General features: G+C 43.4%; 5 protein-coding genes across 17 annotated transcripts; 3 read left to right on the plus strand and 2 right to left on the minus strand.

The window, feature by feature from the left end:
* Nucleotides 1-268,643: 268,643 nt before the first annotated feature.
* Nucleotides 268,644-453,967, minus strand: LOC140196997 (RNA-binding protein 12-like). 11 transcript variants are annotated; one of them, XM_072256943.1, is made up of 4 exons: nucleotides 453,782-453,967; nucleotides 452,376-452,445; nucleotides 451,639-451,694; nucleotides 444,165-450,630 (listed from the first exon to the last, which is right to left on the minus strand). In XM_072256943.1, exon 4 carries the CDS (start codon nucleotides 450,600-450,602, stop codon nucleotides 448,392-448,394), a length of 2,211 nt encoding a protein of 736 aa, XP_072113044.1. In that variant the 5' UTR covers nucleotides 450,603-450,630; nucleotides 451,639-451,694; nucleotides 452,376-452,445; nucleotides 453,782-453,967; the 3' UTR covers nucleotides 444,165-448,391. The 11 variants fall into 11 exon arrangements, 6 of the variants coding, with proteins under 6 accessions (XP_072113044.1, XP_072113053.1, XP_072113057.1 ...); XM_072256952.1 differs by having other exon boundaries at nucleotides 452,376-452,475; XM_072256956.1 differs by lacking the exon at nucleotides 453,782-453,967 and adding an exon at nucleotides 453,545-453,775.
* On the plus strand, nucleotides 357,322-413,014 carry cibar1 (CBY1 interacting BAR domain containing 1). Of its 3 annotated transcripts, XM_072256923.1 has the most exons (8): nucleotides 357,324-357,522; nucleotides 364,801-365,035; nucleotides 378,419-378,487; nucleotides 382,151-382,252; nucleotides 402,373-402,477; nucleotides 403,892-404,005; nucleotides 406,780-406,899; nucleotides 411,256-413,014. In XM_072256923.1, the coding sequence occupies exons 1-8, from the start codon at nucleotides 357,488-357,490 to the stop codon at nucleotides 411,370-411,372; spliced, it is 897 nt and encodes a 298-aa protein (XP_072113024.1). In that variant the 5' UTR covers nucleotides 357,324-357,487; the 3' UTR covers nucleotides 411,373-413,014. The 3 variants fall into 3 exon arrangements, with proteins under 3 accessions (XP_072113017.1, XP_072113011.1, XP_072113024.1); XM_072256910.1 differs by lacking the exon at nucleotides 382,151-382,252 and having other exon boundaries at nucleotides 357,323-357,522; XM_072256916.1 differs by lacking the exons at nucleotides 382,151-382,252; nucleotides 406,780-406,899 and having other exon boundaries at nucleotides 357,322-357,522.
* Nucleotides 453,968-454,078: 111 nt separating the features above from the next.
* Nucleotides 454,079-627,368, plus strand: tmem67 (transmembrane protein 67). Its single transcript, XM_072245077.1, has 28 exons — nucleotides 454,079-454,260; nucleotides 468,012-468,103; nucleotides 469,922-470,018; nucleotides 474,254-474,353; nucleotides 476,971-477,037; nucleotides 477,420-477,494; nucleotides 486,325-486,387; nucleotides 493,772-493,932; nucleotides 495,777-495,882; nucleotides 501,441-501,527; nucleotides 509,190-509,255; nucleotides 513,477-513,633; nucleotides 515,567-515,690; nucleotides 529,708-529,813; nucleotides 530,751-530,807; nucleotides 532,362-532,460; nucleotides 533,939-534,037; nucleotides 538,912-538,998; nucleotides 588,516-588,615; nucleotides 595,656-595,795; nucleotides 612,619-612,759; nucleotides 613,323-613,403; nucleotides 613,795-613,911; nucleotides 616,984-617,100; nucleotides 617,203-617,307; nucleotides 618,585-618,687; nucleotides 626,057-626,199; nucleotides 627,288-627,368. The coding sequence occupies exons 1-28, from the start codon at nucleotides 454,080-454,082 to the stop codon at nucleotides 627,366-627,368; spliced, it is 2,952 nt and encodes a 983-aa protein (XP_072101178.1). The 5' UTR covers nucleotide 454,079.
* A 1,773-nt stretch (nucleotides 627,369-629,141) lies between these two features.
* LOC140197049 (pyruvate dehydrogenase [acetyl-transferring]-phosphatase 1, mitochondrial-like) lies at nucleotides 629,142-641,433 on the plus strand. The gene is made up of 2 exons (XM_072256978.1): nucleotides 629,142-629,249; nucleotides 638,337-641,433. Exon 2 carries the CDS (start codon nucleotides 638,385-638,387, stop codon nucleotides 640,008-640,010), a length of 1,626 nt encoding a protein of 541 aa, XP_072113079.1. The 5' UTR covers nucleotides 629,142-629,249; nucleotides 638,337-638,384; the 3' UTR covers nucleotides 640,011-641,433.
* Nucleotides 641,434-663,464: 22,031 nt separating this feature from the next.
* Nucleotides 663,465-974,785, minus strand: sspo (SCO-spondin). The gene is given in 104 exon segments (XM_072245202.1): nucleotides 663,465-663,667; nucleotides 669,277-669,463; nucleotides 671,349-671,479; nucleotides 679,523-679,583; nucleotides 680,873-680,968; nucleotides 688,512-688,720; nucleotides 689,095-689,141; nucleotides 699,480-699,616; nucleotides 706,629-706,756; nucleotides 708,833-709,026; nucleotides 710,160-710,298; nucleotides 719,430-719,543; nucleotides 724,186-724,347; nucleotides 729,210-729,482; nucleotides 730,619-730,725; nucleotides 733,317-733,456; nucleotides 734,708-734,841; nucleotides 736,244-736,402; nucleotides 744,954-745,088; nucleotides 755,050-755,220; nucleotides 761,899-761,945; nucleotides 763,732-763,884; nucleotides 766,905-767,145; nucleotides 769,577-769,711; nucleotides 770,728-770,895; nucleotides 778,104-778,310; nucleotides 780,359-780,520; nucleotides 783,172-783,210; nucleotides 788,371-788,591; nucleotides 792,120-792,274; nucleotides 794,968-795,134; nucleotides 796,228-796,377; nucleotides 796,467-796,613; nucleotides 802,741-802,961; nucleotides 803,450-803,546; nucleotides 803,853-804,047; nucleotides 812,110-812,280; nucleotides 812,562-812,762; nucleotides 823,422-823,468; nucleotides 828,779-828,948; nucleotides 829,451-829,530; nucleotides 833,621-833,815; nucleotides 834,142-834,312; nucleotides 834,925-834,955; nucleotides 836,710-836,855; nucleotides 846,319-846,414; nucleotides 846,731-846,777; nucleotides 854,268-854,520; nucleotides 855,422-855,592; nucleotides 857,782-857,973; nucleotides 858,670-858,761; nucleotides 859,636-859,761; nucleotides 866,297-866,339; nucleotides 867,877-868,056; nucleotides 869,780-869,944; nucleotides 873,860-874,039; nucleotides 874,689-874,838; nucleotides 876,058-876,222; nucleotides 877,285-877,554; nucleotides 879,331-879,472; nucleotides 882,873-883,086; nucleotides 883,370-883,490; nucleotides 884,104-884,173; nucleotides 884,419-884,689; nucleotides 884,967-885,120; nucleotides 886,070-886,288; nucleotides 888,104-888,158; nucleotides 892,288-892,447; nucleotides 892,988-893,138; nucleotides 894,359-894,541; nucleotides 894,886-895,026; nucleotides 896,404-896,553; nucleotides 911,134-911,371; nucleotides 912,110-912,210; nucleotides 912,473-912,595; nucleotides 917,083-917,325; nucleotides 920,184-920,420; nucleotides 921,976-922,361; nucleotides 925,464-925,560; nucleotides 925,834-925,977; nucleotides 929,755-929,864; nucleotides 934,615-934,742; nucleotides 937,611-937,813; nucleotides 938,782-938,916; nucleotides 940,215-940,471; nucleotides 943,767-943,861; nucleotides 945,246-945,426; nucleotides 948,573-948,816; nucleotides 949,538-949,703; nucleotides 949,916-950,137; nucleotides 952,241-952,413; nucleotides 956,964-957,087; nucleotides 957,551-957,689; nucleotides 964,367-964,607; nucleotides 965,044-965,206; nucleotides 966,347-966,469; nucleotides 967,199-967,284; nucleotides 969,550-969,708; nucleotides 970,601-970,703; nucleotides 971,004-971,078; nucleotides 971,080-971,127; nucleotides 971,129-971,241; nucleotides 974,277-974,447; nucleotides 974,767-974,785. Coding segments are annotated over 104 exon segments (15,672 nt in total). The 3' UTR covers nucleotides 663,465-663,644.
* Nucleotides 974,786-975,313: the final 528 nt, after the last annotated feature.

The raw sequence follows: 975,313 nt of genomic DNA on the forward strand, positions 1-975,313 counted from the left end.
AATCTGGTCATCAGATCTGATACCTGAGAAAATTATATCCTCAAATTTTGTAAAGAATGTCGAAGTATCTCAAAGGAGTGCAATATCTACAAGGATTTGCACAATCTTGCACTGTAATTCCAGTGGAGAAACAGAAACTCGCAGGAATGCCCCACACAGATGCTAATATCAGTTCACAGATTTCCAACACCCTTCTCAATGCTCTCAAGGGAGATCGGGAGAATCCTCAGGGAAATTTTACCCCTTAATTCTAACGTATGTTTTCTTTCAGACACCTGCTATGTATTTTTAACATGCGTAATGAACACGAGGAACGCTATCATGGCTTGCAGAGAGATCTGCTTCAGTTGGAAAAATAGGCTGAAAAATGGCAGATGGAATTTAATGCAGACAAGTGCGAGGTTTTGCACTTCGGTAGGACCAACTAGGTCTTACAGTGAACGGTAGGGCACTGAGGAGTATAGTAGAACAAGGGGATCTGGGAATGCAGGTCCATAATTCGTTGTAAGTGGTGTCACAGGTAGATAGTGTCGTAAAGAAAGTTTTTGGCACTTTGGCCCTCAAAACTCAATGTTTTGAGTACAGGATGTTACGCTGAAGTTGCATAAGACGTTACTGTGGCCTAATTTGGAGTATTGTGAGCAGTTTTGGCCACTTACCTACGAGAAAGATGTAAACAAGGTTGAAAGAGTACAGGGAAAATTTAGAAGGACTTTGCTGGGTCTGGAGGACCTGAGTTATATGGAAAGATTAAATAGGTTAGGACTTGATTTCTTGGAATATAGAAGGCTGAGGAAATTTGATAGAGGTATACAAAATTATGAGAGATATAGACACAGTAAATGCAAGCAGGCTTTTTCCACTGAGGTACGGTGGGACTACAACCAGAGATTAGGGGTTAAGGGTGAAAGGTGAAAAGTTTAAGAAGAATATGAGGGGAAACTTCATTCAGAGGGTTGTGAGAGTGTAGAATAAGCTGCCAATGTGAGTGAGGTTGATTTCAACGTTTAAGAGATGTCTGGATAGGTACATAGATGGTAGGGGTATGGGGAGGTGGGGTATGGTCCCGGTGCAGGCTGATAGGAGTAGACAGTTTAAATGGACTAGATGGGCTGTTTCTGTGCTGTACTTTTCTATGACTCTATTTTCTATTTCTAGTTGAAGCACTGTAACTTAAGCTTCCAATAGTAAAGGAGTGTGTTAGTTGCAGATCAGTGGTTTCCAGTTCGATCAATGAGTTGAAAACTAGCTCTTTTATCTTTGAGAATAAAGTTCAAAGTTCAGTATAGGATGAAACATAAACCACATTGATGACATGTTTGTCATCAATTATTTTGTTATTTTTAAGAATTCCAAGTTAGATGCCTTAAAGCAATTTCACTCTCAACTTTTCACCCAATATCTCACTTCGCAAGACAGAACCACCTCCTAATCTACCTGTTTATAACCTTGAACCTTATTGTCTACCTGCACTGCACTTTTGCTGTAACACTTTATTCCGCATTTTGTTATTGTTTTACCTATTCTACCTCAATCCACTGTTATAATGATTTCAGCTGTATGAATGCAAGTCAAGTTTTTCACTGCACCTTGTAAAATGTGACAGTTACCCAATATGAATACCTTGAAATTTGGAATTGCATTTAAAGGAGTAAATAATCATGGAATCATACAGAATGAAAACAGGTCCTTCTGCCAACTGAGTTTGTGCTGATGATCAAGCTGCCATTTTCCACCAATCTTTATTATGTTCTCTCAGAGTCCACAAGTCACCTATACTTGAATGAAACATACAGTCACAGGGAGAATGTACAAACTTGACACAGACAGTACCAGAGGTTAGGATTGAACCTGTATAGCTAATATTTTGAGGCAGTGTCTCACTGTTCCATTCTGTGTTAAACGGAAATCACCTATACCAGGCACAGTGAAAGATACTCACCGAGGAGCAGCAGTAAGAAATTGTTAGCATTACAATTTAAGTAATTCTTGCATTTTGATTATTTTATCTTCATTTAACTTTTCTGCTGAAGATCCACAATTTTGAAGTCTTGGCAAATATTAAAGATAATACACGTGCACCATTGGCGCACGGAGAAAATTGCCTTCATGTCCTTTTTGAATAAGGGTAGACAGAGGAGATGATTATTGACTCACGCCACTCACAGCCCTATTTACATGGGCGACACACAAGTGGAATCTGCACATCACACACAAAACTCTTATGGTCCCAGAACACATCCTGCACAGTCAAGGAAGCTCACCAACACATCTACTTTGTGAGAAGGCTGAAGAGAGCTGGACTTTGCACATCCGTAACTCATGCCATCCTACAGATGTGCAGTAGAGAGCATCCTAACGATCTGCGTCTCTGCTTGGCATGAAAACTGCACTGCGGTGGTCAGGAAGGCTCTATAACGGTAGCCAAACCTGCCCAATTCATTATCAGCACCAGGCTACTCATCATCAAGGATATACTGTATATTCAGAAAGGTGCTGGAGAAGGGTCAGTAACATCACAAAGAATCCCACCCACCCTGGTCTTTCTTGGGCTGCATTGAATCTGGAGTAACAATTATCTTGTTCTCCTTTACACTTATTTATAGGAAATGACTTTAAATAATATTGCATCTTGAATCCTGAATCTTGAATCTTATGCTAATTCATAATAGTTCGCATAGTGCTGAACAAACACCTTTGAAGTGAAGCAAAGCCCAGTTCATTTCTAGTTTATTGCTCTGATTGGCATTGCCTCTGTTATACAGGACCATGCCAGATATGACTGAGAAGGTCTTGACACTATTGATGAATATCAAGCAGAAAACATTTGAATGCTCCAGTATTACTATGGTTCACTTTGATGGATACAGACACAGAAAGAATCCCTTAAGACATTAAGCACCACTTTAAGGTTTCTATAACAACTTAACAACTTAGATTTCAAGAAAGATCACCATAGATCAGTCATCTATTCAGTGATTTGTAGTCTACCTTGCAGCCACAGCTGTATGCAGCATTACAGTTTATAGTACATGCAATAGATGACGGTCACTGAGAGTGAAAAGTAATATAGTAATAGCTTCTGTTTGCAATAAATCTATAAATGCAGTTTGACACTACAAAAGAAAATCAGTACATGGCAGTCACTGAAACTCAAGCTTCTCATTTTCAATCATCTGTTTGTCAATTTCAAGTTGATTTCATAAGTACAAGATTGACCAATTAGCAAATGCTACTTGCCAGAGTTGTTCACTGAGAGTGAAGTCTGCATTAAAAAAGATCATTTATTGTAAAGAACCTTTTAAATAATTTATGAGAGGTTTGTGACAATATATATCAATCTTCATTATATCATAGGCATTTAAGGATAGCCAAGAAATTGAAGATACTTGAATTTGAAAAAAATGCATCAACATTCTACAATGCAACAAAAAGCAGAAAGAGGCAGAGGTACAGTGTATTCATTTCCATTTATCATGTTGGAAATTTCTGAGGGTGAAGTTTCCCAGTTTGGCTTTCTAATTTATGGTGAAGTTTGGAGGAATCCAACATTATATATAGTGTCTACCCTGAAATCACTGCAATTTATATGTATTGAAAATTTGATAGCCTAATGGATTCACCATAATGTAGAGGAATGGACTTCAGTTCTGTTGCCTACCTTTCTTCGTTTTAGGCAGTGCTTAGGGCTCCTTCTTCATGGAGCAGTGGACATACTGCTTTTCTTCACGGAGACTTTGAGTACATCCTTTAAGAAACGTAATAAGTTTTCCCATGACAGACCTCGGAAAAGAGTATCTGTCGGGTTTAGTTCCGGAATGAGGATGGTGCCGCCAGCACTGAGGTCTAAGTGTAACATATGCAGAGGTTGTTGGCCTACCAAAGACCATGATACACTTACCCTTTTGGTGAACTTCGAGAATTTTGTTAAGGCATAAGTGGAGATATTTTTCCAGTGCATGAAGTGCTTGTGCAGGTAGATATCTCTTTGATGCATACAGAAAGGCAGGGATCGCTGCTAACTGATAGGCACGAGTTTTGTGTCAGATTTAAGGTCTTGATCTTCAAACACCCCTTTCTTTAGTAAACCAAAGGCTGTGCTGCACCTTCCAAAATGGCATTAAAATAGTGATGATTAGATATGGAGGAATTTATAAAATGGTTGCAGCAGCTGCATCTCCTGAAGTGCTTGACAATTAGCACTTCTAGAACATTGCTTTTTAATAATTAACTAGTTGGCCACTTGCAGTAGGTACAGAGCTGCTTTCATGGAGGGAGGTTTCGAAAGCAATCAACGCGGCTTCCATCATTTCAATGCTTACATACAGAATCAGAAATGACTCAATAACCTTACGAAAATAAAGAATGCTAGTTTAAATACATTCTCTACCAAATGTAATAATCATTATATGACATGATGTCCTGTTTTTTGTGTGATAGAGAGGATGGTAGAAGAGGTGGAGGGGCTGCACTACTGATAAAGGATAATGATACAGCAATACTGAGAGAGGACCTCTATCTTGCTGAGTGCTGACGGCAACTATCAGACATCTCCTCTTACTTATCCCTTAGACAGGACCCCACTAAGGAGCATCAGGCCATTGTCTCCCACACTATCACCAACCACATCAGCTCTGGAGATCTCCCATACACCGCTACCAGCCTCATAGTTCCCATACCCTGCACTAGTCATTTCTACCTCCTGCCCAAGATCCACAAACCTGATTGTCCCAGTGGGCCGACTGTTTCTGCCCGCTCCTGCCCAAATGAACTCAAATCTACACACCTCAACTCCACTGTGTCCTTCTTGGTTCAATCCTATTCTCCCTACATCAATCACAATTCACACTCACAATTACTTCAATCACTTCAAGTTCTGTGGCCTTGATCATTTCATTTTCACTATGGTCATCCAGTCCTTATACACTTTTATCCCCTATCAGGAAGGCCTTAAGGTTCTCCGCTTCTTTCTGGACAACAAATCAAATCAGTTCCACCCCACCACCACTCTCCTCTGTATGGCAGAACTGGTTCTCACCCTCAACAATTTCTCTACTGGCTCCTGCCACTTTCTCCAAACCCAAGGTGCAGCCTTGGACATCTGCATCTGCATGGGCCTCAGCTAACCCTGTCTTTTCTTTAGCTACCTGGAACAGTCCATGTTCCAAGCCTATGCTGGTGATGCTCCTCAACTCTTACTCCACTACATCGCCAACTGCATGGGTGCTGCTTCCTGAACCCATGCTGACCACGTGAATTCCATCAACTTTTCTTCCAACTTCCACCTTGCTTTCAAATTTACTTGTTCCACCTCTGACATCCCTCTTCCTTCTTTCATTCATTCTGTCTCCATCTCTGGAGACATTCTGTCAACTGATAAACGGTATGAACCGACTGACTCTCACAGTTAATTTGAATAAACCTCTTTCCGTCTGGTCACCTGTAAAGCTGCTGTTCCTTTTTCTCAGTTCCTCCATCTCTGTTCTCAGAATGAGCTCTTCCATTCTAGAACACCTGAGATGTCCCAGTTTTTTAAAGAGCAGTTTCTCTTCCACCACACCCACATCTCCTCAATTTCCCATACATCTGAGCTTACCCCATCCTACTATCACTATAACAGGGATAGCGTTCTCCTTCTTCATAACTTCCACCATTTACAGGATCTTATCACTAAGCACATCTTCTCCTCCCCCCGCTCTCTACTTTCTTAGGGATTGTTATCTATGTGACTCCCTTGCTCACTCATCCCTCTCCACCAATCTCCCTCTTGGCATTTACCTCTGCAAGTGGGAAAAGAACCACACCTGTGCCTACACCTCCTCCCTCACTACCATTCAGGGTCCCCAACAGTCCATCCAGGTGAGGCAACACTTCACCTGTGAACCTGCCTGGGTCATCTGCTGTGTCTGATGTCCTCAGTGTGGTCTCCTCCACATTAGTGAAACTCAGCGTAGATTAGGGGATTGCTTCATCAAAAGGCAGAATTTCCCAATGGCCCCCCACTTCATTTTGATTTTCCATTCCCATTCTGACATTTTGTTCCATGTCATTATGAGGCCACGCTCAAGATGGAGGAGCAAAACCTCATATTCTTTCTGGGTACCCTCTAATGAAATGGCATGAACATTGATTTCTCCAACTTCTGGTAATTTTTCCCAGCCTACCCCTTCTCTATTTTCCCATTTTCCACTCTGTTCCCCTCTCACCTCTTCTCTTCTCCTCACTTGTCCATCACCTCCCTCTGGTTCCCCTCCTTCTCCCCTTTCTTCCACGATCCACTGTCATTTCCTATCAGATTCCTTTTTTAGCCCTTTAATTTTTCTACCCATCACTTCCCAACTTCTTACTTCAATTCCTCAACACCCACTCACATTCCCCCTCACAGAAGACAGGGGTTCCCATCCTAGGATCCATGGACCCCTCAGTTAATGGTAAGGGTCCATGGCATAACAAGGTGAGCCGTAAGCTCAGAGGGGCAATGGCACATTATAGAATATTGATTAGGTTACATTTAAAGTAGTGTATGCAGTTCTGGTCGTCACATTATAAGAAGAAACTGAGAAATTCACCGGGATGTTGTCTGGCATAGAATGTTTTAGCTTAGGCTGGGCTTGTTTATTTTGGTGTGAAGGAGGCTGTGGTGTCAGGAACAGGGGGTGTGGAAAGGGGGAGGGAACATGACAGAGGTATACAAAATTATAAAAGAAATACTCCTTTTTCACCAATAGCTGATGTATCTAAAGATGTCACAGATATTTTTTCTTCCAATTGTATGCTTTTTTTGTCAAAATTGTGTATGTTTTTCTTGTGGATGAATTATATGATGCTATGTGCCTGTGATGGGCTGCAAGTAAATATTCCATTGCCCTTGTGCAAATGTGTACTTGTGTATATGACAATAAACTCGACTTTGACTTTAGGGTAAGGGGTAAGTGATTTAGAGGGGATCCAATGAAGAACATGTTCATCCAGGAGGTGGTTAGAATATGGAGCAGGTGAGCTCATGGTAGAAGAAGGTACTCACACAACATTTATCTGAATGGTCAGCTGAATTGTCAAGCACAGAAGGTCATGGACCAAGTGTTACCAAATGGAAGTGGGACATAATGGGCCAAAGGCCTGTTTCTGTGTTCGATAAAATAAAATCTTAACTTTCGATGTACATTGAAACCCAAGCTGACTTTTAGGCCAAGAAAAATAAAAGGTAGGGTATCTCAACATGGACAAAAGCTGGAAGAGGTCTTAGAACATAGAACAGTATAGTGCACGAACAGGCTATTCAGCCCAGAATGTTGTGCGGAACCTGCTAAAAAGCAAATCGTAAACACCCAAACATGAATCCCTCCTCCCTACACAATGTCCATGTCCCTCCATTTTCCTTTTATCCATGTGCCTATCCAAACATTTCGTTAAAGCCTCTAATGTATTTACCTCTACCACCATACCAGGCATCCATGACTCTGAATAAAAAACTTACCCCTCACAACACCCCTACCCCTCAATGCACAACCTATGGTATTAGAAATTTCCAACCTGGAAAGCAAATGCTCCTTGTCTGCTTTATCTATGCCTCTCATGATCTTGTAAACCTCCATCAGATCTCCCGTCAGCCTCCAGCACTCCAGAGAAAACAGACCACGTTTGTCCCACCTCTCATGATAGTACATACATTCTAAACAAGGTAGCTTCCAGGTAAACCTTTTCTGTACCCTCTCCAAAGCCTCAACCTCCTTCCTATAGTGGGATGACCGGAACTCTATGCAATAACCCAGATGTGGCCTAACCAGAGTTTTATACAGTTTCAACATTTGACTTTTGAACCTCTTGACTTTTGAATTCAGTATCCCCACTAATAAAAGCAAGCATTCCATAAGCCTTCTTAACCATCATTCAACCTGTGCAGTCACTTTCAAGAAGTTATGAACTTGGATCTGAAGATCTCTCTACTCAGCAACACTGTCAAGGATCTTTCCCTTAACAATGTACCGTCTCCTTGCATTTGCCCTACCGAGGTGCAACTCCTCACATTAACCAAAGTTAAACTCCATCTGCCATTTGTCTTATTACGCAATTGGTCTGATATGAAATCATCTGTGTATGTTTTAGTTGTTTCTTTCCTGTACAAATACAAAGACAACATTTATTTAAAAATAAAACCTCACCTCGCTAGAGCTTTTCTGAAAGTTATCCTTGAGGTTTCTCAAAATCATTTTATCATTGCTGACCACATGGTCCTGATTCCTCTAGGGAGCTATGCATACTGCACACACTCACCATATTAAAGCTCCCCTCAGCTTACAAATTTATAATGTTTGGCAAAATAATAAATTATATGCAAAAAAACTGTTACATTGGAATTATTTTGTAGTTTCTGTTGTTAATTTTTCCGTCATGTTATAAAAGTATCAGGACAGAGTTAGGTCATCTCTCCCTTTGGGAATATTCAACCATTCAGTCAAATCCTGATTGATATCAACCTCAACCCCATTTACCCACCTTTGATTCATATCCCTTGACAGCCTTACCTAACAAAAATCTATTGGCCTCAATACAGGAAGTTTAAGTTCACACAGCATCAATTCGGAGTCCTACTACACTTAGAAAAAGAAGTGCCTAATATTACTCCTGAATTGTTTTAATTTAAAATGTTTGTTACATTTCTATAGGCACGCATAAGAGAATGAGAATATATTGTTTTACCTTGAACCAATCAACAAAGAATGAATCAGGATTTTGCCTGGATTAGAGGACATGAAAGGTTGAACAAAGTTTGGTTGCTTCTGTGGAGCGGTGGAGGCTGAGGAGAGATCTGATAGAGTAGACAGACAATATCTTTTTTTCAAGGGTTGAAGTGTGTCAGAGGTTTAAGGTAACTTAAGCTGAGAGGGGTTAATTTCAAAGGACGAGTGAGGGGCCTTTTTGCCTGTGCAGTTTCTTAGCTCCACCGCCAAGGATTCTACATCTTCTGATCCTATGTCATCTCTTTCAGAATCAGAATCAGGTTTATTATCACCGGCATGTGACGCGAAATTTGTTAACTTAGCAGCAGCAGTTCAATGCAATAAATAATCTAGCAGAGAGAGAAAAAATAAATAAATAAAATAAAACATAATAATAAATAACAAGCAAATCAATTACATATATTGAATAGATTTAAAACAATGTGCAAAAACAGAAATACAGTATATTAAAAAAAGTGAGGTAGTGCCCAAAGCTTCGATATCCACTTAGGAATCGGATGGCAGAGGGGAAGAAGCTGTTCCTGAATCGCTGAGTGTGTGCCTTCAGGTTTCTGTACCTCTTCCCTGAGCATAACAGTGAGAAAAGGGCATGCCCTAGATGCAGGAGGTCCTTAATAATGGATGCTGCCTTTCTCAGACACCGCTCCCTAAAGATGTCCTGGATACTTTGTAGGCTAGTGCCCAAGATGGAGCTGACTAGATTTACAACCTTCTGCTGCTTGTTTTGGTCCTGCGCAGTAGCCCCTCCATACCAGACAGTGATGCAGCCTGTCAGAATCCTCTCCATGGTACAACTATAGAAGTTTTTGAGTGCACTTGTTGACATGCCAAATCTCTTCAAACTCCTAATATAGCCGCTGTCTTGCCTTCTTTATAACTACATCGATACGTTGGGACCAGGTTAGATCCTCAGAGATCTTGACACCCAGGAACCTGAAACTGCACACTCTCTCCACTTCTGATACCTCTATGAGGATTGGTATGCATTCCTTTGTCTTACCCTTCCTGACATCCACAATCAGCACTTTCATCTTATTGATGTTGAGTGCCAGGTTGTTACTGTCACTAGTTGGCATATCTCACTCCTGTACACCCTCTCGTCACCGCCTGAGATTCTACCAACAATGGTTGTATTGTCAGCAAATTTGTAGATGGTATTTGAGCTATGCCTAGTCACACAGTCATGTGTATATAGAGAGTAGAGCAGTGGGCTAAGCACACACCCTGAGATGCGCCGGTGTTGATTGTCAGCGAGGAGGAGATGTTATCACCAATCTGCACAGACTGTTATCTTCCAGTTAGGAAGTTGAGGATCCAATTGCAGAGGGAGGTACAGAGGCCCAGGTTCTGCAACTTCTCAATCAGGATTGTGGGAATGATGGTATTAAATGCTGAGCTATAGTCGATGAACAGCGTCCTGACGTAGTTGTTGTGTTGTCTAGGTGGTCTAAAGCCGTGTGGAGAGCCATTGAGATTGTGTCTGCCATTGACCTATTGTGGTGATGGGCAAATTGCAATGGGTTCAGGTCCTTGCTGAGGCAGGAGTTCAGTCTAGTCATGACCAACCTCTCAAAGCATTTCATCACTGTCAAGGTGAATGCTACCGGGCGCTAGTCATTAAGGCAGCCCACGTTATTCTTCTTAGGCACTGGATTTGATTTCATTTTTTACCAACAGAAACATGCCACCCCTCTGCCTACCTGCCTGTCCTTTTGATACAATATGTATCCTTGGATGTTAAGCTCCCAACTATAACCTTCTTTCAGCCACAACTCAGTGATGCCCACGATGTCATACCTGCCATTCTCTAATTGTGCTACAAGACCATCTACCTTATTCCATGTACTGCACGCAAGAAAATATAACACCTTTGTTCCTCTATCATCGCTCTTTTCGATTTTGTCCGCATTACTCTGCAATTCATCCCACAGACTGCAATTTTACCCCATCACTAGCGTCTTGTGTTGATCCCACTTCTGTGCTACACTCCCATCATCGAGACTGTTTGTAAATTGCTCCCAATGTTTATCACGCTGCAGCTTGACCGGATCACGAGTTAGTGGATTACTTTTGGTGTCTTTCGGCGCATTTGGACAATGTACTGTGGGAAGATTAATCTAATGAGGTGATGATCCACCCAGCACTCAGATCCCTGCATGTCTCCAGTGGTCCTCATATCGCTAGAGTCCTACCTGCGATGAATAATGTAATCGATCAAGAGCCACTGCTTGGATGGGGGTACATTCATGTTGTTTAGTATTTCTCGGCTTGTCTAAAGAGGGTGTTAGTGATAGCCAAGCCTTTTCAGCACAGCGACTGAGCAGCAGTAAATCATTGACATTGAGTTTACCAACACCGTGATGTCCCAGTACCCTTTCCAGCTGCCTACCTGGCACTGAAGTCACTCGTCAGGATCAGCTTATCACTTGAAGGAGTTGCTCTCATGATTTAATGTCAGTATGGAAACTCCCTTTAATTTCATAAAAGTAACTGGTCAGCATGCCACAACTGGTGGTTTTACCCTGTCGAATACTCACGAAAATGATTTTTGGATCTTGGAACATCCGAACTCTGTTGGACAATGGTAATAGTGATAGGCCTGAACAAAGGACGGCCCTTGTAGCATGAGAGCTGGCACATTTCAACAACATTTCCACACTAAGTGAGTACAAGCTTGTAGGCAAATGTTCTATTTCTGAGCCTAAGAGCAGTTACACGTTCTGGAAAGGCAAACCAGAAAACAAGGATCAAATACATGGAGTAGCCATGAAGACTTTGCTCCGGCTTCAGCTACCAGCACTACCAATCTGTGTCAATGAACGACTAGTCACACTTTGCTTTCCGCTCAACTACTCTTACCACGTCATGGTTATCAGTGCTCACGTACCCACTATGACATTCAGTGATAAAACCAAAGGCTCTTGTTCCAGTAAGTATCTTAAAACAAGTTAAAAGTGCTGCCATTGAATTTAGAGCTTCCTAAAGTTCCCCTTGGAGATTATTCTTTCTTAAGAAGAAAGAATCTGTCAGTTGTTTTGAAAATATAGCCAACTCTAAAAATACTGGTGTGAACATATTAATGAAGGCAGTTCTAGAATTTACCAATTCACAAGGTGAGAAAGTTATTGTCGTTTTGCTTCAGAAACGATGCTTAAGGATACAATGATTAAGGTTTAATGTAAAACAATAGATTTCCTTTAGTAAACAGCTTCAAACACACTGTTTCTAATTTTGTCACTTTTTCTGCTGCACACCGAGAGCAGAGTTATTCTCTTTTCCTCAGCACTTGTCAATTATGTACAATCCATTTTATTGGACTATCCTGGCGGTCCCCTGGTCTGCTCGAATAGCAAATAAATAAAGCACAGTCAATAAGATGACAATGAATATCTCATGGGGATACAGAGGATTTGTGGGGCACTTTCTACAGAAAATTGGTCCCTGGGGCACAATTATTCATTCTGAGGCAGAAGAGAAATGATTTATGTCAGTGGCAGCAGTTCGTTCTGTGAATAGTAACCCTTGCTGCAGCCCACTGCAGTACACTCCACCTGTAACAGTGATTCTCTGGGTAAAGATGTGTCTTTCTCACATTTTTATCTTTCCTTACAGTCTGTATCCTCTGCTGTCTACCACACTTGAAAAGAACAGTGGTATAATAATATGGCACAATCGTTTCCCATAAAGACACATCATCCATTTTTCACTCCCTGTCATCGTCAGGCTAGGCTTGAACTTCAGATTCACCCAAGCAGTGATGTCTGTGTACTTGACAGATGGGCTCTGAGCATAGTTACTGCAGTTTTTAAATTATTTTTGCCACCACAGTTTTTTTCTGAAGACATAGCTTTTTGCTCCAGAAAAGTTATAGATGCACTGTTGCTCTCTGACAAATTGTCCATTCTCTGTGTGTGATCTTAGACAATAAGAGCTGGCAAGACATTTTTCCTAATGACCACAGTTCCACCTTGAGCAGAAATATTCAGGTTCCATCTTGCACAACTCTCGCTCAGTGGTGCTGAGGCTGATTACTACTTCCACCATAAAACATAAAACTGGGCACCGTCTGTGCGACATAGTACAGTACCTCATTTTCTAATGTACAAGGAAGTAAGCCAGAATCGCAGAAAGCAATTACAATAAGCAACCAATAGCTTTTATTCTTCCATGGAGCGTTATCAGGATCGCCTGTGTCAAATGCCATCTCTAACTGTCTATGATAAACAGAAATCCTTCACTATCATATCCTTGGAAATGATTATATAATATCTTCTTAGGTAGAACAGATTATGTTAGGAGAGCTGGTAAGCTCTAACTACAATACTAGCATGGGAGCTGCTAAGTACGTGTTCTTTATTCAAGCTTAACATGGAGGCATCACGACAGATAGAGTGCTGTCATCATATCTAAAGAAAACAATGTCATATATCATATATGAATGCATCTTTCTGCTTTTCCCCTTGGAAAATGAGAATGGGAATGATCTTCATTTGTAGATTACAGATTCAATTTGTTGACTGGCTTCCTTTTTTATTTGAGTCTCCACAACAGTGCCATTGGCACTTTTCCCAGACATTTACAGTATTAGTTCCTTGATCTGTACAACAGATACCCTTTTGCCTTAACTGGCTACTGATATTTCACAAATGGTTGATTCCCCATTCACATTATGAATGGTTTCAAAAGCATTGCTCCCTCTAAGGTGCGAGGGTGTGCACCTGTGCAGTAACTGAAATGCTCCTGTGCGCATAAGCCTTTGTTGGTGCGCAGCTGCAATTGGATGCAGCTTATGAAACATGAAAGGTTTTCTTTATTGTACTGTATTTCATTATAACCCTCAATTAATAAATAAAATCAAGAGTATGTGATTTTTAAATTTTTTTATTCTAAATATCCATAGTATGCATATTTAAAAAAAGATTTCAAGTGCTGTGCAATTTTCAGGCCGTATGAAAATCTCCTTCTCAGAGCAATGGTTGGTCCATGCAGCTGTAAAAAAAATATTAGAGGGGATGTTGTTCAAAAGTCAGAAAACTGCAGCTGCTAAAAATTTTGTCAACCTGAAATGTGGACTCTTCTGCTTCTGTTTCCTCTGATGTGGCCTGGCTCCCTGGTTTTCTGTTTTTAATTTCATGAATGGATTCTTTATCACTTGAGAATGACGTCACAGGCTCAGGGAGTGGTACAACACTGAAAATGGCCTTTCAGCTCATCACGTCCATGGTCACTATGCCCATTTACACTGACCTCAAATTAGGTATGTATATTGTTTTGTGACTTGCACACTTCAGGGCATTCCTAAATGTCCCAAATGTAGTGACTAGGCAATAAATTCCAGATATCAGCTACTCTATGTAAAAAACTATCCCCAACTCCTCTTTAAAACTCCTTACCCTCACCTTAAACTTAGTTTCTTATGTTTTGATAATCGTACCATGGGAAAATCTATCTAACCTCTTATAATTTTATAAACCTCTTTACATATCACCCTTGTGGTAAACCATATATGTATGTTGTAACCGGGTTACCTGTCTGGACATACCTGGACACACCCCTCTGCTGACTGCTCCCGTGTCTCCTCCCACAGACCCCTGAATAAAGGCGATTGTGCCACTGCTCCTCCTCTCAGTCCAGGGCAAATACTCAGCATGGACATTGGACCATTTACTGTTAATAAAAACCTTTCAGTATTTACTCTACTTCCAGTCTTTTGAAGTAATTGATAGTGCATCAACCCTTTAGCCTCGTTTTCCCCAGGGAAGGCAAGCCCACCCTACCCAATGTCTCTCTATAACAAATAGCTTTCAATCCCATCAACATCCTGGTGAAGTAACACAATGATGATGAAACGACTCATCTCCAACAATGATAAGACAGTGGTGGGGTTCACCTCCAACAATGATAAGAAAGCCTACAGTAAGGAAGTGGAAGCGCTCAAGGCCCGGTGCCAGGCAAATAACATCTTCCTCAATGTCAACAAGACAATGGAGGTGGTTATTGACTTCAGGAGAACTCACTACTCACAGCCCTCTTTACATCAATGGTACACAGTGGAATCTGCAAGCATTTTCAAACTCCTGGAAGTGCACATCTTACATAACCCCTCATGGTCCCAGAACACATTCTACACAACCAAGAAAGCTCCCCTACACATCTACTTCCTGAGGAGGCTGAAGAGAGCTGGATTATGCACACTAGTATTCACGGCCTCCTCAAGATGTGCAGTAGAGAGCACCCTAACACGCTGCATCACTGCATGGTACAGAAGCTGCACTGCAGCGGACAGGAAGCTCTACCATGGAGAGTCAAAACTCCCTGATGCATCACCAGCACAAACCTACCCACCGTCAAGAACATAAACATTCAGAAAGGCACTGAAAAAAGGCCAGTAACATCATGAAGGATATCATCCACCCTGATCATGGACTGTCTGTCCCACTCCCATCAGGGAGAAGGTTATGTAGCATCCACACTAAGACTACCAGACTGAAAAACAGTTACTTTCACCAAGCAGTCAGGTTGGTCAACATCACCCACTAACTCTTACTTCTTAGTCATGTCCCGCTCCAAACTTTCCATGATTCCCATCATAAATTCACGCTCTCTCATCATCTCTTTCACGGTGAGTAAGATGATAGATACTTATTTCGGATCCCACCTGCATAAAACCTAGAACAGTAAAGCACTGGACAGGGCAGTCAGCTCGCAGTGTTGTGCTGAATGTGATGCCAATTTATACTAAATGTTCACTCAAAAACCCCCCACCAGTACTGCTTATTCATTTCCTTTCAGTATCACCTTTGTACAGTCACTCCTGTGCCTAACATCATTTTATAATCATACTATCATGATATCAAATATATTTATATTTATTGTGTTTTTTTTGTGCTGCATCAGATCCAGAGTAACAATTATTTTATTCTCCTTTACATTTATATACTGGAAATGACATTAAACAATTTGAATCTTCAGTCTTCAATCTTCAATCTTGAATTTCCTCTGCATTCTTTCAGTACCATCATATCCTTCCTCTAATTTGATGACCAGGAATTATTTAAATCCATTTAGACAATGTTTATTGCCCCTGACTTCATCAATCTTACCTCTGCAATACTTCACTCCTCAAAAAACTCAATCAAATTGATGAGGATTTTCCCGCACACAGCACCAGCCTGGCTATCCCTGATTGGCCTTGTCTTTCCAAATTAAGTTTCCTTTAATAATTCCTCCACCACTTAAGTAGGTCCTATAGTTACCAAGCTTATTTCTGCTGCCTTCCAAAATAAAGGATCAATATTGATGAGTCTCCATCCTTCTGGCACCATACCTGAGGCTAACAAAGATGCAAAAAAATTCCTTCAGACCCACAGCTATCTCCTCCCTTGTTTCTCGGAGCAGCGTAGGTGATCTCATTCAATCAGTGGGATTTATCAACTCTTATGCATTCCAATGTATCTAACGCTTACTTCTTTGTAATGACCCACTCTAAACTATCCATGTTTCCCTCCATGAACTCATTACCTCTCATCATCTCTTCCATGATGAGTAAGGTGTCACATTTTCATTCAGGATCAATATAGCACTGGACAGTGCATTTGGCCCACAATGTTGTGCTGAACCTGATGCCTATTTATACAAAAATCCTCTTCTGTGTATCAGGTAAAGGGCTGGAGAAGAAGGAATTTGTTAGGACAGGAGGGTGGACCATGTGAGGAACAACAGGGGGAAATGGTAGGCAGATGAGGAGAAGAAGTAAGAGGCCAGAGTGGGGAATAGAAGAGGGAAGTGGGAGGGGAAAAGAAAAAAAAATGAGAAAAAAATTACCAGAAGGAGAAATCAAAGAACATGTTCTCAGGTTGGAGGCTACCCAGATGGAATATAAGGTGCTGCTACTCCATCATGGCAGAAGCGGAGGTCATGGACCAATATGTCGGAGCGGGAATGGGGATAGGAATAAAGATAGTTGACCACCGGGAAATTCTTGTTTTAGCGGATGGATTAGAGATGATCTACTAAGCAGTCCCCCAGTTTACGTCGGGTCTCACCAGTGTAGAGGAGGCCACATTGGGAGCACTAGATACAATAAATAACTGCAACAGATTCACAGGTAAAGTGATGCCTCACCTGGAAGGACTGTTTGGGACCCTGAATAGAGGTGAGGGAAGAAGTGAATTGGCAGGTGTAGATTTCTCTCGCTTGTAGGGATATGTGCCAGGAGGTGAGATTAGTGGAGCGTAATGAATGGACAAGCAACTCATGGAGGAAGTGATCCCTGTGGAACGCAGAGACGGGTGGGGGGAGGGGATAAGTAAAGATGTGTTTGATAATAAGATCCTGTTTAAGATGGACAAGTTGCGGACGATGATGCATTGGATGTGGAGTCTCAGAGGGTGGTAGGTGAGGACAGGAGGAACTGTATCACTGTTAAAGTGGGAAGAAGATGTGAGCCTGAATGTCTGAGAAATGGAGGAGATGTGGGTGAGGGCAACGTCAATGGTGGAAGAAGGAAAACTGCATTCTTTGAAGAAGAAAGACATCTCTGATATCCTGGAAAGAAAAGCCCCATCCTAGAAACAGATGTGGTGGAGACAGAGGGACTATAAAAAAGGGAATAGTATTTGTACAGGAGACATGGTGGAAAGAAGTATAGTCAAGGTAGCCATGGAAATCAATAAGTTTATAAAAGACGCCTGTAGACAGTTTATCTCCAGAAATGGAGACAGAAATAACGAGACAGTAGAGAAAGGTTTCAAAAGGTATATTTAATGTCAGAGAAATGTATACAATATATCTTGAAATTCTTTTTCTTCGCAAACATCCACAAAAACAGAGGAGTGCCCCAAAGAATGAATGACAGTTAAACATTAGAACTCCAAAGCCCCCTCCAGCTCCCCACCCCCCACGTACAAGCAGCAGCAAGGAAACGACTCCACCCCCACCCCATCAGAACCCTCCACTGAGCACTCAAACGTGCAGCAAAGCATCAATAAAGACACAGACTTGCAGTACTCCAAAAACCACTCATTCATTTGACATACTGCGGTCGCTCTCTCTCTCTCTCCCTAATAAGGGAAAAAGAAGTGTCTCCATTTCACAGTGAAAGGGGAGACATAACAAACAACTTGCTGATTTACGATATTAAAAGTCTTGCTTCGCTTTTTCCGAGCTCTGCATCCAGAGAGGTGAATCCCTCCGGACACACGATCCACGGCAGCTAACCCGCTGCTCCCGACGTTCCGTGTTCTCCCACGACGTTTCAGTCAGGAGCACCGGTCTAGAATCAGCATGTCCCCAGAGCCACAAAATCCTGGAACCCAGAAGGCGCGCTCATCTTCCAGGCTGCATCCATGGGATATCAAAAGGCAGCCGATCATGAGACCCTGAGAGTGGGTCTCATTCCCGCAAAGAACCAAAGTCAGAGTGTAACTCCAGGTCAGGGTCTTCAAAGGAACCTGAAAAGGAAAAAAAGAGATGGAAATAGAGCTGCTTCTGAAGATGCAAGCGAAGGAGTTGCCATTTAGCGCCACCTTGACAGCGATGGACCAGGTGAATTTAAGGGCAGGATGGAATTTGGAGACGAAGTTGATGAAATTCATGAGCTCGGAATGGGTTCATGAAGCAGCACCAATGCAGTCATCAATGTAGGTCAGAAAGAGTTGTGGAGAATTACCAGGGAGGGCTTGGAACATGATTGTATCACATAGCCAATGAAAAGGCAGGGGCCCATGTGAGTGACCATGGCTACCCCTTGAGTTTGGAGAAAATGGGAGAAACCCAAGTTTGCCAAGACTTTCCTTACACCTATTACCCCCTAATCCAGGAAAACTCTTGATAAAGCACTTCTGACCACCTCCACAGTCTGAATATCCTTCCTTCAACGGGCTACCAAAGCTGCACATTATACTCCACGTGCATTCTGACTAAACTTTTATATAATTGCAATATGACTTCCTTACTCTTATACTCAACACCCTTACTAATGAAGGAAAACATGCAATATGTCTTTACCATCTTATCCACTTCATAGCCAATTTCAGTGATCTATAGACATGGACCCCAAGATCCCTTTGTACCTCAGTGTTATTCAAGGTCTCACACTAACTGTCTGCTTTCTCTTTACAAAGTGCAACATCTCACACTTGCCCAGTGTAAACTTCATCTACCTCTTCTCTGCTCATATGTGTAACTGATCTATATTCTGCTGCTTTCTATGATAGTCACTTACATTGTCTACAACTCTACTAATATAGGTGTCATCTGCAAACTTGCTAATCTAACCATCAATATTTTTATCTCAGTCACAAACAACATCTGTAATTGTGGAACACCACAGGTCACAGACCTCCAGCCGGAATAACAGCCCTCCTGTTACCAGGTTCGGATATGGCCCAAGTGCGGAGTGAGAGACGCTGAAGAAGGTCAATAGTTCACAAACTTTAATGGAACAGTGTTCAAGGTGTGAGGGGATCCAGGAGTGCCCCTGTTAACTGTTTGGAGAGAGACATTTATCATTGATGGTTTGTTTGGAAAGGAGAGAGAGACAGAGTTATTTACCACCGATATGTTGCTTTTGGAAAAGAGACGGAGAGAAGAAGATTAACAGTTGGACTGTCACTTTAAGGCATTGGAAGTAACTTTGGATTTTTACTGAGTTGGGAGTTGGAGACAGCACCGAGCAGCTCGAAGGTTGCTGTGGTGACCGAAGGCAGTGGACACTTGATGTTATGATTTTCAGCTGGTTATTGATGTTCCTTCCAAGGACTTGTTGCCTGCTTGTACTCCTTTACAGACAAAGGAAGGAGGGACTCTTTGAATGACAGGTGATGCTCAGCCTGGTGAAATAAATGGGAGGTCAGATGATACAGACCTCAGGACACATGATCTGGACACTGAATGAGCATTGATGTGCCCGCAGAGAAAATGGGTTTTGGAGGATCGATCAGGCGGATTGATCCAAGTTGCTATTCCAGTTTGAGGAGAAGGGGTTGACTGGTGGGGAGTTGTCTATGTGTCCACCCTCGCCTCGGTGATGGCTCCACCACAGAAGACCGGTCCCCCTGGTTGAAGTCACAGTCGGTGACTTGTAAAGGATTTCGGAGGACGACGAGAAGATCGACGGCATCAGCTCACCTGAAGACTCAACTCACTCTCTCTCTCTCTCTCTCTCTCTCTCTCTCTCTCTCTCTCTCTCCATCACTACTCAACTAAATACCACGAACTGAACTGAACTGAACTTTACTCAACATCGTAAGACTGTATCTTTTTACCCCTAGACTTAAAGAAGCTTGGTTTTTTCATACATATATATTCCACACTTACTTTTATATATAATCATTGCTAACCTGTTTGATTTATTTACATTAATATTACTGTATTGCATAGTTACTAATAAATAGCATTAGTTTATAGCAATACGAGACTCCAAAGTGTTTTCCATCTCTGCTGTTCTTTAACCCCGTCACGGGGTCTGTGACAAAGGGAAAATAAACAATAAACGCTAGACCAAATAGGCCCATTAACTAAAACTCTCCAAAGGAAAACGAAGCCCACACTGTGGCTGTAAAGAAAATCTAAACATTAAACAAAAACCGCTAGTCTTCAGAATCAGTTGACTCAAAAGTCCAATTTCTCAGGGAAGGCCGAAAGCAAAGACAGCGAAGTGTTGCTGTGCTCTGTCCGAGTCTTGACAAGCACAACGACGACAAGTATGGAGTTAAATACTGTCACGATTAAATAGTGATTAGCTGACATGTGCAAATTCACAAGCGCAATTGTCATATCTACTGCACTGCCGAATCCATGGTTGTGACACCTCCACCCTTTTTTATGTCATCTATGGGCAAGCCAGATCTGAATCCAATTTGCAAGTTACATTGAATCCCATGCATCCTTAACTTCTGAATCAACCTGCCTTAATGGACCTTATCAAATGCCTTACTGAAGTCCATGTAGATAACGTTTACTGCTTCTCCTCATAAAGCACCTTTGTCACCGCCTCAGTCAATTTTGTAATGCATGACCTGGCCCGTACAAAGCCCTACTGACTATCCCTGAGCAAGTCATGCCTTTCCAAATGCACACAAACCCTATCTCTCGGTATCATTTCCAATTACTTCTGTACCACTGACATGAGGCTCACTGCCTATAATTAACTAGTTTTCCCTAGAAATAATCCCTATTTCCTTTTTTGAACTAAGGCGCAACATTTACTACCCTCCAGTCCTCTGGGACCTTGCCTGTTGCTGGTGAGGACATAAAGATTCTTATCAAAGCATGTGCAGTCAGACTCTGGGGATGTATCCAGCTTAATGCTTTTCAGAATACCCAGCTCTATCTCCTCAATTTCAAAGTGCCCCAGCTCATTAGCATGGCCCACTCTAATTTCACTGTCCTCCAATTTATTTGAAGTAGTAAATGAGTACTTTATAAATACCAATAGAAAATTATATTTAAATACCTAAGCTCTGACTTCAAACACAAATTCTACCCTTTATTCTTGAGTTGACCTCTTTCGTTATCGTATATTTCTCAATATAGGTATAAAATTCCTTGCTGTTGTCCTTGATCCTACTCACCAAGGACATTTCATGTTTTCTTAAGGCCTTCTTAATCACCTACTTGAGTACTTTCCCGTCATCTTTATATTCCCCAAGGGCCCAGTCTGATTTTAGCTTTCTAAAACTTACATGTGCTTTTTCTTCCTGACTAAATTTAGAAACTCTCAGGTCATCCAAGGTCCCCTTAACTTACCAGGCAAGAGAAACTGCAGATACTGGAAACGTGAAGCAACACTCAAAATGCTGGAAGAACTTATTGGGTCAGGCAGCATCTTTGGAATGAAATGGAGAGTCATCATTTCGAGTCAAAATCCTTCAATAGTATTCAATGAACCCACATATCAGATGCGGACTTGTCCAATATCACCTGCTTCCATTTAATGCCCATCAGCTCCTGACTTATCCTGTTGGAATCTTCCCTTCCCCACATTTGTGCCTTTCTGCAAGATCCCACTTAACCCTTATAAATCTTAAACCATAATGAGCTATCATTGCTATCCCCCAAAATACCCACCCATGATAAGTCTGGCTCATTTTCCAAAACTAGGTCCAGAATGTTTTCTCCTTCAGTTGGACCCTCCACAAATTATTGCAAGAACCCCTCTGGATTCCTATGTATCTTGTATTAAGGAAGTTCCAATCAATACTGGGAAAGTTAAAGTTTCCACTACGATAAATCTGTTGTTTTTGCATCTTTCCACATTTTATCTACAGATCCTCCACTTCTCTATGGCTATTGGGAGAACCTATAGTATAATCTTATCAGTGGTATTTTTGAGCTCCACCCAATTTGCCTCTGTGGATGAGCCCTTCAGTGTGTTTCCCGCACCTCTTTTGACCCCCTCTGTATCACATCTAAAACACTGAATCCCAGGAATGCTGAGCTGCCAGTCCTGTTGCTCATGCAACCTAGTCTCTGTAATGGCAACAGCGTCATAATTTCATATATTGCTTCAGGTTCTAATTTCATTCTCCTGACCGGGAAGGGAAGAATTAAATATATTTCAGCCCAGCAGCCCCACCATGTTTATTAGCCTGTCCCTTGCAGTCCTTCCTTTCAATCTTATTTGTCATACCACCTTTTTTGTCTCAATCCTACTATCTTTTGCCCTGCTATTGTGGCTCCCATCTCCTGCCACTCTAGTTTAAATCGACCTGAGAAGAATTATCAAACCTGATGGAGATATTAGTTCCCTTCCTGTTCAGACGCAATCACCAATTACTGTGGTCACACCATTGGTTACACAAGTGTGCTGAGAAAATTCAAGCATTGGTCGATGTCCCATGGCCAAAGGATGTGTGACAATTGTGGAGTTTTTTAGGATTTATCAATTCCCATAACAGGTTCTTGCCAAACCTGGCTACCGTGTCCACCCCTTGAACTCATTACTACATATCGGGAAGAAATAACAATGGACAAAGCAGTGTTGGATGGCTTTCCAAAAGACAAAGAAAATGGTGATGACAGACATTGTACTCTTTATCATTCACATTGTCCAGTGAAGCTCGCCGTGTAGGTACAGTCATGTCATAAGTTATGAGAAAAACTATGCACAGGTTGACAGAGAGGCCTTGAGTCTGGTTTGCGGTGTAAAATATTTTAACTAGTACTTGTATGGGAGAGAGCTTACCCTCATTACTGATCATCAAACACTAGTGTCCATTTTCAATCCACAGAAGTGTGTTCCACTAACAGCAGCAGCAGAGATGGGCCCTGTTTCTTGGAGGACACAACTAAAAGATCAAATTCAAGATAACAACTAATAAGTAATCATGAAAATGTTGATGGATTGTCCTGTTTAAGTTTGATAAAGGAAATACCTGATTTTTTTTTAAAAAAAAGATGATGCTGCTCTTGACATTCTCCTTAATGCAAATCGAAAGTCTATGTATTATGGCAGAAATGATCCAAAGGGAAACTAAAACAGATCCAACATGCTCTCAAATCTATATGCCAACCTAAATGGCTGTAAAATGCAGTAGAATTCCAGCTTCCCCCATTTTTACTAGTGCTGGGATGAACTTGCCCTTGACAGGGGAAGGAGGAGGTGGCATGTTGCCTTACATGGGGATTGAGTGTTGTAACATCCAAGCTGTGAGCTAAAGTGTTGCAGGAGCTACATGCTGGTCATCGAGGTGTGGTTAAAATTAAAGTGTTGGCTCAAAACTTTATCTGTTGGCCTGGGATAGATCAGCAGATCCAGCAGCTTGCCACGCACTGTTCGGGATACCAAAACACTCAGAAGATGCCAAGAGCAGCTTCTCTCTATCCCTGAGAATGGCCTGCAATGCCCCTGCAGAATCAATGGTTAGAGAACAAAAGGTGTCCAAAGCTGTCAGAACCACATCCTGCAGTCCCAGAGTCAACTCCTACAACCAGGATGGAGGAAGCTCCAGAAGCTGAGATTGTTCACAGTCACAAGTGTCACCTGCCAAGCAGAATGACTTCCTTTGTCAGGAAAGATGTTATCCCACAAGAGTAAAGAAATCCTCCACAGCAATTAAAACTTCATGCCTGAATGGGACAATCTAAAATTTACTATGCCGTCGATATCTGCAGCATATAGTAGTTGTATTATATAGCATGCTGTGTGTGTGTATATATATAAAACCAGAGAGCAATATGTTATATATTAAAGTTGAGATGCATTCTATATCAAGCTAGAGTTTATAGTAAGCAGGGAGGGAGTGCTTTTTATTTCATATTTCAATAATATTTAAGTAATATTGTAAATATATTGTTTGATTAAGCATTCTTTGTTTACGTAACTCATTACAGGTTATATGCAAAATTATGTGAATGTCCTACATCATTACGCCACCACATCATATGAGCACGCCTTGCAAAAAATAAAAGAGAAGTCGACACTCATTTATCCCTGGGCTCATGTGTTTTTCTTTGGATTATTTTCTGAAGTTACTAAACATAAGAGTGGATTATTATCTAAATGTACGGATATTGCAAAGGTGAGAAGTTTCAAGAGATCAAAGAGCTCTGAGCGGGTTCATAGACTGAGACAAAAGAGAAGTGAGGTCATAGACTTTATCCAGATGTAGAAGTGAAGGTGCTTGCTGTCTTGAGGCAAATTAGATAGATAAATCTCCAGTCCTGACAAGGAGTCACCTCTGACCTTTCAGGTGGCTAGTATAGAAATTACAGGGGCCTTGGGTGAGATATTTAAAACATCTTTAGACACAGGTGAATTGCCTGAGGACTGGAGGATAGCAAATGTTGTTCTGTTGTTCAGGAAAGGTTCTAAGAATAATCACAGCCCAGTGAGTCTGTTGTCAATTATGTAAATTATTGGAAAGTATTTTAAGGGACAGAATATATAAGTGATTGCATACAAAGGGCCTGATTAGACCACAAGACCATAAGACAGAGTACTGTGCAAAAGATTAGGCACATATATGTAGCTAAGATGCTGAAGAACTTTGCACAATACTGTATTTGGAAAAAAACTTTTGGTACCCTTTTTTATATTTTTGGCTAGCTTACAATAATATTTCATCTTTTCTCTCATTACGGCTTTTTCAGTTGCTTTCTGTTGGTTTTTAAAAGCCTCTCATTTCTCTATCCTCCCACTAACTTTTGCTTTATCACATATCCTCTCTTCCTTTTCTGTTGTTTTTGACTTTCCTTGTCAGCCATGTTGATTATACCAACAATTGTCAATGCCCTTCAACATTTTGTTCATTATGGTTTGGAAGATCTGTGTTTGGAATTTGGTTCTATATGGTTATTTAGTACTGGAGTAAGTGCACGTGAATCAGGCACTTCTGACTGTTGTCATCATGTACTGTTTTTAAAAAAAACTCGAGTCTCTCCAGCTCTGTCTATAAATCCCTAGAAACTGGTAAGGGTATTGTTCCTGACTGGCTTTCTGAACAACTGTTCCTTTGTTGTGATGTACAGCCTTACAATTTTATCTGCCTTAGGCACAACCACTACTGCAGCCACTCAATTACTATGAGAAACTTTGAAGCAAATTCCATTTCTATACAGTTTGTCAAGTTCTTCTATTACTTGGCTCATCAAGAAAAAAGGAAATAGCCGTAGTGTGCAATAATATGGCTTGATATCAGGTTTAATCTCCAGATTATGTCATTGGATGTAGGCCACTATATGCAATGATACAGTAATTGACAGCATTTTCAATCATTCACAACAGAATCTCCAAACTTCATTTTGGTGGACCTCTAATTGAATTTATGTTTCTATTGCATTTGAATTTTCTTGCTGATAAGCAGGAAATAGCTTGACTGTATCTTGGACTACATTTAGTGTTTGGTTAGCAGTATTACTCTGCAGGACACTAGAGCTTTGAAGCGAGGGTGGTACTTTACTGCAAGTCATACCAGTACCTGTTTTACATCATATTTACATATGATAACAGCATTACATTCTAGATTGACATTATTTAATTACATATTATACATAAATACACCAAATAATTTCCTTCATCAACTTTCTTTTCCATTTCAAAGATCTTGAACCTGCTACAGTCTACCAAACCTTGCCCATCTTCACGAAACTCCTTGTTTCAATATCTCCATTGTAATATCAAATGGGCTATTTTCAATGTCAATCATAATATTTTGCAATTATGGCAAAATTAATCAATACTTTCTCATCCTTTTGATGTATCTTCAGCCTTTGACACTGTTGATTCCACCATCTTTGTCTGATGGGACACAGTTGAGCTTTCCCAGTCCTATTCATATATCTCCTCAACAAATCCAACAAATCCATTCCATCAAGACAGTCTATTTTCTCCATCACCAACCTGCTTTACCCTTGTTGCTCAACTGTCAAAACTCTGAAGTATTCCTTTAGTATGTCCAGTCTTGACTAATCCAAGCACTCTTAGCCAGCCTCCCAGTCTACCCCCTACAGAGTCATCCAAAATCCTGCTGCTCAGGTACTATTTTCACAACCAATTCCTTTCACCAGACACCACTGTAATTCACAGACCACATCTGATTCAATGCCTTGATCTTAAATTGCTGTTAAATCCCTCCATGGCCTCACCCCTTCTTACCTCCATAATTTCCTCTAAATCTGACAACTTGATTATCTCCAAATGTAGGTGTTCCTTCGCTATTACATAGTACAGCACTGGACAGGCCACTTGGTCAATGATGTTATGCCAGTTTTGATGCTAGTATTATGCTAAATGTCCTCCTACTGTTTATTTCGTATACCGCCATCCATTCATATTCATGTATCCTGTTAAACTCCACCAAACTGTTTGACTCCAGTATTGCCCCTGATAACCCATTTAAAGCATCTAGCACTCAGTGCAATGAAATAAACTTGTTTCTCTCCACACAGTTAAACTTCTCCCTCTAACTTTAAAAGCATGTCCTCTGTATTTGACAAGAGAACAAACTCAAGTTCGTCCAACCTCACCTTATGGTTCTAACTTTCAAATCCAGGCAGCATCTTGGTAAACTTCTTCTGCACCCTATCAACTTTCTCCACATTCTTCCTATAATGGGGCAACCAAAAATGCACCAAACATTCCATTTGCAGTCTGACTGAAGTTTTACATAGCTGTAGCGTGACTTCTTTACTATTACACTCAACACCCCTACCAGCAAAGGAAATCATGTCATACAGCTTCATTACCACCAGCATAGACAACTTCGGTGAACTATGGACAGAACCTTAAAAGAGATAACTGCAGAGAAAGTGAACACATGGTTTGTAATTTCCCAAAAATTCTTTGATTCACATTCTTTCTTATGACATAAGAAAAGGTCATTTGATTCAATGAGCCTCTGCTGGCTCCCAACATTCCCATTTCTCACTTATTTCTCTATATCCTATTTTCCCATCAGCTCACCCCTGATTCTCCTGTCATCCATTCAGACCAGAGGCAGCTTATATTAGCCAGTTAACTTGACAGTGGCATCTTAGGATATGGGAGGAAATCAGATCTCTCAGCAGAAATCCCCGTGGCCACAGGAAGAACATACACCCTCCATACAAAACTCCATTCAAAGGCAGAATCGCTGGAGCCATTTGGAAGTAGACTAACTGCTGACCCAATGTGCTGCCCTGATACACTGCAGAAATGCCGAAGATTAGAAATCTGATTCTGTGATATCTTTATTCAATAAGACTGGGAAATAAAAAAACCAGACTGATTAGTTTGACGCCCTTAATGGAACAGTTTTACAATGAATTACTGATTTGGAATTATTGATTATTTTTTGGAATGTCAGAATCTGATCAGTTAAACATAAGAACATAATAAAAACATCAGAAATAGGAGCAGGAGTAGGCCATCCGGCCCATCTAGCCTGCTCCACCATTCAATAAGATCATGGCTGATCTGTCCGTAAACTCAGCTCCATCTGCCTGCCTTTTCCCCATAACCCTTAATTCCCCTACTATGTAAAAACCTAGCTAACTGTTTCTTAAATATACTTAGTGAGGAAGCCTCAACTGCTTCCCTGGGCAGAGAATTTCACAGATTTTCCACTCTCTGGGAAAAACAGTTTCTCCTCATCTCCATCCTAAATCTTCTCCCCTGAATCTTGAGGCAATGTCCCCTAGTTCTAGTCTCACTTACCAATGGAAACAACTTTCCTACTTCTATCTTATCTACCCCTTTCAAAATTTTGTATGTTTAAATAAAATCCCCTCTCATTCTTCTGAATTCCAGAGAGTATAGTCCCAGGTGACTCAATTTCTCCTTGTACGTTAACCCATTCATCTGTGGAATCAACCTGGTGAACCTCCTCTGCACTGCCTCCAAAGCCAGTATATCCTTCCTGAAGTATGTAGACCAGAACTGCACACAATACTCCAGGTGCAGCCTCGCCAGTACCCTGTATAGTTGCAGCATGACCTCCCTGCTCTTGAATTCAATCTCTCTAGCAATGAAGGCCAACATTCCAAAGTCATAGTCATACTTTATTGATCCCGGGGGAAATTGGTTTTCGTTACAGTTGCACCATAAATAATAAATAGTAATAAAACCATAAATAGTTAAATAGTAATATGCAAATTATGCCAGGAAATAAGTCCAGGACCAGCCTATTGGCTCAGGGTGTCTGACCCTCCAAGGGAGGAGTTGTAAAGTTTGATGGCCACAGGCAGGAATGACTTCCTATGACGTTCTGTGTTGCATTTCGGTGGAATGAGTCTCTGGCTGAATGTACTCCTGTGCCCAACCAGTACATTATATAGTGGATGGGAGACATTATCCAAGATGGCATGCAACTTAGACAGCATCCTCTATTCGGACACCACCGTCAGAGAGTCCAGTTCCATCCCCAGAACATCACTGGCCTTACGAATGAGTTTGTTGATTCTGTTGGTGTCTGCTACCCTCAGCCTGCTGCCCCAGCACACAACAGCAAACATGATCGCACTGGCCACCACAGACTCGTAGAACATCCTCAGCATCGTCCGGCAGATGTTAAAGGACCTCAGTCTCCTCAGGAAACAGAGACGGCTCTGACCCTTCTTGTAGACAGCCTCAGTGTTGTTTAACCAGTCCAGTTTATTGTCGATTCGTATCCCCAGGTATTTGTAATCCTCCACCATGTCCACACTGATCCCCTGGATGGAAACAGGGGTCACGGGTACCTTAGCTCTCCTCAGGTCTACCACCAGCTCCTTAGTCTTTTTCACATTAAGCTGCAGATAATTCTGCTCACACTATGTGACAAAGTTTCCTACCGTAGTCCTGTACTCAGCCTCATCTCCCTTGCTGATGCATCCAACTATGGCAGAGTCATCAGAAAACTTCTGAAGATGACAAGACTCTGTGCAGTAGTTGAAGTCTGAGGTGTAAATGGTGAAGAGAAAGGGAGACAAGACAGTCCCCTATGGAGCCCCAGTGCTGCTGATCACTCTGTCGGACACACAGTGTTGCAAGCACACGTACTGTGGTCTGCCAGTCAGGTAATCAAGAATCCATGACACCAGGGAAGCATCCACCTGCATCGCTGTCAGCTTCTCCCCCAGCAGAGCAGGGCGGATGCTGTTGAACGCACTGGAGAAATCAAAAAGCATGACCCTCACAGTGCTCGCTGGCTTGTCCAGGTGGGCGTAGACACGGTTCCGCAGGTTGACGATGGCATCCTCAACTCCTAGTCGGGGCTGGTAGGCGAACTGGAGGGGATTCCGTTTGCCTTCCTAATAACCTGTTGTACCTGCAAGCCAACTTTTTGCGATTCATGAACAAGCACTCCCAAGTCCCTCTGCACAACAGCATGCTGCAATCTTTCACCATTTAAATAATAATCTGCTCTTCTATTATTCCTTCCAAAGTGGATAATCTCGCATTTACCAATGTTGTATTCCATCTGCCAGACCTTGGCCCACTCACTTAACCTATCTAGAACCCTCTGCAGACTCTCCACATCCTCTATACAATTTGCTACACTACACTCAGTCCCCTCTTCCAAATCATCAACGTAAGTGGTAAACAGCTGCGGGCCCAGCACCAACCCCTGCAGCACCCCACTCACCGCAGACTGCCAACTGGAGAAACACCCATCTATACCAACTCTCTGCCTTCTATTGGTTAACCAATCCACTATCCATGCCAATACACTTCCTCCGACTCCATGCATCCGTATCTTATTTATAAGTCTCTTGTGCGGCACCTTATCGAATGCCTTCTGGAAATCCAAGTATACGACATCCACCTGTTCCCCTCTATCCACTGCACTGATTATGTCCTCAAAGTACTCTAGTAAGTTTGTCAAACAGGACTTGCCCTTTCTGAATCCATGCTGTGTCTGTCTAATGGAACCACTCATTTCTAAACGTTTCGCTATTTCTTCCTTAATAACAGCTTCTAGCATTTTCCTGACTACAGATGTTAAGCTAACTGGCCTATGGTTACCCGTCTTTTGTCTACATCCTTTTTTAAAAAATGGCATGACATTTGCTGTCTTCCAATCCGCCGGGACCCGCCCAGAGCCTAGAGAGTTTTGATAAATGATTACCAACGCGTCTACTATAACCTCGGCCAATTCCCTCAGCACCCTGGGATGCATCCCATCAGGACCAGCAGACTTATCTATCTTCAGGCCCTCTAGTTTACTCATCACTACCTCTTTAGTGACAGTGATTTTATCGAGGTCCTCATCTCCCATTTCGTCCATAACATCCTTCTTTGGCATATTAGACTTCTTCTCCACCGTGAAGACAGACGCAAAATAGTCATTCAATGTCTCAGCCATTTCCTTATCACCCAATATCAATTTCCCCTTATTGTCTTCCAAGGGACCTACATTGACTCTAGCCACCCTCTTCCACTTTATATATTTATAAAAACTTTTGCTATCTGTTTTTATATTTTGTGCTAATCTACTTTCATACTCTATCTTCCCTTTCCTTATTTCTTGTTTAGTTGTCCTTTGTTGCTTTTTAAAGTTTTCCCAGTCCTCCAGTCTCCCACTACTCTTTGCGACTTTGTACACATGAGCTTTTAATTTGATACTATCTTTTATTTTATTTCCTTAGTTATCCAAGGCTGGCTCTCCCCACACTTACTGTCCTTACTTTTGATTGGAATATACTTTTGTTGAGCACTGTGAAAAATTTGTTTGAAAGTATTCCACTGTTCCTCAACTGTCCTACCAAATAGCCTGTGCTCCCAATCCACATTAGCCAACTCCCCCCTCATCTCATTGTAGTCTCCCTTGTTCAAGCATAATACACTAGCACAGCTTCAAGAGGGGAAGTCCTATCTGACAAATTAATCTGAGCTCTTTGTGGAGGAATCAGCTAAAAGCAGAGACGGAATCTATTGATGCAATTTTTTTTTGGCTTTTGCATTCTATGTGATATATTAGCAGCAGCCAGCACAAATGTGGGTCACTTCTGGCTTGGCGATCTGCAACCACAGGAAAACTCTGGTTAGGCCACACTTGGAGTATTGTGTCCAGTTCTGGTCACCTCACTATAGGAAGGATGTGGAAGCATTGGAAAGGGTACAGAGGAGACTTACCAGGATGCTGCCTGGTTTAGAAAGTATGGATTATGATCAGAGATTAAGGGAGCTAGGGCTTTACTCTTTGGAGAGAAGGAGGATGAGAGGAGACATGATAGAGGTGTACAAGATAATAAGAGGAATAGATAGAGTGGATAGCCAGCGCCTCTCCCCCAGGGCACCACTGCTCAATACAAGAGGACATGGCTTTAAGGTAAGGGGTGGGAAGTTCAAGGGGGATATTCGAGGAAGGTTTTTTACTCAGAGAGTGGTTGGTGTGTGGAATGCACTGCCTGAGTCAGTGGTGGAGGCAGATACACTAGTGAAGTTTAAGAGACTACTAGACAGGTATATGGAGGAATCTAAGGTGGGGGTTTATATGGGAGGCAGGGTTTGAGGGTCGGCACAACATTGTGGGCCGAAGGGCCTGTACTGTGCTGTACTATTCTATGTACTATGTACCAGGACACAAATGTTTATAAGATGTATTATTGTCATAGGGAAACTAAAATTTGAAGGTAATACAAAGATGAGCAGAAGAACAACCTGTGCAGAGAATACAAACAAGTTTGTTCTTTAAGATTGTTATAGCTGGGGCTGGTAGTGGGGTAAGTTCCCACTACCTATCAAATGCTCTCAATGTCGTGCCTCTAACAACCAAGTCCAGCTCCTGGCCTTCACGTGGGGCTTAGCTACTAAGCTCAGCAGAACTGTTTCTACTGATAGGACAAGAGGAAAAGGTGGGTTACTAGTGCCTTAAAACCAGTTGCTTTGGGCAGATGGGGCACATTAGCCGTAGTTGACAGCTCATCTAGGAGAAGGAAAACACTGATCTCAAACTTCTGCTGCTTTGCAACTATACCAACTCATAAGGAAGGCTTCAGGAGTAAACCCTGAGGAAAACTCTGGAGCCAGAGTCCCTTAGGCAGTCCTATGTTAAATTCAATGCTGACCAGCAACTCCTGTAATGCCACTGGTGCCAAACTGTATCAATACCTGGCACACCTTTGAATTCAAAGGTCAAAGTTCAAGGTAAATTTTATTATCAAAGTATAGATGTGTCACCCCATACAGTCCTAAGATTCATTTTCTAAAAGCATACTCAACAAATCTATAGAATAGTAACTGTATCAGAATCAATGAAAAGCTGTCCTACTGTATTATTCAACTAGAGTGCAGAAGACAACAAGCTGTGGAAATGCAAAAGAAAAAAAATAATATAAATAAATAAGCAATTAATATCAAGAACATGAGATAAAGAGTCCTTTAAAGCAAGTCCATTGGTTGTGAGAACATTTCAATGATGGGACAAATGAAGTTGAGTGAAATTGTCCCATTTGGTTCAAGACCCTGATGGTTTGGGGTAGTTACTGTTCCTGAACCTGGTGGTGCGGGTCCTAAGACTCATGCACCTTCTTCCTTATGGCAGCAGTGAGAAAGGAGCATGGCCTGGGTGGTGGGGGTCCCTGATGATGGTTGACACCTTCTTGCAAGAGCATTTCATGTAGGTGTGCTCAGTGGCTATACTGTGATACACTGGGCCGTATCCACAACTTTTGTAGAATTCTCCATTCAAGCACATTGGTGTTTCCATACCAGGCTGTGATGCAGCCAGTCAATATACTCTCAGCTTCACATCTATAGCAGTTTGTCAAAGTTTTAGATGTCATGCCAAATCACTGCAAACTCCTAAGGATGTAGAGGCACTGCTGTGGTTTCTTCATTAATGTACTTACATGCTGGGCCCAGGACAGGTCCTCCCAAATAACAACATCTAGGGATTTAAAGTTGCTAACACTCTCCACTTCTGATCCTCTGATGAGGACTGACTCACGGCCTCTGGTTTTCTCCTCCTGAAGTCAATAATCAGCTCCTTGGTCTTGCTGACATTGCGTGAGAGGTTATGACACCACTCAGGCGGACTTTCAATCTCCCTTCTATATACTGATCCATCACCACCTTTCATTCAGCCAACAACAGTGATGTCGTTAGCAGACTTGAATATAGCACTGGAACTCTGCTTACCAACACAGTCTAAAGTGTAAGGCAAGTGGAGCTGGAGACTAAGAACACAGCCTTGTGGTGCACCAGTGCTGATGGAGATCGTGGAGGAAACGTTATTGCAAATCCAAACCGACTGGGGTCTGCAAGTGAGGAAATCGAGGATCCAATTGCACAAGGAGGTACAGAGGCCAAGGTCTTACAGCATTTTGAGTAGTTTTGTGGGGATGATAGTATTGAATGCTGAAATTCATCATCTGCGTGGAGAGGGTGATCTTCCTATATTGGCAACAGCTTTCTCTCCATATCAAATTGCCCCGGGTTGCATTTCATGTAGACAGCTGGGACACAACATCCATAGTCTACACCAACCAGTGGAAGGAAGTTAAAAGAAGCTGGAAACTCTTTACTTTGGAGGTAAAAGGAAAAAATCTGATTTGTATTCCAATGAAGACAGACTGCAGAAAGCTGGTGTAAGAAAGAGCGATACAAACAAAATGCAGAGGAACTCAGCTAGCCAAGCAGCATCTGTTGATGGAAGTGAATAGCTGTCGTTTGGAGCTGAGACTCGTCACCAGTCCCGATGATTTGCTTCTATCTGTTTGCCTGACTGCTGAGTTCCTCCAGTGTTTTGTGTATGTCGCTCTAGGTTTCCAGTACTTGCAGTCTCTCTTATCTCTCTGAAGTAAAAAAGGATTTGATGAGTCCTCAAACCTGAAACACAGAAAGCAGCATACAGGTGCTGCATACATCCTTATGGTAATTGGAAATATGAGAAGTGGTATTTTCCAACAGTATAACAATTTCAGTGGCTTAACACAAAATATATGTTCTATGAATGTAAAATAAAATAGTATTCTCACACATATCTGAAACTTTAAAATGATTTAGAAATGTTCCACAATTCAATGAACGCACCACAGTTTAATTGCTTATGAACTGCTTCCTGAAGTGTACAACATGCTTTAGCTACCTGCAAAATTCTCAACTGAGAAAATAGTTAGAAAGTAATAACCTAATCAGCACTATACAGCCTGGAGCAGTTTCAATCTGGTTAAATCATGTCTAGATTGTCAGGAATTGTTACAACGTCGACTGAAATTATGGTAGTTAAAACTACTTCAAAAATATCTATTAGAGTTCCCTGAATATGTAACCACCAGAGTGGTTGAATCCAATAGATATATTGCTTTGATTGTCCAAAGCCGTTCAAGAGGAGACAGCATAAAAGGATAGAACAAGCATTCATGAGTTCTGTAGAAAGGTCATTAATCTGAAACATTAACTTGCTTTGTTCACAGATGCTGCATGACCTGCTGGGTATTTGTGCTACAGATGTTCCAACATCAGCAATTATTATTATTTTGCATTTTGGTATCATATATATAAATGGATAGATAATTGGCCAGCGAACAGGAAACTGAGAATCAGGATAATTACTTCATTTTCAGGTTGGGAGAGTACAAGTGGTGAGGTACCACAGGGATCAGTACTGGGACTTTGATAATTTACTATCTATTTTAATGAATGTGATGAAAAAGAGATTAATTGCAGCAAAATTTACTGGTGATACAGAAATTATAAAATGTAAGTGGGCAAAAATTTGCACATGGTTCATAATGTGCAGAAACATGAGAAAACATTTGCAACTATTCAAAACTGAGTGGATCCTTTGAAAGATAAACCTTATCAGTCTGATCTAACTACAACATGCAAAACTTTAACTTATGGAAAACATTCTTCATGGTAAAATATCCCAGAGCACTTCAGGAGAGTAAAATCAGGCAGAAATTGATACAAATCAAAATAGGAAGCTTTAGAACAAGTGACCAAATGATTATTCAAAAGGTAAGGTTTAATGATTAATTTTAAGTGGAAAGAGAAACGGAATGTGATTTGGGAATGAAGTTTATTGTTCATGGTCAATGTGGCTGAAAGCATCATTTGCCAATAATATGTCAGACATGTTCTTCAGAAAATCTTGGACATATGAGAAGGAGGAAGAACACGAGAAAGGGATTAGGAATTAAGTCAAAGTTTAAATAATGGGTGTCAAAACAAATCAGCAAGCAAAAGTTTGGTGAGTAAAGGGAACTTTGAAGTTCAGATGCAGATAACTGATTGTTGAATGTATCAGACAAGACTACCAGACAGACGAAACAATTCAAACCCTTAAAGAAGTGTAACATCTTCACTGGCTTCTGGGAGCATGTAGCTCATTGCTGCTCAAATGGATATGGAACATTCAAACTGGTATTGAGAACCTCAAGGCCATGCATTAGGAGCACTAGAAAACTACCCACGCACACACCAGCCCACCAGCTCCACCAGTAGGAAACTATGGTTCTCACATAGGCCTCATCTCATTAGATATTTCAAATTGTCTTTGATCCTGAGGGACTGCCCAAGAAGAAGCTGAATAAATTCTGCATTATAAAGAATAATTCTGTGTTATGAGTGGACATTACCTCACTATTTTTTTGCATTACTTATTTAATTTAACATATAGTGGTGGCATCCGTTAGTCTCACGAGACCATGGATCTGCGCCTGGAAAGTCTTACCTCAGTCTGTGTTAGAGCAGCATCTGTTGTGGCTGTAGAGTCCCACACGGGAGTGACAGTCTCGGCTGCAGTGACTGCACTTGAAGGCGCTCTCCTCCAGTGTTGTCTTGGTGCTGTTTTTCCTATGAGTGCGCTTTTCTTCAGCAGTAAGCCTCAGCTTCTCTTCTCTTTTTAGATCTCTGCGTAGTTCCAGTCTCCAGTGAGAGCGATCGCTTGCGATGTCCTCCCACCTCTCGACGTTCATTTTCAGTGACTTTATGTCTCTCTTGCAAACGCCTTTGAAACGAAGATGGGGCCACCCTTGTGCTCTCTTGCCGGAGGACAGTTCCCCGTACAGCCGGTCTTTCAGGATCCTCCCGTCTGACATGCGGTGTACGTGGCCCAGCCAGTGGTGGCGTTATTGGAGCAGGGTGAAGAGGCTGGGTATCTGGGCGCGGGCCAGGACCTCATTATTGGTGACTCGGTCAGTCCACGTGATGTCCAGGATGTGTCTCCGGCTGCGAAGGTGGAAGGCGTTGAGACGCCGCTCTTGTCTGTAGTAGAGGCTCCAGGTCTCGCTGCCGTAAAGCAGTGTGCTGAGGACGCAGGCCCTTTAGACTGCAACTTTGGTGTGCATTGTCAGCTTTCTGTTCGCCCAGACTCTCTTTGTCAGCCTGGCGAATGTTGAGGCTGCTCATCCAATCCATCTATTGATTTCAGGGTCTAGGAAGAGGCTGTCCGTGATGGTGGAGCCAAGGTATGTAAACTCATGAACTACCTCCAGCTCGTAGTTGTTGATGGTAATGGCAGGGGGGTGCTCAGTGCCTTGGCCCAACACGTTGGTTTTCTTCAGGCTGATGGTCAAGCTGAAGCCCTGGCAGGCTCTCGAGAAGCTGTCCATGAGGCGTTGCAGTTGCTCTTCAGAGTGTGTTGCCAGTGCCGCATCGTCTGCAAACAACAAGTCCCTGATGAGTACTTCACGAACCTTGGTTTTTGCCCTCAGCCGGGACAGACTGAACAGCCTCCCGTCCGATCTGGTGTGGAGGTAGACACCATCAGTTGATGTTCCAAAGGCGTGCTTCAGCATGACTGCGAAGAAGATGCCAGACAAGGTGGGGGCAAGCACACAGCCCTGCTTCACACCGAAGATCATCAACACGAACTTCTCCCTTCGACAGCTACAAGAGAAATGCAGGGAGCAAAGACAACCACTCTACGTCGCTTTCATTGACCTTACGAAGGCCTTCGACCTTGTGAGCAGAGATAGCCTGTTCAAAATCCTGGCCAGGATTGGTTGTCCCCGAGGCTCCTCAGGATAGTTCAGTCATTCCACACAGACATGAAGGGCGTCGTTCAGTCCGACGGCTCTTCTTCAGAGGCCTTCAACATCTGCAGAGGTGTGAAGCGGGATGTGTGCTTGCCCTCACCCTGTTTGGCATCTTCTTCACAGTCATTTAACATATATATACACACACACTTCTTACTGTCATTCAGTCTTTAATATTATGTATTGCAACATACTGCTGTGCATAGCAACAAATTTCACAATTTCATGACATATACTGGTGATATTAAACTTGATTCTGATTCTGAAGCAAAAGAAAATGATATCTAGTTGACATACGTGGCATTAGATTTATTGAACTGGGAGACGACAGAAGCTTTGATGATAGTTTCAACAACTAGTCAACTGCACATGGACAATACTACAAAAGAGGAAGTAGGCACAGGAGAGGATGACACATTGTAGGTTTAGATCAGAATCAAATAGAGCGCACAGATATTGCAAACATTATTGAGGTAGCCATTTTGAAATAGGGACTCTTGTTGTAACTGCATGAAAATTCCCCATTATTTATTGATGAAGGGCCTCAGACTGAAATATTGATTGTTTAGTCCTCTCCATAGATGCTACCTGCCCTATTGAGTTCCTCCAGCATTTTGTGGGTGCTGCTCTGGATTTTCAGCATTACTTATATTTGTGATTTCCCATTATTTTATCAGCAGGAGCCATGCTGGAATACTGCCTTACATAGTCAATCAACCAATAAGAGACAGTATCATCAGGGTCCCAGACAGTCCTTCCAGGTGAGATGACTCTTCACCTGTGAGTCTGTAGGGGTTATATAATGTGCCCGGTGCTCCCAGTGTGCCCTGCTGTATATCGGTGACACCTGACACAGATTGGGAGACCGCTTTGCCGAGCACCAACGCTCCATCAGCCAGAAGAAGTGGGATCTCCAAGAGGCCAGCTATTTTAATTCCACTTCCCATTCCCATTCCGACATGTCAGCCCACGGCCTCCTCTACCGTCTCAATGAGGCCACATTCAGGTTGAAGGAGCAACACCTTATATTCCATCTGAGTAGCCTCCAACCTGATGGCATTATTATCGATTTCTTGAACGTCCGTTAATGCCCACCCTTTGCTTCACCATTCCCCATTCTCATTTCCCTCTCACTTTATCTGCTTACCAGCCTATCACCTCCCTCCTTCTGGTGCTCCTCCCCCTTTTCTTTCTTCCAAGACCTTCTGTCTTCTCCTATCAGATTCTCCCTTCTCCAGCCCCGTATTTTTTTCAACAATCAACTTCCCAGCTCTTTATTTCACCCCTTCCTTCCAAGCCACCACCCCCCCCAAGGTTTTACCTATCACCTTGTGGTTCTTCCTCCCCTCCTCCCACCTTCTTACTGTGACTCCTCATCTTCTTTCCCAGACCAGCCGGAGGGTCTCAGCCTGAAACATCGACTATTTACTCGCTTCCATAGATGCAGCCTGGCGTGCCGAGTTCCTCCAGCACTTTGTGTGTGTTGTTCGGATTTCTAGCATCTGCTGGTTTCTCTTGTTTGTGATTGGTGTGTGAGAAGTGGGTTTGAATTTGTGGGACATTGGCACCAGTATTGTAGAAGGAGGGAGCTGTTCCAATGGGACAGGCTCCACCTGAACCGTGCTGGGACCAGAAACCTGATGAATTGCATAACTAGGGCTGTGGATAGAGCTTTAAATTAAATAGTAGAGAGAGGGTATTGGGTTCAACAAGTTAGAAAAGTATGGTAAAGAGAGTGCAGAAAAGTTTACTAATGTCTCCAGAATTTAATAAAAAACAGAAAGTTTAAAAATCAATTTCAAATTCAAGTTTAATTATCATTCAACCATACATAAATACCCATGAATACAGCCAAACAAATACAAGACTGAAGGTGCTATACCTCAATGCAAGATGAGATTAGAGCGCAGTTAGAAATTGGCAGGTACATTGCAGGCATCCCAGAGTCATGACTGAAGAAAGACCACAGCTGGGATCTAAATATTTAAAGATACATATTCTATTGAAAAGATAAACAGGTGGGTAGAGGGAGTGAGGTGAAGGATCAGAAATGCAGAATACCTGTGGGTAGAGTAAAACCTGCAAGGGTAAAAATACTCTAATGGGAATTATATACAGGCCTCTGAATAGCAGCCAGCATGTGTGGTGCAAGTTACAAGAGGAGACAGAAAAGGCAATGTTATGGTGGTCATGGAGCAATTCAACATGTAGATAGACTGGGAAAATGAGATTAGCACTGGATTCCAGAAGAAGGAATTTGTAGAATGCCTATGAGATGGCTTTTTAAAGCTGTATGGTTAAGCCCATCAGGAAAAGATAATTCTGGATTTGGTGTTGTACAATGAGCCAGACTTTTAAGGAGCTTAAGGAAAAGGAACCCTTAAGAGGCTGTGATCATAAAATGAAAGAATTCCCTGCAATTTGAAAGGAAGAAGCAAAAATTGGATGAATCAGTACTATACAGAAGTAAAGATAACTACAGAAGCATGAGAGAGGAGCTGATTGGAAAGGTATCCTAATAGGATTGATGGTAGAGCAACAGAAGCTTCTAGGAGTAATTCAGAAGATGCAGGATCAGGTTATCCAAAGAAAAGGAAACATCCCGAAGGGAAGATGAGGCAACGGTGGCTAACAAGGAATTCAAAGACAACGATAAAGCAAAAGAGAAGGTATAGAGTATTGTGAAAACTAGTGGGAAGCTAAAGGATTGGGAGACTTTCAAAACACCAACAAAAGGAAACTAATAAAACAATAAGGGGAGAAAAATGTAAGCTAGCAAATAATACGAAGTATATGAAGAGTTTTTTTTCCAGATATATAAAGAGTGTAAGAGAGGCAGGAGTAGGCATTGGAAAATAATGCTGGGTACAAAGGAATGGTGGATGAACTGAATAACTATTTTGCATGGAAGGCAATTGTAATGTTAGCATTCATTTCAAGTGGATTAGAATATAAGAGTAAGCATGTAATGCTAAGGCTTTATAAGATATTGATCAGACCACATTTGGAGTTTTGTGAGTAGATCTGGGCCCTGTATCTAAGGGATTGGAGGGGGTCCAAAAGAGGTTACGAGAATGATCCTGGGGATGAAACAATTAATGTATGAGGAGTGTTTAGAAAGATGAGGGGGGGATCTCATTGAAACCTACTAAATACTGAAAGCCTGGATAGAGTGGAGAGGCTATTTCCATTAGTAGGAGAATCTAGGATCACAGGGCACAGACTCAGAATAAAAGAGCATCTCTTTAGGACAGAGATAAGGAGGAATTTCTTTAACCAGTAGATGGGGAATCTGTGGAGGCCAAGTCACTGGGTGTAGTTAAACCATAGGTTGTAGGGTTATTGATTAATAAGGGTGTCAAAGTTAATGGTAGAAGGCAAACTAATGAGGTTGAGAGAGAGCAATAAATCAGCCATGATTGGTAGAGAATTTGATGGGCAGAATGACCTAATTCTGCTCCTCTATTTTGTGGTCTTATTGTGGAGTTCATTCAACTTTGGTGCAGCACAAAATTGGTGGCATTCAAAAATATCTTCATGTTGTCACATGGCATCATTTTACATTCTATTGAAGTAATTACATTTTGCTTTAAATGTACAACTGAATTTGAATTGTACTTTCTGCATTGCAATCCCTGTCTACCCAAGCACTTTCAATTTTTTAAATTTATTGACACTTTTTTTTGTTCTCATCCTGATTTTTTGTTTCCTGTTTTGTTCCTATGTTTATTCAGCCCTGACTGTGGCACTTTAAAAGGTCAATTCAATTAGTTAAATCCTCTTGTCCTTCTCCATATCCCTAATTTTATTTTTTGCTTTTTCAAGTATATAGTCAATTCTCTTTAAAAGTTATAACTGAATCTCTTCTACCATATTAACAAAAAGAGCAATCTACATTATCACAGCGCTCCGTGTTGAAACAGACCAACATTTATCCTTTTTATTCAATAGATAGCTTCAGGTGAATTCTTTGCTAACTTCAATTATTAATCCTTTTGTTTCAACCCAAATTTCGACTTAGTTAATGTTTGGAAAATGAACTCAAAAATTCCAGGGAAATTTATTAATAATTAAAATAAATTGCAGAACATTAATTATTTAATAAGGAATTACTTCTCTTTCTGAATCAATATCAAGTGGACATGGCACCAATAAAATGCTCATACAAACCCTGAGTAATGAAACAGGACAGATTGGCTGCATGGTTCATCATGTTTTGACATCCCTATATATTTAACCTGCAGCAGTGCAAGACTGATTCTTAAATAGAGCAGCTATAAAATACTGAATGAAAATATATGACTCTTTGAAAAACTTTGCTAAGAATCTGGAAACATATGAACCACAGGTGAAGTGAACAGTGAAATGTTTTCCATCTAAATATATCTATCAAAGCAGATGATTTTAATTATCTAGTGATTTCACATTGAAAGACTTAAACTTTTTTTAAAAACCGTGAATCAGAACCATATATTACACTTACTCTGTATTGGAAATAAACTACTAGTGTCTCATCTGGCCTCTCATTCAATATATCATGACAGGGAGGCAGAGGGGGAGGTGTGGCTCTGTTGGTAAAAATTGAAATCAAATCATTAGAAAGAGGTGACATAGGATCAGAAAGTGTAGAATCATTGTGGCTAGAACTAAGACACTACAAGGGCAAAAATACTCTGATGTGAGTTGTATACAGACCTTCACACAGCAGAAAAAATGTGCCTTATGTATTACAACAAGAGATATAAAATGCAATTTATGATAGTCATGGGGGATTTCAATATGCAGGTATTTTGGGAAATTAGGCTGCTGCTAGATCCCAAGGGGGGAATTTGTAGAATGCTTACAAGATGGCTTTTTAGAACATCTTGTGGTTGAGCCCACTATGGGATCCGTTATTCTGCACTGGGTGTTTTGCAATGAACCGGAACTGATAAGAAATCTTAAGGTAAAGGAACCCCTAGTGGTCATTTTATGATAGTATTCACCCTGTAATTTGAGAAGGAGAAGATAAAGTTAGATGTATCAATATTACAGTGAAGTAAAAGGAATTATAGAGGCATGAGAGAGGAGCTGGCCAAAGTTGATTGGAAGGGAATACTAGCAGGGATGATGGCAGAGTAGCAATGGCTGGAGTTTATGGGAGCAATTTGGAAGGCATAGGGTAGATACATCTCAGAGAAGAAGAAGTATTCTAAAGGCAGGAGTACGCAACTGTGACTGACAAAAGAAGTCTAAGCCAACATAAGAGCCAAAGAGAAGGCATATGATAGGGCAAAATTTAGTGGGATGTTGGAGGATTGGGAAGCTTTTAAAAACCAATAGAAAGCACCTAAAAAGTCATAAAGAAGGAAAAGATGAAATATGAAGGCAAGCTAGTCAATAATATTAAAGAGGGTGCCAAAAATTTCTTCAGACATATAAAGTGCAAAAGAGAAGTGAGAGTGGGTGATGGACCACTGGAAAATGATGCTGAAGAGGTAGTAATGGGGGTTAGGAAATGGTGGATGAACTGAATAAGTATTTCGCATCTGTCTTCACCGTGAAAGACATTAGCAATATACTGGAAGTTTGAGAGTGTCAGGGGGCAGAAGTGAATGAAGTAGCCATTATTTGGAAGAAAGTGATGGGGAAACTGAAAGGTCTGAAGATAAATAAGCCACCTCGATCAGATGTCCAGTAGACTGGAAAATAGCAAATGTCACTCCACTTTTCCAGAAGTGAGAGAGGCAGAATAAAGGAAATTATAGGCCAGATCATCTGACTTCTGTGGTTGGGAAGATGCTGGAGTAGTTTGTAAAGGCTGTTGTTTCAGGGTACTTGGAGGCACATGATAAAATAGGCTGAAGTCAGCATGGTTTCCTTCAGAGAAAATCTGCCTGACAAATTTGTTGGAATACTTTGAAGAAATAACAAGCAGGATAGACAAAGGAGACTCAGTTAATATTGTGTATTTGAATATTCAGAAGACCTTTGAAAGGCTCCACACATGAGGTTCCTTAATAAGCTAAGAGCCCATGGTATTATAGGAAAGATACTAGCACGTATAGAGCACTGGCTGATTGGCAGGAGGCAGAGAGTGGGAATACAGGGAGAATTTTCTGGTTGGCTGTCAGTGGCTAGTGGTGTTCCACAGGTGTTTGTTGTGGGATCACTTCTTTCTACATCATATGTCAATGATTTGGATGATGGAATTGATGGCTTTGTAGCCAAGTTTGCAGACAATATGAAGATAGGTGCAAGGGCAGGTAGTGTTGAGGAAGCAGAGAGACTAAAGAAGGACTTACATGGATTATGCCCGATGCTGGCCCCCAAGGTCTGAGTCGACGTAGTAGTAGTACTCAGATTAGGAGAATAGGCAAAGGAGTGGCAGATGGAATACAGTGTTAGGAAGTGTATAGTCATGCAGTTTGGTAAAGGAAATGGAGAGAAAATCCAAAAATCTGAGGTGCAAAGGGACTTGTCCTCGTGCAAGGTTTTGTAAAGGTTAATTTGCAGTTTGAGTCGGTGGCGAGGAAGGTAAATGCAATGTTACCATTAATTAATAGAGGACGAGAATATAAAAGCAGGAACGCAATGCTGAGGCTTTATAAAGCACTGGTGATGCCTCACTTGGAGTACTGTGAGCAGTTTTGGCCCCTCATCTAGGAAAGCATGTGCTGACATTGTAGAAGTTTCAAATGAGGTCATAAACATGACTCCACGATTAAAAGCCTTATCATATGAGGGACATTTGATGGCTGTAGACCTATATTCACTGTAATTCAGAAGAATCAAGGGGGTATCTCATTGAAACCCACTGAATGTTGAAAAGCCTCTATAGAGTGGATGTGGGGAGGATATTTCCTACGATGGGGCAGTCTAAGACCAGAATCAGAATCAGAATCAGGTTTATTATCACGGCATGTGACGTGAAATTTGTTAACTTAGCAGCAGCAGTTCAATGCAATACATAATCCAGCAGAGAGAGAAAAAAAATAAATAATAATTATAATAAGAAACAAGTAAATCAATTACAGAATACGTATATTTAATAAATTTTTTAAAATATGCAAAAAAACAGAAATACAGTATATTAAAAGAAGTGAGGTAGTGTCCAAAGATTCAATGTCCGTTTAGGAATCCGATGGCAGAGGGGAAGAAACAGTTTCTGAATCACTGAGTGTGTGTCTTCAGGCTTCTGTACCTACCTGATGGTAACAGTAAGAAAAGGGCTTGCCCTGGCTGCTAGAGGTCCTTAGTAATGAGCACTGCTTTCTGAGACACCGCTCCCTGAAAATATCCTGGATACTTTGTAGGCTAGTACTCAAGATGGAGCCGACTAGATTTACAATCCTCTGCAGCCTCTTTTGGTCCTGTGCAGTAGCCCCTTCCCCACCCTCCCCCATACCAAACAGTGATGCAGCCTGTCAGAATGCTCTCCACAGTACACAGCCTCAGAATAGGGGGACGTCCATTTCAAATGGAAATTAGGTAGAATTTTTTTAGCCAGAGGGTGGTGAATCTGTGGAATTCATCGCCACAGGCAGCTGTGGAGGCCAAGTCACAGGGTATATTTAAGGCAGAGGCTGATAGATTCTTGATTAGTCAGGGCATAAAAGGATAAAAGGAGAAGGCAGGAGATTGGGGCTGAAAGGGAAATGGATCAGCTGTGACGAATGGCAGAGCAGACTTGATGGCCAAATGACCTAATTCTACTCCTATTTCTGATGGTCTTATGGTCTTATCATTCCAAGTAAAAAGCTGCAGCTTTTTATCTGTATCACAACTCCAACAAATGAAATCTTATCCAAAGTTGATGAATTATCCCCAAATCACTCTTGGAAGTGTCATTTCATTTCAGGTCAGTTCAGTTAATTCATAAGTATTTTCATTAGTATTAAACTCAATCTTAATTTCAATCCTGACTTTGGATCTTGTCTGTGTTATCCCTATGATCTGCTAGTTGTCCCGGTTATATCCCACAGCTAAATGACTGCTGTAAATTGTTCCCAGTGTGCAGTTGAATAGTAGAATCTACGGGAGATGAGAACATTCTCAGGTAGAATGAACTGGGTGAGATCTTATAAATATAAGTGCTTGGTGATTTGTGGGTTGATGGGCCTGTGTCTATTTGGCTCCATCTATGACTCTATGACTTAGTTTTTCCATGCAGTTTGGAACCACATTCAAATGAATATGCCTGCTGTGGAAAGGAAGTGTATTTATCATCTCAGTTCAAACACGGGCTCTGAGGTCAGATGCACCTGACCTGCACTGCACAGCTACGGAACTGAAGAATGCCTTGACACATGCAGAAGAGCAACTTCATAGCACTTTCCAATGTGACATAAAATTTGATAAATCATTTTCTCATTCACCTTTTTAAATTCCTATGTTAGCATTTCAGATCTTATCTTGATCTTATTATAGTAACAATCATTGAGACTCTTAAAAACATCCATGTATTTTCTGACTATTCATGGTCTTGGCTGATACCTTTTATTATTGCGAGTTAGAAACAATTCACGAGCTAAAGCTCTATAGTTACACTGTGGGAAATTCAGATATTCCGAAACAATGTAACAAAGATAGTTTATCCCACCTTCAAAAATCATTCTCTTTTACATAGTCTGAAAGTTAACTTTGTCAAATCTGTTCCCCTCCATCTTATTTCTTGGTATGCAAGCATATCTCTGCTATGCTGGAAACCACTGGAAATTAACAAGAACATATATTTCTGTAGCAATGTTCATTCCCTGATACACCTCACAAAATCTCACAGAAGTTTTTGACAGTATAAATTTAACACTGAGGTATTTAAGAAGGTAATGAGAATGAACTTACTGAAAAACTCCAGCAGGTCTGCAAATGAAATGCACAGGATTTATTGACTGAGCAGTCCTTGTCGGGTGGGCACCTATTTCCACTTCATGTATATGCTCTAGCTGCAAGGACATTGATCCTACTCCCACATTATTACTCTGGTGCCCTGCATGGATGTCTGCTTAGTCAATGATGCTCCTTTCATCATTGTGGATATCAAAGGTAATGATGTACTGGTAGGAAACAGAAGAACATGGACAATTGGCAGTGGAGAGAAGATGAAGGAAAATGATATTTCACTCTTGTCAATGGTTTGAGAGTATGTAGAGAAGGCCTCTGTCATAAGTTTTATTAGAAAATGCCATTTATACTAATGGGAACCATTCCCATCAAGGAGGACGCTAAGTAGCATTCATGCCAGGACCACTAGACTCAAGAACAATTACTTTCCCCAAGTATCAAGTTTGATTAACACCTCCACCCAATTAACCCACAGCCTACCCCTCCACAACCCCCCCCCCCCACCATCACTACTTTATCATTTCCTGTCAGATTCACTTCATGTACAGACATTCCAGTGTCTAGTGTTGTTTTATGGACAGAATCAATCTATGTATACAAACTATCTTATGCATTAACACCTATTCTGTTCTTTATATACAGTTGTTTGTGTGCTGCGTCAGATCTGGAGTAACTGTAGTGTTCTTGTGCAGTGTGTTGAAACTCTGACTAAACACCAAATTAAACTGGAGCCGATAAAGGCAGAGTCTTAGTAAGGTTAACCATTTACTGTTCACTCTTCCACATTAACATCGTATGGTGAAAACTGTTGATAAAAAAAATACAAACATATACAGCGTCTGTTTCATTCTGGAGACCATGCACGCTCCCTTCTTTTAGCGAGCGTCTCCAGCCGCCCAGGGGAGGGAGGGGGTCACGTCAAACTGCCGCCGGGCTCGAGCCGACCCCGCGTTTGAAATTGAAAATCTGCCATGTACACCGCTCCAACTGTTGCTTCCCTTAACAGAATCCACGTTAATATTGTTACTTCAACATGCCTACCGTCATATGAGCTTACGGCGTTGCTTCTATAATGTTTCTTTGTGGGTAGACACGGAGCTGCACGCGCAGGACCCCACCTTTTCTCTTTCTCCGAACCAGGATTTACCCACAAGATGCGGCGAAACCTGAGATGATCTCATCTCAGGCCGCGATATACCATAGACGATGAATTTGTTTATTCCAGGGACCAGCTGATTGAGCTTATGCCAGATGGTTTAGCGAGCAGAGCGGCCGACACCCCTGCTGAAATCTGGAGGAAAACACACAGAGGATGCAGAGGGGGATCACAAAGGTGAGGAAAGAGGACCGGGTCAAGACAACAGAGACTTACGGAGAAGAGGAGTTCGGTGGGTAATAAAATGGACGAGTTCACGGTGCTGGCCAGGCGGCAGAAAACATTTTGGGAGTGCAGTGTTATGTGTTTTACCGGAACGGGGCTGCACGAGGACATACCTGATCAAATCTTTTCCATGGACGGCTTCCAGACCGTTCAGGCTGACCGGAAGTGCACTGAGAGCGGTAAGCGTAAAGGAGTTGGGTGCTTACTGTTCTGGTTAACAACGGATGGTGCCATCCGGGTCATATTACGATCGAGGAACGTGTTAGTAGACCGGATATTGAACTTTTTGCTGTTGGACCTTGGCCATATTCCACTGAGATACAACACTGGGCGTCACGGGAGGTTGTTCCTGCCTGTGGCCATCGAACTTTGCAGCTCCTCCCGTGGAGGGTCAGACACCCTGAGCCAATAGGCTGGTCCTGGACTTATTTCCATCTGGCATAGTTTGCATTCTGTTGTTTGATTGTTTGTGGTTTTTATATTGCTATATTTGTGCTCTATTATTGGTTGGTGCGGCTGTAACGAAACCCAATTTCCCTCGGGATCAATAAAGTGTATCTATCTATCTAGCTATCTATCTATCTAAACTGTAACATAGTTATCAACTTTTAACTTTAACTAGAAAATAGTTACAAACAAATTATTTAAAGCAGAAATTTAATAAAGTTAAATCAATGCCTTAATGGCAAAACACTCCCCACCTGACCTTTGTGAGGTCACTATGAACATGGTATAGAACTTTAGTCTCTAGATTAGATTTAGGTGGAAGTAGAACGACCTCTGCAACTGGTTTCGGTCTGGAATAGAACATGACAATAGCTTGACATTGTTTAGGTCAATTAATGTCTTAGAAAACAAACATAGTACTGAAATTTTGTTGTCATCTTCAGAAGTTTAAAAAAAATAACTGTGTGCACTCAACAAATTAAATCCTGAAAACTGCAGTTTACTGTACTTGGTTAGAATCACACCAAAACAAATTGGCAATTTGTCAGCAATATCTCAATTCCACTTATTACTGATACTACACATGTGGCTGGGTTCAGTTTTAATGTTTTGGCATCACCCTTTTTACACTTATCTCTGAAAACATAAATATACCCGTTGCAGCTGGCAATCTTCCACAGGGAGGGCACATGACTCCAAACCTCTGGGAAACGCAGTCTGGTGAAGCTGTCAAGCAGTGGATTATAACATACCAGAGAATCTCCCTCACCTATAAAAATCAGGTCCTTGTGAATAGTAGCATGCCTACGGCCTGCAAAAAGGGAGAAGATATGACTTAACTGGCATGTCCTGGAACGCGTGTCAAAACACTGCATGAGACAAGATGGTTTGGTAAAGAAGTCCAGGTCATTCTCTTCCCCACCCAGTAGATAAATAGTTCCATTAAGGTTAGCACCAGCAGCACAAGACACTGCAGTCTCCAGCTGATTAGTTTCAGCCCACACATTCTCACAGACCACATAATAATGACAGCACTGGAAGGTGTGTCCCGAAGGGTTTTCCCACCTAATGAATAAATGGCATCTTCACTTGGGTCGGATACAAGTGTGTGCTGAAGACAATCTCTTGGCAGTGATGTGCATTGTTCCCGGTCCATTGTCTCCATGTTGCACTTCCACATCCGTCATGGGATGGGGCCACCTACCACATACAGGTCACTTCCATGCTTGCATGCAGCAGTAATCTGCTAGCGCAATCGATTTTGCCCACTGACACTGATAGCATCATCATCACGGTGCAAAGAAACTGCTAGTGAGTGTGTCCAAGTGTCTTCTTTTCCAATCAGGTAAATATGGACAATTTCACCAATTTCCTTTAAACTGGATAGCAGGTTCTCAAAGTATTGTGCTCGTTCTTCCTTGTCATGACCAATCCAGGTTTCTATTGCTTTGGCTGGTTTCTGAGAGTGGGGAACACCATGTGGGAAATGAGGCTGTCTTAGGTCTTGAAGTGAATCTCTCCAAGCTTCCCATCTGCTTAGCTTGTCCTCTGGTAGCGGAGTGTCCTAGTCAGAGAGCTCGGAGGTAAGTTCTCTGAGGAGGGCTCTTCCCTGGATCTTAACAGCACCAGTAGACCCAGGGGATCGAAAACTCCACAGCCGGTGAATGGTTTGTTGGTGGTCGGCATGGAGAACGTGAATGTGTCGGTCATGATCTCCCAAAGGTGACCCAAACTCCCTTGTGTGGGTATAGTTTCTCCACCTAGATCTAGGTCCTTGATGACTGAAGCCTAGTCATCGGGTGGGAAGGCCTCCATGACTGCCTGCTCTTTGTTGTTTGGCAAGCACTAGTGTGGTTCTCTGAACAGTAGTGGGGCGACCCATTTGTTTGCTTTGTCTCTTAAGACCTTTGTGTCCATTATTTTTAAGAAGATGGTATCTTCCACTGATGGAACAACACACATCAAAGTTGCTGGTGAACGCAGCAGGCCAGGCAGCATCTGTAGGAAGAGGTGCAGTCGACGTTTCAGGCCGAGACCCTTCGTCAGGACTAACTGAAGGAAGAGTGAGTAAGGGATTTGAAAATTGGAGGGGGAGGGGGAGATCCAAAATGATAGGAGAAGACAGGAGGGGGTTGGATAGAGCCAAAAGGTGATAGGCAAAAGGGGATACGAGAGGATCATGGGACAGGAGGTCCGGGAAGAAAGATGGGGGCAGGGGGGACCCAGAGGATGGACAAGAGGTATATTCAGAGGGACAGAGGGAGAAAAAGGAGAGTGAGAGAAAGAATGTGTGTATAAAAATAAGTAACAGATGAGGTACGAGGGGGAGGTGGGGCCTTAGCGGAAGTAAGAGAAGTCGATGTTCATGCCATCAGGTTGGAGGCTACCCAGACGGAATATAAGGTGTTGTTCCTCCAACCTGAGTGTGGCTTCATCTTTACAGTAGAGGAGGCCGTGGATAGACATGTCAGAATGGGAATGGGATGTGGAATTAAAATGTGTGGCCACTGGGAGATCCTGCTTTCTCTGGCGGACAGAGCGTAGATGTTCAGCAAAGCGGTCTCCCAGTCTGCGTCGGGTCTCGCCAATATATAAAAGGCCACATCGGGAGCACCGGACGCAGTACATCACCCCAGTCGACTCACAGGTGAAGTGTTGCCTCACCTGGAAGGACTGTTTGGGGCCCTGAATGGTGGTAAGGGAGGAAGTGTAAGGGCATGTGTAGCACTTGTTCCGCTTACACGGATAAGTGCCAGGAGGGAGATCAGTGGGGAGGGATGGGGGGGACGAATGGACAAGAGAGTTGTGTAGGGAGCGATCCCTGCGGAATGCAGAGAGAGGGGGGGAGGGAAAGATGTGCTTAGTGGTGGGATCCCGTTGGAGGTGGCGGAAGTTACGGAGAATAATATGTTGGACCTGGAGGCTGGTAGGGTGGTAGGTGAGGACCAGGGGAACCCTATTCCTGGTGGGATGGCGGGAGGATGGAGTGAGAGCAGATGTACATGAAATGGTGGAGATGCGTTTAAGAGCAGAGTTGATAGTGGAGGAAGGGAAGACCCTGTCTTTAAAAAAGGAAGACATCTCCCTCGTCCTAGAGTGAAAAGCCTCATCCTGAGAGCAGATGCGGCGGAGATGGAGGAATTGCGAGAAGGGGATGGCGTTTTTGCAAGAGACAGGGTGAGAAGAGGAATAGTCCAGATAGCTGTGAGAGTCAGTAGGCTTATAGTAGACATCAGTGGATAAGCTGTCTCCAGAGACAGAGACAGAAAGATCTAGAAAGGGGAAGGAGGTGTCGGAAATGGACCAGGTAAACTTGAGGGCAGGGTGAAAGTTGGAGGCAAAGTTAATAAAGTCAACGAGCTCAGCATGCGTGCAGGAAGCAGCGCCAATGCAGTCGTCGATGTAATGAAGGAAAAGTGGGGGACAGATACCAGAATAGGCACGGAACATAGATTGTTCCACAAAGCCAACAAAAAGGCAGGCATAGCTAGGACCCATACGGGTGCCCATAGCTACACCTTTAGTTTGGAGGAAGTGGGAGGAGCCAAAGGAGAAATTATTAAGAGTAAGGACTAATTCCGCTAGACGGAGCAGAGTGGTGGTAGAGGGGAACTGATTAGGTCTGGAATCCAAAAAGAAGCGTAGAGCTTTGAGACCATCCTGATGGGAGATGGAAGTATATAAGGACTGGACATCCATGGTGAAAATATGATGGAGCAAGTTTATTTTTGTGCTCAGTTTGGGCGAAGACTGACAGTCTCAGCATCTTCTCAGTTACTCCACCATACTTGTGATTTTGTTGTGCTTCTTTGATACACATAACGCTTGTGGAGGGCTGAAAATTTGAATGGCGGCCACTCTCTAGCACGTTAGTCTTGAGCGTGTTAACTGTCGGTTTGTGTACATTGCCAAGGCACACCTCCCCTATCACCACCCAGCCCAGATCCAGACGTTGGGCAAAGGGGGCGTTGTGTGCTTCATTGGTCTTCTGCCTGACTTTGTCCACCCTAAGAATGTCTCTTCCGAGTAGCAGGTGTATTTCTGCTTCCGGATCCAGTTCTGGGATGTGCTTGGCAATGTTGTGGAGATAGGGCTGGTGTAGCATTGTGCTTGGTGTCGGAATCTCGGATCGGTTATTTAAGATTTCATTGCACTCTAAGAGTGGAGAGAGACTGATGACGACCTTACCATCCAGCGACTCGAGCTGGAAGCCTTCTGCCTTCCTGCCATATGTTTCTGCAATGCCAGAGCAAGTTCTGAGGTAGTATGGGAATGGATTACCCTTTACGCTGAACAACTCAAAGAACTCTGGTCTCACTAGTGAGCGGTTGCTCTGGTCGTCCAGAATTACATAAGCCTTGATGACCTTGTCTTTGGCTTCCTTAGGGTATACCTTAGTGAAGCAGATCTTTGAGCACGAGCAGCTCGACTGACCTGGACTGCAAACTTCTGTGCAGCTCGAGCTGAAAATAATTGTATCAGAGTGATCCTCTCCCTCCCCATCATCCTCTTGAGGGAGTGGAGGAGCCTTGGCAGTTTGCGGTGACAGGCCAGGATGTATGGCTCCATCGTGATTAGTGCTGTTACATTCTGAGCACTTTATGGGGGATGTACACTCTTTAGCGAAGTGGGAGGTAGAGGAACAGCACTTAAAACATATTCTTTTTTCCTTGAGAAGGGCCTTTCTTTCGTCAAAGGGTTTCTTTCTAAACATTCTGCATTTTTTGAGGGGGTGGGGTTTGTTGTGCAATGGACAATTCTTGCTAGGATCATCGTTGGTTACGGAGACTTCGGTTTTATGCACTGAGACGGGTTTATTGATGTTAAAATTGTTCAAAATGGATTTGACTGGCTTGGTGTGAGTTGTGGTGCTACCTTGATTCATGAAGCTAGGATCATTTTGCTTCTTTGCCTCATTGCACACAAACCTACTAAAATACTCAAAGGGAGGGAATCGATCACCGTTCTCTTCCTTGTACCCTGAGCCAATAGACACCCATCTTTCCTGCAGCCCAAATAGAAGCTTGTCCACAATTGGTCCAACTCTGCGTGAAGTATCCAGATATGACAGACCAGTTAGATAGCCGTCTTCTTTAGCACCTTGAATCTCCATGAATAAATCTCCAAGTTCTCATAATTTAGTGTGGTCCTTGGCTGACACCCTAGGAAAATTGTCCAGCCATTGAAATAGCACCCTCTCAATAATTTCAGGGGCCGCACAGCAGTCCCGAAGTCTCTCCCATGCTTTGTGTAAGGCTAGCTTGGGGTTGTTGACGTACACTGAGCATATGCCTTTCACCTGTTCACTTGATTCCTTTCCCAGCCATTTAGTCATAAGGTCCAAATCTTGGGTGGCTGTGAGCTGGACTCCGATGGCTGCACTGGTGAATGAGGAATACCATGCATAGTAATTTTCAGGCTTATCATCAAACTGGTACAGTCCTGAATTGACGAGGTCTCATCGCGCTAAATACTGTGCCAAGGGTTCTGCTGCAGGTGGCGGGCTAGCTGGGGAAATATGTTGGGGGACATATGACTGAGCGTGTACGTTCATGATGGGATTTGATGTTCTGACTTCAGCCTTTCTCTCTGATCTAGCCGGATCTGGTAAGTTTGGTGTTGGGAAGTATTTGTAATCAGCCCTTTCATACTTGAGTTTGCTGCCAGGTTGCAACTGTGAGTTGTCTTCCCCAGGTGGACGCGATGCAATGAAGCCTCCCTGCAATTTCACATGAGAAGGGACGCCAAAAGGCAAGTATGGAGAGGGAGAATGAATCGGCAGGTCAATTTGAGATTGGATATATTCGCTGGTGCATTCCAATTTGGCCCTTTCTGATCTAGATTTTCATGTTTCGTCTAGAACGTGGATTTCTTCAGCATTTTCCAACGCTTGGGTATCCACTGCGGCTACATCAGCTTCTCGTTGTAGCATCAGCACTTCTAACTCTGTATCTATCCTTGCTTTTTCCAACTGGTTTTGTGCATCTCTTTCTCTGGCAGCCTTTTCCATTTTCAGTTTTGTCTCTTGGTTAGCGTATGACGTTCGCACCTTGGCGGCTTCTGCTTTAGCTCTTGCAAGTGCAGCCACACTTGTCGACGTCCTCTTGGTGCTGGATGCAAACAACTTGGTGCTTGATCGCGAAGCCATCGTACCACTTGTCGAAACAGCTAATGATTCCGCCTTTTCACTGTTGTGTTCTTGTGCAGTGTGTTGAAACTTTGACTAAACACCAAGTTAAACCGAAGCCAATGAAGACAGAGTCGTAGTAAGGTTAACCATTTACTGTTCACTCTTCCACATTAACATCATATGGTGAAAACTGTTGATTAAAAAAATACAAACATATACAATGTCTGTTTCATTCTTGAGACTACGCACGCATTTTTCCTTTTAGCGAGTGTCTTCAGCCACCCAGGGGAGGGACGGGGACTCGCGCCGACCCCGCGTTTGAAATTGAAAAGCGGCCACGTATGCCGCTCCACCCGCCGCTTCCTTTAACAGAATCCACGTTAATATTTTTACTTCAACATGCCTACTGTCATATGAGCTTACGGCGTTGCTTCTATAATGTTTCTTTGTGGGTAGAAACGGAGCTCTTCACGTTCACGCTGCACGCGCAGGACCCCACCTTTTCTCTTTCTCCGAACCGGGATTTACCCACAAGACGCGGTGAAACCTGAAGTGACATCATCACATGCCACGATATACCATAGACAATGAATTTACCTTTGTTAAACTGTAACACAGTTATTAACTTTTAACTTTAACTAGAAAATAGTTACAAACAAATTATTTAAAGTGGAAATTTAATAAAGTTAAATTAATGCCTTAAGGGCAACACAGTAACACTTATTTCTTTCTCCTTTACACTTGTATACTGGAAATGACATTAAACAATCTTGAATCGGGAAGGAAGACCATGGGATTTTGTTTCAGCGGTATCTCTGCTATTTGATGTTAGAAATGAAAATAATCCTCCAATTTCTTTCTCTTTATTTTTCTTTCTGAGTGACAAACTGCATTTCAATGAAAATGAAGCTGATTCTTATTCCGAATTCTGAGGAAGCAAAGGCAAAGTCATTTCCCTTTACCTCCACAAATGTTGCTTGACATGCTGAGTTCCTTCAGCAGCGTGTTTTTTTTCTCTCACTTTGCTCTTATCCAAAGTCCACACATGTTCCAAAAAACCCACTTGTTACAGGTTGGTTACAATAGCTCTGGTTCATTTTCCCACTCCCCTCCGTGTTAAGGATCTGTACCCATATATATGCATAATTGATTATTGACATTGGTGGTGAGAAGTATCTAATTATTGACACAAGGTTAACTCATGGAGTCAACTCTGATATTTTCCAGGCCATGATGAATAAAATCTTGTATAGAGTGGATTATTCTCTGTATAACTGGTGTGGACAAAAGGTTGGGTCCAAATTGTGAATATGTTTGACTGTATATGGTATATGGTGTATTAACCATGCACAATTCTTGTGAAATGGATGTTGTTCATTATTTGCTGCTTGATTGAATGTGACCTTGCTGCCTCCACACTATTGCACTTTTTTTTCTGCCTTTGGTAAAACTACTATTGATTTTGTCCATTCATTTGACTGGTCATCAGCTTGGCTTTCAGAACATAAAGGACTTGCGATAGAAAATTTGGTCTAATATGAACATTTGTGCCCTGCTGTGCCAGTTTAGGTATTTTCAAACATATTTTCATAAATTTGCATCAATGTGTGAAGATCTGATTTGGAGACATCAATGCTGAAAACATTCTTCTAATCTAGTTTAAGTTAAGAACATAACTAATAGGAGTAGGAGTAATTTGAGCAGCAGTAATAGGAGCCGGGGTAATAGAAGCAGGAGTAATAGGAGCAGGAGTAATTCGAGCAGCAGTAATAGGAGCAGGGGTAATAGTAGCAGGAGTAATAGGAGCAGGAGTAATTCGAGCAGGAGTAATAGGAGCAGGAGTAATTCGAGCAGGAGTAATAGGAGCAGGAGTAGGCCATCTGGCCTTTCGAAGTTGCTCTGCAATTTAATAACCTTATAGCTCATCTGGCCATGACTCAAATCCCCACCTACCTGCCTTTTCACCATAACTCTTAATTCCTCTGCTATGCAAAAATCTATTGAACAGTGTATTAAGCATATTTAATGAGGTGGTCTCTCTTAGTCCTGCTTTCATAATTTGCTATAATACCATGTGGCTGTATACAATGAGTCACACAACAGATAGTTGAAAAAATACTAGCTGTTTTCAGATTAGAATAGTCACATATTTCAGTAACTAAAAGAATAGTTGCATTTTAATGGTCTGGAGATTCAGAGTGAAGATAACAAAAGCTATTCAAGTAAATTTGAACAATAAACAAGAATAGTTAATATTTAGAACTTCATTCAGGTATCTAAGTTCTGATGAAGGGTCTTAGACCTAAAATATTAAGTCTTTTTCTCTTTCCACAAATGCTGCCTGATTTGGTGAGTACTTCTAATATTTCCTGCTTTTATCTTAGATTCCAGCTCCTCACTTTGCACAGTAGCTACTTTAGAAACAGTAATGGGGTAAACAGACAGACTTCTGATTAAAGGTCGGAATAATGACCAGTGCATTGATATGTGATTCTGCTGTAGATTATTCAATAATGAAGCAAGTATCATTGACAGAAACACTGTCACACTGAAAACTGCCCAGATGACGTTTTACAGAAATTAGAGCAAAAAGACTATGGGATATGATAGCAATTGCAACAAAAGCAACTGATTATTCTGGTTGCACCAGCGCCTTTGGACATCTGTTCATTGTCTTGAGCATTACTACAGCTCCCTGATAGTAGACTGCATCTACCCTGATAACAGATGGCAACATTCTTTTGCATTCTTGAATGCCATTTCCGTCGACACAGCAACTTGACATGAAAATTCAAAGCTCAGGTTTTATGTTTATTGAAATTTTTATATAGTAGTCCACATATAAACCAATTGAATAAGCACTACAATTGCATTTCATGAATAAAGTGATGAATTTATTATTTTTTGCATGCCATTTCTGGCTTTGTATCCTAAACTTCCAGCTTTCTTTATTTTTCAATAGTTTTGGATTATAGTAATTTTCTGATTTCTGCATAACTTCTCCAAACAAGATATCTTTATCGTTCGGTATCATGAGGAGATTTGTCAGCATGCCATCTGTTTCTGACTGCATCTCCATCAAGTAAATAGTTCTCTCTCTCTCTCTCTCTCTCTCTCTCTCTCTCTCCCTCTCTGTCTCTCTCTCTATTTATCCTCTATCTATCTATCTACCTCTATCTCTCTCTGTATATGAACATAAATATTTATTTGATGTGTGAGATTAGTCATACAAGATCAATCAACAGATAATATACAAATACATTAGTTCCTGTGAAGAGAGAATCCAGCACAAAAGGGCACAATCTTAAATATTTCATAAGTGTATTTCATGAAAATATTTCTTCTTTGAAAATATGGATTTCATTTTCATCATACGTTGCTTCCATTCTGCACGTTATGAACATTGATCCATCCAACACAGTGACTATAACAGGTATTCACCCTCACCTCCCCAAAAGTTTTCATGTTTTATTGTTTTAAAACATTGAATCACAGTGGGTTTAATTTGACTTTTTTGACACTGATCAACAGAAAAATACTTTATCGTGTCAAAGTACAAATATAAACACAAAATAATTAATTGCCTAAGTATTCACCCCTTTTAACATGACACACCAAATCATCACTGGTGCAGCCAATTGATTTTCGAAGTCACATAACTAGTGAAATGGAGATCACCTGTGTGCACTCAAGGTGTTTCAATTGATTGTAACAAAAGTACACCTGTATCTGGAAGGTCCAACTGCAGGTGAGTCAGTATCCTGGCAAAATCTACACCATGAAGACAAAAGAACATCCATGCAACTCCGCAAAAAGGTTACTAAAAAGCACAAGTCAGGAGATGGATCCAAGAACATTTTCAAGTCACTTAATATCCCTTGAAGTATAGTTAAGTCCATAAGACCATAAGACAAATGAGCAGAGGTCGGCCATTCGGCCCATCGAGTCTGCTCCGCCATTTTGTCATGAGCTGATCCATTCTCCCATTTAGTCCCACTCCCCTGCCTTCTCACCATAACCTTTGATGCCCTGGCTACTCAGATACCTATCAATCTCTGCCTTAAATACACCCAATGACTTGGCCTCCACTGTCATCCATGGAAGCAAATTCCACAGATTCACCACCCTCTGGCTAAAAAAATTTCTTCGCATTTCTGTTCTGAAAGGGCGCCCTTTAATCCTTAAGTCATGCCCTCTCGTACTAGACACCCCCATCATGGGAAACAACTTTGCCACATCCACTCTGTCCATGCCTTTTAACATTCAAAATGTTTCTATGAGGTCCCCCTTCATTCTCCTAAACTCCAAGGAGTACAGTCCAAGAGCGGTCAAACGTTCCTCAAATGTTAACCCTCTTATTCCCAGAATCATTCTAGTGAATCTTCTCTGAACCCTCTCCAATGTCAGCACATCCTTTCTTAAATAAAGAGCCCAAAACTGCACACAGTACTCCAAGTGAGGTCTTACCAGTGCCTTATAGAGCCTCAACATCACATCCCTGCTCCTATACTCTGTTCCTCTGGAAATGAATGCCATTTACCTTCTTCACCACTAGCTCAACCTGGAGGTTAACCTTAAGGGTATCCTGCACGAGGACTCCCAAGTCCCGTTGCATCTCAGAGCTTTGAGTTCTCTCCCCCTTTAAATAATAGCCTGCCTGTTTATTTCTTCTACCAAAGTGCATAACCATACACTTTCCAACATTGTATTTCATTTGCCACTTCTTTGCCCATTCTCCCAATCTATCCAAGTATCTCTGCAGACTCTCTGTTTCCTCAGCACTACTGGCCCCTCTACCTATCTTTGTATCATCAGTAAACTTAGCCACAAAGCCATCTATTCCATAATCCAAATCATTGATGTACAACGTTAAAAGAAGTGGCCCCAACACGGACCCCTGTGGAAAACCACTGGTAACCGGCAGCCAACCAGAATAGGATCCCTTTATTCCCACTCTCTGTTTCCTGCCAATCAGTCAACACTCTATCCACGTATGTAACTTTCCCGTAATTCCATGGGCTCTTATCTTGTTAAGTAGCCTCATGTGTGACACCTTGTCAAAGGCCTTCTGAAAATCCAAATACACAACATCCACTGCATCTCCCTTGTCTAGCCTACTTGTAATTTCCTCAAAAAATTGCAATAGGTTTGTCAGGTAGGATTTTCCTTTAAGGAAATCATGCTAAGTTCTGCCTATCTTGTCATATGCCTCCAGGTCCTTGGTAACCTCATCCTTGACAATCGACTCCAACAACTTCCCAACCACCGATGTCAAGCTAACAGGTCTATAATTTCCTTTTTGCTTCCTTGCCCCCTTCTTAAATAGCGGAGTGACATTTCCAATCTTCCAGTCCTCTGAAACCATGCCAGAATCTATTGACTTTTGAAAGATCATTGCTAATGCCTCCGCAATCTCCACAGCTACTTCCTTCAGTACACGAGGGTGCATTCCATCTGGTCCGGGAGATTCATCTACCCTTAGACTATTCAGCTTCCTGAGTACTTTCTCTGTCGTAATTGTGACTGCGCACACTTCTCTTTCTTGACACCCTTGTGTGTCCGGTATACTTCTGATGTCTTCCTCAGTGAAGACTGATGCAAAATACTCGTTCAGTTCCTCCACCATCTCCTTATCTCACATTACAATTTCTCCAGCATCATTTTCTATCGGTCCTATATCTACTCTCACCTGTCTTTTACTCTTTATATACTTGAAAAAGCTTTTAGTGTCCTCTTTGATATTATTTGCTAGCTTCCTTTCATAGTTCATCTTTTCCCTCTTAATGACCATTTTAGTTTCCTTTTGTAAGCTTTTAAAAGCTTCCCAATCCTCTGCCTTCCCACTAATTTTTGCTTCCTTGTATGTCCTCTCCTTTGCTTTAACTTTGGCTTTGACTTCTCTAGTCAGCCACGGTTGCATCCTTTTTCCATTCGAAAATTTCTTCTTTTTTGGAATATACCCGTCTTGCACCTTCCTCTCTTCTCACATAAACTCCAGCCACTGCTGCTCTGCCATCCCTCCTGCTAGTGTCTCTTTCCAGTCAACTTTGGCCAGTTCCTCTCTCACGCCACTGTAATTTCCTTTATTCCTCTGAAATACTGACACACCAGATTTCAGCTTCTCTTTCTCAAATTGCACAGTGAGCTCAATCATGTTCTGATCACTGTCTCCTAATGGTTCCTTCACCTCAATCTCTCTAATCACCTCTGGTTCATTACACAATACCCAATCCAGTACAGCCAATCCCCTCGTGGACTTAACAACAAGCTGTTCTAAAAAGCCATCTCATTGACATTCTACAAGTTCTCTCTCTTGAGGTCCAGTGCTGACCTAATTTTCCCAATCCACTCGCATGTTAAAATCCCCCACAATTATCATAACACTTCCTTTCTGACAAGCCTTTTCTATTTCCTGTTGTAATTTGTAGTCCACATCACTGCAGCTGTTAGGAGGCCTGTATATACAGGCGTCCCCCGCTTTTCGAACGTTCGCTTTACGGAACCTCGCTGTTACGAATTACCTACCTTAGTTACCTGTCTTTGCAAACAGGAGGTGTTTTCACTGTTATGAAAAAAGGCAGCACACGCCCCGAGCTGCCAAGCTCCTCCCCCAGAACCGCATTCTAGCCGGCATTGTTTAAACACGTGCCTGTGAGCATCTGTGCTTTATGTCAACTTATTTTGAGCATCAGTTTGCAAGATGAGTTCTAAGGTATCGGAAAAGCCTAAAAAAGCTCGTAAGGGTGTTACACTTAGCGTAAAATTAGACATAACTAAGCATTTGAATCATGGTGAACGAAGTAAGGACAAAGTGAGTTTGGCTTGTGGAAGTTGACAAAGATGATGTTGAAGAGGTTTTGGCATCTCATGACCAAGAACTGATAGATGAAGAGCTGATGCAATTAGAAGAGGAAAGGATAACAATTGAAACTGAATGCAGTAGCGAACGGACCGAAAGTGAAGTCGCCAGGAACTGAATGTGAACCAAATGCATGAGATTTTCGCTGCAATGATTGCAGAAAAGTACGACTTTAATTTTGAAAGGGTACGTAGGTTTAGGGCATATTTGCAGGATGGTTTGATTGCTTTCAAAGAACTGTATGATAAAAAAATGCACAAGGCAAAGCAGTCAAGCATACTATTGTTCTTCAAGCCTTCCACATCAGCCACAATAGACACTGAACCTCGACCTTCGACATCGAGGCAGGCAGCCATAGAAGAAGATGACCTGCCTGTCTTGATGGAAACAGACGACGACGAGATGTCACCCCAGTGTCCCACCACCCCAGTGGTCCCTAACCTCTGATACATTGCCGCGAAGAATGCAGGGGTACAGTGGTAGCCGGGACACACCTGGCACACCTTTAAGAAAAAAGCCAAAATAAACAAGCTAATTAATTAGGTGCCACCCGGTACGTAAATGTCGGCCCAGATCGGAGGCGATTGCCAATTGCGTCACCTCTGATCTGGGCCGACATTTACGTGCCGGGCGGCACCTAATTAATTAGTTTGTTTATTTCAGTTTTTTTCTTAAAGATGTGCTGGGTGCGTCCCAGCTACCGCTGCACCACTGCATGCTTCGCGGATCGGTATCGGTTGGCTGCCCGGAGGTTAGGGACCACTGCTCCACCCCAACCTCCGACGACTCAGCCTAACACACCATTATCAGTGTGCTCGGCGCTGTCTTCCGGATTCCGGTAAGTGATACTACACTGTACATACATTATTTCTACTTTATATAGGCTGTGTATTTTTATGTGTTATTTGGTAGGATTTGGCAGCTTCAGAGCTTAAAGGTTACTGGAATGAGTGTTTCTGCCAAGAGCGCTTGCGTGAAATTTTCGCCACGGTGGACAGTGCGGCAATGATTGTAGGAAAGTATTTCTACTTTATATAGGCTGTGTATTTATCGTATCATTCCTGCTTTTACTATATGTTACTGTTATTTTAGGTGTTTATGTGTTATTTGGCATGATTTTGTAGATTTTTTGGGGGTCTGCGAATACTCACAAATTTTTCCCATATAAATAAATGGTAATTGCTTCTTCACTTTACGACATTCTGGCTTATGAACCATTTCATAGGAACGCTCTACCTTCGGATGGTGGGGGAAACCTGTAATTGCCATCAGGGTCTTTTTACCCCTGCGATTTCTTAGCTCAACCCATAAAGATTCGTCACCTTCCAATCCTATGTCACCTCTTTCTAATGATTTAAATCATTTCTTACCAATAAAGCCATGCCACCCCCTCTGCCTACCTGCCTATCCCTCCGAAACACCATGTATCCTTGGAAGTTCAGCTCCCTGAGACATGCATCCTTTAGCCAGGTCTCAGTGATGGCCACAATATCATACCTGCCAATCTGTAGCTGTACAACAAGATCATCCACTTATGCTGCGTGCATTTAAGTATAACACCTTAAGTCCAGTATTTGGTACTTTTTTGCTTTGATTGCACTGCAACTCATCCCAATGGCTACAAATTTGCCCCATCACCTGCCTGTCCTTCCTGACATCTTTACTGCTCACTATCTTAGATTTATTTCTGTTCCCCCCCCCCCCCGCCCCACTCTGTCATTCCGGTTCCCATCCCCCTGCCAAATTAGTTTAAACCCTCCCTAACAGCTCTATTAAACCTTCCTGCCAGGATATTGGTCCCCTTCGGGTTCAGGTGTAACCTGTCCTTTTTGAACAGGTCATACTTCCCCCAGAAGAGATCCCAATGATCCAAGAATCTGAAGCCCTGTCCCCTACACCAGTCTCTCAGCCACGCATTCATCTGCCTGATCCGACTACTCTTGCCCTCGCTAGCATGTGGCACAGGTAGCAATCCCGAGATTACTACCCTGGAGGTCCTGCTTCTCAGCTTCCTTCCTAACTCCCGGAAATCTCTCTTCAGGACCTCCTCCTTTGTCCTATCTATGTCACTGGTACCAACATGTACCAAGACAGCTGGCTGCTCGCTCTCTCCCCTCAGAATATTCTGGACCCAATCTGAGACATCCCATACCCTGGCACCTGGGAGGCAACCCACCATGCGGGTATCTCTATCAGGCTCACAGAATCTCCTGTCTGTTCCCATGACTATGGAATCCCCTATGACTATACAAAGAAATGGAAAGAATATGGCACAGCTGTAAATCTGCCTAGAGCAGGCCGTCCTCAAACACTGAGTGACTGTACGAGAAGGCCACTGGTGAATGAGGCCACCGAGAGACCTATGACAACTCTGGAGGAGTTACAAGCTTCACTGGCTGAGTCGGGAGAGATTGTACATACAACAACTGTTGCCCTGGTGCTTCATCAATCACAACTTTATGTGAAAGTGACAAAGAGAAAACCACTTGTAAAAACCTCACATGAAATCTCAGCTAGAGTTTACCAGAAGGCATGTGGAAGACTCTGAAGTCAGCTGGAAGAGGGTTCTATGGTCTGATGAAACCAAAATTGAGCTTTTTGGCCATCAGACTAAATGCTATATTTGGTTTAAGTCAAACATTGCACATCATCAAAAACACACCATCCCTACTGTGAAACATGGTGGTGGCAATGCTTCACAGCAGCAGGCCGTGGAAGGCTTATGAAGATGGAGGGTAAAATGAATTCAGCAAAATACAGGGAAATCTTGGAGGAAAACCTAATGCAGTCTGCAAGAGAACTGTGACTTGGGAGAAGATTTGTTTTCCAGCAAGACAATGACCCCAAGCATAAAGCCAAAGCTGTGCAGAAATGGCTTAAAATCAACAAAGTTAATGTCCTGGAGTGGCCAAGTCAGAGTCCAGATCTCAATCCAATTGAGAATTTGTGACTGGACTTGAAAAGTGCTGTTCACTCATGATCCCCATGCAATCTGACAGAGCCTGAGCAGATTTGTAAAGAGGAATAGGGTACTTTGCAGTGTCCAGAAGAGCAAGGCTGATAGCAACTCAAGGCTGTAATTGACTTTTAGTGCATCTCTAATTGCTAACTTGAAGGGAGTGAATACTTCTGCAATCAATTATTTTGTGTTTTATATTTGTAATTAATTTAGATCACTTCGTAGAGATTTGTTTTCACTTTGACACGAAAGTCTTTTTCTGTTGATCAGTGTCAAAAAGAACCAAATTAAATCTACTGTGATTCAGTGTTGTAAAACGATAAAACATGCAAACTTCTTGGGGGTGGGGATGGTGGGGAAATACTCTTTATAGAACTGTATATTGAGTAGGATGTGTGGGCACGTGGCCAAGTGGTTAAGGCATTGGACTAGCGATCTGAAGGTCATGAGTTCGAGCCCCAGCCGAGGTAGCGTGTGGTGTCCTTGAGCAAGGAATTTAACCACACAGTGCTCTGCGACGACACTAGTGCCAAGCTGTATCGGCCCTTGCCCTTCCCTTGGACAACATCGGTGTCGTGGAGAGGGGAGACTTGCAGCATGGGTAACTGCCGGTCTTCCATAAAACCTTGCCCAGGCCTGCACCCTGAGGAGTGAAGACTTTCCAGGCACAGATCCATGGTCTTGCAAGACTAACGGATGCCTTTACTATATTGAGTAGGTTATTCAGATTCTGACTGAGTGTCCGTGCAGGAGATTAACATGTTGGACAAAAAGGGAAAAAAACTGCAGATTTTGGAAAGTATGAAATAATAACACAAAATGTGAAAAGTACCCAGCCAGCCAGTGTCTGTGGAAGATAATCATTTTCCAACATCACAACTTGACTCTCTCCAGCATTTATTACTTACCTATCATTCGCTGTCTAATGTTTGTTATTCATTTGTGTGCTGGGGCAGCAGGCTGAGGATGGCAGACACCAACAGAATCAACAAACTCAATCGGAAGGCCAGTGATGTTGTGGGGATGGAACTGGACTCTCTGACTGTGGTGTCTGAAAAGAGGATGCTGTCTAAGTTGCATGTCATCTTGGTCAATGTCTCCCATCCACTACATAATGTACTGGGTGGGCACAGGAGTACATTCAGCCAGAGACTCATTCCACCGAGATGCAGCACAGAGCGTCATAGGAAGTCATTCCTGCCTGTGGTCATCAAACTTTACAACTCCTCCCCTGGAGGGTCAGACACCCTGAGCCAATAGGCTGGTCCTGGACTTATTTTGTGGCATAATTTACATATTACTATTAAATTATTTATGGTTTTATTACTATTTAATTATTTATGGTGCAACTATAATGAAAACCAATTTCCCCCCGGATCAATAAAGTATGACTATGACTATGACTATGACTATTTGTTAAGTGGCCAAGAATCAAATATCAATCAATATTGTTGAAAATATACATCAAGCCCGCCTTTCTGGATACAGACCCATTTCACTTGTCATTACTTTGAATATGTGACACAGAAGATATTCAGGTAAATAAATCATTGGAATAAGCAGTCCTAATATTGCAATATGGGTTGCAGAGTGTAATAGCACCGCAGCTCAGTCACATGACATCGTCCTGAGTATTTGCCGGTGGGGAACCAGCTGCTGACATTGCAAGTAAGCATCAGCGTGAAGAATAAATTTATATTGATAATCTGCAATTCATAACGCAAAAAATTATGTTAACCATTACACCAAAAATGCTTAGAAACAACAAGTAATATGTAATCAGTTTTTAATCAATATATTTTCACTTTCTGAGGGATGCCAATTTATTGATACGGTTCCAATAATTGTACCAGATTTGGGACAGTGTTAAATGTTACTCATATCCAAACATCAGATTCAAAGTCCTAATTAGAGATCAGTAATGTTCAAGTGCGCTCCCAGGACGTGTCCTATAATTAAAACATGATAGGAACTGCAGCAGTATCTGTGCTAAATCATAACAGAATAATCATAATCTTTTTCAAAATCTAGCATATTTGCAAAGCCTTCAGATTATTACAGTATTATTTATACTTTTATCCAGGAATTGAAATCCTAAAGTCTGACCCAAAATTGTTATTGTTTGAATTTTTTTAATGAAACATCATTGAATGTTTTGAACAGATACTTGGGAAAATAGAAAACAGCACAAGATTTTAAATGTTTATCTCAAATTTTAAAGTCCCTTTTGGCCTAATTTCTAATCTGGCACCACCAGACCAACATCCAATTTGGCCAGGAATCTTAGATAGCTTCATCTAAATAGCAATTTAACAAATCCAGGTCTATTTTTCCCATTTACCAAGGCTTTTCACCCAACTCATAACATTTCCTATACTGTCTCCTTGAATCTATATCAATCAATATTGTTGAAATTATACATTAAGCCCCCCTTACTTGATACAGACCTCCTTCAGTACTTCTCCTTGAACACTGTTCTCGAATCACCAAATAATCATTCTTTAGCAGTGGTGTAAGAAGCAGTATGAGTGAGACTTAAATGTGGAAAATAGGAAAATAGCCTTATTGGGACATGATGGGTTTTAGTCATGTGCTTCTGCACACCACATTATGGTGAAATCTAGAAATAAATAGTTATTGTTATTTTGATGCAATTTTCTACCTCAATTTAATATCATGAGAAAATTTTGATGCTCAGCTGCAAGTATTTGAGAATGTCATAGAGTCATGGAGAAGTACAGCACAGAAACAGGCTCTTCAGCCCATCTAGTCAATGCCAAAACCATTTAAGCTGCCTACTCCCTTCAACCTGCACCAGAACCATAGCCTCCATAGCTCTCCCATCCATGCACCTATCCAAACTTATCTTAAAAGGTGAAATCAAGCCCCCATGCACCATTTGTGTTGGCAGCTCATTCCACACTCCCATGACCCTCTGAATGAAGATACTTCCCCTCATGTTCCTCTTAAACTTTTCACCTACCACACTTTACCCGTGACCTTTTATTGTAGTCCCACCCAACCTCAGAGGAAAAAGCTTGCTTGCATTAACCCTATCTATACTCCTCATAATTTTGTATACCTCTATCAAATGGCCTCTCAATTTTCTACGTTCGAAGGAATACAGTATAAACCTATTCAATTTTTCCTAATAACTCAGGTCCTTCAGACCCAGCAACATCCTTATAAATTTTCTTTGCACTCTTTCATCCTTTCATCTTTACATAGGTAGATGACCAAACCTTCAATTTAACATCCCATCCTTTGTATTCAATTCATTGATTTATGAAGCCCATGTGCCAAACGCTTTCATTGCAAATCTATCTACCTGTGACGCCACTTTCAACAAATTATGGACCTGTATTCCCAGATCCCTTTCTTCTACCACATTCCTCAATGCCCTGCCATCCACTGTGTAAGGCCTACCCTGGTTGTTCCCACTTGTCTGCATTAAATTCCATCTGTCCTTTTTCCAGCTGATGCTGATCACTCTACAAGCCAACAAGCCATGATAGCTTTCCTCACTGTCCTCCACACACTCAGTCTTGGTGTCATCCACAAATTTGCATGTCCATGGAATGTTATGATCATGTGTTTCAAAACAAAGAAACTTTCTTCACTCAGAGTGTAGTGAGTCTTTGGAATTCTCTGTGAAGGGTGGTGGTGGAAATCAGTCAATGTGTTCATTCAAAACAGATCAATAGATTTATGCTGTGAGGATAATCCTGGAAATTGGTGCTGTGGAACAAGATCACCTTGATCTTGATGAATGGTAGAGCAGGCTCAAATACACTAAAACAGTATTCCTGCTCTTTTTCACATTTTTATGTATAAAATACATTGTGATACTATAAAAGATAAATAATCATATATTTTGTTTGATTGAAAATGCACAATTGTATAGAGTATACAGAATTTAAATTTTTATTTAGACAGAAGCTGACAATGCTAAAGTTGATTTAAAAAAGGGTATTTACCACTGTGTAACAAATGTTGTTCAGTTGGACAAGTTCTACAAAACTTCAAATGACCTAACAGGATATTAGAATTTACATTCCTCAGGGATTCAGTAGAGTAATACAGCCAGAGAACTGGGCTAACATCCCAGAATCTTAAGTGATAAAAATAAACTTTAACTTAATTATTCCTAAATTAACCAATGATCATCTTCTCATTAATATTGTCCAGCATTAATTTTTAAGGAAACAATTTGACCATGTGAGTTTTGAAGATCCAAATTGATCCTGCTGAACATAAAAAAGCGGAAGCTTCCCTTTATTTAATTAAAAAACGTAACACTTCTGGTTATTGTAAAATCAATTATCATCTGCATTGTCTCTCAGCAATGGACTGTCCACTTCAGCATTTTAGGTCCATGAATGCTTGGACCATCATAGAGCTCCGCCTAGTGGATATATAATCGCAGATTTTGGAACTGCTCACCAGACCCACATTTGCTTTTCAGAATAAAAAGGCAAGTGTTCTATTGTTTCCCACCAATTGCAATTCACGGCCTTAAATTCATAATGTGCAATTCTATTATCAGTAACAAAGATTATATTTCCTCAATACAGCCTGCACCTGAGATAGCAAAGGGCCACTAAACCAGTGCAAGAGTTAATTTAGCCAAGATTTACAATTTAGGATGTCTACAACTGATTGGCAAATGAGAAAAGGAAGCTTAATCACCATGCCATTTATGTGCTGATGTGGTAGCACTGATGTAACTTTACATCAGTAGCGAGAGCATTTGGAGTAGAGCAGTGACACTGTCAGAAGAAGGAAAGAGCTTGCTTTATTGGGGTAAAACAGACCTGGTATATTAGGCATTTCTTTAGCAACTATAAAGCGGATTTGTTGTTCTGAGGTAAACTTGGTGGGGGGCAGTTCTTTGCAGATACATGCAGAATACAAGGTGTATGTTGGCCTCCTAAAGGAACAGAGATTTTAATGAAAGATTAGCAGAAGTAGCACAATTTATAGAAAAACAGAGATAATGTAATGTTATTATGGAGTAGTAGCATAGAGTATACTATATACTGAGACTATGTTTATGACATGGGTTTTTCTCAGTGTGAGGGCAGAACAAAAATATTAAGTGAAGTCAATACATCACATCATGTTGACCTTGATTATGAAGTCTTTTATCTTCATATCTGTAAATCTAACATCACGAATCATGATTTCCTTCATGGTTTACATATCAACAGCTCACTCTGCACTCTGCTTGAAAGCAACACATGAACATAAACTTCACAAGTTCTTTAACAATTCCAGATGAGATTTGGGCACACGCTGCTCCCAGAAAACTGTGTACTTTTGATTCCAAACTATAAATGTTTTGGAGGTAAAAGGAAAACACTGACTGAGCTTTCCAGTTTGTTACAACATCCTCATTCTGTTTTATGCTCAATGAAGAAGCCAATCGTCAGAACCGTGCCACCCTTGCATTGGTGGTATGGTTTATCTCAGGACAACAAATCCACTTCACAGTTGCTGAAGAAATGCCTGAGCTACTGAGTCCGCTTTTCCCCAACAAAGCAATCTTTTCCTTTCCTCTGACAGTGTCACTGCTCCACTCCAAATCAAAAATGGCTGTGGTGACTGCATTTACTTGCTTTTCTCCAGGGTTTGCAAGTTTATAGTAGAACTTAGATGTTCAGATTAAATGAAAATAAAGCACAAAAATTAGTTCATTACACACTGACTATGATGCTGCTCCATCCCAGCCAGAACAACGCATCAGAAACAGATTTGTTTGCAGTGTAGTATCTGAATAAATGTTAAGCACAACCAATAAAATGTTTTTATTTTCTAGAAAATAAATCAACTGAAACAAAACACAGAAATATGAAAGCAGGTTGACTCTCTGAGTCTGCTCTGTCACCAAATGCAATATGTTCAGTCCTCAATTTCAGTATCACATTACTGTCTTCTCCTGATATCCATTGGGGAAAAACTTGCTTCTTAAACACATTATTTTATAAAACAATACTCCTATTTGCTTTTAAGCCTTGCTTGCACCTTTAATAGTCTTAGCAACACATTCTACATCCTAGTAGTTAAATTATGAGCAGTGGCTCTGTGTAATGCACAACCAATGCACATTCACACTACTTCTGATCAAAGATGCAATAATTTGTCTTGATACAGAAAAAAATTTGGGATCGACTTACTATTATACTGTAAATCATGAGTCGGTGCAAGAAAATTAAATTCTTTCTGGCCAATCTTAACCAACCACACAACCCCACAATCTCTCCCACCAAGACAAGAAATGGCAGTGGGCAACACTATCTGCAAGATCATCTTGCATATTATCGCAATTTGGTAATTAATCCCTTGCAATGCTGTTGTGTCTGAATCTGGATTCGCACTGGATTCATGATACAAGAGCGCTGTGAGAATGTTGTAGTTGCAAGGAATACATGCAAAGAAATTAGCTAGAGACGCAAGAAACTGCAGTTGCTGGAATCAGGGGAAAATCACAAAGCACTGGAGTTTGTGAGTTCATCGACTAGGGTGTCACTGGGATTTCTGACTTCAATGATGCAAAGTGGCTCACCACTTCAAGGACAATGAGTGATAAGCGATAAATCGTGAATTTCAAGGCAATGTCAACATTCTGTGAATGATGATTCCAGTGGGTTATCTCTAAAAGTAATATACCCACATCTGTATGGAACTGCCTTCTTTTGGAAGTTTTTAAGTGTTTCAGTCTGTTGAATGACTTTGAAGAAAATTAAGCATTCCAATAAGTTAAACATGGAAAATCCATAATCAATTAATATATTATTTATTTTATTATAGAGTGCTTATTTGTGCCCAAATTTTAGGTACCACTCCTTGTTTTTGAAGCCAATAGATTTTACAGATGTTTCAGCAATTGGTCATTTTTAGTTTTCTAGGAGCCATATCTACCCTTCAGACTTAAAGCTCAGTAAAGACAGACTTGTAAGATGTTATGTTTTGTAACTTCAAAACATAAAAACTAATTGAAATGAAAACAAAGTAGCTGGGAATATGATTCTAACTTTGTTTTTACTTTAAGCAAGGCATGTTTCAGGCCTAAAGATTTAATTGCTGTGGAGGATTTCTTACTCTTGTGGGATAATGTCCTTCCTGACAAGGGGAATCACTCTGCTTGGCAACTGAGACTTGTGGCTGTGAAACAATCTCTGATTCTGACACCTCCTCTATGGTGGTTGTAGGAGTTGACGCTGAGACTGCAGAAAGTTGTTCTGACAGCTCTGGACATCTTTCTTCTCCTTTTCTTTCTGGATCTACTTTGATCCTTTTAATCTTCTTGTCTTTCTTTTTCTTGTCTTTCTTTTCTTCTTGTAGTTTTTTGTGAGTATCTCTGAACTTGGTAATTTCTCAAGAAATTAGGTCTCGTTTATCCTCTTCCATTTCCATAGCATGGATGTCATTCACCTCTTTCTTTTCCTTTTTTTTCTAGAATGTGCATCTAGATCTTTGGAAGGTGCATTTTATTCACAGGAGTATTCTCTTATTAATCTTTCTATTGCTCCCTTTATGAACTGATGTCTTCTCTTTATTTTCTCATCTACAACATCATCTGACAAATACTCTGTTTTCATATCTCCATTGACTCCTTTCTTTTTGACCTTCCCTTCATCCAGCTGGGCTTTGGTCTTTGCATCTATTTTAACAAGCAGTTTGTGGCAACAACCAGTACCTTTCTTAATTAGCTTTCAGTTGACTCTGAGGATGTGGCATACAAATAATGGATGGATCTAAAACCAAGTTTTAGGTGTCTCAGCTGCTCATATCCCTACGATGCTGGACAACCAGTTTTTTCCACATACAAGCCCAATGTGACTTGTTTGGTGTTGTATTTCACTGTTATGATCATCATTCCCTCAGGAGTTATCCTTTCTCCTATATAAGTTCTGAATTGGAATTCTGCAGGCTTCTGTTCAATGGTTCAGAAGTTCAATGCTTCAATTTAATTTCACAGAATGTGTACAGTATACACCCTGAAATTCTTGCCCTTCGCAGACAGTCGCAAAACAGAAAAAACCTAAAAGAATGAATGACAGAAAACATTACAACCTTAAACCCTCCCTCCCGCTTCCCACACACAAGCTGTAGCAAAAGTATCAACCCTCCCCCCATTTGCTGCAACAAAAGCATCAAGACCCCCGCCACCTACCATGCAAACAATAGCAAAGCCCTCAAAGAAACCGTGATTCAGAGTCCATCAAAAACTACTGTCCATCCCAACACTCTCTCTCTCACTCGTCAGGGAGAGAGAGATATCATTCCTGCAACAATGAGGAGAGACTAGTAGCTTGCTGTTTCGTTGATACAATCTGCCACGTTGCTTGTCCAAGTTCCCCAACTTAAGGACCAATAGAATCTCACTCACAACCAAGAGAGAGAGACGGAGACAGATTACTCAAGTGTAGGGGTCTTCCAACAGCAGTGCACACAGCCTGTTGTCTGGATGTTTCAGTCTCCCACCATGCTGCAGTCAGCAACACCGGAGAGGAATTTGGTCATCCATGGGACTGCATCACAAAGGCACCTGTCTTCCAAGCAGCGCCTGAAGATATCGAAACTGCAGGCCGCTCGGCGAGTCCGAGAGAGAGAACTCACTGCCCGTGAAGAACCGTTGTTTGAGCTGCAGCTGTAGTTCACAGACTTTGACAAGATCCCAGCCACCTTGAAAAGAGAAAAAACAGACATGAGAAGAGAAGAATAAGCTGCTTCAGTATCTTTGAAATGCTGTTCAAACTCATTTTGTGGAATGTCTGAAACAGCCGAGCCAGTGTCCAATTCCATTTTAATTAATTTACTGTTTACTTCTGGTGTAAACTATATTGTTTGCCAATTGTCAGATTTCACACTGTAAATCTCAAGGCTACCAAGTCATATGTAACTTTTCTCATTATTACAATTTTCATCAACAGCTTGCAGATTTGTGCTCTTTTTGAAACTGCAATTTGACTTTTTATCTTTTTCTTTTCCCTGTGCAATTCATTTATTTTTGTCTACCCAACATGTTGTTTGTATGTGTCCTACTTTGTTGCATTTTTTTAAAGTTTCACCTTTAAATCTGTATTGGTCTGGTGATTATGAGCTCGTGCCACAATGGTAGCATAATTGGTTTGGCTAGATCATACTTCTGTTTAAATGATGCACTTTTGTTCACCCTCACTTTCATTTCTGTCTGCAACTCAATTGCTTCTCTGCCTGCTGCTTCTATTGATACAGCTCTTCCAACTGTTCTTTTAAATGTAAGTCGTGCTTCAGTTAGAAGCCATTTTTGAATGCTTTCTTGGAAGATTCCACAAATTAAATGATCTCTCAGTGCATTATTACGCCCATTACCAAATTGACAATTCTCAGACAACTTCTTCAATTTAGCCGCGTGCATTGAAATGGACTCTCCTTCCTTTATATTCCACTTATGAAACCTAAAGCATTCTGCAATCAACAGGGGTTTCAGTTCTAAATATTCCTGCATTACTTCATGATATCAGCAAAGCTCATTTTGGCAGGTGTGGTTGGAGCGGTTAACTCCAAAGCAAACTGCATGCCTTTAAATCCAGTGAACTCCACAAAACTGGCACTTCTTTCTCATTGGCTATTCCATTTGCTTTAAAATATTACTCAATTTGCTCAGTATAAAATATCCAGTTATGTGTTGAGTAATTGAATACATCAATTTTTCCAATGTGCCTGCCATTTCTGCTCTTTTTTATGATCATTATCACCTGATACTCACTGTTTATGAACCTGTGAATGCTTCAGTTTTCTGCCTTACTTCCTGCTTGATCATCTCTCCTTTAGTGAAGAAAATGTGCCGCACAATTTTTAACTTGAGCAACTTACTGCACTACAACAGGTATGTAATCGTCTAGAGTTTGTTTCAATACTATCTCACCACCTCTGTTATGTTTTTAATAAACAAAGGAGCCAAGAATGTGAATCTAACTTTGTCTTTACTTTAACTATGGTACATGTATGATATGGTAGCATCATGCCATATGCGATTCTCATATTTTGTACAGATAACCATAATGAATTACTTGAACAACAAAGAATGCTTAATCAAACTATCAAACAATTATTACTCAAATATTACTGATATATTAAATACACAATACAGGACATTCTGGTGCATCCTCCAGCTTTATTCACATCCTTTGCTGCTTTCATACGCTTGAATATATACACTTGAGCATTATCTACAAAACCAGAAAAACTGTAGAAGGAAAAGAAACAAATCAGCTGGATGGTCAAAATCAGGACATCTGGTAAAATGAAGCTGAAGGCTATTGAAAGAAAAGCAATACAAGATACTTGCTTCAGAATATTTATCTGTATATTGTGCTCAACAAAGGTTATAACATTCTTAATTTGTACAACCAAATTATGAGCTGCAGTGTTCAAGTGTGCAACTTCACTGTGTCATACAGTTGTGTTATGGTGTTTTAATTATTCATCTAAAGCATGAAATAACCTTGTCCTTGAGTAACCCTGAATTCAGGTTGTTTCTGAAAGTTTTAGGCTTTTATTGCTTAAGATTTGATGTGGCTTAAAGTTAGAAGCTGGGAGTATGGAGCAAGGTAGATTTTAATTTCATTTGATGTGATTGTACAGAGTGATGCTAACCAGCTGTTAATTCCATTTCACCAATTTAAATGATCACACAATTCATTGCAGGAAATGCTCAGCCAAGTCAAATAGAATATATGGAAAGGGAAATAAATTTGCTTTAACTTTCCATAGATAACCTGCTTTGAGCATTTTCTATTTATATTATGGAGTTCCAACCTGAATGATATTCTATCCTGTCATGGAGTCACACACAAAATGCTGGAGGAACTCAGCAGGTCAGGCAGCATCTATGGAAATGAATAAACTGTTGATGTTTTGGGCTATGACTCTTCATCATAAAAATTGTTTGCACAGGACAGAAACAAGCCTGATCAATCCAACATGTCCATGCCCATTTTAGCCCACCTACATTAATACCATTTTCCAGCATTAGGATATGTTCATCTATTCTTGCCTGTTTACCTCTTAACATAGTAATCATATTTGATTCCACCACCTCCCCTGGTAACAGGTCCCAGATATACCACTGAGATAAAATTACCCTGCTAAGGGCCTAAGCAAATTTCAATAAACTCTTGTGGTCTGTTTCCAAATAACTTAACTAAGCAGGTTCTAGCCAGATGAGTCCAGCACTTGGTACTGTATTCAGGTAGGTTCATTTTAAATAATATACTTACCTGTAAAACATGTTTGCCTATTGAATCCTTAACTCCAACAAAGTCAATGCAAAGTTAACAGATTAATATACACGAGATGCAAGGAACACAGTATTACCTTTCCTTGTTGCAATTTAAGCACTTATATAGTAGTTTGCAACCTATGTTTATACACAAGAGAGATACAAGGGCTTGCAAACACTGGAACCTGCAACAAGAAATAATCTGCTGGAGGAATTCAAGGTGTCGGGCAGCACTTGTGGAGGAAAAGGAATTGTCAAAGTTTCAGGTTGAACCCCTAAATCTGGACTTGTGTGCCACTTGTTTTAAGCACGCACATTCACATGGTGTCTTGGAGTATCATCCATCACCAACTCAAAAATATTGTCTCATCTTGACTCTCATCAAAAATATTGTATGCTGATTCTTTTCAAAAATTTGTAGGAATCACTTCAGGAATACCCCTGTTCCTATAACATTCCGTACTGTTCTGCTAGATAATCAAAACCAGGAGAAAGTGGAATCCACAGACAGTTCAGACTTTCTAATTTCTCTTAGTCTGTGTATAGAACAATAGTTCCCTAATGAGTTCTCAGACACTGGTGAAATACACTAATTCAATCATGTATACTGAACCTCTTTTCCCCGGCATCTGTTTCACGATGTTTATTTAGTTTCCGCTGTTTGTTCTCCCTTTCTTCTTCCAAATTGAGTTGCAAACAATTCAACCACATGCTGAGTCTTCAGTCCAGTAGTATTTCTGCTGGAGTGTATCCTGCTGTGGAGAGTGGCATTGTTCTGTAACTCAGAAAGAGAGCCACAAGTCAATGTCTCATTGTGATGGTCAATTGACCCTCCATGACCTATTTCCTCAATACCCCATTTATTCTACAAACTGACCTTTCCACTTCCCCATTTAAGGTTGGCTAATAAGAAGTGAAACAGTGTTTTAATCCATTGTTCTCCAAAATCTTCTAATGCTACTCCTTCATTATTAGTACCAAGTGTCCCACCTTATTCAGTCCTGGTTCGTGAACCATTCATAGTGTCTGCAATGAAACAGCTTTATGTCTTCATTCAGACATGTGTGAATGATTCCATTTCGTTAGGGTATGTTCCTGAACTTGCCTGAAAATCAGAACTTTCTTGTTCAGCTATTTCCACTGAAACCTAGATATCGACAGTGCAATGGTGGGGAAATAATCTTTATCATCTATAGACTGCAAATATTGTTTCAATGATTGCTGTGGTATCTTTATTAAGTGGTCTCAATAGGGTGTTTATCATAAAGTTTTGCTTGGATGCTTTGCCCTCAATGTCATGGTCGTACTGAGAGAGTGATAATCCTTGATAACGCTATTGTATAATATCAGAGGTCATTGGCAAACTAGACAAGAAAATCTTGTGGCTATATGAGGTAGATTGGTTATTGTTGTCACCAGTCTGCCTATTCAACAGTAATCTGCTTCTTGCCTATGAGATTTTTCTGAAATTCTAATCATCTGTATCCCTTCTCTCGGTGAAGCAATTTTTAGTCATGTCAATATTCATATTGATGTCTTAATTGTTAATTTAGTTTTGAAATTGCCAATAATTTTATCACCACTTGTGGCTAATCTGCAAGTTAATATATATTCCTTGTATTGCTCATCATCCTTGATTTTATGTAAGCTATTATGTAGGCTATTTTCTAAACAAGGAGAAAATTTAAAAATCAGAGATGCATAGGGGCTTGGGAGTCCTTATGCAGGATTCTCTAAAGATTAATCTGCAGGCTGAGTCAGTGGTGAGGAAGGCAAGTGCAATGTTAGCATTCATTTCATAAGGACTAGAATATAAAAGCAAGGATGTAATGTTGAGGCTTTAGAAGGCATAATATTGAGAGCAGTTTTGGGCCCCTTATCTGAGAAAAGATGTGCCAGCGTTGGAGATGGTCCAGAGGAGGTTCATGAGAATGACTCTGGGAATGAATGGTTTGTCATATAAGGAGCATTTGATGGCTCTGGTCCTGTACTCACTTGAGTTTAGGAGAATGAAGAATAAGTTTAAGACCAGAGGGCACAGACTCAGAATAGAGGGACATCCATTTAGAACAGGGGTGAGGAAGACTTCTTTAGCCTGACTGTGGTGAATCTGTGGAATTCATTGCCACAGACCGCTCTGGAGATCGAGTCATTGAGTATATTTAAAGCAAAGGTTGATCGATCTTGATTAGTCAGGGCATCAAAGGTTATGGTGAGAAGGCAGGTGAATGGGATTGTGAGGGATAATAAACCAGCTATGATGGGATGGTGTTGCAAACTTGATAGGATGAGTGGCATAATTCTGCTCCTACGTCTAATGCTCTTATGGTCCTAAAGCTCATTTCTGCAGTTTTCTTTTAGAGTTGTTGTTACTCTGTTAAGTACTGCTTATAGCGTCTATTGAATTTAAGAAGTCCTTATACTCTTTGTGCAATAGAACTTCACGGTAGCAGACCCTTGAATGAGTCATTGGCTTATTGTCCTCTACACATTTAGCATGTCGTCCAGGTTCCGTAAAGAGCTCAGTTGTATATAATGCTGCAGGGAGTGAGGGTATGTTCACTACTTGAACTGTTCTCTATTGTAACCACAAAGTTTTAAACTGGTATGGTGCCATTTTTTTAAATAGATGTAGAAGTAAGCCTAATGAATATGGATTAGAATATAAAAAACAGGGCTGTAATGCTGAGGTTTTATAAAGCATCGGAGAGACCTCACTTGCAGTACTGAGAGCAGTTCTGGGTCCCTTATCTAAAAAAGAATGTGCTGATATTGGAATGGATTCTAAGGAGGTTCACAGAAATGATTCCAGGATTGAAAGGCTTGTCATATGTGGAGCAATTGCTGGTTATGGGCCTGTACTCACTGGAATTAGAAAAATAAGGAGGGACTCTCATTGAAACCTATCAAATGTTGAAAGGCCCAGATAGAGTGGACGTACAGAGGATATTTCCCACAGTGGGGGAGTCTAGGACCGGAGGGCATCACCTCAGAAAAGAGGGATTTCTATTTAGAATGGAGAAGAGGAGGAACCTCTTTAGCCAGAGGGTGGTGATTTTGTGGAATTTGTTGCCTCTGGTGATCGTGGAGCCTAGGTCAATGGGTATATTTAAGGCTGAGAGTGATAGCTTTTTCGATAAGTCAGGGTGCAAAAGATTACAGGGAGAAGGCAAGAGGATGGGGTTGAGAGGGAAATGGATCAGCCATGATTAAGTGGCGAAGCAGATTCGCTGAACCAAATGGCCTAATCGTGCTCCAGTGTCTTATGGTTAAAGATCTTATAAGGCTTATTTTGCTTGTTACTCTAATCAATGAATCATAGCTGGTCTTTGTTCTCTGCACCTCTTACTACAGCAATGCCATATTCCTTAATTCCATTAATATCTGAAAACCTATCCACCTCTGTCTTTGATGGACTGATTAACTGAATCTCCACAGCCAGTTAAGATAGAGAATTCCAGCTTCCCCAGCTCCTGGATGAAGAAATTTCTCATCACCTGAATGACCAATCACTTACTTTTGGTCTGTGGCCTGTGGTTCTAGAGACTGCATCTCTCCTCTCAAGCTCCATGAGAATTTTATGTATTTCCATGAGATAACCCTCTGTTTTCTAAACTCAAATGTGGATAGGATACGTAAGAGCTTTTCATATTCTGCTCTGGAAATTCCGACTGGTACATTATTAGAAATCCAAGATTAAATCTGTAAAGTACTGTTCATTGAGTTTACTTAGTGATTGCTGGCTGAAGTATTATCATCATTTATTCCCTGAATTAGCTTGTCCCAGAGAAATGTTGTAAAGGGGGCCAGAAGAGTGGTGAACCCATCAGTAAGGAAGAATTGGAAGCTTTCCTCAGCTGTGACTCTGTCACTGATGTGAGCCCCCTTGATTCCATCACACAGCCCGTCTATGCACTCCTGTCTTGCTGTCACTCCTAAACCACAAGGAGCTGAGAAGGCCATGCCTTAACTCAAAAATAACAAGACCTTTGGAGCACATGGCATCACAAATCCACAGATTCATCACCCATATCTGTGAAGGCAGAGCTACACTAGGAGACATTAATCATGATTACAGTGTGGTCTCCATGTTGCCTTCCCCAGGGAATTCACTGCCAGGGTCCTCCTCAGCCACCTCAACTTGGATTTCCAAAGATTTTCTCACCATATGAGAATGTGAATTCTGTCCTTCCAGAGGCAGCACACGTGATACACAACCTTTCCAAACTTGTTTTCAAACACCATTCACTCTGTCCATCAGGAGGGATTATGAGATCTCCCCCTCAGATTCAGTTATCCACTGATGTAGCTCTCATTCTTATCTTTTTTCACCACTACCTCACAGCTTCAGAGACCCAGGTCCATACCTGATCCCAGTGCTGCCTGTGTAAAGTTTGCACATTCTTCTTGTCATTACTTCAGTTTCTTCCTGGTGCTTGGGTTTCCACCCACACACTGATTGGCAGGTGAGTCACAGGAGAGTTGTGAGATTGGTGTAGATGAGTGCTATTTTTTGACATAATCAAACAGCATGGAAGCATGCCCTTTCTTTCACCATGTCTATGACTAGCCAAGGAATCTGCAACAGAACCTGAGAGAAGGTAGTGGCGTACAAGGCTACAGAATTCCTCCTACAGTTTTCTCTATCTTTATTCCACACAGTACTGCACCTCATCTTCAATAAACTTCTTATCATGGGGGGTGGTAGCGCTGATCAATGGGAAACTTTCATTTACAGCAGCTTTACAGCACTCTTTACCACACTCTTTACAGCACTCTTTACCACACTCTTTACAGCAACTTTACAGCACTCTTTACCACTCTCTTTACAGCAACTTTACAGCACTCTTTAGCACACCCTTTACAGCAACTTTACAGCACTCTTTACCACACTCTTTACAGCAACTTTACAGCACTCTTTACCACTCTCTTTACAGCAACTTTACAGCACTCTTGACCACACTCTTTACAGCAACTTTACAGCACTCTTGACCACACTCTTTACAGCACTCCTTACAGGGCTCAGAGCTTAGAGCAAGAGTGGGAGAGTTTAAAGGAGCAATGTCTCAGGGCTTGCTTGTGTGTTTAACTTTGTGGTAATTTTAAAGAGACAAGTCTATAAAACGTTAGTTAACAGGAAAATCCTACAAAAGGTAGTAGATTCGGCCTAGTATATAAGTACATCACAGGTAAAACCCTCCCAACCATTGAGCACATCTACATGAAACGTTGTTGCAGGAAAACAACTTCCATCATCAAAGATCCTCACCACAGAAGACATGCTCTTTTCTTGCTGCTTCCATCAAGTAGAAGTTACAAGAGCCTCAGGACTCACGCCACCAAGTTCAAGAATAGTCACTGATCCTCAACCATCGGGCTCTTTAACAAAAGTGGATAGCTACACTCATCTATTGAGGTATTCACACAGTCAATGATCTCACTTTAAGGGTCTTTATTTTGTTATTTCATGTTCTTGTTACATATTGCAACTTATTTATATTTGCATTTGCACAGTTTGTTGTCTTCTATGCTCTACCTGCTCTGTCATTGATCCTGTTATAGGTACTATTCTATAGGTTTGCTGAATATACCTAATGGAAAAAGAATCTTAGGGTTGTATGTGGTGACATATATGTACTCTGTTAATAGAATTTACTTTGAACTTTGAAACTTTGATTGGTTAATTAGCTAATTAACAGCAGCCAGTAAAAACATGGTCGTCTTGAGTAGACTGTCCTAATGGTAGGGCTCAGATGGACATGGGAATTGGGATGAGATGAGATGGGATGAGTGGACACCAGGGCCTTGTTGGGCTGAAAGGCCTGCATCCATGCTGGATAACTATGACTCAAACTGCACTCCATTACCAAGATTATCCGAACTACAGCAATCAAGCTGCATTCTGTGGTTGTGTGCAGTCAGAGGCCATGTACCAGTATAATATTCATGAGAAAATCTGCAGATGCTGGGGGAACTCAGCAGGCCAGGCAGTACCTAGGAAAAAAAGTACAGTCAACGTTTCAGGTCGAGACCCTTTGGCAGGGACTGGAGGAAAAAAAGATGAGGAGTAGATGTAAAAGGTGGGGGAGGGGAGAGAGAAACACAAGGTCACAGGTGAAAGTGGGAGGCAGAGGGTTGAAGTAAAGAGCTGGGAAGTTGATTGGTGAAAGAGATACAAGGTTAGGGAAGGGGAGTCTGATAGGAGACGATAGAAGAGCATGGAAGAAAGAAAAAAAGGGAGGAGCACCAGAGGGAGCACTGTCTGGGTAGCCTCCAACCTGATGGCATGAACGTCAATTCCTTGAACTTCTGATAATGCCCCGCTTCACCATTCCCCACCCCTTTTCCCTCTCTCTCCTTATCTCCTTATCTCCTTGCCTGCCCATCACCTCCCTCAGGTGCTTCTCCCACCTTTTCTTTCTTCCATGGCCTTCTGTCTTCTCCTGTCAGACTCACCCTCTCCAGCCCTGTATCTCTTTCACCAATCAACCTCCCATCTCTTTACTTCATCCCTTCCCCTCCCAGTTTCACCTTGTGTTTCTCTCTCCCCTCCACGCTGTTTAAATCTACTCCTCATCTTTTTTTTCTCCAGTCCTGTTGAAGGGTCATGCCAAAACATTAACTGCACTTTTTTTCCATAGATGCTACCTGGCCTGCTGAGTTCCTCCAGCATTCTGTGTGTGTTACCAATATAACATTGACTTGATCGCAAAGCCGTATGACAGGATGAGTCTTGTGATCTCTAGACATCTGCAGGACAAAAGGCTTTTACTAAGCAGCCACCACTGTACCTCACTCCTCTGACAATAAAGGTTCATGTGAAATCCTGGAAAACACAGATAATTTCCCATATCTCCGGATCCAGCTTCCAGGGAAGGTTAATATTGATGAAGTTAACCACCTCCTTCAATATGCCAATAAAGCCTTCTGTTGCTTACATTCAAAAGATAATCAAAACTTGACAGAAATTCATGATCTACCAAGCAACAGTTATCACTGTCTTGCTATTTTCTTCTGAGACTTGGATAAGTGCAACTTCACTTTATGATATTAGAAGCACACCATCAGATATTAGAAGCACACCACCTCCTTCAGGTTCATTGGAAGAATAAGCAAACCAAGATCTCCATCAAACATCTAGTTCCCTCTCTGTGGAAGAGTCTTCAGTTCCCACATCAGTCAGTTCAGAACACATAAGACAGGAGTGGAAGCAAATATTGTTAATTCTTAAAACTAAGCAAAAGAGCAGCTGGCATCTGTCCCAAGACTAAGGAAAGACAACCACTAACATTCCTAACCCCAACCACCCTTCATTTATCCTGCTGGAAATACGTTCATGAAGAAGACAATTAAAGGTAGGATCATTTCCCCCCTATGGCCCACTTCCCAGCTACCCTGCCACCCTTTAATACCTCCTGGGTACTATTTAATAAAAATAATGGCTTTCCACCTGAGGAGCCAAAGGGTAATATACAATCTTTGAACCAACCTTCAGTGGGGAATCAGAAATTCAGAAGAGAATAAAGTGAATACCAATGTGAAAGAAAAAGGTACAAAGTGATGGAAATGCTCTAATGGAAAGATTGATCAACATTTCAAACAAATCTTTAGTTCTGCTACATATTTCCACTGTATTTAACTTTCTTTTTAACATGTGGTAGACAAATCTTTGCTGACTGAAATGAAAGATCTGAAATGATGTGTCAGCAAGGCAAGAGGCTGCAATTTCTAAAATCAATCTAGTGCTCAGATGAATGCCATTGCTGGATAATTAATACAGACAGAATTATAAAATGATTTACTAATATTAGATGTTCCACAAGGACCCCAGAAAACAAGCCTATCTCTGGCTCCCTCCTGAGCACTTCAATTGCTGTTCATTCACTGATGCATTGTGCTGTAAGTGGGAGATCTATTCTCTCTGGTTTGATTGAGTAGAAAGCCATGCTGGTATCTTATTACATTTCATCTGTAATCCAACTTTCTTCACAAACAAGGATTTTTTAAAACATTCTTCTGTTGCCAATTCAAGGGTTTCTAACATTGTAAATTCTACAGCTCATAGTGATAATCAGTGACCAGCTTAAACTTCTTTCACTAGTTTCCCTTTGGATGATCTCCGCCGTAAGGAGGGAGACTTTCAATTTGCATCGAGGATTGTCCTATTTTGCAAAATTTTTCAGGTATTTCTTTTTCTAAAGGTAAACAGGAAAATACATCAACATTTCCAAATTGTTTATCCTTGAATCCAATCTCATAATTGTGTCCTCCAAGAAACAGATTCCACCTCTGTATTTGTGTTGCAGCTGTTAGTAGAAGACCCTTCTGAGGATTGAAAATGGACAGTGTGGTTGATGATCAGTAATGAGGGTAAACTCTCTCCCATACAAGTACTGGTTGAAACACTTTACACCCCAAATCAGACTGGCGGCCTCTCTGTCACTCTGTGTGTAATTTTTCTCTGTAACAGTAAGGGGATATGATGCAAAGGCTATGGGGTGTTCACTTCCATCAATCTTAGCATGTGACATGTCTGCACTTATACCATAAAAAAGGTGTCAAAAGCAAGTTTCACTGGACTATCTGGATCATGATGTATGAATACAGTGTCTGACATCACCATTTCTTTACCTTTCGGAAAGCCATCTCACTCTGCTTTGTCCATTGTCATTCCTTCCCCATCTGTAGTAATGAGTTCAAGTACAGTAGCCAAGTTTGGCAGGAACCTGGTATAGTAATTGACAAACCCTAAAAAGGATAACAAATGTGACACATCCTTTGGCCTTGGGGTATCTACCATTGTTTAAATTTTTTCAGCACACTTGTGTAATGCTTGTGCATCAATGGTATGACTACTGTAATTGATGCTTAGTTTAAAGAATTCACACTTTTTGCTTCATGTTGTGAGTCTATAATCTCTAATCTTTTTAACATAGCTTTGAGATTTTGGAGTTGACTTTGTCATCCTTACCGGTAATAACAATGTCATCCAGTTAAGATGGAGTGCCTGGGCAGCCTTGCAGCACCTGGTTCATAGTTTTCTGTCAGAGTGTAAGTACAGATCTTACTCCAAAAAATAAGCCTATTATAGTAATAAAGTCCTTTCTGAGTGTTTATGGTGAGAAAAACTTTGGACTCTACCTCCATCTCCATCTGTAGTTAGGCCTCAGCTAAGTCCACTTTGCTAAAGTGTTTTCCTTCAGAAAGATTTGCAAGGATATCTTCTATCCTGGGCAGAAGTTATTGATCTACTTTCAATACTGGGTTGATGATGACCTTAAAATCACCACAAATTGTAACATTCCTATCCTTCTTGGCTATTGGGACCAATGGTGTCATCCATAGGCTCCACTCAACCTCAACCTCCATGCGATCTGGCTCACTGGCTACTTTATAACGGATGTTATAACGAACTAGACAGAGTGTAGCTTAGGCTTTGTAAAACTTGGGTGTAACATCTTCATTTAACACTATTCTACCCTTGATATGCCATCCTTGAACGCAGCTATAGCATCATCCAATGCCTTTCTTAATTCACTTTCAATTGAATCTATTGCAGGGAATGCGGCATGAAAATTGTGGGTGGTCCCCAAACAAATTGTAGTTGTCTCAGCCAATCATGATCTCACAATGCCGGCCCTCCTGTTTTTACCACATACAAGCCCAAAGTGGATTGTTGATTGTTGTATTTCGCTGTTACAAATGTCATTCTCACAGGAGTTATCTTTTCTCCAGTACAAGTTCTTAGCTGGATATCTGCTGGATATTTTGTGGAATGACTGAAACAGCCAAGCCAGTGTCCAATTCGAATTTAGTTAATTTAATGTACATTTCTGCCGTAAGCCATATTGCTTGTCTCTTGTTAGTTTTGGCACTGTGAATCTCAAGGCTACTCAGTCCTGCGTCATTCTCAACATTATCAGATTTTTCACCAACAGTCTGCAGATTAGTGCTCTGTTTGAAACTGCAACTTGAATTGTATCTTTTTCTCTTCCCTGATGTTCAGTCCATTTATTTTTGTCTGCACAACATGTCCTTTGTATGTGTCCTACTTTGTTGCATTTCCTACAAGTTTTGCCCTTAAACCTGTATTGGTCTGTTAACCCTTACCACAACAATAACACAATTTGTTTGGCCAGACAAGTTTCTGTTTGGACATTGCAATTTTATTCATGCTTCCTTTCATTCCTGACTGTAACTCAACTGCGTCTCTGCCTGCTGTTTCCTTTGATATAGCTATTTCAACTGCTCTTTGAGATATGAGTTGTGCTTCAGTTGGGAGCCGTTTATGAATGTTTTCTTGAAAGATTCCATAAACTGAATGATCTCTTAGTGCACTAAGCCCATTGCTGAACTGATATTGCTCAGATAATTGCTTTAATTCGGCCACATACATTGAAATGGACTCCCATTCTTTTTGATTCCACTTATAAAACCTAATGTGTTCTGCAATCAACAATGGTTTTGGTTCTAAATGTTCTTGCCTTATTTTCTAGATATAGCAAAGCTCATTTCAGCTAGTTTGGTTGAAGCAGTCAAGACTTCTAAGCAAATTGTATACCTTTCCATCCAATGCACTCAAGAAGACTGGCTCTCTTTTCTCATTGGCTATTCCATTTCTTTAAAATACTGCTCAATTTGCTCAGTATACAATATTCAGCTACCTCTTGTGCAATTGGATGTGACTATCTTTCTGATGTAGCCAGCCATTTCTGCGTATTTATTTATTTATTATTATCATCTCCCAAGTACTCACTGTTTACGAACTGATGAATTTCATCCATTTTCTGTCTTTTGTTAAACTCGAACATCTTGCTGTGCTACAAAAGGTAGGTGGTTGTCATGGGTTCATTTTAAAACTTACTCATTACTGCTGTTACGTTTTGTAACTCCAGACCTAATCAAAGGTAAAACTTGGGGTGCCAGGGGATAAAAGTGTACTTCATTTTTACTTCAGTGAGGAATGCACTAATGATGTGGTGATGTAATGACATATGCCATTCATGTACTTTTACATATAACCTGTAATGAATTATTTAAACAAACTAAGAATGCTTAATTAAACTATATAGTTACAATATTACTCAAATATTATTGAGATATTAAATACACAACACTCAGGATCCAATCAGTAGCTTGGAGAATACAGTTCATTATTCCTTTTCTGAATTTTCTAAACAATACTAGAAAAACAGTAGAAAATTTACAGGCAAAAATTAAGTGGATATGTAGAGAAGTAGGATGTAGAGGGATTTAGATGATAAGTTAGATAAATATAGGCATTGGAAAGCCAACACAAACAGACAAATAGATACAACTATCATTAGATTGATGTGCTTGAATATAGATTCAATTCATCTGTTGTTTTGATTCACTAGCTACCAGTTGCCAAGGCTACCAATTCAGAGGAAGATACACATGAGGAAAAGTTTCTACAGTGAGTAGTTTGGGTATGAAATATACTGCCAGGGGTAGTAGTAGAGGCATATTTGGATATAGTTCTCAAAAGAGATCTGGAGAAGTACTTAAAAGGAAATAGTTTGCCAGACTATCAGAATAGAACAAGGGAGTGAGACTAACTGGATTGCCCTTGTATTGATCTGATACAGACCCCATTTGGCCACATTCCATTGTGATTCTGTGAAAATGTACAGATGAATAGATCAAGAAACTGGCTGATTTGCTGAGTTCCTTCAGCATTTTCTGTGTGTGTGTTGCTCAAGAAACTGGCTGGTGTTTTGATAGCTGTGTGAAACAAAAGACAGGTGATGGAGATAGCTGTATGATATATTTGTAGTTTAATAGATATATAATGGACTGAAAGATGTATGTTGATGAATACTGGGTACACTTTGATGGATAGTTGATAGATGTGCAATAGACCGCAAGATGCTACATACATAAATGATGTGATGTCAGATAGTTATATCACAAACGATTGGCTTGTATCGAAACTGCTTCTTCCCTGTATTAACTTTTTTATTCTTCCTGATCTGAATCATTATTTCCATTTTACGTTACTAGGGGTGAATGTGGAGAGTGTAAAGGGGACAATACATTCATTGGTGTTCACTTTACAGAATATAAGCTGGGCAGAAGTATCTGCCACCTCTAAGTGAGTCAAAAACGTAAAGAGAGAGCCATAAGGTAAAATTCTAGTTAACTGAAGTGACTGGCATCTTCAGCCCTTGTCACAACAACGTCAGTGATGTGAAATGTATAACTTTTATATTCCTAGCCCTAATGAATGCAAATTAGAACATAAAAAAAAGACAGAACAAACAAAAACCCTAGTTTTTGATTTGGTGATAACTTCAATGGGACAATAAGAATGCAATAACCACAAATCCATAAAAGGTTACAGTATTCATAGAGCCGGTGACCACTACTTCTGAAACAGCAACTGAAAGTTTAGCATTATTAAAATTATTGTAAAACATAAGGTCATTATGCCAGATGAATGGGCAATATTTTGAATTGTATCTAATTTCATACTGGATGTAATAAAAAAATGTTTTATTTTTTTTCTAACAATAGTTGTCCCTTAAAATATATATATTTAAACTTTCCAGACTCCAGAATATTATGATACACAAAACTATCAAAGCAGGTTTAAAATGTTAGCTTTGAATTATTGTACAATTTTATTGTAAGGACACTATGCATCGATTCTTAATCAATGCTCTTCATTGTCTTTTGGCTTTGTCTTTGAAATCAAAGAAATCAATGTCAGGGCTCCTGCACTGCATTTATCCACAAAAATATTCAAGAAATCAAGCCAATGAAAAGATATTTCTGTCCATGAGTTGCACTCCTTATCTACACTTCTAATTCTGGAACAGCATTGGCAATAGACATGAAACCACAGAGCGAGAGAAAAAATATAATAAACTTAGGGGCAGGCAGTGATAGAACTCCACCTCATTCACTAATATAAACACAGGTATGACAGTTTAGAAAAAGAGCTAATTATAAATGATGATTTTGCCATAAAAAGTGAAATGATATTTTAAACATACAACAGGTCTATATACATCAAGAAAGAGGGGAAAAATTACAAAATTTCCAATAGCCAGCCTTTCTCAAGACTGTTGTTTCTTCCTTCAGTTCAGATTTTCAATTTGACTGGAGATTTCCTTTATCATTTTATAAAATTATTTCCACACACACTTACCCGGATGTCCTAATTAATCTACAATGTCATGACTTTCTCTTTTTATCAGAATCGCCTTCAGTATGAAAGACGCTCCAGTTGCCTAATGCTGAATTGCTAATCATGTTCTTATTTGTCAGGATAGTGACAGAGAGTCTGTGATGCCGCAGTCAGGCATGCTGGATCCGAGGGAACCTTCATGTTCATCTGCCAGAGAATAGGCCTGATGGGGTCCTATATGCCCTAATCAAGTTTGCATTGCCCAAAGAACAACTTCTGATGTTGTGTCTTATCAGTGCAAGTGTCAGTCAGTGGGCAGCGTGTTGCCCTCAGCCTCTGTCCTCATTTCTTCATGGCAGGATGCATGTTTTTCCTTCATCACAATTTCCTTTCACCTGCATTATGAGCTTGCTTAGCTATGACAGTTTTGCCCTGGTTTTGGCATTCACCATATGGCCAAGCCTAACTCCACCCTGTCTTTCTATAACTCCAGCTCACTGACCCTGCATTTCACATTATTGTTGCTGATGGCAACCTATATTTTAGCCCCGAACTACCACCTTTGATCTTTACATCCTAGCTTGCTCGGGAAAGCTGTTTCCCAGTGCAGTGCAGTAATGATGTCTCTGTGGTATTCTGGAGAATTCATGAATGATATAAAGCAGAGTTTTAAACATAACATTTGAATACAACAAAACAGTAAGACCCTATTTAAAGCTGTTGCATGTCACTCACAGTTACTTCTAAAGATTATTGTAATAAACTAATTGCACTTTTTTCTTACAAATATTATTCTGATTTTATTTCATGGTTTTACAGCATCAACACCAATGACTTAACAGTGATTTTAATTGCTTAAGGACACATACTTCCTTTCTATTCCAGTCACCATTTCTTACACCACAAACAAGATATCAGAATCAGGTTTATTAGACCTGACATAAGTTGTTAAATTTGTTGTTTTATAGCAGCTGTACAGTACAATAGATAAACAGCACTATAAATTGCAATATAGAAATAACTAAATATTTCAGAAAGAGAGAACATATAGTGAGCTGTCCGGAAATATGATGGTGGAGGGGAAGAAGCTGTTCCTAAAACATCTACAGTGCATCATCAGGCTCCTAAACTTCCTCACTGATGGTAGTAATGAGAAGAGGGCATATCCCGGATACTAGATTCCTTCATGATGGATGCTACCTTTTGAATGTGTCCTCGATGGCAGGGAGGCTAGTGCTCATGACGGAGTTGGCTGAATTTACAATCCTCTGCAGCTCCTTCTCGTCCTGTGCATTGGAGCCTCAATACCAGACACCGATGCAACCAGTCAGAATGCTCCCCACGGTGAATCTGTAGAAACTTGCAAGAGTCTTTTGTGATGTACAAATGAAATGTTGCCGTTGACGTGCCTTATTTGTAATGTGAAAGATATTCACATCCCTGGGCCTGAGAGGATTCAAGTTCAAGATCAAGTTTAATTGTCATTCAGCCATGCATAGATACAGCCAAACAAAACAGTGTTCTACTGCGGCCAAGGCGCAAAACACAGCACCAGTAGTCCCACACAGCACACAGCACGTATAGCACATGATAGCAGGAGAATATACAGTAAAAATACTAATACAAAAACTAGCCCAAGTCCCTGGGTATAATGACCAATAGATTAATGGTGTATGGGCTGCTGTCCTGGAGCCACTGTTCTACAAGAACAAGCCTGCAGCAATTTTCATCTTGCACAAGTGCAGCCGTAGACAAACGCAAACCAGCTTGTCCTCCACTGAGCGAAAACTGGAGAGCAACAGTGATTGGGGGGGGGGGGGCGGGGTCAGCTCCAAACCCAGTACAGAATCCAGCAGCCCACAGACAGCTCCAGCATCTTCTTTTCTAGTGGCCACAAGAGGTGACCCTGGGGTATGAGGGCCTTGTCTGCACAGCAACAGAGGCAATGCAACTCTCCCACCATTGGTCTCGCCAATGAACTAGTGAATCAGACTCACAGTATTCTACATTACCAATGTCCGACAGGGTCTTGCAATCACAACAAAAGTTATCTAAAACAATCACCCGCACTGTCCTTTGGCATTCTGCTAACTTCAGCTTTCCGAAAGATCAGAGTTGTCTGTGACAAAGTTAAATTTCTAACAAGTATTCCTTGCTCAGTTTCTTATTATGAATAAGAATTAGTCTTCAGTTCTTAATGTAAATTGCACCAGCAATCAGTTTGAGGTTAAAAGCACAGCATTGTTTACAGAGCACAGGTTGCCAGACCATGGGAGGGGCTGGCTGCTCAACAGATATGGTTTGCAAAGTGAAGTGACCATGAGACCTCTTGCCTGTATTAGTCAAATGCAAAAAAATAGTGTAATGTCACTTAGCAGATCAAACATGGTCACAGGCATAGCTAATCTATCAATAGTTGGGAGATTTGTGTACTCAGAGAGCCAGCCCTCGCAGCATTAATTTTAGGTGCCTGGGATTTCTGTCCCCAGAAGCTTTGAGGCAATCTCTGTATATTACTTTGTTCTAGCAAAGGCATCTGAGAAACATCACATGCAAATGGTGTTGACTAGTAGTACAACAGTATAAATGCTAGAAAGTACTGGGGATTGATAGGAATGACAAGGAAAATGACAGAAAGATGGGGTGACAAAAATAAGAACTAAAATTCATTCCTCAGCCTTCATTTTCTGCGACTGACAACTTGTCTGTTTGCAACTCGTTGGTATGTTCTTTTAGTTCTGAGCATTGTTCCTGTGTTTGGAAATCTTTTGTAGTTTATAAATCTTCTGGATTACAGAAATCCTCTGTAAATCAAAAATCCTCTGTGACTTTTAAATGTGCGTTTAGAGCTTTTTGTCTAAATTTTAAATGTCAATCATCTTTGAACTACTTTGTTAGCTGGAAGTATCTCCACCTTGGCAGGGAAGGGGTATCCAGCATTCAAGCAGCAGGTATTGGCAGCCAGACCTCACCACAGAGAATAGACAGGTAAGCGTAGTGGATACAGTATAATCTCCCTTGAGGGAAAATACCTGTAGAAAACTAAATCAGACAGAGATTTAAATATTGGATAGGGCTTAAAAACTTTTATTGTCTTTAGGGATTTGTGGACAGTGAATCAAATAACATCGCAGTAATTGCATCAATATGTTGGGCCCAGGATAGATCTACAAGATGTGCACACCCTGGAACTTGGCGATGCTCATACATTCAACTGCTGAATCCGTGAAGGGAAGTGTTAGAAGTTCTCCTGGTTTCTTCTCCCAGAAGTCCACAATCAACTACTTGGTCTTACTGACACTGAGTGTAAGATTGTTGTTGTGACACCACGCAACCAGCTGATCTCACTCCTGTACACTTCCTCGTCACCATCTGAGAAAATAAATCGTCCCCAACATCCACATTAAAAAGTTAATGTAGGTTTAATATTACATCCAATGCAATAATACCGCCTGAAGTGATTTTTTTTTAAAGTTTCACATTAACATTGACATATTTATTTATCAAATTCATCCAATTTATTTGATTTTAATTAAATAAGTTGTTTATGATAAAACAAAATTACAAGGTATCCATTTTCACTAGAAAAGAAGTACAGTAAATTGAAAGGCAGGAAAGGGAAGTTGTTTTAATAGGTGTCTTGGTGACACGTGAATATAAATATTATACTTCTTAATCAGGGATTAAATACTCTTTAAAGCCTTTTTTCTATGAGATGATTAGACCATACTTGACAATTAGATAAGAGTGGTGTTCCCTTAAAGTACATTGATATAAGTCAATTATATTTTTGTAACAGAATCGATTTTGCACTAAATGCCATGGTAGTTAGGACTGTACTTAACAAAAACAGAAGCAATGATAATAAAACAAAATCCATAAACACCTTTGTGGAGATTTTGTAGATGTGAAATACTATTAATGATCTGATTAATTAAGGGATTGAAGAGAGTATGTTCTCCCTGTTGTTATTGTGTAGCAATATATGCATATATAAAAGATTCTTTACCCATTAAAAGGTGTAGTTTCCACAGTTTATTGATCAATCCTAGCTGGAAGACCCACAAGCCCAGGACATCAATCACTGGGAAGACAATATACTGCACATATATTCTTTGTTGTGTGTGCTAAACGTATCAAGCCCTGCTGGTGTACCTGGCAAGATACTGAAAATCTGTCCTAATCAATTGGCTGGAGAGCTCAAGGACATCTTCCACTTCTCACTGATGTATTCTGAATTTCCCACCAGCTACAAAAGGGCATCAAACATACCACTGCCCAAGAACAACAAGTTGATCTGCCTCAAGACCACCGTCCAGTAGCACTCAATCTACTGTGATGAAAAGTTTGGAGAGGTTGGTCATGGCTAGAATTAATTTTTCCCTGAGCAAGGCCCTGGACTTACTGCAATTTGCCACAACAGGTGTACAGCAGAAGCAATCTTCATAGCTCTCCACGCAAATACGAGGAAATCTGCAGATGCTGGAATTTCAAGCAACACACATCAAAGTTGCTGGTGAACGCAGCAGGCCAGGCAGCATCTCTAGGAAGAGGTACAGTCGACGTTTCGGGCCGAGACCCTTCGTCAGGACAAACTGAAAGAGCTAGTAAGAGGTTTGAAAGTGGGAGGGGGAGGGGGAAATCCAAAATGATAGGAGAAGACAGGAGGGGGAGGGATGGAGCCAAGAGCTGGACAGGTGATTGGCAAAAGGGATTTGAGAGGATCATGGGACAGGAGGCCTAGGGAGAAAGAAAAGGGGGAGGGGGGGAGCCCAAAGGATGGGCAAGGGGTATAGTGAGAGGGACAGAGGGAGAAAAAGGACAGAGAGAAAAAGAATGTGAGTATATAAATAAATAACGGATGGGGTACGAGGGGGAGGTGGGGCATTAGCAGAAGTTTGAGAAGTCAATGTTCATGCCATCAGGTTGGAGGCTACCCAGACGGAATATGTGTTGTTCCTCCAACCTGAGTGTGGCTTCATCTTGACAGTAGAGGAGGCCATGGATAGACATGTCAGAATGGGAATGGGATGTGGAATTAAAATGTGTGGCCACTGGGAGGTCCTGCTTTCTCTGGCGGACAGAGCATAGGTGTTCAGCGAAATGATCTCCCAGTCTGCGTTGGGTCTCGCCAATATATAGAAGGCCACATCGGGAGCACCGGACGCAGTATATCACCCCAGCCGACCCACAGGTGAAACGTCATAGCTCTCCACTTGGCTTTGCAGCACCTAGACTACAAAATATGTATGTCAGGCTGCTGTTTATCAATAACAGCTCAGCATACAACACCATCACCACATCACTGCTAACAATCAACCTTCAAGACCTGGGCTTCTGCACCTCCTTCTGTAAATGAATCCACGACTTCCTTGTTGGGAGACCACAGTCAGTGCGGATCAGTAAAAACATCTCCTCCTTACTGACAAGCAACACGGGTGCACCTTAGGAAGCATGCTTAGCCACCGCTCTACTCTCTTCACACTCATGACTGTGTAGCGAGACACAGTTCAAGTGCTATTTATTAATTCACCAATGGCACTACTGTTTTTGGCAGAATCTCAGATGGCAACAGTAGGCATATAAAGATCAGATAGATCTGCTGGTTGAGTGATGTCATAACAACAACTTCAGAACCAATGTCAGCAAACCAAGGAATTAATTGGGGAATTGTTCTCCTTGCGTGGGGGTATCTTGGGGTCCATGTCAATAGGACACTCAAAGCTGTTGCACAGGTTGACAATATTGTTAAGAAGGTGTATGAGGTGTCGGCCTTCATCAACCATGAGATTGAGTTCAGCTATATATAACCTTGGTCAGACACCACTTGGAGATTTGCTCACCTCGCTACAGGAAGGATGTGGATACTACAGACAGAGTGCAGAGGATGTTTACGAAGGTAAGAGAATAGATAGTGAATTGACCTTTTCTCCTTGGAGCAAAGAAGGATGAGAGGTGACCTGACAGAGGTGTATAAGATGATGAGAGGCATTGATCGTGTGGATAGCCAGAGGCTTATTCCCAGGGCTGAAATAGCTAACACAAGGGGGCACAGTTTTAATGTGCTTGGAAGTAGGTACAAGGGGGATGTCAGAGGTAAGTTTTTCACACAGAGAGTGTTGGGTGTGTGGAATGCACTGCCAGCAATGGTGGTAGAGGCAGATACAATAGGGTCGTTTAAGAGACTCTTGGATAGGTACAAGGAGCTTAGAAAAATAGAGGGCCATGATCAGCACAACACTGCGGGCTGAAGAGACTGTAATGTGCTGTAGATTTCTATGTTCCATGTTCTATGTTCCATGTTTAGGAAACATAGGAAAGAGTGAACACAGTCCAGCCTTCATTGGAAAGGATGAGCAGCTTAAATTTCCTGGGTATCGGCATCTCAGAGGATCAATCCTGGGCCCAACTTATTGACACAATCTCAAAGAAGGCATGCCAGCGGAATTGCCAGGGTCTCAATTTCATTTGGAGGTTCGTATCTCACTGAAGACCTAATTTATTATGATTATTGTTCTACTTTTAGTTTTTCTCAGCTCAAGCTGATAAAACCTGAGGTACATGCATAACCAAGCACTCCTATTTCACAATTGCTCGGACCTTTTGGACTAGTCTAGTGATGTTTAGTATTGTGGATTTCTATAAATGATTTACATAAATATTGCTTTGTAGGTCTGATTGTTTATTGCTATTGTGTAGTGCCCTTGGGATGACACCAGTTGTAGATATTACCATCGGGACAATGTATACCCTATTCATGTTCCAAAGCCTTTCAATTTTCTCTTTTAATTCAGCATGTTTCTGCTGTTTTTCATGTATTGATTCCTGTAAGTTTTGTGTGTTTGGAATGGCTATATCTATTAAGTTGTTCTTGCTTGTTTGTCCTGTGATATTATATCCGAACAGTTATTCTGGATTGTCCTATCTGTAATAACAGATTGGTCATAATATAATTGGTGGTATTCTGACTCTAAAACTGGACATGTTTATAGTAAGGTGTGATTTCATCGGTCTCCATGCTGCAGGACTGTTTCGATGATGTCGACTGGAATGCCTTCCATGATAAGGATGTCTCCGAGTTCACGGATGAAATCACGTGCTTCATCCAGAAGTGCTTCGACGATGTTGCCCCCCCAGAAGTCAGTCAAGCTCTTCCCGAGCCAGAAACCCTGGATCAATAGTTCCATGTGAGTAGCACTTACCACATGACATACGAGGGGTGATTGATAAGTTCGTGGCCTAAGGTAGAAGGAGTCAATTTTAGAAAACCTAGCACATTTATTTTTCAACATAGTCCCCTCCTACATTTACACAATTAGTCCAGTGGTCGTGGAGCATACGGCTCCTTTCTTTGTAAAAGTCGGCATCTTGGACCTCCAGAAAGTGGTCCACAGCAGGGGTGATTGATAAGTTTGTGGCCTAAGGTAGAAGGAGATGAGGTATACAGCTCTCATTACATGCACATGCAGTTCAACTCTGAGTGAAAGTGCAGAAAGTTTGAAGTTAATAACTCATCTCCTACCTTAGGCCGTGAACTTATCAATCATAGAACCATAGAAACTACAGCACAGAAACAGGCCTTTTGGCCCTTCTTGGCTGTGCCAAACTATTTTCTGCCTAGTCCCACTGACCTGCACATGGACCATATCCCTCCATACACCTCCCATCCATGTATCTGTCCAATTCATTCATAAGTGTTAAAAAAGAACCCGCATTTACCACCTCATCTGGCAGCTCATTCCATACTCCCACCACTCTCTGTGTGAAAAAGCCCCCGCTAATGTTCCCTTTAAACTTTTCCCTCCTCACCCTTAACCCATGTCCTTTGGTTTTTTTCTCCCCTTGCCTCAGTGGAAAAAACCTGCTTGCATTCACTCTATCTATACCCATCGTAATTTTATATACCTCTATCAAATCTCCCCTCATTCTCCTACGCTCCAGGGAATAAAGTCCTAACCTATTCAACCTTTCTCTGTAACTGAGTTTCTCAAGTCCCGGCAACATCCTTGTAAACCTTCTCTGCACTCTTTCAACCTTATTTATATCCTTCCTGTAATTTGGTGACCAAAACTGAACACAATACTCCAGATTCAGCCTTACCAATGCCTTATACAACCTCATCATAACATTCCAGCTCTTATACTCAATACTTTGATTAATAAAGGCCAATGTACCAAAAGCTCTCTCTATGACCCTATCTACCTGTGATGCCACTTTTAGGGAATTTTGTATCTGTATTCCCAAATCCCTCTGTTCTACTGCACTCCTCAGTGCCTTACCATTAACCCTGTATGTTCTACCTTGGTTTGTCCTTCCAACGTGCAATACCTCACACTTGTCTGTATTAAACTCCATCTGCCATTTTTCAGCCCATTTTTCCAGCTGGTCCAAGTCCCTCTGCAGGCTCTGAAAACCTTCCTCACTGTCTACTACACCTCCAATCTTTGTATCATCAGCAAATTTGCTGATCCAATTTACCACATTATCATCCAGATTATTGATATAGATGACAAATAACAATGGACCCAGCACTGATCCCTGTGGCACACCACTAGTCACAGGCCTCCACTCAGAGAAGCAACTCTCTACCACCACTCTCTGGCTTCTTCCATTGAGCCAATGTCTAATCCAATTTACCACCTCTCCATGTATACCTAGCGACTGAATTTTCCTAACTAACCTCCCATGCGGGACCTTGTCAAAGGCCTTACTGAAATCCATGTAGACAACATCCACTGTCTTCCCTTCATCCACTTTCCTGATCACCCCTGATGAGTTATTAACTTCAAGAGATGGTCCACAATAAGCTCAACATTTTCTTTGCTGCTTTGAAAGGGAAAATATGCCTCTATGAATCCCCACGGCATCTGGTGACCTTCTGACCCTAGGCAGGGGAGCAGGGAGGAGGGAGGATGGAACGTCGACTTAGACCATGAGAGGCCTGCATCGGGCACTTTCATGCCTTACAAGGTGCAGATTGGAAGTCTGTGTGGGGCGCCACTGCTTGCACAGACACTAGAGCAATGTGTGGTTAAGTGCCTTGCTCAAGGACACAAACACGCTGCCACAGCTGAGGCTTGAACTAGTGACCTTCAGATCACTAGACGAACGCCTTAACCACTTGGCCATGTGCCCAACACGTGGCAGCTTACCTCAGAACATCCATCAAGAGGGTGAACCCTCACAAGCAGTCAGGTCCCGGGAATGCACCTGGCTGGGTGTGGAAAGCCTGCACCAACTAACTGGCCGAAGTGATCAAGGACATCTGCAGCCTCTTACGGCTGCATTCAGAGCTTCCCAGCTGCTTCAAAATGTATCCAAGAAGAGTAGGGTGAACTGCCTCAAGTTTATCACCCAATAGCTCTTAAATCTGCATCAATAGATCCCCGATATTTCTTTTGGTCAATTTTCAGTAGTTTTATGTGTTTTTAGCTAAATGCATTGCCATTTTTCTTAGTTATTTAAGTCAATTTCAGCTGTTTTTCAACTTAGCTATCAAAGACCATCAGGGTGGAGCTTGTGGAAGACGCAATGCTTCAAGACCATCACTACTTGTGGCCCACCATAGACACCAGATGCCCAATCAACAGGTGTGGCAAATTTGTGGGTAATGTATTAGCATGGATAGAGGATGGGTTAACTAATAGAGAGCAGAGAGTTAGGATATATGGGTGTTACTCTGGTTGGAAATCAGTGGTGAGCAGTGTGCCACAGGGGTCAGTACTGGGCTCACAACTGTTCACGATATACATTAATGATCTGGAAGAGGGGACCAAGTGTAGTGTATCTAAGTTTGCTGATGACACTAAATTGAGTGGAAAAACAAAATTGCACAGAAGATACGGAGAGTCTGCAGAGAGATATAGATAGGTTAAGTGAATGGGCAAAGGTCTGGCAGATGGAGTACAATGTTGGTAAATGTGAGGTCATCCACTTTGGAAGGAAAAATGAAAGAACAGATTATTATTTAAGTGGTGAAAAAAATTGCAGCACGCTGCTGTGCAGAGGGATTTGGGAGTGCTTGTGCATGAATCACAAAATGTTGGTTTGCAGATGCAGCAGGTTATCAAGAAGGCAAATGGAATATTGGCCTTCATTGTTTGAGGGAATTGAATTTAAGAGCAGGGAGGTTATGCTGCAACTGTACAGGGTACTGGTGAGCCCATACCTGGAATACTGCGTGCAGTTCTGATCTCCTTACTTGAGGAAGGCTTTGGAGGCAGTACAGAGGAGGCTCACCAGGTTGATTCCAGAGATGAGGGGGCTAGACTATGAGGAGAGATTGAGTTGCCTGGGACTGTACTCACTGGAATTCAGACAAATGAGATGAGATCTTATAGAAACATATAAAATTATGAAAGGGACAGATAAGATAGAGGCAGGAAAGTTATTTTCAAAGATTCAAAGATTCAAAAAACTTTATTGTCATTCTAACCGTACATCAGCTCTGCAGGGCAGAATGAGACAGCGTTTCTTAGGGGCAGTGCAATCATAACATAACAAACGCAACACTAAATAATAAACATAACAATAAATAGTAAAACACAACAGCCAAATGTCAGTTAAAATCAAGTTATAAGTGTCCAGTGCAAGTTAAAAGTGTCCAAAGCAGAGTCAGGTAGAGCAGCTATTTAGCAGTCTGACTGCCTGTGGGAGGAAGCCGTTTAGTAGCCTTGTGGTTTTAGTTTTGATGCTCCTGTAACATTTGCCTGATGGCAGAAGAACAAACAGTTCATGGAGAGGGTGTGAGGGGTCTTTAATGATGTACCGTGTCTTCTGGAGGCATCGACTCTGAACGAGGTCTGGGACAGAAGGTAGGGAGACCCCAATAACCTTCTCTGCTCCCCTAACCACCCTCTGCAAGGCTTTTTTGTCGCCAGCACTGCAGCTGGAGTACCAGGTTGTGATGCAAAAGGTCAGCACACTCTCAACCACACCTCTGTAGAATGTAGTTAAGATGTTAGTGGGGAGTGATGCTTGTTTAAGATTCCTCAGAAAGTGCAATCTCTGCTGGGCCCATTTCACAATCCCAGTGGTGTTCCTGGACCAGGTGAGATTGTGTGAGATCTGCACCCCAAGGAACTTGATGTTTTCCACTCTCTCCACTGTGGAGCTGCTGATGCTGAGGGGTGTGTGCTCAGGCTGAGACCGTCTGAAATCGACGATCATCTCCTTGGTTTTGGTGACATTAAGCATCAAGTTGTTATCCCTACACCAGCTCTCTAGGTGTTTGACCTCCTCCCTGTACATTGTTTCATCATTTTTTCTGATGAGCCCCACCACTATGGTATCATCTGCAAATTTAATGATCAGGTTCTCCTTGAATCTGGCTGCACAGTCATGTGTTAGCAGTGTAAACAGCAATGGGCTAAGCACACAGCCTTGTGGGGATCCAGTGCTCAGTGTGATGGAGTCAGAGATGTTCCTGCCAACACGGACTGACTGTGGTCTCCTTGTCAAGAAATCCAGAATCCAGCAACACATGGCAGTGCTAAGGCTAAGCAGCGACAGTTTCTCCACTAGTCTCTGCGAGATGACGGTATTGAATGCTGAACTGAAATCGATGTACAGGATTCTGGCATGAGTGTCTTTGTTGTCCAAGTGAGAGAGAACTGTGTGCAGTGTGGTGGATATTGCGTCCTCCGTAGAGCGATTTGGAGGATAAGCAAACTGTAGAGGTTCCAGAGATGAGGGGAGGCTGGCTGTGATATGAGGCTTGACAAGCCGTTCAAAGCATTTCATCACTATGGGGGTCAGGGCAACGGAACGGTAATCAGTCAGTCAGGCAACAACTGATTTTTTTGCTACAGGGATGATTGCGGAGGTTTTGAAGCATCTGGGGACAATAGCTTGAGTAAGGGAGATGTTGAAAATGTCTGTCAGGACATCTGCTAATACATCAGCACATTCCTTGAGCACACGTCCAGGGATGTTGTCGGGACCTCCTGCTTTTCATGGGTTGACCCTGGCAAGGGTCCTCCGTGTTTGCTCTGGATCAATGATTGGAGCTGGCTGGTCAGGTGGTTAAAAGGGACTGGCTCTCCCCCTTGCTGTAGTGTTTGATGCTTCGAAGCGGGCAAAGAAATTGTTAAGCCTGTCTGGTAGAGAAGTGTCGCTGTCGTCAGTTTTCTGCCTGATCTTGTAGTCTGTCAGAGCTTTAATTCCCTGCCACATCCGTCTGGTGTCACCTGTGTCACAGAAGTGTCCATGTATTTTGCCCGCGTAGGCCCTTTTCGCTTTCCTGATCCCTAGTGAAAGTACAGACCTGGCTGAGCGAAGCACACTCCTGTCCCCTGATCTGTAGGCTGTGTCACGGGCCTTCAGTAGTGAATGCACCTCTGTTGTCATCCATGGCTTTTTATAACCACGTGCGGTGAAGGTTTTTATCACAGTGACATCCTCCGTGCATTTGGCTATGTAGCTGGTTACTGCTTCCGCATACTCTTCAATGTCTGTATGGTCATCATAGAAGGCTGCTGTTTCGAATATGTCCCAGTCTGTGTGAAAAAAACAGTCTTGTAGTGCTGAGGCTGCTCCTTTTGGCCAGACCCTTATCTCTCTTTTCTCTGCTCTCACACGTTTAGGCAGTGGTTTATATGCTGGTGTTAACATGACAGATATGTGTTCAGAGTGGCCAAGATGGGGGCGGGGAGCTGCTTTGTATGCCTGTGGTGTGTTGGTATAAACCAAGTCCGGTGTGTTGTCTCCCCTGGTTTTGAAATCCACATATTGCAGGAATTTGGGGAACACAGTCTTTAAGCTGGTGTGGTTAAAGTCCCCAGCAATCACCACAGAGCTGTCAGGATGTGTAGTCAGTAGCTCACTGATGGCTTCATGTAGGCCTCCCAGTGCTTCGTTAGCATTAGCCTTAGCATTGGCACTGGGAGCTACGTAGACAGCTGCCACAAACATGATGGTGAATTCCCTCAGCAGATAGGACGGCCGGCGTTTCACAATGAGAAATTCAGTCAGTGGTGAGCAGTGTTTAGCAGCTACTGTAGCATTCACACACCGGTCTTTGTTTATATAAACGCACAGATCTCCTCCTTGTAGGAGGAGGTCTTTCCACTGGTAGGTGAGAATAGAACTAGGGGAAATTCACATTAGGCAGAAAATAATGTTGGGTAGACTGATAGGACTGAAGGCTGATAAATCCCCAGGGCCTGATGGTCTGTACCCCAGGGTACTTAAGGAGGTGGCTCTAGAAATCGTGGATGCATTGGTAATAATTTTCCAATGTTCTATAGATTCATGATCAGTTCCTACGGATTGGAGGGTAGCTAATGTTATCCCACTTTTTAAGAAAGGAGGGAGAGAGAAAACAGGCAATTGAAGACCAGATAGTCTGACATCAGTGGTGGGGAAGACGCTGGAACCAATTATAAAAGATGAAATAGCGGCATATTTGGATAGCAGTGGCAGCATAAGTCTGAGTCAGCATGAATTTACAAAGGGGAAATCATGCTTGACGAATCTTCTGGAATTTTTTGAGAATGTAACTATGAAAATGGACATGGGAAAGCCAGTGGATGTAGTGTACCTGGACTTTCAGAAAGCCTTTGATAAGGTACAACATAGGAGGTTAGTGGGCAAAATTAGAGCAAATGCTATTGGGGGTAGGGTACTGACATGGATAGAAAATTGGTTGGCAGACAGGAAACAAAGAGTAGGGATTAATGCAAACACGAGGAATTCTGCAGATGCTGGAAAGTCAAGCAACACACATCAAAGTTGCTGGGGAACGCAGCAGGCCAGGCAGCATCTCTAGGAAGAGGTACAGTCGACGTTTCAGGCCGAGACCCTTCGTCAGGACTAACTGAAGAAAGAGCTAGTAAGAGATTTAAAAGTGGGAGGGGGAGATCCGAAATGATAGGAGAAGACAGGAGGGGGAGGGATGGAGCCAAGAGCTGGACAGGTGATTGGCAAAAGGAGTATGAGAGGATCATGGGACAGGAGGCCCAGGGAGAAGGAAAAGGGGGAGCGGGGGGAAAAGCCCAGAGGATGGGCAAGGGGTATAGTCAGAGGGACAGAGGGAGAAAAAGGAGAGAGAGAGAAAGAGAGAAAGAGAGAGAAAGAGAGAATGAATGTGTGTATATAAATAACGGATGGGGTACGAGGGGGAGGTGGGGCATTAGCGGAAGTTAGAGAAGTCCATGTTCATGCCATCAGGTTGGAGGCTACCCAGACGGAATATAAGGTGTTGTTCCTCCAACCTGAGTGTGGCTTCATCTTTACAGTAGAGGAGGCCGTGGATAGACATGTCAGAATGGGAATGGGATGTGGAATTAAAATGTGTGGCCACTGGGAGATCCTGCTTTCTCTGGCGGACAGAGCGTAGATGTTCAGCAAAATGATCTCCCAGTCCGCATCGGGTCTCACCAATATATAGAAGGCCACGTCGGGAGCACCGGACGCAGTATATCACCCCAGCCGACTCACAGGTGAAGTGTCGCCTCACCTGGAAGGACTGTCTGGGGCCCTGAATGGTGGTAAGGGAGGAAGTGTAGGGGCATGTGTAGAACTTGTTCCGCTTACAAGGATAAGTGCCAGGAGGGAGATCAGTGGGGAGGGATGGGGGGGACGAATGGACAAGGGAGTCGCGTAGGGAGTGATCCTTGTGGAAAGCAGGGGGGAGGAGGGAAAGATGTGCTTAGTGGTGGGATCCCGTTGGAGGTGGCGGAAGTTACGGAGAATAATATATTGGACCGAGAGGCTGGTGGGGTGGTAGGTGAGGACCAGGGGAACCCTATTCCTAGTGGAGTGGCGGGAGGATGGAGTGAGGTCAGATGTGCGTGAAATGGGGGAGATTCATTTGAGAGCAGAGTTGATGGTGGAGGAAGGGAAGCCCCTTTCTTTAAAAAAGGAGGACATCTCCCTCGTCCTGGAATGAAAAGCCTCATCCTGAGAGCAGATGCGGCGGAGACGGAGGAATTGCGAGAAGGGGATGGCATTTTTGCAAGAGACAGGGTGAGAAGAGGAATAGTCCAGATAGCTGTGAGAGTCAGTAGGCTCATAGTAGACATCAGTAGATATGCTGTCTCCAGAGATAGAGACAGAAAGATCTAGAAAGGGGAGGGAGGTGTCAGAAATGGACCAGGTAAACTTGAGGGCAGGGTGAAAGTTGGAAGCAAAGTTAATAAAGTCAACGAGCTCAGCATGCGTGCAGGAAGCAGCGCCAATGCAGTTGTCGATATAGCGAAGGAAAAGTGGGGGACAGATACCAGAATAGGTTCGGAACATAGATTGTTCCACAAAGCCAACAAAAAGGCAGGCATAGCTAGGACCCATACACGTGCCCATAGCTACACCTTTAGTTTGGAGGAACTGGGAGGAGCTAAAGGAGAAATTATTAAGAGTAAGGACTAATTCCGCTAGACGGAGGAGAGTGGTGGTAGAGGGGAACTGGTTAGGTCTGGAATCCAAAAAGAAGCGGAGAGCTTTGAGACCTTCCTGATGGGGGATGGAAGTATATAGGGACTGGACATCCATGGTGAAAATAAAGCGGTGGGGGCCAGGGAACTTAAAATCATCGAAAAGTTTAAGAGCGTGAGAAGTGTCACAAACATAGGTCGGAAGGGATTGAACAAGGGGGGATAAAACCGTGTCGAGGTATGCAGAAATGAGTTCGGTGGGGCAGGAGCAAGCTGAGACAGTAGGTCGACCAGGACAGGCAGGTTTGTGGATCTTGGGTAGGAGGTAGAAACGGGAAGTGTGAGGTGTGGGAACTATGAGGTTGGTAGCAGTGGATGGGAGATCCCCTGAGCGGATAAAGTCGGTGATGGTGTGGGAGACAATGGCCTAGTGCTAGGGCCAAGTGCTAGGGATTAATGAGTCCTTTTCAGAATGGCAGGAAGTGACTAGTGGGGTACCACAAGGCTCGGTGCTGGGACCGCAGCTATTTACAATATACATTAATGATTTAGGTGAAGGGATTAAAAGTAGCTGGGCGGCAGTGTGAAATGTGAGTAGGATGTTATGAGAATGCAGAGTGACTTGGACAGGCTGGGTGAGTGGGCAGATGCATGGCAGATGCAGTTTAATGTGGATAACTGTGAGGTTATCCACTTTGGTGGCAAGAACCGGAAGGCAGATTACTATCTGAATGGTATCAAGTTAGGAAAAGGGTAAGTACAACGAGATCTAGGTGTCCTTGTTCATCAGTCACTGAAAGTAAGCATGCAGGTACCGCAGGCAGTGAAGAAAGCTAATGGCATGTTGACTTTCATAACAAGGGGAGTTGAGTATAGGGGCAAAGAGATCCTTCTGCAGCTGTACAGGGCCCTGGTGAGACCACATCTGGAATATTGTGTACAGTTTTGGTCTCCAAATTTGAGGAAGGACATTCTAGCTATTGAGGGAGTGCAGCGTAGGTTCACAAAGTTAATTCCCGGGATGGCGGGACTGTCACATGTTGAAAGATTGGAGCGACTGAGGTTGTATACACTGGAATTTAGAAGGATGAGAGGGGACCTGATTGAAACATATAAGATTATTAAGGCATTGGACACGCTAGAGGCAGGAAACATGTTCCTGATGTTGGGGGAGTCCAGAACCAGAGGCCACAGTTTAAGAATAAGGGGTAAATAATTTAGAACGGAGTTGAGGAAAAACTTTTTCACACAGAGGGTTGTGGTTCTGTGGAATGCTCTGCCTCAGAAGGCAGTGGAGGCCAATTCTCTGGATTCTTTCAAGAAAATGTTAGATAGAGCTCTTAAAGATAGCGGAGTGAAGGGATATGGGGAGAAGGCAGGAAAAGGGTACTGATTGTGGCTGACCAGCCATGATCACAGTGAATGGTGGTGCTGGCTCGAAGGGTTGAATGGCCTACTCCTGCACCTATTGCCTTTTGTCTATGGACATAGTCTCAAGATTCAGGGGAGTAAATTTAGGACAGAAATGAGGAGGAACTGCTTTTCCCAGACCTCAGTAAGTATATTTAAGACAAGGTTGGTCATATTTTTGCATAGTAGGGGAATTAAGGGTTAAGGGGAAAATGCAGGTAGGAGGAGATGAATCCATGGCCAAATCAGCCATGATCTTATTGAATGATGGAGCAGGCTTGACAGGCCAGATGGGCTACTCCTGCTCCTATTTCTTGTGTTCTTATGCAGAAGGATAGTTTAGCAGGTAGCATGTTAGATCAAGTACAATGCAGTCCATTAATGTATTGTGCATTTAACATTTAAAAGAGAGATCAATTTTCTACTTAATCAATTTTCATAAAATTTCCGAAGACTGGATTTTCTATATATATTCACGATGTCATAATATCCAATGATTATTGGGAGAGCGGTAATAATTGCTAGTGGGAGGAGGAATATTGGGTAAAGCAATATGTGGAATTCAGTTTTGAAATGTCAGCAATTAACTCAATAAAAGTCCTTTACTCAGTGTACTTCTGAGATAAAAGTATTAAATTCTCTTTGCCTTGAGAAAACCAATGTAATTTTGATCAGTGTTTATTCAGAAGGTTTTTTTTCCATGATTTTTATTCACCAATAATGGAGGTGAATAAAACTGAACACAATGTCTTAAAATGGACATAACTACTTCATTACTTTAGGTTTGGGCAATTGAGAAATCAAGCAATTCAGCAACTCATTAAATATTTATATTTTCTGTCTTTTATGTATGGTGATTTTTATGTAGAGGAAATTAAAATAAGAAAGATGTATCGTTGGCAGTTGAATTAATGGTGACCATTTGATATTTTGTATTTGTCAGAAGGTACAAAAACTGGAAAGCATGTATCACTAGGCTTAAGGAAAGCTTCTATCCTGCTGTTATGCAGCTATTAAACAGTCCCTTAATGCAATGAGAAAGGACTTTGACCTTACAATCTGCATTATTATAGCCTTGCACTAAATTGTCTGCCTGCACTGCACTTTCTCCGTAACTATAGCACTTAATCTGCATTCTGTTATTGTTTTCCTTTGTACCTCAGTGCACTGTTTTAATGAAACAATGGCATGCAAAAGCAATGTTTTTCACTGTACCTTTGAATGTGGTAGAAGGAATAAAGGTGTGGACTATTTCCTAAATGAAAAGAAAATTCAGAAATCAGAGATGCAAAGGATTCTTTATGTAGGATTCCCTGAAGGCTAATTTGCAGGCTGAATCAGTAGTAAGGAAGGCAAATGCAATGTTAGCATTTATTTTGAGAGGACTAGAATATAAGAGCAAGGATCTAATGCTGAGGCTTTATAAGGCATTGGCCAGACCGCACTTGAAGTATTGCGAACAGTTTCGGGCTCTATATCTAAGAGTATGCTGCCATTGGAAAGGGTTCAGGTGTAGATTACAAGAATGATACCCAGAATGAAAGGATTAATTTATGAGGAGCTTTTAATGGTTCTGGCCCTGTACTCACGGGAGTTTATAAGAATGGGAACTGGGAGTTTCTCATTGAAACTTAACAAATATTAAAAGGCTTAGATAGAGTGGAAGTGGAGAGGATGATTCCTATAGCGGGGGAGTCTATCACCAGAGGGGACAGACTTAGAATTGGAAGTATGTTCCTTTAGAAGAGAGATGAAGAGGAATTTCTTCAGCCAGTAAGTGGTGAATCTGTGGAATTCATTGCCACAGGTGGCTGTGGAGGCCAAGTCATTGGGTTTACTTAAAGCGGAGCTTAATAGGTTCTTGATTAGTAAGGTCATCAAAGGTTATGAGGAGAAGGCAGGAGAATGGGGTTTGAAGGGTTAATAAATCAGCCACGATGGAATGGTGAAGCAGACTTGATAAGGCAAATGACCTAATTCTGCTCACATCTCTTATGGTCTTATGATATAGAAACATAGACATCTACGGCCTATTACAGGCCCTTTGGCCCACAATGTTGTGCCAATAATGTAACCTGCTCTAGAAACTGCCTAGATTTCCCTACCACATAACCCTCTATTTTTCTAAGAGTCTCTTAAAAGACCCTATTGTATCCACCTCTATTACCTTCGCTGGCAGTGCATTCCACGCACCCACCACTCTCTGTGTGGAAAAACTTACCTCTGACATCTCCCTTGTACCTACTTCCAAGCACCAAAAAGCTCCTGTTAGCCATTTCTGCCCTGGGAAGAAGCCTCTGGCTATCCGCACAATTGATGTCTCTCATCATCTTATACATCTCTATCAGGTCACCTCTCATCCTCCGTTGGACAATAATAAACCAATTTTCCAATTTAATTTACCAAGATTAGCATCCAGTCAAAATAATTCCCAGTTAATCTCACTATTTATTATAAAAAGCTAAGTGACAATAAAATGCGAATTGCAGAACAATTTTGCTTTAAAAAGTTCTCAGTATTGAAGTATCACTCATAAGCCACAATTGCTGCATATTTCTCAAGCCAGACTATTTTAGAGATAGTAATGAATCAACTATATTAATGCTGAACATATACAAGACTAGGAATGTCCAAAAAGCAGTCAGATCTTTATTAACAATTGAATGGCTTTACCTTCATTTTAACTGAAAACCAGGTTTTTTTAAATTTCTGAGCAACACTCTCAAAATGCAGAAGGACCTCAGCAGGGCAAGCAGCATCACCTGGGAAGGAGTAAAGAGTCGATGTTTCAGTCCAAGACCCTTCATCAGGACTGGAGAAAAGAAGATGAGAAGTCAGAGTAAGAAAGTGAGGGAGGGGAGGAAGAAATACAAGGTAGTAGGTGACAGGTGAAACTGGGGGAGGTGGGAGGGGGAGGGTTGAATTAAACAGCTGGGAAGTTGCTCACCATCCAGGCCACACTCTTTACTTGCTGCTGCCATCAGGAAAAAGATACAGGAACCTTAGGTACCACTTAACAAGGTTAAGAAACAGATATTACCCTTCAACCATCAGACTTCTGACCAGCATGGATAATTTCACTCATCTCAACTCTGAACTGATTCCACAACCTATGGTTGAGAAAACCTACAGATTCTGGAAATCCAAGCAACACACACAAAATGCTGGAGGACCCGATGAAGGATCTGGGCCTGAACATTGACTGTTTACTCTTTTCCATAGATGCTGCCTGGCCTGCTGAGTTCCTCCAGCATTTTGTGTTGTCCACAATCTATGGACCCACTTTCAAGTACACTACAACTCATGGTCTCAGTATTTTTAATTTATTTTTTATTCACACAGTTGCTAGTGGTCCCTGTAGCCAAGAAGAATAGGTCTGTCAGGATCTGTGGTGATTTTAAGCTCACCATCAGTACTGAAAGTAGATTAATACCTTCTGCACAGAATAGAGGATATCTTTGCAAACCTTTCTGGAGGAAAACACTTCAGCAAAGTAGACTTAGCTGTCGCCTACCTACAAATGGAAGTGGAAGAACAGTCCAAACTGCTTTTTTACTATAAACACTCACAAAGTGCTTTATCACTATAATAGGCTTATTTCTGGAGCAGCATCTGCACCTGCACTCTGGCAGAAATCTGCAGACCAGGTGCTGCGAGGCTGCCAGGCACTCAGTGTTACTTTGATGACATCATTGTTACCAATAAGAATGACAAGCAACATCTCCAGAACCTCAAGACAGGGTTAAAAAGATCAGAAGGTTATTGGATCAGAGCTCAACTCAATAAGTGTGAATTCTTTAAACCAAGGTTCACTTACTGTGGTCACACCATTGACACACAAGCATTATTCAAGTGTGCTGAGAAATTACAAACAGTGTTGGATGCCCCAAGGCCAAAGGACATGTCACAACTGTGGTCGCGTTCAGGGTTTGTCAATTACTGTAACAGGTTCCTGCCAAATCTGGCTACTGTGCTCCTCTCCTTGAATGTGTTACCACAGATTGGCAAGAAATGGCAATGGACAGAGCAGTGTGAGGTGGCTTTCCAAGGGGTAAAGAAAATGGTGACATCAGACACTGTACTCACACATTAGGATCCACATCATCCAGTAAAGCTTGCCTTGCACTATTCAGGATGCCAACACACTCAGAAGAAAACTGTTCAGAGTCAACTGCAAAGCTCTCAGAACCACATCCTGCAGTCCCAGAAACCATTCCTGCAACCACCATGGAGGAGGCCTTAAACCTGAGATTGTAAGTATATGGGTTATACAAGCAAGTACATGAATGGCATATGTCATTATGCCACCACGTCATACGTGTGCCCCTCACTTAAGGTAAAATTCAATGTACACAAGTTATTCCTGGCTCCTTTCTTCTCACTGCTGCCATCAGGAAGAAGGTTTAGGAGCCTCAGAACCTACACCACCAGGCTTAGGAACAAGTATTACCCCCTCAACCATCAGACTGTTGAACAAAAGGGGATAAATTCACACTACTTCACTCACCCTGTCACTGAACAGTTCCCACAACCTATGGACTCGCTTTCAAAGAACTCTTCATCTCATGTTTGCGATACTTATTGCTTATTTACTAACTATCATAGCCGGCCGGTAGTGTAGTGGCATCAGCACCAGACTTTGAGGTGAGTGGCTCCGGGTTCGAATCACACTTTCCACTCGTGCTGGGTTGAGCGGCGAGCTAGCAACTCAGTCTCGTAAAAAACAGACAAAATGCTAAAGAAACGGCAAGGTTTTGCTGCTTGATGTGCCACGAGGCACGGAGAGGAACAACAATTAATTATTACTATTTATTGTTTTCTTTCTTTCTGTTTTGTATTTGCACATTTTGTTATTTATTGCACATTGGTTGCTTGTCCATCCTGTCGGGTGTGGTCTTTCATTGATTCTACTGCGTTTCTTGTATTTACTGTGATTGCCATAAGAAAATGAATCTCAGGGTTGTATACGGTGACTTATGTATGTACTTTGATAATAAATTTACTTTGAACTTTGCACGCACACCGGCTATGTTGATATGCCAGTGGATTCCCCACCTTGGTGCATTTTCCATCAGAAAATGCTTGTCCATAAGGTACGTCTCATAAGCTGTATAATTTACACAATGCTAACACATAGAGCCATCATCAGCCATAGGCCTTAGGCAAGATGAGGGAGGCAATGTTAATGCCATTGAGGTTTCTGAGGGAGTAGGAGTCCTCCAAGACCTGCTTGAAGCTAGACTCTTCACTGCTAGCACATGACAGTGCATTTAACAGGACACTCTGCTCCTTTATATTAAAGATCATCTCCAATATTTATCTCAGTCCTTTAATTCTGCAATAAAATACTTTCATTAAAAGGCTAATATTAGTATTCATATCATCTGATATTGCAAGGTTACCAGTATATTGCTGAAATACGACACATCATTTTACATATCGCACATATGACTACAATCAAAACATAAGCTCAGAGAAGGTTATTCCAAAGAATCAAAGGTTCATTTTATTATCAAAGTATGCATATACTGTACAACTCTGATATTTGTCTTCTCCAGATAGCCATGGAATACAGGAAGACCACGGAAATTGTTGAAGGAAAAGACATCAACTCTCCCCACCAGCACAAAAAAGAAAAAGAAACAAAACTTGCAAATCCCAAATCCCCCACCCATCCCTACAGGAAAAAGACAGTGACAATAACAACAAATCCCCAAACCCTCCCCCACATGAAAAAACAGCAACGATAACGATCCCTGACCCTATCCCCCACAGTAAAATACAGTGACAAATACAATCTCCGACACCCTCACTCACAATAAAGACAACGACAGTAGCACCAAAAGCCAAACCCCTCTCACACACAAAACTAACAGATCACCCACCCACCAATCAGCCACAAGGAAGAAAATCCTGAAAAGCTGAAGGAGACCAATGTAAGATACAGTCCAACAATCACATAAGTCTCAGAATTTCAAAAGCATCTTTCCATCAGCATACGAGGAGATTGGCTGCACGAACTCAGTCCTTCCGTGAATAGTGACCGCCAACCTGGGTCCAAACACCAAACTGGCTGCTGACCATCGTTGCCCCAGTATCCCCCATTGGGAGCAATCGCTGACCGGGTCCGAAAAACCACTGATCCAGCTGCTGACCATTGTCATCATCCCAGTGGCCTCCATTGGGAGCGATCGCTGACCGGGTCTGAACACCGCTGATCCAGCTGCTGACCATTGCCACCCCCAGTATCCTCCATTGGGAGCGATCACTGACCGGGTCCGAACACCACTGATCCAGCTGCTGACCATTGTCATCATCCCAGTGGCCTCCATTGGGAGCGATCACTGACCGGGTCCGAACGCCACTGATCCAGCTGCTGACCGTCGTCACCCCCAGTATCCCCCATTGGGAGCGATCGCTGACCGGGTCTGAACACCGCTGATCCAGCTGCTGACCATTGTCATCATCCCAGTGGCCTCCATTGGGAGCGATCGCTGACCGGGTCTGAACACCACTGATCCAGCTGCTGACCATTGTCATGATCCCAGTATCCCCCATTGGGAGCGATCACTGACCGGGTCCGAACGCCACTGATCCAGCTGCTGACCATTGTCACCCCCAGTACCCTCCATTGGGAGCGATCACTGACTGGGTCTGAACACCGCTGATCCAGCTGCTGACCGTCGTCACCCCCAGTATCCCCCATTGGGAGCGATCACTGACCGGGTCCGAATGCCACTGATCCAGCTGCTGACCGTCGTTCACCCCCAGTATCCCCCATTGGGAGCGATCGCTGACCGGGTCTGAACACCGCTGATCCAGCTGCTGACCATTGTCACCCCCAGTATCCTCCATTGGGAGCGATCACTGACCGGGTCCGAGCACCACTGATCCAGCTGCTGACCATTGTCATCATCCCAGTATGCCCCATTGGGAGCGATCGCTGATCGGGTCTGAACACCGCTGATCCAGCTGCTGACCATTGTCATCATCCCGGTGGCTTCCATTGGGAGCAATCACTGACCAGGTCTGAATGCCACTGATCCAGCTGCTGACTGTTGTCACCCCCAGTATCCCCCATTGGGAGCGATCGCTGATCGGCTCTGAACACCACTGATCCAGCTGCTGACCGTTGTCACCCCCAGTATCCCCCATTGGGAGCGATCGCTGACCGGGTCCGAATGCCACTGATCCAGCTGCTGACCATTGTCACCCCCAGTACCCTCCATTGGGAGCAATCGCTGTTCCCCTCCTCATTCACCTCGATGCTTCAGTATTCCTTGCCGCTTCGAGAAAGAGTCGTTCATGTCCTGCCTCTGGTCTTTTCCGCAAGTCAGCTCGTGTTCTCTGTCCATTTCAGCCCCGTCACTGATGTCCATGAGGCAGCTCTCTGGACACAGCACAGCTCTGGATCCTTCGATCGAGTTCCAGACTGCATGTCTCGGGCTCTGATATTTCCTTCACACAAACATGACAAAGGAAAAGGCAGAAGGTGTAGAAAAAGTGAAATAATTGAAGAGATTAGCTATCTCAAAGATGTCGCCTGAGGAATTGTTGTTTACTAGCGCCATGAGTAATGAGGATATTGCTAGAATCCATCATCAATGAAATAGTAATGGAACACTTAGAAAACAATGATGTGACTGGGCAGATTTTACATGGATTTATGAAAGTATGTTTTGTTAAATCCAATAGATTTGTTTTTAGTTTGTAATGAAGAGAATAATTAGGACTAGTGTATGAAGTGAATTTGAATTTCCTGAAGGAAATTGGTACACAGACTTTATTAAACAACATGGTATGGGAGTAATAGACCAGTACAGATTGAGAGCTGGTTAATGACAGAAAACAGGGTAGGAATAAGCAGATTATTGATGGGTTGGGAAGCTGTAATAACTGACGTGCTAGGGAGAGGTGCTGGGACTGCAGCTGTTCACAATCGACATCAATGATTTGGATGAGGGGGTCAGGTGTAATTGATCCGTGATGCAGATGATACAAAACTGAGCTTCACCGAGAAGGTGAGAAGGTTACAGAGTGGTGTTAAAGAGTTACAGAGTTAAAGGCATATAGGCTAAGTGAATTAGAGGATCTGTCAGATACAATATAAAGTAGTAAATGTGAGTTCATCCATTTTGGTAAAAATATAGAAAAGTGGAAAGTATAAAAATACAGGAAAGGGGCAGGTAGTGTTGAGGTAACAGTAAGTCTGCAGAAGGATTTGGACAGATTAGGAGAATGGACAAAGTGGTAAATGGATTACAATGTATGGAAGTTTATGATCAGGCACTTTGCTAGAAGGAATAAAGACTTTGACTATCTACTAAACAGGGAGAAAATTCATGAATTAGAGGTGCAAAGAGACTTGGGAGTCCTTATGCAAGATTCTGTAAAGGTTATTTTGCAGGTTGAGTTGATGTTAAAGAAGGCAAATGCAATGTTAGCATTCAACTTGAGACAACTATGTTCTGAAAGCAAGGATGTAATGCTGAAGCTTTATAAGCATTGATCAGACTGCACTTGGAGTATTGTGAGTGGTTTGGAGCCCCTTATCTAAGAAAGGATGTACTGGCATTGGAGAAGGTCCAGACCAGGTTCATAAGAATGATCCCAGGAAAGAAAGGGATAATATATGAGGGGTGTTTGATGGCAAGGATATTGATCCCCCTTGGGTTCAGGTGTAACCCGTCCCTTCTGTACAGGTCTTACCTTCCCCAGAAGTGGTCCCAATGATCCAGAAACCTGAACCCCTGCCCCTGCACCAGTTCCTCAGTCACACACTCTCCTGCCAAACCATCCTGTTCTTACCCTCACTGGTACATGATACAGCAGCAATCCAGAGATTACTACCCTAGAAACTCTGGCTTTCTGCTTTCTTCCTAGCTCCCTAAGTTCTCTGATCAGGACCTACTACCTATGTCTCTGATCAGGATCTCCTACCTATGTCTCTGATCAGGACCTCCTACCCATGTGTCTGATCAGGACCTCCCACCTATGTCTCTGATCAGGACCTCCCACCTATGTCTCTGATCAGGACCTCCTACCCTTGTCTCTGATCAGGACCTCCCACCTATGTCCCTGATCAGGACCTCCTACCTTTGTCTCTGATCAGGACCTCCTACCTTTGTCTCTGATCAGGACCTCCCACCTATGTCTCTGATCAGGACCTCCTACCTTTGTCTCTGATCAGGACCTCCTACCTATGTCCCTGATCAGGACCTCCTACCTATGTCTCAGGTGTCAATAGGTACCAAGTCCTGGCACCTGGGAGGCAACATGGCACCTGGTTCTATCCGCCCATCATCCCTCCCTTATGGTTCCACATATCACCTTGCCTACTTCTCTGATTTCATAATCTGCACTTATCCCTTTTCAGCCCCCTGAATTTGCTCGTCATTCCCCCTACCTGGATCCACCTGCAATACAGCCTCACCTCTGCCTCTCACCTCCTTATCCCCTCTATACTCACTCTTATTGTAGAATTGCAAACTACCCATTTGCCTCTACAAATGCTGCCTGATTCGCCGATTTCCTCCAGCAGTATGGTTTTTGCTCCAGGTTACTACAGTCTCTTGTGTCTTTAAATTTAAAGCAGAATGTAACTTCTTTTTTTAAAAAATCAATACCAAATCTCAGTGCAGGGTTAAGTTTAACCAAAGATAAAAATAAAAGAGGCAAATAGAGAGTGGGTTAGTCAGGAATCAATTCTCAGGGAGAGGGCAAAAATCACCTCTGCTCTTTCCTTGCTGTCGCCAGTAAGTGAATTCATGCAGTGATAGACAGAGAATTTATTTTTATGTGATTTGTTGCCATAGGCTTACAAAAACCATTCATGCATTTATATTAATAATTGATTTCTATATAATGCATGCCTTCATATTTCATTTTTATGGCTACTGTGTAAGAATACAAATGTTCCATGCTGGACTAATGGACAGATAGGATTGATACAGAGTTTAATTACCTTGAGGTCCTTTAATCCAACATAGAGCAGATGCATTCCCATACTGCAGAATATAATTGATCTTTCAGACTTCCATGCTTTGTAGTCCCATTTAAAAACACAGCGATTTTGATATTAAAATTGTCAATGCACAGAAATCTGTTAGGAATTAATGTCCAGTTAATTCAGCCAACTGTATCAGTCTGTTTTAATTAATTCTTGTCTTTAATAATACATTCTGTAAATGCAAATCTTTTGTGCTCAACTTACAAAATGGTTTGGTCCAACATTTTGCATCAACCTTTCTTTAAGTTTGTTTAATTCCAATCATTTCTATGTTTGTTTTACCAGATAGCCTCAACTATACAATTACTGATCAGTGAACGGAAAACACTCTGCCTTGTTTTCCTTCTATCTTGGCGCTGACATTTTTCAAGTGTGTCAGGCAATATTGGCCAAATTTCAAATATTTCAGAATCAGTTAACCGCAATCTCCTCAATTTTTCAGATTAATCAAGAAAAAAGTTATTTGGCAGTACTTTCTAACTCCAATGTGCAAATCAGTAGATTTCTGGAGAATTTTCTGTTTGCCTCAGTTCCCCATAGTATCCTGAGTCGCCAGTAGTCTGCTAAGATTAATTCATCTACCAGTCAGATTTTCAGCCAAGGCTAATGATATAAGTGAGCAAGTGAAAAACAATCTTGTCCTATTTCCTTGAGGTAATATTTTTCACTATTTGCCAACAACAGTACTTTTTAATAGGTTTAAATTATTTCAAAAATAAATTTGTAACCTAGCATTCTATGACAACACATAGTTGTTTTATTGCATTTCATTACCAATAAGTAAAATATTTCCAAAACAGATTGGCTCATCCAGGATGTGATAGCAGGTTACCATCTTGACAACATGGAAGCAATTATGTGATCAAGAAAAGTGAAGGGAGATGCAGATTTGGAAGTGAGCTGATTCCATCTCTTTGCATTATGTAGATTAGAAATTATAGAAGAGAGTAACTGCCTTTGAGAATAATTCCTTGAAGGGACCCTGACAACCTGAGAGAAAGGAAATAAAGTAATTGATGGGAAATATCATTGGAGTCTGATTGCACATTCTGGTGAGTAAAATACAAGAGAAAGTTTGAGGAGCATGAGGAGGTTTAAGGCATCTCTATCACTTTAACAGAAAATGCTATTCTTGGATTCCTGCGGCCATGGTCCTTTCACTGTCATTAGAAAAATAGAAACCACTTTGAATTTGATAGTAGTTGCAAAAGAACTAGAAATAAAGCCAGAGGAAGCTGAGTGAAAAAGAAAGTTGCAGGAGGTGAAGCACATCTTTCCCTCCCCCGCCCCCGCTTTCTGCAGGGATCGCTCCCTATGCAACTCCCTTGTCCATTCGTCCCCCCCATCCCTCCCCACTGATCTCCCTCCTGGCACTTATCCTTGTAAACAGAACAAGTGCTACACATGCCCTTACACTTCCTCCCTTACCACCATTCAGGGCCCCAGACAGTCCTTCCAGGTGAGGCGACACTTCACCTGTGAGTCGGCTGGGATGATATACTGCGTCCAGTGCTCCCGATGTGGCCTTCTATATATTGGCGAGCTCCGACGCAGACTGAGAGATCGTTTTGCTGAACACCTACGCTCTGTCTGCCAGAGAAAGCAGGATCTCCCAGTGGCCACACATTTTAATTCCACGTCCCATTCCCATTCTGATATGTCTATCCACTGCCTCCTCTACTGTAAAGATGAAGCCACACTCAGGTTGGAGGAACAACACCTTATATTCCGTCTGGGTAGCCTCCAACCTGATGGCATGAACATTGACTTCTCAAACTTCTGCTAATGCCCCACCTCCCCCTCGTACCCCATCCGTTATTTATTTATATACACATTCTTTCTCTCTCTCTCTCCTTTTTCTCCCTCTGTCCCTCTGACTATACCCTTTGCCCATCCTCTGGGTTTTCCCCACCTCCCCCTTTTCCTTCTCCCTGGGCCTCCTGTCCCATGATCCTCTCATATCCCTTTTGCCAATCAACTGTCCAGCTCATGGCTCCATCCCTTCCCCTCCTGTCTTCTCCTATCATTTTGGATCTCTCCCCCCCACTTTCAAATCTCTTACTCACTCTTCCTTCAGTTAGTCCTGATGAAGGGTCTCGGCCCGAAACGTCGACAGTACCTATTCCTAGAGATGCTGCCTGGCCTGTTGCGTTCACCAGCAAATTTGATGTGTGTTGCTTGAATTTCCAGCATATGCAGAATTCCTCGTGTTTGCAGGAGGTGAGATTGGATTTGGAGGAGTGCAGAAGTATCAAGGGAATTTGACTGCATTAGTAAAGGTGGCCATGCAAAAGGCAGCCAGCAAGTAAATGAATTGGTAGAAGCTGTATCATGCATGGTGATGTTAAGTCAGGAGTTCCAGGACTTTGATCTAACAAAAACAAAGCAAAACCAATATACATGTACTGCAATACACACCAAATACTGGCAGAACTCAGCAGCAGCGATGAAAAAAAAAAGTAAACAGTTGATGTTTTGGGCTGAGACCCTTCATTAGGACACTCGCTTCTTAAAGTCGACAGCTTACACTTTTCCATAGATGCTGCATGGCCTGCTGAGTTTCCCCAGCATTTTGTCTGCATTGCTTTGATTTCCAGCATCAGCAGATCTTATCTTGTTTGTGATACAGGTACTATAGATCAAGGTTATATTTAATTTGGAGGGGAATCTTCAGTGATAGCTCTTCTTTGTATTTGCTGGCCTTCTGTTTGTGCTGCAGAAGGTCACAATTCTTGGTAGGAAACTTGAGGCTGTCCGTTTGACAACTTTGTAGGTAAGCACCATTTTAAATGGCCAGTCCCTAAGGAGTGAGACAGCAAGCTGAGTATCCAATTCTGTTTTCAAATTTCCTTGTGTTGTTAATGGCTGGAGCAGGAATTCTCCCTACATACTTCAGACAGTAAAATGCTGGGTCCATAGTTGGTAACTGCCCATTGAAGCACACCTTCACTCTGGATTTCATCGTATTCAATCCTGTGCTACATGAACTCACAGCGTAATGCAGTCCTGAGCGAATTTTGAAGAAAGCACTGGTGAATTTGTAGCCATAGAAGAAAGGTTAGTGCCTTAAATTCTCTGGCACGACAATCTATTTCCCAGTAGCTCTTCTGAAATAAAGTACGGTGACTATGATGGATCATGTTATCTGTTTTGCTGGCCACTGTGCATGCAAGGTTAAAAATCTCGGTTCATTTACAGAGTCTGCATACCTCACTCAATACACTTCAGGACCTTGACAGGTTATCAATGGGACATGCATAAACGACTAAACATTCTGTGGCAGATTCCAACCCTCCTCATGCTGTTCTAAAGTACTTCTGTAACTAGGTAACAATAACATTGTCACATTAGTGATCAGGTGACTAGGATGGTTTGATCTTAGATATTCAATTCCCCAAATCCTTAAATTATAGATCTTTTCATATTTATTTTTGACTGAAAGCTGCATTTGTCATAATTTTGAATCCTCAGATGTCTCACAAATAATGTAGTTATAAAAGATATTTTTATCCTGCTTTGGGTGTTCTACTGTGATAAGTTTTCAAGTAAATGAAGGCTGATGTTATGTAACTTGAGGAAATTTGCACACATTCAGCATACGGTCAACTTTCTAATATGCTGCTCATTCTGAAGCTATCAAAGATAGGTGTAGAAGAGAAAATACAACATCCAGCTGTTGCACAAAACTAAGCAGATTTGTATTACATACTAGTGCTGAGAGTTTTAAGTGTATAATCACAGTAAAATGGTTATTTGTCCTTGGAACTGTTCATTTATTTGTTTACTGCTTAAATAATCTGTCTAATTAATTATTGGCTAAAGGTAAAAAGACCCTGATGGGAGTTACATGCAGACGTTCAAACGGTAGCAAAGAAGTGGGCTACAAATTACAACAGGAGATTAAAAAATGCATGTCGAAAGGGCAATGTTATCCAAGTTGAGAGGGTTTTCAATATGCAGGTAGATTGGGAAAATAATGGTGGTGCTGGATCCCAAAAGGGGGAAATTGTAATATGCCTACAAGATGGCTTTTTAGAGCAGCTCATGGTTGAGCACACTTGGGGATCAGGTATTCTGGATTGGGTATTGTGCAATCAAGTGGAATTGACTACAGCTCAAGGTAGAGGAGCCCTTAGGAGGCAGTGATCATAATATGGTATAATTCACCCTGAAATCTTAGAGGGAGAAGCTAAATCAGATTATCAGTATTACAGTGAACTAAAGACAATTACAAATGCATGAGATAAGAGTTGGCTAAAGTTAGTTGGCAGGAGACGCTAAAAGGGATGACGGCAAAGCAACAGTGGCTGGAGATTTTGGAAGCAATTTGAAAGGCACGGGATAGTCATATTACGGAGAAGAAAAAGTATTCTAAAGGCACCATGATGCAACTTTGACTGGCAAGACAAGTCAAAGCCAACATAAAAGCTAAAGTGAGGACATATAATAGAGCAAAATTAGTGGGAAGTTCAAGGATTAGGAAACTTTAAAAACCCAACAGAGGGCAACTGAAAAGGTCAAAGAGGGTAAAGATGCAACACAAAGGTAAGCTAGCCAATAATATTAAAAAGGATACCAGAAGTTTCTTGAGACACATAAGGAATAAAAGAGGTGACACTAGATATTGGACCACTCGAAAACTATGCTGGAGAGGTAGTAATGAGGGGCAAGGAGATGGTGAATGAACTGATTAAGTATTTTCAATCAGTCTTCACTCTGGAAGACATTAGCTGTATGCCAGAGGTTCGAGAGTTGGGGGGAGAGGAGAGTGAATTTACTAGGGAGAAGGTGCTTGGGAAATTGAAAGGTCTGAAGATAGATAAATCACCTGGACCAGATGGTGTACACCCCAGGGTTCTGAAAGAGGTAGCTGAAGAGATTGTGGAGGAATTAGTAATGATCTTTCAAGAATCAATAGATTCTTGCATAGTTCCAGAGGACTGGAAGATTACAAATGTCACTCCACTCTTCAATAAGGGAAAGAGACAGAAGAAAGGAAATTGTAGGCCAGTTCATCTGACCACAGAGGTTGGGAAGATGTTAGAGTCGATTATTAAGGATGATGTTTTGGGGTACTTAGAGGCACATGATAAAATAGGCCAAAGTCTGAATGGTCTCCTAAAGGGAAAATCTTGTTTGATAAATCTATTGGAATTCTTTGAGGAAACAACAACAAGCAGGATAGACAAAGGAGATTCAGTTGATGTTGTGTACTTGGATTTTCAGAATGCCTTTTCATGGGGTGCCACACATGAGGCTGCTTAACAATTTAAGAATCCATGGTATCACAGGAAAGCTACCACCATGGCTAGAGCATTAGCTGATTGGCAGAACGCAGAGTGGGAATAAAGGGAACCATTTCTGGTAGGCTGCCAGTGATTAGAGGTGTTCTGCCAGGGGTCTGTGTTGGGACTGATTCTTTTTACAATATATGCCAATGATTTGGATGATAGAATTGATGGCTTTGTGGCCAGGTTTGCAGATAGGTAGAGTGGCAGGTAGCTTTGAGGAAGTAGAGAGGCTACAGAAGGACTTAGACAGATTAGGAAGAATGGGAAAAGTAGTGGTAAATGGAATACAGTGTCAGGAAGTTTACAGTTATGCACTTTAGCAGAGGGAATGAAAGTGTATACTATTTTCTAAATGGAGAGAAAATTTAAAAACCTGAGACGCAAAGACCTCAGGCAGGATTCTGTAAAGGTTAATTTGCAAATTGAGTCTGTGGAGAGGAAGGTAAATGCAATGTTAGCATTCATTTTGAGAGGACTAGAATATAAACGCAAGGATGTAATGTTGAGGCTTTATAAGGCACTAGTGGGGCCTCACGAACTATTGTGAGTATTTTTGGTCCCCTTATTTAAGAAAGGGTCTGCTGACATTGGAGAGGGTTTAAAGAAGGTTTATAAAAATGATTCCAGGTTTGAAATACTTATCATATGAGGAACATTCGATAGCTCTGGGTCTGTACTCACTAGAATTCAAATGAATGTGGGTTGGAGGAGGGATCTCATTGAAATCTGTCAAATGTTGAAAGGCCTTGTGGAGAGGATTTTTCCTATGGTAGGGGAGTCTAAGACCAGAGAGCACAGCCTTAGAATAGATAAAGTCCATTTGGAATGGAGATGAGGAGGAATTCTTTTAGCCAGAGAGTGGAGAATCTGTGGAATTCATTGCCACAGGTGGCAGTGGAGGCTGAGGTTGATAGATTCTTGATTAGTCAGGGCATGAAGGGTTACGGGGAGATGGCAGAAGACTGGGGATGAGAGGTAAATGGATCAGCCATGAAGGAATGACAGAGCAGACTCAATGGGCCAGATGGCCTAATTCTGCTCCTATATCTTATGATCTTATGATTTATATACTAAATGCTGCACTTTGACAGAGTGTTTATCTCTGTACCGAGTAAAGGTGAGAAAAATCCCATGGCGGTTCATGAAATATCCAGTCAAGATTGCTTAATGTCATTTCCAGCACACGATTGTAAAGGGGAAGACGTTTTTGCAGCGCAAAATATGCAACAAAATAAAGAACACAATAATGAAGTAAGCAGTATATAGAGATCCAAATGACAGCTTATATATATCTGGATTGATTGTAATTTCATAAGGTAATGCTAGGCACTGGAGTACCCGTACATAAATGACACAGTGCATAAAGGTGTTGATAAGCCTTCCTGCTTGGGGTAGGTAACTGTGTTTGAGGCTGGTGGTTCTGGAGTGAATGCAATGTAGCCTCCTTGCTGATGGGAGGGAGACAAAGAGTCCATGAGCAGGGTGGGTGGGATCCTTTATGATGTTCCTGGCCCTTCTCTGGTACCTTTATACATACATATATCCTTGATGGCAGGTAGGCTGGTGCCAGTGATGCATTGGGCAGTTTTGTAGGCCCCTCCTGTCTGCTGCAGTGCAGTTTCTGTGTCATGCGGTGATGCAGCGTGAGAATGCTCTCTACTGCACAGCTGGAGATTAACATGAGCATAGATATGCAAAGTCCAGCTCTCTACAGCCTCCTCAGAAAGCAGACGTGCTGGTGAGCTTTCCTGATTGTGTATAATGTATTCTAGGACAATAAGGGGTTGTGCAAGATGTGCACTCCCAGGAGTTTGAAACTGCTCACAGTTTACACTGCTGCGCTAATGTAAAGAAGGGTGTGAATGGTGTGAGTTCTGCTGAAGTTGATAACCATCATGGACCTTATACCATTACAGAGGAGGAGGTGTTTGCTGTCTTGAGATAAATTAGGGCAGATAACTCCCTAGGGCCTGATTAGGTGTTTTGTTAGGCCCTGTAAGAGGCTAGTGCACAAAATTGCAGGAGCCCTAATGGAGATATTTAAAACATCCTGAACCACAGGGAAGTTACCAGAGGATTAGAGAATAGCTAATGTTATCCCATTGTTTAAGAAAGGCTATAAAATTAAGCTCGGAAATTACAGACCAGTGAGCCTGACATCAGTAGTGGGAAAGTTATTGGAAGGTATTCTAAGGGACAGGATATATAAGTATTTGGATAGATAGGGACTGATTAGGGATAGTCAACATAGCTTTGTGCATGGTAAGTCACATCTGAGCAATACTATAGAGTTTTTTAAGGAAGTTTCCAGGAGAGATGGTGAAGGCAAGGCTGTGGATGTTGGACTTTAGTAAGGTATTTGACAAGGTTCCACATGGGAGGTTATTCAAGAAGTTTCAATCACATGACATTCAAGATGAAATAGTGAGTGGATTTGACATTGGCTTTACGGATGAAGCCAGAGATAGGTTGTAGATGGTTGCCTCTCTAACTGGAGGTCGGCGACTAGTGATGTGCCACAGGGATCGGTGCTGGTTCTATTGATTGTCATCTATTTCAATGATTTGGATGATAATGTGGTAAACTGGATCAGTAGCTTTGTGAAAGATACCAAGTTCAGAGGTGTAGTAGATAGTAAAGAAGACTACCAAAGCCTGTTGCAGAATCTGGACTGGCTAGGAAGATGAGATGAAAAATGGGAGATGGTATTCCATGTTGACAAGTGTGAGGTATTGCACTTTGGGAGAACGAACCAGGTTAGCTTAGGTCTTACACAGTGACTGGTAGCACATTGTGGAGTGTGATAGAGCTGAGGGATCTGGGAATACACATCCATAATCCATAATTCCTTGAAAGTGGGATCAAAAGTAGATAGGGTTATAAAGGAAGTTTTTGATACATTGGCATTCATAAATAAATGTACTGAGTACAGGAATTGGGATGTTATGTTGAAATTGTATCAGACTTTGGTGCAGCCTAATTCTGAGTATTGCGTGAAGTTTCGATCACCGGCCTACAGGAAAGATGAAAATAAGGTTGAAAGGGTGCAGAGAAAATTTACAAGGATGATGCCAGGACTTGAGTTATAGGGAAAGGGTGAATAAGTTAGGACATTATTCCCTGGAATTTAGAAGATCGAGGGAAGATTTGACAGAGGTATACAAGATTATGAGGGATAAATGCATAAAAGGCTTTGTCCACTGAGGTTCAGTGAGTCTACAATTAAGGTCATGGGTTAAAGGTGAAAGGTGAAATGTTAAAAGGGAACATGAGGAGGAACTTATTCACTCAGAGGGTGTGAAAGTGTGGAACGAGCTGTTAGCTCAAGTGTTAGATGCAGAGTCAATTTCAATATTTAAAAGAAAAATTGAATAGGTTCATGAATGAGAGGGGTATGGAAGCATTTGGTCCAGGCGTGGGTTGATGGGACTAGACAGATTAATGGTTCAGCACAAACTAGGTGGGCTGAATAGCCTGTTTCTGTGCAGTAGTGTTCTATGACTCTATGCAGGGCATCTCTGTTGTCGTGATGAGCCCCGGCACCGTCATGTCATCAGCAGACTTGACAATGTGATTAGTCAGGTGTTTGGACGAATACGTAAATTCATGGGTCACCTCCTGGACAACGTGATTAGTCGAGTGTTTGGACGAATACATAAGTTCATGGGTCACCTCCTGGGCTTGCTGCCTTCACCTGGGCACCAAGGAGCTAAAATACTGGTGAAGAACTGCCACTTTGTGGCCTCACATGCAGTTGTAGTTGCAGCACTTTTTGCACCCAACCTGTGTAAAATATCACATATAAACAGTAATTTCACCTTCTAAATCTCCTCAACCTTCTGCCAGTACAACATTTACCATTTGAGAGGGAAGTGTTTACATATGGAAAGGAAGAAAACAAAGCTTTAGATTACCTTAACATGAGAGATCCTGTAGATTTTGAAAATCCAGAATAACACACTCAAAATGCAGGAGGAACTCAGCAGATCAGCTGCATCTAAGACAATGAATAAAGAGTGAACTTTTCGGGCCGAGTGATGAAGTGTGTCGGCCCAAAACATTGACTCTTTATTCCTCCCCACCGATGCTGCCTGACCTGCTGAAATCCTCCAGCATTTTGTGTGTGTTATTGTAGATTACATTCTATCAATGCACCAGATACTCATTACTGGTAATGTTTGCATTACAACAGGTTAGAGTACTTTTTTTCCTGGGCAGCTCACAAACACCAGATATGGTTTTACTTGTTCCCTCAGTTCTGTGACTAAGTCAAATAGTGAATCCCTGCTTTGAATTTGAAATTGGTGCCAAAAGACTCATGAAGTAATTATTATAAACCTGTAAACTGGCTCTATACATGAACGTTCCTCACCAAACATTAAAAACATACTTCTCTAACACTGAAGAGGGATGCCGTCACTGTGTATGTTAACTAACTTCCCCAAAGTCTACCTATATTCAACCTTGCCAACTGGGCCTGAATGGTGAAAGGATTAAAACAATTTGTTCATCATTATCTTTTAGAAAGCAGCATTAAACAACACTGTTAAATTATCATAAATTGTTTAACAGCTAGAAAAAAAATCCAATAAAATAAACATAAATGGCCGCACAGTAAGATGGGTCAATGATGGTAATGTAACCGAATGCAGTAAGTACAGCTGAGAGCTATTCACCTGGGTCCTGCACAACAGTGAATGTGATAAATCATCTGTCACCCTACTGCTGCAGCACAGTTAAGATTAATGATGGTCAACTCTAAACCTGCCAGCTAGGAAGATTTCAGTGACAGTGGGGGATGTGTGATAAAATGTGTAGTGGAAATATTATAAACTCTTGGATGGAGACCAAGAACTCATCTCTAATACAACAATATTAGGGAGTGCTGTCTGTGATGACATTTCGGCATTTCACTCAATGCACTGGCAGCTACAGAAATTATTTCCCTAAAAGCAAATGTCACAGGTGATGTTGATCTGCCACATTCCATCAAAGGTAATTACCACACAGACCTGCTCTAGTAAGGATATAGGCAAAGAAAAGTATATTAAAGTGCAAACTAGCTGCTGTTATGCTTTATACTCCCAATCCTATCTGTAGTTACATTACTTTTTGAAAGAAAAGATGAGAAGGATTTTGATAGTGAATCATAGGCAAAGACATTTATCATTCTTGCACAGACCTTTATTGCATTGCTTGATACAAATTGAATCCTGTTCTATCAAAACCCTGAAGTGACAGGACTATGAAACTACAGGAGACTGTGTGCTCTGTTAATTGACACAACTAAGTGAATGGTCACATCAGAACATAAAAGGAAATTTGAAGTTAGTGTCACAATGGAAAACTGTATTGATGTTCATGATCCCAGGCCTGCTGTTTGCATGTCCTGTCACTATAGTATAAACATGATGGGCTCACATTATTATGACAGGATAAAATTGGAAATGATGGAAAATTTAACAATGCTCTCTTCAGCTGACTTTCATTGAACTGTAAATTATCAAATAATTGCTGTAGTGAAAAATAATACGGTATTACTTTTTGCAACATTATTTTACTCTGGCATCTCAAACTAATGAATATCGTGGTATAATCTTCATCAGTTTGAGATGGCAATGTGCTAGCTTTGCATGCGAGAGGCAGCAGAATCGACGCTCGCATTCTCTAGTCTGCTTTTCTGTGTTTTATAAAATAGAGGGTTATGCAGGATGGAAGGGTTAGATCGATCTCAGAGTAGGGTAAAAGGTCGGCACAACATTGTGGCTGAAGGTCTTGTACTGGGTTGTAACATTCTATGTTCTATGTTTTATTAAAACAAAATTATACAGACCAAGATCGGGAGTAAAAGTTTTGTTTTGAAGAAGCCAATAGACAGGATCATGTTTACCACCTGACACAATCCCTGCAGTCACACTTTCTTATTGCAGATCTGTGGGATGCATTGTATTTAATATCTTCATTCCATAACTCTTCCAAATGGCAGAGTGAGCTACACGTGGCAACTGGGCTTCAAGCAGAGGACCCTGTTGCTCCACTTATTGAGTCACTCTGCCGTCAAAGGCTTTTAAATATACTTGATAAAGTGAAATAAAAGAAAAAAGATCCTTTATCTGAATGTACTTTTTTAGTGAAGGTGAGTGAACCATTCAAATGGAGATGTTGCCTCTACCCTTGCCATCAAAGTTCATATGACCCATGGGCTCAGTATGACCCAGACCCACCAGTGAACTCCATAGTGGAGTGCATTGATATCTGGCCTCTGGCTTCTTCCCATCTTCCATGCTGCCATCAAACTCAGGAAGGCATAGAACCTTAGTGGGAAGGTGGGCATCATTACCCGCAGGAATGCCAGCCACTTCAGAGTTCAGCCTGCTTGTCAGATTGAAAAGCTCATGGCAACCCAGGACTGGGCTTGTCCTCATGCACATTATTTTGGTGGTTTGCTGGTACCCATCATGGCTCAACAGGCAGCGTTTAACTTTATCTAGATGAATTGTACACCACATCGTTTAACTTTATCTAGATGAATTGTACACCACATTATTCTCTTAAGCAATAGTCTCTATGTCTATTTTAAATGGAGACACAGTTATACAGATTTTGTAGCTTCTCCTATCTTAATAAATCAGTTTATCAGGTCAACTAAATGTCCTTGAATTGCAGACAAGTACAATTATTTCACTGCTGTCTATGCTAGCTTGTATACTATTTTAAGACCATACTATTTTAAAGAGAGATTGGGGCCTGTCGGAACTTGTCTGCTGAGTAGGAGATTACGAAGTGAGTTGGAGACAGTTCCTTATGGACATTACGCGCCAATTTTTAAAAGAGTGCGGGGCCTGTCAGGACTTATTTGTGCGCCAGGAGATTGTTTGGGTTAGTAGTAACTTGGCAAGAGCCAACAAAAAGGTTTGAGTGGACCGCCATTATTGGAACGGTCAGGCTCTGGCTCGACAGACTTGGGCAGGAACAGGTGCAGGTTAGAATTTAAGTTTGGTGAGATAGAGGTAAAACAAGTGTAGGCAGGATGGCAGTTCAGGCAGTGGAATGATCCTCCCATGAGGTGGGATTTCAGGGTACTTAACGATCTCCCTGGTGGCTATATCTGGCAATAAGGAGAGAAAAGGTAAGCTAGCCAATAATAATAATAAAGATAATGCCAAAAATGTTTTTCAGATATATAAAGAGTAAAAGAGAGGTGAGAATGGAAAATAATGCTGGGAAGAGAGAAATGGGGGGCAAAAGTATGGTGGATGAACTTAATAAGTATTTTATTTTATTTTATTTATTGAGATACAGCAAAGAATAAGCCTTTCCGGCCCTTCAAGCAATGCTGCCCAGCAGCGCCCAATTTAATCCTAGCCTAAACACAGGACAATTTACAATGACCAATTAACCTACCAACTGGTATGTCTTTGGAATGTGGGAGGAAACCAACATGGTCACGGGGAGAACATACAAACTCCTTACAAGCAACAGCAGGACTCATAGTAACAGCGACAGTTGGTTTTGTTGATCTCCCCTCTTGCTGTTGAAAAGGCTGATATTTTTCTGTCCCTTGTTAGTGAGAAAGAGAGCCTGTGCCATGTCGAATTGTCAGATGAACAACAGTTCATCTGCATTCATCTGCAGATCATGGTCTCTCTTTTGAGGGCTTTACTATTACTTGCTTGGTGGGCGGAGGGCACTGACACTTCCTGCTAAAATAAGTGGGGGAGAGGGAGGGAGGATATCAGTTCAATCTGACAAGCAGGAGGGGCTGCTTTGTGATTCTAATGTTTTTCTGTCAGTCATTCTTTGGGGTTCTCTTCTGTTTTTGAGGATGTCTGCGAAGAGTTAGAATTTCAGGTTGTATACTGTATGCATTCTTTGATATGAAATGGAACCATTGAACCCAGGTTGCCTGTAATGTAAAGCATTGTGCTAACCACTATGCTACAGTGATGCTCCTTTGCTGTGGAATATAACAACGGTATGCTGGAAAGTCAAGAGTGTCAGGGGAAAGAAGTGAGTGTCATTGTTATTACTAATGAGAAAGTGCTTGGGAAGCTGAAAGGTCTGAAGTAGGTAAGTCACCTGGACCAGATGGACTACACCCCAGGGTACTGAAAAACGATTGCTGAAGAGATTGTAGAGGCAGTAGTTGTAATGATTTCTTTCAAAAATCATTAGATTAGGGAATGGCTCCTAAGGACTGGAAAATTACAATTGTCACTCTACTCTTTAAGAAGAGAGGGAGGCAAAAGAATGGAAATTATAGGCCTGACCTCAGTGGTTGGGTACATGTTGGAGTTCATTAATAACCATGAGGCTTCAGGGTATTTAGAGGCACGTGATAAAGTAGGCCAAAGTCAGCATGGTTTCCTTAAGGGAACTCTTGCCTGACAAATCTTTTGGAATTCTTTGAGGAAATAATAGGCAGAATAGACAAAGAATAGTCAGTGGATGTTGTTTACTTAGATTTTCAGAAGGTCTTTGGCACACATGATGTTATCTTAACAAGATAAGAGCCCAAGGTATTACAGGAAACATATTAGCATGGATTTTGAAGACTGGCTGACTGGAAGAATGCAAAAAATTGAAATATAAAGGACCTATTTTGATTGGTTGCCAGTAACTAATTATGTTCCACAGGAGTTGGTGTTGGGACTGCTTCTCTCCATGTGATACGTCAATGATTTGAATGACAGAATTGATGGCTTTGTGGCCAAGTTTACACACAATACAAAGGTAGGTGGAGGGGCAGGTAGTGTTGAGGAAGCAAAGAGTCTGAAGAAAATCTTGGACAATGGGCAAAGAAATGGCAGGTGAGACTTGGGAGTCTTTGGGCAGGGTTTCCTAAAGTTTAACTTGCAGGTTGGGTCACTGATAAGGAAGCCAAATGCAACTTTAGTATTCATGTCGAGATCAATAGATAATGAGAGAAAGAATATGATGCTATGGCTTTATGAGGCATTGGTCAGATCACATTTGGTCTATTGTGTTTTGAACTGCTTATCTAAGAAAAGATATGCAGCCATTGGAAAGGGTCCATAGGAATTTCACAAGAATGATTTGGGAATGAATGGGTTAACATATGAGGAATGCTTGATAGCTCTGGGCCTATATTTACTGGAGTTTAGAAGAAAGAGTGTGGAGCACATTGAAACTTACCAAAAATTGGAAAACCCTGGTAAAGTGGATGTGGAGATGTTTCATATAGTGGATGAGTCCAGGACTAGAGGGCACAGCTTCAGAATAGAGGGATGTCCATTTAGAACAGAGATGAGAAGGAATTTTTGAGCCAGTGGGTAGTGAGTCTGTGGAATTCATTGCCTCAGATGGCTGTTTTAGTGTATTTTATATTTCAGTAACATTTGAGTAATATTTTAAATGTATTGTTTGATTAAGCATTCTTTGTTGTTTACCCAATTCATTCTGTGTTATATGTAGGAAGTACATGAATGGCATATGTCAGTATGACACCTAGTCATATGTGAGCACCTCTCTAAAGAAGAAACTAAGTACACATGCATTCCAGGCTTCTGTGTTTTTCCTGTGATAGTTTCTAGAGTTACAAAACATAACAGCTGTGACAAAGAAGTTTGAAACTGAACCCGAGATGATCACCTACATGTTGAAGTGCAGCACGTATTTTTCTTTGAAAGGGGAGAGAGACGCTAGAGTTTTAAAGATGTGCACCATGTTTATTCAGAAGGGGACAAAGATGGGAGAGTTTTAAAAAATGCAGAAAACTGATGAAAGCCATTGGTTCATAAACAATGAATACATGGTGATAATAATCATAAATTTAAATGAAGAAGAAATAGCTGGCTACATCGGTAAGACAGAAGTGATCGATTGCACAATAAATAACAGGATAATGCATACTGAATGAATTGAGCAGTATTTTGAAGCAAATGAGATTGCCAATGAAAATTGAGTGCCAGTGTTACTGAGTGCAACAGGTGGAAAAGTATACAGTTTGCTTAGAAGTTTAACTGCTTTAACCAAACCAGCTAAAATGATCTGTGCTGATACCGTGAATGCAATGCTGATATTGTGAACATTTAGAACCTAAACCATTGTCGATTGCAGAAAGCTTTAGGTTTCATAAGTGGAATCAAAAGGAAAGGGAGTCAATTTCAGCATATGTGGCTGAATTGGATAGATACTTTACTGATCCCAAGGGAAATTACAGTGCTACAGTAGCATTTCAAATTCACAGATATACAATATTAGAAGAGAAATAAGAAGAATAAATAAAAAATAAGTTACCCTAAACAGTCTAACAGGAGGGAGGGTGCCGTCACTTCTCCAGCTATAGGTTGACTCATTATACAGCCTAATGGCTGAGGATAAGATTTACCTCATATAGCACTCTTTTGAGCACCACAGTCTAGTTCTGAGCGTGCTCCCCTGTCCAGCAAAGGTGGCATGCCAAGGGTGAGAAACATTGTCCAGAATTACCAGGATTTTCCATAGGGTTCTTTGTTCTACCAAAGCCTCCAGTGTGTCCAGTTTGACTCTTATAATGGAACCAGCTTTTCTAATCAGTTTATGGAGCCTGTTGGCATCATTCATGTTGATGCCATTGCCCCAGCTCACCACCACATAGAAGATTGTACTGGCGACAACAGACTGGTAGTACATGTAAAGGAGAGCCCTGCATACTCCAAAGGACTTCAGTCTCCTCAGTAAGTAGAAGTGACTCTGGCCCTTCTCGTACACAGTTTCTGTGTTGGTTCTCCACTTGTCTGTCACCTGGGTGCACTCCCAGTTACTTGTAGGTTCTCACCACAAGATGTACTGAGAGATTGTTTAGTTTTTGGAATCTTACAAGAAAGCATTCAAATCCAGCTCCTAACTGAAGCACATCTTACATTTAAAGAGCAATTGAAATTGTATCAATGGAAACAGCAGCTAAAGACACAAATAAGTTGCAGTCAGGAATGAAAGTGAGTGTGAACAAAATTACAACATCTAAACAGAAACCTGCCTAGCTGAGTAAATGGTATTACCTTTGTGACAGGGCTCACTTACACCAGACCAATGTAAATTTAAAGGCAAAACTTGCAGAGAGTATAACAAAGTAGGACACAAACAAAGAACACGTTGGGCAGACAAAAATAAATGGACCGCACAGGGAAAAGATAAAGATAAAAAGTCGAGTTGCAGTTTCAAAAAAAAGCACTAATCCACATGCTGTTTATAAAAAATCTGATGATGATGGGAGTGATGTTGGACTGAGTAGCCTTGATTTCCAGTGTGAAAGCTAACAGGAGACATGCAACATGATTTATGCCAGAAGTGAATGGCAAGTTAATTAAAATGGAATTGGAGTCTGGCTTGGCTATTTCAGTCATTCCACAAATTAAGTCTAAATTGCACTTCAGGGATACTGAACTGAAGCCAGCAGGTATCCAACTAAGAACTTATACTGGAGAAAAGATCATTCCTGTGAGAATGACATTTGTAGAGCAAAATTAAACAACCAACAAGCCACTTTAGGCTTGCTTGTGGTAAAAACAGAAGGGCCAGCATTCGGGGGCTGTGATTGGCTGAGAAAACTGCAACTTGATTGGATATCCATTCACCATTTGTAATAGAGTTAACTGAAAGTGAATTAAAAAGGTACTGGATGATGCTACAGCAGTGTTCAAGGATAGCATTAGAAAACTCAAACATATCAAAGGTAAAAATAGTGTTAAATGTAAATACCATACTCAAGTTTTAAAAAGCCCATCTGGTTCCTTCTACCATCCGTGATAAAATAGCTAGTGAGGTAAATCACATGGAGGTTGAAGGAATTCTTTCCCTGACTGAGTGGAGCCCATGGGCAATGCCAGTGGTCCCGGTGGCTAAGAAGGATTTGTCAATTACGATAACAGGTTCTTGCCAAACCTGGCTACTGTGCTCCATCCTTGAACTCATTGCTACAGATTGGCAAGAAATGGCAAAGGACTAAACAGTGTGAGGTGACTTTCCAAAAGGCAAGGGAATGGTGATGTCAGACACCGTACTCACACATTATGATCCACACCATCCAGTAAAGCTTGCTTGTGACACTTCATCTTATAGTACAGATGCAGTCATGTCCCACGTTCTGAGTGATGGAGCTGAATGCCCACATCCTTTACATCTCATTCCTTTACCACTGTGGAGAAAAAGTACAAACAGATTGATAGACAGGCCTTGAGTCTGGTTTGGTGTGTAAGATATTCCAACCAATATGGGAGAGAGTTACTGATCATCAACAAGCAGTGTCCATTGTCTATCCACAGACGGGTGTTCCACTGACAGCAGCAGCACAAGTACAGAGATGGGCTCTGTTTCTTGGAGAACACGATTACAAAATCGAATTCAAGAGGACAAGTAATCATGGAAATGTTGATGGATTGATGGATTGTCCTGTTTATCCTTGGAGAAGGAAATATCTGAAAAAGATTACAAAAGAGGACACTCCTTTTGATACATTCTCTCTAATGCAAATCAAAAGTAGAAAAACGGCAGAGATTATCCAAAGAGAAACCAGAAGCTTGCATGTGACGCTTCACCTTGCATCTCAGATCTACATACAACTCAAAATAAAATGCCTGGTATGAGCAGCAGAAATTCCAGTCACCCCATGTTTACCAGCATGGATATGAACTTGCCCCTAACAGGGGCTGCCTTATGTGGATTGAAAGTTCTTATACAATCGAAGCTGAGAGCTAAAGTGTTGGAGGAGCTGAATGCCGGTCATCTAGGTGTGGTGAAAATGAAAGTGCTGGCCCATAGCTTTGTCTGGTGGCCTGGGATAGATTAGCAGATCCAGCAGATTGCCTTACACTGTTTGGTATTCCAACCCTTCTAAAAGAGAAGTATCGAGAGTCTGCTCCAGAGCTGTCAGAACCACCTCCTGCAGTCCGAAAGTTATCCCCTACAACTAACACAGAGGAAGCTGCAGAACCTGAGATTGATTCACAGCCACAAGTCTCACCTGCCACGCTGAGTGAGCACCCACCCAAAACAACCCCCTCCACCCCATCAGGAAAGATGCTGTCCTGCAAAAGTAAGAAATCCTCCACAGCGATTAAATCTTTGGGCCTAAATGAGACCATTTAGAATTTACAATGCTGCGTATGTCTGTATAGTAGTTGTACTATATAGTATACTGTGTGTATATGGAAGCAATTTGTTGTTTACATACTTCATTACGGGTTATGTTTAAGAAACACAGTACGTGGATGGTATACACCATTACACCACCACATCATATGTGAACGTCTCACTAAAGAAGAAATTAAGTACACACACTTCCCGGGCTCTTGGGTTTTTCTTTCAATTAGTTTCTGGAGTTATATAACACAGCAGCTGTGGAGGCCAAGTCATTGAGTATATTTAAAGCAGAAGCTGATATGTTCTTGGTTAGTCATGGTGTCAAAGGTTAGGGGGAAAAGACAGGAGAATGGTGTTGAGAGGGATAATAGATCAGCCACGATGGAATGGTGGAACAGACTGGATGGGCCGAGTGGCACAAATCTGCTCTGTATCTGATGGTGTTATTAGTGTGATTTCACCAGGAACTGATTCTGTTTGCTCCATTCTGCTACTTCTTCAGTGATTGTCTAATCCTCCTCCCCCACCCCCCACCCCAAGCCATTATACATCATTCACTACTGATCTGGCTAGTCCAACAAATATAAAGGGCAAAGAATCACTTAGCATTTCATAAGAAAGTTCTGCGAGAACAAAAGGCAATACACTTTAAGCTAAACAGAATTATTGCTTTGAGGCAGGAGGATATTTTTTATACTGCATATTTCCATCCCAAGAGGCTTATATCATAAACGTCTGTGCTGGCATTATATATGTTCTGAGCTTCTCTTCTGTCAGTACTTGATGAAGGCTTCTAAATCAAACATTACTATAATTGTTCTAATTGTATAATCACCATATGACCTGAGCACCAAATTTGAAATTTACGGAAATGTGGCAAACTAAATTGGTAACATTGAAAAATGAAATGTCATTTTACATACACCTTAACAAGTCAATGCAGCTGGATTTAATTTGTTGCATTAGTTATTGGGTTGCATTATGCATTGTCCAGCTATCACCCAGCCTTGGCTCCCATGCTAATCCTGTAGCCATGTGTATGTGCTGCAGCACCTGCAGGATGGGCCGTGCCTGGGTGGTGGGGTGGGTGGTGGGGGAACTCACTCCACAGGCCTTTTCAGGGGCAGAGTAACCAAAAATGTCAACTAGGTTTCGGACCCTGATGTGCTCTCCCCATCACCATCTTAACAGCTTCAGGCTACTTCCTCTTGCCAAATTATTACCAAAGTATGTATGTTTTACCATACACTATCTTGAGATTCTTGTTCTTGCAGACACTCACAGGAAAATAAAAACATTCAATAGAATTTTTGATAAACTATGCAGCAAGTAATGTGCAAAATAATGTGCAAAAAATATATAAGCAATAGTGAGAATGTGAATTGTAGAGTCCTTGAAAGGGAATTGGTCAGTTGTGGAATCAGATCAGAGTTGAGGTGAGTGAAGTAATCCTTGCTGGTTCATTGTTCAGAAGTCTGATGGTTGTAGCGTAACAACTGTTCCTGAACCAAGTGGCATAGGACCAAAGGCTCCTTAAAAGCACTTTCACTTTTTCTAATCCAGAGAGATTTAACACAATTAAAACAGAGTCATAGAGTCACTGGGAAGTACAACACAGAAACTGGCCCTTCAGCCCATCTAGTCCATGCCAAAACCATTTAAACCGCCTACTCCCATCGACCTGCACCTGGACCATAGCCCTCCATAACCCAACCACTAATGTACCTATCCAAACCTCTCTTAAACATAGAAATCGAAGTCACATACACCACTTGTGGTAGCAGCTCATTCCACATAACCTTCTGAGTGAAGAAGATCTTTTCAAGTTCCCCTTAAACTTTTCACCTTTCACCCTTAATCCATGTCTTCTGGTTGTAGTTGCACCCAACCTCAGAGGAAAAAGTCTACTTGCATTAACCCTATCGATACCCCTCATAATTTTGTATACCTCTATCAAATCTCCTCTAAGGAATACAGTCCTAACCTATTCAATCTTTCCTTATAACTCAGATCCTCTAGACCTGGCAACAGTTTGATACATGAAAGCCATGTGCCAAAGGCTTTCTTAATGACCCTATCTACCTGTGACACCACTGTCAATGAATAATGGACCTGTATTCCGTGATTACTTTGTTCTACCACACTCCTCAGTGCCCTACCATTCACTGTAAGTCCTACCCTAATTAGTCTGTCTTACTGATGTGCAAAATTTTGCACTTGTCTGCATTAAATTGCATCTGCCATTTTTCAGCCCATTTCTCCAATTGATACAAATCCATTCCTTGCTGTCCACTACACCCCGAATCTTGTTGTCTTCTGCTAATTTGCTGATCCTGTGAACCACATTATTATTCGGGTCATTGATATAGATGACAAACAACAACAGAACCAGCATCGATACCTCGGCACATCACTAGTCACAGGCCTTCAGTGAGAAGGGAACCCTCTACTACCATTCTCTGGCTCCTCCCACAAAGCCAATGTCTAATCCAGTTTACTACCTTATCCTGGGTGCTGAGTTACTGAGCATTTTTGACCAACCTCAAACATAATGATTAGAAAACAATTAATACATTTTGTTATAACTGCATTACACTGTTTTTAAATACAGTAACTAAATACCATATGTAAATACATAACTATCACAGGTCTAAAGTGCTGGATGTGAAGTGCCTCCAGCTCTGTAGCTCAATGGATCTGGAAGTGCCATGGGGCTTCCCACGGGAGTGAATGGTGGCAAAGCAAATCATTCCCTGCTCTACATAGTACTGTGCAGATGCAGAAGTAATGACCAGCCAAATAGTGGAAGGGAAATCAAACATACATCATGACACAAATCTGGTCCATTGAGACTGTACACAACTTGAACTTAAGTAGAACTCATTATTAATATGGTTCAGTCATGGACAAAAGATTTCAATCCCAAAAAATAAGATCCAGAAGCTTATTGCTCAACATCGAAGCACCAATTGATTGTTTTCCAAAACATTTTAAATTCTAAGGATCGGTGAGACTGATTGTACTAACTCAGCTCAAAAACTGATTCTTATTGTATTACAGTAGAAAATACTGGATGTAAAGAATTAGGCCATTCAATCTTTTGGGCCTGCTTTGCCAATTAATATGATCATAGTTGATCCACAATCCCAGCTTCTCCCCGTGTCCTTTCCCAATGTATTTTCATCCTTTTCTCATTAAGAAGTACATCTTCCCACTTTCTGAATATATTTAAAGTTTTAGCCTGTACAGCCCTCTGCGGTAGAGAATTCATTCTCAGTTCACAATGGCACACTCCATGTTCTGTGGCTATGAACATTGGTTTTGGACTCTGCAGTCTTCAAAAATATTTGCTTTGCTTCTCGTCTATCTGTTCCTGTAAGAGTTTATCGGAATGAAAAGCAAGGCTAACAGGTCTGGGAAACTTGATTTTCAAGAGATATTGAGACCCTGGTAAAGAAGGAGGTGCATAACATGTGCAGGCAGCAAGAAACAAATGAGGTACTTGAGAAGTATAAGAAATGCCAGAGAAGACTTAAGGAAATCAGTAGGGATCAAAGGAGGCATGAGGTTGCTCTAACAGACAAGATGAAGGAGAATCCCAAGGGTTTATATCGATGTATTAGATTAGATTAGATTATGGGGACACTCAGTCCTGTTTATTATCATTTAGAAATGCATGCATGCATTAAGAAATGATACAATGTTCCTCCAGAGTGATATCACAAAAAAAGGACAAACCAAAGACTAACACTGACAAGACCACATAATTATAACATATAGTGCAAAGCAATACCATAATTTGATAAAGAGTAGAATATGGGAACAGTAAAAAAAAGTCTCAAAGTTCCGATCAACTCCTGATAGTCCCCGATAGCAGGCGGCAGAAGGGAGAAACTCTGTCTGCCATAAACCTCCAGGTGCCGACAACTGTTGATGCATTGGAAGCACCCGACCACAGCTGGCTCTGAGTCCATCCGAAAACTTCGAGCCTCCGACCAGCCCTTTGACAACGAGCACCGAGCACCATCTCTGCCGAGCACTTCGACCCCGTGCCGGCCGCCGAGCAACAAGCAAAGCCAAGGACTCGAGGCCTTTTCCTCCGGAGTTTCTGGATCATACAGTAACAGCGGCAGCGAATAAGGCATTTCAGAAGTTTCTCCAGATGTTCCTCCATTCTCTCACGTCTGTCTCCATCAAATCAGGACTGTGCACGGCACCCTACTTGATAGATTACAGAAATCATTCACTGGAGTGGCCACGCAAGCTGCGTCACACCGCCGTCTTCTCCTCCTCCAAAACTGAGTTTAGAGCAAAGAGGTAGTAAGGGACAAAATCGGTCCTCTTGAAGATCAGAGTGGTTATCTATACATGGAACCAAAAGAGATGGGAGAGAACTTAAATAGATGTTTTGCATCTGTATTTATTGATGAGATAGAGACACAGAAGTGAAATAGCAGTGAGAAAGCAATGGTCCTGAGATCATTGACTATATATGGAAAACAACGGAGGAGGTGCTTGCACTCGAGGCAAATTAGGGTGCATAAATTCTCAGGGCCTGACAAGGTGTTCCCTCCAAGGTGGGAGAAATTGCCCTAACCAAGGTTTGAGGTACTGGAGGGCTGGAGGGTATCTAATGTGTTCTGTTGTTTAAGGAAGACTCGGAATTATAGGCTGCTGAGCCTGAGATCTGCAAGTAGGTCAGTTATAGGAAAGCATTCTAAGAGACCGAACGTAGAACTATTGGATAGACAAGGACCAATTAAAGTTCAAAGTAAATTTATTATCAAAGTACGTATATGTCATCATATACTACCTGATATTCATTTTCTTGTGAGCAATTACAGTAGATACAAAGAAATACAACAGAATCAATGAAAAATAGCACACGGCAAAGACGGACAGACAACAAATGTGCAAACGCGAACAAACTATGCAAATACAAAAACAGAAAAAGAATTAATAACAAATAAATAAGCAATAACTATTGAGTTGTAGAGTCCTTAAGAGTGAATCCGCAGATTGTGGAATCAGTTCAGTGCTGGCGTAACTGAAGTTATCCCCTCTAGTTCAAGAGGGAGTCAGCATGGCTTTGTGCATGGTAGGTCATGTCCCACCAATCTTACAGGGTTTATTGAGGCAGTTACAGGAAAGCTAATGAAGAAGAGGCAGTCACTGTTGTCTACATGGACTTTAACAAGGATTTTGACAAGGTACCACATGGGAGGTTGGTCAAGAAGGTTAAGTTTCTTGGCATTAAGGATGAGGTAGTAAATTGGATTAGACATTGGCTTCACAGAAGAAACCAGGGAGTGGTGGCAGATAGTTGCCTCTCTGACTGGAGGTCTGTGACCAGTGGTGTGTTGCAGCGAATGGTGCTGGGTCCATTGTTGTTTGTCATCTGTATCAATGCCCTGGATGATAATGTGGTAAACAGGATCAGCAAATTTGTGGATGACACTAAGATTGGGGGTATATGGACAGCATGGAACACTATCAAAACCTGCAGTGGAATATGGACCAACTGGAAAAATGGGCAGAAGAATATCAGGTGGAATGTGAGGTGGTGCACCTTAGGAGGACAAACCGTGGTAGAACTTGATTTGGTATTGGGAAAAGAACCTGGTCAGGTGTCAGATCTCTCACTGGGAGAGCATTTTAAAGATAGTGATCATAATTCTATCTCCTTCACAATGGCATTGGAGAGAGATAGGAACAGACAAGTTAGAAAAGCGTTTAATTGGAGTAGGGGGACTTATGAGGCTATCAGGCAGGAACTTGGAAGCTTAAATTGGGAACAGATGTTCTCAGGGAAAGGTATGGAAGAAACGTGGCAAATGTTCAGGGGATATTTGTGTGGAGTTCTGCATAGGTACGTCCCAATGAGACAGGGAAGTTATGGTAGGGTACAGGAACCGTGGTGTACAAAGGTTGTAGTAAATCTAGTCAAGAAGAAAAGAAAAGCTTATGAAAGGTTCAGAGAGCTAGGTAATGTTAGAGATCTTGAAGATTATAAACCTAACAGGAAGGTGCTTAAGAAGGAAATTAGGAGAGCCAGAAGGGGCCATGAGAAGGCCTTGGCAGGCAGGATTAGGGAAAACCCCAAGGCATTCTACAAGTATGTGAAGAGCAAGAGGATAAGATGTGAAAGAATAGGACCAATCAAGTATGACAGTGTAAAAGTGTGTATGGAACCGGAAGAAGTAGCAGAGGTACTTAATGAATACTTTACTTCAGTATTCACTATGGAAAAGGATCTTGGTGATTACAGTGATGACTTGCAGCGGACTGAAAAGCTTGAGCATGTAGATATTAAGAAAGAGGATGAGCTGGAGCTTTTGGAAAGCATCAAGTTGGATAAGTCGCCGGGACCAGATGAGATGTACCCCAGGCTACTGTGGGAGGTGAGGGAGGAGATTACTGAGCCTCTGGCAATGATCCTTGCATTATCAATGGGGATGGGAGAGGTTCCGGAGGACTGGAGGGTTGTGGATGTTGTTCCCTTATTCAAGAAAGGGAATATAAAAAGTCACACTCAGGTCTTTTTCCCCATGCTCTCTTAAGACCCAACAGAAATTTGTCCCTGGAGATTTGCGTTAAAGCTGAATAATAAGTTGAGGCTTCGTGTCCTTTACCATATGCAGCCAGTACAGTAGACAGTATTGTAGCAACTTGTGGGGGTTTCTGCCATGTTTGTTTTTTATTTTATGGATAATTTTATGTTTTGTAAGCTATGATTTACATAATTTCAACATTGACTCAAGGTTTCAGGGAAAAATTTATAAAAGAATTCAATAAAATTTAAATCATAAAAAAAGAGAGTAGAGATAGCTCAATATATAATTATAGGCCAGAGAGTCTTACTTCAGTGGTTGGTAAGTTGATGGAGAAGATCCTGAGAGGCAGGAATTATGAACATTTGGAGAGATATAATATGATTAGGAATAGTCAGCATGGCTTACAAGCCTGATTGAATTTTTTGAGGATGTGACTAAACACATTGATGAAGGAAAAGCAGTAGATGTAGCGTATATGGATTTCAGCAAGGCATTTGATAAGATATCTCATGCAAGGCTTATTGAGAAAGTAAGGAGGCATGGGATCCAAGGGGAATTGCTTTGTGGATCCAGAACTGGCTTGCCCACAGAAGGCAAAGAGTGGTTGTAGATGGGTCATATTCTGTATGGAGGTTGGTGACCTGTGGTGTGCCTCAGGGTTCTGTTCTGGGACCCCTACTCTTTGTGATTTTTATAAATGACCTGGATGAGGAAGTGGAGGGATGGGTTAGTAAGTTTGCTGATGACACAAAGGTTGGGGGTGTTGTGGATAGTGTGGAGAGCTGTCAGAGGTGTTACATACCCCGTAACTGGGTTGCCAAACCAGCAGAAATGGATCACTCAGTTGGAGTCTGCATTACTAGAACTAAGAAAGTTTTATTAAAGAAACAAGCAACACAGTACTCTAATCAAAAGGATAATAAATGTAACAGTTCAGCAATGATAAACACACATGTACACAGAATTAAGATAACAGGATCAATCAAGCTCTATCGTTGTCTAGGGGTAAATGACCAGTTTCAAAGTGACACAAAGTTCAGTTCAATTTAGTTCAGTTCAGTTCACAGTAATCGCTGCCGTGGGAGATGGACAGTGTGGGGAGAAGGAGAGAGAGAGCAAAACGAATGAATATTCAAACGGCTTCCACACAGACCTTCACAGTCAGCTTTCGGGTGAGTCCTTTGTGATGTCATCTGAGGTCACCGACCGTGACCCCTCCGTTTCCAGATACGATCGTTTCTCTGCGGTGAACCTGGCACCCAGGCAAGGGTGGACACACACCAGGTTCCCGCCGATTGTGCCTTTCCACCCTATGCGTCTATGGCTTGTCCCGCGACCAGCCGTCCAAAACTTCCCACCGACTTGTGAGAGACGCACCGCTTCCAGGGTTTCGTTACCTCAGGGTGTCGTGTGTGTCTTGCCTTAGCGAACCTATCCCTTTTTATCTACCTGCTGGGGTATCGTCTGTCCATCACTTCAAACAGTTCAGGGTTCAAAGGGGGAGCCGATCTTGACAGCTCTCTTTCTGTTACTCTCTCCCGTCCCTTCATTAACATCTCCAAATGCTGCTCCATTGTTTTCCTTATCTCTCTCTCATGAAGGCAGGTGGCAGACCAACTGCTGATCCCACTGGTGCCAGCACAGGACAGCTAACATCTTAATCTATTTGTATTCTTGTCACAGAGGTTACAGCGGGACATTGATAAGATGCAAAACTGGGCTGAGAAGTGGCAGATGGAGTTCAACCCAGGTAAGTGCGAAGTGGTTCATTTTGGTAGGTCAAATACGATGGCAGAATATAATATTAATGATAAGACTCTTGGCGGTACAGAGGATCAGAGGGATCTTGGGGTCCGAGTCCATAGGACGCTCAAAGCAGATGCACAGGTTGACTCTGTGGTTAAGAAGGCATACAGTTTATTGGCCTTTATCAGTCATGGAATTGAATTTAGGAGCCGAGAGGTAATGTTGCTGCTATATAGGACCCTGGTCAGACCCCACTTGGAGTACTGTGCTCAGTACTGAGCGCCTCACTACAGGAAGGATGTAGAAACCATAGAAAGGGTGCAGAGGAGATTTACAAGGATGTTGCCTGGATTGGGGAGTATGTCTTACGAAAACAGGTTGAGTGAACTCGGCCTTTTCTCCTTGGAGTGATGGAGGGTGAGAGGTGACCTGATAGAGGTGTATAAGATGATGAGAGGCATTGATCATGTGGATAGTCAGAGGCTTCTTCCCAGAGCTGAAATGGCTGCCACAAGAGGGTACAGGTTTAAGATGCTTGTGAGTAGGTACAGAGGAGATGTCAGCGGTAAGTTTTTTTATGCAGAGAGTGGTGAGTGTTTGGAATGGGTTGCCAGCAACGGTGGTGGAAGAGGATACAATAGGGTCTTTTAAGAGACTTTCAGATACATGGAGCTTAGAAAAATAGAGGGCTATGGGTAACCCTAGTAATTTCTAAAGTAGGGACATGTTCGGCACAACTTTGTGGGGCGAAGGGCCTGTATTGTGCTGTAGGTTTTCTATGTTTCTATATTTAACTTACACCATGAGCAGTAGGGCACAGTGGAGTGTGGTGGAACAGAGGGTTCAGGGAATACTGATCCATAATTCCTTGGAAGTGGCATCACAGGTAGATGGGATCATAAAGGAAGCTTTTGGTACTTTGGTTTCCATAAATCAAAGTCCTGAATACAGGAGATGTGATGTTATGTTGACATTCTATAAGACATTTATAAGGCCTATTTTGAAGTATTATGTGCAGTTCTAAGTACTTACCTACAGCAAAGGTAATAACAAGATTGAGAGAGTACAGAGAAAGTTTACAAGGTTGTTGCTCGGACTTGAGGACCTGAGGTATCGAGAAATATTGAATAGGTTATTATTTTTTTCTCTAGTGTGTCGAAGATTTGACAGAGGTATACATAATTATGAGAGGTATAGATAGGGTAAATGCAAGCAGATCTTTTCCACTGAGGTTGGGCAGGAGAGAGGTTATGGGTTAAAGGTGAAAGGTTGAAATGGTTAAGGGGAATATGGGAGGGGAACTTCATCATGCAGAGGGTCATGAGAGTGTGGAATGAGCTGCCAGCAGAAGTGATGGATTCAAGTTTGATTTGAACAATTAAGAGAAATTCAGATAGGTATATGAATGGGAAGAGTATGGGGGACAATGATCTGGGAGCAGGTCAATGGGTCGAGGCAGAATAATAATTTTGCATGGACTAGATGGGCCGACGGGCCTATTTCTGCGCTGTAATGTTTTATGACAATGACTTTAACTTATAGGTTGCAATGAAATCCCCTCTCATTCTTCAGGCTCCTCTAAATATACACTTTATCTATCTAAACTCTCCTCACATGGCAGCTGTGTCATCCCAGCAATCAGCCAAATAAACCTCTGTTGCACTATCAAGGCCAGAATAACCTTCCTGAGGAAAGAGAGAACAAAACTGGGGGCTCACCCAGGCCCTGTACAACCTCAGCCAACCATTTTTGCTCCCATACTTATATCACCTTGTATTGAAGGCCAACGTATCACTTGCCTTCCGCACAATATGCATGAACTGAATGCTTGCCTCCAGTGACTAGTGTAAAAGGTCAATCAGTTCTCACTGCCCAACCATTTTCAAATCCCAGCCAGGTAATAAAACTATTCTTCTATTTGCGAGATAAATTGGCTAACTTCACATCTACCCACATGGACCGGCATCTACCACACACCTGCTGAAGCCTCCAATTGTTCTGAAGCATCTTTGTATCCACCTCATTGCTCACATTTCCCCCTCACTTTGTGGAAATTTGGAAATGTTGTATTTAATTCCCATATCTAAAACATTGATATATATTTTGAATAGAAGGGGACCAACCACTAATCCTCGAGCTGTCCCTGGTCACTGAATACAAACCGGAGAAAGGCTCATTAACAGTGCCCAGAAAAAGTATTCATGCCTCCCCCCACTGCCCTCACTGGAAGTTTTCATGTTTTATTGTTTTACAACATTGAATCACAGTGGATTTAATTTGGCTTTTTTGGACTCTGATCAACAGAAAACGACTCTTTCGTGTCAAAATGAAAACACATCTTTACAAAGTGATCTAAATTAGTTACAAATATAAAACACAAAATAATTGTTTCTGTAAGTACTCACCCCCTTCAACTCAGTATTTAGTGGATACACCTCTGGCAGCAATTACAGCCTTGAGTCTGTGTGGATAGGTCTCCATCAGCTTTGCACATCTGGATACTGTAATTTTCCCCATTCTTCTTTACAAAACTGCTCAAGCTCTGTCAATTTGCATGGGAATTGTGAGTGAATAGCCCTTTTCAAGTCCAGCCACAAATTCTCAATTGGATTGAGGTCTGGACTCTGACTTGGTCACTGCAGGACATTAATTTTGTTGTTTTTTAGCCATTCCTGTGTAGCTTTGGCTTTCTGTTTGGGTTTATTGTCTTGCTGGAATACAAATCTCCCAAGTCACAGTTCTCTTGCAGACTGCATTAGGTTTTCCTCCAGGATTTCCCTGTATTTTGCTGCATTCATTTTTCCCTCTACCTTCACAAGCCTTCCAGAGCCTGCTGCAGTGAAGCATCCCCATAGCATGATGCAGTCACCACCATGCTTCACGATAGGGATGGTGTGTTTTTGATGACATGTGGTGTTTGTCTTATGCCAAATTTTGGTGAGTAACAACCAGGTCTTTATTTTGTATTCATTAATTTAATAAGGCTGTAGCGTGATTGTGTAGTCTGAAGGCTAAAAAACTCAATTTCGGTTTCATCAGACCATAGAACCTTCTTCCAGCTGACTTCAGAGTCTCCCACATACCACCTGGCAAACTCTAGCCAAGATTTCATATGAGTTTTTTTTCAACAGTGGCTTTCTCCTTGCCACTCTCCCATAAAGCTGTGACTGGTGAAGCACCCGGACAACAGTTGTTGTATGTGCAGTCTCTCCCATCTCAGCCACTGAAATTTCTAACTCCTCATAGATGTCATAGGTCTCTTGGTAGTCTCCCTCACTAGTCCCCTTCTTGCACGGTCACACAAATTTTCAGGACAACCTACTCTAGGCAGATTTGCAGCTGTGTCATATTCTTTCCATTTGTTGATGATTGACTTAACTGTACTCCAGGGGATATTCCGTGACTTGGCAATTTTCTTGTATCCATCTCCTGACTTTTAATAATCTTTTAATAACCTTTAATGGTTATTAATAACCATTAAACAACAACTTAATAATAACCTTTTTTAATAACCTTTTTGTAAGGTTGCTTAGAGTGTCCTTTTGTCTTCATGGTGTAGTTTTTGGCAGAATACTGACTCACCAGCAGTTGGACCTTCCAGATACAGGTGTATTTTTACTGCAATCAATTGAAACACCTTGACTGGACAAAGTTGATCTCCATTTAACTAATTATGTGACTTCTAAAACTAATTGGCTGCACCAGTGATGATTTGGTGTGTCATGTTAAAGAGGGTGAATACTTATGCAATCAATTATTTTGTGTTTTATATTTGTAATTAATTTAGATCACATTGTAGAGATCTGTTTTCACTTTGACACTGTTACATACCCCGTGGATATCTTGTGAGCATGATGTAATGGTCTTGTGGAGGTCACATGATGTAATTTTCCCACCAGTGTGAGGTCACATGATGACCTGTTCTCAACAGATATATAAAGGGAAACCCTGGTGACACAATTAGTTTCAGTTGAGTTGTTGTTTGCTTCGTTAGTTACTCTGTTATGCTGCGTATTTGTCATGACGCAGTTTCGTTTTAAAACAGAGTCTTCCTGTCTATTTTAAGGTGCAAAGATTAGTGCTGGCAGTTTTGTCAATTGCTGCCAGGTTTGTGTATTGCATCTATAATTTTTCCTTTTCAGTAGTATTGGAGAGTGAAGACTATTAAAGGATGGGAGCCTGAAAGATCGAATAAAGTTGGAGTCATTTGATGGTTTTATAAAGGATCGACCTTATTGAGGATTTGTTTCAGAAATGGTGACCTGTATCTGAGATAACTTCTGCAAGAGCAGGAAAGTTTGAGCAGTGTCAACTCGCCAGCAAAAGGTTAGTTCCTTTAAGCTGTTTTAGTTCCTTCGTCGTGAATCCTTTGGAGAATCAGCAGTAACATCACATCTTCGAAGAAATTCGTTTCCAGAGAAGTCTCTCCTTATTGACTGTGTGAATCACTTGGACTTTCAAATTTACCACTTTAAGAACTGTTTTCGCATTTACCCTTTTAAGAACTGTCCCAGAGGTGCCATAGAGCAGTTAACTTCCAGTTAAGTTAGTCACTTGAATACTTTTCGCTGTTTGTTGGGTAGAGTTAAATAAATGTTTGTTTGTTTTTATGAAACCTGCCTCAGTTAATAATTCATTGTTGCCGATCATGTGACAACACAAGAGTCTTCTTCTGTTGATCGGTGTCCAAAAAAAAGCCAAATTAAATCTGCTGTGATTGAAGTAACACACACAAAATGCTGTAGGAATTCATCTCCACTGTGATTCAATGTTGTAAACCAAAATAACATGAGAACTTCCAAAGAGGGTGAATACTTTTTATAGGCACAGTATCTCTATATGTCCTACTTTCAACCAATTCTCAGTCTGAGCTAATATTTACACCTAAGGCCATTCACTTTAGTTTGACAGAGCAATTATCTTACGTAGAACCTTCTACAAACTTTTTGTTTGATTTGGCTTATAACGAGTTGATTAACTAAAGAAAAATAATGATTATCAGAAAAGTTTGTATTGTGATAATGACATTCTGAAACTCCAGATATAACACAGCAGCTGATTGTCTCTTATCCAGAAACAAACACATAGAAAGCCAGAACATGGAAACAGGCCCTTCACTGTCCCTCCTTCAATTGCTGATGAATGCAGATCACATAAGTTATTTGCAGCAAGGCCTACACAAGATATAGGCAAGTATCAATCACACCATGTAATTTTTAACAAGAAATATTCTAACCAGATGAAGGGCCTTGACATGAAAGATCCACTTTCCATCACAGATGCTGTCTGGCCTGCTGAGATGGATGGCATGGTACCTATTGGTTAGCACAAGGCTTTACGGTGCCGTTGACCCAGGTTCAATTGTCGCTGCTGCCTGTACTTTCTCCCCATGATTGCGTGGATTTCCTCCAGGTGCTCTGGTTTGCTCCCATTTGGCAAATATGTGCAGGTTAGAGTGACTAAATTGTGATTGATGTTAGCGTCAAAACCATGCAACACTTGCGGTTGCCCCCAGAACATCCTCACATTGTGTTGGCTATTGACGCAAAACAATGCACTTCTCTGTATGATTCAGTGTTTCAGTGAACATGTGTAGATAAAGCTAATATAATCTAATTTTATCTAATTTAATATAATCTGAGATTCTTGATCAGTTAGGCTTTGTCCCAGATTCCAGCATTTGCAGTCTGTCGCGTCAATCTCTTTTTTACCAATCATTGGTATCTCAAATGCAACAACTCAAATTTACACAGCACTGTTAGCAATACTTTTCCAAGACATTTTACTGAGCCACAGCTTTAGCGAAGGTGGTCAGATCTTTGTTAGTGACAGGGTTTAAGAGGAAGGAGAAAAGAGAGGTTCAGAATTTAGGGAAGACGTTCAAAAGCCAAGCCAAATGTCGTGTAATTAGTTGAATGATCAAGAGGCTGAATTCATGGAGTATCCAACTGCCTGAAAAATCTGTTTAAATTCCTTCAGAAAGATAACAGGCATGGCTCACAGATAGACAAAAGAGAGTCAGTGCATGTTGATGATCACATTATTAAACGGTCGAGCAGACTTGATGGGCCAAATGGCGTAACTCTATTCCTGTGTTTTACAGCCTTATGGTCTGATAAAAATTGATATCAAATTAACACAGTGGCTGCAGTTCACATTATTTATGCTCAAACCCCACACTAGCTTTACAAAAGGGAAGATATTAAATATGCAAGAGATAAAGGTGCTGGCAGATATCTGCCACTCCACCACTGTCTTTGCAAGAAGGAGCTCAGAGTCTGGCTTACTTTTCAAAGACTTTGTCTACTATTCAAGCATAAGCAATTTACACAAAGTTTATCATAGTAAGTTAAGCATTTCAAAAGACAAGATTTGTGCTAATTATTGTTTTTTTTAGCATAATTTGTTTCCATAGCATTGAGAAGCAATTATTAAAATTTCAGAAGTGTGGAGTCTGCTTTCTTCAGAATTTAATTGATGATAAAGATTTAAATCAAAAAGGTACCTTAGAGTTTTCTTACTTTATCTCCCTTTTCTCTTTCTTAATCCATTCTTTCCCTCCTCCCTTTCTTAAACTACTTTGACGTTAAATTTGTTTCCTCTAATTTATAATCCCTTTTACATTTCAGTCATTCAATCTGATAGTTAAGGTGATAGAGTTCGTTGACACGATTAATCAGATCCAAGAATAAGATATACTCTTCTATTCTGCACTTCCAGAAATTTGCCGGGTAAAATAGAAGCATAGAAAACCTACAGCACAATACAGGCCCTTTGGCCCACAAAGTTGTGCCAAACCTAGAAACTACTAGGCTTACCCATAGCCCTCTATTTTTCTAGGCTCCATGTACCTATCCAAAAGTCTCTTAAAAAACCCTATCGTATCCGCCTCCACCACCGTGGCCAGCAGCCCATTCCACGCACTCACCACTCTCTACATAAAAAAAAATTACCCCTGACATCTCCTCTGTACCTACTCCCCTGCACCTTAAACCTGTGTCCTCTTGTGGCAACCTTTTCAACCCTGGGAAAAAGCCTCTGACTATCCACACGTTCAATGCCTCTCATCATCATATACACCTCTATCAGGTCACCTCTCATCCTTCGACACTCCAAGGAGAAAAGGCCCAGTTCACTCTACCTATTCTCATAAGACATGCTCCCCAATCCAGGCAACATCCTTGTAAATCTCCTCTGCACCCTTTCTATGGTTTCCACATCCTTCCTGTAGTGAGGTGACCAGAACTGACCACAGTACTCCAAGTGGGGTCTGATCAGGGTCCTATATAGCTGCAACATTACCTCTCGGCTCCTAAATTCAATTCCACAATTAATGAAGGCCAATACACCGTACACCTTTTTAACCACAACCTATGCAGCTGCTTTGAGCGTCCTATGGACTCGGACCCCAAGATCCCTCTGATCCTCCACACTGCCAAGAGTCTTGTCATTAATACTATATTCTGCCATCATATTTGACCTACCAAAATGAACCACTTCACACCTATCTGGGTTGAACTCCATCTGCCACTTCTCAGCCCAGTTTTGCATCCTATCGATGTCCCGCTGTAACCTCTGACAGCCCTCCACACTATCCACAACACACCCAAACTTTGTGTCATCAGCAAACTTACTAACCCATCCCTCCACTTCCTCATCCAGGTCATTTATAAAAATCATGAAGAGTAAGGGTCCCAGAACAGATCCCCTGAGGCACACCACTGGTCACCGACCTCCATGCAGAATATGACCCGTCTACAACCACCCTTTGCCTTCTGTGGGCAAGCCAGTTCTGGATCCACGAAGCAATGTCTCCTTGGATCCCATGCCTCCTTACTTTCTCAACACACAGGCAAAGCCATAATTAACTGATGATTATCATTTTTGGATTATTTATTTCCTAAACATAACCAACCATGAGAAATTAAGGCAGTCGATGTGATGAAGACACAGTCAAAGTGTTATAAAGTACAGTTTCAAGATCTTGGCCCAATATAAGGCAGGTGCTATACAATAGCTGCTTAATTGGCTTTCTTTTTAAAACTTGGCCTTTGTTAAAATTATCCAAGACCAGCAAGTAACCACACCACAACTTAGAGAGGAGATGACTACTTTTAGGTTTTTATTTCTATGCTGTTCATTGGAGGTTAAGGAAGGAAGCAAATAAAGTTGAGATCAAACTGCCTATGGAAATTAATAAGCAGCAGAGTATAAACCATCCCAGTCTGAAAGATTCCTTGTGGTTTAAAATCAACCTCGACTATTGAGGATTAAACTACAAGGATAATATATTAAAACAACTCTGACTGTTAAACAGTTTAGAATTGACTGCTGGTCACAATTCACAATGTTGTTTTGTTAAGTTTGCTTCAACTCATTAGCCCCAGTTGTCTTTTAATAGTAATAATACATAATGTTATAACGGGCACAGCTTTTCCAAGACTAAACAATCCCGGCAATGAGAATGAATATTATTTATTATGCTTTTTGTGAAATTATACACATCTGAGAGTATATCTGAAATAAAAGCTGTAAACCCACTACAGCTGTACCAGATAAGTTTTTGTAAGGAGACCTTTCAAAAGAATCTGAAGAAGGTTTCAAGCCAAAATGCTGGAGGAACACGCACAAAATGCTGGTAGAACACAGCAGGCCAGACAGCATCTACAGGAAGAGGTACAGTCGACATTTCGGGCCGAGACCCTTCACCCTTCGTCCTGTGTGTATTGCTCTGGATTTCCAGCATCTGCAGAATCTTGTGTTTGATAAATTGTCTATTTCTGAAACAAAGTACTATCTTTTAATGATTTTATATTTGAATGTTTTTTTTTCAGTTTCCATTTCAATGTAATTGCAAAATTTTCATTATTAAACATTAACATTTCTAAATAAAGTAAAAACATTGCTACTTAGTCAAAAATTGAATTAAGTGTGATAATCAGAGAAGGGCAGAAAGAATCATTAATTTAATCAAAGGAAGAAACATACTATACATAATGATTAAAGCACAGCAGTAGAAGGGTTAAGTCAAACTAAACTAAACAATATCTGCTTTATTCTTGTTTTCTTTCCCCCTTCCCCCTTTATGTCTTAATGGATTGTTAATTGACTTTTTTGTTTCTATTGCTGAACATGAAAAACATTAGTGCCTACATTTATTGGTTTCTACAGGGAACATTTACACTATTCCATTTAATCAGTAGATATAGAAGTAAGTGTCTCATTGCCTAGCAACGGGCCCACACAGCTGTTTCAAAAAGGTTGCAAATTGCTGGAGTCAAACTCTGGATCTAAGGGAGATGTGGATTTGACCTTTATGCAAGGTTAAAACAACATAAATGCAGCCCTTCTAAAAAAAATGATTTCATAAGGGTTTGATTATTCCCAGAATGTGAAAGTAAAAGCAAGCAACTATGTGTATTGACTGAACTATTATCAGTTTATAGTCAGATTAATTTACTTATCATATGTACATCGTAATGTGCAGTCAAATGTGTCATTTGCATTAACCAACACAACCTAAGGGTATGCTGGGGGCAGCCTGCAAGTGTAGCCACACATTCGCTGCAATATAACGCCACGGTCTTCAGCAGAACACAACAATAACAGCAGTTGAAACAGAACTAAACGGCAACAGCAAAATGAGCCCCTTTCCCACCCACAAACTCACGTTCACAGATGGGCCACTGGGATCGAGTCTGCCAATATCTGTGAATCTGCTGGGGTAGTCAAAGCCCAGTGTCTGCAGGCCTGAGTCCAAGTCAAAAGGCTTGAGGCTGGAGACAAAATGCCTGTCCTGGGGTATAAAGGACTATGCATGCGTGCATGTGGAAGAGACAAACGGGGCTTGTTTTGCTGTTGTTTTGTTGCTTGTTGTGTTTCGTATTGGTCTACCAGGTATTGTGGGCTTGCTAGCTTGGTGCCGGAAGGTGTGTGACACTTGTGGGCTGTCCCAGACACACACTCAGATGTAGAAACATAGAACTGTCGAAAACCTACAGCACAACACAGGCCCTTCGGCCCACAAAGCTGTGCCGAACATGTCCCTACCTAGAAATTACCTAGGGTTACCCATAGCCCTCTATTTTTCTAAGCTCCATGTACCTATCCAGGAGTCTCTTAAAAGACCCTATTGTATCCGCCTCCACCACCATCGTCGGCAGCCCATTCCATGCACTCACCACTTTCTGCATAAAAAAAACTTACCCCGACATCTCCTCTGTACCATGTGTTGGTTATTAATGCAAACAAGGCATTTCACTGTATGTTTTGGTGTACACATGATAAATAAACTTGAATCTTGAATTCACTTACACTTCACACTCCTCAGATCAAATGATTACTTACTTGTGCTATATATAATATGTAATATTACATCTATAAATTACCCTGATAGGTTGTGTTTTCCACATAACTCACTATAGTGAACTACAACTTCCTTGTGGGGGAAACATCATCAGGAACAAATGAAATGAAATCACGGGGCACATCATTGAAGCCCTGGACTCTATGTACACTTCTTGCTTTTTACTAAGACGGTGCCAGAAAGTGGTGACTCCTTCCATGCAGTTCCGAAGGGAATCATCAAATGTTCCCATTTAAAACTACGACAGCCGAAATCCACAGTCACAACCACCAGTACTTCAGTAAGCAACATCATGTTGGCACATTTAGAAAATCTATCAGTCCTCGAAATCGGCGGACGCTGGACTGCAGACTCAGGTTGCAAGTGCAGTTTTCCTTTAAAAAAGAAGTATGGAGAGCATGCTGGCCTGCAAGTGAAATTGAAACACAGTCTTTAGATCCCCACTCCTGACTATCCTGCTGGCGCATATCATTCTCTGGAAAATAAAACTGAGGACTTCAGAGCAAGGTTGCAGTATCAGGGGTCAGCAGGGTCTGCTCTATACTTTGCTTCATGGAAAAATGGCTCAACCGGACCATTTCAGACGTGGCGTGCAGCCCAAGGGCTTCACCATCGTCTCTCAAAGTAGAGGAGGCAAATTATGCTTCATAATTAACTCATTGTGGTGCACAGACCTGTCTCAGTCCTGCTCACCCGACCTGGAACATCTAGTGGCCAAGTGCCATCCACTTCATCCGCTGTGGTAGTTTTCCTCCATCAACCTGGCAGGGGTGTTTACTTTGCCTTTGGAGCACCGTGATCCACAGTCACAAAACAGTGCATCCCGATGTCTTCCCTATCAGAATCAGGTTTATTATCACTGGCATGTGACAGGAAATTTGTTAACTTAGCAGCAGCAATACACAATCTAGCAGAGAAAGAAATAAAATAATAAATAAAAATAATAATAAATAAACAAGTAAATCAGTTACAGTATATGTATATTGAATAGATTAAAAAATATGCAAAAATGGAAATACTATATATTAAAAAAAAGTGAGGTAGTGTCCAAAGATTCAACGTGCATTTAGGAATTGGATGGCAGAGGGGAAGAAGCTGTTCCTGAATCACTGAGTGTGTGTCTTCAGGCTTATGTACCTCCTACCTGATGGTAACAGTGAGAAAAGGGCATGTCCTGGGTGCTGGAGGTCCCCAGTAATGGGTGCCACCTTTCCAAGACACTGCTCCCCAAAGATGTCCTGGGCACTTTGTAGGTTAGTACCCAAGATGGAGCCAACTAGATTTACAACCTTCTGCAGCTTCTTTCAGTCCTGTGCAGTAGCCCCTCCATACCAGACAGTGATGCAGCCTGTCAGAATGTTCTCTACAGCACAACTACATAAGTTTTTGAATATATTTGTTGACATGCCAAATCTCTTCAAACTCCTAATGAAGTATAGCTGCTGTCTTGCCTTCTCTATAACTACATCGATATCTTGGGACCAGGTTAGATCCCCAGAGGTCCCGACACCCAGGAATTTGAAACTGCTCACTCTCTCCACTTCCAATCCCTCTATGAGGATTGGTATGTGTCCCTTTGTCTTACCTTTCCTGAAGTCCATAATCAGCTCTTTCATCTTACTAATGTTGAGTACCAGGTTATTGCTGCGGCACCAATCCACCAGTTGGCATATCTCACTCCTGCATACCCCCCGTCACCATCTGTGATTTCAACCAGACCAGCTTGAAGTCGTCCCTGACCAACTACCACTAATATATCGCTTGTGGAGCCAACACATTTGGCCACTGTTACACCACCATCAAGAGTGCTTACTGTGCCGTCCCGATCACTTGGCTGTAATTCTACTCCCGGCATATAGGCAGAGACTAAAGACCATAGTACTAGTGCTGAGGACCAAGAAGTAATGGTCAAGTGAGCTTACAGGACTAATTTTAATCAGTGGATTGGGCAATATTCAGGGAATTATCTTTGAATCTGAGTCAATGTGCCACAGTTATCACCAGCTTGATCAAGATCTGTGCAGACAATTGTATTCGAGTTCAAGTTTAAATGCCACCTAACTAATCACAGGAATACAACCAAATGATACAGCGTTCCTCTGCAGCCAAGAGGCCGACAGTCACACACAGCACATAAAATTATGATAGCAAACGAACATGCAGTTACAAAAAATATAATTAATAAGATTAAAAGATATATAAAACAAGTGTAATGGCTTATAGATTGATGGTGCCTGGATGTTGTCCTGGAGCCTCATTTCTACAAGAACAGCAGTTTCTCATTTCATGCGTGTGTAGCCGCAGATGAACGTAACCCAGCACGTCGCCACTGAGCAAACACTGGACGGCAGTCCTGATGGGGGGGGGCCAGCCTCCCAGCCAGCATGGAATCCAGCGGCATACAGCTGTCAGTGTGCGCCTTCGACAACATACCAGACGTACACAAAGCAAAAGCTGTGGATGAACCAAGAGCTTCATAGTCTGCTGAAGGCTAGGTCTGTGGCATTAAACACCAGTAATCTAGAACTTTACAAGAAGTCCAACTGTGACCTACAGAAGGCTACTGTACAAGCGATAAAATAATTCCAATTGAAGTTGGAGGCAGAATCGGATGCTTGTCAACTCTGGCAAGGTTTACAGGCCATTACTTCCTACCAGGTGAAACTTAGCATTCTGATCGGCTGTGATGCTTCACTCCCAGATGAGCTCAATGCCTTTTACGCACACTTTGAAAGGGAGAATAAAACTACACCTGTGCGAATCCCTGCAGCAACTGGTGACCCTCTGATCTCTGTCTTGGAGGCCGGTGTCAAAACATCTTTCAGTGCCCTACCAGGTACACCATCAGGGCACTGAAACCTGTGCCAACCAACTGTTGAGAGTGTTCAAGGAATCTTCAGTCTCTCACTGCCGCAGTCAGCAGCTCCCACCTGCTTCAAACGGTTGACAATCATACCTGTGCCCAAAAACAGCAGTTTGAACTGCCTCAACAATTATCGCCCAGTGGCACTCACATCTACTGCAATTAAATTCTTTGAGAGGTTGGTCATGACCAGAATCAACTCCTGCCTAAGTAAGGACCTGAACCCACTGAAATTTACCTTTAGATCTACAGTGGTGCCACCTCACTGGCTCTCAACTTGGCCTTGATCACCTGGACAACAGCAATACCTACGTCAGGCTGCTGCTTATTGATTACAGCTCAACATTCAACACAATCATATCCTCAGTTCCTATCAACAAGGTCCAAAACCTGGGCCTCTGTAACTCCCTCTGAAACTGGATCTTTGATTTGCTCATCGAGAGACCACAGTCAGTATGATCAAACATAACATTACCTCCACACTGACAGTCAACACTGGCGCACCCCAAGATGTGTGCTTAGCCCACTACTCGATTCCCTCTACACCCATGACTGTGTGGCTAGGCACAACTCAAGTGCCATCCATAAATGTTCTGATGTTGCGACTATTGTTGGCAGAATTTCAGGTGATGATGAGGAGGTGTACAGAAGTGAGATAGATCAGCTGTTTAAGTGGTGTCGCAGAACCACCTTGCACTCAACAGCAGTAAGACCAAGGAATTGATTGTGGACTTCAGGAACGGCAAGTCAAGAGAACACACACCATTCCTCATTGAGGGATCAGCAGTGGAAAGGGTGAGCAGTTTCATGTTCCTGGATGTCAACATCTCTGAAGATATATCCTGGGCCCAACGTATACCTGCAATTACAAAGAAAGCACGACAGTGGCCATATTCCATTCAGAATTTGAGGAGACTTGGTACGTCACCAAAGACACTTGCAAATTTCTACAAATGTACAGTGGAGAGCATTCTATCTGGTTGCATCGCCGTCTGGAATGGAGGGACCACCGCACAGGATCAAAAAAAGCTGCAGAAAATTGCGAACTCAGCCAGATCCATCATGGGCACTGGCAAGGAGAAGGTACAGGGGCCCAAAGACACACGCTCAATGCTTCAGGAACAGCTTTTTCCCCACTGCCATCAGATCTCTGAATGGACAATGAAACCATGAACATTACATCTATATTTTTCTTTGCTTTCTTTTTAGGCACTACTTATATAACTTAATTTGTTTATATATACAGTACTGTGCAAGTCTTAGGCACATATACAGTATATAGCTAGGGTGCCTATGACTTCTGCACTGTACTGCAGTAATTTTATGTATTGAACTATACTGCTGCTGCAAAAAAATCAAATGTCATGACACTTGTGAATGATGATAAACCTGATACTGATATGGGTCTCTATTGTGAACTGAGAGTGGGAAGGGGGCAGGGACAGGGGATTTATGGTTGGGAAAAGGGGAAGGGAGAGGGGAGGGAGTGAGCAGCACCAGTGAGATATTCTGTAAAGATCAACAAACCAGTTATTTGGAATCAAATGATCTTGCCTGGTGTCTCGGAGCTGGGTACGTCTGCACCCGCACCACCACCGGCCCAGCACTCCTTCTCTGCAACCTGTCCCAAACCCCTCCCACAGTGCTCCACCCTCGCCATTCCCAACATCCTTTGTTCCCGCTCGATTTACAAACTCAGTCTCCACTCCACATTGACATAAGCAGTGCTGTGCAGAAGTCTCAGGTACCCTAGCTACAGTACACACTGTATATGAGTGCCTAAGACATTGGCTCAGCTCTGTAGTTTTTTTTCACTCTGTATTGCAATGCGCTGCTGCTGCAAATGGACACATTTCATGATGTACGCCAGTGATATTGAACCTGATTCTGATTCTGCCTCTGTAAAGCAGCCAATATAATCAAAGCCCCCACCCACCCAAAACATTCTCCCCTGTCCCATCAGGCAGAAGATACAAAGGTCTGGAAACATATACCACCAGGCTTAAGGACAGCTTCCTCCCCACAGACATAAGACTATTTAATGGTTCCCTGGTGCAATGCACAACCATTCAATAGTTTTGTAATTATGAAAGTCCTGACGAAGGATCTTGGCCCAAAACATCGAACATTCATTTCCCTCCATAAATTCTGCTGTTTTCCTCCAGTACTTTCGTGTGTTGCTTCAGATTTCCAATATCTGCAAACTTTCTTGTGTCCAGATGGTTCAATTTAATATCAGAGAATGTATACAGTATGCAACCTGAAATTCTCATTCTTCACAGACATCCATAAAAAAATGAACAAATGACAGAAAATGTTAGAACCACAAAGCCTCCCTCCCTCTCCCATGCACAAGCAGCAGCAAGAGCATCAACTTCCCTCCTCCCCCCACCTGCTCCAGCAAAAGCATTAACCCCCACCACCAACCAATAGCAAACCCATGATCTAGAGTCCATTAAAAACTTCTATCTAACTCAACACTTTGACATCTCATTAGTGAGGGAGAGAGAAATATCACCTCTGCAACAATGAGAAGGGAGTCCAACAGGTCACTATTTCAATGCTACTATCTTCCTTTTCGCTTCTCCAAGACCCCAACTCAAAGACCAGCAGACTCCCACTCACCATCGAGAGAGAGAGAGAGAGATTGTTCGAGCGCAAGGACCGTCCAACTGCAGCGCACACCACCTACTGTTTCGATGTTCCAATCTCCCACGGTACTTCTGTCAGTGAGGTCGGCGAGGAACCGAGTCGTCCATGGGGCCACATCCCGAAGGTGCATGTCTTCTTGGCTGTGGCTGGAGATATTGAAACATCAGGCTGCACAGCGAGTCAGAGAACAAGAACCCACTGCCCATGGAGAACGGTAGTTTGAGCTGCAGTTGTAGATCACAGACTCCAACAAGGCCCCAGCCACCTTGAAAAGAAAAGAAATACATGTGGGAAGGAGAAGAAACTGTTTCGCAGATGAACTGGGAAGAAGTTGTCTGGGTTTGCAAAAACCTCTGGCTCCATATGTCAGCATGGCTTTGTGAAGGGCAGATCGTGTCTAACAAGCCTGATAGAGTTCTTTGAGGAGGTGACCAGGCATATAGATGAGAGTAGTGCAGTGGATGTGATCTATATAGATTTCAGTAAGGCATTTGACAAGGTTCCACATGGTAGGCTTATTCAGAAAGTCAGAAGGCATGGGATCCAGGGACATTTGGCCAGGTGGATTCAGAATTATCTTGCCTGCAGAAGGCAGAGGGTTGTGATGGAAGGAGTACATTCAGATTGGAGGATTATGACTAGTGGTGCCCCACAAGGATCTGTTCTGGGACCTCTACTTTTCGTGATTTTTATTAACGACCTGGATGTCGGGGTAGAAGGGTGGGTTGGCAAGTCTGCAGATGACACAAAGGTTGGTGGTGTTGTAGATAGTGTATTATCAAAGATCGCAGAGAGACATTGATAGGATGCAGAAGTGGGCTGAGAAGTGGCAGATGGAGTTCAACCTGGAGAAGTGTGAGGTGGTACACTTTGGAAGGACAAACTCCAAGGCAGAGTACAAAGTAAATGGCAGGATACTTGGTAGTGTGGAGGAGCAGAGGGATCTGGGGGTACATGTCCACAGATACCTGGAAGTTGCCTCACAGGTGGATAGGGTAGTTAAGAAAGCTTATGGGGTGTTAGCTTTCATAAGTCGGGGGATAGAGTTTAAGAGTCGCGATGTAATGATGCAGCTCTATAAAACTCTGGTTAGGCCACACTTGGAGTACTGTGTCCAGTTCTGGTCGCCTCACTACAAGAAGGGTGTGGAAGCATTGGAAAGGGTGCAGAGGAGATTTACCAGGATGCTGCCTGGTTTAGAGAGTATGCATTATGATCAGAGATTAAGGGAGCTAGGACTTTACTCTTTGGAGAGAAGGAGAATGAGAGGAGACATGATAGAGGTGTACAATATAATAAGAGGAATAGATTGAATGGATAGCCAGCGCCTCTTCTCCAGGGCACCACGGCTCAATACAAGAGGACATGGCTTTAAGGTAAGGGGTGGGAAGTTCAAGGGGGATATTAGAGGAAGGTTTTTACTCAAAGAGTGGTTGGTGCATGGAATGCACTGCCTGAGTCAGTGGAGAAGGCAGATACACTAGTGAAGTTTAAGAGACTACTAGACAGATATATGGAGGAATTTAAGGTGGGGGATTATATGGGAGGCAGGGTTTGAGGGTCGGCACAATATTGTGGGCTGAAGGGCCTGTACTGTGCTGTACTATTCTATGTTCTATTTGAGTAATCTTGTATGTATAAAAGTTGATTAAGCTTTCTTGTTTGATTAAATAATTCATTATGAGTTATATGTATAAATACATGAATTGCATGCATAATCACCCTACCACATGATATGTGCACACCTTGCTCAAAGTAAACACGAAGTTGGACCCAATTTCCCAGACTCTCATGTCTTCCTTTGAATTAGTTTAATATTCTGAAGTTACAAAACATAACAGTGGCAACAAGGTATGTTTGAAATGAACCTGAAACGGCTACCAACCTGATAAAGCTCAGCAAGATGTTTGAACTGAAAAAGCCAAGCAGTGAGGAACAATGAGTAAAGAAACAGCGTAGAGCAGCTTGTGTAGAGCCCGTCAAGTCTTTCCCTAAGTCAGAAAGTAGAAGAATTCACAGATTCAGAAAGACTGAATACCAGGCGGTGATAATAATAATCATTTTAAAAAAATCCAGAAATGACTGGCTGCATTGGAAAGATCTCACATTTGATTACACAACTGACAACAGGAGTTTATATACTGAGCAAATTAAACAGTATTTTGAAGTAAATGAAATAGCCAATAAGAAACAAGTACCAATTATGCTAAGTGCATTGTGTTTAAAGGCATACCGTTTGCTTCGAAGTTTGACTGTTCCAGCCAAGTCAGCAGGAATGAGCTTTGCTGATATTATAAAAGTAATGCAAGAACATTCACAACCAAAACCATTGTTGATTGCAGAATGCTTTAGGTTTTATAAGCAGAATCAAAATGGAGGGGAGTCCATTTCAGTATATGTGTCTGAAATGAAGAGATTGTCTGAGCATTGTCAGTTAAGTAATGATCTCACTGAAAAGATTGTTTAGTTTGTGGAACCTTACAACAAAGCACTCAAAAATGACCCCCTAACTGAAGCATAGCTTACGATTAAAAGAGCAGTAGAAAGCGCTCTTTCAATGGAAACCGGAGACAGAGGGTCAACTGCAGTCAGGAATGAAAATGTGCGTGAACAAAATTGAAACATCTAAAAAGAAAGCAGCCTGGCCAAACAAATTGTGTTAACATTGTGTCAGGGACTCACATACACCAGACCAATGCAGGTTTAAAGGCAAAACTTGCAGAAAATGCCACAAAGTAGGAGACATACAAGAGCATGACGGGCAGACAAATATAAGTGGACTGCACAAAGAAGAGAAAAAGATAAAATGTCAAGTTGCAGTTTCAAATGGAGCACTAATCTGTGCTCTATTGATGAAAAAACTGATAATGATGAACGTGACAAGGGAATGTGTAGCCTTAAGATTTACAGTGTGAAAATTAACAATACACAAACGAAATGGCTTATGCCAGCAGTGAATGACAAATTAATTAAAATGGAATTATACACTGGTTCAGCTGTTCGAGTCATTGCACAAAATGAGTTTGAACAATATTTCAAAGATTCCAAACTGAAGCCTGCAGATACCAACTTACACTGGAGAAAAGAAAACTCCTATGGGAAAGACATTTGTAACAGTGAAATATAACAACCAACAAGCCACAATGATCTTGTATGTGATAAAAACAGGAGGACCATCATTTTGGGGATATGATTGGTTGAGACAACTACAACTTAATTGGAGATTCATCCACAATTTACATGCTACATTCCCTGTATTAAAGCCATCAGAAAATGAATTAAGAAAGGTAGTGGATGATGCTACAGCAATTTCCAAGGATCACATTGAAAAATTCAAACATATCAAGGGTAAAATAGTGCTAAATGAAAATACCACACTCAAGTTTTACAAAGCTCATCCAGTTCCATATACAATCCATGATAAAGTAGCCAGTGAGCTAGATCACATGGAGACTGAAGAAATCCTTTCCAAGGTGGGGTGGAGCTCATGGGAAGTGCCATTGGTCCTAGTAGCCAAGAAGAATAGATCTGTCAGACACTATAGTGAATTTAAGGTCACCATCAACCCAGTACTGAAAGTAGATCAATACCCTCTGCCTAGGACAGAGAACATATTTGCAAATTTTCTGGAGAGGAATACTTCAACAAATTGGAGTTAGTTGAGGATCTCCTACGGATGGGGGTGGAAGAAGAATCCAAAGTGTTTCTCAACATAAACACCCAAAGGGCTTTATCATTATAAATGGCTTATTTTTGGAGTAGCATCTGCACCTGCACTTTGGCAGAAATCTATGGACCAGGTGCTGCAAGATTGCCCAGACACTTAGTGTCACCTGAAAGACATCATTGTCCCCAGTAAAGAGGACAATGAACATGTCCAAAATCTAAAGGCATTGAAAAAAAAATTAAAATATTATGCGGTCAGGGCATGATGTAAGAAATGTGCATTCTTTAAACTATGCTCGCACTATTGACGCAGAAGGATTATGCAAGTTTTCTGAGAAAAATCAAGCTGTATTGGATGCTCCAAGGCCAAGGGGCATGTCACAGTTGTGGTCCTTCTTAGGATTTATCTACTACTATAACAGGTTCCTGTCAAACCTGGCTACGCATTGCTGCAGATCGACAAGAATTGGCAATGGACAAAGCAGTGTGAGGTGGCTTTAGAAAAGGTAAAGGAATAGTGACATCAGATACTGTACTCACACATTGTGATCCACATCATCCAGTGAAACTTGCCTGTGACGCCTCACCTGATGTTATGGGTGCAGTCATGTCACATGATATGATTGATGGAAGTGAAAGCCCCATAGTCTTTGCATCATGTTTCTTTACCACTCCAGAGAAAAAACTACTCACAGGTTGAAAAAGAGGCCTTGAGTCTGCTTTGGGGTGTAAAGCTTTTTAACCCATACTTGTAGGGGAGAAAGTTTACCCTTATTACTGATCATCAATCACGTGCCCATTTTCTTTGAGGACACAATTGCAACATCAAATTTAAGAGGATGACGAATTATGGAAGTGCTGATGGATTGTCCCATTTGCCTTTGGAAAAGGAAATACTGGGAACATTTATAAAAATCAGATACTCCTCTTGACATATTCTCCCTAATGTAAAGCGGAAGTCTCCTTATTATGGCAGGGATGATCCAAAGGGAAACCAGAAAAAATATCTGCACTGTCTCAGATCTACATGGCAACCCTAAATGGTTGGAAGGTGCAGCAGAGACTCCAGTCCCCCCCATTTCTACCAGTGCCAAAATTAACCTGCCCTGGAAAGAGGTTGCCTTATGTGGGAATTGAAAGTTGTTGTACACCAGAGCTGAGAGCTAAAGTGTTGTAGGAGCTGCATGCAGGTCATCTAGGTGTGGTTAAAATGAAAGCATTGGCTCAAAGCTTTGTTGGTGCCCTGGAATAGATCAGCAGATCAAGTAACTTGCTGTGCACTGTACAGATTGCCCTCAAGAGGATTCATGTGGATTTTGCCAGACCACTAATGGCACAGATTTCTTGGTAGTAGTGGATGGAGCTACAAAGTGGCCAGAAGTGCTCCCAATAGCCTGTACTACAGTCTCGCACACATTGTTGATGTATTGTGAAGCCACTTAATAAGAATTTGTGCTCTCCAGAACACTTAGTCAGTGACAATGGACCACAGTTTGTGAGGAACAGTTTCAGTCATTTCTAAAAATGACTGGAATAAGACATATTACATCTGCACTGTGCCACCCAGCTACAGACAGCTAGGCAGAAAGGTTTATCCAAAGTATAAAGAACACACTGCGGGTAATGTCTGAAGAACACACGATACTAACATTGAACCAGGAGCTCGCCGATTTCCTCCTTGAATATCATAATGCATCACACTCCACAACAAACAACTCACCAGCTGTTACTGAGTTGTTCCTTACATTCATGCTGCAGCTCCTCAAACCCAAACTCAGATGGAGTATGCAGGAAAAACTGCTGACACAAATCGAGAGTTCCTCAAACAAGGAGGTTTAATGTTACACTCCTGGTCAAGCAGGGAGGTGTGTTGTGTATTTAATATTTAAGCAATAATTGAGTACTTTTGTATATATAAATATAGGTTGATTAAGCATTCTAGTTCTTTTAAATAATTCATAACAAGTTATATGCATAAATATGTGAATTCCATATGTCATCAACGCTACCACATGATACGCACCTCGCTTAAAGTAAACACAAAGTTAGATTTGCAGTCCCAGAATCTCATGTCTTTCTTTGAATTAGTTTAATGTTTTGAAGTTAAAAAACATGACATACTCACATATTCCATATTTATGCCCTCATAATCCACAGCAGAGTGATCAGCTTTCTGAATCAGTGACGTTAGTCACTCTCATCTACCACCCCCCCCCCTTTTGCTGCCTCACTTCCCCTTAAAGTAGTGTTATTGCCCCTCTTTACTGGCATTCCCACAAGCTGCCCATGTAGCACCCTGCACCCCCTGGACCATACAGTCCCACATATTCCTCAGGCTTTTAGTTTTCACCAACATGTGGATATGTTTTGGGTGCATCTGGAGAATTTCAATCATTTCTTTGAGCTCACTCCAGAATTCTACATTCCCATAAGCGACGTTAATTGTGGGTAGCTCAGACCAAGTTCTCTGCTTCTCCCAGGGGTGAAGGGTTTATGGATTTTAGGTAATCAGCGCTGAGGTTGCCAGGATTCTCGACCAGTCATTGTCTGACCTAAACAGATACCATTCTGACAGATAGATATAACTTCTCCCTCAACACTAATTCCCATATTAAGCAAAAGGACAAGGGAGGATAAAAAGAAAACAGTACATACTTAAAATCTAAGAGTGTGTATGTACTCTATGATCTCCCACTTCTTTGCTAATTAACTCATGATGTCTTTGTATTCCCTTTCATTTAAAAATCTATTACCCCAAAGTTTGAAACTTATTCACAACACATAAAAAACGGCTTCTCCCCCTCCCTGTGAAAGCATACTTTTTTGTTCCAGGGTTTAAGGGTGGTGCCATGAATATACAACAGAGAAATAGAGAAATGCAGCAGTGAAACATGCCCTCAGCCTATCGAGTCTGCTGTGACCAACAACCATCAAACCAGAACATGAAGTGACAAAACAGATCTGTCCTGAACTGTGCTTTAAGTGGCAGCGATGTACTATTAACAATGCCTTAACATTCATCTGACTTTCCATGCGTGGTTTCAATGGGACAGAAAATATCCTACATTCACTGAGTGGTTTCATAAGCCAAGTATCGGTTGGAAGTTAGATTTTTTACAGGGTTTCCTTTCTGAAGAATGTTTCTCATTTTAGTTCTCCCTAATTATACCATCCATAGCATCATAACTCCACAATGATTGCTGGCAGTTCTGTCTGGAGCGGTGGAGGCTGAGGGGAGATCTGATAGAGGTTTCTATGATTATAAGAGGCATGAGAAATATATATTCGGGTAGATGGGGCTCGTCAGCCACGGTCGGCAACTCATCCAGGAGAAGGAAAACTCAGATCTCAAACCCCTGCTGCCTTGTGGTTATACCCACTCATGGGGACGGCCTCAGGAGTTCCTGATGAAAAATCTGGAGCTGGAGTCCCTAAGGAAGTATTACGTTGAGTACAATGCTGACTGGCAACTCCTGTGACGCCGCTGGAGCCAAACCGTTTCGGTCTCTGCCGTTCCTTTGGATTCACCGGCTGCATGGAGGTGGGGAGCCTGCTGCTTGCTCTCTGTGTCATTCTGCCCTGGTTTGCATACTGCTTGTGTAGCATGTAGATAGCTGGGACACAACATCCATGGTCAATTCCAACCGTCGGCGGGCCTCGGCTATGCATATAGATAGTCAGTATCTGTGGGGTTGAAAGGTGTAAGACCAGAGGGCATGCATTTACGGTGGGGGTGGATGTAGGGAGATATATAGGACAAAGTTTTCACACGAGTGATGGGTGCGTGGAATGTACTGCCAGGCGTGGTGGTGGAGGCAAATACAATCAATAGAGGCATTCAAGAGGCTTATGAATGTTCAAGAAATGGAAGAATATGGACATTTTGTACACAGAAGGGATTAGTTTTGTTAAGTATTTGATTATTAATTTCATTAGTTTGGCACAATGTTGTGGGCCAGATGGCCTGTTTTTGTGTTGTACTCTTCTATGTTCTATATACTTCCTATACTGACACAGGTATGGTGTACAGCTGCAGTTTAAACATTGATTCAGGTATTATAAAATAGGAAAATTCACATTGTGAATACTTAAAATATTTGCTAAAGGAGTAAGTACAGGAGCCTGAAGGCACACACTCAATGTTTCAGGAAAAACTTCTTCCCCTCCACCATCAGATTTCTGAATTGACAATGAGCCATGTACACCAGGGGTCCCCAACCATTTTTTTTTTTTTTTTGCACTGCAGACCGGCCAACCGGTGGGGGGGGGGGGGGGGGGGTAGTATTAATCACGACCAGAATATAGGTGGTAAGTCAACTAAGTCACTTATAAGTGGCTAATACACTCAATATTGTTTCTAAAAGGGTTTATCTAACGAATTTAATATTAAACACTGCACATATTTTCCCCATATGAATATATAAAATCATTGCAACACACCAATATCACTGAATCAGTGGGAGCCCTGGACTTGTTTCCCTGCAACAAGAGGTCCCCTCAAGGGACGATGGGAGACAGCGATACTTGAAGGGGGTTCCTTGCGTTCAATCTATTCCACAATTTAGTTTTTGTTGTATTCATTGCAGAAGAGATATAATGTTGGAAATGGAAGCAACGTTTTCAATGCTTTCATGGCTATCTCAGGATATTCAGCCTTGACTTTGATCCAGAATGCTGGCAGAGATGTTATGTCAAATACCTTTCAGCCCACCTTCATTTGCAAACTCGAGGAGTTGATCTTCTTCCCACGCTGACATGGATGACACGTGGGTAATGATCTCACGTGCGTTCAAGTTCCAACAGTGAGCATGACAGGGAATGAGGAAAGGTGCAGCTAACTCATATCATTTCATATCTCCAAATCATATCTTTCCTCGCGGCCCAGTAGCATATGCTTTGCGACTCGGTACCGGTCCGTGGCCCGGTGGTTGGGGACCGCTGATGTACACTCCCTCACTATTTTTTGCCCTCTATTTGCAGTACTTATTCATTTTTCAAATATATTTCTTATTATGAAGCACAGAATCAAATATCACTGTGATGATTGTACATTCTAGTATTATTGTTTGGCAACAAAGTATAAGGTATTATAATTTATAGTTTTTTTTTAAGAAAATGACATAATGCAATGCAACTGCTGCCGTAAAACATCAAATTTCACATGTGCCAGTAATATTAAACCTGATTCTGTGTGCTCTTACTGTCAGGAAAGGAGAAGCCTGCCCTAAAGACATGGCAATGCCTTTGCAGGCTACAAGTATTCTCACTTCACACCTGACCATAAAATCCAGGCCACTGGCTTCAACCGCACCAGTGCTTTACTGATGTAAACTTTGCTTAACAAGAGCTGAATTACCAGTTTTATTCAGAGACACAATAGACTGCAGATGGTAAAATCTGGATCAAAAAATAAACTGCCGTAGTTACTCAGTGGGTAGGGTGGTGCAGGCAGATGGACAGCTTACAATTGGATAGAGATCCTTCATCTGCACTGGAGAAACATGGACTGTCTATATTCCTCCACAGAATTTGCCTGAACAGCTAAGTTCCTCCAGCAGTTTGTTTCTCACTCTATTTTATTCCTTTATTGGATACATGTTACTTTATGTTGCCCATTTCAACTTGGCCTGAGCTGAAGACAATGAGCCACTTTTTGGATCCACTAATTCTGTACATTTCAGCTATGACTGAAAATTTTAGAGACAGTAGAAAAGCAAAAACATTATAAACAGAGTTTGTCAGCTTCTATAAATTGCTACAACATTTTACTTAACAGTACATTTTATTTTAGCAGCATGTTACTGCCATGGAAAACTGCACTTTTCCTACTGGGAAAACAGTTTCTGTGTCTATGCTTTATCAACAGCAGACCATAAAATGGTAATTCCTGACTGCTTGCTGGGGCACACCTAAATTTCTGGGATATTCTCTTTGTAACTGAAACTTTCCAATGGAAATTATTTCTTATAAGTCCAAAGCAGAGTTTTTATTATTTCCAAAAATCCACACATATTCAAGTAGCACTCATTTTGATAAACGCAAGATCTTGCAGATGCTGTAAATCCTGAGTAGCACACAAAGTACTGGAGGAACTCAGCAAGTCGGGCTCCATCTATGGAAAGGAATAAAGAGATGCTTCGAGCCGAAAACCTTAATCAGGACTGATGAAATACTCAATTTGATAAATGTGTTAGTGCAAATGTAACATTATAAAAATTAAGGCTTGAAATTTAATGTACATTCAGTGGTCACTTTAGTGGAAGTCTGTCTGGGCTTCTGCAGCTGCAGCCATCCACTTCACAATTTAACATTTTGTGCATTCAGAGATGCTCTTCTGCACACCACTATTGTAACATGTGGTTATTTGAGTTACTGTTACCTTCCTGGCAGCTTGAGCCAGTCTAGACATTCACCTCTAACCTCCCTCATTACAAGGTATTTTTGCCCACTGAACTTCCACTCACTGCATGTTTTCTGTTTCTCTGTAAACCCTAGATACTGTTACATATGACAATCCCAGGAGATCAGCTATTTCTCAAACCACCTCTCATTCCAAGGTCAAAGTCACTTCGATCACATTTCTTCTCCATTTTGATGTTTTGTCTGAACAATAACTGAACCTCTTGACCATGTCTGCATACTTTTATGCATTTAATTGTTGCCACATCATTAGCTGATAAGATATTTGCTTTAATAAGCAGGGATACAGGTGAACCAAACAAAGTGGCCACTCAGTGTATATCAATAATATATGTATATATTATAAATAAGGCTAACTATATATAATGAGTTCACGTCAATGAATTGGGCAAAATGACCCAAATTCCTGATCAAAATCTTGCTTATGCCATTGCACATTATCACAGCTATAGTGGTTTTTTTAAATCATTGTTCAGGTTCAAATTTATCATTACCTGACTGTACATACATATATACAACCAAACAAAACAATGTTCCTCCAGACTATGATGCACCCAAAGATATATCTCACACAGCACATAAAACTAAATATTACCAGGAACAAGTTAATTAAATATATGTCATAATGCATGTAAAGTGTGCAGCACAGATAAACAGTAAACAACTCACTGCCCTGGTAATGAGACCCTGGTGGCAGGGTATTCATTAATCTCAGATTGGGGCTAGAAGCTGTTACCCAGTCTGGCAGTCTTAGTCCTTTGTTCCTTCCTGACAATAGTAGGTCAAAGAGATTGTGGTTCAGCTTCATATACTCCACTCCCGATAAATGTCACAAATGGGAGGGAGCCCCTAATAATCCTCTAGGTGTTTTTTTTTTTTTTTTAAAAAAATAGCTATCCTCTTTAGAGTTTTGCAGTCTGATGTCTGGCAGCTTCCATACCACACAATGATGCAGCCAGACAGGGCACTCATGATGGTGATACTGTAGAAAGTTGTAAGAGTAGGAGCAGGGAGTCTTGCACGCCTGTCTCCTTAGAAAGTGTAGATGCTGTCTTGGCTTCTTGAGTAATGAGGACATGTTGTGGGTCCAGGTTAGATCATCTGTTATGTGCACAAAGGAATTTCACTCTCCCCCCAGAAGAGCCATTGATGTACAAAGGGGAACAGTTGTCCACAAACATCTCTTTTGGCTTGTTCATGTTGCAACTCAAGTTGTTCTCACACTATTTGACAAGCCTCTCTAACTCCTCTCTGTATACCGGCTCATCTTTGTCGTCAACAAAGCCAACCACTGTTGCATCAGTGAACTTGGTGTTTTGAATTGTATCTGACAGTACAGTCATGAGTCAGCAGTGGACTTCACTGAGCTTTTATATGTTCTAAATCATTGACAATTGCTTGAGAAAACCAAGCCAGAAATGAGGCAACAGCTTTGGGAACTAAAACCCTTTCATCAAAGGAAAGCTTTTCCAGAATCACAGATGCATTTACCTTTGTTGTGCCTATACAAAATGAATACTTGTTCAATTATATACAACACAAATACCCCACTTCTCATTGAGTTTACCTTAACAAGATGGGATATATTCAGAATAGAACAGACAGCTCAATAGTTGACATCTATGGAGTGCTATGGATCAGCAGTACCACAATCTGTAACTTCATAGTGTCTCATCTCATTACTGTTATAATCAAGTCAGGTGATCATTGTTTCAATAAGGAATGCATATACCAAGCCAAAGTCAACTTCAGCTATAGATTCTGTAATGCAAGACCACGTGCACACTAAACAGTAGTGGACAGAGCTTAGTGATCCTATTAAGATCATCAGACACAGGAGCAGAATTACCCATTTGGCCCAGAGTCTGCTCTGTCATTCAATCATGGCTGATCCTTTCTTCCCCCTTCGCAACTCCATACCCCAGCCTTCTCCCCATAACCTTTGATGCAGTGTCCAGTCAAGAACCTATCAATCTCTGCCTTAGATCCCTGCCTTGAAAGGTTCAAAAAAAAACTAGGTAATAGAGGTCTAGAAGATTATAAGGCTAGCAGGAAGGAGCTTAAGGATGAAATTAGGAGAGCTGGAAGGGACCATGAGAAGGCCTTGATGAGGATTTAGGAAAACCCCCAAGGCATTCTACAAGCATGTGAAGAGCAAGAGGATAAGATGTGAGAGAAAAGGACCAATCAAGTGTGACAGTGGAAAAGTGTAGAAGGAATAAAGATTATAGGCTATTTTCTAAATGGGGACAATTCAAAAATCAGATGTGTAAGGGACTTGGAAGTCCTTATGCAGGATTCCCTGAAGATAAACTTGAAGGTCAAGTCAGTGGTGAGGAAGGCAAATGAAGTATTAGCACTCATTGAGGACTAGAATATAAAAACAAGTGATGTAACATTAGGGCTTTATGATGCATTAGCCAAATTACATTTACTCTATTTTGAGCAACTTTGGGCCCCTTATCTAAAAGGTGTAGGCATTGGACACAGTCCAGAGGAAGTTAGTGAGAATGATTGAGGGAATGAAAGGGTTAACATATGAGGAGCATTTCATGACTCAGAGTTTAGAAGAATGAGGAGGGATCTCATTGGAGGATCTGTGGTAGAGAGGGCCATCAAATTTAAAGAGGTTGGTGTCATTATGTCAAACAATCTGCTCTGGGTGCAGTACGTAAGTGCTGTTACAAAGGAGCATGGCAGCATCTGTTTTCGTAGAAGTTTGTGAAGATTCAGCATCTCATCTCAAACTTTGCCAAACTTCTATAGATGTGTGGTGTGGTGGGGAGTATATTTACTGATTGCATCATGGCCTGGCATGGAAACATCAATGCCCTTGAATGGAAAAACCTACAAAGAGTAGTGAATAGGGCCCAGACCCTCACGGTTAAAGCCCTCTCCACCAGTGAGCATATCTACACAGAGCGTGTCACTGGAAAACAGCATCCATCATCAAGAACTCCACCACCCACGTCATGCTGTCTTCTTTCTGCTGGCATCAGGAAGGTACAGGAGCTTCAGGACTCACTAACAGGTTCAGGAACAGTTATTACCTCTCAACCATCAGGCTGTCAAACCAGAGGGATAACTTCACATACCCCATCACTGAACTGTTCCCACTTTCTATAGACTCACTTTTAAGGACTCTTCATCACATGCTGTTGATAGTTATTTCTTAATATTTATTGCTAGTATCTTTTTCTCTTTCTTTGTATTGGCACAGGTTTTTTTTGTCTTTTGCACATTCAATGCAGTGTATTGTATTTCTTGTGAATGCCTGCAAAAATGGATCTCAGATTTGTATATAGTGACATATACTGTATGTACTTTGATACTAAACCTACTTTGAAGCCTATCAAAGTTGTGGATGTGGAGGGAATGCTTTCTACAGTGGGGATTTAGAACAGATGAGGAGGAATTTATTTTGCCAGAGGGCAGTGAATCTGTGTCACAGACAGCTGTGGAGGCCAAGTCATTGAGTATATTTAAAGTGGAGGCTAATGAAAGGTTACAGGAAGAAGGCAGGAGAGTGGAGTTAAGGGGGATATGATGGAATGGTGGAACAGAATTGATGGGCTGAATGGCCAAATTCTGCTCCTATGTCTTATGGTCTTTGGAGTACTGGTGCCTGGAACTGTGAAACAACATCCTCAGAAAGGGTGAGGGAATTAAATATGAAATAAGTTCCACTGAAATTGTTCAATGGTTATTAGGCATAATTTGACTTTGATAGGATTCTATGTTTCTATGTTAAATACACCCAATGACCTGGCCTCCACAGCTGCCTTTGGTAACCAATTCCACAAATTCACCACTCTGGCTGACTAAAGAAATTTCTCTGCATCTCTGCTTTAAATGGATGTCCCTCTATCCTGAGGTTGTGCTCTCTTGTCCTAGATTCCCCCCTGTCCTACTTTCCAGAGGCTGTGCCCTTTTCAGCTAGATTCCCTCACTGTCCCTCTATCCTGAGGCTGTGCCATGTTCTACCAGACTTCCCCACCAAAGCTCATCCCGAGGCTACACCCTCCTGTCCTAGACTTCCCCACCAACCCTCTATCCTGAGGCTCTGCTCTTCTAGACTTACCCACCATCCCTCTATCCCAAGGCTGTGCCCTCTTCTACTAGATATCCCCACCAAAGCTCTATCCTGAGGCTACGCCCTCCTGTCCTAAACTCCCTCACTGTCCCTCTATCCTGAGGCTGTACCCTCTTCTACTAGACTCCCCCACTGAATCTCCATCCCAAGGCTACGCCCTCCTGTCCTAGACTTCCCCACCATCCCTCTATCCTGAGGCTCTGTTCTTCTACTAGACTTCCCCACTGTCCCTCTATCCCAAGGCTCTGCTCTTCTAGACTTACCCACCATCCCTCTATCCCAAGGCTACGCCCTCCTGTCCTAGACTTCCCCACCATCCCTCTATCTTGAGGCTGTGCCCTCTTCTACTAGACTTACCCACCATCCCTCTATCCCAAGGCTGTGCCCTCTTCTACTAGACTCCCCCACCATCCCTCTATCCCAAGGCTATGCCCTCTTGTCCTGGACTCCCCCTGAATGTAGCTCTTCAGTCCTGCCAGAAATAACAGGACAATGGTGTGGTTAGTGTAAGGAATAGCATCAAAGAACACCCATAATCAATGTGAATAATTAAAACCATGTGAATGTTAAAACCAAGGCTGAAAACTCTCTCCAATACATAATTTCAGTAATGCTTTTTTTAGAATCAGCCACTCTGGGTCTCTCCAATTCCACCCCCAAATTTTACCTGGTTAACTAATCAATGTCTCAATGGTGTTAATTAGACCTTACAAATCACCTGCCACATTTTATTTTGAAACTGTGACTATACTTGAAAAGTACTTAATTCAAGTTAGTGTGTTGGACATGCAAATCTTCCTTTCACAAATTTTCAGAAACTTCAGTAAAAAAAATCACTTCCATTAATGTCTCACTTTCCCCCCCCCCTTACCTTTCCATCATAATTCCAGTAACTAAGTACAAGTCACTTCTTGCACAGTAGGAAATGCCAGCACTGCAGATAATTACTGTTCAGGATTCCCACATAGATATGGAAGTTCCAAACCTGTAGGTAATACTTCACTGGTGATTCTTCAGCTTATACTGAAGTTGCAGCAAATCTGTTGCTCACTGGGGATCTATCAGCTGAACCCAAGGCAGACCAGAGCTGATGGAGAGAAAATCCATTTATTTGACTGGAAATATGCAGCTATGAAGGTAATTAGTATTTTTTGAGTAACTGATTTTAGTTAACCATCAGGTTCTGTTGGGTTTCAGCAGGACTCAAGTGCAGACCAATGAATACTATTTCACCAGGATTATTAGGGAGCACAAAGGCAACAGTCTTTCAAAAACAGAAGGCAGGCACGAATCCAAATGGCAGGAAGAGGTCTTACCAGGAAAGGCAGTCAGGCAAGGGCAGACAATCCAGCACACAGGCAAAAATCAGGTCTAAGAGCAGGCAGAGTCCAAAACAGAGAATCAGGCAAAATCGTTTGGCAGAAGTCACAATGACAAGCTGGAGGACACAGGTCAGAACTAGGACAAACTGGCAGAGGATGCCTGTCTGTATCTTGTTTTACAGCAGTTGACATCCAGCTTAATGGTACAGTACTGCCACCCTCTGCTCCAGAATGTGCACTAGACGTACATTCTAAATCCCTTCACCCAAATGTATATACTTATTCATCATATTCTATAAAAAAACCCTGTACCCCTTAAAAACACTAAAAATACCTGGACATGCTCTCACCCATGCCCAGCAACCCTTTTAATGTGAATTTCTGCATCCCCAACTCCCTTAATTTATTTCTCATCATCTCTGTATCCCATACTTCCTGCAACTCAGAACTACATGTTCTACTGACTCCTCTTCCTGTCTGGTGTTTCCCTATCATTTTCGATGTTTCGTTTAATGCACAATGCCCCAGCCTTAACCTAGTCCACACAATTTCCTCTCTTCTGTTTCCATTACCTACCCTAGTAACTGCAACACTTTTGTATTTGATATAAATGCCTCCCTTTCCCCTCCCTGCCCCATCTTTCTTGCCACATTCAGTTGACTTTTTCCCCAGATTACACACTTAACCTCTGCTTTACTGATAATAATGTGCATTTCCACATTTTCTTTCTTTAACACCCTCTTTGCCAACTCATCCACCCTCTCATTCCCCTTCACCCCTACATGTGCTGGAACCCATAGAAATTTTACCTGACCTCCCTGATTTGCAATTCTTGTAACTAACTGAAGAACTTCATAAAGTACATCTTGCCAACTGTTTGTGTGAAAAGACCTTAAACTTGCTAGAACTGAGGATGAATCTGAACATATCAATGCTTTGGCTTGTCTGGCTTTCTGCACCCATTGCAATGCAATCAACAGTGCCAGCATCTCCACTGTAAACACCCCTAACTTTAGATGTTCTTCTGCTGATTCCAATTTCTTTTGCTGGTATTACACCCCAAACTGTCACTCCTGTTTCAGGTTCCTTCGCACCATCCGCATAAATGTGAGTATAATCACTAGACTTTTCCATCACATGACAGTTAAATGTATTTACCAAATCTGTTTTATATCTTTCTTTCCTTTTTACCACTAACAAATGCCAGTCTATGTCAGGCCATACAAGCTTCCATGGAGCTACAACTGGATAAACTACTGAAGGACTTATCCTCAGATCAAATACTTCACATTCTTTCGCAATATCATTCCCTACCCAACTAAAGGTATCCCTCTGAAACCTCCCATTTTCCCAGCACTCCTGCAACACTCCTTTAGGGTGAGAATCATTGTGCCCCTGCAAGTTAGCCCAGTAGTTTGCCATCAGTTGCATCCTTCTTAGTTCCAAAGGCATTATTTCCATTCCTACCTGTAGTGCTGGCACTGGTGACGTTTTAAAAGCCCCACTGCACACTCTCAAGGCCTGAGCCTGAATCACATCCAGTTTCCTTATAAGAGACTTAGCTGCTAATCCATATACTATATTTCCATAATCCAATACAGATCTTACTAAAGCCACATATATTCTCTTCAAAGCTGAACAACTTGCTCCCCATTCCCTACCAGTCAAACATCTCATCACATTTATTACTTTTTTACATTTCTCCTCAACTTTCCTGATATGGTCTGCCGATGTTAATCATGAATCAAATATAACTCCCAGAAATTTAAATGATGCAACCCTTTCTAATTCAACCCCATACATCCTTAACTTCTTCCCTACCTCAACCCTTTTCCTGGTTAAAAAAAAGTTTGAGTTTTATCTACTGAAAATCTACATCCCCAATCATAACCCCACTCCACCACTTCAGGAAACTACAAGAAGCAATTGATGATTATATGGTCCATGTTCCTGCCTCTTTTCCACAAGGCCCCATCATCCACAAACAGTGACCTAACTATATCCACTGGTACCTTTGTGAAGACATCATTGATCATAATGATGAAAAGTAACAGGCTAATCACACTACCTTGAGGTGTGCCATTTTCCACTACGTACTGTTTTGATAATTCTGATCCAATCCGAACTTGAATTTTTCTACCAAACAAAAAATCTTTAATCCAATTAAAAACTCCCACCAACCCCCATCTTGTGCAGTTTAATTAATAATCCTTCCTTCCACATCATATCATAGGCTTTTTCAATATCAAAGAACACTGCCACTACTGACTCTCTATTTGCCTGGGCCTTCCTTATTTCAGTCTCTAACATAATCACTGAGTCCATGGAATTCTTTCCCTTTCTAAAACCACTCTGACAACTTGCCAGCATTCCCCTTTTCTCAAGCTTATATGATAACCTTTTATCATCCTTTCCATTATCTTACATATACTTGATGTTAATGCAATTGGTCTGTAGCTAGTGGGTTTTGACAGATCCTTGCCAGGCTTCCTTATTGGAATTACTACGGCTTCTTTCCATGCACTTGGTAATCTTCCCTCCTCTCGGTGTTATAAAAAAATGCAGCAACTTCAAGAGTGCTCCTTCTCCTAGATTTTTTAGCATCACAGAGCACATCAGATCTTTCCCTGGGGAGGGTGGTCTCAATCTTATTGCTCTCACCATTTCTGCTAATGTAAATGGATCATCAATTATATCATCTGTTCCTTCCCTCCTGCTTAACACACCTGGGTGTTGGCTCATTATTCTTTCCCTTCTTCAGACAAACTTTCTGAACTGTGTATCAGTACAAATGACTTGGCCATGACCTCAGCCTTATCCCTACTGGAGACTGCAGTTTCCTCCTCAAATGTCATTACTGGATATTCCCATTCCCTTCTATCTCCTCCCATCCTCTTAATCATTCCCCACTTCTCTCCCACAGTTGTTCTTCCTACCTTGTCACAAAAACTCCTCCAACTTGCCTTTTTAGCTTGAGGTATAGCTCTTCTCACCACTGCCTGTGCTTTCTTATATTGAACCAAATGCTGCATATTATGGGTTCTTAACTAGCCTGAATGCTCCATTTCTGTTTTTTTTCATATATAAAAAAAAACAGCCTGACGACATTCCTCTGTCCACCACGGTACCAGTTTTCTATTCATCCTATTTTTACTCCTAGGTATAGATCCTTCTGCTGCCATGATAATTCTGAAGTCACCTGACTGTTTAATTCATCTACATTTCCAGAAATATCAATCTTTGTCAACCCTTCACTCAACTTCTGGAACTTACCCCAATCAGCTTTTTCAAACACCCACTTTGGGGTTCTGCCACCTGGTCTTACTTCAACTCTTTCACCCACTGAACACAAAACTGGGTAGTGATCACTGCCTACTGTTGAAGCAGTCCAAACTCCCCAGTTACTAATGCCAGCCAAGGTATTAGACACTAAAGTAATATCTAACACTGACTCAGTTCCTGTTGTTATATCTATCCTTGTGCCACTACCATCATTCATACACACCAAATCCCTTTCTTCCATCAAATCTTCAATTACCTTTCCATTTGGATCTGTAATCTGATCCCCCCCCCCCCATATTGTGCTACGAGCATTGAAATCTGCACACCACACTACTTTATGTCTGTTTTGTCCTTGTATCTTTAATAGGCTGCCCAAATCCAACCTTTTACAGGGATTGTAGTAGTTAATTATAACCACTCCCTCCCCTCTCTCCCACACTTCCACCACTATGTATTCCTGATCATCTCCTTTTTCCAGTACCCTATATGGTATACCTTGCTTGACTAACATAGCACAACCCCCTCCTCCCCCTAGATTTCTATCTTTCCTTATCATTGTATACCCATGTACCACAAAGTCTAGAGTTGGTTTCAACCAAGTTTCCTGAATACACACTACATCTGGTTTTACAACCATTTCTTTAATAAAGTGCTTGAATTCCTGGCTATTGGCCAGTAAGCTCCTTGCATCCCATTGTAAAAGAATCACCATAATTAGTATTAACCAACACATGACACTTCCTCACTTGACTGATTACTGAGGTTCTCCCTCACTTCCTCCCATGTCAATCCTACTAACCCTAAATGGTTTACTGCTGCTTTTACCACCAGCTGAATTTTGTCACTTTTTGACTTTACCTCAGCCGTACTATTAATCACTCCTGCAATGAATGTTACTAGAGCCTTTTTGCCTGCATAAATCCTGTCATTTGTTCTTTGTTGCATCTCTCATATCCCTATTGCTCCCTGTTCATTAGGAGCATTATTCTGTTCTCTTGACATTCTTACAGCTTCTGCATAAGTGATCTTTCTTTTCACTCTTATTTCTTGAAATTTAGTCTCCCGTCTCACACCCACTATATGCAACATTATGAGCTCCTCCACAATTGCAGCATTTTGGTTGAACTCCTGTTCTGCACTTTCCATATTCATGATCACCCCCACATCTAGCACATCTCCTCTGCCTTTTACAGTTTTTAGCCACGTGTCCAAACCTTTGACAATTATAGCACCTCAGTGGCTTTGGCACATACACCCTTACTGGGTAACTCATGAAACCCAGGAACACCTTCCTTGGCACTCTTCTTCAAATTCAATCAATATAGATTCACTTTCCTTTTTCACTCCCTCCTTTGTTGTTTTCAGTCTTTGAACATTCCTTACTTTCCCTCCTTTGATATTCCTGTTTATCTCCTCCATATTTATACTCATTGGTATCCCTGTGATCACTCCTTTACAACCACTGTTTTGTGCTCCCACCCTCCCAGTGTATTCCACCTTGCATTTTCCTATCTCTTTTAGCTTGAGTGTTTTCTCAAGTTGTTCCTCATTCACACATCTTACCAATAAGTTGCCATCATTAAGGACTTTTGCAAATACTATTTCCCCTATCTTATGTCAGAGTTGTTGTTAGCACAAACAGGTTAATTTTCTTCATGTCTCTAAACCTTCTCATTAAACCTAATTATGACAACACCTCTGAGCTTGTTCATCTTCCTCACTTTCAGAGCTTTCTCCACTATCATTTCTTATTCCCTTTGTCACTACCTCCTCATTCCCTTTATTTCTCCCTTCACAATAATCCACCTCTCCCCAGCTACCTACCTCTGGTCCCAAGTCTCTCTCCCTCTCCACTTTCTTTCCCTCAACCCCACCTCTTATCTTGTCCACCATTACCAGACCCACACAACCCCCTCCCAGCAATTTCCATTCCTTCCCCACTCTTTCCCTCAACAGGTTCCAAACCACATTCACACATCAAGCAAAACACAGCCAGCTTCCAGTCAAGCCAACTCAGCAGCTGGACCTTCCACCCAAGAGCAACTCCCCAGCAGTTCCTCAGCCAGCCTACGCCCTGGCAGAGGATGCTATTCAAAGCAGGGTTTAAATGGACAGGGTAATGAGTGAAAATTAGAAACAGCTGGGTGCAAATGAGGAGACAAACAGGTAATTGGAGGTAGTCCAATAAAAGGGTGTGGGCCAGAACCTACATGGCCAAGTGAAAGAAAACAGAAATTAAAGACTGTTATGATTCAGAGCTACCAGCAGAGGCCCTTCGACCCAGTGTTCAGGCCAGATTCTTAACAGTACTGCCCCCCTCATGGGTGTCTCCAGTCACCCTTCTTTCTGGTACGGGATGGCTCCTATGAAAGTCCTTAATGAGAGAGGGATCCAGGATATCTCAAGTGGGAACCCAACACCTCTGAGGCCATAGCCCTCCCAATCAACAAGGTATTGCAGTCCACGACCTCTGCGTCGAATGTCCAGTAATCAGCGCACAGTGAAGGTCTCAGCCATCGATGAGATGGGGAGGGGGAGGAGGCTTGGGGATGGGACAGAGGGGGCTGCAGACAAAGGGCTTAATCGTTGAAACATGGAATGTAGGATGGATTCTGTGAAGGGTAGGGGGTAGTTTTAGACATACTGCCAAAGGGCTGATCACCTTGGTGATGGGGAAAGGTCCAATGTAGCGTGGCACCAGCTTGCGGGAGTCCACCTTCAAGGGGATGTCATGCAGAGATAACCACACCTTCTGACCCTGGCAGTAATGGGGGGCCTCGATGTGGTGACAGTCTGCTGGCTGCTTCATTCTGGCTGTAGGTTGAAGCAGCGCCTTTCGGGCTCGTCGCCAGTTCCGTGAACACCTCTGGACAAACGCTTCGGCTGAGGGAATGCCCACTTCCTCCTCCTGAGACGCGAATAAGGGGGGTTGATAGCCAAGACAGCACTGGAATGGTGATAAACCTGATGAAGCAGAAAGCAAAGAATTAATGGCGTACTCGACCCAGGGAAGTTGCTGACTCCAAGAGGAAGATTCCTGAGACATCACACAACGGAGCATCACCTCCATCTGCTGATTAGCCCACTCGGTCTGGCCATTACTCTGTGGATGAAACCCAGATGAGAGGTTAACCCTGATCCCGAGTAGTTTGCAAAAGGCCCTCCAAAAGTGGGAGGTAAATTGCAAACCTCTATCAGATACCACTGCAACAGGGAGACCATGAATACAGAAAACATGCTGAATCACCAGGTTGGCAGTCTCCTTGGCAGAGGGCAGCTTGGGAAGGGGAACTAAGTGGACCGATTTGGAAAAACGATCCACTATGGTAAGAACAGTAGTGTTACCGTCGGACGGAGGGAGTCCAGTGACAAAGTCCAGTGCAATGTGCGACCATGGCCTTCTAGGAACAGGCAGGGGTTACAGGAGACCAGTTGGTGGCTGGCCGGAGGTCTTATTCTGTGCACAGACTGGACAGGCAGAATGAAGCTCTCAACATTCTTCCTCAGGGATGGCCACCAAAATCTTCGACTGATGAAAGCCATCGTGCATCTGATACCGGGGTGACATGCCAGTCTGGAGGTGTGTCCCCACTGGAGAATCTGGGAGCAGACAGACTGGGGAACATACAATAAATTAGCAGGGCAGGCACTAGGAACAGACTCACCCTGCTGGGCAGACTGGACCACAGATTCAATCTCCCACTGTGTTGTGGTGACCAGACATTGTTTGGGGAGAATGGTTGTAACCTCAGGCACCTCGTCAGTTGTTGGAAACTGCCTGGAGAACACGTCAGGCTTGCCATTCTTAGAGCCAGGACGGTAGGCCAGGGTGAATCTAAAATGGGCAAGAACAGGGACCACCAAGCCTGGCGGGAGTTGAGGTGTTTGGCTGAATGGAATATATTCCAGGTTCTTGTGGTCTGTCCAGACTAGAAAAGAAGTAGTCGTTCCCTCAAGCCAATGCTGCCATTCCTCAAGAGCAAGTTTAACAGCCAATAACTCTCGATTCCCAGTGTCATAGTTGCGATCTGCGGGTGAAAATCTGTGGGATAAAAAGGCGCACAGGTGTAGCTTGTCCTCCTCTGCTGAATATTGTGACACTGAACTCTACTCCTACATCAGAGGTGTCAGTCTCTACAATAAACTGCCTTGTAGGATCGGGCTGGAGGACCATTAGAAGGTCAGAAAGGAATTACCAGATATTCGTAGTGCCCAGATGGCGTATTGAACGCGGTCTTCCGCTCATCCCCCTCTCTTATGCGGACAGGTGGTAAACGTTGCAGAGGTCGAGCTTGGAGAAGATAGAAGCACCCTGGAGCAATTCAAATGCAGATGACATAAGAGGAAGAGGATAATGGTTCTTAATGGTGACCTCATTGAGACCTCTATAGTCTGTGCAAGGACACAGGGACCTGTCCTTCCTGGCTACAAAGAAGGTCCAGCTGAGGTCCAGAGGACAGATCGGGAAACTCTTCTGTAAGCTGAGGAACCAAACTTTGAGTAGCATGAGCAACATGCAGACAATGATTTAGGCAGAAAGGACTCCAGCTTAACACTTATTAGACCAACCAATGTGTGGACCGTGCTGAGCTAACCATGGATGGCCTAACACAACTTCAGCTTTGGGGGAATCTATTACATGGAAAGCAATGCTCTCCTAGTGATTGCCAGAAATGAGGAGACTCACTGGAGCTGTAGAGTGGATAACCATGGCAAGTTCCACTCCAGTTAAGCCACTGGCCTCCAGGGGTTGCTTCAGATGGGAGAGTGGCATCCCGAGATTGGCCGCAAAGCTGGAACTGATAAAATTTCCCTCAGCGCCAGAGTCGATAAAAACTGAAATGGCATATCTCCTCCCTTCAGCCAGTATAAAAGCAGGTAGCAGGGTTTGAGTGACGGGGAACCGGGGGAGGGAAGTACTGCTCGCCCGTAGTCCCCTATTTACAAGTGAGCGTTGGCTTTTACAGGGACAGGTAGATACATAGTGACCAGCCGGACCACAATACAGACAGGAGTTGGTACTGACTCTCCTCCTTTCCGAAGGAGACAGACAGGTACGATCAATCTGCGTGAGCTCCGTTGGGTTGGATGGGGGTGACTGAGGACTTAGGGAAGGGGATCTGGGTGCTGGCTGGGAAGAAGTCAGACACCACCGGTGGTTCTTCGTGACCCCCAGACGTCACGCTCCTGCTGATGCTGTTTTATGCAGCTGACAATCTTAATGGCCAAATCGACCAGCTCTTGGAAGTCAGCAGGCAGGTCGCAGGTGGCTAGTTCATCCTTAACCTCTTCGCTTAGCCCATAGAGGAACACGTCAGTTTGGGCCGCTGAATTCCAGTTGGTAGTGGCGGCTAGTGTGCGGAACTGAATGGCGTAGTCCGAAACAGAACGGTTACCCTGACGAACTCGCAACATCTCCCTTGCTGCCTCTTGCCCCTGCTAGGAACAGTCGAAGACTCTTCTCATCTCACAAAAGTCCTTAAACATGTGGCAAAAAGGGGCTCTACTGTCCCACACAGCCATACCCCACTCTCTTGCTCTTCTTGACAGCAGTGTGATAACATAAACAATACGGGATCGATCAGTGGGAAAGGTAGTGAGCTGCAGCTCAAAAATCAGCGAGCATCGAGACAGGAAGGATCTGCAGGTGTCTGGTTCACCATTGTAAAGTTCAGGTGGAGGTAAACAGGGCTCTCAAGCTGGTTGGGCTGGCGTCTGTGGGGCTGATGGCACAGCAAGAGAAGGCGGGTTAGAGCTCAGCGTCAGTTGAATCTGGAGTAGCTGGGAGGCTATGCTGGTCAGAGTGGCAGAAAAGGCTTCTATCAACTGGTTGATAGAGGCAAATTGCATTACATGTCTTCCTAACAAGACACCCTGTTGGGAGAGGGCCTCACACACCTAGTGGGAGTCCACTGAGTCCATCTTAGCCAGTCTGTTCTGTTGGGTTCCATCAGGTTTTACTGGGACTTAAATGCAGACCAATGAACACTATTTCACCAGGATTATTAGGGAGCACAAAGGCAACAGTCTTTCAAAAAAAAAAAGCCAGGCACAAATCCAAATGGCAGGAAGAGGTCTTACCAGGAAAGGCAGTCAGGCGAGGGCAGACAATCTAGCAGACACAGGCAAAAACCAGGTCCAAGAGCAGGCAGAGTCCAAAACACAGAATCAGGCAAAATCAGTTGGCAGAAGTCACAATGACAGGCTGGAAGGACATAGGTCAGAACTGGGAAAAGCAGGGTTTAAATGGACAGGGTAATGAGTGAAAATTAGGAACAGGTGGGTGCAAATGAGGAGACAAGCAGGTAATTGGAGGAAGTCCAAAAAAGGAAAGGGGCTGGGCCAGAGCCCACATGGCCAGGTGAAGGAAAACAGAAATTAAAGACTGTCGTGATCAGAGCTACCAGCAGAGGCCCTTCGACCCAGTGTTCAGGCCAGATCCTTAATATTAACGAAACTTAAATAATCAAAACTATTGAAAGTTTTTTCAAGTATATTATTTATTTATTTATTAATATTTTTTAATATTTTTATTTTTTAATATTTTTCATTGAATATCTGAAACATCCAGAAACATCCAAAGGTTTGGATGTTTAACAGTCAGCTGAGCCAGAAAAAAAAATCTGTTTTCGGCAGTTTTACTGCCAGAACTCACTATGTCTTCTACTTCCCTTTACATGCGGCCATCAAGAGGTACCAATATAACTTTCATCTGCATTAACCCCACTATTTGAAAAAAAATGCACAAAGCTCTTTCTGCCTCACAGAATATCTACGTAATGAACAAGGCCAGTATTTTGTAGGAAGCTAACACAAGAGTTTGTACAAAACCTCACTTCAGGTTTTCTTCCTGGGTCAGCAGTGACTATGGGGGGCCTGCAGCTGACAGGAAATTCCTGCTTACAAAACTTACTAAATATGCACAGTGCATGCTATTGTGATTTATAGTATAGAATGGATTTTTCAAATAATGCTGTCTTCTTGGATGCATATTAAATGTTAATTTACTATACATGTGCTTTGTTATGAGACACCTTTAATGCTATGCAATTTATATATGTGATTTAATTGAGTTCTGCTGTAAAGCAAGGTGATAAATAATGTAATAAAATCCATAAATCTTGCAGATTGCTATTGGGATTGCTAAGGGAAGAAAAAGAGTTGATATTTTTAAATATGAGGTATATTCATTTGTACAATGCCTGTCTCATACTGATTGTTCCAGGAGGAGGTCAATAATCTTCACAAAGTCTGCAAAGAAATTTAGTGTAAGCCCCAAGCAAAGCAGCGCATCACTGAAATTAAGGTGTCATTATACAATAAGGTGCTGTGGCTAAGCAGCTTAATGAACAAGGGCCTTCTGACCAAGAAAGAACAGAAGCTGCACATCAACACTGGCTTATTGAAATATATTTTCACAATGCAGGTAACGTTCATAAACATGTTGTACCTTTAAAATAAAACCACAGAACCACATAGTGACCTCCAGTCCTGCCGAAGGGACTCGGCCCCAAACATGGGCTGTACACTTTCCCATAGATGCTGCCTGGCCTGCTGAGTTCCTCCAGCATTTTGTGTGTGTGTGTGTTGCTTGGATTTCCAGCACCTGCACATTTTCTCTTGTTTCACATAGTAACCATATCATTTTGAGTATCTTTTGAATGCTGGACAGCTGGGAAGCCAATTTTAATTCACTTGGATCTCTATACTTCTGAAAGGAATGGTTACCAATCATTAATCCAAGAAACTCTCAAAAGGTCCAACAATCAAATTGTTGAAGTGTACTAAAGTGCCAATGAGGACTTGCCTCTGCAAAATAATCTATAAGACCATAAGGCATAGGAGTAGAATTAGGCCATTCAGCCTATCAAGTCTGTTCTGCCATTTCATCATGGCTGATCCTGGATCCCACTCAACCCCACACACCTGCCCTGTCACCATTTCCCTTGACACCCGACCATTAAGGAATCTATCGACTTCTGCTTTAAACATGCTCACGGAATTGGCCTTTTTTACCACAGACTCATCCTATGAATTAACCGTCTGGGAGTTTTGCACGAGGACTCCAAAGTCCCTCTCCACCTCTGATGTCTGTATTTTCTCCCCATTTAGATAATAGTCCACAGTGATATTCTTTTTACCAAAATGCATTATCATACTTTCCCCAACACTGTATTCCATCTGCCTCTATTTTGCCCATTTTTTCCAATCTGTCTAAATCCTTGCTGCAATTGCATCTCTTCCTCAGCACTACCTACCCCTCCACCTATCTTCATATCGTCCACAAACTTTGCCTAAAAGCCATCAATTCCATTATCCAAATTATTGACAAATGATGTGAAAATTAGTGATCCCAATAATGACCCCTGAGGAACACTACTAGTCATTGACAGCCAACCGGAAAAGCATCCCTTTTATTTCCACTCACTGCCTCCTGCCTGTCAGCCCTTCCTCTATCCATGCCAGTATTTTTCCTGTAACACTATAGGATTTTATCTCCTTAAGCAGCCTCATGTGAGGCACCTTATCGAATGCCTTCTGAAAATCCAAGTAAATGACATCCACTGCCTCTCCGTTGTCCACCCTGCTTGTTACTTCTTCAAAGAATTCCAACAAATTTGTCAGGCAAGCCTTCCTTTTGCAGAAACCACACAGACTTTATTTTATCATTAGACTCTATGTACCCTGAAACTTCATCCTTAATAATAGGCTCTAACACTTTCCCAACCATTGGAGTTAGGCTATAATTTCCTCTGTTTTGTCTTCCTCCCTTCTTAAGAACTGGAGTGACATTTGCATTTTTTGAGTCCTCCGAGACTATGCCAGAATCAAGTGATTCTTGAAAGATCGTGACCAATGCATCGTTCTCTCCTCAGCAACCTCTTTCAGGAATCTGGGATGTAGTCTATCTGGTCCCGGTAACTTAGTCACCTTAAGATCTTTTAGTTTGCCTAGCACCTTTTCCTTTATAATAGCAAAGGAACAAATGAATCATCAACATGTTCAGTCAAATATCCATAATAATGAAGCTGCTTGATTGGCAACTTGCCAACACTTTAAACATCTACTACGCCACCCCCACCAACACCTCATCTGCATTGTGGCTCCAAAGTACAATGTACTCACATTAGTACTCACATCACTCCAAAGTACTCACTCTTCATTATCATTTGCATCTGAGTAGTAATTCTTCAGTGGTTACCCTCTGACTGGTGGAAGGCTGATGATTGCAAATAGACTGCAGATGGCTTTGAAGGATGATCTTGAGCGGTTCTGGCCATAAAAGGTCTGGCTTAATAGTGCTTGATCCCTCTATCTGGGATGTCGGGCTGCTGAACAGCACAAGGAAAACCAATGATGTGATGAAATACAAAACAGAGATTCAGTTGTATTCTTCGGTCAGTGCCTGGGAAATTGAAGTAGGTCATTGAAAGACACCTGGCTTGAAACCCTCACCCCATTTTGAACAATGCTTTCCAGAGCCATCATAGTAATCTAAGTTTCATTATCAATATCCAGCCATGATTGGTTTCCACTTGTGTTGCAGTTAGGGGTAAGACATCAGTCTTTAAGTGCTGCATGGTAGCTAGTGATGAAATGGATCATTCTTATGCTGAAAAGGACAAGTCTTCGAGTTATACAGCATTGATACTGGCCCTTTGATACAACTTATCCATCCCACTCTATGCACCTTCCTCAGCTAGTCCCATTTGGTACAACCTATCCATCCCACTCTATGCACCTTCCTCAGCTAGTCCCATTTGCCCATGTTTGGCTCCTATCCCTTTGAAAGTTTTTTATCCAGGAACTTGTCCGGCTATTTTTCAAACATTACAATTGTACTTCCACCATTTCCTCTGGCAGCTTGTTATATATTTCTACCACTCTGCTCAGGAATGGTAAAACCTACGAAAGGTGGTGGGCAGTGCCCAGTCCATCACAGGCAAAGCCTTGCCATCACTGAGCACACATATAGGGGCATTACCACAAGAAGGCTGCATCCATCATCAAGGGCCCCTATAATCCAGACCAACGAGTCTGCTCTACCATTCAATCATGGGCTGATCTAATCCTCTCTTCTCCCTACTACCACTGGACAGGAGGTACAGAAGCCTTAGGACTCACAATCAAGTTGAAGACAGTTATTACCCTACAGCCATCAGGCAGCTGAATCAGCATGGATAATTTCACTCACTTCTGCACTGAATTGACTCCACAGCCTATATACTCACTTTCAAGGACTCTACAATGCATCTGCTCAATATTATTTATTTGTTATTTTATTTATTATTTGCGTGATTTGTCGTCTTTATACCCTGCCATCACCAAGGTCTCAACACCAGAACTGCGAGCCATTTATGTATCATCTGTGCTGCACCTTACTACCGGTATTTTGAATTATATTTTATTAGCTTATTTATAGCATAATATTTAGTTTATGTGCTTTCTGTGATATATGTTCTGTGGGTGCACTGTAGTCTGGAGGTACGTAGTTTTGTTTGCTTGTACAGCCAGATGACAATAAACGTGAACTTGAACTTTTGCACATTGGTCGTTTGTCAGTCTTTGTTAAGTATAGTTTTTTCCCCATAAATTCCACTGTAATTATTTTCCTGTAAATGTCTGCAAGGAAATAACTCAAGGTAGTATATAGCGACATATGCAAACTTTGATTTTAAAAATACTTAGAACTTTAGAACTTTGAACTTGAACTCGTGGGGAAAAAAATTGCTCACCAGGCCCCTTTTAATTGTTCCATTTTCATCTCCTCTGCCTTCTAATGATTATGACAATCTATTCTGTCTATGCTTGTCATGATTTTTTATACCTCTGCCACATCACCACTTAGCCCCCTTCACTCCAAGGTAATCAGCTCTAGCCTATACAGCCACTCCTTACGCCTCAAACCCTCCTCAATACTTCACAGAAGCTTTTGCAATGTGTTGGGTTGATAGTTGCACCCTCATTGAAAAGCAGGCTCTATGTGAAAGCTATGAGATTGAATAAGACAGTGATTTTGAGGGTGTAGTGGGGCATTTCAATATCCTGATTGATAGATATTTTTGGTAAATGGATGACAGAAGTGTATTTCATAGAGCAGTGTGTTACGTTGATGGTATAGCTGGACACAGATGGGTTTTGATCAGGTTCCAAAGTAGTTTGACTCCCCATGTGAAGTCATTAAAATGTTTTCAGCACTCTACATGTACATGGAGTTCGACCACTCACAATAGACTTACTTGCTATCTTCATTGTTGGCAGACCAACTGCCTGAGGACATCCTAGAACTCTGATGGGAAGATGAGTTACTTTCAGAATGGGCTGTAGCCACAAGATCCCTGGACAGATGCAGGTATGGATTTAATAACCACTAGCTAGCATAAATCCAAGCACCGCAGTTGCATAGTCAGAAAGCAAAATAAAAACTGCTGGAAACATTCAGCAGATGATGCACTTTACAAGAAAGTTTATTAGAACTCATTTGAATGTGATGCTAGGTGTATATGAAATCAGACACAGAATATAAGGCTTCATTGGAATTGAGTACAGTCATGTTAATAGGGTTGCTTAAAGCATGTCTCTTGCCAAATTGTCCATAAGAGAACATCACATCTCGGGATCTTTTCAAACAGATGTAAACATTGTCTGCATGGTTTGTGTGTTATCTGCGTGGCTTGCTTCAGATTCTCCAGTGTCGCGTACTTCCCAACAATGCTCAGGATTATAGGCTAATTGGCCACTGTGTAGGTAAAGGAATATGGGAGGAATGAAATAGATGCTCTTTGGTTGGTTAGGTCTCAGGGCCTTGAAGGGTCTGTATGACTTAATCTCTCTATAGAGAAGGAGCAGAGGATAGAATGTGACGATAAATTGACCTTAAACATTTAAAAACAGTCATATGAAAGTGAGGAAAATTGAAATGAAAGGCAGCATCCAACATCTCACCATTTGAGACATGCCCTCTTCTCGTTACTACCACCAGGAAGGAGGTACAGCAACTTGAAGACCTGACTCAATTATTCAGAAATAGTTTCTTCCATGAACCCATGATACTACCTTGATTTTTTTTTCACCTTACTTATTTCAGAATCAGAATCTTTCTTATCACTAACAGATCATTAGACTGTAAGACATAAGGCATTTGGCCCAAGTCTGCTCCATCATTTCATCATGGCTGATCCAATCTTACTCTCAACCCCAATCTTCTGCCTTCTCACTGTATCCCTTCATGCCCTGACTAATCAAGAATCTATTAACCTTTGTCTCCGACTTGACCTCCACAGCTGCCTGTGGCAAAGAATTCCACAGATTCACCACTCACTGGCTAAAGAAATTCCTCATCTCTATTCTAAAAGGATGCCCCTCTATTCTGAGGCTGTGTCCTCTGGTCTTAGACTTTCCCACCATGGGAAGCATCCTCCCCACATCCACTCCATCGATACCTTTCACCACTCAATAGGTTTCAATTAAGTTACACCTCATTCTTCTGAATTCTAGTGAATACAGGCCCAGAGCCATCAAGCACTCTTCACATGACAAGTCATTCAATCCTGGAATCATTTTCATGAGCTTCCTTTGAACCCACTCCAGTTTCAGTACATCTTTTCTAAGATAAGGGCCCCAAACATGCTCACAATATTCCAAGTGACGCCTCACCAATGCTTTATAAACTTTCAACATTATATCCTTGCTTTTATATTCTAGCCCCCTTGAATTGAATGCTAACATTGCATTTTCTATCCTCTCCTGCGAATTAACCTTTCGGGAATCCTGCACAAGGACTCTCAAGTCCCCTTGCATCTCAGTTTTTTGTATTTTTTCTCCATTTAGAAAATAGACAACCTTTTTATTTTTCTACCAACGTGCATGGTCATACACCTCCTGACACTGTATTCCATCTGCCATTTCTTTGCCCATTCTCTTTATCTGTCTAAGTCCCTCTGTAACCTTTCTACTTCCTCAAAACTACCTGCCCCTCCAGCTATCTTCGTATTGTCTGCAAACTTTGCAATAAAGCCTTCAATTCCATCATCCAAATCATTGATGTATAACGTAAAAAGAATCAATCCCAACACAGACCCCTGTAGACCACCACTAGTCACTGGCAGCCAGACAGAAAAGGCTCCCTTTATTCCCACTCACTGCCAGCCAGCCACTGCTTTATCCATGCTAGAATCTTTGCTGTAATACCACGGCCTCATAGCTTGTTAAGCAGCCTCATGTGTGGCATCTTGTCAAAGGTCTTCTAAAAATCTAAGTACACAACATCAACCAATTCTCCTTTGTCTATCCTTCTTCAAAGAATTCCAACAGATTTGTCAGGCAAGGTTTTCCCTTGAAGAAATTATGCTGAATATGACCTATTTTATCATGTTCCTCCAAGTACCCTGAGACCCCATTCTTACTAATCGAATCCAACATCTTCTCAACCACTGAGGTCAGACTAACTGGCCTATAATTTCCTTCCTTTTGCCTCTCTCCCTTCTTGAAGAGTGGAGTGACATTTGCAATTTTCCAGTTTTCTGGGAAGATCATTACTAATTCCTCCACAGTCTCTTCAGCCACCTCTTTCAGAATCCTGGGGTGTATACCATCTGGTCCAGGTGACGTATCTATCTTCAGACCTTTCAATTTCCTACCTTCTCTCTAGTTATGGTAACTTCACAAACTTCATGCTTCCTGTCACCTGGAAACCTCCACATACTGCTAGTGAAGACTGATGCAGAATACTTTTTCAGTTCATCTGCTATTTTGTTGTCCCTCATTACTACCTCTCCAGCATCGTTTTCTAATAAGCCAATATCCACTCTCACCTCTCTTTTACACTTTATGTATCTGAAGAAAGTTTTGTTATCTACTTTAAATTATTGGCTAGCTTACTTTTGTATTATCTCTACCTACTTAATGAATTTTTTAGTTGCCTTCTGTTAGCTTTAAAAAAGCTTCTCAATCCTTCAACTTCCCACTAATCTTTGCTCTATTATATGTCTTCTCTTTGGCTTTTATGTTGGCTGTGACTCCTCTTGTTAGCCATGGTTGTGTCATCATTCCTTTAGAATACTTCCTCCTCTTTGGGATGTATATACCTATGCCTTCCAAATCCCTTCCAGAAATTCCAGCCATTGTAGTTCAGCTGTCATCCCTGCCAATGTTCTTTTCCATTCAATTATGGCCAGCTCCTCTCTCATGCCTCTGTAATTCCCTTTACTTCACCATAGTACCAACACATCAGATTTTAGCTTCTCCTTCTCAAATTTCAGGGTGAATTTAGACATATTATGATCATTTACCCCTAAGGGTTCTTTTACCTTAAGCTCTCTAATCAATTCTGATTTGTTGCACAATGCCCAATCCAGAATAGCTGATCCTCTAGTAGGCTCAACCACAAACTGCTCTAAAAAGCCATCTCATAGGCACTCCAGAAATTTCCCTCCTGTAATCCAGCACCAACCTAATTTTCCCAGTCTATCTGCATATTGAAATCCCCCATGAACTATTGTAACATTGTCCTTTTGGCATGCATTTTCTAACTCCTGTTGTAATTTGTGACATTTGTCGTATTGTGAAAGCTGTACTGTGTAAGACATAAAAATTACTCTAAGTTACACTAAAAAATAAATTAAATAAACTTGCCAAAGAGGTGTAGTGAGATAGTGTTCATGGGTTTGTGGACTGTTCAGAAACCCTAAAGCATGGAGAGTGTATCTTCAGGCTCCTGTACCCACTTCCTGATGACCATACTGAGAAGAGGCATGTCCTGGATAGCGAGAGCCCTTAATGATGGGTGATGTTTTCCTGAGGCACTGCTTCTTGAAGATGTCCTTGCTGGTGCGGTGGCTTGTACTGGTGATGGAGCTGGTTGAGTCTACAACCCTTAGCAGCCTCTTTTGATCCGTACATCAATATGTTGGGCCCAGGACATGTTGACAAGGATCAATCTTATTCACCAAATACATTTATATGTATTAGGAATTTGCTGTGGTGTGTTGGCGGGACATGCAACAATAAATAACATTCAACAATTATATAAAAACATAACAATTATATAAAAATGAATTTAGAAGAGTGGCTATAGGGAATAAAAACTGCATATATACCATCACCTATTTATAATGTAAACAGTAATATAAAAAGCAGTTTAAAGTACTTATTTTGCAGATATTGAGGTAATAGAAAGCGGGATGGGAGGGGTCTAAATAGATGACCTACCTAGAAGAAGAAACTTTTAAAATAGTGTAAGGTGTTTGTTTAAGTGGCCTATAGCCCTTTCCTGAAGAGAGCTTTTGGAAAATGCAGTTTGCTGGCTGGCAGTGTCCACAATAACTTTTCCTGCCCACTTTTTTCTCTTGGACACATATAAATTCTGCATAGATGATAGACGGAAGCCAAAAGCATTTTCTGCTGTCCTGAAAATTTACTGTAGTTTTTGTGTATTGTAAAAGGCTGCTGCACCAAACCGGACACTAATGGCTGATGTGAGGATGCTCTCTGTGATGGCAGTGTAGAATTGCACCAGTCTGTTCTGGGGAAGATGACATTTTACCAACTGCCACAAGTAGTACATTTTCTGCTGAGCTTTTTTGTTAATGAAGCAGATATGGTTCTCCCACATGAGGTCCTGTGAGATAATGATGCCCAGGAACCTGAATGTTGAAACTGCAAACTGTAGAGTTGTTGATGATGAGTGAGTGGAGAGGAGATACATTTCTCCTGAAGTCAATATGCTCCTCCATGGGTTTGAGACCAGGAATTTGAAGCTGCTGTCTCATTCCACTGATGACCTCCTAATGAGGATTGGTGTGTCTTCTCCCAACTTCCCCTTCCTGAAGTCCACAATCAATTCCTTGGTCTTGCTCACGATGATTGCAAGGTTGTTTTCGTGACACCACTCAACCAGCCAATCTATCTCACTTCTGTATGCATCCTCATTACCATATGAGGTTCTGCTAACAAAATTGATGTCATTGGCTAGTTCATAGATGGCATCTGAGCTGTGCCTAGCTACATAGACATGAATGTATTAAGTAACTTGTGGTAGTTTCGTAGTTTTGCACTGTACTGCTGCTGCTAAACATCACACAAGGCAGTGAAAATTAACCTGATTCTGTTTCTGAGATGTCAGAGAACAACACACGGCACTGCTGGGACAGCATTACTTGTGCCACCTACATGCAGTGTACTGCATGTTAGCATTGATGTCAGAGCCCTCAGCTACAACATAGAACATAGAAATTTACAGCTCATTACAGGCCCTTCCGCCCACAATGTTGTGCCGACCGTGTAACCTACTCTAGAAACTGTCTAGAATTTACCTACCGAATAGCCCTCTGTTTTTCTAAGCTCCATGTACCCTATTGTATCCGCCTCCACCACCATCACCGGTAGTATATTCCACGCACCTACCACTCTCCGTGTGAAAAACTTGCCTCTGACATCCCTCTTGTACCTAATTCCAAGCACCTTAAAACAATGCCTCCACCATCAACTCTGCTCTCAAACACATCTCCCCCATTTCACGCACATCTGCTCTCACTCCATCCTCCCGCCACCCCACTAGGAATAGGGTTCCCCTGGTCCTCACCTACCACCCCACCAGCCTCCGGGTCCAACATATAATTCTCCGTAACTTCCGCCACCTCCAACGGGATCCCACCACTAAGCACATCTTTCTCTACCCCCCCCCCCCCGCTTTCTGCAGGGATCGCTCCCTACGCAACTCCCTTGTCCATTCGTCTCCCCCCCATCCCTCCCCACCGACCTCCCTCCTGGCACTTATCCTTGTAAGCGGAACAAGTGCTACATATGCCCTTACACTTCCTCCCTTACCACCATTCAGGGCCCCAAACAGTCCTTCCAGGTGAGGCGACACTTCACCTGTGAGTCGGCTGGGGTGATATACTGCGTCCGGTGCTCCCAATGTGGCCTTCTATATATTAGCGAGACCCGATGCAGACTGGGAGACCGCTTTGCTGAACATCTACGCTCTGTCCGCCAGAGAAAGCAGGATCTCCCAGTGGCCTCATATTTTAATTCCACATCCCATTCCCATTCTGATATGTCTATCCACAGCCTCCTCTACTGTAAAGATGAAACCACACTCAAGTTGGAGGAACCACACCTTATATTCCGTCTGGGTAGCCTCCAACCTGATGGCATGAACATTGACTTCTCAAACTTCCGCTAATGCCCCACCTCCCCCTCGTACCCCATCCGTTATTTATTTATATACACACATTCTCTCTCTCTCTCTCTCTCTCCTTTCTCTCCCTCTGTCCCTCTCACTATACCCCTTGCCCATCCTCTGGGTTTTTCCCCCCCTCCCCCTTTTCTTTCTCCCTAGGCCTCCTGTCCCATGATCTTCTCATATCCCTTTTGCCAATCAACTGTCCAGCTCTTGGCTCCATCCCTCCCCCTCCTGTCTTCTCCTATCATTTTGGATCTCCCCCTTCCCCCTTTCACTTTCAAATCTCTTACTAGTTCTTCTTTCAGTTAGTCCTGACGAAGGGTCTCAGCCCGAAACATCAAATGTACCTCTTCGTAGAGATGCTGCCTGGCCTGCTGCGTTCACCAGCAACTTTTATGTGTTTTGCTCCCCCTCATATTAGCCACTTCAGCCCTGGAAAAAAGCCTCTAGTTATCCACATGATCAATGCCTCTCATCATCTTATACACCCCTATCAGGTCACCTCTCATCCCTTGTCGCTCCAAGGAGTAAAGGCCAAATTCACTCAACCTGTTCTCATAATGCATGCTCCCCAATCCAGGCAACATTCTTGTAAATCTCCTCTGCACCTTTTCTATAGTTCCCACATCCTTCCTGTAACGAGGTAACCAAAACTGAGCACAGTACTCCAAGTGGGATCTGACCAGTGTCCTATATAGCTTTATCATTACCTCTTGGTTCTTAAATTCATTCCCACAGTTGATGAAGGCCAATGCACCGTATGCCTTCTTAACCACAGAGTCAACCTGCGCAGCAGCTTTGAGTGTCCTATGGATTCGGATCTCAAGATCCCTCTGATCCACACTTACCATCAATGCTATATTCTGCCATAATATTTGACCTACCAAAAGGAATCACCTCACACTTATCTGGGTTGAACTCCATCTGCCACTTCTCAGCCTAGTTTTGCATCCTATCAATGTCCTGTTGTAACCTCTGACAGCTCTCCACACTATCCACAACACCCTGAACCCTTGTGTCATCAGCAAGTTTACTAAACCATCCCTTCACTTCCTCATCCAGGTCATTTATAAAAATCACAAAGAGAAGGGGTCCCAGAACAGATCCCTGAGGCACACCACTTGTCACTGACATCCATCCAGAATATGACCCATCTACAACCACTCTTTGCCTTCTGTGGGCAAGTCAATTCTGGATGCACAAAGCAAGGTCCCTTGGATCCCATGCCTCCTTACTTTCTCAATAAGCCTTGCATGGGGTACCTTATCAAATGCCTTGCTGAAATCCATATACACTACATCTACTGCTCTTCCTTCATCAATGTGTTTAGTCACATCCTCAAAAAATTCACTCAGGCTCGTAAGGCAAAACCTGCCTTTGACAAAGCCATCATGACTATTCCTGATCATAATTAATGAAGTAAGAATCACTGACCTATAATTCCTGGGTTATCTCTACTCCCTTTCTTGAAACTTCCAATCCTCTGGTACTTCTCCCATGCCTATTGACAATGCAAAGATCATTGCCAGAGGCTCAGCAATCTCTTCCCTCGCTTCTCACAGTAGCCTGGGGTACATCTCATTCAGTTCTAGCAACCTATCTAGCCTAAGACCTTTCAAATGCTCCAGCAATCCTCTTTCTTAATGTCTATATGCTCAAGCATTTTGGTCCGCTGTAAGTCATCCCCACAATTGCCAAGGTCCTTTTCACTGGTGAATACTGAAGCAAAGTATTCATTAAGTATCTCCGTTGCCACCTCTGGCTCCAAGCACATGTTTCCTCTCTTACTCCTGATTGGTTCTATTCTCACATGGCTCATCCTCCTGCTCTTCACATACTTGTAGAATGCCTTGGGGTTTTCCTTAATCCTGCTCACCAAGGCCTTCTCATGGCCCCTTCTGGCTCTCCTAATTTCATTCTTGAGCTCCTTCCTGGCACCCATGTAAACTTCTAGAGTTCTAACAGTGCCTAGTTTCTTGAACTGTTCATAAGCTTTACTTTTTTTCTTAACTAGATTTTCTACATCCTTTCTATACCATGGTTCTTTTACCCTACCATCCTTTCCCTGCCTCAATGGAACATACCTATGCAGAATGCCATGCAAATGTTCCCTAAATATTTGCCACATTTCTGTTGTGCATTTCCCTGAGAACATCTGCTCCCAATTTATGGTCCTATGTTTCTACCTAATAGCATCATATTTCCACCTATTCCAATTAAATGTTTTCCAAAATTGTCTGCTCCTTTCCCTCTCCATCGTTATGGTAAAGGAGATCACTACCTCCAAAGTACTCTCCCACCAAGAGATCTGACACCTGACCAGGTTCATTTCCCAATACCAGATCAAGTACCACCTCTGTTCCTGAACACACCTAACAAACCCACCCTATCTAAACCCCTTGCTCTAAGGAGATGCCATTCAATATTAGGAAAGTTAAAATCACCCATCACAATCATCCTGTTATTATTGTACTGTTCCAGAATCTACTCCCTATCTGCTCACCGATGTCTCTGTTACCATCTGGGGGTCAATAAAAAGCACTGAGTAGAGTCATTGCCCCCTTTCCTGTTTCTGACTTCCACCTACAATGACTCAGTGGACAATCCCTCCATGACTTCCTCCTTTTCTGCAGCTGTGGTACCATCCTTGATCAGCAGTGCCACTCCCCACCTCGTTTGCCTCCCTCCCTGTCCTTTGTGAAACATCTAAGGCCTGGCAGACTCAGCAGCCATTCTTGGCCCTGAGTCATCCAAGGCTCTGTAACAGCCACCACATCATAGTTCCAAGTATTGATCCACGGTCTAAGTTCACCTGCCTTGCTCATGATACTCCTTGCATTAATATAGACACATCTCAAACCATGCGGCTGAGTGCTTCTTTGCTCTATCATCTGCCCGTCCTTCCTCGTAAACTCCCCACAAGTTATCACTATTTGTGCGCCAACCACCCTATTCTCGACTCTTCACTTCGGTTCCCATCCCCCTGCAAATCTAGTTTAAACCCTCCCCAACAGCATTAGCAAACCCTCTCAGGATATTGGTTCCCCTCCAGTTCAGGTGCAACCTGTCCCAATTGTACAGGTCACCCCTTCCCCGGAAAAGGTTCTAATGATCCATGAACTTGAAACCCTGCTCCCTGCACCATCTCCTCAGCCACTCATCCATCTGTGCTGACCTTCATTAGCTCGTGGCACTGGGAGTAATCTGGACATTACCACCTTGGCGGTCCTGCTCTTCAGCCTCCTTCCTAACTCCCTAAACTTACTGTGCAGGACCTCTACCCCTCTCCTGCCTATGTCATGGGTACCAACATGTACCATGACTTCCAGCTGCTCATTCTCCCCTTCAAGAATATTCTACAATCGCTCAGAGACATCCTGGACCCTAGCACCCGGGAGGCAACACACCATACTGATGAATCTTTTGCTGCCACAGAATCTCCTATCTGTCCCCCTAACTATCGAGTCCCCTATGACTATTGCTTCTCTTGTCTTCACCCTTCCCTTCTGAGGCTCAGAGCCAACTGCAGTGCTATTGACCTGGCTGCTATTGCCTTGCCCAGATAGGTCATCCCCCACAGCAATATCCAAAGCAAACCTGTTGCTGAGGGGAATGGCTACATGGGGTCTCTGCACTGAATTCCTTCTCCCTTTAACTCTCTCAGCGTTCAACCATGAATTCTGCACTCTGGGTGGAACCACCTGCTCAAAACTCATATCTACCAATTGCTCTGCCTCCTGGATGATCCTAAGATCATCCAGCTCCAGCTCCAGTTCCAGTTCCTTAATGTGGTCTTTCAGGAGCTGAAGTTGGCTGCACTTCCCGCAGGTGTAGTCATCCGGAAGACTATCAGGTTCTGTGAATTCCCACATCCTACAGGAGGAGCATTCCCCTGCTGTATCTTCCATCCTGCCTGCACTGTACAATGAGCAACCAAGACCAAATCTTCTCACCTGTTTCTTTGGCCTCAGCCTCCTCTCATCAAAGCCTCTTGAGTCAAAGCCTGGTGCTCCCACTGCCACTGCTGGCCTACTCCCAACAATGGCCGCCCCAATATTAGCCACCCCGCTTCCCCTTCCTGTGTTTTTATTTAATTCATTATGCATTCTTGATACAGTATCACTGCTGAAGTGAAGCAAAGACCAATACAGTATCACTGCTGAAGTGAAGCAAAGACCATAAATATTCCATAGAATCTATTAAAATGTACAATAATTGTATTTTGAAATGATTACAAACACAGAATTAACATGTTATTAATGGGATTGATAAATCTACGGCATCTCTTGAATTAAACTTTATATTAAATGGGATAAATTAATTTTATTTTTACGTATGATTCTAGCATTCTAATTAAGAAGCCAAAATAGAACACAGTGTATATCTCACTGTAAGCTGATTTTAGGCTACAGGTTATCTACATAAATGTCTCTGAGTTGTCAACAGGATTTGATTATTCCTTCAGACTCCTTGAATTATGATTTTCAATGCAAAATAAATAATGGAAACATGTTAGACCATTTCAACTCTTGTTCTACCATTCAATCAGATGAAGGTTGATGCGAGACAGCACACCTTACTTTTCTTCATATTTCTAAATACCATATAATCAGGATAACAATAATCTCAGATGTAATCTAACAATTGACGTAATCACGATCACCATTTGTAGAAGAAATTTGAGTATTTCTTCTTTTATTTTCATGCAAGATTGTGTCCTAAACTCACCTCTATAAACTTCTAGCCAAAATTATAAATTGTGCTCTCCCCACCCTGCAGAATCAGTAGTCAAATTTTCCTTAACCTGTTAATCTCCTGGTTTGTGTAGTTTCTTTTTGAATATCCACCATTAATAAAATATATATTTTTTAAATCCATTACATGTTGAAACATTTTCCTGTGGAAATTACAAATCAAGCACATGAAAAATTGGAAATGGAGTATTTCCTGAGCAGCAAATCATAAACACAAGTGATTCTGCTGATGCTGGAAATCTTGAGGAACACACACATAATGCTGGAGGAACTCAGTAAGTTAGGCGCATCTATGGAAGGGAATAAACAGTCAATGTCTCAGACTGAGACCCTTCGGCAGAACCCTGATGAAGGGTCTCAGCCCGAAACATCAACTGTTTATTCCCTTCCATAGATGTGCCTGACTTACTGTGTTCCTCCAGCATTGCCTGAGCAGTATTTGTGGCATTAATAAAGTAGAACATGTGAGTAATCATCAACAGGGCAGATAGCATTATTGTTTTGGGTTGATGATGTTTCAAAATTGGGAAATGTTAGAGGTAACATATGATTTAGTTTTCTGAGAGATGTAAAAAGCTCTGCAATAGGACAGAAAACAAAGAGGGTTAAATAACACAGGCAATGGTAGTACCAGCTGATACAAGGTGATAGAGTTTAACAAAAAGTATAATTTATAGAGGTGTAAGTAGGAGGAAACTAAATCTGAAATCACCTGAAATTAGAAATTGCAAATTATCAGACTAGTTAATTATTTGAAATTGTTGCATTCAATGCTTAGTCCAGTTCCTTCAGCCTTCCCACACTTTTCCAAAAAAGTTCGAACTCTCCTGATGTCTCACCTTTCCAGCTGTCAGAATATCTCACTAAGTGACCACTTCTCCTTGATTACAGCAGAGGTAACTCAAAAGTAGTGCAGAATACAGAAGAAAAGTGAAACTGACAGCAGCTTTGTGATTTCTGTATTAAACTCTCATACCTGAGAAACAAGCTTTAATCATGTAATAATGGTGTAGCTGACAATATTGGCTTACGTTATAGCTTTCACCATAAATACGATCCCTTGATCTGAATCAGCCTCCTCGGTCTACGATAGATTTTTGAATAGGCATCATGAGTCTCAGGTCAGTCTTCAATACCGTGATAAAGTCACAAGAACAAATAGATTGTCTAATACGTTATTGGCCTTCTTCAAAGAAAGAACGTTACTTAAACATTTGTAGGTTATTCTTTATGAAACATAAATCCTAAAGTAGTTAATCTTATAGTGGCTGTCTGCCAGAAGTCTATCTCATTAATACAGTATCTTGACTCTGTGAAATACAACACTTTCGCCTGCTGCTGTAAGCTGCTGGAAATCACCAAAGTGATAGAAACATTTATTACCAGCCCATAAGAACGAACAGAAATTCCGATTGTGAGGACAAAAGTGTCCTCCTTTGCCAAACAGATGATTTATATTCTCAAGTAGCAGAGTGCCTTATTGTGCAGGTAATTGCAGAAGAGCTTGACCTGGCAATGAGGTATTGTATCTAATCACCTGAGTCAAGGGAAGCAATAGAAAGGAAAGTGGGAGCCCCATCTGTCAGACTGTAATGATTGTGCTATTTGAAGGCAAAAAGGTTTGTCTGTAGCAGCTGGTATCTCTCCGAGTGACCTTTTACCATTTCTCTTCTTGCAATCTGACAGATGTGTCAACTCGATAATTTCAAAGGGCCTTGAATAAATAACCAATTTTGAGCAAGGATGACCCAAAGCAATGACAAAATGGGTGCATGCAGTGCATTATGGTGAAGAGCTCAAAACATTATATAATAAAGAGTCTTTTGCTCTTTATTTTTGGCTAAATGACTTTCGTGCCTACAGATGCATTTTTTTAGGAGGAAGGTATTTGATGTGAATTGAAGGGTGTTGTGATGTGTTTGCCCTTGAAGCAGTGCTATTAGCTGGTCACAGGACTCAGGTGGTGTGTCTGAACAAGAATGGATTCTTGTTCGACACACAGCCACAGCTGAAAAAGAAGGTTTACCTAAACTAATTGGCTCTGAGTTATTGAAGAGTTGCAGGAAGGTGACTGCAATCAGGCCATGTATTATAGGGCTTAAATCTTCTAAATTGTTTGAGGAAAAACTGACGTGAATGCCATTGCAAGAACACCTGCTGCAGAATTTACAGAACGAGGAAAGCAATAAAGACTCTCGAAGCCTACCTGCCTGCCCATTGTTGACAAATCAAGGTGGTCGCTTGCAGGTGTAAGTCCTCCAGTTTATGAACGAAACCAAGGATGAGATGATGCAGTGACGTCATACACTAGAGATAACTGACTAGATGGCAGTGCTAAATAAGTGATATTTCAGTCACTCATTTCTTTTCAATCAGGAATGTGCTGAAGAGGGCCAAGAAGATGAAGAAGCAGAAGTCCCACACCAATAACCAGCCAAGACAAATGTGCCACATTCTGGATATATATTGTACACACTTGTTCACCTTGCCTCGTTAAGTATATGGTGTGTATGCCCGCCAAAATAGGGCAATCATCAATCCCTGCCTCTACTTTGCCCTCCCATTATTTTTTGATTGCCTTCAAATCATAGAATTGGTACCTCTTGTCTTATACTATTAAACAAAATTGATGCTTCCCCACTGAAGATGCAGTGACATGCCGGAATTAAAAATGAATCTCTTCTCGACTGACATACTGAAGGTTAGGGATTTAGAGTTATGGAATTATATGAATATAGCAGATATTAATTCAAATGAGAACCAGTCTTCGGTTCTTGATGAAAATTGCAAGCAGTAATCAAATTTATGTTAAAAAAACAATGTTGCAAACCAGCAGTACTGTCTACAGAACGGAGACAGCTCCCTCATAGCAAGGGGTTAACTGCACAAATGATGGTTTGGAAAGTGAAGTGACCATGAGACATTCTGATATGCATTAGCCAAATGTAACACACTGCGGTTTTGTTAATTGTCCTGCATCAAACCGGTGGGCAGCACTGTGACTGAATTCAAGAAAGCTTGCAAACCAGACTGATATAATCACTTCAAAGTTCAAAGTAAAATTATTTTCAAAGTACACATATATTACCATATATTACTTTGAGATTCATTTTCTTGCGGGCATATAAAAGAAATGCAATAGAATTTATGAAAAAATATACACAAACAGACAAAAACTGTCAAACGATCAATGTGCAAATGAAGACAAACTGTGCAAATACAAAAATGCCAAGAACCTGAGTTGTAAAGAGTCTTTGAAAATGAGTCTGTAGGTCATAGAACCAGTTCAGAGTTGTGCCGATTGAAGTGATCCACGATGGTTCAGAAGCCTGATGGTGTTGGGGTAATAACTGTTCTTGAACCTGGAGACATGGGACCTAAGGCTTCTGTACCTCCTACCCGAAGGTACTGACGACAGGGCACATTCTGGATGGTGAGAGTTCATGGTCATTGATGCAGCTTTCTTGTGGCAGTGCTCCACATAAATGTACTTAGTAGTAGGGAGGGCTTAGTTTGTGATGGGTTGCCTGTATCAACCACTTCCTGTAGTGTTTTCCATTCCTGGGCATTGGTGTTTCTATACCAGACCATGATGCAACCAGTTAGGAAACTCTCCGGGTGTGTCTATATAAGCTATTTAATTTTAGTTTACATGTCGAATCTGCTTATAGAAGCACAGACACACTTTCTTTGTGGTGACACTTACTGCATGTGCTGGTCCCAGAAAAGATTTGCGGATATGTTAACTCTAGAGAATTTATAGCTGCTGACCCTCTCCACCTCTGTTCTTCATGGGCCTCCGGCATCTTCCTCCTGTAGCAATTTAAACATGGTCACAGGTATATTTTCTCGACCAATCACTGTGATATTTGTGTACTCAGATTTGTGCCTTCACAACATTAACTCTGAGTGCCTGGGGTCTCTGTCCTCAGTGGTTAGACTAGCCTTGTGAATTACTTTGACCCAGCAAAGGTGACTCCCATTATTGATATGTAACTCAATGGAAGCATTGTGAGACTCATAGCATTAAATATTATTGTAACTATTGAAATCCTATTGATCACTTGAATCTCTGATCTTACGGGACAAATGACTTGTACCTGGGGATTGGGAGACTTTATGGAGAGGTTCTCCAGGAGAATGTCTGCTTGCCATGATGAATAAAAACCTTTATATAACCAACTTCAATGTCTCTCCAGTGACCCAAATCACATTCATAACACTAAACGCAGAATTTAAAATATGCACGTTTGTTCATTTTATAGATTTTTTGGTGGCACATAATATTCTTGCGTCTTTGTGCTGTGACACCCCCATCCCTGACCCTACCCATGTCACTGCAGGCAGAGTGAACTGTGCTGGGCAAATTTAAACTTATTCTGGCCTGGGCTTGATGTTGGAAACACCCCAAATTCAATATGATGCAGTTTTATGATTCACTTAACAATTTACTTGCCTTAATAAACTAATTATTAACTTCCATTTCTTCGTTGCACATGTAAGTACACTATGATAAGCATACAGAAGTAATGTCATAAAATTTCACCAGATAACAATATAAAACGAGTTAAAAAACAAAGCATCTATAGGAACATTCAGAAGTAATGGGTATATTCCTAGTTATCATTTGCAGCCACTAAAGCATTAGGACTTCATCAATACGTTTGAGCATCAAAGTACCACTTCTTATGAAAAAGCATTTTAGATTTAGTTGTGTAATTTATACACTATAAAATTCACAACAATGTATTTTTATATGCTCTGGATGTAGTTTTATAGATTCGTAAAGATTGGACCTTAGTGCTGTACTGAAGCATGACTGCACAAAATGATGTTATATGATACAAGAAATATATAGTGAAAGCTAAAATGATCACTGAGCTTTTTGATTTTAATGGTCCTGGAATCTATTCCAGAAGGATTCTGAAGCAACTTGTTTCTTATTTCAGCTTTATTTATGGTGCCCTCAGTTGAAAGCTACAGAAATAATTCCAAATACATAACGGAAGAAGATCTCGACCAGGTAAGTGCCAGTGGGTATGACTGGGACCACAGGCATCTTTTGTCTTAAGTGGGAGAAAGTCAAGGAAAGTTGCACTTGTTCTGTAAGGCATACAAGTTCTGAACTTTACTAAAACATTTTAAATGTTGAATATGCCAGCTTTCTCCACCAGCAAACTTCTCATCTACTTTGAAGAGAGGTCTTTCAAGTTTTATGCCAAGTTATACTTAATACAAGATCCAACCTACCAGATGACTGCCAGGTCTGTCGTTTAGGTGCCAAGGTGAATGGAAAACTACCTCATTGTAAATTGTTCTTGCATTAGTTTGTTGTTTTTATAATATTTCTTAGAAGCTGTTTTTATTTTTTATATTAAGTTAATTTTTATAAGTTATATTTTTCAAATCGTATTATTTCAAAATATCTCTGAAAGAAACAAATAAAAAGTCTGTATAGCTTTGAGAAGAATAAAGCTGGAAGCAGTCTGTCAGAGATTTCAAGGGCTTTCAGAGGCAGGAATTTCTTTCCTCTGACAGTCATTAGAGTTCAGAATGCTTTCTCCCAGCGTGACAGGCTCTCTGCATAAATAGCATATTTGAAAATGTTATATTTTTGTTATCTCCATAGTGAGTCACTGTTTAAAGTACTGTAACTCTAACTTTGCATGGAATTACAGAAAATTTAAAACACAGAAGAAATCATCTTTGGCATTTCATGTTCCTAGAAGAACTGCCCAACTTAATCACACCTTCCAGTAGAAGATCCATGAAACTGCAGGTCATGGACACATCCAAGTATGGTTTAAACATCACTAGGATTTCTGCTTCTATCTCCCTTTCATCCGTACTCTACTGTCAGTGAAAAAGTTTTCTCATCAACCTTCTAATCCTTCTGCCAATTACAATGATTGCTGTTTTTGCTGTCCCCTATCCACACTCCCACCCTGTCTGCTGAAGAAAAGCGTCCTTCCTACTTATCCTCTTGAGCCGAAATCTCAATTCCCATTTTTATACTCTCACATTGGCCACTTCAAAATGTCCGCTCCACTTAATCTCACCTTCTGTTTAGAATCAGAATCAGACTTATTATCACTGACTTATATCGTGAGATTTGTTGTTTTATGGCAGAAGTACAATGCATAGCATAAAAATTATTTTAAGTTACAAAAAATAGATAATGCAAAAGAAGAATACAGAGGTACTGTTCAAAACTCTGCTATCAGAGGGGAATAAGTTCCTCCTATCTAAAATACTGAGTGCTGATCTTCAGTCTTCAATGGTAGTAATGAGAAAGGGCATATCCCGGCAGTTTGTACAAGGAAGCCCACCAACATCCCAGAGTTCAAGCTGTTTTGTAAGGAGGAATGGCCTAAAATTCCTCCAAGCCACTGTGCAGGACTGATCAACAGTTATCAGAATTGCTTTGTTGAAGTTATTGCTGTACAAAGGGGTCACAACAATTATTGAAAGCAAAAGTTTACATACATTTTCCAACAAATACATGTAATATTGTATCATTTTTCTCAATAAATAAATGAACAAGTATATGCTTTTGTGTTATTTATTTAATTGGGTTCTCTTTATCTAGTTGTAGAAATGTGAAAATCTGATCAGATTTTAGTTCAAACTTATGCAGAAATAGAGAAAATTCTACAGGGTTCATAAACTTTCTTGCACCATTGAATGTACTTTGATAATAAAAATTACTTTGAACTTTGAACTTTGGACTTCACCATCGAGAGTCCAGAGACTTTTAGCCAACCTCAGCTACGTTAGCACCACAGAAGAAACTATGTCCAGTTCAAGATGTTCATAGTTAATGTTCTGTAAATAGTAGTACTATTACTCATTGACTTCAGGAACAATACTGTCCTGTCTCATGAAGCCAATTGCTAACTTAATTGAGACTTTCAACTTAATCATAAGAAACAAGATTGTCTACATTAACCCGAGGCTCCTACCATCTGACCTGACCCATGCAGTTATGAAAATATCACATGTAGATGTGGTCATCACTAGATAACTAGTTAAAGAAATATAAACATTAGAAGAAAGAGAGGGTGGGTAGATTTACGGAGATCAAGGTATAGAGTCCACTCCATAGTCCAGACCAAGAAGGATCTCTTCTTTTTACATTAAATGATTAGTTTGCCTGTAACTCATTTGTATGTCTTTTTAGCCTGTAAGAATTGTACTTGTGTTTGAAAATCCATTGTAAAATTATTAACTGTTAAGAATTTACTTCTCAAATAAATGTGTCCTATTTAAATAAAATATCTGTGTTTAATCTATTTCATTAGCTAGAAACGCCTCCTCCGTTGTTGGGAGGGGGGACTTACTATTCAAAATAGTGATATTGACAGCTTCAGAAAAGAGACTGAAGTAAATTAGTCTTTGAACTGTAGGTTGATACAGCATAATCTTCCGCAAGTTAGGGTACTATTAGACTCCTGTAACTAAATCCTTTGTCTTGTCTTAAGTTTAGGACTCTAGAGCTGGTACCCTCGAAGTCATCACAACAATACTGTGGGAATGCCTTCCCTGGAAGATCTCTGGCAGTTTAAACTCATTACCACATTCTCAAGGTTGGAAAATGATGGGCAACAAATGCCAGCCTTGTCAGTGATAGCATGATCTCAGACAACACATAAATAAATAATCAGCATTGTGGTGAGGCTTGAAACCATATTCTTAGTTATTCAAATAAAGTGCGGAGATAGGCAGGCATGAATGGATATGAATTCAAGAGATAATCACATTCTGAAGGAAGTTGGGTAGGAATGGGAGGTGGAGGAAGAGTGAATAATTTGCAAGAATATTATGATGGATAATGATAAACTTCTTGAGAGTTATTGAAGCTACATGAAACAGGGGTATTCCGTTATACTCCTGACTTGGAATAGAGATAGTCTGGGGTGTCAGAAGGTGGATTATTCACAACTGGATACCCAACCTTTGACCGAGCCTTATAGACATGGAATTTTTGCATTTCTGGTGTTGGTGAAATCACACGTTGTACTTTTTGTGACAGTGGTTGTGAAAAACCTGAACCGCTACAATCTTTTCAACAGACCTAAAGCTTTCAACGCTGTACAACGTTCTATGCTCTTCCGATTCCTCTCCCCCAATGTCCAGCCAGGTCACATATTTCTTGATTTGATCATTTTTATTTATTGAAGCACTGTCTGAGAATCATCTTACTGCTACAATGCCCAGTAGTTTATGTCTGAGCTCTTTATTTTCTCAATCAAACCTTCAATATCCTTTGTCTTCCAATTTTGCCACCTTTGAATGCCACCCTTACCAAATCATGCTGGTCCTGAAGTCTTACTAATTCTCTTATTAATCCTGCAAATTGTCAGCTATCATTTTACCCGCACGGTTATAAATCGTCAATTATCAACTCTGGTTGTATGAGCAGATATCACTAGAGCGGTGATTGCCAATATCAGTAATAGTGGTCGTTCAAGGTCCTTGGACTAATTCTGATTGATTGCCTACTTACTGCCAGTTTTGACATTTTAGCTGCTTGACATACAACATTTCACAGATACTCCATATTTTACAAACATTCTATTTATGAGTGATTGTTATAATACTATTGACTCTTTGGAGTTCATGCCTAATTTATTAATCTAGCTTTTCTGCTCACTGCTCATGGAAATATATTGTACCAAAATACCCATAGCAGATTTTGTCCAGATTTTTCAATTTACAAAACTATTTTTATCGTATCGTTTTCTGGGATTACATCCCTTTCATAAACTGAGGAATGTCTGTAGCTTCATTCCTAGGAAATGGAACTTCTCCCTTAAAAATTGTTAATTTTTCATGATATTTTTGATGGTCTTTATATGCAATATTTATGCCGCATTCCATAAGTGACAGCTGGGTGAGAATGCAATTGTCTTAGAGCGCAAGGTCTGAGGTAGCTGCAATCATAAGTTCACCACAAGCTTTGTGCAGATGTTGTTTGTGGTGCATGTGAGATATCACAGGGAGGTGTATATCTATGATGTGGTTTCATTTTATGACTGAATGCTGTGCTATAAAGAGGCATAGAGCAACATCTAGTAGGTTTGATTTCATTCAGTGTTGACCCTGTAGGGAATTGTTCACTCTTATATAACTGATATCCTGCACTCCAACATGTTCTTCATAACTAAAAGGGCTGGTTCAGATTTTACACGTGTGATCCCTGCAACCTGAAAAGTTATTGCTGTTTTGAAAGAGTATTACAGTCACGGGAAATTTCAAAGAATATCATGTTTACACCCTTGCATTTCAATGTCATTTACAAAGAAAATATCTCCAGAACTGAGTTAGTGATGAAAAGATTTGACACTTATCACATTGACAGAATGTGCATCGAATAATAAGTTGATTCTTGAGTTACAAATGTTCGCTTTTACCTATTTTGCACTGCTCTAGTGAGTATAGGAAACAACAACTGCTTACTGAGGATCATCAGAGTTGTACCTAACCTCTGCATTTACAACATAGAACATAGAACAGTATAACACAGTGCGGGGCCTTCAATGTAAAGTCCAAAGTTAATTTATTATCGAAGTATGTACACAATATATCACCATATACGTTCAGTAGCCACTTTATTAGGTATCTCCTGCACTTAATAAAGTGGCCACTGAGTGTATGCCCATGGTCTTCTGCTGCTGTAACCCATCCACTTCAAGGTTCGACGTGTTATACGTTCAGAGATGCTCTTCTGCACACCACTGTTGTAACACCTGACTAATTACATTATTGTCACCTTCCTGTCAGCTTGAAGCAGTCTGGCCACTGGTTCAAGCTGACAGGAAGGCAACAATAATGTAATTAATCAAGTGTTTCACCTGGCACCTACCAGCCTTCTTCCCACCTCCCCCACCTTCTTTATAGGGCCTCTGCCCCTTCTCTCTTCAGTCCTGATGAAGAGTTCCGGCCCGAAACGTTGACTGATCGTTTCCATGGATGTTGTCTGACCTGCTGAGTTCCTCCAGCGTGTTGTGAGTGTGGCCATTCTCCTATAGCCTCTCTCATTAACAAGGTGTTTTCATCCACAGAACTGCTGCTCCCCGGATGCTTTTTGTTTTTCACACTATTCTCAGTAAACTGTGTGTGTGAAAATTCCAGGAGAACAACAGTTTCTAAGTAACTGAAGCCACCCTGTCTGGCACCAACAATCATTCCATGGTCTAAGTCACTGTGATCATATTTCTTCCCTATTCTGATGTTTGAACAACAACTGAATCTCTTGACCATGTCTGCATGCTCTTATGCATTGAGTTTCTTTCATGTGTTTGGCTGATTAGCTATTTGCATAACAAGCAGGTGTACAGGTGTACGTAATAAAGTGGCTATTGAGTGTACTGCATTAATTATCTTTCCTGATTAAGAGTCTCGGCCCAAAACCTGGACAGTGTACTCCTTCCCATAGATGCTGCCTGACCTGCTAATTTCCTCCAGCATTTTGTGTGTGTTTTCTGGATTTCCAGCATCTGCAGAATTTCTTGTGTTCTTGATAAGGGAGCATGTCCTGGATGGAGGGAGTCCTTAATGATGGACAGTGTTTCCTTGTGGAAGTGCTCCTTGCAGATGTGCTGAATCATGGGGACAGCATTTCCTGTGATGGACTGGGCCACATTCACTACTTTTTGTAGGCTTTTCTGATCAAGGACATTGGCGTTCCCACATCAGGTCATGGTGCAGCCAGTAAGGATACTAACCACTGTGCATCTATAGAAGTTTGTCAATTTTAGATGACATTGTGAATATGCACAAACTTCTAAGAAATTAGAGGTGCTGATAAGCCCTCTTTATGATGGTACTTACATGCTGGTCCAGGACAGATCCTTTGAAATGATAATGCCAAGAAATTTAAAGTTAAAAAAAAGAAGGAATTTAAAGTTACTGACCTGCTTCACCTTCTAGCCTCTACTGAGGACTGGCTCATGGACCTTCTGTTTCCTCCTCCTGTAGTCAATAATGGGCTCTTTAGTTTTCCTGACATAGAGTGAGAGGTTGTTGTTGTGGCACCACACAACCTCCCTCCCACACCTATGTCAGTACCTTTCATTCAGCAACAATAATTGTGTCATCAGCAAACTTAAATGTGGCATTGGAACTGTACTTAGCCTCATAGTCATAAGTATCACGTGAGTAGGGCAGGGGCTAAGCACAAATCCTTGTGGTGCACCTGTGTTGATGGGGATTGTGGAGGAGATTGTTGCCAATTTGAACTGACTGGGTTTTGCAAGTGAGGAAATTGAGGATCCAGTTGCATAAGGAGATATCATGGTCTAGGTGTTCAATCCAAACGTCTCTCCTACATAACCTTTTCTTTCCATTTTTCTTTCATCCCTGTGCTTATCTACGAGTCTCATAAATGTGCCCACCTCTACCACCACTCCCAGTGGCGCACTCCACACACCAACTTCTTTCTATGTAAAAACTCTTGCTCTGACACCTCCCCTAAACTTTCCTTCACTCACCTTAAAAGAATGTCCTTTGGTATTAGCCATTACTGCCCTAGGAAAAAAGTCATTGGCTGTCCACTCTATCAATGCCTCTTATCACCTCATACACTTTTATCAAGTTGACTCTCAAACTCCAGAGAAAAGCCCTGGCTCATCCAAACTTTAAACAATGTTCTCTAATCCAAGCAGCATCCTGTTAATCTTCTCTGCACCGACTCTAAACCTTCCACCACATCCTTCGTATAATGAAGCATCCAGAACTGAACTCAATACTCTTAGTGTAGTTTAACCAGAGTTTTATAGTACTGCAATATTACCATGTGGATCTTGAACTCAATCTCCCAACACTGAAGACCAACACAACACACACTTTCGTAACCACCCTATCTATTTGTGCATTAACTTTGATGGACTTGGACCCCAAGATCCCTCTGTTCCTCCACACTACTAAGAATCCTGCCATTAACTCTGTACTCTTCCTTCAAGTTTAACCTTCCAAAGTGAATCACTTCACACTGTTCCAGATTGAACTCCATCTGCCACTTCTCAGCCCAGATCTGCATTTTGTCTCTGTCCATTATAATCTACAACAACCTTCTACACCAACCACAACACTACCAACCATTGTGTCACCTGCAAACTTACTAACCCATCCTTCCATCCTGAATTACATAGCACAGAAACAGTCCCTTTGACCCATATTGTCCATGCTGGCAAAACGCCTGCCTGAACTAGTCACATCTGTCTATGTATGGCCTATATCCTCAAATCCTTTCTTATCATTGCACCTGTCCAAAAGATTTATTAAACAAATAAATGCTTGTGATTGTACCACCTCCTGTGACAGCTTACATACACAGAGAATGGTCTCCGTGAGAAATTTTACCCCTCAGATTCTTTTTAAAATATTCCCCTCCCTCCTTATGCCCTTTAGTTTTAGATTTCCCAATCCTGAAAAAAAGAACTACCTACCTTATCATTTCTGCAGGGAAAACAGATCTAGTCTATCCAATCTCTCCTTATAATGCAAGGCCTCATGTCCAGACAATGTCTGTGAATTTTTGCTGTCCCTCTTTAACTTACCATAATTAAACATTTCCCATTGTGTGGTAACACTCCCAAGTGTGAGCTAACCAGCATTTTATACAACAGTAACACGATGTTCTAATTCTTATACTCAATGCCACACCTAATAAAGCATTTTCTTCATGACACTGTCTTCCCGTATTGGCAGTCTCAGGGATTCAGGAGTTATGGAATAATGTGAACATGGCAGATACCAACTCAAATGAGAACCTGTCTTCAGCTCGTTCCTACCATCCATATGCCTGTCTAAGATTCTCTTAAGTGTCCCTAATGTATCTGCCACTATCATTACCTCTGGCTTTCAGGACAGTCCTGTCTCTGGAGTCCTTTTTTCCCTGATGTTATCCACGACCCTCATTGCCATTCAAAACTGGACAGGTTTGGGATAGAGGATGGCTTCCTTTGTACTTTGAATGGCATGAGATTAGGCTCAACCATTCCCATTTTAACAGTATGCAAATACAGTGTTGGTTCAGTGCAGGTGAGCATTGCTGCTTTTTTTAAATAACTGTTTTTGGTGTTGGTTCATTTGCATGAATTTGAGATAATTAGACCTGATGCAAGAATTTCTTATTTCCTTGGCCACTACAGTCTTAAAAGGCAGGCTAATTCAGTAACAAAGAAAGCCGCAAGAAATCCTACATACTTGATTTAAAAAATTAACAAGCAATGCTCCTTTGTGTGAGTACCCACACACACAAGACATTCAAACTGTCAGCAACCATACTCTGAGATTCTTCATCTTAACTGAAAGTGAAAATTGCCATCTGCATTGAACTATAGAGACTCACTGATAAGAACAGTGTTAAACAATAACTGGTTTCCTTATTTCCACAGCTAAGATGCAGTGTATCCTCAGAACAGTACATAATCTTCAAGAAGAAAAATATCCAACCTACCTAAAGATAAATTATACTCACATATATACTAAAATACATCATAATTTACAGTACAATGCAGAAACCACAATGTACAATTAATGAACAACAAAGCTGCTTGCACACAAAATTCTAGCTCTGAATTCATGTCCATTGGTTCACTGAGCAAGCATGGCAAATTTCTCTATTCACTTTATTATTTGAACAAGATGGATCTATATTTTGGCTGGCACCATTTCAAGCTGAGGAGCACTGCATAAATTTAGCCTGTAACATGGTGATTTGAATGGACAACAGATGCCATTCTACAGGTACTAGCACCTGCTGGTGGACGTGTGTGCACCCAAACAGCACTGGGTGTCCTGCAGAGCAGGTGAAGAGGAGAAAAGAATTCCCCTTCGCACTTGAAAGTCAGTCAACATCATGCAACTTACAGGATAACAGAAAAGTGGGATTTTGACATGTGACAGGCAGCCAGTGCAGAAGGACTACAGCGTGTAGTTGCCCATAGACACAAGGGGTACCGCAGATGCCGGAAATCTACAGCAATACGCACAATGTGCTGGGCGAGCTCACCAGGTCAAGCGGCATCTATGGTTGGGAATTCACAGTTGACATTTCAGGCCGAGACCTTTATCAGGACTGGAAAGGAAAGGGGGAAAAGTCAGATTAAGAAGGTGAGGGGAGGGGGGGAAGAAGTACAAAGAGGCAGGTGATAGGCGAATCTGGGAGAGAGGGAGGGATTGAAGTAAAGAGATGGGAAATTAATTAATAGAAGAGATAAAGGGCTGTAGAAGGGGGAAGCGGATAGGAGAGAACAGAAGACCGTGGAAGGAAGGGAAGAGGGAGGTGATGGGCAGGCAAGGAGAAAAGCTGAGAGAGGGAAACTAGAATGGGGAATGATGAAAGAGAGGAATTACCAAAAGTTTGAGAAATCAGTGCCTACTAGGGTAGATTCCAATCCCATCAGTTTGGAGTCTACCATAGTGTATTTGCCAACTTGCTGGCACATTAGCTTTGCTGCAGGGAACCAAATGAAAGCTGAGGTGGGGCTTACAACAACAAGAGGCTGGTAGACATGTACAATAACATTCTCAGTGCAAAGGGAGGCCTGCCAACATTAAGCTCCTTCAACAAGCTTGATGATGAAGGAGCATGAGGAAGAGCCTCCCACACATCTGGCCAAGGACTTCGTGCAAAACTTGAAGTCGGTTCTTTCTAATGTGGAAGTGTTGATCGATCCTATTCATGCTCTTCTGGATGCATTCATGCTGAGCTCCCTGATATTATCCACGGCCTCCCAGTGTCAGAGTGATTCAGTGAAAGATCAGGCTGCTGTCATATACAGTCAACCTGTTGCCATGTAGCCAGATTTTTGGATTATAATGTTATTGTAATGATTTTAAAGATAATTAATGGAAATGTTGGTGAATTGGGAAATGAGGAATTAGGATTGTGATTATTTGCTACTCATTTGGATGAATTCTTCAAGGATGAATTTCTCATCATTCCTTCCTTTATCTCCCTCCACTTCATCTCATGTTGTCATTGAGTGTCTTCTTGTACGGTTCGGAGAAAGGGGCTCCCCTTATGACAATCAGGTTATGTTGCAGGCCACAAACATCAGATAACCTGACAGCTGTTCCAGAGGATACCTCTGGGAAAGAGCATGATCATTACTTCAGCACATCATGGGACCTGAAACATCAGGATTTAAGCAGCAGCTTGAGATTCAATTGATTCACTCTGATTTTGTACAATGTTGTCAAAGGCCAGCTGATCAGAAGGTGGTCCTCATGGACCAGCAATCCTCCATACTTGCCATCATAGCACAAGTGCCTGTATAACACGCGGTAATGTTTCACTGCTAATGTAGTGGTTTCTCTATAGCAGCGATGTTTGAGTTATGACTAGAGATAACAGAGCTTTAGAATGTGGGGCTATCCAACATGAGAAGTGTTGTTTTTTCTTGTAAGTCTGGTAGAGAGATTTTCGCAATCTTTTGTCGACAAGAGGAGAAGAAGGAAGACGCATGTGGAGAGATCTAGGAGACTACCGGATGGAGTGGACCGGGAGCGAGGGTCTGAAGTTCGGCGACACTTGGAGGAGGTCGATGGTTGATGAATGGCCATAGCAGTGAGCTCCAAAGTGCACTTTTGACTTTTTCCTTAAAATGGGCCCTTTTTCTTTTTTATTTTCTTTACTAACCCTATATTCAGATTAAGATTTATAAAGTTCAATCAGTTAACTGCATATGGTGTACTGTCGGCTAGTTCCCGGTGTGGATTTGTAACTGGCAACACATCATGCAGCATCCACACAAATGAGATTTCTCAGTTTGGCAGGGCTAGAAGTTGTCTTCCCCTAGATGAACACATGTTGGCCAGGCCTAAGGCTTACACAAGACTCACAAAATGATGCATTATAGCTACAGCAAAGAAGCCAAAGATGACTTGAATCATTTGCTGTCAAAGTCACAGACACCAGATGGACATTAAAAAGAAGCCACATCTGAACAGGGCCGACATGTGCCGTGACCAAAGCTGCTTTCACAAAACCACTGGCAGCCAGTACCATGGGGGAGCAACAACTCCAGAAAATCACAAACAAAAGAAAATCTGCAGATGCTGGAAATCCCAGCAACACACACAAGATGCTGGAGGAACTCAGCAGGCCAGGCAGCATCTATGGAAAAAAGTGCTGTTGAGGTTTTGGGCCAAAACTCTTCGGAAGGACTGGAGAAAAAAAGTTGAGAGGTAGATGTGAAAGGTGGGGTAAGGGAGAGAGAAATGCCAGGCGATCGAAACTTGGAGGGGGAGGGATGAAGCAAAGAACTAGGAAGTTGATTGGTGAAAGAGCAGAAGGCGATGGAGGAAAAAAAATTGGTGGGGTGGAGCAGTAGAGGGAGGCGATGAGTGGGCTAGGAGATATGAGAGAGGGAAAAGGGGATGGGAAATGGTGAGGGGATGGGGGGGAGGCATTACTGGAAGTTTGAGAAATTGATGTTCATGCCACCAGGTTGGAGGCTAACCAAGTGGAATATAAGGTGTTGTTCCTCCAACCTAAGTGTGGCCTTATCCCGACAGTGGAGGAAGCCATGATGGGGTTATTGGAATGTGAATGGGAAATGGAATTAAAATGGATGGTCACTGGGAGATCCCGCTTGTTCTGGCAGACACAGATGCTCAGCGAAGAGGACTCCCAACCTACATCGGGTCTCACTGATGTATAAGAGGACACACCAAGAGCACCAAACATAGTATATGATCCCAACAGACTCACAGGTAAAGTGTCGCCTCACCTGGAAGGATTGTTTGGGGTCCTGAATGGCAGTGAGGGAGGAGGTGTAGGGGCAGGTGTAGCACTTGTTTCGCTTGCAAGGATAAGTGCCAGGAGGGGGATCGGTGGGGAGGGACGAATGGACAAGGGAGTCGCATAGGGAATGATCACTGCAGAAAGTGGAAAATGGGGGGAAAGGAAAGATGTGTTTGGTGGTGGGATCCTGTTGGAGAAGGCAGAAGTTTTGGAAAATTATGTGCTGGATGCAGAGGCTGGTGGGGTGGTAGGTGAGGACAAGAAGAATCCTATCCCTGGTAGCGTGGCGGGAGGATGGGGTAAGAGCAGACATGCATGAAATGGAAGAGATGCAGTTGAGGGCAGCATTGATGCTGAAGGAAGGAAAGCCCTTTTCTTTGAAAGAGAAGGACATCTCTTTCATTCTAGAATGAAAAGCCTCATTGTGAAAGCAGATGCGGCAGAGACGGAGGAATTGAGAGAAGGGGATGGTGTTTTTACAAGTAGCAGAGTGGAACGAGGTATAGTCCTGGTAACTGTGAGAGTCCATTGGTTTACTATAGACATCGGTGGATAAGCTGTCTCCGGAGATTGAGACAGCGAATTCGAGACAGGGAAGGAGGTGTCAGAAATCGACCAGGTGAATTTGAGGGCAGGGTAGAAGTTGGAGGCAAAGTGGATGAAATCGACGAGTTCACCGCAGGTGCAGAAAGCAGCACCAATGCAGTCGTCAATGTAGCGCAGGAAAAGTGCAGGCCAGTCACCGGTGTAGGCTTGGAACGTAAACTGTTCCACGTAGCCGACAAACAGGCAGGCATAGATGGGACCCATGCAAGTTGCCTTGGCTACAAAAAATATTCATATACAAAATAAACTCCAGAAAATATTCATACTTTCTCCGCTTACTGGTCTCTGGAAAGCAAGAATTCAAACCAGTAGGGTCACTTGAAGCAGTTTCAGAGAGGTCAGTTACAAACAGTGAATGAGGTGTACATGGAAGGAGCCATGCACTTGAACATTCTTTATCACCTTGATGACCCTTGTCAATGCTGCCTTTGCCTGCTCTGAGATTGGAGTTGAAGTTGTAATAAGTGGAAGATATCAATGATAACCTACTGAAGTACAGACATTGTTCTTCATTGGGCCAAGAAGGAGAATTGTTCACTGAACACCTGGGTAGGTGGAGTATCCACTGAGAACACCATCTTCTACATTTCAGCAGCTTGTCCTTGTCCGTGCCTGCCACTCGTTCTCTCAGTCATGCCGCTTTCCAAGAATGATGACTGCTACAGCAACCGTTCTAGAAACAAATGGTTTCGCAGGACCTTGAGTCATCCAAGAGACCCTATAGCAACATTTGTACCACACCCTGTGCACTTTCACAGTTTAAAACAACTCACAAAAGTACACACCAACTATAGAATCACAGCAATGGCCAGGACAAGCAGAAACTCACCCTTAGCCATGGCTGATCTTTAAATAGCAGTGTGTGTTGATCCTTCTTGCTGAATGTGTTCAACTATCAGAGATTAAAGGACGATGTTAACTGGAATATTGAGCTCCATTGTGTTAGAATTGAAATGATAAAAGAGATGACAGGTGATCTGAAACAAATAATGTTCAGGGGTGAATTCACCAGGTGGATATTGAAAAGATGTGTACCAAGTGGGAGACATATAGAACTAAATGGCAGAATTTCAGAAGAAGAGGTTATATGATTTAAGACAAAAACAAGTAGGAATTTATTCTCTAAGGAGCCATTGAAATTCTTTACCAGAAGCAGAGGCGTGAAGTTTATTCAAGACAGGGACTACCACACTTTTAAACTACAAGAGAATCAAGTGATATTGAGAGAGAAGAAGGAAGAGGTGCTCAGGCCAAAATGAGATCAACATGATCTAACCCAAAAGTGAAGAAGGCCTGAGGGGCTTTCTCCAGCTTTTGTTTCCTATGTTCTAAAGATGACCTAATGAAGGACTAGCCTCAAGCAAATAAATACATTTGAAAGCATTTAGTCAAAAATTAATGATGTAGGGTACAAGTCTAATGGATAAGCTGGCATTTTTCTAAGATTTCATTACATTACCATCAATGCACTTTGTATCTCATTTCTAGAATATTAAATAGATAGAATGGGTAATGGGGAAGATTATGTGTCATTTCTGGAGGGAAGCACAATGGATTACTTTATTCCATTTTTGCTAATACTCATAACCCATATCAAAATATCACACTTTTGCAGGACCACGTCATGTTATACTTTATAAAGCATGTTATACTTTAAAATAAATTACAATGCTTGTGCTTAAAGTGCTGTAGTCTCCAAATGTACTGTATGTAATTATGTCAATAATCTGCTTTACCTTGACACAATTACCGAGCCAGAAGAGTACTATGACCCCAGTTACTTTTTAATTTTGAATTGGGGATATGAGATGTCAGGGTGGGGGAACATGTCGCATCCTTTTCAAGGGAGTTAGTCCACCTTTGGTCCCCACCTGGCACTCAGCTCTCACCTGTGGCTCCTTGTAGCTGTTTGCATGCGACAGCGGCCACACCCCGGGCAACGGCTTCGACAAGCTGGCTAAACCAGGTGAGGGTAGCCGATGGGTCTCAAACCCTCAGTGAAATAGGGAACACACATCAAAGTTGCTGACAAACACAGCAGGCCAGGCAGCATCTCTAGGAAGAGGTACAGTCGATGCTTCAGGCCGAGACCCTTCGTCAGGATAGGGAGTTGTCTATCCCAGTATGTGAAGACAGACTCCGGCGGACTGAGCAGACGAGACCAATGGAAGGTCCAGCGGTCAAGAAGGTGGTCTCTGCAAATGTTGTGGAACATACAGAGCAGGACAAGACACAGAAAATGCCCTGGTCATCCACTGCGCCTAGTCCCATATCCAGCCGTTTCAACTCTTGTCTTGCCGCTGGATCCAGATGGAAATTGGGAAGAGAGAGTGAGGCTGACGCTGTGCAACTCTCCCTCACTTAAATCCAAATCACGCGCTAGTCTTGACATCATCATAATGGGGTCGAGATACTCATCGATGACGACAATGGACGGACGACAATTTTGAATTCCACTGGGAAAGTAAGATAATATTGTTCTTACTAGGCAAAGGCATTTTCTTCCCGTTTAAGTACTTTCATTGATAATTTTATTTCTTTTTAATTTAAAAACCCATTTGAAAGACCAGACTTAGTTTGCAATTTACCACAAGTTTGAAAAGACTGGAATAGATCATTAAGTAAACCAAGAGAACTGATTCAAACATGGTTTAAAAAAAGCTACCTTTTTAAAAGAAGTTTAGATTGATGGCTTTAAGAACATTTTAAGTCCTTAGAAAGAGTAAGTTTGAGTAGAAAGCTTTGTATTGTGGCTTGCATTCAATGCAATGAAGACCCTGGAATTTTTTTTTGTCAATATAGGCTTCAATCTTCAATATTCATTATTTGCAAGTGCTTACCCTGCGATTGCAATAGCAACACCTAAAATTATTTTAACAATGTGAATGCTAGGTCAGAGGCATGAATGAAAATAGCACAGCAATCAAATAATGTAACAATTCACAGACAAAATAGGTAAGGGATCAATAAGCATCTGATTGATATCAAGTAAAACTCCATGAGGAATATTATAATACCATAAAACCATAAAGACAAAGGAGCAGAATTACACCATTCAACCCATCAAGCCTGCTCTGCCATTCCAACATGGCTGATCGATTTACTATCCCTCTCAACTCCGCTCACCTGCCTTCTCACCATAACCTTTGACCTAATCAAGAACCTATCAACCTCTGTTTTAAATATACTCAATGATTTGGCCTCCAAAGCCATCTGTGGCATTTATATTTAATTATCATACAAGGAGACCAATCACAAGTGGAACACAATATCTTAAGAATTATTTTCAGCAGAGTTTATCACTTATATATTCTCTTTCTCATACTTGGAACATAATGTTCCTCCTTTAAGTAAAATTCTCTGGTCGCATGAGCTGAAGCTCTGCTCATGATTGAGCTTGTATATGCCACAGAATTCAGATATGCATATAATGGTAATTAATATTACTAACTATTGAACCACCAGGGAGCCTCACCGTGTAGATGGTCCCCAGGAAAGAGTCTAACTTAGTCCCAGCACTGAATTAGCACCACCGTAGCAATGTTGAGATCTGTGTATCCCATGGTGCGTCGAGCAATGCAAAGGCACAGTTGCAGAACGGGATAATGATGGTGTGGCTCCAAAAGTAGACATCTTAATTTAATTTGCTCCATGTGCAAAATAGGAGGTGACTTTCTTAGCACTTCATAATCTTTCATCTTGTATATGCTACATCCATAGAAGGAGAAAAATCGACATGAGCATTCACATAACACGAAATGCAGAATCTCCATTCTTCAAAGGAACCAAGAGAAAAGAAACAAAAATATGAATATGCTTGAAAAGGAGGTTTACTTCCCTAAACATCTCAGCCCTAAAAGTCCTGCTTTCTGGACAAGATTGAGGGTTAATTATTTCTTTATTTCATCCATGGAAGATAAGAAATTACACAAAATAAGTTGAAAAATCATAATTCTCAAGTGGCTCATTAACAGCTGGTTACTTGATGGATGAACTTAGCCCCTCTATTCAAATACAAACATATCAAATACCTGATTGGATAATTTAATTGGAAACTTCATGAATTTTGCCGAATTTTGCATGAGTTCAATCATATTTATCACTTTCTCCTTTTCAGATTAATAGGACAGACATTCAAATACACTTACTAATGTCACAACCACGGATTCGGCAGCACAATAGATATGGCAATCACGTTTGCGAATTTGCATGTGTCAGCTAATTATTATTTAATCGTGATAGTATCTAACTCCATACTTGTTGTTGTAGTGCTTGTCGAGATTCGGACAGAGCACTGCAACACTTCGCTGCCTGTTTGCTTTCGGCCTTCCCTGAGAAACTGGACTTTTGAGTCTACTGATTCTGAAGTCTAGTGGTATTCCTTTAATGTTTAGATTTTCTTTGCAGCTGCAGTGTAGGCTTCGTTTCCCATTTGAGAGTTTTAGTTAACGGCCCTATTTCGCCTTGTGTTTATTGTTTATTTTCCCTTTAACACTGTTCACATTAAAGTTTGTGAACTATCAACCTGCTTCAGTGTCTCTCACTCCACACTTGGGCCATATCCGAACCTGGTGACAACTAATGCTAAATACATAACACAGCACTGACTCCACATCAAAGGTTCTAAGGTTTCAAAGGTACATTTAATGTCAGAGAAATGTATACAATAGACATCCTGAAAATCTCTTTCTTCACAAACATCTACAAAAACAGAGGAGTGCCCCAAAGAATGAATGACAGTTAAATGGTATAACCCCAAGTACCCTCCAGCTCCCCCCCACCCACGCATAAGCAGCAGCAGAGCAATGACACCCACAAGCAAAAAAAAGCATCAGCAACACCCCCATTGAGCATTCAAGCATGCAGCAAAGCATCAATAAAGACACAGACCTGCAGTACCCCAAAGTCTATTCGTTCACCCGATAATTCTCTCTCTCCCTTATAAGGGAAAGGGAGGTATGGGATCCAAGGGGGACATTGCCTTGTGGATCCAGAACTGGCTTGCCTGCAGAAGGCAAAGAGTAGTTGCAGATGGGTCATATTCTGCATGAGGGTCAGTGACCAGTGGAGTGCCTCAGGAATCTGTTCTGGGACCTCTACTCTTCATGATTTTTATAAATGACCTGGATAAGGAAGTGGAGGGATGGGTTAGTAAGTTTGCTGATGACACAAAGTTTGGGTGTGTTGTGGATAGTGTGGAGGGCTTTCAGAGGTTACAGTGGGACATTGATAGGATGCAAAACTGGGCTGAAAAATGGCAGATGGAGTTCAACCCAGATAAGTGTAAGGTGGTTCATTTTGGTAGGTCAAATATGATGACAGAATATAGTATTAATGGTAAGACTCTTGGCAGTGTGGAGGATCAGAGGGATCTTGGGGTCCGAGTCCATAGGACACTCAAAGCTGCTGAACAGATTGACCCTATGGTTAAGAAAGCATACGATGCATTGGCCTTCATCAATTGTGCGATTGTGTTTAAGAGCCGAGAGGTAATGTTGCAGCTTTATAGGACCCTGGTCAGACCCCACTTGGAGTACTGTGCTCAGTTCTGGTCACCTCACTACAGGAAGAATGTGGAAAACATAGAAAGGGTGCAGAAGTGATTTACAAGGATGTTGCCTGGATTGGGGAGCATGCCTTACGAGAATAGGTTGAGTGAGCTCAGGTTTTTTCTCCTTGGAGCGACGGAGGATGAGAGGTGACCTGATAGAGGTGTATAAGATGATGCATTGATCATGTGGATAGTCAGAGGCTTTTTCCCAGGGTTGAAATGGCTAGCAGGAGACGGCACAGTTTTAAGGTGCTTAGAAGTAGGTACAAAGGAGATGTCAGGGTAAGTTTTTTTACGCAGAGAGTGGTAAGTGCGTGGAGGCGGATACTATAGGGTCTTTTAAGAGGCTCCTGGACAGATACATGGAGCTTAGATAAATAGAGGGCTATGGGTAACCCTAGGCAATTTCTAAGGTAAGGACATGTTCGGCACAGCTTTTTGGGCCAAAGGGCCTGTATTATGCTGTAGGATTTCTATGTTTCTATGCTTCTGTGTAAAAAGAGATGACTCTATTTCACAGCGAGAGGGGAGATATAACAAACAACTTGCTGATTTACGATGTTAAAAGTCTGTTGCATCTTTTTCTTCCGAGCTCTGGGCCCAAAGAACTCAGGTCTCTGGGCGAACAGCCAGCAGCCAGCTTTCTGCTTTCGATCTTCCATCTCCCACAGCACACCAATTCCCTGCGGAGGCACCGACCTCAAGTCCCCCCGCCTCCAGAGCCACGAATTCCCAGAACCCAGAAGGCGCACTAGTCTTCTAGGCTGCATCCGTGGTATATCGAATAGCGGCCAGACATGAGACCCTGAGAGCAGGTCTCACTCCCAAAAAGAGATTAGATTAGATTAGATTATGAGGACACTCAGTCCTCGTTTATTGTCATTTAGAAATGCATGCATTAAAAAATGATACAATGTTCCTCCAGTGATATCACAAAAAAAACAGGACGAACCAAAGACTAACACTGACAAAACCACATAATTGTAACATATAGTTACAGCAGCGCAAAGCAATACCATAATTTGATGAAGAGCAGACCATGGGCACAAGGAGCTGAAGTTGATGTGTAACTCCAGGCCAGGGTCTTCAAAAGAACCTTGAAAGGGAAAAATAGAGACATTGAAGATAGAAATAGAGCTGTTTCCAAAGATGCAAAGGAGTGGGTTTTGCACCATTGTTCTCCTTATTTCAAACTCACTTTGATAGATTTCAAAACTAACTACCAAAGCCCCCAGTCTGACAATTTGGGCTCACACCTATAGATCTCCAGACCAAGCGGTTCCAACCTAATTCAACGGAATAAGGAGTCTGATCCAGGTTCGCACTGTAAAATGTTGATTATCCCTTTGCTCCCACAGAATGCCATCTGATCGCCTGAGCTCTTCCAGCACTTTAGAGTCAGAGAGTCACAGAGAAGCACAGCACAGAAACAAGATCTTCAGCTCATCTAGTCCATGCCAAAACCATTCAAACTGCACCAGGACCATATCCCTCCATACCCTTATCATGTATCTATCCAAACTTATCTTAGGCGTTGAAATTGAACTCACACACATCACTTTATGCTGGCAGCTCATTGCACACCTTCACGACCTTCTGAGTTAAGAAGTTTCCCCTCATGTTTCTGATAAACTCATGTTTCCGTTAAACTTTTCTCCTTTCACCCTTAACCCTAGTTGTAGTCCCACTCAACCTCTGCGGCAAAAGCTTGCTTGCGCTTACCTTATCTATACCCCTTATAGTTTTGTATACCTCTATCAAATCTCCTCTCAATCCTCTACGTTCTAAAGAATATGACCCTAACCTAGGTCCTCCAGGCCTGGTAATCCTTGTAAATTTTCACTGTACTCTTTCAACTTTGTTTACATCTTTTCTGTAGGTGGGTGACCAAAACTGCACACAATACTCCAAATTAGATCTCACCAACGTCTTATACAACTTCAGCATAACATCCCATCTCCTGTACTCAATACATTGCATTTTGAGGGCCAAAGTGCCAAAAGCTTTCTTTACGTTACTATCTACCTGTGACACCACTTACAATGAATTATGGACCTGTGTTGCCAGATCCCCTTATTCTACTATACTCCTCAGTGCCCTACAGCTGACTGTTCACTATAAGACCTACCCTGGCTGATCCAACCAAAGTGAAATTCCTGGTACTTGTCTGCATTAAATTCCATCTGCCATCTTTCAGCCCATTTTTCCAGCTGATGCAGATCCCTCTGCAAACCCTGAAGGCCTTCCTCACTGACCCTAATCTTTGTCATCTGCAAATTTGCTGATCCAGTTAACCACATTATCATCCAGATCATTGATATAGATGACAAACAACAATGGACCCAGCACTGATCCCTGCGGCACACCACTAGTCACAGGCCTCCAGTGAGAGGGGCAACCCTCTACTACCACTCTCTGGCTTCTCCCACAGAGCCAATGTCTAATCCAATTTACTACTTCATCTTGAATACCAAGCAACTTCTTGATAAAGCTTCCCATGTGGGACCATGTCAAATGCCTTTCTAAAGTCCATGTGGATAACATACAACAGCTTGCCTTCATCCACTTTCATGGTAACTTCCTCAAAAATCTCTATAAGATTGGTTAGACATGACCTATCATGCATGAAGCAATGCTGACTATCGTTAATCAGTCCATGTCTATCCAAATACTTACATATATGGTCTGTTAGAATACCTTCCAATAACTTTCCCACAACTGATGTCAGACACACTGGCCTATAATTTCCTGGTTTATGTTTAGAACCTTTTTTAAACAGTGGAACAACATTGGCTGTCCTCCAATCCTTTGTTTCCCCTCCTGTCACTAAGAATGATTTAAATATCTTTACTAGGGCGCCACAATTTCTGCACTTGCCTCCCATGGGGTCCGAGAGAACACCTTGTCATGCCCTGGGGAATTATCCACCTTCCTCAGGATAGCAAACATCTCCTCTTCTGTAATCTGTACAGGGTCCATGAAGTTGATGCCACTTTGCCTCACCTCTATAGACTCTCCTGAGTAAATACAGATACAAATATTTTATTTAAGACCTCTCCCATCTGTTTTGGCTCCAGGCATGGATTACCATTCATATCTTTCGTCCCTTGTAATCCTTTTGCTTTAAAAATATACCTGTAGAATCTCTTAGGATTCTCTTCCACCTTGTTGCTAGAGCAAATTCATGCCTTTTTTTAGTCCTCCTGATTTCTTTCTTAAGTGTTCTCTTGCATTTCGTATACTCCATAAGCACCTCATTTGTTCCTACCTACCCATACATGCTATGCACCCCTTTTTTCCCCTTAACCAGGGCCTCAATATCTCTTGAAAACCAAGGTTCCCTATACTTGTAACCTTTACCTTTCACTCTGACAGGCACATGCAAGCTTTGTTTTCTCAAAATTTCATCCTTGAAGGCCTCCCACTTACCAAGTACACCTTTGCCAGAAAACAACCTGTCGCAATCCACACTTGCTGGATCATTTCTGATACCATCTGATGCTTATGTTTTTATTTGCTCCAAATTACAGCTATGTCTCTAGCAGCAGTAAATCCATTTTCGCTTTGGCTCCAGCTTCTTTTGAAGCCTGACCACCACTTAGAGAGGATGTCTCGCTAAGTGCAGCTCTAACATTCTCCCTGATCGGTAGTGCAACTCCCCCACCTCTTTTACATCTCTTTTATAGTACTATGCTTTTTTTCTACCGCTAACATCTAGTTGGCCTTCAAGACGTCTATTAAGTTCTTTAAATGGTACAATCCAAGAATCAAGAAGAGCTGACGGAGACACAGAATAAAATGCGCAAATGATGTAACTTAGGGAAAAAGAATCTCTGCCTGGTGGCCTGGAATGAAGCTCACTTGAAAGACTGGGCAAAGGAAACACAGAAGGTGGGGACTGTCTGAATTGCAGAGTATCTGGTATGAAAGGGCTAAAAGAAACATCAAATCAGAGGAGATAAAGACATAACAACATTGAATTTAACAATTAAATATGCTGCAAATGAAAATGCAGCTAAAAGGTGAACAATCAAAAACCCAGCCTTCAGAACCCTAATAATTGAATGCTAATAACAATAATTATCCAACTTTTACATTTCTGAAAAAGAAGAATATTTTGAGCTTTCAGAAAAGTATAGCTCAGTTCATGATCTGATCACCATGATCCGTTTGATGGCAGGGCAGGTGTAATTGGTTAGTAGGATCATATCTGTTTTAGTCTCACATGGTCTAACATTCATTACATATTTTTCCATGAGTGAGCTGAATACAGAGCATGTCTACCATAAAAAAAAGCTGGAAATAAGATTTGTAATTCCATTGCCATCATCTTAGATATGATAATAAAGTCCATGGAAGGGCTGTAATTCAGACAGGAATGTGACAATAAGATTCTCTGCATAATTTCCTGGCCATCGCTTGCTGGATCCACCAGCTGTAAAATATACCCTGTGAATGCAAACATGCAAATTGTCGGAGCACTCGTGCATTCCATGCAGAAGAAAATGTTATCTTAGCTACTCACAAGTCTTGGCTCCACCACTCATTATTTCTCCTATGCATGGAGGTAGCAGATAATTCACTGTCCTGCCCCATTCTTAAATTATGCATCTTGTTTTCAGATTCAGAATACTATCTCCATTGTGTTAAGAAGGTTAGACAAAATTATTCTGGATACAAGTGCTCGAATAAGTCTCCCTCCTGCCAGTGCTTTGTGCTGTTCTACAATAATAGAAAAAGAAGCCGTGTTTGTAGGCAGAAGTGTGAAATAATCCTGACCACGAGGGTTGGAGGTGAATGACGGAAGGGCAGTTGAGATTGTTCAGAAACAGTAGCAAGGCTCAGGTTGTTTACTGTTCTGCGCTAAGTTACATCTTTTTGTTGAGCATCTTTCTGAGCTCCCATGAAGCAATGTAACTTGTCCATGTACTCTTTTCCCCTGATAAGGCAGCCAACTTCACAAACTGGGGTGAAAGGGTCCTACTTTGATCACGAGCTACTGCAATCCATATCAAGTTCACCTGCCTACTTAACAATTACTGGGCCTGTTTTCATCTCAGAAGCTGACCTTCGTAAATGCATCTCCAGTTCGAATCATAAATTAAATCTTATAATGCAGAAATACAAATCAGCTATGTGTTCCTATTTCTCCCAGCCACGTAGATACTCCGACTTGAACACCAAACCCAAGATATTACCTTTCTTAATGCTCATTTTCAAATGCAGTAACATTAAGTTTAAATTGAAGTTTATTGTCATCTGACTGTACTACAACCAAACAAAACAACGTTTCTCTGGACTACAGTGTACCCACACAATATATATCACACACAGCACGTAAACCAAAATATTATACTATGAATAAGTTGGTAAAATGTAATTGAAAATGGATGTAGTAAAGTGCAGTGCAGGTAAACAGTGAACAGCTCACTGTCCTAGTGACAAGACCTCAGTGGCAGCTGGGTATTCATTAGTCTCACAGCCTGAGGGGAAAAGCTGTCACTCAGTCTGGTGGTCCTAGTGCTGGTGTTCCTGCACCTCCTTCCTGACAGTAGAGGATCAAAGAGATTGTGGGATGGGTGGTAGGGAACCTCAACAATGTTTCAGGCCCTTCGGGTGCAATACTCCCATTAGATGTCACAAATAGGGGGGAGGGAGACCCCAGTGATCCCCTCAGAGTTTTTCTCGGTGCTCTGTAGGGTCTTACGGTCTAACGCCAGTTTGCGTTCCACACAATGATGCAGCCAGACAGGACAGTCTCCATGGTGCTCCTGTAGAATGGGGGCAGGAAGCCTTGCGTGTCTCAATCTCCTCAGAAAGTGTAGATGATGCTGTACCTTCTTGACTAGTGAGGTGATGTTTTGGGTCCAGGTTAGATTGTCCGTTAGGTGCACAGCGAGAAACCTTGTGCTCCTCACTCTCTCCACGGCAGAGCCATTGACGTGCAATGGAGAGTGGTTGACCTGTCCCTTCCTGAAGTCCGCAATCATCTCTTTGGCCTTGACAACATTGAGATGCAGATTGCTGTTCATGCACCATTTGACAAGCCCCTCTACGTCCCTTCTGTATGCCAACTCATCATTGTTGCTGATGAGGCCATCCACTGTGGTTTAGGATGAACCTGGCAGTGCAGTCTTGAGTCAGCAGAGTGAACAGCTGCTGACTGAGCACACTACCCTGTGGGACACCAGTGATCACGCTGACAGAGCTTGAGGTGTTGCTGTCAACTTGGATTGACTGGGGTCTTCCCATCAAGAAGTCCAAGATCCAGTGACAGAGAGGGGTGTTGAGTCCCAACAAGGACAGTTTATCCACCACTTTCTGAAAGATGATCATGTTCAATGCTGAGCTGAAGTTGATGAATAACACCCTGGTATACAAGGCATGGTTTTCTAGGTGGAACAGTATGGAGTGGAGGGCTGAGGCTATGGCATCATTACTGGGTCAGTTTGGGCGGTAGGTGAACTGGAAAGAATCTAATGAAGCTGGAAGGTGGGACTTTATACGACCTATTGCCAGCCAGTCAAAGCACTTCATGATTGTCAGGTTGCCAGTGCCACTGGGCAGCAATCATTGAGGCCAGTTACTGTTGCTCTCTTGGGCACCAAAATGATGGTGGCTGCCTTGAGGCCTGCAGGGACAGTGAACTGTTTCAGAGATGTCCATTAAGGCTGCTGTCAGCTGAGGCACACCTGGTACGTTAATCGGCTTTGAAGCTTTGTGTGGGTTTACCCTGACTAGGGTCCTCCTCACCGCAGCTGTGGCCAGACAGGGTGCCTGTTCCTCAGGCTGAGAGGGGGCTTTCTTCGATGTCTCATCATTCGATTGGTCATTCAGCCTATCAGGAAGGGAGGTGTTGCTGTCGTTGACACGCAAGGTGGACGTTATTGGCTAGGTTTGTACACATTGCCACATATGCTGCATTTCACTGGTGTCTCAAAGATATCTGTGGATTTTCTGTGTATACTCATGCTTTGCCTTCCTGATGGCATGGGAGAGTGCAACTTTTGACGACCTGGGAGTCCTCCTGGACCCAATCTGAAGACAGCGTCCTGATCTCCAAGCAGCGCAAGAACCTCTGCAATCAGCCATGGTTTCTGATTTGCTCTGGCAGTGTAGAGTTTAATGACAGCAATGTCCTCAATGCGCTTTCCTAAGTAGCAATTCGCCAATCCCGCATTCCCATCAATGTTGACATGATGATTGTAGGTAGTTGCCTCCCTGAATCCGTGCTCCTGTCTCCGTGCTTTCGAAGCAGTCCTGCAGCACTGAAGTGGCACCTTCTGGCCAGGCCCCGATCTCCCTGTGAACTGATTTGCCTTGTTTAACCAGTGGTCTGTGTGCAAAAATTAGCAAAATGGAAATGTGGTCAGAGCATCTGAGGTGAGCATGGGGCATAGCCTCGTAGGCTCCACCAGTGTTGGTATAGAAAAAAGATTAACATCTTTTTCTGGATGTTACTTTCTTTTCTTTTAGTATTCTCAACTTTGGTCTCTGAATTATATTTTCTTTAGGTTATGGTTATGAGTGCCCAGCCACTACTTCTCTCCTTTAGTGCTCAATTTCTTTTCCACTTGTACGCAGTTCCAGATGAGTTCATGTTCAGCTTTTCCCAGTAATGCAGCTCTTTCCAGTCTTTGTGCTTAGTCACCATCCTTTAAACTAAAGCCCATCCTTCCTACATCATTTACTTTCTGGATTTATTTGGCTCTGGTCCATTTATTATGTACTTTGGCTGCCGAAACTAAGGAACTGATAATTGAGCTCAGGAAGGGGACAGGAGGGTGAACATGCGACAGTCTACGTTGGTGAATTGACGGTGACAGCTCTAAGTTCATCGGGTCAGCACATCGATGCAATCATAAGGAAGGCTTGCCAGCGTCTTTACTTTCTGAAGTTAAGGTGGTTTGGCATATCAGCGAATACCCGAACAAACTTCTGCAGGTGTCCTGTTGAATATATCATGACTGGCTGCGGGCTGTATCATGGTCTGCTTTGGCAACTCGAATGTGCAAGAACGTGAGAAGCAGCAGAGAGCAGTGGTATCAGCCCAGTAAATCACTGGTACATCTCTGCTTGCTGTCTACACGAGAAACTATCTCAAAACTTAACATCTATCAAAACAGGTCCAGGCCACGGTATCTTCTTGTAGGCATGAAGCTTGCCCACAACGCTAGGTTCAAGAACAATCACTTCTCTTCACCCACTCAGTTAGAAATAAAACAGTACAATACAGGCCCTTCACCCCACGATGTTGTGCCAACCTTCTAGTCTACTCTAAGATCCTTCCCTTCCCTCCCACATTGCCTTTCATTTTTTTCTCTCTTATCCACATGCCTAAGAGTCTCTTAAGTATCCCTAACACCACTCCTGGCAGCGCGTTCCACACGCCTACCACTCTCTGTAAAAAACCTATCCTGTATTCTTTCCTCCAATCACTTTAAAATGATGCCGCTTGTATTAACCATTATACAGTTCTTGAACCAGCCTGCACAACCTTAATCACTACCTCATTACAGCAACACTACAACCACTTTTCACTACAATGAACTTTGTTATCTTGCTCTAGTTGTGTTCTTTCTGGTATAATTTATGTTTTTCTTCTGACTAATGTGTCTTCAATGAGTTAAATAGCTCTTGTTGCATGCACATACAGTTCAACTCTTTGAGTGATAATGCAAAAAGTTTGAAGTTAATAACTCATCTCCTTCTACCTTAGGCCACGAACTTATCAATCACCCCTGCTGTGGACCACTTCTGGAGGTCCAAGACGCCGACTTCTACAAAGAAGGGATCCGTATGCTCCACGACCGCTGGACTAAGTGTGTAAATGTAGGAAAAATAAATGTGCTAGGTTTTCTAAAATTGACTCCTTCTACCTTAGGCCACGAATTTATCAATCACCCCTCGTATGTAACTGTGAAGATGACAATTTTATCTATTCATTTAACTGTATTAGGTGATTTTTGAGGACATAGAGCCGTCCTCACTACTATACCCTGATACTAAAAATCCATACTTGAATTTAGGGTTCCTCCAGCATCTTGTTTGTTACTCAATATTTTCAGCGTCTGCAGAATCTCTTGTGTCTGTATTTTTCCCTCCACTGACACCGTTTGATCCGCTGAATGTTACTATCATTTCAGGCGTCCTTGTATATCTTTTACCTTAGTATAACTTCACAGGGCTCTTGAATCCATTCATATTAGCCTTTGAGGATTACACTTTACCTAATCTGGCGACACAATTTGTTTTATTTACAACTGCAGTCTGATATACAATCTACAAAGCACACCAATGTCTCTTTTAGTTTCATTGTTGAAGAAATTGGCATGCCTGGATTTCATACATTCCTCATTTTGCTCCCGTATGCAGTTTGCATTAAAAGTGTTTAATCTTATCCGAACTTCATTTCCTATTGATCATGCATACTTGCTTAAGCTTATCCACCTTGGCCTAGGTACAAATTTAACCATCTATATAGAAGTAATCACTGCAGACTATTTAAGCATAAGAATGTTCCTTAACCAGAATCATAACCGAGGTTGATTCCTTCTAGCATTTCTTGCTTAAAAGGAATCACTTTCTAAAATGCATGGTATCAACAGCATTTTAGAAAGCAGGAAATAATTTATCAAAGAATTTTCCTCAACAAGTGAAGGCATCACATTCATAAGAAACCGAGACACCCGATTAGGCAAGACGTAGATTTTATTGTTGATTTTGCCTAATAATAGATGACATTTGCATTGCCTTATTTCCGAGTTGAATAGTTTTAAAATAATTTATCAAATTATTCAGTCAAACTTAGTTATCAGAACTAGGTTTACAGTTTCCTATTATAGTGTTTCATATTTCCTTACACCACAGATGTATTCAGCCCGACTAGTCTACACTGGTTTAAGCACCAATCCATTCAATCCATTTTCCCCGCTTGTTTCATTATAACCTGTTCTATAACAAATGAGGTGATTTACAGGTCTATTAACCTATCAGGCATGAGATCTTTCAGGTGCTTCAGGAAACAAGAGCACCTGGAGGAAACCCATGCATCACAAAGATACTGAGCAAATTCCATATTGCATCCAAAGTCAGCAATGAACCAAGATTGTGAGAGCTGTGCTAACCCAATCTGAACCTTTGTTATGTTCACTGACTTTCAAATTTATATTTTTATGTAAAAACGTAAGTCTGTAAAACTAAGGCAAGTGTTAAGCTTTACTTGGTAATGATAAGTAGAAGGAAATAGAAGCTTTGTTTATAAACTTCAAAGAAAAAGACAGATCAAAAGGGCCAAAAGGAAGAGGATGTAATGAAGTACACTGCTAAGTTAATTTTTCATATTTTACTTAAGACTCTGTTAGTTCTGAGATTTACTAATACAACAATAAACCATTTCTGATGCTTCAACAGCTTTATTGCTATAGCATTAGCAATAATTTTTTTTCATTTTTTGCAGTGTATGAACTAAAATGATTGACTCAAAAATTGCCAGCAGTTGGTAGACATAAACATTGGCAATAGCCAACATATTTGGATGCCATAATTTAAACTCTTAGTTTTGATTCTAAACAAAAGAGTAAATTTGAAGTATGTTGAATAGGTCAGATATACCATCAGTAGCTGCATCTCTCCTTCTCCTTACCAAAGAGGTTGAACTTGGTTTTAGAATTTATTATACAAATAAACCTCACCATACTTAATTTTCAAATAAAACTATAAACCTATGAGTGCAATAGAATATGCTGCAGAGTTGAACTATTTGGCATGTTGTTTTAAATTATCTTTCATAAATCATCCCCAGTAGCTGTGAATTATAAATTGTTCAACTTAAGTCTTCACCATGTCTAAAAACATACTTTTAATTAAAATTATTTCAAAACTATTTACTATTAAGTTGACAATAACAATAAAATAATCCAGAAAATGTTTATTTCTGTGACAAAAATGTGTTGTTTTTGCTCTAAGCTACAAAAGACCTTCAAATTCAAGACATTAAACAATGTTACTTTTCCTCTGGGGAATAAAATTATGCCAGTCTGCCATCTCCTGAATTTTCATCTCATCAATGCATTATGGAGGGATGGCTTTGGTTCTCCTTCTGCAAGAAGCTCACAAGATAACAGATGAAGTTTGTCTTCTCGGCGTCTGCCTTTGATTTAAGTGAAGCAATAAACAGAAATGAAAGCATGAAGGTACTTAGTTAATTGACCTTTATTGTGCCTTCTGGTTCATTTGGGAATGGAAATTAAATTAACATGATAATTCAGTCCTACTGTGTTAAGGCTGCCATAAACCTTTTGATTTTATGGCTCCTGATTTAATACTTCCTTTCCTAACTGCTTTTAATTTTCAGTACGACAATGCATTTCTCGGGTTCATGTTGTGACTTTACATTATACACTTTAAAAAGAATGAGCTTCAAAACAAAGATATGTGCTTTTGTCTGCATGTGGCTGAGTCTTAGAATCCTAAAGTGCCCCATCATTTATTTATTATTTTTAATTACTATTATTTTATACTTTCTAATTTTCCAGTGGACTTTCTTTAATAAGTGAATTTTACAGTCAGGGCATGTAAGGCAAATGCATATTAATATGTGTTTACATCTGTTTCATATTAATATTCATGCTGGAATCCACATCACCATGCACAAAGCCAATTTTCTGACCATCTGTGTGATGGCTGGTGGTTGCAATGAATAAATTTTATTTGTGAGGGAAGGAATAAATCTTTTATATGCATTTCAATGCCCAAATTTTCCTTTCATAAAGGCTGGATTTTTGTTGTTGTTGTGATACAAATTACACAGACAATAAAATCCACTGAATTTATTTGGCAACTTTATTCAGACATCAAAGCATGATCCAGGGCTGATTTATTGTAATAATTTGTATTTGTGCATGAATATTTTAGGGCTGTTCATACTGTTGTTAAAGAGAACGTGCTGAATAGACTTACCTCATGAGGTTTAAATTATATTTATTTTATGGAAGCCTATTGTTTAACATTTAATTCATCTAAATGAGAAATGTATATTTGAGACAATTGTTTTCAGAGACTTAACCCGTCAAGTGCTGAAGTGTCTTTATAGCATTTGTCATAATGGGCTAGATATTCTATTTCAAATTGTATGTTCCTTATGTGATATGTGATTGAAGCATAAAATTCAACACTAAATGATCAGCGGTTCCTAATGCACAATGTATATAACAGGAATTTGAATCATATGAGTTCCTCTGCTCCCAATACTCTCACACTGTAGTAATGCCAATAACCATGCAGTACAGCCCTATCAAAATCTTTTTTTTGGGTGGTCTGGCATGGAAGACAATGATGGATTATTCCTGATACACCAGTCAAGTATCTTTGTTAATGTGTGATACCCGAGAAGTAGTTTCCACTAAGAAGGCACATTTTAAGAAGCTCCAATCTTGATTGGATGTATCACAGGTAGGTCTGTAATTCAGTGTGACTGTGGTACCCCTTATGTATGTAGCTGTGCGAAGGTCCCAGGAACATCATTGCTTCTTTGCATTCTGTTTTTAACACGTGTGTTGAAAAGAAAATTACTTTTTAGTGATTTGGATGAAACAAATGGAAGGCCACATGCAGGACTATTTTGGAATGTGGTCCATGCTTCGTAGATGAAAATCTGGGGTAACATTCTATGTTTTCCTCACAAACATGTGTAATCCATGATATCGTGATATAAGAATTAGAAAGATGAAAGGGTTTCAAGCCTTTCCCCGAACACTGCTTGACTTATGAATCTGGCACCAAATTAAACCAGTCTTTTTTTCAGAGACATTTGGGGGGAAACTTGAAGAAACTGAGCCCAGGCTGCTGCACTCCTTTTCAAATCAAATTCAAATTTAATTATTATTCAACCAGACATGAAGCAGCTAAATGAAACAATGTTCCTCTGAGGCCAAGGTGCAAAACATGTTCGTCCATCGTTGTCGTCGATGAAGACCTCGACACCATTGATGGTGTCGAGACTAGCGCTTGATTTGGATTTAAGTGAGGGAGAGTTGCGCACCGTCAGCCTCACTCTCTCTTCCCAATTCCCATCTGGATCCAGTGGCAAGACAAGAGTTGAAACAGCTGGAGATGGGACATGGCGCAGTGGATGACCAGGACGTCTTCTGTGTGTTGTCCTGCTCTACATGTTCCATGACGTTTGCAGAGACCACCTTCTTGACCATTGGACCTTCCATTGGTCTCATCTGCTCAATCCGCCGGAGTCTGTCTTCGCGTGCTGGGATAGACAACTCCCTATCTCACTGAGGGTTTGAGACCTGTCGGCTACCCTCACCTGGTTTAGCCAGCTTGTCAACGTCATTGCCTGGGGTGTGGCTGCTGTCGCATGCAAACAGCTACGGGGAGCCACAGGTGAGAACTGAGTGCAGGTGGGGACCAAAGGTGGACTAACCACCTTGAAAAGGACGCGACATGTTCCCCCACCAGAGGTGCTACCCCTCCCTGACAACCCATACAGCCCGGTGCAAAGCATACACAACACATGAATCAAAATAGTGAGCAAAAAAAAACATAAGTCACGGGAAAAAAACATATATATAGTCCAAATCCCTGAGCGATATGTCCCACAGATTAATGGTGCAGTTCTCGGCAGTGTGCAGTCACTGCAATCTAGCCTATCATTTCACCAATCAGACACTAGAGGGCAGCACTGACGGAATAGGCCAGCCTCCCCCCCCCCCCACCCCCCCCAACCAAGCATGGACGCCACACTACACCACCTCTGGTGTCACTTCACCTGGACTGAAACAGTAAGCAAGCCTGCGACTCACTGCAACCGAGGACATGCAGCTTCCCCACCATCTGTCATGTTGCCGAACAAGGGTAACATGCCAGTGGCATCTTATATTATTACTGTCCAACAGGGTGTTGCAATTGCAAGAAAAACGTCCAAGACAATCACCCATGGTTATACTGCACGCCACCTTTGCACACCAACTCCGATGCCTTCAATATCCTTCCTCTAGCAGACAATAACATGGTCTACACCCAGTCCAGCTCCTCCAGACCCCATCCAGCTTCTCTGACACCCCACTCTCCTTCTCCAACACTCCATGCAGCTCCACCGATTGATGGGGTAGACCTGCGGTACCTGAAGTCCTTGGGGTCCAGAATTGTCTTGCAATTGTTCAAAAGACGTTTAACGAAGAAAAAAACACCATTGGTTGGCCTCCAAGAGACTGCTGCATCTGAACATGCCATCATACCACCGGAAGTTTTGCAATACTCAATTTTCTCAAGATCCAATATCTAGCTCACAAGCTAGTTCTCAGAGAGTTACCAATGGGTAACAAGCGCAAGCTTTGCCAATGGCACTCACATCCAAACAAGCCTCAGATGTAATGGCTGATATCCACAAAAGAGTGTGCTGATTTGTGTTAACTCAGGCGTAACGTTCATGAGCTCAAAAATAGATCAGCTTGCATTCATTTTTTAGATGCTACTGTAACTACACAAAACCCCTTTCTATCTGGGATAGATTGCAGCAGCAATCATTCCCAGGTGAAATTGCATTAAGTGCAAAAGCAGACCAGGCACATGCACATTCTGTGCTTATCCTTCTCCCAGAAGTGTTGTTAACTTCAGGGATCCCAATAAAAGTCTGGGTCCAATAATGTAGTTTCAGAGACTGCATTATGACGTGTTCATGCTGTACAATTTTGCAAACCAAAGACAGCAACTGATGCACAATGAAACACATCGGGAGCCAGATGGAGTCCGAAAGTGCAAGAGGAGCAAAAAACATAGAAAGAAGTTATCAGCTACCATGTTTTATAAATGATAGGGAGACATACCTCCAGCGAAGCCTGAAAAGTCTCCATCCAGTGCAGGCCTAGTGACAATGTCTTTATTGCCAACCTTTACAACCCTCAACAGAATACCACTCATCAGGAGATGCATAATAATTATGCACACTCAGATCCATATGCACAGGTTATATGTTTGAATGAATTCTTGCTCAAATTACCTAAAGAATGTGGAATACATAACATACACAAAATGCTGGAGGAACTCAGCAGGCCAAGCAGCATCTATGGAAAAGAGTACAGTCAACGTTTCAGGCCATGACCCTTCAGCAGGACTGGAGAAAAAAAAGATGAGGAGTTAGAGTTAGAAGGGAGGGGAGGAAGAAACACAAGATGATACATGAAACTAGAAGTGGGTGAGGGGTGAGGTAAAGAGCTGAGAAGTTTATTGGTGAAAGAGATACAAGGCTGGAGAAAGGGCACCAGAAGGAGGCAATGGACAGGCAAGGAGATAAGATGAAAGAAGGAAAAGGGAATGGGGAATAGAGAGGTCAGGCATTACCAGAAGTTTAAGAAATTGATGTTCATGCCATCAGGTTGGAGGCTACCCAGATGGAATATAAGATGTTGCTCCTCCAATCTGAGCGTGCCTCGTTGCGACAGTAGAGGAGGCCATGGATGGACATGTCCAAATGGGAATGGGAAGTGGAATTAAAATGGGTGGCCACTTGGAGATCATGCTTTTTCTGGCGGATGGAGTGTAGGTGCTCAGTGAAGCAGTCTCCCAATCTACGTTGAGCCTCACCGATATGCAAGAGGACACATCGGGAACACCAGATACAATAGATGACCCCAACAGGTGAAGTGTCGCCTCACCTGGAAGGACTGTTTAGAGCCCTGGATGGTGCTGAGGGAGGAGATGTAGGGGCAGGTGTAGCACTTGTTCCACTTGCAAGGATAATTGCCAGGAGGGAGATCAGTGTGGAGGGAAGACTAGACAAGGGAGTCGTGTAGGAAGTGATCCCTGCAGAAAGCAGAAAGTGGGGAAAGGGAAAGATGTGCTTGGTGGTGGGATCTTGATGGAGATGGTGGATGTTATGGAGATTTAAGTACTGGACACAGAGGCTGGTGGGGTGGTAGTTGAGGACAAGAGGAACCCTGTTTCTAGTGGGGTTGTGGGAGGATGGGGTGAGGGCAGACGTGTGTGAAATGGAAGAGATGATCTCCCAGTGGTCACTCATTTTTAATTCCACTTCCCATTCTCATTCCAATATGTCCACCCATGGCCTCCTCCACCGTCGCGATGAGACCACACTATCTCCTTGCCATTCCCATTGCCTCCCTCTGATGCTCCTCCCCCTTTTTCCTTTGTCCATTGTCTTCTGTCTTCTTCTATTTGATTCCCCCTTCTCCAGCCCTGTATCTCTTTCACCAATCAACTTTCCAGCTCTTTACTCCACCCTTCCCCTCTCCTTGTTTCACCTATCACTTTGTGCTTCTTCCTCCTCTCCCTTCTAACTCTGTCTCCTCATCTTTTTTCTCCAGTCCTGCTGAAGGGTCTCAGCTTAAAATGTGGACTGTACTATTTTCCATAGATGCTGTCTGGCCTGCTGAGTTCCTCCAGCATTTTGTGTGCATTACTTAGATTTCCAGCATCTGCAGATTTTCTCTTGGTGTGACTGTATGTTTAATACGTCTGTGTTTCCTGATGAAAAGCACCTCATTTAAAGAACTTGAAATTTTGCTTGAAATACAGTTTACCATGAGGATCTCATTCTGCCAATGTAAGCAGTGATCTGTGTATCCTGACACATTTGCTAAAGACATTGAATTTCTTTCTGTTTTATTTCATTGTGCGATAATTCTCAGCCCTGGAAGACTCCTGCAGAACCTTTCGCAGGTACTCCTAGTGGGTTTCTGTTCAGGAAGTGACTTTGCTGCTCCTCTCCCCCAATCTACCTGCCCGAGAGCCCTATGACCCCTGTCTCCTTCACTTGCAGCCATTGTAAGTACTGTTGCTGTGTGACTGTCATGAGGAATTTGCCTTTGAGGGCTGACACCCTTTTCTGACTGCTGTACAATGAAGTGTTTGGACCTGTACTAAATTGAATGAGGTTCTGCTAGAAATCCATGCAAGTCCTACTTCAATTGTCCTTTCTGGGCATTGTCCACTCGACAATTTCACACTGGATTTTAGCCTTTTCTATGATTTTTACAGTGTACTAATGCGTGCATCAATTTCTCAGCAGAGGCTTTTTGACATTACTAGGAGGAAATGCAACATAAATGGAGCAACAAGTCAGGAAGTATGACAGAGCAAAGGAATCCAGCTCTTTGTAGGGTAATATTGCTCATACTTGAGTCGCTGATAAGCACTGTGAAATATGGATTGTCACTTAATAACTAGATTGTACAGCTGCGTCATCGCCTGGTATGGAAACTGCACTGCCTTTAATTGCAGGGCACTGTAGAGAGTGGTGTGGACAGCCCAGGGCATCTGTGGATGTGAACTTTCTTCTATTCAGGACTCGTTCAGCAGGAGGTGTGTAAAAAGGGCCCAGAGGATCATTAGGGACTCCAGCCACCCCAACCGCAAACTGTTTCAGCTGCTTCCGTCTGGCAAATGCTACCTCAGCATTAAAGCCAGAACCAACAGGCTATGGGACAGCTTCTTTCACCAGGCTATCATATTTATCAATACACATCGATCTGATTGCATATCTACTGTACATATATATCTACAAAACAATTATGCATACAATCTTAATATTTTGGCAATATCCTCCCATATTCCCTCCCCCTTTATTGCTTGTACGTTGTGACAGAGATGTAACATAAAGATTTTTACTCCCTTGGACGTAAGAAATAAATAAACAAACAAACACACGAGCGAACAAATAATACCACTCGCTTTAAGACATTCTAAACTGTCTGTTGAGTAGAGATATCAGAAATAAGTAATTTTAGAATGTAAAATTTATGGTAGTTTGAAATAATTCAGAAATTATAATTCAGAGACATAAAATTAATCAAGAGTCTCTGGAAGTTCAAAGTGCAATTACTATGGCTAAGATGTCAGTAGAAGCTCACTTGACGTAACATAACATGAATGTTTCAGGGTATTTCACAGCTGGGCTATTCCCTACATGCCTGAAATTCATGTCATTTCAAATCGTTCTGCTTAATTGGATTGTGGAAGACAGCAAATAGCACATTCTGCCGAGGCATACCAAATTATTGACAGCAGCTTCAGAATATCTGTGTAAGTTTACAGATACACTGAATCTTATTGTTGCTGTCAGGTTCATAAAGTAATTACATCAATGGACAAAGTTATGTGATCATTCTAATTGAAGTATTCATACCCAAGTTTTAATTGTATTAGGAATATAATGAAAAACATCATGTGTGCTTTAGTCAATCTTATTTCCATCACAGTTTTCTTACTTATTTAGCTGAATAAAATGGTTTGTTGCTTTGTTATACAATTCTTAACAATTCCAAATTGCATGAATTTTAAAATGTTAACATCTCCTATGGAGGCACATGGAGTGAGGTCACGTCATTCATGATCTCATTGGATGGTGTGAGTGTTGAGGGGGACTAAACAGACCCTCAGTATGATAAGTAGTTTCCATGGGGCAGAAAGTTTACAAAGAACCAATCTCCACAACTGAATTTTTCACTGAAAATAACTGTTGATTTATATAACTTGTAAATTTCTTTGAGATCCAGGAATAGGTGCTAAACAGCTATGTGAAGGGTAGTGTATCTGTAGATTCATCGTATTCAGCCAAATTTCTTAAAAGGCAAACAGATTGTTTCTCAAAAATGTAGCACTGGTGGCAATAATGTTATTCTCTTTAATAAGAAATTGGGCAACTTTTGAGTGAACACATATGCACTCATATCAAGGTAAGTGGGAGAGTACAGTAACAAGGTATTTTGAAGGCTGCTTAGAATATTTACCTTTACTACTTCAGATGTTTCCTTTCAGTGTCCAAAGTAAAATGTAATTTTCTGTTTTATGTTTAACACCAAACTAATTCCCAAATCACTCAGCCAGCTTCGACTGATGGTTTTCATTAATACTTAAAAAGAAACAAAACAAGCCAATTCTTCTCAGAATATTACAGACTGGATTTCTAGAAAGATCCTAGCTGCCAACAATTTTCAAAGTACAAACGTGCTTACAGCCACAACACTCATCATTCCTTCAACCCTCACTTTTCTAGCCAAGATGCCAACAGATTTTAGCAGTCAGCTAGCCTGGCAAATCCAGTGTGGTGCAGACATCATCAGCACACACTGGAGAACAAATGACTGGTCTTTGTGTGTGCTGATGACATTGGCCTTAAAGAGACATCACCCACTATGACAGATGAATATAACATGTCAATCCCCATTCGTTGGGTTTATTTGTCATGATAATCTAAAAACGGGTGGCGGGGTGGAGATAAGTCTCTACCAAAGTGCTCCTTTCCTCCATTAGCCAGCAGCTTACCCTTGGGCAAAGTGTACCACCTGCTTAGCCCCCCAATCAGGGTCACATCAAGTCATGGGAGCAGGTGGTGCATATCACATGACCTCTGATAACAGGCAGACAATCTCTGAAGAGTATTGACAATGGCTGGGGTCACCCATCTTGTAAAGACACTGACCCAAAGAAGGCAATGGCAAACCGCTTCTGTAGAAAAGATTGCCAAGTACGATCATATTCATAAGACCATGATCATCCACATCATATGACACATATAAGTGCTCTTGATGATGATGATGATGATCAATCTGAAAATAAACTATGCCTCTGACTGGATAAACTTTAGAGGTTAGCAGAACATGAAAGTTCATGGCAGGCTAGATTCACCATTTTCTTACAAACGCCATCAAGTTCTAGCAGGATCATACCTTAACCACATCTTGTCTCAGTGGGCTCAGATCTCAGCAGCACCACTCTTCTGCACAATCAAACCATGTAAAGCCACACTTTCACCAAGCCAATCTCCAAACTGGTGTGTGTCCTTTACACCATTATCCTTTGAACCAGCCTTCCAAGTGAGGCCTTGTCAAAAAGATCTACAGAAAAAGGATGTAGTGCTTTCCTGGCATACACAACAAATAAACTCTTCTCAGGCATCCAGCCGGGTACAGATTTAGATTTTAGTCAATGTTCTGATGACAGACTCAGCAACCTTCATCAGGGATGATGCCTTGGCATGTCTAGTCCGGTGTTATTTATACTTCCATTGTCTGTCTCTCCTGATTGGTTAGTCCTCATCCAATCAGGTTCCCGCTGTCCCATTTTGTTTACAATCAAATTCCAGTTCACACTTAGGACATGACCTTGGCCTTTGTTAAAATTCTGTTCTTCTAGTGTTATTTCAACGGCTTCCTTTATCAGGTGGTCCCAAAAACCATTTGTATAGCACAGTAGTTTCCTGCTGTCAGAGCCAATCCTATGGCCATTGTGAATGCAAAGTTCTGCTACTGCCAATTTCTCCAGGTGACCCAAATGGATACTCCTCCTGTGCTCCTGATGTGGGTTTCCACCATGCATCCCTTCTGGCTGATATACTCTGCTCCATATTCACAGGGAATCCTGTAAACGCCAGCTGTCCTGAGTCCCAGGTCACCTTTGCCTCACATAAGCTGTGATTTGAGCTTCCTTACAGGTTTGTGGATGGTATTAATTTGGTATTTCTTCAGAATCCTGGTGATCCTTCCAGAAACGGTGGAAGTGTAGGCACAAAACCTCTGTGTCATGCCAATGACTTTTGGGACGGCCTAGTAAAGGAAGCCATTGAAATAAAACTAGAGGAAAAGTATTTTAAAAAAGACTACGCTCTTGCTTGGAGTAAGAACTGGAATTCAATTGTAAACAAGATGGAACAGTGGAAAACTGATTGGATGAGGACTAACCAATCAGGAGGGACAGACGATTGGGGTATAAATACCATCAGATTAGACATGCCTGGGCATCATTCCTGATGAAGATGGCAGAGTTTGTCATCGAAACATCAGTTAAAATCTGAAAGCCCAAGAAGAGTTTATTCATTAGCTCCACAGAAGTCCATGTAAGTAAGCTATATCAAGCAACTTAGCGTGATCAACGCACTTCGTCAACCCTGAAAAAAATTCGATCAATTCAGTTAGACAGGACCTCCAAGTACACATTAATCCTGTCTCTCACAATGTTTCCAATAATTTCCCTCGTGCTGATTTTAGGATGATAGGCCTGAAATCTACTGACTTATCCCTGCTGTCCTTCTTCAGTAAAGAGAGCAGATTTGATGTCCTCCACTCTATGAACAAAGAACATCTGAAAAGTTCTGTCAGAGCATTGGCAATCTTATCCTTTCAGCTTCTCCCCCCCCCCCACCCCCACCCCCACCCCCACCCCCAATAGCAGCTTGGAATACATTTCATTAAGCCCTGGTATTTATCCAAGATAAACCTTACTAAGAGCTCAACTTCAATGGGAAGTTATTCTCAAATTCCACCAATCCCCTCTACGAATTTTCCAACATCACACTCCTCTCCATTGTGAATGTATGAGAAATATTCACTTAAGATCTCTCCCATGTGCTGTGGCCTATGGATAGATTGCCACTTTGGTTCTTCTCCCTGCTTACTTTCATGGCCTTCATCTGAGATGACACATACTTCCTGATTACATAGCTTCTCAAACATAAAGAACAGCATTCTTAATGGCACTTAATTGCACTTAATTGCATTCTTAATGGGAAAGTTAATTGCAGTTGTGGCTTCTGTGTCTGGATGCAAGGAGTGGGAAGTTCCACTGGGACAGAGCTCAGCACCCTTGTCAAGGACCAGGAGGGTCAATAACTGGTATTTCTCCAGAAACATTCAACTCAGCTCAGCCACCAATCTTTCAACTTGAAAGATCAGGAAGCACAAGCAGGTCAGACAATCTCCATTTTGTTAACCATACTGGACATGATTTCTTAATATCCCAATTACAAAAATCCCTGTGGGCAGAAATAAAATCTGATTGGCACTCATTTAAAAAATCTGCTTGCTGTAAGGAAAATACTGAACCCTGAAGATGTATTCAGGTCATCCATGCGGTTTTCTAGTGATATCAGAACATTAGTGAGAGTTGTCGATCTGTCTGATAACTGAAATCATTTAAACATGGAGGAAGAGCACTGAAAAGCTGAAAACTAAAGTAAAAGTTTATAATTAGCTTTTGATCATCTCAGGTGCTTGATATCCATCTGATTCACGTAAAAGATTTGTTGAAAGTTTTTCCATGTGCCATTATTTTCATTGTGATGCAATTCACAGTGCAATTTAGCAATCTAGAATGTTGCTTTCAACCTAAATGAATGATGTCTTAAATTGCTATTTATTTTTAAAAGCTGCTAACAAACTTAATAAAAGTTATCATTTTGCAAAAATGTAATGTCATTTTAAAATCCTCAACATTATTTTGCAATATTATTGTTTTTTTATGCAAGTCTCCAAAATAGTAATTTTCCCTTGGTACAAATAAAAGATCATTGCAAATAGAACGAGGGAAACAACCCTTTCCTCTGCAAGCCCAAGTAGCCTCTTTTAGTGGTGTGGTGAATAAACATTCCATTTCACCTCCTGCTGCTCAAGGAGATCTCAAATTTGACTTCCAACCTGTGCATGTTACAGTTGATCTCAACACCCCAAAAATTGGAAACAAGAAACCAGCCAGGTTTTTCCGTTAATATTATCCCACTCCTTTTGAAGCCAAGAATAGGGCTAAACAGGGAAATCATCTCACAATCTAGGACCAGAGACTGGCCTGCCTAGACTCAGTTCAGTTCAGTTTTTGTTTATTGTCATTTAGAAATGCATGCATTAAAAAATGATACAACGTTCCTCCAGAATGATATCACAAGAAAACACAGGACAAACCAAAACCAAAACTGACAAAACCACGTAATTAAAACATATAGTTACAACAGTGCAAAGCAATACCATAATTTGATAAAGAGCAGACCATGGGCACAGTTTAAAAAATGTCTCAAAGTCCCGATAGACTCGTCACCCCACGCAGGCGGCAGAAGGGAGGAACTCTCCCCGCCATGAGCCTCCAAGCGCCGCCAACTTGCCGATGCAGCATCATTGGAAGCACCCGACCATAGCGGGCTCTGAGTCCGTCTGAAAACTTCGAGCCTCCAACCAGCCCGTCCGACACAGTCTCTTCGAGCACCATCCTCTGCTGAGCGCTTCAATCCCGCCCCGGCCGCTGAGCAACAAGCAAAGCCGAGGACTCGGGGCCTTCCCCTCTGGAGATTCTGGATCACACAGTAGCAGCAACAGCGAAGCAAGTATTTCAGAAGTCATTTCATAGACCTTATTTGGGAAGTGACCAAGAGGCACATGTTAAAGTAAGATCTTCATGTACATTGGAAACTTTAAGTGTTAAAAATGAATTATTTAAGTATTTAACTTCACAACTGGTTGGAATTGAGAGAACATTTTAAGGATAGCCAGGGAGATCTCTTACTCAGAAGCCCCAGATAGTTTCTTATGATTCCATGGAAATTCCCACTCTTTCCACAAGCTTTAAGGTCTCAGTGTGATTCTATATTAGCTTTATAAAAGGCAACCAACTCTCTTGCACATAATTTTACTTTCATTATTGGCATGTTTATGCTCTTGCTGTAAATACTTGTATCTCATTCACACCTTTTGACCAGACAAGACATGGTGAAACTTATCTGTGGTCACCCAGATTCTGCTGTGATGCGCGTCTGCCACAGGCACAGAGTATGCTCCATTTGCGGCTGACACTGACAGCAGCAAATTAGCCAACCATTAGACAGTGTATCTAGCACCTCTTCAAAACCATAACTACTACAAATAACAGGTTCTGTCATGTTAGAACCAGTGGCATTGCGTTAGATTGGCAGCAGGCTGTCTTCAGTTTTGCAGAACATGCAATCACGATGGTGATCTGGCAGACATTAACTTCTTTTCATGGAAAGAGTATAATATTTTTATACTGCAATCCCTTCGTCTAGATAAATCTAACAACAAATTCAGGTGAACCTCTTCTTTTAAATTCGATTTCACTTGCATGGAAAGTAGTTGAAGTGCTGAGCACTGCTGCATTATGTAAGTACATAAGAGGGAGAAAGCAGTGGAATTATCTGTGATATGGTTAAATGAAATACAGTGAGAGGAGACTGTTGTTGTGCATAAACATTAACAGAGAACATTTGGGTAGAAAGGTCTATTTCTGTCCCATAAATTCTATATAATTAAAACCAAGGGGTGGAAAAAATGGAATACATTAATATAGATAAGCAGAGGACTATGTCAGTAAAGTGGTTTTTCCACAAATAGAACTTAATTGAGCTCAACAAAAGGAAAACCGCTAAAATGTTGCATTAATTTGAAACTAGTGATCCTGTTGCATTTCTGCTGCTGTCAGATTTTAGTATTTCTGCAGGTTCAACACAAAAAGGAGTGGAGTAGAGATAGAACATAGCACAGGAATAAGCCATTCGACCCACAATGTTGTGCCAAAACAGCTAAAAAGTAAATTAAAAGCACCCAAACGCTAATCCCTCTTACCTATACAATGTCCATATCCGTCCATCTTCCTTACATCCATGTGTCTATCTAAACGTCTCTTAAAAGCCTCTAATGTATTTGCCTCTACACCATACCAGACAGCGCATTTCAGGCATCCACCGCTCTCTGAGTAAAAAACTTATCCTTCACATCCACTTTAAACCTACCCGTTTCACCTTTAATGGAATGCATATTAGACATTTCTATCCTGGGAAACAGATACCCCCTGTCTACTCTATCCATGTCTCTCATAATCTTATAAACCTCCATCAGATCTGCCCCCAGCCTCTGCCACTCCAAAGAAAACAACCCAAGTTTATCCAGCCTCTCATGATAACACATTCCCTCTAAACCAGACAGCATCCTGGCAAACCTCTTCTGCACCCTTTTCAGAGGCTCAACATCCTTCCTATAGTGAGGTGACCAGAACCGTATGCAATACTCCAGATGTAGCCTACCAGTTTTATAAAGTTGTAACATAACCTCCTGACTTTTGAACTCAATGCCTTGAATAATAAAAAGCAACCATTCCATAGCCTTCTTAAACACCTTATCAACCTGTGCAGCCACTTTCAAGGAACTATGAACTTGGATCCCAAGGTCTCTCTGCTCAGCAACACTGTTAAGGGTCTTGCCCTTAACAATGCACTGTCTCTTGCATTTGCCCTACCAAGGTGCAACAGTTCACAGTTGTCTGAGTTAAACTCCATCTGCCATTTCTCTGCCCATATCTACAACCGACTTATATCTTGCTGTATTCTTTGCCAGTCATCTGCACTATCCACAATTCCACCAATCTTGGTATCATCTGCAAGCTTACTAATCCAGCCACCTACATTTTCGTCCAGGTCATTTATATATATTACAAACAGCAGAGGTCCCAGCACAGATCCCAGTGGAACACCACTAATTACAGACCTCCAGCTTGACAATCCCTTCAACTGCTACCCTCTGAATACTTGCTCAATAATAGCAGCTGCAATGTAACCAAATATTGTGCATAAGGAAGAAAACATTTTATTCAGGAATACCTGAGTTAAGCAGATTTTTTAGTTCTCATGACTGACAATGTTTCAATCAGTCTAATTCTTTGACCAACAGCTAGCTTCCAGCTTTCACAAGCACTTTGGTGGTAACAGAGATAGTATTAACAGAATCAAAATTATGAGGCATTCCTGGTTCTAACAAAAAAATCCAGGATGCAAAGTTAGGCATTATGCATCTGGAGCTGCAAAATGGTATCTGCACCATAGCCATGTACTTGAGGGGTGAATCTCTGAAGAAGACATAGAAAACTTTCTGAGGTTTCTGGAACAGACTGAATCAGAATCAGAATAGCAGATTCAAGGGTTCAGTGAAAATGAGGAAATGAAGGAATTAAATATTAGTCAAAATACACTACATAATTTGGTGAGTCAGAAGGCTGATAAATACCAAAGACCTCCTGATCAAGATCCCAAAAGATGTGAAAAGGTTTTCAGAGATGTGGCTTTTGAGATAGTTGATGTTCTCTCCCTAGTTCTGTAGATCCTGAGAATTGCTGGATAACACATGCTGTCTCTCACTATCTAAGGAATGAGGGAGAGAGAAAACAGCAAGCAATCAACTTGTTCATCTAATTTCAATGATAGGGGAGAAAGATACTGCATCTGTAATTATATAATAAAATAACACCTCGAAATGAATTAAGTATTAAGTCCAGCAGTGTTGATTTACAAAGAGAAATTATATTTGGCTGGGTAATATTTGTTGGATGTGAGTAGTAGAATAGAGAAGAGAGAACCAGTGGATGGATTTTCAGGAAGCTTTCAGTAAGTGTTCTCACAGGTTGGTTGATATGGAATTGGCAATAAGACTCTCCCACGGATTGAGAACTGTTTATTGTACAGAAAGGACAGGATTTTTTTTCTCTTTCTTCACAGTCTTCTATAATTTCATGTATATTCTGTGTGTAGTCTGTTTCTACATGCCTGTGATTCTACTACAAGCAACATTTTCATTACACCTGTACCTCGCCATATATGTGCATGTGACAACAAATTTGAATTGATTGGGTGTAAATAAATGGATTGGCAGGTTAAGGGGTAATCACTGGAATCAGTGTTTGTGCCCCAGATATTCACAATCTATATCAACTGGTTGGCCGAGCGTACAAAATGACACATTTTCAAGTTTGCTGATGATAGTAATCAATATGGGAGTGAGGAGACAGAGGTGGATAGAACGAGGCTTGAAGGGGATATAGATAGGCAGTGTGACTGGGTTCACAAAACTGATCACAATACTCCAAGTGAAGCCTCACCAGTGCATTATAAAGTCTCAACATTACACCTTTGCTTTTAAGTTCTAGTCCTTTTCAAATGAATGCCACCATTACATGTGCTTTCCTCACCACTGGCTCAACCTGCAAATTAACCTTTAGGGAATCCTGCACAAGCACATCCAAGTCCTTTTGCACCTCAGTCTTTGGTATTCTCTCTCCATTTAAAGAATAGTCAACCCTTTCATTTCTTCTACCAAAGTACATGACCATACACTTCCCAACATTGCATGTCACTTCTTTGTCCATTCTCCTCATTTGGTTAAGTCCTTCTGTAGCCTTTCTACTTCCTCAAAACTACATGCCCCTCACTATCTTTGTATCATCTGCAAACTTTTCAGTAAAACCATCAACTCCGTCATCAAAGTCATTGACACACAATGCAAGTTCATTCAGAAGGTGATGCAAATATGGAATGAGCTGCCAGAGGAAGTGGTGGATGTGGGTTCAGTTGCAACATTTAAGAGAAGCTTAAATAAGTACATGGATGGGAGAGGTACAGAGGGATTTGGTCCATGTATGGGCCAATAGGACTAGACCAAATAACAGTTCGGCACAGACAAGATCGATCAATCAGCCTGTTTCTGTGCTGTAATGTTCTATAACTAGGACTACAACTCTAAGAAATGTGTTAGATTCTGATATTTTAATTCAAGTTTCTTTCAGAAGTCAGGAACGAGGCACAACACTTGTTGTTTCACGATCATTTTACTAAGCATTGGTAGAGCAAAGGAAACAGAAGCAGAAGGCTTAAGGACAAACAGACTAAGATTTAAGATGGTGCGGACCTCGTGGTGCTGCTATTTGATACCCATAGATGAGGAAAATTCCATTCAAAATTATAGGTAAGAGTCAACCACTAGGATGGCTCTTATTCAAAATAATGCAGTACCAAGAGAAGCTTCCATAATCATACCTTGTTTAATCAATAGGGGAACACTGAAGTTGCATAGACAAACTATTACCACTAGGAAACATACAAGACAGTCATTTTTATATAAGTAATTTTATAAAATACAAGCATAAACTTAATTGTTAAACTGCAAAGAAAATATCAATTAAACAGACTAATCTAAGAATTAAACAGTTGCATCCAACAATCCCAGTTTGATTCTAGATCACACATTTAGAATCATTACACCTGAAAATTCAGAGGCTGAAAAATTTGAGGTATCTATAAAATAATAAAAAACTACCTAAATTATGAAATACTGAAGGGTATATATTCTCCAAAATATTCATAGGATAATGTTATGTTTAGGCAGATTAGTAGGTACACTTAAGTGAATTTGAACTATTCTATTAATGATCACCTTTAAACAAGTAAAAAAGATGTAAACTATAATAAGGCATACTAGTATGAATAATATGATTCATAATATTGAGTAACCTTGACTTCTGAGACTTAAGTGAATCCAGTCAAAGAAATCCCATCCATCAAGTTGATGTACTTTAGCTGCTTCTTTACGGATACGATCAGCCAAATCACTTATGTCTTCACACTCATCAGGTAGGTATGTAGGTACAACACTTCTTGCCTATAACTGCACACATTCCCCCCTTAGCTACTAAGATCTAGTGCCATAGGATTTTGAAGAACCATCTTACGCCCGGCAGCTAGCTCTGTGTTACTTTTCCCAAGGCATCAACAATGTTACTACAGCAACATTTTTAATCTCTTTTATACTCCTTGCAGCACCATAAAATGGGAATAGAATTTATATAAAACAATCTCCTTCTGAAATGTCTTGTTTACTTCTAGACTTGGGAGGTAAAGGTAAGGTGTGTATATTTCTCATGCAGGGAAAGCATACACTAAATAACAAGATCCTAACCAATTACATGGAAGAGAGGTGAAGGCTCTGTTTCCACACATGAAGTATGTATTGCTCCATAAACTTAGACCATTTCTTATTACTGAACAGGAGCTTGTTGAATTGTAATATTTTCCCTTTGGATACTGTCAATGAAAATTCCAATGTCATTACCCCGTTTTGGATCACGTAAAGTGTAACTGTATGAACTATACCCTACTGCAACTATACCCTTCTGAATTCAACCAAAAGGAAGCTTTTATAGTGAACACATGAAAAGATTTAATAGTTTTGTCATAGACATTAGATGCAGATATGCAGGTATCCCAGGATAAGACATGAATAGAGTCAGATATCATATTTTCTAAATCATGCCAATTATATTTACATAAATGATTCAGTCTAAGACAATGTGTGTGGGGGGGGGGCATGATTATTGTATATTTATGTCTCCCTTGAGAATAATGAATCATAGGCATAAAGTCAACATTGCTGTTCCTGGTATGTTTAATAACGAGGGCATATATTTGTCCTGGATCTGCAGGGATGCATAGTATTGGTGAATAGTTTGAAGTGAGCAGTATATATTGACATGCCCAACAGCTAAAGGCATTAATAGCATCAGCAAATTTATGTGATATTCACAAGCATACATGATGAGACTTCTCACTCAACTGGCACATTGTGAGTCGGGAAAATCAGCAAAACAACAAACAAAATTCGAATAAACTTCATAATGTCCAGTAGTTGTCAACTCCGCTTGAAGACTTCTGGCTGGTTAGTGATTTGTTCACTGTTACCCAGCAGTGTAGGCACAGGGTCAAGAAGTTACTACCATGTTAACCAGAACACTTGCAGTGTTCTTGCAGTGACTGGCATGTATCCACTTACGTTTACCTTCTCCTTTCCCCGGTGAGTTGGTAATGAACAGCATTTGATAGGGACCTTCCCATTGGGTTCCCAATGGTTCCTTCTGTGGTTTCTTAGTCACGGCCCACTCTTCGGAAATCAGTGTCTCCTCCTTCTATTGGATCACTTCAAATGTCAGAAACCTGGTGAAAATCAGACTGGACAGCTTGGGTCAATTTCACACAATAGTTAATAAACTGTCTATCATAATGTGTATATCAGTGTCTCTGAGATGAAGGGCTCCTGGCAGGGATATAGGACACCATGTTACCACCTTGAATGTCAGTCAACATAATTCCTGACAAACACTCCCAGTGAAATGTGTTCCTTGGTCAGAGTTGATGCAACATGGCAATCCCCATCTAGGAATATAGTCCTTGATCAGAGTCTTTGCTCTGTGTGTGCCAGTGGCTCTCCTTGATAAGATAGCTTCCACCCATCTTGAAAACTTGACAACTATTATCTATACATCTGAGTATCCTTCACGCTTTGGCAAAGTAAGATAGTCCACTTGTAAATGTAAAAATGAACCAGGTGGGGCAGGAGCATTTAACTGTGGTAGTTCTTCCACTGCTCCAGGATTCATTTTCTGGCATGTCATGTATCTTTCAAACTTTTGTTGGGCTTTTGCCCTGAAGGTTGGATTCCACTACCATTGGGAAAATCTATCAATCACTTTTTGCATCCAATGTATCTTTGGGAGTGTACTTGCTGTGCCAGATAATCTTGTATATTCATCTGTGATACAGAGTGCAACTTAATTTACTTGAGCGGTTTGATCGGGGCACGACTGCACAAGCACATGGACATCAGACAGTGAGAACAGCGAGAAGAGTTTAAAAACGAAAAGAGTTTAAAGGGAGACGGTTATTTCTTGAGCGGTTTGATCGGGGCACGACTGTGCAAGTGCGTGGACATCAGCCAGTGAGAACAGCGAGAAGAGTTTAAAAGGGTACACCCTATAGAGTAGGTGACAGAGTAGAGGGAGACAGAGTAGAAAGGGCTTTGCTCAACTGGGCTTTGGCAATAACAGGTCAAGGCAAGGTAGATTGCCTGTGGTGTAGAATACAGACAGGAAGAATGTGTGCGAGGCCGATGTTCTGTGCTAGGTGTCAGATGTGGGAAGTCCAGGAGACTCCACGCCTCCCGGATGGCCACATCTGCACCAGGTGCGTCCATCTGCAGCTCCTTGGGGACCGATTTGGGAACTGGAGGTGCAGCTCGATGACCTTCGTCTAGTCAGGGAGAGTGAGGAGGTGATGGACAGGAGTTATAGGCAGGTAGTCACACCAGGGCCTGGGGAGACAGATAAGTGGGTAACGATCAGTAGAGGGAAGGGCAGGAGTCAGGTGCTAGAGAGCACTTCTGTGGCTGTACCCCTTGACAATATGTACTCCTGTTTGAGTACTGTTGGGGGGGGGGGAATGGCCAACCTGGGGGAAGCAACAGTGGCTGTGCCTCTGGCACAGAGTCTGGCCCTGTGGCTCAGAAGGGTAGGGAAAGGAAGAGGATGGCAGCAGTGATAGGGGACTCTATGGTTAGGGGATCAGACAGGCGATTCCGTGGACACAGGAAGGAAGCATGGATGGTAGTTTGCCTCCAGATGCCAGGGTCTGGGATGTCTATGATCGCATCCAAGATATCCTGAAGTGGGAAGGAAAACAGTCAGAGGTCGTGGTACATATTGGTACCAAGGACATAGGCAGGAAAAGGGAGGAGGTCCTGGAAGCAGACTGCAGGAAGTTAGGAAGTAAGTTGAGAAGCAGGACCACAAAGGTAGTAATCTCCGGATTACCGCCTGTGCCACGTGACAGTGAGTATAGGAATAGAATCAGGTGAAGGATGAATGCATGGCTGAGGGATTGGAGCAGGGGGCAGGGATCCATATTTCTGGATCATTGGGACCTCTCTTGGGGCAGGAGTGACCTGTACAAAAAGAACAAGAGGCATTTGAATCCCAGGGGACCAATATCCTGGGGGGGGGGGGAGGTTTGCTGAGGCTGTTGGGGAGAGTTTAAACTAGGATTGCTATGGGTGGGAACCAAACTGAAGAGACAGAGGAAGAGGCAGTTGGCTCCCAAATAGAGAAAGCTTGAAGAAAGTGCGAGAGGGAGGATAGGCAGATGATAGAGAAGGAACATGCTCAGACCGATGGTTTGAGATGTGTCTATTTTAATGCAAGGAGTATTATGAACAAAATGGATGAGCTTAGAGCGTGGATCAGTACTTAGAGCTATGATGTTGTGGCCATTGCAGAGACATGGATGGCTCAGGGACAGGAGTGGATACTTCGAGTGCCAGTCTTTAGATATTTTTGAAAGGACAGGGAGGGAGTCAAAAGTGGTAGGGACGTGGCACTGTTGATCAGAGATAGTGTCACAGCAGCAGAAAAGGAGGAACACATGGAGGGATTGTTTACTGAGTCTCTGTGGGTGGAAGTTAGGTACAGGAAGGGGTCAATAACTCTACTGGGTGTTTTTGTAGACCCCCCCAATAGTAACAGGGACATCGAGGAGCAGATAGGGAGACAGGTTCTGGAAAGGTGTAAAAATAACAGGGTTGTCCTGGTGGGAGATTGTAACCAAATATCGATTGGCATCTCTCTAGAGCAATGGGATTAGATGGGGTGGAGTCTGTTAGATGTGTTCAAGAAGGTTTCTTGACACAATATGTAGATAAGCCTACAAGAGGAGAGGCTGTACTTGATCCGGTATTGGGAAATGAAGCTGGTCAGGTGACAGGTCTCTCAGTGGGAGAGCACTTTGGAGATAGTGATCACAATTCTACCTCCTTTACCATAGCATTGGAGAGGGATAGGAACAGACAAGTTAGGAAAGCATTTAATTGGAGTAAGGGGAAATATGAGGCTATCAAGCAAGAACTTGGAAGCATAAATTGGGATCAAATGCTCTCAGGGAAATGTATGGAAGAAATGTGGCAAATGTTCAGGGGATATTTGTGTGGAGTTCTGCATAGGTACGTTCCAATGAGACAGGGAAAGGATGGTAAGATACAGGAAACGTGGTGTACAAAGGCTGTTGTAAATCTAGTCAAGAAGAAAAGAAGAGCTTGCGAAAGGTTCAAAAAGCTAAATGAAGATAGAGACCTAGAAAATTATAAGGCTAGCAGGAAGGAGCTTAAGAAAGAAATTAGGAGAGCCAGAAGGGGCCATGAGAAGGCCTTGGCGGACAGGATTAAGGAAAACCCCAAGGCTTTCTACAAGTATGTGAAGTGAAAGAGGATAAGACGTGAGAGAATAGGACCAATCAAGTGTGACAGTGGAAAAGTGTGTATGGAACCGGAGGAGATAGCAGAGGTACTTAATGAGTACTTTGCTTCAGTATTCACTATGGAATAGGATCTTGGCGATTGCGGGGATGACTTACAACGGTCTGAAAATCTTGAGCATGTAGATATTAAGAAAGAGGATGTGCTGGAGCTTTTGGAAAACATCAAGTTGGATAAGTCACCGGGACCCGACGAGATATACCCCAGGATACTGTGGGAGGCGAGGGAGGAGATTGCTGAGCCTCTGGTGATGATCTTTGCATCATCAATGGGGACGGGAGAGGATCCAGAAGTTTTAGCCCGTAGACTTGAGAATATTATACCTTCTATAATATCTGATGATCAGACAGGATTTATTAAAAATCGATATTCTCATTTTAATATATGGCATTTGTTAAATGTTATGCATTCTCCATCCAAGGAAATATCGGAATGTGAGATTTCTCTGGATGCGGAGAAGGCTTTTAACTGAGTTGAATGGAATTACCTATTTAAAACCTTAGAAAATTTTAATTTTGGGCCCGATTTTATTTTTTGGATTAAATTACTTTACTTAACTCCCTCCGCTTGGGTCCTTACTAACTTTCAGAATTCTAAACCAATTAAACTCCAGCATTGAACCAGACAAGGATGTCCACTGAGCCCTTTGCTTTTTGATTTGGTATTAGAACTTTTAGCAATTGCCTTTCGAGAGTCTAAAGATATCACCGGTATCTTAAGGAAAGGTACTATTCATAAAGTTTCGCAGTATGCTGATAACCTATTGCTTTTTATATCTAATGTTACAACTTCTTTACCCTCTGTTTCTTTTACTGACTAATTTTAGTCAGTTTTCAGGATATAAATTGAATTTACATAAGAGTGAATTGTTTCCTTTAAATAATTTGATACCATCCGATATTAACCTTCCTTTTAAAATTGTAAGAATACAATTTACATATTTGGGTGTAACAATCACCAAGAATTATAAAGATCTATTTAAAGAAAATTTTCTAACCTTAATGAATTATGTGAAAAAGACACTTTCTAATTTGTTGCTTCTTTCTTTATCATTGATTGGTCGAATTAATTCTATTAAAATGAATATTTGACCTAAATTTATATACCTTTTTAAAGTTGTACATGTTTTTTATTCCTAAGTCTTTTTTTGATTCTTTAGATTCAATTCTTTCTTCCTATACATCGAAGAACAGAAAACCCCGATTAAATAAAGCCTACCTTCAAAAAACTAAAAAGAATGGAGGCCTTGCTCTACCCAATTTTAGATTATATTATTGGGCAATTAACATACGAAATCTCACATTCTGGTTATATTATATTAATTGTGATGATTGTCCAACATGGGTCTTTTTGGAAGCCAACTCTGTTATGAAAGTTTCTATTATTTCTCTTCTCGGATCCTCTCTTCTTTTATCTTTAAATAAATTAACTGACAGTTTGGTGGTTAAACACACTTTGAGGATCTGGCTACAGTTTAGAAAACACTTTGGTTTATTGAGATTTTCTCTTTCTAGTTCTATTTTTTTCCTTTTTTTTTAAACCATCTATGACCGATCTGGTTTTTAGAGAATGGGATAGATTAGGCATTAAACAATTTCAGGATCTGTTTGTTGGACGAATTCTTTCTTCTTTTGAGCAGCTCTCAGTGAAATATAACTTATCAAATACCCACTTTTTTCGATATCTACAGATTAGAGATTTTTTAAGATCTAAACTACATACCTTTCCTACCAGCCCAGAAAAGAACATAATAGATGTAATTTTTAACTTGAAACCTTTTGATAATGGCTCAATATCTTATATTTATGGTCTGTTGTTGGGACTGAGAATGGCTCCTTTAGACAAAATTAAAAAAGATTGGGAAAAGGATTTACAGACTTCATTATCTGATGAGACCTGGAGGGCTATTTTCAAAATGGTTAATTCTTCATCATTATGTGCTTGTCATTTCCTCCTGCAATTTAGAGTGGTACATAGGGCTCATATGTCTAAAGACAAGTTCTCTCGTTTTATTGCAGATATATCTCCTAATTGTGACAGATGTAATAATGGAGAAACTTCATTAATTCGTATGTTTTGGTCATGTTCGAGCCTTGAAAAATATTGGAAAGATGTATTCTAAACTTCTTCTGCACTTTTTAAAGTTAATTTTAAGCCCAATCCTTTTACTGCCTTATTTGGTATTGTTGAGGAAAGAGCCTTAATTTTGGAGCCTTCTCATTTGTGGGTACTGGCTTTTATTTCTCTTATGGCTAGGAGGGCAATCTTGCTTAAATGGAAGGAGGTTGCCCCCCCCCCACACATGCTCAATAGTTATGTGATGTTATGTCATGTTTAAATTTAGAGAAGATTCATTGTTCGATTTCTGATTCTAATCAAGATTTTCAAATGTTATGAGGTCCCTTTCTGAAGTATTTTGAAAATCTTTGAATTATTATTGTTATTAAAATATAGATCTGGGCTATTATTATAAAACACTATATGGTATAGTACTTTTTATTTTGTTTTTTTTCACCAACCAGCTTTGTCTTGGTAGTGGGTGTAGATTTTTTTAATAATATAATTAACCATATTATTGTATTTCATAATTCAATTTACTTTATTAGATTGATCATAAATATGGGATACCATGATTGTATCAGTGTGATTTATATATAGCGCATTACATGCTACCTTATTTTGATTCACAATAAGTATTCTTATGAATTCTGTATTTATGTATATGAAATTTAATAAATTTAATAATAATATTGGAAAAAGAAAGAAAGAAGATTGGAGGGTTGCAGGTGTTCTTTCATTATTCAAGAAAGGGAGTAGAGATAGCCCAGGAAATTATAGACCAGGGAGTCTTACATCAGTGGTTGGTAAGTTGATGGAGAAGATCCTGAGAGGCAGGATTTATGAACACTTGCAGAGGCATAATATGATTAGGAATAGTCAGCATTGCTTTGTCAAAGGCAGGTCATGCCTTACGAGCCTGATTGAATTTTTTTAAGGATGTGACTAAACACATTGATGAAGGTAGAGCAGTAGATGTAGTGTATATGGATTTCAGCAAGGCATTTGATAAGGTACCCCATGCAAGGCTTATTGAGAAAGTAAGGAGGCATGGGATCCAAGGGGACATTGCTTTGTGGATCCAGAACTGGCTTGCCCACAGAAAGCAAAGAGTCGTTGTAGACAGGTCATATTCTGCATGGAGGTCAGTGACCAGTGGTGTGCCTCAGGGATCTGTTCTGGGACCCCTACACTTTGTGATTTTTATAAATGACCTGGATGAGGAAGTGGAGGGATGGGTTAGTAAGTTTGCTGATGACACAAAGGTTGGGGGTGTGGATAGTGTGGAGGGCTGTCAGAGGTTACAGCGGGACATTGATAGGAGGTGAAATTTGGCTGAGAAGTGGCAGGATGGAGTTCAACCCAAGTAAGTGTGAGGTGGTTCACTTTGGTAGGTCAAATATGATGGCAGAATATAGTATTAATGGTAAGACTCTTGGCAGTGTGGAGGGTCAGAGGAATCTTGGGGTCCGAGTCCATAGGGCACTCAAAGCTGCTGCGCAGTTTGACTCCGTGGTTAAGAAAACATTGGCTTTCATCAATCGTGGGATTGAGTTTAGGAGCTGAGAAGTAATGTTGCAACTATATAGGACCCTGGTCAGACCCCACTTGGAGTACTGTGCTCAGTTCTAGTCGTCTCACTATAAGAAGGATGTGGAAACCATAGAAAGGGTGCAGAGGAGACTTACAGGGATGTTGCCTGGATTGGGGAGCATGCCTTATGAGAATAGGTTGAGTGAACTTGGCCCTTTTTCCTTGGAGCGATGGAGGATGAGAGGTGACCTGACTGAGGTGTATAAGATGATGAGAGGCATTGATCGTGTGGATAGTCAGAGGCTTTTACCCAGGGCTGAAATGGCTAGCACGAGAGGGCACAGTTTTAAGGTGCTTAGAAGTAGGTACAGAGGAGATGTCAGGAGTAAGTTTTTTACACAGAGAGCGGTGAGGCAATGGAATGGGCTGCCGGCAATGGTGGTGGAGGCGGATATGACAGGGTCTTTTAAGAGTCTCCTGGACAGTTATATGGAGCTCAGAGAAATAGAGAGCTATGGGTAACCCTAGGTAATTTCTAAGGTAGGGACATGTTCGGCACAGCTTTGTGGGCTGAAAGGCCTGTATTGTGCTGTAGGTTTTCTATGTTTCTATGTTTCCATAATTCCAGTCATTGGGTTCACTTCACGTGTTCTTGATACTTCTACTTCCTTTACTCCTTCCCATGCTATTCTTATTGCAATTTCATCCATGAATGCATTTCCGATGTAGTCATTTTGGAATCATTTTCGCATTTTAATACAGCAACTTCTAACAGCAGTTGTATGATACCCGTAAATTCTTGTACTTGTTGGCCATTCTTCATTGGGGTTCCTACAATCGTAAGAAGTCCCCTTTGCCTCCATAAGTTTCCAAAATTATTAACTCCAAAAGCATATCGAGAATCAGTGCAGATATTAGCTGATCTTCTTTCTGCCAATTTACAGACCTCCGAGAATTCAGTTCTGCCTATTGCACATAGAGTTGCAATAAAAGTTTATGAACCCTTTGCAATTACCTGATTTTCTGCATTATTGCAGGCGCAGTACTCAATGTCACCTTTCAAGTTTGAAAAGTTTTGAGTTGTTCTTCATTAAGAGTCACAGTGCTATTTGAGCACTTACTTCCTTTCAGCAGATTCTTGACTGGTTGAGCAATGGTTGATGGATCTGCCCCTAGCTTGTCATTACTTTGATCAATGATAGTTTCATTCTCAGTCCTACAAGTCTTCACTTTCTTGGTCTTTATTGGAGAAAGCTGTGATATATCCAACAAGCTTATTGTTTCATCACAGAAATCCTCACTTGAGTCGCTAGGGGCCAATACAGAGTCCATGTCACATCTATCTGTAGTTCCTCAGAGTTCAGATGACAGCACTCTATCGGGAGACTGTCCAACACAGGCTATAATTCTCCAGAGGTTGGTGTCACTGTCTCCGGGGACTGTCCAATGTGGGTGGAGTTCTCCAGGACAGAGCTTCAGAAGTAGGCATTTCCCAGAGTGGAGCGCCAGCAGTAGCCTCACTGGCAGGATTGCTCAGTTTTGTCTCAGTCCGCTTTGAAACTCCGTACACTGCACTTTGATTGAATTACCATGTTGTTCTTTCACTCATTCAGTTGATGCAGTGTTTCCCAACCTGTTTTAGCCCAAGGCCCCCTTTCATATTTGCCAACACACCTCTAAAGCACCTTCATACTTGCCAATGCCCCTCTTAGGCACAGTATACTTTCTGGTGCCCCCATAATATAAAAGCATGTCCACCATATGCTAACATGAGAAAAATTATTCTGCTTTAATTTTTTATTTGTCTTTAAATCTAGCTTACACAGTACCTGTGCGCTGTACAGCAGCTTCAATATCAATGTGGTCCTTGAGCTTGATGGTTTTTAGCAAGAGTTGAAATATCTGGTTCAAGTTGTGACAGCAAAAGCCTTGTCCCCATGCATAACCATGTCCAAGCCATTTCTGTTTTTTGTGAGTATGTGGTTCACTGCACTGAAGTCTCTTCCAACAAGGTAGGAGGGTGGAAATGCAATGAAGAACAGTTTTGCTGTTCTCAAAAGACCAGGAAACTTTGTGTGACAGTGTAGCCACATACCAAAAAAGCCAACATTTTTGAAAAACATTTTTGCTTCTTCATCATTCTGAATTTCAATAATTTCTTCTTGCAAGCTCTCTTTCTGTTCTGTCGGATCATTCAATCCTTGATTTGACTCTGAAAATCCTTCTTCAGTCACTGCAGGCAGAAGCAGTACTCTTGAAAATCACTGTATGTGAAAGAGAGTGCCATGCTTTCCATGCCAGGAAATTGTGAGAACATTCTTCTCTCAATGTTTTGCTTATATATTTCCAATTTTCTGATAAAAGTGGACACTGCACTTCTTGCCTGGATTAAATTGAAATTCTCACCCTGCAGTTTCATATTTAGAATGTTCTTCTTGCTGTACAGATCAGCTATTCCACATCTCCACGTAGCAGTTCGATCTTGTTTCTTAGCAGGATTAGAATTTAAGGCTTCATCACTTTCAGACTCAGAGATCGCATCATATATATTTCTCCATCAGAATGGGGCTAAGTTAAAATAAGGAAATTAATACAAATGGGGTATGCCTATCAGATGTTGATGATGGCAGTGAATTCACAGGGTCAGTCAGGTCTCATGCTTCAAGTTAGGGTGCCGCTTACCTCCCCCCCATCCCCCCCCACCCAAAAAATCTTGAATGTCCCCCAAAAATTTCTATTTCCCCAAATGCCCCCTTAGGACACGTGACCACCTCTGTTAGGAATCACTGGGTTAATGCAAAGATTTATTTTTTATTATCTCTATCATGCAGTTTATCACAGGTGACACATTTCTTTTGATTAGTAAAAGTCTTCACTCACATGTTAACTCTTTCATTCATTCACACATTCGACCAAACCAGCCATGCGGTCTTATCTCTAAATTAGTAGCTATTTGCTTTCCCCCAGTGATTCTCTGGAAAAGATCCAAAGAATTATCTCAAAAAACTTAACATCGGTGGTATAATTTGCCCAGCGTTTTTCATTGATTTTATCAAACAGAGATGTTTTATTCAGGTGAGTTTTACGACTTTGGTTATTGTTTTGATTCAACATTAATTTTTACATGCTTTTATTATTTTGACCATGATCTCAAAATATTAATAGATTGCAACCAATAGGTCATCCTGCAACCAACAGTTTGTCCTGTAACTGTTGGGTCTTCCCAACAACTGAATTAATGGATTGCGCAATCGGTATTTTACTATGCACCGCTTGTTTTCTGTGCAACCAAAATAGTTTATCCTCAGGGGCGGCATTAAGGTGGTGCTAGCTGGTGCTATAGCCCCAGCAAAAATTGCAATAGCATCAGCGTAGCACCACCAAGAAATTAACTGAAATTTCACATACAAATTGCAGCTGCTTTGCTTTCTCTGTATAGTTTTGAATACAGCTTGTTTCTCCAGTTGATCTAGTGAAACAGCGCCCCCAATTACCACAGCACCCACGCAGCAATAAAGTTATAAACGCTGTCAGATCCACTCTACACTTCTGCTTATTCGTTCGTTGTCAATGTCTTGCCGTTGCTGTCCTCATATCAGTTAAGCTGATCTAAGATCACTTAAGGTGGTGATGTCAGTCACTCTCACTCACGCGAGAGATTGATAGTATACTTCCAGGCGCAGATCCATGGTCTTGCGAGAATAACGGATGCCCCCCACACACACACACACACACACACACACATTGTGCTTTTACAAGCTAGCGTGGGCCTGGTATGTGTATTATTTTGGCCGGCGTGAAAAATGGATCGATTTTTAGTGAGCAAACGACCTCATCCAGAGGAATCAGTGGTGTCTCAGCCTGAGAATGTCTTAATTGAAAGTGACATGCAGAAAGAAGTAAGTAAGCAGCTCATCGAAGGAATGTGAGGACGAAGTAGAGGAACAAGAAATGGAACGGGATTCAGAAGAGAACGTGGATGAAGCTGCTCTTAGTGCTAGTGGGAATACTGTTGGCAATGTTAGCCAGCAGCCTGAGGAAGGACCCCGTCAGCCAGCATTGAAAAAGTACCCTTCACTGCTCGCAACAAGTTTGGCAATCAGCAAAGGAGTTTTATCCATGGCTGGTTTGACTGACTGGAATATTCGATCATGAAAGATACTACGTTCTGCTTCACATGCAGGCATTTCCTGTGTGGAGGACATGGGTTCCATTCTGAGTCTACCTTCACTGTCACCGGTCACTGCAACTGGCGGAAAGCTACAACAGCTTTCAAAACCCACCATGTAAGTGCAGCTCATAAGTTTGCTATGGAGGCATGGGCCAAATTCAGATTGAGAAAACAAGACAGTTCAAGATTGGGAAATATGCTTGACAAAGGACATGCAAAGATTGTCCAAGAAAATCGTGAGTATATGAGAGCTGTGGTTGAGTCTCTAGCAAGGACAGACAGTGACACAGTGGAATTTCTAGCTCCAATGAGACCCTACCGTGATGCATTTATAGATTTATACAAACTAATCTGCATATCACTGACTCTACCTGTGACATCTGCCTCATGCAAACGTAGTTTCTCTTGCCTCAGACGCCTCAAAAACTACCTAAGGAATAGCAGCGGTGATGCTCGGAACAGCAACTTGGCCCTGTTGGCCATAAACAGCCGGAGGACCAAAGCACTTGACATCCAGAAAATCATTGATGCTTTCACCACCAATCACAACAACAGACGGCTTGTGCTTCTCTGAAAACATCAATGGTGAGTGCAGTTGATATTTTTTTTTAAATTTGGGCCAAGACTAATGCTGATTATTATTATTATTTTGTGGTGGATACCCCATACTCCCTATGTTTCCTGCAAATCCTGAAATATTACATTTACTGCTATTAAGCCTACTGGTTTTGCTTAGACTTCCAAGCGGTGATTCTGTTGATTTTTGTTTTAAATTCAGTAGCTGAATTAATTGAGGTATTGCATGGTCAGAGTACGATTTGTCCAACTCCTGGTAAAGCCTTGCATCTGTTGTTTGCCTTATTTGACTTTAATAACTGTGTATCTTTTGGCATTGTCTGTCTATGTAATGTGAATAGCAGTGGACATTGTGGGTTAGTGTTGTGTTTCTCAGTTGAAAAGCACGCATTTGACACTGATTGCGGGATTGGTGCGTGATTCACATTGCGCGCTGTGGATCAGATGCTCTGTTGGTTTGTTTGTTTATGCTCTGTGTAGCCCGGGTTGTCTCCGATGCTGTTGACACTGTCACAGTTCACTTCTATATTATATCTATCAATTGCTGCTGCTTGTGAATCAACAGCGGCATTGATAGTAGGCACATAATGCTTGAAACTGACTTTTGAACGCCACGCGTCTGGCCTTGTGAATATATATTACCATAGGGTATATCCCTCAGCACCATCACTGAATCATTCAGCCCCACTGTAGCACCAGCAAGAAAAAATCTCTGGTGCCGCCACTGTTTATCCTCCAACTGAAATAGGTTACCCTCCAACCAAAATGGATTGCAGCCAATACTTTTAAAGTTGTTTTTTTTTTAATAGCAACGCAGTAGTCTTCTATCCTAATTACCATTGGATATATTGAAGCCAGAATAAAGTTTTCTCTCAGACAAATTGAAACAGAGTAAGCTTTTACCTTCTTTTGTTTAGTTGCCAAAAAAATTCCACTCAGTCTGTGATTGCTCCAAGTCATAAACTTCACAATATCCTTTGGTGACTACCAATTGTTGGATTTTGATGCTTTAATACAAGGTTCATTCGGAAGTCAAGAAATAGGAACAAAACTTGTTGCTTCACAATCGTTTTATTAAGTGTTGATAGAACAAAGGAAACAGGAGCAGAAGCTAGTAACAAAAGATTTAAAGATAACGATACTAGAAACTAGAATTTAAGATGACACTGACTTATTCATACAGCTATTTTATAATCATAGAGGAAGAAAATTCTGCTGAATTTTGTAGATAAGAGACAACCAATGAGATAGCTCTTATTGAAATAATGCAGTACCAAAGAGAAGCTTCCAAATTCATATATTATTTAACCGATAAGGAAAAACTGCATTTGCATAGACATACTATAACCACCAGGAAGCAGACAAGGCTGTTACTTTTATACAAGTAATTATATTAAAGTATAAGCAGACAATTACTTGTTAAACTGTCAATTAAACAGATGGATCCAACAAATGCACTGATACAAAACGTTGGAGGAATTCAGCAGGTCATCTATGAAAATTTCACGAGAATGATTCCAGGAATGAGAGGGTTAACATATGAGGAACGTTTGTCCGCTCTTGGACTGTATTCCTTGGAGTTTAGAAGAATGAGGGGAGACCTCATAGAAACATTTCGAATGTTAAAAGGCATGGATAGAGTGGATGTGGCAAAGTTGTTTCCCATGATGGGGGAGTCTAGTACGAGAGGGCATGACTTCAGGATTGAAGGGCGCCCTTTCAGAACAGAAATGCGAAGAAATTTTTTTAGTCAGAGGGTGGTGAATCTATGGAATTTGTTGCCACGGGCGGCAGTGGAGGCCAAGTCATTGTGTGTATTTAAGGCAGAGATTGATAGGTATCTGAGTAGCCAGGGCATCAAAGGTTATGATGAGAAGGCGGGGCAGTGGGACTAAATAGGATAAAATGGATCAGCTCATGATAAAATGGCAGAGCAGACTCGATGGGCCGAATGGCCTACTTCTGCTCCTTTGTCTTATGGTCTTATGGTCTTATGGTCAATGTTTTGGGCTGAAACCCTTCTTCAGGATTCCTTAGGCTAGAAGTCAGCAACTATGAAATCTATTTGTATTATCATATATACTCTGGATGTATGATGATGAAACTATCTATGCTCCCTATCATCACATCTCAAAAATGACTGGTATTTCAAGATTTCTAATGCAGAGATGTTTTAGGACCCCTCTATAGTCTAACTTCTTTTATACAGATTTCAAGAGCATAATAAAGGAAAGTCAGTGACCTGATGAGAAATCCATGGATGTAGAAATTACTCCTGTTGTAATTAAGGTTATGTGTAGGTTTTAATTCATGCAGAAAAATAGACGAAATACAATGCCTATAAAAATAATGTTCACCCCTTGGAAGTCTTCATGTTTTATTGTTTTACAACATTGAATCACAGTAGATTTAATTTGCCTTTTTTTGACACTGATCCACAGAAAAAGACTCTTTCATGTTGAAGTGAAAACACCTCTACAAAGGGGAAAATGTGCCTGATGAATCTGTTGGAATTCTTTGAGTAAATAACAGGCAGGATATAGTCAAAGGACATTGTTTACTTGGATTTTCAGAAGGCTTTTGACAAGGTGCCGCACATGAGGCTGAATAACTAGATAAGAGTCATAGTGTTACAGGAAAAATACCAGCATGTGTAGAAGATTAGCAGTCTGGCAGGAGGCAAAGAGTGGGAATAAAGGGGCCTGTTCTGGTTGGCTGCCAGTGACTAGTGGGATTTCACAGGGGTCTGTGTAGGGACCATTTCGTTTTATAATATATATCAAAGACTTTGATGATGGAATTGATGGCAAAGACAGGTGGAGGGGCAGGTAGTTTTCAGGAAGTAGAGAGGCTACAGAAGGACTTAGATTAGGAAAATGGGCAAAGAAGTGGCAGATGGAATATCATGTAGGAAAGTGTGTGGTCATGCACTTTGGTAGAAGAAATAAAGGTAGGCTATTTTCTAAACGGGAAGAAAATTCAAAAATCTGAGGTGTAAAGGGACTTTGGAAGTCCTTGTGCAGGATTCCCTAAAGGTTAATTTGCAGATGGAGTCAGTGGTAAGGAAGGCAAATGCAATATTAGCATTCATTTTGAGAGAACTAGAATAGAAAAGTAATGCTGAGGGTTTACAAGGCATTGCTTGGACAGCACATGCAGTATTGTAGACAGTCTTAGGCCCCTTATCTAAGAAAAGATTTTCTGGGACTGGAGAGGGTCCTGAGGGGGTTCACAAGAATGATTCCAGGAAAGAAAGGGTTAACGTATGATGTTTCTGGGCATGTACTAGCTAAAGTTTAGAATAATTCAGGGGGTGGGAGGTCTATTTGCAATCTATCGAATTTTGAAAGGCCAAGATAAAGTGGATGTGCAGAAGGTGAGTCTGGGACTAGAGGGCACAGCTCAGAACAGAGGGAGGTCCATTTAGAACAGCGATGAGAAGGAATTTCTTCAGCCAATGGGTGGTGAATCTTTGGAATTCATGGACACAGATGGCTGTGGAGGTCAAGTTATTGAATATATTTGAAGCATAGGCTCTTGATTAGTAATGGTGTCAAAGGCAGGAGAATGGAGTTGAGAGGAATAATAAATCAGCCATAATGGAACAGTACAGTATACTCAATGGGCCAAATAGCTTAATTCTGCTCCTATGTCTTATAGTCCTAAGTGTGCCAATTAATTTTCACACGTGGGGGAAAAATGGTGGGAGTGGGATTGGATTGCACTATTAATCAAGAACAATATCACAGCTGCACTCAGAGGGATCATAACAGAGGGCTTGTCCATTCAGTCTGTTTGGGTAGATGTCAAAAATATGAAGGATGTAATCACCCCAATGGCATTATTCCACGGATCTCCCAATACCATCTGGGACATTGAGGAACAGATGTGCTGGCAGATTAGGTAAAGTTTAAAAAACCAAAGGGATTGTCATAGTGAGTGACTTCAACTTCCCTCAAAAAGACTGGGAACTCCTTAGTGCATGATTTTTAGATGGGTAGAATTTGTTAAGTATATCCTGCAGGGTTTCGCAGATCAAGATGTGGATAGTCCAGCAAGAGGTGGGCTATACTGGGCCTGCCTGTGTGACTGAATCTTCAGCAAATGAACAATTAGGGAACAGTGACTGCAGCTCCTTATGTTCTAAACTATAGGTAAGGATTACTGTGGACCTTGTGGCATTCTATACATACATCAAGAGCAAGAGGATAACAATGGAATGGGTAGGACCAATTATCAATAAAGGAGAGAATATATGTTTGGAGGATGAGGATATAGGTGAGAGTTAAATGAATGCTTTGAGTCAGTAATTACCAAGGAGAAGGAGATCAGCATAGATCATACTAATATATTAGGGTGTTTCAAGATAAAGAAGGAACTCGTGCTGGATGTCTTAAAGAACATTACGATGGATAAGCCCCCAAACTCTGATAGGATATATGCCTGGTATTTGAGAGAGGCAAGGGATTAGATTGCAAGGGAACACCCACAAAATACTGGAGGAACTCAGCAGGCCAGGCAGCATCTATAAAAACCTGCCGAAGGATTTTGGCCTGAAACATCGACTGTACTTTTTTCTATAGATGCTACTTAGCCTGCTAAGTTCCTCTAGCGTTTTGTGTGTGTTTCTTGGATTTCCAGCATCTACAGATTTTCTCTTGTTTGTGATTAGATTGCATGGGTCTTGTTAGGGATCAGTATTAGGAATGTGAACAGTGTTTGGATAGCATAATTATGGATTAACTAAAATGAGAACAAGTCTTCAGGAAATAAAACCTGTAAGCAATTTAACTTCCAACCGATACTTTGTGGCTAGTAAAATCATTCATTCTGATTCTATCCCATTGAAAGTATAAAAGAGTTTGAGAGTGCAGAGCTTGTATGTTCCTGTCAGGATTAAAGGCAAAGTGAATAGGAATAAGGAACCTTGGTTCTCAAGGGATATTGCAACTCTGATAAAGAAGAAGAGAGAGTTGTATGACATGTATAGGAAACAGGGAGTAAATCAGGTGCTTGAGGAGTATAAGTGCAAAAAAATACTTAAGAAAGAAATCAGGAAGACATGAGGTTGCCTTGGCAGTCAAAGTGAAGGATAATCCAAAGAGCTTTTACAGGTATATTAAGAGTAAAAGGATCATAAGGGATAAAATTGGTCCTCCTGAAGATCAGAGTGGTCGGCTATGTGTGGAACCAAAAGAAATGGGGGAGATCTTAAATGGGTTTTTTGCGTCTGTATTTACTAAGGAAACTGGTATGAAGTCTATGGAATTAAGGGAAACAAGTAGTGAGATCATGGAAACTGCACAGATTGAAAAGGAGGAGGTGCTTGCTATCTTGAGACAAATTAAAGTAGATAAATCCCCGGGACCTGACAGGGTATTCCCTTGGACCTTGAAGGAGACTAGTGTTGAAATTGCAGGGGCCCTGGCAGATATATTTAAAATGCTGGTGTCTACGGGTGAGGTGCCGGAGGATTGGAGAGTGGCTCATGTTGTTCCATTGTTTAAAAAAGGATTGAAAAGTAATCCGGGAAATTATAGGCCGATAAATTTGACGTCGGTAGTGGGTAAGTTATTGGAGAGAGTACTAAGAGACAGAGTCTACAAGCATTTGGATAGACAGGGACTTATTAGGGAGAGTCAACATGGCTTTGTGCGTGGTAGGTCATGTTTAACCAATGTATTGGAGTTTTTCGAGGAGGTTACCAGGAAAGTGGATGAAGGGAAGACAGTGGATGTTGTCTACATGGACTTCAGTAAGGTCTTTGACAAGGTCCCGCATGGGAGGTTAGTTAGGAAAATTCAGTCACTAGGTATACATGGAGAGGTGGTAAATTGGATTAGACATTGGCTCAATGGAAGAAGCTAAAGAGTGGTAGTAGAGGATTGCTCCTCAGAGTGGAGGCCTGTGACTAGTGGTGTGCCACAGGGATCAGTGCTGGGTCCATCGTTATTTGTCATCTACAAACATATATTAATGATCTGGATGATAATGTGGTCAATTGGATCAGCAAATTATGATTATGAAGACACATAGTCCCCTTTTATTGTCATTTAGTAATGCATGCATTAAGAAATTATACATTATTTCCTCGGGTGTGATATCACAAAACACAGGACAAACCAAGACTTAAAAAACTGACAAAACCACATAATTATACATATAGTTACAACAGTGCACAATACCATAACTTGATGAAGAAAGTCCATGAGCACAGTAAAGTTCAAAGTTTCTCAAATGTCCCACATCTCACGCAGTCGGGTGAGGGAAGAAAAACTCTCCCTGTCATGCCGACCACAATTCCACTCTGAGTCATCCGAAAACTTCGAGCTCTGATCAGCTCTCCGACACTGAGTACTGAGCGCCATCTCTGTCCGAGTGATTCGACCTCTTTCTAGGTTGCCAAAAGCAGGCAAGGCCGGGGATTTTGAGGCTTACCCTCCGAAAGATTCCCAACCACACAGTAACGACAGCAGCGGACGGGTGTTTCAGAAATTTCTCCAGATGGTCCTCTGTGATTTCATGCCATTCTCCATCAAATCAGAATTGTCCACGGCCCCTATTTAACAGATACGACATCATTTTTCACCGGAGAGCTGCGCACACGCGGCACACTGCCATCTTCTCCTCCAAGACGCTGATGATACGAAGATTGGAGGTGTAGTGGACAGTGAGGAAGGTTTTCAAAGTTTGCAGAGGGATGTGGACCAGCTGGAAAAATGGGCTGAAAAATGGCAAGTGGATTTTAATACAGACAAGTTTGAGGTATTGCACATTGGAAGGACAAACCAAGGTAGAACATACAGGGTTAATGGTAAGGCACTGAGGAGTGCAGTAGAACAGAGGGATATGGGAATACAGATACAAAATTCCCTAAAAGTGGCATCATAGGTAGATAGGGTCGTAAAGAGAGCTTTTGGTACATTGGCCTTTATTAATCAAAGTATTGAGTATAAGAGCTGGAATGTTATGATGAGGTTGTATAAGGCATTGGTGAGGCCCAATCTGGAGTATTGTGTTCAGTTTTGGTCACCAAATTACAGGAAGGATATTAATAAGGTTGAAAGAGTGCAGAGGTTTACAAGGATGCTGCCAGGACTTGAGAAACTCAGTTACAGAGAAAGGTTGAATAGGTGAGGACTTTATTCCCTGGAGCGTAGAAGAATGTGGGGAGATTTGATAGAGGTATATAAAATTATGATGGGTATAGATAGAGTGAATGCAAGCAGGCTTTTTCCACTGAGGCAAAGGGAGAAAAAAACCAGAGGACATGGTTTAAGGGTGAAGGGGGAAAAGTTTAAAGGGAATATTAGGGGGGGTTTCTTCACACAGAGAGTGGTGGGAGTATGGAATGAGCTGCCAGACGAGGTGGTAAATGCGGGTTCTTGTTTAACGCTTAAGAATAAATTGGAAGATACATGGATGGGAGGTGTATGGAGGGATATGGTCCGTGTGCAGGTCAGTGGGACTAGGCAGAAAATAGTTCGGCACAGCCAAGAAGGGCCAAAAGGCCTGTTTCTGTGCTGTAGTTTTTCTATGGTTTTCTAGATAAATGTCCATGCTATTAGCACATTGTTAATGGCATATCCCTGCCACTTAATGCACAGTTCAAGAAAGATCTGTTTGTCATTAACCTTCTGGTTAGTTGTATATTCACGGTATCACACACACCAGTATTGAATATCCAAAAAGATTCCTTCAGTTGGGATGTGATGCCATTGTAAATATATAGTATAGTTCTGTAAATTTCAAAGCTCAAAGTAAATTTATTTTCAAAGTGCATATGTCACCATATCTGACCCAGAGATTCTTTTGCAGACATACTCAGTAAATCCAAGAAAGACAACAGAATCAATGAATGACTGCACACAACGAGATGGACAGATAACTAATGTGCAATAGACAATAAACTGCAAATACAAAACAAAAGAAATAATAATATTAAATAAGTAAGCAATAAGTATTGAGAACATGAGATGAAAAGTCCTTAAAAGTGAGTCCATAGATTATAGGAACAGTTCAGTGATGGGGTGAGTGAAGTTATCCGCTCTGGTTCAAAATCCTGATGGTTGAGGGGTACTAACTGTTCCTGAATCTGATGGTGTGAGGCCTGAGGCTCTTGTACCTTCTTCCTGATGGTAGCAGTGAAAAGGGAATATGACCTGGATGGTGGGGCTCCATACCGATAGATGTTGCTTTCCGTGTAGTGTGCTCAGTGGAGGGTTTTACCCACGATGGATTGGGCCATATACATTACTTTTTGTAGGCTTTTCCATTCAAGGACATTGGTGTTTCCATACTAGGCCATAATGCAACTAGTCAATATACTCTCCACCACTTCTATAGAAGTCTGTCAAAGTTTTAGATGTCATGCCAAATCTTTGCAAACCTCTAAGGAAGTAGAGGTGCTGCTGTGCTTTCTTCATAATGACACCTGGACAGATCCTTTGAAGCAGAGTATAAAACTGCTTATACTCTCCACCTCTGATACCATAATGAGGACTGCCTCGCGAAGCTCCAGATTCTTCCTCCTGAATTCGATAATCATCTCCATGGTTTTGCTGATACTGAGTCAGAGGTTGTTGTGGCACCACTCAGCCAGATTTCCAATCTCCCTCCTGTATGCTGAATCATCAACACCTTTGATTTGGCCAGCAACAGCAAACTTGGATGTAGTATTGGAGCTGTGCTTAGCTACGCAGTCATAAATGTAAAGTGAGTAGAGCAAGGGACTAAGCACACAGCCTTGTGGTGTACCTGTACTGATGGAGATTGTGGAGGAGATGTTGCCAATCCAAACTGAATGGGGTCTGCAAGTGAGGAAATCAAAGATCCAATTGCACAAGGAGTTATTGAGGCCAAAGTCTTGAAATTTATTGATTAGTTTTGAGGGGGTGATAATATTGAACGTTGAGCTGTAGTTAATACCTTTGCTGTCCAGGTGTTTCAGGATTGAGTGAAGAGCCAGTGAGATGGCATCCACTGTAGACGTGTTCCTCTGGCAGGCAGTTTCGAGTGGATCCAATTCATTACACAGGCGGGAGTTGATATGTTTCATCACCAGACTCTCAAAGCACTTCATCATAGTGGATGTAAGTGCTACTGGATTATAGTCATTAAGATAGGTTATCATCTTCTTCTTAGACACTGGTATAACTGGATCCTGCTTGGAGCAGGAGAGTACCTCAGACTACCAAAGTGAGAGGTTTAAGATATCGGAGAACATTTCAGCACAGGTCTTTACTGCACATCTGGGCTGGATGCTTTCTGTGGGTTCATTGTCTCATGTTAGCCTCAAAGACAGAAATTACAGGGTCGTCAGGGACCGTGAGAGTTCTTGAAAGTTCCTCCAAGTTTTGATGGTGGAAGCAAACATATAAGGCATTGAGCTCATCTGGGAACAAAACCTTGTTGTCACCTATTTCGTTTGGTTTCTCTTTGTAAGAGGTGATAGCATTTAAGCCCTGTCACAGTTGTCAAGCATCCTTCAGTGGTTCGAGTTTGCTCCAGAACTGCCAATATGCAAGAGTTGGCTTTTGTACCTGGAGAGATCGTACCTGGACCTCTTGTATCTTACTTGGTTACCAGACCTCAGTGCCACTGACCTGGCCCTCAGCAAATTGCAGATCTCATGGTTCATCCAGGACTTCTGGTTGAGGAAGACTCTGAATGAGTTTGTAGGGAGGCACTTGACTATTTTAATAAAGTTCGTGACAACCGTGGAATATTCACTCAGGTCCTCCGGTATGCCCTTGAGTAAGGCTGAATCCGCTGACTGAGAGAAATCTTGTAGCCATACCTCTGCCTCCCGAGACCAACTCTTTATTCTCCTTATGCCTGGAGTCTTGCACTTTAGCCTCTGCTAGAAGGCAGGTCAGAGAAGGATGGCAAAGTGATCAGATTTCTCGGAATGCAGTTTAGGGATGGAAATGTAGGCATTCCTAATCACAGTAAGGCAGTGGTCCTGCAGGATAACTGGGCAGAGATTTCTTTAAACAAGCTTGATTGAAGTCTCCAAATGTGATTTTAAATGTGTCAGGTTGGGCTTTTTTTTTTGGTGATTTAATATCACAAGTGCCTGATTAACGTCAGCTACTGGGGGTATATAAACTGTGGTCAAGTTCATGGAGGAGAACTCTCATGGTAATTAGAATGGCCAGCATGTAATTATTAAATACCCCAGACCAGAGGAACAAGAGTGCAACAAAACCACTACGTCCAAGCATCACAAAGAGTTATCATTAAATACTGACCCCTGCCTTTTGCCATCTCCGAATCAGCAGCCAAGCCCAACCTGTGTATCAAGAAACCTTTGGGTCATACTGACGTATCCAGGATGTCCAGAGTCAGCCACGTCTCTTTAAATGCAGAGTGCAGCAATTCCTCATTTCCCTCTAATATAGTAATCTTGTCCTTAGGTCTTCAATCTCGTTCTCCAGTGACCATACATTTGCAAACAAGATGCTGAGTAGAGGAACTTTCATCTCTTGGCATTTCAGTCTGGCTTGGAGTTCTCCCCTCTTCCCAGCCATGGCAAAGTATCTTCATCCGCTTAAAGGTGCCTGACCTTCACTATTTATTTACCAAACTATATTCCAAATGTTAAAGTTAAGTAGGAGATTATAGTAATTGAAACTGCATTAATTGTTGTTATTTTGGTGTTGAACAATTACAAAACATCATGTCAGGAGAGTGAGACTCTGGAATTGTCCTGGACCCTCTCTCTCTCCTGGAGGTTCACTGTGTGAATAAACATTTCTATATTTCCCTGTTACACCTTCCATGTGACTCCACTTTAGTCATTCATAACAGGTCTTATCCAAATCTTTGTCCTCTTTAGCCACAGGTGAGGTCCCAAAGGATTAGCTAACGTTGTTCATTTTTCAAGAAGGATAATAGGGATAATCCTGGAACATAAGAACATAGGAAATAGGAGCAGGAGTAGGCCATCCAGCCCATCGAGCCTGCCCCGCCATTCAATAAGATCATGGCTGATCTGTCCATAAACCCAGCTCCATCCACCTGCCTTTTCCCCATAACCCTTAATTCCCCCACTCTGTAAAAATCTATCTAACTGTATCTTAAATATGTTTAGTGAAGAAGCCTCAATTGTTTCCCTGGGCAGAGAATTCCACAGGTTCACCACTCTCTGGGAAAAATAGTTTCTCCTCATCTCTGCCCTAAATCTTCTCCCCTGAATCTTGAGGCAATGTCTCCTAGTTCTAGTCTCAAATCATAGACCGGTGAGTCTCAAGTCAGTGAGGAAAGTTATTGGATAGGATTCTTAGGGAAAGTATTTATGAAGAATTAGCCTAATTAGGGACAATCAGTATGACCTTGTATGAGGCAAGTCGTATCTTACTAACTTGGTAGAGTTTTTCAAAATTACAGAGGTGATTACTGAAGTAGAACTCTGGATGTTGTCTACATGAATTTTAGTAAGTCATTTGACAAGATCCCTCATGGGAGGATCATCCTGAAGATTAAGATGCACTGGACCTACAATGAATTTGTTATTTGGATTTAAAATTGGCTTGCGTATAGGAGACAGAGGGTAGTCATTAAACTGGCTGTGGGTCTGTGACTAGTGCTGGTCCACGGGGATCCGTAAATTCTGCTGTTTATGAAATATATAAAAGATCTTTGTGTAACATAGATTTGCAGTTTAGTAAGTTTACAGGCAATACAAAGATTGGTAGAATATTCAGAAATCTGTCAAAGAATATCACAAGATATAGATCTGTTGCACATATGGACAGAGAGATGGCAGATGGAATTTAACCTGGCCACATGTGAAGGGCTGCACTTTGGTAGATCAAGTGTAAAGGCTCAAAACACTGTTAATGTGCAAACAGGTCGAGGAACCAAGTCCCTAACTCCATGAAAGTGCTACACACATTAACAGGCTGGTAAAGAAGGCACACAGCATGCTTATCTTTATGAGTTGAGGAAATGAGTTCAAGAGTCTGTAAGTTTTGTTGTAACTTTATAAATCTGGAGTACTGCATTGTCTGGTCACTTCATTGTAGGAAGGGTGTTGAGGCTTTGGAGAGGGTAAAGTTCGAAGGAAGTGTGTGCGGCAAGTTTTTTTTTCACACAGAGAGCGGTGGGTGCCTGGAATTCATTGCCAAGGTAGCTGGTGAAGGCAAATATGATAGAGGCATTTAAGAGGCTCCTAGGCACATGAATGTGCAGGAAATGGATAGATATGGACATGATGTAGGCAGAAGAGATTAGTTTACTTCAGCATTTGGTTACATTTTTAATGAGTTTGGCATAACACTGTGGGCCAAAGGGCGTGTTCCTGTTTCTGTGCTCTCCTGTTCTCATTTCTATGGGTAATTTATAATATAAAGTCTAGAATATATATTGGATCTGCAACACGTGGAATCTGAAATAATGATTGTGAAACACTTTGTAAACTACTGTTCCCTGTCTGCTCTGATATGTTCAGTTCACCAGCTCTCAGAGCTCTGTTGTGGGAGGACACACAGATGAAATGGAGACACAAGATGCTGGAATCTGGAGCAACACACAATCCGGTGGAATAGCGCAGCAGTTCGGAAGCAGCTGTTGGGGAAGAGGAGCAGATAGGTTGATATTTTGGGACAACTTTCCATTGCACATCAATGGCTCTGCTGTGGAGAGAGTGAAGAGCACAGGCAGCGTCCACACTTTGAGGAGATTGAGCCGTGCAAGGCTCCCTGCCCCCATTCTAACAAGTTTCTACAGGAGCACTATCGAGAGTCTCCTGTCTGGCTGCATCATTGTGTGGAATGGAAGCTGCCAGGCCTCAGACACAAGATCTTACAGAGGACAGTAAAAACTACCCAGACGATCATTAGGGTCACCCTCCCCCCATTTGTAAAATTACCAGGAGCGTGGTATGCGAAGGGCTCAAAGCATTGTTGAGAATCCGTACCACCCATTCCACAATGCCTATGACCCACTGCCATCAGGAAGGAGGTACAGGAGCATCAGGACTAGGACTACTAGACTGGGTAAATGCTTCTTCCCTCAGGCAGTGAGCTAAAGAGTACATAGAACATAGAATAGTACAGCACACTACAGGCCCTTCGTCCCACAATGTTCTGTCGACCCTCAAACCCTGCCTCCCATATAACCCCCCACCTTAAATTCCTTCATATACCTGTCCAGTAGTCTCTTAAATTTCACTAATGTATCTGCCTCCACCACTAATTCAGGCAGTGCATTCCACGCACCAACCACTCTCTGAGTAAAAAACTTTCCTCTAATATCTCCCTTGAACTTCCCACTCCCTACCTTAAAGCCATATTGAGCAGTGGTGCCCTGGGGAAGAGGCACTGGCTATCCACTCTATCTATTCCTCTCAATATCTTGTATACCTCTATCATGTCTCCTCTCATCCTCCTTCTCTCCAAAGAGTAAATCCCTAGCTCCCTTAATCTCCGATCATAATCCATAATCTCTAAACCAGGCAGCATTCTGGTAAATCTCCTCTGTACTCTTTCCAATGCTTCCACATCCTTCCTATAGTGAGGCGACCAGAACTGGACACAGTACACCAAGTGTGGCCTAACCAGAGTTTTATAGAGCTGCATCATTACCTCGCAACTCTAAAACTCTATCCCTCGACTTATGAAAGCTAACACACCATAAACTTTCTTAACTACCCTATCTACTTGTGAGGCAACTTTCAGGGATCTGTGGACATGTACCCCCAGATCCATCTGCTCCTCCACACTACCAAGTATCCTGCCATTTACTTTGTACTCTGCCTTGGAGTTTGTCCTTCCAAAGTGTACCACCTCACACTTCTCCGGGTTGAACGCCATCTGCCACTTCTGAGCCCACTTCTGTATCCTATCAATGTCTCTCTGCAATCTTTGACAATCCTCTACGCTATCTACAACACCACCAACCTTTGTGTTGACTGCAGACTTGCCAAACCACCGTTCTACCCCAACATCTAGGTCGTTAATAAAAATCACGAAAAGTAGAGGTCCCAGAACAGATCCTTGTGGGACACCACTAGTCACACCCTCCAATCTGAATGTACTCCCTCCACCACCACCCTCTGACCTGGATCTGGGCCATACCCTCCAAATATCTGGACCTGCCTCTCGGTTTTTTTGCACCACCTTACTTTCCATTTTTCTATTTTCTATTTATGATTTATGATTTATAATTTAAATTTTTAGTATTTACTAATTTTACTATTTTTACTATTTTTAATACTTAATATTTGTAATCCAGGGAGCGGGAAGCACAGAATCAAATATCACTGTGATGATTGTACATTCTAGTATCAATTGTTTGGCGACAATAAAGTACAAAGTATAAATGCCCATAGATCCTATCTCTAAGAATCTTTTCCAACAGCTTTCCCACCACAGACGTAAGGCTCACTGGTCTATAATTACCCGGACTATCCTTACTACCTTTTTTGAACGAGGGGACAACATTCGCCTCCCTCCAATCCTCCGGTACCATTCCTGTGGACAAAAAGGACATAAAGATCCCAGCCAGAGGCTCAGCAATCTCCTCCCTCGCATCGTGGAGCAGCCTGGGGAATATTCCATCAGGCCCTGGGACTTACCTGTCCTAATGTATTTTAACAACTCCAACACCTCCTCTCCCTTAATATCAACATGCTCCAGAACATCAACCTCACTCATATTGTCCTCACCATCATCAAGTTCCCTCTCATTGGTGAATACCAAAGAGAAGTATTTATTCAGGACCTCGCTCCCTTCCACAGCCTCCAGGCGCATCTTCCCACCTTTATCTCTAATCGGTCCTACCTTCATCCTTTTGTTCTTCACATTATTGAAGAATACCCTACCACTATCAAGGTTTTGTCAGTAGGACATCGATCTGTTCACTGCTCCTGTACTGTTTACCTGTGCTGTGCACTCACACATCTCTTTTGAACTGTATTTTATTAATTTATTTGCGGTAATATTTTGTTTAGTGTGCTGTGTGTGATGTATGTATCGTGGGAGCACGGTGATTTAGAGGAACGTTGTTTCATTTGGTTGTATACTGTATATGTATGGTCAGATGTCAATAAATTTGAACTTGAAAACTGAAAACAATGCACTAGGTTGCACGTTTCTCCACCAGATAAAAATGATGTCTTGGCTCTTTATGCAGACTATTATTAACAAGGTACTTCATTAAGTTAGTGGCTATTCTCCAGTATCTCAAAGAGAGATTGAGCAAAATATTAAGATAGGGTGTCAGAAATGCTGGTTCATGCAACAAATTTGGATGCATACCTGAATTGACAAGCCAGATGCCAGGCATCATCAATCCAAATTGAGGTAACACATGGACCATGCACTGAGAGACAACAAACAGAGTTAGTGCATAACAGTTTGAATAAAGACAACCATGCCATTTGATTTAGAAACCAATCGAAATAATGGACACAGTGTAAAGGACATTTTATAGTATGTAACAACTTCAGCTAAAGCAGAGCAGATGAGAGTACAGTTATTCCACAAAGCTTTTAAAAGAAGCCAAACATTGTGAGTTGCTTGGTTTTGCCAATGAACAGTAGAATATGTGGTATGGGGTGGGTAGGGGTACCCAGTGATGCAACCAGAAAAACTCCTGCCTCAGGGCTCCAGCATCATGGGTTCAATTTTCGTCTTAGATGCTGTCTGTTTGGGTTTCTCCCTCTAACTGTGTGGGTTTCCTCCCAGTGTTTTAATTTCATCCCACATGCCAAAGAGAGTGGGTTGGTTAGTTGATAAGTCACTATAAATTGCCCCAAGTGTATGGTGAGTGGGAAAATCATGGGGGAGTCTGGGGTGCAAGGCGACTGGATGCAGAGAGAATAAATGGGATTAATGTAGAATTAGTGCGAGTGAGTGCTAGATAATTGGCACTGATTCAGTGAGCACAAGGGTCTGCTTCTGTGCCCTGCGAATCCAGGACTCGATGGTTACAAGCTTATTGCAAGCCACCTCCAAATGAAGCACAAACAACAGGAATTCTGCAGATGCTGGAAATTCAAGCAACACACATCAAAGTTGCTAGTGAACGCAGCAGGCCAGGCAGCATCTCTCAGAAGAGGTACAGTCGACGTTTCGGGCCGAGACTCTTCGAAAGGTCTCGGCCCAAAACGTCGACTGTACGCCTTCCTAGAGATGCTGCCTGGCCTGCTGCATTTACCAGCAACTTTTATGTGTGTTGCTTGAAATTCCAGCATCTGCAGATTTCCTCGTGTTTGCGTTTTTAAATGAAAAAGGTATGACCACGTTAATAGAATTATATTATCGTCCACTCAACAGTTCGCAAGATTTAGGGGAGCAAATTTGTAGAGAGATCCCTGACTGTTGCAAGAAACATAATATGCTGATGGTAGGTGATTTTAACTTTCCATATATTGACTGGGACTCCGATGATGTAAAAGGGCAGGATGGAAAAGAGTTTGTTAAATGTGTTCAGTACACAGAAATTCTAACCACAGAGTGTGGTACTAGATCTCCTATTAGGGAATGAGGCAGGACAGGTGACAAAGGTTTATGTAGAGGAACACTTTGCGCCTAGTGATCATAATGCCATAAGCTTCAAGGTAACTATGGAAAAGGATAGGTCCAGTCCTTGGGTTGTTTTTGATGGTATAGAGTCATAGAACACAACAATACAGAAACAGGCCATTTGGCTCATCTGGTCTGTGCAGAATTATTAATCTGCCTACTTCCTTCGACCTGCACTTGGACCATAACCCTCCATACCCTTCTCATCCAGCCGCTTATCCAAATTTCTCTTAAATGCTGAAATTAAACCTGAATCCTTCACTTCGGCTAGCAGCTCATTCCCCACTCTCACCAACCTCTGAATGAAGATCTCCCTCATGCTCCCCTTAAACATTTCACCTTTCACCCTTAACCTATGACCTCTAGTTCTAGTTTCACCCAACCTCAGTGAAAAGATATGCTAGCATTTACTCTATCAATACCCCTAATAATTTTGTATACTCTATCATATCTCCCTCAGTCTTCTGCATTTTAGGAAACAAAATCCTAACCTATTCAATCTTTTTTTGTAGCTCAGGTCCTCAACCCCGAGCATCATCCTTGTAAACTTTCTCTGCAATCTTTCAATCTTACTTACATCTTTCCTGTAGGTAGGCGACCAAAACTGGACACAATACTCCAAATTAGGCCTCACCAATGTCTTGTGCAATTTCAACATCCCATCTCCTGTACTCAATGCATTGATTTATGAAGGCCAGTATGTCGAAGCTTTCCTTACGACTTTATCTGCATACTTGTGATGCCACCGTCAAGAAATTATGGACCTGTATTCCCAGATCCCTCCGTTCTACCACACTCATCAGTTCCCTACCAGTCACCATGTAAGACCTACCCTAGTTGCTCCTCCTAAAGTGCAACACCTCACACTTGTCTGTATTAAAATCCATTTACATTTTCCAGCCCGTTTTTCCACTTGGTCCAGATTCTGCTGCAAACTTTGATAAGTCTTCCTCACTGTCTATTACTCCCCCAAACTTGGTGTCATCTGCAAATTTGCTGGTTCAGTTTACCGCATTATCATCTAGCTCTTGGCCTTCACATGTTAGCTACTAAACCCAGCAGAACCGTTTCTACTGACAGAAGAAGGGGCAAAGCTGGTTACTGTTGCCTTAAAACCAGTCGCTTTGTGCAGATGAGATTCATCAGCCTTGATTGACAGCTCATCCAGGAGAAAGAAAACTCTGATCTCAAACCTCTGCCACCTTACAGCTAAGCCCACTCATGGGGAAGGCTTTGGCAGTATACGTTGAGTGAAAATTCCACTGCTGGAGTCCCTAAGGCAGCCTATATTGAGTTCAATGCTGACTGGCAGCTCCTGCGATGCTGCTGGTACCAAAATGTATCCGCCTCTTCTGTTCCTTTGGGTTCATCAGATGCATGGAGAGGGAGAGCTTGCTACATGGGCAACAGCTTGATCTCCATATTGTACTGCCCAGGCTGGGGTATCTGGACAGCTCGGACACAGCATCCATGGTCAACCCTGACCATCAGGGGACTCACTCACTCACATTCAGGTCATTGATATAGATGACAAACAGCAATGGACCCAGCACTGATCCCTGTGACACACCAAAAGTCCTCTATTCTCTAAATTTCCCACTAATTTTTGCTGTATTATGACCTCTCTTTTCTTTTTATGCTGTCCCTTATCAGCCATGGTTGCCTCATCCTCCCTTTCAAAGGTCAAATTTAATGTTAGAGAAATGGATACAATATACATCCTGAAATGCTTTTCCTTCGCAAACATCCACAAAAACAGAGGAGTGCTCCAAAGAATGAATGACACTTAAATGTAAAAACGCCAAAGTCCCCCTCCAGCAACCTCCGCCCGCGCGTAAGCAGCAGCGAGTAATGATCCCCCCTCCCCGACCAACCAAAAAAAAAATGCATCGGTACCATCACCGAGCCCAAGCATGTGCTAAGCAATAGCAAAGACACAAACCATAGTTACCCTTAAAGCTTCACAAACCACAGGTTCTCTCTCTCCCTGGCAAGGGAGAGGGAGGTGTCCACCATTTTCACAGTGAGCAGGAGACATAACAACAACCCGCTAGTTTACAATCTTAAAAGTCTGTTCCGTCATTTTATTTTTTTAGCTCTGTGTGTGAAGATCGCAAAGACATCAGGTCCTTGGGCCACAGCGAAAGATTTTCCAGCGTCGCTGATGACACGAGTTTCCTGCTGTGACACCAACTCTCAATTCGCCCGTCCCCAGAGCCCCGAGATCTTAGGCTTCCGAACATGATCGAGATTCTCAGGCCAATACTTCCGGATCTTTATAATGGATTTATCCTACCCTTCTGAATTTCCCCTAAAAACTCCAGCCATGGCTGTTCTGCTGTCATCCATGCTAGCACCCCCTTCCAATAAACTTTGGCCAGATTCTCCCTCATGTGTCTGTAATTATCATTTTAATACTGATATATCTGACTTTATCTTCTCCCTCTCAAACTGCAGCATGAATTCTATCGTTTATGGTCACTGCCTCCTAAGGGTTCCTTTATATTAAGTTCTCGAATCAAATCTTGTTCATTACACAACACTCAATCCAGAATTGCCTTTTCCCTGGTGGGTTCAACCACAGGCTGCTCTGAAAAGCCATCTCTTAGGCACTCTACAAATTCCATTTCTTAGGATCTAGCACCAACCTGATTTTCCCAGTCTATCTGCACATTGAAATCCCCAATCACTTTCGTAACGTTGCACTTTTTACATGTTTTCTCTTCTCGTGCTGTAATTTGTAGCCCACATCCTGGCTACTGTCCAGAGGTCTGTATATAATACCCATCAGGCTCTTTTTACACTTGCAGTTTCTTAACTCTACCCAGAAGGATCTTACATCTTCCAATGCAATGTTACCTCTTTCTAAGGATTTGATTTCATGTTTTACCAATAGAGCCATGCCACTCCCTCTGCCTACCTGCCAGACTGTCTGTCCGTTTGATATAATGTGTATCCTTGGATGTTAAGCTCCCATCTGTAATCTTCTTTCAGCCACATCTCAGTGATGCCCACAAAGTCATACTGCCAACCTCTAACTGCACTGCAGGATTGTCTTGCAGGATGTCTACCATTCTCCATATACTGACCATGCATTCAAATATAACACCTTCAGTCCTGTGTTCATCACTCTTTTCAATGTTGTCCAGTGTTACACTTCAACTCACCTCACTGACTGTAATATTGAAGAGAAGATGGTGACGCGATGCAGCGTGCAGTGGCCACTCCAGAATGAATATCGGTTATCTGTCAAGTAGGATGCCGTGCACAATCCTGATTTGATGGGGACAGATGTGAGAAGCACGGAGGAACATCTGGTGAAACTTCTGAAATGCCTGTTTCACTGCCGCTGCTACTGTGCGATCCAGAATCTCTGGGAGGTGGGGAAGGCCCCGAATCCTCAGCTTTGCCTGTTGCTTGGCGGCCGGAGCCGGGATTGAAGCGCTCGGCAGAGATGGTGCTTGGTGCTCGGTGTCGGAGGGCTGGTCAGAGGCTCGAAGTTTTCGGACAGACTCAGAGTCGGCTGTGGTCGGGTGCTGCATTGGCAAGTTTGCGGCGCTGGAGGTTCAGGGCAGGAAGAGTTTTTCTTCCTTCTACCATCGGCATGAGATGATGGGGCTATCGGGACTTAGAGACTTTTTTTTACGGTGCCTATGGTCTGTTCTTCATCAAATTACGGTATTGCTTTGCACTGTTGTAACTATATGTTATAATTATGTGGTTTTTGTCAGTTTTAGTCTTGGTCTGTCTTGTGTTTCTGTGATATCATACTGGAGGAACATTGTATCATTTCTTAATGCATGCATTACTAAATGACAATAAACGAGGACTGAGTGTCCTCATAATCTAATCTAATCTCTCTGTAATTTTCTTTCTTCACAGTCTCTGGTTGCTTTTTTTAACCTGGCATGTAAAGTCCACAAGGAACTGTCTGCAATTCACTTTGTGAGGCTGCATCTACTTGTATACCTACTGCCCCATCCTCAGCCCCAATCACTCCAGTCCCCATCTCTTCGCCAAATTAGTTTAAACCCTCTTCAACAGCCCTAGCACACCTGCCTGCAAAGATATTGGTCCCCCTCGGGTTAAAGTGTGACCTGCCCTTTTTGTAGAGGTCACACCTTCCCCAGAAGAGATCTCAATGATCCAGAAACCTGAAACCCTTTCCCCTGTATCAATTCCTCAGCCACGCATTCATCTGCCAAACCAATCTGGCAAGTAAAGTCCACAAGGACTCCCTCTCACTCTCTCTGCAATCTCCCACTCAGTAGAAAGTCCTGGAGCGCCCCAGTTGCTTTTTAAACCTGCCCTGTAAAGTCCACAAGGAACTGTCTCCAACTCACACCCACTTGGCATTATCTGTGTGGATGACATACAAATTTTTTTTTTAAACTGTACCTTAGTTCATGCGACAATAATAAATGAATTTATCAATGACAAGTTGGGTTTAGGGAGAAGGATTCAGGCTGTGTTGTTCTTAATGCCCCTGCTACTTGCTGATTGAGAGGTTTAGAAGCTGCACCCTAGTAAGTGCATTGCATTTTGTAGCTGGTACACATTGCAGTTTTAGTGTGTCTGTGATGGATGGAAACAAATGTTTAGGATACTGGATTGGGATGCGAATTATGCGGACCATATGCAAACTCCTAGCACTATTTCACAGATGGAATGTTCTTTTACCACTGTGTTGGCCAACATTGATGGTACAACCCACATCACTAAGTCATGTTGGATTCTGATGTTTTTGATCCAAGGTTCTTTTAGAAGTCAAGAAAGGGGCATAAAACTAGTTGCTTCATGATTGTTTTATTAAATGCTAATAGAAGAAAGAGTATTGGAAACGTAGAGCTGCAGAAGTCTAGCTACTAAGTACAAAGAACAGAAACTAAAGATAGTAGGGCAATGGGTTCAGCTCTTCTTATTCTCCATAGCAAAGAGGCATTCCATTCAAATTTGTATGGACCGAACGAGAACCAGAAGTAAACAACAGGAATTCTGCAGATGCTAGAAATTCAAGCAACACACATCAAAGTTGCTGGTAAACGCAGCAGGCCAGGCAGCATCTGTAGGAAGAGGTGCAGTCGATGTTTCAGGCCGAGACCCTTCATCAGAACCAGAAGTCATAAGTTAAGGGTAAAAGGTGAAATATGGGAACCTGAGGGAGAAACTTCTTCGCTCAGAGGGTGGCACAAGTGTGGAACAAGCTGACAGCAGAAGTGGTGGATGCAGGCTTGATTGCAACATTTAAAAGGAGGTTGTATAATTACATGGATAGGAGGGATATGGAATTAGATAGAATAACAGTTCAGCACAGGCTAGGTGAGCCAATAGAACAAAGAGAAAGTTTCTGTGCTCTGACTCTATGAATGAACAGAGGTCCTCTGCAAAACGACCACTGAATCTTCATTTGTTGATACAGAAGAGCACTGAAGCAATACAATAAATTGAAATACAAGAGAATTGCTAATCCACATCAAAGTTGCTGGTGAACGCAGTAGGCCAGGCAGCATCTCTAGGAAGAGGTGCAGTCGACATTTCAGGCCGAGACCCTTCATCAGGACTAACTGAAGGAAGAGTAAGTAAGAGATTTGAAAGTTGGAGGGGGAGGGGAAGATCCAAAATGATAGGAGAAGACAGGAGGGGGAGGGATGGAGCCAAGAGCTGGACAGGTGATTGGCAAAAGGGATACGAGAGGATCATGGGACAGGAGATCTGGGAAGTGCACTTTCCAGCATCTGCAGAATTCCTGTTGAATTGCTAATCCACCTGGATGGAAGCTTTGGTCCCTGGAAGGTGGGAGGAGAAGAGGTAAAAGGGCAGGTGTTTTATCTCTGTAACTGTATGGGAAATTGCCATCAGGAGAATGAGTATTGGTGGAGATGCAAGAGTAAGGTAGGTAGTCATTGAAACAACAGGCACATTGGAAAGTTGAAATGGAAGGCAAGGGGAAGATGTACCTGGTGATGACAAATGTTTATAGTGGTAGAAATCACAGTGGATTAGGCAGGTGCGCAAGGACAGGTAGAATCCCATCTGTGTTCCTGATGGAGATGAGGTGAGAGCGGAAGTGCAGTTAAAATTGCAGCAAAGGTGTCAAAACCTGCAAGCTCGGTACAATAGCAATGTACAAACCACAGATTTTATTTTGGAAATTGAGAGAAGATGATGATGTGGGGTTGGCCAGGAGAATAAACTTGAGACACAAGAAAACCAATGATCCTATTAATTGGTGGAACAAATAGCTTACATCTGCACTTACTGCATCCTTACTGTATTGAGACCTGTAATCCACACACCATTTTATTTTAGTCAGAAGCAGACCTATAAGAAGCATATTGAATGGAACAACTATAAAGGCATCCTGCTCTTTAATATTAGGGAAGAACATTTCCAGGACGAGGGCATATGGCCCCTCGAGCCTGCACCATCATTCAACAAATTCATGATAAGATGTCAAACCTCAAACACTATTTTCCTGCCCTGTATCCAGTCCCTCAGTCTATCTGGCACTGCACATCACACACAAACTCCCATGGTCCCAGAGCACATCCTACACAATCAGGAAAGCTCACCTATGCCTTTACTTTCTGACAAGGCTGAAGAGAGCTGGACTTTGCACATCCACACTCATGCCAATCTACAGATGCTCAGTAGGGAGCATCCTAGCAAGCTGCATTACTGCACTGCAGCGGACAGCAAGGCATTACAATGGGTTGTCTAAGCTGCTCTACGCATCACTGGCACCAGCCTACCCTCCAGAGACATATATACAGAAAGGTGCCAAGAAAGGGCCAGTAGTAACCTCATGAAGGATCCCACACATCCTATTCGTGGACTGTTTGCCCCATTCACATTGGAGAGGAGGCTACATCCATGCCAGGACATTCAATCAATTATAGAAGTTTTGTTATGTATATATATTGTGTTTTTATTATTATTTTCTTTATATTTGGTGGGTTTCTGTGCTGCATTGGATCCAGAGTAACCATTGTTTCATTCTCCTTACACTTGTGTACAGGAAATGACATTAAACAATCTTGAATCTTGATCTCTGTTTTGAATTAATCAATGACTGGGCCTTCACACCGCTCCACGTTAAAGAATTCCAAAACAAAAAAGAATGCTGGAAGAACTCAGCCAGTCACACAGCTTCTACGGAAGGTTAAACTTGTTTAATGTTTTCCCAGAGTAATTCTGAGGAATGGTTCCTAACCTGAAATATTAACTAGTTTCCCTTTATGCAAATACAATGGCTTGCTTAGTTCATCCAGCTTTTCATATTCCAGCATTTGTGGTTTTATTTAGAACATAAAGCTTAGAACATTACAGTACAGTACAGGCCCTTCGGCCCACAATGACGTGCCAATCTCATAAATTCAATCTAATCCTCTCTCCTACATAGCTCTCCATTTTTCTATCATCAACATTTGTTTGTTATCAATATCTTTAAATTATTGAAAACTCTCTCCACCATCTGAATGAAGAAATTTCTCTTCATTTCTGACTTAGTTCTTATTTTGTAACTGTAATCCATTGGTTATAAACAGTAGTATCATCCTCCTGACATCTATTATCCTAAGCCTTTTAAGAATTACTCTCATTCTTCTACGCTCAAATGAATAGGTATTTAGTTACTGCTCATATGACAAACAAACCATCCCAGAAATTAGTCAGGTGAATCTTTGTTGTATCATACACATTTATCCAAGCAAGTTCTGGGTAGGTCCCTCAGAAATTCCAGAAAGACATTTTTGTCATGTAGAAATAAAGACCAACATGCTATTTCCCCTTTCTAAATGCCTGTTGCATAGCACGTTAGCTCTCAATGATTTATATACAAAGATATCTAGGTTTCTCTGAACATCGATATTTCCCATACTCTCATGATTTAAAAAAATAGCCATCATTATTGTGTTTTTCTACCAATGTGGATGATCATTTATTTCCTGTATTCCTGCCCATCTGCCACAATTCTGTTAATAAAGTGCCAACATCTCTGTCCTTTAGCAGAATGACAGGCAGAATGGCTTTCATATTCTGTAATTAACTACTTCATCTCAGTAACATATTTCACTTTCCTTTTGAATAGTGGCTTCTCAAGCTGATATATCTGACGAGCAAAGAGCAAGAAGCTGACATTTCAAACAGGCAATTCTGATACATCAAAATTGTTTATGTTCCAAGTTTAGATGACACACCTGTGGGACACGTTGATTGAAAGGTTTAGAGGAGAGCATGTCATGATAGATAAGGAAGTGAAAGTGATGTAATCAAACAAAAAGATTTTGTAGAGAAGCTGGTCCCAAGTTTCCTTCTGCTGCAGAGCCTGAAGATTTTTACCTTTAGACGTTTATATGTAAAGAGGAAATTATTACTGAGCTGGGAATTTCTCATACTCCTTTAAAAATGTTCAAGACCCCCCGCTTTGTAGTTGAGAAGAAGCTGTCATGCAGAAAATACATGGAAAATTATGCATCTCCATACTTGCAAGTGTGAGGGATCAATGTACAACTTCCGCAGTTTTCTCAGTGGCATTAGAGTGCATTCACTGTGCAGAATGCCAGCTGAAGAGAAAACCTTACTTCTAACACGGAGATGTTTGACAGAATCCTTAAGAATGGACTTCATTTTTCGGGTGGGCCCCTAAACTCAGAATCAGAATCGGGGTTAATATTTTTGACGTATATTATGAAATATTTTGTTTTGTGGCAGCGATACATTGCAATGTATAATATATTTTTAAAATCCATAAATTACAATAAGAAAAATACAGTGGATTCCAGTTAATAGGGACAATTGGGACCAGTATATTTTGGTCCAACTAAACTCCGATTAGCCAAAGTTTTATGGAAATAGTTAAAATCGCCTCTGATCTGGGTCGACGTTTACATGCCGGGTGGTACCTAATTAACTAGCTTGTTTATTTTGGCTTTTTTTCTTAAAGATGTGCTGGGTGCCTCCCAGCTACCGCTGCATTCTCCGCGGATCAGTATCTGTCCGCGGCCCGGGGGTTGGGGTAGTGGGAGACTCGGGTGTCATCTCATCGTCGATCAGGGCAGGCAGGTCATCTTCTTCTATGTTCTATGTCTGCCTGCCTCGATGTCAAAGGTCGAGGTTCTTTGTCTGCTGAGGCTGATGTGGAAAGCTTGCTTGACTGCTTAGCCTTGCGCATTTTTAGATCATACGGTTCTTTGTAAGCACCCAATCCATCCTGCAAATATGCCCTTAACCTACGTACCCTTTCAAAATTAAAGTCGTACTTTTCTGCAATTATTGCAGCGAAAATCTCATGCAGTTGCTTCACGTTCAGTTCCTGGACGACTTCACTTTCGGTCCGTTTGCTACTGCATTTGGTTTTGATTGTTATCCTTTCCTCTTCCAATTGCATCAGCTCTTCTTCTATCAGTTCTTGGTCATGGGATGCCAAAACCTCTTCAACATCATCTTCGTCAACTTCCACAAGCCAAACTCACTTTGTCCTTGTTTCGTTCACCATGATCGAAATGCTTAATTATGTCTAGTTTTACGTTAAGTGTAACACCCTTAGTAGCTCTTTTAGGCCTTTCCGATACCTTAGAACTCATCTTGCAAACGGATGCTCACAGGCACGTGTTTAAGCAATGCCGGCGAGAATGCAGTTCCGAATCCAGGGGAGGAGTGGCTGCTCGAGGTGCGCGCTGCTTTTCTTGCGCGCTGCCTTTTTTCATAACAGTGAAAACACCTTCTGTTAGCGAAAACAGGGTACTAATGTAGGTCTTTCGTAACAGTGAGGTTTCATAAAGCGAACGTTCGAAAAGCGGGGGACACCCGTAGTGAAATCGTTTCATTTTCACTCCTGGCTATTTCTGGCATCTCCAAGCCTGGATGCTTGAAACCATAGTGAGCAAAACAGTTCTGAATTGTCTTACTGTTTATCTCATGTCAACTATCAGTGACAAAAATCACTGCTTTTTGAACACAAACACACGCAATCGACACTGTCTAAAAATTGTTTGCTCTTAGCATGGTGTAGTGTCTAGTGGCCACACACAAGTGCATGCCATTGACATTAGTTAAAATCTGTGCAGCAACAGTCTCCTGTCCCAATTAAGCAGTATAGTGTCCCTAATAAACAAAGGGAATCCCAGCTATTTTCTTGATTAGTTTTCGTTCTTTAAGATTTGTCTCAAATAAGCAGCTGCCTTGATGAATCGATGGTCCATTTAACTAGAATCCACTGCAAATATAAAAAATTAAATTAACTAAGTAGCACAAAAAGATCAAAAAAAATTAAAAAAAGCAATGTGAGGTAGTAGTATACTGCAATACATAATTTTAAAAACTACAAATTACAATAAAAATTATACTTTAAAAATAAATTATTAAGTAGTGCAAAATCAGAGCAAAACAATATTGGGGTAGTATACATGGGTTCATTGTCCATTCAGAAATCTGATGGCAGAGGGGAAGAAGCTGTTCCTAAACCACTGAGTGTGTGGCTTCAGGCTCCTGTAACTCCTCCATGATGGTAGCAATGAGAAGAGGGCATGTCCTGGGTGAGGGGGGTCCTTAATAATGGATGTTACCTTTTGAAAATGTCCTCAATACTGGGGAGGCTAGTGTCCATGATGGAGCCGACTGAGTTTTTAACTTTCTGCAGCTTTCTCCAATCCTGTGCTGTGGTCCCTCCATATGCATCCAGATGAATGCCCTCCATAATACATGTGTAGAAACATGTTAGGGTCTTTGATGACATACCAAGTCTTCTCAAATTCCTAATGAAATATAGCTGCTGTTGTGCCTCCTTTGTAACTGTATCAATTGTATTAATATGTACCATGAAGAGTGTTCTAACTGGCTGCATCGCCATCTCGTATGGATGGGTTGCTACTGTACAGGATCAAAGTAAGCTGCAGAGAGTTGTAAAATTAGTCAGCTCCATCATGGACACTAGCCTCCATAATATCCAGGTCATCTTCCAGGAGTGGTGCCTCAGAAAAATGGCGTCTATCATTAAGGACCCCAAACACTCAGGGCATGCTCTCTTCTCATTGCTACCACCAAGAAGGAGGTACAGAAGCCTGAAGGCACACATTCACAATGCAGGAACAGCTTCTTCCCCTTTGCCATCCGGTTTTTGAATGGACATTGAACCCATGAACACCACCTCACAACCTCTTATTTCCTTTCTATTTTGCACTGCGTATTTAGCTAGTGTATATAATTACTGTAATGCACAGTTTTTTCCTCTCTATTATCATGTATTGCATTGTATGCTGCCACAAAGTTAACAAATTTCACAGCATACGCTGGTGACATTAAACCTGATTTTGATTGTGGTGTTGGTCCTAGGACAGATTTTCAGAGTACTTTGTACTTATATGAATGCTGGCATGGAGTTACAGTCCACAGCATAAAATGAAGGTAGCTCTCACGGTGACGTCACCATGCATACAACTGCCAAAAAATCCCTTGTATCTCAACCCCATACACTTATATATCACCTGTTGTGTGCACTTAGCACCTTAATAGATAATTGCACAAAAGTACATTTATTACAGTTCTTCTTTTAAGAAACAGCCTCCAGATATTGGATAAACTTTTTTTTCCTGAGTTCCAAAATCAGCTGCAGCATAAAACTAAACTGGCTGGAGCAGTAATTTGTGGGCTCTGTAGCATTGATGTGATTGTCCACATGCCCACAAGATAACTTTTAGTGCAGCTAGTATTACTGATCTGAAATTCATATCCCCATAGATGGAGTGCAGCTGTTATGTGGTCTTCATGTACATGTCCCAGATGGGCACTCTATTCCTTATTTATCAGAGCTGTAGTGAAGGTTTATTTAACGAAGACATGTGGTATAAACCAAAATATCTAACAATTTTTTTTGTGTGTGCCATACTCTGCCAGAGCCTCAGCGTCCACTTTTTTCAAGTGGTTGCCCTGGAGGAAAGATTCTGTGAGTGGTCCCCCACATCCTTCTCACAGCGCAGTCTTTTTTGTTTACGAGGCCGAGCTGCGAGCTCGACACTCAACCCAACACAGATGGAAAGCGTGCCCAGGAGTGGCCCGACTGGGTTCGAACTCAGGAACCTTCGCTCCAGAGTCTGGCGCTGAGGTCACTGCGCCACCAGCCGGCCTATCTAACAAATACAATATTTTTAAAACACCTTACGTTCATAAATCAGTTTAACAATGAGATAAGATACAACAGAAATACTTATTGCCAATCATAGCGGTTAGCCATTAAAACTTTGTCCTGTATTTTCTGAACAGTGGTGGGTTGCCATTTTATCTTCACCTTCAAGACATGCTTGCAAAGATCAAGCAGAAAAGTTCAACTCTTCTGTTGTCATTTGCAATCAGTTATCATCTGTAGAAGTTATGTGATGCCATTATGTGACTCTTGGCCCAAAATGTTGACTGTTCAATCCCTCCAATAGACATAGCCTACCGGCTGAGACCTCCTAGCATTTTGCATGTTACTCAAGATCTCCATCATCTGCAGAATTGCTTATGTCTCTATTTTTCAACAGTAATTTGCTTTAATCTGACTTTAGAAGCTCAGTTGTATATCATTTAACAAAGCTGAACATGAGCAATGGTTTTACAGTGAAAATATTTTTTAAATATTTGAGTCACGGCAGATCACAGATTCAAATTACTCTGTCTGTATCGACTGCAACAGTGCGCCATGTGGAGGAGTAGGGTTCCACTGATAGCAACTTCTGGTTTTCTAAGTTAAATTATTCATGTGCAAATGCCAGAAGTTGCTGTCAGTTTTACAGGGTGTTAATAGTGAATGCTGACAGCTGTGTTATTGTTACAACCGCAGATTCCAGGCCTTAAGTGTTTTCTTTGGCATAGTATGCAAAAAGATGCACTATTTATATGTTTCTATGGAGAAAGAAAAATAATCACGTACCAGGATGCATCTCAACATCACTTTGCTACATGACAAACCTATATAATTGGCAAAGTGAACCTTTTAAAATTCTTCCCACAAGCAATGGGGGGCCCTTGCCCAAATTCCAAGAATTGTCTACAGACAGGTCAAGCAACAATCTGATCTAGCATTGAAGTCTCACAACATCACATCACAGTTGGATAAGAAAACTGTCTACCTAATGTCCTCCCCCAGCTCACAAATCAATACTTTTCTACGCTGAGGTGCATTTGGAAGAAAGGGGACACAGAATACGCACTCTATAAGGAACTCTACCTTACTGAGTGGCCCAGTTTAATGAGAACTATAAAAGGGCATGCTGTCAGCAGCATGTGAGATGCCTAGAAATCAGAGCCTCCCAGCCTGGCAAATCTGTACACAGCAACACATGTAAAAGTGCATGTAGCAGATAGAACTAAACACATCAGGTTAATGAACTGCAATGCTGCTTTATGTGATGATGGACTCATATCACCAGTGTATAAAATGATGCAATATGATCATTTTATATAATGAATTCAGCAGCTGACAGAAAAGGAAGGCTTCAAGTGAATCTCCATTCTCAAAGATTGCAGGCTTGAGATCAAGTTTAAAGTTGGAACCCAGACTGTGAATGCCAAAGACAAGGCTTAATATTTTACAATTTTAACCAGAAGTAGCAAGTGGATATCCCTTTCAGCCTCTGCTTGAGATCTAGGTTATCAAGTAGCCAGATTTTAACCAACTTGATTTATCCAGGAAATGGTTGAGAGTAATGGATACAGCAAAACTTATAGGATTAGACAATATTCTAAATGAAGCAATGCTCAAGAACTATCCACATCATTAGCCAGCCTGTTTCTGTAGTTAAATGCTTTTGTTTACCTGAAAAAATGTTCAGGTATGCCCCGTTCACAAACAGTTGGAGAAATCTAACCCAATTAATTATCACTCCATAATCCTAATCATCAGTAGAGGCAGAAGATGTAATTGACAGTGCTGTCTTTGGTATTTAATAAAAACCTGCTCACTGGTACTCAATTTGTATTTCATCAGAAGCTCTAGGAACCCTCATTTTGGCCAGACCTTGACAAAAATACATTGTGGAAATCCAAAAATAAGCTGACAGTACACCATCTGGGCCAGATACTTTCTGAGGATTTACCTTCCCGAAGGATGCTCGCACATTAGCCTCATATACTGAAACACATTGAGCTCATCTGGGAGTAAAAACTTGTCATATACGTTGCTTGGTTTTACTTTTGTTACATACCCCATAACTGCGTTGCCAAACCAGCAGAAATGGACCACTTAGTTGGATTCTGGATTACTGGAACTAAGAAAGTTTTATTAAAGAAATAAGCAACACAGTACTCTAATCAAAAGGATAATAAATGCAACAGTTCAGCAATGATAAACACACATGTACACAGAACTAGGATAATAGGATCAATCAAGCTCTATCGCCGTCTAGGGGTAAATGACCAGTTTCAAGTGACGCAAAGTTCAGTTCAATTGAGTTCAGTTCAGTTCACAGTAATCACTGTTGTGCCATTGGGGGCGGGGGGTGAGAGAGAGAACGAATGAATATTCAAATCGGATTCCAAACAGACCTTCGATATTCCTCGCAGTCAGCTTCCGTGCGAGCCCTTTGTAATGTCTTCTGAGGTCACTGACTGTGACCCCTCCATTCCAGATATGATTGTTCTTCCGTGGTGAACCCAGCACCCAGGCACGGGTGGACACACACACCAGGTTCCCGCCGATCCGTACCTTTCTACCCTGTGCGTCTATGGCTGGTCCCGCGATCAGACCTCCAACAACTCCCACCAACTAGTGGGGGGGCACACCGCTTTCAGGGTCTCGTTACCTCGTGGAGTCGTGTGTTCCTTGCCTTAGCGAACCTGTCCCTTTTTATCCCCCTGCTGGGGTATCACCTGTCCATCAAACTTCAAACAGTTCAGGGTTCAAAGCCCCGGTCTCTGACAATACTCGGAACTGTGTCTCCTTTCCGTTAATCCCTCTCGTCTCTCATTGACATCTCTGAAGGTTCCCCCATTGTCCTCTTATCGGCATCAATCTTCTGATAACTGGTTTCGTCACACTTTGTAGGAGGCATAGAAGGCATTGAACTCATCTGGGGATGAAGCCTTGTCACCTATTGCATTTGGTTTCATTTTGTAAGAAGTATTCACTTTCAATCCCTGCCACAGCTGCCGAGCATCCTTCTGTGATTCAAGTTTGGTCCGGAATTGCACCAGAATTATAAGTACATAAAAAGTATTCAAACCGCCCCCCCACCCAAAGTTTTCCTGTTTTATTGTTTTACAACATTGAATCACAGAAGTTAATTTGGCTTGTTTGACACTGATCAACAGAAAAAGACTCTTTCATGTCAAAGTGAGAACAAATTTCTACAAAGTGATCTAAAGTCATCACAAATATAAAACAAAATAATTGATTGCATAAGTATTCACCCCCTTTAACATGACACACCAAATGATCACTGGTGCAGCCAATTGGTTTTAGAAGTCACATAATTAGTGAAATGGAGATCACCTGTGTGCAGTTGAGGTGTTTCAATTGACTGTAGTAAAAATACACCTGTAGCTGGAAGGTCCAACTGCTGGTGAGTCAGTATCCTGGCAAAATCTACACCACGAAGACAAAAGAACATCCATGCAACTCTGTGAAAGAGTTATTAAAAAGCAGAAGTCAGGAGGTGGATACAAGAAAATTTCCAATTCACTGAATATCCCTTGGAACATAGCTAAGTCAATCATCAAGAAATGGAAAGAATATGTAAATCTGCCTAGAGCTTGCTGCCGTAAAGAAACTGAGTGACTGTGCAAGAAGGGGACTAGTGAGGGAGGGACTTAGGCTACGTCCACACTATGCCAGATAATTTTGAAAACGAAGCTTCTCCTCTTCGTTTTGACCCTCCATCCACACTAAAATGGCGCTTTCATCCCCCGAAAATGGAGATTTTCAGAAACGGTCTCCAGAGTGAATAAATCTGAAAGCACCTAATATCCGTTGCAGTGTGGACGGGGTAACCGGAGATTTTTAAAACCGCTGTCATGACGTGCCGGAGCAGATGGCAGCAGCCCGGCATTTCATTGTTTTCTTCTTATTATTATTATTATTATTACTTTATTGTTGCCAAACAATTGATACGAGAGCGTACAATCATCATAGCGATATTTGATTCTGTGCTTTACAGAACCTAACAATTTCAGAACAAACGGCAATGAGACTGAAGCCAGAAGAGTTAGAAGTGTACTCACCAAATACTTTGACCCATTGCTTACTGAATAAATAAGTATATTCACTTTGCCCTGTTTTCTGTCCTTGCTTGTATGAAGGTGGTTTACCTATTTATGCAAGTACTTCTCTGACAATAGATGCATAACAGCCTAATGTAACATTATATGGAAATGCAAGATAACACTGATGCAGACATGTTTTATACATTTAACAAGGTGCTTTATTAATGCAACAGAGTTAGTCAGTTTTTCAATGTTCGTCGTCAGCGGGGTCATACTGTCTGTGAATTCCCTGTCGGTTGCCTCCATACGCTCCAGTATTTGTTTTTTTTTTCAGTTTTAAGTCCTCTTGCGCGAGAGCCAAGAGCAATTCCTTTTCAGTTTTTCTACTCTGTAACTGGACAAACGCGCACCAAGTATACCGTTTCCTCTTCGCTTTTTTTCTGTGTGTCCTGTGCATGCCCAGTAGGAGGAGATTCGCCCAAATATCCGTTCTAATGTGGACAGAGATATTTTGAAAAGTGCTTGGTGTGGATACCTGTTGTTTTTACTCGAAACCGACGTTTTCAAAATTATCTGGCGTAGTGTGGACGTAGCCTAAGAGATGAATGACAACTCTGGAGGAGTTACAAGATTCAGTGGCTGAGATGGGAGAGACTGTGCAAACAACAACTTTCACCAGTTTTATGGGACAGTGGCAAAGAGAAAGCCACTGTTGGGAAAAAACACTCACATTAAATCTTAGCTAGAGTTTGCCAGAAGGGATGTGGAAGACTCTGAAGTCAGCTGAAGAAGGTCCTAAGGCCTGATGAAACCAAAACTGAGCCATCAGACTAAATACTATGCTTGGCGTAAGCCAAACATCGCACATCATCAAAAACACACCATCCCTAACGATAAGCATGATGGTGGTTGCTTCACAGCAGCAGGCCCTGGAAGGTTTGTGAAGATAGACAGTAAAATGAATACAACAAAATACAGGGAAATTCTGGAGGAAAACCTGATACAGTCTGTAAGAGAACTGTGTCTTGGGAGAAGATTTGTTTTCCAGCAAGACAATGACCCCAAGCATAAAGCCAAAGCTACACAAGAATGGCTTAAAAACAACAAAGTTAATGTCCTGGTGTAGCCAAGTCATAGTCCAGACTTCAATCCAATTGAGAATTTGTGGCTGGACTTGAAAAGAGCTGTTCATTCATGATCCCCATGCAATCTGACAGAGCTTGAGCAGTTTTGTAAAGGAGAATGGGGAAAAATTACAGTGTCCAGATGTACAAAGCTGATAGAGACCTATCTACACAGACTCAAAGCTGTACTTGCTGCCAAAGGTGCATGTACTAAATACTGGCTTGAATGGGGTGATTAATTATGCAATCACTTATTTTGTGTTTAATAATTGTAATAAATTTAGATCAAATTGTAGAAATTGAGGACAGGTCCTCTAAAATAATTACACCAAGGAATTTAAAGTTGCTGTCCCTCACCAGCTCTGATTCTCTGATGAGGACTGATTCCTGGATCTCTGGTTTCTTCTTCCTGAGGTTAATAATCAGTTCTTGGTCTTGCTGACATTGAGTGAGATGTTGTTATTATGGCACCACTCAGCCAGATTCTCAATCTCCTATGTATTGATTTGTAACCACCTTTGATTCAGCCTACTTTGGTGCCATCAGCAAACTTGAATGTGGTACTGAAACTGTGCTTGGCCACACAGTCATAAGTGTAAAGTGAGTAAAGCAGAGGACTAAGCACATAGTCTTGTGGTGCACCTGTGCTGATGGAGATTGTGGAGGAGATGCTTTGACAATCCGAACTTACTGGGGTCTACAAGTGAGGAAAGCGAGCCTTCAGTTGCACAAGGAGGTAATGATGCCAAGTCTTGAAACTACACAAGAGGTCATATCTGGACCTCTTGTACTTTGCTTGGTTGCCAGACTTGAATGCCTCTGATCTAACCCTCTGCAGATTGCAGATCTCCCAGATCATGTGGGGCTTCTGGCTGGAGAAGGCTCTGAGTGATTTTGTGGGGATACACTCAACTACAAGTGTGTTTTTTAAGTCCATGATAAGACGTTTTATTGCTGGTCTAGCCACAGACCATGGCATAGCATGGCATGGAGAGGATGACAATGGACTGTTGCCATCGAAGAGGCACCTGCTGAACAAGTATGTTAGGAGAGGTCCTCGCTCTGAACTACAGCACAAACTGTGACGGAGTGTTTGAGTAAACAGTAGTGAGCCTGAATCTTCCCAGACAGAATTCCTTTGTGTCAGTAAACTGTTTCTTTAAACAAAGACTTTTTATAAGCCAGAAATTGGTGCATTATTGTCCCAGTTAGACATTGTTCAATGAAGGTAGTAGGTTACACTTTTGACTATTACTTTATCTTGGTAAGAGTAGGATGGTTGCTGCAGAGATAATGACATTACTGTATAGGGTACATTAACATAAACAGATCAGGAAAGTATTCACTCCAATTTTGGGATGACGATTATTCTGGGCTGAATATATTCTTGCATTATATTTTCCTTCTTTCCCAGTTTTCAAAGACTCAAAGTACATTTATTATTAAAGTATGTAAAAATCATACAACTTTGAGATTTGCCTGCTTACAGACAACCACAAAGCAAGAAATCTGAAAGAACCCAATTTTAAAAAAGAGAGACCAACACCAAATGTGCAGAGAAAGAGGAAAAACACAAATCATGCAAACTTAGAAGGAAGAGGAGCATTCTGAACCAAAATCAGTCCTTGGATCCGAATCGCCAGAGCAACAGGAATAGGCCCAAAGCCTCGGCTTCAGTTCAACATATTAGTGGGGCAAATTGCCTCAAAGCTTGCAGACACAAAGCACAGCAGCCGGAGCAGTCTCACAACCTCAGCGCAGCGGAGAGGAGTTAACATTGCGAGAGAGTGAGCAAAATTGGCCTAAACCTCACCTCTGGTCCCAACACCCTGCCGTTCCGGTCTATCTGGGCCGGCATCTAAATTGTCCTAATATTGAATCATGCCTTGCATTAGGACCTCACTGCCCAGCGATACACTCCATGCCTAGACCTCGCCGCCCAGCTCAAAGCTGTTCTTGGCCTCTCGGAATTGGCTCAGCACTTGGAGCAATGCAACTTCACACTTGGGTCAGATGGATGGGCATGAAACTCCGTTGCCTCAACTCCTCCTTGAATCGCTCGCTCCATCTCCACCTGCAACCCCATTTTGAACACGTTACACTTTGCAACACACCAGCAACAGCAAAGGGTTTCACACCTGAAATATTAATTCACTTTCTCTTTCCGCAGATGTGGCCTCAGCTGTATGAAACTTTGGCCTGACCATATTTGGATTATTGTGCGTTGTTCTGGTTGCCACGTTACAGGAAGGAGGTGGACATTTTGAAGGGGGAACAAAAAAGCTTCACCAGTTCTTTGCCCGGATTAGAGAGAACCAGCTGTACGGAGCGGTCAGATAGTTTTCTCATTGAGTGTGGGAGGCTAAGAAGTAACCTGGTCAAAGTATAGAAATTTATCAGAGACTTCGCCAGGATGGATGGTCAGAGTCATTTTGCCCCAGGCTGATAATGTTAAATAATAAAGAGCATAACTTTAAGGTGAGAGGGGGGAAGTTTTAAAGAAAACTTATGTAGCAAGTTTTTCTTAAACACAGAGAGTCTTAGGAATCAGAAATGGCATGGCGGGTTTTGGAAGGCGGTACAAAAGCAATGTTGAAACAGCATTGAAACAGGTACATGGACAGCCAGGAAATACAGTACAGAGGGATATAGACAGCATGCAGGCAGATATGCAGTTTTAATTGCCCTCATACTCGGCAAAGACATACTGGGCCAAGGGGCTTGTTCCTATGTTGCACTTTTCTATATTCCATATTCCATGCCCCTCTCTCTCTCTCTCTCTCTCTCTCTCTCTCTCTCTCTCTCTCTCTCTGAGCATTGATTGCGCATTTAAAATATCTTCTAGTATCTCGCACCTTCTCTATGGTCACTCAAAAAGTACCTGTTTACCAATGACAACAGAGTATAGCATTTGCGTTCAGCTGAACTGTGCCAAGAATATCCTATCTCCTCTCACCTAGATGTTTCATTATTCTCCATGGTGATGTGACGTAAATGTCACCAGGTGGAAACCCTGTGAAAGCTAGGGACTAATAGTGTGTGAGGTCTGCATGTGCACCCTAATGGGACAGAGCTCTGGTGAGTGGCCAGCTTAATCACTCCCTATAGAATGTGTTAAATTCTGTGGGGAAAACAAGGACACAGATAAATAATAACCAAGGATGTAAGAAATAGAACACAGCCTTTGAACAATTTCTGCTTTTGCTTTCTGAGTGCTCAACCAATATCCTCTTAAGTGTGTTTTACCCAGATGCTCTATACTTTTGAGGTAAACAGAAGTACACATTCAATCTCATTGCTAAACTGTCAGACACGTTTGGTATTGAACACAGGCATCTTGCTGGGCTCCTGATGTCCAGTGTTCTCTGGCCTTCACAAAGGTTGATCTCTAGCCTCAAATGGTGCTGGTGCCATCTTCACACCTTGGTTAGAGACTTCAAAGCTGGACTTCATTGGTTGTTGTCAGGATAGTGCCTTTGGACCTGTGGAGTGGCATCAAGTTTGGCAGGTGTCTTGTCAACGATAATGTTCTCATTGCACCTCTGTACCTGTAGAATCAGAATCAGGTTATTTATCATCAGCATGCGTCATGAAATTTGTTAACTTAGCAGCAGCAGCTCAATGCAATACATAATATAGAAGAGAAAATAAATAAATAAATTACAGTATATATATATATATATATATATATTGAATAGATTAAAAATCATGCAAAAACAGAAATTACATATATTAAAAAAGTGGGGTAGTGTCCAAGAGTTCAATGTCCATTTAGGAATTGGATGGCAGAGGGGAAGATGCTGTTCCTGAATCGCTGAGTGTGTGCCTTCAGGCTTCTGTACTTCCTACCTGATGGTAACAGTGAGAAAAGGGCATGCCCTGGGTGCAGGAGGTCCTTAATAATGGACGCTGCCTTTCTGAGACACTGCTCCTTGCAGATGTCCTGGGTGCTTTGTAGGCTAGTACCCAAGATGGAGTCAATGAAAGTTACAACCCTCTGCAGCTTCTTTCAGTCCCGTGCAGTAGCGCTCCCAGAGTGGCATTTGGTTTGGTAGGTATCTTGTCTAAGACAACATTCTCAGTTTCCGGTGTCATGTTGCTGTCAGTGCCATCCTGAGAGGAAAGTCCGGTGACTGTAATGTGTCCATCTTGTTGGATACAGTCCACTCAAGTGTGTTCTTTGGTTCAGCATCCAGTATCTGGTCTCCATGTCTGATCTCTAATATCCACTGTGTACATCAGTGATCCAGTTCTTGGAGCTATCCAACCATATGTCCACTTGTCTTCTCTGTAATCATGCGCTAGGACTTCCTGTTCAATATCAAAGCTCCTTGCTGCTTCACTTGGCAACTGGCTGAACTGTTCAATCTGCACTTCCCTCCGGAGGTCTGGTTTCAGGAGGTCTATGTGAGATCTGAGATTCCAGCTCATGAACAGCATTGCAGGGGTTTGATTTATCCTCGAATGAACAAAGTTCCAATACACAAAATATAAGTTGTCTACCTTGTGCTGTAGAGAAATGTCTTCTTTGTCCATTGCTCTAATGAACTTCTTGAAGGTTTGGATAAACCTTTCAGCTAATCTATTCATTGCTGGATGGGAAGGAACTGACTTGAAATGTTTGATGCCATTTTTCATCATGAGCAGTCAGAATTCTTTTGACATGTATTGTGGTCCATTGTCACTCACAATTTGTTCTGGTAAGCCACTTCTGGTGAAGATAGTCCTCAGAGCGGAGACAGTCTTTGCTGATGTGGTTGACTGCCTTGGTATAACCTCCAGCCACTTCGAATGAGCATCCACAGCAATCAGAAACATGGAATCCATGAACGGCCCAGCAAAGTCAATATGTACTCTTCGGTATGGTGATGACGGCCACTCCCACGGGTGTAACGCTGCCTGTGGGGTCGCACCTTGGCATCCCAAACAACTTTTGGCCAAGTTTTCCATCTATTTATCTATTCCCAGCCACCACATGTAGCTCCATGTGAGACTCTTCATCCTGACTGTACCCAGGTGTCCTTCATGCAGATTTTCTGATACCCTGGTGCTCAGTTTAGAGGGAACCACACCACAAGATCCACACATCAGCATTCTATGACATACTGACGGTTGGTCTTGTGTCGCTGAGAACCCTGGAAACATAGAGTTACCATGAGCTTGCCCTCCTTGCATGGTGACTTCATAGACTTTTGACAATGTCGGGTCATTTCTTGTTTCTCTTTGTACTTCAGAACTCGTTACCCGCAACTGGTCCACCAATGCAGTGTGGAACACTTCTGCTGGGTCACAGTGTGAAGACTTCTCTTCAGATGCCATTAGTGAAAGATGTAACAAGCTATCAGCTTTGCTGTGTTGTTTGGTATTCTTGAACACTAGGTCATGTGAGTGGGCTCCTAGGAATAGTACCCAACGTTATAACTGGGTAGCAGACATCTCTGGAATTCCCTTCCTGGGATTGAACATAGACATAAGGGGGTTGGTGATCTGTCACGAGTGTAAACTTTTGTCTGTAGAGGTAGTGGTGGAACTTCTTTATTCCCTATACGAGACTAAGGGCCTCTTGGTCAATCTGTGCATGGTTGCATTCTGTGCTCATCAGTGATCTTGAAACAAACACAGTTAGGCATTCAGATCCATCTTTCAAAACTGCTCTAGTGCCATAAGGGGACATATTGCACACTAGTCTGATGGGCGGAGTGGATTATAATAGGTGAGCAGTTCATCGCATGTTATTATCTTCATTTCCTTGAATGCTTTTTCACATCTTTCTGACCATTCCCACTTTGCTCCTGTCTGTAACAGTGTGTTCAATGGGTGCAGCACTGTAGCAATATTTGGGAGAAACTGGTAATGATAGTTTATAAGGCCCAAGTATGACCTGAGTTGTGACACATTTTCTGATTTGGGTGACCGTAGTACTGCTTCAGTCTCCTCTTGTGACTTATGTAAACCATGCTTGTCAATGACATGTCCACAATATGAGATTTCATTTTTGAAAAACTCATATTTCTCTCTCTTTGCCCACAAACCATACTCACTCAGCCTGGTAAGCACTTTACCAAGGTTCTGGAGGTGCTCGTCATCATTTCTGCCAGTCACGATGATGTCATCAAGGTACGTTGTGTTCCTGGGATATCTTGGAGCACTTGATCCATTGCCCTTTGCCAAGTTGCTGGAGCTGATGCGATTGCAAAGATAAGATGATTATCCTGGAATAGTCCCTTGTGAGTGTTGAGTGTGAGGAACTTCCTGCTTGACTCCTCATTCTCCATTTGCGGATAGGCTTGTGACAAGTCAATCTTTGAAAACCACTCCCCACCTGCCAAAGATGCAAAAATGTCTTCTATTCATGGCAGGGGATACTGCACAGTCTGCAGCATCAGGTTGATTCTCACCTTGAAATCCCCACATGTGCAAATGGCTATGGCCTTCCCTTTCTTGATCACCAGGACAATGGGCAGAGCCCAATCACTCCACTCAACCTTGGAGAGAATTCCATATGCCTCTAGGCTCTGCAGTTCAGCATCCACTTTAGGACATGGTGCATAAGGCACTGGACGCTTCATGGAATCAAGGTGTTGCTGATTCATCCAGTTCAATTCTGGCCTCCCTGTCTTTGGGTTTACCAATCCCCTTCTCAAACACCTCATTAGCATTAAGCAGCTGTGCCAGTCTCTGGTGAGTGTTAACATTTGGACTGCCATTGCCTGTTGATGTCACACTGAAAGCTTTGAGTGCCAGTCTAGTTGGATTTTTCTCAATCATTCACATCCAAAAAGCGCTGGTCCTCCACTTTTCAAAACATAAAGCTCTAACTGTTGTGTTTGCCTTTGGGAGACTCCCCCCCACCACCCCCCGTATAGATATTTAGCATTACTGAGGTCTTCTCTAATAGTATTTTAGAAAACAGTCTATTGTTGTCAGCCTCTGGAATTATGGACAAAGCCGACCTGTATCAAGCTTCATTTTCAGTTTTACACCGGACACATCTAAAGTGATTCATATTATATTGTGATCTGCTTCAGTTATACTTTGCAGTTCTAGGCATGAAAGCTCACCTTTGTCAGACTCTCTGTTGTCTGATTCTGTTTTTATATTTGGTAACTTTATGCATTTGCTTAGTTTTGTGCTTGAGAGTTTTCCCTTGGTTATACTCTTCGTCTGCCATTCTCTCTATTGACCTTGTCTGTGACACTCCCCGCAGACTTTTTTTTGAACCTACAGTCATTTGCATCATGGCAGGATTACTACATCAATAACATTTTTGGCTTTTTGCATTTCACATTCTAACCTCCTTTTCTGTAGTTCTGTTGCATCCTTTGCTGCAATCTATAATGACATTGCAACGGTTAACGGTTAGGTCTCTTTCAGATAGTGGCCTCTTTTGCAATACACACAAAACACTGAAGGAATTCAGCAGGGTAGGCAGCATCTATGGAAAAGAAGACTACACTGGACTGCTGAGTTCCTCCAGCATTTTTGTGTATGTTGCTCGGACCTCCAGTATCTGCAGATTTTCTCTTGTTTGTAGCCTCTTTTGAGTCATTGACTATGCATACCACATACGAGCCTGTCCCTTAATGCATCAGAAAATCTGTCACAGTACTGGGAACGTTTGTGCAGTTCTGCAGTGTATTCAGAAGTCATTCTTAATTGTAGACTCTTCTAATATCCCAATATATACATAATGCAAGCTGATCTATGGTTCCCTATTTCCCCTCTCATCTTTCTCAACAGTAACGTGACATGAGTTTTCCTGTCCTGAGACTGAGCCAAGACTTGGGAAGATTATACAAACGGCATTAACTGTGCTCTCGCCCATTTCCTTTAAAACCAGAATAGAAACCATCTAGTCCTTGAGATCACAATGAGCCAAAGCGAAATTTAAAAGGGAAATGGAAAGTTATTAAAAAGAACAAAGCAAAATTAACAGGATTGGGACAGAGAGGAAGGTGGCTGGTTTATCTCCCGTTGCAGAGTTGTTATTGGCACTAATGTGACAGGATGGGAGAGCTCTTGTGTCATATTATTTCAATGATTTTATCATGCCATGAATAAGAGAACCAGTTAAGTGAAAAAACAGCATCAGGGACAGAAGAGGAGTCTGGAAACTCTTCAGACTAAAGATTGTTGGCAGAAAAATTATATTGTACCAGTAAAATAACTTTGGTAAGAGGTAATTTATTACTGAGCATTCTGAAAGGTCACACAAGCAAACTATTCCAAAGATATCAGAAATCTATACAATGGCAGATCACTTGCCAAACTATTCATCAGAAAAAATCCAGAGGTAACATAACAACTATGACCAAATTAGGTATAGTCAGAATGGTTTTGCTTTAGGCAAATAATGTCCTACTAAATTGACTGAGCTTTTTGAAAAGATAATGAAGATAAAGCTGTGGATGTTGTCTATATGGATTTTGGTAACATGCAATCTTAATCCAGAAGATTGCTTCATGGGAACATGGGTGTATTTGGCCATTTGGATTCAGAATTGACTTGCCCATGGAAGTCAGAAGGCAGTGGCTAGTGGGACATATTCTAGTTAGATGTGAAGAGTCAGACCAACATATGGCTTGTACAATGAATGTTACAGACCTAGACAGTATAATGGAACAGGGTGACCAAGGAGTGTATGAATGTTAGAGACCGAGACAGCGTAATGGAACAGAGTCACAGGAGTATATGAATGTTGGAGACCTAGAATCATTGAGGAATATATGAATATTACAGACCTGGAACAGAGTCACTGAGTGGTACGCATGAAAGTGGTATCACTGGTAGACTGGGAGGTGAAAAAGGCATTTAACATGCTGGCCTTCGGTCAGGACACTGATCATAGGAGTTGGGATATGATGTAGCAATTGAATAAGTTATTGCCATATCTAGTGCAACCTTGGTCACTTGGGAAATGTAGGAAATGTGCGTATTCTGGAAAGGGTGCAGAGAAGATTTCCAAGAATATTGCCAGGACCAGGTGGCCTGAGTTATAAGGAGAGGTTGGCTAGATTAGGTCTTTATTTGGAATGTAAGAGAATGATGGATGACCTTATTTAACTGCATAAAATTATGAGAGCCATAGATGGTAACAGTCCTTTCCCCATGGTAGGGAAGTCCAAAATGATTACAGCTGAGAGGGAAAAGATTTTAAAAGGACATCAGGGTCAACTTTTTCTTGCAGTGAGTAATGACTATATGGGATTAGCTGGCAGAGGAAGATGTTGAAGCAGGTATAATTTAAGAAGCACTTGAATAGGTACATGGAGTAATATAGGCCAAATGCAGGAAATCAAACCTAGCTAAGTGGACATGGACTCATTGGGCCAAAGGGCCTGTACTTGTGCTGTATTGCTCTCGGATTCAGCAAAGGATTAAACGAAATTTTAAACACAAAACAGTGAATTGCGATCAAGACCGCCACCTTTTAACGTACACTGCAATCACTTTGTTCAAATCTACAATACGCAATATCTAATAAGAAAAATTATGTGTTCAGTTATTAGGATGTGAATGTCACTGGCAAGGCCAGCATTTAATGTCCATCACTAATTGCCCTTTAGAAGATGCTGCTGAGCTGCCTTTCTGAACTGCTATGGCCCTTCTGGTGAAGGTAATCAATGATGTTTCATATTCGGTCTAGTAGTTTAAACTATCAATAATGAAGGGACAGCAATATACGATTTTCCCAGTCAAGACTGTGTGCAACTTGGGGCAAATAATTAGTTTTTTTTTTAACTTCAAGATTATTACCATCGGAGATAATTATCAGCAACAAGAATTACCAAGCTAAAAACAGTGTTTGATCATAAAAATTATAGAAGACAAATAATAGGCAAAAACAGAATTTGCTAAATACAAAGGGGTTACATGAAACTATTTTTTGTATTTTTCTCAGTGAATGAAGCAACCAGCTTTATGAATGCCTGTGTTTGTGCAAAAAGTTACTGAACATTGCAAAGTTAATGATGGCTTAATGCTGTTAGCATCTACTATGTAAAACTATTTTGTACAAATGAAATTACAAAGAATTCTCCAGGCAACAAGGAAATAACCACCAGTAGCAATAAAGGATGATTACTCCACACCCTTGAAGCAAAATTAAGTATTTTAACCTTATAAAATGTCCCCTTTACAAAACAGATACATTACTTATTCAGGAACTATATAACATAACAACTGCATTCATTTCACACTAATGAAGAAAATTGCCTGGGCTTACAACAACAGTCTGTTATTAACTGGAGAAAAAAACCACTCTCCATAACATGGAACATTAAACATAATTAAATTTTTTGCCTAAAATTGAAATACAATGAAGCACAGACATGGCAGCTGTTGACTGTCATGCCTTAGGTTCTCGAAGATAGTGCAATAGGAAATTATCTTCTACATTATAAAATAAATGACCTGTTTCCCTCAGCATTAGTCAGCCGCTGACATATGTTCAGAGTTATGGTAGGTATTAGATAAAAGCAGTGATTGATGATACAATTTCTGATATCTCAATAACTAGCATCACTTTAAATAAATTTTAAATATTTCATTGCTTCCTAGGAAGATGTAATATTATTTAAGATATTTGCTACCATTTCTACTAAGTACATTTGCTGAGAAATTGATAAGATCATCCTGTATTGACCCAAAACACACATTTTTTTCATGGCTATGATTAACTTCACACATCTAGTCAATCATCACTACATCTTATACATAACTTACTCTTTGTAACCGGATATGGTCTGATCAAATCAAAGACAGCTGCTTGCAAAACTTGCAGTTTACTGGAAAAATATTTAAATCGTTCAGTCCATTCATCAAATTTTACAAAGTTTTATTATTACATTTTTTATTAAATGTGATATTTTACAATTAGATTTGAACATGTGAAACAAAACGAGGCTATATGATCCTTTCAAACAATTGAACATTATGATATTATGTCATAGTAGACTGTCCAGTATCTTCTAATCCCTGGCCTGTTTAGATCATAAGGCATAGGAGCAGAATTAGGACACTTGGCCCATTGAGTCTGCTCCACCATTTTATCATGGCCAATCCGTTTCCCTCTCAGCCCCAATCTCCTGCCTTCTCTAGTAACCCTTCAAGTCCTGACTAATCAAGAATCTATCAACCTCTGCCAAATATAACCAATGGCTTGACTTCCGGAGACACTGCAGCAAGAAATTCCACAGGTTCACCACCTTCTGACTAATGAAATTCCTCCTCATCTCTTTTCTAAATGGATGTCTGTCTATTCTGAGGCTGTGTCATCTGATCTTAGATTCCCCTACTACAGGAGCATCCTCTCCCCATCCACTCTATTGAGGCCTTTCAATATTTGATACATTTCAATGAGATACACCCGCCCCAATTCTGCTAAAATCCAGTGAGTGCAGGTCCAGAGCCTTCGAACACTCCACATATAATAAACCCATCAATCCCGAATCATTAATGTGAACCTCCTTTCAACCCTCTCAAATGTCAGCACATCCTTTCTTACATAAGAGGCTCAAAAAACTCATAACACTCCTTGTTTTTATATTCTAGTCCTCCAGAAATTAATGCTAACATTGCATTTGCCTCCCTCACCATCAATTCAACCTGTAAATTAACCTTTAGGGAATCCTGCACGAAGACTCCCAAGTGCCTTTGCACCTCTGATTTTTGAATTTTCTCTCCATTTAAAAAATAGTCTACGCTTTTATTTCTTCTACCTATGTGCATTACCATACACTTCCAGACACTGCACTCCATCAACCACTTCTTTGCCCATTCTCCTAATCTGTCCCTTCTGTAGCCTCGGTACTTTCTCACAACTACCTGCCCCTCTACCTATCTTCAAACTGTCCACAAACTTGGCCACAAAGACATCAATTCCATCATCCAAGCTATTGATATATAACATAAGAAGCAGTCCTAACACAGACCCTTGTGGGACAACACTGGTCACTGGTAACCAACCTGTAAAGTCACCTTTTTCCCCGCTCTTTGCCTCCTGCAAATCAACCAATGCCCTATCCATGCTAGTATCTTTCCTATAATACCATGCGCTTTTAACTTGTTAAGCAGCCTCACGTGTGGCACCTTGTCAAAGGCCTTCTGAGAATCCAAGTACACAACATGCATTGATTTTCCATTGTCTATCCTGCTTGTTATTTCTTCAAAGAGTTCCAACAGATTTGTTAGGCAAGATTTTCCCTTGAGGAAACCATGGTGACTTCAACCTGTTTTATCATGTGCCTCCAAGTACGCTGAAACCACCTCCTTAACAATTGACTCCAACATCTTCCCAACCACTGAGGTCAGACTAACTGGCCTATAATTTCCTTTCTCCTGCCTCTCTCCCTTCCTGAAGAGTGGAGTGACATTTGCAATTTTCCATTTCTCTGGAACTATGCCAGGTTGTATTGATTCCTGAAAAATAATTTTTAGTGCCTCCACAATCTCTTCAGCCACCACTTTCAAAGCCCTGGGGTGAAAACCATCTGGTCCCTGTGACCTATCTACCTTCAGACCTTTCAGTTTCCCAAGCACCACCTTCCTATAATGGCAACTTCTGCCCCCGACACTCTTGAATTTCTGGCATACTGCTAGTGTCTTTCACAGTGAAGACCAAAGCAAAGTACTTACTCAGTTCATGCGCCATTTCATTTCTCCCCTATTACCTCTCCAGCATTGTTTTCCAGTGGTCCAATATTCACTCTTGCCTCTCTTTTACACTCTATATAATCTGAAGAAACTTTTGGTATCCTTTTTAATATTATTGGCTAGTTTACCTTCGTATTCCATCATTTCTTTCTTTGACTTTTTTACTTGCCTTCCATTGGTTTTGAAAAGCTTCCCAATGCTCTAGCTTCCCACAAATTTTTTCTCTATTATATGCCCTCTCTTTGGCTTTTAGAAGCAAATAATCTCAGCCAGGATAGGTGGATTTAGCTACAGATGGTCTTGGTATCCATAGTAAAAAGGTAGTGACATGGAAGTTCAATGCCAGTAATTGCATATCAGTGGGGTGGGATGTGGTAAACCAGTAAACGCTTTGTTTGAGGATACTACAAAATCCAGTAGTGCATCGGGCCCAAGGCATCCAGCTGATTTCTACAGATCTACCATGGTTGTACCATTCTAACTGGTTGCATCACTCTCTGGTATGATGGTCAGAAAAACCTGCAGGAAATTGTAAATTCAGCCACCTCCATCATAGACACTAGCCTCCCCAGCATCGAGGACATCTACAAAAAGAAACATTTCAAAAAAGCTGTATCCATCATTAAGGACCTCCATTACCCAAGTCATGCCCTCTTCTCATTGCTACCAACAACGAGGAGGTACAGGAGTCTGAAGACACACACTCAGCATGTTACAAAAAGTTTGTTGCCCCCGCCATCAAATTTCTGAATGTAAAATAAACCTATGGACACTACCTCAAATATTTTTGCTCTCTTTTTGCACTACTTATTTAATTTAAATATATATACACATTTCTTATTGTAATTCATAGTTTATTATGTATTGCACATTTACTGTAGCCACAAAACAATAAATTTCATAACATATGCCAGTGATATTAAACCTGATTCTGACATACTACTGTGTAGACCTTTCCTTTCCACACTTTTATTGTGGAGCCCATGAGGAAAATCAAGTAAGTATTTATCTGGGACATGGTGGTGGGTGAATGAGGAAAGTCCAGTGGCTTGGGGAGAAATGACATGGGACATGGTACAGGGAAATATTTGTTGTCAAAATTGCTGAGGCTCAACGGCTGGGGTTTAATAACTGGTGGAGCAAGGATATTGGGAAGGTGATCAGCAGGATAGTTGAAGATCCTGAATTGGTATTTGGAGGGTGAATTATGCACTAGAGGAAGAAAAGACCAATTCAACAGCCAAAATACTGGGATCAATATTGAGTGAGATCTTTGGCTAAGGATTATAAATCCTAGTATCTGTATTTCTTGAGCAAGTTTGAATGCAGAATGCTACAAAATAAAATCATTATCTTCCAATAGGATCAGGACACAAGTTATTTTATAAGCTGCCAAAGCACAGCACAAGTCTGCACCACTCCTACCCATGACGCTCGTTATACATCCCACTTTCAGATGGAATGGAATAGAAATGGATATGAAACAGAGAAATGTCAGGTAGCAAATGGATACTCAGAACTTTAAGATGGGTACGAGCTGAAGGTTTTGGAGATTGGCTTTCATTTTCCATCTCATGGTAGGGGTAAGGGCAGCATGGGATGAAGGAAACTTTAGATGTTTCTATTTCTCCTGGATTAGGTTCTGGAATTCTGAAACCAATACTCAAACTTTTCAGTGCTATCCCAGCTAAGATCAGCAAATTTTTGAAGTATCATACCAACCTATATCATTATTAAAGGGCATCTTTCAGGCAACTATTCATGAAAACCAGTGGCATTTAATAATTTTCAGATAAGGTTAACAAGAAAGAGTCTGTGATTTAAGCAATTTAAAAAAGGTTGGGCAGGGGAGGCACTGTCTTGAGCACCTGTGCTCTTTCATTTGGTAATGAATAGGGTTAAGTCCCATTTATAGACCTATAGTTCTCAATTTTTTATATATATTTCAGCTTTTGAGTCACTCCTTCCTTACTGGGAGATTGACTAGCTTTTGACTTCTTTTCTCGTCATTCATGGCACTCCACAATTTAAATGGTTCATGTTACTTTGCACTACACAATTTTTTCATGATGAAGGATATTTTTTTCAAATCTAACTGTTTCATTAATTGGAGAAGTTCTGTACATGTTTCTTTTCTCTCTCACAAGTTAAGCACATTCTTTGATCATAATGTTATAGTAAGTTTACTCATCCTACCACTGTTGCCCACACAGGCTACAAGAACTGCACACCAATTGGCTGAGGTCCTCCAAAAATAACAAAGTTGGCCAAAAAATCTTTGAAACTCCATTTCAGTGGATGAGTTACAAAAACATGCACCAAAATGGGACCCTGAATGGACCACACCCAGTTTAGGATAGCTTTTAACAACTTGCTGTACACCGATAATGATGATATCAGCCCTTAAATACATGCTCCCACGACAATCAGACAGCAGCAATGTATATTATGCTTGTCATGAAGAAAATGCCTTTAAAAGCTAACTTGAAACACATTCCTTCCACCTGGTTCTGGTTTAGTTGACCAATGATTACATCCCCTGGAAAATCATAGACTCAGAGGATAAGGAAATTGATAGATATACCTTTAAGTGGGAATGGAGGTATTGTATCCTTTTAATGTCTTATCCTAACTTTATTCCCTTTTTTAGAAGTATCCCTTGATATCAAAAGATTTGGAACTCACACAGGGCAGTGGCACAAAATTAGAAGACCAGCCATGATCATTGTGAATGGTAGAATAAGCTTAAGGAGGTCTTTTTCTCATGTGCAGACAATTGAATTACAGACAGTTGAATATTGGTGCATCTTTTATCTACTGTCCCTCACTGAAACTTCTACAAACGTTTGTATTTTAAAAGCATAGGTAAAATTTTTGGAATGTGAAATAAACATGTATTCCTGAATGAGTGACCATTATATTATAATAATTAGGGGTTTTCCAGTTAACTGTTTAAACATTAGAGAGTAGTCTTGAATACAATAGATTATACAAATGCTGGAAATCTTGAGCAAGACAAACAAAATGCTGGAGGAACTCGGCAAGTCAGGCAGCACCTATGGAGGGGAATAAACAGTTGACGTTTTGGGCTGAGACCCTTCACCAGAACTGGAAAGGATGGGGGCAGAAACTAGAATAAGATGGTCAGGGGAGGGAGGAGAAGGTGTACAAGTTGACAAGTGATAGGTCAGACCAGGTGAGTGGGAAGGTAAGTGGATGGAGTTGAGGAATGAATAAAGAATGAAGCTTGGATGGAAATAGATGGAAGGAATAAAGAGATGAAGAAGGAGGAATTGATAGGACAGGAAAGTTAACCATAGAAGAAAGGGAAGAAGGAGGGGACCTGAGTTGAGGAGAGCATAAGGGTTGAGAGGGGAACCAGAATGGGGAAGGGATAAAGAGAGAGAAGAAAGGAAGCGGGGAAATTTCCATAAGTTCGGGAAATTGATGTTTATACCATCAGGTTGTAGGCTATCCGGATGGAATATGAGGTGTTGCTCGTCCAGTCTAAGTTTGGCTTCATCATGCCAGTAGAAGAGCTCATGGGCTGATCTGTCAAAATGGGAATGGGAAATCCATTTGAAATGGGTGGACACTGGAGGATCCTGCCTTTGGCAGCAGACAGACTGAGAATGCTCAATAAAGTGGTTTCCCAATCAGTATTGGGTCTCAGTGATGTAGAGCAGTCTTGTCTGCATGCAATGTATATTTTCTTAGAAGATATACCTAAATTCAGATGGATTGGTCACAATACTTATTAGGACAAGAAAGAATAACATAAAATAACTAGGTACTAGCTCATCTGAGACAGTATTGAAAATGACTATTTAAATCAAATACTGATCCATGTAATTTAGTTTATTTTTTAATTTTATTTAAATTATGGTAAAGTATGGTAACAGGCCCTTCCAGCCCAATGAGCCTCTGCAGCCCAATTACACCCATGTGACCAATTATCCTACTAACCTGTATGCCTTTGGAATGTGGGAGCAAACGGGAGTACACAAAGAAAACCCATGCTGTCTTGAGGCAAACATACAAATTTCTTACAGACAGTGGTGGAATTGAACCGACAGGCAGTCGCAGGCCCTGTAATAGCATTACACTGACCGTATGCTACGATGTACCCATTTTCTTTTTGTAGATTATCTTTATTGAACTTTTGAGCAGACATCTATACCTACACATAGTCACAGGCAAATATCTTCCTTTTGTAACTGGCATTTAGAAAGCATTTTTAGGTTAACTTGCAGGCACTTTCTATGAAGCAAGTTTTGAAAAAAGAATATCCTAACAGGATAGGGGATAAGTATAGAGATGAGAATGTGTGAAGGAAGTCTGATTGGGAATCCAGTTTTTTTTATATTTTACTTTTTTTTTTATAAATTCCAGATAAAACCAGCCTCTGCAGGGAGAACACAGCAGCTGATGACAGGTAAGTTTCCATTTCTCAGGACATAGTTTGTGAGGACGACAGGGGGTTGATTCATCATAGTTTCAACTGTCAGAGAGTGAGTCGAGGAAAGACAGTTCAAGGAGATTAGATTGTTTGGTGTTCACTGTTGAGTGTGGTTTAGTGATTGTGGAGAATATCATTGAAAGGTTCATTTGTGAAACTCCAATTGTCTGGGAAGAGGAACAATTGTTCTAAGTGTAGGAGGGAAGTAAGTTAACTTGGAGAACTGAGAAAAAAATATTCCTGCACCCTGCAACTCCTGACTAGCCAACAATGGTAGAAAGCACAACTTCCAACTATCAGTCTTCATATCCATCTAGCCAGCATTAAGACTGAAAGGAATAAAAACTATCAAGTCTTAACAATGTTTAAAATAGTAATCAAGATGTTTTAAGTGAGTAATCACCCATGCCCTTTGCACCCCAACTCCATTAAAACCAGAGGAAGCTGGCAGCAAGGTGAGCCACCTTCAAGTTTAAGTTTTTCTAAACAATTAGGATCCAACTCAACCTCAGAAATTGGGTGTGTATAGCTTATAATTACTTTCAAAGTACCTAATTGTTAGAGTGTATTCAGCATATCAACCTAGGACTACCTATGCTGGTTTAGACTTGGGACAGGAATGGAAGGAGAGGCCCCATCAGTGGCACCTGCATCAACAACAAGCTATTATTCACAGATCTTAGCTGGAGTAAGGAAGATTGTACACAACACAGTGGGACTATGGAGATAGCTTCTATTTTCTCAATATAACTGAACAACAGGGCCGCAAGAATCCAGTTTTGCAACAGTTGGTGAAAAGCATTGGTTAATTTGCTGGAACTTGTGTTATTGTCAAGTTGACCTGCCTGACAGTCAGGTTTTACCAATGGGCTGTACAAGTCAACACTTGAACTTTATGCTTCTGGGTTCTCCCACACTTCCATAAAAGATGCGTACTGCATCTTCCAACCCATAGCAAACAAATGTAGCTGAGACATGACTGATGGCTTATTTGCTGGGGCTGTCAATGATCTCAATTTTCCCTGTAATGAACCAGTCAGAATGAATGAGTGTAAAGGTTTAGAGTGAGTGCTCAGGTTTGCAATGCCTGCCACCTTCAGAAACTCGTAAAGAGCTCTATTTCATATTTTTAGCATATTCTTGCAAAGTGCCTATTTTTGGACAGGTTAGATAATGCCTCTTATCTGTAACTTCATTGGTATTGTTAACAGCGCATCTCTGATTTTAATAAGGCTTGCAGTGTGGGCTTCATGAACAGAGAAACATGAAAAGCACCCATCACATGCCAATGTGAGGCTCAACCCTGCAAACCTTATTACCATGCAGTGGGAAAGATCTGTTATCAAATCCATTGGGACCAGAGTTTAGTGCATCAAGGGCTCTTTCTGTGGATCCCTGCAGTGAAAGATGATGTGCTGGTGTATTATAAGAACATACAAATTAGGAATAATAATAGATCACAAGGACCCTTAGGCCTGTTCCAACATTCAATAAGGTAATGGCCCATTTGATTGCAACATTGCATTGATTGCATTGCCAACTATTTAGAGTAAACTTTCACCCTCTCGCATAGCAAGTTTCTAACTCTGTTAAAAAGATTCAAAGGTGCTGCTTCCATTGTCCTTTGAGGAACAGAGTCCGAAAGACATGAGAATTAGAATCAGATTCAGATTTATCACTGTCTTATTTAATGTGAAATTTGTTGTTTTTTGGGAGCAATAAAATTACTACAAATTACAAAACAAGTAAATAGTTCCAAAAAAAAGGAATAACAAGGCAGTGTTCACAGGTTCTTGGATAATTCAGAAATTTGACGGTGAAAGAGAAATGTCTCCTGAATTGTTGAGTATGGTCCTCAGGTTTCTGTGCCTCCTCCCTTATGGCAGTAACAAGAAGAGGGCATGCCCTGGATGGTGAGGGTCCCTTGGATGAGTGTCGCCTTCTTGAGGCACCACCTCTTGAGGATATCCTTGACAGTGGAGATGTTTGTGCCCATAATGGAGTTGGCTCAGTCTACAACCCCTTGTCTTGCAATCCTGTGCATTCCATTCAGAATGCCCTCCACCACACAGCTGTAGAAATTTGCAAGGGTTTTTGACGACATACTAAATCTCCTCAGATTCCCAACAAAGTAGAACTGCTGGTGCACTTTCTTTATGATCCCAACAATATGTTGGGTCCAGGATAGATCTTCTCAGGAACTTTAAGCTGCTCATCCTTTCCACCACTAACCCCAACTTCCCCTTTCTGAAGTCCACAATCAATTCCTTGGTCTTGCTGACATTGAGTGTGAGGTTGTTATTGCACACCACTCAACCGTGACTACCTGAGAGAAAAATAATCACTTAAATGGGCAACTCCTTATTTTTAAATTATAACCTCTAAGATGCATAATATTTCACCAGGATGTTGCCTGGATTTCATTGCATGTAATAAAAGGTCCATAGAAAAAGCATCAAAAGATTCTGCAACTGCTTAAAATCTTGAGAAGCACACATGAAATTAAAGTTATTACAGCTGGGGGTGGTAATGGAGCCAAGCTCCCACTACCTATTAAGTACTCCCAATGGCGTGTACCTCAAATAGCTTCTGACAACCAAGTCTAGTTCCTGGCCTTCATGTGTGGTTTATCTACTAAGCCCATCAGAACCATTTCTACAGACAGGAGAAGAGGCAAAGGCAGGTTACTAGCACCTTAAAACCAGTTGCTTCGGGCAGATGGGGCTTGTCAGCCGTGGTTGGCAGCTCATCTAGGAGAAGGAAAAACCTGATCTTAAACCTCCACTGCCTTGCGACTATACCCACCCACAGGGAAAGCTTCAGGAGTAAACCCCAAGGGAAAAATCCAAAGCTGGTGTCTCTAAGGCAGTCCTACATTGAGCTCAATGCTGACTGGCAACTCCTGCAATGCTGCTGGTACTAAACTGCATTGGTCTCTGCCATTCCTTTGGGTTTATCAGTTGCACAGAGAGGAGGAGCTTGCTACATGGCCAACAGCTAGCTCTCTACATGGTATTGCCCAGGCTTGCACATCTAGACTTCTAGGACGCAATATCCATGGCAACTTTGACTGACGGAGGCCCTCGCCTTACACATAAAATTTCCGTGCTTCTCCCCCTCCCCTACCTTTTTATTCTGACTTTTGTCTTGTTCCAGTCCTGATGAAGGTTCTAGGCCCAAAAGTTCAACTGTTCATTTCCTTCGTAGATGTTGCCTAATCAAAAATTCCTCCGGCATTTTATTATGTTTCTGTTTATTTTACCGAGTTACAGTGAGAGGGGAAAAGTATAAAAACTGTGTGAAGAAAGTTGTTTTTTTACACAATGGTAAGTGTCTGTACTGGAGAGGTGGTATAAGAAAATCTGATGGCAACATTTAAAATGTCTTTAGACAAGCAGATCAACAGGTAGGGAAGAGAAGGGTGCAGCTCATATGCTGGCTGGTGCAGACAATTTAGGCTGAAGGGACTGCTCCTATTTTATGTTCTATATACCTCAACCATATGAAACCTCTGTCCACATCCACCAGTCAAAACTGCTCAGTATTTTTATTTTTCAATTCCACTCACTCTTCTGAATTCCAGCCTCCCTTTCCATCAAATAACTTGTCCAGTCCAGATATTAAACCAGTAATTACTTTCTCAATTTCTTGCAGTACCAGCATACATACCTTTTGCTAATCATGCACCAAGACACCCAGATCAGTCCACCTCTCAGATCTCATTAATCTTTGTATGTTCAGAAACATTCACAGTTTTTGGCAGGATTGTTATCTGGCTAAGACAGGGTGCTTCTTCCGGCTCTCACCCCATGTGATGGCATTTACATGTGTGAGGTCCTGCTCCTGTACCAGGACTCACTGTTGAAAATCAGGCTAGCAATTACCCGCAAGTGGACACAATGGTTTGCACAGAAGACGATTTTGATGTGCCAGATAGGCATGTGACTAGTATGGGTGGTTCATTGCTGTCAGAGCCTTATGCACCAATATGTGTAAAATGCTTTTTGACGTAACTCCAACTTACAGACCATTGTATTAAAAATAAGGGTTCTAATTATGATTTTAAATATGAGCAATTTTCACTTTCAGTCTTTTCTTCCACTACTCTCTGATTTAGCTGTACAGAGAGGCACCAGTGCATGGCAGCAGTCAGTACACATTAAAGTCAGATTTCCCCTTCCCTAGAAGTCATCCCATAAATCACTGCGACTCCCCAGAGAGCAGAAAATTTGATTATAATGCACACTGAATGTCCCATGCTCTATCAACACTGTGCAGTAATGCAATCGGGGAGTAGGAGACCAGCGCCAAGATTAAATTATTTTAATTAGTCTCCTGAACAGAGACGAGAGCAGCATACTGTGAGCTGTAAAGACAGAGAGCAGCACAGCATGACAGGGAAAAGTAGGGTCTACATATACCACACTATAACCTGGTCAACGAAACGAAAGAGTGTGGAATTAAACCAGGCAAGAAGAATCCGAAATGTTTCTGAAACCTCCTAGTGGAAATTAAGTAAGGCACAACAAACACCTGGGTGCACAAGGCATCAAGCATTAAATGTCACTTGTAAAATTTAAAGATGGATGTCAAAAGCATTGCACCAACCAATTCATCCCCAGTACTGCAGGGAAATTCCAAAAAGGGTGCAACCAGGTTACCGAGGCAGGTAAGTTACGTACTTCTGCTTTTTATTGCTTGGTCAACTTGGACACTGGTATATCTACTTGTCCTTTTAAAACAACACTTGTATTACTTATCCACAAAATATTTGTATACAAATTTTCATTTAGGAATTTCTTTCGGTACTGTGCTGTAAGGAGAAACTGCCAATTTTGTACAAAGCCTTTGCTGAGCATTGTTTTAATGTACACACATCATGAACATAATATTCACGAATGTTGGACAATTATGCACAGAACCCATGTGTTGATTATAAATTTTCTAAAGAACACTGAACTTTATAATCTCCCTTCATGATAGGTCCTTCTAATACTGGGCCTGCCATGCAGTAAAGTTGCCCTTGACTGGTTAATTGGTCCTGTGACCAAATAGCTCCCATCATAATGAATGAAAGAACATTATTACGTCAGAAATGGCAAGCAAAGAAGATCATCAGGGATCTCTTCAAGAATACAAAGGACTTAGCTTTAAAAAGGAAGATTCTAAACCACAATTCATTGTCAGACCTGTTAGTGCTCTTTGCAGAGGCACATCTTTAACTCATGTCAGAGCTGGTGTCACCTCCTGGTTAATGTCACTAAAGATCAGCGACCAAAAATAAAATGTGTAAACTAGATCAGACCATCTTAGATGCTGATTGTGATCGAACACATTAAGGGATCTCCAAATATGTCAGGCTCTGTCTCATACAGATTAAAACTGATGATTCTGAAAAGTCACCAATTTCTACATGGGTGATTTCTAATAGAATTAAAATAGCCATAGACACCAGTGAAACTCACTTATGTGTCCTTACATCTAAACTTCAATATTTGATCTCGTGAGGGTCAGAACATAATCAGGGATAATTATTCAACTTAACACTAAATTGATTAAGAGCACTGAGTTGTATTTCACAAAACATAATATTACTTAACAACAGATAACAATGAAATAGATTATAAGCCATGTTAACTTTTCCAGTATTGACCGAGAACGTACATGGGAATTAGAATCAGGGTGTCCAAAGGCATTCTGGCCAAATTGAGCTGACCTTCGCTTTTTCCTGTGAGTCCAAAGAGAGCTGAGTCTTTTCCCTGATGGATCTCTCTCAGATACCAGATGGCAAAATTACACTTAATAACTTATTACTAACATATTTGTAGTAAAATTTTGTCCTGAAGTAGCTAAAATGCTTTCTCCATGTTTAAGTTTATTCTCAAGAGGTATCAATGTGCGATGATGGCTTTTAACAATAACTTAATTCTCTCTAGTGAAGTTATTTGAGGTTCTCAGAGCTGCCCAATTGAAAATTTGATTGCCAAAAATCTGGCCTTTACTTATCAGCCTTTCACCCAACATTTCATGAGCTGTTTTCATTTTATGGTTACAAGATTTTGTCTTATATATATTCTTCCAAACTGAAGAGCTTTCCCTGATCTCACACCACAATTGGACTCTAGCAGAACTTTTACCATTTTCCTTCATATTATAGCTCCTGATCAAATCTTGAATCCATTAGTTCAAACATTGGAAATTGTTCCACTATCTTCACTGAGGATGAGAAACACTCATCCACTCCTTAATAAACTGCTTTTTTCAGAAGCCATAAATTATCGGGTGCATTTTTTCAAATCCAAGCTATTTAGAGGTGAAAGTGAGTGAGAAGTGAATAAGATCCATCTTGCAAAAGAAAGAAGCATAAGGCACATCGTCACATAACGTCTTATCATTCATCATTGTCCATTCCCTCGTCTCCCTCCATCTGTTTTGTACCTTAGCCTTTACCTCTGTCTTACAGACTGATCTGCAAAAGATAAGGAAATGAACTAACTATGTGTGCACTATCCAGATCCAGAGAAGCGACAGGGACATTTCTGAGGTCTTCAGCCGGGTAAGATTTTTAAACTTCAGTCACCTGCTGGCTCTACCTGACTCTGTGTGGCACAGAATACTCACCTTGCTATCTCCCTGAATCATGAAGGGGAGCCAGAAACCAGTGATTGAATACCATCATCTCCCTTATGTCCATAATCAGCTATTGTGAATGATTTTTAACTCTAATTAATATGCAATACAAAAATTAAAGGCAGCTATTAATAATATTTCTCCTGTGGCTGATGTAGTAGAGGAATGGGAGTGCTCAAAGAACTATGGCTGACAAGATGTAATTGTAAAGGGTTGCAGGTAAGTAAGCAGTGGTGGAAGAAGGGTGGTCGTGGTGGTAGGGGAAGTTTATAGGACTAACAGGGTAATAGTTAGGTCACTGTAAGAGTCCACAAATAAGATTAAAAACAAAAAGCTCAGCAGGAGTTGCTGTGTTAAGCTCATACAATATTGACTGAGCGTTGCACAGGCAATAATGATGGAAGCATTAAGAAGATGTGTTCTTTGTTTCTGTAAGACCCTTGTTGTTCACAGATGGTTGAATGTTCTAAAACAAGTGCAGACTGAGTTGGATCTGTTATAGGTGATTTCACTGCAATGTGAAGACAGCTCAAAAGCTCTGAAGATCTTGTGAGGATGGAACAGTGGTGTAGATTTACTAATATCAACCAAAGTCTTTCAGCATAGCCAGAGAGCAGCTTCCACAAGTTCTTCTGCAATCACCACTTTCTGCTTAGCATCTGGCTGCCATTTTGATGCATCATTCCAGGGAGAAATAGACATGCGCCCTCCATTACAGGCAAACACCCGAAGAGTAAACTGTGCAAATGCATGAAAAATACCATCTTTTGTCATTCAAGGTATACTTTTGTTGTTATTACCCACTTTCTATACAAACCCACCTACCCATACACTGCCATGCAGTTTCACCACAGTACTTGTCTTTATGCATATGACCATTTCTTAATCTTCTTAATAAGCAATACTTGTATTCTGTGACCAAACTGCTCCTTAATTCTCCAAGGAAATGTATCTGTTTAGATCTCTTTTCAGCTCATTCGTCACAGCCTTTGTCAATCATGCTGTTGTTAAATTGACTTATAATGGTTCAGGTGCGTCGTTACCAGACCCCAATTTTCCTCGTGGATGTTTACTGCATTCTTTTTCTGAGTTATATATCTCTCAGTCGTTCATGTTGATGCTTTGTAGCCATTGAACCATAATTTTCCTCAGTAATTTCTTTGGAGCTACAGCCTGTAAATTTAGTTTGACAATGCGTGAGCGGTAATTATTAAGCCTGACTGTAGGCCCCGTAGTCTCTCTGAGTTGGGCTGTGTCTCTGACTCTCCTTGCTGCTCAGTACTATGATACTTTCAGAGTTACAGTTCCTCAAACAAAGTGGCACAGGCTACTCTGTTCCCATCATCATTCATACATACCAATCAATCTTAATTTTGAAAATCAAAAAAACTGCAGATGCTGGAAATCTAAAACCAGAGAATTTTTGGAAAACTCAAGGACTGAAGCTCTTCAGCATTAAGTTTAGAGTTTCAATAGTATACTGTCTGCTCCTAAAGTGTGATAAGTTTTTAATTGAGATATGGCCTTTTCAGCCTTTTGTTTGTCAGAAGTGTCTATGCAAACAATATGCTTACGTCTACATCCACTACACAGCTGTTGTTCAGCATAGATATAGCAATTAGTTACTTTGCCTGCATTTTATTGTTCAGGATTTTGTATGGAACTAAAATTATTTTAGTTAATGGTGAACTGGCTATTGGCTTAGAAATAGCTGATATTCTTACCTATAGCTACTGTTGTGAAATACACCTGGAAAATGTATGGAAATGTATGCAATTGTACAGAGCTTCTGAATTATATTCCATCGTGTTTCCTCCACTTTCTTACTCGCACCTCAAAGCACTCAAACCACATTTTCCAAAGAATCATATTCTGTAGGCTGCAATATATTAAATCTATATGATGCTTCTTTAAAGTCCAGCAAGGGTGCTAATAAACAGCACTACAGTTTTTAAGGCTTAAAATCAATATAAAATAACACAGCTATTAGTTATCCATTTACCAATTTTGATTTTCATCAGTTTTTTTAACATTTAAGAACTACTTCAAAGGCAAGCCAACTCAAATCTACATCCTTGTCTCAACTGATATTTGTAAGGTAGCTTTTCCAATTTGATAAGGAATCCTATATGATAAAATAGGCCAAAGTCAGCATGGTTTTCTAAAGGGGAAATCTTGTCTGATAAATCTGTTGGAATCCATTGAGGAAATAACAGTCAAGATAGACAAAGGAGAGTCTGTGAATGTTGTTTACTTGGATTTTCAGAAGGACTTTGACAATGTGTCGCACATGATGCTGCTTAACATTATAAGAACCCATGGTATTACAGGAAAGGTACTAGCATGGATAGAAGATTGGCTGACTGCACTGGCAGAAGGCAAGCAGTGGGAATAAAGTGAGCCTTATCTGGTTGGCTGGCTGTGACAAGTGGCGTGTTGTAGGCATCGGTTTTGGGTCCGTTTCTTTTCACGTTGTATGCCAATGATTCGAATGAAGGAATTGAAGACTTTGTAACCAACTTTGTGGATGATACGAAGACAGGTGGAGGGGCAGGTAGTGCTTAGGAAGCAGGGTGTCTGCAGAAGGACTTAGACAGATTGGAGGAATGGGCAAAGAAGCGGCAGGTAGAGTATAGTTCAGAGAAGCACATGGTCATGCACATTGGCAGAAGGAGAAAGGTATGGACTATTTTCTAAATAGAGAAAAATTCAAAGCTCACAGGTGAAAATGGAATTGGGAGCCCTCACGCAGGATAATAAAGGTTAATTCGCAGGTCAAGTCGGTGGTACTTTATACTTTATGGTCACCAAACAATTGGTACTAGAACGTACAATCATCACAGCGATATTTGATTCTGCACTTCACGCTCCCTGGATTACAAATATTAAATATTAAATATATTAAAAATAGTTAAAATTAGTGAATATTAAAAATTTAAATTATAAATCATAAATAGAAAATAGGAAAATGGGAAGTAAGGTAGTGCAAAAATACCGAGAGGCAGGTCCGGATATTTGGAAGGTACAGCCCAGATCTGGGTCAGGATCTGTTCAGCAGTCTTATCACAGTTGGAAAGAAGCTGTTCCCAAAACTGGCCGTACCAGTCTTCAAGCTCCTGAGCCTTCTCCCGGAGGGAAGAGGGACGAGAAGTGTGTTGGCTGGGTGGGTCGTGTCCTTGATTATCCTGGCAGCACTGCTCCAACAGCGTGCGGTGTAAAGTGAGTCCACGGACAGAAGATTGGTTTGTGTAATGTGCTGCGCCGTGTTCACGATCTTCTGCAGCTTCTTTCAGCCTTGGACAGGACAACTTCCATACCAGGTTGTGATGCACCCTAGAAGAATGTTTTCTACGGTGCATCTATGAAAATTAGAGTGGTAAGCAAGGCAATTGCAAAGTTAGCATTCATTTTTGAAAGGACAAGAATACAAAAGCAAAGATGTAATGCTGAGGCTTTACTGGGGATTGTTCAGGCAGCACTTGTAGTATTGTGGGCAATTCCGTGCACTTTATCTGAGAAAAGATGTGCTGGCATTGGAGAGGGTTCAGAGGAGGTTCACAAGAATGATCCCAGGAATGAAAGGGTTAACATATAAGGAGTACTCACTGGCTCTGAGCCTGTACTCACTGGAGTTTAGAAGAATAAGGGGGGATGGAATTGAAAACTATCAAATATTGAAAGGAAAAGATAGAGTGGATGTGGAGAGGATGTCTCCTATAGTGGGGTAGTCTAGGACCAGCCTCTGAACTGAGGGATATCCATTTAGAACAGAGATGAGGAAAAATTTCTTTAGCCAGAGAGTGGTGAATCTGTGGAATTTATTGCCACAGATGACTGAGCAGGCCAAGTCATTGGGTATATTTAAGGTGGAGGTTGATCAGTTCTTGATTAATCAGGGTATCAAGGGATACAGGGAGAAGGCAGGAGGATAGAGTTGAGAGGGATAATAAATGATCCATAATGGAATGTTGGAGCAGATTTAATGGGCCAAATAGCAAAATTCTGCTGCTGAATTTGTGAATCACCCGTCAGAACAGCATCAGGGATGGCTGGTCAACAGCAAGCAGGTTGTCTTAGTGGAAAACTGGAGACTAATGATGAACAATGGGTTTAAAAACTAGAGAAAAGTGGGTATGGATTCATCCATCAGCACCTATGTCATTTTTGATATATACTAATGAGCTGGGTTTTGATATACGTGACACAATTTTAAAGATCTCAAAATTGGATATGTTGTAAATAATGAGGGGAGTGGTAATGTGCTTCATGGCCAAGTGAACTGGTGAAATGGACAGATATGCTGCTGATGGAAATTATGTGACAGGAAACATTTTATTGGGATGATGAAGGAGATGAAACATAGCACTATTTTAAAAAGGTACATAACAAAGATAACCATAAAGCCATAAGACATGGGAGCAGAATTAAGCCATTTGACCCAATGAGTCTGCTTCACCATTTAATCATGGTTGATTTATTTTCCCTATATACCCCATTCCCCTGCCTTCTCCCCATAACCTTTCATGCCCTGATAATCAAGAAACTATCAACCTTAGCTTTAAATATATCCAATGACTTGGCCTACACAGCCACCTGTGGCAAAGAATTCCACAGATTCACCACCCTCTGACTAAAAAAATTCCTTCTCACCTCTGTTTTAAAGGGAAATTATTCTGTTCTGAGGCTGTGCTCATTGCTCCTGGGCTCTTTACCCCTATTGAAAACATCTTCTTCACATCCACTTTATCCAGGCCTTTCAATATTTGGTAAGTTTCAATGAGTTTCCCCCTCATTCTTCTAAACTCCACAGAATATAGGCCCAGAGCCATCAAACACTCCCCATAAGCTAACTCTTTCATTTCCAGGATCATTCTTGTAAACCTCCTATGGACAATCTCCAATGCCAGCACAAACTTTCTTACCTATGATGCCCAAAACTGCTCAGAATAATCAAAATGTGGTCTGAACAATGCCTTACAAATCCTCAGCAGACCTCTTGAAATAAATGCAATCAATATATTTGTCTTCCTTACTCCCTACTCAACCTTTAGGGAATCCTGTACTAGGACACCCAGGTTGCTTTGCACCACTGATCCCTGTGGAACACCACCAGTCATCAGCAGCAAACCAGAAAAGGCCCCCTTCATTCCCATTCCTTGACTTCTGCCGGTCAGCCAATCTTCTGTCCATTCTAGTATCCTTCCTGTAATATCATGGACTCTTATTTTGTTTAGCAGCCTCATGTGCAGCACCTTGTCAAAAGCCTTCTGACAATTCAAGTAAGCAATGTCCACTGACTCTCCTTCGTCTATTCTGCCTTTTATTCCCTCAAAGAATTCCAACAGTTTTGTCAGGCAAGACTTCCCCTTCAGAAAACCATGCTAACTTCGGCTAGTTTATCATGTGCATCTGAGTACCCCGAAAGCTCAATTTTAATAATGGAATCCAACATGGTGCCAACCACTGAAGTCAGACTAACTGGCTTATAATTTCCTGTCTTTTGTCTCCTTCCCTTCCTAAACAGTGGAGTGACATTTGCAGTTTTCCAGTTCACCAGAACCATGCCAGAATCTACTGATTCTTGAATAATCACTACTAATGCCTCCATAATCTCTTCAACTACCTCTTTCAGAACCATGGGCAGCATCTGGTCCAAGTGACTTATCCACCTTCAGACCTTTCAGCTTCCTAAGCACCTTCTCCTTAGTAATAGCAACTACACTCACTTCCGCACCCTGACTCTCTAACTTCTGGCATACTGCTAGTATCTCTCACAGGAAGACTGACACAATTTATTTATCAGTTCATGCGCCATTTCTTTGTCCCCCATTACTACCCCTCCAGTGTCATTTTCCAGCATTCCAATTTCTACTCTTGTCTCTCTTTTATTCTTTATATATCTGAAAAGAAAACATTTGGTATCCTCTTTTATACTATTGGCTAGCTAGCATTCATATCTCATCTTTTCCCTGCTTACTACTTTTATAGTTGTATTCTGTTGGTTTTTAAATACTTTCCAATCCTCTACTTTTGCTGTACCATATGCCTACTCTTTTGCTTTTATGCTCTTTTTGACTTCCCTTGTCAGCCACAGTTGCTTCATCCTCCCTTTAAAAAAACTTTTTTTGCATGAACCAATACTACATCTTCCAAATGACTCCCAGAAACTCCAGTCATTGCTGTCATACTGTTGTCCCCACTAGTGTCCCCTTCCAATCAACTTTGGCCAGCTTCTCTCTGTAGTTACCTTTACTCAACTGTAACACAGATCCATCAAAATTTAGCTTCTCCCTCTCAAACTGCAGGGTGAATTCTATCATATTATGATCTCTGTCTCGTAAGGGTTCCTTTACTTTTAGTTCCCTAGTCAAATCTGGTTCATCACATAACACCCAATCCACAATTGCCTTTCTCCTAGTGGGCTTGAATCACAAGCTGCACTAAAAAGCCAACTTGTGTAATCATTCTGCAGATTCCTTCTCACCTTCTCTTGAGATCCAGCTGCAGCCTGGTTTTCCCATTCTACCTACTGTACATGTTGCAATCCTCTATGACCAATGTAACATTGACTTTTTTATATGTATTTGTTAATCACCCATTGTAATTTGTATCACACATCTTGGCTACCATTCAGAAGCCTGTATATAACTCCTATCAGAGTCTTTTTACCCTTGCAGTCTCTTAACAAGATTCAATACCCAACTTTCCCAATCTACTTGCATATTGAAAACCTCATGACCATTGTAACATTGTGATCTTCTTTCAACTGTAACTCTGTGATGCCACATCAACATATCTGCCAATTTCTAACTGCACGACAAGATTATCTACTGATTGAACATACAAGAAGTAGGAATATAAATCAATGTTGAGAAGACAGCAAATAAACTATTTAGCTTTATAAAATAACAGATAATCTATCAATTAAAAAATGATATACCAAAACTTATTAAAACACTGTTTGTCCCCAGTTAAAGGATAGAGTTCAATTATGGACGCCAGATTTTACAACAAATGTCAAGGACTTTGATAGAGTATATAAATGACTTAAAAGTAGCAGTAATTAAGTAATTCCTCATTTACTAGAAAATGTTGTAAAAAGTGGGCTTTTTCTCCTTTGTACAGGGAAGGGCAAAAAGAATTGTTCAAAATAATGAAAGGTTCTGATAGATTAAGGAGAAACAACTAACAGTGGCACAAGGAACTAAGACATGGTATGATTGGCAAAACCCACAGATGACATGAGAATTATTGGGATTAGTATTGGTTTATTATTGTCACAGTGAAAAGCTTGTCTTGCATACTTCTCATTACACAGTGCATTGAACTAGAATAAGGAAAACACTGACATTGCAGAATAAAGTGTAAAAGCTACTGAAAAAGTGCAGTGCAGGTAAATGATAAAATGTGAGATCATAATGAGGTAGATTGTGAGGCCAAGAATCCATCTTATCGTACAAGAGGTCTGTTCAAGATTCTGATAACAGTGAAATAGAAGCTGTCCTCAGGGCTGGTGGTACGTGCTTTCACACTTTTATATCAGCTGCCCGATGGGCGAAAGGAGCAGAGAGAATGTCCATGGTGGTTGGGGACTTTGATTATGCTGGCTTCTTTGCCAAGGCAGTGAGAAGTGTGAACAAAGGGGAGACTAGTTCCTTTGATGTGCTGAGCTGTGTCCACAGCTCTCTGTAGTTTCCTGGGGCCACATGCAGAACAGTTGTCATACAGACAGAATGCTCTCTATGGTGCATTGATAAAATTGGTAAGAGTTATGGGGACATGCTGAATTCCTTTAGCCTTCAGAGGAAGTAGAGGCATTAGTGAGCTTCCTTGGCCATGACATCAACATGGCTGAACCAGGACGGGTTACTAAGAACTAGAAACTCTCAACCCTCTCAACCTCAACACCACTGATGTAGGTAGGCGCATATGCACCACGTTTCTTTCTGAAGTTAATGACCAGCTCTTGTTTTGTTAGCATTGAGGGAAAGGTTGTTGTCATGACACCATGTTGCTAAGCTTTCTGCCTCCTTCCTGCACTCAGACTCATCAGTAGCCCTCTACAGTCGTATTATCTGTAAACTTGTAGATGGAATTAGAACAGAATCTAGCCACACATCTTGAGTGTACATGGAATAGAGTAGGGGGCTGAGGATGCAACCTTGTGGAGCAGCAGTGTTTAGAATAACTTTGGTGGAGGTGTTACTGCCTATCCTTACTGATTACAGTCTGTTGGTCAGAAAGTCAAGGATCTTTTTGCAGAGGGAGAGATTAATTCCAAGTCCAGAGTTTGATTATGAGCTTGCTTGGAATAATAGTATTGAATGCAGAACAAATAAACAGTAGTCTGATGTAGATACCATACAGATGCTCCAGAGGTAAGTGTAGGGTCAAGGAGATGGCATCTGCAGTAGGCCTATTTCGGCAGTAGACGAACTACAGTGGATTTAGATTGTCTGGAAAGCTGGAGCTGATGTGTGTCTCTCAAAGTACTTCATGATGGTAGATGTTGGAGTCCCTGGGTGATGTTATCTTGTTGTTTCTTGGGGACTAGGACAATAGGGATCTTTTTAAAGCAGGAGAGAACCACAGCCTAAAGCAGGGAGAGGTTATAAAAAAGAATTCAAATTATTTAATGAGTTATTATGGCGTGAAAGCACTTCTTGATTACATATTCAACAGGATATAGCATTATTATGCTGGTATTCAACAATAAGATTCAAAAGGGAATTTAATAAGTTCTTCTATGGAGCAGCCCCGCAGCAGTGATGAGACTTCAGATTGTGGGTCCTAGATTGCTTTGACTTAAAAATGAATTATTTCAAAAGTTTAAAAAACAAATTTGTTTAGATATAAACTAAATAAAATTTTAATTAAAGTAATGAAAAAGAATACCTTTACCACCCATGTCAGTGACCATAATCAAATGGATATAGCATTGCTACATATGCTAGCATAAATCCAGTGGGAAACTTATAGAGTTCAAACGTGAAGAGTAAGCTCAGTGCTGAAATCCAGCAGAGAAATGGGAGTTCAAATGCACCATTATCTGACCACCAGCACATTCCTTACATGCATGCCACAGTACACAGGCACAAACAACAAGAACGCATGAAGACCATCTTGCCTGTGATTTTCAAGCTTCAGCCCAATGAATGAACCTTATTTCCTTAGATAAATTTTTACTTGTTCTCCTTTATAAATCTACCATTACTTTGGAGTCAGTCTTTCTGCAAATAAAATTCACTGTCTGGCTACCCAAATATGCTAGATAAATGCAAGTTGTCGTTGTATTGAGATTATAAACAAAGAACTGTAAATGAGTATATGTTCCAAACATCCTGAGTGAAAGACTTGTTACAATAGATTCAATGTTGGATTACATTCTCAACAAATTATAATGTTCCCTCCTACTATTCTGCTGAGTGTTTTAAACAATTAAATCTTTATAGACCACACAAGGCTACCTGTTAGACTTTTATCCCTTAGCTAATGACATAACAACTGGCATCAACTATTTCACCAATCCACCTCTAACAACAGCAACCCATGAAAGCATTCTCCTAATTTCCAGGGTCTTGTCTTTTAAAAATTTAGATTTCTCTTAAATTTAAGAATGTTAAACAAATTAAACCACTAAAAAGAAATCAAATAATTTTGTGGAATCCCAGTTAGTTAATTCTTATACTTATACCTTACAGCCTTTCCCTTCTGCGGAAAAGAATGGAGAAGAAATTCTTGTAGCAGATGCAGTGTGCCATGTCTCCTCATTGCTGCATAAGTTTAAGGCAAAATGACCCACACTGGAAGCATCAGGGTAATGAGACAATGTCTGCAATCGGTTAGACACAACTTTTATTCTTCTGCAGTAATGAAGAAACCAAAAAGGAAAATCTGAAGTTACACAAAGAACCTCTGACATAACTTAGGAAAATCAAGTAAATATTGTAACAAAGGATGTCTGCTAAGTGTTCCTATTAGAAAATACAATAGCACCATCTCTTGGTCATGCTATTGATTTCAGCACTTGTAGTTTATGAAAGAAAGCTTACATTAGTGTTTCACTCACAACGAATTACTATAAAGATCATTGAATGATATGTTGTGAAAAACAAATGAAATTTTGCACAGATCAACGTGCATAGTAGCAACACATGGTAGCTATAGTAATGCCAGCAAATCTACAAGCATTCAGTTTTATTACTGTAGAACTAACTGACAGCAATTGCTAGTTGTTCCTATACAGAGTTTAATGGAGTATTCCAAAGTTCCTGTCAGTGATTCTCCTCCTTGCACAAAACTGTGCTGCCTGCAGCCTTCTCCACCATGATCAAGGGAAATTAGGGACTCTGCAGAATGCTTGAAAAAATATAGAAGGTGCTGGAGTAAATTAAATGTGAAATTAGGAATGTATGAAAGGCCGTAAAAAAAACTGACTAGTGGGGTCAAAAAAATTCCAAAGAATTGGGAAACTGGAAGTTTGGGAAAACTTTAAAAAGCAACAAAGAACCATGAAGCGAGCAATAAAGAAAGGGAAGACATGAAAATAAACTCACACAAAATATAAAAACAGATAGTAAAAGGTTTTATAATTATATGAAGCAGAAAAGGGTGACCAAAGTGAATGTGGGTATCTGGAGGACAAGACGGGGGTATTGATATTGGGTTATGAAGAACTGGCCGAGGCTTTGAGTGACTATCTTGTGTCAGTTTTCATGATGGAGGACACGTCTAACATGCTAAAGAGAAATTAGATGGATGCGATGGGAGATGAGGACCTCAATACAATAGCAGTCACTAAAGAAGTAGTGCTGAGCAAACTTGTAGGCCTAAAGATAGACAAATCCCCTCATCCTGATGGAATGCATCCCAGGGTATTGAAAGAAATGGCAGAGGTTACGGTTGAGGCTTTAGTGATAATTTACCAAAGTTCTCTGGATTCTGAGCAGGTCCCAGTGGATTGGAAGAAGGCAGATGTCATGCCTATGTTCAAAGAAGGATGTAGGCAAAGGCAGGTAACTATAGGCTAGTTAGTTTAACATCTGTAGTTAGGAAAATGCTTGAAGCTTTCATTAAAGAAGAAATAGCAAGGCATCTGGAAAAAAAATGGATCCATCAGGCAGACACTGCATGGAATCAGCAACGGCAGGTCCTATTTGACAAACTTACTGAAGTTCTTTGAGGATATAACAAGCGCAGTGGGTAGAGGGGAACAGAATGGAATTTATTTACTTGGATTTCCAGAAGGCGTTCGATAAGGTGCCACATAAAAGACTTATCCATAAGGATGCATAGAGTTGGGGTGATGTATTATCATGGATAGGGAATTGGTTAACCAATAGAAAGCAGAGGGTTGGGTTATATGGGTGTTACTCTGGATGGCAATCTGTGGTGTGCTGCAGGGGTCAGTGCTGGGCCCACAACTGTTCACGATATACATTAACGATCTGGAAGAGGAGACCGAGTGTCATGTATCTAAAATTGATGACAACACTAAATTGAGTGGAAAAGCAAATTGTGCAGAGGATACGGAAAGTCTGCAGAGAGATATTGGTTGGCTAAGTGAGTGGACAAGGGTCTGGCAGATGGAATACAATGTTGGCAAATGTGAGGTCATCTACTTTGGAAGGAAAGATGGAAGATCAGATTATTATTTAAATGGTAAAAAATTGCAGCATGTTGCTGTGCAGAGGGACTTGGGAGTGCTTGTGCATGAAGCACAAAAGGTTGGTTTGCAGGCAAATGGAATATTGGCCTTCATTGCTAGAGAGACTGAATTTAAGAGCAGGGAGATTATGCTGCAACTGTACAGGGTACTGGTGAGACCATATCTTGAGTACTGTGTGCAGTTCTGGTCTCCTTACTTGAGGAAGGATTTACTGGCTTTGGAGGCAGTGCAGAGGAGTTCACTAGATTGATTCTAGAGATGAGGAGGTTAGACTATGATGAGAGATTGAGTCGCCTGGGACTATACTCACTGGAATTCAGAAGGATGAGAGGGGATCTTATAGAAACATATAAAATTATGAAAGGGATAGATAAGACAGAGGCAGGGAAGTTGTTTCCACTGGAGGTGATACTAGAACTAGGGGACATAGCCTCAAGATTCGGTGGAGTACATTTAGGATGGAAGGGAGGAGGAACTGCTTTTCCCAAAGAGTGGTGAATCTGTGGAATTCTCTGCCCAAATGAAGCAGTGGAGGTTACCTCAGTAAATATATTAAAGGCAAGGTTGGATATATTTTTGCAAAGTAGGGGAATTAAGGGTTATGGGGAAAAGGCAGGTAGGTGGAGATGAGTCCATGGTCAGATCAGCCATGATTTTATTGAATGGCGGGGTAGGCTCGATGGGCCAGATGGCCTACTCCTGCTCCTATTCCTTATGTTCTTGTGTTGTTCCGAGAAGACAAAACCTAAGGAAAGAGAGGTCCAAACAGTAACCTGCATGTGGAAGCAAAGGAGGAGGAACATAAAATGTTGGATGAAAACAAGGGAATTAAGCATTATTGAAAGTGGAGGCAGCATCCAGCCAAGATGAAATATATCCTAGATCATCAGAAAAAAGCAAAGAAGAAAATTTCAGAAGCTCTGACCATCATTTTGCAATCCTCCCTGGGTAGAATTTATGCCCTTGATTAAAAATGAAGCATTATACTGAATATTTACAGGCCAGTAAGTTTAATTTTAGTGATGGCCAATTATTGGAATCAAGGGACAAATTCTCAGAGATATGCCTGTCCCCTTGACTTCACTGAGTATAACAACAGGGAAGACAACGTACAGTTGTATGAAATATTTGGTATTGTGTGCAGTTCTGGTCACATTGTAGGAAGGGAGTGGAGACATGGGAGAAGATGCAGAAGAAGATTAGCAGTGTGTTTCTTGGATTGGAGTGTATTATTAATAAGAACTTGCACAAAATTGGTCTATTTCTGTTGAAGTGTCAAAGGCTAAGGGGCAATCTGATGGTACTTAAAATTATGAAATGTATAGATAGAACCTTGTTCCCAGGGTGAAAAAGTTAAGCACTAGAGGACATAAATGTAAGATAAGATAGGGAAATTTAAAGGTGATGCGTGAGGAAAGTTTATTTTTCCACACAGTGGATAGGTAATGCCCGAAATGCACTTCAGATGAGGTTGTAGAAGTCAATACAATAACAACAATTAAAAGTAATTCAGACAAATGAACCAGTAGGGCATAGAACCATTGAAAAGTACAACACAGAAACAGGCCCTTTGGCCCATCTAATCAGTGTCGAACCATTTAAACTGACTACTCCCATCAACCTGCACCAGGACCATAGCCCTCCATACCCCTACCATCCACGTACCTATCCAGACTTCTCTTAGATGTTGAAATCGAGCTTACATGCACCACTTGTGCTGGCAGCTTGTTCCACACTCTCATGACCCTCTGACTGAAGGTTTTCCCTCATGTTGCCCTGAAACGTTTTGCCTTTCACCCTTAACCAATGGCCTCTACTTGTAGTCCCACCCAACCTCAGTGAAAAAAGCCTACTTACATTTACCCTATCTATCTATGTCCCTCATAAGCTTGTACCTGGCATCATCCTTGTAAATTTTCTCTGTACTCTTTCAACTTAGTTTATATCTTTCCTGTAGGTGGGTGACCAAAACTGCAGACGATATTGCAGATTATTGCAGGACATCTGCAGATTTCCTCGTGTTTACACAATATTCCAAATTAGATCTCACCAATGCCTTATACAACTTGAACATAAAATCCAATCTCCTGCCTCAATATATGAATATCGATGTGCCAAAAGCTTTCTTTATGACCCCATCTACCTGTGATGCTGCTGAAAACAAATTATGTACCTGTATTCCCAGAACCTTTTGTTCTACCACAGTCCTCAGTGGCCTACTGTACACTGTGTAAGGTCTACCTTGTTGGTCCTACCAAAGTGCAACATCTTGCCTGCACTTATCTGCATTAAATTTCATCTGCCATTTTTCAGCCCATTTTTTCAGCCGGTCCAGATCCCACTGCAAGCCGTGATGGCCTTCCTCGCTGTCCACTACACCCCCAATCTTGGTGTCAGATGCAAATTTGCTGATCCAGTGAACCACGCTCTCATCCAGATTGTTGATATAGATGACAAACAACAACAGACCCAGCACCGATCCCTGCAGCATTCCTCTAGTCACAGGCCTCCAGTGGGAGAGGCAACCATCTACTTCCACTCTCTGGCTTCTTCAACAAAGCCAATGTCTAATCCAATTTACTACCTCATTTTGAATGCCAAGCAACTGAAATTTCTTGACAAATCTCCCAGGTGGGACCTTGTCAGATGCCAAAATCCATGTACACAAAATCCACTTCCTTGCCTTCATCAACTTCCCTGCTAAATTCCTCACAAACTCTATTAGTTTGGCTAGACCTGACCTACCATGCACAAAGCCATGCTGACTATCATTAATCAGTCCACATCTATCCAAATACTCATATATCCAGTCCCTCAGAATACCTTCCAGTAACTTTCCCACTACTGATGTCAGGATCACTGGCCTATAATTTCCTGGTTTATTTTTAGAGCCTTTCTTACACAGTGGAACAACATTGACCAACCTCTAATTCTCTGATATCTTACCTGTCGCTAAGGATGATTTAAATATCTCTGCTAGGGGTCCGGCAATTTCTGCGCTTGCCTCCTGTAGGATCCGAGGGAACACCTTGTCAGGCCCTGGGGATTTATCCATCCGGATTTGCCTCTGGCCAGCAAACACCTTTTCCTTTATAATCGGTATAGGGGCCATGAAGTTGATGCCACTTTGCCTCACTTATATATACTCTGTGTCCATCTCCTGAGTAACTACAGATGCAAAATTCACTTAAGATCTCCCGCATCTCTCTTGGCCTCACATATGGATTATCATTCTGATCTTCCAGAGAAATAATTTCACTGGACAACAATTTTTTTCGGAAGTGTTGCTTTGTTAGAATTTTTTTTTGTTTATCATGGGCTACTTGAAGCTGAACATAAATATAATTTCAGACTACTTGTATCATGTAGGAATATGGAGAAACAAGAAACAAACATTTATTGAATATAATATGCTTAATTGCATAACAGTGCTGATGCTTTGCAATAGTTCAACTAAACTAAAAATATTTTGTTGATGATTTTCTTTTGTGCTCAGTGTCTGAGTCTCCCTGCTTAAGTGTCCAACAATAATCAGCCAGTATTGATGGATTCCAGTTGCCCTAATACTGTTTCTCCAAGACCAGAACGTTTTGGTGAAACCTTTCACCATGCTCGTCAATGACAGCACCAAGTTTTGCAGAGAAGAAATCACTAGATGCAAAGTTTCTCCTACAAAAACTTCTGTCAGCTGCTCTGTATCAGCCCCTAAAGGTAGATCAAGATTTGTACACTCTTTCATTGGGACTTCTACATACTGATTAAGAAAACTTTCCTGAACATACTTGACAACTCTATCCCATCTAGTCCTTTTACAGTATGGGAGCCCCTGTCAATATGTTAAAATCACCTACTTTCACAACCTTATGTTTCTTGCAACAGTCTGCAATCTCTCAACAACTTTGTTCCTCTAAGTCCCTCAGAGTGTTGGGTGGTCTGTAATATAGTTCCATTAATGTGGTCATACATTTTTTATTACTCAGTTCCACCCGTAATGGCTCACTAGATAAGTTCTCCAATCTGTCCTGACTGAGCGATGCCGTGACATTTTCCCTGAGTAGTGATACCACCCCTCCTCCTTTAATCCCTCCTGTTCTAATAGAGGGATGGATCATGTGCACACAGACAGAATTAGTTTAGATTAGCATCATAATCAGCACAGATATGGTGAGCTAAATATCTTGTTTCTCCACTCTACTATTATAAGTTCTATGTTCTAACCTTCATTTACCATGGCACAGTCAGTATGTTAAAGTACTAGAACAAGTTTTAGAAAAGGCAACAAGGAGGTCAACAAGAGCTGCATGTTTGATGTAACCTTTATAGACTTTAGAAAGGCTTTTGACAAGCTTCCTTATGGCAAGTTTGTGAAAAAATCTAATGTTGTAGGATTAATTGGAAATGCTAAATTGGATTCAAAACTCACTTACCTGTATGAAAGGAATAGTAGAATATAAGAGTTGGTTTCTAGCACTTGACTAATAAAGGGTAGAACTTGTAAGCCTTTTAACATTCTTGCCTAACTGTTCTGACATCTTTAAGGATCAATGGGCAACTAATCCAAGTTTATGATTATTGTCCTGTTTATTGTGTACTCCCCTGGCACGATGCAACCCCCAAGTGCTAGAACTGTACAAACATTAGTTAGACCTCAGCTGAAGGACTATATCCATTCTATTTGGAATACCGGAACTTTAGAACTAGAAATTTTTACTTAACAGGAAAGATATAAAGACAAGGGCTGTTTTCTTTGCATCAGAGGAGACTGAGTAGAAACAAATTAAAAGACTGTGACATTTTCAAGAGTCTATTTAGAATAAGTAGGAAAGATATATTTCAATGAGTGGAGGAAACAGAAAATCAAAATAAAACTGATAATCCACTGTCCAACTATTCTGAAATCCTGAGCGTTTGCCACCTGGCAACTCCCTTTAAGTCACTGGGACCTGGCTCCTGCAATTCCTTCAGCTCACTGGAGCCCCAGTTTCAGTGTCCTCCTTCAGGCCAATAGAGCTCTAGTTCACCCACCTTAAAGTGAGTAGAGACCAGATTCCTATGTTGTGGTTTTAATAAGAATAACATCCAATAGACTGGAAAATCCATTAGCCCAGCACCACTAAAGACTTCAGTGTAGATTATTGTATAGTTTAAAGTAATCAGTAGAATAATTAGAGGAAAGTTGATGATTCTTTTCTCCCCTAGTTGGTGTAGGTTATGTAAAAATCACTGCCTGAGAGTGTGGGAGAGGCAGAAAAAAGAACTTGAAAAGCTGTGATTTGCAATAACTCTGACAATGCCAGAAAATAGCCTTAGATAGGATAGCTCTTTTTTATCTAGTAGGGCAGAGTGGATTGAATGTCGGCATCTGTGTCCAAGATAGAGTACCTGCTTTAATGTGAATTTCAGGGGGGTATTTACAAAGTATGGTAAAACTCAGATAATCATCTATTCTATTCAGAAATGTTGACGCTTCAGAGGCTGACGTTGCCACGCTCCTGTTAAACTCACCAGAACCCCATTTCCAGCACTCCTGGCAAGATGCAATGGCTGCAAGGTCAGCAGTAAGTGCCTTTGCTTCACTGGTGTCCACAACACTCTAGAAAGTGCTTCAGAGACTGTCATACAATCTGTTTGAGTGATGTTATCGTTAGGGTTGAATAGTTCGGAAACTTAGCCTAATTTTAAGATGTGGTTTGAGATCAGCTACAATACTAAGTGCATGCTTGGTGTTTTACAAAAGGAAGCACCATAACAATCCAGCACGCTAGATCCCATGTCAGTATGCAAGGTGTTGCTTGATCATATTACTTCAGATTAAGCAGCCAGGGTGATACCACAGCCCAAGATTGATGACAGATATCCCAGCTCCTGTTTGAATGATGATCACAATACTCAAACTAATCCATCAGAAAAGTGGGAACATTGTATGTAGCTTGCAAAAAAAATACAGAAGTTCATTGCTAACAACCATGCAATAAATCAATGCCGGCTCTGCTCAGTAAGAAATAAGTGGGCAACTATGATTTCGACAAAATCCTGTGCAAATCTCAAATGGGCAATTAAACTATAGAAAGTTAATATAAGGGACATGCCCATTCATATTACACTTACAATAAAAAAAACATTCACTCCAGATGATGCCAAGAAATGCAGCAGACACTATGAGACTAGACAACACCCCTCTCCAGCTCTAGCTGTACCTCTAGCTAAGCTGTTTCAGTACATTTATAAAATTAGCATCTACTGAGCAACGTGGTAAATTGCCCAGTAATGTCCTATTCCTAAAATAAGCAGAACAAATCCAATTTGATTAATTACCACCCAATCAAATGACTATGAACCAGCAAAATGATGAAGCCATCACCAACAGTGCTATTAAGAGGTACATATTCACCAATGACCCCTGTACTGATATCCAGTTTACGTTTTGTCAAGGCTATTCAGCTACACACTTCAATCAATCGATCTCCAGGATTTTATTGTAGGAGTTCCTTAGGGTAACATTCTAGGCCCAGCTACCTTCAGCTGCTTCATCAGCATCCTTCCTTTTTCTATCAGGTCAGAAGTGGAGATGGTTACTGATGATTGCACAATGTTCGGTTCCACCTCAGCGAACGCAACTATCCATGCCTGCCTGAAGCAAGACCTAGACAACAATCAGCCATGGCAACATTCAGCCACGACAACAGTCAGCCATGGCAACATTCAGCTACAACATCAGTCAGCCATGGCAACAATCAACCACGGCAACAATCAACCACAGCAACAATCAGCCACGGCAACAGTCAGCTACGGCAACAGTCAGCTACGGCAACAGTCAGCCTTGGCAACAGTTAGTCAAGGCAACATTCACCCTAGACAACAGTCAGCTATGGCAACAGTGGCACAGAGTTAGGAAGCAGAGGATGATGGTTGAGGTTGTTTCTTGGAATGGAAGCTGGTGGCTAATGGTATGCCACGGGGATCAGTTTTGGCACCCTACTTACCGTTATTTATATCAATGATTTGGATGCAAAATGCACAAGGCTTGATCAGTAATGTTTGCAGATGACATGAAATTTTAGGAGGTGTTGATAGTGAATTAAGTTATCATAGATTGAAGGGGATATTGATGAGTTAGGGAAATAGGCCGAGCAGTGGCAAATAGGTTTCAATACAGATAAGTGCAGACATCCCACCTCTCCCAGAAGTTCCGGGAGTCTCCCAAATATTAATAGCAGCTCCCTGATGCCCACAAATTATATACAATATCCCGGAAATGAGAGGGAGCGGGAGGGAGATGGAGAACAGGAGTGACATCGAGAGCGGGAGCAAGAGTGAGCATCCTGATTGGTCTCTATTTGTGCTAAGTAGATCTAACAGTTTTCTCTGTGGGCGGGCTTTACAGTCGACCTCTGTCTCTCCATCAGTTCAGTTTCATGTCCTGCACTGCCATGGCAAAGTGTTTCAAAAAAAGAAAATATAAAACACACTTCACCCCAGACTACACTAAAGTGTACCCCTGCCTAATAGGGGTCAAAAATAATGACAGTGTTGCTCGCTGCACTGATGCAACAGCGACTTTTCGATTGCCCATGGTGGGTTAGGACTGTAAAAGACATGTTGAGGTGAGTTTAACAGGTGTCATTCGTTCATTAGCATAACTAACGTTATTTAAACTAGCTGGCTAGCTGCTAAGGACCTACTCTATTGATGTCCTACGTGATGAGGCCAAACTCCCTGTAGATGTGCTTAAAGTTGTAACAGAATTAAAAAATGACTCCATGATAATATATAAGTACATACTGTATTTTAATGTCACATTTTCTACATATACCCAGTTTACAGATTACAGATTGGTTTACAGATTAGACAAAATTACTAAACAAAGTATCACATAAGACAATATAATAAGGATACACCTTATGCTTTTATTTCTTTTAGGGACCACAACATATTAGGGAGGCTAATCGCAGGGAAGGCTGCTCAAGTATTTCACAGTTCTTTTCAGCAGAGCCACATCACAGTACAAGGAAAGTTTGGAAAAAAAATAGAAAAGCTATTTGCATTAGCATTGAGATTGCCAACAAAATACTCAACAAGGAATATATATATATATGTGTGTGTGTGTGTGTGTGTGTGTGTGTATAGTTTCAATATGTGTCAAATAAATTGTTGTGTTCTTTCATAATCAAATGTCCCGTATACATGCGCCCTTGGAGGTCAACTGGGGGAGGGGGGATATGGGGTTGCGGGGGGTGGGGGTGCTACCTCCCTGAAATGGTGGTGCTAGCTCCCTGAAATGAGTTTTTGCGGGGTGGGATGTCTGTAAGTGTGAGGTGATACACTTTGCAAATAATAACATGGTAATATTAATTTATTTATAGAACACATTTTATACAAACAATGCAGGTCAAAGTGCTTTACAATGGGATAAAATGCAAACATTAAAATAAAAATAGGAAGGTGTTAGTTAAAAGCAAAGTTAAATAAATAGGTTTTGAATTTGCACTCAAAAGTGTCAACTGAGTCTGCATCCCTTGTAGTTTTAGGTTATCGAGTTTCACAGCTTAGGTGTGTAGTTCATAAAAGATGACCTGTCAATTATCTTTTGAGGGAGACTGAGAGAGGCCAGCAAAAGAAGGCCTGAGAGCTCAAGCAGGGTTACAAAACAAAAGTGATTCTGTGATGTATTCCGGATCATTGGTAGCTTTACAAACAAGTAAGAGAACTTTAAAATCAATTTGAAAAGACACAGGAAGCCTGTGTAGAATATATAGGTTGGAAATGATATGTTGCTCATCCTGATTTTAGTTAAAAGTCTGGTAGCATTGTTTTGAATGAGTTGAAGTTTGAAGGAAAAAGTGCACACCAATGATCTACTCTATTCGATATAAAGGCGTGAATTACTTTTTCAGCATCATTACGTGACAGAAACCCTTTGTAATATTTCTTTATTTTGCATGTGCCTGCATGCGTGCAAGTCTGTGCATGTGCGTGCGTCAGTCCGTGATGGTGTCTTTTTCCTGGCTTTTACAAGACGCGGAGCGAGAGAGAGAGAGAGAGACTGTGTGGCACACCACTCCTCACACAGACATTTTTGCAGTATTTTTCCCTTTTTATTTTATGAGGTCAAGTTGCGATCCGGACACTCAACCTGGCACGGAGGGAAAGCGTACTCGGGAGTGGACCCGACTGGATTCGAACCCGGGAACCTCCACTCCCAGGTCCGGCGCCGATGCCTTTGCACCACCAGCTGGCCCCTTTTGCAATATTTCTTAAGTATAGAATTGCTACACTGGTCATTTACTTTATGTGGGATTTAAAATTCAACTCTAAATCAAGGGTAACACCCAGGCTCGTTACTTCTGATTTTATAAGAGGAGCCAAGTTCCCAGATTTATCAGGAATTTTTTTTTTTACTTTGAGACCAACTGGAAGTATTTCAGTTGTATCTTCATTTAGTTTTAGGAAATTATTTCTCATTCATTTGTTTATTGTAACCATATCAGAAAATAGTAAAGGTGGGGAGTTATCATCATCAGGCTCTTCTGAGATAGAAACATAGAACTGTCGAAAACCTACAGCACAATACAGGCCCTTTGGCCCACAAAGTTGTGCCGAACATGCTCCTACCTTAGAAATTACTAGACTTTCCCATAGCCCTCTATTTTTCTAAACTCCATGTACCTATCCAAAAGTCTCTTAAAAGACCCTATCGTATCCGCCTCCACCACCGTTGCCGGCAGCCCATTCCATGCACTCACCACTCTCTGCGTAAAAAACTTACCCTTGACATCTCCTCTGTAACTACTCCCCAGCACCTAAAACCTGTGTCCTCTTGTGGCAACCACTTCAGCCCTGGGAAAAAGCCTCTGACTATCCACACGATCAATGCCCCTCGTAATCTTATACACATCTATCAGGTCACCTCTCATCCTCCGTCGCTCTAAGGAGAAAAGGCTGAGTTCACTCAACCTGTTTTCATAAGGCATGCTCCCCAATCCAGGCAACAACCTTGTAAATCTCCTCTGCACCCTTTCTATGGCTTCCACATCCTTCCTGTAGTGAGGCGACCAGAACTGAGCACAGCACTCTAAGTAGGGTCTAACCAGGGTCCTATATAGCTACAACATTACCTCTCGGCTCCTAAATTCAATTCTACAATTAATGAAGGCCAATACACCGTATGCCTTCTTAACCACAGCGTCAACCTGCGCAGCTGCTTTGAGCATCCTATGGACTTGGACCCCAAGATCCCTCTGATACTCCACACTGCCAAGAGTCTTAACATTAATACTATATTCTGCCATCATATTTGATGTACCAAAATGAACTACTTCACACTTATCTGGGTTGAACTCCATCTGCCACTTCTCAGCCCAGTTTTGCATCCTATCAATGTCGCGCTGTAACCTCTGACAGCCCTCCACACTATCCACAACACCTCCAACCTCTGTGTCATCATCAAACTTACTAACCCATCCCTCCACTTCCTCATCCAGGTCATTTATAAAAATCACGAAGAGTAAGGGTCCCAGGACAGATTCCTGAGGTACACCACAGGTCACTGACTTCCATGCAGAATATGACCCATCTACAACCACTCTTTCCTTTCTGTGGGCAAGCCAGTTCTGGATCCACAAAGCAACTTCCCCTCGGATCCCATGCCTCCTTACTTTCTCAATAAGACTTGCATGGGGTACCTTATCAAATGCCTTGCTGAAATCCACATACACTACATCTACTGTTCTTCCTTCATCAATGTGTTTAGTCACATCCTCAAAAAATTCAATCAGGCACGACCTGCCCTTGACAAAGCCATGCTAACTATTCCTAATCATATTATACCTCTCCAAATATTCATAAATCCTGCCTCTCAGGATCTTCTCCATCAACATACCAACCACTGAAGTCTGACTCACTGGTCTATAATTTCCTGGGCTATCTCTACTCACTTTCTTGAATAAAGGAACAACATTCACAACCCTCCAATCCTCTGAAACCTCTCCCATCCCCATTGATGATTCAAAGATCATCACCAGAGGCTCAGCAATCTCCTCTCTTGCCTCCCACAGTAGCCTGGGGTACATCTCATTTGGTCCAAGCGACTTATCCAACTTGATGCTTTCCAAAAGTTCCAGCACATCCTCTTTCTTAATATCTACATGCTCAAGCTTTTCAGTCTGCTGCAAGTCATCACTACAATCACCAAGATCCTTTTCCATACTGAATACTGAAGTAAAGTATTCATTAAGTATCCCTGCTATTTCCCACTGTCACACTAGATAGGTTCTATTCTTTCACGTATTATCCTCTTGCTCTTCACATACTTGTAGAATGCCTTGGGGATTTCCTTAATCCTGTCTGCCAGGGCCTTCTCATGGCCCCTTCTGGCTCTCCTAATTTCCTTTTTAAGCTTCTTCCTGTTAGCCTTATAACCTTCTAGATCCCTAACGTTACCTAACTCTCTGAACCTTTCGTAAGCTTTTCTTTTCTTCTTGACTAGATTTATTTCAGCCTTTGTACACCACGGTTCCTGTACCCTACCATAACTCCCCTGTCTCATTGGAACATACCTATGCAGAACGCCACACAAATATCCCCTAAACATTTGCAATATTTCTTCCATTCTTTTCCCTGAGAACATCTGTTGCCAATTTAAGCTTCCAATTTCCTGCCTGATAGCCTCATAATTCCTCTTACTCCAATTAAACGCTTTTCAATCTTGTCTGTCCCTATCTCTCTCTAATGCTATTGTAAAGGAGAAAGAATTATGATCACTATCTCCAAAATGCTCTCCCACTGTGAGATCTAACACCTGACCAGTATACTATTGTTTCAGACTTGTACTATGAATGAATGATAGGGCACTGGATAGTGTAATGGAACAGAGTCACAGAAGAGAACAAGCTCATAGCCCATTGAAAGCAGTGCCACAGGTAGACAAGGTGGTGAAAAAGGCTCTTAACCAGCTGGCTTCATCAGTTTGGGCACAGTATAAGAGTTGGGACGTTATGTTTCATTTATACAGGTCATTGGTGAGGCTGCACTTGTCATTCTGTGTTCAGTTTTTGGCACCCTGTTATAGGAAAGATGTGGAAAGACTTGGAAAAGTGCAGAGAAGATTTCTGAGGATGTTGCAAAACTAGAGGCCAGAGTTATAGGGAGATGTTTGGCAGGCTTGGTTTTTATTCATTGAAACTTGGGACAATGAGGGCCAACCTTCGTTAACTGTTTAAAATTATGAGAGTGGATGGTAACAGTCTTTAGGCCAGGGTAGTGGAGTATAAAAACTAGGGGGACAGAGATAGGGTGAGAGGGCTAATATTTAAAAGCAAACTGAGGGGCAATGCTTTAATGGAGATGGTGGTGAGTATACGGAACAAGCTGCCAGAGAAGTGGTTAAGGCAGGTACAATAGTATTACAGGTTTCCCCCGCCATCCAAAGGTAGAGCGTTCCTATGAAATGGTTCATAAGCTGGAATGTCGTAAAGTGAAGAAGCAATTACCATTTATTAAAATGGGAAAATTTTGTGAGCGTTCGCAGACCCAAAAATAACCTACCAAATCATGCCAAATAACACATAAAACCTAAAATAACAGTAACATATAGTAAAAGCAGGAATGATATGATAAATACACAGCTTATATAAAGTAGAAATACTTTTCCACAATCATTGCCTGAACTGTTCTCCGTAGCGAAAATCTCACGCAAGCGCTCTCGGCAAAAACACGGCGCAAGCGCTCTCCAGTAACCTTCAAGCTATGAAGCTGCCAAATCACACCAAATAACATGTAAAAATACACAGCCAATATAAAGTAGAAATAATGTATGTACAGTGTAGTATCACTTACCGGAATTGGGAAAGCACGGAGCACGCTGATGATGGTGTGTTAGACTGAGTCGTCGGAGTTTGGGTGGTGCAGTGGCGCCTACCCTACAGGCAGCGAACCAATACCGATCTGCGAAGTATGCAGGGGTCCAGCGGTAGCTGGGATGCATCCAGCACATCTTTAAGAAAAAAAGCCGAAATAAACAAGCTAATTAATTAGGTGCCGCCCGGCACGTAAATGTCGGCCCAGATCAGAGACGATTGCCGATTGCATCGCCTCTGATCTGGGCCGACAATTACGTGCTGGGCGGCACCTAACTAATTAGCATGTTTATTTTGTTTTTTTTCTTAAAGATGTGCTGTGTGTCTCCTGGCTACCACTGCATTCTCCGCGAATCGGTATCTGTCTCGGCCTGGGTGTTGGGGTGGTGGGACACTGGGGTATCATCTCGTCGTCTGTTTCCATTAGAGCAGGCAGCTCATCTTCTTCTGTCTCTGCCCGCCTCGATGTCAAAGGTCGAGGTTTGTCGTCTGCTGTGGCTGATGTGGAAGGCTTGCTTGACTGCTGAGCCTCGCGCATTTTTCTATCATACAGTTCTTTGTAAGCACTCAAACCATCCTGCAAATATCCCCTAAACCGACGTACCCTTTCAAAATTAAAGACGTACTTTATCATTACTCATTCGGTTTCGATTGTTATCCTTTCCTCTTCCAATTGCATCAGCTCTTCACCTATCAGTTCTTGGTCATGGGATGCCAAAACCTCTTCAACATCATCTTCGTCAGCTTCCACAAGCCAAACTCACGTTGTCCTTACTCCATTCACCACAATCAGAATGCTTAATTATGTCTAGTTTTACGCTAAGTGTAACACCCTTACGAGCTCTTTTAGGCTTTTCCGATACCTTAGAACTCATCTTGCTAACGGCTGCTCACAGGCACGTGCTTAAGCAATGCCGTTCCGAATCCGGGGGAGAGCGGCTGCTCGGGTCGCGCGCTGCCTTTTATCGCGCGCTGCTTTTTTCGTAACAGTGAAAACACCTTCTGTTAGCAAGAACAGGGTACTAATGTAGGTCTTTCATAACAGTGAAGTTTCGTAAAGCGAACGTTTGAAAAGCGGGGGACGCCTGTATTTAAGAATTACATGGAATGAGTATATGGAGGGACAGGGCTTAGAAGGATATGGGCCAAACACAGAAATTTGTGACTATTGGGGTGAGTAGTATGATCAGCATAGACCCATTAGGCCAGGGTTACCATCAAGTCATTGAGCATTACATCATGATACCATGCCCTTTGGCCCATCTAGTCCATGCTGACCTGGTCTTCTGCTAGTTCCATCTACTTGCACTTGTACCTATCCAAATTTATCTTAAATGTTACAATCCATCGCTTCCACTGGTAGCTCATTCTACACCCACTCTACCCTCTGAAGGAAAAAGTTCCCCCTCAGGTTCCACATAAATACTTTATCTTTCACCCTACACCTATAATCTCCGGTTCTAGTCTCACCCAACCTAAGGAGAGAAAATTTGCATGGATTCACCCTATCCCTTATGGCTTTGTATACGTACAGTACATAAGACCTCCCCTTCAGGGAATAAAGACCAAACATATCCAACCTTTCCTTATAATTCAGGTCCTCAAGTCCCAGCAACATCCTTTGTACTCTTTCAAATCTATTGATATCTTTCCGGTAGGTAGGTGACCAGAACCGCACACAATACTCCAAATTTGACTGCTATCTCTTTGACTTCCTACCATCAGGCAGGAGGTACCATAGCATTAAGGCAAGGACTGTTCGGATGGACAACAGCTTCTTCCTCCATGGCTGTGTGAGTACTGAACTCCCTGCCACCACCCTAGTTTTATTTAGTTATGAAGCAGTAGTGTTACACCGTTTACTTTTTAATTTGCGCCGTAAGTGCACCCTGTGCTAAATGTCAATCTTCCAGAAAATATTTTATTATTTGTTAATTTAATTGTGGTAATATTACTTTCTGTGTTCCGTGTGAGATATACGTACTATGTTGTGCACCTTATTCTGCAGTAAGGTTGTTTCATTTGGTGGTACACATGTATATGGCTGAATGACAATAAACTGAGCTTGAACTTGACCTCATCAACACCTTGTAGAACTTCAACATAACACCCCAACTCCTGTACTCAATGCCTTGACTTATGAAAGCTAATGTGTTAAAAACTCTCTTTATGACACTATCTAAGGAAGGAGGGAGGAGAAGATGGCAGCACACGCGGCAGTTCCGAATGAATATCGTATGTGTAACTAGGGGGCCGTGCACAATCCTGATTTGATAGAGACAGCCAGAACACCTGGAGTAACTTCTGAAATGCCTGCTTTGCTGCCGCTGCTACTGTGCAATCGAGGATCTCCAGAGACGAAGGCCCCAAATCCTCGGCTTTGCCTATTGCCTGTTGCCGGGGCCAGGGTCAAAACGCTCGGCAGAGATGGTGCTCAGTGCTCGGTGTCGGGGAGCTGGTCAGAGGCTCGGAGTTTTCGGACGGACTCGGAGTTGGACTGTGGTCGGATGTTTCTGGGATACTGCATCGGCAAGTTGGCGGCGCTGGAGGTTTACCGTCTGCGTGAGATGATGGGACTTTCGAGAGACTTTGAGACTTTTACCGGGTCATGGTCTGTTCTTATCAAATTATGGTATTGCTTTGCACTGTTGTAACTATACGTTATAATTATGTGGGTTTTGTTAGTTTTTAAGTTGGTTTGTCATGTGTTTTCGTGATATCATTCTGGAAAAACATTGTATCATTTCTTAATGCATGCATTACTAAATGACAATAAAAGAGGACTGCGTGTTCTCATAATCTAATCTAATCTACCTAATGTGCCACTTTCAAAGAATAAAGGATCTGTATTCCCTGGTCCCTTTGTTCTACTGCACACCTCAGTTCACTGTGTAAGATTTACCCTGCAACTCACACTTGTTTGCATTACATTCCTTTTGTCATGTTTCAGCCCATTTTCCCAGCTGATTGAGAACACACAGTATGTTTCAGTCGTGCTGTCCACTATGCCCCCAATCTTGTTCTCTATGGGATGTATGTGTTGTCAGGGAGGGGTAGCACCTCTGGTGGGGGAAAATGTCGCATCCTTTTCAAGGCGGTTAGTCCATCTTTGGTCCCCACCTGGCACTCAGCTCTCATCTGTGGTTCCCCGTAGCTGTTTGCATGCGACAGCGGCCACACCCCAGACAACGGCTTTGACAAGCCGGCTAAATCAGGTGAGGGTAGCCGACGGGTCTCAAACCCTCGGTGAGACAGGGAGTTGTCTATCTCAGCATGTGAAGACAGACTCTGGCGGATTGAGCGGACGAGACCAGCGGAAGGTCCAACGGTCAAGAAGGCGGTCTCTGCAAGCGTCGTGGAACGTGTAGAGCAGGACAAGACACAGAAGACGTCCTGGTCATCCACTGCGCCTAGTCCCATCTCCAGCCGTCTAGACTCTGTCTTGCCACTGGATCCAGATGGGAAGTGGGAAGAGAGAGTGAGGCTGACGCTGCGCAACTCTCCCTCACTTAAATCCAAATCAAGCACTAGTCTCGACACCATCATAATGGTATCGAGGTCCTCATTGATGTCGATGATGGACGAACACAATCTTGTTCTCTGTAAATTTGCTGATCCACTTTACCATATTATCATCTAACCATTAATATAGATGATAAACAACAATGAACACAGCACCATGCCCTGTGGCACATCACTATCACAGGCCTCCAGTTAGAAGGACAACCATTCGCTAGCTTCTCCTGCTAAGCAAATGTTGAATACCAGTGACTATTTCACCCTGAATGCCAAGCAACTTAATCTTCTGCCTCCCATGTAGACTTCGACAAAGGCCTTGCTAAAGTCCATGTAGACGATTGTGCATCGTCATTTCTTCATCTATCTTCTTGGTAACCTCCTTAAAAAAAACTCTAAGGCTGGTTAGACATGACTATCTCTAATCAGGCCCTCAAGTCCTGGCCCTTAGAGTACCATCCAATAATTTACCCAAGGCTGACATTAGGCTCACTGGCCTGTAATTTACCGGCTTATTCTTAGACCCATTCTAAGCTACCTTCTAGTCCTCTGGCACTCCACCTTACTATGGTTGCAGAAGATGGTCAGAGGATCTGTATCCTATAGGAAATGATCCACACCCCGACACCCCAAAACATATCTAATAAATTTAGTAATATATTCAGCAAGTAATTCAGAAGACACGAGGTTCTGCAGATGCTAAAAATCTTAAGCAACACTCTCAAAATGCTGAAGGAACTCAGCAGGTTAGACAGCGTCCTCCCTCACCATCATTCAGGGCCTCACCTGTAAGCCGTTCAGGGTCATTTATTGTATATGGTGCTCCCGGAGTGGCTTACTCTACATCGGTGAGACCTGATGCAGCTTGGGGGACCATTTAATAGAGCATGTTCGCTCTGTCCATTGCAAAAGGCAGGATTTCCCAATGGCAATCCACTTCAATTTGGCTTTCTATTCCAACACTGCTGCAGTGATAAGAAATTCCATAGTTAGCAGAATAGAGACGCCCAGATGGTATGTTGAAACCCAGGTGCCAGGGTCAGGGATGTCTCAGATTCTAAAGGGGGAGGGTGATCAGCCAGAAGTCTTGGTACATATTGGCACCATTGACATGGATAGGAAAGGCAAGGAGGTCCTAAAGAAAAGTTTTAGGGAACTAGGTAGAAAGCTGAAATGCAGGACCTCTAGGATAGTAATCTCTGTATTGCTGCCTGTACCATGTGCCAGGACAGTAAGAATAAGAGCATTTGGCAGATAAATGTGTGGCTGAGGAACTGCAGCAGGAAGCAGGGGTTCAGGTTTCTGGATCATTGGGAGCACTTCTGGGGATGGTACAACCTGTACAAATGGGTCAGGTTACACCTGAACCCAAGGGGGACCAATATCCTTGCAGGCAGGCTTGCTTGAGCTGATGGGGAGGGTTTAAACTAATTTGGTAAGGGAAATGGGAACTGTAGTGCTGAGGATGCAGCGGTTGGTTTACAAAACAGAGGCAGTACATAGTGAGACGGCTGGCAAGGATTGGCTGATTAAAGGGCAAAATTGTAGTAACAAGATGAATTGCAATGTAAAAGGGGGATAAAATCAAAAAGGGTGATGGAACCAGGGCTGAAGGTGTTATACTTGAATGCATACAAAATATGGAATAAGGTAGATGAACTTGCAGAAATTAGCAGGTATGACATTGTAGGCATCACTGAATTGTGGCTGAAAGATTATATCTAGGAGCTTAAAGTTCAAGTATACACATTGTATCGAAAGGACAGGAAGGTAGGAAGAGGGTGTTGGGTGCCCCGCTGGTAAAAACTGAAATCAAATCCTGAGAAAGAGGTGACATAGGATCGGAAGGTGTGGAATCATTGTGGGTAGAACCAAGAAGCTGCAAAGGTAAAAAGATCCTGATGGGAGTTATATACAGACCTCCAAACAGTACTGAAGATGAGGGTTACAAATTACAGCAGGAGATAGAAAAGGAATATCCAAAGGGCAATGTTACAATAGTCAAGGAGAATTTCAATGTGCAGGTAGATTGGGAAAAACAGGTTGGTTCGGCATCACACGAGGGCCTACAAGGTGGCTTTGCAGAGCAGCTCATGGTTGAGCCCACTAGGGATCAGCTTTTCTGGACTTAGTGGTGTGCAGTGAACTGGAATTGATTAGAAAGCTTAAGATAAAGGAACACTTAGGAGACAATGAGCATAATATGATATAATTCAGCCTGTAATTTGAGAGGTAGAAGGTCAAATATATCAGTATGACAGTGGAGTAAACGGAATTACAGAGGCATGAGAGAGGAGCTGGCCAAAGTTGACTCGAAGGGGACATTAGCAGGGACAGTGGTGGTGCAGCAATGGCTGGAGTTTCTGGGGGGAATTCGGAAGGTGTGGGATAGATACATCCCAAAGATGAAGAAGTATTCTAAAAGACGAAAGATGCAATCGTGACTAACAGACGAAGTCAAAAGTAATATAAAAGCAAAATACAGGGCATATGATACAGCAAAAATTAGTGGGAAGTTAGAGGATTGGGAAGCTTTTAAAAACCAACAGAAGGCAACTATAAAAGTCATAAAGAGAGAAAAGATGGAATACAAAGGTAAGCTAGCCAATAATATTTAACAGGAAACCAAGGGTTTCTTCAGATATATACAGAGTAAAAAAGAGGTTAGAATACAGATCAGACCTATGGAAAATGTTGCTGGTTAGGTAGTAATGGGAGACAAGGAAATAGCAAATGAACTGAATAAGTATTTTGCATCAGTCTTCATTGTGGAAGACACTAGCAGTAAGCCAGGAGTCAGATGCTAGAAAGTACCCCCCCCTTAACAGTAAGTACTCCTGTTTGAGTACTGTTTGGGGGGGGATGGCCTACCTGGGGGGAGCAACAGTGGCCGTGCTTCTGGTACAGAGTCTGGCCCTGTGGCTCAGACGGGTAGGGAAAGGAAGAGGATGACAGCAGTGACAGGGAACTCCATAGTTAGGAGGTCAGATAAGCGATTCTGTAGACACAGGAAAGAAATGCAAATGGTAGTTTGCCTCCCAGGTGCCAGGGTCCGGGATGTTTCTGATCACATCCACAATATCCTGAAGTGGGAAGGAGAACAGCCAGGGGTCATGGTGCATATTGGTACCAACGACATAGGTAGGAAAAGGGAAGAGGTCCTGAAAATAAATGACAGGGAGTTAGGAAGGAAGTTGAGAAGTAGGACCACAAAGGTAGTAATCTCAGGATTACTGCCTGTGTCACGTAACAGTGCGTATAGGAATAGAGTGAGGTGGAGGATAAATGTGTGGCTGAGGGATTGGAGCATGGGGTAGGGATTCAGATTTCTGGATCATTGGGACCTATTTTGGGCCTGGTGTGACCTGCACAAAAAGGACGGGTTGCATTTGAATCCTGGTGGACCAATATCCTGGCGGGGAGTTTGCTAAAGCTATCGGGGAGAGTTTAAACTAGAATTGCTGGGGTGGTGGGAACCGAACTGAAGAGGTGGTTGGCTCGCAAAGAGAGAAAGCTTGGAGACAGTGTGAAATGGAGGATAGGCAGGTGATAGAGAAGGGACGCACTCAGAGTGATGGTTTGAGATGTGTTTATTTTAATGCAAGGAGTATTATGAACAAAGCGGATGAGCTTCGAGCATGGATCAGTACTTGGAGCTATGATGTTGTGGCCATTACAGAGACTTGGATGGCTCAGGGGCAGGAATGGTTACTTTGAGTGCCAGGCTTTAGATGTTTCAGAAAGGACAGGAAGGGAGGGAAAAGAGGTGGGGGCGTGGCAGAAAAAGAGGAAGTCATGGAGGGATTGTCTACGGAGTCTCTGTGGGTGGAAGTTAGGAACAGGAAGTGGTCAATAACTCTACTGGGTGTTTACTATAGACCACCCAATAGTAACAGGGACATCAAGGAGCAGAGAGGGAGACAGATTCTAGAAAGGTGTAATAATAACAGGGTTGTTGTGATGGGAAATTTTAATTTCCCAAATACTGATGGGCATCTCCCTAGAGCAAGGGGTTTAGATAGGGTGCAGCTTGTTAGGTGTGTTCAGGAAGGTTTCTTGACACAATATGTAGATAAACCAACAAGAGGAGAGGCTGTATTTGATCTGGTATTGGGAAATGAACGTGGTCAGGTGTCACATCTCTCAGTGGGAGAGCATTTTGGAGATAGTGATCACAATTCCATCTCCTTTACCATAGCATTGGAGAGGGATAGGAACAGACAAGTTAGGGAAATGTTTAATTGGAGTAAGGGGAAATATGAGGCTATCAGACAGGAACTTGGAAGTATAAATTGGGAACAGATGTTCTCAGGGAAACATACAGAAGAAATGTGGCAAATGTTCAGGGGATATTTGCGTGGGGTTCTGAGTAGGTATGTTCCAATGAAACAGGGGAAGGACGGTAGGGTACAAGATCCGTGGTGCACAAAGACTATTGTTTTTTTTGACGTGTGCCTGCGTGTGTGCGAGTCTGTGCGTGTGCGTCTGTGTGTGTGCGTCTGTGCGTGTGTGTCTGCGTGTCCTTGCGTGCGTCCATGATGATGACAAAGACTGTTGTAAATCTAGTCAAGAAGAAAAGTTTACGAAAGATTCAAAAAACTAGGTAATGATAGAGATCTAGAAGATAATAAGGCTAGCAGGAAGGAGCTTAAGAATGAAATTAGGAGAGCCAGAAGGAGCCATGAGAAGGCCTTGGCGGACAGGATTAAGGAAAACCCCAAGGCATTCTACAAGTATGTGAAGAGCAAGAGGATAAGACATGAGAGAATGAACCAATCAAGTGTGACTGTGGAAAAGTGTGTATGGAACCGGAGGAGATAGCAGCGGTACTTAATGAATACTTTGCTTCAGTATTCGCTACGGAAAGGATCTTGGTGATTGTAGGGATGGCTTACAGAGGACTAAAAAGCTTGAGCATGTCGGTATTAAGAAAGAGGATGTGCTGGAGATTCTGGAAAGCATCAAGTTGGATAAGTCACCGGGACTGGATGAGATGTACCCCAGGCTACTGTGGGAGGTGAGGGAGGAGATTGCTGAGCCTCTGGCAAAGATCTTTGCATCATCAATGGGGACGGGAGAGATTCCGGAGGATTGGAGGGTTGTGGATGTTGTTCCCCTATTCAAGAAAGGGAGTATAGATAGCCCAGGAAATTATAGACCAGTGAGTCTTACTTCAGTGGTTGGTAAGTTGATGGAGAAGATCCTGAGAGGCAGGAGTTATGAACATCGAGCCTGATAAAATTTTTTGAGGATGATGAAGATAGTAGATGTAGTGTATATGGATTTTGATAAGGTACCCCATGCAAGGCTTATTGAGAAAGTAAGGAGGCATGGGATCTAAGGGTCATTGCTCTGTGGCTTGCCCACAGAAGGCAGAGTGGTTGTAGACGGGTCATATTCTGCATGGAGGTTGGTGACTAGTGGTGTGCCTCAGGGATCTGTTCTGGGACCCCTACTCTTCATGATTTTTATAAATGACCTGATGAGGAAGTGGAGGGATGGGTTAGTAAATTTTCTGATGACACTAAGGTTGGGGGTGTTGTGGATAGTGTGGAGGGCTGTCAGGGGTTACAGTGGGACATCGATAGGATGCAAAATTGGGCTGAGAAGTGGCAGGATGGAGTTCAACCCAGGTAAGTGTGAAGTGGTTCATTTTGGTAGGTCAAATATGATGGCAGAATATAGTACTAATACTAAGACTCTTGGCAGTGTGGCGGATCAGAGGGATCTTGGGGTCTGAGTCCATAGGACACTAAAAGCTGCTGCGCAGGTTGACTCTGTGGTTAAAAAGGCATTTGGTGCATTGGCTTTCATCAATTGTGGGATTCAGTTTAGGAGCTGAGAGGTAATGTTGCAGCTATACAGGACCCTGGAGTACTGTGCTCAGTTCTGGTCTCCTCACTACAGGAAGGACATGGAAACCATAGATAGGGTGCAGAAGAGATTTACAAAGATGTTGACTGGATTGGGGAGCATGCCTTATGAGAATAGGTTGGGTGAACTCAGCCTTTTCTCCTTGGAGCGATAGAGGTTGAGAAGTGACCTGATAGAGGTGTATAAGATGATGAGAGGCATTGATCATGTGGATAGTCAGAGGCTTATTCCCAGGCCTGAAATGGCTAGCACGAGAAGGCACAGTTTTAAGTTGCTTGGAAGTAGGTACAGAGGAGATGTCAGGGGTAATTTTTTTATGTAGAGAGTGGTGAGTGCGTGGAATGGGCTGCTGGCAACAGTGGTGGAGGTGCATATGATAGCGTCTTTTACGAGACTCCTGGACAGGTACACAGAGCTTAGAAAAATAGAGGGCTATGGGTAACCCTAGGTAATTTCTAAGGACATGTTTGGCACAGCTTTGTGGGCCGAAGGGCCTGTATTGTACTGTAGGTTTTCTATGTTTCTATGAGTTTGAGTGTCGGGGGCAGAAGTTGCCATTACTAGGGAGAAGGTGCTTGAGAAACTGAAAGATCAGTAGGTAGATAAATCACCTGGACAGATGGTCTACAACCCAGTGTTCTTAAACAGGTGGCTGACAAGATTGTGAAGGCATTAGTAATGGTCTTTCAAGAATCTGGACAGTTCAGGAGCACTGAAAAATTGTAAATGTCACTCCACTCTTCAAGAAGAGAGGGAGGCAGAAGTAACAAAATTATAGACCAGTTAGCCTGACCTCAGTGGTTGGGAAAATGTTGGTGTTGATTGGTAAAGATGTGGATTTGGTGTACTTGGAGGCACATGATAAAATAGGCCAAAGTCAGCATGGTTTCCTTAAGGGAAAAGTTTGCCTGACAAATCTGCTGGAACTCTTTGAAGAAATAAGAAGAAACAAGCAGGATAGACAAAAGAGAATTGATGGATGCTGTGTAGTTGGATTTCCAGGCCTTTGACAAGGTGCCACACATGAAACTGCTTAACAAGGTAAGAGCCCATGGTATTACAAGAAAGATACCAGCATGGATAGGGCATTGGCTGATCGGCAAGAGGCAAAAAGTGGGAATAAAGAAAGCCTTATCTGACTGGTTGCCAGAGACATGAGGTGTACTGCAGGGTTAAGTACATAGGTAGTATGTCAATGATTTTAATGATGGAATTGATGGCTTTGTGGCCAGGTTTACGGACAATACAAAAGTAAGTGGTGGGCAGGCAGTGTTCAGGAAGCAGGGAGGCTGCAGAAGGACTTAGATAGATTAGAAGAATGGGCAAAGAAGTGGCAGATGGAATATAGTATCAGGAATTATATGGTAAAAGAAATGAAGGCTTAGACCATTTACTAAACGGGGAGATAATCCAAAAATTATAGGTGCAAAGGGACTTGGGAGTGCTCGTGTAGGATTCCCTAAAGGTTAATTTGCAGGTTGAGTCAGTGGTGAGAAAGGCAGATGCAATGTTGGCATTCATTTCAAGAGGACTAGAATATAAAAGCAATGATATAATGCTGAGGGTTTATAAGGCCTCGCTTGGAGTATTGTGAACAGTTATGGATCCCTTATTTCAGAAAGGATGTGCTGACGTTGAAGAGGGTTCAGAGGAGGTTCACGAGAATGATTCTGGAATAGGAACTCATATTGTATGAGGAGCGATTGATGGCTCTGGGCTTGTACTCATTGGAATTTTGAAGAATGAGGGGAAAACTCTTTGAAACCCATCAAATGTTGAAAGGCCCAGATAGAGTGGATGTGGAAAGGATATTTTCTAAGTGAGAGAATCTAGGATCAGAGGCCACAGCCTCAGAATAGAGGGATACCCATTTAGTATGGAAATGAGGGGGAATTTCTTTAGCCAGAAGGTACTGAAACTGTAGAATTTGTTGCCACACGCAGCTGTGGAGACCAGATCATTGGGTGTATTTAAGCCGAAGGATGAGAGATTCTTCATTAGTCAGGGAGTGAAAGATTACAAGTAGAAGGCAGGACAATGGTAGCGAGAGGGAAATGGATCAGCCATGATGAAATGGTAGAGTAAACTTGATGGGCCAAATGGCCTAATTCTGCTCCTCTGTCTAATGGAGGGACTGAATGTAAAGGAGGAGGTGAATGGGCAGGTGTAGCACTATCTCCACTACAGGGACAATATGCATTAATGTTGTTAGGCAACAAACTTGTTTTGTTCTGAAAAATTGGGTGGAGGGTGGGTACAGCAATTTGGATATGTACAGCCTTATTAGCTCTGTGTAATGTAGGTAGTGTTCAGCCTCAGCCTGCTTGCATAGTATCAAGATTGCTGCATGCAGTGTTCCACCTTTCATCAACGCTATTATCACTTCAGCAGGGTACTTGATATTGTGAGTGGTCAGCAATGTGTAAAGCTAATCTAATAAAATAAACTATGCATTGTGCATAATTGCTGTTGGGAGTCACTGTGCAAGTGAATTTGCTCTGTGAGAGAAAACAATGACTGATAATCTGATATGGTAGCTTTAAAAACTATTTCATAATCACCATTTGATGTCTTGATTCGGGAGCGGAATATGAGAGAGATGGATGCCCTCCGGGTTCTTGTTCAAAATGGAGAAGTGAGAAACAGAAACCGCTGAAATCAATGCAGGGAAGGGTTTAATAATCTAACACAAGGTATCATAGTCAGTGATTGCATCTTTAAACACAGTATCTTACCGATGCCATTATTAGCCTAGGTGCAATGCTTAATACATTCACATTAATCAGCTACCAATAATCATTATTTAGAACTCAGCTTATATGTTTGTGCCTAAAAAAAACACCTGGTAGGTTGTATGATAGTCACTGATACACTTCCTAACTTCTTACAACAAAAAATGATGATACCAACAGCTAATACTATAAGCACAAGAGATTCTGCAGATGCTGGAAATGTTAAGAATACTGAAGGAATGCAGCAATTAAGACTGGGGAATAAAGTGCTGACATTTCGGACTGAGCCCCTTCATCAGGAAAGGTAGTGCCGTAAAGGTGCGCAGTGGATTTAAGGTACAGAAGGAAGAGAGTTATCAATTGTATCAAAGTCAGCAGACGAGTTAGGAAAGTTGGGGGGAATAGTTTTCCTTATCTGATGTAAAACAAAATTATTTTGATTCTTATCACGTTCCTACAATTACAAAAAGCTCGAGAGTTATGAGATGACCTTATGATTTGGGACCTTGCATATTACAAAATAAAGGTGAGTTTAGTAGAATCACAGCTCCAGAGTCCCGACTGGATTCCGACTTGACCTCGAGTTCTGTCCGTACAGTTGGCGCATTCTCCCGGTGGCCGCATGGGATTCCTCTGGCTGCTCCGGAATTTTAATACAATACAAATATCCCCTACTTTATTGATATGTGGTGAAATATCCAAAGTTGATAGGAATGCGGGGAGAATTAGTGGGAATAATGGTCGGGAGCTACTGGATGTGTCAGACAGTGTTCCTGTGTTGCGTTTCTTTAGGACATTAATTCGCTCAATACTCGTGAAAATTACGAGACCTGTCAAAAAACACTTTTTTTAAAAAATTGAGAGCAGTATGTCGTCACTGCAGTAGTTAATAAGGAGTTGTTGGCAGTTCGCTCCGCCTAGGCTCGTTCAGTCATCAGCACGGGTCTGCGTCCCGGGTGGCCCGCAAGGCTGTCGGCGCCGGCGGCTGCTATGGTAACGGTGGGACTCGGCCCCGCTTTGAGTAGTGCAGCCTCACTCGCGTTGGCGCTGGTCGGTCAAGGCCCGGCCTCCTCTCCTCAGCTCCTCAAGGGGGAGCCGTCATGTTCCAGGCCCGTGACCAGGACACGCGAGCAAGGTAAGACCTCCCTCATCCTGGGAAGTAACGATTCCATTTTTATCCGTAGGAAAATGCGAGGCTTCGTTACGGGCCTGGTCTCTCCGCTGCCGGAGCGTAGGTCAGGCGGGGGTGGTCTGGCAGCTACAACCATTAATGCTATTCACGAAGGAATAGCATTTTCTCCTGGTGCGCCGGTTTCCTCCCACGTACCGATTAATATTTGTAAACTGTCCCGGGATTAGGCTAGGGTTAAATCGCGGGTTGCTGGGCGGCGCGTCTCGAAGAGCCTATTCCGCGCGTTATCTCAAATAATAAACGCAGTAGTTTTTATTCCAAATGAAGTGGCCAATATGGCTGAAATCTCTGCCTTTGGATTTGAAATAAATTCCAGAATACAGCGCCTAGAATTTTCTACCTGTTTATCTTAATGACAAGGAATCTTGGAGCACTGCACTCCAAAATTCCGGGAGGATCCCCATTTGCCGTTAGATTTAATGGACGTGGTTTCATTTGAGAGATCAACCTTCCTTCCCTGAACCGGAGTTCTCTGCACTTATCGCAAACTTCAGGTAGTGGTTATCTCTCCTGCTCTTAATCAGGCTGAACCATTTATCAGACCCGCATAATGACATCAATAGGGTACCAGTTATTCGTGCGATATAGATTCTTCACTCAACAGGCTTAACGAGCTGTAATATTTTAAAGGCATTTAAAAATAAACCGACTCGTACGATCTCAGTAGTTTTTAAACCCAATTTCTTGTAGACAACACTTCTACAAAGAAAGCTCAAAGAAACAATTAAGATTTATACGTTGGAGCCAGAGAAAAGTACAGCACAGACACGGCCCTTCGGCCCATCTAGCGCACGTCAAACCATTTAAACTGCCAACTCCCATCTACCTGCACTTGGATCATAGCTCTCCATACCTCTGCCAACCATGTAACTTTCCAAACTTATACACGGAAATTGAATTCGCATGCACCACTTACAGTGGTAGCTTATTCCACACTCTCATGAACCTCTGAAGTTTCCCCTCATGTTCCCCTTAAACTTTTCAGCTTTCTCCCTTAACCCATGACTTCTAGTTGTCCCACCCAACCCCAGTGGAAAAAACGTGTCTGTATTTACACTATCTATATCCCTCATAATTTTGTATACCTCTATCAAATCTCCTCCCAGTCTTCTATATTCCAAGGAGTAACCTATTCAATCTTTCCTTATAGTTGAGGTCCTCTAGTCCCAGCATCATCCTTGTAAAATTTCTCTATACTCTTTCAAACTCATTTACATCTTTCCTGTAGGTTGGTGACCAAAACTGCACACAATACTTAAGATTAGCCTGCACCAGCATCCTATAACCATATAACAATTACAGCACGGAAACAGGCCATCTCGGCCCTTCTAGTCCGTGCCGAACTCCTACTCTCACCTAGTCCCACCGACCTGCACTCGGTCCATAACCCTCCATTCCCTTCCTGTCCTATCCAATTTAACTTTAAATGACAACATTGAACCTGCCTCAACCACTTCTGCTGGAAGCTCGTTCCACACAGCTACCACTTTCTGAGTAAAGAAGTTCCCCCTCATGTTACTGTTAAACTTTTGCCCTTTAACTCTCAACTCATGTCCTCTTGTTTGAATCTCCCCTACCCTCAATGGAAAAAGCCTATCCACGTCAACTCTTATAAATCCCCCTCATAATTTTAAACACCTCTATCAAGTCCCCTCTCAACCTTCTACGCTCCAAAGAATAAAGACCTAACTTGTCAACCTTTCTCTGTAACTTAGGAGATGAAACCCAGGCATTTTAGTAAACCTCCTCTGTACTCTCTCAATTTTATTGTCATCTTTCCTATAATTCGGTGACCAGAACTGTACACAGTACTCCAAATTTGACCTTACCAATGCCTTATACAATTTCAACATTACATCCCAACTCAATGATCTGATTAATAAAGGCCAGCATACCAAAAGCTTTCTTCACCACCCTATCCACATGAGATTTCACCTTCAGGGAACTATGCACCATTATTCCTAGATCCCTCTGTTCTACTGCATTCTTCAATGCCCTACCATTTACCATGTATGTCCTATTTTGATTAGTTCTACCAAAATGTAGCACCTCATATTTTTCAGCATAAACTCCATCTGCCATCTTTCAGCCCACTCTTCTAACTGGCCTAAATCTCTCTGCAAGCTTTGAAAACCTACTTCATTATCCACAACGCCACCTATCTTAGTATCATCTGCATACTTACTAATCCAATTTACCACCCCATCATCCAGATCATTAATATATATGACAAATAACATTGGACCCGGTACAGGTCCCTGAGGCACACCGCTACACACCGTCCTCCAATCTGACGCACAGTTATCCACCACTACTCTCTGGCGTCTCCCATCCAGCCACTGCTGAATCCATTTTACTACTTAAATATTAATGCCTAACGATTGAACCTTCCATGTGGAACCTTGTCAAAGGCCTTACTGAAGTCCAAATAGACAACATCCACTGCTTTACCCTCGTCAACTTTCCTAGTAACCTCATCAAGAGATTCAATAAGATTTGTCAAACATGACCTTCCATGCACAAATCCATGTTGACTGTTCCTAATCAGACCCTGTCTATCCAGATAATTATATATACCATATCTAAGAATACTTTCCATCAATTTACCCACCACTGGCGTCAAACTCACAGGCCGATAATTGCTACGTTTACTCTTAGAACCCTTTTTAAACAATGGAACCACATGAGCAATATACCAATCCTCTGGCACCATCCCTGTTTCTAATGACATTTGAAATATTTCTGTCAGAGCCCCTGCTATGTCCACACTAACTTCCCTTGAGGTCCTAGGGAATATCTTGTCCATACCTGGAGACTTACCCACTTTTATATTCCTTAAAAGCGCCAGTACTTCCTCTTCTTTAATCGTCATACTTTCCATAACTACCCTTCTTGTTCCTTTACCTTACACAATTCAATATCCTTCTCCTTAGTGAATACCGAAGAAACCTTGTGTAACTTCGACATAACATCCTATCTCCTGCATTCTCTTATAAAGATCCAGCCCTTAGTAATAATGATCAGAGAGACATGGAGAGAATCTCTATTTGTCGACAAGTAACCTTTATTGTCTCAACGAAAATGCCTGTGAGTTCACAAACTAACTGTGTGCTCACCCACTCTGGTTCCCTGACCTTCCATGAACAGTCACTGAAGAGAAAATGTATTACCCGGGAGAGAAGTCTACACTGGCCAAGCATTCCTCATGGACCCGATCTCTACTTCTGCGATGATTGATCTCTGGGAGTTATTGCCGCTTTGTATTTGAAGCTCTTAACTCTTATAATGTTCCTCATCACTTGCGCTAGTGGATCTCCGTCACGTTGGTGCAAGGTCACCTGACCTTTCTGGGTCACCATACTGGTTCTGGTCAAGGGCTACAACCAACCTTGTTCGATGGTCTCTGCCCTCCGCCTTGTGTCTCTGTTCCTTCCACCTCTGGTTCAAGCCAGTTAAAATTAGGTGACCAAGACACTGAGTCTAATGAGATTACAGATTGCTTCTCCAGCAAGCCTGTCACTTTACCTAATAAATAGTTACTTGTATGAGAATGATCTCAGGTTTAGCAAGTCATTAGCTGAGATAACTTGTGTCCACATTCGATTTCTCTGATAGGATTATCCCAGAGCAAGAATCAATTCAGTTCACAAAGGACTGTAAGGAGAGTCTCACAAATTGACTGTTTCCATCTCCTTCAAGCACATGGCAAGAACAAAAACAATCGGCTTGTCTACCTTCATTGTCCTTGATTCATTGGAATCCACTGATTTGTAGACTAGTTCTTTTTTGGCCAACAATTCAATACTTTGGTTTATGAAGGCCAATGTGCCAAAAGCTTTCTTTACGACCTTATCTGCCTGTGCCTCCACTTTCAATGAATTATAGAACTGTATTCCCAGATTCCTTCGTTCTATCACGGTCCCGATTGCCCTACCATTCACTATGTAAGGCCTGCCCTGGTTGGTCCGACCAAAATGCAACACCTCACACTTGTCTGCAATAAATTTCATCTATTATTTTTCAGCCCATTTTTCCAGCTAGTCCAGATCCCACTGCAAGCTCTGATGGTCTTTGTCGCTGCCTGCTACACCACCAATATTGGTGCCATCTGCAAATTTGCCATCCTGATCTGGTTAACTGTGTTATCATTTAAATCACTGGTATGGATGATGAACAATAATGGACCCAGCACCAATCCCTGCAGCACTCTACTAATCACAGGCCTCCAGTGAGAGAGGCAATCATCTACAACCACTTTCTGGTTTCTCCCACAAAGCCAATGTCTAATCAATTTACTACCTCATCTTGAATTCCAAGCGACTGAACCTTCTTGACCAACCTCACAAGCGAGACCTTGTCAAATGCCTTGCTAAAGTCCATTTAGACAACATACACTGCTTTGTTGTCATCAATTTTCTTCCTCAAAAAAAACTAAGATTAGTTTGGCATGATCTACCACGAACAAAACCATGCTGGCTATCCCTAATCAGTCCATGTCTATCCAAATACTCATATATCTGTACCCTTCCAATAACTTTCCCACTACTGATGTCAGGTCCACCAGTGTATGATTTCCTGGTTTATTTTTAGAGCCTTTCTTAAACAGCGGAACAACATTGGCTATCCTCCAATCTTCCAGTACCTCACCTATTGCTAAGGATGATTTAAATATTTCTGCTAGAGCCCTTGCATTTTCTGCGCTTGCCTCCCACAGGGTCCAAGGGAAACAGCTTGTCAGGCCTTGGGGATTTGTGCACCCTAATTTTCCTCAAGACAGCAAGCATCCTCTCTGTAATCAAGACAGGGTCCATGACCTCGCTACTGCTTTACCTCTGCTATAGACTGTCTGTCTCCTGAATAGATACAGATGCAAAATATACATTCTAGATTTCCCCCAACTCTTTTGGCTCCATGCATAGATTACCATTCTGATCTTCCAGATGATCAATTCTGTTTCTTGCAATCCTATTACTCTTAACATATCTGTAGAATCCCTTAGGATTCTGCTTCATCTTGTCTGCTAGGGCAACCTCATTCCTTCCTTTAGCCCTTTTGATTTCTTTCTTAGGTGTTCTCTTGCATTTCTTGTACTTCATAAGCTATGTTTCCTCTAAGCTGTGCGCGTGTGTGCGCACGCGCAGAGGTTTTTCAACCAGTGCACAAAGGAAATTAATGTGTGCACAAAAGGTTAGATACCTAAAATAATGTAGTAATTAATAATTATTGAAAATAATCTTTTAGCTAAATGTTTCTGTTAACTAGTTAGTCGGTTTTTCAAATACCACAATGCACGTCACTAGCTTACGTCACCTCACCTTTCCTGTTCCGGTTTGTACAGCTGCATCACGGCAGCAGCCATCTTTGGCGGACAGTGTTCATATTGTAAAGTTTACAAAGATCTGTTTCAAATCCTGTAGATAGCTTACTAAGTTTTTATTGAAAAAAATATTGATTCACTATGTCAAATTCAAAAGAAGCGAACGGCGTGAAGTGCAAAAGAACTTTACGGGTTTTAAGTGCTGTCTTTGTTGAACTGGCTGCACTGTGCAAGATTCTGCAAAAGAGTGGCCTGACACCGATTGATTCACTTCATCCTGCGCGAGGCAAAGTTAACAAGATAAGAAAGCAGTACCTGGGAGACAATGTTTCATGGAGTGACAAAGTTAAAGTTTTGTTAAGCCAACAATGTGAAGAAAATGTCACAGTAGATACAAGTTTGCTGTTGACTTTTATAAATAGCCTTTGTGCTCATTTAGAAGAAAGGTTTCCTGAAGATGAGGTACAAGAATGGTCAGCTTTTGATTTCTCCGCAATTGCAGATTGTGACTTCACATTTGGCAATGAACGTTAATGCCTTATGTCTAAAATATCATGGTTTTCTAGCTGAAAACACTGTAATAGTTAGACTGTTTAATGATTTCAAATTTTCCATCCAAGAAAAAATTAAATCCAAACTGATTTCAAACTTTACTCAAATGGTGACAGTTTTGCGACCTTGCACAATTGATGGACGTTGGGGGAAATTTTTTGTGTCAAGTGCAGACTGTGAGCGAGGTTTTAGCCTAATGAACCAGCTCAAAAACAAGCTGAGAAACCATTCAGGTGAATGTCATTTGGATATGTTAATGAGAATCAAAAGCTATCAATTGGATGGAAGTTCTATTAGTCTAGATAATGGGTAAATGCCAAAGACAGGAGGGAGAAAAAATAACTGAGTGACTTAAATATGTATGTTATTTTGTTGTTATTCTGTGCAGTTTTATGTCAAATATTTTGTAAACCTACATAAACTGTGCCAAGTGCGCATTCAATGCGCACATACTTTTGTCACAGGAAAAAAATTTGCACAAGATAAGATTTTTGTGTACACTGACTACTAAAAATTAGAGGGAACATTGTTCGTAAGCACCTATACCCACTATGCACCTCCTTTTTTTTCTTAATCAGGCCTCACTATCTCTTGAGAACCAAGGCTCCCTAAATCTGTAATCTTTAACTGTTATTCTTACAGGCACACATAAGCTTTGTACTCTCAAAATTTCACTTTTAAAGACCTCCCACTTACCAAGTACACTTTTGCTAGAAAGTAGCCTGGCCCAATTCACACTTGCCAGATTTTTGATGATACCACCAAAACTGGCCTTTCTCCAGTTTAAAATCTCAACTTGCAGACTAGACCTATCTTTTTCCATATTTACTTTGAAACTAACGGCATTATGATCATTAGACGCAAAGTGTTCCCTTACACAAACTTCTGTCACCTGCCTTGTATTATTCCTGAATAGTGGATCAAGTATTGCACTCTCTCTCATTGGGACTTCTATGTACTTCTCTGTAACTAAACCACAAGAACATTGATGTATTCCACACCTACCACCACCCATTTCCTTGGTGATTTATTGCAAACACTGTAGTCTCTGGCCTTGGATGGAATTTAGTAAAAGGCGGGAGGATCACAAAAAGCCTGGATTTGCCTTGTTCCAAATTTCCATCCGAAGTCCCACCACTAATTTATAAGACTGAATTTAACTACAATAAGCTTGAAAGATCAACCTTGATACATAGAAGTGTATATTACACCACAACACACTGCTCATTTGTCATAAAAGATTCTTTATGATAATTCAAATTAAATATCTGAATACTTCATTTTTTTATTTTCAAAGTAAAACCAATTTTTGCTTTAAATGACATTAACCAATCTTGAATTTTTTTTTCCAGGGACAGTCAAACCAAGTATATTCAGAGCACTGTTGCAAATGTGGAAAAACACTTTGGTGACTTGTGCAGCTTATTTGCAGCCTATACACGAAAAACTGCAAGACTACGTGATAAATCTGATCTCTTAGTTAAAGAACTCCGAGAGTATGCTGATACAGAAACACCTCATCTAAAATATGGCCTGAGTAGTTTTGCAGATCATTTTGCTTTAATTCAGGATTATCGACATGCAGAGGTGAGCAGATGAAAGTGTTATTTTTCATAGTTGTTTATGACATTTGTTTAACGTATCTATTCAGCCCATCAAATTCGGTTCTCACATCAATCTACTCCCCTATTTAGTTGTAAGTTATTCTTTTTCATGGGTCCACATGCTCCACCTCTGATAACTACTGCCACTCACTGACAGATGCTGTAAGTTAACTATATTTGGGATTTGAAATTGGGAGTAGCCGGGGAGAACTCGTAAACTTTGCACAAGGCACTGAAGGATGGAGTCAAGCCTGGATCAGTAGAGTTGCGAGGCTTCAGTACTATGGCACCACATTAGTAGATGCAATCTTAACATTTCTAAATTCAATAGTACATTATATCAGGGCACCATAATTAGATCCTGCTCTGCCATTCAGTGCAATTAGTAATGGCTGATTCTCCATTACAATACCATATTCCAGATCTCTCCCCGCTTCCCGTCATGCCTTTTGTATCTGAAATTCCATCTGCTTTCATAATGCATGTATTTGGCCACTTGGCCTCTACTGTTCTCTGTAGTATGTCATAGGCTTAACACTGTCTGAGTGTAGAAATTTCTCTTCAGTCCTAAATGGTTAAGTCCTTACCGTGTGACTGTAACTTCTTACTCTAGATAACCCCAGTCAGGGAGAGCATCTAGGATGCATAGTTTCCAGAATTTTATCTGTTTCAAACAAGATTCCCTCATTCTTTTACACTCTTAGTGAAAGAATGCCTGGTTAACCCAATCTGTTCATTTGACAGTCTTGCCATCATATAGGTACAAGCCTTTTGAACCTTTGCTTCACTGCCTTGTTAGCAAGTATAACTTGTCTTCTGCCTGGAGCTTGTGTTATTTAAGGATTGTTCTGAGACCTCTTGTTTGTGATATACAGTATATCAGTGATTTGGATGAAAATGAGATGAGTGGCTTAGCAGATTTGTAGGTGGCAAGTTTAGTGGAGTTGTTAACAGTGTAAAAGACTATCAAAGAATGCAGTGTGATATACAGTATATCACATAAGACCATAAGATATAGGAGCAGAAGTAGGCCATTCGGGTTACTCAGGCCATTCACTCAAGTCTGCTCTGCCATTCAATCATGTGCTGATTGAATTCTTCCAGTCATCCCCACTCCCCTGCCTTCACCCCATACCCTTTGATGCCCTGGCTAATCAAGAACCTATCTATCTCTGCCTTAAATATGACTTGGCCTCCACAGCTGCTCATGACAACAAATTCCACAGATTTACCACTCTCTGATTAAAGTAATTTCTCCGCATTTCAATTCTAAATGGACGTCCTTCAATCCTGAAGTCGTGCCCTCTTGTCCTAGAATCCTGTACCATGGGAAATAAGTTTGCCATGTCTAATCTGTTCAGGCCTTTTAACATTTGGAATATTTCCATAAGATCCTCCCCATTCTCCTGAACTCCAAGGAATACAGCCCAAGAGCTGCCAGACTTTCCTCATACAGTAACCTTTTCATTCCTGGAATCATTCTCATGAATCTTCTCTGAACCCTCAGTATATCCTTTCTAAAATAAGGAGCCCAAAACTGTACACAATAACTCCGTGTGGTCTCACAGGTGCCTTAGAGCCTCACCATCACATCCCTGCTCTTGTATTCTATACCTCTAGAAATGAATGTCAACATTGCATTCGCCTTCTTCACAACTGACTCAGCCTGGAGGTTAACCTTTAGGGTATCTTGCACAAGGATTCCCAAGTCCCTTTGCATCTCTGCATTTTAAATTCTCTCCACATCTAAATAATAGTCTGCCTGTTTATTTCTTCCACCAAAATGCATGACCATACACTTTCCAATATTGTATTTCATTTGCCACTTCTTTGCCCATTACCCTAAACTATCTAAGTCTCTCTGCAGGCTCTCCGTTTCCTCAACGTTACCCACTGCAACAATCTTTGTATCATTGGCAAAGTTAGCCACAAGTCCATTATTTGTATTCCAAATCATTGACATACATTGTAAGAAGCAGCGGTCCCAACACCGGCCCCGGTGGAACTCCACTAATAACCGGCAGCCATCCAGAATAGGATCCCTTTATTCCCACTCCCTGTTTTCAGCCAACCAGCCAATTCTTCACCCATGCTAGTAACTTCCCTGTAGTTCTATGGGCTCTTATCTTGCTAAGCAGCCTCATGTGCGGCACCTTGTCAAAGGCCTTCTGAAAATCCAAGAACACCATGTCTACTGCATCTTCTTTGTCTACCCTGTTGTAATTTCCTCAAAGAATTGCAATAGGTTTGTCAGGCAGGATTTTCCTTTCAGGAAACCATGCTGGCTTTGACCTATCTTCTCACATGCCTCCAGGTACTCTGTAATCTCATCCCTAACAATGGATTCCAACAACTTCCCAACCACTGATGTCAGGCTAACAGGTCTATAGTTTCCTTTCTGCTGGCTTCCATCCTTCTTAAATAGCAGAGTAACATTTGCAATTTTCCAGTCGTCCGGTACAATGCCAGAGTCTATTGATTCTTGAAAGATCATCATTAATGCCTCCGCAACCTCTCCAGCTACTTCCTTCAGAACCCGAGGGTGCATTCCATCAGGTCCAGGAGACTTATCCACCCTCAGATCGTTAAGCTTCCTGAGCACCTTCTCAGTCGTAATTTTCACTGCACATAGTCTTCCACTATGAAGACTGATGCAAAATACGAATTCAGTTCCTCTGCCATCTCTACGTCTCTCATTACAATATCTCCAGCGTCATTTTCTATTGGTCCTATATTTACCCTCAACTCTCTTTTACCCTTTATATACTGAAAGCATTTTTAAGTATCTTCATTGATATTAGTCACCAGCTTCCTTTCATAATTCATCTTTTCCTTCCTAATGACCTTCTTAGTTTCCTTCTGCAAGTTTTTAAAAGCTTTCCAATCATCTATCTTCCCACTAGCTCTGACTTCCTTATATGACCCTCTTTCCCTTTTACTTTGGCTCTGACTTCACTTGTCAGGCATGGTAGTATCCTTCTTCCCTTTGTAAATTTCTTCTTATTTGGAATATATCTGTCTTGCACTTCCCTCATTTTTCACAGAAATTCCAACCATTGCTGCTCTGCTGTCCTCCCTGCAAATGTCCCTTTCAAGTCAACTTCGGCCAGTACCCCTCTCATGCCATTGTAATTTTCTTTATTCCATTGAAATACCGACACATTGGATTTTATGTTTTCCCTTTCAAATTTCAATGTGAACTCGATCATATTGTGATCACTGTTCCCTAAGGGTTCCTTAACCTTAAGCTCTCTTATCATCTCTGGATCATTGCACAGATTAGTTACAGATCAGTTGCGAAATGCAGATGAAGTTTAATCTTTGCAAGTGTGTGGTATTGCACTTTGCAAAGTCAAATTAAAGGAGAAGGTATACAGTTAATGGTAGACCCCCTTCGTAGTGTTAAGGTACAGAGCGATATTGAGGTCCAGGTCCATGGTTCAGTTCACTGAATGTGGCAATGCAACTAGATAACAAGGTGGTAAAGAAGGTGAATGACATGCTTGCCTTCATTGGTAGGGGTGTTGAGAATAAGAGCAAAGAACTCATGTTGCAGCTGTGTAAAACTTTCGGAGTATTGCTTGCAGTTCTGGTCACCTCATTGTACAAAGGATCTGGAGACTGTGGAGAGGTGCAGAAGTGGTTGCTGGCTGGATTATAAGCAAAGAGCTATAAGGAAAGATTGGACAAATTCTGTTTGTTTTTCCCTAGAGGAGACCTAACAGAGGTTTTAAAACTATAATTAGTAGACAATCAAAATATTTTCCCCAAAGTAAACTGACAAACGGAGGAGGATATTTCTTTTAAGCTTAGTGGAGAGAAGTTGAAAGGCAATATGAGAGGTAATTTTTTTTAATACGTGAGTGGTAGTTGCCAGTGTGGTAATGGAATCAGGCAGTTTGTTGGAGTTTAAGAAGCTTTTAGATGGACACATGAATATGAAAGGAATGATGGGATATCAATGATACATGGGTGAGGGGCATTTAGTATAAATTGGACTCGAGGTTGGCAAAACATCATGAGCTGAATGTCCCATTCTGTAAATCTCTGAAACCTGCCATATCTGGAATCAGGTCAATGAATCTTTGCTTCACTTCCTCTATGGCAAGTAATGATTTCTTGGGTAAATAATCCAAAATTGTACAAGTACTTCAGGTGGTGTTTCATCAAGGCCTTATATAATCACAGAAACCTTCCTTACTTCTGATCAATACCTCTTTTAATGAAGGTAAATATATCATTTGCCCTCTCAACTGCTTGCAGCACCTATATATTAGCCTTTGTTGATTTGTATACACTCACAGGAGGAGTCTCCTTGAACCTATCAAGGAGAATACTAAGATTAAGTACTATCAACTTAACCACTTTCTCACTGTATTAGAAATGCTCTGCATTTCTATTACATTCATCAAAATGGATGAGCTCATTTTATTCTATCTACCGTTTTATCACCTTCTCACGGTTTCTCTTTATCCCATTGAAGTCTCTAGACGCATAATCCAACCTAAATTACTATTGCCAGCAAAAAAGGAAAGGTCACTTTGTCCCCTTCACCAAATCATTGATCTAATTTGTGAATGGCTAGGGTCCATCCCCACCTTGCTGTGCCCTGCCCCGTTAATTAAAGCCAGTACACCTGACAAGGATATGTTTACTCGTACTTTTTACTTCCTGTCCAATAACCAGTTTTTATTCCACGTCAGTATATTGCCACTAAGTCTGTGTTCTGAGCTTGTTCTGCATTTTCAATGCAGAATCTTATCAAAAGTTTTTCAGAAAAATTCAAATATACCACATCTGTTATTTCCCCATTATCCATTCTACTAATTACATTCTAAAAGAATTTCAGATGAGTCAAACATGATTTTCCCTTCATAAATCAGAGTTATCTGCTCAATCCTATTATTCTGAAGGCTTTAATATTAACAGCCTGGCAGCCTGTTGATACCCCAATATATCCATTCCAAATTCTAACTTGGAAAATTATTTCCAGTTCAAATAAAGATTCTTTCATCCAAAATTGAAACAACAGGTATGATGGGTCAGATAGTTCGATATGTGTGCTAAGAGTATTATGATAGAGGTGATGAATTAATCAGTTACAATATCACAGCTGCACTTGGGAGACATAATGGAGAGTTCAAACACGGAGTCCATTTGGGTAGCACTCAGGAATAGGAAGGGTGCAATCGCACTGATGAGATCGTGCTACAGATCCCCTGATAGCCACTGGAGCTTTGAGGAACAGATATGTAAACAGATAAGGAACTATTTGAAAATAATAAGGGGATTTCAACTTCCAGAATTTAAACTGAGATCTTAGTGTAAAGGGTTTAGATGGCGAAGAATTTGTTAAGTGTATCCAGTAGGTTTTCTTAAATCGATATGTAAATGGTTTTACAAGAGGAGGGGCTGTACTGGACCTGGTATTGGGTAATGAGCCTGGGCAGGTGACTGACCTTTCAGTCGGTGAGCAGTTAGGGAACAGAGACCACAACACCCTAACTTTCAGAAGAGCTATAGATAAGGATGGTTGTGAATTTGAAATTGGAGTAGGACAAGTTACGAGGGCATTAGGCAGGAACTAAGAAGCATTAATTGGGAGTATCTTTTTTAATGGCAAGTACACATCAGGCACGTGGAGGATGTTTAAAGAACAATTGCACAGATAACAGAAAAGTTATGTTCATGTTAGAAGGAAGGACAGCGATCGAAAGATAAGAGAACCTTGGATGTCCAGAGAGGTGATGAATTTAGTCAAGAAGAAAAAGGAAATGTATGTAAAGCTTATGAAGTCAGGATCAAAAAAAGCATATGAGGTTTATAAAGAAGCCAGAAAAGAACTCAAGAAGGGAATTAGGAAAGCCAGGAATAGCCACAAAAAGTCCTTGGCAAGTAGGATTAAGTGAATCCCAAGGCATTCTATACTTGCGTCAAGAGCAAAAGGATAACTAGGGAGAAGGTAGGATAAAAAGGGGAACATTTGCTTGGATGTGGAGTATATGAGTGAGGTACTTGACGAGTATTTTGCTTCAGTATTTATCAAGGAAAGGGACATAGAGAACCAGGAGATCATTGCTGAATGTATCAGTATGCTAAGGCAAAGAGGAGGAAGTGTGCATCTCCTAATGAGTATTAAGGTGGATAAGTCCCCAGGGCCTGATGGGATTTACTTCAGGTTATTGAGGGAGACAAGAGATGAGATTGCTGGGGTTTTGACCAGTATCACATGTCCTCTCTAGGCACAGCCAAGGTCTAATGTATCTTTATTTAGGAAGGGAAAATCCTGGGATCTATAGATCGATGAGTCTCACATCAGTTGCAGGGAAATTGCTGGAGACTGTTCTTGGGGATAATACATAGGAGCATTTGGAAACCCATGGCCTAATTAGGGAGAGCCAGAATGGCTTTGTGTGGGGTGAGCCATGTCTTGCCAACTTGAGTGAGTTTTTTGACAAGGTGAAGAGAGAGATTAATGAAAATGGAGCAGTGGATGTTGTCTACATGAATTTTAGTGAGGTGTTTGACAAAGACCCTCATGGGTGGCTAATCCAGAAGATATGGGTGCATGGGGTCCACGGCGAATTGGTTGTCTTAATTCAGAACTGGCTTGCACATGGAAGACAGGGTAGTGGTTGAAGGGACTTATTCGAGCGGTGGTCTATAAATAGTGGTGTTCTGCAGGGGCCTGTGGTATGGTCTCTGCTGTCTGTGATGTACATAAATGACTTGGATGAAAATGTAGATGGATGGTTAGTAAGTTTGCGGATGATACCAAGATTGGTAGAGTTGTGGATGGTGTAAAAAAAATTGGCAAAGAATACAGCACAATATAAATCAGTTGTAGATATGGGCAGGGAAATGACAGATGGAGTTTAATTCAGATAAATGTGAGTTGTTGCATCTCGGTAGGGCAAATGCAAGAGACAGTACATTGTTAAGGACAAGATCCTTAACACGTTGCTGAGCAGGTCTAAGTTCTTATCTCCTTGAAAGTGGCTACACAGGACAATAGGGTGGTTAAGAAGGCTTATGGAATGGTCTTATTAGTCCAGGCATTGAATTCAAAAGTTAAGGAGTTATCTTGCAACTTTATAAAACCTGGTTTGGGCTACATTTGGAGTATTGCATAGTTCTGGTCACCCTACTATAGGATGGATGTTGAGGCTTTGGAGAGGGTGCAGAAGAGGTTTACCAGGATGCTGCCCGGTTTAGAGGGCATGTGCTATGATGAGGGGCTGGACAAACTTGGGTTGTTTTCTCTGAAGTGCCAGAGGCTGAGGGGAGATCAGATAGAGGTTTATATAATTATGAAAGACATAAATAGAGTAGACTGGGAGTATCTTTTCCCAGGATAGAAATGTCTAATACCAGAGGGCATGCACTGAAGATGAAATGGGGTAGGTTCAAAGGGGATGTGAGGGGTAAGTTTCTTTTTAAGCTCAGTAGTGGATGCCTGGAATGTACTGCCTGGTATGGCGGTAGAAGCAAATACATTAGAGACTATTAGTATTTAGATAGGCACATGAATGGGAGGAAGATAGTGGGATGTGGACATTGTGTAGGTAGTAGGGATTATTTCTGAGATTTTTAAAACTTACTTTTTAGCTGATTCGGCATTGTGGACTGAAGGACCTGTTCTGGTGTTGTACTGTTCTATGTTCTATGTAAAATATTGACTGTTTCTCTCCTGATGGATGTTGCTTGATCTCTGAGAGCTTCTAGCGTTACCTCTTTTATTTTTGTTTGGATTTCCTGCATCTGTAGTCTTAGTCTACTCGAATTTTTAATAACATTACAGGGATCTCTGACAATCTGTTGTATTACTTAAGTCTGAAACTTTGAGCCCTCCATCCCAGTCGTACCCATCCCCATGGTCGCCAATCATTCAATGTGCTGCTGATCACATAATGTTAAGTTCTGTGCCTTACAACAGACTTTTATCAGAGTGATGTGCAAAATCAGCAATAACTAGATTGTTTCATATTATTCTGTAAAGTTGACTAGTGACTTTCGTGGTTTAAAATGTGAAATAATTTTGTTTTCAATGACAACAACCCATTAGAGTTTTTTGGGAAAAATATTACAGATTGTGCCAGGAATACTTCACCCCAGTAAGGTACTGACCCCTGTCACTTATCTGTCCTATTGCTCTCTGACTTGTAAACTGGATAATTATATGTGTTTGCAATCATTATAAAGACCATTTTGCAGTTTGGTGTAAACTATGATAATGTGTTAGGTCAGCTTGATATATTTAGCAACAGGTTAGAGATCAGGTAGATCAACAAAAATGTAGCTTTTTCTCTGCTAGTTTGAGCCATTCATTTTTATTTGGGATATTTTGGCATTCACATATGTGCATTTGCTATTGGCTTACATGCTTGTTTCTCAAAATTTTAAATTCATCAATTGATGGTATATGCAACTTCTGGGATAACAAAGCTAACAGGACTGAGTTCATGCCCATTCCCATACATTTTTAACTTTATGATTTAATAATTAATATAACCTAAATTTAAATGCTTGCATTTATATGTAATTTTATTTACATTATAATTATAATTAGTGTTTGAAAGCAATTGAAACCCCCTTTTACAAGGTGTCTCTAGAAGCATGGCTGGTTAGCTCCTCACTAACAAGCCAATGGACTCAGAGGTAAGAAAATCACCTTCCTTGAACTCTGTACGTCTAGGAACGATATGACTTGGGTCCCACCAGACCAGGAAAGTCGGAATGTTTCGTTCACCCGCACCCCAATTGGAATGAATACTGTGTTAATATTGCCCGTCGGCAAGAAATAATATCGCACCCTGCATACAATTATAAAGCAAGTATATTTACAAATTTCACCTTTATCGAACAGTTAGTAGGAAAAAGAAAACAAAAAATAAAAAGAGCCCATTATAGTTAACCCTGTTCAAATGTGCACACAAGTTGGAGCTCATCTTGAATTTGTCTTTAGCTCATGCTCTGAACCCATGGTCTGTGTGAAAGCACACACCACCTTCTAAGTGTCACTCGAAATCCATCTCGAACAAATGAGTTCCACCAAAGGAGTATTGGTCCTTATTCCTTGAAGCCATTCATCTGCACAAAGCACCTTGTGCAACAGGGACGGCATTCTCAGCCATCTCCCCTCCTATCCTAGCTCCTGCCAAAAAGACCTCGACCCACTCCAGAGTCTGTCACCAAAACATCTCCACCCAGCGTTCTCTAGAATCTTCTCCCAATTCCACCAACCTGATTGGATGTCACTACATTCCTAGGTGTGAACATCACAACACCTTATCTTTAACGGTAGTGCAAACACTACCAGCAGAACACATTGCTTTTACTGAAAACCATTAACTGAAATACCCTACAATATTAGCAGTAAAATCTTAACCAGGGTGTTATACCCCACCCCCCCCAATCATAAATAGTCATGTCCTCATGACTTTGAAATTTACCAACCCATCATTAACAACAGAATTTTCACAGGAATCTTGTGACAACATGACCTGCAATGGTAGTGACATACCTCACTAGGAGGATAGACACAACACTCTGTTCCCCTGGTGCACCATGGTCTCTCTGTGGGTTTCCTAACTCCTTGAGACTTCCTTATCTCATCTTTGGCTCCTCCACCACCCCTTGTAACCCTTCTTGTCTACTAGAGGGTGCCTCCCCCTGTCTATCACTCGTATGTTCTGGTGGCTCAGGCTTACCCCCCCCCCCCGCCCCCCGGCTGCATGATTGAACTTAACTCCCTTCAGTTTAATTGGTGCTGCCAAACATCTTCAACCTCTGCTGGTGCTAACTGGCAAGACCTCTCTCAGAAAGGGGTGTCCTCTAGTAGTCTGGCAAGTACTCTTGAAGTAACCTACATCAGACTTGTCAATGGAAGACGCATCTTCACGTCCCAACAACTTCTTAGTTAATCTCCTTTTCCATTCCTTGGACAGTTGGGGAAATTTGGGGATTCTTGTCATTCTAGCTACTCCTGTAAGACGTAATGTGACAGGTCTAGACTGGATGTACCACACAGTTCCTTGTTTCTGCTCATCATCCTGCTTAGGAGGAACTCGCACCTTCTCAAAAGCGGTTCTGAATACAGAATAAATGGACAAGGTTTTCAAAAAATTCTCTCCTTGCATGCTCCCATGAGCCTTCTCACAACAGCAGTTTTTATTCCCACAAGAATGGAAGCTCCACCCTTTATAACTGGGTCCGGGCAGACCAACGCTGCTGTGTCAACGGTCTCAGTTACTTCAACATCTGCTTCTGAAAACTCCAGCGTCAACGACAAGTAACCATCGTATGGATACTCGACAGCCCCCGAATCTCAAAGGCACTGAGTGGGCATTGATGGCAAATGTGTTGTAAAAGGATCTATAAACCAAAGTAATTTGAGAACCTGTGACAAGTATGGCTCTAGAATAAACATTTTCAATTCATATGGATACGTCAGAGTTTGGTCCCACTAAGCATCTGCAGATTTCCTCGTGTTTGCATTTTTAAATTCACTACTGCGAAGCCTCTTCCGGTGATGCCTACACTGAAGAAGTTTAAATCTTCTCTTCGACGGAGTTCAGTGAAACCATCTCTCACTGCTCCCCATCTGTAATTTCTTCGGCTCTTCAACTTATCAACCACATTTTGACTCAGACTCGCTATCACAGCCTCTCATATCCCTTTTGCCAATCAACTGTCCAGCTCTTGGCTCCATCCCTCCCCCTCCTATCTTCTCCTATCATTTTGGATCTCCCCCTCCACCTTTCAAATCTCTTACTAGCTCTTCTTCCAGTTAGCCCTGACAAAGGGTCTCGGCCCGAAACATCGACTGTACCTCTTCCTAGAGATGCTGCCTGGCCTGCTGCATTCACCAGCAACTTTTATGTGTGTTGCTTAAACGTTCAGGAATAGTGTTTTGTACTTATTTCCCTTGATACACTGATATGTATCCTCTTCAAAATGCCAACTGTTCCTTTACTGAGTCCCTCTGTTGTTTTTACCTCTTTTCTTTGTTGTTTGATTAACCACTGATTTACTTTCTGAAGGTTTTCCTGTCCTTCACACTCCTGCTTAAAACATCCATCTTCTCCACAGTTGTAACAGAAAATACCGGTCACTTCCCTAGTCAAGGGACTCTGCTCAGTAGCAGTCATCAACTTGGTACATCCCACCAGTGGATCCATCTTCCTATTGTCCTTGTCATGCTTGATGGCAGCACCAATGGATATCATCCAAAATACCTGGGTCCTTGGATCTTTCACGGTATCCTGTAAAACCCTGCTTGCGTGGCATCAGGGGTTGACTTTGCCCTGCTGATGGAGGCTGCCCTCTCCTCCATTGCATTTTCCTCCTCCCTAACTTCTCTGAGTAACTTGGTAAAAGCTGAAGGAGGGCGCATCTTGTGGGTCATCCGAATACGTAGAACAATCATGTCATGTGACAGCACACCCTTCACAACTTGCTCCATCCTCAAGCAATTTCTCTCAGACAGTTGAATGCTCCCTTTGTGGCACAAACAGTGCAGCAGCTTCTTCAGCCTTAAAATATCGACAGACAACCAAGCCTCATGTTCTTCTTGCCATCGGGTGTGGGCTTGACCACAGAGAACACTCCCAGCCTAAAATAACTTTGGCATATATCAACCAGTGATATAATAGCCAAAGCGAGCTCAGAATTTAAATCATCCACTGAGGGACTCATTAGACCTTTCACATCAGACAATGCCTTCCCCTCACTCAGCAGAAACAAGAGCAACTTGTCTTTAAAGTCTCCATCCTCAGCTCTGGGAAACTCAACTTCTAATTCAGCACCTTCGCCTATACTCTCCTCTTCTCTAAAAGTACGGACAGCCCAGTGCCCTGTCTCGCCAGGTGCTCCAGTCGCACTAGGCAGATCCACTCCCATCACATCCTTGCTAGTCTAGACTAACACAACATCCTTACCAACCAGTTGATCAAAACGCCGTTCAGCAAGAGTAACTTTGATACTTTAACGGTTCTTAAAACCCTAATCAAGAATTCATCTGGGCTGCGGATATCTATCCCACTCAGAACACAAGCATTTGTTGTGGGTAATCTCTTTGAATCGCATCTATGCTTAATCTCTACAGTGTACATAATAACACGCCTTAATCACTTTCCCAGACAATAGTTTAAAACAAGCTGAAACACACAAACAATTTAATCAATCCTTAAAGCAATTATACGGAATTTAGCAAATCAAATTGCAGACGATAGTCCCCACAATGAAATCCCTTTTTACTGGGCGACTCTAGAAACACGGCTGGTTACCCCCTCGCTAACAGCTGTGAGAAAATCGAACTCCATATATCTAGGGTCGATGTGACTCAGTCCCACCAGACCCAAAGAGTGGGGATGTTTCAACCACCCACACCCCATTCTGAGTGAATACTGTGTAAATACTGCCCACTTACAATTGCCCATCAGCAAGAAATAACAGTTCGTACACTGCATACAATTATAAAGAAATTTCAGCTTTATCAAACAGTTAGTAGGAAAGAAAAGAAAAAATAAAAAGGGCCCATTACAGTTAACCCAGTTCAGATATGCACATATGTTGGACCTCATCTTGAAGTTGTCTTTAACTCGTGTGCTAAACCCACAGTCTGCGTGAAAGCAGACACCACCTTCCAAATGTTGCTTGAAATCCATCTCGAACATACAGGCTTCTTCCTTGAAGCCATTCATCTGCACAAAGCACCTTGTGCAACGGAAACAGCATCCTCAGCTATCTTCCCTCCTGTCTTCTCCCAGCTCCCGCCAAAAAGACCTTGACCCCCCCCCCCCCCCCCCCCCCCAGTGTCTGTCACATAAATCTTCCTGCCAGAGTTCTCTGGATTGGATGATGCTGCATTCCTAAGCATCACAACCCCTCATCTTTAACAATAACCCAAACACTACCAGCAGAGCACATTGCTTCTACAGAAAGACATTATATGACAACATTAGCATTAAAATCTTAAGCAGAGCATTACACAACCATGCTGCTTTCTTCACAAGCTGACTAGAAAATTGTTCAATGTATTTTCTGTGAACTGCATTATTTTTAACTCATCGTAGTTTTTTTTGGTTTAAGCAGACTTAGATTTGTTAACCAGCGGATAAAGGCAACCCAATAAAAGAATCTATGGGAGGTACAGCAAAAAGTGCTGCATGATTATGTTGTTGAATAATTTAAAGTGTCTCACCAGAAGTTTTACAATTAAAGGACTATAACTACCAAGCTGAGTTAGCAACATCCTATGAGTTACTTTGATCACTGATCTCGTATATGTGAAACTGCCTCAAAAATTTCCTTCTATTAACTGACTATTTTTTAGCAGTTTTCAATTTACTGTCTGATTGTATAGGTTGAAAGGCTAGAAGCTAAAGTCGTGGAGCCCTTGAAGAAATATGGTTCTATTACGAAGTTGAAAAGGGTAAGTCTTGCAAAAGCACTTTTTTAATGCTGACTTTTTGGAGCTTTAATGAAAGAGTGGTTATGTTAAATTAACAAGCGGTATATACTTTTAGTTGGAAAAGTTTCAAGAAATATCTTTTCATTACAATATTGTCACTTGCAGAAACATGAAAAAGAAACTTGTAACATTTTCTTTACACTAACTACTGTAGTTCATATACAGAAAATGTTCTGGTTCCTTTTCCTACATCATATCTGATGCACAACCCTTTAATTGAGTTAAAAGATTGTAAAATCTGGCACAAACTTCATGATTTTTTCTCATAATTACCATAAAAGTAGATGGATCTGGTATCTGATGGATGCTTTTGTGATAGTAATGCAGTTACCAGTAGTATTTCTGAAGGCTCTCAGTCTGAAATGTCAACTGTACTCTTCTCCACAGATGCCGCCTGGCCTGCTGAGTTCCTCCAGCATTTTGTGTGTGTGTTGCTTGTATTTTGTAGGACAATGTCATATAGGACTAGGAGGGGGAAAACTCTGATTTTAAACCTCTGCTACCTTGCGGCCATACCCACCCATGGGAAAGGTTTCAGGAGTAAATCCTGGGAAAGAAATCTGGAGCTGGTGTCCCTAAGGCAGTTTGATGTTGTTTACAACATCACTCTGGCAACCTCTGATGACACTGGTGCCAAGCTATATCGGCGCTTGCCCTTCCCTTGGATTACATCGGTGTCATGGAGAGGGAGAATCAGCTGCATGGGTAACAGCCGGTACTTCAAATCTTCCCGCCCAGGCTTGTGCCCTGGAGAGGACACAGTCCACCAGAGGCGCAAGCCCATGATTCTCTGAGATTGATGGCTGCCTACTATGTCATAATCGTACTGCTGGAAAATTGGCTCTTCAGCCCACCAAGCCCACACCAACCATCAACCATGAATTTTTGTACTAATCCAACTCTAGTCCATTTTATTCTCCCAACATTCCCATCCATTTCTTTTGCAATTCTGCCACTCATTTACACATTAGGGGCAATTTACAGCAGTTGATAACATATCAACCTGTGCATGTTAGCATTGTGGAAGGAAACTACAGCACCCAGAAAAACGCACAATCACGGGGAGAACATACAAACCACACAGACATCACTTAAAGTCAGGATCAAGACTGGAACTGTGAAACAACAGCTCTACCAGCTGATCCACTCTGGAGCCCCTTGTGATATTTATGATTTTGTGATATAAATAATTTAATCCTGACTATAGGAGGCATAATGAAAAAAATTGCAGATAAAATTGTCACATGGTTGACAGAGAGGAGGAATGTTCTCATCTGTTTGAATTATAAATGGCTTGACCAGTCAGGCAATATAAAGGCAGATGGAATTTAATCCAAGAAATACGAGAACAATGAAGTTGAGAAGGGACATAAAGGCAAGAGAACGTGGTGTATCATGAGGAGTAAGGTGGAAGAAAAGGACCTTGGATTGTATGTCCACAAATCATTAAAGATGTAGATCAATAAGTTGGTTAAAAAAGCACTCGATTTGCTGCACTTTTTTTAGCAGACAATCATAAGAACAGGAAAGCTAGGACTATGGCCAACACCAGGTGGGCCTTAGCTTAAGTTTAGCTTAGTGTTCTAAGCACTAGATTACAAAAAAGATGGAAGATGAGCTGCCTTTCCATAGAAATTCTAATTAGCATATTACAGTAGAACCTATTTTCCAAATTTGCTAAACCAGTCATTCTTGTGTTTCCTGTTTTTTAAACTCACCAGAGAACAACCTTGACATGTTAATGCGCTGAAAGTGCCTTATAAAGTCAGATTGTTGATAACTGGAAGAAAACCTCGACATGTCAATCTGTTGCTTTGAATGCTGATCTCAGAGAGCTGCATTTGATTTGAAAGTTTATCAATTTCTGCCGGAGTATTATCTTTTCAACTTTAGGTCTGTCTGCTTTTGAAGAAATATAATATTATAAATCAATTTGGCTTGGATCAGCATTGCTGGACTACAGCGAAGTAGTTCTTTCTAGTCAAGTTAAATGAACTTGCATAATCATGTAAAACGCTTTGCACTACTTAATTCTGACACCAGATGGCTCCTTGCTATTACATAATTGACTCTTCCCACTCTCCAATATAGTGCTTTAGATTTGAGAAAATTTGTTCTTGTGTAATCAGCAGGCTTGACCAGACCTACTATAGAGTAAGTTTTTGAGAGAATCATCCACCCCTTAGTTACACATGTCAATGATAAAATGTTGCATGTACTGAAAACCTGAAATACAGCAGAAAATACAGGAAATAGTCTGATGATCTGATAGCAACAGGATAAACCTTTGGTTGAATTAATGAATATTTTAAGAATTTCTTATGCAACTGTTAAAGCTGCATATCTTAGGAATGTTAATAATCCAAATTAGGGAATTACTTTGCAAAGCTTCATTACAGTCATTTAAACATAGATTGAAAAGCATGTATACTTTGTGTTCTTATCTCTACATTGTCGTAAATATTTCTGTAAGCATGCATTTTAAATGATGATTGATAAATGCTGCTAAATACAGAGATCCTGGATAAAAAACCTGCTAGCCTCTGTGAGAAAGCTTAAACTGGGGAGGAACTAGACAGGACAATAACCCAAAGCAGAGCAACCATGGGGTGGCTTCAAATGAAGAAAATTGATGTCTTTGAGTGGCCTATTCAGAGCTCTAACCTTAACCCGATTGAACATCTCTGGCAAGACCTCAAGATTGTTGTCCACCGCTGCTTCCCAATGAACCTGGCACAAGTTGTGCAATTTTGCAAGGAGGAATGGGCAAATCTTGCTCCAAAATGTGTGCAAAGCTAATAGAGACTTATCAAAAAAGACTACTGGCTCTAATAGCTGTGAGAAATGATTCAACTAAGTACTGAGCAAGGGGGGGATGAATACTTTTGAACTGCTGACATTTCAGCTTTTCTGCTTTACAATTTTCCCTGTTTTTGGGGGTTCTAATGTGAAAAAAGAAGCATGTGATTCACAAATAACATTTCTCAGGTAGAGTGAACAAGATCTCCAGAGATAATAATCATTTATGTGAACAAAGGGTTAGGGGCTGAATACTTTTACAAGGTACTGTATACTCTATTGTTCTAATTTCACTCCTATCAGATCATTAGTAGCAAAATACACAAAATGCTGGAGGAAATGTCGACTGTACCCTTTTCCATAGATGCTGCCTGGCCTGCTGAGTTTCTCCGGCATTTTGTGTGTGTTGCAGATTTTCTCTTGTTTTAGATCATTAGTCGTGGGATTAAACAATTTAGTTTTAAGTTCAAAGAGGGTGGAGAATAGATGGATAGGATAGGGGAAATATCACCAATTGCTTTAAGCCAGCATTGTTGTGATAAACGGTTGAAAATTTCCTGCATTTTCATTTTGGAGGCAAATGTCTAACTTTAGGTGCTTGTCTTTTGCAGGTACGTTTAGTTGTAGAGATAACTGTTTATAATCTGGATTTGGTGAGAGATTGAATGTTTTGTTTTAAATTTGTTTATTTTAGGAACTGATTACAGATGTGCACTAATTTGGAAAATGATGTATGGAGTATTCTATTGTAAACATTACTTGAATTTCAAATATTATCCATTTTCCCCAAATTGTCAGTGTTTAATATTTTTAATTTTCTAACAGGAAGACCTCAAGATTGCTACAGGTGCTATAAAACGTGAATCAAAGCAAATAGCTCACGTTGAGAAGATGCGTCTGAGGAATCCCTCTGATCGTCAGATTGTTGTATCCTTAATATACCATAGTCTTATTTATTTATTTACAGGACGGTGTCTAGCATTTTCATACTCTCCTCTGAAAGCCTCAAAAAAAAAATTGTGGTGAACTGGTGTAATCCTTATGATGAAATGTACTCCTGCAGTGTTGTATGCGATTCCACAATTTAGAGCTGGCAATGCTGAAGGAGCAATGACATAGTTCCAAGTCAAAATAGTATGTAGTTTGGAGTGAAAACTGTAGGTGATGCTAGTGTTGTATCGTAGATAACTGTAGTACATTTTGTAGATGGTACCAAGAACAGCAATGGTTAGCCTGTGGAGGTGCTGTACTTATCAACTGGACTGCTTAACTTGAGATATGTTAAACCTCTCAAGTGTCATACGATATTCGTGAGATACTTCAAAACTTGTTCCTTGTAAATAGTGCATAGCTCTAGAATATCAAATTGAGTCACTTGCCACGGGATTTCTAACCTCCACCTGTTCATGGAGAGACACTAATCATATGACTTGTGCATTTTTTTTTATTGGTTTTCAAGTCTACATCATGAGCAAAGTCAGTTTTTATCATCTCCATTTGCTCTTGGGAAGATGGTAGTCTTTCTTAAACTATTGCAGTCCTTCTTGTGCCTGCTGTATTGTTGGGCATGGAGTTCATGGATTTAGACCCATTGATAATGAAGGATTGGTAATAAATTTCCAAGTCAGGATGGTATGCCACTTGGAGGGAAACCAGCTACTGGTGGTTTTCCCATAAAGTTCCTTATGAATTCTACCATAAAAGAATACATGTTGGGAAGGTCCAATCAGACCAAACCAGGAAAGTGATTGCAGTGCATTGTGCAGATGGTACTCACTTACAACTGCTGTATGTTGGTTAAATCAAGCTAGCAACTTTGTCCTATGTGGTGTTGGTCTTCTTGAGAATTGTAGTCCTGCCCATCAGAACAAATAAAAGATATTCTGTCATTGTCCTGACTTGTACTCTCTAGATAGACAAAAAATCTTGATGTCAGGGACAAGTCACTCACCATAGCATAACTAGCCTTTGCCCTTTTTGTCAACAAAAGTGATCATTCTCACCTAACACCTGGAATTCAGTTCTTTGACTGCCATTTGCTTTGATATCTGGGACCAAGTGGCGTGAGTAAACACAAATTAATAAACAGAAGTTAATGTTGACAAGCACCTTGTTGCAGCTACTGCCATCAGCCATTTATTTACATCATATGGAGTGAACTGAATTGGATGAAGATTGACTTCTGCAATACTGCAATCTACGAAAAAGCTAAGGTGCATCATTTCCATATGCAATGTTGCTGAATGGAGCTGGGAATACTTTAGCTTGAATTTGTTACTCAATTGTTCAGCTCCCTCAGGATTAAGGATGATCTTTGTTCACGGAGCTTCCTTCTCATTTTAGCTGTTTAATTAACTACCAACATTCATGACTGGATGTGGCTGAGAAAATTGTGGTTAGGTATGAGGTATGAATATCTTGAGTGCAACTATACCTTGCTATTGCTTGATGAGTTTGTGAATCAGCTCTCCTAACATAAACACCCTGATGTCTGAGAAATTTTTGTCTGTTATTTCTTAATGTTTTGAGGTGGCAGTTTTGGTCCAATTGAATGTCATGTCAGACCATTTGAAGACAATTCAATGTCTTCAGTCCCATCGTAATATGCTCAATTCTTAATCACTTGACAAAAGTTCAAGAAAAGTCCATTTAAAAATATTCACAAATTCAATCAAAATATGGAGTATTTTGTGTAGCACATTAGCTATATCAATGAGTCAGGTTACCAAGTAAGAAACATCAGATCTCCACATGATTATATTGTGCCTTGAAAAAGTATTCAGCCCCGACAACTATTTTTACATTTTACTGTCTCATTTTCTAAATTTCTACTTCAATATAGTTTAAATCTTTTATAGTTTTTTTAGCTAATCTACAAAACATTATGCATCATGACAAATTAAAAGAAAAATTCTGAAACCTGTCAACAATTTGCTAAAAATTAAAAACCAAAATTGTGAGGCTGTAAAAGTATTCATCCCCTTTGTAATTACTACGCTAACTTTCCTTGGGTGCAATTACCTTCCACCTTACTGAATTTGTTGATGTAGGAAATTGGAGGGTCACCTGTTTTCAATGAATTGATAAGAGTAAATACCCCTCTCTGTAAGGTCCAACAGTATTTTCAACAGACCAAACCAAAATGAAGGAAAAGAGTATTCAAGACAAGTCAGGGAAATGATAATAAAAAAGCACAAATCTGGGGAAGAGACCATCTCAAAGGCGCTGAACGTATCTTGGAGCTCCGTGCAGTCCGTCGTGAAAAAATGGACTGCTAAGGTCAGGCTGCCTCTCTAAAGTAAGTCACTGGAGAAGAATGGCACTTGTAAGAAAGGCACTTGTAACTTGATGCTAACAATCTCTCTGAGTGAGCTGCAATAGTCAGTGGCTGCACCTGGAGATTAAGTTCATGGCTCCACAAAAAGTCCTTGCACAAAAAGAATATTTATGGAAGAGTGGCAAAGAAGAAGCCGTTTTTAAAAAAACACATATCCTTGCCCAAAAAAATTTTGCAAAGTGTCTCTTTTAAGATACTGTAAACCGTTTTTAAAAAAACACATATCCTTGCCCAAAAAAATTTTGCAAAGTGTCTCTTTTAAGATACTGTAAAGATGTGGAAGAAGGTGTTGTGGTTGGATGAGACTGAAATGGAACTTTTTGGCCTCAACACTAAGTGGTATGTGAGGCATAAATCTAAAACTGCGCATCAGCCAAGTAATAACATCCCTGTGAAGACTGTGAAGAATGTCGGAGATAGCATCATGCTATAGGAAGGCTTTTCAACGGCAGGGACTGGAAATCTAGTCAGGATTGATGGGCAGATGAATGTTGCTAAATACAGAGAGATCCTGGATAAAAACCTGCAAGCCTCTGCCAGAAACCTTAAACTGGGGAGTAAGTTTGGCTTTCAGCATGACAACGACCCAAAGCGCACTGCCAAAGCAACCAGGATGCCCCCACAAAACAGGTATGACACACAGCACGTAAACCAATATATTACCATAAAGAAATAATATGCATGTCGTGCACAGTACAGGTAAACATTACAGTAAAAGCTTGCTGTTCTAATGACAAGACTGCAGTGGTGGCAGGATATTCATTAGTCTCACAGCTTGAGGGCAGAAGCTATTACCCAATCTAGCACTTAGAGTCCTAATGTTTCTGTACCCAATTCAAGTGAGAGTATCCCATTGGCTCTTCACTTAACCCTGAACATCTGGACAGCAAAGCTCTTCGGGATGCCCTTTATCAATTACAGCTCGGAATTTAATACTATCATCTGCTCAACACTAATCAATAAGCATCAAGACCTTGGCCTCAATACTTCCTTGTTCAATTGGATTCTTGATTTCCTCACTTGTGGACTCCAGTCAGTTCAGATTAGCGACAACATCTCCACAATATCGATCAGCACAGGTGCACCACAAGGTTCTGCTCTTACCCCCCTGCTCTACTTGCTTTACACTTCAGACTGTGTGGCTAAGCAGAGCTCCAACGCCTTTTCAAGTTTGATGACACCAGTGTCCTAGGCGGAATCAAAGGTGGTGATGAATCAGCACATAGGAGAGAGATTGAAAAACTGGCTGAGTAGTGCAACAACAACTTCTCACTCAATGTCAGCAAGGCCAAGGAGCTAATTGTAGACTTGAGGAGGAGGAAACCAGAGATTCATGAGCCAGTCCTCATTGGAGTATCAGAGGTGGAGAGGATCAGCAACTTTGAATCCCTCAGTGTTATCACTTCAGACGACCTGGCCTGGGCCTAGCATGCAAGTGGCTGTACCTCCTTTGGAGTTCTCGAAGATTTGGCATGATACCTAAAACTTTGACAGACTTGTATAGATATATGGTGGAAAGTATAATGACTGGCTACATTACAACCTGGTATGGAAACACCAATGATTGTGAATGGAAAATCCTACAAAAATTACAGGATACTGGCCAGTCCATCACGGATAAAGCCCTCCCCACCACTGAACACATCTACATGGAGCATTATCGCAGGAAAGCAGCAGCTATCATCAGGGACCCCCACCACTCAGATAATGCTCTCTGCTGCCACCAGGAAAAAGGTACAGAAGCCTCAGGACTCAGACCACCAAATTCAGGAACAGTTGTTACCCCTCAGCCATCAAGCTCTGGAACCAAATGGAATAACTTTACTTGCCCCATCACTGAAATATTCCTACAACCTATAGACACACTTTCAAGGGCTCTTCATCCCATGTTCTTTATACTTATGTTTTATTTATTTTTTTATTATTATTTCTTTTTATACTTGCACAGTTTGTTGTCTTTTCCTCACTGGTTGAATGCTCATTTGGTGCGATATTTCATTGATTCTGTTATAGTTATTATTCTATTATGGGTTTATTGAGTACGTCTGCAAGAAAAAGAATCTCAGGGTTGTATATGGTGACATACAGTGGTACTAGAAAGTTGTGCACCCTGTAGAAGTTTCTCTATTTCTGTGTAAATACAGCCTAAAATGTGATCAGATCTTCATGCAAGTCCTAAGACTAGATAAAGAGAACACAATTAAATAAATAACACAATCATTATACCTGTTCATTTATTTATCGAGAAAAATGATCCAATATTACCAAATGTTTCTGGCCATTGTTGATCAGTCCTGCAGATTGGCTTGGAGGAATTTTAGGCCATTCCTTCTTACAAAACTGCTTCAACTCTGGGAGGTTGGTGGGCTTTGTTGTATGAACTGCTTGCTTCAGGTCCTTCCACAACATTTCTATAGGATTAAGGTCAAGACTTTGACTCGGCCATTCCAAAACACGAACTTTCTTCCTTTTAAACCATTCTGTTGATTTACTCTTGTTTTTTAGATCATTGTTTTGTTGCAATATCCAGCTTCTATTAAGCTTCATGTGACAGACTGCTACCCTGACATTCTCCTGTAAAATGGCTTGATACAATTTTGAATTCATTGTTTGCTCAACAATTACAAGCTGTTCAGGCCCTGGGGCAGCAAAGCAGCCCCAAACTATGATGCTCCTTCCACCATGCTTCACAGTTGAGATGAGGTTTTGGTGCTGATGTGCAGTGCCCTTTTTCCTCCAAACATAGCAATGTGCATTTCCGCCAAAAAGTTCAACTTTTGTCTTATCTGTCTATAGAACATTGTCCTAGAGGTGTTGTAGAACATCCAGGTGGTCTTTTGCAAACTTGAGACGTGTAGCAATTTTTTTTTTTGAGATCAGTGGTTTCCTTTGTGATGTCCTTCCATGAAAACCATTCTTGTTCAGTGTTTTTCTCATAGTGGACACATGAACTGAGACTTTAGCAAGTACTAAAGATTTTTCAGGTCTTTTGCTGTTACTGTTGGTTTTTTTTTCACTTCCTTCAGCATTGCACATCGTGCTCTTGGTGTGATCTTTGTAGGATGCCCACTCCATGGGAGAGTAGCAACAGTACTTAATTTCCTCCACTTGTAGACAGTTTCTCTTACTGTGGACTGATGAACACTCAGATCTTTAGAAATGCTTTTGTATCCTTTTCCAACTTCATGCATCTCTACCATTTTTCTGCTAAGGTTTTCTGAAAGTTGTTATGATCGAGACATGGTGCACATAAACAGATCTTTCTTGAGAAGGGCAGGCTGTATCAGTAACCTGCCTTTTTTTCTAATATAGGGCAGGGGACCTCTACAACCCACACCTCCAATCTCATCTGATAGATTGGAACACTTGACTCCAAATAGCTTTTGCACAAGGCATTACCCCCAGAGGTTCACACACTTTTTCTAACATATACGTGTAATATTGGATCATTTTTATCAATAAATAAATGAAAAAGTGTAATGGGTTTTTTTGTGTGTTGTTTATTTAATTGGATTCTCGTTATCTAGTTAGACCAGAAGACATAGGAGCAGAATTAGGCCATTCAGCCAATATTACACCCACTCACAGTATCTCTGAACTGATTATCCTCCTTATGTCTTGCCTTTTATATTATCCACAAAAACTGATTACATTACATTTGCTTTATTCCTCTGAGATATTAATATACACTCAGGGCCACTTTATTAGTTGCCTCCTGTGCCTTATAAAAGGGCCACTCAGTGTATGTTGGTGGTCTCCTGTTGTTGTAGCCCATCCACTTCAAGGTTCAATGTATTCTGCATTCAGCTCATTTTCTGCTCACTACTGTTGTAACAGGCAATTATTTGAGTTACTGTATCCTTCCTGTCAGCTTGAACCAGTCTGGCCATTCTCCTGTGACCTCTCTCATTACCAAGGTGTTTTTTGCCCACAGAACTGTCGCTCACTGGATTTTTTTTTTGTTTTTCGCACCATTCTCTGTAAACTCTGGAGATCGTTGTGCATGAAAATCACAGGAGATCAGCAGTTCCTGAGATACTCAAACAACCCCATCTGGCACCAATATTATTTCAACATTCAAAGTCACTTAGATCATATTTCCTCCTCATTTGGTTTGAACAACAACTGAACCACTTGACTGCATGCTTTTTTGCGTCGAGTTGCTGCCATATGATTGTGGCCATTGAGTGTATATTGCAAACAGTGATATCTTAGGATTGATTTCTATAGTATCCCACTGGTCACAGGTTGCCAACGTATAAATGGTCCCACCCCTGTACCTGTATACTGCTTTCTGTTTGTTAACCACGTTTTTGTCCATGTTTAGTATCAATGTAGTGAATGTCATGAATAAGCTGACAGAGGAAGTAGTGTAGTCGGATAAAATTGCAATACTTAAAAGGCATTTGGACAGTTTAATAGGAAAGGCATAGGCAAATGGAATTAGCAAAGATAGGCATCATAGTTGGCATGGTTGAGGTGGGTTGAAAGACCCTCTTTATGTTGTATACAGTACCGTACAAAAATCTTAAGCACAAAAAATACTGTAAAATGAAGATGCTTTCAAAAATTAAATGAACAGTTTCTCATTATCAAAAATACTATAAAGAGTAGTAAACTAAATTGAATCAATATTTGGTATAACCACCCTTTACCTTTAAACTGCATCAATTTTCTTAGGTACAGCATCGTGCAGTTTTATAAGAAAATCAGCTGGTAGGTTTTAAGCATCTTGGAGAATTTGCCACAGTTCTGCAGACTTTGGCCATCTCGCTTGCTTTTGTCTCTTCCAGACAGCTTCAGTGGTGTTAAGATTGGGACTCTGGAGGCCATACCATCTCCTTGAAGATAGTACTTCTGAGTTTGGCCACGTGTTTGGGGTCATTGTCCTACTGCAGAATGAAGCTGGGAGCAATCAAACATCTCCCTGATAGTATTGTGTGATAGATGAAAACCTGCTTGTATTTCTCAGCACTGAGGATTCTGTTAGTTCTGACCATAACACCAAATCCATTTACAGAAATGCAGCCCCAAACCTGCAGGAAAACAACCATGTAGCGCTCTGTAGCTCTTCTACGGCCACACTGCCTCCTGTTTGAGCCAAAAATTTCAAATTTTGACTTGTCAGTCCAGGCACATATAACCATTGTTCAGCCTCCCAGTTTTTGTGTGTGGGTGATTCTGTAAAAGGGAAAATGCTCAAAATTCTTCTATCATACAGTATCAGTGGAAAGGGACAAAGTTAACATTTCATTTAAAGATCTTTCTTCAGAATTTTGTGAAAGAGTGGAAAAGTGTATTTTTTTTAAATTGTAAGAGGATGAGGGAGGGATGAATAGGACAAATGCAATCTGACGGGACAAGGTCAGAGTTGTTCGGGATAAACTGTTTTGATACAGACCAAGCAAGTTACTTTAGGGCTGCAAAGTATCCAGCCAGAATATCAACTATCATGAAAAGTGGGAATAATTTAAAGATAACCCAGTTTTAAAAGTTAGGGAAAGGGTAGGAGAGAACATGAGAAGAGCAAGAGTGAAGTGAGTGCTAATGCTAGTTAGTGAAACTTTAGAGGAGATGAAGATGGGGAAGAATTAACTGAAAATATCAGTTTTAGCATGCCAGTATGTTTCTGATTAATCTTCCATCTTTCATTCATCTTTGAGGTGCACTCAGTCAAAACACTGCTGCTGATTTCCTAACTTGCATTAGGTTCCACATATCCAGCATCCCTATAAGGCTCCCAGGTGAGCAACACTTCCAGCAGAATTTTCATCTTGCTTGCAGTACCTCCATGGATTTCCTTCTCACATTTTTAACATATGCACTTCAGCTATACAACATTCAGATTATTGTTTTCTAGTATAGATTTTAATAACCATGCTATTGGTTTCACACCTTCCCTATTTATGCCCCCAAAACACTGAAACTTTCTGCTTGAATCCCTCTGCCCTTTGACCTCTCTTTATGTTTCCTTTTTGGACCTTCCTCAGGTTTTTTATTGTCATGTCCATCAATGTTAGCAATGGCGGCATTCCAGTCAAATTAACAGACTAGTATTGAAAATTCTGGACTAAAGATCTTAAAATCTGAGTTTTGCTATCACAGATTAGCTGGTGAATTTAAAAGTTACTTCATATAATCCACATTCAAAATAGCTGGTGATAACCATGAAATCTTCAAATTGTCATAAAAATTTATATGATTCTTTGGTATATTCAAGGAAACAAAATAATCTGACATAATCACAGAATCATACCCCAGACACATCCAGTTATCTGTTTCATGTAATAGAATAGTGTGTGATAGGGATAAAAACATACAAGTACTGCTCGTCATTATTTTCTTGGCATCACATAATCAGTATCTACTAGCCATCCGGAGTACCCTGACCACAAGAATTATAGCAGATCAAGAAGGGTGCCTACAACTACTTTCAATGTACCACTTAGAGATGGGCATCCAAAAGTAAAGATAATATTTTCTAATTAAGGATCAAAATCAAATTATGTTGGTTAATCATTTTGCGAAGAGAGTTTAAATGTGTGTTATAAAGGCACAATATCAGTGCAAGTTTATATTTTAACCGTGGGGACTCACTGGCAGTACAACAGGACATGGTACTTGCCTTTTCTACCTTCATGCAACTAGTGCGATCTTTTGAAGATCTTGGTTGAGGCTAAGGCTTGTTGTAGGAATCTTGTAGCAATCTTTATGCCCCTTAAAGGTTTATGCTACTGCAGTGACATCACAGCTGTAGCCAATCAGAATTTCTTGCACTCATTATTGGACTTCCTTTTGTTAACAAGAATCCCATATTAACACAATGCACAAAAACTATTGAGCTAAGAAAATGTATTGTGGTTTCAGATTAAAGAGAATGAGCAGCAATTCACAGGTGATAGAGTAGAGGGATAGGTAAATATGGGTATAGACTAAGAACAATGATTATGAGTACCTTATGATACTGTTGCTGGGCAAGTCAGAAAGAAACCCTACCTAGCAACAGGTGACGTATTAGACATTGTCCTCCATCTGGGCGTACAGAAGGGACATCTCAAGGTATAACTAAATATGGGAAGGATAGCGTAGGAGATAGAATGTTCGAGAGAAAGGGAAAGGTGTCAGGATAAGGAACTAATGTTGTATCCAGGCTAGCTTTGGCAGAAAATAATTATAACTAACCAATGATGATTTTACATCTAATAGTATATTAACATGTGATCGGAATTGTTCTAAAACTGTCTTAGTTCATGTAATTGTAAGATTACCTGTGGATGTAATGATCAATATTATAAATTGTGAAGAATTGTGGTTCAGGGGTGGGTAGTGTCCAGACTGGCTCTTTGGGAGATTGGTCTGTAACTTCCCCCATAGCATGCTATGAATAAAGAGTAAACTTTGAGAAAGTATTGCTTGTGTTATTGTGTTTGTGGTATCTGCGTTCTTGCATCGGGTCGATCTGCCTTTGCACGGGAACCGTTTTATACTTAATACTGATGTATTTAAAAGCAGTTATTAATGCATTTGGATCCTTGACAATGAAACAGACACAGGTTCGTAATTGAATTTCAACTGCAGTTCCTGGGAATTTTATTTGTAAGGCTGAGTAATTATAACCACCTGAAAATCTCTGAACAATATTATGTAGATAGCAGCAAATCCAACCAGAAATCTTTATTTGAAGAAGAAATTTACTCTATGAAGCTAAGAAGAGATAAACAGCACAATGAACTATAATATTATACTTTTACTTGCAAGTCCAAGATATCATTCCAGGTCATACTGAAGATGTGAGGTGTATCTTCTGAAGTTACATAAGGTCATATGTAATGACCAGAGCAACCTGCAGATGTGGACTTTTCTTGTTGGAAAATAGACCAAAGAGCCTATTGTCTGTTTTTTGAAGTCATCATAAGACTATAGGAGTAGAATTAGGCCATTTGGCTCATTGAGTCTTCTGCCATTTGATCATTCAACCCCATTATCCTGCCCCATAACCTTTTAATATCCTTCCTAACCAAAAGCCTATCAACCTTTGTTTTAAATATACCCAGTGACTTGGCCTCCACAGCCATCTGGCCTTCTATTCTGAGGCTGTGCTCTCTGGTCCTAGACTCTCCTGCAATTGGAAATATCCTCTACACATCCGCTTTATCTAGGCTTTTCAATATTTGGTAGGTTTCAATGAGATTTCCCCCTCCCCATTCTTCTAAACTCCAGAGAGTGCAGACCCAGAGCAATCAAATGCTCCTCATACATTTAACCCTTTCATTCCAGGGACCATTCTCAGCAATGTCCTCTGGACCCTCTTAATGCCAGTAAATCCTTTCTTAGATAAAGGTCCCAAACTGTTTACAACACTTTACATGTAGTCTGACTAATGCAATATAAGCCTCAGCATTACATCCTTGCTTTTATTTTCTCAAAATGAATGCTAACATTGCATTTGCCTTCCTTACTACTGACTCAATCTGCATGATAACCTTTAGGGAATCCTGCACGAGGACTCCCAAGTCCTTTTGCACTTCCAATTTCTGAATTCACTCCCTGTTTAGAAAATAGCTTACGCCTTTATTCCTTCTACCAAAGTGCATGACCATACACTTCCTTATACTCTATTCCATCTGCCAATTCTTCGCTCCTAATCTATCCAAGTCCTTTTGCAGATTCCCTGCTTCCACAACACTACTTGCTGCATCAAATATCTTTGTATGACCTGCAAACTTGGCCACAAAGCCTTCAATTCCATCAACCAGATCATTAACAAATAATATGAAAAGTAGCAGTCCCAACACAGACCCCTGCAGAACACCACTGGCAGCCAACCAGAATAAGCCCCATTTATTCCACTGTTTGCCTTCTGCCAGTCAGCCAATTTTCTGTCCATTCTAGATTTTTCCTGTGATACCATAGGTTCTTTTTTAGTAGCCTCATGTGTGGTACTTTGTGAAAGGCTTTTTGAAAATGCGGGTAAACAACACCCACTGACTCTCCTTTGTCTACCCTGCCTGTTATTCCCTCAGAGAACTCCAACAGATTTGTCAGGGAAGATTTCCCTCAAAAAGAAACCATGTTGACCTCAGCCTAGTTCATCATGTGTCTCCAAATACTCAAAACCTCATCTTTAATAATAGACTCGTAATATTTTCCCAACCACTGAAGTCAAGCGAACTGGCCTATAATATCCTGTTTTTTGCTTCATTCCTTTCTTAAAAAGTAGAGTGACATTTGCAATTTTCCAGTCCTCCAGGATCATTCCTGAACTTACTGATTTTTGAAAGATCACTACCAATGCCTCCACAATCTCTTCAGATACCTCTTTGAGAACACTAGGGTGTAGTCCATCTGTTCCAAATGACTTATCTACTTTCAGTTCTTTTAACTTCCCAATCACCACCTCCTTTGCAACTACACTCACTTCTGCCCCCTAATTCTCTTTAATTTCTGACATTCTGCTGGTGTCTTCCATAGTGAAGACTGATGTAAAATACTTATTTGGTGTGACCATCATTTCTTTGTTCCCCCATTACTACCTCTCCAGCAGCATTTTCCAGTGGTCTGATGTCCACTCTTGACTGTTTTACTCTTTATAAATCTCAAGTCAACTCAAGTCAAGCTTATTGTCATTTAGCTGTATACATGTACACCATCAAATAAGACAACGTTTCTCCAGACCAGGGTGTAAAGCAGAGTAATACACAATAACTTAGGAAAGCAAGAATTGTATCTACTAATGATTTATGCATACAGTAGATAAACAAGTAAAGTGCATTAATTAAATATTGTAGGTGACAGCACAAATTAACTGCTGACACTTCAAATGTGATGTGGCAGGGAGTTTATAAGCCTAATAGTCTGAAGGAAGAGGTGTTTCCCATCTTGACCTTTCTTGTCTTTATGCATTGAAGTCTCCTGGCTGATGGTAGAATATCAAAGAGGATACTGGATGAATGGGTGAGACCTTTGATAATACTTAGGGCCCCGTAAGTGCAATGCACTTGATAAATGTCCGGAATGGATGGTAGGAAAACCCCCATGATCCTCTCGGCCATTCTTACAGTCCTTTATCTGATGCACTGCTGTTCCCATACCAGACGGGGATGCAGTTTGTCAAGACACTCTCAGTCGTGCTTCTGTAAGATACAGTTAAGATTGGGGGGAGGGCTCACTTGCCTCAGTCTCCTTAGGAAGTGGAGGTGCTGCTGTGCCTTCTTATTCAGGGAGGTGATACTGAGGAACCAGGTGAGATCATCCATGATGTGAACTCCCAGGAACTTGGTGCACTTAACTCTCGCTACAGAGAATCCATGTATACACAGAGGGGGATGGTTCATCTGCACCTTGCTAAAGTCCACAATCATTTCCTTGATCTTGTTCACATTCAAACTTAAGTAGTTGTGCTCTGAAAAAACTTCTGATATCCTCTTTTATATTATTGGCTAGCTTACCTTCATGTTTAATCTTTTTTAGTTGCCTTCTGTTGGCTTTTAAAAGCTTCCCACTAATTTTTGCTATATTGTATACCATCTCTTTTGCTTTTATGCTCTCACTTCCCTTGTCAGTCATGATAGCTTCATCCTCCCTTTAAAATGCTTCTTCCTCTGAGATAAACTGATCCTGCATCTTCCAAATTAGTCCTGGAAGCTCTAGCCATTCCTGCTAGTTTTCCTTTCTGATCACTTTGGCCAGCTCCTCTCTCATACCTCTGAGGTTCCCTTTCCTCCACTGTAATACTGATGCATCCAATTTTAGCTTCTTTCTCACAAACTGCAGGGTGAATTCTATCATATTACGATCACTGCCTCCTAATGATTCCTTTACCTTGAGCTCAATAGTGATATCTGATTCATTTGGCAACACCCAATCTAGAAATATCTTTTCCTATGTGGGCCTGGCCACAAGCTGTTCTAAAATGCTATCTCATCAGCATTTTACAAATTCCTTCTCTTCAGATCTAGTTCCAACCCAACTTTCCCAATCTACTTGCATATTGAAAACCTCATGACTGTTATAACATTGCCTTTTTTTACATGCTTTTCCAATTCCTTGTTGCAATTTGTATCCCACATCCTGGCCTACATATAACACCCATCAAGGTCTTTATACCTTTGAAGTTTCTTAACTACCCACAAGCATTCTACACCTTCTGATCCGATGTCACTTCTTTGTAAGTATTTGATTTCATTTTTTTTAACCAACAAAGCCTGTCCTTTCAATACCATGTGTATCCTTGGATGTTAAGCTCCCAGGTGTAATCTTTCAACCAGGACTCTATGATATCGACAATTTCCAAACGCACTCACTATAAGAGCATCTACCTTATTACATATACTGTATGTATTCAGATACAAAACCTTCAACGCCCTTTTCAATTTTGTTTCTTTATTCTGGAGACTTGAATAATCTCTCCTGCTTTCTCCTTCCCTTTTATCCATACTTTTCAAAACTGTTGAACTAGTTTCTTCCCTCCCCCCCCCCCCAGCTATTATTTAGTTTAAAGTCCTATGCACAGCCCTAGTTGTGCGATTTGCCTAGTCCCAGCATGGTTCAGGTGGACCTCTCCCATTGGAACAGTTCCCTCATTCCCCTGTACTGGTGTCAGTGTCCCACAAATTCATACGCATTCTCCCACACCATCTTTGAGCCATGCATTTAGCTCTCTAATCTTATTAACCCTGTGCTATTCTGCATGTAGCTCAGGTAATAATTAAGAGATTATTTCCTTTTGGTTTTGCATTCTAATTTAGTCCCTAGCTGCTCAAATTCCCTCAACAGAACCTCTTTCCTTGCTCTTCCTGTGTCATTGATACCCACATGGACCACAACTGCAGCTTTCCCCTCCCATTTCAAATTTCTCTGCAGGTCAGATGAGACGTCCCAAACCCAGACACCTGGCAGACAACACAGCCATCAAGACTCTCCTTGTAGCAGAGAATTGTGTCCATTTCCCTGACTATACTATCCCAAATTATTGCCTCACTCACTGTCACACTATATTGTCCCTGGCCACAGACTAGAATTTGATGTAGTAAATCTAATGGGTATTACTGCCTCCTGAAACAGTGTAGTGGTAACTACTCTCCTCCCTAATGCATTACGGTGTTTGAAGCATAGATTCCAGGTCATTAACTTTGAGCCTAACTTCCTCAAGCAACCAGTTGCTACAAATGAGCTCACCAGAGACCACAACGGGGTCCACCAGCTCCCACATCATGCAGCTACAACACAACATCTTATCCTGCATCCCTATTTTAGACTATAAAATACAGGAGTGGAATTTAGCTACTTGGCCCATCAAGTTTGCTCCACCATTTTGTCATGGCTATTCCATTTTTCCTCTCAGCCCCAATCTCCTGCCTTCTACCCATATCCCTTTATGCCCTGACTAATCAAGAACTTATCAACGTCTGCCTTAAATATACCCAGTGACTTGGCCTCCAGAGCTACCTGTGGCAACAAATTCCATAGATTAACCACTTTCTAACTAAAGAAATTCCTCCTCATCTCCGTTCTAAAAGGAAACCTCTCTATTCTGAGGCTGTGCCCTCTGGTTTTAAGACTCCCCCCACCATAGGAAACATTCTCTCCACATCCACTCTATCGAGGCCTTTCAACTTCCAATAGGTTTCAATGAGGCCACCCCTCATTCTAATGAATCCCAGTAAGTACAGGCCTAGAGCCATCAAATGCTCCTCATGTAAGCCTTTCAATCCCAAAATCAATTTTGTGAACCTCCTTTCAACCCCCTGCAATGTCAGCACATGCTTTCTTAGATAAGGTGCCCAAAACTGTTCAGAAAGTAAGGCTTCAGTAGTGCTTTATAAAGCTTCAACATTGCATCTATGGGTTCATATTCTCGTCCTCTTAAAATTAATGCTAATACATTTGCTTTCCTCACCACTGACTCAACCTGAAAACTAACCTTTAGGGAACCCTGCACAAGGACTCCTAAGTCCCTTATTTCTCTACCAAAGTGCATGACCTTACACTTCCCGACATTGTATTCCACCTGCCACTTCTTTGCCCATTCTCTTAATCTGTCTGTCCTTCTGTAGACTCTCTCTCAAAATTACCTGTCCCTCTACCTATCTTCGTAACATCTGCAAACTTCGCCACAAAGCCATCCAAGTCAGTGACATATAACATAAAAAACAGTCCCAAGACAATCCCTTGCGAACACCACTCACTGGCAGCCAACCAGAAAAGGCACCTTTTATTCCCACTCTTTGCCTCCTGCCAATCAGCCACTGCTTTATCCATGCTAGAGTCTTTCCTGTATTTCCATGGGTTTTTAACTTGTTAAACACCTGTATGTGTGGTACCTTGTCAAAGGCCTTCTGAAAATCCATGTACACAACATCCACCAATTCTCCTTTCTCTATCCTGCTTGTTATTTCTTCAAATATTTTATTCATTTTGATGTAATTTGGTATCTTTTTAGTTAACTACTATATAAAAAAACCCTATCTGTTCTTCCCTGATACTCATCTGTGCCTCCTTGCCGAAGCCTCTCATGCCAAACCCGCAGATTTTAGACCCCACTGGCCCACACACAGTGGCTGATCTTTGCGCTTTCCAATGGTTCCCATTCTCACTAATCCAAAGTGAAACTCACGTTCACTGAGACTTACGCTTTTGAATGGTTCCACTCTTGCACAGAACTCGCTCTCATTATTCCAAACTGGGTATATTCAAAGCGGAAGTTGATAGATTCCTGATTGGTAGGGGCATCAAGGGATATGGTCAAAGAGCTAGGTGTATGGCGTTGAATGGGATCCGGGATCAGCCTTGATGAAATTGTGAAGTGGATTTGATGGGCTGAATGGCCTAATTCTGCCCTTATGTCTTATGGTCTAATGTTCCTAAGGAGCATTTCCATATTGCTAGCTGCTACTTTCCATTAGTTTAAATATTTACTGAATGCTGGTAATAAACTAAGGACATTAATTTTTAACCAATGCCAAAAGAATACAGAGGATTTATAATAGAATAGGTTGAATATTCACTTAATTAGCTTAGAACATGGAACAGCTCCTTCAGCTCCCAATATTGTTCCAACCAATACACATTAACCTACTCCACTAGCAATCTCACCCTTTGCTCCCAGACAGCCCATAACCCGCCATTGTTATTAAATCCATGTGCCAATCTAAATTGCCCCTATTGTATCAGCCTCTACCACCACCCCAGCAGTGTGTTCTGGGCACCCACTACTCTCTGTGACATCTCCCCTAACTTTCCCACTGACTTTTACTAGATGTTATCTGGTATTGAGTAAAATTGAACCATTCGATGGTTCTCCTCTCTAGTTATGCCTCTCATAATCTAATAGACCTCTCACCTTTCATCCTCTGTCACTCCAAAGAAATAAGCTCAACCTTTCCTCTTGGAATATGTTCTCTAATCCGGACAGCATCCTGGTAAAAGTCCTCTGCGCCCTCTCTAAAGCTTCCACATCCTCCTATAATGTGGCAACTGGAACCGAACACAAAACTGAACACAATACTCCAGGTTTGGTCTAATCAGTTTTATAAAGCTGGAACATTACCTCGAGGTTCTTGAACTCAATTCCCTTGCCACATTTTACACTATCTTAACCACCCTATCTTTAGTGACAGTTTTGAGGGATCTATGGAATTTTACCCCAAGATCCCTCTGGAATCCTCCACACTGCTAATAATTCTGCTATCAACCTTGTACTTTGTGTTCATGTTTGATCTTCCTAAGTGTATTTACGTCACATTTTTCCAAATGAAACTTCATCTGCTACTTCTCCATCCGGCTCTGTATCTGTTTATATCCTGTTATAACCTATGCCAACTTTCCACATATCCACAGCAACTCTAACCTTCTTGTCATCTGCAAATTGCTCTCCATTTGTTTGCCCACCACTGGCAGAAGGCTCACTGGTCTAATTCCCAAGATTGTTCCTGTTGCCTTTCTTGAACATTGGAACAACATTAGCTACCTTCTGATTCTCTGGTGCTACTCCTATGACCAGTGAGGACACAAAGATCATTGCCAACAGCACAGCAATTTCTTGTCGTAACCTGGGTATATCCTGCCTCACCCCAAGGACTAATCTATCTCAATGTGTTATAGAAGATCCAGCACTACTACTTTCTTAATCTCAACTGCTCCAGCACAATAGACCTCAGATTCCATCAAGGTCACTCTCCCTGATGAACAATGAAGCAAAGTACTCATTAAGGACCTCCCCTACATCCTCCACCTTCAGAAACATGTTTCCTCCTTTATCCCTGAGCAGTCCTACCTGAATCTAGTCATCTTCCTGTTCTTCACATACATGGGGTTTTCCATTATCTACTCGCCAAGGCATGTCCCCTTCTAGCAGTTCTAAATACCTTAAGCTCCTTCCTGGTGATCTTACAATTCTCAAAATCCCTGATTGATTTTTGCTTCAAAAATTATAAGTACTTTATGCTACCATCTGTACTCTGGCTCGGTGGGACAAACCTATCTAGAACCCTATGCAAGTGATTGTTCCTTAACAACCTCTACATTTCCGTTGTACATTTTGCTGAGAGTATCTGTTCCAAATTTACGCACCCAAGTTCTCACTTAAAATTCTTTCCCCAGTTAAATATCCATATCAACTTTTCTTATCCTTGTCCATGGTCATTAACTCCAAAATGGTCGGCTAGCAAGAAGTCTATCACCTAACCAGGTTCATTGCCTAGTACTAGATTCTGTATGGCATTTCTTGTCGGCTTGTTCACATACTGTTTCTGGAATTCTTCCTGGAAACACCTACAAATTCTACCCTAAGGAGGTACAAATCAATATTAGGGAAGTTGAAGTAAATCATGAAAACAACCCTATTACTTCTGCACCTTTCTAAAATATATCTACTTATCTGCTCCTCAGTGATTATTAGAGGTCTGTAAGAATACTTCCAATAGAATGATTGCTCCCTTCCTGTTTCTGATGTCTATCCACACCGATTCAGCAGATGATACTCCCTTTCTACAGCAGTGGTACTTTGGCTGATTAACAATGCTGCCCCTCTCCCTTTTGCCTCCCTCCCTATTCTTTATGAAACATCTAAAACAGGATCATCCTGCTCTTAGGTTACTTGAACTACGATTTCTTAATTCTGCCCTGTTTGATGCTATCAGTTATTATTTACTAATTTAGTTATTTGTATAAATATATTACCCACCTAAGCAATTTAGACCGTTGATGCCAAGAACCCATTTGATGGTCCATAGATCAAAGCCGTAGGTTATTACAATTCAAAGGCAGAGCTAGCCACTTAATGGTTGGAAAAAGACTGCACTGCAGTGCACAGGATCTTGTCACATACCCAGGAGCTAGCCCCTCCATGGAAAAGTGGGCCTTAACAGATCATGCTAGAAAAAAAGCAACAGATTCTGAAGGCAGGCAACCAACAAGTTCAGGCAGCATATCTGCCATTAAGTATTGACCTGTGATTGATCATTACTTCACAAAACGTAATACCAGAATCCTTTTTCAGGAACCTGTGTATCTTGATATTGGATAAAAAATAACCAAATTTGTGCATTACTTAATATTAGCTGTAAAGATCAGAAAGTGTGTATTAATCTTCTGTTAAAATGGTGGTGCATTCAGTCACAGTGACCTCTCTGGATCTAAACAGAGGTGTGATTATTCATCCTTTACATCTTTTTTATGATCACAACACGCTGCTGGATAGTAACAACATCAAGTATTGCAGGTCTACCTCATCAGCGAGTTGCTCAATAGCAGTGGAACTGGACTTGTTGTGTACCATGTTGCCTGCTACAACCATCCAAGGAGGAAGGCATCAGAGATGGTGTGCAGTCCAAGAAATGGAGCAAATGATTATCTTAGACATATTTTCTTGTAATTGCAAGACCCTGTTGGATATTGATAATGTAGAATACTGCAAGTCTGGTTCACTGGCAAGACCGACAGCAGGGAGCTGCGTTGCCTCAGTTGTTGCGTGGACCAAGCCCTCATGCCGTAGGGTTGCCTGTTGCACAAGGGAGAAGACACCAGAGGAGAAGTAGCATAGCCAGGTTGGGGGCTGGCCCCACCTATTGGTGCTGCCCTCCAGTGTTCATATGGAAGATACGCTGGATTGCATTTGTCTGCGGCTGTATTTGCGTGTGATGAAGAACTGCTGCATGCTTGGTCTTTCAGAAACATTGCTCCAGGACAACATGCCATGCACCAACAACCTACAGGCCATGCCACTCAGGGACTTGGGCTATTATTATTATTTATTTTTTTCTGACTGTATGTTTTACTGCTATCATGATTATATGTGCCTTGTGCTGTGTGTAACTGTTGGTACTTTTTTATACCTTGGCCCTGGAAGAACACTGTTTCATTTGTCTATATTCATGGATATGATTAAATGACAATAAACTTGAATTTGAAACATCATTTAGTTTCACACAACCAGGTGTTCTATTAGCCAGATGAAATGAATAGAATCAGGCATCCTGTGGACTGGACCAAAGATATAGAAATGGTGTATAATGTTATTTAAAGAAATAAGATCTAAGATTAGTTTTATGCAATGGCAATGTACTTTCCAAAACTACTATTTTCTCATACAGCAATGCCTACTGTTAGTGTTCCGAACCATTGTTGGTAAAGGATACAGTATTCTACAACCTAATGAAATTAAATATTTGTGCAAAATTTACCAAAATTATGAATTGTTTTTCTACGTCAGGCTGAAAATGAATTACAGAGGGTCACGATGGATGCCACTCGCATTTCACGACAGCTAGAAGAAACTATTGATGATTTTCAAGAAGAGAAAATTAAAGATATTAAGGTAGAATATAGAAATGATTCTTGCACGTTTGTTCATCTTGCGCAAACAATAGGTTAGATAATTATCAGGAAAATCTTACAGAATATTTCTACAGCAATTATTTCTTGATTTATAATTGTTCATCTCTTTGACGACATAAGACCCTTCTGTAGGTAGGTTTGTTACAGCAATTACAGCAAAACTTGGATGCTCTCTTATCCAACTATTTGAAAATCCCAGTGGTTTGACTCACTGGGTGCTTTACACACAGGTCCCTATTTCTGAACCACCTTAAAACCAGGTGAGTTTAAAGGAAGCATGGGAACCATGCAGCTTTAGTTGCTCTTACTCCCTGTTTCTGTTTCTCATGTTCCCTTGAAAGTTGTCAGCTTTACTGCAAGATTTATGTAAAATATTAAAAAGTGAATGTAAAAAGTGAGTATTAATAGAATAACTTCCAGTAGTCCAGAAATATCCATGTCTAGCAGCACCAGTCCCAAACATGTGTGATGAATGGAGTTCACAGTACCAGTCAGTGTCCAAATGACTGCAATAAATGTTGACCACATTAATCTGTAGAACACCACAAACCCTTTGTAAAAATTCCGAATCTTATAGTATCGTTATTCTTACATTTGCTTACAATTTAATAATCTATTTGGCCCATCAGACCTATGTCCCATCCTAGAGCACTCCCATCAGTTCTATTCCCTAAACTATGCCTGTTGATCACTCTTCCATGTTGAGCTCCTGCCACCCACCTTTGAGAGTAAGTTATACCCAGCAGATCTTGGAATTGGGGAGAAGCAGGAGCACCAGGGGAAATTCCATGTGGTCACTACGAGAGCATGCAGACTCCATACAGACAGTACCAGAGATCAGGATTGAATCCAGCTCCCGGACACTGTAGCAGCAGGCAAGGTGAAGTAGGAGGCTATTTGGTCAAAATTAAATATAACATAAAAAATTACATGATTGCAAAAAATCTATGAAACTCATCATAATGAAGTGATATTTAACTAACGGCCATTTATTATTTATCTATTTGGAGATACAGGGTAGTAACAGGCCCTTCCCGCATAAAGAACCTATGCTGACCAATTCTGCTCACGTGACCAATTAACCTACTAATCCTGCATGTCTCTGAAACGTAGGAAGAAACCAGAACACTCAGGAGAAACCCATGCAGTCATGGAGAGAACATACAAACTCCTTACAGACATGCACACAGCGGTGGAATTGAACCTGGGTTGCTGGCATTGTGAATGCATTACGCCAACTGTGCAACCACTTTATGTGAAATGTTTGAGATATGACAAAATTAAGTTTTGCAAACAAAAGTTTTGTAACATGTATTACAAATGGCAAAATTCAATTGTTTTATCATGAGGTTCTCTATGTTCAAAGTAAGCTTCTTTTGTTCTACTTAAAATAGAAGATTTTTGGAGATTTAATTACAATTGAAATGGCTTTCCATGCAAAAGCTTTGGAAGTTTACAGCAATGCATATCAGCATGTACAGAATATTGATGAAGAGGCAGATATGGAGGTAAGATGTATTTTTGAAGTTTTTTTAATGGAAGTACCCTGAAGGCAATGTCCACTAATAATTTTCATTTTCAAAACAAAATATGTCAAGCCAATTGTAAAATTTTCAGCAAATTCTATAGTAACCAATTTATTATGATTAGGTAGAATGATATTTTAAATTCTGTGGATGTGAATTAAATCACATATTTCCCTTCCATTTTGCATTAAGCAGGTTGGTCACACTGGAAGTCCTAATCCACCTGAGGAAATCTCAGATTCTATAATTCAGTTTATTATTGAACATATAATTTATTAAACCTTGGCAATTAAAATGTATTTTATGGCCCGTTATGTGAAAACTTGACTAACAATTCATCACTTTTAACTAGACATATTAACCACATAATTAAAGACAAACAAATGAAATAAAAAAAACAAAGGTTCTGTTGTTTTCTCGTTCTAGTGGGTTAGTAGGGAGAAAGCGGGAGGAGGGGAGGGAGAGAGCGAGAGAGAGAAAATGTATGTCAGTCTTCCCAATAACCCACAATAACAAAAAAAGAAATCACAGAACATTTGTTTTATTTCATTTGTTTGTCCCTTTTTTCCAAGATGTTGCTGATCTGTGGTCTCCATCGAGAGCGTGACTTATCTCAGTTTTTTTTTAAGTTTGCACGGATGGTTTTGGGGATGGAAGGATGTTAGAAGTCAGGTTAGGGTTTAGGAACAGTAAAGTGAGGAAGTTAGAGGTCATATTACGGCTTAGGGACAAGAATGTGGAGGAGTTGGAAGTCGGGTCTCCACTCTGCAATGTGGATGGTAACGAAGGACATGCATAGTCCAGGCCTCTGCTCCACATTCAAAGTCCAGCGATGTGTACGGGTGACAAAGGACTTTCGCAGTTCAGGCCTCCACTCAGCATTCAGAGGCCACTGACATGGTTGGGTGATGAAGAACATCCACAATCCAGGCATCTGCTCCACACTCGAAGGCCAGTGACCAGGAGTGTGAGTAGAAGGCATGAGGGCTGGTCAATCGGCACACCTGGAATTTGAGCTTGGACTTCTCGGTCCCATCATTATCTAGTCCAAGGGTTGATAAGATTGGAGCCCAGAGGTCAACTGGTAGTTTGGAAGTTGAAACCCAGTGGCTGGAAGTCTGTCCTGGAGCTGGAGAACTGTCCATGCTCATGGGTCGGTGGAAGGGAGGCAAGGGGCTGGAGCTGGAGAACTGTCTGTATTCATGGGTCGGTAGAAGGGAGGCAAGGGGCCGGGGCTGGAGTTGGAGAACTGTCTGTACTCATGGGTCGGTAGAAGGGAGGCAAGGGGCTGGAGCTGGAGAACTGTCTGTATTCATGGGTCGGTAGAAGGGAGGCAAGGGGCCGGGGCTGGAGCTGGAGAACTGTCCGTACTCGTGGGTCGGTGGAAGGGAGGTCTGTCCTGGAGCTGGAGAACTGTCCGTACTCCTGGGTCGGTGGAAGGGAGGTCTGTCCTGGAGCTGGAGAACTGTCTGTACTCGTGGGTCGGTGGGAGGGAGGCAAGGAGCTTGTTTGCTATTGTTGCTTGTTGTGTTCTGTGTTCTGTGTTCTGCCAAGCATTATGGGCATGCTATGTGTGGGCAGCTTCAACTTATCTCTGGGATTTGTTTGTTGTTCACACAAACAACACATATCACTGTATGTTTTGATGCACATGTGATAAATAAATCTGAATCTTTAAATTTGGAGTTAGTGGCCAGGAATTGTCAGTTATGCTTTTACATAACAGGGTATAAGATCTAGTTAGAATCTTGTACGCATTTATCAAATCTCCTTTCAATCTTCTTCATAGAAAAATCCCCATTTTTACCAGTATAATATTATAGCCAAAATCACTCATCCTGGAGCCATTTAAGTACATCTTTAGTACACTACACTTTCCCTAAAATTAGAACACCAGATTAATTGCAACACTTCAGTTGAGGCTAACCTTTTTTTCCAGCTGAGGCTTAACATTATTTTTTCAAGTCTCCTTGGAAATCGGTAATCTCAGATTTCACTCATCTCTTTTTCACCTCCTTCTATTTATAGCTTTCCCTGATACAGCCCATTATTTATTAGCCTTTTCTGCCATCAATATCTGTCATTCAATCTCTCTTGATCTCCATCTCATCATAGATTGTTCTCTTATACATTTTTCACCATTTCCTCTGCAATCTTAAACCTGGTTAGTCCTAAATTTGGAATTTATATTCTGTTTCCTCCTTAGCAGATGATGTCTGATTTGTGTACTTTTAGCATTTCCCACTTCATTTCAACATAACTTTCCCAATTTTATAGTCTATGCCAATAGAAACATTGCTATTTTTTCAGTGACCACAACTAAAACAAGCTATTGGAGTTGAGTATTCAGCTTCATATCACAACCTATTTAAATGCAAGTTGCTATAAAGTATTTTGTGCCTATATAACTGGATAAGCAGGGAAATATGTTTTGAAAGAGAATAGAAGAGAGGAATGGTGGTAGAGAAGATGGGATGATCACGATGAGTTGTAATAAATGGAGAAAGGAATAAAAAGGTAGACTGAGAGATGCAGCAAAGTTCAGCCTCAATCAGGAATTGAATCCAGATCAAACAGGTGTAAATGGATTGGAATCAGCAAATGTGAAATGTTTGATTATAAAATATTTTGGGATCTTTGGTTAGTTTCTGATTGTGAGCATACTTCAAACAGACAATTTTTAACACTGGAAAATAACAAGAATGTGCAGATTCTATATGCATTTACCACAGACTATTAATGGACTGCTTTGGTAGATTTTCAGAAACACGCTTCATTTACACAACAATCAAGCACGCCTAAGCATTGTGTCTGCCAATTCTGCAAACACTATGAATGGAACAAATTCAGCACTAGCTATGTCAGGAACCTCTAAGGTAGGAGAGAGACAGCTATTTTACATTTACATTCAAAGTTAACAGACAATACTTCAATTTTTTTTTAAATCACATAATTTGGGCTTTCTATTTTCTCTGCACATAGATAAGACATCACATACTTTATTAGTTAAAATATTGGATGTACTAGAGTATTAACAATTTCTGTTGTTATAATTACTTAGTCAATTAGAGAGTGAACTGACTGTATAGAAGTTTCCTGTATAGGAATTTAAGTGAGATGTCAGAGATGCAAATGCAGATGCACAATTTTATTGTTAACTATGGTATATGTGGAAAAAGGAATATACAATGAAAAAAATGAAGAGAACTGTAGATATTTTGGTATCTAATAAATATTTGGATTTGTCACTGTATCATGGCCCTAAAATTTTTAGATATCCTTTCTCCAGCCCGATGAACATAATTATAAATACGAAAATTGGCAAAGATAACGAGGAAGATTGTCAAACGTTTATAGCTAGTTATCAGCTGGAGATCTGGGCAGAGAATTGATGGATGATGTTTTTTCCTGACAAGTAATAGGTGATTCATTCTGGAGGGTCAAATGCAAGAGGAAAATATATAATAAATGGTTAGACCCTCAGGAACATTGGTGTACAAAGGGGTCTTGGGGTAGAAGTCCACAACTTCTTGAAAGTGGCAACACAAAGATTGTTTTCAATAATCAGTACCTTGAGTGTAAAAGTTGGGAAGCTTTGTAAACAGAGACACCGAGGAGTTGCAGGTACACAGTTCCTAGAAATTAGTGACACAGGTAAACAAGGTAGTTGAGGTGCTTGCCTTCATCAAGTACAGAGTGTTATATTACAGCTGTACAAGATGTTGGTAAGGCTACATTTGAAGTACTGTTTACATTTCAGACCCTTCAGTCCTGATGAAGAGCCTTGGCACAAAATGTGGACTGTTTACTCTTTTGTACAGATGCTGCCTGGCCTGCTGAGTTCTTCCAGCATTTTGTGTGTGTGCTTGGATTTCCAGTATCCGCAGATTTTCTCTTGCTACTGCTTAGAGGGCAGTATGGCCCATGACAACTCCCAGCTGAGCAATCTCATCAGTCTTATTCCCCCTCTCCTTATATCCCAGTCCTCTGTAAATTATTTTATTTTATATGCCCATCACCCACCCCCTTTAATTCTTTTGGCATTTATCTTCGTTCAGAATAATTTACAGCATACTAATATTCATCGTATGCATATTACAAAAACAAAGGAGCCGCACAGTTTTCATCATCATTTTTTCATTTCCTCTTCAGAGCAATGGTTGGTCTGTGCAGCTGTAAAAAAAAATTGAGGGAACACTTTGTAACTGAAGGATCTTGTAGTTCATTCTACACCCAGTATTAGAATGCCTTATTCTCTCTCCAAAAAGATATAATTCTTCTTATGGTAATCAGTTTATCACATTAAACACAAATGAAAGTTGTTACTTCTGCAGGATCAAGTATCTGTGGTTTCTTGTGCCTCCTTAAAGCCAGGAATGTCACTGACAAGTAATTTAAAAAGGTTAAACTAAATTGAAATAATTAGAATAATCTGCAAGCTATCAGCCCCCATTGCAATCAGTGTAGTCTCTGATTCTAAGGTAGACCTGACCTAAGCATTTGTATATCCAGCAATGGAATCTTAAGTTTGCCTGAAAATCAGACCAATAAAATATACCTCTCAGCATAAAAGATGAATAATACTTCAATAAACCAGTAAGTAGTAATAAGTAGGTGAAAGTAGAGATAAAAACAATGGTAGCATTAGACTAAGAATAAACTAATGAAAGGAAGTATGTGAAAATGAAGATAAAAACACAGGTAGAGTAAAGGTTAAGTAAATAAAGGTAACATAAATAGTTCTAGAAATGAAATATTTGTATGAAGCAATAAAGCTTCAGCACCCAAACTATTAAAACAAGTTGTAGCCAAACACAGACAAGATGGAAACAATTAGCAAATGAATTAGAATATTTTCTTCAGGGGAAAGCTATCATCATTGCAGAAACCTGACTCTAATCTGACCATGATTTGGAACAAAATATTCCTGGCAATAGTCTACTAAAACATCAGAAAATGGAGCAGTTAACAATAATAGTAAAGGTGCTATTATCTTTGCATCAAATTACACAGAAGGCCTGAATGAGTGGTGGATATTTATCCAAGAGATTTATGGGATTCATTTTTAAAACAGATTTCCTAGCTGCAGTAATACAGTAGGTAAAATATTGCATATCGACAAGCAGAAATGATGCATTGTAATAGACCTGAAGACACCACATAGCTCCTGCTTAAAGCCAGTTGATCCACTTAACAGTATCAGGAAGTATATGGTCATGCACTTCGTTAGAAGAAATGAAAGGGTTGACTATTCTCTAAATGGGGAGAAAATACAAAAAACTGAGGTGTAAAGGGACTTGGACGACCTTGTGCAGGATTCCCTAAAGGTTAATTTGGAGATTGAGTCTGGTAAGGAAAGCAAATGCAATGTTAATATTCATTTTGGGAGTATAAAAGCAAGAACGTAATGCTGAGACTTTATAAAGTACTGGTGAGGTGTCACTTGGAGTATTGTGAGCAGTTTTGGACCCCTTATCTTAGAACACAAGAACATAAGAAATAGGAGCAGGACTAGGCCATCTGGCCCGTAGAGCTGCTCTGTCATTCAATAAGATCTTGGCTGATCTGGCCATGGACTCATCTCCACCTACCTGCCTTTCCCCCATAACCCTTAATTTCCCTACTATGCAAAAATCTATCCAACCTTGTCTTAAATATATTTACTGAGGTAGCCACCACTGCTTCATTGGGCAGAGAATTCCACAGATTCACCACTCTTTGAGAAAAGCAGTTCCTCATCTCCGTCCTAAACCTACTCTCCGAACCTTGAGGCTCTGTCCCCAGTTCTAGTTTAAGTTAACAGTGGAAACAACCTTCCTGCCTCTATCTTATCTATCCCTTCCATAACTTTATATGTTTCTATGAAGATCTCTCATTCTTCTGAATTCCAGCAAGTACAGTCCCAGGTGACTCAATCTCTCCTCATAGTCTAACCCCCTCATCTCCAGAATCAACCTGGTGAACCTCCTCTGCACAGCCTCCAAAGCCAGTATATCCTTCCTCAAGTAACGAGACCAGAACAGCAAGCAGTACCCCAGGTGCGGCCTCACCAGTACCCTGTACAGTTGCAGCATAACCTCCCTGCTCTTAAATTCAATCCCTCTAGCAATGAAGGCCAACATTCCATTTGTCCTCTTTACAGCCTGCTGCATCTACAAACCAACCTTATGTGATTCATGTACAAGCACTCCTAAGTCCCTCTGTGCAGTAGCATGCTGCAATTTTTTACCATTTAAATAATAATCTGCTCTTTCATCTTTCCTTCCAAAGTGGATGACCTCGCATTTACCAACATTGTACTCCATCTGCCAGACCCTTGCCTACTCATTTAACCTATCTATATTGCTTTGCAGACTCAACATATCCGCTGCACAATTTGCTTTTCCGCTCAATTTGGTGTCATCAGCAAACTTAGATACACTACACTCGGTCCCCTCTTCCAGATCATTAATGTATGTCGTGAATAGTTGTGGGCCCAGCACCAACCCCTGGGGCACACCGCTCATCACTGATAGAAAGGATGTACTGAAACTGCAGAGAATTCAAAGGAGGTTCACGAAAATGATTCCAAGATTGAATGGCTTGTCATATGAAAAGTGTTTGATGGCTCTGGGCCTGTATTCACAGGAATTCAGAAGAATGAGGGATGACCTCATTGAAACCTATCAAATGGTGAAAGGCCTTGGTAGAGTGGATGTGGAAAGGATGTTTCCTATGATGGGAGAGTCTAAGACCAGAAGACGCAGCCTCGAAATAGTGGGACATCCTTTTAAAACAGAGATGAGGAGGAATTTCTTTAGCCAGAGAATGGTGATTCTGTGAATTCTTTGCCACAGGCAGCTGTGGAGGCCAAGTCTTTACGTACCTGTATATTTAAGAAAGAAGTTGATAGATTCTTGATGGTCAGGGCATGAAGGGATATGAAGAAAAGGCAGAAGATTGGGGCTGAGAGGAAAATTGGATCAGCCATGATGAGATAGCAGAGCAGACTCAATGGCCCAAATGGCCCCTATATCTTATGGTCTTAACAAAAAGGAAAAATGTGGGAAGTTAATATTCTAACGTTTTAAGAAGTAATATTTTTGGAATTCAATTTGTTTGATTACCTTTGATGGTACAATGGGAATGTTTTGGAGGAGGAATGCTAAACATTTAATACTGTACTGCTGAATTATAAAATATTGACATATTGTCAGTAAATGTTTTGATCTTAAATCTTTTTTTGGATATAGCAACAAGTATGTAGGATTAAAAAGGCTGAAGATGATGACAGCGATGATGAGGAGGAAGAGGATGATGATGAAGACGAGGAGGATGAGGAAGATGAAGAAAATTACAGAAGAAGCTAATTCTGATTTTTTTGATTTATGCATGTAGTATATTTGGTGTATTTCATTGATTGAAAATTGTCCAGACTTACAAATTTAAGAACTCTACAAAATAACACTGCCAAACACATCTTTCATTTTACTATGCCAAAAACATTACATGTAAACAGGTTAATTAAAACTCATTAAATAGTAATTTTATATACAACAGGTGTGTTAAAGTTAATCAAAGTTCAACAATATATTGCACAAATTTTTACATTCTAAAATTTGTATTTTTCTTATACAGCAAAGATGCTGCTGATTTTCTTCACATCAAAACATAATTTGATTATACATGCAGTTAACAAACTTGTTTCCCCCACCCTCCCCATATCAAGAGATCTACATCGATGATGTAAGTGCAATATTCGAGTTATTTTTTGTATGCCTTAATAGGGGCCAGATGATCATTAACCTGAACATAAGCAACATAGAAAGAGCCTAGCATTTATTAGCCCTCTATAATTCACTCAAGATGGGGTTTCTTAGAGGTAGCTACACTCAGCCAATGGATTTACTTCAGAGGGCAATTAACAATGGCATCAGTGTGGTGTATTGTTTGGTGTGTTTACCAGTCTGGGTAAGGATAGCAGATTTCCTTCCAGAAGATAAATAATAATCCATTTGTGTTTTATAACTATCCAGCAATTTCATAAGATTTTTCCTCACCTACTGATATTTAATGACTTTTATTTTAAAAGTAATGCAAAATTCAGATTCTCAGAATGTGAACTGGTATTTAGAAACATAGAAAACCTACAGCACAATACAGGCCCTTTGGCCCACAAAGCTGTGCCGAACATGTCCTTACCTTAGAAATTGCCTAGGGTTACCCATAGCCCTCTATTTTTCTGACCTCCATGTATCTGTCCAGGAGTCTCTTAAAAGACCCTATCGTACCCGCCTCCACCACTGTCGCCGGCAGCCCATTCCATGCACTTACCACTCTCTACGTAAAAAAACTTACCCCTGACATCTCCTCTGTACCTACTTCCAAGCACCTTAAAACTGTGCCATCTTGTGCTAACCATTTCAGCCCTGGGAAAAATCTTCTGACTATCCACACGATCAATGCTTCAGCATTTTAGTGCAGCTTTATTATACCATACATTATTCTTTGAAGTTACTGTGTAAACTTGTGAATTATTTGACAATTAAGTTCCGAATTCTAACATGAAACTTCTGAAACTTGGAAGCTGACAAACTCTTGCACAGTTATGTATTCAGGATCACCACCTGCTATTTTTTGAACCAAAATTAGTGCATTTTGCTTGTATCACTCGTTCTCATTCCAGTGTAGTCCATTGCAAATGCTTGGAGTTCTTAATTGCAATATGAAATGTGTGAAAGAAAATAAGCAGTCCATTAAACTCAATTTTTTTCAATTAAAATCAATGGTTAAAAAAAATCAGAGTGCAGATGGAGGCCATACTGTTGAAATTGTGAATATATTATTTGCTGAACCCATTTATGATACTAGCACTTCCCTGCTACTAAGTGAAGTTTCCAGTACCTACACCAGTCATACTTACTTTGTGAATGGTAAAGTAACAGAATTCACAGTTTTTGTGAGATATTTTGTTATCAAACTCTTCAAAGTAATAAAATTCATATTCTTCAATTACTTCTTTTGCAATTTTTTTCTGACAGCATAGAGCTAATCAGAATAACTAAGTTGCAATATTTTTGATGGCACCTTCTTTCCATCACCCACACAGCCAGAATCATCCATGGCCACTCATTTCAATTCCACTTCCCATTTCCACACTGACATGTGGGTTCTCGGCCACCTCTACTGCCACATTAAAGCCGGGCACAGGTTGGTGGAGTAAGACATCATATTCCATCTTTGTAGTCTCCAACCTGATACCATCAATATCAATTTCTGTAACTTCCACTCCCCTCTATTTTTCTTTCCCCACCTCTACTTTGTTTTCCTTCATTCCTTTGGCCCCTCACAATCTGCCCATCCTCTCCCTCTGGTTCACCACCTGCTTCCCTTTATTTCAGGATCAACAGTCCTCTCCGGACAGTTTCCACCTTCTTCAATCTTTTGCCTCTTCCACCATCTCCTCCTAATGAAGAAAATTCAGAGGAATCTAGAGGTACAAGTCCACAGCTGCCTTAAAATGGCTGCATCTATTGGTATAGAAGGCATATTGCTTTTATTAGTTGAAGAACTGAATTCAAGAGTCAAGAAGTTATATTGCAGCTGTATACAACAATAGTTAGGCCACAGCTGAAACATAGCATTCAATTCTGGTTGCCCCATTTTAGGAAGGATGTCAAGCCTTTGGAGAGAGTGAAGATGAGATTTACAGGATGTTTTCTCTGAACTGGTCTAGACTGAGAGGAGATCTGAGAGGTTTATAAGATTATGAGTAGCATAGAGTAACACAGCACGTAAACAGGCCCTTTGTGCCAAACGATCCAAACTGACAACAGCATCCTCCCTGTTAGCCCTACCCTGATTCTTATGTCCAAAATGCCTCACCACATGCTTATCCAAGTTGAAATCCATTTGCTATTTCTCAGCCTGACTTAACCTACTTCACTATCAACAACACCCAGTAATTTAATATGAACAGCAAACTCACTGATCATGCCATGTGCATTAACACCCAAATCATTTGCATAAATAATGAATAACAGAAGTTCCAACACTGACCCCTGGGACACCTCCACCAGTCACAGGCCTCCATTCTGAATTCTCCTCACCGGCTCCCCTGAATTCCATGCAACCTAATCTTACAATCATTCTGCCATGTGGGACCCTGTCAAAGGCCTAACTAAAGTACACACAGATAAGATCCACTGCCTTGCCTTCATTTATCCCCTTCGGTACCTCTTCCAAAAACTCCAAAAGGAATCACCAGACAAGGCTCCCATGCACAAAGCCATGCTAACTATTACTGATCAGGCTTTGACTATTTAAGTGAAGATTGATCTTGCCCATCAGAAATCCCCCCAGTAGCTTCCCTACAAGTCAAGTTCCCTGGCTTGTACTACAAGGCTTGCAGTTCCCTGGGTTGTCCTCACTACCCTTCTTGAAACAATGGAACAACATTTCTCACCCTTCAGTCTTCTGGAACTTCACCAGTGGCTAATACCTCTACAAGGGCCTTCACAATTTTCCCTGGCCTCCTGCAAGTTCTGGGGTGCACTTGTTCAGACCCTGGGGATTTGCCCATCTTGGACAACACGGTAGCGTATGGGTTAAGGTGATATTACAGCTCAGGGTGTTCTGGAGTTCAATTCCAGCACAGTCTGTAAGGATTGATATGCCTTAATACCAGAAGGCATGATTTTAACAGGAATGGGGGTACAGTATGTTCAAAAGGGATATGCAGGGATATTTTTTTTTAAAACAGAAAAGTGATGAATGCCTGGAATGATGGTACAAATACAACTAAAGTGTTCAAGAGGCTGTTAGGCACATGGGTGGGCAAGTAATGGAAGGTAAGTACATTGCGTAGGCAGAAGGTATAAGTTAGTTGAGCATTTGATTAGTAATTTAATTAGATGGGGCACAACATTATGTGTTTGTCATTGCTGATTGATCTGTAAGAGTTTCAAAGGATGAAGAATGAGAACAGAGAATGTTTAGGGTTATTTCTTCTCTCAGTGCCTACTATGAAATCATTAAACTGTCAGACCCAGATAAAATATAGTCAAGGTGTTGTTAATGGAGGACCAGGAGTGTATGGAATGCAGATTTTAAAAGGGATCATTTGAAAAAATGTGGGGTGGTAATCAACTTAAAAAGCATAAATTAAGACCATAAGACAAAGGAGCAGAAGCAGGCCATTCGGCCGATCGAGTCTGCTCTGCCATTTTATCATGAGCTGATCCATTTTATCCTATTTAGTCCCACTGCCCTGCCTTCTCACCATAACCTTTGATGCCCTGGCTACTCAGATACCTATCAATCTCTGCCTTAAAGACACCCAATGACTTGGCCTCCACTGCTGCCTGTGGCAACAAATTCCATAGATTCACCACCCTCTGACTAAAAAAATGTTTTCGCATTTCTGTTCTGAAAGGGCGCCCTTCAATCCTGAAGTCATGCCCTCTCGTACTAGACTCCCCCATCATGGGAAACAACCTTGCCACATCCACTCTGTCCATGCCTTTTAACATTCGAAATGTTTCTATGAAGTCTCCCCTCATTCTTCTAAACTCCAAGGAATACAGTCCAAGAGCGGACAAACGTTCCTCATATGTTAACCCTCTCATTCCCGGAATCATTCTAGTGAATCTTCTCTGTACCATCTCCAACGTCAGCACATCCTTTCTTAAATAAGGAGACCAAAACTGCCCACAGTACTCCAAGTGAGGTCTCACCAGCACCTTATAGAGCCTCAACATCACATCCCTGCTCCTATACTCTACTCCTCTAGAAATGAATGCCAACGTTGCATTCACCTTCTTCACTATCGACTCAACCTGGAGGTTAACTTTAAGGGAATCCTGTACGAGGACTCCCAAGTCCCATTGCATCTCAGAACTTTGAATTCTTTCCCCATTTAAATAATAGTCTGCCCGTTTATTTTTTCTGCCAAAGTGCATAACCAGACACTTTCCAACATTGTACTTCATTTGCCACTTCTCTGCCCATTCTTCCAATCTATCCAAGTCTCTCTGCAGACTCTCCATTTCCTCAGCACTACCGGCCCCTCCACCTATCTTCGTATCGTCAGCAAACTTAGCCACAAAGCCCTCTATTCCATAATCCAAATCGTTGATGTACAATGTAAAAAGAAGCGGTCCCAACACTGATCCCTGTGGAACACAACTGGTAACAGGCAGCCAACCAGAATAGGATCCCTTTATTCCCATTCTCTGTTTCCTGCCAATCAGCCAACACTCTATCCACGTATGTAACTTTCCTGTAATTCCATGGGCTCTTATCTTGTTAAGCAGCCTCATGTGTGGCACCTTGTCAAAGGCCTTCTGAAAATCCAAATATACAACATCCACTGCATCTCCCTTGTCTAGCCTACTGGTAATTTCCTCAAAAAATTGTAATAGGTTTGTCAGGCAGGATTTTCCTTTAAGGAATCCATGCTGAGTTCTGCCTATCTTGTCATATGCCTCCAGGTACTCTGTAACCTCATCCTTGACAATCGACTCCAACAACTTCCCAACCACCAACGTCAAGCTAACAGGTCTATAATTTCCTTTTTGCTTCCTTGCCCCCTTCTTAAATAGCGGAGTGACATTTGCAATCTTCCAGTCCTCCGGAACCATGCCAGAATCTATCGACATTTGAAAGATCATCGCTAATGCCTCCACAATCTCCACAGCTACTTCCTTCAGACCACGAGAGTGCATTCCATCTGGTCCAGGAGATTTATCGACCTTTAGCCTATTCAGCTTCCTGAGTACTTTCTCTGTCGTAATTGTGACTGCGCACACTTGGCTTCCCTGCCGCCCTTGAGTGTCCGGTATCCTGCTGTCTTCCTCAGTGAAGACTGATGCAAAATACTTGTTCAGTTCCTCTGCCATCTCCTCATCTCCCATTACAATTTCTCCAGTATCATTTTCTATCGGTCCTATATCTACTCTCATCTGTCTTTTACTCTTTATATACTTGAAAAAGCTTTTAGTATCCTCTTCGATATTATTTGCTAGTTTCCTTTCATAGTTGATCTTTTCTCTCTTAATGACCTTCTTGGTTTCCTTTTGTAAGGTTTTAAAGACTTCCCAATCCTCTGTCTTCCCACTAATTTTTGCTTCCTTGTATGCCCTCTCCTTTGCTTTAACTTTGGCTTTGACTTCTCTTGTCAACCACGGTTGCATCCTTTTTCCACTCGAAAATTTCTTCTTTTTTGGAATATACCTGTCTTGCACATTCCTCATTTCTCGCATAAACTCCAGCCACTGCTGCTCTGCCGTCTTTCCCGCCAGTGTCTCTTTCCAGTCAACTTTGGCCAGTTCCTCTCTCATGCCACGGTAGTTTCCTTTACTCCACTGAAACACCAACACATCAGATTTCGGCTTCTCTTTTTCAAATTTCACAGTGAACTCAATCATGTTATGATCACTGCCTCCTAAGGGTTCCTTCACCTCAATCTCTCCAATCACCTCCGGTTCATTACACAATACCCAATCCAGTACAGCCGATCCCCAGTGGGCTCAACAACAAGCTGTTCTAAAAAGCCATCTCGCAGACATTCTACAAATTCTCCCTCTTGAGACCCAGTGCTGACCTGATTTTTCCAATCTACTCGCATGTTAAAATCCCCCACAATTATCATAACACTGCCCTTCTGACAAGCGTTTTCTATTTCCAGTTGTAATTTGTAGTCCACATCCCTGCAGCTGTTTGGAGGCCTACAAATAACTGCCATCAGGGTCCTTTTACCCCTGCTATTCCTTAGCTCAACCCATAAAGATTCTGCACCTTCCGATCCTATATCACCTCTTTCTAATGATTTAATATCATTTCTTACCAATAAAGCCACGCCTCCCCCTCTGCTTACCTTCCTATCCTTCTGATACACCATGTATCCTTGGACGTTCAGCTCCCAGAGACATGCATCCTTTAGCCAGGTCTCAGTGATGGCCACAATATCATACCTGCCAATCTGTAGCTGTACGACAAGATCATCCACCTTATTTCTTATGCTGCGTGCATTTAAGTACAACACCTTAAGACCAGTATTTGATACTTTTTGCTTTGATTTCACTGCAACTTTATTGCACTGCAACTCATCCCAATGGCTACACATTTGCCCCATCACCTGCCTGTCTTTCCTGACATCTTTACTGCTCACTATCTTAGATTTATTTCTGTTTTCCCCTTCCTCCGCTCTATCCTTCAGGTTCCCATCCCCCTGCCAAATTAGTTTAAACCCTCCCTAACAGCTCTATTAAACTTTCCCGCCAGGATATTGGTCCCCTTCGGGTTCATGTATAACCTGTCCTTTTTGAACAGGTCATACTTCCCCCAGAAGAGATCCCAATTATCCAAGAATCTGAAGCCCTGTCCCCTACACCAGTCTCTCAGCCACGCATTCATCTGCCTGATCCAACTACTCTTGCCCTCGCTAGCATGTGGCACAGGTAGCAATCCCGAGATTACTACCCTGGAGGTCCTGCTTCTCAGCTTCCTTCCTAACTCCTGGAAATCTCTCTTCAGGACCTCCTCCTTTGTCCTATCTATGTCATTGGTACCACATGTACCAAGACAACTGGCTGCTCACCCTCCCCCTTCAGAATATTCAGGACCCGATCCGAGACATCCCGTACCCTGGCACCTGGGAGGCAACACGCCATGCGGGTATCTCTATCAGGCTCACAGAATCTCCTGTCCATTCCTCTGACTATGGAATCCCCTACGACTACCGCATTTCTCTTCTCCCTCCTTCTCTCCTGCACAACAGCGCCAGGCTCAGTGCCAGAGACCCGGTCACCGTGGGCGTCCCCCATCAGGTCATCCCCCTCAACAGCATCCAGAACAAGATATTTGTTGCTGAGGGGGACAGCCACAGGGGTGCTCTCCACTATCCGGGCATTTCCCTTCCCTCTCTTGACAGTGACCCAGTGTTCTGACTCCTGTAGCCTAGGGATGACTATCTCCCTGTAGCTCCTGTCTATCACCTCTTCACTTTCCCTGATAAGCACTAGGTCATCAAGCTGCAGCTGCAGATCCCTAACACGGTCTCTGAGGAGCTGCAACTCGGTGCACCTGGCGCAGATGTGGCCATCAGGGAGGCTGGAAGTCTCCCAGGATTCCCACATCTGACACCCTGAACAAAGCACTAACCCTGCAGGCATGCTATCTAATTCTACACGAATGAAACAGGAAAAATGTGTCTACTCACCCACTTACCTTGCCAAACAGACAAACTTTTTAAACCGTTAGCTGTGACAGCCCTGCTGTTCCTGTCTGTCCGGGCCAATTCAAGAAAGGTGGGGGAGGGAAAAAAAGAGTTGGCACTTCGCTCTCGCCTCTTCCCGTTTATCGCTGAAGCCCGTTGAAGCCAAAGCCCTACACTCTGCTACCGCTCACTCCGCTGCCCGCTCCGACAGCTGCCCGCTGTATAGGGTGGTCGCCTTTTTAAAATCTCCGCGCAGTCCTGCCAACGTCACGCGCCTGCGCAGTCTCGCCCTTCTTGCACTTGGAAAGTTTCAAAAAAAAAAAAAAAAAAAAACTGCCTTCCTTCACAATTCAGCTCCCACAACGCTCAGGATAGATTTGTTAAAGTTGTGACTAAAGTGACTGCATGTTTTGGGAAGTTCATGAGCTGATACAAAACCTACAGTGGATTGATAGATGGAAATAACAAATAAATGCCTATGACAGGGTGGGATCCAGAGTACTTAGGCAGTGTTGAAGGTAGCTGAAAGTAGGTGAAGGCCAGCAACTCATGGCTGATCTGAAGCAAATAAAGACAGAGGAAAGATTAAAACAATCTGGAAATATGTGATGAACAACACTGCCACAGCCAATAGTGTAGTGGCTAGCACAACATTTTACAGGATCAGTTACCTGTGTTCATTTCCGTCCACTGTCTATAAGGAGTCCCTATGTTCTCCACGTGACAGCAAAAAAAGTGAAAAACACAAAATTTAAAACACCAAACCACCAAAGTCCTCAAAAAAAGTCCAGATCAGTTCAATCCAACCCAGCACCGTGTTGTACATTATCTTCAGGTCACAGAGCCCGTGAGTTCAATACCAAGTCCTAACAGCTATAACATGCCTAGATAGAATCTGGGACACTTTCTCTTCCGATCTCAAAAAATCCCACAGCCAGAGGCCTTGGTTTCATTTCCCTACTTCCCCATCTTAATGAATTCCAAACCCAACATGAGATTGAGCCCTTCCTCTGCTACTTGTGTGCCCCCTTTGTTTCTTCATCCTAGATTTCTTCCTGTCTTCAGGAGTTTTGTCCCCACCTGGAAGCCTCGGTCTGATATCTTACTCTCTCTAAATCTTACTAACTACCGACAATGACGGTAATCATTTCAATTTTTCAATTGCTTGTATTCTCATGTCCAATCACAATGCTATCAAACATACTGTCAAAAGAGGTGCTACTGTTTTTTGGTTTAAAAAAAAAGAGGCAAGACCACTCTTGACAGCTGGTGAAGGCCAACTAATGTTTTCTGAACTTTTAACACTGACACTGAATATCTGTACATCTCTACTTGAGATCTTTCACTCAACTGCCTCCAGCTTCAGAGTCCACTAACCATTTTCATGTTCTGCTCAAGATTCTCAAGCAGAAGATAAAAATCCATTGTTTCAACCTGTTCTTCTCCCACGGGATTGACTTCTTTCCACCTTCACTCTATTTCAAATTTCAAAGTTCAAAGTAAATTTATTATCAAGGTACATAGATGACAGCTTTTCTTTTCAAGCAATCGCAGCACATACAAGACACACAACAGAATCAATGAAAGACCACACCCAATAGGATGGACAACAACAAATGTGCAAAAAAACTGCAAATATTAAAAGAGGAAAAGATAAATAATCATAAATAAACAATAAATATCAAGAACATGAGATGAAGAGTGCTTAAAAGTGAGTCCACTTCAGTGGGAATATTTCAGTGATGGGGTGAGTGAAGTTGACTGAAGTTATGGCTGATAGTTAACCATTCAAAAGTCTGAATGGTTCAAGGGTAATATCTGGTCCTGAACCTGGTGGTGTGCATCCTGAGGCTCCCGTATCTTCTTCCTGATGACAGCAGCAAGAAGAGAAAATGACCTGAATAATGAGGGTCCTTGATAATGGATGCTGCTTTCCTGCAACAGCGCTCCATGCATATATGCTTAATGGTGGGGAGAGTTTTACCTGTGATGGACTGCATCGTATCCACTACTTTATGTAGTCTTTTCCATACAGGACATTGGTGTTTCCATACCAGGCTACAATACAACCAGACAATATTCTTTCCACCACACATCTATAGAATTTTGTCGAAGTTTTAGATGACATTCTGAATCTATGCAAACTTCTAAGAAACTAGAGACACTGCTGTGCTTTCTTCATAATGGCACATACGTGCAGGACCCAGTACAGATCTGCTGAAAAGCTAACACTGAGGAATTTAAACTTGATGACCCTCTCCACCTCTGATCTCCCTATAAGGACTGACTCATAGACCTAGAATAGTCATATAGTCATTGAACAGTACAGCACTGAAACAGGGCTCTTTGGTTCATCTAGTCTGTACCAAACCATTTAAACTGCCCACTCCCATCAACCTTTATCTGTTTGTGTATAGGACACGTCAACAAGCGTTTCAGGAAGCGTCTTTCATGCAAGGTATGCAGTGGCAAGCATCCCAGCATTCATGCTAACGAACCGGGTGCAGAATTAAAACAAGGCGTGAAAGAATCAGACACAGCAATGAGTGTGCCCTGGAATCTAACGGCCTTACAGAGGCTGGTGATCATTATTATAAATTTCCCATAATTCCAGTACAAGTGAAGTCTAAAAAGGGTAACAAGACAGTGGTGACTTATGCTTTCATAGATCATGGAAGTACAGCAGTGTTCTGCACAGTGGACCTCATGAACAAGATCAACCCCACAGGAAAAAGGACAGACATTCTCTTACGCACCATTGGCCAAGAGAAGATCACAAGTAGCTATATTGTTTCAAGATTGGAAGTGACCGGCTTACATGGTGAAAACTATTATTGTGAACTACCTAACATCTATACGCAGAAAAGTATGCCTGTCCACAAAGGGATGGTCTCACTGAGACATGTCCATTTGCCAGATATTGATTCAGAAATTGAGCCACTGATGGGATGAATGTGCTAAAGCATTGGAACTGCTGCAAGTGATTCACAGTGTCAATAGCGGACCTTATGCAATCAGAACAATGGTGGGTTGGACTGTAAGAGAAGCACTGAAAGGAGACAATGGTGATGGGAGAGACTGTGCACAGCCTGAGCTGATAGTTAACAGGATCTGTGTTGAACTTGCATGAGCTTTGGCAGCGGCAACTTGAGGCAGACTTCCCTGAATGCAATCAGAATGAAAAACCCGGATTGTCAAGAGAAGATAACAAGTTCATGGACAACACACACAAAATGCTGGAGGAACTCAGCAGTCTTTTGCAGAGTAAACAGTCAACATTTCAGGCCGAGACAAGGAGGACTTTGGCTCGAAACATTGTTTACTCTTTTCCACAGATGCTGCCTGGCCTGCTGAGTTCCTCCAGTATTTTGTGTATGTTGCTTTGAATCTCCAACACCTGCAGATTTTCTTGTGTTTACAAGTTCATGGAGCTGGTTATGAATTCTGGAAAATTAGTAGATGGCCATTACCAGATTAGTTGGTAAAAAAGGTTAACATGCCAAATATCTGGAAGACTGCTGAACATGTTCTAAATCTAAGGAAGAGTTTAAGAAGGATTTGTCATTTCACATTGACTACACAGGTTTCATGAAAGATGTCATCTCCAAAGGATATGCCAGAAGAGTGCCAGCAGAGGATCTGGAATGCAGTGATGGGAATGTCTGGTATATTTCACATCTCAGTGTTTATCGCCCAGAAAAGGGAAACTTTGGGTTGTGTTTGACTTCTCAGGGCATATCACTTAATGCTCAGCCTTTACAGGGACCAGATCTTACTAGCTCACTGATTGGAGTCATAAGCAGATTCAGAAATGAACCAGTGATGGTTATGACAGATATTGATTCAATGTTTCATCAGGTTAAAGTACCAGCAGAAGATGCAGGTCTGCTGAGGTTTCGCAGGTGGACTGATGGTAACCTCAGCCAAGATATGGTGGACTTTAGAATGTTGATACATCTCTTTGGAGCAACTCCATCACCAAGCTGTGCCAATTTCATTTGAGGAAATGTGCAAAAGTCAACAAAGAATAGCTCAGCTGCAAGATGGAGCATGAGGTTTTGCATTACTTCTATGTTGATGACTGCCCTGTGTCAGCGTCCTCTGAGGAAGAAGCTGTGCTAAAGGGAGCTTCTGACTCACAAAGTAGATAAGCAACAGATATACTTTACTAGCTGTGATACCAGAAGAACAATAATAAAAGACATGAAGGATTTGGATTTGAATCAAGATATACCTTCAGTGGAGAGAGTACTGGGTGTGTAATTGTGCATTCAGTTCCATACTTTCAAGTTTAAGATCACAGTCCAAGTTAGACCACTCACCAGAAGGGGGATCCTCTCCAGTGAGTTCCATCTATGATCCTTTAGGAAACTTGAGTCCAGTGGTGCTATCTGCTATGAAGATCCTACAAGATCTTTGTAAGAAAGGGGTTGGCTGGGATGACACTATACTAACATCAGTTGCTCATGACAAGCTGGCTGGAAGAACTCAGGGTTGTTAGGTGTTTGAAATTCCTGTATTTTGGAAAAGTTTCTGCTGCAGTTACACCACTTTACAGACACAAGTGAAGATGGCTACGGAGCAGCGACCTGCCTGTTGTTGCACACCAGGTGCTCTCAAGTGCACAGTGCTTTCAGCATGGGAAAACCCACAGTAGCTCCATTGTAGTCAGTTTCCCTGCTTCATATGGAACTCATCGCTGCCATGAGTGCAAGTCATAACGACACAACGTGGAGGAGGGAATTGCGCATGTAACTTCATGACTCAGCTTTTTTGGACTGATAATACTTCTGTGCTGAAATACATCAAGAATTAAACTTTCAGGATAAGAACCTTCCTTGCAGACAAAGTCTTAAGGTCCACAAGCATCTCAATGGACGAATGTAAGCAGTTCAAGTAACCTGCCAGATGTGTCCTCTGGAGGGTCGAAGGTGAAAGTATTCCTAAAGAATAAGACAGGGTGTCAGGGCCTCAGTATCTTCTTCAGCCTGTAAGGGAATGGCCTGTGAATCACAATTGTTCTGGAAACTTCTGCTCAATGAACCAGAAGTCAAGTGGATTGTTACAATGAATGCCATGCAGATTGGAGGAGGTAGGCACGGTAACCATGTATAATTCACCACTTCTCATTTTAGACCCATTTGAGGAAGACAATGGCCTGGATTTTTAAGGTTAAATAACCTTCTCTTGTTTTTTTTTTGTCAGAAGAGTATGTAATTGAAATTGCTGTTGCTCAGTCTGACCTGAATGAAGAACACAAGGGTATTCTTGAAGAGAAAGATGTTTCCAGATGAACCTCCATTTACATTGGAGGACTACATTCAACCTTTTGAGATAAGGAGCAGGATTACAGTGAAGAGGTATGGGATCATATATACCTGTCTAGCTATACAAGCTGTTCACATTGAAGTGGCATCTTTAGACAGTTTCCTTTGTTAATGCACTTTGATGCCTTATAGCAAAACAAGGACAGGTTCATGAACTGTGCTCTGATAATGAGATTAACTTTGTTGGAGCTCAGTGTGAATTGCAAGAAGCCATTGAGAAATGGAATCATTCATGGATCACCGATGTCCTTCTTCAGAAAGGAATTAAGTGGATTTTTAAAACCCAAGCTGATTCACATCATGGTAGAACATGGGAAGAGATTGATCAGGCCTGTGTGAAAGGTTTTCAATTCCACCATGCAGGTACAGAACCTTGACAAAGAGGGTTTCAACACAGTCCTTTGTGAAGTAGAGGCTAACATCAATCATTATCCAATTACTAAAGTATCCTGGGATCTCAAGTGATTTGGAAGCGCTAACACCCAACCATCTGATGCTTCTCACTATCTTCACCACCAGGAGAGTTCCAAAAAGAAGACATTTAAGCTTGTCATAGATGGAGGCAGGCCCAATGCATGTTAAACTTGTTTTGGAAGTGGTGGGTCATGGAGTACTTACACAGTTACAGGAACATCAGAAATGGTCAGGTATAAAACACCATTTTCTCCCAGGAGACATTATGCTTATAGTTGACGACACAGCATCTCAAAACTCATGGATCATGGGGAGATTCATTCAAGTCTTTCCAGACAGAAGAGAATTTGTGCAGTAGGTGCATATCAAGACCAAGACCAGCTGTCCGTACAGGCTGTAACCAAGATCTGTCTTCTACAGGAGGCAGAGGTTTGAGGAGCAACAGTCTAGAAGCTTCATCACTGACTTGACAGAGGATGGTGGTAAAGATCACTTTGTACAGGGTTAAGTCCATAAGACCATAAAACATAGGAGCAGAATTAGGACACTGGGCCCATCAAATCTGCTCCATGACTTCATCATGGCTAAACCATTCTCCCTTTCAGCCCCAATCTCATGCCTTCTTCCGTGTCCCTTCATGTCCTAACTAATGAAGAATCTATCAACCTCTGCCTTAAAGTTACACAAAGACTTGGCCTGCACAGCCACATCTGCTAACGAATTCCACATATTCACCACTCTTTGGTAAAGCTATGTTTCCTCATCTCCATTCTAAAAGGATACTGCTCTATTCTGAGGCTATGTCCTCTGGTCCTAGACTCCCCCACCATAAGAAACATCCTCTCCACATCCACTGTATTGAGACCTTTCAACATTTTGATTGGTTTCAATGGAATCACCCCTCATTCCTCTGAATTTCAGTGAGTAAAGGCCCAGAAACATCAAATGCTCTTCATATGACAAGCCTTTCAATCCAGGAATCATTTTTGTGAACTTGCAAATTATCAATTAGGGATTCCTGCACAAGGACTCCCAAGACCCTTTGCACCTCAGATTTTTGAAATGTCTCTCCATTTAGAAAACTGTCTACCCTTTTCTTTCTTTTACCAAGCTGCATGAACATGCACATCCAGACACTGTATTCCATCTGCAACTTCTTTGCTCGTTCTCAAAATCTGTAAGTCATTCTATACTCTCTCTACATCCTCAAAACTGCCTGCTGCTCTACCTTTCTTTGCATCATCCACAAATTTTGCCACAAAGTAATCAATTTCATCATCCAAGTCATTGACATATAACATAAAAAGAAGCATCCCAACACAGACTCCTGTAGAACACCACTAGTCCTCGACAGCCAACCAGAAAAGACTCCCTTTATTTCTACATTTTACCTCCTGCCAATCAGCCACTGCTTTATCCATGCTAGTATCTTTCCTGTAATAGCATGAGTTCTTAACTTGTTAAGCAGCCTGCATGGCACCTTATCAAAATCTTAAATTTCTTAAATTCCTAGTACACAACATCCACCAATTCTCTTTTGTCTATCTTGCTTGTTATTTCTTCAAAGAATTCCAACAGATTTGTCAGGCAAGGTTTTCTCTTGAGGAAACCATGCCAACTATGGTCCAACTATGGTCTATCTTATCATGTGCCTCCAAGTACCTCAAAACCACATCCCTAACAATTGATATCCACTCTCACCTCTCTGACAGTTTATGTATCTGAAGAAACTTTTGGTATCCTCTTTAATATTATTAGCTAGCTTACTTTTGTATTCCATCTTCCCCTTAATGACTTTTTAGTTGCCTTTTGCTGTTTTTTAAAAAGCTTTCCAAACCTCTAACATCCCATGATTTTTTGTTAATAAGTTACTATGAGGCTACTAATAAGTCCTAGTAGCCTTTGGCCCAGATGACTATTACATGACTTGACTGGAAGAAAGAAGAGAGAAGACTTTGCATAAATGTTAAGATGTTTATCCTTAAAAATTCCATGTCTCCTATTTTTAGTAGTATGTAGCTGTAATTATTATAGTGTAGTAATTAAGGGCTGAGATCTAGAAGCCATGTATTTATTTTCTGCCAATATTGTATTTTGTGTTGCTGGTTTCATGATCAAGGATCAAACATTCCTCCTTTCATTTGGTACTTCATTATTAAAGTGTTATACAGTGTCAATCCCCATTTTGTTGTTAAGTAACCGCTACAGTAGTATTAAGTGGAGAGCTGTATTCACTGAAGAGCATCCTAATATATGTATTTTTGTTGTCCAAATTTTCCAGGATTGTGTGAACAGCCAATTATATAGCATCTGCTGTTGACCTGTTGTGACTTCACAGGCAGGAGTTAATATGCATAATCACCAATTCCCAAAGCACTTCATCACAATGGTTGTACTACAAGTGCTACTGGACGATAGTTGAGGCAGGTTACAACATATCTCTCAGGCACTGGTATAACTGAAGCCTGCTTGAAGCAGGTGGGTATCTCACATTGCCAAAGCAAGAGGTTAAAGGCATTGGTGAACACTCCAGCCAGTTGATCAGCATAGGTCTTTACTACTCATCTGCATTGGATGCTTTCTGTGGATTCATCCCCCTGAAGGATGTTCTCACACTGGCCTCAGATACTGAAATCACAGGGTCATTCTGGGATGAAGGTGCTTCCAAATTTTGATTTGATTCATGCTCCAAAGCGAGCATAAAAGGCAGTGAGCTCACCTGGGAGTGAAGCCTTGTTGTCACATACTTTCTCTTTGTAGGAACTGATAGCATTTAAGCCCTGCTGCAGCTTCCAAGCATCCCCTCAGTGATTCAAGTTTGCTCCAGAATTGCCAATTTGCATGTGAGTTGGCTTTCCAGAGGTAGTACCCGGGCCTCTTGTATTTAACTTAATTACATAGAACATAGAATACTACAGCACAGTACAGGCCCTTCAGCCCACATTGTTGTGCCGACCCTCAAACCCTGCCTCCCATATAACCCTCCACCTTAAATTCCTCCATATACCTGTCTAGTAGTCTCTTAAATTTCACTAGTGTATCTGCTTCTACCACTGGCTCAGGCAGTGTATTCCATGTAACAACCACTCTCTGAGTAAAAATAACTTCCTCTAATATCCCCCTTGAACTTCCCACCCCTTACTTCAAAGCCACATCCCCTTGTATTGAGCAGTGGTGCCCTGGGGAAGATGCGCTGGCTGTCCACTCTATCTATTCCTCTTAATATCTTGTATACCTCTATCATGTCTCCTCTCATCCTCCTTCGCTTCAAAGAGTAAAGCCCTAGCTCCCTTAATCTCTGATCATAATCCATACTCTCTAAACCAGGCAGCATCCTGGTAAATCTCCTCTGTACCCTTTCCAATGCTTCCACATCCTTCATAAAGTGAGGCGACCAGAACTGGACACAGTACTCCAAGTGTGGCCTTACCAGAGTTTTATAGAGCTGCATCATTACCATGCGACTCGTAAACTCTATCCCTCGACTTATGAAAGCTAACACCCCATAAGCTTTCTTAACTACCCGATCTACCTGTGAGGCAACTTTCAGGGATCTGTGGATCTGTACCCCGAGATCCCTCTGCTCCTCCACATTACCAATTTGCTTTGTACTCTGCCTTGGAGTTTGTCCTTCCAAAGTGTACCACCTCACACTTCTCCGGGTTGAACTCCATCTGCCACTTCTCAGCCCACTTCTGCATCCTATCAATGTCTCTCTGCAATCTTCGACAACTCTCTACACTATCTACACCACCACCAACCTTCGTGTCGTCTGCAAACTTGCCAACCATCCCTTCTACCCCCACATCCAGGTCGTTAATAAAAATCACAAGAAGTAGAGATCCCAGAACCAATCCTTGTGGGACACCACTAGTCACAACCCTCCAATCTGAATGTACTCTCTCCACAACCCTCTGCCTTCTGCAGGCAAGCCAATTCTGAACCCACCTGGCCAAACTTTCCTGGATCCCATGCCTTCTGACTTTCTGAATAAGCCTGTGTGGAACCTTGTCAAATCCCTTACTAAAATCCATATAGTTCACATCCACTGCACTACCCTCATCTATATGCCTGGTCACCTCCTCGAGGAACTCTATCAGACTTGTTAGACACTATCTGCCCTTCACAAAGCCATGCTGACTGTCCCTGATCAGACCATGATTCTCTAAATGCCCATAAATACTATCTCTAAGAATCTTTTCCAACAGCTTTCCCACCTCAGATGTAAAGCTCATTGGTCTATAATTACCCAGACTAACCCTACCACCATTTTTCAACAAAGGGACAACATTCACCTCCCTCCAATCCTCCGGTACCATTCCCGTAGACGAAGACATAAAGATCCTAGCCAGGGGCTCAGCAATCTCTCCCCTCACCTCATGGAGCAGCCTGAGGAATATTCCATCAGGCCCCGGGGACTTTTCTGTCCGAATGTATTTTAGTAACTCCAACACCTCCTCTGCCTTAATATCAACATGCTCCAGAACATCAACCTCACTCATAATTGTCCTCACTGTCATCAAGTTCCCTCTCATTGGTGAATACCGAAGAGAAGTATTCATCGAGGACCTCGCTCACTTCCACAGCCTCCAGGCACATCTTCCCACCTTTATCTCTAATTGGTCCTACCTTCACTCCTGTCATCCTTTTGTTCTTCACATAATTGAAGAATGCCTTGGGGTTTTCCTTTACCTTACTTGCCAAGGCCTTCTCATGCCCCCTTCTTGTTCTTCTCAGCCCCTTCTTTAGCTCCTTTCTTGCTACTCTGTATTCCTCAATAGACCCATCTGATCCTTGCTTCCTAAATCTCATGTATGCTGCCTTCTTCCACCTGACTAGATTTTCCACCTCACTTGTCACCCATGGTTTCTTCACCCTACCATTCTTTATCTTCCTCACCGGGACAAATTTATCCCTAACATCCTGCAAGAGATCCCTAAACATCGACCACATGTCCATAGTACATTTCCCGGCAAAAACATCAACCCAATTCACACCCGCAAGTTCTAGCCTTATAGCCTCATAATTTGCCCTTCCCCAATTAAAAATGTTCCTGATCTCTCTGTTTCTATCCTTTTCTATGATAATGCTGAAGGCCAGGGAGCGGTGGTCACTGAACCCCAGATACTCACCCACTGAGAGATCTGTGACCTGACCCAGTTTGTTACCTAATACTAGATCTAGTATGGCATTCCCCCAGTCAGCCAGTCAACATACTGTGACAGGAATCCATCCTGGACACACTTAACAAACTCTGCCCCATCCAAACCCTTGGAACGAATCAGATGCCAATCAATATTAGGGAAGTTAAAGTCACCCATGATAACAACCCTGTTATTTTCACACCTTCCTGAAATCTGCCTCCCAATCTGCTCCTCGGTATCTCTGCTGCTACCAGGGGGCCTATAGAGTACTCCCAATAGAGTAACTGCTCCTTTCCTGTTCCTGACTCTAAAGAGGATCCTGCTACATTACCCACGCTTTCTGTAGCTGTAATGCCGCCCCTCCACCCCGCGCCCCCCCATCCCTTTTAAAGCACTGAAATCCAGGAATATTGAGAATCCATTCCTGCCCTGGTGCCAGCCAAGTCTCTGTAATGGCCACTACATCATAATTCCATGTATGTATCCAAGCTCTCAGTTCATCACCTTTGTTCCTGATGCTTTTTGCATTTAAGTACATGCACTTTAGCCCTTCTACCTTCCTACCTTTACACCATTTATTCTGCTTCTCTTTCCTCAAAGCCTCTCTATATGTTAGATCTGGTTTTACTCCATGCACTTTTTTCACTGATCTATCGCTCCAGATCCCATCCCCCTTGTAAATTAGTTTAAACCTTCCCGAACCATGCTAGCAAACCTACCTGCAAGGATATTGCTCCCCCTCCAGTTCAGGTCCCACCTTCCCCAGAAGAGATCCCAATGATCCAGAAATCTAAAACCCTGCCCCCTGCACCAACACCTCAGCCACACATTCAACTACCATCTCCTCCAATTCTTACCATCATACCAAAGAATTCTTACCAAAGAATAAATCAAGGAAGGTAGTGCACCCGTGGCTGACAAGAGAAATTAGGGATAGTATCAATTCCAAAGAAGAAGCATACAAATTAGCCAGAAAAAGTGGCTCACCTGAGGACTGGGAGAAATTCAGAGTTCAGCAGAGGAGGGCGAAGAGCTTAAATAGGAAGGGGAAAAAAGATTATGAGAGAAAACTGGCGGGGAACATAAAAACTGACTGTAAAAGCTTTTATAGATATGTAAAAAGGAAAAGACTGGTAAAGACAAATGTAGGTCCCCTACAGACAGAAACAGGTGAATTGATTATGGGGAGCACGGACATGGCAGACCAATTGAATAATTACTTTGGTTCTGTCTTCACTAAGGACATAAATAATCTTCCAGAAATAGTAGGGGACAGAGGGTCCACTGAGATGGAGGAACTGAGCGAAATACATGTTAGTAGGGAAGTGGTGTTAGGTAAATTGAAGAGATTAAAGGCAGATAAATCCCCAGGGCCAGATGGCTTGCATCCCAGAGTGCTTAAGGAAGTAGCCCAAGAAATAGTGGATGCATTAGTGATAATTTTTCAAAACTCGTTAGATTCTGGACTAGTTCCTGAGGATTGGAGGGTGGCTAATGTAACCACACTTTTTAAAAAAGGAGGGAGAGAGAAACCGGGGAATTACAGACCAGTTAGCCTAACGTCGGTGGTGGGGAAACTGCTGGAGTCAGTTATCAAAGATGTGATAACAGCACATTTGGAAAGCGGTGAAATCATCGGACAAAGTCAGCATGGATTTGTGAAAGGAAAATCATGTCTGACGAATCTCATAGAATTTTTTGAGGATGTAACTAGTAGAGTGGATAGGGGAGAACCAGTGGATGTGGTATATTTGGATTTTCAAAAGGCTTTTGACAAGGTCCCACACAGGAGATTAGTGTGCAAACTTAAAGCACACGGTATTGGGGGTAAGGTATTGATGTGGATAGAGAATTGGTTAGCAGACAGGAAGCAAAGAGTGGGAGTAAACGGGACCTTTTCAGAATGGCAGGCAGTGACTAGTGGGGTACCGCAAGGCTCAGTGCTGGGACCCCAGTTGTTTACAATATATATTAATGACTTGGATGAGGGAATTAAATGCAGCATCTCCAAGTTTGCGGATGACACGAAGCTGGGCGGCAGTGTTAGCTGTGAGGAGGTTGCTAAGAGGATGCAGGGTGACTTGGATAGGTTGGGTGAGTGGGCAAATTCATGGCAGATGCAATTTAATGTGGATAAATGTGAAGTTATCCACTTTGGTGGCAAAAATAGGAAAACAGATTATTATTTGAATGGTGGCCGATTAGGAAAAGGGGAGGTGCAACGAGACCTGGGTGTCATTATACACCAGTCATTGAAAGTGGGCATGCAGGTACAGCAGGCGGTGAAAAAGGCAAATGGTATGCTGTCATTTATAGCAAGAGGATTCGAGTACAGGAGCAGGGAGGTACTACTGCAGTTGTACAAGGCCTTGGTGAGACCACACCTGGAGTATTGTGTGCAGTTTTGGTCCCCTAATCTGAGGAAAGACATCCTTGCCATAGAGAGAGTACAAAGAAGGTTCACCAGATTGATTCCTGGGATGGCAGGACTTTCATATGAAGAAAGACTGGATGAACTGGGCTTGCACTCGTTGGAATTTAGAAGATTGAGGGGGGATCTGATTGAAACGTATAAAATCCTAAAGGGATTGGACAGGCTAGATGCAGGAAGATTGTTCCCGATGTTGGGGAAGTCCAGAACGAGGGGTCACAGTTTGAGGATAAAGGGGAAGCCTTTTGGGACCAAGATTAGGAAAAACTTCTTCACACAGAGAGTGGTGAATCTGTGGAATTCTCTGCCACAGGAAACAGTTGAGGCCAGTTCATTGGCTATATTTAAGAGGGAGTTAGATATGGCCCTTGTGGCTACGGGGATCAGGGGGTATGGAGGGAAGGCTGGTGCAGGGTTCTGAGTTGGATGATCAGCCATGATCATAATAAATGGCGGTGCAGGCTCGAAGGGCTGAATGGCCTACTCCTGCACCTATTTTCTATGTTTCTATGACTATCAGTAATTGCCAGACCTGAATGCCACTGATCTGGCCTCAGCAGATTGTAAATTTCATGGTTCATCCAGGGCTTCCAGTTAGGGAAAATTTACAGCCTCCCAACCAACCACTACAGTCCCTTTGTAGCAAGCCCATGATCCTCTATTCATCTAACAGTTTGTAATACCCTGCTTGCAACAGGTTCACTTTCACCATTGATGTCCAAACGCCCTGCATCTCCATCCTGCACCATAATGGCCTGAGGGCCCTTTGCTTCTTCCTTGAACATAGGTTCAACCAGCCTGTTCTCCACCCGTTAGAACTCATATGCATGTTAAGCAACTTCTCTCTTAACTCCACACATATTCTCACAAAGGTTGAAGCTGTGCATCCTTCTGGGCTACATGGAACAATCTTTATTTTAAATTATACCCTATGTCATACTTTAACTTTTTCTTCCTACTCTTGTATAGAACTCCTTTACTTCCCTGCTTTCCACCTTAATTTCAGTTCCACATTGTCTAACCAATTCCATCCCTTTCCCATCTTGTTCATTGCATATCAGGTCATGTTATGAACCAGTATCAACTACAAACCCATATACTCCTATTGCTATCTTGTTTACTATGTATCCCACTCCCTTTCCAGTAAAGACTCCATTCCACTCCATCCCTCCAGTTGCTCCAACTCAATTACACTCCATCAGGTATTCCCTTGTTCTCTTCACCATCCCCATTCTCTATAGCATAAAATGTGCTTAGCTTCTTACTTCTCGTGCTCATAAAGACCATGAACTTGAATTAAAAACTATGACTCTTTTTACAAATATTTGCTGATGCAAAGTACAAGAACTGTTACTTACATTTTGTTTTAATTTCAGATTGCCCATAGTGTTACAATTATGAAATAACAATTCAATTTTTCCAAGAATCAGTGTATAAAAACTTATTCAATTCTTCTTTGATACATTCCTTGGGCAATGATATTGACAGCTGAAAAGTATTTGTGATAAAAGTAGCAATGTATGTTTTTAAATGAAGGCGAAAAATATCAAATTACTGGCTTCATTTGTGAATTGTAGTCGATTTATGTACTTAATGCCCTTGCACTTCAAAAAAATTAAGAGAAATTCCTACCTCTTAAGAATTCTTTCCAATGGTTTCTCCACAACTGATGTAAGACTCACTGGTATATAATTCCAAAAATTATTCCTACTAGTTTCCTTGAACAAAGGAATAATACGCTGGTCTAATGGTTAGGATTTTGTGCTCTCACCACTGTGGCTTAGGTTTGATTCCTGTTTCAGAGAACATTAATTTTAGCAGATAAAGGAAGCAAGGAACAATTAAGGTACTAGAGGACTATAAGAAATGCAAAAGAGCATTTAAGGAGAAAACCAGGAGAGCTAAAAAGGCATGAATGTGCTCTAGCAGATGAATTGAAGGAGAAAACCAAGGGCTTCTACAGATATATTAAGAGCAAAACGACAGCATGGGGAAAAATTGGTCCTCCTGAAGATCAGTATAGTTATCTATGTATTGATGTGGTAAACTGGATCAGGAAATTTGCAGTTGACACCAAGACTGGGAGCATAGTGGACAGCCAGGAAGGCTATCAAAGCTTGATCTGGACCAACTGGAAAAATGGCAGATGGAATCCAACGCAGACAAGTGCGAGGTGTTGCACTTTGGGAGGACAAACCAGGGTAGGGCTTGCATGGTGAGTGGAAGGAAACTGAGAAATCTGGGAATATAGATGTATAATTCCTTAAAAGTGCATCACAGGTAGATAGGGCGGTAAAGAGAAGTTAGCCTTCATAACTAGGTATAGCAGCTGAGTGAGATTTTACGTTCAAGTTGTATAAGACACTGCTAAGACCCAGTTGGTGAATTGTGTGCAGTTCTGGTCACCTACCTACAGGAAACATATAGTAAGGTCTAAAGAGTGCAGAGAAATTTTACAAGGATGCTGCCGGGACTTTATTTATAGGGAAAGGTTGAATAGGTTAGGACTTTATTCCAAGGAGTGCAAGAGAAAGAGTTGAGATTTGATAGAGGTTAAGTAAAATGATGAGGGGTATAGATAGGGTAAATGCAAGTATACTTTTTCCACTGAGGTTGGGTGAGTCTACAACCTGAGGTCATAGGTTAAGGATGAAAGTTTAAATATTTAATAGGAACGTGAGGGAGAACATTTTCACTCAAGAGTAGTGGCAGATGCAGGTTCAAATTCAATTTCAATTCTTCAAAAAAATTTGAAAGAGTAGATGGATGGGAGGAGTATGGAGAGCTATGGCACAGGTGCAAGTCAATGGGACTGGGCAGAATCAGACTTTGGCACCGGCTAGGTAGGCTGAAAGGCCTGTTTCTGTGCCGTAGTGTTCAATGACTCTATTTGCCACCCTCCAATCTTCTGGTCTTCTCCTATAGTCAGGGAGGATGCAAAGATCATCACCAACAGCAATCTCTTCACTTGCCTGATGTAGTAACCTGGGCTACATCCCATCTGGTCCTGGAGACTTATCCATCCTAATGTTTTTCAAAAACTTCAGCACATCCTCTTTCTTAACATTGACATGTTCCAGCATATCAGCTTTACACTGCCTTTTACGCTTCTAAGTTCCTGACTAATTTCTTAATTCTCCCTCCCCAAATAATTTCTCACACCATCTGATTAAGGTGAGGGAATTGTGGTCAATAAAATTTGCAGTCTACAGAAATCTTTCAAAGATTTGGTTTCTATCAGTATTTTTACCCGTGGCAATTATGATGCCTTCTCAATCAGCATTTTCACCAGTTCAATCATTAATTTTACTAAGTTCAAAACCTGACTCTAACTCTCTCTCTAATGTACTTATATAAATAGCTGGCAAAGTTATGAACACAGCTACCGTGAAAGAATTGAAGCAATTTTATTCACTGTTGTTTATCATTTATCAATCATATAATGGAAAACAAATGTAGATGTTTAATTTCAAACATTTCTGAATTTCTTTATTAATATTGTTTGATGACCTGTAATGTGTCTGGAGATCTAGTGCAGCCATTTTAAACAATGAATAAGCCAGCAAAACATTCTGTGGATACCATCAGATATAGCACCGGTTTTCTATATTGGAAACCTCCAGAGTATATGGTATCAATCACATAGAAATTGTATGCCTACAAAATGGAAATTCATTTCAGTATTCCATGTTCACAGCCTCAGATCAGAATGTCTTTCAGGATAATGGTTATTAAAGTGACAATGAGTTTATCAAAAAATTGTAGGAACTGCAAACATTTTGGGGGAGAAATAAGTCTTCACACTCTTGATTTCAATATATTAAAACAATAGATTACTGTAATAATTCCAACTATTCATTTTAATCTAAAATTAAAACTCAAAACTACTGTGTGGCTTTAAGCAGTAAGAAGGTACATGTAACAATGCATTTTTGAATTGTTGCCTGTGATGTTTGAGCAAAAGTTCATATTCAACAGGTGTAACCATGATGAGCAGTTTGAGGTTCAACTCCCCAGATATCTGAAAGATAATGACAGTCAACTAACATTTTATTGAATTCTGTTACTCAACGTGGAGCTTGCAACAGATTCTGGTAACCAATACCTAAAATAATGCTAGTGAATGGGAATAGTTACAAATACAGTATAAAGAGGATCACTTCCTAATTTACCAAGTTCTGATCTCACATACAGCAATTAAAATCAAGATAGTCTTTTAAATACAATGTCAGTGTTCTACTTCAAAGCTGAGCAGGTTAAGGCTTGTCCCATTAACTGATGTCAACCTTGGGAGATGTAAACCATGCTATAGGAGACTGTCCAGCCTCTATATCTGTGCCAACATTTCAACTATAATAATCTTAAACTAATAAGCAATACACGCTTCCTCAAGACTTGAATAAACCAACTCTTAAAAAATTACACTTTAGTCATGTAATCCATTCCATCTATAAAGCCACATAGTTGTTAATCAGCTTCTTTTGCTGCTTCTTTTACCCCAAGTCCCTCCCCAAGAGTCAAATTTTGTTCCCAAATGTCAACTACATTAATTAAATTGTCAGCCCAACTGGCTACCCTACACGAGCCTTTCTGTTCTTATAAAATTTTCCATTTCGGAAACTTGTCTCTTTCACATTCAATGCAGAGACCCCATGGTTACAACTGCATCACCACACAATACGTCTAAATTTCATATAGATACAATTTTCCCAGTGCCTTTTACTATCAATCAGCTCATAGACTTCCCCTCTTATGGTTCATAAATGTCTTTATAGCCCTAACAGAATGGAAACCTTCAACTACATCAAGGGACAGCGATAAAACGCACATATTGTAGAGGTACAAAGTCCATTTTAAACTCCAGGGAACTAGATTTTGGAATGGTTGTGGAGGATTGAAAACTGCAAATGTCACTCCACAAGGAGGGAGGGATAGAGGGAAAAAAAAAGGAAATTATAGGCCAACAACAGGAATTCTGCAGATGCTGGAAATTCAAGCAACACACATCAAAGTTGCTGATGAACGCAGCAGGCCAGGCAGCATCTGTAGGAAGAGGTGCAGTCAACGTTTCAGGCCGAGACCCTTCGTCAGGACTAACTGAAGGAAGAGTGAGTAAAGGATTTGAAAGTTGGAGAGGGAGGGTGAGATCCAAAATGATAGAAGACCGGAGGGGGAGGGATAGAGCCAAGAGCTGGACAGGTGATAGGCAAAAGGGGATACGAGAGGATCATGGGACAGGAGGTCCGGGAACAAAGACAACGGGGGGGGGGACCCAGAGGATGGGCAAGAGGTATATTCAGAGGGACAGAGGGAGAAAAAGGAGAGTGAGAGAAAGAATGTGTGCATAAAAATGAGTAGCAGATGAGGTACGAGGGGGAGGTGGGGCCTTAGCGGAAGTTAGAGAAGTCGATGTTCATGCCATCAGGTTGCAGGCTACCCAGACGGAATATAAGGTGTTGTTCCTCCAACCTGAGTATGGCTTCATCTTTACAGTAGAGGAGGCCGTGGATGGACATGTCAGAATGGGAATGGGATGTGGAATTAAAATGTGTGGCCACTGGGAGATCCTGCTTTCTCTGGCGGACAGAGCGTAGATGTTCAGCAAAGCGGTCTCCCAGTCTGCGTCGGGTCTCGCCAATATATAAAAGGCCACATCGGGAGCACCGGACGCAGTATATCACCCCAGTCGACTCACAGGTGAAGTGTTGCCTCACCTCGAAGGACTGTTTGGGGCCCTGAATGGTGGTAAGGGAGGAAGTGTAAGGGCATGTGTAGCACTTGTTCCACTTACACGGATAAGTGCCAGGAGGGAGATCAGTGGGGAGGGATGGGGGGGGACGAATGGACAAGGGAGTTGTGTAGGGAGCGATCCCTGCGGAATGCAGGGGGGGGGAGGGAAAGATGTGCTTAGTGGTGGGATCCCGTTGGAGGTGGCGGAAGTTACGGAGAATAATATGTTGGACCCGGAGGCTGGTGGGGTGGTAGGTGAGGACCAGGGGAACCCTATTCCTAGTGGGGTGGCGAGAGGATGGAGTGAGAGCAGATGTACATGAAATGGGGGAGATGCGTTTAAAAGCAGAGTTGATAGTGGAGGAAGGGAAGCTCCTTTCTTTAAAAAAGGAAGACATCTCCCTCGTCCTAGAATGAAAAGCCTCATCCTGAGAGCAGATGCGGCGGAGACAGAGGAATTGCGAGAAGGGGATGGCGTTTTTGCAAGAGACAGGGTGAGAAGAGGAATAGTCCAGATAGCTGTGAGAGTCAGTAGGCTTATAGTAGACATCAGTGGATAAGTTGTCTCCAGAGACAGAGACAGAAAGATCTAGAAAGGGGAGGGAGGTGTTGGAAATGGACCAGGTAAACTTGAGGGCAGGGTGGAAGTTGGAGGCAAAGTTAATAAAGTCAACGAGTTCTGCATGCGTGCAGGAAGCAGCGCCAATGCAGTCATCGATGTAGCGAAGGAAAAGTGGGGGACAGATACCAGAATAGGCACGGAACATAGATTGTTCCACAAACCCAACAAAAAGGCAGGCATAGCTAGGACCCATGTGGGTGCCCATAGCTACACCTTTAGTTTGGAGGAAGTGGGAGGAGCCAAAGGAGAAATTATTAAGAGTAAGGACTAATTCCGCTAGACAGAGCAGAGTGGTGGTAGAGGGGAACTGATTAGGTCTGGAATCCAAAAAGAAGCGTAGAGCTTTAAGACCTTCCTGATGGGGGATGGAAGTATATAAGGACTGGACATCCAATATTATAAATTATAGGTCAGTTAGCCTGACTTCAGTGGTTGGTAAGACGCTGGAGTCCATTATTAAGGATGAGGTTTCAGGGTACTTGGAAGCACTTGACAAAATAGGCCAAAATCAATATGGTTTCATTAAAGGGAAATCTTGCCTGACAAATCTTTTGGAATTCAGGAAATAACAGGCAAGATAGACAAAGGAGAGTTAGTGAATGTTGTTTACTTGGATTCTCAGAAGACAAGGCACCACAATCAGGCTGTGTAATAAGACCCCATGGTATTACAGGAAACATACTGCATGGACGGAAGATTGGCAGACTGACATATGGCAGAGTGGGAGTGAAGCAGGCCTTCTCTAGTTGGCTGCCAGTGACTAATGGTGCTCTGCAGAGGTTTCACATTATATGTCAATGATTTGGATGGCAGAATTGAAACCTAGTTTTGTGGCCAATTTTGCAGATGATTCAAAGATAGGTGGAGGGACAGACAGTGTTGAAGGATCTAGTCAGATTGGAAGAATAGGCAAAGTAGCAATATCGTGGTCATGCGCCTTGGTAGAAGGAATAAAGTTGTGGACTATTTTTTATAAAAATCAGAGATATGAAGGACTTGGGAGTCTTCATGTAGGATTCCCTAAAAGCTTGAGTCAGTGGTAAGGAAAGAAAATGCAATGTTGACATTCATTTCAAGAGAACTAGAATATAAAAACAAAGATGTTATGGGAAGTTTTAGAAGGCATTTCTCAGATTGCACTTGGGAGTATTGAGAGCAGTTTTGGGCCCCTTATTTAAGAAAAGATGTGCTGGCATCAGAGAGCATCCAGAAGAGGTTTATGTTTAGGATTCCAGGAATGAAAACATTAACATGAAGAGTGTTTGATGGTTCTGGGCCTACTCGCTGGAGGCCAGAAGAATGAGGATAGAATCATAGAGAAGTACAGCATGGAGACAACCTTTCGGCACATCTAGTCCATGCCAGAACCATTTAAAGTGCCTAGACCCAACGGCCTCCACTAGGACTACAGCCCTCCATATCCCTGCAATTTACCTATCCAAACTTCCTTTAAACATTGAAATCAAGCCCGCATGGACCACTTGTGCTGGCAGCTGATTTCACTCTCACAGCCTTCTGAGTAAAATTGTTCCCTTTAAACTTCTCACTTTTCACCCTTAAACCACATCCTCTACTTGTAATCCCACCCAACCTCATTGGAAAAAACTTGATTCCATTTACCCTACCTATACCCCTCATAATTCTGAATACCTCTTTCAAATCTCCTCTCAATCTTCTATGTTCTGACGAACACAGTCCCAACCTATTCCATCTTTCCTAATAGGTTGGTCCTACGGAAGTGCAAAACTTTGCACTTGTCTGCATTACATCCCATCTGCCATTTTTAGCCCATCTTTCTGGTTGATGCAGATCCCTCTGCAAGTCATGATAGCCTTCCTCACTGTCCATTACACCCTCAAAACTTGGTGTCATCTGCAAATTTGCTGATCCAGTTAACCACTTTATCATCCAGGTCATTGATATAGATGACAAACAACAAGGGACCCAGCACCCATCCCAGCAGCACACCACCAGTCAGAGACGCAACCTTCTACCACCATTCTCTGGCTTCTCCCACAAAGCCAATTTACTACCTCATCCTGAAAGCCAAGTGACTGAACTTTCTTCAGTCTCCCAGGCTGAAACTTGTCAAATGCCTTACCCAAGTCCATGAAGGCAAGGCAGTGGATGTTGTCTTCATCTACTTTCCTGGCAACTTCCTCAAAAAACTCCAAAATTGGTTAGACATGACCTACCACACATGAAGCCATGCTGACTACCCTTCATCAGTCCATGCCTATCCAAATACATATATCCAGTCCCACAGAATACCTTCCAATAACTTACCCACCACTAATGTCAGACTCATTCTCATGTCAGATCTCATTGAAACCTATCGAATATTGAAAAGCCGAGATAAGAGTGGACGTTTCCTATAGAGGGAGAGTCTACAACCAGAGGCCATAGTTTCAGGATAGAGGGATGTCCATTTAAAACAGAGTTTAGGATATATTTCTTTAGCTAAAGGATGGTGAATCTGTGGAATTTCAGAATTGTATACTTTGATAATAAATGAACCTATTATTTCACTGCCACGGATGGCTGTGAAGACCAAGTCATTGAATAAATTCAAAGCGGAGGTCAATAAGCTTTTGGTTAGTCAGGGTGTCAAAGGTTATGGGAAGAAGGTAGGATAATGTGGTTGAGTGATAATAAATTAGCCATGATGGAATAGCAGAGCACTTGATGGACTGAACGGCCAAATTCTGTTCCTCTGTCTTCTAAAACATATGGCTTATAATTAAGTTCGTATCACATTATGCCCATCTGTGATGTGCGCACATTCAACGGTGAGCAAGTGTAAAATTTAAATATTAAATTACAGTTAAAAAAAACTTGCTTAATGGGTGTTTCTGTTCAGCCATACTCAGCGATATCCACAGAATTATCTGAGGAGATTTTTCACCTTTTTTTTCCACACTTAAGTAAACTTCTGCATTTTTAAAAGAATGGTCAATGAAGTTATTCCAAGTTTCACTGGTATAAACAGTTCCAATTTTTTTTAAAGGATGGACAATATTCAATCTTAGATCATCAACTAAATAATGGAATACCCTGCCGGTTTGTCAAGACATTAACAAGATAAATCAAATCTTCTGTTCTTATGATCCCCAGCCACCCATTGGGAAGAGTAAACCATCCATCCAGAAATATCCAGAAGAGATGCCTGTAACAGAACAATGACCAATTGTGAACAAAAAGTAAAGCAACTTCTCCTTTTTAGTTTCATAAAATGGGTCCAAAAACATAAATTCTAAGAATATTTCTTACTGGAATGCAGAACCACTTCTAATTTCACCAAGTGAAACAACCATATTTTAAGAGATGTGGTCTTCACCCAAATTTATTCTGAGAACTTTGATTTTATTACAAATCAGCTTCAGAGTTACAAGTCCTTTTCCACCCACAAGCCAGGGACAGCACCACACACAAATTTTGCACAAAATGTTCAGATGTGAAGTAAGCTAATTTTCAAGTCAGCACTATTTATCTCACATTTGAGTGGAAGGGAAAATTTTTCTTCTACAAATTATTTTAGTTCTGCAAAAACATGCTTAATATTCAAGAAATTTGTCAATATATTTGTTATTTACTAGATCAGAAACTGACATGCCATTTATCCAGTCTACATATCCTTTGACAGATGTGCACACAAGGCACCTTTTTATTACTTTTAATCCGCATTGATTTGCATCAAGAAAGTGGTAACAAACAAACGCAAACTGAGTGTTGGTACTGGATAACAGACACGATTTGATGCAGACATGATCAAAGTTGATTTTTATATGCTATGTTATAAGTCATACTACTAGCCCATATTATTCACTTGAACTAGGTCACTGACAGTAACTATCCTGTGAAATTCTAAGCATTCTGTAAAATTCTAAACAAAATTTTGAAATAAATTGTCTGTTAAGTCCATCTGCCTACAAAATACATGAAGGAAAATAATTATATTTGTGCACTTTATTAGGGTGTATAAAGTCCACTATCCAAAGACCCAAAAAGTCCTGCCAGTAGTGATTGATTCACTTGTTCTTCTTCCAATCAAGTATACTACTCTCAGTATTGACAATGTGGTCTTCTCTACATTGAAGAAACCAAAACACGAATCAGGTGATCACTTTCTGCAAAGTAGCCAAGTTCAGGCGATAAGGATGACAATAACATTTCCTGCTGCCTTCTATTTTAATTCTCAACCCCAATCCCACTCTAATCTCTAAATGGCCTCTTGCTATCTCAAGACCTGATACAAGCTTTTGGAACAGCACCTCAATCTCCCTACAGTAAATGTTAAATTTTCCAAGTTCCAGAACACATTTTCATTCTTTATATCAGAACAAGCCATTTCTACTGGAAGTCAAAAATGTGATTTTGACTCAATTTTACCCTCTTTCTTTCTAGAGCAAATATATAACACAGCCGATATCTGCAACACCTTAGATTGTTGCATTAGCACCCTCCAAATGCACATTTGTCCCAACTAATAGAACTCCTCCACCTATCCCAAAGCCTACCAATGCATCACCCTCTGACAGATAACCCTTTTGTCCCACCTCTTCTCTACAATTTAAAACTGACTTGTTTTTCTCTCTCTGTGCCAACATGTCTGTTTTCCCACAGACAGTGCCAGACCTGAGTTTTTCCAATCTATGGTCTCTTGTCAGATTTTATTTCAGTGTAAACCTGTTCACTCATTTATATGAAATAATTACTCATTGCAGAATAAATTGTTTTACCTTATTTATTTAGCCACCAGGGAATGATGTTACTACATTTTATATACTTGCACTATCCAATTTACCTGTGATTATACTGCCCTTTGTATTGATGATAGCTAATGGATGATGAATGCTATTGCACAAATTATTACACACCAACAGGTGGATTCACAAAGAGCACATTGTGGGTCAGGTGATGACTAATCCCATAGAATGCAAGACCCATGAAAGTGACCTTCACAATTGATGTAAATATAATCACAAGCTTAATGTTTTTAAAGATAAATGTTGGCTGTAAACTTTCAGTATAAAAGAATCACAATTATTCACCAGTGGAGTACTTCCCAATTTATGAATTATCAAAACAGTGATAAAAGCATCTTTTTTCATCTGGATATTGGAACAAAGTATGCTCCAAGTCTGACAAAATTTACCATCAGAGATCAAACTAAAAGGTTGTTCTAACTGAACTCTATTCATCAATGTGAATTTTATCAAAACCACCAAGGTTTAAGTACAGTATTTTTACATGCTGTACAAATCTCATTAAACCACATAAAAATGTTAAGTGGATTTTGACTATTTTTATGACTATTTTTAAGTCATTGAACATTATTTACGAAGTTACTTTACAATTTAAAGAGGCTTGAGTGTTCAAAAAAGTAACTGTTTTGAAAAATGTCTTTATTAAAAAAAGTGAGTAACTGTACAAGTCCCTTTAAAAATACATTAAATGTAACGGCACAATGTTGCAAAAAAATGGCATGAGGTTTGGGAATTCCCTCAAAATACTGACCAACCTTTATCAGCATTTTTCCATATAACAATTACAGCACGGAAACAGGCCATCTCCAGATATACTTCGTAAATGTCTCCTCATGGACTTTACTGGCAGACTATTAAATTTTGCAGCTCTCTAGCACTTACACTAAGCAATCTACCTGCAGATGCTGTGCCAGTTTAGATCTCCATGGATATGAAATAAAGTTTTTGTTTTGTTTAAAGTGCAATTCAGATCTTATCAAAAACTTGTGCACCTCATTTTTAATTTTGACTTCTGAATATCTGAACATGGCATTTGTGCTGGCACTGGAGAGGGTCCAGAGGAGGTTCCCAAGACTGATCCCGGGAATGAAAGGATTACCATATGAAGAGCGTTTGATGGCTCTGGGTGGGTACTCACCAGAGTTTAGAAGAAAGAATGTGGATCTTATTGCAACCCATCGAATACTGAAAGGCTGAGGCAGAGTGGATGTGGAGAGGATTCTAGGATAGTGGGGGATTCTAGGACCAAAGATAACATCCTCGGAACAGAAGGATATCCCTTTAGAACAGAGATAAGGAGGAATTTCTTTACCCAGAGGACAGTGAATCTGTGGAATTCATTGGTTAAGTCTTTGGGTATATTTGAAGTGGAAGTTGATAGGTTCTTGATTAGTCAGGACATCAAAAGTTATCAGGAGAAGGAAGAATAGGGTTGAGAGGCTAATAAATCTTTCATGATGGAATAACAGAACAGACTCGATGGGTCAAATGGCCTAACTGTATTCCTATATCTTGTCATTATTATCTTACGATCAACATTTTTCTAAGTCTGTCTGATGCCAAGCCAAAGTCGTCATTAAAGAAAAATGTCCATCAAGTAGAATTTGGCCGTACTCTCTTGAATAGGTGGAAGAGTGGGAAAAAGAGGGGCTGGGACAATTCAGTACACTGTCAAGTTTCTTCTCCAATTTAATAAATGCAATTAAATACAAGCAAGTAAATGCCAAAGATGTGTAAAGACTTGAATCCAAAATGAATGAAATGACAATGGTGTGTCTTATAAAGAATAACTGTGGTGCTGCAAAACGAAGACTAAAAAGGACCTCTGAAAATTAATAAAACTCATTTACTGCACACAGAATTAAATCCTTAAAAAAATTTTCTATAAAAAATCTCTGATTTTCTATTTTACACCTTTTCTATCAAACCAGCAACTATATGGACCTAGATATTTATAATTTTCATTGCCTTGCATAGCAAAACAGGTAGATCCATTTCACTTAAGAATATAGATGACTACACAAAAAGCAACATTTTATTTTCAGTTTTGCCTAAAGGGAGGTTACAGGACTACCCACATGCAGGCTTTAAAAAACGTGTCATTTTCTGAACCAGGTAATCTCTAGATTGGGTCAAAGCTCTGAAACTCTGCTACATTTAGGACGAACCTAGTGTTGAACACATGCACAAAATAATGAAATGAAGAGGCTAGAGATCATCTATGACTAACATGCAAAGTCGAAACATAACTGGTATTTGCAACACCACCTACAAGAAATCAAGTAGATAGTAACTCTCATAGAATCCAGGTAACCACCAACATTATCAACCAGAAATTACAACTGCATGATCATTCTCTGCTTCTATCATTACAGCAGCCAAAGCCCTGACAACATTCCAGCTAGAGTATCGCAGACATTAACTTCAGAACAAGCTAAACTCCCGACTTAACTGTTTCATAAAGCAGTAACACCATTGTTCACCAACAATTTATAAAAATCTAGGTCCATGTGAGCATTCCTCAAGCCTTGCCACAAAAGCTGGTTGCATTTAACGTAGCCAATCACATCAGTTTACTCCCATTTTCTGAGGGTTGGAAATAGTGCAAGGCCATAACAACCTAATAGCCTGCTCACCAATCATAATTTGGGTTCTGTAAGATAACTAAGTTTAAAACCATATTAGAACCTCAGTCAAAATACAAATGCAAGAACAAAATTTCTGAAGCAGGCTTGTGATTATTCACTTGATTCTGGTTCTTTGATGTTACAGTTGGCCTCGAAGAGAATACGACTCGGGGAAAACTTCTAGAGGCTAGTGTCATACCTTATATAAATAAAAGTAGCTGTTTTAAAGTGAGTATCAGGACCAGGATATTGCTACATGAGGCAGTCAAGGCAAATATTCTCAATAGGAAATATGAGGTCAGTAATAAATGCCAGCCTTCCCAGGAAGGGCAATTCCAAGATTACTGAACACAAAACCAAGTTTATTTCAAAACAACTTATGAAAGAAAGGCTATTTGTATCTCAAAAGTGGTCACTTGCCATTCACTCACACTCTCTGAAGCAAACAGATACTCTGAGAAAACACAGTGCTTACAATTTATAAGGTACAAATAAATATCACCTATTATTTTTACATGACATAACAGGAAGATGACAAATATAATTCACCTAAATTATTTGAATTTATTTTGCTGTATTTGCATCAATGCTGATCGTCTGTAAAATACTATTTTCAGAGTTGTAAAGTCAGTAATTTTCCAGCTAGTTTTTACTGCTGGCATCACATTAAAAAAAACACCTAAGTAACTAGCATGATCCTGTGCTTCATAACTTGAATATTCTAGCCTAGCAAGAAATGTTTGTTTGCTCACTTCACATCTAACAAAAAGCTGCTTCAAAAGAACCTATTTCATTCAAATAAACCTACCAGAAAATGCATACCACATATTAGCTGATCCATCTAGTATCCAATGAAATTAGATAGGGAAAAATGTATAGAATAAGTGCAAATAGAAAATACAACTTTTGCAGGATCTTTGAAACATGAAATATGGTTAAGTGTGTTCTTAAAATATAAAAACCACAAGAAACTTACTATGAAATTCGCTACCTTAACCCGACACAACACAAGATGTTTGAGTAAACACAAATCCAGTAAGATATTCAAGATTTTTAATTAAAACTTAAACAAGCCTACAAATGCAAAAATTAAATTCCTGCTGTCTTTCTTGACAAGAATCACACTGTACAAATTCATATAATTAGAGGGAGTAACTTTGAAACATGTATTAATTCGTTTTTTTAGGTATGGAACTGCACTACCTTACTCCACAACCTTAAACAAACACTTGTAAGTAACTTCCTATGCTGCTAAACAAATAATGTTTAGGGACCAGTTTTCATATTTTTTCACTAACAAGACACCCTTATTTGGCAAGAGACTGAATAAAATACACACTTATATGCTTGACCAATAAGCTATATCTTATTCAAAAAGCAAGTCATTTATATATTCCTTCAATATACAAGGGGAAAATAGAATCTTTTTTTTGTAGTGGTTTCAAATAAACTAATTCTTAGTGATCTAATTGATCTTTTTTATACCAGCTGACCTGGTCTCCATTTTGTTGATTGACACAATGCACATATGCTTCTAAGTCAATTAATGAAATTACGCATTAATATTAAGGGCATGGTTAGAATAAAATTTGGTCAGTACATGTCCACCTCAGAACCACTTACCCTCCTTAAATAAAACCAGGGTAAGCAGAAAACAAAATCGAAGGTTTAAAAAAGTTACACAGTATTGTTCAGGATGGAGTTTAAAAGATTTCACTCAATCATCCTTTTACAGTGAAAAATAAAACTGATGCAGAATTTCTGCATGCTAAACTACTCACGTTTACTTCCAAACCATCTATATGACAACAGCATTTAACTTTCAAACCCCATCAAATCAAAGGAACTGAACATTAGAATATAATCTTGTAAACTATAGCAATCAAGACAAAATATAATATACCCCAAAGTAGTTAAACCAGAACCAACTATTTTCTGGTAACTCCTGAAACAAAGACCAACTTCAACACGACTCATATTTGCCTGAAAGTTACAAATGATAGCAACTCATTAAGTTATTCATTCAGTGGAACCAACGGCCAGACAGCATCTGCATTTTACTTCAGAGAATCTAAAATCTGTTCATTAAAAAACGTCAGGTTCCACTAAACTTATAGCAAGGTTAGTTTGACATTCCTTTGTCCAATTGGCTTTTCATTCAGTTCTCGAACAGCAGCCACCGCTTCATCAACTGTTTCAAATGCAATAACAGCATCACCAGCAGGTAAACCCTTCTCATTGTACCGTACGGTGACAGAATCAGGAATAACACGATAGCCATAGAAGAAATCCAGTATTTCATTAACCGAGATTTTGAAAGGGAGGTTAAAAGCCTTCACAAGAGCATTGCCACTGGACATTCTCATATTACTTTGACAGCCTGAATCAAATCCAGATCCAAATCCACCTCCAGTGTAGCCTCCAGAAGTGTCATTTCTCATGTCAAATCCTCTGTAAAATTCTTCTTCTTGGCTATATCTTGGTCTTTGCATGGAGGGCACAGAACCCAAACCACTGGAAGGTTCGAAAGGCTCAGATGATTCATGCATATCAAGAGACAAAGAATGATCACCACCACTACTATAAGAACCAAAATAGTCCCACTCCTTCTGGCTTTTGGTTCTTTCATGCACAGAACCAACACCAAGTTCAAATATCTCTTGTGAAGAAATTGGCTTTAGCAAAACTTCTCTTCCTCCAAGCTTTTTACCATATAAGCACTCAGCCCTTAGTACTTCATCCTCAGACTTGAACTTGACCACAGCCTCCCCTAATCCAATGCCATTACTATCAACAAGTATATGGATTCCATAATCAGCCACACCAAAACCTTCAAAAAATTTACGAATCTCAGATTTGGAGACATCAAAAGGAAGGTTACGGGCATAAATGTACAATCTTGATGAGGAATAAGCCTCTTCTCTTGACAGGGACCTTTCATCTTCAATGTTAAAAGCTGACCTTTCTCTTGATCTTTGCTTCTTGACATGGTCCATAAAGTCCAACATGCCTTTCTTAGAGATGGGATAAACATAAACTGCACGGTTTCTGATGCATTCTTTATGATACCTTAGAGCTTTCCGATGCTCAACAGCACTTTTAAACTTCACAAAGCCTTCCTTGGTACTTTTACGATCAAGATCATATAGAAGATAAATTTGATCATCTGCAATGTTCAAATCCTCAAAGAAATTTTGCACATCTCTTTTGGAGATACCATAGGGCATATTTTTTAGTTGCACATAAAAATTTTGATCGTAAGGAGAACGAGATCGTGATCTGCGCCTTCGTGGTGATCTTGATCGTCTTCGGGAATGATATTTTTCTTCGCGAGGAGGGGACTGACCTCTATTTCCTTGGTTTATATCAGAATGAGTATCTTCTACAAATAAATCATTTCCTTCAGAAAGCCATTCTGCTTCTGTAGCTCGAAAGACCTGAACAAATCTTTGCCCCATGTATTGTTTGTGACGTTTTAATCCTTCTGTTGCATCCCAAGCACTGGCGAATCGAACTAAACCCTCTCCGTTACTTAGGCCCCAATAATCCTTCATTAGACGAACTGATTCAATTTGTAAGTCATGGAAGAATTCTCTTACTTGCTGCTCCCTTACAGAATAGGGCATACTTTTCAGACGTAAATAAAGATGATCAGAATTAAAAGGTGCTCTTGGTTCTCTTAATTGACTGTAAATTGAATCAGCAGAGGGATCCACTGAAGTAGAGCCATTAAATTTATCAGAACTACCTCCCAATCCTCTGGAAGTCATGCCAAATAATGTAGACATAGAGTGAGCTGGACCAACTGCAAGATTCTGTGAAGATAATGCCATGGTGGACACAGTACCACTCATCATGGGATCCATACGAGAGCCATAGTTGTCCATATCAGAATTTCCAATATCACTGGGATGAAATGAACCTCTATTGACTCCTTGATGCATAGCCGAAACCAAGTTCACAGCTAGTGTAGAAGATATGTTACCTAACCCACTTGTGCCAGTATTGTTCAATCCCAACCTTCCAGAATTGGTCACATCACCGGTGCGTGTATATTGCTTACGACTCATTTCAATTATATTCTGCATTTCAATTCTGCTACTTAGTGTTAGCTTTACTCTGTTCCCTTTGAGAATTTCACCCGACCGCATCAGGGCAAGCCGAGCATCTTCATCCGTGGCAAACACAATGAATGCCTCTCCCAGTTCACCACCAATAATATGCACCCCTCCATCAGGAATGGTTAATCTAGAGAAGAAGTGACGAATATCCAAGGTTCCTGCAGAAACTGGGAGCCCCTGCAAGCGGATAACCACAGCCATGCTGAGCTTGATCAATAGAAAAAGTCACCTGCAAGCAAGAAAGGCACACAGGATGACGTCAAATTATTTCAAAAGTTTCTGGGTACTTCATTAAATAATAAGTGAGAAATGCTCAAACAAAATGAAGCAAATTCTTCTTACTCTGCACAATAATTTTTAACATATCAAGTTTAAAAAAAGGCAAATTTCAAGAACCCTCAACTCATTAACCAAGACCAAATGGAGTTACATTCGAAAATTCGGAAGATAACTACTCTGCCACATCAATGCAACACTAGGCCTGAAGAACAGCTGAAATTCTATTTAACATGAGAAAAGCTAAACTGTAGTTTACTGGTATCAAGTGGAATGCAATTCATGGTGAATAGCAAATGTGTAACTACCCAGTCACATCCAGTTTACTTCTACTCTACTCTTCTTTCCCCAATGAGTAAAAGACCCATTTCTTAAAAAACAAATAAAATTCTACAAAAATGACCATAATTTATCAACTTCTTCCTTAGGCTTCTGTTAAGAATGTACAGAATATCAAATCTTTTCTTCATCTCTTACCAATTAATATTCTGCTAACACTAGGTGCAATATTACTTTTCTCAAACAGTAACCTGGTTTGCTTACTCTAGGTGATCAAATAAAAATTAGATGTAAAATACCATGAAAGAGCAAGCAGTTCCACAACCATGCCAATTTCAAACTCACTTTAATAATTACAGGCAATGAAAAAATTCAGAAAGTAGGTAGCAATCCAGCAAATATCTTGAGAAATAATTTATTAGACTGTGATGATGATCCTCACATTTTTCACAATAGTGAAAACATCAGGTACCACGGATTGCACTTTACATCAATTCGGAGGCAAGTTCAGACGACAACACGCATACCAAATTCCCACTTAAAGAATGCAACATTTTATAAAACTTAAATCCCATTTCTTAAATTAAGTTTATGATTTTCAGAAGATTATTTTTGTCCATAATACTCTGAATGAAAAGGTCTTAACTATTTATTCAAGCTCTGAATTGTTATTTTTATTAACCTGCAATAAAAAGATCCAATACCGACTCAAATGGTACGTTTTCTAACATCAGAGAACTGCAAAAGAAAAACAGCATCACTGGGATTAAGGATCATTAGAATACACTTCTAAATTGAAGTTAAAATAACTGAAATAGGCTGGAAAAGTTTATAAATTGTAATACCAATTTCAATATTACTTTATATTTTTGTACAATTGAAAAAAACAGTAACGCAGAATATACTTAGAATCCTAGACTATATTGATATAACCAGAAATAGTACTTCAACTAAATACTTGCATTAAAACAAGAATAAGTTCAACACTTATCAAAGTTGCTGGTGAACGCAGCAGGCCAGGCAGCACCTCTTCCCACAGATGCTGCCTGGCCTGCTGCGTTCACCAGCAACTTTGATGTGTGTTGCTTGAATTTCCAGCATCTGCAGAATTCCTGTTGTTTAAATTCAACACTTGCTGACAGACATTTATTATCATTTTTCTAGTCAACAAGAACTGACCATCCGCTGAATAAGTACTCAAGGCAAAAAAGGAAACAAGAGCTCTGTAACAGAAGCTCCAGTTTCAAAATAACAAATTCATAAGGAAAGTAAATTTTTTGTTCCAGATTTCCTTACTGTATAAATAGAAAGTGTTCATTGAAAAATTCTCTGAAGAATTTATGTAACAATAACAAATGCAATGTATTAAACCAGTCAGGATGGTACTTTAAAATCAACCCCCTTCTCCAAAACACTTACCACCAAAGAGAAGTTGCCTTTGAGAAACAGAAGACACCAAGACAAGCGTCTTAAAGCGAACTTTTATAGACTGCAAGAAAATAATTGACAAATGTCAAACCTGTAACAATAAGAATAGGAACCAGGCTAACTTTGGGATTCTCAAATACCAAGACCACCTAACAATTTTCATCAATTAGCAACATTTTTATAAACTTATTTTTATGCACATTAAAACATCAAAAACAATTTAAAAATTGAAATGTACCTAGACTGACAGAACCAATAAAAAGTCTGTCATGTTACTCTCAAAAGAAAGATGCATTTCCAGATTCTTATTTCTTAGCCAATGTGGTATATTTATTACTTTGTTAAGAAGTATACTTTCCTTCCACACAAAACAGCTTAAGAAAATTAAAGAACACACATCTCTCTCCTCTGTTGTGGCCAACACTTAACATCATCTCTCTTCAGAAGAGTTACAACATCAAACTTGGAAGTACACTTGGCCCAGCTCATTTGAAAACCAATATCCAAGGGAAAATCAGATAGAAAGTTGGAGTAATTTACATTGATATTGCAACCTTTAAGACTTGCTGCCACAAATCATTTACAGAAGCTTCCTGAAACAAATTTGATAACAAACTATCCCAGGAGCGGTTGGACAATTGACCAAAAGCCTGGAACGTACCTTTGCTGACAATTCAAAATTCATACAGTGAATTTAGTTCCAAATGATTTAATCCCGTTCTATTTTCAGTTCTGTTCTGTTACTGGAAATCAAACTGCCAGGTGTCGAATATAAGTTAGGAATTTCTCTTCCTTTAAATGCACGCTACTTTAATTTGGTTAAAAAACCGCAAGAGAACCCACACGAATAACTATTTTAATTGCGGTAAGTAACAAGTGATTTATCTAAATGGTCATCGTTCTTCATCTAAAACATCAATTACTTCTTTTATTTTTCCCACTCAAACTCATTACAATTTCTTGTCATGAAAAAAAACTGAGCCTCATACACTTGTAGTAAATACAACGATCAATAGAAGCGAAGGGTCAGACAGACATCGGGGTTGGGGGGGGGGGTATGGACATTTTAACAATAAAACATCCTGAACTCGTGCATCGTAAAACTCCGCGGTGATCGTCACTGAACCAGATGGAAATGAGGAGGTGGAAGAATGAACAACCAAGAGAGCCGATGGCGGTGGCGGTCGCTGCAGTTCCAACCCACAGTCCGGCCTGCGCCGTCATGCGACTTGGACGGCTCCTACCGAGGCCTCCACCTCCACCCCCCACCCCCTCCTCACCACCTCGGCACCGACGTTACTCCCACATCTCCCGCGGCCTGAATACCGCCTCTGTGAGGAGGAACGGGACGGGACGGGCAACGGAGAAGTGTGTGGGCAAACCTAATCCATACCCACCCGCCCGCCTGGTTGTTGCAGATACGACCTGCGACACGATGGCGCTCCGTAACACAGGAAGAGCTCTGCGGGTCCTACAGCTTTGCACTTCCAATAAATTATTTATTTTAAAGGTTAACTGAATTCTAAAATTTTGCAACGGATTTTTAACATCTACAGTAAAATATGATTGAAAATCTCCGGAAATGCCGTGTAAAATTAGTTCGTTAGATTTAGTGAAAGGTTGCAGAATCCGCGCTTTCTAGGACTTTCCGGTGCACGGGGATTGTGGGATAGCGGGCGGTTGGTGGGCCGGAGCATGGAGGCTGCTGCCCGGGCTTTACTGTTGGCTGCTGTGGCGCTTTTCCAGTCACCCATGGGCTTCGATAGCGTTTCGCTGCCTTTTCAAACAGTTGAGAATTGCACAAAGAAGCAGTGGTATGACATTTCCCAGATGGCCTGTACACAATGTGGTCCCTATCAACAGACAAGTAGTGATGGTGGGTGAAAACGTCTGTTAGTGCAGTTTCTGGTCGGGACAGAGATTCGATCCCGTGCGACTGGTCTAATGAGAGAGTCCATTAAAAAAAATTTGCTGGAGATTCCGATGCTCTGGCTCTGATGAAGACTAATGGACCTGACACGTACACATTCACAGCTGCTACCTGACCTATTGCGTATTTACAGTTTTTATTTCAGATTTTGGGTACTGTACCTACATAGAAAACCTACAGCACAATACAGGCCCTTCGGCGCACAATGCTGTGCCAAACATGTACTTACTTTAGAAATTACCAAGGATTATCCAGAGCCCTCTATTTTTCTAAGCTCCATGTACCTATCCAAGTCCCTTAAAAGGCCCTATTGCATCCACCTCCACCACCGTCGCTGGCAGCCCATTCCACAAACTCACCGCTGTGCATAAAAATATAACCCCTGACATCTCCTCTGTACCTACTTTCAAGCACCTTAAAATTGCGCCCTCTTGTGCTAGTCATTCCAGCCCTGGGAAAAAGCCTCTGACTATCCACACGATCAATGCCTCTCATTATCTTGTACACCTCTATCAAGTCACCTCTCATCCTCTGTCGCTCCAAGGAGAATAGGCTGAGTTCACTCAACCTATTCTCATAAGGCATGCTGCCCAATCCAGGCAACATCCTTGTAAATCTCCTCTATACCCTTTCTATGGTTTCCACATCCTTCCTGTAGTGATGTGACCAGAACTGAGCACAGTGCTCCAAGTGGTGGGATATCTTGTTTTGAAATACAGGTGATGTAAAGTATTTATTAGGAAGATTCCACACTACCAATAAACATGAACTCATTCCCAGTACCCCGTCAGAGAAAACATTTTTTAAATTAAATTTTCTTAATGAAGAAATAGGAGTATACTGTAAAAACTTTGCTTAAAGACCTTGGTATTGGGAAGAATTTTAAAAGGGGAAAAAGTAAGTTTTGTTGGGTCACAAACTTTACCACAAGGGTTTAAGGAGCTGGCTGCAAAAGTAGGGTGAAAAGACATTGATAAAATGTTAAGTTTTCAGTAATGGAAGAGATGTTATGCTTTGTAACTTCAGAAACTAATTGAGAGCCTTGATATTTGTCTACTTAGTTATTCTTTTATTTTTTTGAGGTGACATGCTGGCGTAACATGACGTATGCCATTCATGTACTTCTTACATGTAGTTCATAATGAATTATGTAAACAGAATGCCTGAACACACACACTATGTAGTACAGTTACTATAAAGACATCCACAGCATGGTAAATTTTAAATTGTTCCATTGAGGTCTAAAGATTTAATCACTGTGGAGGATTTCTTACTCTTGTGGGATAATATCCTTCCTGACAAGGGGAGGAGGGTAATCACTCTGCTTGGCAGATGAGACCTGTGGCTGTGAAACAATCTCAGCTTCTGGGGCCTCCTCCGTAGTGATTGTAGGAGTTGACTCTGGGTCTGCAGGAAGCGGTTCTGACAGCTCTGGACACCTTTCTTTAATGATTGACTCTGCTCTCAACTGATTGATGTATCATCTCCAAATGACATCAAACGCAATTTCAACTCTAGGAGAGTGGTCTAGTTCAGTCCTTAGTCTTTCCAAGTACCCAATTTTGATCATCTCTGTAGTCCTGGCCAGGAAAGCTTGCTGGGAGAGAAACACTGAACATCGTTTGAGGAGCCCTCAATTTGTTTCAGTAATTTTCCTACATAATCCTTCTGAGATTGGTTTGAGGAGATGCAAACGTGAGCACAAGGGATGTCCCAGGAACAGTATAGCTTGTGGATTGTGGAGTGTGCTGCATTACAATATGCAAAGAGGAGATTGGTAAGCTTCTGATTCAGTGCAGTGTCTTCTGCTGACATTGCTCACTGTGCATTCTTTAGACTCCTGATAAACCTTTCTGCCAAGCCATTTCTAGCTGGATGGTATTGTGCAGATATAATATGTCTTATTCCATTCATTTTCAGGAATGACTGAAACAGTTCCGCAACAAATTGTGATCAATTATCACTGACTTAACTGTTGTGGAACACCAGTCCTTGAGAAGAGGCTTCTCAACACATCAGTGTGCGAGGCTGTAGTGAAGACTATTGGGATCACTTCTAGGCACTTTGTAGCTGCATCCACTTTTATGAAGATATTTGTGCCCATGAAATGTCCAGCAAAAACCACACGAATCCTTGGCCAGGGCAATGCAGGCCATTCACAGAGATGGAGAGGCACTGCTCTTGGCATCTTCTGGACATGTTGTCGTTCCAAACAGTGTTTGGCAAGCTGCTCGATCTGCTGTTCAATCCCAGGCCACCAGACAAAGCTTCTAGCCAACACTTTCATTTTGTCTATGTGTAGATGACCAATATGTAGTTCCAACACTAACTCTCAGCTTGGATGGTTTCCTCAACTCTGAAACCCCAAACTTCTGTCACGGGCAAGTTCATCCCGGTGCTCGTAAAAATGGGAAAACTGGTATTTCTGCTGCACATTCCAGCCATTTTGGGTTGCCGTGTAGATCTGAGACAGTGTGGGGTATTTTCTCATTTCTCTTTGGATCATCTCTGCCTTGATAGGGGGACTTTTGATTTGCATTAGGGAGAATATTTACTCTCTTGTAAATTTTCCAGGTATTTCCTTTTCCTATGGTAAACGAGACAATCCATCAGCATTTCCGTGATTAGTTCCCTCTTGGAATCATGTCCTCCAGGAAACAACGCATCTCTGCATTTGTGCTGCTGGTGTTAGTGGACACCTTCCTGTGGATTGAAAACCCATAAAAGTACTAGTTGAAACATATCACACCCCAAACCAGATTCAAGGCCTGTCTGTCAACCTGTGCATAATTTGTCTCTGCAGCGGTAAGGGAACGAGATGAACAGTGTTCTCTTCCATCACTTATAATACGTGACATCATGCACCTAACCAGAAAGCGAGGTGTCAGGTAAACTTCACTGGATGATCTGGATCATAATGTGTGAGTACAGTGTCTGACATCACCACTTCCTTTACTTTTTAGAAAGCCACCTCACACTGCTTTGTTCATTGCCATTTCTTTCCAATCTGTAGTAATGAGTTTAAGGAATGAAGCACAATAGCCAGGTGTGGCAAGAACCTTTTACAGTAATTGACAAATCCCGAAAAGACGCAATCGTGACAAGTCCTTTGGCCTTGGGTATCCACCACTGCTTGAAATTTCTCAGTGCACTAGTGTGTCAATGATGTGACCACAATGTGATGCTTGGTTTAAATAATTCACTTTTGCTGAGTCGTGCTCTCAGCCCATAATCTTTTAATCTTTTTAATACTGTCCAGAGATTTTGAGATGTTCCTTGTCATTCTCACAGTAACAATGATGTCATCCAGGTAACACTGAGTGCCTGGGCAGCCTTGCAGCACCTGGTCCATAGATTTCTGCCAGAGTGCAGGTGCAGATGCGACTCCAAAAATAAGCAAATTACAGTGATAAAGCCCCTTGCAAGGTAAGAAACACTTTATACTCTTCTTGCATCTCCATCTGCAAGGGAGCCTCAGCTGAGTCCATTTTGCTGAAGTGTTTTCCTCCAGAAAGGTTTGAAAAGATTCTGGGAGGAGGGTATTGATTTAACTTATGTACTGGGTTGATGGTGACCTTAAAATTACCTCGGATCCTGACAGACCTATCCTTTTTAGCTATTGGGACCACCAGCATTTTCCATGGGCTCCACTCAAGCATGGGAAGAACTCCTTCAGCCTCCATGCGATCTGGCTGAATGGCCACTTTATCTCAAATGGTATAGGGAACCAGACATCTTTATAAAGCATGGGTGTGGCATTTTCATGTAACACTATTTTAACCTTGATATGTTTTAGTTTTCCACTGCTGTTCTTGAAAACTACTTTTGCATCATCCAATGCCTTTCTTAATTTATTGACAGTTGACTTGCGGGGGATGTGGCATGGAAATGGTGGATGGATCTCCAATCAAGTTGTAGTTGTCTCAGCCAATCACGGCCTCAAAATGCTGGCCTTCCTGTTTTTACCATATACAAGCCCAATGTGGCTTGTTGGTTGTTGTATTTCACTGTTATGAATGTTGTTCCCACAGGAGTTATCTTTTCTCCTGTATAAGTGCTTAGCTGGATCTCTGCAGGCTTCAATTCATTATCGTTGCAATGCTGTTCAAACTCATTTGTGGAATGACTGAAACAGCCAAGCAAGAGTCCAATTCCATTTTAATTATTTTGCTTGGACTACTGGTGTAAGCCATATTACCTGCCTTGTTAGTTTTCCCAGTCCTGTGTCACTCTCATCATTATCAGAATGTTCATCAATAGCATGGATATTAGTGCACTTTTTGAAACTGCAACTTGACTTTTTATCTTTTGCTCTTCCCTGTGCAGTCCATTTATGTTTGTCTGCCCGACATACACATTGTATGTGACCTACTTTGTTGCATTTTCTGCAAGTTTTGCCTGTAAATCTGCATTGGTCCAGTGATTATGAGACCCTGCCACAACGGTAACACAATTTCTTCAGCCTGGCAGGTTTCTGTTCAGATGTTGCAATTTTATTCATTCTTACCTTCATTCCTGACTGTAACTCAATTACATCTCTGCCTGCAATTTCATCTCCTCTTATAAATGTGAGTTGTCCCTGAGTTAGGAGCTGTTTTGAATGTTTTCTTGTAAGATTCCATAAACTAAACAATCTCTCACTGCATCATTAGCCCATCACTGAACTAACAAAGCTCGAATAATTACTTCAATTCAGCTATGTAAGCTGAAGTAGACTCCCCTTTCTTTCAATTGTGCTTATGAAGCTTAATGCGTTTTGCAATCAACAATGGTTTCAGTTCTAAATGTCCTTACGTTATGTTCACAGTAGCAGCAAATTTCATTTTGGCTGGTTTGCTTAGAGGTTGAACTGCTCCAACCAAACTATGCTTTTTCACATGTTGCTCTCAGCAGCACTGGCAGTTGTTTCTCACTGGCTCTTTCATTTGCTTCAAAATGCTGCTCAATTCGTTCAGTATATGTCACCCAGTTATCTATTCTGCAATCGAACATATCCATCTTTCTGATGTAGCCAGCCATCTGTTTTTCTTAAATTTATTATTTTTACTTGATACTCACTGTTCATGAACCTGTGGCTTGTTAATTTTGTCCATTGTCTGGATTTTAAAAAAATCTCAAACGTCACTTTCCCAGTCCAAAAAACAATGTGCTGTGCTTCAACAGTGGATAGTCATCTGTTCATTTTTAAAATTCCTTGTCGCCAATGTTACGTTTTGTAACTCCAGAAGCTAATAAATAGAAAAATGCGGGATTTGGTATATTTGTCTACTTAGTGTTTTTTTCCCATTTTTCTACCACTTGCTGGGGTGTGATCTCACTAAACCAATTTATGTAGACAGTAAATAAAAACAAAATGCGGTAAAGATTCAGCAGAGCAGTTAGAAAAAGAGACTTAATGCTTCAGGTCAGATTTTAGATTCCCTGCATTATAGTTCAGATTTTCAGTAGTCTGCAGTGTTTGCTGTTATGGTAGAAATTTATGATATAAATACAGCATTCAGTCATAAGAAGTAGAAGCAGATTTAAGCCATTCAGCCTATCAAGTCTGTTCTGCTGATCATGGCTGATTTATTATGCATCTCAACCCCATTGTCCTACCTTCTTCTCATAACTATTGATGTACTTACTGATCAAAATGCTATAATAGAGCACTACAACACAGATATAGACCCCTCGACCCATCTAGTTGGTGCCAATCTATTATTCTGCCTATTCCCATTAACCTGCACCTGGAAAATAGATCTGCATATCCTTCCCATCCATGTACTTATTCAAATTTCTCTTAAATGTTGAAATTGAACCTGCACCCACCACTTCCACTGGCAGTTCTCACTCTCAAGGTGAAGGAGTCCCCCCTCAAGTTCCTATTAAATATTTTAACTTTCATCCTTAACCTATGACCTCACATTTTAGTCTCATCCAAACTCAGTGGAAAAACCCCTCCTTGTATTTACCTTATCTATACCCCATATAATTTGTATCCCTCTATCAAATCACTCTTCATTTTCATACACTCCAGAGAATAAAGTCCTAACCTTTTCAACCTTTCCCTATAACACGGAGCAACACACACAAAATGCTGGAGGAACTCAGCAGGCCAGGTAGCATCTAGGAATAGAGTACAGTCGACATTTCAGGCCAAAGCATCGATTGTACTCTGTTTAAAAACGTAAACGCGAGGAATTCTGCAGATGCTGGAAATTCAAGCAACACACATCAAAGTTGCTGGTGAATGCCGCAGGCCAGGCAGCAACTTTGATGTGTGTTGACTACTCTGTTTCTAGATGCCGCCTGGCCTGTTGAGTTCCTCCGGCATTTTGTGTGTGTTGCTCTGATTTCCAGTACCTGCAGATTTTCTTTTGTCTGTGATTTCCCTATAACACAGATACTCAAGACCCAGCAACATCCTTGTTAATTTTCCCTGTATTCTTTCAATCTTACTGATATCCTTCTTATAGGTAGGTGATCAGAACTGCACACAGTACTCTAACTTGGGCCTCACCAATATCTTGTACAACTTCAACATAACGTCCCATTTCCTGTACTCAATACTTTGATTTATGAAGGCCAATATGCCAAAAGCTCCCTTTATAACCCTATCTATCAGTGATGCCACTTTCAAGGAATTATGGATCTATATTCCCAGATCCCTTTGTTCTACCACACTCTTCAGTACCCCACTATTGTAAGTTCTGCTCTGGTTTGTCCTTCTAATTTGTAATACGTAACACTTGTCCGCATTAAATTCTATGTGCCATTTTTCAGTTCATTTTTACAGCTGGTCCAGGTCCCACTGCAAACTTTGGTAGCCTTCCTTGCTCTACTGTGCCCTTGATCTTGCTGTCATCCACATATTTGCTAATTAAGTTTACAGCATTGATATCAAAGACGAACAACAATGGATCCAGCACCAATCCCTATGACACACCTGTAGTCACAGGCCTGCAGTCAAAGAGGCATCTGTCTACTAATGTTGACTTCTCTCACGAAGCCAATGTTGATTTCATTTTACACACATCAAAGTTGCTGGTGAACGCAGCAGGCCAGGCAGCATCTGCAGGAAGAGGTGCAGTCGACGTTTCAGGCCGAGACCCTTCGTCAGGACTAACTGAAGGAAGAGTGAGTAAGGGATTTGAAAGTTGGAGGGGGAGGGGGAGATCCAAAATGATAGGAGAAGACAGGAGGGGGAGGGATAGAGCCAAGAGCTGGACAGGTGATAGGCAAAAGGGGATACGAGAGGATCATGGGACAGGAGGTCCGGGAAGAAAGACAAGGGGGGGGACCCAGAAGATGGGCAAGAGGTATATTCAGAGGGACAGAGGGAGAAAAAGGAGAGTGAGAGAAAGAATGTGTGCATAAAAATAAGTAACAGATAGGGTACGAGGGGGAGGTGGGGCCTTAGCGGAAGTTAGAGAAGTCGATGTTCATGCCATCAGGTTGGAGGCTACCCAGACGGAATATAAGGTGTTGTTCCTCCAACCTGAGTGTGGCTTCATCTTTACAGTAGAGGAGGCCGTGGATAGACATATCAGAATGGGAATGGGATGTGGATCTCCCAGTGGCCACACATTTTAATTCCACATCCCATTCCCCCTCGTACCCCATCTGTTACTTATTTTTATGCACACACTCTTTCTCTCACTCTCCTTTTTCTCCCTCTGTCCCTCTGAATATACCTCTTGCCCATCCTCTGGGTCCCCCCCCCCTTGTCTTTCTTCCCGGACCTCCTGTCCCCATGATCCTCTCGTATCCCCTTTTGCCTATCACCTGTCCAGCTCTTGGCTCTATCCCTCCCCCTCCTGTCTTCTCCTATCATTTTGGATCTCCCCCTCCCCCTCCAACTTTCAAATCCCTTACTCACTCTTTCTCCAGTTAGTCCTGACGAAGGGTCTCGGCCTGAAACATCAACTGCACCTCTTCCTACAGATGCTGCCTGGCCTGCTGCATTCACCAGCAACTTTGATGTGTGTTGCTTGAATTTCCAGCATCTGCAGAATTCCTGTTGATTTCATTTTACTGTGTTATCCTGAATGCCAAGTGACCAAATCTTGACCAACTTCAAAAGCCTTGTTAAAGTTCATGTAGACAACATCTACTGCCTTTCTTTCATCAAGTTTTCTGATAACCTTATCAAAATACTCTATAAATTGGTTAGAAACAATTTACCATGATGACTATTCCTAATCTGGCTCTCTCTATCCAAATGATTCATATATCAGGTCCCTTAGAATACCTTCCAATAATTTACCCACTACTGACATTGGGCTCACTAGGCTATAATTTCCCATTTTATTCTTAAAGCCTTCCTTAAACAACGGAACATTAGCTATCCTCCACTCATCTGGCATCTCACCTGTGGTTAAGATGTTTTATATACCTCTGCTAGTGCCCTTGCAATTTCTGCACTAGTCCGAAGGGACACCTTGTCAGGTACTGAGAAGTTATCCACCCTAATTTGCCTCAATATAGCTCCTCTTCAGTAAATCTGTATATGATCTATGACTTCACTGATGTTTTGCTTTCATTTAATACACTCTGTTCATCTCCTGAATAAATACAGAGGGGGAAAATTACCTTTAAGATCTCCCCCCATCTCTATCAGCTCTGTGCATAGGTGACTCTCATCTCCCAGAGGACAAATTTTGCCCCTTGCTCTCCTTTTGCTTGTGGGATTCTCCTTCACCGTCTGCTAGAGCAATCTCATGGCTTCTTTTAGCCCTCTTGATTTCCCTCTTAAGTGTTCTCTTGCATTTCTTGGATTCAAGTACTTCATTTGTTCCTTGCTGCCTTTACCTGATTTGCACCTCCTTCTTCTTCTCAACTAAGGCCTCGATATCTCTCAAAAACTAAGGTTCCATAAAACTGTTAGCCTTCTCTTTTATTCTCATGGGAACATGCAAACTCTGTACTCTCAAAATTTTGTTTTTGAAGGTCTCCCCACTTACCAGGCACACTTTTGCCAGAAAACAAACTATCCCATTCCACACCTGCCAGATCCTTTCTGATGTTATTAAAATTGCCCTTTCTCCAATTTAGAATTTCAACCTATAGCCCTATCCTTCTCCATAATTATCTTGAAACTAATGAAATTATGATTACCAGATCCAAAGTCAATCACATACTTCTGTCACCTGCACTGTCTCTTTCCCTAACAGAAGACCCAGTATTGCACTCTGATTCATACCTCTATATATTGATTAAGGAAACTTTCTATGACACATTTAACATTTGACAAACTAACCCATCCAGTCTTTTTACATTATGGCAGTCTTGGTCAATATGTGGAAAGTTAAAACCACCTGCTATCACAACCTTATTTCCCTTGCAGCAGTCTGCAATCTCTGCAAATTTGCTCCTCTAAATCCTGCAGACTGTTGGCTGATCTATAGTATAATCCCATTAACATGGTTATCCCTTTCTTATTTCTTGGTTCCATCCATATGAGCTGTCCAGTCTGACCTATCTGAGCATTGCTGTGACGATTTCCCTGATTGGTAATGCCAACCCTTCTTAAATCCCTCCTGCTCTATCATGCCTAAAACAAATGCACCTTGGAATATTGAGCTGCCAGTCCTGCTCCTCCTACAAACAAGTCTCACTAATGGCTACAATGTCATAATTCCACATGGCGATCCATGCTGTAAGCTCATCAGCCTTACCTACAATACTCCTTGCATTGAAATAGACACAACTCAGAACATTAGTTCCATCATACTCAACATTTTGATTCCTGTCTTTGTATGTAGGCTTAGCAACATCTTTCCCCATTCCACTCTCTGCCCTGGCACACTGGTTCCTATCCCGCTGCAACTCATTTAAAACCCCCAAAGCAGCAGCAAAGGATATTAGTCTCTCTCCAGTTCAGGTACAAACCACCCCATCTGTACAAGTCCCACCTTCCCTGGAAGAGAGGCCAAAGATCCAAAAATCTGAAGCCCTCACTCCTGCACCGTTTCCTTAGCCACATTTTAAACTGTATTATCTTCCTTTTTCTGGCCTCACTAGTTCATGGTGTGGGTAGAAATCCTGAGGTCACTATCCTGGAGGTCCTGTCCATAACCCCCTGAACTCTGCAGGGCTTTGTCACCCTTCCTGCCTATTGGTACGGACGTGGACCACGACTTCTCGCTGCTTATCCTCTCACTTAAGAATGCTTTGGACTTGATCCAAGATGTTCCTGTTCCTGGCTCCTGAGAGGTAACATACCATCCAGGAATCTTGTTTACTTCCACAGAACCTCCTGTTTGTTCCCTTAATCAATGTATCCCCTATTACCACTGCTGTCTTCTTCTTCCCCTTCACTTCTGAGTCACAGAGCCAGATTTAATGCCAGTGATCTGACCACTGTGGCTTTTCTCTTAGTTCAGCTGCCTCCTCCCTCCCCCTACTAACAGTATCCAAGGCAGTATACATTTCTTGAGGGGAAATGTCACAGGGGTACTCTGCACTAGCTGTCAATCTCCTCTCCTTCTCCTTAGAGTCACCCTGTTACCCATGTCCTGCATTTTAGTGTAACTACTGTACCTCCCTGTATCACCTATCAACTTCCCTGCCTCCCAAATGATCTGGAGTTCATCCAGCTCCAGCTTCCTAGCTTGATCTGTAAGAAGGTTCCCCTGGATGAACTTCTTGCAGTTGTAGTTGTCAGGGATATTGGAGGTTTTCTTGTCTTCCCACTTCCTACAAGAGAAGCATTCCACTATCCTGCCTGACATTCCTACTGCTCTAACAATAAAGCAAGGGAGGAGGGGAAGAATGGAGAGGAAGAAGGGAGAGGGCAAGGTAGGGAAGAAAGAAGGACACTGCATTTTGACACTGGCCCATACACCTTCTTAGCCACCCTAGCAATTTGCACTGCAACTTTCAGGGATCTATGGACGTGACCCTGAGATCGCTCTGTTCCTCCATTCTGTTAAGAATCCTGCTATTAACACTATATTCTGCCTTCAAGTTCAACCTTTCAAAGTGTATTACTTAACACCTTTCCAGATTGAACTACATCTGTCACTTCTCAATCCAGCTCCGCATCCTATCAATGTCCCATTGTAACATGACAACCTTCTACACTATCCACAACACCACCAATCTTCATGTCATTTGCAAACTTAATAACCAAACCTCCACTTCCTCATCCAAATCACTTATAAAGATCACAAAGTGCAAGGGTCCCAGGAAGAGTATGCTCCATACACTACTACCCTCTGCCTTCTGTGTGTTAGCCAATTCTGAATCCACACAGCCTCCAGAATTTCTGAATGAGCCTACCAAGGAGAACCTTGTCAAATGCCATACTAAAATTCATATACACTACATCTACTGTTCCGCTTTCATTAGCTTGTTTTGTCACTTCCTCAAGTCAATTAGGCTGGTGAGGCATGACCTGCTCCTTGCAAAGCCATGCTAACTATCCCTAATCAGACTCTCTAAATACTCGTACAGTAAATTCTACTCTTAAGAATCCTTTCCAATCATTTTCCCACCACTGATGTATGACTCTCTGGTCTATAATTCCCAGGGTGATCCCTATCTTGAACAAAGGAAGAACATTTGCCACCCTTCAATCTTAGGCTGCTACTCCTGTGGCCAGTGCCAGTGAGGATGACCATTACCAAAGGTGCAGCAATCTCTTCCCTCGCTTCCTGTAGTAACCTGGGTTATATCCCATCCAGCCCCAGCATGTTAGCTATCTTATTGTTTTTTTCAAATGTTCGAGTACATTTTCTTTTTTTAATATTAACATCAACATGTTCTAGCATATCAGTCTGTCCTACATTGACCTCACATTTGCCAAGGTTCCTCTCACTGGTGAATACTGAAGAAAAATATTAATTAAGAATTTCCTCTACTTCCTCTGACTGCAGGCACATCTTGCCTCTTTTATCCCGATCAGTTTTACCCTCTAAATATCCTCCTGTTCATCATGTACTGTACATGTGAACACCTTGGGGTTTCCCTTAATCCTACTCACATCCCCTTCTAGCTCTCCTAATTCCATTCTTATGCTTCTTTCAGGAAGAATGCAGTTATCTTAAGACTATAGAGCTAAAGGAGATACCACAAATAGAACTAAAAACTAGGGTTGGTATTTTAACATAAGGGAAACACAACACCTAGAGCCAGTGTGAGTCAACAAGTACAGGGCTCCAAATGTGAATAAGTAAGTTAGGAATTGTTAATTCATTTATTCATGAGCTTTGATGGTTACATGGTAAAGCTAAAGTTTATTGGTGATAGGAGTACAATGATTGTTCACCAGATTCATTCCCAGCATGGTGTGTTAGTTACACGCAGGGAAATTAATCAGACTAGGCCTACCCTCTAGAAAAATAAGATGTGTTATCATTGAAACATGCAAAATTCTTACATCCTTGATTGGGTGGATGTGGAGCTGATATTTCCGGTGACTGAGATGGGTCTCAGTAAATGGAGTCAGTCCTTCAGGATAAAGATCAGAAGAAATTTGTTCTCTTAGACAGTTGTGAATTTAACTTAATTCCCCACAGCTCTCTTGGGTAATGAATTCCAGAGTATTCAAGTCTGAGATTAATAGATCTTTAGACGTTAAGGGATACCAGAGTATGGGGTTAGTGCAGCAAAGTGCCAAAGACACATTGAGCCATATAGCTTACTCCTCCTATTTCTCATGTTTGTGTCCTTTTCAAATTGGATTAAATGAAGATGCAGTAAAGTATTAAACATCTGTGGTCTCGAGTTATACTTAGGAAAATTAGGTAAAATTCCCCTTCCCTGAACGATAATAGTGAACCAGATGGATTCTTACACTGATATTAGTATTATGCGAATTGTGATTCAATTTATGTCCCTGGATTAATGATCCAAGAATCTGCATATTATTCCAGTAAATTAAGAAGTACTATAGTACTTTACAATGCTGACCAGTGTTGTACTGGCATCAGCACCGGACTTCGAGACGAGTGGTCCCGGGTTCGAATCCGGCCGGGTCCTTGCATGTTTTCCGTTCATGCTTGGTTGAGCATCAAGCTAGCAACTCAGTCTCATTAAAAAAAAAACAGACGAATGTTAAGGAAACAGCAAGGTTGCTGGACGATGTGCCACAAGATACGGAGAAGAACAACGATAATACTTTACAGTGTCTGGACAGCAGAATTTTAGTAAACAAATTTGTGGAAACCAGAGTGAAGGTCAGCTGTTTTGGAATTGTCAACTCCAAAAATAACATGGAAATGAACCAAGGGTGGAGTAAGACTATGAGGTGGAAATATTTGATATTCAAAATTCATTTCACAGTGTAATAGGACTGCAACTTTCCAACTGTCTGGTTTAGTTTCAAAGAGCTGCCAGTCAAAGGGATGGATTCATATATTGCACGGATTCTCTATCTAGTGGTACTGTGGCACTAAGATTTGGAATGCTAAGCTTTTTAATGTTTAATACAAAGCTTCTCATATTTCCAATCTGCTCTGTTTGCTTGATTTCTAAATTAAATGATATTCTCTAAATGCTGGATAATAATATATAATGGAGATATTAAATTAAATTATTTAGAGAATATCAAACTTTAAAATGGGTACTAGATTATGTTTGTTCTTCAGTTATTCTCTTGATTCTAACTTCTGGAATAAATTGGATCCCAACAACTATATCCACTGTCTCAGAAGTTTGACTTGTACATGCCACTTTGGTTTGGCCTAAAATAATTTATCTTACTTTTAAAGGTATGTCGTGCATATGCCTACCTGGTTACCAGTTAACATCAAACAAAGGCACATTTTCCATCACTTGCAAAAAATGTCCTGAATTATCTCCAGTAAGTAAATTGGTTTTGTATTTTATCTGAGTTCCAACCTATTGTACTAGGTTTAAGTTTGCAATTGTGTTACCGTATTTGACACTGAATGAATTTCTGACCACGAATCTGTTCCATGGCTCAGACTGTCAGTTTCTATCTCCATTGTGTCTTTTCAGTTGCCCCATCCAATCTGCTGTCGAAATGCTCAGTTGCACCTTTGTCACCTTAACGCTTGACAGTCCTGCTTAATCGTGGACTTGTTCTAGCCACCACTGATATAAATTGATCCAAAGCTCTTCTGCCTATGAATTAACTCGGTACAATTTCGGTTCATTCACAGACCCAGCATCCCAATAAACAATACTTAGTTAAAAAAAATCTTATCCCTGTTTTGAAATCCATCCATGGCTTTTTTGACCCTTAAATTCACAATTTCCCCAAGCCCTGCAAAATGTCTAGCAACGCACATCAAAGTTGCTGGTGAACGCAGCAGGCCAGGCAGCATCTGTAGGAAGAGGTGCAGTCGACGTTTCAGGCCGAGACCCTTCGTCAGGACTCGGCCTGAAGGGTCTCAGCCTGAAACGTCAAATGTACCTCTTCCTAGAGATGCTGCCTGGCCTGCTGCGTTCACCAGCAACTTTGATGTGTGTTGCTTGAATTTCCAGCATCTGCAGAATTCCTGTTGTCCTGCAAGATGTCTGTTTCTTTTTAATCCTAGCCTAATAATTTTCCCCAGATCACTAAACATAGGTGAATGATTTTTTTTAAACCGATCAAGGTCCTAAGCTTGGAATTCTTGACTAAAACTTCTTAGCTTCTCTACCTTTCTTTTGTTTTTTTTTGTAACCTCCATCTTCAAACTAGGTTTTGGCTATATACCTGGTATCTTTGCATATGCATTGGCATCAGTTCTTTCTGTTATCGGAATATTTAGAAATATTCCAATGGAATGGGTAACCATGAAACTATGGATTATCTCAAAACACAAAAAATAGTTGGAACAGTGGACCACCAGGCCCCCAGGCATGCCTACCATTCAGTATGATCATAACTGACCTACGCTGACCTTTTTCCTCCTCTGTACTGTAAGGGGGTTTCCACAACCCTCAGTTCTTCGACCTTTCAGATATCTATTTTATCATAAATATAGCTGATGATCTGGCCTCTACCTCCTTCAAGACCAAAGGGAAAAAAATTCTATACATCCTAATTGTATATGTATGGCTCCTTATTTATGCTTCCCACATGTTCCCTTGTTTGTGATTCCATGATTAGTAAAATAATTTCAAATTCTATCTTGTCAACCCCACCAAGGATCTTCATGGATGAATAAAATCATCACCCAATTTTCCAAAACTCACTGATTCATTAATCTTCTTCAGGAAAGGGCACACACAACTCTCTCCAAACCCACCAATATGCGTGGTCTCAACTGTTTTTTCAATCAGCAGCAATTATCACATACAATAATGCAATAAACTCTCTATGATATTCACACACCAGGAATGAATTTTTAAAAAATATTTCATTTGTATAAAGTTATGACATTATGCAGGGTGAAATGTGGAATTAATTCATAAGTAACGACACATAATAATATGGTTGCTCTGTATGCAGTATTTAGGTATGCATGCACAATCCCCAAATACGTTATTGACTGCATTTCCAACTGAAACTCTGAGAGTGCTGTATGTACCAATTTTGCCTGCCCACAGGTGCTTTAAAGGTTATATAAAGAAGGTGAAAGACATAAGTTATAACCAATTTATATCATTCTTTGTTGTTCATTTTCATCCTATTATTATGTAACTTTTTATTATAATTTCCTTCTTCAAGGCTGTAACACAAGATGGATGGAACTGTATTAAATGTTCCTCAAGTGCTATTATGGATAATAATGGGAAATGTCGATGTCCAACAGGACAGGTTCTAGGTACGTTTTGCTCAGTAATATGATTTAGCCATGTTTTAGGACATGTTAATTTGGTTTTCACTTGTAACCTGAAGCTTTCTGAGAAACTATTTGTAAAATGTTGCAGAAATGTAGATTTAATAATAGAACTTAAATTTAAGGAAACTCCTTAATCACAATAAAGAAATTCACCAAATGCATAGGAAATTATTAGGACAAGTAGCCATGTGGGCACGTGGCCAAGTGGTTAAGGCATTGGACTAGCAACCTGAAGGTCGTGAGTTTGAGCCCCAGCCAAGGCAACGTTTTGTATCCTTGAGCAAGGCACTTAATCACACATTGCTCTGCGACGACACTGGTGCCAAGCTGTATGGGTCCTAAGTCCTTCCCTTGGACAACATTGGTGCCGTGGAGAGGGGAGGCTTGCAGCATAGGCAACTGCTGGTCTTCCATACAACCTTGCCCAGGCCTGCACCCTGGAGAGTGAAGACTTTCCAGGCGCAGATCCATGGTCTCGCAAGACTAATGGATGCCCTTAAGCCATGATTAATTGACAGACAAGATTCGATGGACCAAATGGGCTAATTCTGTTCCTATGTCTTATGGTCTTATGAATGAGAAGAGCACAACCAGCTGCTCATATTCTTACCTATGCCTAAATCTAGTAAAGTAAGATAACATTCAACCTTCCCAGTCTTTTAGGGGAAGTATCATCCTAAGGCTTTGTCTTTACATTTGATTTGACATTACTGTTTGAAGAACAGTTTGAAGATGACCTGAAAAATATTAATTCCTCTTCATGACAGCATCCAAATTTCAGAATGGTTAACAGTTAAATACTGTCAAGTTTACAAGTTGTGTTATGTATTTGATAAATATGCTTTAAACCTTTTTTTTTCTTTTGAATGAATGAATTGCCCCAATCAACCCTATAAAAGGTTGAAGGAGAAGATGGCGGCGCGCCTGCGTGTGCGCAGCCCTCCGGTGAAAAATGATATCGTATCTGTTAAATAGGGGCCGTGGACAATTCTGATTTGATGGAGAATGGACGTGAAAGCACAGAGGAACATCTGGAGAAATTTCTGAAACGCCCATTCACTGCTGTCGTTACTGTGTGGTTGGGAATCTTTCGGAGGGTAGGCCTCAAAATCCCCGGCCTTGCCTGCTTTTGGCGACCGAGAAGGAGGTCGAATCATTCGGACAGAGATGGCGCTCAGTACTCGGTGTCGGAGAGCTGATCAGAGCTCGAAGTTTTCGGATGACTCAGAGTTGGATTGTGGTCGGCATGGCAGGGAGAGTTTTTCTTCCTTCTCCCGCCTGGGTGAGATGTGAGACATCTGAGAAACTTTGGACTTTACTGTGCTCATGGACTTCTTCATCAAGTTATGGTATTGTGCACTGTTGTAACTATATGTTATAATTATGTGGTTTTGACAGTTTTTTCAGTCTTGGTCTGTCCTGTGTTTTGTGATATCACACCAGAGGAAATAATGTATAATTTCTTAATGCATGCATTACTAAATGACAATAAAAGAGGACTACATGTCTTCATAATCATCATCATCATCAAAATGCCTGTTTAGCAATTAGCAACAATGCAGACTTATAAAAGACCTTTGTACGGGGAAAAGTACTTTTCAGCTATGTAAATCAGTAATAGTTCTGATGAAAACTCGGACATTTTGAGTGTTTATAATGGAAGATGTGCTGTTGAGAGTGAGGTCAGCTGTTAAGCCATAAGAATCAGGTCTTGACAACTAGTTGCTGACAACTGGGAACCAAGTGTTGGGATACTGAGGAAGCAAAGTGGCTGGGAAGAGCTGGAGGAACAGTCTGCAAAAAAAAGTTAAGGAACAGGTGGAGGCTTCTCAAATAGAAGAGTAAACTGGAATAGATGATGGTGATTAGTTAAGTGGACGTCAATCATTTAATTTGTTTATTTATTGAGATACAGCCAGGAATAGGATAGGCCCTTCCAGCCTTTTGAGCCATGCTTCCAAGCAATCCCACAATTTAATCAGAGTCTAATCATGAGACAATTTACAGTGAACATTTTATCTACCAACTAGTTGGCTAATTGGATATTTGTAGGGGTTCTCGAAATCAGGGTGTTATTATATTTTGACCAATCAATAAACCTTGACTTTGAGGTTCTGGAGATTCAAATATTGAGATTCAGCGATCCTGGAGATATCAGTGGGCCAGGTGTGTGGATGGACTGGCCCTCTGGTACATCTGACATTATAGTTTCTTAAGTCTTGGAATGTAGGGAAGTTGTGTGGCCTACAAAATCAGTTGGAGTGAGCCAGGGCCTAAACATATTTCCCCATAATTCTCCAAAAATAGTATTGCAGGACAAATGATGAAATCTTGTAGGATACAAGTCAATTATTCCAGAAGTACCCAGTCAGTTTTCAGGAATGATGCGAAGCAGCTTGAAAATGGTCAATATCATGGTTCACTTTGGGTAAAGTCAATTTTTAACTACAAAAATCTGAAAGAAACAGCACTATGTAGATGGATTTTAGGGCACTGCATTTTGCTCAGAAATACCTTATTTAAGGAGTAGTTTATCAGTGAATTGTGGATTTTGTATTACAGGTGTCGGCCCCTTTTCGAATGTTTGCTTTGAGAAACCTCACTGTTACGAAAGACCTATATTAGTACCCTGTTTTCACTAAAAGGTGTTTTCACTGTTACGAAAAAAATCAGCGCGCGATAAAAAATCAACACGCAATAAAAGGCAGCGCGCGCCCCGAGCAGCCGCTCTCTCCCGGATTCGGAACGGCATTGCTTCAACACATGCCTGTGAGCAGCCGTTTGCAAGATGAGTTCTGAGGTGTTGGAAAAGCCTGAAAGAACTCGTAAGGGTGTTACACGTAGCATAAAACCAGACATAATTAAGCGCTTTGATCGTGGTGAACAAAGTAAGGACAACGTGAGTTTGGCTTGTGGAAGCTGACGAAGATGATGTTGAAGAGGTTTTGGCATCCCGTGGCCAAGAACTGATAGATGAAGAGCTGATGCAATTAGAAGGGGAAAGGATAACAATCAAAACCGAATGCAGTAGCGAAATGAACGTGAAGCAACTGTGTGAGATTTTCGCTGCAATGATAAAGTACGACTTTAATTTTGAAACGGTACGTAGGTTTGGGGATATTTGCAAGATGGTTTGAGTCCTTACAAAGAACTGTATGATAGAAAAATGTGCGAGGCTCAGCAGTCAAGCGAGCCTTCCACATCAACCACAGCAGACGACGAACCTCGACCTTCGACATCGAGGCGGGAAGTCATAGGAGAAGATGAGCTGTCTGCCCTAATGGAAACAGATGACACCCCAGTGTCCCACCACCCCAACCCCTGGGCCATGGACAGATACCGATTCGTGGAGAATGCAGCGGTAGCCGGGAGGCATACAGCACATCTTTAAGAAAAAAGCCAAAATAAACACACTAATTAATTAGGTGCCGCCCCACACGTAAATGTCAGCCCAGATCAGAGGCAATGCAATCGGCACTGATCTGGGCCGACAATTATGTGTCGGGCAGCACTTAATTAATTAGCATGTTTATTTTGGCCCCCGGCTACTGCTGGACCCCTGCATGCTTCGTGGCAATGTATCGGTTGGCGGCCCGGAGGGTGGGGGCCACTGCACCACCCAACCTGCGACAACTCAGTCTAACACACCATCATCAGTGTGCTCGACGCTGAACCAATTCCGGTAAGTGATACTACACTGTACACACATTCTTTCTACTATATATAGGCTGTGTATTTTTACATGTTATTTGATATGATTTGCAGCTTCATAGCTTAAAGGTTACCAGAGAGCACTTGCGCCGTGTTTTTGCCAACAGCGCTTGCGTGAGATTTTTGCTTCGGCGAACAGTGCCGGCAATGTTTGTGGAAAAGTATTTCTACTTAATATAGGCTGTATATTTATCATATTATTCCTGCTTTTACTATATGGTACTGTTATTTTAGGTTTTATGTGTTATTTGGCATGATTTGGTAGGTTATTTTTGGGTCTGCGAATGCTCACAAAATTTTCCCATATAAATAAATGGGAATTGCTTCCTCACTTTGCGACATTTCGGCTTACGAACCGTTTCATAGGAACACTCTACCTTTGGATGGCGGGGGAAACCTGTATATGGTTTGATTATTCATTTTCAACTTTGACATACAGAAGTCTTCTATTGAAAAGAATAATGAAATGAAAATTGCTTAATGTAGATTTTTTGATTTTGTTAAAGTGGAAAAGACTGTTTCTGGAATACCTTTGACTGAAGCAAAATGTGTTACCTGCATTATTAGCCAGCCATTTTTTTCCACCCCGGATGCTTCAGGAAACCAGTAAGTTACATTTATTTCTTACAGAGTCATAGAAAAGTACAGCACAGAAACAGGCCCTTAGGCCCATCTAGTCCGTGCCGAGCCATTTTAACTTCCTACTCTCATCAACCTGCATGGGAACCATAGCCCTGCATACACGACCCATCCATGTACCTATCCAGATTTCTCTTAAACATTGACATCAAGCTTGTATATACCGTTTGTACTGGCAGCTGGTACCACACTGTCATGACCCACTGAGTGAAGAAGTTTCCCCTCATGTTCCCTTTAAACTTTTCACCTTCCATCTTTAATCCATAACCTCTGAGGTTCCACCCAACTTCCGTGGAAAAAGCCTGTTTGTATTTTCCCTATCTATACCCATCACAATTTTGTATACCTCCATCAAACCTCCTCAGAATCTTCTGTGCTCAATGGAATAAAGTGCTAAGCTATTCAATCTTTCCATATAACTCAAGTCCTCCAGACCCAGCAATATCCTTGTAACTTTTCCTCTGTACTCTTTCAACCTTACGCACATCTTTCTTGAAGGTAGGTGAGCAAAACTGCACACAATACTCCAAATTAGGCCTCACCAATGTCTCATACAACTTCAACATAACATTGCATCTTATGAAGGCCAGCGTGCCAAAAGCTTTCTCTACAACCCTATCTACCTGTGACACCACTTTCAATGAATTATGGACCTCTCATATCCCATATCCCTTTGTTCAACTGCACTTCTTAGTGCCCTACCATTCACTGTGTAAGACCTACCCTGGTTGGTCCTACTGAAGTGCAATACCTCACACTCGTGTACGTTAAATTCTATCTGCCATTTTTCAGCACATTTTTCCAGCTAGCCCTGATACTGCTGCAAGCCATGATAGCCTTCCTCACTGTCCACTACACCCCCAATCTGAGTGTCATCCTCAAATTTTCTGATCTAGTTAACCACATTATCGTCCACATCATTGATATAGATGACAAACAATAATGGACCCAGCACCAATTCTTGCAGCATTCCACTATTCACAGGCCTCCAGTCAGAGAGACAACCATCTACTACCACTCGCTGCTTCTCCCACAAGGCCAATGTCTACCTTATCCAAAAAACCAAACGACTGAACCTTCTTGACCAACCTTTTGTGTGGAACCTTGTCAAATGCCTTGCTAAAGTCCACGTAGACAACATCCACTGCCTGGTCTTCTTCAACTTTCCTGGTAACTTGCTCGAAAAACTCTATAAGATTGGTTAGAAACAACCAACCATGCATAAAACTATGCTGACTATCCTTAATCAGTCTATGTCTATCCAAATATTCATGTATCCAGTCCTTTAGAATACCTTCCCACTACTGATGTCAGGTTAACTGGCCTACATTTTCCTGGCTTATTTTTTAGAGCCTTTCTTAAGCAGCGAAACAACATTGGCTATCCTCCAATTTCCTGCCACCTCACCTGTTGCTAAGGATGATTTAAATATCTCTGTAAGAGCCCTGGCAATTTCTGCACTTGCAGGGTTAAAAGGAACACCTTGTCAGGCCCTGTGAATTTATCCACCCTAATTAGCCTCAAGACAGTAAACTCCTTCTCCTCTGTAATCTGTTATAGAGTTCATGAAGTTGATGCCATTTTGCCTTACTTTTATAGACTATGTCCATCTCCTGAGAAAATACAGATGCAAAAAAAATCATTTAACATCTCCCCCATTTCTTTTGGCTCCATGCATGGATTATCATTCTGATCTTCCAGAGGACCAATTTTATCCCTTGCAATCTTTTCGCTCTTAACATATTTGTAGAAGCCCTTAGGCTTCTCCTTTGTCTTGTCTGCTAAGGCAACCTCATGCCTTCTTTTAGCACTCCTGATTTCTTTCTTAAGTGACCTTTTGCATTTCTTACACGTACTCCATAAGTGCCTCATTTGTTCCTACCTGCTTATACCTGCAATTAACCTTTTTTTCTCAACCATCTCTTGAAAACCGAGGTTCCTACAGCTGTTATCTTTACCTTTTAATCTGACAGGCACATACAAGCTTTGTTTTCTCAAAATGTCACTTTTGAAGCCCTCACTCTACCAGAAAACAGCCTATTCCAATCCACACTTGCCAGATCCTTTCTGATACCATCAAAATAGGCCCTTCTCCAATTTAGAATCTCAACTCACAAACTGGACCTATCTTTTTCCAGATTTACTTTGGAAACTTATTTACTTACATACTTACTTGCATTTAAGCATTGGAATTCTTTAGAAGAAATTTCAGATTTAATATGCTTTGTTATTAACTTTATAAACAGGAAATGAACTTGTGTTGACCAAGTAGGAACTGCAGTTTGCCTGGGGAATTAAAAGAAAACAGATTGACATATTGCCTGGGGAGAGAAACAGGAATGATCAGAACAAGCAGATTGCTTGGGAAATGGGGAAACCAGACCTAGTAAACTGAAGATTCGCTGTGGAGGTCTTGGCTGGCATAAAAATGCGCAGGGAGTGTTACGGCAAGTTGGTCTGAGGTCTCCTGCAATGCTCCAAAAGAAATGTTGCTAGAGGAATGATAGTATTGGTTAAGGTGAATTGAGGATAGTGGGGAATTATTTTACTAATGAATTTCAATTGCTCTTACTCCATTCATTAGATGCATCAGATGTCATGAAACATTCATTAATACCACACAATCATGTGACTGTCAGTCAAATATTTTGGTAAGCAATTTTTTAAAAAATTGTTCATAAGTGCTGTATTCTTTAATGTAACTGTTGGAGGAAAATTTCTTGTGTATATTAGATATACAGAAGGCTGCTGGTGCTGATTCAGGAGCAAGCAAAGTTCATCCAGCAGTTTATGCTTTTGCTTCTGTCCGAACAGACATCAATTATAAATCTGCATAATAAGCAATAGGTTTTGTATACTCACACAGTTGATAGTTGCCTAGGAAAAATAGTTTTATTTGTGCTACTTTTGTAAAATAATGTAGTTTCAAGATGTAATAAAATATTTAGATTAAAATACTTAGTTAAGAAACAAATCTGAGAGAAGAACCTACAATTAGTTTTAAGTAGTAGCATTTCTCTTTTTTTTTTCTAGACTGGAGGATTATGCTTTCTTCATTATCCTAAAGACTTGACCTCCTCAGTGGTTACAAATATTGTCTATGAGCAAGTAAGTGTAATGAAGCTTAATTAATCATGCCAAAAATGAGTAAATACTTACTCAAAGACCTACTTGTTTAAAATAATAGAAACAAATTTATATTCAGTTATAAATGCTGTCACAACACATCTCTGTGGATGCATAATCAAAAAGCATAATTTGTATAAAGGGTATGAACTATCAACATAGGGTGTATAATTTCTAAAATAGTTTTGTATCTTCTACAGTAAACTGTAGTAAAAAAAACTGAAGTATAAAAAAAGCGCAGTGACACATTTGAGTTTTTTAAAAAAGGCTGATATGGACGAATTCAGGGGATCATAAACAGTGATAACTAGAAGATGATAATAATAATTTTTAAAAAAAGTAGAAATGGCTGGCTTGGTTGGAAAGATAGTCACGTTCAGTTGCACAAGAGATAACTGGAATATATGTATTTTAAAGCAAATGGAATAGCCGATGAAAAATGAGTGCCAGTTTTGCTGAGTGCTATTGGTGGAAAGGCATACAGTTTGCTTGGAAGTTCAACTACTCCAACCAAACCAGCTGAAATAAACTTAGATTAGATTATGAGGACATGCAGTCCTCGTTTATTGTCATTTAGTAATGTATGCATTAAGAAATGATACAACGTTCCTCCAGTGTGATATTACAGAAACACAAGACAGACCAGGACTAAAAAATTGACAAAAAACACATAATTATAACATATAGTTACAACAGTACAAAGCAGTACCATAATTTGATAAAGAACAGATGATGGGCATGGTAAAAAAAAAAGTCTCAAGTCCCGATAGCCCCATCATCTCACGCAGATGGTAGAAGGAAGAAAACTCTCCCTGCCGTGAACCTCCAGCGCCGCAAACTTGCCGATGCAGCACCCTGGAAGCACCCGACCACAGCCGACTCTTGAGTCCGTCCGAAAGCTTCGAGCCACCGACTAGCCCTCCAACACTGAGCACCGAGCACCATCTCTGCTGAGTGCTTCGACCCCGGCCCTGGCCGCCAAGCAACGAGCAAAGCCGAGGGATTCGGGGCCTTCCCCTCCGGAGATTCTTGATTGCACAGTAGCAGTGGCAGCGAAGCGGGCATTTCAGAAGTTTCTCCAGATGTTCCTCCATGCTTCTCACGTCTGTCTCCATCAAATCAGGATTGTGCACGGCATCCTACTTAATAAATACAGATATCATTTACCGGAGAGGCCATGCGCGCTGTGTCACGCCGCCACCTTCTCCTCCCTCCTTTGCTGATATCATGAATATAATGCAGGAACATTTAGAAACGAAACCATTGCTGGTTGCAGAACACTTTAGTTTTCATAAGCTAAATCAAAAGGCAGCTGGGGTAGCTGAATGGAAGAGATTGTCTGACCATTGTCAGTTCAGTCATTGGCTTAATGGTGCACTGAAAGATTGTTTATTTTGTGGAATATTATAAGCAAGCATTCAAAAACAGCTACTAACTGAAGCAAAACTCACACTTGAAAGTAGTTGTAGTTGTAATGGTTGTATCAATGGAAACAACGGTCAGAGTCGCAATTGAGTTGCAGTCAGGAATGAAAGCACGCGTGAACGAAATTGCAACATCTGAACAGAGACCTACCTGACCAAACAAATTGCGTTACCATTGTGGCAGGAGCTTATATACACCAGACTAATACAGGTTTAAAGGCACAACATGCAGAAAATGTGACAAAGTAGAATATTTATTGTATAAAGAGTATATCGGGCAGACAAAAATAAATGGACTGCACAGGGAAGAGAAAAAGAGAAAAAGTAAAGTTGAAATTTCAAAAGGTGCACTAATCTGCATGCTGTTAATAAAAAATCTGATAATGATGAGAATGACACAGGACTGAGTAGCCTTGAAATTTACATGTAAAAACTAACATAAGATAAGCAATATGGCTTACACCAGAAGTGAACGGCAAATTAATTAAAGTGAAATTGGACACTGGCTCGGCAGTTTTAGTCATTCCACACAATGAGATTGAATTGCATTTCAAAGATACTGAAGTGAAACCTGCAGATATCCAACTAAGAACTTATACTGGAGAGAAAAAAAAACTCCTGTGGGAATGACATTTGAAATAGTGAAATACAACAACCAACAAGCCACATTGTGCTTGTAAATGGTAAAAACAGGAGGGCCCACATCGTGGGGTCGTGATTGACTGAGACAACTATAACTTGATTGGAGATCCATCCACCATTTGCATTGCATATAGCATGCAAAAGAGGCAACAGAAAATGAATTAAGAAAGGTACTGGATGATGCTAAGCAGTGTTCAAGGATTGTATTGGAGAACTGAAACATATCAAGGATAAAATAAGTGTTAAATGAAAATGTCACACCCAAGTTTTACCAAGTCCATCCGGTTCCTTATACCATCTGTGATAAAGTAGCCCGTGAGCTAGATTGCGTGGAAACTGAAGAAGTGTTTTCCAAGGTTGAGTGGAGCCCATAGGCAACACCAGTGGTCCCAGTACCCAAGAAGGATGGGTTTGTCAGGATCCGAGGTGATATTAAGGTCACCATCAATCCAGTGATAAAGGTAGATCAATACCCTCTGTCCAGGATGGAGGATAACTTTGAAAACCTTTATGGAGTGATAGACTCATAGAAGAGTACAGCACATAAACAGGCCCTTTAGCCCATCTAGTCTGCGTTAAAAATTTAAGCTGCCTACTCCCATCAATTTGTACTAGGACCATAGCCATCCATACACCTACTATCCATGTACCTATCCAAACTTCTGTTAAATATTGAAATCGAGCTCGCATGCAGCTCATTCCACAATCTCACAGCCCTCTGAATGAAGAAATATCCCCTCATGTTCCCCTTATACTTTTCACCTTTAGCCTATGACCTCTGGATGTAGTTCACCAAACCTCAGTGGAAAAGGCCTGCTTGCATTTACCCTATCTATATCCCCTATATTTTTGTATATCTTTATCAAATCTCCCCTCAATCTTCTACGTTCCAAGTAATAAAGTCCTAACCTATTCAATCTTTTCTCACAACTTGGGTCCTCCAGTCCCTGCAATGTCCTTGTAAATTTTCTTTGTACTCTTTCAACCTTGTTTACATCTTTCCTGTAGGTAGGTGATCAAAACTGCACACAATACTCCAAATTAGGCATCACCAATATCTTATATAACTTCAACATAACATCCCATCTCCTCTACTTAGTATTTTGATTTATGAAGGCCAATGTGCGAAAAGCACTCTTAATGACCCTATCTACTTGTGACACCACTTTCAATGAAATATGGATCTGTCTTCCCAGGTCTCTTTGTTCTACAGTATTCCTCAATGCACTACCATTTCTGGAGGATAACACTTAAGCAAAGTGGGCTTAGCTGAGGCCTACCTACAGATGGAGATGGAAGAAGAGTCCAAAGTATTTCTCACCATAAACTCACACAGGACTTTATTGCTATAATAGGCTTATTTTTAGACCTACACTTTCATTCTGACAGAAAGCTATGGACCTAGAGCTGCAAGACTGTCCAGGAATTCAGTGTTGCCAGTGAGGATGACGAGGAATGTCTTCAATATATGAAGACAATGTTAAAAAGATTAGATTATAGGGTTAGAGCACAACACATCAAGTGTGAATTCTTTAAACCAAGCATCACTTACTGTGATCACACTATTGATGCACAAGATTTACATGTGTGCTCACAAAACTCAAGCAATGGTGGAAGTCCCAAGACCAAAGGACGTTTCACAGTTGCAGTCCTTTTTTAGAATTTGTCAATTACTAAAACAGGTTCCTGCCAAACCTGGCTTCTGTGCTCCAGCCCTTGAACTCATTACTGCAGATCAAGGAGAAATGGCAATGGACAAAGCAGTGTGAGGAGCCTTTCCAAAGGTAAGGAAAATGGTGGCGTCAGACACTGTACTCAAATAATATGATCTATATCATCCAGTGAAACGTTTCTGTGATGCCTCGCCTTATGGTATAGGTGCATCATGTCACGTTATGAATGATGGAAGTTAATTGCCCATAGCCTTTGCATCACATTCCCTTACCGCTGCAGAGAAAAATTAAGCAAAGGCAGACAGGCCTTGAGTCTGGTTTGGGATGTAAAACATTTCAACCAGTACTTTTATGGGAGAAAGTTTACCCTCATTAATGATCATCAACCACTAGTGTCTATTTTCAATCCACAGGAGGGTGTTCCATTAACACCAGCACCATGAATACAAAGTTAGGGTCTCTGTTTCTTAGATGACACCATTATAATATTGAATTCAAGAGGACAACTAATCATGGAAATGATGATGGATTGTCTGAAGTACTGTACCAGAAAAATTTACAAAAGAGGATGTTCCTTTTGACATATTTTCCCTAATGCAAATTGGAAGTCTCCTTATTACAACAGAGGCGATCCAAAGGGAAACCAGGAAATTCCCTACACTGTCACATGTCTACATGGTAACCCAAAATGGCTGGAATGTGCAGCAGAAATCCCACTTCCCCCATTTTTACCAGCACAGGGGTGAACTGCCCCTTGATGGAGGTTTCTTTATGTGGGGATTGAGAGCTGCGTCAAACTAAGATCTAAAGTGTTGGAGGAGCTACATGTTGGCCAGCTAGGCATGGTCAGAATGGAAGTGTTGGCTCGAAGCTTTGTCAGGTGGCCTGGGATAGATCAGCAGATTGAGTAGCTTGCCATGCACTGTTCCGGTTGCCAACTTGTCCAGAAGATGCCAAAAGCAGCGCTCATCCATCCCTGAGAATGGCATACATTGCTCTGGCAAAGGACTCATGTAGATTTTGCCAGACCATTCATGGGCACAAATTTCTTGATAGTAGTAGATGCAGCTACAATGTGGCCAGAAGTATTCCCAGTAGCCTCCACTACAGACTTGCACATTGTTGATGTGCTGAGAAGCCTCTTCTCAGGGACTGGTATTCCAGAAACTTAGTGACAATGGATCACAATTTGTTGCAGAACAGTTTGCCATTTCTGAAAACGAATGGAATCTGCGCCAAACCACCCAGCTATAGTGACCTGGCAAAAAGTATGTGAATGGCATACGTCAGTACATGACCACATCACAAGTGCACACCTCACTAAAGGTAAAAATACAAAGTTTACACGCATCTCTCAGACTTCCTTGTTTTTCTTTCGATTAGTGAACAAGGTGAGGAGTATTAGATCAAGGTTCTTCCAGTGTTGAAATTTCCATGATCTTGATATCCTTGTAATGATTGGCACAATCCTCCATTTGGCAATGTATTGAGCTGGCATCTTTGGGATCATCTTTTATATCTTAATTTTTATATGTTGGTTTCAGTAGATTTACTTGGTATCAACTTTTTCTTTGCTAGCATTCTTCCCTCTAAGATGCACAGTTGCATGCCAAGCAGTAACTGAAATGCTCTGCACACACATCCTTTGTTGCCAAGCAGCTGCAATTTTATTTTATATAATGTTAATATAATTTTGAAATTATGCTGGTATAATTTTGAAATCAATGTTAATATAATTGTGGAATACCCTGTAATTATGTTAATGCATATAATCAATAAATTTTCTAAATAATAAATGTACCATAATCTTTACTTTGCAACATTTTAGAGCTTCAACTTACTTACATTGTCAGTGTTTCAAGTTACAACACTGTTTTAAATTGTAACAATACACACAGAATGGAAGTCAGTAGCTCATCGTTAATAAATCATTAGCCCACTGAACGCCGATGTCGACAAGTTATGGTCACAGATTCTAGGCGATACCGTTTATTGGAGTGACAAAGTGAAAGATCTGCTTGTATCTACAAGTTCTAATGTTCATTCTGTGGCTATTATTCAACTCTTTCAACATGAGCATAATCACTTGGATAGTAGATTTCCCGACAAAGAGTTAAGAGAAAGAAAAGCTTTTGACCAAGTTATTATTGCAAATGCAACCAATTTTTGAATTTGGAAAGAGAATGTTGTACAACATTGACAAAAAATACTCTGCTACTGTTATGAACTATGACGATAGTGGTGCCTCAAATATTGCAGCAATATTGTGATTTCAAATTTGTCATTTCTGCGAAAGTTGGGACTGGTTCAATTAAGATGTTTCATTGATATGTTGAACTACTTGCTTAGAAAAGAAGAATTCAAAGAATTGTCAAAAGTTGTTGACATCGTTGGAATATTTCAGCCTTCTAAGTGTGTTCAGTGTTATGAATTCAAATAAATGTAAATCCAGAAGCAGACTAGAGGTGAAATGTTTGGATGATCTAATGAGGATTACGATATATCTTTAATCTGGACAGTGTTTATAAACAATGTTTATAAATAAGGTCAGGTCACTCGTCTGAGTGCTACTGATGCCATGTAACCCAGTACTACCTGTTGCATGGTCAGGTGGTCAGCGACTAAACCGGCTCCCCCACCGGGCTTGCCTGGTGAGGAGGGTGGCTAGAAACCTGCAGGATGAAAAACAAGACCTGTCAAAGAACAGATGAACCCTCTCGTAGGGTCAATGGCCATCTAACAAACACATGCTGTGAAGTGCGGAAAGGGCATCCCTTGCATCGAAGCTTGGTCTGGCCATTCATTGAAACAGAACTTCCCCCAGCCATGCTACTGGATCTGGGAGGGGATGTCGAGAGGGTAGGTCTGGACCTGTGCAAACCCCTGCTCACCTAAAATCCAATCACGCACGTGCTGTTCCTTTCTGAGGAGTGGGGTTCCCCACTAACTGACTGAAAGGAACCATCATCATCCCATGGGGTGGATAGCCAGAGAGAGAGAGAGAGATAAACAATGAATTTGTAACAAAGATGGATGAGAAAAAGTTTATGAAACACGAAGGATTTTCTTTGTTGTACTTTATTTCATTATACTCTTCAATTAGTAAGTATAATCAAAAGTATGTGACTTCTTCAATTTTCATTCTAAACATTAATAGTATGCATAATTACAAAAAAAATTAAAGTGCCATGCAGTTTTCCGGCCGTGTAAAAATTATCTGCTCAGAGCTGTTTATCTGTAATTTGATATCCGCCATTTGATTCGGCAGCCCAGATTGTAAATCGTGTTCATTTGTGAAAACATCCAATAACTTTTATTACTGTCTGGGTGTTCATATTTTCTTGCTTATTAGTTCAATCTTTGTTGTTGGAATTGATAGATCAGGAGAGCAACAAAAAAAGATCTACCATTTTGGATGAGTGACGACAATAGTATTCCTCATGTTTGTTTGAAAGTGAAGTAATTAATTTAAACACACAAATTGCTGGAGGTATTCAGCATGGCAGGCAGCATCTATAGAAAAGAGTATCAGGACTGGAGCAAAAAAAAAAGACGAGAAGCCAGAGTAAGAAGGTGGGGAGAGGGGAGGAAGAAATACAAAGTAGCAGGTGACAGGTGAAACCAGGAGGGAGGAAGGGGTGAAGTAAAGAGCTGGGAAGTCGATTGGTGAAAGAGATAAATGGAGAGGGGGGAATCTGATAGGAGAGGACAGAAGGCCATGGAAGAAAGGGGAAGGGAAAGGAGCACCAGAGGAAGGTGATGGGCGGGTAAGGAGATAAGGTGAGAAAGGGAAATGGAAATAGGTAACGATTACGTGGAGGCTGGGGGGCATTACCGAAGTTTGAGAAACCTCCGTTCATGCCATCAGGTTGAAGACGACCAAACAGAATATAAGGTGTTGTTCCTCCAACCTGAGTGTGGCATCTTGGTGGCAGTAAAGGGTAAAGGAGATGATGGACTGACATGTCAGAGTGGGGATGAGAGTGGAATTAAAATGGGTGGCCACTGGGAGATCCTGCTTTTTGTGGCAGTCAGAGCATAGGTGCTCTGCAAAACAGTCTCCCAATCTATGTCGGGTCTCATCGATATACGGGAGACCACACTGGAAGCACCGAATACAGTAGATGACTCCAACGGACTCACAGATGAAGTGTTGCCTCACCTGGAAGGACTGTTTGGGACCCTGAATGGTAGTGAGGGAGGAGATTTAGGTGCAGGTGTAGCACTTGTTCCGCTTGCAAGGATAAGTGCCAGGAGGGAAGTCAGTCGGGAGGGACGAATGGACAAGGGAGTCCCGTAGCAATCCCTGCAGAAAGCGGAAAGTGGGGAGCAGGGAAAGATGTGTTTGGTGGTGGAATCCCGCTGGACATGGCTTCTGGATTTACATTTGATTGAATTCATAAGACTGAATCCACTTCCACCTATCACCTGCTACCTTATATTTCTTCCTCCTCTCCCCCCACCTTCTTACTCTGGTTTCTCATCTTCTTTCTCAGCCCAAAATATTGATTATTTACTGTTTTCCATAGATGCTGTCTGGCCTGCTGAGTTTCTCCAGCATTTTGTATATGTTGGTTGGATTTCCAGCAGCTGCACATTTTCTCCTATTTGTCATTAATTTAAAATTGTTCTTTATTAAAATTGTATTTCTATTTTAACTCATGAAAGAATGTTTCCTGACAAATACAACCTGAAAATTTTAAACAGTAAATAGCTACAAATCTTCTCAGGCTTCCAGCCAGGTATAGGTATCAATTTTGATCATCTCTGATGAAGATGGCAAAGTTTGTCATCAAAACGTCGGTTAAAGTCCTGTACCATCTGGAAGCCCGAGAAGAGTTTATTTGTCATATATGCTGGAAAAGCACTAGATCCTTTTACAGCTACAAATCTTTAAAGGATTTCATTGTGTAGATGCAGTAGCAGTGTATGACCTGATTACAAACAATGTAATAAAGTAGTTATATAACCTGGGTATTATTTTAAGATGAAAATTATGTAAATGTATTCATTTGGAAACTGTGAGGCATTGTTCAAAGTTACTATCGAAACTATTTCCTGTAATTTTTGCAGGGTTTCAAAGTTTCATCTGCTTGGTTTGCTGCTCATTTGAAAGCATCAGCTATTGCATGCCTGGTCAGTTTTGAATATGTATTTTGGGGGAAATGTATTTTATTTAGAGATGCAGCACGGTAACTGACCCTAGTAGTCTAAACAGCCCACACAGCCCAATTACAGCCATGTGGCCAATTAACTTACCAACCTGTACGTCTTTGGAATGTGGGTAGAAAACAGAGCATCAGGAGGAAACCCATGTGCTCATGAGGAGAATGTATAGATTCTGTACAGACAACAGAAGAATTGAACAATATCTGTATCTCCAGGAATAGGCAGGGTTACACATGGCTGAATTCTCAAATCTGAACTGTTCCACCTAGATATGATTTTAATGGAGATGGTTAGTGGCTGGAAGACTCATGCACACTCAGAAAACTAATGAGTTAATACATGCTATTAAGGCTATGTATCTCTGCTTTAACAGGAAATATCTTAGTTTGTGTTGGCAATGTTTTGAGACATAGAAAACTAGGCAGATAAGAGGAGCCAGAAGTGAATGACTGCATAAATTAATGTCTTTGTGTCCATCAGGAGTAGGTAGTTACTCTAACTCCAACAGATTTTGCCATTATTATAGAGAACTAACTAGCCCATCTCACTCTTGACAATTCTGTCTACTTCTCCCAAGATTTCTACACACCCACCAAATCACTCAACCCTGTCCCAACCACTCCTCTCAATTCCATAGTCTCATCCTGTTCCTTATCCACTCTGATTGTGTGTATTAATGGTCTCTGACTAACCCTCAATTCTTGATCTCCACAAACTCCTGACGTTGATTTAAAGAAATAAACTGCATCTCCATTTTACTAACTTAATCTTGATCTCCATTTCAGTTCCACATAAAAATGTAATTTGGTGCTGTGGACTTCCAAATAGTTGATCAATCTTGCTGAAAATGTTAAATTATGTTCTCCTGTTAAATACAGCAGGACATTTGGAATTCCTGTTTGGAATCTCAAAGTACTGACCCCTCTTCTCCCCACCTTCCATATCTGTAATGTCGCAAATATCTACCTGGCCTTATCATTGAATATGATCTTTATATAAACATGTAAGATAAAGGAATAGGGTTAAGTCATTTGGTCTTTGAAGCCTCAACATGGCAGATGTATAGTATAGCAAACACCATTCCCTACCCCGGCTTAATGCTCCCTATTTCCTACAATATCCAAATATATATTTATTTTTTTGGAACACTATCCTCCACAATCTTCCAGGGAATTTCAAAAATTTACCATGTTTTTGTTTGGACTCTGCATTTCTGTCCAAATGAACTACTCTTAATTTTGAGACTATGGACCCTAATTCCAGACTATTAAGAGAAACATCCTGGTCTACCTTGTCGATTCCTCAATCGATTTTGCATGTTTCTTTGAGATCATTGTTCATCTTTGTAAAGCTCAAATAGAGGCCTAGACTGCACAATTACTGCTCATGTGGTAGACTTGCCATCCCAGGAACCACTTAGATGAATGTTCACTACATTTGCTATGTAGCAAGTATATCCTCTTTAGGTAAGGAGTCCAAAATATGGACAATTCTCCAAGCATGATTTCACCAAAGCCACGTGTAATAATAGTAAAACATATTTACTTTCATCATGGACTCAGAGTCTCTCAGCTTTCAAATGGGTCCTTATCAGACTGCACACTATGCTCCAAATTTCAAAAATTTGCAAAATAATGCCTCAATTCTGATAACCTATGCCCTTAACTTGTGCATTCTCTACCCAATGTATGTTGCCACTCTCAGAAAATTATGGACTTTAACACCTTTGTACATCAAAACTTCTGTGTGCCCTATCATTTGATGTCATATCCTGCCCTTTCTTGACTTCCCAAAATGCATCATCTTGCACCTGTTAATTCCAACTGTTTTCTCTCGGTAAACCAAGCATTTGAAAGCTTAGACAGGAATTTGCAAAGCTTGATTTGAGAGAGGCTGTTTACAGGTAAATGATGTTTTGTAAATGGGAGACTTTTAATAGTGTGATTGGAAGTGTGACGAGCCAACATGTCCCCATGAGAACGAAGGAAAGTGCTGGCACGATAAGAAACCCTCACTAATGAAGGATTTTGAGGCTCTGGTAGGAAAAAGAGAGGAATATGTCAGATATAGACAGCTATGATCAAGTGTATTCCTTCAGGGGTATAAGGGCTGTAGGGGAAATCAAGAGGGTCGAAAGTGATATGAAGTATCTTGGCAGTTAAAGTAAAGGAGAATCTTAAGAGATTATATAAGCATATGTAGCCTGGGGGAAAATACACATTCAGAACAACAAACACTTTTTCGGGTTTTAATTCCTTTATCTGTTTTAGATGTTCTAGTGGCAGAAGAGGGTCTCAAAACAAAATGAACGAATTTACAACCAGTCCCTGCCGTTACAGTCTCAGTCTAACTTTCGATCCACACACCCTTGTGTATCAACGAATTGCGTATGCAGTATAAAAATACATAAAGCAAACCGCACAGAACTAATACAAAACTAATACGGTAGTGGCAATTTTGAAGAAACACAATACAAACAACATTAGAATCCCACCAACCCTGTATCTTATACATAGCAGGGAAAATGTAAGCGAATACATTTCATCTAAGACGTCTACTCCCTTTTAGTACACACATGCTTAACTTCCAAACAGAGACTAAACATTCACGTTACGCTGTTACATTCACAATCAGTCATGATACAATAAAGTTAGACAAAAGGTACACTTTAGCACAACCTCTACAAGATATTGCCTGGTAGTTTAATTACAGGAAGACTGACCTACTTGGCCAGTAAGGAACTCTGCACAAGCCTCGCTATCCAGTGCCGATGCCTTCACTGGTGAAAATCTAAAGCATCCACATGTAAAACATGTCAAATTATCGATATTCTCAATTCGCCAATTAGTATAAACGAATTCACATAGATATCATCAATTAATACTCACCTTTCCTCACCATGCCCAGTATCTCTGGGAGGAACTTAATCCCAAACCCCACCAGCTTCTTCCGCAGAAAACAAAAATGGTCTCCCCACTATCCCGTGCGTGCGTAATAACATCACCATCTCCACTTAAAGGCACAGACAACTATTCTAGCTTCACCCGGACAGATGCCCAAGTACACTTTTAACGATAATGAGTAAGATTCGACGGTCACCTGGTTACACATATTTAAAATAGATGAGTAGCTAGGGAGAATATAGGACCTCTCTAAGAGTGGTCATCCATATTTACCTTATCAACGTCCAGAACTACCATCTTATGTGAAATGGTAGTTCTGGACCAAATTTCAATCACAGAAGGATGCTCAACAGCTGTGGCAGGTCTTGAATGCTGTCATCCCCTACAAAGTAAAACCAAGCAACATGAATGACAGCAGGGTTTTGCTCCAAGATGAGCTCAATGCCTTTAATGCTCACTTTGATCTACAAACCCCATTTCCAGAAAAGTTGGGATATTTTCCAAAATGCAATAAAAACAAAAATCTGTGATATGTTAATTCACGTGAACCTTTTTTTAACTGACAAAGGTACAAAGAAAAGATTTTCAGTAGTTTTACTGACCAACTTAATTGTATTTTGTAAATATACACAAATTTAGAATTTGATGGCTGCAACACACTCAACGAAAGTTGGGACAGAGTTAAAATAAGATTGAAAAGTGCACAGAATATTCAAGTAACACTGGTTTGGAAGACTCCACATTAAGCAGGCTAGTTGGTAGCAGGTGAGGTATCATGACTGGGTATAAAAGTAGCGTCCATCAAAGGCTCAGTCTTTGCAAGCAAGGATGGGTCGTGGCTCACCCCTTTGTGCCAAAATTCATGAGAGAATTGTTAGTCAGTTCAAAAGGAACATTTCTCAACGCAAGATTGCAGAGAATTTAGGTCTTTCAACATCTACAGTACGTAATATTGTGAAAAGATTCAGAGAATTCAGAGACATCTCAGTGCGTAAAGGGCAAGGTCGGAAACCACTGTTGAACGCGCGTGATCTTCGAGCCCTCAGGTGGCACTGCCTAAGAAACCGTCATGCTACTGTGACAATTATAGCCACCTGGGCTCGGGAGTACTTCGGAAAACCATTGTCACTCAACACAGTCCGTCGCTGCATCCAGAAATGCAACTTGAAACTATATTACACAAGGAGGAAGCCATACATCAACTCCATGCAGAAACGCCGGCGAGTTCTCTGAGCCCGAGTTCATCTCAGATGGACCGAAAGACTGTGGAACCGTGTGCTGTGGTCAGATGAGTCCACGCTTCAGCTAGTTTTTGGAAAAAATGGGTGTCGAGTTCTCCGTGCCAAAGATGAAAACGACCATCCAGATTGTTATCAGCGAAAGGTGCAAAAGCCAGCATCTGTGATGGTATGGGGGTGCATCAGTGCCCACGGCATTGGTGAATTGCATGTATGTGAAGGTACCATTGACTCTGAGGCGTATATTAGGATTTTAGAGAGACATATGTTGCCATCAAGGCGACGTCTCTTCCCAGGACGTCCATGCTTATTTCAGCAGGACAATGCCAGACCACATTCTGCACGGGCTACAACAGCGTGGCTTTGTAGACACAGAGTGCGTGTGCTTGACTGGCCTGCTGCCAGTCCAGATCTACCTCCTATTGAAAATATATGGCGCATCATGAAGAGGAGAATCAGACAACGGAGACCACGGACTGTTGAGCAGCTGAAGTCTTATATCAAGCAAGAATGGACAAAATTTCCAATTGCAAATCTGCTACAATTAGTATCCTCAGTTCCAAAACAATTAAAAAGTGTTATTAAAAAGAAAGGTGATGTAACACAATGGTAAACATGCCTCTGTCCCAACTTTTGTTGAGTGTGTGGCAGCCATCGAATTCTAAGTTTGTGTATGTTTACAAAATACAATTAAGTTGGTCAGTAAAACTATTGAAGATCTTTTCTTTGTACTTTTGCTAGTTAAATAAAGGTTCATGTGAATTAACATATCACAGATTTTTGTTTTTATTGCATTTTGGAAAATATCCCAACTTTTCTGGAAATGGGGTTTGTATATAACATGCAGGCACCTTCACAAACACCCATAGCCCCAAAGAACCCTGTGATTTCAGTCTTTGAGGCTGTCATGAGAGCATCCTTCAGGAGAGTGAACCCACAGAAAGCGTCTAGCCCAGGTGGTCTCCCTGGCCAATTACAGAAGACCTGTGCTAATCAACTGGCTAGAGTATTTTCTGACATCTTTAACCTCTTGCTTCAGCAGTCTGAAGTACCCAGCTACTTCAAGTATGCTTCAGTCATACTGGTGCCCAAGAAGTACATGGTATCGTGCCTCAATGACTGTCGGCCAGTAGCACTTACATCAACTATGACGAAGTGCTTTGAGAGATTCGTGATGGAACATATCAGCTGCTACCTGATAAGTAACTTGGAACCGCTCCATTTTGCCTAACGTCTTAACAGGTTAACAGCAGATACCATTTCCTTGGTTCTCCATTCAGTTCAGAAAATTCAGAATGGTGAAGATGCATACATCAGGATATACTTTATTGAATACAAAGCTGTAATCAACACCCTCCCCTCAAAACTAATTAAGTCCAAGAACTTCTTGTGCAACTGGATCCTTGACTTCCTCACTTGCAAACCCCGTTCGGCTCCGATTGGCAACAACATCTCCACAATCACCATCAGCCCAGGTGCACCTCAAGGCTGCGTGCTTAGCCCTCTGCTCTACTCACTTTATACTTATGATTGTGAGGCCAATTATAGCTCCAATGCTATATTCAAGTTGGCTGACAACACCACTGTCATAAGCCGAATCAGCACATAGGAGGGAGATTGAAAATCCGGTTGAATGGTGTCACAACAACAGTCTCTCACTCAACAACGGCAAAACCAAGAGCTGATTATTGAGTATAGATAGAGGAAATCGGAGGCCCATGATCCAGTTCTCATTAGGGGATCGGTGGTGGAGAGGGTCAGCAACTTCAAATTCCTTGACATTATCATTTCAAAGGATCTGTTCTGGGATCAGCACATAAGTGTCATTACAAAGAAGGCACGCCAGAGCCTCTACTTTCTTAGAAGTTTGCACAGGCTCAGCATGTCATCTAAAACTTTTATAAAATTCCATAAATGCACAGTGGAGAGTATCCTGACTTGTTTGCATCATGGCTGTTATGGAAACAATAATGCATATAAATGGAAAAGGCTTCAAAAAAAGTAGTAGATACCCAGTCCATCATAGTTAATGCCCCCTACCCACCATTGAACATATCCACAAGGAGTGTTGCCACAAGAAAGCCACATGCATCATCAAGGATACCCACCAGCCAGGCCATGCTTTCTTCTTGCTGTTGCCACCACGAAGGAGGTACTGGAGCCTTATGTCCCATACCACCAAGTTCAGGAACAATTATTACTCCTCAACCATCAGGCTCCTGAACCAATGTGGATAACTTCACTCACCTTGACACTGAACTGGTTGCACAATCTATTGATTCACTTTTAATGACCCTACAACTCATGTTATTAATATTTTTTTTGTATTTGCCTTCTTTTGCTCATTGGTTGTTTGCCGTCTTTGTTTGATTCCATTGTTCTTCTTTGTATCTGCTGTGAATGCCCGCCAGAAAATGAATCTCAAGATTTGAGAATAAGTTACAACTTGAAAGAGACTGAATAGGCTGAGACTGTTTTCACTGTGGCATAGAAGACTTAGAAAGAACATAGATAAGGTGAATGTTCACAATCTTTTTACCAGGATAGTCACCATAGTTTTAGAGCGAGGGGAAACAATTTAATGGGACCCGAGGAGTAACTTATCATACAGAGTGTGGCAGGTACGAGGAGTGAGCTGCCGGAAGAAGTGGCAGAGATGTTTATTACTACATTTAAAAGACATTTGGACAGATATATGGATGAGAAATGTTTAGAGCAGGGGTTTCCAACCTTTCTTATGATAATATTATTAAGCAAGGGGTCCAGGTTGGAAACCCTGAGGATAAGGACAAATACAAGCAAATGGGACTAACTCAGGTAAGCAACTAGTTAACATGGACAAGTTGAGCTGATGGGTCTGATTCCGTGCTGTATGACTCAATGACTCTCTGATTGTATCACATAAGTTCATCTATAGCGTAGGAGTGACTGCCTGAAATTTAGGTTTGCAAATTCTTGAATAAAATGTTCCTTTCTTTTCTGTTTTAATAACTTACTTAAATGTTTATAATGAATTAATTCAGATAATTAAAAATTCTATTTGGAAAACATGAAAGGCTCTGATTCTATAATACAAGTAAATGCTAAGCTTGCAAGCTATTTACTTAGCCACTACATAGTTTAGTGCAGAAGAATCATTAGTAAGCTGCGTATTTTAATTACGTTTATGTTAATTAACAAGTTCACTGTTTTAGTTCATTTCTTTTTCAGAGATTTGCAAATCTTACTGCCTGTCAGGCTGTAGGGAATATGTGTGTCATGATCATGAATTCAATAGACATGGCAACAACTCCTAATGATGCTTGTACCCTTTATCACACAATATTTAAGGAGACAATAAGCTTAGGAAATACCCATTCAGTATCTTCATGGTAAGAAAATGCTGTGGTTAAAGAGTATATGAATTTCCTGTTTGAGCAGTTAGCGCATTGGTATTTTAATTAATTTGCATTTTTGTCATAGGAAATTTTCTACTTTAACATTTTCTAAGATACTTGTCAAAATTTTGCCACTATTCTATCAATGTTAATTCCACTAAAATACTGAGAACTTCAGCTAAAAGGAATAAATATTGTTCTAGTATCAATTTCTGCACCCTGTTCACTTCATCCTCTAAATACAGAACCTTATACTGTATTTCCTTCACAATTCCCAAATGGATCACCAGTATCAAAGTATCTATACTATATACAACCTTACCTGCAGCCACAAAACAAATAACCCCAATAAAACATTGTGCATGGTTTAACCAATCTTATAAAGCTTTTTGATGAAGTTACCAGGAAAGCTGATGAAGGCAGTGGATGTTGTCTACATGGGTTTGACGAGGTCCTGCATGGGAGGTGGTTCAAGAAAGCTCAGTTGTTTACCATCCAAGATGAGGTAGTAAATTGGATTAGATATTGGCTTTGTGGGAGAAGCCAGAGAGTTGTAGTAGACAGTTGCCTCTCTGGAGGCCTGTGACTAGTGGAGTACCACAGGCATCGGTGCTGGGTCTGTTGTTATCTGTCATGTATATCAATGATCTGGATGATGATGTGGTTAACTGGGTCAGGAAATTTGTGGATGACATCAAGTTTGGGGATGTAGTGGGCAGTGGGGAAGACTATCAGAGCATGCAGAGGGATCAGGACCAGCTGGAAAAATGGGCTGAAAAATGGCAGATGGAACTTAATACAGACAAGTTCGTAGTTTTGCACTTCAGTAGGACCAACCAGAGTAGGTCTTACAGAGTGAATGGTAGGCCACTTAGGAGTGTGGTAGAACAAAGGGATCTAGAAAGACAGGTCCATAATTCATTGAAAGTGGCATCACAGGTAGATAGGGTCATAAAGAACGCTTTTGGCACATTGGCCTTCATCAATCAAAGTTTTGAGTACACAAAATGAAATGTTATATTGAAATTATATAAGGGTGGTGAGGCCTAATTTGGAGTATTGTGTGCAGTTTTGGTCACCGACCTACAGGAAAGATGTAAACAAGGTTGAAAGAGTACAGAGAAAATTTGCAAGGGTTTAGCCAGATCTAGAGGACCTAAGTTATATGGAAAGATTGAATAGGTTAGGACTTTATTGCTTGGAATGTAGAAGATTGATGTGAGGTTTGATAGAGGTATACAAAATTATGAGGAGTGTAGATTGGGTAAGTGCAAGCAGGCCTTTCCCACTGAGGTTGAGTGGTACTACAATGAGAGGCCATGGCTTAAGAGTGAAAGGTGAAAAGTTTAAGGGGAACACAAGGGGAAACTTCTTCACTCAGAGGGTCATGAGAGTGTTGAAGGAGCTGCAAGTGCAAGTGGTGCATAAATGTTCAATTTCAACGTTTAAGAAAAGTTTGGATAGATACGTGGATGGTAGGGCTATGGAAGGCTATGGTCCTGGTGTAAGTTGATGAGAATATACAGTTTAAATGTTTCGGCACAAACTAGATGGGCCAAAGGTCCTGTTTCTGTGCTCTACTTTTCTATTACTCTATGACAAATATTATTTGTGATGAGTCATAACTGTCCAGATGAGACTCTTGCATGTGGATGATCTACTGACTCCAATAAAGCGAAACAGAAAGAAATTCAGAAGTACATACAGTATATATGTTTCTAATGGAAAAATGTCAGAATAAAATGAAAAAAATTTACATTTTGAACTGTCGCACCAATCCTTATTCTCACATTTGTATATACCAAAAGTTATTTATTGACAATCTACCTGCCTTTCAGGCGAAGGAATCTGCCCTGGTTATACTTTGATATTCAGTATGGGCTTGGACCTAGACTTCTCGAGCAAGAACCATTTCAAACATTATTTCATTTTAATTCCACTAAAGTAAGTACATGGGTTTTCTTTTCCATGCACTGCCTTATTGTTGAAACATGGAGTGAAATAAATTAAATTATTATTCCTTATGCAATACCAGGAACTCTACAGTATCCTGATAACAGAACTTTAGAGTATAAATGAACTTACAACTTAGTGACAAAGTAAAAAGAAATTGGGTGCTACCACTTAATATAATTAGGAGTATGTTTAACTGTAAGAATTGACACATCAAAGTGGGGCCTCTATATATGCAGTTGACTGTTGAAGAATCAAGAAAGAAAGAAAGAAGCTGTAAGCTAAATCACATGGATGTAGGGTCCAGAGTATGTGATTAACTAGCACCTGTACATAGTTTGCCTTGCAGGTAGCACATTCAAACAAGAGGACATGAGTTGAGAGTTAAAGGGCAAAAGTTTAGGGGTAACATGAGGGGGAACTTCTTTACTCAAAGAGTGGTAGCTGTGTGGAACGAGCTTCCAGCAGAAGTGGTTGAGGCAGGTTCGATGTTGTTGTTTAAAGTTAAATTGGACAACTATATGGACAGGAAAGGAATGGAGGGTTATGGGGTGAGTGCGGGTCAGTGGGACTAGGTAAGAGTAAGAGTTCGGCATGGACTAGAAGGGCCGAGATGGCCTGTTTCCGTGCTGTAATTGTTATATGGTTATAACCTCCAATACTCCAGAACCTCTCCCATCCCCACTGATGATGCAAAGATCATCGTCAGAGGCTCAGCAATCTCCTCCCTCACCTCCCACAGTAGCCTGGGGTACATCTCGTCCAGTCCCGGTGACTTATCCAACTTGATGCTTTCCAAAAGCTCCAGCACATCCTCTTTCTTAATACCTATATGCTCAAGCTTTTCAGTCCACTGTAAGTCATCCCTACAAACGCCAAGATCCTTTTCTATAGTGAATACTGAAGCGAAGTATTCATTGAGTATCTCTGCTATCTCCTCCAGTTCCATACACACTTTTGCACTGTCACACTTGATTGGTCCTATTCTCTCACATCTTATCCTCTTGCTCTTCACATACTTGTAGAAAGCCTTGGGGTTTTCCTTAATCTTGCCCGCCAAGGCCTTCTCATGGCCCCTTCTGGCTCTCCTAATTTCCTTCTTAAGCTTCTTCCTGTTAGCCTTATAATCTTCTAGGTCTCTATCATTACCAATTTTTTGAACTTTTCATATTTGTTCTTGACTAGATTTACAATAGCCTTTGTACACCATGGTTTCTGTACCCTACCATCCTTCCCGTCTCATTGGAACTTATCTATGCAGAATTCCACGCAAATATCCCCTGAACATCTGCTACATTTCTTCCGTACTTTTCCCTGAGAACATCTGTTCCCAATTTATGCTTCCATGTTCCTGCCTGATAGCCTCATATTTCTGCTTACTCCAATTAAATGCTTTCCTAACTTGTCTGTTCCTATCCCTTTCCAAAGCTATGGTAAAGGAGATAGAATTGTGATCACTATCTCCAAAATGTTCTCCCACTGAGAGATCTGACACTTGACCAGGTTCATTTCCCAATATCAGATCAAGTACAGCCTCTCCTCTTGTAGACTTATCTGCATATTGTGTCAAGAAACCTTCCTGAATATACCTAACAAACTCTACCCCATCTAAACCCCTCGCTCTGGGAGATGCCAATTGATATTTGGGAAATTAAAATCTCCCACCACGACTACCCTGTTGTTATTACACCTTTCCAGAATCTGTCTACTTATCTGCTCCTCGATGTCCCTGTTATTATTGGGTGGGCTATAAAAAACACCCAGTAGAGTTATTGACCCCTTCCCGTTCCTAACTTCTACCCACAGAGACTCCGTAGAAAATCCCTACATGACTTCTTCCTTTTCTGCAGCCGTGACACTATCTCTGATCAACAGTGGCATGCCCCCACCTCTTTTGCCCCCCTCCCTGTCCTTTCTGAAATATCTAAAGCCTGGCACTTGAAGTAACCATTCCTGCCCCTGAGCCATCCAAGTCTCTGTAATGGCCACAACATTATAGTTCCAAGTACTGATCCGTGCTCTCAGCTCATCTGCTTTGTTCATAACACTCCTTGCATTAAAATAGACACAGCTCAAACCATCGGCCTGAGTGCGTCCCTTCTCTATCACCCGCCTATCCTCCCTCTCACACTGTCTCCAAGCTTTCTCTCTTTGTGAGCCAACTGCCTCTTCCTCCTTCTCTTTAGTTCGGTTCCCACCCCCCAAAAATTCTTGTTTAGACTCTCCCCAATAGCCTTAGCAAACCTCTCCGCCAGGATATTGGTCCCCCTGGGATTCAAGTGCAACTCGTCCTTTTTGTACAGGTCACACCTACCCCAAAAGAGGTCCCAATGATCCAGAAATCTGAATCCCTGCCCCTGCTCCAATCTCTCAGCCACACATTTATCCTCCACCTCATTCTATTCCTATACTCACTGTCACGTGGCACAGGCAGTAATCCTGAGATTACTACCTTTGTGGTCCTGCTTCTCAACTTCCTTCCTAACTCCCTGTAGTGTGTTTTCAGGACCTCCTCTCTTTTCCTACCTATGTCGTTGGTACCAATATGTACCACAACCTCTGGCTATTCTCCTTCCCACTTCAGGATATCGTGGACACAATCAGAAAAATCCTGGACCCTGGTACCTGGGAGGCAAACTACCATCTGTGTTTCTTTCCTGCATTCACAGAGTCCCCGATCATTGCTGCCAATACTTGAGCATGTTTAGTGAGCAGTACAGTGAAGATTTGTGTAACTATAGGGAGGCATGAAGTACAATGAATATTGAATAATGAAGTCCTAAAGACTCCACCTTCAGCCCTTCATGTTTGTATGACTATCAAGCAGCCATTTATATTAATCTCATTTACCAACAATTTGCAAGTAGCTTTTTATACTTGGGCAATTCAAGTGCTCATCTAAATATTGAATAAAATATTATTAAATATTATGAGAATTTCAGCCTCCACCATTCCCACTGACACTGGGTTTCAGATTCCAGACATCTATAGAGTGAAAGAAATCTTTCCTCAAATCCCTTCTAACTTTCCAGTCCCTTGCCTTAACTCCAATAATCAGTACCATGAGAGTAGCTAGCTCCAAGGGCATGACGTTGGTGCACAAAGAGTTTTCGTGGTTTGACGTGAGTTTTCAAGATGACTGAACTCAATCTATCTCCAACCCATCAGCTGCGCTCAGAAACCTCATCTGCTGGTCACTTCATTACTCTCAGAACAACCATCAATGATCTCTATCAATTATCCCTTCAGTTCACAAGGTTTATATAATTTTCATTCCTCCCTGCACCAAGAATATCTAGTCTTTTTAGAATTGTATAGGTTTCAATGAGATCCCCTCTCATTTTCCCAAACTCCAGTGAATATATACCGAATTGGCCCAATTTCTCCTCATCCATCAGTCCTGCAGCCATAAGAATCAATTTAGAAAGCCTTTTTTGTAATCTCGCCATGCTAAAAACATCCTTTCTTAGATTAAGTGTTCATAACAGCACAGAGAATTCTAGATCGGATCTCACTAAGGCTTGCACAGCTGCCACAAGATAGGCACAAATCCTCTTGCAATGAAATCCAACTGCCTTCCCAACTATTTGTTGCACCTAAACACTTGCTTTCAGCAACTGATCTACAAGCACAACAGGCCTCTTGTGCTTCCGAGATAATCTTTCTTTCCAATTTAGAATCAGTAGATCATCTCACATTACAGTGCAGCTGCCATACATTTGTCCACTTGCTCACCTTATGTAAATCACTTTGAAATCCACTTCACTCTTCAAAGTTGCCAACTTGGAAATATTACATTTCATTCCTACATCCAAATCTTGAACATTATCATCATATTTGGAGCAGATAAGTAAAGTGGCTCATTACCACTTCTCTAGATGCCAGTAAACACTGGCCTTGCCAATGAATGCCCAGGTCTTTATAATGAAACAAAAAAAACAGGAAGAGTGACAGAAGTTCCAAGAAACATGAAGAGACTCCCTACACTTCAAATGCCAATAACACTTCAGCTCTTTTCCCTGTTACCTTGCATGTGTCTTGCTGGTCAATCAACTGAGACTGCTGGACCTCGAGCTTAAATGCTTTAATGTGAAATTATGTCCTTTGGACCCAGAGCAGATCGAGATTGTCCTCCAATGCTGCACAGGCCAGCAGTTTGCCATTTCCCGTATGGCAATCATCAGGGAGAACCATCAGGAGTTTAGTATAGGCAAAGACAGAAGGTAGTCAATTCCTGCCGCTATTTATAAGGAGTTTTTACATTCTCCTCATGACAACATGGATTTCCTTCCACATTCCAAAGATATCCATCTTAGGGTTAGTAAGTTGTGGGCATGCTATGTTGGGGCCAGAAGTGTGATGACACTTGCAGGCTGCTCCCAGCACATCTTTGGTCAGTGTTGCTCATTGATGCAAAAGTTTTGATATTTTGGTGTATATGTGACAATTAAATCTAGTCATTAATTGCATGCACAAGACTGATTTGCTGGTAGTATTTACTGAGTTCATTTATAATCTTTTTTGTGTGTTGGAGATTGAAGAAAATTCTAATGAGTGGAACTGATAATGAACAGGAATGTCAAGGATTTTAAAATGATCCTTAAACCAGTTTGAAGGAGGAAATTAGTGCCACTGTATTCAAATAACATGATAGTTGCATACCACGTGCATTAAATAAAGCAGGCACAGTGTCCAAGCAAATACAACTTTAATAGACCAGGTTTAAGTAAACAGCTAGTGAAGTTGTACGTTACTTACATGATTTCTCCTTCTGAATGTATTGATTCTTCTCAGCTGGTTAATCATTTTAGTATTGCCTTCCAAAGTACTTCAGAGGCATGGACCTAGTCTAAAATATTTACAACCATTGACACTGTAGTTCTGGCTACACAATTCTATCACTATCTTTTAATTATGCAACAACATATCTGCCACAGGAAGCAGTTGAGGCCAGTACATTGGCTATACTTAAGAGGGAGTTAGATATGGCCCTTGTGGCTACGGGGATCAGGGGGTATGGAGGGAAGGCTGGGGCGGGGTTCTGAGTTGGATGATCAGCCATGATCATAATAAATGGTGGTGCAGGCTCGAAGGGCCGAATGGCCTACTCCTGCACCTATTTTCTATGTTTCTATGTTTCTATGTAACAAATCATTAGATCACCTAAGACATTAGATTCTAACATACCAGGATAACAGGTTGTTTCATTTTTCTTACCAGGTAGTTTAAGGTAAAGGAACCATTGTTATTTCTTCTGGATAGTGAGCATTTGTCAGTAAGGTTTGTTCTATGGACTTGCCTTGCCTTGCACACTCTATTCAAGATTTCACCATCAATCCACCAAGCTATAGACCTCCTTAAAAAAATTCAGCCAGGTTAGCCAAACACCCTTTACTTCAGTGATCAAAGCTATTTATTTTCATCAGCAGCTGATACCTGGCCAGGTGTTGAGATTTATTGCACAGAACCCTTCACCTTAAATACAAGCAGTTTTGTAAGTTATGAATGTGATTGCTTCTTTTTCATTGTTTATGTTTTACTGCTTGCAGCATATGGAATTACAATTTATCCTTGCCAAATATGATGCTCGTGGTTATTTTCTTAATTGGGAAAAAGTAACTGGAGGTACTTTGCAGGTAATATTTCGAAAATAATTACATAAAATATAACTTGATAATTCTCTATTCATCAAAAAGCTAATAACACGATATTTTCAATTTGGATGTCTGAAAAAATGAGTTGAATTCTAGTACAATATTTCCAGTTAGACTTTTACCAGAATTATTTGTCAAGGTATCAGAATCAGTTAATGAGATCTATTGAACCTTTAATAATGTTTGTTTTATTTTAAAGCATTTTAAAATAATGTTCCCTGTATAATCATATGATTATTATTTAATGTTGAAAAACACATTGACCTGGATCTTCTCCTGAATGTGAGTCTTCCGAGTCACCAGTTTGAATCATGCTGTTTCTTCCAGCTTATTGACATGGTTCAGTGTAGCATGTTGCAGTAGAGGGCCTTTCCAAGTACAAGTTGCTAGTTGTGTTCCCAAAAATGTGTATATACTCTAGACATTATAACACTTTTGTTTTAAGATGGTGCTCCTGAAGGCAGGCAGCAACTTACTGGTGGTTCTCAAAGTAAGAAGTACAACTAAATACTTTCATAATAATACTTTTTCTGTAAAATATTACAATCACCACAAACAATGAAGAGTCAAGTGAAGGTGAGGCTGACTCAAAGGTCGAGGCATATGGGTGTGAGTAAGGTCAAGGCATGTTCGAGGAGAAGTGATGGGAGCAAGGTCGAGGCAGGTTCAAGACGGAGTTGGAAAGAGCAAAGCGGAGAAAAGTCAAATTGGAGGAGTTTTGGAGCCCATCCACCTAAAGCAAAAGTGAGGTTTTTCGATCTAAGCAGCAGGCCAATTTGGAAAGGTCATTTACAGGCTGAGACATGGCAGCAGGGTCCAGGCCCAGACCTCATCAATGCAAAAGGGCCTGACTCTTAAGAGTGAGGAACGACCCGATGTTTGGGCGATTTATATACTGGACCAAGTAGATTGATAAGGCAAGGTGTCGGGACCAGAGGTGTGGATTGGGCCAGTTCTGCTTGTTGCTTCGCGACGTTTACTCCACGCTCCACTGCACTGAGGTGCACCAGGCTTTGTGTCTGTGGGATCTGTGACGTTTTCCTCTTCTATGTGATGAACTGAGACAGAGGCTGTGGGCCTCTTCTGGCTGCTCCAGATAATGTCTATGGACTCACCCATGTTCTGAATGCTATTTGCTTGCTTTCATTGCTTGCACAATTTGATTTTTTTTCCTCTCTGCACGTTGGATTTTTATGGATTTTATTTTAAAGGGTTCTTTTGGGTTTCTTATTTTGTGGTTGTCTGTAAGGAGATAAATCTCAATGTTGTATAATTTATACATTGACAATAAATGCACTTTGAACATTACAGTTCCTACAACAAGTATTCACCACCCCCCCCCAAAATTTTTCATGTTTTATTGTTTTACAACATTGAATCACAGCGGATTTAATTTGGCTTTTTTGACACTGATCAACAGAAAAGATCTTTTCGTGTCAAAGTGAAAACAAATTTCTATAAATTAGTCTAAATTTATTACAAAATAATTGATTGCATAATTACTCACCCCCTACAAATCAGTGTTGACTAGATGCACCTTTGGTAGCAATTACAGCCTTGAGTCTGTGTGTCTAGGTCTCTATCAGCTTTGTACATCTGGTCATTGCAATTTTTCTGCATTCTTTACAAAACTGTTCAAGCTCTGTCAGATTACATGAGGATTGTGAGTGAACAGCCCTTTTCAAGTCCAGCCACAAATTCTCAATTGGATTGAGTCTAGACTCTGACTTAGCTACTCCAGGACCTTAACTTCTTTGTTTTTAGACCATTTCTGTGTAGTTCTGGCTTTAGGCTTGGGTCATTGTCCTGTTGGGGAAAAGATATCTTCTCCTGAGTCATAGTTCTCTTGCAGACTGCATCAGGTTTTCCTCCAGGGTTTCCCTGTATTTTGCTGCATTTGCTTTATCCTCTACCTTCCCAAGCCTCCCAGGACCTACTGCAGTAAAGCATCCCCACAGCATGATGCTGCCACCACCAGGCTCCACAGTAGGGATGGATGTGTTTTTGATAATGTACAGCGTTTAGTCTAATGGCCAAAAAGCTCCATGTTGATTTCATCAAACCATAGAAACTTCCAGCTGACTTCAGAGTCTCCCACATGGCCTTTAGCGGAGATTTCATTTGAGTTCTCTTTACCACTCTCCCATAAAGCTACAACTGGTAAAGCACCCAGCAGTAATTATAGTTTGTGCAGTCTCTCCTATCTCAGCCACTGAAACTTGTAACTCCACCAGAATTGTCACAGGTCTTTTGGTGGCCTTTCTCACTTGTCCCCTTCTTGCACACTGATTTTGAGGACAGCCTGCTCTAGGCAGATTGCAGCTGTGCTACATGCTTTCCATTTCTTGCTGATTGACTTAACTGTACTCCAAGGGATATTCAGTGACTTGGAAATTTTCTTGTATCCATCTCCTGACTTGTGCTTTTCAATAACCTTTTCACAGAGCTGCTCAGAGTATTCTTTTGTCTTTATGATGTAGTTTTTACCAAGATACTGACGAACCAGCAGTTGAACAGGTGTATTTTTACCACAATCAATTGAAACATTGGCTGCAGGCAGGTGATCTCAATTTAAATAATTACGTGACTTCTAAAACCAATTGGCTGCACCAGTGATGATTTTCTGTGTCATATTAAAGGAGTGAATATTTATGCAATCAATTGATTTGTGTTTTATATTTGTAATTAATTTAGATCACTTTGTAGAGATCTGTTTTCACTTTGACACAAGAGTTATTTTTCTATTGATCAGTGTCAAAAAATGCCAAATTAAATCTGCTGTGATTCAGTGTTGTGAAACAATGAAACATAAGAATTTCTGGGCGGGGGGGTGTGTGAATCACAAACAAGAGAAAATCTGCGGATGCTGGAAATACAAGCAACACACTCAAAGTGCTGGAGGAACTCAGCAGGCCAGGCAGCATCCATGGAAAAAAGTACAGTTGACATTTGTATTTAATATAGAAAATATAAACATGTATTGCAAAATATGAGTTTATATTTAATACATTAAAACACTAAAACATTCACACATGATTAGAACAAAACAATTTATTTAAAGTAAATGAATTTTAAAAAATCAAAATAAAATGTAAGTTAAAAGCTCTCTCCATTGTTAAACCAGCAGCAATTTCTCCCTATTTGTTTCACAGGGCCTGGCATACTTGCAGCAGTTTAAGCTGCTATATGTTCATTGCACAAATTTTCCAGCCTGCAGGTCATTCAAAAAGACAAGATATTTTCAGAGTTTTTACAATGAAGTAAGCTTATAAATGTTGTTGCTATTTCACTGATTTCCACTGATTATATTGGAGGAAGATTCCCATGTGACAGAGCAGCAAACTACAGTTTCTGCATTTCAGAGTTTAAGTGTGCATGGTATACTCCAGAAGCTGCTGTCAGATTTTAAGACCATGAAACATAGGAGCAGAATTAGGCCACTCGACTTATCAAGTCTGCTTCGCCATTCCATCATAGCTGATTCATTATCCCTCTCAACCCTCTTCTCCCGACTAACCAAGAAGCTATCAACCTCCGCTTTAAGTATACTCAATGACTTGGCCTCCACAGCTGTCCTTGGCAATTAATTCCACAGGTTCACCACTCTCTGGATAAAGAAATTCCCTCTCATCTCTGTTCTAAATCGACATCCCTCTATTCTGAGGCTCCAGCTGTGTCCTAGATGTTATATTTTGTAACTCCAAAACATAAAAACGATCAAAAGAAAAGCATGGACCTGGGAATAAACATGCCCACTTCATTCTTAACTTTTAATGAAGCATGCACATATCTCATGGTGCTGTGATGACATACACCATTCACATATTTATAACCCATAATGAATTATGCAAACAACAATAAGCGAAGGGCTGTCGGTGTCCTGATTCCAAAAGAAAAAGATGCTGAAAGCATCAGTCAGTTTCAACCAATCTGCCTTGAACGTCAAGGAGAGAATCCTCTTCACTGTAATAGGACAGAGGCTGGCCAGCTAACTGGAGAGGAACAAGTACATTGATACATCTGTACAGAAAGCAGGAATTCCATGGTTCTCCAGGTGTTTGGAACATACAAGCATGATATGGCACCAGATCCGAGCAGCTAGGAAGGAAACAAGAAATCTCTTTGTGATCTTCCTGGACCTTGACAATGCATTTGGATCAATTCTCCATGCACTCCTCTGGGCAGCATTTGACTTCTTCAAGATACCAGAGCCCATCACAATGCTGGTGAAGTTGTACATCCAAGACCCGCAATTTTGCTTCACAACATTAGATTTTACCATAATATGGCAGAGACGGGAAGTAGACATTATGGCAGGTTCACTATCTCACCCCTGGCCTTCACAATGGAGGTCATTATCAGGGCTTCAAGATGGGTGGTGGGCCGTGAAAGAACAAGTGCTGGACTTTGTACATGGACGATATAACAACACTGACCACTACTGTAACATGCACCAAGCGACTACCTGGTAAGCTGCAGGAAAACATCAAGTGGGCTAGAATGAAAATCAAACCCAGCAAGTCCATAGTCAAAGGAATGCTGAAAGACATAAAGTTCTTCATCAGTGATGACCCAGTTCCAACAGTGTCTAAACAGCCTGTAAAAAGCCTGGGTAGATGGTAAAACATCAGCCTCATGGACGAAGAGTACGTGCAGCAACTGAAGCAACACATCGCCAGTGGCCTGGATAACATCAAAAAGACCATGCTGCCTGGAAAACTGAAGGTCTGGCACTTGCAGTTTGGACTCCTACCCTGGATGATGTGGCCCCTCATTGTCTATGAGGTCCCACTAACAACCGTGAAGAAGCTCGAGCAAGCCATCACGTTCATAAAGAAGTGGCTCGGAGTCCCAAGGTGTATCAGTAACATCGGTCTCTATGGTAAAGGAGTCGAACTGCCTTTCACTAGCCTTACAGAAGAATTCAAGTGTTCTAAGGTACTCCCACAGATGACACTCAAAGACTCTTGTGACAAGACCATCAGTAATGCTGCATGGACCTTATCATCTGGGTGGAAATGGAACCCAGCTGATGTGGTCCAGCAAGCAACAGCAGCCCTTAGGCATGGAGACATTGTGGAGCAAGTCCAACAGGGCAGATATAGCTTTGGTTTGACAGCAAGTAGACCCACCTGGCGCAAGGCCACAATTCCAGAGGGAAAGAACATGGTTGTCAAGGAAGTGTGATGACAAGAGGAGTCAGACAGAAGTGCAAAGGCTGTCTCCCTGGCTAAGCAGGGGCAATGGATGTGGTGGGAAAGCACTGAGAGAAGGAAAATCAGCTGGAAAGACAGATGGGAGATGGAAGCAAACAGACTTAGCTTTCTCATCAGAGTTACATATGATGCACTTCCTTCACAAAAAAAACCTCCATCAGTGGTTTGGTGAGGACCCAATTTGTGCCCTGTGCTCAATTCTGGAAACCCTCAAGTATATCCTAGCAAGCTGCAAAACCAGCCTCACACAGGCAGATACATGTGGCATCACAAACAGGTCTTGAAGAGTCTGGCAGTGGCAATCAAGACCAAGAGGATAGCAACCCACTCTGACAGCAGCAGCATTTGTCTGGGAGGGAGCAAAAAGACCAAAAAATCTACCTCCTAAGCCAGAAACAGCACAGATGAATATGGCCCGTGACTGGAAATTTGCTGGTGGATGTTAATAAACAACTCACCTTTCCACCAGAAATTGCTACCACCAACCTCAGGCCAGACTTGGTTCTCTGGTCCAATTCATTACAGATTGTCTACATTGTGAAACTCACAGTCCCATGGGAGGATTCTGTGGCTGAAGCGTATGAGCACAGGAGGCTGCGCTATGCAGATATAGCAGCTGAAGCTCAGTGAAGAACTGGAGAAATAAAGTTTGTTCATTGAATGTGGGGTGTAGAGGATTTATAGCTGCATCCACCATCAAATTGCTGAAGGATCTAAGGCAAGCCATCAGAGGCAGCAGAAAGAAGCAGTCAGTGGCTTTGGATCAAGCAAGAGCTCCGAGACAACATCAAGAGAGTGGGAGGACACAACATACAGTAACTCTGGGATGCTAGAAGTCATCATCAGGTAGCGAGCTAATCAATGAAACATTGAGGAAAGAGGGTGCCACTTGAAGACCCCTGCGTGCCATTCCCAACATCAAGGCAGTCTCGAGCAAATGCTCACAACCCATAGGCACAAGGGATATTAACATCTTATCCTGTGTTTTTTTTGATTGTTTTTACAATATTACTCAAAAATTACTGAAATACATTATCTCACCCACTATAGAAAACATTCTCTTCCCATCCACTCTGTCTAGGCCTTCCAATATTCAATAGGTTCAAAGGTCCAATTTAATGTCAAAGAAATGTATACAATATACATCCTGAAATGTCTTTTCTTCACAATCAACCACGAAAACAGGAGTGCCCCAAAGAATGAATGACAGTTAAATGTTAGAACCCCAAAGTCCCCCCCCAGCTCCCCTCCCATGCATAAGTGGCAGCAAGCAACAAACCCCCTCCCCCACTGGCAAAAAAAAGCATTGGCACCTGCCACCGAGCACTCCAAGTGTGAGCAAAGCAATAGCAAAGACACAGACTTGCAGTTACCCCAAAGACTTTGCGTTTCACCCGGTATACGACATACCACAGGCTCGCTCTCTCTCCCTAATAAGGGAGGAGGAGGTCTCCATTTTCAATAGGTTTCAATGAGATACTCTCATTCTTCTAAACTTCAGCGAGTGCATACCCAGAGCCGTCAAATGCTTCTCACACATTAACCCTTTCAATCATGGAATCATTCTCATGAACTTCCTCCAGACTTTTTCCAATGCTAGCAAATCTTTTCTTAGATGAGGGGCCCAAAACTGCTCAAAATACTGCAAATGTGGTCTGATCAATGCCTTATAAAGCCTCAACAACACTTCTTAATAAAGTCACTTATATTCTAGTCCTCTTGAAATGAATGTTAACATTGCATTTGTGCTCCTTACTGCTGACTCAACCTGCAAGTTAACCTTTAGAGAATCCTGCACAAGGACTCACAAGTCCCTTTGCCCCTCTGAATTTTGAATTTTTTTCCCGGTTTAGAAAACAGTCTGTGCCTTTATTCCTTTCAACAAAGTGTGTGACCATACACTTCCCTGCACTATGTTCCACTTGCCACTTGTTTGCCCATTCTCCTAATCTTTCCAAGTCCTTCTGCGGATTCCCTGCTTCCTCAACCCTGCCAGGCTCTCCACCTGTCTTTGTATAATCTGCAAACTCTACCACAAAGCCATCAATTTCATCACCCAATTTTCTATCCATGCTAGTACTTTTGCTGTAGTACCATGGGCTCTTCTCTTGTTAAGTAGCCTCGTGTGGCACCTGTCAAAGGCCTTCTGAAAATCCAAGTAAACATCCATTGACTCTCCTTTGTCTATTCTGCCTGTTATTTTTCAAAGAATTCCAATAAATTTGTCAGACAAGATTTTACTTTTCCCTTTATTTTGTCCATTTTATCTGTGTGCACTGCTAACTTGATTATTATTCACATCACAAAAGCACAGGGCAATGAAAGTTTGGAGAAATTCTTGAATTCTGCAACAAAAATATTTTGTATTTTTGTAATAGTGGCATTATGTATATGCTTAATTAATTATGTTTAATTATTGATTTTACAGTTGTGTCCAGATACCATATCGAAGCTGAATGCTGCTTATATTTTTGGAACCACGTATCAACAAAGCGTGAGCATGATTAATGTTTATTTATTAATAATAGCTAACAAAGGTGCTATGCCAAGAGTTGTAAAGTTCAAACCTGTTTATTTCATATTATTTTCCAACAATAAACTACTCATTACACAAATGTGAAAAATATCCATTTATACACCAATGGATATTTTCTACCTCAGCTTTATACTTCATAAAAATGGTGCAGGCTGACCACTCCTTACTGTACATCATCAGCTCCTCCATGGAAGAGTCCAGAGCACCAAGTTTGTTGGAGTTCATGTCACCAATGATCACACCTGGTTCCTCAACACTACCTAAATACAGCATCACCTCCACTTCCTGAGGAGAATGAGGTGAGTGAGGCTCCTCATCCCCATGCTAATTATATTCTACTGGAGTACCACCCAGAGGGTTCTGACCAGCTATTTCACCGTTTGGTATGGGAATTGCAAGACATTTCTTGCAACAGGACCTGAGTTTTAGGGAAGGTTTAAATTGATTAGGACTTCATTCCTGGGAGCGTAGAAGATTGAGGGCAGATTTGACAGAGTTATACAAAATTATGAGGAGTATAGATAGGGAAAATGCAAGCAGACTTTTTCCATTGAGGTTGCATGAGACTGGGTCATGGGTTAAGGGTGAAAGGTGAAATGTTTTGTGAGAACCCGTGGAGTAACTTCTTCACTCAAAAGGTGGGGAGAATGTCACACGACCTGCCAGCGCAAATGGAAGATGCGGGGTTGATTTCAACATTTAAGAGAAGTTTGGGTAGGGACATGGATGAGAGGGGTATGAAGGGTAATGGTCTGAGGCGATGAAACTAGGCAGATTAATGTTTCAGCACAGATTAAAATAGGCCGATAAACCTGTTTTTGTACTGTAGTATTCTATGACTCTGACAGATTGTGAGGACTGCTGAGAGAATCATCGGGGTTTCTGTCCTACCCCCCACTCCCCCACCCCCATACAAGACATAAACCAGAAGTACTGTTTGTAGAGCCTTCAGCATTGTCAAGGACTCCTCCCATCCATTCCACAATCTCTTTGACTTCCTACCATCAAGCAGAAGGAACCACAGTTTATGAACAAGGGCTGTTAGGCTGGGTAACAGCGTCCTCTCCCAGGTGGTGAGACTTCTGAACACTCTGCTACCATACAGTGCACAAGATTTATGACAGCGCCGGTATATTATACTGTTGTATTTTCAACTGTATGTCATACTTGCAATTTATATTAATATGTACATCTACATTATTTTTTATTATCTCAATATTATTGTGTTAATATTATTTGATCTGCTGTATGTGATATGTGTACTGATTTGCACCTTAGTTCCAGAGAAACATCATTTGGTTTAGCTGTATATGGCTGAATGTCAATAGAAACCATAGGAAAAACTGCAGCACAGAAACAGGCCTTTTGGCCCTTCTTGGCTGTGCCGAACCATTATTGGGCTGTACGGTAGCATAATGGTTAGTGCAATGCTATTACAGCACAGGGCACTGGAGTTCGGAGTTCAATTCCAGCATCATCTGTAAGCAATCTCTGTACGTCCTCCTGGGGGATGTGTGGGTTTTCCCCAGGAACTCCAGCTTCCTCCTGCAGTTCAAAGACATACCAGATAGGCTAATTGGTCATTGTAAATTGTCCCGTAATTAGGTTGGAGTTAAACTGAGATTGTCAGGGGTTGCGGAGCAGTGCAGCTCAAAGGGCCAGAATGTCCTAATCGGCTCAGTATCTAGATAAATAAATAAAATTTTAAAATTTGTTTTTATATACCATTTGAAATATTTAAAATTTATATACTTGATCAGTTGAATAAATTAATTGTAAAACTGTAAACAGTATTTTTCACCCCCTTTCAGTCAGTAAAATACACACTGCACCCCCCGCCCCCACAACATTGAATACTTGATGATGTCACAGCCATTCCTTGAGGGCAGTCAGCAACACAATGTCAAGGCACTTGGGTTTTTACTCACTTTTATCTTTCTGTGAACTTTCTAAATTATCTTACAATTATTAAAGTCTTAGGGGTGCCTATTACCTTTAGCCCTGAGCACAAACTGGACTTCCGATAAGATGGTGGTGTGCTCAGATGCAGTGCTTCTATGGGGCCAACCAAAAGTATTTTTAAAAACATATCTTTACAATTACAAGACTTTGCTGTACATTAAGAACTTAAAGTACTGCAGGTCTACCCTGTCAGTCAGTTGCTCGTTGGCATAGAAAGTAAAGGAGCTGGACTTCATGCGGATCGTGCTGCTGCCTACGTTAGAGAGATGTTGGTGCACCAAGGCCTTGTGCAGTCTTACAGTGAGTGATCATCTTAGTTGCTTTTCTTGCAAGCACAAGACCCCGTTGAACATGGTTGATGTGGAATTCTGCAAGCCTGATTCACTGCTTATCGGTGAATGGTGGGGGTGGACTGCGGGAGAGCTGCTTGGCCTCAGTCGTAGTGAGGACTAGGGCTCAAGCCACGGTGTCGTCTGTTTGCAGCCACCAAGGAGAGAGGCGAGAGTCGGTACACTCTGCTGGATTGCTGGATGCGGTGTGATGCAATATAAATGGTGGAGTCAGTGATATAGGAGCAGAAGTAGGCATTCGGCCCACTGAGTCTGCTCCGCCATTCAATCATGGATTGATCCAATTCTTCCAGTCATCCCCACTCCCCTACCTTCACCCCATACGCTTTGATACCCTGGTTAATCAAGAACCTATCTATCTGCCTTAAATACACCCAATGACTTGGCCTCCACAGCCACTCGTGGCAACAAATTCCACAGATTTACCACTTCTCACTAAAGTAATTTCTCCGCATCTCAGTTCTAAAAGGACGTCCTTCAATCTTGAAGTCGTGCCCTCTTGTCCTAGAATCAACTATCATGGGAAATAACTTTGCCATATCTAATCTGTTTGGGCCTTTTAACATTCAGAATGTTTCTATAAGATCCCCCCTCATTCTCCTGAACTCCAGGGAATACAGCCCAAGAGCTGGCAAATGTTCCTTGTAAGGTAACCCTTTCATTCCTGGAATCATTCTCCTGAATCTTCTCTGAACCCTCTTGAATGTCAGTATATTCTTTCTAAGTAAGGAGCCCAAAACTACACACAACACTAAGTGTGGTTTCACGAGTGCCTTATAGAGCCTCAACATCACATCTCTGCTCTTTTATTTTATACCTCTAGAAATGAATGCCAACATTGCATTCACCTTCTTCACAACTGACTCAACCTGGAGGTTAACCTTTAGGGTATCTTGTACAAGGACTCTCAAGTCCCTTTGCATCTCTGCATTTTGAATTTTCTCCCCATCTAAATAATAGTTTGCCCGTTTATTTCTTCCACCAAAGTGCACGACCATACACTTTCCCGCATTGTATTTCATTTGCCACTTCTTTTTCCTTCAGCAGAAGACAAGATATATTCTATTTAACTGCAGACTGCTGCAACATTAATGGACTCAGGGACTTCGACTATTTTTTTTATGTGACTGTATTTTACTAATGTTCTATGTGCTATGTGTGCCTTGTGCTATGTAAAACTGTGGGTAGTGTGTTTTGTACTTTAGCCCTGGAGTAACACTGTTTCATTTGGCCGTATTCATGGGTGTTCATATATCGTTGAATGACAGGTGAACTTGAACTTGAAACCCCACCCCCTAAAGATCACTCATTCAATATTAGCAGCCATTGAGAACACTTAGGAGGATGTTGATGAATGTTAGGTGAGGGACACAGAAACAGAAAGGTAGACATGCTGAAAAAACAAGGTTTCAACAAGAAACTTGTATAATGATGTGATCTAGAGGAAATTATAGAAATTAAAAGCTGGAAGATTGCTGATAAATTTAAAAATGAGAATCTGTGATGTATAAAGATGGTGGAGCTTAATATGTTCTAAAATAATGCAGATCTTCATGAAGAACTGTACATGACAACAAGAGGAGAAAAGGTTGCAAGTAGGTCATTGAAGAATTCCAGTCACAGTGTTAAGCATTGTGAGATATTAACACATTGGAGGGTTGTGTTTTGCAAGAGGAATAATCAAACTCTTTGGGCAAATCAGGAATAAATAATCAAACCAATAAAAACATGTTAAACTTTACACTGCGAAATAAAGCACCTGAACTGGATGGTGTTAAGGAAATTCAAGTATTACATATTTTTTGCCTTCAAAAAATATCTATGTACTGTAACCAATTACAGTTTATATATTTTAATTTTTGAACAGTGTACACTTCCTGTTTCGAAACTTTTATCTACATATGGTGAAACTTACTTTTATGACATTTACATACTTTACAAAGGAGAGGATGGCGAGGATAAACTAAGAGCTATCGCAGTTCATAATTTAAATCTTCAATATAATGGAAAATTCATAAATCAAGGTAAGCATAGTGTTCTGTTGAATTACTCATGTTTATTCTGCAGATTCCCCTCATTAAGCTAGTTACGTACAGCAAATCTATCCCAAGGAAGGTATCATTGGACTTTTGGTGGAAATGCTCTCTCAATTATGTGCAGCTTTTAACAGTACAGCAAAGTAACTTAAAAACTTGTTTTTCAAATGATATTTTAATACTAGGTGTTATGAAAACTTCTATTGAAATAGAGCTTTCTATTGATTTTTAATCTGTTTTGCTTTTCCTTTATATTATGTGATGGCTGAGTTGTTTTATTGAAACTTTAACTGCAAATAATCTCAAACTGTGGTTATGAATTTAAAATGCTAAGGTGGTTACATTTTATTTGTGTGTTATTTGATCATGTTTAATTTGGTTATGAGCTTGAGTGGAGTGTATGGCCATATAACTATAAATAGAAGTTAAGCCTAGGCAACTCCTAACAAAATGGTTTTAGCTCATAAATTTTTATATGTTTCCTAAATTCAAATTTCACTTAATTTAACATTGCAATGAAATAAGAAGGATAAGACTATTCCATCATTTACCAAATTACTCAAATTATTTTTATTTCTGGGATTGGAGGATAATGTTTGGCCCAGAAAATATCAATCTTAATTTGCTTTTATGTGCAATCCATTATACTTGTGACTACGAACCTTAGATGTATTTATTACAAATAAAAACAGAAAATGGTGTCAATACTCAGATAGACAACTGTTCAATGGTCTTTTGTTATAAGTTAAATTAAGCATGGATGCCAGTGCTCAGATCTATGTGTTCTTGATTTTCAAATGATTTATCTTGAATAAAAGGAGAGACAGGAGAACCTCATATTCTGTATTCATGTTTAACTTTAGAGAAGCCCTATTTTTAAAGAACTATTTGTAACAAAATTGTATTAGCAAATTGAACATCCTTTAGACACCATTCATGCTTGATAGATGTTTGGGGGATTTGATGTTCATTACAGGTATAACTGTGAAGCCAGTCATAGAAGCCAGTCCAACAATGTCAGAAGTAAAACCATAACCGTATAAGAGAAGGTCACAAGAATCTCTAATGTCAATCAAAGCATCATGGGAACAGTTCAACAAAATCATGGCATTTCCTACAAAAAGGAACAAAAATTGAGATGTCATCTATACTGGATAATTGCCAGAGCCTCTTTAGCAGTAAATTAAATAATGCAATAGCAGAAATTTCAGAATTATAGCCTTTGGTTCAGCTGAAAAAAAAACAAACAAAAGGAACTAAATTAAAATTAACTGGAAAAAGCACTTGTATAAAATTGGAGATTTCATAACACATTGAAAATGAAAAGAAAAGCTTCTGCTTGGGATTTTCTATGTTAGTACTCCTAGTACTCTAGTGAATGCTTGCTGGGACATTGCAGAAACTCTAGGCTGTGATATTATAAAGGTTAATTTTAATAGCCTGAAAATCATGGTGTGCAGTTGCACAATTTCCTGATAGTTATTCCCAACATAGTAAAATTCCAATATTCTGTCTCTCTTGGGGCTTTAATAGTGTGGCACCAGCAGATTTTCCAGACTACTGAATGTTATTTTCATTGCACTTTTTTATTTTATATCTTTTACATGTTACACAATGGTATAATAAGTTTTCTAGTGAACCTGGTGAAGCAGGGAATTTGCCTCTGGCTGCAAACCAATCCATATTTCTAATCCTGATGTTCTAGAATCAACTCTAGCTCCAACTGTGCAATTGTTCCACAATCTGGATTCCTGTCTCACATTTTAGACCAGTAAGCAAGCCTAAGTCATTAGAATTTCTAAACAATTGGATGCCAAATTATTGGGGGTTTAATGGATATGACAAGAATGCTGAACAATTCATATTTGATTTTGAGCTGAATTTCAAGTTCAACTTTTAATTCATTTTTATTGAATCACAGATAACACGATGAATAGTTGGTATTTAACCAGACGTATTTTCTTGGTGGATACTCTAAGTGGTCGTGAAAGAAACATAGATAGCCAGCCAAGAGTGATTAGAGTTGCTAGCTACTTAAAAATCAGGTAAGAGAACTTTGACATGGAAACAGAGAAATTCTTTCCTTGCTGTGCGGAAGGAAGCACTATTAACACAGGCTAGGAGTAGCTCCCTGATACAGGGATAGCCATAAGGGCCCTGCAAAACCATACTCCCCAGTGTAAGCCAAGCATTCCACACCATTCTGCAATTATTTCTGCCAATATAGTGCACTAATAATTTGGCAGTGGAGCCTAAGTAATGCATAAAATCACTTAAATCCTGCTTTCCAGTTTATTTGGACTAATCATCATATGAATAAATGTTTAATTACCTAACTTGCTTATAATATCTTTGCATTTCTTGATGAGTAACACCTCATGAGTAACTCAAACTTTTATGAAAAGCTATGCTTTATGATGAGGATTTCCGATATACAGGCATAACACCCAATATATCTTTTCACATTGCTGCATTGTATATGGTTTGCAATGTCTGGAACAGACAAATATTGCCAGGTTCTTCTTATGGTGGCCCTTGCAGTTCTTCAAGCCCCTTGGCACACAGGTCTGCCCTCCAGACACTTATTGACTAGATCTTGCATGTTTCCTTTGACTGAATGTGGAAGTTGACTCCCTTGCAGAGTCTCTCTCCAACATGTCAATCATAAAATATGTAATCGCCTTCCAGCTGCCATGGTGAGTCTACCTTTAACTGCTGACACATCCTCAGAATGACAGCACTGATAGCTACTGAACTGAGTGATCTCTGTACTTAGCACGTTTCTGGGTGCAAATCTGTTTTTCAGTTATTTTTCAGTAGATCTCTTTTGGCATTAACAGTAAATACAACCCTTTTTAGTGCCCCAGAATCAGCTGGAATCCTGTTTCTCGGCACTGGTGTGTGTGACCTGCTGCTGGTCTGCAACACAGTCAAACAGTGCTAGAGTAACAGTTCAATGCCTATATGTTCTGATTTTTTACACTGGGGTTGACATTTTTGCACAATGGTAATTTTCAGCTTTACGCAAATATTTTCAGCATCAAGATCAAAAATCAAATAACAAAAAGGCATATCTGTTCTACATCATTGATTTTCACAAGAAATACCATTAGAAGTGAACTGAAAAAATTGCTGATTGGAAGTGGTATTAGTTTATTCTTGTCATATGTACCAAGGTACAGCAAAAAGCTTGTTTTGCATACTGCTAAAACAGAACAAATTATTATATTGTATATCAAGGTATACAAGGTAAGACAATAACAGATTGCAGAATAGAGTGCAACAGTTACAGAAAAAGTACAATGTGGGTAGACAATAAGGTGCAATATCATAACAGTGTGGATCATGAGGTCAAAAGTCCATCTTAACATCCTAAGGAACTTATAACAGCAGAGTTGAAACTACCTTTGAGCCTGGTGTTAAGTGCTTTCAGGCTTTTGTATCCTCTGGGTATTGTTCTGGATTACACTGGCTGCTTTACTGATACATTGACAAGTGTAGACAGATCCAGGCAGGGGAGGCTGGTTTCCATGATGTGCTGAGCTGTGTTCACCACTCCCTGCTGTTTCTTGCGGTCTTGGGCAGAGCTGTCACCACACCAGATAGGATGCTTTCAATAAAAATTGGTAAGTTTCGATGAGAACATACCAAATTTCTTTAGCGTCTTGAGGAAGTAAAGGATGGTTTCCGCTATTGAGTGGTGGCTCTTTGTGTGCAGCTCCAATGGGAATCATCAAATACTCCCATTTAGGACTACCACAGATGAAATCCACAGACAGAGCCATATGTACTTCAGTAAGCAACTATATCTTAAGATGCTCAAAATTCTATCAATGCTCAAATCTGGCGATATTGGCAGACTCCAGATATCGGTAGATGGCAGATTTGGGTTGCGAGTGCAGTTCCCTTTTAAGAAAACCGAAGCACGGAAGCTAAGCTAGTCTGCAGGTACGATTCAAACTCGGAGGCTTTAGAGCCCCACTCCTGACCACCCTGCAGGCTAATGTACAGTCTTGGGAAAACAAAATTGAAGATCACAGAGCAAGATTGCAGTACCAGGGGGACATCAGGGTGTGCTGTGTACTTTACTTCATGGAAACAAGGCTATCCCCTGCCATTTTGGATGCATCGCTGCAGCCTGGTGGATTCACCATTCTTCACAAAGACAGAACAGCTCAGTTTTTAAAGGTAGAGGAGGCAGAGTATGCTTTATGATTAACTCATCATGGTGCACAGACGTGGTGGTTCTGACTCAATCCTACCCACCTGACCTGTAGCATCTAGCAGCCAAGTTTCGTCCATTTTATCTGCCAAGGGCGCTTTCCGCCATCATCCAGGTCATGGTGTATGTTGCACCTCAGTCCAGTGTCAGACAGGCTCTGGAGTAGCTGAGCCAAATCAAAGGGAAGGTGGGGCCTGTACAGAAGACACGGTTTGCACATGAACTGGAGAGGAACTGATATCCTAATGGGAAGGTTTGCTAATGCTGCACAGTGGGATTTAAACCCAAATTGCGGGGGAATGGGAACTAGATTGCCAGAACAGTTAATGGAGAGGTTGTGGTGACACATATTGTAAGACTCAGACAAAATCGGAAATCAAAATGTTGGGCATGTTGCGACTAGTGTCTCGAGCTGTGTATATTTCAATGCAAGAAGTATCATAGGAAAGGTAGATGAATTCAGGGCATGGACTTAGTTACAGGAAAGGCAGGACATGCAGCTCAATATTCCAGGGTTCCGTTGTTTTAGACATGACAGGGTGGGAGGGATTAAAGGAGGAAGGGTGGTATTACTAGTTAGGGAAAATGTCACAGCAGTGCTCCGTCAGGACAGACTGGAGAACTCGTCCAGTGAGGTATTATGGGTGGAAATAAAAAATAAGAGTGGTATGACCATGTTAATAGGCCTGTATTACAGACTACCTATTAGCCCATGGTATTTAGAAGAACAGATTTGTAGAGAGATCACAGAATGCTGCAAGAAATAAAAGGTTACTATAGTAGGTGATTTTAACTTTCCACGTATTGACTGGGAATCAGATACTGTAAACGGATTAAGTAGCACAGAGTTTGCCAAATGTGTTCAAGAAAGTTTCCTTCTTCGGTATGTAGAAGTCCCAACAAGAGACCATGTGATACTGGATCTGCTATTAGGGAATGAGATAGGTCAGGTGACAGAAATTTATCTAGGGGAACACTTTGCATCTAGTGACCACAATTCCAATCATTTCGAAGTAAATATGCAAAAAGATAGGTTGGTCCTGTGGGTTGAGATTCTAAATTGGAGAAAGGCCAATTGTGATGGGATCAGAGATGATCTGGCAAGTGTCGATTGGTACAGCCTGTTTTCTGGCAAAGGCATACTTGGTAAGTGGGAGGCCTTCAAAAGTGAAATTTTGAGAGTACAAAGATTGTATGTGCCTGTCAAAATAAAAAGTAAAAATAATAAGTATAAGGAAGCTTGGTTTTCAAGAGATATTTTTGGCAGAATTTTAGATGATGACAAGGAGGTGTACAAGAGGGAAATAGATCAGTTAGTTGAGTGGTGTGGCAACAAAACTTTTTACTCAACACCAGTAAGACCAAGGAATTGATTGTGTACTTCAGGAAGTGAAGGTTGGGGGAACACATACTGGTCTTCATCAAGGGATCAGCAGTGGAAAGGGTGAGCAATTTAAGGTTCCTGGGCGTCAATATTTCTGAAGAATCAGGAGACAGGTAGCTGGGTGACTGTCAGGAGAGGGAAGGGAAATGGACAGACTGAGCAGAGCACCCCTGTGGCCATTCCCACCAATAATAAGTACATCGTTTCGGATTCTGTTGATGGAGATGACCTACCAGGGACAAGTTGTAGTGGTTGCATCTTTGGTACCGGGACTGGACCCTCAGCTCAGAAGGGAAGGAGGGAAAAGAGGAGAGTAGTAGTGATAGGGGATTCGATAGTTAGGGGGACAGATGAGAGGTTCTGTGGAAGAGATCGAGAATCCCAGATGGTCTGTAGCCTCCCTGGTGCCAAGGTCCGCAATATCTTGGATCGAGTTCTCAGTATTCTCAAGAGGGGGGGTGAGCAGCCAGATGTTGTGGTCCATGTAGGGACCAATGACATGCGTAGGAAGAGTGAGCAGGTCCTGAAAGGTGGGTTTAGGGAGTTAGGCGCCAACTTAAAGGACAGGACCTCCAGGATAGCAATCTCAGGATTGCTACCAGTGCCACATGCAGGCGAGTTTAGAGATAGTAAGATAGCGCAGATCAACACGTGGCTGAAGACATGGTGCAGGAGGGAGGGCTTCAGGTTTATAGATAATTGGGCAGTTTTCTAGGGAAGGTGGGACCTGTTCCGGAGGGACGGTTTACATCTGAACTGGAGGGGGACAAATATTCTTGCAGGTAGGTTTGCTAGAGAGGCTCCGGTGGATTTAAACTAGATACAAGGGGGGGAGAGGAACCAGAGTGTAGGAACAGATGTGGGGAAGAAGGAAGAAAAAGAAAATAGTAAAGTTGTTTGCACCGTTTGTGATAAACAGAGAGTAAGGGGTGGAAAATTTCTTAAGTGCATTTATTTTAATGCTAGGAGTATTATAAGAAAGGTGGATGAGCTGAAAGCATGGATTGATACCTGGAAGTATGATGTGGTAGCTATTAGTGAAACATGGTTACAGGAGGGGTGTGATTGGCAACTAAATATTCCTGGACTTAATTGCTTCAGGTGTGATAGAATGGGAGGGACAGGACGGGGAGGTGTTGCATTGCTTGTCAGAGAAAATATTGCAGCGGTGCTCTGGCAAGATAGATTAGAGGGCTCGTTGAGGGATGCTACTTGGGTGGAATTGAGGAATGGAAAAGGTGTAGTAACACTTATGGGGGTGTATTATAGACCACCAAATGGGGAGCGAGAGTTGGAGGAGCAAATTTGTAAGGAGATAGCAGATATTTGTAGTAAGCACAAGGTTGTGATTGTGGGAGATCTTAATTTTTCCACACATAAACTGGGAAGCCCATACTGTAAAAGGGCTGGATGGTTTGGAGTTTGTAAAATGTGTGCAGGATAGTTTTTTGCAGCAATACATAGAGGTACCAACTAGAGAGGGAGCAGTGTTGGACCTCCTATTAGGGAATGAGATAGGTCGGGGATGGAGGTTTGTGTTGGGGAGCACTTCGGGTCCATTGATCACAATGCTATTAGTTTCAATATAATTATGGAGAAGGATAGGACTGGACCCAGGGTTGAGATTTTTGATTGGAGAAAGGCTAACTTTGAGGAGGTGCGAAAGGATTTAGAAGGAGTGGATTGGGACAATTTGTTTTATGGGAAGGATGTAATTGAGAAATGGAGGTCATTTAAAGGTGAAATTTTGAGAGTACAGAATCTTTATGTTCCTGTTAGGTTGAAAGGAAAGGTTAAAAGTTTGAGAGAGCCATGGTTTTCAAGGGATATTGGAAACTTGGTTCGAAAAAAGAGGGATATCTACAATAAATATAGGCAGCATGGAGTAAATGAGGTGCTCGAGGAATATAAAGAATGTAAAAAGAATCTTAAGAAAGAAATTAGAAAAGCTAAAAGAAGATATGAGGTCTCTTTAGCAAGTAAGGTGAAAATAAATCCCAAGGTATTTCTACCATTATAGTAATAGCAAAAGGATAGCAAGGGATAAAATTGGTCCCCTAGAGAATTGGAGTGGACAGCTATGTGTGGAATCAAAAGAGATGGGGGAGATTCTGAACAATTTCTTTTCTTCGGTATTCACTAAAGAGAAGGATATTGAATTGTGTAAGATAAGGGAAACCGGTAGGGAAGTTATGGAAACTATGAAGATTAAAGAAGAGGAAGTACTGGACCTTTTAGGGAATATAAAAGTGGATAAGTCTCCAGATCCTGACAAGATATTCCCTAGGACCTTGAGGGAAGTTAGAGTGGAAATAGCAGGGGCTCTGACAGAAATATTTCAAATGTCATTAGAAACAGGGATGGTGCCGAAAGATTGGCATATTGCTCATGTTGTTTCATTGTTTACAAAGGGTTCTAAGAGTAAACCTGGCAATTATTGGCCTGTGAGTTTGACGTCAGTGGTGGGTGAATTGATGGAAAATATTCTTAGAGATGGTATATATAATTATCTGGATAGGCAGTGTCTGATTAGGAACAGTCAACATGGATTTGTGCGTGGAAGGTCATGTTTGACAAATCTTATTGAATTTTTTGAAGAGGTTACTAGGAAAGTTGACAAGGGTAAAGCGGTGGATGTTGTCTATATGGACTTCAGTAAGGCCTTCGACAAGGTCCCACATGGAAGGTTGGTTAGGAAGGTTCAATCGTTAGGTTTTAATATTGAAGTAGTAAAATGGATTCAGCAGTGGCTGGATGGGAGACGCCAGAGAGTGGTGGTGGATAACTGTTTGTCAGATTGGAGGCCAGTGACTAGTAGTGTGCCTCAGTGATCTGTACTGGGTCCAGTGTTGTTTGTCATATACATTAACGATCTGGATGATGGAGTGGTAAATTGGATGAGTAAGTATGCAGATGATACTAAGATCAGTGGAGTTGTGTATAATGAAGTAGGTTTTCAAAGCTTGCAGAGAGATTTAGGCCAGTTAGAAGAGTGAGCTGAAAGATGGCAGATGGAGTTTAATGCTGATAAATGTGAGGGCTACATTTTGGTAGGACTAACCAAAATAGGACATACGTGGTAAATGGTAGGGCATTGAAGAATGCAGTAGAACAGAGGGATCTAGGAATAATGGTGCTTAGTTCCCTGAAGGTGGAATCTCATGTGGATAGGGTGGTGAAGAAAGCTTTTGGTATGCTGGCCTTTATAAATCAGAGCACTGAGCATAGGAGTTGAGATGTAATGTTGAAATTGTACAAGGCATTGGTGAGGTCAAATTTGGAGTATTGTGTACAGTTTTGGTCACCGAATTATAGGAAAGATGTCAACAAAATAGAGAGAGTACAGAGAAGATTTACTAGAATGTTACCTGGGTTTCATCACCTAAGTTACAGAGAAAGGTTGAACAAGTTGGGTCTTTATTCTTTGGAATGTAAAAGGTTGAGGGGGGACTTGATAGAGGTATTTAAAATTATGAGGGGGATAGATAGAGTTGATGTGGATAGGCTTTTTCCACTGAGAGTGGGGAAGATTCAAACAAGAGTACATGAGTTGAGAGTTAAAGGGCAAAAGTTTAGGGGTAACATGAGGGGGAATTTCTTTACTCAGTGGTAGCTGTGTGGAACGAGCTTCCAGCAGAAGGGGTTGAGGCAGGTTTGATGTTGTCGTTTGAAGTTAAATTGTACAGCTATATGGACAGGAAAGGAATGAAGGGTTATGGGCTGAGTGCAGGTTGGTGGGACTAGGTGAGAGTAAGAGTTCAGCACGGACTAGAAGGGCCGAGATGGCCTGTTTCCGTGCTGTAATTGTTTTATGGTTATATGGTTAAGACCAATCCTGGGGGGAACATATTGATGCAATTATTAAGAAGGCACGACACTGACTATATTTCATTTGGAATTTGAGGAGACTTGATATGTCAGTTTGCAATTTTCTACAGGTGTCCTGTGGAGAGCATTCTAACTGATTGCATTACTGTCTGGTATGGAAGGACCACTAAACAGGATTAGAAAAAGCTGCAGAAAGTTGTAAACTCTGAGCACTAGCCTCCCTTGCCTCAAATGGCAATGCCTCAAGAAGGTGGCATCTATCATTACCCTCTTCTCTTTGCCACCATGAACTAGGAGGTTTAAGAGCCTGAAGACACACTCAATGTTTCAGGAACAAATTCTTCCTTTCTGCTGTCAGATTCCTAAATGAACAATGAAGTCATAAACTCTATCTCACTTCTTTTGCTCCTGGTTTGCTTGATTTAATTTTTATATATATTTCTCACTGTGAGTATAGTTTTTTTAAAAAATTATTATAAATTACAATGCACTACTGCTGCAGAACAACAAATTTCATGTATACCAGTGATATTGAAGCTGATCCTGATTCCGTTGCTGAGCTTTATTGGGAAGGAAAGACGTAGAAATTGTGGAAAAGGTGTAGAAGAATTTTACCAGGATGCTGCCTAGATTAAAAGGCCTGAGCTCAAGGATAGGCTGAACAAAGCTGGGCTGTTCTCCTTAGAGCGTCAGAGGCTGAGGGGTGATCTGTTAAAGTTTTTTTTTAAATTATGAGAGGCATAGACAGGGTAGACAGTCAGACTCAGCTCGCTGGGATAGAAATGTCTAACATAAGACGACATGCTTTTAAGGTTTGAGGGTGTAACTTTAAAGGAGATATGAGGGGCAAGTTTAAAAGTGACATGAGGAGCAATTTTTTTTACATGGAGAGGGGTAGGTGCCTGGATTGGATTACCAGAGGTAGTAGTGGAACCAGGTAATTTGGTGGAGTTTAAGAGGCTTTTAAATAGATATGTGAATACAAAAGGAACAGAAGGACATGGATGATAAACAGAAGGAAGACACGTAGTATAAATCAGCATCAAGATATGCACAGCTTTATGGGCCAAATGGTCTGTCCTGTGTTCTATGTGCTATTTTTTTTAAATTGCAAGAAAAGCATAAAACTTGCATAAGGTACTCTGTTTCTAAGACTGTTCCATGACTGCTGGAATTGCAGATTTGAGATCCAAGTTAAGTGAGTACAGGTTGTCTCCAGGGTACAGCAAGGTTGAACGCCTGTGAACTACCCATTACCCAAGCAGTTTGAAAGTTGGAAATGTGCTCCGCTCCAACTCAATGCAGAAGGAGTATGCAAGACAAACAGCTGAGAGAAATTGAAGGCTCCTCAAACAAGGAGGCTTGATGTTTCACTCCTACACAAGAAGTCCTGGCGAGGGTCTACAGAGGTGATCTAAAGTGGACACTTAGAAAGACTTATGTCAGAACTGGACTACTCTCCTACACAGTGGAGATTGTGTCTGATGTCATCTGGAGAGAACATATTGATCAGTTGAGAGCAGAGTCAATTGTTTGAGAAGAAAGATGTCCAGAGCTGTCAGAACCACTTCCCGCAGTCCCAGAGTCAACTCCTGCAACCATCATGGAGGAGACGCCAGAACCTGAGATAGTTTCACAGCCACAAGTCTCATCTGCCAAGCCAAGTGATTACCCTCCTCCCCTTGCCAGGAAATACATTATCCCACAAGAGTAAGAAATCCTGCACAGCAATTAAATCTTCAGTCCTGAATGGGACAATCTAAAATTTACTATGCTGCAGATGTCTATGTAGTAGTTGTATTATGTAGTATACTGTGTGTGTGTGTGTGTGTGTGTGTGTGTGTGTGTGTGTGTGTATGTTGAGATGCATTGTATATAGAGTTGGAGTTTATAACTAAGTAGGGATGAGTGTTGTAAATTTAATATTTCAGTAATGTTTGATTTAATATTGTAAGTATATTGTTTGATCAAGCATTCTTTGTTGTTTACATAATTCATTACAGCTTATGTGTAGAAGTATGTGAATGCTATACCTCATTATGCCACCATGTCATACGTGTGCGTCTCGCTAACAAAAAAAAGTAAAAAGAAAGTACTGTAGACCCATTTCCTGGTTACTGTGTTTTTCTTTTGATTAGTTTCTAGAGTTACAAGCATAACAAGGATCTACCAGCATTTGGAAAGTTTGGATCAGATAAGGGAAAGTTAGCGGGACTTTGTGCATGGGAAATCGTGCCATACAAATCTAATTGAGTATTTCAAGAAGGTAACAAAAAAGATTGATGGTGGCAGGGTGGTAGATATGTCTGTAGATGTCAGCTAGGCTTTTGACAAGGTCTCATATGATGGATAGCCGGCTGGTGGTGTAGCGGCATCAGCACCAGACTTCGGAGTGAAGGCTCTCGAGTTTGAATCCAGCTGGCTCCCTTGCACACTTAGCATCCATGCTGGGTTGAGCGTCAAGCTAGCAACTCAGCCTCGTAAAAATAAGAAAGCCTGCTAAAAAATGCCGTCATGATGGCGTCCCTATGACTCCACTCAGAGTTAAGGACTTTCTTCTTTCTTCTTCTTCATATGATGGACTAGTCTGGATGGTGAGATCACATGGATCCAGGGTTACAAATTTAGCTTGATACAAAGAAACAGAGGGTGGTAGATAGATAGATGGATACTTTATTGATTCCAAAGAAACTACTGTGTCACAGTAGCAATACAAGTGCACAAGTTCACAGATATACAAATATTAGAAGAGAAGTAAGAAAGAATAAATAAATAAGTTACTTCAAACAGTCTAACAGGAGTAGGGGGGTCATCACTTCCCCGGTTACAGGTTGACTCATTATAGACCCTAATGGCCAAGGGTAAGAATGACCTCATACAGTGCTCTTTGGAGCAGTACATTTGTCTTAGTCTATTACTAAAAGTGTTCCTCTGTTCAGCCAAGGTGGCATGCAGACAGTGAGAAACATTGTCCAGAATTGCCAGGGTTTTCCATAGGGTCCTGTTGGCATCATCCGTGTTGATGCCACATCCCCAGCACACCACTTCATAGAAGATTGTACTGGCGGCAACAGGCTTGTAGAACATGTGAAGGAGAGGGCTTCACATGTGGTAGTGGAAGGCTGATATTCAGATTGGAGATCTGTGACCAGTGGTATGCAGCAGAGATTGGCGCTGTTTGTCAGTTATATTAATGATTTGGTTGACAATATTATTAACATGGTTAGTATGTTTGCAGACATCAAAATTGGTGTATGGTGGACACTGAAGAAGGTCATCTAAGATTATATCAGGATACAGATGAACTAGGCAAATGGAATAAGGAAAGGCAGATGGAAATCAACTTCAACAAATGTGAGGTGTTGCCATTTTCATGTAGTGAAACCATTGTAAGACTTAAAAAGTAAATGATGGGACTGAAGAATATTGTAGAACAGAGAGACCTGAGGTACATGTTTGGTTCCCTTAAAGCGGCAACACATGTAGATAGGGTGTTGAAGAAGGTATGTGGCATGCTTGCCTTCATTGGTCAATTGATTGTGTACAGAAGTTGGGATATAATGTTGAGAATGTATGAGCCATTGGTGAGACTAAACCTGGAGTACTGTGAGCATTTCTGGTCATCCCAATCCCACTATATATACATATATATCTGTAGCCCCTGGTAAGCCTCAGGCTCGCCCAACTCGCTGTCATTTAGGGGAAGCAGACTTTGGCCCCGCAAAACTGGGTAAGTTTGTGTGGATGCTGTGTGATGTACCCCACCCCACCAAATAACAGACAATACACCATATACAAGTAAATGATTACAATTTATAGATATTACTGGAACTATGTAATTAATAGAGATAAAATATAAAAGGAAAGTAAAAGGCACCAGACTTATCAAAGTTCAACCTCTTCGTGCACAAACAGTTGGAGCTCTAGTAATGATCCTCTTTTCACCATTCGATCCCTTCTGACCACCTCGACCCGCCGCCTGGGACCAACCACGGTGATCGACCAGACGCTCCACATGAGTCTGTCTTCGTCTCCTCTCCTCGTTGAAGACCCTGGACCTTGGACTTCGGCTCAGGGTCCATCCCATCGGCCAGCTTACAGCATATATCTATATCTATCTCTCTCTCTCTCTCTCTCTCTCGCTCTCTCGCTCTCTCGCTCTCTCTCTCCCCTCATCACGCCTTCTCCCCAAAAGCCTGCGCATCACTATAGCCTACAGACCCACAAGAAAGAATAGCACCTATCCCAATTGGTTAGCAACTGAATACAACTTCCTCTATAACCCAAACAAGCTGCTAGCAAGAGAACTTTCTCAGCAGTTAACATAACAAAGAAGCCATTTTGATTAGCCTACGCAGTAACATAAAAGAAGAAACCCCTTCAAACAACAGGAATTCTGCAGATGCTGGAAATTCAAGCAACACACATCAAAGTTGCTGGTGAACACAGCAGGCCAGGCAGCATCTCTAGGAAGAGGAACAGTTGACGTTTCAGGCCGAGACCCTTCGTCAGGACTAACCTGCCTGGCCTGCTGCGTTCACCAGCAACTTTGATGTGTGTTGTGAGAAGAAACCCCTTACATATACCTGTGTGTGTGTGTAGGGTGCGTAAGACTTCTGCACAGTACTGTATACAAGGGAAAACAATAAGAGAATGCATGATGAAGTGTTACAGAAAGAAATGCAGTTCATGTAGGCGATAAGGTGCAAGACTATAATGAGTTATAGCCTAAATGATCTAATAACAGAAGGATAGAAGCTGTTCTTGAGCCTAGCAGGACAAATTTCCAGGTTTTTGTATCTTTTGGCTGATGGGATGGTGAGAGGTGGGGGGTACAGTGCGCAGAAAAGATGTCCAGAGCAGAGTTGGTATTTGATTACGTTGTCTGCTTTACCAAACCAGTTAGAAATGTAAACAGAATTCACAAGGGAATGCTGATTTCTGAGATGTGCTGGCCTGTGTCTACAGCAAAGTGAAGTTTCTAAAGTGTTTTCAAGATACCTTTCTTTTCCTGTACTTCTTTGACACAACGAGGAAAATAGCATTGCTAGACTTAGTTCTGGAAAAGGAAAAAGGCCAATTGGAACACTGATCAGTGCTGAAGTATCTGGGTAACAGTATCCCTAAAATTGTAAGGCTTAAAATAGCCTTGAGAGAGGATATAGACCATTTCAAGTTTTAAAAAAATGTAATTGGAAGAAAGCCAAATCTGGTCTGGCCCAAGTAAAATGTAATCTAGGCTTGGAAAAATTTTACTTGAATAATTAGGGACCTTAAAGATGAAAATATTTCAACTCCAAACTAGATACATGATGGAGAAGGTTAAAGAAATTAAAGCCAGAAGTTGGTAAAAAAAAAAGTGGAATGTAAAACAGAGCTGACAGAAAAAAATATGACAAGTATACAAAATTATGAGGTGCATGAAAAGGATGGATAGTGGGAAACATCTAATAACAGAGGTATGTAAACCAGGCATTAGTCTAAATTCAGGAATAACAGGTTAAAGCTGAGCCAAGGAAAATTTTTTTCAGCAGTCTGGAATGCACTGCCTGAAAAGATAACAAAGGCACAGAAGGATTTGGACCAAGCGCCGGGAAATGGGTTTAGTATAGGTAGGTTCTGTACTTGAGAGTTTTCAATGGATATGATGAGCCAATGGACACATTTCCAAGCTGTATGACTCTATGATTTGATGATAAGTTATGCTGTTAATGCAATAAAATCGTTGAAGAAATAACTTACCATGGATAAAGGGGAAACTGGTGAATGTACTATCCAGATTTCCAGAGGCATAAGGTGCCATATCAAAGGTTATAGTAGAAAATAAAAACTCATCATTTTGGAGGAAACATACCAGTGTAGATATAAGGAATCTGGCCATCAGGAAACAAAAAAAAAGGTCCTTCTTTTGACTAGCAAAATGTAACAGGGCGTGTAGCATGGAGATGAGTACTTGGGCCTCAACTACTTACGATTTAGATACATGACTTAGAGGAAGGCATTGAGGCACTGTTGTTGAAAAAGGATCTAGTGCTTTCCTGGCATGAAATATATGACAAATAAACTCTTCTCGTGCTTCCTGCTGGGTACAAGAAAACAGTACAACTGTTGTTAAATTTGCCGATACACACACATATATGGGAAGCTCAGGTGTGAAGAGGATGCGAGGAGGATATTAGTAGGTGGGATAACAAGGGTCTTACAAGTGGAGGATAATACAACAATTGTGAAACCACCCATTTTGACATGAAAAATAAATTGTGTTTCATCATCAAAATAGTGGAAATCACAGAACTCTGTGAGACACTTAGCTCTGAGTGACTTGGTGAATTGTTTATAAGAGGTTTACATGCAAATATATTTCACACACACGTGAACTGCAAAGAAGATAAATGCAGCTTAAGAGATCAGAAGAGAAATCTCATGTCAGAGGACATGGTTGAGGTACTAAATAGTTGTATTTACATTGTTCTTGGCCAAACGCTGGAATATTTGAGTCAGCTAATTTATTTGGGATTTTGTTCAATTAAAATTATAATAATTAGATTTGGATATTAAAATTATTTAGTCTGTGTTTGAATTAATGAACACTCAAGGAAGTTTTGGTGTTATCATATTGATTTTGCAGTGTAATTCTTAAGCCCGATACTCTACAAGGAAAGATCGTTCCTCCTGTTATGACTATCTCTTACACAGATGTGAAGATTCAAAATCCAGATCAACAAACTATTTCAGTAAGTATGATTCCTTTTTTGAAAAAAACACATTTAATTATGAACATAGGCGTTACTCGTTATCATGTTAATTTTGTCATGAAGTCTGTTGAAGACTGAGCCATTGATATAATCTTTAATATTTCTATGTGAAACTGCATGCATCCTTAAATAATAAAACCATAAGACAGAGGAGCAGAATTATGCCATTCGGCTCATCGTTTCTACTATTCCATCATGCCTGATTTATTATCCCTCTCAAACCCATTCTCTTGCCTCCTCCTCGTAAGCTTTCATACTCTAATTAGTGAGTTGTACTATTCATTGCTCATGATCTGTAGCAACCAGAAAACATTGGGTTTAATCTTCCAAATTTAGGCAAAAATGTAACTTTTTAAATTTGTTAAATTATATTAAAATAAGCAATAATGAACAGCAAACTAGCTGTACAGATTAAAGAAAGGTTTCAGGAAGATTGGGAAACTGTCTTTACAAGTGAATATACATAACAAAGTCTCACAAACTCTGGCATCTTCAGGGCTTCGTTATGCCAGATTTGCAGATTTTTAAAACTATTGGATGTTGTACCAACACATTTTTATTTCACTCACTTTTTTTTTACATATTAGATATGGTATACATTTTCTACTGAATTTAATGAATTTAAAGGGAGAAAGAAATATACATGAACTTCAGACACCAGCTCCAGCCGCATATTTGTCCATGTTCCTACCCTTGGTGCTTCAAACCTAACCCTGGCTCCTGCCGCACATCTGGCTAACAATTCAGTTCATACACTGATCCCCCAACTTATACCTCAAACCAATAACCAATATGCTGAGGTATCTGGGGTTCCAAACAGAATGGGTTTCAGACTTATGATGGATTATAAGTGTCACTATAACTTGGTTGCACCAAACTAATGCTTTATTTGCTGTTTTTTTCATATACTCTACAGATATCTTTTTCTGTTGAATATCAAATGGACTTGACTACAGCATTTCAAAATACAAAGGTAATATTCTGTAAGAGTTAGCCTGTCATTTAAACTAAAAGTTAAAACAACAACGTACTGTCTACTTTTTGTTTTTCATAGCATCCAATGTCATTATTGTCTGTCTTTACCTCAAACTGAGCTTTTATCATCTGTGTCTATTACTGGAAGTTTGATGTTAAGTATTTAAAGTGTATCAGTTAATCTTGCTTATGTCGGTCCAACATCAGCTCAGCCTGTTTATTATAATCAGACTGAATTCCAAACAGTACTTTGTTTTCTATGAAGTAAATTACATTACCTCATTCATTTTTGAATAGTAGGTAAAATATTCTTAAATAAATTTGTCTATCTTGATTGTCACATATATAATGGTTATAGTGGAAAAACTAATATTATGCTGCGATACTAGTATAGCTGTGGAGCTGTGCTGATGAATAGTCACAAGCCTTGACTTCGCAGTCTGATTAATCCTACCACATTCATCTGTGTGCCAGGGACAAATGACAGTGTAAGGGTCTGTTAAAGTATATGTACATTTTTGCCTCAGACTTGTGTTAAACTCACCTCTTGAAATATTAATTTTTACTTATCAAAATAATTTCAAGAGGAGATTTCACATAATGTTAGACACATTTTGTGAATTCTTTTTTGTTGGCTGGGCATAATTCCCAATAAAAGTATCTCATTAAAAAAGTTAGGTGCAAATGTATATGGATGTGTTGTGTAATACTCCTAAATTTAAAAAATACAAATATTTCTAGAACAGCATCATTATCAGCGGAGGGTCCAATTTTCTATACTGTTTCTAAAATAGAACCTGGATTCTGCATTTAAAGAGTCTGATACCTCATCATGCAACATAGTTCTCTTATTTTACAGAAATTAGTTTTGTCAAGCATTGAAAAATATGTTTGCAGGATCTATTTTAAATTTACCAAAAAGTCAATGTTCCAAATTTAAGTTTATCTTATGTATCTTTCAACTTATATTAAATATTATCTTGACTGTGATTGACAGGGAGATATGGATTTTTCACTTTGAGAAAGGACGAAGCCACTTTACTGTCCATTCAAAGGATATGGAGCAGCACAGTGGCACAGCTAATAGAGTTGTTGCCTCACATCACCAAAGACCTGAGTTCAAATTTGACCATGGGTGCTGTCTTTTTTCACATTCCTGCTATGACAACATGGGCGGGTGGTTCGATTTCCTCCCACATGCCAAAGATGTTTGGACTGATAGGTTAATTAGCCACTGTAACTTGTCCCTAGCACATATGGTAGACGAGTGTTGGTGGAGTTGATCAAAATAATGGTAGAATAACATGCGGGATTAATGTAGGATTAGAGTAAGCAGGTGGTTAGCGGTCAGCATGGACTCAATGGGCTGAAGGAACTTTTCCATTCTGTATCTCAGTGTGATTGTGTGCCTCTATAAACACCAAGTCCTGAGTGCTCAAGCTGGACTAATTCACTCTCAGAATCAGAGGGTATTGGGAGGATGATGAGCAGAAAAAAATATAATCAGTAATTTTTTTTATCATGCATATTTAACTGTTTTCTTCTGCTTTAGATTGCACTTGGTTTCTTGGCAGGCTTATCAACTATATATTCAGTGGTAAAGACAGCCAGTTGGAAAAGACGAATTGGATCTCCGTTGATTGATATTCCAGTATGTAGAATTTAAGAGGCACTATTAAGACGAGTATATCACATCTCAGCTTCTCATAGCACATGGACTGAACCTGACTTTGTGTAAAAATATAAAGTTAATAGGTCAAAATGTATGTGAAAAACACTTGTATTTCTAGTATGCACTTATGGCAAGCCTCTACAGAAGCTTAAGACTAGAAAGTAATCAAATATGAAATTAAATTTGTTCTTTTGTTTTTCTTCAAATGTTTTAAATATAATTTCTAGTCTCCTCTTGCTTTCTTTAAATGTAATGTATCATATCCCAACTGGGAAGGAATGCATATGAGTCAAGTAATATGCTTCTGCTTGCTTCAGATGCTACGTGAATTGCTTTCCCCTTTAATAGTTCCCTGTTCCTGAAAGATCCCTAATGAGCAGAGTATCTTCCCCCAAATAATATGGGCATCATATTTTGAACTTTATATATTACTGCAGAAGAGTACTAGAAATAAGTAGTTTTGGTACATACTAACTGCAGACAAACAAGCCCAACTGGTATCTATTTTCATAATCCATGGAGATTTTACCTTTTGAATCTGAGAAGATGCCTTGTGATCCATCTGAAAAAAATGGATTAAAGAAAATTAATCCCTCTCGTGCCCCTTCTCCTTCCCTTTCTTTCATGGCCCAATATCTTCTATCAGATTCCTCCTTTGTCAGCTCTTCACCCTTCTAACTATCACCCCCTAGTTTCTTATTCATCTCCCTCACCCCACCCATCTTCCCCTTCACCTGGTTTTCACTTATCACCTACCAGCTTGCACCTTCTTATTCTGGCTTCTTCCCCCTTCCTTTCCAGTCCTGATCAAGAGCATCGGTCCAAGCCATTAACTGTTTATCCCCTCCATAGCTGCTGACTGCCTTGTTGAGTTCCTCCAGAACTTTGTGTGTGTTGCTCAAATTAATAAGGCAAGTAGACAGCCTTTGTTTAGTAAGTACAGAACATATGCATTTTCCCTTAATGTCCTATTCTAAAGCCAATGACTCCTTGTTATAGGGCATTTCACATTTGGTACTGACCTCCAATACCTCGACAAAATTTTGAGTATAGAAGTTTACAAGTCAATAAGCCAAGCTGATGTCATGTGCCAGTGCATGCACAGCTATTGTGGCTGAAATCACCTAACTCAATGTAGACTGAAAATCCATCTGTGGCTTCCTGTGTGACTATCATTTACACTGAGAAATGTTCAGTTAGCCAATGAATGCTATTATTGAAGTTCCTTTAGAGCATGCCACATAAAAATGTGGCAACCCTGATTTGCATCTGGATATGGCCATTTATTTTGATCAAGAGGACATTACAGCATTGAATTTGAATTTGTGTTTGGCGTGGTATAAATACATATACAGTAGACAAAACAATAGCTTGATTATCTAAGCAGCATTATACTGAATCCATAGAAGTGTTGTATGGATATTCTTCAGTTAAACATGAATTTTCTCTTATTTCAGACTGTTTTGAAGTTCATGCTGTTTTATTTGGGAGACCTGGCAAACACCTTCTTTATTGTGACATTTGGAACAGGCCTTTACTGGCTTATATTTTTTAAGGTATCACTACGTATTTAACATGATCATATACATCAGCTTCTGTTCAATCTAATTTATTGATATTTTCTAAGTATAATTAATATTTACACAAAATATATTTATTTTTCTATGTATTTCACAACATAGAACATAGAATAGTACAGCACATTACAGGCCCTTTGGCCCACAATGTTGTGCCGACGCTCAAATACTGCCTCCCATATAACCCCCCACCTTAAGACCATAAGACCATAAGACAAAGGAGCAGAAGTAGGCCATTCGGCCCATCGAGTCTGCTCCGCCATTTTATCATGAGCTGATCCATTTTCTCCTATTTAGTCCCACTCCCCCGCCTTCTCACCATAACCTTTGATGCCCTGGCTACTCAGATACCTATCAATCTCTGCCTTAAATACGCCCAATGACTTGGCCTCCACTGCTGCCCATGGCAACAAATTCCATAGATTCACCACCCTCTGACTAAAAAAATTTCTTCGCATTTCTGTTCTGAAAGGGCGCCCTTCAATCCTGAAGTTATGCCCTCTCGTACTAGACTCCCCCATCATGGGAAACAACTTTGCCACATCCACTCTGTCCATGCCTTTCAACATTCGAAATGTTTCTATGAGGTATCCCCTCATTCTTCTAAACTCCAAGGAATACAGTCCAAGAGCGGACAAACGTTCCTCATATGTTAACCCTCTCATTCCCAGAATCATTCTCGTGAATCTTCTCTGTACCCTCTCCAACGTCAGCACATCCTTTCTTAAATAAGGAGACCAAAACTGCCCACAGTACTCCAAGTGAGGTCTCACCAGCGCCTTATAGAGCCTCAACATCACATCCCTGCTCCTATACTCTACTCCTCTAGAAATGAATGCCAACATTGCATTTGCCTTCTTCACTACTGACTCAACCTGGAGGTTAACTTTAAGGGAATCCTGTACGAGGACTCCCAAGTCCCGTTGCATCTCAGAACTTTGAATTCTTTCCCCATTTAAATAATAGTCTGCCCGTTTATTTTTTCTGCCAAAGTGCATAACCATACACTTTCCAACATTGTACTTCATTTGCCACTTTTCTGCCCATTCTTCCAATCTATCCAAGTCTCTCTGCAGACTCTCTGTTTCCTCAGCACTACCGGCCCCTCCACCTATCTTCATATCGTCAGCAAACTTAGCCACAAAGCCATCTATTCCATTATCCAAATCGTTGATGTACAATGTAAAAAGAAGCGGCCCCAACACTGATCCCAGTGGAACACCACTGGTAACCGGCAGCCAACCAGAATAGGATCCCTTTATTCCCACTCTCTGTTTCCTGCCAATCAGCCAACGCTCTATCTACGTATGTAACTTTCCTGTAATTCCATGGGCTCTTATCTTGTTAAGTACCCTCATGTGTGGCACCTTGTCAAAGGCCTTCGGAAAATCCAAATATACAACATCCACTGCATCTCCCGTGTCTATGCTACTGGTAATTTCCTCAAAAAATTGTAATAGGTTTGTCAGGCAGGATTTTCCTTTAAGGAATCCATGCTGAGTTCTGCCTATCTTGCCATATGCCTCCAGGTACTCTGTAACCTCATCCTTGACAATCGACTCCAACAACTTCCCAACCACCAACGTCAAGCTAACAGGTCTATAATTTCCTTTTTGCTTCCTTGCCCCCTTCTTAAATAGCGGAGTGACATTTGCAATCTTCCAGTCTTCCGGAACCATGCCAGAATCTATCGACTTTTGAAAGATCATCGCTAATGCCTCCACAATCTCCACAGCTACTTCCTTCAGAATACGAGGGTGCATTCCATCTGGTCCAGGAGATTTATCGACCTTTAGCCTATTCAGCTTCCTAAGTACTTTGTCGTAATTGTGACTGTGCACACTTCTCTTCCCTGCCACCCTTGAGTGTCTGGTATCCTGCTGTCTTCCTCAGTGAAGACTGATGCAAAATACTTGTTCAGTTCCTCTGCCATCTCCTCATCTCCCATTACAATTTCTCCAGTATCATTTTCTATCGGTCCTATATCTACTCTCACTTGTCTTTTACTCTTTATATACTTGAAAAAGCTTTTAGTATCCTCTTTGATATTATTTGCTAGTTGCCTTTCATAGTTAATCTTTTCTCTCTTAATGACCTTCTTGGTTTCCTTTTGTAAGGTTTTAAAAACTTCCCAATCCTCTGTCTTCCCACTAATTTTTGCTTCCTTGTATGCCCTCTCCTTTGCTTTAACTTTGGCTTTGACTTCTCTTGTCAACCACGGTTGCGTCCTTTTTCCACTCAAAAATTTCTTCTTTTTTGGAATATACCTGTCTTGCACATTCCTCATTTTTCACATAAACTCCAGCCACTGCTGCTCTGCCGTCTTTCCCGCCAGTGTCCCTTTCCAATCAACTTTGGCCAGTTTCTCTCTCATGCCACTGTAATTTCCTTTACTCCACTGAAACACCGACACATCAGATTTCGGCTTCTCTTTTTCAAATTTCACAGTGAACTCAATCATGTTATGATCACTGCCTCCTAAGGGTTCCTTCACCTCAATCTCTCCAATCACCTCCGGTTCATTAAACAATACCCAATCCAGTACAGCCGATCCCCTAGTGGGCTCAACAGCAAGCTGTTCTAAAAAGCCATCTCGCAGACATTCTACAAATTCTCTCTCTTGAGATCCAGTGCCGACCTGATTTTTCCAATCTACTCGCATGTTAAAATCCCCCACAATTATCATAACACTGCCCTTCTGACAAGCCTTTTCTATTTCCAGTTGTAATTTGCAGTCCACATCCCTGCAGCTGTTTGGAGGCCTATAAATAACTGCCATCAGGGTCCTTTTACCCCTGCTATTCCTTAGCTCAACCCATAAAGATTCTGCACCTTTCGATCCTATATCACCTCTTTCTAATGATTTAATATCATTTCTTACCAATAAAGTCACACCTCCCCCTCTGCCTACCTTCCTATCCTTCCGATACACCGTGTATCCTTGGACGTTCAGCTCCCAGAGACATGCATCCTTTAGCCAGGTCTCAGTGATGGCCACAATATCATACCTGCCAATCTGTAGCTGTACAACAAGATCATCCACCTTATTCCTTATGCTGCATGCATTTAAGTACAACACCTTAAGACCAGTATTTGATACTTTTTGCTTTGATTTCACTACAACTTTATTGCACTTCAACTCATCCCAATGGCTACACATTTGCCCCATCACCTGCCTGTCTTTCCTGACATCTTTACTGCTCACTATCTTAGATTTATTTCTGCTAAATTCCTCCATATACCTGTCTAGTAGTCTTTTAAACTTCACCAGTGTATCTGCCTCCACCACTGACTCAGGCAGTACATTCCATGCACCAACCACTCTCTAAGTAAAAAACATTCCTCTAATATCCCCTTTGAACTTCCCACCCCTTACCTTAAAGCCATGTCCTCTTGTTCTGAGCAGTGGTGCCCTGGAGAAGAGGCGCTGACTATCTACTCTATCTATTCCTCTTAATAGCTTGTACACCTCTATCATGTCTCCTCTCATCCTCCTTCTCTCCAAAGAGTAAAGCCCTAGCTCTCTTAATCTCTGATCATAATGCATACTTTCTAAACCAGGCAGCATCCTGGTAAATCTCCTCTGTACCCTTTCCAATGCTTCCACATCCTTCCTGTAGTGAGGTGACCAGAACTGGAAGCAGTACTCCAAGTGTGGCCTAACCAGAGTTTTATAGAGCTGCATCATTACATCGCGACTCTTAAACTCTATCCCTCGACTTATGAAAGCTAACACCCCATAAGCTTTCTTAACTACCCTATCCCCTGTGAGGCAACTTTCAGGGATCTGTGGACATGTACCCTGAGATCCCTCTGCTCCTCCACACTACCAAATTTTGAGAATTTGCTTTTGGGATCTAGGCATTACCAACAAGGCCAGCATTTATTGTCCATTCCTAATTGCCCTTGAGAAGGTGATGAACCACCACCTTGCACTGCTATAGTCCTTCTGGTGAAGGTACTCCACATTGCTGTTGGGGAGGGAGTTCCAGCATTTAGACACCATGACAGTGAAGGCCCAGCAATATATTTCCAAGTCAGAATGGTGCAAAACATTAAAGTGAACTGTAGGATGTGCTACTTTCATCTGCCTGTTGTCCTTGTCTTTCTCGGTGATAGAGGTTGAGGGTTTAGTAGAGGGCCTGTAGATATTACACACTGCAGCCACTGTGTGGCAGTGGCAGAGAGACTGTACAGTATATTGAGGGGTATTTTATAGAATATTGATTACAACAGGCTGCTTTATTCTTGATGGTTTCTGAGATTTGTTGGTGCTGCTTTCATCTAGGCAAATGAAAAATATTCTATCGTGTTCCCAGTTAGTGCTTTGTAGATGATGGAAAGGCAGTAGATTGTCAGAAATTAAGACACCCATTACAGAGGTACCTGCTCTCTTGAGGTCACATTATCACAGAATGCTCCAGTTGAATTTCTGATCAGTAGTGACCCCCCAGGACACTGATGGTGATGAAAACAATAGGTAAAGATGGCCATTGTCTTACACTTCTGTGGTAGTGATTCTACTTCCCACTCATCAGCCTATGCCTGAATCCTGTTTAGTTCACACTAGCTGCAGTCATAAGCAGCTGTGTTTGCTGAGAAATTGTGAATGGAATTGAATATCATGCATTCACCAGCAAATATCCCACTTTTAAATTTTTGGTAGAAGGAAAGACAGATGAAGCAGCTGAAGATGTTTGAGCCCAGGAGAGTGTCCTGAGAAATTCCTATAGTGACATTTCTGTACATCAATCTTCTGTGAAGCTCCTTATAAATTCATTTAAAATGTTATTTACTGTACAAATGCTTTAACATGACCTTAGCATTGGCTTAGAGATCATTTGTTTCTTCAGGGTCAAAAGGTTCTTTTTGTTTTTCTACCAACACCAAGCCAAGAGACCCATTTTATTTATTCTGTGGCCAGTGCATTTTCACTAAAGGTATGTATTTTTAAAGAATATAGATAACATTGATCTAGGACTGTTAAGCATGCAAAATTCAAATCCTTTCAACAAATTCTCCTTTCTAATGTAAAACAGATGAGTTGAAATTAAATGCACTATATATGTGTAGCCTGGGGAAAAGTACACACGCAGGGCAACAAATACTTCTTTCGAGTCTTAATTCCTTATATCTGTTTTAAATGTTTAAGTGCCAGAAGAGAGTCGCGAAACAAAACAAATGAGTTTACAACCAGTTCTTGCCATTACAATCTCAGTTTAACTTTCGATCCACACGCTTGTGTATGGACAGAATTGCGAAAGCAGTATAAAAATTACCAGAACTAATACGGTACTAATACGGTAGTGGCAATTCTACTTGGATCGTGAGGAACTTTGCCCAAGCCACGCGATCCAGCATTGAGTCATTTATTCGAGAAAATCTAAAGCATCCACATGCAAAACATGTCAAACTACTGATATTCTCGATTTGCCAACAAGCATAGACGAATTCACATGGATATCGTCAATTAGTGCTCACCTTTCCTCACCATGCCCAGTATCTCTGGGAGGAACTCAATTCCAATGCCCCACCAGCGTCTTCAGCAGAAACAAAATGGTCTCCCCACTATACTGCACATGCGTAATGACATCACCGTCTCCCTTAAAGGCACAGACAACTGTTCTAGCATTACCCGGATGGATGCCTAAGTACACTTTTAACGATACTGAATAAGATCCGACGGTCACCCAGTTACATTTGTACAGATCGAATAACAAAGAACAAAAGGATCAGAGGAATTTACACTGCTAACCTGCTGTGAGTAATTAGTGAACAAAGATGAAGATTTTACTATGATGTATTGTTGTCCAGGAACTCAATCAGGGAATAATTATTATATGACAGTGCATGCTAAAGGGAGCAGGGGATAAAATTGCTGGGGCTCTGACCAAGGTTTTGCACCTTCATTTGCCATGTGTAAAGTACAGAAAGATGCTGCCACCTGCCAAACCTCTCTGCATTCCATAGGGATCACACAGTCCATGATTCCCCAGTTTGCTCATTCCTCCCCACCAACCGAGCATCCCATACCCTTTGGCACTTTACCCTGCAACATCAGGAGCCATAACTACTGTCTCCACATCTCCTCCCTCACCACCGTTGAAGGCCCCAAACAGCCCTTGCAGGTGAGACAGGTTCACATGCATCTTCTCAAACTTCGTATATTGCATTCAGTGCTCCTAACATGGCCTTTAAGTTCAAGTTCAAGTTTAATTGACACTCAACCATACATACTACCCGTGAATACAGCCAAATGAAACAGTGTTACTCAGGGCCAAGGTGCAAGGTGCAAAACACAGTACCAACAGTCACACACAGCACAAGACACATATAAGGTATCAGTAAAATACATTCACACCAACAAAAATGTTGGTTAAACATAGTGCAGACTGGGGATGACTGCTTTGTCAAACATCTTTGTTCTGTGTGCCGAGGTCTTCTGAAGCTCCTAGTTGCTAGCCGTTTAATTCCCATCCCCATTCCCACACCAACCTGTCTATCCTTGGTCTTCTCCACTACCAGATGAATTTAAGCACAAACTAGAGGACGAGTATCTTGTATTCTGCCTGAGTCATTTACAACGTGATGACATGAACATTGAATTCTCCAATTTCATGTAAACGGTGCACTCTATGTCCCTTTTCTTGCTCCTTCTGATCTGTCTAATTTCTCTACACCCGCCTTAGCCACCCATCATCTGAGGCTGATGTCTCTGCATCCTTCACGAGAGTAAACTCATGAAAAACACCTGGTTCAGATGACTGCGTACTAATGATCTGTGTGGACCAACTGGCTAGAGTATTGACAAATATATTCACTAGCTTGCATCTGCTGGCTGAGGTTCCCACCTGCTTCAAAATGACATACTTTGTACCAGTGCCCAACAAGAACTTGCTTAAATGACTACAATCATTTACTTATATCAACTGCAATACTTAGGCCAACTTTAAGAAGTGCTTTGAGAGGCTGGTGCGATTTAACTCCTGGTTCAGAGATGATCCAGCTTCAATTTGCCTACTACCACAATAGGTCAACAGCAGATGCAAATTCTCTGGCTCTTCATTCTGCTGACAACAGGAGTGCACATATCAAGCTTCTGTTCATCGACTACTACTTGGAGTTCAACAAAATTGTATGGCACGGGGTAGGGCCCTGAGCGGTAGGGTGGCTGATGAGAGATCAGGGGTTAACACCGCAGTCAATGAGAGTAAATTTCATTGTGACGCTTGAGAAGAGCACAGGAAAAGGGGAAGAAATACCATTGTTTTAAATGCATTTATTTCAAGAAGCTTGACACGTCAGGTGGATGAACTCAGAGTGTAGATTAGCTCTGGGGACTGGGATGTTATAGCCAAAACAGAAATTGGCTGAGGGAAGGGCAGCACTGGCAACTTAGTGTTTCAAGATCTAACCTGGTCCCAACATATCGATGTAGTCATAAAGAAGGCAAGATAGTGGCTATGAGTTTGAAGAGATTTGGCATGTACACTCAAAAATTTCTACAGTTGTACCATGGTGAGCATTCTGACAGGCTGTATCACTGTCTGGTATGGAGGGGCTACTGCACAGGACCAAAAGTGCTGCAGAAGGTTGCAAATCTAGTCAGCTCCATCATGGGCACTAGCCTACAAAGTACCCAGGACATCTTTAGGGAGCGGTGTCTCAGAAAGGCAGCACCCAGGGCATGCCCTTTTCTCACTGTTACCATCAGGTAGGAGATACAGAAGCCTGAAGGCACACACCCAGCAATTCAGGAATAGCTTCTTCCCCTCTGCCATTCGATTCCTAAATTGACATTGAAACTTTGGACACTACCTCACTCTTTTTTTAATATACAGTATTTCTGCTTTTTGCACATTTTTAAAAAATCTATTCAATATACATAATTGATTTACTTGTTTATTATTATGTTTTATTTTTTTCTCTCTTTCTCTGCTAGATTATGTATGCATTGAACTGCTGCTGCTAAGTTAACAAATTTCACGTCACATGCCGGTGATAATAAACCTGATTCTAATTTTGATGTTATAGGTGTGAGAGAATTGCAGAGGACATGACTTTGGTGCTTGGAGAGGATATTCTTGAAGGAGCATCCAGTGACGCCATATGGGTAGAACTTAGAATTAGAAATGGAATGGTAACTCTGATGAGATTGTATTATAAGTTTTGTAAAAGTCAATGTGTACTGAAGGAGCAGAAATATAGAGAGGTTGTAAACATAATAGAGTAGTATTAGTTGGCAAATTTAATTTTCTTAATGTTGACTGGCCAACCATTGTGTGAAAGGTTTGGGCAGGTTAGAATTGATAAAATATATATCAAAAAAGCTTCCTTGATCAATAAATAGAGAGACCTGCTAGAGAAGTGCAACACTGGACCTCCTCAAGGGAAATGAGGTAAGACAAGTAGCAGAAGTGTCTGTTTGCAAGCTCTTTGGCCCAGTGACCATAATTCGATTAATTTTAAAACAGTTACAGAGTGGCTGATTCATGGGTTAAGGTGTTTGAATTTAGCAAACACAAATTTTGGAGCTATTAGGTTGGATCTTACAGTGATTGATTGGGCGAGATGGCTCTCAGGGAAAGAGTGTCTGCCAAGTTGGATGCCTTTAAAAGTGTGATGTCAAGAAGTCAGGGCCTAAATATTCCTGCTGGGTTGAAAGACAAAGCTGTCAGATTTAGAGAACCCAAGTTGGTAAACCATATTGAGGCTCTGCTTAAGAAATCAAGAAGGCAATCACTGTGCATAAACAATTGGGAACTAGTGAATCTCATGGTAACTATAAGAAGTGTGAGTACACTTAAAAGAGAAGTTAGAAGGGCAAAAAGAGGATATGAGAAGGATCTAGCAGACAAAGAAACACAAAATCCATATTAATAGTAAAAATGTTACCAGAAGAGAATAGGTTTCCTTAAGAATCAGCATTGCCATTTGTATGTGGAAGCAAAAAAAAGCGGTGAGATTTTTAATGAATATTTCTCTTCAATTTTTACTGTGGACTAAAGGATGTAGGCTAAGGGAATAAGGGAAATGAGTAATGATGTCTTGAACCACATATGAATCTGCATTAAGGTGAATAAACCCCCAGGGCCTGACCTGTTGCATTCTTGGACCTTCCAGGAAGACATTGTTAAATTGTTACATCATTTTTAGCTGCAGGATTTGACTAATGTGGTGCCATTGTTTAAAAAATGGAGCAAAAATAAGCCAAAAATCTACAGGCAAGTGAGCCTAACTTCAGTGATAGGTAAATTCTTGCAGTAAGATGGCAGAACGCTTGGATGCAGTGATTGCTCCGGATCTAATCAAGGGTGTATTTGTTCATCTTGTACGTCTTTTTTAACAATCGCAAGTTGTTACTGGATACTAAAAACATCGCTTTGTCATAGAGAGGTGGCTGGTAACGGACCCAAATACAAGACACAGACACTGAAGGACTAGGGACAGGACTAGGATACAGGCTGAGGGCAAGGACATGGAAATGAAAACAGGGAACCCGGAACAGGACTGGACCAGAGAGCTAGGAGCCCGGGCTTGGACCCTGAGCCAGAGACTGGACAAGGACCCAGTACCTGGGTCTTGCCTCTGGCTCGGACCCCAGAACTAGGCAAGGACGAGGCTGGAGTCTTCAGGCTTGAGGCTAGAGGCGAGGCTTGGCAGGAGGCAGGAGGCTGGAGTCTTCAGGCTTGAGGCTATAGGCGAGGCTTGGCAGGAGGCAGGAGGCTGAAGACTTGAGACGAGGCTTGGCAGGAGGCTGGAGATGAGGTGAGGCTTGACAGGAGGCAGGAGACTTGAGGCGAGGCTTGGCAGGAGGCAGGAGGCTGGAGACTTGAGGCGAGGCTTGGCAGGAGGCAGGAGGCTGGAGACTTGAGGCGAGGCTTGACAGGAGGCAGGAGGCTGGAGATGTAAGGCGAGGCTTGGCAGGAGGCAGGAGGCTAGAGACTTGAGGCAAGGCTTGGCAGGAGGCTGGAGACTAGAGGCGAGGCTTGGCAGGAGGCAGGAGGCTGGAGATGAGGCGAAGCTTGGCAGGAGGCTGGAGACTTGAGGCGAGGCTTGGCAGGAGGCAGGAGGCTAGAGACTTGAGGCGAGGCTTGGCAGGAGGCAGGAGGCTGGAGACTTGAGGCGAGGCTTGGCAGGAGGTTGGAGACGAGGCGAGGCTTGGCAGGAGGCAGGAGACTTGAGGCGAGGCTTGGCAGGAGGCTGGAGACGAGGCGAGGCTTGGCAGGAGGCAGGAGACTTGAGGCGAGGCTTGGCAGGAGGCAGGAGGCTGGAGAAGGCAGGAGACAGGAGACTTGAGGCGAGGCTTGGCAGGAAGCAGGAGGCTGGAGACTTGAGGCGAGGCTTGGTAGGAGGCTGGAGACGTGAGGCGGGGCTTGGGAGGAGGCTGGAGACTTGAGACGAGGCTTGGCAGGAGGCAGGAAGCTAGAGACTTGAAGTGAGGCTTGGCAGGAGGCAGGAGGCTAGAGACTTGAGGTGAGGCTTGGCAGGAGGCAGGAGGCTGGAGACGAGGTGAGGCTTGGCAGGAGGCTGGAGACGAGGCGAGGCTTGGCTAGGAGGTAGGAGGCTGGAGTCTTCAGGCTTGAGGCTAGGCAGGAGGCTGGAGTCTTCAGGCTTGAGGCTAGGCAGGAGGCAGGAGGCTGGAGACGAGGTGAGGCTTGGCAAGAAGCAGGAGGCTGCAGACGAGGCTTAAGGCTAGACAAGAGGCTAGAGACTTGAGGCAAGGCTTGGCAGGAGGCTGGAGACTTGAGTCGAGGCTTGGCAGGTGGCTGGAGACTTGAGTCGAGGCTTGGCAGGAGGCAGGGGGCTGAAGATGAGGCGGGGCTTGGCAGGAGGCAGGAGGCTGGAGACTTCAGGCTTGAGGCTTGGCAGGAAGCAGGAGTCTTCAGGCTTGAGGCTAGGCTGGAGGCTGGAGACTTGAGGCGAGGCTTGGCAGGTGGCTGGAGACTTGGGTCGAGGCTTGGCAGGTAGCAGGGGGCTGAAGATGAGGTGAGGCTTGGCAGGAGGCAGGAGGCTGGAGACTTCAGGCTTGAGGCTTGGCAAGAGGCAGGAGGCTGGAGACTTGAGGCGAGGCTTGGCAGGAGGCAGGAGGCTAAAGACTTGAGGCGAGGCTTGGCTGGAAGCAGGAGGCTGGAGACGATACGAGGCTTGGCAGGAGGCTGGAGACTTGATGCGAGGCTTGGCTGGAGGCTAGAGACTTGAGGCGAGGCTTGGCAGGAGGCAGGAGGCTAGAGACTTGCGGCAAGACTTGACAGGAGACAGAAGGCTGGAGATAAGGCGAGTCTTGGCAGGAGGTAGGAGACTTGAGGCGAGGCTTGACAGGAGGAAGGGGTCTGGAGACGAGGTGAGGCTTGGCAGGAGGCAGGAGACTGGAGACCTGAGGCGAGGCTTGGCAGGAGGCTGGAGACTTGAGGCGAGGCTTGGCAGGAGGCAGGAGGCTGGAGACGAGGTGAGGCTTGGCTGGAGGCAGGAGGCTGGAGACTTGAGACGAGGCTTGGCAGGAGGAAGGGGTCTGGAGACGAGACGAGGCTTGGCAGGAGGCAGGGGTCTGGAGACGAGACGAGTCTTGGCAGGAGGCAGGAGGCTGGAGACTTGAGGCGAGGCTTGGCAGGAGGCAGGAGGCTGGAGACGAGGCGAGGCTTGGCTGGAGGCAGGAGGCTGGAGACTTGAGACGAGGCTTGGCAGGAGGTAGGAGGCTAGAGACTTGAGGCGAGGCTTGGCAGGAGGCTAGAGGCTTGAGGCGACTCTTGGCAGGAGGTAGGAGGCTAGAGATGAGGCAAGGCTTGGCAGGAGGCTGGAGATTTGAGGCGAGGCTTGGCAGGAGGCTGGAGACGAGGCGAGGCTTGGCAGGAGGCAGGAGGCTGGAGACGAGGCGAGGCTTGGCAGGAGGCTAGAGACTTGAGGCGAGGCTTGGCTAGAGGCAGGAGGCTGGAGATTTGAGGCGAGGCTTGGCAGGAGGCTGGAGATGAGGCGAGGCTTGGCAGGAGGCAGGAGGCTGGAGACTTAAGGCGAGGCTTGGCAGGAGGCAGGGGGCTGGAGATGAGGCGAGCCTTGGCAGGAGGCAGGAGGCTGGAGACTTGAGGCGAGGCTTGGCAGGAGGCAGGAGTCTGGAGACTTCAGGCTTGAGGTTTGGCAGGAGGCTGGAGATTTGAGGTGAAGCTTGGCAGGAGGCAGGAGGTTGGAGACTTCAGGCTTGAGGCTAGGCAGGAGGCTGGAGTCCAGGCTTGAGGCTTGGCAGGAGGCAGGAGGCTGGAGACTTGAGGCGAGGCTTGGCAGGAGGCTGGAGACTTGAGTCGAGGCTTGGCAGGAGGCAGGAGGCTGGAGACGAGGCGAGAATTGGCAGGAGGCTGGAGACGAGGCAAGGCTTGGCAGGAGGCAGGAGGTTGGAGACTTCAGGCTTGAGGCTAGGCAGGAGGCTGGAGTCTTCAGGCTTGAGGCTAGGAAGGAGGCAGGAGGCTGGAGACGAGGCGAGGTTTGGCAGGAGGCAGGTGGCTGGAGACCTGAGTCGAGGCTTGACAGGAGGCTGGAGACGAGGTGAGGTTTGACAGGAGGCAGGTGGCTGGAGACCTGAGTCGAGGCTTGACAGGAGGCTGGAGACGAGGTGAGGTTTGACAGGAGGCAGGTGGCTGGAGACTTGAGTCGAGGCTTGGCAGGAGGCAGGAGTCTGGAGACGAGGTGAAGCTTGGCAGGAGGCTGGAGACTTGAGGCGAGGCTAGCCAGGAGGCTGGAGACTTGAGACGAGGCTTGGCAGGAGGCAGGAGGCTGGAGACTTGAGGCGAGGCTTGGCAGGAGGCTGGAGATTTGAGGTGAGGCTTGGCAGGAGGCTGGAGATGAGGCGAGGCTTGGCAGGAGGCAGGAGGCTGGAGACTTGAGGCGAGGCTTGGCAGGAGGCAGGGGGCTGGAGATGAGGCGAGGCTTGGCAGGAAGCAGGCGGCTGGAGACTTGAGGCGAGGCTTGGCAGGTGGCTGGAGACTTGAGTCGCGGCTTGGCAGGAGGCAGGGGGCTGGAGATGAGGCGAGGCTTGGCAGGAGGCAGGAGGCTGGAGACTTGAGGCGAGGCTTGGCAGGAGGCTGGAGACTTGAGTCGAGGCTTGGCAGGAGGCAGGAGGCTGGAGACAAGGCGAGAATTGGCAGGAGGCTGGAGATGAGGCGAGGCTTGGCAGGAGGCAGGAGGTTGGAGACTTCAGGCTTGAGGCTAGGCAGGAGGCTGGAGTCCAGGCTTGAGGCTTGGCAGGAGGCAGGAGGCTGGAGACTTGAGGCGAGGCTTGGCAGGAGGCTGGAGACTTGAGTCGAGGCTTGGCAGGAGGCAGGAGGCTGGAGACGAGGTGAAGCTTGGCAGGAGGCTGGAGACTTGAGGCGAGGCTAGGCAGGAGGCTGGAGACTTGAGACGAGGCTTGGCAGGAGGCAGGAGGCTGGAGACTTGATGCGGGGTGTGGCAGGAGGCTAGAGGCTTGAGTCGAGGCTTGACAGGAGGAAGGGGTCTGGAGACGAGGCGAGGCTTGGCAGGAGGCAGGAGGCTGGAGACTTGAGGCGAGGCTTGGCAGGAGGCAGGAGACTGGAGACTTGAGGCGAGGCTTGGCAGGAGGCAGGAGGCTGGAGACGAGGTGAGGCTTGGCAGGAGGCAGGAGGCTGGAGACTTGAGACGAGGCTTGGCAGGAGGCAGGGGTCTGGAAACGAGACGAGGCCTGGCAGGAGGCAGGGGTCTGGAGACGAGACGAGGCTTGGCAGGAGGCAGGAGGCTGGAGACTTGATGCGGGGTGTGGCAGGAGGCAGGAGGCTAGAGACTTGAGTCGAGGCTTGGGAGGAGGCTGGAGACAAGGCAAGGTTTGGCAGGAGGCAGGTGGCTGGAGACTTGAGTCGAGGCTTGGCAGGAGGCAGGAAGCTAGAGACTTGAGTCGAGGCTTGGGAGGAGGCTGGAGACAAGGCAAGGTTTGGCAGGAGGCAGGTGGCTGGAGACTTGAGTCGAGGCTTGGCAGGAGGCAGGAGTCTGGAGACGAGGTGAAGCTTGGCAGGAGGCTGGAGACTTGAGGCGAGGCTAGGCAGGAGGCTGGAGACTTGAGACGAGGCTTGGCAGGAGGCAGGAGGCTGGAGACTTGATGCAGAGTGTGGCAGGAGGCTAGAGGCTTGAGGCGAGGCTTGGCAGGAGGCAGGAGACTAGAGGTGAGTCTTGGCAGGAGGTAGGAGGCTAGAGATGAGGCGAGGCTTGGCAGAAGGCTGGAGATTTGAGGGGAGGCTTGGCAGGAGGCTGGAGACGAGGCGAGGCTTGGCAGGAGGCTAGAGACTTGAGGCGAGGCTTGGCTGGAGGCAGGAGGCTGGAGACGAGGCGAGGCTTAGCAGGAGGCTAGAGACTTGAGGCGAGGCTTGGCTGGAGGCATGAGGCTGGAGACGAGGCGAGGCTTAGCAGGAGGCTAGAGACGAGGTGAGGTTTGGCAGGAGGCAGGAGGCTGGAGACTTGAGGCGAGGCTTGGCAGGAGGCAGGAGCCTAGGGACTTGAGGTGGGGCTTGGCCGGAAGCAGGAGGCTGGAGATGAGGCGAGTCTTGGCAGGAGGCAGGAGGCTGGAGACTTGAGGCGAGGCTTGGCAGGAGGCAGGAGGCTAGGGACTTGAGGTGGGGCTTGGCAGGAAGCAGGAGGCTGGAGACGAGGCAAGGCTTGGCTGGAGGCAGGAGGCTGGAGACTTGAGACGAGGCTTGGCAGGAGGCTGGAGATGAGGCAAGGCTTAGCAGGAGGCAGGAGGCTGGAGACTTGAGGCGAGGCTTGGCAGGAGGCAGGAATGTAGGGACTTGAGGAGAGGCTTGGCAGGAAGCAGGAGGCTGGAGACTTGAGGCGAGGCTTGGCAGGTGGCTGGAGACTTGAGTCGAGGCTTGGCAGGAGGCAGGGGGCTGGAGATGAGGCGAGGCTTGGCAGGAGGCAGGAGGCTGGAGACTTGATGCGGGGTGTGGCAGGAGGCTGGAGACGAGGCGAGGCTTGGCAGGAGGCAGGAGGTTGGAGACTTCAGGCTTGAGGCTAGGCAGGAGGCTGGAGTCCAGGCTTGAGGCTTGGCAGGAGGCTGGAGACTTGAGGCAAGGCTTGGCAGGAGGCTGGAGACTTGAGTCGAGGCTTGGCAGGAGGCAGGAGGCTGGAGACGAGGCGAGAATTGGCCAGAGGCTGGAGACGAGGCGAGGCTTGGCAGGAGGCAGGCGGTTGGAGACTTCAGGCTTGAGGCTAGGTAGGAGGCTGGAGTCTTCAGGCTTGAGGCTAGGAAGGAGGCAGGAGGCTGGAGACTTGAGGCGAAGCTTGGCTGGAGGCAGGAGACGAGGCGAGGTTTGGCAGGAGGCAGGGGTCTGGAGACGAGGTGAAGCTTGGCAGGAGGCTGGAGACTTGAGGCGAGGCTTGGCAGGAGGCTGGAGACGAGGCGAGGCTTGGCTGGAAGCAGGAGGCTGGAGACTTGAGACGAGGCTTGGCAGGAGGCAGGAGGCTGGAGTCTTGATGCGGGGTGTGGCAGGAGGCTAGAGGCTTGAAGCGAGGCTTGGCAGGAGGCAGGAGACTAGAGGCGAGTCTTGGCAGGAGGTAGGAGGCTGGAGACTTGAGGCGAGGCTTGGCAGGAAGCAGGAGGCTGGGGACTTGAGGTGAGGCTTGGTAGGAGGCTGGAGACGTGAGGCGAGGCTTGGTAGGAGGCAGGAGGCTAGAGACTTGAAGTGAGGCTTGGCAGGAGGCAGGAGGCTAGAGACTTGAGGTGAGGCTTGGCAGGAAGCAGGAGGCTGGAGACGTGAGGCGAGGCTTGGCAGGAGGCTGGAGACTTGAGTCGAGGCTTGGCAGGAGGCTGGAGATGAGGCGAGGCTTGGCAGGAGGCAGGAGGCTGGAGACGAGGTGAGGCTTGGCAGGAGGCTGGAGACGAGGCGAGGCTTGGCTAGGAGGTAGGAGGCTGGAGTCTTCAGGCTTGAGGCTAGGCAGGAGGCTGGAGTCTTCAGGCTTGAGGCTAGGCAGGAGGCAGGAGGCTGGAGACGAGGTGAGGCTTGGCGAAAAGCAGGAGGCTGCAGACGAGGCTTAAGGCTAGACAAGAGTCTAGAGACTTGAGGCGAGGCTTGGCAGGAGGCTGGAGACTTGAGTCGAGGCTTGGCAGGTGGCTGGAGACTTGAGTCGAGGCTTGGCAGGAGGCAGGGGGCTGAAGATGAGGCGGAGCTTGGCAGGAGGCAGGAGGCTGGAGACTTCAGGCTTGAGGCTTGGCAGGAAGCAGGAGTCTTCAGGCTTGAGGCTAGGCAGGAGGCTGGAGACTTGGGTCGAGGCTTGGCAGGTAGCAGGAGTCTTCAGGCTTGAGGCTAGGCAGGAGGCTGGAGACTTGATGCGAGGCTTGGCTGGAGGCTAGAGACTTGAGGCGAGGCTTGGCAGGAGGCAGGAGGCTGGAGATGAGGCGAGGCTTGGCAGGAGGCAGGGGGCTGGAGATGAGGCGAGGCTTGGCAGGAGGCAGGAGGCTGGAGACTTGAGGCGAGGCTTGGCAGGAGGTAGGAGACTTGAGTCGAGGCTTGGCAGGAGGCAGGAGGCTGGAGACAAGGCGAGAATTGGCAGGAGGCTGGAGATGAGGCGAGGCTTGGCAGGAGGCAGGAGGTTGGAGACTTCAGGCTTGAGGCTAGGCAGGAGGCTGGAGTCTTCAGGCTTGAGGCTAGGAAGGAGGCAGGAGGCTGGAGACTTGAGGCGAGGCTTGGCTGGAGGCTGGAGTCTGGAGACGAGGTGAAGCTTGGCAGGAGCCGGAGACTTGAGGCGAGGCTAGGCAGGAGGCTAGAGACTTGAGGCGAGGCTTGGCTGGAGGCAGGAGGCTGGAGATGAGGTGAAGCTTGGCAGGAGGCAGGAGGTTGGAGACTTCAGGCTTGAGGCTAGGCAGGAGGCTGGAGTCCAGGCTTGAGGCTTGGCAGGAGGCAGGAGGCTGGAGACTTGAGGCGAGGCTTGGCAGGAGGCAGGAGGCTGGAGACGAGGCGAGGCTTGGCTGGAGGCAGGAGGCTGGAGACTTGAGACGAGGCTTGGCAGGAGGTAGGAGGCTAGAGACTTGAGGCGAGGCTTGGCAGGAGGCTAGAGGCTTGAGGCGACTCTTGGCAGGGGGTAGGAGGCTAGAGACGAGGCAAGGCTTGGCGGGAGGCTGGAGATTTGAGGCGAGGCTTGGCAGGAGGCTGGAGACGAGGCGAGGCTTGGCAGGAGGCAGGAGGCTGGAGACGAGGCGAGGCTTGGCAGGCGGCTAGAGACTTGAGGCGAGGCTTGGCTAGAGGCAGGAGGCTGGAGATTTGAGGCGAGGCTTGGCAGGAGGCTGGAGATGAGGTGAGGCTTGGCAGGAGGCAGGAGGCTGGAGACTTAAGGCGAGGCTTGGCAGGAGGCAGGGGGCTGGAGATGAGGCGAGCCTTGGCAGGAGGCAGGAGGCTGGAGACTTGAGGCGAGGCTTGGCAGGAGGCAGGAGTCTGGAGACTTCAGGCTTGAGGTTTGGCAGGAGGCTGGAGATTTGAGGTGAGGCTTGGCAGGAGGCAGGAGGCTGGAGACTTGAGGCGAGGCTTGGCAGGAGGCTGGAGATTTGAGGCGAGGCTTGGCAGGAGGCTGGAGATGAGGCAAGGCTTGGCAGGAGGCAGGAGGCTGGAGACTTGAAGCGAGGCTTGGCAGGAGGCAGGAGTCTAGGGACTTGAGGCGAGGCTTGGCAGGAAGCAGGCGGCTGGAGACTTGAGGCGAGGCTTGGCAGGTGGCTGGAGATTTGAGTCGCGGCTTGGCAGGAGGCAGGGGGCTGGAGATGAGGCGAGGCTTGGCAGGAGGCAGGGGGCTGGAGATGAGGCGAGCCTTGGCAGGAGGCAGGAGGCTGGAGACTTGAGGCGAGGCTTGGCAGGAGGCAGGAGTCTGGAGACTTCAGGCTTGAAGTTTGGCAGGAGGCTGGAGATTTGAGGTGAGGCTTGGCAGGAGGCTGGAGACTTGAGGCGAGGCTTGGCAGGAGGCTGGAGATTTGAGGCGAGGCTTGGCAGGAGGCTGGAGATGAGGCGAGGCTTGGCAGGAGGCAGGAGGCTGGAGACTTGAAGCGAAGCTTGGCAGGAGGCAGGAGTCTAGGGACTTGAGGCGAGGCTTGGCAGGAGGCAGGAGTCTGGAGACTTCAGGCTTGAGGTTTGGCAGGAGGCTGGAGATTTGAGGTGAGGCTTGGCAGGAGGCAGGAGGCTGGAGACGAGGCGAGGCTTGGCAGGAGGCTGGAGATTTGAGGCGAGGCTTGGCAGGAGGCTGGAGATGAGGCGAGGCTTGGCAGGAGGCAGGAGGCTGGAGACTTGAAGCGAGGCTTGGCAGGAGGCAGGAGACTTGAGTCGCGGCTTGGCAGGAGGCAGGGGGCTGGAGATGAGGCGAGGCTTGGCAGGAGGCAGGAGGCTGGAGACTTGAGGCGAGGCTTGGCAGGAGGCTGGAGAATTGAGTCGAGGCTTGGCAGGAGGCAGGAGGCTGGAGACAAGGCGAGAATTGGCAGGAGGCTGGAGATGAGGCGAGGCTTGGCAGGAGGCAGGAGGTTGGAGACTTCAGGCTTGAGGCTAGGCAGGAGGCTGGAATCCAGGCTTGAGGCTTGGCAGGAGGCAGGAGGCTGGAGACTTGAGGCGAGGCTTGACAGGAGGCTGGAGACTTGAGTCGAGGCTTGGCAGGAGGCAGGAGGCTGGAGACGAGGCGAGAATTGGCAGGAGGCTGGAGACGAGGCAAGGCTTGGCAGGAGGCAGGAGGTTGGAGACTTCAGGCTTGAGGCTAGGCAGGAGGCTGGAGTCTTCAGGCTTGAGGCTAGGAAGGAGGCTGGAGACTTGAGGCGAGGCTTGGCTGGAGACGAGGCGAGGTTTGGCAGGAGGCAGGTGGCTGGAGACCTGAGTCGAGGCTTGACAGGAGGCTGGAGACGAGGTGAGGTTTGACAGGAGGCAGGTGGCTGGAGACTTGAGTCGAGGCTTGGCAGGAGGCAGGAGTCTGGAGACGAGGTGAAGCTTGGCAGGAGGCTGGAGACTTGAGGCGAGGCTAGCCAGGAGGCTGGAGACTTGAGACGAGGCTTGGCAGGAGGCAGGAGGCTGGAGACTTGATGCGGGGTGTGGCAGGAGGCTAGAGGCTTGAGTCGAGGCTTGATAGGAGGAAGGGGTCTGGAGACGAGGCGAGGCTTGGCAGGAGGCAGGAGGCTGGAGACTTGAGGCGAGGCTTGGCAGGAGGCAGGAGGCTGGAGACTTGAGGCGAGGCTTGGCAGGAGGCAGGAGGCTGGAGACTTGAGGCGAGGCTTGGCAGGAGGCAGGAGGCTGGAGACGAGGTGAGGCTTGGCAGGAGGCAGGAGGCTGGAGACTTGAGACGAGGCTTGGCAGGAGGCAGGGGTCTGGAGACGAGACGAGGCCTGGCAGGAGGCAGGGGTCTGGAGACGAGACGAGGCTTGGCAGGAGGCAGGAGGCTGGAGACTTGAGGCGAGGCTTGGCAGGAGGCAGGAGGCTGGAGACTTGATGCGGTGTGTGGCAGGAGGCAGGAGGCTAGAGACTTGAGTCGAGGCTTGGGAGGAGGCTGGAGACAAGGCAAGGTTTGGCAGGAGGCAGGTGGCTGGAGACTTGAGTCGAGGCTTGGCAGGAGGCAGGAGGCTAGAGACTTGAGTCGAGGCTTGGGAGGAGGCTGGAGACAAGGCAAGGTTTGGCAGGAGGCAGGTGGCTGGAGACTTGAGTCGAGGCTTGGCAGGAGGCAGGAGTCTGGAGACGAGGTGAAGCTTGGCAGGAGGCTGGAGACTTGAGGCGAGGCTAGGCAGGAGGCTGGAGACTTGAGACGAGGCTTGGCAGGAGGCAGGAGGCTGGAGACTTGATGCGGGGTGTGGCAGGAGGCTAGAGGCTTGAGGCGAGGCTTGGCAGGAGGCAGGAGACTAGAGGCGAATCTTGGCAGGAGGTAGGAGGCTAGAGACGAGGCGAGGCTTGGCAGAAGGCTGGAGATTTGAGGCGAGGCTTGGCAGCAGGCTGGAGACGAGGCGAGGCTTGGCAGGAGGCTAGAGACTTGAGGCGACGCTTGGCTGGAGGCAGGAGGCTTGAGACGAGGCGAGGCTTAGCAGGAGGCTAGAGACTTGAGGCGAGGCTTGGCTGGAGGCAGGAGGCTGGAGACGAGGCGAGGCTTAGCAGGAGGCTAGAGACGAGGTGAGGCTTGGCAGGAGGCAGGAGGCTGGAGATTTGAGGCGAGGCGTGGCAGGAGGCAGGAGGCTGGAGATGAGGCGAGTCTTGGCAGGAGGCAGGAGGCTGGAGACTTGAGGCAAGGCTTGGCTGGAGGCAGGAGGCTGGAGACTTGAGACGAGGCTTGGCAGGAGGCTGGAGATGAGGCAAGGCTTAGCAGGAGGCAGCAGGCTGGAGACTTGAGGCGAGGCTTGGCAGGAGGCAGGAATGTAGGGACTTGAGGAGAGGCTTGGCAGGAAGCAGGAGGCTGGAGACTTGAGGCGAGGCTTGGCAGGTGGCTGGAGACTTGAGTCGAGGCTTGGCAGGAGGCAGGGGGCTGGAGATGAGGCGAGGCTTGGCAGGATGCAGGAGGCTGGAGACTTGATGCGGGGTGTGGCAGGAGGCTGGAGACGAGGCGATGCTTGGCAGGAGGCAGGAGGTTGGAGACTTCAGGCTTGAGGCTAGGCAGGAGGCTGGAGTCCAGGCTTGAGGCTTGGCAGGAGGCTGGAGACTTGAGGCAAGGCTTGGCAGGAGGCTGGAGACTTGAGTCGAGGCTTGGCAGGAGGCAGGAGGCTGGAGACGAGGCGAGAATTGGCCGGAGGCTGGAGACGAGGCGAGGCTTGGCAGGAGGCAGGCGGTTGGAGACTTCAGGCTTGAGGCTAGGTAGGAGGCTGGAGTCTTCAGGCTTGAGGCTAGGAAGGAGGCAGGAGGCTGGAGACTTGAGGCGAAGCTTGGCTGGAGGCAGGAGACGAGGCGAGGTTTGGCAGGAGGCAGGGGTCTGGAGACGAGGTGAAGCTTGGCAGGAGGCTGGAGACTTGAGGCGAGGCTTGGCAGGAGGCTGGAGACGAGGCGAGGCTTGGCTGGAAGCAGGAGGCTGGAGACTTGAGACGAGGCTTGGCAGGAGGCAGGAGGCTGGAGTCTTGATGCGGGGTGTGGCAGGAGGCTAGAGGCTTGAAGCGAGGCTTGGCAGGAGGCAGGAGACTAGAGGCGAGTCTTGGCAGGAGGTAGGAGGCTGGAGACTTGAGGCGAGGCTTGGCAGGAAGCAGGAGGCTGGGGACTTGAGGTGAGGCTTGGTAGGAGGCTGGAGACGTGAGGCGAGGCTTGGTAGGAGGCAGGAGGCTAGAGACTTGAAGTGAGGCTTGGCAGGAGGCAGGAGGCTAGAGACTTGAGGTGAGGCTTGGCAGGAAGCAGGAGGCTGGAGACGTGAGGCGAGGCTTGGCAGGAGGCTGGAGACTTGAGTCGAGGCTTGGCAGGAGGCTGGAGATGAGGCGAGGCTTGGCAGGAGGCAGGAGGCTGGAGACGAGGTGAGGCTTGGCAGGAGGCTGGAGACGAGGCGAGGCTTGGCTAGGAGGTAGGAGGCTGGAGTCTTCAGGCTTGAGGCTAGGCAGGAGGCTGGAGTCTTCAGGCTTGAGGCTAGGCAGGAGGTAGGAGGCTGGAGACGAGGTGAGGCTTGGCGAAAAGCAGGAGGCTGCAGACGAGGCTTAAGGCTAGACAAGAGTCTAGAGACTTGAGGCGAGGCTTGGCAGGAGGCTGGAGACTTGAGTCGAGGCTTGGCAGGTGGCTGGAAACTTGAGTCGAGGCTTGGCAGGAGGCAGGGGGCTGAAGATGAGGCGGGGCTTGGCAGGAGGCAGGAGGCTGGAGACTTCAGGCTTGAGGCTCGGCAGGAAGCAGGAGTCTTCAGGCTTGAGGCTAGGCAGGAGGCTGGAGACTTGGGTCGAGGCTTGGCAGGTAGCAGGAGTCTTCAGGCTTGAGGCTAGGCAGGAGGCTGGAGACTTGATGCGAGGCTTGGCTGGAGGCTAGAGACTTGAGGCGAGGCTTGGCAGGAGGCAGGGGGCTGGAGATGAGGCGAGGCTTGGCAGGAGGCAGGAGGCTGGAGACTTGAGGCGAGGCTTGGCAGGAGGTAGGAGACTTGAGTCGAGGCTTGGCAGGAGGCAGGAGGCTGGAGACAAGGCGAGAATTGGCAGGAGGCTGGAGATGAGGCGAGGCTTGGCAGGAGGCAGGAGGTTGGAGACTTCAGGCTTGAGGCTAGGCAGGAGGCTGGAGTCTTCAGGCTTGAGGCTAGGAAGGAGGCAGGAGGCTGGAGACTTGAGGCGAGGCTTGGCTGGAGGCTGGAGTCTGGAGACGAGGTGAAGCTTGGCAGGAGCCGGAGACTTGAGGCGAGGCTAGGCAGGAGGCTAGAGACTTGAGGCGAGGCTTGGCTGGAGGCAGGAGGCTGGAGACGAGGTGAAGCTTGGCAGGAGGCAGGAGGTTGGAGACTTCAGGCTTGAGGCTAGGCAGGAGGCTGGAGTCCAGGCTTGAGGCTTGGCAGGAGGCAGGAGGCTGGAGACTTGAGGCGAGGCTTGGCAGGAGGCAGGAGGCTGGAGACGAGGTGAGGCTTGGCTGGAGGCTGGAGACTGGAGACTTGAGGCGAGGCTTGGCAGGAGGCAGGAGGCTGGAGACTTGAGGCGAGGCTTGGCTGGAGGCAGGAGGCTGGAGACTTGAGACGAGGCTTGGCAGGAGGAAGGGGTCTGGAGAGGAGACGAGGCTTGGCAGGAGGCAGGAGGCTGGAGACTTGAGGCGAGGCTTGGCAGGAGGCAGGAGGCTGGAGACGAGGCGAGGCTTGGCTGGAGGCAGGAGGCTGGAGACTTGAGACGAGGCTTGGCAGGAGGTAGGAGGCTAGAGACTTGAGGCGAGGCTTGGCAGGAGGCTAGAGGCTTGAGGCGACTCTTGGCAGGGGGTAGGAGGCTAGAGACGAGGCAAGGCTTGGCGGGAGGCTGGAGATTTGAGGCGAGGCTTGGCAGGAGGCTGGAGACGAGGCGAGGCTTGGCAGGAGGCAGGAGGCTGGAGACGAGGCGAGGCTTGGCAGGCGGCTAGAGACTTGAGGCGAGGCTTGGCTAGAGGCAGGAGGCTGGAGATTTGAGGCGAGGCTTGGCAGGAGGCTGGAGATGAGGTGAGGCTTGGCAGGAGGCAGGAGGCTGGAGACTTAAGGCGAGGCTTGGCAGGAGGCAGGGGGCTGGAGATGAGGCGAGCCTTGGCAGGAGGCAGGAGGCTGGAGACTTGAGGCGAGGCTTGGCAGGAGGCAGGAGTCTGGAGACTTCAGGCTTGAGGTTTGGCAGGAGGCTGGAGATTTGAGGTGAGGCTTGGCAGGAGGCAGGAGGCTGGAGACTTGAGGCGAGGCTTGGCAGGAGGCTGGAGATTTGAGGCGAGGCTTGGCAGGAGGCTGGAGATGAGGCGAGGCTTGGCAGGAGGCAGGAGGCTGGAGACTTGAAGCGAAGCTTGGCAGGAGGCAGGAGTCTAGGGACTTGAGGCGAGGCTTGGCAGGAGGCAGGAGTCTGGAGACTTCAGGCTTGAGGTTTGGCAGGAGGCTGGAGATTTGAGGTGAGGCTTGGCAGGAGGCAGGAGGCTGGAGACTTGAGGCGAGGCTTGGCAGGAGGCTGGAGATTTGAGGCGAGGCTTGGCAGGAGGCAGGAGGCTGGAGACTTGAAGCGAGGCTTGGCAGGAGGCAGGAGGCTGGAGACGAGATGAGGCTTGGCAGGAGGCAGGAGGCTGGAGACGAGGCGAGGCTTGGCAGGAGGCTGGAGATTTGAGGCGAGGCTTGGCAGGAGGCTGGAGATGAGGCGAGGCTTGGCAGGAGGCAGGAGGCTGGAGACTTGAGGTGAGGCTTGGCAGGAGGCAGGAGTCTAGGGACTTGAGGCGAGGCTTGGCAGGAAGCAGGCGGCTGGAGACTTGAGGCGAGGCTTGGCAGGTGGCTGGAGACTTGAGTCGCGGCTTGGCAGGAGGCAGGGGGCTGGAGATGAGGCGAGGCTTGGCAGGAGGCAGGGGGCTGGAGATGAGGCGAGCCTTGGCAGGAGGCAGGAGGCTGGAGACTTGAGGCGAGGCTTGGCAGGAGGCAGGAGTCTGGAGACTTCAGGCTTGAGGTTTGGCAGGAGGCTGGAGATTTGAGGTGAGGCTTGGCAGGAGGCAGGAGGCTGGAGACGAGGCGAGGCTTGGCAGGAGGCTGGAGATTTGAGGCGAGGCTTGGCAGGAGGCTGGAGATGAGGCGAGGCTTGGCAGGAGGCTGGAGATGAGGCGAGGCTTGGCAGGAGGCAGGAGGCTGGAGACTTGAAGCGAGGCTTGGCAGGAGGCAGGAGACTTGAGTCGCGGCTTGGCAGGAGGCAGGGGGCTGGAGATGAGGCGAGGCTTGGCAGGAGGCTGGAGAATTGAGTCGAGGCTTGGCAGGAGGCAGGAGGCTGGAGACAAGGCGAGAATTGGCAGGAGGCTGGAGATGAGGCGAGGCTTGGCAGGAGGCAGGAGGTTGGAGACTTCAGGCTTGAGGCTAGGCAGGAGGCTGGAGTCCAGGCTTGAGGCTTGGCAGGAGGCAGGAGGCTGGAGACTTGAGGCGAGGCTTGACAGGAGGCTGGAGACTTGAGTCGAGGCTTGGCAGGAGGCAGGAGGCTGGAGACGAGGCGAGAATTGGCAGGAGGCTGGAGACGAGGCAAGGCTTGGCAGGAGGCAGGAGGTTGGAGACTTCAGGCTTGAGGCTAGGCAGGAGGCTGGAGTCTTCAGGCTTGAGGCTAGGAAGGAGGCTGGAGACTTGAGGCGAGGCTTGGCTGGAGACGAGGCGAGGTTTGGCAGGAGGCAGGTGGCTGGAGACCTGAGTCGAGGCTTGACAGGAGGCTGGAGACGAGGTGAGGTTTGACAGGAGGCAGGTGGCTGGAGACTTGAGTCGATGCTTGGCAGGAGGCAGGAGTCTGGAGACGAGGTGAAGCTTGGCAGGAGGCTGGAGACTTGAGGCGAGGCTAGCCAGGAGGCTGGAGACTTGAGACGAGGCTTGGCAGGAGGCAGGAGGCTGGAGACTTGATGCGGGGTGTGGCAGGAGGCTAGAGGCTTGAGTCGAGGCTTGATAGGAGGAAGGGGTCTGGAGACGAGGCGAGGCTTGGCAGGAGGCAGGAGGCTGGAGACTTGAGGCGAGGCTTGGCAGGAGGCAGGAGGCTGGAGACTTGAGGCGAGGCTTGGCAGGAGGCAGGAGGCTGGAGACTTGAGGCGAGGCTTGGCAGGAGGCAGGAGGCTGGAGACGAGGTGAGGCTTGGCAGGAGGCAGGAGGCTGGAGACTTGAGACGAGGCTTGGCAGGAGGCAGGGGTCTGGAGACGAGACGAGGCCTGGCAGGAGGCAGGGGTCTGGAGACGAGACGAGGCTTGGCAGGAGGCAGGAGGCTGGAGACTTGAGGCGAGGCTTGGCAGGAGGCAGGAGGCTGGAGACTTGATGCGGGGTGTGGCAGGAGGCAGGAGGCTAGAGACTTGAGTCGAGGCTTGGGAGGAGGCTGGAGACAAGGCAAGGTTTGGCAGGAGGCAGGTGGCTGGAGACTTGAGTCGAGGCTTGGCAGGAGGCAGGAGGCTAGAGACTTGAGTCGAGGCTTGGGAGGAGGCTGGAGACAAGGCAAGGTTTGGCAGGAGGCAGGTGGCTGGAGACTTGAGTCGAGGCTTGGCAGGAGGCAGGAGTCTGGAGACGAGGTGAAGCTTGGCAGGAGGCTGGAGACTTGAGGCGAGGCTAGGCAGGAGGCTGGAGACTTGAGACGAGGCTTGGCAGGAGGCAGGAGGCTGGAGACTTGATGCGGGGTGTGGCAGGAGGCTAGAGGCTTGAGGCGAGGCTTGGCAGGAGGCAGGAGACTAGAGGCGAATCTTGGCAGGAGGTAGGAGGCTAGAGACGAGGCGAGGCTTGGCAGAAGGCTGGAGATTTGAGGCGAGGCTTGGCAGCAGGCTGGAGACGAGGCGAGGCTTGGCAGGAGGCTAGAGACTTGAGGCGACGCTTGGCTGGAGGGAGGAGGCTTGAGACGAGGCGAGGCTTAGCAGGAGGCTAGAGACTTGAGGCGAGGCTTGGCTGGAGGCAGGAGGCTGGAGACGAGGCGAGGCTTAGCAGGAGGCTAGAGACGAGGTGAGGCTTGGCAGGAGGCAGGAGGCTGGAGATTTGAGGCGAGGCGTGGCAGGAGGCAGGAGGCTGGAGATGAGGCGAGTCTTGGCAGGAGGCAGGAGGCTGGAGACTTGAGGCAAGGCTTGGCTGGAGGCAGGAGGCTGGAGACTTGAGACGAGGCTTGGCAGGAGGCTGGAGATGAGGCAAGGCTTAGCAGGAGGCAGCAGGCTGGAGACTTGAGGCGAGGCTTGGCAGGAGGCAGGAATGTAGGGACTTGAGGAGAGGCTTGGCAGGAAGCAGGAGGCTGGAGACTTGAGGCGAGGCTTGGCAGGTGGCTGGAGACTTGAGTCGAGGCTTGGCAGGAGGCAGGGGGCTGGAGATGAGGCGAGGCTTGGCAGGATGCAGGAGGCTGGAGACTTGATGCGGGGTGTGGCAGGAGGCTGGAGACGAGGCGATGCTTGGCAGGAGGCAGGAGGTTGGAGACTTCAGGCTTGAGGCTAGGCAGGAGGCTGGAGTCCAGGCTTGAGGCTTGGCAGGAGGCTGGAGACTTGAGGCAAGGCTTGGCAGGAGGCTGGAGACTTGAGTCGAGGCTTGGCAGGAGGCAGGAGGCTGGAGACGAGGCGAGAATTGGCCGGAGGCTGGAGACGAGGCGAGGCTTGGCAGGAGGCAGGCGGTTGGAGACTTCAGGCTTGAGGCTAGGTAGGAGGCTGGAGTCTTCAGGCTTGAGGCTAGGAAGGAGGCAGGAGGCTGGAGACTTGAGGCGAAGCTTGGCTGGAGGCAGGAGACGAGGCGAGGTTTGGCAGGAGGCAGGGGTCTGGAGACGAGGTGAAGCTTGGCAGGAGGCTGGAGACTTGAGGCGAGGCTTGGCAGGAGGCTGGAGACGAGGCGAGGCTTGGCTGGAAGCAGGAGGCTGGAGACTTGAGACGAGGCTTGGCAGGAGGCAGGAGGCTGGAGTCTTGATGCGGGGTGTGGCAGGAGGCTAGAGGCTTGAAGCGAGGCTTGGCAGGAGGCAGGAGACTAGAGGCGAGTCTTGGCAGGAGGTAGGAGGCTGGAGACTTGAGGCGAGGCTTGGCAGGAAGCAGGAGGCTGGGGACTTGAGGTGAGGCTTGGTAGGAGGCTGGAGACGTGAGGCGAGGCTTGGTAGGAGGCAGGAGGCTAGAGACTTGAAGTGAGGCTTGGCAGGAGGCAGGAGGCTAGAGACTTGAGGTGAGGCTTGGCAGGAAGCAGGAGGCTGGAGACGTGAGGCGAGGCTTGGCAGGAGGCTGGAGACTTGAGTCGAGGCTTGGCAGGAGGCTGGAGATGAGGCGAGGCTTGGCAGGAGGCAGGAGGCTGGAGACGAGGTGAGGCTTGGCAGGAGGCTGGAGACGAGGCGAGGCTTGGCTAGGAGGTAGGAGGCTGGAGTCTTCAGGCTTGAGGCTAGGCAGGAGGCTGGAGTCTTCAGGCTTGAGGCTAGGCAGGAGGTAGGAGGCTGGAGACGAGGTGAGGCTTGGCGAAAAGCAGGAGGCTGCAGACGAGGCTTAAGGCTAGACAAGAGTCTAGAGACTTGAGGCGAGGCTTGGCAGGAGGCTGGAGACTTGAGTCGAGGCTTGGCAGGAGGCAGGGGGCTGAAGATGAGGCGGGGCTTGGCAGGAGGCAGGAGGCTGGAGACTTCAGGCTTGAGGCTCGGCAGGAAGCAGGAGTCTTCAGGCTTGAGGCTAGGCAGGAGGCTGGAGACTTGGGTCGAGGCTTGGCAGGTAGCAGGAGTCTTCAGGCTTGAGGCTAGGCAGGAGGCTGGAGACTTGATGCGAGGCTTGGCTGGAGGCTAGAGACTTGAGGCGAGGCTTGGCAGGAGGCAGGGGGCTGGAGATGAGGCGAGGCTTGGCAGGAGGCAGGAGGCTGGAGACTTGAGGCGAGGCTTGGCAGGAGGTAGGAGACTTGAGTCGAGGCTTGGCAGGAGGCAGGAGGCTGGAGACAAGGCGAGAATTGGCAGGAGGCTGGAGATGAGGCGAGGCTTGGCAGGAGGCAGGAGGTTGGAGACTTCAGGCTTGAGGCTAGGCAGGAGGCTGGAGTCTTCAGGCTTGAGGCTAGGAAGGAGGCAGGAGGCTGGAGACTTGAGGCGAGGCTTGGCTGGAGGCTGGAGTCTGGAGACGAGGTGAAGCTTGGCAGGAGCCGGAGACTTGAGGCGAGGCTAGGCAGGAGGCTAGAGACTTGAGGCGAGGCTTGGCTGGAGGCAGGAGGCTGGAGACGAGGTGAAGCTTGGCAGGAGGCAGGAGGTTGGAGACTTCAGGCTTGAGGCTAGGCAGGAGGCTGGAGTCCAGGCTTGAGGCTTGGCAGGAGGCAGGAGGCTGGAGACTTGAGGCGAGGCTTGGCAGGAGGCAGGAGGCTGGAGACGAGGTGAGGCTTGGCTGGAGGCTGGAGACTGGAGACTTGAGGCGAGGCTTGGCAGGAGGCAGGAGGCTGGAGACTTGAGGCGAGGCTTGGCTGGAGGCAGGAGGCTGGAGACTTGAGACGAGGCTTGGCAGGAGGAAGGGGTCTGGAGAGGAGACGAGGCTTGGCAGGAGGCAGGAGGCTGGAGACTTGAGGCGAGGCTTGGCAGGAGGCAGGAGGCTGGAGACGAGGCGAGGCTTGGCTGGAGGCAGGAGGCTGGAGACTTGAGACGAGGCTTGGCAGGAGGTAGGAGGCTAGAGACTTGAGGCGAGGCTTGGCAGGAGGCTAGAGGCTTGAGGCGACTCTTGGCAGGGGGTAGGAGGCTAGAGACGAGGCAAGGCTTGGCGGGAGGCTGGAGATTTGAGGCGAGGCTTGGCAGGAGGCTGGAGACGAGGCGAGGCTTGGCAGGAGGCAGGAGGCTGGAGACGAGGCGAGGCTTGGCAGGCGGCTAGAGACTTGAGGCGAGGCTTGGCTAGAGGCAGGAGGCTGGAGATTTGAGGCGAGGCTTGGCAGGAGGCTGGAGATGAGGTGAGGCTTGGCAGGAGGCAGGAGGCTGGAGACTTAAGGCGAGGCTTGGCAGGAGGCAGGGGGCTGGAGATGAGGCGAGCCTTGGCAGGAGGCAGGAGGCTGGAGACTTGAGGCGAGGCTTGGCAGGAGGCAGGAGTCTGGAGACTTCAGGCTTGAGGTTTGGCAGGAGGCTGGAGATTTGAGGTGAGGCTTGGCAGGAGGCAGGAGGCTGGAGACTTGAGGCGAGGCTTGGCAGGAGGCTGGAGATTTGAGGCGAGGCTTGGCAGGAGGCTGGAGATGAGGCGAGGCTTGGCAGGAGGCAGGAGGCTGGAGACTTGAAGCGAAGCTTGGCAGGAGGCAGGAGTCTAGGGACTTGAGGCGAGGCTTGGCAGGAGGCAGGAGTCTGGAGACTTCAGGCTTGAGGTTTGGCAGGAGGCTGGAGATTTGAGGTGAGGCTTGGCAGGAGGCAGGAGGCTGGAGACTTGAGGCGAGGCTTGGCAGGAGGCTGGAGATTTGAGGCGAGGCTTGGCAGGAGGCAGGAGGCTGGAGACTTGAAGCGAGGCTTGGCAGGAGGCAGGAGGCTGGAGACGAGATGAGGCTTGGCAGGAGGCAGGAGGCTGGAGACGAGGCGAGGCTTGGCAGGAGGCTGGAGATTTGAGGCGAGGCTTGGCAGGAGGCTGGAGATGAGGCGAGGCTTGGCAGGAGGCAGGAGGCTGGAGACTTGAGGTGAGGCTTGGCAGGAGGCAGGAGTCTAGGGACTTGAGGCGAGGCTTGGCAGGAAGCAGGCGGCTGGAGACTTGAGGCGAGGCTTGGCAGGTGGCTGGAGACTTGAGTCGCGGCTTGGCAGGAGGCAGGGGGCTGGAGATGAGGCGAGGCTTGGCAGGAGGCAGGGGGCTGGAGATGAGGCGAGCCTTGGCAGGAGGCAGGAGGCTGGAGACTTGAGGCGAGGCTTGGCAGGAGGCAGGAGTCTGGAGACTTCAGGCTTGAGGTTTGGCAGGAGGCTGGAGATTTGAGGTGAGGCTTGGCAGGAGGCAGGAGGCTGGAGACGAGGCGAGGCTTGGCAGGAGGCTGGAGATTTGAGGCGAGGCTTGGCAGGAGGCTGGAGATGAGGCGAGGCTTGGCAGGAGGCTGGAGATGAGGCGAGGCTTGGCAGGAGGCAGGAGGCTGGAGACTTGAAGCGAGGCTTGGCAGGAGGCAGGAGACTTGAGTCGCGGCTTGGCAGGAGGCAGGGGGCTGGAGATGAGGCGAGGCTTGGCAGGAGGCAGGAGGCTGGAGACTTGAGGCGAGGCTTGGCAGGAGGCTGGAGAATTGAGTCGAGGCTTGGCAGGAGGCAGGAGGCTGGAGACAAGGCGAGAATTGGCAGGAGGCTGGAGATGAGGCGAGGCTTGGCAGGAGGCAGGAGGTTGGAGACTTCAGGCTTGAGGCTAGGCAGGAGGCTGGAGTCCAGGCTTGAGGCTTGGCAGGAGGCAGGAGGCTGGAGACTTGAGGCGAGGCTTGGCAGGAGGCTGGAGATTTGAGGCGAGGCTTGGCAGGAGGCTGGAGACGAGGCGAGGCTTGGCAGGAGGCTGGAGATTTGAGGCGAGGCTTGGCAGGAGGCTGGAGATGAGGCGAGGCTTGGCAGGAGGCTGGAGATGAGGCGAGGCTTGGCAGGAGGCAGGAGGCTGGAGACTTGAAGCGAGGCTTGGCAGGAGGCAGGAGACTTGAGTCGCGGCTTGGCAGGAGGCAGGGGGCTGGAGATGAGGCGAGGCTTGGCAGGAGGCAGGAGGCTGGAGACTTGAGGCGAGGCTTGGCAGGAGGCTGGAGAATTGAGTCGAGGCTTGGCAGGAGGCAGGAGGCTGGAGACAAGGCGAGAATTGGCAGGAGGCTGGAGATGAGGCGAGGCTTGGCAGGAGGCAGGAGGTTGGAGACTTCAGGCTTGAGGCTAGGCAGGAGGCTGGAGTCCAGGCTTGAGGCTTGGCAGGAGGCAGGAGGCTGGAGACTTGAGGCGAGGCTTGACAGGAGGCTGGAGACTTGAGTCGAGGCTTGGCAGGAGGCAGGAGGCTGGAGACGAGGCGAGAATTGGCAGGAGGCTGGAGACGAGGCAAGGCTTGGCAGGAGGCAGGAGGTTGGAGACTTCAGGCTTGAGGCTAGGCAGGAGGCTGGAGTCTTCAGGCTTGAGGCTAGGAAGGAGGCTGGAGACTTGAGGCGAGGCTTGGCTGGAGACGAGGCGAGGTTTGGCAGGAGGCAGGTGGCTGGAGACCTGAGTCGAGGCTTGACAGGAGGCTGGAGACGAGGTGAGGTTTGACAGGAGGCAGGTGGCTGGAGACTTGAGTCGAGGCTTGGCAGGAGGCAGGAGTCTGGAGACGAGGTGAAGCTTGGCAGGAGGCTGGAGACTTGAGGCGAGGCTAGCCAGGAGGCTGGAGACTTGAGACGAGGCTTGGCAGGAGGCAGGAGGCTGGAGACTTGATGCGGGGTGTGGCAGGAGGCTAGAGGCTTGAGTCGAGGCTTGATAGGAGGAAGGGGTCTGGAGACGAGGCGAGGCTTGGCAGGAGGCAGGAGGCTGGAGACTTGAGGCGAGGCTTGGCAGGAGGCAGGAGGCTGGAGACTTGAGGCGAGGCTTGGCAGGAGGCAGGAGGCTGGAGACTTGAGGCGAGGCTTGGCAGGAGGCAGGAGGCTGGAGACGAGGTGAGGCTTGGCAGGAGGCAGGAGGCTGGAGACTTGAGACGAGGCTTGGCAGGAGGCAGGGGTCTGGAGACGAGACGAGGCCTGGCAGGAGGCAGGGGTCTGGAGACGAGACGAGGCTTGGCAGGAGGCAGGAGGCTGGAGACTTGAGGCGAGGCTTGGCAGGAGGCAGGAGGCTGGAGACTTGATGCGGGGTGTGGCAGGAGGCAGGAGGCTAGAGACTTGAGTCGAGGCTTGGGAGGAGGCTGGAGACAAGGCAAGGTTTGGCAGGAGGCAGGTGGCTGGAGACTTGAGTCAAGGCTTGGCAGGAGGCAGGAGGCTAGAGACTTGAGTCGAGGCTTGGGAGGAGGCTGGAGACAAGGCAAGGTTTGGCAGGAGGCAGGTGGCTGGAGACTTGAGTCGAGGCTTGGCAGGAGGCAGGAGTCTGGAGACGAGGTGAAGCTTGGCAGGAGGCTGGAGACTTGAGACGAGGCTAGGCAGGAGGCAGGAGGCTGGAGACTTGATGCGGGGTGTGGCAGGAGGCTAGAGGCTTGAGGCGAGGCTTGGCAGGAGGCAGGAGACTAGAGGCGAATCTTGGCAGGAGGTAGGAGGCTAGAGACGAGGCGAGGCTTGGCAGAAGGCTGGAGATTTGAGGCGAGGCTTGGCAGCAGGCTGGAGACGAGGCGAGGCTTGGCAGGAGGCTAGAGACTTGAGGCGACGCTTGGCTGGAGGCAGGAGGCTTGAGACGAGGCGAGGCTTAGCAGGAGGCTAGAGACTTGAGGCGAGGCTTGGCTGGAGGCAGGAGGCTGGAGACGAGGCGAGGCTTAGCAGGAGGCTAGAGACGAGGTGAGGCTTGGCAGGAGGCAGGAGGCTGGAGATTTGAGGCGAGGCGTGGCAGGAGGCAGGAGGCTGGAGATGAGGCGAGTCTTGGCAGGAGGCAGGAGGCTGGAGACTTGAGGCAAGGCTTGGCTGGAGGCAGGAGGCTGGAGACTTGAGACGAGGCTTGGCAGGAGGCTGGAGATGAGGCAAGGCTTAGCAGGAGGCAGCAGGCTGGAGACTTGAGGCGAGGCTTGGCAGGAGGCAGGAATGTAGGGACTTGAGGAGAGGCTTGGCAGGAAGCAGGAGGCTGGAGACTTGAGGCGAGGCTTGGCAGGTGGCTGGAGACTTGAGTCGAGGCTTGGCAGGAGGCAGGGGGCTGGAGATGAGGCGAGGCTTGGCAGGATGCAGGAGGCTGGAGACTTGATGCGGGGTGTGGCAGGAGGCTGGAGACGAGGCGATGCTTGGCAGGAGGCAGGAGGTTGGAGACTTCAGGCTTGAGGCTAGGCAGGAGGCTGGAGTCCAGGCTTGAGGCTTGGCAGGAGGCTGGAGACTTGAGGCAAGGCTTGGCAGGAGGCTGGAGACTTGAGTCGAGGCTTGGCAGGAGGCAGGAGGCTGGAGACGAGGCGAGAATTGGCCGGAGGCTGGAGACGAGGCGAGGCTTGGCAGGAGGCAGGCGGTTGGAGACTTCAGGCTTGAGGCTAGGTAGGAGGCTGGAGTCTTCAGGCTTGAGGCTAGGAAGGAGGCAGGAGGCTGGAGACTTGAGGCGAAGCTTGGCTGGAGGCAGGAGACGAGGCGAGGTTTGGCAGGAGGCAGGGGTCTGGAGACGAGGTGAAGCTTGGCAGGAGGCTGGAGACTTGAGGCGAGGCTTGGCAGGAGGCTGGAGACGAGGCGAGGCTTGGCTGGAAGCAGGAGGCTGGAGACTTGAGACGAGGCTTGGCAGGAGGCAGGAGGCTGGAGTCTTGATGCGGGGTGTGGCAGGAGGCTAGAGGCTTGAAGCGAGGCTTGGCAGGAGGCAGGAGACTAGAGGCGAGTCTTGGCAGGAGGTAGGAGGCTGGAGACTTGAGGCGAGGCTTGGCAGGAAGCAGGAGGCTGGGGACTTGAGGTGAGGCTTGGTAGGAGGCTGGAGACGTGAGGCGAGGCTTGGTAGGAGGCAGGAGGCTAGAGACTTGAAGTGAGGCTTGGCAGGAGGCAGGAGGCTAGAGACTTGAGGTGAGGCTTGGCAGGAAGCAGGAGGCTGGAGACGTGAGGCGAGGCTTGGCAGGAGGCTGGAGACTTGAGTCGAGGCTTGGCAGGAGGCTGGAGATGAGGCGAGGCTTGGCAGGAGGCAGGAGGCTGGAGACGAGGTGAGGCTTGGCAGGAGGCTGGAGACGAGGCGAGGCTTGGCTAGGAGGTAGGAGGCTGGAGTCTTCAGGCGAGGCTAGGCAGGAGGCTGGAGTCTTCAGGCTTGAGGCTAGGCAGGAGGTAGGAGGCTGGAGACGAGGTGAGGCTTGGCGAAAAGCAGGAGGCTGCAGACGAGGCTTAAGGCTAGACAAGAGTCTAGAGACTTGAGGCGAGGCTTGGCAGGAGGCTGGAGACGTGAGGCGAGGCTTGGTAGGAGGCAGGAGGCTAGAGACTTGAAGTGAGGCTTGGCAGGAGGCAGGAGGCTAGAGACTTGAGGTGAGGCTTGGCAGGAAGCAGGAGGCTGGAGACGTGAGGCGAGGCTTGGCAGGAGGCTGGAGACTTGAGTCGAGGCTTGGCAGGAGGCTGGAGATGAGGCGAGGCTTGGCAGGAGGCAGGAGGCTGGAGACGAGGTGAGGCTTGGCAGGAGGCTGGAGACGAGGCGAGGCTTGGCTAGGAGGTAGGAGGCTGGAGTCTTCAGGCTTGAGGCTAGGCAGGAGGCTGGAGTCTTCAGGCTTGAGGCTAGGCAGGAGGTAGGAGGCTGGAGACGAGGTGAGGCTTGGCGAAAAGCAGGAGGCTGCAGACGAGGCTTAAGGCTAGACAAGAGTCTAGAGACTTGAGGCGAGGCTTGGCAGGAGGCTGGAGACTTGAGTCGAGGCTTGGCAGGTGGCTGGAGACTTGAGTCGAGGCTTGGCAGGAGGCAGGGGGCTGAAGATGAGGCGGGGCTTGGCAGGAGGCAGGAGGCTGGAGACTTCAGGCTTGAGGCTCGGCAGGAAGCAGGAGTCTTCAGGCTTGAGGCTAGGCAGGAGGCTGGAGACTTGGGTCGAGGCTTGGCAGGTAGCAGGAGTCTTCAGGCTTGAGGCTAGGCAGGAGGCTGGAGACTTGATGCGAGGCTTGGCTGGAGGCTAGAGACTTGAGGCGAGGCTTGGCAGGAGGCAGGAGGCTAGAGACTTGAGGCAAGACTTGACAGGAGGCAGAAGGCTGGAGATAAGGCGAGTCTTGGCAGGAGGTAGGAGACTTGAGTCGAGGCTTGACAGGAGGCTGGAGTCTGGAGACGAGGCGAGGCTTGGCAGGAGGCTGGAGACTTCAGGGTTGAGGCTAGGCAGGAGGCTGGAGTCTTCAGGCTTGAGGCTAGGAAGGAGGCAGGAGGCTGGAGACTTGAGGCGAGGCTTGGCTGGAAGCAGGAGGCTGGAGACGATACGAGGCTTGGCAGGAGGCTGGAGACTTGATGCGAGGCTTGGCTGGAGGCTAGAGACTTGAGGCGAGGCTTGGCAGGAGGCAGGAGGCTAGAGACTTGAGGCAAGACTTGACAGGAGGCAGAAGGCTGGAGATAAGGCGAGTCTTGGCAGGGGGTAGGAGACTTGAGTCGAGGCTTGACAGGAGGAAGGGGTCTGGAGACGAGGCGAGGCTTGGCAGGAGGCAGGAGGCTGGAGACGAGGTGAGGCTTGACAGGAGGCAGGAGGCTGGAGACGAGGCGAGGCTTGGCTGGAGGCAGGAGGCTGGAGACTTGAGACGAGGCTTGGCAGGAGGCAGGGGTCTGGAGACGAGACGAGGCTTGGCAGGAGGCAGGGGTCTGGAGACGAGACGAGGCTTGGCAGGAGGCAGGAGGCTGGAGACTTGAGGCGAGGCTTAGCAGGAGGCAGGAGGCTGGAGACGAGGCGAGGCTTGGCTGGAGGCAGGAGGCTGGAGACTTGAGACGAGGCTTGGCAGGAGGTAGGAGGCTAGAGACTTGAGGCGAGGCTTGGCAGGAGGCTAGAGGCTTGAGGCGACTCTTGGCAGGAGGTAGGAGGCTAGAGACGAGGCGAAGCTTGGCAGGAGGCTGGAGATTTGAGGCGAGGCTTGGCAGGAGGCTGGAGACGAGGCGAGGCTTGGCAGGAGGCTAGAGACTTGAGGCGAGGCTTGGCTAGAGGCAGGAGGCTGGAGATTTGAGGCGAGGCTTGGCAGGAGGCTGGAGATGAGGCGAGGCTTGGCAGGAGGCAGGAGGCTGGAGACTTAAGGCGAGGCTTGGCAGGAGGCAGGGGGCTGGAGATGAGGCGAGCCTTGGCAGGAGTCTGGAGACTTGAGGCGAGGCTTGGCAGGAGGCAGGAGTCTGGAGACTTGAGGCGAGGCTTGGCAGGAGGCAGGAGGCTGGAGACGAGATGAGGCTTGGCAGGAGGCAGGAGGCTGGAGACGAGGCGAGGCTTGGCAGGAGGCTGGAGATGAGGCGAGGCTTGGCAGGAGGCAGGAGGCTGGAGACTTGAGGTGAGGCTTGGCAGGAGGCAGGAGTCTAGGGACTTGAGGCGAGGCTTGGCAGGAAGCAGGCAGCTGGAGACTTGAGGCGAGGCTTGGCAGGTGGCTGGAGACTTGAGTCGAGGCTTGGCAGGAGGCTGGAGACTTGAGTCGAGGCTTGGCAGGAGGCCGGAGGCTGGAGACGAGGCGAGGCTTGGCAGGAGGCAGGAGGTTGGAGACTTCAGGCTTGAGGCTAGGCAGGAGGCTGGAGTCCAGGCTTGAGGCTTGGCAGGAGGCAGGAGGCTGGAGACTTGAGTCGAGGCTTGTCAGGAGGCTGGAGACGAGGCGAGAATTGGCAGGAGGCTGGAGACGAGGCGAGGCTTGGCAGGAGGCAGGAGGTTGGAGACTTCAGGCTTGAGGCTAGGCAGGAGGCTGGAGTCTTCAGGCTTGAGGCTAGGAAGGAGGCAGGAGGCTGGAGACTTGAGGCGAGGCTTGGCTGGAGGCTGGAGGCTGGAGACGAGGCGAGGTTTGACAGGAGGCAGGTGGCTGGAGCGTTGAGTTGAGGCTTGGCAGGAGGCAGGAGTCTGGAGATGAGGTGAAGCTTGGCAGGAGCCGGAGACTTGAGGCGAGGCTAGGCAGGAGGCTGGAGACTTGAGACGAGGCTTGGCAGGAGGCAGGAGGCTGGAGACTTGATGCGGGGTGTGGCAGGAGGCTAGAGGCTTGAGGTGAGGCTTGGCAGGAGGCAGGAGACTAGAGGCGAGTCTTGGCAGGAGGCAGGAGGCTAGAGACTTGAGTCGAGGCTTGGGAGGAGGCTGGAGACGAGGCAAGGTTTGGCAGGAGGCAGGTGGCTGGAGACTTGAGTCGAGGCTTGGCAGGAGGCAGGAGTCTGGAGACAAGGTGAAGCTTGGCAGGAGGCTGGAGACTTGAGGCAAGGCTAGGCAGGAGGCTGGAGACTTGAGATGAGGCTTGGCAGGAGGCAGGAGGCTGGAGACTTGATGCGAGGTGTGGCAGGAGGCTAGAGGCTTGAGGCGAGGCTTGGCAGGAGGCAGGAGACTAGAGGTGAGTCTTGGCAGGAGGTAGGAGGCTAGAGACGAGGCGAGGCTTGGCAGGAAGCTGGAGATTTGAGGTGAGGCTTGGCAGGAGGCTGGAGACGAGGCGAGGCTTGGCAGGAGGCAGGAGGCTGGAGACGAGGTGAGGCTTGACAGGAGGCAGGAGGCTGGAGACGAGGCGAGGCTTGGCTGGAGGCAGGAGGCTGGAGACTTGAGACGAGGCTTGGCAGGAGGCAGGGGTCTGGAGACGAGACGAGGCTTGGCAGGAGGAAGGGGTCTGGAGACGAGGCGAGGCTTGGCAGGAGGCAGGAGGCTGGAGACGAGGTGAGGCTTGACAGGAGGCAGGAGGCTGGAGACGAGGCGAGGCTTGGCTGGAGGCAGGAGGCTGGAGACTTGAGACGAGGCTTGGCAGGAGGCAGGGGTCTGGAGACGAGACGAGGCTTGGCAGGAGGCAGGAGGCTGGAGACTTGAGGTGAGGCTTAGCAGGAGGCAGGAGGCTGGAGACGAGGCGAGGCTTGGCTGGAGGCAGGAGGCTGGAGACTAGAGACGAGGCTTGGCAGGAGGTAGGAGGCTAGAGACTTGAGGCGAGGCTTGGCAGGAGGCTAGAGGCTTGAGGCGACTCTTGGCAGGAGGTAGGAGGCTAGAGACGAGGCGAGGCTTGGCAGGAGGCTGGAGGTTTGAGGCGAGGCTTGGCAGGAGGCTGGAGACGAGGCGAGGCTTGGCAGGAGGCAGGAGGCTGGAGACGAGGCGAGGCTTGGCAGGAGGCTAGAGACTTGAGGCGAGGCTTGGCTAGAGGCAGGAGGCTGGAGATTTGAGGCGAGGCTTGGCAGGAGGCAGGAGGCTGGAGACGAGGCGAGGCTTGGCAGGAGGCTGGAGACTTGAGACGAGGCTTGGCAGGAGGCAGGGGTCTGGAGACGAGACGAGGCTTGGCAGGAGGCAGGAGGCTGGAGACTTGAGGCTTGAGGCTTGGCAAGAGGCAGGAGGCTGGAGACTTGAGGCGAGTCTTGGCAGGAGGTAGGAGACTTGAGTCAAGGCTTGACAGGAGGAAGGGGTCTGGAGACGAGGCGAGGCTTGGCAGGAGGCAGGAGTCTGGAGACTTGAGGCGAGGCTTGGCAGGAGGCTGGAGACTTGAGGCGAGGCTTGGCTGGAGGCAGGAGGCTGGAGACTTGAGACGAGGCTTGGCAGGAGGCAGGGGTCTGGAGACGAGACGAGGCGTGGCAGGATGCAGGGGTCTGGAGACGAGGCAAGGCTTGGCTGGAGGCAGGAGGCTGGAGACTTGAGACGAGGCTTGGCAGGAGGTAGGAGGCTAGAGACTTGAGGCGAGGCTTGGCAGGAGGCTAGAGGCTTGAGGCGACTCTTGGCAGGAGGTAGGAGGCTAGAGACGAGGCGAGGCTTGGCAGGAGGCTGGAGATTTGAGGCGAGGCTTGGCAGGAGGCAGGAGGCTGGAGACGAGGCGAGGCTTGGCAGGAGGCTAGAGACTTGCGGCGAGGCTTGGCAGGAGACAGGAGGCTGGAGACTTAAAGCGAGGCTTGGCAGGAGGCAGGAGGTTGGAGACCAGGCTTGAGGCTAGGCAGGAGGCTGGAGTCTTCAGGCTTGAGGCTAGGTAGGAGGCAGAAGGCTGGAGACTTGCGGTGTGTCTTGGCAGGAGGCAGGATGCTGTAGACGAGGCTTAAGGCTAGGCAGGAGGCTGGAGGCTGGAGTCTTCAGGCTTGAGGCTAGGCAGGAGGCTGGAGTCTTCAGGCTTGAGGCTAGGCAGGAGGCAGGAGGCTGGAGACGAGGTGAGGCTTGGCAAGAAGCAGGAGGCTGCAGACGAGGCTTAAGGCTAGACAAGAGGCTAGAGACTTGAGGCAAGGCTTGGCAGGAGGCTGGAGACTTGAGTCGAGGCTTGGCAGGTGGCTGGAGACTTGAGTCGAGGCTTGGCAGGAGGCAGGGGGCTGAAGATGAGGCGGGGCTTGGCAGGAGGCAGGAGGCTGGAGACTTCAGGCTTGAGGCTTGGCAGGAAGCAGGAGTCTTCAGGCTTGAGGCTAGGCAGGAGGCTGGAGGCTGGAGACTTGAGGCGAGGCTTGGCAGGTGACTGGAGACTTGGGTCGAGGCTTGGCAGGTAGCAGGGGGCTGGAGATGAAGTGAGGTTTGGCAGGAAGCAGGAGGCTGGAGACTTCAGGCTTGAGGCTTGGCAAGAGGCAGGAGGCTGGAGACTTGAGGCGAGGCTTGGCAGGAGGCAGGAGGCTAAAGACTTGAGTCGAAGCTTGGCTGGAAGCAGGAGGCTGGAGACGATACGAGGCTTGGCAGGAGGCTGGAGACTTGATGTGAGGCTTGGCTGGAGGCTAGAGACTTGAGGCGAGGCTTGGCAGGAGGCAGGAGGCTAGAGACTTGAGGCAAGACTTGACAGGAGGCAGAAGGCTGGAGATAAGGCGAGTCTTGGCAGGGGGTAGGAGACTTGAGTCGAGGCTTGACAGGAGGAAGGGGTCTGGAGACGAGGCGAGGCTTGGCAGGAGGCAGGAGGCTGGAGACGAGGTGAGGCTTGACAGGAGGCAGGAGGCTGGAGACGAGGCGAGGCTTGGCTGGAGGCAGGAGGCTGGAGACTTGAGACGAGGCTTGGCAGGAGGCAGGGGTCTGGAGACGAGACAAGGCTTGGCAGGAGGCAGGAGGCTGGAGACTTGAGGCGAGGCTTGGCAGGAGGCAGGAGGCTGGAGACGAGGCGAGGCTTGGCTGGAGGCAGGAGGCTGGAGACTTGAGACGAGGCTTGGCAGGAGGTAGGAGGCTAGAGACTTGAGGCGAGGCTTGGCAGGAGGCTAGAGGCTTGAGGCGACTCTTGGCAGGAGGTAGGAGGCTAGAGACGAGGCGAAGCTTGGCAGGAGGCTGGAGATTTGAGGCGAGGCTTGGCAGGAGGCTGGAGACGAGGCGAGGCTTGGCAGGAGGCAGGAGGCTGGAGACGAGGCGAGGCTTGGCAGGAGGCTAGAGACTTGAGGCGAGGCTTGGCTAGAGGCAGGAGGCTGGAGATTTGAGGCGAGGCTTGGCAGGAGGCTGGAGATGAGGCGAGGCTTGGCAGGAGGCAGGAGGCTGGAGACTTAAGGCGAGGCTTGGCAGGAGGCAGGGGGCTGGAGATGAGGCGAGCCTTGGCAGGAGGCAGGAGGCTGGAGACTTGAGGCGAGGCTTGGCAGGAGGCAGGAGGCTGGAGACGAGATGAGGCTTGGCAGGAGGCAGGAGGCTGGAGACGAGGCGAGGCTTGGCAGGAGGCTGGAGATTTGAGGCGAGGCTTGGCAGGAGGCTGGAGATGAGGCGAGGCTTGGCAGGAGGCAGGAGGCTGGAGACTTGAGGTGAGGCTTGGCAGGAGGCAGGAGTCTAGGGACTTGAGGCGAGGCTTGGCAGGAAGCAGGCGGCTGGAGACTTGAGGCGAGGCTTGGCAGGTGGCTGGAGACTTGAGTCGAGGCTTGGCAGGAGGCTGGAGACTTGAGTCGAGGCTTGGCAGGAGGCCGGAGGCTGGAGACGAGGCGAGGCTTGGCAGGAGGCAGGAGGTTGGAGACTTCAGGCTTGAGGCTAGGCAGGAGGCTGGAGTCCAGGCTTGAGGCTTGGCAGGAGGCAGGAGGCTGGAGACGAGGCGAGGCTTGGCAGGAGGCTGGAGACTTGAGTCGAGGCTTGTCAGGAGGCTGGAGACGAGGCGAGAATTGGCAGGAGGCTGGAGACGAGGCGAGGCTTGGCAGGAGGCAGGAGGTTGGAGACTTCAGGCTTGAGGCTAGGCAGGAGGCTGGAGTCTTCAGGCTTGAGGCTAGGAAGGAGGCAGGAGGCTGGAGACTTGAGGCGAGGCTTGGCTGGAGGCTGGAGGCTGGAGACGAGGCGAGGTTTGACAGGAGGCAGGTGGCTGGAGCCTTGAGTCGAGGCTTGGCAGGAGGCAGGAGTCTGGAGATGAGGTGAAGCTTGGCAGGAGCCGGAGTCTTGAGGCGAGGCTAGGCAGGAGGCTGGAGACTTGAGACGAGGCTTGGCAGGAGGCAGGAGGCTGGAGACTTGATGCGGGGTGTGGCAGGAGGCTAGAGGCTTGAGGTGAGGCTTGGCAGGAGGCAGGAGACTAGAGGCGAGTCTTGGCAGGAGGCAGGAGGCTGGAGACTTGAGTCGAGGCTTGGGAGGAGGCTGGAGACGAGGCAAGGTTTGGCAGGAGGCAGGTGGCTGGAGACTTGAGTCGAGGCTTGGCAGGAGGCAGGAGTCTGGAGACAAGGTGAAGCTTGGCAGGAGGCTGGAGACTTGAGGCAAGGCTAGGCAGGAGGCTGGAGACTTGAGATGAGGCTTGGCAGGAGGCAGGAGGCTGGAGACTTGATGCGAGGTGTGGCAGGAGGCTAGAGGCTTGAGGCGAGGCTTGGCAGGAGGCAGGAGACTTGAGATGAGGCTTGGCAGGAGGCAGGAGGCTGGAGACTTGATGCGAGGTGTGGCAGGAGGCTAGAGGCTTGAGGCGAGGCTTGGCAGGAGGCAGGAGACTAGAGGTGAGTCTTGGCAGGAGGTAGGAGGCTAGAGACGAGGCGAGGCTTGGTAGGAAGCTGGAGATTTGAGGTGAGGCTTGGCAGGAGGCTGGAGACGAGGCGAGGCTTGGCAGGAGGCTAGAGACTTGAGGCGAGGCTTGGCTGGAGGCAGGAGGCTGGAGACGAGGCGAGGCTTGGCAGGAGGCTAGAGACTTGAGGTGAGGCTTGGCAGGAGGCAGGAGGCTGGAGATTTGAGGCGAGGCTTGGCAGGAGGCAGGAGGCTGGAGATGAGGCGAGGCTTGGCAGGAGGCAGGAGGCTGGAGATGAGGCGAGCCTTGGCAGGAGGCAGGAGGCTGGAGACTTGAGGCGAGGCTTGGCAGGAGGCAGGAGGCTAGGGACTTGAGGTGAGGCTTGGCAGGAAGCAGGAGGCTGGAGACGAGGCGAGGCTTGGCTGGAGGCAGGAGGCTGGAGACTTGAGACGAGGCTTGGCAGGAGGCTGGAGATGAGGCAAGGCTTAGCAGGAGGCAGGAGGCTGGAGACTTGAGGCGAGGCTTGGCAGGAGGCAGGAATGTAGGGACTTGAGGAGAGGCTTGGCATGAGGCAGGAGTCTGGAGACTTGAGGCAAGGCTTGGCAGGTGGCTGGAGACTTGAGTCGAGGCTTGGCAGGAGGCAGGAGGCTGGAGACGAGGCGAGAATTGGCAGGAGGCTGGAGACGAGGTGAGGCTTGGCAGGAGGCAGGAGGTTGGAGACTTCAGGCTTGAGGCTAGACAGGAGGCTGGAGTCCAGGCTTGAGGCTTGGCAGGAGGCTGGAGACTTGAGGCGAGGCTTGGCAGGAGGCTGGAGACTTGAGTCGAGGCTTGGCAGGAGGCAGGAGGCTGGAGACGAGGCGAGAATTGGCCGGAGGCTGGAGACGAGGCGAGGCTTGGCAGGAGGCAGGAGGTTGGAGACTTCAGGCTTGAGGCTAGGCAGGAGGCTGGAGTCTTCAGGCTTGAGGCTAGGAAGGAGGCAGGAGGCTGGAGACGAGGTGAGGCTTGGCTGGAGGCTGGAAGCTAGAGACGGGGCGAGGCTTGGCAGGAGGCAGGAGGCTAGAGACTTGAGCCGAGGCTTGGCAGGAGGCTGGAGACGAGGCGAGGTTTGGCAGGAGGCAGGTGGCTGGAGACTTGAGTCGAGGCTTGGCAGGAGGCAGGGGTCTGGAGACAAGGTGAAGCTTGGCAGGAGGCTGGAGACTTGAGGCGAGGCTTGGCAGGAGGCTGGAGACGAGGCGAGGCTTGGCTGGAAGCAGGAGGCTGGAGACTTGAGACGAGGCTTGGCAGGAGGCACGAGGCTGGAGTCTTGATGTGGGGTGTGGCAGGAGGCTAGAGGCTTGAAGCGAGGCTTGGCAGGAGGCAGGAGACTAGAGGCGAGTCTTGGCAGGAGGTAGGAGGCTAAAGGCGAGGCTTGGCAGGAGGCTGGAGATTTGAGGCGAGGCTTGGCAGGAGGCTGGAGACTTGAGGTGAGGTTTGGCAGGAGGCAGGAGGCTGGAGATTTGAGGCGAGGCTTGGCAGGAGGCAGGAGGCTGGAGATGAGGCGAGTCTTGGCAGGAAGCAGGAGGCTGGAGACGAGACGAGGCTTGGCAGGTGGCTGGAGACTTGAGGCGAGACTTGGCAGGGGGAAGGAGGCTGGAAACTTGAGGTGAGGCTTGGCAGGAGGCAGGAGGCTGGAGACTTGAGGCGAGGCTTGGCAGGATGCAGGGGGCTGGAGACTTAAAGGGAGGCTTGGCAGGAGGCAGGAGGCTGGAGACGAGGCTTGAGGCTAGGCAGGAGGCTGGAGTCTTCAGGCTTGAGGCTAGGAAGGAGGCAGGAGGCTGGAGTCTTCAGGCTTGAAACTAGGTAGGAGGCAGAAGGCTGGAGACTTGCGGTGTGTCTTGGCAGGAGGCAGGATGCTGTAGACGAGGCTTAAGGCTAGGCAGGAGGCTGGAGTCTTCAGGCTTGAGGCTAGGCAGGCTCCTCCTGGGCAGGGCACGGTTCACCTGGGCAGGGCGCGGATCACCACCCGACGGAGGCATTTAACAGGAAGGGACAGAACCAACCGCAGGTAACGGCAAGGCGGCCTGGCTTTCTCATCGGAGGCAAAGGACCAGAAGGGACAGAACTAACCACAATTAAAGGCAAGATGGCCTGGCTTACCCGACGGAGGCAAGGGACAGGAAGGGACAGAACCAACCGTAGGTAATGGCAAGATGGCCTGACTTACCTGGGTGGAGGCAAGGGACAGGAAGGGAGCTAGGTACAGGGTGGCTCCAGGACAAGTCTGCAGGCAAGACGAGGCGAGTGTTACCAGCAAGACACAAGGCAGGGCTTCAGGCTAGGAAACAGAAGGCAGAGGAAGGGATACAAGAAGTAAGGACAAAAACAATCCAGCAGCCACGCCCTGAAGGTATTTATGCAGCCAGCCCCAACAAGCATCAGCTGCCTCAATTAGAGCTCAACAAGAACAGAAACAGGGTAGACAGGAAAACCTGGAGCAAGGGTTGATGGACCGGACCGTGAACCAGAATACGGACTTCACGGACCAGACCATGACACACGTAGTGCAGTACTCTCCTATCAGCAAGTCACTCAATAGCATTGGAGCTGGACTTATTGCATACCATTGTTGTGTTGTCACCTGGACTTGTGTATCCAGGTGAGTGGTTCCCTTGGACATTTTTATTGTGATTGCAAGATCCTGTTTGACACTGGTAATGTAGAATACTGTAAATCTGGTTCACTGGTTCATTGGCGAGACCAATAGTGGAGAAGCTGCTTTGCTTCAGTAGTGATGAGAATTAGGCCTAGGCCATGGGGTCGCCTGTTGCAGTTGTCCAGGGTGGAAACACTGAGAGAGTATGTGAGAGGCCTCTGTGGATGGGGCTGGCCTCTTCCATCAGTGCTGCTCTCCTGTATTTGCTCAGTGTTGTCCTCTGGTGTTTGCTCAGCAAAAGAACAAGGTGGACCAGGACAACTTACTGTGCCATGTCGGTCTGATCAGGAACTTGGGCGATATTATTATTTTTTCTTTATTACTGGATGTTTTACTGAAAGCATAAAAATATGTGTTATTTGTATTATGTGTTATGCGTCCTGACGAAGGGTTCCGGCCGGAAACGTCGGCCGATCTTTTCCAAGGATGCTGTCCAACCTGCTGATTTCCTCCAGTGTGTGTGTGAGTGTTGCTTTGACCCCAGCATCTGCAGATTATTTTGTGTTTATGTGTTATGTGCTGTGTGCTGTTGGTAATGTGTTTTGCACCTTGGCCCTGGACGAATGCCTGTTTGTTTGTTGATGTTCATGTATGGTTGAAAGATAATTAAACTTGAATTGCTGGAGGGCATTCTGAGAAAGCAGTTCTACCACTATTTCGAGAGATAGGGTCTGATTTGGGACAATCAACAAGTCTTTGTGTGTGGGAAGTCATTTCTAACAATTCTCTTGCAGTTCTTAGATGAGGCTAGGATAAAGAATGTTGTCTGTATGAACTTCAGCAAGGCCTTTGACAAGGTCCCTCACGGCAGGGAGGGATAGTGGGTTGGATTCATAATTAGCTTAGTCGTAAGAAGCAGAGGGTGATTGTGGAGGGTTATTTGACAAACTCTAGGCTTGTGTCTAGTGGTGAGTCACAGGTGTTGGTGCTCTGACCTTGTTGTTTATAATTTATATATATGGTTTAAAGATAAATGTACAAAGCATGGTTTATAATACCTGTATTAATATCTGTATCCAGTGCTCCAATGTTGCCTCCTCTACATTAGAGAGGCCCAATGTAGACTGGGGACTGCATTGTCAAGCGCCTTCACTCCATTGGCAAAAAGTAGGATTTCCCAGTGGCCATCCATTTTAATTCCAATCCTCATTTCCATTCTGACATGTCGGTCCATGGCCTCCTCTTCTGCCAGATGAAACCATTCTCAGGTTGAAGGAGCGACATCTTACATTTCAACCTAGTGGCATGAACATCAATGTTTCCAACTTCCAGTAATTTTCTTCCCCTCACCCTTCTGTTTTTTTCAGTTTCCCACTCTGCCCCCTCTCTTACGTCTACCTCTTCTCTTCACTTGCCTATCACCTCCCCCGGTGCCCCTGCTCCTTCTCTTTCTCCCATGGTCTACTCTCCTCTCCTATTAGATTGCTTCTTTCCAGCCTTTTGCCTTTTCCACCTATCATCTCTCAGCTTCTTTCTTCATCCCCCTCCCCCACCCACCTGGCTTCTTTTATCACTATCTAGCTTGTGCTCCTTCCCCTCCCCCCCCAACTTTCTTCTTTTGGCATCTTTCCCCTTCCTTTCCAGTCCTGATGAATGGTCTTGGCTCAAAACATTGACTGCTTATTCATTTCCATAGATACTACCTGACCTGCTAAGTTCCTCCAGCATTTTGAGTGTGTTGCTCTGGATTTCCAGCATCTGCAGAATCTCTTCTGTTTAAAAATAATAGGTAATACGTTTAAGATCAGAGACAAGAGACTTAAATGGAAGATTAGGGGCAGTCTCTTCATGCAATGGGTGGTGCATATTTGGAATGAGCTGCCAGAAACTGTGGTTGATCTGACATATTAGCAGCATTTATCTAACTAACTACATGGAAAGGTGAAGATTAGAGGTCTATGGACCAAATGCAGGTAGATGGGACTAACTTGGTGGTCAACACAGCTGGCATGGATGAGTTGGGAGTTGGACTGTATGACTGCATGTCAGTCATTCCATGTAAACTTATCATCAAGCTCAAGACATGGCCCTCTTTACCTTCTGCATTTGGATCCTTGACCTCCTCATCAGCAGACTTCAATCAGTAATGATCAGTAACAACATCTCCTCCTCATGTTCTATCAACACAGGTGCATAGACCCTGCTCTGTTCCCTATGTACACAACTGTGTGGCTAAGTACAGCTTCAATGTTCCATACAAATTCGCTGATGACACCAGTGTTGTTGGAAAAATCACAGGCGGCGATGAGTCAGTGTGCAGAATCATGATGGGACGCTTGGTTGAGTTAGGCCGAAAGAACTCTATGTCAGTAATGCTAAGGAATCAATTTGATGACTTAAGAAAGGTGAACATACACCAGTCTACATTGTGGATCAACAGTGGGGAGGGTCAGTAGCTTTAAATTCCTAGATGTTAACATTTCTGATGACTTGCCCTGGGCCCAGGACATAGATGCAGTCACAAGGAAGGCATAGCAACACACACAAAGTGCTGGAGGAACTCAGGTCACTCACAAAGAAGGCATTTAAAGTTACATTGGACAGCTATATGGACGGGAAAGGAATGGAGGGTTATGGGCTGAGTGCAGGTCGGTGGGACTAGGTGAGAGTAAGCGTTCGGCACGGACTAGGCAGGCTGAGATGGCCTGTTTCTGTGCTGTGATTGTTGTATGGTTATATGTCAGCATCTTTAATTTCTTAGAAAATTAAGGACATTTGGTATGCCACCAAATGCTCTATCAAACTTCTACATATATACTGTTGAAATTACCCTGACTGGTTGCATCTTGGTCTGGAACAGTAATATGAATGCATAGGAACACGAAGCTGTAGAGAGCAATGTATTCAGTTTAATGCATCATGGGCATATCTCTCCCCACCATTGGTAGTATCTATGTGATGCGTTGCTTCAAGAAGGCAACATCTATTGTCTAAATTCTCCATTATCCTGACCATGCCAAATTCTCACAGCTACCATCAAGCAAGAGGTACAAAAGCTGAAATACCCACAACACCAGAATCAAGAATAGTTACCTCCTTTCAACCATTTGGTTCTTGAACCAAACTACACAACCCTAATTGCTACCTCAGAATAGCAAATCTATGACTACATTAAACACTTTGTTCTACAATGGACTTTGTTTTTCTTTTCCCTAATTGTGTTCTTTCTCATCAAAATTGCATACATCTTATCTTTATTTATGTTTTCTTTGTGAATGTTGTGTGTGTGTGTGATGCTATGTTCAAAATTCAAAGTAAAATTTACTATCAGAGTACACCACGTACAACCCTGAGGTTCTTTTTCTGCAGGCATACTTAGCAAATCTATAGAACAGTAACTGTAAACGGGATCAATGGATAACCAACTGCAAATGCAGATATAAATAAATAGCAATAAATAACGAGCATGAAATAACAAGATAAAAGTGTCCTTAAATAAGTGTAGTTATCCCCCTTTGTTCAAGATCATTATGGCAGCATTGAGAAAAGAGCATGGGGGTGAGGATCTTTGATAATGCATGCTGTTTTTCTACAGCAGTGTTTCATGTAGATGTGATCAATAGTTGCGAAGGTTTTACCCGTGACGTACTGGGCTGAATCCAGTATATTTTGTAGGATTTTATGCTCAGGTGCATTGGTGTTCCAAATCCAGGCCATAATGTAGCCAGTCAGTACACTTTCCACCACATATCTCTAGATGTTTGTTAAGGTTTTTGATGACATGCCAAATCTCCGCAGACTCCTGAGGAAGTAGGGGCACTGGTGTGCTTTCCTGTGATGTTGCTGCAAGTTTTTCATTGCATCTGTGCAGATGATTCTTGTGCATAGGACAATAAACTCATATTTGGCTTTTGACCTTATGGCTTGATTTTCCGTCACTTTGTACTTGAGTGTGAATCGATTCCTTGAGCAAAAATCTAAATGACTCCTATACTCTGACTCCTCATCCCTTTTTCTCCAGTCCTGCTGAAGGGTCTCAGCCCAAAATGCTGACTGTACTCTTTTCCATAGATGCTGCCTGGCCTGCTGAGTTTCTCTAGCATTTTGTGTGTGTTACTTGGATTTCCAGCATCTGCAGATTTTCTCTTGTCTGGAATCTAGATGAAATTTGATTTCCTTCATATCAACAAAAAACAATTTTCCACTTTGGTGAGTTGTTGCACTTGGTTAATGATACAACTAGTACTGAGTACTTGCTTAGCAGCAGAGCTTGAAATGCGCAATGGTTCATTGTCTTTATCAATTGCATTCAGCCGTTTCCTGATATCAAAAGACTTAAAATGAGTGAAGGTTGGTCTCTGATAACCTCAAAAGAAAACAAGGGTGGATCATCTTCTCATGATTTCTGGATAAAGAGGATTCAGTCATGAGTTTTTTTTCCCATACCATCTATAAACATTGAAGATTGGATTGTCTATAGAGCCTTCCCTTCCTGTTAGTTGTTTAGTTGTTCACTCTCATTCATGAATGAATACAGCAAAACTGGTGAGCTACAGAGCTTTGGTTATGAGATTACTTGCTTCTATAGAGTAATGCTTATACTGTTTCTCAGAAATACAGTAACTTCATTCACTGAGTTGTTACCTATTAATCTTCTCAACTCCTTATTGAGCCAGGACTGGCTGTTGATTATCTAATAATGCTAAAGTGATGGAGAAGCTGGACCATAAGTTTGCAGACTGTGGTGGAATACAGTTCTGTCATTGAATGCTTTACTTAATAAAATCTCATATAGCATCCTCTGTATCTCTGGCCATGATTAGCTTTCCCTTGCTTAACTTCTCAGCCATACTTGATATGAGCACGTCATCTCTTTCTAGCATCTTTCTCCATCCTCCAACTCTGTGAGATTGCCCTAACCCAATTTCATTCCGATATGTTCAGCTTTTGCTGAAGAATCACCGGCAACTGCTTCTCTTCCTGAATCATGCAATGTTGCCCATAGTGTCCCTCATTTGCCCCTTCCTAATATTTATCTACATGCTGCAGCTCCGCATCATCATCTGAAAATATAGTGTCATTATCAGTGTCCACCTCTATCTCACCACTAACATATTGCCACCTTCTTTGTCTCTGAATTGTCATAGTTGTTATCAAACTTCCAATCCAAGGTGTGTGGGGATTTCCTCCAAATAAGTATTGCAGTGAACAAATATTGTGGGGCAGGATGGACATACAGTCATGGCAGGTAAATTTAGACGATATAAAATCCTTGAAGAGCAGGTATCATATACGTGCTCCTGGAGAGGAGTTGGTAGGTATAAAAAAAGACAGATGGATATCCACAATGATTGGCAGGTCTGGTAGAACACAGATATATCATCTGATAATCACTCAGAGTCTGAAGACAGATGGATATCCACAATGATAACCTGTATTCAAACAGATTGCAAGGATTCTTAAGACACTGCACTGGGAAAGAAACAGTGGCTCCATGGAGCATAAGTTTCCTGTTCTGCCATTCTTGCCCTCACCTCCACCAGTACTTAGTCACTACATGTCAGCCAATCAGTCCAGATTGCTGCTGTTTATGTAAAAAGGGTGCAAAAAAAGCTAGAAATACTTGGATGGACATGTTTTAAACCACGCGAAGCCTCTTCCACTGCAGGTCAGCAGCTGGCTTTAACCAAAAGTACTGGAACAACTGGGTGAGAACTACGAGCAAGAGGAGCAAACTTAGATGGAAGACAAGTACTTAAGGATTGTACATAGGAAATCAGTTTCATATTTGTTTGGTTTTTATTGTGACTGGCATCAGGTACAGATGTATACACTCAGTTACGTACCTCCTGGAACTAATTAAGTGGCCACTGAGTGTATGGTCATGGTCTTCTGCTGGGTTCTTCGAGGTTCAATGTGTTGTGCATTCAGAGTTGCCCTTCTGCACATATGTTGTAACAGTAACTCAAATAACCACCTGTTGCCTTCCTGTCAGCCTGAACCAGTGTAGCCATTCTCCTCTGACCTCTCTCATTAACAAGACCTATTCGTGCACAGAACTACCACGCACTTGATGTTTGTTTGATTATTGCACCATTCTCTGTTAATGCTAGTGACTCGAGCGTGAAAATCCCAGTAGATCAAAGGTTTAAAGGTTCGTTTATTATTACAGTATGTATCCATATATATCTCTGAGATTCTTCTTCTCCTGAAGAAACGTGACAGTTGTTCACAGAGAATCAAACCCACCCTCCCCCCCGCACAAAACAGACCAAGATCATTGACCCCCAATCCCCCCTCCCCACACAAAAAAACGAACAGAATGAAGTGAGAATATCAACCCTAAAACCCCTCACCTTGCACAACAAAATGGAAAGGTACAGGCGAAAAAACACAATAAAAACAGCCATAAGTCTGATAAAGATCCGCAGTCTATAAACACAATAGTCCAATCCATAAACGCAGAACCACGATATCATCTTCCTTCATTATCAAAAGAGAAGGACACTACACAAATGCAGAAAGGCCTACCCACTTGCCATATTGAGCCACACAGCAATAGGCTGCTCACAGTCTCCTTGGCAGCGATCAAAAGGAAGGCAGTTAGCATTGAACTCTTGCTCACCTTCTGCATTCGTCTCAATGTTTCAGTCTTCCTCAATATTTTAATTGGCGATTAATGTACACTTTAATCAGCGCCATCTCGAAGTTTGTTCACATCGACGCTGTCTGAGTATGGACTCGCTTCCCAGAATCTTCTCTGAGACAGCAAAGTGCTGGATCAACTGTTCGATCTCCTAACTGTAAATCACAGGCTCTACCAGTCCCAGAAACACAATTAAGATGAAAAACAGGTGTAAAAGAAGTAAAATAGACATTTTTGTAGGCAATCTGGAAGATGTCAAGCGAGGAAGCATTGTACGCTGGCCTGATCCTGACTGACATTCTGAGAAACTCAAACCACCACATCTGGCACCAATAATTATTCCAGGATCAAAACCACTTAGATCGCTTTTTCTCTGAACAACAACCGAACCTTTTGATGATGTCTGCATGCTTTTACGCATTAAGTTTCTGCCGCATGATTGGCTGGTTAGATATCTGCATAACACATTAGAGTATGTAATAAAGTGGCCACTGAGGGTATTTACAAAACTTGCTATTGAGTCAAAATAATAATTCACCAATATATATCATTTGCATGAACCTACTCAGAATATTTTGTACACAATTCTAGTTGCTTCAGTATTTAAATAAAGGTCTTTAACTTTTGAAAGAATTCAGAAAAGTACAAAAACAAATAAATGTGAAGGTAGATGGATTGGATTATGATGAGTGGTCATGTAAATTAGAAATGTTCTCATAATTTCAGTAGTCATGTAATTTAAAGAATAAATCACAAATTTGTTTAATTTTTAAGGAATTGCTCCATTAGCCACTGTTCAGTAATCTTCTGCATAATGATTGAATATCAGTTTGATATCTGAGATTATCCTTACAGAGAAGTACACTGAAAACATCATTTTGGCATGAGATGTGTAGAAATGTTTAGTAGCACTCCAAGTCATAAGGTTAAATGTTTCATTTCTAAATCACTTATTTTATTTGTATGTACAATAAAACCCAATGTTAAATATTTCAAGAAGTAAAAGCTCTCCAAATAAGCTCCAATAACCTGTAAACACGAGGAATTCTGCAGATGCTGGAAGTTCAAACAACACACATCAAAGTTGCTGGTGAAGGCAGCAGGCCAGGCAGCATCTCTAGGAAGAGGTACAGTCGACGTTTCAGGCCGGGACCCTTCGTCAGGACTAACTGAAGGAAGAGCTAGTAAAAGCCCAAAACGTCGACTGTACCGCTTCCTAGAGATGCTGCCTGGCCTGCTGCGTTCACCAGCAACTTTAATGTGTGTAGCTCCAATAACCTGTGTTTAACCATGATCTTTACTGCTGACCATGTGGAAACATAGAAACATAGAAACCTTACAGCAAAATACAGGCCCTTTGGCCCACAATGCTGTGCTGAACATGTACTTACTTTGGAAATTACCTAGGGTTACCCATAACCCTCTATTTTTCTAAGCTCCATGTACCTATCCAGGAGTCTCTTAAAAGACCCTATTGTATCCATCTCCACCACCATCGCCGGCAGCCCATTCCACGCACTCACCACTCTCTGCGTAAAAAATTTACCCCTGACATCTCCTCTGTACCTACTTCCAAGCACCTTAAAACTGCCCTCTCATGCTAGCCATTTCAGCCCTGGGAAAAAGCCTCTGACTATCCACTCAATCAATGCCTCTCATCATCTTATACACCTCTATCAGGTCACCTCTCATCCTACGTCACTGCAAGGAGAAAAGGCCAAGTTCCCTCAACCTATTCTCATAAGGCATGCTCCCCAATCCAGGCAACATCCTTGTAAATCTCCTCTGCACCCTTTCTATAGTTTCCACATCCTGTAGTGAGGTGACCAGATCTGAGCACAGTACTCCATGTGGGGTCTGACCAGGGTCCTATATAGCTGTAACATTACCTTTCGGCTCTTAAATTCAATCCCATGGTTGATGAGGGACAATGCACCTTATGCCTTCTTAACCACAGAGTCAAACTGCACAGCAGCTTTGAGTGTCCTATGGACTCGGACCCCAAGATCCCTCTGATCCTCCACACTGCCAAGAGTCTTACCATTAATACTATATTCTGCCATCATATTTGACCTACCAAAATGAACCACCTCACACTTACCTGGGTTGAACTCCATCTGCCACTTCTCAGCCCAGTTTTGCATCCTGTCAATGTCCCACTGTAACCTCTGACAGCCCTCCACACTATCCACAACACCCCCAACTTTTGTGTCATCAGCAAATTTACTAATCCATCCCTCCAATTTCTCATCCAGGTCACTTATAAAAATCACGAAGAGAAGGGGCCCCAGAACAGATCCCTGAGGCACACCGACCTCCATGCAGAATATGACACGTCTACAACCACTCTTTGTCTTCTGTTACACATGATTCCTATAATCATGTGCATTTTACCAGATACTCTGCTTTCTCCCACATTCCAAAGATTGGCTGCCAGAGATTTAATTTAATTAGTGCCTAGCAGCATTGAGAAAGGAGAAGCCCATGCCTCAATGATCATTTCCTCTTCTGAACAGGTTAACGAAGAGTTCCTTAGTTTCACCATTGATGGCAAAATCCAGGCCAATACTTTTCACAATTCCATATCCTATTAATAGTACTCAGGTAACACATACAAAATGCTGGAGAAACTCAGCAGGCCAGGCAGCATCTAGGAAAAGAGTACAGTTGATGTTTCAGGCTGAAACCCTTTGGCAGGACTGGAGAAAAAAAGCTGAGGAGTAGGTTTAAAAGGTGAGGGGAGGGGAGAGAGAAACACAAGGTGATTGGTGAAACCTGGAGAGGGAAGGATGAAGTAAAGAGCTGGGAAGTTGATTGGTGAAAGAGACAGAAGGTCATGGAAGAAAGAAAAGGGGGGAGCAGCACCAGAGGTGGGGGGGGGGTCAATGGGTAGGCAAGGAGATAAGATGAGAGAGAGAAAAGGGGATGGGAAATGGTGAATGGGGGGTAGTGGTGGGCATTTCCAAAAGTTTGAGAAATCAATGTTCATGCCATCAGGTTGGAGGCTATCCAAACAGAATATAAGGTGCCATTCTTCCAACCTAAGTGTGGCCTCATCACAACAGTGGAGGAGGCCATGGATGGACATATCAGAATGGGAAGGGGAATGAAAATGGATGGACACTGGGAGATCCCGCTTGTTCTGGCGGATGGAGGTAGGTGCTTGGCGAAGCGGTCTCCCAATCTACGTCGGGTCTCACCGATATACAGGAAGCCACACCGGGAGCACCAAACATAATACATAGACCCAACAGACTCACAAGTGAAGTGTTGCCTCACTTGGAAGGACTATTTAAGGCCCTGAACAGTAGTGAGGGAGGAGGTGTAGGGGCAGGTGTAGCACTTGTTCCACTTGCAAGGATAAGTGCTAGGAGGGAGATCAATGGGGAGGAACGAATGGACAAGGAAGTTATGTAGGGAGCAATCCCTGCGGAAAGCAGAAGATGGAGCTGAGGGGAAGATGTATACTTCTCTGTACTCTGTACTCTTTTCCTAGATGCTGCCTGGCCTGTTGAGTTCCTCCAGCATTTTGTATGTGTTGCTTGGATTTCCAGGATCTGCAGATTTTCTCCGGTTTGTGATTGAATTGTACTTAGGTTATTTACTTCCTCTATTTTAGTAATTAATCATAATACTGTGTTTTCTCTAATCAATTCCTGATAACTTCTGCCATGTACTTTGCTTCTCATCACTGTGAATACCCTTTCTCTTAGTTTCTTCAGCTATTACACAAACTAGGAAACCAGTTAACTGTGGATATCTTTTTTATTGACTGGGAGAGACCCAAAGGCAAGATCATCAAATCTATTGCAGGTATATTTTGCAATTTTTTCCATCATATTTGCCTGTTATTTGTCTTATTAAATTCATGTTAAATCTTGACAAAAATATTTAAAATATTTTTGGTGTGTTAGTATTAGTTTTTAAAAGCTGTATAAAAATACAGAAAATATTTGTGAGTGACCTGATTAATAACCATGCGTATTTTTAAAAGAACCTTTGGTCATATCTCTCGCAGCATGTTAGAACTGGAAAACTTCACCTGCCTTGGCAGAAATCTTGTTTCCATCAGTTTACAGTATGTGATCCTGGGTTACTTTGAGTTTTACCATTAGCTCAATAGATACGGAGTTGTTGGGGATATTGCCCTAAAAATTATGATGGGCTGGTAAAGATGTTTTAGACCACACCTCAAACAGATCATTTTCAACTTCCAAGGCAATCATGCACAGCATAAGCCTTGTGTGAAGAAACTCTCACAATGCCATTATATCTGATTTTCTGGAAATGCAGGGAACAGAGTTTGCAGAGGAAGTGGGCTTATATGTGTGGTGTTTGTGGAGAAGATTAGAAGGTAGAAACTGTGACAAGAAGATGGGAAGTAGGGGTAGAGTCTGCATTGCATGGTGCAGATAATCTTATGTTTTGTGAGGGAAATGATTTGGCACAGGGGTGACGATATAGAAAGATTGGGAGCACTTGAGAGGATAATATATATAACCATATAACAATTACAGCATGGAAACAGGCCATCTCAGCCCTTCTGGTCCGTACTGAACTCATACTCTCACCTAGTCCCACCTACCTGCACTCAGCCCATAACCCTCCATTCCTTTCCTGTCCATATATCTATCCAATTTAACTTTAAACGACAACATCGAACCTGCCTCAACCACTTCTGCTGGAAGCTCATTCCACACAGCTACCACTCTCTGAGTAAAGAAGTTCCCCCTCATATTACCCCTAAACTTTTGCCCTTTAACTCTCAACTCATGTCCTCTTGTTTCAATCTCCCCCATTCTCAATGGAAAAAGCCTATCCACGTCAACTCTATCAATCCCCCTCATAATTTTAAACACCTCTATCAAGTCCCCCCTCAACCTTCTACGCTCCAAAGAATAAAGACCTAACTTGTTCAACCTTTCTCTGTAACCTAGGAGATGAAACCCAGGCAACATTGTAGTAAACCTCCTCTGAACTCTCTCAATTTTATTGACATCTTTCCTATAATTCAGTGACCAGAACTGTACACAATACTTCAAATTTGGCCTTACCAATGCCTTATACATAATCAGGAAGAACAACTGGGATATGACCTGGAAGTTGCTCACGGATTTCAGTGTGCCAGTAGTTGGGTGTGTCAGCAATTGAGAAAGAAGCAGAAACTCACCTGAAAGAACTAGGTGACAGAGACTCCTTGTTAATGGCAGAATTTTCTTAAATAATGTCAAATCTGGCCTCAGTTTTCTAAGGCCTACTTTGGTGCTGTCTATTCATGGGCTCTCTGTATAATATATCTTCTTGCAATAACATCACGGTGAATATCAGATACAAAAGAGCATCACCATATATTAATGACTACTACCATATACGCAGAGGATCTGATTATAATTAATGAAACACAGCATTAAGATTTTTACTACATAACACACTAGGAACTTGCACTGCACCATAGAATACCCAGGACACTTCACTTGGAAAAATGTGCAGCTGAGAAATCCATTGGTATGGCCTTGAAAACATAAATCAAATGTTTATATACCCAGTTAAGTGGGCATTCATCCTGCATCATATTGGCTCAGGATCCTACATTCAGTGAACATGACAGAACAAGTTAGGAAATTCAAATTCAGATCCAATGATGGCTGTAGGACACAATCATAAAATTGGGCTACCTCAGTGCTTTGCTCATTGTGACAATAATTCATTTAATAACTTATAGATTCATATTCAATTAAAAATCTCTGCCAGTATTATTTGGAGGGCTCATCCCTCCACTTTGGTTATTAGCAGGTTTGTCCTCCTAAACTGCTTATGTTTCATCAGATGTCATTGGTTATCGTTAGATTTCTACAACTAAATCTTAACTTCTGTAGTATACTCATGGTTAGTGTGGCCTCAGAACAACAGTAACAATCAATATTTCAACTTCAATTTATATTGATATACTGCTTTTAGCATGGAAAAACTATCCCAAAGTTCTTGATAGGAGTGTAATGAACCAAAATTTGACTCTGAGCCACATATAATATAAAAAAGGAGAAATGGTTCAACTTTCTTAAAGAAGGAGAGATGGGAAGGAAAAAATTCTGTGCTGAGATCTTGGCAGGTAAAGGCATGGCTATTACTGGTGGAGTTATTTAATTCTGAGATGATGAAGAGAACAATTGATATTGCAGATACCTTGGATGGTTGTGGGGCTGGAGGAGATTATAGTATTAGGGAAGGAGAAGACAATAGAAAGGTTTGAAACAAGGATGAAAATTAAGCAAATGATGCATTAATAAATTAAGAGCCAATGCAACATTGTGAGTACAAGGTTGATAGATATGCAAAACTTTGTGCAAGTTAATTAAATTTTTAAAGAATCAAAGTTAAATAGAGTTTTCAATTACCTCAGAAGGGTAAACAAGAAATAACTTGCTCTCTCATTTTTAGACTTTCCAACCCATTGTCTTTTCACAGTTTGGAGGTTCTTATGTGTAGGTTAAAACACAGATTCATCTGCAAGAAGTAATGTAATTGAAATGGTGAGAAAATGTTTAAATGGATTTTAAAAATCTATATCTATTTGCAGAACCATAATATCTCAATGGGCATACCCTCCCACTTATTTTTATGTCTTCAACAAAACTTGGATAGATTACACTTTACCCCATCCTCTATGTCATTAATGAAAATCATAAAGGATTTAGAGTCAAGAATTAATTCATGGGGCACTCCTTCCAACCTCAGAGGACCTTATATTCTGACTCTGTCTTCTAGACTATAATCAATCTTCAATCCATGCCCATCAGGTGTAATTAAAATAATTCTTTATCATCATTGAATTGGAATTGGTTTATTATTGTCACATGTACAAAGGTACAGCAAATAGCTTCCCTTAAATACTATTCATACATATCAATTAATTACACAGTGCACTGAGGTACTTTAAGGTAAAACAATAGAATAAAGTGTAACAGCTACAGAGAAAGTGCAGTGCCGGTAGACAATAAGGTGCAGGATTGTAATGAGATAGATTGTGAAGTGAAAATTCCATCTTATCTTACTAGGGAATCATTCAATAGTAATATAACCATGGAGTGAAAGCTGTCTTTAAGCCTGGTGGTATACGCTTTTGGGCTTTTGTATCTTCTGCTCTATGGCAGGGGAGAGAAGAGAGTATGTCTGGGCATGAGTGTAGTCTTTGATTCTACCGGCTGCTTTACAGAGGCAGCAAGACATACAGACTGGGTCCGTAAAGGAGAGGCTAGCTTCCGTGATGTGCTGACTTTGAGATCACATGTCAATGAAGTTCTCTAGCAGCCTTTCACAAACTTGGTTATCCACTGAATGTGGTGACCTGTGTTAGCAGCAGTGCAGTAGTTGAAAATAGACTACCACAGACAGATCTTAATGCAAAGGCAGAATACAATGTGCAAATAACCAATTTAGAAGGAAATCCCCTCCAATTAAGTCTGATGTCAGGGTTCTCATTGACGATATTTGGCGAATGGCATTGAGAGAAATGCAAGTAGATAGAGCCAAGGACAAATCTAATCACACTCTTAGAGATGCAGAAGTGTTACAGTATAGAATTGAGTTAAGTTCCATATGAAGAGTCATGCAGTGATAGACAAAGCAATTAAGCTATTAGGCTGCAGTGTTATGATGATCTAATTTCAAATAAAAATCAGCCAACAGCAGATTGACATTGTTTGGTTCACTTGGTGAATGATTTTGAGGCTGCAGGAAAGGCACAGTAAATTTACTCAAATTAGACAAATTACTTTGAGAGCTTTTAAAGATTTAATCTATTTTCTTTGAAGAAAAAAGGGAAGTGTTAGATTGAACTTGGAATAGGTTAAAAAGTTGGCACGACATCGTGTATCAAAGAGCCTGTACTGTGCTGAACTGTTGTATATTGAATGAGCACAGAAACACAGGACAACAGGAGTACTGAAGGGGAGCAACAAACTTGGATAACAGAAACTTCAAAGCACAGAAACATTAAGGACAAATTTTCTTAAGACATTTTATCTAACCACCCAATTGTTTGGAGTCTTGCCCTCTGCCTTTGATTTTCAGTATCAGTATATTCCCATCACCATATTCCACCATTGACATCCTGCAGGTTAACTATAGACAAGAAATTTGATGGATCAGCCACATACTGTAAATAATATACTATAAGAACAGGTCAGAAACAATGTGTGAGCTTTCTTCCATCAACAAAGTATAAGACAGTAATATTATGGAAAACTCTCCTCTGAGTGAATACTGCTGCAAGAGTTCAGAACTATCCTGGACAAAGCCTGTTGACTGGCAGCCCATCCATCATGCTAAATATTCACTCCCTCACCACCATATACATGTTATGTGTATCATCTGTAAAATGCCCTGCATCATTCCTCCGTACTCAGCAGAAATTAATCCCTCTATAAAGAGGGATCCAGGAGAATGACAAATCATCCATGGTTAACAAAGGTGGTAAGGGATAATACTAAATCAGAGACTACAACATATAAGATGGCAGGGGCAATTGGTAGACCAGTGGACTGGGAATTTTACAAGAAACAGCATTAAGAGATGAACATGTTAATAAAGAGGGAGAAAACTGACTTTGAGAGAAAATGTTTAAGTTATATCAAAACAAACAGCAAGGGCATTTACGATTATATAAAAATGGAGAAGATAGCTAACATAAATTTGGGACCCCTGGAGACTGTGATTGGGAAGTTAATAACAGGAAACAAGGAAATGACTTAAGTCAATATTTTGTATAAGTTTTCATGATGAAGGACACGGCATGCATCCTGAGGATTTCAAGTGGCCGAGTTTTAAATACTATAGAAAAAAGTACAATTACTATAATGAAAAATAAGATATTAGTAAGATTAATGGGACAAGAGGCAGACAAGTTACTAGTTCAGATGACCTGCACCTGAGTAGCTCTGAAGTGGGAGGAGCCATTGCTTGTGGTTTTCCAAGCCTCAGAGTTCTAGGAAGGTACCATTGGATTGGAAAACCACATATATGCCTCTGTTGCTCAAGGGAGAAAAACAAAATGAGGAAAACCACAGGCCTCTTTAGCTTATCTTTTATAATTGGCAAAACAGTAGATTCTATCTTCAAGGAAGAAATAGTCATCCAGTGTCATTGAGTCATGGAAACAAACTCTTTGGCCCAATTTTTCCATGCTGACTGTATTGCCCATTGAGCTAGTCCCATCTGCCTGCATTTAGCTCATAAGCTTCTAAACCTCTCCTAACCCTGTACTTATCTGGATGGCTTTTAAATGTTGAAAATTTACCTCTCTCAGCTACTGCTTCTGGCTGCTCGTTCCTTTCTAATCTCTCACTTCTAATCTTAAACCTTTGCCTTTTTTTGTTAGCAGCCTCTCCCTAGAATAAAGACTATGCGCTTTCATCTAGTTTATGCCCCCTCATGATCTTATATACCTCCATCAGATCATCTCCTTTGTTTCAGCGAATGAAATCTTGTCAATGCCAATCTCTCCTTGTAACTCAGGTTACCAAGTCCAGGCGATACCCTGGTAAACCTTTTTGCACTCTCTGTAGTTTATTAATGTCTTTCCTAGAATAGACTGACCAAAACTGTACACAGTGCACCAAGTGAGGCGTGGTCAACATCTTATATAACTGCATCATAACTTCCCAGCCCCATATTCAATACCACGGAATGATGAAGGCCAGCTACTAAATGTCTTTTTCACCACTCTATCTACCTAAGGTGTCACCTTTGGCAATCTTCAAGTCCCTCTATTCCATAACACTACCCAAGGCTCTACCATTCGCTATAAATATCCTACCCTGGTTTGATTTCCCAAAATGCAACACCTCATATATATCTAGATTAAAAGCCATTTGTCATTCCTTAGCCCATATGACAATCAAGAATTTTGCAGGACCTTCCACAGTATGTACAATACCACCTACTTACTATCAATGGCAAACTTATCAACCATGCCCTGTACATTCACTTCCAAATTGTTTATATAAATTACAGACAATAAAGGGGATAAATATTTGAAAGATCAAGGAATTGAGTGATATGAGAAATGAGTACAGAAGAGAAGATGATGTTCAAGCAGATCATCCAGAATCATATTGAATTATGGGGTAGACTTGAGGGTCCAAGTGATCCACTCCTGCTCCCATTATGCTCTAAGTGACCTCTGTCACCAAGACAATTAAAAATGGAGAACAACTACCTACAGGTTTCCCTCCCAGTCACACACCATCCTGAGTTGGAAATGATCACAGTTCCTTCATCACCATTCTGCCTGAATCCAGGAATTCCTTACACAATAACTATGAAAGTTAAGTACTTCATCAGAGGGCCTCCACCAATTAAAAAAAGATGACAGCACAAACATCTTGATCGAACCACAAATGGGCAACACAGTTCGCTTTTGTAAATGATGGCCATATCTTATAAAGGACTTTAAAAGAAGGGTAAAAGACTGACATTTCTTTCCCCTCCCTAGGTAAGTTCTGGCAAAGAATCTGTGCAAAACTGTGACTTCCCATCTCCTTTCCCAGTCACCAAGAGGCTTTTTCTTTTCCATTACTGCCCACTGTAAAGAAAATACAGTAGAAGACAAAGCCAGCAGTGATAATGATGGATGTTCAGAGAGCCTCTGAGGGCACAAGATACTATACCTAAGCTTGGTCTTTATGAAACTAAGTTCCATCTGAAATTTCAACCTACATTTTCTTTTCATAGATCCCAATGATGGTATTATGCATTTCTAGCATATTCTTTATCTTGGTTTGAATTTCTATTTTTACATACTGAACACATTTTTCCATTTTACATATTATTACCTGTTTGTTCTTTGTTTGTAGGTGGAGGTGATATAATGACTGCACCAGCTCCTGTGAGCATCTGGAGAACATATTTTGTTGCAAATGAATGGAATAATATTCAGACTATCAGGAAAATTAATCCTGTTTTTCAAGTTCTTGCTGTTGTTTTTCTTTTGGAAGTAAGTTTAACATCTGTTACAGAAGTAAATAAAGTATGAATTTCAAGATTCTTAAAGGAATAGATAAATGTAATCAAGTAACACACTTCAGATGTCATAAAATCAATTTCTGGAAAGGAAGTTGTGATTAGATGAGGGAATGTACACAGATATCAGATTACCTGCTTTCTCCATAACGTGATAAATGTTTAAAATATTGTATGTGTTTACAGAATGGAGGTATATAGTATGGTAAATGTATGCATGTGTGAGGGAATGATGAATAGTTTTTAGAGCCTGCAGAATGAAACTTTATAGTACTTCCCAATACTGAAATTTACCTTGTATCCAAGACAAAAATACAGAGTGTCATTACCTATTATCAGCAACTCTGTGATTCATTAGATTTTAGCGCACATTTTCATTCAGCACAAGTATTGTTTAAAGTAAATGTATTATCAAACTACATGTATGTCACCATATACAACTCTGAGATTCATTTTATTGCGGGCATTTACAGTAAATACAAGAAACACAGTAGAATCAATGAAAGACCACACCCAACAGGACAGACAACAACGAATGTGCAAAAGGCAACAAACTGTACAAATACAAAACAAGAAAAAAACAAAATTATAAGAATAAATAAGCAATAGAAACATAGAAATCTACAGCACATTACAGGCAGTTCGGCCCACATTGCTGTGCCAACCATGTAACCTACTCTAGAAACTGCCGAGAATTTCCCTACTTCATAGCCCTCTATTTTTCTAACTCCATGTACCTATCTGAAAGTCTCTTAAAAGACCCTATTGTATCCGCTTCCACCACCACCGCTGGCTGTGAATTCCATGCACCCAGCACTCTCTGTGTGAAAAATATTTAGAAAATGAGTCATTGAAAGTGAGTCCATAGGTTGTTGGAACAGTTTAGTGATGGAGCGAATGAAATTAAGTAAAGTTATCCCTTCTGGTTCAAGGGCCTGATGGTTGTGGGGTAATAACTATTCCTAAACATGGTGGTGTGGGCCCTGAGGCTCCTGTACCTTCTTTGTAACAGCAACAGTAAGAAGAAAGCATAACCTGCATGATAGGGGTCCTTGACGATGGATGCTGCTTTTCTGCGACAGCACTCCATGTAGATGTGCTCAATAGAGGAGAGGGCTTTACTTTTGATGGATCGGGCCACATCGACTACTTTTTGTAGGCTTTTCGATACAAGGGCATTGGTGTTTCTATACCAAGTCATGATGAGTTTTTGATGGCATGCCAAATCTTTGAAGACTTCCAAGAAAGTAGAGGAGTTGCCGTGCTTTCTTCATAATGGCACTTACATACTGGATCATGGATAGATCCTCTGAAATTATAATACCAAGGAATTTAAAGTTGCTGACCCTCTCCACCTCTGATCTCCCAATGAGTACTCATGGACCTCCGGTTTCCCTCTCCTGAAGTAAGTATGAAGGTCTTACTGACATTGAGTGAGATGTTGCTGTTGTACCACTCAGCCAGATTTTCAATCTCCCTCTTATACGCTGATTTGTCACCACCTTTGATTTGACCAATGATAGTGGTGTCATTAACAAACTTAAATATGGCATTGGAGCTGTGCTTAACCTCAGTCATAAATCCTTGTCTGTTCTGTTTACCTAGAGCGTTCTCATCCATGATCCTGACCGAGCTTACATACCACCATAGAAACATAGAAAATAGGTGCAGGAGTAGGCTATTCGGCCCTTTGAGCCTGCACCGCCATTTATTATGATCATGGCTGATCATCCAACTCAGAACCCCGCCCCAGCCTTCCCTCCATACCCTCTGATCCCCCTAGCCACAAGGGCCATATCTAACTCCCTCTTAAACATAGCCAGTGAACTGGCCTCAGCTGTTTCCTGTGGCAGAGAATTCCACAGATTCACCACTCTCTGTGTGAAGTTTTTACTGATCTCAGTCCTCAAAGGCTTCGCCTTTATCCTCAAACTGTGACCCCTCTTTCTGGACTTCCCCAACATCGGGAACAATCTTCCTGCATCTAGCCTGTCCAATCCCCTTAGGATTTTATACGTTTCAATCACATCCCCCCTCAATCTTCTAAATTTCAATGAGTACAAGCCTAGTTCATCCAGTCTTTCTTCATATGAAAGTCCTGCCATCCCAGGAATCAATCTGGTGAACCTTCTTTGTACTCCCTCTATGGTAAGGATGTCTTTCCTCAGATTAGGGGACCAAAACTGCACACAATACTCCAGGTGTGGTCTCACCAAGGCCTTGTACAACTGCAGTAGTACCTCCCTGCTCCTGTACTCGAATCCTTTTGCTATAAATGCCAGCATACCATTCGCCTTTTTCACCGCCTGCTGTACCTGCATGCCCACTTTCAATGACTGATGTATAATGACACCCAGGTCTCGTTGCACCTCCCCTTTTCCTAATCGGCCACCATTCAGATAATAATCTGTTTTCCTATTTTTGCCACCAAAGTGGATAACTTCACATTTATCCACATTAAATTGCATCTGCCATGAATTTGCCCACTCACCCAACCTATCCAAGTCACCCTGCATCCTCTTAGCATCCTCCCCACAGCTAACACTGCCGCCCAGCTTCGTGTCATCCACAAACTTGGAGATGCTGCATTTAATTCCCTCATCCAAGTCATTAATATATATTGTAAACAACTGGGGTCCCAGCACTGAGCCTTGCGGTACCCCACTAGTCACTGCCTGCCATTCTGAAAAGGTCCCGTTTATTCCACTCTTTGCTTCCTGTCTGCTAACCAATTCTCTATCCACATCAATACCCTACCCCCAATACTGTGTGCTTTAAGTTTGCACACTAATCTCCTGTGTGGGACCTTGTCAAAAGTCTTTTGAAAATCCAAATATACCACATCCACTGGTTCTCCCCTATCCACTCTACTAGTTACATCCTCAAAAAATTCTGAGATTCGTCAGACATGATTTTCCTTTCACAAATCCATGCTGACTTTGTCCAACGATGTCACCGCTTTCCAAATGTGCTGTTATCACATCTTTGATAACTGACTCCAGCAGTTTCCCCACCACCGACGTTAGGCTAACCGGTCTATAATTCCCCGGTTTCTCTCTCCTTCCTTTTTTAAAAAGTGGGGTTACATTAGCCACCCTCCAATCCTCAGGAACTAGTCCAGAATCTAACGAGTTTTGAAAAATTATCACTAATGCATCCACTATTTCTTGGGTTCCTTCCTTAAGCACTCTGGAATGCAGACCATCTGGCCCTGGGGATTTATCTGCCTTTAATCCCTTCAATTTACCTAACACCACTTCCCTACTAACATGTATTTTGCTCAGTTCCTCCATCTCACTGGACCCTCTGTCCCCTACTATTTCTGGAAGATTATTTATGTCCTCCTGAGTGGAGACAGAACCAAAGTAATTATTCAATTGGTCTGCCATGTCCTTGCTCCCTATAATCAATTCACCTGTTTCTGTCTGTAGGGGACCTACATTTGTCTTTACCAGTCTTTTCCTTTTTACATATCTATAAAAGCTTTTACAGTCAGTTTTTATGTTCCCTGCCAGTTTTCTCTCATAATCTTTTTTCCCCTTCCTAATTAAGCCCTTTGTTCTCCTCTGCTGAACTCTGAATTTCTCCCAGTCCTCAGGTGAGCCACTTTTTCTGGCTAATTCTTCTTTGGAATTGATACTTGTCAGCCATGGGTGCACTACCTTCCTTGATTTATTCTTTTGCCAAACTGGGATGAACAATTGTTGTAGTTCATCCATGCAATCTTTAAATGCTTGCCATTGCATATCCACCGTCAATCCTTTAAGTGTCATTTGCCAGTCTATCTTAGCTAATTCACGTCTCATACTCCTCTTTAAGTTCAGAACCTTTGTTTCTGAATTAACTATGTCACTCTCCATCCTAATGAAGAATTCCACCATATTATGGTCACTCTTACCCAAGGGGCCTCTCACGACAAGATTGATAATTAACCCTTCCTCATTGCTCAAAACCCAGTCTAGAATAGCCTGCTCTCTAGTTGGTTCCTCGACATGTTGGTTCAAAAAACCATCCCGCATACATTCCAAGAAATCCTCTTCCTCAGCACCTTTACCAATTTGGTTCACCCAATGTACATGTAGATTGAAGTCACCCATTATAACTGCTGTTCCTTTATTGCATACATTTCTAATTTCCTGTTTAATACCATCCCCGACCTCACTACTACTGTTAGGTGGCCTGTACACAACTCCCACCAGCGTTTTCTGCCCCTTAGTGTTATGCAGCTCTACCCATATTGATTCCACATCTTCCTGGCTTATGTCCTTCCTTTCTATTGCGTTAATCTCCTCTTTAACCAGCAACGCCACCCCACCTCCTTTTCTTTCATGTCTATCCCTCCTGAATATTGAATATCCCTAAACGTTGAGTTCCCATCCTTGGTCACCCTGGGGCCATGTCTCTGTGATCCCAACTATATCATAATCATTAATAACAATCTGCACTTTCAATTCATCCACCTTGTTACGAATGCTCCTTGCATTGACACACAAAGCCTTCAGGCGCTCTCTTACAACTCTCTTAGCCCTTATACAATTATGTTGAAAAGTGGCCCTTTTTGATGCTTGCCCTGGATTTGTCGGCCTGCCACTTTTACTTTTCTCCTTACTACTTTTTGCTTCTACCCTCACTTTACACCCCTCTGTCTCTCTGCACTGGTTCCCATCCCCCTGTTGTGAACTAACCTCCTCTCGCCTAGCCTCTTTAATTTGATTCCCACCCCCCAACCATTCTAGTTTAAAGTCACCTCAGTAGCCCTCGCTAATCTCCCTGCCAGGATATTGGTTCCCCTAGGATTCAAGTGTAACCTGTCCTTTTTGTACAGGTCACGCCTGCGCCAAAAGAGATCCCAATGATCCAAAAACTTGAATCCCTGCCTCCTGCTCCAATCCCTCAGCCACACATTTATCCTCCACCTCATCGCATTCCTACTCTCACTGTCACGTGGCACAGGCAATAATCCCGAGATTACTACCTTTGCAGTCCTTTTTCTCAACTCCCCTCCTAGCTCCCTATATTCTCCTTTCAGGACCTCTTCCCTTTTCCTACCTATGTCATTGGTACCTATATGTACCACGACCTCTGGCTCCTCACCCTCCCACTTCAAGATATCTTGGACACGATCAGAAATATCCTGGACCCTGGCACCAGGGAGGCAAACTACCATCCGGGTCTCTGGACTGCGTCCACAGAATCGCCTATCTGACCCCCTTACTATCGAGTCCCCTATCACAACTGCCCTCCAACTATAATCAAGTGCTTGCGATACTCATGATACCGTCTCCAAATAAGAAACAGTCCAACCCAACACGTTTCAAATCATAGTCGGAGACTTCAACCAGACTTGTTTGAAGAAAAACCTGCCCAATTGCCACCAGCATATAACCTGCTGCACCAGAGGTCCCAATATACAGGACTCTATACCAAGTTAAGGAGTGCCTACCATTCCACGCCCAGACTGCATTTTGGTAAATCCGATCACTTGGCTGCCCTCCTATCTGCATACAGGCTAAAGCTAAGGAGCAAAACTCCAGCAATTAGAATAACAAAGAGGTGGTCGTAGGAGACAGAGGAGCAGCTATGATATTGCTTGAAGTCGGTGGACTGGGCCGTGTTCAAGGATTCATCTGGAGATCTGAATGAGTATACCATGGTTGTGACAGACTTTATTAAAACAGCTGTGGACGAGTGTATCCCCACAAAATCATTCACAGTCTTCCCCAATCAGAAGCCCTGGATGAACCATGAGATCTGAAATCTGCTGAGAGCCAGATCAGAGGCATTCAAGTCTGGTGACCAAAAAGGTTACAAGAGGTCCAGGTACGATCTCTGGAAAGCCATCTCACAGGGAAAATGGCAATTCTAGACCAAATTTGAATTAACGATGTATAGGCAACAGTTGTGGCAGGACAAATAATATCACCTCATTTAACATTAAAACAAGCAACAGTGGAGATAGCAAGGCTTCGCTTCCAGATGAGCTCAATGTCTTCTATGCTCACTCTCACCATCAAAACATGGAGGAACCATCATGAACTCCCTCATCCCCCCCGATGATCCTATGATTTCAATCGCTGAAGCTGATGTGCGAGCAGCCTTCAGGAGGGTGTACCCATTAAAAGCATCTGGCTCAGGTGGGGTACCTGGCCAAATACTAAAGACCGGTGCTGATCAAGTGGCTGGTGTGTTCACTGGGAACTTTAACCCTTCGCTTCAGCAGTGTGTGGTACCCATCTGCTTCAAGCAGGCTTCAATTTTAGCAGTGCCCAAGAAGAGTGTGTTGACCTACCTCAATGTAGCACTTACATCCACAGTGGTGAAGTGTTTTCAGAGGTTGGTGATGAAACATATCAACTCCTACCTGAGATGCAACTGAGATCCACTCCAATTTTCCTATCGGAGCAACAGGCCCAAAGCAGATGCTGTCTCATTGGCTCTTCACTCAACCCTGAAACACCTTGACAGCAAAGGTGATTAGGTTGCTCTTTATCAACTACAGCTCAGCATTCAATACTAACTTCTCCTCAAAACTAATCAATAAGCTTCATGACGTCAGCATCAATACCTCCTTGTGCAGTTGGATCTTGGATTTCCTCACATGCAGACCCCAGTCAGTTCAGATTGGCAACAACATCTCCTCCACAATCTCCATCAGCACAGGTGCACCACAAGACTGCGTGCTTAGTCCCCTGCTCTACTCACTTTACACTTATGACTGTATGGCTAAGCACATCTCCAATGCCATAAACAAGTTTGCTGATGATATCACTGCCGTAGACCGAATCAAAGGTGGTGATGAATCAGCATATCGGAGGGAGATTGAAAATCTGGCTGAGTGATGTTATAACAACAATCTCTTACTCAATGTCAGCAAGACTAAGGAACTTTGGAGATTCGCCAAGATATCTAAAACTTTGTCAAACTTCTATAGATGTGTAGTGGAGAGTATATTGACTGGCTGCATCATAGCCTGGAAACACCAATGCACATGTATGAAAAATCCTACAATAAATAGTGGATACGGCCCAGTCTCATCACAGGTAGAGCCCCCCAAACCATTGAACACATCGACATGAAATGCTGTCCTGGTTGGATGGATTTCCATTGACTCTGTTATTATTCTATAGATCTATTGAGCATGCCCACAAGAAAATGAATCCCAGTGTTGTACATGGTGACATATATGTACTTTGACAATAAATCCACTTTTAATTTTGAACCTTGAGCATCAGTCTCAGAGACTGAAATCACAGGGTCATTGGGGCTGTGGGAGTTCATGATGGTGAGTACTTTATATTGATATTTACCAAAGAGAGGGACATGGAGGACAGGGAGACCAGTGCGGAGTGTGCTAATTTGCTTGGCCTGATGAGATATACCCTAGGTTATTGAGAGGGACAAATGATGAGATAGTTGAGGCATTGACCTACAGTATATCTTCAGGTCCTCTCTAGCCACAGGCAAGGTTCTGGAGGACTGGTGAGTAACTGATGTTGTTTCATCATTTAAGAAGAGAAATAGGGATATTCCTGGAAAATGCAAATCGGTAAATGTTGTGTCAGTGATAGGGAAGTTACTGGAGTTGATTCTTGGGGATAGCATTTATGAGCAATTTGATAGCCATGATCTAATTAGGACAGACAGTTTGGCCTTGTGCAGGGAAAGTCACGTCCTACTAACTTGGTTGAGCTTTTCAGAGGAAATGATTAAGGTGATTGATGAAGGTAGAGCTGTGGATGTTGACTACGTGAATTTTAGTAAGGCATTTGACAAGATCTCTCATAGGAGGATCATTTAGATGATTGAAATGCATGGAATACATGGTGAATTGGCTGTTTGAATTCATAGCTGGATGAAAGCATAGATGAGGGTGTTAGTAAGTCTGCAGAGAATATGAAGATTGATGGTGTTCTGGATAGTATAGAAGCCTGTCAAAGGATTTTGTTATGGTTATTATTTATTGAGAATGCCCACAAGAAAATGAATCTCAGTGTTGTTTCTGGTGACATATATGTACTTTGATAATAAAATTTACTTCAAACTCTGAAGTTAGGAATGTGGGAGGAAACTGGAGCACCCAGAGGAAAAACACATAGCCATGTGGAGAATATACAAACTTCTTTCAGGCAGTGGGTCTGTAAGGATTTGAACCCAGATCACTGGTGCTGTAATAGTGTTACACTCTATATCTCTATGATATGTTAATTGAAGGCATTTAAGAACAATCAGTTCCATAATGTAGTGAAGAGTGCTGAGAAGCAATCATTTTTTATAAAATGTTTATCAGGAAATCCCCATGCCTAAAAATACTTCTTGTGGTAGGTGGCATGGGGGAGGATATGCAAGCAAATTACAATGTACAGTACATTCTTGATTTGAAGAAGTATGTATGCTATTTAGCACACTGTGCTATTTATGCATAATCATTGTTCATTTCTTAATGCCACATTCAATATTTTTGCACCCTAATACTCACCATTTTTTCCATAATTTTGATTGACTAGGTATTTCAGGTATCCTGAAAAATGATATTTCAATGAAAGAGTTACATTTCAATACCAATTTTATAATCCCAAAACCATAATACTATATGATCATAGAGACACAGGAGCAGAATTAGTCCATGTGGCCCATCGAGTCTGCTGAATCATTCAGCCCATTCAGTCTGCTCTACCAATCCATCATGGATGATTTTTTTATCCCTCTCAACCCCATTCTTCTGCCTTCTCCCCCGTAACCTTTGATGCCGAGAACCCACCAACCTCTTCTTTAAATGTATCCGATCACTTGGTCTACACAGCTGCTAATGTCAATGAAATCCACAGATTCACAAAAATTCAAAATAAATTTCTTATCAAATTACATCCGCCTTCTCCGTCATAAGTTCAGTTACTGAACCTGCCAGATCTGCCGCTGGCCCTCGCTCTTATCCTGAGCAGGAACCCTTGCAGGTGGTACCGCTCCGGGCCAGAGCGGCCCTGGGAGCAATGAATGACTAAGGGGTAACTCCACTTTCCTCAAAGCTCTGCAAGTCCCCAGTCAGAGCCTCATCACCGGTTGCAGTTTAGAGTCATACCCAGGACTGAAATTTGGAACCTATCCTCGCCTCTGCCATTTGGGAAGAGAAATGGCATTTTCTTTAGTTCGCCCAACGGTAGGCAATAGCAAACCACCGTTGCAATTTGCTAAGAAAACCATGGTAAAACTCACAAAATGTATCACACAACAACAGCGTCAAGAGGATCTTCAAGACAACCCTGAAGATGTTTCGATTGGTAGGGTTGATTCTGGCCAGCAGGGGATCCCCGACCGTCATCAGGCTACTGCTCATAAAAATAAAGTAACACAAAAGAAAATTATTGCCACTTGGAATGTAAGAACCCTATATCAAGCAGGAAGATTGGACAATGTGATAAATGAAATGGAAAGACTAAAGATTAACATCATGGGAATTAGCAAAGTTTGTTAGGTAGGTGCTGGATCATGTCAGAATAGAAATAAAACACTAGTTTATTCTTGTGGAACATCCCATACTAATGGAGTAGGAATCCTTATGGATGAAAACATGGCAAAAAGTGTTTTAGGACATTGGGCAAAATCAGAAAGAATGCTCCTTGTTAGATTCAGAGGACAACCATTTGATTTAGCAATTGTACAGGTATATGCACCAACAACAGATGGAACAAATGAAGATATAGATAAATTCTATGAAGAGCTTGAACAAGCAAAGAATGGATGCAAATCTCAAGGTATTGTTATTGTCATGGGAGACCTAAATGCTAAAGTAGGACAAGGTGCTGATGGAAATACCACAGGAAAATTTGGACTAGGGGAAAGAAATCAAAGAGGTGAGAAATGGATAGAATGGTGCAAAATGAATGATCAGGTCATTATGAATACCTACTTTAAAAACCATCTAAGATGCTTGTGGACCTGGAAAAGTCCAGGTGATAACACTAGAAATAAAATTGACTTTATTACTATAAACCAAATGTTTAGAAACTCAGTGACTCAATGCAACACATATCCAGGTGCAGACTGTAATAGTGTAAAAGTAAAACTTAAAAAACTAAAGAAGAAAATACCTGAACAGTCCCTTGACTACTTGCAATTAATTAAAGAAGAAAACTTAAGGCAAAAATTTACAATTGAAGTAAGGAATGGATTTCAAAGTCTAGAAATAGAATCTGTTGAAGATGGTAGCAATCATGTAGAAATGAAATGTAACTCTCTAAAGGATGCCTTGGTAGAATCAGCAAAGGCAGTGATTCCTAAAAAAGAAAAAAGCACAAAGAATAAATGGATGACAGATGAAATCAAAAATCTAATGGAAGAAAGGAGACGGAAGAAAGCAAATCCAATAGAATATAAGTCCTTAGATTTAAAAAGTTAAAAGCTTATGTCAAGAAGCTAAAGAATGGTTAATCCAGGAATGTGAGCAAATAGAAAGAATCCCTATTACTGATCCAAAAAGGTTACATCAACAAATCAAGAATATCACTGGTAAAAAGCTCCTCTGTTCTTCAGGTGGATGTTTGAAAGCAAAGGACGGTGGCGTTATCATGAAAAAAGATGAGATTATGAACAGATGGACTGAGTACATTCAGGAGTTGTTTGAAGACGATCGAGGCGAAAAACCAGAAATTAAGAAAAACATTGACGGTCCAAATATTTTAAAGTCTGAAGTTCGTAATGTAATAAATAAGATGAAGAAAAGAAAGGCAGCAGGTCCTGATGAGTTAGTAACAGAACAAATTATTTCCCTTGAAGATTATGGAATTGAAAAACTTACTGATTTAAACAATGACATTTATGAGACTGGAATAATACCAGAAGAGATGAAAAAATCAGTATTTATCACTCTTCCTAAGAAAGCTGGAGCAATAGGATGTGAATTACATAGGACCATAAGTTTAATGAGTCATATCACCAAGATACTTCTAAGAATTTTAATGACAAGAGCTAGAAGTAAGATACAAGCTGAAATAGACAAAGAACCATGTGGTTTTGTGAAAGACAAAGGTACAAGAAATGCAATATTGATGTTAAGGATACTATCAGAACGAGCTATTCAAGCGCAAAAAGATTTGTTTGTTTGTTTTATCGACTATACAAAAGCATTTGATAAAGTGAAGCACAATAAGTTATTTGAAATATTACAGAAAACTCTAGATCTAGATTCGAAAAACCTCCGCTAATCAGAAATCTGTACTGGGAACAAACTGCCGCTGTAAGAATAGATGGAGAAGTGAGTCAGTTTATGAAAATCAAGAGAGGCGTTAGACAAGGGTGTGTTTTCTCCCCGACTTATTTAATGTGTACAGTGAAACAATATTACAAAAAATAAGAGACATCTTGGGAATCAAAGTTGGTGGTGAAAACATCAATGATTTCAGATATGTGGATGACACTGTGTTAATTGCAAGTACGGAGGAAGAACTGCAAAACTTAATTGATATCATTGTTGAAGAAAGTGCAAAAATGGGTCTATCTATCAGTTGCAAAAAGACAGAATGTATGGTGATATCCAAAAAGAAGGAGAATCCTATCTTCAGGCTGAGTATAAATGGGGAAGACATAAAACAAGTAAAGAACTTTTGCTACTTGGGAAACTGGGTGATATCAGATGGCAGGTGCAACTTGGACATCAAAAGAAGAATAGGGATGGCAAAAGACACCTTTACGAGAATGAAGAGTATACTGACCAATACTAAACTAGGCATGACAACCTGCCTCAGAGTACTGAAACGTTATGTTTATCCAGTTATGTTATATGGCTCAGAATTTTGGACAATATTTAGTAACATGAGGAAATGAATTGTAGCAGCAGAGATGTGGTTTTTGAGGAGAATGCAAAGAATATCATGGACGAAACGAATATCTAACGAGGATGTCATGAACAGAGCAAACACAAAAAGAGAAATAATGTATGAGATCATGAAAAGGCAATGTAACTTCATTGGACATGTGATTAGGAAAGAGGAGTTAGAAAGCACAGTAATTATAGGAAAGATTGAAGGGAAGAAAGCAAGAGGAAGACAAAGACAAATGATGATGGAGACAGCAGCTAGAGAATTGGAAATGAATACCAATGAATTGATCCACTTGACCCGAAACAGGAGTGTGTGGGCCATGGCAGTCAAAGCTCAAACTGGGCACGGCACCCAGTGATGATGATCAAATTACATATATGCCATATAGAACCCTGAGATTAATTTTCTTGTAGACAATCACAGTAAATACAAGAAACACAATAGAATCAATGAAAGACCACACCCAACAGAACAGACAACAACCAATATACAAAAAAAACAACAAATTGTCCAAATACAAGAAGAAAGAGGAAAAAAAAAATAATAATAAATAAATAAGCAAGATATATCGAGAACATGAGATGAAGAGTCCTTGAAAATGAGACTATAAGTTGTGGGAACAGTTCACTGATGGGACAAGTGAAGTTGAGAGAAGTTATCCTCTCTGGTTCTCAAGCTTGATGGTTGAGGGGTAATAACTGTTCCTGAACCTGTCCTGAGGCTCCTGTATCTTTGTCCTGATGGCAGCAATGAGAAGAGAGCATGGCCTAGATCATGGGGGTCCTTCATGATGGATGCTGCTTTCCTGCATCAATGTTCCATGAAGATATGTTCAATGGTGAGAAGGGCTTTACCCATGATGGACTGGGCCATATTGACTACTTTTTGTAGGCTTTTCTGTACAAGAGCATTGGTCATGATGCAACAAGTCAATATACTCTCACCACAAAGCTAAAGAAGTTTGTAAAAGTTTCAGATGACGTGCCAAATCTTCTCAAACTTCTAAGAAATTAGAGGCACTGCCGTGCTTCCTTCTTAATGACACTTAACTGCTGGGTCCAGTACAATTCTCTGAAATGATAACAGCAAGCAACTTACAGTTTCTGATGCTTCTCCGGAAGTCAATAATCATCTCCTTGCTCTTGTTCATATTGAGTGAGAGGTGTTGTGGCAGCACTCAGCCAGATTTTCAATCTCCCTCCTATACGCTGATTCGTCACCATCTTTGATTTGACCTATGACAGTGGTGCTGTCACAGATTTAAATATGGCATTGGAGCTGTGCTTAGCCTCACAGTCATAAGTGAGTAGAGCAGGGTCTAAGCACACATCCTTGTGATGCATCTCTACTGATGGAGATCGTGGAGGAGATGTTGTTGCCAATCCAAACTGACTAGGGTCTGCAAGTGAGGAAATGGATGATCCAGTTGCACAAGGTATTAAGGCCAGACTTGAAGCTTATTGATTAGTTTTGAGGGAAGGATATTATTGAATGCTGAGCTGTAGTCAATGAAGAACATCTGATGTATGCATCTTCGATGTCTAGATGTTCCAAGATTCAGTGAAGAGCCAATAAAATGGGATCTGCTGTTGACCTGTTGTGACAACCCTCTAGCTAAAGAAATTCCTTCTCACCTCTGTTCTAATAGGATGTCCCTCTAGTCTGAGACTGTGCCCTTTGCTCCTAAACTCCCCCACTATAGGAAACATCCTACACACATCCACTCTATCTTGGCCTTTCAATGTCGATAGGTTCCAATGAGATCCCTCCTCATTCTTTGAATCTCCAGTGAGCACAGGTGCAGTGTCTTCAAACACTCCTCATACTTTAACCCTTCATTCCTGGAATCATTCTTGTGAACATCCTCTGGACCCTCTCCAATACCAGCACACCTTTTCTTCGATAAAGGGGCCAAAACTCCAAGTATGGTCTGACCAATGCCTTATAAAGACTTAGCATTACATCCTTGCTTTTATATTCTAGTTCTCTCAAAATGAATGCTAACATTGCATTTGCCTTCGTTACGACTGACTCAACCTGCAAGTTACCTTTAGGAAATCCTACACAAGGATTCCCAAGTTCCTTTGCACCTCTGTTTTTTGCATTTTCTGTACATTCAGAAAATAGTCTATGCCTTTATTTCTTGTACCGAAGTGCATGACCATACACTTCCCGACACTATATTCCGTCTGCCACTTCTTTCCCCATTCTCCTAATCTGTCTTTTGCAGACACCCTGCTTCCTCAACACTACCTGCTTCTCCACCTACCTCCGTAACATCTGCAAACTTGGCCACAAAGCCATCAATTCTATCATCCAAATTACTAACATACTGAAGTATTTTATAATCAATGAATAGCAGATTTCCATGAAGGGCTAACAACTTCTGCAATATGAATTAACAATACAGATTTAGCTCTGTTGCTAGAATTTTGGATTGAAATCTGGGCACAGCAATTCAAAACCACCTTCACCAAACCACATCGCAAACTCAGTTCACGTCACCACATGTACACCTTACACTGTACCTTTACATGCATTACCAAATACCTTGACCTTTGTGTTACATCAGATTTGGGCCTACAGCCTGAAGTATGTGTAATTCAGATGGTCCAATGGACGGTGCTAAAATCAGGAATAGCTTAGTACCTCTGCAAAGAATTAATTCTGATATTTCATCACTTTTTTACAGCAATTGTAGGATATTGATAGCAAAATTCATGGGAATCCTTCATGGAACAGTGTAGGAACAAACAATGCTTCATTTATTTCAGATATTAAAGTAGGTGAGAGAAAACTGAGTACTTTCATTGAAATAAAGAAGAAGAACTGTGGACCCAACAGAAAAATTTAAAACAATGAGAGATTTTAATGTAGTAAATTAGGGGGAAATGGTTAATGAATTGATATGATAAAGCAAGAATTTATTGCTGATCAGTCAAAAACAAAAGGAGAAATGGTAGCGTAGTTGGCACATCACTAGTACAGCTCAGGGCACTAGAGTTCAGAGTTCTGTAAGGAGCCTGTACATCCACCCATGGAATGTATGGGTTTTCTCCGGGTGCTCTGGTTTCCTCCCACAGTCCAAAGGTGTAACAGGAGGTTCATTGTCATCGTAAATTGTCCTGTGATTAGGCTAGAGTTAAATCAAGGATTGCTGGGTGGCACAACTTGAAGGGCCAGAAGAATCTATTCCATGCTGTATCTCAAATAAATAGATAAATAACAGATTTTTTATTGTGATGCCTTTAGAAAGCCTTAAGGGCAATAAATGATCTATCACAAGCTATTGAATCTTAAAAAAGAAAAATGAGAAAAAAATTTTACAAGTATTTAGGAGACTTGGGGCATAGATGTAATGCAACAAACAGCCTCGTTTTATGTAGTAAAATTTAAATTATCTAAAATTCCTGGACAATATGTCTAAACTTTGGACGTGCTTTGGGTGAGGGATCCCAATTAAAAGCACATAGAACAAAAGAGCACATAGATCATTCAGCAACTTAATGGTTCAGCCAAATATTTTGGAGACAGAAGTCTTGTAGAGTACTCTTTTAAATATTTTCTAATTAATTTATGCTTCTTTCACCATATGGCACTCCTTAACTTGAGAGTTTTTAATGTAGACTTAACTAAAGTCCACATTTACCAGTGAAAATCTACCTGTGTATAATGTATTCCAGAAATTCATGTTGTGCATGCTATCATGTTGTTGGCAAAATTTAACCATACACAATTAGTTGCTTAGAACTGAATATCAGTACCACTTATTCTTACAGCATACAACTCCACAGATATCAACTTTTTGTGAGTGGTCATTATTCATTCCTGAACCTACATAATTTAACAGCGGCTACCTTTTCATTCTGATGGCATAGCGGTAAAGATTGACCTTATCCTAATACAACAGCAAATGCCTTCTCCAGGAAATGTCTCTAGAAAGCAATGGGAAGCAGAACATTAGTTTCTCTTCATTTAACCTAAAGTACCTAAAATTAATTGCAGGATAGGCACTGGCTGAGAACTAACAGTGGTGATCAAAAATTAAAGGCATTTGTTTTCACTCTGGCTGGTATTGCTAATAACAACAATATTCTGGTTTAATGCAATAACTTAATAAAGGAATAAATCCCAAAATGCTTCACCAAGCAGCAACAAAATCTGCAATAAATTTTAAAAAAAACATTGGAAATACTCAAAATATCAGCTGCCTTGCTTAATGAGTATTTCCAGTATTATCTGTTTTACTTCCGAAAATATAATGAAAATGAATCAAAAGGAGCTTTGCAGTGGTGGATCAAGATAAAAGGATTGACATTACTACCTTCACATGAATAGATCACCAAGTCAAGAAATCACTTTCTTAACCCAGCTACTGCTCTAAGGCAGAACTGTACTCAGTTGAAAATATCAACATTATTTACACCACTGCCAGTCATTATTTATGCTTGATGCTTAGGAAACATGCTTATACATCTGCACTAGAAAGCCTACACGGAATTTTCCAAGGCAGGAAAACATGTAACTTGAAACAAACACTCTATTGTGCTGATTTAATGATAAACCCCTTTGTTGCAATTTTAGTATTTAGGATTTGCAATGTAACATGATGCAATTTAAGGTTTCTATTGTTCCAAATCTGATGTTATAATCAGATTTATTGTACCAGGGCAGCATGGTAGCTTAGCAGTTAGCGTAACACTATTATAGCAGTAAAGACATGGGTTCAATTCCCGCCACTGCCTGCAAGGAATTTGTACATTCTCCAGATGCTCGGAGTTCCTCTCACATTCCAAAGACGTATAGGCTAATAGGTTAATTGGTCACACAGATGTAAATGGTTGGAATAGGCTCATTCGGCTAGAAGGGCCATTTGCTGTGCTGTATCACTAAATAAATAAAAAACAGAATTTATAATTCAATTAGTAACACTTTTAATCTATCACAAGCTGAAAGTAAATTGACTTTCTTTTGTTCTCTTTAGGTTGTTGGCTTTGCAAATCTAGCTACAATGGATCCTTATACTAAAATGAATAACATTTCTGAAAGCAGTGTTACACCGTCCAGCCGTATTCTGAGATATGGTGTAGCTACAACTGTTTGGCTGTCTGTCAGTCTTATTCAGGTAAATGTGTAAATGGAAAGATACACAGTCATGAAACAGTCACCAGGGCCAAAATTAATTTTCATAATTCTTATTCTTCCATTCTATAGTCAGGAAAAGTGTTCACCAATAACTAATACTGTAGTAAAGTTTTGATATTAATGATATTCCTGTGAAATTGTGAAAGAATTATTAATGTTCCTATAGGAATTATTAATGTTCAGGTATAGGACTGTAAGAACTCAGGTAATTTTAATTCCCATTCCTCCTAACTTTTAATAAAGGTCATTGATTCTTTTCAATGGAGCTTAGTTCTTCCAGACTCAGTAAATGTTTTGAGTGTTCCCCATATTATTTAAATCAATTGGTTAAAAATCAATAAAATTAATTATATTAAAGATAGTTATAGCACTTTGCATACTCAAGTGTGAAATTCTGTGTTTAGTCTCAGAATTACTGACATTTCTGTTAATTTGGTGTGTTCATACTTAGTATGTATATAACTTTGTAAGTAGGCCAGTTTTATATGTGTAAATGAAGAGTAATCATTTTGAAATAGTTAAGTAATTACATTTTGTTTATAGATAATTTTCTGCACAAGTTTTTATGAACGATTTGTGGAAGATAGAATAAGTCAGTTTATTGATGTCTGCTCAGTCAGCAATGTGAGTATTGTAAAATTTGACATCTTTACAAAAAAATGTTTCCACATATTTTGTAATTGCTTTCACAAAATAAAAAGAGGAATGGCCCCTTCTCATTACTACCATCAGGAAGAAGATACAAGAGCTTGAAGGCATACATTCAACAATTCAGTAACAGCTTATTCCCCTCTGCCATTGGATTTCTGAATGAACATTGAACCCATGAGTGCTACCTCACTACTTAATTAACTATTATAAATATATATTCTTACTGTAATTCACTGTTTTTATTATGTATTTCAATATACTGCTGCTGCAAAAACAACAAATTTCATGACATATACCAGTGATATTAAACCTGATTCTGATTCTGAATAGACATTTATTCTACATTTTCATTGGTATTTTGCAGATATCCGTTATTATTCTGTCACACAGATGCTTCGGATATTATATCCATGGGAGGTCTGTACATGGCCATGCTGACACTAACATGGAAGAAATGGACCTTAATCTAAAAAGAGAAGCGGTATAATATTTTTATACAAATCTACATAAAGTTATCAACCAAAATAAAAGTAAAGAATAGTGAAAGTAAACAATGTGTTTGAACTGTGAAATTGTTAATGTCCTTACAGGAATAATCCTAGACTTGCTGCCATCCCAGAATGATACAAAGAAATTTCCTATCAAGTCCTCTAAATGTGAAAGATACTTGAAATTATTAATTATAGGTTTCATGGACAGCAAAGACAGCTTTGCAAACACTTAAAGAGCATCGAAGAAGCAGTAACTTCTCAGATCAACATCCTAGTCAGTTTTGCCTTTGAGAGAAATCAAAGCCACACAAGGCTTTCGTTTACAGGCTTGGTAGCCACAGGCATGAGGAGTGGGTACCAGAACAATTATTCTGGCAGTCGGGTCAGGTCACCAAGATCTGGACAAATGAGTCCACAGATGTTTGTTCCTGCAATGTTAAACTATCACTTCTCTTTCATCAAAGTTACTGGTGAACGCAGCAGGCCGGGCAGCATCTCTAGGAAGAGGTGCAGTCGACGTTTCAGGCCGAGACCCTTCGTCAGGACTAACTGAAGGAAGAGTGAGTAAGAGATTTGAAAGTTGGAGGGGGAGGGGGAGATCCAAAATGATAGGAGAAGACAGGAGGGGGAGGGACGGAGCCAAGAGCTGGACAGTTGATTGGCAAAAGTGATATGAGAGGATCATGGGACAGGAGGCCCAGGGAGAAAGAAAAGGGGGAGGGGGGGAAAACCCAGAGGATAGGCTGGGCAAGGGGTATAGTGAGAGGGACAGAGGGAGAAAAAGGAGAGAGAGAGAAAAAGAATGTGTGTATATAAATAAATAACGGATGGGGTACCTCTGCTGTGAAGATGAAGCCACACTCAGGTTGGAGGAACAACACCTTATATTCCGTCTGGGTAGCCTCCAACCTGATGGCATGAACATTGACTTCTCAAACTTCCGCTAATGTCCCACCTCCCCCTTGTACCCCATCCGTTATTTATTCTCCCTCTGTCTCTCTCACTATACCCCTTGCCCATCCTCTGGGTTTTCCCCGCCCTCCCCCTTTTCTTTCTCCCTGGGCCTCCTGTCCCATGATCCTCTCATATCCCTTTTGCCAATCAACTGTCCAGCTCTTGGCTCCATCCCTCCCACTCCTGTCTTCTCCTATCATTTTGGATCTCCCCCTCCCCTCCCACTTTCAAATCTCTTACTAGCTCTTCTTTCAGTTAATCCTGACAAAGGGTCTCGGCCCGAAACGTCGACTGTACCTCTTCCTAGAGATGCTGCCTAGCCTGCTGCGTTCACCAGCAACATTGATGTATGTTGCTTGAATTTCCAGCGTCTGCAGATTTCCTCGTGTTTGCGTTTTTAACTTCTCTTTCATTGGCCTTTTAGAATTTTCTGTTTTTCTTTCTAATGTCACAACATTCATGGTGCAGTTTATTTCAATTACCTACGTAGAGATAAACCCACTTTTCATTATATTTTCTAGTCTATGTGAGGATTCAGACATATCTATTTTATGGGATTCATAATGATTAAAGATGCATGTTTGAAAATATTTCTGCTTCTCTCAAAATATACTTTACTGCTTTCCTTTAAACCCATCAAAAACTATCCATTATAATGTACCTGTGTTATTATAATTATAAATTGAACAGCATACAACTTCAAACTGAGAAATTTTGCATGTGAGTGCTTATGGTAATATTACTTTTTAGGTACCATTTCTTCAATATTTTATAAATTAATAATTTACTAATTTTGAGCATTTCTGTTCCTACAATGCATCATTTTAGCGAAAACAAATAAATTCCTTCCATGACTAGTTTTCTATATCCACTTCGGTGGGAGCTACACCTACTGATTATGAATCCAATAAATTATTGGATTTATTGGATTTATGTGGCTTCAATTCAATAATCTACCAATGCATTCAGGCAAAAGGTAATATTCTATTAGTAGATTACTATCTGAAAAGACTTCTCTTTTATGTTTTCTTAAAAATCTCAAGGCCATGTATTTTTATTATTTCATTTATTTGTTCTCTTGTTATTTAAATCAAAAAGAATTAAGTGAATACATATCAGTATAATAAATGATTGTGTAGCCAAGTTTCCATCGAACTCAATACATAAGTTTGCTGATGACACCACAATTGTAGGCCATATCTTGGGTAATGATGAGTTTGAGTACGGAGAGGAAATTGAGAACCTGGTGGCATGGTGCGAAGACAATAACCTATCCCTCAATGTCAGCAAGACGAAGGAATTGGTTGTTGACTTCAGAAGGAGTAGCGGACTGCACGACCCAGTTTACATCGGTGGTGCGCAAGTGGAACAGGTCAAAAGCTTTAAGTTCCTCGGGGTCAATATCACAAATGACCTGACTTGGTCCAACCAAGCAGAGTCCACTGCCAAGAAGGCTGACCAGCGCCTTTATTTCCTGAGAAAGCTAAAGACATTTGGCCTATCCCCTAAAACCCTCACTAATTTTTATAGATGCAGCGTAGAAAGCGTTCTTCTGGGGTGCATCACAACCTGATATGGAAGTTGTCCTGTCCAAGACCGGAAGAAGCTGCAGAAGATCGTGAACACAGCCCAGCACATCACACAAGCCAATCCTCCGTCCTTGGACTCACTTTATACTGCACGCTGTCGGAGTAATGCTGCCAGGATAATCAAGGACATGACCCACCCAGCCAACACACTTTTTGTCCCTCTTCCCTCCGGGAGATGGCTCAGGAGCTTGAAGATTCGTATGGCCAGATTTGGGAACAGCTTCTTTCCAACTGTGATAAGACTGCTGAACGGATCCTGACCCGGATCTGGGCCGTACCCTCCAAATATCCGGACCCGCCTCTCGGTTTTTTTGCACTACCTTACTTTCCCTTTTCTAATTTCTATTTATGATTCATAATTTAAATTTTTAATATTTACTATCGATTTGTACTCCAGGGAGCGTGAAGCGCAGAATCAAGTATCGCTGTGATGATTGTATGCTTTAGTATCAATTGTTTGGTGACAATAAAGTAAAGTAAATGAACATGTTCTGATCACAAATAATTATTCCTTTATAGGACAATCTTTGTGGTCAAAGAGGCTTGGTTCCCAATACAGAAATTGAGACATTTCAAATATCCATCACAAGCAAATTCAGGGAGCAATATGACAAGATTCAAGAACCGCTATATTTGGTTTGTGTACTAATTTATTACCATAAGGCATGGTCAATAAACAAGTTGTTTAGAAAACAGTTAAGTGCTCTATTTTAATTTTATTTCAAATCAATTTTGTAGACCAGAACACCTGGCCGCCTAGCGAATAATTCTGAGGATGCTGTTGCACTTAGAATGAAGGCTTATAATACCACAAATAGATTTCTTGGATCATTCATTGATCACGTAAGCATACTGTTGTTTCTGATCATTTTACAGATGATAACTAGATATTCTGTTGGCCTGTGTCAAGTCTTTATGTTTCTATTAGTTATCGCAAGATATTTACTTTACCTTGACCTCCAATCCTTTTTGTATCAAATCAGAATTCTGATTAGTACATTTTAATTTTTAGCAGATCACTATATATTTGTAGATATAGAGGATTGTGTCCCAGACTTATTAATACTTTCCATGGTGCCAAAGACACAGGGTGAGCATCTGAGCAGTATTCTATAGACTGTCCATCCATAAAAGCTGCCAATAGAAAATAAAAGACAAAGGCAATTTATCCAACAGTAAAAGATAACCTGCTGGAGGAACTGTCAGTCAGGAGCCATGGAAACAGAAGGATGATCGATGCTTCTGGGTGATACTCCTCCAACAGTTTATTATTTTGCTCCAGATTACAGCATCTGCTTCTCCTGTATCTCCATGACATATGTACAAGTCTGATTCTGGCCTATTGAACATCACTGAATTTCAACTTGAGATCTTAGTTAACTGTCAGAAAATAAGATACCATTTTCAGTTGGCTAGTTTTAGCCTGCAAGCCACTTGAAAAGCCAGGCTTTATCAAGTTCTGCTAAGGCTAGATGGGAAGGTAAATTGTGAGGCAGCCACAGTGTCCGTGGTGACATAGAGAGAGGTTAAGGAAGGGGACAAAGAGCAGAGGGAATAAAATAGGTGAAGATGTGAAGTAATTCACTTTATTTGAAAGGATATGAAAGCAGAAATTGATTTCAATTGCATGAGACTGGTCATGCAATTTAAGAGAGATGTGACATCCAGGATGGTTTTAAATGATCTGAAGAGCCATTGCTTAGTTTGCCCTTGATACTGTTGTACTAGGCAATTTTTTTATCATAGTGCTGTTATTTATGGTGTGACTGTATTATAGATTGAGATCAGCTGGCAGCATCGCCATGCTGAACTGTGCCGTCCATTTTAATGTAACCCCCCCCCCCATTCTTATTAGGTACATCCAGCAAGCCTTTAGGGTGGACAATTGACCTTTTTTTTCAAATTTGCAAGCCAATTACCTCCTTGACCTGGTCACCATGAGGTTACCCACGTGCAGAGAGCTTATTCGAATTTGAAAGGATAGGCTTAGTTTTATTCTTTATGTTTTTATTTCAGACATTCAGTAATTTTCAGAATGTATCCCTGGTCCATCAAGGTTATACTGCTAATAATGTTGACACTTAAAAAAGCCTTAATATTATAATTTTGTATGGCTACAGGCTCTTCAAGACATGGATTATATTGTACAAGATAAACTGTTATTGGAAAGACTAATTGGGATGGAATTGCATGAGCCACTGGACAAGACGATTTTTTATAATGGTATAATTCCAAATTTTGAACCCTTAAATATCCTTCTTTCTTGAATTTTCTGCAGTATTTGCAATAAGATTCTAATACCTCATCTTTCATTGCTACATTATATAGAAACATAGAAAACCTACAGCACAATACAGGCCCTTCGGCCCCAAAGCTGTGCCGAACATGTACATACTTAGAAATTACCTAGGGTTACCCATAGCCATCTACTTTTCTAAGCTCCATGTATCTGTCCAGGAGTCTCTTAAAAGACCCTATTGTATCCGCTTCCACCACCGTCACTGGCAGCCCATTCCACACACTCACCACTCTCTGAGTAAAAAACTTACCCCTGACATCTCCTCTGTACCTACTCCCCAGCACCATAAAACTATACCCTCTCATGCTAGCTATTTCAGCCCTGGGAAAAAGCCTCTGCCTATCCACACAATCAATTCTTCTCAATTTCTTGTACACCGCTATCTGGTCACCTCTCATCCTCCATTGCTCTAAGGAGAAAAGGCCGAGTTCACTCAACCTGTTCTCATAAGGCATGCTCCCCAAGCCAAGCAACATCCTTTGCACCCTTTCTATGGTTTCCACATCCTTCTTGTAGTGAGGTGACCAGAACTGAGCACAGTACTCCAAGTGGGGTCTGACCAGGGTCCTATATAGCTGCAACATTACCTCTCAGCTTCTAAATTCAATCCCTTGGTTGATGAAGGCCAATACACCGTTTGCCTTCTTAACCACAGAGTCAACCTGTGCAGCAGCTTTGAGTGTTCTCTGGATTCGGAGCCCAAGATCCCTCTGATCCTCCACACTGCCAAGAGTCTTACCATTAATACTATATTCCGCCATCATATTTCACCTACCAAAATGAGCCACCTCACACTTATCTGGGTTGAACTCCATCTGCCACTTCTCAGCCCAGTTTTGCATCCTATCGATGTCCCACTGTAACCTCTGACAGCCCTCCACACCATCCACAACACCCCCAACCCTTGTGTCATCAGCAAATTTACTAACCCATCCCTCCACTTCCTCATCCAGGTCACTTATAAATATCACGGAGAAGGGGTCCCAGAACAGATCCCTGAGGCACACCACTGGTCACTGACCTCCATGCAGAATATGACCCGTCTACAACCACTCTTTGCCTTCTGTGGGCAAGCCAGTTCTGGATCCACAAAGCAATGTTCCCTTGGATCCCATGCCTCCTTACTTTCTCAATAAGCCTTATATGGGGTACCTTATCAAATGCCTTGCCGAAATTCATATACGTCACATCTACTGCTCTACCTTCATCAATGTGTTTAGTCACATCCTCAAAAAATTCAATCAGGCTCGTAAGGCACAACCTGCCTTTAACAAAGCCATGCTGACTATTCCTAATCATATTATGCCTCTTCAAATTTTCATAAATCCTGCCTCTCAGGATCTTCTCCATCAACTTACCAGCCACTGATGTAAGACTCACTGGTCTATAATTTCCTGGGCTATCTCTACTCCCTTTCTTGAATCGTGGAACAACATCCGCAACCCTCCAATCCTCTGGAACCTCTCCCGTCCCCACTGATGATGCAAAGATCATCACCAGAGGCTCAGCAATCTCCTCCCATGCCTCCCACAGTAGCCTGGAGTACATCTCGTCCGGTCCCGGAGTCTTATCCAACTTGATGGTTTCCAAAAGCTCCAGCACATCCTCTTTCTTAGTATCTACATGCTCAAGCTTTTCAGTCGGCTATAAGTCATCCCTACAATCACCAAGATCCTTTTCCGTAGTGAATACTGAAGCAAAGTATTCATTAAATACCTCTGCTATCTCCTCCGGTTCCATACACACTTTTCCACTGTCACACTTGACAGGTCTTATTCTCTCATGTCTTATCCTCTTGCTCTTCACATATTTGTAGAATGCCTTGGGGTTTTCCTTAATCCTGTCCAGCAAGGCCTTCTCATGGCCCTTTCTGGCTCTCCTAATTTCTTTCTTAAGCTCCTTCCTGCTGGCCTGATAATTTTCTAGATTTCTATCAATACCTACTTTTATGAACCTTTCGTAACCTTTTCTTTTCTTCTTGACTAGACTTACAACAGCCTTTGTACACCATGGTTCCTGTACCCTACCATCCTTTCCCTGTCTCATTGGAATGTACCTACAGTATGCAGAGCGCCACGCAAATATTCCCTGAACATTTGCCACATTTCTTCCGTACATTTCCCTGAGAATATCTATTCCCAATTTATGCTTCCAAGTTCCTGCCTGCTAGCTTCATATTTCCCCTTACCCCAATTAAATGCTTTCCTAACTTGACTGGTCCTATCCCTCTCCAATGCTATATTAAAGGAGATAGAATTGTGATCACTATCTCCAAAATGCTTTCCTACTGAGAGATCTGACACATGACCAGGTTCATTTCCCAATACCAGATCAAGTACAGCCTCTCCTCTTGTAGGTTTATCTACATATTGTGTCAAGAAACCTTCCTGAACATACCTAACAAATTCCACCCCATCTAAACCCCTCACTCTAGGGACATGCCAATTGATATTAGAGGAATTAAAATCTTCCACACGACAACCCTGTTATTATTACATCTTTGCAGAATCTGTCTCCCTATCTGCTCCTCAATGTCCTTGTTACTATTGGGTAGTCTATAATAAACACCCAGTAGAGTTATTGACCCCTTCCTGTTCCTAACTTCCACCCACAGAGACTCTGTAGTATGTATTTTGAACACAGATATTTGTTTCCAACAAGCAGCTCACAAATTAAACTGTTCACCAGCTACACAAACTGCATTAAGAAATGTCAGAAACAAAATAACCTGGATTGCATCAAGGTTCTGAAATGATTTCCTTTTTTTATCATATTTCTGGGAACTGAAAGCAAATCCAAGGAAATTCAAATACAACTAAATGCAAAGTTGCTGGCAGTAACTTGATGCCTTCCACAATTTCTGTGATAATCTTCTTTCCATAAGACCATTGAGACATAGGAGCAGAATTAGGTCATTTGGCTCATCAAGTCTCCACTGTCATTCCACAATGACTGATTTATTATCCTTCTCAACCCCATTCTCAGACTTCATCCCATAACATTTGATGTCCTATCTAATCAAGAACCTATCAACCTCAATGACTTGGTCTCCACAGCCATCCACAGCAATGAATTCCATAGGTTCACCACCATCTAGCTAAAGAAATTACTCCTCACCTCTATTCTAAATGGGTATCTCTCAATTCTGAGTCTGTGCCCTTTGGTCCAAGACTACCCCGCTATAGCAAACATCCTGTCCACATCTACTCTATCTTAACCTTTCAATATTCAACAGGTTTCAATGAGATCCTCCCCTCACTCTTCAAAACTCCAGCAAGTTCTAGCATTAACCATTTCATTCCCAAAATCCTCATCTGGACCCTCTCCAATGCCAGCACATCCTTTTTTAAGATATAGGGCTCAAAACTCTGGCAATGATCTTTGCATCATGACTGGGAATGGTAGAGGTTCCGGAAGATTAGAGGGTTGCAGATGTTGTTTCTTATTCAAGAATGGGAGTACTATAGTCTAGGAAATTATAGACCAGTGAGTCTTACTTCAGTGGTTAGTAAGTTGATGGAAAAGATCCTGAGAGGCAGGACTTATGAACATTTGGAGAGGCATAATATGATTACGAATAGTCAGCATGGCTTTGTCAAAGGCAGGTCGTGCCTTACGAGCCTGATTGAATTTTTTGAGAATGTGGCTAAACACATTGATGAAGGTAGAGCAGTAGATGTAGCGTATATGGATTTCAGCAAGGCATCTGATAAGGTACCCCATGCAAGGCTTACTGAGAAAGTAAGGAGGCATGGGATCCAAGGGGACATTGCTTTGTGGATCCAGAATTGGCTGCCCACAGAAGGCAAAGAGTAGTTGTAGATGGGTCATGTTCTGCATGGAGGTTGGTGACCAGTGGTGTGCCTCAGGGATCTGTTCTGGGACCCTTTTTCTTTGTAATTTTTATAAATGACCCGGATGAGGAAGTGAAGGGATGTGTTAGTCAATTTGCTGATGACACAAAGGTTGGGGTGTTGTGGATAGTGTGGAAGGCTGTCAGAGGTTACAGCAGGACATCGATAGGATGCAAAACTGGGCTGAGAAGTGGCAGATGGAGTTCAGCCCAGATAAGTGTGAGGTGGTTCATTTTGGTAGGTCAAATATGAGGGCAGAATATAGTATTAATGGTAAGACTCTTGGCAGTGTAGAGGATCAGAGGGATCTTGGAGTCCCAGTCCATTTGACACTCAAAGCTGCTACACAGTTTGAATCTGTGGTTAGAAAAGCATACGGTGCATTGGCCTTCATCAACCGTGGGATTGTGTTTAAGAGCCGGGAGATAATGTTACAGCCATATAGGACCCTGGTCAGACCCTGCTTGGAATACTGTGCTCAGTTCTGATCACCTCACTGGAAGGAAGGATGTGGAAACTATAGAAAGGGTGCAAAGGAGATTTACAAGGATGTGGCCTGGACTGGGGAGCATGCCTTATGAAAACAGGTTGAGTGAATTTGGCCTTTTCTCCTTGGAGTGACGTAGGATGAGGGGTGACCTGATAGAGTGTGTATAAGATAATGAGAGGCATTGATCATGTGGATAGTCAGAGGTTTTTTCCCAGGGCTGAAATGGCTAACACGAAAGAGCACAGTTTTAAGGTGCTTGGAAGAAGGTACAGCGGAGATGTCAGGGGTAAGTTTTTTTACGCAGAGAGTGGTGAGTACGTGGAATAGGCTGCCTGTAACGGTGATGGAGGCAGATACGACAGGGTCTTTTAAGTCACTCCTGGATAGGTACATGGAGCTGAGAAAACTTGAGGGCTATGGGTAACCCTAGGTAATTTCTAAGTATGTACATGTTCGGCACAGCTTTGTGGGCTGAAGGGCCTGTATTGTGCTGTAGGTTTTCCATGTTTATCTATGTTTCTAAATGGGGGATAGCTGGGCGACATGGCTCGAAGGGCCAGGAGGACCTATTCTGTGCTGTATCTCATTAAATCAATCAAGCTTCTTTCCACCGCAACTCAGTAACACCCACAAAATCATGTCTGCTAATCTCTAACCCTGCAATGTCATCTATCTTATCCTGTACATGACATGCATTCAAGTACAGACCGGTATTCATCGGTCCTGTATTCATCATCCTTTATGGTTTTGCCCTCATTTTATACTTCAGCTCATCCCACTTACTGCAATTTTTCCCTTTCATTTGCCTATTCTTCCTCACAGTCTGACTACACAATGCATCGAGTCGTCTTCCAATTGCACCATCATTAGCCCTATCACTCCAGTTCCCTTCCCCCCTGCAAAATTAGTTTAAACCCTTCCCAAAAGCTCGAGCAAATCTGTCCCCCTCAGGTTCAGGTGTAACCCATCCTTTTTGTACAGGTCATACCTTCCCAAGAAGAGATTCTAATGATCCAGAAATCAGAAACCATGTACCCTGCACCACACTCTCAATTACTTATTCATCTGTACTATCATCCTATTCCTGCCCTATCTAGCACTTGAACTGGGATTAATCCAGAGATTACTACCTTAGATGTCCTGCTCTTTAGCCTCTTCCATAACTCCCTATACTCACTGTGCAGGACCTCTTTCCCCTTTCTAGCGATGTCATTGGTGCCAATATGCACCACGACCTCTGGCTGCTGACCCTCTCTTTAGAATCTTCTGCAGCTGCTCTGAGACATTCTGGACCCTAGCACCTGGGAGGCAACACACCATCCTGGCTTCCGTTTCGAGGCCATAGTATCTGCTGTTTCCCACCACCCCCACCCTCCCCCCCCAAGCATCGAGTCTCCTATCACTATCCTTCTCTCTGATTTTGTTCTTCCCTCCTGAGCCTCAGAGCCAGCCACAGTGTCACTGCCCTGGCTGCTGCTGCTGTGCCCTGATAGGTAATCCTTGTGCAGCAGTATCCAAAGGGGTATAGAAGTTGCTGAGGGGAATGGCTACCGGGCAACCCTGCACTGACTACCTACTTACTCTACTTCTCCTGACGATCACCGAAAACCTGCATTCAGTAAGACCACCTCAGTGAAAGTCTCATCTATGAAGTTTGTAGCCTCCAACGTGGTCTAAGTACATTCACCTCCAGCTCCAATTCGTTAACCTTGTCAGTCAGGAGCTGAAGTTGGGTGTGTAGATTTCTGCAAATAAAATGAAGTGAGGCATTGTATATTTAACGATTCTCGTAACACATTTTAATGAACTCCAAAACCTACACAACAAAAGCGTGCTCAAAAACTCTTAACGTAAAAATGTCATCACGTCAGACCAGCCTTTTATAATGAAACCCCAACTCAATGTCAGTGGTTGTGAATTATGTACATTTCTCCCAGTTACGTTACCCTACAGGTGCACTTCCTGCGGATGTAGTCATCAAGGAGACCGTTGGGACCCTGAAGTCCCACATCTCACAGGAGGAGCATTTCTCTGAACTACTATGCTGCCTGCACTTGTTACGCCTCTAACTTCTCAAGCTTAAGTTATAGCCTGCACCTGTTCTCACCAAGCATGCGGAGCCTGAGCCCGGCAACTCCAACAATGGCCGCTATGCCACACCTCTCTTCTTTATGTTGGCTCCTGCTGAGAACCAAAAAAAATCAGTCCATCGAAAATTTCCAAAAAGCTCCAAGCTCTTTCTAAACTTTGTGCAGCCTCACCAATGAACAACCTTTCATGACGATTACAGACCACCAAAAATTTCCTCAAGGCCCCGGGCTCTTTTTAAACCTCATTTTCAATTAAGGGAAATCACTAAAGTTGATATAAATTCAAGTAAACATATTCTGAAAAGATTATGCTTAGCAAATATTTAAAGATACACCTAAAATATAATTACTGTTTAGGAAAGGTAATGTCCTGAAAAAATTACATTGTGCTTTAATTTATTCATAGAATAGGATTATTTTAAATAAGTAATTTCAAAATAAATCCTTTTGAAGCTAATGCATAAAATTCCGATTCTGCCCTTACAAATCTATGCTCTGACCTCTGTGTGACAATTTAAATCATGTTTAAAAGTTCCGATAAAAATGTGCTTTTGTTTCTTCATATGCTCATATATTCATTTGCTCAGCCAGTTTAATGTTTTCATAACTGCTGGATGTCATAGATTGTTTTGAAAAGATTGCTGATAGCAACAGGCTTCAGAAAAGGGGTAGCTCTTGCTACATCTTTGTAAAGAGCTTTCTTCAAGATTAGAAAAGAGTGGTAAAGTTTCATCACATCAGGTTGAATGTGCATAACTTGAAACAAAATAAACCCTCAATTCTTATGGATTCTAAAGTATATGTTAATGACACTATTGACTTACTTTGTGTTGTCACTAAAATAGTTTGTTCTTTGCAGATGAAAACTATTCATTCACTGATGTGCTATACTATGGCAACGAAGGAACACTTCTTATTTTTGATACACTGTTCTTCTGTATTGTGGATTTAGCTGCTCAAAATTTTATTCTTGCTTCCTTTCTAACTTACATACAACAAAAGGTATGTGTGCATTTGTTACTTAGAACACATAAGTAGTGCAAGCAGGAAAAATGTGTGAGTTTATTGTCCTTCTGACAGTTTAGCTATGGCCAAGTGCACTGTGTACTCTACTCCCAAGCTCAGCAAGCCCCAGTACTTCATTACCAGACCCATTGCTAAGTCTAGTAGTAGAAAGACAAATACATAGCCTTCTCAACAGAACTGCTGGCTGGAGTAAGAATGATTCAGCCCAATGCTTCTGCTAATGACTGTTTATCAAAACCATTCTAATGAAACATTAACAAATTAGTGAAATAACTACATTTTTCACTACAGATGCTGCCTGATTTGCTAAGAATTCCTGGCATTTTCTGATTTAAACCCCCACAACAACAAAATCAGCTCCAATAAGGAGCATGTTTTACATCGCTTACATCATTTTGTTTATTATTATTATGAATGAATGGAACATTGTTCATTAATATTGAGTAATGGGTGACGAGGATGCTTATACTGGCAGACAAAGAGAAATTTCACCCCTCCTTTATTTTGTACTTTGGAGATGCTCTTCTACATTAGAAGAATTAAGCTTAGCTGTAATGATTTTTATAGTTAGTGAAGATTTGGAGTGCTATTTCCATGATCAGTGATTGTTCCACCATAGTGGTGCAGGAGATTGACCTACTTTTTTGCAATTAATTTTTCTTATCTTTGTTCTGCCCTTTTGAACTAGGGAAATCAAGCAGTGGATCTTTGAGATTGTATTATTGAGTTCCCATCTACTTCTTTTCCATAATATTGTAAATACTGAACCATATATTATTATAAAGAGGAGGGAAAAATCCTCAAAATGTGGGCTGACAAGGTGCCAAAGAGCAGCTACCACTTGTGAAGTTATTGTCTATATTACCATATTGCAGAGGGGAGAAAGAATCTATGTTAATTTTTTGCTAAGTTATTAGAGAAGTCAGGGGATTGGGACCAAATTGATTTGCTGTTGCAGAAAAATAGGCACAAGCTTGATGGGTTGAATGGTTTTCTTCTGTGGTATAATCTTCTTTTTTCTATAAATATTCAATAAAATGTTAATATTCCTCTCCAATTCAAAGGTTTTTCAGTTCATTCGAAATGCGATGGGACGCAAGAACTTGGCTGAGAAAGCATTGATTGATGAAAGGTTCCTTCTCTGAAATCACAGAAATTTAACATACATTTGGGAGGATGCACATCCACTCAACTCTAGAATTGAAAACATTTCTTACTCCAGCATAGTTTCACATATTTCCCATTAAACAAGATAAATAAGTTTGCATTTGTTGTGAATACAAACGTACGGTAATGATACTGCTTTTCCAAGTTATCTCTGTTAATGTAACAACGTGATTTTATTAACAATTTGGCATTTGTTTACTAACATATATTTATCAAGTCTTTTTCCCATTCCTTTATCTTTCCTCAAATCTTATCTCAAGCAATATTCTGCTACATAATTGGTAGGTGGGTTATTTTTGTCCCTGTTGTTCTATAATTAAGCCCCTGGAGGGGCTTTAATGTAACATTTAGTGGTGTTTTCTCTTCCCTTGGAAAATGCTTAGCTTCTGCTCTTTCATGCTTCTAAACCACATTAGAACATCAGTACAAATGTGTGAATCAAATTTACATTTTGAATCTTAAGGGCGATATTGAAAAACGTTTATAATTGTTGTCTTTCAACCAATCTTGTTTTTGCAATTAAATAATTTTCAAAGACGTTTATAGTTTGTGTATCCCATTATGTATAGATTCAAAAGAGGATTGTAATATTCTGAGGTATTTTTGATAATTTAGTTTTGGAGCAGGGTACTCACTGGGACACAAATATATCAAATATTGATAAAAGAAGCAAAGGTGCCTATGCCATTTTTGTTGTGATAAATAATACCACCAGTCCAGTCTGCAATCTCTCATTGATCTCTGGCACAAGGGTGCAAAATAACTGAGCTAAAGATGTCTGACTCTTGGTTTGATGTAGGCCAATTAAAACTGATGTGTTCTGTTATGTCTGGCTGATACATAAAAGAATTTCTCGGTCGGGTCACTTTACAAGCCGTATCTGTTGAGCGGACTCCTGTGGACAAGCAACCTGTGCTCTGTCAGCAGTACTGTTTGTTTCCATTGGCTGTCCTTTTAATTTCAAAATTGATACTACTTGTAATTTATATATTTTTAAAAAGACTGATTTATATCAATGCACATAATTTCTGAATGACTCACCAAGTCTAACAATTTCTAAGAATTTTTATTTTATTTGCATAGTGGCAGAGCTTGTACTCTGTGTCAGAAACTGAAGAGGCAGCACACCATCTAGTAAAATACAGAGGTTATAAATGTGGCAGAATATGTTGTGGGTAGATGACAGAAGAAACAAAAAGCAAATACATTCTCTGTAGGTAGCATGCAGTGCTGAATAACTTTAGTGGTTCATTTGATGAATGGAGCATTTAGTTGGAGGGGCACCAGAAGTAGTCCAAGTCAGCAAATCAAGAGACATTTTTGCAGAAATTTCCCTTTGGCAAATAAATATATGCGGTAACAGTCAGGATAAATAGTAATTCATCTGTCTGGTCCAGAAGGAACCTTGGCTAATGCTGTCAGATCGAAAACTCTGGTGATCATAGTTTTCTGATATCTGAACATCCCTTAAAACGTTAAGATATACAAAATTCTGAGCGGGATTAATATGAAGAGATTGTTTATCCTAATTGGGAAGTCCAGAAGCGAGTGACACTGGGAATCTAACTGATTAGGGGATATAAACCGCGACAACCCGCTTCCGACGGGCACGCTCAGCGAGAGCACTGCGGCAGGGTTCAGATCAGAGGCGCGGTCGGCTATTAGCCAATAGGAACTTCCACGACGCCTCATGTCATTCCTGCCCGGCCCCCGTAGCAACCAATCAGAGCGCGGCAGAGGGGCTGGTGTCAATGTCAAACGGTCGCGAGGAGCTCTGGGTGGAAGTCAGGTACTTCAGTTCGCGGGACGTCCGCTGGGACCGAGGACGAAGGACGAGGGTCAGCGCCAGCGCCGCCCAGGTTGGTGCCGGTTGTCCGTGACGTCCAGCAGGCTGCGTTTGGTTGTCGGTCAGGCTGGGTTCTAGTACACGGTGAGGTGGCGCCTCATCCACCTTTCGGTCAGCCGTCTGTCTGTACCGAGGGCTGGATGGGCGGGCACCCATAACCTATCTTGCCTGTGAGCCGGGGAAGTTACTGCGCGGTGCCGGTGCCGGTGTGCGGCAAGAACTTGCTTCCAGCCGGAAGCGTTTGAAACAAGTTGACCGGAAGCGGCGCTCTTGGCGCTCCGAAGGTTCGGTGTGAATCTACAAATGCTGCTGACGACTCTTCGTCAAAATATCCCCGCGATTGAAATAGTGTGAGATGCAGACTAGCAGTGCGGGAGGAACAGTTAATTGCTCGGGTTGAACAAAGAAATGACCCAACCAATTCCCCTCCTCTGTCTGGCAGAACTGGTCCTCGCCCTCAACAATTTTTTCCTTCAGATCCTCCCACTTTGTGTGGACTCGAAGGGTAACCATGGGCACCTGCATGGGCCCCAACTATGCCTACCTTTTCTTTGGCTACGTAGATCAATTCATGTTCTAAGCCTTCCCTGGTGATGCTCCCCAGCTCTTCCTTCGCTACATTGACAATTACATTGGTGCTGCTTCATGTACTCATGCTAAGATCGTCAATTTCATCAACTTTGTCTCCAGCTTCCACCTGCCCTTATATTCACTTGGTCCATTCTGACACTTCCTTCGCCTTTCTCTCTGGAGACCAAACTGTCAACCAGCATCTTTTATAAACCTACCAATTCCCGTGGCTATCTTGACTGTACCTCTTCCCACCCTGTCTCCTGTAAAAATGCAATATCTACTTCTCAGTTCCTTTGTCTCAGCTGCATCTTCTCAGGATGAGGTTTTCCCTTCCTCCACATTTGATGCTGCCCTCACCTGTATTTCATACATTTTCTGGATATCTTCCAGTTGCCTTAACAGGGATAGAGTTCCTCTTGTCCTCATCCACCACCCCATGAGCCTCTGCATCCATGCAGCAGTCTCCACAACTTCTGCCACTTTTCAATGGGATCTTATCTCCAAATGCATCTTTGCCTCCACCCCCACTCTGCTTTCCGCTGGTTTGGCTCCCTCCGTGATTTCCTTGTCCAGTCATTCCTCACCACTAATCTCCCTCCTGGCATTGTCCATTTACCTCCAAGCAGTCCTTCCAGGTGAGGCAACACTTCTCTGCGAATCTGTTGGTGCCATCTGTTGTATCCGGTGTTCCTGATGCAGCCTCCTCTAGATCGGTGAGACCCGACATAAATTGGGACCCTGCTTTGTTGAGCACCTCTGCACCATCTTCCAAAAACAGAATTTCCTGGTGGAGAACCATTTTCATTCTTATCCCCATTCACTTTCTGCCATGTCAGTACATGGCCTCCTCCTGTGCCAGCTATCATCTAGCTGGTTCTCCTTCCCCACCCCACCTTTTTGTTTTGGTGTCTTCTCCCTTCCTTTCCAGTCCTGAAGAAGAGTCTCAGCCTGAAACATCATTTCGATAGAGGCTACCTGCCCTGCCATTCAATGTGATCATAATTGATTGACCCCAGGTCTTCTGATCTGTACTTGTGTGTCAGTTCTCCATAGCTCTTAATAACCTGATCTTTCAAAAATGTATTTTCCTCTTTGAATATCCCGAGTGATTTTGTCTCCACAACCTACCCATGACAGAGAATTCCAGTGATCCATAATTTCAGTTTTAAATGCCATTCCTCTCACCTGATAACTTTGCCCCCTATTTGAGATTATTCCCCCAGTCTCGACAGGTTACCTAGTTATACAATTGATGTTCTTATATGTTCTAGTAAGATCATCCTTGTTCTTATAAATGCTAAAGAATATAGGTTGGATTTCTTTAGTCATTGATGAAAGGACAACCCTCTGTCCTAGGAATTAGTCTGGTCATTCTTTTTTGGAATATGACCAACACTAATATACCTTTTTCTAAATTGGTATACTGGAACTGTGCACAACACTACACTGAAAATCGTTGGAACTTCATTAGATATGCTGATTTTAATATCTACTAAACATGATATTCATAGTAGGAGAATGTTCAAAGTTCAAAATAAATGTTTTGTCAAAGGACGTACAGTTCCCCCCTTGGAAGTTCTCATGTTTTATTGCTTTACAACATTGAATCACAGTGGATTTAATTTGGTTTGTTTTTGACACTGATCAACAGAAAAACCCTTTCATGTCAAAGTAAAAACATCTCTACAAAGTGATCTAAATTAATTACAGATAGAAAATACAAAATAATTGATGCATCAGTATTCACCCCTTTAATATAACACACAGATAATCTCTGGTGCAGCTAATTGGTTTTAGAAGTCACATAATTGGTTAAATGGAGATCACCTGTGTGCAGTCAATGTGTTTCAATTGATTGTAGTAAATTACACATGTATCTAGAAGGTCCATCTACTGGTGAGTCAGTATCCTGGCAAAAACTACACCATGAAGATAGAAGAACACTCCAAGCAACTCTATGAAAGGATTATTGAAAAGCACGTCAGAAGATGGATACAAGCACATTTCCTAGTCGCTGAATATCCCTTGAAGTGCAGTCAATCATCAAGAATATGGCACAGCTGTAAATCTGCCTAGAGCAGGGTGTTCTCAAAATCTGAGTGACCATGCAAGAAGGGGACTAGTGAGGGAGGCCACCAAGAGACCTATGACAAGTCAGGAGGAGTTACAACCTTCAGTGGCTAAGATGGGAGAGACTGCACCTGCAACAACTGTTGCCTGGGTGCTTCACCAGTTGCAGCTTTATGAGAGAGTAGCAAAGAGAAAGCCACTGTTGGGGAAAAAATCTCACATGAAATCTTGGCTAGAGTTTGCAAGAAAGTATGTGGAAAACTCTGAAGTCAGCTGGAAGAACATTCTGTGGTCTGATGAAACCAAAATTGCGCATAAGCCAAATACTGCATATCATCAAAACCACACGACCCCTACTGTGAAGCATGGTGGCGGCTGTATCATGCTGTGGGGATGCTTCACTGTAGCAGGCAGTGGAAGGCTTGTGAAGGTAGAGAGTAAAATGAATGCAGCAAAATCTTGGAGGAATACCTGATGCAGTCTGTAAGAGAACTGTGTCTTGGGAGAAGATTTGTTTTCCAGCAAGACAATGACCCCAAACAAAGCCAAAGCTACACAGGAATGGCTTAAAAACACTAAAGTTAATGTCCTGGAGTGGCCAAGTCAGAGTCCAGACCTCAATCTAATTGAGAATTTGTGACTGTACAGTACTTGAAAAGAACTATTCACTCATGATCCCCATACAATCTGACTGAGCTCGAGCAGTTTTGTAAAGAATGGGGAAAAATTACAGTATCCAGATGTGCAAAGCTGATAGAGACCTAGCCGCACAGACTCAAGGCTGTAATTGCTGCCAAAGGTGCATCTACTAAGAACTGACTTGAAGAGTTGAATACTTGTGCAATCAATTATTTTGTGATTTATATTTGAAATTAATTTAGATCACTTAGTGGAGATCGAATTTAGATCACTTAGTGCAGTGGTCCCCAACCTCCGGGCCGCGGACCGATACATTGCTGCGAAGAATGCAGCAGTGCCGCGGTAGTCGGAACGCACCCAGAACATCTTTATGAAAAAAGCTGAAATAAACAAGCTAATTAATTAGGTGCTGCCTGGTACGTAAATGTTGGCCCAGATCAGAGATGATTGCGGATTGGGGACCATTGACCTAGTGGATATCTGTTAGTGGAGAGCCTCTTTCTGTTGATCAGTCTCCCAAAAAAAGCCAAATTTGATCCGCACTAATTCAATGTTGTCAAACAATAAAAAATGAAACTTCCTGGGGGGTGGGGGGAGGATACTTTTTATAGGCACTGTATCTGTCACCATAAACTGCCCTGAGACTCATTTTCTTGCGGAAATACCAAAAAAACACAATGGAATCGATGAAGTTTAAACATCAAAAGTGGAATAGTGCTGTGCTTTTTTTTTTACTGAGCAATAAAATCAATTTGTTTTCCTTGAATATGAATTTCTTATTGAGGATACTCTTTTAAAACCAAATTGTCCTTCTTAAATGCAAAATGTTTTTCATAAATAAGTGAGACAGCAATATGTACACCAAAGAACTGCTAATTCACAAAGCAGTAAAAAGTAATGCTGTAGGGAATGTCAGTGGCACACCATGTCTCTGCTGCTTGGTAGGATCACTATGTGGATGCAAAGGAGACAGATTGTTCCATATAAAACATATAGCTGATCTATTTTCTTAAACCAATAGTCATGTACAAATAATTGATGAGGAGCGATAAATCTATGGTCATCTTTCAGATCTTCACAATCTCCCTGCAGGTTTTAGTGAGGAGCAGCTTCTGGACTGTTTTGTGCTGGATTCTGATCCAAACAGGACTCCATTTCTTTGTTAGACTTGATTGAATGTGGTACTTCACTTGCTGAAGTCTGCACTGGATCCATCAGATCTGGCATCGTATTGTGGGGGGAGAGAGAGAGAGAGAGAGAGAGAAACAGTTAATGTTGGGACTCGTGACTGGATTGACCACTTCTGACCAGTTAAGCTTAAATAAGTTCTAGATTTCCACACGTACACTCAAACAAGAGTCTGAGACTTACTTTGTAACAAATTTCCCTCACCTGCCTTGCTGCTTTCCACATCTGAGAATTTCCCAGACAAGACCTAGCATAGAATCTGAGACTTTGAAGATTTCAGTGCATGTGTGGATCTTTGAATTAGGATGTAAAGCAGAAGTTGTTTTAATTATTTTACTTTACTTCCTAATTATATCTGGATGTACAATGGATTCCGGTTAATTGATCCATTGATTAATCGAGGTAGCCGCTTATTTGGGACGACTCTAAAAGAACAAAAACTAATAAGAAAATAGCCAAGTTTCCCTTTGTTTATTTGGAATATTGTGCCACTTAATCTGGTCTTGCAACTATTGCCAAACAGTTTCTAACTGGCGTCAATGGCGTAAACTTGTACGGACATTAGGTACTACACTGTGCTTAGAGTGAACAGTTTTTAAATAGTGTCGATTGTATTCAAACAGCAGTGAATTTTGTCACTGATAGTTGGTGAGAAATAAGCAGTAAGACTATTTAGAATTGTTTTGCTTACTACAGTTTCAAGCATTCAGGCTTGGCGATGTCAGAAATGGCCGGGAGTGAAAATGAAACGATTTCACTACTTCAAGTTAGGATCTACAAAGAATTTGAAGGTATCGACAATCATCTTGAATGTTACACTGAAGATTTGAAGTGAAGATTTGAAGGATGCAGTTGTTGAAAGCATTATGTGAAGGCAGACCATTATCTGCACTAGGTGTCTGCGCTAATTTTATTCATTTACAATCAACCAAAATAACATGGCAGTGTGTTGGTTGTCTGTTGTATCCACAAGGACAGTAAAACAGTTAAAGTGGAAAAGCTGTTGCACTTACTTCCACTCTCTTGACCTCGGAGGTCTGAGTCCGGTGATATGAATAGTCCTCACAAACTGAGGTCTTCCTTAGTTGCAATGGTCAACCATGTCTTCTTCTGTGCCTTAACATGCCCTGTGCTCTCCATGAGGCGCTGCAAAACCACCTTCTTGGCCATGGATCTCACTGTTGATCTCATCTGCCCAGCCCACCAGAGCTGACTTCACATGCTGGGACAGGCATGCCCCTACTTCACTGGGATATGAAGCCCACCAACTATCGTCACCTGGTTTCGCCTGCCTGTCAAAGCAGTTTACCAGAGTGTGGCCACTGTTGCACGCAAACAGATACTTGAAGCTACGGTGAGAGCTGAGTGTCCGGTGGGAGCCAAAGATGAGTGAGCTACCCCAGAATGGACACAACTAGCCCCTTTACCAGAGGTGCAACACCTCTCTGGACACCCATACATGGCAGCGTACACCTGAATTCCTCTGTCGATAACTATTAGGAACTAATACGCAGTTTTATAGTACTGTAATAGAATTGGTAGTATTCAAGTTTGTTCTGTATTTCATTTAAATACATAAATTGATACTAAGTTAAATGGTAGTTTGTCTTTGTAATTCCTTATTTTCTATTTCTGTGAAATTTGCGCTAATTGGGGCAGCTACTTAATTGGCCCAGATTATACTGGTCCCTATATGACCCAATTAACCAAAATCCAATGTATTTATGTATTTTGGTTAACATTTTAGCTTTAAAAGGTTTTTTTTTCTATTTCCCTCAAATTTAACTGTTGGTTTCTGCGCTCGCTACCTCAGTGAAGCAGCCAGTATAATCAAAGACCCCACTCACCCTGGCAATTCTGTCAGGACTGATGAAAGGTGTCAGCCTGAAACGTTGACTGTTTACTCTTTTCCATAGATGCTGCCTGGCCTGCTGAGTTCCTCCAGCATTTTGTGTGTATTACTTTGATTCCCAGCATCCGCCGGTTTTCTTGTGTGTATGAACAGTATGTAAGACAAGCTTTTTCCTCGTATCTCAGTACATGTGACGATAATAAACCAGTGACAACACCAATAATGTCTCTGGAAGTCAGATATAGTGAAATTGTTGCAGTTATAAGGAGTCACATTGCAACGCTGCCTTTGTCCTATGATTACAACTGTTAGTAATACGTAATATTGTATGAGATTGCCGCCCATACAGCTTCCTCAATTGCATTTCATAGGATATTCATCTCTTTCTCGGAATCAATCTTATAAATCTGAATTGCATTATCTCCAAGGCTTAGAGTATCCTTAAAGTATAGGGACCAAAATCGCACGTACAGTCCGTCTTTCATTCTTCTAAATTCTGCATGAATAGAACTATTCCCCTGGAATTATTCTGGTAAACTTTTGTTGTAATTGTCAAAGACAAGTTTTTATTTTCTTAAGTAAAGGAAATCAGGCTTGATGATATTTTAAGAAATAAGTTTACAAAATTTACCAGGGTACAATGGAAAACTGTTTTATATACAATCCAAATAGATAATTTCATAGCCATAAGACATTGGAGCTGAATTAGGCCATTCGGCCCACTGAGTCTCTCCATCATGCCTGATTTATTATCCTGCCTGCTTCCCATACCCTTTGATGTTCTGACTAATCAAGAACCTATCATCTTCCGCTTTAAATATACCCAATGATTTGGCCTTCACAGTTGTCTGTGGCAATGAGTTCCACACATTCAGCACCATCTGGCTAAAGAAATTCTTCCTCATCTCTGTTCTAAGTGGCCGTAGACTCACCCAGAATAGGAAACATCCTCTCCACATCCGCTCTATCTAGGCCTTTCAATATTCAATAGGTTTAAGTGAGATTTCCCCCCCCCCCCATTCTTCTGAACTCCAGTGAGAACAGGCCCAGAGCCACCAAACACTCATCGTACGTTAATCTTTTCATCCCCAAAACCTGTTCCAATGCCAGCACAACTTTTTTTCAGATAAGGGGATCAAAGTTGCTCACAATATTCCAAATGCAGACTGACCAACAGCATATAAAGCTTCAGCATCACATCCTTATTCTTAGATTCTCGTCCTCTCGAACTGAATGCTCATATTGCATTTGCCTTCCTTACCACCTACTCAACCTGCAAGTTAATCTTTAGGGAATCCTGCACAAGAACTCCTATGTCCCTTTCCACCTCTGATCTTTCAATTTTCTCAACATTTAGAAAACAGTCTATGACTTTATTCCTTCTACCAAAGTGCATGACCATGTACTTCCCTACACTATATTTATCTGTAAATTCTTAGCCCAGCCACCCAATCTTTCCGCAGACTCCCTGCTTCTTCAACACTACCTGCTCCTCCATCTGTCTTTGTATCATCTGCAAACCTGGCCACAAAGCCATTAATTCCTTCATCCACATTGTTGACATATAGCGTAAAAAGAATCGCCGACCCCTGAGGAACACCACTAGTCACCAGCAGACTACCAGAAAAGGCTCCCTTTATTCCCACTCTGTTTCTTGATAGTTAGCCATGCTAGGATCTTTGCTGAAGTACCATGGGCTCTTGTTAAGCAGCTTCATGTGCGGCAGTTTGTCAGTAGCCTTGTGAACATCCAAGTAAACAACATCCACCAACTCTCCTTTGTCTATCATGCCTGTTACTTTCTCAAAGATTTCCAAGTGATTTGTCAGGTAAGATTTCCCCTTAAGCAAATCATGCTTCCTTCGGCCTATCTTATCATGAGCCGCCAAGTACCCTAAAACCTCATCCTTAATAATGGATTACAACATCTTCCCAGACACTGAAGTCAGGCAAACTGGACTATATTTTCCTTTCTTCTGCCTCATGCTGTTCTTAAAAAGTGGAGTGACATTTGCAATTTTCCAGTCCTCCGGAACCATGCCAGGAACTAGTGGTTCTAAATAGGTCATTACTAACGCCTCCACTATCTCTTCAGCTACGTCTTTCAGAACCCCGGGGTGTTGACCATCTGGTCCAAGTGAGATATCTATGTACAGATCTTTCAGTTTCCCAAGCACTATTGGTGTAAACTTGACATTAACCCTAAACACAAAAGATTCTGCAGATGCTGGAAATCTTGAACAACACACACAAAATGTTAGAGGAACTCAGCGAGTCAGGCAGCATCTATGGAGGGGAATAAACAATCAACATTTTGGGGCAAGACCCTTCAATAGGGCTGGAAATGAAGCGGGCAGAAGGTAGGGAGAGGGGAAGAAGTATAAACTGGAGGCCTGGAGAGGGGTAGGTGTGTGGGTGGACAAGGAGGATTGAAGGAAGAAGACAGAAGGGGATGGGTAGAAGAAGTAAAGGACTGAAGAAGAAATCTAATAGGAGAGGATGGGGAGTGTGCTGAAATCAACTCTTTAATGCTTTCACAGGATCTTCTATATTTCAATGATATCACTCTTTGCTTTCCTACACTTCAAAGAAAATAGAACTGTCTTTTGTATTGATGGTATATATTGATTTCCAATTGTTTTGCAATACTTGGGACTTTCCAACAAATGTAAAAATACTTTCTAGGGTAATGGTTTTAAAAACTATATAATATTTTTATTCTTGCACAAGAGTTTGTGTGGGATACAATAAAGGAATAATTTTTGTGTTTTTTAAATAGGAAATGCTGGAAGGTCTATCTTCTTGTGTTCCAACATAACCTGATGAAATGTTGGTGACAATGCAAGTAGTGTATTCAGCACTTCGAAATGGAGAAAGACGTATGGTCTGTGCCACAGTTCGCCACCGCTGTAGCTTTGAAAACTGCCTGTCTACTAAAGCTGATCAACACACAACAGGCAGATACTTCATAAAGACTTTACCAACTCCCTTACTTGGATCACACAGGCCAGTAGTGTTATTTGGTCATCTCCATCTGAGGAATTACAGGACCACAGTTGTTCAGCCTTACAGCCTTACCCCTCCTCAGGTTAACAGCATCTTGAAGGCAAATGAATTCAGTTTTAAAGTACCGGAATTTGATGGGAAGAATGTTAGTTCTGTTCTAGGGTTTGACACTAACCAGTTACCATCCAATTCTCCAGTTGAAGATCGAAGATGTGCTGCTACATGTTTGCAGACTCGGGGAATGCTGTTGGGCGTTGTTGATGGTCATGCAGGCTGTGCTTGTGCACAGGGAGTCAGCGAGCGACTCTTCTACTATATTGCTGTTTCTTTGTTAAGTCATGAGACCTTGTTGGAAATAGAGAATGCAGTGGATAATGGCCGCGTTGTACTGCCACTTTTACAATGGCACAAACATCCTAATGATTACTTCAGTAAAGAGGCTTCAAAAATGTACTTTGAAAGCTTAAGAACCTATTGGCAAGAGTTAATTGATCTCCATACAGAGGAGACAGCTGACACCATGGAAGCACTGATAAATTCGTTCAAAAGGCTGGATAATGATATTTCATTAGAAGCTCAAGTGCGTAGTGATAACTCGCATCTCAATTATTGGCAGTTACAAGTGGCATTTTCTGGCGCCACTGCTTGTGTTGCACATATAGATGGTGTAGATTTGCATATTGCTAATACTGGTGACAGCAGAGCAGTGCTTGGTGTTCAAGAAGAAGATGGAACCTGGTCTGCAGTCACACTATCCAATGACCATAATGCACAGAATAAAAGTGAGGTTGAAAGAGTTAAATCTGAACACCCAAAATCTGAAGCAAAAACTGTTGTTAAACAGGAACGTTTACTTGGTTTGCTAATGCCATTTAGAGCTTTTGGTGACGTTAAGTTCAAATGGAGCATTGAGCTGCAAAAGCGAGTACTTGAGTCTGGTCCAGAGCTATTACATGAAAACGAATGTACAAAATTTATTCCGCCCAATTATTACACTCCCCCATATCTAACAGCTCAGCCTGAAGTCACTTACCATAAATTAAGGCCTCAGGATAAGTTCCTTGTGTTAGCCACAGATGGGCTGTGGGAAATATTACATAGACAGGAAGTTGTAAGAATAGTTGGGGAACATCTAACTGGTGTCCATCTTCAGCAGCCTATTACTGTTGGGGGTTACAAAGTGACAGTTGGTCAGATGCATGAATTGTTAATGGAGAGAAGAGCTCGTATTTCATCTACATTTGAGGATCAGAATTCTGCAACTCATCTTATACGGTATGCAGTAGGTCACAATGAGTTTGGGGCAATCGATCATGCACGATTATCGAAAATGCTTAGTCTTCCTGAAGATCTGGCACGAATGTACAGAGATGATATAACCGTGACAGTAGTGCAGTTTAATTCTCATGTTATAAATACACATTACAAGCATAATTCAGAAAATTAAAATTCATGCTAGGAAGTGTTCAAATGCGAAAGGTGGTTGAAGAATTATAGAATGATTGTACTTTTAGTTTAAGATTAGGTCGTTATGACTACTTAGTCTCCAGAACCCAGATCTGAATATTGACAGCTCAAATTTAATAATTTAAAACAAAAGTAATGGAAGTAAAGTCTAGGTAGGTATACACTGATTTGTAATTTATTAAACACTTAGCCATGTATGAAGTGGAAATTAGTCTGAAGGCAACCAAGTACAATGCAATTCAAATTGAAGTCATGTCTGTAGCGTGAAAGAGATACTGTAACATTATACTGACTGTAAATATATTGCTACCCACACTGCATAAAAATTGGTATGGAGAGTAGAAATGGAGGAGTTAAAGTTTGTGCTTGTTTTGTATTTCAGATGCTTTGCTTTGTTGATTTGAATTTAAGTATAAATACAGGATGGCTCAAAACAGTCACTTTGAAGTTTTAAACTTTTAGAAATAATTGTTGATGCCATCTTAAGTTGTTTCTTTAAGAATTCAGTCAAATAGCTTTCGGTAGGTCTATCAAAGACAACCATTTTTCTTGTAAGAAAATTTATAATATCCACTGAAATGCTTGTTGGAAGGTTTGTGTGATTTTAACTTTATAAATACATATTAGAAAAAAAATTGTCCTTTCAAACTCGTATCCAAAGGTTTATCCTGAGCTTACAGTTAAGAGGAGGGTTTCTAAATATTGCTTTATGTACTGTAATTTTTGTTTCCTTGGCATGCACAGGATATTTTAGTTATTAAATATTTAGCTGTTGGAATATTTATTATAAAGCTACTGAAATGTATTTAAAAAGTTTTTTTTTTGTTTTGAGGAAATAATTATGAAAACAAATTGCAGCAAAGCTGCAACCCTGTTTGTTTTCAGTAGATGTATTTGGTACACATGTTTGCATCTTGTTGCATGAGTTGCTCTGGATTAAATCTAATTATCTATTTCTTACAGAAAAGACCTTAAGGACTGCATGATTGGACCTTTCTTTGCCATAGCTATTGTTACAAATAACAAGTGGAAAAAAATTATTTATGTAGTAACCCCACTAAAATGTAATGGTCTCTCTGTGGACTGACCTTCCCAACCTGGCTTCACATTGTCTAGCGTTGAATTTGAATGCACGTGATACATGACCACTTCGCGCATCTGTGGCTTATTGAGAAAATAAAATTTTTCAATGATTGGCAAGTTTAGGATAAGGGAGCGTGTTTTAACACTTAGAACCAGTGTAGGAGAATTCGAAATAAATTTTTCACAAAAAGCAACAGAAGTGTTTTGGAACACTTCTACAAATAATAATTGGTGCTCACTTGTTGATTTGTAAATATGAATTTGATAGCTTTGTAAAGCAGTGCTAATGGTGAAATTGGTTATGTTTTGTTGTTATTATTTTGAGAAATTATTAAACATTAATTAATAAAACTGTAGTATTGCAGTGCTAACTTCAGGCAAATCAATCAAAATTCACTCACAGATTACATAGATAATGATGACAATTCATCCCAGTGAACTAACATACCTACACACAGTTAACCTGGCATCTTTCCATTAGTGTTCTCTCATCAAAACAATTGGTTCTTAAGCAAATCACAAAGTTTGCTTTTGCTATTGCATGCCAATTTCACACTGGTTTTTCACACTGTTGACCTGTCTCTCTGATTTCCCTCCAACAAACTCACTTTCAAGGCAAAATAAATCATTAATTCCACTCCCTCCCTCATGTCATCTTCTGTCTATTATAATATAGTTCAGTATTCTGTTTGCTATTATGTTTAGCCTTTTGCTACAGAGAAACCTCAGTGCTGGGCAGAGCTGTGTAATCAAGAAAAGAGAAGACAGCAGCTTCCATCACTTCCAGTGGAAGGTAACGAAAAAGACCATCGGATCTGAGCTGTCGCCAGCAATGGCCTGTAGTCACAATGCCAGACGACACACAGCACTCAGATCCATTCCTCATTGCTGGCCTCCACTTCCCCAATGTCAGTCTTTTCAGACTACTGTGCCTTTACACTGAGCATTTCGTTGCCTCAGAAGTGCCAACAGAGGGCAAGGATTCACGCCAGGTTTCTAGCACAGCAGCTATAATGATTCCTTTTAACATCTGTTCTGATAGGTGTTCCACAAGTGCACCCCTCCTAAAGAATTAAAACACAGATTTCTTTGTTTCTTTATGAATTTGCCAGCAGTTAATTTGAGAAAAGTGAACCATTCTCTTCTAACTATGATCATCATGAATTGCAGGTATTAGCGTATTGTCTTAAAAAAACTAATTTCAAATTGAACTGCAACAAAATAATTCCTGTAAAAGCTCAACCAATATTGATTATGCAGCAATGTATCATTCACAGAAGACAATATTCATTGACTAGCTCGTGACTGAAGTCATGAGCTGCTATAGTACTGTGGAGATACGGGACTGCTGCTGCTGGAATCTGGAGCGACGCACAAACCATTGGAGGAACTCAACAGATCATATAGCATCTATATTGGGAAATGGACAGTCAATATTTTGGGTTGAGACCCTTCATCTGGACAGCAAATGTGACTTGTTTTTACCCAGATTCCACTCCATCATTTTAGTCTGCCATCAATAATGATTTATCTTGTAAGAATATTGAATGAATGAAAACATGCAATTAAGACCGAGCAATTGATTTATTATCCCTCTCATTTCAGTTCTCCTGCCTTCTCCCCTTAACCTTTGAAGCCGTGATTAATCAAAAAGCTATCAACTTCCACGTTAAATATACCTAATAAACTGGCCTGCACAGCTGCCTGTGGCATTGTATTCCACAGATTCACCACCTTCTGCCTAAATAAAATTTTCCTCATTTCTGTTCTAAATGGATGTCCTTCAGTTCTGAGGTCATGCTGTCTAATCCTTGACTTCCCACTATAGGAAACATTGTCTCCACCTTTCAATGTTGGATAGATTTTCGTGATATCCCCATTCATTCTTCTAAGCCCCAGTGAGTGCAGGCGGAGAACTATCAATTGCTCCTCATATGTTAACCCTTTCATTCCTGGGATAATTGTCGTGACACTCCTCTGGACTCTCTCCAATGCCTGTGCATCTTTTTTTGATAAGGGGCCGGAAACTGCTCACTAAGTGCCGTCTGACCAATACCTTATAAACCTCCAGCATTTCATTATTGCTCTTGTATTCTAGTCCTGTTGAAACGAATGCTAACACTGCATTTGCCTTCCTTACCACCGACTCAACCTGCAAGGTAATCTTTAGGGAATCCTCCATGAAGACAACCAAGTCCCTTTGCACCTCTGATTTTGAATTTTTTCCGCATTTAGAAAATAAATTACCGGTAATGATTGGCTCCTAGATGGCAGCAGACATCTAATGTGAAGTTTCAGTATTAACTAGTTAGAGAGGGAAAAATGTAAAATCTACAGCTTCCTGAAACAAAGTACTTCCTGATATTTAAACTAATCCTATTCCAAAACAGTGCATATCTATGCCTTGGTATTGCCACACAACTTTTCTACTCAAATAGCCTTTTCCTATCTACATAAATTAAATCCCCTTGACATTTATACATTTAATGGGTATAATTTCATTTCCAGCCTTACAATGGTGACTGAACTCTTTTAGCATGTTAGTGTACCTGGTGTTTTTTTTTTCTCTGAAGCTATACAAGGCCTTATAAATTGCCAAAAAGGAGCACTGCTTTGAAGTTAGGAGTATATACCCCATTTTGAGAGGGAAGGATGGTATATGATGTTCAAAAATGTGCACATAAAATGTTATCTCCTTGCAGCAAAGGTACAAAGTGAGTGCTTCACTCTGAGCTGGATATTAGAAAGGAATATTCGTCACATGGTAGTGGGGTGGAGATATGTCTCCTTCCCTCTATCCTGCAGGTCATCCTTGCAGCCTTGGGTGAGGTGCTTAGCATCTCCACCCCCCCACCCCCCCGATCAGGGTCGTGTGAATTCATGGGAGCAGGTGGTGCAATCACAAGTACTGGTTACGTGAATGCTGATGCCAGGCAGATAATCTCCAAAGAGTATTGATACAGGCTGGCAACACCCTTCTTGTAAAGACACTGCATAGAAGAACGCAATGGCAAACCACTGATGTAGAAACATTCATTAAGAGCAATTATGGTCATGGATAAAGAAAAGAATAAGCAAAGGTGTTGAAAAATGACAGATGGAAGACCATGATCACCCATGTCATATGACACAGCACATAATGATGACTCATCACATTAAAGATATTAGTTATTATGAAGTAGGTGGCAAAAGTGTAAGCAATGAGTTAATATGGTGAGCATTTAGGTTCAAAAAATCGCAATTACCTTTTCTCTATCCTCTCTGCTGTTTCTCATTCTTCCATTTAGTGATGCTCACAGTGTTTTACTCCCACACTCTCTCAGGATGCTCTCGATTCCAGCATAAACTGCCCCACTTAGTCCTTTTCCCTTTCTGATTGAGGGAGACCACAGGGTATAAAATGAAAACAAAACACATTGGAATTACCACAAAACTGCTCGTTTTCAAGCTATTTGGCCAGTGCTATGGTGATCCTTGCAATTTGATTATGGATTCAGAGCCATCTGCTGACTTGCTGCTGAATCTGCAGCAAAACTTCTCAGTCTACAATTGTTCAAAATTGTAAGACAATTTTGGTGGTAAAGAAGCACCTGCAATTTTGTCATGCCAGTCTACAAGTAATAAATGGGAATAACAAAACTGGGAAGATTAGGAATCCCAGATATGAAGTGGAGGATAGAGAGGAGGTGTCAAATCCAGTAAACAGTATTTTGTATGCTCAGAATCCTTTTGCTAGTTCAAATATCACCTGGGGTACACAGGGCACTCTCAGTATTTTACAAATTGGATGCAGCTACAATGGTGTTAGGATATGGAATAATTATCCCACTATTTTTAGTCACCTATTCACTAAGGCAGTAAAAATTAAGATTTTGTTATTGAAAATATGACAGGCTGAATGTTATAACTGGAATTCCAGATAAGGGCATTGGTATTACAAATATAACTAAAAGTGAAGATAATTTATGTGGAAGCCACCAAAGAAATGTTGCGGCAGCATACATGTTCAGATTTTTTTTTGATGTATAAAGTTATTTAATCTTGAGATAGATCATTTTCAGGTGAAATCACACCCATTGGGAGCATGGTTCAGGCAGGTCTATGTGTTAATCACTGTGATGTATCTGGTATTAGTCACACATTTAATGACATTACAAGATGTGTTGTATGTCTCACATTTAATGACATTACAAGATGTGTTGTATGTCCCTCACCAACATAAACTGGAGATTTTGCAACTTGGGAATTTTGTTGACCACTCACATAAAAGAAGAAGATCTGATTGAGATCACCACATGATATCAAGGGGCTCATTTTTGTCCCAGACCAGCATTTTCCAGACTCAATTTTTACATCTCAGGGCTTTTGAACCCTCTTCTGCAGTGTCTTTGTAATTCATTTGCAGTTTTTTGTCAATGTTGTGTTGGTTCTGGAGAATCTTCATTTTCTTAACTCTTTAGCAGTTCAGCACCAGTCACAAATGGATACAGTATGATGAGGACTTGAGGGTACAGAACACTATTTTAAATTTTGTCCCAATGTTGTAATCTTTGGAAATATGTGAAATTAAAGACACAATTAGAGATGAGGCATGTGACTTTGAAACACAAGATTGATACATTTGCAACTATCTTTAGCTATAGGCACTGATTGAATTGCTTTCTTCCTGAGATCCCCACTAATTTTTGACTAATTCAATCCACTGCATTATTGGAGCTTTGGAACCAGATAAAATCCTGACTGCCTAATTTAGTCCTGTTGCTAACAGCTTCAGAGATCGAAGTTTGATCCTGACCTTGAATGTGGTGTTTGCTCATTCTCCCTGTGAAAGTGTAGGTTTATGCTGAGTGCACCACTTTCTTCTTACAAGCCAAAGGCATACTGGTAGATGTTAGGCTAATGCGAATTACCCCTCATGTAAATAAATACAAAAAGAACTAAAAGAAGAGCTGATGGATGAAAAGGGAATTAAGGGTTATGGGGAAAAGGCAGGTAGATGGAGATGAGGCCATGGCCAGATCAGCCATGATCTTACTGAATGGCGGAGCAGGCTCGACGGGCCAGATGACCTACTCCTGCTCCTATTTCTTATGTTCTTAAAGGGAGAGAATAAAGTGAGTAACGAAAGAAGTTTAATAAGGTTCTGAGGAAGAACATTTTTCACCCAGAGAGTGGTTGGAATCTTGAATACACTGCCTGAGTGTGTGGTGGAAGCAAGGCAGTACAACATGTAAAAAATATCTAGATGAGAAGGCTATGGACCAAATGCTGGTAAATAGGATTAGTGTAGATAGGCACTTCATGGTTGTCATAAACAAGATGTTTCTGAAGGATCTGTTTCTGTGCTATGACTCCAAAGTATTTAGTCACATTTGATTTGACCTGCTGTTTTTCCACTTTGCAAGGTAGGCAGCAGTTTTGCAACTACTAGATCAGTTTGGCTGGAGATATGGTTAGTTCTTCAGTCCTGTAGTTGGAATGTTGTATCCTATGGAAAATTAGGAACTTAATCTATTGATTTAAAACAATGACCAAGGAAATGAATGAAAATAAAAGTCCACAGATTCCCTGGAACAGATGGCCTACATCCTAGGGTTTAAAAAAAAACAAGGCTTCGGAGATCATCTTTGACCTTCCAGAATTCTGTTAGTTTTAGAATGTGCTATTCCAGAAGAGGGATAGAGAAAATAAGGAAGGACTTGCTAATTATCCTGGTATTGGTAAAGGGAAAATGTTATAAAGGAAGTTTAAAAGGTATTCAAACACTCATAATGTGATTGGGCAGAGATCATGCACTATTATGAAAACACAATTTGATGAATCCTTTTTTGTTATTCGTATTGGCCGGTAAATCTAGCATTCAGACAAGTGCCGCACAAGACTTAAATACATAAATCTAGGCTTAGTTAAATACTGATATGGATTGAGGATTGCTTAACTGGCAGAAATCAAAGACAATAAATTAATAATTTCAAATTGGTAGTCTGTAACCTCAGAAGCTTTAAGGAAAAGTGTGTGGCCACAGCTAATTATAAAGGGGATATGTATAATGTATCCAAGCTGTAAGAAAGATGCAAATTGGCAATAAAGGAGGTTGCCAAATAAAGTGAGTATGTAAAATTAGAAGACAGAAAATCATATGTGAACTGGGAAATCGTCTACCTTAGTTATAAAACCATGTGATGTCCGCACCATGCAGCAAACATGCCCTTCACATAGTCCAGATATTGACAGTCAAGGTCCACAGCAGCAAAGACCCATACCACCCCCTTCTGCAGTTTCATCACAGCAAACACCTCAGTCAAAAGTTGCTACTGATACCAACTCCATTTACAAAGACATGGACAGACTGACCTTCCTTCCATCCCAGGACAGACATTGGGAAAACTAGTCTGCATGCTGCTCTCATTCAGGAGCCGCAGATGCATTAGATTTGGCTTGGTGCAGTATCTGGCTTGACGAGACAAACAGAGCAGGACTAAATCCAACCAGACTGCCAGTTACCTGTCGTGTAAATCAAGCTTATGCAATGCCATGGAAGGAATAAGCCTCAAATCTAGCAAAGAGCTAGACCTTCCCTGCAAGTAGCTTGATGGGGATTCATTGCAACGTGCAAAAAGGGTTAGGGCAGTGCACATTAATAACCCAGCTATGGGTCTGCAGAGGCTGGAGGCAATCAAAGAATCTCTTTTCAGCAGATGAGATTTCACCTCAAGACGGCTGAAGATGTTCGGCATGAGTCCCCAAATCCACAGGACTTCCTACAAGGGCACCATCAAGAGCATCCTGACTGGCTATGTCATCACCTGGTAAGGGAACTGTACTACCCTCAGTCACAGGGTACTGCAGAGAGTGGTGCAGCCAGCCCTTTATCCTTTTTAGCACCTCGCCGGCCTTTTATGTAATCTGCCGTCAGGTCTGGAGCCATACAATCTCATAATTCATCATATTGGAATTTGGATACTGACAACAATATCAGCCAGTTTCTTACTCATGTAAACTACAAAAACACAAAATTGCTGAAAGACTGCAAAACATAAGCAGTTATTTAATATATACTATACATATAGAAACATAGAAAACCTACAGCACAATACAGGCCTTTCGGCCCACAAAGCTGTGCTAAACATGTCCTTACCTTAGAACTACCTAGGCTTACCCATAGCTCTCTATTTTTCTAAGCTCCATGTATCCATCCAAGAGTCTCTTAAAAGACCCTATCGTTTCCGCCTCCACCACCGCTGCCAGCAGCCCATTCCACACACTCACCACTCCCTGCGTAAAAAACTAACCCAACATCTCCTCTGTATCTACTTCCAAGCACCTTAAAACCAAGCCCTTTTGTGCTAGCCATTTCACCCTGGGAAAAAGTCTCTGACTATCCAGATGATCCTCTCATTATCTTGTACACATCTATCAGGTCACCTCTCATCCTCCGTCGCTCCAAGGAGAAAAGGCCGAGTTCACTCAACTTATTAAGGCATGTTCCCCAATCCAGGCAACATCCTTGTAAATCTCCTCTGCACCCTTTCTATGGTTTCCACCACCCTTCTTTATTTTCCTGCTATTCCTACATTTCTGATAGATGTACTATAAATATTTACAATTAGTCATTTTATTGATCTTTTTGGCCAAAAAGGCCTTGCTGGTAATGCTGATTCAATAACTGAACAATGTATTTATATTATAATTTGCTCCATTTTCCCAAGCAGTTATTGAGATATTTATGTACTAACTGAAGTATAAATAAGGAAGTTTAAGTTTTTAAGAAATTAAGCACCAAAATGAAAATGGTTTGGATCAATGCGATGCCCTGATCCATCTAAATTGCTTTGTGAATATGTTTACATTTATCATGGGTGAGTTTCTTTTTAATTTTTATATTGACTTTTGCAGGTCCAATATATTGCAATTTATTTGATAATATAAGGTTAGACCCAATCTCAGGAATATTTGCACCAAGTACAAATAGTTTTGGTGTCATAATGAAGGAAGGAGAGAGAGCCTGAGAATTTAGAGCCGTTGTATCATCAAACTTCAAAATTAACCAAATCAGTTTTTCAGGACGTTCTTCAGAGCTTGAAATCGTGGGAGAGGTTGCTTGTGGTGAGTAAGCACCTGATTTTAAAAGCGAATGGAGCCTGTTGGGATTTTCTGCAGAGCTTGAAACTGCGAGGGTCAATAAAAAGAAGGCAGATTTTAGCGGAGCAACAATTAAATGGGGTAGTCATGGTTAGTGTGGGAGAGAGTTAGAGTGGGGAATTGAGACTTTGGCTCAAGGCTTTGGCAAGAGAGGTGGTGGCTAGGTTGAGGTTTCTGTCAAATTTCTCTTTCTCTCTTTTTTAGGGCCTAGGTAAAGGAATGAATGAGAATGGATCTCAGAGAAGTGGTGTATGCTTATTGCAGCAAACAGGACATTCTATGGACATGAAAGAGACCCTGATAGTACATTGCCTCCCAAGTTTCAGGACAAGAGACATCTCAGATCAAGTCCATGGCATATTTAATAGGGAGGGTGAGCAGCCAAAAGAGCAGGTTCGCCGATAGAGTACATAAGGCATCGACTCGGGGCAGATTGGTGTTTGAGCAGTGACCAATCAGTGATTGAGATCTATTAGCACGAACAAATCAAAATAAAGCAGATTAAAATAAGCGGTGTACCCTTTATCGGAGTGGACAATGGTTATTCGAGGCTTCAGTGCTTCAAGGTTGTGCAAGAGAAGGCGAAAAAACTGTAGGTAGGTCTTTTCCCCCAGTTTATTTTTTTCCTTCGTTATATTTTAACTCTTGTCTTGTCCATACTGCACCAACCGCCGCCGCTGGCTATAAACGTGCAGTCCCTCATGCAAGCAGTTGTAATTTTAATTGCGATGTTTGAAAGTTCTACTATCAGCGCAGATTTAGTGTGTGGTGGCAGTGAGTTCCAAACTGGAGTGGTCCTAGGGTACAGTGAGTAGCGGTAGCAGTCCTTGTTGGTCTGAATGGTCTCGTAGTTCAGGGATTGGTTTTGTCGGGTTGCTATTCTGGTTGCACAAAAGGTGACTAATATTGGATGGAGTTAATAAATGAGTTACTTTGTAAATTGTAGTAAGCCTGGCTATTGTGCGGCGTTTTTGGAGGGTATCCCTTTTGAGGTCGAGAAGCCTATCTGTAACGCTACTGGTCTTTCTGTAATCATTGGTCACAAACCTGGCAGTTCTTCTCTGGACTTTATATTTTAACAGTTATAACAGTAAGGATGCCATGCAGGATAGTTGAATGCTCCTCTTGCGATATGTGGGAAGGCAGGGGACCTCCAGTGTCCCTGACGACAAGAACTGCGAGAAGTGCATCCAGCTGCAGTTTCTAACAATTCGCGTTATGGAGCTGGAACTGGGTGATCTCCGAATCATTTAGAAGGTTGTGGGAGTGATAGATTGGACCAAGGTGCAAGACGCAGAAAACTGAGTGACAGTTAAGAAGGGGGTTAATACCAGTGCGGCATACACCTGTGGCCGTCCCCCTCAACAACGGGTATACCACTTTGGACACTGTTGGGGGGGGGGGGAATGGCAAAGCGGTCGGGTCTCTGACACTGACTCAGAAAGTAAGGAAGAGAAAAGGTGAGCTGTGGTGATGGGGATTGATTAGTTAGGGGAACGGAAGGGAGGTTCTGGGGACAAGAGTAAGATTCCCAGATGATATGTTGCCCCCCGGGTGCCAGGGTCAGGGACATCTCAGATTGAGTCCTCAGCATTCTTAAGCAAGAGGGAGAGCAGCCGGAGGTTGTGATTCATGTAGGTACTAATAATATAAACAGGACAAAGGACCAGGTTCTGCAAACTGAGTTGAGGGAGTTCGGTGGGAAGTTAAAGGACAGGACGTCCAGGATTGAGATCTCAGGATTGCTTCCTGTGCCATGTGCTAATGAAGCCACAAATCGGAAGCTCATATATGGCTAAGGGGTTGGTGTAGGAGGGAGGGCTTCAGATTTTTTTGGATCATTGGGTTTGCTTCTTGGGAAGGAATGTGGGACCTGTACAGAAGAACCAGTTTGCTCCTGAACTGGAGGGGGCTAACATCCTAGTGGAAAGGTTTGCTGGTCCTGCATGGCAGAGGGTGGGTGTTAAACTGGAGTTGTAGGGGGGTGGGCCAGAGATGGTGGAGTGGTTGTGGTGACAGATGCTGTTAAGACCTCTGACAAAGTCAGCAATCAAAATGTTGAGCATGGTGTGACTAATGTTCCAAGACTTGTATATTTCAATGCAAGAAATATCATAGGAAAGTCAGCTGAGCTCAGGGCATAGATCAACACATGGAATTGTGATATTGTAGCCATTAGTGAGACTTGGTAGCAGGAGGGGCAGGACTGGCAGCTCAATATTTCAGGATTCTGTTGTTTTAGATGAGACAGAGCAGGAAGGATTAAAACGGGGAGGGGTGGTATTACTACTCATGGAAAATGTCACAGCAGTGCTCTGTCAGGACAGATTGGAGAACTCCTCTAGTGATGCTTTATGGGTGGAACTGAGAAATAAGAAAGGTATGACCTCATTTATGCCTTATGCCTTACATGCTCGACGCCAGCCCCCTAGGCCTGAGCTGATGTAATAGTAGTAGTAGACCTCATTAATGGAACTATATTACAGACCACAGTATTTAGAGGAACAAATTTGTAGAGAGATTGCAGAATGCTGCAAGAAACATGGTTGTTATAGTAGGTGATTTTAACTTTCTACATACTGACTGGGGCTTCCCAAGGGACTAGATGGGATAGAGTTTGTCAAATGTTTTCAGCGAAGTTTCCTTAATCATTATGTAGAAGTCTCAATGAAAGACTGTGCAATACTTGATCTGCTATAAGGAAATGAGACAGGACGGATGACAGAAGTTTGTGTAGGGGAACACTTTGCATCTACTGATTATAGTGCCATTATATTCAAAGTAAGTGTAGAAAAAGATAGGCCTGGTGCGTGTTATGAGTTGGAGAAAGGTGAATTTTGAAGGTATCAGAAAGAAAAGGGCAAGCGACAATATGGACAGGCTGTTTTCTGGTAATGGTGTACTTGGTAAGTGGGAGGCCTTCAAAAGTAAAATTTTGAGAGCAGAAAACTTGTATCTGCCTGTCAGGATAAAAGTATAAGATAACAGGTATAGGGAGTCTTGGTTTTCAAGAGATATTGAGGTTCTGGTTAAGAGGAAAAAATGAGGTGCACAGCAGGTAGGAACAAATGAGGTGCTTATGGAGTATAAGAAATGCAAGAGAAGACTTAAGAAAGAAATCAGGAGGTTGCCCTATCAGACAAGGTGATGGAGTATTCTCGGATTCTACAGATATGTTAAGAGTAAAAGGGTTGCAAGGTACAAAATTGGTCCTCTGGAAGATCAGAATGGCAATCCATGCATGGAGTCAAGAGATGGAGGAGATCTTAAATGGATTTTTTGCATCTGTATTAACTCAGGAGACAGAGACAGTCTAATGAAGTGAGACAAAGCAGCAGTGAGGTTGTGAACCCTATACAGATTAGAGGTGGAGAGTGCTCCTCTTTGATTGCTGTCCTGAGGCACATTAGGGTGTGTAAATCCCCTTGGCATGAAAAGGTGTTCCCTTGGACCCTATCGGAGGCAAGTGCAGAAAACACAGGGGCTCTAGCAGAGGTATTTAAATCAGCCTTAGCGACAGATGAGGTACTGGAGGATAGCCAATGTTGTTCTGCTGTTTAAGAAAGGCTCTAAAAATAAACCAGGAAATTATAGGCCATTGAGCCTGACATAGGTAGTGGGAAAGTTATTGGAAGGTTTTCTAAGGGACTGGATATGAGTATTTAGATAGACATAAACCGATGATGGATGGTCAGCATGGCTTTATATGTGGTAGGTCGTGTCTAGCCATTCTTTTTACGTTATATGTCAATGATTTGGATGGCAAATTGGTAGCTTTGTAGATTTTGCAGATGATACAAAGATAGTGGGGGGCAGGTAGTCTTGAGGAAGTAGACAGGCTGTAGAAGAACAGACAGATTAGAAGAATGGGCAAAATGGCGGGTGAAATACAATGTCGGGAAGTGTATGGTCTTGCACTTCGGTAAAAGAAATGAAGAGGTAGACTATTTTCTAAATGGAGAGAAAATACAAAAACCTGAGGTGCAAGGGGTCTTGGGAGTCCTTGTACAGGATTCCCCAAAGGTTAATTTGTAGGTTGAGTCTATAGTGAGGAAGGCAAATGCAATGTTAGCAATCATTTCAAGAGGACTAGAACAAAAAAACAAGAATGTATTGTTGAGACTCTATTAAAGCACTGGAGGGGGTCTCGCTAGGAGTATCGTGAGCAGTTTTGAACCCCTTATCTTAGAAAGGATGTGCTGAAACTGAACAGTGTTCAAAGGAGGTTCATGAAAATGATTCTAGGATTGAACAGATTGTCATATGAAAAGTGTTTGGCTCTGGACCTGTATTCATTAGAATTCAGAAGAATGAGGGGGCACCTAATTGAAACCTTACAAATGGTGAAAGGCCTTGACAGAGTGGATGTGGACAGCATGTTTCTTATGGTGGGAGCATCTAAGACCAGGTGGCACAGCCTCAGAATAGAGGGGCATCCTTTTAGAACAGAGATGAGGAATTTCTTTAACTAGAGGATGGTGAATCTGTTGAATTTATTGGCATAGGCAGCTGTGGAGACCAAGTCTCTATGTAAATTTAAGGCAGAGTTTGATAACTTTTTGATTGGTCAGGGCATGAAGGGATAAGGGAAGAAGGGAGGAGATTGGGGCTGAGAGGGAAATGGATCAGCCATGATGACATAGTGGGGCAGACTGGATGGGCCAAATGGCTTAATTCTGTTCATATATCTTATGGCCTTATGGTCTTGCCTTGTAGAGTTCTTCTTGGAAGTTACCAGGAAGGTTGGTGAAGGCAAGACAGTGTATGTTGTTTTCAGCAAGGTCCTACATGGGAAGTTGGTCAAGAATGTTGAGTCACTTGGCATTCAGGATGAGGTAGTAAATTCGCAAGTCAAGTCACTTAACATTCAGGATGAGGTAGTAAATTGGATTAGAAATTGGCTTTGTGAGAGGAGCAGAGGGAAGTAGTAGATGGTTGCCTCTCTGATTGGAGGCCTGTGACTAGTGGAGTGCTGTACAGGTGGATGCTGGGTTGTTTATCATCCAGATCATTGATGTGGATGACAATGTGGTTAACTGTTTCAGCAAATTTATGGATGATTCCAAATATGGGGGTGTAATCTTCCTTCCAGCCCACTATCAGAGCTTGCAGTGGAATCTGGACCAGCTAGAAAAATGGGCTGAACAATGGCAGATGGAATTTAATGCAGATAAATGCAAGGTGTTGCTCTTCAGTAGGACCAACCAGGGTAGCTCTTGCACCTGAATGGTACAGCACTGATGTAGAACAAAAGGATCTGGGAAGACAGGTACATAATTCATTGAAAGTGATGTCACAGGTAGATATGGTCATAAAGAAAGCTTTTGGTGTATTGGCCTTCATAAATCAAAGTATTCAGTACAGGAGATAGAATGTTATGTTGAAGATGTATAAGACCCAATTTGGTGTATTACTTGCAGCTTTGGTCACTTACCTGCAGGAAAGAGGTAAACAGGGTTCAAAGAGTACAGAGAAAATTTACAAGGATGTTGCTGTGACTGGAGTACCCGAGTTATAAGAAAAGATTGAATAGGTTAGGACTTTATTCCTTGGAATGTAGAAGATTGAGAGGAGATTTGATAGAGGTATTAGAATTATGAGGGGGATATAGTTCAAATATAGTAAAAGTGGCAGGCCGACAAATCCAGGGCAAGCATTAAAAAGGGCCACTTTTCAGCATAATTGTATAAGGGCTAAGAGAGTTGTAAAAGAGCGCCTGAAGGCTTTTGTGTCAATGCAAGGAGCATTCGTAATAAGGTGGATGAATTGAAAGTGCAGATTGTTATTAATGATTATGATATAGTTGGGATCACAGAGACATGGCTCCAAGGTGACCAGGGATGGGAGTTCAACGTTCAGGGATATTCAATATTCAGGAGGGATAGACATGAAGGAAGGGGAGGTGGGGTGGCGTTGCTGGTTAAAGAAGATATTAACGCAATAGAAAGGAAGGACATAAGCCGGGAAGATGTGGAATCGATATGGGTAGAGCTGCGTAACACTAAGGGGCAGAAGACGCTGGTGGGAATTGTGTACAGGCCACCTAACAGTAGTAGTGAGGTTGGAGATGGTATTAAACAGGAAATTAGAAATGTGTGCAATAAAGGAACAGCAGTTATAATGGGTGACTTCAATCTACATGTAGATTGGGTGAACCAAATTGGTAAAGGTGCTGAGGAAGAGGATTTCTTGGAATGTATGCGGGATGGTTTTTTGAACCAACATGTCGAGGAACCGACTAGAGAGCAGGCTATTCTGGACTGGGTTTTGAGCAATGAGGAAGGGTTAATTAGCAATCTTGTCGTGAGAGGCCCCTTGGGTAAGAGTGACCATAATATGGTCGAATTCTTCATTAAGATGGAGAGTGACATAGTTAATTCAGAAACAAAGGTTCTGAACTTAGAGGAGTATGAGACGTGAATTAGCTAAGATAGACTGGCAAATGACACTTAAAGGATTGACGGTGGATATGCAATGGCAAGCATTTAAAGGTTGCATGGATGAACTGCAACAAATGTTCATCCCTGTTTGGCAAAAGAATAAATCAAGGAAGGTAGTGCACCCGTGGCTGACAAGAGAAATTAGGGATAGTATCAATTCCAAAGAAGCAGCATACAAATTAGCCGGAGAAAGTGGCTCACCTGAGGACTGGGAGAAATTCAGAGTTCAGCAGAGGAGGACAAAGGGCTTAATTAGGAAGGAGAAAAAAGATTATGAGAGAAAACTGGCAGGCAACATAAAAATGGACTGTAAAAGCTTTTATAGATATGTAAAAAGGAAAAGACTGGTAAAGACAAATGTAGGTCCCCTGCAGGCAGAAACAGGTGAGTTGATTATGGGGAGCAAGGACATGGCAGACCAATTGAATAATTACTTTGGTTCTGTCTTCACTAAGGAGGACATAAATAATCTTCCAGAAATAGTAGGGGACAGAGGGTCCAGTGAGATGGAGGAACTGAGTGAAATACATGTTAGTAGGGAAGTGGTGTTAGGTAAATTGAAGGGATTGAAGGCAGATAAATCCCCAGGGCCAGATGGTCTGCATCCCAGGGTGCTTAAGGAAGTAGCCCAAGAAATAGTGGATGCATTAGTGATAATTTTTCAAAACTCGTTAGATTCTGGACTAGTTCCTGAGGATTGGAGGGTGGCTAATGTAACTCCACTTTTTAAAAAAGGAAGGAGAGAGAAACCGGGGAATTATAGACCGGTTAGCCTAACGTCGGTGGTGGGGAAACTGCTGGAGTCAGTTATCAAGGATGTGATAACAGCACATTTGGAAAGCGGTGAAATGATCGGACAAAGTCAGCATGGATTTGTGAAAGGAAAATCATGTCTGACGAATCTCATAGAATTTTTTGAGGATGTAACTAGTAGAGTGGATAGGGGAGAACCAGTGGATGTGGTATATTTGGATTTTCAGAAGGCTTTTGACAAGGTCCCACACAGGAGATTAGTGTGCAAACTTAAAGCACACGGTATTGGGGGTAAGGTATTGGTGTGGGTGGAGAGTTGGTTAGCAGACAGGAAGCAAAGAGTGGGAATAAACGGGACCTTTTCAGAATGGCAGGCGGTGACTAGTGGGGTACCGCAAGGCTCAGTGCTGGGACCCCAGTTGTTTACAATATATATTAATGACTTGGATGAGGGAATTAAATGCAACATCTCCAAGTTTGCGGATGACACGAAGCTGGGTGGCAGTGTTAGCTGTGAGGAGGATGCTAAGAGGATGCAGAGTGACTTGGATAGGTTGGGTGAGTGGGCAAATTCATGGCAGATGCAATTTAATGTGGATAAATGTGAAGTTATCCACTTTGGTGGCAAAAATAGGAAAACAGATTATTATCTGAATGGTGGCCGATTGGGAAAAGGGGAGGTGCAACGTGACCTGGGTGTCATTATACACCAGTCATTGAAAGTGGGCATGCAGGTACAGCAGGCGGTGAAAAAGGCGAATGGTATGCTGGCATTTATAGCGAGAGGATTTGAGTACAGGAGCAGGGAGGTACTACTGCAGTTGTACAAGGCCTTGGTGAGACCGCACCTGGAGTATTGTGTGCAGTTTTGGTCCCCTAATCTGAGGAAAGACATCCTTGCCATAGAGGGAGTACAGAGAAGGTTCACCAGATTGATTCCTGGGATGGCAGGACTTTCATATGAAGAAAGAATGGATGAACTGGGCTTGTACTCGTTGGAATTTAGAAGATTGAGGGGGGATCTGATTGAAACATATAAGGGATTGGACGGGCTAGATGCAGGAAGATTGTTCCCGATGTTGGGGAAGTCCAGAACGAGGGGTCACAGTTTGAGGATAGAGAGGAAGCCTTTTAGGACTGAGATTAGGAAAAACTTCTTCACACAGAGAGTGGTGAATCTGTGGAATCCTCTGCCACAGAAAACAGTTGAGGCCAGTTCATTGGCTATATTTAAGAGGGAGTTAGATATGGCCCTTGTGGCCACGAGGGTCAGGGGGTATGGAGGGAAGGCTGGGGCGGTGTTCTGAGTTGGATGATCAGCCATGATCATAATAAATGGCGGTGCAGGCTCGAAGGGCCGAATGGCCTACTCCTGCACCTATTTTCTATGTTTCTAAATTGTTTGGCCTGGACTAGATGTTTCTGTGCTGTACTTTTCTATGACTCTATAACTGTGAGTTATGGTACACGTAGGTTCCAATGGCATAGGTAGTAAAAAGGATGCATTCCCGAAAGAGAATACAGGGAGCTATTTATGAAGCAGGATTTCAAGGATAGTAATTTCTGGAATTCTGTCTGTGCCATATGCCAGTGAGGTAAGAATAGGATGATATAGCAGATGAATGTGGCTGAAGAATTGGTGTGGGGGAGGGCAGGGTTTCAGATTTGTGGATCTCTTCTGGGAAAGGTACGTATATCCTGTACAAAAGTGACAGGTTACACCTGAACTCAAGGCTGATGATATCTTTGTGGGCAGGTTTGCAAGGATTGTTTGAGCAGGGGTCAGAGGATGGGGCAGTTTGTGTAAAGGTAGATGCAACAAGTAGTGAGATTGTGATGAATGGTAGACAGTGAATAGGGCATAACTGTAGTCAGTTGGAGGCATTGAAATGTGTCAATTTTAATGCAAGAAGCATCGGGAGCAAGGGTGATGAACATGGCTCATTACATGGACCTGTAATAAGATGGCCATTACAGAGACTTGGCTATCTCAAGGGCAGGACATGCTGCTGGATATTCTGGGGTCTAGATGTTTGAAGAGGGTCAGGAAGGGAGGTAAGACAGGTGGGGAATGGCATTGCTAATCAGGGATAGTATCACATCTACAGAATAGGAGGACATCATGGAAGTATCATCTACTGAATCACTGACAGGAAGTCAGAAACAGGAAGGGAGCAATCAATCGATGTTGTGTTTATTCTATAGACCCCTCCCCCCCATAGCAAAAAGGACACTGAGGAGCAGATCGGGCAGTAGATTTCAGAAAGAGGAACAAAAATAACAAGTTTGTTGTCATGGGTAACTTCACATTCCCTGATATTGCTTGGCACCTCCTTGGTACAAATTGTTTAGATAGAGTGGAATTCAAGTGTGTGAGTGTTGTGGAGACAGTCACTATAGCTCCCTGACCTTTACTGTAGCCTTGGACACGGACAGGAGGAGAAGGTATGGGGAAGGGCAAATTATTATGCTATTAGGCAGGAACTTAGGAAGTGTAAACTGGGAACAGATGCACTCAGGGAAATGCATAGCAGAAATGTGGAGACTGAATAGGGAGCACTTGCATGGGGTTCTGGATGCATTTGTCCTATTGAGGCAAGAAAAGGATGGTAGTGTAAAGGAAGCATGGTTGACCTAGTTGTGGAACATCTAGTGAAGAGGAAGAAAGAGGCTTACTTAAGGTTTAGGAAGCAAGGATCTGACAGGGCTCTTGTAAGGTAGCCAAGAAGAACTTAAGGGACTTTGTAGAGGTAGATTTAGACATGAGAAGCCCCTGGTGAGAATGATTAAGGTATTCTATTTGTATGAAGAACTAGAGGATGAATAGAGTGAGGATAGAATTGATCAGGGATAAAAGGGGAAACGTGCCTGGAGTTGAAGGTGGTTTGCAATATTCACCAGTGACGAATGTGAGGACAACATAGATCAGGCTGGAACATGTTGACATTCAGAAACAGGATGTGATGGAACTTTTGAAAACATTCAGATTGATAAGACCCTGGGGCTGGATGGGTTGTATTATGTGAAGTGAGGGAAGAGAATGCTGTGTTTTTGGTGCTGGTCTTTGCATTGTCACTAGTCACAGGAGTTGTACCAGATGATTAAAGGATAGCAGATGTTATTTCTTTGCTAAAGAGGTAATATGGATAATTCTTTGAAGTATAAATCGTCAATTTTGTATCAATAGTGGGTAAACTGTTGGAGAATATTCTTAGAAACATGATTTATAAACATTAGAAGGATAGGCTATTTGAGGATAGTCAACATGGTTTTGTGAGGGGCATGAGTCTTACTGGATTCTTTGAGTAGGTGATAAAACAAATGTTGAAGGTAGTGCACTGGATATTGTGTATATGGATTTAGTGAGGTATTCGACAAACCTTCGGTTACATTTACTTAACAGTAGAAATTAAGCCTGAAAAGTTGGAATCGATTTTAAAATTCAGATTGGCAAAGTCAGAGCAAACTACAAAAGACAATTTCTACAATAAAACAATGCAGCAACTTGTCGTAAATAACTTTATTTTAAGTTTCTCACTGTGCCAAGCTGTTTGGTAATATTTGGTTGTACAACATATGCCTGAGATGTTAGAGCCAATGGTATCACAAAGGTGCTTGAGAAATGCAAGAGAACACTTCAGAGGGAAATCAGAAGGGCATTGAATTGACTTTAATTCTTGCATCCTTCACATACATGAGTAAAAATCTCTTATGTAACATCTCCATCTAAATGTGTAAATTACATTAATTTATAATAGGGTGTAAAACAGAACAGCATAGGATAGCATAGAAATACAATTGTATCAGTGTGAATTAATCAGTCTGATGGCCTGGTGGAGGAAGCTGTCCTGGAGCCTGTTGGTCCTGGCTTTAATGCTGTGGTACTGTTTCCCAGATGGTAGTAGCTGGAACAGTCTGTGGTTGGGTGACTCGGGTCCCCAATGATCCTTTGGGCCCTTTTTACGCACTTGTGGCTGTAAATGTCCTGAATAGTGGGAAGTTCATATCTACAGATGCGCTGGGCTGTCCGTACCACTCTCTGCAGAGTCCTGAGAAGTACAGTTGCCATACCAGGCAGTGATACAGCCAGTCAGGATGCTCTCAATTGTTCCCCTGTAGAAAGTCCTTGGGATTTGGGGACTCATGCTGAACTTCTTCAACCGTCTGAGGTTGCTCTGTAGATGAGCTGAAGGAAAATCTTAAGGGCTTCCACAGATACTGTATATTAAGATCAAAAGGATAGCAAGGGACAAAACTGGTCTACTTGAAGATCAGAGTGGTCATCTATGCATGGAGCCAAAAGAGATGGGGAGATCTTGAATGTGTCTGTGTTTACTCAGGAGATTGACAAAGTCTATAGAACTCAGACAAAATGGTAGTGAAGCCATGGACTGTGTGCAAGACACAAAAAGGGAGGTGCTTGCTATCTTGAGGCTGGTGCAGAAATTACAATGGGCCTTACCATAGATGTTTAAGGCATCCTTAAACATGGGTGAGGTGATGGAGGATTGGAGGATAACTAATGTTGTTGAAGAAAGGCCCTAGGAATAAGTTAGTAATTTATAGGCTGGTGAGGCTGACATCAGGAGTGGTTAAGTTATTTGAAGGTACTCTACGGGACAGGATATACACTCAGTGGCTGCTTTATTAGGTAGAGGAGTGGAAAGTGATGTCTTCTGCGGCAGTAATCCATCCACTTCAAGGTTCGATGTTATGCGTTTAAGGACGTTATTCTGCACATCACTAGTGTAACATGTGGTTATTTGCATTATTGTTAGTTTGAACCAGTCTCCTTTGACCTCTCCCATTAACAAGGCATTTTCCCCCACAGAACAGGTACTGAACAGACTAGACGGGCCAAAGACCCTACTTCTGTAGTGTCAATGATTTTAAATTTAAAATTTAAGAAAATTTCAGTGGAGCCACAACAAAGCCATCATGTCTGCTCTGACTATGATGCCAATCTAACTAATTTCATCTGCCCTCATATGGTCGGTATCCCTCTATTCCTGGCTGGTTCACGTACTTAAAATTGGTGAAATCTAAAAGTAATGAGCTTCCATGGTTTGCAGGACCTGAAGACCTGCAGACCACGGTTTTGAAAGAGGTGGCAATAGAGATGTGGATACTCTGGCGGTCAGATTCTAAAATTCCATTTTCACATTGTTTGTCAATGATTTTAGATAGTGGAATTGATAGCTTTGTGGCAAAGTTTGTGGATGATACAAAGATAGATTGAAGGGTAGATAGTGCTGAGGAGGCAATGTGATTGCAGCTGGATTTAAACAAATTGGAAGAATAGGCAAAGGAAGTGTCAGATGGAATACAGTGTTGGGAAAAGAATGATGATGCATTTTGGTAAAAGGAACTATTATCTAAATGGGGAGAAAATTCAAACATCAGAGGTGCAAAGGGGCTTGGGAATCCTCATGCAAGACTCCTAGAAGGTTAATTCACAGGTTGAGTCTGCGGTAAAGAAGGCAAATACAAGGTTGGCATTTATTTCAAGGGAATAGAATATAAAAACAAGATAATGCTGAAGCTTTATAAGACACAAGTCAGGCCGCACTTGGAGTATTGTCAACAGTTTTGGGCCCATTCTTTCAGAAATGATATGTTGTCATTGGAGAGTACAGGGGAGGTTCACGAGTTTGTTTCCAGGAATGAGGGGGGTTAATGTATGAGGAGCATCTGGCAGCTTTGGGCCTGTACTCGCTGGAATTTAGAAGAATGCATGGCGAACTCATTGAAACCTACCAAATGTTGAAAAGACAAGATAAGGTGGATGGGGAGAGGATGTTCCCTCTGGTGGGGATATTCAGAACTAGAGGGCGCAGACTCAAAATTGAGGTGTAACCTTTTAAAACAGAAGCAAGGGGGAATTATTTTTAGCCAAAGAGTATTGAATCTGTGGAGTGCTCTGCCATATGTAGTTAAAGCGGAAGTTAACCGATTACTGATCGGTCGGGGCATCAAAGGATATGGTGAGAAGGCAGGCGCATGGGGTACAATGGGATCCAGGATCAGCCATGATGAAATGGCAGAGTGGACTCGATGGGCTGAATGGCCTAATTCTGCTCCTATGTCTTGTGGTCTTACAGGAATAAGACATAGACACAATTAGGCTATTTGGCTTTATTGAGGCCGCTCCACTATCATATAATAGCTGATTTATTATCCCCTTCAACCCCATTCTCCTACCTTCTCCCTGTAACCTTTAATGCCTTTACTAATCAAGAATCTATCAACCTCTGCTTTAAATAAAGTCTTTGGTCTACACAGCCATACTTAGTAATGGATTCTACAGATTCATCATCCTCAGGCTAAAGAAATTCTTCATCTCTGTTCTAGAGACATCCTTCTATTCTGAGGCTGTGCCCCCTAGCCATTGGCTCCCCCACAATAGGAAACATACTCTCCTAATCCACTCTGCCTATGCCTTTCAATATTCCAGGCAGCATCTCTAGGGTCTCGGCCTGAAACGTCGACTGCACCTCTTCCTAGAGATGCTGCCTGGCCCGCTGCGTTCACCAGCAACTTTTATGTGTGTTGCTTGAATTTCCAGCATCTGCAGAATTCCTGTCGTTTCCTTTCAATATTCAATAGGTTTCAATGAGATCTCTCCCCACCACCCACATTCTTCTCAACTCCAGTAATTAAACACTCCTCATATGTTAACCTTCTCATTTCAGTGAAATGGACCTTATCTAAGAAATTATGTGCTGGAATAAGAGAAGGGTCCAAACTGCTCATGATACTTCAAGTGTGGCCTGACCAATACCTTAAAGCCTCAACATTATATCCTTGCTTTTATATTCTAGCCCTTTTGAAATGAATGCTAACATTGCATTTGGCCTCCTTACTAGACTCATCTTTGAGGATTCTCAAGCCCCTTTACAACTAGATCCCAGCACAGATTCCATGAATTACAAGGTGGCTGAGTTCCAGAGAATAGGAACAACTCTTATGTCAGCATTAATGATTTGAATTCTCTTAAATTACACAAACATTCTTGGGCAAAGGACATTAATCTGTTTATTAGAAGCACACATGATGAGTTTTAAATAAAAACAAACTTGGCTGATATTGATCTGTTACATAATCTCTCTAAATGAAATCACTTTTTGTATTGAAAGAATAAACTTGTTCAATAAATCACTGGATGGAACCTAAATAACCAGATTCTAAGGAATAACTCAGCGTCCGGAAAAATCTCCACCTGGAAAAAGTAGAACAAGAATTCAGTAATGGTAATTTGCTTCAATTTTACTAGAAATCCAAAAGTTATTTTGAAGGGATTGCATGATCCATTACAAAGATGTGCTTTGTGGCTGCCCAGTTCAGAATATGCTTTGTGTCTGTTCACTTTGAAGCTGTGCCTTGAATCCTTCCACTAGAACTGGCATTCAAGTCCCCTCTTACAGGCTTGCACTTTCGCATTGCAAGCACGTACATAGAAGATAAAGCTGTACAGTACAGCACAGCACGGCATCAGGCCCAACAGCCTGTGCTGTTGTGCCTAACACAATGCCAAATTAAACTAAATCTCCTTTGCCTCTCTAAAAGCCTCTTGAATAATACTGTTGTATCTACTTCCACCACCATCGCTGGAAGCCCACCTCACGAACATGCCACTCTCTATATAACCAAAAAAAAATTTGCCCTACATATCCCTTTTAAACTTTTCCCCTTTCACCCTAAATCCATGCCCACTGACATTTGACATTTCTAAGCTGGGTAAAAGATGCACACTGTCACTCTATCTTCACCTCGAATCAGGTCTTCCCTCAACCTCTGCTCCAGAGAAAACATTCAAGCTTGGCCAACCTCTCGATATAACTCATTCCCTCCAATCCAGACAGCATCCTGATAAACCTCTTCTGTACTCTTTCCCAAAGCTTCCACCCCTTTCCTGAAATGTACATAATACTCCAAGTGCAACACACACACACACAATGCTGCAGGGACTCAGCAGCAGTTATAGAAATGAATAAACAGTTGACATTTCAGGCCGAGATCCTTCATCAGGACTGGGAAGGAGAAAGAAACCAGAATAAGAAGGTGTGGGGGGGGGGGGGGGGAGGAGTAGAGCTAAAAGGTGATAGGTGAAGCCAAGTGGATGGGGAGGGGTGATGAGGTAAGAAGCTACGGCAGTGAAAGGTGGAAAAGGTAGAGCTGGAGAAGAAGTAATCTGATGAGAGGAGAGTGGGCCATGGGAGAAGGGAAAGGAGGAGGGGCACCAGGAGAGTTAATAGGCAGGTGAATAGAAGAGGAGAGCAGAGAGGGGAATTGAAGAGGAGGAAAGGGAGAGGGGAAAATTATTGGAAGTTGCTGAAATTGATGTTCATGCCAGTCTACCCAGAAGTGTAGGTATATGAGGTGTTGCTCCTCCAACCTGAGGGTGGCCTCATCATGGTGATAAAGGAGGGTGTGGACTAATGTGTTGGAATGGGGATTGGAATTAAAATAGTTGGTCACCAGGGAAATCCTGCTTTTTGTGGATGGAGCGAAGGGGGAACTGCTTTGTTGAGCGTCTATCAATGTCTGGTTTCACCACTGTATCAGGAGATGACCTCAACAGATCTTCCTCAGTTCCCCACTCTAGCTCCACTCTTACCTCTTCTCTTCACCTGCTTATCACCTCTGTCTCTCCTTCCCTTTCTCACACTCTCCACTCCTATCAGATTCCTTATACTCCAGCCCTTTCCCTTTTCCACCTATCGCCTCCCAACTTCCTATTCACAATCCCTCCATCATATACCTGGTTTCACCTATCACCTTCTGGCTTGCACTCCTTCCCCACCTCCCACCACCTTCTTCCCCCTTCCTTTCCAGTTCTAATGAAGAGTCTCAGCTTGAAACATCAATTATTTATTCATTTCCATAGATGCTGCCAGAACTGTGTTACTCAAACATTTTTTGTGTGTGATTTCCAGCATCTGCAGAATCTTTTGTTAATTCTCTAAGTTCAGCCTAACCAAAGTTATGTTGCAGCTATATAAAACCTTCTGACTGCTAATGGCATCCACCTTGTTTACCTTTTCTACCTGGGTGGCCAGCTTTTACGGGTTCTCCCATTAACTTCCACTTTCATTTGATGACCCCCACCCCCACCCTCATGCAAAAAATCACATTTATCTGGATTAAATTACTAAATTTTGTTTACCATTTCTCTGCCCAGATCTGTAACTGATGAATATTTTGTTGTATCCTTTGACAACCTGCTTCACTATCCACAACCCCACCAAGCTCTCTGTCATCTGCAAACTTACTAACTCACTTGATATTTACTATATGTCAAATAACAAAGATACGAGCACCGATCCCTGTTCATAGACCTCCAGCCAGAGCAACATCATTCCACCACGATCTTTGACTGCTGTGGACAAGCCAATTCTGAATCTGAACTACCAAATCATCATTGTTCCCATGCATCTTCATCTGCTGGATCTGTCCATTTTCAGTCATTTTCTTTGTCCAGCACAACAGCCCCTTATTTCCTCGTCACATGCTCGTGCCTTACATCTTGCCCCTTATAAGCAAAGCCTCATGTTGTTACACTGCACACTCGTCCCTGAGCCTCTGAGGTGTACAGCATAGAAACAGGCCCTTCAGCCCACCACACTCCTGCCGGCGTTTTTGTCCATCTACATTTCTCCCATTAAGTCTATATCTTTTGTCTTTCCAATTATGTTTGCATCAAAGTGTCCCCTAAATGTGGTGATTGTATCTGACTCCATCATTTCCCTCAGCAACCTCTGGCTGTCATAGAATCAAACTACACAGAAACAAGGCCTTTTGTCCCCCTTCATTCAGGCAAACATAATGTCTGTCTACACGAATCTGTTTGCCTGCTTTATGTCTGAATCCCACTATCCTAGTACTAGACAAAATGCCTTTGAAACATTATAATTGAAACCTTTTTCACCTTGGGTCCCACATCACCGAGTTCAGGAACAGTCACTATCCTACAGCCATCTAGCTCCTGAACGGCATGTATAACTTCACTCACTATAACTCTATACTAATTCCACAACCCACAAACTTGCTTTCAAGGACTCAGTATTTTTTGAACAATTTGTTGTCTTTTGCATAATTGGCAGTTTGTCAGTTTTTGTTTGCATAATTTTTCATAAATTCTATTGTATTTCCTGTAAATGTCTGCAAGAGAATAAATTTCAATGTAGCATGTGGTAACATTTACATACATTGATAATAAATTTACTTTGAATTCTTTGACAGTTTGTTCTAGATATTTACCACCCCCTGTGTGGAAAACCTACCCTTTGGATCTACTTCAAGTTTCTCCCTCTCATCCTAAACCTGTGCTCTCTATTCCACACCCCTATTCCTGGATTTTTTAAAAAATTGACTACCTGTGCTCCTTCTAATTTTTATAAACCACAATAAGGTTCATACTACAGCAAAACAAATCCACTCTATCCAATCTCTCCTTACAACTACAGCTTTCGATTTGAGGCAACATCCTGCTGAATTACTACTTCACTCTATTACTACCGCATCTTTCTTGTTGTATGGTGCTGAGAACTGTACAATAACTCTGTGTAGTCTAAGCAATGATTTGTACTACTGCAAAAGGATGTCCTAATCTTGTATCAACCACTCTGTGTCAAATGGTTTTCCTCAAATCCACATTAAACTGCTTCCACTCACCATAAACTTGCACCTTCACGCTTATGATACATAGCATGGCAAAAAGATTCCAATTATCTACCTTGTGCATGCTGCTTGTATGTTCATGGGGTCTCCCTACAACTGCCTTTGATCATGGAAAACTAGCCCAGATTATCCAATCCGGACAACATCCTGGTGAAACTCCTTTGCGTTTTCTCTGGTGCAACCACATGACCAGAACCACATGCACTCCTATTGCAGTCTAGTCAGTGCTTTGTAAAGTTGCAACATCATGTCCAAACCCATGAAGGCAAACATGCTGTATGCCTCCTTACACAGAACAGTACGACCATGTGCTGGTAATGGTTCATATCCCCTCATTCCTTGCTTATTTATGTCTTAAACATTGGGTATCATATAAAGAAGTATTAAGACAAGGGCGATGAACTTAAAGCATTGATTAGTACATGGAATTATGATGTTGTGACCATTACAGAGACATGACTGTCATAAGGACGTCATTGGCTGATGTTCTGGTGTTTCGATGTTTCTAAAGGGACAGAGAGGGAGTGGTATTGCTCATCAAGGACAGTGTCTAGATGCAGAAAGGGAGGATATCATGAAGAGATCATCTACTGAGTCAGTGTGGATGGAAGTCGGAAACGGGAAGGAAGCAACCACTCCGTTGGGAGTAATCTACAGGCCCCTTAATAGCCACTGGGATACCGAGGAGCAGATAGGTAGGTAGATTTAGGAAAGGTGCAAAAATAAAGTTGTTGCTATGGCTGACTTCAACTTCCCTAATATTGATTGGCACCTCCTTGTCCCAATTCAGAATTTAAACCCGTGCAGCAGTCCTGCCCTTTTACAGAACTGTTTTAAAATTGATAGAACTGTGTCACAGGACCCACACTGCTCCCCCACTGTAACTCTGTCTCTTGTCTGTCCTTATTTCCAGGAGTATATCAAGCTTTTGCCTTCCCTAATGGGGGCCCCCTGTATGTTGGCTGAAGAAACTTTCTGCTGAACAAACTCCACCCCATCTAGGCCTATAACACTAAGGCAATACCAGTCAATGTTAAGGAAGTTAATGTATTCTATAACGTAAACCCTATTCTCATAAGTCTCCCTGCACACTTATTCCCGTAATTCTCCAAGACTACTTGGGGGGGGGGGGGGCCTTTAGTACAATTGCAAACATGATCATTTTCTTCTTATTTCTCAGCTCAACACATGAAGCCTCATTAGACGATTCTTCAGTAACGTCATTTCTAACTACAAGTGACGAGGAAGTGGTTCAGGCAGATACAATTGGTACAACTTCTCATGGAGAGAGGAGGCTTGGAGAGTTATGGGCTGAACATCAGCAATTGTGACTAGCAAGGAGGTGCTGCGCCTGGCATTGATCAGATGGGCCACAGGGCCTGTTTCCATGCCTATGACACTATGACTGTTGCTATGACGCTCCCCTTAATCAACAAGAAACTCCTGCTCCTCTATATCTCATCTAAACACCTATACCCCAGAACACTCAGCTGCCACTCCTGCTTTTCCCTCAACAAAATTTCCACAATGGCTATAATATCCTGAACTTGCATACCCATCCACACCCTAAAGTTCATCTGTTGAACCTCTTCCATTAAAGTGAATGCAATTTAATCCAATGGACTTTCCTCGCTCTTCACCAGGGTCCTTCCCATCCTACCTGTTCAATGTGCTTTTGCGTCTTCCCTATCACTATCCTGCCTCTCAGTCATCTCACTTTTACCTAGGCTCCCACCTCTTTAATTCCAACCAGATGCCTTCCTTTGATCTCTGGTATTTATGCCTTTGCAGTGTGTTCGTAGTTTATTCAAAACTAGCTCAAGGCACCAACTGCCAGGGATACATCTATACTAATCCAATTTTTCCAGTCACTCCTGTCAATTTTACACTCACACTCAATTCATATTTTTTGACGTGGGGAAAACCGAAGTATTGAAGGAAACCAACACAATCTTGGGAAGAAACCCTAACCCTAAATCCATAACTTCACTGGAGATCCCTGGTCCTGTGCAGTAACAACACAGTGTTGCTATGTCACACCTGATAGCTTTTTATTTCCTGATTATCCTGAGGTCAGGATTTGTTACTGATCCTCCTTGAGTCTGACTCCTGTTTTTGAGTACTATAACTTTGCCAAGCATCATTTACCTTGAATAGATTCAATATTTTCTGACGCTTCCTCACCTTGGCAGCTACTGCACTCACAGCTATGAATAACTGGAAGGACAATCGGCTCCACCTCTCCATTATCACACTGCAAGTTCATGAACTGCACAGGGTTCTCGGGGTCAAGACGGTAACTGCAGCACTCGCATTTACTCTGTAGATATGGCTCCTGTAACAGAATCAGACAGTGTCATAGAGAAGTACAGCACAAAAACATGCCCATCTAGTCCATACTGAAAGCATTTAAAGAACCTACACCCGTCAACCTTCACTGGGACCATAGCCCTCCACACCCTTACCATCCATGTACCTATCCAAGCTTCTCTTAAACGTTGAAATCGAGTTCGCATGCACCACTTGTGCTGGCAGATCACTCCACACTCTCACAACTTCCGAGTCAAGAAGTTTCCCCTCAAGTTCCCCTTAAACTTTTCACCTTTTTTAACCCATGACTTCTGGTTGTAGTCCCACCCAACCTCACTGGGGAAAAAAGCCTGCATGCATTAACCCTATCTATACCCCTCATAATCTTGTATACCTCCATCAAATCTGTCTTCTATATTCTAAAGAATACAGTCCTATCCTCGTCAATCTTTGCTTGTAACTCAGGTCCTCCGGAGTAAATTTGTAAATTTACTCTGATGTTAGCTTGCTGATGCCCAGTATTAGATTTAAGCCATGTGTACCGCTTAGTGTTGAAGCCAAAAAGTACCACTTTAGACTCCAACCACAACACTTTCTTCCACATCTTTATAGTATCTTCTAAGTGATGCTTTGCAAACTCCTTAGAGGCAAGGGTATGCTTCCTTTTTTCTTTAGCCAGGGCTTCTTCCTTGCCACTTTTCCATAATTACCCTTTTTGTGCAAGGCCGTAGAGATTGTGCAGCCACTGACTTCTGCAGCTCATTCAGAGAGACTGTTAGTGTCACAGTAGCCTCTCTTATTAGTGTCATTCCAGCAACTATGTTTAGAGGGGTGGCCTGACTTAGGCAGTGTGGCTGTGGTTTCATATTTTTTCTACTTTTTCACACTGGACTGCACTGAATTCTGAAATATGTTCAGTGCTTTTGAGATGGTCTTGTACCCTTCCCCAGATTTGTGCTTCACTATCATCATTTCCCTGACGTGCCTTGAATACTCTTGTGTCTTTTATTTTGGTTTGATCTGGTGGAAATCTATCACACTGTTGGACCTTACAGAAAGAGAGGGGGTAGTTATTCAGGTGATCCTGCAATTTTCAACATCAAACTGGGTGAGTTGGTAAGATGGTATGTAGTATTACACCTAAGGAAAGTTAGTATAATAATTACAAAGGGGATAAATACTACTTCAGCCTGACAATTTTGGTTTTTAATTTTTAGCAAATTGCTGAGAGCTTTTGGAATTTTTATTTTGATTTGACATGATGCATAATGCTTTGTAGGCTAGTTCAACAAATACTACTTCAATATATTTTAAATGTAGAAAAAGAGACAGTAAAATGTGCAAATAGTTCGTAAAATAGTTCATTCATAAGGCCAGTGATGTCGTGGGGATGGAACTGAACTCTCTGACGGTGGTGTCTGAAAAGAGGATGCTGTCCAAGTTTCATGCCATCTTGGACAATATCTCCCATCCACTACATAATGTACTGGGTGGGCACAGGAGTACATTCAGCCAGAGGCTCATTCCTCCAAGATGCAGCATAGAGCGTCATAGGAAGTCATTCCTGCCTGTGGCCATCAAACTTTACAGCTCCTCCCTTGGAGGGTCAGACACCCTGAGCCGATAGTCTGGTCCTGGACTTATTTCATAATTTACTGGCATAATTTACATATTACTATTTAATTGTTTATCGTTTTATTGCTATTTTATTATTTATGGTGCAACTGTAATGAAAACCAATTTCCCCCGGGATCAATAAAGTATGACTATGACTAGTTGTGGGGGCTGAATAAGGTAATGAATATTAAGAAAAGCAGTAGTACAACACCATGCCTTAAATCTGAAAGAGAACTTTTCATTACCATTGTCTATTTAATCTTCAATACTTTACCAAGAACCTAAGTCCTTACCTCTGGGATAACTTGTACTTGAGACGGGCAGCTTCCACTGCAGGAACTGACAAGCACATTCTCCAGCCGACACAAACCCTTGGATATGTTCCGAGTTTCAGTGTAATGTTGACACTTTGTGAATGAGTCATCTGGTGATATTAATCAGTAATTGGTAATCAGTACAGACACAGTGGAAAAACTTGTTTGTGTGCGAGCCAGACAGATCATTCCATACAATGACACATTGAAGTGGTATTTAAAAAAAAGAAAAACTATGCAGAATGTACTGTTAGAGCTGCAGAGAAAGTGTAGTGCTGTGGGGGGCACATGGAGAGATCAAGATTTCTGCTTTGTAGAATAAGAGATCAAGTCAGGAGTCATATAACAGGGTAAAAGCTGTCCTGCAGCCTGGTGGTATACTTTCACAAGTTTCTGTATCTTCTGACTAATGTGGGGGTGGGGGGGAGGAGAGTGGTGGTGAGAAAATGACTAGGTGAATGGGTCCTTGATCATAAGACCATTAGACCCAAGAGTAGAAATAGGCCACTCGGCCCATTGAATCTACTCCATTCCAACATGGCTGACTTATTGTCCCTCTCAACCCCATTCTCCTCCCTTCTTCCTGGAACATTTGCAACTCTGATTAATCAAGAACTTATCAACCTCCATCTTAAATATACAGATTGAGTTGGTCTGCACAGCCATTGTGGCAAAGAGATCCACAGATTCACTACCCTTGGGCTAAAGTAATTGTTCCTCATCTCTGTTCTAAATGGATGTCCCTCAGTTCTGAGGCTGTGCACTCTGATCATAGATTCCTCCACTATAGGAAATATCCTCTCCACATCCACTCTATCCAGACCTTTCAATATTCGATAGGTTTTAATGAGAACCCCCCTCGGTACAGGTCCAGAGCCATCAAATGCTCCTCATATGTTAACCCTTTCATTCCTGGGGTCATTCTCATGAACCTCCTCTGGACAACCTATTTGCTTAGATAAAGGACCTAAAACTGCTCACAATACTCCAAGTGCAGTCTGACCAATGCCTTATAAATCTTCAACATTACATCTTTGCTTTTTTTAAAAAAATTCTAGCCCTCTCGAAGTGAACGCTAACATTGCACTTGCTTTCCTTATCAATTTCAGAGTTGTATATGGACACATGCTTTGATAGTAATAAATGAATCTATGAACCACCAACTCAACCTGCAAGTTAACCCCTGGGGAATCGTGCACAAGGAATCCCAAGTTCCTTTGCACCTGATTTTTGAATTTTCTTCCCATTTACAAAATAGTCCACATCTTCATTCCTTCTACCAAAGAGCATCATTATGCACTATCTTACATTATATTCCATCTGCCACTACTTTGCTCATTCACCTGTGTATCTTAAGTTGAGGCAGGTTTGATGCTGTCGTTTAAAGTTAAATTGGACAGCTATATGGACAGGAAAGGAATGGAGAGTTATGGGCTGAGTGCAGGTCAGTGGGACGAGGTGAGAGTAAGAGTTCGGCACGGACTAGAAGGACTGAGATGGCCTGTTTCCGTGCTGTAATTGTTATATGGTTATATATGGTTAAATCTTCTGCAGACACCCTGCTTCTTCAAAACTACCTTCCCTTCCACCTATCTTTGTATTGTCTGCAAACATGGCCATAAAGCCATCAATTTCTGACAAAAGAAATGATCCCAACACTGATCCCTGTGGCACATCACCGCAGCCAACCAGGAAAGGCCCCCTTTATTCCCACTCTTTGCCTCCTAGCAGTCATTCAATCCTCTATCTATTCTAGTACCTTTCCCATATTTCCATTGGCACTTATTTTGTTAAGCAGCCTTCTATGTAGCACCTTGTCAAAGGTCTTCTGAAAATCCAAATAAACAACGTCCAATGACTTTCCTTTGTCTATCCTGCCTGTTATATCCTCAGAGAATTCCAACAGATTTGTCAGGCAAGATTTCCACTTAGAAAACCATGCTGACTTTTGCCTATTTTAAAATGTACCTCCAAGTACCCTGAAACCTCATCCTCAATAATAGACTCTAACATAAGACCATAAGACATAGAAGCAGAATTAGGCCATCTGGCCCATCGAGTCTGCTCCGCCATTCAATCATGGCTGATCCTTTTTTTTTTTAAACCTCCTCCTCAACCCCATTTCTTGGCCTTCTCCCTGTAACCTTTGATGCCATGTTCAATCAACAACCTATCAATCTCTGCCTTAAATACACCCAATGACCTGGCCTCCACAGCTGCACGTGGCAACAAATTCCACAGATTCACCACACTCTGACTAAAGAAATTCCTCTGCATTTCTGATTTGAATGGGTGTCCCTCCATCCTGAGGCTGTGCCCTCTTGTCCTAGACTCCCCCACCATAGGTAACATCCTTTCCACATCTACTGTCTAGGCCTTTCAACATTTAAAAGGTTTCAATGAGATTTCCGCGCCCCCCCCCCCCCCCCATCCTTCTGATTTCCAGCAAGTCCATCAAATGTTCCTCATATGATAACCCTTTCATTCCTGGAATCATCCTTGTGAACCTCCTCTGGACCCTCTCCAATGCCAGCACATCTTTTCTAAGATGAGGGTCCCAAAACTGTAAACAATACTCAAGGTGAGGCCTCACCAGTGCCTTATAAATCCTCAGCATCACATCCTTGCTCTTATATTCTAGACCTCTTGAATGCTAATATGGCATTTGCCTTCCTCACCACTGACTCAACCCGTAAGTTAACCTTTAGGGTGTTCGGCACAAGGATTCTCAAGTCCCTTTGCATCTCAGATTTTTGGATTTTCTCTGTTAGGAAAATAGTCTACACATTTATTTCTACTTCAAAGTGCATGACCGTACATTTTCCAACATTGTATTTCATTTGCCACTTTCTTGCCCATTCTCCTAATCTGTCTAAGTCCTTCTGCATCCTACCTGTTTCCTCAACACTACCTGCCCCTCCACCAATCTTCGTATCATCTGCAAACTTGGCAACAAAACCATCTATTCCATCATCTTAAATCATTGATATACAGCATAAAAAAAAAAAGTGGTCCCAACACTGGCCCCTGCGGAACAACACTAGTCACTGGCAGCCAACCAGACAAGGATCCTTTTATTGCCACTTGCTGCCTCCTGCCAATCAGCCAATGCTCTAACCATGTCAGTAACTTTCCTGCAATACTATGAGCTCTTAATTTTGGTAAGTAGCCTCATGTGTGGCATCTTGTCAAAGGTCTTACCAACAGCTTACCAACCACTGAAGTCAGGCTAACTGGCCTATCATCTCTTTCTTCTGCCTCCCTTTTTGAAGAGTGCAGTGACATTTGCAATATTCCAGTCCTTCAGAACCACTTAAGAATCTAGTGATTCGTCAAAGATCATTATTAATGCTTCCCCAATCTCTTCATCTACCTCTTTCAGAACCCTGGGGTGTAGTGCATCTGGTACGGGTGACTTATCTGCAGTACCTTCAGATCTTTCAGCTTCCCAAGCATCTCCCTAGTAATAGCATTTACACTCACTTCTGCCCCCCGACACTTGAATTTCTGGCATACTGCTATTGTCTTCCACAGTGAAGATTCACACAAAATACTTAAGTTCCTCCACCATTTCTTCTCCAGCAGTTTGATATTCCCTCTCTTGGGATCAGCTCCAACTGAATTTTCCCAATCTACCTACATATTGAAATACCCCTGATTATCACAACATTGCCCATTTATTCCTTGTATATCTGAAATCATTTTGTATCCTCTTACCTTCATGTTTCATCTTTTCCTTTTTTTTAAATTGTCCTCTGTTAGTTTTTAAAAACCATCCAATCCTCTACCTTCCCACTAATTTTTACTTCTCTTGCTTTTGTGCTGTCTTTCACTTCTCTTCTCGGCCACAGCTGCAGCATCCTCCCTGTAGAATACTTCATCTTTGCAGTGCGTCCTTCTAGCACCTTCTGAATTTCCTCCAGAAACAACAGCTTTCAATCTCCTTCCAATCAATTTTAGCCAGCTCCCCTCTCATGCCTCTGCAATACCCTCCAGTCCACTGTAGTACTAAATCATTCCATTTTTAGCTTCTCCTTCTCAAACTATAAGGTAAATTCTATCATATTACGATCACTGCCTCCTAAAAGTTACTTTCTCTTAAGCTTCTTAATCAAATATGGGTCATTGCATAACAGACGACTGCACAACGTTCTGCACCATTCGTGACCCCTCAGACAATGAAGCAGTTTGTCCCCAAATGCAGCAGGACCTGGACAATATCCAGGCTTGGGCTGACAAGTGGTAAGTAACATTCAAGCCATGCAAGTGCCAGGTAATGACCATATCCAACAAGAGAGGCTCTAACCATGGTCCCTTGACATTCAGTGGCGTCACCATCACTGAATCCCCTACTATCAATATCCTGGGGGTTACCATTGACGGGAAACTGAATTGGTCTAGCCATATAAATACCGTGGCTACCAGAGCAGGGCAAAGGCTAGGAATCCTGCAGTGTGTAACTCCCCTCCTGACTCCCCAAGGCCTATCTACCATCTACAAGGCTCCGGTCAGGAGTATAATGGAATACTTGCCTGGATGAGTGCAGCTCCAGCAACACTCAAGAAGCTTGACACCATCCAGTGCAAGGCAGCCCACTTTATTGGTACCCCTTCTACAAGCATCCAGTCCCTCCACCATCAACGAACAGTACTATCTACAAGATGGACTGCAACAACACAAGGTTCCTAAGGCAGCATCTTCCAGTCCCATGACCACTACCATCTAGAAGGATGAGAACAGCAGATACCTGGCAACACCACCACTTGGAAATCCCCCTCCAAGTCACTCACCATCCTGACTTGGAAACATATTGCCATTCCTTCATTATCACTGGATCAAAATCATGGAATTTTCTCCCTAACCAACACCGCAGAGACTGCAGCAGTTTAAGAAGGCAGCTCATCACCACCATCTCAAAGGCAACTAGGGATGGACAATACATCTGGCTTAGCTGGTGATGCCCATATCCAGTAAATGAATAAACAAACATAACACCCAATCCAGAATTGCCTTTCCCCAAGTGGCTCAACCACAGGCTGTTCTAAAAAGCCATCTCATAAACATTCTACAAATTTCCCCTCTCGGGATCAAGCTCCAAACATATTTTTCAAATCTACTTGCATATTGAAATCCCCCATGAATATCACAACATTACCCTTTTTATATGTCTTTTCCATCTCCCAGTGTAAGCTGCAGCCCATATCCTGGCTCCAATTTGGAGGGCAGTATAGAACTCACATCAGTCTTTTTACCCTTGCAGTTTCTTAACTCTACCCACAATGACTCTACATCTTCCAATCCAATGTCACCGCTTTCAAAGGACTTGATTTTAATTTTTACCAACAGGTCTACCCCACCCCCTCTGTCTACCTGTCCATCACAATGTGTATCCTTGGATGTTGATCTTCTTTCAGCCACGACTCGGAGATGCCCACAATGTCATACTTGCCAATCTCTAACTGCACTATAAGATCATCTACCTTATTCTGTATACTGTGCACTGTGACGAGAATACACATAAATTAAGATGTTTGCTGGCCTGGGCTAGCATCAGTGGCATCAGCAGTTGGTCTGCCACTTGTCCTCAGGGGAGGGAGAGATGAGGCACACAATGAAGCAGCACTTGGAGGTGTTAATGAAGGAGCCATCAGTCTGGGTATTGGCAAGATCGGCTCCCCCTTTGAACCCTGAACTGTTTGAAGTGATGGACAGGCGATACCCCAGCAGGGGGATAAAAAGGGACAGGTCCGCTAAGGCAGGACACACACGACACCCGAGGTAACGAGACCCTGGAAGTGGTGCGCCTCTCACAAGTCGGTGGGAAGTACCGGGCCATAAACGCACAGGGTGGAAAGGTACGATCAGCGGGAACCCGGTGTGTGTCCACCCTCACTTGGGTGCCAGATTCACTGCAGAAGATCGACCGCACCTGGAGGAGGGGTCACAGTCGGTGACCTCAGGTGACATCACAAAGGACTTGCCCGAAAGCTGCTTGTGAGCAATATCGCCGGTCTGTGAGTGGAAGCCGTTCTGAATGATCAGTCGTTCTCGTTCTCTCTCTCCCTCCCCCAACGTTGTCCATCGCCATGGCAACGATTACTGCGAACTGAACTAAATTGAATTGGACTTTGTGTCACTTTGAAATTGGTCATTCACCCCTAGACAACAATAGAGCTTGATTGATCCTGTTATCTTAATTCTGTGCACATGTGTGTTTATCATTGCTGAACTGTTGCATTTATTATCCTTTCGATTACTGCGTTGCTTGTTTCTTTAATAAAACTTTCTTAGTTCTAGTAATCCAGACTCCAACTGAGTGATCCATTTCTGCTGGTTTGGCAACCCAGTTACGGGGTACGTAACAGTACATTCAAATATAACACATTCAGTCCTGTATTTAATACCCTTTTTGATTTTTGTCTCCCTGTTCCACTTTAACTCATCCCACCGATTATAATTTTGTCCTATCATCTGCCTGTCCTTCCTCAGTCTCATTACACACTACATTACACCAACTGCCCCAGCCTCAGTTTCCCATCCCTCTGCCAAATTATTTTAAACCCTCCCCAACAGCTCCAGCAAACCTGCCTACAAGGATATTGTTCCCCCTCAACTTCAGATGCAACCTATCCTTTTTGTTCCAGTCATACTTTTCCCAGAAGAGATCCCAATCATCCAGAAATCTGAAACCCTGTCCCTTGCACTAATTGTTCAGCCACACATTCATCTACCAAATCATCCTATTCTTGCCCTCACTGGCACATGGCACAGGCAACAATCCAGAGATTACTAACCTGGAGGGCCTCTTTTTCAGCTTGCTGCCTAATTCCCTATATTCTCTCTTCAGGACCTCCTTCCTTTTGCTACCCATTTCCTTGGTACCATTGTACCATGACTTCTGGCTGTTCAGCCTCCCCATTCAGAATGCTGTGGACCCAATCCGAGACTCCCTGACTGTGGCAATATACCAGCTGGGTGTCTCTTTCTCAGCCCAATAATCTGTTTTCTGTTCCTCTAATTATGTAATCCCCTATTCCTACTGCACTGAGCCACAGAGGCAGCTTCTCGCCCATTTCCTCTCTCCACCCCCCCCTCCCCCCCAAGTATCCAAAGTGATATACTTATTACCGAGGGAACATCTATACAGGGGTACTCTGCACCGGCTGACTATCATGTTGATTGTGCTCCTGAGACAGTGAGAAGAGTATAGGCAAGCACTGGAACAGAGGCTGGTTTTCATGATAGACTGGGCTATGTTCACAACTCTGTAATTTCTTGCAGTCTTGTACAGAGCAGTTGCCTTCTAAGGATCTGTTGCATGGTGTGTCTGTTGAAGCTTAAATAGGGTGTGAAGTAAAAGGATGGTGGTTGCAGTCTTACGGGGCACCAGTGTTTGAAGATAATTGTGGAGGTGTTGCTGCCTGTATTTACTGCCAGTGCTCTGTTGGTCAGCGAGTCAAGAATCCAGTTGCAAAGCTGAGCTAGGGGTGGGGACTGTGGTCTTGGAGTTTGGAGTTATGGTATTGAAAGGAATTATAAACACTAATGAAAACAAAAGATAGAGAGAGAAGAATTAAGAATAAGTGTGAGAGTGACAGAAAAATAATGAGAGTGGGGGGGGAAGCGAGTGACAGAAACTGAAAGGCATAGAGAGAAACAGGATTATGGAAGGAGAGCCACACGTGGAAACAAAATGATAGAGGGAGGGAGGAAGGAAGGAAGGAAGAGCAGTACAACAAAACCAGGAGGGAGCGAGAAACACAGTGGGAGATGGGGACAAGAGAAAGGTTATCAGCAATGCATACGCACAGTGTCACAATCAGTATTACTGCTGCCCCAATGACACAGGTTTAATACTGACCGCTGTGGGGAGTTGCATGTTGTCCCTGTGACTACATTGGTGTTTCCCTAGCACTCCGATTTACTCCCATATCCTAAATGTGTGCAGTTGCCTATAACTAATCACTGCAGATTGCTGCAAATTTGTAGGAGAGTGGTAGCAATGTGGGAGTTGATGGAGCCTGAACATAATAAAATACAATGAGAGTAAATGGGTGCTTGATGATTGACTTGCACAGTGGATTGAAGGTCTGTTTCTGCACTGCCTCACTGTGATACACACTCATCCGATGATATCTGCTGCTTTAACTTACCAAGGATTTCTTTTCTGCAGACAGGACAGCATTGCACAGGATCCTCTACTTTTACATATCCCTGAAGTAATGAAAAAAACATATTTCACAAAATACTCATAATAATGTTCAATATAGTAGTGAGCAAAACCATAGCTTTACATGGTAGATTATTTGGCTGCCAATTATTTCTATGGTTAGGCTACACTGATGGGAGCAGGTACAGTGCCTGAATGCTCTACTGTTGCTTCTGGCAGGACATTGTAAGCTCTTTGGCCACTTCTCTCCAGGCTATTCATAAGACCAGAAAAATTAGGTACAGAAGTAAGTCATCTGACCCTGTGCAGCTGCTGTGATAGTCATCTTATCTAATCTTCCACCTCAGCTCCATCTTAAAAAATAGTCCCATATCCTTTGAAATTACATAAAGACAATGCTGGAACCAGGGATGGAGGAGGGGTTTCAGTGGGAGTAGGTATTGCTGCCATCAAAAAAATGCTGTGGGGATTGGGTGTGGGGACGGCGAGGGCCGGTGACTTGAGAACATGCTGCATGGGGATGGGGACAGGCGTTGGGGAATGTTGAGAGGGAAGAGTGTTTGGTGATTGCCTGTGATCATGATGGTAAGAAGGACAATGAGGGAGGCAGAGTGAGCGAATGGGGTATGATTATTGTTGGAGATGGTGTGGCACTAGCATGGAGATACCCAATAGAATCAAATCAGGTTTGTTGTTTTGCTGCAGCAGTTCAGTACAATACATAAATATTACTAAAGTTACAAATAATATGAAAACAGTAAAGAAGTACCGCAAAAAGAGCAAAATAATGAGATAGTCTTCATGGACCAATCAGAAATCTGATGGTGGAGGGGAAGAAGCTGTTCCTAAAACATTGAGGGAGCACCTCAGGCTCCTTCACTTCCTCTCTGATGGTGCCAATGGGAAGAGGGCATGTCCTGGATGGTGAGGGTCCTTATTGATGGATGCCACCTTCGAGAGTCATCGCCCTTTGCAGATGTCCTCAGTGGCGGGGAAGCTGGTGCCCATGATGGAATTTACAACCCTCTGCAGCTTTTTCCAATGCTGGGTACTGGTGCTTCATCCCAGACGGTGATGCAGCCAGTCAGAATGCTCTCCACAGTACACCTGTAGAAATTTCCTAGTCTTTGGTAACATACCAAATCTCCTGAAACTCAAATGTAGCTGCTAACACACCTTCATAGATGATGATGTTGATATCCAGGAACTTGCAACTGCACTCCCTGTTTAATGCTGAGTTTTGATTAAATTCAGTCATAGAATTAGGAACTGAATTGAAAGTGGGTGCTTTGAATCTTGGAATGAATAGAATGTGAATAGGACCATTTCTTACCTCCAGGCAGTTAAGTGTTGGACATCCAGTAGAACAAACTTTTCTTCCATTGATGCATCGACACTGCTCACAGCCGTCTACCCATTCGTACCCGGGCTGCAAGAGAATCAAACTTCTGTTGCTCCCTGTCACAACTCAAACATAGTTTTTATTTGGAGACAAAACTGGTGGAGCACAGACTGCTTGGTGGAGAGGCAAGAAGGCTGGGTGATAGAAGTGGGATAAGGGAAATGATCATGGTAGGAGGGTTTGGCTTACTTGTTTAAATTACATGATAGAATGGACTGAAATTAATCTTTCATCCAGAATGGAGAAACAACAATGCAATGGTTAAATTACAAATCTCTCAGTGACTGCATAGAAGCATATTCTTGTAACTCTGGTCAGTTTAAAGTGTAATGTTGGCAATTGTTTACAGTCCCTTCTACTAAAGAACCTGGGCCATTAACTTTAACAACAAAGCTATCTCGGCAGAATCCTGGAACACAGTCGCAGAGTGCAGATATAAGCCATTTGGCCCATCACATCAATGCTGACCACATTAATCCCATTTACCCATCCTTGGGCATGGATTTAGCAATTGTTTAGATCCACTGTATTATACAGGTAAAGAGAATGTTCAACCAACATCAAAAATAAAATCACCCGGCCTAATCCCATTTCTTCTTACTTTCTGTGCACTCTGATAGGTCATGGTTCTACAGTGGACATCCAGGTATCATTTCAGGCAGTAGTTTGAGACCTTTACTGTACTGGATTCAAAAATGCTTCATTATCTACTACCTTTCTCTTCAGAAAATACAAAAGCCGAAAGCATGTATCACTAGGTTCAAGGACAACTTCTATCTCACTGATATACAAACGTTTGTAAGACTATTGAATAGACCTCTCATACAATGAGATGGACTGCTTTGAATCAATTGACTGGACAATATTTAAGGACTCACATTAGAATCTGAATGCATGCTTCCGAGAACATGCCAGACATAACCCAAACCAAAAGTCACGGATGAACCAGGGGATCCATAGTCTACTGAGAGTTAAATCTAACAGGTTTAGGGAACCTTGGTTTTCAAGTGCTAATAAGACCCTGGTTAAGAAAAAAGGAGGTGCACAGCAGGTTTAGACGGGTAGGAAAAAGAGGTACTGTATTTATGGAGTATAAGTATAAGAGGAGGAGGTGTTTGCTGCCTTGAGGCAAATTAAGGTGAATAAATCCCCAAGGCCTGATAGGGGGTTCCCTTGGAGCCTGTGGGAGGCAAGTGCAGAAATTGCAGGGGCCACAGAAGAGATAGTTAAATCGTCCTTAGTGACAGGTAAGGTACTGGAGGATTGGAGGATAGATAATATTGTTCCTTTGTTTAAGAAAGGCTCTAAAAATAAACCAGGGAATAATGGACTTGTTAGCCTGACACCAGGACTGGGAAATGTATTGAAAGGTGTTATAGGAACTGAATATAGAACATAGAATAGTACAGCACAGTACAGGCCCTTTGGCCCACAATGTTATGCCGATCCTCAAACCCTGCCTCCCATATAACCCCCCACCTCACATTCCTCCATATACCTGTGATAGACAAAGACTGATTAAGGATGGTCAGCATGGCTTTGTGCACGGTAGTTTGTGTCTATCCAGAGTTTTTCGAGGAAGTTACCAGCAAATTTCATGAAGGCAAGGCAGTAGATATTGTCTATGCCAACTTTAACAAGGCATTTGACAAGGTCCCACTTGAGAGGTTGGTCAAGAAGGTTCAGTCATTCGCAATCGAAGATGAGGTAGTAATTTGGATTAGAAATTGGCTTTTCTGGAGAAGCCAGAGAGTAGTGGTAGATGGTTGCCTCTCCAGCTGGAGGCCTGTGATTAGTAGAGTGCTGCAGGGATTGGTGCTGGGTCCATTGTTGTTTGTCATATATAGCAATGACCTGGATGGTAATATAGCTAACTGGATCAGCAAATTTGTGGATTACACCAGGATGGGGGGTGTAGTCGATAGTGAGGAAGATGATTAAAGCTTGCAGTGTGATCTGCATCAGCTGGAAAAATGGGCTAAAAAATGGCAGATGAAATTTAATGCAGACAAGTGCAAAGTGTTGCACTTCGGTAGGACCAACCAGGATAGGCCTTGCACAGTGAACAGTTGGCACTGAGGACCATGGTAGAACAAAGGAATCTGGGAATACAAGTCCAGAATTGATTGATAGTAGTAGCACAGGTAGATAGGGTTGTAAAGAAAGCTTTTGGCACATTATACTTTAAATTATGAAGGCCAGCGTACAGGAGATGAGATTGCATATTGAAGTTGTGTAAGACATTTGGAGTATTTTGTGCAGTTTTGGTCACCTACCGACAGGAAAGATGTAAACAAGGTTAAAAGAGTACAGAGAAAATTTACAAGGATATTGCCAAGACTGGAGGACCTGAGTTCCAGGGAAGATTGAATAGGTCAGGACTATTCTTTGGAAAGTAGAGCTTGAGGGGAGATTTAATAGAGATGTACAAAATTGTGGGGTATAAATAGGGTAAGTGCGAGCAGGCTTTTCCCACTGAAGTTGGGTGGGACTACAACCAGAGGTCATGGGTTAAGGGTGAAAGGTTGCAAACTTCTTCAGAGGGTAGAGACTGCGTGGAACGAGCTACCAGCACAAGTGGTATTTGCAAGCTCGATTTTAACATTGGATAAGAGGGGTATTGAGGGCTATGGTCCAGGTGCAGGTCGATGGGACGAGGCAGTTTAAATGATTCACCACAGACTAGATGGGCTGAAGGACCTTTCTTTGCTGTACTTTTCTATGACTCTATCTGTGGCATTCAGGACAGGTGATGCAGAATTATACAAGAAGTTCAGCAACAACTCAAAGGGCTGAATGGCCTACTCCTGCACCTATTGTCTATTAACAACTCAAGGAAGGCTATTTTGAGAGCCAAAAAATAACTGATTGAAGTTAGAGATGGAATCAGATGTACATCAGCTCTGGTAAGGTATTATTTCCTACAAGGTAAAACCTAACACCATGAATGGCTGTGATGCCCCTCTCCCAAATGCATGCTTTGAAAGGGATAATAAAACTACACCAGAGTGAATCCCTACCCTGTCTGATGACCCAGTGATTTGTCTCTTGAAGGTCTATGTCAGAACATCTTCCAAGAGGGTAAACCCTTGCAAGGTGTAAGGCCCTGATGGTGTACCTGGTAGGGCACTAAAAATATTTGCCAACCAATTTGAGGGAATGTCCAAGAATATATTCTAGCTCGCTTCTGTACACCTCCTCATTACCATCTGAAGTTCTGCCAATGAATAGTTGGGTCATCGGCAAGTTTATAGATGTAGTTGGAGCTGAGGTTCTAGATATTAGAAAATGATTCCATCTGTCCGCTCTATCTATGCCTCTTTTAACCTAATACACCTCTATCAGTTGACCCTCTTGGTCTCTGCACTCAGAGAAAATGACCCAAATTTGTCTAAGCTCTCTTTATAATACATGCCCTCTAGACCAGCCAGCATTCTGCTTTAAACCATAGGTCGGCTGGTGGAGAAGGCAATACCTCATGTTTATGTTTATTGGTCAGAGCTCGGTGTGTGAGTTGGAAGCCATGTTGCTGCTGCATTTGGAGTACTGTGCAGTTCTCATTGCTCCATTATTAGCAGTTTTGCAGATTAGGACTCAGTTGCCTATATAGGCCAGATTACATCATTTGAATGGCATAAATCAGACTCTCAAAGCCAACTTTCTATTCCAAGCTGTGTCATGAGAAGACATTAGAAAGTGAACAGAGGGAAAAAAAACAAAAGCTTTCCTTGAAAAATGCAACATTGCTATCAACTTCTTTGAACCTTTGGCCATGACACCTCAAGTGGAGAATGAGCATTGGGATGGTATTGAGAAGCTCAAACTCGTGGTTAGCTCATTGTAGACAGTGCATGGTACATACCATTTCACAGACTAATAGGCCTATTAGTTACTCTGTAACCACATAAACATAGTGGAAACAAATCACCCTTGATCCTGAAGGGATTTCTTGGAAAATACCAATGCATTTTTTAAGTATATTAAAGCATGAGGGTGACCAGGGAAATAGCAATGACCAAAAGTGGTCATCAATTAACAAACAATTACAGCACAGAAACAGGCCATCTCGGCCCTTCCAGAACCCGAGAACATAGGCGAGGTTTTAAATGAATACTTATCTGTATTCATAAAGCAGAAGACCATTGCAGCTTTACAATTCAGGGAGGGAAAGCTTAGAAAAAGCTAGCATATAAAGGAAGATGTCTTAACAGGCTTACAGGCGGATAAATCTCAAGACCGGTTGCAATGCACCGCAGGCTGCTGTGGGAGGAAAGAAGACTGCTGGGTGCTGGAAAGAAGACTTCAAGGGTCTGGATAGAGATTTTTAAATCTTCATTGGCCACTAGAAAGCTATCAAATGACTGGAGGACGGCACGTGTGACATATTTATTCAAAAGAAGCAGCAGACATAAACCAAGTAATGATAGCACTGTGAGCCTCCTGTCAGTGTCAAGGTATTAAAGTTCAAAGTACATTTATTATCAAACTATGTATACTATATACAACTTAGAGATTTGTCTCCACACAGGCAGCCAGAAACCCAATAGAACCCATTACAAAAGGACTGTCAAACAACCAATGTGCAGAGAAAAAGGAAATTGAGCAAACAATGGAAGTAGGCAAATAATATTCAGAACTAAAGTCAGGGGATCGGGACCAGTGTTGAGCTCGCTGCTCAGTGAGATTTACTCCTCTGCACTGAATGGAAGTTGTGGCCTGCAACTAACAGGCTCCCGGACCTGCTGCAGTGATGGCTGGCTTTGTGACTGAACTCACTTCTGTGAACTTCAGTTCCAAATGTTATGTGGTTAATGTTTATTGTTTGCATGATTTGTTCTTTTTTTGCACATTGCGTGTTTGACACTTTTTTAATGGGTTCTATTGGGCTTCTTTGTTTTGTGGCTGCCTGTAAGATGAACATCAAGGTTGTATATAGTATACAGTGGCATGCAAAAGTTTGGGCACCCCTGATCAAAATTTCTGTTACTGTGAATAGCTAAGCGAGTAAAAGATAAACTGACTTCCAAAAAGCATGAAGTTAATGATGACACATTACTTAAATACTTTAAGCAAGAAAATTTGATTTCTATCTTTTACAGTTTCAAAATAACAAAAAACGAAAAGGGCCCGAAGCAAAAGTTTGGGCACCCTGCATGGTCAGTACTTAGTAACACCCCCTTTGGCAAGTATCACAGCTTGTAAACACTTTTTGTAGCCAGCTAAGAGTCTTTCAATTCTTATTTGGGGGATTTTCACCCATTCTTCCCTGCAAAAGGTTTCTAGTTCTGTGACATTCTTGGGCTGTCATGCATGCACTGCTCTTTTGAGGTTTACCCACAGATTCTAGATTATGTTTAGTTCGGGGGACTGTGAGGGCCATGGCAAAACCTTCAGCTTGTGCCTCTTGAGGTAGCCCATTATGGATTTTGAGGTGTATTTAGGATCATTATCCTGTTGTAGAAGCCATCCTCTTTTCATCTTCGGCTTTTTTACAGACGGTGTGATGTTTGCTTCCAGAATTTGCTGGTATTTAGTTAAATTCATTCTTTCCTCTACCAGTAAAAGTTCCCCACGCCCGCTACAGAAGCCCAAAGCATGATCGATCCACCCCTGTGGCTCAACAGTTGGAGAGGGGTTCTTTTCATGAAACTCTGCACCCTTTTTTGTCCAAACATACCTTTGCTCATTGCGGCCAAAAAGTTCTATTTTAACTTCATCAGTCCACAGGACTTGTTTCCAAAATGCATCAGGCTTGTTTCGATGTTCCTTTGCAAACTTCTGAATAGAACTTTTTAGCTACAATGAGCAAAGGTATGTTTGGACAAAGAAGGGTGCAGAATTTCGTGAAAAGAACCCCTCTCCAACTGTTAAGCATGGGGGTGGATCGATCATGCTTTGGGCTTGTGTTGCAGCCAGTGGCACAGGGAACATTTACTGGTAGAGGGAAGAATGAATTTAATTAAATACCAGCAAATTCTGGAAGCAAACATCACACTGTCTATAAAAAAGCCGAAGATGAAAAGAGGATGGCTTCTACAACAGGATAATGATCCTAAATACACCTCAAAATCCACAATGGACTACCTCAAGAGGCACAAGCTGAAGGTTTTGCCATGGCCCTCACAGTCCCCCGAACTAAACATAATCTAGAATCTGTGGGTAGACCTCAAAAGAGCACTGCATGCATGACAGCCCAAGAATCTCTCAGAACTAGAAGCCTTTTGCAAGGAAGAATGGGTGAAAATTCCCCAAACAAGAATTGAAAGACTCTTAGCTGGCTACAAAAAGTGTTTACAAGCTGTGATACTTGCCAAAGGGGGTGTTACTAAGTACTGCCATGCAGGGTGCCCAAACTTTTGCTTCAGGTCCTTTTCCTTTTTTGTTATTTTGAAACTGTAAAAGATGGAAATCAAGAAGTAATCTTGCTTAAAATATTAAAGAAATGTGTCATCTTTAACTTTATGCCTTTTGGAAATCAGTTCATCTTTTACTCGCTTAGCTATTCATAGTAACAGAAATTTTGACTAGGGGTGCCCAAACTTTTGCATGCCACTGTACATACTTTGATAAATGTACTTTGAAATCTGAAGCCCTCCCTCCTGCACCATCTCCTTAGCCAAATGTTAAACTATATTATCTTCCTATTTCTGGCCTCACTAACACATGACATGGGTAGGAATCCTGAGATCACAACCCTGGAGATATCTTTCTTTAATTTAGCACCTAACTCTCTGAACTCATTTTGCAGGACCTCATCGCCTTTCCTACCCATATCATTGGTACCCACAGAGACCACAACCTCTGGTAGCTCACCCTCTTTCTTAAGAATGCTGTGGACTCAGTCCAAGATGTCCCCGATTCTGGGACCCACATACGATCCGGGAATCTTGTTCTCGTCCACAGATCCTCCTGTCTGTTCCCTAACAAATGGAATCCCCTATCATTATAGTTCACTGCTTCTCCTTTCCCTTCCCTTCTGGGCTACAGAGTCAGACTCAGTGCCAGGAGCTGTGGCTTTCTTCTGCTAGGTTATATCCCCAACAGTACCCAAAGCAGTTAACCTGCTTTTGAGGGGAATGCCCACAGGGGTACCCTGAATTGGCTTTCTATCCCCTTTTACCTTCTTGATAGCCACCCAGTCACCTGCGTCCTGCACTACGACTTTCCTGTATCGCTTGTCAACCCCTCAGCCTCCAGCATGATCCTGGAGTTCATCCAGCTCCAGTTCCAATTCCTTAACACAGTCTGTAAGAAACTGCTGCTGGATGAGGTATTGAAATAGGATGGAGTACAAAATGAAGCTTTGCTACAACTGTGCAAGACATTCTTGAAACAACATCTGTTCATAACTTATTTCTTTTGGGTGTTTCTAAGAAGATCCACCAAATACCATGAAATATTTAAATTCCGTTCTTAGTTACCATGCAACCACGCTTCTCAAATGTCTATCAGATCAAAATCTTATCTCCAATTGTCTCTCTTGCTTTTCTGCTTTGATACAAATGTTTCATGCACTAGTTTCCATGAATGAGTGTAGCCTGGGAAGGGGTTCTGATCTTTAGGCACTCACCGGGTAGATGACATCACCAGCGATGCACTCGCAGTAAGCTGCGGTCACGCAGTAACCCGAGGTGTTTCTGTATCTCCCTGCTTCACACACACAGTCTTCTCCAGCTGAACTGCAACTGGTCACGTTCATTGAATGAACGTCACGGCACGACCGTTCACAGGACTGAGGGTCCATGAGCCCTCCGTTCCAAACCTCACCCTCGGGGCACTCTGAGGGATGTACAATTCACAATAATATGATATCACAGCCAATAAATCCCAAGAAAATAAGCGAGTCATTTTGGAATAAAGCATTCTAAATTCTGCATCATAGCCTTATCTCAGCTCCAATAAAATAAAGCTAGAAATAAAAATCCCTCTGAACTGCTGAAAATAGAACAACATGGTGTGGAATTGGTAGTTTAATGAGAATGGGGTATCCAGGGTGGGAGTACCTGAAGTTGAGGTCTCCATGTTGGAGGGCTTACTAAGGACAGGGGTCTTCACATAAATGGGCAAGGCACAAGATACATAAGGCCAATAGGGGAAGCTGAACTGCATTTTAATCATTTTTTATGTCAAATCTCCTACAAGTTCATCCTTACCTTTACAGTCTGAATCAGAACAATGGAAAACTCCTTTTCGACATACACTGCAAAAAAAGAATTCTCAAATAATAAAATGAAGATAACAACTCATATCCTGTCGGCATACCTAAACCCAATGGTATGAACTCTGAATTCTCCCCCCCTGTTTCTTTCTCTTTCTGCCGATCCACCCAGGTTCTCTGAAACTTCCCCTGCATCCACCACCATAGCCTCATCACCAGATTTCATGGGGTCATAGTCAAACAGAATGGAAATGGGCCCTTCAGCTCAATTTGTCCAAGCTAACAATCCCCATCTCAGCTTGGCCCATACTCCTCTAAACTTACGCTATAAATGTACCTCTTGAATATTGTTAACGGACCTGCCTCAACCAATTCCTCTGGCAACTCATTCCACACACTGACCAGTCTCTGGGTGAAAAAGTTGCCCCTCAGGCTCCTGCGAAATCTATCCCCTCTCACCTTAAACTTATGCCTTCTAATTCCTGATTCGCCAACCCTGGAAAGATTTTGCACAAGCACCCTCTATGGTTGAAATGACAATAAAAAGTGACTTGACTATGTCCTCAATTTTATACACCTCTATAAGACCACCCCTCTTCTGGCACTCTTACTGGCTTAGTAGCATCTTTCTATTATCAGAATAACACAATATTCCAAATGTGGCCACACTAACATCTTTTATAGCTGCAACATAACAACCCAACTTCTAAATACAATGTCCTGGCTGACGAAGGCCAGCACGCTGAAAACCCCCTCACTACCCAGTTTATCTGTGACTCCACTCTCAGGGAACCATGCCTCGTAACCGTAGGCCCCTCTGTTATCTGTGACTCCACTCTCAGGGAACCATGCACTCGTAACCCTAGGCCCCTCTGTTCTGCAACAATCCCCAGGGCCCTGGTTTGTCTTCCCAAATGCAACACCTCACTCTTAGCTGAATTTGCCATTTCTCAACCCACTGCCTGCGACTAGCTCAGATGGGGCGTTTTGGACAGCATGGACAAGTTGGGCTGAAGTGTCTTCTTTGTATGACACTACACTATGACCACTACCCCACTCTCCCTCAACTGTCTGCATCAGCCCAATATCCCCTCCTCACCTAGTTCCACCAATCACCTACAGGCCTCTGCCTCACCCTTCCCTCACACCTCTCTATACTGTCTATCTCCCTTTTATGCTTTCTGTCCTGATGCAGAGTCTCAAACCAAAACATCATCTATCCATTTAACTGCACACTGCCTGTCCTGCTGAGTTACCACAGCAGTTTGATTTTCATTGTCAAATAGTAAATTTCTACAATTTTTCATTTAATTATAGTTTCAGAGAACTTCTGAATTACCATAAGATACTGTATAGGAGCAGAATTAGACCACTTGGTCCATTGAGTCTGCTCTGCCATTTCATCACAGCTGATCCATTTTTCCCCTCAGTCCCAATTCCTGCCTTCTCCCCATATCCCTTCATGCCTTGATTATTCAAGTATCTTATCAACCTCTGCCTTTAATATATCTAAAGACTTGGCTTCCACAGCCACCTGTGGCAATGAATTCAATGGATTCACCACTCCCTAGCTAAAGAAATTCCTCCTCATCTCATTAGAACAGTTACTTTAAAAATTAAATTAAAAAAAGCAAAATCAGAACAAATACATGGGAATTTGACCAATCAACCTGTGTTGACAAACACTTTGTCAATATGTATAATCCCAATTAGTTCTACCACACTGCTCCCCCTTCCCTCTCCTCTCCTTCCTTTCCTTCCTTATCAATCTAATTTCTAATATTGGTACAGCTTCTCTATCATTCACTAAAGCTGGTTACAGACTCGAAGCCTCACAATTGTCCATGGCATGAAGCTTCTCCAGTGTTCTCTTAGGGTAAATTGTTTTTCATGATTCATGTGCTAATCCGGGGAGACAGTTAAAGAGTCAACCATCAGCTCTATGATGTATAACCTGATAGAGGAGAGAATGAATGTATAGGGAGTTAGGCAGGAGCTCACAGCTTAGTAACACATCAGTTATCGTTCTCCCACTACAGATGCTGCCTGACTTGCTGAGTTTCTCCAGCAGCTTTTGTTTTTGCTTCAGATTCCAGTATCTGCTGTCTCTTGTGTCTCCTGCCAGTATCTGCTGTCTCTTGTGTCTCCTGCCGGTATCTGACATTTCCACCAGGAAAAAGACTGTCTACTTTGCCTTTATCCCTAATAATTTTACATACTTCTATTAGGTCACCCCTCTGTCTTTGATGCTTCAGAAAATAATCCAAGTTTGTCCATCCTCTTATAGCTAATACTCTCTAATCCAGGCAATATCTCAGTAAATTTCTTCTGCACCTTCTCCAAAACCATCACATCCTCTGTCATGGGATGACAGAACTGCATATGCTATCTCACTATCCCTATATCCTCCTTGGTAAATACCAATGTGTTGTACTCATTTAATATCTCACCCACTTCCTCTTGCTCCAGACGTGGATTTCCTCCCTTGTCCTTCAGTGGTCCTGCTCTTTCCTTAGCTACACTCTTGTTTCTAATGTATGCATAAAAGGCCTTGGGATTCTCCTTAATCCTACTTTGCAAGGACATTTCGTCACCCTCTTTAGCCCTCTTGATTTGCTTTTTAGGTTTTTCCAGTTTCTTTATATTCTGTAAGGGCCTTATCTAATTTCAGTTTCCTAAATCTTACATAAAATTCCTTTTTCTAAACAAATTTACATCTCTCATCATTCAAGTTCCCAAACCTTGCTATCCTTGCCTGAATTCCTCACAGTAACATGTTAGTCTGGAATTTTGACCAGCTTGTCTTTAAAAGACTCTGATATATTAGAGCAACACACATAAAAGTTGCTGGTGAACGCAGCAGGCCAGGCAGTATCTCTAGGAAGAGGTGCAGTCGACGTTTCAGGCCGAGACCCTTCGTCAGGCCTGTTGCGTTCACCAGCAACTTTTATGTGTGTTGCTTGAATTTCCAGCATCTGCAGAATTCCTGTTGTTTGCGCTGATATATTAGATATGGACTTGTCGATAACAGCCACTCCCAATCCATTCTCCCGAGTTCCTGTCAAGAACACAGAACATGGAACAATACAGCATTGGTCCTTCAGCACAAACTCAGACATACCTCCCTGCAAAAACTAATTTCAGGGAGATAGCACCATCAATTTGCCGGAGACTCCCAGAACTTCCGGGAGAGGTGGGTTGTCTCCAATAGAGTAGCTCCTTAGCAGCTTGTTAGCTAGTTTAAATAACGTTAGCTATGCTAATGAACGAATGACACCTGTTAAACTCACTTCAACATGTCTTTTACATTTTAACCCACCACAGGCAATAGAAAAGTCACTGTTGCAAACAGTGCAGCGAGCAACACTGTCATTATTTTAGACCCCTATTAGGTAGGGATACGCTTTAGTGTAGTCTGGGGTGACGTACGTTTTATTTTTTTTTTTTGGAACTCGCTCTCTCGCTCTCAAAAAAGATGATTTCCAGGACATTGTGTATAATTTGCGGGTATCAGGGAGCCACTACTAATTTGCGGGAGACTCCCAGAACTTCCGGGAGAGGTGGGTTGTCTCCAATAGAGTAGCTCCTTAGCAGCTTGTTAGCTAGTTTAAATAACGTTAGCTATGCTAATGAACGAATGACACCTGTTAAACTCGCTTCAACATGTCTTTTACATTTTAACCCACCACAGGCAATAGAAAAGTCACTGTTGCAAACAGTGCAGCGAGCAACACTGTCATTATTTTAGACCCCTATTAGGTAGGGATACGCTTTAGTGTAGTCTGGGGTGACGTACGTTTTATTTTTTTTTTTTGGAACTCGCTCTCTCGCTCTCAAAAAAGATGATTTCCAGGACATTGTGTATAATTTGCGGGTATCAGGGAGCCACTACTAATTTGCGGGAGACTCCCAGAACTTCCGGGAGAGGTGGGATGTTTGCAAACTGTTGTGCCAACTATATATAAACCTACTTCACAATCAATTTAACGCTTCTCTTCTACACAGCCTATAACCCTGCATTTTTCTTACATCTGTGTGCCTGCCCAAGAGTCTCTTAAATACTCCTATTATATCAGTCTCTACCACAATTCCCAGCTGTGCATTCCAGACTCTCATCGCTCTATGTATATAAAAAAAAATCTTACCTCAGAAATCTCCCCTAAACTTTCCTCCTCTCACCTTCAGTAGATGTCCTCGAGTATTGGCGATTGCTACTCTGAGAAAAATGTGCCAGTTGTCCATTTTGTCTATATGGCTCCATCAATACACCTCCATCAAGTCACTTCTCATTGCCCTTCACTCCAAAGAGAAAAGCCCTAGCTTGCTCAACCTTTCTTCGTAACACATGTTCTCTAATCCAGACAGCATCCTAGTAAATCTCCTCTGCACCCTTGCTAAAGCTTTCACATCATTTCTGTAATGAGGTGGCCAGATCTGGTGTTAGATTTCAGTAATACTCCAATACTAAGATTAGTATCTTATACTCTAGTACTAAAAACACAGAACTCCTAGTGTAGTCTAACCAGGGTTTATAGAGCTGTAACATTACTTGACAGATCTTGAACTCAGTCTTCCAAATGATGAAGACCAACACATCATACACTTTCTTAACCACCTTATCAACATGTGCAGGAACTTTGAAAGATTTATGGACTTGGACCCCAACATCATTCTGGTCTTCCACGCTGCCAAGAATCATTAACCTTGTACTCTGCCCGCAAAGTGTATTACTTCAGACTGTTCGATATTGAACTCCATCTGCCACTTCTCAACCCAGTTCTGCATCCTGTCTTTATCCAGTTGTAATCTATGATAACCACCTAGACAGTGAAATATTCTTCCCCTGATTTAGTATTTTTCCCTGAGGTCTAGCTTTTCTGTATCCATAGAGCCACAAGAGAATGAAGATACTAAATCTGGAACAACAGCCAATCTGCCAGGGGAACTCAGCATCTGTGAAGCACAGGAATTTTCAATGTTTCTGGTTGAAACCTCGCATCAAAACACCCTTATCCATAACTATCTGAAAACTTGTGAGGTTGTGCTTACTGCTCCCAAACCAGTCTCACACTGAAGCTTCAGTCACTAGGTTAGACTCATTTCCCAATACAATGTTGAATATGGTCCCATCGCTGGAAATTCTCCTGGATGCACCTAACGTAACTGGGGACAATCCAGTATTGACAATATTGCCTCCTTAATTCAAAGTTCAATGTAAACTTATTATCAAAATACATGTATATCGCCATACACAATCCAGAGATTCATTTTCTAGTGGGCATTCACAATAAATACAAGAAACACAATAAAACGGACAAACAACCAATGTGCAAAAGACAACAAACTGTGCAAATACCAAAAGAAAAAAATGTGTAATAAATATTGAGAATATGAGATGAAAAGTCCTTGAAAGTGAGTCCATAGATTGTGGGAACAGTTCAGTGATGGGACGAGTGCAGTTGAGTGAAGTTATCCCCTCTGGTTCAAGAGCCTGATGATTGAGGGGTAATAACTGTTTCTGAACCTGGTGGTGTTGGTCCTGAGGGTTCTGTATCTTCTTCCCGATGGTAGTAGTGAGGAGACTGGACGGTGGGGGTACTGGGTGATGGATGCTTCTTTCCTGTGACAGCGCTCTGTGTAGATGTATTCAATGATGGGGAGGGCTTTACGATGATGAACTCAGCAGTATCTGTTACTTTTTATAGGCTTTTCCATTCAAGGGCAATGATGCTTCCATACCAGACTGTGATGAACTCCACACCACACATCTGTAGAAGTTTGGCAAAGCTTCAGTTGACATGCTGAATCTTCACAAACTTCTAAGAAAGTAGAGATGTTGCCAAGCTTTCCTCATACTTGGCACTTACATGTGGACCCAGGACAGATCGTCTGAAATGATAACACTGAGGAAATTAAAGTTGGAAACACTCTCCACCTCTATCCCCCAATGACGACTGGCTCATGGACCTCCGGTTGCCTGATCATCTCCTTGGCCTTGCCGTCACTGAGTGAGAGATGGTTGTCGAGGCACCACTCAGCCAGATTTTCAGTCTCCCTCGTCTATGCTGATTTGTCACCACCTTTGATTGAGCCAACGACAATGGTGTCACCAGCAAACTTGCATACAGCATTGGAGCTGCACTCAGCCTCACGGTCATTAGTACAAAACGAGTAGAGCAAGGGGCTAAGCACACAGTCCCTGGTGCACCTGTGACGATGGAGGTCGTGGAGGAGATGTTGTTGCCAATCCAAACTGACGGGCATCTGAAAATGAGGGAATTGAGGATCCAGTTGTACAAGGAGGTACTGAGGCATAGGTGTTGAAGCTTATTGATTAGTTTTGAGGGGATGACAGTACTGAATGCTGAGCTGTGGTCAATGAGCATCCTGATGTGTATATCTTTGTTGTCTAGATGTTCCAGGGTTGAGCGAAGAGCCAAAAAAAAAAAGGCACCTATTGCGATAGTAGGCAAATTGGGCCAGATTCAAGTCATTTCTCAGGCAGGAGATAATATGTTTCATCACCCACCTCTCAAAGCACTTCATCACAGTGGAAGTACAGTAAATGCTACTGCACAATAGACATTGAAGCAGGCTACTACGTTCTTCTTAGACACTGGTAATAATTGAAGCAGGTGGGTACCTCACTGCCAAAGCAAGAGGTTAAAGATATTAGTAACCATTCCAGCCAGTTGATCAGCACAGGTCTTTAATACTCAGCCAGATATCCTGTCAGAGCCGGATGTTTTCCATGGATTCAGCCCTTTGAAGGATGCTGTCACGTCCACCTCAGAGACAGAAATCACAGGACCATCAAGGGCTATGGGAGTTCATGACGGTACCTCAATCCGAGATCATACCTGGACCCTTTGTATTTTACTTGATCGCCAGACCTGAATGCTACTGATACAGTCGTCAGCATATTGTGGATCTCATGGTTCATCCATGGCTTCTGTTTGGGAAAGACTCTGAATGGCTTTGTGAAGACACACTTGTCTACGGCTGTTTTTATTAAGTCTGTGACAACCGTGGTGTATTCATTCAGAGCCTCTAACAAGTCCTTGGACTCAGCCCAGTCCACAAACTCAGAGCGATCTCTGCCTCCTGCGGCCACCCCTTTGTTGTCCTCATCTCCGGATCCTTGCTCTTTAGCTTCCGCCTGAATGCAGGAAGGAGGACAGCCAAGTGATCAGATTTCTCAAAATGCAGTCTAGGCAAGGAACGGTAGACATTCCTAACCGCAGTATAGAAGTTGAGTGTGTTGAGACCCCTGGTACTGCAAGTGATATGTTGATGATAACTGGGCAGAGATTTCTTCAAACAAGTCTGACTGAAGTCCCTGACAATGATTTGAAAGGCATCAGTGCAGGCTGTTTCTTTTTTGCATTGGTGATGACAGCATTCAGTACCTCAAGTTCCTACTTAACACCAGCCTTTCGTGGTATATAAACTGCAGTTAGGATCACAGTGGAGAACTCTCTTGGTAAGTCGAACTTTCTGCACTTAATCATAAGATGTTCCAGGTCAGAGCAAGTCCAACAAGACTGTTACATCCAAGTGTCACTAAGAGCTTATCATGAAACACTGACCCTACCTTTTCCCTTCTCCAAGAAAGAACTCTGGTCATTCAGTGTATTGAGAACCCCTTGGGTCTTACCAATGTACTCAGTGTGTCTGGAGTGAGCCATGTCTCCGTGAATCATAGGAGCAGCAATTCCTTATTTCCCTCCAACACAGTAGTTTTACCCCTAGGTCTTCAATCTTGTTCTCCAGTGACTGTACATTTCAAAGTAAATTTATTATCAAAGTACATACATATTGTCACATGTAACCCTGAGATTCATTTTCTTGCGGGCATACTCAATAAATCCACAATTGAATCATAACTGTAACAGAATTAATGAAAGACTGCACCAACTTGGGTGTTTAACCAGAGGTCAAAATATAACAAACTGCAAGTACAAAAAGGAAGAAATAATAATAATAATTAATAAATATCAAGAACGTCAAATGAAGAGTCGTTGAAGGTGAGTCCATAGGTGCTCACTTTCAAGAACTGCTTTCAAAGATACTGGGTACAGGAAGTTTCATACCCCGGTATTTAAGTCTGGCTTGAAGTCCTCACTCCTCCTCCTCTTTCAGCCACAGTGATGTACCTTCATCCACTTAGAGGTGCCAGACCTGCATGCTTGAGTTAATTTCGCCACGTTCTTTAGAAGATCATAAAATTGCTAGTTTGTTAAGACAGCTCAAAAGGGAAATTACAGGCTCCAGATTGCAGCAAGAATAGTTTAGTTTATTTCGAAGTTTTGTAAGCTGTCTGCAATATATCACCATGTTTCACCAACACCATATTGCTAAATCAGCACAGCGGGATAGAGTACATAGAAATCTACAGCACATTACAGGCCCTTTGGCCCACAATGTTGCGCTGACCATATAACCTACTCTAGAAGCTGCCTAGAATTTCCCTACTACACAGCTCTCTAATTTACTAAGCTCCATGTACCTATCTAAGAGTCTCTTAAAAGACCCTATTGTATCCGCCTCTACCATCTTCATTGATAGTGTATTCCGCGCACCCATTACTCCCTGTGTGGAAAAACTTACCTCTGACATCCCCTTTGTACTTCCAAGCACCTTAAAACTATGCCCCCTCACGTTGCTATTTCAGCCCTGGAAAAAAGCATCTGGCTATCCACACATTCAATGCCTCTCATCACTTATACACTTCCATCTGGTCACCTCTCATCCTCTGTCACTCCAAAGAGAAAAGGCCAAGTTCGATCAACCTATTCTCATTTGGCATGCTCCCCAATCCAAGCAACATCCTGGCAAATCTTCTCTGCACTCTCTCTATAGCATCCACATCCTTCCTGTAATGAAGTGACCAGAACGGAGCACAGTACTCCAAGTGGGGTCTAAGGTCTTATATAGCTGTAACATTACCTCATGGCTCTTGAACTCAATCCCACGACTGATAAAGGTCAACACACCATATGTCTTCTTAACAACACTGTCAACCTGTGCAGCTTTGAGTGTCCTATGGACATGGACCCCAAGATCTCACTGATCCTCCATACTGCCAAGAATCTTACCATTAGTATTATATTCCATCTTCAAATTTGACCTACTAAAATGAACTACTTCACTCTTATCTGGGTTGAACTCTGTCTGCCACTTCTCAGCCCAGTTTTGCATCCTATCGAAATTCCAGTAACCTCTGACAACCCTCCAGACTATCCACAACACCCCCAACTTTTGTATCATCAGCAAACTTACTAACCCACCCTTCTACGTCCTCATCCAGGTTATTTATAAAAATCACAAAGAGGACGGGTCCCAGAACAGATCCCTGAGGCACACCACTGGTCACCGACCTCCATGCAGAATATGACCCATTTACAACCACCGTTTGCCTTCTGTGGTCAAGCCAATTCTAGATCCACAAAGTAAAGTCTCCTTGGATCCCATGTCTCATTACTTTTTGAATGAGCTTCATATGGGGAACCTTATCAAATGCCTTACTGAAATCCATATACACTACATCACTGCCCTACCATCATCAATGTATTTTGTTACTTCCTCAAAGAATTCAATCAGGTTCATAAGTCATGGCCTGCCCTTGATAAAGCTATGCTGATCAACCCTAATCTGATTATGCCTCTCCAAATGCTCATAAATTCTGCCTCTTAGGATCTTCAACAACTTGTCCATCACTGAAGTAAGACTCACTGGTACAGTTTGAGGATAAAGGGGAAGCCTTTTAGGATCGAGATGAGGAAAAACTTCTTCACACAGAGAGTGGTTAATCTGTGGAATTCTCTGCCACAGGAAACAGTTGAGGCCAGTTCAGTGGCTATATTTAAGAGGGAGTTAGATATGGCCCTTGCGGCTAAAGGGATCGGGGGTATGGAGGGAAGGCTGGTACAGGGTTCTGAGTTGGATGATCAGCCATGATCATACCGCATGGCGGTGCAGGCTCGAAGGGCCGAATGGCCTACTCCTGCACCTATTTTCTATGTTTCTATGGTCTATAATTCTCTACTCCCTTTCTTGAACAAGGGAACAACATTTGCAACCTTCCAATCCTCTGGTACTTCTCCCGTCCCTATTGATGATGCAAAGATCATTGCAAGAGGCTCAGCAATCTCCTCCCTTGCTTCCCACAGTAGCCCGGGGTATACAGTATCTCATCTGGTCCCAGCGACTTATCTAACTTAATACCTTTCAAAAGCTCCAGGACATTCTCTTTCAGCCAGACAAGGTCAGCAACTGCAGCAGGTATAGGGTGAAGCAGGTTCTCTTAAACTGGAAACTGTGATTTGTCAGAACTGTTCTGGTTGTTTTCGCTGAGGTGATGTCTCTGGCCATACTCACCACACACTGCACCGATGATGGATCACTGCTCCTGGTGGGTAATCGATGTGTGAAATGTTACCAAACCATGACGTTAGTGAGCTTGGTACAGAACAATGACAATCTTCGAGAGACACACAAAATCCATTCTGCAGGAGCTGAATAACAATAATTGATGTCAGAGGAAAAGTTGAAGTTAATATGGAAATGCAAATAAGAATTCTATGTATCTGGAGAATAACTTTGGGCAAAGAGCTGAAACAGCCCCGATACCATTGGTCCAGATGCATATGGTTCATGCATATGGTTCCCTGAAAGTGGAGTCTCAGGTGGGCAGAGTGGTGAAAAAAGCTTTTGGTGCACTGGGCTTCATCAGTCAGGTTATTGAGTATAAAAGTCGGAAGGTCACGGTGTGGTTGTGCAGGATGCTGGTGAGGCTGCCCTTGGAATATGGTGCTCAGTTTCAGTCACCCTAATACAGGAAAGATGTTATTAAACTGGAAATAGTGCAGAAAAGATTTACAAGGATCTTTTCAGAACTTGAGGAACCATGTTATAGGTAGGGGTTGGACAGGTTAGGAGATTTTTCTTGGTGTATAGGAGACTGAGAGGTGATTTCATAAAAGTGTATAACATGACAGGGAGCATAGATAGGGTGAATGCACTCAGTCTTTTTCCCCATGGTTGAGAAAACAGGAGCTAGATAGCACAGGTTTAAGGTGAGGGAGCAAGATCTGATAGAAACAATTTTTTTTTAATGCAAAGCAAAGTATAGAAACATAGAAAACCTTCAGCACAATACAGGGGATTCCAGTCATTGGTTAATTGGGGCATCTGCTTATTTGGGACAATACTTTTTTAAAAAAAAAACAAAAAAACAAATTGAGAAAATAGCTAGGACTCCCCCAATTATATGGCACACCAAGCATTTAATTAGGGCAGGAGGCTGTTACTGGAGTGTTTCAACCTAGCATTAGATGCATGCACTTGTGTGGCCGTTAGGCACTATACCGTGCTTAGAACAAGCAGTTTTTAAATAGTGTCAGCTTTGTATGCTTGTGGTCAAAAAGCAGTGACTTCTCCCCAAATATGTGTGACAGTTGGCAAAAAGTAAGCAGTAAGATAATCCAGAACTATTTTGCTCACTGCGGTTTCAAGTATTCAGGCTTGGGATTCCAGAAATGGCCGGGAGTGAAAATGAAATGATATCACTACTTCAACAAATTAGAAACTACAAAGAAATTGAAGCTATCAACAATCATGTTTGACACAGCATTGTGGGCTGAAGGGCCTGTATTGTGCTGTAGGTTACCTATATTTCTAATCATCTTGAATGTTATGGTGAAAATGAAGGTTTAGTGGATGCAATTGTCGAAAATTATATCAAGGCAGTCCATTATCCACACTAGGTGTCTGCTGATTTTGTTCATTTACAGTTAATCAAAAGAACGTAACAGCATACACTGGATCTATTGATAACTGTTAGGAACTAATACAGTTTTATAGTACTGTTGTAGTATTGATAGTTCTCTAATTTGTTCTTTGTTTTCCCATAGTCCTTAACCCCTTTAACCAATCAGGAACCTATCAACTTGTGTCTTAAATACACTCAATAATTTGACCTCCTCAGCTCTCTGTTGCAACAAATTCCACAGATTCACCATCCTCTGTCTGAAGAAATAATTCATCTCAGTTTTAAAGACATATCCCTTTATTTTGAGTCTGTGACCTTGGAACTAAGACTCTCCTACTAATGGAAATAATCTATCCATGTGCATCTGATCTAGGCCTTTTGCTGTCCTATAGCTTCAATGAAATCCCATCAAACGTAAGCCCAGGGACCATTCTTGTGAACCTGATCTGGACTTTCTCCAGGGACAGCACCACCTTCCTTAGAAAACTACTGGCAATATTCCAGACGCGGTCTGACCAATGCTTTATAATGCCTCAGCCGTACACCCTTGCTTTTATATTCTAGTCCTCTCAACATTGCATTTGCCCTCCTTACTACCGACTCAACCTGCAAGTTAATCTTGAGGGAAGCTTGACCAAGGACTCCCAAGCCCCTTTGGACCGATGATTTTAAAATATTCTCCCCATTGAGGAAATAGTTTACATTTTTATTCTTCCTTCCTACATACAATGCCCCACACTTCCCTAGCTGCAATCGCACAGCCACTTCTTCATCCACTCTCCCAAACTTTCTAAGTCCTTCTGGACACACTCTGTCTCTGTGACACTACCTGGAATAGTATCATCTGCAAACTTGGCCACAATGCTATTAGTCCCTTCATCTATATGCTTTAAGATACTCAGCATGTCCTCTGCTGTCAATGGACTATTCTCAAGACATCCCCACTAAATTCCCAGAGTTCCCTTGTCTTTCTCCACAGCAACAGAGGAGAAATATCTACTGAGTATCTCACCCACCTCCCATGATTCCACATATAGATGGACACCGTGGTCTCCGAGGGCCTCTAATTTGTTCCTAGTTACTCTTACAAGAGGGGTGTAAAATGAGGGTAGAAGCAAAAAGTAGTAAGGTGAAAAGTAAAAGTGGCAGGCCGGCAAATCCAGGGCAAAAATCAAAAAGGGCCACTTTTCAACATAATTGTATAAGGGCGAAGAGTGTTGTAAAAGAGCGTCTGAAGGCTTTGTGTGTCAATGCAAGGAGCATTCGTAACAAGGTGGATGAATTGAAAGTGCAGATTGTTATTAATGAATATGATATAGTTGGGATCACAGAGACATGGCTCCAGGGTGACCAAGGATGGGAGCTCAATATTCAGGAGGGATAGACATGAAAGAAAAGGAGGTGGGGTAGCATTGCTGGTTAGAGAGGAGATTAACGCAATAGAAAGGAAGGACATAAGCCGGGAAGATGTGGAATCGATATGGGTAGAGCTGCATAACACTAAGGGGCAGAAAATGCTGGTGGGAATTGTGTACAGGCCACCTAACAGTAGTAGTGAGGTTGGGGATGGCATTAAACAGGAAATTAGAAATGCGTGCAATAAAGGAACAGCAGTTATAATGAGTGACTTCAATCTACATGTAGATTGGGTGAACCAAATTGGTAAGGGTGCTGAGGAAGAGGATTTCTTGGAATGTATGCGGGATGGTTTTTTGAACCAACATGTGGAGGAACCAACTAGAGAGCGGGCTTATCTGGACTGGGTTTTGAGCAATGAGGAAGGGTTAATTAGCAATCTTGTCGTGAGAGGCCCCTTGGGTAAGAGTGACCATAATATGGTGGAATTCTTTATTAAAATGGAGAGTGACATAGTTAATTCAGAAACAAAGGTTCTGAATTTAAAGAAGGGTAACTTTGAAGGTATGAGACGTGAATTAGCTAAGATAGACTGGCAAATGATACTTAAAGGGTTGACAGTGGATATACAATGGCAAGCATTTAAAGATCGCATGGATGAACTACAACAATTGTTCATCCCAGTTTGGCAAAAGAATAAATCAGGGAAGGTAGTGCACCCGTGGCTGACAAGGGAAATTAGGGATAGTATCAATTCCAAAGAAGAAGCATACAAATTAGCCAGAAAAAGCAGCTCACCTGAGGACTGGGAGAAATTCAGAGTCCAGCAGAGGAGGACAAAGGGCTTAATTAGGAAAGGGAAAAAAGATTATTAAAGAAAACTGGCAGGGAACATAAAAGCTGACTGTAAAAGCTTTTATAGATATGTGAAAAGAAAAAGATCGGTTAAGACAAATGTAGGTCCCCTACAGACAGAAACGGGTGAATTGATTATGGGGAACAAGGACGTGGCAGACCAATTGAATAACTACTTTGGTTCTGTCTTCACTAAGGAGGACGTAAATAATCTTCTGGAAATAGTAGGGGACAGAGGGTCTAGTGAGATGGAGAAACTGAGGGAAATACATGTTAGTAGGGAAGTGATGTTAAGTAAATTGAAGGGATTAAAGGCAGATAAATCCCCAGGGCCAGATGGTCTGCATCCCAGAGTGTTTAAGGAAGTGGCCAAGAAATAGTGGATGCATTAGTGATAATTTTTCAAAACCCTTTAGATTCTGGACTAGTTCCTGAGGATTGGAGGGTGGCTAATGTAACCCCACTTTTTAAAAAAGGAGGGAGAGAGAAACCGGGGAATTATAGACCGGTTAGCCTAACGTCGGTGGTGGGGAAAATGCTAGAGTCGGTTTATCAAAGATGTGATAACAGCACATTTGGAAAGCGGTGACATCATTGGACAAAGTCAGCATGGATTTGTGAAAGGAAAATCATGTCTGACGAATCTCATAGAATTTTTTGAGGATGTAACTAGTAGAGTGGATAGGGGAGAACCAGTGGATGTGGTATATTTGGATTTTCAAAAGGCTTTTGACAAGGTCCCACACAGGAGATTAGTGTGCAAACTTAAAGCACACGGTATTGGGGGTAAGGTATTGATGTGGATAGAGAATTGGTTGGCAGACAGGAAGCAAAGAGTGGGAATAAACGGGACCTTTTCAGAATGGCAGGCGGTGACTAGTGGGGTACCGCAAGGCTCAGTGCTGGGACCCCAGTTGTTTACAATATATATTAATGACTTGGATGAGGGAATTAAATGCAGCATCTCCAAGTTTGCGGATGACACGAAGCTGGGCGGCAGTGTTAGCTGTGAGGAGGATGCTAAGAGGATGCAGGGTGACTTGGATAGGTTAGGTGAGTGGGCAAATTCATGGCAGATGCAATTTAATGTGGATAAATGTGAAGTTATCCACTTTGGTGGCAAAAATAGGAAAACAGATTATTATTTGAATGGTGGCTGATTAGGAAAAGGGGAGGTGCAACGAGACCTGGGTGTCATTGTAAACCAGTCATTGAAAGTGGGCATGCAGATACAGCAGGCGGTGAAAAAGGTGAATGGTATGCTGGCATTTATAGCGAGAGGATTCGAGTACAGGAGCAGGGAGGTACTACTGCAGTTGTACAAGGCCTTAGTGAGACCACACCTGGAGTATTGTGTGCAGTTTTGGTCCCCTAATCTGAGGAAAGATATCCTTACCATAGAGGGAGTGCAAAGAAAGTTCACCAGATTGATTTCTGGGATGGCAGGACTTTCATATGAAGAAAGACTGGATCGACTACGCTTATACTCGTTGGAATTTAGAAGATTGAGGGGGGATCTTATTGAAACGTATAAAATCCTAAAGGGATTGGACAGGCTAGATGCAGGAAGATTGTTCCCGATGTTGGGAAAGTCCAGAATGAGGGGTCACAGTTTGAGGATAGAGAGGAAGCCTTTTAGGACCGAGATTAGGAAAAGCTTCTTCACACAGAGAGTGGTGAGTCTGTGGAATTCTCTGCCACAGGAAACAGTTGAGGCCAGTTCATTGGCTATATTTAAGAGGGAGTTAGATATGGCCCTTGTGGCTACGGGGATCAGGGGGTATGGAGGGAAGGCTGGGGCGGGGTTCTGAGTTGGATGATCATACTGAATGGCGGTGCAGGCTCGAAGGGCCGAATGGCCTAATCCTGCACCTATTTTCTATGTTTCTATGTTTATTCCTTAATATTAATTAGAAAATCTTATTTGGATTCTCCTTTATCTTCTCTGCCAAAGATAACTCTTGACCCTTTTTTGCCTTCCTGATTTTCTTTTTATGTATACACTTACATCACCTATTCTCTTTCCAGGGATTTTCTTGATCCCTGCTGCCTGCCTCCTGCCTGACCCATGCCTCCTCCCTTTCCCTGGTCAGTTCCTCAATAACTCTTGTCATCAATACTCCCGTCAGCCTTGCTCTTCAGTCTAATAGCAACATGCAGACCTTAAACTCTCATTGTCTCACTTTTAAAAAAACACTCACTTCCTTGTTATCACTTTGTCTGCAAACAACCTGCTCCAATCAAGTTTTGCAAGTTCCTTTCCAGTGCTGTCAAAATTTGCCTCGCCCCAAATTATTATGAACTTGCATGACAGCTCTGTCCTTTTGCATAGCAATTTTAAAACTAAAAAAAACATGGTCACCAGTTCAAAAGAGCTTTCTCACTGACTCCTCAGTCATTCATCATAGAGTCAGAGACTGAGACAACATGGTAACAGGTCTTTTGGCTGCCCGTGATACCCACTAAGCTCATCCATCCATCGGTATTTGGCCCTTATCCCTCTAAATGCTCATATCAGTGTATTTATCTAAATGTCTTTTAAATGTTGTTATTATGCCTGCCTCAACCACCTCCTTTGGTAGTCATTCCAAATATGCACCATCCACTGCACCACCATAAGCGCTGACTTCTAGTTCTTAGTTCCCCTACCTGAGAAAAAGGCACTGTGCATTAATCTTCTGCTGAAGCCTGATGATCTTGTGCACCTCTATAAGAACAGATTTCGAACAGTACAGTACTGTTCTATTCTGTACAACGTACCTTTCAGCCCACAATGTTGTGCCGACCTTTTAACCGATTTAAGATCAACCTAAACTCTTGCTCCCACATAGCCCTCAATTCTTCTTTCATCCATGTGATTATCTCAGAGTCTCTTAAATGTCCCTAATATATCTGCTACACTTAAACCCTTATATCAATGTGCGTTACACGCCCCCACTATTCTGTATAATAAAAACCTACCTCTGACATTCCCTCCTATACTTCCCTCCAATCACCTTGAAATTATGACCCCTCATATTACTGCCCTAGAGAAAAGGTGTTTGCTGTACACTATGGATGTCCTACCCCACTTGGTCCTCCCAAAGTGCATAAATAACAAATAATAAGGGTCTCAACAGTGACTGCTGTACACACCACTAGTCAGTGGTTTCCATTCTGGGAAACAACCTTCAACCACCACCCTCTGCTTCCTACCTCTGGGCCAATTCTGAATCCACCAAACTATCTCTTCCTGAATTCCATGGGACCTAACATTCCAGAACAGCCTACCATACGAGACCCTGCTGAAGGCATTGTTAACGTCCAAATGGATGACGTACACTGTCTCACCCTCAATGACCCTTTTTGTTACCTCCTGAAAAAAGTACAATTTTCCACACAAAGTCATGCTGTCTCCTCCTAAACAGACTCTGGCTATCCAGATCTTAGAACCCTTAAATCTCCCTACCACTAATGTCAGGGATTCCTCGGAATTCTCATCAGTCCATATGGGACAGAACTAGACCCGTGTCCAGGAGGTAACAGGATGAGCCAACTCAACTCACTTGTCCACGTGGGCACAGGCAACCAGCTTTGCAGTCCTCTTGCTGACATTCCACATCAGGTCGAAGATCTGAGCAAGTATGTGGACAGATGTTGGCACAACTGCTAAAGACTTGGTTCCCTGGACAGCCTGGGAAATTGCACATGAAAGGCAAACCATTACCACAACAAAGCCATCATAAATTATTGTAGGACAAACAAAGATTGGCACAACATAGGAGGTCATTCAGACCACAGTGTCTGTGCCAGCTCTTTTAACATTTGTGGAGTTAATTGGCAAAATATGTTTTTAGAAACATTAGCAGCAATAGTCCATTCAGTGCAACAGGCAGTTCTAACATAAACTAAGACCGTGGCATATGCTAAACTTACTATCCCCCTTTGATGTCCACATTTCTTTCTCTGAATAAAGTCAGCTATGGAACGCTGCCAGGCTTTTGAATCTGATTCAACTTCCCATTCCAGATTCCTACACAGAATCATATGTCACAGCATGGAAATGGAATATTTAGGTCATTGAGTCTGTCTTCACACATGGGCAATCCTGCCTGGAGTGAAAGACCACGCAGAGGAGGAAGTCAGATTGGCTGCAACACATACAAAATGCCGGAGGAATGCAGCAGGCCAGGCAGCACCTATGGAAAAGAGTAAACAGTCGACGTTTGGGGCCGAAACCCTTCATCAGAACCCTCAGCTGGTCAAGTTATGCTGCAACTACAACTGGAGCATAGAAGACAGTCAGGTGCCTTTCGAGAGCTGAATAAAATCATGAGTGGTAATAGATAGGGTGAATGCTCACAGCCTTTTTATAGGAAAGAAAATCAAAAACTCGAAGGCATATATTTAAGGTGAGAAGTGGAAGGTTTGAAAGAGATTTGAGGGGTAAAGCTCTTTACACAGAGGGTGATGTATATATAGAACGAGCTACCAGAAACATTTTGAAACAAGTGCAACATTTAGAGTAATAGAACACTACAGCACAGAAACAGGCCCTGTGGCCTATTTAGTCCATGCCTATTAGTCAGCCTAGTCCCATCCTGACAACAGCCCTGCATACCGTTCCCAAACCTGCATAATAAGTGCTGCTCACTTATAGGAGGAAGCTAGAATGAGAGACACAAAAAGGAAAAGTGGATCTAGAAAATCAAGAGCCACCAATGCTGTGGCACCCCTACACTCTTGTAAAAGGATCTTTTGAGCCCAGATTGACATCTCTATATACACTGCTAAATTCTGTGGTCTTAATCAAGAACAAGAGGTGAAGAACGGCAAAAAACTGAAGTATATGTGAACCACATTAATTTGCTTATATATCTGCTCCTTAATCTTTGCAGATTGCTAGGAAGCTTTCAGGAGAATCCCAAGGATATTCCAAAAGTCTACTCATACGGCATCATTTGAAGAGACTTCTAAGACAATGTTGACCATTACTGTATGGAAGCAATATGGAGATGATCTTATTAGAGAAAAGGCTACACTTGATCTCTTAGGAAATGAGGCTGAAGAGTTAGTGGGGAGCACTTTGCAGCCAGTGACATTAATTCTATTGGCTTCAAGATGGTTATGAAAAAAGATAGAACTGGTCTTCTAGTTGAAGTCTTAAACTGGGGGAAGATTAACTTTAATTGTATCAGACAGGAACTTACAAAAATTGATTGGGAGAGGCTGTTTGCAGGAAAAGGAACATCTGGCAAGTTGGAGGCTTTTAGAATTGAGTCAGAAAGTGCCTGTTAATGTGGGCACAATTAGGACACCTTGGTTGATGAGGGATATTAAGGGTCTAGTCGGGAAAAGGCAGTTGAGATCAAGTGAGTCACTTGAGAAGTAAAAGGGATGTAGTAATACACATGAGGAGGAAGTAAGGAGGGCCAAAAGGAGCCTTGAAATATCACTGGCAGACAAGATACAGTAAATGAGTATCTTAAGCAATTTTAAAAATATATTAAGAGCAAAGGAGTAGTTAGGGAAAGATAAGCTCTCCCTCAGGATCAGTGTGGTGATCTATATACATGGAAACAGAATAAATGGGTGAGATGATAAATGAATGCAGTGAAAGACTGAGAGACCATTATCCCAGTGGTACCCAATATTGCATATCTGCGAGTTGGATGGGCATTGGGCACTCCTACACTACCTGCCTTTGCCTACTACCTTCCCTGGTGGTCATCAGTGATTCTCTGCCACCGCTTGTAATCTAACCCCTCACCTTGACAGGGCATTTGGTTGCACTCTGCCATCTGAACAGTTCCTCCCTTGCAAGACGTGCCTGGCCTTCCACATGTGCGACTGCGAATCCGCTGACCTCCTCCACAACTCCTCGAACATTGGCTCCACACGGACCAGGAGCTTTGCTCTGCACAGTGTGAATCACTGCAGTCAAATGTCCCATTCACACAGGCACTACAAAAGCAAGCAACGAAAAAGGTGAAACACCATTGTAAAAGGGGACAGTAAAGTTCTAGTGGTCCCTAATGCTGCTAACAATGTGGGTAAGAAGAAACACGAGATCACGCACCATAATTCAGGGATCTCAGATGAAGTTTAAAAGCACATGGTCTCTGGGGTAATAATCCTCTGATTATTTCAGAGCCACATGCTAGTGAGTATTGGAAAAAGGAGGGCAGTTCAGATGGGTGCAGGATGGAGGATTTTACATTTCCGGATGACTAGGACAGTTGCTGGAGGTGGGACCAATACAACTGGATGGGGTGAATCTGAACTGGATTACTTCCAGCATTACTGTGCAGCGGTTTGCTAGTACAGCTGGGAACTGTTTAAGCTCACTTGCCAGAAGTTTGAGACCAAGAGTGGACGTTTCGTTAGGGGTGGTAGAAGGTATCACAGATGGTGGTCGGTATATTGAATGAGGAGGTGGTAGAGGAGGGTAAATTACTGTGGTTAAAATGCATTTGTACAGCGAGACATGGGCCAAATGCAGGAGAATAGGATCTGTGTGGCTGGACATCACATTTAGCATGGATAGTCGAGCAATGGACCTGTTTCTATGCCGTAAGGTTAACAAAAACAAGAAAACTAAGCTGCTCTAGGAACTGGTGGAATCAAGAAAAGGAAAAGCAAATTAAAAAATCTTACCTTGTTGCTGCTTGCCCTCTTCTCCAAAGTCCATGATTCACCAAATCCTTTGTTCTGACCTCAGCTGTGGCACTTTGACCTCAGAACAACCCTTCTCAAAATGACTGCTCTGCTATATCTTGCAGCCCTTTTATTCACTGCTAGGCCTCACAGTAAGCAATAAAACAGCTCCTCACTTGTATTACCCTATGGATAAATACCCCATGTGATTTAATCTTTTAGACAAGTTTATCTTGTTAAATGCTTCACTGAAGTCTACAGAGACGACATCCACTGCTCAACACGCAATAACTTTTATTGCTCCCCACCAACCCTCAAACAAATTGGTGAACCAGGCCCTCCCTAAACACAGAGCCTTGCTGATGATCTGCTGATCTGCAGCAGCATCTTCTCTAGGGTAAATCCTTAACCCAGTACCTGCACCATAAAACACAACATACCAGCTGCCACAGGGAACAATGATCCTGTCTCCGGGCTGATATTCCACAGTGCCATTTGAACTAGGTAGACCACAGCGACACTCTGAGACCAAAACACAGCTGGAGTCCTGAAGTAACTGACCCATAGGGCATCGGCAACCTACAAGAAAAGATCAAAGGAAACAACAAAATGAGGTTTAGGGTTAAGAATAGTAAACCAATCTATGGCCCTCATGATTTTACACACCTCATTTTCCTACTGTCCAAAGAATCCCAATCTGCTCAGTCTCACTCCATAACTCAACCACGTGTCCAGCAACATCCTTGTAAACCTTCTTTGCACTCTTTCTAGCTGAATGCCATTTGTCCCCATAACAAGGTAACCCTAACTGAGCACAGTCCTCCAGCTGCAACCTCACTAACGTCTTGTACAACTACAACATAGCATCCTAACTTCTATACTCAGTGCCCTAATTGATGAAGGACAGCATACCAAAAGGTTGCTCTCTAACCATGATGCCACTTTCAGGGAACCATGCAGCTGTGTTCCAAACCCTTCTACCTCCCCAGGCCCTGCAATTCACTGTAGAAGTCCGACCCTAGTTTGTCAGAGTTTGAAATGCAACACTTCACATTTATCTGAATTAAACTCCATCTGACATTGGCCCACTTACCCAGCTGATCAAGATCCCTCTGTAAATTCTGATAGCTCTCTTTACCATGCCTACATTAGGAAAGCTATTATTCTATTGTATTGTTACAATTGGGTACAGGATATTGAGGGGTAGCAGTGACAGAAATATTTAAGATCCTAAAGAGGTAATGACAAAGATAGATATTAAGGGGTTTACACAAGTGTAATAGTCTCAAACAGGAAGATACAAGTACACAGTCACTTCTCTAGAAATTTCTACTGAACAGGAATAGAGTTAGGTTTAGCAAGCCAGGTCTCTGAAGGTATTTACTAAGAATGTAGAAAATTCTTTGAAAGATTGGGGGATTTGGTTCCGGTGACGTCATCATTCAGCGTGGCAACTTAAATCAATAGCTCCTCTGGAAAAACGCTTATTTTGCCCCGTTAATCCATTAAATATAAGATCTTTCAAAAACATCTGAATTGATAAGGGGCACAAGAACGGGGAAAAAGAATGGAGATTAAAAAAGCATCACTGCGGAGCCTATGCAAGAGAGAGGTACAGCGAGCGGCTCTCCTACACGTGCGCGTGGTGGCAAATAGGATAAAGATTCTGGAGGAGATAAGGGAAGTCCAAAAAGATATAAAACAGCAACTAAATGATATAAAGTCAGAGCTCGCAAACGTCAATCAGAAAATACCAATGGCAGAGACTCGAATTGAGAAGGTGGAAGATCACGTGCAAAACGTGGAACAGATACTAAGTAAGATGATAAAAATATTAAATCAACAGGAAAATAAATTGCTTAACCAGGAGGGAAGATCACAACGGAAAAATATCAGGATTTATAATGTTCCCGAAGGAGCGGAGGGATTGTCGATGATAGACTTTGTAGACAAGCTGCTGCGGGAAGCGCTGGAGATTCCGACTATGGAGATTGAAATTGAGAGGGCGCATCGTTCGCTCATCCCGCGGCCTCCTGGAGACAGAGAAAGTAAGTCGCGCTCAATAGTACTTAGATTCCTTCGATTCAAGAGCAAGTCGGAGATTCTACGAAGGGCCTGGGGTAAGAAGAGGGTTTTTTGGAACGAAGAGTTAATATACTTCGACCATGATTACCCCCCGGCAGTCCTACAGAAACTGAAGGAATATTCTGAAGCAAAACGAGTATTAAAGCAAGAAAAGATTAAATTCCAAACCCAGTACCCTGCTAAACTGAGGGTATTTTACCAAGAAGGGATACGACTATATCAGATGGTGGAAGAGGTGACTACAGACATGAAGAACAGAGGACTGCCCATTAGCATGGTCAAACCAAGGGGAAGTCTGGCTGAGCAATTATCCTGATCGGCTTGGGAAATGGTAAGAGAACTGAGAAAGCACGGGACGAGCACGGGACGGGAACAGGATGAGAGAAGGATATTAGGAGGAGACTGTGAGTTCCCCAAGGGCAGCCCTCACCTCCCCCAGATGAGCCATAAGGTTTGGCTAACTTTAAAAGTGCTGATAAACTAAACGGAAGCAAAAATAGACGGTGATATACCTATCTCGAGAAATACATAGTATAATGCGGATTTTATATTACTCAATTTTTAAAAACTCATTCATTCATTCCTTTTTCCCCACCTAAATGAGAATATATACATGAGAGGAATATACAGGGAAATCATTTTGTGTAATGGACATAGATTTTTTTTTTACTTACTTTTGTAGGTACTGCAGCGGGGGCCCTCAACTCACAGGTAGGAGGGGTTATCCCCCACGGCTAGACGTTTCTTCTAGCCCAACCCAGGGTCATCTAGAGACCCCAGCCTTGGAATCACACCTTTGTTACCTTTTTTTTAATTATTCGTGTTTCTTGGCTCTAATTTGTTCAGGGAGTAGATCGATTAAGTTATATTCTGCAAATTTCAATGATATACTAATAGATAAATACACATGGCTAAGGACAAAGTAAAACTCATTTCTTTTAATGTCAATGGGCTGTTAAATCCAATCAAAGTAAAATTCTATCAAAAATGAAAAAAGAACAAGCCCATATAATATATTTACAGGAAACTCACTTAAATGATAATGAGCATGGAAAATTAAAGAGAATGGGCTTCATTAATTTGTTTTTCTCCTCGTAAACCAGGACATAGAAGAGGAGTTGCTATTCTCATCTTAAGCAAGCTAAATTTTGAAAAAGTATTCGAAATGGGAGATAAGGAGGGCAGATATATTCTGGTAAGGGGGAATACAGATGGAAATCCAGTTACTTTATTGAATATATATGCACCCCCAGGAAGTGATATTAGTTTCTTCCAGAAAATTACTAATATAATGGTAACGGAAACAAGGTCTCTTGATATGTGGGGGAGACTTAAATTTACAATTACAACCCAAGTTGGACTCTTCCAATAGAAAAACTTATGAAACCAAGTCCTTACATAAGAAAGTTAACACTCTTTTTGAGGATGTTGGTCTAATTGATATCTGGAGGGACCTTTTCCCCGACAGAAGGGATTACACTCATTATTCTGCCCCCCCATTCTGCATATACAAGAATATACTATTTCATAACATTTGGAAAAGATAGAGACAAAATAATCACCTGTGGAATTGGGACAATAGATGTAGGTGACCGTGCACCTATATATTTATCTGTTGATTTTTGACCTACAACCAAAGAATACTATTTGGAAACTAAATTCAAGTCTACTCAATGATCCCTATTTTAAGGAACAAATTAAAAAAAAAAATTGGTCTTTACTTAGAATTCAATGATAATGGAGAGGTTTCACCTCCCATTCTATGGGATACTCTGAAGGCTGTCTTAAGAGGGAAAATTATAGTGATATCTTCATATAAGAAAAAAAAAGGAATAAAACATTAGAGGAATTACAAAATAAACTGAAGGAACTAGAAAAAAACCAAAATTGACACAGGATACACTAGAGGAAATTTTAAAAAATTAGGAATGAAATTAATAGTTTAGCTACACAAGAAATTAGAAAAAATTTAATGTTCTGAAACAGAGACACTATGAAAGTGGATCTAAATCTATGAAAATATTGGCGTGGAAACTGAAAAATAAAGATAGCAGAAATTACAATTCATAGAATTAGGGATCCAAAAACAAAAGTGATAAAAAAAAATAAACTAAGGGAAATTCAAGAAGCTTTTGAAATATTTTACAAAACTCTATATTCCAAAGTTCCAGGGGGAAGCATAACCCAAACTGACACCTTCCTGAATTCTTTAGAGTTACCCATTTTAAGCAAAGAACAAAATAGAACGATGACTGCTGACATAACTGAAGCTGAACTAAAAACTACAATTAGTAGGCTTAAATTAAGCAAGTCACCAGGATCAGATGGATATACGGCAGAGTGGTATAAAGAGTTTAGAAGTGAGTTAATTCCTGTTTTACTCCCCACACTGAACTGGGCCCTAAGAAAGGCGCAAATGCCACCCAGCTGGAAGGAGGCGATAATCTCAGCTATACTGAAAGAAGGCAAGGATAAAATGGAATGTGGGTCATTTAGACCAATATCTGTTCTTAATGTGGATTATAGATTATTTACCTCCATCACGGCCAAACGATTAGAAGAGTTTCTACTCACACCGATACATAATGATCAGGTAGGTTTTATACAACAACGCCAAACACAAGACAATATACGAAGGACACTTTACATTATGGATCATATAAAAAAATGAAATTGAAGCAATAGTGATAAACTTGGATGCTGAAAAGGTATTTGATTCAGTTAATTGGTATTTTATTTACAGAGTTTTACATAGATTTGGTCTACATGACACAATTATTAAAACTATACAGGCACTATATGACAATCCTACTGCTAGGATTAAAATCAATGGATATTTATCTTATAGCTTTACCCTAGAAAGGGGCACGAGACAGGGTTGTGCATGGTCACCGCTACTCTTCACGTTATATCTGGAACCATTAGCTCAATACATCAGACAAAATGAAGATATCAGGGGAATTACTATTAAAGGGACAGAGCGTAAATTGGCCTGTTACGCGGATGACATTTTGATCTATCTTGGGCAACCAACAAACTCTTTACCTAAATTGATGCAATCCTTTGAACAATATGGCCAATTATCAGGATACAAGATCAACATAGATAAAACCCAACTACTTTCATATAACTATAGCCCACCAAGAGAAATTGAAAGTAGATATCCTTGGGCATGGCAAACAGAGTCCATCAAATATTTGGACATCATTATGCCAAAAGATTTGGCAAAATTATCAGAATGCAATTATCAGCCTATATAAATAAAAAAATTAGGGAAGATATAACAAGATGGAACCTAATTCCTTTTCTTGGTCTCAGTTCAAGGATTGAATCTATTAAAATGAATATACTGCCAAGACTACTTTATCGCTGTCAGACCCTACCAATAGAGATTAACAAAAATCAATTCAATGAATGGATCAAGATATATATGGCAAGGTAAAAGGCCTAGGGTTTGTCTCAAAACTTTGCAATTAGCCAATGAAAAGGGGGGATGGGGCCTACCTTCTCTTAGAGATTATTATTTTGAAGTACAGTTGAGAGCAGTGATATGTTGGTGCAACCCATCATATGACGCTCAATGGAAAAACATTGAGGAGAGGATACTTTCCATCCCCATACAGGCAATTTTGGCTGATAGCAACCTACAAAGTTACATAAATAATATTGACAACCCGTGGGTGAAATGGACTCTTAAAATATGGAAAAGTATTATAAGAGAATATAAACTAGAGAGAGACATTGCAATTCTTAAATGATGTGCATATGACTCAGATTTTATGCCAAATAAACTGGATGCTAGATTTAAGGACTGGACAGCTAAAGGAATAACAGCTATTTGCAATATAATGAAAGAAGGGACAGTTTTGAAATGCTCAAAGAGAAACACTTATTAGAAAAACAAAACTTTTACTGGTATTTACAGATGCGACAGTATGTTAATAGGACGGTTAAAAATGTAACCAAGGCAAGTACATGTCTGATAGAGCTATTTAGAAAAGCATATAATTCAGACAACGGTAGTAGAATAATTTCAAGCGTGTGTAAGGGTTTGTCAAATCTTAAAACACATTCAACTTCATACATTGAAACAAAATGGGAGAAGGAAGGAGGGATAATAATATCTGAGGAAGACTGGACAATAATATGGAGGTATCAATGGAAGTGTACCAGTTCACAGAAATGGAGGGAGTTCAGGTGGAAAAACTTGATAAGATATTTTATTACACCCTCTCAGAAATCCCATTATGATAGTAACGCGCCCCCCCCCCCCCGTTTGCTGGAGAAGTTGTGGAAATCAAAATGCAAACCATTATCATATTTCCCATTATCAAAGACTATTGGAGTGGGATACATAATGCCCTACAAGACATCTTTAAATGTGAAATACCCTTACAGAGTAAGACCATATATTTTGGGTATATACCCCAAGAATGGTTGAAAAAAGATAAATATTTAATGAATGTACTGCTGGTTGCTGGTAAAAAGACCCTTACCAGGAAATGGTTATCACAGGAGAGCCCAACTTTAGATGTATGGATGGAAATTACAATGGACATTTACAAAATGGAGAAGATAACAGCATCTGTTAATCATAAGTTGGAACAATTTTATTCATACTGGAAAAAAATGGTTTAACTACATAACACCTCATAAGCCTGATTTTATTCTCACAATCAATATGTTGTAAAAAAAATCACTGCCTACTCTGTACATAGTTTCCTTCTTTCGTTTGTTCTTTCTTTCCTCTCCTTTCTATAAGTGGATACCTCAGATAAATGTTATGTGGAGACTTGTGACAAATATGATTATATGATCTATATGTACAGTATTTGAAATACATCTTATGGAAATGTTTGTTTGATGATGAAATTCAATAAAAAGTAAATTACACCCAAGAAAAAGAAAGATTGGGGAATTTACACAAGAGGAGGCATGATCATATTGAATGGCAAGGAGGTTTTAAGGGGAAGGGCCTGAGGGCTTACTCTTATAGCCATTTTCTTTTGCTCTTGCTTTTCCTGCCACTGTTATTAGATTTACAGTTCGTTCGTTCCAGTCTTACCCCTTTTGCTCCTTCCTTAAATGTGATGTCACTTTTGTTCCATTCCATAAAACTCAGTACAATGAAAACTAGAGCATCCACTCTCTTTAAAACAATCCATTTCTAAACTCTGGAAGGTAGATCATAGACTGATTTCACCTTCACAAGTCACAGAGTACTACAGCACAGGAACAGGCACGTTGACCTATATCGTCTATACCAGCCTGGTTTACTGCCTAGTCCCAACTACCTGTCCTCAGACCAAAGCCCCCCCACACCTGTCCCATCTATGTACCTATGCAAACTTGCCTTAACCTACATCTACCACTTCCACCACCCTTTGAGGACTGAAGCTTCCCTCAGATTTCCCTTAAATATTTCACCTTTCACCCTAAACCTATGACCTCCAGCTCTAGTCTCACCATCCTCAGCAGATAGAGATCCATGCATTGACCCTATCTATACCCCTCATAATTTGTGTATCTCTGACATATCCCCTCATCCTCCTATGCTCCAGGAAGCAACTTATTCAACCTTTCCCTATAGCTCAGATCCTCAAGTCTTTGTAAAGCCTTGTAATTTTCTATACTCTTGCAAGCTCACTGATATTTTTTTCCTTTGGGCAGGTGACTAGATCTGCACAGAATACTCTACATTTGGCTTCGCCAACATCTTATATATCTTCAAAATAACATCCCAACTCCTGTAATCATTGATACAAGTAATTCTCCAGATGCTGGAAACCCAGAGCAGCACATAAAGATGCTGGAGGAACTCGGCAGTTCAGGCAGCATCTATGGAAAGTAATAAATAGTTGGGAAGAAGTACGGCTGCCTTTTTGTTGGCTACATGGAGCAGTCTATGTTCCGAGCCTTCCCCAGTAATTCTCTCCTACTCTTCCTCTGCTACTTTGACTGCATTGGTGCTGCTTCATGCACCCATGCTGAGCTCATCAATGTCATCAATTTTGTCTCTAACTTCCATCCTGCCCTTAAACTCACTTGGTCCATTGCTGATACACTCTTCCCCTTCTCGATCTCTCTGTCGACAAACTGTCTACTGATATCTTTTATAAACCTACTGATTCCGGCAGCTTTCTTGACTATACTGCTTCCCACCTGTCTCCAGTAAGAATGCTATTCCTTTTTCTTAGCTCCTTTGCCTCTACCATATCTGTTCCCAGGACGTGGCTTTCTATTCCAGGACATTCGTGATGTCCTCCTTCTTCCACCATTGATGCTACCCTCATCTGCATCTCCTCCAATCCCCAAACATCTGTGCTCACCCCATCTTCCCACTGCCTTAACAGGGATAGATTTCCTCTTGTTTTTACCTACCACCCCATGAGCCTCCGCATCCAACACATTCTCTTCCACAACTTCCACCATCTTCAACAGGATCTACCGCCAAGCACATCTTTACCTCCCCCTCATTCTCCACTTTCTGCAGGGATTGCTCCCTCTGTGATTGTCCAATTGTCCCAAAATAATCCTTGCAAGCAGCCAAAGTGCTACACCTGCCCATTCACCTCCTCTCTTACCTCCGTTCAGGAACTGAAATAGTCCTTCCAAGTGAGGCAACATTTCACCCACGTATGTGTTGGGATTATCTATGATGTCAGGTACTCCCAATGCAGCCTTCTCTACATTGGTGAGACCCAGCGTAGATTGGGGGACTGCGTTGTCGAGCACCTCCTCTCCATCCGCAAGAACCAGGATTTGATGGCCCACTAATTTTATTTCCAATCCCCATAACCAATTCCAACATGTCTTTTCATGGCCTCCTCTTCTCTACAATTAGAGCATTTTCAGGTTGGAGAGAAAACACAGAGGGGAAATTTGGAGCAACACACAAAATGCTAGAGGACGCAGCAAGTCAGGCAGCATCTATGAAAATGAATAATCAGTCGACATTTCAGGCTGAAACACTTCTTCAGGACCAGGAGCGAAGGGGGGAGACACCTGAATAAAAAGGGGGAAGGAGGACTAGCTAGAAGGTGATAGGTGAATCACTAACAAGAGAAAATCTGTTGGAAATGCTGGAAATCAAAGTAATACACACAACCTGCTGCAGGAACTCAGCAGAAGAGAGAATCTGGTAAGAGAGGACATAAGCCTGACATTAATAGTGGGAAAGATATTGGAAGGTATTCTAAAGAATTGGGTATATAAGCATTTGGGTGGCCAAGGACTAATTAGGAATAGTCAACATGCCTTTGTGAGTAGTAGGGCATGTCTAACCAATCGTACAAAGATTTTCAAGGAAGTTACCGGAAACTTGATGAAGGCAACGCAATGGATGTTGTCCACATGGACTTTAGCAAGGCCTTTAACAAGGTCCTGCATGGGAGATTGGTCAAGAAGGTTCAGTTGCTTGACATTCAAGATGAGGTAATAAATTGGATTAGACATTGACTTCGTGGGAGAGGCCAGAGAGCGGTAGTAGACGGTTGCCTCTCAAACTGATGGCCTGTAACTAGTGGTGTGCCACAGAGATCAGTGTTGGGCCCATCATTGCACTGGATAAAATGGATGACCCCACAGATGCGCTGGTTTGGTTTTCCAAAACCGATGTACTGTACCTGGTTTGCACATTCCTTGTAGGCACTGTACATGATCCCACAGGTCAGTACATGTCCTCGGACAGTGATTTGCACAGGACACAAACTCTTTTTCTCGGTCTTCACAGAGCTCTCCTGAAATATATTGAAATTTGAAAGTACTTACTGTCACATTCAGTTTGTCTGCATTGGCCCTTATCCCTAAACTTTTCTGTCCTGTCCAACTATCTTTAAATATTGGTCTATTAATCTTTGGCTTGTATCTGGTTGAGTTGTTTTGATAAACTTTCTAGTTCTCTCTATATGCTGCTTGAAAACTCCCCTCGCCCACAGAATGACCACCTTCTATGTTTCTTTTAAGAAAGATGTAAATCTCTCATTCAGTAATTTAATATGTACATTCATTTTCAGAGAGGGTAGATTGTCAGAATCTTTTTCCCAGGCCAAGGAAGTCTAGAAAAGAAAGGTTTAAGGTGAGAGGGGCGAAACTGAAAGAAGATCTGGGGGGCAGACACAAGGAAATCTGCAGATGCTGGAAATTCAAGCACCACACACAAAAAATGCTGGTGGAACATCTTTGTGTGTATTGCTTGAAGATATGAGGGATACGTTTTTCCACACAGAGAATGTTGAACATCTGGAACGAGCGACCGGAGAAGGTGGTGAATTACAGGGTTATAAAGTTGTTTGGATCAGTATTTCAATAGGAAAGGAGTAGTGGGATACAGGCCTAATGTTTCTGTGCTATATATTCCCACAGTTATATGAAGGTAACTGAGGTATCTAAACACATTCCAAATGGCACCTTAAAGAGGCTTATGCTATCAGAAGGGTATGTGGATGGAGTCAGAAATAAGAAGATGGTGATCATTTTGATGGGGTTGTGTTATAGAACTCCCAATAGCCCACTGGAATTAGAGGAACAAATATGTAGGGAGATAACAGGGTTGCAATAGTAGGTGATTTCAACTTTCTGAATATAGAGCAGGACTTGCACACCAGTACGGGTTTGGGTACGGCAGAAGTATACATGACCTGGAAAGTTTTCTTGAGCAACATGCAAATGCCCTACCTACTATTGGGTAACGATGCTGAAGCTTCATTGGGATCACTTTAGGACCTGTGACTATAATTCGATTTGTTTTAAAATAGTTATGGGAAAAAAATAGGATTGCTTCACAAATTAAAGAGTGGGAGATGCTGTTAGCAGGTAAAGAGACAAATGGCAAGTGGGAGGCTTTTAAATATGATAGTAGGTTGAGCAAGTTTCTGTTAGAGTGAAAAATAAGGTTAGCAGGATTAGGGTTCCTTGGGTAATGAAAGATATTGAGGCTTCGTACAGGAAAATGTCATGAATAGGCAGTTGCAATCAAGTGAATCGCTGTTGGATTATAAGGAGGATGCTTAAAACAGAAATTGGGATGGTAAAAAGAGGACATTAGATAGTTTGGACGGATAAGGCAAAGGAAATTCCTAAGATATTCTATAAGCATATTATCTGTATTTATTGTGGAGAAGGTTGTGCAAGTTAAGGAAGAGAACAGTGATGGGCTGAGACATACTGACAGAGTGAGATGGGTATTTGGAATGAGCTGCCCCAGTGGCCTCAATGACTACAGACCGGTGGCATTGGCCTCCCACATCATGAAGACCCTGGAGAGACTTGTTCTGGAGCTGCTCCGGCCTATGGTCAGGCCACACTTAGATCCCCTCTAGTTCGCCTACCAGCCCCGACTAGAAGTTGAGGATGCCATCGTCTACCTGCTGAACCGTGTCTACGCCCACGTGGACAAGCCAGCAAGCACTGTGAGGGTCATGTTTTCTGACTTCTCCAGTGCGTTCAACACCATCCGCCCTGCTCTGCTGGGGAAGAAGCTGACAGCGATGCAGGTGGATGCTTTCCTGGTGTCATGAATTCTTGATTACTTGACTGGCAGACCACAGTACGTGTGCTTGCAACACTGTGTGTCCAACAGAGTGATCAGCAACACTGGGGCTCCACGGGGGACTGTCTTGTCTCCCTTTCTCTGCACCGTTTACACCTCGGACTTCAACTACCGTACAGAGTCTTGTCATCTTCAGAAGTTTTCTGATGACTCTGCCATAGTTGGATGCATCAGCAAGGGAGATGAGGCTGAGTACAGGGCTACGGTAGGAAACTTTGTCACATGGTGTGAGCAGAATTATCTGCAGCTTAATGTGAAAAAGACTAAGGAGCTGGTGGTAGACCTGAGGAGGGCTAAGGTATCTGTGACCCCTGTTTCCATCCAGGGGGTCAGTGTGGACACGGTGGAGGATTACAAATACCTGGGGATACGAATTGACAATAAACTGGACTGGTCTAAGAACACTGAGGCTGTCTACAAGAAGGGTCAGAGCCGTCTCTATTTCCTGAGGAGACTGAGGTCCTTTAACATCCGTCGGACGATGCTGAGGATGTTCTACGAGTCTGTGGTGGCCAGTGCTATCATGTTTGCTGTTGTGTGCTGGGGCAGCAGGCTGAGGGTAGCAGACACCAACAGAATCAACAAACTCATTCGTAAGGCCAGTGATGTTGTAGGGATGGAACTGGACTCTCTGACGGTGGTGTCTGAAAAGAGGATGCTGTCTAAGTTGCATGCCATCTTGGACAATGTCTTCCATCCACTACATAATGTACTGGTTGGGCACAGGAGTACATTCAGCCAGAGACTCATTCCACCGAGATGCAACACAGAGCATCATAGGAAGTCATTTCTGCCTGTGGCCATCAAACTTTACAACTCCTCCCTTGGAGGGTCAGACACCCTGAGCCATTAGGCTGGTCCTGGACTTATTTCATAATTTCCTGGCATAACTTACATATTATTATTTAATTATTTATGGTTTTATATTGTTATATTTATACTCTGTTCTTGGTTGGGGCAACTGTAACGAAAATCAATTTCCCTCAGGATCAATAAAGTATGACTATGACTATGTTATCCCCGCCCTTTTTTTCTTTCTTCCATGGCCTGTCTTTCACCCATCAATTTCTTAGCTCTTTGCTTCATCCCTCCCCCTCCAAGTTTACCTATCACCTGGTGTTTCTCTCTCCCCTCCCGCCACCTTTCAAATCTACTCCTCAGCTTTTTTCTTCCAGTCCTGCTGAAGAGTATCAGCCTGAAACATCGACTGTGCTTTTTTCTAGTTCCTCCAGCATTTGTGTGCGTAGCTGTGTGGGCACTGTGGTTGGCATGGACTTGTTGAGCCAGAGGGCCTGTATCCATGTTAAATTACTCTATGCCTCTCTGACTTTCTATTTAGAATGGGATCAAAATAAATTCACACTATTGTGTCACCTGTTCTAATAAATATTAAGGTTTTATTCCTAGTTTTCTTTGTACCAAACCTTGGTACTTCAGGATCTTAATATCCCTAAAGTAAGGGCAGGCAGGAACACCTCTGGTGCCCTGCAAGGCTGCGTTCTCAGTCCCTTACTTTACTTACTATACATTCATATCTGTCTAGTCAGATTTTGCTGCAACTTCACAGATGACACCACTGCAGTGGGCTGGATCTCAAATAGTGACAAGATGGAGTATGGGAAGGAAACAGAGACTCTAGGTGCGTAATGTTTGGACAAGAACCTTTCATTAAATGTCAGCAAAACAACAGAATTGGTTATTGGCTTTAGGAAGCAGGACAGAGCACACACCCATGTATGTGTCAACTATGCTGTAGTGGAGAGGGTGGAGAGCTTCAAGTTCCTATGTGAAAATATCACCAACAGCCTGTCCTAATCCAGCCAGATAGAAAGCTAAGGCCAGGAAAGCTGACATCCCCTATACTTCCTTAGAAGGCTAAGGAAATAGGGCATGTCCTGTTTGACACTGACTAATATTTGTAGATGCACTATAGAAAGCATCCTATTGGATATACAGTTTCACAACTTGGTTTGGAAACTGTTCTGCCTGAGACTGAAAGAAGCGAGGGAGTTGTGGAAAGAGCTCAGTCCATCACGGAAACCGGCTTCCTCTCTATGGACTCCGCCTGCACTTCTCACTGTCTTGGTAAAGCAGCCATCATCATCAAAGACCCCGCTCACCCTGGACATCCTCTCTTTTCCCCTCTCCCGTTCGGCAATGACAAAAAAATCTAAAAGCACACATCCCCAGGCTCAAGGACAGTTCAACTCTTGCTGTTGGACCTTTTGTACATTCCAGATGAATCAGAATCTGGTTTAATATCACTGGCACTCAGCAGTACAGAGCAATATATAAAAAAAAGCACTATCAATTACAATAAGGAATATATATGCATATAAATTGAATGAAATAAGTAGTGCAAAAAGAGAGGGAAAAGTAGTGATGTAGTGTAAATGGGTTCACTGTCCATTCAGAAATCTGATACCGAGGGCAAGGAGCTGTTCCTAAAATGCTGAGTGTCTTCACGTTCCCGTACCTCCCCTTGGTGGAAGCTATGAGAAGAGGATGTTTGCCTCATCATGATTTTCTGCCTGCACTGCATGCCCTCTATGACTGTAACACTACCTTCTGCATTGCTATTGCTTTTTGCTGAGCTACCTCAAATACCTTATGTTGTTGAAATGATCTTCAGTGATCTCTTGAAACACTAGACATTTCACTGTATATTTGTACAAGTACCAATAGTAAGCCAGTACTATATCTTTGTAAATGACATTTCATCATAAACCCTTCTGAGAATGTGACTGTTATCTGCCAACTTCATTTGTCATGTACATGCCATATCCCTTTATAATATCAGATTGCTGAACATTAATTTCTTTTTCTGTCACCTGGGCAGATGGCAGTATTGCAACTTTCCGATTGGAACCTGGGTTTTCGACAGTCCCCTGTGTCATCTGGGCGGGTGAGGTTGCGTTGCCTGATGCGGAACCCACCACTGCAAGGCTCGCGGCAAGCACTCCATGGGCCCCAGGAACCCCAAGAACAATCGTCTGAAATAGAGGGAGGCACAAAAGTAGTGGCGTGTACAGAAGGTGGTGGCTGGGCACAGGGAAATAGAAACATGCATTATTTATAGATAGGAGGAAAAGAACAGTTAAAAAAGCTTCCGGGTAATAATTAAATTGCAGACATCAATTAATTAAATAAAGAAATAAGAAAAAGTAGCAGTTAGCCATTCAGTTAATTATTTGACAAGATCATGTCTGGTACTGAACCTCAACATCTTTTTCTAACATTATTGCTACAGACCTTAATTCCTCAAGTATACAGAAATCCATTAATGCACATCCAGAATGCAACAAGTAACAGCCCTCCAGTGGAGAGAATTCCAAGATCACCGCAACCTGAGTTTCAAAAAAAAAAATCTAACCACCTCAAGCCTAATGTCCTTGCCCTTATTGTGAAATTGACCTGCTGAATCAGGGGAATTATCCTCCCTTCATCTAGCCTCTCAAGTCTATTCAGCATGTTGTGATTTTTGCCTCATTCTTCTGCACTCTGCAACATAAAACATAGGACACTGAACACTGCAGCACAGGAACAGGCCATTTGCCACACCATGCCATGCCAAACCAGTAAAACCAGTAATTAAATGCCAAATGAAATGAATCCCTTCTGCCTTCATAATGTCCACAGATCACCATTCTCCACACATTCATGTGCCTATCTGAGAGCCTGTTAAATGCTTGTCGCATTTGTCTCTACTACCGCCGCAGGGAGCAGATTCCAGGCTCCAGCTGTGTAAAAAAAAACTTGTCTCACACGTCTCATTTGCACTTTCTCCTTTTCATCTTAAATACTGCAGATACCCACTGGAATTAGACATTTCACTCCTGGGAAAAAGATACCAACTGTATACTCTATTTATGCCTCTCATAATCTTATAAACTTCTAGTAATCCCTCCTCAGCTTCCGCCACTCCAGAGAAAACAACCCATTGTTTGTCCAATTTCTTGTTATATCACATGCTCTGTAATTCAGACAGCATATGCAACCTCTTCTGCACAGTTTCCAAACCCACTGTATCCTTCCCATGAAGGGACAGCAGAATTAAATGCAATTTTATAAAGCTGTTCCAGTTTAATCAACCTCATCTCATCCAGGAACACCATTGTCCTGAAGCCAGTCTGGTGAATCTTTGTTGTGTTCCTTCTCGGTCTACGACATCGTTTTTGAGGGAAGCGGACCTGAGCTGAACAAAATTCTCCAGATGCAGTTTTACCAAGGCCCTGTACAAATGCAATAAAATCTGTCTCACCACATTCAAGTAAATATGTACCTGCATCCCTGTCTGTTCTACACCATTTCCTGGGGCCCTATCATTTACTGTTTGATCTCACCAAAATGTGACACACTGCATTTATCTGAATTAAACTCAGTTTGCCGTTCCTCAGCCCACTGGCCCAGTTAATCATTGCAATCTTTGAGGATGTTCTTCACAGTCCACCATACCACCAGTTATTGTGTCATCTGCAAACTTACAAACCAAGCCACCTTCAGTCTCATCCAAGTCATTGATATATCTGACAAACAGCAATAGACCTAGCACAGTTTTATAAAGCTGTTCCAGTTTAATCAACCTCTTCTCTTACTGTGGCGCAGTACTGATCACATCAAACACAATTCCGTTATCTATCTTTTTGGTCATTTTTTTTTAAAAAAAACCTCACCTAACTTGTGAGACATGATTTCCCATGCACAAAGCCATGTGTATCGCTAATTGGTCCCTGCCTTTCCAAAAGCTCGAAGATCCTTTCTCTCAGAATCCTTTCCAATAACTTACCATCAGTGCTAAGCTCACCATTCTACACTTTTTAAACTTTTCCTTGAATCCTTTCTTGAATAATAGTAAATACAGATAAGACCATGTCCATTTCATGTAACTTCACACATAGATGACCTTAATGATCATTAACAGGCCCTATTTTTTCTGTAGTTTCTCTTTTGCTCTTAATATACTTATAAAATCTTAAGTATCTCTTGTGTTTATGAATCTCTTTGGAGCCTACTTTACCGTAATTGCTAAAAATATTTCATGTTCCCTCGTAAGTGTACACCTGCACCTCTACATTCCTTGAGGGATGCACTTTATCCACCTTGCTTATAGCTGACATATGTTTCATTTCCTGTCATCCAGGGCTCCCTATTCCTGCCAGTCTTTTCCTTCACTCTAACAGAAACATTTTGTTCCCAAACTCTTGATGTAAGCCTCACTGATGAGTCCTTAATCATAATAATAATAATAATAATATTTTCTAAATGACAATAAAAGAGGACTGAGTGTTCTCATAATCTAAATAATATCTATAGAGAACATTTCATGCAAACAATGTACAAACCCTATTTCCAGAGAAGTTGGGGTATTTTCCAAAATGCAATAAAAGCAAAAATCTGTGATATGTTAATTCACGTGAACCTTTATTTAACTGACAAAAGTACAAAGAAAAGAGTTTCAATAGTTTTACTGACCAACTTAATTTGTATTTTGCAAATATACACAAATTTAGAATTTGATGGTTACAACACACTCAACAAAAGTTGGGACAGAGTTAAAATAAAATTGAAAAGTGCACAGAATATTCAAGTAACACTGGTTTGGAAGACTCCACATTAAGCAGGCTAATTGGTAGCAGGTGAGGTATCATGACTGGGTATAAAAGTAGCGTCCATCAAAGGCTCAGTCTTTGCAAGCAAGGATGGGTCGTGGCTCACCCCTTTGTGCCAAAATTGGCGAGAGAATTGTTAGTCAGTTCAAAAGGAACATTTCTCAACGCAAGATTGCAGAGAATTTAGGTCTTTCAACATCTACAGTACATAATATTGTGAAAAGATTCAGAGAATTCAGAGACATCTCAGTGCGTAAAGGGCAAGGTCGGAAACCACTGTTGAATGCGCGTGATCTTCGAGCCCTCAGGCGGCACTGCCTAAGAAACCGTCATGCTACTATGACAATTATAGCCACTTGGGCTCGGGAGTACTTCGGAAAACCATTGTCACTCAACACAGTCCGTCGCTGCATCCAGAAATGCAACTTGAAACTCTATTACGCAAGGAGGAAGCCATACATAAACTCTGTGCAGAAACGCCGGCGAGTTCTCTGGGCCCGAGCTCATCTCAGATGGATCGAAAGACTGTGGAACTGTGTGCTGTGGTCAGATGAGTCCACATTTCAGCTAGATTTCGGAAAAAACGGGCGTCGAGTTCTCCGTGCCAAAGATGAAAACGACCATCCAGATTGTTATCAGCGAAAGGTGCAAAAGCCAGCATCTGTGATGGTATGGGGGTGCATCAGTGCCCACGGCATGGGTGAGTTGCATGTGTGTGAAGGTACCATTGACTCTGAGGCGTATATTAGGATTTTAGAGAGACATATGTTGCCATCAAGGCGACGTCTCTTCCCGGGACGTCCATGCTTATTTCAGCAGGACAATGCCAGACCACATTCTGCACGGGCTACAACAACGTGGCTTTGTAGACACAGAGTGCGTGTGCTTGACTGGCCTGCTGCCAGTCCAGATCTATCTCCTATTGAAAATGTATGGCGCATCATGAAGAGGAGAATCAGACAACGGAGACCACGGACTGTTGAGCAGCTGAAGTCTTATATCAAGCAAGAATGGACAAAATTTCCAATTGCAAATCTACTACAATTAGTATCCTCGGTTCCAAAACGATTAAAAAGTGTTATTAGAAGGAAAGGTGATGTAACACAATGGTAAACATGCCTCTGTCCCAACTTTTGTTGAGTGTGTTGCAGCCATCAAATTCTAAATTTGTGTATGTTTACAAAATACAATTAAGTTGGTCAGTAAAACTATTGAAAATCTTTTCTTTGTACTTTTGTCAGTTAAATAAAGGTTCATGTGAATTAACATATCATAGATTTTTGTTTTTGTTGCATTTTGGAAAATATCCCAACTTTTCTGGAAATGGGGTTTGTAGTTTAAAATGGGAAAAAGTGCAAACAAAGATAAAAGACAAAATGATGCAAGTTAAAGGCAAGATTTATAAATAGGTTTTGAGCTGACATTTAGAAGTGCCAACTGAGATGCATCCTTTTAGTTTCAGGTATTAAGTTCCACAGTTTAGCAGCATAGTTAAAAATAGCAGACCTGTCAACTTTCTTTATGTGCAAAGAGCCTCCTCAATCATCCTTTGAAAGTTCCTGTCTAACACTATCTAAATTAGCCTGCTCCCAATTTAGGACTTTAACTTGTGAACTAACCTATCCTTTTCCACAACTATTTTAAAACTAATAGAATTATCGTAACAGGCTCCAAAGTGCTTCCCCACTATCACTTCAGTGACTTGCCCTCCCTCATTTCCCAAGAGGAGGTTGAGCTTAGCCCCTTCCCTAGTGGAGCCATATTGATCAACAAATTTGCCCTGTACACAATTCCTCACCATCAAAGTCCTTAATACTATGGCATTCCCAATCAAAATTTGAATGTTAAAATCTCCTACTATTAAAACATTATTATTTTTACAGCTTTCTGCAATCTCCCTATATATTCACTATTTTTCTTCCAGCTAACTATTGGGGAGGAGGTGGTTGGTGTCTATTTGTTGCTTTTGATCTGCTGGAGCTCCTGTTCTATGAGAATTTTGGACGCGCACAGTAAGTGTATCCAATGACTTCTGCATCGAACTCTTGGAGCACTGCTTTGCAGGACATTACCTCTGCAGCATTTAAACAGCCCTTAGACATGATATAATTAATAGTACTAGAATAAAAATATTAGGTCTTTAGTATTTTTCAGAGAGAACATAATCATATTGGAAAACACATCAGAAATCGATACTTAATGATCGGAAAGTGTATTTTATAATGTTGGAGCAAATGGATATTTACCACTACAGATTGTAAGGTTTGCACATGTCCGATTTTCCACCAGATGCTCTCCGCATAGGTTCTCAGTTACAGGCTGTCCCGAATCCAATGCCACACATACTCGGTACCGTTCTTCGCTCACTAAGTACTGGTCCACAGCAGGGAGCTGGCTGAGGTTTAGGGTGTTAAGCTGGTGTTTGTGTAAAGCAGTGACTGAGGATTCATTCAGGACAGTCCAAGGGATGCAGGAAGAGCAACCCGTCCAGTGAGACCACTCACTAAGCTCAACTTGACCTGAATAATGACAGCAAGATGAACAATGATTAAAGAGGAGCAGTCCTATTCACTGAGTACTCAGAAGTATCCAACCTCGCTGCCTGCTGCCTAACTGCTTAGTCTCTAAGCACTCACACAACTACTGTCCACTTCTCAGTCGTTCACTCGAATTCCTTATTCCTTTACCTCACTCACCAACACTTGCTCATTGGCCACCTGCCCAGTCCTGTCCTCACACTACTCATTCACTCAATGATAGCGTCACAACCTCAGTCACACACTATTTGCCTAATGGCCTCTCACTGATAATTCATTCCCTGACACCTTCCCAATCTTAGCCTGATTCACATCATTCATTCTCATACTGACCACTCACTTAAGCACATCCTCACTTACTGCTCCAAGGAACAAGAAACCCCTTGTCGGAATAAATTAAGGGTTTTCTGTCAGATTTCCAGAACCTGCCATTTACTTCATTTTGAGAGAGGAGATGAGATTGCTGGGGCCTTGACAAAGCTTTTTGCATCTCATTAGCAACAGGTGGTGTCCTGGGGAACTGGAGAGTAGCAAATGTTCTTCCACTGCTCAGTCGTAATTTTGATCTTTAAATGAGAACCCATCCAAATACAGCCTCATTCAATGACCAATTGTCCATTCACTGAGATCTCACTGACACTCTCACAGCTCCTCAATCACAACATTCACTCACTGACCATTCAGTCATTCACTCAGCACAATTTCAGTCAATCATCGGTCAGCTTCTCATTAAGACCATAAGATGTAGGAGCAGAATTAGGCCATTTGGCTCATCGAGTCAGCTCCGCCATTCGATCATGGCTGATCATTTTTATTTCCCTTCTCAGCCCCACTCCCTGGCCTTCTCCTCGTAAGGTCTTATGGTCTAACTTCTGATTGACATCTCAGTCTTCATCTGGTCCATTTTACTGACTGCTCATTTCACTCCTGCTGACCACTCACTTACAGACCTCACAAACACCACTCAGTCTCATTGACCACTTACTGACTCAACACTTAGGTCATCCCCTCACTAAGTTCATTCATTCTTTCAGTGAGCACTCACTTCCTTCTCCTTCAATGGCCTTTCCCCTTCCCTGGCCACCCACTCACCTCTCTCAGACCACTCACTCACTCACTGGTCACGTTGAAGCTGAGTGGCCAGGCTGGCTGTTGTGGGGTGCAGCCTGGGGCCTTACCTTTGCAGCTGTGATTGGTGCATTGGATCAAACCATTTGTGCAGATGCTGTGGGAAATGAACAATTTCAGTTCTGACCCCATGAATATAAAGCACTGATTAATCAACATTCCATCTATTGATGGACAATCAAAATTTACAGTGATGCATATTTATTAAGACCATAAGACCATAAGACAAAGGAGCAGAAGTCAGCCATTCGGCCCATCGAGTCTGCTCCGCCATTTTATCATGAGCTGATCCATTCTCCCATTTAGTCCCACTCCCCCGCTTTCTCATCATAACCTTTGATGCCCTGGCTACTCAGATACCTATCAATCTCTGCCTTAAGTACACCCAATGACTTGGCCTCCACTGCTGCCCATGGCAACAAATTCCATACATTCACCACCCTCTGACTAAAAAAATTTCTTCGCATTTCTGTTCTGAATGGGCGCCCTTCAATCCTTAAGTCATGCCCTCTCGTACTAGACTCCCCCATCATGGGAAACAACTTTGCCACATCCACTCTGTCCATGCCTTTCAACATTCGAAATGTTTCTATGAGGTCTCCCCTCATTCTTCTAAACTCCAAGGAACACAGTCCAAGAGCGGACAAACGTTTCTCATATGTTAACCCTCTCATTCCCGGAATCATTCTAGTGAATCTTCTCTGTACCCTCTCCAACGTCAGCACATCCTTTCTTAAATAAGGAGACCAAAACTGCCCACAGTACTCCAAGTGAGGTCTCACCAGTGCCTTATAGAGCCTCAACATCACATCCCTGCTCCTATACTCTATTCCTCTAGAAATGAATGCCAACATTGCATTCGCCTTCTTCACTACTGACTCAACCTGGAGGTTAACTTTAAGGGTATCCTGTACGAGGACTCCCAAGTCCCACTGCATCTCAGAACTTTCAATTCTTTCCCCATTTAAATAATAGTCTGCCCATTTATTTTTTCTGCCAAAGTGCATAACCATACACTTTCCAACATTGTACTTCATTTGCCACTTCTCTGTCCATTCTTCCAATATATCCAAGTCTCTCTGCAGACTCTCCGTTTCCTCAGCACTACTGGCCCTTCCACCTATCTTCGTATCGTCAGCAAACTTATTGTCATTAACATTTAAACTACATCAAGTTCTGAACAAGATTAAATTGTGAGCAGCAGCAGTTCAAGTATCAGGTCTAAGTTTATTGTCATTGTAATACTAGACACTAGAATACTACAGCACAGTACAGGTCCTTTGGCCCTCGATGTTGTGCCGACCCATATATTCCTTTAAAAAAAACATACTAACCCACATTACCCCATAACCCTCTATTTTTCTTTCATCCATGTGCCTGTCCAAGAGGCTCTTAAATACCCCTGATGTTTTAGCCTCCACCACCAATCCTAGCAAGTCATTCCAGGCACCCACAACCCTCTGTGTAAAAAACTTACCCCTGATATCTCCCCTAAACTTCCCTCCCTTAACTTTGTACATATGCCCTCTGGTCTTTGCTATAGGTGCCCTGGGAAACAGGTACTGGCAATCCACCCTATCTATGCCTCTCATAGTCTTGTAGACCTCTGTCAAGTCCCCTCTCATTCTTCTACGCTCCAAAGAGAAAAGTCCCAGCTCTGCTAACCTTGTCTCATAAGACTTGTTTTCCAATCCAGGCAACATCCTGGTAAATCTCCTCTGCACCCTCTCCATAGCTTCCACATCCTTCCTATAATGAAGTGACCAGAACTGAACACAATACCCTAAGTGTGGTCGCACCAGAGATTTGTAGAGTTGCAACATGACCTCCCCACTCTTGAACTCAATCCCCCTATTAATGAAGCCTAGCATCTCATCGGCCTTCTTAACTATCCTATCAACCTGTGTAGCGACCTTAAGGGATGTATGGATTTGAACCTCAAAGTCCCTCTGTTCATCCACACTCTTAAGTAACCGACCATTAACCCTGTACTCAGCCTTCTGGTTTGTCTTTCCAAAATGCATCACCTCACACTTATCCGGATTGAACTCCATCTTCCACTTTTCTGCCCAACTCTGCATCCTGTCTATATCCTCCTGTAACCTTCGACAACCTACAGCTCATCCACAACTCCTCCTATCTTCGTGTCATCCGCAAACTTACTCACCCATCCTTCCGCCTCTTCATCCAGGTCATTTATAAAAATCACAAAGAGCAGGGGTCCCAGGACAGATCCTTGCAGCACTCCACTAGTCACTGACCTCCAGGCAGAATACTTTCCTTCCACTGCTACCCTCTGCTTTCTTCCTTTAAGCCAATTTTTTATCCAAACAGCCAAGGTTCCACTGATCCCATGCCTCATGACTTTCTGGATGAGTCTCTCGTGGGGGACCTTGTCAAATGCCTTGTTAAAATCCATGTAGATCACATCTACCGCCCTACCCTCATCAATTTCTTTTGTTACCTCTTCAAAAAACTCAATTAGGCTCGTGAGGCACGGCCTTCCCTTCATGTTGACTATACAGTGCATATCCAGCGTTTAAATGGCATGACTGTTAGCTATTTGCAGCAGCAGCACAACGCGTTTACAAACCTGACAACATGTCAACATAGACTCAGATTAACATAAATTATGCAACAAACCTCACTATTCAGAGCTGAGAAGATGAGTTAATTAGTGAGCCCTACCAAGTATTGCAGCCAATTCGAATGCTAGCACCAGGTTGCACACGTGTGGGCAGTGGGGCTTTATTCCTGTCTGATTGCTGAAGGTGAATACACACGCACTCAGAGGATGGAACGCATTTGCCATCTTGTTCCCAGAGACCCTGAGGGAGAAAAAAAGCAAAATGACCTAAAGCTGTGAGTCCGTAACAGGTTGTAAAGGGGTTTCACAGGATACAGAGAACCTGGGTCAGTGACGAGAACATTGCATTTTCCCACTCAATAATACATCTGCCAAACTACTTGCTGTGGTGCACTCATCAGAGTAACACCTTTATTGATGAAAGATTAGGTAATATTTATATTCAAAGAGATCAAGGTGTCCTTAACCATAAGTTGCTAACGCAGTGATTAGAAAGTACCGATATACAAGAGACTTCAGCTGCTGGAATCTAGAGCAATACAGCACTGAAACAGGCCCTTCAGCCCATCTAGTCCATGCCAAAATGTTATTCTGCCTAGTCCCATTGACCTGCGCCTGGTCCTGAGCCCTCCATACCCCTTTGAGGCTCGCACCTGTCCAAACTTCTCTTAGGTGTTGCAATTGAACTCACATCCGTTACTTCTATAGTCTTGCTGATGCTAAGGGCTAATTTGTTGTTCTTCCCTATGAGACAAGGTTTGCGATATCTTTCTTGTAGTCCATCTCATCAGTTGTTTATTCAGCCAGTAACAATGGAAGCATCAGCTCCTTGACGAGTTGGTGCTGTACTTGTTCACTCAGTCACAGGGGACTGAGCACACAACCCTGGGGAGCACTAGTACTGAGAGATGGGAAAAGGTGACCTCCTCCTTTTCCAACAGACATCACCTGCTGGACAACTGGGACAGAGACTGGAGTTGGGGATGGGTGGTCTGTCCAGTCCCAGAAGTGGTGCCCCATCAGACCTGGCTGACCTGTAGTTGGTCAGGAGTAAGTCAGGCTCAGCTCACAGCACTGACAGGTAGGTAGGAAGGAAGGATATCAGCGGTTACCTTAAAGGATCTGTAGAAAAGACAAATTGCCATAGAGGCTTGTCATTTATTAAATCCCCGAAGGCAATTTTTACACAAATAGTGGTAATTCAGTGCTTGGCCAATGTCAATGTAGCTGGGAGAAAGGGATACAACAATCCAATAATCCTTGTGCATGATGCACACTGGGAACAAAACTCAGGATGCATTCTGGTCACACACGGTACTCAGCAGCAGTTCAGATGGTATTTCATTGCTATGCATTAGTTCTAGGGCCCAATCTCCCAATCAATGTCTGATCGCTTCTCATCTCAGTAATTCTTGAAATAGGCAAAGAAAAGAAAGGAAAGGACAATGGGAAGAGAAATATGATGGCACATTATTTGCTGATATCAACCTACCTCTGGACAGTAACATCCTGCAATACACTTCTTCCCAGCGACGTCACATTCTTGTTTCTGGCCAAGGTCAGAGCAGTGACCACCGCAGCCTGACCCACACATTCGGTGCTCAAATGGACTTTCACACTTAGCGTCTGAGAAAAGAAACTGCGTCAAAAACGGAGAAAACACTGGGAATTGCTGAATGGAGACAGGAAGATGGATGAGATCGAGAGAAGAGGGGGATGAAGAAGAGAGAGAGGGACAGGGCAAGGAAGCAAGAGAGAAAGGGAGATATCGAGATTGATCTGTGAGGATGTCAAGTCTGGTGGCGGGTGAGGAAGAAAACAACTGGGTGTAGTAAAGGGTATGAATAGTAATTGTCACATTAAGACTGTCATTTCTTAATATCAATTCATATCAGATGACTTCAAGATAACTTAGAAGATGTTTTTGTGTAGAAGAAACTGGTTTATTTACAATTACACAGTCATAAAGTTATACAGAACAAAAACAGGTCCCTCATCCATACTGATCTGGATTCCATCTAAGTTACTCCTTTTTCACTCGTTTTGCTTCTAAATCTTTCCTATCCTTGTACTTGACCAAATGTTTTTTTAAATGCTGTTATTGTACCTGCTTCAAGCACTTCCTCTGGCAGCTTATTCCATGTACTGACCACCCTCTGGGTAAAGAAGTTGTGCCTCTGGTTATTCTTAAATAACTGACTGATGAAGGGCAGTGTATCAAATGGATTCTTCGCCACCCTGTCTACCTGTGATGCTACTTTCAGGGAACCGTATACGTATTTGTACTCCCAGTTCCCTCGGTTCTACAACTCTCCAGCTCCCAAATGTTTGCTGAGAAAGTTCCACCTTGATTTGATTTTCCAAAATGCAACTCTTATTTGAATTGAATACCATTTGTCATTCTTTGGCACACTTAGCCAGTTGATCAAGATCTCCATGTAATTATTGATTGACTTAGCTGTGTATGATACAACACATTTCAAAGTCATCTATAAACTTACTAGCTATGCCTTGTACATTATCATCCAAATCACTGATACAGGTAGCCCAGCACCAATGACTTGAGCATACCACCAGTCACTGACCTCGGTTCAATAAACAACCTTCTGCTATCTGAGTAAGTGAAGCCTCCGTAGGTCAGGTTGGACCATGGATATTCCATCCTAGCTGTCCAGACACGCAAACCAGGGCTTCAGAATACTGACAGCAAGCTGTTGCCCATGTAGCAAGCTCCCCCTCTCCACACACCTGATGAACCCAAAGGAATGGCAGAGACCGATACAGTTGGCACCAGCAGAGTCGCGGGACTACTTAGGGGCTCCAGCTCTAGAGTTTTCCCCTCACGGTTTACTGCCAAAGCTTTCTCCATGAGTGGGTATAACTGCAAGGTAGCATCATAGTTCCATTCTCAACCCATCACTGCCTGTTACTGTCTTCCCAGTAACCTCACAGTCTGCTTCACTCCAGTTCCTTCACCTACTCATTACCACAGCAAGTGAGAAACCAGTGCCACAGTCTCCCTCCTCACCTGCACACTCCAGCTGGTGACACACTCGGGACATCTTCTCGCGCCCTCTGCAGGGTCTCCCCCCATACAGGGGTTTGTGGGCGATGCGATATCGGTGTTGCACAGGAGAGGTACATGAACAAACTGTCCATTCACTCCATAAGCCCAGTTCACAGTCAACTGTAAAGAAAGCAATTGAAAGAAATTCGTCAGAGAATGTGAATATGCACAAGATGGATGGCAAGGAGACCCCAAATGGACATTGAGAAAGATGTGTTCCAGCCTCAGAGGGATAAAGGCTGACAGGTGAGGACATAATCCCAGAAGGATACACAGATAGGAACATGCACAGACAGATGTAGAGGGATATGCAGCAACATGGAAGACTGTACTAACTGTTCCAGAGACACATGCAAATAGGGAGACAGGTTTCCCACTCAATTAGACAAATCTGACACTAAGAGATGGCCCAAGAGGTACACACAGAGAAACTGAGACAGAACCTGAGGAACACACTGACGGACAGATGGGGAGACAAAGACAAAACACAAGTACACATTAGCACCAGTGGCAGAGGTAGAAAGGAGAAAGAAGTCACGTGTGGAGAATGAAAGGAGTTAAGAGGCTGAAAGACTGAAACCTCTGGATTACTCCTGATGCCACGTGCTAGCCAGGGATTCAGGTTCTTGGATCACTGGAACCTCTACTGGGGGGGGGGGGGGGGGGGAGCCTCTGCAAGAGAAGCAGGCCGCACCTTATCTGGGGAGAGCCAATGTCCTGGTTGGGTAATTCACTTGTGCTACTTGTGGAGAGGGAGGTGCAAGGAAGGGTTAAACTAGTTTGGCAGGGGGATTGGAACCAGAGCATCAGGGAGATTGAAAGAAAGGTAGATGTCATGACCTGTAAGTCTGTAAGGAAGCACAGGCAGAAGCAAGATAATATACATGTTGGGACAGACCAATTTATTGTAATACTAGGATATGAGAGATAGGGGTGATGAATTCAGTGCATGGATCAGTACATTGAACATAGAACAGCACAGCACAGCTTGGCTCACAATGTTGTGCCAAGGTCTTAGCCTACTCCAAAATCAACCTAACCCCTCACTCCTATACAGCTGATAATCCACCAGTTTTCTTTCATTCATGTGTCTATCTAGTAGTCTCTAGAATGTCTCAAATGAATCAACTTCTACCACCATCCCAGCACTGTGTTCCAGGCACCAACAACTCGGTGTAAAAAATCGACCTCTGACATCTCTCCTGTACTTTCTTCCAGTCACCTAAAAGGGATGAACTGTGGTATCAACTGTTGCTACTCCGGGAAAAAGGTGCTAGCTGTCCCCTCTATCTTTGCCTCTTATCATCTCATACATCTCTGTCAAGTCACATCTCATCCTCCTTTGCTCCAAACAGAAAAGCCCTAGCTTGCTCATCATTTCCTCATAAGACACTTGACCAAGAACCCAATAACCTCATCCTTAATAATAGACTCCAATATCTTCCCTATCACTGCTGTCAGGCTAAGCAGCCTATAATTTCCTTTCTGCTGCCTCCCTCTTTTCTTCAAGAGTGGAGTGACGTTTCCAATTTTCCAGTCCTCCGGAACCATGCCAGAGTCCAATGATTCTTGAAAGAACATTATTAATGTCTCCACAGTCCCTACCGCTTTCAGAACCCTAGGGTGCTGTTTATCTGCTCCAGGTAACTTAAAGCACATTTAGGTGCAACCCGTCACTTTTGAACAGGTCATACCTCCCCCAGAAGAGATCCCAATGATCTAAGAACCTGAAGCTCTGCCCTCTGCACCAGCTTCTCAGCCAAATTGCCCTATTTCTACCCTCACTGGCATGTGGCACAGGCAGCAATCCAGAAATTACTACCCTTCTCAGCTTTCTACCTAGCTCTCTAAGTTCTCTCTTCAGGACCTCTTTGCTTTTCCTTCCCATGTCACTGGTACCAATATGTATCAAAACATCTGGCTGCTTCCCCTCCACTTGCAATCCATGACGTCCCTGATCCTGCCACCTGGGAGGCAACATACCATCCGGGTTTCCCATACACTTCCACAGAATCTTCTGTCTGTCCCTTATCACTACCGCTCCCTTCTTCTCCCTCTTTCCCTTCTGCACCACAGACCCATGCTCAGTGTCAGTAACCTGGTCTCCATGGCATTGCTCTGGGAGGTCATCCCCCACACAATATCCAAAATGGCATATCTATTATTAAGAGGAATGGCCACAGGGGTCCTCGGTGCTAACTGCCTATTCACTGGCCCAATCCTCTTCCTGACAGTCACCCAGCTAGCTGGCTCCTGCAACTTAGGGGGCGACTACTTCCTGTCACTCCAATTGATGATCTCCTCACTCTCCCATACAAGCCAAAGGTCATTCAGCTGCTGCTCCAATCCCCAAGACAGTCTTCAAGGAGCTGCAACTGCAGTTCCCTGAGAGACTCTGGGTCTTCCAGGACTTCAACATTCAGCATGAAGATGTTCTGCAATCTCTTACCTCACTTACAATAGTAACCTAGGATATATCTCATCCAGCCCTGATGACATATCTATCCTAGTGTTTTCCTAAAGCTCCAATACAGTGTCCTTTGGGTAAGATACTCCAGCACAGTAGCTTGTTCTCCACTGACTTCACATTCATCAAAGTCCCTCTCACTGGTGCACACTGAAGCAAAGAATTCATTAAATCCATAAGATACTGGAGCAGAATTAGACCATTTGGCCCATTGAGACTGTTCTGCCATTATATCATTGCTGATTCCTTTCCCTTTCAGCCCCAATAACTTGTCTTCTCCCCATATCCCTTCATGCCCTGACTAATCAAGAATCTGTCAACTTCTGCCTTCAATATACCCAATGACAAGGCTTTCATAGCTGCCTGTGGCAATAAATTCCACAGATTTGCCACTCTCCAGCTATAGAAATACTTCCTCATCTCTGTTTTAAATGAACATCCCTCTATTCTAAGGCTGCGATCTCTGGTTCTCGACTCCACCATCTCGGCCTTCCAATATTCAATAGGTTTCATTGAGATCCCCCCTCATTCTTCTAAGCTCCAAAGCAGATAAATGCTTCTCATACGTTAACCCTTTATTTCCTGTAATTGTTCTCATAAACTTCTTCTAGATCCTCTCCAATGCCAGCATATTTTATCTCAGATAAAGGGCCCAAAACTTTTCACAATGCTCCAAATGTAGTCTGACCAATACTTCATAAAGCCTCAGCATTACATCCTTGCTTTTATATTCTAGTCCTCTCAAAATTAATGCTAAAATTCCATTTCCCTTTCTTACTACTGACTCAATCTTCAAGTTAGCCTTTGTACAGTTAACCTACGCAAGGACTCCCAAATTCCATTGCACCTCTGATTTTTCTCCCCATTTAGAAAATAGTCTATGCCTTTATTCCTTCTCCCAAAGTGTACGACCGTATGCTTCCCCACACGATATTCCATCTGCTACTTCTTTGCCTATTCTTCCAATCCGTCCAAGTCTTTCTGCACACTCCCTGATTCCTCATCACTGCATGTCCGTCCACCTATCTTTGTATCATCCGCAAACTTGGTCACAACACCATTAATTCTCTCATCCAATTCATTGACATAGAATGTAAAAAGAAGCGGTCACAACACTGATCCCTGTGGAACACCATTGGTCACTGGCAGCCAATCATCTTTAGTCTCCTACTGGTCAGCTAATCTTCTATCCACACTAGCATCTTTGCTGTAATACCATGGGCTCTTATCTTGTTAAACAGGCTCATGAGCAGCACCTTGTCAAAGACCTTATGAAAATCCAAATAATCAACATTCACTGACTATCCTTTGTCTATCCTGCGTGATATTTCCTCAAAGAATTTCAACAAATTTGTCAAGCAAAATTTCCCCCTGAAGGAAACCATGCTGACTTTGGCCTATTTTATCACACACACCCAATTACCCAGAAATCTCATCCTTAATAATAGACTCCAACATCTTCCCAATCATTGAAATCAGACCAACTGACCTATAATTTGTTTTTTCTTCTGCCTTCCTCCTTTCCAAACTGAGTGGAGTTTCATTTGCAATTTTCCAGTCCTCATAACCATTCCAGAATTTAGCAATTAGAAACCATAGAAACCATAGAAAAACTACAGCACAGAAACAGGCCTTTTGGCCCTTCTTGGCTGTGCTGAACCATTTTCTGCCTAGTCCCACTGACCTGCACACGGACCATATCCCTCCATACACCTCCCATCCATGTATCTGTCCAATTTATTCTTAAATGTTAAAAAAGAACCCGCATTTACCACCTTGTCCGCCAGCTCATTCCGTACTCCCACCACTCTCTGTGTGAAGAAGCCCCCCCTAATGTTCCCTTTAAACTTTTCCCCCCTCACCCTTAACCCATGTCCTCTGGTTTTTTTCTCCCCTTGCCTCAGTGGAAAAAGCCTGTTTGCATTCACTCTATCTATACCCATCATAATTTTATATACTTCTATCAAATCTCCCCTTATTCTTCTACGCTCCAGGGAATAAGGTCCTAACCTATTCAACCTTTCTCTATAACTGAGTTTCTCAAGTCCTGGCAACATCCTTGTAAACCTTCTCTGCACTCTTTCAACCTTATTAATATCCTTCCTGTAATTTGGTGACCAAAACTGAACACAATACTCGAGATTTGGCCTCACCAATGCCTTATACAACCTCATCATAACATTCCAGCTCTTACACTCAATACTTTGATTAATAAAGGCCAATGTACCAAAAGCTCTCTTAACGACCCTATCTACCTGTGACGCCACTTTTAGGGAATTTTGTATCTGCATTCCCAGTTCCCTCTGTTCTACTGCACTCCTCAGTGCCCTACTATTAACCCTGTATGTTCTACCTTGGTTTGTCCTTCCAATGTGCAATACCTCACACTTGTCAGTATTAAACTCCAGCTGCCATTTTTCAGCCCACTTTTTCAGCTGGTCCAAGTCCCTCTGCAAGCTCTGAAAACCTTCCTCACTGTCCACTACACCTCCAATCTTTGTATCATCAGCAAACTTGCTGATCCAATTTACCACATTATCATCCAGATCATTGATATAGATGACAAATAACAATGGACCCAGCACTGATCCCTGTGGCACACCACTAGTCACAGGCCTCCACTCAGAGAAGCAATTCTCTACCACCACTCTTTGGCTTCTTCCATTGAGCCAATGTCTAATCCAATTTACCACCTCTCCATGTATACCTAGCGACTGAATTTTCCTAACGAACCTCCCATGCGGGACCTTGTCAAAGGCCTTACTGAAGTCCATGTAGACAAGATCCACTGCCTTCCCTTCATCCACTTTCCTGGTAACCTCCTCGAAAAACTCCAATAGATTGGTCAAACATGACCTACCACGCACAAAGCCATGTTGACTCTCCCTAATAAGTCCCTGTCTATCCAAATGCTTGTAGATTCTGCCTCTTAGTACTCCCTCCAATAACTTACCCACTACCGACGTCAAACTAACCGGCCTATAATTTCCCGGATTACTTTTCGATCCTTTTTTAAACAATGGAACAACATGAGCCACTCTCCAATCCTCCGGCACCTCACCCGTAGACACCAGCATTTTAAATATATCTGCCAGGGCCCCTGCAATTTCAGCACTAGTCTCCTTCAAGGTCCGAGTGAATACCCTGTCAGGTCCTGGGGATTTATCCACTTTAATTTGTCTCAAGACAGCAAGCACCTCCTCCTTTTCAATCTGTACAGTTCCCATGATCTCACTACTTGTTTCCCTTAATTCCATAGACTTCATGCCAGTTTCCTTAGTAAATACAGATGCAAAAAACCCATTTAAGATCTGCCCCATTTCTTTTGGTTCCGCACATAGCCGACCATTCTGATCTTCAAGAGGACCAATTTTATCCTTTACAATCCTTTTACTCTTAATATACCTGTAAAAGCTCTTTGGATTATCCTTCACTTCGACTGCCAAGGCAACCTCATGTCTCCTTTTAGTCCTCCTGATTTCCTTTTTAAGTATTTTCTTGCACTTTTTATACTCCTCAAGCACCTTATTTACTCCCTGTTTCCTATACATGTCATACAACTCTCTCTTCTTCTTTATCAGAGTTGCAATATCCCTTGAGAACCAAGGTTCCTTATTCCTATTCACTTTGCCTTTAATCCTGACAGGAACATACAACCTCTGCACTCTCAAAATTTCTCCTTTGAAGGCTTCCCACTTACCGATCACATCCTTGCCAGAGAACAACCTGTCCCAATCCACGCTTTTTAGATCCTTCCTCATTTCTTCAAATTTGGCCTTCTTCCAGTTCAGAAACTCAACCCTAGGACCAGATCTATCCTTGTCCATGATCAGGTTGAAACTAATGGTGTTATGATCACTGGAACCAAAGTGCTCCCCTACACACACTTCCGTCACTTGTCCTAACTCGTTTCCTAACAGGAGATCCAATATTGCATCCCCTCTAGTTGGTACTGTACCTCTATATATTGATTTAGAAAACTTTCCTGAACACATTTTACAAATTCTGAACCATCTAGACCCCTAACAGTATGGGAGGCCCAATCAATATGTGGAAGATTAAAATCTAAAATCCCCTACCACCACAACTTTATGTTTCCTGCAGTTGCCTGCTATCTCTCTGCAGATTTGCTCCTCCAATTCTCGCTGACTATTGGGTGGTCTATAATACAACCCCACTTATGTGGCCATACCTTTCATGTTTCTCAGCTCCACCCATAAAGACTAAGTAGACAAGCCCGCTAATCTGTCCTGCCTGAGCACTGCTGTAATATTTTCCCTAACAAGCATTGCTTACCCCCCACCTTTCATTCCTCTGCCTCTATCACATCTGAAACATCGGAACCCTGGAATATTAAGCTGCCAGTCCTGCCCCTCCTGTAGCCAAGTTTCACTAATTGCTATAATGTCATAATTCCAAGTGTCAATCCATGCCCTCAACTCATCTGCCTTCCCCACAATACTCCTAGCATTGAAATATATACACCTCAGAAGATTTTTACCACCACTCACAACCTTTCTATTTGCTGCTTTGCTTGAACTTTTAACAACATTTATTTTCACCCCAGCCACACTGTCAGCTCTAGCGCTCTGGTTCCCATCCCCCTGCAAATCTAGTTTAAAGCCTCCCCAACAGCACTAACAAACCTCCCTGAAAGGTTTTTCTTAGAAGAGCATTACTAACGCATCCACAATCTCTTCAACAACCTCTTTCAGAACCCTGGAGTGTAGTCCATCTGGTCTAGGTCACTTATCTACAGTACATTCAGATCTTCCAGCTTCCCAAGCACTTTCTCCTTAGTAATAGCAACTACACACACCTCTGCCCCCTGGTACTCCTGAATTTCTGGCATTCTTTTAGTATCTTCCTCAGTGAAGAATGATGCAAAATACTTAAAAGTTTGTCTGTCATTTCTATGTCCTACATTACTATCTCTGCAGCGGTCTGATATGCACTCTCGCCTCTCTTTTACTCTTTATATACTATATCGGAAAATACTTTTGGTATCCTCTTTTATAGTGTTGGCTAGCTTATCTTCATATTTTTTTTTTCTCTACTTATGGCTGCTTTAGTTGCCTTTTGTTGGTTTTTAAACACTCCCCACAAATTTTTGCTATATTTCCTTCCTTTTGCTTTTATGCTGTCTTTGACCTCACTTGTCAGCCATGGTTTTGTCATCTTCCCTTTAGAATACTTCTTCATCTTTGGGATGTATCCATCCTGTGCTTACTGAATTCCTCCCAGAAATTCCAGCCATTGCTGTTCTGCTGTCATCCCTGATGTACCCCTTCAATCAGCTTTGCAAGCTTCTCTCTCATGCCTCTGTACTCCCTTTTCTCCACTGTATTACTGATACATTTGACTTTAGCTTCTTCCTCTCAAACTGCAGGATGAATTCTATCACATTATGATCACTGCTTCCTACAGGTTCCTTTACTTAAGCTCCCTAATCAAAACTGGTTCATTACACAATACCCAATCTAGAACTGCCTTGTTCTGCCACTGTTCTGGCTACTGCTGTTGTTTTCCACTCAAAGACCATCCCCTCCAATGATATGCAAAGCAGTGTACCTGTTAGAGAGAAGAACAGCTGCAATTGTTCTGTTGTTCTTAGGGGCCACCCACCTATTTGCTGAACCTGTGGAAAGACCACTTCCCTGAAACTCCTCACTATAACCATTTCTTCCTGCTGCTCCTCAGTGAGTCCAGCTGCTGTTCTGGCCAATTTACGTAGTCCGAGAGGAGGAGCAGGCGGACTCACTTGCTGCAGAAGTAATTGTCTGGAGCACTGGACTGCTCCCCGATCTCCAAACATTTCACAAGAGAAGCATCCATTCCACTGATTGCCATTTCTGTCCCTCAAATTACAACTGAATTAAAAGAAAGAAAAGACTATCTTGCCACTGCTCAGCCTCCTCACTTGTCACATGCTCAAATGAACTAGTAAACAAAGGGTCAGGAGTCTTTACTGATTATTATGGGGTATGAGAAGTATTTTACCTCCCACAACAAAAAGAAAATAAACATTTGTCAACATTGTCCATATCCTGAGAAATGTGACCACAGCACACAAAACACTGTAAGAACTTAGCAAGTTAGGCAGTATCTATGTTGATGTTTTGGGCCAGGATGCTTCATCAGGAGGTGAGACCATTTTCTGGAATGAGCCCGGATCAAGGCTGCAGATTCAGAGTTTACACTGACCTGGACATGGCTGACTGTAACAGGGCTCCAGTTCCCGTCGATCTTCTCCTGATTCCGAGCACCTCCTGCTTCTATAGGCTGACCCACAGGTGAGGGAACATGCACTCCACGCTGACCAGTGGCAGCTTTCATCACCTTACATCAACAGAACAGACTGCAGTTATCCCTTAATTCCTCAGTCCCTCTCACTACTTTTCCCCCTAACCCAGCTCACTACCTGGGATTTCATTTTGCATTTTGTCTTGTTTATAGAAAGAGGATAGATCCACTCTCGCTAACCACCCTATTAGTCTATCCTCAGTCATCACAGTGACGCAACCATTGTTAATTGTGCTATTAACAAGCACACCTCATCAGGAATAGAATTACATAAACCGAGTTTGCATTTTTCCTGGAGCCATCACCATCTTCTTGCTGCTACCATCATTGTTATATTTTAAGCATTCCTATGCGTGTTTGTGCTTTTTATATAATTACCCATAAACGTGATTGTTCAGTGAGTTTTGCAGTGGTTACAGTTGCATCTACTTTGCTGGAGACTTCTTGGTTTCAGTGAAGGCTGTACGTTACTTGAGTCTGTTGGAATCTCAATGGAATTTACTGTTATCAGTGGTGTGGTATAAGACCACACCACCTTTGTCCTTGCTCTTTCTTCATTCTCTCTCCTCATGCTTCTTCTCCCTTTATCATATTTGTTCTTGTAATACTTAATAAAACAAGCAGAAAGTTCTACACCTCATTCTTAACTTCTGAAGAACACAGAAAATATACAGCACAATACATGCCCTTCGGCCCACAAAGCTGTGCCAAACATGTCCCTACCTTAGAACTACCTAGGCTTTATCGATAGCCCTCTATTTTTCTAAGTTCCATGTAGCCATCCAGGAGTCTCTTAAAAGACCCTATCACCTCCACCACTGCCGCCGGCAGCCCATTCCATGCACTCACCATTCTCTGTGTAAAAAACTTACCCCTGACATCTCCTCTGTACCTACTTCCAAGCACCTCAAAACTATGCCCTCTTGTGCTAGCCAATTCAGCCCTGGGGAAAAGCCTCTGACTATCCACATGATCAATGCCTCTCGTTATCTTGTACACCTCTATCAAGTCACCTCTCATCCTCCATCGCTCCAAGGAGAAAAGGCCGAGTTCACTCAACCTATTTTCATAAGGCATGCTCCCCAATCTAGGCAACATCCTTGTAAATCTCCTATGCACCCTTTCTATGGTTTCCACGTCCTTCCTATAGTGAGGTGACCAGAACTGAGCACTGTACTCCAAGTGGGTCTGACCAGGATCCTATATAGCTGCAACATTACCTCTCAGCTCTTAAACTCAGTCCCACGATTGATGAAGGCCAATGCACCATATGCCTTCTTAATTACAGAGTCAACCTGCGCAGCTGCTTTGAGTGTCCTATGGACTCGAACCCCAAGATCCTTCTGATCCTCCACACTGCCAAGAGTCTTAGCATTAATACTATATTCTGCCATCATATTTCACCTACCAAAATGAGCCATCTCACACTTATCTGGGTTGAACTCCATCTGCCACTTCTCAGCCCAGTTTTGCATCCTATCAGTGTCCTGTTGTAACCTCTGACAGCCTCCACACTATCCACAACACACCCAACTTTTGTGTCATCAGCAAATTTACTAATCCAAACCTCCACTTCCTCATCCAGGTCATTTATAAAAATCACAAAGAGTAGGGGACCCAGAACAGATCCCTGAGGCACACAACTAACCTCCGGCCTCCATGCAGAATATGACCCATCTACAACCACTCTTTGCCTTCTGTGGGCAAGCCAGTTCTGGATCCACAAAGCAATGTCCCCTTGGATCCCATGCCTCCTTACTTTCTCAATAAGTCTTGCATGGGGAACCTTATCAAATGCCGTGGTGAAATCCGTATACACTACATCTACAGCTCTACCTTCATCAATGTGCTTAGTCACATCCTCAAAAATTCAGTCAGGCTCGTAAGGCACGACCTGCCTTTCACAAAGCCATGTGACTATTCCTAATCACATTATGCCTCTCCAAATGTTCATAAATCCTGCCTCTCAGGATCTTCATCAACTTACCAACCACTGAAGTAAGACTCACTGACCTATAATTTCCTGGGATATCTCTACTCCCTTTCTTGAATAAGGGAACAACATCCACCTCCAATCCTCCAGAACCTCTCCCATCCTCATTGATGATACGAACATCATTGCCAGAGGCTCAGCAATCTCCTCCCTCGCTTCCCATTGTAGCACCTCCTCTTTCTTAATATCTACATTCTCAAGCTTTTCAGTCCACTGCAAGTCATCCCTACAATCGCCAAGATCCTTTACTGTAGTGAATACTGAAGCAAAGTATTCATTAAGTATCTCCGCTGTTTCCTCTGGTTCCCTACAGACTTTTCCATTGTCACACTTGATTGGTCCTATTCTCTCACGTCTTATCCTCTTGCTCTTCACATACTTGTAGAATGCCTTGGGGTTTCCCTTAATCCTGTTCACCAGACCTTCTCATGGCCCCTTCTGTCTCTCCTAATTTCATTCTTAAACTCCTTCCTGCAAGCCTTATTATCTTCTAGATTCATATCATTACCTAGTTTTTTGAACCTTTTGTAAGCTCTTCTTTTCTTTTTAACTAGATTTACAACAGCCTTTGTGCACCACAGAACTTGTATCATACCATCCTTTCTATGTCTTATTGGAACATACCTACTCAGAACCCCACACAAATATCCTCTGAACATTTACCACATTTCTTTGGTACATTTTCCCTGAGAACATCTTTTTCCAATTTATGCTTCCAAGTTCCTGCCTGATAGACTCATAGTTCCCCTTACTCCAATTAATCGTTTCCCTAACTTGTCTGTTCCTATCCCTCTCCAATGCTATGGTAAAGGAGAGACCTGACACCTGACCAGGTTCATTTCCCAATACCAGATCAAGTACAGCCTCTCCTCTTGTAGGCTTATCTACAGATTGTGTCAGGAAACCTTCCTGAACATATCTAACAAACTCTACCCCATCTAAACCCCTCACTCTAGGGAGATGCCGATTAATGTTTGGGAAATTAAAATCTCTCACCACAACAACCCTGTTATTGTTACTCTTTTCCAGAATCTATCTCCCTATCTGCTCCTCAATATCCCTGTTACTATTGGGTGGTCTATAAAAAATACCCAATAGAGTTATTGACCCCTTCCTATTCCTAACTTCCACCCACACAGACTCCGTAGACAACCCCTCCATGACTTCCTCATGGATTGCAAAAGCTTCAGGATCCAGCGTGTTAAACTAACTGTCCTTGATGTCGAGGCAGCATTTGACTGAATATGACATCAGTATACCTTGGTAAAACAAAAGAAAATGGGCATCCAAGGTAAAGCACAGGACAAAATAAATTGTTGGAGGAACTCAGCGAGTTAATCAGCATCAGTGGAGGGAAAGGGAATTCCCTACTTCAGAAGACACTGTAAATGACATAAGTCATAGATAGTGATTGGCAGAAGTTAATGATCACAGTCCCAGCCCGAGAGCATCACTGCACAATCCTGATGAAGGGTTTCAATCCCACATGTCGACATTCCTTTCTTGCCACAGATGCTGCTCAAACCACTGAGTTCATCCATGGGTCATTTGTTGATCCAGATTGCAGCATCTGCAATCTCTTGCATCATCACTGCAGGAGTTCCTCAAAGCAATGCCCTAGCCCCCTCTATCTTCAGTTACCTCATCAGTGACCCTCCTTGTATCATGGTTAGAGGTGGACCGTGTACTGATGCTCACAATGCCACTTGGAACTCTCCAGTGAATGAAGCAGCTCATATCTACATGTAGTGAGGTCTAAATAAGTCAGTCATGGTGCCAGTAAATGACAAGTAACGTTCTCACCACACAAATGAAAGACAATGAGTACCTTTCACAACAGTATTCAACAGATTATAATTGGCCAGTAAAATGCACGGCAGTTTCTCAGCCAGGTTATCCTGACATCAAGGAAAACTGGTTAATTAGATACAGAAACACGAGATTCTGTAGATACTGGAAATCTTGAGCAACAGATACAAAATTCTGGCGGAACTCAGCAAGTCAGGCAGCATCTATGAAGGGGAATAAGCAGTTGACATTTTTGGGCCAAGACCCTCCATTAGGCTTGGATACAGAATTGGTTTGATGGTAGGAAGCAGAGGCGATGGTGGAAGGATATTTTTCAGACCAGAGGCCCAAGTCTAATGATCTTCTCCGGGTCACTGTGCTGGGCCCATTGCCATTTGTCATCTATATCATTGATTTTAATGAGAATATACAAGGCATGGTTAGTAAGTTTGCCTAAAGTAGGTGGTATCATTGAGAGCAAAGATAGTAATCAGGATTTGCAGAGTGACTTTGATCAGCTGCATAAGTGGGCATAGATACAGTATAGCAAATGGAGTTTAATTCAGATATGCGTGTTATTGCATCTTGGGAAAATAAATCAGTATCAGATTTAATATCATGGGCATATGTCGTGAAATTTGTTATCTTTGCAGCAGCAGAATGCAAAATAACAGAGAAAAAGCTGTGAATTACAGCATGTATATAAAATAGTTAAATTAAATAAGTAGTGCAAAAATAGAAATAAAAAAGTAGTAAGGTAGTGCTCACGGGTTCAATGTCCATTCTGAAGAGAGGAAGAGGCTGTTCCTGAATTACTGAGTGTGTGCCTTCAGGCTTCTGTACCTCCTTCCTTCCTGATTGTAACAATGGGAAGAGGGCACGGCCTCGGTGATGGGGGTCCTTAATGATGGACGCCAATTTTTTGAGGCATCGCTCCTTAAAGATGTCTTGAATACTTCGGAGGCTAGTGCTTATGACAGAGCTGATGAAATTTACAACTCTCTGAAGTTTAGTTCGATCCTGTGCAGTAGCAAACCACCACCACCCCCATACCAGATGGTGAAACAACCCATTAGAATGCTCCCTACAGTGCATCTGTAGAAATTTGCGAGTGTTTTTGGTGACACACCAAATCTTCTCAAACTCCTAATGAAATATAGTCGCTGTCGTGCTTTTTGTGTAGCTGCATCAATATATTGGGTCCAGCTTATATCCTCTGGGAAATTGACTTCCAGTGAACAGTAAGGTCTGGGTAGTGTTGTAGAACAGGGGCACCTTGGAGTACATGGTTCCCTGAAAGTGGTGTCACAGGTAGACAGGGTGGTGAAGAAGACTTTCGGCACACTGGTCATCAGTCAGAGCACTGAGTGTAAACATTAGGATGTTATGTTGCAATGCGATAAGATGTTTGTGAGGCCATGTTTGGAAAGTTCTCTTCTGTTTTGGTTACTCAGCTATCAGAAAGATGCTATTAAACTGGGAAGTGTGCAGAGGAGAACTATGAGGATGTTCTGCCAAAGGGTTTCGGCCCCAAATGTTGACTGTACTTTTTTCCATTGATGCTGCCTGGCCTGCTGAGTTCCTCCAGCATTTTGTGTGTATTGCTATGAGGGTGTTGCTAGGACTCAAGAGGTTGACCAGCATGAGACTTTTTTCCATTAGAAGCTAGATAAGTGAGAGGTGATCTTTTAGAAGTGTGTAAATTTATGAGGTCTTTTTCCAGGGTTGGGGAATCAGCACCAGAGAGCAGAGGGTGAGAGGGGAGATAATTAGAACTATAGAGACATACAGAATGAAACAGGCCCTTTGGCCCGACTCTCCCATGCTGATTGTGTTGTCCAGTGAGCTTGTCTCAACTGCGTGCTCTTGGCCCACAGCCCTCAAAACCTCTGCTCTCCATGTACGTCTAGATTTCTCTTAAATGTTGCTGACAGGCCCACCTCAGCTGCTGTTTCTGGCAGCTCATTCCACATGTACACCACTTTTACATGAAGAAACTCACCCCTGATGTCCCTCTGGCCTCTGATTTTAAACCTATACCCGTTTGGTTTTAGTATGCCCTCCCCGGGGAAAAAGACGATTTGTTTTGCACATGTTGCAAATCTCTTCTGCCCGTAGGTGATCCACACCCCTCCATTCTCTGCATATTCATGTGTCTATCTAACAGTCTCCATCATATCTGCTTCCATGCTGTGTGAAAAGCATGCTCTGCACAGCTTTAAACTTTTCTCCTTGAATGCATATCCTGTAGAATTAGACATTTCTACCCCGAGAAAAAAGATTCTAACTGTCCACCCTTCACCTTGATGACACTACACATTTCAAGATGCTTCTTACTGGTCTGGAAAGCCTTCCTGCATTCCTCATTGTTCCTTGGCCTTCGAGTGCAGGAGAGGCCAACCTTGAGGTTATAGATTCATCTTTCTTTCTAAATCTTTTTATTAATTTTTCAAAATTATAAACTCAATAACAAAGTTGGTACAGAGATTGGAAAAATGTTCATCAGCATATATAAAATGAATTTTAAGTAACATAGAAATAAAAGACTTCCAAACTCAAAATGAGATTAAACATTAACAAAGAAATAAAAAGAAAAAAACATATAAACAAAAACCCAAAAGAAAAAAAGAAAAAAAAACAAAAAAAAGGCACAACAGGGCTAGACCAACAACTTGTATCAGACAAGATCCATAATGTCGCTAACTCCGCTCCTCTCATCATATAATTTAAGAAAAAAGATTCGGAAAGGTCAGATTACATCATACGAAAGTGTTGCATAAAAGGTTTCCAGGTATCTTCAAATTTAACCAAAGGGTCAAAAATATCACTTCTAATTTTTTCTAAATTTAAACTTAATATGGTTTCAGAGAATCATTGGAATGTAGTTGGAAGATTAATTTCCTTCCAGTTCAACAAAATAGATCTTCTCGCCATTAAAGTAACAAAAGCTATCATTCGAGAGGCTGAAGAAGATAAAGATCTATGTTCTACCATTGGCAATCCAAAGATTGCCATAAATAGATTCATCTTTCTATGCTGCTGATATTCCAAATTGCATCCTGGTATTGTTACAGTACCATGGAACAATCCTATCTTTGCCCACAGTACTTTGTACAGAGCAGGAAAATGCACCACCTTTCCTTAGCTGCCTACCTTGCTAAAATATAAAATGCCCAGGATATCATCTTCACAACATTCTTGTATAACAGTTAGTAGATGATTTCTCTTTGTGCCATCAATTCATATGTTATGAATGCTGTACACATTCAGACAAACACCTTCAAATTTGTTTTCTTACCATTTCTTCTCTGTTCTGACTAACTAGCTGCATCTATATATTTGCAAACTCTGTCCCTTCCTCTCAATCTCTGCATTCTATTACCCACATCATTATGCTGCATTGTTGTCTGTCCTTTCCCTTTAGTTTTACCTTAACTTGGGCCCTGCCCCTGAAAATTTTGTTTAAAACCTTATATACAACCATAATATTCAAAAGGACACTGTTGCCAGCTTCCTTCAAGTGAAACCTAACGGAACAGAACAGCTTCCATTTTCCCCAGATCTAGGGTGTGTATCTCATGAAGAAACCCCATTTCTTCCACACCTGTATTTGAACCAGTGAACTCCGAGTTTATGCCAATATATGCTCATTTGTATTTGACTCGGGTAGTAATCCAGAGATTACTGCATCAGTGATTCTGCTTTTCTAATTTGGGCCTTAACTGCTCACACTCGCTCAACAACCCTTGCCAATTTTTATCTGTGCAGCATTTTATCTGGATGCATAACAGCTTGGTAGAGCGACTGCTCTGCACATGATTGCAAGAAACTGCAGAGAAATTATGCATACAGCTCAGCACATCACAAAAGCCTGCTATAGACTCTACTTCCCACTGCCTCAGTAAAGTAGCCAGAGTAATCCACCCAACCACCCAGAATATTTTCTCTCCTCAATTCTCCCACTGGGTAGAAGAACACCTGAAAGCATGTTCCGCCAGGCTTAAGGACAGTTTCTATCCACTGTTATTAGTCTCTTAGATGGACCTCTTGTATGATAATTGTGACCTCTGATGTCACAGTCTACCTCATTATGATCTTGCACTTTATGTTCCTGCACTGCACTTTCTCTGAAGCTTCTACACTTTATTCTGCATTTTTATTGTTTTTCCCTGCTCTACCTCAGTGCACTGTATAGTGATCTGATCTGTATAAACAGCATGCAAGATGAGCTTTTCATTGCATCTTGGTGCATGTGACAATAATAAACCAAAATCAATGCCTTGTCCAATCCATGTCATAATTTGGACAGACAAATCCATATGGACTTTAATACAGATAAATGTGAGGTGATAAATTTCCAAAGGATAAACAAGCCCAGAACATACAAAATGAATAGTAACTTCTCCACTTCTCTGTTCAATGTCCTGACCAATGAAGCCAGTATCCCGTACGTCTTCCTAACCACATTATCTACCTATGCTGCCACCTTCAAGAATTTGTGGACTTGAACTTCCATGTCCCCCTGTACACTCCAAGATGCTACTACAAATTGCAAAAGAAAACCTCCATCATTATCCTCTGTCTCCTATTGCCGATTTTGGACCTAGTTTGTCAATTTGCCCTGGATCTCATGGGCCCTAATGTTTTAAACCAACATGCAATATTGACATGACTAAAGTCCATGCAGCTCAGATCAACCGCCCTGCCTCCAACAATACACCTTGTAATATCTTCAAAAAAATTTACTCAATATTGGTCAAACAGGATTTTTCCTTGGAAGAGTCAGGTTGGTTGTCTCAGATTCATCCCTGCCTTTCAATTTGACCATTAATCCTCTCCTAAGTTTTTCTTCCAGCATCTTCCCTTCCATTGATGATGGCCTCCCCTATCATTGGTTCCCTATATCTGATATATGCTTCGTTAATTTTGTTTTTATCCAACCCTTCAGCATCACTTGACACCCAGGGTTCCCTCAACCTGTTATACCTGGCTTTTATCCTTATGGAAACACGTTGGCCTTGAAGTCTTGTTATTTCCTTTATCTTCCCCAAGCATCACTCAATTTGTCTCATCCATTCTTCATTCTAACCCTGCCTCACATATTCCTTCCCTCTCCCTCCCCTCTTCTCATTCTGAATATCTCCATCCTCCAATTCTGACCACAAGGCTCTGTGCTTAACCCCTGGCTCTACTCACTTTATACTTGTGACTAGGAGGCTGAGCACAGCTCCAAAACCATATTTAAGTTTGATGATGGCACCACTGCCATTGGCCGAATCAAAGGTGGTGACGAATCAGCATGTAGAAAGGAGACTGAAAATCTGCCTGAGTAGTGCAACAATAACAACATCTCACTCAATGTCAACAAGACCAAGGAGTGGTTATTGACCAGTAGGAGGAAACCAGAGGTTCATGAGCCAGTTCTCATTGGGGGATCAGAGGTGGAGAGGGTCAGCAGCTTTAAATTCCTCAGTGTTCCTCTGAAATTCAGTTTCAGAGGATCTAACCAGGGTCCAGCACATAAGTCCCATTATGAAGAAAACACGGCAGCACCACTACTTCCTTAGAAGTTTGTGAAGTTTTGGCATGTCATCTAAAACTTTTATAAACTTCTACACTTGTGTGGTGGAGAGTATATTGACTGGCTGCAGTATGGAAACACCAACATCTTTGAATGGAATATCCTACAAAAAAGTTGTGGATAGACTCAGTCCAACATGGGTAAAACCCTCCCCACCATTAAGCATATTGACACAGAGTTCTGTTGCAGGAAAGGAGCATCCACTATAAAGGACCCCCGCTGGCTAGGCCATGCTCCCTTCTCATTGCTGCCATCGAAAAGAAGGTACAGGAGCCTCAGGACTCACACCACCAGGTTCAGGAACAGTTATTACCTCTCAACCATCAGCCTCTTGAAACTTCACTCATCCCATCACTGAACTGTTCCCACAACCCATGGACTCACTTTCAAGAACTCTTCATCTCATGTTCTCAATACGTATTGCTTATTTATTTATTATTATTACTTTTGTATTTGCACGTTTTGTTGTGTTTTGCATATTGGTTATTTGTATATTCTGTTGGGTGTGGTCTTTCATTGATTCTATTGTGTTTCTTGAATTTACTGTGTATGCCCACAATAAATTAATCTCAGGGTTGTATTTGGTGACATATATGTACTTCGATAATAAATTTACTTTGAACCTTGAACCTTACCTGGGCAATCTGCACTGCTGCAATTCTTAGTTTGAATGCTGAGACCTTCACACTCTGAGCCCCCGTTGCGAGGTGGGGGGTTGATGCAAGCCCTCGTGCTTGTCTGCGATCCCCAGCCACAGGTTACTGAACAGTCAGACCATGATGACCAGGGGGTCCACCCTCCATCCACTAAAAAGGAAAGGTAAAGGCAGACAGAGTCATATTAGTCGAGCCATTGCATGACCTGCAATGAGATGATGTGGCATGGCATTTGGATGAGGGTATTAAACCATTAACTTCCAATTAATCAAATGAAATAATGTCATTAATTGCTTTAAATGTGATGTTTCTATACTTTCATGTCCCTCATAGACTGTAATTTTATGCCTTAATGACTCCCACCCTGTGGCTCTGACATCCACCACCATGAAGTGCTTCGAGAGGCTGGGCATGGAACAGATGAACTCCAGCCTCCCATACATCCTCAACCCATTGCAATTCATCAACTGCTGAAAAGGGTCCACAGCAAACCTTGTCCCACACTCACCCATGGAGGACTTGGACAGTAAAATCACCCATGTCAGACTCCAGCTCTGAAAGTACTATAATTCCATTCAAACTCACCTCCAAACTCCCAGACCTGGCACTCAACAATTCTTTTTGTAACTGACCCTTGACTCTTGACCCAGACCACAATCAATAGGATAGGGAACACCTCTGCCGTTATTATCCTCAATGCTGCTGCCCTGCAAGGCTGCATCCTCAGCCTTCTAGTCTGCTCACTATACTGTACACTCATAACTCATATAGCAGATTCTGCTGTAGCTCCATCTACAAGTCTGCAGATGACACCACCATCATGGGGCTTTCCTCAAATAAAAATGAGCTGGAGTACAAGGAGATAGAGAGCTTAGTAACATGGTATCATGATAACAGCATTTTCCTCATGGTCAGCAAAACAAAAGGGCTGGTTATTGACTTCGGAATGGATGGTGCAAATGCTCCTGTTTGTATCAGTGGTACTGTGGTCAAGAGGTTGACAGCTTCAAGTTTCTAGGAGTAAATATCACCAGTAGCCTGCCCTGATCCAATGACGTTCATGCTATGACAAGAAGGCACACTACTGCTCCTACTTCCCCAGGAGGCTAAAGAAATTTGGCATGCCCCCTTTGACCCTCATCATTTTTTAATAGATGCACCATAAAAAGCTTCCTATCCCGATGCATCACAGCTTGGTATAGAAACTGACTAGATTCCACTCTACCTTGGTGCATGCAACAATAATAAATCAATTTACCAAGTTCTGAGAGATTATGAAAGGCTGTGAACAATAGTGACAGGTTCACAGCTGACCATGGGAGTGGGGCCTCACTGCCCTCAGGGCCGCCCTGTAGGTGTAGACAAACACTCAAGTGAGACGGCCCCAATGCTGCAACGTAGGGCAGAGGAGAGAGGCTGACCCAAGCTCAGGGGAAGGATCTGCCTTATCATTTACACAAAGGTAACTAATTATAATTAGACAAAAGGTAGTAAAAGTAGACTCAACAGGAGAGTGACACAGCTATTTTCAAATCACAACTCCTCCCAGTGACCCAGGTTCAACTCCAACCTCCAGTCCTGCGCAGGTACCCCATGCTTCAGAAACAGTCACAGTGATGGAGAAACCCACAGCCAAATCTCCGTGCACCCCCTTCAGCCAGTCATCTGACCCACCCTCCTGCTCCTATATTCACTAGTTTGTGGCATCAGAAGCAATCCAAAGATTACCTCTTTAAAGGTACCTAGCTCCTTTATCCCTTGTCCAGACTGAGTCATTGGTGCCTACATGTAGGTATCCTGTTATTTCCTCTGTTTCCAGAAGAAAGGAAATAGATATTAAGGGGATTTGAGCAGAAAGTGTTTTTTGTATGTGCAGAGTAGATACTTGGAATTCACTACCAGAGGACATATCAGAGTCAGATTTAATTAAAACACTTAAATAGTAACTGCATATAAGAATACTGTGCTAATGTAGGCAAATTGGATAGTGCAGATGGGTAGAAACATCAACATGGGCATGGTGGGCTTTGAAGTTCTACTGTATGACTCCATTATACTTTTCATTATGATCTCTCAGTCAACCACAGCCAACACCCCTCTCGTACCGTCATCATCTCCTTTGCTTGAGATTAACATTTTGCATGGAACTACGCCACTTTAAACTCAGTGTAAAATCCAATCGTATTATGGTCACTTTCATTATGTTACAGTTGTACAAGACATTGTAAACAATTTTCCAGGTGCAGTCTGAGCAGTTTTGGTCACTCTTTTACGGGAAAGGCATTATTAAACCAGGCTGAAACCAATCACAGAGGAATGAGACCTGCTATACCCTGTATCTTGTTAGCAAATGTGCAGTTGCTGGAGAAGAAAGCTGAGGACCTGAGGGCAAGATTGCTGTGATGGAGAGAAATGAGAGATTGTTGTGTTCTATGTTTAACCAAGACATGACTTACACCCAGCACGCCAGATATAGTGATCAGACTCGAAGACGTTTTGACTCACAGGATGGAATGAACTGCTGATTTGGAAAGGGCAAAGGTGGAGATGTGTTTTTTGTGATAAGCTCTCAGTGGTGCTCCAATGAGGCGGTTTTGTCGAACTCATGTTGCCCCAACCTTAAACACCCAATGATCAAATGCCTACAGGTCTATTTACCAAGGGAGTTCTCTTCTGCAATACTCACTGGAGTTCACCTACCGCCAGCAGTCGACTATAATCAAGCGCTTGAGACACTGCATGATACCCTCACCAAACATGAAACAGTACATCACAAAGCATTTCAAATCACAGTCGGGGACTCTGAAGAAACCCCTGTCCATTTACCATCAGCATATAACCTGTAGCACCAGAGGTCCGAACACACTGTTAGACAAAGATAAGGAATGCCTACCATTCCATGCTCAGACCCCTTTTTTGGAAATCTGATCACTTGGCTATCCTTCCTCTACCAAACAAGGCTTCAGAGATTAGGTCAACAAAGAAGTAGTTGTAGGAGGCAGAGGAGGAACAGTAAAGGATTGCTTTGAGTTGGTGGACTGGGCCATTTTCAAGGACTCATCTGTAGATCTGAATAACACACCATGGTTGTTATGGACATTATAAAAACAGTTCATGGCCCCAAAAAATCATTCAGCATCTTCCCCATCCAGAAGCGCCCTGAATGAACAATGAGATCTGCAATCTGCTGAGGGCCAGGTTAGAGGCATTCAAGTTGAGTACCAAGAAAGTTACAAGGGGTCCAGGCACGATATTGGGAAAGCCACCTCACAGGTGAAATGGCAATTGCAGAGTAAACTAAAATCAATGAAGAATGCTTGGCAGTTGCAGCAGGGCTAAAAATGTTATTACCCCTTATAAAGTAAAATCAATGATACAGGTGACAGCAGGGCTTCACTTCCATCTGAGCTCAATGTCTTCTATGCTCACTTCGACTGTCAAAATGTGGAGGAACCATCATGAACTCCCACAGTTCCCAATGGTTTCAGTCTCTAAGGCCGACGTGCAAACATCCTTCAGTAGGGTGAACCCATGAAAAGCATCCAGCTCAGATGAAGCATCTGGCCAAGTACGAAAGACTCGTGCTGATCAATTGGCTGGAGTGTTCACTGAGATCTTTAACTTCTCCCTTTGGCATTCTGAGGTACCCACCTGCTTCAAGCAGTCTTCACTTCTACCAGTGCCTAAGAAGAACATGATAACCTGCCTCAGTGACTATCGTCCAGTAGCACTTACATCCACTGTGATTAAGTGTTTTAAGAGGTTGGTGATGAAGCAAACCCCGCCTGACAAGTGACTTGGATCTGTTCCAATTTGCTTACTGGTGCAATAGGTTGTAAACAGATGCCATTTCATTGGCTCCTCACTCAACCTGGAACATCTGAACAGCAAAGATGTATACATCAGGATACAGGGTCTTTTTTTTGTATGTTAAATTTAAAATGGCTTCTTTGTTATGTTAAATGCTGAGAAAGTCTCTAGTTAGATATTTGCTTGGGTTAATACAGATAGCAGGTGCTATTAGCCAATGGTGTTCATGTATCGTTTCTCTCGGATGTTAATGCTGTCTCATATGACTGGGAACGGGGGTTTTTGGGGGGGGGGAGTCGGAGGAGAGACAAGGAAGACGGTGGACAGGGTTTTTGGGGGGGAGTCGGAGGAGAGACTGGGAGGACGGTGGACGTGCGGAGGTTTTTGGCGGGGAGTCAGAGGACAGACGAGGTGGATGGTGGACAGGGTTTTTGGCGGGGAGTCGGCGGAGAGACGAGGAGGACAGTGGACGGGGTTTTTGGCGAGGAGTCGGCGGAGAGACGAGGAGGACGGTGGACGGGGTTTTTGGGGGGGAGTCGGAGGAGAGACGGAGAGGATGGCGGACGTGCGGAGAGGCTCCGGTTGATCACTCCAGGTGGTCCCGAGCTGTGCATCGACAGGATTCGGGTGGTCGTCAGGAATCGATTGAGCTCCAACGGATGCACGCGAAGAACTTGGACTTTGATAAGAGCTGGCACCTTTTTTTTCCCCATTACTTCCTTTTCTGTATGGAATTTATATCAATTTCATAGACTCCCCTAGCCATATACGAGACAATAGAGCTGAACGTTACATTAGGATGCTCTTTATCAAATACAGCTTAGCATTCAATACTATCATCCCCTCAAAACCAATCAATAAGCTTCAAGACCATGGCCTCAATATCTGCTTGTGCAAACGGACCCTTGGTTTCCTCACTTGCAGACCCCGGTCAGTTCGGATTGGCAGAAACATCTCCACCACAATCTCCATCAGCGCAGGTGCACCACAAAGCTATGTGCTTAGTCTCCTGCTCTACTCACTTTTCACTTATGAATCTGTGGCTAAGCACAGCTCCAATGCCATCTTCAAGTTCGCTCTCTACACCACTTTCACAGGCCAAACCAGAAACGGTGATGAATTAGCATATAGCAAGGAGATTGAAAATCTGGGTGAGTGGTGCCACAGCAACAACCTCTTACTCAATCAAGAGAAAATCTCCAGATGCTGTAAATCCAAGCAACACACACAAAATGCTGGAGGAATTCAGCAAACCAGACAGCATCTAGGAAAAGAGTATAGTTGACGTTTCGGGCTGAAACCCTTCGGCAGAACTCAATGTCAGCAAGACCAAAGAGTTGAATACTAACTTCAGGAGGAGGAACCTAGAAGTCCAGGAGCCAGTCCTCAGAGGATCAGAGGAGGAGAGGGTCAGCAACTTTAAATTCCTCAGTGTTATCATTTCAGAGCACCTGTCCTGGGCAGCACCACTACTTCCTTAGGAGTTTGCAAAGATTTGGCATGACATCTGTAATTTTAACAAACACCTATAGATGTGTGGTGGAGACTATATTAACTGGCTGCATCACCGCCTGTTATGGAAACACCAATGCCCTTGAATGGAAGATCCTAAAAAAAAGTAGTGGATATGGCCCAGTTCATCGCAGGTAACACCCTCCCTACCACTGAACACATACACATGGAGCATTGTCACAGGAAAACCGAATCCATCATCAGGGTCTCCCACTACCCAGATCATGCTCTGTTCTCACTGCTGCCATCAGGAAGAATGTATGGGAACCTCAGAACTCACACCAGCAGGTTCAGGAATAGTTATTACCCCTCAACCATCATGTTTTTGAACCAAAGGGGGTGACTTCACTCAAATTCACTTGCCCCATCACTGAAATGTTCCCATAACCTATAGATTCACTTTCAAGGACTCTTTATCTCATGTTCTTGATATTTATTGCTTATTTATTTATTATGTATTTCCTTTTGTATTGAACAGTTTGTTGTCTTTTGCACACTGGTTGAACACCCAAGTTGGTGCAGTCTTTCATTGATTCTATTATGGATTTATTGTGTATGCCTGCAAGAAAATGAATCTCGGGGTTGTATCTGTTGACTTAGGTACTTTGCTAATATATTTACTTTGAACTTTGAAAAGTGCAAAGAACACTTACAAGAATGTTGTCAGGAATTAAGCACCTCAGTCATAGAACAGAGAGAAAACCTTGTAGAATTGTGTAAAACCATAATGGGCTTATATAAGGTAATTACATTCAGTCTTTCCCCCAGGGAAAGGGAACCCAGAATGAGAGGGCATAGGTTTAAATGAGAGGTGAAAGTCTTAAAAATGACCAGAGGAGCAACTTCTCCATGCAGAGTATGGTGAGTACATGGAATGAGCTTGCAGAGAAAGTGGGTGAGGCAGGTACAACAAATTGAAGACATTTAGGTAAGTACATTGATAGGAAAGGTATAGAAGGATATGGGCACTTTAGTTGGTATGGACATTTGGCCAATGGGTGTGTTTCAATGCTATTACTCTGTGACTTTCCCAAAAGGTAAATAATTTACAGAGCTCTGGGGAAGGACAAAGGAAAGTATAAAATAACTACAAAATAACTGAGGTGTGTATAAATTACTTCTCGCAGAAGGCAGGGAATTTCTGGAGTTCTCTGCCTCAGAGGGCGGTAGAGGTTGGACCATTAGATATACTTAGGGTTGTGATAGATAAATATTTGAAAGCTTAAGGAACTGAGGGTTACAGGGAACCAGCACAGAAGGGGCATGGAGATCAGCACGGATCCACCATAGTCATATTGAATGACAAGATGCTTGAAGGGCCTGGTGACCCACTCCTGCTTCGATGATCTTGTGTTCTTGTGGTAGGGAAGCAGCACTGATCGGACAGCTCATTCCAGCACAGCTGGCTTCTCTGATCTTATACTGGTCCAAGGATGAATAATACAACTCTCAATCAGTACAGTTCTTGGACCAGTGTGTCCTCATCTTAGAGAGAGTCTGTCTTACCTCGACAATCCAGGGGTTGGCAATAGATTCCTTCAGGTGTGCACAAACTGTGGACAAGAAGAAAAAAAGAAGCGTGAAGTGTGTCCCGTGGGCCAATCATATCTCGCCTGTTTCCCCCAACTTTCCCAACAAGCCCCTCTCGAACCCTTAAATCCCAGCAAGATCTCACCTTCACACCCCTGCATTCACCCCACTCCACCCCACACTGCATTTTAACTCCTCCTCCACTTCCTGCTTTTGTCCACAAACCCCACTCCACCCATCTCACCCATCTCACCACTACCATGCACAATACCCTCAGCCCTTTAATCACGCTGTAGAATGCATGCAGTGTGTGTTAAGACCAGGAACACATTGCCTAAAGTTGTGGTGAATGCAGATTCAGTTGCAAGTTTCAGTGTGAGAGCTGGATGAAAGTTAAAATATTTGTGGAGAAGGAAATGCAGAAGACTGAGACAGGGTAGATTGTTCTACACATATCTGTCACATGCATGAGCGGCCAGGTGACCATCTTCTACTGTCCTGATTCAGCATCATAGAGTTGCCAGAGGAGATGGAAAGAAACAAACAATTTGAGCCAATATCACAGGTGGGTAATTGACGCAGACTGAGAAATCCAGTTCCCCGAAGTTAAAAAATTCAATACAGTCCTGATGGCTGCACCCTGCCCAGATAGAAGATGAGGTGCAGATCCTCGATCTTTCGAAGTGGATAACTTCACTTGCCCCATCACTGAAATGTTCCCACAACCTATGGACTCACTTTCAAGGACTCTTCATCTCATTAAGGGTTACAAGGAAGGTAGAGCTGAGTCCATGGCTACATCAGCCAAGATCTTATTGAATGATGGAGCAGGCTCGATGGACCAGATGACCTGTTCCTGCTCCTAGTTCTTATCTGCATTCACCAAGGGGAAGGAAGCTAGTGAGCTCAGAGGTGGAGAGGCGCATTGATAGCCTGGTGCATGTCAGTATCAAGAAGGTTAGATATCTTGAAATGCACAAGGTTATACAAATCCACAAATTCAGATGAGATCTATATCAAGGATACTATGGGAAGTATGGAGGGAGATAGCTGGGACACCTGACAGAAAAATTGTAATTTTTGTTAGCCACAGGTGAGAAGCCTGAAAACTGCTAATGTTATTTCTTGAAGAAAGGCAGCAGGAATTAGTCAGGTTTCAACCCAGATGAGTGAGACTCGTGGCTGTGATAGGGAAATAATTGGGGAAAATTCTCTGTGGAAATTCTATATGGAAAGGCGACGGCTGAACAGGAATGGTCAGCATGGCAACACAAGAGACTATAGCTGCTGAACTCTAGAGTATAAAACAATCTGCTGGAATCGATCAACAAGTCAGTCTGTGGAGGTAAGCAGATGAATGAGTGTACTGTCGCAGGACCTTAACCAAAATATTTATCATCCCTTTGCATCCACAGATGCTGCCTGACCCATTGAGTTCTTCTGGTAATTTGTTTTCTGCTGCAATTAGCATGGCTTTGTGGAGGAAAATCCAGTATCACTGATTTGATTAAGACCGTTGAGAAGGTACCCAATAAAACTGATGGAGGTGCAGTTGTGTATAAGACGTTTAGTAAGGTACTTGGCCAGGTACCACATGGCAAGCTAGTCTAGAAGATTCAAGCACATGGAATTCAAAGCGAGCTGGCTAATGGGATGCAAAATTGTCTTGACGATTGGAGGCAAAGAAGAGTGGTGGAAAATGAATATCTAGTATAAGATGGTTAGAAAATCTCTCACTCAGGTTGAGCAGAATTAAACCATTTGGTGCCATTCTTCAGGCAGAAGGCTTACAACTTATGAATTACTTACCACTGCTTGCATTCACCTACAAACCAAGTCTCTCCAAACTGCATTTCCTGCTCATCGTGAAGACATAATACTGGGCACTGGCCTTGGTCACATTGTTTGGTTTGTACTTGATCCTGGTTACATTCGCTCTCAAGTGATTCTGATGTTGATGATCTACAAAACCATGTTTACCATAAGTGCTGCTCAGAATACAACAAATTATCATCAAAGTCATTAACACCACTCTTCCCTTGACTTCTATTAGCCAGCATAGCCGTACCTTCCACTCCCTGGCTTCCTCAATACTTCCACACCTCACCCAATATATTTCCTTACCCCATATGAGAATTAAATGAGGGGAATGGGAGGAGTTAGGATTCACTCTATCTAAATAATTGGATAAAGGGGCTACAAGGAGCATCTCAGAGGAGAATCCAGAAGGATAAGAAGGGAGGTGGGGGAGCGTGGAGTAACAGGAGCTGGACAGTGGGAATGAGGGAAGAGCATAAGTCAAGAGAAGAGCTTATTACCATTAATTACTTCTCATGATCTAAAGTAGATCTCAGGCTTTTCACTTCATTAATATTCAGTCCTAGGGTTTCAACCATTTCTCCTCTCACTTCTCCTTCCATAATGCTGTTCTATTATCTGCATAATATCACACGTAGCATGTTTCTGTGACCTCTGGTAAACTACAGAATCCTTACTCTTCACTGTATACAATAACAATCTGAATGCGAATGCAGGACATAAGATCAGTGCGTTTACAGATATTACTAAAATCAAATGTAACACACTGTAAGGTTCCACTGCTAATGTAATGGTTTCTCTGTAGCAGCAATGTTTGGGTTATGACTAGGGAAAATGGGGCTTTGGATTGTGGGGCTATCCAATGAGAGGGATGTTGTTCTTTCTTGTGGTCTGGGAGCAGGGATTTCGCGGTCTTTTGCCGAGGAGAGATGAGGAGAGAAGACACGAATGGAGAGAGTTGGTAGTCCGCCGGACGGAATCGACTTGAAGCGAGGGTCCAAGGGTCGGCTCTGCTTGGAGGAGGTCAACAGGAAACCAGAAGACTGAACCGTGAGCTCCAATGTTGCTCGCAGACTGTTTCATGAGAATGGGCCCTTTTCTTTTTTTGTTTCTTTATTAACCATATAGTCAAATTAAGAATTATAAAGCTAAATCGTTTAATCACATATTGTGTACTGTTTGTTATTTCATGGTACTGATTTGTAACAGGGAACACATCGTACAGCATCCACCCAAGCAAGATTTCTTAAGTTTGGCCGGGCCAAGGGCTGTCTTCCCCTAGATTAAGCCACCTTTCCACCTAGCCGAACCGAGTTACACAAAGAATATTAAAGAGGATATGCCCTCAGAGCCTGGCAGAGTCTACCCCAGATTATTGAGAGTGGCATGAGAGAAGATTCTTGAAAGAAATCTTTATATTCTCTTTAGCCATGGGCAAAGTCCTAGAGGACTGGAGAGTAGCTAGTATAATTATTTTACTTCAGAAGAGAAGGGACAAAACAGGAAATTATGGGCCTGTGAGCCTTGCATCAGTGGTAGGGAAATTATTGCAGATTTTTTGGATAAGATTTACCCATATATGGAAACATAGACATTATAGATGGTCAGCCTGTTGACTGGCAGAAGGCAGAGAGTGGTCATAAAGGGCTCCTTTTCAAGATGGCTGACCACGACCACTGGTGTCTCACAGGGGTAAATGTTGGGAGCACAGCATTTCACCTTATACATTAATGATCTGGGTGGAAGGACTGATGGCATTGTGGCCAAGTTTGCAGACAGGTGGAGGGGTAGGTAGCATCGCAGAAGCAGGAAGCCTGCCAGACGACTTGGGCATGTTGGGAGAGTGGGCAAAGAGGCAGATGGAATACAGTGTAGCAAAGTGTATGGTCATGCTCTTTGGTAGGAAGAACAAAGGTGCAGACTGTTTTCTAAATGGGGAGAAAGATGAGAAATAAGAGTGCAGAGGGACTTGGGAGTCCTAGTTCAGGTTTCCCTAAAGCAGGGACTCTGCAGTCCAAGGACCCCGAGATTCATTTTTTTGAGGGAATACTTAGCCAGCAAATCTATAGAATAGTAATTATAAAAGGATGTTAAGGTCATAACAAAAACTTGGCTAAGAAAAAGGCAGATCTGGCAGCTCAGTGTTTCCAGACATGAAGCTACAGGAATGAAAGAGGTACAGGTAAGTGAGGAGGGGGTGCAGACTGCACATAACAGCAGTGCTTAGGGATGATATTCAGGGGGATGGTCCAGTGAAGCAATTTACATAGAACAAGGGTAGGGTCACTCTGGTGGGCTGTATTATAGACCCCCACACCCAATAATCAATGGGAATTTGAGGAGCAGGTGTGTAGAGAAACTTCACATAGTTTTAAGAATTACAGGGTTATACTAGTGGGAGATTTTAATTGTTATTAATGAGACACCCAGACTGTTCAGGACATGGATGGGGTGGAATTTGTGAAATGTCTCCAGGAAAGCACTGTGAGTTATTCTGGTATCCACAGTGCAGGAAGCACATGGAAGCTTTGGAGAGTTTGTAGAAAAGGCTCAACAGGATTAGAGATATTAGCTGAAGGAGGTGTTGGGTAAACTTGGGTTGCTTCTTCTGGAGTTTCAGAGGCTGAGCAGAGGTTTGATAGATGTATATAAAAGAATGACAGGCAGAGATAATATAGTCAGGGTTTTATCCCCGTAGTATAAAATATCATTACTTACAATAATGTTCTTGTTTTAAAACAAATGGGTGCTGGGGGAAGCAGATACCACTGAAATATTTACAGGTAGTCAAACAGGCACATGAACAGGAAGGGGATGGAGACACATGGACCATGTGCATATATTTGTGATGAATTTACATTAGCATTATGTTTAACATGGATATGGTGGCTGAACGGGCTGTTCCTGTGCTGTGCTGTACTGTACAGCTCTAATGGCATTTGAAGTTACAGAAAGGATGTGGTAGCAATTGAGAGAGCGCAGAAGAGATTCCAGGATGTTACCTAGAATGGAGGACGGATTATAAGAGACTGGGTTTATTCTCACTGGGGTTCCGGATGTCGAAGGGGAGCATTCAGAGGTTTTTAACAAGCTGAGAGCATAGGTATGGTAGATAATCAAAATCTGTCAAAGGGCAGTCTCCCACCTTTCCTGGTGTGACTCACCTGAAGCGGGATCGAGTGCCAATCCCACAGGTGATGCTGCAGGATGACCAGGCTGACCATTGACTCCAAGCACAGTCTGAGGTCTGGCAGATGTTGTTGGAGCAGGTAACCTGTCCGTCCGTACAGGTGCAGTCGTTGCAGTCGACCTGCTGCATGCTCCCTGGTGCCCAGGTTTTCCCAAATGAGTCAGTGCACTGGCACTGCCAGGGAGCCACACAAACACCATCCTGTTCCAGGGAACCTGTAAACATTAGGCCTTGTGTAGTGAGTCAAGAATGAGTGTGGAATCTCAAGGTAAAGGATCCTTTATACAGCGGGAGGTATACATAATTGGAAACAGGCCCTTTGGCTTGCGTGGTCCATACTGACCAAAATGTCTCACCCAAGTTAGCCCCATTTGCTAGTGTTTGGCCAATAAACCTAAATCTTTCTAATCCTTGTACTTGTCCAAGTGTCTTTCTAAAATTGTTATTGTACCTGTCTCAGTCACTTTCTCCAGCAGTTTGAGTTCTTGATTCCCCAACCCTGGGAAAAAGACTGTCATTCACCCAGTCTCTGCTCCTCATCATTGTATACACCTCAATAACATTACTCTTCTCTCCCCTGCACTCTAACAAATAAGGTCCCAGGCTGTCCAACCTCTCCCTAGTACCCAGTCATTCAAAACCTGGCACACCCTTGTAAATCTTTTCAGCACTCTTTCCAATGTAATAGCAACTTTCCTATCACAGGATGATCAAAACTGAACACACATATGGCCTCACTAATGTCCTAAAGAAGGAATATTCAAAGTACATCTATTATCAAAGAATGCATAAATTATACACCTTGAGATTTGCCTCTGGTATATGGCATACTCATCTTGATTAGTTGAAGAATTGAATTCAAGAATCAGGAAATTAGGCTGCAACTTTATAAAACTCCAGTTAGGCTGCATCTGAAGTACTGTATTCAATTCTGGTCAGCCAATTATAGGAAGGATGCGGAAGATTTGGAGAAGGTATGAAAGAGGTTTACAGAGGTACTGCCTGGATTAGAGGGCATAAGCCTCAAAGAGAAGTTTTACAAAATTGGGTTGTTTTCTCTGGAGTGGTAGAGTGATGGGAGATCTGAAGAATAGATCTGATAGAACATAGATAGCACAGGAACAGACCCCTCAAAACTATTTCAATTAGTAATCAAATGCCCAACTAAAGTAATCCCTTCTGCCCATAAAATGTCCATATCTCTCCGTTTCCTATGCATTCATGTACCTATTGAATGCTTCTATCGTACTTGCCTCCACACTACCCTGGCATAGCATTCCACCCACTCACCACTTTGTGTGTATTTAGAAAAATCTTGTCTCCTCTCATCTTAAGTACATACCCTTTGGTATTTGACATTTCAACCCTAAAGAAGGTACAGGGTATCTATTCAATCTATCTCTGACAGAGACACTTAAAATGTCCTTAACCATGGCTGAAGTGTCAGGGGCCTGGAGGATAGCTAATATTGTTCCATTGTTCAAGAAAGTCTCTGAGAATAAACTAAGAAATTATAGGCTGGTTAGCCTAATATCAGCCATGGTTAACTTATCGGATGGTATTCTAAGGAACAGGATATATAAGTATTTCGATAGACAAGGCCTGCTTGGAAATAGTCAACATGGCTTTTTTGCGAGGCAGATCATGTCTAACCAACCTTTTTCAAGGAGATTACCAAGAAGTTGATGAAGGGAAGCTGGTGGATATTGTCTACATGGACTTTCCCAAAGGCTTTGACAAAGTCTTATATGGGAGGCTGGTCCAGAAGTTTCAGTTTCTTGGCATTCAGGATAAGGTAGTAAATTGGTTTCAACATTGGCTTAGTGAGAGAAAATCAAGATGGTTGTCTCTCTGACTAGAGGCCCATGTCCATACATGGCCTCCTCTACTGCCATGATGAGGCTAAACTCGGGTTGGAGGAGCAACACCTCATATACCATCCAGGTAGCCTCCGGCCCCTTGGTATGAACATAGAATTCTCCAACTTACGGTAATTCCCTCCCCCTCCCTTCCCCTATCCCTATGTCACTCTGCCCCCTCCCCCAGCTGCCTATCACCTCCCTCGTGGTTCCGTCTCCTTCTACTACCCATTGTGTTTTCCCCTATTCTTTCTTCACCTTTCCTGCCTATCACCTCCCTGCCTCCCTTCCCCCACCCCTTTATCTTTCCCCTTACTGGTTCTTCACCTGGAACCTACCAGCCTTCTCCTTCCCACCCTCCCCCGACCTTCTTTATAGGGCCTCTGCCCCTTCCCCCTACAGTCCTGACAAAGGGTTCCGGCCCGAAACGTCGACTGATCTTTTCCACAGATGCTGCCCGACCTGCTGAGTTCCTCCAGCGTGTTGTGAGTGTTACTTAGGCCCCATGACTAGTAGTTTGCCACAGCATCCAGTGCTGGTCTATTGTTGTTTATTATTTATATTAATGATAACAATGACAAACCCAGCACCAATCCCTTTTATGCATAGAAATGATATCAATGATAACAGGATCAGCAAATCTGCGTTATTCTGACCAGAGGTCTGACAAGTGGTGTTCCGCAGTTTTCAGTTCTACAACTTCAGTTTGAAAATGTATATTTATGGGGTGGGACTGGAGCTTGGAGCCTGGGGGATTACAGAGCAAGTTATGAGACTTTTTCCATACCATTTGGACATCGACAGCCTGCTTCACACGTTCCATTGTTGGAGCAGACTATTCCACTCTGGAAGTCAACACAGGCTCGAGGGCATCTGTTGGCGCAGTCAACATACTCCAGGCCAGTGGGGCAGCCATCAGCACCTGGAGAAAATATGGAAAAGTAGAATAACCAAATATTCCACGTCCTTCTAACTGCAATTATCATCTCTCAAAACATTGTATCACTTCCTAAACTCACCCATCCAAAAATTACTATACCAAATCCAACCATCTCTTCCCCAATTAAACCATCACAAGTTTCTAGGACTGAACATCACTAATACTCTATCCTGGCCACAGCCAAGAAAGTTCATCAAATGTTCTATTTCCGCTGGATGCTAAAGAAATTTATCACGTCTCTCTCAACCCTTACCAATTTTTATCAAAGCACCATCTCTGCAAGAAACTGCAACATTCTGAATGTAGCTAAGCACATCACAGAAACCAGCCTTCCCGTCATTGACTCTGTCTACAATTCTCATTGCCTTAGTACAGCAGCCAACATAATCAAAAACCCCACCCACCCCAGACATTCTCTCTTCTCCCCTCTCCTAATCATTAGTGTTTGTTTGAAGATGAAATTCAATAAAAAATAAATTACAAAAAAAAAGAAAATACTAAAGCCTGGAAGTGCATGTTACTAGGCTCAAGGACCACTTGTACCCTGCTGTTATAAAACCATTAAATGGTTCCCTAGTATAAGATGGTCTCTTGACCTCACTATCTGCGTCATTATGAGCTTGCACCTTATTAACACCCGCATTGCACTTTCCCTGCAGCCCGTTACTTTACCCCGCATTCTGATATTGTTTTACCTTGTTCTACCTCAATGCACTGTGTAATGATCTGATCTTGTATGTCAGCACATGTTACAATCTTAAACCAAGTCGAATCCCAACCGACTCTTCCCCATCCCAATCCTGAACACTTCCCAGATGCTAACCCAACCCTCACTAAAATCAGACAGTTGTAATAATACTTATCACTAACCTCAAAACTTAATAAGCAACCAATTAACTTTCCCTCCTGCCACACTCTGAATACACAAAGATCAGTCCAACCTCCAACTCAAAACGTGGTTTGATGAGCAACTGCTAAGTTCACACCTGTGTTTGCACCACAGGGCTGGACATTACACAACATCACTTCAAATCGCTCTCCAGTGCAGGTCTTGCCTCCATTCTTTGGGGGTGGTTCAGTACAGGATCGTATCCGGAGAGACTTGCCTCCTCCACAAGCCCGGTCACACATTGACCATGGACTCCATTTGGACCATCCTCCATTCACTAGTCAATCAAGAGAAAAGACAGTTACATCAGTATGCGTCTTGTTTCCACACCACTGACATCATGGTGTCCCTTGCTTAACACTGATCACTGCTGACTACCTCTCCCTTCTACTAAGGATGGCCAGCCTCTTCGTACTTTTCCCCATTATAATCAATTTACCCAATTTTCAGCTGCTGCTACAGTTTTTACCTCAGGCTTCCAAGTTGGTCTTGACCCACTTGCCACTTTTCACACTTTACTCTATGCCAGAGGCAGAGTAAAGTGACTTCATCTGCTTCTCATTTTAGGTAAATGGAAAAAGATCAAGGAAAAGGCATGTGGAGTAGAATATGTGACAGGACCATAGGGGTATAAGGTGGACAGAAGTGGAATTTATGGGAAAGCTCTTTTGGGAGCTGGCATAGATCCAATGGGCCAGATAGTCTCCGTGTAGATTTGTATAATCTGTGATATAAATATTCAGTCTATAGAAGACCCAAGGCTACCACAGGAGTGCAGGATGACTGAGATACAGGCAAACATTAAAACGACAACATTGGATTCATCACAGATTAAGGAATAGCGATCAATCAGAAAGGACAGAGCTGCTCCCTTAATGTTTCTGGATGAAAGTTGTTCAGAAAGGATAAGAAAGGGGAAAAGGCAGGAAAGTGACTTTACTGATTGAGGATAATGTAATAGCAGTGGGAGATCGATGAAATATGGACATGATCCAGTTGAATAAGTAAATAGCTTTGCACCATCATTCTACAGGGTCATCAAACAGAGAGAGGGTGATAGAAGAGGGAATTTGCAAGGGGTGACAGAACTATCAAGGGCACAGGAAGGCAGGAAAAAGGAAGGAAGTATTGTTAGACCTGGCTCTAAGAATACCAAGTGGCTAAGAGTGGCGAGAGAAGGGGCAGTGTTGGATCTCCTGTTAGGGAATGAGATAGGCTAGGTAACGGAGGTTTGTGTTGGGGAGAACTTCGGGTCCAGTGATCACAATGCCATTAGTTTCAATATAATTATGGAGAAGGATAGGTCTAGACCCAAGGTTGAGATTTTTGATTGGAGAAAGGCTAATTTTGAGGAGATGCGGAAGGATTTAGAAGGAGTGGATTGGGACAATTTGTTTTATGGGAAAAATGTTATAGAGAAATGGAGGTCATTTAAAGGTGAAATTTTGAGAGTACAGAATCTTTATATTCCCGTTAAGTTGAAGGGAAAGGTTAAAAGTCTGAGAGAGCTATGGTTTTCAAGGGATATTAGAAACTTGGTTCGAAAAAAGAGAGATATCTACAATAAATATAGGCAGCATGGAGTAAATGAGGTGCTTGAGGAATATAAAGAATGTAAAAAGAACCTTAAGAAAGAAATTAGAAAAGCGAAACGAAGATATGAGGTTGCTTTGGAGAATCAGAGTGGACAGCTATGTGTGGAGCCAAAAGAAATGGGGGAGATTCTGAACAATTTCTTTTCATCAGTATTCACTAAGGAGAAGGATAGTGAATTGTGTAAGCTAAGGGAAACAAGTCGGGTAGTTATGGAAACAATGACGATTAAAGAAGAGGAAGTACTGGCACTTTAAGGAATATAAAAGTGGATAAGTCTGCGGGTCCTGACGGGATATTGCCTAGGACCTTGAGGGAAGTTAGTGTGGAAATAGCTGGGGCTCTAACAGAAATATTTCAAATGTCATTAGAAACAGGGATGGTGCCGGAGGATTGGTGTATTGCTCATGTTGTTCCATTGTTTAAAAAGAGTTCTAAGAATAAACCTAGCAATTATCGGCCTGTGAGTTTGATGTCAGTGGTGGGTAAATTGATGGAAAGTATCCTTAGAGATGGTATATATAATTATCTGGATAGACAGGGTCTGATTAGGAACAGTCAACATGGATTTGTGCGTGCAAGGTCATTTTTGACAAATCTTATTGAATTTTTTTGAAGAGGTTACTAGGAAAGTTGACGAGGGTAAAGCGGTGGATGTTGTCTATATGGACTTCAGTAAGGCCTTTGACAAGGTCCCACATGGAAGGTTGGTTAGAAAGGTTCAATCGTTAGGTATTAATATTGAAGTAGTAAAATGGATTCAGCAGTGGCTGGATGGGAGATGCCAGAGAGTGGTAGTGGATAACTGTTTGTCAGATTGGAGGCCGGTGACTAGTGGTGGGCCTCAGGGATCTGTACTCGGCCCAATGTTATTTGTCATATACATTAATGATCTGGATGATGGGGTGGTAAATTGGATGAGTAAGTATGCAGATGATACTAAGATAGGTGGAGTTGTGGATAATGAAGTAGGTTTTCATAGCTTGCAGAGAGATTTAGGCCAGTTAGAAGAGTGGGCTGAAAGATGGCAGATGGAGTATAATGCTGATAAATGTGAGGTGCTACATTTTGGTAGGACTAATCAAAATAGGATATACATGGTAAATGGTAGGGCATTGAAGAATGCTGTAGAACTGAAGGTGGAATCTCATGTGGATAGGGTGGTGAAGAAAGTTTTTGGTATGCTGGCCTTTATAAATCAGAGCAGAGTAGAGGAGTTGGGATGTAATATTAATATGTAATAAGGAATTGGTGAGGCCAAATTTCGAGTATTGTGTACAGTTTTGGTCACCGAATTATAGGAAAGATGTCAACAAAATAGAGAGAGTACGGAGAAGATTTACTAGAATGTTACCTGGGTTTCATCACCTAAGTTACAGAGAAAGGTTGAACAAGTTGGGTCTTTAATCTTTGGAATGTAGAAGGTTGAGAGGGGACTTGATAGAGGTGTTTAAAATTATGAGGGGGATAGATAGAGTTGACGTGGATAGGCGTTTTCCATTGAGAGTGGGGGAGATTCAAACAAGAGGACATGAGTTGAGAGTTAAAGGGCAAAAGTTTAGGGGGAACTTCTTTACTCAGAGAGTGGTAGCTGTGTGGAATGAGCTTCCAGCAGAAGTGGTTGAGGCAGGTTCGATGTTGTCGTTTAAAGTTAAATTGGACAGATATATGGACAGGAAAGGAATGGAGGGTTATGGGCTGAGTGCAGGTCGGTGGGACTAGGTGAGAGTAAGAGTTCAGCATGGACTAGAAGGGCCAAGATGGCCTGTTTCTGTGCTGTAATTACCATATGGCAAATGTATGTCAATGATTTGGACTATGGGATTAATGGATTTGTGGCTAAATTTGCTGATGATATAAAGATAGGCGGAGAAGCGGGTAGTGTTGAGGAAACAGTGAGCCTGCAGGGAGACTTAGATAGTTTAGGAGAATGGGCAAAGAGGTGGCAAATGAAATACAATATTGGAAAATGTACGGTCATGAACTTTGGTGGAAGAAATAAACAGGTAGACTATTATCTAGATGGGAAGAGAATTCAAAATGCAGAGATGCAAAGGGTCATGGGAGTCCTTGTGCAGGATACCCTAAAGGTTAACCTCCAGGTTGAGTCAGTGGTGAAGGCAGCGAATGCAATGGTGGTATTCATTTCTAGAGGTATAGAATATAAGAGCAGGGATGTGATGTTGAGGCTCATGAGACCACACTTGGAGTATTGTGAGCAGTTTTGGGTTCCTTATTTTAGAAAGGATATACTCATATTGGAAAAGGTTCAGAGAAGATTCACGTGAATGATTCCAGGAATGAATGGGTTATCGTATGAGGGACGTCTGACAGCTCTTGGGTTGTATTCCCTGGAGTTCAGGAGAATGAGGGGGGATCTCTTAGAAACATTCTGAATGTTGAAAGGCCTGAACAGATTAGATATGGCAAAGTTATTTCCCATAGTAGGGGAATCTAGTTCAAGAGGGCACAATATCAGGATTGAAGAACTTCCATTTAAAACAGAGATGCAGAGAAATTACTTTAGTCAGAGGGTGGTAAATCTGTGGAATTTGTTGCCATGAGCGGCTGTGGAGGCCAGGTCATTGCGTGCATTTAAGGCAGAGATAGATAGGTTCTTGATTAGCCAGGGCATGAAGGTACGGGGAGAAGGCAGGGGAATGGGGATGACTGGAAGAATTGGATCAGCCCATGATTGAATGGCGAAGCAGACTCGACGGGCCGAACGGTTTACTTCTGCTCCTGTATCTTATGGTCTAAATGTGATCAACAGATTAGGTGATTTAAACTGGAAGTACAGTAGGGCAAAGTGCAGTCTGAAATGGAAATTCCTAACGACAGGAGGGAGGGCTGGCTCTAACTGGAAAAGTTGGGACATGGCTAAAGCAAAACCTGAGTGTTAAGATTCTGGTGGAACAAAGGAGGAAATGTCTCAAGTACAGATGGAGTCATTCCCATAGAACAGAGACAGATAGAACATAGAGCTGCATTCAGATCCATCCCAGATGAATAACTGACGATATTAGAATCAGGCTGAATAAGATAAGGAGAATACAACCATAGTACAAGAGCTTCTACAAACACAGGGAAAGGAGCATATTAGTTCCTTAAAAGCCGAGACTTGCAATTAATAATGGGGACTAGGGAAATGATAGTGACTTAAAACACACAAGAGGGAAACTCATCCAGCTCAGTCCTGGGTACGAACCTCCCCGGCATCATTTCAAAAGGCAATGCCGCAAAATAGAGGCATCCATCATTAAGGACCCCCCCCCCCAATCACCCAGCATGTGCCCCCTTCTCACCCCTACAATGAAGGAGGATGTACAGGAGCCTGAAGACACACACTCAACATTTCAGAAACAGATTTCTTAATGGATAATGAACCCATGAACACTACCTCGCTCTTTTTTCTCTCTTTTTGCACTATTAATTTTATAAAATATATACAGCTTATTGTAATTTACAGTTTTTTGTTATTATTATGTATCACTGCTGAAAAATTGCCAATTTCACAGCATACAGTATGGCAGTAATAGTAAAGCTGATTCTGATTCTAATTCAAATTCGAGCAAAGGGTGAGCAGCTTCAAGTTCCTGGGCAACAACATCTGAGATATTAGTGGCCAAGATGTGCTGAGCCCAGGTCAACATCATGGGACATTGACAGTGCTTTGGCTCACCTCCGGTGGTCAGCGTAGTAGTAACGTAGTGGCTATGGCCTCCTCACGTGACCCCACCAGACACCGCATGGATGGCTATTCAACAAGTCACCACAGAACTCACACAGATTGATACCAAATTCCATGAACCTTTTTCAGGGAACCCAATCATATACCGTGCATGTTTCAAATATTAACAAAGCATGAAATACTATTCCAGTCAATTAAGTTAACAAGAAGAAACAGCAAATGGAACATGTTGAAAAATGTGAAGTTAGACACCCTGCTGGGAAGAATAGAGAAGCAGAAAGTTATTTAAGTTGTGACTAATGAATGCTGTCATTAGAGAGAGCTGGGGGCCCCACAAGAGGCAAAAGTTTACGAGGAAAGTGCAAGAAAATAATTAGGAAGATAAATGGAGCTTTGTATTTTTGCAAGGGGAATGAGTAACTAAGGAAGAAGTAGCTAGCGCATTGCGGACTTTGTGGTAATAATTTGCCCCATTGGTCATAGCTTATTTAGATTAGACCCTTAAGGAAGAAGGATTAATGTTGGAGTAAGCATTCAGAATTGGAGGCAATCTATGTATAGTGGTTTACTAGCACAGATGGTTTCAGGATAAGGTGACACAAAACAGCTATTTGACAGTAAAATGGCATGAGAACGAGAAGCTGAAGTCAGTCTGCACTGTAATTTGGAGTGAGAAGGTTGTTGATTCAAGCCCCACTTTGTAACCCGGAACACTGTTACATTTCTGGTCACGACACTGTAAGGAGGTTGCAGCATCTTCAGAGGCTGCAGAGGCTTGTAGAACCATGACGTACAGAGAGGTGGTCCAGGCTGTGACTGTTTTCTTTAAAACCACGGAGACTGAGGAAAATCTGCAGATGCTGGAAATCCGAGCAACACACACAACTGACTGAGGAGAAATACAGTTCTGGTGTAAGAAATGATCTGAGGCCTTGACCTGGGGAAGAGGGATCAGTAACCAGGCGATATGGATCTAACAGCAGGAGGAGTAGTGGGAAAATGAGAAGTCAATTCTCTCATTCAGCAGTGGGGCCTCTTGTGTGAAAGTGTGGTGGATTCAGAAATCTAATTGAACAAGGACCTGGATAAGTTCTCAAAGACGATGGTGACAGAGTTATGGGCCAAACACTGGGAGGTGACATTAACACAAGTATGAACACAATGATCACTTGCATCCCATAAATGGGCAGGATCTCTTTCTCCTCTCCTCTCTACTCTGTCATAGTGTCTGCTCACCTCCACCGCAGCCCCCCCTTTCCCTACACTCCTTTAACCACCTTACTCATCTCCCCCTCCACTTCCCCCTGCACTCCCTATGTCCTCCACTGCATCTTCTCCCCCTCCACTCTCCCCTGTACCCTCTACCTCCTCCACTGCACCATCTTCTTCCTCAGCCCATCTTCTCATATCCTCTACCCCTCCATTGCACTCACTTCTCTCCCTCCTCCTACTACAGCTGACCTCCCCATGACCCTTACCCTACCCCCCCCCCATGCTCCTTCCCCTCCATCACAATTTGACCCAGCTTCAGCCCTCTGTTCTTGACCCACAGTCTGGACCTTGCCCCCAGCCCCCATTTTGATCTGCCTTGACTCCAACCCCCATGGCGTAGCTTACTCAACTCTGTTGTCCTCCCACAGCTTTCTCTGCCACAAAAGGTCTTTTCTCACAACTACAAACTATTAACAGCAATACCACCAGCTGGTCGGCACGGTTACATAGCAGTTAGCTCAATGCTTCACAGTGCCAGTGACCACCAATTGTGGTTCAATTCCCACCGCTGTCTGTAAGGAGTTTGTATTGTGTGGATTTCTTCTGGGCGCTCCGCTTTCCTCCTACATTCCAAAGATGTACGGTTAGGGTTGAGTGATGGACATACTTCGTTGGTGCCAGAAGCATGGCAACACTTGCGGGCTGCCCCCGAGGCATCCTCAGGCTGTGTTAGTCTTTGACACAAATGACACATATGTTTCGATGTTCTGATGTACATGTGTTCAATAAATCTAATCTTTTATCTCCGGTCTCTGAGCACTATAGAGCCCTACTGGCAACAGTTACAATAACTCCATTACCCTTTGCTCCCTGTCACCAGGCTGATTTTGAACCAATCTGTCTCTCCCCTGGATTCTAAGTCTTCACTACGTGGGACATTCAGAAAGAGTTCATGTTTTGAATGATTTGTTTCTACTTTGACAACTCACCTCTGCAAGCCTTTATGTTACAGAAACGTATTTCCAGATTTCCTGTCAAGATTTCCTTGCACCACTGACCACCCAACCTTGGAGCATTGTAAGTCCGGAGACGATGCTGTTGGCCGACACCACAGCTACGTGAACATTGACTCCATTCTGACCACATGTTCCAGCTGCAGTTCCTGGTACAATTGTCACCAGAACATTCTGTCTCATCTGCTGAGCAAGAAAAGTATTAGATTATTTACATCACACAGTCAACCCTGACAAGACTGAGGGGAATTCACCTTACTTCTATGTAACAAGAACTAGGAACTGAATAGGCTGTTGCTGTATCATTGGTTGGACAGAGTCTCTTAAACAAAGAGACCAAACACAGGCTGAGTGATCCCTTTGCTGAACATCTCCATTCAGAGCCTTTACCCATCAACCCTGACCTCTCTGTTCCAAGTATGTTCCAAAGTTTTATACAGTTTCACTTACTTTGCTATTTTATACTCAATGCCCATCTGATGAAGGCAAGAATGCCGTACAACACACACACACACACACAAAATGTTGCAGGAACTCAGCATGACAGGCAAAATCTATGGAGAGAAATAAACAGTCATCTCATCATTACTTCCCTCCATTGATACTGCCCGACCTGCTGGGTTCCTTCAGCATTTTGAGTATATTGTTCTGCATCTGCAGAATCTCTTGTGTCAAGTATGAGGCACACTTTCTTTATCATCCAGTCCACATGCAGATATTTATAAGGCACATAAGCTGGCCCTTTGGCTCATCAGATCCATGCTAATCTTTTTGCTAGTCCACAGTACATATACCTGCATTAGGTCTGTATAGTCCCAAACCCTGCCTACTTAACTGCCTGTCTAACCTAGTGACTACATCTGATTCCACTCTGTATCAACCACTCTGTATAAAACCATACTTCTTTTGTAGAAGTAGTGAAAGGGTTGACTATTTTCTAAATGAAAGTACAAAATAATTGAGATGCAAAGGGACTTGGGAGTCCTTGTGCAGAGTTCCTTAAAGGTTAATTTGCTGGTTGAGTCTGTGGTGAGGAAGGCAAATGCAATGTTAGCATTCATTTCAAGAGGACTAGAATAGAAAAGCAAGGATGCATTGTTGGAACTTTAAAAAGCACTGGTGAGGCCTCGCGGAGTATCGAGAGTAGATTTGGGCCCCTTATCTTAGAAAGGAGGTGCTGAAACTGGAGAGGGTTCAAAGGAGGTTCATGAAGATGATTCCAGGATTGAATGGCTTGTCATATGAAGAGTGTCTGATGGCTCTGGGTCTGTATTCAGTAGAATTCAGAAGAATGAGGGGTGACCTAATTGAAATCCATCAATTGGTGAAAGACCTTGATACAGTGGATGTGGAGAGGATGTTTCCTATGGTTAGAGAGTTTCAGACCAGAGGACACAGCCTCAAAATAGAGAGGTATCCTTTTAGAACGCAGATGGGGGGGGAATTTCTTTAACCAGAGGGTGGTGAATCGGTGAAATTCTTTGCCACAGGCAGCTGTGGAGGCCAAGTCTTTAAGTATGTTTAAGGCAGATGTTGATAGCTTCTTGAATGGTCAGGGCATGAAGAGATGTGAGGAGAAGGCAAGTGATTGAGCTTGAGAGGAAACTGGATCAGCCATGATAAAATGGTGGAGAAAACTCAATGGGCCAAATAGCCTAATTCTGCTTTGTGTTATGGTCTCTCAGATTTCCTTTAAAGCTCCTACCCTCTCACCATAAACATACATCTTCTTGTTTTGACACCCGCAGCATGGAAATGACAATGGCTATCTGCTACATCGTATGGTAGAGGCTGCAAAGGATTGTAGACTCAGCCAGCTTCATCATGGACACAAGCCTCCCTACCATCGAGGACATCTTCTAAAGGTGGTGCATCAAGAAGGCAGCCTCTATCATTACAACCCTCTTCATCCAGGACATGCCCTCTTCTCATTACTACAGGAGCATGAAGAACCACACTCACACTTTATGAAGTTTCTTCCTTCTGCCATCAGATTTCCAAATGGTCCATGAACTCATAAACACAACCTCACTCTTCCTCAGCCAGTAACCCTCCTGAGCAGAAAATCCCACCCTCCATCAAGCTTCCCACCAATACTTCTACCCACTCTCTCACCACAATATTATCCCCCCAGCTGAAACTTTCACATCACCTTCACCCTAACTCACTCTTCCCTCCTTGCTTCCTCACCCCCATCCAGCCAGAACCCACCCAACCCCACACAGCATTACTTGTGCACTGGGGCAGATTGCAGGGGCGTTCCTGGAAAGTTTCCCCAGTGCAGTTCCGGCGACGGCAGGAACGGGTGCGGCTCTTCATGCTGGGGAACTCAGAGTCAGAACAATTCCTGGAGCAACGAGTCCATGGAGCCCAGGGAGAAAATCCTTCGGAATCTAGAGAGAAGAAGAGAGAAAACGAGAGAGATTGAACGTCTGAAAAAGACCGAGTTGGACCGCTGGTGGCGCAATGACATCAGCGCTGGACTCTGGAATGGAGGTTCCCGGGTTCGAATCCAGTTGGGGCTGCTCCCGAGTGCGTTTTCCATCTGTGCCGGGTTGAGTGTCGAGATTGCAACTCGACCTCGTAAAATAAAGGGAAAATACTGCGAAAATGTCTGTGTGAGGAGCAGCGCGCCACACAGTGTCCCTCTCTCTCTCGCACACTCCGCGCCTTGTAAAAGCCATGAAAAGAGATCATCATGGACACACGCACGCACGCAGGCACACGCCAAAAAAAAAAGAAAAAAGAACGAGCAAGTCACAAGGAGGAAGTGAATGAGATGGACTATGAAAGAGAAATGAGACAGAATTAAATAGTGGATGGAGAGAGAAATGGTGCAATTGTGAAATAGGAAATAAAAATAGTGTGATTGAGGGAAAGAGTGAAAGAAATAAACAGTTGTGTGAATGAGAGACAATGACACTGAGAGAGAAGGAGAATTACAGAGAGGGAAAGAACAAGTAAGAATTAGAAGGGAATGAGAGAGAGATAGAACATGGAGCAGTACCACACAGGAATCAGTGTGCCTGTCAGATAGAGTCACCAGCAAAGAAACAGGCCCTTCGGCCCAACTGGTTCACACGCATCAAGATTCCTACTTAAGCTAGCCATTTGCCTCTGCTCAGTCCACATCTTCCTAAAACTTTCCAATCCATGTACCTTTTGAAAGATGGAATTGGAATTGAAATTGGCTTATTATTGTCATATGTACTGAGATACAGTGAAAAGCTCTTACATACTGCTCATACAGATAAAAAACATTGCACGGTGCATTAAGGTAGAACAAGGTATAATGGTAACGGAAGGCAGAATAACCTGTAACAGCTGCAGAGAAAATGCAGTGCAGGTGGGACAATAACGTGCAACATCATAGCAAGGTAGATGGTGAGGTCAAGAGTCCATCATATCATACTAGGGAACCATTCAATAGTCTCATAATAGTGGGGGTAGAAGCTGTCCTCAGGTCTGGTGGCACATGCTTTCAGACTTTTGTATCTTTTGTCTGATGGGAGAAGAGAGAAGAGAGAATGTCTGGGCTATTGTACCTGCTTCAACCAGTTCCTCTGGCAGCTCATTCTACATACCTATGTACCAACCTTGACATAAAAAAAGTTGCTTCTAAGATTTCCAAATCTTCCCATTCTCACCTTAAACTGATGCTCTCTAGTTCTTGACTTCCCAATCCTGGGAAAAAAATTACATTTACTTTCTTTCCTGTGCCCATCAAACTTTACAACTCCTCCCTTGGAGGGTCAGACACCCTGAGTCAATATGCTGGTCCTGGACTTATTTCCTGGCATAATTTACATATTATTATTTAATTATTTATGGTTTTTATATTGCTATATCTATACTCTATTCTAGGTTGGTGCAACTGTAACAAAACCCAATTTCCCTCGGGATCAATAAAGTATGACTATGACCTATGCCCCTCCTGCAGGTGTATAAAATGATCATCACCTCTCAGTCTCCTACACTGTATGTAATGAAGATCTAGCCCGACCAACCTCTGTCTATAACACTACCTCAAGTTATGCAGCATCCTTGCAAATCATCGCTGCACTCTTTCCAATTTCATAACTTCTTTCCTATAGCAGGATGTCTAAAACCAAACACAATACTCCAATTGCAGCCTGTACAAAAGTATCATGACCTTCCAACTTTTCCACTCAATGCCCTCACTGATAAGGAAGGCCTTCACTACCTGTTCCAGCACTTTCACAGAACCAAATTTTGAACTCTAATGGGCAGAGTCCCAGAGCTATACAGCATGGCAAAACGGCCATGCTAACCCTTGTAACTCAGTATTCTGAACAATGGAGGCAAGCACGCTGAATGCCTTTTTCACCACGTCTACCTATGTCACCAGCTTCAATGAACTGTGTACCTGTCTGTGTACATGCCTTTGATTTTGACTGTATCCCTAGCTCTCTGTTTTACAACCACAAGTTGGTCAAAGGAGGAGCAGGAGGAGGAAAGAACAGGGAGAGAGTGAGGGAGGAAGAGCATGGAGAGAAAATTTCTCAATAACTAAACCTACAGTACGCTTTGCAGACAATACTAAAACAGGAAGTGTCATAGATGGTGGAGGTTATCAGGAACTACAGGGAGGGCCTATTTCTATCTTGTTTGATTCTCCGAGTCTCTCTGTGACTCACTGATATAGATGAGCCAGTAATAACGCCCATCTCTGAAATGTCTTCCTCAAACTGAATGTCTTGATGGCCCATTTCAGAGGATAATTAAGAGCCAGCCATATCAGTGTGGGTCTGAAATTCCACATAGTCCGCACTAGACCAAGGTGACTGATGTCCTTATAGAATGGATTTCAGTGTTCTGTAGTTTCACAGCCAGTATTAAATGCCAGTGTGATGAGATATGCACTCCACATACATACACTGGGCCTCTGGATAACTAGCTCTCTGGTGCCTCCATGGTGCCACTGTCTAAGGGTGGACAGAACGAGAGACAGTGAGGGAGGGAGGGAGTTGAGAGAAGTGAGGGAGGGAAGTGTCAGAGATGAAAGGATGAGGTTTCTTCTTACCTGGCCCACTGTCAGGAGGTTCCATTGTTGGTATGGGCACTGAAAGAGAAAAAGATGATTAGCAGGTTCCAAGGCAAGTAACTCATTAACCTCATCCTCAGCCCAGGGCCAGGGTTGGAGTCTAGGTCTGGCTGGCCTTTCACTGAAGCCTAACATTTAAATTTACAATTCAGAGAAGGCTATTTGTTCCATTACACCAGAGGTTCCCAATCTGGGGTCTACAGACCCCTCAGTTAATGTTCGGGGTCCGTGGCACATAAAAGGTTGGTTAGGACCCCTGCATTAGACCATAAGTCATAAGAGCAGAATTAGGCTATTTGGCAAATTGAGTCTATCATGGCTGATTTATTATTCCCCTCAACCCTATTCTTCTGTCATTTCACCATAACCTTTGACACCCTGACTAATCAAGAACCTATCCATTACATCCATGCATGCTGTAAGACTATGTAAGCTAATCCACCACACTTGATCCCTACCCTTATAGTAATATACTTAATTCATGTTTTTTTCAGATCAGGGCATCATTAAAAATGCAGCATTCATTGTCCATTCTTACTTGCTCCTGTGTAGGTGGGAATAAGAGTCCTCCTTGAACCACTACAGCTCTGCTGAACATGCTCTTACTGTGTTGTTGGGGAAGGAGTTCCAGCATTTAGATTCAATGATAAAGATAAACCAGTGATAAAGTGTATTTCCAAGTCAGGGTGGTGTTTGATTCCGAGGGAGGCTGTAGGTAGTAATGTTTTCCAGTGCCAGATGCCCTTTATAGAAGGTGACAGAGATGGATGTTTAAAAGGGCTGTTGGAGCAGCCAAGTAAGTGAGTAAGTGATGTGTATTACTGTAGCCACTATATACCAACAGTGCTTACATCTTGGACGGGGTTATCATAGTTTGCTTTGTCCTGAATGCCATTGAGTTTCTATAGAATTGTTGGGAGTTGTGCAGTCAAAAAGGGTGTGTTCCATCATGCTCCTGGTCTGTGCCTGTGGGTGGTGGAAAGGTAATGGGATGGTGTCACACACTGCAGTATACCACTTCGCTGATTACTTCTGGTTGCTACAGATCTACATGACCAATCTGAACCTCTGGTTAATAGTGATCCCCAAAATGTTGATGCTGGGTAATGGGCAATGAAATGGCTGATGGAAATATTGATGAATGTAATGCCAGATGATTACATCTGGTTACAACGGAGACGTAATCATGTAATAGATGATTACAATAGAGAAGGTATCTTGACACTTTCATGGTGCAAATTGGGACTCGACACCTGAGCCTGAACGTTGACAGTCTTGCTGCAAAGGTGACATCATTTGCTGAGCATACCAAAAGAATTGAACACGATGAAAGGAAGGTCATTGGTGAAGCTGCTGAAGGTGGACACTTGGACAAACTTGTCCTCGGGCTACAATGAATGTCTGACAATAACTGCATCCAATTTCCTATGAAATATCACTTCAAATTCAAAGGAGAAGTGCAGGCAAGTTGTTGTTTTTTTTTTTACCCACAAACTGGGAATGGCTGCCTGGGGTGCTGGTGGAGGCGAGTATGATGGAGACATTCAAGAGGCTTTCAAATAGACACACGATTGTGTAGGAAATGAAAGGATATAGACAATGTGTTGGCAGAAGGGATTAGTTTGGTTAGGCACTTCAGAATCAAAATCAGGTTTATTATCACCAGCATGTGTCTTGAAATTTGCTAACTTAGCAGCAGCAGTTCAATGCCATACACAATATAGAAGAAGAAAATAAATAAATATTCAGTATACATATGTAGCTGCCCCCCCACCCCCCAGCCACCCTCAGGGTCGCTCGGCTCACTGCCGTCTAGAAAAACAGCCCTCGGCCCCACCAAACTGGGTAATTAGTTTGTGTGGATGCTGTGTGATGTACCCCACCCCGCCCAAATAACAGACAATACACCAGATATGATTAAATGATTTACAGTTTATAGATATTACTGGAACTATATAATTAATAGAGAATAAAATATAAAAGGAAAATAAAAGGCGCCACACTTATCAAAGTTCAATTTCTTCATGCACAAACAATTGGAGCTCAAGACCCTTCTTCTCTTTCCTTCGACCCCTCGGACCACCTCAACTGGCTGCCTGGGACCAACAACGGTGGTCGACCAGACGCTCTACACGAGTCCGTCTCATCTCCTCGCCGAACGCCCTCCTCGGGGTCCGACCCCGTTAGCGGACTCACAGCACCTGGTTCATCCTCTGTCCCTGTCCCCCGTCTTCTGCCCCAAAACCCCGCGCATACAGTATCTTCAAATACACCAAAAACATAACAACTATCCCAATTGGTTCATTCGTCCTCATATCAATAGATAATACAAAACAAACTGCTAGCGGGAAGGACTTTCTCAGCGTTTAACTTAAGAAAGAAGCATTCCTAAGTATAACATAACAAAGAAGCCATTTTAATTAGCCTCTGCAGTAACATAAAAGACGAAACCCCCTTACACATATATTAAATAGATTAAAATAGTGCAAAAACAGAAATAATACTTATTTAAAAAGTCAGGTAGTATTCACGGATTCAGTCCATTTAGGAATCGGATAGCAGAGGGGAAGAAGTTGTTCCTGAAACACTGAGTGTGTACCTTCAGGCTTCTGTATCTCCTACCCGATGGTAACAGTGAGAAAAGGGCATGCCCTGGGTGCTGGAAGTCCTTAATAATGGACGCTGCCTTTCTGAGACACTGCTCCTTGAAGATGTCCTGGCTACTTTGTAGGCTAGTACTCAAGATGGAACCAATTCAAGTTATGACCCACTGCAGCTTCTTTCGGTCCTGTGCAGTAGCCCCTCCAGACCAAACAGTGATGCAGCCTGTCAGAATGCTCTCCACGCTACATCTATATACGTTTTTGAGTGTACTTGTTGACATACCAAATCTCTTCAAACTCCTAATGAAGTATAGTCGCTGTCTTGCCTTCTTTATGACTACATCGATATGTTGAGACGAGGTTAGATCCTCAGAGATCTTGACACCTAGGAACTTGAAACTGCTCACTCTCTCCATTTCTGATCCCTCTATGAGGATTGGTATGTGTTCCTTCGTCTTACCCTTCCTGAAGCCCACAATCAGCTCTTTCATCTTACTGACGTTGAGTGCCAGGTTGTTGCTGCGACACCACTCCACTAGTTGGCATATCTCACTCCTGTATACCCTCTCATCACCACCTGAGATTCTACCAACAATGGTTGTATCGTCAGCAAATTTATAGATCATATTTGAGCTGCACCCAGCCACACAGTCATGGGTATAGAGTAGAGTAGAGTAGTGGGCTAAGCACACACCCGAGGTGCACCAGAGTTGATTATCAATGAGGATATGTTATCAACAATCTGCACAGATTGTGGTCTTCCGGTTAGGAAGTCGAGGATCCAATTGCAGAGGGAAGTACAGAGGCCCAGGTTCTGTAACTTCTCAATCAGGAGCGAGGGAATGATGGTGTTAAATGCTGAGCTATAGTCAATGAACAGCATCCTGACATAGGTGTTTGTATTGTCCAGGTGGTCCAAGGCCGTGTGAAGAGCCATTGACCTAATGTGGCAATAGGCAAATTGTAATGGATCCAGGTCCTTGTTGAGGCAGGAGCAAGTCTAGTCATGAACAACCTCTCAAAGCTTTTCATCACTGTAGATGTGAATGCAATAGTCATTAAGGCAGCTCACATTATTCTTCTTAGACACTGGTATAATTGCTGCCTTTTTGAAGCAAGTGGGGACTTCTGCCTTCCTGTTCCTGTGCTGTACTGTTCTGTGTTCTGCCTTTTTCCCACGAGCCCCTCTGGCTTCAGGTTTACCAGGGACCCAAGATCACACACTCTAATACTGTCTGACGTTGAGGGGAGCCACTCTCCCTCACCCTTGAGTTTAGCTCATCAGACCGTGTTTGAGATAAAGCTGTGGAGCCAGGTGACCCTGGCCCAAGCTGAGCTGAATTTTGGTGAGACCTCTTCACTATGCTGATGATTAAAGGCTGGGTGCTTATTAGCTGGAGTGCACTTTTCCTGCTTTAATGGGCATATTGTTGGGAAGAAGCCAGTGTTGTATCTGTACAGGAACAGTCAGGCAGAGGCATGGCTCATTCTGGGGCAGATATTCCAATATCTTGGCTGGGATTTTATCTGGTCCCGTGTTCTTTGTGCCCAGTGCTTCAGCTGTTTTCTGTTGGATTGAATGGAATTGTCTGTGACCATGAGGATCTCATGAGGAAGGTGAGATGGACACATCTTTGGCTGGATGTGGAGGTGAATGCTTCACCCTGCTCTATAACTCTTTCCAGGTCTTCCATAACTGAAGGTGGTGATGTTACCTGCTCCACTCACAAAAAGTCTGAAAACTTCGGTCTGCTCTGATTGGTTATAAGATTGCTTAGCTCTGTTTATGCTGATTTTGTTCAGCAGACACACAGTCTTTCAGTTTTAGGTAACCTTGTTGCTGCTCCCAGCATGCCTGTCCCTTCGTTGACCCTCTGGTTTAGCAGCAACATGGAGGGAGGCCGTGATGTTCAAGGATGTGGTACTGGGCATTTCTGCTGCAGATGGTCCACAACATGTTATTGATGCCCAGGCTTGAGCAGCCAGATCTGTCACGTTACTGAACTGAGCTATCACCTCGGCCCATTTTAAATAAGGAGGAAGCCAGCCTCCACCTTTCTTTCAGGTGGCACCCTGACCTCCACAACTCTTTGGATGAATTGTTTTCTCCTAAACTCCCATCTAACATTTCTGCAAAAAAGTCTGTCCACTATTGAAATATTGCTCCTGAAAGAAACATATCCTTTTCATTCACCACAATTCCCTTCCTCACAATTTTATACACCTCAATTAAATCACCTGTTTGCTTCTTTCCTGAAATAAACAAATAACAACAGTCGACCTTTCCACAAACACAGCCACTTTTACATCTCAAAGTCTCAGCTACTTACCATTCTCACACTCACACATTCTCATTCACACTTTCATACTCACCAACTCACTGTTGCCCTCACGTATTCACACTCACACCTTTACCAACCTCACACTCACATGTACACCAATCACATCTAGGTTCATACGCTCACCAATTTCTCACACATACACATACCAATCTCACATCCACCAATTTCACACAAGGACTCACACACTTACTGGTCTCATATTGATTCGACACATCCATCAGCTACAAACTCACCTTCACACTCCGCAGGCTGACAAAACTTGACATCGATTCGTGGTCCGACGCAGTCTCTGCCCCCATTGGCTGGCTTTGGATTTGAGCAGTCACGTGATCTGGTCATGTGCCCAATCCCCCCACAACTGCGGGAACAGGAAGTCCAAGGGCTCCAAGTGGAAAATTGTCCGTCAAGGACACAGGAGGTGAACGAGCAATTCAGGCGTCCGTGGCTGCAAGTGCTGGAAGGAAACAAAGACAGTTCACACAATGATATGTTACCCTGGCATACTCATCACACAACTGTACATTAACCTGGCACACTCATCGCACAGCTGTACATTAACCTGGCCCACTCATCTCATATTCATAGAGTCAAAGTGTAACTGAGTTATACGGCATGGAATCAGGCTTTTCATCCTATCTCATCCATATCGACCAAGTTAATACAATCATACGCCAGCCTTGCACACTCACCTCGTACTCTTTCACATACCTTTCTCCCTAGAGTGTCAGAGGCTAAGGTATTTAAATTAAGAATTAAGGTAGACAGAAATTTTCCCTGGGATGAAATGTCAGACGCCAGAGAGCAAGCTTTTAATATCTCTATCAAGTCACCTCTCATTTTCCTTCACTCCAAAGAGGAAATCTCAAAATCACTCAACCTATTATCATTGCTCTCCATTCCAGATGCATTCTGTTAATCTACTCTGCATCCTCTCTAAAGCTTCCACATCCTTCCTACACTCAGTGGCCACTTTATTACATATCTCCTGCATCTAATAAAATGGCCACTAGTGTATGTTCTTGGTCTTCTACTGCTGTAGCCCATCCACTTTAAGGTTCAACATATGCGTTCAGAGATGCTCTTCCGCACACCACATTGTCATGCATGGTTATTTGAGTTACTGGTCCCTTTTTGTCTGCTTGAACTAGTCTGGCATTCTCCTCTGACCTCTCTCAGTAACAAAGCTTTTTTGCCCACAGAACTGTCGCTCACTGGATTTTTTTTTTTAAAGTTTCTGCACCAGTCTCTGTAAACATTAGAGATGGGTCTGCTTAAAAATCCCAGGAGATAAGCAGTTTGTATCTGGCAGCAACAATCATTCCACAGTCAAAGTTACTTCGACCACATTTCTTCCCCATTCTGATGTTTGGTCTAAACAACAACTAAATCCCTTGACCATATCTGCATACTTTTATGCATTGAGTTGCTGCCACATGATTAGCTGATTAAATATTTGCATTAATGAGCAGATGTACAGCTGTACCTAATAAAGTGGCTCCTGAATTTATAATGAGGCAACCAGAACTGAACACAGTACTCCCAGCGTGGTCTATCTAGAGTTTTATGGAGGTGTAACATTAACTCATGGCTCTTAAATTCAGTAAGACATGCCATATGCCTTCTTAACCACCTTACATTGGCAACTATGAGAATCTATGAACCAGAATCCCAAGGTTCCACTGTTCCTCCACTAAGAATCCTACCCTGTACTCTGCCTACAAGTTATACCTTCCACAATGTATCACTTCACACTTATGTTTCACGGCTGTCTGTTAGATGAATCTCAAGGATATATAATGTATACATACTTCGATAATAAATGTACTTTGAACTTTTTTGAACCTTTGGATTGAACTTCATCTGCCACTTCCCAGCCCAACTCTGCATTCTATCAATGACCCTTTGAAATTTACAACAACCTTCTACTCTATCCACTACCCTTCATGTCTTCTGTAAACTTACCAACCCAGCCTTCCGCTTCCTCTTCTAAGTTGTTCATAAAAATCTCTAGAAGTAGGAATCCCATAACAGATCCCTGCGGAACACCATTGGTCACTCACCTGCACTCAGAATACGTTCATCTACTACATGCCCTGCCTTCTGAGGGCAAGTCAATTCTGAATTCGCACAGCCAAGTTTCCCTGAATTTCATGTCCTACCTAAGGGAACCTAGTCAAACACCTTACTAAAATCCACGTCAACCGCTCGATCTTCATCTATTTGTTTTGTCATTTCCTCAGGCTTGCAAGGCATGACCTATACCTCACAAGGTCATTTTCATTATTCCTAATCAGCCTACGCTTCTCCAAATGAGTGTAAATCCTACCGCTAAGAATCCTTTCCAATAGTTTGCCCACCACTGGGTCTATAATTCCCAGGATGATCCCAGTTACCTTTTTTAAAACATGAACCCTCGGTCTTCTGGGACTACTCCTGTGGGCAGTGAGTACACAAATGTCCTTTAACATCTGCCGGACGATGCTGAGGATGTTCTACGAGTCTGTGGTGGCCAGTGCTATTATGTTTGCTGTTGTGTGCTGGGGCGGCAGGCTGAGGGTAGCAGACACCAACAGAATCAACAAACACATTCATAAGGCCAGTGATGTTGTGGGGATGGAACTGGACTCTCTGATGATGGTGTCTGAAAAGAGGATGCTGTCCAAGTTGCCTGCCATCTTGGACAATGTCTCCCATCCACTACACAATGTACTACATAATGGCCAGAGACTCATTCCACCAAGATGCAACACAGAGCGTTATAGGAAGTCATTCCTGCCTGTGGCCATCAAACTTTACAACTCCTCCCTTGGAGGATCAGACACCCTGAGCCAATAGGCTGGTCCTAGACTTATTTCCTGGCACAATTTACATATTTACATATTACTATTTAACTATTTATGGTTTTATTAGATTTATTATTTATGGTGCAACTGTAACAAAAATCAATTTCCCCCGAGATCAATGAAGTATGACTATGACTAAATATCCTCACCAAAGGTGCAGTAGTTCCTTCCGTTGCTTCCCATAGTAACCTGAGTACCTCCTAATGATTTTCGAAAGTTTGAGCACGTTTTTTTCTTAATTTTGACATGTTCCAGTGTATCAGCCTGTTTCACACTGACCTCACATTCATCAAGGTCCCTCTCACTGGTGAATACTGGAGAAAAGTTTTCATTAGGAACCTCCCCTACCACATCCAACTCCAGGCATATGAACAGAGGGATATGGATGATTCACAGGAGGAGAACATTGAATATAAATTGGCACAACATCATGAATCAAATTGTCTCAGAAGCGCTGCACTGTTCTATATGTACAACGCTCTCACATAACCACCTATTGCATACTGATCCCTCACTGCCACACCCCACTGTACTGGACAATTATAGGACCATGAGAAAGCAATTTGAACTTAACAGGAACACTAACCCCTTTGTCCCTTTCCACCAAGCCAACTCTGTATCCAATTGGTTAGCTCTCCCTGGATCCCAAGTGATCTCATCCTTCAGACCACCCTAACACAAGGGACCTTGTCAAAAGCCTTGTAAAGTCCATGTTGATGATGTCTACTATCCTGCTGTTATTAATCCTTTTGGTCAACCCTTCAGAACCTTCATGACAGTGGGAACAAATCCACTAAGAAGTTTCAGGTTTGTACGGACAGTGTTGTTGTTGTTCGTCCATCGTTGACATCGATGAGGAGCTCGACACTATAATGATGGTGTCGAGACTAGCGCGTGATTTGGATCTAAGTGAGGGAAAGTTGCGCCATAGAAGACTGTGGGACTAACAGGAAATCTTTCACAGCCAGAGAAAACCCAATGGACAAAACAACCCTTTCCTGTCCTTGTGTTTTATACAGCAATGACTTTGTTCTTTGCGAAGTTTTCTCCAATCAGTTGTCTCATTGTCTCTACATTGAGTGATACCAGCTGCTGATCATCTGTAGGCACCGATTGCCTCAAAATGAATATCTCCTCACCAGTTGCTGCACTCGTACTGCAGAGTGACTCCCGGAGAGACCTCCTCCTGTAGAATGGCCCCATCCTCTGTCAGGAAAGTGGGAATGATCGACGGATTCAGAGAATGATTCCGGAATAACTGCAGAATGTCCTCAGTTATAACACAGCTGCACTCCTGGGTGGGAAACACAGATTTCAAGGTAATCAATCTCGAGTCCGAAGAGGAAAAAGATTGATCAGACTGTGGAAATCTACAGGTCACATCAACCCCTTCGTGTTCTGAGCAGGGTGTGGGGCCCTTGTGCTCCCTGCATCCAGACTGACATGAACAAACATGTGCACACTCGGATCAACACTTACTGACATGAACAAACACGTGCACACAGATCAACACTTACTGACATGAACAAACACGTGCACACAGATCGACACTTACTGACATGAACAAACACGTGCACACAGATCGACACTTACTGACATGAACAAACATGTGCACACTCAGATCGACACTTACTGTGCCTATAAAAAGTATTCTCTCCTTTTGGAAATTTTCATATTTTATTGTTTTACGACACTGAATCACAGTGGATTTAATTTGGTCTTTTTTGACACTGATCAACAGAAAGACTCTTTTGTGTCACATTGAAAACAGATTCCTACAAAGTGATCTAAATTAATTACAAATATAAAACACAAAATAATTGATTGCATAAGTATTCACCCCCCCCCCTTAATGTGACACACCAAATAATCACCAATGCAATCAATTGGTTTTAGAATTCACATAATTAGTTAAATGGAGATCACTGTGTGCAGTCGAGGTGTTTCAATTGACTGTAGTGAAAAACACACCTGCATCTTTGGAAGGTCCAACAACTGGTGAGTCAGTATCCTGGCAAAAACTACACCATGAAGACAAAAAAAAATTCCAAGCAACTCGACGAAATGGTTATTGAAAAGCACAAGTCAGGAGATGGAAACAAGACAATTTCTGAGTCACTGAATATCCCTTGGAGTACAGTTAAGTCAGTCATCAAGAAATGCAAAGAATATGGCATAGCTGTAACCCTGCCAAGAGCAGGCTGTCCTACAACAACTCTAGAGGAGTTACAAGCTTCAATGGTTTAGAGGGGAGAGGCTGCACATACAACTGTTGCCCGGGTGCTTCACCAGTCACAGCTTTATGGGAGAGTGGCAAAGAGAAAGCCACTGTTGAAAGAAACTGACATGAATTCTCAGCTAGAGTTTGCCAGAAGGCATGTAGGAGACTCTGAAGTCAGCTGGGAGAAGATTCTATGGTCTGATAAAACCAAAATTGAGCTTTTTGGCCATCAGAATAAACGTTATGTTTGGTGTAAGCTAAACACGGCACATAATCAAAAACACACCATCTCTTCCTTGGTGGTGGCTGCATCATACTGTGGGGATGCTTCACTGCAGCAGGCCCTGGAAGGCTTGTAAAGGTGGAAAGTAAAACAAATGCAGCAAAATACAGGGAAATCCTGGAGGGAAACTCAGCGCAGTCTGCAAGAGAATGGTGACTTGGGAGAAGATTTGTTTTCCAGCAAGACAATGACCCCTAGCATAAAGCTAAATCTTCACAGGAATGGCTTAAAAACAACATAGTTAATGTCCTGGATTGGCCAAGTCAGAGTCCAGACCTCAATCCAGTTGAGAATTTGTGGCTGGACTTGCAAAGGGCTGTTCACTCACGATCCCCATGCAATCTGACAGAGATTGAGCAATTTTGTAAAGAAGAATGAGGAAAAATTACAGTGTCCAGATGTGCAAAGCTGATAGGGACCTATCCACACAGACTACTCAAGGGTGTAATTGCTGCCAGAGGTGCATCTACTCAATACTGACTTGAAAGGGGTGAGTACTTACAGAAACAATTATTTTGTGTTTTATATTTGTAATTAATTTAGTTCACTTTGTAGAGATCTGTTTCCACTTTGACACAAAAGAGTTTTTTTCTGTTGATCAGTGTCAAAAAAAAAACAAATTAAGTTCACTGTGATTGTACTGTTCAATAAAACATGGGAACTTCCAAGGAGGATGAATACTTTTTATGGGTACTGTACACTGACCAACAGAAGACACACAAACACAGGGTCTAAGACAGACTGACAGACAGACAGACTCAATACAATGAATCACAATCAGGACTATTATCATTGACATATGACATGAAATTTCTTGTTTTACGGCAGCAATACAATGTAAACATAATTTTTTTCTAACTTACAAAAATAAATAGTGGAAAAAAGGACTAATGTGACAATGTTCATGGACCGTTTAGACATCTGATGGTGGAGGGGAAGAAACTGTTTCTGAATCATTGAGTGTGTGTCTTTTGTGAGGCTCCTGTACCTCCTTCCTGATGAAAATAATGAAAAAACGGAATATCCTGGCTAGCGAGGGGCCTTAATGATGGATGCTGCCTTCTCAAGGGAGGAAAGGCTTGCGTCTGTTTTGGAGCTGGCTGTGTCTACAGCCCCAGCAGCCTCCTGTGACTTGTCTATTGGAGGCTTCATACCAGACCCTGACGTAACCAGGCAAAACGCTCTCCACCATACATCTTTAGAAACTTGTAGGAGTCTTTGGTGACATACCATATCTCCTCAAACTCTAAACGAAGAAGAGCCTTGGGGCACCTTCTTTGTGGCTGCATCAATATGTTGGGCCCAGGACTGATCCTCCGAGATATCACCCAGGAATGTAAATGTAATCATCTGAAGAACCAGTCATAGATGGAGCTAGAGCAAACCTGCAGTCAAAGATCAACACCTGCACTGTATGGGAATGAGCAAAGACTGGAAACTGAGCCCTTGTCCTGCACCTTCACGGAGCCTTCTGACATCTCACCTTGACACAGGTTCCATTGTGCAGGTACATGTTGACAGGACAGTGGCATCCCTCTTCACAGCCATCGCTGAAACAATCCACCAGGCCACTGAGATGAGCACAGCTGTAGGGACAACCCTCGGCACCCACACACTCCCGGTACAACCGATCTGATGGACAGCCAACCTCTACAAACAGAAGAACGGGCACTGAGGAAACTGGAAACCCTGCACGGCACAGGAGGTGGGATGTTATGTTGCGGTTGTAGAAGATGTAGATAAGGATGTAGAAGATGCAGGTGAGGACACGTTTGAAATGCCATGTTCAATATTGGTCCTGCTGTAGGAAAGGTGCCGATAAGCTGGATAGAGTGCAGAAGATGTTGCTAGAAGTCAAGAGACAGAGTAATGGAGAGAGGTTGTGCTGGTTGGAACTTTATTGGAACCAGGCAGAACCCCAAACTTCCACACAGACAACTGGATGCTGTAAATTACTTCTCACATACAGGATATCTGTGGAATCTGGGGAGAATGGAATTCAGTGGGGGGAAACCGATTACTCTAGGGGAACAGCATAGACTTGGTGGTCACAATGGCCTCCAATGTCCGATGGAAGTGCAGCCTATTTAATCTCCACAGTTCCACCAATAGGAACAGTGGTGGTGCAGAGGTTAGATTACAGGATCCAATCCGGGGAGGCATATTCCAATTTCATCCCACCAGCTGTGGAATTTACAATTGTTTAGAATAAACAGTCATTGGTAATACCGACCACAAAACCATTGATTTGGCTAAAGCCCAACCCATTAGGTTTGCTGATGCTTTAGAGGAGAGGAAATGTACTGTCCTTCCCTGGTCTGGGCAATGCGCGACTCCAGAGGGGCTGGCTCTGAAACGGCTGCAGTCAGAGACATGTGGCACAAGTGGAGATGGGGCAGAGGCAGATACGGATGGTGTGTGAGGGAGACAGTATAGGAGAGATGGGGGAGGTGATGTCGGGGGATGAGGGTCGGTGTGGAGGATTGGGGAAATATTGTGGGATGATGGGGAGATGGTGTTGGGGGAGAAATGGACAGACGACGTGGGGGACGGGGAGGGATAGAGAGACGGTGTAGAGATGGAGGGGCAGTGTAAAGACATGGAAGCATGGATAAATAGAAAGAGAAAGAGAACTAGATAAAATGATGAAGGTCTGAGGTGGGAAACACCAAGAATGGGTCAGGGTCAGAGTGAAAGAGTCTGTCTATATCTTATTGAACAGCGCAGGGTTGAACTAACTCACCGAGACAAACCTGAGTGTGACACGTTTTACTCTGCACTGGGAATCCCTCACAGGGAGGATTATGACAGAATCGAGTCCGGATCTGCTCCCCACCTCCACATGACACGCTGCACTGTGACCATGGCGACCATTTGCTCCACCCCAATTGATCTGCCATGGAACGGAAGGAACAGCCATATTGACAATGTAATTTACATTTGACAAGTGACATGAAGGTGGAAGCATCACCGGAAACTCACCCCCACAGGTGCCATTACAGTCACGTGACTCCCGATCACTGCCCACGCACATGTCCCTGAGGTCTGAGCCACAGCTTCGGTACCGAGTCTCCAACCCTGCTCCACAGGAACTGGAACACGAGCTCCACGCTGACCATGGCCTCCAGTCTAAGATGGTGTATATAGGGATACTGGGATCAGGGCTAGTCTTGGAAAACTGGTCAGTATCAAGATAATGGGAACCAGCATCAGCAGCTGGAATCAAGGTGTGAAACATCAGGGCAACAGAAGGATAAGTGAAATAATAACTAGGAGGAGGGAATGATTTAGTCCGTGCATTTATTCTGCAGTTCAATGAACTATAGCTTCAATGCGACAGATTTCACAAGCCCACCTTTCCCCTGTATCACTCTCTATACTTAGCTAGCAGGAACCTGCCACCATCACCTGGCACGGTTGCCGCTTGTGGAAGGATATTCCAATTCACCATCTCCAGCATCAGAAAGTGTTTCCGAACTTCCCCCCTGAGAAGACTGGCATTGATTTTTTTGGTCTCTGCTTCCTAGTCTCAGACTCTTCAACAGGTGGGCACCCTTCTCCATCCACCCTGCTATAGAGCCATACTGCATGGAAGCAGCCCACTGACTCAATAGGCACCCATCCATATTACTCCAACCTCCAGCACTTGGTCTGAAGACTTCACTTTAAGTGCTTGTCCAAATATTTATTTAATACGGCAAATAACTCTACTTCCACCACTTTCTCTGGCAGTGTGTTCCAGGAGCTCTCCATTCTCTGGGTGAAGAAGGTCCCCTCAGTTCCCCACTAAATCTCTTGTCACAGCGTAAATTTATGTCCTCTCGTTCAATTCCACCCTGATGCTGAGTTATAGACCACTAAAGCACAGAAACAGGCCCTACAGCCCATCTAGGCCATGCCAAACTTTTATTCTGCCTATTTCCAACCCCATACCTTGGCTATATCCCTCCATGCCCCTCCCATCCATGTACTTACCCAAACTTCTCTTAGATGTTGGCAATCAAACCTTCAATCACCGCTTCTGCCGGCAGCTCGTTCCAAACATGCACCACCCTCTAACTGTGGAAGCTCCCCTTAAATATTTCACTTTTCAACCTTAATCTACGTCCTCTAGTTCTAGTCTCACCCAAACACAGTGTAAAAATCCTGCTTGTATTCACCCTATCTATATCCCACACAATTTTGTATACTTCCATCAAATCTCTCCTCATTCGCCTACACTCCAGGGAATAAAGTGCTGACATGTTCAGACTTTCCCAATAACCATAAGACACAGAAGCAGAATTAGGCCATTCACTCCATCGAGTCTGCTCTACTATTCCATCATGGCTGATTCTCTATCACTCTCAACCCCATTCTTCTGGCTTCTCCCCATAAATTTTGACATCCTAAATAAGCAAGAACGTATCAACCTCCATTTTATGACTTGGCCTCCACAGCAATCTGTGGCAATGAATTCTAAGGATTCACCACCTTCTGGCTAAAGAAATTCCTTCTAAAGAGACGTCCTTCTATTCTGAGACTGTGTCCTCTGGTTCTAGACTCTCCCACCAGGAACTATCCTCCCCATGTCCACTTTATCTAGTCCTTTCAATATTTAACAGGATTCAATGAGATCCCTCCTCCTCATTCATCTAAACCAGGGGTCCCCAACCTTTTTTGCACCGCGGACCGGTTTAATATTGACAATATTCTTGCTGACCGGCCGACCTGGGGGTGGGGGTGGTGTTCAAGTAGGGTTAAACTCACCTCAACATGTCCTTTGCAGTTAGGGTTGCCAACTTTCTCACTCCCAAATAAGGGATGAAAGTAGCAGTCAAATCCCGGGACACTTGTGTTTACTCCAGGAAAGACTACCATGACCGTGAAGCCTTGCGCAGGCACCTGTGTGCGCAGGCATGAGTAACGTACGCCTATGTGATGTGCACATGCGCGTACGTGCCGACTTTTTCCCCCACAAATCGGTTTTGGCTTAATCTTCCCGACTACACTGTACATACGTTACTTCTACTTTATATAGGCTGTGTATTTATCATATCATTCCTGCTTGTACTATATGTTAGTGTTATTTTAGGTTTTATGTGTTATTTGGTATGATCTGGTAGGTTATTTTTTGGGTCTGAGGATGCTCAAAAATTTTTCCCCTATAAATTAATGGTGATTGCTTCTTCGCTTCACGCCATTTCGGCACAAAAGGTTTCATAGGAACACTCTACCTTCGCGGGGGAAATACGGGACAAGGGCGGTCCCGTATGGGACAAACCAATTTAGTCAATATACGGGATGTCCCGGCAAATACAGGACTGTTGGCAACCCTATGTTCAAGTTCAACAGTGTGTGACAGGGAATGAGGAAAGGCGCAGCTGACTCATATCGTTTCCTCACGGCCCGGTAGCATATGCTCTGCGGCCCGGTTCCGGTCCGCAGCCCGGTGGTTGGGAACCGCTGATCTAAACTCCAGCGAGTACAGGCCCAGAGCCATCAAATGCTCTTTCATACATTAACATTTTCATTCCCACAACAGTTCTCATGAACTTCCTCCTGACCCTCTACAATGCCAGCACATCCTTTCTTAAATAAGCAGCCCAAAACTGCTCTCAATACTCAAATTGCAGTCTGACCAATATCTTATAAAGCCTCAGCATTACATCTTTGCTTTTATATTCTAGTCCCCTCAAAATGAATGATAAGATAACATTTGCCTTTCTTACCACCGACTCAACCCTCATGTTAATCTTTAGGGAATACTGCACAAGGACTCTCAAATCCCTTTGTGCTTTGGATTTTTGAACTTCTTCCCTATTTAGAAAATAGCCTACAACTTTAGTACTTCCTGACACTGTATTCCATTTGCCACTTCTTCACCCATTCATCCAATCTTTCTAAGTCCTCTGCAGACCACCCGTTTCCTCAACATTATCTGTCCTTCCACCTGTCTTTGTATTATCCGCAAACTCAGCCACAAAGCCATCAATTGTTATCCAAATCACTGACGTATCACATGAAACAAAGCAATCCCAACACTGACCCCTGCAGAACACCACCAGTCACCACAACCAACCAGAAGAGGCCCCACTTTATTTCCCGTCATTGCCTCCTGCCAGTTAGACAGTCTTCTATCCATGCTAGCATCTTCCCTGTAAAACCACGGGATCTAAATCTTGTTTAGCAGCCTCATCTGCAGCACCTTGTCAAAGGGGTTCTGAAAATCTAAGTCAGCAACATCCATTGACTCTCCTTTGTCTATCCAGCCTGTTATTGGCCTATAATTTCCTGTCTTTTGCCTACCTCCTTTCTTAAAGAGTGGAGTGATATTTGCAACTTTCCATTCCTCCAGAACCATTCCAGAATCTAGTGCTTCTTCAAAGATTCACAATCTACCTTATTTGCTATACTGCATACAGTCAATTATAATACTTCTAGTCATATTTCCATCACCGTTTTCAATTTTGCATCCATGGTATCAGAAGTGAATTTCTAATCCTTTCATAACTTCTCCTGCACTCTCCTTCTCTTTTACTTTATCCAGCTTTTCCACACTGTTGAACCCACCCCATACTATTTAGTTTAAATACATACTTCATAACTCATCCTACTGACTGAAATTTTCCTTATCAACTGCCCGTCCTTACTCACAGTCTCACTACATACTGCATGTATTTGTATACCAACTGCCTTATTCTCTACCCTATCAATTTAGTTCCCATCCCTCCGCCAAATTAGTTTAAATCATCCCCAACAGTTCCAGCAAACCTGCCTGCAATGATATTGGACCCGCTCAAGTTCAGGTTTAACCCATTCTCTTTGTACAAGTTATACATTCCCCAGAAGAGATCCCAATGATCCAGGAATCTGAAACCCCACCCCCTGCACAAATTCCTCAGTAACGCATTAATCTACCAAATCATCCTATTCTTACTCTCACTGGTATGTGGCACAGGTAGCAATCCAGAGACTACCACCCTGAGATCCTACTTTACAGCTTTCTACCTGTATTCTCTCTTCAGCACCTCATCCCTTTTCCTACCCATGTTGTTAGTATCAATATGTACCACAACTTCTAGCTGCTCACCCTCCCCTTTGGAATGCTGTGGACCTGATCAGAGATGTCCCTGACCCTGCCGCCTGGGAGGCAACGTACCACCAGGTGTCTCATTCACGTCCACAGAATCACCTGTCTGCTCCTCTACTGAATGCCGTATCACCTGCACTCCTCCCCGCTTCACTTCTGGGCTATAAGACAGGTTCAGTGCCAGAGACCTGGTCACTGCAGCTTTCCCCTGGTGGGTTGTCCCCTCCCAGCAGTATATATTGAGGGGAATGACCACAGGTCCCCACATCTTCAAATCCCAGCAACATCCTTGTAAATTTTCTTGGTACTCTTTCAACCTTATTGCTATCTTTCCTGCAGGTACTGTAGGTAACCAGAATTGCACAAAATAGTCTAAATTTGGCCTCACCAATGTCTTATACAACTTCAACATGACATCCCAACTTCTGTACTCAATACTCTGATTTATGAAGGACAATAATAACCATATCTTTCTTTTAATGCTGCTTTCTAGGAATTATTGATTTTCAAACCCTACTGATCACTGTGTATGTCCTACCCTGATTTGTCTTCCCAAAGTGCAACAGCTCAAACTTGTCTGCATTAAATTCCATCTGCCATTTTTCAGCCCATTTTTCTGGCAGGTCCAGATCCCACTGCAAACTTTGTAGACTTCCTTGATGTCCACTACGCCTCCAATCCTGGTGTCATCCACAAACTTGCTGATCCTGTTTAACATATTATCTTTCAGATCATTGATATAGATGACAAACAACAATGGACCCAGCACCAATGCCTGTGGCACACCACTAATCTCAGACCTCCAGTCAGAGAGGTAACCATCCACTCCCACTCTCTGGCATCTCCCGCTAAGCCAACGTTGAACCCAATTGACAACCTCATCTTGAATGCCAAGCAACTGAACACTCTTCACCAGCCTCCCATGCAGGACTTTGTCAAAGGCCTCTCATAAGGTCTGGGGGTACATTTGGTCAGGCCCTGTGAATTTGCCTTCCTTAATGTGATACAAGGCTGCAAATGCCTCCTTCATTGTAATATTACCCCCATTTCTTTGACATCCACAATATATTCCTTAGTAAACATTGAGGAAAAATAGGCCTTAAAAATCTCAGCCACTTCTGACGGCTCCACACATTGTTGATCATGATGGACCTAGTCTCTCCCTAGTCACCCTTTAACTGTTTATTTAACTGAAGAACCTAAAGGTCAGGGTGTGGCTCAGGTGGAGTTGATAGGAAGACAGCAGGAGCAGGGGATGGACAGAGCGAAGCAGCAATTAAAACAAGGAATAAGCAAGAGTGATCAGCTGCGGGGTGAGGTGGTGATTGGTTGTGGACCAGGCAATGAATGAACAGTACAGACATGGCAGGACAAAGCAGAAATCAACGTGGGTAAATGGGATTAGTGTAGAGAGGTGCAAGGCTAGCAGAGACTTGGTAGGCCAAAAGGACTGCTTCTGTGCTCTCTGATGTTGTACAAGACACAGATTTAAAGGAAGAGGGGAATGTTTAACAGGAATGTTTGTTAATAGATCTTTCCCATTTACACTCTCAGCCCTTCATTGAAGAATTAAATCTTCTTAATGTTGAAACAAGTGATTTAAGTTCAGAAAAAAAATGTGACAGAAAATCTAAAGCTCAGAATTAACATGGAATGACAGGCCCTCTGTCTGGACTGTTGTAGAGGAACTCCTGTTTGATGTTTTGTGGTGTACAGTATCTCCCATGTCGAGTGCTGTGATAGAGGCTTTGTTTATGTTGTGGTGGAGCTTGTATGTGGGATGATATGGTGGAAATCCAGTTTTCTGTGTTGTGATGGAGTTTCCGTGTCACATGTTGTGGTGGAAATCCCACACTGCAGGCTGCGGTGGAGCTTCACACTGTGTGCTGCGGTGGAGCGTTACACTGCGTGCTGTGGTGCAGCGCTACACTGCGTGCTGTGGTGCAGCGCTACACTGCAGGCTGCGCGGTGGAGCTTCACACTGCGTGCTGCTGTGGAGCATTACACTGCGTGCTGCGGTGGAGCGTTACACTGCGTGCTGCGGTGGAGCTTCACACTGCAGGCTGCGGTGCAGCATTACACTGCAAGCTGCGATGGAGTTCCATGCTGTTTGTGGTGGACCCCAACATTGCATGTTAAGACGAAGCTTCACGTTGCATGTTGCGGCGCACTCCGAAGTCTTACCTGCACAGGGCTCAGTGTTACACTCCCTGCTCTGGCTGGCACCTCCTGAGCACAGGGTGCCACCATTCTGGGGTCTTGGGCTGTTGCACTCTCGCACACGGTGCTGAGTACCCCCTCCACAGGTCTCCGAACACAGCATCCAGGGACCCCATGGACTCCAACCTCCATCCAGACGACAGCTTGGGTGTGGGGAACAATCCAGTTGCCCATCCACACATGTACTGCAGAAGAAATTAGATTGAGCAAGAAGAGCCAACATAGCGATGGAGTTCAGAGGGTTGGACCCAGGGTTTCCAGTGGAGGGACAGGTAGTCCTGAGGGTGAAGTTAGTGGTTCCAGAGAAAGGGCTCGTGTTGCTTAAAGATCAAGTACTAGGGAAAGTTCAGTGTGACTTGTTTGGAAGTGAGCAGTCCTGGCATTGTGGTAGTGCTCCAACTGGAAAGGATGGTGGTTCCAGGGAAGGGGAAGTGACGAAAGGGAGAGGCTAGTGGTCCCAGGACAAGAGATGATGAAGGAACCTAATAGCCCCAGGTTTTCCTGATCCAGGAAAGGGAAGAGAATCCCAGGAAAGTATCCCTAGAGAGGATGTATCCCCCGCAGAGAATCCAGTGCCTGATGGCCCCCAGAGGACAGAAGACCTGGGACAAGAGGTGTCCTGGAGGTGGGATGGAGCTTTGAAGGGAAGAGATGGGATACAACGACGTCTCACCAGTTGCTGCACTCAGTGTCTCTGCTCTCTCCAGCTGCTGTGTATATCCATTCGCCAGCCCCCGGGTACAGGCCCCACCTGCTGCTCACACTCGTGTCTGTGGGGAGAAGGGAAAAGTGTCAATAAATGTTCTAGATCACTGTCCTGCCCTCTTGTGTAAGCGTCTCAACACTTCATTTTAAAACTGCAGTCAGGAGCAGGTTTCCAATGACTGGAGATCGGTAACCGAGGATGCCTGTTACAGGGAGTAGAGGGCAGTTTACCAGTGATCTGCACTGTCTGACTCCCTGGCTGGAGGGTTGCTCAGAACAAAGGCTGGGTCAGCCTCAGGAAGGTACCTCACACTGTCAGATCTCAAGAACTCACACTGTCCTGTTGCTTGTCGCAGGTTGCCCTTGCTTACCTCGAGACTTACAGTGACACTCCCTCTGAGGAACACACGAGCCATTCTGCAGCAGCAGACCAGCAGGACATCCACAAGAAGGCCTGCAACTGGTGGGGTCACCATCATCCAAGCAAAGTACATCTGGAGAGAGGTCATCACAGGATCGAGGACATGTCCGGCCACAGGGGAGCAAGACCTGGTCTCCAGCACAGTCTATGGACAAGAGCAAACAATTAGTGGAGCCAGTCCTAAATTATAAATCTCCTCCCTGTGAGTGATCAAAGGACGGACTCAAAATGAAGCTCTACGCCAAAGCATAACCCCTCCCTGAGACCAAAGAATACCCCTAAACTGGGCCTCATTCCCAAATCACGCCCCTCTCCATGAGTGCCCAGAGGACAGACCTTGATTTGAACCAACCTCCCACCCTGTGAGTGAGGAGAGGTCAGACCCAGACTAGAGTTCACACACCTTCTAAGGGTAATCAAAGGACAGATCCGGACTGCCCAGCCTCTGAACTACACTCCCTGAAACTCTGGGATAATTAATAGTTCCACCATGAAGTTTTAAATAACATTAATTTGCTTTAACAACAGGAATTCTGCAGATGCTGGAAATTCAAGCAACACACATCAAAGTTGCTGGTGAATGCAGCAGGCCAAGCAGCATCTGTAGGAAGAGGTGCAGTCGACATTTCAGGCCGAGACCCTTCGTCAGGACTAAGTGAAGGAAGAGTGAGTAAGGGATTTGAAAGTTGGGGGGGGGGGAGGGGGAGATCCAAAATGATAGGAGAAGACAGGAGGAGGAGGGATGGAGCCAAGAGCTGGACAGGTGATTAGCAAAGGGGATATGAGAGGATCATGGGACAGGAGGTCTGGGAAGAAAGACAGGGTTGGGGGGGACCCAGAGGATGGGCAAGAGGTATATTCAGAGGGAGAAAAAGGAGAGTGAGAGAAAGGATGTGTGTATAAAAATAAGTAACAGATGGGGTACGAGGGGGAGGTGGGGCCTAGCGGAAGTTAGAGAAGTCAATGTTCATGCCATCAGGTTGGTGGCTACCCAGACGGAATATAAGGTGTTGTTCCTCCAACCTGAGTGTGGCTTCATCTTTACAGTAGAGGAGGCCGTGAATAGACATGTCAGAATGGGAATGGGATGTGGAATTAAAATGTGTGGCCACTCTTAAACTTTTCGATGATTTTAAGTTCCCTGGCCCCCACCGCTTTATTTTCACCATGGATGTCCAGTCCTTATATACTTCCATCCCCCATCAGGAAGGTCTCAAAGCTCTACGCTTCTTTTTGGATTCCAGACCTAATCAGTTCCCCTCTACCACCACTCTGCTCCGTCTAGCGGAATTAGTCCTTACTCTTAATAATTTCTCCTTTGGCTCCTCCCACTTCCTCCAAACTAAAGGTGTAGCTATGGGCACCCGTATGGGTCCTAGCTATGCCTGCCTTTTTGTTGGGTTTGTGGAACAATCTATGTTCCGTGCCTATTCTGGTATCTGTCCCCCACTTTTCCTTCGCTACATCGACGGCTGCATTGGCGCTGCTTCCTGCACGCATGCAGAACTCGTTGACTTTATTAACTTTGCCTCCAACTTTCACCCTGCCCTCAAGTTTACCTGGTCCATTTCCGACACCTCCCTCCCCTTTCTAGATCTTTCTGTCTCTGTCTCTGGAGACAGCTTATCCACTGATGTCTACTATAAGCCTACTGACTCTCACAGCTATCTGGACTATTCCTCTTCTCACCCTGTCTCTTGCAAAAACGCCATCCCCTTCTCGCAATTCCTCTGTCTCCGCCGCATCTGCTCTCAGGATGAGGCTTTTCACTCTAGGACGAGGGAGATGTCTTCATTTTTTAAAGAAAGGGGCTTCCCTTCCTCCACTATCAACTCTGCTCTTAAACACATCTCCCCCATTTCACATACATCTGCTCTCACTCCATCCTCCCGCCACCCCACTAGGAATAGGGTTCCCCTGGTCCTCACCTACCACCCCACCAGCCTCCGGGTCCAACATATTATTCTCCGTAACTTCCGCCACCTCCAACGGGATCCCACCACTAAGCACATCTTCCCCTCCCCCTCTCTCTCTGCATTCCGCAGGGATTGCTCCCTACACAACTCCCTTGTCCATTCGTCCCCCCCATCCCTCCCCACTGATCTCCCTCCTGGCACTTATCCGTGTAAGCGGAGCAAGTGCTACACATGCCCTTACACTTCCTCCCTTACCACCATTCAGGGCCCCAAACAGTCCTTCCAGGTGAGGCAACACTTCACCTGTGAGTCGACTGGGGTGATATACTGCGTCCGGTGCTCCCGATGTGGCCTTTTATATATTGGCGAGACCCGACGCAGACTGGGAGACCGCTTTGCTGAACATCTATGCTCTGTCCGCCAGAGAAAGCAGGATCTCCCAGTGGCCACACATTTTAATTCCACATCCCATTCCCATTCTGATATGTCTATCCACGGCCTCCTCTACTGTAAAGATGAAGCCACACTCAGGTTGGAGGAACAACACCTTATATTCCGTCTGGGTAGCCTCCAACCTGATGGCATGAACATCGACTTCTCTAACTTCCGCTAGGTCCCACCTCCCCCTCGTACCCCATCTGTTACTTATTTTTATACACACATTCTTTCTCTCACTCTCCTTTTTGTCCCTATGAATATACCTCTTGCCCATCCTCTGGGTCCCCCCCCCCCTTGTCTTTCTTCCCAGACCTCCTGTCCCATGATCCTCTCGTATCCCCTTTTGCCAATCACCTGTCCAGCTCTTGGCTCCATCCCTCCCCCTCCCCCTCCAACTTTCAAATCCCTTACTCACTCTTCCTTCAGTTAGTCCTGACGAAGGGTTTCGGCCTGAAACGTTGACTGTACCTCTTCCTAGAGATGCTGCTTGGCCTGCTGCGTTCACCAGCAACTTTGATGTGTGTTGATTAATTTGCTTTAATTCCTTTTATTAGACTCTTGCTTTGGCCACATTTCTGGGAAGTTATCTGCCTCCTCTCCCCTTTGCTGCAGGTGGTTTTGAGTATGGGAGTATTTGCTCCTCAGACATGCTGGCCTGAAAATAGGTGGAAAGGTATATTGTGCTAAAAAAAGGTAGAAGGGTATGAAGTGTAAGGTGTGGGGTTGTGCATTCCTCAGGATAATTTCTGGGAATGACAGTCTATCAAGATACACTGGACAGTTTGGGGGTCTGTTCCTTGGAGTTTAGAAGAACAAGGAGTAATTTGTGCATTATTTTATGTAATTTAAATATACAAGATCATTAATGAGGCTTGAGAGAGTAAACAGAGAAGTGTTTTCACCAGCGGGAGAGTATCAAACATCAGGACAAGTTGTTTGACACTGAGGTGAGCAGAAATGACTTCTCTCAAAGGCTGGTGAATCTGTGGAATTCTCTGCCTCTGCACCCTCCCACCACTCCTGCAACTGTGCTGCCTATCAGAATACAGAACAGTTCAGTCCCTTCAACCCACAGTGCTGTTCCAACCTATATAAACCTACTCCATGGTCAATCTAACCCTTCTCTTCTACACAACCTATAACCTTCCATTTTTCTTTCATTCACATGTATATCAATGAATCTCTTAAACGTCCCTAATGTATCAGCCTCTACCACCAACTGGCAGTGTGTTCCATGCACCCACCACTCTCTGTGTAAAACATCTATGACTATCATCTCCCCTAAAGTTTCTCCATTAACCTTAGATGGACATCCGCTGGTATTTGGACATTGCCACCCTGGGATATAGGTGCTGACTGTCCGCTCTGTCTATGCCTCTTATAATAAAACCATAAGATATAGGAGCAGAAGTAGGCCATTCGGCCCATCGAGTCTGCTCCACCACTCAATCATAGGCTGATGCAATTCTTCCAGTCAACCCCACTCCCCTGCCTTCTCCCCATACCCTTTGATGCCCTGGCTAATCAAGAACCTATCTGTCTCTGCCTCAAATGCACCCAATCACTTGGCCTCCACAGCTGCTCATGACAACAAATTCCAGATTTACCACCCTCTGACTAAAGTATTTTCTCTGCATCTCAGTTCTAAATGGACACCCTTCAATCCTGAAGACGTGCCCTCTTGTCCTAGAATCCCCTACCATGGAAAGAACTTTGCCATATCTAACCTGTTCAGGCCTTTTAACATTCAGAATGTTTCTATGAGATCCCCCCTCATTCTCCTGAACTCCAGGGAATACAGCCCAAGAGCTGCCAGGCGTTCCTCATATGGTAACCTTTTCATTCCTGGAATCATTATTGTTAATATTCTCTGAACTCTCTCCAATGTCAGTGTATCCTTCCTAAAATAAGGAGCCCAAGACTGCACACAATACTCCAAGTGTGGTCTCATGAGTGCCTTATGGAGCCTCAACATCACATCCCTGCTCTTCTATTCTATACCTCTAGAAATGAATGCGAACATTACATTCACCTTCTTCACAATGGACTCAATCTGGAGGTTAACCTTTAGGGTGTGGGGTACATGTCCACAGATTCCTGAAAGTTGCCTCACAGGGGATAGGGTAGTTAAGAAAGCTTATGGGGTGTTAGCTTTCATAAGTCGAGGGATAGAGTTTAAGAGTCGCGATGTAATGATGCAGCTCCATAAAACTCTGGTTAGGCCACACTTGGAGTATTGTGTCCAGTTCTGGTCACCTCACTATAGGAAAGATGTGGAAGCATTGGAAAGGGTACAGAGGAGATTTACCAGGATGCTGCCTGGTTTAGAAAGTATGCATCATGATCAGAGATTAAGGGAGCTAGGGCTTTACTCTTTGGAGAGAAGGATGATGAGAGGAGACATGATAGAGGTGTACAAGATAATAAGAGGAATAGATAGAATGGATAGCCAGCGCCTCTTCCCCAGGGCACCACTGCTCAATACAAGAGGACATGGCTTTAAGGTAAGGGGTGGAAAGTTCAAGGGAGATATTAGAGGAAGGTTTTTTTACTCAGAGAGTGGTTGGTGCATGGAATGCACTGCCTGAGTCAGTGATGGAGGCAGATACACTAGTGAAGTTTAAGAGACTACTAGACAGGTATATGGAGGAATCTAAGGTGGGGGCTTATATGGGAGGCAGGGTTTGAGGGTCGGCACAACATTGTGGGCCGAAGGGCCTGTACTGTACTGTACTGTTCTATTTTCTATGTTCTATGTATCTTGTACAAAGACTCCCAAGTCCCTTTGCATCTCTGCATTTTGAATTCTCTCCCCATCTAAATAATAGTCTGCCTATTTATTTCTTCCACCAATGTGCATGATCATAAACTTTCCAACATCGTATTTCATTTGCTACTTCTTTGCCCATTCCCCTAAACTATCTACGTCTCTCTGCAGGCTCTCTGTTTCCTCAACTCCACCTATCTTTGTATCATCAGCAAACTTAGCCACAAATCCATTAATACCATAGTCCAAATCATTGACATACATCGTAAAAAGCAGCAGTCCCAACACCAACCCCTATGAAACTCCACTGGTAACCGGCAGCCAGCCAGAATAAGATATTTTTATTCCCACTCTCTGTTTTCTGCTGACCTGCCAATGCTCCACCCACGCTAGTAACTTCCCTGTAATTCCATGGGCTCTTATCTTGCTAAGCAGCCTCATGTGCAGCACCTTGTCAAAGACCTTCTGAAAATCCAAGTACACCACATCTACTGCATCTCCTTTGTCTACCCTGCTTGTAATTTTCTCAAAGAACTGCAGTAGGTTAGACAGGCAGAATTTTCCTTTCAGGAAACCATGCTGGCTTTGGCCTATCTTGTCATGTGCTTCCAGGTATTCCATAATCTCATCCCTGACAATCAATTCCAACAACTTCCCAACCACTGATGCCAGGCTAACAGGTCTATAGTTTCCTTTCTGCTGCCTCCCACCCTTCTTAAATAGCGGAGTAACATTTGTAATTTTCCAGTCATCCAGTACAGTGCCAGAGTCTATCGATTATAGAAAGATCATCGTTAATGCCTCTCCAATCTCTCCAGCTATTTCCTTCAGAACCAAGCGATTTATCTACCCTCAGACCATTAAGCTTCCTGAGCTCCTTCTCAGTCGTAATTTTCACTGCACAAACTTCACTTCTCTGACACTCTTGAAATTTGTGCAGTGAAAGTTACAACTGAGAAGGTGCTCAGGAAGCTTAATGGTCTGAGGGTGGATAAATCTCCTGGACCTGATCTTATATACCTCTTTCAAGTTGCCTCTCGTCCTCCTTTGTTCCAAAGAGAATTAAATTGACTTTATTTCTTACATCCTTCACATGCATGAGTAAAAATCTTTACGTTACAGCTCTGTCTGAATATGCAATGTGCAAATTATAGTAATTTGTAATAAATAGTATGTACAACAGGACAGTCAATATAGCATAGAAATGCAATTGTGTCTGCGTGAATTAATCAGTCAGATGGCCTGGTGGAAGAAGCTGTCCCAGGGCCCGTTGGTCCTGGCTTTAATACTGCAGCACCACTCTCTGCAGAGTCTAGCGATTGAGGGAAGTGCAGTTCCCATACCAGACAGTGATGCAGCCAGTCAGGATTGTTTTCAATTGTACCCCTGTAGAAAGTCCTTATGATCTGGGGACTCACGCCAAAATTCTTCAACCGTCTGAGGTGAAAGAGGTGCCGTTGTGCTTTTTTCACCACACAGTCAGTATGAACAGACCCAGTGAGGTCCTCCGTGATGTGTATGCTGAGGAACTTAAAGCTGTTCACCCTCTCAACCCCAGATTCATTGATGTCAATAGGGGTTAGCCTGTCTCCATTCCTCCTGTAGTCCACAACCAGTTCCTTTGCCTTTGTGACATTGAGGGAGAGGTTGTTTTCTGGACACTACTGCGTCAGAGTGATGACTTCTCTGTAAGCTTGTCGTTATAATTTGAGATTAAGCCAATCAATGTAGCATCGTCAGCAAATTTAATTAGCATATTGGAGCTGTGGGTGGCGACACAGTCATGGGTATGCAGAGAGTAAAGGAGGGGGCCCTGAAAGGCTCCTGTGTTGAGGGTCAAAGGGGTAGAAGTGAGGGAGCCCACTCTTACCACCTGCTGGCAATCTGACAGGAAGTCCAGGATCCAGCTACACAAGACAGGGTGAAGACTGAGGTCTCTGAGCTTCTTGTCAAGTCTGGAGGGAATTATGGTGTTTAATGCTGAACTGAAGCTTTTCCTCATAAAACACATTCTCTAATCCAGGCAGCAATCTGGTAAACCTCCTCTGCAGCCTCTCTACAGCTTCCATGTACTTTCTACAACAAAGGGACCAGAACTGAACACCATACTCCAAGTGTGGTCCATCCAGAATTTTATAGAGCTGCAACATTATCTAATGACTCTTGAACTCAATCCTCTGACGAAAGGTGGCCAATATACCATACCCTTCTTAAACACCCTATCAACTTGTGTGGACCCCAAGGTCACTCTGTTCTCCACACCGCTAGGAATCTAGTCAGTAACCTTGAACTTTGATCTTCCAAAGTGTATTACTTCACGCTTTTCTAGATTGACTTCCATCTGCACTTCTCAGCCCAGCTCTGCATTCTGTCAATGTCCCAGTGTAACTTACAACAAACTTCTACAATGTCCACAAAACCATGAACCTTTTGTATCATCTGCAAACTTACTAACCTGCCCTTCATTTCCTCATCTAAGTCATCTATAAAATTCACAAAGACCAGCAGTCCAATAAATAGATCCCCATGGAACACCACTAGTGCCCAACCTCCTGACAGAATACACTCCATTTATTACACCTTCTGTTTTCAGCTAATTCCAAATCCACTCAGCCCAGTTTTCCTGGATCCCATACCTCCGGACTTTCTGAATGAGCCTACCAAGAGGGACCTCGTCAAATTCCTTACTAAAATCTATATACACCACATCCACCGCTCTACCTTCCTCAGTTTGTTTCTTCACCTCCTCAAAAAACTCAATCAGACTAGTGAAACGCAACCTGTCCTTCATGAAGCCAAGCTGACTATGCTTCTCTAAATGCTCGTAAATTCTGTCCTTAGCTTGCCCACCACTGATGCAAGATTCACCAGAGTGACCTACACTATTCTAGAACAATCTCTGACAGTGATTTTCAAAATGGTGTTATGATGTTGTTCGTGCCATTTTTACACTGGAAACTGAGCGCAAGTAAGTTTTTAGGCCTCGTTCTCATATCTCTCTCTTTCTGCCAATACGTCTATCTCCCTCGGTTTCTTTCTCCCGTCCTATTTCTGTCTCTCTTTGTCCACAAGTGGTTTGTACAGACCTGTGCACAGACTGGAACTGGTACGACACATTCCGCTCTGCTCCGCCTCGCCTAGACACTGCACTCCACCAAATCGTGGGGGTGGCCTGTTACACCTCCGGGTTCGGACTGACACACCCACACATCCGTCACACTCTGACCACGCTGACCATGGACTCCAGGCACCGTCCACTGCATGGGGAGAAACCAGGCATAGCACACACGGTTAGTCCATTCACAACCAGTATGTGATAGATTCGTTTGTCTTATTCTCCATCTTCTCACTCCTGCTTCTCTTTCCCTCCCTCGTTTTCCCTCTTCCTTCATTCCCACTCCTCACTCTGCCTCTCCCAACATTCTTCTCTTTCTCCATAGCTCCCCACTCATCTGCCCACCTTAATCAGCCACCCCCTCTCGCCCCAGGTCCTCTGAAGTTTTCCTTTGCTCTTTAGTGATGGATCCTTTGCAGTTACCTGGACAGAAGGACACGGAAGGGCAGCGTTCCACGGCAATCTGCAGGCCGATGTTCCCGTGAACTTGTTCCGTTCCCTCGCACATTGTTCCATTGTTCTGAGGCTCTGGACATGCACAGGAACGGTATCGCGAAGTTGACTCCACACCACACGTTTTGGAACAAGGTGTCCACGGAGACCAGGAACACCACTCTCCATCCACTGCAAAGGGGAGAGCACCTTGTCACTACAGACAACGTGAGAGTTGGCAGACCAGTGAAACTGCAGCACAGGACTACAAACAGACCAAAGCCTACAGTCACAGAGCCAGAGGATCATAGAGTGGCAGAAGCAGGCACTCTGACCCAACTAAACCACCTGAGCAAAATGCCCAACTAAGCTAGTCCCATTTACCTTCAGCTGACCTATAATTCCTTGAAAGCAATGCTAGCATTCATTTCAAGAGGTCTAGAATACAAGAGCAGGGATGTGATGCTGAGGCCTGAAAGGCACTGGAGAGGCCTTGCCTTGAATATTGTGAACAGTTCGGAACACCTCATCTAAGAAAAGATGTGCTGGCATTGGATTGGGTTCAGGGGCCGGTCACAAGAATAATTCTGTGTAAGGAAAGGTTATCATACAAAGGACAATTGTTGGCTGTGGGTCTGTACTCAATGGAATTTAGAAGGACAGGGGGTGGGGTATCTCATTGAAACCTTTTCAATGTTGAAAGGACTAGACACAGTAGATGTGGAAAGGATGTTTCCCATGGAGGGGGAGTCTAGGACAAGAGGGCACAGCTTCAGGATAGAGGGTCGTCCATTTAGAATAGAGATGCAGAGAAATTTCTTTAGACAGAGGGTGGTGAATTTGTGGAATTTGTTACCACGGACAGCTGTTGAGGCCAGGCTGTTGGGTGGATTTAAGGCAGAGCTTGACAGGTTCTTGATTGGACAGCATTAAAGGTTATGGTCAGGGAGTGGGGCTGAGGAGGGGAGAAAAGGATCAGCCATGATTGAATGGCAGAGCCAACACGATGGGCCAAATAGCCTAATTCTGCTCCAATGTCTTATGATTTTATAATCTTTTCTAACCATATACCTGTCCCACTGTCTTAACGTGGAAACCCGCAGGCCGATGTTTCTGTAAACTTGTTACAATACCAAACCAGGTCATCATGATTATGCCTTCATTTTGAAAGACCATAGAACACAGAATGATACAGCTCATACAGGCCCTTCAGCCCATGATGTTATGCTGACCCTTTAAGCAACTCGAAGATCAATCTAACCCGTCCCTCACACAGTCTTTCATTTTTCTTTCATCTATGTGTCTTATACACGTGTCCTATGTGGCTAAGTTTGCTAACGATACAAAGATAGGTGGAGGGGCCGGTAGTGCTGAGGAAACAGAGAGTCCGCAGAGAGACTTGGATAGGTTGGGAGAATGGGCAGAGAAGTGGCAAATGAAGTACAATGTTGGAAAGTGTATGGTTATGCACTTTGGCAGAAAAAAATAAACAGGCAGACTATTATTTAAATGAGGAAAGAATTCAAAGTTCTGAGATGCAATGGGACTTGGGAGTCCTCGTGCAGGATACCCTTAAGGTTAACCTCCAGGCTGAGTCAGTAGTGAAGAAAGCGAATGCAATGTTGGCATTCATTTCTAGAGGAATAGAGTATAGGAGCAGGGATGTGATGTTGTGGCTCTATAAGGCGCTGGTGAGACCACACTTGGAGTACTGTGGGCAGTTTTGGTCTCCTTATTTAAGAAAGGATGTGCTGACGTTGGAGAGGGTACAGAGAAGATTCACTAGATTGATTCCGGGAATGAGAGGGTTAACATATGAGGAATGTTTGTCCGCTCTTGGACTCTATTCCTTGGAGTTTAGAAGAATGATGGGAGACCTCATAGAAACATTTTGAATGTTGAAAGGCATGGACAGAGTGGATGTGGCAAAGTTGTTTCCCATGATGGGGGGAGTCTAGTACGAGAGGACATGACTTAAGGATTGAAGGGCGCCCATTCAGAACAGAAATGCGAAGAAATTTTTTTAGTCAGAGGGTGGTGAATCTATGGACATTTTTTGCCACGGCCAGTAATGGAGGCCAAGTCATTGGGTGTATTTAAGGCAGAGATTGATAGGTATCTGAGTAGCCAGGGCATCAAGGGTTATGGTGAGAAGACAGGGGAGTGGGACTAAATGGGAGAATGGATCAGCTCATGATAAAATGGCGGAGCAGACTCGATGGGCCGAATGGCCGACTTCTGCTCCTTTGTCTTATGGTCTTATATAAGAGTCTCTTAAATGTCCCTAATGTTTTAGCCATTTCTGCCCTGGGAAAAAGGAGCTAGCTGTACATCCTGTCTATGCCCCTTATCATCTTATACAACTTAATTAAGTCACCTCTCATCCTCCTTCACTCCAAAGAGAAAACCCCCTAGCCTGCTCAGCCTTTCCTCAAAAGACATGCTCTCTAATCCAGACAAATCTGGCAAATGTCCTCTGTACCCTCTCTGAAGCTTCAATATCTTTCCTATAATGAACGACTGGACTGAACACAATACTCCAAGTATGGTCTGACTGGTGTTTTATAGAGCTGCATCATTGTACACCATACACCTTCTTAACCATCCTATCAAATGCATGGCAACTCTGAGGGATATCTGGACATGGACCCCAAAATTACTCTGTTCCTCCACACTGTTAAGAATCCTACCATTAATCTTGTACTCTGTCTTCAAGTTCAACCTTCCAATGTGTATGTGAGCTTCATTTACTTTTAAGGACACAATACAATAACAGGCTCTTCCATCACAACAAGCCTGAGCTGTTCAATTACACCCATGTGACAAATTAATCTCCCAGCCAGTACAGTTTTGGAATGTGGGAGGAAATTGGAGCATCCAGAAGCAACCTATGCAGTCACAGGGAGAATATACAAACTCCTTACAGGCAACTGCAGAATTACGGGTCTCTGGAGATATAACAGCATTATGCTAACCACTAAAGCGGGTATCACTTCACACCCTTCTGGATTGAACACCATCTGTCAATTCTCAGCCCAGCACTACATCCTATCGCTGTTGGATTTCTCCAATTCTCAGCCCAGCACTACATCTAATCACTGTTGGATTTCTCCAATTCTCAGCCCAGCACTACATCTAATCACTGTTGGATTTCTCCAATTCTCAGCCCAGCACTACATCTAATCACTGTTGGATCTCGCCATTTCTCAGCTCAGCACTGAATCCTATCACTGTTGGATCTCTCAAATTCACCCCATTACTTTCAATTTTCGTCCAATAGCTCAGACAACAGTTCACGGGGATTAAGGTGAGAGGAGGGAGTTTAAACAGGACCTGAGGGCTGGGCTTCTTTACACAAAGAGTAGGTGATGTCAGGAAACCACTGTCACCGGAGATGCTGCAATCAGACACCATCACTATGCTTGAGGCATCTAGACAGACACTTAAATAGGTGAGGGGCAAACGAGGTTGATGTAGAATGGCAAAATGACCAACATGGACATAACTGGCTGAAGGTCCGTTTCTGCACTGTAAAATTCTATGCCATTCTAACCTCGGTTCCAAATTTCCACTATTTCCAGAAAGCTTTCATGGTTGCATTTCAAGAACCCTGCTACCTCCACTTTAAACTATCCTGATTGAGCTTCTACTTCTTCTCTAGGTACGACAGTTCCAAGGACGCATAACCCTCTGCAGAAAATATTTCACCTTATCGGATTTAAATGGCGACCCCAGCTCTCGATTCTCCCACAAAGGAAACATCCCCCCCACACCCACTATATCAATGCTTCTCCCACTCTCCCATTCCACCCCCCACCCCAGCAGATACAAATCCTGCAGGTACAACCTGCCCATTCCAGGCATTATTTGAACAAACCTTATCTGTAGCATTAACATCTTTGTTAAAATAAGGAGACCAGTAGTTTGCAGCAGTCCAGATACGATCTCATCCTGCCCTAGATAAACGAAGCAGCACTATTTCCTAACTTTGTATTCAGTTCCCCCTCTATAAATGATAACATTTTCAGACTTCCTAATTACTCTCAGCTACTTTCATTCTAGCCTTTAGTGAGTCGGACACTGAACACCCAGAACCCTCTCGTCTCAGAGCAATGTGACATTCAGCAACCCTGAGCCCACTACTACCAGAAGCTGAACTGGAGCAGCCATGTATACAACGTGGCTGCAAGAGCAGGTCAGAGGCTGAATCCTGTGGGGAGTAACACACTCCCTTACTGCCCAGGGCATGTCCACAAGGCTCATGTTAGGAATATGACAGGACACCCTCCACTTCCCTGGATAAGTGCAGCTTCAACAACATTCAAAACTCTCAGCACCATACAGGACACAGCAGCCCACCCCATACAGACACCCCATCACTCTACCTCTGACACACAGTAGCGGCAGGTTGTACCTCACCAAGACAGCACCTTCCAAATCCATCACTTCTAGTTAGAAGGACAAGGACAGCAGGTGCTGGAGAACACCACCACCCATAGGCTCCCCTCCAAGCCACACAGCTTCCTGACTTGGAAATATATCACCACTCCTTCACTATTGCAGGGTCAAAATCCTGGCACTTCCTCCCTAACAGCACCATGGGGATACCCACATCTAAAAATCTGCAGTGAGTCAAGGATGCAGTTTGTCAGCACCTTCTCAAGGGCAACAGCAGATGGACAATTAACTGCTGGCTCAGCCTGCAAAGCCCACATGCGGTGAATGAATTAAAAAGCCTCTCACCATTTCTATCTCTCTGTTCGTAACAAATTCAGCAACTTGTCTAGTCTTTTCCATTTATGGCTTGTTACGGTAGCCAAGTTCTCGCCAGATGGTCCTGGTTCCCCTATCATTGCTACAGATCTTGGTAATCCAGGTGGCGTCCGAGCTGGCGTGACCCTTCTTGTTCTTGTCATTCTCATCTGGAGGTTTTTGTGGGCAGATGTAACATAAGCACGAGGGATCCAGTACAAGAACCCTACTGAGCCACCACCGCTGGGACCTGAACTTTGGACCTCACCCCGCAGAGTCCAGACGGTTCCTGGTGTCAGCCTCCATTGATTGTCTGTCAATGAACTAGGCTCTCCAGACTTAAGTGAAGAACATCCATCAGGCAGCATGCTAGAAGCAGCCAATAAAGCACTCCTCACAATTGCAACCTCCAACATAACTGAGACCAATAACCTGATACACACATCGACAGCAGCAGTCCTAGAAATGCTGGGTTACAAGATGAAATACAGTGGAGAGTACTGTTATAACCCCACCCCACCCCTGGAGATGACAGTTGGAAGCCGAGATGAAAACCACAAGGGTGGAGGTCAGCAAACTAACCAAGCTGTAGAAGGGTGGGAAGACCAAAGACTCATCTCGGTTACTGAGGAAGTAGAGAGGTATGTCCATAGCTGAAGCCCTGGAAACTGCCAAGCAATGGTTAACAGCTCTGGCTAGCAGACTAAGGACACTGAGGCCAAGTGAATAAATGTACTCTTCTGCAAAGAGCCAAGAAAAGTATTCACACAGTTCCAGATCAAAAACATGCTAGTACATGAACCAACCAAAACAGCAACTGAGGAGTACTGGAAGAGTATGTGGGAGAAAAAAGTATCACATAACACCAGCCGCAATGGCTGAAAGAGCTACAAGCGAGCTTCTGCAACCTCCCGGAGTAAGAACCAGTCACCATCACAGCAGCAGATGTCCAGCAACAGGTAGCAAGTATGAAGGATGGAACATCACCAGGGCCTGACGTGATCCACACCTATAGGCTGAAGAAATTAACAGCATTACATACCCAGCTGGCAGATCAGATGAACCAGCGGCTTGAAGTAGGCTCCCACCCTGACCGGCTAACTCAAGGACAGCATTCATAATGAAGGGTCCTCTCAAAGGAGCAACGCCATCAAACAACCTGCCTGTCAACAGCATGGAAGTTCCTGTCAGACTTCATGGCCGCCAAGCTGAAGGAACGTGTGTGTAAATTCCTGAGACCTGCTCATGGAGCCAGAGGCTCTAAGCACCAACTACTGGTGGACAAAGCAGTCACGTGGGACTCTAAGACCAGGCAAACCAACCTAAGCGCAGCCTGATTGATTACAAGAAAGCATACAACTCAATGCCCCACACATGGATGCTGGAAAGCCCGTCTCTGTACAAGATCAACAAGACACAAAGGACCTTCGTCAAGAATTCAGTAGGCCGTTGGAGGACAATGCTAGAAGTTAACTTGAAGACTCACAATTAAATCCTTAATGGATGGTTTATAATTGAACTGTGCTTTTTCAGGAGAGGTAAATAAGGTACAATGAGTGGGGAATATCCTTTTAATTGTAATTGTGTCCAAGTCAATTCAGGTCAAATAATTTCAGTTGATTAGACTGAAGATGAAGTACATGGAGTCATAGGGCACAGAAACAGGCCCATCAGCCCATCATGTCCTTGCTGTCCATCGGTATGTTTCTACACCAATCCCATTTACCAGTCTCCTCAGCCTTGGTGATTCAGATACCACTGAAGTGTTGCAAAAGTCTCTGCCACCATTATCCTCACAAGCCAAACATCCTCAATCCCAACCACCCTCTGGGCAGAAACAACTCTTCTTTATAATGCCTCTAAATCTCTCGTTCCTTCCTTTAACCTAGTCCCTCTGGTTATAGATTCCTCTGCTAGTTTACTGCTGTCTTCCCTATCAATGCCCCTGATGACACACAAGTCAGTGATAACAAGGAACTCGTCAAATCAAGCAGCATTCATGGAGGGGAACAAAGAGTTGATGTTTTGGGCTGAGTCCCTTCAACAGGACTGGAAAGAAAGAAGAAGGAAGCCTGATTAAGAAGGTGGGGGGAGGGGAAGGAGTACCAGCTGGCAGGTGATTGGTGAAGCCAAGTGAGGGGCAACAAAGTAAGAAGCTGTGGGAGGGGTAAAGAATGGAAGGTAAGGAAGGGGAAGAAGAAGGAATTAGATAGGTGAGAACAGTGGACCATGGGGGAAGAAGAAGGAATTAGATAGGTGAGAACAGTGGACCATGGGGGAAGAAGAAGGAATTAGATAGGTGAGAACAGTGGACCATGGGGGAAGAAGAAGGAATTAGATAGGTGAGAACAGTGGACCATGGGGGAAGAAGAAGGAATTAGATAGGTGAGAACAGTGGACCATGGGGGAAGAAGAAGGAATTAGATAGGTGAGAACAGTGGACCATGGGGGAAGAAGGAGGAATTAGATAGGTGAGAACAGTGGACCATGGGGGAAGAAGAAGGGTCACAAAAGGGAGGTGATGGGTAAGAGAGGCAAAGAGAAAGGTTGAAAGGGAAATCAGGAATGTGGAATGGAAAAAGAGAGAAGGGTGGGGGGTGCAATTACTGGAAGTTAGAGAATTCTATATTTATGCTATAAGATTGAAGACTACCCTGTCACTTGTAAAAATGCTATTCCCTTCTCTCAGTTTTTCAATCTCTGCCAGATCTGTTCTTAGGATGAGGCTTTCCATTCTAGAACACCTGAAAAGTCCTCCTTTTTCAAAGAATGGGGTATTCCTTCCATCATCATTGATGCTGTCTTCACCTGTCCATCAGCTTCCTTTTCCTGCCTCTTCTCCTTCCCTTCTTTCCATAGTCCACTGTCCTCTCCTATCATATTCCTTCATCTTCAGCCCTTTATCTTTCCCATATCACTTCCCAGCTTCATCCTTCTCTCCCACTCACCACCCCCCTCACCTGGTCTCACCTATCATCTGCCAGGTTGAACTCCATTCCACTCCCGTCACCTTCTTATTCATCTTCTGCCCCCTTCCTTTTCAGTCCAGATGAAGGTTCGCAGACTGATCACTCCATAGACTTGCTGAGTTCCTCCACTATTTTATGTGTTGCTCAAGATTTCCAGCATCTGCAGTATCTCTTGTGTGAGTGAGAATAAATCAGATCCTGATTCATAATTTTGTGTGCTTCCACCTGCAGTAATTTCCCCCTCCACTAGAGGGCACAGATTGAAAGTGAAAGGGGAAGGATTTGAACAACTTTGATGGCTAGTTTTTCCTTGCTTACCCTTTATTTATTTAATATAGAATATAGAATGGTACAGCACAGTACAGGGCCTTCAGCCCACAATGTTGTGCCAATCTTTTAATTTACTCTAAGATACTCAACAGTTGAGCTTCATCGATCACTTAAGTGGTCAGGGAGCTGCAAAGATTCATCACCCTCTAGGTGAATGGCTGACTCCCTACTCAGATTTCACTTCCTTTTTAAATACTTTCAGTATCTTTAGGATCTCAGAGACCATGGAAACTTCTTCAAGATTTAATTAAAAAGTTGAAGTGCAATCTATAAATTTAACTTGCAAACTTTTTCTTTCAAAATATAGAGGGCAACATTTTATATGTGTGCAAGTCTCTTTACAAATATGTCTAAGATAGAATGGCACTATTGCCTGCATTTAAGAACTTTTGATTAGTTAACAGTCCAGATAACTTACAAGAGACCATGACAAGCAACTTCCTTACCTGTACATGTGTAAATACAGCCAGTGTCACCCCAGCATCATACCTGATCAAACTTCTGTTTTACTGGGGAGAAGACGGTGCCAAGTACAGTGAAGATGTGGTACTTTTCAGTTAAAGACTGCTGACTTTCTCTCCTCACCATCAGTGAAACAAACTGCCTTTCCCATGTTAACTCTATGTGGTATTGTTCTGCCAACCCGCAGAACCTGTCCACATTCCTTTGCGTGGTTCACACAGTTCACTTGCCCATTCATATTTGTATCATTTGTCAACTTGGATACACCTTGTCCTGTTTCTTCATCTAAACCATAAACACAAAACCAAGCAGAGATAGGGCGGTGTTTTGTAGAGTATCTGCATTCAATCCACAGGTAAGGTCCCAGTAGCTCCATCCTCTCCCATCCTGACCTCTCTACCTGTCCCCTGTTAGATGTAGGGCACATTACAGCCTTTCAGACCGAACAACAAATTCTCAAAACGTAAGTAACTCAGTTTATCTGTCAGTATGAGAACTGGCCGTTCGTGCCTGTTACCCATCTGTGATTTTCCTCTCTGAACTAGAATACCCTGAGCTGGTGGGCAAGTCCCACAGTCCTTTAATTAGCATCACAACACAAGTGCTTCCAACTGCCTCATTAACCCATCTGATCTCACCTTATCACAAATAATCACTTATTCTCTGCCATTTGCAGACCCCAGTCAGTTTAGATTGGCAAAAACATCTCCTCCACAGTCTCCATCAGCACAAGAGCGCCACAGGGATGTATATTTAGCCTCGTGCTCTATTAACTTCATACCTATGGCTAAGTGCAGCTCCAACACCATATACAAGTCTGCTGATTGCACCATTGTTGTGAGCTGTATCACAGGTGGTGATGAATCAGCATACGGAGGGAGATTGGAAATTTGTCTCACTCAATGCCAATAAGACAAAGGAACTCATTGTAGACTTCAGGAGAAGGGAACCAGAGGTCCATGAGCCAGTAATCATCGGAAGATCAAAGGTAGAGAGGATCAGCAACTTTAAATTCCTAGGTGTCACTATCTCAAAGGGCCTGTCCTGGTCCCATCATATAAATATAAATGTGAATAAAGCACGGCAGTTCCTCTACTTCCTCACAACTCTGCAGAGATTTGGCATGTCGTCACAAACCTTGGCAAACTTCTACAGATGTATGATGGAAAGTGTGCTGATTGGCTGCATCATGGCCTGGTATGGGAACACCAATGTCCTTGAGTGGAAAATCCTACAAAAGGTAGTGGATTCAGCCCAGTACATCACAGGTAAAACCTTCCCAACCATTGAGCACATCGACCTGAAACGCTACTGTAGAAATGCAACATCCATCATTAAAGATCCTCACCACCCATGCCATGCTCTTTCCTTGTGGCTGCCATTAGGTAGAAGGTACAAGTCTTTCAGGACTCACACCACCAGGTTAAAGAACAGTTACTATTGTTCCATCAGACTCTGGAACAAAAGGGGATAACTATACTCATTTACAGACTCTTTTATCTTGCTATTTCATGCTTGTTATTTATTGCTATTTATTTATATCTGCATTGGCACAGTTTGTTGTCTATTGATCCTGTTTACAGTTACAGTCCTGTTCTATGGATTTGCTAAGTATGCCCACAGGAGAGGAACCTCAGGGTTGTATGTGGTGACACATATGTACTCTGATAATAAATTTTACTTTGACTTTGAACTAAGAACAACTTCGTATTCTCTTGGTCTCAGTTCTGATTAAATCTTCCTCTTTCCACAGATGCTCCCTGGCCTGCTGAATGTTTCCACGATCTTCTGGTTTCATTTGTAGTATTTGTCTGAGCTAATATTTAAAAGGTGCTTGAACAGGCACTCGGACAGGGAAGGAGTAGAGGGAATATGGGCCCGATGCAGGCAAATGGGATGTTAGAAAGGCATCACTGTCAGCATGGATACAGTGGGCCAAAGGGCCTGTTTCTGACCTGTACGTTCGATAACTCCATAATTATATCATGGCTTTTGAAATTATTTATTTAAGGCATGGCGCAGAACAGGCCCCTCCAGCCCAATGAGTCATGCCACCAAGGAACCCACCTATTTAACAGATCAATTTACAATGATCAATTAACCTACTAACCGATTCGTCTTGCGACTGTGGGAAAATCACAGATAACATTTCGTTCCACGTTATCTACCCTGCTGGTTACATCCTTAAAGAACTCCATCAGGTTTGTCAGCTTCCCTTCATGGACCCATTTCATGGCATCATTTGACAAGGTCCATCATTACCATCACCTTGTTGTCGGTTGTTTAACTGGTCAGCCACAGACACAGACATCAGGCCAGTGCACACGCCGATACCTACCGTCACAGGGGTGACTGCTGCAGATCAGCTCACCCTCCATGCAGGAACTGCAACCAAGAGAAAGTGAATGTTAGAACCAAGCTGCATCCAAAGAGTAGATTGTAAACCAGCTTTCCTTGACCAGAATGTGCAATAATCTAGTACCACTGAATTCACCACAATCACACCACCCACTCAGTTAAAATGTGAAAAATACATACAGTTACTCAGATCTTTGAGCATTAAACTTTAACACTTATTAATTTCTGGGATCTGGGTGTCATTGACAAGGTCAGCATTAACTGTCCATCCCTAGTGGCTCTTGAGAAAATGTTGGTAAGTCTTGAATTCGGAGAATTCCAGATGGTGAAGGTGCCATTGGTCACTGAAGCTACTCCAACACCATCAACCTCTAAACCATCAACCTCCAAACCATCAACCTCCAAACCATCAACCTCTACCACCAAGAAGGGCAGCAGGAAACTCCACCACCTCAGATGGAGGAATACGGACCATGTGAGGCAGAAGGGTTTAGATGTCATTAACTTAATTAGTTTGGCACAACATGATAGGCTGAAGAGTCTCTTGCTGCACTGTACCGTGCTAATTCTAAAGTTCTGAGATCAAACTCGGTCTGAAACCGTGTGGATGAGCACACAGAACTGAGGAATGAGAATAGAACATAGAACAGTACGGCACAGTACAGGTCCTTCGGCCCACAATGTTGTGCTGACCCTCAAACCCTGCCTCCCATATAACCCCCCACCTTAAATTTCTCCATATACCTGTCTATTAGTCTCTTAAATTTCACTAGTGTATCAGCCTCCACCACTGACTCAGGCAGTACATTCCACACACCAACCACTCTCTGAGTAAAAAACCTTCCTCTAATATCCCCCTTGAACTTCCCACCCCTTACCTTAAAGCCATGTCCTCTTGTATTGAGCAGTGGTGCCCTGGGGAAGAGGCGCTGGCTATCCACTCTATCTATTTCTCTTAATATCTTGTACACCTCTATCATGTCTCCTCTCATCCTCCTTCTCTCCAAAGAGTAAAACCCTAGCTCCCTTAATCTCTGATCATAATCCATACTCTCTAAAGGAGGCAGCATCCTGGTAAATTTCCTCTGTACCCTTTCCAATGCTTCCAGATCATTCCTGTAGTGAGGCGACCAGAACTGGACACAGTACTCCAAGTGTGGCCTAACCAGAGTTTTATAGAGCTGCATCATTACACCGCGACACTTAAACTCTATCCCTCAACTTATGAAAGCTAACACCCCATAAGCTTTCTTAACTACCCTATCCACCTGTGAGGCAACTTTCAGGGATCTGTGGACATGTACCCCCAGATCCCTCTGCTCCTCCACACTACCAAGTATCCTACCATTTACTTTGTACTCTGCCTTGGAGTTTGTCCTTCTAAAGTGTACCACCTCACACTTCTCCGGGTTGAACTCCATCTGCCACTTCTCAGCCCATTTCTGCATCCTATCAATGTCTCTCTGCAATCTTCAACAATCCTCTACACTATCCACAACTCCACCAACCTTTGTGTCGTCTGCAAACTTGCCAACCCACCCTCCTACCCCCACATCCAGGTCGTTAATAAAAATCACGAAAAGTAGAGGTCCCAGAAGCAACCCTTGTGGGACACCACTAGTCACAACCCTCCAATCCGAATGTACTCCCTCCACCATGACCCTCTGCCTTCTGCAGGCGAGCCAATTCTGAATCCACCTGGCCAAACTTCCCTGGATCCCATGCCTTCTGATTCATCTGAATCCACCTCCTTCCAGATTGTGGGCCTCCACACCTGTCTACTTTAGAGGCTAAAAATCTAACCCTGGACCTTGCTTCTGCCTTCAACAAGAAAGGGCCATGCCAGTGTGAAAGGGTAGGAGTGATCTCAGCTGGAAAAAATGCAGCTGAATTCCTACGTAAAAGGCCAGCAGAGTAGTTACCTAGGTCTTGACCACTCCCTTCCAATCCTCAAAAATAAATGAAAGGAAGCAATGTCTTGTTGAAGGTAGAAGCCAACATGTTTATCAGTCAAGTGCTTGAGATTCCGCTGTTACAGGGACGGGTGGACCCCCCCTATGCTAAACAGTGACCACATTCAGTGAGTGTTGACTACTCGAGGAATTTCAGTTCAGGGCCTAAGCTGGAGTCAGAGCTCTGCACACTGTGACACACAAGGGAGGAGGCAAATTACCCAGATACGGTCTGGAGGAAGTTACGTTGCTTGGATTAATTTGCTTTAAATGGTGAATGGTGAGGGACAGAACAATGTGACCACTAAAGAGACAAGGTAGGAGGACCCAGGGATTAGTTCTTTTTGGAGCCTCAGCCCTTCAGGAAATGTTAAGATGAGAGGGACAAAGATTTAAAAGGGACCTAAGGACACCTTACTTAAGCAGAGAATGATGTGCACAGTATCTGGAAAGACTTCCAGAGGAAGAAGTAGTGACAGATACAATAACAATATTTAACCTGGACAGCTATGTGGATAAGAAAAGTTTAAAGGGAATAGTGGGTAGTGGCTCCATATGTCACTACTACAGGGCGTGACGACCCTGCCTTACACGAGTCCTGGGCTCAGCTGGCTCCGGCTGACAGTACCCGGTATGGGCCCCTGTCCAGGGTTACGGATCCCCACTGCCTTGTGGGTATCTTCAGGAGAAGAGAAGGCTAAGCAGTAAACCCCACACAAATCCGGTGTGGAGCCCCTGAGGCAGTTGGATGACGTATCACGTCACCTCCCGGCAGCTCCTGCAGCCAAGCTGATGCCAAGTGCACTGCTTCGCATTCCTTTGGGCCACATCCACGAGGCCGAGAGGAGGATCTTGATGTCTGGGCAGCCCAGGATCTCCATATTCATCGCCAGGTCTGCGCCCCAGACGGGCGCATCCATTGTCTACTTAGAGAGACGAAGCCATTATGTATGTTATGTAAAGGGAATATGAGCCAAACATGGGAAATTAGGACTGTCTTAGGTGGGCATCCTAATTTGCATGGACCGGTTAGGCAAAAGAGCCAGTTTTCATGTTGTTCAACTCCTACTCCTTTACAGGTACGGGGTTCTTGCTTCCTGTGTGGTCGAGGGTGAGGACTGCAGGGAGGCTGAACGTGATGCCAGTTGGGGCTGAAATGAGAAATGCAGTAGTTACAGCAGATAGCATTTTGAGGGGAATGGAGAGGGTTATATGCAACAGAGACAGCAGAACCTGAAGATTGTATTGTCTACTTGTTGCTAAGGTTAAGGACCCCTTTCCTGTACTGGTGAAGAGCTTGGAATGGGAGAAGGATCCGGGTGGGCACAAGAGATGTAGCTAGGATAAGGAAGGAGATAGCTTGGGACAAAATTCAAAAGCAGAGCCACAAGGGCAATAATCTCCAGATCACTACCCGAGCCGTGTGTAAATTGGCAAAAAGTAAAGAGGATTAGAGAGATGAAGATGGGTGGGAGAAGTGGGTTTCTATCTACAGAACACTTGCATCAGTACTGGGGAGAAATGCGTTCCTGTCTATGGGACACTTGCGTTATCACTGGGGAGAAATGGGTTCCTATCTATGGGACACTTGCATCAGTACTGGGGAGAAATGGGTTCTTATCTACGGGACACGCGTCAACACTGGGGAGAAATGGGTTCCTATCTACGGGACACTTGCGTTAACACTGGGGAGAAATGGGTTCCTATCTACGGGACACTTGCATCAGTACTGGGGAGGAAAGAGTTGTACCCTTGGGATGGACAAGACTTTCGACCTAATATTATGACCAATTGTCTATTTCCAGTGCACCTTCTCTATAACTGTGCACTCAATTCTGCATTTAGTTATCGTTTTCCCTTGTATTTCCTCAATGCACCGTGTAATGAAATTGATGGTATGCACATCAAAGTTTTTCATTGTACCTCAGTACATGTGATGACAATACCTGAATTTACCATGTCCTGCTGAATTACATAACTAGGGTTGTAGACAGGACATTAAACTAACAAGGAGCAGGGAGGGTTTCAAGAACAACAGAAGGTTTAATAAATCAGAAGGAAATGAAAGAGCAGTGGCACAATGTAGTGAAGGGAAACTGGTGAGCAAAGTGCAACTCCACTATGGCTTTACAATGTAATTTTAAATTAGTCCATCTGATACCTCAGACATATTAAAACATTTAAAAGGCATTTGGTTCGGTACACGGATGGGAGAGGTTTAGAGGGATAGGACTGAACATGGGCAAATGGAACTAGCTTAGCGAGGCCTCTTGGTTGACCTGGATCTGCTGGGCTGAAGAGACTGCTCTCTTCTGTATTAATTGATGAATCTATGACTAGGACTACTACAGCTGAGATCCAAAGTCACAAATATGGGTACAGCAGATTCAAGTTGCAAGTGCAGTCTCCCTTTAAGAAAACAGAAGATGGGAAAGCAAGCCAGTCTGCAAATATGATTGAAATGCAGAGACTTTAGACTCCACTCTCAACTATCCTACTGACAAATGTACAGTCTCGGCAAAATAAAATTGAATACCTTATAGCAATTTTGCCATACCAGAGGGACATCAGGGACTGTGGTGTTCTTTGATTCATGGAAGCATGGCTATCCTCCTCCATTTTGGATGAAGCAGTACAGCCCAATGCCCTCACCATTCTCCACAAAGGCAGTTCAGTTGAGTCTTTTAAATGTAGAGGAGGGGATCATGCTCCACGATTAACTCATGGTTCTCGGGCATAACAGTTCTGTCTCAGTCCTACTCACTCAACCTGGAACATCTAGCAGCCAAATTTTGCCCATTTTCCCTGCCAAAGGAGTTTTCTGCAGTGTACATTCCCCTTTCAGCCAATGACAGGCAGGCACTGAAGAAACTGAGCACCATGATCAGCAGTCAGAAAATAGCACATCCTGTTGCTTCCCTATCATTGTGAGGATCTCAACCAGGCCAGATTAAAGAATTCTCTCAACAACTACCACCAACAACATGCAGTCTGTGGAACCAGAGTAGCCAACACACTTGACTGCTGTTATACCAATTTTTTTTCTTTTTTCTCTCCGTTTATGCACTGGGGCTAAACAACATATTTCACAACATATGCCAATGACATTAAACCTAATTCTGTTTTTGACTCAACTTCTACCACCTTCCAGTGCAGAGAATTCTCGAGAGATCGACATCCTCTGGGAGAAGATACTCAGTTTTAAATGACCAGTCCTCTTAACTGCAGTTACATCCCCTGTTGATGGCTTCCCTCCTGCTCCTCGTTTCTTGTTTTCTTGTGTAATGACAGGTCCTACAAGAGCACCGGTTTGTAGTTCAACTGAGTGGTCACTTTCTAGAGAGGGTGAAGTTTGTTGATCAGGAAGCACAAGAGTGACACTCACCAGTTATTGCATCCATCATTTGCAGGTACGACTGTACCTGGTAAGTATCTTTTCCTGGTCACTAAATCAAGACATAAGCAGTCCTGTCGATCAACACATGTGGTTCCATTCTCATTTAACACCTTGCCATTTGTACAGTAGCAACCTGGTTCACAGCTCCAGATACAGAGCTAAAAAAAAGAGTAACAGACAGAAACACAGTAGTGATGTGAATACACCGTATATACCAGTGACAGGTAAGGAGATGTGCAGTGAGGTACAAACATATCAAGCACAGTGAGCAGTGTGAATACACAGTGTATACCAGTGACAGGTAAGGAGATGTGCAGTGAGGTACAGTGAGCAGTGCTTTGGTCCTGAGTTGTGGTTTCACTCCAGTGAACAGCAGCTTGACCCTAATCGCCCATGCTTTGACCCCATCAATAACTGTGACCCTGATGTATGGTGCTTTGACCTTATTGTGTGGTAGTTTGACCCCAACTTGTGGAGTCAGACTCTAATTTGTGGGATGTTAACTCTTGCCAATGGAAAGTGACCTCAGTTGGTTCTAGTTTAACCAATGGGGTTTGACCCCAGTTATGGCTGGCTTTGAAATACAACCTCATTTGACCACTAAGAACTTGTAACCTTTTCTTGAATAGAAGCCCAGGAGATAAGGAAGGTGATAGTTACCGTGAGGTCAGAGCAGGTTCGAGGACAAGCAGGTCCACAGGGGTCGTACACAGAACCAATGATGGATGAACAATCTGTATCTGAAATAAAATGGAGCAATGGTCAGAAAAAAACTGATGGAGTTGGAGCCCACTGACCCCATTTGCCTGCTCAACATCCACACGGACCCTTGGAATTAAAATCAGGAGCACCAGAATCTCAGAAAATAATACCAAAGGAAGAAGCTTTTTGGACGGCTGTCATGTGCTGGTCAATTAATAACTCCATAGTCAAATCTCACCTTCTCCACTGGATCCATGGCCCTGCAGGTTGCAGCCCTTCAACACATGTACAGGTCTAGCGTAAATGTAGAGAGGCCTTCTGCCTCTCCCACTCTTTCAGGCAGTGATGTCCGATCTCCACCAATTTCTGGGGCAAAATTCCCTGTATCCCCACCTCATCCTTCCACTGATTACGTTAAATCCCTGGCCTTTGGTGTTTGACCCTTCCACTGAGAGAAAAAGATAATTTATTCATTTGAGGCTCATCATAATTCTTTTCTCTCACCTCAATTACGTCTCGCAACTCCCTGTGTTGCAAAGAAAACAAACCTAGCTTATCAGTCTCAGAGTGCAGTGGTCCCAGCGCGAGGGCTTTGGTGAAGCTGATGACTTGTGAATAGCAACAGCTGGCTATCTTTGCATTTATTTACTGTTTTAATTCACTAAGAGAGGGACTTTAGACTCCAACAGGTTGTACTTTGAGAGTAATAAGTTCCTTCCTTAATTCACAATACCAAGAACTAGCCATAGCAAAACAAAATCAGCTTCATGAGTTTTCCCTCACACACTACATGAAATGTCAGAGGGATTACCAGTTGAAAAACAAACTCTGGAGGCAGGCAGCTTCTGCAGAGGAAAACGGGTTTCAAACCGAAATGTCAGCTGTCCGTTCCCCCCAAAGATGCTGTCGCACCCACTGAGTTCCACCAGCAGTTTGCATTTTTTTCTTCAGATTCCAGGATCTGCAGTCTTGTGTCTCCATCTCCAGTGTTTCTGGTGACCATGTGTGCAGGAATGTGTCCCAACTGCAGCTCCTGACTGACATCATTGTGCATCTGGAGCTGTGGATAGATTCACTGTGGAACGTCTGTGATTTTGAGCACATGCTGAGCAGAACAGTTCGAGAACTAGTCACCCCACAATTATTGTCAGAAGAGGTAGAAAGGCATGGGAGACCTTCAAGCAGAGCAGTGGGCACTGGCAGGTAATGCAGCAGCCCCCTGTGGCCAGCCCACATGTACATAGAAACAGTGCAACATATAGTGAAATGGATTGTTTGCATCAATGACCAACACAATCCCAGAACTATGTTAGGTGCAGCCCACAGCTGTTACTAGGTCTCGGGTGCCAACAAAGCATGCCCACACTTACCTGCCCATACGACTTTGAAATGTGGGAGGAGACCAGAGCACTCAGAGGAAAGACGCATGACCACAGGGAGACCAGACAGAGGCAGGGATTGAACCCCAATCTTGATCAATGGCATGGTGAAGAGCTACACTAACCACTCTGCCACCGAGCCACCTCACTGTTAACGCAAGTCTAAACAGACACATTGTTTAGGATAACATTGGGAAGGAATGGCCTCTTGAGGGGAAGTAGCCCAGTTTATTGGTTCTGCTGCAGAGGGCAGCTGGGAAAAACCAGGAGAGCTCTAGTGACAGATAATTTGATTGTGAAAGGAACAGACAAACATTTCTGTGACCTGGTGTGGCTGATGTGTTACCTCCCTGGTACCAGTCAGAAATGCCTCAAAGTGGCTATGAGGCTTTCTAAAAGTGGAGGGTAGTTAGCGAGAGAGGTGTATGTGCAAGTGCTACTGACACAGGTCAGAGCCAGGAAATCCTGCCATGAACTGGGAGGGCAAGGTCAAAGGCTAATGAACTAGACCTTAAAGGTTGTAACTCTGGATAATTTCCAGTACCCCATACAAGTGTGGATACAGCACAATAGATCCAGTGACTGTGAGGCTAAGGGGATACTGTTTGAGGGAGGACTTTTGATTTCTGTATCACTGGGGCCATTTCTGAGGAAGGTGCAAACTGTAAAAGTGAGATAGGCAACACCTGCTGTGCTGTTGGGGAAGATTTAAACTAATTCAACAGGGGAATGGGCCACAGTGTAAAAGTACAGTTGAGGGAGAGTGTGGTGAATATTGAAGGGAACTTACTCAGGCCCCCAAAGTTCAAGAACAGAGGAGCAGGAATAGCCGTGGCTTGCTGCACCATTTGATATGATCTTTGCTACTCTCAACTCCCCTTCTGTGCCACTTCCCCATCGTCCTCATATCCTCAATCTTTAAAATATTTATCTATCTCTACTAACAATCCGGCCATCACCATCCTACAGTCATACAACATGGAACAGGGCCTTCAGCCCAATTCATTCACGCCAAGCAAGCTAGTCCCACCTGCCCGCATTTGGCCCATGGATCTGTGGAAGCTGCAGCAAGATAACGGTTGGATGATGACCAAGCAAGGATGATTTACAGCAAGCGTGTAGTCAGCCCAGTATCTGTAACTGCTAGTCACTTCAGTATAAAAATGGCATTTCTCTGTTTCAACTTCAGAACAGTTTGGTGACGGGGTGACAGCCCTCTGAACGTCTGCCATCCTGGAGAAAGAGAATTCCCGATATTCACCACCTTCCGAGAGAAGAAATTTCTGCGTATCTCAATTTTAAATGACCGGTTTGTTATCTTGACGTTCAATAGCACTTGCTCAAGAATTATCCACTACTGAAAAATTCCCTAAAATAGACCGAAACAAACTAGCCTTTCCTGATAGGAAAACCTTCTTAATGTGAATTAGTGTGGTGAATCTCCTTTGAACTGCCTTCTGTACTACTATATCCTTTCTTGGGTAAGGGATCCAAAACAGTGCACAACTGTACTGATGTGGCATCAACAACACCCTGTGCAATTGAAACAAAACAGCTCTGTTTCTCAACTCCAAATGCTGTTTGCCTTTTCAACTACTTGCTGAGTATACCTGCAAACCTTTTGTGACTCATGCACTTGAACACTTCGATCCCTTTTAATTCTCCTCACTGAAGTGCAGCTCAGTCTTCCCCACATTACACTCCTTTTGATTTTCATCCACTCACTCACTCTATCTGCATCCTGTGGCAGAATCACTATGCCTTCAGCACAACACACCCTGCAACCTGTTTTCCTATCAGCACGAGACTGAGGAGCTTGTCTGTGGCCAAATCCCAAAGAGATGCAAGAGTAACATCTCCCAACATTAACTAGGATCCTCTCACAGCAGACGGGCCAGTCACACATTAGAACAGCTGATTTCAGTGTTCAGTCCTGTGGGCTAAAGTAGGCCAGGACAAAGGTAAAAGGCTCCTTGTTTTCATGTTGGGATTTGTTAAGACTCTGCAAGTGACATTCCTCCCCTTCTCTTCTCACATATTCCTTCCTCCCCTCCCTCCTCACGTATTCCTTCCTCCCATCCCTCCTCACATATTCCTTCCTCCCCTCCCCTCCTCACATATTCCTCCCTCCCCTCCCCTCCTCACATATTCCTCCCTCCCCTTCCCTCCTCATATATTCCTCCGTCCTTCCCGCCTCACATATTCCTCCCTGTCCTTCCCTCCTCACATATTCCTCCCTCCACTTCCCTCCTCACAAATTCCTCCTTCCCCTTCCCTCCTCACATATTCCTCCCTCCCCTTCCCTCCTCATATATTCCTCCCTCCCCTTCCCTCCTCACATATTCCTCCGTCCTTCCCTCCTCACATATTCCTCCCTCCACTTCCCTCCTCACAAATTCCTCCTTCCCCTTCCCTCCTCACATATTCTTCCCTCCCCTTCCCTCCTCATATATTCCTCCCTCCCCTTCCCTCCTCATATATTCCTCCCGTCCTTCCCTCCTCACATATTCCTCCCTCCCCTTCCCTCCTCACATATTCCTCCCTGTCCTTCCCGCCTCACATATTCCTCCCTGTCCTTCCCTCCTTACATATTCCTCCCTCCACTTCCCTCCTCACAAATTCCTCCTTCCCCTTCCCTCTTCACATATTCCTCTCTCCCATTCCCTCCTCATATTCCTCCATCCTCTTCCCTCCTCACATATTCCTTGACCTGCTGAGTGCTTCCATTTTAATTCCCTCAGACCGTTACCTGGGCATTGCCCTTTGGAGCACAGCTCGGACACGGTGCCTGGACCCACGCAGAAATCTCCGTCACCCTGTGGAGCAGGGTTGTCACAGAGTCGGCTGCGAAATCGCACACCCTCTCCACAGGTCCGTGAGCAGTCTGTCCACGCGGCCCAATCACCCCACTGTCCGGACTCTGCAATGAGGTAGATCAGTGTGACTTGAACAGAAATACCGACCAAGAAAGGAATTAGAAGTGAATTGATCAGCACTGAGCAGAAACCTTCATCCCAAACTCCTGCTAGGATGAGCTTCTAATCCAAAGGTCTCACAGGATTCATGTCCACTGGTCAGCGAAGTGACTCACACACACCCCACTGCCATTTCACATCATACCCCATTGAATCCCACCCTGCCATTACCCTCACTGTAATATCTCACTCTGTCCTCTCTCCCAATCCTATCTCGTATCCCTATCTAGTTCCTTTCTCACTCCCCCGCACAATAATATTCCCCCTGGCCCCCCTCCCCGTTGCTGGCACTCACCAGCACAGGGCTGCATGTTGCAGGGAGAATCTTCTTGTTCAGGGCCATTGCAGGGCAGACCACTGCCAGAGGCAGGGGGGTTGGAACAGAATCGGAATCGCTGCTGCTTTCCCCCTCCACAAGAAGTGGAACAGTCACTCCACGGAGACCAGTTCGACCAGTGACCATCCACTGTGAAAGAAGAACCCCAGTGAGTCTCCACGTCTACGTACCCAATACATCAGTGCATGAGCGAAGGGACAAGGCTCAAGGTGGGTGGGGTGTGAGTCAGACGGGAGCGGGAGGGGTGCCCACAGTCAGGCAGTGGGGCAGTTAGGGAATAGCTCAGTGAATGGGAGATCAGAGTCAGACTGTGGGGGGGGGTCAATTTGTGAGAAAGCAGATTATACGGAGGGTGTGGAAGAGGCAGGTGCCGGAGGAGAGGTAAATGTCCAAGGGGGAGTGTTGTGACAGCTCCACTTCGGGGGCAGGGGGGCAGCAGTGATTTGGCTCATGGTAAAAGGGGACATGAAGCCGAGGGTCACAAGGGAGATTACAGACAACAACAAGGGCAGGAACACAGGGTTGAAGCTTTGCCCAGTGGGTCAGGGTCAGGGTCATTGATGAGCTCCTGTGGGAGGCAGGGGTGGACTGAAATTTTTCTCTGTGGTTGAGCTTCGGATGGGGAAACGTTAGTGATCTTGTGCGGTTCTGTGATGATCACAGATTCACGATGTGCTGTTATCTATTCCAGGCTGTTCGCTTTAAACAGGTTGACATCGGGGGGAGGGAGAGGTTCCTCACCATCACACAGCTGCTGCGAGCAATTTCCAATCTGGCCACTTAGACAAAAGCTGAGGACAGAGGATAAAATATAAAATATATATTTATCTGCAAAGGTTGTCATTCACAATAATAGACACTGTCCTAGACAAAGAGAACGACACAATGACCTAGACAGAAGCGGAGACACAGTCACAGACAGGGGCAGAGACACAGTCACAGACAGGGGCAGAGACACAAACACTGACACAACTGAGACACGGTCACAGACAGGGACAGAGACGCACGCACTGACACAGACACAGCAACAGAGACACGGTCACAGACGGGCAGACACACACACACACTGACGCAGAGACAACAACAGAGACACGGTCACAGACACACACACACACTGACACAGACACAACAACAGAGACACGGTCACAGACAGGGGCAGAGACACACACACTGACGCAGACACAACGACAGAGACACGGTCACAGACACACACACACACACACACACACACACACACACACAGATGCAGACACAACAGAGACACAGTCACAGACAGGGGCAGAGACACACACACTGACACAGACACAACAACACAGCCTGGTCCATCCTATGCCCCAGCCCACTCCAAGGTAGGGGCAATTCCCCCGTACCCTCTAGTCCCACTGAGGGTCCCTAACAGAAGCAGTAGCTCCCCACTTACCAGATGTTGCATCCTCTCACCACGCTGGCTCCAGGCTGATAAATCTCACCTCCTTCAACACACGGACACTCAGCAATAGGAATGCACCGACCATCCTGGAAAACACCGACAGCTGGATCTAACAACATATAGCTTCAGGATTTGCAATCACCACAAATCCAATTCCACTCACCCCATCAGCCACACCCTTCAATCCCACTCACCCCATCAGCCAGATCCCCTCAATCCCACTCACCCCATCAGCCAGATCCCCTCAATTCCACTCACCCCATCAGCCACACCCCTCAAACACACTCACCCCATCAGCCAGATCCCCTCAATCCCACTCACCCCATCAGCCAGATCCCCTCAATCCCACTCACCCCATCAGCCAGATCCCCTCAATTCCACTCACCCCATCAGCCACACCCCTCAAACACACTCACCCCATCAGCCAGATCCCCTCAATCCCACTCACCCCATCAACCAGATCCCCTCAAACACACTCACCCCATCAGCCAGATCCCCTCAATCCCACTCACTCCATCAGCCACACCCCTCAAACACACTCACTCCATCAGCCAGATCCCCTCAATCCCACTCACCCTATCAGCCACACCCTTCAATCCCACTCACTCCATCAGCCAGATCCCTTCAATCCCACTCACCCCATCAGCCAGATCCCCTCAATTCCACTCACCCCATCAGCCACACCCCTCAATCCCACTCACCCCATCGGCCAGATCCCCTCAATCCCACTCACCCCATCAGCCAGATCCCCTCAATCCCACTCACCCCATCAGCCAGATCCCCTCAATCCCACTCACCCCATCAGCCACACCCCTCAATCCCACTTACCCCATCAGCCACACCCCTCAATCCCACTCACCCCATCAGCCACACCCCTCAAATACACTCACCCCATCAGCCAGATCCCCTCAATCCCACTCACTCCATCAGCCACACCCCTCAATCCCACTCACCCATCTTCATCCCATCCATCAAACTAACATTCATTGACAGACTGTGTGAGGTTATGAGCCTGACAAAGTTTGAGAGAAGCATGGACACAGGCCCTTACCCCATCACGTCCATACCGACTCAATACAAAGAATTCACTTGCTGACCTGTAGTGCCAGCCCCTCTCGGCAGAAACAGCCTGGACTACACCTCCCGCTGGACACATTATTCAGCCCGAGCTCTGAGCAAAACACAACTCCATCAGCACAAGCTCGCCACACCATCCCATCAGAGCAGTTGGAAGGAGCCTCTCCTGTGAACAAGAGCAGGCATAAGTGACTGAATACAGATGGCCATTATCACAGCAACATTACAACAATGGGAGTTACCCACATATGATGTCATGTCTACCATTTTCCATTGTCACTTTACCCATCCCCAGCATTTCTCTCCCTCCTCAATGTTCTACTCCCTCCGCTGACATGCCGCTCCCTCCGCCAACCCTTCATTCCCTTCCACCTCTGGTGATATCACGCGTAAGAATGTGATTGGACAGAGTCGGGAGCATGCGCAGAAATGACAGAATGATCTAGAAACTGTATGTTAAAGACCCGCTTGCTGTTTGCTGTTGTAAATAAATGTTCTAGTTTTAATCCTTCCAGAATATGGTTTGTTCTTAGTAACCCACAGTACGTGTAAGAACACAACATGGTGTCAGAAGTCGGTCGGGAAGAATAATTCGTTTCTCTAACACGGGAGAAGCTAAGATAATCGGAAAAAAAGAGCACGAACATTTTTGTTGTTTGCTAACAGCTTTAAAAATAGAAGTTTTGCAACCCCCATCAACGCTTCAGCTGACTGGAAACGTAGCTGAAAACTGGAAAAGATTTAAACAGTGTTTTGAAATTTATTCATTGGCAATTGGAGCAGAAAATAAAACAGAAAAAACGAAAGCAGCAATCCTACTCCACGTAATGGGGGATGATGCAATTGAGGTATATAACCATTTTACTTTTGAAAATGAAGATAATTTGAATCTAAAAGTGATAATCGACAAATTGGGAGCATTTTGTATACAGAAGTGTGATGTGACATATGAGTGCTACAATTTTTTCAAATGTCGGCAGAGACCTGGTCAAACAATTGATCAATTTGTTACGGAGTTGAGAAACCACAGTAAAACATGCAAGTTTGCAGAACTGACAGACTCTCTCATTAAAGACAGAATTGTTTGCGGCATTCTGGATAATGATCTGACTGTTAGAACAAGATTTGAATTTGGAAAAAGCTGTGGCACTCTGCAAAGCTTCTGAGTCCGTGATGTCGCAGGCTAAAGGGCTTTTTATTGAGAACGGCTGCATAGACACTGTAAAATGCGAATATATTAGAAAAAATAATGCAGCGACAACAAAACCAACAGAGAGCAAAATGTCATCTGAAAGAAAAAAACTTTGTGATTGCTGTAGGCGACAACATCATCTTAAGTGTCCAGTGTTTCAGAAAATGTGCAACACCTGTGGTAAGAGTAATCATTTTTCATGCTGTTGCAGAAGTAGAAAGGAAATAAAACACGTAAATGCAGTGCTTGAAAATGAACATGAGGAGTTTTATATAGATGTGTTTTGTGAAAACAAAGAAAGAATGACTGGACTATGCCATTGTAAGTGAACCAAAACATTATTCTGTTTAATTTGGACACTGCAGCACAAATAAATGTTCTTGCCGAATCGGAGTTTAATGCATTAAAGCCAAAACCAAAGTTATATCAAACAAATATAAAAGTGACTGGGTATTCAGGTGCAGACATTCCAGTTAAAGGAACATGTGTGGCAAAGGTATCACACAAAAATATTGAGCACATACTTTCATTTGTGGTAGTGCCAAAAAAGGTAGTCAATATTGGGTTTATCTGCCTATGAGAGACTGAACTTGGTGAAAAGAGTCTTGGTCCTGGACAGTGACACAGAGTCAGAATACAGTGACTTGATGAAAGAGTATGAGGACTTGTTCAAAGGGCTTGGTTGTTTTCCAGGAGAGCACACGATTAAAATTGACAACACAGAGCCACCCGTAGTACATCCATGTAGAAAAGTGCCTTTTGCATTACGTCATCAACTGAAAACAGAGCTTGACAGAATGGAACGGCTAGGAGTCATAAAAAAAATTGATGAACCGACTGAATGGGTTAATTCGCTTGCATTGTTGATAAGAAAAATGGAAAACTGAGGAATTGCTTAGATCCAGGAGACTTGAATCGAGCCACTAAAAGAGACCATTGCCTGTTCATGAAGAAATTATGTCACAGTTTGCTAATGCAAAGTACTTTAGCAGATTAGATGCATCCTCTGGATTCTGGCAACTTAAACTAGATAAACCGAGTTCAAAGCTGTGTACATTTAACACTCCTTTTGCCAGATACCGTTTTCTTCGGCTTCCATTTGGAATTGCATCAGCTCCTGACGTGTACTATAAAATTATTCAAGTGCTATATGAGCACATTGAGGGCGTAGATACTTCCGTGGACAATATTATTGTTTGGGGATCATCTAAACAAGAACATGACGCCAGACTTAGACAAGTCTTAGAGGTAACACACAAGGCAAACCTGATGTTGAATAAAGACAAATGTCAGCTAGGAGTGACCGAACTTACCTTTGTGGGTGATATCATCAGCAATGAGGGTACACGCCCTGATCCATTGAAGGTTTCTGCTATTGAGAACATGCCAAGACCACAATGTAAAACTGATGTTCTAAGGTTTATGGGAATAGTCAACTACATGGGAAGATTCATACCCAATCTTTCAGAACAGCTTGCTCCATTGAGGCAGCTAACAGAAAAGAAACACGAATGGAGCTGGAATCATGAACAGGAGAAGGCATGGCAAAATCTCAAGAAAGTGCTCACCAAAGAACCTGTGCTGAAATTCTATGATGCTGAGAGACCCATCAAAATCTCATGTGATGCACCTCAGACAGGCTTAGGGGCAGTATTACTCCAGAAGCATGATCAGGGATGGCTACCAGTGGCATATGCACCTTGTTCATTACCCGATCCAGAAACAAGGTATGCCCAAATTGAAAAAGATTTGCTCAGCATTATGTTTGCTTGTGAGAGATTTCATCAGTTTGTGTCAGGGCAATCTATTGATGTTAAAACCAATCATAAGCCTTTGATTGCATTGTTTAACAAAACTTTAAGTGACTGTCCTTTGCGAATTCAGCGAATGATGATCAAATTGAAAAAATATACGTTGAATGTGTCATACACACCTGGAAAATTCATGTACATGGCTGACACAATTTTCAGAGCTGTGGATCCAACAACAAAAGACAGTCACAGGAACGTTATTGATGTTCAGGTATTTATGATATGGTCATAGAAACTGTACCTGTTGCTCCCAAAAAGTTGGAACTGCTGCGTCTTGAGACAGAGAAGGACAAAATTCCCAGTCAGGTAATACAAGTGTTGATGGATGGATGGCCAGATAATAGGCATGACTGTACCTCAGAAGTACAAGAACATTGGAACCACAGATCAGAACTGTCTGTTGTGGATGGGATATTGTACAAAGGTAGCAGAATTGTGATTCCTAAAAGTCTCCAAAAAGAAGTGCATGGGAAAATTCATGAAGGCCACCTAGGTATTGACAAGTGTAAGAGAAGGGCACAGGAAGTGATGTTTTGACCCAGGATGAATCAAGAAATTGCAGAATTGATGTATTCTTAACAAATATGCTTTAAATACCAACCTAGCAACCCTAAGGGGCCACTGCATCCACATCCTAGTCCTCAGAGACCTTATCAGAAGGTAGGCGTTGATCTTTTTGTAACTGACAACAAAGATTATCTATTAATAACAGATTACTACTCATTGTATTCTGAAGTGTGTGGTTTGAGCAGAACAACAGCAGAGAACTTAATTACATGCATGAAATCCGTTTTTTTCCAGACATGGCGTACCTGATGAAGTTTTCACAGACAATGGTCCACAATTCAATGGTGAATGTATGAGATATTTTGCTCATGAATGGGGCTTTGTTCATACATCTAGTCCATTTTTCCCTCAATACAATGGATTGGTTGAGAAGTTGGTAGGAATTATCAAGAAACTGATGCGCAAAGCAAAAGATAGCAGAGGTGATTTTTATAAAGCTTTGTTGGCTTATCGAAGTACTCCAATTGAATGTGGACTTTCACCTGCTCAGCTCTTGATGGGATGCCTTCTGAGATACAACCTGCCAATAGATGAGAGCCTTCTGAGAACAGAGGGAGGTGAACAAGTGAAACGATGGAAAGATGAACATAAAGCAAAGCAGGAAACATACTTTGACAGATCTTCTCGTCCATTACCTGAACTGCACCAAGGAGGTGAAGTGAGGATACAAGACAAAATGAACACATGGACACAGAAAGCTACAGCACTTGAAGAAGTACAACCCAGATCATACATGGTCCAAACAGAAGAAGGAGCAGTGTTACGAAGAATTTGCAAAGACCTCAAGAAAGAGCCAACTTCAGAGCTTCAGTTAACTGATGAAGACCAGATGAAGCAAGGAAATAACAATGAAATGCAAGAACTGTGTAACCACCTAGAAGGTCTACTCATGTTCGTAAACCCCCAGAGAGACTGATAGAGACATGTTAAATTATGTATTTGTTCTGATCAATATTGCTAATTGTTTTTCTTTTTAAGGAAAGGAAGATGTGGTGATATCACGTGTCACGTCTAAGAACGTGATTGGACAGAGTCGGGAGCATGCGCAGAGATGACAGAATGTTCTAGAAACTGTATGTTAAAGACGCGCTTGCTGTTTGCTGTTGTAAATAAATGTTCTAGTTTTAATTCTTCCAGAATATGGTTTGTTCTTGGTAACCCACAGTACGTGTAAAGAATACAACAACCTCTAACAATCCTCTCCCTCATCCGACCAGTGCTGCGCCCATGCCAACTTCCCTGAATTACACCCAGGCGAAGATCAGTGCACTTACCACATGGATGGAGGTTACAACTCATCAGCTGACTGCTTTGTGAGGAAGCATTTGATCGACTCCGATTCCTGAGCCCTGATCCACAAGATACTGAGCATTCCGACCAGGGCCCCCACTCACTCCACACACCTGAGAAAGGTGGGGAGTAAGGAACTCCATTAGTGCCTCTTCAACACACAGTTAAACCAGGTTAACCCTGGAGTGCAGACCATTCCCCCTTCACACACCTCCCAAACAAGAACAGATCCACAGAAACAGAAGCAGAGATAATATTTCAGGTTGAAGACCCAAGTACTAACATAAGGTCACTCTTCTTTCACTGAGTTAGAGTTGTACAACACGAGAAACAGCCTTCGGCCCACATGTGGCTAAGCTGACGAGATTTCCCAGCACTTGGCCCATATCCCTTGAAACGCTTGTCATCCGTACATATACCTGTCCACATACTTATTAAATGTACCTACTGTACCTGCCTCAAACACTTCCTCTGGTAACTGGTTCCATATACCCACCTGCTGTGTAAAAAAGTTACCCCTCAGGTGTTTCATTAAATCTTTCATCTCTAACCTTAAAACTATGTCCTCTAGTTTTCGGTTGTCCAGTTCTGGAAAGGAGACTGTTCACCCTGTCTATGCTCCTCCTTTGTATACTTCTGTGAGAGCATGCCATAGTCTCCTCCCCTCGGAGGCTCTATCTGTCCAAGTCCTCTCTATAACTCAGTCCCTTGAGACCAGGCAACATCCTTGTAAATCATTTTTGCACTCTTCCAATTTAATCACATCCTTTTCCAAGCAACCAAATCTGAACACTTAACTCCAAGTGTGGCCTTATCAGCACCCTGTACAACCACACCATGACCCCCAATATTTATGCACAAAGTGCCCTGACTGATGAAAGCCAAAACACTTCTTCACCACCCTGTCTAGCTGTGACTCCACTTAAGAGAACAAGTCACGTGTACTCCAAAGCCTCCCAGTTTTACTATAATAGTCAGGGCCCTTTCATTCAATGTGAAAGACCTACCTTGAATTGTCCTTTTAAAATGTAATGCTTCACATTTACCTGAACTAAATTTTGTTTGCCATTTCTCAGCCCAGTTACACCACTGACCAAGACCCCACTGCAACTCGATACTCCTCTTCACGGTCTAGCGTTAGACCCATTTCAGTGTCATCTGCAAACTTACTAACTATTCCTCATATATTCTCATTCAGATCATTAATGGGCCTATTTCTGACTCCTAGAGCACACCCTGGTAGTGGGTGCCTAGGTTGCACTGCCTGGGCAGATATGATGGGGGCATTCCAGTAGCTCTTAGATAGGTACATGAACATGCAGGGAATGGAAAGATATGAACGTTTAATCTGCTCTTCACTGAGCTGAGGCTTAGGCTGTGTGCCAGCTCTGGCTGCCCTGGGTTTTGTGTCTGAGGACTCAGTTTCATTCTAAGTGCCATTTGCTTTATTGTTTGCATGATTTGTGGGTTTTTTTCTCTCTGCACGTTGGGTGCTTGACGGATATTTCTTTAAAAATCAGTTCTTTTATGGCTGACTGCAAGGAGATGAATCTCACGGTGGTATAATGTATACATACTTCAATAATAAATGTACTTTGAACTTTGATTCTACCATGTGCTCCATTGTAACAGGTAGCAGTCATATGAACAGTATTTGTAGAAGCATAAAGTTCCAGTCTAATACTGTAAATCCTAACTATGCACAGGCTAGGGAAGTGCAAAGTACTTGGAGAAGAGTGACAAAATCAGGCAAAGTCAATGTGGGTCTGTGAAAGGGGGATCCTGATCGGCCAATCTACTGGAATGTCGTGAGGGTGGTGAACCACTGGAACTTTCCATCACAGATCGCAGTTGTGGACAAGTCATTAAACATATCCAAGAATGAGTTAGATGTTGTCTTCAGGGTGCCATGGGAGGAAACAGAAACACAAGACAAACAAAAGTCATCAGTCAGGATGAAACTGAATATGGAGAGGGTTTGAAGAGCTGACTGCTCTCACCCCCACTCTCATTCTACGTATCTACAGTGCCAATTAGGGAAGTGTTGGAAAAGAAACGTTACTTTTGATAAACCTATCAGATTGTTGAAGGTGTTAATAGCCAGAGTAGATATTTGGATTTCTAAAGGCATTTCGTAAAGTATTGTATAAAAGTGGTCAAAACATTAACAGAGGAAGGATGGAATACAGAAAGATGGGATAAGCTGATCTGAAGAAAGGACATTGATCTAAATGTTAACTCTGATTCTTTCTCCACGATTGCTGCCTGACCTGTGGTGTACTTCCATCGGGGCTTTGCAAAACTCCCACTGGAGCAGTGGGTGCAGCTTCATTCTCTGAGGTAGGACAGCTGCAACCGAGGATGCAGCATAGATTCACTACACCTATCCTGTGGGGGTGGCCATCTCACTCAGACAGTGAGGACGCTAAGCCAAACTGACGATGCAGCATAGATTCACTGTACCTATCCTGTGGGGGTGGCCATCTCACTCAGACAGTGAGGACGCTAAGCCAAACTGACGATGCAGCATAGATTCACTACACCTATCCTGTGGGGGTGGCCATCTCACTCAGACAGTGAGGACGCTAAGCCAAACTGACGATGCAGCATAGATTCACTGTACCTATCCTGTGTGGATAAGGCCATCTGGCTTGGACAGTGAGGATGCTGAGCCAATATTTACTGCAGTTTAAAGGAATGAAAGGAAACGTGAGAGACGTAAGCTTCTGAGACAATAGCATGGAGGAGATACGCAGATGGAGAGTCCAGACGGGGTCAGCCAAGATGAACAAGAATTTCTTTAGGAGGAGTTTAATAAACACTTGGACTTTGCTTTCAGAGGCCGGAGCATACTTCCTCGTATCAGTGGCATACTGTATATCGTGAAATGTGTTGTTCTGCAGCAGCACAACATTGCAATACATAAAAATAAAAACTATAAATTACAGTAAGGAATATATATACAAGTATATTAAAGATCAATATCAGAGTTGTACATGCATCCATTGACAAAAAAATGAACCTTTGAAATCTGTAGTGCAAAAAGAGAGGGAAAAAAAGAAAAAAAATATTGAGGTAGTGTATATGGATTCATTGTCCATTCGGAAATCTGATAGCAGAGGAGAAGAAGTTGTTCCTGAAACATTGAGTGTGTGTCTTCAGGATCCTGTACCTCCTCCTTGATGGTAGCAATAAGAAGAGGGCATGTCTTGGGTGATGGGGGTCCTTAATGATGGATGACACCTTCTTAAGACATTGCCTTTTGAAGTCGTGGATGCTGGGGAGGCTCGTGCTTATGATGGAGCTGGCTGAGTTTACAACTTTTTGCAGTTCTTTCTGATCCCGTGTAGTGTCCCCCACCCTCCCACTCCCATACCAGATGGTGATGCAATCAGTTAGAATGCTTTCCACAGTACATATGTAGAAGTTTGCAAGCGTCTTTGATGACATACCAAGTGTCCTCAAACTCCTAATGAAATATATCCACTGTTGTACCTTCTTTGTAATTGCACCACTATGTTTTCGGAGATGTCGATATGCTGGAACCTGAAACTGCTCACCGCTTCCACTACTGATCCCTCAGTGAGGATGGCTGTGTGTACCCTCAACTTCCCCTTCCTGAAGTCCACAGTCAATTCCTTAGTCTTACTGGTATTGAGTGCAAGGTTGTTGTGATACCACTCAACCGGCTGATCTATCTCACTCCTGTACAATTCCTTGTCAACATCCGAACTCCTGCCGACAATAGTTGTGCCATCAAGCAAATTTATAGATGGTGTTTGAGCTGTGCCTAGCCACACAGTCATGGGTGTAGAGAGAGTAGAGCAGTGGGCTAAGCACGCATCCTTGAGGTGCACTAATGTTGATCATCAGTGAGGAGGAGATATTATTTCCCATCCACAGCGGCTGTGGTCTCCCAGTGGGGAAGTCAAGGATCCAGCTGCAGACAGAGGGACAGAAACCCAGGTTACAGAGGCTTGGTAGTTCAGGTTACTTCTTGGGGCTAATTCCTGGAACAACCATACTGCTGGAATTCCTAAGCCATATAGACACGGACTTCTGGAAAGTTGGGCCTTAAACATCAGCCTTGTCGTGAAACTGAGCAGCACTGAGTTCTTCCTAACCCCCTCCCCACACCCTCATCCAGTGGTTGGGATCTCACTGCTCTGTCTAACCTTCATTACCTCAGAAAGCAGCAAACACTATCAAAGACCCCTCCCACCCCAGATTCTCTCTTCTTCCCCTTCCCAATGGGGAAGACACGTCCCAGCAGGCTCAAGGACAGCTTCTATCCCACTGTTGCAACACTATTGAACAGACCTCTTGTAGGCTAATTGGGAACTCTTGACCTTACAATGTACATCAAAGGACCTGTATCTAAACTAAGAAGGGGCAAGTTCAAAGGGGATACAGTAACTGGGGCAAGTTTAGTTTCAACAGAGTGGTGGTGCCTGGGAGTTGGTGGATGCAAAAATGATACAGGCAGGCATTCAAGAGGCTCTCAGATATGCACATGAATGTGCAGGAAATGGAAGGATATGGACATTATGTAAGCAGAAGGGATTAGATTAGTCAGTTATATGATTGCTAATATAATTGGTTAGGCACAACATTGTGGGCCAAAGGCCTGGTTCCTTTGGTCTATTTGACAATAATAAACCTATTTAATTCCAGATCACTGACTGCTTCTTCTGACCCACCTTCACAGAGCTGCAGACTGCAGTGGTCGGTCTCTATCCGAGAGCCGTGACAATCTCTGCCTCCAGCACTGGGGACCGTGGGCAATCGGTACCGGTGTCTGGATCCAACATCACAGGTCTTACTGCAGGGACTCCAGGCTGTCCACTGGCTCCAGACGCAGTCCACTGCAAAACACCAGGAGGAACTAATGGGTCAACAGTCTGACAGAGCAGTACAGGGAAGTGGACAGGCAGAGAGGAGGGTGGGGTGGTAGGAGGGCAGGCTAGATGGGATGAAGGTGTGGGGAAGGGAGGATGAGGGAGGCAAGAAGAAAGTTGCAGAAAAGTGAGAGTGGGAAGGTTTGTGAAGGAGGACAAGAGGGGGGGTGAGAGCTGGGAGCAGGAGAAAGGGCTGAGGGGTGCACTGAGGAGTGGGAGTGTAGATGGAGGTGTTTAACGGTGCACTCAGTTTCCCTGTAAATCCAGTTACTTGGGTCAGTACCTGCACAGGGCTTGATCCCACACACCATCTCTCCAGACTGACAGGTACTGCAATAAAACAGCAACAATGAGAAGTGAGGTATTGGGAAGAGTTAAGAGTCACAACAGTGCTCCGAGTTCAGCTGCTGTATAGGGAGACACATCAGAATCAGGGCAGAGAGAATTGGGGTATCGGGTGGGAGCAACTGGAGTTGCCGAATCTGGAGATGTCAGACCAACACAATTTTCTGAATCAGAATCTGCCATTTTTCCTAATCTGGAGATGCTGAAAGTGAATGGTTTTAGTAGGCTGCACGTAACAAGACATGTGTACTGACTCCATGTGGGTTTGGTCGGATAACCATGATGGAAAAATGGCTGAAAGTTAACTAAAAGCTGGAAATGAATAATCTGGGTCATGTCAGATTAATAGACAGAAAGGAAAAGGATGGGATCAGTATAAAAACACTAAATGACCTCAGTCAGAGTCATACAGCACAGAAACAGGCTGAACTCATCCATGCAGACCAAAGTGCTCGTCTGAGCTTGTCTGATTTTCATGAAATTGGCTCCGATCCCTAACATATCCTATCCATGTACTTTTTCCAAATGTATTTTAAATGTTGCTATAGTACAAAATAAATAAATAATGCAAATGAAGAATAAAAAACTGTTCATGGACCATTCAGAAATCTAATAGTGGAGTTGAAGAAGCTGTTCTTAAAGCATTGAGTGTGTGTCTTCAGGCTCATGTACCTCCTCCCTGATGGTTAGCAACATGAAGAGGGTATGTCCTGGATGGTAAAAGGCTCGAAAGATGGATTCTGCCTTCTTAACGATGTTCTCAGTGGTGGGGAGAGTTGTGCACATGACGGAACTGTCTGAGTCTACAGTCTCCTGTGATCCTGTGCAGTGACCCCTCCATACCAGGCTGCATTGCAAACAATCAGAATATTCTCCACCATACATCGCAGAAATCTGGTGACAAACCAGATCTCCTCAGATTCCTAATCAAGTAGAGCCTCTGGTGGGACCCCAGTTGTTTACAATATATATTAATGACTTGGATGAGGGAATTAAATGCAGCATCTCCAACTTTGCGGATGACACGAAGCTGGGTGGCGGTGTTAGCTGTGAGGAGGATGCTAAGAGGATGCAGGGTGACTTGGATAGGTTGGGTGAGTGGGCAAATTCATGGCAGATGCAATTTAATGTGGATAAATGTGAAGTTATCCACTTTGGTGGCAAAAATAGGAAAAGAGATTATTATCTGAAGGGTGGCCGATTAGGAAAAGGGGAGGTGCAACGAGACCTGGGTGTCATTATACACCAGTCATTGAAAGTGGGCATGCAGGTACAGCAGGCGGTGAAAAAGGCGAATGGTATGCTGGCATTTATAGCGAGAGGATTCGAGTACAGGAGCAGGGAGGTACTACTGCAGTTGTACAAGGCCTTGGTGAGACCACACCTGGAGTATTGTGTGCAGTTTTGGTCCCCTAATCTGAGGAAAGACATCCTTGCCATAGAGGGAGTACAAAGAAGGTTCACCAGATTGATTCCTGGGATGGCAGGACTTTCATATGAAGAAAGACTGGATGAACTGGGCTTGTACTCTCATTGGAATTTAGAAGATTGAGGGGGGATCTGATTGAAATGTATAAGATCCTAAAGGGATTGGACAGGCTAGATGCAGGAAGATTGTTCCCGATGTTGGGGAAGTCCAGAACGAGGGACCACAGTTTGAGGATAGAGGGGAAGCCTTTTAGGACCGAGATTAGGAAAAACTTCTTCACACAGAGAGTGGTGAATCTGTGGAATTCTCTGCCACAGGAAACAGTTGAGGCCAGTTCATTGGCTATATTTAAGAGGGAGTTAGATATGGCCCTTGTGGCTACGGGGGTCAGGGGGTATGGAGGGAAGGCTGGGGCGGGGTTCTGAGTTGGATGATCAGCCATGATCATAATAAATGGCGGTGCAGGCTCGAAGGGCCGAATGGCCTACTCCTGCACCTATCTTCTATGTTTCTATGTTTCTTCAAGACTGCATCAATATATTGGACCACAATAGATCCTCTGAGATGCTGATACCCAGGAACTTGAAGTTACTTACCTTTTCTACTATTGACACCACCCCTTCCCCGTGAGTACAGCTGTGTATTCTGACAGCTACCTCCCCCGTGAGTACAGGTGTGTATTCTGACAGCTACCTCCCTTGTGAGTACAGGTGTGTATTCTGACACCACCCCTTCCCCCGTGAGTACAGGTGTGTATTCTGACACCACCCCTTCCCCCATGAGTACAGGTGTGTATTCTGACACCACCCCTTCCCCGTGAGTACAGGTGTGTATTCTGACACCACCCCTTCCCCGTGAGTACAGGTGTGTATTCTGACACCACCCTCCCCCCGTGAGTACAGGTGTGTATTCTGACATCACCCCTCCCCCCGTGAGTACAGGTGTGTATTCTGACACCACCCCTTCCCCGTGAGTACAGGTGTGTATTCTGACACCACCCCTTCCCCCATGAGTACAGGTGTGTATTCTGACACCACCCCTTCCCCGTGAGTACAGGTGTGTATTCTGACACCACCCCTTCCCCGTGAGTACAGGTGTGTATTCTGACATCACCCCTCCCCCCGTGAGTACAGGTGTGTATTCTGACACCACCCTCCCCCCGTGAGTACAGGTGTGTATTCTGACATCACCCCTCCCCCCCGCCCCCCGTGAGTACAGGTGTGTATTCTGACACCACCCTTCCCCCCGTGAGTACAGGTGTGTATTCTGACACCACCCCTTCCCCCGTGAGTACAGGTGTGTATTCTGACAGCCACCTCCCCCGTGAGTACAGGTGTGTATTCTGACACCACCCCTCCCCCATGAGTACAGGTGTCTATTGTCCCCCCATGAGTACAGGTCTGTATTCTCCTGAATTCCACAATCACGTCCTTTGTCCTGCTAACATTGAGTGCAGGATTGTTGATGTGACACCATTCCAATAGCCAGCCTATCTCACCGCCGTATCACCATCTGTGATTCTGCCAACAACAGAGAAGTCATTTGTGAATTTATAGATGGTGCCTGAGTTGTGTCTAGCCACACAGCCATGAGTGTAGAGAGAGTAGAGCCACAGGGTAAATACATACAACACACATCAAAGTTGCTGGTGAACGCAGCAGGCCAGGCAGCATCTGTAGGAAGAGGTGCAGTCGACGTTTCAGGCCGAGACCCTTCGCCAGGACTAACTGAAGGAAGAGTGAGTAAGGGATTTGAAAGTTGGAGGGGGAGGGGGAGATCCAAAATGATAGGAGAGTACAGGAGGGGGAGGGATAGAGCCAAAAGCTGGACAGGTGATAAGCAAAAGGGAATTCCAGAGGATCATGGGACAGGAGGTCCGGGAAGAAAGACGGGGGGGGGGGGGGGGGACCCAAAGGATGGGCAAGAGGTATATTCAGAGGGACAGAGGGAGAAAAAGGAGAGTGAGAGAAAGAATGTGTGTATAAAAATAAGTAACAGATGGGGTACGAGGGGGAGGTGGGGCCTGTCTCACCCTGTCTCTTGCAAAAACGCCATCCCCTTCTCGCAATTCCTCCGTCTCTGCCGCATCTGCTCTCAGAATGAGGCTTTTCATTCTAGGACGAGGGAGGTGTCTTTCTTTTTTAAAGAAAGGGGCTTCCCTTCCTCCACTATCAATTCTACTCTTAAACGCATCTCCCCCATTTCACGTACATCTGCTCTCACTCCATCCTCCCGCCACCCCACTAGGAATAGGGTTCCCCGGTCCTCACCTACCACCCCACCAGCCTCCGGGTCCAATATATTATTCTCCATAACTTCTGCCACCTCCAACGGGATCCCACCACTAAGCACATCTTTCCCTCCCCCCCTCTCTCTGCATTCCGCAGGGATTGCTCCCTACGCAACTCCCTTGTCCATTCGTCCCCCCCATCCCTCCCCACTGATCTCCCTCTTGGCACTTATCCGTGTAAGTGGAACAAGTGCTACACATGCCCTTACACTTCCTCCCTTACCACCATTCAGGGCCCCAAACAGTCCTTCCAGGTGAGGCGACACTTCACCTGTGAGTCGGCTGGGGTGATATACTGCGTCCAGTGCTCCCGATGTGGCCTTTTATATATTGGCGAGACCCGACGCAGACTGGGAGACCGCTTTGCTGAACATCTACGCTCTGTCCGCCAGAGAAAGCAGGATCTCCCAGTGGCCACACATTTTAATTCCACATCCCAGTCCCATTCTGACATGTCTATCCACGGCCTCCTCTACTGTAAAGATGAAGCCACACTCAGGTTGGAGGAACAACACCTTACATTCCGTCTGGGTAGCCTCCAACCTGATGGCATGAACATTGACTTCTCTAACTTCCGCTAGGCCCCACCTCCCCCTCGTACCCCATCTGTTACTTATTTTTATGCACACATTCTTTCTCTCACTCTCCTTTTTCTCCCTCTGTCCCTCTGAATATACCCCTTGCCTATCCTCTGGGTCCCCCCCCCTTGTCTTTCTTCCCAGACCTCCTGTCGCATGATCCTCTCGTATCCCCTTTTGCCAATCACCTGTCCAGCTCTTGGCTCCATCCCTCCCCCTCCTGTCTTCTCCTATCATTTTGGATCTCCCCCTCCCCCTCCAACTTTCAAATCCCTTACTCACTCTTCCTTCACTTAGTCCTGACGAAGGGTCTCGGCCTGAAATGTCGACTGCACCTCTTCCTGGAGATGCTGCCCGGCCTGCTGCGTTCACCAGCAACTTTGATGTGTGTTGCTTGAATTTCCAGCATCTGCAGAATTCCTGTTGTTTGCGGGTAAATACATACCCTTGTGTGCGTGTGTTGATTGTCAACAGGGAGGAGACGTTATTACCAATCTGTATAGACTGTGGTCTCCCATGAGGAAGTGAAGGATCCAGCTGCAGGAGGAGATACAGAGGGCTGGGTTGATAAGCTTGGTAATTAGTACTAAAGGGATGATGGTGTTGAATGGGAAAAAAGATGGAGGAAGAGGAGAGTTAAGATGGGAGGCAGCTGAGAGGGAGACAGAGAGAACAGTGCTGGATTATGTTAAGTAAAAGAGGAGAGAAGGGAACCATTAGAGGAGAAGGGAGAGGTGAATAACTGTAGGAAATTGTCAACGTTTCAGGCCAATACATTGTCCGTTTCTTTCCTCCCAGTGGCATTGCTTGATCTGCAGTTTGTATGCAGAATCTAGCAACTGTGGTCTCCTGTGTGTCCTATAATGGTCTGACTGATGAGAAGATCGGCATGTCAAAAGCCATCTTCACCAAACCTGCCCACCTGTGATGCCATTTTCAGTGAATTACATGGTGCCTCTGCTCCATCACACTCCTCAAGACACTACCTTTCACTGCAAAAGTCCTACCCTGGTCCGACTCCCCAAAGTGCAACACTTCACTCTTATCTGAATTTAAAGCCGTTTACCTCTCCTTAGCCCACTTACCTAACTGATCAAGAGTTTTAAATAACCTTCTTCATTGTCTATGGCTTTTTATGATGTACACTGGCAAAACAGCAGATTGTGGTGTATTGTGGCTTTCTCTTAGCCAGAGACTGTTGAATAACTGGAATACACTGTTGAGAAGAGTGGCAAAAGCTGGGTTGTTGACAGTTTTTAAGATGTATCTAAACAAGCACTGGAACCAACTGAGTCCAAGTGCTGGAAGGTATCTTTAGTACAGCTGGCTGGCTGAGTAAGGACCAAAAAATTATGATCAGCATCGATAAGGTGGATTTGGCAGAGGGTTAGGATCTTTGACCATAAGATAGGTTTTGGAAGGAAGATTGAGAAGAGGCAATGTTCATTAGGGGATGCAGTTCTAAAAGGTTACAAGGACAGTGTGATCAGAGAGGCAGAAGTGATGTGAGGTGTCTAAGAGCTGCAACATGATTTACACTTATACTCAATACCCCTGCCCCCTCCCCTGCTCTTATTCTTGTGTTGGACAGAGCAGTTCCTTTCTGATGGTGATGCTGGAGAAGATGCGCTCTGTGTCTGATCATAGGAGTGTGTAATTAGAGAGTGCGGAGGGAGATTCATTCTGTATCTGATCCCAGGAATGTGTGATTGGACAGTGCAGAGGGAGTTTCACTGTGTCTGATCCTGGGGGTGTATGATTGGACAGTGTGGAGAGAGCTTCACTCTGTGTCTGATCTCGGGAGTGTAAGATTGGACAGTGCAGAGGGAGCTTTACTCTGTGTCTGATCCCGGGAATGTGTGATTTGACAATGTGGAAGGAGCTTCACTCTGTGTCTGATCCCAGGAATGTGTGATTTGATGATGTGGAAGGAGCTTCACTCTGTGTCTGATCCCAGGAGTGTATGATTGGAAAGTGCAGAGGGAGCTTCACTCTGTGTCTGATCCCAGGAGTATATGATGGAATGATCTGGAGGGAGCTTCAGTCTGTGTCTGACCCTGCAAGTGTGTGATTAGACAGTGTGGAGAGAGCTTCACTCTGTGTCTGATCCTGCAAGTGTGTGATTGGACAGTGTGGAGAGAGCTTCACTCTGTGTCTGATCCCGGGAGTGTGTAATGGGACAGTGTGTAGGGAGCTTCACTCTGTGTCTGATCCTGGGAGTGTGTGATGGGACAGTGTGTAGGGAGCTTCACTCTGTGTCTGATCCCGGGAGTGTGTAATGGGACAGTGTGTAGGGAGCTTCACTCTGTGTCTGATCCTGGGAGTGTGTGATGGGACAGTGTGTAGGGAGCTTCACTCTGTGTCTGATCCCGGGAGTATATGATGGAATGATGTGGAGGGAGCTTCAGTCTGTGTCTGATCCTGGGAGTATATGATGGAATGATGTGGAGGGAGCTTCAGTCTGTGTCTGACCCTGTAAGTGTGTGATGGGACAGTGTGTAGGGAGCTTCACTCTGTGTCTGATCCTGGGAGTGTGTGATGGGACAGTGTGTAGGGAGCTTCACTCTGTGTCTGATCCCGGGAGTATATGATGGAATGATGTGGAGGGAGATTCACTCTGTGTCTAATCCTGGGAGTGTGTGATGGGACAGTGTGGAGAGAGCTTCACTCTGTGTCTGATCCCGGGAGTGTGTGATTGGACAGTGTGTAGGGAGCTTCACTCTGTGTCTGATCCTGGGAGTGTGTGATGGGACAGTGTGTAGGGAGCTTCACTCTGTGTCTGATCCTGGGAGTGTGTGATTGGACAGTGTGTAGGGAGCTTCACTCTGTGTCTGATCCTGGGAGTGTGTGATGGGACAGTGTGGAGGGAGATTCACTCTGTGTCTGATCCTGGGAGTGTGTGATGGGACAGTGTGGAGAGAGCTTCACTCTGTGTCTGATCCCGGGAGTATATGATGGAATGATGTGGAGGGAGCTTCAGTCTGTGTCTGACCCTGTAAGTGTGTGATTGGACAGTGTGGAGGGAGATTCACTCTGTGTCTGATCCCGGGAGTGTGTAATGGGGCAGTGCAGAGGGAGATTCATTCGATGTCTGTGGGGAAAGGAAATGGGAGCAGACGGGAGATGGGATCCTTAGAGTAGACGGAGCGATGTCCCATGCAGGGTGAAACACACTTACCAGTTGTTACAGGAGTCCTGGGCAAGGCTCAGGCCCGGCTCCAGCCACTGGCCCTGATGGTAGCAGCTGCATTCCTGCGCTGTTACACAGGAGCCATTCTGCAGCATCAGGCCCTGCGCACAGTAACAGCCGTCATAACACTGTGTGGTACATTCCACTGCGGCGGCCAGGTCCTGACAAGCACGTGGGCATGCTCCTCCAAACTGTAAACACTCCTCTATGCTACGATAAGTCATTCCTTCCGGGCAGAGCTCTGGAAAACGAATAGTGAGTCAGAAGCAACAGGTAACGTAGGCAGGAGGAGGTCGGGGCAGCCCAAACCTTATCCTCCAGTATGACATCTCAGTTACCATTCCCCCCTCCGCCCCCCACTGTTACCCTATGGACCACTCCCCAGGCTCAGAGTACAGGGATGTCCCTTTAGAACAGAGATAAGGATTCACCACCTTCAGTCAGAGAGGGGTGAATCTGTGGAATTCATTGCCCCAGATGGCTGTAGAGAATATCCCAACAGGTCAATTTAAGGCAGAGATTGATATGTAAGAGGGATATGGGGACAAAGTAGGGAATGGGGCTGAAAAGAAACAGCCATGATTGAATGATGGAACAGACTCAATGGGCTGAATGGCCTAATTCTGTTCCTTAAGGTCTTCTCTGCTTCCTTTAATGGTATTTTATCTGGGTCTGGTGATATACTCACTTTTGTTCTGTATGCTTATTAACACTGTGTTAACTAAATACAAAGATTTTCATTGTATACATGACCTTGGTATAGGTGACAATAACAATTTACCAATTTATTATTTCCATGAATTCATATTCCTCTCCAACTGCAACACCTACATAATTTTGTTATGATGCAAAGTATTCACTTAGATCCATAATTATGTCTTTCGACTGTCAGCTTTCTGTCACCAGGGGCCCCACATATGCCACTGTTACACATTTCTCCACATTGTTCAGCTTTTTCAAGATCTTACTGCCAAAATATTTTGACTCACACTCTTTACCCTCTTATTCCTTCTAAAACACTGGGTACCTCTGAATGTTGGAGGAGGAGAGCAGATTTCTCCTGGATGATTACAGGACAGTAATCCATAGTCTCAGTATTTTAATAAATTCAAGATTTAATAATTTGGTGCAGGCTCTCTTACTGTCACAGGGCTGAGTGTTACAATCTCGTGTCTGGATATAAGGTCCTGTACAATGGACCCCTCCATCAACTGCCAGTGGATTCATGCAGCTTCGATTTCTGGTCTGGACTCCTGAATTACAGAGGGAGCTGCACTGGGACCAGTGACTCCAGGAATTCCATCCCACTGCCACTGGAAAACACAACACAGTGCCTCTCGTAAACTCAGTGCAGAGACACCGAGCTACCAACAATGGTGACCAACAGGCAAGAGTTCAGATCAGCTTCCTCCCCATCCATCTCACCATCCCTCCCCTTCTCACCCTATCCATCAATCCTTCCCCATCTATCACTCATTCTTCAACCCACCTTCCCTCCCCATCCCTCACCCTCCCTCCCCTTCTCTTCCCATCAATCATTCCTTCCCCACCCTCCCACCCCATCCCTCACCCTCCCTCCCCTTCTCACCCTATCAATTATTCCCTCCCCATCTATCACTCACTCCCCAACCCACCCTCCCTATCAATCATTCCTTCCCCATCCATTGTTCACTCCTCAACCCACCCTCCCTCCCCATCCCTCACCATCCCTCCCCTTCTCACCCTATCCATCAATCCTTCCCCATCTATCACTCATTCTTCAACCCACCTTCCATCCCCATCCCTCACCCTCCCTCCTCTTCTCACCCTCCCTCCCCTTCTCACCCTATCATTCCCTCCCCATCTATCACTCACTCCCCAACCCACCATCCCTCCCCTTCTCACCCTATCCATCAATCCTTCCCCATCTATCACTCATTCTTCAACCCACCTTCCATCCCCATCCCTCACCCTCCCTCCCCTTCTCTTCCCATCAATCATTCCTTCCCCACCCTCCCACCCCATCCCTCACCCTCCCTCCCCTTCTCACCCTATCCATCAATCCTTCCCCATCTATCACTCATTCTTCAACCCACCTTCCCTCCCCATCCCTCACCCTCCCTCCCCTTCTCTTCCCATCAATCATTCCTTCCCCACCCTCCCACCCCATCCCTCACCCTCCCTCCCCTTCTCACCCTATCAATTATTCCCTCCCCATCTATCACTCACTCCCCAACCCACCCTCCCTATCAATCATTCCTTCCCCATCCATTGTTCACTCCTCAACCCACCCTCCCTCCCCATCCCTCACCATCCCTCCCCTTCTCACCCTATCCATCAATCCTTCCCCATCTATCACTCATTCTTCAACCCACCTTCCATCCCCATCCCTCACCCTCCCTCCTCTTCTCACCCTCCCTCCCCTTCTCACCCTATCATTCCCTCCCCATCTATCACTCACTCCCCAACCCACCATCCCTCCCCTTCTCACCCTATCCATCAATCCTTCCCCATCTATCACTCATTCTTCAACCCACCTTCCCTCCCCATCCCTCACCCTCCCTCCCCTTCTCTTCCCATCAATCATTCCTTCCCCACCCTCCCACCCCATCCCTCACCCTCCCTCCCCTTCTCACCCTATCCATCAATCCTTCCCCATCTATCACTCATTCTTCAACCCACCTTCCCTCCCCATCCCTCACCCTCCCTCCCCTTCTCTTCCCATCAATCATTCCTTCCCCACCCTCCCACCCCATCTCTCACCCTCCCTCCCCTTCTCACCATATCAATCATTCCCTCCCCATCTATCACTCACTCCCCAACCCACCCTCCCTCCCCTTCTCTCCCTATCAATCATTCCTTCCCCATCCACTGTTCACTCCTCAACCCACCCTCCCCCCATTCCTCACCCTCCTTCCCCTTCTCTCCCTATCCATCATTCCCTCCTCATCCATCACTCTCTCCCATCCATCTCACACTCTCTCCGCCGATTTTCACTGTCTCACAGACTCTCCCAGTCAGCTTGGGCTCATCTCTCTCACCATTTCTTCTGTCCCTCCTTCCCATGCACTTCTTCCATCCTTCTTCCCGGCATCCCTTTCTCTCTCTTTTACTAGGTGGCCTCACACTAGGTACAAACAGTGCACACAGACACCCCCACAACCACCCTGAGCAGTATCAACACTCTTGTAACAAACTCCCACCTGCACAGGGCTGTGTAGCACACTGCTCCCCCTGTACACCCACCCTGAGCAGTATCAACACTCTCGTAACAAACTCCCACCTGCACAGGGCTGTGTAGCACACTGCTCCCCCTGTACACCCACCCTGAGCAGTATCAACACTCTCGTAACAAACCCCCACCTGCACAGGGCTGTGTAGCACACTGCTCCCCCTGTACACCCACCCTGAGCAGTATCAACACTCTCGTAACAAACCCCCACCTGCAAAGGGCTGTGTAGCACACTGCTCCCCCTGTACACCCACCCTGAGCAGTATCAACACTCTCGTAACAAACCCCCACCTGCACAGGGCTGTGTAGCACACTGCTCCCCCTGTACACCCTCTCCTGAGCAGCTGGATTCAGCCCCACCAGGGCCACGGCACCATCGGAAGCGCTTCCTCAAGGAAATCTCATCCTCATCATGGAAGCAGGTCTGACTGCAGGGTGACCACAAAGACCACTCACTCCAGCCTTGGACAGAGCCCTCGGTATCTGAGCAGACCACAGGAGAGAGAGAATTAAAACTGTGGCGAGAAGGAGGGAGTGAGGAAGAGGCCCAGGGCGGGAAGGTGAAGAAGGCAGTGAAGGTGGGAGGGAGACAGAGGCAAAGTGAAGAAAGGAGAACAATGTAGAGCTGAGGAAGAGAGCAATGCAGCAAATAACGATGGAGTGAGAGAGACAGAGAGAGGAACCAGAGACCGGGTGAGATGGGTATCGAGAGGGAGAGAAGGGTAGAGGCAGACAGCATTGGAAACTGGACTAGGAAATCAACATATAAGGGAAAGGAAAGGATAGCATGAGCGAGCAATAGAGTGATGGAGTCAAAAGCGAACAGAAAGTCAGAGGGTGTGGGAAGGGAGAGCAAATTGGAATGAAGTGGGCAAGGGAGGGATAAGGGAGAGTGAGAGACAGGAGGGAATGGGATAACTAGGGAGGAAACAGATGATGAGAGGGAGAGAGGATCTGAAAAAAAGAGGGAGAGGGAGGCAGGAAGAGAATACTGGAAAGGGAGAGAGGGGGAATGAGGGAATGATTGAGAAGGCCACAGTGACGGCCAGCCAAGTGTGGGGATAGGGACACAGGAGAGTGCAGATTCTGGAATCTGGAGCAACACTCAGTCTGCTGGGGATAAGGCAGGTTTCTATCAACACTCTGATGCAATCACTCCCAGAAGTGACAAGCACTTACCTGGGTGGCACACCGTGTGACAGCCCTGAACTCCCACACTGTCCCCCACACAAGGGGCACCATCGTTTGAGGCAGTGGGATTTGTTGGAGACCTGCGAGTAAAGCACACATGATTGAGTGAGTCTTATGGGACAGCAAAGCAAAAGAACACATTCCTGGGAAACCATGTGATCCAGTGCACTCACTCTGGAATCAGAGGGTCATTGGGAGGAATATCTGTCTTGTGGAATCCCTGCAACATCATAACTTGATGAGACCGCCCAAACCTCCAAGCAAGCCCATGAGTAGAGTAAGTGCAGAAGGAGAGTTGGATAAGACAGACTGTATTCTAAACACAAGAGATTCTGCAAATCTTGAGCAACACACACAAAATGTTGAAGGAACTCAGTAAATCAGGCAGCATCTATGGAGGGGAATAAATAGTCAACATTTCAGGCCAAAACCTCTTATCAGTACCCCAAAACTTCAGGGGGCAGGTCCACAGCTTCCTAAAACTGACAACACTGGTAGAAAGGACAGTGCAGAAGGCAGTTGACGTTCTCCCCGTGACCGCATGGGTTTCCTCCAACAATCCAAGGACATATCGGTTGGTAAGTTAATTGGTCATTGTAAATTGTCCCGTGATTAGGCTGGGGTTAAATTGTAGGTTGTTGGGTGGCACTGCTCAAAGGACTGGAAAGGGCCTGGACCACGCTGTATCACAATAAATACATAAATACCTGCCCATGATACTACCGCAAGTGAGCTTTTCATTGCACTTGCGTACACGTGTGCTCGTGCACAATGACAATCAACTCAACTTTGAACAAGCAGAGAGTGAATGGACGTTCAGACAGATGGTATTAGTGTAGATTGGCATCATAGTTGGCACGGACATGACAGGCTGAATGGCCTGTTCCTGCGCACTACTGTACTGTGTTCTGTGTTCTATGTCCGGCTTTATGTCATGAAGAACATTGTTCAAACCTGTATCGCTCCTGAAATCCAACACCACACCGAGGATAGCAGGGAGTCCACGATGACCAAGCAGACCAGCCACAATCAGTGGAACAAAGCAAATCATCACAGACCAGGTGGCCCAGCTGACAGACACTGTTGACAGAACAGGTCAGGCATTAGCACCACAGGGCATCACTAAGCAAAGCACAAATATAATGGCTGCTTTGGAGGGGATGATCATGGTGTCACGGGAAGGGCTGGGGTTCAGCTATTGTGGTTGAGTTCAGATCAGAGTTAAAGTTAGGGTGCTAACTTGCAGATTGCAGACAAATGCCCCTTCCCTGTTTGCCCCCAATATAACTAGTCTCACTGGATCACCATGCATTTGGCCCATGTCATTAGAGATTGAGGTTACGTTGGACGGTTTAAGAGTCCCAAAGGAAGGTGTGCACGGTTGGAAGATCAGTTTCACTTCTTCAAACAAACAGAAGCAGGATCAGGCCTGAGTTCTTCCAGCATTTTGTACGTCCTACTCAGGCCTTTCAACACTTTGTGCCTCTTCTGTCACACAGTAAAATTGTGGTTGATCTTTTATCTCAGTACCACATCTCTTCAGATCCTGTTGCTCCTCTAATATCCAAAAATATATTGACCTTTGGCGTGAATATAGGATCTGAGATTTCACTCTTCTTGGGAAGAGAATTCCAAAGATTTCTTCACCCAGCTAAAATGGCCTATAGATTATTTTGAGAATGTGACTGTTTTGGACTCCTCAGCCAGAGCACTCATTAGTCCTGCATCAGGTTCTGTGACACCCCCTTGTAGCTTTAAATCAGAAGCTACTCACTTCTCACTCTTCTAAACTCAAACCCACCCATAATCTCTAATTTTGTTTTGACTTTCTACTGGCCTATGGTAGTCCATATACATTGCATCCACTAAACATTCTAAACCTCAAAGTGAGGTTTAGAAGACAGATCCTAGAGATATATAGGTCAGGGACCCAGGGTGATTTTGATAACTGGTTGTGTGGTAAATAGTGGTAAGGTTGGGATTAAAGGATTAAAGTAAAGGATTGGTGTCATCACTTCCAATGGATTCCCAGTACAATAACGACTAACACAAGGGGGCAGAATTTTAAGGTGATTGGAGGAAAATATGGAAGGGATGTCAGAGGTAATTTTTTTTTTTTTTACAGAGAATGGTTGGTGCATGTTACGCATTGCCAGGAGTGGTAGTAGAGGCAGGTACATTAGGGACATTTAAGAGACTCTTAGGTAGGTAGATGGATTATAAAAAAAGTTATATAGGAGGGAAGAGTTAAGTTGATCTTAGAGTAAGTTAAAATGTTGGCACAACATTGTGAGCCAGAGCCTATACTACGCTGTGCTGTACTTGTCTATGTTCCTTATAATCCAGCATCTCACCAAACACAGGTGTAAATTAACAGGTCTGTAATTTCCTTATCTTCTGTTCCTCCCTTTCTGACATAGGAGTCACATTTGAAGTTTTCCAATCCACCAGTATCCAATTGGATATCATTGCGTTTTGGTGTGTTGCAGGGACCTGTGCTGCTTTGGATGTTATTTGTTATATACATTAACAATTTAAACGTGTATATAGGAGGTATGGTTGGTGAGTTTGCAGATAACTTGAACATTGATGGTGTTGCTGATGAGGACAGTCACAAGTCAAGGAACAGTATTGAGCAGCTGGTAAATTGGGCAGAGCAATGGTAAATGGAGTTTAATGAGAGTTGATGAGACTGTTAGCAGTAAGACAATGAATGATAGGACCCCAGGGAGTATTGAGAATCAAAGAAACCTCGGTCTATAAATCCAAAGAACCTCAAAGGCAACAGTGGAGGTAGATGAAGAGGTGAAAGTGCATGTGGATACTTGTAGTCAATAGCTGGGGCATTGAATAGAAGATCAGAGAAGCTACAGAACAACTTTGAAAACCCTGGTTAGACTACAGCTGGAGAATTGTGTAAAATTTAATAGTCGCACTTTGCGAAGATGTCACCGCACTAGAGAGGGTGCATAGGAGATCTGCCAGGATGTGGCCAGGGATGGAGCATTTTAGTTGTGAGGAAAAACTGGACTGGCGTGGTTTGTGCTCCTTGAACAGCAAACTTTTCTGAGGAACAAGATGAGAAGAATTTGTTACCAGCGACTGCAATTATTGATTATGATGACTTCTCCAGGTTGGTAGCTCTCAGAGTTGAGATGGCAGCGACACATGGTGACATTCACACAGTGCTGGTCCTGAAGGAATAGGTTCTCAGGACATCGGCAGCCTGGAATAAACAAACTGAGGGTAAAATCCTGCTAAACTATTCAGACCCTTGTGCTGCACAAACCCTGTGAAGTCCCAGCGAGGAGCCAGTCGAGGCCCCAGCAAGAAAGAACTCAGTGAGGGACCTACTCAAGAATTATATTTGTGGTTTTCTAAGGGAATCAGCACAGAGCAGATTACACAGTCGAGTGGAAGGCACAATCATATATTGAAGGGAAACCATCAGTCCAGAAAGCAGAACAGACAGGAGGCTGAAAGGAACACACAGCTAAACTGTAAGATTAATCTGAAAGTAGTACATGGTGACATATACAAGTGTTGATAATAAATTTACTCTGACTGAGTAAGGCAGATGAACTGAGGATTGATCAGTGTCGATGAATTGATACCACCAAACAGACAAAGCTGAAGTAGGGCAGGACTGGGCAGGGCATCGAATCTTCAGGCGTCCATGCGTGCGTGTGTGTGTGTGTGTGTGTGTGTGTGTGTGTGTGTGTGTGTGTGTGTGTGTGTGTGTGTGGGGGGGGGGTGTAATTAAAAATGATGGTGGCAGTGTGATGTCCATCAGCGTGGTAATGATACAGGATGTCCTAGAAGGCTCTTCATATGATGACGCATTGGTAAGGTCGAACTTAAAAAGAGATCGGGGAGGGTCACTGGGAGGAGTGGGGAACATGAAATATCACAGCCTAATAAAAGTCCCAAACAATTTTTATATTAATGGAAAGAGGATAACCAGAAAAAGAACAGTGTCCTTTAGGGACCAAAATAACAACCAACGTGTGGAATCAAAGGCTGGAGGTGAAGTCTTCAGGGAATCTTTCCCATCTGTATTCAGCAAGGAGAAAGTCATTGTAGTTAGACTTCAGGGTGGGATAGAGTGAAATTCAATAACATAATGCATTAAAAAGGAGGAGCTATGAGTCTCCTGTTAGGCTAAATGCAGAATAAATCCTTGGGGCCTGATGAGATTTATCTCAGACCACAGTGAGAGACAAGGGAGGAGAATGCTAGGACCCTGACAGAGATATTTAACTTTTCCCTGGCCATTGATGGTGTGACTTGTACTTAGGGGACAGCAAGGATAAACACAGTAGCTACAGCTTGTTGTATGGAAGTTAATGGAAACATTTCTGGGGGATCAGGTAAAATCTACACTGGGAAACTAATTAAAGGCAATCAGATTGGCTTTACCACAAGGACATGATACAGTCACAGAGTAATACAACATGGAGACAAGCCTTTCCTATCCATGTACATATCCAAATATCTTTTGAATATTGGTATTGCACCTGTCTCAAATATTTCTTCAAGCAGTTTATTCTGCACACTGACCATCTCGGGTGAATGTTGCCCTCGGGACCCCATTAAATCTTTCACCTATTACCTTAAACCTATGGCCGAGCCTAGGAAAAGGAGTGCATTCACCTGATCTATACCCCTCATGATTTTATACACCTCTGTCAGGTCATCCCTGAATCTCCTATGTTCCATGGAATAAAGTCTAACCCTACTCAACAATTCACTAAAATCATGCCAACATCCTCCTAAATATTCTCTGCATTCTTTCCGGTTTAATAATGGCTTTCCTATAACAGGGTGACTAAAACTGTCCACAATACTCCAAGGGCAGTCTCACTGTGTTTGAAAAAATATGTTGCTGGGAGAAATGTGGTTGAAATATTCTACATAAACTTCAGTAAGACCTTCTTACATTTGTGGTAGGCAAACTCCCTGGACGAGTGGGCATGGCTTATGGGGAAAGGTAAAGTGAGCTAGAGTTTTTCTCTTTGGAGCAAAGGAGGATGAGAGGTGACTTGACAGAGGTGTATAAGATGATAAAAGACATTGATAGAGTGGACAGCCAGAGACGTTTTCCCAGGGCAATTGCTAGTATGAAAGGATATCATTTTAAGATGACCGGATAGAAGTATATGGGGAATGGTAGAGGTGTTTTCCCGTTGTGCTTTTTTTTTTTTTTTACACAGAGTGGTGGGTGAATGTAACACACTGCCAGGGTGATGGTAGAGGTAGATACATTAGGGCCATTTAAGAAACTTTGATATAGGCACATGGATGAAAGAATAATAGAGGACTATGTGGGAGGAAACACTTTGATTGATCTTGAATAGGTTAAAAGGTTGGCAGAACATCATGGGCCAAAGGGCCTTTATTGTGCTGCACCGTTCTATGTCCTATGGAACATGATCCCACATAGAAACTGGTCTAGATTAGAACCATCTAGTAACTCTCCTTTGCACCCTCTTTGAAACTTCCATATCCTTCTTATAGTGAAGGGACCAGAACTAAACACAATACTCCAAGTGTGGTCTAAGTAGAGCGTTATAGAGCTGCAACACACCTATATACCTCACACCTCTTGAGCTTAATCTCCCAACTCATGAAGGCCAACACACCACATGCCTTCTTAACCACCTGATCAACTTGCAAGGCACCTTTTAAGGATCCATGGATATAGACCCCAAAATCTGTCTGTTCCTCCATGTTGCCATGGAATATGAGGCAGACTGGCAAATTTGATCTAAGAATGGTAACTATAAGGAGGAAGAAGGTGATGATAAAGGGCTATCTTGGCAATTAGAAGCTTGTGACCAATGATGAATGATTGGGACTGGTGTATAGTCCTCACTATTTGTCATATACACTTGGAAATGAAGAGAGGAGGGACGATCACAAAGACAACAGCCAGATTGGCGATGGTGTTGACAGTTTTCACTTTTACTTTTGTTCATGATTATAACTTTCCTTGTTTCAGTCTGTAAGCAGCTACATTTCTCTTCACTAATCTACACTTAGGTACAGCTGTAAACCTGCTCATTAATGCAAATATCTAATGGGCCAATCATGTGGCAGCAACTCAATGAATAAAAGCATGCAGACATGGTCAAGAGGTTCAGCTGTTGTTCAGACCAAACATCAGAATGGGATAGAAATGTGATCTCAGTGACTTTGACTGTAGATGATTGCGGTACCAGGTGGGATAGTGATCGCACTACTGATCACCTAGAATTTTCACACACCACAGTCTCTATTGTTTACAGAGAATAGTGCAAAAAACAAAAAAAATCATCTAGTGAGCAGCAGTTCAGTGGATGAAAATGCCTTGTTAATGAGAGAGATCAAAGGAAAATAGCCAGACTGGTTCAAACTGGCAGGAAGACAATAGTACCTACGTGTTACTACAGTGGAGTGCAGAAAAGCGTCTCTAAACACATGACAGGTTGAATTTTGAAGTGGGTGGGCTACAGCAGCAGAAGACCATGAACATACACTTAACGGCCACTTTATGAGGTACATGAGAGCTTTTACAGTCAGCCTTTGTTTTAGAACATAGAACATAGAATAGTACAGCACAGTACAGGCCCTTCGGCCCACAATGTTGTGCCGACCCTCAAACCCTGCCTCCCATATAACCCCCCACCTTAAATTCCACCATGTACCTGTCTAGTAGTCTCTTAAACTTCACTAGTGTATCTGCCTCCACCATCCGTGATCACTCATACTCCTCCTTTCCCCTCTCAGGGAACTTCCTGCCCTCCTTAGCCAAATTGTAGCCTGCTCCTAGCTCTCAGTCCTGCCACTTACACTTTGGTATAGGAGGTCCACGAGGCTGATCTGGGAATGGAGAATCGTCTCATGGGGAAGTTGAACAGATTCTACTCATTGGCATTTAGAAGAACTGAAGGTGATCTTACTGGAACATACAGTACATAATCATCGGGATCTCAGATAGGGTAAATACAGGAGGACGTTTACCCTCATAAGTGAGCGTGGGACTGCAGTGGTAGACTCAGGATAAGAAAACATATGAGTAAGACTAAGATGAGGAAGAGTTTCTTCTCTCAGTATTCCTGGCTCAAGAGGCTGAAACTCTGAAAATATTCAAAGCTGAAATGATTGACTTACAATCAGGAAAGGAATCAAAGATTATGGGGAAAGATGGGAGAGTGAATATGGAGAGTTGGACAGTTGGATCAATACTGGCCCAGGTTTGAGAGCAGAACATGCTTGTCTTGGCATTGATTAAGTCTCCCCCTGAGTTTCTCTGCTCTGGTGGTAACAGTATCATCCCCTCGGTCTCCCCATAATATTGGGTGTTGTTGTTTGGGAAACTTCTTGTCTTTGGATGTGAGGAGGTGACAATGTCATCCATGAGAGGAGACAGGGTAAGGTTAGGTAGTACAAATTGGTGGATAATGGCCTGATGGTCCTGACCCAGAGGAGAAGGGGATAGCTCTGTCAAGAGGAGCCACTGTCTACACATCTGAATTTGGGTTAGAAGCACATGGTTCCATTCCACCTCAGTTCAGCTGCCTTAGTGGAGGGGCTCTGGTCTGTGATTACTGAGGATGCAGTTGGCGAATATTACCTGGTCTGCATGCTGAGGTACAGTTTGTGAACGAGCTCTGGCCCTGACAGGTTAAAGGGCATGTTTCCAGTCCCTGATGCTCACATTCATCCGCAGAAACGTAAACCATCTCAGGACCACAGTCTGAAAGAGGACATAGACCAAGAACTGTTTAGAACTCTCCAATAAAAAGATTTGGAAAGAAAGAAAGAACTCTAACTCATGCAAGGCATCCCATCTAATAAGCTGATGAAATGTCCCATTTTGGCTTTTAGCTGAGATAAGTAGCAGGATCTGAAACCCCAGAGTGACTTCACCGTATGTGAATAGACTGCCTCAATTATTTCTCCATTGACTTTCTTCACCAAAGTGTAGCCACCCTTTCAATACTTCTGCACAGAACTTCACCACCATTTCCTTTCCCTTGACAACTTTTCTCCACTCAGCACTCCACATTTTCTCAGCCTTGATCCTCCCACTGCTGCAGTCGGAGATTCCCACCTGCTTCAGAAGGACGACAATCATACCGGTGCCCAAGAGGAGCAGGGGGAGCTGCCTCAAAGACTATCACACAGTGGCACTCACATCTACTGTGATGAAGTGCTTTGAGAGGTTGGTCATGGCCAGAATCAGCTCCTGCCTAAGCAAAGAGCTGGACCCACTGCAATTTGCCCATCACCACAACAGGTCTACAGCAGATACAATCCCACTGGTTCTCAGTTCAGCCTTCGACCATCTGGACAATAGTAATACCTAAATCAGGCTTCTATTTATTCATTATTGCTCAGTGTTCAACACCATCAGACGCTCAGTCCTAATCAACAAGCTCTAAAACTTGACCTCTGAACCTGGATCCTTAACTTCCTCATCGGGATACCATCACCCAGGACATGTCTTCTTCTCATTGCTACTATCAAGGAGGAAGTACAGGAGTGTTAAGACACACACCTAGTGTGATCGGAACAGTTTCTTCCTTTCCACCATCAGATTTCTAATGAACAATGAATCCATGTACACTACCTCACTTTTTTTTCCATCTGTTTTTGCACTACGTAACTTAATTTTAAATATATTACATATATATATATATATTTCTTATTGTAATTTACAGTGTGTTTTTGTACTGCACTGTACTGCTGCCACAAAACAACAAATTTCACAATATACACCATTGATATTAAACTTGAGTCTGATTCTCCCATATTTCATCTCTCATTGCGAGAGCTATCCCAAGTATTTTCCTTCCTGATGGACCTTCCCAAAAACACCTCTGATTTCCAACTTCACAGGTTTGATCCTCTCACTTCTGCTCTGCTGGTTTTGGTTCAGATCGTACCATCGCACAAAGCAGCACCAATCAATGCACAGAGGTCTCACCAACTGCACTGGGGCACAGAGAGATCTCGCCAACCACACCAGTGTGCAGAGACCTTGCTAACTCTAGCAGAAAGCAGAGACCTCGCTGACCACACCAGTGCACAAGACGTCACTGACTGCACCAGAAAACGGACACTCACCAGCTTTTCAGGGATGCAGAGAACTCACCCACCGCACCAGGACACAGGGATCTCACCAACTGCACCTGCGCAAAGAGAACTCACCCGCCACACCAGGACACATGTGCCGGTTACAGGACTCTGTGTCCATCCAGGAGCCTAAACATGGTAAGCCTCCATTCTTTGGTGGGGGGTTGACGCACTGACGGTGACGGAATCGCACACCACCCCCACACTTGGCATTGCACGCTGACCACTCAGTCCAGCTGGACCAGCTGCCATTCACTGCCAGGGAACAAGATCAACTATCAGTTACTACTGGAACCAATCACAAAACCCCTCCCCCGACATTGAACAGGACGAGATCATTCAGCCCATCGTATGAGACACAGGAACAGGATTGATCCAGGTGAATGAACATAGTGGAGCTCCATGACTCTGTGACGGGTTCGTATGTTTACTTCAAAGCAGGATTACAGGTAAGACAGATGAATTTAGAGCCAGGGATTGCGAGGTGGGACGATAATACCACTACAGATCCTTGGTTGAGTGAGGGACAGGGCGTGACTGCCTGATCAGTGTTCCAGGGTTCGGACGTTTCAGACATGGTAGGGAGGGACATACAGGGGGTGGGAGAGGTACACTACTGACGAGAAAGAATGTCACAGCTGCACTTTGACAGAACATCCTGGAGGGCTCATCCATTGAGGCCATGAATTGAATTTATTACTTACATCCTTCACATACATGAGAAGTAAAAATATTTACATTATGTCTCCATCTAAATGTGCAACGGGCAATTTATAGTAGTGTGTGTGGAGTTCAGGAAAAAGAAAGGTGTAGTCACGTGAGGTTGTACTATAGGCCTCCCAATAACCAGCAGGAGGGGGACAGTCAGGTAGACAGATTATGGAAAGTGGTAAAAGCAATAGGGCAGTTGCAGTGAGTGACATTTGTCTCCCCAGTATTGACTGGGACTCCCTCAGTGCTGAGGGCTTGGAGGGGGCAGAATTTGTAGGGTTCATCCAGGAGTATTTCTTAACACAGTATGTAGATTGCAAACCAGGAAGGGACCATGAGAGAGCTTATACAGGAAAATTAATCTAGCTATGTAATTGGAGTTTCAGTGGGACAGCATTTGAGAATATTGAATTATAACTCTCTAAGTTTTCAGATAGTTAAAGATAAGGATAAGACTGGACCTAAGGAAAGTGCTAAATTGAAGAAAGGTATAATTGGATAGGAGCTGGGAGAGTCAACTGTGAGTGGCCGTTATTGGATAGGTCCACATTTAACATATGGGATTCATTTAAAAGCCAGTTGATTAGAGTTCACGGATCAGCATTTAGACATTTGAGGCTCCTGGTGTGACCATCAGCTGGTCCACATGATCCAAAATTTTGCTGCTTTTATATTGAACTTGGAGGAAACTACATTTCTGTCAGTAGCACAGAACCTGCCTCAGGGAAGACCATTGCTCCCTTGCTCATCCCCTTACAGGAAGGATGCGAACAACTTGGAGGGGGTGCAGAAGAGATTCGTTAAAACGCTGCATGGATTAGAGAGTTTGTGCTACAGGAACAAGTTGGATAAACCTGATTTGGAGGCTGAGGGGAGACCGAATAGAAGTTTATTAAATGATGAGAGGCATAGATAGGGTAGAGAGCCAGAGTTCTTTTTCCAGGGTAGAAATGTCAAGTACTAGAGGACATTTAAGATTAGAGGGTTACGTTTAAAGATGATGGGTAGGGCAAATTTTTTCCCCTTTACACAGAAACTGGTAGATGCCTGGAATGGACTGCAGGGATGATGATAGAAGCAGATTCGACAGTAATGTTTTAGAGACTGTTAACTAATAACCAACCAACACATCCAGAGACAGCTCGACCTCTGCCAGCGGTAGTCTGCTCTATGTGTTATAGCCCTTTCGCCCCAAGCACAACTTCAGTAACACAGTCATACAATGTGACCCTCCCCTCTGGGACCCATGGCTCCCCCACACCCTCACCTGGGCAGGCCTGCTTGAAGCAAGCTCGGGTATCCCACAGTGTGAGGTTACACTTTCCGCCTGGGAGTTCAGGCCGCAGCACCTCTCTCCGCCGGAACATCGCCCCGAGGCTGCAGCTCTGACTACACGCACTCCACGCTGTCCAAAGCGACACCACACAGTCCACTGTCAGAACAAATACAAGTGTTAAACAGTAGCCTGAGCCCCTCACCCCACGTCTGTCCACCTTACCTCTCCCACTCACATTCGGTACGGAGAGAATGCTACACTCTAGGGGTGGCTTCTGAACACAAAGATCATTTGGACAGGTACATGGATAAAAATAGTTTGGATGGGCACCTTAGTCAGGACCAGTTGGCCCAAGGGTCCGATTTCGGCACTGTATGACTCTATGGCAATGTTAACCTGAGCCCGTTGTCTGCCCAAGTTGAGTTTCCTGGATGTTTAATGGGCTAATTCCCATCCTTCCATTGACACCTGGTGGTACCATGGGTGGTCTGGCTACAACAGTGCCTATTGTGAGAGCTTGCCGTGCATAGATTGGCCGCTGTACCTCCCCAGCAATAGTGACCAATGTCCACTAGTAGGAACTGTCATGGACAGAAGAACTTTGGGACGTTCCAAAGGAGCCTAGAAATATCCATCCCATCTCTAACCCTACCCAATGGAAACCCCACAACTCAGTCTCCTGTTTTATGGTACAAACTCAGTGAATATTATCTACACCACTCCTACTGTACCTTAGCCCCTCACCTCATTACATCAGAAACCCCTGCTTACCAGGCTCTCAGCACTGTCAATTGACCCCAAACCCTAGCCCAATCCGCAGCTAATAATCCTCAGGCTTGGACCTCCCAACTCTGATCACCAGAACTTGATCCCAAATCAAGTCCCTGACCTCTGACCTCCCAACTTCCAATACTCTTCAGACTGGACATTAGCCAGTGGTGTTCTTTGGTTTAAGGTGTGACGAAAAACCAAGTTATCAGAAGATGATGCTGATGAGAGAGATAAGTGAGACAATGGAGCAGAATTCAGAAATGTTAGTGAGAGATGAGAGAGATTAACGAAAAGAGACACAGTTCCGAGTATTGTCAGTCCGGTTGCTTTGAACCTGAACTGTTTGAAGTTTGATGGACAGGCGATACCCAGCAGGGGGATAAAAGGAACAGGTTCGCTAAGGCAAGACAGACACCACGAGATCATGAGATAACGAGACCGTGGAAGTGCGGTGTGCCCCCACAAGTTGGTGAGAGTTTTAGAGGTCTGGTCGCGGGACTGACCACAGACGCACAGGGTGAAAAGGTACGATCGGCAGGAACCTGGTGTGTGTGTCCGCCCTTGCCTGGGTGCCGGGTTCACCACGGAAGAACGAACGTATCCGGAACGGAGGGGTCACAGTCGGTGACCTCAGAAGACATTAAAAGGGCTCGCGCCGAAAGCTAACTGCAAGGAACATCAAAGGACTGTGAATCGAAATTTGCATTCGCTCTCTCCCTCTCTCTCCAACGGCACAACAGCGATTACTGCGAACTGTACTCAGCTGAACTGAACTCTGCGTCACTTGAGACTGATCATTTTACCCCTAGACTGCGATAGAGCTTGTTTGATTCCTATTACCCTAGTTCTGTGTACATGTGTGTTTTACCATTGCTTACCTGTTGCATTTATATCCTTACTATTAGAGTACTGTGTTACTTATTTCTTTAATAAGACTTTCTTAGTTCCAGTAATCCAGACTCCAATGAAGTGGTCCATTTCTGCTGGTTTGGCAACCCAGTTACGGGGTACATAACAAAGGGCATTAGTGACAATACAGCAAATTAGTGAGTCTCACAGCATTGGTAGGTAAGTTATTGGAGAGGATTCTTAAGGACAGGATTTACTCATATTTGGGAAAATATAGGCTAATTAGAGAGAGCCAGCACAGCTTTGTGTGGGGCAAGTCATGTTTACTAACGAGTTATTTTGAGGAGGTGATGAAGATAATTGATAAAAGTAGGGCAATAAATTTGACAATGTCTCTCATGGTTGGCTGACCCAGAAGATGAAGGCACATAGGATCCATGGACACTTGAAATTGTCCTGGCCATACAGGACACAGGGTAGTAATGAATGGGGTGTTTCTCTGACTGCAGGGCTCTGACCAGAGAGGTTGCTAAATAAATTATTTTTAATAAAGATGTTGATAAACTGGTAAGTGTGCAGACGACACAAAATTGATGGAATTGTAGGTAGTATAGTAGATTGCCAAAGGATGGAATGGGATGTAGACCAATTGGAAATATGAGTAGAGAATCTCTGGGAGATCAAATGTAAGAGGACGGAAAATGGCAGATTAGGAGCATTGATGTACAGTGGGATCTCAGGGAGAAAGTCCAGAGTACCCTGAGAGTGGCAATGCAAACAGATGAGATGGTCACGAAGGAGTATGGCATGCTTGCCTTCATTGGTCAGGGCACTGAGTGTAAAAGTTATGTTGCAACTGTATAAAACCTTGGCTACGCCACATCTGGAACACTGTGTGTAGTTCTGGTCAATGCATTTGTCAAGCCTTGGTGTAAATACGTGAGTGCACCAGAATCCTCCAGGCTCTGATGTTCCTCCTCCCCTGACTATTCGTTGATCGTTTTCACCTGTGTCTTGTTTTAGCTGTCAGTGCACCTGTGCCTTGTTTTATTGGTCTATTTAAGTTCCCTCTGTATTGTTTGTCTTTGCCCAGGCTTGTGTGCAGTGATTCTTGAGTACTAGCCTGTGTTCTCTGATAACCAACCCACAAGAAAAGATTTGTTGTTCAATTCCTAGCTGTCTACATGATACACAGGCCAGGGCAGGACATTGTGTAGAACAAGCTGTGGCCCATGCAACAGGCTCCCCCTCTCCGTGCAGCTGATGAATTCAAAGGGACAGCAGAGACTGACACGGTCTGGCACCAGTGACATCGCAGGAGTTGCCAGCCACTGTTGAACTCAATGGAGGGCTGCCTTAGGGACTCCAGCTCCAGATTTTTCCTGAAGCTTTTCCAATGAGTGGGTACAGCTGCAAGGCAGCAGAGGTTTGAGATCAGAGATTTCCTTCTCCGAGATGACCTGCCAACCAACCACCGCTGATGAGCCCCATCTGCCCAAAGTATCTGGTTTTAAGGTGCAAGTAACCTGAATTTACCCCTTCTCCCATTAGTAGAAACTGTCCTGCTGGGCTTAGTAGCTTAGACACGCGTGAAGGCCAGGATGTGGACTTGATTGTCAGAGGCTATTGGAGACACATGCCACTGGAGTATTTAATAGGTAGTGGGAGCTTATCACCAATACACACACCCACCCCACCCACCTCAGCCATGGAAAGCTTAAGAAAACCTGACTGTTTATAAAACTGAAAGGCATAGATAGGGTAGAGTCAGGATGGAGATGTCAAATACCAGAGGGCATAAGTTTAAGGTGAGACAGGGAAGTTTAAAGGAGGTGTGTGTGGTATTGTTTTTTTGCCCCCACACAGAGGATGGTGGATGCCTGGAACAGACTGTCAGAGGAGGTGGTTTAACAGATACAACATTTAGAGTCATAGACGGGCAGGGAAAGCAGGGGTAGTAACCATGTGCAGGCTTAGTTTATTTGGCATCGTTGTCTGCACAGACATGGTGGGACAAAGAGCTGTACTCTTCCATGTTCTAAGTAACCTGTGTTCCAACCCAGGTTCCCCAGGACCCAGGCTGTTATCTATCTGTCCCCCAACCCTGGCCAGCAGTGCTGATGACTTTGGTCATCTTCTTGACCACAGACCCCTGGCTATCTATCTCAGCCTTCTGACCTCTGGTCATCTGCCCTTGACCCCTGACCATCAGCCCCTGGTTACCACTGCCTCATACTTTCATTCAACTTTTCTGCCACTCTACCCAATGACATCCCTGATCCGTCCACCCCCATCTGTAGGTCACCAGCCCTTGGTGCCCAATTTCATATCTGGTCACCAGTCTTCTCTAGACCTCCGCCCATGTTCCCAGCCACAGAACACATACTGTCCCCAAACTGGCCCATTCCTGCACAGTGCTTGTTCAAAGCCGTACCCAGGTCTCTGACCTACCGCAGTCCTTTTCATCAGAACCGTCCTGGCAGTCAGTCTGGAGGTCACACGCCTGCTGCTGGGGAAGGCACTCCCCACTGCCACAGGTAAACTGTCTGCTGGAGCAAGCACTCGGATGAATGGTGGAGAATTTCAGTCCCGTGATCCTTGCTGGTGGTGTCACTGAGGCAGGAGACAAACCTGAACACAAGGATCCAGAAATCAGAATGGCCATCCATCCCAGCATGCACTGGCCACAGATGACGCAATCACTAACAAACTCCTCTGGGTTATTGTTGAATGTATTCTGACTGGTGAGGCAATTCCAGCACACAGGAACAGTAGAATATAGTGTACTCAAATGTTCCCCACAGCATCTACAAGAGGATCTGCCTTAAGAAAGCAGCAACTATCACTAAAGATCCTCACCATCTCGGTTGTGCTCTCTTCACTGTGCTTCTCTGTACCCATGCACAATTAACAGTGGGACACGAATCCCAGAGTGCACCAACCACAGTGCCACCCCTCCCAGAGTACACTGGACACAGTGCCACCCCTCCCAGAGAACACTGGACACAGTGCCACCCCTCCCAGAGTACACTGGACACAGTGTCACCCCTCCCAGAGTACATTGGACACAGTGCCCCCCCCAGAGTAAAATGGACACAGTGCCACCCCTCCCAGAGCACACTGGACACAGTGCCACCCCTCCCAGAGCACACTGGACACAGTGCCACCCCTCCCAGAGCACACTGGACACAATGCCACCCCTCCCAGAGCACACTGGACACAATGCCACCCCTCCCAGAGCACACTGGACACAGTGCCACCCCTCCCAGAGCACACTCACCACAACGCTGTTCATCTGAGCCATCAGGACAGTCAGGATACCCATCACAGACCTGGTCTGAGTCGACGCAGTCAAATGACCTGCACTTGAACTGTCCATCCAGACAGAGAACTCGGAGAAACGGAGGCAAGTCTCCCCAGAATTCCAGACCTGGGAAGGGGTGGGATTGTAGGGTAAAGGTCATACTGTGGAATCACTGAAGTCAACAGCACATGAAGAGGCCACTTAATTCAATCTGGTCAAAGGTGGGCAGGTCCCTCCTTCTGGCCTGTGACATTGCAAGCAGCTGCTTTGTAAGTGCAGTTAGTGCTACTGGTACCAACAACTCCAGTCTCCTTTCACAGTCCTTACCACCCACAACCCTCTGGATGAAAAATAGCTTCCTCCACCTTATTAATTTTTCCACCAATTAACTTCATCAACAGCAATAGATACAGGGCGCACACTCAGCAGGGGAAAAGGACCAGCAGATTACTGGAAGGTATGAGGAGCAGAGGTCACTAAATGTTGTGTCACCTGTAGACAAGGCCAGTGAGGATTAACAAACTAGCACATGGGATTACTGTCAGTTATACGGCACACAAACAGGCTCTTCAGCCCATTGTGCCTATGGTGACCATCATGCCTATCTGCACTAATCCCACTTGCCTCATTAACTCGATATCTCTCTCCACCCTGCTCATTCAGGTACTGCTTAAATGTTGTTACTGTTCCTGCCTTCACCACCCCCTCTGGCTGTTCATTCCAGGTATCAACTGCTATGTTTCCCCTCTGAATCATCTTTAAACCTCCTCCTTCTCACCTTAACTCTATGTCCTCTAATTTTAGACCTACCCATGGGAGACAGATTGATTACCTACCCATCCATTGATAGGGACGATCAGCATGGCTTTGTGTAAGGTCGGTCACATCTTACAAACTTGACTGAAATTTTTTGAGGAGCTGACGAAGGTGAATCATGAGGATAGGATAGTGAATGTTGCCTACATGGACTTGAGCAAGGTGTTTGACGAGGTCCCTCGTGGTAGTCTCCCCTCCCCCACCATCTCCTCAGTCTCCTGCTGTGCTCCACAGTCAGCTTGCCAGGAGCTTCCATTTTCCCTGTCCATGTTGCTTGCGTACCCTTCGACACCCAGGGAACCGGAACTGGAGTGCCACTGATTAGCCGGAATATGTCCTGAACCATCTGTCTCCTGCCCACACAGACTCGCTGGCCAACTTGTCACTTCTCTGCGACATCCTCCACCCAGTGTAACCTGTTTAAACTGGAGGAGGGAGGGTGACGGAAGGTTGGAGGGAGAGTGCAGGGAGCTGTAGCCAAAGAGACGGGAGGCAAGTAGCGGTGAGACGTCCTGTGCCAAGCACTTACTTTGCGTCACCTCAGATGCGCTCATAGCTTTAACACTGGGACGTGGAAGATCATCAGCCTGTGGTGCAGAGGATGGCCTGGGGGTCGGCAGGCTCTGTCCAAACCCCCCCTGTGTGCTGGATCCTACAGGTGTGGGGAGTGAAATGGGCCAAGGAGGCAGTGTTCCTGAAAACACAATCCAAAGAACCACAGTCAAAAACACCATCAGATACAATGAGAGAGTGGGAGGACAATCGTGTCTCTGGGCACTTAGGGAGCCAGTCGGTGGGGGAGTAGAGTGGGTGTTGAGGGTGGAATTGCTGAGGCTGTGTATGAGATTTGTAAATTTTCGCTGGCCACAGTTGAGGTGCTGAGTGACTAGAGGACTGTAATTACAGAGATTGATTCCTGGGATGGCAGGACTTTCATACGATGAAAGACTGGATCGACTAGGCTTATACTCATTGGAATTTAGAAGATTGAGGGGGGATCTTATTGAAACGTATAAATTCCTAAAGGGATTGGACAGGCTAGATGCAGGAAGATTGTTCCTGATGTTGGGGAAGTCCAGAACGAGGGGTCACAGTTTGAGGATAAAGGGGAAGCCTTTTAGAACCAAGATGAGGAAAAACTTCTTCACACAGAGAGTGGTGAATCTGTGGAATTCTCTGCCACAGGAAACAGTTGAGGCCAGTTCATTGGCTATACTTAAGAGGGAGTTAGATATGTCCCTTGTGGCTAAAGGGATCAGGGGGTATGGAGGGAAGGCTGGTACAGGGTTCCGTGATCATACTGAATGGTGGTGCAGGCTCGAAGGGCCGAATGGCCTACTCTTGCACCTATTTTCTATGTTTCTATGTTTCTAAAGCAGGGAATCTGGAGTGAGTGGTAGGGAGGTTATTGGGAAGGATTAATCCTCACATGGAACAGCACAAGTTGTTCAGAATTATGTGGCATGGGCCTGTTTGTGGGAGATCCAGTTGGTCTGATTTAACTTGAGTAACTAAATTTACTGTTGAGGCTTACATGGACTTCCAAATGGTCTGTGACAAGGTCCCATAGAAAAGGCTATTCCATAACGTTAAAGCCCAGGTAATCCAAGACAAATTAGGTCCAAATCTGGCTTGTGTCAGATGGAAACAGGTGACAGTAGACAAGTGTATTGGTCAGAGAAAGATTTAGGATAAAGGACCAAAGCTGGTCCTGGAGTGTGGTAGCAATGTCTGCTCCCAGCTGAAGAACACTCACCACATCCCTCTTCATCAGAAAAGTCCCTACACTCAGCTCTCTGATTGCACAGAGCTGTTGAGGCATTGATGCATTCTCCACTCCTACACTGGAACTCTCCTTGCTGACAGAGGCTAGCTGGAAAGGGCCTTGGTGACGCGGTAGTCTGCCATCCTCCGGATCCAGTCCAAGCACTCTGCGAGCCCGTGTCCTCAGGGCTCCGTGTGGTGCTGGTCGCAGATCTTTCTGGAACTCCCGGCCCCAGAACATGCTCGTGGGTTGACAGCTGGGCTGCAACATGACCAAACAATTCATTACTTTGTGACACAAAGCCAACAATAACAGGTACGAAGGAGGCAGGCAGCGGCGGGGGGGGGGGGGAGAAGGTGGGGCCGAGGGGGAAGAAAGAGAGGGAAAGCTGAAGGAGAGATCAAGGGGAAAGAAGGAAGAGGGAGGAGGGAAGATATAATGAGAAGTCTAGGAGAGAGGGGGAAAGTGGTGAGAGGCAGGGAGAGAGTGAGATGGAGGTGAGAAGGATAGAGGGAGGGAAAAGAGTGAGAGAGAGCAGAGAGAGACAGAAGGAGGGTGAGAAGATAGGGAGAGAGAGAAAGCTTGGGTGTAAAGCAACATCTGAAAAGTGGGTGTCTTTTAAAATAGAGGTAATCATGGTACAGGGCAAGATTAGGGACCTTTGGATGAAAAAGGTTATTAAAGCTTTGATCAGGGAACACAATAAAGGTTTTAAAAGTACACAGGGACATTGATCAGCTGGGTAAGTGAACTGAAGAATGGTGGCACAGGTCAGAAAGAGTACAGAAAAGATTTACAAAGATGAGCTTGAAGGACTGAGTTACAGAGAGACGTTGACCAGTTCAGGTCTTCATTCGGAGTGGAGAAGAATCTTACAGAGGTGAATATAATGATGAGCGGCATAGGTAGGATGAATGCACTCAGTCTTCATCCCAGGGTTTTGGAATTAAGAACTAGAGGGCACAGGTTTAAGGTGAAAGGGGAGAGGTATAATTGGATCCTGAGGGGCAATTTTTTCACCCAAGTGTTGGGTATATGGAATGAACTGCCAGAGGAAGTGTTTGAAGAGGGTATAAAAAGGAACTTGAACAAATGCATGGATAGGAAAGGTTTAGAGGAATCTGGGTCAAACATGGGCAAATGGGACTAGTTTAGATGGGAATCTTGGTGGCATGGACCAGATGGGCTGAAGGGCCTACTTCTGTGCTGTATAAGGCTGTGACTTTTTAGACCGCACTTGGAACATTGTGCGCCATTTCTGGTTGCCACACCTCGGGGAGAAGATTGTTGCGCTGGATGGTGAGTAGATTCATCAGGATCACACAGAAAATGCTGGAGGAATCCAACAGGCCAGGCAGCATCTATGGAAAAGAGAACAGTTGACGTTTTGGGCCGAGACCCTTCGGCAGGACTGGTGAAGGGTCTCGGCCCGAAACATCAACCATACTCTTTTCCATAGATGCTGCCTGGCCTGCTGAGATCTTCCAGCATTTTGTGTGTGTTGCTTGGACTTCCAGCACCTGCAGATTTTCTTTTGTTTGAGATTCATCAGGATGTTGCCTGGTCTAGAGGGCTTCAGTTATGGGGAGAGATGGGACAGGTTGAGCTCATTTTCCTTTGAACACAGAAGGCTGAGGGATGTCCTGGATTCGATGTATAAAAGTAGCAGATATAGATAGGATGGGAGATTGGAATCTTTCCCCCAATTTAGAGGTGAGAAAAACCAGAGGGCACAAGATTAAGGTGAAGGGAAGGAGTTTTAAAGGAGATCTGGTCGATATCTCAAACTCACTGCCAGATGAGGTGGGGGAATCAGGTATAGTCACTGCACTTAGAAGACAGACACTTCAAAAAGTAAGGTATGGACAGGTTCAGTCCGAAGGTGGGCCAATGGGACTAGAGTAGATGGGCACAAAGGTGGGTAGGGATTCAGTTGGCTGAGGAGCCTGTTTATGTGCTGTACGAATGTACTGTTGTATGAGAGAAAGGAGTGGAGGGGAGAGAGCAAGAGGAATCTGGCTTGTTTCTGTCACTTACTCCAGGGACAGCCCAGAATCTCAGTGCGCAGGAAGATCCCATTAACTTGACGGACTGGAATAATCCTCAGGTAACGAGCGAAGATCAGCTGCTTGAGGTCCCGCCTCACTGGTGTATTACTGTCAGAATTTGCTCCAAGAATCTGGAACCCGATGATTTGAGTTAAACTAAATGTCCACAAGAGGTCACTGCAGAATGACTGAAATGACTATCAGGAGAACGCGTGGGCCCCTCAGTTCCACAACTGCTCCACCATTCAAATGAGATCAAAGCCGATCTAGACTTGGCCTCAAGAACACTTCCCCACTCGCTCTCCAAATCCTGACTCCCTTGTAGTTTGATATGTCAGTCACCACTCTGAATATATTCAGTAATTCTGTCTCCGCTGTTCACTGTGAGAGAATTCCAGAGGTTCTTCACCTTCTATGAGAAGAATTCCTCCTCATCTCAGGCTGAAGCTATTGTCCCTGATTTTAGTTACCCCGTCCACCCCTTTCACTAGTTAATGTTTCAATAAAAACTCTCTTCATTCCTTATCCAGCTATGCTTTCATTATCTGCTGTTTGTGGGAGTTTGCTGTACGTACATTGACTTTCGTGTTCCCGAGGCTTATGTTGGATGTGTCCGTCTGCAGCACCTGGGATCTGTAATCACCTCTTTCAGAATCATAAATGGTTACAACAGGTCTGGATACCATTCAGCCTTTGCAATGTGTGCCAGTTCTATGTAGGAGGAATCCAGCTCATCACCCCCTTATTCCACCCTCTGATACCCCTCCCAACAGGTCCCCCTCGGGTTCCCACTCCCCCAGGTCCCTTCTTGCGTTCCCACTTCCCAGACCCCACATCAGCGTTTTCTGTTCAACCTGACCCTATTTATCCACGTTGTGCATTCCAGGCACTAATTCCGTTTGTTTTTGCTTTGCCCTGGTCCCCCATTCCTGCACCAATGGGAAAGGTTTCTTTTCAACGTCTTTGTACCCTTCCCAGTTAAACCATATAAATATGGTTTAAAATATCTCCATCAGAATACCTGACAACCTCCTCTTTTCCTAGCTCCCACAAATCAATCCACACAGCTGAAGACCCTCATTCCTAGAACAAGTTCTCGTGCACCCTCTCCAATGCCTTTCCTAAAGCATGGAAATATGAACAAAATACTCCAGCTGTGGAGTATTCTATAAGTGAGCCAATATTTTATAGGACTCACCGTGACTTCCTTGCACTTGTATTCTGAGCATCTAATTATGAAGTCCAGATCCCTTATACTTTCTCAACCACACTCAAACTTTCTAATAAAGTTCAACAGTGTAGACGTAGAGAAGGTGTTTCACCGGGTTTGGTGTAGAATCTATGGAAGGAAGTACAGTCAACATTTCAGGCCACAGTCCTTCAGCAGGACTGGAGAAAAAAATGCTGAGGAGTTGACTGTACTTTTTTCCCATGGATGCTGCCTGGCCTGCTGAGTTCCTCCAGCATTTTGTGTGTGTTGCTCGGATTTCCAGCATCTGCAGATTTTCTCTTGTTGGTGTAGAACCTGAGGTGATAGTCTAAAACATAACGATCACTCACACATGACAGAGAGAAGAATTTCCTTCTCCAAGAGAATGGTGGCTCTCTGAAATTCAGATAGGATGAACAATTTTTGAGATTAAGGGAACCAGGGGATAGTTCAGGAAAGTGCGTTGAGGGAAATCAGCCAGGATGCTATAGAACGGTGGGACAGGAATGAGGGGCTGAAAGGTAACTCTGGGTCTAGTCCCCATGTCCGTAAGCTGGCCTGTGAAGTGTGAACATGTGTCACAGTAGCTCCTGCTTTTGTACCCCTGACAGAAGCACTGGCATTGCCTCTCCTTGCTCTGCCATCTTCACTTTGACGTCTGTTACTCAGTTCATCCACACACTGAACAGGGCATCAGTATGGTGAGCAGCAGTAGTACTAGTACTGATTCTGGGAACTGTGTGTACAGAACTGACCTCTCACTGCAACCTCCACCTCCCTTTGACTGTGCTGATTTCCTTCTGGGATACCACACCCTGTCTTTTCATGCCCTCAATCTGATCTCAAGCCTATCATGTGACACCTTATTAAACTCTTCTGGAAGTCCACACAGGGCACAATTATCCCATTGACACTCTCCTTTACTTCAGCAAAAACCTCAACAAATTAGTGAGATGTGATTCACAATAAAAGTCAAAGTTGACTGTGCAGGTTGACTCTGTGGTTAAGAAGGCATACGGTGTATTGGGCTTCATCAATTGTGGGATTGTGTTTGAGAGCCGAGAGGTAACGTTGCAGCTCTATAGGACCCTGGTCAGACCCAACTTGGAGAACTGTGCTCAGTTCTGGTCACCTCACCACAGGAAGGACATGGAAACCATAGAAAGGGTGCAGAGGAGATTTACAAAGATGTTGCGTGGATTGGGGAGCATGCCTTATGAGAATAGGTTGAGTGAACTCAGCCTTTTTTCCTTGGAGCGACAGAGGATGAGAAGTGACCTGATAGAGGTGTGTAAGACGATGAGAGGCATTGATCATGTGGATAGTCAGAGGCTTTTTCCCAGGGCTGGAATGCCTAGCACGAGAGGGCACAGTTTTAAGGTGCTTGGAAGTAGGTACAGAGGAGATGTCAGGGGTAAATTTTTTATGCAGAGAGCGGTGAGTGCGTGGGCTGGGCTGCCAGTGACAGTGGTGGAGGCAGATACTACAGGGTCTTTTAAGAGATTCCTGGATAGATACATGGAGCCTAGTAAAATAGAGGGCTATGGGTAACCCGAGGTGATTTCTAAGGTAAGGACATGTTCGGCACAGCTTTATGTATTGTGCTGTAGGTTTTCTATGTTTATATGTTTCTGTGTTATCTAACCATTCTCTACTAACTCAGTATCTGACAACTGTTTCCAGAATCCTCTCTAATGCCAAGTCAATTGATTTTGGCTCCTGGGTTTAATCTCATGTCCTTTCTTGAACGAGGGTGAAGTATTTACAACTTTCCAGTCATTACCCTTGAATCAGAAGGTGTTTGGGAGATTGTGGATGAGGCTCTGCAGTTCCCTGCCTTCCAAACCTTAGTGACTGAACCAGGTCTGTCACTTATCTCACATCTGAACACCACCCTCAGCCTCAGGCATTGGCGGGGAGAGAGGGAAGGGTTTTTTCACTCTGACCTGGGCAAATATACAGAGAAACCAATCACCAGTCAGCTGACTTGCAGGTGTTCCCAGGCAAATATTCCGAATACTGCAGCATGGATACAGCTGCCCACCTTCAACACTACGTGTATATAGCACGTTGCTTGTAATGCATGGTCAGAAATGTGCATCCTGACATGCCTGCAACACATGGTCTGTAATAGCTGTCCTGCAATGATTCTAACACATGATTGGTAAAGCCTGTCCTTCAGTGATTTAGCACATGGCTTGTAATACCCATCCCTTAATGCTCATAACACTTAGCCTGTAACCTCTGTCCAGTATCATCCATCCTGTCAGCCTGCCCCGTAAGGGATGGCCTGTAACAATCCCCACCATGATGCTGCCTACCTGGGGAGGCATTGTCCAGTCTGTTGTACCAGTATAATTTACAAAGTGGATCCCATCGTAACTGGACATGAGCCTGTAGTGGGTGACGAAGCCTCCTGATCGACTCCCTCCCTGGGTAATCACACCGGATATGAATGTTGGCACCAGGAAATCCACCTGGAAGTAAGGACTGGGATCCCCGTCCTCTGGACTCCAGCCGGGCTCCAGCTTCAGTCTGAAAGACAAAGAACTAAGTAAATACACCTTCAGTGACCCAACCCCTGACCATAACCCAGGTCAGCTGACTGCGCCCAAGTCACTGATCCAACCTCTGACCTTGTCCCCAGCTCAGTGACCTCACCCCTTGACCATGTCTCAGGTCAGCGGCCCGACCCCTGACCCAGTCCTGGGTAAACGGCCACTGACCATGCCTTGCCCTATCTACCCATCTGCTCCTGCATCCAGACGGCTCTCTGACTCCCTGGCTGGGCAGCAGATAATGGGAAGGGCTCACTCACATGTTGGGAATGATGTTGAGACGTCCGGCATCGGGAGGGTTACTCTCCCGGGATGAGGAGGCACTTAGCTGTTGGTAACGGATCCGGCCATCCTCCAGCCCCAGTGGCTTGTCACAGGGACCTGAGGGGAGGAGCAGAGGTCAGTGGTAGCAGAGAAAGGGTCACGGGGAAGGGAGAAGGGGAGGGAGAGGATCGGGGAAGGAGGAGAAATTGGACAAAAAGGAGGAAGGAAAGAAAAGAGTGGCAAAGGGAAATGGGGAAGATGGAGAGTTGAGATGGGGAGAGGGAGGGAGCAGGAGAGGAGTGGGAAGGGAGATGGTTTATGGGCAGGGAGAGGAGTTGGGGTTGAGGGTGGGAGAGCGAGTTGTACAGAGAGGAGAAAGGTGTGCAGGACAGGGGAAGAGGAGAGGAGGTGGGAAAGGAAGGGAGTGGGAGATGGCATGTGGAGAAGGGGGATGAGTAGAGGAAGAGTAGAATGGGTGGAGGAGGAAGAGGGAGCGGGGGAGAGGAGAAGGAATCGGTGGGAGAGGGAGAGAGCAGGGAGGGAGAGGGAGGGGAGGGGAGGGGAGGAGAAGGAATCGGTGGGAGAGGGGGAGAGCAGGAAGGGAGAGGGAGGGGAGGAGAAGGAATCGGTGGGAGAGGGGGAGAGCAGGGAGGGAGAGGGAAGGGAGCAGCAGGATGGGTGAGGATACATTGGAGTTGCTGCATTGCGGTCAGGGGCTGTACGACTGTACCAGGGGGCTGAGGCCGGGAAATGGGCCCTGATGACCTATTCTCTCTCCGCTCCTCAGTCCTGGGCTCCATCTGTGAAGAGGTAGGGAGAACAAGACAGTGAGCACTGGAACTCACCAGCCATCCCTGAACCCTTCCCTTCCCCTTTCACCAATCCCTCCTCCACAATCTGCTGCCAAATGCTCAGGGAGGGGTAACCCAGTGAAAGGCCTGTTGGAGGAGCCAGCATTGGGCCAGCTGCTCACAGCACGACTCTCCTGGGCACCTCACCCTGTCCCAGGTCCCAGAAGCAGCCGCAGCAACAGGCTCAGACCCACCTGGGTGAAGGGGGTGGCTGCTGGCTCTCCAACCCTTGGTCTGGGAGATGTGTGCTCCTGCTCAGGTTGATGTGCCTCAGTGAGATCTGAACCTCGGCTTGGAGGAACAAGGGTGGTTTTCGATGAGACGTCAGCGGATGGTCCGATGATAGCCCAGTGCCCAGTGTCTGTGGTGGGCAGGGCACCACTCGGCGATGTGTCCTGCGAGCCTGACTGGTGGTCAGTGGTGCGGGACTCCTGAGCCGTGACCATTTTCCTACCCTGTGTGGTGCTGGGCGAGAGAGAAGGCATTGGTCAGTCAGGGAGGGAGGGCAGGAGTTGCTGCAGGAAGCTATAGGGCAGTGGTTAGACATTGAGGAGATGTTACTGGTCAGTCAGGGAGGGAGGGCAGGAGTTGCTGCAGGAAGTTATAGGGCAGTGGTGGGGGGGGGTTAGACATTGAGGGGATGTTATTGGTCAGGGAGGAAAGAGACCGGTGGGGAGGGGCTATGAAAGGCCACTCTCTGCTTCCTCCCACTGTACTGGTCCATGGGGACCAGCTGTGTTACCTGGAGAAGACACAGCCGATCTCATCAGTACCATCACTGCAGTCAGAGTGCCCGTCACATCGCTGGGACACAGACACACATGTCCCATTCGCTCTACAGCGAAACTCCGACTGTAGACAGCCTGTTGAACCCAACATGGTCGGGGGAACCGTTCCTGAGGGATCAACAACTCTTGGTTACAGGAGCATCTGCAAAATGCAGCCACACTCACCCAATGCACGCTCACAGCCCACTCACCCAGCACACGTTTGCCGCACACTCGCCCTGCACACTCACCCAACACACACTCACATACAGACGACACATTTGCTGATCCTGCATACTCCACTCCAGCATTTCTAAAGACATTCAATAGGAGTGTCCAGATGAAAGGTCTCAACCTGAAACCTTGACTTTCCATTTCCCTCCATAGACGCTACCTGACACATCAGGTTCCTCCAGAAGCTTCTACTTTCCCCTCCTGCACTGAATTATCCTCTCAGCATCTACCCTCTCCAGTACTCCACAAGTTATAGAGCCAAGCTACTCAGGAGCAGGCCCTTTGGACCAACATGTTCATGCTGACTCTGTGCTCAATATTTTCCCTTAAATGGGAAAAGAAACCGCTAGAAAGACCCAACAGATCAGGCAGCAACTCTGGAGATAGAAAAGAGTGAATGTTTTAGGTTAACAGTTATGTCTTGTTTATTCCAAATTTCGGAGATCTCTGCCCTCTACCCCAACCTAGTGTATCTTCTCTGAACTGCCCCATGTTCAAATACTCCTCCTTAAACAGGGAGAGCAGAACCATACACAGCAAGTGTAGCAAGTCTTCCTCAATTTGATGCTCCATCTCTTGAAACAGAGACCATCTTGCTGCACACTACACCTTTGCATTTCCATCTGAGAATCGGCAGTCTCTCCCAACCGCAGCAACCTACAGTGTTTCTCTGATTGAACAATGTTCTGCTTACAGTGTGTATAACTTCACAGTATCCCCATTTGCCAGCTTCTCCCCAGAAACTAAACTTACCACATCTCTCTGTAGACTCTGGTCCTCCACACTCAGAGTCTGACCCGTAACCTGCCCTCCGACCCTTACCCTGAGCCGGGGAGAGACTCACCACAGTACAGCTCATCCGAAGCATCTCCACAGTCATTGACTCCATCACATACACGTCCTGCAACTCCAGCCTGAACACAGTGACCATTGTGACAGCGGAACTCCCCATTCCGGCAGCCGGCTGTGCTGGTTGGAGGTAAAGTCATCTCTCCTGGAGCAGTCGGGGTAGCAGAGCCCACCTCTGGGAAGCCAGAGGTACTGGATGGATAGGTGGGTTCCTCTAGACCAGGAGACCAGAGTACAATGTCAGTGCATTCTGCTGGTTACCCTCTGAATCTGATGGTCCAACTTGTCCTTTTGCCCTCTTCCATCGAACCAATAGATCCCACAAAAGTCATGGGTGTAATGGACAATGAGGGAGGTTATCCAAGGCTTTGGCAGGATACAGATTAGGTGAAAAGGTTAGAAGAACTTTAGTGGATAAAGTTTAATCCAAAAGAGTGGGATGTGAAACATTTTAAGAAGTTAGAAAAAGGGAGGACATGTAGAGTAAATGATAGGTATCTATGAGGAATATTGAACAGAGAAACTTCAGGATTCCCTGAAAGTGGTGGTACTGGTGGAGAGGGTGGTGAAGGGGGTGCTCATCTTACCTTCATGAAATGGTGCATGGAATATAGAGATTGGATTGTTACAGCTTCACAGGTTACACTGCACTTGGAGTACTGTGTGCAGATGAGGTTACCGCATCATAGGAGACAAGTACTGTGAGGACAATGAAGGAAGTTATGAGGATTTACAAATGAGTCTTGATTAGCTGGGTAATTCGCTGAGGAATGGCAAATGGAGTTATATTCAGATAAGGACAACGTATTTTATGAAGACAAATCCAGGTCTGTCTTCCTTAGTGAATGGTAGGGCCCCGAGGAGTGATGTAGAACAGTAGGATCTAGAAATACAAGTACACAGTTCTCTGAAAGTGAAATTACAGGTAGACAAGATGGTAAATTCACTTGGCATGCCAGCCTTCATTGAGTACAGAACTTGAGCTACGTTGCAGTTCTACAAGATGTCAGTAAGGCCACATTTGGAGTATTGAGTTCGATTTTGGTCACACTGTTATCGGAAAGATGCAATTAAGCTGGAAAGAGTACTAATGAGATTTATGAAGATGCTGCCAGGATTTGAGAGACTAATTTATTATGAGAGGTTGAGCAGGTTGGGACTTTATACATTGAAGCATGGTAGAATTACAGGTGATCTTATAGTAGGGCATCGACAGGGTGCATATTTACTAGCTTTTCCCCAGGGTTGGAAAATCAAGAAATATCGGCCATGGGTTTAAGGTGAGATGGAAGAGACTTACTAGAAACTTGAGGGGCAGTATTTTCACCCAAAGAGCGGACAGAATAAGGAATGAGCAGTCAGCAAAAGTGGTAGAAGCAGATACATTAACAACAGTTAAAATACAGTTGTACAGGTACTTGAATAGGAAAGTTTTAGAGGAACGTGGGCCAACAGGACAAATGGGACTAGCTTGGATGGCAACCTTACTCTGCATGAACCACTTGGTCTGAAGGACCTGTTTCGTGCTGAATGGTTATACAGAAAGAATACAGAGGATGTTGGCTGGACTGGAGGACTGGGTAAATGGGCAGAGATTGGATAGGCCAGGCTTGTGTTCCCTGTTGGGAAAGAACTGAGAGGGGTGCCTTATCAAGGTAACTAAGATTGAACAGTAAGTGGCGTCAATCGGGTACGTAGATAGTTAGAATCTTGACCCCACAGTAGGGGTATAACAAACATGGTGAAAGTAAAGGGAAAGTTTTTTTTAAAACAGAAGGTGGTGTGATATCTGGAACTTACTGACAGAGGAACAGCCACAATCAGCACGGTGAGCAGACATTTATACAGGCAGGTACCGAAGGATACGATCCTATTGCAGGCAAATTGGATTAGTGAGGATGGGTTAAAAAGGTTGTGCTGGGCTGAAGAACCTGTTTCTGTGCTATGACCACAACTCCCCAACTTTCCTCAGTGACACTTCTTCCCCAAGGATGCAGAGTTCCTGTGAACTGCTTTCCCTCCTCCTCACCTGACTTGGCACAGTAACAGCATCTCTCTGCCGATCCTCCAATCAGTCGCTGACCCTGTGGGGAAACATTACAGGTCAGTGTGATCCTGCAACCCACGCTCCCCCACCATTCGACCAAAGCCGGAGGAACCACAACAGTATTACTCATTCATGCTGTTCCATCTGCTCCTTTCCACCTTCGCCCACGCTCATCCGTTCCACCTCTTCCCACCTGCCTAACCTCATTCATCCAGGCTCCCATCACCACAGTGATGCTGCTCTGACCCCTCTCAGTGACCAAGCCCTTCTATAATGGCCCCCGTGCCTCCTGGGGTTGCTGCATGTTGTCTGGTGGATCACGGACGCCTCCCAAGAAAGGGTTCGCCAAGACTGGGATCCAAGGATCAGTAGATTGGGAATGATTGGGAAACTCGGTCCAGGTTAGGAAATCAAGGATCACAGGGTGCGGTTCCTTTTGTATGATAGTCCCTGGCCACAGTGGATCAAAGACCCAACGCACTGGGAAAGACCAATCAAGGAAGAAATTGTGAGGTGATCACAAAAGCTACAAGTGTCTAGGATGGGAGACAACAGCTAAAGCAGTAATTACCCAGGAACAAGGTGCAGGGGAAACTGCTTTGTAAGGAGGGAGGAATCCGGGAAAATTACAGCCACAGAGCTAATTTTTTGGTTTGTTTAGACTCGGGTCCTCAGGGTCTGATGGCCTTCACCCCAGGGTTTCATGTGCATAATTAGGTAGACAGTTCCAAACTCCCCTCATTTTGGAGGAAATTCCATTAGAGTGGAAAATAACAAATGCAAGATTCTGTATTCAAAAAGAGATCAAGTCAGGAAGCATTTCAGCACATGTCACAGAGAGACTGCTAGAAACCTTCACTAAAGATGTGATAGCAGGAATCTTGGAAAAATTCAAGGTATTCAGACCCCATCAAATGGTCTTGTGAACAGAAAGTGATGTTTGACAACTTTATTTGGCTTCTTTGATGAAGTGACCTGCAGCGTCAGTAATGAGAACCAGTATAACCATTCGTATACTGTAACTCAGTTTCCAGAAGGCATTCAATAATGTGCCATAAACAAAGATTATTCCTGAAAATAACAGCTCATTGAATGGAGGTAGCAAGATGATGTGGGCAAAGGAAACGAGGAGCACAACACAAACTGGAACCAATGTCTGAACCCTAACATTTTCCCATTGATATGAATGACTTAATGATGGTGCAGAAGGTGTGGGTGATCAATGTGCTGTTGACACAGACATACGCAGAATGCAGGAGGCTACAGAGGGGTGCAGGTAAGTTGCACGAGTGTAAAGATTTAGCACATGTAGTAGAGTATGAGAAAGTGTAAAACTGCCCATTTTAGCAGGACCTAAATGGTGAGAGAGTACAGAACCCCAAAATACAGAGGAATCTGGAAGCAGACGATTGAGGTTTTACCTGGAAACGTGGGTTGCCTACAAGGAAAGGCTACACTTGTACGTGCTGGAGATAGGAGGGAGGGGGGTGCATGTGACTGAAATGGATCAGATCAATAGGCTAACAGGTAACAGATCCTGGGTAAAAAGTGAATAGTAGATTATTGCAGGAACACAGGAGCGTGGATGAGATGACCATCAGATCAATACAAAATGGTGCACCCGGATCAAGCGGCTGACTGTGGGAGGTGTGTGATCTTACCCATCATGTGTCTAGAGGAGGTTTAACTGTGGCGTTACCTGCAGGATGGCTGATCCGAGTTTCCACTTTGCTGGGATTGTAATTGAAGATGTAGTTACTCAGTATGAGGTGCTGGACTGTCTCGTTGTCATCTGTTATACAGATGGTGCCATTGGAAATGGTGGTTTTAGGTTATAGAAGAGTATAGCACAGGAACAGGTCATTTGGCTCACAGTGTTGTGCCAAACCAATTAAATGGCTAACTAAACTAATCTCTTACACAATGTCCATATCCTTCCATTTTCCTCACATTCACATACCCATCAAAACATCTCTTAAATCTCCCTAATGTTTCTGCCTCTACCACCACCCGGGGCAAGTTCCAGGCACCCATCACTCTGGTGTAATGCTTGCCTCTCAACTCCTTTAACATTACCCCCTCTCACCTTAAATGCATGCCCTCTGCTAATCATATAACCATGTAACAATTACAGCATGGAAACAGGCCATCTCAGCCCTTCTAGTCTGTGCCAAACGCTTACTCCCACTTAGTCCCATCTACCTGCACTCAGCCCATAACCCTCCATTCCTTTCCTGTCCATATACCTATCCAATTCTTTTTTAAATGACAACATCGAACCTGCCTCAACCACTTCTGCTGGAAGCTCGTTCCACACAGCTACCGCTCTCTGAGTAAAGAAGTTCCCCCTTGTGTTACCCCTAAACTTTTGCCCCTTAACTCTCAACTTATGTCCTCTTGTTTGAATCTCCCCCACTCTCAATGGAAAAAGCCTATGCACGTCAACTCTATCAATTTCCCTCATAATTTTAAACACCTCTATCAAGTCCGCCCTCAACCTTCTACGCTCCAAAGAATAAAGACCCAACTTGTTCAACCTTTCTCTGTAACTTAGGTGCTGAAACCCAGGTAACATTTGAGTAAATCTTCTCTGTACTCTCTCTATTTTGTTGACATCTTTCCTATAATTCGGTGACCAGAACTGTACACAATACTCCAAATTTGGCCTCACCAATGCCTTGTACAATTTTAACACTTTTTTTTTTAACTCCTATACTCAATGCTCTGATTTATAAAGGCCAGCATACCAAAAGCTTTCTTCACCACCCTATCCACATGAGATTCCACCTTCAGGGATCTATGCACCATTATTCCTAGATCCCTCTGTTCTACAGCATTCCTCAACGCCCTACCATTTATCATGTATGTCCAATTTTGATTAGTCCTACCAAAATGTAGCACCTCACACCTATCAGCATGCTTTCATCTTAGACATTTCAACCCTGGGAAGAAAAAAACATTGTCTCTCTACTCTATCTATGCCTCGCATAATCTAATAAACCTCAATCAGATCTCCCTTAGCCTCCACCGCTTCAAAGAAAACCAATGAAGTTTGTCTCACCTCTCCTGATAGCATATGCTCTCTAATCAAGGCAACACCCTGGTAAATCTCTTCTGCTCCCTCTCCAAAGCCTCGACATCCTCTCCAGTTGATTCCTCTGGTCAAACGTTTCCTGGTCGAAACGCTCTCAATTTGGCCTGAGTCATGGGGAGAGACTGTCTGGAGACTGAGGAGACGTTTCAAAGTGCTTGTAAAATGAAGGATGAAGGGGGAGGGCTAATTTCATTTAGCAGAGATCAGTAACTAGTAACATCTTTCACGCGTGAAACATGCAGAGACGGAAGAGGAGGACTTGGCCCCAAAGATCAGTTGTGGTGGGGAGGTGGGGGAAATCAGGAACCCTCTGAGTGAGAGAGTGGGAGATAGAAATTGTTGCAATTTGCAACATAGCCAGGTCAACAAGAATTCCGCCATGGACAATTCCAAGCCCGGCTGTGAAAGGAGGAAGTTTGGGCTTGGGGATAAAACCCCTGTGCTACAGAAATGCCAACAGAAGCTCCAAAGACCTCATCCCTAGAGAGGAAGGATATTCGAAGATGGGTTACACTTGGGAACAACTTGAAAAACTGGCCCAGGATAGAGGATTTTAGTGAGCAGCTGTCAGCGGACTATGCCCCAGTAGGGGTGTTGGGCTTAAGAAGAAGAGGACCCAAGTCGACAATGAAAGGGGAGCTGAAAACTGGGACTAACAGGTCAACTTGGGCATGTTGAGGGGAGAGAGGAGCGAATGATTCATTTTCATCCTGTGAATTTCTAGGAACTGTCAGATCTCATGGCTTTGAAGAGGATGCAGAGTAACTTATTGGAGTGGTAAATGCCCCCCCTTTCCTGTGGAGACACAGGAGAAGCTGGGACTGTTTGTCTTAGAGGGGAAAGGCACAGGGAGATGTGTCGAGGAATAGGTTTGATGGAGCTGTTTGCTTTAGGAGGGTGGGAACCCAGAGGGACAGGGTGAAGGGAATCAGTAACATAGCTGGGGTAAGGAGGTGGATGCTCTTCTTTCAACCCATCTCTCCATGTCAATCCCACTAATACCCTAATACTGTACCAGAACATTTCAATCGTTACCCCTCCCCCCCACCAAACTACTGCATAGACACCTTACCTGTGGACAGCCAGCTGCAGTGTGGGGACAGTATGTGGAGCAATCAATTCGCTGCTCTTCCAAACACTGACAAACTTCACACTGTCCGACCCGCCAACGCTCACCCATCACAAAGGACCTGCCCTGGGAGATGCAGTCCTGGCAAGCTGCAGTCTGACACCTGAACAGAGAGGCAATGATGGTAAAGGGAGAAAGGACCATCTGAGTGCCCCCAAACACAGCTACTCAGGCGCCAAATCAGACCAGAACCCCAACCCTACCACATCCCAGGATCTCATCTCCAATCCCAAACCACAACATAACAAACATAGGACTCAGACTCAAACCCTGCTGTAATCCTGGATCTTAATATGGGCCCAGGACTAATACCAATCCATCGTCTCAAATCTGAGGTTTTTAGCCACAAAACTACCTGAGGAGCTGTTCCCAAACCCAATCCAGAGAGGATCTCCACTCCAACACTTGACCCTAATTTCAACAAAAAGCAAGTCCTTTACACTGGACTCTAACCCCAGCCATCAAAAGCCCAACCTCATTAGCAGGAATAACAAGTACTCGCAAGCCAAGAATCACAACTGTAAACTGGTGATCCCAACCCAAACCTGATCCCAAGGCCCCACCCAGCACAATGATTTAAACCCAAGCCCCAAGGCCAGTTGCATTCCCTGGTCTCCTGACCCCATTTGTCGCTGGGAGTTACCTGCGAGCCTTGCGGTAAATGCCACGGCACTGGTTCCCCTGTCCACGCTGCTTGGGGTTGTTGGGGCTGCGGAATGACCACTGAACACTCTGGACTCCGCAAGGTCCCAGGCACTCTCCCCAGGGAGACCAATTCGACCAGCCGCAGTCCACTGAGGCCAACAGAGGACAAACCGTTTGGTCAGAGTCGGACCGCAGGTGAATGCCCCCAGAAGTTCCCACTGACCAAGGTCTCAGACCCACGATTACCCTTCCCACACTCCCTGCTCAATCACAGCTTGCTCCCCATCTACATGCAACCCACCTCACACTACCTCAGCACCCTCCCACACTATTCACCCCCACATCAACCCTCCCCACCTCACACCCCTTCCTCTTGCACCATCCAGCACCCTCCCCATCCCACACCATTCACCCTGAGACCATCCCTCCTCCTCCCCTTCCGAACGCCCTCCATCCTCCTACTCACCTTCCTCCCATACTCATCACCCTCACACCAACCCTCTCCGTCCCATCCCACTCCCTCCCCCCCCGTCCCACACCATTCACTCTGTTACCATCCCTCCTTCATTCCCTCACACCTCCCCTCCTCTTCCAAACACCCCTCATCCTCATAACCCTCCCACCAACCGTCTCCATCCCATCCCTCTCCCTTGCCGTCCCACACCATTCACTCTTGCACCACCCTTCCACCCCCTCCTTCCCTCCTATTTTCTCTCACTCCTGACACACCCTCCCTCCGCTTCCTACACCCCCTCACCCTCCCACACCTCTCTCCTTTTACACGCCACAATCCCCCAACCCATCTAAGCACAGCCCAACCCCGCACTGACACGGCGTTACCCTCCGCCCATGGCCTCATCATCCGCCCCATCCTTTGTCTGTGATCCCATCACCCCACCCGTGACCCTCGACACCACGCTCTCACCCTCCGCCTGTGACCCTCGACACCGCGCTCTCACCCTCCGCCTGTGACCCTCGACACTGCACTCTCACCCTCCGCCTGTGACCCTCGACACTGCACTCCCACCCTCCGCCTGTGACCCTCGACACTGCGCTCTCACCCTCCGCCTGTGACCCTCGACATCGCGCTCTCACCCTCTACCTGTGACCCTCGACACTGCACTCTCACCTTCCGCCTGTGACCCTGGACACCGCGCTCTTACCCTCTGCCTGTGACCCTCGACACCGCGCTCTCACCCTCCGCCTGTGACCCTCGACGCCGCGCTCTCACCCTCTGCCTGTGACCCTCGACACCGTGCTTTCACCCTCTGCCTATGACCTTTGACACCACACCCCCACACTCCACATGTAAATCCTAGCTTCCTATCCACCACAGCCCGAAACCTCCACCCACCCACCGCTTGGTTACCTGAGCAGACTAGGTTCAAGCGACACTGCTGCAGACGGCCGTCCGTACAGGTACAGAGCTCACAGTTAACCTTGACCGTCTGACCAGGCCAGTACTTGACCCCATCCACGTAGCAGGGACAGTCAGCAGGGTGGACACAGTGCTGCTCTACATCCAGCACCAGTCCCTCTGGGCACCAGCAACCTGTGCACAGGAGACTTGTCAGAAAGCCAGAGGGATGGGCAGCCTCCCTGCCTCCACACACACACACACACCAGCAACCTGTGCACAGGAGACTTGTCAGAAAGCCAGAGGGATGGGCAGCCTCCCTGCCTCCACACACACACACACACACCAGCAACCTGTGCACAGGACATTTGTCAGAAAGCCAGAGAGAGGGGCAGCCTCCAACCCCCCACCCCACACACACACACACACACAGTCCATCCATTTCTGGATGGGATGATGCACCAAGACACCTAACTGCTCCATGTTACAACAACCTATCGTCGACATCCTAACACCCACTTCCAGTCCTCTCCACCCACCTGGGAAACAGCTTGCAGTTTGGGGACAGCTGTCCTCTGTAGATACGTGTGCACACGTCAGAGGGCAGGTGGCACAGTCCCGTCTGACCAGATGCCCAGGACAATGGTGAGCACTGGGACAGTCGTCTGAGTGGCAGGGAGCTGTGAGAGAGAGAAGACTGTGAGGGACATAACAACAGAAAGTGCTAGGAGCGTTCAGCACCCGTGGGGGTGGTGAGAGGGAGGGGGAGGGAGAGGGGGGGGAGGGAGAGTGGGGGAGGGAGGGAGAGAATGGGAATGCTTCAGATCAGTATGAAGGGGTTGGGGGAGTGAGGGAGGGATGGAGAGAACATGAGGGTGAAGTCAGGGTTGCCATGGGGATAAGCTGTAAATGAAATGACCAGGGTGATGGGTTAATGGAGTAACAGGTCTTTTGGCCCATTTTGTGCACACAGACTATCTGCACTAATCCTATTTGCCTACATTAGGTCCATATCCTTTATGCCTTGTCTAAATACCCTTTTCATGGGGGAAAGATCCTCACCATTTACCCTATATATGTCTCTTGCAGCCTTAGACAACCTTACACCATCAATTTTCAGTACAATATTCCAGAAGCTTGCCAACTGAATGGTCAACATTCTTATCCAACTCATTATGTGTCACAAACAAGCAGGATCTGAGCACCGACCTTGCAGTACAGCACTGGTTACAGACTTCCAATCAGCAAAGCATTTTTCCACCACCTCCTTTCTCCTATCACCATGCTCCTGAATCTTCTGGACCGGCTACATGCAGGTCCTTGTGAAATGTCCAGATAGCCAATATCTATCATCATGCCTTCATCAACCTCCTTAATTATCTTGTTTAAAAAAAATCTGTCTCTGTACTCACCAAATCTCTTGTCACTCTACCCACAAGCCGCAATGCCTTCTCTACTTTCACCAGGTCGTCATTTACACTGTTGAAATCAGCCTTCTATCAATTCAAGACCTTTAAGGATCAACAGAAATGTGCTGCTTCAGCCTCCTCCACTCCAAGGAAAACAAACCCAGACAATCTACTGTCTCCTCAGAACAGAAATGCTTCATCACAGGGAGCATTCTGTATACATCCCTACTGCAACCTCTCACAATCACTTACCTGTAGTTTAGAAAACAAAACTGCACACAATAATCCAGCCACAGCTTAACTAATAACGTTATACCATAACCTCCACTCTCACATTCTATATCCCAGCCTTTGAAGAAGACTTTCAAATGCCTACTTCGCTCACGTATCCACCTGCACTGTTACCATCAGGAATTCTTGGACGCACACCAAGGTCCCTCTGTTGCTCAATATTCTCCTGGGTCAACAGTCCCAACAGCAACACCCCACCCCTGCAGTCTGCCTCCTTTCACTGAGGCAGTTTTGCCAACTAGGATGCTATGGAGCAGTGTGCAGCAGACCCTACCACACACCTCTGACAGAAGCTTTACTGCCCCAATATCTCCTGAGCCCACCTCCTCCCGCCATTCCCTCGATCCGGTTACTCACTGACTTCCAGGGTGACGGGTGGCTGGGGCAGCTGCAGACAGGGCTTCCCCCCGTTCCGTGGGCTCAGACAGGTCCTCTCTCGGATCACTAGCCCTTCACAGTCCCGGGTACAATTTGACCACTCCGTCCATTCCGTCCACCGGCCGTCCTCTGCAGACAGGTGAACACACAGCGTCAGTTTCCTCCTTGGCAACTGGCTCACAGGGGGCTGAGGGTCAGGGATGATTCACGTACACCCACAAACGCAAGGCAGCTGCTTTCATTAACAGAAGTGGGACAGGGATGCACTGTGACTAATTACCAACCTCAGTGCTCACCATCACACTCCCTCCTCACTTTATTAATTAAATAAGTCGGGAATAAAGAGCCCAATCCAGTAACTGTGGCGTCTGCATTATGATCGAACCCAGAACTCAGTGTACGAAAAGGCCCTTTGGCCCAGAAAGTCTGTGTGAACCAAGATATCAATCCAAATGTCCATCTACCTGCATTTGGAGTTTGTCACTCCTTTCCCTGGCTGTTCTTGTGTCTGTCTAAACTCCTCTTAAACATTGCTATTGTATCTTTTTCCACTACCTCCCCTGCAGTCCTTCCCTGGCTCCCACCATTCTCTGTGGAAAATCCCCATGCCCTCCAGGGATTGACATTTCCTGGGTAAAAGACTCCAACCACCTACCCTATTGATAACTCTCATCATTTATAACCCTACGTACTTGGTAACTTTGGGTCTGTAACATATGAGCTGCACGAGAACGACCGTCATCGTCAAACACAATAGCTGACTATCATCATCACTTGGGAATATAGAAACATAGAAAACCTTCAGCACAATACAGGCCCTTCACCCCACAACGCTGTGCTGAAGTTACCTAGGGTTACCCATAGCCCTCTATTTTTCTAATTTCCATGTACCTATCCAGGAGCCTTTTAAAAGACCCTATTGTACCTGCCTCCACCACAGTCGCCAGCAGACCATTACATGCATTCACCACTCTCTGCGTAAAAAACTTGCCGCTGACATCCCCCCCATACCTAGTCCCAAACACTTTAAAACTGTGCCCTCATGTGTTAGCCATTTCAGTCTGGGAAAAAAGCCTCTGAGTATCCACACGATCGATGCCTCTCATCATCTTATACACGTCAGGTCACCTGTCATCCTCCGTCACTCCAAGGAGAAAAGATCAAGTTCACTCAACCTATTCTCGTAAGAAATGCTCCCCAATCCAGGCAACATCCTTGTAAATCTTCTCTGCACCCTTTCCATAGTTTCCACATCCTTCCTGTAGTGTGGTGACCAGAATTGAACACAGTACTCCAAGTTGGGTCTGACCAGGGTCCTATACAACTGTAACATTACCTCTCGGCTCTTGAACTCAATCCCTCGGTTGATGAAGACCAATACACTGTGTGCTTTCTTAACCACACGGTCAACCTGCACAGCTGCTTTGAGTGTGCTATGGACTCGGACCCCAAGATCCCACTGATCCTCCACACTGCCAAGAGTCTTACCACTAATACTATATTCTGCCATCATAGTTGACCTACCAAAATGAACCACTTCACACTTATCTGGGTTGAACTCCATCTGCCACTTCTTAGCCCATTTTTGCATCCTAGCGATATTCCGCTGTAACCTCTGTCAGTCCTCCACATTATCCACAACGCACGCAACCTTTGTGTCATCAGCAACTTTACTAACTCATCCCTCCACTTCCTCATCCAGGTCATTTATAAAAATCACAAAGAGAAGGGGGTCCTAGAATAGATCCCTGAGACACACCACTGGTCACTGACCTCCATGCTGAATATGACCTGTCTACAACCGCACTTTGCCTTCTGTGGGCAAGTCAATTCTGGATCCACAAAACAAGTCTTATTGAGAAAGGAAGGATCCCATGCCTCCTTCCTTTCTCAATAAGCCTTGCATGAGGTACCTTATCAGATCCCTTGCTGAAATCCATATACACTACATCTACTGCTCTTCCTTCATCAATGTGTTTAGTCACATCCTCAAAAAATTCAATCAGGCTTGTAAGGCACGACTTGCCTTTGACAAAGCCATACTGGCTATTCCTAATCATATTATATTTCTCCAAATGTTCATAAGTCCTGCTTCTCAGGATCTTCTCCATCAACTTACCAGCCACTGAAGTAAGACTCACTGGTCTATAATTTCCTGGGCTATCTCTACTCCCTTTCTTGAATAAGGGAACAACATCCGCAACCCTCCAATCCTCTGCAACCTCTCCCATCCCCATTGATGACGCAAACATCATTGCCAGAGGCTCAGCAATCTCCTCCCTTGCCTCCCACAGCAGCCTGGGGTACATCTCGTCCGGTCCCGGCGACTTATCCAACTTGATGCTTTCCAAAAGCTCCAGCACATCCTCTTTCTTAATATCTATATGATTGAGCTTTTCAGTTCGCTGTAAGTCATCCCTACAATCGCCAAGGTCCTTTTCCATAGTGAATACTGAAGCAAAGTATTCATTAAGTACCTCCACTATCTCCTCCGGTTCCATACACACTTTTCCACTGTCACACTTGATTGGTCCAATTCTCTCATGTCCTATCCTCTTGTTCTTCACATACTTGTAGAATGCCTTGGAGCTTTCCTTCATCCTGCTTGCCAAGGCCTTCTAATGGCCCCTTCTGGCTCTCCTAATTTCATTCTTAAACTCCGTCCTGCTATCCTTATAATTTTCTAGATCTCTATCATTACCTAATTTTTTGAACCTTTGGTAAGCTTTTCTTTTCTTCTTGACTAGATTTTCTACAGCCTTTGTAAACCGTAGTTCCTGTACCCTACCATCCTTTCCCTGTCTCATTGAAATGTACCTGTGCAGAACACCACGCAAATATGCCCTGAACATTTGCCACATTTCTGCTGTACACTTCCCTGAGAAAATCTGTTCCCAATGTATGCTTCCAAGTTCCTGCCTGATAGCTTCATATTTCCCCTTACTCCAATTAAACGCTTTCCTCACTTGTCTGTTCCTATCCCTCTCCAATGCTATGGTAAAGGAGATAGAATTGTGATCACTATCTCCAAAATGCTCTCCCACTGAGAGACCTGACACCTGACCAGATTCATTTCCCAATACCAGATCAAGTACAGCCTCTCCTCTTGTTGGCTTATCTACATATTGTGTCAGGAAACCTTCCTGAACACACCCAACAAACTCCACCCCATCTAAACCCCTTGCTCTAGGGAGATGCCAATCAATATTGGAGAAATTAAAATCTCCCACCACGACACCCCTGTTATTATTACACCTTTCCAGAATCCATCTCCCTTTCTGCTCCTCGATGTCCCTGTTACCATTAAGTGGTCTGTAAAAAACACCCAGTAGAGTTATTGACCCCTTCCTGTTCCTAACTTCCACCCACAGAGACTCAGTAGACAATCCCTCCATGACTTCCTCCTTTTCTGCAGCCATGACACGATCTCTGATCAACAGTGCCATGCCCCCACCTCTTTTGCCTCCCCTCCCTGTCCTTTCTGAAATGTCTAAAGCCTGGCACTTTAAGTAGCCATTCCTGCCGCTGAGCTATCCAAGTCTCTGTAATGGCCACAACACCACAAGTGGTGGGGCTCATCAGCAAAAATGATGAAACTATGTACAGGGAAGAGGTCAAACACCTAGAGAGATGATGCAGGGATAACAACTTGATGTTTAATGTCACCAAAACCAAGGAGATGATTGTCGATTTCAGACGGTCTCAGCCTGAGCACATACTCCTCAGCATCAGCGGCTCCACAGTGCAGAGAGTGGAAAACATCAAGTTCCTTGGGGTGCAGATCTCGGACAACCTCACTGGCCAAGGAACACCACTGGGATTGTGAAACAGGCCCAGCAGAGATTGCACTTTCTGAGGAAGCTTAAACAAGCATCACTCCCCACTAACATCTTAACTACATTCTACAGAGGTGTGGTTGAGAGTGTGCTGACCTTTTGCATCACAACCTGGTACTCCAGCTGCAGTGCTGTCAACAAAAAAGCCTTGCAGAGGGTGGTTAGGGGAGCAGAGAAGGTTATTGGGGTCTCCCTACCTTCTGTCCAAGACCTCGTTCAGAGTCGATGCCTCCAGAAGACACGGTACATCATTAAAGACCCCTCACATCCTCTCCATGAACTGTTTGTTCTTCTGCCATCAGGCAAACATTACAGGAGCATCAAAACTAAAACCACAAGGCTACTAAACAGCTTCCCCCCACAGGCAGTCAGACTGCTAAATAGCTGCTCCACCTGACTCTGCTTTGGACAATTTTAATTTGCACTGGACACTCATAACTGATTTTAACTGACATGCGGCTGTTGTGTTTTATTATTTATTGTTATGTTTATTATTTAGTGTTGCATTTGTTATGTTATGATTGCACTACCCCTAAGAAACGCTGTCTCATTCTGCCCTGCAGAGCTGATGTATGGTTAGAATGACAATAGAGTTTTTTGAATCTTTGAATCATAGCTCCAAGTACTGATCCACGCTCTAAGCTCATCCGTTTTGTTCATGATACTCCCTGCATTAAAATAGACACATCTCAAACCATCAGTCTGAGCGTATCCCTTCTCTATCACCTGCCCATCCTCCCTCTCGCATTGTCTCTAAGCTTCTCTATATTTGTGAGCCAACAGCCCCTTCCTCTGTCTCTTCAGTTTGGTTCCCACCCCCCAGCAATTTTAGTTTAAACTCTCCCCAATATCCTCAGCAAACCTCCCCACCAGGATATTGGTCCCCCTGGGATTCAAGTGCAACCCATCCTTTTTGTACAGGTCATTCCTGCCCTAAAAGAGGTCCCAATGATCCAAAAATCTGAGTCCCTGCCCCCTGCTCCAATCCCTCAGCCACGCATTTATCCTCCACCTCACTCTATTCCTATTCTCACTGTCACGTGCACAGGCAGTAATCCCGAGATTACTACCTTTGTGATCCTGCTTCTCAACTTCCTTCCTAACTCCCAGGAACTCCTCCCTTTTCCTACCTATGTCATTGGTACCAATATGTACCACGACCTCTGGCTGTTCACCTTCCCACTTCAGGATGTCATGGATGTGATCAGAAACATCCTGGACCCTGGCACCTGGGAGGCAAACTACCATCCATGTTTCTCTCCTGCATCCACAGTATCGCCTGCCTGACCCCCTAACTATAGAGTCCCCTATCACTGCTGCCATTCTCTTCTTTCCCCTACCCTTCTGAGCCACAGGGCCAGACTCTGTGCCAGAGGCACGGCCACTGTTGCTTCCCTCAGGAAGGTCGGCAGCCCCCCAACAGTACTCAGACAGGAATATTTATTATTAAGGAGGACAGCTACTGGGGTACTGTTATCTAACTCTTGTCCTTCTCTCTCCTGACTGTTACCCATTTATCTGTCTCCAAAGGCCCCAGTGTGACTACTTGCATATAGCTCCTCTCTATCACCTCCACACTTTCCCTGACCAGACGAAAGTCATCGAGCTGCATCTCCAGTTCCCTAACACACTCCCTAAGGAGCTGCAGCTCAATGCACCTGGTGCAGATGTGGCCGTCCGGGAGGTTGGGAGTCTCCCGGACATCCCACATCTGACACACAGTACAGAACATCGACCTCACACACATACTTCCTATTCCTATTCTTCACAAGTAAGTTACCTCGCCTTGACCCGTTATCGATGAAGCCCCATTGAGCTAAAGCCCTCTTACTCTGACTCCCTCTATTCTGTCATCTGCTCTTCCAATGCCCACTCTATAAAGCAGTCTTCTTTTTATATTCTTCCCACCAGTCTAACTCACTGACGTCCTCGTGCCTGTGCAGTCGTTCCTCATTCTCTCAGACATCTCCAACATCTCTCAGAATGCTTTGCTCACACCCACTCTCATCTTCCCTGATCTGGACCACCAGAGCTCTGGTGTCCTGAACTGGGTCAGGGCTATTAGGGAAGGGGTAACCCGATCCCAAGCCATAACATCCCACAAAAAAAAGGAATAAACATAGAATTCTAAGCACAGTCTCAGGGTAAACACCACAGGACCAAAACCTGTGTCTTCCATTTCAATTAGGGCAATTATATTGGTGGGAGGAGGACTGAGTAAAGAGGGCAAGAGAGGGGTCAGGAGAGAAACAGAGGCAGAAACTCAAACAGCTGGTCTACAATGTGATGCAAGGGTTTATCCCAATCAGAAGGAGGGATTCTGTGAGAAAGAAGCATGGTTAACAAAGAAGGTTAATGTTAACTTGAAATCTGGAGTTTATGAAGTGGCAAAGTCTGGTGACAGACCAAGAGAGTTTTAGAATTCAACAGAAGAAGACAACGAAGTTCAAAACAAAAGAGAAAATAAAGAGAAAACTTACATGTACAAAGACAAAAGGGATAAGTATCTAATGATATACAAATAGGAAGAGTCAGATAAGGTAAATGTGGGGCCTCTGGAGAAAGAGGCTTGTGAATTAGTAATAAAGAACAGGAAGTAATGTTGAATACATTTATGCACAAGTCTTCACCATGAAAGAAATGGTTAAAATCCCTAAGATATCAAGGCGGACTGATTTCGAATAACATGGTTGCACTCAGAGGGGAAAAAGTGGGTGGGTCATCAGTAGATTCTTTATGGATAGAACTCCTCAAAAATAAGTACATTGCTTTGGATACTTTTGTGGGGGATGACCTCCTGGGGAAATGCCACGGTGACTGGGTTACAGGCACTGAGCAGGGGTCCGTGATGCAGAAGGGAAAGAGAGAGAAGAAGGGAGCGGTAGTGTTAGGGGACTCAATACTGAGGGGAACAGACAGGAGTTTCTGTGGACAAGAATGGGACACCTGGACAGTATGTTGCCTTCCAGATGCCAGGGTCAGGAACATCTCAGATCGCATCCACAACATTTTGGATGGGGAGGGAGAGCAGCCAGATGTCTTGGTATATATTGGTACCAATGACATAGGAAGGAAAGGCAATGAGGTCCTGAAAAGTGATTTTAGAGAGCTAGGTAGAAAGCTGAGACGCAGAATCTCCAGAGTAGTAATCTCTGAATTGCTGCCTGTGCCTCGCACCAGAAAAGATAGAACATAAGAACATAGGAAATAGGAGCAGGAGTAGGCCATCCGGCCCATCGAACCTATCGAGCCTGCCCCGCCATTCAATAAGATCATGGCTGCTCTGTCTGTAAACTCAGCTCCATCTACCTGCCTTTTCCACATAACCCTTAATACCCCTACTATGTAAAAATCTACCTAACTGCATCTTAAATATATTTAATGAGGAAGCCTGAACTGCTTCCCTGGGCAGAGAATTCCACAGATTCACCACTCTCTGAGAAAAACAGTTTCTCCTCATCCCCGTCCTAAATCTTCTCCCCTGAATCTTGAGGCAATGTCCCCTAGTTCTAGTCTCACCTACCAATGGAAACAACTTTCCTACTTCTATCTTATCTATCACTTTCAAAATCTTGTATGTTTCTATAAGATCCCCTCTCATTATTCTGAATTCCAGACAGTATAGTCCCAGGCGACTCAATCTCTCCTCATTGGTTAACTCCTTCATCTCTGGAATCAACTTGGTGAACCTTCTCTGCACTGCCTCCAAAGCCAATATGGAGGCCAGAACTGTACACAGTACTCCAGGTGCGGCCTCACCAGTACCCTGTATAGTTGCAGCATAACCTCCCCGCTCTTGAATTCAATCCCTCTGGCAATGAAGGCCAACATTCTGTTTGCCTTCTTAATAACCTGTTGTACCTGCAAGCCAACTTTTTGCGATTCATGCACAAGCCCTCCCAATTCCCTCTGCACAACAGCATGCTGCAATCTTTCACCATTTAAATAATAATCTACTCTTCTATTATTCCTTCCAAAGGGTATGATCTTGCATTAACCAACACTGTATTCCATCTGCCAGACCTTGGCCCACTCACTTTACCTGTCTATATCCCTCTGTAGACTCTCCACATCCTCTGTACAATTTGCTTTTCCACTCAGTTTACAGTCATCAGCAAATTTTGCTACGGTACACTCAGTCCCCTCTTCCAAATCATCAATGTAAATTGTAAACAGTTGTGGGCCCAGCTCTGACCCCTGCGGCACCCCACTATATATTTATAGAAACAGGATGATTTGGCTGATAAATGCATGGCTAAGAAGCTGGTGCAGGGGGCAGGGCTTCAGATGCTTGGATCATTGGGATCTCTTCTGGGGGAGATACGACCCGAGGGGGACCAATATTCTCACGGGCAGGTTTGTTAGAGCTGTTGGGGAGGGTTTAAACTAATTTGGCAGTGGGGTGGGAACCGGAGTGAAGGGACTCAGGATGGGACAGATGGTAAACAAGTAAAGCTAGCATGCAGTCAGACTGTCAGGAAGGGCAGGCAAGTGATGGGACTTAGTTGCAGCTAACAGGCTGAGTATCAAAACATTAGGGATGCAGAATCAGAAATTATAGCAAATATGGTACTCAAGGTGTTGTATCTAAATGCGTGTAGTATAAGAAATAAAGTGGGAAATCTTATTGCAATATTACAGATTGCCAGGTATGATGTTGTGACCATCACTGAATCGTGGCTGAAGGATGGCTGCAGTTGGGAGCTGAATATCTTTGTATCGGAGGGATAGGAAGGTAGGCAGAGGGGGAGGTGTGGCTCTACTGGTAAAGAATGGGATCAAATCAGTAAAAAGATGTGATATAGAATCAGAAGATGTTGAATCCTTGTGGGTTGAGTTAAGAAACTTCAAGGGTAAAAGGACCCTGCTGGCAGTTATATACAGGCCTCCCAACAGTAGCTGGGATGTGGACCACAGATTACAACAGGAAATAGAAAAGGCGGGTCAAAAGGGCAATGTTATGGTAGTCATGGGAGATTTTAACATGCAGGTCAATTGGGAAAATCAGGTTGGTAATGGATCTCAAGAGAGTGAGTTTGTTGAATGCCTGAGAGATGGCTTTTTAGAGCAGTTTGTCATTGAGTCCAGTAGGGGATCAGCTATACTGGATTGGGTGTTATGTAATGAACAGGGGGCAATGAGGGAGCTTAAGGTAAAAGAACCCTTAGAAACAAGTGATTACAATAAGATTGAGTTCAACTTGAAATTTGATAGGGAGAAAGTAAAGTCTGATGCAGCAGTATTTCAGTGGAGTAAAGGAAATTACAGTGGTATGAGAGAGGAGATGGCCAAAGTAAATTGGAAGGAGGTGCTGACAGGGATGTCAGCAGAGCAGCAATGGCGTGCTTTTCTGGGAAAAATGAGGAAGGTGCAGGATATATGTATTCCAAAAGTGAAGAAATACTCAAATGGCAAAATAATACAACCGTGGTTGACAAGGGAAGTCAAAGCATTTGTAAAAGCAAAAGAAAGGGCACACAACAAAACAAAAATTAGTGGGAAGACAGAGGATTGGGATGTTTTTAAACACCTACAAATAACAACAAAAAAATCATCAGAAGGGAAAAGATGAACTATGAAAGCAAACTAGGAAATAATATCAAAGTGGATAGTAAAAGTTTGTTTTAAGTATAAAAATAAAAGAGAAATGAGAGTGGATATGGGACCGCAAGAAAATGAGGCAGGAGAAATAGTAACGAGGGCAAGGAGATGACTGATGAACTAAATGGGTATTCTGCATCAGTCTTCACTGTGGAGATCACTAGCCTGATGTTGTGGTGTGTGAAGGAAGAGAAGCGGGTGCAGTTACTATTACAAGACAGAAGGTGCTCAAAAAGCTGAAAGACCTAAAGGCACATAAGTCACACAGACCAGCGGAACTGCACCCTGGGGTTCTGAGAGGTAGCCTTTGAGATGGTGGTGGCATTAGAAATGATCTTTCAAAATTCTTTGGACTCTGGCATGGTTCTAGAGGACTGGAAAATTGCAAATATCACTCCACTCTTTAAGAAAGGAGGAAGGCAGCAGAAAGGAAATTACAGACCAGTTAGTTTGACCTCAGTGGTTGGGAAGATGTTAGAGTCAATTGTTAAAGATGATGTGATGGAGTACTTGGTGACACAGGACAAGATAATGCAAAGTCAGCAGGGTTTCCTTCAGGGAAAATCGTGCCTGACACACCTGTAGGAATTCTTTGAGGAGAGTACAAGTAGGATAGATAAAGGGAATGAATGGATGTTGTATATTTGGACTTTCAGAAGGCCTTTGACAAGATGTCACACATGAGGCTGCTTACCAAATTAAGAGCCCTTGGTATTATAGGAAAGATACTAACATGGTTAGAGCATTGGCTGATTGGTAGGAGGCAGCGAGTGAGAATTAAAGGATCCTTGTCTGGTTGGCTGCCAGTGACTTGTGGTGTTCCACACGGGTCGGTGTTGGGACCACTTCTTTTTATGCTGTATATAAATGATTTAGATGATGAAATAGATGGTTTTGTTGCCAAGTTTGCAGATGATACGAAGATTGGTGGAGGGCCAGGTAGTGTTGAGGAAACAGGTAGGATGCAGAAGGACTTAGACAGATTAGGAGAATGGGCAAAAATGTGGCAAATGAAATAAAATGTTGGAAAATGTATGGTCATGCATTTTGGTAGTAGAGGTAAATGTGTGGACTATTTTCTAAATGGAGAGAAAATCCAAAAATCTGAGATGCAAAGGGACTTGGGAATCCTTGTGCAGAATACCCTAAAGGTTAACTTACAGGTTGAGTTTGTGGTGAGGAAGGCAAATGCCACATTAGCATTCATTTCAAAAGGTCTAGAATACAAGAGAAGGGATGTGATGCTGAGGCTTCACATGGCACTGGTGAGGCCTCACCTTGAGTATTGTGAACAGTTTTGGGCTCCTCATCTTAGAAGAGATGTGCTGGCATTGGAGAGGGTCCAGAGGAGCTTCACAAGGATAATTCCAGGAATGAAAAGGTTTCATACGAGGAACATTTGATGGCTTTAGGTCTGTACTCGCCTGAATTTGGAAGGATGAAAGGACGAGAGAGAGTAGATGTAGAAAGGATGTTTCCATGGTGGGAGAGTCTAGGACAAGAGGGCACAGCCTCAGGATAGAGGGCAGCCCATTCAAATCAGAGATGCAGAGAAATTTCTCTAGCCAGAGGGTGGTGAATTTGTGGAATTTGTTGCCACGTGTGGCTGTGGAGGCCAGGTCATTGGATGTACTTAAGGCAGAGAATAATAGGTTCTTGATTGAACATGGCATCAAAGGTTACGGGAAGAAGGCTGGAAAATGGGATTGAGGGGAAGGAAAAAAAGATCAGCCATAATTGAATAGGAGCAGACTCAATGGGCCAAATGGCCTAATTCTGCTCCTATGTCTAATGGTCTCATGATAAAGGTGCAATCACCAGATAGCCATATAGATTGAGGAGCAGATACGCAGGCAGATTATGGAAAGAAGCAAATTCAGCTTTCTCAACACAATCTGGGAATGCCATAGAACAAAAGATTTAGATTGGACAGAATTTGTTACGTGTGTACAAGAGGGCTTCTCGAAGCACTATATGGATAGTCCTACCGGAGCGGAGGCAAACTGGATCTTGTAATGGGGAATGAGCATGATCCAATGATTGACCTTTCAGTGGGTGAACAATTTGAAACTGCGATCACAACTCCTTAAGCTTTAAGATAGCTATGAATAAAGATAAGTGTGTGACTTAATAAGGAAAATATTAAACTGGGGTAGCATCAGACAGGAACTAGTGTGTTAATTAGGAAGAGTTGCTTGTGGACAAATCCACATCTGATATGTGGTGCTACACACACAAAATGCTGGAGGAACTCAGCAAGCCAGGCAGCATCTATAGTTGATGTTTCGAGCCAAGACCCTTCAGCAGGTCTGGAACATAAAGTTTGCTTGGATTTCCAGCATCTGGGGATTTTCTCTTTTTTCTGATATGAGGAGTTTGTTTAAATACCATCTCTCCAGCATTCAGGACTGGTTTGTTCCAGGAAGAGGGAAGGACAAGGATGGCCGGTTACAGGAACCTCGGTTGGCAAGAGAAGTGTTTATTTATTTATTTATTTATTGAACCACAGTGCAGAATAGGCCCTTCTGGCCTATTGAGCTGTGCAGCCCAGCAATCCCCCAATGCAAGCCGAGCCTAATCATGGGACAAGTTACAATGACCGATTAACCTACCAACTGGTACGTCTTTGGACTGTGGGAGGAAACTGGAGCACCTGGAGGAAACCTATGTGTTCAGAGGAAAAACGTACGAACTCCTTGCAGGCAGCAGCAGGAAATGAACCTGGGTCACTGGTAGTTATTAACAAAGGAGGAGGAAGCATATGTAAAGTTTTAGGAAGCTGGAACTCCAAAGAGTATTTGACAAATGCCACAGGAAGTCGGTATGTAAATTAAACACTCGTGGTATCAGAGGAAGTGTGTTAGAGTGGATTAACAACTGTGAGACAAGAACTTTTCCACGTGTTTCCCCCTTCCAGCCTGAAAGTGATCCATTTATTCCAACTCCATTTTCAACGAGCCAGCCAGTTTTCAGTCCATTCCAACACACTTCCTCTGACACCATGGGTGTTTAGTTTATGCACCAGCCTCCTGTGTGGTAACTTGTCAAATGCCCTCTTGGAAATCTAAATACACTACATCTACAAGTTCCCCTCTATCATCTCTCCCTTTCACATCCTCAAAGTTGTTGAGAAAAGTTTTCAAACATCATTTACCTTTATAAAACTATCCTGAGTTTCATTATATTTGTCATCTGCAGGAATTCTCTGATGACTCAGCAACAGTTGGGTGTATAAATGGAGGACGGGAGGATGACTACAGGACCCTGGTGGAAGATTTAATCAAATGATGCAAGCTGAATCATCTGCAGCTCAACATTAGTAAGACGAAGGAAATGGTAACACACATCAAAGTTGCTGGTGAACGCAGCAGGCCAGGCAGCATCTCTAGGAAGAGGTGCAGTCGACGTTTCAGGCCGAGACCCTTCGTCAGGACTAACTGAAGGAAGAGTGAGTAAGAGATTTGAAAGTTGGAGGGGGAGGGGGAGATCCAAAATGATAGGAGAAGACAGGAGGGGGAGGGATGGAGCCAAGAGCTGGACAGGTATAAGGTGTTCTTCCTCCAACCTGAGTGTGGCTTCATCTTTACAGTAGAGGAGGCCATGGATAGACATGTCAGAATGGGAATGGGATGTGGAATTAAAATATGTGGCCACTGGGAGATCCTGCTTTCTCCGGCGGACAGAGCATAGATGTTCAGCAAAGCGGTCTCCCAGTCTACGTCGGGTCTCGCCAATATATAAAACACCTTACATTCTGTCTGGGTAGCCTCCAACCTGATGGCATGAACATCGACTTCTCTAACTTCCGCTAGGCCCCACCTCCCCCTCGTACCCCATCTGTTACTTATTTTTATGCACACATTCTTTCTCTCACTCTCCTTTTTCTCCCTCTGTCCCTCTGAATATATCCTTTGCCCATCCTCTGGGTTCCCCCTCCCCCTTGTCTTTCTTCCCGGACCTCCTGTCCTAAGATCCTCTCATATCCCTTTTGCCTATCACCTGTCCAGCTCTTGGCTCTATCCCTCCCCCTCCTGTCTTCTCCTATCATTTTGGATCTCCCCCTCCCCCTCCCACTTTCAAATCTCTTACTAACTCTTCCTTCAGTTAGTCCTGACGAAGGGTCTCGGCCTGAAACGTCGACTGTACCTCTTCCTAGAGATGCTGCCTGGCCTGCTGCGTTCACCAGCAACTTTGATGTGTGTTGCTTGAATTTCCAGCATCTGCAGAATTCCCGTTGTTTGCGTTGAAGGAGATGGTGATGGACTTTAGGAAGACCAAGCCTGCATTGCTCCCTGTTACTACTGATGGTGAGGATGTGGATGTGGTGAGGACCTACAAGTACCTGGGGGTGCACCTGGATGACAGACTTGAGTGGAGCACCAACACAGAGGCTGTGTACAAAGGCGCGAGTCACCTCTACTTCCTGAGGAGACTGAGGTTCTTTGGAATATGTAGGCCTCTCCTTCACATACTCTACTAGTCTGTTGTCGCCAGTACAATCTTCTATGCAATGGTGTGCTGGGACAATGACATCAACACGGGTGATGCCAACAGGCTCAATAAACTGATTAGAAAGGCTGGCTCTGTTATAGGAGTCAAACTGGATACACTGGGGGCTGTGGTATAACAAAAGACCCTCCAGACAATCCTGGCAATTCTGGACAATGTTTCTCACCGTCTGCATGCCACCTTGGCTGAACAGAGGAACACTTTCAGTAATAGACTCAGACAGCTGAGCTGCTCTAAAGAGCATTATATGAGGCCATTAGGTTCTATAATGAGTCAACCTGTCGCTGGGGAAGTGAAGATCCCCTCTTGTCAGACTGTTTGAGGTAACTTATTTTTTATTCTTTCTTACTTCTCTTCTAATATTTGTATATCTGTGCACTTGTAATTGTACTGTGACACTGTAATTTCCTTTGGGATTAATAAAGTACCTATCTAATCTAATCTAATGCCCTGCAGAAAGCGGCAGTGCACAAGGTTTCCAAATTTTCTAATGATGAGGACATGGAGGGAAGGTATGTTGTGATAAGGATACTATGGTTCTGCAGTGGGTTGTGGAGAGAGCAATGGAGCCCCTGGCTCCGGAGGGATCAGCTGCTGAGCAGGAACAAAGAGAATCAACGTGAGGAAAGAGATCATGAGAAAGTGGGAGCCCACTGGTTCCACCAGGAGGTGAGAGGGAATACTATGACCTTGCTGTAGACAGTCGAGACCACAGTATCAGAGGGCGACAGAGAGCAGACAGAGATTACAGGGAGTAGATTACCTGGGCATGCACGACTGAAGCATTGTTGTGTCTGCATCTTGTGCCCTCGGCACTGCCGCAGCACATCCTCCGATAGGCTTGTACATACTCGCCGGCGAGACTGTATTCCAGCTTCACACGTTTGACTACAGTCACTCCAGGATCCCCATGGTGACCACATCCCACAATTCACTTCATCCGAAGGGAAACCTCTTGTTTCTTCAGATCCATCATTGCAATTGTTGATTCCATCGCACACCTATCGAAACATCACCAGGTAACACTCAATAACTCACACCAGTACACACACCTACACAGTAACACACCACCAGTACACACACCTACACTCTCAGTAACACACCAGTACACACACCTACACAGTAACACACCACCAGTACACACACCTACACACTCAGTAACACACCAGTACACACACCTACACACCCAGTAGCACACCAGTACACACACCTACACTTTCAGTAACACACCACCGGTACACACACCTACACACTCAGTAACACACCAGTACACACACCTACACACTCAGTAACACACCACCAGTACACACACCTACACTCTCAGTAACACACCAGTACACACACCTACACACTCAGTAACACACCACCAGTACACACACCTACACTCTCAGTAACACACCAGTACACACACCTACACACTCAGTAACACACCAGTACACACACCTACACTCTCAGTAACACACCAGTACACACACCGACACACTCAGTAACACACCACCAGTACACACACCTACACTCTCAGTAACACACCACCAGTACACACACCGACACACTCAGTAACACACCAGTACACACACCGACACACTCAGTAACACACCAGTACACACACCTACACACTCAGTAACACACCAGTACACACACCAACACCAAACACACCAGGTAACACTCAGCTTGGCACTCTCTGTACACACGCTCTGATAGATTCCATCATCTCTCCTGTCCATAGCTCCAACACTCACCTGCATGAAGGTGATGCACTTCCCATTGGAACAGGGATACTCCGGGCACCCGAGCGATGTCTTGTTCCCACTGGGAGGCATTGCCGTGGGGCCTACCAGTTCTATTCAGGCACAGACACACGGCATCAGACACAGCTGTCGCTCAAGCTCCTACCCCTGACTCACCCAGCCTCCTCAATACATCACAGATCCTTGTCCCTCACCCTCACCCACAAATCTGGTCCACCCAGCCATTCCTGCCCTTTGGACGATCCATCCCTGCCCCACCCACTTCAAAAACATCTCTTACCAACCTCTGTCCCTCCCACCTCACTTGCAGCCGTTCTCTCCATTTGGGGTGCTGCCCTGTTGCCCTTCGCTTACCGCAGTTGAGCTCCTCCTCTGCCAGTGGACAGTCGGGGACCCCATTACAGACACGGCTCTGCTCGATGCACACATTGTTGCTGCAGGAGAAACTGCCAGGACAGGGCGGGATTCTCCCCGAGCCTACGGATGACCAGACACATCTTAAAGCAGAAAGGACAGGAGGGATTCTCCCTGAGCCTATGCATGAGCAGACACGTCCTTCGAGCAGGAAGGTGATGGGAATATGGCACAGTGGGTAGAGCCTGTTTCACAGCTCCAGGGACCAGGTCTGATCCTAACTAATGCCAACTGTGTGGGGTTTGTTCATTCTCCCTGTGACTGAGTGGGTTTTCCCCGGGTAGATGAAGTGAGCTTCAGCATTGGGTCTAAATTCAGGACTCCTGAGAAGGAAGGGAGGAGATTACTGGGGCATTGACGATGATCTTTGTGCCCTCACTGGCCACAGGAATAGTAGCAGCATATTGGAGGGTTGTAAATATTATTGTTTGTTCAAGAATAATAGGCCCCCTGGTAGCAGCAGAGATACAGAGGAGCAGATTGGGAAAGGTGCAAAAATAACAGGGTTGTTATCATGGGTGACTTTAACTTCCCTAATATTAATTGGCAACTGATTAGTTCCAAGGGTCTAGATGGGGCAGAGTTTGTGAAGTGTGTCCAGGACGGATTCCTGACACAGTATGTTGACAGGCCGACCGGGGGAATGCCATACTAGATCTAGTATTACGTAATGAACCGGATCAGGTCACAGATCTCTCAGTGGGTGAGCATCTGGGGGACAGTGACCACCGCTCCCTGGCCTTTAGCATTATCATGGAAAAGGATAGAATCAGAGAGGACAGGAAAATTTTTAATTCGGGAAAGGCAAATTATGAGGCTATAAGGCTAGAACTTGCGGGTGTGAATTGGGATGATGTTTTTGCAGGGAAATGTACTATGGACATGTGGTCGATGTTTAGGGATCTCTTGCAGGATGTTAGGGATAAATTTGTCCCGGTGAGGAAGATAAAGAATGGTAGAGTGAAGGAACCATGGGTGACAAGTGAGGTGGAAAATCTAGTCAGGTGGAAGAAGGCAGCATACATGAGGTTTAGGAAGCAAGTATCAGATGGGTCTATTGAGGAATATAAGGAAGCAAGAAAGGAGCTTAAGAAGGGGCAGAGAAGAGCAAGAAGGGGGCATGAGAAGGCCTTGGCGAGTAGGGTAAAGGAAAACCCCAAGGCATTCTTCAATTATGTGAAGAACAAAAGGGTGACAGGAGTGAAGGTAGGAGCAATTAGAGATAAAGGTGGGAAGATGTGCCTGGAGGCTGTGGAAGTGAGCGAGGTCCTCAATGAATACTTCTCTTCGGTATTCACCAATGAGAGGGAACGACGATGGTGAGGACAATATGAGTGAGGTTGATGTTCTGGAGCATGTTGATATTAAGGGAGAGGAGGTGTTGGAGTTGTTAAAATACATTAGGACAGATAAGTCCACGGGGCCTGACGAATATTCCCCAGGCTGCTCCACGAGGCGAGAGAAGAGATTGCTGAGCCTCTGGATAGGATCTTTATGTCCTCGTTGTCCATGGGAATGGTACCGGAAGATTGGAGGGAGGCGAATGTTGTTCCCTTGTTCAAAAAAGGTAGTAGGGATAGTCCGGGTAATTATAGACCAATGAGCCTTATGTCTGTGGTGGGAAAGCTGTTGGAAAAGATTCTTAGAGATAGGATCTATAGGCATTTAGAGAATCAGGGACAGTCAGCATGGCTTTGTGAAGGGCAGATTGTGTCTAACAAGCCTGATAGAGTTCTTTGAGGAGGTGACCAGGCATATAGATGAGGGTAGTGCAGTGGATGTGATCTATATGGATTTTAGTAAGGCATTTGACAAGGTTCCACACGGTAGGCTTATTCAGAAAGTTAGAAGGCATGGGATCCAGGGGAGTTTGGCCAGGTGGATTAAGAATTGGCTCGCCTGCAGAAGGCAGAGGGTGGTGGTGGAGGGAGTACATTCAGATTGGAGGATTGTGACTAGTGGTGTCCCACAAGGATCTGTTCTGGGACCTCTACTTTTCGTGATTTTTATTAACGACCTGGATGTGGGTGTAGAAGGGTGGGTTGGCAAGTTTGCAGATGACACAAAGGTTGGTGGTGTTGTAGATAGTGTGGAGGATTGTCAAAGATTGCAGAGAGACATTGATAGGATGCAGAAGTGGGCTGAGAAGTGGCAGATGGAGTTCAACCCGGAGAAGTGTGAGGTGGTACACTTTGGAAGGACAAACTCCAAGACAGAGTACAAAGTAAATGGCAGGATACTTGGTAGTGTGGAGGAGCAGAGGGATCTCGGGGTACATGTCCACAGATCCCTGAAAGTTGCCTCACAGGTGGATAGGGTAGTTAAGAAAGCTTATGGGGTGTTAGCTTTCATAAGTTGAGGGATAGAGTTTAAGAGTCGTGATGTAATGATGCAGCTCTATAAAACTCTGGTTAGGCCACACTTGGAGTACTGCTTCCAGTTCTGGTCACCTCACTATAGGAAGGATGTGGAAGCATTGGCAAGGGTACAGAAGAGATTTACCAGGATGCTGCCTGGTTTAGAAAGTATGCATCATGATCAGAGATTAAGGGAGCTAGGGCTTTACTCTTTGGAGAGGAGGAGGATGAGAGGAGACATGCTAGAGGTGTACAAGATAATAAGAGGAATAGATAGAGTGGATAGCCAGTGTCTCTTCCCCAGGGCACCACTGCTCAATACAAGAGGACATGGCTTTAAGGTAAGGGGTGGGAAGTTCAAGGGGGATATTAGAGGAAGGTTTTTTACTCAGAGAGTGGTTGGTGCGTGGAATGCACTGTCTGAGTCACTGGTGGAGGCAGATACAGTAGTGAAGTTTAAGAGACTACTAGACAGGTATATGGAGGAATTTAAGGTGGGGGCTTATATGGGAGGCGGGGTTTGAGGGTCGGCACAACATTGTGGGCCGAAAGGCCTGTACTGTGCTGTACTATTCTATGTTCTATGTTCTAAGAAAGTTGATAGGGATAACCCTGGGAATTATAGACCAGTAAGTCTCCTATCAGTGGTGATTTAAACTTTTAGTGCGGATTTTTAGAGACAGGATTTACAAGTATTTGGAGAAGCATAGCCTGATTGGGGATAGCCAGTATGGCTTTGTGAGGGTCCAGTCATGCCTCACGAGTCCGACTGAATTTTTTGAAGAACGAAACAAGTTGATGAAGTAGAGCAGTGGGTGTAGTGTATATTTTGTTGTTTGATTGCTTGTGGTTTTTGTATTGCTATACTTATGCTCTATTCTTGGTTGGTGCAGCTGTAACGAAACCCAATTTCCCTCGGGATCAATAAAGTATATCTATCTATCTATATGGAGTTTAGACAAGGTTCCCAGTGGTAGGCTCACTCAGAAGGTCAAGGAGCACAGGATCCAGTAAAACTTGGGTGTGTAGATTCAGAAGGCAAAGGGTGGGAATAGAGGGAGTGTATTCTGCCCGGAGGTCAGTGACCAGTGATGTTCCACAGGGACCTTCATCACTCAAGGGACTGAGTTCAAGAACCGCAAAGTAATATTGCAGCACTATAGCTATCTATCCATCTATCTATAGAGCTCTGGTTAAACTGCACGTGGAGTAATGTGTTCTGTTCTGTTCTCCTTATTACAGGAAGGATGTGGAAACTTTAGAGAGGGTGCAGAGATTTACTGGGATGCTGCCTGGATAAGAGAACTTCTCTTATGAGAATAGGTTAAGCGAGCTAGGACATCTCTCTTCAGAGTGAAGGAGGATTAGAGGTGATTTGATAAGAGGTGTGCAAAATGATAAGGGGGATGGATAGATTGGACAGCTAGTGATTTTTTCCAGGGCAGTAGTGGAGGAAAGTTTATGGTAGATGTCAGAGGAATTCCTCCCCCCCCTCCCCCGCTCCCCACAGAGTAGTGGGTCCGTGGAACACACTACTAGGGGTGGTGGTAGAGACAGTTACTTTGGGGAAGCAAAATGATGCACTCTGTGGAAGGAAAGGGTTAAATTGATCTAAAAGTGGATTAATCAGTGAAAGAACTCGACGTGACGACCACTTTGATAATTTTGTACTAAAATGGACTTTGTTTTATTCTATTGTAATTGTGTAAAAAATGTGTATAATTTATGTTTCTGTCTTTCTTTACTGCTTAAATAATGCCATGTGCCTGCCGCACTGCTGCAGGTAAGCTTTCGTTGCACCTGTACATACACGTATTTGTGCAGATGGCAATATGCTCGACACTGACTCTGAAGGAGGGGGTGAGGTAGAAAGTGAGCAGGTGCTCTCCCACCTCTCTTCCTCTCACCACTGTCGTAGGTCGGCTGGTGGCACAATGGCATTAGCGCCAGACTCCGGAGCGAAGGCTCCCAAGTTCGAATCTAAGTCGGGCCACCCCCCCAAGCACGCTTTCCATCCATGCCGGGTTGAGCGTCGAGCTAGCCACTCGACCTCATAAAAAACAAGGGTCGAGCCAGGAACGTTCGTATCATGACCCGGTTAATCCGAAAGGAGACCAATCCTGACACCACGCGCCAGACGAGAATGGCTGTCTGGTGTGACACGCTAAAAGGAAAACCACTGTCGTTACTCACCACAGATGTCTGTGTCTTCATCCGAGCGATCTGCGCAGTGCGGGGCACCATCACACAGTTGCTGGTGTTGGATGCATCGACTGTTGTCTGCACACTGGAAGTCACCCACCCCACACGTCCTGTTGCAGTGCTCCTCATCACTTCCATCGGCACAGTCCAGCTCACGGTCACACACCCAGCCCCGTGGTGTGCACTCACCACTCTCACACTGGAACTCATAATGGCGGCACGCTGGCGGTGGAGCTAGGGAGATAGATCAGGAAACTTCACACACCGCGCTGCAGAGATCAAAGTGCCCAACCAGACGCTGGCAGTTCAGAGTACACACCGAACCCAAGGTGCTTTTATAACCATATAACAATTACAGCATGGAAACAGGCCATCTCTGCCCTTCTAGTCCGTGCTGAGCTCTTACTCTCACCGACCTGCACTCAGCCCATAACCCTCCATTCCTTTCCTGTAAAGTCATGGTGAGTGCACAAAGAAATAGGCCATTCACCCATGCTGCATGTGTCAGTCCAAACAGAGCTTCCTAGTTTCAGCACAACTCCCAAGCATCCCCACGGGTTCAGGATCAGTGTGATGGGGGGTCTCTGTGTCTCCCATCCCACCACATACAGTAAGGACCAGAGCCACCTCCTTCTGGGGGTACATCTCCCCTCCACTGACCATTTTAAACCTCTGTGCCCTTTCACCCCTCTGTCTCCTCTGTTCCAGAGGAAACAAACTCTGCCTCTCCAGTCTTTCCCCCAGCTACAGGTTCCCATTCCAGATGAACTGCTGCCCCTCTCCACTGCAGTCACCATCCTCCTGCAATGTAGTGACCAGAAATGTACCCATACAACAGGCCATTCAGCCCAACACATTCATGCCAGCTGTCATTCCACTCACATTTGTCCACATTTGGCCCCCATCTCTTTGAACCTTTCCTATCCATGTACCTGTCCAGGTCTCCATTATGTGCTGTTCATGTACCTGCCTCAGGCAGCTCATTGACCATCTTCTGGACGAAAGAGTTGCCCCTTAGGTTCCAAATACATCTCTCTCCTCCCACCCAATACCCATGCCATCTAGTTCTAATTATTCCATCAGCTAACTCTCCCTGGTTCCCTTGCAATTTGACTTTCCAAAGCAGCCAACCCAACCATGTGGAACTTTATCAAAGGCCTAATGGAGATCCATATAAACCATGTCTACCAACCCGCCCTCATCGTTTGTCTTGGATGCATTAGCAAAAAACTCAATCAGGCTTGTAAACATGATATCCCACACACAAAGCCATGCTGATTATCCTTAATCAAGCCTTGTCACTTCAGATACACATATATCTACTCCTTCAGAATCCTCTCCAGAAACTTACTAACCACAGATGTTGGGCTTACAAGGTCTATAGTTCCCAGGTTTTTCTCTGCAGACTTTCTTAAATAAAGACCTTAAGACCTTCACTACCACTAAGTCTGCCAGCTCCTCACTCATGGCAAGTGATGATACATCTGCCTCAGCCAGGGCTCCCACAATTTCTTCTCCAGCCTCCCACAGTTGGATAGGCTGGTGAAGAAGCTTTCTTAAGCACAAGAAATTATGCAGATGCTGAAGTCCAAAGCAACATACGCAAAACACTGGAGGAACTCAGCAGGTCAGGCAGCATCTAAGGAAATGAACAAATAGTCAACATTTCAGGCCGAGACTCTTCTTCAGGACCAGAAAGGAAGGGGGAAGATGCCAGAATAAGAAGATTGGGGGAGGAGGAGAAGTATAGCTAGAAGGTGATAGATGAAGTGGACTGGGTGGGAAAGGTAAAGGGCTGAAGATGAAGGAAACTGATACAAGAGGAGGGTGGACCACAGGAGAAAGGAAAGATTTCTTCATAGGCTGAGGCACTGAGTATAAGAGTTGGAACATCATGTTACAGCTTTACAAATCGTTGGAGCACACTTGGAGATTGTGTACAGTTCTGATCACTTCATTATAGGAAGAATGTGCTGCAGTGCATCACCAGGACACTGTGTGAGATGGAGAGCTGAGGTAATAAGGAGGTGGGCAGGCTGCGTTTGTTCTCACCACAGTGACATGACAGAGGTTTATAAATTTAGGAGCACATAGGTAGGATAGATAGTAATGTTTTTTTTTGCCCGGGGAGACTAGAATGAGAGGGAACAGTTTATGATGAGAGGGCACTCATTTAGAAGTAAAACATGACCGTTAAGTGTTATTTGGAATGAGTTGCCAGAGGAGGTGGTGGATGGAGAAGCAATGACAACATTTCAAAGGCCTTGGACAGGGTCTTGGATAGGAAGGGAGTGGAGATGGGGTTAGGACCTCACTGGTCGAGGGACTGGGGGAGGGACAGACCCCAGTCACACTGACCCTGGACCTGGGAATGTCTGTGAATAGCCATGGCAAAAAGGGACATGGATCCTAAGCAGAGAATGGGAACAGTCTGAACAAATATCGTTTGGATTCAGTCTGGACTCTAACCTGTGAGGTATTCAATATGAGCCCAGTGTCATGAACATTAACTGCAAAGCAAAATCTGCAGGATGCCTGAGATAAAACCAAAGAAGACAGACCTCACTGTACTCCATGTACTGCAACCCGTATGCCATCCGCCCAAATACATGTCCATACATACACACTGTACCATGTGTACTCTCCATATACACAGCACACACACTGCATTGCCACATACTGCCTGTACTCACAGTGTACACAGTACACTGTGCACTGCCTGTACTAACACCTCTGAGAGATGAATCTACGAATGTGTTGAATGGATACAAATTCTCATTGTCCGGTTTACCTTACACCGGTACACCAGCGTTGATTTGACACCCGCTGAGTGAGCAAAGCCAGTCCTGTCACACCCTCACTGGGCATTATCCACTCCCAGCACTCCACTCAGTAATATTCAAAGCCACCCTCCAGGCCAGAGTTGACCAGCACAGCATCTGAATAACCTGCTGAGTGTCGACAGTCATTTGCCACACTCATCTGTCAGTCCACAGCATCACTGAGAGCTGTGGACTGGGGGGTGCAGGGCAGTGGTCAGTATGAACAGCCGGACATGCTGTGGAACTGCCGAGCCCGGAGTCAGTACGTACCCGTTGAAGGACACATCAGCTGGTCCAGCCCTGGATCGCAGTCCTCAGTCCTGTCACACAGCTGCTCCTTCGGCAGGCACCTCCCGTCTGGACACTGTAGCTGTCCTGTTCCACACGCACACCCACGCTCATCGCTGAAGTCTCCACAGTCATCGTGCCCATCGCATTTCCGAGTGTAGTCGATGCAGTGGCCTGTCCCACACTGGAACTGTCTCACTCCACACGGGGACCGGCAATCTGTGGGGAGGTACCACATCACCAGCTTTCTCAGGAGCAGCCTACCGAGGGTACCCCAAACCCAGCTCCCACAGTACCAGCAAGGGCAGGCGCAGGCGTGCAGGAAAACCACCCTCCTGACTCGGAACTCACTTCGGCTCCTTCACCTGCACTGTGTCGAAACCCAGGCACTCCCACCCTGACAGCACGGTGTGAGGGCATTCACCGGGGACAGCAGTGGCTCCAGAAGGTGAGGGCTGTGGCTGAGCTGGGGGGTGGGGTCTGGGGGCAAGGGTGTGGTTGGGTCAGGGGTGAGGGGTGTACCGCAGGGCCTCACTGGAAGCCAGCAACACCTTCTCCACATTGACTCAGCACCCGGAATCTGCATTCTCTCCCACCCCCTCCTGTCGAGCGGAGTGGAATCACGGCCTCTGCTCATGGTTCTGGGTGCACAAATCCCCTTGCTGTATACTAGAGCAGAGATATCTCTGCTCTGGAGAGAGGAGAGGAGAGGAGGGACACAAGGTGACGAGTTCAAGGTCCTGAGTGGCCTCGACCTCATCCTGTGCTGGGGACGGAGCAGACCAGAGCAATTACCGCCCTTCATCAATACCCCAACACACCTTGGTTTCCTGTCTCACAGAACAATAAGACATTTTTTGGTAATTCCACAAATCCACAGGAATCCTGGGAACCAGGGCAACAAGGTTACATGGAGGGAGGGAACCATAGCTCCGGTGATGTGAGGGGGAAGGGTAGCGGTGTGTTGGGACAGGGATAGGGAATGAGGATGGGGAAGGTGATGAGGGATGGAGAGGAGGGGAAGGGAGGAGGAGGAGGGGAAGGAAGGAGAAGGAGGGAAGAGTGGGCAGGAGAGAGAGGGAAGGGAAAGAGAGGAAGTGGTGGAGTAGGGGAGAGTGAGTGGGGAGAATGAGAGATGAGAGGGCAGGAGGGGGGGAGGGAGATATTGGCAGTTTTACCAGGCTAAGCTTTAGGGCTGAATGAGCTTCCCATGTGTCAGATCTGGGGACACGTGTATGCAAGCCTGCACTCTCCAGGGTCAGATCTGCGGACACGTGTATGCAAGCCTGCGCTCTCCATGTGTCAGATCTGGGGACACGTGTATACAAGCCTGCGCTCTCCATGGGTCAGATCTGGGGATGTGTGTATGCAAGCCTGCGCTCTCCATGGGTCAGATCTGGGGACACGTGTATGCAAGCCCGCACTCTCCATGGGTCAGATCTGGGGACGTGTGTATGCAAGCACGCACTCTCCATGGGTCAGATCTGGGGACGTGTGTATGCAAGCCCGCACTCTCCATGGGTCAGATCAGGGGACGTGTGTATGCAAGCCCACGCTCTCCATGGGTCAGATCTGGGGACGTGTGTATGCAAGCCCGCACTCTCCATGGTTCAGATCTGGGGACGTGTGTATGCAAGCCCGCACTCTCCATGGGTCAGATCTGGGGACGGGTGTATGCAAGCCTGCGCTCTCCATGGGTCAGATCTGGGGACAGGTGTATGCAAACCCGCGCTCGCCACAGGTCAGCCCACCCTCTCCGCGCGGCACACAGTACCTGACTCATCAGACCGATCAGGACAGTCCACGTGTCCGTCACACACCCGCTCAGCAGCAACGCACAGCCCTGTGCCACAGCGGAACTCCTCCTGTGCACAGTCAGGTACAGGGCAATCCCTCTCGTCCGAATAGTCACTGCAGTCTGGCCAGCCGTTACATCGCTCCCACTGGGAAACACACTGGCCGCTGGAGCACTGGAAATGCCAGGGCTCACAGCTGGACACACAGAGCTCATCAGAACCGTCCCCACAATCATCCTCATTGTCACAGAACCAGGACCTGGGGATGCAGCGGCCAGAACCACACTGGAACTCCGAGTCTGTGCACAGAGAGATCTCCTCACACGGGCCACCCACACACACCCAGTCTGCGGCTTGGCATGTACTGTGGAGGGGGGAGGTAGAGAGAAGTGGGGGGGAAGAATCTGTAAAACCGGATGATACAGGAGCAGAATTAGGCCATCAGGCCCAGCGAGTCCTCTCCACCATTCCACTCTGGCTGATTTATTATCCCTCTCAATCCCATTCTCCTGTCTACTCCCACTTTACTAATCAAGAACCTATCAATGTCTGTATATCCAATGAGACATCCCAGGTTCTATGATGTAAGGAGGGTCGCTGATGAAGCAGCTGAGGGTGATAGTGCCAAGGGCACTCGCCCAAGGGACAGTAGCTCCAATTACAGCCTCTCTCTGAGTGTTAGGGGCAACACAGTGCGGCACAGTAGCGTAGTGGTTAGCACAACGCTTTAATGTACCACTGACCTGGATTCAACTCCCACCACTGTCTGTAAGAAGTTTGTACGTTCTCTCCGTGACCCAGTGGGTTTCCTCCAGGTGCTCTGGTTCCCTCCCACAGTCCAAAGACATACCAGTTGGTGGGTTAATTGGTCATTGTAAATTGTCACGTGGTTTGCCTGGTGGTGCAGCTCAAAGAACCAGAAGGGCCTATTCTGCACTACATCTCAATAAAAAATTAATAAAATAACTCAAACCCACTAGTGTCTCATTCAGTCAGCATGGGGGGGGTGGAACGAGTGAGGGGAGGGAATGCAGGGCGGAGGGGACAATATTGACTTCAGCCTAATTTATCATGCACTTCCAAGTACCTCAAAACTCACCCTGACACACTGGAGTTACTGGCATACTGCCGGTGTCTTCCACAGCAAAGACCCTTGCAAAATACTTACTCAGTTCATCAGCCATTTCTTTGACCCCATTTCCACCTCTCCAGACAACAGGAATTCTGCAGATGCTGGAAATTCAAGCAACACACATAAAAGTTGCTGGTGAACGCATCAGGCCGGGCAGCATCTCTAGGAAGAGGTGCAGTCGACGTTTCAGGCCGAGACCCTTCGTCAGGACAAACTCAGGCCAGGCAGCATCTCTAGGAAGAGGTGCAGTCGACATTTCATGCCGAGACCCTTCGTCAGGACTAATGACGAAGGGTCTCGGCCTGAAATGTCGACTGCACCTCTTCCTAGAGATGCTGCCTGGCCTGCTGCGTTCACCAGCAACTTTTATGTGTGTTACCACCTCTCCAGCGTCATTTTTCAGCAATCCAAAATCCACTTTTGCCTCTCTTTTACATTTTATATGTCTGAAAAAATCTTTTGGTATCTCTTTTATATTATTGACTAGCTTACCTTCATATTTCATCTTTAACTCCTTATTGCTTTCTTAGTTGCCATCTGTTGGTTTTTAAAAGTGTTCCAATCGTCTTGCTCCCCAATAGTTTTTGCTATATTATATGTCCTCTCTTTTGCTTTTATATTCTCTTTGACTTCCCTTATCGGCCACGTGGCCTCATCCACCCTTTAGAATGCTTCAGCTTCTTCTTTTTCTTTGGGATTTCCTGATCCTGCATCTTCTGAATCTTTCCCAGAAACTGCAGCCCCTTCCAATCACTTTGGCTAGCTCCTCGCTCATGCCTCTGTAAATACTTTTACTCAATAGAATATTGATACATCCAATTTTACCTTCTCCCTCTCAGATTACAGGGTGAATTCCATCATATTATGATGATCATTGCCTCCTCAGTGTTCCCTTAGGGCCATGGAAAAGAGTAGCACAGAAACAGGCCCTTCGGCCCATCTAGTCCATGCCAAGCTAGTTAAACTGCCATCTACCTGCACTGTGACAGAAACCCTCCCATCCATGTACCTATCCAAACTTCTCTTAAAACATTGAAATCGAGCTCACATGCACAACCTGTGCTAGCAGCTTGTTCCATACTTTCATGACCCTTTGAGTGAAAAAGTTTCCCCTCAAGTTCCCCTTAAACTTTTCGCCTTTCATCCTTAACCTATAACCTCTAATTGTGGTCCCACACAATCTCAGTGGAAAAAGCCTGCTTGCATTTACTATTCCCTCATAATTTTGTACACCTCTATCAAATCTCCTTTCAGTTCTCCACATTCCAAGGAATAAAGTCTTAACCTATTCAATCTTTCCGTATAACTCAGATCCTCCAGACCCAGCAACATCCTGGTAAACTTTCTCTGTGCTCTTTCAATATAATTTACATCTTTCCTGTAAGTAGGTGACCAAAACTGCATACATTACTCCAAATTGGGCCTCACCAACGTATTATACAACTTCAACATAACATAGTTTGATTTATGAAGGCCAATGTGCCAAAAGCTTTCTTTACAACCCTACGAATTTGTGATGCTATTTTGAATGAACGATGGACCTGTATTCCCAGATCCCTTGTGTACCACACTCCTCAGTGCCCTGCCACTCACTGTTTAACACCTACCTTGGTTGGTCCGACCAAAGCCCAACACCTTTCACATTAAATCCTATCTGCCAGTTTTCAGACTATTTTTCCAGCTGGTTCATGTCGGGTTCATTACCCAACACTTAATCCAGAATTGCCTTTTCCCTTATGGGTTCAATCACAAGCTGCTTTCAAAAACCATCTCATATAGATTCAACAAATTGCTTCTCTTGGGATCCAGCATCAATCTGATTTTCAAAATCTACCTGCAATTTAAAACCCCAAGACCATTGTAACATTGCTCTTTTACATGCCTTTTCTATTCCCATTGTGATTTGTACCTGACATTCTGGTTACTATGGAGGCCTGTACATAACTCCCATCAGAGTCTTTTTATCCTTGAGGGTTAGAGTGGGGAAGAGAAAGAGAGAATATTCTTTTGCTCACAATTGGTATAATATTGAAGCCCTGTGGTTATTTAAGGTGGGGGAGGGAAGCTCCACAGTCACTTGGGGTGGGGTTGAATGCCCTGTGGTCACACGCTCAATGACTGCCTCCAGTGCAGGACACTCATCAGTTCCTTCAGTCCTGGATTATCTCTGCCCCTTCAAAGTGGGGTTACAACTCCATGGTCACTCAGGGTCTAGGATGGAGTACCGTGGCCACTCGTTGTTGGGGGGGTGGTGTTGGAGAACTGTGATCACTCAGTAAAGGGGAGAGCTCCATAGTCATGGAGGTGGGGTTATAGGCAGCAATGGATACTCACCAGTTCCTGCAGTCCTGGGAGATCTCTGTCCCCTCGGGAAAGGCGACTTCGCCCCAGTAACAGGGGCAACGGGCAGGATCAATGCAGCTCCCTGAGTCTGTGGGGGCAAATACCAGCGTCACAGCAGTGGAGGGTTGTCCTGGGAGGGGGACTGTCTGGAGGGGCAGTGTTTTGGGAGGGTGGGGGTGAGGTTGAGCAGTGTCTTTGGGAGGGTGTGGGGCAGTGTTTAGGGAGGAGCAGGAAGGGGAAGTGGTGCAGCGTCCAGGAAGGGAAGGGTGTAATATCTAGGGGCAATGACAAGAAGTGTCAGGGTCTGGAGAGAGGGGAGGGGGAGTTTCAGGTGTAGCAAAGGCAGGTGCCTCACCATCACACATGGTTCCCTCGGGGCAGAAACATCCTTCAACACACGAGAGTGAGGGGCAGCGAGTGTCAGCCCCACCAGCCCTGTTGGCACACGTCTTCTGGCATGGGGCACCACAGGCTTCGTAAACCTTCCCCTTCTCACACTGCAGGGCTGCACAAAGCGGGATGTCAGACCCCCAGAAAAGAAAGGCAGATCTGTACCCAAAACACCTAGTCCCTGTACACCCTACAGAAAAACCCCAACCACCACAACCAACCAAACTGCTTCCTGCCGCACCACCAACCAATTCATCCCCATCTGTTCAAAACCCCAACCAGCCAACCAATCCCCATTCACCCCCAACCCACTGAACCCCCATCAACTCACCCCTTCTCCCCAACCACACAAATCACCCACCCCCAACCAATGAAACCCTCCATCCCAAACAACCCAACCAACTCACCCCCTTCTGCTCCCAAAACCCCAACCGGTCAACCGCAACCAACCAAGCTCCGTCCATCCTCAACCTACTGAACTTCATCAACTCATTCCTTCACCCCAACCAATGAACCCCTACATCCCCAACAACCCCAACCAACTCACCCCCTGACCAACCCACCCCAAACTCACGCCATCCATCCCCAAAATACTGAACCGCTTCACCCCAATCAGTGTACCTCCTCAAACCCGAACAGCTCCAAACTAACACCCCCCCCCCACACACACACACACCCTGGTCAACGACCTGTCTTGGCACTCTCCTTAATCCTACTTGATATTCTAAGGCCCTTTGGCCCTCCAATTTCCTTGTTCAATTTCCTTCCTCTATATTCCTCTAGGGTCCTGTCTAACTGGCACTTCCTTGCCCTTACATATTCTTCCTGCAAGACCAGAAGACAAGATAGGCATTTAGGTCATTCAGCCCATCAAAACCACTCTGCCTTTCAATCAGATCTGCTTTTTCAACCCCATTATGCCATCTTCTCCCCTTATCCTTAACCCCCTTACCAATCAAGAACCTATCAATCTCTGCCTAAACACTCCCAATGACTTGACCTCCACCCACCCCTGTGGCAATGAATTCCATAGATTCACCACCTTCTGGCTGAAATTCTTCCTCATCTCAGCTTTAACGAGATATCCTTTTATTCTGAGGCTATGCCATCAGATCCATTATTAGAAACATCTTCTCCTCATCAATTCTATTCAGGCCCTTTAGTATCTGACAGGTTTCTATGAGATTCCCTCTCTTTCTAATAGAGTTCCATCAATTGAAATGGGAGAGTCAGTTCTGTCCCCACTGAGCCAAGAGAGACAACAGCATTGGCAGGAACTGATAGAAAACACAGACATGACCAAGAACAGTAAGAAGGCATGGGCAACTGTTTGGAAACTCAACTCAGACAATAGACCACCACAGAGAATTGCTGCCGTAACACCCAATCAGGTTGCCCGCCAACTAATACTAAATGGTCAACCAAATAACAAGGAACGGAGGCAAAAGAAAAAGCAACATCAGGAGATGGAGTCAGCTCTCTCTAACGGGAATAACAACTTCCCACCTCTCACCCTAGAAGAATTAAAGGATGAAGTATCACAGCTAAAATCCAACAAAGCTGCTGGCATAGATGGGATTCTTAATGAATTCCTTAAACATCTTGGATCTAAAGCACTCCACTGGCTTCTGTCCCTTTTTAACTGTTGCCAAAGATCATTAAAAATACCTAAAAAGTGGAGAAGAGCCAAAGTTGTTGCTCTCCTAAAACCCAATAAAGGCCCCAACATTCCTAAAAATTACAGACCAATTTCCTTGTTCTGCACCCTCTATAAACTCTACGAGACACTCATAATGAAAAGAATATCCCCCTTAGTTGAAGATCTTCTAACACCAGACCAAGCCGGGTTCAGGCCAGGCCACTCTAGCTGTGGTCAGGTATTGAACATAACCCAGTATATTGAGGATGGCTTTGAAATGCAACAAATTACAGGGGCAGTATTTGTTGATTTAACAGCAGCATACGACACTGTGAATCACAGAGGCCTTCTACTGAAATTATCTAAAATGTTAAAGAATGAAACCACAGTCAAAGAAATAACAAGCCATCTAGAAAATCACAGATTTTATGTAGAAATGAATGGAATTAAGGGTAGGTGGCATCCACAAAAGAACGGACTACCATAGGGATCAGTCCTGGCACCTCTATTATTTAATGTTTACACAAATGACCAACCAACCTTTCCTAACACACGCAGGTATTTCTATGCAGATGACCTATGCATTGCAACACAAGCTAATTCCTTCTAAGAAGTTGAAGTATGACTTACAGTAGTCCTCAAAGCAATGACGCAGTATTATGAAAAATGGTCTCTGAACCCAAATCCATCAAAAACTCAAGTGTGTGCATTCCACCTGAGGAATTGAGAAGCAGCTCGGAAACTCAAGATCTTCTAATGTGGGAAGGAGCTCGACCACTATCCGACTCCAATTTACCTGGGTGTGACACTGGATAGGACGCTCTCATTTGCCACCCACATCTGAAAAGTCTGAAGGAAAGTTGGCTCTCGCAATTCTCTCTTGAAAAAATCAGCAGGCACAAAATGGGGAGCTAATGCTCGCACACTTAGATCAACTGCCCTAGCACTCTGCTATGCACCTGCAGAATACTGTGCACCTGTGTGGGGCAGTTCAGCCCATGCGAAGAAAATAGACCCGTTGCTTAACAAAGCCTGCTGAATAATCATGGGTACACTGCGCCCACACCCACTAACATCATTTACAGACTTGCAGGCATTTCTCCCCCAGAGATCCGAAGACACACAACAACAAAAATTGAAAAAGATAAACAGAACTTGGATCCACGGCACTCACTACATCATCATGTGCCAGTTTCTAACCGCCTAAGATCAAGGAAAAGCTTTGCTACAATGGAGGAACTACCGCACGGAACATCCCCCCAAACATACAGGATTGACCTCTGGCAACAAACAGAAGCCAGAATCCCACCAAACAATACAGTGCAAGACCCCACAGAAATGTTACCAGACGGGCCACTGCTTGACAGATGGAAGGGGTGCACTCTTAACAGAGCGAGAGCGGGAGTTTGTAGGACGGGAGACAAAATGGTGAAGTGGGGTTTAAAGACCAGCAAATCCCGTGAGTGTGGCAAAAGGGTGCAGAACATTGAACACGTTCTGCACAACTGCCCACTCTCACCTGATTTAGCTGACACTGTCCTGCTCAACACCAACCAAACAACAATAGAGTGGCTGGCTGTCTTGTGTGACAAGCTATGATGATGATCTGGATTAAGTACAGACCCAGAGACATCAAACACTCCCCATGGGTTAAGCCTTTCATTTCTGAGATTAATCCTGTGAACCTACACTGAAGCCTTTCCAAGGCTAGCACATCCTTCCTCACATAAAGGGCCAATTTTCTTTGAGACTAAACTTATAATATCTCTTATCATCATCGGTTCGTGAACTTTGGCGTCCATATCTCCATACTCACAGGAACATGCTGCCCAAAGCTCTAACCAGCTGACTGCCACACATTAGATATGGACTTGTCCCTCTAACAGCCACTCCCAGTCTGTATTGTCTGACTCCAATTTCCCTTCACACGTCTGTTGATTGCCTCAACTCCACTGGAATGTCCCACATTCAGAACCATTTACAACAGCCAATTAACCTACCAACCAGCACGAGTTTGGGATGTGGGGGAAAACTGGAGGGCCTGGGGAAGCAGTCAGAACATGCAACCTCCACACAGGCAGCACCCGTGGTCAGGACTGAACACAGGTCCCTGGAGCTGTAAGGCAACAGCACTACACACTGCCCAACCGGGCCTCCCTCGTTGACTACTTGCCTCCAGTCCTCACTGTAGGGAGGTGCACACCCCTCAAAAACACCACGGCAAAAGACCTTACCCCATTACAGAGTACTTACGACAGAGATCCTGTGATCGCCAGCGGACATACACCCCTCTCTTGTTGCACTCTTCAGCGTAGGCGGCGATGGCCGTGCACAGACACTCGCAGTCCCCGCCTGTGTCACATCTGCGGGATTGATCCAACACAAGTCATCGGCATTAACACAAATACCAGCACCAACACCAAAAAGAGCACCGTTACTGAGGACAACACCATCATCGACATCAGCACCAACATCGCCATCGACACCAGCACCAGCAACATCATCGTCATTGACACTAGCCCCAGCAACAACACAGCCATTGACACCAGCAACAACACTGTCATCGACATCAGCAACACCGTCATTGACACCAGCACCAGCAACACAGCCACTGACACCAACAACACCGTCAATGACACCAGCAACAATAGATATTGACACTGACACCACCATCAGCAACAACACCATTATTGACACCAGCAACACCATCAACACCGACACCAGCAACAGCAGATATTGACACCGGCAACAACACCATCATTAACACCAACTCCAGCAACAACACCGTCATTGACACCAACACCAAAAATAGTGCTAGTGAGGCCAGAAACAGGAAAATCATTCAATTTAAGGAGTTGCTGTTGGAAGTTGGACTTCAGATCTTTGGATCTTTGGGCTCTCTTCCAGCGAACATGGGACCTGCACAGAAGAGATGGCTTGTTCCTAAACTGAGGGGGGATTGATATTCTAGAACAGTGGTCCCCAACCACCGGGCCGCAACGCACGTGCTACCGGGCCGTGAGGAGACGATACGAGTCAACTGCACCTTTCCTCATTCCCTGTCACGACCACTGTTGAACTTGAATGCACATGAGGACATCAGTCGGCCATTAACCTACAACTACTCGATGAGTAAAAAACAAACGTTGCTTGAGTTTCTTTGGAAGAGATGGTAGGCGACATAAAAGGCCTGACAATGATGATAATGCAGAGATAGCTGAGACCAAAAAAAAAGAAAGCTTTCTTCAACTTTCTTCAACAGAAAGTACGACGATTCGTACATAAAATATGGCTTTATTGTGACCGGTGACTCGCACGCTCCAAGCCCCATGTGTGATATGTGGAGACAAGCTGCCTAATGAGGCAATGAAGCCCTCAAAACTGTTTCGGCACCTTGAGTACAAGCACCCTGCACTTAAAGACAAACCCGTTGAGTTTTTAGAGCGGAAAAAACGTGAACAAGTGGGACAGAAGCAAGTGCTGAGAGCCACCACCTCCACAAATTCTACTGCTTGAGAGCATCGTACTAAGTGGCTAGCGGTATTGCTAAGGCTAAGAAGCCTTTCACTGTTGGTGAAGAATCGATTCTGCCTGATGTCAAGGACATGTGCTGTAAACTGTTGGGAGAAGCTGCAGCTAACAAGATGGCACAGGTTTCTCTTTCAGCTACCACAGTTTCATGAAGAATCGATGACATAGCGGAGGACATCGAAGCACAGCTGTTGGAACAGCTTAACGAGTCTGGTTTCACTACCCGAGTCAAAGAGGTTGCTCCTGAATGCCAGTCTACACACTGTGTCACACACAGGGAAATGCTGGCTGGCCAAAAAATATCACCTGATCTTAACAGCGCATTGAGTGACATTGTTGAAGTTATTAATCACATCAAAGCAAAAGCCCTTAACTCACGTCTGGTTGAGGAGCTTTGCGAGGAAATTGATGCAGAGCACAAACGCCTTCTCTTACACACTGAAGTCCAGTGGCTATCAAGGGGGAGAGCCCTGGCCAGGGTTCTTGAGTTAAGAGAGCAACTACAGAGATTTCTTTCAGGAAAAAAGTCACCACTGGCAGCACACTTCAGTGACGAGGAGTGGAGAGCAAAACTCGCTTATCTGTGTGACATCTTCAACCTGCTCAATGAACTCAATTTGTCACTTCAGGGGAGAACGACAACTGTCTTCAAGTTGGCGGATAAAGTGTCTGCTTTCACAGCCAAACTGGAACTGTTTGTGGACAAGGGCATATTTGACATGTTCCCAACATTAGCAGGGAATTTGGGAGAGACTGAGGCTCACAGCTGGTGCGCGAACACCTGTCTTCGCTGTCGACAGAATTCAAGCGTTACTTCCCAACCGCAAATGACACAAAATGTGCGAAGGAATGGGTCCATGACCCATTTGTGAATGTCCCCAGTGAATCATCCATGTCAGCACGGGAAAAAGATCAACTACTCGAGCTTGCAAATAACGGTGGGCTGAAAAGTATGTTTGACGTAACATCTCTGCTGGCATTCTGGATCAAAGTCAAGACTGAATATCCTGAGATAGCCACGAAAGCACTGAAAACGTTGCTTCCATTTCCAACATTGTATCTCTGCGAAGTGGAGTTTTCTGCAATGAATGCAACGAAAACTAAATTGCAGAATAGACTGAACATAAGGAACCCCCTTATGACTAATAATTGACTTAACACAATATTCATGTGAGGAAAATATGTTTAATATTAAATTCATCAGATAAACCCTTTCAGAAACAAAATTGAGTGTATTAGCCACTGATAAGTAACTTATAATTGACTTATCACCTATATTCCGGTCGTGATTAACATACCCCCCCCCCTCCCCCCCCCGGGGTCGGCCGATCCACAAGAATATTGTCAATATTAAACTGGTCCACGGTGCAAAAAAGGTTGGGGACCCCTGTTCTAGAAGGAAGGTTTGCTAGTGCTGCCCAACAGTGGGAGGAGTGTAGTTTAATCTAGAGTTGCAAGGGGATGGGAACCAGAATGCCAGAACAAATAGTATAGTGATTATGGAGACATGTTGTTAAGACCTCTGACAAAGTCAGAAAGCAAAATGTAGAGTATTGAGTTGCAGATATTTCAATGCAAGAAGTACTGTAGGAAAGGCAGATAAGCTCAGGGCATGGATAAACACATGGAATTATGATATTGTAGCCATTAGTGAGACTTGGTTGCAGGAGGGGCAGGACTGGCAGCTCAGTATTCTGGGGTTCTGTTGTTTTAGACATGATAGAGCAGGAGAGATTAAAGAGAGAGTGGTGGCGTTACTAATCAGGGAAAATGTCACAGTAGTGCTCAGTCTGGACAGACTGGAAAATTTGCGTAGTGAGGCTTTACGGGTGGAACTGAGGAATAAGAAAGGTATGACCATGCTAATGGGGCTATATTATAGATCACCCCAGTCCCAGGGACTTAAAGGAACAAAATTGTAGAGAGATTGCAGAACATTGCAAGAAACATAAGGTTGTTATAGTAGGTGACTTTAATTTTCTACATATTGACTGGTATTACTATACTGTAAAGGGACTAGATGAGATAGAGTTTGTCAAGTGTGTTCAGGAAAGTTTCCTTAATCAGTACGTAGTAGTCCCAAGGAGAGAGCTTGTGATACTTCAACTCCTGTTAGGGAATGAAACAGGGCAGGTGACAAAAGTTTGTGTAGGGAAAACACTTTGCATCTAGAGATTAAAATAGCATTAGTTTCAAGGTAATTATGGAAAAGAATAGGTCTGGTCCTTGGGTTGAGATTCTAAATTGGAGAAAGGCCAATTTTGATGGTATCAGAAAGGATCTGGCAAGTGTGGGTTGAGATGCTGTTTTCTGGCAAAGGTGTACTTGGTAAGTGGGAGACCTTCAAAAGAGAAATTTTGAGAATACAGAGTTTGTATATACCTGTCAGAATAAAAGGCCGGGATAACAGATTTAGGGAACCTTGGTTTTTGAAAGGTATTGAGGGTTTGGTTAAGAAAGAAAAGGAGATGTATAGCATGTATGGGCAGGTAGAAACTAATGAGGTATTTGAGGAGAATAAGAAATGCAAGCGAACAATTAAGAAAGAAATCAAGAGGGCATGAGGTTGCCCCAGCAGACAAGGCAAAGGAGAATCCTGAGGCTTCTACAGAGATGTTGAGAACAAGATGATCGCAAGGGACAAAATAGGCCCTTTGGAAGGTCACAATAGTATGCGTGGAGCCAGAAGAGATGGGATGGGGGAGATCGTAAATAAATGGATATTTTGCCTCTGTATTTACAGGGGAGTCAGATATAGAGTCTATAGAAGTGATGCCAAGCAGTAGTGAAGTCATGGACCTGATACAGATTACAGAGGATGAGCTGTTTTCTGTCTTCAGGTAATCAGGGTGGACAAATCCCTTGGGCCTGACAAGATGTTCCCTCTGACTCTGTGGGAGACAAGTGCAGAAACTGCAGGGGCCCTAGCAGAGATACTTAAATCACCCTTAGTGACGGGTGAGGTACCAGAGGATTGGAGGATAGCTAGTGTTGTTCCACTGTTTAAGAAAGGCAATGAGAATAAACCAGGAAATTATAGGTCGGTGAGCCTAACATCAGTAGTGGAAAAGTTATTGGAATGTATTTTAAGAGACCGGATATATGAGTATTTGGACAGATATGGATTGATTAAGGATAGTCAGCATGGTTTAGTGCATGGTAGGATATGTCTAATCAATCCTGTAGAGTTTTTAGAGGATATTAACAGGAATTCTGATGGAGGCAAGGCAGTGAATGTTGACTACATGGACTTTAGTAAGGCACTTGACAAGGTCCCACATGTCACTAGCAACACCATCACTGATACCAGCAAAACCGTCATTGACACCGACACCAGAAACAACACCATCATTGACACCAGCAAACACACCATCATGGACACTGATACCAACTACACCATCATTGACACTGACACCAGCAACAACACCATCAGACACCAACACCAGTAACAACACTGTCATAGACACTGATACTAACTACACCATCACTGACACCGACACCAGCAACAACACTGACGCCATTCCCAGCGTGATGCACCCCAGAATCCAAACTCACTTTCAGAGCTTGTTTGGGAGCACTCACCCGCAGGCATCAAAGACGCACCAGTGATAGAAGGGCTGGTGAGGCACCTCGGGGTGGCAGGGCTGGAATAGGGACTGGCTGATGACGCTGCAGCGCTTCCGTGCCCACATCACACGGTGTGGGTTCTCCTGAGGGTTTGAGGGGACAGAGTGTTAAACACCAATGATCCACAGTCTCTGGGACCAGACCAGCACACAGAGCATGACGAAACACAGCTACAGGCACGCTAACATGGGCACAGTCACAGGCACGTTAACATGGGCACAGACACATTAACATGGGCACAGCCACAGGCACGTTAACATGGGCACAGACACAGACACGCTAACATGGGCACAGCCACAGACACGCTAACATGGGCACAGCCAGAGACACGCTAACATGGGCACAGACACGTTAACATGGGCACAGACACGCTAACATGGGCACAGCCACAGGCACGTTAACATGGGCACAGCCACAGGCACGCTAACATGGGCACAGCCACAGGCACATTAACATGGGCACAGCCACAGGCACGCTACATGGGCACAGCCACAGGCACGTTAACATGGGCACAGCCACAGGCACGCTAACATGGGCACAGCCACAGGCACATTAACATGGGCACAGCCACAGGCACGCTAACATGGGCACAGACACAGACACGCTAACATGGGCACAGACACAGACACGCTAACATGGGCACAGACACAGGCACATTAACATGGGCACAGCCACAGAAACGTTAACATGGGCACAGACACAGACACGCTAACATGGGCACAGACACAGACACGCTAACACAGGCACAGCCACAGACACGCTAACACGGGCACAGACACAGGCACATTAACATGGGCACAGACACAGAAACGTTAACATGGGCACAGACACAGACACGCTAACATGGGCACAGACACAGACACGCTAACACAGGCACAGCCACAGGCACGTTAACACGGGCACAGACACAGGCACGTTAACACGGGCACAGCCACAGACACGCTAACATGGGCACAGCCACAGACACGTTAACATGGGCACAGCCACAGACACGCTAACATGGGCACAGCCACAGACATGCTAACATGGGCACAGCCACAGGCACGCTAACATGGGCACAGCCACAGGCACGCTAACATGGGCACAGACACAGACACACTAACATGGGCACAGCCACAGGCAAGTTAACGTGGGCACAGCCGCAGACACGCTAACGTGGGCACAGACACAGGCACGTTAACATGGGCACAGACACAGACACGTTAACATGGGCACAGACACAGACACGCTAACATGGGCACAGACCCAGACACGCTAACATGGGCACAGCCGCAGACATGTTAACATGGGCACAGCCACAGACATGCTAACATGGGCACAGACGCGCTAACATGGGCACAGACACAGACACACTAACATGGACACAGACACATTAACATGGGCACAGCCACAGGCAAGTTAACGTGGGCACAGCCGCAGACACGTTAACGTGGGCACAGACGCAGACACGCTAACGTGGGCACAGACACAGACACGCTAACGTGGGCACAGACGCAGACACGCTAACGTGGGCACAGCCGCAGACACGTTAACGTGGGCACAGCCGCAGACACGCTAACGTGGGCACAGACGCAGACACGCTAACGTGGGCACAGACACAGACACGCTAACGTGGACACAGCCACAGGCACGTTAACATGGGCACAGCCACAGGCACGTTAACATGGGCACAGCCACAGGCACGTTAACATGGGCACAGACACAGACACGCTAACATGGGCACAGACCCAGACACGCTAACATGGGCACAGCCACAGGCACGTTAACATGGGCACAGCCACAGGCACGTTAACATGGGCACAGCCACAGACACGTTAACATGGGCACAGCCACAGACACACTAACATGGGCACAGCCACAGACACGTTAACATGGGCACAGCCACAGACACACTAACATGGGCACAGCCACAGACACGCTAACATGGGCACAGCCACAGGCACGTTAACATGGGCACAGCCGCAGACACGCTAACATGGGCACAGACACAGACACGCTAACATGGGCACAGCCACAGACACGCTAACATGGGCACAGCCACAGGCACGTTAACATGGGCACAGCCGCAGACACGATAACATGGGCACAGACACAGACACGATAACATGGGCACAGCCGCAGACATGTTAACATGGGCACAGCCACAGACATGCTAACATGGGCACAGACACGCTAACATGGGCACAGACATAGACACACTAACATGGACACAGACACATTAACATGGGCACAGACACATTAACATGGGCACAGCCACAGACACGATAACATGGGCACAGCTGCAGACATGATAACATGGGCACAGCCACAGACATGCTAACATGGGCACAGACACGCTAACATGGGCACAGACATAGACACACTAACATGGACACAGACACATTAACATGGGCACAGACACATTAACATGGGCACAGACACATTAACATGGGCACAGACACAGGCACGTTAACATGGGCACAGCCACAGACACGATAACATGGGCACAGCTGCAGACATGATAACATGGGCACAGCCACAGACACACTAACATGGTTTCATGCAAGACATTCCACAACAACATGCTCCTGCATGGACTCTTGTTAGCGGGGTGGGGGTGAAACAGGATGGATCTCAGGAATGGAGGGCAGACAGGAGAGACCCCAGCAATGTGGAGTGACAGGACGAACCCCGGTTGTGAGAGGGAGGGTGGTCACACGACAGACCCCTGTAATGGGGAAGGAAACAAGGTGGAATGGAAAGGACCCCAATCATACTGTTGCAAGTCCCATTGAGAACAAACGGTGTACCCAAAGTGTCTAGTCCTCCATTTAGTCTCCAACTTTCTGAGTTTACCCAGCCATCCAGACCCAGGAAGGTTAGTTTGGGTAGACACATTCCCCATGCCCCAAGACCTCATGCAGGGGAAGGAATCGCCGTGCGACGATGAACTGGCAAGGGGAACTACATACAGAGCAAGGTTGGTGGGCATCTTCACCCTGAGCCTCAGGACAGGTCTGGCTGACTCGCCAGGAATTCCCAAAGCGGACTGCCGTTGCTTCGACGATTCCTTGCCGCGTCATGAAGTCGTTCTCCGTGTCCCCATCGAAGTTACCGCACAGCCCACTGACACGACCCTGGTACCGAGGCTCCAGTCGCACGTACACACGTGTTCCTGAAGAGGAAACACTGCAGTGAGACACTAATACGTTATTCCCTCTCTAACAATCCTACTCATGCTGTCTTACACAAACATCGGTATACACTCTGACTGGTAAAGGTGGTGTTTGTCATGCTGGCATTCATCACTTACACACTGAGTATATTGAGAAGTCATGGTGCTGCTGTATAAAACGTTGGTCAGGCCACACTTGGAGCATTGTGTGTAGCTCTGGTCACTCCATCACAGGAAGGATGTGGAGAGGGTGCAGAACAGCCTCACTGGGCTGCTGTCTGGATTGGAAGGTGTGAGGTACAAGGAGAGGTTGGACCAACTTGCGTTGCTTTTTCTGGAAACACAGACGTTTATAAAACTATGAGATGCATCGATAGGCAGAATCTTTTTCCCAGGGTGGAAACAGAGTACTAGAGGACATGAGTTTGAAGTCTGAGGGAGAAAGTTCAAAGCAAATAATCAGGGCGTGTTTTTGTGGTGGGTGCCTGGAAGGCACAGCAGGGTGAGGTGATGGAAGCAGGTAGGATGGAAATGTTCAACAGGTTGTTACACACATGGACAGGCAGGGAATGGAGCAATACTGGGTTTGGCTTGGATTGGCATCATGGTTGGGGCAGACATCATTAGCAGAAGAGCCTGTTCCAAGTTCTCTCGAACACGTACAGTGTGTGTGTGTGTACACATGCACATTCACTTTACTGCATGCACTCTCTCTCCCACTCGTGTGCACTCGCGCCCCCAAACGCATGCACTCCCTCCCACTCCCTCTTGGTGGTTGCTGACTAAGGGTGGAGAATCTTTGGAAGTAACTCGAGTAATTACACTGAAAGTGGACAGCATGTGAGTAATGGTCTCAGTGGACACACCAGTTCCACTCGGTGACCGGTAGGACAGCTATCACTTGCCCCAGTGTGGTAACAGTGCTCACAATCAGAACACCCCCACGCTATCTCCTGTCGAGCACTCACCCCCGTCCCAGAGAACTGTCAGTCCCAGGTGTGAGACCACAGCCACAAAGAGGCCGGCCTGGTGCAGAGAGAGGCCACTGCCGCTGTAGTCTTTGGGAACTTTCACAGCAACACCATTCACCGTCACATCCTTCCCTGTGGGCATGACACACGGTATGACACAATGCTTCAGCTGTACTGGCTGATCTCCTTCCCCCATTCCCCTCCCCAGCTTCCCTCACTCACCAGCTTCCCTCCTATCTCCCCCTTCCCTCACTCCCCACCTTCCCTCCTATCTCCCCCTTCCCTCACTCCCCACCTTCCCTCCTATCTCCTCCCTTCCCTCACTCACCAGCTTCCCTCCTATCTCCCCCTTCCCTCACTCACCAGCTTCCCTCCTAATCCTTCACCTTCCCTCTTAATCTCTCCCTCTCCCTCCTAATCCTCCCCTCCTTTCCCCACTCGCCACCTTCCCTCCTGATCACCCCTTCCCCCATTCTCCTCCCCATCTTCTCTCCTAATCCCCCACTTTCCCTCCTAATCTCCCCTTCCCTCCTTCCCACTCCCCTCCTTCTCCAATCCTCATCTTCCCTCCTAATCCTCCTCCTGCCCTCACTCCCCTTCTTCCCAATCCCCCTCCTTCGATCGTAAACTCCTTCCCCCTACTCTCCACCTTCCCTCCTAATCTTCTCCTCCTTTCCCCACTCACCACCTCTCCTTCCCCTACTCCCCACTTTGCTCCTAATCTCCCCCTTCTCTCCTAATTCCCCCCTTCCTCCCTCTTTCCCAACTCTCCCCCTCCTCCCTCTCCCTTCCTCCACGCAACCCTCCCAGCCCCCCAGCCTCCTTCACCATTTCACCATCAACCCTCACCCTCCACATTTCCTCCCTCTGTACTTCCTTGAAGTGTTGCCATCCAACCCCCCCCCCCCGTAACTTCCCCGACCTCTGAGGCCCTCCAGACTTAACCTCCCAACTTCTGGGGCCTCTGACCCTCCGGACTCCAAAGAATTGTCGGTTACACTGTACAATGCACCACCCCCCACCCTTGTCACCCCTCCCACGCCCTCACCCTTCTCACTCCCCCTTCAGCCCTTAACCCAGCTGATGCTCCATCCTCTGCCCCTCACCTCACTGCCCCAAACCCTCACCCTTCTCACTCCTACTGACTCCCCACCCATGCTCTGTGCCCTCTTAACCCCCCACGGACTCTAAATCCTGCTCTCAACCTTCCCCCCCCCGACCCTGAACCCCTCAGCCTCATCCGGCCCCCAACCGTGTTCTCCTCGACCCTCCCACCCGCACCTCTGCCACGCCCACACTCCTCACCCACTTCTCCCCCTCCACCCCTCACCCCAAATCCTTGATCCCTGCCCCCAACCTCATCACCTTCCTCACGCCCTTACCCCCAAACCCTGCTGACAGCTCGACCCCCCCCCACCCCCACCCCTCACCTCTCAGCAGATGAACCACGGTGGTGCCGATGATCACGGCGATGGACTTGGTGCAGGTGACGCGGCTGGTCCCACAGGGCACATTCTCGGCTGTGACGGTGAAGAGACCGCCCTGCTCCTGGACCATCACGTACTCGCAGTCTCCCAGGAAGGTGAACATGCGGCCGTCGAAGGTGAGGTAGTGGGGATCTCCCGTCGCCAGGCACAGCCCTGCACACGGCTCCCGGGTGCACCACCACCTCCGCACCCTGCACACGCTGCACCAAACACAGGCCGGGGTTAGCAGGGAACAGACCCACCTACTTCTGAAGCAGCCCACGTTGGCATCAGCTCCCGGGGTACGAGGCTGGAGCAAGATTTGTGACCAGATTTGAGGGCTATACGGCCCACTCTAGCAGCCTGAGACCGGGGCAGCTCCCAGGACCACTAGTGGGACAATTACTGTGATGCTGCAGAGGGGTGTGGGTGTAGTTCAGCATATCAAAGGAACCAGCCTCCCCTCCGTGGACTGTGTCAACACCCTCTTGTTGCCTCAGTAAAGCATCTTGCATGATCAAAGACCTCAACCACGCCGGACATTTAATCATCTCCCCTCCCAATGGACAGAAGAAACAAAAGCCTGATAGCACACACTACTAGGGTCAAGGACAGCTTCTACTCTGTTGTTATAAGACTTAGTTCCTTAATATGATAAAATGGACTCTTGGCTTCACACTCTACCTTATGACCTTGCATCTTATTGTCTACCTCCACTGCACTTTCTGTCACTGTTGCTCTTCATCCTGCTCTGTTAATGTTTCCCCTTGTACACCCCAATATACTGTGTAATGAATTGATCTGCATGAACAGTAGGCAAGACAAGCTTTTCATCAAATCACAGTACATGCGACAATAATAAACCTCACTACTAAAAGGTGGCACCTGGGACACGGACTAGACCCGGCTGGGTGGAGAAGGGAGGTGCGGGATGTTGAGGTGGGGCTGATGATCTGCTGCGGTGTAGGAACGCAGCAAGGCAATGCAGAGGAGAATACTGGGGGAGGAGGGAGAAGGGGAGTGGGAGGTAGAGGGCCGGTACTGAGGCTGTTCAACCCGAGGATCAGCACTGAACGATATCAGCCGGACACGTTGTTGGAGTGTGAGTACGGGAGCACGTGAGACAGAGCTGTATGGTTCAGCTCCAGGCCCTTCAGCCCAATGCACCCATACTGTTTACCCACAGCCAGTGACCATAAACCTGTTTGTTTAAACATGCTTCTGGAAAGGGGTAATGGTGGTCTGGATATTAAGATCCTGAATCGGGGGAAGTATAATTCCAGTATCATAAAATGGGACCTAGCAACAGTGGACAAGGAGCAGTGAGTTAGAGGTGAACTTCAATCCAACAAGCGACATAGTTGGAGGGTGAAAGATATGGAAGGTGCGTCTAGGGAGCCCTGGAATTCAAGGAATAATGAGCACAAAGAACTAAAAACAGGGGCACTGACTCCTTGGTACACTCCTTCATGGGTAGACAAAGTGGGGGAGTGGGTACCTACAACAAATTCTACAAACAAAGAGGCATCACAAAATGAGACCGACAAAAGAAACTAAAGAAAATCCCAAAGCATTTTATATTCTCGATAAGAGGGTAACCTGGGAAAGAGTGGGGCCCATTAGACACCAAAGGGACAATGTGTGTGCAGAGCCAGAGGGTGTGAACAAAGTTCAAAAACATTATGGTTGTAAATTTTAGGAAAAGGGGCAGAAATATATCACCATTTAATAAGGTGCCAGATGCCTTAATGGCTACGAAGATGGATAGTCACTCCGAGCTGAAGAGGTATATCTCAAGCTGCTGCAAGAAGTGAGTTAGGAGGTTACAGGACCAAGTTGAGAATTTAAAATCTTCCGTCAGGTGAATTGCTGGGTGTCTGGCAGATGCCAAATGTGAAGAGCTGCAGGGATAAGCTGGGAATTACAGGTCTCTAAGTGGGTTATAGGGAACTTATTGGAACAAGTTCTGAGAGACAGAACAGACCCACAGTAGGAAAAGCAGAGATTGATCAAAAATAGTCGGCAAGAAGATCCTACTTGAATCTTTGACAAAATAGGAAGCCGTTGAAATGAAGACGACGCAATTCCACGTAGAAGATTGGTTGAAAAGCTTTGAATCCAAGGTAACTTGACAAATCGGACCCAAAACCACCTTTGTGACAGGAGGCAGGGGCAATGGTATTGTAATTGGAAGCCTGGGACTAGTGTTACACAATGATATGAAGACTGGTGGTGATGAAAATAGTGAGGAAGGGAGTATTAGGATTCGGAACAATACTGATCAGTTGGTAAACTGGCAGGCAGAACCTAATCCTAATGTCTGAAATGCTGTATTTTAGAGGTTTAGAAAGTGCCGGACGGTAGTATTCAGGAACCAAGGGACTTTGGTATTCAGGTGAGAAACTTTTCTCCGTGACTCTGGTTTAAGGAGAGGATTGACACAGAGAAGATCTACGAACATTACTTACCCCATGGAAGTGGGGTGGGTTTGAACCTGGAACACACTGCCTGAGGGCTTGGTGGAGGCAGATACTCTCAAAGCATTTAGTCACAGAGTGACACAGCACAGAAACAGGCCCTTCAGCCCAATACGTCTGCGTCCATGCTAACCAAGTTGTCTACCTGAACTGGTCCAATTTCTCTATCTTTGGCACAACTCCCTCTAACCTTTCCTATCCAACTGCCTTCATTGCAGTTGTACTCACCCCTGCTTTCTCCTCTGCAACTTGTTCCACACACCCACCACCCTCTGTGTGGAAAAGTTATCCTTCAGCTCCCTTTTTGAATCTTTCCCCTCTCACCTTAAACTTACACTCAGTGGCCACTTTATTTGGTATATCCTGTACCTAACAAAGTTACCACTGCCTTCCTGTCAGCTTGAACCAGTCTGGTTAGTCTCCTCTGACCTCTCTCATTAACAAGGTGTTTTTGCCCACAGAACTGCTGCTCACTGATTTTTTTTTTCACTGTGAATTCTGGTCTGTTGTGTGTGAAAACTCTCAGAGATCAGTCATTACTGAGATACTCAAACTACTCCATCTCACACCAACAATCATTCCACAGTCAAAGTCTCTTTAGATCACATTTCTTCCACATTCTGATGTTTGCTCTGAACAGAACTGAACCTCTTGACCATGTCTGCATGCTTTTATGCATTGAGTTGGTGCTGATTAGGTATTTGCATTTATGAGCAGGTGTACAGGTGTACCTAATAAAGTGGCCATGACGTGTATGCCCTTGAGTCAAACCCTCCGGTGCCAGTCAGATCCTTGAAAATCTTTTCTGCACCCTGTCCAGCTTAATGACATCCTTCCTATCACTGGGTGACCAGAAATCTGCACAATACTTCAAGTGTGGTCTCACCAGCGCCTTGAACAGCTTACCTCTATCTATGTCACCACTTTCATGGAACTATAGACCTGTACACCTCAGTCCCTCTGTTCTACAACACTTCCCAGGGCCGTGTCGTTCACCACCATAACTCCGCGCACAGGCATTCCACAGACGGACACTCACCAGGTGTTGCAGTCCTTGTGGATGGTCTGGTTGCTGTGGTACAGGCGGCCATTGTGACGACATGGGCAGTGTGATGGTGGTACACACCGGTCACCCTGTCAACGGGAGCACAGGCTGACTCACCTCCACCCAAAGGGGCAAACACAGACAGCTATGTGTGCACACAGGTACACATACAAACACACACAAGTATGGGCAAACACAAACACGTACGCAGATGCACACATACCCTCACACACGTGCATGCAGACACGTGCTGACACATGCACAAATGTAGACACACATATACAGACGTACCATACACAAACACAAATGCTCACAGGCAGTGATGCAAATACACAGCTTCTTGCTGCCTCAGTAAAGCAGCCACCATAGCCGAACGGCCCCCACCCTGGATATTCTCCCTTCTTCCCCTCTCTCTGGGCAGAAGATGCAGAGGCATGGCCTCCTCTGCTGCCACAGCGAGGCCAAACTCAGGGTGGAGGGGCAGCACCTTATATTCTGCCTGTGTAGCCTCCAACCTGATGGCATGAACATCGATCTCTCAAACTTGTGGTAATGACTCCCTCCCCCCTCTCCTTCACCATTCCCCATTCCTATTTTCCTCTCTCACTTTATCTCCTTACCTGCCCATCACCTCCCTCCGGTGCTCTTCTCCCTCTCCCTTTCTTCCATGGCCTTCTGTCCTCTCCTATCAGATTCCCTCTTCTCCAGCCCTTTACCTCGTTCACTAATCAGCTTCCTAGCTCTTTACTTCACCCCTCCCCGTCTCCCAGATTCAACTATCACTCACCACCTTGTACTTCCTCCTCCCCTCCCTCTACTTCTTGCTCTAACTTTTCATCCTTTTTTCCAGTCCTGATGAAGGGTCTTGGCCCTAAACCTCAACTGTTTACTTTTTTCCATAGATGCTGCCTGACCTGCTGAGTTCCTCCAGCATTTTGTGTGTGTTGCTTGGATTTCCAGCAACTGCAGATTTTCTCAAGTTTGTACGACAGTTTGAAAGCATGTACCTCCAGGCTTAAAGATAGCTTACTCTGCTGTCAAATGACTATTAAAATAGATTGAACCCTTGACCTCACAATCTACCCCGAAATGATCTTGCACCTTATTGCCTGCATCGCATTTTGTCTAATACTTTAACACTTCACTCGGCACTTTGTTATTGAGCCCTGTACTACATGAATTCACCGAGTAATGAAATGACCTGCATCGATGGCATGCAAAACAATTTTTTTCATTGTACCTTGGTGCACGTGACGTGACAATTATAAACCAATTTAACAGATATTTATACCGATGCATGCTCACACACACACACACATACACACACAGAGTCAGACATACACAAGTTTTTAAGCACACATAATCACATACTGCACCCACACAGACATGTGGACAAGCAAACATGCACACAGACACCCATGTAATCTCTGCTGTACCTACACACATGCAGTGTACACACATGTACAGTCCTACCAGCAACACGAGGTCCTCTGGGCATCCACAGCCTTCGAAGGGGTCCAGACACGTTCTGTTGGCATCAAGCGAGTCACAGGTCTTGAGGCAGGAGTGGAAGGTGTGTATGAGATTATTGGGGCATGAAACTGCCTCGAGACACATCTGGTCAGTACAGTTCCAAACTCCAGAGGTGCACAAGCTGAAGATAAGTGCAAAGAGCTGAAGGGCTGGTCAGAGAACAGGTCCTACTGAAGAACACAGTACAGAGAAATCTCACACTTTAACTTCCCACCCCCTCCACATCTCTCAAGGAACATAGCGCAATTTCCCTCACACCGTAGCTGTCTGTATGGCACAGAAATTCAATGAAACCAACCCTATCCTGCAGGATTAGGAAGCAGGCAACAGGGTGATTTCATCAAACTCCTCAGGCCACCGTCTCCACTGAGAGACCCCACATCACTTAACCTTAGTCTACCCCCAAATCCCCGACACCTCCCGACCAATCAGTCACCAGTGAGAATCCACACACCTTCTACTCAGAGTCTCGCTAGTCCCTCACACCTCCCAACCAATCACCACTGAGGACCATCACACCTTCCAATCAGAGTCTCTCTAGTCCCTCACACCTCCCAACCAATCAGTCAACACTGACAACCATCACACCTTCCAATCAAGTTCACCCAAGAACCTCACACCTCCCAACTAATCACCACTGAGGACAATCACACCTTTCAATCAGAGTCTCCCTAGTCCCTCACACCTTCCAACCAATCACCACTGAGGACCATCACACCTTCCAATCAGCGTCACCCAAGAACCTCACACCTCCCAACTAATCACCACTGAGAACCATCACACCTTCCAATCAGAGTCTGCCTAGTCCCTCACACTTCCTGACCAATCAGTTTCATTTAAGCCATGCACAGCACTCAACCAATCAGAATCTCCCCCCAAGCCCCACACCTCCTTAAATCAGTCTCTCTGAACCCTCACACCTGCTGATCAATCAGGAGCTTTGCACTGCATTCCCAGTGGATCAGGGATGCATCCTGTCCATTGCTGCCTGTCTGTTCAGCCATGAACATTACCAGCAGTATCCCCAGAAACAGAAGGCTGGTGAGAGCAATGAGTTAACGACGTCAGTCTGTGGTCTCATACAAGCTGGACTGGATGAGGATGGCATCTCACTGAGTAAGGTGTATGGCATGGTGAATGGCCTTTCACCCCACACACCTGCACCAACCCACTAAACGGACATTAATCCCACCTCCCAGGTCTTGACCTGTGGACTTCAGTTCAAAACGATTGTGTTCATCCTAAACACTGTCAGCCTCTCAATCTTCAAATGGGAGGTTCATTCCTGCTACTATCCCATCCCTGGGTGGAGAAGGTGCCCTTATTGACTCTCTCTGAATTTCTTCCCCCTCAATCTCTCTTAGAATGAGATTGAGAAGGTGATCTACATCAGTCGGCAGTTTCCACCATGGCTGGCACTGAGAATGGGTTATTTTTTAAACATAAACTGAGCAACTCCCCTCAGTAGTCTTTCGCCTCTCTCTGGTGATTGTTGACCAGTGGGGTTTGATCATCATCTAGTTATCAAAAGCCCATGGCACTGACTACCAGTACACTACATATGTTGCAGGGTCTTCGTTGAACCGCAAAAAACTGTCAGGCAATGACCCTTGACACTCAGTAACATAACCTTCACTCAGACCTCATCATCAACATTCTCTGGGTCAGCACTGTTCAGAAATTCAACTGGACCAGCCACATAAATCCGTGGCTGTAGGAACAGGTCAGGATCTAGGATTGTGTGAGGATCCTGACACCCTATGACCTTTCTCCCATCCAGAATCACTTCCCATGAGCCAGGGTGAGTGTACAGCAGGTAGAGCCAGCTCCAGCAACCCCGGTCCAATCCTCATCTCCAGACAACTCCGGCAACCTCAGTTCATCCTGATCTCCAGCCAGTTCCAGGAACCCCAGTCCAATCCTGATCTCCAGCCAGTTCCAATAACCCCAGTCCAATCCTGATCTCCAGTCAGTTCCAGTAACCCCAGTTCAATCCTGATCTCCAGCCAGTTCCAGGAACCCCAATCCAATCCTGATCTCCAGCCAGTTCCAGTAACCCCAGTCCAATCCTGATCTCCAGCCAGTTCCAGTAACCCTAGTTCAATCCTGATCTCCACCCAGTTCCAGGAACCCCAGTCCAATCCTGATCTCCACCACTGTATGCCTGTTTTCCGTGTGGCCAAATGGGGTTCCTCAAGGTCTTCCAATTTTCTCCCACATCACCAAGGTGTGCAGTGGATTAATTGGCTGCTGTAAATTATCTAGTTGGGGGGGGGGGGGGTTGTGGGAATGTGGGATTAATGTAGAATTACAGTAAACTAGTGACTGATGGTTGTCTGGACTTGATGGGCTGAAGGGCCTGTTCCATGTCGACTCTCTCTACATCTCTATTAGTGTGGTTCCAGCAACCCTCAGAAACTACAGCATACCTAGAACAAATCACCCTACTTGATCAACAATCCACCCCTTCGTTCCATCTCACCCTCCCACCAAAAACCTCCTCCCACCACCACCACTCATCTCACCAAACATCCCTTCCTCCTCTCTTGCATCCACCAACCTCCCACTGAACACTTCTTCCACCTCCACGCCTCACCAGACACCTCTCCTTCCACCTGCACTTCCACTCCCCACCTCCCCAAATATTCCTTCCCTCCATTGCAACTCCTTAGGCTCCCTCCCTATGCTGCAGTGATCTCCCCTACAAACCACACCACAGTTACTCAGGCAGGTCCCACCCTCTCCCCACAACAGCAGGGCAGGGCGCACCACCACCTTCTGGTTTCCCTCCAGGTCACACACCATCCTGCCTGGGACTCCTCCCGGGTCTGGAAGGTGGCGAGGGACAAGGGGGTCAGTCCCGAAACTCCATTCCCTCAGTGGTGCAATGCTGTGCCCCTCGCCTCCAACCTTCTCAAGGGGCAATTAGAGATGGATTTTTAAAAAGCCGGAGTCACACAGCACAGAAACACACTCATCAAGATGTCTACACCAATCCCGTTTACATCATTTGTTCCTCCCGACCTTGCCGATTCGAGTACCCGAACATATTTCCCAAACGTGGTGAATCTCTGCCCCACAGGATGTTTGTTCCCAACGCCAGCCTCCCTCAGATCCCCACTAAACCTCTCTCCTTCACCCATCCGCCTCTTCCTGGCCCAAGAACCCGTGTAGAGCACAGAAACTGTGCTGGTGTGCCTTTGCTGTACTGGCGTGTTGTGAGGTGTGGGGGACGTGGGGGCCAATGCTCCTCGGTGGATCACCTACCAGCTGTTGCAGCTTCTGCTGATCACAGTCCCAGGGGGGTGCACAACATCTTCAAGCAGGCAGGGACAGAGGGTCGGGGGGATACACTGACCCTCGTTGTCCAGCACCAGCCCATCGGGGCAGCTACACCCAGGCACACAGCCTACCAACGAGGCACAGCCCACCTCTTCCCTCCGCTGCCAGCAGGAACCTCCGCAGGGGCGGCCGCATTCCGTGTACACGCGGCCCCCAGAGCACTCCACGGCTGCAGGGAGAAGAGAACACTGAGTCCCGGGGGGAGGTGAACGAGGCGGAGGTGGGTGGGGGATGGGGAGGAGGGAGTAGAGGAGAGGCGAAGTAGAGGGAGGGAGGGGGTGGAGGGAGAGAGGGAGGATATGAAGGGAGAGGGGTGGTTGGGGAGGACAGAGGAAGGTGCAGTGTGGAGGAAGGAGAGTGGAGATGGAGAGGTGCGGTGGTGAGGGGGAGGTGATTCAGGTGAAGGGTGGGCAGTGGGTGGCAGGTCTATGTCTGAACCATGACGGTGGTGTCAGGCAGCTCTGTCACACCCACCAGGTCAGATACTCCTCTTCCAGCAGATCCAATGTGTGTTGTGAACCACAGAAACGGACATCCAAGGTGTTCCCCAGAGGCCTGCTCTCACTCTCCACAGCTGAGTAGCTGTGCATTGGATGCCTGGACCAACAAGAGCAGGAGAAAGTGCCGGAGTCTGCCACTGAAGAAGTGGTGACAGGGCACTTGGAAAATACGAATGGGACTGGGCAGAGTCAGTGTGGTTCACAGAGGGAACCTGGTTTGACAAACTGGTAGAATATTGGTGGGGTCAGAGTAACCAGCACAATGTCCATTTTTCGCGTGTCAGAGAGTGAGCATTGAGCGGGGAAGTGAGGGGACGAACTGGAGCAGGGGAAATGGAGAGAATGGGGTGTGTACAGGAGGAGGAGAGGGCAGAGGACAGGAATACTCACGGCAAGTGCTGCCCAACCTCCAGTGAATGAGCACACCCTCCTGTGCGCAGGCCCTCGCGTAGGCAGCCACACTTGCACACAGGCAGTCCACGTTGCCTGCACATCCACACACGTCATAGAGACACAGGTCATAGTAAGGCTCCACCTCAACAAGGTCGTGGCAGGGCTGCAGAGAAACCGAGTGAGGCAGGAGGACAGCGAGAAAGGGTGGAGGCAGGTTGGAGAGAGGAAAAGGAAATCAGATATTACTCGAACTATAGCAAGGTTGGAATAGTCACTCACAGAAATAGGCCCTTTGGCCCATCACATCCATATTGACCGCCTGCATTCCTTGACCAGTTACACTCACCACCCCCGCCACCCCAACGGGACCGTTACCTGGAAGACCTCGCTCCAGAGAAACTGACACGTCTCCTCTGCGAATTCTCGGCGCTGGGCGAAGGTGTTGCAGGGGTCTAGCGTGAGGGGGTTGCCCTCAGGACAGCCGAGGGGGGATCCAAACTTGTGGATGAAGGCAGAGGGTGTGGTCTCAATGTCACCCAGCGGGGTGAGGAAGTCATCCCTCTGGTTCCAGTTGTAAGTCCCACACAGTCCTCGGACCTGGGCACAGAGAGAGGGTACATCAACGGTGATTGGTGGTGTGACAAAATACCAAGTTATCAAAAGATTGAGGCCGATAAGAAAGACAATGGGGGAACATTCAGAAATGTTAATGGGAGACGAGAGAGATTAACGAAAGGAGACACAGTTTCGAGTATTGTCAGACCGGTTGCTTTGAACCTGAACTGTTTGAAGTTTGATGGACAGGCGATACCCAGCAGGGGGATAAAAGGAACAGGTTCGCTAAGGCAACATACACACGACACCACGAGGTAACAAGACCCTGGAAAAGCAGTGTGCCCCCACAAGTTGGTGGGAGTTTGGAGGTCTGGTCGCGGGACCGACCATAGACGCACAGGGTGAGAAGGTACGATCGGCGGGAACCTGGTGTGTGTGTCCGCCCTTGCCTGGGTGCCGGGTTCACCGCAGAAGAATGATTGTATCTGGAATGGAGGGGTCACAGTCGGTGGCCTCAGAAGACATTAAAAAGGGCTCGCGCCAAAAGCTAACTGCGAAGAACAAAGGTCGGTCTGAATCCGATTTGCATATTCATTCTCTCTCCCCAACGGCAGAACAGCGATTACTGCGAACTGAACTCTGTGTCACTTGAGACTGATCATTTTACCCCTAGACTGCGATAGAGCTTGATTGATCCTATTATCCTAGTTCTGTGTACATGTGTGTTTTACCATTGCTAACCTATTGCATTTATATGATTAGAATACTGTGTTGCTTATTTCTTTAATAAAACTTTCTTAGTTCCAGTAATCCAGACTCCAACTAAGTGGTCCATTTCTGCTGGTTTGGCAACCCAGTTACGGGGTACGTAACAGTGGTGAGAAGGGTCAGTGAATGGGGAGAGGGTGGGGCAAAGATGGAAGGGGTCAGTGAATAGGGAGCTCAGGAATAGGAGGGGTCAGTGAATAGGGAGTTCAGGAATGGGAGGGGGTCAGTGAATAGGGAGCTCAGGAATAGGAGGGGTCAGTGAACAGGGAGCTCAGGAATGAGAGGGGGTCAGTGAATAGGGAGCTCAAGAATGAGAGGGGGTCAGTGAATGTGGTGTCAGTAAGTGGGGAAGGGAGATAGGAAGTGGAGGCCAGTGAATGGGGGAACTGAGGTCAATGAACAAGGGGAATGGAGAGGAATATGGGTGTGAGAGTGGGAGCACACAGGCAAGAGAAGGAGGGCATGGCTGAGAAGAGGGGCAACATAGATTTGGCTGGAGTGTGGAGGGATGAGGTAGAGGGAGTGGTGAGCAGAGGATGGAGGATGGAGAGTGCAGTGATTATGAGAGAGGCTCATGGTGAAGGAGCTCAGTTTGTTGTAAGGCCTCCCTCACTCCTGTGCCTCACGACACTCAGCTACAGTCTCCCTGTGGGTACCATCAGCACATTCACAGTTGGAGTTTCCACCAAACTGAGCCCATTAAAGTCGGCCAAAATTCATCACGCCCCATCATCGAACCCTGGAAACCACAGCTCAGTCTCCAGTCTCAGAAAAAAAACTACTCACTTTGCTGCACTCCGTCACCCCCCACCTGTCCGTGTTTCACCCCATCTCCTTCACCTGCACCCCCCCATCTATGCTGCACTCCTCTACTCGCCTCCTTCACTGCCGTCTCTGCTTTACCCCGTCTCCTCGACCTTCATCCCCACCCCCATCTCCACTCCTCTCCTCACCCCATTACTGTTCTGCTCCCCCCCCCACTGTTGTCAGCAGTCACATGGAACCTAATCAGAAATATTCCCACCACCACCCATGCATTCCCACTGATTCCCTTCCATTCCCCCACATGCTCCTCCTCACCCACCCACAGCAGGGCAAATGATAAATTAACCCTGCAACCCAGCACGTCACTGGGATGTGGGAGGTGACCACAGAGAGAACACACAGACTCCACATTGACAGCGCCAGAGGTCAGGTTTGAACCTGGGGCCTGGAGCTGGAAGGCAGCTGTTCTACCCACTGAGCTGCTGGGTTGATAGAGCAGGGCAGCCTTCACTTGGTGACATATTCCCCACATCTCCCCTCTGCCCAACGCCTGCCATCATGGGAGTATTGCGAGTGTCCAGTGGTCAGGAGTGACCGGAGGTACAGACTCACCCTGTGAGCATAGGAGGGCTGCAGAGTGATGTATGCAGCTGTGAACTCCACACCCCACAACACCTCAACACCGGAAGAGTGAAGCAGGAGGAAGGAGGACGAAACCGGCAGTACTGACAGGTCCCTGTTGGAGAAGGGCAGCTTCGTGTCTTGACCATTCACACTGATGTCCCCTGTGGAACAGGCAGCGAGTCACACACTACACCTAGGGTGGTTGTCACCCATTGGATACCATCACCCCAACACCCTTCTCACCCCCAACTCCCCTCACCCATCAATCCAAACCCCATCTCCCCATCTATCCTATACCTGTCTACTCAACACCCATCATTCCAAAACCCACCCCACCCCAATCAACCCAAACCCCATCTCCCCAACACTTGTCTCACCCACATCTCCCTTCACCCATCAACCCAAACCCCATCTCCCAACACCCTTCTCATCCCATTGACTCCCACCCATCAACCCAAACTCCATCTCCCCAACACCCGTCTCACCCCATCTCCCCTCACCCATCAATCCAAACCCCATCTCCCCATCTATCCTATACCTGTCTACTCAACACCCATCATTCCAAAACCCACCCCAATCTACCCAAACCCCATCTCCCCAACACCCTTCTCACCCCATCTACTCCCACCCATCAACCCAAACCCCATCTAGCCAACACCCACCTCACCTCATCAACTCCCACCCATCAACTCAAACCCCATCTCCCCAACACCCACCTCACCCCATTGACCCTCACCCAGCAACCCAAACACCATCTAGTCAACACCCACATCACCCCATCTCCCCAACACCCACATCACCCCATCCATCTTTTTTGGGATCTATTTTGGGGAAGGTATGACTTGTACAAAAAAGATGGATTACACCTGAACTCAAAAGGTACTAATATCCTGGCGGGATTGTTTAATATAGCTGTTAGGGAGGGTTTAAACTAAGTTGGCAAGGGGAAGGAAACCAAGGTGTTAGGGTCGAGGAAGAGGAAAATAGAAATAGGTCAAAAATACTGTGCAGCAAAGATGGCAAGAAGGACAGGCCGGTGCATATACAGGATAATTTGCTGCAAAATAGAAATATAGCAAAATCAGCAACAGATACTGATCTAAATGTACTGTACTTAAATGCACGCAGCGTTAGAAATAAAGTGGATGACCTTGCTGCACAGCTGCAGGTTAAAAGATATGACATTGTGGCCATCACCGAGCCATGGTTAAATGATGGATGTGATTGGGAGCTGAATATCCAAGGATACACAGTGTATAGGAAAGATAGGAAGGTAGGTAAAGGGGGTGACGTGGCCCTGATGGTAAGTAACGATATCAAACCAATAGAAAGAAGGGACATAGGATCAGAAGAGGTAGAATCCTTATGGGTAGAATTAAGAAATGGCAAGGGTAAAAAGACACTAATAGCAGTTATATACAGGCCTCCAAACAGCAGTCGGGATGTGGACTACAAGTTGCAGCTGGAAATAGAAAAAGCGTGTCAGAAGGAAAATGTCAAGATAATTATGGGGGATTTTAATATGAAAGTGGATTGGGAAAGTCAGGAAGGTAATGGATCTCAGGAGAGGGAGTTTGTAGAATGCCTACAGGATGGCTTTTTGGAGCAGCCTGTCCAGAAGCCCACCAGGGGACCGGCTGTTTTGGATTGGGTGCTGTGTAACGAACCCGAGGCAATTAGGGAGCTGGAAGTAAAGGAACCCCTCGGAAGTAGTGATCATAATATGATTGAGTTCAGTTTCAAATTTGAAAAGGAGAAGCTGGTATCAGGTGTATCGATATTTCAGTGGAACAGAGGAAATTACAGTGGTATGAGAGAGGAACTGGCCCAAGTCGATTGGAAAAGTAAACTAAATGGAGGGACGGCAGAGCAGAATTGGATGAAATTCCTACAAGAAATGCAGGAAAAATATATTCCAAGAAAAAAGAAAATCATGAATGGAAAAATGGCACAAATATGGCTAACGAGAGAGGTTAAGGCAAAAATAAAAGCAAAAGAAACGGTGTACAAGGAAGCAAAAATTAGTGAGAAAAATGAGGACTGGAAGACTTTTAAAAACTTACAGAAGGAAACTAAGAAAGTCATTAGGAAAGAAAAGATGAATTATGAAAGGAAGTTGGCGATTAACATAAAAAAGGATACTAAGAGTTTTTTTAAATATATGAAGAGTAAAAAAGTGACAAGGGCAGATACGGGACCAATTGAAAATGATGCTGGAGAAATTATAAAGGATAACAAAGAGATGGCAGAGGAACTGAATGAGTATTTTGCATCAGTCTTCACAGTGGAAGACATGAGTAATATACCTGATAGCCAGCTGTTTAAGGGAATAGAATTAGGTACAGTCAAGATTACTAGAGAGAAAGTGCTTGGGAAGCTAAGTGGACTAAGAATAGATAAGTCTCCCGGTCCGGATGAGGTGCACCCAAGCGTTCTGAAGGAGGTGGTTTTGGAGATTGTGGAAGCATTGGAAATGATCTTCCAGGAATCAATAGACTCTGGCATGGTTCCAGAGGACTGGAAGGTCGCAAATGTAGTTCCTCTATTTAAGAAAGGAAGGAGGCAGCAAAAAGAAAATTACAGACCTATTAGTCTGACATCGGTAGTTGGAAAGTTATTGGAGTCAATCCTCAAGGACGAGGTTATGAAATACCTCGAGGTGCATGACAAGATAGGCAGAAGCCAGCATGGTTTCATGAAGGGAAGATCCTGCCTCACCAACCTATTGGAATTTTTTGAGGTAATCTCAAATAAGATTGACAAGGGAGAGGCTGTGGATGTTGTGTATTTGGATTTACAAAAGGCCTTCGATAAGGTGCCGCATATGAGGCAGCTTAATAAGATGAGAGCCCATGGAATTATAGGAAAGTTATTCAAATGGGTGGAGCATTGGCTGATAGGCAGAAAGCAAAGGGTGGGAATAAAGGGATCCTATTCTGATTGGTTGCCTATTCTGATTGGTTGCCGGTTACTAGTGGTGTTCTGCAGGTGTCGGTGTTGGGGCCGCTTCTTTTTACGATGTATATCGATGATTTGGATTATGGATTAAATGGTTTTGTGGCTAAGTTTGCGGATGACACCAAGATAGGTGGAGGAGCGGGAAATGTTGAAGAAATGGAAAGGTTGCAGGGAGACTTAGTCAGTTTGGGAGAATGGGCAAAGAAATGGCAGATGAGATACAACATTGACAAATGTACGGTTGTACATTTTGGAAGAAGAAATAATCGGGCTGATTATTATTTAGATGGGGAGAAAATTCAAAACTCGGAAGTGCAAAGGAACTAGGGGGTCCTCGTGCAGGATACCCTAAAGGTTAACCACCAAGTTGGATTGGTGGTAAGGAAAGCGAATGCTATGTTGGCATTCATTTCAAGAGGAATAGTGTATAAGAGTAAGGAGGTGTTGATGAGGCTCTATGGGGCATTAGTGAGACCTCATTTGGAATACTGTGTGCAGTTTTGGGCCCCCTGTCTTAGAAAGGATGTACTGATGTTGAAGAGAGTTCAGAGAAGACTTACAAGGATGATTCCTGGAATGCAGGGGCTAACATATGAGGAGCGTTTGTCAGCTCTTGGACTGTATTCATTAGAGTACAGAAGAATGAGAGGGTATCTCATAGAAACATTTCGAATGTTGAAAGGGTTGGACAGAGTAGATGTGGAAAGGTTGTTTCCCTTGGTGGGTGAGTCCAGGACAAGAGGCCATAGTCTTAGAATTAGAGGGTACCCAGTTAAAACAGATGAGGAGAAGGTTTTTTAGCCAGAGGGTCGTGGATTTGTGAAATTCGTTGCCACATACAGCTGTGGAGGCCCGATCATTGAGAGTGTTTAAGGAGGAGATTGGCAGGTATCTAATTAGTCAGGGTATCAAGGGATATGGGGAAAAAGCCGGAAATTGGAACTAGATGGGTGAATAGCTTAGCTCATGGGGGAGCTGCGGAGCAGACTCGATGGGCCGAATGGCCTACTTCTGCTCCTTTGTCTTGTAATCTTGTGAACTCCCACCCATCAACCCAAACCCCATCTCCCCAACACCCACCTCACCCCATTGACCCTCACCCATCAACCCAAACACCATCTAGCCAAGACCCACATCACCCCATCTCCTCTCACCCATCAACCCAAACCCCATCTCCCCAACACCCACCTCACCCCCATCTCCCTTTACCCATCAACCCAAACCCCATCTCCCCAACACCCACCTCACCCCGTCGACCCTCACCCATCAACCCAAACCCCATCTGCCCAACACACACCTCACCCCATCTCCCCTCACCCATCGATCCAAACCCACCTCCCATCTCTCCAACACTTGTCTCGCCCCATCTCACCTCACACATCAACCCAAACACCATCTCTCCATCTATCCAATGCCTGTCAACCCAACACCCATCACTTCAAAACTCCCAACCCCCACCCCTATCAATCCGAACCCCACCCCCAATTGTTTCACTCCAACCCTCGAACTCCCATTCCCCAACTCGATCCCATTTCTCCACCCCCCATTTCCTCACTCCTACCTTCCCAATCCTTATGTCCTCAACTCCTGTCCTCAACCCCCATCCCCATCTCCCCAACCCTTGTTCTGCCATCTCTTCAAACTCCAGATTCCCCTTTCCCTCTCGCTTTGCCCCCTCACATTCCTCCCCAACCTCAAACTCCTCTCCTCTCCCCTGCCCCTCTCCGCCTTCGCTTCCCCTCCCCCACCATACCTGTCCGGCGCAGCTTCACTACGGTTTTGTAGACGATGGCGGTGAGGGCCCTCAGGCACCCACCTGATGCTCTCCCACAGTTCACATACTCCCCACTCATCAGCAGCTTGCCCTCCACGTAGTCCTGGAATAGCAGGAATGAGAGCAAGAAACGGCACATCCTGGGAGCCCTGGGAAACCCAGCCTTTCCCACGGAAGGGCCCCAATGAGGTCAGTCCCCAAGTTCACGACTGGGAGCTGACAATGGGCCAGGATCCCAAAACCCATCACCCTCTGTTTTCTAGTTACAGCAATCTCCCCCCGCCCCACCCAATCTCTATGTCTCCTGGGCTGGGCTGGTGACCTCAAACCCCCACTTCAGATAGTGGGTAGCCATGGGCTTTGCTGGGGTGACATCAGTTCTGTTCTTAGGGGCATTTCTGGGGCTGTAACCGGGATGTCGACAGGGAAGTTGCTGGGTGCATTGTCAATGCCACATCGAGGGTTTTGCTGGGGGGGGGGTGTTGCCCAGTGTGTTTTCAGGCATTGCGAGGGTTATGCCATGGCGGGGGGGGGGGGGTGATTGCTGGGCTGTTGCTAGGGCTTACCTCGACCAATGTGTATTCACAGGCCCCGTGGATGGTGTACGGCCGGCGATCGAAGGTTGTGTAGTGATGGTCACCCAGCACGGTGCACTCCGCCGCACACCGCTCCTGCGTACATGCCCAGCGTCCCCGCTGACACACACTGCACAGAAAAACAGATCATACTCACTTCTGCACTTACACATCACCTCCCATACAACAGGCGCACAGCTGACCTTGGTGAATAAACAGTTGCCCAGATGTTTCCATGGAGGAACAGCTATAAGTTTAATCCAGGAATTCTACAGAGCCAGAATTTCCCAGAATTCAGATTTCCCAGCATTACTGGGAACGACACACTGGGCATGCGTTTCCCACCGTTCACTGGGAATGCCACACAGGGCTTGCGTTTCCCAGCATGCACTGGGAATGCCACACTGGGCATGTGTTTTCCAGCATGCACTGGGAATGCCACATTGGGCTTGTGTTTTCCAGCATGCACTGGGAATGCCACACTGGGCTTGTGTTTTCCAGCTTGCACTGGGAATGCCACACTGGGCATGTGTTTTCCAGCATGCACTGGGAATGCCACATTGGACCTGTGTTTTCCAGCTTGCACTGGGAATGCCACACTGGGCTTGTGTTTTCCAGCATGCACTGGGAATGCCACACTGGGCTTGTGTTTTCCAGCTTGCACTGGGAATGCCACACTGGGCTTGTGTTTTCCAGCATGCACTGGGAATGCCACACTGGGCTTGTGTTTTCCAGCTTGCACTGGAAATGCCACACTGGGCACGTGTTTTCCAGCATGCACTGGGAATGCCACACTGGGCATGTGTTTTCCAGCATGCACTGGGAATGCCACACTGGGCATGTGTTTTCCAGCTTGCACTGGGAATGCCACACTGGGCACGTGTTTTCCAGCTTGCACTGGGAATGCCACACTGGGCACGTGTTTTCCAGCATGCACTGGGAATGCCACACTGGGCACGTGTTTTCCAGCTTGCACTGGGAATGCCACACTGGGCACGTGTTTTCCAGCTTGCACTGGGAATGCCACACTGGACCTGTGTTTTCCAGCATGCACTGGGAATGCCACACTGGGCATGTGTTTTCCAGCTTGCACTGGGAATGCCACACTGGGCACGTGTTTTCCAGCTTGCGCTGGGAATGCCACACTGGGCATGTGTTTTCCAGCATGCACTGGGAATGCCACACTGGACCTGTGTTTTCCAGCTTGCACTGGGAATGCCACACTGGACCTGTGTTTTCCAGCATGCGCTGGGAATGCCACACTGGGCATGTGTTTTCCAGCTTGCACTGGGAATGCCACACTGGGCATGTGTTTTCCAGCTTGCACTGGGAATGCCACACTGGGCTTGTGTTTTCCAGCTTGCACTGGGAATGCCACACTGGGCTTGTGTTTTCCAGCTTGCGCTGGGAATGCCACACTGGGCACGTGTTTTCCAGCATGCACTGGGAATGCCACACTGGGCATGTGTTTTCCAGCTTGCACTGGGAATGCCACACTGGGCACGTGTTTTCCAGCTTGCACTGGGAATGCCACATTGGGCATGTGTTTTCCAGCTTGCACTGGGAATGCCACATTGGGCTTGTGTTTTCCAGCTTGCACTGGGAATGCCACATTGGGCTTGTGTTTTCCAGCATGCACTGGGAATGCCACACTGGGCTTGTGTTTTCCAGCATGCACTGGGAATGCCACATTGGGCTTGTGTTTTCCAGCTTGCACTGGGAATGCCACATTGGGCTTGTGTTTTCCAGCATGCACTGGGAATGCCACATTGGGCATGTGTTTTCCAGCATGCACTGGGAATGCCACATTGGGCTTGTGTTTTCCAGCATGCACTGGGAATGCCACACTGGGCTTGTGTTTTCCAGCATGCACTGGGAATGCCACACTGGGCACGTGTTTTCCAGCATGCACTGGGAATGCCACACTGGACCTGTGTTTTCCAGCATGCACTGGGAATGCCACATTGGGCATGTGTTTTCCAGCTTGCACTGGGAATGCCACACTGGACCTGTGTTTTCCAGCATGCACTGGGAATGCCACATTGGGCTTGTGTTTTCCAGCATGCACTGGGAATGCCACATTGGGCTTGTGTTTTCCAGCTTGCACTGGGAATGCCACACTGGGCACGTGTTTTCCAGCATGCACTGGGAATGCCACACTGGGCATGTGTTTTCCAGCATGCACTGGGAATGCCACATTGGGCTTGTGTTTTCCAGCTTGCACTGGGAATGCCACACTGGGCATGTGTTTTCCAGCATGCACTGGGAATGCCACACTGGGCACGTGTTTTCCAGCATGCACTGGGAATGCCACATTGGGCATGTGTTTTCCAGCATGCACTGGGAATGCCACACTGGGCACGTGTTTTCCAGCATGCACTGGGAATGCCACATTGGGCATGTGTTTTCCAGCATGCACTGGGAATGCCACACTGGGCATGTGTTTTCCAGCTTGCACTGGGAATGCCACACTGGGCATGTGTTTTCCAGCATGCACTGGGAATGCCACATTGGGCTTGTGTTTTCCAGCTTGCACTGGGAATGCCACACTGGACCTGTGTTTTCCAGCATGCACTGGGAATGCCACATTGGGCATGTGTTTTCCAGCATGCACTGGGAATGCCACACTGGGCTTGTGTTTTCCAGCTTGCACTGGGAATGCCACACTGGGCATGTGTTTTCCAGCATGCACTGGGAATGCCACACTGGGCACGTGTTTTCCAGCATGCACTGGGAATGCCACACTGGGCACGTGTTTTCCAGCTTGCACTGGGAATGCCACACTGGGCATGTGTTTTCCAGCTTGCACTGGGAATGCCACACTGGGCACGTGTTTTCCAGCTTGCACTGGGAATGCCACACTGGGCTTGTGTTTTCCAGCTTGCACTGGGAATGCCACACTGGGCATGTGTTTTCCAGCTTGCACTGGGAATGCCACACTGGGCTTGTGTTTTCCAGCATGCACTGGGAATGCCACATTGGGCATGTGTTTTCCAGCTTGCGCTGGGAATGCCACACAGGGCTTGTGTTTTCCAGCTTGCACTGGGAATGCCACACTGGACCTGTGTTTTCCAGCATGCACTGGGAATGCCACACTGGGCATGTGTTTTCCAGCTTGCACTGGGAATGCCACACTGGACCTGTGTTTTCCAGCATGCACTGGGAATGCCACACTGGGCACGTGTTTCCCAGCTTGCACTGGGAATGCCACACTGGACCTGTGTTTTCCAGCTTGCACTGGGAATGCCACACTGGGCACGTGTTTCCCAGCTTGCACTGGGAATGCCACACTGGACCTGTGTTTTCCAGCTTGCACTGGGAATGCCACACTGGACCTGTGTTTTCCAGCATGCACTGGGAATGCCACACTGGGCATGTGTTTTCCAGCTTGCACTGGGAATGCCACACTGGGCATGTGTTTTCCAGCTTGCACTGGGAATGCCACATTGGGCTTGTGTTTTCCAGCTTGCACTGGAAATGCCACACTGGGCATGTGTTTTCCAGCATGCGCTGGGAATGCCACACTGGGCATGTGTTTTCCAGCATGCACTGGGAATGCCACACTGGGCATGTGTTTTCCAGCTTGCACTGGGAATGCCACACTGGGCATGTGTTTTCCAGCTTGCACTGGGAATGCCACACTGGACCTGTGTTTTCCAGCTTGCACTGGGAATGCCACACTGGGCATGTGTTTTCCAGCTTGCACTGGGAATGCCACACTGGGCACGTGTTTTCCAGCTTGCACTGGGAATGCCACACTGGGCTTGTGTTTTCCAGCATGCACTGGGAATGCCACACTGGGCACGTGTTTTCCAGCATGCACTGGGAATGCCACACTGGACCTGTGTTTTCCAGCTTGCACTGGGAATGCCACACTGGGCATGTGTTTTCCAGCTTGCACTGGGAATGCCACACTGGGCACGTGTTTTCCAGCTTGCACTGGGAATGCCACACTGGGCATGTGTTTTCCAGCTTGCACTGGGAATGCCACACTGGACATGTGTTTTCCAGCGTGCACTGGGAATGCCACACTGGGCACGTGTTTCCCAGCTTGCACTGGGAATGCCACATTGGGCATGTGTTTTCCAGCATGCACTGGGAATGCCACACTGGACCTGTGTTTTCCAGCATGCACTGGGAATGCCACACTGGACCTGTGTTTTCCAGCATGCACTGGGAATGCCACACTGGGCATGTGTTTTCCAGCTTGCACTGGGAATGCCACACTGGGCACGTGTTTTCCAGCTTGCACTGGGAATGCCACACTGGACCTGTGTTTTCCAGCTTGCACTGGGAATGCCACACTGGGCATGTGTTTTCCAGCTTGCACTGGGAATGCCACACTGGGCATGTGTTTTCCAGCTTGCACTGGGAATGCCACACTGGGCACGTGTTTTCCAGCATGCACTGGGAATGCCACACTGGACCTGTGTTTTCCAGCATGCACTGGGAATGCCACACTGGGCATGTGTTTTCCAGCTTGCACTGGGAATGCCACACTGGGCATGTGTTTTCCAGCTTGCACTGGGAATGCCACACTGGGCACGTGTTTTCCAGCTTGCACTGGGAATGCCACACTGGGCACGTGTTTTCCAGCATGCGCTGGGAATGCCACACTGGGCTTGTGTTTTCCAGCATGCACTGGGAATGCCACACTGGGCACGTGTTTCCCAGCATGCACTGGGAATGCCACACAGGGCTTGTGTTTTCCAGCTTGCACTGGGAATGCCACACTGGACCTGTGTTTTCCAGCTTGCACTGGGAATGCCACACTGGGCACGTGTTTTCCAGCTTGCACTGGGAATGCCACACTGGGCACGTGTTTCCCAGCATGCACTGGGAATGCCACACAGGGCTTGTGTTTTCCAGCTTGCACTGGGAATGCCACACTGGACCTGTGTTTTCCAGCTTGCGCTGGGAATGCCACATTGGGCTTGTGTTTTCCAGCATGCACTGGGAATGCCACATTGGGCATGTGTTTTCCAGCTTGCACTGGGAATGCCACACTGGACCTGTGTTTTCCAGCATGCGCTGGGAATGCCACACAGGACCTGTGTTTTCCAGCATGCACTGGGAATGCCACACTGGGCATGTGTTTTCCAGCATGCACTGGGAATGCCACACTGGACCTGTGTTTTCCAGCATGCACTGGGAATGCCACACTGGGCACGTGTTTTCCAGCATGCACTGGGAATGCCACATTGGGCATGTGTTTTCCAGCATGCACTGGGAATGCCACACTGGGCACGTGTTTTCCAGCATGCACTGGGAATGCCACACTGGGCTTGTGTTTTCCAGCATGCACTGGGAATGCCACACTGGACCTGTGTTTTCCAGCATGCACTGGGAATGCCACACTGGGCACGTGTTTTCCAGCATGCACTGGGAATGCCACATTGGGCATGTGTTTTCCAGCATGCACTGGGAATGCCACACTGGGCATGTGTTTTCCAGCATGCACTGGGAATGCCACACTGGGCACGTGTTTTCCAGCATGCACTGGGAATGCCACACTGGGCTTGTGTTTTCCAGCATGCACTGGGAATGCCACACAGGACCTGTGTTTTCCAGCATGCACTGGGAATGCCACACTGGGCATGTGTTTTCCAGCATGCACTGGGAATGCCACACTGGACCTGTGTTTTCCAGCATGCACTGGGAATGCCACACTGGGCACGTGTTTTCCAGCATGCACTGGGAATGCCACATTGGGCATGTGTTTTCCAGCATGCACTGGGAATGCCACACTGGGCTTGTGTTTTCCAGCTTGCACTGGGAATGCCACATTGGGCTTGTGTTTTCCAGCATGCACTGGGAATGCCACATTGGGCTTGTGTTTTCCAGCATGCACTGGGAATGCCACATTGGGCTTGTGTTTTCCAGCTTGCACTGGGAATGCCACACTGGACCTGTGTTTTCCAGCTTGCACTGGGAATGCCACACTGGGCACGTGTTTTCCAGCTTGCGCTGGGAATGCCACACTGGGCATGTGTTTTCCAGCATGCACTGGGAATGCCACACTGGACCTGTGTTTTCCAGCTTGCACTGGGAATGCCACACTGGGCTTGTGTTTTCCAGCTTGCACTGGGAATGCCACACTGGGCATGTGTTTTCCAGCTTGCACTGGGAATGCCACACTGGGCATGTGTTTTCCAGCTTGCACTGGGAATGCCACACTGGGCATGTGTTTTCCAGCTTGCACTGGGAATGCCACACTGGGCACGTGTTTTCCAGCATGCACTGGGAATGAAGGGCTGAACTGCCAGCCACTGTTGCCTCATGAGCAGAACATTCTAGACTCTCAGGGACGATGGAGGCACATGTTCCAGAACCACAGGGAGAGTGGGAGGGGAACATTCTGGGCTGCAGTGGGGCTGGGAGCTCGGCACTGACCTCAGAGCTCAGTCAGTGAGCCAAGGATCCCAATGAGCTGAGTCTACTCTTGGGGGCCGGAGTGAAAATGGGGAGGGGGTGGTGGAGTACTGGGGTGAGGGAGGGGTATAGGCTGATAGAGGGGTGGGGTGAGGTGGGGCTGTCAGGACGGGAATGGGAGGGTGTTGAGGGGCTTCTTTCTGGGAGTGCTGGAGGACGACGTGAGGGAGGGTGTGTTTCCAGAGGGTGGAAGTGACGGGGAGGGGTTATTGTACAGAATACGCTGTGGGGTGGTGTGGAGGTAGACACAGTTTAGATCAGGATATACTATACATGTGTGGCAGCAGAGAGATACGGAGTAGGTGCCAGCAGAAGAGGTTTTAGTTTAATTCGGCACCAAGTTCAGCAGAGACAACGTGGGCCATGTTCACTCACCAGTGGTTACACCTATGTGGAATGGTCTGTCCAGGCGAATATCTCTGGCCACGATGGTAGCATGGACACTGGTCAGCAGGAACACACCGATCACCCTCCTGGAACAGCCCTTGGAGACACTCGCAGCCACTCACACACTCCTCCCGACAGGAGCCCAGGGCTGGGCTGCCTCCTCCCTCACAGCTGGCCGGGCAGGACGACACACAGTCCGAGTACACCATCCCATCCGGACACCTTCTCTCTGTCCAAAACAGGCCACACTGTACAACCCACACCAGGCAGAACACTGTCCACACCCTACCCATCAAATCCCACCAGGCTGTCTCCTTTCCGATACAACAGCACCACATCTGTCCTTAACCCCACTCCATTCTCACCAGGTCCACCCTCACTCCCACAAATTCATCCCACCTATCCTCCAGATCAGTCCCCACCCCAACCAGCGGAGACCTACCAGCCCCCCACCCCCAACCCCTTGCGCTGAGCACCAGTGAGCAGTGACTGATGCTGGTCTCACCCACTTCAGTCTTAACCACTGGGCAGGCAACATGCAGCCAGACGTGGTCAATGGACACAGCCAGACATGCATAGCTGCAGATGTGGAGTTGCATGGGTGTGGTTGCAGGTGACACCTAACCCATTCCCCGCAGAGTGAGTGAGTGAGAAAAGATCCTGACCACAGAATTCTGGGGATCGCCACTGGAGGTAGATCTGATGTTGCCCACATTCCCGGGAGTAACTGGCAAAGGTCTGGCACACTGCGCGGCGAATCCCTTCCTGGGTAGCAGCCCCAGCACAGAACGGGAAGAAGCACGTTTCCAAGTAATTGTCCGGGTTGACCTGGAGACACAGGAACATTGGGATCAGAGTGAGAACTATGTGAAACAGCAACTTGTGTGGGGCTAGGTCACTGTCACCACCCCGGAACGCTGTATCGCCTTATCCACATGTGGTGCTGGTTTCAGGGAGCAGAGCACTTGCACCTCAAGACCCTTCGGTACATTAGGATTACACTCCATTTGCCATGTCTGCAACCACCCTCCACACAGTCAACATCTCCACCAATTCTAGTGTCATCTGCAGACGTACTGATCACACCTCCATATCCATATCCAGGTCATTCACATCGATTCCAAAGAGCAAGTGTCCCCACACAGATCCCTGTGGAGCATCACTGGTCACAGCTATCCAATCACATAAACCAGTAATAAACCCTGTAACCCAGAATCAATTTCAACAGGTTAATAAACCGGATTTGTTGCCTTGTGGCAGCAGCCTCTGTTTCCTATTGCCAATTCCAAATCTAGATCTAGTTGAACAACATGCTCCAGATCACATGGATTCTAAACGTTTGATGCAGCCTCCCTGTTGAATCTGGACAAAACTCACATCTACTGCCCTGACCTCCATGCATCGTTAGACCCCAGGTGGGGGACTGTGTGCAGTCCTAGTCACCACACTACTGGGGGGCGGGGGGGGCCCAATGGCACTGCAGAGACGGTAAGTGGAATTTGCCACAGTTGGGTCTGTGGTGGAGGGTTTCAGTGACGAGGAGAGGTTGGGAGAAGCTGGGTTTACTTCCCTTGGAGTGCAGAAGGTGGTGGGGGGGGGAGGGGAAAGCCCTGACAGAAGAGCACAAAATTACATGGGACACAGAAAGGGTAGAAGGGAGGCTTTTCCCCAGGGGTGAGGGGTAAGGAGGAACCTGAGAAAGAATGTTCCCTCCGAGAGGGGTTGGGATCTGTAATAGGGGTGATGGAGCGTCACTGAGGCTTGGTGTCTGTAAGGAGTTAGCTAAGCAGGTGACCTAGCAGGGCAGGGAAGGACCTCAGAGACTTTCTCTTCTTCTCAAATATTTCACCTCTCAACTCCCTCTCCATCCAGCATTCCCAAATGTCCCACCTTCCCTGACTACCCCATCCTCCATTCCGGGGGTGGGGGGGGGGTGCAATGGCTCTGTCTGCTTGGGCTCAGCGTTACCTGTGCATGGCACTGGGTGAATGGTAGGGAGAGGAGGCGGCCACACATGGACTTTGCAGATGGAGGAAGACCTGGGTCCTGAGCATCACAACCCACATTGGGCTCCGAGGCTTCATCGCAGACCTGAAACAACACAGCAGGTCAGAGAGCCTAGATTCCCGACCTCTTCACCCACGATAGTAATCCCTGAACTCTGATCCCCTGAACCCAATGCTAAACCCTGCACCCTGACCCCCTAACCCCTGACTCCAGTGACTCCTGACCCTAACACTCATTCCCATATCCTGACCCCAACACACACCTTTAAACACTGATCCCAGACCATGACCTTTGAACCCCATCCCGAATCCTGACCCCAGTGAGCAATGACAATTATTCCCAATCCTTGACCCCTGATGTTGCCCGAATCCCTCTCAATGATCTTCAAATCTTGACCCGTGACCAAGATCCCCCACCCTGAGCACATTGTTGACCCTTGCACCTTAACATTTAATCACAACCCCTGACACTCTGTGGTGATCAGGAATCTCTGGCTGATTCCTGACCCCAATATGACCCCTGACCACCACCCCCCACCCCCCCATCTACGGTACTGATCCTGATCCATTACTGACCACTGACTCCAATAGTGACCCGGAATGTCTGATGCTGATCCCTAACCCCACAGCTGCCCACCCCCAGCACTAAGCCTTGAACAGCCTACCCCACACCCCGTTTCCAGGTCACTGCCTCCCCAACAATGATCCACAAGAAACATAACCCCCCCCCCCCAGAACACTGTTTCCCTCCCCCAAACACCAAGCCGCTCTCCATACACTCTGCAGCTCCTCCCTCAGGGATGGGTGACATTACCTCAGGCTCAGACTGGAAGACTCTCCAGGAGTTGCCGAACGTGGCAGCGATGGAGGTCAGGGATCCCGAGACAGTGGTGAAGTCATCTGTGGAAGGGAATATAGAGAAGGTGGGGTCAGACAGAGAACTCCCAATCCCCCCCACCACACCTAACACCCAGGAGAGGAGAGGGGAGGGGCCTGCAGGAAGCAGAGAGGAGGAAAGAAGAGGTCGTGTGTGGGTGGGTGGAGCTAGGAGTGCCTGAGTCACCTGGAGTAGAGATTCCACAGGATACACCACACAAGGCATCCTATCTGGGTACATCCCAGCTTGGTATGCAGTTGCTCTGCCTGTCACCGCAAGAAAATGCAGAGTGTTGTGGACACAGCCCAGCACACCATGGAAAACGGCCTCCCTTCCATAGACTCTGTCTACATGTCTGACTGCTTTGGTGAAGCAGCCAGCAGAATCAAAGGCCCCACCCACCCTGGACATCCTCTCTGCTCCCCTCTCCCCTCTCCCAATAGACAGAATGTACAAACCATCAGGCTTTACACAATAAAATGGTCTCATGGTATACCTCCTTATGACCTTCCACCTTGTCTACCTCCACTGCACTTTCTCTGTAACTGTTACACTTCATTCTGCAACACACACAAAATGCTAGAGGAACTCAGCAGGCCAGGAAGCATCAATGGAAAAGAATAAACAGTCGACGTTTCGGGCCGAGACCCTTCATCAGAACGGGTCTTCATCAATCTTGGCTCGAAATGTCAGCTGTTTACTCTTTTCCATAGATGCTGCCTGGCCTGTTGAGTTCCTCCAGCATTTTGTGTGTGTTGCTCGGATTTCCATCATCTGCAGATTTTCTCTGGTTTGTGGTTGCACTTCATCAGCACTATTATTGTTCTACCTTATCCTGCCTCAATGCACTGTGTAAATGATCTTGTCTTGCACCTTGCTACAAGGAACAACAATAACCCGATTTAACAAGTTACCAAGCATTGGGGAGGGAATAGGCTCCCTTAAGGATTAGGGTGGTCACCTACGTGTGGAGCTACAAGGCGTGGCTGCAATCCCCTACTTGAATATCTTAAGGGCTACTTCTCAAGTTCTGACTGCACTTCAGCCCCGCGCTCCTGACCTATGGTCACCCTGTACGCTAAGGGATGGGGCGTTTGGAGTAACCTCCTGGTCAGCCTGCTCCTGGGAATAGCTCCAAGGTGGTTGTTCACAGGTCCAGGCAGTGGGCAGTCAAGGGCTATGGCTGACCTCACTGTGCCTCTTTTCTGGGCTATGTCCTTGCCCAGGTGTCCTTGAAGAAGGAGCATGTGGTTTCTATGGGCACAGTGGAGAAGTTCCAAAAATGGTGGGACCCCCCCCCCCCCACAGGATATGGAGTGTTTTGGGGATAATTGTACTCGTATTTTAACTTGAAATCTTTAATAGTTTTGTGAGCCTCAGATTATCGTATATACTTCTGTGAGTGAGTATACGTTTGTATGTTTGAAAACAAAAAGGGTGTTACAATATTAAGGTCATTGCTGAAGTCACACGAAGTGTCATGTGCAGTTCTGGTTGCCCAGCCACAGGCAGGATATCGTTAAGCTGGAAAGAGTGCAGAAAAGATTCACAAAGGTATTACCGGGACTGAAGGGCTTGAGTTATACAGAGAAGCTGGATCGTCTAGTGCTGTTTTCATTGGATAAAGGAGGTCGAGGGGTGACTTTACAGAGGCTTATAAAATCAAGGTGGACACAGATAAAGTGGATGGTCACAGCCTTTTTCCCTGGGTAGAGGTGTACAATCAGAGGACACAAGTTTAAGGTGAGAGGGAGAAGATTTTAAGAGGATCTGAGATAAAGGGTGGTAGAAATGAGGAATTGTCTCTCAAAGTGCAAACCGACATCCCCGTGATGAGAGGTAGGAACGGGTAAGGCCAGCCAGCAGGGCTCTGGTGAACTGTATGGGCCAATGCCTGTACAGTGGATACAGTGGATTGCAGAAGCACTGATGAACTCCAACCACATCAACGCTTTCAGAGGACGATGTAGACGGAAGATCATGGATGGCCTCTCTCCACTGGGAGCTAAGGGCTCAGGTAAGTAAATAAGGGTAAGAGAAATGAGCTGCTTGAGGAGGTCCTCTGACAGGGCGGGAGAGCCAGCGACCACATCACATTGCCCTGGACCTGTGACTGTCCGTAAGGAGCCATGACTCACAGGAACACGGGTCCCAGATGGGGAGATAGGATTAGGGATGGGTGCCAAACCAACAATTGTTCTCCTTCTGTGACAGGGCTGCTGTGGTTGAGTGAGCTAACTCAGTCCCACAGCCTGCACTTTGGTGCCCCGAAGCTGCCTCACACTCACCTTCTGCAACGTCATTGTAGACTCCACACAGTCCCTGAGTTGTTCCCCTCAGTTCCGAAGTCACCGTCACCAACACCAGTTGGTCTCCATCCAGTTTCAAACGCACTCCGAGCCCGCTCTCCAGGAAAATAAAATCCCCCAGCCAGCGAACGCTGATCCCTGCAGAACAAACTCACTGGTCATATCATCAGGGAGGGGTGGGGAGAGAGACAGACACAGAGAGGGAGACCCAGTGTTTACACCACACAAATGGGCTCTTCAGCCAAGCACCTCCAAACCCACCAGAGTAGACAAGAGGGAGCCAGAGGCCGGGGTATTTGGATTTTCCGAACGCTTTGATTAAACACCACAGCTTGAGAACATTTCGGATTGAACTTTTGTTGGCTGAATTCATGGTGTTGACAAATCAGCATATAGGAGGGAGACTGAAAGTCTGGCTGAGTAGTGCCACAACAAACAACAACCTCTCACTCAGTGTCGGCAGGACCAAGGAGCTGATTACTGACGACAGGAGGAGGAAACCAGAGGCCCATGAGCCAGTCCTCATTGGGGGATCAGAGGTGAACAGGACCAACAACTTGAAATTCCTTAGTGTTAAATTTCAGCAAACCTGTCCCTGGGTCCAGCACACAAGTTGCCATTACAAAGAAAACATGGCAGCACCTCCACTTTATTAGAAGTTTGCAAAGATTCAGTACGTCGTTTAAAACTTTGACAGCCTCTATAGATGTGTGGGGAGGAGTATACTGACTGATTGCATCACAGGCTGGTATGGAAACACCAAATGCCCATGAAAAGAAAGGCCGATGTTGTGGATACGGCCCTGTCCATCAAAGGTACAGCCCTCCCCACATGAGTGCATCTACAAGGAAGCCACTGTGAGGATGTGACAGGAAGCAGCATGCAGCAGGGCCTGGAGAATGGAACTGGGCAGAGAGGGAATAAAGAGCAGGGAGGGTACCGATAGGATTCTTGTAGTGGGAGCTGGCACAGACTCAATGCACCAAGTGGTTCTCTCTTTGCCACAGAACAGTGTGTGGCAGAGACTCACCATTGTGAAGATAGGGCCTCCCCGGAGTGAGTACAACATCGTTGATGATCACAGTTTGATTCTGTGTCAAGATCAGGTCCAAACCGAACATAATCCGCAGCACCTGGGAATACAGCAGCAGGATAAGTGAGTGGGAGAGCAAGGAGTAGGGGAGAGGGGGAAAGGTGAGGGTGGGGATGGGTGGGGGAAAGGGGGGTGAGGGACAGGAAAAAGGATGCAGGAGACGGAGCAAGATTTCTAAAGGGATCAGGTTTGAAGGGAACGGGTTGAGGAATGAGGAATAGGGAATAAGGATGGGGTCAAGTTCTGGGAATGGAGATGCGGTCAGGTTTTTGGAATGACCCCACAATGTCTGAATGTGACCCCTCCCCCCATAAGTCAAGAGAACAAGGTTGCAACTGACCTTTGAACACTCCCTCCTTGGTCTGGGACAGCTGCTGGTGGACAGGTAGATGGCCCAGGTTCCGTCTAGCGACGAGGGCCAGGTTATAGGTGCAGGTCCCATCGAAGTGGAAGTGTTTTCCATCCAAAGGTTTGGTAATGGAAACCGCCCCAGGTGAGGCAGGAAGCAGAGAGCCGGTGGTCTTTGGACGAACCAAGCAGGGCGACTGGCCTGAGCAGCAGCGGAGTGGACAAAGCCTCTGTGGACAGAGAGAGAGAGACAGTGCTTGGTTGGTGTGGGGACACACCCTCCTTGGGCAGCCTGCTCCCCACACTGCCCACCACCAACCAAGAACATCACCCAGCAGAATTGTTATAAATTCCGGCATAAGCAGAGGCATTCGGCCAATCTAACCTATCCGAGGCCAAGCCAGCCCTTGGGTGTGTCCTATTTCCCAGTTCTGGCATCAACCCCATCTGATCTCAGCTTGTTGGCTACCTAACCCGCAGAACAGTGCAGCACATTACAGACCTTTTGGCTCACAATGCTGTGTATACCTATATAAACCTACTCCACGATCAGTCTCCTACATAACCCAGAAATCTCCATTTTTCTTTTATCCATATGTCTTTCTAAGAGTCTCTTAAAAGTCCCTGGAGTATCAGCCTCAACCACCAGCCCCAACAGTGCCTTCTGTGTGCCTATCACTATGTGAAAAATTCACTCAGTGCTGGTGAAGTGCCTCCTCCACCAGCAATGAATCTCACAGAGTCACACAGCACAGAATCAGGTCCTTTGGTTCTCATAATGTTGTACACCTCCATCAGGTGGATAGAAGAAATCTACACTCAGTCCCCCTCCACTCCAGGGAGAACAGATCCACCCTCTCCAGTCTCTCCTTGTAATTGAAACACTCCGTCCCAGACAACATCCTGGTGAATCCAGTACAACCACATCATTCCTGTAGTGTAGCATCAAGAACTGTACTCAGTACTCCAGCTGTGACCTAACTACTGCTCTTATAATACGTACCCAGCTAATGAACTGAGTGCTTTTAAATTCCTCAACTGCCCTCTAACTCCAATCCTGATGGTGTACTGCGCTCTCAGTAAATGGGTACCAGTTCTTTCTCTCCATCTGGGGAGAGCTCTCTTCATTATACACTCTAACTACATCTTCCCTCAATGCACAACACCCCAGCCTGGACTATCCTCCTCACAGCTAGGATTTTTCAATCCCAGTCAAGGCCTCACTGAAGTCTATATGGACAACTGCATTGGTCCTCTCAATACACTTTGTTATCTCTTTGAAAAATTCAAACTGGTCAGACGATCCCTCTGAATAAAGCCATTCTGACCATCATGTCTTTAGTCCTGAGGCAGGATTTCAACCCAAAACGTTGACAATTCCTTTCTTCCTACAGATGTTGCTTGACCTGCTGAGTTCCTCCAAAAGATTTTTGTTACTCCAGATTGCAGCATCTCCTCTTTGTTTAAATCTTCTCTTTCTAAGTATAGATTAATCTTGTTCCTCAGAATTTGGTCCAATAATTTCCCCACTGACATTAGACTCACAAACCTGTAATTACCTGCCTTATCCCTGCTTCCCCTGAATAAAAGAACCGCACTCGCTGTTCTCTAGTTATCTGTCAGACTCTTCCCTTGCCTCCCACAGCAGCCTGGGTTACATCCCATCTGGTTCTGGCATTTATCCATATTGAAGCACTCTCAGGACACATATCGTCCCCTCTTTGATGCTGTTACAGAATTTCTGCATCTCCTCCACCCCCACCGCCATCCTCTGAATTCTGAGTTCTACAAAGTCCTCCTCAGCATACACAGGTGAGGTCTCAAATGACAACATGTTGCTTGCTTTCTTAACTACTCTCTGTAGGTACTCAGTACTCTGTATGAATGGTGAACCAGGACACAACTCTCCTTGCTTCAAGGTGAGCTTTTGTGTTTGTGCACAGTGGGGGCTGCAGAAGATCAGAACACCAGCCCCGCTCCATGGACTCTGTCTACAGTCTCGCTGCCTTAGTAAAGCAGCCAACACAATTAAAGTCCTGACAAATTGAGTCCTGACGAAGGGTCCCGGCCCAAAACATCGACTGTACCTCTTCCTATAGATGCTGCCTGGCCCGCTGTGTTCACCAGCAATTTTGTGTGTGTGTAACACAATTAAAGACTCTATTCCACCCCGCTCCCCCCAGACAGGCATTAGAACACAAGAGCTAGGAGGAGGAGTGAGCCAGAGAGCCAGCTCCCACCATTCAATAAGATCATGGCTAACCTGCCTTTTCCACACAACTCTTAATCCCCATGCTAAGCGGATATCCATCTAACTATGTCTTAAATATATTTAATGAGGAGCCACTACTACTTCCGTGAGTAGGGAATTCCACAGATTCACTACTCTCCCGGGACAGATTCACTACTCTCCCGGGAAAAAACAGTTTTTCCTCATCTCCACCCTAAAGCTACCTACCAATGGAACCAACTGCCCTGTCTCTATCTTATCTACCCCTTTCATAATTTTATGTTTCTAGAAATCCCTCTTACAAGAAACATAGAAAACCTACAGCACAATACAGGCCCTTCGGCCCACAAAGCTGTGCCAAACATATCCCTACCTTAGTAATTACTAGGGTTACCCATAGCCCTCTAATTCTTTTGTATTCCAGCAAGCATTGTTCCAGGTGACTCAGTCTCTCTTCATAGGCTAATCCCCTCATCTCCATAATCAACCTGATGACCGCCTCTGCACCACCTCCAAAGCCAGTATATCTTTTCTTGAGTAAGGAGACCAGAACAGCATGCAGTACTCCAGGCATGGCCTCAACGGTACCCTGTATTATTGTAGCATAACCTCCCTGCTCTTAATTCAATCCCTCTAGCAATGAAGGCCATTGGGCAGAAGATACAAATGCTTGAAATCCCGTAACACTAGGCTCAAGGACAGCTTCTATCCTGCTGGTATAAAGACTATTGAACGGTTCCCTAATACAATAAGACTCGTACCTCATTGCGGCCCTTGCACCATACTGTGTGCTTGCACCGCATTTTTCCCCAAGCTGTTACACTTTATTCTGCACCCTGTTGCTGTGCCACCTCAATGCATTATGTAATGACTGGATCTGTATGTGCAGTATGTAGGACATGTTTTTCACTGTACCTCTGTACGTGTGATGACAATGAACCAGTTTATCAACCCGTAGACCGAAAGTGCAAGGTGGACTCACACAGCCCTGCACTGGCATACCGCGACACGCGGCGATGGTGACCGGCTGCTGACCTGTCAGGATGGTGTGGGAACAGGAGACGCAGAAGCCCGAGGAGGTGTTCCTCCAGCTGTGACCCAACAATTCCTGACAACAACTCTCCATCGAGACGTCAGAACTGTTGCTGATTCCAGGAAACTCCTGGCAATTCCACGAAGTGTAGCAACGACCCAGGAAAGGCGCGTCTGCAACAGATAATACAGCAGCGTCACCATGGTGAGCTGAGAGCAGAGATGGGTAATTACCCACCAGTCAGAAGTCTGAGGGTCAGAACAAGAGCTGTGTGATGTTCAGGTGTCCACAATGGTCAGTAACCATAGGATTATTGGTCATTCGTGGTCTGAAGTCAGAAGACAATTTCCGTGGAGGTCATGGTCCAGGAGCAGGTCTGTGTCTGTGGAGTTATAGGTTACTGCCAGTTTGAGGTCGAGGAGCAGTACAATCATTATGAGGTAGCATGAAAGAAGATTTTCCACTCTGTCTATCACACTGTTATTGCTCCACCCTGCTCCCTCTTCTCCATGGCTCCACAGGATCGGCCTCTCCAAGAATCATCTTTGTATTTACCGTGGAGAAGGACATAGAAGCCGCTGAGATCCACAGAGGGGAGCAGTGATATGAGGAAATGCAGAAGGGTGGATAAATTCCAGAGCATGACAAGGTGTATCCTGTCACACAGTCAAACAGAAACAGGCCCTTCGGCCCAACCTGTCCATGCTGACCAAAGTGTCTTCCTGAGCTAGTCCCGGTTGCTTACGTTTGGCTCACATCCCTCTAAACCTTTCCTATCCATGTACCCGTCCATGAGTCTTTTAAATGTAATTGCACTTGTCTTTACCACCTCCTCTGGCAGCTCATTCCATATACCCACCACCTTCTGGGGTAAAAAAGTTGCTTCCCAGGTCCCTATTAAATCTCTCACCTCAAGCCTGTGTGCCTTAACTTTTGATTCCCAAATCCTGTGGAAAGGATTGAGTGCTCTCACTTTCTCTATGCCCCTCATGACTTTATACATCTCTATAAGATCAATTCTTATTTTCTTAGGTTCCAA

This window comes from Mobula birostris, chromosome 1 (assembly GCF_030028105.1).
Source record: "Mobula birostris isolate sMobBir1 chromosome 1, sMobBir1.hap1, whole genome shotgun sequence".
In the NCBI taxonomy this organism is placed as follows: Eukaryota; Metazoa; Chordata; class Chondrichthyes; order Myliobatiformes; family Myliobatidae; genus Mobula; species Mobula birostris.

What these genes read in the sequence shown, in the direction of transcription:
- LOC140196997 (XM_072256943.1), bottom strand. Translation starts at nt 450,602, where the DNA reads ATGGCTGTGGTTATCCGCTTGCAGGGGCTCCCAGTTTCTGCAGGAACC.
- cibar1 (XM_072256923.1), top strand. Translation starts at nt 357,488, where the DNA reads ATGTTCCAGGCCCGTGACCAGGACACGCGAGCAAG. An exon ending in CCTCTGATCGTCAGATTGTT is followed by an intron (nt 382,253 to 402,372) that starts GTATCCTTAATA and finishes TTTCTACGTCAG; the next exon opens with GCTGAAAATGAATTACAGAG. An exon ending in ATGAAGAGGCAGATATGGAG is followed by an intron (nt 404,006 to 406,779) that starts GTAAGATGTATT and finishes CTGCTTTGGTAG; the next exon opens with ATTTTCAGAAACACGCTTCA.
- LOC140197049 (XM_072256978.1), top strand. Translation starts at nt 638,385, where the DNA reads ATGTTGGTGACAATGCAAGTAGTGTATTCAGCACTTCGAAATGGAGAA.
- tmem67 (XM_072245077.1), top strand. Translation starts at nt 454,080, where the DNA reads ATGGAGGCTGCTGCCCGGGCTTTACTGTTGGCTGCTGTGGCGCTTTTC. An exon ending in GCTAGCTACTTAAAAATCAG is followed by an intron (nt 515,691 to 529,707) that starts GTAAGAGAACTT and finishes TTGATTTTGCAG; the next exon opens with TGTAATTCTTAAGCCCGATA. An exon ending in TTCAAGAACCGCTATATTTG is followed by an intron (nt 617,101 to 617,202) that starts GTTTGTGTACTA and finishes TCAATTTTGTAG; the next exon opens with ACCAGAACACCTGGCCGCCT.